The 1143838-nt window shown below is 42.7% G+C and overlaps 8 protein-coding genes, 2 long non-coding RNA genes, 3 other non-coding genes and 2 pseudogenes across 42 annotated transcripts; 9 read left to right on the top strand and 6 right to left on the bottom strand.

The window, feature by feature from the left end:
* Positions 1–47537: 47537 nt before the first annotated feature.
* LIPG (lipase G, endothelial type) lies at positions 47538–73639 on the top strand. The gene is made up of 10 exons (XM_010586738.3): positions 47538–47924; positions 50979–51160; positions 52818–52997; positions 54161–54272; positions 60679–60900; positions 63171–63413; positions 64286–64406; positions 65331–65549; positions 69284–69388; positions 71456–73639. The coding sequence occupies exons 1-10, from the start codon at positions 47828–47830 to the stop codon at positions 71475–71477; spliced, it is 1503 nt and encodes a 500-aa protein (XP_010585040.1). The 5' UTR covers positions 47538–47827; the 3' UTR covers positions 71478–73639.
* Positions 73640–128316: 54677 nt separating this feature from the next.
* On the top strand, positions 128317–231777 carry LOC111749593 (uncharacterized). Of its 2 annotated transcripts, XR_002784800.2 has the most exons (5): positions 128317–128939; positions 177431–177570; positions 188129–188287; positions 216366–217872; positions 227591–231777. It is a non-coding gene; the product is annotated as an uncharacterized LOC111749593 (long non-coding RNA). The 2 variants fall into 2 exon arrangements; XR_002784799.2 differs by lacking the exons at positions 216366–217872; positions 227591–231777 and adding an exon at positions 214696–216339.
* Positions 231778–263408: 31631 nt separating this feature from the next.
* ACAA2 (acetyl-CoA acyltransferase 2) lies at positions 263409–338619 on the bottom strand. Of its 4 annotated transcripts, XM_064294536.1 has the most exons (11): positions 338491–338619; positions 319305–319471; positions 316986–317114; positions 289621–289737; positions 287564–287711; positions 282758–282933; positions 281873–282002; positions 273242–273312; positions 267322–267476; positions 265761–265833; positions 263736–263848 (listed from the first exon to the last, which is right to left on the bottom strand). In XM_064294536.1, exons 1-10 carry the CDS (start codon positions 338504–338506, stop codon positions 265797–265799), a joined length of 1146 nt encoding a protein of 381 aa, XP_064150606.1. In that variant the 5' UTR covers positions 338507–338619; the 3' UTR covers positions 263736–263848; positions 265761–265796. The 4 variants fall into 4 exon arrangements, with proteins under 4 accessions (XP_023399560.2, XP_010585038.2, XP_064150607.1 ...); XM_023543792.2 differs by lacking the exon at positions 265761–265833 and having other exon boundaries at positions 263409–263874; XM_010586736.3 differs by lacking the exon at positions 265761–265833 and having other exon boundaries at positions 263409–263848.
* Positions 338620–339446: 827 nt separating this feature from the next.
* LOC104845535 (uncharacterized) lies at positions 339447–385392 on the top strand. Of its 4 annotated transcripts, XR_010323451.1 has the most exons (7): positions 339447–340324; positions 354192–354363; positions 371953–372435; positions 374516–374663; positions 382565–382719; positions 384019–384077; positions 384280–385392. It is a non-coding gene; the product is annotated as an uncharacterized LOC104845535 (long non-coding RNA). The 4 variants fall into 4 exon arrangements; XR_002784798.2 differs by lacking the exon at positions 374516–374663 and having other exon boundaries at positions 339448–340324; XR_010323452.1 differs by lacking the exon at positions 382565–382719 and having other exon boundaries at positions 339448–340324.
* Positions 339634–339776, top strand: LOC104845534 (small Cajal body-specific RNA 17). Its single transcript, XR_002784878.1, has one exon. It is a non-coding gene; the product is annotated as a small Cajal body-specific RNA 17 (non-coding RNA).
* Positions 339861–339943, top strand: LOC111749680 (small Cajal body-specific RNA 18). Its single transcript, XR_002784877.1, has one exon. It is a non-coding gene; the product is annotated as a small Cajal body-specific RNA 18 (non-coding RNA).
* MYO5B (myosin VB) lies at positions 371994–770876 on the bottom strand. The gene is made up of 40 exons (XM_010586735.3): positions 770791–770876; positions 595465–595575; positions 586256–586427; positions 582698–582842; positions 549340–549496; positions 539115–539258; positions 537471–537552; positions 532510–532617; positions 528599–528708; positions 523816–524081; positions 512302–512383; positions 511630–511770; positions 500566–500688; positions 499420–499503; positions 482794–482946; positions 481842–481939; positions 477487–477573; positions 470975–471086; positions 460877–461088; positions 458540–458696; positions 456781–457020; positions 450205–450438; positions 443260–443344; positions 440362–440510; positions 439077–439196; positions 436388–436528; positions 432163–432228; positions 423590–423829; positions 422486–422586; positions 416138–416215; positions 412686–412884; positions 407590–407683; positions 399832–399975; positions 396037–396188; positions 390427–390516; positions 388126–388276; positions 386183–386468; positions 385383–385557; positions 383288–383368; positions 371994–372146 (listed from the first exon to the last, which is right to left on the bottom strand). Exons 1-40 carry the CDS (start codon positions 770815–770817, stop codon positions 371994–371996), a joined length of 5550 nt encoding a protein of 1849 aa, XP_010585037.2. The 5' UTR covers positions 770818–770876.
* TRNAG-UCC (transfer RNA glycine (anticodon UCC)) lies at positions 751999–752071 on the top strand. Its single transcript has one exon. It is a non-coding gene; the product is annotated as a tRNA-Gly (tRNA).
* Positions 770877–802152: 31276 nt separating the features above from the next.
* Positions 802153–848131, bottom strand: CFAP53 (cilia and flagella associated protein 53). The gene is made up of 8 exons (XM_003406300.4): positions 847951–848131; positions 839176–839405; positions 838164–838337; positions 827697–828000; positions 824826–825044; positions 809649–809865; positions 806096–806198; positions 802153–803073 (listed from the first exon to the last, which is right to left on the bottom strand). Exons 1-8 carry the CDS (start codon positions 848017–848019, stop codon positions 802845–802847), a joined length of 1545 nt encoding a protein of 514 aa, XP_003406348.2. The 5' UTR covers positions 848020–848131; the 3' UTR covers positions 802153–802844.
* A 1092-nt stretch (positions 848132–849223) lies between these two features.
* On the bottom strand, positions 849224–867171 carry MBD1 (methyl-CpG binding domain protein 1). Of its 21 annotated transcripts, XR_010323450.1 has the most exons (18): positions 866997–867170; positions 865456–865590; positions 858643–858757; positions 858371–858537; positions 858201–858283; positions 857921–857961; positions 857401–857547; positions 857114–857242; positions 856646–856762; positions 856493–856561; positions 855685–855852; positions 855045–855341; positions 854808–854945; positions 854307–854441; positions 854161–854222; positions 850839–850984; positions 849656–849747; positions 849224–849375 (listed from the first exon to the last, which is right to left on the bottom strand). XR_010323450.1 is itself a non-coding variant. In XM_064294516.1 (17 exons), exons 2-17 carry the CDS (start codon positions 865563–865565, stop codon positions 849359–849361), a joined length of 1941 nt encoding a protein of 646 aa, XP_064150586.1. In that variant the 5' UTR covers positions 865566–865590; positions 866997–867170; the 3' UTR covers positions 849224–849358. The 21 variants fall into 21 exon arrangements, 20 of the variants coding, with proteins under 20 accessions (XP_064150586.1, XP_064150594.1, XP_064150601.1 ...); XM_064294516.1 differs by lacking the exon at positions 849656–849747; XM_064294535.1 differs by lacking the exons at positions 849224–849375; positions 849656–849747 and adding an exon at positions 856875–856949 and having other exon boundaries at positions 850870–851125; positions 854808–854900; positions 866997–867171.
* A 1379-nt stretch (positions 867172–868550) lies between these two features.
* Positions 868551–874970, bottom strand: CXXC1 (CXXC finger protein 1). 2 transcript variants are annotated; one of them, XM_064294514.1, is made up of 15 exons: positions 874037–874970; positions 873148–873266; positions 872945–873045; positions 872389–872624; positions 872124–872300; positions 871729–871755; positions 871404–871649; positions 871147–871254; positions 870800–870984; positions 870318–870525; positions 870129–870239; positions 869954–870003; positions 869736–869832; positions 869057–869209; positions 868551–868974 (listed from the first exon to the last, which is right to left on the bottom strand). In XM_064294514.1, the coding sequence occupies exons 2-15, from the start codon at positions 873150–873152 to the stop codon at positions 868828–868830; spliced, it is 1851 nt and encodes a 616-aa protein (XP_064150584.1). In that variant the 5' UTR covers positions 873153–873266; positions 874037–874970; the 3' UTR covers positions 868551–868827. The 2 variants fall into 2 exon arrangements, with proteins under 2 accessions (XP_064150584.1, XP_064150583.1); XM_064294513.1 differs by having other exon boundaries at positions 874123–874970.
* Positions 874971–917002: 42032 nt separating this feature from the next.
* LOC100668991 (calcineurin B homologous protein 1-like) lies at positions 917003–918031 on the top strand (annotated as a pseudogene).
* Positions 918032–920702: 2671 nt separating this feature from the next.
* On the top strand, positions 920703–946381 carry SKA1 (spindle and kinetochore associated complex subunit 1). Of its 2 annotated transcripts, none has more exons than XM_023543790.2 (7): positions 920703–922805; positions 923484–923582; positions 926081–926205; positions 928131–928228; positions 933386–933523; positions 944281–944450; positions 945277–946381. In XM_023543790.2, exons 2-7 carry the CDS (start codon positions 923495–923497, stop codon positions 945423–945425), a joined length of 768 nt encoding a protein of 255 aa, XP_023399558.1. In that variant the 5' UTR covers positions 920703–922805; positions 923484–923494; the 3' UTR covers positions 945426–946381. The 2 variants fall into 2 exon arrangements, with proteins under 2 accessions (XP_023399558.1, XP_003406347.1); XM_003406299.4 differs by having other exon boundaries at positions 920706–922805; positions 923487–923582.
* A 64809-nt stretch (positions 946382–1011190) lies between these two features.
* LOC100660947 (large ribosomal subunit protein eL30-like) lies at positions 1011191–1011564 on the bottom strand. The gene has a single exon (XM_003406298.4). The coding sequence runs from the start codon at positions 1011562–1011564 to the stop codon at positions 1011217–1011219; it is 348 nt and encodes a 115-aa protein (XP_003406346.2). The 3' UTR covers positions 1011191–1011216.
* A 3593-nt stretch (positions 1011565–1015157) lies between these two features.
* On the top strand, positions 1015158–1017206 carry LOC100668710 (small ribosomal subunit protein eS1-like; annotated as a pseudogene).
* Positions 1017207–1143838: the final 126632 nt, after the last annotated feature.

The following is a 1143838-nucleotide window of genomic DNA, read 5'->3' as shown; positions in this document are numbered from 1 at the left end:
GCGAAAGTTGGAAACAAAAAAGAAAGACCAGGAGTTGGAAAATATGGCCTTGGTGATAGAAACAATGCCGGAGATGGAATGATAGAATTTTGCAAGACCAACAACTTCTTCATTGTAAATACCTTTTTCACCAACATAAACGGCAACTATACATATGGACCTTACCAGATGGAATACACAGGAATCAAATCAACTACATCTGTGCAAAGAGAAGTTGGAAAAGCTCAATATCATCAGTCAGAACAAGGCCAGGGGCCAACTGCAGATCAGACCATCAATTACTCGTATGCACGTTCAAGTCGAAACTGAAGAAAGTTAGAACAAGCCAACGAGAACCAAAGTATGACCTTGAGTGTATCCCATCTGAATTTAGAGACCATCTCAGGAATAGATTTGATGCATTGAACACTAATGACCGAAGACTAGACAAGTTGTGGAATGACATCAAGGACATCATACACGAAGAAAGCAAGAGGCCGTTAAAAAGACAGGAGAGAAAGAAAAGACCAAAATGGATGTCAGAAGAAACTCTGAAACTTGCTCCTGAATGTCAAATAGCTAAAGTAAAAGGAAAAAAACGATGACATAAAAGGTCTCAACAGAAGATTTCAAAGGGTGGCTTGAGAAGACAAAAATAAAGTATTATGATGACATGTGCAAAGACCAGGAGATAGAAAACCAAAAGGGAAGAACACACTTGGCATTTCTCAAGTCGAAAGAGCTGAAGAAAAAATTCAAGCCTTGAGTTGCAATACTAAAGGATTCTATGGGGAAAATATAAACAACACAGGAAACACCAAAAGAAGATGGAAAGAAACGAGAATGAAGGGGTACACCAGCTCAGGCACAAGGACTAGAAGGCAGGGGGGAACAGGAAAGCTGGGAATAGGGAACCCAAGGTTGAGAAGGGAGAGTGTTGACATGTCAAGGTGTTCTTAACTAATGTCATAAAACAATATGTGTACTAACTGTTTAATGAGAAACTAGTTTGTTCTGTAAACCTTCAATAAAGTACAATAAAAAAAAAAAAAAAAAAAAAGATGGAAAGAATACACGGAGTCACTATACCAGAAAGAACTGGTTGATGTTCAGCCATTTCCGAAGGCCATGGTACTGAAGGAAGAAGTCCAAGCTGCACTGAAGGCATTGGTGAAAAGAAAGGCTCTGGGGATTGATGGAGTATCAATCGAGATGTTTCAACAAATGGATGCAGTACTGGAAGTGATCACGCATCTATACAAAGAAATTTGGAAGACAGCTACCTGGCCAACTGACTGGAAGAGAACCATATTTATGCCTATTCCCAAGAAAGGTGATCCAACTGAATGGTGAAATTATCAAACAACATAGTTAGTATCGCATGCGAGCAAAATTTTGCTGAAGATCATTCAAAAGTGGCTGTAGCAGTATATGGACAAGGAACTGCCAGAAATTCAAGTCGAATTCAGAAGAGAATACCAGAAAGATGTTTACCTGTGTTTTATTGACTATGCAAAGACATTTGACTGTGTAGATCATAACAAATTATGGATAACATTATGGAGAACGGAAATTCAGGGACACTTAATTGTGCTCATGAGGAATCTGTACATAGACCAACAGGGAGTTGTTCGAACAGAACAATGGGGTACTGCATGGTTTAAAGCCAGGAAAAGTGTGGTCAGGGTTACATCCTTTCACCATACCTATTCAACCTGTATGCTGAGCAAATAATTCGAGAAGCTGGACTGTATAAAGAAGAACAGGGCATCGGGATTGGAGGAAGACTCACTAACAAACTGTGTTATGCAGATGACACAACCTTCTTTGCTGAAAGTGAAGATGACTTGAAACACTTACTGATGAAGACCAAAGACCACAGCCTTCAATATGGATTACACCTCAACATAAAGAAAACAAAAATTCTCACAACTGAACCTATAAGTGACATCATGATAAATGGAGAAAAGACTGAAGTTGTCAAGGATTTCATTTTACTTGGGTCCACAATCAACACCCATGGAAGCAGCAGTCAAGAAATCAAAAGACACATTGCATTGGGCAAACCTGCTACAAAAGACCTCTTTAAAGTGCTGAAAAGCAAAGAAGTCACCTTGAGGACTAAGGTGAGTCTGGCCCAAGCCATGGTGTTTTCAAACACCTCATATGCATGCGAAAGCTGAGCAGTGAATAAGGAAGATCGAAGAAGAATTGATGCCTTTGAATTGTGGTGTTGGAGAAGAATACTGAATATACCATGGACTGCCAAAGGAACGAATGAATCTGTCTTGGCAGAGGTACAACCAGAATGCTCCTTAGAAGCAAGGATGGCGAGACTATGTCTCAAATATTTCCGACACGTTATCAGGAGGGTTCGCTCCCTGGAGAAGGACATCATGTTTGGTAAAATAGAGGGTCAGCAAAAAAGAGGAAGACCCTCAGCGAGATGGATTGACACAGTGGCTACAACAATGGGCTCAAGCATAGCAACAATTGTGAGGATGGCAAAGGACCGGACAGCATTTCGTTCTGTTGTACATAGGATTGCTATGAGTTGGAACTGACTCGAGATGGCACCTAACAATAACTAAGAGTAGGGGGCCCTAGTGGCACAGTGGTTAAGAGTTCAGTTGCTAACCAAAAGATTGGCAGTTTGAATCCACCAGCAGCTCCTTTGAAACCCTACAGAACATTTCTACTCTGCCCTACAGGATCACTGTGAGTTGAAATTGACTCGACGGCAATGATTTTACTACGAGTGGACATTTCAGAACCCAGGAACCAGGCAGAGGAGGAGTTCTGAAGGAAGTTGAACTTTACTATGCTTGTAAATCTTTCAAGATCTGAAGACCCTATGAAGAAGCCCTCACATGCTCCCCCTTTTCCCTGGGACAGCCTGCCTTGGGAGTAAAGGTCAAGATGATGGCAGCAGTTGTTCCTACATGGAAATGCCCTCTGAAGCCTTCAAAGAAACTTTTCTTCGAGTTTTATTATCCTGACTGCACAGATAAGGAGGCTGACTGAGCCAGGTAGAGAAAGCAGAGGCCACTGTCTGGTATCTCTTTGCAGGTCATGCGAAACTCTTTGCTGCTCACATCAGTCGGAGTTGCAACACTTCCCAGTTGTAGTGCATCCGAGGCCCCAGACCAATGAGCAGACGTGAACACCTCGCCCCACTCTTGTCCCTAGAACAAATTCCTTGTCTCACTGATAATTCTTTTGTGTTTAGCTAAAATCCTGGCAAACTTTATCATTCTGCCGCAACGTGCATAACTTTGCATAGATAATAAGCTCCTTTTATTTATTTTGCTGAATAGAATTACACTTACTTTCTCTATAAGCTTTGGATATAAAGTCAGATAGGCCCAAGTGCAGGCTTTCATATCATCAAGTTGATTGTGCTAAATGGACTGAGAGTTGGATACCTCTATGGGGCAAGGGCCTATAGGTCAAAGCTTTTTCCTTGAATCCTGGTTCAGCTGATGCATGGTTAATGCTTTGCTTGTCTACACTCTTTCACACAGCAATGTAATTTGATGAAAACAGGGAGTGTGTGTGTGGGAGTGTGTGTGTGTGTGTGTGCCTGTGTGCAAGTATGTATGTGTCCTATAGGAATTGGGAGTGGGCCCCAACTCTCTCAGTTTTTTTCCCACTGTAACAGTTAGCTTGGTCTTCTCACTCTCTCCCTTGTGCCTCTGGACCTTCGTGTCTGCTGATGTTTTTGCCTGGAAAGAAAAACAGTCCAGTTGCCATTGAGTCAATTCTGACTCATGGTGACCCCACGTACATCAAAGTAGAACTGCGCTGCATTGGGTTTTGTTTTATTTTATTTATTTTGTTGTTGTTGTTGAGAGCAGACACAGGAAAACATACACCAAATTTAACAGTTTTTCTACGTGTACAATTCAGTGTCGTTGGTTACATTCTTTGAGTTCTGCAATCATTCTCACCCTCCTTGCCTGAGTTGATCCTCCTCCATTAACATAAACTCACTGCCCCTTAAGTTTCCCAACTAATCTTTTGTGTTGCTGTTGTCAGTTTGATCCCATATAGATAGATCTTGAAAGAACACAATGTTCAAGGCAGACATTCTAGCTGAGCTGAACTATATTGTTTGGTTTTAAGAAGACTTCAGGGAATATTTTTGGTTTAAGGTTTAAAGATTATCTCACGACAATAGTTTCAGGGACTCAACTAGCCCCTATAGGTCCAGAAAGTCTGGAGTCCATGAGAATCTGAAATTCTGTTCTTGCATAGGGTTTTTTTTTTTTTTAATAATTTTTATTGTGCTTTAAGTGAAAGTTTACAAATCAAGTCAGTCTGTCACATATAAACTTATATACACCTTACAACATACTCCCATTTACTCTCTCCCTAATGAGTCAGCCCACTCCCTCCTTCCAGTCTCTCCTTTCGTGACCCTTTTGCCAGTTTCTAATCCTGTCTACCCTCCCATCTCCCCTCCAGACAGGAAATGCCAACACAGTCTCAAGTGTCCACCTGATACAAGCAGCTCACCCTTCATCAGCATCTCTCTCCTACCCATTGCCCAGTCCCTTCCATGTCTGATGAATTGTCTTTGGGAATGGTTCCTGTCCTGGGCCAACAGAAGGTTTGGAGACCGTGACCACCGGGATTCTTCTAGTCTCAGTCAGACCATTAAGTCTGGTCTTTTTATGAGAATTTGGGGTCTGCATCCCACTGATCTCCTGCTCCCTCAGGGGTTCTCTGTTGTGCTCCCTGTCAGGGCAGTCATCGATTGTGGCCGGGCACCATCTAGTTCTTCTGGTCTCAGGATGATGTAGGTCTCTGATTCATGTGGCCCTTTCTGTCTCTTGGGCTCATAGTTATCATGTGACCTTGGTGCTCTTCATTCTCCTTTGATCCAGGTGGGTTGAGACCAATTGATGCATCTTAGATGGCCACTTGTTAGCGTTTAAGAACCCAGACGCCACACTTCAAAGTGGGATGCAGAATGTTTTCATAATAGAATTTATTTTGCCAATTGACTTAGAAGTCCCCTTAAGCCATAGTCCCCAAACCCCCGCCCTTGCTCCGCTGACCTTTGAAGCATTCAGTTTATCCCAGAAACTTCTTTGCTTTTGGTCCAGTCCAGTTGAGCTGACCTTCCCTGTATTGAGTATTGTTCTTCCCTTCACCTAAAGGATTTCTTATCTACTAACTAATCAATAAATAACCCTCTCCCACCCTCCCTCCCTCCCCCCTCTCATAACCACAAAAGAATGTGTTCTTCTCAGTTTATACTATTTCTCAAGATCTTATAATAGTGGTCTTATACAATATTTGTCTTTTGCATCTGACTAATTTCACTCAGCATAATGCCTTCCAGGTTCCTCCACGTTATGAAATGTTTCACAGATTCCTCACTGTTTCTTTATCGATGCGTAGTATTCCATTGTATGAATATACCATAATTTATTTACCCATTCATCCGTTGATGGACATCTTGGTTGCTTCCAGTTTTTTGCTATTGTAAACAGTGCTGCAATAAACATGGGTGCGCATGTATCTGTTTGTGTAAAGGCTCTTATTTCTCTAGGGTGTATTCTGAGGAGTAGGATTTCTGGGTTGTATGGTAGTTCTATTTCTAACTTTTTAAGAAAACACCAGCTAGATTTCCAAAGTGGTTGTACCATTTTACATTCCCACCAGCAGTGTATAAGAGTTCCAATCTCTCCACAGCCTCTTCAACATTTATTATTTTGTGTTTTTTGGATTAATGCCAGCCTTTTTTTTGTTGGAGTGAGATGGAATCTCCTCCTAGTTTTAATTTGCATTTCTTGAATGGCTAATGATCGAGAGCATTTTCTCATGTATCTGTTAGCTGCCTGAATATCTTCTTTAGTGAAGTGTGTGTTCATATCCTTTGCCCACTTCTTGATTGGGTTGTTTGTCTTTTTGTGGTTGAGTTTTAACAGAATCATATAGATTTTAGAGATCAGGCGCTGGTTGGAGATGTCATAGCTGAAAATTTTTTCCCAATCTGTAGGTGGTCTTTTTACTCTTTTGGTGAAGTCTTTAGATGAGCATAGGTGTTTGATTTTTAGGAGCTCCCAGTTATTTGGTTTCTCTTCGTCATTTTTGGTAATGTTTTGTATTCTGTTTATGCCTTGTATTAGGGCTCCTAACGTTGTCCCTATTTTTTCTTCCATGATCTTTATTGTTTTAGTCTTTATGTTTAGGTCTTTGATCCACTTGGAGTTAGTTTTTTTTGCATAGGGTTTTTAATGGCTGATTTTTTATAAGTAGTTTGCTGGGCCTTTCTTCTGAGGTGCTCCTGGATGGACTCAAACCTCCAGCCTTTCTGTTAGCGGCCCAGCGCCTTAACCATTTGCACCATCCAGGGACTCTGCCTGGAAAGCCTTGCACATCTCTCTCATTTAATGAACAGAGCACCAATGAAGGAGTCAGGCAGCCTGGCTCCCGCCCTGATTCTGGCAGCAGCATACTGGGTAATGTTGGTCAGAGCACCTGGACTTTGAACTTCCATTCCTTATGTGTAGTAAGAAATATTTGTGGTTCAAACTGAACCCACCTGTACATGGGGGAGAACTGCCTGAACTACCCAACCTGATGGGTAGCTGCAGGGATGAAATGATATGACAGAATTAAAGCAGGATTCTTTTTTGACACCCATCGTAAAAGCCCAGGCCTACTCAAGTTCACAGTGACTGTTCTCCTCTGATTTGTGGCTTCTCTGGCCTTATATTGCTTTGCTTATTTATGATCTATTTTTATGTTGTGTTTTACCCATTCTTCTTGCCCATAAGCTCCTTTTCTGCTCCTTTGTATCCTCTTGATGCCTACTGGGATTCCTTAATCATAATTGGGTTCAGTACGTCTTTGTGGATTGATTGCTTAATTGAAGTTGGGATACATGGAAGAAGGCTTATTTTGAAAGGCCTCCCAATGCAAGGGCCTTAGGCTTGAGATCATTTTATGCTTTCTCTCATGGTGGAATGAAGAATGAATAACAGTCTGAATGAATAATTCAATGTGTCATGATTTGGGAAGGGAGAAAAAAAGAGGTACCTATACATGTCATTTTCAGTCATCTTGACTTGAATTGCCTGGTCTTATTCAATCAAACAATGAAAGCTGGGGAAAATAGCCAAACTTCTTATTTGCTTCATTGAGACAAAGTAACTGGCTGATAGACAGTCTTTTCCTCTCAGCAGAATTTGCTGGCCCCGAAAGCCATAGGCAGTAACTGAACTGAGGCAAATAGGATCAAACCCGGGAAGGAAATAGCAACATAACAACATCTTTATTTTTGCCTTATTGGTGTAACCTTGTTCACAAAGACATGGGAGAGAAAGGACTTGGAAAGTGGGAGAGGAGAAAGAAAAGAAAGTCAGATTGTGAGTGTTATGGATTGAATTGTGCCTCCCAAAATACGTGTTGTAAATCCTAACCTCTGTGCCTGTGGTTATAATCCCATTTGGGAATGGGTTGTCTTTGTTATGTTAATGAAGCAGGATTAGTGTAGGGTGTATCTTGAGTCAATCTCTTTTGAGATACAAAAAGAGATTAAACAACTAACTGAGGAGAGAGATGGGGTAAAATACTTGCCAAGACTTATGGAGCTCTCTAAGGAACCAGGAAGCAGAACCTGAAGAGACAAGGACCTTCCTCCAGAGCTGACAGAGAGAGAAACTCTTCCCCTCAAGCTGGTGCTCTGAATTTGGACTTTTAGCTCCTAAACTGTGAGAAAATAAATTTCTGTTTGTTAAAGTCATCCACTTGTGGTATTTCTGTACATAATTAAGAAGGAAGCCTGGTGGCACAGTGGTTAAAGCACTGGGCTGCTAACCTAAAGGTCAGTGGTTCAAGCCCACCAGGCATTCCACAGGAGAAAGATGTGGGCAGTCTGCTTCTGTAAAGATTTACAGCCTTGGAAGCCCTATGAGGGCAGTTCTACTGTGTCCTATAGGGTTGCTAGGAATTGGAATCGACTTGACAGAAATGGGTTTTATTTTGGTTTAGTCTTGCCTTCCTCCTAGCTCTTCCCATAGGTTGAGGTCAGTGTCCATCCTCCACCAGAGTGGTTCTCAGACCCCGCCCTTTCCCTCCACAGACAAGAAAGGGACCCTTCGCTTCTGCCTTTGTGCAAGGTTGGGCTCAAAGCTTCCTTCAGACCCTGTGTTATGGATTGAATTCTACCCACCCCCCAATATATGTTGAAGTCCTAACCCCTGTACCTATGAATATGACCCTGTTTGGGAATAGGTTTTTTTTTTTTTTAATTATGTTAATGAGGTCATATCAGAGTAGAGTGGATCCTAAAGCTAATCCCTTCTGAGTGGTGTCTTATAAAATGAGCAGAATAGACACAGTGATACACACACATGGGGGAAGATGGACACTATGTGACGATGGAGCCGGATACACTGACAAGCCCGGGAACACCAAGGACAGCTGGCAATCACCAGAAACTAGGAGAGAGGTCCACTGAATCAACATGGTCAAGATCCCAATTTGGATTTTTTGCCTCCAGGACTGTTAGAAAATAATTTTTTGTTCTTTAAAGCCACCCTCTTGTGGTATTTGTGTTATGGCAGCACTAGGTGATTAAGACACCCTGGGAAGTTGGTTCCATGACAGAGCTGACTTTGTGGGGAAGTGAAGACAGATGACCTCCCTCCCATCTTTTTAACTTAACTAATTAATATTTTTAACTAGCAATACTGGCCTATGTATGGTAAACCATTCAAAAGTTCTAGAAAAGTGTATAGTGGAAAGTGAGTCTCCCTCTCACTTCTGATTTATTTCTTTGGAATTCTTTGAGAGATATTATATAAATATATAAGCATATTACCTTTACAAATATAAACAGTAACATACTGCACACATTTCACAGCTTTTCTATACCTTGTTGTTTTTTTTTTTCACTTAATAAGAAAAATTAGATTTTTTTTTTTTTTAAACATCAGCCCACATAAATCTACCACATTCCTTTGAATGGCTATGGAGCGTGCCACAGAACATTTAAATAGTCTTCTATTGTTGTGTGCCATCGAGTTGATTCTGACTCATAGAGACCCTATAGGCAGAGTAGAAATGCCCTATAGGGTCTCCTAGGCTGTAATCTTTACGGCAGCAGATCACCAGGTCTTTTCTCCCATGGAGCCACTGGTGGTTCGAACTGCCAACCCTTCAGGTAGCAGCCAAGAACTTAACCATTGTGCCACCAGGGCTCCTAAAACAATCTCCTGATAATGCACATGTAAGCTGTTTCCAACCTTGCAAACCACGTTGCATCAAATGTTCCCTCCCATGTGTCCTTGAAGCAGCCCTTTTCTTACTTACACCTGTGATTATCCAGAAAGCATCGTGCAGAGGAGCTCAGTAGATTTTTTCTGACATATCTCCATCTCTCCAGGTCGTCCCTTACCTCACTTGCCCTTTCTGTGCAAAGTTCCTGCCTCTCCTGCAGGCTACAGTCCTCCCACCAGTAAGAATTTAATCTCCCCCTGGTTTCCTGAGACTCTGTATTAAACTGTGTGTGCCTGCATGTCTTTATCCCACCCCAAATGCAGCCAGGCTTGCTCATTGTTGAAGAGAGCCCGTATATTCTTCTAAACTTTTTTCAGAAGCAGCAGCAGCAGCATTCAGATTCAAATTTCTCCTGGCACTCGGCTGCAGTCAAAGTGACCAAAGAGAATAAATTGTCGCCAGGCGCCACACAATCCTCTTGCCTGGTGGAGGGCTTTGTTGGCTGCAAATCCTGTTACCAGGCAGCCAGACATCCTCATTGCTCCATGGCAGGTCCTGTGGGAGGTCATGGTGGACAGTAAGGTCTGGCCACCTCCAGGCCTTGGAGATAAGTTCTGGCACCCAAATGCCTGGGCAGTGTGATAAAGGGAGGGAGGGAGGAAGGGGAGGAAGGGGTAGTAGATCATGCAGCGCAACCCTGCTTTTAAAAATTGTATCCTAATCAACTAACTCGACCTCATAGACTTATACAGAACACTCCACCCAACTGCTGCAAAGTATACTTTTTTTTTCTAACGCACATGGAACATCCTCTAGAATAGACCACATATTAGGTCATAAAACAAACGTTTGCAGAATCCAAAACATCGAAATATTACAAAGCATCTTCTCAGACCACAAGGCCATAAAAGTGGAAATCAATAACAGAAAAATTAGGGAAAAGAAATCAAATACTTGGAAACTGAACAATACCCTGCTGAAAAAAGACTGGGTTATAGAAGACATTAAGGAGGGAATAAAGAAATTCACAGACTGCAATGAGAATGAAAACACTTCCTATCAAAACCTCTGGGACACAGCAAAAGCAGTGCTCAGAGGTCAATTTATATCGATAAATGCACACATACAAAAAGAAGAAAGAGCCAAAATCAGAGAATTGTCCTTCAACTTGAACAAATGGAAAGTAAGCAACAAAAAAATCCATCAGGCACCAGAAGAAAACAAATAATAAAAATTAGAGCTGAACTAAATGAATTAGAGAACAGAAAAACAATTGAAAGAATTAACAAAGCCAAAAGCTGGTTCTTTGAAAAAATTAACAAAATTGATAAACCATTGGCCAGACTGACTAAAGAAATACAGGAAAGGAAACAAATAACCTGAGTAAGAAACGAGACGGGCCACATCACAACAGACCCAACTGAAATTAAAAGAATCATATCAGATTATTACGAAAAATTGTACTCTAACAAATCTGCAAACCTAGAAGAGATGGATGAATTCCTAGAAAAACACTACCTACCTAAACTAATACAATCAGAAGTAGAACAACTAAATAGACCCAAAACAAAAAAAGAGATTGAAACGGTAATCAAAAAACTCCCAACAAAAAAAAGCCCTGGCCCGGACGGCTTTACTGCAGAGTTCTACCAAACTTTCAGAGAAGAGTTAACACCACTACTACTAAAGGTATTTCAAAGCATGGAAAATGATGGAATACTACCTAACTCATTCTATGAAGCCACCATCTCCCTGATACCAAAACCAGGTAAAGACATCACAAAAAAAGAAAATCACAGACCTATATCCCTCATGAACATAGATGCAAAAATCCTTAACAAAATTCTAGCCAATAGAATTCAAGAACATATCAAAAAAATAATCCACCACGACCAAGTGAGATTTATACCAGGTATGCAAGGGTGGTTTAACATTAGAAAAACCATTAATGTAATCCACCATATAAATAAAACAAAAGACAAAAACCGCATGATCTTATCAATTGATGCAGAAAAGGCATTTGACAAATCCAACACCCATTCATGATAAAAACTCTCAGCAAAATAGGCATTGAAGGAAAATTCCCCAGCATAACAAAGGGCATCTATACAAAGCCAACAGCCAACATCATTCTAAATGGAGAGAGCCTCACAGCATTTCCCTTGAGAACAGGAACCAGACAAGGATGCCCTTTATCACCGCTCTTATTCAACGTTGTGCTGGAGGTCCTAGCCAGAGCAATTAGGCTAGATAAAGAAATAAAGAGCATCCAGATTGGTAAGGAAGAACTAAAAGTATCTCTATTTGCAGATGACATGATCTTATACACAGAAAACCCCAAGGAATCCTCCAGAAAACTACTGAAACTAGTAGGAGAGTTTGGCAGAGTCTCAGGTTACAAGATAAACATACAAAAATCACTTGGATTCCTCTACATCAACAAAAAGAACATGGAAGAGGAAATCACCAAATCAATACCATTCACAGTAGCCCCCAAGAAGATAAAATACTTAGGAATAAATCTTACCAAAGATGTAAAAGACCTATACAAAGAAAACTACAGAGTACTACTGCAAGAAACTAAAAGGGACCTACATAAGTGGAAAAACATACCTTGCTCATGGATAGGAAGACTTAACATAGTAAAAATGTCTAGTCTACCAAAAGCCATCTGTACATACAATGCACTTCTGATCCAAATTCCAATGACATTTTTTAATGTGATGGAGAAACAAATCACCAACTTCATATGGAAGGGAAAGAAGCCCCGGATAAGTAAAGCATTACTAAAAAAGAAGAAGAAAGTAGGAGGCCTCACTCTACCTGATTTTAGAACCTATTATACAGCCCCAGTAGTCAAAACAGCCTGGTACTGGTACAACAACAGGCACATAGACCAATGGAACAGATTTGAGAACCCAGATATAAATCCATCCACTTATGAGCAGCTGATATTTGACAAAGGACCAGTGTCAGTTAATTGGGGAAAAGATAGTCTTTTGAACAAAAGGTGCTGGCATAACTGGATATCCATTTGCAAAAGAATGAAACAGGACCCATACCTCACACCATGCACAAAAACTAACTCCAAGTGGATCAAAGACCTAAACATAAAGACTAAAACAATAAAGATCATGGAAGAAAAAATAGGGACAACCCTAGGAGCCCTAATACAAGGCATAAACAGAATACAAAACATTACCAAAAATGACGAAGAGAAACCAAATAACTGGGAGCTCCTAAAAATCAAACACCTATGCTCATCTAAAGACTTCACCAAAAGAGTAAAAAGACCACCTACAGATTGGGAAAAAATTTTCAGCTATGACATCTCCAACCAGCGCCTGATCTCTAAAATCTATATGATTCTGTTAAAACTCAACCACAAAAAGACAAACAACCCAATCAAAAATTGGGCAAAGGATATGAACACACACTTCACTAAAGAAGATATTCAGGCAGCTAACAGATACATGAGAAAATGCTCTCGATCATTAGCCATTCAAGAAATGCAAATTAAAACTAGGAGGAGATTCCATCTCACTCCAACAAAAAAAAGGCTGGCATTAATCCAAAAAACACAAAATAATAAATGTTGAAGAGGCTGTGGAGAGATTGGAACTCTTATACACTGCTGGTGGGAATGTAAAATGGTACAACCACTTTGGAAATCTAGCTGGTGTTTTCTTAAAAAGTTAGAAATAGAACTACCATACAACCCAGAAATCCTACTCCTCAGAATACACCCTAGAGAAATAAGAGCCTTTACACAAACAGATACATGCGCACCCATGTTTATTGCAGCACTGTTTACAATAGCAAAAAACTGGAAGCAACCAAGATGTCCATCAACGGATGAATGGGTAAATAAATTATGGTATATTCATACAATGGAATACTACGCATCGATAAAGAAACAATGAGGAATCTGTGAAACATTTCATAACGTGGAGGAACCTGGAAGGCATTATGCTGAGTGAAATTAGTCAGATGCAAAAGACAAATATTGTATAAGACCACTATTATAAGATCTTGAGAAATAGTATAAACTGAGAAGAACACATACTTTCGTGGTTAGGAGGGGGGGAGGGAGGGAGGGTGGGAGAGGGTTATTTACTGATTAGATAGTAGATAAGAACTACTTAAGGTGAAGGGAAGGAGAATACTCAATACAGGGAAGGTCAGCTCAACTGGACTGGACCAAAAGCAAAGAAGTTTCTGGGATAAACTGAATGCTTCAAAGGTCAGCGGAGCAAGGGTGGGGGTTTGGGGACTATGGCTTAAGGGGACTTCTAAGTCAATTGGCAAAATAATTCTATTATGAAAACATTCTGCATCCCACTTTGAAGTGCGGTGTCTGGGTTCTTAAACGCTAACAAGTGGCCATCTAAGATGCATCAATTGGTCTCAACCCACCTGGATCAAAGGAGAATGAAGAGCACCAAGGTCACATGATAACTATGAGCCCAAGAGACAGAAAGGGCCACATGAATCAGAGACCTACATCATCCTGAGACCAGAAGAACTAGATGGTGCCCGGCCACAACCGATGACTGCCCTGACAGGGAGCACAACAGAGAATCCCTGAGGGAGCAGGAGATCAGTGGGATGCAGACCCCAAATTCTCATAAAAAGACCAGACTTAGTGGTCTGACTGAGACTAGAAGAATTCCGGTGGTCATGGTCCCAAACCTTCTGTTGGCCCAGGACAGGAACCATTCCCAAAGACAATTCATCAGACATGGAAGGGACTGGACAATGGGTTGGAGAGAGATGCTGATGAAGAGTGAGCTGCTTGTATCAGGTGGACACTTGAAACTGTGTTGGCATCTCCTGTCTGGAGGCGAGATAGGAGGGTAGAGAGGGTTAGAAACTGACAAAATGGTCACGAAAGGAGAGACTGGAAGGAGGGAGCAGGCTGACTCATTAGGGGGAGAGTAAGTGGGAGTATGGAGTAAGGTGTATATAAGCTTATAGGTGACAGACTGACTTGATTTGTAAACTTTCTCTTAAAGCACAATAAAAATTATTTTAAAAAATTGTGTCTTTCCTTTTTTCAATTCTGATATAAATACATAGATACACATATATATGATGTATGCATGTACACAACAAAGCATTTCAACAATCTTCACCTGCATAGTTCAGGGACATTATGTTCATCACGTTGTTCAACCATCACCCTTATCCATTCCCAGATTATACTACCACCCTCAACAGAAGCTCGGTGTCCCCTAAACATTGAGTTTTCCTTCTCTCCTCCCTCCTCCCTACCTTGGGAAGCCACTAATAAATTTTGGTCTCTATATACTTCCTATTCTAGATATTTCATATAAGTGGTGTCGTGGATTGAATTATGTACCCCCCAAAACATGTGTATTAACTTGGTTAGGCCATGATTCTCAGTATTCTGTGGGTGTCCTCCATTTTGTGATTGTAACTTAATGTTAAAGAGGATTAGGGTGGGATTGTAACACAATTACCAGATCACATCCCTCATCCAAAATAAAGGGAGTTTCCTTGGGGAGTGGCCTGTACCACCTTTTATCTCTCAAGAGATTTTATCTCAAGAGATAAAAGGAAAGGGAAGTAAGCAGAGAGTTAGGGACCTCATACCACCAAGAAAGTAGTGCTGGAAGCAGAGCAAGTCCTTTGGACCTGAGGTTCCTGCGCTGAGATGCTCCCAGACCAAGGGAAGACTGATGCATCACAAAGACCTTCCTCCAGAGCTGACAGAGAGAAAAAGCATCCCCTGAGCTGGTGCCCTAAACCCGGACTTCTAGCCTACTGGACTGTGAGAGAATAAATTTCTCTTTGTTAATGCCGTCCCCTTGTGGTATTTCTCTTATAGCTGTACTGGATAACCAAGACAAGTTGGATCATACAAGATTTGTCCTTTTGTGACTGACTGATTTAATTCAGAAGAATATTTTCAAGGTTCATACATGTTATAGCTCAAGCTTACTTTTAACACATGAGGACCTGGGTTCAGTTTGCTGGAAAACCAGCTCTGTGCTGCATCCATCAGCCTAATGGTTCTGAACATTTTGGGGGTGGTGGTGATCACTAAACTCCTTGGAGAATCTGATGAAAACTTTGGCCCTTCTTCCAGCAAAATGAGATAGGCATAAAAACCAGAAAACCAGTTGCCATTGAGTCTATTCATGGTGACCCCAGGTGTTGGAGAGTAGAATTGTGCCCCTTAAGGTTTTCAAAGCTGTGACCTTTCAGAAGCAGCTAGCCAGGTCTTTCTTCCTAGATGCCTGTGGGTGGGTTTGAACTGCCAACCATTTAGTTAGTAGCCAACTGCTTAACTATTTGTACCACCCAGGGATTCCTGAGCACAAGCGTGTTGTTGTTATTGTATGCTGTCGAGTCAATTTTGACTCCTAGATAGCAACCCTATAGGACAGAGTAGAAATGCCCCCATAGGGTTTTCTGGGTTGTAATCTTTATAAGAGCAGATTGCCAGGCCTTTCTCCAGCAGAGCTGCTGGTGGAGCATATGCATAGACCCATAATATTTTAGGTATAGGGTGTGTATTGGTTGGAGTGGTTGCAGGAGGGGGTATTCTGGGCTAAGAATCAAATAAGATGATGCCTGTGAAGGTGTTCTCTCAAAGTGCTGTACAAATGCCAGGCATTTATATTTCTTCACCTAGAGTTCTCAGGCCAAAACATTCTTCTAGTACCCTGTATTTAGCTGGACCGGCTTTAAAATCATTGCATTTTTGGAAGGTGCTGTTTGGTATGTGAGGGCTCGGTATAGGCCCCTTTTCTGAGAGGAACAGGTTTTTGTGATTCACTGATCTGAAATGTGGACATGCTTAAGTTTATTGCAGCTACCGAAAAGCTTCGTTCTTCTTACGTGGGGTACCATGTGTTCAGCCTGAACCAGCCACGCGGAACGTTCTGACCCGGCCTCTCCGCAGCGGGCCTGGCCTGGACCCATCGCCCACTTAAGAGTAGACCAACGTAGCTGGAACCAGTGCGTGTGAGATCTGAAACGGCCTATTTCACTGCCTTGAGAAAGAACTTTCTCTCCTCACCAATCTTTAAAAAAAATAGTTAATGTTATTTCTTCCCATTTTATCAAAGGAAAATTGGTTCATTTTAGAAAATAACAGACTGGCAAAAGGAAGTCAATAAAAATCACCAATAATCTCAACCTTCAGAGTGTTAATATTGTGGTATATGAGCTCCTAAACAGACAGACAGACAGACAGACAGACACACACACGCGTGCATGCACATACATACTTTACACGATGTGGTTGTACCATTCTGTTCCCTGCTTTACAGTTGGTTATTTCTCTTAACAAAAAAAGTGTAAGCATCTTCCAATAACTAAAGTGGTCCAATAACAGAACTGGCTGCCTCAAAAACAGTGGGACCCCAGCTCTGGAAGTGTTTCAGCAGAGGTTTGACGGGGCAGCTGTAGCAAAGATCTGTGTGGTGCTGAGCAGTTAAACCAAAAGCTTTTAAAGGATTCTGTGCACTAGAGGCCTTGGCAAAGTTTCTTCTGAAGTTTCACTGGAACCCTTGGGCGGGGGTTACCGGCTCCCACCTTTCCTAGCTTACCCTCCTTCCTAGGCTCCCAAATGCCATTAGCCTGGACTACATGAAATCAGCATTTGTCACCACTCTCCTGCCCCCATTGTTACCAGCCCCCAAGTAACCATCTTACTTGCAGAGGCTGTCATTCATGGGACCCTTTTACTTTCAAGCAATGACCTAACTGGTTCTTTTCTTGATAGAAAGGAGAGAATATTTTTTTTATTCTACGGCCATCCTACTGTGGGCACTTAGATTTTTTATTTAGCACTCCACGGCTGGTTGTTTCGTGTGTGTGTATGTGTGCACGCACAGTCGTGTGCATGTGTGTGTGAGCTGATTTTTAGTTGCTGAAATCATCCTATTGCAATGATTTCATCATGTTCAAATCTCACACTGATTAGTGCTCCAGTGCGTGGGCAATTGCCTGGGCTTGCAAATGGTTATGTACCGAGAATGTGGTTGGTTAAAGTATGTTCACAAAAGGGTCTTACCTTTATTTTATTAATTTAATTGTTAGATTCTTAATTATGAGATAGGCCAAGAATACAGAAAAACATAGAGAAATATAAGTGACTTCCATATATCCCATTCCCTTGATCTAACAGATGTGTACTATTTTGCCATATTTCCTCAGAATTTTTTCTTTTTGTAGGAAGTAAAATAGTAAAGACAGAGCTAAAGCCCAACTCCCATTCCTTCCCACTCCTTGGCTTAAACACTAAACTGATATTGCATGTTTTTATATTTTTACTGAAGTCCGTGGATGGTGCAAATAGTTAACATTCTTGGCTGCTAAACAAAAGGCTGGAGGTTTGAGTCCACCCAGAGGGGCCTCGGAAGAAAGACCTGGTAATCTACTAAGGAAAAGTCAGTCATTGAAAACCCTATGGTGCACAGTTCTACCCTGACAGACATGGGGTTGCCATGAGTCAGAATTGACTCAATGACAACTGGTTTTTATATTTTTACTACATATGAGAATGTGGCCATAAATAATATATAATTTTATTTTGTTTGTTTTTAAGATTTACTAAATATTATCATACTGTAATCATATCATTTGTAATCTTTGTTTTTCACTTAACACTATGTTTCTGAGATTTATCCGTGTTAGCTAACGAAGCTCTCATTGATTCATTTTCACTGTTACGTGGTATTCCATAGCATGAAATGAGACAACTTGTTTACCCATTTTACTAATTGGACATTTAGGCTGCCCCCACACCCTTTTGTTGCTTTTGCGAATAAGGCTGTGATGAAAATCTGTGGACTTGTTTCCTTACTCGTGCGAAAGTTTGAGAATATTCCTAGGGTACAGATTTCGAAGTAGGATTGAGGGTTCACAGGATGTGCAACTTCATTTTGTTGTTGAGAATAAGTCTTTTGATTGTTGTTTTTAGTTTAGTTTAGCTTTTGTTTTAAACAGAGGAAGTCAACATCACTCATTCATTCATTCATTCATCCATAAACATTTATTGAGTACCTATCAGGAGCCCTAGTGGCACAGTGGTTAAAAACGCAGCTGCTAACCAAAAGGTTGACAGTTTGAATCCATCAGCTGCTCCTTGGAAACCCTTTGGGGCAGTTCTACTCTGTCCTATAGGGTCGCTATGAGTTGGAATTGACTTGATGGCAACAGATTTGGTTTGGTTTTTTGAATCATGTGTCAAATATGTAAAAAGGTGAATAAAATTTAGTTCCTGCCATCAAGAAACTCACATCTTAGTCAAAGACAGACAAGGGCATGATTATACAGTAAAAGTGGCAGAATCAAGGTGGTAGGAGAGCCCAGAGGTAGAGTAATGAGTTCATGATGAAAGGAACCCAATGTAATCATCCTGCCACCAGGTGGTTGGCTGAGCCCCAGGGAAGACCGCTACTTAGCATTCATCTCTGCTGTGGTCAGGTTAGGCCCTCCCACAGAAACAAATGGTTAATTCAACTCAGAAGCTCAGTTGTCACAGCCCATTAGTAACAATTATCACTTGGCACAGTAGTCTTGCCCTGCTGGGAAACCTCATAAAAAAGGGGTTAGACATCGTTCAAAGAAGCTGCTATGATTCCTGTAAAATAATAATCATTCGATATGTATTTAATGAGTTTTTAATAATAATGGCTATTAATAAAAAAAAAATCCATTGTTGTCGAGCCGATTCTGACTCATAGAAACCCTATAGTACAGAGTAGAACTGTCCCATAGTGTTTCCAAGGAGCGACTGGTGGATTTGAACTGTTGACCCTTTGGTTAACAGCTAAGTTCTTAACCACTACACCACCAGGGCTCCATAGCTATTAATAGTTCATATTAATTGAGTGCCTGGCACTGGAGATACAGAGAAGACATAGTCCCACACTAGTGGGAAAAAAAACCCAAACCCTTTGCCATCAAGTTGATTCTGACTCATAGCGACCCTATAGGACAGAGAAGTGCCCCATAGAGTTTCCAAGGAGCACCTGGTGGATTTGAACTGCCAACCTTTTGGTTCACTGTAGCTTTTAACCACTATGCCACCAGGGCCACCGGGGTTTCCACACTAAGCCCTTGATTATAGGACAGGGTGGTCAGTGTTAGGTTAGAGATTAGTGGAATGGCTGTAGGGCCACAGAGGAGCAACGTCTAATATAGACTGGGGGAGATCTTCAGGGGAGGCTTCTTGGAGAAGGTGGCCCTCAAGCTGAGGCTTTCAAGAAGAGTAGGAGTTAGCTTGACCAGCAGGATAAGGCTGCATTAGGCTTTTTTTTTTTTTGGTGCAAGAAATAAGATGTTATGTTAGCCTTAGCAGTGGAGCCGTAGTACAGCTGGGGCTCATGGAGACTGGGTGTAGTGTAGTGATTCTCTGTTATAGATTGAACTGTGTCGCCAAAAATGTGTGTTGACTTGGCTAGGCTATGATTCCCAGTATTGTGTGATTGTCCACCATTTTGTGATCTGATGTGATCATCCTATGTGTTGTAAATCCTAATCCCTCTGATGTTAAGCATAACAATGATTTTAAGGATGGCGCAGGATCAGGCAGTGTTTCATTCTGTGGTACATAGGGTCACTATGAGTCAGAACCGACTCGACAGCACCTAACCACAACAACAACATGATGTTAATGAGGCAGGATTAGAGGCAGTTATGTTAATGAGGCAGGACTCCACCTACAGGATCAGGTTGTATCTTGAGTCAAACTCTTTTGAAATATAAAAGAGAGAATCAAGCAAAGAGGAGAGGGGCCTTATTACCTCAAGAAGAGCCAGGAGTGGAGCACATCCTTTATACATGGGGTCCCTGCTCTGAGAAGCTCCTAGGCCAGGGGAAGATTGACAAAAAGGACTTTTCCCCAGAGCCAACAGAGAGAGAAAGGCTTCCCCTGGAGCTGAGGCCCTGAATTTGAACTTTTAGCCTCCTAGATTGTGGGAGAATAAATTTCTGTTTGTTAAGCCATCCACTTGTGGTATTTCTGTTATAGCAGCACTAGATAACTAATACTCTCAGACTCCAGTATGCATCAGAATTGCCTGGAGGGGTTTTTAAAACACATATTACTGGACCCCATCACCAGAGTTTTTAATTCAGTTGGTGGGGCCTGAAAATTTGCATTTCTTACTGGTTCTCAGGTGATGCTGATGCTGCTGGTCCAGGGACCGCACTTTGAGAACCACCTTTCTAAGGCAAGTCTGGCAACCTCCACAACAGAAGTTCATGGATCTTGGCCTTACTTAGTCTTGTGCATCACCATTATCATGACTTGGCTACCTTCACTGTTTTTGATGCTTTTATCTTCTTAGGGACTGCTCGTCACCTGCTGCTCCGTATGCCTTTTCTTTACCTTGTTGCTTGCTTTGGCTCACTTGTGGTTTGGTCCACTTACAGCCTAACACGGTCCTTCTGGCTCACAGCCTCTTTGTGTGAATCTCTTTGGCTTCACTCCCATTATTACTAGTCTATGCTTTGCACATTTTCCTGTTTAAATACTGAAAAGAGAGAAATTTGATCGGCCAAGTTTGTTCTTATGTGGGCAGAAATTACTGTGCTAAGCCACCTCAGAAGTTGCTGGTCAGCCCATGAAGTGGCTTTTCTACAGCTCAGATGTCCACTTGTGAGAGTAGAGACTATGATCCCAAACCTCCAAACCCAGAAAACCAATGTTGGAAGTCTGAGAAGTATCCGTATTTGTGTTGTCAATGAATATATGTGCCTGTACCCACATATTTGTATTTACACTTATCTATAATTTTTTTGGTTTTTTAAATAAATGCTTCTATCTGTTCTCACCTATGTACACACTTATACCTACCCACATACCAATTTGCCTATATCATTCATGTGCTCAACCACTTGTTTTTACTTTGGTTGTGCCATGCTCACTACATCACACTTGGTGTAACTTCCCCCATCACCACAATTAACGAGTCACTATGGTATACATGGTATAAAGTGTACTTTCCCCACCACCCCGAAAGGAACATTGGTCTCTCTGTATTTATCTATTCTTGTCTTCTTATAAAATAGGGATCATATATTTGTCCTTATGTGCTTGACTTATTTCATGTAGCATTATGCCCTCCAGATTCAACCATGTTATAATATGTTTTGCCGACTCATCATTGTTCTTTACGGTTGTGTAGTATTCCATTGTATGTATATGCCACAATTTGCTTATCCACTCATCCACTGATGAGCACTTTGGTCATTTCCATTTATATGCTATTGCGAATAAAGCAGCAAACATAAATGTGCATTTGTTCGTGTCATTATTTTTAGATCTCTGGGGTATATATGTAGAAGTGGGATCGTGAGATCATAGGATAGTTCTATTTCTAGTTTTTTGAGAAAGTGCCATACCATTTTCCATAGTGGTTGTACTATTTTATAGTCCCACCAGCAATGGATAAGAGTTCCAATCTCCCCATGTCCTCATCAAAATTCATTATTATTATTATTTTAATAAGTGCCATTTTAGTTTTTATGTATGGTGTGAGGTATAGGCTCTGCTTCATTTTTTTTTACAGATGGACATTCAATTTTGCCAGCACCATTTGTTAAAGAGATTGTCTTTTCCACATTTAATGGACTTAGTGCATAATTGTGTCTCTAGAAGGCCATTTCATCATTCCATCAGGCCAGTTGCTTCAGGATGATGGGAATATGATAAGACCAGTGAATTCTGTGAGCACAGGCCCATTGCCGCAGTTCATTTGCTGTGAACTGAGTCCCTTGATCTGAGGCAGTGCTGTGTGAGATACCATAACGGTGGAATGAGGCATTCTGTAAGTCCATGGATGCTAGGTTTGGCAGAAGCATTTGTGCGTAGGGAAGGCAAGTCCATATCCAGAGTAAGTGTCTATTCCAGTAAGAACAAAAACTGCCCTTTTCATGATGGAAACAGTCCGATGTAATCTACCTGTCACCAGGTTGCTGGATGATCACCTTGAGGAATGGTGCCATATCGGGGACTCAGTATTGGTTTTTGCTGCTGGCAGATTGGGTGCTCAGCAGTGGCTGTAGCCAAGTTAGCCTTGGTGAGTGGAAGTCCATGTTGCTGACCTCATGCATAACCTTTGTCTTAGTTAGCTAGTGCTGCCATAACAGAAATACCACAAGTGGAGGACAGCAGCACAATAGTGGGAATCATGGCCTAACCAAGTTGATACACACATTTTTTGGGGAACATAATTCAATTCATGACATTCCACCCTTTGGCCCCCAAAAAATCACATCCTTGCAACATGCAAAACATATTCACCCCATCGTATCATAGCAAAGTCTTAACTGCAAGTCCAAAATCCAAAAATTCTTCTTCATCTGTGAAATCTAGAATACAAGTTATCTGCTTCCCAGGGCACAGTGGCAAAACAGGCACAAGCTAGACATTTCCATTACAAATGGGAGAAACTGGAGGGAAAGAAGGAATAACAAGCACCAAGCAAGTCAGTAGAACACATTACATTAGCCCTCAAAGCTTTGAAAATAATCTTCTGTTCTCTGAGACAATTTACACAATGGCCCTGCCCTGCAGACTCTAGATATTAGCCACAGTCTCTGGATTCTGAATGGAGGCCTCTTGGCCCTGGGCTTCAACTCCACCTTCCAGGCCCACTGGGATAGCAACTCTGCTCCCTCGGCTTTAGACGCCATTCTCCTTGTCCATCTGAGTGGGCAACTCCGCCCTTAGAAACACCAGAAGCCATGGCTCCACCCTTTGAAACCCCTGAGGTCATGGCCATACCTTTTGATACTGAGGCAGCTCGGCTTCTTGTGTTGTTTCTTCAGCTTCTGCTTCCTGGTTTCTTGGCTGGTTTCTTGGCCTCTTGCCTCCTCGGGCCTCATGCCTGCATCTGACCTGCTGGGGCAATTGTTCCAAAGCTCTGTAGCTCCACCGTTAAGTGTCCGGAGGAGCCTCACTCCGCCAGGAAGCCTCCTGCACACAGGCATTCAGCTCTCTCACTCTGTGGGTTGGCTCCAGCACCATTTTGTGCTGGTCTCCTGGTTCTGCTGCTGTCAGTTGTTTGTGGCTGCCACTTCTCTGCTGCTGCAGGCTCTCAGCTGCACTGGTCCACTGCCTCTGTTACTCCTCTATCCATTCAGAGTTTCAAAACCACTTCCACATTTTAGGCGTCTGTTAGAGCAGCACCCCACTCTCTTGGTACCAAATTCTGTCTTAGTCATCTAGTGCTGCCATAATAGAATTATCACAAGTGGATAGCTTTAACAAGCAGAAATTTATTTCCTCACAGTAAAGTAGGCTAAAAGTCCAAATTCAAGGCGTCAGCTCCAGAGGAAGGCTATCTCTCTCTGTCGGCTCTGGAGGAAGGTCCTTGTCCTCAATCTTCCACTGGTTGAGGAGCTTCTCAGGCAAAGGGACCCTGTGTCCAAAGGATGTCCTCTGCTCCTGGTGTTGCTTTCTTGGTGGTATGAGGTCCCCAACTCTCTGCTCACTCTCCTTTCCTTTTATCTCTTGAGAGATAAAAGGTGGTGCAGGCCACACCCCAGGGAAACTCTCTTTACCTCGAAATCAAGGAAGCGACCTGAGTGAGCGTGGTGTTACAAGCCCATCCTCATCCTCTGAACATAAAATTACACTCACAAAATGGAGGACAACCACAAAATAGTGGGAATTATGGCCTAACCAAATTGACACACACATTTTTTGGGGAACATAATTCAACCCATGACAGCCTTCATCCTTGCTACCATGGCCACTTTGTTCATGAGCCCATTGGGTGATGATGGAAGTGACTGGGGAAAGAGGATGACTGGTTTCCACAGAACATATCATCCTACCTACTTGATTATTAAAATCCTCCTAGCCAATGCCACTTGTTGGTAAGCATTCACATGAAACACAAATATCTTCATTTCTTTGGCCCATTCGGAAAGATCTATCTACATATCTCTTCCCCATAGCTCCTTGTCTCCAGTTTTCCAGTCGTGTTCCTTCCAAGTCCCTGACCATCCAGCTACACCATTAGCCACAGCCCAAGAATCAGTACACAGTCACACATCTGGCCAATTCTCTTTCCAAGCAAAGTGAACAACCAGGTGCACTGCTCAAAGTTCTGCTGATTTGGAGGATTTCCCTTCACCACTGTCCTTCAGGGAGGTCCCAGAAAGAGGCTGTAATGCTCCTGCTGTCTAATTTCAAGTGGTGCCTGCATATCATGAGGAACTATGTATAAACCAGGCAGGAGTTTTCTCTTCCTCCGTCAACTGATCATAAGGAACTCCCCATGAGGGTATACGTGCAGACTGGGAGAAGGCAGATAATATGACAGGAGAGGAGAACATGGGCATTTGGGCCACTTCCTAATGCAACTTACTTGTGCCTTCAAGTCCTGCTCAGGCCTGATCTCTTATATACCACTTCCATTTAATGATGGGGTGCTGCTGGGGACATCCAGCTTTATAACTCTCTGGGTCAGACAACACCCAGTTCATGATGGGCAGCTCAGGCCACATGGTGACTTGGTGACCGAGGATTAAGCATTCAATTTCTGCTCAGGCCCAGTAACAAGCCAAAAGCTGTTTCTCAAAAGGAGAGTAGTTATCTGTAGTGGATGGCAGAGCTTTGCTCTAAAACCCTGAGGATCTGCCATATGATTCACCTATACAGATCTATCAAAGGCTCCAAACAGCATCTCTATCTGCCACTGACACTTCATGCAGCACTGGATCAGCTGTATCACATGGCCCAGGTGGCAGAGTGGCTTGCATAGCAGCCTGAACCTGTTGCAGAGCCTTCTCTTGTTCTAGGCTCCTCTCAAAACTAGCAGCTTTTGGATTCACTTGATAAATAGACCAGAGTAGCACACCCAAATGAGGGATGTGTTGCCTCCGAAATCCAAAGAGGCCCACCAGGTGTTGTGCTTCCTTTTTAGTTGTGGGAGGGGCCAGGTGCAATAACTTAACCTTTCCTTTAGAAGGAATATCTTGACATGCCCCACACCACTGGATCCCTAGAAATTTCGCTGAGGTTCAAGGTGCTTAAATTTTTGTTGGATTAATTTCCCACCCTCTAGATAGGGTTGCTTTGAGTCAGAATCAACTCGACAGCACTGGGTTTTGGGTTAGCATGTGAATGTATTATATCAATCAGTTCAAAGTCATTGACACTTCTTCCTTACTAGGTCCAACCTGCATAATGACATCAGTGTAATGGACCAGTGTGATGTCTTGTGGAAGGGAAAGGTGGTCAATTATGACATAGGACTGGAGTGTTGGTATACCTCTGACGTAGGACAGTGAAGGTGTATTGCTGGCCTTGCCAGCTGAAGGCAAACTGCTTCTGGTGGTCCTTCGAGTAAAAGGCATTGGCCAAATCAATAGCTGCATACCAAGAACCAGGAGATGTATTAATTTGCTCAAGCAAAGACACCACATCTGAAACCTTAGCTGCAATCAGTGTCACCACCTGGTTAAGTTTGTGATAATCCACTGTCATTCTCCAAGGTTCATCTGTTTTTTTGCACAGGCCAAATAGTTGAGTTGAATGAGGATGTGGTGAGAATCACAGAAACAGTACTTTTGGAGTGTAGTGTACCTCTTCCTGGGTCACACTTTGTATTTCACCTTTTGGGGTTCATTGGAATTTAAGTGTAGTTATAGGTCTGGAAGCAAAAATGGGTGGTGGAGATGTGTTCTGAGAACATTCAACAATGTCTTTTAAGGCATCTGCCTCAGCCGCCTCCCCTGTCGAAGATTCAGACACTGCCCTAGGCGATATCTCTGATGAAGGGTGTTCAGACACAGCTGGGTTCATCTCATCAGATGGGGGTGGAAGGGCTAATGATTTTACTGAAGAGGGTAGCTTAACAGACAAGGATGGCGTAATCTCTTCAGATGGGAGTGATAGGATTTGTTCTGTTGGCAGGAGTGAGTCAATGAAATGTATGGGTTCAGTGTCTCCAGTTTCCTTATTATTTGCCCATACGTTCTGGATCCCAAGTTTCAGGATCCCATTTCTTCACGATCAATGCCCTCACTTTAACTTCAGGCAACATTTGAGGTTGGGAATTTAATTGGCATTGTAATTCAGCCACTCTTACAATAAGACTCTGGGTTTGGTTTTCGGTAATATAAGCTCTGTTGTTACAAGAAATAAGGCTTTTTTTCAGGGCAAAAATTGCAACTTTGAGGTCATTTGTGCATCACTTGAGCTGTAGTTCTGGAGCCCTGAGCTGACCTCTTTCTTTCACCAATTTGTCTGGTGAAAGTAGGACCAAACAGCCAGCTTCCTTATGCTTCTCATTCTGATAAAATTTTAGTAAAGTATTAAACATGTAATCACCCAGAACCTTGCCTCTCACCAATATGTGATCTATTGGTGGTGATATTTTGTGTGTTTCTATTGCCACCTCATGCCATAGAGTAGCAGTGGCCTCTTTACTACTGGAAGCAGAGTCATCAATATCTTTAAGACTAACCAAAATCAAAAAACAAAACAAAAAAGACAAACCCATTGCTATCAAGTCAACTCCAATTCATTGCAACCCTATAGGATGGAGTAGAACTGCCCCATAGGGTTTCCAAGGAGTGATTGGTGGATTCAAACTGCTGACCTTTTGGTTAGCAGCTGAGCTCTTAAGCACTGCACCACCAGAGTTGAGAATCAATTTAGAAAACTCATCCTTAAAATTTTATTTCTCCAGAACCACTCCCAGTACCGAATGTCTTAGGCTAAGTTTTCTAAAGAAGCAAAACCAGTGAAGCACACACACACAGCCACACACACACATATGTGTGTGTATATATATATATAGAGAGAGAGAGAGAGAGAGATTTATCTCAAGGAAATGGCTCACATGGAGGCTGACGAATCCAAGATCAGCAGGTAAGACAGCAGGCCGCTGGCTCAAAGGCTGCAAAGGCTGAAGAATCCCAAGACTGGCAGGAAATATGACAGGCCACTGGCTCAAGTTTCAAGAACTAGAAGTCAGATGATGATGAGCTGAATGCAGGATCCAGAGTGAGCAAATGCCAGCGAGCTTTGCCAAATATCCATATATATTGGATGCACCCCTGAAGAAACTCCCCTTACAACTGATTGGCTGATCACATCAAAAAGGTGATTACATTACAATACGAAATGGAGGATAACTACATCATTACATGAAACTGCCAAATTAAGTCATTACATAACTGCCAAATCACTTATAATCATGGTCCAGCCAATCTGACACATAACATTAACTATCACATCTACTATTGCAGAACTGTCTATTTTTCTTTTCAATTCTGTTAGTTTGTTTTATGTATTTTGCAGCACTTTCATTGAGTGTGTAAATATTTATTATGGTTATGTCCTCTTGGAGAATCAACCCTTTAGTTATTGCATGTATAATGTCCCTCTTTTGCAATGAATTTTGACTTAAAATCTATTTTATCAGAGATTATTATTGCCACTCCTGCTCTCTTTTGGTTACTGTTTGCTTGATAAATTTTTTTCATCCTTTGATTTTTAACCTATTTATGTCTCTGTGCCTAAGGTGTGTCTCTTGTAGGCAACGTATTGATGGTTCATGTTTTTTTAATCCTTTCTGCCACTCTCTGTCTCTTGACTGGTGCTTTAACCATTTACATTCAGTGTGATTATCAATAGGTATAAATTTACTGCTGCTATTTTGTCATGCTTTTTTTTTGTGGTATTAATGGTTTCTTTGTTCTACTTGTAAACCCTGGTGGTGTACTGGTTAAGAGCTATGTCTGTTAACCAAAAAGTCAGCAGTTCAAATCCACCAGGTGCTCCATGGAAACTCTGTAGGACAGTTCTACTCTGTCCTCTTGGTTTGCTATGATTTGGAACCGACTTGATGGCAATGGGTTTTTTTGTTGTTGTTGTTGTTCTGATTAATTTTCTGTGCTGAGTTCTTTGTTTATGAATTTTCTTTTCATATCCTCATTCTTGTTTATATTGTGTTTACTTAGTCTTTTTTTAATTTCCTTCTTTATTTTGGTGGGTAGATTTATTAATGTTCTTTGTGGTTACTCTGAAATTTACCTTTATCTTCCTAAATTTAAAACAGTCTGTTTTACCTTCATATTGTCTTGACTTTCTCTCCATATAGAAATTTTATAATTACACCATTTATTCCTCCTTTTGGTTTTGAAGTTGTCATCATTTACAAATTGACATCTCTGGTTCCCTATTTTCAGTTTTATTTTACTTCTGTGACTTCTTTATCTGGCGTGGTATCTGAGCGATGCTGTTGTTTGTCTTAATCTCAGGTTGTTATCTGATGTTGGTTGTCTGTCTGAAGGAGTCCCTTTAGTATTTCTTTAAGTTTGGTCTGGTTTTTACAAAGTCACTTAATTTCTGTTTTTCTGGTTATGTCCTAGTTTTGCCATCACATTTGACAGTTTCGCTGGATATATGATTCTTCATTGGCAATCCTTTTCTTTCAGAATTGTATATGTGTCATCACACTGTCTTTCTCCCCACCGAGAAATCAGCATATAGCCTTATTGGTGCGCCCCTTTGTAGGTGGTATTTCATTTTTCATTAGCTGCTCTCAGAATTCTTTCTTTGTCTTTGGTTTTGGAAAGTTTGATTATGATATGCCTTGGTGACATTCTTTTGGGGTCTAACTTCTATGGGGCTCGTTGAGCTTCTTGGATGGAAACCTTCTTATCTTTCATGATATTAGGGAAGTTTTAAGCCACTAAATCCTCAAAGATTCTCTGTGATTTTTTTCCCCTTCCTCTTCTGGAATTCCTATTGCACATAAATTATTCCCTTTGATAGTGTCCCACATAACTCTTAGACTTTCTTCATTCTTTCTTCTGATTGTTATTCAAACAAATTAGTGTCAAGGAATTTGTCCTCTATTTCATTGGTTCGTTCTTCCACTGATTCAATTCCACTTCTATATCCTCCCATTGAGTTATCTATTTCTGATATTTTATTGTTCATCTTCTGGATTTCTAGTTGTGTTTTTGTAGTTTCTAATTACTTTGTCATTTTGTTCTTATGTTGTTTTCCTAAATTCTATGTAAGTCTTTTGAATTCCTTATCAGGTAGAGTTATTACCATTTTTTCCTCAAGAAGGTTTTCAGCCCCTTTATTTTGTTACTTGTTTGAGCTATCTTATCCTGTTTGTTCATATGATTTGTTATTGTCTGCTGTCTCCAAGGCATTAAGGTGTTAATTAATTTATATTTTTCTTTATTGATTGTATGCAGTTTGTTTTGTCCTGATTTTTAAAAATTTGTTTTGATGTATCCTGAGCTTTTTTTCTTCTTTCTCTTTGGTATGTCTTTCTTCCTTTGTATTATTTTAACTGCTGTTGTTTTGTGGTTCTGTTCTATGTATGACTTTGGTGGTGTCTGTTGGCTGGGCATAATTTCCTCTCTATAATGGGTATGGTGGGTCTTACCCCTGTGCAAGTCCTCTGGTGTTAGGCTTGTATGTCTTCCTTCACTGGATTGTGTGGTGGAGGGTGAGCAGGTTCTTTCCCCGATATTTGGTGACAAGTGTTGTGTGGTAAAGGTCCCTCCACAGCCCTTGTGGGACCACGGAGTCCTTCTGGGTTGGTGCTGGCAATTAGTGTGTTCTCCGGAGGTCAGGGCAGGAAGTCTCCATACCTGCTGTGAGGGAGCGCTACTCCAATGGACAGAGTAGGCTCACTGAGTGTGCACAAATTGGCATGTCAGTAGGTGGAGAGGTACCAAGGGGTTTCAGTGCTAAGTACAGACATGCTGCAGGAACTGTTTGTGTGTGGGATGTGTGATGTTGCAGCCAGGTGGATGTTGGATGTGGGCACTAGGATCTCCTGCTCGTCATTTGGCAGAGGTGCAGATGGCATCTCTTAGCATGTGACTGGTGCTGCTGGTGAGGTGATGTGTCTGTCTGGTCACCAGAGCATGGATTCTGAGAGTGCCCTTGCTGATCACAGGTTGGGGTCTATGTGTGCATACTGGCAGTTGCTGGGTGATTGGGGCAAGGGTGCACAGAACATCAGTCACTAGGTGAGTGGGCCAGGCTTGCACATGGAAGTGTAAGTGCCTGTACCTCAGGGTGGGGGAGGTGGACATAGCCAATTTTGCATGCACAATTGTGGGCCTCCTTCTCCTCAGGGAGAGTGTGGTGGGCATGGCCAGGCTTGTGACCTTCATCTCTGGTCCGCTGAACTTCAGGGATGGGTGGTGGGCATGGATGGGCTTGCACGCATCAGCTAGGGGCTCTGGCACTTCCGGGAGGGGGTGGTAGGTGTGGCTGGCTTGCGCACATCAGTGTGGACCTCCTGAGCCTCAGGTAGGGAGTGGTTGGTGTGGCCAAGCTTGTGCCCTTCAGTGTGGGCCACCTGCTCCTCAGGGAGGGGTAGTGGTTGTGGCCAGGCTTTTCCGCATCTGCTAGGGCCTCCGGCATCTCAGGGAGGGGGTGGTGTATGGGGTCGGGCTTGCACACCTTGGCTCTGTCCATCTGTGCCCCAGGGCAGATGGTAATGCAGATGGTAGATGGGATTACTGCTTGCACAGGGCCAGTTCTGGGTGGAGGGCTCTTGTTGTTACTGTGTAGGTTTGACTTTTCACTGGGTAGCTTCCATTCAAATGGCCAGACCATTTACATAAGCAGACCCTGCACTAATACCTAGTTTCCTCCCTTCTTGTGCTCACCAGAGAGGCTAGAGCTCTCACTTGCCTCTCTGCTCCCCCCTTCCTTTACTTCCTCACAACTGGCACTCCCTGTCTACACTTTCTCCTTCTCTAAGACTCAGATCGTTCAGTCTGTTTTGCTTGCTGTAGAGGCACTTCTCTGTAGTTCCCCGGTTTCAAAGCTATACCACTTCCATGCTACCCCCCTCCCCACCCCCCGGGGTGCTGGGAGTCCCAGGCTATGCCCTGCACACCTTGTTGTTTCTTTCCAGGGTTGTTTGAGCAGAATATCTGCCACCAGCTGTGTTCTCTTTGTGGTTGCTTTCCTGGGTTCCTCACCTCAGGTTGCTGTTAGATGCCATCCAAAAATGTCTATGCTGCTCTGCACCAGCAGGCAGGGCCCGGATGACCCGTCAATCTGTTTTCCTGCTGGCCTCATTCCGTCTCTCCTAGTCAGTGCTTAGTCTGTTTCTTCAACTCTCTGTTTGATGTTCTGGGATCTGAGGTCGTTTTCGTGTCTAATTTAGTTTCCTGAGTCTTTGTTGTTAGGAGGTTGTTACGGTGGGTGCATGTATCTATGGTGCCATATTGACCGGAACTCGCTCTACCTCGCTCTGGGAAGGCAGTCTGTTTCTAGGAATTTGTCCGTTTCATCTAGTTTTTCAAATTTGTTGGAGAACAATTTTTCGTAGTAATCAGTTACGATCTTCTTTATCTCTGTTAGATGGGTTGTAATGTCACCAATTTCATCTCTTAATTTGGTTCTTTGCCTATGCTGTTTTTTTTCTTTTATTAATCTAGCCAGTGGTTTGCCTATTTTATTGATCCTTTCCAAGAAGTAACTTCTGGTTTTGTTAATTCTTTCTATTGTTTTTCTATTTCATTTATAACTGCCCTGATCTTTATTATTTTATTTTTTTCTGGTAGTTTTTTGGCTTCTTCTGCTCTTCCTTTTCTGTTTGTTCAAGTTTTCAGTTAACGTTAATGATTTTGGATCTGTCTTCTTTTTTAATGTAGGTAGTTATTGCTATAATTTTCCTCTTAGTACTGCTTTTGCTTTGTCACAAAGGTTTTGATATGCTGTATTTCATTTTTGTTTGATGCTAGGAATTTTTTAACTTCATTTTTGATTTCTTCTGTGACCCAATAGTTTTTTTATTAGTATATCATTTGGTTTCCATGTATTTATTTATTTTTTCCTGTCATCGATTTCTAGCTTTCATACCATTATGGTCAGAGAAGATGCTTTATATGATTCCAATCTTTCTGAATTTATTGAGACTTATTTTTTGTCCTAGCATATGGTCTATTGTGGGAAATGATTCGTGTGTGCTGGAGAAGAATGCGTATCATCCTGATGTTGGGTGGAGTGTTCTATATATGTCCCCTAGGTCCAATTGGCTGCTGATTTTATTTATCAATGTTCTTAGTGATCTATTTAGATGTTCTATCTATAATTGAAAGAGGTGTGTTGAAGTCCCCTTCTCCTTTCATGTTAGCCAGTGTTTGTTTCATGTATTTTGGTGCATTGCTGTTAGGGGCACATATGTTTATAATTGTTAGTCTTCTTGATGGATTGACCCTTTTATTTTTATGTAATGTCCTCCTTTATCTCTTGTAATAGATTTTGATTTAAAGTCTATTTTATCTGATATCAGAATTCTCTTTTTTGTTTATGGGTTGCATGAAATATTTTTCGCCATTCTTTTCAGTCTGTTTATGTCCTCATGTCTAAGGTGTGTTTCTTGTAGGCAGCAAAAGGATGGATCTTGTTTTTTAATCCATTCTGCCACTCTCTGCCTTTTTCCTGGGGTGTTCAGACATTTTACATTTAAGGTTGTTACTGAAAATGAAGTGTCTATCTCATTCATTTTGCTTTTTTTGCGTGTTTTGTATCTTGTTTGTTTGTTTTTGTTTGTATTTGGCTGCTTTTTTGTGACAAGGCTTTTTGCTAACTTCCTTCTTCTGAATGTTTCTTCTTGGTGATTTCTTAGTGGTTACCACATATGTTATATTACACAGTTTACAATTGCAACAGTATTTAACATCTGAATGACAGTTAACATACAACCTTAACATAGTAAATCTATTCCTGATATACTCCTCCCTCCCCCATTTCCTGTTGGTGTGTCTCCATTAACATCAATATGCAACCTATGTTTGATAAGTTTGCTTTGTATTTGTTTCTTACAAACTTGATGTTGTATTGTTCGTGAGATTTAATTATTGGGTTTATTCCCTGAAAATATCATATACTTGATCCTTATGGTTGCCTGTGTTGTATTTTTGGAGATCTCTCTCTCTCATTTTTTTTTTTTTCCTGTGTATAGATACTAGTATTTATTTAGTGCTCTTGCCTCTCCGTTTGGAGCACTCCTTTGAGTAAATACTTGCAGAGCTGTTCTGGTGGTGGCACATTCCCAGAGCATGTTTGTTTTGGAATGTCTTTTTCCCCGTAGTTTTTGAATGGCACCTTTGCTGGGTAAAGAATTCTTGCTTGGCATTTGTTTTCTTTCAGTGTGTTATACATGTCTCTCTATTGTCTTCTGCCCTCTAGAGTTTCTGTGGAGAGATTCATGCTGATTGTTATGAAAGCCCCTTGGTATGTTATATTGTGTTTCTCTTGCTGATTTCAGAATTTTCTCCTTGTCTTTGGTTTTCAAGAATTTTATTAGATGTGATGCAGAGTTGGTCTTTTTGTGTCTCTTTTAACTGGGGTTCGTGTAGCTTCCTGTACTTCAGACTTGGTTTTCTGTTCAGATCTGGGAAATTCTCTCTGATTATCTCTTAGAAAATAGTTTCCACGTCTTTATTGTTGTTAAGGTGCTCTGGGATTCCAATAATTCTAATGTTAGATTTTTAAATTGAATCCCATATTTCCTTTTGGGTTTGTTTGCTTTTCTTTGTTCTTTTTCTCTTGAGATTTGATAAATTTAATTATTTTGTCTTCTAGTTTATTTATTCTGTCTTCTGTCTTTTCCACTCTATTGCTGAATGTTTCTCTTGCTTTTTTAATTCAGTTGTTTTATTCTTCAGTTCCAGTAATTCTCTTTGTTTTTTTGATGTTTCAATTTCCATGTTGTTCCTCCATTTGTTTCCTGATCTCCGTTAGTTTTTTCCTGTGTGCTTTTTGCTTTCTGTAAACATATTTAGTACCATAGTCTAAAAATTATCCATTTTTTTGCATTATTCTGGCCTCCATAGGAGAAGTTTCCTCTTCTTCGTGTTTTGCTTTTGACTGGTCCTTCTTCACTTGTGATTTTGTGCGTGTTACTATTTTTTGTTAAACTTGGGCCATTTTGTTATATTTATTTTTTTACTTTAAGTTTTGTATTCTGGTTTTTGTGGGAAAATTTTCTGATTGGATGCCCTGGTGGCACAGGGGCCGAGGGCCTGGCTCCCAACTGAAAGGCCAGGGCCCAGAGCCACCAGCTGCTCTGTTGGACAAAGATGCAGCAGTTCACCTCTGCAAAGACTCACAGCTCTGGGAACCCCAAGGGCAGCTCCTCTCAGCCCCACAGGGTTGCTATGAGTCAGAATCAACTCAGCGGGAGTGAGTTTGGTATCTTCTCCTGAGAACCACTAGAGGGCACTCTTATCCTTAGGTTTTTTTTTTTTTTTTTTTTTTTTCCAGTGCTGATTCAAGAGTTCTGGATGCATGATTTCTGAAATTCAGTAGGCATGTGTGGGGGGAGGGGTTTAGCTTGTCACAGATGCTGACCTAAGTGGTGGGGCTTGGCTTTCCTGTGGCAAAGGTGGAGGGCTCTCTCTGTCTTTCCTTTATGGGTGCCCCTGCACAGGCTCACCGATAGTGTCCTGCTGTGGGGCATTTCCCTCTTGTTGCCCATCACTCTGAAGTATTCCCCTCACCTTTCTGCCCTTGCTGTTCCTCCCGGCTCTAGTGCCTGTCCATCTCTGGCCTCAGCAAGACTCAGCAGCACTCTCTTGCAGTGCCATGGTCTCCCTTCAGCCCCTTCCAATTGTGTGGCCCAAAGAGTCCCACAGCCAATTTGTGCCACTGTAAAAAATCAGGGTACAGCGTCCTCAGATTAGCTCCTTTTCTGTGTTCTCTTTCTTTGGGTGTTACCCAGCCCCATCCCAAAGTGGCTTCAATGAGCAAGTGCTCTCGATGTTAGTGGGTATATTTTTCCAGCTTCCTTGCTGTCACTCCTCCTCCTCGCCCCCACTTCTGGACTCACCCTGACTCTCCAACACCTCAGCTGCCTCCCAGAGTTCTGCGCTCTCAGTCTGTGCTTATTTTTATTCGTTGTTCAGTGGGTTAGTTGCTGGGGGAGTAAATGGGAGCCTCTACCCCCTTCACCATCTTGTTCCACCTCTATACGGCTGCATATTATTCCATTATATGGCGTGTGTCTTAGTTAGCTAGTGCTGCTGTAACACAAATACTACAAGTGAGTGGCTTTAAAGAACATAATTAAATTTTCTCACAGTTCTGGAGGTTAAAAGTCCAAGTCAGGGTATCAATTGTGTGGACTCCTTCCTTGTTGGTAACTGCAGGCCTTCCTCTGTTCTTGTCGATTTTCACATGTTATCTGTCTTCCCCAGAATGTGCTCCCTTCTGTATCTAATCTGCTCTTTTTATAACTCAGAAGTGGTTAGGTTTAGGTCACACCCTACTCTGGTATGGTCTTATTAACATAACAAAGAAAACTCTATTCCCAAGGTATTGCATCCACAGGTGTAGGGGTTAAGATTCCAACCCATATTTTAGGGGGACAGAATTCAGTTCATAAGAGTGAGTGTATCATGATTTAAAGTTTCAGTTTATGGACATTACTAACAATGTTTTGCTATTGCAAACATACTGCAATCAATTATCCTGTACATATTTAATTTTGCACATATATCTGAAGGATAAATATTTTGAAATAGATTTGCTAATTCAAAGGTATTGGCATTTGTAATTGTCTCCAGGTGGGTTCCCCAGGAAATGGACTTTGGAGCAGAGATTTGTGTGCAGGTGGCTTAGCGGGAGGTGCTCTTGGGATCTACACATGTGAGGGAGTGAAAGCAGCAGAATTGAGCAGAGGGAAGAATCAAACAATGATGCTATAGAGGCCCCAGTTGCTCCATTAGAGCTGTGTTGAGTTGAGGCAAGGGTACTTGACCTTTGTACCCCACAACTGACCACAATTGAGGCTGCTCAGGGGAAAGAGAGTGATTTTGGGCAGGCAATTCCCTTAAGCCAAGGATAATTCCCAGGGAGGGGCTCAGCTATGAGTCGTCAGCAGCCAGCACTCCCAGACGCTGGGGGAATGAGTATCTGGGACCTGAATGGGGATCTGGGTGGTGCACCATGGCATCCACTAGTCTACCCCTTGAACCACTCGGCAATTCTTGACTTATAAGGTAAATTCACCTCATCTGGGAACAAGCTCCTCCAGAGTTCTGGTTGGTCTCTTCCTGGCAGGGAGTGCCTCAAGGAGAAGGTGATTTCTGACTTAGACTTTTGAGGAATCAATAGGACTTTGCTAAGTGGACAAGATAAAAGGATCAGAGAAGAGCCCTTAGAGGGCACCTACGTCTAGTGGTTCTTATCAAGGATGTGGATTAAAACCACTTTTTAATTTTTATTTATTGCAATATGTACATCCCCAGGATTGTCAGAAAAGGACCAATGATCTGGTCTAATCTCTTCATTTTACAAAAACCTGTCACCATTAAGTTGATTCCGACTCATAGTGACCCTATAGGACAGAGTACAACCACCCGATAGGGTTTCCAAGGCTGTAATCTTTATGGAAGCAAACTACCACATCTTCCTCCTATGGAGTGGCTGGTGGGTTCCAACCACCAACCTTTTGGCTAGCAGTCGAGCACTTTAACCACTGTGCCACCAGGGCTCCTTCATTTTGCAAATGAAGAAATTAAAGTGTTACATTGATTTAATTAATAGCTAAGCTGTGCTGGAATCCCAGGTCTCCTCTCATGTTTCCCAAACTGTGTTCCATCTGGCAAGCCACAAGCAGGGATAAAGCATTCTTAACCAAAATGGAATAACTGCTTTACCTCAATTTGCAGGAAAATTAAATAGTATTATCCATTTCAAGTTTTTCTCTCATAATTAAAAAAAAAAAAACAACTTTTTATTTTTGAACTAATCTTTTACTTAAAAAGTTGCAAAAAATAGTAGAGAGCTCCATACAACCCTCCCCCAGCTTCCCCTAAGGTTAATATCCTACATATGCACAATGCAATTATTAAAACTAGGAAATTAATATTGGTAAAATACTATTAACTAAACTACAGATCTTATTTGAATTTCACCATTAAAAAAAAAAGTCTTTCTTTTCAATTAATTTTAGGCTTACAGAAAAGTCACAATTAGTCTTAAAGTTTTGTGTGAACACCACTTGTGTGCTTTCAACAGATAAAAGAATAAACAAGGGACAAAGGAACAGTAATGAAAAACTCAGACCTGGCCAATAACACTTACACAGCTGGTTTTTCATGTGCATTTGTAATTGTGCTTTTACATCATGTTTTGTAGCGTGTAAATTTAATTAAACTGAATAGTTTAAAGCAGCATACTTTGGCTAAATAAATGGTTTTATGTGAGATCATAGTTTTTGTGATAGAAAGAAATATATTAACATTTGATGCTCTTTGGCAGAAAACACCCCGACTTTCCGGTGCTCCCCTATCTGAATAAGTCTGAATGTTATTTTATTCTGTGCTTTCCTACTGTTTAGAGACAATATGTCCTGAGGGCTGTTGTTCATTTTCTTGGGGGAGATTCAAGTTCTTTTTGGATCAGGCTTTTTTGAATACTTGTTGCTGAGACTCTGGTAGATCTCAGATCCCTCTGTTAGTGTTATGTACTGGGATAAACATTGTGTCTTTTATTAGAGTGATGCCTCTATTCCTAATAGTTAGTCTCTCTCTAGAGTACTAATTTAATTTATTTGTATTTTTATATTTTAATCATTCTTTTTTAAATGTGTGCACATGATGAAAACTTCAAGCTATGCGTATATGTAAAAAAACAAACAAAACCAGTTGCCTTCAAGCCCGACTCATGGCGACTCCATGTGTGTCAGAGTACAACTGGGCTCCATAGGGTTTTCAAAGGCTGATTTTTTTCAGAAGCTCACCAGGTTTTTCTTCCAAGGTGCTTCTGGGTGGACTTGAATCTCCAGTCTTTGAATCAGCAGTTGAGCACTTTAACTGTTTGCACCACCTAGGGACTCCTCAATCTGTATAGAACAGCATAAAAAGAAAAGTTAGTCTTCCACCCCTTCCAACCAACTTCTAGACCAGTGGTTCGTAAAGAGGAGTACCACCTCCTAGGGGCATTTTGGAAAGACCTTGGAGTGTTTTTGATTTTTCCCATGATCAGGGGTATTTAGTGAGTTGGAGCGAAGAATGCTTATCATCCTGCAAAACAAGAATTTACCTGCATCCTGATAGATATTCATCATAGGTGAAAAATTCTCTTTACTATGATCTGAGTCTAGAATATTGTTGTTGCTGTTAGATGCTGCTGAACTGGTTCCAACTCATAGCTATCCTAAGTAAAAAGGGGTCTAGAACATAGGTGTTGTTAACGGTTGTACAGGCCGTACACTGTCCAGCCTAGGGGCTGTTACTCTCATCATACTAAAGTATCTTTTTCGGAAGGGCATCCTTTTTCTAATTTGCATAAAGGAGATACATTTTTTTTAATATGTAAGAGCATTTTGAAAATTGAGAAAATTAGTTATTCTACGTTACAAATATTTTTAAACTCACTTTTAAATTGTCTTTGGACTTAGTTTAAAGTCTTTTTCACTGTAGGAACTTTTTTTTCTAATTTCATGTAGTCAAGTTATTGCTTTTTCCTTCTGTCTTCCGTGTTTATATTCTACTTAGAGAACCCTTTACCACGATATTGGAAAACTGGGGACTTTTGTGTACTAATTGTGTAATCACCCTTGTTATTGAATTATCTTATTTCTAATTTTTTCCAGCTCATTCTCTTATTTATTTAATTTTTTTACTTAAATGACATCATCTGCAAATAATGGTAGTTATCCTCCTTCTTTCTAGTGTTTATATCTCTTATTTCTTTCTTCTGTTTAGTGGAACTGGCTAATGCTTCCAAAACAATGTTAAAAAATAGCATTGTTATTGCTCTTACTCCTGACTTTAATAGGAATGTTCTTGTATTTAACCATGAAGCATGGTGCTGTCTTTTATGTAGACAAAGAGATACACAGACTCACGTTATAATGTTTGGGAAATATATATATGTATATGTGTGTGTGTATGTCCCAAATCACATATATATTGTTATAATGTCTGGGAAATATATACATTATATTTATATATTTATATATTTATATATAAATACGAAGGAACCCTGGTGGCGCAGTGGTTAAAGTGACTGACTGCTAACTGAAAGGTCATCAGTTCAAAACCACCAGCTACTCTGTGCACGAAAGATGTGGCAGTTTGCTTGTGTAGAGATTTACAGCCTTGGAAACCCTATGGGGTTGCTATGAGTTGGAATCGACTCGATGGCAGTGTTTTTTTTTTTTGAAACATAAATAGGAGCCCTACTGGCATAGTGGTTAAGTATTCTGCTGCTAACCAAAAGGCCAGCGATTCAAATCCACCAGCTGCTCCTTGGGAATCCCTACAGGACAGGTTCTACTCTGTCCTGTAGGGTCCTTATGAGTTGGAATTGACTCGGTGATAATGTTTTTTATATAAATAAGCACATTTATATATATGCTTGTAATGTTTGGGATACACACACTTGCCTGCTTTCCAAATGTCATAATTTTTATTTTACTATGTTTTAAAAAAATATTTTAATTAGGAGGTAATTTTGGATCTTGTCAAATGCCTTTTCAGCACCTGTTGAGGCAATCTGTTTTTTGTCTTCCTTTGTTACGTAGGAAACCCTGGTGGAGTAGTGGTTAAGTGCTACGGCTGCTAACCAAAGGGTCGGCAGTTCAAATCCACCAGGCGCTCCTTGGAAACTCTATGGGGCAGTTCTACTCTGTCCTATAGGGCCACTATGGGTTGGAATCGACTTGACGGCACTGGGTTTGGTTTCTGACACATAAATATGGTGAGTTATGTCTATAGAGTTCATTGTATTGAGCCACACTTGCATTTCTGGGCTGAGTGTGCCTCACTTGGCTATGTTGTCTTCTTCTTTTTTGACAATTCAACTTTTTTTTAATTCTGCTTTAAGTGAAAGTTTACAAGTCAAGTCAGTCTCTCATACAAAAATTTATATACCCCTTGCTATGTACTCCTAGTTTCTCTCCCCCTAATGAGACAGCACACTCCTCCTCTCCATCCTGTATTTCTGTGTCCTTTCAGTCAGCTTCTGCCCCCCTCTGCCTTCTCCTCTCCCCTCTAGACAGGAGCTGCCCACAGAGTCTCATGTGTCTACTTGATCCAAGAAGCTCACTCCTCACCAATATCATTGTCTATCCTATAGTCCAGTCCTATCCCTGTCTGAAGAGTTGGCTTTGGGAATGGGTCCAACCTTGGGCTAACAGAAGGTATGGAGACCATGACCTCCGGGGTCCTTCTAGTGTCAGTCAGACCATTAAGACTGATTTTTTTAAGAGGACAATTCAACTTTTTATAGGTGTACAACTTACTGACATCAATTGCATTCATCAGTTGTGCAAATTTTACCCTTAATCAACATGAATTGTCTATCACCATAAACAGAAACTCAGTGCCTGTATTATCCGTTTGAGATACCTCTGAGTTCACTAATATTAAATATTTCAAGTGAAATTGATTTCCAGTTTTCTTTTTTTTTAATTTGGTGAAAGTGTTATTCTGGCTTTGTAAAAGGAATTTTGAAGCTTTTCTTCTTTGTCTGGCTCTGAAAATGTTTAAATAGTTCAGAATTTATTCATGTATTTATCTAACAAGTATTTATTAAGTTCTTACTGCATACCAAGCTCTGGGGATACAACAGTGATGAAAATAGATAAAAATCCCTTTCATCCAAGTGGAAGAAGACAGGCTGTAAACAAACAAATAGTTAAAATAACTAGTATGTCAGATGGTGTTAAGTGTTACAGAGAAAAGCAAAGCAGGGAGAGGAGATAATGAGTGTTGGGAGCCCAAGCCCGGACCCAAGCCCATCGCTGTTGAGTTGATTCCAACCCATTGTGACCCCAGAAGACAGCGTAGAAATGCCCCTTAGGGTTTCCAAGCAGCTGCTGGTGGATTCAAGTTACTAACCTTTTGGTTAGCTGCCGAGCTCTTAACCCCTGTGCCACCAGTGTTGGGGGTACAATTTCAAATAGAGTTGTTAGGGAGGCTTCAAGCTCCGTTTGAGCAAAGACCTGAAGAAAGCAAGGGAGCAAGCTCTGTACCTATCTGGGAGGTCTGCAGAGGGAACAGCAAATGTAAAAGCCTGAGGGAGGAACATGCCTGTCAAGTTCACAGAACAGCAAGAAGGCCAGTGTGAGGAAAGGATGGAGTCAGGGGAGAGTAGTATGAATTAATATCAGAGAGGTAAAGGGAGGCCTTGTCGATAGGTTACTGGAAGGACTCTAGCCTTTACTGTGAATGAGTTGGGGAGCCACTGGAGGGCATTTCAGGTGGTTTATTTCAGGTGAGAGAAGATGGTGGCTTGGATCAGGGTGGGAGCAACGGAGGTGTTAAGAGGTGGTCAGATTCTAGACAGATCTTGAAGGTGGAGCAACCGGGATTTGTTGGATATAGGATGTGGGATAAGAAAAAAAAAAGAAGTCAAAACTGATTACAGTTTTCGGTCTGAGTGACTGGAGGGATTAGTTTGCCCTTTTTTTGAGGCAGGGAAGAGTGAGGCAGGAGTAGATTTTTGGGGAAGATCAGGGATTCCATTTTGGACATGTTAAATTTGAGATGCCTTTTAGGTGTCTAAGGCAATACGTCTGAAATTTAGGGAGGAGGTTCAGGCTAGAGACATGTATTTGAGAGTCGCTGGTAGATGGCTAGGAAACCCTGGTGGCATAGTGGTTAAGTGCTACGGCTGCTAACCAAGAGGTCAGCAGTTCGAATCTGCCAGGCGCTCCTTGGAAACTCTATGGGGCAGTTCTACTCTGTCCTACAGGGTCGCTATGAGTCGGAATCGACTTGGCAACAGTGGGTTTGGCTTTTTTTTTTTTTTTTAGTACCTGGCTTTTAAGGGATGAGAGAAGATGAGATTACCAAGAGAGTGAGTGATTGTAGATAAACAAGAAAGAAGAGGTCCATAGACCAAACTCAGGGGCATGCCAACAATGGGGCAAGTAAAATGAGGGCTGAGGATTGACCTAGCTGCATGGAGGCCGTTGGTGACCTTGATAAGAGCACTTGTAGTGGATGTTAGGGACCAAACTTAGCTGGAGTTTAAGAGGGAGGAGAGGAACTGGAATCAGAGAGCATATTGTTGTTGTTAGGTGCCATTGAGTCAGTTACAACTCATAACAACCCTTTGTACAACAATCAGAACGAAACACTGCCCAGTCCTGCACCATCCTCACAATCATTGCTATGTTTGAGCCCATCATTCATTGCAGCCACTGGGCCAATCCATCTCAGTGAGGGCCTTCCTCTTTTTCAGCGCTGGCCTTCTATTTTACTAAGCATGATGTCCTTCTCTAGGGACTGCTGTCTCCTGAAAACATGTTCAAAGTATGTGAGACAAAGTCCCCCCATCCTCACTTCTAAGGAGCATTCTGGCTGTACTTCCTCCAAGACTGATTTGTTTGTTCTTCTGGCAGTCCATGGCATGATCAATATTCTTCACCAACCCTATGATTCAGTCTTCAGTCTTCCTTATTCATTGTCCAGCTTTCATACGCATATGACGCAGTTGAAAATATCATGGCTTGGGTCAGCTGCACCTTAGTCCTCAAAGTGACATCTTTGCTTTTTAACACTTGAAAGAGGTCTTTTGTAGTGGATTTGCCCAATACAATGCATGTTTTGATTTCTTGACTGCTGTTTTCATAGGCATTAATTCTGGATCCAAGTAAAATGAAATCTTTGACAATTTCAATATTTCCTCTGTCAGAGAGCATAGATAACTCTTTAAAGGACTTTTATTACAAAGGACAGTAGAGAAATGAGATGGTGTGAAGAGGGAAATGGAGTAGATAGAATTTTTTTTTTTTTTGTAAAGATGGAGGAATTTTAGCTTGTTTGTATGCTGATAGGAATGATCCGTTAGAAAAGGAAAAATCGCTGAAGTGATGTTTTCTCTGTGAGAGGGGATGGAGTCTGGTGTAAATGGAAGGAGAGAGCTTAGATGGAATCACAGACAGCTCATCCTTAGGAACAGGAAGGGAGGCTGAGGACACGGGGACAGATGCAAATCGGTAGATGGGTGTGACACTGAGGGCTGTGGATGGTCTCTCTTGATTGTTTTTATTTTCCCAGTAAAATGAGAAGCCGGGTCATCAGCTGAGAATGAGGGTAGGGGAGACGTTGGTGGTTGGAGGACAGGGGAGAAGATGTGAGAGAGTTTCTTAGAGAGGAAAGAGTAACTGATTTAAGAAAGTATAATTTGATTGCTTGGCAGAATTAAAAGCCCATTTAAAGTTAGTGGTCATTAATTTAAAATGAGACCATTTAGCAAGCTTTTATGTTTTTTCTAGCTATGATCTGCTGTGCAGGTATAGGTATATATATATATATATAGGTGGAGTAGGTGAAAACTGGATTTAGTCAAGGGTTTGGTAGTTTAAAGAAATGTGACTGTGCAATAATATATGCCAGGTGCTTTTGGGGATGAGTGGGTAGGATAGCTGGACAATTTATCAGTCTTTTCTCATGGTTACTGGCCTATTTAGATATTTTGTATCTTCTGGGGTCAGTTCTTTGTAACATATTTTGCTAGAGAATGGACCATTTTGATCAAGTTAAAAGTTAGTTTTTTACAGAGATTTGGAAATGGACATTTTAAAATGAACTTAATTTGGCAATCTAGTACCGCATTTGAACTCATTTTAATGCCTCTTAGTTTGGCAGCCATCCCTTTTGCCTCAACTTTGCTTTGTTCTGTTCCATTCTCTGGAAGTGATAGTAGAGAGAAAGGGTCCCAGGAGGCTGAGCTGCCTGGTTTGCTCAGCTGTGCTCCCTCAGTACAGCATTTGCCACAGTCCTCTCTGGGAGGTGTTGATCTCTATACCTGCTCAGAATATCAAAGTTCTTCACTGATCTCATCAGTGGTCATTCAGCTTTTGTGTGTAGGGAGAGCTGGAGAAGGTTATTAACATAGCAAATTAAAAATAATACTAAGCTAAACCACTCTGATTTTTTTTTTTTTTTTTTGAGGGTGTGAATGGAGCTTGACAAACATTCCCTTGGTCTCATCCTCTGGGTCAACTACCCCATACCAAAACAAAAACCCATTCCTGTTGAGTCAATCCTGACCTCACAGCAACTCTATAGGACACAGTAGATGTCCTATATATGCCCCATAGGGTTTCCAAACCTTTAATCTTTATGGAAGCAAACTGCCACATCTTTTGCCCATGGTGCGCTGGTGGGTTCAAACTGCTAATCTTTCAGTTAGCAGCCAAGTGCTTTAGCCACTGCACCACCAGGGTCCTTTCCCATGCATCGCCCCTCCTAAAAGAAATGTGTGAGGTCTGGCTGGTTTCTCAGGTAAACTCCTTTAAACTACCCAAACCCTTGGTTAAACACAATTTTTCACCAGTTCCATGGACCAGTTGCTAGAAAGGGACATCATGTCTGGTAATGTAGAGCGACAGTGAAAACAAGGGAAGCCTTCCATGACATGGGTTGACACAGTGGCTGCAAAAATGGATTCAAACATACCAAAGACTGTCAGAATGGTGCAGGATGAGGCAATCTTTTGTTGTGCGATACAGAAGGTCTCCATGAGTCAGAACACCTCAACAGCAGCTAACAGCAACAACAACCATGCCTGTTACCAAGCAGAAGAAAAACACACAACCATGTAGGAACTGCATGTATGTAGTTACATGAAAATCTTAGCTTTATCAAGGAGAATTACCCGGCTCCCTTTAGATGTCTTCTGAGTGGAAGAATGCAAGGAATTGGAGCTTATAATTTATAAAGGAGGGAAAACAAAACACAAGAAACAAACAAACAAAAGACCTTGAAATCTACCCACAGTCACTTTCAGCGTGTAGGGTTGCTGAGGTTGTTTAAACCTCAGAGAGATTTTAAACTGAGAGGCTCAGCTTTCTCTGTAATTACAGTTCCTAACCCAATGCTTCGCAAACTGTGTTCCTGGAGAATTTGGATCCCTCGTTAAACTCTTTATGGGGAGAATGTTCTGTGGTCAAATCAATTTAGCAAAAGCCGAGTACTCTGCCCCCTTCCTGGAGATCCACAACATGCTTCATTCATGTACTCACCAACATAATGTGCTCTTTCTATGCAAAGTGGGCTCCTCTCATTAGAGGGAGAGGCATTCCTTAACACTGGAAAGGTCTTCAGATGCTGGGCTACCAAAAGGAATGACAACTGTTCTCTACTGTGGTAGCTCAAGACCTTGACATTTTAACTGCAACACAAACAAGTTTCTGCTGAGATTCCCCAGCTGGGAATTTCTCTACACAGGAAGCTCCTCAAATCCCTTCAGGGTTCGTTTAGTAACTATGAAGCACAACAGTTGATACTATCTATACATTACTCTAATGCTGTGATACAAATTTCATGAGGTCCTTTGCATGTTCTCACATGATATTATAATATGGAGACACAGGAGGGCACTCTAACCAGCAATAGAACTGAAATGCTTTCATAGCCTCTGCAGTTTATAAAGTGGATGTTGATACTGTTGAATGTGGGTCCCCCCCACCCCATTAAGGGACTTTGCAGGAATATCTAGCTCCCCTAGGGAATCTCACCTATGATGACCGTGCCTGCCAAGATTCATCCTCCACACTGTCCAGGGACTATGGCTTTGAGCAGCTCAGAACAGAAAAGGGAATTTATGTTTACAGCTTACTCATTATCTAGAGCCTCTGAAGAGACAGAGACAAAGTTGCTAAGGGTTCATAGATCAATTGGCCTAATCAAACCCAGAGCAGAGGAGAGACCTGTTTGCAGGAAGCTTTCTTCAAACCTGCAGCCTGCCTCAGTTTTCCCATCTTTAAAATGAAGATACCTGACTTACGTCTGCATAGTTTGCCAGTGGAGAGGGGGAAGAGGACGGAAGCAACACATCTGGGGACATTTGCCATCTCTTTTATAAAGTGCATGAGTTTTACACTCAGAAAAGAAAGCCAGCCTGCCTCTCGTTAAGGAGTTGTAGTACTTAGGAGGGACAAAGTGGGCTCCGTTGGCAGCAGGCGGGACAAAGGTAACGGGACCTGCTCGCTCCGGACTGGTGTTCCCACACAGGTCTCCGACACTAGGGAGGACCGGACGCGGGCCTCTCCCTAGCTTTCCTCCCTAGGCAAGGGCTGGACTGGCTCCCTGCGCCCCGCCCGGCCCGGCGGGGTTAATCGCGATTAAGGGTGCTGCCTGGCCCAGCCCGCTCTTCCCGGCTGGAACGAGGCAGGAGTGGCGGTGCGCAGCCTTGCCATGGCACGCACGTTCTACCTCTCCCTGCCCCCTCCGCGTCTCTAGGGGCTTTTGAGACGCATCCTCCCCCGCACACTCCTGCGGCCACCCCGGCCGCCGCCCGGATCCCCTGTGCGGGACGCGATTCTGGGCCAAGGTCTCCGGCGCTAGCCGCTCTCAGCCCTGGGGTCCGGCGGGCCGAGCCAGACAGGGACCTAAGGGAGGAGCAGGGACACAGATCAGCAGAGGGAAAGGAGAGGAGGCGGAGGAAAAAAAAAAAAGATGGAGAAGAGAAAGGAAGAAAGTGAAGGATTCCACTCAACAGGTAGTTCCTGCGAGTCGGCGGTGATTCCACGCTGGCCAAGCGCATTAGACACCAAGCTCGTTTCCAAAGCTCCTTGTGGGAAATGTCGCCTTACATCCCTCTAGTCCTCTGTCCCCAGGGTTAAGAGAGCGCTCACCACGTGCCAGGCGCCACACTAAGCGCTTCAATACATTATCTGTTAATTTTGCCAACACCCCCATATTGCGGATCAGCGAACCGCGGTGGAGAGGTTTAGTGGCTTGCCTGGGATTTTGCAGCTAGTGGGTGGCGGCGCGGTGACTTCGAGCACGGTCCGTGCTCGAACCCTGGGCCACAGCCCACGGCACCTCAGCGCTGCTAGGGTATTATCCTATCGCGCTTCTACTCCTGGCTCTGGCACCTGTTGCTGGCCTCTCTGGTGGGAGGGGAAGGAGAATGACCAAGGGGTGGCCCGGGGATTCTCCCCCATTCAACTCTTGGTTCAGGGTACAGAGACTGCTTTGCGTCTTGGAGAAGATGATCTTCCTTCTCCAGAGATCGTTTCTTCAACGTGCGCAGGGTTTTGGGGAGGTGACCCCCACGGGGCGGCAGGGGGGTGCGGTGTGTCTGGGGTCTGGAGGGGCTGCACTAGGAGGAAGAGGATGGCGAGAGACCCGGTAGCCGGCGAAGCCGGCGGGGAGGAAGCGCGGCCGCACGTGCGGAGTTTCCACGCGGTGGGAATGCACAGCTTTCATTCAAACTTTGGGGAGTCTCGGTGAAGGGCGTCAGCGAAGGTGTGACCAATCAGAGTTGAGGGAAGGGAATAAATTATGCAAATCACCATCTGGCGATGGGTCAGATGACTCCGATCCTTTAAACCCGACCTCGCCGGGAGCTCGCGGCGTGACAGCGGCTAGCCTGCTTCCCGGCGCGCAGGGTGCGGGCAGACCTGGCTCAGGCTTTTCACTCCCGCGCCCGCCCGCTCCTCGGTTGAGCCAGGTTTTCCTTTTGCACCTTCTCCTTCTTTGTCGCCCTCCCTCAACTGTGTAGCGCACCACTGCCTGGTGGAGTGAGGGCTGCCCAATCTGGTCCTTCCAGGGCGAACTCCTGAAAACTCCGGGGGCAGTTTTTTTTGGGTTTTGATTCTGGTTTGCAGTTTCAAGGGAAGGGGCGTGGCGGGCAAGGATGAGAAGCCCTGTTCCCCTGCTCTGCCTCTGGAGTATCCTTTGTTGCTTTGCAGCGGGAAGCCCCTCAGAGTTTGGTCCAGAGGGACGGATGCAAGGTAACGTGCATTTGTTTTTATTTTCCCCGCACTTCTGTTTGCTGGGCGCCTATTTTCTTCAGTCCCTCCTCGTTCCCGCAAAAGTCTCCTCCCCCCCGCCCCCCGTCCATTCTCTCCTCTTTTCCAGCTTGAAGTCCGCTTGTTCCTCGGGAGCGTCTCATTAGGGCATTCCGTCGCGCGTCATCCTAGAGGCAACAGGCTGCTGGCAGGGCCCGCGCGCTCGCGCTCTCTAGCTTCCCCGTTCTATTATCTAGTTGCCTTAATCGGTGCTGTCCAGGAGCCGAGATGCCTTCCAGCAGCTCTTAAACCTTGTCCTTGTCTTTGAACCTAGACATTTGAGAGGCAAGTGGTTGTTGGAAGAAGCTCTGCAGCCTGGAGCCACTCCTTTATTCTTGGCGCAGGCTTTTCGAAGGTTAAAGTTACAGGGTAGCTGGCTTTGGCTTGATTAGTGCTCGCAGGGAGGCTATGATGGGTAACTTGTGCAGAGAAGCTTCTGGTTTTATTCCTCCAGGTCACCAGCCTCTTTTTTCCCAACACTCTTTCGTTCCCTCACTCTACCTCCTTCTACTTCACCCTCCTCCTCCGAGCTTCTAGCTTTTCTTCATTCTGAGTTCTGTTTGACAGTCTCTGAATTCTCTGAGGAATTAGAAGAAGTATGCTCTGGTGGGAGTGTGTGTAGGGTCACCCAGGCTGAGAACCAACTCATGGGGAGCCCCTACACTGCACCCAGTCACTTCATCTTCTACTATTCTGTTGAGATTGGACCAAATGATGTTGGTCCATGTCAGCTTATTCACATGTATGCGTGAGGAGGGAGGTTAATGAATGAATGGAAAAGCTTTGGTGTATGTAACCTGTTCTCAACTCCTGTACTAACTAGAAGAGTGATCCTCCTCTCCTGTAAAATGCTGAAGCCCCTTCCAACTTCTGTGTTCTGTGATTCTGATGATTTGTGGACCGTTTTGTTCATTTGAAAAAGTCTTTATTATATGCCTGCTTAGTGCCAGGCACTGTTCTAGGTGCTGGAGACTCAGAGGAAACAAATCCCAAAAACCCCTGCCCCTGCAGAGCTTACATTTCAGGAGTGGGAAAACAGACAATAAACTAATTAAAATATATAAAAGGTGGTCGGTGTATTGGAAGGAACCCTGATGGCAAAATGGCTAAGCCCTTGGCTGCTAACAGAAAGGTTGGTGATTTTAACCCACTCCGTGGCTCACAGGAGGAAAGACCTGGCAATCTGCTCCCATAAAGATTACAGCCTAGAAAACCCTATGTGGCCATTCTACTCTGTCCAATGAGGCCACTATAGGTTGGAATTGACTCGACAGCACCTAACAACCACAGTGTTACGAACAGAAATAAGGCAGGAGAGGAAGATAAGGAGTGCTGGGGGTGGGGAAGGTGGTACAATTTTAATATGGTCATTAGGGAAGGCCTCACTGAGAAGGTGACCATTGAGCAAGGAGCTGCAGGAGGGGAGAGAGTAAGCTATGAGGACTTCTGGGTAAAGAACAACCGTAAAGTCCCTGAGGCTGACGTAAGCCAGGTTGAAAGTAGTAGGAACAAAGCCAGAGAATTCTGGGGTCAGAGAAAGCCAGATGCTATGGTGAACCTTCTATATCGATACGTGGGTTTATCCACCAATCTGTCTCAATAAACCAGCCGGCTCTTTTATCCTTTCTTCTAGACTTCCCCATCTGGTCCTTGTGTGAATTGGCTATCTGGTGGAATTTGGGAAAGTGCTGAGCTAGTTACGCTTCTGGTTCAAATTTCTACCGTTTGGGGGCATTTGTTCATTACTTTCGTGATGACTAACCTGAGGTCAGCCCATGTGCATTTCGCTGAATTCTGGAACCTTATCCCTTGTTCATCTGGTACATTCTTTTCCTTTCCCTCCTGCTTTTCACTGTCCTACTCACCACCCTGGTCCCTCTTTCCATGGTTCTTTTTCCTTTTGCTTCTTATTGTGGGATAAGTTAACCTCCTGGGATGGTCATTTTTGTCTCCCCCCCCCCACCCCCCACTAACTCTGATTGCTGGGTGACAGGTACTTCAAGTTCTTAGCCCGTTATCAAATGAGTAATTTCCAGAATGGCTGAAAGAGTGCTGGGTGAGGTAGGTTTATGACTGTCTCAGATAGTGTGGTGATGACAGCCCCTTCCAACTGTTGGAGGGCACAGGGACCGTTGGTGACATTGGCTGAGCTTTGGGAGCACTGGAGCTGGAAAGGGCGGTTTTGCTGCTTTTCTGAGGCTCTCCATGGCTTCCTTCATTCATTTAAAAAACAAGATGAATGCCTGGCACATATCCAGTTCTGCAGGAGAGACATTGAAATGCATGAGGTCTTTGGAGTAAGAGCTGGAATCGAGATGAGAACATTAGGGGAAGCTCAGTGCACAACCAACAAGTCTATACCCCCTTACCTCAAATTCAAAATCTTTGGGAATTGGAAAATTTGTTTGGTAACTTGTTTGGCAGCAAGACCTGGCCTTGCCTAACTTGAACTCATTTGGCAGCAAAAACTGACCTGAATTGACAGGAGGCTTTATTTTTGCCCTTGAATGTGAGTAGTCACATATCTCCCTGCAGAAATATTGGTGTATTTAATTCACGGGGAATGCCCCAGGCCCCACTGGAGATGTTATAAAATATAGGATCTATGCATTGTAATGCCTTTCTAAAATCTGGAAAATTCTGAATTTTGAAACTCAACTGGTCCCAAGCATTTCAAGAAAAGAATGGAGGACTCATACTCTAAAACTAGAAAATTAAGGGAAGAAGATAGAAAAGAAAGAGACCTATTTATTGCAGTCACAATAATTAATACTAGTGAGTAATGAATACTCTTACACGTAGATGAAATGTCCCTTTTACAATATCTTCACAGTTCTTCTGGGAGTTGAGGAGGGAACATGTTTATCCTTATTCACCAGATGTAAAAACTGAAACCCAAGGGATTTAGTAAGCAATTTGCTGAAGGTTGGACCAGAACTAGACCACAGATCTCTCACCACCAAGCCCACTAGATGTATCCACACTCTTTCTCTCCAGATGAGCTTCAAAAATCCAGGGATGTACAGGTTGCTGCTAAGCCTTCTGTAAGTTTTAACCTCCGCACCTCGAAAGACTCAGAGGATGAAGGATGCTACCTTTCCCTTGGCCACGACCAGCCCTTAGAAGACTGTGGTTTCAACATGACAGCAAAAACCTTTTTCATCATTCATGGATGGACGGTGAGCCCCAGGGGAAGGAGCTCTGCAGCTTTACACGGGATTTAATTTCCTTTGTTTCGCTCAATTAAAAAGAATTCTGGTGCTTCCAGATCCCACCCCCCTTCTTGTGGGCTCCTTGTATTTCAGACATCTGTGAAGGATGTAATAACACCGTGTTGAAGGGGCAAACTGGGCTCCAGCAGGGTGGTATTTAATGCTGGCACACAGCAGCTTTCAGAAAGTGGCTCTCCTGAGGGCAGCAGCCCAGCTCTAGCAGCTCTTAAGGGCCCCTCTAATTACACTTAATTACGTTGGTCAACCACTGCCTTGCGGGAGCCAGCCCTCTGTAACAGCGGAGCTGAGTTAGAGCAGCTTGCCGGGCTTAGAGACGTGGGGACGAGCCAGCTGGGCTGGATGGCTGGCCGCCGTTGGCATGGTGCCCTGCTGTTTGCATAGAGATGGCCCGGTTTAAAGGCATGGGGGCTCTTTATGTGCCCTCACTGAGCAATTCACGTTGAAAGGCCCATGACAAACTTCAACAAAAAGGGCTTTCACGCTCAGCTTCAGAAGCTTTTGACCAGCGAGGGATTTATTCATTCATAGAATGATGGTCTGTAGGAAAATGGCACTATTAAGTGGGCAGGTTCTTGCTTGGGCTAATTGGGAGGAGACATGTCTCCTCTTAATGATGAGAAATTCATATCTGTTACGTGCTTTCTAGGTCTTTAGGTCTGTCACCAACTGTTGGAGCCATGCCTGGGGAAGATAGGCTGTAACCTACTAATGTGGTTGAAGGGAAGATGAATGTCCAGCCACCCTCATCCCACAGCCAACAATTAGAATCATGTACTTGGAGCTTTTTAAGGCCCCTGTCAAAATGCAAATACAAACTGGCCACGACTTACAAATGAATTGCATTCCAGAAAGTTCTTTTGTAATTTGTTTGGAACTTACAACAGCAGTTTCCCATAGAAACAAGATTCTAAATGGTTTTTGGGTTCCCAGGCTAGGCACAGAAAATCTATTTATCTCATAATGTACTTGTGGGTAGGTTTATAACTAGACCTAGTCACCATTTGTAACTTTGTTTCTGTGGGAAAATGTGTTCTGAGTTCTAATTTGAAATTCCAGGGACAGACCTTCCCTACTCTGGGGTCAAGAGGGATGGTAAAGATGGGTTGTGGGAAGGGGTCATTTGTTAACTCTATGTTTACCTAGGAGAAAGTATCTCTATGAGAGAACCTGATTCTCCAGGGTAACACTTCCAGCTGCCTTTGAATGATGGACTAGGTCACTGGCTTGACCGTGACAGGGACTCAGGTTAACTTCATGCCAGTATCACCATCAACACATTTGTGTGGGTTCATATCTCATAGTGCCCCTATCAGACAAAAGGCTCCTAGAGCGCCGGGCATCAGCTATGAAAGTTTTGATGCAAAAAAAAACGGGGGCTGTAAAGAGCAGTGAAAGACAAACACCTATGCAGCAATTTTGCCTGTGGCTGGCCCAGCTCATGTGCAAATGTTTGGCCCCTGAGCACCCATGGTGCAGGTTCTGGAACCTGGCTGGGGAGAGGGCTATGGAACTGAACTCCATATTCATTAGGATTTCTGAAATGCATTAGGATTCCCTAAACCTAGAAGAAGCATCAGGAAACGCTTTCCTCCTTTCTCTGCAGATGAGTGGCATGTTAGAAAATTGGCTACACAAACTTGTGTCAGCTCTTCAGACAAGGGAGAAAGATGCCAATGTGGTGGTGGTTGACTGGCTTCCCCTGGCTCACCAGCTTTACACAGACGCAGTCAATAACACCAGGGTGGTGGGCCACAGCATTGCAACGATGCTCAACTGGTTACAGGTAACTGGGGGTCTCAAACCCAAACCTCTTAAGAAATACTGGCCAGGCTCTGCTACAGTGACGTTCAGGAGTCTGATCAAAATCTTTGGCATTAAAATGTTTACTGAATTATTACTTGAAATACTTGAAAGCTGGGACTTCTACAGAGCCTTTCCATTATTGTGGAATCTCTGGATTTTTCCTGTTACTTAATTTGCTGTAAGAAAATTTGCCTTATGTGTCATTACTTGGTGATTTTAGAAACCGATGCCCTTAGATTGGTTGGGAATGGCCAAGAGCCAGGACTGGTTTATAATCTGAAATACCTATTGAAGTCTGCTCTTACCTGCAAAGAGTGGCTAGATGTGAACTGTTCTGAGGGGTGGGGAGGGGCATGGTTAAAACAGATGCAGCCTAATAATTTGCTTAAAATATTAAGTATGTAAAACAGACCTTGAGGTCTTAAATTGACTTTTTATAGGTTAATGACTCACCTGAGATCAGTGGATTTACTTGGGGCCAGGGAGTACACTAGCAAAGTGACTCAATTACCTGGACAATTCCAACCTTTCCATGGAGTATGGTAAATTCTGGCTGCATTCTGGTCAGGATTCTTGATCAACCCCAGAATCTACTGCTGAAGTTGTTTTGTAGAGCTTGGTCCCTGAGCCACGGGGCCAAGACCCCGCTGCCTTGCTCCCTACCACCTAAGTGCCCTGTCAGGTTATGCTGCTTCAACTCTGGGGTCGCAGCTGGCTTTAGGTGAGTAGCTTGGCAGTCCCTGGGACCAGGGTGGAGGTCAGGGCCTAGTAGGGTGTGCAGGAAGCATACTGCTGCAGGCTGTGGCTGGCACTTCAATCTCCAATGAGTCTGGTGGCTTTGACCTCCGCACAGCACAGCCTCTGTCTTCCCCCCTTAGATTCTGCAAGAAAGAACAGAACACATGTAGGTAGCAGAAAGTCAGGTATCCAGCCCCGGGCATTTGAAGTACACCAATTCCTTTTGACCTTCCCTGACCTGGCTGTCACCCATTCATGTGGCATTGCCAGCAGTGCCCCTGGGAAGTCTCTGTACCTACCACTCCTGCATCTGCTCCTCCATCATGATGAGTTGTTCAGTTCTTGGTCACCCTGTGGACCCACCACTGCACTCTTCATGGCATATGCTTTTGTGACTTCCTGCAGGGGAAGGAAGACTTCTCTCTTGGGAATGTTCACTTGATTGGCTACAGCCTCGGGGCACACATTGCCGGGTATGCTGGAAACTTCGTGAAAGGAACAGTGGGCAGAATCACGGGTAAGTTCTGCTTCCTCGACTCACTGCTGGTGGTCCCCGAGCCCCCCTCAGCTTCTCTGACAACCCTTTTTTTCTGAACCAGAGTGCGCCCAAATGAGGAGGTAGCGTGAGTAAGTCATAGAACGTTAGCTTTGGAAGAGACCTGGGAGAACATCTAATCCAGAGCCTTTCATATGTTCTCTTCAGTCACAAAACTTTTTTTTCAGATTGAACTTGGATGGGACTCTAATATATGAAACAGGTAGAAGAGGATGTTCTGTTGAATCTGGGTCTGTGGAGGGTAGTGTTAGCCGTGCTGGAGTCCTTGAGTGGTGCCAATGGTTAGTGCACTTGGCTACTAATTGAAAGGTTGGATATTCGAGTCAGCCCAGAGGTGCCTTGAAAGAAAGGCCTGGCACTCTACTTCCAAACAATCATCCATTGAAAACCCTGCTCTGATGCACATGGGGTCACCACTCAACAGCAACTGGTTTTGGTTTCTGGTTAGCCGTGCCATTTGTGGCTTCCTTTCCCCTGGGAGAGTTCCCAGTACACCAGCGAACACAGTTTGAAAACCACTGATCTGGTCCAGCTCCCTCATTTTACAGGTGAGGAACCTGAGACACAGCTAATAACCTTGGCCTCCAAGTTTCTGGAAGTTCACTTTAAGTCTCAGTTGATGATACTGGGAGGCCTCAAGGGAAAAGAATATGCGGTGGATTCTTGTCTGGATTCTGCCTCTGATTTCTATTTTATCCACCAGCTGCCTCTTTCTGATGTTTAGGTGGCATGTTGAAGGATGCCAATTACCTGCTTAGAATGGGTTATCAAACTTTGTCATTAAAGAGGCCCTTCTGATGCTGGTATCCATGTGGTCAATAGAAAATCGAGCTTCCCATCACAAAACTTTAGTGAGCTTTTAATATGAGAGCTTGGATGAAATCATTTAATTGACTGTGAAAAGTAAAGTTCTCTTTCCTGTTTTTGAGCCCTTCAAGTACACACACAGAGCTTCCTCTAGGCTAAAATAAATGGTAACTTTGTTGCCCTGAACTTTTATCCTCCTTCCAGTATTCTTTTATTTGTGTCCACTCCTAGCTTCCCCCTCACGCCCAAGATAGTCAGGTAGGAGGAAAAATTTGATCACTTTCCGTGAAGGGTTTTCCTTTTAAAATGGGACTCTGGCAGAAGGAGATTCCCAGCTAAAGAATGACAGAGTAAAGGTGGAATTTCAGGTTTCAGCAACAAGCTGGTGGGGTAGATTTTTAAAAAATAGTCGTGAAGTTTTGCTGTTGCTGTTAGTTGCTCTTCAGTCAATTCTGACTCGTGGTGACCCCGTGTGTGCAGTATAGAACTCCTGTATAGGGTTTTCAAGGCTGTGACCTGTCGAAAGCAGATTGCCAGGCTTGCCTTCTGAGGCTCCTCTGGGTTGGTTTAAAATGCCAACCTTTCAGTTAGTAGTCAAGCACTTAAATGTTTGAGCCACCCAGGGACTAAAAAAAGAAAAAAAACGCACGGCCATCAAGTCAATTCCGATTCATAGCAATCCATGGGACAGAATAGAACTGCCCCTTACGGTTTCCAAGGAGCGGCTAGTAGATTCAAACTGCCAACTTTTTGGTTAGCAGCTGAACTCTTAACCACTGAGCCACCAGGGCTCCACCTAGGGACTGGTTCTCCTCAAATTGTTAAAACCACCCACTTTTTAGTTAGGCTAACTTAGGCTAACTCAGGCTAACTCACACACACACACACACACACACACACACACACACACACACACACATTTATTTAGATTCAATGACAGGATTCGGCATAGCCTGAGAGCTTTATTTTTGATTACCAAGGTTGTGGGGCCTGAACTGGCTCCAAAGTGGCCAGTGATTATGTGGCCACACAGGACTGCTCGTAAACCCATTTCCGGTGCAAAGCCGTTAACTTGAAGCTACTCTGGGTTCCATTGTCTGAGTACCTGTTCCTATCTCCCGAATGAGAGGTCTGAGGTTTCAGAGCTGGGCCAGCCCTGTCCAAACTGCAATGCACACGAGGCCCCCACGAGAGCCCTGGGGCCCCTAGCGTTGTTGGCGACAAGGACATACTGCAGACCTTCCCTTTCACTGTGTCTGTCTGAAATGAGATAGGGCTGGTGAGGAGCTTTCCAGTGCTTTCCCCCTGCCTGCTTGGGTGGCAGCTGCCGACCTGCAGGCTTTGCTTTCTCTCCTGGGACCACTGGGGCAGCCAGGCAGAATGCTAATCAGTGCTCTATGCTGCCTGCATGGAGCCTGCGGCTGCCTGTCCTGAACGCAGGCCCATCCCTCTGGCCTTTCTCTTTGAAGCAGCGGCCTGGGTGAGTCCGACAGAAAGGAGTGGCCTCTGTCCAGTTGCCAAGCAGCACCTCCGAGGGTATTTGGCTCACCTGACACTTGCTGTGGTGAAAGTCTGATGGAGGAGGTTTGTGCACCGTCTTCTTTCCTCAGCCGGCAAGCACCAGAAGGCTGCGGTTTGCAGGGAATCCTGAAGCCAGTGATGTAACTAGGCAGAGGCGGCAGGGTGTCCCTAGCCCTGGGCTGGCCGGGAAAACCCCTGTCTTGCTTGGGCGAGAAAGTTGTGGCCTCGGGCTTGCTAGAGTTTTATTTTATTTCCAACTTAGGCTTCTGAGAGAAGTCTGTGCTGTGGTAGGGAAGAGGTCATGCATTTCTAATTGAACCAGTGTCTGGTGAGTTATAATAAATAAGCAAGCAAATTCATTTGTTCCTTCAACAAATACGAATTGCATCAGACTCTGGGCTAGGTGTTAACCTAATGTATGACAGGTACTTTATTCTATCTCTATGTCTCATAGCAACCCTGCAAAAGAGGTCTTTTGGGCCTCATCATATAGATGGGGAAGTTAAGACTCAGCAATTAAGTAATGGGCTCAAAGTCTTGCACCCTGTAAGTAGCTGAGCTGGGATTTGAACCCAGGCTGTCAGGTTCCAAAGCCACATATCTAACCACTACAGCATGCTGCCTCTCTTCCGTATGTGGAGATAAGGTAGTGTTGATGTTCAGTAAGCTCTGCTTTGCCACCCCAGAATGCACAGCCTCAGAGGTTGTTGGTGCATGTATGTGTGGATGCAGGTTCCATTTGCTGGACGGAGCACATTTGGGAGGAGCCTATGATGGAATGGAAGGGGGAGGTAGTTCTCCATCTTTCTTTCCTTTTTTTGGAAGGGTTAAGTTCTTTCTCGGAGCCCTGGTGGCTCAGTGGTTAAGCACTTGGCTGCCAACCAAGAGGTCAGCAGTTTGAACCCACCAGCTGCATCTCGGGAGAAGGATGTGGCAGTCTGCTTCTGTATAGATTACCAAAGTAACCAAACCCATTGCCACCAAGTCAATTCTGACTCATAGCGAACCTATAGGACAGAGTAGAAGTGCCACCATAGATAGGGTTTCCAAGGCTGTATATCTTTATGGAATATTAAGCCAAGTGCTTAACCACTGTACCACCAGGACGCCTGTAAAGATTATAGCCTCGGAAGTAGACGTGATGACACACAACAACAATACAAGTTCTCTCTCCCATTCCTAGTTAGAAAGTGAATTGTGTCACTTTCCCCCAGAGTCTGTGGGACAGGTATATGTGTCAGGGACAGCCAAACCAGAGCAGGCTGGGCCAGGCTGGTGGGTGAAGGCAGGGCTGCCCGATCCTACTCAGCTTGCCAGCCAGCCAGCCTGTTGAGAAGGCCCGTCCACTGCCTGCATTCCTCCAGCACAGCTTGGTTTCCATGGCACTGACCGTCTGGTGGGGACCTTTGTTCACAGTAAGCAGAGTCCCTCTCTTGTGTTGGTTGCAAAGCAGAATGTTCTCTCTTCTCTCTTTTTTTCTTCCATGTGAAAGGCAGGGAGAGGCCACTTGCATCAGTACTGGGGTCCTTGCAGACTCCAAAATGGGTCGTTGAAGGCTGTTGAGGGAGGGCACTGCTTTTTATCATCTTTATTTTGAAGCTGCACTAAGCATGAACCCCCAAGCAGCCTGAGCTCCCTTTCTACCTTGGTCATACACAAATCTATCGAAACTTGTTCTAAAAATTCTTTAGAGTTTCAGTCTCCACCAATTCTCAGGAGTAATGTGTTTCACAAGTTTACTGCCCACTGTTTATTCCAAAACTACCCCCAGGGAGCCTCATGGTGTGCTCCCTGATCCTACCGGGCTGGTGGCTGGTGAACACAGTTCTGTTCCCATCTCTTCCTTTCATGACTCAATACATTTTTTTTCTCTCCTTTTCTTTTTGTTATTGTGATTTAAGTGAAAGTTTACAATTCAAGTCAGTTTCTCATATAAAATTTTACATACACATCGTTATGCGACCCCAGTTGCTCTCCCCACAATGTGACAGCATACCCCTCTCCACCCTCTGTTTCCCGTCCATTCAGCCAGCTCCTGTCCCCCTCTGGCTTCTCATCTCACCTCCAGACAGGAGCTGCCCACAGAGTCTCATGTGTCTACTTGAGCCAAGAAGCATACTCCTCACAGTATCATTTTCTGTCTTATGAAAAAAATTAATCTTTGTCTGAAGAGTTTGCTTCGGGAATGGTTTTAGTTTTGGGCTAACAGAGAGTCCAGGGACCATGACCTCTGGGGTCCCTCTGGTCTCAGACCATTAAGTCTGGTCTTTTTTACTAGAATTTGAAGTTTGCATCTCATTTTTCTCCTGCTGCATCGGGGGTTCTCTGTGCATGCCCTGTCAGGGCAGTCATGACTCAATTCTTTATCATATCCTCTTCCTGCCTTGGTATTTCCACCAGGATTTCTCGACCTCGGCCCTATTGACAGCTTGGGCCTGATAGTGGTTTGTCATGGGAACTGCCTTGTGAATTGTATGATATTTAGTGGTACCCATGGCTTCTACCCATTAGATTCCAGTAGCTTCTTCCCAATTGTGACAACCAAAAATGTCTCCAGATGTTTCCAAATGTCCCCTGCGGGGCAAAATCACTCCCAGTTGAGAACCAGTGTTCTAGGCTGAACAGACTCCCTTCCCTTGCCACACATAGTTCCTCAGCTTTGTCCAGGTCCTCTCTCTGCCTTTAGGGCAAAGGGGTTTCCAGGTTGGGATGAGCCAGTTCCCATGATTAGTTGGGTTTGGTAATAGTAGCTAATATTTACAGTGACAGCACTTAATCACTTACTATCTCACATGAACTGTGTGAATTAAGGCATTCAGGTTCCATTTTATAGATGATTCTGAAGCACGGAGAAGCTTTTCAAAATCTGGCCCACAGACCACCCAGTTTTTGTATTACTTGGGGAGCAATGCAGATTTCTGGGCTCCACACCAGACCCACCAGCCAGAATCTCGAGATGGCCAGGGACTTGGCAATCTATATTTTATGCTTTGCAAGTTCTTTTTTTGAATAGTTTTACGTTTATGTGGTTCCAAAATTAAAAGACGGTGAAAAGTCTCTTACTGTTGCTGCTACCTGGAGCAGTTCCCTTCCCCACCTTCCCCTTGAGCGCATACGTGCACGTGCACACACACACACACACACACACACACACACACACACACAGAGGTAATCAGGTTCTTCTGTGAACTCCCAGAGTTCTTTGTAGCTACATAACCCACTACCTACTGCCATCGAGTCACTGCCATGTCTTTCTCCTGTGGAGCTGCTGGTGGTTTCGAACTGCTGACCTTTTGGTTAGCAGTCAGTCCATCATCTTAACCACTGCCCTACCAGGGCTCCTTCATAGCTATATAGTGGACTGAATTTTTAGCATACTCTCCAGTGATACTTCTGCACTTTCAAAGGTGAGAGCCAGTGCTCTACACAGCACTGCTTGCCTGCTCCATGCAGGGAGTTTGGAAGCAAAAAGATTTTCTCATTGTGGCTGCAAAATAGAGGCATTCTGGAGGCCTGGGGTGTGGGTTCTTGGTGTCTGGTGTAAGCCCCTCTCTCAACAGTTTATCCCTTCACCTGATTCATAACCAAAGGAATGTGAAGAACAAGTCCAAATACAAATACTGGTAGTTCAGGTTGGGGAGACTGAGCCCTCCCTCTCAAAGGATGCAGGCAGCACAGTTATTCTTTAAAACTAAAATTGAGGCTGTGGAAGACTCAGTGGCAGGATGAATGGGATGGATGACTTAGTTTTAGCCAGCCTGAGTTCTTTCCAGAACTGCTCCAGTTCTAACAGTCTGGGGTTTGTCGGAGTTGTATGTTAGCGTGAAACTTATGACCAGTCTACTGAATCAGCAGAGGCGTCAGGACATGTGAGGGCATTGGAAGATAGCATCAGTTCCTTGGCAGCAGACAGCAGGCCTTCCATGTCTTGGTTCCCAGCTCAGAGTCTGCCTTCAATCTGCACGTGCTGACTTTAACTGAGGCCCCATTGGCTTGGTGTGTCTGAGATGGCTGTACTGGCTCCCCATTCTCGCTGCAGGTTTGGATCCTGCTGGGCCCATGTTTGAAGGAGTGGACATCCACAAGAGGCTGTCCCCTGATGACGCAGACTTTGTGGATGTCCTCCACACCTACACACGCTCCTTTGGCTTGAGCATCGGGATTCAGATGCCCGTGGGACATATCGACATCTACCCCAATGGCGGTGACTTCCAGCCGGGCTGTGGACTCAACGACATCCTGGGGTCAATTGCATATGGAAGTGAGTTCCTTCTTTTCTGCTTCATGTGGAGGTTTGACCCAGTTATCACATCTCTTCAACCAGCCAGAGCTGTTAGTGCTCCCAACAGCACGCGTTTCACTGCTTATTACCCTTTCCTTCCAATGAATCAGCCTCAAACATTGTGTTTGAAATTCCTCATCATTTACAAGCCTGTGAATAGCCACCCTGTGATCTTCACCCTGCTTTCTCATGTGTTAATTCCATAGCTGTTGTTCATTGTCAATTTTTTTTAAGACAAAAGTAATTTTTTGTTGCAAAAAATCAAGCAACGTAGAATTGCATAAAGCAAAAAGTCAAATACCCCTCACCTCCTGCCCCATCGCAATTTTCACTCCTCAAAGGTAGCCAGTATGAGTAATTTTGAGTGTATCCTTCCAGTCTCTTTTCTTTGCGATTTTATTTATATATATGTGTGTGTAATTATATTTTTCAAAAGTGGGATCTTAACCACAATGTTCTACAACTAGCTTTTTCAGTTGTAATATATTATGGGCATTCCCATGCCTGAGGTTACATAGAACTACTTACCCTTTTTAAAGGCTGCATAATATTCCACAATGTGGATACATTATAATTTCATTTTTGAATAACATTTTAAAGAAGTAAAACCAAGATGCTTTCTCCATTCCGTTGTAATTTACATTCTGAGTGCCTGAGCAGACTTGAGATGAACTGAATTTGCTGCTGAAACTGATGTGTAGCTCCATGTGACCAGTGTTTTTTGGGGTCTCCCACTCTCTCACTGCCTTGGATCCTGGCAGCATTTCCTAGTTGGGTCTCTCCCCTGTGATGCTCTGTCCTTTGGATGTCTCGCTCTGTCGCTCAGTCTTAAGATTGCTGCCCTCTCCCAAGGTGATTGATATCTAAGAGCTCCTGCAGGCTGTGGAAATCCCTGGATGGGGAAGGTATGGGATGATGGTATTTCTTGAGGCTGGTGGTACCAGTGAGGAAGGGTTAGGATTAGCTTTGCCAAATTTTTCTGAAGGCCTCAGGATTTACATAAACTATTGGCCTTAGCCCCTGTTTACAAGAAAGAATGATATACCAAACAAACCAAAAAACCAAACTCGTTGCCCTTGAGTCAATTCCAACTCATAGTGATCCTATGGGACAGAGTAGAACTGCCCCATAGGGTTTCCAAGGCTGTAAATCTTTACAGAAGCAGACTGCCACATCTTTCTCCCATGGAGCAGCTGGCGGGTTCAAACTGCCGACCTTTCAGTTAGTGGCCAAGCGCTTTAACCACTGCACCACCAGGGCTCCTTAATGATGTACCAGGGGCTAGAAAAATCTAAATTATACTTCTAAGTTTGCAACCAGATACCTGTATGACCACAGTAGTAAAACAAAAAAGCTCTCCCTGAGCAGGCGTACAGTGCTTATTGAGCAAATCCCTTCACCTCTATGGACCTTTGGGTTTTAATTTATAATTGAAGGGAATGGACTAGAATGGGGTTAGCAAACATTTCCTTAAAGGGTCCAGTAGTAAATATTTTGGGCTTTGCAGACCATACAGTCTGTTTCAACTATTCCATTCTGCTGCTGAGGCATGAAAGCAGCCATAAGCAATCCCATAAACAAATGAGCATGGCTATGTTCCAATAAAACTTTATTTACAAAAACAGGTGGCTAGCCTGCCGGCTGTAGTTTGCTGATCCCTGGTCTAGGTGATGTTTGGCATCTGATCGATTTCTAGTGTTTTGTGACTGCACAACTCTGCCAGGACATAAGAAGTTAGGAGTCCGACCGCACACCTGGTCTGCATCACCCTATTTAACACTTACCGTGCTGGCGCTCCTGTTTGTTGTTGCTGTGTGTGTGTTAGTGCTGTCTTGGCACCTCGTGAGTCAGCAGCTAAGTGCTGGGAATGACCTTACATTTGTCTAGGGGTCTATCAAAGTGCTGGTAATCTATTAAGAATTACACAAATAAGAATACTAACAGCAGCAATAAAAATAGTTACCACTGCTGTTGTTTAGAAGGGACTGAGTTTCTGTTAATGGTGGAATGATTTGGAAAAGGATAGTGATGGTGGTCATACAACATGAACATAATCAATGTCACTGAATTGTACATGTACGAATTGTTGAACTGGCAAATGTTTTTGTTAAATTTATTTTTACCACAATAATAGTAATTAAAAAAAAAAAGAGCTCTCACTGAGCAGGCATACAGTGCTGATGGATGGACTACGCGATCAGATGATTGCCAGGTGCTCACCCTCTATGTTCTCTCTCATCCTCCCCCAGCCATCACGGAGGTGATGAGGTGTGAACACGAGCGGGCTGTGCACCTCTTTGTTGACTCCCTGGTGAACCAGGACAAGCCGAGCTTCGCGTTCCAGTGCACGGACTCGAACCGGTTCAAAAAGGGCATCTGTCTCAGCTGCCGGAAGAATCGCTGTAATAACATCGGCTACAATGCCAAGAAAATAAGAAACAAGAGGAACAGTAAAATGTACCTAAAAACCCGAGCAGGCATGCCTTTCAGAGGTAACCTTCAGTCCCTGAGGAAGGGCCTTAGTCTTTTTCCCCTTACCGTAATGCCATGTTGAAGGAGCCCTGGCGGTGCGGTGGCTAAGCACTTGACTGCTAACCGAAAGGTTGGCGGTTGGAACCCACCAGCTGCTCCGTGGAAGAAAGGTGTGGCCCTCTGCTTCCATAAGAATTAAAACAGCCTTGGAAGCCCTATGCGGCAGTTCTGCTCTGTCCTGTAGGGTCCCTGTGAGTCGGAATTGACTCCACAGCAACAGGTAACGGGTTGCAGATCAGGGCACACCCCAGCCCAGGGGAGTGGCCCAGCTCAGTGACTGCCCAATCAAATCACTGCATTGCACAGGCCTAGGAAACTTAATTGTTAAAAACAAGCGGTAGGGACACCTTTTGTGATGTGAATTATCATTCTGTGATCACAATATCAATATCTTACATTTCTATCTTGTCTTTAAAGCTTCCAGAGCTGTTTCATATTTGTATTTTCATTTGATCATCACAGCAAATTTGAGATAGGGAGAGCAGTGGATCAAAATGATGTCTTACATTTTTGTAACATGTTATAAAGCCACAGGTTTTGTGGGTATTGTTTTATGTGTGAGGAAGTTGAGGCTCAGAGACGTTAACATCTTGGTCCTTAATATAAGGTCATGCAGGTATAAAGTGGCCAGGCCAAAATCCCCAGTCTCCCAGCCTCCAGGTTCAAGGCTTCTTCTTCTTCTACACTGCTGTGTGGCTTTATGCCATTGGACAGAATGGGTCCAGAGAGAGGCTGGAGGTTGTGCTGGACAAAAAGGACATCAGTTCCCAAATCCTCAGTGTGCTGGTGACAAGCAAGCCCCACAACTGTCTTTGCTCTGCTTTCCCTGCAGTCTACCATTATCAGTTGAAAGTCCACATCTTCAGCTACAAGAACACGGGAGAAATTGAGCCTTCTTTTTATGTCACCCTGTATGGCACCAGTGCGGATTCCCAGACACTGCCTTTGGAGATGTGAGTCAGTTTCCTTGGCTGGGTTCAGGACTGAGAGCACACTCATTTGGGAGTGAGAGAGGGCGTGTGAGCTGCGAGCAGGCACAGGAAAGTGTGGTCCCAGTGGTGCCTGGGGAGGAGCTGGGTGGGTCCAGCTGCCTCTGTGGTGCTCCTCTCTCGGCTGTGCACTCACCCAGTCCCTGACTCAGAGGGAGGCTCCCGGATGACTCAGCAGCGTGAGAAGCTGCTGGGATCAGCCTGGCAGAAGCTGCTGCCTCATTTCAGGCTCTACCTGAACCCTGAGGCTCTGGGAAATTTGGAACTTATAAATGTCTTCCTTGGACCTTTTCTAGTGATCTGGCCGTGGGAGGGGTACGAGTTAATCTGTGCATATTTGTTGAGCACCTGCAAGCACAATGCCAAGTGATGTTGGGATTGTGAGGAAACGTCCAGCAGGTACCTGCCTCTCAGGACTTCAGGTCCAGCGAGGAGATCAGGTGTGTACACATACTCACGAACAGGGCAAGGCAGGCCACATCAAGTGCCAAGTGAGAGGGACAGCAGTGAGGGCTAGTTCAGAGGATAACAGATGCCTGTGGGCTGAGAGGAACACTTGTCTAGTGGGGATGTGACTTCTTTGTGCGTTTTCATTTCTGCTTTCTCGGTCCTGTCCCCTAAGAAGTAGCATGAATGGGGAGATGCACAAGAATGGTTGGGATAAGAAGCCTGGGTGCTGTGGGCAGTTACCTCTCTGTCAGCGTAGTGCATACATGAGCTTCCACCCTGGTCCTGCTGGTGGGATGCAGAGGGCCCAGGTGGGGGGGGACCTCATGTCCATTGCTCTGTGGCATCACCCCACGTGGACCCTCCACGTCCTACGAGCAAGACCAGGGTAGAAGCTCATATGTGCAGGAGAGTGAGACAGGCTTCTCTCTCACCTTGTAGAGTGGAGCCAATCGGCCTGAATGCCACCAACACCTTCCTGGTCTACACCGAGGAAGACCTGGGGGACCTCTTGAAGATCAGACTCACCTGGGAGGGGGCATCTCAGTCCTGGTACAACCTGTGGAGGCAGCTTCGCAGCTACCTGTCCCAGCCCCACAACCCCTCAAGGGAGCTGAATATCAGACGCATCCGGCTCAAGTCTGGGGAAACCCAGCGAAAGTAAGTACCATCTTCTACCTTGTGTGAAGAGGGAGCAGCAGGCGCGGGCCTCTGCCCTGTCGTTTCTTTCCAAACACGCACCCAGAGCACACAGACAAACCTCAGACACTGGGGCAAGGCCGCTGTGAACTGTTGAGCAGCTTGTGCGCCGATTACAGGGTAGGTAAACTCAAACCTGTTGCCGACTCACAGCAACCCTACAGGACAGAGTAGAATTGCCCCATAGGGTTTCCAACGATGCAGTCTTAAGGGAAGTAGACTGTCGCATCTTTCTTTCACAGAGCAGCTGGTGGGTTCGAACAGGCGACCTTTTGGTTAGCAGCTAATTTCATAACCACAGCACCACCAGGGCTTCTGAGGGGTGGGCACCCAAACCAAACCAAACCTGTTGCTGTCCAGTTGATTCCGACTCATCACGACCCTATAGGACAGAGTAGAACTGCCCCATAGGGTTTCCAAGGAGTGGCTAGTGTATTCGAACTGCTGACCTTTTGGTTAGCAGCTGAGCTCTTAACCGCTGTGTCACCAGGGCTCGGAGGAGAGGATAAAGTGGCTGACAAATCCAGCCCTTGCTCTGTTTGTTGAGCCATGTGTTGGCCTGGAGGAAGGAGCTCTTTTCCTGGACAGGGCTTTTTTGGAGTGCCGCCTTGTTGATCCGTTTACGACGGGGCCATGCAACCAAAAGACTTTATTTGCTTTTGTCCACAGCAAACCAAGGTCCTGTCCAGGGAGCCCTCAGCTTGCTCTGAGTGGCTGAGGTCTGCGGGAGGATGTGGTTTCCCCAGGGTCATTATTACATCCCTCCTTCTGGGGCTCTGAGGCAAGGACATGGGCCTGGGGTCCTAAATTCAATTCTCTGTCCCATGCCAGCTGGCAGCTTCCGTCTGCCTGGCATGAAAGAATTAACTCCACACTTGGCATGAAAGTCCCAGACCTTCATATATCAGTTCTTGTGTCGTGCTGGAACTCTCTGACATGCTGCTTTCTGAGTGGGAACCAGGGAGGGCGCAAAGCCAGGGCAACTGGGAGACCTTTGCCCAGAGAAGAGGCTTTCCTCCGCCGAGTGCTTTGGCAGGTCTCTGAGAGGTCACTGCCAGCCTTGGGAAGTGGGTACGAAGCAGCCCCAATGTTTTTGCACCTGACCTGGCACTTGCTCCTTTACCATTTTTCCTGTGTCCAGTACACATCCATCATCTATGATGAGCCTGTGGCAGCAGAGGGGGGCCTGAGTCCCTTGTTGAGCCATTTGTCTAAACACCTGTGTGCCAGATGGGGGGAGCTGTCAGTATCAAAAAAACAAGCCTCTGATAATCGTGTATCTTTTTACTTCTCTTGGTTCTTGTAAAAGCAACCGATGCCTATGGGTATGGTGCCAGAAAGATTATTATTTTTATAAAATATTCCGAGTATAATAAACACTCATTAAACCACTGCTGAGAACAAACATTTGGAATTTTTCCATATTGGTTTCAGATGAGAGACTTAACAAAGTAAAACATTACGGATAGAGTTAAAGCCCCTTTTTGCCCTGACCTTGTCCTATTCCTCACCCTCTTTCAAACCAAATGTAACTAATACATAATTCTGATGTTAGTGTGTTTTCTTCCTTCCTGTTTTTATACCTTTAGTAATTCTGTTTGAGGAGTCACTGGGTGGCTCAGTTCAGCACTCAACTACCAGCCACAAGGTTGGCAGTTCATACCCACCCAGAGATGCCTCAGAAGACAGGCCTGGTTATCTGCTTTTCTGAAAGCTCGCAGCTTTGGAAACCCTATGGAGAGCTCTACTCTGCACACATGGGGTTGCCTGAGGCAGAATCGGCTTGACGACAATTAACAACAACAAATTCTGTTTGTATCCATAAACAATGCATAGAATTATTTTGGATGCTTCTGACCTGTAGATAAGAGGACTTATCATTTTACAAATTGCCTTTTTTGCATTCAACATTGTTTTTCCAATACAATTTGTCCAATACCTGCAGCTCTAGAGTGTTCATAGTTAACTGCTATATGTAAATCTTCATTGTATAAGGAAACTATAGTTTTGTCATTCTTCTGCTGAATATTTAAGTTGTTTTTACTTTTTTGCAGTTACAAACAGTGCTGAGATGAACCTCCTTTTACGTTTTCCTTGTGCGTGTGTGTGAGGGCTTCTTTGGGGGCATGTATACCAAAACGTGGAATTGCTGAGCCATATGTATTTTCCAACTTGACTACCAGTTGCCGTTGAATAGATTCCAGCTCATGGTGACCCCATATGTTTCAGAGTAGAACTATGCTTCATAGTGTTTTCAATGGCTGTGATCTTTCAGAAGTAGAGTCGCTTCTGGGTGGATTCAAACTGCCAACGCTTTGGTTAGTAGCCAAGGACTTATCTGTTTGCACCACTCAGGGACTCCCCCAATTTGAATGAAAAAAAAAAAACCCATTGCCCTTAGTTCATTCTGGCTCATAGCGACCCTATAGGACAGAGTAGAACTGCCCCATAGGGTTTCCAAGGAGCGCCTGGCGGATTCGAACTGCCGGCCCTTTGCTTAGCAGCTGTAAAACTTAACCACTATGCCACCAGGGTTTCCTCAACTTGACTAAAAAAATTATTAAATCCCTCTCCAAAGTGGCCAGAGACCAATTTTCAATCTTGGCAACAGGGAAAGAGAGTTCCTTTTCCCTAGAAGTTCTTGCCATTCTGTTTGTTAGGTGTGAATTAGTCTCTGTTCTTTTAATTTGCATTTCCTGATTGTGAGTGAGGTGGGTCACCTGTTTATATGTTTATGGGCCCTTGGGCTTCCCAGGAAAGGTTCTTAAAGCTGTCCAGATGGTGGCTTTTGTCCTGCCAGTAGGCTAATTGCCCCTCTGAGGCATGGCTTAAGTTATAGTTGTTATACCCTTGATGATTTCCAGTGATCTTGGTTGTTCCTCTGCTAAATCTTTGATTTTGACTTGCAACTGAGCACCAGTTAATCTTTTCAGTGGGTATTTATGGAGCGTAGGAATCCATGAGTGGCGCAAACGGTTAATGTGGTCAGCAGCTAGTTGAAAGTTTGGAGGTTCGAGTCCACCCAGAGGCATCTCGGAAGAAAGCCTTGGTGATCTACTTCCAAAAAATTAGCCACTGAAAACCCCATGGACACAGTTCTACTCTGACACACATGGGGCTGCCATGAGTCAGAAGCAACTTGACAGCAACTGGGTTTATAGTATAGGTAACTTGTGTTCCTGCATTCGAGGAGTTTATGATCCAGCAGAGGTGTTAACATAGGAATCGATGAGCAATTCAAGGCGGTGTATAAATTTTAAAATAAAACAAAACATTCATTATTAACTCCATGACATAAGAAGTAATGATAATAACAAAAGCAACGTTAGTATAGGGATGTAGTTTTTTTTCTAAATTGAGAAGTCAAGGGAGGGTTAGGTCCATGAGGCTTGAGAGAGGCTCTGGCTTTAAAAGTCAGGCGGCCCTTCTGGTGGACTAAGGGGAGAAGGTGCAAGAGGTGTGCTTCAAGGCCACGTGAGGCTGAATTGTGGACAACTTTGAAACAAGATGGTTTAGTCCTTGTAGTAGTGATGGTGAGCCCTGCCGGTTCCTGAGTCAGGGCATGGAACAATGAAAACATGTCTTTTCTCCTTGCTCCATCCACCTCTAATCCAGAAAACACTGCCTGGCTGATGCACAGCCGTGTACTCCCTCTGAGATGTTTGGCTACATAGGTGGTTTCTTTTTCTTCCTAGGTTGAGTTTTTGTGCAGAAGACCCTGAGAACACCAGCATATCCCCTGGCCAGGAGCTCTGGTTTCGCAAGTGTTCTGATGGCTGGAGGATGAAAAACAAAACCAGGTAACAGGAGATTCCCCCTACGTTCGCTCAGCACGTGTTGGCTGATCACCTGGCATGTGCCGGACAGGGACTGGGCACTTGGGGTATGGAGTGAGCAAAACAAAAACTCCTTCCCTTCTGGAGGTGACCTTCTGGTGGAGGGGGATAGACAAATAAATAGATGAAATATCTAGAATGCTGACCGGCAGTGTTACTGTCCCCACTGCCTCTCATTCTGCTGTGCCCTGTAGGTGCTGGAATGAGGCTTTCCAATAACTCAATCCCTGTAGTTGGTGTCTAGGCGCCCTGCCCTAGTTGAAAGTTGGCTACATAGTGACCAAGGTTGTGGGAAGGTTCTACAGCTCCTGGTTTCCTTTTGGGCGCCATGTTGTAGTGGGGCAGGAGGGCAGAAGTACAAGGTGCTCCATTTTTTTTAAGGTTCTCTGGAACTCAAGTTGGTGTGAGTGGGTGTTAGTGGGCCAGATTCTCCCCTTTTTCAGAAGCAGGAAAGCTCATGTATGTGGAGCAATCAGACAAAGGGGCTGTCTTCAGTATCCTGTTGCCCCATGCTGGAATCCCATGATTCCAGAACTGAGAAAAGCCAGTATCATGGTGAGAGCAGTGGGCTCATGCAAAAGGGCAACCTGTGATATGCCCTCTGAACCTAAACACCTGCTGAGGGGAGGGCGACTGTTTCTCCACCTGCCCTGACCCGAACTCAGGTACTAGATAGTAGTATTGTTGCCATTTACCGGGTGCTTAGCGTGCTCCTGCCCTGCGTTCCGTGCCTGACACACTTTATCTCATTTAATTTTATCATCAACCCCATGAGACAGGTGGTGTTATTCTTGTGTGCAGATGAAGAAATCGAGGCTCAGGGGGAGTAAGTCACCCAGCTAGTGATGGCAGAGTGAGGGCTCGAAGCACTCAGTCTACTCTAAATCCTGCACTCTTTCTGAACACAGAGGTTCCCCTCACTCCAGATAAGTCACCTACCTCCGCCTGGGTACCGATCGTCGAGCAGCCGTGCCCGTACTGGGATCCCCTGTGATTAAACGTCTGGCGGCACTGGGGCCCGGCTGATCCTCAGCTGCTCTGTCTCCTGTTTAGGAGCATGAACTTGACCACAAGCGCAGTAATCACAGGACTTGTGGGCTTTTGGAAGCTGCCCATCTAATTAAGTGACTCAGGCTAGCACAGGCTCATATGATTTTCTGCTATAATAATAATTTTTAATTCTTTATGTTTGTATTCAAATGTATAACTTTTAAAGTGCTTCCATCTATATTCTCTTCATGGATCTGCAGAACAGCTGTGTAGATTGGACTCACCCGGGAAGGATTGCAGTGATAAGGCGATAAGATATTTTATTCTTTTGTACTGATCCAGAACTTCATTACAGTTGAGAACTATATAACTCACTTCATACTGATATTTTTTAGGAAAAAAAAAAAATTCCCTTCCCTTCCCCTCAAAGAAACAGAACACAATAGGAGCCTGGGCAATAAGAACACTAGGAAGTTGTAGTATCCCTAGACATCTATAATGCTGTTGCTATTCTCCCTCCTGATGTGGGTGCTGTCTACTTGTCCCCTGATAAGGAGACTGAGGTTCAGAGAGGCTCAGTGGCACCTTCTTGTACCTGAGATTAGAGTCCAGGTTTCTTGACGTCAGCCTTGCCCACTTCCTGCCATACTCTTTCTTTTTTCATGTCTCTTTCATATTTCTACATCAAGACAAAGAGGACACGTTGATAGTTCTCTCCACATTTGTGTGTGCATGTGCGTGGCTGTTGGGGGCAGGTATTGTGCGAAACATGTAAGGCACGGACCGTGATACTAGAACTAGAAAACCCAGAGAAAAAGCTCCAGTGCTATGTCTCTCAAAGTGAATCTGTGGCTTGTTGGGGCGGGGGGGCGGGGGGGGTGGAGCGGAAAGAAGTATTCAGGAACTTTTCCATTTGTTCTAAAAAGAAAGAAAGTAGTCCTGCAGATGTGGAAAGAAAGCTTGGTCTTAAGGTAAACAGCCCACCTGGCCTGTGGCATAAATGAGCTGATGAGCGATGCTCTCTCACATGCTTCCTTTCAGTCCAAATGTGGAGCTTCTCTGAGGGTGCCAGCAAGGACCCACCACCTTCCATGCACATGGAGAAAAGTTACTGCTGAGGACCCACCCAGTGGGACAGCCCCTCTAGGCCTTGAACCAGAGCCCCAGGAAGGGCTTGTTCTCTGGGCCCATGCCTTTGCCTCCTGTGACAGCTGGGACTTCTCACCGGAGGGGACTGTGACTGCTGTAGCTCCTGTTGCTGTCCTAGAATAGCTCTGACTCCAAACCTCTGATGGCACCTCCTGGAGCACCGAGTCCACCTTGTGTGTATACAGCCTGATGCGCGGGGCTTCTTGTGCATGTAGGGCTGGCTTCTAAGATCTAGATAAGCCTGTGCTTTGCCCAACAGGGAGCGCTGACTCTAAAGTGGTCCTGTGTACTATCAGCTGCTTGACCTGACTTGAGCCTTCGTAAGAGGTCTTTCCACTGGGAGCTGACTCATGTCAGGATGGCAGGCCTGTTGCCTTGTGCATCCAGAGAAGAGAGAGTAGCTCTAGGGGGTGCAGAGGCCCTGACTATTGGGGTTCTGATGGCTGCATTGGTCACTACTGGTTACATCTTAGACATTCCATCCTGCTCCCCAACTCACTCCCTAAACCACTGGCTTTTTAAGTTTTTCCATTGTTTGTTTTTTAAATTTTGATTGAACAAACATTTACCAAGCACATAAAATTAAGTAATATGTGGCAGTAGACATATTACTAAACCTCATCAGACTTTGTCTCCTCATTTGGAACCTAATTAGGTGAGGATTTGTAGAAACCCTTCCAGCTTAGACAGTCCATGAGTATGTGACGATAAGGCCTGAAGGGCATTGGGGGAGAGTTACAGCCTATGAAAGCCAGGGGCCCTGAGATGTTGAGTGGTTTGCAGCTATTTCTTCAGAATTCACATGATGCCATTTGTCCTACGAGTGACATATTTGGTCACTGCCAGAATAGTAAGCAGAGTAGTGTACAGAAATGGTGGCCAGTTGCTGGGTATGACTGCTCTGGAGTGAAATCTCTTCTGTTTAGGGAGATAGAAGATATCACATATGTTATACATACCTGTTTACATAGATACCGGCACCTGTCAAGCAGAGCTGGGTCGAAGATTTCAAACAGTGCCTTTTGCTTCCGAAATATCTTTCTTTAACACCAGTGCGTTTTCTGTGTTGAATTTCTTGAAAAAGCCTCAAATTTTAGACTTTGATTTGAATTAATATACATGGCATCTGAAGAAAGTTTTTCAAAAGATTTTCATGTGTATCACCTAATTAGAGTTTCACAATAGGAGGAGCAGGGCAGCTATTATATTTCCTATTTCACTGAACTAAGACTTGGTGAGTTTCAGCCACATGCCTAGAATTGTACACCAAGTTAGTGGCAGAGCCAGCTGAGGACCCAGTGTGCTCATCTCTGAAACTTCATGAAGGCTTCTACAGCCAATTTCTACCAATATGCCCAGATGTGACAAACAAAAAACTTGTCACCCATAAAATTCTAAACACTTTCATTAATGTATAACCAGGAGCAAACCTATGCCAAGGAGTTGGGCTTTTTTATGGGTGAGGTTTGTTTGGGAGGAGCTGAGATGTCAGGTGGGGTGAAGAGCGATTTTCTTTGTACTTACGGTTTTTAATCATTGTTTTAATCTGTACCATGCCAAAGTTGTATCATTAATACCAAACTTCCGAAGACATAACCAGTCGAGTCTTAATTCAAGATATGTTCTCAATCCAATTGTGTGCTTCTGTGATTGCTTTCTGGCCAAAGTGAAGCTTGCTATTGACTGTGCATCCCAGTTACTTCTGACTAATGTTTTTAGTAATGGAAACCTAGAGAACTGAATCCTCAGTGGGTCATATATTTATGCATTTGGTGTGAAGCCTTATTTGTATATGATGCTTTTTAAGAAAAAATGCTACTTAGAATACTATTTATTTGAAAAAAAAATTTCAAATGTATATAACGTATAAAAACAAATATGTGGTATTTACTTTAAGATTAACCAATCTTGAGATTAAAACTTTTTTCTTTCTAATTTTTATTTATTTTGTTTTTGTTGTTGAGAATATACACAGCAAAACATACACCAATTCAACAGTTTCTACATGTACAATTCAGTGATACTGATTACATTCTTCCAGTTGTACAACCATTCTCACCCTCCTTTTCTGAATTGTTCTTCCCTCATTAACATAAACTCACTGCCCCTTAAGGTTTCTATCTAGTCTTTCCAGTTGCTGTTGTCGATTTGATCCCATATAGATAGCTCTTAAGAGAGCATAATGCTCATGGCAGACCATTTTTGCTAGTTAAGCTAAACTATTGTTTGGTTTCAAGATGACTTCAGGGGATATTTTTGGTTTAAGGCTTAAAGGTTATCTCAGGGCAATAGTTTCAGGGGTTCATCTACCCTCCATGGCTCCAGAAATTCTTGAATCCATGAGAATTTTCAATTGTGTTCTGCATTTTCTCCCTTTTGGGAATCTGATCAAACACTCAGTAAGGTAGCGAGGCACGAAATTAAAACTTGTTTTAATAGTAAAATATTAAAATACTATAAATTCTTAATGGTCTGGCAACTCAATTTTTAAAATTGGAAAGAATGAACTTTCAGCAGAATAGGAATAGAAGGAAAATTCCTCAACATAATAAAGGGCATTTATACAAAGCCAATAGCCAACATCATCCTAAATGGAGAGAGCCTGAAAGCATTCCCCTTGAGATTGGGAACCAGACAAGGATGCCCTTTATCACCACCCTTATTCAACATTGTGCTAGAGGTCCTAGCCAGAGAAATTAGGCTACATAAAGAAATAAAGGGCATCCAGACTGGCAAGGAAGAAGTAAAAGTATCTCTATTTGCAGATGACTTGATCATATACACAGAAAACCCCAAGGAATCCTCCAGAAAACTACTGAAACTAATAGAAGAGTTCAGCAGCGTATCAAGGTACAAGATAAACATACAAAAATCAGTTGGATTCCGCTACACCAACAAAAAGAATATTGAAGAGGAAATCACCAAATCAATACCATTGACAGTAGCCCACAAGATGATAAAATACTTAGGAATAAATCTTAGCAGAGATGTAAAAGACTTAGACAAAGAAAACTACAAAACAGTTCCGCAAGAAACCAAAAGAGACCTACATAAGTGGAAAACATACCTTGCTCATGGATAAGAAGACTTAACATTGTAAAAACGTCTATTCTACCAAAAGTGATCTCTAGATTTAATGCAATTCTGATCCAAATACCAATGACATTTTTAAATGAGGTGGAGAAACAAATCACCAACTTCAAATGGAAGAGAAAGAGACCCCAGATAAGTAAAGCATTACTGAAAAAGGACAAAGTGGGAGGCCTCACTCTACCTGATTTTAGAAAATATTACACCACCACAGTAGTCAAAACAGCCTGGTACTGGTACAACAATGGAACTGGTACATAGACCAATGGAACAGAATTGAGAACCCAGACATAAATCCATCCACATATGAGCAGCTGATATTTGACAAAGGTCCCAAAACAGTTAAATGGGGAAAAGACAGCCTTTTTAACAAATGGTGCTGGCATAACTGGATATCCATCTGCAAAAAAATGAAACAAGACCCATACCTCACACCATGCACAAAAATGAACTCAAAATGGATTAAAGACCTAAATATAAAATCTAAAACGATAAAGATCATGGAAGAAAAATAGGGACATTAGGAGCCCTAATATGTGGCATAAACAGTGTACAAAACATTACTAACAATGCAGAAGAGAACTAGATAAGTGGGAGCTCCTAAAAATCAAACAGCTACGCTCATCCAAAGACTGCACCAAAAGAGTAAAAAGATTACCTACAGACTGGGAAAAAGTTTTTAGCTATGACATTTCCAATCAGCATCTGACCTCTAAAATCTGCATGATACTGCAAAAACTCAACAACAACAAGACAAATAACCCAAACAAAAATGGGCAAAAGGTATGAACAAGCACTTCACTAAAGAAGACATTCAGGTAGCTAACAGATACATGAGGAAATGCTCAGGATCATTAGCCATTAGAGAAATGCAAATCAAAACTACAGTGAGATTCCATCTCGCTCCAACAAAGCTGGCATTAATCCAAAAAACACAAAAGAATAAATGTTGGAGAGGTTGTGGAGAGACTGGAACACTTATACACTGCTGGTGGGAATGTCAAATGGTACAACCACTTTGGAAATCGATTAGGTGCTTTCTTAAAAAGCTAGAACTACCATACGATCCAGCAATCCCACTCCTTGGAATATATCCTAGAGAAATAAGAGCCTTTACACTTACAGATATATGCACACCCATGTTCACTGCAGCACTGTTTACAATAGCAAAAAGATGGAAGTAACCAAGGTGCCCATCAACAGATGAATGGATAAATAAATTATGGTATATTCACACAATGGAATACTATGCATCGATAAAGAACAGTGATGAATCTGTGGAACATTTCATAACATGGAGGAACCTGGAAGGCATTATGCTGGGTGAAATTAGTCAGTTGCAAAAGGGCAAATATTGTATAAGACCACTATTATAAGAACTTGAGAAATAGTTAATAACAGAGAAGAGAATATTCTTTGATGGTTATGGAGGGGGAGGGAGGGAGAGAGGTATTCACTAATTAGATAGTAGATAAGAACTACTTTAGGTGAAGGGAAAGACAACACACAATACAGGGGAGGTCAGCACAATTGAACTAAACCAAAAGCAAAGAAGTTTCCTGAATAAACTGAATACTTTGAAGGCCAGTATAGCAGGGGTGGGGGTTTGGGGACCATGGTTTCAGGGGACATCTAAGTCAATTGGCATAATAAAATCTATTAAGAAAACATTTTGCATCCCACTTTGGAGAGTGGCGTCTGGGGTCTTAAACACTAGCAAGTGGCCATCTGAGATGCATCAACTGGTCTCAACCCACCTGGAGCAAAGGAGAATGAAGAACACCAAAGACACAAGGTAATTATGAGCCCAAGAGACAGAAAGGGCCACATAAAGCAGAGACTATATCAGCCTGAGACAGGAAGAACTAGATGGTGTCCGGCTACAACCGATGACTGCCCTGACAGGGAACACAACAGAGAGCCCCTGAGGGACAGGAGAGCAGTGGGATGCAGACCTCAAATTCTTGTAAAAAGACCAGACTTAATGGCTTGACTGAGACTAGAAGGACCCCTGTGGTCATGGGCCCCAGACCTTCTGTTAGCCCAAGACAGGAACCATTCCCAAAGCCAACTCTTCAGACAGGGATTGGACTGGAAAATTGGATAGAAAAAGATGCTGGTGAAGAATGAGTTTCTTGGATCAAGTAGACACTTGAGACTATGTTGGCATCTCCTATCTGGAGGGGAAATGAGAGGGAAGAGTGGGCCAGAAGCTGACTGAATGGACATGAAAAGAGAGAGCGGAGGGAAAGAGTGTGCTGTCTCATTAGGGGGAGAGCAATTAGGAGTATATAGCAAAGTGTATATAAATTTTTGTATGAGAGACTGAATTGATTTGTAAACTTTCACTTAAAGCACAATAAAAATTAAGAAAAATTAAAAAGATACAAGAAAAAAAAATCTTGTAGATTAAGTCCTACCTTATTAAGATATCTGCCCCATTAAAGTCGTAGAGGTAGGATTTATAACAAATAGGAAAATCACACCAGAAGACAAAACATTGGACAATCACACAATACTAGGAAGGGTGACCTAGTCAAGTTTACACACCTTTTTCGGGGACACAATTCAGTCCATAACAATGAGGTATAGCCTTGATGACTTCAGAGCATCTTGGCTGATGTGGGAATTCAGTACAATCCCTTCTTCAATTAGAGTCAGGGGGACTTCCAGGACACCTCCTTTGCTTCTTCAAACAAGCTGAAGCACTGAATTCCTTGGAAGGATGGATACCAAGCAGATACTAGAACAGCCATTGTTATCAAATGTGGCGTTCCTTAGTTACCAGCTCTGTTCAGAGCTAGCCTGGGCCCTCTGCCGTGGAAGCTCTATGAGGGCAGATTTTTATCTGGCTTGCTTGCTGCTGTAGCCCTAGACTCTAGAACAGTGTCTGGAACATAGTAGGTGTTTAATAAATATTTAAATGAATGGATGAAATTAGGTAGAAGAAACCCACTGCTTAGACAGGCAGTAGGGAAGATGGGAAAACAGCAATAGATTTGGAGTCAGAAGTCCTGGTATGTCACTTGATATGTGCATTTTTGGCTAAAAATAATCTTGCTGAGCCTCTATCAGCTTATCTGAGATACAGATAATACCTTATGGGATTGTTGTGAATATTAAATGTAAATGGTAAAAAAATGAAGTTCTGCTGCTGTTGTTAGGTGCTGTTGAGTTGGTTCCGACTCATAGTAACCCTATGTACAACAGAACGAAATGCTGCCCGATCCTGTGCCATCCTCACAATTGTTGCTATGTTTGAACCCATTGTTGCAGCCACTGTGTCAATCCATCTCACTGAGGGTCTTCCTCTTTTTTGCTGACCCTCTACTCTACAAAGCATGGTATCCTTCTCCAGGGACTGATCTCTCCTGGTAACCTGTCCAAAATAAGTAGGACGAAGTCTGGCCATCCTTGCTTCTAAGGAGCCTTCTGGCTGTACTTCTCCCAAGACAGGTGTTTTATAAATATTTGAATTGGAAAAAGGACAGTGTGAGGCAAAGATGAAATAAAAATAAAATCTTTTCTATGTATATATGGAAATTTTATATATGATAAAGGGTATTCTATTAATCATTGGGAAACCCTGGTGGTGTAGTGGTTAAGTGCTATGGCTGCTAACCAAAGGGTTGGCAGTTTAAATCCACCAGGTGCTCCTTGGAAACTCTATGGGGCAGCTCTACTCTGTCCTATAGGGTCGCTATGAGTCGGAATCGACTCGACGACACTGGGTTTTTTTTGGTATTAATCATTGAAGGAGCCCTAGTGGCACAGTGGCTAAGCTTGGTGGCTAACCAAAAGGTCAGCAGTTTGAACCCTCTCATCCGCTCTGCAGGAGGAAGATGTGACAATCTTCTTCCATAAAGAAAGCAGCTGGGAACCCTATGGGGCAGTTCTGCTCTGTCTGATAGGGTCACCATGAGTTGGAGTTGACTTGATAGCGCATAACAACAACGTTAATCACTGGGGAAGGAATGTATGGTTAGATAGATGATTAAAAAGCCCATTGCGGTCGAGTGGATTCCTACTCAAAGTGATGCTATAGGACACAGTAGAACTGCCTCATAGAGTTTCCAAGGAGGGGCTGGTGGATTTAAGCTGCCGACCTTTTGGTTAGCAGCCAAACTCTTAACCACTGGGCCACCAAGGTTCCTAGATAAATGATGCTGCTCATTAAATAAGAAGAGACATAAAATTGGATCTCTATTTTCACACCATATACAAAGATGAATTTCATTTGAATGAAAGATATAAATGTGAAAGAAAGCCATGAGCAGATAGATGTTATGAGATATAAATCTGAAACTGGATAAATGCTAAAAATATATAAAATATCACAATTGGGACAATAAGAAGCAGAAAATTTGAATAGGTTGACAAATATTAAAGAAATTGAAATGCTAGTAAAAGATTCCCCTTTACTCCATACATCTAAAAAACTTCCCAGTCATAGTGACTTTACTGGGAAGTTCTATCAGGATTTAAAGGAACATGTAATCCCTAACTTACACAATCAGTTTCAGATAGTACAGTATAAGAGAAATCATCCCAAAAATTTATGAAGAAAATTATAGGCCAAATTTAGTTGTGAACATAGATGTGAAATTCAAAATATTAGCCGCTGAATTCAACAGATATTGAAAAGCAATGTATCACAATCTTGGTTCATCTCAGAATACAAGAATAGTTCACTAGCAAAATGTACCAGTGTAATCCATCCAATTAATTTAGTAAAAGAAAAACACCACATAATTATCTCAATAGATGCAGGAAAAATATTTCATAAAATATTTTCAAATTTTCCAAACTTGATAAAGCCTCTTGGCCAAAAATTTGGAGGAATTATTATACTAAATGAAGAAACTTTGGGCACTTTTCCTTAGATTGGTTAAGAAGACAAAGATCCCGCCTATCACCCCTACTGTTTAATGTAATACCCTAAGTCCTAGCCAGTACAATAAGAAAAGAAAGAAAAATAAGTGGCGGCAGGGAAACCAGATTAATGGAAATGGAATAACCAGAATGAAAATAATGAGAACACTGACACATTGTGTGTAACCAATGTCAGTGAACAATTTGTGTAGAAATTGTTGAATGGGAACGTAAACTACTGTGTAAATCTTCGCTGAAAGCACAGTAAAGTGTTATTGAAAAAAAAAGAAGAAATAACTAGTGTATGGTTGAAAGCAAAAAAAAAAAAAACTTTTATTATTTGCAAAGTCTATAATCATATATGTAGAAAATATAATAAAATTAATGGACTAATGATTAGAAATAATGAAAGAATTTGGCAAGGTTGCTAGATAAAAGACCAGATAATAAAAATATCTTGAATTTTTTTAGTCTTCTTTATAAGCTATAACAGCCTAGAAAATTTATAAGACAAAAAATTTTCTTCATAGCAACCCAAACTCTAAGACTTAATCTAACACATAAGGCACAAAATTTTTATTAGAAATTTAAGGCACTATTTACGGTTATAAAAATAGACTTGAATACATGAAGTTTTGATGGATGAGATGGCTTAACACTGCAGAGATATCAATCCCCTAAAATTATTCCATAAATTTGATGCAATCCCAATCAAAATTTCAGCAATTTTTTTTTTAGAAACTAAAAAATTTACTCTGAAATACCTATGGAAGAATAAAAGTCCACAAACATATAATTCGACTTTGAAAAAGAAGAGTAAACTGGAAATATTTTCCCTAAGAGATATTAAGACATACTAAAAACTGTCTGGTACTGGCACAGAATCAAATAGGTCGATGGAATGTAATGGGTCCCTGAGTGGGGCAAACAGTGAAGACCTTGGTTGCTAACCCGTGTGTTGGAGATTTGAGTCCGCCCAGAGGTGCCTTGGAAGAAAGTCCTAGTGGCAGTTGAGGACTCTCAGCTAAGTCTTCCTCCAGGAATTGCCCTCAGTGGAAGATAGTCACCTTGCTCAAGGTCACTGCCCCTTCCCAGGGACAGTCCACATCCAGCGGCTAGTCAGTAAGGCGTGAACCCTTGCTTCAAGGCAGAACAACTCTGAGGGGCCAAACTAGCTGTAGAGCTCCTGGTGGGATCAGCTCAGGCCTTTGTTGCATCATAATTTAACCCTTTGCTCTGCCCAGTCCTGCTTCCTTCGCCCTCTCCCCCTAGGCACTGATCCTGAGAGCACCTGTCAGCAAACTTCCTGCACGCAAATCTCCATCTCAGGCTGAGTTTGTTTGCCGGGGAATCCAACCTAAGGCCGATGATGCTGTTCTAATCAGGTTGCAAATAATGCAAAGACTTAAAGGAGTGTAGGTAGAGAGGACAAGGTCAGCCCTGGGGGCTCAGGGATGAGGTGTGGGCAAACAGGAAGCTGGTTTATTGGTGGCTGACTATGACTATTTGCTTATGAGTAAAGAAAGTATCGCCTATCTCACTCAGAGGCACTTTCCCTTTCACACATCACCGTTTTCAACCACCCGGACACTGGGAGGAGGTGAAAGCACCTAGCAGGCTTCTAGCTCCTCCGCGTGGGAGGGACGCGGATGATAAATGGAGACAGAAGAGGGAAAGAGGGAATCTCCCCTACAGGGCCAACTCAAGCTGGACAGAGGCTTCCCCCTGGGAACCAGGGCATCACTCATAAGAAAGGTTATAAGAAACTTTAAATAACGTTTCTTAACTCCTGCTTGACTGGGGCAGAGGTATAAGATGGGTGGGGGTGTAAGATGGGAAGAAGATGGGGTGTAGGAGGAAATCCTACTACAAGATTTAAAATTGTCATATACAAATATATTTTTATTCATCTATTGATGCTACTGAAACCAGACTATCAGAACTGACAGATGGACAAATCCAAACCCAGTGCCATCGAGTTGATTCCGACTCATAGCCATCTTATAGGACAGAGTAGAACTGCCCCACAGAGTTTCCAAGGAGCGCCTGGCAGATTTGTACTGCCGACCCTTTTGTTAGCAGCCGTAGCACTTAACCACTATGCCACCAGGGTTTCCGGTGGACAAATAGGATCCTAAATAATGGATTTTCTAATTGCTCTCCTTTGCTGCAGGTAGTAAGCTGTCTCCCACCTTGACATAAATTCTGTTTACTCTGCCCCAAGAATATTTGTCTCACTGAGTCTCCTTACATTCTTTTTTAGTCAGAATGTTGTAGTTGTTGGGTGCTGTCGAGTAGATTCTGACTCACAGTGACCCTATAGTACAGAGTAGAACTGTCTCGTATGGTTTCCTAGGCTAAAATCTTTATGGGAGCAGATCACCAGGTTTTTTCCCCATAGAGTGGCTGGTGGGTTTGAACTGCTGACCTTTTTGTTAGTAGCCTAGAGCTTAACTGTTGTGCCACCGGGGCTCCTTAAAGCCAGAATAACCCAAAACCAAACCCATTGCTGTGGACTCAATTCCCATACATAGCAACCATATAGGATAGAGCAGAACTGCCATATGGTTTCCAAGGAGTAGCTAGTGGATTCAAACTGCTGACCTTTGGGTTAGTAGCCAAAGCTCTTAACCACTGTGCCACCAGGGCTCCTTAAAGTCAGAATAGAGCCTTTAAAAACAATCTTGGGCTGGCTCGTGTGAACGAGCTTTACATCATACAACAGACATTATTTAAATATTTTGTAAATTTAATTATATAATATATATTATATTATATTTATTGTATTGTATTATATTATATTTATTGTATTGTATTATATTATATTATATAGAATAATGACTAATAAAGTCCTTTCACCTGTGTTTCCTCATCTGCTCTTTGCAACAACCTATGTAGTAGAGATTGTTATGCCCACTTGGCAGACGATAAAACTGAACTTCAGACAGTTAAGCGGCTGGTGAGTCTGCTCAGTGAATGGATGAACTTGGGTTCGAACCTGGGTCTACAGACTCTAAAGCTTGTGTTGTTTCCTTCCCTTAAAATCATTAGAATTTACTCTTCAGAAGACTCCCATAGTGAGTCTATTTGTCCTTTGTATAAACCTGGAGGTTCACATATTGCTAGGTGGAGGCTACTTGCTTTCTTTGGGAGAACATCCATTTTAAGAGTTTCTCATAAGAAAAGAGACAATAAATAATCTCACTGGTGCTTCACGTAAGTGGTAGATTCGCAGGCATCGACGATTTCCGAACTTGCACCACTGGCTCACTGCGGGACAAGTCTGGAGTTACGCACCTTCCCTAAGAGTGGCCTAGAGGTGTTTTAGCAGCAGAACCACCTCTAGTGGCCGGAGGAGAGGCTACCTGAGCAGAGGAACAGCTACTGGAATGGGAGATGCCTTGGAGGAGGGATCTGTGAGGTAAGGCCTGGACGCACTCCCGCTATCACTTAGTAAGGCTGGCCCAGGGGTTCTGGAAGTAGTAGAGGATCCATCACGGAACCACGCCTATCTCATCTAGCCTCACTGCACATTCCTTTGTTTCAGGTATGGAAACTGAGGTTTGGAGACGCTTACCTGTCCAAGGTCCAGAGCTGTAAGTGGTGATTAGGATTCGAGTCCACATCTCTCTGACTCCATCTGTTGTTTTAAATCACTGTGTTATATTGGATTTAGAGCGAGGCAGGGTAATGCGTTACACACTTTGAGACCTGTTTTTAAAATATTTCTTCACCATTTACTTAGTGGAGGGATTGAGGATGCGAGGGGGAAAGTTGGCAAAGTAGGGCAGTGTCCCACGGGGGATACTTCACTCAGCAGACCAAGCCCCTAGTTAACACCTCCTCCCTCCTTAAAAGGCAGCCTAGGGCCACACTGTCCTTACCTGGGCTTATTATTGGGAGGTATCTCCTACCCTAAGGAGCCCTGGTAGAGCAGTCTTTAAGTGCTTGGCTGCTAACCAAGTGGTTTGAACCCACCAGCCACTTGGGGGAGAAAGATGTGGCAATCTGTTTCCATAAAGATTTACAGCCTTGGAACTCTGTGGAGCAGTTTTACTTTGTCCTATAGGATTGCTATGAGTCTGTGACTCAATGGCAATGGGTTTTTGTTTTGTTTTGTTTTTTGTCTCTTATCCTATTCCAAGAAGCCTTTAGAGTATCCTTTATAAGCACAAGCGGTTCAGACCCTGAGAGGAGACCTGGTAAACACCATAGCCAATGAGATTGTAGCCCCCTTTTTAGGCTTGTTCTCTAGGCACTGTCACTATTTCCCACGTGGTCAGGTTATAGACTATATTCACCGACACAAACAATTGCCAGAAGGCCCCCGGAAGAAGTCTCACATCTGTCTCCTGAATTCATTCATTATGGACCACTTAAATGCCTGTCCAATGAACCCTGGTGGTGCAACGGTTAAGCACTCTGCTGCTAACCAAAAGGTTCGCAGTTTGAACCCACCCAGTGACTTTGTGGGAGAAAGACCTGTTGATCTGCTTCTGTAGAGATTATAGCCTAGGAAACTGTATGGGGCAGCTCTATTCTGTCACATGGGTTTGCCAGGAGTTGAAAATTGACTTGACAGCACCCAACAACAACAAACATTCTGTCTAGGGCTGGGGGCCTGGCAAAAAATGCAGACCCCACTGGCTGAATGGCTCCACCCTGCCCAATTTCCATCTGGCCATGCCTCTCCTGTTTGCCATGGGGGTGGGGCACTGTGGTGAAATGAGCTCCTTTATGTGGCCTTTTTTTCTTGGCTCTTTGGATAAACAGCTTGAGAGATTTTTCCCCCTAAGCCTTGAGGAGTTACCTTTGCCCTAGTTTTCTACCCCAGAGGCTTTGATACTTTCGTCCAAGTTAATTGATATTTCTTGAGTAAGTTGTAAACAATTTGATGGTTTGATACTTTTTCTCTGGACCCCAGAGACAGTCTGCCCTGTGATTGGTATGCACCTTGCAGGGATTGGTCAATATACTATGCAAATGAAATGTCTGTGGCCTATGCAGAGGGGATTGGTGAATTCAAGGCCCTGGTGGGAGGACCGTGCCCTGAAATTGACCAGGAGTTTGCTTGTCTGTTCAGCCAACACCATAGAGGTTTGTAGAGGGTAAGAAGGAGGGAGAAAGAAGCAGGAAGGGAGATAAAGACATGAAAAGAGAAGAGAAAAGAAACAAAGAGAGGAGGCAAGGAACCTCCTACAAGAGCTGTGACACAGGTCTAGAAGCCTAGAGAGACCTAGAAGAGGCCTTGCAGCAGATCTGGTGGTGACAGGCCTGGGAGAGACCTACAGCAGAGCTGGTGGCAGGGAGGCCTGTCCTGAGGGGCCTAGAGAAGGCCTGTCCTGAGGGGGCTAAAAGAGGCCTGCACAGCAGAGAGGGGTCATGTATGGCAGAGAGAAGGGCTTGCTTGCTTGTGTGGATGTGAGGATTTGAGAGAGCTGTCCTGCACTGAAGAAGGGAAGGATGTGCTCTCCGCTTCTGGGGAGGCTTCCAGTCTTTGCCTACATGCTTCCTGATTCAGATCTTGAGTTGTAGCCTCTTGATTCCGATCCCAGGTTGTACCCTGTTGTTTCCTTAATAAACCACTTAACTGTAAGTATAGTCTGTCAGCTCTATGTGGCCATTGCAAAGAATTATAGAACCCAGAAGAGAAGTAAAGAGTGCTGTGGGGAGGATGGCTGGTGTCAGAATTGGTAAAAAGGCTGGAGACTGGAGGTATGTCTGACCTATACCTCACAGGGATAAGCTTTGGACTGATGTTGATTCTCATCATCCCTCCTGAAGTTAGGTTCTGACACTTCTACTACCATTCTAGCAGCACTTTCCGCTCTGCTAGGGAGAACACAAGGTCAGGGGACCTGGTGATTGTTTCAAGTAATTGTTACCTGCTGATAAGGATCTAGTATGTAGAATATATAAAGAGCTCTTTCAATTCAACAATGAAAAGACAAACAACCCAATTAAAAAATGGGCAGAATACTTGAATAGACATTTCTCCAAACTACAACATGGATAAACTTTGAGAACATTATGCTAAGTCAAAGAAGCCAGACTGAAAAGACCATATGTTCTATGATTCCAGCTGTATGGAAAGGAATCTATCTGGGAACGTTCAGAATAGGCACATCTACAGAGACAGAAAATATATTAGTTGTTGTTTAGGGCTGAGGTGTTGGGGGACCGTGGGGAGCGACTGTTAAACGCTACAGGATTTCTTTTTGAGGTGGTGAAAATGCTCTAAAATTGATCGTGGTGATGGTTGTACAAATCTATGAATATACTAGAAATTATCGAATTATATTTTTTTATACTTTAAATAGGTGAATTGTATGGTATGTTATTTATATCTCAACAAAGCAGCTACAAATGGGTAAGGAGAGACCATTAGTAAGATCTAGGGTGTTGTAGATGGAAAGCCTCAGCTGTGTTTGCACTACGTAGAATAGTCCTGTGATCAGAGCTGTGTGTCACGGCAAGGGGTGAAGAAGGGAGCCTGGACTTGATACCTTAGAGGCTGAAGCCCATAGTCACTCAGTAGTTGAGTAAACAAACACCGAGGTTCCTGGATCTTTGTGAATGCCTCATAAGTGAGGGGAAAGAGAAGAAAAGAGTTTGGCTTAAGTCTTAGGATTTGGAACTAGGAAAGGCTTTTGGTGGTGGCTCAAAGTGATTTGGAATTAAGGCTCTAACAGAACCAGTAATATTGTATATTTGTGCATCTCTTCACACCTCAGAAAGCACCACATCTGGGATCTCATTTGAGGTCTGAGTGCCATGAGACTGGAAAAATCTCATTTGCTCCTCAACATGGAAACTTGAGCAAGGAAACCAGTTGTCCCTAAAAGTGTTATGGTAGAAAGCCCTGCTGTCAGTGGAGACTGTGACAGTTTGTTGAAGGATCAAGTTGAGGTAGGACCTAGTAGGTTGAACAGAGTTAAATGTGTCATTTCACCCAAGTTTTAAATCAGCTATTGCTATGCTCATTTACTGTGTGATGTTGAGCAAGCCACTTGCCTCTACAAATTTGCCGTAAAATTGCGAATCAGGAGGACTGGCTTTGAAAGAAATTATGAAGCCGCATTCTGTGTTCACTGTCCTCTCCTGTACTTTAGTTCCAACCATGCGTCTGCTCCAAACACCAGGGTTAACCCAACCTAGTCCGGGCCCTTCAGAACTTGGCTGGCAGCCAGCAGCCTGAGAGAAAGATTCAGAAAGAGACTAGATTAGGCTAAAACATTCTGATAAGCAGATTCATGATAACATATGCATGACTAAGAGTAATTTAATGTGTTCCATTTTAAAAGACGAGGCCTGTTAACCCAAGAAACAATTTAATGAACCCATACCTCATTGTAATAAAACTTCTTTGTTTTATTTTGTCTGAGGTAAGTGGAACTTCAGGATGCTTCTTAACTGACATCAGCTGCATCAACGCATCTCAAATTTCAATATACGTATGAATCACCTGAGAATCTTGTTAAACTTGATTCTGATTTAGTAGGTCTGGGGTGGGGCCTGAGATTCTGCATTTCCAACAAGCTCTGCTAGCTGCTGACCACCCTTTGAGTAGGGAGGCTTGGATGACCACCAACTCCACATGCAGCAATCCTATTGCATCCCAGAAGAAATGAGTCAAGCAAGTTCTTTCTAGGAGTCACCTTGACATTCTGTATAGACTTCCATTAGAGCACACAAAACATGGCCAACAAGCCTATGAAAAGATGCTCAATCCATTAAAAACCCATTACCATCAAGTCAATTCTGAGTCATAGTGGCCCTGTAGGACAGAGAACTGCCCCACAGAGTTTCCAAGGAGTACCTGGTGGATTCGAACTACTGACCTTTTGGTTAGCAACTGCAGCACTTAACCACTACATCAGCAGGGTTTTCTTAACTCCATTAGACACTAAAATAAATAAATAAATAAACCAAACCTGTTGCTGTCGAGTCAATTTTGACTCATATTGACCCTACAGGACAGAGTAGAACTGCTGATCTTTTGGTTAGCAGCCAAGCTCGTAAGCCCTGAGCCACCAAGGCTCCCCAATGCTCTTATCCCCCACAAGTGCTTCCAGCGTTCCAGTAGAGTAGATGAGGGCTGTGAACTCACAGTGGAGTCGGTGGTTTCAGGGTCACTGATTTTGAGGAGAGGAAGTCCTTGAGGTGAGGAGCTGTTGACGGGGGATGACTGGAGTTCCTGAGGATTGAAGGGCTCTTTAGCCCAGAATGGGGGCAGAAGGAAGGGCCAGCTAAGAACTGGGCCCTAGAATATCTTAGGGCATGTTGGTGGTAACAAAAAAACCAAACCCATTGCTGTTGAGTCGGTTCCAACTCATAGCGACCCTATAGGATGGAGTAGAATTGCCCCCATAGAGTTTCCAAGGAGCACCTGGTGGATTTGAACTGCTGACCTTTCAGTTAGCAGCCATAGCTTTTAACCACTACGCCACCAGAGTTTCCACACTGGTGGTAGGAGTGGATTATAAGCCAGGGTTTCCCTTCTCTTTCGCTGCCCACTGCCTGCACTTCCACTACAGCTCAGGGCACCTGTGCCCCCAGGCTGCCCCAGGCCCCTTGGGAAAGCTGCCCACCAGCCAGTTCATACTAAGATGTTAGGGGCTTAATGTATGACTTATTTCAGGGCTATTAGCACTCAGAAAGCAGCTTTCTGGAGAAAGCACTATTTCTAAAGTGGAATTTTAAGCTTCGGGGCTCCCGGGTAGGAAGCTGCTGGTAATATAGGCAAGGCCTCCAAATCCCATCTTCCCAGGGGCAGCCCAGGACAGCCTAGGGGCCTAAGAATCTGCTCTGCCTCCAGCTTTCACTGGTGGTGGCTGGCAGGGCCTCAGAGCAGGCCTGTCTGGAGAAGCCTGGCAGGCGGGGACTGAAGAATTCCCCAATCGCTTGGCTGCCTCCTGGAATCTCTTGCAGCCTCATCCTCTGTGGGAGAAAGGCAGCAATTAGCATAACTGGAACAGATCCTCTTTGTCTACATTCCAGACTGCAGGAGTAGGGCCTTCCCCAGAGACATGCTAATTATGCGGAAGGGATCCTGGGTACCTGCTGGCATAGGTTCTTGCTCAAATGTAGCTGCTGTTGGAAAATAAACCGGGTATAGGTGGAGCCATGGTTCGGGCTTCTCATCCAGGAAAACTTCTGCCACTCCAGCCACTCACAATATCTTTCTCCTCTAAATTCTTACAGCCCTTTGTGGTCAGGAAAACATGCTTGCTGCTGGCATTGAGTGTCTTCTATCATCTCACCCATGATGGTTTTTCTTTCCACCTCGATTACAGTTCCTTGGCAGGGGACCTTGTTTTATAGTTAATTAATCAAGCAACTAATGAATTAATATTTATCAAAGAAACTATTTGCCAGGCACTGTGCCAGGTCCTGGAGATACAAAGATGAATGAGGCACCATCAAGGATGAGGGACATATAGCCTCATTGGGGTTACAGGGGTACAGAGCCCAGTAAACAAACTGTTAACATACCAATGGTATAGAGGTTCTCTGGGAGTGCTGAGGGGCACAGAAGTTCCTAGGAAAGGGAGGAAGCAAGAATGCTTACTGGAAGAAGTGGCATTTGAACAGTATTAAGGATGAGTAAGGGTTTATCAAGGAGTCCTAGCGGTGCAACAGTTAAGTGGTTGGCTGCTAACTGAAAGGTTAGTGGTTTGAACCCACCCAGAGGCTCCACAGGAGAAAAGACCTGATGATCTGCTCCCGTAAAAATTGTAGGCTAGAAAACCCTATGGGGCAGTTCTACTCTGTTACATGGGGTTGCTGTGAATCAGAATTGACTCAATGGCACCTAATAACAATAGGAGTTTACTGGAAATAATAGGTCATGCGAAGTGTTAAGCACTTGACTACTAGCTGAAAGGCTGACTGAACCCACTCAGAGGCACCTTGGAAAACAGGCCTGGTGATCTGCTAGCCAAAAGGTCTTTGAAAACCCTGTGGAGCAGTTCTACTCTGCATACATTGGGTTGTCATGAGTTGGAATTGACTCAATGGCGACTAACAACAATGACAACAATGGGTTTATCAAATGCGTAGGTATTCCAGACAAAGGGAAATGCATGTACAAAATCATGGGGGTGTGAAAGAGTTGTGGGCTTTCCTGGAACCATGGGTAGTCGAGGTGGCTTTATTGTGGACCACCTGTGAGAGGGACAGGGGTGAAGCAGAGAGGCAGGGATAGTTGGGCCCTAAAAGGCTTTATTTCCCAAGGTGAAGAGTTGGTGGTTGGCTTATTTAGCTGAGCATAATGTCTTCATGCTCCGTCCATACTGTGGAATGTATCAAGACTTCATTTTTCCTACTGGTTGAGCAATATTCCACTGTATGTACATAGCACATTTTGTCTATCCATTCATCAGTTGATGGCATTTAGGTCGTTTCTGCCTTTTGGCTACTTGAATAGTGCTGCAATGAACATTGTTGTACATGTCTCTATTTGAGCCTCGTCTTTCATGTCTTTTAGGTATATATCTCAGAGCGAAATTGCTGGGTCATGCAGTAGTTCTATTTTTAGTTTTTTGAGGAACTGCTACACCATTTCCACAATGGCTATACCATTTTGCATTGCCACCAGCAATGGATAGGGTTCCATTTCCCTACATCCTCACCACCATTTGTTGTTTTTATTTTTTAGCTATCCTAATAGGAATGAAATGGTATCTCATTGTGGTTTTGATTTGCATCTCTCTGATGGCTAATGACAGAGCATCTTTTCATGTGTTTGGTGGTCATTTGAATGACCTCTTTGGTAAAACGTCTATTCAAGTTCTTCGTCCATTTTATGATTGGATTATTTGTCTTTTTCTTGTTAAGTTTTATATATACTTTGATCATTAGATTCTTGTTGAATATATGGTTTCCAAAGACATTCTCCCAGTTAGTAGCTTGTCTTTCCACTTTTTTGGTAAAGTCTTTTGATGAACAAAAGTTTTTAATTTTTAGGAGGTCCCATTTATTTATTTTGTCTTTTGCCATTTGAGCTTTTTTTATTATACTAGATAATCCATTGTTGAAAGCTAGGCCTGACAGCGTTGCCCCTACTTGTTCTTCTAAGAATTTTATGGTTTTAGTTTGCACATTTAGGTCCTTATTACATTTTGAATTTGTTTTTGTGTATGTTGTGAGGCACAGATCCTGTGTCACTTTTCTGCATGTGGCATTCCAATTTTCCCAGCACCATTTATTTAAGAGACTTTTCTTTCCCCATTGAATGAACTTAGCACCTTTGTTAAAAATCAGTTGACCAAAGATATGTGGGTTTATTTCCACACTCTCAATTATATTCCATTGGTCTATGTGTCTTTTGTTATACCAGTGCAAGGCTGTATAGTATGTTTTAAAATCATGAAGTATAAGTCTTCCTACTCTGTTCTTCTCTTTGAACATTGCTTTAGCTGTTCAGGGCCTCTTGCCATTCCACATAAAGTTGAGGATTGGTTTTTCTATTTCTGTAAAGAAGGCTGTTGGAATTTTGACCCAGATTGAGTTGAATGTTAGCAATAGATCACTTTGGATAGTACTGACATCTTAACAATATTAAATCTTCTAATCCATGAGTACCGCATAGGGTATTTAATAGCTGATTTCCAGAAGGAGATCATCAGGCCTTCCTTACAAAGCATCTCTGAGTGGACTCAGATCGTCAAGCTATTGCTTAGCAACCCAGTGTTTACCTGTTTGTGCCACTCAGGGACACCCCAGATACCGTAGGGTGTTATAAGATGCATGGGAGACTGGATGGATTGTCAATTTTGAGGTTATTGGTGATTTTAGAGCAGCTTCAGTGGAGTAGGTCACACTTCCAACAAGCTTCGCTGTGAAGAGTACCAAAACCCAAAACCAAACCCAGTGCCATCGAGTCGATTCCAACTCATAGCAACCCTATAGGATAGAGTAGAACTGCCCCATACAGTTTCCAAGGAGTGCCTGGCAGATTCAAACTGCCGACCCTTTGGTTAGCAGCCGTAGCACTTAACCACTATGCCACCAGGGTTTCCATGTAAAGAGTAGGGGATGATAAAATGAAGCAAAAGGGGAACAGGTATAAGGAAGACTTCCCTTTTGAGACAGGTTTGGTACATACCTCAATCGTTTCGCTTTCCATATTTTACTGAAATTATCTGTGTAGATGAAAGTCTGCCTTCCTGACCTCCCCTCAGCATCCTTGTCACACCTCAGTCTGGGTCAGGGGCTCTTCTCTTAACTTCCCAGCCCTTCTGAAGCCCTTTGGTAGAGCACCTACGTGGTAAAACGGTTTGTTGGTTACTTGTGTGTTTCCCCGTTAGAACGGGAGGAGCACAGGAACTATGCCTGGTGTGCCTTGATTTTCCCAGCACCTGCCCCAGTGCCTGCTACAAAATACATAGTGGCTCAATAAATGTGTTTTGAACCAACTTGTATAAGTGAGATATTGGATGAAGTCTTCTGCTTCTAGACACTGCTTACCTGGGGAAACGTAAGTGGAGTGAACGGTGACTGTCCTGTGGTTGGAGCAGCAACGCATATGGCAACACTAGCCCAGCTGAGAAAAAATGATGTAAGAACAAAGGGCTATGTGGTTACTACAGTCATAAACTGGGACCAATGCCTTGTGGGTGAATATTCAAGTACAAGCTCAAGCATGTCCACTGCAGGTATGTAGACTTAGAGGAGCTCACTCATTTGTTCCCAGAGCTGGTTTTTATGGGTGCCAAGGGTGTGCTAATTCTTGTTCCTGCTGGGTCATGGGAAATCTTAAAAGGAAGCAGAAGTTGTCATGTTCCTCTGATAAATAGGTGCCATAAATGAAAAGATTTGACTGCTCACAAATAATAGTTCCAACCTCACTGATGCCTGGAATTTTACCAGTCTCCCAGGCAGGGAGAGCCTGTTTTGTGACATGATAGAGTTTGCTCTAGGAAGTGGTTGTAATATCTTAAGATCAAGGAGATCTTTTCTGATGCATTGTTGCCAAGTGGGCCTGGAGAAGATGAAAAAATTCTAGCATCTTCAGGATCCGTTTTTAACTTTTGATACAAATACTGTGTTCTGGAAAAGGGGAGACGGTATACTTTCATAGAAAAAAGCTGTGGCCAATGATTCAGAAGACTGAGTTGAGTGACTTTGCCATTTAAGACCCATGGATGTTTCCATGACCTCGGCCTTGGTTTTCTCATCTATAAAATGGGGATACTACTACTTGTTCTAGCCCCTCACAGGCTAGTTTTTTTTTTTTTTAATAATTTTTATTGTGCTTTAAGTGAAAGTTTACAAATCAAGCCAGTCTGTCACATATAAACTTATATACACCTTACTACATTTTTTTTACATACTCCCATTTAAAAAAATTACTCTCCCCCTAATGAGTCAGCCCACTCCCTCCTTCCAGTCTCTCCTTTCGTGACCGTTTTGCCAGTTTCTAACCCTCTCTACCCTCCCATCTCCCCGCCAGACAGGAGATGCCAACACGGTCTCAAGTGTCCACCTGATACAAGTAGCTCACTTTTCATCAGTATCTCTCTCCAACCCACTGTCCAGTCCCTTCCATGTCTGATGAGTTGTCTTTGGGAATGGTTCCTGTCCTGGGCCAACAGAAGGTCTGGGGACCATGACCATCGGAATTCTTCTAGTCTCAGTCAGGCCATTAAGTCTAGTCTTTTTATGAGAATTTGGGGTCTGCATCCCACTGATCTCCTGCTCCCTCAGGGGTTCTCTGTTGTGCTCCCTGTCAGGGCAGTCATCGGTTGTGGCTGGGCACCAACTAGTTCTTCTGGTCTCAGGTTGATGTAAGTCTCTAGTTCATGTGGCCCTTTCTGTCTCTTGGGCTCATAGTTATTGTGTGACCTTGGTGTTCTTCATTCTCCTTTGATCCAGGTGGGTTGAGACCAATTGATGCATCTTAGATGGTCGCTTGTTAGCATTTAAGTCACAGGCTAGTTTTGAGGATGAAATGAGATAAAAATATGGAAGCACATTAGAAGCTGCCACATGCTGCCCTGATGTAAGGATGCTTCTTTTTATTACACACTAGCTGGGCTCTCCCTCCTCCAACATCTTCAAAATCAGACCACGTGAGCCTGCAGAGTGTGGGGGTGTATGTGGGAGTGGGGCTTTCTTGGCCCAATCCCCAGGTCTCCAACTGGCAGCATAATCTCTGCTGTGCGTTTTTTGCCCTTTTTGGTTATGCCCTGCACTAGAGCCAGTTGAGGCTTCAAAGCCAGAAGTGGTTATCCAGTTTCTGCAATGAGCAAACCAAGCGTTCCTCAGGGCAGCACTCTGAGCTCCTCCAGAAGGCCAGTTCTGGAGAGCCATCAGAGACTGGCCTTTATCTCTGGGACAGTTTATAGCCATTCAGGCATTTTATTGTCTCCCCAGTGATGACATGATTAGAATGTGGTCCATCTCTTTGTAGCACTCCCCAGTGTTGAATTAAAAGGGGGAGGCCAGGGAACCTGGCACTGGACAGTGAGAGCTATGGACTTGGGATTTTACAAGCTTCCAGAGTTCTTTTTGGATAGGGAGGCAGCTGAGCTGGGAAGGGTTGAAGACCTGGAGTTCTCCTTTCTGATCTGGCTGCTGAGAGTGGAGCAGAGGTGGGTTATAAATCTCTGGGTGACATCTTGTTAAAATACATTTATACAAAGCAGAACAGTGCCAGCATTGGGGGGTAGTGGCTTTCTAGGAGCCACCTCTGAGAGGTGGCAGAGCCAAAATGTGGCATTGAGAAGGTGGAATTTAGTAAAAAATGATCAGCTCCTTCACCTTCCTGATCACCAAACCTTCCTGTATGTTTTTGCAACCTTTACTCCTCTCTGTCACAATGGAGGAAACCCTGGTGGCGTAGTGGTTAAGTGCTACAGCTGCTAACCAAGAGGTCAGCAGTTCAAATCTGCCAGGTGCTCCATGGAAACTCTATGGGGAAGTTCTATTCTGTCCTATAGGGTTGCTGTGAGTCAGAATCGACTCGCTGGCAGTGGGTTTTTGGTTTTTTGGTCACAATGGAAGTTAGGTCCCTCTTTCTGCCCAGCCAATTCCCAACATCTGTGCCCTGGATTTCATACCCTGCTGATTCCATCAAATGTCTCCTTTCTCCCATATGTCTTTAATTACTCCCCATTTAGCTAGTTCTTTCTATCTGCATGTAATACCTTCAAGTTTCATTTAAACAAAAAAGCCTCACCTGCCTTCATAGCGCCTTCAAGCTAACATTCTATTTCTTATACCTTCTGGGAAGAGTTTTCTAGGCTTTCCTTCTCCTCCAGTTCATGCCTTAATGTAATGCGATCTGTCTTGTCCATCTACTACAGGACCAAACCTGCTCCCAGTGTGTTGCCAAAATGCGTTTTTGTAGAGCAAATGTACATTTTCTAGGCATGTTCAATTTTTTTTTAATTGTACTTTAGATGAAGTTTTACAGAACAAACTAACTTCTCATTAAACAGTTAGTACATGTATTGTTTTATGACACTGGTTAACAACCCCATGATATGTCAGTACTCTCCCATCTCGACCCTGGGTTCCCTATTACCAGCTTTCCTGTCCCCTCCTACCTTCTAGTCCTTGCCCCTGGGCTGTTGTGCCCATTTAGTCTCATTTTGTACTATGGGTCTGTCTAATCTTTGGCTAGAAGGTGAACCTCTGGAGTGACTTCATTACTGAGCTAAAAGGGTATCTGGGGGCCATGCTCTCAAGGTTTCTCCAGTCTCTGTCAGGCCAGTAAGTCTGGTCTTTTTTTTTTTCTAATTAGAATTTTATTCTACGTTTTTCTCCAGCTCTATCCGGGACCCTCTATTGTGATCCCTGTTAGAGCAGTCAGTGGTGGTAAGTGGGCACTATCTAGTTGTACTGGTGGAGGCCATGGTAGTTGTGGTCTATAAGTCCTTTGGGCTAATCTTTCCCTTGTGTCTTTTCTTTTCTTCATTTTCCCTTGCTTCTAAAGGGGTAAGACCAGTGGAGTATCTTAGATGGCCACTCACAGGCTTTTAAGACCCCAGACGCTACTCACCAAAGTAGAATGTAGACGCTACTCACCAAAGTTGACCTCTTCTTTCTGAAAGAAAAACTTCCCTCTTCTCTTAAATTTTGGACATCGTATGTTGCTGATTTTCCTAGATCTTCAATGTCTATTTCATCTAGTTACATAACACAACAACTACCACCTATCTGAAATTCCAGCCTAGATATCTTTCCTGGGCTCTACTCAGTGGTCTCTAAACAATCAAGCTTATCAATATCAGACAGAATGAGGCCAGGGGCCAACTTCAGAACAGACCTTCAACTGCTCATATGCAAGTTCAAGTTGAAGCGGAAGAAAATTAAAACAAGTCCATAAGAACCAAAATATGACCTTGAGTATATCCCATCTGAATATGGAGACCATTTCAAGAATAGATTTGCTGCACTGAGCACTAATGACTGAAGACGAGATGAGTTGTGGGATGGCATCAAGGACATCACACATAAAGAAAGCAAAAGGTCATTCAAAAAAAAAAAAAAAACAGGAAAGAAAGAAAAGACCAAAATGGATGTCAAAAGAGACTCTGAAATTTGCTCTTGAATGTAGAGCAGCTAAAGTGAATGGAAGAAATCATGAAGTAAAAGAGCTGAAGAGGAGATTTCAAAGGGCAGCTCGAGAAGACAAAGTAAAGTATTATAATCAAGTGTGCAAAGACCTGGAGATAGAAAACCAAAAGGGAAGCACATGGTCAGCATTTCTCAAGATGAAAGAACTGAAGAAAAAATTCAACCCTCGTGTGACAATTTTGAAGGATCCTATGAGAAAAATATTGAATGACCCAGAAGCATCAAAAGATAGAAAGAATACCTAGAGTCACTGTACCAAAAGGAATTGGTCAATGTTCAACCTTTTCAGGAAGTAGCATATGATCAAGAACTGATGGTACTGAAGGAAGAAGTTCAAGCTGCACTGAAGACATTGGTGAAAAACAAGGCTCCAGGAGCTGATGGAATACCAGTTGAGATGTTTCAACAAATGGATGCAGCACTGGAGGTGCTCATTCATCTATACCAAGAAATTTGGAAGGCAACTTCCTGGCCAATCGACTGGAAGAGATCCGTATTTGTGCCCATTCCAAATAAAGGTGATCCAACAGAATGCAGAAATTATCGAACAATATCACTAATGTCACACACAAGTAAAATTTTGCTGAAGGTAGTTCAAAAATGGTTTCAGTGGTACATTGACAGGGAACTGCCAGAAAGTCAAGCTGGATTCAGAAGAGGATATCATCAGATATTGCTGATGTCAGATGGATCTTGGCTGAAAGCAGAGACTATCAGAAAGATGTTTACCTGTGTTTTATTCACTATATAAAGGCATTAGATTGTGTGAATCATAACAAATTATGGATAATATTGCAAAGAATGGAAATTCCAGAATACTTAATTGTGCTCATGCTGAACATGTACATAGACCAAGAAACAGTTGTTCGAACAGAATAATGGGATACTACATGGTTTGAAATCAAGAAAGGCGTGTTTCAGGGTTGTATCATTTCACCATACTTTTTCAATCTGTAGAGCCAATAATTCAAGAAGTTGGACTACACGAAGAAGAAAGTGGCATCAGGATTTGTGGAAGACTCATAACCAGTCTGCAATATGCAGATGACAAAACCTTGCTTTTGGAAAGGGAAGATGTTGCAGCCTTAGTAAGGATTATACCTCAACAGAAAGGAAACAAAAATCCTCACAACTGGACCAATAAGCAACATCATGATAAAGGGAGGAAATATCGACATTGTCAAGGATTTCATTTTATTTGGATTTGCAATCAACGGCCATAGAAGCAGCAGCCAAGAAATCAAACCATGTACCGCCTTGGGCAAGGATGCTGCAAAAGACCCCTTTAAAGTGTTCAAAAGCAAAGGTGTCACTTTGAAGACTAAGGTGCACCTGACCCAAGCTGTGATATTTTCAATCATCTCATATGCATGTGAAAGCTGGACAATGAATAAGGAAGTCCAAAGAAGAATTGATGTCTTTTTGAATCGTGGTGTTGGCAAAAAATAATGAATATATCATAGACTGCCAGAAGAACAAACAAATCTGTCTTGGAAGAAGTACAGCCAGAATGCTCCTTGAAGCCAGGATGGTGAGACTGTCTCAGGTACTTTGAACATGTTATCAAGAGGGACCGTTCCTGGAGAAGGACATTATGTTTCATAAGGTAGAGGGTCATTGAAAAAGAGGAAGACCTTTGACGAGATGGATTGACCACAATGGCTAGAACAAAGGGCTCAAACATAGCAGCGACTGTGAGAATGGCTCAGAACCAGGCAGTGGTTCATTGTGCTGTACATAGGGTTGCTATTGCCACGAGTTGGAACCCACTTGACGGCACCTAACCCCAAGACATCCAAACTTAGTGTAGACTTGTTCATCCTCTCCTTCCCTCTCTCTTATGCTTCAGCAAGTGGCATGCCTTAGTAACCCCGTTGCTCAAACTAGAAACCTGATTATGAGTCAAGTGTGTGGCTGTCTCTGTGGAATGCCTGGTGAGTCAATGGAAGATTCCCTTGAGCCCATGTTTTCTCCTGCCACCCTCTGAGAGTAGATTTTGAAAAGAGATTGGGTCAGGGGAAGGTCATGAGATGGAGCTCGTTTTCCCTTTTTAGGACTGAACATCTATGACAAATTTCATCCATGTCTGAGATATTTTAGCAGTGAAAGGTTGTCAGGGTAGGATTCTGGCAGATCTCTCACCAGAGGACATCTCAGAGAATGCCCTTGAGGGTGAACCCAACAGGGAAATAGTCTTGATCTTTTCTTTTTTTTTTTTTTTTTAACTTTTATTAAGCTTCAAGTGAACGTTTACAAATCCAATCAGTCTGTCACATATAAGTTTACATACATCTCACTCCCTACTCCCACTTACTCTCCCCGTCTTGAGTCAGCCCTTTCAGTCTCTCCTTTCTTGACAATTTTGCCGGCTTCCCTCTCTCTCTATCCTCCCATCCCCCCTCCAGACAAGAGTTGCCAACACAATCTCAAGTGTCCACCTGATATAATTAGCTCACTCTTCATCAGCATCTCTCTCCCACCCGCTGACCAGTCCCTTTCATTTCTCATGAGTTGTCTTCGGGGATGGTTCCTGTCCTGTGTCAACTGAAGGTCTGGGGAGCATGGCCGCCGGGATTCCTCCAGTCTCAGTCAGACCATTAAGTTTGGTCTTCTTATGAGAATTTGGGGTCTGCATCCCACTGATCTCCTGCTCCCTCAGGGGTCCTCTGCTGAGCTCCCTGTCAGGGCAGTCATCAATTGTGGCCGGGCACCAACTAGTTCTTCTGGTCTCAGGATGATGTAGGTCTCTGGTTCATGTGGCCCTTTTTGTCTCTTGGGCTCTTAGTTGTCATGTGGGCTTGGTGTTCTTCATTTTCCTTTGCTCCAGGTGGGTTGAGACGAATTGCTGCATCTTAGATGGCTGCTTGTTAGCATTTAAGACCCCAGACGCCACATTTCAAAGTGGGATGCAGAATGATTTCATAATAGAATTATTTTGCCAATTGACTTAGAAGTCCCCGCAAACCATGCTCCCCAGACCCCCGCGCTTGCTCCGCTGACCTTTGAAGCATTCATTTTATCCCGGAAACTTCTTTGCTTTTGGTCCAGTCCAATTGAGCTGACCTTCCATGTATTGAGTGTTGTCTTTCCCTTCACCTAAAGCAGTTCTTATCTACTGATTAATCAATAAAAAAAACCTCTCCCACCCTCCCTCCCTCCCCCCCTCGTAACCACAAAAGTATGTGTTCTTCTCAGGTTTACTATTTCTCAAGATCTTATAATAGTGGTCTTATACAATATTTGTCCTTTTGCCTCTGACTAATTTCGCTCAGCATAATGCCTTCCAGGTTCCTCCATGTTATGAAATGTTTCAGAGATTCGTCACTGTTCTTTATCGATGCGTAGTATTCCATTGTGTGAATATACCACAATTTATTTAACCATTCATCCGTTGATGGACACCTTGGTTGCTTCCAACTTTTTGCTATTGTAAACAGAGCTGCAATAAACATGGGTGTGCATATATCTGTTTGTATGAAGGCTCTTGTATCTCTAGGGTATATTCCTAGGAGTGGGATTTCTGGCTTGTATGGTAGTTCTATTTCTAACTGTTTAAGATAACGCCAGATAGATTTCCAAAGTGGTTGTACCATTTTACATTCCCACCAGCAGTGTATGAGAGTTCCAATCTCTCCGCAGCCTCTCCAACATTTATTATTTTGTGTTTTTTGGATTAATGCCAGCCTTGCTGGTGTGAGATGGAATCTCATCGTAGTTTTAATTTGCATTTCTCTAATGGCTAATGATCGAGAGCATTTTCTCATGTATCTGTTGGCTGCCTGAATATCTTCTTTAGAGAAACGTGTGTTCATATCCTTTGCCCACTTCTTGATTGGGTTGTTTGTCTTTTTGTGGTTGAGTTTTGACAGAATCATGTAGATTTTAGAGATCAGGCGCTGGTCGGAGATGTCATAGCTGAAAATTCTTTCCCAATCTGTAGGTGGTCTTTTTACTCTTTTGGTGAAGTCTTTAGATGAGCATAGGTGTTTGATTTTTAGGAGCTCCCAATTATCGGGTTTCTCTTCATCATTTTTGGTAATGTTTTGTATTCTGTTTATACCTTGTATTAGGGCTCCTAGGGTTGTCCCAATTTTTTCTTCCATGATCTTTATCGTTTTAGTCTTTATGTTTAGGTCTTTGATCCACTTGGAGTTAGTTTTTGTGCATGGTGTGAGGTATGGGTCCTGTTTCATTTTTTTGCAAATGGATATCCAGTTATGCCAGCACCATTTGTTAAAAAGGCTGTCTTTTCCCCAGTTAATTGACACTGGTCCTTTGTCAAATATCAGCTGCTCATACGTGGATGGATCTATGTCTGGGTTCTCAATTCTGTTCCATTGGTCTATGTGTCTGTTGTTGTACCAGTACCAGGCTGTTTTGACTACTGTGGCTGTATAATAGGTTCTGAAGTCAGGTAAGGTGAGGCCTCCCACTTTCTTCTTCTTTTTCAGTAGTGCTTTGCTTATCCGGGGCTTCTTTCCCTTCCATATGAAATTGGTGATTTGTTTCTCTATCCCCTTAAAATATGACATTGGAATTTGGATCAGAAGTGCATTAAATGTATAGATGGCTTTTGGTAGAATAGACATTTTTACTATGTTAAGTCTTCCTATCCATGAGCAAGGTATGTTTTTCCACTTAAGTATGTCCTTTTGAATTTCTTGTAGTAGAGCTTTGTAGTTTTCTTTGTATAGGTCTTTTACATCCTTGGTAAGATTTATTCCTAAGTATCTTATCTTCTTGGGGGCTACTGTGAATGGTATTGATTTGGTTATTTCCTCTTCGGTGTTCTTTTTGTTGATGTAGAGGAATCCAAGTGATTTTTGTATGTTTATTTTATAACCTGAGACTCTGCCAAACTCTTCTATTAGTTTCAGTAGTTTTCTGGAGGATTCCTTAGGGTTTTCTGTGTATATAATCATGTCATCTGCAAATAGTGATAACTTTACTTCTTCCTTGCCAATCCGGATACCTTTTATTTCTTTGTCTAGCCTGATTGCCCTGGCTAAGACTTCCAACACGATGTTGAATAAGAGTGGTGATAAAGGGCATCCTTGTCTGGTTCCCGTTCTCAAGGGAAATGCTTTCAGGTTCTCTCCATTTAGAGTGATATTGGCTGTTGGCTTTGCATAGATGCCCTTTATTATGTTGAGGAATTTTCCTTCAATTCCTATTTTGGTAAGAGTTTTTATCATGAATGGGTGTTGGACTTTGTCAAATGCCTTTTCTGCATCTATTGATAAGATCATGTGGTTTTTGTCTTTTGTTTTATTTATGTGATGGATTACATTAATGGTTTTTCTGATATTAAACCAGCCTTGCATACCTGGTATAAATCCCACTTGATCAGGGTGAATTATTTTTTTGATGTGTCGTTGGATTCTATTGGCTAGAATTTTGTTGAGGATTTTTGCATCAATGTTCATGAGGGATATAGGTCTATAATTTTCTTTTTTTGTAATGTCTTTACCTGGTTTTGGTATCAGGGAGATGGTGGCTTCGTAGAATGAGTTGGGTAGTATTCCGTCATTTTCTATGCTTTGGAATACCTTTAGTAGTAGTGGTGTTAACTCTTCTCTGAAAATTTGGTAGAACTCTGCAGTGAAGCCGTCCGGGCCAGGACTTTTTTTTGTTGGGAGTTTTTTGATTACCGTTTCAATCTCTTTTTTTGTTATGGGTCTATTTAGTTGTTCTACCTCTGAATGTGTTAGTTTAGGTAGGTAGTGTTTTTCCAGGAATTCATCCATTTCTTCTAGGTTTTCAAATTTGTTAGAGTACAATTTTTCATAATAATCTGAAATGATTCTTTTAATTTCATTTGGTTCTGTTGTGATGTGGTCCTTCTCATTTCTTATTCGGGTTATTTGTTTCCTTTCCTGTATTTCTTTAGTCAGTCTAGCCAATGGTTTATCAATTTTGTTAATTTTTTCAAAGAACCAGCTTTTGGCTTTGTTAATTCTTTCGATTGTTTTTCTGTTCTCTAATTCATTTAGTTCAGCTCTAATTTTTATTATTTGTTTTCTTCTGGTGCCTGATGGATTCTTTTGTTGCTCACTTTCTATTTGTTCAAGTTGTAGGGACAGTTCTCTGATTTTGGCTCTTTCTTCTTTTTGTATGTGTGCATTTATTGATATAAATTGGCCTCTGAGCACTGCTTTTGCTGTGTCCCAGAGGTTTTGATAGGAAGTATTTTCATTCTCGTTGCTTTCTATGAAATTCCTTATTCCCTCCTTGATGTCTTCTATAACCCAGTCTTTTTTCAGGAGGGTATTGTTCATTTTCCAAGTATTTGATTTCTTTTCCCTAGTTTTTCTGTTATTGATCTCTAGTTTTATTGCCTTGTGGTCTGAGAAGATGCTTTGTAATATTTCGATGTTTTGGACTCTGCAAAGGTTTGTTTTATGACCTAATATGTGGTCTATTCTAGAGAATGTTCCATGTGCGCTGGAAAAAAAAGTATATTTTGCAGCAGTTGGGTGGAGAGTTCTGTATAAGTCAATGAGGTCAAGTTGGTTGATTGTTGTAATTAGATCTTCCGTGTCTCTGTTGAGCTTCTTACTGGATGTCCTGTCCTTCTCCGAAAGTGGTGTGTTGAAGTCTCCTACTATAATTGTGGAGGTATCTATCTCGCTTTTCAGTTCTGTTAAAATTTGATTTATGTATCTTGCAGCCCTGTCATTGGGTGCGTAAATATTTAATATGGTTATGTCTTCCTGATCAATTGTCCCTTTTATCATTATATAGTGTCCTTCTTTATCCTTTGTGGTGGATTTAAGTCTAAAGTCTATTTTGTCAGAAATTAATATTGCTACTCCTCTTCTTTTTTGCTTATTGTTTGCTTGATATACTTTTTTCCATCCTTTGAGTTTTAGTTTGTTTGTGTCTCTAAGTCTAAGGTGTGTCTCTTGTAGGCAGCATATAGATGGATCGTGTTTCTTTATCCAGTCTGTGACTCTCTGTCTCTTTATTGGTGCATTTAGTCCATTTACATTCAGGGTAATTATAGATAAATAAGTTTTTAGTGCTGTCATTTTGATGCCTTTTTATGTGTGTTGTTGACAATTTCATTTTTCCACACACTTTTTTGTGCTGAGGCGTTTTTCTTAGTAAATTGTGAGACCCTCATTTTCATAGTGTTTGACTTTATGTTAGTTGAGTCGTTACGTTTTTCTTGGTTTTTGTCTTGAGTTATAGAGTTGTTATGCCTTTTTGTGGTTACCTCATTATATACCCCTATTTTTCTAAGTAAAAACCTAACTTGTGTTGTTCTATATCGCCTTGTATCACTCTCCATATGGCAGTTCAATGCCTCCTGTATTTAGTCCCTCTTTTTGATTATTGTGATCTTTTACCTATTGACTTCCATGATTCCCTGTTATGTGTATTTTTTTTTTTAATTAATCTTAATTTGTTTGTTTTTGTGATTTCCCTATTTGAGTTGATATCAGGACGTTCTGTTTTGTGACCTTGTGTTGTGCTGATATCTGATATTATTGGTTCTGTGACCAAACAATATCCTTTAGTATTTCTTGTAGCTTTGGTTTGGTTTTTGCAAATTCTCTAAACTTGTGTTTGTCTGTAAATATCTTAATTTCGCCTTCATATTTCAGAGAGAGTTTTGCTGGATATATGATCCTTGGTTGGCAGTTTTTCTCCTTCAGTGTTCTGTATATGTCGTCCCACTCCCTTCTTGCCTGCATGGTTTCTGCTGAGTAGTCAGAACATATTCTTATTGATTCTCCCTTGAAGGAAACCTTTCTTTTCTCCCTGGCTGCTTTTAAAATTTTCTGTTTATCTTTGGTTTTGGTGAGTTTGATGATAATATGTCTTGGTGTTTTTCTTTTTGGATCAATCTTAAATGGGGTTCGATGAGCATCTTGGATAGATATCCTTTCGTCTTTCATGATGTCAGGGAAGTTTTGTGTCAGAAGTTCTTCAACTATTTTCTCTGTGTTTTCTGTCCCCCCTCCCTGTTCTGGGACTCCAATCATCCGCAGGTTATCCTTCTTGATAGAGTCCCACATAATTCTTAGGGTTTCTTCATTTTTTTTAATTCTTTTATCTGATTTTTTTTCAGCTATGTTGGTGTTGATTCCCTGGTCCTCCAGATGTCCCAGTCTGCATTCTAATTGCTCGAGTCTGCTCCTCTGACTTCCTAGTGTGTTGTCTAATTCTGTTATTTTATTGTTAATCTTTTGGATTTCTACATGTTGTCTCTCTATGGATTCTTGCAACTTATTAATTTTTCCAGTATGTTCTTGAATAATCTTTTTGAGTTCTTCAACAGTTTTATCAGTGTGTTCCTTGGCTTTTTCTGCAGATATCCTAATTTCATTTGTGATATCATTAAGCATTCTGTAAATTAGTTTTTTATATTCTGTATCTGATAGTTCCAAAATTGTATCTTCATTTGGGAAAGATTTTGATTCTTTTGTTTGGGGGGTTGGAGAAGCTGTCATGGTCTGCTTCTTTAAGTGGTTTGATATGGATTGTTGTCTCCGAGCCATCACTGGGAAACTAGTTTTTCCAGAAAATCCGCTAAAAAAAAACTGCAGTCAGATCCCTATCAGAGTTCTCCCTCTGGCTCAGGCTATTCAGATGTTAATGAAGCCGCCTGCGAGCAGTCCAAATCCCTGCGGGACGGTTCCCCGGCTCGGATGCTGCTCTTTCTGCTCCAAGATCGGTCACAGCCTCCCGGGGACTTCTCCTACCGGCTGCGTCCCACGCCGCCCGTGGAACCGGCTGGTCCCCCTCCCGGGGTTAGTTCAGGGGGGTGGAGCAGGTCTCTGTGCTTGTGCCGTACCTGACTGGTACGCTGGCTCCAGGCTCTGGAAACTATCGCTGCTTCCCTGTATTAGTTCGTTCTCCGTCTCTAAATCTATGTTTGTTGTTCAGGGTTCGTAGATTGTTATGTATGTGATCGATTCACTTGTTTTTCCGTGTCTTTGTTGTAAGAGGGATCCGAGGTAACGTCTGCCTAGTCCGCCATCTTGGCTCCGCCTCCCTTGATCTTTTCTTGGTGTAAGACCTGGGTCAGGCACCTCAGCAGAGCTGGAGAGGTCCCCTGAGAAGAAGCGTGGCAGAAGGGGAGGGCTGGGCAAGATGGAAAGCTCCATGAGGAAAGGCTGGATGTGCAGATTGTGACATCATAGAGGGCTCACAAGGCACTGAAGAAGGAGCTGGAATTCCCTGAAGAGAAGAAGCCATTCCCCCCATCTCCAGGGATTAAGGAGCCCTGGTGGTACTGTGGTTAAATGCTCAGCTGCTAAGGTCTGCAGATCGAATCCACCAGCTGCTCCTTGGAAACCCTATGGGGCAGTTCTACTCTGTCCTATAGGGTCTCTATGAGTCAGGATGAAGGCAACAGGTTTTTGGCCCAGAGCTAAGCTTCAGGAAAACAGGTCCTGGAAGACCCAGAAGGTGAGAGAGTCCCATGGTGGGAGAAAGTGGGCAGAGGAGGAGACTGTAAAGATGGTAAAGGCCAAACCTTCCTCATTCCAGCCGGGGTAGATCAGAAGCAGGATGGTGTGCACAGAGTCCATGGACTTCTTTGGTGGAGCACAATCAGAGGCTATAAAGTGTCTTCCCTACCTCCTCATGGACTCTGAGGAAAAAGTCCAACATCTCCCTGTTGTTCCTGGTTTTGAACAGGCGGGATAACTTCTTGGAAGGAGGATCTCTATTTTTCTAATTCATTCTTTCTCCTTCTGCCTTTCCCTTGATATTCCCCCACCCTATCTCCATTTCCTCCTAGTCTAGTCTGGCAAGTCATCTCTTCTGGCTCTAACCTGGATCATGTCTTTTTATTTCTCTCTCTGGAAATAGCTATCTGTCCAGAGGTGTGCTTTAAGGAGGTTTCTTTCTTATCTTTTTCTCTTTTATAATGTTCCTGTAACAGCAGTGGTCTCCTAAGAACCGTTTCATCATATCACTCCCCAGGCTGAAAGTGTTTAGAAATTCTCTCACACCTGGTGAATCAATTCTCAGCTCCTCACTCAGGTATCTGATGCCCTCCACAATGGCCCTCCCCCACTTCAAACTTGTCAGCAACCCAGAGTACACCTGTTTCAGCTACTCACCTTTCCACCGCCTTCAGTGAGTGTGGTGTGAATGGTAACATACAGACACACACACATACACTCACACACGCTCACACTCTTGTTCTCCTTGGAATCCAGTCCTAACTTTTCCCTTGGCAGGCTGTGCTGCCTGGGACATGTCGCATCCTCTCTCAGCACCTCAGATTTCCCATCTGTAAAACAAAGGGGTTGGACTAGATGAGTTTCATTCAGGTCTTTTGTTTTGGCACTGAGATTCAATACCTTTGTGACTAACTAGAAACCTACTTGAAGACAAGGGCTCTGCCTCTCATATGTCTTTGTGTTCTTGACAGAAGCAATAAAGACACTGTTGGACAGGTAAGGATGATTTTGTTATTGTGACAGTCTGTGCTACCAAGGAGGCACAAGTTCTCCCTGCTGGCGTGGGTCTAGGATAAGTGGTCTTGAGCTGGTTATCTTGCTCTTGTATTGCATTCCATTATCTGGGCCTGGGTGTTTATTTGTTCTTGACTTTGGAGGCTGGCATGCTGTGATCCTTCCACTGAATAGGAAACATGCCCCAAGTGAATGGAAAGAGGGGTATTTGTTCCTGGGTATATAAAAAAAAAAACAGTGGCTGGAAACTGAGTTCCTTAGATGTTGCCAGGGGCCATAGGATCTGCAGTCAAGACTTTCTTGTCTTAGTTTCCTTTTCTGAAAAATGGGGATCATTTGAGGGATTAAAGATGAAAATGGGTGGGAGTGCCTATCATGTAATAGATGTCATATAACAGACACTCAATAGATGTCAGTGTTCTTGTTTCCTTCTCTCTCCCTCCTTCCTTCCCTACTCTTGCCTAGGGAAGATTATTTTCCCTTCACCCAGGGGCATATTATCAGATAGGATCACTGTGAGTAGGCAGTGGGTTTCTGGTTTTGGTTACCCAGGGCCAAGGGTGAGAAAAGTAATCTTCCTTGCTTTGTGATATACCTATTCTTCTAGTTCACCTTCCCAGTGGGGTACAGCCTTTTGGGGACCCAGTATTAAGTCTCTTATCTGACTGCCCACCTTGAGAGGGCTCTGAAACTCAAACTATGCCGTTCACTGTTAAGCCGCACCAGTTCCGACTCACGGTGACTCCACGTGCGTCGGAGTAGACCTGTGCTCCGCAGGGTTTTCATGGATGTGACATTTCAGAAGCAGATCGCCAGGACTTACTTCTGAGGTACCTTTCAGTGGGCTTGAACTGCCAACCTTTCAAGAACTTAACTGTTTGCACCACCTAGGACTCCTGGGAGGGCTCTAGGCATCTCCATATTCCCCAATTTCCCAACCTCTTTTACCGATTTCCAGCGGCTACCAGTTCCGCTTGTGTGGGGGAGAGTGAGCATTTTCACTGTACTGCCTCCCCGGCCAGCAGGTAAACTCATTCATTTCACCAATTATATTCTTCCTCTTTTTAAAGGCCCCCCTGTGTATATGTAACTCAGACCTAGGCTTGTTAATGTAACGAGGGAGATATCACTAGTAGACGGCAACGGTTCAGCGTGTGCCTGCGTAAAAACAACGCTCTTTCTTCTGTGATCTTATACTTAAGTAGAAAAAAAAAAAAAAAAAAAAGAAACAAAGGTTGCCTCATTCTGCCCAAGGGTAGTGGTCTAAGCCTTACTTTCCAAATCCTATGGATTTTGCAGTGGCAGGTGGGACGGTTCAAGACAGAAGCTTCAAAGAAAATAAGATAATGGTTTTGTGACCCCGGACTTGTCTTAAAGGAGTAGGTGGTTGATGGGAATCCACATTACCACTGGCAGTTGAGGCTGGTTAGCAAATATGTTAAACAGGAAGGAGAATAGCACTTAGATTTCCCTCATCAAATATTTGTAATATTTGATTTTGGGAAAAGAAACAACAAAGTGCTAGAAAAGAAGCTCTATGGAATAGTGGAAATCAATTAATCTGTGGCCAAAAGGGAATCCTTGGGTGGTACAAATGGCTAATGTGCTTGGCTGCTAACTGAATGAAAGGTTGGAGGTTTGAGTCCACTCAGAGCCACCTTGGAAGAAAGGCCTGGTGATTACTTCATAAAAATTAAAACCCAGTGCCGTCGAGTCGATTCCAATTCATGGCAACTGTAGCACTTAACCACTACGCCACCAGGGTTTCCTTCATAAAAATCAGCCGTTGAAAACCTTACCGAGCACAGTTCTACGCTGACACATGTGGGGTCACCATGAGTTGTGAATTGACTCCACTGCAACAGGTGGTGGCCAAGAGTGGTGCCAGCAGGATGCCCGGGCTGGGAGATGCTTCTCTGAGAGCAGACCTGTTTGCCTACTCCATGTTCTGGGCCCAGGCTCTACTAGGGCTCTCTGTCCTTAGAGGGCTGTCTGTGGCCTTGACCAAGAGCATCACCAATTTGCCTGAAGCCGCACTTGAACCCAGTGGTTTCAAACTCTCAAAGATGAGGAATGTGGCATCAGAAATCCAGGGGAGTTTGTTAAACACACACATACCCAAATAGCCCACCCCAGTGATTCTGATTTGGCGATACTGCATCGGGGTCCAAGAATCTCTATGTTTACCGAGTTCACCAGGAATCCTGCTGCACAGCCAGGTGTGAGCACCACTGCCCTCACCCCACATGGAGGGACCACAGCTGGATGCACTCGCTCTCAAATCGGCTCCTTTCTGTTCAATCTCAGACTGTGGCTCTCCACTGTTTCTCAGCCTCAACATTTCACTTCTTGTGTATTTGACTTACCTTCCCAACAAGGAGAAAGATTCTCAGGCAACCGGTCTGTCTTAGTTATCTAGTGCTACTATAACAGAAACACCACAAGTGGATGGCTTCAACAAACAGAGATTTATTCTCTCACAGTCTAGAAGGCTAGATCGAAGTCCAAATTCACAGCGCCAGCTCCAGGGGAAGGCGCTCTCTATCAGTTCAAGGGGATGATCTTTGTCATCAATCTTCCCCTGGTCTAGGAGCTTCTCAACTGCAAAGAGCCTGGGTTCAAAGGATGTGCTATGCTCCAGGTACTCCTTTCTCAGTGGCCTGACTTCCCTCTCTCCTCTACTCACTTTCTTCTCTTTTTATCTCTTGTAAGATAAAAGGTGATGCAGGCCACACCCCAGGGAAACTCCCCTTACATGGATCAGGGTTGTGATCTGAGTAAGGGTGTGGCATCCCATCCTAATCTTCTTTAACATAAACTAATCTTGCCTCATTAATTACAAGCAGAGATTAAGATTTACAACACACAGGATAATTATATCAGGTCACAAAATGGAGGACAACCACAGAATACTGGGAATTGTGGCCTAGCCAATTTGATATATTTTGAGGGGACACAATTCAGTTCATAACACTGTCTTCCCCAGTTTTGAGGATCACTGCATTATTAATTTCCATGTCTCAGGCTGGAATGGGAGAGGAAATTCTCCAGCACATGAACCTGGGCATTGGGTCTCTGTATCTTTGTTGTCCCCATCTCCACCTTATCTCTCCCAGACAACACTGTGTGCGGGGGAGAGGGAACAGAGCCCTCACATGGTCCTGAGGGACATTATGGAGCAGAAGGAGCACATGTGCCCCAGCGATCTTTCCTCCTTTACCCTGCATGCCTGCTCTGCGGACTAACGTCAGTAGGTGCTTAATAGGTTGTTAAATTCCTCTTGAAAGGATAGGCCAAGTTAGCTATTAAGTGTGTCAGCAAGTGCCGGTAACTGCTCTCTCTGTCCTGTTTCTTTCTCTGGGAAATGCATGGATGACAAAGGAATGGAATTGGCAAACCCTGCTCATTCTCAACACTGACGTAGCTGCTTGCACTGGCAGGCAAGAGGCTCTGTGCCAGAGTAGAAGGGCACGCCTTGTGCAGGGCTGGCCCTGGGAAGGATACTGTTGAGGAACAACACCTGGCATTTCTGTCACCCAGGAAGCCCAAGAATAACTTCCTTGCTCCCTTTCCTCATACGAATGGGCTGGCCCCTCTGCGCTGGGCCTGCGCCCTGCAGGACAGACACTGCCTCTCCCTCTCCTTTGGAGCTCTCCTCCCTGAGCCCCTTCTTTCTGCCCCAGAAGACAGCACGTGGCCTCTTTTCTTCTGAAGGGCTTTACTGCTCTCAGCACAGGAAAGGTCAGAAGAGCATGAATGACATAGGGGGGAAGTTTCAAAGCTCATAGAGCTCGGGTGGGCTGCTCCCTGGCTAGCCCCTGGCTCCTGACTTCTCCCTACCCCCAATCTTGTTCCTCCTCCTGGTCCTATTCTTTGCCTCTTGCTAACCTAGGTAGGGAAAATGGACGTGGTTGGATGGAGTCTGGGTGGGGAAGAGGCAGTGGGGTTGGCATCCCTCTCCCATCTCCCCTACCACACCCAACCTTCTGCCCTATTTTCTATGTCCCCCAAGTGCTCTCTGATTGAAACAGTCTGGCTCAGTCCCCCTTCTACCCTGTTCCTCTTGGCCCTTACATACCATGGCATGACTTTGCCATTGACTGGAAACTAAATCTTCATGTGGGCACATCATTCCAACTAAACAGAAGACGGCAAAGAATATACCCCAGTTACTAGTGCCCTGCGTGTTGGGGAAAGTCCTGCTGTTCTGGGTCACTGACGAACTCCAGAGAAACATTTCTGATTTCTCGCTGCTCCTGGGAGGCAGTGGCGGCAAAGTTTCCGCTCAAAGGTTAGTTTCAATGTAAGTCAAAGAAGAGCTCTCTTCTTGGGAAGGATTCCTGGGCATAAAAAGAAGTTGCTATGACTAAAGCAGTCCATTTGCTCATTCATTTGTCCTTTCATTCGTTCATTCCTAGTAGACCTACTAACCAGATACCGTCTAGTCAATTCTGCTCATGGACTTGAATCTTCAACCTTTCAATTAGAAGCTGAACACATTAACTATTTGCTCCAGTAGACCTGTTAAGTACTAACTCTAGGTAACACACAATCCCAGGGAGCCTACCAACTTGTTGCGGAGGTGAGACTTGAAACAATTAGACAACAAAGGCAAAACAGCATGTGATTAAACGTCCCAGGTACTTGATTTCAACCATGAATTGAAGAGGTCAGAGAAGGATAGAGGAGCTGTAGGAGAGTATAGGTAATCTGTGGGGAGAAGGTGGTTTCCCAGGCCCTTGAAAGCAGAGCAGACTTCAGACAAACGGAAGAGAACGTGGAAGACCTTCTAGGCAGAAGAAATGAGAAAAAGCTTGGTGTTTTGTAGTATCAGAGGTTGTTCCGGGGCAGTGGAGGGAGCCGGAGTGACTAAACGTCGGCTGTATGCTGCTGTCTTGGACGCAGCAGACGCAGAGGCCCACAGTGGCCATTCCAGGTCTTGTCTGGTGATCACTCTGGTAACCAAGAACGCACTGAGAGTGGCATGCTGGGGACGCACTCACCTCTTCCCATGCCCTACACGCAGGCCCAGCCGGAGCTGAGGCCTCAGCCAGGCCCTCTTTTCTTGTTCCATGCCCAGAAGTAGCAAGAGAGACTGAAGAGTAGAAGCTGTTTGATTTCCAAGGCTTTCTGAGCTAGCCAGGTGGAAGGCAGCCAGGGAGGCACAGCAGCTGGTGGCAGCCTGCCTGACCGAGTTAGATAGCAGGCAGCTACTCAAGGGAATAATTGAGCAGGAGGGGGCTGGCGGGTCAGGGAACACAGGTCAGTGGAATTCTGAACAAGGTCAAAGTCCAGTTGGGTACAGTGCTTTATTACCAATTTAAATCTTGTCTTTCCTCCCAGAGCAGCTGCCATCCCTGCAGAAGAAGCCAGGGCTGCACAGAGGAAATCTGCATTTAAAGACCCCAAGTGCTGGGCACTGGGCAGGGCTGCAGTCTGCCTGCCTTCCAGCCTGTGCTCACCCCTGTGCCTGGCAGCCACATGTGGAATTTGCTCCTATTTTGGCCCACATTTGGCCAACTGCTCGCTTGGAAGAAAACCCAAAAAATTCTTAGTGGCAGAATCCCAAAGTGTGCAGGGTGGGAAGTGGTGGGTGTCTTAGTCATCTAGTGCTGCTGTAACAGAAATACCACAAGTGGATGGCTTTAACAAACAGAAGTTTATTCTCTCACAGTCTAGTAGGCTAAAAGCCCAAATTCAGGACATCAGCTTCAGGGGAAGGCTTTCTCTGTTGGCTCTGGAGGAAGGTCCTTCTCATCAACCTTTTCCTGGACTAGGAGCTTCTCCGAGCAGGAATCCCAGGTCCAAAAGACACACTCTGCTCCCGGCACTGATTTCTTGGTGGTATGAGGTCCTCCTGTCCCTCTGCTTGCTTCTCTGTTTTATATATCAAAAGAAATTGGCTCAAGACACAATTTAATCTTGTAGATTGAGTCCTGCCTCACTAACATAACTGCCACCTATCCTACCTCGTTAACATCATAGAGGTAGGCTTTACAACACCTAGGAAAATTACATCAGGTGACAAAAAAAAAAAAAAACCAAAAAAACCAACAAAGTGGTGGGCAATCACACAATCCTGGGAATCATGGCCCAGCCAATTGATACACACATTTTGGGGGGACACAACTCAATCCATGACAGTGAGGTCTGGAAGTGGTGATAATATACTTTTCATAACTGGGACTGGAAGAAAGTTCTAAGGGAATGACAGTCAAATGAGTAGCAGAGGATATTAAAACAGTTAAGAGTTTGACTACTAGCTGAAAGGTTGGTGGTTCAAATCTACCCAGAGGCACCTCAGAAGAAAAGTCACAGCCATTGATAACCCTTGGAGGCCAGTTCTACCCTGACACACATAAAACCAAAAACCAAACCTGACGCTATCGAGTCAATTCTGACTCATAAATCAAAATCAGTTCAATGGCACCTGGTTTGGTTTTTGTTTGGAAATAGGAATATGGAATCCCTGGGTGGTGCAAACAGCTAAAGTACTCAGCTACTAACTGAGAGATTGGAGGTTCGAATCTACCCAGAGGCACCTCAGAAGAAAGGCCTGGTGATCTACTTCCAAAAAATCACTCATCAAACACCTATGGAGCACAGTTCTACTCTGACACGTATGGGTTGCCATGAGTTGGAACTAACTCAACAACTGTTTTTTAAACTGGGATAGAGGGATGGAGTGCTACGAAATATGGCAGACAGAATGAGGCAATAATCTGCATTACAGTGGGGGTTGAGAGGATGGATTCTGCAAAAGTGGTTGATTGAACATGAAGAATGTAATCTACGTCACTGAATAATACATGCAAAAGTTGTTGAATTGGCAAGTGTTTTGTTATATGTATTTTTCCCATAATTTTTTTAAAAAGTGGTTGTATTTTTAGTTTTTTTGAGGAACTGCCACACTATTTTCCACAGCAGCTATACCACTTCGCATTTCCACCAGCAATGGATAAGAGCTCCAATTTCCCCCCGTTCTCACCAATATTTGTTATTTATTTATCTTAACCATCCTGGTGGGAGTGAAATGGTATCTCATTGTGATTTTGACTTACATCTTTCTGATGGCTGTTGGTGTTGAACTTCCTTTCATGTGTTTGGTGGCTATTTGAACGTCCCCTTTGGGGAAATGTCTATTCAAGTCCTTTGCCCATTTTATGACTGTGTTTTCTTTTTGTTGTTAAGTTGTCAAACTTTTATATATATTTTGGCTATTAGATTCTTGTTGAACGTATGGTTTCCAAAGATACTCTCCTAGTTGGGATCTTGTCTTTTCACTTTTTTGGTAAAATCTTTTGATGCACAATTTTAAAAAGTTTTTATGAGGTCCCGTTTATTTATTTATTTATGTCTACCATATTGACCCAGCAATTCCACCGTAGGTATACACCCAAAAGACTTGAAAGCAGAGACTCAAATAGAGACTTGCACACTGGTGTTCATTGCAGCACTATTCACAGTAACCAAAAGGCAGAAACAATCTAAATATCCAACAACAGATGAATGCATAAACAAAATGTGGTACATATATACAATGGAATATACCACTCAGCCAATAGAAGAAATGAAGTCTTGATACATGCTACATACAGTATGGAGCTTGGAGACATTATGTTGAGTGAAAAAAGTCAATCACAGAAGGACAAATATTGTATGAACTCACTTATAAGAAAGGCAAATGTATAGAGAACAAAGTTTATTAGTGGTTATCAGGGCAGGAAGGAGGAAGAGGGGGTGGTTATTGCTCATGGAGTACTGAGTTTCCATTTACAGTGATAAAAAACTCACATTGATTAAGGGTAAGGCTGCATAGTTGATAAATGTAATTGCTGTCAATAAGTTGTACGCCTGTAAAAAGTCGAGTTGGCAAAAGTTGTGTGATATACTTAAAATGACAAAAACTAAAAAAAGGAGTGGTTGTGAAGCTGCTTGTGCTCAGCTAAACACCTCATGGAATTTGGTTCCTTGGTTTGGAGGTTTAGGGTCATGGTTTCATGGACATCCCAGTTAATTGGCCTAAAAATATGTTTAGTGCTTCTGTTCTACCTCCTAGTTCATTGTGTAGAACCGGGCCATCCAAGGCACAACAATTGGTCTCTATTCACCTGGAGCAACAGAGGAAGAAGGAGAGTCAGGAGTAGGTGGAGGAAATGGAATGCATGGTTAATTGCCTCCATGAACAACTGCCTTCTTTGCTATGAGGACAGAAGAACTGGATGGAGCCCAGCTACCACTACTAAACATTTTGATCAAAGGTTCTATGAAAGAATGAAGAACAAAATTCTTACACACACAAAAGTAAATAAATAAAGACCAGACTTAATGGTCTAACAGAGACTGGAGAAACCCTGAGAGTATGGCTCCTGGACACACTTTTAACTCAGCAATGAAGTAACTCCTGAGGTTCACCCTTCAGCCAAAGATTAGACAGACCCATAAAACAAAACGAGACTAAATGGGCACACCAGCCCAGGGGCAAGGACAAGAACGCAGGAAGGGATTGGAAAGCTGGTAATGGGGAACCCAAGGTCAAGAAGGGGAGGGTGTTGGCAACCAGTGTCACAAAACAATATGTGAATTGTTTAATGAGAAAATAATTTGCTCTGTAAACCTTCATCTAAAAAAAATCATCTAAAGCACAATAAAATAAATGCATACGTGTAAATTAAAAAAAAAAAAGATTCTATAAAAGATTCCTGATCAAAAGGTAAAAAATGCAAAACAGAATTTCAAATTCTCATGGACTCCAGACTTTCTGAAATAATTTTTGAAGTAGTTTCATGAACCCCTGAAACTATTGTCCTGAGATAATCTTTAAATCTTAAACCAAAACTATTCCTGAAGCCTTCTTAAAACCAAACAATGTTTTTGTTGTTAGGTGTCATCACGCTGGTTCCGATTCATAGCATCCTTATGCACAACTGAGCGAAACACCGCCCGGTCCTGTGCCATCCTTACAATCATTTTTATGCTTGAGCTCATTGTTGCAGCCACTGTGTCAATCCACCTTACTGAGGGTCTTCCTCTTTTCCGCTGACCTTCTATTTTACCAAGCATGATGTCCCTCTCCAGGGACTGATTCCTCCTGACAACATGTCCAAAGTATGTAAGATGCAGTCTCGCCATCCTCGCTTCTAAGGAGCATTCTGGTTGTACTTCTTCCGAGACAGATTTGTTCGTTCTTTTGGCAGTCCATGCATGGTATATTCAATATTTTTCGCCAACACCACAATTCAAAGGCGTCAATTCTTCTTCAGTCTTCCTTATTCATTGTTCAGCTTTCAGATGCATATGATGCAATTGAAAACACCATGGCTTGGGTCAGGCGCACCTTAGTCTTCAAGGTGGCATCTTTGCTTTTTAACACTTTAAAGAGGTCCTTTGCAGCAGGTTTACCCAACGCAATGCATCATTTGATTTCTTGACTGCTGCTTCCAAGGCTTTTGATTGTGGATCCAAGTAAAATGAAATCCTTGACAACTTCAATCTTTTCTCCGTTGATCATGATGCTGCTCCTTGGTCCAGTTGTGAGGATTTTTGTTTTCAATGTAAGTGTTGAGGCGCAATCCATACTGAAGGCTGTGGTCTTTGATCTTCATTAGTAGATGCTTCAAGTCCTCTTCACTTTCAGTAAGCAAGGTTGTGTCCTCTGCATAATGCAGGTTGTTAATGAGTCTTCCTCCAATCCTGATGCCCTGTTCTTCTTCATATAGTCCAGCTTCTTGGATTATTTGCTCAGCATACAGATTGAATAGGTATGGTGAAAGGATACAACCCTGATACACACCTTTCCTGACTTTAAACCAATCAGTATCCCCTTGTTCTGTCTGAACAATTTCCTCTTAATCTATGTAAAGGTTCCTCATGAGCACAATTAAGTGTTCTGGAATTCCCATTCTTCGCAATGTTATCCATAATTTGTTATGATCCACACAGTCGAATGCCTTTGCATAGTCAATAAAACACAGGTAAACATCCTTCTGGTCTCAATCCACCTGGAGCACCAGGGATATCATTGCTGATGTCAAGTGGATCCACTTGACATCAGCAATGATATCCCTGGTTCCACGTCCTCTTCTGAAACCAGCCTGAATTTCTGGTAGTTCCCTGTGAATATACTGCTGCAGCCGCTTTTGAATGATCTGCAGCAAAATTTTGCTTGTGTGTGATATTAATGATATTGTTCTATAATTTCCATGTTCGGTTGGATCACCTTTCTTGGGAATAGGCATAAACATGGATCTCTTCCAGTCAGTTGGCCAGGAAGCTGTCTTCCATATTCCTTGGCATAGATAAGGGATCACTTCCAGTGCTGCATCTGTTTGTTGAAACATATCAATTGATATTTCTTCTCTCCACCTTCTATTTCCATGTCCATTCAGCCAGCTTCTCTCCCCCTCTGCATTCTCAACTCCGCTCCAGACAGGAGCTGCCCACACAGGCCAGTCCAATCCCTGTCTGAAGAGTTGGCTTTGGGAATAGTTCCTGTCTTGGGCTAACAGAAGGTCTGGGGACCATGACCTCCGGGGTTCTTCTAGTCTCAGTCAAGCCATTAAGTCTGATCTTTTTACAAGAATTTGGGGTCTGCATCCCACTGCTCTCCTGCTCCCTCAGGGATTCTGTGTTGTGTTCCCTGTCAGGACAGTCATCGATTGTAGCTGGGCACCATCTAGTCCTTCTGGTCTCAGGCTGTTGTAGTCTCTGATTTTTGTGGCCCTTTCTGCCTCTTGGGCTCATAATTACCTTGTGTCTTTGGTGTTCTTCATTCTCCTTTGCTCCAGGTGGATTGAGACCAACTGTTGCATCTTAGCGTTTAAGATGCCAGACGCCACTCTCCAAAGTGGGATGCAGAATGTTTTCTTAATAAATTTTACTATGCCAGTTGACCTAGGCGTCGCCTGAAACCATGGTGCCCCCAAACCCCTGCCCCTGCTACACCGGCCTTCAAAGCATTCAGTTTATTCAGGAAACTTTCTTTGCCTTTGGTTTAGTCCAGTTGCGCTGACCTTTCCTGTATTATGTGTTGTCTTTCCCTTCACCTAAAATAGTTCTTGTCTACTATCTAATTAGTAAATACCCCTCTCCCTCCCTCCCTCACCACTCTCGTAACCATCAAAAAATATTTTCTTCTCTGTTTAAACTATTTCTTGAGTTCTTATTATAGTGGTCTCATACTATATTTGTCCTTTTGCAACCAACTAATTTCACTCAGCATAATGCCTTCCAGATTCCCCCATGTTATGAAATGTTTCACAGATTCATCATTGTTCTTTATCGATGTGTAGTATTCCATTGTGTAAATAATATGCCATAATTTATTTATCCATTCATCCATTGATGGGCACCTTGGTTACTTCCATCTTTTTGCTATTGTAAACAGTGCTGCAATGAACACGGGTGTGCATATATCTGTTCATGTAAAGGCTCTTATTTCTCTAGGATATTTCAAGGAGTGGGATTTCTGGATCCTATGGTACTTCTATTTCTAGCTTTTTAAAAGGAAGCGCCAAATCGATTTCCAACCATTTTACGTTCCCACCAGCAGCGTGTAAGTGCTGCAATCTCTCCACCATTTATTCTTTTGTGTTTTTTACTTAATGCCAGCCTTGTTGGAGTGAGATGGAATCTCATTGTAGTTTTGATCTGCATTTCTCTAATGGCTAATGATCGTGAGCGTTTCCTCATGTATCTGTTAGCTATCTGAATGTCTTCTTTAGTGAAGTGCCTGTTCATATCCTTTGCCCATTTTTTATTTCAGTTGTCTTTTTGTTGTTGAGTTTTTGTAGTATCATGCAGATTTTAGAGATCAGCTGCTGATCGGAAATGTCATAGCTAAAAACTTTTTCCCAGTTTGTCGATAATGTTTTTACTCCTTTGGTGAAGTCTCTGGATGAGATAGGTGTTTGATTTTTAGGAGCTCCCAGTTATCTAGTTTCTCTTATCCATTGCTAGTAATGTTTTGTATATTGTTTATGCCATGTATTAGAGCTCCTAGCGTTGTCCCTATTTTTTTTTTCCATGATCTTTATCGTTGTGGATTTTATATTTAGGTCTTTGATTCATTTTGAGTTCGTTTTTGCGCATGGTGTGAGGTATGGTCTTGTTTCATTTTTTGGCAGATGGATATCCAGTTATGCCAGCACCATTTGTTAAACAGACTGTCTTTTTTCCGTTTAACTGACTTTGGGCCTTTGTCAAATATCAGCTGCTCATATGTGGATGGAATGATGTCTGAATTCTTAATTCTGTTCCACTGGTCTATGTATCTGTTGTTGTACCAGTACCAGGCTGTTTCGACTACTGAGGCAGTATGATAGGTTCTAAAATCAGGTAGAGTGAGGCCTCCCACTTTGTTCTTCTTTTTCAGTAATGCTTTACTAACCCAGCCATTTTTGAGCAGGGTATTGTTCAGTTTCCAAGTGTTTGATTTCTTTTCCTCGCTTTTTCTTTTATTGATTTCTATTTTTATGGCCTTATGGTCAGAGAAGATGCTTTGTAATATTTCGATAATTTGGATTTTGTTAAGGCTTGCTTTTTGAACTAATATGTGGTCTATTCTAGAGAATGTTACATGTGTGCTAGAAAAGAAAGTACACTTGGCTGCTGTTGGGTGGAGTGTTCTGTATATGTCTATGAGGTCAAGTTGGTTAATTGTGGCATTTAGATCTTCCGTGTCTTTATTGAGCTTCCTTCTAATGTTCTGTCCTTCACTGAAAGTGGTATGTTGAAATGTTCTACTATTATCGTGGAGCTGTTAGAGTTTGTTCTATGTATCTTGAAGCCCTGTCGCTGGGTGCATAAATATTTAACATGATTATATCCTCCTGGAATGTTGTCCCTTTAATCATTATATAGTGTCCTCCCTTATCCTTTGTGGTGGATTTAACTTTAAAGACTATTTGCTTGGAGATTAATATTGCCACTACTAATCTTTTTTGATTTTTGTTTGCTTGATAAATTTTTTTCCGTCCTTTGAGTTTTAGTTTGTTTGTGTCTCTAAGTCTAAGGTGTGTCTCTTGTAAACAGTATATAGATGGATTGTGTTTTTTTTTTAATCCGTTCTGCCACTCTGTCTATTGTTGCATTTATTCCATTTACATTCAGCATAATTATGGATAGGTAGGAGTTTAGTGCTGTTATTTGTGAGTGTCATTGACTGTTTCTTTTTCCAACTTAATTTTTTGTGCTAAGTAGTTTATCTTTACATATTGTCTTTTTGTCTTATTCATTGTTGTTGCTTTTGTTTTTGCTGAGTCTTTATTTTTTTCTTGTATTTTATTTTGATGAGTAGGATTGTTAGTCTCCTTTGTGGTTACCTTAATATATACCCCTATTTTTCTAAGTTTAAGCCTAACCTTTATTTCTTTATGTCACCTTGACTTCCACTCCATATGAAAGATCTATGGCTACATTTCTTTGTCCCTCTTTATTGTTTCAATGTCTTCTTTTACATAATGACATCACTCCCTGTTTTGAGGTTTTTTGATCTTGATTTATTTTTGAGATTTCCCTATCTGGATTGACATCTGGTTGCTATGTCCTGTGTTCTAGTCTTGGGCTGATATTATTGATTTTCTAACCTAAGAACTCTCTTTAGTATTTCTTGCAGCTTTGGTTTAGTTTTTACGAATTTCCTAAACTTCTGTTTATCTGGGAATGTCCTAATTTCGCCTTCATACTTGAGTGACAGTTTTGCTGGATAGATCATTCTTGGTTGGCATTTTTTTTTCTTCAATGCTTTATATAAGTCATCCCATTGCCTTCTTGCCTGCATGGTTTCTGCTGAGTAGTCCAAGCTTATTCTTATTGATTCTCCTTTGTAGGTGACTTTTCGTTTATCCCTAGCCACTCTTTAAAATTCTCTGTCTTTGGTTTTGACAAGTTTGATTATAATACATCTTGGTGACTTTCTTTTAAGATCTACCTTACGTGGAATTCAATGAGCATCTTGGATAGGCATCTTCTCATCTTTCACAATATCAGGGAAGTTTTCTGCCAACAAATCTCCAACAATTCTCTCTCTATTTTCTGTTTTCCCTCCCTATTCTGGTACTCCAATCACTCGTAGGTTATTTCTTTTGATAGAGTCCCACATGATTCTTAAGGTTTCTTCATGTTTAAAAGTTCTTTTATCTGATTTTTCTTCAAATATATTGGTGCCAAGTGTTTTATTTTCAATCTCACTAATTATGGCTTCCAATTCTGCTCCTCTGACTTTGTATCGAGTTGTCTAATTCTGAAATTTTATTAATCTTCTGAATTTCTGATTGCTGTCTCTCTATGGATTCTTGGACTTACTAAATTTTTCATTATGTTCTTGAATAACCTTTTTAATTTCTTCAACTGCTTTATTTGTGTGTTCTTTGGCTTGTTCTGCATATTGCCTGATCTTCTTCCTGATCTCGTTCCTGATGTCTTGAAGCGTTCTGAATATTAATCTTTTGTATTCTGCATCCAGTAATTCCAGGAAGAAACCTTCATCTGGAAGATTCCTTGATTCTTTGTTTTGAGATCTTATTGAAGTGATCATGGTCTGCTTCTTTATGTGATTTGATTTGACCGTTGTCTCTGAGGCATTTATAAGTTATCGTATCTGTTTATTTTATGTTTGCTTACTGTATCCTAGCTTCTTGCTTTGTTTTGTTTTGATATGCCCAGATGGGCTGCTTGAGTGAGCTAGCTTGATTATTTTCACCTCTGAAGCTCTAACGTCATGTCACCAGATTGCTAGAGCTGTTACCAGGTATATGAGCCTGAGTCCATTCAGTTTTCCTGTATGGATTCAGTTCAGGTGTCCAGGTAGTTGGTCATCAAGTGTGTGGTACAGGCTCTGTCCTACAGTGTTAGTGGGGCAGGGGTGATTGGTGTATGTACAGGTATATGGATGCAGCAGGGGGTCACACTCTGAACAAGGCAGGGGGCTGACAACCATTCCCTGAGTGTCTGTGAGGAAAACACATCCCTGTTCCCTAAAGCACACAGGTAGGTGTGTTCTGCAGCCAGACCATGGGCACCCAATGCTTTTGGTTGTAAGGACTGGGAGGTGCCCGTTATCCTTGGACCCCTGTCATGGGTGGCTAGGTGACATGGGTGGGGCCACCAGTCCTCAGGCCCTAATGTGGGTAGGTGAGGACCGTGTTTAATAGGCAAAGTGGTGTCAAACATCAAACACCCACCTCTCCACCTCACAGCTGAAACAGTTGCAGTCTGCCAACAAGGGCCTATTCTCCTGAAATGGGCCCACACAGGTCCATGCAGAAGTGAAAGGTATTCAACGTCTGCAGACCATTTGTGCCTGGGCAGGGGCTGCTTTTGTCCTTAGCTCCCCAGCTTAGTGGAGCTGGCAGATTATCTTTTTCCCCAGTTGTGAATTTATTCCTTCTCCAAGGCCAGGAGAATGGCTCAGGATGCGTAGCAGGACCTATCTCAGGTCCAGGGAAATAGACAGCCACTGAAGCTGGTTTGTGGGCTGGGGGCGTGGTAAAATAAACGTGAGTACTTAGCTTTTACTGAGAGTGTCTTCTTCTCTGGTTTTGGAGGTGTGAGTAGGCTATTGGGCTCACTGTCTCTCCCTGAGGAACTGGGTCCAGAACACTACCTCCAACCTTGCCATGGTCACTCAAGGGAATGGTGCCTGAGGGTTCCTGACTATTAAGGTCCAGCAACTCCTTGCTGTGTCTGAACCGTCTGCCCCTCCCCCTGCTACTCAGTCTGTTTTCTAACTTTGCCCTTGATGTTCAGGGCTCCTAGCTTGTCATATGTATAATCGTTTCACTTCTTTTTGGGGGTCTTTTTTTTTTGTTGTTGTTGTTGTAAGAGGGAACACCGGAAGCATCTGACTATTCTGCCATCTTGGCCCTGCCTCCTCAATAATTTTTTTTTTTTAAGTGGTTGATTAATTTTATTTCAGGGTCCTGATTCAGTTTGAAAGAAGTCTCCTCTTTATGCCTCTCCTTGGGGCATTTGGTTCTCACTCTTTGGCTTCCTTTAGGGAGCTTTAGAAAATACCAATGCTGATTATTAATGGCCCAGAGATTCTGATTTAGTAAATCCACAACTTATATCACTCCCTATCAATACCCCACCTCTGCTACAATTACCATCATCCCAATGTAAAGCAATGGAACTGTTCTTCCTCACTTCCGTATACTACAAAGCTCCCTAGGGGTGGACTTTTTATGCCTCCTTTACCATTAAATCACGCACATTTATTGGGTGCCTTTACCATTAAATCACGCACATTTATTGGTGGGTGGGCAGTGATGGTTCACTGGTAGACTTCTTTTCATCCATGAGAGAGACCCAGGTTTGATTCCTGGCCAATGCTCAAGTGCAGCCACCACGCATTTGTCAGCCAAGGCTTACGTGTTGCTATGATGCTGAACAGGTTTCAGTGGAGCTTCCAGACTAAGACAGATTAGGAAGAAAGGCCTGGTGGCCTACTTCTGAATGTCAGCCAATGAAAACCCTATGAATCCAACCAATCTGCAACTGATCATGGGAGCAGTGCAGGACTGGGCAGTGTTTTGTTCTGTTGTGTATGGGATCCTCATGAGTCAGGGTTGGTTTGACAGCAGCTGAAAACAATAACAGACATTGGCGAAAAGCTAGGTGCGTAGCTTAAAGTCTAGGCTGCTTTTGGTGTTTGATTTCAGCTGTACAGGACTTTCTGTAAGAAGAGGGAGCACATGGTGGAATTTGTTCACGATTTCAGTGTTTGTGGGGACAATGACCTTCTCACAGGGAGGTTTGCTTGCTGGTACCCTCAAAGGCAAACCTGTTGCAATACCTTGGCTGCTTGTTGGGCTGGGACATCAGGGCTGGGTTACCCAACATCCTGTGTCTGGGAACCCCGCATGTATGTACACACACTGCACAGATGCTGCCTGAGCAGTACCTGAAGATAAATCTTGTGCATCTTATAACTGAGGAGATAATGTTCAACCAACCTGGCTGGCCCTGACTCTATCAGAGCACTCCCTGGACTCATAGAGCCAGCTTGGATTTTGCTGTGGGCCTCGGGGTTCATCACCTTCCCTTTTTGGGTGGCAATGGAGGGGGGAGTTTGATGTGACAGGGAGCCCTCTGTTGTGTCTTCTTGGAAATGGAAGGAACAAGGAATGCTGGAGATCAGCTATCCAGGTCTCCAGAGTCATGTTGGGAGGGCTGAAGGGCTCCTATAGGCTCAGGTCAGTATCCATAGCTGGGGGGACCTCTGGGAGGGCAGTTACTCAGAGATGGCCACCAGATAATGGGACTACTAATTTTTTTTGCTGGGACACAGTCCTCACAGTCTCTAGGCTCCACATAAAAAAGCCAGCCCCACCCAGAACCATTTGCCACTCACTTTGGAAGCGGTAGGAGCTTTCGGGTGGCACATTTAGGGCTCCACTGCAGATCAGAAATCCTCAGTAGCTCTAGGTGCCTCACAGCCTGATTTCCAAAAATCTGTGGGTGCCATCCAGCACATTCTGTGGTCTGTTTCCAACTGTCCTGCCCATTCTAATCTGCTTCTGATCTCACTTGGGTCCTTTCACACCAGGTCCCTTTTGCCCACCCCACCCCCAACCCACCTGGGATTTTCCATGAGCCATCGGTCCCACATTTGACCCACATGCTTCCTCTCTAGATACTTAGCAAATTCTACCAGCCCTTCTGAGTCCAGCTCTGGGAGACCTTCCGCCACCTCAACCAGAGGTGATTTCTCTGCATTTATCAAGGACAGACACTTGGTATTAGGCATCTCTGCATCCCTAGTGCTTAGCATGGTAGGAAAAAGGAGCTCAAGAAATGTTGGTTGAATGAGCAAATCCACATTGATAATCTATATTGTAAATATGGCACTCTGCCATGAGTGTGGTTTTTCCATGTACATTTATTACCTCTTCAACTCACTTGTGAGCTCACAGAAGACACAGCCTTGAATGTTACTTCTGTCTTCATTTCATAGCATGCAGACCAGCACCTTGTACATTGTAGGTGTTCAATGACAGGTATGTTTTAATAATGAGGGGGAAAGACATTAAAATTGGGTTCCTCATTTTGATTAGAGATTCTACAGAAGAAACCTGATCGAAAGGGGGAAAATGTAGACTAGAATTTCAAATTCTCATGGACTTCAGTCTTTCTGGAGCCATGGAGGCTGGATGAGCCTCTGAAACTATTGCCCTGAGATAACCTTTAAACCTTAAACAAAAATATCCCCTGAAGCTTCCTTTAAACCAAACAATAGTTTAAATTAGTAAAGAATGCCTACCTCGATCATTGTGCTCTTTTAAGAACTATCTATCTATCATCTAAAGATATGAAAAGAACTATCAAATTGACAACAGCAACTAGAAAGATTAGACAGAAACCTTAGTGGGCAGTGAGTTTATGTTAATGGGGGAGGAACAATTCAGAAAAGGCAGAAGATTGTAATCAATGTCACTGAATTGGACATGCAGAAACTGTTGAATTGGTGTATGTTCTGTTGTGTACATTCTCGACAACAAATTAAAAAGCCAAAATCCTATGGAACACAGTTCTACTCTGACACACAGAATTAACTCAATGGCAACTGGTTAAAAAAAAAGTGGATTCCTTTCTGCTTCCTCATTTGGGTCATATACTTCTGCCAGGTCTGTTTCTTTGCTGTCCCTGCCACTTACTCCCTGCTCACCTGGGCTGTTGCATGTTTGCTCACCTGTTCTCTAGACCCTCTCTTTCTCTTCCCAAACCTTATTGTTCCCAAGGCTAGATTAAGCCCCGCTTGTCAGCAGCTGTCCTGTTCTGCCTGGAATCATATCCTTTCCAGGGCATCCGCATCCAGTGACTGAGCAAGGCAGGGTATAAAGGCCCAACAAGGGACAACTCTTGGGCACTACTCACTCCAGAGCTTCCTGCTGGTTGGATAGGTCTTTGTCAGGCTTGCATTGCAGCTCAGCTTCCTCCTTTGCCCAATCCTGCTTCCTCCTCCTTCCCTTCACGTGTGTAGACCCCTAATAAAGATGTTCTTGCACTCCAAATTCCAACCCAACCTGTGACAGAGAGCTTGAAGAGAGGGTTGTACTGGTGAAGCCAGATTACAATGGGCAAGAGGCAAGAATTAGGCTAAACACACACTCATGCTTGTGTTGAAGTAGATTGCCAGGCCTTTTTTCAAGGTACCCCTGGGTAAATTTTAACCTCCAGCCTTTCAGTTTCATAAGCTGAGCTTGTGAACCATTTGCCCCACCCAGGGATTTCTTGAGGGCTGTTGTTATTGTGTGCTGTCGAGTTGATTCTGACTCATTGGGACCTTCTAGGACAGAGTAGAACTGCTTCATAGAGCTTCCTAGGCTGCAATCTTTATGTGAGCAGACTGTTAGGTCTTTTGCTCGAAGAGTGGCTGGTGGGTGTGAACTGTGAACCTTTCAGGTAGGAGCTGAGCACTTAACCATTGTGGCACCAGGACTTCTTTCCTGAGGATAAAGAGGAGAGCAAATACGTTCCCAGGGCCTGAGGGCAGAGCTCAAAGTAGTTGCCTCAAGCCTGAATGAAGCATCCTGGTTTAGTTTTTAAAACTTGTGCTGTTATTGCACTCTATTTCTTTATAGATCTTATAATATTTTAATTTACTTATGAACAAATAAAACTGCTGTCTTAGGAGGCTGCATCAGTTTACTAGGTGGTCTCAGGAACTTCACCCTCTCCTGAATGTCACACTGGCAGAAAAGAATTTTCTTTTCTCCTCGAACTCACTCCTTTATTTCTTGCTCCCCTGCACTCCTGTGGAGGAAGGGGTCATTGATAAGACCAAGAAGAGACTGTGTAGCATAAAAATGTATCAAAGTAATGTGGGGAGAGGCTGCCAGTAGGAGTAGAGAAGGTCTGTGGATGCTCCAGGTATTGAATGTTGAAGAACCTCTTGCCCAGTGGCCGCCTGGGGGAAGGCTTCTATGGATGGAGCCAAGACGGTGGATGGAGGCTGGAGGCACAGAAAAGATGAGTGGGTACTTGGGGGTTTTGGAAGAAGCAGAGAGTCCAGAAAAAGATGAGACTCCAGAGAGTGATGATTCCCTGACGACTGAAAGGCAACTCTAAGGGGTAAGTGTGGAGTGTTTCACACCGTCCTTTGGACACCAGGAAAGCTCTCATGTGTCTAAGTGTAATATTTTTTCTTTCTGGTCCTGGGCTGTCCCTGCTTGCTTGTTTAGACAGTGCAGGTGTCAAAAAAAAAAAAAACCCACTACTGTCAAATAGATTCTGACTCATAAGGACCCCATGCGTTATAGACTAGAACTGCTCCATAGGGTTTTCTTGGCTGTAATCTCCCCAGTGGCATAGCGGTTAAAGCGATTGACTGCTAACTGAAAAGTCGGTTTGAAACCACCAGTGGCGCTGTCGGAGAAGATTGTGGCAGTCTGCTTCCTTAGAGATTTACAGCCTTGGAAACCCTATGGGGATGCTCTGAGTTGAAATCAACTTGACTGCAATGGGTAGTTTTTTAAATCTCTGCAGGAGCCATGGCACTGCTGGATGAGTTCGAACTGCCAACTTTTAGGTTAGTAGTTAAGCACAGACAATCTGAACCACCCAGGGCCCTCAGGAGAAAGTATAACCAAGGATTTTGGCAGTTTGAGAGATATGGTCTCAGCAACGGGCCAGGCAGTGTGCAATAGTAGGAATACCTGTTTTCCTTATAACCTTTGAGTGTGGCTTTCCTCATCTGAGAGAGAGACATAATCGTTCCAGCCCTGTCTAAATAAAATTTTTGTAGCGTGAATTAAAAAATATCACAGAATTATACCTAAATGTATGTACCTTTATTAGGGTTATACAAAAAATTGTGAAAACATCGACACTATATAAGTATTTTAAATGCCCCAGGGGAGTTGCCTCTTTAAAGAAGGTCTATAATTGATTCTTTCATTAAGTGGAGGACTGTCCCCTAATTTGTCTACTTTGAATATTCAGTTTTTAATGCTTGTTCTTTCTTAGGACCAGTCAAGCAGAAAATTCACTCACTGACTTAGTTTCTCAGTGCTGCTGTGACAGAAACACCACAAGTAGGTGACCTTAATGAAAAAAAATTTGTTTTCTCACGGTTTAGGAAGCTAGGAGGTTGAATTCACCGTCTGCTCTGCGGAAAATCCTTGTCTCAGTGTCTGTAACTTGGGTTTTGTTCCTGGATTCCTTGGCAATCTTCACATGACATCTGTCTTTCCCCCAGTTGTGCTTGCTCGTCTGTGTCTAATCTGCTCTTTTTATATCGCAAAAGTGATTAGGTTTGAGACACATCTTACACTGATTTTACCTGGATCCACAATCAATGCCCATGGAAGCAACAGTCAAGAAATCAAACGATGCATTGCGTTGGGCATATTTGCTGCAAAGACCTCTTTAATTTTTCGAAAAGCAAAAATGTCACTTTGAGGACTAAGGTGCACCTGATCCAAGCCATTGTGTTTTCAATCACCTCATTTCCATGTGAAAACTGGACAACGAATAAGGAAGACCAAAGAAGAATTGATGCCTTTGAATTATGGTGTTGACAAAGAACACTGAGTATACCATGGACTGCCAGAAGAACAAACAAACCTGTCTTGGAAGAAGTATAGCCACGATTCTCCTTAGAAGACAGGATGGTGAGACTTTGTCTCACATACTTTGAACATGTTATCAGGAGGTACCAGTCCCTGGAGAAGGACATCATGCTTGGTAAAGTAGACGGTCAATGAAAAAGACGAAGGCCTTCAACGAGGATTGACACAGTAGCGGCAACGATGGGCTAAAGGATAACAATTGTGAGGATGGTACAGGACCAGGCAGTGTTTCATTCTGTTGTACATAGGTTCGCTGTGAGTTGGAACCAAACTGATGGCATCTAATAACTACAACTACACTGATATGGCCTCATTAGCTCAACAAAGAAAACCCTATTCCCAAACTGGATTACACTCACAGATATAGTGGTTAGGATTCCAACATATATTTGGGGGGGTGGGGGGACACAATTCAATCCATAACATTCACTTTAGTAAGAGTGGATGGGAGATTGAGACCAGAGTGTAAAGCGCTCAGACAAGAGCAAGCTGGGGGAAAGCCTTGTCTTGAGGAAGGGAAATTGTCTTCTCAAACTCTTCACACCTTTTCTATAAACAGGATGGGTGGAGCTGCCTGGGTGGAGGAAGCATGAAGCTTGGTTCAGGGTGAGGAGCCAAGGTAAAGAAAGGCATACTTTCTGGAGGCTCTGTGCCTCCTGGGCTCTTCTGACAGGCTCCAGAAAGCTCTGGGAAAGCTCCAGTTTCGTGCTAACAAGCTCAGTTTGGGGTTCCTTGCACTTGCAGGGGTCATGGGGCCATCTTGGAGAAGCTGAGGAGATGCGTCCAAGCTAGGTGGCCAGTGGTCCGAATTTAACTTGGGTAAGTCTGGGTTTGCTTTTTCTTCCCTCGGAATTTCTTTTTTCCTTTTCTTTTCCCCCAGACCACCAGCCAAGGGAGACCCAGGAAGAAGGTAGGAGAAGCAACTCCCAGATATCAACACTGTGGGCAAAGCCACCAAGGGAAATGAGACATCATTCTTCTGACCAGTTGTTTGCTAGCATGGACAGTACAAGCTACACACTGTGGCCAGCCGAATTTCCCTGTGGTTCATGTCATTCAGGTTGCTCCCCACATCCGGGCTGGAGTTGTGGGTGTGGGAGCACAGCCCCTCAGACTCTGTGCTGGTCCTGGGCCCAGGCCTGGAAAACATCAGCCTGTGGCAGACCATACATAAACACCCGCCTGGGGCTGAAATCAGTTTTCCACTCACCTTGATCCAGGTTTCCAAGCCTGTGTCTGTGTTTATGTCTCAGGCCTGTGAGTGGAATCTCCTTTCTGGGGAGGTCTGTCATTGGGGGCTTTAGACCCGTGGTCATCTGCTTCTCACAAGATGAAGGGCTGAGAAGGATGTGGGTGGTCACACCTGAGATCTTCAGAACATTCTGATCCTTTCCAGTGAGCCAGCCAGAATCTTCCCTTGGGCTAGGGGAGCACCAGGTGGGGGCCAATACGATGAGCACAGTGGGTTATTCCCTTTGTGGAGTGATTCAAGGGGAGGAAAATCTCCTTGCCCAAATAATCTGCCCTCTCTTGTGATGCTGTGTGGCTCCAACAAAAAAAAAAAATTCAATAGTAGTAATGCCTATGTTTCTTGTTTGAATTGGGCATTCTAGGCTTCGTTATCTCCTTTAATCCCCAGGTCAGCTTCACAATAGGTGGGCCAGGAATTATAGCCACAATGTAGTAGATGGGAGCCCTGATGATGCAGTGGTTAAGCGTTCAGTTGCTAACCAAAAGGTCAGCAGTTTGAGTCCACCAGCTGCTCCTTGGAAACCCTATGGGACAGTTCTACTCTGTCCTATGGGGCCACTATGAGTCAGGATTGACTTGAAGGCAATGGGTTTGGTTTGTTTGTTTTTTCTTTTTATGTGGTAGATGAGGACACTGTGGGAGGCTGAGAAAAGGAAGTGAGCTCTGGCAGGGGTCAGATGGCCTGTCACCAAGGGCTGTGGAAGCAAACAAATGACTTCTCTGAACTTCAGTTTCCTAACTTGAATATGATTTTGTAATTTGTAAAATTCTTTTCATTTCAAAATATCTAAAGGCTGATCTTTGTGTACCGATGTGGAAAGGTCGTCAAGAAAGTGTTAAGTATAAAGAGCAACACGTGGGTATAATCTGACACTATCGGAATTATTTTTTAAAGGCTATATATCAAAAGGTCAGCAGTTCAAATCCACCAGCCACTCCTCGGAAACCCTATGGGGCAGCTCTACTCTGTCCTATAGGGTCACTATGAGTTGGAATCGACTTGACGGCAGTGGATTTGGTTTGGTTTTGGTATATATCCACATACGTATTTGCTTGTATTTTGCATAGGCTGTCTCTGGGAGGATATACAGAACAGGTTACTGTTGGGGGATGGTGCGTAGGTGGAGGGATTGAGTGGGGAGTGGAAATGGGGGTGGGGAGGGTGATAGAATTTTCTTTGTATATTCTTTTGTAGGAGAGCTGGTGGCTCAGTGGTTAAGCATTCAGCTACTAACCAAGAGGTCTGTGATTTGAACCCACCAGCTGCTCCACAGAAGATTGGCAGTCTGCTCCCGTAATGATTTACAGCCTTGGAAACTCTACGGGGCAGCTATACTCTGTCCTATAGGGTTGCTATGGTTGGAATCGACTCAACGGCAGTGTGGTTCGGCTTTTTTATATTCCTTTTTATCTTTTGATTTTCTACCGTATACTTATACATGGAGCATTTTGGCTGTATTTCTTCCAACACAGATGTGTTAGTTCTTCTGGCAGTCCGTGGTATATTCAATATTCTTCGCCAACATCATAATTCAAAGGCATCAATTCTTCCTCTGTCTTCCTTATTCATTGGCCAGCTTTCACATCATATGAGGTGATTGAAAATACCATGGCTCGTGTCAGGTGCATGTTAGTCCTCAAAGTGACATCTTTGCTTTTTAACACTTTAAAGAGGTCTTTTACAGCAGTTTTGCCCAATGCATCCTTGCTTAGAAGCGAGGATAGTGAGACTTTGTCTCATGTACTTTGGAGATGTTATCAGGAGAGACCAGTCCCTGGAGAAGGACATCATGCTTGGTAAAGTACAGGGTCAGTGAAGAAGAGGAAGACCTTTGACAAGATGGATTGACACGGTAGCTGCAACAATGGACTCAAACATAGCAATGATTGTGAGGATGGTGCAGGACTGGGCAGTGTTTCGTTCTGTTGTACATAGGGTGACTGTGAGTTGGAACTGACTCGATGGCACCTAATGACAACTTATATTATCTCTTACAAATCTAAACAAGAATTACTTATAAAAAATAATTTAATTTTTTTTTTTAAGCAAATAAGATAATATTTGTGATATAAGATGCTTTGTGGGCATAAAACCCTTTCTACTGAGTCGATTCTGATTCATGGGGTCCGGTGTGTTACAGAGTAGAATTGGTTCATAGGATTTTCCTGACTGTAATCTTTATGAAAACAGATCACTAGGCCTTTCTTCCACAAAGCCACCACTGGGTGGGTTCAAAATGCCAACCTTTAGATTAATAGCTGATTGCCAATCATATGAGCCCCCCAGAGACCTCCATTTGTGAGCATGAAGGGATATTGTCTGAAAGGGGTAACTTGAAACCATTATCAACTATTAGATTTAAAAACATTGTTTATTGGAAAATTGTGGGTTTAGGAATTGAATAGACATGAGTTAAAATTTGGCCTCTGGTTTTCTCATCTAGAAAACGGGGGAGGGGCACAGAAATAACAGATATTTCTATTCTTATGAAAAATAAAATGAAAACATATGAAAAATATATGCAAAGTAGGACAGTTCCTTCCTTCCTCCCCACACCCTTCTGCTAGCAGGGCTCTGGGGAAATGGAAAGCTATTTCTGTGTTTCAGGTAAATTTTGACCTCAAGGAAGTCCTCTAAGGCAGCACCATCCAATAGAAACACAAGGTGAGCCCCGTATGTAATTTTAAGTTTTCTAGTAGCCACATTGGAGTCCCTGGGTGGTGCAAACAGTTAAACGCCGAAAGGTTGGTGGTTTGAACCTACCCAGAGGCGCCTCAGAAGATAAGCCTGGCGATCTGCTTCTGAAAGATCACAGCCTTGAAAACCCTATGGAGCAGTTCTATTCTGCAGACATGGGGTCGCCATGAGTTGGAATCGACTTGAAGGCAACCAAACAACAACTGTAGTCACATTAAAAAAAAAAAAAGTAAAAAGAAACAGGTGAAACTAATTTAATAATGTATTTTAAGTAACCCAATATATAAAAAAATATTTTTCAACATGTCATCAATATAGAAAATGACCCCTGAGCTATTTTACATTTTTTTCATACTAAGTCTTTGAGATCTGGTGTGTATTTTATACTTGCAGCCCATCTCAGGTGGGAATAACTGCATTTCAGGTGCTCGGCAGTCACACATGGCTCGTGACTGCTGTATTAGAGAGTGCAGCCTCAGAGTGGGGGGGTCTTTCCCCAGGAAGGTATGTGAGAGGGCTCCAAACAAAGCAGGGGCCTGACCATGGACCACGGAGGAAGGTAATGGAACTGAAGCCCTGGTTTTGTCTAGTCCAGACTGTGATTAGGTAACAAAAGCATAGAACAACCTTGGGTAAAGAAATAGGGGTTCTATCACTGTACGGTGATCCTCCCATCACCCCCTGGGAAGGGTCAGGTGTTGTCACTGCTTGGTGAAGGGAAAGGGAGCTGAACAGGGACAGAGGTGGGAGATAGGGAAAGGGCCTGACATTGTCTTTGTGTGTCACTTTCTTAACCGTTGCCCTCCTCCTGGTCCTTCTCTTCCCTTGGGGATTGAGAAGGAATTAGTCTTCTTCGTGAACTCTTCATCAGCCAGACTCCTAAATGTTGGTGTTTTCTGGACTCGTTTGCTGTCTTCTTATGCCATACCAGCTTCCTGGGCTTTCACCCTGTTCTTACGGCTTCCAGTTCTTCTGTGGGCTCAATCTCCAGCCCACAGGGCTCCCCTGAACTTGAGCCTAATATATCCAGGCGAGTCTTCTTGACATGTCCTCTTCGACCCCTCTCTCCCTCCCTCCCACTACTTGCTCTCTTTCCGTGTTCCCTCTTTCACTTGCCCAAGTCAGAAACTTGAGAACAAGATGTGACTCCTTTCCTTCCTTCCAACATCCAAACCACCACCAAACCTTGCCTATTCTGCCTCCTAAATATCTATCAAGTGTCTAGAATTATCTCTCACCTAAATTGCTGCAACAGCATTCTGTGTTGTTCCTCTATGGTCTAGTCTTGCCCACACAGTAGCCCTTCACCCTGCCGTAAGCATGATCTTTCTGAAGCTTAAATTTTATCCTGTAACTTTCTTGGAAGGAACCCTGATGGCCTAATGTTTACGCACTTGGCTGCTAACCGAAAAGTTGGTGATTTGAACCATTCCGCAACTCCTCTAGAGAAAGATCTGATGACCTGCTCCCATAAAGATTAACCAAAAAACCAAACCCCTTGCTATCGAGTCAATTCCAACTCATAGTGACCCTATAGGACAGAGTAGAATTGTCCCATAGGGCTTCCAAGGCTGTAGTCTTTACGGAAGCAGATTGCCACATCTTTTTCCTGCAAAACAGCTGGTAGGTTTGAACTGCTGACCTTTTGGTTAGCGGCCAAGCACTTAACCACTGCTGCACCAGGGCTCCATTCCTGTGAAGATTACAGCTTAGAAAACCATTTTATGGGGGCAGTTCTACTCTGTTACATGGGATTGCTATGAGTTGAAATCAACTTGACAGCACCTAACAACAACTTTCTTGCATTAAACACTTCCAGTGCTCACCACCGCCCCTAGATGAAGTCCATTGCCAGTGTGTATTCTCTGCCTAACTCTGAAGTCTCATTTCTCTCCACTTCTGCCCTTGCTGTCTATAATGGGTTCAATAGTGTCTCCCAAAAAGTTGTGTCCATCTGGGACTTTGCAATGTGACCTGATTTGGAAATAGGGTCTTTGCAGAGGTAATTAGTTGAAGATCGAGATGAGGTCATTCTGGATCAGGGTGGACCCTAAACTCAATGACAAGTGTTCTTATTAAAAGAGAAGACACAGAGAGAACCACAGAGAAGACCATGTAAAGACAGACGCAGAGATTGGAGTGATGCTGCCACAAGCCAAGGAACACCTGGGGCTACCAGAAGCTAAAAGAGACAAGGAAGGATTCCTCCCTAGAGCCTTCACAGGGAAGGTGTCCTGCTGACACCCTTATTTCAAACTTCTAGCCTCTAGAATAGTGAGAGTATAAACTGTTGTTTAAAGCCACTTGGTGGTAATTTGTTATGGCAGCCCCAGTTGACCCAAGCCATGGTATTTTCAATTGCCTCATAAAGCATGCAAAAGCTGGACAATGAATAAGGAAGACCAAAGAAAAATTGACGCCTTTGAATTATAGTATTGGCAAAGAATATTGAATATACCATAGATTGCCAAAAGAATAAACAAATCTGTCTTGGAAGTACAGCCAGGATGCTTCTCAGAATTGAGGATGATGAGATCTCATCTCACATACTTTGGACATGTTATCAGGAGGGATCAGTCCCTGGAGAAGAACATCATGCTTGGTAAAGTAGAGGGTCAGCAAAAAAGAGGAAGACCCTCAATGGGATGGATTGACACAATGGCTGCAAAAATGGGCTCAAACATAACCACAACTGTGAGGATGGCACCGGACCAGGCAGTGTTTCGTACTGTTGTACATAGGGTCGCTATGTGTCGGAACCGACTTGACAGCACCTAACAACAACAACGGGAGGCTTAATACACCCTGTCTGCTTTCTCTGTAATGAGCCACTAGCATTTCTTTGCACCTGCTGTTCCTTCTGCGCTCTTCCCCAACCCATCTCCCTTCCCCCTTTGCCTGGCTCCTTCAGGTCTTAGTCAGACATTGCCTCTCCTGAGGAAGCCACCTTGAGGAGTGTGCCCCAGCTGTGTTAGGTGCCTCTCCTGTGCTGCCCCCAAAGCACAGGCTTCTCTGTATGCTAATTGCCTCTTTTCTTTTTAATTGTGGCAAAAATTTATATAACAAAACATTTGCCAATTCAACATTTTCAAGTGTACAATTCAGTGACATGAATTACGTTTATCAAGTTGAGTGACCATCACTGCTTCGAAATTTTTTCATCGCCCTGAATAGAAACTCAATGCCCCTTAATCAGTAACTTTCACTTTCCCTTCCCCCCCCCCCCCCGCCACGGCCACCCGTGGTAACCGCTAACCGCCAACTTTGGTTTCTGTACATTTGCCTGTTTTCATGTAAGTGGGATCATACAATTCATTGCCTCTTGACTTGCCTGACTACCCCACTAGACTGAACCCTGTGAGGACAGGGTGTCTTGGGGACACTCAGAAGGTTCTGAGTAAGCATTCGTGGAATGACTTCATGCTACCTTCTCTGTCAGGCATTGCTCTTTGTGGGTGTCATTTCAAGTAATCCTTACAAGAACCTTATAAATTACGTATTATTAAGTATTACGTATTTTCTATTCAACATACGGAAACCAAGGCCAAGGGCTTCCAGGGACTGACCTGAGGGGTGTAACATTAGGTGGCTGTACAGGCCTTGCTGTTGACGGGAGTTTGGAAATTTGTTTTGGACTCTACACAGCCTGGCTGTCAAAGCTGTATTTTTCACTGTCCATGGTCCAAAAGTCAGAGTTTGCTGAGGGACATGCTTATGACATCAAGCGGGAAAAACAGAAGTGGCCATTGTCGCTGGGGGAAGTGATGCTGAGGCAAGTGCTCTAGCCTGGAAGTCAAAGACCAGGAACCATGTGTGGAGTGTGCTTAGCAACTGTCACCCCATGTGCTCATGACTGTCACTGAGGAAAACCTGAGTTTGAAATTAAGAAGCCTACTTTAGTCCAGGCTCTGCTATTAACCAGCTTTGTGACCTGCGGCAAGTGCTTTTATCTCCCAGGTGGTTGTCCAGGCTTCCTTACCACCTCCAGACTGATTGAAACCAGATCTCTGGGATGGGGGTGGGCACTTTTTTGCTTTCAAAAGTTCCCTAGGAGACCCTAGTGCTCAGGAAGGGTCGAGAACAAACAGAGGAGTGTGGGAAACTCAGGGCCTTGGGTGCTTGAGTGGGAGGAGAATCCCCAAGTGAACAGAGGGTGAGAGTGGGAAGGCTGCAGAAGCTAAGGGCAAACTTGGCTTAAGTTGTAATTGAGTCCTGGGCAGAGGTTGAGGGGTATCATGGGGGGTGGGGATGTCACAGTTTCTGGAAGGAAAGACCATTCTTGGCGGTTTGCCATGGCCCCAATCGGGCCCAGCCCTCATCTTTGCCCCAATGGGTTGCAGGACTGGCCAGCGTGGTGGTCTGCTCACCTGCCTCCCCTACCATCCTACCACCCTCATATGTGGCTTGGGCAGATCTCAACTCCTGCAAGAAGCTTCTCGAGACTGATCTCCTTTAGCACAAGTCGGTATTGTACAATGTGACAACTTATCCTCAGTGTTTCATGTTCTAGAAGTTCCATCCATGCGCTCTGTAACTCTTGTAGAAGTTTTCCACCCTTGTGAGGGGGGCAGAGTCCTACAGAGCAAAGAGCATGGGCTTTGGAGGTGCCCATGTCCACATGTCAGTTGTCACTAGCAATGTAACTTGGAGCAAATCATAAACCTCGGAACCTCTATCTCCTCATCCATACAATGGGAATAACAGTACCTTCCTCTTAGGTTTGTTGTGAAGAGAAAATGAGGTAATGTGTCTAATATCCTTGGCATACAGTATGAGACTGACACTTTCGTGTTGATTAACCAAGCAGTTGGATAATCGTTGCCATAATTATAACTCAGATAAGGGAGCACTTTCTTACTTTATCTTTTAATGCAATGAGGCTTTTTTTTTTTTAAATAATATTTTGTTGTGTTCTAGACAAAAGTTCACACAGCAAATTAGGTGCCTCTTTAACTTTTTTAATACAAATGGTTCCATGCCATTGATTACAATTTTTTACAGTGTGTCCCCATGCTCCTTATTTCCATTCTTCTGTTTATTCTGTTTCCATTGATCTAGCTTCCCTTTCCTTCCTTGCTTTCTTATCTTTGCTTTTGGGGAACTGCTGACCGTTTGGTCTCATGTAGTTAATTGTTTAAGGGAGCACATTATTCGTGACAGAGAGCCTGTGGGTATTTGTTAATCTCATTTTACAGGTACCGAAAGTGAGGTTCAGACAAATTACGAAGTATTCCTGGCACACTTGTGGCTCTGCTTTCTCCACCATTGCTGCTTGGGTGGATAGGACAGAAGTAGGGACAACTGTTGAAGTTTTGACTCTGCTCTGGGGTGACAGCAGAGTCCACTGTCCAACAGGCACCCTTGAGGTCTTTCTGACGGGTCAGGCAGCAGGTGTGGGCAGTGGGGTGGTCCTGTGGTGTTTGGTCGCAGGCTGGCCCTTTGCGGCATTGCTGGGCCAGGTCATGTTTTGATGTTTTCTCTTGTGTTATGGAGAGCAAGCCCCTCTCCTGTTGTGTCATGGGGACAGGGATGGGGCAGGGCACACAATTTCTGCCTCCTTGCCCCCTTGGTCCTCTCCATTCCTGACGTCAGAGCTGCCCGTGGGATCGGAAACCTCACATTTTTGGAACGGGGCACATTCTCTTAGGGGCAGGAGTGGAGATAAGGAAGGGAGAGCTGGAAGAGGCAGGGGGAGGGGGAATGATGTGCTGAAAAATTTCTGGAAAGAAACTGAGGAGACAGGAACCTCATGAGTCTCTGGCTTCCCACTCAGGCTGGCGGAAGGCCACGCTGACAGGAGGCCAAGTGGAGGATCCAACTCTGAGTCCGCGCAGCCTGGAAGGGTAGCTGTGGGACCTTCGCTGTGAGGGAGACAGGGCTTGTGCTGAGATCACCACCCTCCTCACCCCTGCAGGCCTGAATGAGAAGTGAGTCCCTGTGCCAGGCTGCCATGGCAGTGAGGCTGAGGCCTGGCTTCCTGGGCCAAGGGCAGGGAGCTGAGCAATTTAGTGACATTGTCAGCATCCACTGAACTGGCTCTCCAGATTTTGGTCATAGCCTTGGAAATGATCTCTTACGGGTTTTCTTTTTCCCCTTCAGATTTTATTCAGAACTGAAAAATTGCTCTACCTTCACAAGCCCACCAGTGTCACCTTCTCTTTTTCTCTCCCCATGCCCTGCTGTGTCATGTGGTGCAGCTGTGTCTGGTGCCAAAGGGGCGCCAGCTCTGGTGTGGGCCTCCAGAACAGTTCCCTCCTAACAACTCACCTCACACGGATCCCAGCCAAGCTCAGGGAGTTAGAGTGGAGGGTCATTTCTACACTGCCAGCCCCTCTATTCTCAAAAGCAGCCATCTTTGGGTGAGTTGTACAGACTGGAAGCCAAACTAAAATAAAACAAAAGAAACAAACCCATTGCCTTCAAGTCGATTCCAACTCATGGCAACACCCTGTGTTACAGAGTAGAACTGCTCCATAGAGTTCCCTCAGCTGCAGTCTTTACAGAGGCAGATCTCCAGGCCTTTCTTCCGTCATGCCACTGGGTGGGTTAGAACCACCAACCTTCAGGTTAGTAGTTGGGCACAAACTCTTTGCACTGTCTAGGGATCTAGTGGAAGCTAAGAAAGGGGTTACAGTAGCCAGTCCTGGGCTTGAGGGAGAGCTGAAATGAGCAGGTGAATAGAGTGGAAGGGGAGTGAGCCTTGAGCAAGAAACAGCGCCAGGGCTCCTCCACACCAGGCCTGTCCTCCCTCTTCCTGCAAGAGTGTTTAGTTCTGGTTAGCAGAGCCCCTGAGAGTCGGATGGTTCTCTTCATCCTGTTCCTCCCGCCCCCCGCCGTTATCTTCTCCCTGCTCAGCTGGGCAGGCATCCTGGGGAGGCAGGGAGTGCCCGGGGCTCCTTTGGGGTCAACGCATAGCTCAGCTGGCCTCCTGTTTCCCCCTTCTGTGGCAGCAGAATCTGACTTTTGGGCAGAGCCAAAGGGAAGCTGGTGATGCCTGGGTCTCCATCAGGCAAGGGCCAAGGGCCTAGGGCTTCTTAGGAGGGAAAGGGGAGTGTGAAGGGGGAGAAAGGGAGACAGAAAGAGGGCATTTGATCTGGTGATTTAATCTGTTGCTTCCTCACCAAAACCAAACCTGTTACTGTAGAGTCGATTCCAACTCAAGGTGACTGCATGTGTTATAGTGTAGAACCATAGGGTTTTCTTGGCTATAATCTGCACAGAAGCAGATCGCCCGGCCTTTCTTCTGTGGTGCCGGGGGATGGGTTTGAACCACCAACCTTTCAATTAGTAGACAAAAGCAAACCGTTTGTGCCACCCAGGGACCTTGGGTACAACTGTACAGAAATACATGTCAAATGAGACCCAGCTTCCAACCTCTCACCACTTGGTTCAAGGTCAGGAGTGATGTACGCCAAGTGCAAGTGGCCATGTAGCTATCCACAGAGGAGCCTCCTGTTGGAAGTGAGAGGAAAGTGAGCTATCATTAATCAGAGTAAAAAAGAGTTGGTTGAATTTTTTTTTTTTTGTAATTGGAGGCAGTTTCGGGGGGGCAGGAAGGGTTCTCAAGGGCTCAGCTGAGGGTTAGAGGGAAAGGACAAGTGTCATTGACTGTGCTGGCAGTGGGGGCAGGGGACACTCAGCTTGTAGGAAGTGGGCTGAGACTGGCAGCCAGTTTTAGGGATAAGGGAACTGAAGGCCCAGCCAGGTTGGGGTTCTCCCAGAAAGAGCTCCGTGCGCCCAGACCTCAGATGGAGAGAAAGGGAACATAAGTCTCTACCCAGGAGCCTATACCCTAAAAATGATTTCTATTATGCTTTCTGGTTTTAAAAACACTTTCTCATTCGTTATGCTGCTCCATCTTGTGTAGACTGTAGTTTCTTGAGGATGAGGCTGCCCTTCTGTATCTTGGAGTTGCTTACAATACCTGGCCCAGGACTGGTCCAGAGCTGCATAAATGAGCAACTCCCACTTTGATAAACTGCAAGTTTGTGAAACCACGGAGCCTAGAGTTTTAAAATGAGCTGTTGAAGTTTTAAAACCAGACCACATTCTGAATTACACATTTTACTTGCACAGAGCTTTAGAGCCTTTCTAAAAGCACCTTCATCTTGATTATCTTTTTGATCTAAACTCCTCTCTCATCTTCTCTCCTTCCAGTGTTATCTCACCTACTGTCAAGACTGGTTTTAACTACATTTATACAGTCCTGTTCTCATTCAAGGAGCCCTGGTGGTGCAGCGGTTAAGTGCTTGGCTGTTAACCGAAAGGTTAGTGGTTCAGACCCACTGGCTGCTCTGTGGGAGAAAGATGTGGCAGTCTACTTCCATAAAGATTACAGCCAAGTAAACCCTATGGGGCAGTTCCACTCTGTCTTATATGGTCGCTATGGGTCAGAATCCATTCGATGGCAACAGGTAGGGTTCTCATTCAGCAAGTATCCCTTAAGTGCCTCCTGAGATAACAACAGCCAATGTTCCCTGAAGGAGCCTGGGTGGCATAAGTGGTTTATGATTGGCTGCTAACCTAAAAATTGGTGCTTCAAACCCATCCAGTTTCTCTACAGAAGAAAGGCCTGGTGAACTGCTTCCGTAAAGATCACAGCAAGAAAACCCTATGCTGACCAAATTGCTGGGCTGCGGTCTGTGGGGAACATGGTATCAGGGGACATCTAGCTCAACTGGCATAACATAGTTTATAAAGAATATGTTCTATATTCTGCTTTGGTGAGTAGCGTCTGGGGTCTTAAAAGCCTGTGCGCGGCCATCTAGGATACTCCACTGGTCTCACCCCTTCGGGAGCAAGGAAGAATGAAGAAAACTAAAGACACAAGGGAAAGATTAGTCCAAAGGACTAATAGACCACATCTACCACGGTCTCTACCAGACTGAGTTCAGTACAACTAGATGGTGCTTGGATACCACCACTGACTGCTCTGACAGGGATCACAATAGAGGGTCCTGGACAGAGCTGGAGAAAAATGTAGAACAAAATTCTAACTCAAAAAGAAAGACCAGACTTGTTGGCCTGACAAAGACTGGAGAAACCCTGAGAGTATGGCCCCCTGGCACCCTTTCAGCTCAGTAATGAGGTCACGCCTGAGGTTCACCCTTCTGCCAAAGATTGAACAGGCCTGTGGAACAAAACAAGACTAAAGGGATGCACCAGCCCTGGGTGCAGGGCCTGGAAGGCAGGAGGGAACAGGAAAGCTGGTAATAGGGAACCCAGATTTGAGAAGGGAGAGTGTTGACATGTCGTGGGGTTGTTAACCAATGTCATAGAACAATGTGTGTACTAACTGTTTGACGAGAAACTAGTTTGTTCTATAAACCTTCCTCTAAAGTACAATTATAAAAAAAAGAAGGAAGAAAACCCTATGAAGCCGTTCTACACTGTAACACACAGGGTCACCATGAGTTGGGATTCACCTGAAGGCAACTACCAACAACACAACAGTGTTCACTAGGTACTTGCCTTGTGCCAGGCGTGTTCACTGTAAGGACCATGAGTACATCTTCCTTCTAGTCCTAACAGCCACCCATGCTGGAGTCTAGGTGAGGCTGCTGGTGGAGCCCAGGCCGTGTGACTCCTGCCACTCTCTGGCCACGTCCTGTCTCACGGCATCAGTACTGTCCCTCAGGATCTGTGAGTTCCTTACAACCCTGATTGATGATTGATCTCATCCCCTTCTTCAAAATTCCTCTCCTTCTTGTGCTTCTGGGGAGACGGCACCTCTCATCTCTTTCACCACTTGCCTAAGTCAAAAAAGAGGGAGACCCTTGGCCCCTTTCTGGGCTTGCTGCACCTCCAACCAGCCACCTAATTTTTTTGATGTTGTCTCCTCTATTGCTGCACAATTGGCACCACCAAGGCGCACTTCTGACCACTCACCCTGCCGTGAGACCTTGGGCAAGATTGCATGACCCCCCCGACATTAATGGTGTCTATTAAGTAAAATAATTCATATAAAGTCTGTATCCTAAAACCTGGCACATCGGGTGTATTAGTTTCCAGTTGCTTCAAATCACCACAAACTTAATGGCTTAAAACGACACATATTTATTATCTTATAATTCTAGAGGTCAGAAGTCCAGCATTGGTCTCACTGACCTAAGGTCAGGTTTCGTCAGGGCCACATTGCTTCTGGAGACTCTAGGGGAGAAATTGTGTCCTGGCCATTTCTAGCTTCTAGAGGCAGCCTGCATTGCTTGGTTCATGGCCCCTACCTTCAGCCAGCAATGTTGGCAGGGTCCTTCTCACGCTGCCATCTCTTTTGTTCTTTGACTCACCTGCTTCTCTCTTGTATTTTTAAGGACCCTTGTGATTACATTGGGCCCACCTGCATAATCCAGGCTAATCTCCCCAACTCAAGGTCCATATCCTTAATCGCCTTCCCTTTTGTCATGTAAAGCAACATATTCACAGGTTCCAGGGATCAGGATGTGGACATCTTTGGGGGCCATTATTAGATACCAATAAATGAAAAACCCTGCCTCTCTGCTGGCTTCTTCCCCTCAGCATATGTTCAGTTTTCTCTCATCCAAAATCAAAAACAAAACATCCCTAAAACTCCTCTAAGCCTATGCCTGCCCTTTAGCGAATGTCTGTAAAACAGACTAGCTTTCCCCTTTCCCAGCCAAATTTCTTGAAAGAGATGCCTACACTCAGTAGTCTCTGCTTCCTCCACCCACTGCAATCCAGTTGCTGCACTGCGCCACTAAAAATTCTCTGGACGAGGTCATCAATGACACCTGTGTTGCTAAGTCCAGTGGACAACTTTCGATCCTCATTCTATTTGACTTCTCTGCAGCATTTGACTTTGTTGATCATATCCTTTGACACATATTATGTGTTTTTAATATACAATCCATGTACATTTAAAAGATAAAATACTTGTAATGAATTGTGTCCCCCCAAAATGTGTCATCTTGGTTAGGCCATGTATGGTTGTCCTCCAAAAACCAAAAAAACCCAGTGCCGTCGAGTCGATTCCGACTCATAGTGACCCTATAGGACAGAGTAGAAGTGCCCCATAGAGTTTCCAAGGAGCGCCTGGCAGATTCGAACTGCCAACCCTTTGGTTAGCAGCCATGGCACTTAACCACTATGCCACCAGAGTTTCCGGTTGTCCTCCATTTTGTGATTTTCCTGTGTGTTATAAATCATAATCTCTGCCTGTGGTTTAAAAGGGTTAGGGTGGAATGTAGCACCCTTGCTCAGGCCACATCCCTGATCCAATGTAAACAGAGTTTCCCTGGGGTGTGGCCTGCACCACCTTTTATCTCTCAGAAGATAAAAAGAACAGGAAGCGAGCAGAGAGGGGGAACTTCATACCACCAAGAAAGAAGCACCGGAAGCAGAGGGCATCCTTTGGACCTGGGGTTCCTGCATAGAGAAACCCCTAGTCCAGGGAAAGATTGACAACAGGGACCTTCCTCCAGTGCCGACAGAGAAAGAAAACCTTCCCCTAGAGCCAATGCTCTAAATTTGGACTTCTGGCCTACTGGACTGTGAGAAAATTAAGTATCTCTTTGTTAAAGCCATCCACTTGTAGTATTTCTGTTATAGAAGCAGTAGATAACTAAGAAAACACTGATTAAAAAAAAAAAATCAGCATTTAAAAAAATAAAAATACTGATTTTTTTCATTACCACCTATTTCCTCTTATTCCCTATGTTGTTGTTGTAAGCTCCTGCTGAGTCAATTCTGACTCATGGCAACCCATGTGTGCAGAGTAGAGCTGTTCCATAGGGTTTTCTTGGTTGTAGTCTAAACAGAAGCAGGTTATCAGGTCTTCTCTTCCGTGCTACTGCTGGTTGGGTTTGAACCGCCAACCTTTAGGTTAGCAGTTAAGTGCAAACCGTTTGTGCCACCTAGGCACCTTAAACCCAATAGTTGACCAGTTTTTATTAGTTTCTTGCATATTCTTTCAGTGTTTCTTAATGCAAATATAAGCAAATATGAATATAAAGTCTTATTTCACCCTGTCTTACACAAAAGGTAGTATGTGATTTACTGTGTTTTCACTTAAAGATATGTCCTGGAGATCTTGCCACATCAGCGCTTAGTATCCTTCCTCAGTCTTACCACAGCTGCATATGCTCCAGTGTACATGTCAGTGGACATTTGGGCTATTCCAGTCTCTTAAATAATCAATTTATGTATTTATTCAACCAATAAGCCCTAGTGCTGGGGATGCAACTTTTGCAATACAGTCTAACGAGGGGGAGGTGCGTACCAATCACCTGTTGTTACATAACAAATGACCTGTTTAATGGCTGGAGAAACAACATATAAAAATAACAATCGTCAACAAAGACTTGATGAATGAAACTCCCATGCATTGTTAGTGGGAATGTAAAATGGTGCAGTTGCTGTGGGAAACTGTTTGGCAGTGCCTCAGAAAGTTAAAGATAGAAATTACTGTAAAATAGGACCCAACAATTCCACTCCTAAATATATACGCGAAAGAACTGAAAACAGACACTCAAACAGATACTTGTACACCAATGTTCATTGTAGGGTTATTCATAATAGTTAAAAGGTGGAAACAACCCAAGCGTCCATCATGGGTAAATTAAATGTGGTATATACATACAACGCGATATATTCATACAATGTATTTACAAATGTGGTATGGACACGCAATGGAATACTGTTCAGCTATAAAAAGGAATGAAGTTCTGACATATGCTATGACATGGAGGAACCTTGAAAGCGTTATCTGGGTGAAATAAGCCAGGTACAAAAGGACAAACATTGTGTGATCCCACTTGTATGAAATATCTAGAATAGGCTGATTCATAGAAACACAAAGTACATTAGACATTAGCAGGGACAGGGGAGAGGGGAAATGAGGAGTTATTGCTTAATAGGGTACAGAATTTCTGTTTGGGATGACGCAAAGTTTTTGGAAATAGTGGTCATGATTACACAACACTTTGAATGTACTTCATGCCACTGAATTACACATTTTAAACCAGTTAAAATAGTGAATTTTATGTTATGTATATTTTATATTTTACCATAGTAAAAAAGAAACAACAGCAAAAGAAATTGCTGAAAGGATTAAAATCATCAAACAAACATATGCTGTTTAAGTTTCTATAGGTCAGGAATCGGGCTCAGCTCCCCTGGGTCCTTTGCCTTGGGGTCTCTCGCAGCCTGGGCTGTAGTCATATCAAGGCTCGACTGGGAAGGATTCACTGCCAAGTTTACTCTCCTGGCTGTTGGCAGGTTTCAGCTCCTCTCAGGTTGTTGGACTGAAGCCTCAGTTCCTTGCTAGCTGTTGGCTGGATACTGCCCTCAGTTTCTTGCCACATGGGCCCCTCCACAGGGCAGTTCACAACATGGTACCTGGCTTCACCAGAGCGTGCAAGGGAGAGGAGACAGAGTACCAGCAAGAGAAAGTGTACTAGCAGGATCAAAGTCAGCCTTTTTTTTTTTTTAAAACCTAATCATGGAAGTGGAGCCTTGGTGGCGCAGTAGTTAAAAGTTCGGCTACTAACCAAAAGGTCAGCAGTTGGAATCCATCAGCTGCTCCTTGGAAAAAGCAGTTCAACTCTACCCTGTAAGGTTGCAGTGAGTTGGAATCGACTGGACAGCAATGGTTTTTTTTTTTTTTCTTTTTAAAGTCATGGCAGCAATGTCATATCACTTTCTCTGTATTCTCTTCATTAGAAGGATTCACTAGCACCAGTCCACACCCAAGAAGGAGAGATTGTAGGGGTCATGGGGATCATCTCACAAGTTTGCCCCGCACGGGGTGACTGAAATGCAGACAGTTACCCTGAGGGAACAGGAGGCATGACGGCAGTGCCTAGGACCTTGCAGGAGCCCATGAGCAGGTTACTGACCAGCATGGGGAGGCATGGAAGACTCTTCAAATGCAGGTCATCCAAGCACAGTCCTAAAGGGTGAGAAGACAGCCAGGCAACAAGATGGAGAAAGGTGATTCTAAGCAAGGGAGCAGTATCTGCAAAGGTCTGGAGCCTAGAGAGCTTGGACTGCTCAAGAAAAATAAATTGAGCATAGGGCACAAAGTTCAGGGCAGGGAGTGTCAGAAATGAGGCTAGAAAGGAAGCAGGTGTGAAAAGAGGGCAGGCTTTTGATGCCAGGCTATGGAGTATAGAATTTTCCCAAAGGAAATGGGAGGACATTAGTGTTTTGAACTGGAGAGTAAAACAATCAATCTTGTGCATCAGTCATCTCCCTGGCTGGGGAGTGGAGTATGGATGATGTGAGGTAGGGTGATGGTGGGTGGGGATGGAGTTTGATGGCAGAGAGCCCAATTAGGTGGCCTTCACAGTTGTCCCTCCTAGAGATGACTGGGGCCTGAACAGTGGGGATGGCGGGAGTTGGGTGGGAGATCTGGGGCTTACTGGTGTGCAGAGCGGGTGAAGCTAAGGGAGGGGTGGAAACGACCAGTTCCTGGCTTGGGTACTCTACTGAAAGTGGCACCTCATATAAGAGGAGAAAGTTCATTTGGGGTCAAAGACTAAGACTCAGTAGTCCAGACTTGTCCATGTTGGACCAGTACAACATGGACACACAGAGGAGCATCCAGACTGGACCACAGGGATTCTACTGACCACACTTGATAAGGCTTCTAACCAATTTGTTAGTGCGGAGAACAGAAGAACCCACTACATAAGTAATACTTATTACTCATTATACCTAGTTCTCACTATGGAGCATGGGTTTTGTTATTCTCCAAAAATAGAGTTAACATGGTCTTCAGATACTATTATATACAACTCCAGGTTGCGACACTGATCCACACATTGCAGGCCATATTTGGGTGCCACAGAATGGACAAAATCAGGTCAGAGAGCCACTTGCAGGATTCTGTCTTATTGAGGCATTCTGACTGGGTGTGCTGAGACTGTATTGCAATTAGTTATGCTTACCATTTCTTAGAGGTCTGTCACCCCTGCTAGTCTGTGGGACCATGTCTTAGTCATCTTTTTACCCTAGGCCTCTACCTCACCTAAGCTCCACCAATGTTTGCTGAGTGGATGAATAGTGTTTGCAGAAAAAGTCCATCCATGGAGGACCTTCATAAGGAAGAACAATTTGCCTCTAGAATTCTAGTGTGAAGCATAATTATCCAGTAAGACTACCTCGGGCCGCTCCTTTCTCCCCACTGAGGGGCTTGAAGACAGATGCTGGGCCCGCTTCCTGTGGAGCCTGAGAGACGGGGTCCTCGTCCTTGGGGAGAGCTGCATTAAACAAGACGTTGGTTGGGAGGATTCCCAAGGTTTGGCGTGTCATTGGAGTGTGGTCTCACTCAGAGCACAGGTGCACAGGCACTTTCCTTTTGGGTGAACCATTAGCTAAGGTGGGGTTGAGGAAGAACAGCAGTCAACGCTAACGCTCCCCTCCTTAGGAAGGTATGTGCTTGCTCCGGGCTGACAGGCCTCCCAACAAAAAAAAAAACAAGGCAGGTGAAAAGTCAGTTACAAAGGAGTTTTTAGTAATGTAAACAACCTCCCTGCCCCCTACATAAACACTCAAGCAAACCGAAGCTAGGGCTTCTAATTGTCTCTCCTGCCTAGACCCAGGACAGCAGTTTGGACTTATCCCCTTCATAGACTAATCTGGAATAACTTCCCTTACAGCCCTTGTGGCACAGTGGTTAAGTGCTCTGCTACAACCAAAATATTGGTGATTAGAACCCACCCAGTGGCTCCACAGGAAAAAAGACCCGGCGATCTGCTTTCATAAATATTATAGCCTAGAAAACCCATGGGGCAGTTGTACTCTGTCACGTGGGGTCACTATTAGTTGAAAGTTGACTCAATGGCACCTAACAACAACATTCCCTCTGGAAGGTCCCTGGGTGGCACAAATGGCTTGCGCTTGACTGTTAACCTAAAGTGAGCCCTGGTGGCATGAGGGTTAAGCTCTGGATGCTAACTGAAAGGTTGGTGTTTCAAACCCACCCAGCAGCTCCATGGGAGAAAGATCTGGCAACCTGCTTCTCTAAAGATTGCAGCCTGAAAAACCTTATGGGGGCAGTTCTACTCTGTCTCATGGACTTGCTATGAGTTGAAAAGTCAACAGCATCTAACAACAACATAAAGGTTGGTGGTTCAAATTCACCCACTGGCACTGCAGAAGAAAGGTCTGTGATATGCTTCCATAAGGATTATAGCCAAGAAAACCCTATGGAGCATTTCTACTTTGTGACACATGGGGTTGCCACGAGTTCTAATAGACTCGACGGCAATGGGTTTGGTTTTTTGGTTTTATATCCCCTCTGGAGACCCTGGGTGGTGCAAATGGTTAACACACTCAGTTGCTAACCAAAAGGTTGGCAGTATGAGTCTATTCAGAGTCACCTTGAAAGAAAGGCCTGGTAATTTACTTCTGAAAAGTCAGCCATTGAAAACTTCATGGAGCACAGTTCTGCACTGACACACCTGGGGTTGCCATGGGTTAGAAACAACTCAATGGCAACAGTTTTTTTTTTTTTTTTATATACCCCCTGTACTTCTCCCTGCCACCAACATACTCTAGAATCTAGAGCCTCCATGTGATTGACATTTGGGGAGAGACAACTCTTTGTTGTGGGAACTGTTCTGTGCACTGTAGGACATTTAGCAGCATTCCTACTCTCGACTCACTAGATGCCAGTAGCACCCCCTGAGTGTGCCAAACAAAAATGTCCCCCAGGCATTGCCAAATGACCCCTTGGGGCAAAATTACCCCCTGTAGAGCACTACTGACCTACCCTATGGATACTTAAAGCCTTTGATAATATGTGTCAGCGTTTCAAATTTCAAACTATTGGCCTGATTTTGATTAAGGGTCAAATTCAGGATGAGGAAATGGCAAAGGGTTCCAGCACACCGTGTGGTGAATGGGGCATAAGGAGACCAGTTTTGCTGTAAACTGGTTCTATGGCCTTGGGCAGGCAGCTTGTCCTCCTTGGACCTTATACTTGCTAATCAAAAGTATACAAAATAGCAGGGTCTTCTGACAGTGCAGTTGTGCTCTGAAGATAAGGGCAATAAAATGCCAGCCAGAGCTGGGAGTTCTTTGGAGGAAATTTCTGTTGTAGGGAGGCCAGTGTTACATTTTTACATCCCTTTACTGGAAGCTGTTAATCAAGCTGTTGGCCTAGCAACTTTCAGAGATTCTACAGCCAAGATTTCCATGAAAAACCTGATTTCTAATATTCTCTCCCACTGTCTCCATGTCTTTGAAATACCCAGGAATCCCAAAATCATATCTCTCAGTCTCCCTCCCATCTCCAGGTGCATCACAAGCAGCCTTTGTTGGAACTCGTGTTGATTTTGGTACCCTTACCCATGAGGTCTACCACCCGTCTGTCATTTTGTCATGCTGTGGTAGCTTGCGTGTTCCTGTGATGCTGGATGCTATGCCTCCAGTATTTCAAATACCAGCAGGGTCACCCATGATGGACAGGTTTCACCACAGCTTCTAGACTAAGGCATACTAGGAAGAAAAGCCTGGTAATGTAATTCCAAAAATTAGCTTTATGGATCACAACAGAATATGGTCTGATATAGACAGGTCATCAGGAAAGAACAATTGCTAGAAAGGACATTATGTCTGGTAAAGCAGAGAACCAGGGAAAATGAAGAAAACCCTCAATGAAATGGTTTGACACACTAGCCCCAACAATGGACTCAAACATGAAGATGGCACAGGATGGGCAACGTTTCATTTTGTTATATATAAGGTTACCATGCGTTGGGGCCAACTTGACGGCAACAAACAACAACAATAACTCATGAGGTTCAGTCCAGCAGTGTGTCTGACTGTGGCCCTGCTTGCCCCCCAGTGCCAAGAGTCTGTGTGGCGGGGATCATAAATGCACAGGAGGCACGACCTTGTATTTGCCAAAGACCCCATACAGTCCCCACTCATTATAACATTCCTTACATGATTTTGCATTAAATGAATCACGAGTAGAGGGAAAGAGCATTTTCCTGACTCAAGAGCTTGGGGTTCTGGTCCCAACTCTGCCACTTTCTGTCTCTGGGTCTCGCTTTCTTCATGTATAACATGAGAGAGCTGAACTAGATGACTTCGAAGTATGCCTCCAGCTTTGACATTCTCTAGGTCTTGATAACATCCACAATTCTTGAATAGCCTTCAACCCACATTCATGGTGGACAAGCAGAAAGCAGTATAGGCAGTAGGTGTCCCCCAAGAGCTCACAATCTGGGGAAACAGGTGTATAAAACCATTAAAAATCAGAGGAGCAGTGTGTTTGGTGGTTAGGGGTAAGGACCCTGGGGCCAGAACCCACAGGTCTGAATCCTTGCCAGCTGTGTGATCTTTCTAGTTATTTAAACATCCATTTTCCACATCTGTAAAATGGATATAATCACAGTACCTAATTATAGAATGAGTAAGGTTCTTAGAACAATGGCTGGTACATAATAAATTCTCAATAGATGTTAGCTATTGATGCTCTTTCAATACAGTGTAATCAACACCATAGTAGGGGGGTAAACAAAATGCTGGGAAGGCCTTTGTGATGAATATTACTCAAGACAATCTAGGAAGACTTGACAGAGTACGGCTCTGACTCTAACAAATGAAAAAACTCAGAAGCCAGGTGCACCCAAGCAAAGCCATAACCCTGTAACTCATGTGGCTCAGCCAGAACTAGTGGGCCATCTTTTAGAAGCAGGGAAGCTTGGCTCTGGTCACCTCACCTGAAGTCTCCTCTCCAACATGGCCTGGGGTCAGGCTCTCCTAAGGTCACCCCAGACTTTCAGAGGGGAGAGTAGCTGCTTTCAGGGAAAGGTCAGTCAGATGTTGAAATAATGGATTTTTCTGGCATTTTGCTTATAAGGAATAAATGACCAGTGATTTAGAGAAATAATACTTATTCCCATTGCCATCAAGTTGATTTTGACTCATAGTGACCCTATGGGACAGAGTAGAATTGCCTTACAGGGTTTCGAAGGCTGTAATCTTTACAGAAGCAGACTGCAACATCTTTTTCCTGTCGAGTCAGTGGTGGATTCAACCACTGACTGATTAGCAGCTGAGCACTTAACCACTGTGCCACCAGGGCTTCTTGTAATACTACTGGTGCTGAAATTTCTGTACGATCTTTGCAAATACAAAGCCATTAAAGCATGACTGTCTTTTACACCCAGAGGTCTGGACAACTAATGGAATTGCCCTAATGGCAGTGTACTGGGGTGAGGAAGATGCCTGAGAGAATGTCAGCCCCAAGGAAGGGGCATTGGTACCCCAGGTGTGGTTATTAATGAGTCCTCAATTTCGTTTGGCTTTTGGTTTTCTTTTGTCTTTTCTGGCAGTCACCTTGAATGTAATTACCAGAGGCCCATATAATTCAATGAGGGAAAGAATAGTCTTTTCAACAAATGGTATCGGGGCAACAGGATATCATACGCAAAAGAATGAAGTTGGTCCCCCCAGCTTATAAACCCAAGCCGTTGAGCTGATTCCGACTCATAGGGACCCTATAGTACAGAGTAGAACTGCCCCATAGGGTTTCCAAGGAGTGTCTGGTAGATTCAAACTGCTGACCTTTTGGTTAGCAGTTGAGCTCTTAAGCCCTGCACCACCAGGGCTTACATTGTATACAAAATTAACTCAACCTGGGAAGGCGGAGCCAAGATGGCAGAATAAACAGACGTCGAGCCCTTTTTTCAACAAAGACCCCAAAAAAAAAAACAAGTGAAAGGAGTATATTTGTGACAAGCTGGGAGCCCTGAGCATCAAAGTCAAGCTTAGACAACGAACTGAGGGGCAGGGGGAGGAAGAGGCCGTTCAGAAGCGGAGAGAAGTTACCAGACCTGAATCGTGGAGAGCCCTCAGGCACCATTCCTGGAGCATCGGCGGTGGTGGCTGGTTGGTACTAGCGTTCAATCGCAGTTTCCTCAAGGAGAAGCAGCCAGCCACACAGCCTACTCACACCTCTGGAAACTGAGGAGAACGGAACTCCCGGCAAAAGCTAAGTAAGTACTTGCGTATATTTTACCGTGCCCCCCTCACCCCCAAGCTGGCTTCAGTGGCTGAATCCCTGGGCCTGAGACAGACCCTGGTGAGCACCTAGAGCCATCATCCTGGCCTTGGGGAAGGAAAAAATTTGCAACTGGGGGGAAAAGATAATTTGCTAGCTCCATTAACCAGGGGAGCTCAGGGCAGAAGCGGCTCCTGCCCAGGCATAAACCGTCCATGGACCTTGAGCACCTTTTCCTTCTGCACGGACCTGTGTGGGCCTATTTTGGGAGAATAGGCCCTTGTTGGCAAATTCCAACCATTTCAGCTGTGCGGTGGAGAGGTGGGTGTTTGACCTTTGACATTGCTTTGCCTATTAAACAAGGTCCTCACTTATGCACATCAGGGACCTAAGGACTAGTAGCTCCACTCAGGTCACCCAGCCACCCGCGACAGGGGTCCAAAGATAACTGGTACCTCCCAGTCCTTACAACCAAAAACTTTGGGTGCCCATGGTCCCTTTGCAGAACCCACCCACCAGCACACTCTAGGGAACAGAGACACATTTTCCTCAGAGACATTCGGGGGTCGGTTCTCAGCCCCCTGCCTTGTTCAGAGCATGACCCTCTGCTACAATCAGATACCGGTATATACGCCAATCACCCCTGCCCCTCTAAGACTGTAGGACAGAGCCTGTACCACACACTTGATATCAGCTACCTGGAAACCTGAGCTGAATTCATACAAGAAAACTGAATGGACTCCTAGACTGACATACCTGATAACAGCTCTAGCCACCTGGGGACAGGACACCAGAGCTTCAAAGGGGAAAATAATCAAGCTAGCTCACTCAAGCAACCCATAGGGGTATATAAAAAGAAAACAAAGCAAGCAGCTACGACACAGTAAGCAAGCATAAACTAATACAATAACTTCTAGATGGCTCAGAGACAACAGTCAATATCAAGTCACATAAAGAAACAGACCATGATCACTTCAACAGACTCTCAAAACAAAGAATACAGGGATCTTCTAGATGAAAGTGCATTCCTGGAATTACCAGATGCAGAATACAAAAGTTTAATATACAGAACCCTTCAAGATATCAGGAAGGAAATGAGGCAATATGCAGAACAAGCCAAGGAACACACAGATAAAGCAACTGAAGACATTGGAAAGATTATTCAGGAACATAACGAAAAGTTTAATAAGCTGGAAAAACCCATAGACAAACAGCAATCAGAAATTCAGAAGATTAACAATATAATTACAGAATTAGATAACTCAATAGAAAGTCAGAGGAGCAAAATTGAGCAAGTAGAAGCTAGAATTTCTGAACTCGAAGATAAATCACTTGGCACTAATACATTTGAAGAAAAATCAGATAAAAGAACTTAAAGTAATGAAGAAGACTTAAGAATCATGTGAGACTCTATCAAGAGAAATAACCTATGAGTGATTGTAGTACCAGAACAGGGAGGGATAACAGAAAATACAGAGAAAATTGTTGAGAATTTGTTGGCAGAAAACTTCCCTGATATTGTGAAAGATGAGAAGATATCTATCCAAGAAGCTCATCGAACTCCAGGTAAGGTAGATCTTAAAAGAAAGTCACCAAGACATATTATAATCAAGCTTGCCAAAACCAAAGATAAAGAGACAATTATAAGAGCAGTGAGGGATAAAAGAAAAGTCACCTACAAAGGAGAGCCAATAAGAATAAGCTCAGACTACTGGGCAAAATCCATGCAGGCAAGAAGGCAATGGGATGACATATTTAAAAAACTGAAGGAAAAAAATTGCCTTCCAAGAATCATATATCCATCAAAACTGTGTCTTAAATATGAGGGTGAAATTAAGACATTTCCAGATAAACACAAGTTGAGGGCATTTGTAAAAACCAAACCGAAACTACAAGAAATACTAAAGGGAGTTCTTTGGTTAGAAAATCAATAATATCAGGTATCAACCCAAGACTAGAACACTGGGCACAGCAACAACAACTCAACTCAGAAAGGCAAAAAAAAAAAAAAAAACAAAGCAAGATTAAAAAAAAAAAGCCTAACACAGGGTAATAGTGATATTATTATATAAAAGAAGACAACATTAAAATAATAAAGAGGGACTAAGAAATGTAATCATACGCCTTCCATATGGAGAGGAAGATACGGCAATACAAAGAAATAAAAGTTAGTTATAAATTTAGAAAAATAGGGGTAAATAATAAGGTAACCACAAAGGAGACAAACTATCCTACTCATCAAAATAAAATTAAAAAAAAATTTTTTTTTTCAAAATAAAATACAAGGGAAAAATACAGACTCAGCAGAAACAAAATCAAGAACAACAAATATGAGGAAAGGGCAATATATAAAGAGAATCTACTCAGCACATAAAATCAAGTGGGAAAAAGAAACTGTCAACACACAAAAAAAGACATCAAAATGATAGCACTAAATTCATACCTATCCGTAATTACGCTGAATGTAAGTGGACTAAATGCACCAATACAGAGACAGAGAGTGGCAGAATGGATTAAAAAACAAGATCCATCTATATGCTGCCTACAAGAGACACACCTTAGACTTAGAGACACAAACAAACTAAAACTCAAAGGATAGAAAAAAATATATCAAGCAAACAACAATCAAAAAAGAGCAGGAGTGGCAATATTAATTTCTGACAAAATTGACTTTAAAGTTTAAACCATCAGAAAGAATAAGGAAGGACACTATATAATGATTAAAGGGACAATACACCAAGAAGATATAACCACATTAAATATTTATGCACCCAGTGACAGGGCTGCAAGATACATAAAACAAACTCTCAGTATTGAAAAGTGAGATAGACAGCTCCACAATAATAGTAGGAGACTTCAACACGCCACTTTCAGTGAAGGACAGGACATTCAGAAAGAAGCTCAATAAAGACACGGAAGATCTCAATGCCACAATCAATCAACTTGACCTCATAGACATATACAGAACACTCCACCCAACAGCAACCAAGTATACTTTCTTTTCTAGTGCACATGGAACATTCTCTAGAATAGACCACATATTAGGTCATAAAGCAAGCCTTAGCAGAATCCAAAACATTGAAATATTACAAAGCATCTCTCTGACCATAAGGCCATAAAAGTGGAAATCAACAACAGGAAAAGCAGGGAAAAGAAATCAAACACTTGGGAACTGAACAGTACTCTGCTCAAAAAAGACTGGATTATAGAAGACATTAAGGATGGAATAAAGAAGTTCATAGAATCCAATGAGAATGAAAACACTTCCTATCAGAACCTTTGGGACACAGCAAAAGCGGTGCTCAGAGGCCAATTTATATCAATAAATGCATACATCCAAAAAGAAGAAAGGGCCAAAATCAAAGAACTATCCCTACAACTTGAACAAATAGAAAGAGAGCAACAAAAGAAACCCACAGGCACCAGAAGAAAACAAATAATAAAAATAAGAGCCGAACTAAATGAAATAGAAAACAGAAAAACAATTGAAAGAATTAATAAGACCAAAAGCTTGCTTTTTGAAAAAATCAACAAAATTGATAAACCAGTGGCCAAACTGACGAAAGAAAATCAGGAGAGGAAGCAAATAACCTGAATAAGAAATGAGATGGGCGATATTACAACAGACCCAACTGAAATTAAAAGAATCATATGAGATTACTATGAAAAGCTATACTCAAACAAATTTGAAAACCTAGAAGAAATGGATGAATTCCTAGAAACACACTACCTACCTAAACTAACACAAACAGAGGTAGAACAACTAAATAGACTCATAACAAAAGAAGAGATTGAAACGGTAATCAAAAAACTCCCAACAAAAAAAAAACCCTGGTCCGGACGGCGTCACTGCAGAGTTTTACCAAACTTTCAGAGAAGAGTTAACACCACTACTACTAAAGGTATTTCAGAGCATAGAAAAGGATGGAATACCACCAAACTCATTCTATGAAGCCACCATATCCCTGATACCAAAACCAGGTAAAGACACCACAAGAAAAGAAAATTATAGGCCTATATCCCTCATGAATGTAGATGCAAAAATCCTTAACAAAATTCTAGCCAATAGAATTCAACAACATATCAAAAAAATAATTCACCATGACCAAGTGGGATTCATACCAGGTATGCACGGATGGTTCAACATTAGAAAAACAATTAATGTAATCCATCACATAAATAAAACAAAAGACAAGAATCACATGATTTTATCAATTGATGCCGAAAAGGCATTTGACAAAATTCAACACTCATTCATGATAAAAACTCTCAGCAAAATAGGAATAGAACGAAAATTTCTCAGCATAATAAAGGGCATCTATACAAAGCCACAGAGTTTATACAAAGCCAACAGCCAACATCACCCTAAATGGAGAGAGCCTGAAAACATTCCCACTGAGATCGGGAACCAGACAAGGATGCCTTTTATCACCACTTTTATTCAACATTGTGCTGGAAGTTCTAACCAGGGCAATTAGGCTAGATAAAGAAATAAAGGGTATCCAGATTGGTAAGGAAGAAGTAAAAGTATCTCTATTTGCAGATGACATGATCTTATACACAAAACCCTAAGGAATCCTCAAGAAAACTACAGAAACTAATAGAAGAGCTCAGCAGAGTATCGGGATACAAGATAAACATACAAAAATCAGTTGGATTTCTCCACACCAACAAAAAGAACATCAAAGAGGAAATCACCAAATCAGTACCATTTACAGTAGCGCCCAAGAAGATAAAATACTTAGGAATAAATCTTACCAGAGATGTAAAAGACTTATACAAAGAAAACTACAGTACACTTCTGCAAGAAACCAAAAGAGACATAAGTGGAAGAACATACCTTGCTTGTGGATAGGAAGACTTAACATTATAAAAATGTCTATTCTACCAAAAGCGATCTATACATTTAAAGCAATTCCGATCCAAATCCCAAGGACATTCTTTAAGGAGATGGAGAAACATATCACCAACTTCATATGGAAGGGAAAGAGGCCCCGGATGAATAAGGCATTACTGAAAAAGAAGAACAAAGTGGGAGGCCTTACTTTACCTGATTTTAGAACCTAGTCAAAACAGCCTGGTACTGGTACAACAACAGATACATGGACCAGTGGAACAGAATTAAGAATCCAGACATAAATCCATCTGCATATGAGCAGTTGATATTTGACAAAGGCCCCAAAACAGTTACATGGGGAAAAGACAGTCTTTTTAACAAATCATGCTGGCATAACTGGATATCCATCTGCAAAAAAATGAAACAAGACCCATACCTCACTCCATGCACAAAAACTAACTCAAAATGGATCAAAGACCTAAATATAAAATCTAAAACAATAAAGATCATGGAAGAAAAAATAGGGACAACGTTAGGAGCCCTAATACATGGCATAAACAGTATACAAAACACTATAAAGAATGCAGAAGAAAAACTAGATAACTGGGAGCTCCTAAAAATCAAACACCTATGCTCATCCAAAGACTTCACCAAAAGAGTAAAAAAACTACCTACAGACTGGGAAAAAGTTTTCAGCTATGATATTTCTGATCAGCGCCTGATCTCTAAAATCTACATGATACTGCAAAAAGACAACCCAATTAAAAAATGGGCAAAAGATATGAATAGACACTTCACTACAGAAGACATTCAGGTAGCTAACAGATACATGAGGAAATGTTCATGATCATTAGCTATTAGAGAAATGCAGATCAAAACTGTGAGATTCCATCTCACTCCAACAAGGCTGGCGTTAATCCAAAAAAACACAAACTAATAAATGTTGGAGAGGCTGTGGAGAGATTGGAACACTTATACACTGCTGGTGGGAATGTCAAATGGTACAACCCCTTTGGAAATCGATTTGGGGCTTCCTTAAAAAGCTAGAAATAGAACTACCATATAATCCAGCAATCCCACTCCTTGGGATATATCCTAGAGAAATAAGACCTTTACACGAATAGATATATGCACACTCTTGTTTATTGCAGCACTGTTTATGACAGCAAAAACATGGAAGCAACCAAGTTGCCCATCAACGGATGAATGGATAAATAAATTATGGTATATTCACACAACGGAATACTATGCATCAATAAAGAACAGTGAGGAATCTGTGAAACATTTCATAACATGGAGTAACCTGGGAGGCATTATACTGAGTGAAATTAGTTGCAAAAGGACAAATATTGTATAAGACCACTATTATAAGAACTTGAGAAATAGTTTAAACTGAGAAGAAAACATTCTTTCGTGGTTACGAGAGGGGGGAGGGAGGGAGGGTGGGAGAGGGTCATTCACTAATTAGAAAGTAGATAAGAACTACTTTAGGTGAAGGGAAAGACAGCACACAATACAGGGGAGGTCAGCACAATTGAACTAAACCAAAAGCAAAGAAGTTTCCTGAATAAACTGAATGCTTCGAAGGCCAGCGTAGCAGGGGCAGGGGTCTGGGGACCATAGTTTCAGAGGACATCTAAGTCAATTGGCATAATAAAATCTATTAAGAAAACATTCTGCATCCCACTTTGAAGTGTGGCATCTGGGGTCTTAAATGCTAACAAGCGGCCATCTAAGATGCATCAATTGGTCTCAACCCACCTGAATCAAAGGAGAATGAAGAACACCAAGGACACAAGGCGATTACAAGCCCAAGAGACAGAAAAGGCCACATGAACCAGTGACTACATCATCCTGAGACCAGAAGAACTAGATGGTGCCCGGCTACAACCAATGACACCCCTGACAGGGAACACAACAGAGAACCCCTGAGGGAGCAGGAGAGCAGTGGGATGCAGACCCCAAATTCTCGTAAGACCAGACTTACTGGTCCGACTGAGACTAGAAGGACCCTGGTGGTCATGGCCCCCAGACCTTCTTTTGGCCCAGAACAGGAACCATTCCCGAAGCCAACTCTTCAGACATGGATTGAACTGGACAATGGGTTGGATAGGGATACTGGTGAGGAGTGAGCTTCTTGGATCAGGTAGACAGTTGAGACTATGTTGGCATCTCCTGCCTGGAGGGGAGATGAGAGGGTGGAGCGGGTTAGAAGCTGGTGAAACGGACACGAAAAGAGAGAGTGGAGGGAGAGAGCGGGCTGTCTCATTAGGGGGAGAGTAATTGGGAGTGTGTAGCAAGGTGTATATGGGTTTTTTGTGAGAGACTGACTTGATTTGTAAACTTTCACTTAAAGCACAATAAAAATTATTAAAAAAATTTTTTTTAACTGGTTCAAAGACCAAGGTGTATGAGCTAAAACTATAAAACTATCAGAAGAAAACAGGAGTAAGTCTTTGTGACCTTGGATTAGGTAATGGTTTCGTAGATATTACACCAAAAACACAAGCAACAAAAGATGGATAAATTGGACTTCAACATTAAAAACTTCGGTGCTTCAAAGAACACTATCAAGAAAGTGTAAAGGTAACCTACTGAGTGGGAGAAGACATTTGCGCACAAAAAATTGTACACAAATGTTCATAGCAGCATTATTCATAATAGCAAGTGGAAATAACCCAAATGTTCAGACACTGATGAATGAATAAACAAAACGTGGTATGTTCATACAATGGAATATTATTCAGCTGTAAAAAGGAATGAACTACTGATACATGCTGCAATGTGAATGAACCTTAAAAACATGCTAGTTTACAAAACCAGACACAAAAAGCGAAAACTGTAGGATTTCATTTCTATGTAATGTGTATTGTGTATATATAATGTAATGTGTAGAACAGGCAAATCCATAGAGACAGAAAATAGAGGCTGTAAAGGCTGATGGGAGGATAGTGTGGGTGATGAAAATTTTCTGGAATTAGACAGCGGTGATGGCTGAACAACGTTCTGAATATACTAAAAATGAATCAACTGTACATTTTAAAAGGGTGAATTTTGTGGCATGTAAATTATATCTCAATAAAAAATTATACCTATCAAGTGATACCCCTCCCTCTGCCTGCCTCACCTCTCCATTCTTCAGTTTTTTTTTTTTTTTTTTCACCCAAGTTGCTACAAGTCAGTACAAGGAGTCTCTGGGTTATGAATGAGATCCATTCCTAAGTGTGTCTTTAAGCTGAATTTGTAGGTAAGTCACAACAGGCGTATACAGTTCTTATTTAGCCTTACTTTGGTGTAAGAAGGAAACCCTGGTGGCATAGTGGTTAAGTGCTACGGCTGCTAACCAACAGGTCGGCAGTTTAAATCCACCAGGCGCTCCTTGGAAACTCCACGGGGCAGTTTCTACTCTGGCCCATAGGGTCGCTATGAGTCGGAATTGACTCAACGGCAGTGGGTTTGGTTTTTTTTTTTTAGTGTAAGAAAAGGCTCGATGCCTTTTCAGTGAAGTGAAGGTGATTGCGATGAAGAATTTGTTGTGAGTAGGGCTTGGTTCAATCGTTTCAAAGTGAGGGCAAATTTAGGTAACATGCAAGGGCAAGTAGGAGTTGTCTGTGAGTTGGATGTTTGTAACCGGGGGACTTACTGTATCCAGCTGATTATTTTTAAGAGAGCAGAAATTTATTTTGTCCCTGTTACAGTTCATCTTATCCATATTTTAACTCATCTATCTTTTCAGAATCTTACTAAGCATACTATTGTGACGTCTGAAAGATTTGTGGTCTTTCCAAGAAATTTCTAAATGTGTATCTTTCACTAAGAAATTGATTAAAAAACATTGAATAAGAGTTGTTCATGGTCTGAATGTGGTATTTTACCTTAACAAAATGTTTCTTGGAAATTAGAACATCCTTTTGTATGAGCTTAGAGCCTGTATAATTCTATTACCTTAAGTTACTGGGAGTCTACGTCTGTGTGATTTCTGCTAACTCTCGAACATAATGGCTTATTTCTTTGCATATTTTGAATTTTGGATTGAAAATTCATATTTCACAGGGTTTTGTCTGTGAGATTCGTGTGTAGTCTGTGTATTCTCCAGACCGGTATTGCACTTGAATCCCATAGTACTTTAAGCCTGGGATGTGATGTTCACTATATTTTGTGTAGCATTTCTAGGTGTTTTTATAGCAAGACGGTTTTTCAGTTTTTAGTCTATCACACTGCCAGAAATGTAGGTCCCTATGATTTCTCTTAGTTAAGTGTACGGTTGCTAACCAAAGGATTGGCAGTTTGAAGTCGCCAGGAGCTCCCTGGAAACTCTGTGGGACAGTCCTACTCTGTCCTGTAGGGTCACTATGTGTCAGAATCAACACGGCACAAGGTTTGGTTTGGTTTTTTGGTTTATGTGTGGGGATGAGGAAAGGACTCATATGCTATTAATGGGAGCCTTAGTGGTACATCAGTTCTGGAGGGAATCGAAAATAGCTAATCAAAATTGTGAAAATTTTGGCATGCCTTTTGTCCTGGTAATTCCATTTCTAGGAATTTATCCCATGGAAATCATCATGGATGCCTGCAAAGTTTCAGCTACAAGGATATTTGTCATAGCATCGCATTTCCAAAAATTATAAACTGCTTAAATATTCTGGAGCCCTGGTGGCGCAGTGGTTAAGAGCTATGGCGCTAACCAAAAGATCGATAGTTCAAATCCACCAGCCACTTCTTGGAAACCCTATGGGACACTTCTTCCTTGTCCTGTAGGGTCACTATGAGTCAAAAAAAAAAAAAGGAAGAAAAGAAGAGCAAGGTGAGGCACATACATCAGGAAAGGAAAGCTTCCTGAGAAATCCCCATCAAATGACTGCTTGAGACTCCTGGGTCACACCACATTTCCTGGCCATCCTTAGCTATAAGAGATACAAGAAAATGTAAAATTTTTATTTGGGTACGAGACCGAAATTTTGTTAGTGTTGTTAACTACTTAGTGCTGCTGTCACAGAAATACCACAAAGCGGTGCCTTTAAAGAACAGGCTAAAATTTTGAATTCAAGGCTTTGCTCTAGGGGAGGTCCTTCCTTGTTGGTAGCACTGGGAGTTCCTAGGAGTTCCTTGGCATTCCTTGGCATCTGTTTTCCTGTGTGTGTCTGTGTCTACTCTGCTCTTTTTATAACTCAGGTGATTAGGGTTGTGACCCACACTTCTCTGTTTCAGCTTCTTTAACATAACAAAAGAAAATCTGTGTTTCCAAATAGGGTCATATTTACAGGTATAAAAAAACCCAGTGCCGTCAGGTATAGGGATTAGGATTTCAACACATATTTTGGGGGAACACAATTCAATCCATAACAGTTAGTAAGGAAGAAGGAAAGAAGTGTGTCTATCTACATCTGGAAGGATAGACATCAAGTTCTTAAAATGATTGTAGAATTACAAAGGCAATTTTTTACTTTCTTATTTTTGCACATTTGAGGATCCAAATTTAATTTTAGTGAAGCTATGTTATATTTATAAAAAAGAAAAATCATTTAAAATAGGTTACAGTTGTTAAGGATGGGCTAACATATGATGGGGGCAGGGCCAAAAGCAGGTGTAGTGCTAGGGAAGCTGTGAGAGGCAGAGAACCAAAATAACTAAGGAAAGGAGGCTAAGGAAAGTTTCTAGAGACATAGCAACTGAAGGTTGTAGGGAGCTCTGGTTGCTTGTGCTGGATTGTTATTTCCTTGGCTTTTGATTTGAGGGACCCAAAATATTCCCCGCTGTCTTGTCTTCAAGGCACTGCCTACGACCAGTGTGGAAAGTGTGAGGTAGGAGAGGTAGGAGATTAACTTGCCTAGGATCATACAGCCAGGATAGTAGGAAAGGGATGACTCCAGGCTGTGTGGTTACAGAGCCCTTGTATGTGATTATTATGCGGTGCTAGGGGGCTGACTCAATGGTAGCTAGCAACAGTACCTCTCAGAGTGACTAGCCATCTAGGTTTGCCTGGGACTGTCCCGATCTTAGCACTTAAAGTCTCACATCCCAGGAAATCCCTCAAAACAAAACAAAACAAAACCCAAAGTCTTTGCTGTCAAGTCAATTCCAATTCATAGTGACACTATAGGGCAGAGTAAAACTGCCCCATAGACTGCCACATCTTTCTTCCATGGAGTGGCTGGTGGGTTTCAACTGCCAACCTTTCTGTTAGCAGCCAAGCACTTAACCACTGCACCACCAGGGCTCCTTTGAAACTCCTCAGTCCATGGTAAACCCGGGTGGTCGGCCACTCTTGTTGCTCCCCTTTCTCTCTTCCAATCCAAATCCTGCCATAGTTTAAAGCCCATTTCAGCTTTTAACCTCTTCTCTGAAGGCTTCCCCAACCTCCCCAGCTTCCCTTTCGGAGCTCCTTTGGCAATTACAGATCTCTTTCCGTTGAGCACCCAATGGAGGTATGTTCTTCATGCATGGATGCCTTAAAAGCACACCCGGCTGCAATTGAGGCAGGTATTTTCCATAGTGCCTAGGGCAATAATGGTCACACAATTGGTAGTAAGGAAAAAAATCTTAGTGGAATTAATGAGTGAATAAATTATTAACATCACTTACAGGAAATACTTTTAGAGCATCTATTTTGAATCATGCACTATGGGAAGCAGATAAATGAGTTGTAACTAAGTAAACAACCGTGTAATGAGAGTAACTGAATTATCCTGAGGGGTAGAGGTCTGAGGTATCAGTGACATCAGTAAAGATTAATCAAGGATGTTGCACTACAGGCCCGATGGCCGTAATAACAGCAGCAGTACCCATAGCAGTAACACCACTCTGTTTCAGTAAGCCCTGTAGTTTATAATATGGTCTGATTGGCAACTAATCATGGGGATAGCATAGGACCAGGCAGCATTTAGTTTCATTGTGCATGGGGCTGCCATGAGTCAGAGGCCAACACCACGACAGCTAACAACAACAACAACATAACTTATAAACCTTGTTACTCACATGATCTCATCCCTCCACCTCCCAGCACACATGTGAGACAAATGAAGCAGGCATTCAAAGCCCCATTTTACAAGCAGGAAAAGTGAATTACAAAAAAGACTCACAAGCTTATTATCTAAGGCTATGCTTATAGAGCGGGGGTCCTCAGGCACATACAGGCCACTGTTGTGTTTTGTGGCCTACATAATTAAAAAAAAAAAAAGATATGGTATGATAATATTGAAAAATTGGGGGATTTAAGGTAAAAATCTGAATTTCTGGTTCTTCTTGACAAAATGGAAGATGTGACACCCCTGGGTTCTCAATAATGTTCGTTTACTTTCGAGGAGGCATTGACTCTCTAGTTCTCTCATTTCCAGCACCTTCCTGGCCTGTATTACCAGATACATCAAAAGAAAGAGATATCGCTCAGTAAAGAAAATATCTTCAGTTTAAGAAGGCACATGATTATAAGTAGCCTTAGGGGCCCCAAGGGTTGTTCCAAAGGATCTAGAACTTGTATGTGAGGAATGGGCACATCCACCAATGCTTTCTGCATATCCCTTCTTCAGGAATCTAGATATCATCCTGGACTTCTTCCTTATCATTGCCCCCCTTCCCCCATCTAATCGGTATGTCACAAACTGAACTTTTGTTTTTTCCCCAGTAAGCCCTTTCCTTCAGTAAATGGCAACTCCATTGTTACAGTTGTTTAGACCAAAAACCCTGCAGTCATTAAAAAAAAAAAAATTTATTGTGTTTTTGGCAAAAGTTTACACAGTAAATTAGGTTTTCATTTACTAGTTTCTAAAAAAAAATTTTTTTTTTTATACATGTTGTTCAGTGGCATTGGTTACGTTTTTCACAACATAGCAGCATTTTCCTTATTTCCATTCTGATTGCTCTGTTCCCATTAATCTATCTTTCCTGTCCCCCCTTACCTTCCCACCTTTGGTCTAGGATAAATGTTAACCATTTGGTTTCATTTAAATGATTATTTAGAGGAGCACAGAACTTACAAGTGATATTTTTTATTTTATGGGCCAATCTGTCATTTGACTGTTAAAGGTGAACTCTGGGAGTGGTTTGAATTCCAGGTTTAAAGGATATCTCAGGGTGATTATCTCAGGGGTTCATCTGGTCTCTACCAGTCCAGTAAGTTTGGCCTTATTTTGGGAATTTGAGCTTTGTTCTTCATTTTTCTCCCATTCTTTCAGAGACCATCTACTGAGTCCCTGGTCAGAATGGACAATAGTGGTAGCCAGGCACCAACTAGTTTTTCTGGTTTCAAGGTAGGTGATGCCATTGTTTGTGTAGGAAATTAGTTCTGTGGACTAGTTTCTTTTCTGAGTCTTTGATTTCTTTCTTTCTCTTCTTTTCCAGGTGAATAGAGACCAATAGTTGTGTTTTAGATGGCTGCTCTCGAGCTTTTAAGACCCCAGATACTACTCACCAGACTAGGATATAGAACATTTTCTTTATGGACTGTATTGTGCCAATTGACTGAATTGCCCCATAAGACTATGGTCCTAAGCCCTTAAATCCAGCAAACCAATCCTGTGAGGTATTTGGTTATATCTGGGGAGTATCCATAACTGGCCTCCCTATGTGCTTTATTTTATATTTGAATATATATGCAGCACACATAAACATGTACATACATATGCCTACAGATACACCTATACGTGCATATCTCTATATTCCTATGTGCTTTCCTGTATATACATATGCACACATATCTATTTATGTAACCACACACATATTTTTAGTTGTTATTACTGTTTTTGCAAAATTGTATATCCCCAATGAATTTTTTTGACCATTTCTGCACAAATAGTTCATTGACATTAGTTACATTTATCATAATTTGTCAACATTTTCTTTAATTGTGTCTATGCCTTTCTGTTTGTGCTTAAACACTCATCTTTATTATGACTGTGCTATGCTTACTACTTCCATACTCAGTGCCACTTTTCCCATCACAAATAGTAGCAAGTCTGTACGTTCCAAAGCATACTTTCCCCTCCTCCCTCCTCTTCTCCCTGGTAACCACCAAATGAACATTGGTTTCCCTATATTTATTTGTTCTTGTCTTCTAGTAAAAGAGGGATCAAACAATATTTGTCCTTATGTACTTATTTCACTTAGTATTATGCCCTCCAGGCCCATCCATGTTATAATATGTTTTATGAACTCTTCATTGTTCTGCATGGTTGCATGTTATTCTTGGAGTCATTTTTGACTGTCTCACACCCTACCTCAGAAAACCTTGGTTCAAGCTTAGAAATATATCCTGAAACTGCCTACGTCCATTATCCTAATGCAAACCACCATCATCTCTTGCTTGAAACACTGCAGCAGCCTGTTCCTTGTTCTTCCTGCTCCCACCATTGTCCTGTTACTGCCTATTCCCAATGTTGCAGCAGGGGGATCCTGTTAAAATATAAATGATATCATGTCCTACTCTGCTCAAAACCCTGTGTGCTTCCTCATGCCACTCATGGTTCTTAATGTGGGGAGGGAAGAAACCTTCGATGGAGAAATGAAGCCTCCTGGCCTAGCCCTGGGGTCTGGGTACCATTACATCTTTGGTTTATGGGCCACAAAAAGTTCTGCCACCAGAATTTCTATTTCCACAGCCTCTGGGCCTTGGCTGCTGACTCCATTCATGCTGGAGTGGGTTTCACATGGTGTCGACATCTTTGTCTTGCTACTTTTGGGTTCAAAGTCTGGTATACATGAGGCTGATTGGCAGAGCCTGAATCCTAAGATGCAAAGTTGGCTGGGAAGGAGAATCTGGCTTCTGCACTGATGTACTTGAGCTAGTTTCAGACAACTTCTGCTTCTTCCAACTAAGTAATCCATAACTACAACAGCCTCCACTCAAGGAAAAAACTTTTTGGTTTATATTAGACATTGATAATGGAAAAACCCTGGACTGAGAATGAGGTTTTCAACTTTGCTCTGCTGTTGCTACGTGTACAAATCACCACCCGCTCTGTTCTAGAGTGTAAAGTGAGGGGATTGAGTGAGGTCAGTGCTTTTCAGATTTCATCCCACCCTTGGATTCTGTCCAATGACCAACGGCCACCTCAAAGGCAGAAGGGAAGGGAGGGCTGAATGAATAGGACACCGGATTCCTTCTACCCATTTCAACTGGAGCAGCTCTGCTTTTATCTGCTTGGTTTGAGTAATTAAAGAAGAAAAGCTTGTAAAGCCTTGAACTTTGACGATGTGTGATCCCTGGACAGCTCTAATGTTCTGTGTGTCTACGACTTCTAAGATAGGGCAAAGCATGTTGGCCAGCAATGCTGATGAATGAAACCCAGAGTTAAACCAGGCCTTGTCCAGGCTGAGGCCTTGGGTGGGCATGCTGGGGAGGATGCCTGCAAGGTGTTGGAGAAACTGGAACTTGCGCTCTGCCCTGCTAACAGGCAGACCAGGCTGGTTAGAGTACTCTGAACACTGAGCCCAGAGCCCAAGTCCAACCCACTGGAAAAAAGCAATCTCTTGAGAACCTGGTAAACAGCTCAGTGGAGACAGAAGGGAAGGGAAGGGAAGGAATATATATTCAAACCCAAGAATATATGTTAGAGAAATGAAACCCCCCCCGGCCTGGCCCTGAAATCCTGGCATTATTAAATCTTTAGTTCATGTACTATCAGAGTGTCCCCAGAATATCACTTCTTGTCTTTCCCTCCTGTTTTACAGGTGAGGGTGGAAGCTCACAGAAGTAAAGTACCTACTCCAGGCAGGACCAGGACCAGGACCAGAACTTAGGGCTATTCCTGGAATTCTTACACACTGCGACAGTCTCTGTGGTAACACCTTTAGGCCCCCTTCATTCCAAAATTGGCAGAGTGAGAAATTATTAATAAAATGAATAAAGGTTTCTTGCTCTTGCATTCAGCTATATTCTTTTCAAAACATTTTCACATATTGTCAAATAAACCTAGCTCTCTTGATGGCAAATGAAGAAATCTAATTCAAAGTTGTTGTTAGGTGTCCTTGAGACAGTTCCAACTCATAGCGATCCTATGTACAACAGAATGAAACACTGCCTGGTCCTGCACCAGCCTCACAGTCGTTGCTGTGTTTGAGCCCATTGTTGCAGCCACTGTGTCAAATCCATCTCATTAAGGGTCTTCCTCTTTTTCACTGACCCTCCACTTTGCCAAACATGATGTCCTCCTCCAGTGACTGGTCCATCTTGATAAAATGTCCAAAGTATGTGAGATGAAGTTTTGCCATCTTCGCTTCCAAGGAGCACTGTGGCTATACTTCTTCCAAGACAGATTTGTTTTTTCTTCTGGCAGTCCATGGTATATTCAATATTCTTCACCAACGTCATAATTCAAAGGTATCAATCAATCCTTCTTCAGTTTTTCTTACTCATTGTCCAGTGCTTGCATGCGTATGAGGCAATTGAAACTACCATGGCTTGGGTCAGCTGCACCTCAGTCCTCAAAGTGACATCCTTGCTTTTCAACTCTTTAAAGAGGTCTTTTGTAAAATATTTGCCTAACGCAATGCTTCATTTGATTTCTTGAGTGCTGCTTTCATGGGCATTGATTGTGGATCCAGGTAAAAATGAAATCCTTGACAACTTGAATCTTTTCTCTGTTTATTATGACATTGCTTATTGGTCCAGTTGTGAGGATTTTTGTTTTCTTTGTGTTGAGGCATAATCCACACTGAAGACTGTAGTTTTTGATCTTAATCAGTAAGTGCTTCAAGTCCTCTTTACTTTTAGCAAGCAAGGTTGTCTCATCTGCATATCACAGGTTGTTAATGAGTCTTCCGCCAATGCTGATGCCACGTTCTTCTTCATATAGTCCAGCTTCTCAGGTTATTTGCTCAGCATACAGATTGAATAAGCATGGTGAAAGGATACAACCCTTACACACACATTTTCTGACTTTAAAACATCAAGTATCCCTTTGTTCTTTTTGAACAACTTCCTCTTGGCCTATGTACAGGTTCCTCATGAGCACAATTAAGTGTTCTGGAATTCCCATTCTTTGCAGTGTTATCCATAATTTATTATGATCCACACAGTCAAATGCCTTTGCATAGTCAATAAAACACAGGTAAACATCTTTCTGGTATTCTCTGCAAATCAAAGCAGATTAGGCAAAAACAGAGGACTTATCAGCTCTCACTCACTTGGAAGTCCAAGTGCTTCTGGGATAGCTGGATTTAGGGATTCATATGATTCCATTGGGGCTTGGTGTCTCCTGCAGTCTCTTGGTTCTCTTTCTCCCCTTGGAAAGGCCTCATTCTCTGACTGGCTCTATCCATGTGGTAGGAGAGATGGCTACTGGGAGCCTAAGCCTTCATCGTTCTGACTGTGGATGTCCCAGTGTCCATAATCAAAACTCATACGGGGGCACTCTGGGTGGTCCTACTCAGGTCCTATTCCACTTCCCCCATCCATGGTCAGGGGAGGAGGGTACCATGACTAACAGTCCCACCAGGAGTTGGTGGGGGGGGGGTCCTCCTAAGGAAGGAAGGAATATTCCTGTGTCTACTACATTCTCTTTTTTGTTTTGAGGGGTTGTTATTGTTGGGTGCTGTTGAGTTGGTTCCAACTCATAGGTACCCTATAGGACAGAGTAGAACTGTACCATAGGGTTTTGAGGGGTAATATGGTCTTAAATCCCACCTGACAGCCAAGGAGAACCAGACATACAGGGGTTAAGTGCTCCTGTCCCAATTCCTAGTTACTTAGTGGATGAGCTAGGATAAAAACCAGATCTCAGAGTCCAAGACCACAGTTAATTTTTGTTGGTCCATGCTGGATGGTTCCCTCTATCTCAGTTAGTTGTTTCGTAATTTCACCTATGAGGAAACTAAAAAAAATTAGAGAAAGAAAATGACTTGCCCAAGGATTTTCAGTGTTGTAAGGGGGGAGATGCCTACAGCCCAGTCTGCTGATTTATCCCCACGTCCTTTCCTTCACAGCCCCCTTCCTCATGGTAATAAGTGGAGGTGCCCATTGCAGCTGTGGGTACAAGACATAAAGCATTGTTGGTCAGAGTCTTCTTGTCTGCCCATGCCCATCCAGGGAGGCCTGTGCATTTCTCACAGGAAACTTCCTCCCAGATTGGAGCCACCTAAGGAGCCCTGGACTGAGGGGGAGATAAAACCAGAAGCTTCTCTCCCCAGGCTTGGGGAGGGAACTCACCCACTTAGTAGTGGCCTGTAAGACGAGCCACTATCCACCCTGGCACTGGGCTGAGTGAACTTCTCCGGGTAGCTGTGTGGCCTTGGTCCCAGCCCTGATGGGAATAAGCTGACTGCCTTATCATAGACCTCTTAACCTGCAGTTGAGAGACCTTGGTTAGGCTTCCAGTGCTGTTATTATGAGGCTTTGCACAGATCACTTAAGCCTCTCAGGGCCTCAGTTTTTTCATCTACAAATGGGTTAATGATGCTTGCCCTGCCTACCTCAATGTTGTTTAAAGCAGCAGGGCTGTAAAAGACCTTTGAAACCCCACAGAGCAGTTCCAGCAACTTGAGGGTTCTGAGTTAATGCTAGTCCTGTCTGCGAATGTCCCAGAGGTGGGCCAGCTGCCCAGACCCTTGAAGAGATCTGCTCCAACATCCATCTCACATCCTGGGGACATACAGTACCCCCAGGATTTCTGCAAACCCCGTAAGATAATACATCCTTGAGTCCTCTGGTTCTAATCTGTTGAGATCTCCAGATCATCCTTAGTCTCTGCCTCTTCCTTTCATTCCCTCCCGCTGACCCACCCCTTCAGAGCTGTCCTGTACGGGAAAATTTCAGTGGCAATTCAGGGAATCTATGAGGGGAATTTTACTGGAGCATTATACAATGCACAAATTAAAACTGAGATTTCTGTCTTAAAAGCCCTCACTCCGTTCCCCACCCCCCCCAGCTTCTCACAGAGTTGCTCAGCTCAGCACTCTCTCTCCCTCTCAACTCTCTGATTCCTTGGTCTTGCTCTCTCTTCTCTCTCCTTCTACCCCCACAGCTTCAGGCCATCCCAGTTTCTTTCCTAAGAGGAAGTTTGGTCCCTCAGGTAACATTTCTCTGTCACCCCTCTGCCCTCTATTCCATGCAGTCTTACACAATGCTGGGCACTGGCCTTGGGGCTCCATTTGTATTAGGCAACATCTGAGGAGCCAAAGACAAGTCAGAGGAGGAGAGGAAACAGCTTGTGGTGATACCTGTCCTTGTCATGGAGGCTCTCTCCTTCCCTGGAACCTGAGGGCTCAGGGAAGCTGCTGGGAGGCACAGGCCCCATCAAGGAAGCTTATGGTGGCCTGAGGTTGAGGGTAATGTGGCAGAAGGAAAGCTTCTTTTCCTCTTTACCTCATAGGGCTATTGAGGGCCAGATGATATCATGGAGAAGAAAGTACCTCATAAAACATTACACAAATATAAGGGATTGTTATAAGATTGTTTTTATTGGGAAATGTAATTTGAGTTTCAAATAACCACTTTCAAATGAACTCTTGGAACATAATTACAGTGGACATCTGTTGTTTTTGGTCTGCTTAATGGCCCTTTCCCTTCTTCTGGTAAAAATACCACCCCCATCCCCTCTTCTGGAACCCTGGTGACACAGTGGTTAGGAGCTTGGCTGCTAAACAAAAGGTCAGCAGTTCAAATCCACCAGCTGATCCTTGGAAACGCTATGGGGCAGTTATCCTCTGTCCTATAGGGTTGCTATGGGTCAGGATCAACTTGATAGCAATGGGTTTTTTTTTTTTTTTGGTTTTATCCCCTCTTCTGGGGAGGTGCGCTACCTCATTTCAAAACTTGCGATACTGCTGGGGACACCATTACGTTCTTCCAACGCCAGGTCACAGGGATGGACATGTGATCAGACTTGGCCAATCACAGTAACGCATGCCTCCCCACCCCCGCTGCAGGGGTTGGTCCAAGGGACCTGTGACCAAGGTCTGGCCAATCAGCATGCCATTTCGGGATTTCGACATCTGGAAGTGTTGAGAAAGGCCCTTTTCTTCCTCTGGAGTGAGATGAGCTACTGACAGTCACGCCTGGCCGCAGCCCTGCCTTCCACAGCCACTTAGAGAAGCTTTCTGTGGTGGGAAAGAATAAGATAGCCAGGGGATTGTGGCTGGGAAATAATGTCAAGAGCAGGTGAGAGAAGCCTCAGGTGCCTCATCGGAGCCCCTGGTTTTGGCTGTCCTGCAGACATGCTCTGTGCCTGCACTTTCCTATCCCTGAGCATCAGTTCCGCCTCTTTCCTTCAGCTCGAATGGGCTTTTTGTGCCTTTGTCTGAAAATTTGTGAGTTGGAGGTGCCTCTTCATGAGTATCCAACTATTTCATGTGTGAATATCCTAGGCCTTCAAATCAAGAGATTTGAAATGCTTCACGGGCAGGGGCCTCGGGCCTGGCTCAGGGCAGTCAGTAGACAGCAAAGACACAGATGTTGAATTAAGTGAACTAACTCAGTGATCCTTACAAACAGACCCTTTGTCTGCCTTAAACCCATTTCAGAACATGCTGAGATATAAAAAGTAATATATAATAGATGCTAAGTACATGTAGTTGAACGAGCCCATGAACACATTCATAATTAAATTAAGAAAAAATGGTGTGTCTGTTCACTTTTCTCTCTAGCTAGAGACAATTCTGTTTATTGCAAAGACTCAAGAGGCAAACACTGAGTGCTCTGGGAATGAGGCAAGGGAAATTGGAACTCCTTTTTCTGTTCTGGGATCTTGTTTTGAATGTTGTTGAAAATGACTGGGTCTTACCCAGAACCTGACAACCGTTTTTTTGCTGATGAGATTTCTACCAAGACGAGATGTGGAGACTAGGCCAGTTGAGTGGGATATGGAGTGCTAAAGAGACACAGAGGACAGGAGCTGAGACTGGACCCAGGTGGCCAAGGGGTGTGATGTCTGGGTGGGGGGCACCAGCTGGCAGTCCCACACAGCTCATTTTTTAAGGAAAGTCAACACAGAGCAACAACAACATAATATCATCTTCAACAAGAAAGTGTAGCAAGGAGCAGAAGGGAGCCAGGTTAAGCAATTGAGGCTCTAGCGTGGCACATGGGGATTTCAGATTGCTTCACCCTATTAGCAAAAATTAAATAAATACATTTCCACTTAAGGGATGCGTTATGAAATTAATTTATGTTTCTGTTGAAGGCTAATAAAATGTTTAGTATAATAACCATGTTGCAGAGGCTAAGGGGTCCCTCTGTTCTCAGGATGAGAACCCAGGCTTCCTAGCTCCTGCCAGGGCTGAGCAAGAGCTAATTAGCTGGTGGCAGTGGCCAGAGGAAGAAGACAAGAGCTTTGGACCACACAGTGCTCCAAGGCTGCTAGACCTGGCTCTGGACTGGTACCTAGCCTATGACCTTGTTCTTCATTTTCTTCATCTGCAAAGTGCCTTGTTGGCTCTGTAAAACCCATTGTCTTTGTGCTGACTCTGATTCATGCAACTCTGCACGTGTCAGGATAGAACTGCGCTGCACAGAGCTTTCAAAGGCTGATTCTTTGGAAGTAGATCAGTAGGCCTTTCTTCTGAGGCCCCTCCAAGTAGACTCAAACCTCCAACCTTTCAGTTTGCAGCCAAGTGCATTAACAATTTGCACCACCATTTACTTTAAAGAATTGTTTTCAAGATCAAATGAAATATTGGATGATAACATATTTCTAACTACAGAAATGTAAGATTCAGTTAGGAATGGTGAAAATAGACCCTAAGAAGAAAACAAAACCCACAAAACTTAAAATAATAAGAAACTAAAGCCAGGGTCTGAATGAGATAAAAAAAAAAATAAAACAAAACAAAAAATGCTTTTTTTCTGGGGGTTGGGGAGGATGCCTGGTTTTTGCTTAATCAATGGGAATATGGATTGTTACGAGGATCAGTGCAACGTGCTGCAAGACTTAACGGCTTGGCTGGACCCTAGAGCCAGACTAACTGGGTTCATATTCTAGCTTTACCACTTATGGGCCATCTGACCTTAGGTGGGATACTTAAGCTCTCTTTGCCTGAATTCTCTTATCTGTGAAACGGGGAGGCTAGCTGCACCTATATTCAGAGAATTATAAGAACAGTGCCTGGTACATAATAAGCGCTTGATAAATAAATGGGCTACAATTATTTATTATCAGAAATAGAAGTCCTGACCTTGTTAATAACTACCTATATGACTGTAGGCAAAGTATTATAACTTTCTGTGGTAATATGAAAAGTGTTGGGCTGGAAACAGGGTTTCCAAATCTCAGCACTATTGACATTTTGGGCTGGATAATCCTTTGTTGTGGGGGCTGTCTTGTGCATTGTAAAGTGTCTATCAGCATCCCCGGCCTCTACCCACTAAATGCCAGTAGCATGTCTTCTCTCTCTTGTGAAAACCAAAGATGTCTTCAGTCATAGCCAAATGTCCCCTGATGGGCAAAATTGTTCTCAGTTGAGAAGCACTGAACTAGAAGCAGGGCTCTTAGGCTGGGCATCTGTAGGCCTTGGGATTCCAAAGATGAACGCTGGGAGTTCTACAAACCCCATGAAATTGTATGTGAACTTTTACGTGTGTGCATGTGTGTGCACGCGTGTGTGTGTGTGTGTGTCGTACACATGAGTTCATATGCATTTTCCTCAGGAGAGATCCCCAGGTTTCATTGGAGCCTCAAGGTAGTCTGGGACCCAAAAGAATTCTAAGTCACTAGTCCTGAGTCCCTCTAGTTCTGACATAAGCTAGCCTGCATGCTGAGAGGAAAGGTATTGTTTTACATGAGACCCAAGTTCCTCCTGGTCACCACATGGAGCTATCTGGTCTATTTCTCTGGGCCTTTCTGATGACACTTCTGCCCCTACCCCCCTCCCCACCTCCCACAGAGCCCCTCCCTTCTCTCCCATGTCGGTTGATTGCAGTAGCTTTTCCCTCCTTCGTGGGAAGTCTGGATACACGTTCCAGACAGCCAGCTGCTCCATCCCAGTTCTTCCCCGAGAGCCCTGAGTTGCGTGAAAGTGGCAGTGGGTGAGTGAGTGGATGGGAGATGAGAGGAGTATCGTTGGGGAAGACATGAAACAAGACAGGTAATAAGACCCCTTTTCTGGGTAGCGTCAATCCTGTGCTGGCTTTGCCCTTCTCCCTTCCTTGCTGGTTTTCTAGTCTTTGCCATCTTGGGCAGAGCCAGGGAAGCCAGCGGCTTCTTACCCAAGGTTGCTCTGCTGGAGAGCTAGTATTTATGCTGCTGCTGGGACGTGGGATGACCCTATTATGTTGTGTGGCTGACACAGTGCTCAGCCCCCAAATTTCTTCACGCAGTCTGTGATCAGATTTAATACCCAGAGCCTCTTAACCAAGAAAATCTACTCCCATCCCAAATAGAATCTGTACTTTGATTTAGACTGAATCAGGCATTGGGAAAAGGGAAGGGAGGCCAAGGCACTCAAAAGTTTTCTGACCGTGTCAGAGTTTAAATAAAAGAATGGGGAGGGGGTGAGGAGAGTAACTTTATTCACATACTATCAGCTGGTGCAGGTTGCCGTCTAAGGAGTGAGAAATTCAAAGTCATGCTTTTAGGACTGTTTCATCTATCTACCTTCAAAATGAGACAGTGGATGGAAAGCACCTACCGTTGTCAAGTCCATTTCCCTTCTCTCTCCCTGCCACTTCTGTCTTAAGGAAATAAACAAACTAAAAAAACTAAACTTGTTGCCTTGGAGTCAATTCAGACTCATGGTAAACTTATATGTTTGAGAGTAGAACTGCTTCATAGGGTTTTCTTGGCTATAATCTTTTATAGAAGCAGATCTTCAGGCCTTTCTTACCAGGTACCTCTGGGTGGGTTTGAACCTCCAAGCTTTGGGTTAGTCGTTGAGCACAAAAAAATTGTGCCACCCAGGGACCCTCTCTGGTGTGAGTGTAAATCTAAAGTATTTGTTAGGCATCAAGACTGAATAAAGACAAGTGTAGACAGGAAAAATGATTTGGGTATTTATCCAAGTCACCTGCCATTTTGTAACAATGGTGTGGGGGTGGTGTCTGACCTCCTCTAACTTCACAAGGGGGAAGGAGACTCAAGATCAACAGCCCAAGGCTGATGCCTATGAGGTGGAGGTTAGACATGCCTCCTCTCTCCACCATCTTTACCAATTCTGACACCAACCGTCTCTCCCACAGCACTATTTCTCTGCTGGGTTTCATAATTCATTGCAATGGCCACACACAGACAATACTCATGATTATGGGGTTTATTAGGGGAGTTCCCACTGCCTGTTGCCATCGTCACTCCTGACGCATAGCGACCCTTTGGACAGAGTAGAACTGCCCCATAGGGTTTCCAAGGAACAGCTGGTGGATCTGATTTGCCAACCTTTTGGTTAGCAGCTGAGCTCTTAAACACTGCCCAACCAGGGCTCCATTAGGTGAGTAACAGGTTGAAAAATACTCCAGATACAGTTTTTCCATCAGGACAGCCTCTTCTCAGTTGTGCCTGCAGGCATGCCTCTCTTTGGCCCCTTGGCCTCTGTGCTGTTCCAGCAAGTGTTACAAAGCTCTTTTAGCCCTGCAGATAAATGCCCAGGGATACCCCATTCCGCCAGTAAGCCTCCGGCCCTACAGCACTCAGCTGTCTTGCTCCATGGGCCAGGAAGCCTACTGTGCAGTCTCCTTCTGGTCTCTCCTGCCGCCGTTTCTCTGCCACTGATTCTCACTGTCTTCAGTGTTATAGCTGTCTCTCTCTCTGTTTCTGTCTCCTGGTTCCAGGAGCTTCTCAGCACAGGGATCCTGGGTCCAAAGGACATGCTCTGCTCTTGGCTCTTCTTCCTTGGTGGTGGTGAGATCCTCTCCTCCCACCTCTGGGATGGCTCATTTTAAGCCTAGCAGGATAGCAAAACTGACCAATCCCCTTGTTAGGGTTCCATAGACCTTATTTGCATGGTCCCACCCCCACACAGGTGCCATGAACTTTATTTGCATTATTAGCAAGCTATCCAATCCCCTTCATGATCCATAATTACCTTATCTGTATACTTCCACCCAATCACTTGGGTGGGGGTTACAAGATGATGGCGAGAATGGCCATACAAAAGCAATCCATTGCACCTCACAATTGTAATGTGCTGCACCCCTTTTTGCTTCAACAATCCAGGTTTTTCTTCTCTTGATGCTAATGGACAGTGCACTTGGGTCACGTGGGCATGTGAAAGTCTGGATTTTCAAAATGAATGAATAAGGGAATAATTATTTATTTCACAATTTTACCTGTACTAATAAGTAAAAACTCATTAAATAGGCAAATATATATAGACCAAAGTTTATTAGAGGTTACCAGAAGTGGAGTGAGGAGAAAAAGGAGAGTCTTGGCTTAGGAGGTGGCATAATATGGAAATGGATAATGGTGATGGGTGATGGTTGCAAAACATGATGAAGGTAACGAATGTTACTGAATTATAACACGTAAAAAATGTTGAATTGGCAGATGTTTTGTTACATATATTTTCAAACACAAGAGAATAAAAAAAATAAAAAAGATTCACTGAAAAATTTTTAAAGGCAAAGTCCCCAAGTGAACATTTAAAGGAATTTGATTTTCACCTAATTTTCTACTTCACCACATTCTTTACAGTTTGAAGACTCAGACAGGCCACTTTATAGTCCCAACAGCACTACCATCATTAATACCCAAAGGATTTGGAGTAGAAGTCTGGCTCTTCTCCTAAGTCCTCTGGAAGACTCAGATCTTCCAAGCTTCTCAAGCAATCTTGGGTAAGTCAATCGAACTTCATGTGTCTCAGTCTCCTCATCTGTAAACTGGAGGTAATAATACCTTCCTCACAGCATTGTCATGATGGTTAAATGACATAGGTAACTGGCAGTATTTTGCATAAGATGAAGTATCTTCTCATATTAAATTTCATTAAGAACAGGTATCGTGGCCTTTGTTCTATGACGAGGAGGGAAAAGGCATCTCTCTCTACAAGAGGTTACTCAATCAACCAATCAACAAACTAAGCATTATGCAGTGTCTGTGACTTCCTTCTAAAAAAATCACGTACCGCTGAGCCAGCAATAAGCATTAGAATTGACAAATGTCCCCCTAAAATAGGAAATTACAAATCTAAACATAATTTTAAGACATAGTATTCCAGAAAATGCTACAGCAAAGGGAAGTGAGGAGCTCTAAAAACTGTTAACACCTTTGTTTTATTAAACTAAACTTGCTGATATCTGTAAATTTCATTTAGCAAAAGTTTAAAATTTTCAGTATTACAATGGCTTGCTGAGTTGCTTTATGAAGATTCAAGAGCTATGTTGTTGTTGTTGTTAGGTGCCAGCAAGTCGATTTCAACTCATAGCTACCCCATGTGACAGAGTAGAACTGCCCCATAGGGTTTTGTAGGCTATAATCTTTATGTGAGCAGAAAGACAGGTCTCTCCTGTGGAGCCACTGGGTGGGTTCAAATTGCCAACTGTTTGTTTAGCAGCCAAGCGTTTAACCATTGAGCTACCTGAACTCCTTATAAGAGCTATAAACCCAAACCCACCCAGTGCCGTTGCTATAGAGTGAGTTAAAATCAGCAGGTGAGTGGAAATGCCAGAGAGGAAAGACATGTGTCACTTGATTGTAACAATTTCACATAAAGCTGCAGCCACAGAAGGCCAGAATTGAATAAGACTTGGAGATTATTTAGCCATTTCTGCCTGCTAACCAAAATGTCAGCAGTTCGAATCCACTGGTTGCTCCTTGGAAACCCTATGGGGCAGTTCTACTCTGTCCTATAGGGTCACTATCAGTTGGAATTGACTCAGTGGCAACAGGTTTGGTTTGGTCTTTCATAGTATTATAGACAGAGAAATCTCTCTTTTGAGACTGAAGGAGGAAAACTCACCCAAGACCACACACCCAAGTGAGTGGTTATGTAGAGAATGGATTTCAGACCTGACTTCTTGTCCACTGCTGTTTCTACTCTGTTCTTAAGAACTCATTCTGGAGTGATAGAAATGTATAACGTTGTCAAAACCTGCCTAACTGTACACTTAAAGTGAGTGCATATTATTGTATGTAAATTATAGGTCCATAAAATTAATTTTTAAAAATGGAAAAGAAAGAATTAATTCTGCCATTTTTTCCCTTAGACCAAGGTAGTGTCAACCAAATAATCTAATTAACTGGCATCAAACCATCAGAGGGTCAAGTTAATGCATATTTCAGAGGAAATATGTGTGTGTGTTTAAAGGTGAGGTGATATTTCTGGAAGCTTCCAACCCATGGTGCAGCTGGCAGAACTTCTGTGGTAGAAGCCTCCTGGATAATGGGTAGGAAGAGGAGGGTAGTCCCATTAGCAGTCAGCTGCATTAATCATTCCACCCTGAATGTCAGAAAACTAACTCAAAATAGCTTAAACTAAAATGTGAATTTATTGGCTCAAGTAACTGAGAAGCCTAGAGGTAGATCAAGTTTCAAACATGGTCAGATCAAGAGGCTAAACTGGTGATATGGAGATTCCCTTTCTCCTTTTCTCTCTCTTTCAGCTTTGCTTTCCTCCATTCTCATTCACCAGCTTAGCATTCCCTATTAAAAGAGAGTCTTTTTCCCAATGCCATCACAGTAAAAGTTCCAGGTAGGACTTGCACTGGCCTGGCTGGGGTAACATGTCCACCCTTGAACCAATCATTGGGACCAGAAGAATATGGTGCTGTTGCTGGTCGGGACTGGGCCAAGAGTCCGTGCCTAGAACTGAGGCTGGGAGTGTGGTAAGCACTCTCCAAATGCAAGGGGGTAGAGTAAGGGAGATTCCTCAAAGGAAAACCAGAACACTCTTACCAAAGGAGGAGCAAGGGATGCAGGGTAGGCAAGAACTGACAGTACCTCTAAGATAACGACAGGGAATAAAGGCCGTATCATTTAGCCTGCTCAAGAATGCAAAGCCTACACTTACTGTTGGGTTGATAGTGTGGGGTTAGGAGATTCCTTAGTTTCAGTCTGAGATTTCATTATGGTCCAGCTTGGTTTTAGTACCAGCAGAACACAAAGCTATCTGGTATTGAAACAGCCAGGAAAAGGAAGAAAGTTGTGGGATGCTTGTCATGCTCACTTTCCACCCCTGGGAAATTAGGGCAATCTGACTGAGCACTCTCAGAACGGTTGTCAGAGTTCAAAGAGACCACAGATATGAAAGGACAGTTTGTTTGTGGGGAGGCTGAAAGTTGTGGCTAAAATAATATGTACAGACATAGTATTGAGTATATAGTAAGAGACAGCCTAAAGAAAATATTATACAGGAGGAAAAATAAGAATATTAAAGCTACTATTTACTGAATGTTTTTTTATGTGTGAATCGCTATGGTAAGTACTTTAGAGATATTATTTCTGTTAATCCCCACCCATGAGCTACTTATTGTTATTACTGTTTACAGGGGAGAAAATGAAGGCTTGAGCCCAGGTTACCAATAGGCATTTCATAGGCAGAGTATAAGGCACATACTTAAAGGAAAGCCCTTTTTGTTGGATTAAACTGTGTTCCCCTAAAATATGTGTTGGAATCCTAACCCCTATTCCTGTGGTATGTGGAAATTATCAAACAATATCATTTTTTTTATCATTAATATCACATGCAAGCAAAATTTTGCTGAAGATCATTCAAAAGTGGTTGTAGCAGTACATTGACAGTACTGCCAGAAATTTAAGCCAGATTCAGAAGAGGATGTGAAACAAGGAATATCACTGCTGGTGTCAGATGCATCTTGGCCGAAAGCAGAGAATACCAGAAAGATGTTTACTTGTGTTTTATTGACTATACAAAAGGCATTCGACAGTGTGGATTGTAACAAATTATGGATAACATTGCAAAGAATAGGAATTCCAGAGCCCTGAATTGTGCTTATGAAGAACCTGTACGTAGACCAAGAGGCATTTGTTCCAAAAGAAAAGGGGATACTGCCTGGTTTAAAGTCAGGAAAGGTGTGTGTCAGGATTGTATAATTTCGCCATACTTACGCAATCTGTATGTTGAGCAAATTATCTGAGATGCTGAACTATATGGGATCAGGACTGGTGGAAGACTCATTAACAAGCTGTGATATGCGATGACACAACCTTGCTTGCTGAAAGTGAAGAGGACTTGAAGCACTTTCTGATGAAGATCGAAGACTACAGCCTTCAGTATGGATTGCACCTCAACATAAAGAAAACAAAAATCCTCACAACTGGACCAATAAGCAACATCATGATAAATGGAGAAGATTGAAGTTGTCGAGGATTTCATTTTACTTGGATCCACAATCAATGCCCATGGAAGCAGCAGTCAAGAAATCAAATGACGCATTGCATTAGGCAAATCTGCTACAAAAGACCTCTTTAAAGAGTTGAAAAGCAAGGATGTCACTTTGAGGGCTCAGGCTTCTGACCCAAGCCATCGTATTTTCAATCACCTCATTTGCATGGGAAAGCTGGACAATGAATAAGGAAGACTGAAGCAGAATAGATGCCTTCGAATTATGGTGTTGGCAAAGAATATTGCATATACCATGGACTGTCAGAAGAATGAACAAGTCTGTCTTGGAAGAGATACAGCCAGAGGGCTCCTTGGAAGCAAGGATGGCAAGAGTGTGTCTCACATACTTTGGACATGTTATTAGGAGGGACCTGTCCCTGGAGAAGGATATCATGCTTATTAAAGTAGAAGGTCAGCGAAAAAGAGGAAGACCCTCAACAAAATTAATTGACACACTGGCTGCAACAATGGGCTCAAACATAGCAACAATTGTGAGGATGGCACAGGACTGGGCAGTGTTTCATTCTGATGTACACAGAGTTGCTATGAGTTGGAACTGATAGATGGCACCTAACAACAACATGTCTGTGGTTATAATATAATGTATTATAACATACTGTAATGTAGTATAGCATAGTGTGATGTAATGTGATGTGATGTAATGTAATGTAGTTACGTTCCATAATGTAATCTAATGTAACATAATCACCTTTCATAATTCAGTCTACTGTAATGTAGTCTATCAATCACTTGAGAATATCACTGTAAGGTATATTCTAAACCTAATCATTTCTGAGTTATATAAAGACCAGAATAGACACAGAGATGCACACACACAAGGGCGAAGACAGATGCCATGTGAGGACCACCAAGGAACCAAGGAACCCCTGGGGCTACAAACAAGGAAGGAATTGATATGGCTGAGACTCTGGTTTGGACTTTTAGCCTCCAGAGCTGTAAGAAAATAAATTTCTGTTCTTTAACACCACCCACCTGTGGTATTTATGTTAACACCAGCACTAGGTAACTAAGACATGCCCTTACTGCTACACTGGGCCCCCTCAGGATCTGCTTCCTTGGTCCTTGGAGTTTGGGTGGTAGGGTCTCTAGTCTGCAGCAAGCCTGATGATGAGTAAGTGCTGAGGAAGCAGGTTGCAGGGTAAGAAGAAGAGCGGGTGGACAGCCTGAAAGTGGAGCACCGGCAGAAGGTCATTGAAAACAGGCCTAATAACTAAAGAAGCAGAGTGATAGGGGCCAATTTGCTTAGGAGCAGGCAAAGGAGTACCCTGTTCACTTTGTTAGCCCTGAAGGTGTCTTTAGGCACAGGCCAGGACAAGAATGCATGTTCAATAGGATGACCTTTACTAATTAAGGCTATGTTCATTTACGTTGAACATATTTTGTTAAAGAAGGTAGGAAAGTATGCATGTTCATTGAGATGTGCTCTGAAAGCTGCCTTCGACAGGACAGAGGATGAAAAAAGGATGAAGACTTGGGAGAGGAGGTTGAACAGGAGAAAAGGGGCAGCAATAAGAATGTGAAGGGACCAAAGATGGAACTCAAAGTTTTTCCAGGTGCAGTGCTGACTATGCAAACTCTCTTCGCCTTGCTCAGCTGCCTCCTTTTTTGCTCCTGGACCACTCTGAGTTGTGGGACCTTGGCTGAGGGAAGGGCAGGTCATTAATTAACACTTCTGGCTTCCTTGGTTCAGAGCCGGCAAAGTCCGTGGAGCTTGTCTTCTTACTCCAAGTTGTGCTTTCTCACTGTTTTCCTACAGCACTGCCCAAGGTGAGTTCCATGTCCAGTGAGGTACCCAGGACCATGCCAGCCCTTCCATTTGTAAATGGAGTGACTGATGGGGCTAGTAATCTTGCCCATCTCACAGGGTTCTTGTGAGACTAATGCAAAGGTGACCGATGCAAAGTTTTTAGCACAGTGTCTGCCACATAGCAAGCACCCAATGAAAATGACTTATTACTATTCCCATAGGGGTTGAAGACTATAGCATTTGAGGCTAAATTGAGCAGATGTAACTAATATGATTGTGCCCATTTTAGAGAGAAAGAAATTGAATAAGTAGGAGAGACTATGATAAGATGGCTATATGATGAAATCAGACTTCGGGAAACGGGGGGTGGAATCATTCGATGCCCATAACCTGAAACCAAAGCTTATGTTCTCATGCTTATGCTACCCTGGAAATTAATGTTATACTCTTGAGTGAATCAGCTTTATCCTTCTAATCTGGCATCAGAATGATACCATCTGTCTCCTTGGGTGGTGTGGGAACATGGAGTGGCTATGAACTCAAGGCTGTGAAGATCCAAGTGGAGATTTATAGATTATGTGTCCCCTCTTGCCTTGCCCAAGACTAACCGAGACTTGACCTGAGATGCAAGAATAAAGGAGGGCCTACTTTCTGTAAATCATCAGAAGCCTGAAGGCTAACTGAAAAAGTACATTGGAGACTAGGATTTAGGGTGAGTGTGGCTTTGTATAAGACAAGAGGAGTGCTTTTGAATTAAAGTCATGAATCAAAGGGCTCTGAGGAAAAGATTAGTCTTTGAGGGCTCATGAGCTCGGTTGACTTTTTAGGAAAACCACCACAACAAAACTCTGGGAGCCCTCCATGAAAACAGGAGCTGGCTGAATATATAAGGTTGGGACCGTTGTCTCATGGAAGTACTCTATTGGCTGTATAAGACTCAGCGACATGAGTAGCCTCTGATGGACTTCCAGGTGACCTCATGCTCAACCTCTCCCACTGGATGGGAGCTAGGAGCACATTTCCTGGGAGAGACTTTAGTCTCCTGCCTCTGGCGAGTCCAAGTTCATGTTCTTTCTCTTGAATTAGGTTTGTAAAAGAAACCTAAATTTACTTAATAAGTTATTTGTAAAGTTTCTGTCCCTTTCTGGAGCTTAAAAGGCACAGTGCTAATGGCCAGCTGACATTAAGGTATTGGAACAAATGTTCTCTGCCAATGCAACACTTGGCAACCACCATACTGTAATTTTATGTTTATGTCCAGCCCAAATGTGAACAATGTAGGCAGTGTTATGAATTCATGAATAGGAACCCTGGTGCTGTAACTGCCCACTGCCCAGCCTCTGATCATGGGAAAGGGAGCCCTTCTCTGGGGCAGACAGAGGGGAACATTCTTAGTGATTCTACTCACAGGGCTGAGGGCAGAAACATTGTCAATAGATAGCAACAATGTGCAAACTTCTCAGGAGGTTCTCATGACCTTAGAACTCCAGAAACGGGGCTTGGAATGACCCCAGTCGCCTGAGAGCCTTGGAGAGTGAGGTGGGCAATTTCGTAGTGGGCAAATTTCGAGCTAATCAAAAAGCACCCCGAGAAGGGTCAAAGCTGCATGTAAGAGACATTGAAGCAATGAGCACCTGATTTCTTCAAGAGCAGGTCATGTAGCTAGAAGGACAACATCAAGCTGATGGTTTTACAAGCTGTCATTTCAGTCCCCAAAGTACCAACTCCATACTAGGCAATTGGAACCCTGAGGAGTCTCAGGAATTCATACAGGGAAAGAAAGACCAGGCCTCAAGACTGAGATTTTTTTCTTTTCTAACAGAAGGGAGGACATGGCCACATGAGTTTTATAATTTCATCCCACCATGAAACAAGCCAACATCTACCGCTCAAAAAACAGACTTAGGCCTTGCACATGTTGAAACACATTCTGCCACCACCTCCAAGACTTCCTTTTCAGGGGCTGCAAAAAAGACCTAAATACCTTTTCTTCTTTCTGGGAAAAAGGACCCTGTCAAGAAGAACATGAGCTATGGAGATGAATGCCTGAGTGCAATCCCTGGCTCCATCACATCCTGTGTGCCCCGGGGCAAGTTACCCAGTCTCCCTGTCCCTCCATTTCCTCCTTTGTAAGTTTGAACTGGTCTCTGGTGGTGTAAACAGTTAATGCACTCAGCTGCTAACCAAACGTTTGGAAGTTTGAGTCCACACAGAGATGACTCAGAAGAAAGGCCTGGAGATCTACTTCCGAAAAATCAGCCTTCGAAAACCCTACGAGCCCATCAACAGATGAACAGTTAAACAAATTACAGTACATACACACAATGGAATACTACGCAGTGATAAAGAACAATGATGAACCTGCGAAACATCTCACAACATGGATGAATCTGGAGGATATTATGCTCAGTGAAATAAATCGATCACAAAAGGACAAATATCGTATGATTGTACGAGACCACTACTGTAAAAACCCAAGAAAAGATTTACAAACAGAAAAAAACAATCTTTGATCATTAGGAGGAAGGGAAGGGATGGGGAGGGGAAATCACTAATAGACAGTAAAAAAACCAAACAAAACCTGATGCTGTCGAGTCAATTCCTATTCATACCGACCCTACGAACCTATAGGACAGAGTAGAACTGCCCCATAGGGTTTCCAAGGAGCAGCTGGTGGATTGGAACTGCAAACCTTTTGATTAGCAGTCAAGTTCTCAACCACCGTGCCACCAGGGCTTCAACTAGATAGTAGACAAATTAACTTTGGTAAAGGGAAAGACACCACACAATATAGGGTAAGTCAGCACAACTTGACCAAGGGAAAGCCATTCAAGCCTCCTAGATACAGCCAAACATCTTGAGGGACCAAGTTACTGAGGCAGAGGGCTAGAGACCATGGTCTTTGTGGACATCTAAGTCAACTGGCATAACATAGTTCATAAAGAAAATGTTCTACATCCTACTTTGGGAAGTAGCCTCTGGAGTCTTAAAAGCTTGTGAACGGCCATCTAAGATGCATCTATTGGTCCCATTACGTTTGGAGCAAAGGAGAATGAAGAAAACCAAAGACATAAGGAAAATATTAACCCAAAGGACTAATGGACCACATGAACCACAGCCTTCACCAGCCTGAGACCAGAAGAACTAGGTGGTGCAGGGCTACCACCACCAACTGCTCTGACAGGGATCACTATAGAGGGTTTCAAACAGAGTGGGAGAAAAATGTAGAACAAAATTCAAATTCACAAAAAAAGACCAGACTTACTGGTCTGACAGAGACTGGAAGAACCCCCAAGACTATAGCCCCTGGACACACTGCTAATTTGGAACTAAAACTACTCCCGTAGACCACATTTCAGCCAAAGATTAGATAGGCCTATAAAACAAACAATAACACACAGGAGGAACATGCTTCTTAGTTCTCAAGCACACAAGACCAAATGGGCAACGCCTGCCCAAAAGCGAAGACAAGACGGCAGGAAGGGACAGGAAAACTGAACAAATGGACACGGGGAACCCGGGATATAAAGGGAAGGGGGGAGAGTGCTGACACATTGCGGGGATTACAACCAATGTCACAAAACAATTTGTGTATAAATTTCTGAATGAGAATCTAAAATAAATAAGTAAAATTTAAAATTAAAGTAAAAAAACAGGCAAGAAAGAAAACCCTATGAGGAAAGTTGAATTGTTGGTTAATTGAGATAATGTGCGTGAAGAGCTTAGAAGGGTAGCTGGCCTAACAAGCATAGGATAAGTGTGAGCTAATATTATTGTGACCAAGAGTATTTAGAATTCAAGGGGAAGGAAGCATGAGATGCGGCCATGGGATTTAGTCCTATCAGGCTCAATTGAGGCAACAGGTTTGTGGGTTAGTGGTGCGATGGGGCTAGAAAGCCAGGTTGCAGCAGATGGCGTGAGTGAACACACCTAGTTGCTTCTTGCCTCTGTGTTTTCATTCACACTGTTCGTTCTTGAATGTCTCAATTAATCTTCCTTTTTTTTTTTTTTTTGAAGCTGGATCAAAAGTTGTATTAGTGCCTCAGAACAAGCACATATGATGTTTTAGTTTTCTTGTTGATACTGTAAGATCCTTAGTTCAGCAAATGTTACATAGGCCTTTCACAGTTTCTTCCCTCACTTAGGAGCCCTGGTGACGAAGTGGTAAAGAGTTAGGCAGCTAACCAAAAGGTCAATAGTTTGAATCCACCAGCTACTCCTTGGAAACCCTATGGGACAGTTCCTAAAAGGTCATTATGAGTCAGGATTGACTCGACAGCGATGGGTATTCCCTCACTTAGAGATTCCTGGGGCAACAGTAGGTGTGGAGTGAGGGACCCTGAGAACCAGAAACCTCCTCCCTACCTCACTTTCTGCCTCACTGGCTGTCCCCAGGGCAATGAACAGTGGCCTCTGGCTCAATGAGCAATAGGGAAGATGTTAGCCTTTTCTCTGAGATCGTTTTCCTTTAGAACTTGGAGCCTGTCCAGGAAGGTAAAGAGCTGATGCAGCTGCACACAACAAAAGACATTTTAATCATGAAAGAGGAAGGGAAAGAGAAAGGCCAGGCTGCCTTTATTCTACCCAGACAAAGTCACTTCCAGCTCTCAGTAAATTTTCTAGCAGGATTCCCCATGCCTCCAGGAGAACATCTGATCTTTTCTGGAGTATTCATTCTAACACCCCAGTGACTAGAATATCCTCCCCTGGGATGTGGCAGGGTCATGACCTAGAAACTTGGGCCCAGAACTGATAACAAAGATTTTTTAATGCTATTTAAAAATAAGAGACTTAATTTTTGAAAAACAAATTCAGATGGAGAAGGAGTGGCAAGTGGTCCTGTACATCTGGGTGCTGGGCAGATCGCCTAGGTCAAGGACCATCCCTGGGTGGCGCAGGTGGTTTGTGATCAGCTGCTAACCTAAAGGTTGGCGGTTTGAGCCCATCCAACACCTGCATGGAAGAAAGGTCTGACAATCTGCTCCCGTAAAGATTACAGCCAAGAGAACCCGATGGGGCAGTTCTACTCTGTAATACCTGGAGTTGCCATGAGTTGGGGGCTGACTCGATGGCAGCTAACAACAACAACAAAGAACCATATGGGTCATTTCAGCTCCCAAAGCACCAACTCCGTACTAGGCAAATGGAACCCTGAGGAGTCTCAACAACTCATAGGTAGGGAAAGAAAGACCAGGGATCCAGGACAGTCTAGCCCCTGACAAGCTAAAGAGATGGGTCCTAATTTTTGCCAGCTGCTGATCTCAGCCTTGAATGCCCGCAGGACAAACAGCAAGAAGAGGGATTTCCCTCGAAGGCAAGAAGCTGAGGACATCATGCCAGAAGACGAGACTCTTCCTGTAGCCATAAGGTGGCTTAAGTTGCCTCCTTCCAGAAATCTCTTAGTCTTCTTAGAGAAGGATGGGAAGGGAAGATGGAAAAGGTGAGAGACATTTCTTTTTCCCAGGGAGGTAAAAATTTTCCGAGGAGCCTGTTTGAATTATTTTATCAGACTGGGCTGTATCATTAAAAACAAAAAAACAATTATATTCTTCAAGTTGTGCAACAATTCTCACCCTCTTTTTCTGAGTTGTTTAGCATAAACTCATTGCCCCCTAAGCTTCCTATCTTTTTTGGGTTTCTGTTCTCCATTTGATCCCATATAGATAGTTCTTTAAAGAGAACAATGCTCAAGGCAGGCATTCTTTACTAATTCATCTAAACAATTGTTTAGTTTACAGAAGACTTCAGCGGATATTTTTGGTTAAAGGATTAATGATCATCTCAGTTTTATGGGATTCATTCAGCTTCAATGGCTCCAGAAAGACAGATGGGCTGTATCTTATATGTCCCTGCCCCCTCCCCACCACACTTGCTATTCAGCAGGTGGGAGTTCATGAGAATGACCAGATCAGTTATATGAAAAACAAGGAAACTTCGTTTTCCGCATATTCTATGAGTAGCTGACATATTCTGCAGGACCAAAGCATCCCAAGCCAGTCCCTACTGTGAGAAACAAAGTCACAGCAAAGCCACAGTGATTCAGTCTGCAATGCTGAGACAGACAGTACCAGGCCCTCAGCAAGTGCCCGTAGAAGAACAAGGAAGAGGCATGAGGACAGGCACCTGGGGAAGCCTTTTGTCTTGTCTTGGGCTCCTGTTCTCTCTAGATTCAGCCTTGCCTTTAACAACAGGCCTCCATCCACTTTCAGCTGTTAGTGTCTCTGGCAAAAACTCGGAAGAAGATAGCTAAGTTACGGAAAACCGAAATTTGGATCTATAAATGTGACTTTCTCTTGTATTCTTAATACAAATTAGTGAAGGTTCGGCAACATCACCTCCAAGTCCTTTTGAGTTTTTTTTTTTTTTTTTGGTGGTAGTAAATAATAACACATTTGCCATTTTTACATTTTTTACACCCACAATTCAGTGACATTAGTTACATTCATCCTGTTGTTCAATGATCACCATTATTCATTTCCAAAATTTTCCATTACCCTTAGCAGAAGCTCAGTATCCTCTTCTTTTTGCATTTTTCTTTTCATAGAGGAAGAGGGCCCCACATCTGTTAGGCCAACCACTCAGGCGATGCCTGTGGAAACCCTGCTCTGATTCTCCCTTCTCCTTCAGTGTCTCTCCATACCCCACACAGATGTCAACCAGTTCTTTCCCTGGGTCTCTTAGGCATTCACTCATGTACACTGTTTGGGCCAAAGCCTTCTGGAAAAAAAATAAACTCAGGCACTGGAAGGAGATGCCCTTAAACCAGACCAGCCCAGGCTGTAACACAGCTGTTGAGCAGAGAGAAGCAGAAGGCTTTGGTATAAGCTGGTCATATTTACCAAAGGACAACCTCTCCCACAAAAGTCATGAAGCAAAGGTGAGGCCACAGGACACAGAGAAGAAGGAGGGATCAAGGAGGGGTACTGGGGGATGAGACCAACTGGGGTCATGAGCAGGAGCAGCAATAATGGTGTGGGCAGCAATTAGGACAGGTGTCAGGGTGGCAAGGAGCAAACAATTCCTTGGTGAAGTAGATGATGGGGTCACAATGAGTTGAAATCGACTCAACGGCACACAACAACAAAACAGAGCTAAGAAGTGCTGCATTTCCTGATGACAGATTCCATATCTTTCCCTTCTCCTCTGCAGAGAAGTACTGTTACACTCTAGGAAGGTTTGCATTAAAAAAAAAATTTTTTTTGTTAAATTAAAATCATATTTCTTGGCCTCAACCCACCTGGAGCAAAGGAGAATGAAGAATACCAAAGACACAGGGTAATTATGAGCCCAAGAGACAGAAAGGGCCACACAAACCATTAGCCTGAGACCAGAAGAGCTAGATGGTGCCTGGCTGCAACCGATGACTGCCCTGACAGGGAACACAACAGAGAACCCCTGAGGGAGCGGGAGAGCAGTGGGATGCAGACCCCAAATTCTCGTAAAAAGACTGAGACTAGAATGACCCCAGAGGTCATGGTCCCCAGACCTTTTGTTAGCCCAAGACAGGAACCATTCCTAAAGCTAACTCTTCAGACAGGGATTGGACTGGACTATGGGATAGACAATGATACTGGTGGAGAATGAGCTTCTTGGATCAAGTAGACACATGAAACTATGTTGGCATCTCCTGTCTGAAGGGGAGATGAGAGGGTAGAGAGGGTCAGCAGCTGGCCTAAGGGACATGAAAAGAGAAAGTGAAGGGAAGAGTGTGCTGTCTCATAAGGGGGAAAGCAATTAGGACTATATGGCAATGTGTGTATAAATTTTTGTATGAGAGTACGACTTGATTTGTAAACCTTCACTTAAAGCACAATAAAAAAAAAAAATTCTTAAAATCATGTTTATTCATTCACTCACCCCACAGATATTACCAAGGGCCACCATGGGTCAGACACTGTACCAGGGGCTGGACTAACCCTCAGCTATATAGAAGACTCTGTTATCCAGAATGTCTCCTTCCCCTTACTGTTCTCAGTAGTTATGGCTACTGCAAATTTATTGATAAATTCTCCCTTGGCTGTGGGTGGAGGTCATTTTCTCTGAGTTCTCTCCCCTAATCAAGCAGTAGCCTCCACGAGAAGAGAGGGATGTCTTCTAGTTCTGGTGCGTTCTTTCAAGCACTGAACACAGCTCCTGACTGACCTACAGGCTGGTGGGATATGTTAATTCTCCAAGGCTTTCTTCACAGAGAGAATTCATGGCTTGAGGGAATTTACTTATTTGTTTTAATAGTATTAACCTGGAAATTTCCTTAGTCTGGGGAAACCAGTAAACCAGTTGCCATCAAATCAATTCCGACTCATGGCAATCCCATGTGTATTAGAGTAGAACTGTGCTCCACAGTATTTTCAATGGCTGATTTTTCAGAAGTAGACCACCAGGCCTCTCTTCTGAGGTGCTTCTGGGTAGACTCAAACCTCCAACCTTTTGGTTAGCTGTTGTGCATATTAACTGTTTGTGCCACCCAGGAACTCCTAGTCTGGAGAAGGCCTGCTTATTTCCTACTTCTCAGAGTTCTTAGGGAATTCGAGTGAGTGTTTGGTGTGACATTTCCCCTAGGATGGCATTTGTATTTGAGTTCAAGGGTGAGACTACCAGAAATGAAGGAACATACCTAAGGCCTCAGCAAGTCAGAGGATGAACTCATGACTTTTTCCTCTCACCCAGATGCCAGAGCTGGAAGGAAATTCAGGAATTATGAAATCCAGTTTGATTATTTCATTGTTGTGGAAATTGAGGTCCAGAGAGAGGAAAAGACTTACCTAAGGTCTGACTGCTGGTTTAGAGGCAGAGCTAGGGCTAGAATTCTGATCTTTCCAAGGCCAGGTCCCATGTGGTTCACCTACACTGGGTTTCACTATCTCTAGACCTCTGCTTCTCTGTTGAAACATTAACAAGATGAAAACACTATCATCAGGAGCAACACTGATGCCTTTGGTTAGAAAAAGAGTGGAGGGACAGCATGGGCGGGTGCTGCTGAATCAACCTCTAGCTGAGTTGTCTTAGAATCATCCTCAGAACTCATCCAACTAACAACATTACTTTTTATGGAGCCGATGTCTATGAGGGCAAAATCATGCACAAGGCAGTGCTGTGTGCTGGTTTGTGGTTGGATTAGTCTTGTCAAATGTCCACTTCTGAGACATACGCTCCTGTGGGAATGCTCACCATATCCCAGGTGGGAGTGGCCTTTATGAACAAGCTAGGAAAATTCTCGGGTTGCTGATCTGCTTGGAATTTTCCAGTCGTATGTGCCTCTTTTGGAATTGTCCCCACCAAGCAGGCTGTCACTCAGGCCACCAGGCAGATACCCTGAGGCTGACCTGGAATCCTTGCCAGAGTCCACAACAGCCAGGCTTGGTGACCTAGGGTTAGCCACTTGACCTCTCAGAGCTGCAGTGCTCTTCTCTGAGCACTGGGCTTATGATACTTATCATAGGGACATTGAGAAGATCAAGTGAGGCAGTTGAAGGAGAAATGATCTGAAAAGAGTAACTGCCATGAAGTATGTGGGCTGGCAGCATTCTGTGCATTCTGTTTTGCCTGCCATAAGGTGATTTAGCTGTTGGGCACAGGTCAAGGCCTGTCAGCTCCTGCCAAGAGCCATCCTGCAAGTCAAAGGTTTGTTGTCATTACCTAAAACTTAACTACGTGGACGAGGACTGGAATCCGGATCCCTGGGCACTGGGGGAAGTGGGTGAAAGGTTCTGGCCAGGGCTCACTGGCCTCTAGGGCAGGACACAGGGGCAGGCTTTGTGCTCAGTCCCTGGCCAACACTGCCTCTACTGGGAGCTGGTGACTATAGGGAAGAATGTGTACTGGGTAGGAATGATCTCAGGAACCCAGAGAAAAATACATACCAGGTATGGTTCCCCTAAGGAGTTCCTAGGTCGCGCAAATGGTTAAGCACTCAACTACTAGCTGAAAGGTTGGCAGTTGGAACCCACCCAGAGATGCCTTGAAAGACAGGCTTGGCGATCTACTTCTGAAAAATCATAGCCTTGAATACCCTTTGGAGCAGTTCTATGCTGACACACATAGGGTCACTATGAGTAGGAATCAACTTGATAGCAACCAGGAGTCACAAAAACATGGTTCACCTGTGTGGCTTGATAAGCTTTGAAAATGCCCGTTTAGAGATGTGATTATTCCCCAAGAGTATGGCCCTTGAACACCCTTTTAACTCAGTACCGAAGTCACTCCTGAGGTTCACCCTTCAGCTAAAGATTAGACAGGCCCATAAAACAAAATGAGACTAAATGGGCACATTAGCCCAGGCGCAAGGACTAGAAGGCAAGAGGGGACAGGAAAGCTGATAATGGGGAACCCAAGGCCAAGAAGTGGAGAATGTGGACACGTTGTGGGGTTGGCAACCAACATCACAAAACAATATGTGTACAAATGGCTTAATGAGAAACTAATTTGCTCTGTAAGCCTCCATCTAAAGCACAATGGAAAAAAAAAAGAGAGAGAGAGAAATGTGATTCTTGACTTTCATTAAAGCTTAAATATCCTTGGATGCAGTAACCCCAGACGTTGGTATGAGTCACGAACATTTCACTGATGAACTCACTAGCAGTGAAGTATTTGTGACTAGAGAGTTCATCCACCAAGAGCGCGATGGGGGTGCAGGGAAGAGGGGAGGAAGGGGGAGGAGGGATGTGCTATCAAGAATAGGATTGTACAGTTACAAAGGTTAGTAAGTTTCTGGTTTCAAATAAAGTTTGGAAGTTGCCTGTATCTTGAAAATGACCAAGCTTTCCTTTCTCCTTTGGCTCCAACAATTTTGAGCTAACTGAATTTATTTTGATATTTGTTCTAGGGTAAAAATATCACAAAGTTTAGTAAAGCAAAAGGGTTTTATTCAGTATGTAGTCAAAGAGGCAAATGTGGGAAAACGGACAAGCATGCTGCTAGAACCATGTTTGCCTGAGTCAAAGGAACGTTATAGAATCATCAGTATTTATTAACATTACAAATGGGCAAAATCATTGACAGCATCACTTTTTTCACAGATTGGCTAAAAACTACTAAATCATCGTGATTCTACATTTTGAATCGTCTTTCTTAACAATCATTGGTACAGATTTCAGTAAGGATAGTCAGGAGGGTCTTCAGTGGTCCAACAAATCTTACTATTCACTAAATACTAATAGAAAAAGATAAGAGTGGAGACTCTGTGGGTCTTTAGTGCTGTTTATGATTTCTTTATGTGAACAGTTCCCTGGAAGATGTTTTCCGAGATTGTCCTAGCTGTTATCTTTATACCTCAGGGCCCAGTTGATGTGTCCTTGTGAGTTCTTGTGAGTCACTGTGAGTCCACCTCCAGCTGGGTTACATTCTTCATGCTCAAGGACAGGGAATAATGTCTCCAATATTATCTCCTAAATCATATTTTGCTATGTATCAACTAACAAGGTAATTTCGAAGTAATTTTTTATTCTTTTCACAGCAGCACCAAATTCACTTCTTTTTTCTAAATGATTTAGTGCACGCTTGATATTTTTGGAAGTATGATAACATATTGATTCATGTCATCACATATTCTGAAATAATCCCCAAGTCTTTCTCTCCTCGATCACTTGCCAGGTCTTTGTCATTTTTCTTGTTGTGTTACCTGGAAGGATTCTTCATAAATAATAAATGTCATGGATTGAATTGTGTCCTCCAAAATATGTGTCAACTTGGCTGGTCCATGATTCCTAGTATTGTTTGATTGTCCACTATTTAAATCCTGCTTCTATGGTGTTAATGAGATAGGATTAGAAGCAGTTATGTTAATGAGGCAGGTATCAATCTATAAGATTAGGTTGTGTCTTAAGTCAATCTCTTTTGAGCTATAAAAGAGAGAAGCAAGCAGAGAGACAGGGGGACCTCATACTACCAAGAAAGTAGTGCCAGGAGCAAAGTATATCCTTTGGACCCATGGTCCCTACGCTGAGAAGCTCCTAGTCCAGGTGAAGATTGATGACGAAGACCTTCCTCCAGGCGACAGAGAGAGAAAGCCTTCCCCTGGAGCTAATGCCCTGAATTTGGACTTCTAACCTTCTAGACTGTGAGAGAATAAATTTCTCTTTGTTAAAGCCATCTACTTGGGGCATTTCTGTTATAGCAGCACTAGATAACTAAGACAATACCTAGTAATGATGATGTCTTAATTAGTCAACTTCTTAATTCATTTTTCCTGAACAAGTTTTAGATCTCAGTCTCCTTGATCTACCCTGACTGTTAAATTGCACCAGAGAAAGAACCAGTCTTCTTCCTAGCCCAGCCCTTGGCTAACAGCCAGAATCCATCCACATGCTATCCTTTCTCTAGGTCTTGGTTCCTTCACGTATAAAATGAGAGGTGGGTTGTGAAGCAATGGACACCAACTCAGATGCCTACGGGGGTCAAGGAGCAAAGTGAACAAGGCTGGTAGGGATGTGGGGAGACTGTGCCTGTCTAGAGGGGCATGGTTACTCGGTTCTAGATGTCGATGCCTCTCAAGAAAAAGGGCCCAATTCTACCAGAACTTCTCTCGCTCTCTATATCCAAAAAAGTTCAGAAATGAAGACTTTAATGTAAAAATCATATAATTTTTAAACGTTGGTGTGGTGCAGTGAATTACTATTATAATACTCTGCTAGCCATGGTCTTGTGACTCCCACAAAATGATTAGATGAGATTATGCAACTAAGGTACTTACAACCCACCAAGAGAATTGGACAGCCTGCTAATGCAAATAAGGTGCATGGAACCCTTGCAGGAATGGGACTATGCAAATAAGGTACATGGAACCCTTGTAGGGGTTGGTCAGTTTTGTCATCCTGCTAGGCTTAAAGACAGCCAATCCCAGATGTTGGAAGGGGACCTCATTATCATCAAGATGAAGAGCCAAGAGCAGAGTACATCTTCTGGACCTAGTGTCCCTGCACTGAGAACCTCCTAGACTCAGGAGACAGAGAGAAAGAGCTGTAACACTGAAGATGGCAGGAGACGGCAGGGCATGGGTTCAGCAGGCTAGGCCTATAGAGCGGGAGAGCTAAGCGCCTTCAAGTATAAGGCTTTCTGAAGTAGTGGAGTGCTTCTGGGCACTTACTGCCTGAGCTAAAGAGCTTTGTAACATTTGCCTGAACAGGGCAGAGGCCAGGGCCAAGTGGGGGCCAAGGCTGAGAGCGAGGGCCAAGGCCAGGCGTGAGCAGGGCCCAGAGGCAGAGGTCTGCCTACAGGCATGGCTGAAGAAGAAGCTGTCCTGATCGAAGAACTGTATCCTGAGTTGTTCCTGTTACTTAGAAGATGATCTTTATCCTGATCCTGAGTGGTAACCTGTTACTCTCCTAATAAACCCCATAATCATGAGTATGGTCTGTGAGTTCTGTGTGGCGATTGCAACAAATTTTCAAAGCCAGCAGAGAAGTAGAGATTGTTCTGGGAGGGACAGCCATTGTCAGAATTGGCAAGAAATTTGGAGAGTGGAGGTGTATCTGACCTCCCCCTCATAGGAATCAGCTTGGGGCTGATCCTGATAGTGATTCTCTCTTCTCCCCCTCTGACCTTGCACCATTTTTACAGTTGGCAACTGTGTTGGTCATCTAGTGCTGCTATAACAGAAATACCACAAGTGGATGGTTTTAACAAAGAGAAGTTTATTCCCTCACAGTCTAGGAGGCTAGAAGTCTGAATTCAGGGTGCCAATTTCAGGAGAAGGCTTTCTCTTTCTGTAGGCTCTGGAGGAAGGCCCTTGTCATCAGTCTTCCCTTGGTCTGGGAGAACCTCAGCACAGGCACCTCAGGTCCAAAGGATGTGTGCTGCTTCCGGCACTGCTTTCTTGGTGGTATGGGGTTCCCATGTCTCTCTGCTCGCTTCTCTCCTTTGTATCTCAAAAGAGATTGGCTTAAGACACTACCTAATCTTGTAGAACTCATCAATTTCACTGCTGCTAATCCATTTTATTACATCATAATGATAGGATTTACAACATATAGGATAATCAGATAAAATTGTGGACAATCACATAAAATGACAGACAATCACACAATACAGAGAACCATGGCCCAGTTGACAGATATTCTGGGGGGACACAATTCAATCCATGACAGCAACTAATTTAGATTTTTAGAAAAATGTTACAGGCCAAGCACAGCTCAAACTGAGAGTTAAGAGTTTGTCATCTCTGAATGGGATGATGCAAAAGGCCCTATCAGTAGACAGGCTGTGGTTGTTCTATAATATTAACTCAGCGTAAGAAGGGAGATTCCAATTCCCTTCCTAGACTTAAAACTAAAGGGTCAGAAGTTACTGGGCTTGGGGAAGAAGCTGAGGACTCCATCCCTGGACGATCACCAGAGTTCCCCTAGGGGTTTTTAAAAAAAGAAAATACAGGTTATGAAGTCCCACTTCAGATCTACTGAGTAAGAATCTCCAGGCATCTGTGTTTTTAAAAGGCTTCCCAGAGGACTGTGATACAAGTGTTTTTTGGCCTGTACCTTGAGAAAGACTGCTGTGAATGCTCATACTCTAAACACTTACTGCTAATGCAAGGGATGGTTTGATGGACACTTAACAACCATCCATGGATCCATTCATTTACTCATCCGTTTGTCTGTTCATCATTCACATATCCATCCATCCATCTGCCATCCAGAAAATATTTGTTAAGCACCTACTGTGTGTGCCAGGCATAGTTGAAGCTACCATGGTGGCAGCAGCCAAGGGTAGGTTCAGGACTAGCCGTTCCCAGTGGTCGAGGGGCATGTTTAGATGACCATTGACCAACGGGCTCTGAACCCTGGCTTTTGTGAACTTTGATATGGACCAGACAGACTATGGATATAATTTTGGATCAAGGGAGGCCCAAGATATTTAGATTCTGGCCTTTGGCTCAACTCCAGAAAGAGATGCATGCCCGGGGAGCAAGATATACCAATTAATGGTCCCTCCCAGGAAGGTGGAAACTCTGGTGGCATAGTGGTTAAGAGCTACGACTGCTAACCAAATCCACCAAGTGCTTCTTGGAAACTCTGTGGAGCAGTTCTACTCTGTCCTATAGGGTTGCTATGAGTCAGAATCGACTCGGCGGCAGTGGGTTTTGTTTGGGTCCAGGAAGGTGAGCTTACAAGTCACAGTACCACTTCTGTGGCATTCTTGACAAAAATGTATAATCTCAATCTAATCACAAGAAACACCAGGTAAACCCAAACTGAGGGATATTTTATAAAATATCAAGGTCATGAAAGACAAGGGAGATCAAGGAACCATGATAACATGGGATTCTGGATTGATCCAGGGCTAGAAAAAGGACATCACTGAAAAAATCGTGAGATTTGCCTGAGATCTATAGCTTAGTTAGTAGTTCTGTGTCAATGTCAATTTCCTGCTTTTGATAATAGCAGTGTTTGTGTTATGTAAAAATCTTAATATTAACCCTGATCAAAGGGTATACAGAAACCCTGTGCAATTTTTGCAACTTTTCCATAAGCCTAAAATTATTTCAAAATAAAAGGTTTTCCCACCTTCCTCCCACTAGGATGCCTATGATCAGTAAAAGGAAAAATAACAAGTATTGACAAGGAGGTGGAGAAATTGAAGCTCCCATAATTATTGGTGCGAACGTAAAATGGTATAGCTGTTGTGGAAAACAGTTTAGTATTTCCTTAAAATTTTTTAATCTTTAAAAAGTAAAAATTAAAGATAGAATTACCATGCGACCCAACAATTCCACTCCTAAATATATGCCCAAAAGAACTGAAAACAGAAACTCAAACAAATGCTTGTATACCAACGCTTACAGTAGTAGCATTATTCACAATAGCCAAAGGTGGAAAACACCCAAGTGTCCATCAACATATGAATGGATCAACAAAATTTGGTATATTCATAAAATAGATATTATTCAATTATAAAGAGAAATGAAGTTCTGATAAGTGCTACGACATGGGTGGACCTTGAAAACATTATGCTGAGTGAAATAAGTCAGACACAAAAGGACAGATACTGTGTGGGCCCACTTACCTGAAGTACTTACAATAGGTAAATACATTAACGCAAGAGTTTACTAGTGGTTATTTGGGGGAGAAGAGAGTGGGGAGTTATTGCTGAAGGGGTACTGAGTTTCTGTCAGGCAATGAAAAACTTTTGGAAATGGATAATGGTGATAGACACACAACATAGTGAGTATAATTAAAGTCACTGAATCGAACGCTTAAAAATGGTTAAAATGGAGTTCTTTTATATATTTTACTGCAATAAAATATTTTTTTTAAAGTTTTTTTTTTAAATGCCCTTATGTATTTGCTAGGTCAGAGATCGAGTCACATATGGACACCCCACAGCACCTCTTCCCATCACAGTCACAGCAAGCTACTGATTAAACAAACAAACAAACCCATTGCTGTTGAGTCAATTCCAACTCATAGCGACCCTCTGAGACAGAGCAGAACTGCCCCATGAGGTTTCCAAGGAGCGACTGGTAGATTTGAACTGCTGACCTTTTGGTTAGCAGCTGTAGCTCTTAACCACTGTACCACCAGGGCTCCAGCTACTCATTGCACCACACTTAATTCATTTTTTTTAATTATATGAACAGTACTATACTCTTTACTGGCCTAATCCTAGAAGAAACTAAAATATGATCCTGCATTAAAAGTTTTTATCTACCAGCAACAAAGAAAACTCTGATGGAGAGCAGAATGAAAAGCTTGAAAACAGAAATAAAAGCGACTACTGTCTTTAAAAGTCATCATAAAGAAGAGTAATAGCTTCAGCATTTTAGTGCCTTTGAAAAACCACAATACTTGGAAAGAAGGGAAGTGAGAAGAAATGAATCTCATCTGAGTCATTGAATCAGCTTGGTTTCCCCAAATTTTTTTTGCATAACTGACAGCTGCTTCCTGATGTTCTAGCCAAATAATTACCCATTCCCCTAGTACATTTGTCACCTGCATCAAACAAGAAGTACCTTTGTTAGAATTAGTTGATCATAGGTAGGATGGAGGGTAAGGGAAGGGAAGAGCCAGGGAAGGAGAGAAATGTGTGGGGGCAGGGAACTGGAAGGACCTTGGCTGGGAGCCGGTGGTACTTAATTTCTATTAGGACCAGATGTCATGTCTGTTGGCCCATTCAGAGTCACTTGATGGTGCCCCAAATTCCTCCTCCAGGAGCTCTGCATAAAGGAGGGATGGATGGAGGGGCTGGGATGGCAGGGCCTTTACCCTCTACATAAGCTGGTCAAGGGTCTCTTTGAGGGAAACAAACTTTTGCAACTTTGGTTGCAGACTTATTTGAGTGGGGCAAGTTGGAGCACTTGCTGTTTGTTCTCCCTTTCTTTTTCTCTATATAAGCCCCTTCCTATCAGGCAGTTTTGCAATTGCCAACGGTCAGCCCCTCGGGTCCCCAGTCCAGGCCTCGGTCCTCGAGTGGAGTTCAGAGTTCAGAGTTCCTGTCCTGTGGAGGCTTGGGGGATTTTGCAGAGATAGATAGAGTAGCAGAGAGTAGCTTGCCTCAGTTCCTGATCACAAAGCCCTGTCTTGTCCTCCTGCCTCTTAAGCCTTTAGCTTTTGAAAATCCGTGGCCATGGGCAGAGGTTGGTCAGCCTAATCTCTTGGATGAGAAGAGAGCCCTACTCCAGCGCTTGCCTTAAACAATGAGCCTCTCTCTTGTTCCCTCTACTATTGCACATGGAATATTTTAGTCCCCTTTGCCCCTGACTTCCATGCCTACCTCCAAACCTGGAGCCCAGGGGTTACTGCTTCGGCCCTGCTCACCACTTTGTGCTTGTTTCTTGTCCACAAAGATGTCTGGGGAGTCTTAGTTATCCTTTTTCATATTGTATCTGTGAACATTAAGTGATCAAAAAGTGAATGCATGGTACCATTTGGACAGGAAGTTCCTACAGTCTCTAAGAGCCAAATGAGTGTTTGTCTTGGTCATCTAGTGCTGCTATAACAGAAATACTACAAGTGGGTGGCTTTAACAAACAGATGTTTATTCTCTCACAGTCTACATACCTATACCTGTTCCCATCGAGTCGATTCTGACTCACAGTGACCATATAGGACAGAGTAGAACTGCCCCATAGGGTTTCCAAGGAGCCGCTAGCGGATTTGAACTGTCAATCTTTTGGTTAGCAGCCGAGCTCGTAACCACTATACCACCAGGTCTGCTGTCACAGTCTAGTAGGCTAGAAGTACAAATTCAGGGTGCCAGCTCCAGGGGAAGGCTTTTTCTTCCTGGAGAAATGTCCTTGTCATCAATCTTCCCCTGGTCCAGGAGCTTCTCAGTGCAGGGACCCTGAGTCCAAAAGACACACTGCTCCTGGCACTATTTTCTTGGTGGTATGCGGTCCCCCATCTCTCTGTTTGCTTCTCTCTTCTATATCTCAAAAGAGATTGACTCAAGATACAACCTAATCTTGTAGATTGAGTCCTGCCTCATTAACATAACTATCTCTAATCCTGCCTCCTTAGCATCATAGAGGTAGGATTTACTACACATAGGAAAATCATATCAGATGACAAAATGATGGACAATCACACGATACTGGGAATCATAGTCTAGCCAAGTTGATATACATTTTTAGGGGGACACAATTCAATCTATAATGGTGGTCCTGCTGGAAGAGGAGAGAGGAGGAAGAAACGCCCAAGGCAGACCTGGCAGGCTTTGAGGAGGAGGTAAGACTTGACTTGGACAAATAGTCTCAGGATAGGTGGAGGGAAGCAGAGAGGGCCTTCCAGGCCAGAGACACAATGGCAGGGGCACAGCGTGGGGTCTTCATGCCTCAGTATGTCTGGCCAGAGCTGAGATCCCTGTTACACATTCTCATACAGACCAGAACATCTCCTTCAAGGCACTGATCAGGATAGCAACTAATTACATGTGTGATTATTTGCTTAATGTGGATCTCTACCCTATATTGTCAGATCCATGAAGGCAGGGGTTACATAGGTCCACAGTTGGATTCCTAGCACATTTTTTGGTGCCTGGAGCAGAGTAGATGAAAAAAAATGAATACGTAAGACTGGATAGATCGATGTAGGGTAGGGCATGATCTGCCTATTGGGGGCTTGAAATCTTTCAGGAGATATTAATAAAGCAATTGTGTTATGGGTCCCAGTGTTGAGGCCATTGTTTGGCCTTGGACTTCTCCTGGGCTGACTAGGTTACTCTAAAGACTGTCTCTGAGTGATAAGCTCCTAGAAAAGAAGGCACGGGGTCCAGCCATGTGAGGCCAACCCATCTGCAGGCCGCAAGGAAATGAAGAAAAAGAAACACAATTTTTTTTTCATTATTGTTTGTTTAATGGGCCTGTCTAATCTTTGGCTGAAAGGTGAACCTCAGGAGTGACTTCAGTACTGAGTTAAAAGGGTGACCAGGGGCCATACTCTCGGGGTTTCTCCAGTCTCTGTTAGACCAGTAAATCTGGTCTTTTTTGTGAGTTAGAATTTTGTCCTACATTTTTCTCCAGCTCTGTCTGGGACCTTCTTTTGTGATCCTGTTAGAGTAACCGGTGGTGGTAGCTGAGCACCATCTAGTTGTGCTGGATTCAGTCTGGTGGAGGCTCTGGTAGTTGTGGTCCATTAGTCTTTTGCACTAATCTTTCCCTTGTGTCTTTGGTTTTCTTCATTTTTCCTTACTCCAGACAGGGTGGGACCAGTAGATGTATCTTAGATGGCTGCTCACAAGCTTCTAAGACCCTAGAGGCTACTCACCAAAGTAGGATGTAAAATATTTTCTTTATAAACTATGTTATGCCATTTGAGTTAGATGCCCCCCAGACCGTGGTCCCTAGTCCCCAGCCCAGTAATTCAATCCCTGTGGGAGTTCGGATTATCTATGAAGCTTCTGTGACTTTGTCTTGGTCAAGTTGTGCTGGCTTCCCCAGTATTGGAAAAAGAAATTTTTTATGTAGAGAGAAAGAATTCTCAGAAGTTGGCTTTTTTTTTATTATTATTTTAAAAAATATTTTTATTTATTTTTTAATGACACTCTTTCAAATGAGCCTAGCTCACCTTAGCTGGGGCTGGGGCAGTACTTTTATGCATAAACTGAAAAACATGCATAGGGCAGAACAGCTCTGAAAGAAGAGCCATAGGTCATACATGAATACCTGTCCCTTACACTCTGGGAAAGCATGTGAAATGAGGGGAGGAATGCTGAGGACAAAGAGACTTACATAAGGCTATGTAGCAATAGGGGCTGACTGACAACCCCTGCAGGTTGGATGTCTCATGCGCAAAGGGTTTCAGACCCGGCCAAGAATCCAATGAAAGGAATGTGCTTACTGCCTCTGCTCAGTTCATCTGGGGTCATATGTCTCCTCCTAAGGCAGATGTTGCCAAGGGGCTGGGGGATTGGTACTCTCCTTGGCCATCCCTGTGTCATGGATCCACCCGGTAGTCAGGAAGAGGGATTAGACCCACCCAAACAACAGGAACATCACAGAAGAGGGGCATTGTTACCAGAAGAAGGGGGACTAGATGTCCACACAGGAGGACCCATCCTATGTATGCACCTAACAACAAGAAGTAAGTGAAACGATAACTGATAGAACTAAAGGAGAAATAGACAAATCCACAATTAGTTGGAAACCTCACTGCTTTGTTTTATTTTTTCTGCAGTACTGGAAAACTGTAATATAATTATTCTCTCTCACCTCCTAGAAAAATTGGAAGATTAATACCTCCTTGCCCTCCAGGAAGGGAAATTAATACTTTGCATTGCTAATTATATCGACTTAGAATTTAATGGGCCATGGTAAGTGGTTATGAAAGAAAAAGAGGAAGAAGAGAGGAAAGAGAGTAAGCAGAGTGGAAAGAGAGATTCCGCCCAGAGTTAAACAGGTCAAAAGTGGAAGTAAAGAGACCCTGGGTGGTAGAAACCATTAAGCTCTCAACTGCTAACCAAAATATTGGTGTTTCAAACCCACCGAAGAGGCACCTTGGAAGACAAATCTGGTGATCTGCTTCTTAAAGGTCATAGGCTTGAAGACTCTATGGAGCAGTTCTACTAGGCACACATGGAGTCACCATAAGTTGTTTCTAGCACATTGCCGGACACATAGTAAGTATCAGAAATTCTAGTTGGATAATTAAGTGATTTCCAAGGAAAAGTAGTAGCCACAAGCCAAGGATGGGCTTGCTTCCTCTTCCATGTCCTTATCATAGGGAAAAGCCAAACTGGCCTGATGTTCTACCTCCCTCCATTCATATTTCTATAGTGTGGTCCAGGGGGAAAATGTTTGTAAGCTATACTTATTTGGCAAAATATTTAGACGCGCCTTTTAATCTTCGGCGTTCTATAACCGGTAAATCCCCTAAGTCAAGACTAGAATGGCCCCTGGTTGCCTTTAGTCTTTTCTGGAACAAGGCAGGATATGTAGCAACAACAACAAAAGCTTCCACCAGCCAATGTCTCAGACGATCTTGTAAGAGAGAGAGTGAAAAGTCCCTACATTGTTTTTCACATTTTTTGGGAAACTGATATGTGAAGTCAATCCTTGGAACTAAAGATTGCAGGAAATGCAACACAATCCTGATCCAAATACCAACAGCATTCTTTAAACAGATGGGAAAACTAATCATTAACTTTATATTGAAAGGGAAGAGGCCCTGGATAAGTAAAGCACTATTGAAAAAGTAGAAAAAAGTAGGAGAACCTGTACTACCTGACCTCAGAAACTACTATACAGCTACGGTAGTCAAAACACCTGGTACTGGTACAAGGACAGATACCTTGACCAATGGAACAGAATTGAAGACCCAGATGTAAATCCATTCACCTATGGTCACCTGATCTTCAACAAGGGCCCAAAATCCGTCAAATGGGGAAAAGAGTCTTTTTAACAAATGTTCCTGGCAAAACTGGATGTCCATCTGCAAAAAAATGAAACAGGACCCATACCTCACATCATACACAAAAACTAATTCAAAATGTATCAAAGATCTAAATATAAAACCAAAAACTATAAAGATCATAGAAGAAAAAAATAGGGTCAACGCTAGAGGCCCTAATACACGGCATCAACAGGATACAGACCATAACTAACAATGCACAGACTCCAGAAGATAAGCTAGATAACTGGGATCTTCTAAAAATTAAACATTTAATGCTCATCAAAAGACTTCACCAAAAGAATAAAAAGAGAACCTACAGACTGGAAAAAAATTGGGGGCTATGACAAATCCGACAAACATCTAATCTCTAAAATCTACATGAAAATCCAGCACCTCTACAACAAAAAGACAAATAATCCATTTTAAAAATGGGCAAAGGATATGAACAGACACTACCAAAGAAGACATTCGAGCAGCTAACAGACACATGAGGAAATGCTCGTGATCACTAGCCGTTGGAGATACGCAAATCAAAACCACAGCGAGATACCATCTCACCCTGGCGATACTGGCACAAATCAAAAAACAAAGAAAATAACAAATGTTGGAGAGGCTGCAGGGAGATTGGAACTCTTATGCACTGCTGGTGGGAATGCAAAATGTTACATCCATTTTGGAAAATGATATGACATTTCCTTAGAAAGCTAGAAATTGAAATACCATATGATTTAGCAATCCCACTCCTAGGAATATATCCTAGAGAAATAAGAGCCATCACACAAATAGACATATGCACACCCATGTTCATTGCAGCGTTGTTCACAACAGCAAAAAGATGGAAACAACCCAGGTGCCCATCAACAGATGAATGGATAAACAAACTATGGTACATACACATAATGGAATACTACACAACAATAAAGAAAAATGATGAATCTGCAAAGCATCTCACAACATGGATGAATCTGGAGGGCATTATGCTGAGTGAAATAAGTTAATCACAAAAGGACAAATATTGTATGAGATCACTACTATAAAAACTGATGAAAAGGTTTACACACAAAGAGAAACAATCTTTGATGATTACAAGGGAGGGGAAGGATGGGGATGGAAAAACACTAAATAGACAATAGATAAGTGATAACTTTGGTGAAGGGTAAGACAGTACACAACATTGGGGAAGCCAGTACAACTTGACCAAGGCAAAGTCATAGAAGCTTCATAGATAATCCAAATTCACCAAGGGACCAAATTACTGGACCGAGGGCTGTGGAGACCATGGTCTCTGGAAACATCTAGCTCAATTGGCATAACATAGTTTATAAAGAAAATGTTCTACATCCAACTTTGAAGAGTAATGTCTGGGGTCTTAAAAGCTTATAAGCGGCCATCTAAGATACTCCACTGGTGTCACCCCGTCTGGAGCAAGAGAGAATGAAGAAAACTAAAGACACAAGCGAAAGATTAGTCCAAATGACTAATGGACCACAACTACCACAGCCTCTACAAGACTGAGTCCAGTACAACTAGATGGTGCCTGGCTACCACCACTGACTCATCTGACAGGGATCGCAATAGAGGGTCCCAGACAAAGCTGGTGAAAAATGTAGAGCAAAATTCTAACTTACAAAAAAAAAAAAAGACCAGACTTATTGGCCAAGTGACTGGAGAAATCCTGAGAGTATTGCCCCCAGGCACCCTTTTAACTCAGTAAAGAAGTCACTCCTAAGGTTCACTCTTCAGCCAAAGATTAGACAGGCCCATAAAAAAAAAAAAAAAAAACAAGACTAAATGGGCACACCAGCCCAGGGGCAAGGATGAGAAGGCAGGAGAGGAAAGGAAAGCTGGTAATAGGAACCAAGTTAAAGAAGGGGATAGTGTTGACATTGGGTTGGCAACCAATGTCACAAAACAATATGTGTACCAAATATTTAATGGGAAGCTAGTTTGTTCTGTAAACCTTCTAAAGTACAATAAAAAATGAAGAGATACAACTTCCCCACCTTGAAAATAAATAAATAACAATAATTCCTGGGGGGAGAATGTTGTGGGGAGAGGCAGAGGACACGTTGTCCTGGTGGTAGCAGAGCCAAAACTTGGCCCTCTGACCCCTAGACCTGGGCACTTGCCCACAGATCCCTGCCTACCTCCTGGCTCCCTTCTCTTCAGGCTCTGTGACCTTGGGATCTCTGCTACTCAGTTTCTACATCTGTCAAGTGGAGATGACAGCACCTAGTTGTGGGGAGATAAAGTGAGGTTGTGCCACTGAAATCTATGCATGCTGTACAAAATGTGGAAGGCCTTGTCACCGGACTTATAGAAAAATTAGAAGTGGAGTTGACCTGCTTAGAATGGGGCCATAGGTTTCCAGGTCAGGAGATGGCTCAGTGTTCCCTGCACTGAGTTGCTCTTCGAATCTAGAGTGTCTGAGTCCAGTGCTATTCTTTTGTCAGTGGCAGCACCCTGTTTGGTTTCTGTAAGGAGGGCATCAACTGTCCACCATCTCCATTCACCAAACCTACTGACTGAGATTCTACCCGGAGAGAATTCTGGCGGCCAAGCTGTTTTGGTCTTTCCCAGGTTCTCAAAAATGCAAATGTTGTTAGAAGACAGGTGTGAACAACTGCATCCAGTGGCCCCCCGACCTTAGTTGGGGGTAGCAGTCATCTGGGGGTCTTGTAAGCTGGCAGATCTGGGGCCCGAAAAGCAGGTTTTACCTTTTGGTGCAAATGTTTAAATGTTCAGCTGCCAACCAAAAGGCTGGTGGTTCAAACCCACCTAATGGCTCAACAGGAGAAAGACCTGGTGATCTGTTTCTATGTAGATTACAGCCCAGAAAACCCTATGAAGCAGTTCTACTCTGTAACACCTGGGGTCACTATGAGTTGGATTCAATTCGATGGCACTCAACAAAACAACCACCTCAGACTCAGATTTTGTCAGTGGTTGTATATACAGTGAAGCCTGCGAGAGCCAGAGCTTGACGGGACTGCCTTGTATTTCTGGATCTTGCAAGTTTTTCACCTTTGACAGGGTGCGGTTTTACCACTTTTCTATCACTCGTTTTAGTGGAAAATATTTGAGTTTTCTTTCTCTGACAGGTTCCTACCTTACATAGGTTCCAGCTCTTGCAGGTTTTACTGTTTAACAAGTTGATCGATTTGGTAGGAAGAGATAGACCCCAAAGCCAGGCCGCAGATACTGGGGAGGAACATTGTCTCAGGACTGAGAAAGGGACTCTGAGGAGGGAGAATGGGATGTCAGCAGAGGTGCACTTAGTTAGGGTGCAGAGGCTTGTCTCCTGAGGGAGCTGGGGCTAATGGAGTTGTTGCTGTTGTTGTTGGGTGCCATTGAGTCGGTTCCGACTCACAGTGACCCTATGTACAACAGAACAAAACCCTGCCTTGTCCTGTGTTATCCTCACAACCGTTGTTGTGCTTGAGCCCATTGTTGCAGCCACTGTATCAACCCACCTCATTGATGGTCTTCTTTTTTGCTGGCCCTCTACTTTACCAAGTATGATGTCCTCCTCCAGGTACTTGTCCCTCCTATTAATGTGTCCATTATCCTTGCATCTAAGGAACATTCTAGTTGTACTTCTTCCAAGACAGATTTGTTTGTTCTTTCGGTAGTCCATGGTATATTCAATATTCATTGCCAACACCATAATTCAAAAGCATCAATTCTTCTTTCGTCTTCCTTATTTATCATCCAGCTTTAGCACGTATATGAGGTGATTGAAAACACCATGGCTTGGGTCAGGTGCACCTTAGTCTTCAAGATGACATCTTTGCCTAACGTAGTAAAAAAAAAAAAAAAAAGGTAATAGCTTCCTCAAAATCAAGCCAGAGCTTCATCCTGTCCCAGCTGAGGCCTTGTGGGAGTGAAGGGGATGGGCTCAGGTAAAGAGCACTCAGAAGGCCAAACCTGGAGGTCATAGGTATGCAAGTCACCTCAAACAGCTAGACAAACAGAAATGAAAGAGCTCAGCCGGTGTCCTCAGCACTCAGCACCTTGTCTGCCAGGCAGGAGTGGCCTGGAGTAATACTCTTTCGTTTTCCTTGAAAGGAGTGGTAAAGGGAAGATGGGCCCCTTTCCTGGAAGATGAAAGACAAATAAGTATAATAAACCTTCCCCTCCAGCACTGTTTTGCTCAAACTGGCTGAAGGCTTGTAAGGGTAATTCTCTGGAAGCACATTTTGCAGCTACAGAAAGTCCCTGTGACAATGCCTTCCCGATCCTTTGGCCTAAATTTTCTGCTCTGTCTAGCTTCATGAGATTCTAAAGGAAATGTTCACATATTTGGGAGATAGTTTTCTCTGCTGCCAGCCTGATAATACTTGCTGCTTCCACACTCTCTGAGGAGGTGTGAGCTTGAAGAGGCTGTGGGCCCTGGTCTAGAATCCCCAGGCCTAGGAAAGAGCAGAGACTTAGCACTGAGTCCACTAACATTGGCCACAGGCTTGTTGCAACCTCGGTTCTCTTTATTTAAAAAGTGACTGAGAAGGAGAGTGAAGATTTGAAACTTTTTTTCCTTGACCTTGGAAATCTTTCTTCAAAGGAAAGTTTACAGAGTAAGCCAAATAGGTGAGGATACCCTGGGAGCTGCTGCCATGTTTAAAATGAAAACTGGGGCTCTCTTCCCTTCATTCCTTCCCCATCCCAAGCGGAAACCCCAGGGATCCTTTGGACCCTATCTAAAAACCCACAAATAGGACTCAACCATCCCATTTCTAGGTATTTACCTGAGAGAAATGAAAGCATTTATTCACACGAAGACTTGTACACAAAAGTTCATCGCAGGTATAGTAGTACAAAGCTGAAAGCAACCCAAATATCCATCCATCAACAGGTGAATGGAAAAGCAAATTGTGGTGTATGTGTACAATGGAATACTACTAAACCACAAAATGAACTATTGATCCATGCGACAACATGAATGAATCTCAGAATCATTATGCTGAGTCAAAGAAGTCAGATAAAAGAAGTATATACTCTATAATTGCATCTATATATAATTCCAGAAAATAAAAACAACCTATACTGACAAAAAGCAGATCAGTAGCTGCCTGGGGATGGGGGTGGGGAGGGAAGGGAAAGAGGGATGATGTTATGGATTGAATTGTGTTCCCCCAAAATATGTGTTGTAAATCCTAACCTCCATGCCTGTGGTTATAATACCATTTGGGAATGGTTGTCTTTGTTGTGTTAATGAGACAGGATTAGTGTAGGGTGTGTCTTAAATCAACCTCTTTTGAGATATATAAGAGGTTATAAAACAAACAAGCCAGAGGAGATGAGATGGGAGAAGAGAGATGCCAAGCCACATAAAGACCACCCAGGAATAGAAGCTTAAAGAGACAAGGACTTTCCTCCAGAGCTGACAGAGACAGAAAGGCCTCCCCTTGAGCCAGCACCCCAAATTTGGTCTTCTAGCCTCCTAAGCTGTGAGAAAATAAATTTCTTTTTGTTAAAGCCATCCACATGTGGTATTTCTATTATAGCAGCACTAGCTGACTAAGACAGACGACAAAGGGGCATGAAGAACTTTTGAGGGTGATGGAAATATTCCATATCTTGACTGAGGTGATGGTTTTCATAGGTGTATACACGTCACAACTCATCAAAGTATATACTTCAAACATTGGCAGTTTATCGTATGTTAATTACATCCGCAGAAAGCTGTAAATAAAAATAAAATAAAAAAAAAAACACCAGATTGTTTTATTTCTAAGAATCAGCTTAAAAACCACAAAAATTCTTACCACAATATCTCACCAAAGGTAGTCCTGGGACTTCGTGCTCTCCAGAGACCTGTAACTCATGTTGAGCCCAGCCCCTGCCTAGCTAGTGTTCAAAGACCCGCTGGTGAGAGGATCTAGATGCTTCCAGGAATGGTAGAGGAGAAACCGTCTTTCCCCTTTTGTTGGCAAATAACATCAGAATCCACAGTTATCTATTTCCATGTGACTGTAAAACAAGAGGTCCCAAACTCTAAATTTTGCTATGTCCTCACCAAGCAGCTCTGGTTGTCGCTCGTTAATGACCACTTCTACATTGCATGAGCCTTTCACAAAACCTGAACCCCTTTTCCATCCCACTCCAAGTTTTATTTTTGACTGATCTCCAAATCATCTTCTTGGAAGGACTTGCTCCCCCACCTGGCCTTGCCAAAGACAGAAGACATCTTAAGTGTAGGAATATCACTTGCACCACTCAGGGACTCTCAGAGATTCACCAGGAAAGTACTAATCAAGCAGGAAGAGTTTTTTTGATTGATTGTATTTTTGCTTGTTTTTAAAACTTGTCCCAGTACCTGTAATGTGTCTAGCATGATGCTAGCTGCTGGGAAAATACATAGAAAGCCCATGATTGAGAACATAATTGCCAGAGACAAGGCAGTGAACATACAGCTTTACCACATCTTTATAAATTTGGCTCAAGCTGGAAGCCCAGCTTACTCTCTCTCACCTGTACCCTTTCCTGTCTCAGTGTTATCAAAACCTTAATTCAGCCTCCTCAGGTAGTGCAAAATAAAATGAACCAGAACACTTTTAGGTTCCCAGAAGGAGCATGTCCCTGTCTGGGAGATTTCCAGTTGGGGAAAGCAACATCAGAGAGCGGCTGACTTAGACTCTGGCTAAGGCTGCAGTTCACTTAGAGAAGCTCCAAGAGGCCCCCCCTTCCCCAGGGTCTTGGCCTTGGCTCTGTGCAAACTGTCAGCTTTTCTAGCTGGCAAACTGCTCGTTTGTCCTTCGAGACTCCACTCAGCAGTCATCTCCAGGTGGAGGCTTTCCTGGCCCCTCTAGGCAGGTAGAACTCCCTCCCCTGTATGCTCACATTCAAGTATAGTTGGTGTGGACTTTTTCTCTTTCCATTAGTCTAGAACTTTGTAAAGTGTCTGGCACATAATACCAGTACCGGTATACTAGTAACAGTTGCTGTTGAATTGACTTCAATTTGTGGTGACCTAATTTTTTTTTTTTTTTTTTTAATGTATGTCACAGTACATCTGTGCTCCACAGGGTTTTCAGTGGCTGATTTTTTGGAAGTAGACCACCAGGTCTTTTTTCCAAGGCACTTCTAGCTGGACTTGAACCCCCAAACTTTAGGTTAGCAACCAAGTAAGTTAACCTTTTGTACCACCCAGGGATTCTGGCACATAATAGTCTTTCCATAATTTGTTTGTGAAAGGTTTCCACTTTGTGCCATGGTTTCGGACAGGCTCAGCTTTTTTCCACCCTGGTTTTCTTTTGAGGACAGGAGACTGGAAAGAGGGCTCCAGCAACCCCACCGAGGGACATCCCTGGTGGCCCCAGTTCCTGGCCTTCATAAGGTTGCTGCTCTCCCAGTCACCTCCTTTGCTTCCTGTAGTCAGAAGGGGGAAGTGTGGGTTTTATACCGAGAAAAGCCACAGACCTGTAGTTCTAGGCACTTTCCCAGAAACTTGAACCTGACCCCAGGAGAGCACTCTGCCAAGCTCGTCTGGGTCAAGGCCAGTCTCAGCATTTCCTGGGGGCTTCCTGACTCTGGGACAACATGGGCTTCTTGGTGTCAGGATCAGAAATGGGCTGGGGATGGCCAAGGGAAGAAGCTGAAGTGCAGAACTCTCCTTTTCTCAGATCGTGGAGGGAAATGAAAGTCAAAGAAATAGCCATTTACATGAGGCCTGTAGGTGCTTGGTCCCAGCTTTCTGTGCCTTTGGCTACCAAGAGCCATTGGCAAGGCTTGACCTGCAAGACTTAGTCTTGGGCCTTTTTCGGTTTTCTTCTAAAGAATTTGCTTTAAAGGACTAAGTTCTTCTATATCTATCTATCTACCTACGTATCTACCTATCTCTACCTATCTACCTATCATCTCTCTCTCTATCATCTATCCTATTCTATCCACCCATCAATCCATCCATCATTCTATCCATCCATCCATCCATCCATCCATCCATCCATCCATCCATCCATCCATCCATCCATCCATCCATCCATCCATCTACCTCTTTATTTGCATTTGAAAAAGATTCATAAAAAACTTTAAACAAAACTCAGTGATGGCTTAAGTAATTTGGATTTAGCTGTTTTCATTCTTTAAACCTCCATCCAGCTTCTTTGTATATCTTTCCTGCATTTATAATTTTCAAAATTATTAAAACGGTATAGTCATAGCACAAAAGGTTGGCAAACAGAAAAGAAAAAAAAAAAAAAGCTGTTCACCCATAATCCCAGCATCGTAACACAGCATTGGGGTGCATTCTCTCCTAGTTTCGTGTCTCCTACTCAGCTAAAGTCAGAGGGTATTTAGAATACTGTGTGTTCTGGGTTTTTTTTTTTTTCTCCCCTTTAACATTGTGCCATAAGCATTTTTTCTTGGAACTCTATGTTCTCCATAAATCATTTTAATGCTGGTAGAATATTAAAGGATGGGATTTTTTAAAAGCTGTACCTTATCTGCTTCATTTTAAACATTTACTTCTATCAGAACTAGAAAACTGTGCTAGAAAAGAAAAACTGTGTTGGCTCTCAAACTGTGTTGGCTCTCTCTCCCTAAGCCCAACTCCAAATCCCCCATTTAGCTGTCTTTGTCCTTGATTTCATCATTGAGGTACCTGATAAATCTCTACTTGGCTACCCTGCAGAGAAAGCGTGGAGTTGCATCCTAGGCATATTCAACTTAAAACCTGTTACTGTGGAGTTGATTCCAACTCACGGTGACTCCAAGTGTTACAGAGTAGAACTGTTCCATAGGGTTTTCTTGGGAAGGTGGCTGGGTGATCCACATAGTTAAGTGCTCGACTATTAGCCCGAAGGTTGGTGGTTCGAACCCATCCAGAGGTGCCTCTAAAAATTGCTGTTGTTGGTAGTTGCTGTCGAGTAGATGCTGACTCATGGTGGCTCTGTGTGTGCAGAGTAGAACTGCTCGATAGGGTTTCCAAGGCTGTGACCTTTTGGAAGCAGATCACCAGGCTTTTCTTCTTTGGTTGCTGCTGGATGGGTTTGAACCACCAACCTTTAGGTTAGTAGCCAAGAACAAATTGTGCCCTGCAGAACCTATATTTAACTTAAGGAAATTCAGATCTAGCCACTGGACAACACTCTTCTTATACCACTAAGGGTAGACAGCAATGGAGATGATCAGGCCTACACCGGAGCTGGTGAGACCTGGGGACTGAACGCGTGGATCCTTTTAAGTGGTTTCCGACCACTGGCTGAGAAGGGCAGTACTCCTGCACATGGCCAGGCAGGTGGGTGGTGTTTTAGCCAAGGTCCTTGAAAAAGAAATGAAAAAATACATTAAGGATCCTAGAAAACCTTGGCCAACAAAGGGCTGTATACACAAAACCATGTGTGGTGTACTCTTTGGGAAATTTAAGGGATTTTCAAGTAACTTTTATTACTTTGATTTTCTACTTTAATTCTGACTTTAGGACATGATAAACTCCACGATTGTTGGGCACAATCTAAGACAATTTTGTTGGCCTTCCAGTATTTGTCATGTTCTCTCAATAGCTTCCAGCAAAGCAAAGCAGATAGAGGCAGTTTGTCCCCTTTCCACAATCTCTCCACACAGTGGCATGTTACAAAGAAAGCAAGACTTAGACCAAATTCTGCCAAGCTCAAGGCTGCCCCCAAACAATCATACAACCTGTTCTTATAAAGTCAAGGATGTCTCCACTCATTGTCCACAGGCATGCATCAAGCATCTCACATGAGATGTTCACTCAAAGGTGAGTAAAATAATGCTCTGATGGTAGGATCAGCCAAGTCATAGCAAGAGGCCACAGAGCGCTCCATGAAGTGGGGGAACCCAGGACCAAATGAAGCTCAAGACCTAGGCTGCTGCTACTCCAGAGGGTTAGGCTGTGGGGCTTGCTAGATTCTTAGATCTTGTCTTGCAAATGTGGTAGAATCTGTAACATCTTTCTAGCTACCACATTGAACACCACTCATTTCACCAATAAAAAATTATTTCTAACAAATCAGATGCTAATTATTGAACCCTCACTAAAAAAAAAATTTTTTTTTTTTTTTTTCTGACTTAGATTTTGAAAGCTATTTGGACCTTGCTTTAGCCACCTCTGGAATGTGGATTCCTAATTAGAGTGCTTAAGTGCTAACTAACTCCCAGGATGTGGATTAAAGTTAGTTTACAACTGGAAACAGCCAAAATGTCTACCAACATGGGACTGGTTAAGTAAGATTGCACAGTTGGAACACTCTGCAGCTATAATAAATGAGTAAGGATGTTCTCTGGGAACTGGTAGGGAAAGACTTCCAAGATACAGAGTCACGTGAAAAAAGCAAGGTGCAGATTTGTGAAGGAATAATAGGTTATGTTTTGTTTAAATGGAGGTAAAGAGGAATAAGAGTTTGTATTTGTTTATATTTGCATAAAGAGTTTCTAGAAGGATACATTAAAAAAAAAAAAGGTTTCCTTAGGATATGAGGAAGGGGATTGGAAACAGAGCCAATAATAGGAATAAAGAGTAGAAGCAAGACTTCATTGGATGCATTTTACACTGTTTTCACTTTTTAACCATATGAATTCATGACCCATTCTAAGTAAATAAACATGTAAGTTAATTTTCGCACATCCTCACACATCACACTATTTATATCAAAGCATTTTAAAGTAAATTCCAACACAGACAATATGACAGTGACATTTGGTTCTGCCTTCACAAGGCAGTGCTTCTCAAACCAGGGACCACAAACTGAAAACCGCAGGATAGATCTTGCTGGAAGATCTAGAAGGTAAACAGACATAGACATATTCTAGCATAGTGTGTGGCTTTGCTGTAATGCCCGGCTGGCTCCCTGTACATGACCAAACATTGATCTTCAGCAACGATCAGGTGATCTCTCTGCACCCATCATTACGGTAGGGTTAGGCTGCTGTGTTTCACCTGTTTGAGGGATTGTATTGCATCCTCCAAAAAGATCTATCAACTTGGCTAGGTCATGATTCCCTTGTATGATTGCATGATCGTCTACCGTTTTATCATCTGATGTGATTTCCCTATGTGTTGTAAATCCTATCACTATGATGAAATGAGATGGATTAGGAGCAGTTATATTGATGAGGTATACAAGACTAGATAGTGTCTTAAGCCAATCTCTTTGAGATATAAAAGAGAGATGCGAGCGGAGAGACAGGGGGACCTCATACCACCAAGAAAGCAGTGCCAGAAGCAGAGTGCGTCCTTTGGACCTGAGGTTCCTGCACTGAGATTCTCCCAGACCAGGAGAAGACGGATTTCAAGGACCTTCCTCCAGAGTTGACAGAGAGAGAAAGCCTTCCCCTGGAGCTGACACCCTGAATTTAGACTTGTAGCCTACTAGACTGTGAGAGAATAAATTCCTCTTTGTTAAAGCCATCCACTTGTGGTATTTCTGTTACAGCAGCACTAGATGACTAAGCCTTTCCACAGCAAATTTCATTTGGTCTCCACAGCACTTCTGGGAAGTAGTCTTATCCCCGTTTGACAAAGAAGAAACTAGGGCTCAAAGGCCATGTGATTTGATTAAAGCGATTTCACTAGAGTAACTCCCAGATCAGTTATTTTTATTCTGGCTCACAATCCGTGGTTGTGTCCCGTTAGGAATTTGCGCGTTTGTTCATTTAGCTGTGTAAGACAAGGGCTATCATTGTCTTGCTCTTGACCCCTTTTTTCCTTTTTGTTTTCATTTCTATACTGCTGTTTTCCTGAAGGATTTAAGGAAAGCCTACGTACACAAGAGAAGTTCTGGGGGAGATAAAAGGAGGAAAGATAAATTGAAGCCCAGAGTGAAGTGAGTTTAAAAAAAAAAAAGTGCAACCTGGTCATCCACGAATGTGTCTCTAACCGCTCTCACACCATTGCTTACAGGGAATCCATGTAAGTTTGTCCTGTCTTGTGGCCCACACTAGGTATCTCAAAGGGTGCAGGTGGCACTGTGGAATGCCGGTGGAATGGCTGGCTGGACAGTACTGTGACAGCTGACAGTGCTAACATTTCTCGTTTATAAGAAGAGATTGAAAGAAATCCCAGAAATTGAAAGGCTTTTCCTTCCCCTTCCTGATTTGCATGCAAAGGGGAAAATCTGGGCCCTTTCCAGAGGGTGAAATGTTATCAGTAATGACTATGAGTAATGAGCCAATTCTTGCTCCTTATCACTGATTTCTGCCCCTGACTTACCCACCTCCAACATTCTCAATCCAGAGTTGTTGTCACCTGTAAAGGTCCGTGGCACACAGGGGCCACCTGCCTATGCCATTTTCCCTCTGATCTCAATGGCTTCTATTTGCCTTGATGCTGTGTTCTCCTGGGAACCATGACTTTGCGTTTTCTCATTTGAGCCACACATTACCTGATGAGGAAAAAGATAAAGCAGGTGAAAGTTATTACTTCGACTGGAGGGAAAAGAAGGCCTAAAGGAGATGGCACTAGACCTATTCAGGTGCTCTTCCTATCACGGCAAAAGGCAGAGGTGAAGTGCTTTGGGATTTGGTATGCTTTGCAACTCCTCACCGGTAGAATCTAGGTCTGGTTTGCCTCCGTGTCTCCCATGCTGGGAATAGTCAGGCCAGCTGCACAGGGCCTCTTGCTAAGAAGGGCCCAAAACAAAACAACAAACGCATTGCCATTGAGGGTTTTCTTGCCTGTAATCTTCACGAAAGCAGTTTGGCAGGCATTTCTTCCAAGTTGCTGCTGGATAGGTTCAAACCACCAATCTTTAGGTTAGTTGTTGTGTGCTGGCAAGTCAATTCCGATTATAGCAACGCTATAGGACAGAATAGAATGGCCCCATAGCGTTTTCTAGGCTGTAATCTTTACGGGAGCAGATCACCAGGTCTTTTCTTCTGTGGAGTCACTGGTGGGTTCAAACCACTGACCTTTTGATTAGCAGCTGGGCATTTAACCATTACACCACCAGGACTCCTTTTTAGGTTAGTAGTCCGGTGCAAACTGTTTGTACCACCTATGGACCTAGAAAGGCTAATGCTTGCTTTAATGCTTTGCTGTTACCATTTTGAAATCCTTAATAATTTCATCTTTGATCTTATATTTTGTAAGTGAAGTCTGCTGGGATAATGGAGCATGCCCGTGAGCAGTAGAGATACGTGTATTTGTGTGTCTGCCATTCTTTGCTGCCCCATTTCTACATAGCGTTTGGGATGTCCCATGAGCCCAGAATGCCAGAAGACCCTCGATGTGTGGTGTTCAGTGAGGCTCAAAGTGAGTATAAGAGTCTAACAGTACCAATGAGTACTTTCACTTAATAAGTGGGGGATGTTCTCTGTTGGAACCAAAACTTACCTCAACGAAAAGAAGGTGGGTGATGACATTCTAGGAAATACAAATGCCCAAGGTACCCTATCGTGTTATTTCCCACTTGGGTTTCTTCCCTGTATTAGCCAACTTATGCTGAAAATGATAACCTAGAAGGAGAGGGAAAGATAAGGCCACCTATTGTTCTCTTCCTTTCAGTCCTTCCTTCCTCATCAGTAAGCTGGCCGAGTGTGTGCATATCAAGAACTGAAATAAAAACAGTTGAGTTATTTTTGTGCAGAACATTTTCTTAATAAACTTTGTTACACCAGTTGACCTATATGTCCCCCGAAACCATGGTCCCCAGACCCCTGCCCCTGCCACTCTGTTCCTCGAAGTGTTTGTTCGTATTCAGGAAACTTCTTAAATTTTGGTTTAGTCCAGTTGTGCAGACTTCCCCTGTGTTGTGTGTTGTCCTTCCCTTTACCTAAGATAATTCTTGTCTACTATCTAGTTAGTGAATACCCTTCTCCCTCCTTCTCCAGCCTCATAACCATCAAAGAATGTTTTCTTCTGTGTTTAAACCTTTTCTTGAGTTCTTATAATAGTGGTCTCATACAATATTTGTCCTTTTGCAACTGACTAATTTCACTCAGTGTAATGCCTTCCAGGTTCATCCATGTTATGTTTCGCGGATTCATTGCTGTTCTTTATCGTTGCATAGTATTCCCCTGTGTGAATATACCGTGATTTGTTTATCCATTCATCCGTAGATGAGCACCTAGGTTGTTTCCATCTTTTTGCTATTGTGAACAGTGCTACAATGAACATGGATATGAACATATCAGTTTCTTTGTTCCACTAAATTTTCTATGCTGACTTTTCTCTTTATATATTTTATTTTCGTCTTTTTCATCGTTGTTAATTTTGTGTTTGCTGAGTCTTTGTGTTTTTCTTGTTTTTTATTTTGATGTGTAGGATTGTTAGTTTCCTTTGTGGCTACCTTAATATTTACCTCCATTTTTCTAAGTTTAAACCAATCTTTTATCTCTCAGTATCGCCTTGACTTCATCTCCCTTTGAAAGATCTATGACTACATTATTTAGTTCCTCTTTTTTTGTTTCAACATTGTCATCTTTTACCTATTGACGTCTCTGTTTCCGTATTTTCAGTGTTTTAGCTTTAATTTATTTTTGTGATTTCCCTATTTGGGTTGATATCTGGTTGTTCTGTCCTGTATTCTAGTCTTGGGTTGTTGTCTGATGTTGTTGATTTTCTAACAGAAAGACTTCCTTTATTATTTCTTGGAATTTTGGTTTGGTTTTTACAAATTCCCAAAACTTCTGTTTATCTGGAAATGACCTAATTTCACCACCATATTTGAGAGACCTTTGCATAACCTTCTTAAGTTCCTCTATTGCTTTATCTGTGTGCTCCTTGGCTTGTTTTTGCATTTTGCCTAATCTCCTTCCTGATCTCTTGAAGAGGTCTGGATATTATTCTTTTGGAAATAGAATACCTTTGGTATTTCCAAAAAATTATCTTCCTCCAGAAGGTTTCTTGATTCTTTGTTTTGGGCACTTGCTGAAACCATCATGGTCTGCCTGTTTATGTGATTTGATGTTGACTGTTGTCTCCGTGCCATCAATAAGTTATTATATTTATTTATTTTATATTTGCTTACCGTGTCCTAGCTTCTTGTTTTGTTTTGATATGTCCAAATAGGCTGCTCTTGTGAGCTGGTTTGATTATTGGCATCTCTGAAGCTCTCACATCCTGTCACCAGGTGGTTAGAGCTGTTACTAGGTATGTGAGCCCAGGAGTCCATTTACTTTTCTTGTATAGTTTCAGCTCAGGTGTCCAGGTAGTGTGTGGCGCAGGCTCTTACTTACAGTCCTGGATGGGCAGGGATGATTGAGTGGGCACAGGTATCTGGATGCAGTAGGGGGTAATGTGCTGAGCAAAGCAGGAGGCTGACGGCTGCCCCCGAGTGCCTGAGAGGAAAGCGTGTCCCTGTTCCCTACAGTGCATGGGTGGGTAGGTTTTGCAGCTGGACTATGCATACCCAATGCTATTGGCTGTAAGGGTTGGGAGGCACCACTTTTTCTTGGCCCCTTTTTGCGGGTGGCTAGGTGGCATGGGTGGAGCTACCAGTCCTCTGACCCCTGATGTGTGTAGGTGATGACCATGCTTAATGGGCAGGGCAGTGTCAAATGTCATGAATCTACCACTCCCTCTTATAGCTGATATAATTGAAAATAGGCTTCAGGTATATACCCTGTGGTACTGTGCTAATTTCTATGCTGTTGAAATGGGCCCAAGCAGATCTATGCAGAGGCAAAAGGCATTCAAAGTCCATGGACGACTTATGCCTGTGCATAGGCAAAGGGGCTGTGCCTTCCCTGAGTTCCCGGCTTAGGGGAACTGGCAGATTATTTTTTTTTTCCTGTTTGTTCATTTGTTCTCTCTCCAAAGCAGGGAGAATGGCTCAGGGCACAAGATGGGTCCTACTTCTGGCCCAGGGGACATTGCAAGCAATCGCTGAAGCCGACCTGGACCCTGTGCAGAGTGGGGAGGGGGCAGGTAAACGGGAGAGAGTTTCTACCCAAAGGGGGTTGTTTTTTGGCTCCGTGCAGTAGGTTAGATGCATGTACTTATCTTTCGCCAACTGAGCACTGCTTCTCGCTGGAGGGTTGATCAGACTCTCTACCGCTTGGTCTCTCCCAATGTGGAAAATGCATCCCCAGTGCCCCTGCTTGCATCACCACACATGCCAGCCAATCCAGCCTGCAGGGCGCTGTTTCCTTCCTGGTCAGGTCTGGCAGCTCCTTGCTGTTTCTGAACTGTCTCTCCCTCCCCCTGCTACTCAGTCCAATTCCTCAACTTTGCCTTTGATGCTCAGGGCCCCTAGATTGTCATATATAGTCGGTTTGCTTGTTTTTTGGGGTCTTTGTTGTAAGAGGGGCCACATGAAGCATCAGACTATTCTGCATCTTGGTCCTGCCTCCTTTTCCTGCTTTTTGAACAAGGGCCCTGCATTTTCATTGTTCACTGGGCCCCAAAAATTCCATTGCTGTTCTTGGTCACAGCAAAGCTTATAAATGAAAGAATGAACTTGGCCAGGACTAGAGAAAAAGCTAGTGAATATTATGGCTAGTGATTGTTTTAGCACCAGCTAACCGAAATGAAGGAAGGGAGAGACGGAGAGAGGGAGGAAAGGATGGAGGGAGGAAGACATGGAGGGAGGGAGGGAGGGATAAAAAATGGAAGGGAGGGAGGAAAGGAGACAGGGAGGAAGAAAAAAAGAGAGAGAGAAAGGAGGGAGGGAGAAAGGGAAGGAAAATGTTTCATTGTACTTTCTGACTTAACCTAACTTTCCCAGTTCAGTATCAAGTCCGGGGGGCTTATAGTTGGAGACTTAGTACAAGTCCCTGAGTCCTGAGGGAGCACTCGGTGCCCTGTGAGGCCTCCTAGGAGTCTGAAGGGTCATAAGCAAAACATCCTGGAGTTATTTTCCTCCCCTGCACCCCTGACCCCATACACTGGACTGAATTCCAGCACAAGAACATCTTGGGTGGATACTAGAGAAGAAAGAGAAAAGCCTTGCCCCTGGGAAGCCCTTTTGTCTCCTGCTACCCAGGAAGGTCAGTAATGGCTGACCACCTGGCCAGGAGAAGGGGGTGGCTATAAAATGATGCCTCCTTCAATCCCCAGCCCCTTTCCTACTTCCTTATATTAGGAAGTTTAACAAAGGAAGGAATACTAAGCCAGATAGTAACACCCTACCAGCCTTTCATGTGGTCCTGGAACAGACTAAGGTGAGTCACTGGGGCCCCGGGCTCCTCGCATTGGCTGGGAGGATCTCCTGATCAGCAAAGAAAAACTCGTCTTTCTCCTATTGGGAGAGAGCAGGTGCAGGGGCTGGCAGCAATCCCTTGGCTCCTGCAATGCCAAAGCAAGTTGTTACCACCAGTGGCCTCTAAGCTTCTTCCTCCCAACTAGCCTGGCTGTGTGTGTGTAGCTTCCCAAAACTGCAAGAGAGTCATAACTAAGTCAGACAAATGAGAAAGTCCATGGGACAGCCAACACATTATGTGTGTGAGCACTTGCCACTTAAAGAACAGGCCATGAGGTCTGCACCTGGTTTAAATTATCTGATTTGTCAGTCCCTGAGGGCCACAGTTCTGATTTGATTAAATAGCATGAAGTCCTCTTAATCCTGCATTAAAAAAAAATCACACTTTCCATAGTAGCAGCTCATTCCTGGTTCGGATCTTAAGGCTTGGACCTGGCAAGCCGGTCTGTATGCAGCACCAGCGAGGGAAGGGTCCTATATGAAAACTAGCATCAACATACATGACCTCCTTTCTTTGAAATTCTAGAAGGTGGGGTTTGCTGGCTCTCCCATGGCAACTGCAACTGTCTATACTGGGCTTGCCACAGTTTCCACAGGCTGACATCTTCTGGGCCAGTCCTAAACCAACTCTTTCCTCCCCTCCATCTCTGCTGGCCACCTCCCTTTGGTTACCATGGACATGTCTTCTCTGTTTTCTGGAAACATATTTGAGAAAAAGAGCAAAGAAGATATTTTTACTCTCTCTCCATACAATATATTTTGGGCAGTAGAGATGTTCTAAGGGCTTGGTGAAAAGGGGGTAGGTTGTGGGGGGATTCCATACAAGGTCTGAAAATATCAGAGCTGGAACAATAAAACCCATTGCTGTTGAGTCAGTTCTGACTCATGGTGACCCTATGTGTGTAGAGTAGAACTGCACTCACAGGGTTTTGAATAACAGCTGGCTTTTTATTTAAAGTCTTAATATATACCAGTCTTGGTACTGAACATACATGTATTACCTCATTTATTCCATACCACAAACTCTCTGAGGTTGTGTCCTGATTTTATAGGTGAAAGCAGCTTAAGGAGCTTGGCGAAGGTCACATGTATTGTAAGTGGCAGAGACAAGATTCAAACTCAGGATTATCTGACCCCAGAGCCCACACTCTTTATCACTGAACTGAACCCCTAGAAGGACTTAGAGAGTACCCTTCTTAGATCTCTTGTTAGTAATGAGGGATTCTAAGGGACTTGTTCAAGGTCTTACAACTAGCTAATGAAAGAGCTGGGACAAGAAGCCAGATGTCCTGTCTCCTGGGGCAGGGCAGCGTGGCTGAAACAGCTTGCGATAACGTTAGGCAAACTGACTGGTATCTCTGAATGCCAAGTCTCTATCTATAGAATAAGCATAGAAAATATCTACCTTATGGTTTGCAGTGAGGACTAAATGCAATAGTATATGTAAATCTCCCAATGTTGATCCTGGCTCTTATTAGGGGCTTAATTACATGACTGTTATTATTATTTACTCTGGCACTGGTAACGTCCTTTTTCACTTACACAGTACCTCCTTGTTTGCTAAAATAATAAGTAGTAAGCTTTGTTTCCTTGGCTGGACAGGGGTGGAGCTGGGCATAGGACAGGCCCTTACTGATTGTCAGATAAAGCCTCTCACCAGAACTGTGCTGAGACCTGGGCCAGAGCTGATCCTCCGTGAGTGACGGGTGGTGGTAGAGTGATCAACCATCCCAGTGTTCCTGGAAGCTGGGACTTTCAGTCCTAAAACTGGTACAGTCTTAGAAACAGCTGGCCATACTAGATAGCAGACACTCTGGGCAAGGGTGAATGTCCTCAGGGGCCCTGGCCATTTGGGGGACCCTGAGTAGTTGGGTCTCACAGAAGCGCAAGAGTGGAATAGACTGGGAATTTGCCCAGCCAGCTTGGTAGAGGTCTTCTCGCGCTGGCCGAGAGTAAAGCCGAATTTACTTTGCCATGTTGAGTGAGACTTGAAACCAGGCAACTTAAACTATGAGACAATTGCAGTGATTCCTTGCTCCTTGCTAGGCTGCCTGAGCCACTCTGTGCTATTTCTACCCAGAGCACCAACCAACTACACACCCCCCTCCAGTAAGGCAGCTACGGGGAGACCCCCACCCTACTGGAATCAGCAGTGTGGTTTAAGGCCTGCCCCTCACCACCTAGAGTCTCTCAAAATTAGTCCTATCTTAGTTATCTAGTGCTGCTGTAACAGAAATACTACCAGTGGATGGGTATAACAAAGAGAAATGAATTCTCTCGCAGTTTAGGAGGCTAGAAGCCCAAATTCAGGGTGCTGGCTCTAGGGGAAGGCTTTCTCTCTCTGTCGGCTCTGGGGGAAGGTCTTTCTCTTCTTTCAACATCTGTGGGCCCAGCCTTATTTGGAGATCTCCATGTGTCTTGGCATCAATCTTCCCCTGGGTCTAGGAAGTTCTCAGCACAGGGGCCCTGGGTCCAAAGGATGCACGCTGCTCCCAGGTTTTCTTTCTTGATGGTAGTGATGTCCCTCTTTTTCCTTTTATCTCTTGTCTAAGGTAAAAGGTAATACAGGCCACACCCCAGGGAAACTCCCCTTACATCTGATCAAAGCTGTGACCTAAACAAAGGTGTTGCATCCCACCCTAATCCTGCCTCATTAACATAACAAACATAACCTAATCCTCTTTAACATAATCTAATCCTGACTCATTAACCATGGGCAAAGATTAGGATTTACAACACACAGGACAATTACATCGGATCACAAAATGAAGGACAACAAAGCAATACTGAAAATCATGGCCTAGCCAAGTTGACACAAATTTTGGGGGGACACAATTCAAACCATGGCAGGCCCCTAGGCAGAAATGGGTCTACCTAGAAGGCAATGAAGCTTAAGTTTCAGGGCTCTTTATTGGTAGAGCACCTCCCAGGGACTTGGGGTTTATTTTTCTTGAGGGACCCCCAAGTTTCATAAGCTTCAAGATCCCTCAAATCTTGGATCCATCTTTGGCTGAAGGCACTGGTTGTCAGAGCTGGCCTTGGGCTTGGACAGAGCAGGGAACACCTTCCAGAAAGGAATTTATGGCATCCCCAGCCTCAGAGTGCCTGGCGTCACCCCCGAAGGGTTATTTCCTGGTAAAGCTGAAAGCATCTGGGGCAATGACCACAAGCCTGGGGAAAGTGGCTTATGACCCTTATACTGTCATAGAGCAGGAGTCAGGCCCCTTGCAGGCCCTCTGGGCACTGCATTCTGATGGTGGGTTGGGCCAGGATCGAGGGAGTACAGGCTGTTGAGAGCAATGTCGAAAAGAGGAAGGCTGACCTGCCACTAGATTTTGGCAGGTAACCATCTCCTTGAGATTTTGTTCTCAGCACTAGGTTTTGGGAAAGGTGAGGCTAGCTGGTTCCCCCTAGGGATCAAAGGCTGGACGGAATATGGCTGTTGTGGAAAAGGCAAGATCCCCAAGTGGCACAGTTTGCACTAGCCCTGGTGGTGAGGTGGTTAAGCACTTGGCTGCTCATTGAAAGTTTGGTGGTTTCAACCCACCAGCTGCTCTGCAGGAGAAAGATGTGGTGGTCTGCTTCCATAAAGATTACAACCTTGGAAACCCTATGTGGCAGTTCTACTATATCCTGTAAGTCACTGTGAGTCAGAATCAACTTGACAGTTGTCATGGATTGAATTGTGTCCCCCCCAAAATATCTGTCAACTTGGCTAATTCATGGTTCCCAATATTGTATGATTGTCTACCATTTCTTCATGTGTTGTAAATTCTATCACTATGATGTAATGAGATGGATTAGTGGCAGTTTTTTGATGAGATCTGTAAAATTACATAGTGTCTTAAGCCAATTTCTTTTGAGATATAAAAAAGAGAAGTGAGCAGAGAGACACGGAACCTCATACCACCAAGAAAGCAGCAATGGGAGCAGAGCACATCTTTTGAAGCTGGGGTTCCCGCATGGAGAAGCTCTTGGTCCAGGGGAAGATTGATAACAAGAACCTTCCTCCAGAGCTGACAAAGAAAGCCTTCCGCTGGAGCTGACACCCTGAATTTGGACTTGTAGCCTACCAGACTGTGAGAGAATAAATTTCTCTTTGTTAAAGCCATCCACTTGTGGTATTTCTGTTATAGCAGCACTAGATGACTAAGACAACAGCAGTTGGTTTGATTTTGGTTTTGACTAACCTAAAGGTTGGTGATTCAAGGCCACCCAGTGGCACAACGGAAGAAAGTCCTGGCAATCTGCTTCTGCTAAGATTACAGCCAAGAAAACCCAATAAAGCAGTCCTACACTGTAATGCATGGGTTGCCACGAGCTGAACTCAACGGCAATGGATGTGGTATTTTTTTGTTGAAAAGGGCATTTATTGCAAGGCATAGGCTAAAGGGCCTTAGGCAAGACATTTCCTCTCTCGGCCCTAAGTTTCCCCATCTGTAAAATGCCTAAATGACTCTTAAGTACCCATTTAATCAAGAAATTCGGTGAGGCAAAGCAAAGACATTGATAGCGCTCTCTTTTCAACCTCTATAAGAACTGCCCCATTCCATCAAAAAAGGAGCAAAAGGGCCCATTATCACGGGATAAAACCTTTGACAGTCTGGGCAATGTAGGAACCCCAGGAGAAAATAACGGAGTCTCCGGCTGCCCTCTCTCTGCCTCAATGAGCATAACTTCCAACTGCTGCCCCAGCAGCGTGACAGGAACTTAGGCGTATAGGAGTCCTGATTCCAGTCCTGGCTGCTAATAGTCTTCTGTTCTCGAATCTCCTTTAAACACATATGAGCCAATGGCCTCACCTGTGAAATGTTGGCAGCGGGAGTGCAAAGGGGAGAGAATTCTTTTTCTGATTCTGAGGGTGTTATAAGGATCAAATATGAAAGGGCTTTGACAAGGATAAAGTTCCACCCATACTTAAAAGTTTACTATTTACATAATTCCTTGAAAGAAGATCACAGTGGGAAATTTCGCAGTCCCTTGAGGACTAAGCTTTCTGGGGAAAATTTCAACACCATCCCATGGAACTTTACACTGGGTCTAGCTAATTGGTCCAAGAGACAGTTTCAGCTAAATCTCACAGCCTACTCTTGAGTTCAAAAAACCTGACTTTTAAGTACTGGGACATGGTACAATGGAGTCCCTGCGTGGTGCTCACTAGCCAAGAAGTTGTCAGTTCCAACCCACTCAGTGGCACCTCAGAAGACAGACCTGGTTATCTGCTTCTGAAAGATCGCAGCCATGAAAATCCTGTGGAGTAGTTCTACTCTGCACACATTGGGTCATCATGAGTTGGGATTGACTCGATGGCAACTAACAACATGCTGCAACATACATGAACCTTGAAAACATTATGCTGAGTGAAATAAGCCAGTTACAAAAGGACAAATACTGTATGAGCCCACTTATATGAAACAGGCAAATGTATAGCAACCAAAGAGCCCTGGCGGCACAGCGACTAAGAGCTAGGCTGCTAACCAAAATGTTGGCAGTTTGAATCCACCGGCCACTCCTTGACACCGAAGTTTATTAGTAGTTGGGAAGAACGACTACTTCCCAGGGGAAGGGGCAGAAGGGAAGGGAGAAAAGGGAGTCATTGCTTAGGGGACACTGAGTTTCTGTTAAGGGTGGTGGAATAATTTGAAAAAGGACAGTGGCGATGGTTGCACAACATGATGAAAGTAGTCAATGTCACCGAATTGTACAGGTAAAAATTCTTAAGTTGGCAAATGTTTGGTTTTACATATATATAAAACCAAACCACAATTTAAAAAAAAGAATCTTAGATGAAGAAATACTTAAAAAAAAAAATTCTTTTCTATGTTTCAGCTGCAGTGCTTGAACAAACATCAGTGAAACCTCGTTAAACTGGAAGTTCTCCAGCTTAGGGCTCTGCTCCTCAGGGCACAGGGCCTTCAGGACTGGCAGGAGCTCCTGGGAAACCAGAGGGGCAGAAACAGAACCCAGCCACTGCAGACTCTAGCTTATAATGACTCCTGTGGTCAGACGTGCGTGTCTGGAAGTGGGAATGGCAGGACGACCTGCCAGGTCTGTGTCTGGGATAGGGATCCCGCAGACAGGCCTCCAGGGTGCAGGTGTGGTAAGTTTGGAGCTGGGTGGGTAATTTCCCCAGGGGGATCACAGAAGAGTGAGAGTTGGAGCTAGAGGGGCCCATGGAGGTTAATGAGTGTGGGTTCCTTTTATAGATACGGACACTGAGGTCTAGGAAGCTGAGTGAAATGACTTGCCCAGTCCACGTACTGGCAAAGGAGGGGTACCTAATTCATTGCTTTTTACTCACCATACCCTGCTTGAACTTGCACAGAGCCAATTTGTACCAGAGAGCTATTTACACAATTTGCCACAAAAATTCACCTGCCAGACGAACCGTTCTGTTTATCTCACAGCTGTGAAATCTCATTCACCAGGCAGAGTGATTGTCTCAGGGTCAGAAGTATTTCAGCAGAGCTAGTGAAAATCAATCTCACACTTACTGAAATGAGAGAGGTGCACGTTCTTTCCAGTTATATGCAAACCCCGACAGTATAGGTCTCAACATGCCAGGGATCTCTGTCCCCTCTAGAGATGGAGAATGAAGACAGCCCAGAGAACAAAGCCAGAAGATACAGAGAGACTGAATTCTGGTGATATTGTCTGAGATCCTGGATCTAGCTTCACCTGAAGTTCTCCCTGGACTTTTCAGTCATGAGAGACAGGGAATAACCCTTTTAACATAATAACTAGATTCAGATTTTCTATCATTTGCAGTGTACACTGGGGTGCCAAATGGGCTGTCCCCAGTTATTTCTTTTTCTTTAAAATATTTTATTGTATTTTAGGTGAAGGTTTACACAGCAAATTAGGTTCCCATTTAACAATTTTTATGCAAATTGTTCTGGGGCCTTGGTTACAATTTTCACACTATGTCAGCATTCTCATTATTTCCATTCTGTTTGCTCTGTTTCTGTTGATCTAGCTTCCCTTCCCCTCCTTGCCTTCTCATCTTTGCTTTTGGGTAAATGTTGACCATTTGGTCTCATATAGCTGATTTTTTTAAGGGAGTATGTTACTCAGGAGTGATATTGTTTATTTTATAAGCCAATCTATTATTTGGCTGAAAGGTGAATCTCCAGGAGTAGTTTCAGTGCCAAATTCAAAGGATGCCTTCGGGCAATAGTCTCAGGGGTTTCTTTAGTCTCTGTCAGTCCAGTAGGTGTGGCCTTTTTTAGGAATATGAATTTTCTTTCCTTTTCCTCCCATTCTATCTGGAACCTTCTACTGTGTCCCTGCTTAGAATGATCAGTAGTGGTAGCCAGGCACCATCTAGTTCTTCTCATCTCAGGTTAGAAGTGACCGTGGTTTCATGTGGCCTGTTAGTTCTATGGGCTAGTTTCTTCTTTGAGTCTTTGGTTTCCTTCATTCTCTTTTGCTCCATATGAGTAGAGACCAATAGTTGTATCTTAGGTGGCTGCTTGCAAGCTTTTAAGACCCCAGACGCTACTCACCAAACTAGGTTGTAGAGCATTATCTTTATGAACTATATGCCAGTTGTTCCATGAGATTATGGTTCTAAGCCTTTTTAACTCGGGTTTTTTTTTTTTTGTACTTTAGATGAAGTTTTCCTGATCAAAGTAACTTATCAACTTATCAACACTCTCCCTTCTCAAACTTGGGTTCCCTATTATCAGCTTTCCTGTCCCCTCCTTCTAGTCCTTGCCCCTGGGCTCGTGTGCCCCTTTAGTCTCGTTTTGTTTTATGGGCCTGTCTAATCTTTGGTTGAATGGTGAACCTCAGGAGTGACTTCAGTACTGAGTTAAAAGGGAGTCCAGGGGACATACTCTTGGGGTTTATCCAGTCTCTGTCAGATCAGCAAGTCTGGGTTTTTTTTTTTTTTTTTTTTGTGAGTTAGAATTTTATTCTACATTTTTCTCCCTCTCTGTCCAGGACCCTCTATTTGTGATCCCTGTCAGAGCAGTCAGTGGTGGTAGCCAGGCACCATCTAGTTGTACTAGACTCAGTCTGGGGGAGGCTGTGGTAGTTGTGGTCCATTAGTCCTTTGGACTAATCTTTCCCTTGTATCTTTAGTTTTCTTCATTCTCCCTTGATCTCGAAGGGGTGAGACCAGTGGAGTATCTTAGACGGCTGCTCACAAGGTTTTAAGACCCCAGACGCTACTCACCAAAGTAGACTTAGAATATTTTCTTTATAAACTACATTATGCCAATTGAGCTAGATGTTCCCTGAGACCACAGTCCACACAGCCCTCAGCCCAGCAATTCAGTCCCTCAGGGAGTTGGATGTATCTATGGAGCTTCCACAGCTTTGGCTTGTACAAGTTGTGCTGGCTTCCCCAGTATTTTATACTGTCCTACCCTTCACCAGAATTACCACTTATCTATTGTCCAGTTAGTGTTTTTCCATCCCCACCCCTCCCCTCCCTCATAACCATCAAAGATTGTTTCTTTCTGCGTGTAAACATTTTCATGAGTTTTTACGGTTGTGGTCTTATACAGTATTTGTCCTTTTGAGATTGACTTATTTCACTCAGCATAATGCCCTCCAGATTCATCCATGTTATGAGATGCTTCCCAGATTCATTATTGTTCTTTATTGTTGTGTAATATTCCATCGTGTGTATGTACCATAGTTTGTTTATCCATTCACCTGCTGATGGGCATCTAGGTTGTTTCCATCTTTTGCCATTATGAAAAATGCTGCAATGGGCATGGGTATGCACATGTCTATTCATGTGATGACTCATTTCTCTAGGATATATTCCTTGGAGTACGGTTGCTGGATCATATGGTATTTCTATTTCTAGCTTTCTAAGGAAGAGCCATATCATTTTCCAAAATGGTTGTATCATTTTGCATTCCTACCAGCAGTGCATAAGAGTTCCAATCTCCCCACAGCCTCTCCAACATTCGTTATTTCCTGTTTTTTTGATTCGTGCCAGTAATGCCAGGGTGAGATGCTACCCCATTGTTGTTTTGTTTTGCATTTCTTTAATGGCTAGCGATTGCAAGCATTTCCTCACGTTTGTTAGCCATTTGAATGTCTTCTTTGGCGAAGCATCTGTTCATTCCCTTTGCCCATTTTTTTAATTGGATTATTTGTCTTTTTGTTGTAGAGGTATTGGATTTTCCAGTAGATTTTAGAGATTATACTTTTGTCTTATTTGTCATAGCTAAATTTTTTTCTTCCCAGTCCATAGGTTCTCTTTTTACTCTTTCAGTGAAGTCTTTTGATGAGCGTAAGTATTTAATTTTTAGAAGACTCCAGTTATCTAGCTTATCTCCTGGAGTTTATGTGTTGTTGGTTATATTTGTATCCTGTTGATGTCGTGTATTAGGGCCTCTAGCATTGACCTTATTTTTTCTTCTACGAACTTCATAGTTTTTGGCTTTATATTTAGGTCTTTGATCCATTTTGAATTAGTTTTTGTGTATGGTGTGAGGTATGGGTCCTGTTTCATTTTTTTTTTTTTTGCAGTTGGACATCCAATTTTGCCAGCACCATTTGTTGAAAAGACTGACTTTTCCTTATTTGATGGACTTTTGGGCCCTTGTCGAAGATCAGGTGATGGATTTACATCTCAGTTCTTAATTCGGTTCCATTGATCAATGTATCTGTCATTGTACCAGTACCAGGCTGTTTTGACTACCATAGCTGTATAGTAGGTTCTGAGGTCAGGTAGTTCAAGTCCTTCTCCTTTAATTCTTCTTCTTCAATAGTGCTTTACTTATCCGGGGCTTCATCCCTTTCCATATAAAGTAAATGATTAGTTTTTCCATCTCTTTAAAGAATGTCATTGGTATTTAGATCGGCGTTGCATTGTATTTGTAAATTGCTTTGGGTAGAATTGTCATTTTCACAATGTTGAGTCTACCTATCCATGAATATGGTATGTTTTTCCATTTATGTAGATCTCTTTTGGTTTCTTTCAGTAGCGTTTTGTAGTTTTCTTTGTATAGGTTTTTATATCCCTGGTTAGATTTATTCCTAAGTATTTTTTTTTTTTTTTTAGAGGCTATTATAAATTGTATTGTTTTCCTGATTTCCTTTTCATCATTCTCTTTATCGGTATATAGTAATCCAATTGATTTTTGTATGTCTATCTTGTATCCTGCTACTCTGCTGAATCTTTCTATTAGTTCATGTAGTTTTCTTGTGGAGCCTTTTGGGTTTTCTATGTATAGTATCATATCATCTGCAAATAGGGGCAGTTTAACTTCTTCCTCATCAATTTGGATGCCCTTTATTTCTTTTTGTAGCCTGATTGTTCTCGCTAGGACTTCCAGCACAATTTAACCTAGTTATTTTTGCCATCATTCTTTGGCTGAGATTCTTTTGCTCATTGCCCTCATGTTGACACACCTCCTGCCAGTTTTCCTCCAATGTTCACAAAGTTCAGCTTAGTTTACCAAAGACTTCTCAAACTTACTGTATTCCAGGCCCTGTTCTATGCTTTGGGAGGGAAACAAAGATTATTAGGACACAGTTCCTGCTTTCAAGGAATTTAGAGTCCACTGACAGACTCAGACCATGTTATTAAATAAACCAAAACATATAGCGATGTGCACTTATGCAAGGCCCAGAAACAGTACCTAGTAAGAAGGAATTCAATCTGAGGAGGCAAAGGATTCTTCTTGATCAAATGAAAGTGAGATAGCAAAGTAAGGTAGGAGGCAAGGTCATCTTGGGTGATGGGAGCTTCACCCCAACCTTAGTTGGCCTTGGTCCAAATGACTGGGGTGTCTAAGCATCCCTTCCCCATAGGCTAGTTCTTTCCAGTGGAGATGTCTTCTGTAGAGAAATGTCAGTCAAGTTCCTTGGGGGCTGAACCAAGGGCCATTTGGACAAATGGGCCATTCTGAGGTTTATAGCTTGGAAAAGAGATGAGTATTTAAAAACTTATATTTTGGAGGCTTAGATATTTGTGTGCATACATTTGAGTATTCTTATATGGAAAATAAGAATGCAGTGAATTTATTTTGTGCGATTTAAGAGAACTGATAGGAACAAATATGGATAGACTTTGCTAGACCCTTTATAAGGTCTTGGCTCAGTTGTCTGACCTTCCCTCCCGTAATTCCTGATTCCACCTGTCTGTGCAACACTTGATGTGGGGGTGGTACTGAACTATTTGTTGTTTCCAGAACATATTGGGCCCTCTTAACCCCATGTCTCTACAATGCTGCTCCCTCTTCCAGGAATATCTCCTTGTTCACCAACATGATGATTCATCCTTTACACCTCACCTAGAGTCCTCTTCTGGAGCCTTCCCACTCCACCTTCCCTTGAGACATATGTATTCCTCTTATGTCCCCATACTCCTTTATACTCACTCTATGGAGGAACAGGGAAGAGGGTGTGAGATCTAAAGACAGGCAAGCGTGAAATTGAGAAACAGTTCCTCCCTCATTAACACAAACTCACTGCCCCCTAAAATTCGCATCCAATCTTTCAAGTTGCTGTTGTCAATTCGACCCCATAGAGTTCTTAAAAGAGCATAATGCTCAAGGCAGACCTTTTTTACTAGTTAAATTACTACTCAGTTTTAAGAAGACTTCAGGGGATATTTTTGGTTCAAGATTCAAACATTATCTTGGGACAATAGTTTTAGGGGTTCATCCACCCTCCATGGCTCCAAAAAGTCTAGAGTTCATGAGAATTTTAAATTATGTTCTGCATTTTTCCCCCTTTGGATCAGGATTCTTCTACAGAAAATTTGATCAAAATGTTCAGTACTGGTAGCCCAGCACCATCCAGTTCTTCTGGTCTCATGACAAAGGAGGCAGTTGTTCATGTAGGCAATTGGCCACTCATTCTATATCCTCCTCCTATTTCTGACTCTTCTTCCTTTGCTGTTCCAGGTGAATAGAGACCAATTGTTGTGCCTTGGATGGCCGCTTGCAAGCTTTTTAAGACCCCAGGCACTACACAATGAACTAGGAGGTACAACAGAAGCACTAAACATGTTATTAGGCCAATTAACTGGGATGTCCCAAGGAATCAAATCCAATGACGTGTTCAGTTGTACATAAGCAGCCTCATTAGCTACTTTTTTCTGTTGCCATAAGTATATCTATCATGCAACTTTCGCCAATTCAACTTTTTATTGGTGTACGACTTACTGGCAGCAATTACAATCATTGACTGTGCAATACAATAATCCACTATGCAATCCTAACCTTACCAAATTAACAAAACCCGTTGCTGTCAAGTTGATTCCAACTCATAGCAACACAACAAGACAGAGCAGAACTGCCCCAGAGGGTTTCCAAGCAGAGGCTGGTGGAGTCGAACTGCTGACCTTTTTGTTAGCAGCTGGTCTCTTAACTACTGCACCACGAGGGCTCCATTCTACCCTTAGTCAATTCGATTTTTCTATCACTGTTAATTGCCCTTTTCTCCCTCCCTCCCGCCCCTGGTAACCACTAATAAAATTTGGTCTCCATACATTTGCCTTTTCTTGTCTTTTTATATAAAAGAAGGCAGAGATTGGATTTTTATGTCAAATCTCCCAATATGTAAATACGGGCAGCTGATTAGAATATTTAAAAGATGTTGTATGCACCTAATAAAAGAACAGGAGAGAGACCCTAGAGATCATCGTGCTGAATCTATCATTTTGGAGACAGAAGTTGGAAGTCTAGAGGAAGAAATGATTTGCCAAGATGATACCAAAAGTTGGACCATCATCTAGACCTGCTGACTCATGGTGTGGTTTTATTCATTGGCATTCAACTGATGGCTCTTCCAAATAACTAGAAAATATTTAGTTCACCAGATCTTCCCTCTTTCTTTGTCTCTTCCTCCCTCCTTTTTTCAGGTATTCATTCATTCATGTATATGTCCATTTCATTATTTTCTAGACAATTTTAATATTTAATTCCCCTGATTCAGGGGTTATTTTGGAGAGTATTTCTTAATTATAAGTAGTTAAGATTTTCTAAGTATACTTTATATGTATTTCAAATTTTATTGGCTACGTTGAAAATTTTGGATTGTAAAATCTCCACTTTTTATATTTTACTGAGGCTTCCTTTGGAGCCAAATATGTGACTGGTTTTAATAAACATTTCAAGGGCAAAATAAAATAATGTTTATTCTCCAGTGGCAAGGCACTGAATTCTATTTATGTATTAAGTCAAGCTTGGTAGTTGTAATATTCAGATTCTCTATGTAATTTATTTTTGTTTTACTGTGTCTGTCAAATTCAGAAGTAGGTATATTTGAAAGTATTCTACTATATTGTGTGTGTGTGTTCTTTAAATTAAGTCCTTGTATTTCTAGGAGTTTTTGTTTTACGTATCTTGTAACCATACAATTTGGAGTATCGAAATTCATAGCTGTTATATTTTCTTCAAAATGTGGCTTTTATCATAATATTCCTCATAGTCCTGCCTAATGATCTCACTTGAAATTCCACTTTGTCTGATATTAGTATATCTATTCCTGCTTTTGTTTTTTATTGTATCTGTTTAGTATCTTTTTGTCCATTCCTTTATTTTCTTTAAGGATGTCATTATTTTAACATAAACTATACATGATTATTATAAAAAATTTAAAAAATACATAAAAGTGAAAAAGAAAGCAACAAACTGCCAAAAATTCTACAACATAAAAATTATTGCTGATGCTATATGGTCGACAGCATTTCAGGCATCTCTCTATGCATGTGTAGAGAGAAGAATCTAGAGCAATGTCGGCAGAGAGACAAAGAGACGCTGAAGCAGGTGGAAACAACTGTATAAGGGTGGTATCATCCTATATGTGACTTTAAAAAAAAAAAGTATCGCATTTAATTTAAAACAAATTCAATAGGAACAAGAGCTATGTCAAACTCTCTTTCAGATTATTCTTCCCTACAAGGGAAGTAAATTCCTAGAAGATGCCACTAAATATAAGGGAATTTAAGAAGTTGGAATCGTTGTACGTGTGTGTGTGTTTTAACGTATGTTTCCATATAGCAGGAATTGATTAATGACTTGCTAGGAAAGATACGGGGTTAAGACTTAGACACTTCCTCCATCCTGCCCTCTCCTTCCTTCCAAATTTGGTGCTTATATTATTCTTACATTGTTGGAGTTTACACCATTTACGTTATGTTCTGAAAACATAATTTTCTCGGGTGTCTAATAGTATTCCCATATTTAAGCAAATTCCGTGCTCACCACCAGGCCTATTTCTATTGCTTTGGATAATAGGGCTTGATTTCAATCCACCCTTTGGTTAGCTAGGAAACCCTGGTGGTGTAGTGGTTAAGTGCTATGGCTGCTAACCAAAAGGTTGACAGTTTGAATCCACCAGGCGCTCCTTGGAAACTCTATGGAGCAGTTCCACCCTGTTCTATAGAGTCGCTATGAGTTGGAATCGACTTGATGGCAATGGGTTTGGTTTGGTTAGTTAGCTAGAGTTCACCATCAAGTCAGCTTCTTTAAAGGGCTCATAGATGCTGTATTTTCTGAGTCCTTTCTTGTCTGAAAATATAGGCTCTTGCCTTTATACTTAAACTCCAACTTGGCTGGGCAGAATTCACTTGGATCCTACTCCCTTTTCCTTGTAGACACCTTTGTCTTCTGGCACTGGCTGCTGCTGGCTGGAAAGACATCTAAAACCTGATTTATTTTTCCCCTTGCAAGTGAACTTTTTTTTTATTCTGGATGCTATATATACATATATATATACGTATATATATGTGTGTATATATATGTATATGTGTGTGTGTATATATATATATATGCCAGAATGGGTTTGAAGGTTTACTGTTATAAATTTTCCTGGTAAAAGCTATGCGTTTTCAATCTTGCAGATTTAGTCTTTGTTCCTTGATTACTAATCAGGATGAGTATCTTTTCATACTTTTATTCTGAATTTTCATTGTTTATAATTTGCCCATTCATACATTTTGCACAGTTTTCTTTAGGGCTGTATTATGGATTGAATTGTGTCCCCCCCAAAATATGTGTTGTAGTTCCTAACCCCTATGCCTGTGGTGGAGCCCTGGTGGCGTAGTGGTTAAGCGTTCAGCTGCTAACCAAAAGGTCGGCAGTTTGAACCCACCAGCCACTCCTTGGAAACCCTGCAGGGGCAATTCTACTCTGTCCTATAGGGTCTGTATATGTTGGAATGGACTTGATGGCAATGGGTCTGGTTTTTGTTGTTTTTTTTTGGTTTTATGCCTGCGGTAGGAGCCCTGGTGCCACAGTGGTTAAGCGCTTGGCTGCTAACGGAAAGGTGGGTAGTTTAAACCCAGGAGAAAGATGTGATGTCTGCTTCCATAAAGATTACAGCCTTGGAAGCCCTATGGGGCAGTTCTACTCTGTCCTATAGGGTCACTATGAGTCAGAAGGCAACAGTTTTTTTTTTCTTTCCATTTTGTTTTGTGATTGCCTGTGGTTATAACTTCATTTGGGAACGGGTTGTCTTTGTTATGTTAACGACGCAGGATTAGTGTAGGATGTCTTGTGTCAATCTCTATTGAAATATATCAAACCAAACAACCAAACCCTTGCCTTTAAGCTGATTCTGACTCAAAGCGACCCTACAGGACAAAGTCTACTGCCCCGTAGGGTTTCCAAGGAGCGCCTGGTATATTCAAACCGCCAACATTTTGGTTAGCAGCCATAGCTCTTAACCACTATGCCACCAGGGTTTCCCTATTGAGATATAGAAATTAAACAAGCAAGCAGAAACCGGAGAAGATAGCTGCCATGTCACGTGAAGATCACCAAAGAAGCCAGGAACAAGGACCTCCCGGAGAGCTGACAGAGAAAGACTTTCCCTGGAGTTGGCACCCTGAATTTGGACTTCTAGCTGCCTCAACTATGAGAAAATAAATTTCTATTTCTTAAAGCCACCCACTTGTGGTATTTCTGTTATAGCAGCACTAGATAATCAAGACGGGCTGCTTGTCTTTTTCTTATTTAATTTTTAAGGACTTTGTATATTCTGGATACTAATTTTGCATTAGTTAAATGCATTGCAGATTCTTTTCCTAGTTTCAGCTTTTTTAAAATTTTTATCGTGGTAAGCATACCCATAACACAACATTTGCCATTTCCATTTATTACCTGTATAATTCAGTGACATATTCATTGTATCTCTTTACTTTTTTATGGTATTAAAGTTCAATCAAATCATTCCATTTTCACTAATTTGTTTGTTTTCCTTTCTTTTTTTGACTCAGGAGCCTGTGTTCTCTGGGCTGTAAGAAGGGTAGCAACCTGTGGCACTTAAGCTCAAGCTTCGGTTTTATCATTTGTAAAATGGAGATAATTTTAATTTCGATTTCATTGGTGCTTACCTATGCCTTCCTTTCCCATTTGACCTCATTCAATCCTCAAAGCACTTCGGTGGAGGTAGATATTCTTCCTATTTTACAGATGATGAAACTGAGCCTCATGAAGATTAAGCAACTAGTGAAAGGTGACATTATAATAATACCCCACCCATTTAACCTCACAGGGCTGCTCTAAAGATCAAGTGAGATGATAGATGGGAAAGTGCTCTGAGCACAAAGCTGAGTTTGCGTAACTATTGAAGAGAGCTGTCCTGGTAAGTTGTATCACACCTGCCAACCCCTGCCAGTTCCCAGCAAACCATATAACCAAGAAGAGAGAAAAACATTTGCCACGCAGATATATTTGCCATCGTTGTCATGGTTGTTGCCATCATTGTCATCCTTGCTGCCTCTAATGACTGTTTATTGTGTGCTAGGCTTTGAAAGCACATTTGCACATTTGTTTAGCTGAGACTGAGGCTCTTCGACCACAATCCACTGGCCACTCCCTCGCCAACACCAATCTCCCACTCCCATTCCCTCCCTCAGAGCCTGCCCGTTTGGAGCTTTTCAAGCAGGTGCACACACTCCCTCTTTTGTACTTACCGTTCCTCCGCCTGGGACAGTCTTCCCCCCAGGAGCTTTTGTGCTCTGTGCCCTAGTTTCACTATAGTCTTTTTTGAAAGAGGCTTTCTTGACCAATCATCTGACACAGCACGGCCCCTGGCCCCAGTTACGTTCTACCTCCTCTTCTAGCTTTACTTTTCTTTACTGAACTTATCCCTGCAATGAAATTGTTCACTGCAGATTAGTAAATAAGCACAGTCAAGCCTGTGCATACCCTGCTGGTTGGGTAATCCATCCCTGTCAGTAGTTGTTATGTTCTATAAAGTCCTCAGGACACTGAACTAGGAATCCTGAGCCAGCTGTGCTTGATGTCAGTTGGGAATGTGCACGTGAAAAAGGTAATTCAGGTTTTCACCATTCTGCACAGGAGTGTATCTGTAAATGACTGTGGAGGTGCTACAAGTACTGATTTTAGGGTTACAAATAAATTTTAACGACTAGGTGAATTTGCAAATTCAGACTCCACGAATAATCAGCACTAACTTTATTTATTGTCTATTTCCTCCACTAAAATTAGCTCCGTTGGGGGTGGGGGGCAAGGACCTTTTGTTCACTGCTGCAGCCAGTACCTAGAACAGTGCCTGGCACACGGCAGGACCTGGATAAGCATTTCTTGTGGGTGAAACAAGTAGAATCCACCATTGCTGATGAACACAGTCTTCGTAATGATCAAATCACCGACCCCCATCATTCTTATTTCCACCTATAAATCTTTAGAGGCTCCTGTATCCACACAGACCCAGTCACCCTCTAACCCAAGGTGACCAGGGAAACCCAGTGAATGAACTTTTCAGAGAGAACTGTGACCAGCTCTCACATAGGCTCCACTCCAGAGCCCTGCTGGGAGTGGTGGCAGGCAGCCCCCCTTTCCGCCACCTGTGTTGGATGTGGCACCTGCAGACATGGACTCAGAAAGCTCCAACGCTGCTGTGAAGCCAGCTCAAGGAACAGTCAAGTGTAGACAGTGGAACTAAGGAAATGCAAGAGGAATAATACCGAGTGAACCAGCGAGAAAGCACATGAGTCAGTCCTGAGGCATCCCTGCAAGAAACTGGGGGTTTTTTAAAGGAAGGAAGAAACATTTAAGTAAAATCACCTTAGTTCACCTTCTTTGTCAAGTGCCATTTGAGGCAGGTGAGAGCATTTAAGTGGAGTTTCCTGGGACAATCTGCTGACTTTATAGGAAACAAATGGCCTCTCAGCTGGAGGAGGTGTATATCACCTGCATTCAACTCCTGGGTCTCGACTCAGAGGCTTATAAAAAGCTTTACTACCTTGGCTGATCTCCTCATCTTCCTGACAAATAATAAATACCTGTAAGACAGGGAACAAAGGGGCCCCCAAATCTGCAATTCACATAAACAAATTAAAGTAACAGAGTAACAGGAAATGGGCCAGGGCACAGAAACAAAGCCATTCCCCAGAACAATAGGGCAGGGTATTAGAAAACAGCCCAGAAACTTCCTTAAAGTTGTCTTTCAGAAGCAGCTGGATGAAACCAGCCCCAGAGACATGGGCAGAACATCCACCTGTGACCACTGTGTGACCTTCCACCAGGGGCAGTGAAGGACTGCAGCTGGGGAATCAAACTTGGGGAATGAGAGACCGTGCAGGCGTGACACCCCATAATAAGTCCTAGTATGAATCCCAGAGGCCTCCGGGACAGGAGCTATCTTAAAGCCACCTTAGAAAACTGCTGCGTGCACACCTTAGTTAACCTATCCCTGCCCAAAACAGGCTACTTGCCAGAAAACCCCGCCTATGCCTCTGAATAAACATGAATCTTCTCCACACCCTTTACCCCTGCTCAAGAACTTTTAAAAGCCCATGCAAATCCTTTGTTCTGTGGGTTGGGGGGAGGTGGTGGTAAGCTTTGCTAGGCCCTCCTTGTCTCCACTTGCAAGCCTCTTCAATAAAGCTTTGCTCGTGTGGAAAACTCTCCATGCCTCACCTGCTCATTTCTGACCAGTGAGAGGCAAGAACCTTATTCAATTCTAGCAACATCTGTAGCTGAGAAGAAGTGGTGGAGGTAGGTGTGGGTCTGCTGCCTGCTCATTCCACTCTGAGTCCTCCTGGCCTCTATGGTCTGCCTCCTCCCTGTCACCTAAGTTAGTGGAGGTGGAAGGAGCCCAAGGCTAGTGGAGCTAGGTCTGGTATCACAGTTGCCAAAAACGCCAAGTCATTGGCTTGGTCCAAGACCCAAATCTTCCTCCCTCTCTCCCCACTACTAGTCATTTCTGGAATCTACGAGGATAGGCTTCTCTATAAGTGCGCTGGGCCACTTTTCCCTTGCTTTTGATTTTATGATTTTTAATCTGGTGAAATGAGCTTAAAAATAGTATGTCTCTATGTCATGGTTTATACAGGATCGTCCTATTTTATGCTTGCTGTCCAGGTGTATTTTGTTATTCATTCATTCACCATTTGTTTATTGTGGTAAAATACATATAATAAACCATTTGCCATTTTAAGTGTATGATTCAGTGACATTAATTACACTCACCATGTTGTACAACCATTGAAGCCTCCGCTGAGACGTCCCCTGCTCCACCGTGGTTCCCCAGCCCTAGCAGCCCACCAAGTTGTGGCTTTTAACTGTGTTTTGGCCCCCCCATGCTGTGGCCCTACCTGCAGTTTGATTTTTGCACCAGAATCCCGTGCATGCGTAAACCAGGATTTTGGCACATGCGCAGGACCTGAAGAGCTGTGTCATCAATCTGATCTTGGATCTGAACATCACCAACACGATTCAACATCTGGACCTTCAAATGTGGACATGGGCGGGCTAAGGGTGGAGAGTTCCAGGCACCAAACCCAACCCCCAGACACCACTGGAAATAAAAATCTCCCCAACCCCCTCAGACAGGGAGTGAGGGGTCTTTTGGCTGCTAGGTCCCACGCTGCTCGTTTTCGCAAACAATAAATTGCCACTTTGTTTCCCTTGGAACTGGTGATATGGTGTTTGTCTTATTTCTATCAGCTAATAGACAGGACAAGAAGCCGTGTTCAGTTACACCATCACCACTACCCATTTTCAAGTGTTTTTCAACCCCCTAAACAGGTAAAGGAAACCCTAGTGGCGTAGTGGTTAAGTGCTACAGCTGCTAACCAAAGGGTCTGCAGTTCGACTCCACCAGGTGCTCCTTGGAAACTCTACGGGGCAGTTCTACTCTATTCTGTAGGGTCGTTGAGTCAGAATCAATTTGAAGGCAATGGGTCTGGTTTTTTGTTAAACAGATAAAGATAATGAGGGGGGCCTAGTGTATACTCAAGAAACCCTGGTGGTGCAGTGGTTAAGTGCTTGGCCTCTAACCAAAAGATCAGCAGCTCCTCAGGAAAAAAGACCTGGTGATATGCTCCCATAAAGATTACTGCCTAGGAAACCCTATATGGCAGTTCTACTCTGTCCTATAGGGTCACTATGAGTTGGAATAGACTTGATGGCACACAACAACAAATAGAAATGCAGTGCCACTTAAGTAACAACTGCCCTCACCCGTCCCCCTAGCCCGTAGCCACTAATAAACTTTGGTCTCTATGCATTTCAGGTGTAATTATTAATAGCTCCCCTTTCACTATCAAATGTGTCCTGGTGTGAGCCATATATTTTATAGTCACTCTGGTTAAAAGGGTTATCAAACCTCCTGCCTGGGAGGGGAAAGAAGTCAGCCTGGGGCAGCCTGAAATGGGAGAAAGGTTGTCCTGCCCTTGGTCTGGCAGATGGATGGGGCTGACAAGACTCCTGGCCTTTTTGGAAAGAGCTGGGCCCCACCTAGTCTGGATCTCACCCCAGACATCTCCAGAGTCCTGCGTTGCCTATCTGGTCATAGAAGCGCTCTGGGGTCAAATCCAGGACTCTCAGCCCAGACCAGAGCTCTTCCCCAGGAACCTGTGTAAGTTAGAGGAAGTGGTTAAAGGGGGTGTTGCATGTAACTGCAGGGGTTCATGGCCTAACTTCCCAGGCTGAATGGGTAGGTTCCAGGGAGGAGGTCACAAGTTCGCCACCACATGAAGGCTGGTGGGTGTAGAGATCACACTTATCCTGGGTGAGCATTACCCATAGTCCTCCTCCTCAGCAGGAACACATTTGCTTAAACCCCTTGAGGAAATGCCATGACATAAAACTTGGACTGGGGTCAATGAGTGAGCTCTGGACCCAACTTCAAAGTGCTTCCAGTGATACCCTCAAATTGCCGTGTGACCCTGGACAGACCACTTACTCTCTCTGGGCCTCAGTTTCCAGAACCAGCAAATGCAGCAATATTTGTCTTAATCACCACACAGAGCTATTATGAGGACCAAAGAAAGACATGGACATGAAGGCATCCTGCAAACTGCACAACAAAAGGTATTTCCCATCATTCAGGCACCAGACCACATGGCTTCAAGACAACTTCCTCACGGTTTTTTTTTTTTTTTTTTCCTCTTCAGTGCCTTTAAAATAAACTCAGTGTCCCAAGGACTGATTTAGCTTCTTGATTGTCCAAAAGCCTGATGTTATCCTTTCTTCTACTGGCTGATCTGAGTGGTTTTCCAGAATGTAAAACTACATAGAAGTTGTAAACAAGTTCAAGTTGATTAACTCCAGGGGAGAAGTTGGGAGGACTGGGTTGGGGGATATGAGGATTTAAAGTTTCAGGAAGTTTTAGCCATCCTTGCAACTTTGCAACCCTGCTACAATGACTTACAGAGAAACTGTGGTAGGCCAGGACTAATTATATTGGTACTGGTGCTCTAGGCAGTATTTCCCAAAGCAGATTCCCTGGAACGCCAATCCTTTAAGATAAAAAATTTGTTCCCGCTGTATCCCTTTGGGAAGCTGCTGCATCTTCGTACCACCTCACCGTCTTAGACATGGCCAGCGAATAGTGCTGGCCTTTAAAAGCTCTAAGAAGCCCCACAGCTAAGAAACCTATAAAACTTTCACTCAGTATTTCCCAAACTTAATTCACCACGAGACTCCAGTCCTTATTTCACCCCGAGAGCTGCTGCAGAGACTGGGACAATGGCTGTTGAAGGGGCTGGATCCCGTGAGTGGACAAATTCGACAACAACGGCCCAGCTTGTTAGGGATCAGGCTTGTCCTGAAAAATCCAGCCTCAGGGTCTCAATAAGCACATGACCGCCTCTGGTTATAAGGGGTTTAAGTGTGGCTGGAGGCATTCACAGACCAGGGAGGGGGAAGGTCAATGGTTCAGGGCTGCCTCTGGATGCCGGAAGTCTTCTGGGGAATTCAGGAAGGACGTGAAGTGCCCCAGAAGACAGTCTGACTGGGATGGGGACAGGGGCAGGAGAAAGACATGGGTTTTGATGGGTGAGTTGAGGTCATTGTGCCAGGTGCCAGGGTCTGGTGGCAGCAGTAGCTGTGGTAAGTCTTGCTGCCTGTTCAAATCTTGCCTGCAACCCTGATGAGCTTGGTGACTCCAGGCAAGCCCCTCAGTCTCAATCACCCTCACTTACCTTATCTGATCAAGGGGATGGTGGTAACAGTACCTTCCTCATATAGTTGTGGGGAGCTCTGAAGAAGGCCTGTCAGAGCAAGCAATCAATAAATGTCAGTTATCAGCATTGGAGCCCTGGTAGCGCAGTGGTTAACAGCTCAGCTGCTAATCAAAATGTCGGCAGTTCGAATCCACCAGCTGCTTCTTGGAAACCCTATAAGGTAGTTCTACTCTGTCCTATAGAGTTGCTATGCGTCAGAATAGACTCCATGGCAATGGGTTATTAGCATTATGCAAATCCCTTTTTCCTTCTTTCTCCCCTTTAAAGCTGCCTCTTCCTCAGGTGCCTCAATGGAATGAATACTGGAGTTGGCCCATTTGGGGTGGCTGAGAGGTGCCACTTTAGAAATAAGTGCAGTGTGGTCAGAAAGCATAAGTGCAGGGGTGAGGGTTTATCCCCAGCTCTTCCAGGTCCCTTCAGCTACCCTCACTACACTTCAAGTGTTCAGGGTTTGGGTCACCTGTGTTGCTCCAAATTGCTGGCTCAGAAAGTGTTTTGTTGTTGTTGAAAGAGCTTCTCATGGGTTTTCCAGCTGAGAAGGAGGTAGGTGGGTGGGTGGAGGATTGAGCAGTTTCCCTGGAGAGGACACACACTCACTCCATGGGGCCCTTCACTGTCCCTTTGCTGGGTGGCCAGTGGAGACAAACGCCAGGAGAGAGGTGAGAGGTTCCTCCTGTGGCAGCTAGCAACTAGGGCAGCCCTGAGCTGAGGTGGGGAGGCTCTGGAGGGGCTGGGAAATCCTGCTGGCCAAAATTCTAGGGGCCCAGAATTCTCCCAGGAGAAAGAATCTTTGGACTGAAGCCACTGGGCCTCCGAACAGGTCCTCAACATGCAAATATGTATCTGGGGCGGGGTAACAGGTGTCCCACCTGATCGCTAACAATTGTGGGGTCTGGAGAAATAGGACATGGTTGATGGATAAATGCTGGTGGGTGTCAGAAATGTTGGCAAGGCCGAGGACAGAGCTGGGTGGAACCACCCCAGTGGGCCAGAAGGCACCAGGAAAGGAGGGAGGGGGTTACGGTAGATGGCAGTATCAAAGCCTGCCCTTCCACCCCAGCCAAGCTAGGTTTGGAATTCAGAGGCCAGAATCTGAGCTCTGGCTGGGCCATTAATTCAGGAGGAAAACTTGGTCCCGTCAATCAAAGATGGGAGCCCCTCATCGGTAAACTGAGGCAGCGGTTCAGATGTTCACTGAGGTCCACTAGGTATCTTAGGCCTCAGCGAGGACGCACTTCATCTGATTTTTTTCCTGGTTCTTTGGAGAGGAAGGCGACCACCTCAGTGAAGCACAAGGTGCCCCGCGGGGACCAGGTTGGGGTGAGAAGAGGCCCCCACTAAGAGCCGGTGGAGGTGATAGTGACGAAACCCCAAGTCAAAGGAAGAACGCCCGCGGCTCTGGGCTCGGGGAGAGAGGTCCAGAGCCCCTGGCTGGAAACCAGGCCTGGCAGCCGGCACTGACGCCCCCGCAGCTCAGGGAGGGGAAGCGCGGGCTGGGCGGCCCCGCTGAGCGGTGGCCCGAGACCGGCGGCCAATCCCTGAAGCCCCTGCTCGCGCTGCCGGAGACTCCGCCCAGCCGGTCTCCCGCCCCCGGGTGTGGTCCTGGCTCGACCCCAGAGGGCTGAACAAGATGAAGAGGCCAGAGGGAGCGGTAGCCATCACTCATCAGCCGCCTCCCACACTGAACCGCCTACCACCCCTCAGGGGCCCTGAGCCCGGGAGTCTGCTGCCCCCAGGGACACCAGAAGGAGAGCCAGGTGAAGGGACAAGGATGCCTTTCTCCCCTCCTTCTCAAGAATGGAGCTCAGAGAGGGACCTCTGTGACCTTAGCCATTTTCTACCCACCCCTCCTCCCCAAAGCTGAGGGGCAGGATGGCTCATGGGAGCCCCCACCTCTGCAGGCATCTCCCACCTTCCTCCTTCTGCACTACTCTCTCTTCCCTTTCTCTCTTCCTCATCTCTTTTCCCCTCTTCCTCACCACCCACCCATATCTCCTCATCTCCTTTTCCCATCTCTGCTTCCTTCCCATCTCCAGCAAAGAAACCTAAGGCCCAATGTTTCCATTCCATGTTCTGTCCTCAGGGAGAATATCACCATTTTCCACATCCCTCTCCTCCCAAGGGGAATGGCCTTGTAATCAGGCAAACACTCTCTCCTGTTCTGGGGCCCTGCATGGGTTGCTGATGAGAGCCTCTAACACAGCTGCCCAGGTACCCATTCATAGAACTTAACATGCCCCGAGTTAGCAGAACACAAAGAAAGTCTACGTAAGCCTAGGTTTTCCTAGCCCTGACAGGTTTTTCTGGGAAAAGCAGAAGGATCAGGCTAGTGTAGAAATAAACATTGTTCAAGTTCTTAATCCTACAAGTCTGGGGAGTCGGGGGTGTGCTGGGGGAGGAGCGTCTTGGAGCATTAGAGTGGGGTATCTGCAGATTCCTTTTTAGGACCTCCTAGTCTATTTCTGCTCATTTTTCTTAGCTGTAAAAGGCAGCATTTCTGCTCATTTTTCTTAGCTGTAAAAGGCAGCACTCAGTACCCTGGGAGGTCAGCAGAGCTTTGAGAATTTACAAAACAATGAGACACCACCAACCTGTGTGGGGTTTGACCTCCAGAAATGGCATCCAAGATGTGGGGTGTGGGGAGACCACCCTGCCTACAGCCAGCAAGTCAGGGCACCTGCTTTCTCTCCCAGCTCAGGGGCTGATGGGAGCCATGGGCAAGCCATTCCCCCCCGCCCTGGTCCTGGGCTGTGAGGTGGGCATTAAGCCTTCCAGTCCTCAAGTGATGGGATTCCATGTGGACGGCAATGGGGGTCTAGTACCCTCCAACACCATCACCACCGCTCTGATCACAGCCTCTGCATCTGTGCACTCTGTGTGCTTTTTCCTTCCCTTATATTTAGCTAAACTCATAGGAATGTTGCTAATAACTACCCTTCTCCTCATTTTTATTGTTGAAGATGCTCAGTAGGTATTTGGGGAATGAGGCCTGGCAGGATGTTCAGGACCTGAAGGGTTGGAGTCGGTATTGGAGGAGGAGCCTGGATATAGCACAGAGCCAGCTCCTTGAGGGGCCTCTGTGGGCACTGGGCCTCCATCACCAGGCTGGCTCAGGAGGCGTCTCCCTTATCCCCCTGTTCTAATTAGGGCAGGTACTCAGCCAGCTAGGGGGCAGGGGACAAGTTAAGGGGTGTTTCCTCTGGCCCAGGGCAGGGAGTGCAGCTTGGGGCACCACCTATGTTCTGGGGCAGTGGGGAGGGGAGTGTGTGGTGGGGAGTATGCGTGCTAGGCCTTCAGAGAGAAGCTGCAAATGCAGCCCCGGGCCCAGCATTCCAACTAGGAGATAAAGATTGAATGAACTGGGCATCAGACACTGCTCTAACCTTTTGAGGCCCATCTCAGAGCCACTTCTGCTATGACAACTCCTTCACGAGCAAAAAAACCAAAAACACCTTCCTTTGTTCTCTGCTTGGCCTGATCTCTCTTCTCTGCCTCACATAGTGCAGACCCTAAAGCGGATGACTCTCTGCCACCTTGCATTTCGTCATTTCAGGGCCTTTTCCTTGTGTTCCCAGATAGCCTGATTCCTTCAGAGAAGGGACCAGCATGTCCCCAACCTATGTGAACAGCAAAGGAGCCCTCAGAAGTACTGGAGTGTGGGTCTGTGGATCTGATGGTTACACACATGCCGGCCACACACACTGCACACCACCCTTCACCTGCAGGCCCGCAGCCCACTCCTGTGTCCTGCCCATTCCTCACCTATCCCTCCCTGTCCAGTTTTTCTCCATACCCATCTATGGAAGCAATGCCTCTCCCCTGTGCCATTTGTTCAACTGTTCCTCACCCCTGCTGGCAACTTGATGAACATCAAACCCACAGAGGAATTTCCTTTCTTGCTTTTATTCAAGGAGAGACCATTCCTTCTGCTTCCCAGACACTGCCTGCCACTGTTGGTGATGAGGACACTGAGAACCTTGGAAGACCTGAGGGGCTTCTGAGTGGTCAGACATACTCAGGGATACTCAAGCATCGTTAGGTTTGGGGAATTTATTGCTTTCTGATGCTTTATAAGGTGAGAGCTCTCCTAGTTCACTGAGTTGCAGATGCTCATTCTTTTGGCATCGCTGAAAGTGGGCCACGTCTTACTCAACTGAAGTCAAGCACTTCCAGAGAGGATTGCATTCACTTGTTGGGTGCCTGGGCCACTTTAAATTCTTGGCTTGTTTTTTGGACCACATTGGTAGTGTGAATTCAGACTGCAACCTGTGTGAGGAGGAGCGGATGGTTCACATTTTCTGAGACTTCTTTCCCTACTCTCCACCCAGCACGCAGGGTGAGCACGAAGTCTCCTTGCTGTCCTTCACTCCATGGCAGGCTCATTTGTCACCAGTGCACTGAGGATGTAAGCCCTTTGGTGTCCTGGCTTTATGCACAATTCTCTTAAAAGACTCTCCATTTGGGGTTTACTTCTTGGTGATACATAAAATAATGTTATCTCACAGTCCCTTTAATTTGAAAAAATGACTTGTGGTTTCTCTATTAACCAGAATTCCCTGTCCTCTAGCCATTCCTGCTAACAGAGAGTTACTCTACTAGTAAACTGCAGGGTAGCTGTGGTAATTGAGAGTTCTTCTTTGGATCTAGAACAAAGCCCCTGAATTCCAGAGGGCAGTGCCAGGCCACCCGGATGTACCAAGTCTCCCCAGCAGGATGACTAAGAGAGCTCCACCAGAAAAGGCAAACAGGGACTGGCCACAGGACTAGGCTTGGCATGTAAGTCTTGGAATTCATGCCGCCCCAGCCCTGGCCAGAGGTGGCCCAGGATGAGGTGAACAGGATGAATGGGAAGGAAAGATGCGTTGGTTACATCCTTTCAGAGTGCAAGGAAGAGAGACTCCAGTTCTCCTCAGGTGATAGGGTTTAACCGGGGTGGTGAAAACCTCTACATAAGGCCTCAACAGCCATGCAGTCAGCAGTTATGGTGACCCAGCTTCTCTTGCTTTCTCTTCTTTGTCTCTGCTTCTCCTTTCACAGCCTGTTCTCTATGAAAGGCTCACAACTAAGCTTTCCAGGAGAGAGAAGCTGCATAGGTTGGTTGGTTAATCACTATAAATGCAGTGTCATGACTGGGTACGGTTCTAAGCCTAGCCACTTCTAGCTCACTGTCTAGTCCACAAATGGCTGCCTTTGGCTTTGGCACCAATTTTTGGTCAATCATTTGTGGCCTGGGTCACATGATAAATAGCATGGAACCTCCGGTCACTACTTTTCTCAGAATGTATTCCCTTTAAGGTATAAATAAAAGACCACCCTCCCGAGGCTGTCTGAATTTTAACAAGGACTTGGAGTTCACGGTGCTGACTGATTCAACTCTTCACTTCTTTTGACTTAAGCCCTCAGTTGTGACCCCACACTTCTATAAATTCCATGGTGCCCACTTCCCTGGGCATCTTGTTATTTGGAAAAATGGCACTGTCATGGATCAAATGGATCATGTCCACTACCCACCCAGTTCGGTAAGTGCTGCAGAAAGGCCTGGTTCGCCTTGGATGTTAACCATCACAATCACCTCAAATACTACTTCAAATACCCTTGGTTTACCTTAATAACCCATTCTGAGTCTATCAGATATGAACTCATCTATATCGTTCTTAAACATACTTCTCTTTAACACATGACATTTTAAAATTACTCAAAAAATAGGAATGTATTGTAAACATTTCAAAAATGGGAAAAACAGAAAAATTGCCTGTCCCATTTTAATACAACCCATAATAATATTTTTCTTTTTGAAAATGTTTAAAATACGTACACAAATCTTAAATGTAGAGTATTATGAGTTTCTACATATGCATACATCTGTGTTACCATCACTCAGATAAAAATGTAGAACACTCTCAGCATCCTAGTAGGCTCCCTCCTATCCCTCCAAAGGTAACCACTCTTCTGACCTCTATCATCATGGATTATTTTTACCTATTTTTTAAACATCATATAAATGGAATCATGTAGTATATATAGTTTGATGTCTGTACACTCAATGTGATGCCTGAAATTCATCCATATGGATATCAGTAGTGCTTTTTCTGTGCTGCATAGTGTTCCACTGTGTTTCATAATCCCATCCACTTAATACAACTAACATTAGCATTTTAACGCAGGGCTTTGAATTGGTTCATTCTGGTTTTACACCCTGCTGAGAATTTGCATTTCTAACAAGTTCTCCAAAACAAAAAAAAACAAACCTGTTGCCGTCGAGTCAATTACGACTCATAGCAACTGGTTAGGGACTAATTCTGAGAATCACCAGTAGAGCAGTGGTTCTCAAAATTTATCATACATAAGGATCACCTGGGGGTCTTGTTGAAATATAGATTCTGTAGGGACTGAATTGCTGGGGCTGAGGGCTGGGGATCCCGGTGTCCGGGGACATCTAGGTCAATTGGTGTAACATAGTTCATAAACAAAATGTTCTACATCCTACTTTGGTGAGTAGTGTCTGGGGTCTTAAAAGCTTGTGAGCGGCCATCTAAGATACAAAGGAACTAATAGGAGCGTGCTTTTTGGTTCAATAAAGTATACAAGACCAAATGGGCAAAAGCTGCCCAAAGGCAAAGATGAGAAAGCAGGACAGGACAGGAAAACTGGACAAATGGACACAGAGAACTCAAGGTGGAAAGGGAAAGGGGGAGAGTGCTGACGCACTGTGGGACTGCAACCAATTTCACAGAACAATTTGTATATAAATTTTTGAACAAAAAATGAATTTGCGCTATAAATTTCCATCTAAAACATAATAAACTTAAAAAAAAGTAGATTTGATTCGATATATCTGGGGGGTAGAAATACAAATTCTCAGCAGGGGTTTGAACCGGTGGTTCGAAGTCCTGTTTTAAAGTAATTACCTCTTTTTTTTTTTAAACTCTGCATATGTATTTTTAAATATAGTTTTAAAACAATATACTTACGGCTTACAGGGCTTTTTTTTTTTTTTACCTTTATACTTAACCTTTCTGGTTTTAAGAATATTTCCATCCTCATCCTGTACTACATATTGGTGAAAACAAGTTTCTTAAGTTGCATTGCACCCGTGTAAAGGGGTTACTTTTTCCTTCTATTTCGTCTAAAATTGCCTTTAGAAGATTCAAAGGGACTGAACTTGATTGTACCCTTCTTCATTCTGGTCTTGTCCTCACTCTGCCATTATCTTTTCAGAGGGAGGCTCTTGTTTCCCCATGTACCACGTGCAGGGAGAGCAGCGGTGTAGTGGGCCCAGGCCCTCTTGGAGCTCACGTCCATGATGGACACATAGAAGCATATGGAAGCCAACTTCTCCACCTGGTAGAACGCCTTTTCTCAGGGCCAGGCCAATCTGCATGGCCTCTGGGCTCTGAGCTTCTGTGGACCAGAAGCCGACTGAGCAAACGGCCTGATATGCACATTAGACTGAAGTGCCCGCGGGTGCTGTTTAGTCAGGGAATGTTCCTGATTCTCCCTGGAAGAGTGCAGGCCTCAACCTCTGGGTGATGGTCTGACTAGGGTCCTAACCCCTGCAACTCATTGTCCCCCCGTACCCGGCACACATCTGCAGGGTAGCCTCTGAGTTCGTGAATTCCATCTCATCTGTATTGTGGGGCTCGGCTCCTGCGAACTTTGCTTCTCTTTTTGCAACCTAAAAATATGGTCTGAGGAATAACTTCATTCTCAGCATAGATCATTTTTGGTATCAGCATGTTCTCATTCTGTAACTTCTGATTTTATCTTGACTTGTATTTCTCAAAAGGCTCCCAAGGAACTGCATATCCACAGCACAAGTCTGGGTTTTATTTCTCCTTCCAGTGTCCTTTGTTTCAACAACAGGGTCAGGCCTCTGGAACGTGGGTCTCCATGTAGGCTGTGCTGAGACTGGACCACAGCTTGGCTTGGGAGGACCTCATGTCCTTTGCTGTAACTTATTGGAATGTGGTGAAATTGTGGGGAGAGCACGGATGCCAGAGGACAGACAGGTGGAGCCTTGTTTTCCACACTGGGTGTGTTCTAGACAAGTTTTACCTACGTCAAATGCTTGCTTCTTCACTGAGCTTCTCAAACCTGAGGCACAAGAGTGTATAAGCAGAGTCTAAGGCAGTGGAGCCTGGACTGGAGCCTGTGGGCTCCCTGGGGAAGTGAGGCGAAGGCACAGGACACAGTCCTCATCACTTGTCTATGCTTCAGCTACTTGTCCTAGCTGCTCCTCATAGTCCTCAGACCTCACTGGTTATGGTTCCAGAGTCAGCTGATGTCCCGGCAAGTGAGACAGGGGTATACAAGCAGCTCCCTGCAGCCTTTGCTCTGTGGACAGCTGTGGACATTCAAATAAATAGAAGGTCTAGGGTGAAGAAGGGGGGCCACCCAGGCCGCATGAGGGGAGAGGCATGGGGAGGACCATTTCTTTTTTAAATTGTACTTTAAATGAAGGTTTACAGAACTAGTTTCTTATTAAACCATTAGTACACATATTTTTTGTGACATTGGTTACCATCCCCATGACATGTCAACACGCTCTCTTCTTGACCTCGGGTTTCCAATCACCAGCTTTCCTGTCCCCTCCTGCCTTCTAGTCCTTGGCCCTGGGCTGGTGTGCCCCTTTAGTCTCATTTTGTTTTATGGGCCTGTCCAATCTTTGGCTGAAGGGTGAACCTCAGGAGTGACTTCGTTACTGAACTAAAAGAGTGTCCGGGGGCCATACTCTTGGGGTTTCTCCAGTCTCTGTCAGGCCAGGAAATCTGGTCTTTTTTTGTGAGTTAGGATTTTGTTCTACATTTTTCTCCAGCTATCTCTGGGACCCTCTATTGTGCTCCCTGTCAGAGCAGTCAGTGGTGGTAGTAGGCATCACCTAAGGTCCATGATTTTTGCCCTAACTTCTCTGCTGCTCTAGGAGGACTCTGTTCTGGTCTTCCTTCCCTGTGCCCTCAGTGGGGGCAGAAGTGAAGGTGGAAGCTGTCCGCCTTGCCCTGGTGCTCTGTGCTTCAGGCAGGCCTGCTGTCTTTTACTGGCAGTTCAGAGGCTGTGCAATGGTGGACTCCCTAGCTCTGGGGGCTTTGTATCTTTTGTGTTTTTACTGAGGAGAAATAAATGGCAGTGTCCCTGGTCAGAGGGATTTGGAGCATTGGCCAGCAGATGGGACAGATGTTTGGCCCCCACTGGCTGCCCTAGGTTTCCTTACTGCTTGCTGGCTTCTTCTCTCCCTTTCTTACTTCCCAGGAAGTAAGGAGGAAAATCGTCTTTGAGACACTGTTGAGAAAGGGCCAAGGCAGCACAAGCCTGTGGTGCCATCTAGGGGAAGAGGTGTCCCTGGGGTCATGGCTGGTTCAAGCGGATGCCTCATTCAGGATTCATATTAAAGAGAAAAAAAAAAGGAGGTGGGGGGGGATATGGATTGAAAGGGCAAGCTGAGGCATTGTCCACATTATAAAAATTATTTCTCATTTACAAGGCATTCCTTTTAGAGTACCTTTAAAATGTATGCTCCCATCCTACATTTTAAATTATTTGATTTAGTAAGAAATTTATAAACCTTTTTTTTTTTTCATGGAGGGAGAGGAGATGGCACTTCTGTATAAACTAAGAAAACCTACAAAAGAGACGGGTCACTCCCCCAAAAGGGCAATATAGATACACTTGGTTTTATATATTATTCTTGTTGTCATCAAATTTTTTCTTTAAAAAATTTCATAAAGATGGTTTCATAATGAAAACCTAAGTATATTAACAGAGGAAAAACTGTTTTTCATTCCTTACTTAAATCCGTCTAGGATGGAGACCCCTAATACTTGTTCAAAGTCCACTTATACGCCAACGACTCTCAGGTCTGTATTTCCATACCAAACTCTCTCCCAAACTCCAGGCTCCTTTCCTCAAGTGCCTGCTCAGTATCTTTGCTTGGATGTCTGATAGACTCAAATTGAACTACTGATCTTTCCTCAAAACCTGCTCCCCTGGCAGCTTTCACTATCTCAGTGGCTAAAACAAAAAGTCCTGGAGAAATCCTTGACGATCATCAGGAAGGCTTAAGGCTATATCTTCAAAATATATCCATAGAGAACAGGAACCCTACAAGGATGCCCTTTATCACCACTCTTATTCAGTGTTGTATTAGAGGTCCTAGCTAGAGCAACAAGGCAAGAAAAATAAATAAAGGGCGTCAAAATTGGTAAGGAAGAGGTAAAATCATACCTATTCGCAGATGATATGATCCTATACAAAGAAAACCCCAAAGAATTCACAAGAAAGCTACTGGAACTAATAGAAGATTTCAGCAAAGTATCAGGGTACAAGATTAACATTTAAAAATCAGCTGGATTCCTCTACACCAACAAAGAGAACTTTGAAAAGGAAATCAGGAAGTTAATACCATTTACAATAGCCCCCCAAAAGACAAAATACTTAGGAATAAATCTAATCAGAGCATAAAAGACCTATACGAAGAAAACTGCAAAACACTACTGCAAGAAACCAAAAGAGACCTACATAAATGGAAAAACATATCACGCTTATGGATAGGAAGGCTCAACATTGTGAAAATGTCTACTCCACCCAAAGTGATCTAGAGATACAATGCAATCCTGATCCAAATTCCAACAGCATTCTTTTAACAAAATGGAGAAACTAATCACCAACTTTATATAGAAAGGGAAGAAGCCCCAGATAAATAAAGCATTACTGAAGAAAGCACTACCTGATCTTAGTACCTACCATACAGTCTGGTACTGGTACAACAACAGACACACAGACGGATGGAACAGAATTGAGAACCCAGGTGTAAATCCGTCCACCAATGGGCAGTAGATATTTGACAAAGGGCCAAAGACCATTAAATGAAGAAAAGACAGTCTCTTTAATAAATGGTATGGCATAATTGGATGTCCACCTGTAAAAAAAATGAAACAAGATCTGTCTCACACTATACATAAAAACTAATTGAAAATGGATCAAAGACATAAATATAAAACCTAAAATGATAAAGATCATGGAAGAAAAAAATAGGGACAACGCTAGGAGCCCTAATACATGGCATAAATACAATACAAACCATTACTACACATATTTTTTGTGACATTGGTTACCATCCCCATGACATGTCAACACACTCTCTGCTTGACCTCAGGTTCCCAATCACCAGCTTTCCTGTCCCCCCCTGCCTTCTAGTCCTTGGCCCTAGGCTGGTGTGCCCCTTTAGTCTCATTTTGTTTTACGGGCCTGTCCAGTCTTTGGCTGAAGGGTGAACCTCAGAAGTGACTTCATTACTGAACTAAAAGAGTGTCCGAGGGCCATACTCTTGGGGTTTCTCCAGTCTCTGTCAGGCCAGGAAATCTGGTCTTTTTTTGTGAGTTATAATTTTGTTCCACATTTTTATCCAGCTCTTTCTGGGACCCTCTATTGTGATCCCTGTTCAAAGCAGTCCGTGGTGGCAGCAGGCATCACCTAAGGTCCATGATTTTTGCCCTAACTAACAATGCACAAACACTATAAGATAAACTTGATAACTGACAGCTCCTAAAAATTACACACTTATGCTCATCAAAAGATTTCACCAAAAGAGTAAAAAAATTTTGGCTACGTCATATCCACAGGGGTTTAATCTCTAAAATCTACAAAATACTTCAACACCTCTACAACAAAAAGACAAATAATTCAATTAAAAAATGAAGGATATGAACAGGCACTTCCCAAAGAAGACATTCAGGCAGCTAAGAGATACATGAAGAAATGCTCGTGATCATTAGCCATTAAAAAAAAAAGAGGAATGCAAATCAAAACTACAGTGAGATACCATCTCACCCCAACCAAAACCAAACCCACTGCCATCGAGTCAATTCCAACTCATAGCAACCCTATAGAACAGAGTAGAACTGCTCCATCGAGTTTCCAAGGAGAGCTTGGTGGGTTTGAACTGCCTAACCTTTTGGTTAGCTGCCGTAGCAGTTAACCACCACACACCACCAGGGTTTCCCACCCCCAGCAAGGCTGGCACTAATCAAAAAAACCAGAAAATAATAAATGTGTTGTAGAGGTTGCAGGGAGATTGGAACTCTTATGCACTGCTGGTGGGAATGTAAAATGGTACAACCACTATGGAAAACGATATGGCACCTCATTCAAGAGCTAGAAATAGAAATATCATTTGATCCAGCAATCCCACTCCTAGGAATATACCCTAGAAAAATAAGAGCCATCACACAAATAGACATACGCACACCCATGTTCACTGCAGCATTATTCACAACAGCAAAAAGATGGAAACAACCTAAGTGCCTATCAAAAGGTGAATGGATAAACAAATTATGGTGCATACACACAATGGAATACCATGCAATGACAAAGAACAATGATGAATCCCTGAATGTCTCACAACATGAATGTATCTGGAGGGCATTATGCTAAGTGAAATAAATCCATCACTAAAGGACAAATATTGTATGTGACCTATTATAAAAACCCAAGAAAAGGTTCACACAAAGAAAAAAACAATGATGGTTATGAGGGAGGGGAGGGGAAATCACTAACTAGACAGTAGACAAGAGTTAACTTTAGTGAAGGGAAAGACAACAACACAATTTATGGGAAGTCAGCACAACTTCACCAAGGCAAAGTCATAAAAGCTTCCCAGACACATCCAAACACCTTGAAGGACCGTGATACTGGGGCTAAGGGCTGGGGACCATGATCTCAGAAGACATCTAGGTCAACTGGCATAAAATAGTTCATAAAGAAAATGTTCTACATCCTACTTTGGTGAGTAGCTTCTGGGTTCTTAATACCTTGTGAGTGGCCATGCAAGATACATCTATTGGTCACATCCCATCTGGAACAAAGAATGAAGAAAACCAAAGACATAGGAAAATACTAGCCCAAAGAATTAAAGGACCACATGAACCACAGCCTCCAACAGCCTGGGCCCAGAAAAACTAGATGGTGCCTGGCTACCACCAATGACCACTCTGACAAGGATCACAATAGAGGGTCCCAGACAGAGCAGGAGAAAAATGTAGAACAAAATTCAAATTCACAAAAAAAAGGCCAGACTTACTGGTCTGACAAGGACTGGAGGAACCCCTGAGACTATGCCCTGGATACCCTGCTAACTCAAAACTGAAACTACTCCCAAAGCCCACTTTTCAGACAAAGATTAGACAGGCCTATATAAAACAAATAGTAACACACGTGCATCTCAGTTCAATAAAATGTTTGAGACCAAATGGGCAACTCCTACCCAAAAGCGAGATGAGAATGCAGGAAGGGACAGGAAAACTGGACAAACGGACACAGGGAGCCCAAGGTGGAAAGGTGGAGAGTGCTGTCACATTGCAGGAATTGCAACCAAAGTCACAATTTGTATATAAATTTTTTTGGATGAGAAACCAATTTGCATTGTAAACTTTCACCTGAAGCACTACATATATGTATATACATATCCAGAATCTGACAATTCTCACCACTTCTGTTGCTGACCCCCACAGCCAGTACACTGTTATTTCTTGGCCTAGAGGTATGCAATAGCAACCTAGCTGATCTCCCTGCTTCCACCTTTGTCTACAGTTCATTTCGATAGAACAGACTAAAGGATACTTTAGAACATGAAATCAGATGATGTCTCCTCTACTCAAAACTCTGCAACGCTTCTCCATTGTACTCAGAATAAAAACCTATGTCCCTACAACGGCTTACAAGCCCCTACATGATATGTACCCAGGGTGCCTCTCTGACTCATCCAACCACTGCTCCCCTTGCTCACCCTGCTCCAACCACACTAGCCTCCTTGCTGGTCCTAAGCACACTCTAGCTCTAGGGCCACACACTCGGTATTTCCCCTCATTTTCTAGATATTGTGCAGCTAACTTTCATCTCCTTGGGCTCCTCACATGCCATGCTCTTTCATGCTTTAGGCCTTGGCAGGTTTTCTTTCCTCTACCTGCAGTGGCGGGTCCTCTGCCAACCCAGCACAGCGTCCTCACTCTGTACTACCTACTGGTGAAAACAAGTTTCTTAAGTTGCATTGCACCCATGTAAAGGGGTTACTTTTTCCTTCTGTTTCTTCTAAAATTGCCTTTAGAAGATTCAAAGGGACTGAACTTGACTGTATCCTTCTTCATTCTGGTCTTGTCCTCACTCCACCATTATCTTTTCAGAGGGAGGCTCTTGTTTTCCCATGTACCATGTGCAGTGAGAACAGCAGCGTAGTGGGCCCAGGCCCTCTTGGAGCTCACATCCGTGATGGACACATAGAAGAATATGGAAGCTAATTTGCTCGATAAAGTGTTTGCTCAATGAGATCTACTCTGACTACCTACTTCATACCATACCATCTTCATGCCCAACAATCCATATGCAAACAATATTTGCTCAGCTCTCTTGAACTTAAAGTGAAGTCATTACAATGTACTTTGGTTAATTAAAAGTAGGATATTTATATGTCCCTGTTTCCACCTATTGCCACAGGGTAATTATTAATAGTATCCCCTTTTGGTTCTCAAAAGTGACATGTTTTGGATGATAAATTCTATGGTCATCCTAGGGAGAACCTCTGATGCATTTGGTTTTTTCCCCAAACTCTACTCTATAGCACGTAGTTAGGTTAAAAGTAAATTGCCCATAGTTACCTCATTGCTTTCTACTAACTCTTAGTGCCAGTCAGCCGACTCTTTTATTATCTCTCTCAGTTCTCCATCCCTTATGCCTGAAAATACACAGGCACAAATGCATGCACGGGCAGGCACACAGGCACTTCCATGATAATCTTTGACAAGATAAATTGTATGTGACAGCAACTACTTGCTCTGTTTATGATTTTGAGCAATTCTCCCATGATTCGATTTTTTCAAATGTCATCGATCTATCCCTCAACAATATTACTGTACGTCTACATTAGGCCAGGCACTGTGCTAGGCATGTGAAACCCTTGCCCTAGAGCACGATGAGGGAGATAGACAATGAACAGACTAGTAATGAATACAAGCTCAGAAAAGTACCATTAAGGTCAGGGTGCTACAATGGAGTCATGGGGAGAGGCACTTAGGGGGAACAGAGAACCCCTGACTGAGAAGGGAGTGTCTAAGACTTGAAGGATGAGCAGAATGCTGTGCTGGGTTGGTGGAGGAGCAAAAGAAAACCTGCCAAGGCCTAAAGCATGAAAGAGCATGGCATGTGAGGAGCCCAAGGAAGACAATATGTCTGAAGCACAGGAATAAGCAGTATGAGATAGGGTTAGAGAGAAAACTGCCTAGGGTACTGAGGACTGCCATGCACAGGCCACATAGGTAAGGAGTCTAGATTTTATTCCAAATGTGATAGAAAGCTGTTTCAGGGTTTTAAGCAGGGAGTGACCTAAAAGAATTTGTGTTTTTAAAAGATGTCCCTGGTGGCTTCTTGGAGAATGACTGAAGAAGGCCAAGAATGGAGGCAGAAGGCCTTTATAGGCTATTGTGATAATCCAGGCAAAAGATTCTGGCAGCTTGGACTGAAGTGCTGATGGTCAAGGGGAGGAGAGTGGATGGCTTGGAAACACATTCTGGAAGGAGAATTGATAAAATTTACTGATGAACTAGATATGAGGAGTAAGAGAGAGGGTGGAACCGACGACAACTCCAAGATTTCTGACTCCAGCCATTGGTGCTATTAATTGAGAAGGAAAGCACTTGAGGGAGTAGAATTTCTGGGTAAGATATATGGTACTGTCTTGGGCATGTTTAGGATTGAGATGCCTGTGAGAAATGTCAAGAGGGCAGACAGACACAGGAGTCTGAAGCTAGAGAGACTGGTGCTGGGATGTAAGTCTGATGGTATTTAGAGTCAGGAGAAGAGGGGTGAAACCACCTAGGGAGAGAATGGACAGATAGTAGACAGAGAAACTCTAGGACCAATCCTGAGAAACTCTCACAAGCAGAAGTCCAGCAGAGGAACAGCTGTGAAAGAAGACCCAAAGGAGTGGCTGGAGAGGTAGGGGAAAAACCAAGGAAGATGCCAAGAGACATTGTTTCAAGGAGAAGGAGTGGTCAACAGTGCCATATGTTTTGGAGAAGTCACATAAGAAGACGGAAAACTTCCACTATTTGGACATATGAAGGTGATTGCTGATATTAGCAAGAGTAGTTTGGTTAAGTGGTGGGGTGAAGCCAGATTAGAATGGTTTGAAGAATGAGTGAACGATTCTTAAAAGTTCCTAGCAAAAATAGTCTCACCTTCATAAGGTACATCTATCTGAAATCTATTGTAAGCATCACACTTAATAGTAAACCAATAAAAGCATTCTCGTGGCTTGGAATTTTTTTTTCCTTCGACATTGGATTAGAAATTCCAGGCCACTGCAAAAAGTCATGAAAAATAAATGAGATATCGTCTACATGATCAGAACTAATACCAGGTTCAGCAAGGTGGCTAGATATATGATACCTAAAAGCTATTCACCAGCGACAACCAAATAGAAAATAACATTTTAAAAAGATTTCATTCTGGTAACAACTTAAAAATACACAAGATTTTTATGGGGAAAAGCAAGAACACTTTACCGAGGACTGTGCCAGGAGATGCCCTGGGAGAGGGCTCTTTTTAGCTACTTGCTCTGTGATAATGCCCCCTTCATCTGGAAAGACAGTAAACTTGATAAACTATGGCTAGTGTTTCTAGAGGATGGTAACATGCGGTCTTGTTATTTTCCCCCACGGTGATAGTTTACTACAAGTTACAGCAAAGGAAGGAAACAAAGTATAAAATGTTTTGCAAAATACTTCTGTTATGAGAAATTATGTAGGCTTGTTACTTTTTAATATCTCTATGAGAGACTAGAGGAAGCCTACCTCTCAATAAGGATCCCAAATAAGAAAAAACATATTTGCATGTCATCATGAGTCAGTCGTTCCTGTTATAAACAAGGTGGCATACCAGCTGACTCCTGGGAAGCTGCAGTGAAGCCTGGCTACGGGTAGACTTTGTTATCTGTTTCTATGATGGGGATGGGGGGGCGGGCGGGTGTCTCTGCTATTCTGATTTTTTAATCCAAAGAAAGAAACCACACTAGCAAAGGGCTGAGTTATCAGTGCAGGCAATATCTGATACTGTATATTATTTAGCATTACCTAGATTTTTTTTTTTTTTTTAGATTAAAAAAATAGAACTTTGCCGAAAAACCCTTGATTTATGTCTGTCTCTAAAAGTTCTGAATCCTTTGTTTATTGCCCGGAAAAAGGAACCAATGAGTGAATTAGGGCTTGGCAAGGAAAAGGATGTCCTCCTGATCTTTTATCAAGAAATTCCTAAAATAAGGGCATAAAATTTAGGATCTGAGTAAATTACAAGATGAACTGCACTTATAGATAAGAAGATTCACTATTATAAAGATAACAATTTTCCCTAGTAAATCCATAACCTATAAATTCAATTTAATCTCAGTTAAAATCCTGATAGATTTTTCATGAAGTTGACAAGAACAGTAAGAGAAAAAGAACAAGGGAGAGGAGACTTGCCCTACTACATATTCAATCTTAGGACAGACAAATATATCAGTGGGAGTGTTGGGGAGAAAATAAAAGGGTGAAACAAGGACTCTAAGTTGGGGAAGAAAGGAAGTAAGGTTTAGGGTTAAAAGCTGGTGGGGTTAATGGATGGATGTCTTGACAAGGTGAAGAACTATTGCAGTGAGTGTACTTCTGCAGGTAAGCCGGGAGGACTGGGGGTTGTGGTCAAAGTGGGATATTTGCATTTAAGATTCAAAAGTGATACCATTTCTAGTGACACCAAGTTCAAGATATGACCAAGGGAGTGGGTATCTGATACAGAGTACAGAAAAAGTCACTAGTGTTGACTGAGGAACAGTTAACAAAGAACTGAGAGGTCCTTGACCAATTGGATGCTAAATTTTCCGAGAATTAAGACATGATTTAATAGTGAAAAAAAAAAAAAGGTGCTGATGCAGTGATAACAGTCACTGGAGGAAAGAACACAAGCAGGAAGCTAGGAAATGGAAATTAGGATAGTGACAGAATGGTATAACTGATTACATTGAACCTCAAAATAAGAAGAGTTCTGTGAAGAGGTGGGGGAGACTGGTCTGGCAGCAGTATGGGGCAATAAGGTTCCTGAGCCGCCTCTGGACTTGAGACACACACGTAGCATGAGAGGAGAAAGGCATATTCGTGAGGTACAGTTAAGAGATCAGTGCAACCCCGGTGTTTATAAAGCACTTATACTATGAAGATTCAGTAACAGTTACATTTGTATTACCTGTTCCAGTTGACCTCACCTTCCCAATCTCTCCCTCGATCCTCAAAATTGGTTGATAGTTACAGCAGGAGACTTTGGAAAACGGGATATTTTTATTAAAAAAAAATATGTACACACACATGCCCAAACAAAGACAGAAGGGATTGACATGAGAAGTGAATTTAGGGTTAGGGCAGTATTTCTCAAGAGCAACACTACTGACGTTTTGGGTCAGATAATTATTTGTTGTGGGGCGCAGTCCTGTGCATGTAGGATGGTCTCTACCCACTAGATGCCACTAGCAGCACCCTATCCCCCACCCCTCATTCTGACAACCAAACACGTCTCCAGATATTGACAGGGACAAAAATGCTCCCTATTGAGAACCACTGGGTCAGAAGTGTGCTGTGGAAAAGGAATGATAGAAAGTAACTCAGATAAACAGTGGAAGCTGAAGAATCAAAAAAAAAAAAAAAAAAACCAAACCCAGTGCTGTCGAATCAATTCCGACTCATAGCGACCCTATAGGACAGGGTAGAACTGCCCCATAGAGTGGAATTTCCAAGGAGCGCCTCGCGGATTTGAACTGTCGACACTTTGGTTAGCAGCCATAGCACTTAACCACTATGCCACCAGGGTTTCCGAACCTGAAGACGGGTGATGAAATTCAGGCATAACTTTCGTTTATCAGCCCCAAATTTTCCACTTAAACAATATGATCCTTAAAACGAATAGAAATCTTGCTTACTGAAGGTATATGCCCACTCAAGTCTATCTGAAGAGTTAAAACACATAATCAGAACTGTTCTGATTCAAGGCAACAACAATCCAATGTGACATCATTTGTTAATAACAAGACTAGGTTTAGTAGCTTTTGCTGCTTGGACATTTATCTCAGACATTTATCTCAGTATGAGCATCACTCAACCTACAAATTAAACTGGTTTTCAAAACATTTTAAAAATAACACAAGAAACAAGAAGAAAGGATGAGCTGAAGTTAAGGCAACATTTATTTGATTTCCTTGCAATCTAAGGCATAAGTGGTGATTATTTGATGATTTTATTTCTTTTAAGGCCTACAGTTGGATTTTAGTTCAGAAATATGTCATATTTGACTGGGGCTAATTGGAGAGAACTTATTTCTGACTTGGTGTTACAGACTGAGTTAAGACAAGTGGGCTCTTAATCATGATAAACACATCTTTGCCTCACCCTTTGGTCAGACTTGATCACTGTTGGCAGTGGCAGGGCATGGCCAGTTTCCACAGCTGCTCTGAAGGACACTTGTTGTACTGTGGCTGGGTCAGGTGGTGAGAGAGTAGGCCGTAGCAGACTCCTGGTTCTTCTTAGGCTGTGTTCTGAAGAATGACTGCAATACCTTGGCCACCTCCAATGCAAGCTGATCCAACAGCATATTTTCCACCTCGACGCCTAAGAAAGCAAGCAGTGGCTCAAACCTACTCAAATGAGAGGATAAACGAAGCTTATAATATAAAGAATTAATAACAGTCACATTTGCCTTACTCATTGCACTTAGCACAGCTTCCTAACCTCTTCCCCTATCCTGAGTACTGGCTTATAGTCACAGCAGGAGAAACCATCTGGAAAGTGGCTATTTTTTTTTTTTTAAATAACAACAAAAAATGTAGTAACGGAAGGAAGGAAGGAAGGAGGCGACCTGAGAAGTGAATTTAGGGTTACGGAAACACATATATAAGTGGAGGTGTGATGTGGGACAGGAAACACAATAGGAGGTGATTTAGAGAAGCAGAGGAAGTTGATGAACTTCAGCCCATTCGATTTGTATTTTTTTTTTTTTAAATAAAACATCACTTTAATAAGCATTAGGAAGGGAGAATCTTTTAACACCTTCAGAAAATCCAACTTTCTTATATACACTTTTCAAAATGCACAATGGTTGCAATTTCTGTTTTCTAAAATTTGTATTATAAATAAGAAGATGAAATATGACAAAGCTACAAAACATAAAATAGCAATTAATAGTGAATGAAGTACAGGAACTTTTTTCAGTGTTACAGCCCTGGGGTAGTAGGTATTAGAAGGAAATAGAAACATATTTTTTAATTCAGTACATGCATATTTATTTTACAATAATGGCATTATCAATCAAGTGTAAGGAATAAGCATGTATTAAGCATATGTACCAGTTACATATAATGTCTTTTTAAATCATTATAGCAATCTTGAAAATATGAAGTCTTATTCTCATTTTATAAATGGGGAGATCAAGATTAAATGATTTAACAACCTTATTTAAATCACACAATTAGTAAAGGGGAAGAGATGGTCCATCATAAGCCAATGTCCACATTCTTGCTGCCTCATCCACTGCCTTCAAACAAGCTGTGTTTTACTACACTGGCAAATGGATAACGCAATCCAGAACTGTTCTCTGGAGAAAAATATGTGCTTAAAGCTTCAAAAGTATATTTTGAATCCATTACAATATCACCTTCTGATATGAAAGTTTTTCCTTCTACCCAAAAAACCAAAACCAAACCCATTGCTGTGGTGTTGATTCTGACTTACAGCAACCCCATAAGCCAGAGCAGAACTATCCCACAGGGTTTCCAAGGAGCGGCTGGTAGATTCCAGCTGCCGACCTTTTAGTTAGCAGCTGAGTTCTTAACCACTGTGCCGCCAGGGCTCCTTTTCCTCACCACCCCCCCAACAAAAAAAAACCAAACCCACTGCCATAGATTCAGCTCCAACTCATAGTGACCCTACAGGATGAAGCAGAACTGCCCCGTAGGTTTCCAAGGAGAGCCTGGTGGATTTGAACTGCCAACTTTTGGTTTGCAGCTAGTTTTTAACCACTACGCCATCAATACGTGTGCTAAGTGTTTAATGAGAGAAGTTAGTTTGTTCTGTAAACCTTCATCTAAAGTACAATAATAAAAACAAATAAATAAATTTCCTGATACTGTGTGTGTTTCCTCACCAGGGTCCCCACAGCCCCCAGTCCAGTAATTTAATCCCTCAGGGAGTTTGGATGTATCTATGGAGCTTCCATGACCTTGCCTTGGAGAAGTTGTGCTGGCTTCCCCATTATTATGTACTGTCTTATCCTTCACCAAAATTACCAATTAGTGTTTTTCCATCCCTACTCCTCCCCTCCCTTGAAATCATAAAAGATTGTTTCTTTCTGTGTATAAACCTTTTCATGAGTATATACAGTAGTGGTCTCATACAATATTCGTCCTTTTTTGATTGCCTTATTTCACTCAGTATAATGCCCTCTAGATTCATTCATGTTGTAAGATGCTTCACAGAGTCATCATTGTTCTTTATGGTTGCGTATTACCCCACTGTGTGTACGTACCATAGTTTGTTGATCCATTCATCTACGGACGGGCATCTAGGTTGTCTCCATCCTTTTGCTATCGTGAACAACGCTGCAATGAACATGGGTGTGCATATGCCTATTTGTGTGACAGCTCTTATCTCTCTAGCATATATTCCTAGGAGTGGGATTGCTGGATCATATGGTATTTCTACGTCTAGCTTTTTAAGGAAGTGCCATATCATTTTCCAAAATAATTGTACCATTTTGCATTCCCACCAGCAATGCATAAGAGTTCCAATCTCCCCACAGCCTCTCCAACATTCGTTATTTTCTGTTCTTTTGATTCAGGCCGGTAATGCTGGGGGCGAGATGGTATCTCACTGCGGTTTTTGATCTGCATTTCTCTAAAGGCTAGTGATCTCGAGCATTTCCTTACGTGTCTATTAGCCGGCCGAATGGCTTCTTTGGTGAAGTGTCTGTTCATTTCCTTTGCCCATTTTTTAAATGGATTATCTGTCTTTTTGTTGTAGAGGTGTTGGATTTTCCTCTATGGTGTTAGATTTTTATGGCACCTTAGAATAAATGTAATTAAGTTTGTATATGTGAAAGGGCCGATCATTTAGAAACATTTCATGTCCCTTTGATACAAATTACTCTTTTAAAGTACCACCTGCTCTCATTCCTTGGTTGTAATAGAAGGACCCTAAGAAAATGATTCAGGAATTATTTTTACACATGTCGACTGCTCAATTTCAACTCAATCTTTCAATGACTAAAAGAGTCTCATTTACCTTAACCTTACAGGGCCCCAGAGTGAATTTTCAATCTGACATGTTTGGTTTCATTCTCGATTTTCCTCCTAGCAGAGCAAAGTGGTCTAGAGTACACAGCACCAGAGGAGAAGCCTCTCTATCAAAGCTGGACAGTACCAAACACAGAAGGCTCCTCTAGGAACCCTGGAAACAGTGATGAGAAAAACACAGCTCAGACCCAAATGGTTAGTTTGCTTAAGTTCTTTAGATGACAGATAGGTCAGTACCCTCTCAGTATTTTGTTTTCTTAAATGACTGTATCTTATTTGTGTAACTGGCACTAGAATGCAAGTGACATGACACCCAAAACAAAAGCCAAATCCACTGCTATCGAGTCAATTCTGACTCATTGCGACCCTACAGGACAGGGTAGAACTGCCCCATAGAGTTTCCAAGGAGCACCCGGTGGATTCGAACTGCAGACCTTTTGGTTAGTAGCCATAGCTCTTAACCACTACGCCACCAGGGTTTCCATGACATGAGACCCAGGGCCCCATTATTTGCTCAATGCTGTGCACCATCACCAGGGATGAGGGTGGGGGCAGGTGCTGAATGCTGCACTGTGCACAGAACAGACAGGTGGAAAAGCACAGGTCCTGCATGCAGAGCCAGTGAATCATCTAGAAGGCTGGCTGAAAAGCGGTGTCTAAATAACTGTTGTTTGTAAGAACCAGTGCAGGGAGATATGAGGAGGAAGAATGAAAAAACGCTGGATAGTTCTGAGAAAGCCTATACATTCCCATAAATGACAGCAAATCTGAAATGCAGCAATTTCTGACAAGTACCTTAATTCATGAACCAGGTGTACAGTAATTCTTGATCCAGATCCTCCCAACGGGTGACCCAAAGCAATGGCTCCTCCATTCACATTGGTTTTACTTCGGTCAAGATCCAAACTTTTCTCAACTGCCAAGTACTGGGGAGCAAAAGCTTCATTCACCTTAAAAGAAAATAAATTAAAAAAAAATACTGATTAAAAATACTTACCCACAAACTGATTTTTAACCAAGAATTGTCCAGCCCTATTGATAGCTAGGAAACCCCAGTGGCGTAGTGGTTAGCTGTTATGGCTGCTAACCAAAAGGTCGGCAGTTCAAATCCGCCAGGCACTCCTTGGAAATTCTATAGGGCAGTTCTACTCTGCCCTATAGGGTCGCTATGAGTCAGAACTGACTCGACGGAAGTGAGTTTGGTTTTTTTAGTTTATTGATAGCTGATTTTAATATCAATTTTGTTGTTTCTCCCTGTTTATGTTACCTTGCAAGCTTGTTTTATCTTCAATCATTCTGTGTAAAGGTATCAAGTTTGAAAATGGGTATATTTACTAAATGACAGTCTAAGTCAAGTACATCTCTTAGAGAAAAGAAATCCTCAATGGTCCAAACTTGGAAACATGCTAGAGGCAATGGGATACTATAAAAAATCCATAGGATTTGGAGCTAGATGGGTGGTTCAAATCTTGGCTGTATCATTTAGCTGTGTATGACCTGTGCACGTTATTGAAACTCTCTGACACTCTGGTCTGACGTATTACCTGACACAGAGCAAGTATGCAATAAATGGTAAAACCAAAACCAAACCTGTTGCCATCAAGTCAATTCTGACTCATAGTGACCCTATAGGACAAAGTAGAACTGCCTCATAGGGTTTCCAAGGAGCAGCTGGTGGATTCAAACTGCCAACCTTTTGGTTAGCAGCCAAGCTCTTAAGCCACTGCACTACCAAGGCTCCAAAATAAATAGCAATAAATAGTAGCTATTACTACCCATTATTATTAGCCGCACTTCCAAGAAGAAACTGATAGACAAGAAAGAACATTCAGAGTCAGATATATTAAGGAAATGGTTATTATGGTGAAACGTAGCAGAACTGAGAAGTACCACATTGTTACATTACACTTACCAAGGCTGCCTATGGTAATTACCTTTAGATTTTTATCATAGTTTAAGTTTATAGTACTATGGTTTCATATGATCTTCTTCTTGTTGTTTTTGTTGTTAGGTGCCGTTCAGTTGGCTCTGACTCATGGTGACCCTATGTACAACAGAACAAAACACTGCCCAGTCTTGTACCATCCTCACAATTGTTGTTATGCTTTAAGCCCATTGTTGAAGCCACTGTGTCAATCCATCTTGTCCAGGGTCTTCCTCTTTTTTGCTGGCCCTCTACTTTACATGACGTCCTTCTCCAGGGACTGATCCTTCCTCATAGCATGTCCAAAGTACGTGAGACGAAGTCTTACCATTCTCACTTCTAAGGAGCATTCTGATTGTACTTCTTCCAAGACAGATTTGTTCATTCTTATGGCAGTCCATGGTATATTTAATATTCTTCGCCAACACTACAACAATTCTAAGGTATCAATTCTTCTTCTGTCTTCCTTATTCATTGTCCAGCTTTCACATGCATATGAGGTAACTGAAAATACCATGGCTTGAGTCAGGCGCACCTTAGTCTGCAAGATGACATCTTTGCTTTTCAACGCTTTAAAGAGATCTTTTGTAGCGATTTGCCCAATGCAATGCGTCTTTTGATTTCTTGACTGCTGCTTCCATGGCTGTTGATTGTGGATCCAAGTAAAATGAAATCCTTGACAATTTCAATCTTTTCTCCGTTTATCATGATGTTGCTCATTGGTCCAGTTGTAAGGATTTTTGTTTTCTTTATGTTGAGGTGTAATCCATACTGAAAGCTCTGGTCTTTGATCTTCATCAGTAAGTGCTTCAACTCCTCTTCACCTTCAGCAAGTAAGTTTGTGTCATCTACATAAGGCAGGTTGTTGGTGAGTATTCCTCCAATCCTGATGCCCTGTTCTTTTTCATATAGTCCAGCTTCTCAGATTATTTGCTCAGCATACAGACTGAATAAGTATGGTGAAAGGATATAACCCTGATGCATACCTTTCCTGACTTTAAACCACGCAGTATTCCCTTTGCTGTGTGAACAAGTGCCTCTTGATCTATGTACAGGTTTCTCATGAGCACAATCAAGTGTTCTCAAATTCCCATTCTTCTCAATGTTATCCATAATTTGTTATCATCAGCACAGCCAAATGCCCTCGCATAGTCAACAAAACACAGGTAAACATCTTTCTGGTATTCTCTGCTTTCAGCCAGGATCCATCTGACATCAGCAATGCTATCCCTCATTCTACATCCTCCTTTGAATCCAGCTTGAATTTCTAGAAGTTCCCTGTGGATATACTGCTGCAGTTGCTTTTTATCTTCAGCACAATTTTACCTGCATGTGATACTAATGATATTGTTCGATAATTTCCGCATTTGGTTGGATCACCTTTCTTGGGAACATGCATAAATACGGATCTCTTCCGGTCAGTTGGCCAGGTAGCTATCGTCCAAATTTCTTCGTACAGCAAGTGAGCACATCCAGCACTGCATTCATTAGTTGAAACATCTCGGTTGGTATTCTGTCAATTCCTGAAGCCTTGTTTTTCGCCAATGCCTTCAGAGTAGCTTGGACCCCTTCCTTCAGTACCATTGGTTCCTGATCATGTGTTACCTCTTGAAATGGTTGAACACTGACCAATTCTTTCTGGTATAGTGGCTCTGTGTATTCCTTCCATCTTCTTTTGATCTTTCCTGCATCATGTAATATTTTTTCCATAGAATCCTTCAATATTGCAACTTGAGGCCTGATTTTTTTCTTCAGTTCTTTTGGCTTCAGAAATGCTGAGCATGTTCTTCCCTTTTAGTTTTCTATCTCCAGGTCTTTGCACATTTCATTATAATACTTTACTTTGTCTTCTTGAGCAACGCTTTGAAATTTTCTGTTCAGCTTTTTTACTTCATCATTTCTTTCTTTCGCATTAGCTACTCGACGTTCAAGAACAAGTTTCAGCATCTCTTCTGACATCCATTTTGGTCTTTTCTTTCTTTCCTGGCTTTTTAATGACCTTTTGCTTTCTTCATGTATGATGTCCTTCCACAACTGGTCTTGTCTTCGGCCATTAGCGTTTAATGTGTCAAATCTATTCTTGAGATGGCCTCTAAATTCCAGTGGGATATACTCAAAGTTGTACTTTGGTTCTCATGGACTTATTCTAATCTTCTTCAGTTTCAACTCGAACTTCATATAATCTTAGTTCAGAAATTTTATAAAACCCGTTAAAAAAAAAAAACAAAAACCCACTGCCACCCAGTGGATTCCGACTCATAGCGACCCTGTAGGACAGAGTGGAACTGCCCCATAGAGTTTTCAAGGAGCGCCTGGTAGATCTGAACTGCTGATCCTTTTGGTTAGCAGCCATAGCTCTCAACCAGTATGCCACCATATTGATTCTTAGAAACTTAACTCTTATGCAGCTGGGATCAAAACCCAGGTTGACTCCTAGTCTCATGCTCTTTCCTACTATATTTTGTGCTTTCCCAAGATGGTGCCTTATTCATCCTGAGATTCAACATTATGTTTCTGTTTTATAAATACATGCTCAATGAGGTACTAAGTGACCTAGAATGTGCTGTGAAAACTAGGCTTTTGGATCTAGGAAACACTACTGCACGATCACCAAATGTGTCAAAGACAACACCATCAGGATGTGGAAAGCTATGTCCTTCAGTATTTATACATGTATAAATGAATAGGAACAGCTTTGTAGAACTGATATATTTCAATATTGAGTTTTAAGCTGGAAGAAGGCTAAAGTTGGAAAGTAGCGGTATCTATTTGCCAATATAAGGAGTCTTGGTGGTGCAGTAGTTAAGCACTCAGTTGCTAACCAAAAGGTCAGTGGTTCAAATGCACCAGTTATCCTGAGGGAGAAAGATGCAGCAGTCTGCTCCACTAGGGCCCCATTCCACACGGAAATCCCATGGGGCAGCTCTACTTTGTCCTATAGGGTCTCACAATGAGTAGGGATCAACTCCACAGCAGTGGGTTCTGGATTTGATGACATAAATATGGTAATTAAACAGCCCCCATGAATCTCTAAACTGTGATCTCCTAAGTATGGAAGAAGAGAGTTAAGGATAAACCGCTTATCTAAAACCATAGTTTCCTGGGTGGAAGACTTTGTTTGCTGGATTACCACAGAGGAAACGATACATGTGCTTAGAGTGAAGAAGCCCCTTTCCTATCAATTTAAGTAAAGGGGTTTCCTTTGTTTCATCAGTTATTTTCAAATGCAGTCAGAACAAGGCCAGGGGCCAAGTGTGGAACAGACCATCAATTGCTCATATGCAAGTTCAAGTTGAAACTGAAGAAAATCAGATCAAGTCCACAAGACCCAAAATATGACCTTCAGTATATCCCACCTGAATGGGTGGGTTGAAGAATAGATTTGATGCACTGAACACCAGTGACCGAAGACCAGACCAGTTGTGGAATGACATCAAGGACATCATACATGAAGAAAGCAAGAGGTCATTCAAAAGATAGGAAAGAAAAGATGAAGATGGATGTCAGAGGAGACTCTGAAACGTGCTCTCGAACGTTGTGCAGCTAGAGCAAAAGGAAGAATTGATAATGTAAAAGAACTGAACAGAAGATTTCAAAGAGCAGCTCGAGAAGACAAAGTGAAGTATTACAATGACGTGCAAAGAGCTGGAGGTGGAAAACCAAAAGGGAAGAACATGCTCGGCCTTTCTCAAGCTGAAAGAACTGAGGAAAAAATTCAAGCCTCAAGTTGCAATAGTGAAGGATTCTATGGGGAAAACATTAAATGACACAGGAAGCACCAAAAGAAGATGGAAAGAATACACAGAGTCATTATACCAAAAAGAATTAGTCGATGTTCAACCATTTCAAGAGATGGCATATGATCAGGAACCGATGGTACTGAAGGAAGAAGTCCAGGCTGCTCTGAAGGCATTGGCAAAAAACAAGGCTCCAGGAATTGATGGAATATCAATTGAGATGTTTCAATAAACAGATGCAGCACTGGAGGTGCTCACTCGTCTATGCCAAGAAATATGGAAGACAGCTTACTGGCCAACTGACTGGAAGAGCTCCATATTTATGCCTATTCCCAAGAAAGGTGATCCAACCGAATGTGGAAATTATAGAATATCATTAATATCACATGCAAGCAAAATTCTGCTGAAGACATTCAAAAACGCCTGCAGCAGTATATCGACAGGGAACTGCCAGAAATTCAGACCAGTTTCATATCGATTTTCTATTAGGTCAATTCTTTTACTATATTCTGTCACTTCAACGAACAAAATAAGAGTTAAAGTTACTTACTTCTCACCCACCTTATATAATATTCAATTCAACTCCTGGTGGCACAGTGGCTAAGAGCTCAGGCTGCTAACCAAAAGGTTGGCAGTTCAAATCCACCAGCCACTCCTTGGAAATCCAACGGGGCAATTCTACTCTGGCCTGTAAGGCCGCTATGAGTCGGAATTGACCCGATGGCAATAGTTACAACAGACATTATTTATAATCTAAAATGTAGTAGAGTCCTATAAGGTTCTGAGGAAGATGACCTACAAATGTTTTCTGCATTCCAGGAACTTACAATTTAGTAGGAGAAACAAGTCTATTAGAATTATTCACATATAAGTAAAGCACTTGCATCAGATGGGGGAAAAGTACTAACACAAGGCACGTAATAAAGGTAATATTTAGATGTACAGCATTTGGAAAGGTTAACAGTATTAAAACAAAAAGAGCTAACAAATACCTAAACCCATTTGTGTTATAAAGGAGGTGGTTTGTTCATGTTGTAAAAAAAAGAACACTTACCTCCACCAAATCCATGTCCTTAAGACTCAGTCCTGTTTTCTTCAGTGCCTCAGTGATAGCAAAGACAGGACCTAGATGAGAATAAAAATGCCTTTCATCTCATATTCATGTATGTATCAAAATTCTCCTTTACCAAATAGATAAGTGGGGAGAAAATAATGACAAGAGTTATTAGAAGCCACAGACCTTGCTACCTTGACAGCACACTATTAAATGATATGAAAATAAAGAAACAGAAAACAAGACCAAGGTGAAACACTGTCTAACTGTACAGTCAAATTGCAGATGAGAGGCTTAGAGGAAAAGTTCTACTATAAATGGCTTTAAGGGTTCCATCAGCCAAAGGAATTCATACATGGAATTTTGCTGGTTTTGCAGACACTTGTAAATCATACTTGATAGCAAATGGCCAGGCCAACTGAGCACTCTCCTGGGATACTGACCACATGCATTCCTAGTACAGTGACTGTGGCTACACTCCAAATTTTCAGGCCCATTTGGACCAATGGCAAGAAATAGCAGCATCGCCACTCAGGCACAGCAAGAAAGGAATCTACAAGACACTTGCTGACAGACATTTATAACTCTAACGTTAAGCAGGGAATTTAAGTAAAATATAACCCTACCTCAAGAAACGCAAATCCACCTAATAAGATTACTTCTGAAATAAGCTTTAGCTTCCAGATTTCTGATGATCATCAATGACAGTTTAGTACTGCTCATAATTTTTTCCCAAAAGGTAAAAAAATCTGGCTAGAGAAGATTATCTATTTTTCTACCTTTCTGATTACAGAGAATAAAATTGCCATAAATGTCTAAGAAGAAAAATACATGGCATTTTCCCCTGAATTCAAGTAGTCAACCATTCTGAAATGTTTTGCAAATACACATAAGGTAAAATGCGAAATCAGTCTTTACAAGAAAAGCTTAAAGCAATCTAAACAGAATGTTAGTGCATTCTGTCATCTCAGTTAAAATCCTCTTTGGATGACAGTCCGCTTATCGGTTAGGGCCACCCAGTTAACACTTTTCAATTTAAAGTACCAGTTCTGTGCCAGCTACTGGTTTAATACAGAATCTAATTCAAGATCCTCTTTGTATCTCAAAGGCAGGAATATGAGGAGGGTCGTCCACAGCAAGGCATCAGCTATCCAGCATGGTCAGGGGATGAAGTATTCTACAGTTGTGAAAGAGGTACTAAAAACTGAGGGTGCTAAAACCATTGTCGTAAAAGGGCACCAAAGTTCCCAGTCTTCATAAACAACACTGTAAGCATGTTCTTGTTAACTCAGAGTTAATCCAGTCAATTATAACAATATAATAGGCTAAAACTTGATTTTTAAAGGACTCTTCCCAGACCACTCTTGTTATTTACTGGGACTCAAAAATATAGAATTCTGGGCTGGGAAAAGGAAATTGTAATTCTACCGTGGTTCCTGCCACAAACAGCTGTGTGATCTTGGGCACCTCTGTGGGTTTCAAGCTTCTCATCAGAAGAAATCCTGTGAACTGTTTTTTAACCTTTTTGTTTTTAAGCAGTAGAATCCTTTATAGAAATGAAGCCCAACAATAGATAAAACCAGAGGTGCTCTGTGTCCTTCCTCGGAGCTGTTTTTCTTCTCTTCAAGTCCCGGCTTCTTTCTTTCCTGGGCCTACAGCTATTCTGCAGGGCTAAGGACAACTACATAACTGAGGAACTACTATTCTTAGAAACTGGATTGACGATTCAGTCCATATCAGGTACTTAATAATCTAGTCTTCCCTGCTCATTCATCTGGTACACTTCATTTAGGTACCATGTTTAACACTGTACTACAATTGATAGACGAGCTTTCTAGGTAAAGGGTCACATGACACTGTGGAACACTTGGCATTAAGAGCTCTGTTCAAGCCCTGAGAGAAAAACCAATCCTTCCACCATGTTGTTCACTGTACTTTAGGGCAGACATCCAAGTCCTGGAATAGGAGGAATGTAAATGATGTTTTCTTTTCTTAAATCAGAACCTATTAAATAAGGTTAAACTGAAAAAGAATTATGAAATGACTATCTCTATCAGATACATTCAACTGACCATCAAAAGCATCTAGGTACATTGAAAGAAACTCATATCCTGGGCTCGACCCCAGGCCCTCTGAAACAGAATCTTGGGCGGTGAGAGTATGACTAGATTTTGATGATCGTTTGGAGCTGGGAACCACTTCTCTAGATACTGAAATAATAAATGTCATACCAATATACAGATGTTTAATTTTTCAAGCTATCTTCCATTTCTAAAACAAAAGCTATGTTTTGCTGATAATGGGTAGCTGAAAGCTAATGAGTTTTAAAAAGACTATAGCATAGAAAAAAACTTTTAACAGATGTCTAAGTATCTTGCAGATTTTATTGACATAACTTGGGACACATAGTGTAAGATGGAAGGAACATTAGTGGCACAACAGTTAAGCACTTGGCTGCTAACCAAAAGGGTGGTGTTTAGAAGGCACCGAGCGGCTCAGCAGGAGAAAGACCTGTAAAGATTAAAAAAAAAAACCGAGAAAATCCTGAGGCAGTTCTCTGACACATGGGGTTGCTATGAGTTGAAATCAACTCCACGGTACCTAACAACAGTGGTAAAAGATGGCAAGATATGAGCAGGCCAGCAATCTTCCTTAAGAATGTGCAGACGAAAGGAGAGACTGGAAGGAGGAAGCGGGCTGACTCATTGGGGGAGAGTAAATGGGAGTATGTTGTAAGGTGTATATAAGTTTATATGTGAGAGTCTGACTTGATATGTAAACTTTCACCTAAAGCACAATAAAAATTATTAAAAAAAAAAGGAATGTGCAAAGATAAGTTCTTCTCTGAAGGACATGGCAGCAAATATGGTTGGTTATTAACTTAATCTCAAATCCACGTAAGTGGTATTATTCGAGCAGGACTTAAGAGGCTTACATTGAAGGGTCTCTGAGAAGGCACATCAGCAACAGGTCATTCCCTTCTATAGTGGGACCATCCCTCAAAAACGAATTTAGTCAGTCAAAAAAGGCTTCAACTCATAGAAAAATCTTTGGCCCTATCAAGCACTTCCGGCCAACATGATGCCATAGACAAAAACACCACTCCATCCCTCCACAGCAAAGACCTGAAAAACTAAGTAAAACACAGCAACAATGTTAGAACAATAAAAGAGGGAATAAATGGTAAAGGTATAGAACTTTCTAATGGAGAGAAAGGCAAGGCAATACCAAGTAATAATAGACTGGTTCAAACCCAGGAAGTTAAGGGTAAATTTCAAGGTAACCACAAAGTTAACAAACCTACTCATCAAAATAAAGAAGAAAAACATAAAGTCTCAATAAAAACAAAAGGAGTTCAGCACAGGAAAGTAAAAGGAACAAAGAAAATGTTAGCATCACAAAAAAAAGCACTACAAAATGACAGCAATAAACCCATACCTATCAATAATGACACTGAATGTAAATGGCCTAAATGCACCCATAAAGAGACAGAGAGTGACAGAATGGGTAAAAAAACAGGATCCATCAATACGCTGTCTACAAGAGGCACACCTTAGAAACAAAGATGTAAATTTATTAACAATCAAAGGATGGAAAAAAATATATCAAGCAAATACCTACCAAAAAAGAGCAGGAGTGACAATGCTAATTTCAGATAAAACAGACTTTAAAACAAAATCCACCATAAGACAAAGAAGGGCACTATATAATGATTAAAGGGATGATCCATCATGAAGACTTAGCCATAATAGACATCTACACACCCAATGACCGGGCTCCAAAATACATAAACTCTAACAGCAACGAAAACAGGAATTGACAGTTCCAAAATAATAGTAGGAAACTTCAACACACCACTCTCAGTAAAGGACAGAACACCTAGAAAGAAACTCGGCAAAGATACAGAAGAGCTAAAGAGCACAATCAGTCAACTTAACCTCATAGACATACAGAACACTTCACCCAACAACTGCAAAGTACGTATTCTTTTCCAACACACATGGGAATGTTCTCCAGAACAGACCACATCTTAGGCCACAGAGCTACCCTTAACAAAATCCAAAACGCTGAGATAATACAAAGTATCTTATCCGACCACAACAGCATCAAAGTAGAAACTAACGACAGGAAGAATAAGGAAAAAAAATCAGTTGCATGGAAACTGAATAACACCCTGGTTTAAAACCACGGGGCAATAGAAGAAATCAAAGATGGAACCCAAAAATTCCTAGAATCAAATGAGAGCAAAAAAGCACTATACCAAAGCCTTTGGGACACAGCAAAGGCAGTCCTGAGAGGTCAATTTATAGCACTAGATACACACATCAAAAAAGAAGAGACAAAATCAAAACATTAGCTACACAACTTGAACAGGTAGAAAGACACAGCAAAAGAAGCCCCAAGCCACCAGAAGAAAGGAAATAAAAAAAGATCAGAGCACAAACAAATGCAATAGAGAGTAGAAAAACAACAAAGAATCAACGAGAAGTGGGTTCTTTGAAAGGATCAACAAAATTGACAAACCACTGGCCAAATTGACAAAAGAAAAACAGGAGAGAAAGCAAATAACCCAAGTAAGAAATGAAATAGGAACATTACAACAGACCCAACTGAAATAAAAAGGATCATAACACAGTATTATGAAAAACTACACTCCAACAAATTTGAATACCTAGAGGAAACGGACAAATTTCTAGAGACACTACCTTCACACACTGGCTTCACGGGAGAATTCTACCACACATTCAGAGAAGAGTTTACACCAGTACTACCCAAACTATTCCAAAACATAGAAAAGGAAGTGATATTTCTGAATTCATTCTATGAAGCCAGCATAACCCTGATACCAAAACCAGGCAAAGACACCACACACACACACACACAAATTGCAGACCAATATCTCTCATGAATATAGATGCAAAAATTCTCAAAAAATTCTAGCTAATAGAATTCAGCATTAATATACCATGACAAAGTAAGATTCATACCAGTTACGCAAGGATGGTTCCACATTAGAAAACCAATCGACGTAATCCACCACATAAATAAAAGGAAAGAAAAGAATCACATGATCATCTCAACTGACACAGAAAAGGCGTTCGGCAAAGTCCGACACCCATTCCTGATAAAAACTCTCAATAAAATAGGTATAGAAGGGAAATTTCTCAACATCATAAAGGGCATCTGATAACCCCTAAAAAAATAAAATGCTTGGGAATAAATCTAACCATGCAAAAAAACCTATACAAAGAAAACTACAAAACACTATTGCAAGAAACCAAAAGAGATCTACATAAATGGAAAAACATACCATCTTCATGGAAAGGTAGACTCAACATTGTGAAAATGACAATTCTATCCAAAGTGATTTACAAATACAATGCAATACCAATCCAAATACCAGCAACATCTTTAAACAGATGGAAAAACTTGCCATTAACGTTATATGGAAAGGGAAGAAGCCTTGGATAAGTAAAGCACTATTGAAGAAGAAGAATAAAGTAGGAGGACTCACACTACCTGACCTCAGAACCTACTATACAGCTAAGGTAGACAAAACAGCCTAGTACTGGTACAATGGCAGATATATTGACCAACGGAACAGAATTGAGAACCCAGATATAAATCCATCCACCTATGGCCACCTGATCTTCAACAAGGGCCCAAAGTCCATCAAATGGGGAAAAGACAGTCTCTTTAACAAACTGTGCTGGCAAAACTGGATATCCATCTGCAAAAAAAATGAAACAGGACTCATACCTCACACCATATACAAAAACTAAAAATGGATCAATGACCTAAATATAAAGCCAAAAACTATGAAGTTCGTAGAAGAAAAAATAGGATCAACGCTAGAAGCCCTAATACATGGCATTAACAGGATACAAAGCACAACCAACAATACACAAGCTCCAAAGGATAAGCTAGATAACTGGGATCTTCTAAAAATTAAACTCTTATGCTCATCAAAAGACTTTACCAAGAGTAAAATGAGAACCTACAGACTGGGAAAAAATTTTGGCTATTACAAATCAGACAAAGGTCTAATCTCTAAAATCTACAAGAAAATCCAACACCTCTACAACAAAAAGACAAATAATCCAACTAAAACATGGGCAAAGGAACTGAACAGACACTTCACCAAAGAAGACATTCAAGTGGCTGACAGACACAGGAGGAAACGCTCTCGATCTCTAGCCATCAGGCAAACGCAAATCAAAACCACAATGAGATACCATCTCACCCCGGCATTACTGGCACGGATCAAAAAAACAGAAAATAACAAATGCTGGAAAGGCTGTGGGAGATTGGAACTTTTATGCACTGCTGGTGGGAATGCAAAATGATACAACCATTTTGGAAAATGGTATGATGCTTCCTTAGAAAGCTAGAAACAGAACTACCATATGATCCAGCAATCCCACTCCTAGGACTATATCCTAGAGAAATAAGAGTCATCACACGAACAGAGAGATGTACATACACCATGTTCATTGCAGCATTGTTCACAATAGCCAAAAGATGGAAACAACCTAGATGCCCATCAACAGATGAATAGATAAACAAGCTGTGGTACATACACACAATGGAGTACTACGCAATAAAGAACAGCGATGAATCTGTGAAGCATTTCATAACAAGGATGAATCTGGAGGGCATTATGCTGAGTGAAATAAGTCAATCACAAAAGGACAAACATTGTATGAGACCACTACTGTAAAAACTCATGAAAAGGTTTACGTACAAAAAGAAACTTTGATGGTTACGAGGAATGGGAGGGGTGGGGATGAAATAACACTTAACAGACAGCAGTTAAGTGGTAACTTTGGTGAAGGGTAAAGCAGTACACAATACTGGGGAAGCCAGCACAACCTGTACAAGGCAAGGTCATGGTAGCTCCACAGACACATCCAAACTCCCTGAGGGACTGAATTGCAGGGCTGAGGGCTGTGGGGACCATGGTCTCGGTGAACATTTAGCTCTAATGGCAAAACATAGTTTATAAAGAAAATGTCCTACATTCTACTTTGATGAGTAGCGTCTGGGGTCTTGAAAGCCTGTGTGCAGCCATCTAGGATGCTCCACTGGTCTCATCCCTTCGGGAGCAAGGAATAATGAAGAAAACTAAAGATACAAGGGAAAGATTAGTCCAAAGGACTAATGGACAACAGCTACCACAGCTTCCACCAGACGGAATCTAGTACAACTAGATGGTGCCCGCTACCACCGACTGCTCTGACAGGGATCACAATACAGGGTCCCAGACAGAGCTGGAGAAAAATGGAGAACAAAATTCCAAATCAACAAGAAAGACCAGACTTGCTGGCCCGTCAGAGACTAGAGAAATCCTGAGAGTTTGGCCCCCAGACACCCTTTCAGCTCAGTAATGATGTCACCCCTGAAGTTTACCCTTCAGCCAAAGACTTAACAGGCCCATGGAACAGAACGGGACTAAAGGGCACATCAGCCCTGGGGCAGGTACTGGAAGGCAGGAGGGAACAGGAAACCCAGGGTTGAGAAGGGAGAGTGTTGACAGACATGTCGTGGGGTTGTTAACCAGTGCCACACAACCCTGTGTGTACTGTTGGATGAGAAATTAGTTTGTACTGTAAACCTTCATCTAAAGTTCAATTAAAAAAAAAAAAAAAGAAGTATCACATTGGTACTCATATGAAACAAACAAACAAGTAAATATACCCTAGGGTGGGCTTCCCTTTGTGGTGTAAGGATAGAGGAGGGACAGATCAAGGCCGTTGGGTGTCTTATTTTATTTGTGTAAGTGAGGCACCTAACTGGTTCACCATTTCCTAGAGAATGATGAACAGAAACCATTCAAGTTCGGCATCATCTGTGGTCCTAGGAGTGTATCCAGCAAAATCCTCTGTTTTACTTCTAATTCACATTTTTTTCTCCAATCCAAGAATATATGTGTTTGTAGGGGGTTTCGAATTTTCCCTAGCTAGTACATTGTGAATCTAGATACATGGTTTATAATTCTTAATTTTGCTATTAAGCCTCAGCTGAGCCAGGCCAGTGTTACTTTGACTTTCTGAGACAATGTGTTTAACTCACAGTGAGAAGGGCACCTGAATTAGAGACCTGAATTCACACCCTGGCTCTATCACTTACTGGTTTTGAACCTCCCAAGACAATCTCCCTCTGCCTCAGTTTCCACCTTCACAAAGAAGTCTCATTTACTAAAGTTGTGGGAGGAGTGAACGGGACACTAAGGACTGTGTAAAAGCTCCCAGCAGGGAGGTGTGCTGCTGTCTTCTCCATATAGGCTTCTCTATTTCACCCCATGATTTCTTTCATCGCAGAACTGCTTTTGTTTTGTCAGTACCACGTAATTCTTCTGTTATTTTGTATTAATTTTAAATACCTCAAATGGACAATAATGTATGATTACCTCCCACAAGGGGCTTATACTGCTTCGTTTTCCCATTGTGTCTAGCACAATTCGGAGTACTTTAAACACTTCATAAAAATTAGTTGTCTAAATGTCTGATTACCAGTCTCCTTTTATCCACAAGTGATCTCGATGTAGCTATGTTTTCAGGCATCTGAATGCCAAAAAAAAAAAAAACCCACCTCCAGAAACAGAACCAGTTTGTTTCATTATAAACTTACCAATACCCATGATAGTGGGATCACATCCAGACACAAAATAGCCCACAACTCTTGCCAGTGGTGTGAAGTTATGTTTTTTAACAGCATCTTCACTAGCTATGATAACCGCTCCAGCACCATCAGATACCCCCTTGAAAACAAAACAAACAGTAGATTAGCTAGAGACTAAAAGAATGCAGACATTTAATCAAGGTCTGAACTAACAGAGTAGTACTGGGAATATGGGATTTAACAAGTAGTACTAGTGGTACTTTGGTGGAATAAGGGGATTGTTTTAGGCACAAAATACAACCTCATTAAGGGAAAGTAGGAAAGAAAAAGCTTATAGCCAGATGTAGGTAGAAATAAGAAATACAGTAAGTTTTTTTTACATGAGCAAAGACAAACAAAAAACCTAATATGATAATGAAATTAAAAACCAGATAGATTTCCTTGCAGCATTCTGAAAAGACTAGAATTAAAAAGAATATTTGAAAAGGGCCTCTAGTTAAAATATTTTGTTTTGAACTACAAAAACCCAAATTAAAAAGAATATGAACACTACTAAAAAACAAAACAAAAAAATCAGTTGCCATCAAGTCAACTCATGACAACCCCATGTGTGCCAGAATGGACTGTGCTCCATAGAGTTTTCAGAGGATGATTTTTTCAGAGACAGATTGCCAGGCCTTTCTTCTGAGCTGCCTCTGGGTAAACTCAAACAACACCCTTTTGGTTACCAGCTAAGTATGTTAATCATTTGCACTACCAAGGCACTCCTATGAAGATTAGTAGTTTAAGCTAAATAACCAAACACTAGCACTAAGAGTACGTAAAAGATACTTCCTGATTATTTTGCAATGAACACATCAGGAAGAGTTCAGGATACCCTACGGTGACACCTACCGACGCATTCCCTGCAGTGACAGTTCCTTCCTTCTTGAATACCGGAGGAAGTTTATTTAACTGCTCCAGGGTCGTCTGGGGCCGAGCATGCTCATCTACTTGCATTGACTGTTTTCCTTTCTTTGTCTTCACCTCAATTGGCACCATCTCATCATTAAAGTAGCCAGCATCATTAGCTGAAATATCAAAAACGGTAGAATGACTACAGTAAGAATAAAAAGGAAAAAAAAAAAAAAGAAAGAAGAAAAGAAAATAAGTCAATTGTATTTTTCAATTTAATTGGAAGAAAATGGGGAGCCACTGCTAACGGCTATAGGGTTTCTTGTTGGAGTGATGAAAATGTTCTAAGGTTTATTTGGGGTATGGCTGCACAACTCTATGAATATATTAAAAATCATTAAATTGCACCCTTTAAATGGATGCTTTGTACGCTTTGTGAATTATATCTCAAAAGAGCTATTATAAAAAAAAACAGGATCAAAATTCTGAACCTTATATTTTAATAGAAATTTCTATGTTATTAACTCTTGGTTGGTGGCTAAAAAGTGAATCAGCAGCTTTTTGTTAGAGATATTCATAATTTATTCCAATCATTAAAGAAAAAAATAAAGTATACAGTTGACAGAATGCCTTAGAGTATATTTTAAGAGCATGCTTGCATTAATTCCATCTACTAAAGGACATTAGAAGACAAGGAAGATCACTTAGATTTTAGGAATCCAATAAATATATACATTTACCAAGTTAAAAAAAAAGTGGAGGCATCTTGCATACATTCAAAGAAATCTCCAAATAGCATACACCAAAACAAGGTATGTTTTAGCTAAAGCAATTCATTTTTTTAAATGAGAGAATAGCCTACCAAACTCTTTGGGGAGCGAGGCTGTCACAGCCCCTCAGATTATGCAGAGACATACAAGGTGCCGCTGGAGAGGTCTGTGTGTCAGCTACAGATGTCATGGCACGGAATGCATTTACTCTCCAACCCTCCCCCGCCTTTTTTTTTTGGTTCTTGATTTAATTTTTATTTTTTCATCATGGCATATTTTAAAGGTGCTCCAAAATATACAGTATAATAGACATCCACAAAGCCATCATCCAGGTTTAGCTCATTTTAACATTTTGCCATATGTTTGCTTTAGAGTTTTTTTTAAAGGAAATAAGACTTTACAGGTACAGATGAAATTCACTGCTATCCCCTCTCCTATCATCAAAACCCCTCCACACTCCCCAGAAGTTAACTACTCCATTACAATTGATATGTAACATTTTTATGTTTTTAGGCTTTTACTTTACATGTCAATATCCATAAAAAATACATGGTATTGTTTAATTGTATTTTAAGTTGTACACAGTTGAGTGACACTCTATTCTTTTTTCAACTTGTTTTTTTCACTGAACATGATGTTTATGAGATTTATTTATACACGTAGATCTAGTAGATTCATTTCATATATAGCAGAATTCAGAAAAATCCAACCTGGAATATCAGTCATTATCTGGGAACCTTAGTCCATTTACATTCATTGTGAACATTTAGATGTATTTCTATCACATTCTTTTTGTTATCTATCAATCATGCTTTAAGTATCTTTTTGTTGCCTATTAGAGACTATTTTTTAAAATTATTTTTTCTCATCTACTGTTTGGAAGCTATATATTCTATTCTACCCTTAAATTTATGCTGTGCCTAATTGACTTAAGTCTAAAAATAATAATTATTGGCTCTGATATCCTGAAGAATACAAAGGCTTTCAAAAACCAAAAAACCAAGCCTACTGCCATCGAGTCGATTCTGACCCACAGAAACCCTAAAGGACAGAGCAGAACTGCCCCATAGGGTTTCCAAGGCTAAAAATCTTTATAGAAGCAGATTGCCACATCTTTCTCCCACAGGGCCACTGATGGTTTCAAACCACCAACCTTTTGGTTAGCAGCCAAGTGCTTTTAAGCGCTGCGCCACCAGAGCTCCTACAGAGGCCTTAAACCCAAAAAAACCAAACCCATTGCCACGGAGTCTATTCCGACTCATAGCAACCCTATAGGACAGTTAGAACTGCCCGCAGAGTTTCCAAGGAGCACCTGCTGGATTCAAACTGTTGACCCTTTGGTTAGCAGCCATAGCACTTAACTATGACACCACCAGGGTTTCCACAAAGGCCTTAGAAAGTTTTAAATCCTTTCATGTTTCTCCCATCTTCTATGTCATATTTTCTTATTGTTTTAGATCCCCCCATATTAGCCACCGCCATCAACATCATCATCATATACCAATCAATGTTCACTTAGATTTTAGGAACCCCTGAAATTATTGCCTTGAGATAATCTTTAAAACTTAAACCAAAAATATCCACTGAAGTTTTCTTAAACAGCAGTTTAGCTTAACTAATAAAGAATGTCTGCCTTGAGAGAGCCTCAAAGCATTCCCCTTGAGATGGGGAACCAGACAAGGGTGCCCTTTATCACCACTCCTATTCAACATTGTGCTGGAGGTCCTAGCCAGAGAAGTTAAGCTATATAAAGAAATAAAGGGCATCCAGATTGCTAAGGAAGGAGTAAAAGTACCTCTATTTGCAGATGACATGATGTTATACACAGAAAACCCTAAAGAATCCTCAAGAAAACTACTGAAATTAATAGAAGAGTTCAGCAGAGTATCGGGATACAAGATAAACATACATAAATCAGTTGGATTCCTCTACACCAACAAAGAGAATGTCAAAGAAAAATCCCCAAATCAATACCATTTACAGTAGCCCCCAAGAAGATAAAATACTTAGGAATAAATCTTACCAGAGACGTAAAGACCTATACAAAGAAAACTACAACACACTACTGCAAGAAACCAAAAGAGACCTACACAAGTGGAAAAACATACCTTGCTCATGGATAGGAAGACTTAACATTGTAAAAATGTCTATTCTACCAAAAGCCATCTATAGGTACAACGCAATTCTGATCCAAATTCCAATGACATTTTTAATGAGATGGAGAAACAAATCACCAACTTCATATGGAAGGGAAAGAGGCCCCAGATAAGTAAAGCATTACTGAAAAAGAAGAACAAAGTGGGAGGCCTCACTCTACCTGTTTTAGAACCTATTACACCGCCACAGTAGTCAAACTGCCACAACAACACTTACATAGACCAATGGAACAGAATTGAGAATCCAGACATAAATCCAACCACATATGAGCAGCTGATACTTGACAAAGGCCCAAAGTCAGTTAAATGGGGAAAAGATAGTCTCTTTAACAAATGGTGCTGGCATAACTGGATATCCATCTGCAAAAAAATGAAACAAGACCCATACCTCACATGATGTACAAAAACAAAACTCAAAATGGATCAAAGACCTACATATAAAATCTAAAACGATAAAGATCATGGAAGAAAAAATAGGGTCAACGTTAGGAGTCCTAATACACGGCATAAACAGTATACGAAACATCACTAACAATGCAGAAGAGAAACTAGGTAACTGGGAGCTCCTGAAAATCAAACACCTATGCCCATCCAAAGACTTCACCAAAAGAATAAAAAGATTACCTACGGACTGGGAAAAAGTTTTTAGCTATGACATTTCTGATCAGAGTCTGATCTCTAAAATCTACATGATACTGCAAAGACAAATAACCCAATTAAAAAATGGGCAAAGGATATGAACAGGCACTTCACTAAAGAAGACATTCAGGTAGCTAACAGATACATGAGGAAATGCTCAGGATCATTAGCCATTAGAGAAATGCAAATCAAAACTACACTCCAACAAGGCTGGCATTAATCCAAAAAACACTAAAGGATAAATGTTGGAGAGGTTTTGGAGAGACTGGAACATTTATACACTTCTGGTGGGAATGTAAAATGGGGCAACCACTTTGGAAATCGATTTGGTGCTTCCTTAAAAAGCTAAAAATAGAATTACCATAGGATCCTGCAATCCCACTCTTTTGAATATATCCTAGAGAAATAAGAGCCTTTACACGAACAGAAATATGCACACCCATGTTCACTGCAACACTGTTTACAATAGCAAAAAGATGGAAGCAACCAAGGTGCCCATCAACGGATGAACGGATAAATTATGGTATATTCACAAAATGGAATACTACACATTGATAAAGAACAATGATGAATCTGTGAAAAATTTCATAATGTGGTGGAATCTGGAAGGTATTATGCTGAGTGAAATTATTCAGTTGCAAAAGGACAGATATTGTATGAGACCCCTATTATAAGAACTTGAAAAATAGTTTAAACAGAGAAGAAAATATTCTTTGATAGTTAAGGGGAGTGGGGAGGGAAGGAGGAAGAGGGATTTTCATTAATTAGATAGTAGATAAGAACTATTTTAGGTGAAGAGAAAGACAACACACAATACAGGAGAGGTCAGCACAACTGGACTAAACCAAAAGCAGAGAAGTTTCCTGAATAAACTGAATGCTTCGAAGGCCATCGTAGTAGGGGGATTCCAGTTGCCACTCTGAAGGAGTGTATCATATCCCACAGTGTGTTCTACTGAGAATAAGATCAGTTTAGGACAAAATTCAACCGTCCAGATGTGGTCAATTAATAATATCACTTTTTAAATAGCATTAACTTGTTTTAAAAGAGAAATTCCCAGTTGATTTTGCAATACTTAACAGAATATCTGATCAGTTAAAAACAAAGGAATAATAAAAAAAAGTAACTGTCAATAGGTATGATTTTTAACTAATATTATATGATTGTTACAATCTGAAATGATGAAAAGCTTTCCTATAGGTTCCCCCACCCCTGTATTTATATTATCCAATTTCACTAACCAGCTTTCCACCTCTGTTGTGACTGTAGGGCATATTTGTCACATTCTTCTCTGCTTATTTTATGTTTCACAGCAAGATTTTCTGCAGTAATTGCCATGGGCATTTGGACATGCGTATCCATTAATGATTCCCACAAATAATCTTCCAGCTATTAAAAGACATTAATAAAGTGATTTGTTAAAGCATATCTTCCAAAAGTAATATGCTATAATTTCTTAACCTTAGTTAACAGTTCCAATAAACAAAAATAAAATTAGACTTCTTGATAAGCATTTACTATTACTACTATTCATATTTGGTTCCATGATTTTTTTTTCTAAAACATCCAATGCCATTATAAAATGCATGTATTTTCCTCTATAAATGTGGGGCTTTAAGGAGAGCCAACAACGTTAATGGGCAGTCTTCTGAAAAATATTTTTTAAATTAACCTGCATGTTACAAATAAGTGCAAACTCTTGTGTAGAGGTGTTGCATACTTGGAATATTGACAAATGAATGCAGGAAGCTATACTACAATAAAAACTTACCTCCCCTCAAGATTCCATTTTATTAGAAACCCTACACCAAGTCCTCCTGCAGCGTTTTCCTGTAGCCATCTTTGTAAAGCAGTTAGGAGCTCTTTAGGAGAGCGCTATCTGCGTGCCTTTTTTTATGGCAGGCGTTCAACAATAGGCATGCCCTTGCTCATTAGTTATTATGGGGTTGAGAAGAATCTGGGGAAGGCTCGAGAAAAAAAAAAAAAACAAAACCATTGCCGTTGAGTTGATTCTGACTCACAGCGACCCTATAAGACAGAGTAGAACTGCACCTATAGGGTTTCCAAGGAGCAGCTGGTGGATTTGAACTGCCAACCTTTTAAAAGTGGCTGAGGAGAGGTTGTTATTTATTACACAACTAGAATCTCGGACAAGTGTGCCCCATTTCCTTCTTCCAGACTTGCCCCACCACCTTTTGATTCACTGACCTGTCTTTTCAAAGGTTTTCTCAAATATCTTTGTTGTCTAAAATACCGCTATCTCATGTTTTCTAAGTCTCATTCCTTTCAACTTTCAAAAGGACTAGGTGAGAAACTGGGTAAACAGTGTAAATCAATCATTACTCCTAGAAAATGCTCAACATATAAATGTTATTAGCTCTTTAATAACTGAAGGACCACATAACATCATTATTAGTACTATCATTCTCATGCTATAGCTTTCATTGATGGAAGGATCAGTTTCTGTCTAACAGATCTGGGGTAATACAACCTGTATTCAAAGATAATGTTTTCTGTGATGAAAAAGAAATCTACTCAATGGAGAGGGCCCCAGAAATAAAACTGCCATAAGCCATGATAAAAATTTAATTACTTGAGTTACCAATTACTTAGTTGAGAGATTAATTCAGCCTTTGCTTATCTTTTTTTTTAAATTAATTTTATTGTAGCTAAATATATAACAAAAAATTTGCCATTTTAACCATTTTACGTATATAATTCACTATGTTGTATATCCATAACCACTTGGTTAGGTGTACAGTTCTTTTCATAAGCTGTTGGGTTTGGTTTGCTAGTATTTTGAGGATTTCTACATCTATAAGAGATATTGGTCTGGAGTTTTCTTTCCTTGTGGTGTCTTTATCTGGCTTTGGTATAAGGGTAATGCTGGCCTCATGGAATGGGTTAGGAAGTGTTTTCCTTCTCTTGTTATCTTTTGGAAGAGTTTGAGAAGATTGGTGTCAATTATTCGTTAAATGCTTGATAGATCTCACCAGTGAGGCCACCAGGTCCTGGACTCTGTTGGGAGGTCCTATCTTTTTAATCCACTTTTTCCCTTTCTTCATCTCTCCCATGTCTATAACCATTTCCACACGTTAACTCCACTACCACAGGTGTGCTGTGATAAAGTCTAATTTTCAATGGATGAAGATATCAAAAAAACCAAACATGGTTTTGCAAAGCCCCCATTAATAAAACTAGTTTTAAAATTAGCTCTCTCTTCCCCAAATGGTAGGTTATTAAAATTATTAAAATAATAGCATGAGAAATAACTTTAAAAAAATTTAATGAATCTAACCTTGATATCTAATCCAAACTTGGTTCCAAAACGCACATTTCTGACACAGTGGGGGACTTGGCTCATGCTTTCGGTTCCTCCACACAAGACAACTTCAGCATCTTTAACACAAATCTCCTATTTAAAAACAAACAAAAAAAAACCTTTTTATTGTGCCAGGAGTATATAGTAAGTACTTAGGTTTTAAAAACTAATAGTAATTCCAGTAAGTAATGTAACCTACCTTACAGTGTCTCAAAAGGAACCATTTTTAAAGTAACTGTTTTAAAGCAAATGTTAAAGTATCATGCTCAAAACGCAGAGGGGGAAAAATGGACTTCAATCATTTGTGCATGAGTTACGAATTGTAATTTTTAACTCAATACAAATCTTAAAATTAGCAGAAATAGTAACGTCTGGCGTAAGTGTACAGATTGGTAGCAGATGATAAAAGGACAAACTGTTCAAGAAAGCAAAAGTAAAATTTATCCTATTAATGGATGCAACTGAAAAAAAAAAGATCACAAATTTACAAGAACTAGGCCAAATTTGGGGGATCATAAAAAGAAATCCATTTCATTCTTCCATTCTTCTTTCCACCATTTGCATTTCTCAGAATAGAAGCTAATGACAAACCTCCAAAAACCTGATGTTTAAAATTACTACCAGGAAAGTAAGGGTCACTATTGAAGATACGTTAATATAGAAACAAAATATGAAAATAATTTAATCAATATAATGTGGCTGTGTCTTTTATTTTGTAATAAAGCGAAGACTTTAACAAACAAAAAAATTGGGAGGCGGAGCCAAGATGGCAGAATAGACAGACGCTTCCGGCGAGCCCTCTTTACAACAAAGACTCAAAAAAAAGAACAAGTGAAACGAGTATATTTGTGACAAGCTGGTAGCCCTGACCTTCAAAGGCAAGCTTAGAAAACGAACTGAAGGGCAGGGGGAGGAAGAGATGGTTTAGAAGCGGAGAGGAGTTACCAGACTGGAATCATGGGGAGCTCTCAGGCACCATTCCCAGAGTGTTAGCCACGGGCTGGTACCAGCCTTTGGCCGCAGATTCCTCAGGGAGAAACAGCCAGCCACACAGCCTACTCACACCTCTGGAACCTAAGAAGAAAGGCACCCTCTCCAAAAGCTATGTGCTTGCACATATTTTACCATGCCCCCCACCCCCAAGCTGACTTCAGTGGCTGAATTCCCTGGGCCTGAGACAGGCCCCACTGAGCACCTAGAGCCATCCTCCTGGCTTTGGGGGAGGAAAAAATTTGAAATTGGAGGAAAAGATAATTTGCTAGCTCCACTAACCAGGGGAGCTCAGGACAGAAGTGGCTCCTGTCCAGGCATAAACAGTCCATGCACTTTGAGCACCTTTCTCCTCTGCACGAACCCATGTGGGCCTATATCGGGAGAATAGGCCCTTGTTGGCAGACTCTAACCATTTCAGCTGTGTGGTAGAGAGGTGAGTTTTTGATGTTTGACATCGCTTTGCCTATTAAACAAGGTCCTCACTTGCCCACATCAGGGACCTAAGGACTGGTAGCTCCACTCAGGTCACCCAGCCACCTGCGACAGGGGTCCAAGGATAACTGGTAACTCCCAGTCCTTAAAACCAAAAAATTTGGGTGTCCATGGTCCATCTGCAGAACCCATCCACCTGCATGCTCTAGGGAACAGGGACGCACTTTCCTCTGAGACACGTGGGGGTTGGTTCTCAGCCCCATACCTTGTTCAGAGCATGACCTCCTGCTGCAATCAGATACCAGTACATATGCCAATCACCCCTGCCCCTCTAAGACTGTAGGACACAGCCTGTACCACACTCTCTTGATGATCAACTATCTGCAAACCTGAGCTGAATTCATACAAGAAAACTGAATGGACTCCTACACTGATATACCTGAAAACAGCTCTAGCCATCTGGGGACAAGATGTCAGAGCTCTGAAGGCAAAAATAACCAACCTACCTCACTCAAGCAACCCATTTGAGTATATCAAAACAAAACAAAGCAAGAAGCTACTACACAGTAAGCAAGCATACCCAGTGCCATATAACCAATACAATAACTTATACATGGCTTGGAGACAAGTGTCAATATAAATTCACGTAAAGAAACAGACCATGATCACCTCAACGAACTCTCAAAACAAAGAATCCAGGGATCCCTAGATGAAAGTGCATTCCTGGAATTACCAGATGCACAATACAAAAGTTTAATATACAGAACCCTTCAAGATATCAGGAAGAAAAAGAGGCAATATGCAGAACAAGCCAAGGAACACAGATAAAGCAACTGAAGACATTAGGAAGATTATTCAGGAACATAATGAAAAGTTTAATAAGATGGAAAAATCCACAGACAGCAATCAGAAATTCAAAAAAATTAACAATAAAATTACAGAAGTAGACAACTCAATAGGAAGTCAAAGGAGTAGAATTGAGCAAGTAAAAAGCCAGAATTCCTGAACTCGAAGATAAAACACCTGGCACTAACATATTTGAAGAAACATCAGATAAAAGAATTTTAAAAAATGAAGAAACTTTAAGAATCACGTGGGTCTCGATAAAGAGAAATAACGTACGAGTGATTGGAGTACCAGAACAGGGAGGGAAAACAGAAAATACAGAAAGAATTGTTGAAGATTTGTTGGCAGAAAACTTCCCTGATATTGTGAAAGATGAGAAGATATCTCTCCAAGAAGCTCATCGAACTCCAGGTAAGGTAGATCTTAAAAGAAAGTCACCAAGACATATTATAATCAAGCTTGCCAAAACCAAAGATAAAGAGACAATTATAAGAGCAGCGAGGGATAAAAGAAAAGTCACCTACAAAGGAGAACCAATAGAATAAGCTCGGACTACTGGGCAAAAACCATGCAGGCAAGAAGGCAATGGGATGATATACTTAAAAAATTGAAGGAAAGGGGGCCAAGATGGCTGACTAGACGCGACCTTGGATCCCTCTTGCAACAAAGACTCGGAAAAACAAGTGAATCAATCACATACATAACAATCTATGAACCCTGAACAACAAACACAGATTTAAAGAGTTGACCTGAATGACAGAGACAGAGAAAGAACAAATACGGGGAAGCAGCGACTGTTTTCGGAGCCTGGAGCCAGCATCCCAGTCAGGTAACCTTGGCGCTGGGCTTAGGACTGGGCCCAGGAGAGCTGAACACAAAATCTTGTGACGGCGCAAACAAGGGGTGCAGCCCTACCCCCCTGAACTGACCCCAGGAGGGGGCCCAGCCAGTCCACGCGGGCGGCATGGCGATGCGGCTGGTGGGAGAACTCCCCGGGAAGCAGTGACTGGTTTTGGAACCGGGAGTGCAGCGTCCCAGCCAGGGAACCTTGGCGCCGGGCTTTGGACTGGGCGCAGGGGAGCTGAACGTGGCATCTACTCATGGCACAAAAACGGGGCGCAGACCTACTCCCCTGAACTGACCCCGGGAGGGGGCCCAGCCAGTCCGTGGGGGCGGCGCGGCAACGCGGCTGGCGGGACGAGAAGTCCCTGGGAGGCAGTGACAGGTTTTGGAGCCGGGAGTGCAGCGTCCCAGCAGGGGAACCTTGACGCTGGGCTTTGGACTGGCAGCGGTGGATGCGACCATGGCTTTAGCAGGCCAGACCCTCACGGGCAATCTCCACACAGCCAGGAGACATAGGCAACAGATAAAATAGTCATCCCAAGCACGATAAGCAACTTCGGCTATGTTCCGGGGTGCTACTCTCCTGTTTTTCTAAATACCCCCCCTCCCCTTCCCAGGCGGCTTCGTTAACATTGGAATTTCCTGAGCCAGAGGGAGAACGGCTCCGGCTCCGTGGCGGCTTTGCTTTTCCCTTTTTTTTGGTCTTTTCCTAACCCATTCTTCCGGCCTGAGAGAAGCAACCACAAAAAACCCAGAGACCAAAAATCCTTCCCTAATTGGACTAAAAACACAGAACCAGCTCCAGCCAAGCATATATGATCCAAATCTCGGGCTTTCATCCTTAGAGGGAACAAGGTGGTGGTTATAATCCAAAGGCAGTTCTGATAGGGATCTGACTGCATTTTTTTGAAGCGGATTTACTGGAAAAACAAGTTTCCAGGTCTGATACCTCTGCTTATTCAACAGAGTCCTAACTGACACACAACAGGGAACTGAGGGCTGAAGCTCCCCCCAGACCACCTATCCTCTTGCCTTAGGGGTCTAGGGAGGGTGACACCTACCAATCAGTAGAGGTACTTACATTGGAGCCCAAAGGTACAGCTGCAGTGCCCTCCCACCAAGGTGCTATAGGAATAGAGACACACCTACCTCACTGACACTTGGGGGAAGCCTGTCAGCATCCTGCCTCCACTGGAGTGTGAATAGAATAGCTGCTAATAGAATCTGGTGCACACAACTATCACCACTACTTCTCGAGGTGGATAGGTGTTAGGGTGCAGCACACACTTGATGACCAAAAATCAGATTCTACTCAAGAATAGTGAATAGACTCAGGCATATATATCTGGCAACAGCCCAAACCAGCTGGTAATAGGTCATAAGTAAGTCAAGGGCTACAACAAACAAGACAGCAAAATCTAGTAGCCCATCCACATATATTGAAAGAAAACAAAACAAGATAAGACTCAGTGAGCAATTATAGAATAAACCACTACTATATCTTTTTTTTTTTTTTTTATATCTTAGTGATGGCTCGGAGACAGCAGTCGATATCAAACCACATAAAAAAGCAGACCATGACAGCTTCTACAACCCCCCAAACAAAAGAATCAAAATCTTTCCCAAATGAAGATACAATCCTGGAATTATCAGACACAGAATATAAAAAACTAATTTACAGAATGCTCCAAGACATCAGGGATGACCTCAGAAATGAAATAAGGCAAACCGCAGAAAAAGCCAAGGAACACACTGATAACACAGTTGAAGAACTCAAAAAGATTATTCAAGAACATAGTGGAAAAATTAATAAATTGCAAGAATCCATAGAGAGACAGCATTCAGAAATCCAAAACATTAACAATAACTACAGAATTAGACAACGCAATAGGAAGTCAGAGGAGCAGACTTGAGCAATTAGAATGCAGACTGGGAAATTTGGAGGACCAGGGAATTAACACCAACATAGCTGAAAAAAAATCAGATAAAAGAATTAAAAAAAATGAAGAAACCCTAAGAATCATGTGGGACTCTATCAAGAAGGATAACTTGAGGGTGATTGGAGTCCTAGAACAGAGAGGGAGGACAGAAAATACAGAGATATTAGTTGAAGATCTGCTGACAGAAAACTTCCCTGACATCATGAAAGACGAAAGGATATCTATCCAAGATGCTCACTGAACCCCATTTAAGAATGATCCAAAAAGAAAAACACCAAGACATATTATCATCAAACTCGCCAAAACCAAAGATAAACAGAAAAATTTAAAAGAAGCCAGGGAGAAAGGAAAGGTTTCCTTCAAGGGAGAATCAATAAGAATAAGTTCAGACTACTCAGTAGAAACCATGCAGTCAAGAAGGCAATGGGATGACATATACAGAGCGCTGAAGGAAAAAAACTGCCAGCCAAGGATCATATATCCAGCAAAACTCTCTCTGAAATATGAAGGTGAAATTAAGATATTTACAAATAAACACAAGCTTAGAGAATTTGCAAAAACCAAACCAAAGCTACAAGAAATACTAAAGGAAATTGTTTGGTCAGAAAACCAGTAATATCAGATACCAGCACAACACAAGGTCACAAAACAGAACATCCTGGTATCAACTCAAATAGGGAAATCACAAAAACAAATTAAAATTAATTGAAAAAAAAAAAAAGCTCATAAAAGGGAATCATTGAAGTCAATATGTAAAAGATCACAATAATCAAAAAGAGGGACTAAATACAGGTGGCATAGAACTGCCATATGGAGAGTGATACAAGGCGATATAAGACAACACAAGTTAGGTTTTTACTTAGAAAAATAGGGGTAAATATTAAGGTAACCACAAAGAGGTATAACAACTCCATAACTCAAAATAAAAGCCAAGAAAAACAAAACGACTCAACAAACATAAAGTCAAATACTATGAAAATGAGGATCTCACAATTTACAAAGAAAAACATCTCAGCACAAAAAAGTAAGTGGAAAAATGAAATTGTCAACAACACACATAAAAAGGCATCAAAATGAGAACGCTAAACACTTATTTATCTATAATTACGCTGAATGTAAATGGAATAAATGCACCAATAAAGAGACAGAGAGTCTCGGACTGGATAAAGAAACACGATCCGTCTATATGCTGCCTACAAGAGACACACCTTAGACTTAGAGACACAAACAAACTAAAACTCAAAGGATGGGAAAAAATATATCAAGCAAACAATAAGCAAAAAAGAAGAGGAGTAGCAATATTAATTTCTGACAAAATAGACTTTAGACTTAAATCCACCACAAAGGATAAAGAAGGACACTACATAATGATAAAAGGGACAATTTATCAGGAAGATATAACCATATTAAATATTTATGCACCCAATGACAGGGCTGCAAGACACATAAATCAAATTTTAACAGAACTGAAAAGTGAGATAGACACCTCCACAATTATACTAGGAGACTTCAACACAACACTTTCGGAGAATGACAGGATATCCAGTAAGAAGCTCAATAGAGACACAGAAGATCTAATTACAACAATCAACCAACTTGACCTCATTGACTTATACAGAACTCTCCGCCCTACTGTTGCAAAGCATACTTTTTTTTCTAGCGCACATGGAACATTCTCTAGAATAGACCACATATTAGGTCATAAAACAAACCTCTGCAGAATCCAAAACTTTGAAATATTACAAAGCATCTTCTCAGACCACAAGGCAATAAAACTAGAAATTAATAACAGAAAAATCAGGGAAAAGAAATCAAATACTTGGAAAATGAACAATACCCTCTGGAAAAAAGACTGGGTTATACAAGACATCAAGGAGGGAATAAGGAAATTCACAGACTGCAACGGGAATGAAAATACTTCCTATCAAAAACTCTGGGACACAGCAAAAGCAGTGCTCAGAGGCCAATTTATATCAATAAATGCACACATACAAAAAGAAGAAAGAGCCAAAAGCAGAGAACTGTCCCTACAACTTGAACAAATAGAAAGTGAGCAACAAAAGAACCCATCAGGCACCAGAAGAAAACAAATAATAAAAATTAGAGCTGAACTAAATGAATTAGAGAACAGAAAAACAATTGAAAGCATTAACAAAGCCAAAAGCTGGTTCTTTGAAAAAATTAACAAAATTGATAAACCATTGGCCAGACTGACTAAAGAAAAACAGGAAAGGAAAAAAATAACCCGACTAAGAAACGAGAAGGGCCACATCACAACAGACCCAACTGAAATTAAAAGAATCATATCAGCTTATTATGAAAAATTGTACTCTAACAAATTTGCAAACCTAGTAGAAATGGATGAACTCCTGGAAAAACACTACCTACCTAAACTAACACATTCAGAAGTAGAACAACTAAATAGACCCATAACAAAAAAAGGGATTGAAACGGTAATCAAAAAACTCCCAACAAAAAAAAGCCCTGGCCCGGACAGCTTCACTGCAGAGTTCTACCAAACTTTCAGAGAAGAGTTAACACCACTACTACTAAAGGTACTTCAAAGCATAGAAAATGACAGAATACTACCCAACTCATTCTATGAAGCCACCATCTCCCTGATACCAAAACCAGGTAAAGACATCACAAAAAAAGAAAATTACAGACCTATATCCCTCATGAACATAGATGCAAAAATCCTCAACAAAATTCTAGCCAATAGAATTCAACAACATATCAAAAAAATAATACACCACGACCAAGTGGGATTTATACCAGGTATGCAAGGCTGGTTTAATATTAGGAAAACCATTAATGTAACCCACCATATTAACAAAACAAAAGACAAAAACCACATGATCTTATCAATTGATGCAGAAAAGGCATTTGACAAAGTCCAACACACATTTATGATAAAAACTCTTACCAAAATAGGAATTGAAGGAAAATTCCTCAACATAATAAAGGGCATCTATGCAAAGCCAACAGCCAACATCACTCTAAATGGAGAGAACCTGAAAGCATTTCCCTTGAGAACAGGAACCAGACAAGGATGCCCTTTATCACCATTCTTATTCAACATTGTGCTAGAAGTCCTAGCCAAAGCAATTAGGCTAGACAAAGAAATAAAGGGCATCCGGATTGGCAGAGAGGAACTAAAATTATCTCTATTTGCAGATGACATGATCTTATACACAGAAAACCCCAAGGAATCCTCCAGAAAACTACTGAAACTAATAGAAGAGTTTGGCAGAGTCTCAGGTTATAAGATAAACATACAAAAATCACTTGGATTCCTGTACATCAACAAAAAGAACATCGAAGAGGAAATAACCAAATCAATACCATTCACAGTAGCCCCCAAGAAGATAAAATACTTAGGAATAAATCTTACCAAGGATGTAAAAGACCTATACAAAGAAAACTACAAAGCTCTACTACAAGAAATTAAAAAGGACATACTTAAGTGGAAAAACATAGGAAGACTGAACCTAGTAAAAATGTCTATTCTACCAAAAGCCATCTATACATACAATGCACTTCCGATCCAAATTCCAATGTCATTTTTTAAGGTGATGGGGAAACAAATCACCAACTTCATATGGAAGGGAAAGAAGCCTCAGATAAGCAAAGCATTACTGAAAAAGAAGAAGAAAGTGGGAGGCCTCACTCTACCTGATTTCAGAACCTATTATACAGCCACAGTAGTCAAAACAGCCTGGTACTGGGACAACAACAGACACATAGACCAGTGGGACAGAATTGAGAACCCAGATATAAATCCATCCACATATGAGCAGCTGATATTTGACAAAGGCCCAGTGTCAGTTAATTGGGGAAAAGATAGTCTTTTGAACAAATGGTGCTGGCGTAACTGGATATCCACTTGCAAAAAAATGAAACAGGACCCATACCTCACACCATGCACAAAAACTAACTCCAAGTGGATCAAAGACCTAAACATAAAGACTAAAACGATAAAGATCATGGAAGAAAAAATAGGGACAACCCTAGGAGCCCTAATACAAGGCATAAACAGAATACAAACCATTACCAAAAATGATGAAGAGAAACCAGATAACTGGGAGCTCCTAAAAATCAAACACCTATGCTCATCTAAACACTTCATCAAAAGAGTAAAAAGACCACCTACAGACTGGGAAAGAATTTTCAGCTACGACATCTCTGACCAGCGCCTGATGTCTAAAATCTACATGATTCTGTCAAAACTCAACCACAAAAAGACAAACAACCCAATCAACAATTGGGCAAAGGATATGAACACACACTTCACTAAAGAAGATATTCAGGCAGCTAACAGATACATGAGAAAATGCTCTCGATCATTAGCCATTAGAGAAATGCAAATTAAAACCACGATGAGATTCCATCTCACTCCAACAAGGCTGGCATTAATCCAAAAAACACAAAATAATAAATGTTGGAGAGGCTGCGGAGAGATTGGAACTCTTATACACTGCTGGTGGGAATGTAAAACGGTACAACCACTTTGGGAATCTATCTGGCGTTATCTTAAAGAGTTAGAAATAGAACTACCATACAACCCAGAAATCCCACTCCTCGGAATATACCCTAGAGAAATAAGAGCCTTCACACTAACAGATATATGCACACCCATGTTTATTGCAGCACTGTTTACAATAGCAAAAAGCTGGAAGCAACCAAGGTGTCCATCAACGGATGAATGGTTAAATAAATTGTGGTATATTCACACAATGGAATACTACGCATCGATAAAGAACAGTGATGAATCTGTGAAACATTTCATAACATGGAGGAACCTGGAAGGCATTATGCTGAGCGAAATCAGTCAGAGGCAAAAGGACAAATATTGTATAAGACCACTATTATAAGATCTTGAGAAATAGTATAAACTGAGAAGAACTCATACTTTTGTGGTTATGAGCGGGGTAGGGAGGGAGGGTGGGAAAGGGTTTTTTACTGATTAGTTAGTAGATAAGAACTACTTTAGGTGAAGGGAAGGACAATACTCAATACACGAAAGGTCAGCTCAAACAGACTGGACCAAAAGCAAAGAAGTTTCCGGGATAAAATGAATGCTTCAAAGGTCAGCGAAGCAAGGGCAGGGGTTTGGGGACTATGGCTTAATGGGACTTCTAAGTCAACTGGCAAAATAATACTATTATGAAAAACATTCTGCATCCTACTTTGAAATGTGGCATCTGGGGTCTTAAATGTTAACAAACGGCCATCTAAGATGCATCATTTGGTCTCAACCCACCTGGAGCAAAGGAGAATGAAGAACACCAAGGTCACACGACAACTATGAGCCCAAGAGACAGAAATGGCCACATGAACCAGAAACTTACATCATCCTGAGACCAGAAGAACTAGATGGCGTCCAGCCACAACCGATGACTGCCCTGACAGGGAGCACAACAGAGAACCCCTGAGGGAGCAGGAGATCAGTGGGATGCAGACCCCAAATTCTCATAAAAAGACCAGACTTAATGGTCTGACTGAGACTAGAGGAATCCCGGCGGTCATGGTCCCCAAACCTTCTGTTGGCCCAGGACAGGAACCATTCCCGAAGACAACTCATCAGACATGGAAGGGACTGGACAATGGGTTGGAGAGAGATTTTGATGAAGAGTGAGCTACTTGTATCAGGTGGACACTTGAGACTGTGTTGGCATCTCCTGTCTGGAGGGGAGATGGGAGGGTAGAGAGGGTTAGAAACTGGCAAAATTGTTATGAAAGGAGAGACTGGAAGGGCTGACTCATTAGGGGGAGAGTAAGTGGGAGTACGGAGTAAGGTGTATACAAGCTTATACGTGACACTGACTTGATTTGTAAATGTTCACTTAAAGCTCAATAAAAATGATTAAAAAAAAAAATTGAAGGAAAAAAATTGCCTGCCAAGAATCATATATCCATCAAAACTGTCTCTGAAATATGAAGGTGAAATTAAGACATTTCCAGATAAACACAAGTTGAGGGAATTCATAAAAACCAAACCAAAACTACAAGAAATACTAAAGGGAGATCTTTGGTTAGAAAATCAATAATATCAGGTATCAACCCAAGACTAGAACACTGGGCACAGCAACCAGAACTCAATTCAGAAAGGGAAATAAAAAAAAACAAAGCAAGGTCATATAAAAAAAAAGCTCAAAACAGGGTAACAGTGTTGTTATTATATAAAAGAGGACAGCATTAAAATAATAAAGAGGCACTAAGAAATGTAATCATACATCTTCTACATGGAGAGGAAGATATGGCAATACAAAGAAATAAAAGATAGTCATAAATTTAGAAAATAGGTGTAAATAATAAGGTAACCATAAAGGAGGCAAACTATCCTACTCATCAAAATAAAGTATAAGAAAAAATAGAGACTGAGCAGAAACAAAATCAGCAACAAATATGAGGAAAGGACAACATCTAAAGGAAATCTACTCAGCACATAAAATCAAGTGGGAAAAAGAAAACTGTCAACACACAAAAGAAGACATCAAAATGATAGCACTAAATTCATACCTATCCATAATTACCCTGAATGTAAATGGACTAAATTCACCAATAAAGAGACAGAGAGTGGCAGAATGGATTAAAAAACAAGACCCATCTATAACCTGCCTACAAGAGACACACTTTGGACTTAGAGACACACCTTAGACTTAGAAACACAAACTAAAACTCAAAGGATAGAAAAAAATATATCAAGCAAACAACAATCAAAAAAGAGCAGGAGTGGCAATATTAATTTCTGACAAAATAGACTTTAAAGTTAAATCTATCATAAGGATAAGGAAGGACACTATATAATGATTAGAGGGACAATATACCAAGAAGATATAACCATATTAAATATTTATGCACCCAATGACAGGGCTGCAAGATACATAAAACTAACTCTTTCTGCATTGAAAAGTGAGATAGACAGCTCCACAATAACAGTAACAGACTTCAACACACCACTTTCGATGAAGGACAGGACATCCAGAAAGAAGCTCAATAAAGACACGGAAGATCTCAATGCCACAATCAACCAACTTGACCTCGTAGACATATACAGAACACTCCACCCAACAGCAACCAAGTATACTTTCTTTTCTAGTGCACATGGAACATTCTCTAGAACAGACCACATATTAGGTCATAAAGCAAGCCTTAGCAGAATCCAAATCATTGAAATATTCCAAAGCATCTTCTCTGACCGTAAGGCCATAAAAGTGGAAATCAACAACACAAAAAGAAATCAAACACTTGGAAACTGAACAATACCCTGCTGAAAAAAGACTGGGTTATAGAAGACATTAAGGATGGAATAAAGAAATTCAGAGAATCCAATGAGTGTGAAAACACTTCCTATCAGAACCTTTGGGACACAGCAAAAGCGGTGCTCAGAGGCCAATTTATACCAACAAATGCACACATCCAAAAAGAAGAAAGGGCCAAAATCAAAGAATTATCCCTACAACTTGAACAAATAGAGAACAACAAAAGAAACTCACAGGCACCAGAAGAAAACAAATAATAAAAGCAAGAGCTGAACTAAACTAAATGAAATAGAAAACAGAAAAACAACTGAAAGAATTAACAAGATCAAAAGCTGTTTTTTTGAAAAAAATCAACAAAATTGATAAACCACTGGCCAAAACAACAAAAGAAAAACAGGAGAGGAAGCAAATAACCTGAATAAGAAATGAAGGGGTGATATTACAACAGACCCAACTGAAATTAAAAGACTCATATCAGGTTACTATGAAAAACTATACTGAAACAAATTTGAAAACCTAGAAGAAATGGATGAATTCCCAGAAACACACTACCTACCTAAACTAACACAGATGTAGAACAACTAAATAGACCCATGACAAAAGCAGAGATTGAAAAGGTATTCAAAAAACTCCCAACAACAACAACAAAAAGCCCTGGTCAGGACGGCTTCAGTAGAGAGTTCTACCAAACTTTCAGAGAAGAGTTAACACCACTACTACTAAAGGTACTACCAAACTCATCCTATGAAGCCACCATATCCCTGATATCAAAACCAGGTAAAGACACCACAAGAAAATTATAGACCTATATCCCTTATGATGGATGTTTCCAGCTGTTTCTTCTCATTTTGAGTCGTGCCACATCAGCAAATAAAGGTCCCGAAAGCTTTACTCCACCCACGTCATCAAGGTCGACTCTACTTTGAGGAGGCATATCTTCCCCAGTCATCTTTTGAGTGCCTTCCAACCTAGGGGGCTCATCTTCCAGCACTGTATCAGACAACGTTCTGCTGCTATTCATAAGGTTTTTGCTGGCTAATGCTTTTCAGAAGTAGACTGCCTGGTCCTTCCTCCTGGTCTGTCTTAGTCTGGAAGCTCAGATGAAACCTGTCTTCCATGGGTGACCATGCTGGTATCTGAATATCAGTGGTATAGCTTCCAGCATTACAGCTACACGTAATCCCCCACAGTAAGACAAACTGACGGACATGTGGCACGTCTCAAAATGAAAAGAAACAGCTGCAAACATCCATTAATAATCAGAACCTGGAATGTACGAAGTATGAATCTAGGAAAATTGGAAATCGTCAAAAATGAAATGGAATGCATAAACATCGATATCCTAGGCATTAGTGAGCTGAAATGGACTGGTATTGGTCATTTTTTTTTTTTCCAGTGTCCACCTGATTTAATTAGCTCACTCTTCATCAGCATCTCTCTCCCCCCCACTGACCAGTCCTTTTCATGCCTGATGAGTTGTCTTCAGGGATGGTTCCTGTCCTGTGCCATCAGAAGGTCTGGGGAGCCTTGCCTCCAGGATTCCTCTAGTCGCAGTCATACCATTAAGTACGGTCTTTTTATGAGAATTTGGGGTCTGTATCCCATTGGTCTCCTGCTCCCTCAGGAGTTGTCTGTTGTGCTCCCTGACAGGGCAGACATCGATTGTGGCCGGGCACCAACTAGTTCTTCTGGTCTCAGGATAATGTAGGTCTCTGGTTCATGTGGCCCTTTCTGTCTCTTGGGTTCTTAGTTGTCGTGTGACCTTGGTGTTCTTCCTTTGCCTTTGCTCCAGGTGGGTTGAGACCAATTGATGTATCTTAGATGGCATTTAGGACCCCAGACGCCACATTTCAAAGTGGGATGCAGAATGTTTTCATAATAGAATTATTTTGCCCATTGACTTAGAAGTCCCCTCAAACCATGGTCCCCAGACCCCAGCCCCTGCTCCGCTGACCTTTGAAGCTTTCATTTTATCCTGGAAACCTCTTTGCTTTTAGTCCAGTCCAATTAGGCTGACCTTCCTTGTATTGAGTGTTGTCTTTCCCTTCACCCAAAGCAGTTCTTATCTACTGATTGATCAATAAAAAGCCCTCTCCCTCCCTCCCTCCCTCCCTCCCCCCTTTGTAACCACAAAAGTATGTGTTCTTCTCCGTTTTTTCTATTTCTCAAGATCTTATAAGAGTGGTCTTATACAATATTTGTCCTTTTGCCTCTGACTCATTTCGCTCAGCATAATGCCTTCCAGATTCCTCCATGTTATGAAATGTTTCAGAGATTCGTCACTGTTCTTTATCGATGCGTAGTATTCCATTGTGTGAATATACCACAATTTATTTACCCATTCATCCGTTGACGGACATCTTGGTTGCTTCCAGCTTTTTGCTATTGTAAACAGAGCTGCAATAAACATAGGTGTGCATGTACCTGTTTGTGTGAAGGCTCTTGTATCTCTAGGGTATATTCCGAGGAGTGGGATTTCTGGGTTGTATGGTAGTTCAATTTCTAACTGTTTAAGATAACACCAGATGGATTTCCAAAGTGGTTGTACCGTTTTACATTCCCACCAGCAGTGTATAAGAGTTCCAATCTCTCCGCAGCCTCTCCAACATTTATTATTTTGTGTTTTTTGGATTAATGCCAGTCTAGTTGGTGTGAGATGGAATCTCATCGTAGTTTTAATTTGCATTTCTCTAATGGTTAATGATCGAGAGCATTTTCTCATGTGTCTGTTGGCTGCCTGAATATCTTCTTTAGTGAAATGTGTGTTCATATCCTTTGCCCACTTCTTGATTGGGTTGCTTGTCTTTTTGTGGTTGAGTTTTGACAGAATCACGTAGATTTTAGACATCAGGTGCTGGTCTGAGATGTCATAGCTGAATATTCTTTCCCAGTCTGTAGGTGGTCTTTTTACTCTTTTGGTGAAGTCCTTAGATGAGCATAGGTGTTTGATTTTTAGGAGCTCCCAGTTATCTGGTTTCTCTTCATCATTTTTGGTAATGGTTTGTATTCTGTTTATTGCCCTGTATTAGGGCTCCTAGGGTTGTCCCTATATTTTCTTCCATGATCTTTATCGTTTTAGTCTCTATGTTTAGGTCTTTGATCCACTTGGAGTTAGTTTTTGTGCATGGTGTGAGGTATAGGTCCTGTTTCATTCTTTTGCAAATGGATATCCAGTTATGCCAGCACCATTTGTTAAAAAGACTATCATTTCCCCAACTGACTGACACTGGTCCTTTGTCAAATATCAGCTGCTCATACGTGGATGGATTTATATCTGGGTTCTCAATTCTGTTCCATTGGTCTATGTGCCTGTTGTTGTACCAGTACCAGGCTGTTTTGACTACTGTAGCTGTATAATAGGTTCTGAAATCAGGTAGAGTGAGGCCTCCCACTTTCTTCTTCTTTTTCAGTAATGCTTTGCTTATCCGGGGGTTCTTTCCCTTCCATATGAAATTAGTGATTTGTTTCTCTATCCCCTTAAAATATGACATTGGTATTTGGATTGGAAGTGCGTTATATGTATAGATGGCTTTTGGTAGAATAGACATTTTTACTATGTTAAGTCTTCCTATCCATGAGCAGGGTATGTTTTTCCACTTAAGTATGTCCTTTTGAATTTCTTGTAGCAGAGTTTTATAGTTTTCTTTGTATAGGTCTTTTACATCCTTGGTAAGATTTATTCCTAAGTATTTTATCTTCTTGGGGGCTACTGTGAATGGTATTGATTTGGTTATTTCCTCTTCCGTGTTCTTTTTGTTGATGTACAGGAATCCAAGTGATTTTTGTATGTTTATTTTATAACCTGAGACTCTTCCAAACTCTTCTATTAGTTTCAGTAGTTTTCTGGAGGATTCCTTAGGGTTTTCCATGTATACGATCATGTCATCTGCAAATAGTGATAGCTTTACTTCCTCCTTGCCAATCTGGATACCCTTTATTTCTTTGTCTAGCCTAATTGCCCTGGCTAGGACTTGAAGTACGATGTTGAATAAGAGCGGTGATAAAGGGCATCCTTGTCTGGTTCCTGTTCTCAAGGGAAATGCTTTCAGGTTCTCTCCATTTAGAGTGATATTGGCTGTTGGCTTTACATAGATGCCCTTTATTATGTTGAGGAATTTTCCTTCAATTCCTATTTTGGTAAGAGTTTTTATCATAAATGGGTGTTGAACTTTGTCAAATGCCTTTTCTGCATCTATTGATAAGATCATGTGGTTTTTATCTTCTGTTTTATTTATGTGATGGATTACATTAATGGTTTTTCTTATATTAAACCAGCCTTGCATACCTGGTATAAATCCCACTTGATCAGGGTGAATTATTTTTTTGATGTGTTGTTGGATTCTATTGGCTAGAATTTTGTTGAGGATTTTTGCATCTATGTTCATGAGGGATATAGGTCTATAATTTTCTTTTTTTGTAATATCTTTACCTGGTTTTGGTATCAGGGAGATGGTAGCTTCATAGAATGAGTTGGGAAGTATTCCGTCTTTTTCTATGCTTTGAAATACCTTCAGTAGTAGTGGTGTTAAGTCTTCTCCGAAGGTTTGGTAGAACTCTGCAGTGAAGCCGTCTGGGCCAGGACTTTTTTTTGTTGGAAGTTTTTTGATTACCGTTTCAATCCCTTTTTTTGTTATGGGTCTATTTAGTTGTTCTACTTCTGAATGTGTTAGTTTAGGTAGGTAGTATTTTTCCAAGAATTTATCCATTTCTTCTAGGTTTTCAAATTTGTTAGAGTACAATTTTTCGTAGTAATCTGAAATGATTCTTTTAATTTCATTTGGCTCTGTTGTGATGTGGTCCTTCTCGTTTCTTATTTGGGTTATTTGTTTCCTTTCCTGTTTTTCTTTAGTCAGTCTGGCCAATGGTTTATCAATTTCGTTAATTTTTTCAAAGAACCAGCTTTTGGCTTTGTTAATTCTTTCAATTGTTTTTCTGTTCTCTAATTCATTTAGTTCAGCTCTAATTTTTATTATTTGTTTTCTTCTGGTGCCTGATGGGTTCTTTTGTTGCTCACTTTCTATTTGTTCAAGTTGTAGGGACAGTTCTCTGATTTTGGCTCTTTCTTCTTTTTGTATGTGTGCATTTATTGATATAAATTGGCCTCTGAGCACTGCTTTTGCTGTGTCCCAGAGGTTTTGATAGGAAGTATTTTCATTCTCGTTGCTTTCTAAGAATTTCCTTATTCCCTCCTTGATGTCTTGTATAACCCAGTCTTTTTTCAGGAGGGTATTGTTCATTTTCCAAGTATTTGATTTCTTTTCCCTAGTTTTTCTGTTATTGATTTCTAGCTTCATTGCCTTGTAGTCTGAGAAGATGCTTTGTAATATTTCGATGTTTTGGATTCTGCAAAGATTTGTTTTATGACCTAATATGTGGTCTATTGTAGAGAATGTTCCATGTGCACTAGAAAAAAAAGTATATTTTGCAGCAGTCAGGTGGAGAGTTCTGTATAAGTCAGTGAGGTCAAGTTGGTTGATTGTTGTAAGTAGGTCTTCCGTGTCTCTATGGAGCTTCTTACTGGATGTCCTGTCCTTCTCCGAAAGTGGTGTGTTGAAGTCTCCTACTATAAATGTGGAGGTGTCTATCTCACTTTTCAATTCTGTTAAAATTTGATTTACGTGTCTTGCAGCCCTGTCATCGGGTGCATAAATATTTAATATGGTTATGTCTTCATGATCAATTGTCCCTTTTATCATTATATAGTGTCCGTCTTTATCCTTTGTGGCGGATTTAAGTCTAAAGTCTATTTTGTCAGAAATTAATATTGCTACTCCTCTTCTTTTTTGCTTATTATTTGCTTGATATATTTTTTTTCCATCCTTTGAGTTTTAGTTTGTTTGTGTCTCTAAGTCTAAGGTGTGTCTCTTGTAGGCAGCATATAGATGGATCGTGTTTCTTTATCCAGTCCGTGACTCTCTGTCTCTTTATTGGTGCATTTAGTCCATTTACATTCAGCGTAATTATAGATAAATAAGTTTTTAGTGCTGTCATTTTGATGCCTTTTCATGTGAGTTGTTGGCCATTTCATTTCTCCACATACTTTTTTGTGGTGAGACGTTTTTCTTAGTAGATTGTGAGATCCTCATTTTCATAATGTTTAACTTTATGTTAGTTGAGTCGTTACGTTTTTCTTGGCTTTTTTCTTGAGTTATGGAATTGATATTCCTTTTTGTGGTTACCTTATTATTTACCCCTATTTTTCTAAGTAAAAACCTAACTTGTATCGTTCTATATCGCCTTGTATCACTCTCCATCTGGCAGTTCAATGCCTCCTATATTTAGTCCCTCTTTTTGATTATTTTGATGGTTTATCTATTGATTTCCATGTTTCCCTGTTATGTGCATTATTTTGTTTATTTATTTATTTTTTAGAATTAATCTTAATTTGTTTGTTTTTGTGCTTTCCCTATTTGAGTTGCATTGATATCAGGACGTTCTGTTTTGTGACCTTGTATTGTGCTGGTACCTGATATTATTGGTCATCAGGCCAAACAATCTCCTTTAGCATTTCTTGCAGTCTTGGTTTAGTTTTTGCAAATTCTCTAAACTTGTGTTTATCTGTAAATATCTTAATTTCTCCTTCATATTTCAGAGAGAGTTTTGCTGGATATATGATCCTTGGCTGGCAGTTTTTCTCCTTCAGTGCTCTGTATATGTCGTCCCATTCCCTTCTTGCCTGCATGGTTTCTGCTGAGTAGTCTGAACTTATTCTTATTGATTCTCCTTTGAAGGAAACCTTTCTTTTCTCCCTGGCTGCTTTTAAAATTTTCTGTTTGTCTTTGGTTTTGGCGAGTTTGATGATAATATGTCTTGGTGTTTTTCTTTTTGGATCAATCTTAAATGGGGTTCGATGAGCATCTTGGATAGATATCCTTTCGTCTTTCATGATGTCAGGGAAGTTTTCTGTCAGGAGTTCTTCAACTATTTTCTCTGTGTTTTCTGTCCCCCTCCCTGTTCTGGGACTCCAATCACTCGCAAGTTATCCTTCTTGATAGAGTCCCACATGATTCTTAGGGTTTCTTCATTTTTTTAAATTCTTTCATCTGATTTTTTTTCAGCTATGTTGGTGTTGATTCCCTGGTCCTCCAGAAGTCCCAGTCTACATTCTAATTGCTCGAGTCTGCTCCTCTGACTTCCTACTGCGTTGTCTAATTCTGTAATTTTATTGTTAATCTTTTGGATTTCTACATGCTGTCTCTCTATGGATTCTTGCAACTTATTAATTTTTCCACTATGTTCTTGAATAATCTTTTTGAGTTCTTCAACTGTTTTATCATTGTGTTCCTTGGCTTTTTCTGCAGTTAGCCTAATTTCATTTGTGATGTCTTTAAGCATTCTGTAAATTAGTTTTTTATATTCTGTATCTGATAATTCCAGGATTGTATCTTCATTTGGGAAAGATTTTGATTCTTTTGTTTGGGGGGTTGGAGAAGCTGTCATGGTCTGTTTCTTTATGTGGTTTGATATGGACTGCTGTCTCCGAGCCATCACTGGGAAACTAGGTTTTCCAGGTAATCAGCTGGTACGCTGGCTCCTGGTTCTGAAAACGATCGCTGTCTGCCCGTATTTGTTCGTTCTCCGTCTCTAAGTCTGTGTTTGTTGTTCAGAGTTCGTAGATTGTTATGTATGTGATCGATTCACTTGTTTTTCCGAGTCTTTGTTGCAAGAGGGATCCGTGGTAGCGTCCACCTATTCCGCCATCTTGGCCCCGCCTCCCAGTATTGGCCATTTTAAATCGGACAATCATAGTCTACTATGTTGGGAATGACAACCCGAAGAAGAATGGTGTTGCATTCATCGTCAAAAAGAACGTTTCAAGATCTATCCTGAAGTACAACACTATCAGTGATAGGATAATATCCATACGGCTACAAGGAAGACCAGTTAATACGACTATTATTCAAATTTATACACCAAGCACTAGGGCCAAAGATAAAGAAATAGAAGATTTTTATCAGCTGCTGCAGTCTGAAATTGATTGAACATGCAATCAAAATGCACTGATAATTACTGGCAATTGAAATGTGAAAGTTGGAAACAAAGAAGAAGGATCAGTAGTTGGAAAATATGGCCGTGGTAACAGAAAAAATGCCAGAGATCGAATGATAAAATTTTGCAAGACCAACGACTTTTTCATTGCAAATACCTTCTTTCACCAACATAAACGGCGACTCTACACATGTACCTCACCAGACGGAACACAGAGAAATCAAATTGACTACATCTGTGGAAAGAGACGATGGAAAAGCTCAATATCATCAGTCGGAACAAGGCCAGGGGCTGAATGTGGAACACACCATCAATTCCTCATATGCAAGTTCAAGCTGAAACTGAAGAAAATCAGAGGAAGTCCACAAGAGCCAAAATATGACCTTGAGTATATCCCACCTGAATTCAGAGACCATCTGAAGAATAGATTTGATGCATTGAACACTAGTGACTGAAGACCAGATGAGTTGTGGAATGATATCAAGGACATCATCCATGAAGAAAGCAACAGGTCACTGAAAAGACAAGAAAGAAAAGACCAAGATGGATGTCAGAGGAGACTCTGAAACTTGTTCTTGAGCGCCGAGCACCTAAAGCAAAAGGAAGAAATGATGAAGTAAAAGAACTGAACAGAAGATTTCAAAGGGCGGCACGAGAAGACAAAGTTAAGTATTATAGTGACATACAAAGGGCTGGAGGTAGAAAACCAAAAGGGAAGAGCATGCTCGGCCTTTCTCAAGCTGAAAGAACTGAAGAAAAAATTCAAGCCTCAAGTTGCGATAGTGAAGGATTCCATGGGGAAAATATTAAACAACGCAGGAAGCATCAAAAGAAGATGGAAGGAATACACACAGTCATTATCCCAAAAAGAATTAGTTGATATGCAACCATTTCAAGAGGTGGCATATGATGAGGAACCGATGGTACTGAAGGAAGAAGTCCAAGCTGCTCTGACGGCATTGGTGAAAAGCAAGGCTCCAGGAATTGATGGAATTTCAATTGTTTCAACAAACAGATGCAGCGCTGGAGGTGCTCACTCGTCTATGCCAAGAAATATGGAAGACAGCTTCCTGGCCAACTGACAGGAAGGGATCCATATTTACGCCTATTTCCAGGAAAGGTGATCCAACTGAATGTGGAAATTATAGAACAATATCATTACTATCACACGCAAGCTAAATTTTGCTGAAGATCATTCAAAAATGGGTGCAACACTCGGCCACAATCCATGACTGCCCTGACAGGGAGCACAATAGAGAACCCCTGAGGGAGCAGGAGATCAGTGGGGTGCAGACCCCAAATTCTCATAAAAAGACCATACTTAATGGTCTGACTGAGACTAGAGGAATCTCGGCGGTCATGGTCCCCAAACCTTCTGTTGGCACAGGACAGGAACCATTCCCGAAGACAACTCACCAGACATGAAAGGGACTGGACAGTGGGTAGGAGTGAGATGCTGATGAAGAGTGAGCTAATTATATCAGGTGGACACTTGAGACTGTGTTGGCATCTCCTGTCTGGAGGGGGGATGGGAGGATAGAGTTAGTTGGAAGCTGGCAAAATTGTCACGAAAGGAGAGACTGGAAGGGCTGACTCATTAGGGGGAGAGCAAGTGGGAGTACGGAGTAAGGTGTATATAAACTTATATGTGACAGTCTGACTTGATTTGTAAACGTTCACTTGAAGCTCAATAAAAGTTGATAAAAAAAAAAAAAAATGGGTGCAAAAGTACACTGACAGGGAACTACCAGAAATTCAGGCTGGTTTCAGAAGAGGATATGGAACCAGGGATATCCTTGCCGATGTCAGATGGATCCTGGCTGAAAGCAGAGTAATACCAGAAGGATGTTTACCTGTGTTTTATTGACTACACAAAGTCATTCCACTGTGTGGATCATAACAAACTATGGATAACATTGCGAAGAATGAGAATTCCAGAGCACTTAATTGTGCTCATGAGGAACCTTTTCATAGATCAAGAGGAAGTTGTTCAGAAAGAACAAGGGGCTACTGATTGGTTTAAAGTCAGGAAAGCTGTGCGTCAGGGTTCTATTCTTTCACCATACCTACTCAATCTGTATGCTGAGCAAATAATACAAATGTTTTCTTAATAGATTTTATTATGCCAATTGACTTAGAAGTCCCCTGAAGCCATGGTCCCCAATCCCCTGCCCCTGCTATGCCGGCCTTCGAAGCATTCAGTTTATTCAAGAAACTTCTTTGCATTTGGTTTAGTCCCATTCTGCTGATCTCTCCTCTATTGTGTGCTGTCTTTCCCTTCACCTAAAGTAGTTCTTATCTACTATCTAATTAGTGACTGACCCTCTCCCACCCTCCCTCCCTCTCGCAACCACAAAAGGGTGCCCTTTATCACCACTTTTATTCAACATTGTGTTGGAGGTCCTAGCCAGAGCAATTAGGCTAGATAAAGAAATAAAGATTGCATCCAGATTGGCAAGAAAGAAGTAAAATTATCTGTTTGCAGATAACATGATCTTATACACAGAAAACCCTAAGGCATCCTCAAGAAAACTACTGAAACTTACAGAAGAGTTCAGCAGAGTATCGGGATACAAGATAAACATACAAAAATCAGTTGGATTCCTCTACACCAACAAAAAGAAAATCAAAGAGGAAATCACCAAGCCAATGGCATTTACAGTAGCCCCCATGAACATAAATTATTTAGGAACAAATCTTACCAGAGATGTAAAAGACTTATACCAAGAAAACTACAATACACTTCTGCAAGAAACCAAAAGGGACTTACGTATGTGGAAAAACATACCTCGCTCGTCTGGATAGGAAGACTTAACATTATTAAAATGTCTATTCTACCAAAAGCGATCTATACATTTAATGCAATTCCGATCCAAATCCCAACATTCTTTAATGAGATGGAGAAACAAATCACCAACTTCATATGGAAGGGAAAGAGGCCCCGGACAAATAAGGCATTACTGAAAAAGAAGAACAAAGTGGGAGGCATGACTTTACCTGATTTTAGAACCTATTACACCGCCACAGTAGTCAAAACAGCCTGGTACTGGTACAACAACAGATACATAGACCAGCGGAACAGAATTGAGAATCCAGACATAAATCCATCCACATATGAGCAGTTGATATTTGACAAAGGCCCCCAAACAGTTAAATGAGGAAAAGACAGACTTTTTAACAAATGGTGCTGGCATAACTGGATACCCAATCTGCAAAAAAATGAAACAAGACCCATACCTTACCCCATGCACAAAAATGACCTCAAAACGGATCAAAGACCTAAATATCAAATCTAAAACGATAAAGATCATGGAAGAAAAAATAGGGACAATGTTAGGAGCCCTAATACATGGCATAAACAGTATACAAAACATTAAGAATGCAGAAGAAAAACCAGGTAACTGGGAGCTTCTAAAAATAAAACACCTATGCTCATCCAAAGACTTCACCAAAAAAGTAAAAAGATTACCTACACACTGGGAAAAATATTTTAGCTATGACATTTCAAATCAGTAGTTGATCTCTAAAATCTAAATGATACTGCAAAAACTCAACTACAAAAAGAGAAATAACCCAATTAAAAAATGGGCAAAAGATATGAATAGACACTTCACTAAAGAAGACATTCAGGTAGCTAACTGATACATGAGGAAATGCTCATGATAATTAGCCACAAGAGAAATGCAAATCAAAACTATAATGAGATTTCATCTCACTCCAACAAGGTTGGCATTGATCCAAAAAACACAAAATAATAAATGTTGGAGAGGCTGTAGAGAGACTGGAACACTTATACACTGCTGGTGGGAATATAAAATGGTACAACCACTTTGGAAATCGATTTGGTGCTTCCTTAAAAAGCTAGAAACAGAACTACCACACGATCCAGCAATCCCACTCCTTGGAATATCCTAGAGAAATAAGAGCCTTTACACGAACAGATATATGCACACCCATGTTTATTGCAGCTCTGTTTACAATAGCAAAAAGCTGGAAGCAACCAAGGTGTCCGTCAACAGATGAATGCGTAAATAAATTGTGGTATATTCACACAATGGAATACTACGCATCGATAAAGAACAGTGACCAATCTGTGAAACATTTCATAACATGGAGGAACTTGGAAGGCATTATGCTGAGCGAAATCAGTCAGAGGCAAAAGGACAAATATTGTATAAGACCACTCTTATAAGATCTTGAGAAACAGTATAAACTGAGAAGAACACATACTTTTGTGGTTACGAGGCGGGGAGGGAGGGAGGGAGGGAGAGGGTTTTTTTTACTGATTAATTAGTAGATAAGAACTGCTTTAGTGAAGGGAAGGACAACACTCAATACATGGAAGGTCAGCTCAATTGGACTGGACCAAAAGCAGTTTCCGGGATAAAATGAATGCTTCAAAGGTCAGCGGAGCAAGGGCGGGGGTTTGGGAACCATGGTTTAAGGGAGACTTCTAAGTCAATTGGCAAAATAATTCTATTATGAAAACATTCTGCATCCCACTTTGAAATGTGGCATCTGGGGTCTTAAATGCTAACAAGCGGCCATCTAAGATGCACCAATTGGTCTCAACCCACCTGGATCAAAGGAGAATGAAGAACACCAAGGTCACACGACAACTAAGAGCCCAAGAGACAGAAAGGGCCACATGAACCAGAGACCTACATGATCCTGAGACCAGATTGTGCCCAGCCACAATCGATGACTTCCCTGACAGGGAGCACAATAGGGAACCCCTGAGGGAGCAGGAGATCAGTGGGATGCAGACCCCAAATTCTCATAAAAAGACCAGACTTAATGGTCTGACTGAGACTGGAGGAATCCCAGCAGTCATGGTCCCCAAACCTTCTGTTGGCACAGGACAGGAACCATTCCCAAAGACAACTCATCAGACATGAAAGGGACTGGACAGTGGGTAGGAGAAAGATGCTGATGAAGAGTGAGCTAATTATATCAGGTGGACACTTGAGACTGTGTTGGCATCTCCTGTCTGGAGGGGGGATAGGAGGATAGAGAGAGCTGGAAGCTGGCAAAATTGTCACGAAAGGAGAGACTGGAAGGGCTGACTCATTAGGGGGAGAGCAAGTGGGAGTACGGAGTAAGAGGTATATAAACTTATATGTGACAGTCTGACTTGATTTGTAAACATTCACTTGAAGCTCAATAAAATTTAATAAAAAAAAAAAAAAGTTAGAAATAGAACTACCATACGATCCAGCAATCCCACTCCTTGGAATATATCCTAGAGAACTAAGAGCCTTTACAGGAACAGAAATATGCACACCCATGTTTATTGCAGCACTGCTTACAATAGCAAAAAGATGGAAGCAATGAAAGTGTCCATCAATGGATGAATGGATAAATAAATTATGGTATAGTCACACAATGGAATACTATGCATCCATAAAGAACAGTGAGGAATCTGTGAAACATTTCATAACATGGAGGAACCTGGAAGGCAGTATGCTGAGTGAAATTAGTCAGTTGCAAAAGGAGAAATAGTGTATAAGACCACTACTATAAGAACTTGAGAAATAGTTTAAACTGAGAAGCAAACATTCTTTTGTGGTTACGAGAGGGGGGAGGGAGGGAAGGTGGGAGAGGAGGATTCACTAATTAGATAGTAGATAAGAACTACTTTAGGTGAAGGGAAAGACAACACACAATAGAGGAGAGGTCAGCAGAATGGGACTAAACCAAATGCAAAGAAGTTTCTCGAATAAACTGAATGCTTCGAAGGCCGGCGAAGCAGGGGCAGGGGTTTGGGGGCCATGGTTTCAGGGGACTTCTAAGTCAATTGGCATAATAAAATCTATTAAGAAAACATTCTGCATCCCACTTTGAAGAGTGGCATCTGGAGTCTTAAACGCTAGCAAGCATCCATCTAAAATGCATCAATGGGTCTCAACCCACCTGGATCAAAGGAGAATGAAGAACACCAAGGACACACACAAGGTGATTACGAGCCCAAGGGACAGAAAGGGCCACATGAACCAGTGACTACATCATCCTGAGACCAGAAGAACTAGATGGTGCCCAGCTACAACCGTTGACTGCCCTGACAGGGAACACAACAGAGAACCCCTGAGGGAGCAGGAGAGCAGTGGGATGCAGACCCCAAATTCTCATAAAAAGACCAGACTTAATGGTCTAACTGAGACTAGAAGGACCCTGGTGGTCATGGTCCCCAGACCTTCTGTTGGCTCAGTACAGGAACCATTCCCAAAGCCAACTCTTCAGACATGGATTGGACTGGACAACGGGTTGGAGAGAGATGCTGGTGAGGTGTGAGCTTCTTGAATCAGGTGGATACTTGAGACTATGTTGGTGTCTCCTGCCTGGAGAGGAGATGAGAGGGTAGAGGGGGTTAGAAGCTGGCAAAATGGATACGAAAAGAGAGAGTGGAGGGAAGGAGCGGGCTGTCCCACTAGGGGGAGAGTAATTGGGAGTATGTAGCAAGGTGTATATAAGTTTTTATGTGAGAGACTGACTTAATCTGTAAACTTTCACTTAAAGTACAATAAAAATTATATATATAAAAAAAAATTTCATTTCAGTGTGTCCTCTGCCCGGGCTTAGCGGGGAACATACACATTCGCCTAATTGTCCCTTAAAAAGGTCACAGTAGTTTATATTTCTACCAATTCGTTTGTATTAAAATACATTTTCTTATCATCCCACAAATTCTCCAACTCTTTTTCTCTCTAAACAGTCTTTATTCAATGTTTCAAACTGCTTCACTGGTAAATGTAAATGGTAGTAATAGTAGTTCTTGCCTCATGGCATGACTATGAAGATTAAGCGAGATAAATATGTAAATCTAGCACAGCGCCTAGCACACGGGAAGCACTCAATAAATGATTATAGCCATAATTAGCTTTTTAAAAAATATTTTTCTCCTTTGAATCTTTTTGCTGGATTGACTTCTCCTAAAAAGTATTGCAAAATAAAATGCTATAATGTTATATTGAAATGGGGTATTTTCTCTAAAACCTGTTACTATATTTCCAGAGAATCAAAATGTTGTCCATACCTGACATCCATTCAAAATGGACTGGAAACCAGAGCCACAGAGCCTATTAACAGTGAGAGCTGGGGTCTCTGTTCGGACTCCCACACGCAAACCAACATGCCTTGCCAAGAAGGGAGCATCTGAAGAACTCTGGAATGGAAGGAAAAGCAGGGGGGGGAACTCCTCAATAAATCGAGAAATTAAAAGCAAAGACAAAATACACAGAAATGCTGTCAATCTATCAGAAATTATAAATTATATGGCTCTAAAGTAAGACACAAGACATATTTTATACATGTTCATAATTTGAATAAAAACTGTAATTTGGTAAACTGACTTTTAAACATACTAAGTATGCTTGCTAATTAAAGAAATTCTTATATTAAGTCCTTAACATAAGAGAAAAATTTATAACTAGAGCTGTTTAAAAATAGCACAGACCATCTCTAAGTACTCACAGGTATCAGTTTGTTTGGAGTGGTAAAAAACTTTTGGAAATAGTAGTGATGGCTGCATAAATGACGGCTGCATAGCATGGAGAATATAATTAAAAAAAAAAAAAAAACCCACTGCTGTCGAGTCAATTCCGACTCATAGCGACCCTATAGAACAGAGTAGAATTGATGCATAGAGTTTCCAAGGAGCACCTGGCGGATTTGAACTGCCGACCTTTTGGTTAGCAGCCATAGCTCTTAACAACTATGCCACCAGGGTGTCCAAACGTAATTAAGTGTACTGAATTGTACATTTAAAAATGGTTAAAATGGAAATTTCTGTTATATACATTTTACCACAATAAAATTAAAAATAAAACAAAAAAAACCACCCACAAAGAAAAGCCAAGGCTCAGATGGCTTCACTGTTGAATTCTACCAAATATTTAAAGAATAATTAATACCAATTCGTCATAAACTCTTCCAAAACATAGAAGAGGGAATACCTTTCAACTCATTTTATGAGGCCAGTATTACTGTTACCCAAACAAGAGCATCAAAAGAGAACTACAGACCAATATCTCTTATAGATGAATATAGATGCAAAAATCCTCAACGAAACACTAGCAAATTGAATCTAGCAAAATATAGAAAGGATTGTACATCATGATCAAGTGGGGTTTATCCCAAGGATGCAAGGTTGGTTCACCAACCAAAAATCAATTAATATAATAATATATCATACCAATAGAATAAAAAACAAATCATATGATCATCTCAAAAGAGACAGAAAGGCATTTAACAAAATCTTATACTCTTCATGATAAAAACACTCAACAAACTAGGAATAGAAGGAAACTTTCCAACCTGATAAAGGATATCAACCAAAAACCCACAGGTAACATTGCACTTAATGGTGAGAGATTAGGGACAAGCCAGGATGTCCTCTCTTGCTACTTGTATTCAACCCTACACTGGAGGTTCTAGCCAGGATAACTGGGCAAGAAATAAATAAATAAATAAAAGGCATCCAGATTGGAAGAAGTAAAACTATCTTTACTCTCAGATAACATAATCTACATAGAAAATCCTAAGGAATCCACTAAAAAAAAACTCTTAGAACTAATGAACAAGTCGAGCAAGGCTGCAGGATATACCATTTTGGGTTCAACAGATATACCTGCAAAAGAAAGACCATCACTGCATATGGGTATGAAGACACACAACAGTATGAGGGACAGAATATAATCAATAGAATGCCTACTGCTTTTCTGTGTCCGTTATTATCACTTTCCTTTAGCAATGATCACATCATTGGCATCTTGTAAAAACACATACATCTTCTTTCTTCCATTAGACTGTGACTTTCTTTTGGTCCACGTTGGGTACTCAACCCTCTCCCACAGCACCTTAAATAGTCTCTCATCAGACACCCAATAAATGTTGTGTACTTTGAAGGAATACACAATTTTCAGTTACCTGAATGTGGATGATCTATTTCATATACCATACACAGGAAGATAGAGGGTAAGGGGGCTTCTTATTTCCCTCAACAAGCACTGATCAATCTCCTACTATGTGTAACAAATAATGAGAGATGTATTGTACTGCCTGGGTTTGCTACCCCCCTTTAGTGACATATAGTTATAGAAAACAAGTTAATTTCAAATAAGTCAAGGAAGTCAATCTGCTACTTAAGAGACACTGGAATGCATCCCAAATCAAATAGGTATGCAGTGTCCAGAATATATGCTGCTTTGAATTACGTATGCCATTGCTTCTAGAGTCAGAGGATGATTCAAATTAGAAGTTCAAACACCTTTAACTATTATTTAGTCTTCATTATTATGACATGTAAAAGGAATTATTTTTAGAAACTGACAAACCTTCCTTTTGCCCTACTAACCTGCAAAACATTGCCTACAATGACACTGTCAACAGTTTCAGGTGAGACATTGCCAGCAGACAAGGCAGCCTTTGCAGCAAATTCAGACAAGTCAGTAGCTGTAAAGTCCTTCAGAAGACCTCCATAAGCTCCAAAAGGTGTTCGCTTAGCAGCAACGATGAACACACCTATCACAATGTGGAGAGAATTGTAAGAATCACAAATTAGTCAATATCCCCAACATGCTTTAAATAATCTCACTATGAGACCTTGATATAGTCTTTTCAGTTAGGTAACTGAGAATCTTTGTCCCACAATAACACATAGGACAGGTCACACCCATAGAAGCACAGTTTTCCGATTTATCAGATTGATTAATACCTCCATGAAGGTACCAAGAACTGTACCAAATGTTAAGAGGTAAATGCATTCTGGTTAGACAACATTCTTGTCCTCTGGCGATCTGCAACGCTAGAAACATTTGTTTAAAACTGAAGTGTTTTTTCTATGTGCTGGAATATAGTGCCTAGTCACAGAATCAAAGAATTTTCCAACTAGGAGGTCCCTTAAGGTGGTCTGGGACCAACCACTCACCCTATAAGAACTCCTTCTAGAAAATTCCCAACAAGACATGCTCTCCAACCTCTGCTAGAGAACTTTCAGTAAGAAGGCATACTCTACTGTGTGAGGCAGCCTGCCCATGAATGGACAGCATAAACAAATTATTTTTCCTCATACTGAGTTGACTGGGCTCACCAAGTCTTCTATCTATCAATTTCCAAGTCAGATATATATGAAGCCCTGGTGGTGCAGTGGTTAAAGCACTCAGCTGCTAACAGAAAGGTCAGTGGTTCAAACGCACCAGCTATTCTGTGGGAGAAAGATGTGGCAGTCTACTTCAGTAAAGATTTATAGCCTTGGAAACCCTGTCCTACAGGATTGCTGTGAGTCCAAATCGACTCAACGGAGACTGCTTTTGGTTTGGTCAAGATATTATGGAACTTTTAACAATGGATTTGCGCTTAGATATTGGCCTGTAACTGAGATTTTTCAAACATTAGACACTACTGGTATCTAAGTACAATCCTCCAGTTTATGTTTATGACCTCTTTACATGGAACAAACTACGCTTATCCTAGAAGAAATTCAGCCTCTCTTACTCTGAAAAATTTATAATCTAAAGAAATGTAAGGAGCAATATATATGCTATAGTTTGGAACAGATCCATCACGGTTCTTTAGATACAATATTCAGATATTTGCAAAAAGTCACAAATATTAGTTCAGTACATTACAAATGTTTTGTTCTGGTAAATGGGTTATTCAGTGCCACTATGCCTTTTTGTGGGTTAGTGAAAAAGAGGAGGACCCTCAATGAGATGGACTGACACAGTGGCTCTAACAATGGTTTCAAACACAGCAACGATTGTAAGGATGGCACAAGAATGGGCAATCTTTTGTTCCATCTTATACAGGGTTGCTATGAATCAGAACCGACTTGACACCACCTAAGACCAACATGCCTTCCTGAGTCATTGCAAATGTCCTCCAATCCTCCTTGGTTAATAGTCTCTGTCTATTCTATACCAGTGTTTTCTTTATTTCATTTTTCTTTTCCATTTCCATGCCTTCTTTTTTTTTTTTTTTTAATAATTTTTATTGTGCTTTAAGTGAAAGTTTACAAATCAAGTCAGTCTGGCACATATAAACTTGTATACACCTTACTACATACTCCCATTTACTCTCCCCCTTAATGAGTCAGCCCGCTCCCTCCTTCCAGTCTCTCCTTTCGTGACCGTTTTACCAGTTCCTAACCCTGTCTACCCTCCCATCTCCCCTCCAGACAGGAGATGCCAACACAGTCTCAAGTGTCCACCTGATACAAGTAGCTCACTCTTCATCAGTATCTCTCTCCTACCCATTGTCCAGTCCCGTCCATGTCTGATGAGTGGTCTTCAGGAATGGTTCCTGTCCTGGGCCAACAGAAGGTTTGGGGACCATGACTGCTGGGATTCTTCTAGTCTCAGTCAGACCATTAAGTCTGGTCTTTTTATGAGAATTTGGGGTCTGCATCCCACTGATCTCCTGCTCCCTCAGGGGTTCTCTGTAGTGCTCCCTGTCAGGGCAGTCATTGGTTGTGGCCGGGCACCATCTAGTTCTTCTGGTCTCAGGATGATGTAAGTCTCTAGTTCATGTGGCCCTTTCTGTCTCTTGGGCTCAGAGTTATCGTGTGACCTTGGTGTTCTTCATTCTTCTTTGATCCAGGTGGGTTGAGATCAATTGATGCATCTTCGGTGGCCGCTTGTTAGCATTTAAGAACCCAGACGCCACACTTCAGAGAAGGATGCAGAATGTTTTCATAATAGAATTTATTTTGCCAATTGCCTTAAAAGTCCCCTTAAACCATAGTCCCCAAACCCCCGCCCTTGCTCCGCTGACCTTTGAAGCATTCAGTTTATCCAGGAAATTTCTTTGCTTTTGGTCCAGTCCAGTTGAGCTGACCTTCCCTGTATTGAGTATTGTTCTTCCCCTCACCTAAAGGATTTCTTATCTACTAACTAATCAGTAAATAACCCTCTCCCTCCCTCCCTCCCTCCCCCTTCTCGTAACCACAAAAGAATGTGTTGTTCTCAGTTTATACTATTTCTCAAGATCTTATGATAGTGGTCTTATACAATATTTGTCCTTTTGCAACTGACTAATTTCACTCAGCGTAATGCCTTCCAGGTTCCTCCATGTTATGAAATGTTTCACAGATTTCTCACTGTTCTTTGTCGATGCGCAGTATTCCGCTGTGAATAAACCATAATTAATTTAACCATTCATCCGTTCATGGACACTTTGGTTGCTTCCAGCTTTTTGCTATTGTAAGCAGTGCTGCAATAAACATGGGTGTGCATATATCTGTTTGTGTAAAGGCTCTTATTTCTCTAGGGTATATTCCGAGGAGTGGGATTTCTGGGTTGTACGGTATTTTTAACTTTTTAAGAAAACACCAGAGAGATTTCAAAAGTGGTTGTACCATTTTACATTCCCACCAGCAATGTATAAGAGTTCCAACCTCTCCACAGCCTCTCCAACATTTATTATTTTGTGTTTTTTGGATTAATGCCAGCCTTGTTGGAGTGAGATGGAATCTCATCATAGTTTTAATTTGCATTTCTCTGAAGGCTAATAATCGAGACATTTTCTCATGTATCTGTTAGCTGCCTGAATATCTTCTTTAGTGAAGTGTGTGTTCATATCCTTTGCCCACTTTTTGATTGGGTTGTTTGTCTTTTTGTGGTTGAGTTTTAACAGAATCATATAGATTTCAGAGATCAGGCGCTGGTCAGAGATGTCATAGCTGAGAATTCTTTCCCAGTCTGTAGGTGGTCTTTTTACTCTTTTGGTGAAGTCTTTAGATGAGCATAGGTGTTTGATTTTTAGGAGCTCCCAGTTATCTGGTTTCTCTTCGTCATTTTTAGTAATGTTTTGTATTTTGTTTATGCCTTGTATTAGGGCTCCTAAGGTTGTCCTTATTTTTTCTTCCATGATCTTTATCGTTTTAGTCTTTATGTTTAGGTCTTTGATCCACTTGGAGTTAGTTTTTGTGCATGGTGTGAGGTATGGGTCCTGTTTCATTTTTTTGCAAATGGATATCCAGTTACGCCAGCACCATTTGTTCAAAAGACAATCTTTTCCCCAATTAACTGACACTGGGCCTTTGTCAAATATCAGCTGCTCATATGTGGATGGATTTATATCTGGGTCCTCAATTCTGTTCCATTGGTCTATGTGCCTGTTGTTGTACCAGTACCAGGCTGTTTTGACTACTGTGGCTGTATAATAGGTTCTAAAATCAGGCAGAGTGAGGCCTCCCACTTTCTTCTTTTTCAGTAATGCTTTACTTATCCGAGGCTTCTTTCCCTTCCATATGAAGTTGGTGATTTATTTCTCCATCACATTAAAAAATGACATTGGAATTTGGATCGGAAGTGCATTGTATGTATAGATGGCTTTTGGTAGAATAGACATTTTTACTATGTTAAGTCTTCCTATCCATGAGCAAGGTATGTTTTTCCACTTATGTAGGTCCCTTTTAGTTTCTTGCACTACTGCTTTGTAGTTTTCTTTGTATAGGTCTTTTACATCTTTGGTAAGATTTATGCCTAAGTAATTTATCTTCTTGGGGGCTACTGTGAATGGTATTGATTTGGTGATTTCCTCTTTGATGTTCTTTTTGTTGATGTAGAGGAATCCAAGTGATTTTTGTACGTTTATCTTGTAACCTGAGACTGCCGAACTCTTCTACTAGTTTCAGTAGTTTTCTGGAGGATTCCTTAGGGTTTTCTGTGTATAAGATCACGTCCTCTGAAAACAGAGATAGTTTTACCTCTTTCTTGCCAATCCGGATGCCCTGTATTTCTTTGTCTAGCCTAACTGCCTTGGTTAGAACTTCCAGCACTATGTTGAATAAGAGCGGTGATAAAGGGCATTCTTGTCTGGTTCCCGTTCTCAAGGGAAATGCTGTGAGGCTCTCTCCATTTAGAATGATGTTGGCTGTTGGCTTTGTATAGATGCCCTTTATTATGTTGAGGAATTTTCCTTCAATTTCTATTTTGCTGAGAGTTTTTATCATGAATGGGTGTTGGATTTGTCAAATGCCTTTTCTGCATCAATTGATAAGATCATGCGGTTTTTGTCTTTTGTTTTATTTATATGGTGGATTACATTAATGGTTTTTTTAATATTAAAGCAGCCTTGCATACCTGGTATAAATCCCACTTGGCAGTGGTGGATTATTTTTTTGATATGTTGTTGAATTCTATTGGCTTCAACTTTGTTGAGGATTTTTGCATCTATGTTCATGAAGGATATAGGTCTGTAATTTTCTTTTTTTGTAGTGTCTTTACCTCGTTTTGGTATCAGGGATATGCTGGCTTCATAGAATGAGTTAGGTAGTAGTCCATCATCTTCTACGCTTTGAAATACCTTTAGTAGTAGTGGTGTTAACTCTTCTCTGAAAGTTTGGTAGAACTCTGCAGTGAGGCCATCTGAGCCAGGGCTTTTTATTGTTGGGAGTTTTTTGATTACCTTTTCAATCTTTTTTGTTACGGGTCTATTTAGTTGTTCTACTTCTGATTATGTTAGTTTAGGTAGGTAGTGTTTTTCTAGGAATTCATCCATTTCTTCTAGGTTTGCAAATTTGTTAGAGTACAATTTTTTGTAATAATCTGCTAAGATTCTTTTAATTTCAGTTGGGTATGTTGTGATACGGCCTATTTCATTTCTTATTTGGGTTATTTGTTTCCATTCCTGTATTTCTTTAGTCAGTCTGGCCAATGGATTATGAATTTTGTTAATTTTTTCAAAGAACTAGCTTTTGGCTTTGTTAATTCTTTGAATTGTTTTTCTGTTCTCTAAGTCATTTAGTTCAGCTCTAATTTTTATTATTTGTTTTCTTCTGGTGCCTGATGGATTCTTTTGTTGCTTGCTTTCTATTTGTTCAAGTTGTAGGGACAGTTCTCTGATTTTGGCTCTTTCTTCTTTATGTATGTGTGCATTTATCGATATACATTGAACTCTGAGCACTGCTTTTGCTGTGTCCGAGAGGTTTTCATAGGAAGTGTTTTCATTCTCGTTGCATTCTATGAATTTCTTTATTCCCACCTTAATGTCTTCTATAACCCAGTCTTTTTTGAGCAGGGTATTGTTTAGTTTTCAAGTATTTGATTTCTTTTCCCCGATTTTTCTGTTACTGATTTCCACTCTTATGGCCCTGTGGTCTGGGAAGATGCTTTGTAATACTTCAATGTTTTGGATTCTGCAAAGGTTTGTTTTCTGACCTAATATGTGATCCATTCTACAGAATGTTCCATGTGCACTAGAAAAAAAAGGTATACTTTGCAGCCGTTGGGTGGTGTGTTCTGTATAAGTCTATGAGGTCAAGTTGGTTGATTCGGTCTTCCGTGTCTGTACTGAGCTTCTTACTGGAAGTCCTATTCTTCTCCGAAAGTGGTGTGTTAAAGTCTCCTACTATAATTGTGGAGGTGTCTATCTCACTTTTCAGGTCTGTTAAAGTTTGTTTTATGATCTTGCAGCCCTGTCACTGGGTGCATAAATATTTAATATGGTTATATCTTCCTGGTAAATTGTCCCTTTAATCATTACCTAGTGTCCTTCTTTATCCTTTGTGGCGGATTTAACTTTAAAGTCTATTTTGTCAGAAATTAATATTGCTACTCATCCTTTGAGTTTTAGTTTGTTTGTGTCCCTAAGGTGTGTCTCTTGTAGGCAGCATATAGACGGATTGTGTTTCTTTATCCAGTCTGAGACTCTCTGTCTCTTTATTGGTGCATTTAGTCCATTTACATTCAGCATAATTATAGATAAGTATGTGTTTTTTTTATGTGTTTAGTGCAGCCATTTTGATGCCTTTTTGTGTGTGCTGTTGACAATTTCATTTTTCCACTTACTTTTTTGTGCTGAGACATTTTTCTTTGTAAATTGTGTGTTCCTCATTTTCATAGTAGTTGAATTTACGTTTGCTGAGTCGTTATGTTTTTCTTGGTTTTTATTTTGAGTTATGGAATTGTTAGACCTCTTTATGGTTACCTTAATATTTACCCCTATTTTTCTAAGTAAAAACCTAACTTGTATTGTCCTATATCGCCTTGTTTCCCTCTCCATACGGCAGTTCTATGCCTCCTGTATTTAGTCCCTCTTTTTGATTATTGTGATCTTTTACATAATGACTTCAATGATTCCCTGTTTTGAGCTTTTTTTTTCTTTTTAAAATTAATCTTAATTTGTTTTTGTGATTTCCCTATTTGAGTTGATATCAGAATGTTCTGTTCTGTGAGCTTGTGTTGTGTTGGTATCTGATGTTTTTGATTTTCTGACCAAACAATTTCCTTTAGTATTTCTTGTAGCTTTGGTTTGGCTTTTGCAAATTCTCTAAGCTTGTGTTTATCTGTAAATGTTTTAATTTCACCTTCATATTTGAGAGAGAGTTTTGCTGGATATATGATCCTTGGCTGGCAGTTTTTCTCCTTCAGTGCTCTATACATGTCATCCCATTGCCTTCTTGCCTGCATGGTTTCTGCTGAGTAGTCTGAACTTATTCTTATTGATTCTCCTTTGTAGGAGACCTTTCTTTTATCCCTGGCTTCTTTTAAAATTTTCTCTTTATCTTTGGTTTTGGCAAGTTAGATGACAATATGTCTTGGTGATTTTCTTTTTGGATCAATCTTATATGGGGTTCGATGAGCATCTTGGAGAGATATCCTTTCGTCTTTCATGATATCAGGGACGCTTTCTACCAACAGATCTTCAACTATTTTCTCTGTATTTTCTGTTATCCCTCCCTGTTCTGGAACTCCAATCACATGCAAGTTATTCTTTTTGTTAGAGTCCCACATGATTCTTAGGGTTTCTTCATTTTTTAAAATTCTTTGATCTGATTTTTCTTCAACTATATTGGTGTCAATTGCCTTATCCTCCAACTCCCCCACTCTGCATTCCAATTGCTCGATTGTGCTCCTCTGACTTCCTATCGAGTTGTCTAATTCTGTAATTTTACTGTTAATCTTTAGGATTTCTGAATGCTGTCTGTCTGCGGATTTTTGCAGCTTATTAACTTTTCCACTATGTTCTTGAATAATCTTTTTGATTTCTTCAACTGCTTTATCAGTGTGTTCCTTGGCTTTTTCTGTAGATTGCCTTATTTCATTTTTGAACTCACCCCTGATGTCTTGAAGCATTCTTTAAATTAGTTTTTTATATTCTGCATCTGGCAATTCCAGGATTGTATCTTCATTTGGGAAAGATTCTGATTCTTTAATTTGGGGAGTTGTAGAAGCAATCATGGTCTGCTTCTTTATGTGGTTTGATATCAACTGCTGTCCCCAAGCCATCTCTAAGATATTGTAATGATTTATTTTATATTTGCTCACTGAGTCTTATCTTGCTTTCTTTCAATATACATGGATGGTCTACTAGCTTGCGCTGTCTTGATTGCTGTAGCCTTTGAATCACTTATGTCCTATTACCAGCTGGTTTGGGCTGTTACCAGATATATAAGCCTAATAGTCCATTCACCATTCTTGAGTAGAATCATATTTTGGGTCACCAAGTGTGTGGTGTAGACTGTCACCTATTCACTTAGCGTAGTGGTGATAATTGTGTGCACCAGATTCTAGTAGCAGCAGGGGGTCACACTCCGGGGGTGGCGGGGGCAGGATGCTGACAGGCTTCCCTCAAGTGCCAATGAGGTAGGTGTGTCTCTATTCCTAGAACACTTTGGTGGGTGGGCTCTGCAGGTGTACCTTAGGCACCCAATGCATGTACCTCTACAGATTGGAAGGTGTCACTATCTTCAGACCCCTATGGCAGGGGCCTAGGTGGTTTGGGTGGAGCTTCAGCCCTCAGTTTCCTGTTGTGGGTCAGTGAGGGCTCTGTTTAATAGGTAGAGATATCAGACCTGGGAAACTTGTCTTTCCAGTAATCATAGGATTACAGTCAGATCACTATCAGAATTGCCTTTGCATTATAATAGCCACCTTGTTGCCTGTAGGGATGAAAGCCCAAGGCTGTGGATCTCATATGCTTGGCTGGAGCTGGTTCTGTATTTTTATTCCAATATTGGGAAGTCAGGGAAGGATTTTTGGTCCCTGGGTTTTTTGTAGCTGCTTCTCTCAGGCCAGGAGAATGGGTTAGAAAAAGACAAAAAAACAAAAACAAAAAAGACCCACAGAGCACTTCACTCCCTGGCCCAGGAAATCCCAATGTTAATGAAGCTTCCTGGGAAGGGAGGGGAGGGATCAGATAGATAGGAGAGAGTAGCACCCAGGAATATAAACAAAGTTACTTATCTTGTTTGGTGTTGACTGTTTTATCTGAGATTCCTGAGGGGGCGTATAGCCTGTTTGGGCTCTCTGGGTCGAGATTGCCCCCGCGTCCTGTTCTTGTGCTGTCTCAGAAGCCGTGGTCAGTTCCTCTGCTCCCAGTCCAAAGCCCAGCGCCAAGGTTCCCCAGCTGGTACACCACACTCCAGGCTCCAAGACCAGTAGCTGCCTTCCTGTGACTTCTCCTCCTGTCAGCCGCATCAGTGTGCTGCCTGCGTGCACTGGCTGGGCTTCCCCCGAGGTCACTTCAGGGGGCTAGGGCTGCATCCCATTTTTGCGCCATCTCAGCATGCTGTGCTCAGCTCCCCTGCGCCCAGTCCAAAGTCTGGCCCCAAGGTTTTCTGACTGGGATGCTGTCTCTAGGCTCTGAAAACAGTTGCTGCTTCCCCGTGGTTGCTCGTTCTCTCTTTAGCCGCATAAGTGTGCAGCCTGCTTAAGCTGGCTGAGTCTCTGTCACTCAGGTCAACTCTTTAGATCTGTATTTGATGGTCAGGGTTCGTAGACTGTCATGTATGTGATCGATTCACTTGTTTTTCTGAGTCTTTGGTGCAAGAGGGATTGGAGGTAGCTTCTACCTGGTCAGCCATCTTGGCCCCACCTCTCCATGCCTTCTTTCTAATTTGATTGTAGTTCTGCTTCTGGCCATGGCCTAGGAAGCTCCTCTCTGACTGACCTTTCGGCAGATGACAATTAAAAATTCCAGATAATATATGAGAACAACTACCCGAAGGCCTTGAAGAGTGAATACTGGAGGACAGTTGATACTTGGAAGAAGAGAATAGCACAGGGTGAGTGCCCTATTTATTTACAGCTTAATGGCTGGCAGTCTACACTGTATGGAAAGGCTAGAGCTCAAAAACTCACAGTCTCAGAGTTCATAGCAACCGCAGCCACTGGAAAGTGTAGGGGGGGGATCCAGAAAAGAAGAGTGTCAGAGGGAGAGCCAAAATTTTATTTATAAACTCTGCCCAAGTCTCTGGCTGATCCCCTAACCATGTATGTGCAGAACATACTACAAGCATCTATGCTAAGACTAAAAGAACTGAACTGAGATTTGAGCTGCCGCCCACCATAGGAGGAGATAGAGTTTTCAGTATGAGTTCAGCCAAATTACCTGCCTGCGAAAATAGCCAATCAATTAACCAATCAATACTCTTTGGAGGAACATAACAGAATCTAGTCTCTACAGAACCTAATGAATTGGCACCAACTCAACGGCACCTAACAACAGCAACAACAGTCTCTACATGTTTCATTCACCATAGCCACGATATAATCCAAAATTAAAACACAAATAAAAATGCGATGAAATAAGAAAATATGACTCATCCTCAAAAGAAAAGACCAACCCCAAGATGACCCAGATGTCGGTATTAGCAGACAAGGATTTTTAAAGTACCTTTCACTGGAGCCCTGGTGGTGCAGTGATTAAGAGCTCAGCTACTCACCAAAAGGTCAGCAGTTTGAAACCACCAGCTGCTCCTTGGAAACCCTATGGGGCAATTCTACTCTGTCCTATAGGGTTGCTATGAGTTGTAATCAACTCGATGACAAAGGGTTTTTTTGTTTGTTTTAAATCATAACTATGCTCAAAGATATAAAGGAAAATATGCTCCCAATACATGATGGGACATGTCAACTTCAAGAATGAAGAAACCCTGAGAACAATGTAGAATACAATCAAAAGCAAAAATCTGTGTGTGATTGGAAGTCCAGAATAGGGGGAGGAAAAGGAAAACAGAGAGGATCACTGAAGGTTTGCTGACAGAAAAGTTCCCTAATATCATGAAAGGCAAAAAGTTGACTATCCAAGAAGCTCAACTAATCCCATGTAGGATAAATCCCAAAAGAAAAACACGAAAACATAATCACACTCACTAAAACCAAGGGCAAAGAAAGAATCCAGAGAGCAGCTCAAGAAAAATGAAAAGTCACATACAGAGGCGAAGCAATAAGACTAAGCTCTGGTTACTTGGCAGAAACCATGCAGGCAAGAGGGCAATGGGATGACATACATAAAACCTTGGAAGAAAAAAAAAACTGCCAACCAAGAATATATCCTGCAAAACTCTACTCAAATATAATGACGAAATTAGAACATTTCTAGATAAACAGAAATTAAGGGATTACATAAAAACCAAATTTACAAGAATTATTAAAGGGAGTTCTTCGGTTAGAGAACTAACAACATCAGAAAACAACCTGAATCTAGCACATAAGACAGCATCAGCCAGATACCAATCTAGATAATAAACTCTCAAGGATAAAAAAACACTAAAAAATTTACAACAGGGAACCAGACTTCAATCTGTAAATGACAACAATGTCAGAACAAAAAAAACAGGGAAGAGGTACAGAACTTTCAAATGGGAACAAAGTCACAGCATTATCAAGTAATAAAAGACTTGTTTAAACTTAGGAAAATAGGGGTAAATTTCAAGGTAAACACAAAGAAAGAAAGATAACAAACCTACTCATCAAAATAAAGTAGAAACACAAAGTCTCAGTAAACAAAAAATCTGCAAAAACGAAAGAAATAAAAAAAAAAAAGAAAATCAGCACAGAAGAGTAAGAGGAACAAAGAAAACATCAGTACCACACACACAAAAAAGGCACTACCAAATGACAGTAATAAACTCACACCTATCAATAATCACACTGAATGTAAATGGCTTTAATGCACCCATAAAGAACAGAGAGGGGCAGAATGGATAAAAAAGCTGGACCCACGAACATGCTGTCTACAGGAGACACACCTTAGGGACGAAGACATAAATTTACTAAAAATCAACGAATGGAGGAAAAAATATATATCAAGCAAATAGCTACCAAAAAAGAGCAGGAGTGGCAAGACTAACCTCAAATAAAATACACTTTAAAACAAACCCACCATAAAAGACAAAGAAGAGCATTATACAATGCTTAAAGGGACAATCCACCATGAAGACATAATCATAATAAATATCTACAAACCCAGTGACAGGGCTCCAAAATACACGAAACAAACTCTAACAGCACTGAAAAGAGAAATTGATAGTTCCACCATAATAGCAGAAGACTTCAACACACCACTCTTGGTAAAGGAGAGAACATCCATAAACAAACTCAACAAAGATACAGGGGGGATCTAAGGCCACAATTAACCAACTTGACCTCAAAGACACCAATACAACATTCCACCCAACAGCAGCAATGTACACATTCTTTACCAATGCACATGAAACATTCTCCAGAAAAGACCACATCTTAACCACAGAGCAACCCTCAACAAAATCCAAAACATTGAGATAATACAAAGTATCTTCTCTGATGTCAATGCCATTAAAGTAGAAATTAACAAGAGGAAGAGCAAAGGAAAAAAAAAATCAAATGCATGGAAGCTGAATAACACTCTGCTTAAAAACCACTGGGTAATAGAAGAAATCAAAGATGGAATCCAAAAATCCCTAGAATCAAACGAGAGTGAAAACACAACATACCAAAAACTTTGGGATACAGCAAAGCAGTGCTCAGAGATCAATTTATAGCAGTAGATGCACACATCAAAAAAGAAGAAAGGGATAAAATAAAAACATTAGCTACATAACTCAAACAAATAGAAAGAGAACAGCAAAAGAAGCCCACAGTCACCAGAAGAAAGGAAATAATTAAGATCAGAGCAGAAATAAATGAACCAGAGAACACAAAAAACAATAGAAAGAATCAACAAAAGTTGGTTCTTTGAAAGGATCGACAAAATCAACAAACCACTGGCAAAACTGACAAAAGAAAAACAGGAGAGGATGCAAATAACCCAAATAAGAAATGAAATGGGGGACATTACAACAGACTCAACTGAAATGAAAAGGATCATAACAGAGTACTGTGAAAAACTATACTCCGACAAATTAAAAAACCTAAAGGAAATGGCCAAATTTCTAGAAACACACTACCTACCTAAACTAATACAATCTGAAGTTGAAAATCTGAACAGACCCATAACAAGAGAAGAGATTGAAAAGGTAATTAAAAAAAAAAAAACTCCAAACAAATAAAAGCCCTGGCCCAGATGGCTTCACTGGAGAATTCTACCAAACATTCAGAGAAGAGGTCACACCAGTACTATTCAAACTATTTCAAAACATAGAAAAGGAAAACATATTATCATCAAACTTGCCAAACTTGCCAAACCCAAAGATAAAGAGAAAATTTTAAAAGAAGCCAGGGATAAAAGAAAGGTCTCCTACAAAGGAGATTCAATAAGTTCAGACTACTCAGCAGAAACCATGCAGTCAAGAAGGCAATGGGATGACACATACAGAGCACTGAAGGAGAAAAACTGCCAGCCAAGGATCATATCCAGCAAAACTCTCTCTCAGATATGAAGGTGAAATTAAAACATTTACAGATAAACACAAGCTTAGAGAATTCGCAAAAACCAAACCAAAGCTACAAGAAATACTAAAGGAAATTGTTTGGTCAGAAAATCAATAATATCAGATACCAACACAACACAAGGTCACAGAACAGAACATCCTGATATCAACTCAAATAGGGAAATCACAAAAACAAATTAAGATTAATTTTAAAAAGAAAAATGCTGGGAGCCAGGCTGCAAGGGCGGCCCCTCTGCACCCACTGCCCCCAGCATAAACATCGAAGAATTCCTGAAAAGTCAGGTGCTGGGAGCCAGGCTGCAAGGGCGGCCCCTCTGCACCCACTGCCCCCAGCATAAACATCGAAGAATTCCTGAAAAGTCAGGAATATCTCTGTCATCTGTGTTATGTTTCTGTTTCATTTTCAGCCTGTGTATAGCAGAATGTATAAGCATAAAATTCCATTATAGATTTAGGGACCTTTGGAGGGGGGCGTCCTACTCATAATCCCCTGGTGAAATCCCGGGTAGGGACAGCCCGTGTATTACCTGGGGATCAACATGAAGTTGTCTTAGGGGGAAAACGAATAGCTCAACTATGGAAAACAAAAACAGGATGGTGGAATCCTGGTATTTACCGAGGCCCTTTTGTGATTAAACCACCACCCACACACGATCCCATAAAAGTGGAAAAACAGTATTTTGAATTTCTATTGGCAAGAAATTGGGATTATGACGCTGATTGGAGACCATATAGAGTAGGAGGAAGTTTTATTACTCCAAAACCGGCTTGGGGGTGTAGAGATTGGGCTAATTGTCCTTGGCATAATCGTGGACAATATGACGTAACCCAAAGTGGCTGGACTTCAAGAACTTGGCCACCCTGGACAAGATGGACAAAGCCTATGTGGCAATGGTTTTGCAAAAAGATTAATTGTTATAAAAACTGTGGAAGGTATTGCAAGATTAAGCATAAGTGTAAAGCAGTATGAAGTCAATTGTTACTTTGTGTAAAAATAAATCAACAAAATGTTCTCTTCAATTAAACAAAAACTCATTGTATTTGTGTGCGTATGCGGACTGTACTATGTGTCACTTGGAAAATTATGTCTCTGGAAAATGATGTCATCTATGATGATTATATCTTGTACTGCCCCTTTGTTGATCATGCGATGTTATACTTACGTAAGCTTATGATATAAAAGACCATGTAAAAAATAAAGAAGAGGCTTCTTTTTTTCTGCAGAATGAAAATATAAGACACACTACGTCTCATTCTTTTTCGCCAAACTCTACCCCTCCTCTGGTGACCCTGTTCTTTGCTGAGGCTGGCCCCCGGCAGAAAAAAATGCTCGAAACAGGGAATCACTGAAGTTATTATGTAAAAGACCACAATAATCAAAAAGAGGGACTAAATACAGGAGGCATAGAACTGCCATATGGAGAGGAAAACAAGGCGATATAGGATGACACAAGTTAGGTTTTTACTTAGAAAAATAGGGGTAAATATTACGGCAACCACAAAGAGGTCTAACAATTCCATAACTCAAAACAAAAACCAAGAAAAACAACGACTCAGCAAACATAAATTCGACTACTATGAAAATGAGGAACACACAACTTACAAAGAAAAACGTCTCAGCACAAAAAAGTAAGTGGAAAAATGAAATCGTCAACAACACACACAAAAAGGCATCAAAATGACTGCACTAAACACATACTTGGTGATTCTTTTTTTAATATTTTGTGTTTTTGGTGAAGGTTTACACAGTAGTTTAGGTTTCTATTCAACACTTTTTACGCCAAGTTGTTCAGGGACATTGGTTACATTGTTCACCCTGAGTGTACGTTCTCATGATTTCCCTTCTGGTTGTCCTGTTTCCATTAACCTACTTTCCCTGCCCCTTACATTCTCATCTTTGTTTTAAAGTAATTGTTGACCATTTGATGTTACTGGTTCTTGATGACTGAAATCTGGTAAGTTAATAACAATCTTGGACTGCCCTACAGTAATCACCCGTATGTTCTTCTCCCTTATCCACTAGTCCTATAACCACTTGGTAGGCTACTTTAGAGAGGCATGTATCTATGATGTATTCTAACCAACCTGTAACAATCACCATCTGAAGACCAAGGCTTGGGTTCTAGTCATAGTCACTGACTTCCTGTATTATTACAAACAAGCCACTTTACCTTTCTGGACATCAGTGTCCTCATCTGTGTAACCGGGAAATGGGAAAAAATATGATTACTAGCTCTAACACTGCAGTGAAGTGTCTGTGAATTTATAAACCTCAGTGGTTAAGAGGAAACCCTGGTGGTGTAGTGGTTAAGTGCTATGGCTGCTAACCAAGAGTTCAGCAATTCAAATCCGCCAGGCGTTCCTTGGAAACTCTATGGGGCAATTCTACTCTGTTCTATAGGGTAGCTATGAGTTGGAATCGACTCGACAGCAGTGGGTTTAGCTTTTTGGTTTTGGAGTGGTTAAGAGTTACAGCTGCTAACCAAAAGGTCAGCAGTTTGAATCCACCAGTGCTCCTTAGAAACCCTATGGGGCAAGTTCTTCTCTGTCCTTTAGGGTTGCTATGAGTCGGAATCGACTCGATGGCAATGCGTTTGTTTGTTTTATATAGTTCCTTAAAGCAGGTGTCGATGCACTTTTTTTTTCTTACCAGGGTTGGTTTTCATTAAAATTTCAAAGGAGTCTGTATACAAGAAAAGGGTAACCACCACTGATAAAACAGTAAAATGGGGTGCCAATAAAAATATCATCTCCTTTTAAAAAAGATAACTCATCACTATGCACCTTTTCAATGACCTGGATTTTCTGGATGCCGTGTCTTTAAAAAAAATAAAAAAATCAACATGCCGCTTTATTACATAAATCTAAGTTCAGCGCTGGGAAGGACACTGGCAAATTAAATCCACCTGGTAGGAAACTGGACACACTACATCTGGTCCCCGAGGACCTATTTTCCACCTGAGCTGTTCAAACGCCATTTTGGCTCTTCTGAGTTCCATGTCCCTCTACCCAACTGCCTACCTAATACTGCCACTTGGGTGCCTGACGAGCATCAAAACTTTGCCTGAAACTGAATTCTCAACCTTCCTGTCCAAATTGCTATGGGCACAGGTGTGCTGTATCTCTTTCACCATCTCCCTAGCTGCTAATGGACATAAAGAATGTGTTTTAGGGGGTGATGACTGCCCTCTGAAGAAACCCAGAACTCTATCTTAGGGGAGTAAAGGAGAAAGGGCTGTTCTCTGGTGCCAGCAAATCTAGTCTATTGCAAACAGAGGCAATAAATGATGTCCGTATGGAGCCTCGGTGGCACAGTGGTTAAGAGCTCGGCTGCTAACCAAAAAAGGTTGGCAGTTGAAATCCACCAGCCACTCCTTGGAAACCCTGTTGGAACCCACTCGAGGAACCTAACTATACTGACTGCAGGGTGTTTCCACTTTTATTATCCACTTTCCCCTTTTATTAGAAGCCCTGGTGGCGCAGCGGTTGAGCTCAGCTGCTAACCAAAAGGTCTGCAGTTCGAATCCACCAGTCACTCTTTGGAAACCGTACAGGGTCGTTATGAATTGAAATCAACTCTATGGCAACAGGTTTTTTTTTGTTTTGTTTTGTTTTACCTTTTACTGCCCCCTTTCATTGCCCCTTTTCCTACCTGCTCCTTGTGCATGCTATCTGGCATATAGACCTGGCTGTCCAATTATTTAATCCTTGGGAGAGAGGAACTTAGCCGTGAACTGAGGTGTGCTTGGATATGATCTAGCCCTATTGATGGGAGCCTAACTTCCGGGAACCTAGGCTGATGATAATGTGTGTGGTTGTACTTATCTCTGTCCTATTTACTCTGGAACTAACAACTGCCTGGTGATCACGCCATTAGAAGCATCTCATCTGGGCTCTGCTCCAGTCTTTCACTAAGAACCTGTGTATATAGTGGCACTGCAGAAATCTGTTTTTGCCCCAATCATCCTCACTTCTAAGCGGTACCGTCATGAACACAGTTCCTCAAGCCAGAAAGAAACCTGAAGTCATTCTTGACATTTTCTTATTTACCAGCCGCACTAAACCTATTAACAGGTTTCATCAATTCCCTCTCCAAATCTATCTGAAATGATCCCCCTCGCCCCGTTTTTTCCCCAACTCCACTGTCCCCACCCTCACCAAAGCTATTATCTACTGTGGCCTGGATTTCTGCAACATATATTTGCTGTAGCATAATATTTATCATTTTTTAAATATTTGTTGTGTTTTAGGTGAAATTTAAAGAGCAAATTAGGTTCCCCTTTAACAATTTTTTATACAAACTGTTCCCTGCCATTGGTTACAGTTTTTACAATGTGTCAGCATTCTCATCATTTCCGTTGATCTGGCTTCCCTTCCTCTGTCTTCTCACCTTTGCTTTTTGAGTAAATGTTGACCATTTGGTCCCATATAGTTACTTGTTTAAGGGAGCTCATTACTCACAGGTGATATTGTTTATTTTATAAGCCAATCTATTATTTGGCTGAAAGGTCCACCTGCAGAAATAGCTTCAATTCCAAGTTCAAAAGGTATCTTAAGGCAACAGTCTCAGGGGTTCCTCTAGTCTCTATTGGTCCAGTAAGTTGGGACATTGTTTAGGAATTTGAGTTTTGTTCTACATTTTTCTCCCATTCTATCTGGGACCTACTATTGCATCCCTGGTCATAACAGTCATAGTGGTAGCTAGGCACCATCTAATTCTTGCTCAGGTTTAAAGAGTTAGTGGGCTATTAGTCCCATGGACTAGTTTCTTCTTTGAGCCTTTGATATCATTTATTCTCTTTTGCTTCTTAGGAGTAAAGACCAGTAGTTGTACCTAGGATGGCTGCCTGCAAGCTTTTAAGACTCCAGAGGCTAGTCACTGAACTTGGAGGTAGAACATTAACTTTGTGAACTATGTTATGCCAACTGTCACAGACCATGGTTCCAAACCTTTTGACCTAGTAAACCAATCCTGTGAGTTGTCTGGATATGTCTAGTCTTAAATGGGTCTCCTCATTGCCAGGACAGCCCCTGAGCCCTCACAGCAGATCCTATCGCCTCCCACTGAATTTAGACTAAAATCCCATCTCCTTACAGAGCCCAAAGGACCACATGAATACTTGGTCCTTCGGTCATCAAACGCTTTTTCCTGCATCAAACTGTGTTCCTCTACCTAAATGTTCTTCCACGGGTACCTGCTAAGCGTTCACAGCCTCTAAGTTAAAATTCCACTGATTGTGACCATTTGCAATGATAAAGCTTACTTTTTTTTTAAACGTTAATAATCCTAGAATTTAGGTATTGTACTGAAAGCACTTTCCTGAAGTAATTCAAATGAAAGGTACTGAACTGAAAACGGAATAGAGCAGGCGGTCAAACAGAACGCCACCAGGCATCTTCCGGGCGTAGGTCACTTGGGCAGAAATTCCCTTAGAAAAAAGGAAAAATTCTTTTTTTTTTACGATCCTTAAAAAACATCAATCCCTCCCCGCAGCCCCTGTCCGCCCGCGACCAAGTTCATTATCAAGGAGCCAAGAGCCCCAGGCCTCCCCGTTATTACTACACCCGACTCAAGTTTACTAATAACTGAGCTCTACTACGCGGAGAAGGCAAAGAACGTACAAGGTCAGAGAAATGGAAAAGCGAACTCAACTCTCAACTGGAAATGCCGCCGAAATCACCGTCACTAGTGCCAAATGTTTTCTCATGAACTCCAACAATGCTTTCGTGCTAGGTTTTACCAAGTCCCCTTCATAGCTGATGAGACTGAACGCAAACCGCACTGACTACGAACCTTGGCCTTCCCGCCACCCCCCAACTCTCGGCCCAAAGCGGAAGCGGAGGCGTTGCCCGGGTAGGGAAGACCCCAAAAGGTCGAGGAGAAGAGGGCGCCGCGCAGGCCTCGCGGTCTGGTCTTGGGGTCCGGCTGCGCCCTGGCGCTCACCTCTGAGCAGAGCCATGACGTGGCCTCGGTCTCAGTCTCGAATGTGCAGAAATCTGCTCTCAGCTAAACAGGCCCGTCTGCTCACAAGGGCAGTCCACCGCCACCCTGACTTATCGTGGGCGGGGGCGGTGCCTGCGTGGTCACGCCCCTCCCCTTTCACCCAATTCCAGCTCCGCACCCACGAGCCCTCCAAATGTGCTTGCACTTTCCACCGCCGCTGCCCTCTTTGTCCTTCTCCTTGGAAGCAAAAAACCAACCAACCAACCACCCTGTTGCCGTGGGGTCGATTTCGACTCATAGCGATCCTATAGAACCAACGGTACAGTAGAACTGCCCAGTAGGGTTTCCAAGGAGCTGCTGGTGGATTCCGACCTTTTGGTTAGCAGCTGAGGTGTTAACCACTACGCCACCAGGGTTTGCCTGCACCACCAGGGCACCGAAAACGTCCCGGGCAGGCGGGAGTGGAGAAACAAGTTAAGAGTGCCTTGCCAGCGTGTCCCCCCCGCCCCACATCAATTGTTTAAAAATACTTTTCCCTGTTTCCAAATCAAAATAATGGTTAGATGCCCCTCCATCCGTCCCTGGCCTCTATAAGCCGCCCCTCCCTTCAGCAATTAATTTCCACCCTTATTCTGCCAGGGGATCCCTGGTGGCAAAGTGGTTAAGAGCTCGGCCCCTAACCAAAAAGTGGGCAGTTCGAATCCAACAGCTGCTCCTTAGAAACCCTATGGGGCAGTTCTGCCCTGTGATCTAGGGTCACTATAAGTCGGAATTAATGGTATTGGGTTTAGTTTGGTTCGGTTTTTGGTATCCCGCCAGTGGATGCCTTCTGGAAAAGACAAGGGTGTGGAAGAAGTTTGGACGCTGTAAGTCAGGAACTTCTCCAATACAACCGATTGGTTTTGGTCCAGAGGAAGCAGACCGCTGCGGGCTGGGGGCGGGACCGGAAGTCGAGTGGTCGGGGCTCGGGGGATGGCGCGGCGGGAATGGCTAGCTCTCTCGCGGGACCTAGGGCACACGCCTGCGCAGACTACTGGGCGGAGAGGCCCTAGGCTGCTTTGTTGGCGAGAGGGCACAGTGCGGGGCGTAAGGTGGCTAGGTTGAGCTGGGGGGTGGGTACAGCGAGTGTAGTAGGGTTGGGCGTTTCCCGATCCCCGATCCAGCCCCTAGATGTGCCCGCGATATTTTCCTTATATGATCAGGCCCCGTTGTGGGCGGCGCTGCTTGCCCGGAGCCTGAGAGGATTATGAAAATACTTCAGGTGACGTGGGGCGGGGAACCGGGTGCTGGAAAATTAGGGTTGAGGGGCAGCCGATTAGCCTAGAGATGGTGTAGGTTTAGGGAGCCTTTGCCGCTGTAACTGTGAGCCCTGGTCGGTGATGACGTGACCACTGCGCAATCTGAGTTCTGGGAACCAGATGATGGAGCCTGTGCTGAGCACGGACTGAGACAGGGCGAGCAGGAGGTGCGGTGCGGTGTCGGGTATCGTCCATGTTTTCTGTGAGTCGTCAGGAAATCCCTGCCCTAGAATCCTGCTTTTTAAACGCCTTGGTGGTCTCTCCAAGTGTTTTTATTTTTTTTAATCCAACTTTTTTATTATGAAAACTTTCAAACAGGAAAGTGGGAAGACATATATAGTTAACCACTCATGCACTTTCCACAGATATTTTACAGTTCTTAACATTTTGTTGTATTTTTTTCTTAGGCCCAGAGAGCCTAAAGAACTTGCCAAGGCCTCACATCTAGAATATTACTGAATAAAAACTTTAAGCCCGTGACTCTCGGAAACCCAAGACCCACATTCTCTTCAGGGCTTGCAGGATGTGGAATACAGGTTGTTTGTCTTTTTGTGGTTGAGTTTTAACAGAATCATATAGATTTTAGAGATCAGGCGCTGGTCAGAGATGTCATAGCTGAGAAAGGTGGTCTTTTTACTCTTTTGGTGAAGTCTTTAGATGAGCATAGGTGTTTGATTTTTAGGAGCTCTCAGTTATCTGGTTTCTCTTCGTCATTTTTAGTAATGTTTTGTATTTTGTTTATGCCTTGTATAAGGGCTCCTAAGGTTGTCCTTATTTCTTCTTCCATGATCTTTATCGTTTTAGTCTTTATGTTTAGGTCGTTGATCCACTTGGAGTTAGTTTTTGTGCATGGTGTGAGGTATGGGTCCTGTTTCATTTTTTTGCAAATGGATATCCAGTTACGCCAGCACCATTTGTTCAAAAGACTATCTTTTCCCCAATTAACTGACACTGGGCCTTTGTCAAATATCAGCTGCTCATATGTGGATGGATTTATATCTGGGTTCTCAATTCTGTTCCATTGGTCTATGTGCCTGTTGTTGTACCAGTACCAGGCTGTTTTGACTACTGTGGCTGTATAATAGGTTCTAAAATCAGGTAGAGTGAGGCCTCCCACTTTCTTCTTTTTCAGTAATGCTTTACTTATCCGAGGCTTCTTTCCCTTCCATATGAAGTTGGTGATTTATTTCTCCATCACATTAAAAAATGACATTGGAATTTGGATCGGAAGTGCATTGTATGTATAGATGGCTTTTGGTAGAATAGACATTTTTACTATGTTAAGCCTTCCTATCCATGAGCAAGGTATGTTTTTCCACTTATGTAGGTCCCTTTTAGTTTCTTGCACTACTGCTTTGTAGTTTTCTTTGTATAGGTCTTTTACATCTTTGGTAAGATTTATGCCTAAGTAATTTATCTTCTTGGGGGCTACTGTGAATGGTATCGATTTGGTGATTTCCTCTTTGATGTTCTTTTTGTTGATGTAGAGGAATCCAAGTGATTTTTGTACGTTTATCTTGTAACCTGAGACTCTGCCGAACTCTTCTACTAGTTTCAGTAGTTTTCTGGAGGATTCCTTAGGGTTTTCTGGGTATAAGATCACGTCTTCTGAAAATAGAGATAATTTTACTTCTTCCTTGCCAATCCGGATGCCCTGTATTTCTTTGTCTAGCCTAATTGCTCTGCTTAGGACCTCTAGCACTATGTTGAATAAGAGCGGTGATAAAGGGCATCCTTGTCTGGTTCCCGTTCTCAAGGGAAATGCTGTGAGTCTCTCTCCATTTAGAATGATGTTGGCTGTTGGCTTTGTATAGATGCCGTTTATTATGTTGAGGAATTTTCCTTCAATTCCTATTTTGCAGAGAGTTTTTATCATGAATGGGTGTTGGATTTGTCAAATGCCTTTTCTGCATCAATTGATAAGATCATGTGGTTTTTGACTTTTATTTATATGGTGGATTATATTAATGGTTTTTCTAATGTTAAACCAACCTTGCATACCTGGTATAAATCCCACTTGGCCGTGGTGGATTATTTTTTTGATATATTGTTGAAATCTATTGGCTTCAATTTTGTTGAGGATTTTTGCATGTATGTTCATGAGGGATATAGGTCTGTAATTTTTTTGTGGTGTCTTCATGTGGTTTTGGTATCAGGGAGATGGTGGCTTCATAGAATGAGTTGGGTAGTATTCCGTCATTTTCCATGCTTTGAAATACCTTTAGTAGTAGTGGTGTTAACTCTTCTCTGAAAGTTTGGTAGAACTCTGCAGTGAAGCCGTCTGGGCCAGGGCTTTTTTTTGTTGGGAGTTTTTTGATTACCGTTTCAATCTCTTTTTTTTGTTACGGGTCTATTTAGTTGTTCTACTTCTGATTGTGTTACTTTAGGTAGGTAGTGTTTTTCTAGGAATTCATCCATTTCTTCTAGGTTTGCAAACTTGTTAGAGTACAATTTTTTGTAATAATCTGATAAGATTCTTTTAATTTCAGTTGGGTCTGTTGTGATACGGCCCATCTCGTTTCTTATTTGGGTTATTTGTTTTCTTTCCTGTATTTCTTTAGTCAGTCTGGCCAGTGGTTTATCAATTTTGTTAATTTTTTCAAAGAACCACCTTCAGCTTTGTTAATTCTTTCAATTGTTTTTCTGTTCTCTGATTCAATTAGTTCAGCTCTAATTTTTATTATTTTTTTCTTCTGGTGCCTGATGGATTCTTTTGTTGCTCGCTTTCTATTTGTTCAAGGTGTAGGGACAGTTCTCTGATTTTGGCTCTTTCTTCTTTACGTATGTGTGCATTTATCGATATAAATTGACCTCTGAGCACTGCTTTTGCTGTGTCCCAGAGGTTTTGATAGGAAGTGTTTTCATTCTCGTTGCATTCTATGAATTTCTTTATTCCCTCCTTAATGTCCTTTATAACCCAGTCTTTTTTGAGCAGGATATTGTTCAGTTTCCAAGTATTTGATTTCTTTCCCCTGATTTTTCTGTTATTAATTTCTACTTTTATGGCCTTGTGGTCTGAGAAGATGCTTTGTAATATTTTGAAGTTTTGGATTCTGCAAAGGTTTGTTTTATGACCTAATGTGTGATCTCTTCTAGAGAGTGTTCCATGTGCACTAGGAAAAAAAGTATACTTTGCAGCTGTTGGGTGGAGTGTTCTGTATAAGTCTATGAGGTCGAGTTGGTTGATTGTAGCAATTAGGTTTTCCTTGTCTCTATTGAGCTTCTTACTGGAAGTTCTATCCTTCTCCAAAAGCGGTGTGTTGAAGTCTCCTACTATAATTGTGGAGGTGTCTATCTCACTTTTCAGGTCTGTTAAAGTTTGTTTTATGTATCTTACAGCCCTGTCATTGGGTGCATAAATATTTAATATGGTTATTTCTTCATGTTCAATTGTCCCTTTAATCTTTATGTAGTGTCCTTCCTTATCCTTTGTGGTGGATTTATCTTTAAAGTCTATTTTGTCAGAAATTAATATTGCTGCTCATCCTTTGAGTTTTAGTTTGTTTGTGTCGCTAAGGTGTGTCTCTTGTAGGCAGCATATAGACGGATGGTGTTTCTTTATCCAGTCTGAGACTCTCTGTCTCTTTATTGGTGCATTTAGTCCATTTACATTCAGCGTAATTATAGATAAGTATGTGTTTAGTGCAGTCATTTTGATGCCTTTTCATGTGTGTTGTTGACAATTTCATTTTTCCACTTACTTTTTTGTGCTGAGACGTTTTTCTTTGTAAATTGTGTGTTCCTCATTTTCATAGTAGTTGAATTTACGTTTGCTGAGTCGTTACGTTTTTCTTGGTTTTTATTTTGAGTTATGGAATTGTTAGACCTCTTCGTGGTTACCTTAATATTTACCCCTATTTTTCTAAGTAAAAACTCAACTCATATCATCCTATATCGCCTTGTTTTCCTCTCAATATGGCAGTTCTATGCCTCCTGTATTTAGTTCCTCTTTTTGATTATTGTGATCTTTTACATAATGACTTCAATGATTCCCTGTTTTGAGCATTTTTTTTCTTTTTTAAATTAATCTTAATTTGTTTTTGTGATTTCCCTATTTGAGTTGATATCAGAATGTTCTGTTCTGTGAGCTTGTGTTGTGTTGGTATCTGATGTTTTTGATTTTCTGACCAAACAATTTCCTTTAGTATTTCTTGTAGCTTTGGTTTGGCTTTTGCAAATTCTCTAAGCTTGTGTTTATCTGTAAATGTTTTAATTTCACCTTCATATTTGAGAGAGAGTTTTGCTGGATATATGATCCTTGGCTGGCAGTATTTCTCCTTCAGTGCTCTATATATGTCATCCCATTGCCTTCTTGCCTGCATGGTTTCTGCTGAGTAGTCTGAACTTATTCTTATTGAATCTCCTTTGTAGGAGACCTTTCTTTTATCCCTGGCTTCTTTTAAAATTTTCTCTTTATCTTTGGTTTTGGCAAGTTAGATGACAATATGTCTTGGTGATTTTCTTTTTGGATCAATCTTATATGGGGTTCGATGAGCATCTTGGAGAGAGATCCTTTCGTCTTTCATGATATCAGGGACGTTTTCTACCAACAGATCTTCAACTATTCTCTCTGTATTTTCTGTTATCCCTCCCTGTTCTGGAACTCCAATCACATGCAAGTTATTCTTTTTGTTAGAGTCCCACATGATTCTTAGGGTTTCTTCATGTTTTAAAATTCTTTTATCTGATTTTTCTTCAACTATATTGGTGTCAATTACCTTATCCTCCAACTCCCCCACTCTGCATTCCAATTGCTTGATTGTGCTCCTCTGACTTCTATTGAGTTGTCTAATTCTGTAATTTTACTGTTAATCTTTAGGATTTCTGAATGCTGTCTCTCTATGGATTTTTGCAGCTTATTAATTTTTCCACTATGTTCTTGATGATCTTTTTGATTTCTTCAACTGCTTTATCAGTGTGTTCCTTGGCTTTTTCTGTAGATTGCCTTATTTCATTTTTGAACTCACCCCTGATGTCTTGAAGCATTCTTTAAATTAGTTTTTTATATTCTGTATCTGGCAATTCCAGGATTGTATCTTTATTTGGGAAAGATTTTGATTCTTTAATTTGGGGAGTTGTAGAAGCAATCATGGTCTGCTTCTTTATGTGGTTTGATATCGACTGCTGTCTCTGAGCCATCTCTAAGATATTGTAATGATTTATTTTGTATTTGCTCACTGAGTCTTATCTTGCTTTGTTTTCTTTCAATATATGCAGATGGGCTACTAGTTTGCGCTGTCTTGATTGCTGTAGCCTTTGAATCACTTATGTCCTATTACCAGCTGGTTTGGGCTGTTACCAGATATATAAGCCTAAGAGTCTATTCACTATTCTTGAGTAGAATCATATTTTGGGTCACCAAGTGTGTGGTGTAGACTGTCACCTATTCACTTAGAGGATAATTGTGTGCACCAGATTCTAGTAGCAGCAGGGGGTCACACCCCAGGGGGGGCAGGATGCTGACAGGCTTCCCCCAAGTGCCAGTGAGGTAGGTGTGTCTCTATTCCTAAAGCACTTTGGTAGCTGCACTCTGCAGGTGTACCTTAGGCACCCAATGCATGTACCTCTACAGATTGGTAGGTGTCACTATCCTCAAACCCCTATGGCAGGAGGCTAGGTGGTTTGGGTAGAGCTTCAGCCCTCAGTTCCCCAGGTTAGTGAGGGCTCCGTTTAATACATAGAGATATCAGACCTGGGAAACTTGTCTTTCCAGTAAGATCACTATCAGAATTGTCTTTGCATTGTAATAGCCACCTTGTTGCCTGTAGGGATGAAAGCCCAAGACTGTGGATCTCATATGCTTGGCTGGATCTGGTTCTGTATTTTTATTCCAATATTGGGAAGTCAGGGAAGGATTTTTGGTCCCTGGGTTTTTTGTAGCTGTGTCTCTCAGGGCAGGAGGATGGGGTAGGAAAAGACAAAAAAAAAAAAAACCACAGAGCATTTCACTCTCTGGCCCAGGAAATTCCAATGTTAATGAAGCCGCCTGGGAAGGGGAGGGGAGGGATCAGATCAATAGGATAGAGTAGCACCCAGGAATATAGACAAAGTTACTTATCTTGCTTGGTGGTAACTGTTTTACCTGAGATTCTCACTGTAGCCTGTGTGCGTTGACTGGGTTGAGATTGCCCCCGAGGGTCAGGCCGGCTTCCTGTGCTTGTGCTGTCTCAGACGCCGTGGTCAGTTCCCCCGCTCCCAGTCCACAGCCCAGCGCCAAGGTTACCCGGCTGGGATGCCGCACTCCAGGCTCCAAAACCAGTCGCTGCCTCCCTGTGACTTCTCCTCCTGTCAGCCATGTCGCTGCACTGCGTGTGTGCACTGGCTGGGCTTCCCCCAGGGTCGCTTCTGGGGGTAGGGCTGCGTCCTGTGTTTGCGCCATCTCAGGATGCTGTGCTCAGCTCCACTGCGCTCAGTCCAAAGCCCGGTACCAAGATTTTCTCACTGGGACGCTGGCTCCTGGCTCCGAAAACAGTCGCCGCTTCCCCGTGGTTGCCCGTTCTCTCGTTAGCCCCGTTAGTGTGCAGCCTGCTTGCGTTGGCTGAGTCTCTACAGTGGTTACCCTAGGGGGCTCGGGGTTAGGGCTGTGTCCCGTGCCTGCCCCCCCTCAGCAAGCTGCGATCAGCCCCGCCACTTGGCATCCAGGAACCGCGAGGGCTCAAGGCTGTGGCACGTGTCTCCGGTTTCAGAAGCAGTCTCTGCTTCAGGGTGCAGCTTTTTGCTCCCCTGTCACTCAGGTCAATTCTTTAGATCTGTGTTTGATGGTCAGGGTTTGTAGATTGTCATGTATGTAATCGATTCACTTGTTTTTCTGAGTCTTTGCTCCAAGAGGGATCCGAGGTAGCTTCTACCTAGTCAGCCATCTTGGCTCCGCCTCTCCATAGGGCTTTTTATGGCTGATTTTTCAGAAGTAGATTGCCAGGCCTCATTCCAAGGTGTGTCTCTGGGCAGACTTAAAGTGGCAGCTCTTTGGTTAGCAGCAGAACGTGTTAACCATTGGCACCACATAGCAACTCCTAAATATAACTTTAAGAAATCCTGATACCTTGTAAAATGGTAGCATCAGACCTGTCTAATTTCAGGGGGAGGAGAGAGGATCAGCATCGGCCCAAATCTGATTCCTGTGAGGTGGAGGTCAGTCATACCTCCACTCTCCAACCTTTTTACCAATTCTGACACCAGCTGTCTCTCCCATGGCACTCTCTACTTCTCTGCTGGGGTGGATAATTTGTTGCAATTGCTCACAGACTATTCTCACGATTATGGGGTTTATTGAGGAAGTAAGAGGTTACAGTTCAGGATCAGGATCAACTTGGAAGTAACAGGAACAACTCAGGATACAGTTCTTCAATCAGGACAGCATCTTCTGGGCTGTACCCACTGGCAGGCCTCTGCCCCCAGGCCCTGCTTGGCAAGTGTTACAGTCTGTAGCTCACCAATAAGTACTCAGAGGCACCCTATTCCACCAGGAACCTGCCTGAAGGTGCTCAGCTCTTGCTCCATGGGTCAGCGAACCCAGTGCAGCCATTTCCTGGTCCTGTGCTGCTGCAGTCCCATGCTGCTGCCACCTCCAGTGTTATAGCTCCTCAGTGTTACAACTCTATGTCTTGGGCCTAGAAGGTTCTCAATAAAGGATGCATTGTATTTCTGACTGTTCTTCTTGATGGTAGTGAGGTCCCCCTTCAACATGTGGGATTGGCTCTTTTTAAGCCTAGTGGTATGGCAAAACTGACCAATCCCCTTGGTGGGCCACAGGCACCTTAACTGCATAATATCAGCCAATCCTGGTGTGATAGTTAATGTTACATGTCAAATTGGCTAGGCCATGATTCCCAGTATTATATAATCATGCAGTATTTTGTGATCTGGTGTAATTATCCTCAATTTTATGTATTGTAAATCCTAACCTCTATATGTTAATGAGGATTAGTGTGGGGTGTATCTTGAGTCACACCCTTGCTAGACTCAAGTCACACCCTTACTCAAGTATCTAATGTAAGGGAAGTTTCCTTGAGGACATGGCCTTCATCCGATATATATGTATGCTCGGGCAAAGCTCCCTCTTGCTCTGGATCCTGCATATGACTCATCATTGACCTTAGATTCCTTGGACTTGAGCCAGCAGCCTCGTGTCTAACCTGTCTATTCTGGGATTTGCCAACTTCCACAGCTCTGTGAGCTAGCAGGCTGCTCTCTGACCTGCCGATTCTGGGATTCATCAGCTCCCACAGCCCTCTGGGCCCACAGCCTGCCATCCGACCTGCCAATTTTGGGTTCATCAGCCCCTGTGACCAAGTGAGTCAGCAGAAGCCTCCAGCCTGATGCCTGGCCCACAGATTTGGGACTTGCCAGCCTTCACAACCACATAAGCCATTTCCTTGAGATAAATAAATAAATAAATAAATATATATATATATACACACACATATATATACGCTTCTTTTTTGGTTTTGCTTCTCTAGAGAACCCAACCTAGGACACCTGGCAAGAGTTTTGCAAACTCATTTGCATAGTCTCATCCAATCATTTTGTGGTAGTTACAAGATCATGACCAGAAAGGCCATATGAAAAGAGAAACCCATTGCCTGCCTTCCTCCTTGGGCCCAAGTTTACTCTGCAAAATGACAGTGTGGGTAGAAGGAGACCATGCCGTGTTGATGGCCTTCAGTGAAAGACCACCATGAATACACTTGAACAAGTTGTGTTTAATGCTCTTTGTTGCCAGGGAGGCCACACACTGTTGGCACACCTAAGGAAACTGTGGCATCTCAGCAGGAGAGTGTTAGAAAGGACTTAAAGGATTTGGCTTTGGTTAGGTAGTTATGGGGAGGGTCCAAGGAAGGAGGGATTCACTCTAGATTGGGTGCTGTCAGGAAGTAGGGACAATTTTTGACATGTGTTTATGTGCCTTAGGTGCCATCGACTCATAACAATCCTATGTACAACAGGACCAAAACACTACCTAGTCCTGTGCCATCACAATCTATACGCTTAAGCCCATTGTTGCAGCCACTCTGTCAATCCATCTTGTTGACAGTCTTCCTCCTTTTGGCTGACTCTCTACTTTACCAAGCATATGTCCTTCTCCAGGGACTGATCCCTCCTGATAACATGTCCAAAGTATGTGAGACAAAGTCTCACCAACCTTGCTCCTAATGAGCATGTGGCTGTACTTCTTCCAAGACAGATTTGTTCGTTCTTCTGGCAGTCCATAGTATGAAAATATTCTTCGACAACACCATAATTCAAAGGCATACATTCATTCTTCTTTAGTCCTCCTTATTCATTGTCCACTTTCACATGCTTATGAGGCAATTGAAAACACCATGGCTTGGGTCAAGTGACATGTTTGCTTTTTAACACTTTAAAGAAGTCCTTCATAACATATTTTCCCAATGCAATGTGTCATTTGATTTCTTGATTGCTGCTTCCATGGGCATTGATTGCGGATTCAAGTAAAATGAAATCCTTTATAACTTCAATATTTTTTTCCGTTTTTCATGATGTTACTTATTGGTCCAGTTGTGAAGATTTTTATTTTCTTTATGTTGGGGTGAATTCGTACTGAAAGCTGTGGTCTTTGATCTTCAGCAGTAAGTACTTGGGGTCCTCTTTTGGCAAGCAAGGTTGTGTCATCTGTGTAACGCAGGTTGTTAATGAGTCTTCCTCCAGCTCTGATGTCACATTCTTCTTCATATAGTCCAGGTTCTCGTATTATTTGCTCAGCATACAGATTAAGTATGGTGAAAGGATATAACCCTGTCACACACTTTTCCTATTTTTTTAATTTTTTATTGTACTTTAGATGAAGATTTACAGAGCAAACTAGCTTCTTATTAAACAATTAATACATATATTGTTTTGTGAGATTAGTTGCCAACCCCATGACATGTCAACACTCCCCTTTCTTGACCTTAGTGTCCCCATTACCAGCTTTTCTGTCCTCTCCTGCCTTCTTGTCCTTGCCCCTGGGTGGGTGTGCCCAGTTAGTCTCGTTTTGTTTTGTGGGCCTGTCTAATGTTTGGCTGAAGGGTGAACCTCAGGAGTGACTTCATTACTGAGCTAAAAGGGTGTCCGGGGGCCATACTCTTGGGGTTTCTCTAGTCTCTGTCAGACCTGGAAGTCTGGTCTTTTTTTTTTTTTTTTTAGCTAGAATTTTGTTCTGCATTTTTCTCCCATCTCTGTCCAGGACCATCTATTGTGATTTCTGTCAGAGCAGTCAGTGGTGGTAGCTGTGCACCATCTAATTGTACTGGACTCAGTCCGGTAGAGGCTATGGTAGTTGTGGTCCATTTGTCCTTTAGACTAATCTTTCACTTGCATCTTTGGTTTTCTTTATTCTCCCTTGCTCCACGCAAGGTGACACCAGTGGAGTATCTTAGATGGCTGCTCACAAGATTTTAAGATCCAGAAGCTATTCACCAAAGTAGAATGTAGAACATTTTCTTTATAAACTATGTTATGCCAATTAAGCTAAATGTTCCCAGAGACCATGGTACCCACTGTCCTCAGCCCAGTAATTTGGTCCCTCAGGGAGTTTGGATGTGTCTGTGGAGCTTCTGTGACCTTGCCTTCATCAAGTTGTGCTGGCATCTCCAGTATTGTGTACTGTCTTACCCTGCACCAGTTACCACTTATCTATTGTCCATTTAGAGTTTCTCCCTCCCCACACCTCCCCTCCCTCATAACCATCAAAGATTGTTTCTTTTTGTGTGTAAACCTTTTCATGAGTTTTTACAGTAGTCGTCTCATACAATATTTATCCTTTAGTGAATGACTTAATTCACTCGGTGTAATGCCCTCCAGATTCGTCCATGCTGTGGTATGCTTCGCAGATTGGTCATTGTTCTTTATTGTTGCATACTATTCCATTGTGTGTATGTACTGTAGTTTGTTTATCCATTTATCTCTTTATCCATGTATCTAGGTTGTTTCCATCTTTTTCCTATTGTGAACAATGCTGCAGTGAACACGGGTGTGCATATGTTTATTCATGTGACGGCTCTTATTTCTCTAGGATATATTCCTAGGAGTGGGATTGCTGGATCATATGGTATTTCAATTTCTAGCTTTCTAAGGAAGCGCCATATCGTTTTCCAAAATGGTTGTACCATTTTGCATTCCCACCAGCAGTGTATAAGAGTTCCAGTCTCTCCGCAGCCTTCCAACATTTGTTATTTTCTGTTTTTTTTTTCTGCCAGTAATGTCAGGGTGAGATGGTGTCTCATTGTGGTTTTGATTTGAATTTCTCGAGCATTTCCTCATATGTCTGTTAGTTGCTTGAATGTCTTCTTTGGAGACGTGTCTGTTCATATCCTTTGCCCATTTTTCCCAGTCGTAGGTCGTCTTTTTACTCTTTTGGTAAAGTCTTTTGATGAGCATAAGTGTTTAATTTTTAGAAGATCTTAGTTATCTAGCTTATCTTCTGGAGTTTGTGTGTTGTTAGTTATGGTTTGTATCCTGTTAATGCTGTGTATTAGGGCCTCTAGCTTTGATCCTATTTTTTCTTCTATGATCTTTATAGTTTTTGGTTTTATATTTATGTCTTTGATTCATTTGAATTATTTTTTGTGTATGGTGTGAGGTATGGGTCATGTTTCATTTTTTTTGCAGATGGACATACAGCTTTCCCAGCACCATTTGTTAAAAAGATTGTCCTTTCCCCATTCGATGGACTTTGGGCCCTTGTTGAAGATCAGGTGACCGTAGGTGGATGGATTTACATCTGGGCTCTCAATTCTGCTCTATTTGTCAATATATCTGTCATTGTACGGGTACCAGGCTGTTTTGACCCCCATTGCTGTATAGTAGGTTCTGAGGTCAGGTAGTGCGAATCCTCCTACTTTATTCTTCTTCTTCACTAGTGCTTTACTATATCCCTTTCCATATAAAGTTAATGATTAGTTTTTCCATCTCTTTAAAGAATGCTGTTGGTATTTTTTTCTGACTTTAAATCATGCAGTATCCCCTTGTTCTTTTCGAACGACTACCTCTTAGTCTATGTATAGGTCCCTCATGAGCACAATTAAGTGATCTGGAATTCCCATTCTTCGCAATGTTATCCATAATGTGTTATGATCCACACAGTGGAATGCCTTTGCATAGTCAGTAAAACACAGGTAAACATCTTTCTGGTATTCTCTGCTTTCAGCCAGGATCCATCTGACATCAGAAATGATACCCGTTTCCCATGTCCTCTTCTGAATCTGGCATGAATTTTTGGCACTTTCCTGTCAATGGTGCAACCGCTTTTGAATGATCTTCAGCAAAATTTTACTTGTGTGTGATATTAATGATATTGTTCAATAATTTCTGCATTCAGTTGAATCTCTTTTCTTTGGAATGGATATAAATATGGATCTCTTCCAGTCAGTTGGCCAGGTAGCTGTCTTCCAAATTTCTTGGCATAGACAAGTGAGCACTTCCAGCATTGCATCTGCTTGTTGAAACATCTTGTTCGGTTTTCCAGTCAATTCCTGGAACCTTGTTTTTTGTCAATGCCTTCAGTGCAGTTTAGACCTCTTTCTTCAGTACCATTGGTTCTTTTTTCTAAATTTTATCTATTTATTTTGTTCTTGTTGTTGTTGAGAATATACACAGCAAAACATACACCAATTCAACAGATTCTACATGTACAATTTAGTAACATTAATTATATTCTTTGAGTTGTGTAACCATTCTTACCCTCCTTTTCTGCGTTGTTCCTCCCACATTAACATAAACTCACTGCCCCCTAATTACCGTTGGTTTTTGATTATATGCTACCTCCTGAAATGTGTGAACGTTGACCAATTCTTTTTGGTACAGTGATTCTGTATTCCTTCCATCTTTTTTTTTTTTTATGCTTCCTATGTCGTTTAATATTTTTCCTGTAGAATCCTTCAATATTGCACCTCGAGGCTTGAATTTTTCTTCAGTTCTTTCAGCTTGAGAAATGCTCAGCATGTTCTTCCTTTTTGGTTTTCTATCTCCACGTCTTTGCACATTTTATTATAACACTTTACTTTGTCTTCTCTAGCTGCCCTTTGAAATCTTTTGTTTAGTTCTTCAATGTGATTATTTCCTCCTTTCATTTAGCTACTGTATGTTCAAGAGCAAGTTTCAGAGTCTCTTCTGACATCGATTTTGGACTTTTCTTTCTTGCCTGTCTTTTTAATAACCTCTTGCTTTCTTCATGTCCTTGATGTCATTCCACAACTTGTCTGCTTTTGGTCATTAGCATTCAACTCATCAAACCTATTCTTGGGATGGTCTCTAAATTCAGGTGGGACATACTCAAGGTGATACTTTGACTCTTGTGGACTTGTTCAAATTTTCTTCAACTTGAACTTGCATATGAACAATTGATAGTCTGTTCCATAGTCGGCCCTGGCCTTATTCTGACTGATGATATTGAGTTTTTCCATTGTCTCTTTCCACAGATGTAGTCAATTTGATTCCTGTGTATTCCATCTGGTGAGGTCCATGTGTACAGTCATTATTTATGTTGTTGAAAAAAGGTATTTGCAATGAAGAAGTCATTGGTCTTGTAAAATTCTATCATGGAATCTCCAACATCATTTCTGTCACCAAGACCATATTTTCAAACTACCAATCCTTCTTTCTTCCCAACTTTTGCATTTCAATCGCCAGTAACTATCAATGCATCTTGATTGCATGTTTGATCAACTTCAGACTGCAAAGTTGGTAAAAATCTTCAGTTTCTTCATTTTTGGCCTTAGTGGTTATTGGGTAGATTTGAATAATAGTTGTATTTACTGGTCTTCCTTGTAGGCATATGGATATTATCCTATCACTGATGGCATTGTCCTTCAGGATAGATCTTGAAATGTTCTTTTTGACGATGAACGTGATGTCATTCCTCTTCAATTTGTCATTCCCAGTATAGTAGACCATATGATTGTCTGACTTAAAATGGCCAATATCAGTCCCTTTCTGCTCACTCATACCTAGGATATTGATATTTATCTGTTCCATTTCATTTTTGATGGCTTCAAATTTTCCTAGATTCATACTTTGTAGATTCCATGTTCTAATTATTAATGGATGTTTGCAGCTATTTCTTCTAATTTTGAGTCATACTAAATCAGCAGATGAAATTCCAGAAAGCTTGACTCCATTCACACCATTAAGGTTGACTCCACTTTGAGGAGGCAGCTGTTCCCCCATCAAATTTTGAGTGCCTTTCATCCTGAGGGACTCATCTTCAGTACTGTATCGGACAGTGTTCCACTGCAATTCATAAGGTCTTCGATTGGGTATATTAATATATAGTTATCTAGAAAGATAGCAGATTAGAGCTAGGCTGCAACTGATAAAGAAGCCATGGTCATTGGGCACTGGGAGAGAGGATATGTTTGTTATTTTGTGGTTTACACAGTGATTTGCTTTGTTTTACTTGATCAGTCACAGGGTGACCTTGTGTGATGCATTTTGTGAGATTGTCTATGTGCAAAAGGAGAACAACATGGCCTAGCTGGGAGCTCCAGGCCAACTTCAAACAACACTCAGGCCTCACTGAAAGTGTCAGACCAGCTCCAGGATGTCAGACTTCTTTTTTTTTTCTGAACATTTATAGGTAAGTGTTTCTTCTATGAAATTTAGTTATTTTCAGTCATAGTTTTCCTGTTGAGGTCTTAAAGATAAGGCTAGACCTCTCTGGGTACGAGGTGAAGCCTGTTCTGAAGCGTGAGGTTATTCTTTATTTAGGCACCCAGAAAAGAGGCAAGTCCATCCTTAGGTTGGAAGTTAGGTTCAAGAGTCAACTTTTCACTAAACAGTCTATTGTTAACATTTTTCTGTATCATGAACTATTCCAATAGTGGTTTCTGATTTTGGGTGTTTAAGGGTACCATAAAGGAGTCCTGGTGGCATAGTGGTTAAGCTTTTGGCTGCTAGCAGAAAGGTCAGTGGTTTGAACCCATCCAGCGGTTCTATGGGAGAAAGATGTGGCAATCTGCTTCCATAAAGGTTACAGCCTTGGAAACCCTATGGGGCAGTTCTACTCTGTCCTGTAGGGTCGCTATGAGTAGAAAGCAACTTGATGGCAGTAAGTTTTGGCTTAAGGGCGAAACATCCATTGAGATGTTTTATGGGCTGGTTATGGGAATTAAAAAAAAAAAAAAATTCCAGGTGTTTCTGATGTGTGCTTCTAGTTAACAGTTCTACTTATGTTTCCATATAGGTGTTGTTAACGATTGAATTGTGTCTCCCAAAAATGTGTGTCAACTTGACTAGACCATGATTTCCAGTACGGTGTGTTTGTCCACCATTTTGTGATCTGATGAGATTATCCTATATGTTGTAAATCCCAACCTCTATATGTTAATGGGAGCCCTGGTGGCACAGTGGTTAAGCATTCAGCTGCTAACCGAAAGGTCAGGCAGTTCCAATATACCAGCCACTCCTTGAAACCCTATGGGGACAGTTCTACTCTGTCCTACAGGGTCATTATGAGTCGGAATTGACTCAAAGGCAATAGGTTTGTTTTTTAGTTTATATGTTAATGAGGCAGGACTCAATCTACAGGATTAGGTTGTATTTTGAGTCAATCTCTTTTGAGATATAAAAGAGAGGATGGAGCAGAGAGGAGAGAGACCTCATACTACCAACAAAGAAGCACTTGGAGTGGAGGGCTTCCTTTGGACCCAGGGTCCCTGCACAGAGAACGTCCTAGACGAAGGGAAGATTGATGACAAGGACCTTGCCCCAGAACCAGCAGAAAAAGAAAACCTTCCCCAGGAGCTAGCACCCTGAATTTGGACTTCTAGCCTCCTAAACTGTGAGAGAATAAATTCTGTTTGTTAAAGCCATCCACTTGTGTTATTTCTGTTATAGCAGCACTAGATAATTGTAAAAATGGCATGGGGCAATGGCTGACCTCCTCTAACTTCACAAGGGGGAAGGAGAATCAAGATCAACAGCCCAAGGCTGATTCCTATGAGGTGGAGGTCAAACATGCCTTCCCTCTTCACTATCTTTACCAGCTCGGGCACCAACTGTCCCTCCCACAGCAGTCTCTACTTTTCTGATGGTTTCGATAATTCATTGCAATGGCCACACACAACTCACAGACAATACTCACGATTATGAGGTTTATTAGGGAAGTAACAGGTTACAAGTCAGGTTCAGGAACACTCAGGGATATGATCTTCCATCAGGACAGCCTCTTAGCGGTGCTTTCAGGTACGCCTCTCCCTGACTCTAGGCCTCTGCCCAAAGGCACTCAGCTTTTTCTCTCAAGGGCCAGGAATCCCATCACTCCATCTACTGCTGCCAGGTCTCAGCTGCCACTTCTCGCTGTCTTTAGTGTTACAGTTCTCTGTCTCCAGATTCCAGGAGCTTCTCAGTGCAGGGATCCTGGGTTCAAAGGACGTGCTGGCTCCTGGCTGTTCTTCCTTCGTGAAGGTAGTATCTTCTTTTTACCACCTCTGGGGTGGCTCATTTCAAGCCCAGAGGGATGGCAAAACTGACCAATCTCTTTGGTCAGCCACAATTACCCTATCACACAGTCCCATCCAATCACTTGAGTGGGAGTTACAAGATCATTGCCAGAAAGGCCACACAAAAGCAATCCATCACACCACAATAACTAAGACAGGTATTGTTCAGTTTCTGGGCTCTCTATTTCATTGATAAATTTTTCCATCTCTGCCAATCCCACACATGTTAATTACTAAAGTTTTATAACAAATCTTTTTACCAGCTAGGGAACATCTCCCCATTTTCTCTTCTTAAGGAGGGTCTTCCTTATTCTTAGGCCTTTGCTCTTCCATCTAAATTTTAGAATTAGCTGTTTTTGAAGGTTGATAAAACTCTCTTATAAAACCATTTTAGGCCTAGTTGCATTTCAGGATAGATTTTTTTTTAAACACAAGATTGATTTGTTGAATGCATTTTGGTTTACTCAGTTTTTCTGTTTCTTGACAACTTTTGCTAATTTACATTTTTCCATAACATTGTCTATTTCGTGTAGGTTTTCAAATTTATTGCCACAGAGTTATTGATAGTATTCTTGTATCATGTTAGCCATATATTTTATAATTTTCCTTTTTTTTCTTCCTTTCTGTCTGCTTGTTTTATCAGTTACTGGGAGAGACGTGTTAAAAATCTCCCACCATGACTGTGGATTCATCTCCCTTTGTAATTCAGTCAAATTTTGCTTTTCATATTTTGAAGCTGTATTATTAGGTTCATACGTTAGGATTATCAAATCTTCTTAGTGGATTGACTCTTTTGCCACTATAAAATGTTCCTCTTCATCACTAGTAAACCAACATTGTTTTCTCCTGTTCCCCATCAGAAATCCTATACTTCAGCTGGACTGTTGTACTCACTCATCTGCACGACTTATGTATTTCCACATCTGCAGTTTTGCTCTGCCATTTTTCCTGCTTGTAACATTCCTCTTGCCTTTCTCTACAAGACCTAGTTCTGCTGAGTTCTGTGAGCCCAAATCATAGTACCTGGCCTACAGTAATTGGCAACAGATATTCAGTAGGGAGCCAATAAATATTTGCTGATGAATGTTTTACCCCCAAATATATTGTATAGTGATTAAGATAAGGGGCCTCTCAAGTCATCTAGACCTGGGTTTGAATCCCAGTTCTGCCACCTACTTGCTTTGACACCTTGGGCAAATGATTGAATCTGTGAGCCATCTGAAAAAAATTGGAGTAATAAAGTTACTACCTTACAGAGTTGTGAGGATTAAAAGAGATGTTGAAAAACAAAACTCACTTAAGTTCTTACAGATTATTATGAAGACTGGGGTGACAGTTGTATATCATTACCTTCTCATCTGATGACATCAACAGAAGGAAAGTTCTGTGTCTTCCATAATGCTTTGCACATAGTGCTCAACTTTTCTTTTTAAATTTTATTGTGCTAAAATATAAGTAACATAAAATTTGCCATTTTAACTATTTAAAGCATACAATTCATTGATGTTGATTACATTCACAATGTTGTGTGACCAGCACTACTATTTCCAAACCATTTTCATAACCCCAAGCAGAAACTCTATACCTACTGAGCAATAACTCCCCATTCCCCTCCCTACCCCACCCTAGAAACCTCTAATCTACTTTCTGTCTCTATGAATTTAGCTATTAAGATCTTTCATGTAAGTGGAATCATGCAATATTTGTCCTTTTGAGTCTGGCTTATTTCACTTAGCATGGTGTTTTCAAGGTTCATTCATTTTGTGGCATCCACAAGGACTTCATTTCTCTTTATGGCTGAGTAATACTCCATGGTACTTATGTATGACATTTTGTTTATCCATTTATCTGTTGATGGACACTTTTTGGCTATTGTGAATAGTGCTGCAGTGAATATTGTTATATAAATATTGTTTGAGTCCTTGCTTTCAATTCTTTTGGATATATTCCTAGGAGTGGAATTGCTGGGTCATATGGTGCTTCTATCTTTGCTTTTGGAGAAACTGCCAAGCTATTTTCCACAGTGGCTGCACCAATTTATATTCCCCCAAGCAACAGATGAGGGTTCGAATTTCTGCATGCTCATCAATACTTGCCATTTTCTGTTTCTATGACAATACCATCCTAGTGATCGTGAAGTGGTATCTCATTGTGGTTTTGATTTACATTTCACTAATAACTAATGATGTTGAGTATCTTTTCATGCGTTTGTTTATTTGTATGTCTTTGGAAAAATATCTAATTGAGTCCTGTGCCAATTTTTTAATTGGCTTATTTGTCTTGTTGTTGAGTTGAAGTTGTTCTTTATATATTCTGGAGACTAAACCCTTATCAGATATATGATTTGCAAGTATTTTCTCCCATTTTGTGCATTGCCTTTTCACTTTCTTGATACAGTCCTTTGAATCATAAAATTTTTAAAAAATTTTGATGAAGTCCAATTTATTTATTTATCTTTTGTTACACATGCTTTTAGTGTTATATCTGAGAAATCATTGCCCAATCCAAGGTCATGAATATTTGCCCGTATGTTTTCTTTTAAGAGTTTTATGGTTTAGCACTTGTATTTAGGTCATTGATCCATTTTGAGTCAATTCTTGTACATGATGTGAGGTGGGGATCCAACGTCATTCTTTTGCATGTGGAAATCAAGTTGTCCCAGCACTCAAATGCTTATTTACCCTTTATTCAATAGCCTGTTCTATGACCATGTCACCCGCTCGTTAATCATTTATTATGTACTTAGCTAGCATGAGGATATTTACTTCAGATACTTAGTTTCTTTGCCCTTGGTTTCCAGTTGTCACAGAGCATATTCATTGGGTCAGCTTGGCCTGGCACTCAGATCATTTTCTTTGATAAGGATTCCTTGCTCCTTTTCTCCCTGTAACTGGCCACGATGTGAGCTATATCCATAGTCTAGCCCAAGGAAGAGCCAGTTCAACAAATTACAAAACATAATTTATTTTGGACATAGCCCCTCAATTTAAATATGTAGAAAATAACTTCTCATTTTTAAAATACATGTATATGTACTTGATGACCAACTACCTGGACACCTGAGGTGAATCCATACAAGAAAAATGAATGGATGCCTAGGCTCATATACCTGATAACAGCTCTAGCCACCTGGTGACAGGACGTTAGAGCTTCAAAAGTGAAAATAGTGAAGCTAGCTCACGCAAGCAACCTATTTGGACATATCAAAACAAAACAAAGCAAGAAGCTAGGATACAGTAAGCAAACATAAAATAAATTAATACAATAATTTATAGATGGTGCGGAGGCAACGGTCAGTATCAAATCACATAAACAAGCAGACCATGGTTGCTTCAACAAGCTCTCAAAACAAAGAATAAATGGATCTTCTGGATGAAGGTGCCCTCCTGGAATTACCAGATGCAGAATACAAAAGATTAAAATACAGAACTCTTCAAGACATCAGGAACAAGAACAGGAAGGAGATCAGGCAATATGCAGAACAAGCCAAGGAATACACAGATAAAGCAGTTGAAGAAATTAAAAAGGTTATTCAAGAACATAATGAAAAATGTAATAAGCTACAAGAATCCACAGAGAAACAGCAATCAGAAATTCAGAAGATTAATAATAAAATTACAGAGACAATAGAAAGAGGAGCAGAAATGAGCAAGTGGAACACAGAATTGGTGAGATTGAAGATAAAGCACTTGGCACCAATATATTTGAAGAAAAATCAGATAAAAGAATTAAAAAAAATGAAGAAACCCTAAGACTCATGTGGGACTCTATCAAGAGAAATGACCTACAAGTAATTGGAGTACCAGAACAGGAAGGGATAACAGAAAATACATAGAGAGCTGTTGAAGAACTGCTGGCAGAAAACTTCCCTGATATTGTGAAAGATGAGAAGATATCTATCCAGGATGCTCATCGAACTCCACATAAGGTAGATCTTAAAAGAGAGTAACCAAGACATATTATAATCAAACTTGCCAAAACCCAAGATAAAGAGAGAATTTTAAGAGCAGCTAGGGATAAACAAAAAGTCACCTACAAAGGACAGTCAATAAAAATAAGCTCGGACTACTCAGCGGAAACCACGCGGTCAAAAAGGCAAGCGGATGACTTATATAAAGCATTGAAGGAAAAAAACTGCCAGCCAAGAATCATCTATCCAGCAAAACTGTCTCTCAAATGAAGGTGAAATTAGGACATTTCCAGAAAAACAGAAGTTTAGGCAATTCACAAAAACCAAACCAAAATTACAAGAAATACTGAAGGGAATTCTCTGGCTAGAAAATCAATAATATCAGGAATAATATCAGGTATCAACCCAAGACTAAAATATTGGACACAGCAATCAGATGTCAGCCCAGATAGGGAAATCACAAAAATAAATCAAGATTTAAAAATGCTCAAAACAGGGAAACAACAATGTCATTATGTAAAAGAAAACAACATTAATATAATAAAAAGGGACTAAGAAATGTAATCATAGATCTTTCATATGGAGAGGAAAACAAGGCAATATGAAGAAATAAAAGTTAGGTTTAAACATAGAAAAATAGGGGTAAATATTAAGGTAAGCACAAAGGAGACTAACAATCCTACACATCAAAATAAAATACAAGAAAAAAATAGAGACTCAGCAAAAACAAAATCAACAACAATAGAGGAAAAGACAATATATAAACTACTCAGCACAAAAAATTAAGTGGGAAAAAGAAACTGTCAACAACACACAAAAAAAGACATCCAAATGACAGCACTAAACTCATACCCATCCATAATTACGATGAATGTAAATGGACTAAATGCACCAATAAAGAGACAGAGAGTGGCAGAATGGATTAAAAAACAAGATCCATCTATATCCTGCCTACAAGAGACACACCTTAGACTTAGAGAGACAAACAAACTAAAATTCAAAAGATGGAAAAAAATATATCAAGCAAACAACAACCAAAAAAGTGCTGAAGTGGCAATATTAATTTCTGAAAAAATAGACTAAAGTTAAATCCACCACAAAGGTTAAGGAAGGACACTATATAATGATTAAAGGGACAATATATCAAGAAGATATAACCACATTAAATATTTATGCACCCAATGACAGGGCTGCAAGATACATAAAACAAACTCTAACAGCACTGAAAAGTGAGATAGAGAGCACCACAATTATAGTAGGAGACTTCAACACACCACTTTTGGTGAAGGACAGAACATCCAGAAAGAGCTCGATAAAGACACAGAAGATCTAAATGTCACAATCAACCAACTCAACCTCACAGACATATATAGAACACTCCAAACAACAACAGCCAAGTGTACTTTCTTTTCCAATGCACATAGAACGTTTTCTAGAATAAAGCACATATTAGATTATAAAGTAAGCCTTAGCAGAATCCAAAATATTGAAATGTTACAAAGCATTTTTTCTGACCATAAGGCCATAAAAGTAGAAATCAGTAACACAAAAGCAGGGAAAGGAACTCAAACACTTGGAAACTGAACAATACCCTGCTCAAAAACGAATGGGTTATAGAAGACATCAAGGATGGAATAAAGAAATTCAAAGAATCCAATGAGAATGGAAACACTTCCTATCAGAACCTTTGGGACACAGCTAAAACAGCGCTCAGAGGTCAATTTATATCAATAAATGCACACATACAAAAAGAAGGGCCAAAATCAAAGAATTACCCCTACAACATGAACACATAGAAAGAGAGCAACAAAAGAAACCCTCAGGCACCAGAAAAAAGCAAATAATAAAAATTAGAGCAGAATTAAGTGAAGTAGAGAACAGAAAAACAATTGGAAGAGTTAACAAGACCAAAAGCTTGTTCTTCAAAAAAATTAACAAAATTGATAATCCATTGGCCAAACTGACAAAAGAAAAACAGGAGAGGAAGCAAATAAATTGAATAAGAAATGAGATGGACAATATTACAGCAGACCCAACTGAAATTAAAAGAATCTTATCAGAGTACGACAAAAAAATAACAAATTTGAAAACTTAGAATAGATGAATTTCTAGAAACATACTACCTACCTAAACTAATGCAAACAGAGGTAGAACAACTAAATAAACCTATAACTCTTTGGTTACAGAGATTGAAAAGGTAATTTAAAAACTCCCAACAACAAAAAAAAGCCCTGGCCCGGATGGCTTCACTGCAGAGTTCTACCAAACTTTCAGAGAAGAGTTAACACCACTACTATGAAAGGTATTTCAGAGCACAGAAAAGGATGGAACACTCCCAAACTCATTCTATGAAGCCAGCATATCCCTGATACCAAAACCACGTAAAGACACCACAAAAAAAAGAAAATTACAGGCCTATATGCCTCATGAACTTAGATGCAAAAATCCTCAACAAAATTCTGACCAATAGAATTCAACAACATATCAAAAAAATAATTCACCATGACCAAGTAGGATTCATACCATGTATGCAGTGATGGTTGAACATTAGAAAAACAATTAATGTAATCCATTATATAAATAAAACAAAAGAATCACATGATTTCATCAATTGTTACAGAAAAGGCATTTGACAAAGTTCAAGACTCATTCATGATAAAAACTCTCAGCAAAATAGGAATAGAAGGAAAATTCCTCAACATAATAAAGGGCATTTATACAAAGCCAACAGCCAACATCATACTAAATGGAGAGTCTGAAAGTGTTCCCCCTGAGATCAGGAACCAGACAAGGATGCCCTTTATACACCACTCTTATTCAACATTGTGCTGGAGGTCTTAGCCAGAGCAATTAGGCTACATAAAGAAAGGGCATCCAGATTGGTAAGGAAGAAGTAAAAGTATCTCTATTTGCAGATGACATGATCTTACAAACAGAAAACCCTAAAGAATCCTCCAGGAAACTACTGAAACTAATAAAAGAGTTCAGCAGAGTATCACAGTACAAGATAAATATACAAAAATCAGTTGGATTCCTCTACACCAACAAGGAGAACATCAAAGAAGAAATCACCAAATCAATGCCATTTACAGTAGCCCCCAAGAAGATAAAATACTTAGGAATAAATCTTACCAGAGAAGTAAAAGACCTGTACAAAGAAAACTACAAGGCACTACTGCAAGAATCCAAAAGAGACCTGCAAAAGTGGAAAAACATACCTTACTGGTAGATAGGAAGACTTAACATTGTAAAAATATCTATTCTACCAAAGCAATCTATAGATACAACATAATTCCAATCCAAATTCCAATGACATTTTTTAATGAGATGGAGAAACAAATCACCAACTTCATATGGAAGGGAAAGAGGCCCCAGATAAGTAAAGCATTACTGAAAAAGAAGAACAAAGTGGGAGGCTTCACTCTACCTGATTTTAGAACCTATTATACTGCCACAGTAGTCAAAACAACCACAACAACAGTTACATAGAGCAATGGAACAGAGTTGAGAATCCAGACATAAATCCGACCACATATGAGCAGTTAATATTTGACAAAGGCCCAAAGGCAGCTAAATGGGGAAAAGACAGTGTGTTTAATGAATGGTGGTGGCATAACTGGATATCTATCGGCAAAAAAATGAAAAAAGACCCATACCTCATGCCATGCACAAAAACTAACTCAAAATGGATCAACGACCTAAATATAAAATCTAAAATGATAAAGATCATGGAAGAAAAAATAGGGACAACGCTAGGAGCCCTAATACATGGAATAAACAGTATACAAAACATTACTAACAATGCGGAAGAGAAACTAGATAGCTTGGAGCTCCTAAAAATCAAACACCTATGCTCATCCAAAGACTTCACCAAAAAAGATTACCTACAGACTGGGAAAAAGCTTTTAGCTATGATATTTCCAATCAGCATCTGATCTCTAAAATCTACATGATACTGCAAAAACTCAATTGCAAAAAGACAAATAACCCAATTAAAAAATGGGCAAAGGATATGAACAGGCACTTCACTAAAGAAGACATTCAGGTAGCTAACAGATACATGAGGAAATGCTCAGGATCATTAGCCATTAGAGAAATGCAAATCAAAACTACAATGAGATTCCATCTCACTCCAACAAGGCTGGCATTAATCCAAAAAACACAAAAGGATAAATGTTGGAGAGGTTGTGGAGAGACTGAAACACTTATACACTTCTGTTGGGAATGTAAAATGGTGCAACTACTTTGGAAATCGATTTGGTGCTTCCTTAAAAAGCTAGAAATAGAATTACCATAGGATCCAGCAATCTCACTCCTTTGAATATATCCTAGAGAAATAAGAGCCTTTACACGAACAGAAATATGCACACCCATGTTCACTGCAACACTGTTTACAATAGCAAAGACATGGAAGCAACCAAGGTGCCCATCAATGGATGAATGGATAAATAAATTATGGCATATTCACACAATGGAAAACTATGCATCGATAAAGAACAGTGAGGAATCTGTGAAAGATTTCATAACATGGAGGAACCTGGAAGGCATTATGCTGAGTGAAATTAGTCAGCTGCAAAAGGACAAATATTGTATAAGACCACTATCATAAGAACTCGAAAAATAGTTTAAACAGAGAAGAAAATATTCTTTGATGGTTAAGAGAGTGTGGAGGCAGGGAGGAAGAGTTTTCACTAATTAGATAGTAAATAAGAACTATTTTAGTTGAAGGGAAAGACAACACACAACACAGGAGAGGTCAGCACAACTGGACTAAACCAAAAGCAAAGAAAGTTTCCTAAATAAACTGAATGCTTCGAAGGCCAGCGTAGCAGGGGAAGGGGTTTGGAGACCATGGTTTCAGGGGACATCTAAGTCAATTGGCATAATAAAATCTATTAAGAAATCGTTCTGCACCCCACTTTGGAGGGCGGCATTTTGGGTCTTAAATGCTAGCAAGTGGCCATCTAAGATGCATCAACTGGTCTCAACCCACCTGGAGCAGAGAATGAAGAACAGCAAAGACTCAAGGTGATTATGAGCCCAAGAGACAAAAAGGGCCACATAAACCAGAGACTACATTAGCCTGAGGCCAGAAGAACTAGATGGTGCCCAGGTACAACTGATGACTGTCTTTACAGGGAACACAACAGAGAACCCCTGAGGGAGCAGGAGAGCAGTGGGATGCAGGCGTCAAATTCTCGTAAACAGACCAGACTTAATGGTCTGACTGAGACTAGAAGGACCCCAGAGGTCCCCGGGCCTTCTGTTAGCTGAAGACAGGAACTATTCCCAAAGCCAACTCTTCAGACAGGGATTGGACTGGACTATGCGATAGAAAATGATACTGGTGAAGAGTGAGCTTCTTGGATCAAGTAGACACGGGAGACTATGTGGGCAGCTCCTGTCTGGAGAGGAGAGGAGAGGGCAGAGGGGGTCAGAAGCTGGCCGAATAGACACAAAAAGAGAGAGTGGAGGGAAGGAGCATGCTGTCTCATAAGAGGGAGAGCAACTTGAGTATATAGCAAGGTAGTATGCAAGTTTTTGTGTGAGAGACTGACTTGGTTTATAAACTTTCACTTAAAGCACAATAAAAATAAAAAAATACATGTGCATGGTGCAGGTCTTCTGGATTTTCTTTACCTACCTTACTGTCTCTTTAAATGACCTTTTAACTATGGTGCTCCATGAGTTCAACTACTATAATACTTCTCTAAAAGTCTAGATTTGCTCTTTTATAAATCATTTAGAAAAGAAAAAAGAAGATAAGAGAGGGAAGAGGGGAGGGGAGAGCAGAAAACAAAAAAGATATCTACCAGCTGCACCACGGTTTGTATACTGTACTAAAACAAACAAAAACAAACCTGTTGCTGTTATTACCCAACTCATGATGACCCCTTGTGTCAGAGTAGCACTATGCTCCATAGTATATCCAATGACTGATTTTGGGGAGACTGCCAGGCCTTCCTACCAAGATGCCTCTGGGTGGACTCAAACCTCAGCCTTTCAGTTGGCAGAGAAGTGCATTAATCATTTATATCGCCTGGGGAGCCCAATGTACCAAAGCCAAGGATTAGCCTCTGGCACAAGCCTAGAAGGGAACTACATGTAGTCCCTGGCTTACAATGTATTTGAGTTACAATGAATTGCACTTAGCACCGTCTGGTTTGTTTGTTTGTTTTGGTACATCTTGTTGTTAGTAATATGTACTACATACAGTGTTCCAGCATGTAATTTGGTGATGTTAGCATTCTCAGATGTTTGATCACAGATGTGCAATGTTACAATTTACATTCAAAACACTGCCTTATAGCAGGCTATGAGGAAAGAGATCAGTGGAAAAATCATTCGTAGGGCAAGAATGCTGAATTTAGAACTTAATATTGCCAATGTGGAACAGCTTGTAGATCTCAAAGAAGGGGAATTGACAGATCAGGACTTAATGGATTTTGAAGAGGAAAGAAATGCTGAAGAAGAAAGAAATGAGGAAGAAGGGGAGAAGTTGTCACAAAAGTTTACAGTGAAAGGATTAGTTGAACCGTTAACTAAATCCAGGGGCTTCAGTTGCTTGAAAACACGGACCCAAACGTTGATTCCTTTGTTAAAGTCAATAGGCAGATGTGGGAAGCAGTGAGATGTTACTGCGAATATGTGAAGAAAAAAAGGACCATATAAAAAAAAAAAAAAGGACCATATAGACAATGCTAATTTTCTGACTAGAAATGCCACCCCATACTCAGGGATAATCCAAATGATCCAGAAGCGTCCACAAGTGGAGTTATTATTATTAGGGCAACTGACAAAATGTCAGCGTTGTCCAACTCTTCCTCATTGTCACAGTCAATTTTTATGATTTGTGTTTTTATATATGTATTAAAATATATCTGTAAGTTTATATGTAATGTTTCCAACTCCTAAAGATAAAGATCCAATTTATAGATACTGATAATAAAAGACAATAATGAAAACTTAAAAGAGGCACGTGAGTTACGTCAGAACCATCATGCAACTGAGTCGTCAGAATGGAACCACTTCGTAAGTCGGAACTACCTGTACATGAGATTTTTCCTTTTTTGACTCTCTACAGAGTAGACAGCTAAAATGGCTGTAGTTCTAGGTCAATGTTGCTTCTTTAAATAAGTGGAAATCATCATACCAACATGGAAATGGAAACCCAGACAGGCGAAATAACCTCAGCAGCTGGCTAGTGGCGGGTCAAAATTTAGAATTTAAGTCAGGTCAGCAAACTTCTGTAAAACCCAAAAATCAAACCCACTGCCGTCGAGTCGATTCTGACTCATAGCGACCCTATGGGACAGAGTAGAACTGCCCCGTAGAGTTTCCAAGGTGCGCCTGGCAGATTTGAACTGCTGACCTTTTGGTTAGCAGCTGTAGCACTTAACCGCTATGCCACCAGGGTTTCCCAAACTTCTGTAAAAGCCCAGATAATGTTTTAGGCTTTGCCGGCCATATACAACTCAACCATTGCAATGCAAAAGCAACCAGACAATATGCACACAATGGGCCTGTGTTCCGATAAAATTTTATTGACACCGAAATCTAAATTTCATGTAATTTTCACATGTCACAAAATAGTCTTTAAAAAATTTTTTTTCAACCATTTTAAAAATGTAAAAATCATTCCTAGCTTTCGGGTTGTACAAAAACAGCTGGGGCCAGGTTTGGCCACAGGCTGTAGTTTGCTGACCCCTGATTTAAATGACCACGATGCACGTTGAATACAGACCCAAGAATGAAGTTTCTCAGCACTGAAAATTTTCAGCCAAAGGTAGCCGCAGAGTTTTAACTTTCATTTAGATTTGGTACACCACTTTATTTATTGAAAAGTATTTATTTCCACAAATTTTTATCCACAGCTGAATATTACAGTAACTATTAGAAGCGTTTTTCTATAAACAAAGGTGTAGTATACAGATTTGTTCAAAATGGAAAAATATGTTTATCGGTAGTATTTCTTCTACAATGTTAGAGTCACCCTGAATATGATGTGAGCTCCTTCAGAGAATCAGTCCTTCATCTAAACATCAGTTGGGGGCAAAATGTTATATCCAAATATGAATTTTTCTGATATAAGGTCACTTTAGAGAGTAGCTTAATTCATTTCTGATTGATCCCCTTTGTTATTATTAGAATTTTTTTTTAAGGAAAAACAATGTTTAGTACCTAATGACTTTTATAATAAAAGAAAAAACAGCTCTGTGTTTTATCTTCATTGGCATTAACCTCTAATCTTCTATACCTCCCTAGTTCCTAATTCTGGCACCAATGTGTGTACAAAAAGCGAATTTATGGATATTTGGCTCATGCAAAAAATTAAGTTGAGAAACTGACTGCAGAGAAACATTCTATGAATTAGAACTACAGGGTCCTGCCCCAGGTCGTCACATTTTAGTAACCACTGAGTCAGGTAGCTGTTAAACAAGTGCTTCAACTTAGGATGCCCTTGCTGCCTTAGAATTAGGTCAAGTGTACGAAAAACGATTTACTGTATGCAAAAGAAGTGGATTCTAATGTGTTACTATCATTGTACTGCATTAAGGCCCTAAGCAAACATTTGAGGATGAGTTAATGGTAGCAGCATTTTTTTCTAAATCTTCCAAGCTCTTAGGATTGTTGTTTTTACAAATTCCTTAAAATTTAATACTAGGAAAGTCAAGGGGAGCAGTGCCTACTGACATGCCCCATGCGAAGGGGAAAACGTCTCTACCCTTGGGTTTGATCTGCTTCACAGGTGAGCTGACAGGTATCATAACTCTTAACCGCAACTATCCATGGCACGGTGAGAATGCATGTCGGTAATATGCTTGTCAGCTTCAGCAACAATTATTAATTGATGTGTACACAGCACGTATTACTATAGGTAAGCATATAAAAAAAAAATTTTTTTTTTAGGTCCCATATAGTACCTAAAACACAAATCGTTTGATCTATAAATACTTGATTCTTCAATAATCTTCAAAATGCTTTCAACACTTCAAAAGACAAATCAAAACCACCATGATGTTATGTTGAACATTAAAATTCTTCCCACAGCAACACTTACTTCAGAGAAATAATTCATACATCAGTTACCTTAGTAACAGCTGAAGGCATGTAAGTGGGAAATGTGTCAACTAAATTTTAAATATTAAAAAACAAAGATATCTAGTTCAGAGTTCAAACCTCTATATTATTTAAATTAAAAATCATTACTGACTTCATGAAGTTGGAAAATGAGTTGAACTGACTTAAAAAAAATGCAGAGAATAAAAATGCTAACCAAAGATTATTAAAGTTTCCCTAAAGATTCTTCTTCCAGCTTCCGAGTGTTAAATAGGACAGATCTAAATGTGAAATAACCAGTGACTTTATTTCTTTATTGTTCATGGTCTATAAAAGCCTATTTGTTTTTAAATTTTGTTTGGATACATAAATTAAGTACAGCTCCAGTGAAATACCCTTACCTTCAGGAAGACTACTACTACTAACCGCTGCTGTTGAGTTGATTTTCTGACTCATAGTGATCCTATAGCACAGAGTAGAACTACCCATAGGGTTTCCAAGGAGCACCTGGTGGATTTCGAACTGCTGACCTTTTGGTTAGCAGCCGAATGCTTAACCACTACGCCAGCAGGGTTTCTGCCTTTAGGAAGAGGAGAGCTAAATTTTCCATTTCTTAGGCTAAGTAGAGAACTACTCATAACGTTCCTCCCCACGTTCCAGTTACTCTACACATAAAGCTTTTTTATTCTGTGAGTACTTGACACCTGTAGTGATGAGTCAGTGACAGCAGACAGGTAGTGACCCAAAGAGATCCAGAGAATGATGGTTTAAGACCATATGTATGTAAGGACAGTAAGAGCCACTGCTTGTCAAACTCCTGAACACTCTACATGAGGTGTTTTTGGCTATGTTGAAGATGAAGGACAGTCTTTATACGAGAGTCTCAGTTTCAAATTAAAGTGCATCAAAAAGCGAATTATACCTTAACAAACAACTTTAAAGACGTAGCCACAGACCCCATTGTTTTAGACTGGCCTTCCAAACAAAGCCAGTGGCGGTGTGAAGGGTGTGTGTCCCTTCACTGAAATTAGACGATGTCACCATAACTGAGGAGGAAGGGAAGGACACAGTTCTGTGCAGATGCCTGGAAGCAGCATCTGCTGTTGAATGTGGAGGGAACGGGGACAATGCCGATGACAGTAGATGTGGATGATCACCAGCAGACTTAGCTCAGGTGCTGTGCCTTATTCTGGCCCCAAAGGGTTAAGGAGAATGACTGAAGAAGATAAGACAGCTGAGATAAGGACACAGTAAGAAGGCTGTTTAGGACTTGGAATGTGTTGTGTTTCCAAGGGCCTTTTAAGTGGGGTGACAGTAAAAGGTGTTGGAGAGGGGTATTCTTGCAGTCAGAAGGAACCTTCTTGATGTAAGATAGAGGCTGCTCTTCTCTGATTTGCAAAAACCATCTGTTCCTGTCATTGGGACAGCATACTACCATTATCTACCAGAAATATGGGGGAAAAAAGCCAAAACAAAAAATGGGCATAGAAGAATATGTAGGGTTTTCTAATTGAATGCTTCCTTTTGAAAGAGTCCACAAAATAATCTCGAAAAGTAGGAAATGTCTAAGCTTATCATTATGTTGTAATATTACAACTGAATACTTTTTTTTAAAAAAGAGCCTTATTTCATAGCGGAGATATTTAGAATGATTTTATATGGTAAATTTGAAAAATGTTGAAAATAACCTGGAGAGGGAAAGCTGGCATAAGCTATTTTATTGTTTCTTTTTAAACCTTTGAATAATAATTTAATAATCACTGAACTATTTTTAAAGGTTTTTGGAACAATCTGATTCTCAAAAAGTAGTTTTCCTGTACTCTTTTAGGCTGTCTGGAATTACAAGTGCATATGTGGCACTCTGATTGGAGGCTGAGTGGCACTAAGGGATTAAGGGTTTTCATACTGACTTGTTTGATTTTTACATTTGTAAATAAAATGTGGGTCTTTTTTAGCATTTAGTTTGTTTATATTTTTGTGAAAATTTTGTTGAATTTGATAAGTGCACAGACTAGCATCAGAAACAACGAACATCTTTCCATTTTGCTCACATTTGAAGTTTGGGATGGCGGCATTTTTAGCTTAAGTCTTCACAGACTCAAGACTAGGTAAAGAGGTTTGAGCACATTACGGCCTGGGTCTTCTAATTTTGCTTCAGAAACCCATCCTCAAAATATTTGGCCTGGAGGTCACTATTTCTATCATCTCTGCATCACCAGGCTTTCAAAAATACCTTTGAGAAGCTTCTCAGAAAGCCCATGCCTGTATTTTTGGTCTCAAAACATCTCACCACACACTCATCTGCACCTGTGCTGTCTACCTGGGGAACCAGTGTATTGGTATCAATGGCTATTAGTACCATTATTTGTTAAAAGCCCTCTCAAGGCAACTTACATAATTTACATATTTTAAATATTACTATCTTAACTTGAATATTCTCCAGTTATATGCAAAGACCCAAACTAGGCAGCTTCCACTTTATAGATCTGGTACCCTTTTTATGACATGGGGACTGCTTGGTGGCTATAAGTTATCATGTATATTTCTTTAGGCTAAAATCAAACTTAAAAAAAAAAAAAAAACTCCCATGTTTCAAGTGTTTTATTCTGAGCACTAGGTACAAAAAATAATGACAGAGATATGTTTTGTTCTGAGTAGTTCAGCACTCTGCACAGGCCCTCAGTCTCTGACTTGATCGATTTTTACCAGACTGAAACCAATCCTTCAATTCACTTTACTGTCTGCTTTCTTCTAGTTCTTACCGGGGACTGAGCCAAGGTTGGAAAAAGTACACCTTCAGACTTCATTGAGGAACTCCAGCTTGAGACACGCCGGGATGTGGATGGAGTCCATGGTCAGAGAAGATGGATTAAATGGAAACAAAACAGGAAACATGTGCTTGAAGTCTAACAGCAGTTGCTGAGGGTCGTTCCGCTCTTGCAGTTGTGCCTGTGGGGAAGAATAAGACCATGTAAAAATAATTAGTACGCCTAAAAAGAGCCAGCTTAAATGAATTCACAATGATGAACTGGCACATATCATGGCAAGACTCCTCTTAAGATAACCAGGAATGACATCAGGACCAGGAGACATGACCTCCCTACCCCTGAAGATACCTTGTGGGGAGAAAAGCCCTGGTTTAGAGTTGTTGTCCAGCAGACGACTATAAGATTTCTGCTTTTTCTAGCAGTCTTTTAAAATGTTTCCATCTAAAGGTGAAGAGAAAAATGCATTTCAGGTACAAATCATGTGGGGAGGCACTGTAGTGAAGCAGTTAAGGGTATGGGCTCTGGGGACAGACAGCCTCGGCTCTGATCCTGTCACCACCTTGGACAAATCACTGAACCTCTGTATGCCTCAGTTTCCTCATATGTAAAGTGGGATGGGGAGAGCACCCTCCTCATAAGGTTGTGAGGATCAAAAGAGTTAATACGTAAAGCACAGAGAACAGTCCCTGGCACAGGGCAAGCACTCTGCTTGCTATTGTTGTCATCTTTGTGATCTGCTCCTCTGTCCGTAACCTCTGAATCACGAATTCCAGATGGGAGCTGGATTTTGACAAAGGCCACTGAGACCAGGGTTAACTATGAGAGAATGCCAAGGGGAAAAACTAAATATCCTTGTTTTGTAAAAACACAGGTCATCCCATACTAGCTTGGGGTATAAAGCTATTTTGTTTTTTCTTGTCCTTATTGGGACAAGGCACCATCGCTGCTTTCAAATAGTGACAAGATTTTGATGTGTTCTAACTTCCGAGAGTTGTGGCATCTCCCCTATCTCAGAGGCAAGAAGACCAAGGGACGTTAATTTGCCAAACTTGTCCTGTAGTTGGATGTTACAGCTGAGTCTGACATGTACAGCACCTCTTTCTTTCTTAATACGGGGCGGGGTGAGGTCAGGAAATAGGTGGTAGCATTTGGAAAGTGCTAGGAAATGGGATTTTAGAATGAAATCAGTGTGAATGTAGGATTGTGAGATGGTTCACAGAACCAGGCAGAACCTGGCTGCCCACATTTTCATCAGTTATCTGGATAATGAAAAAAGCACTTTCAATTTCCAGGTGTCAATCAAAATACCATAAGATTGGCACCTTGGAATATGAACCAAAATTTAAAGTAATTGTAATAGTTTGAAAAGTCACTTGAGATAATAGAGACAGAAGTTTAAGAGAGACAAGAAGCAGCAAGCCTCACTGATTTCAGATACAAATGATGGCTTTGGTGTGACCACAGCAGAATGCTCACTGATATATTCACACTCAGCTCACTCTGAGCTCTGCTGCACTGATTATTACACACCTTCCACGCGGCAGATGAAAATCAACAGAAATGACAGGAGGCACTGAAAAAAATCATTTTTATAGTACTTAACGTTATTTTACTTCTCCAGTCAGATATAAGTCAGCTCTATTATTTAAAGGGTTTCAGAAATTTGTGAAGGATTTATAGGAGAGTATAAAAATGGGACAAAAAATTAAGTATCTATACTACTACAATTCAACAGCAAAAGGTGTATACCATATTTTTGAAGCAAATAACGCATACCTTCCACGTTTGTTTGCCAGCTGCCCCCCAACGAGGTATTTTTAGAAGCACACTATGCTAATTTTTTCTACAGTAACAAATAAAAAAAAATGGCATAGTGGAAAATACCTTGTGGGGGGAGCGGTTGGCAAACAAATGTAGGAGGCATGCATTATTTGCACAAAAATATTGTATACATTTATTTAAAGTTTACGAGGTAGTTATTTCACAGGAATACTCTTGTGAATCTTTTGGTGGGTTTAACAGCCTCCAAAGGACCCCTGGTGCTGCAACAGTTAAGCACTCAGCTGCTAACCAAAAGGTCAGCAGTTCGAACCCACCAGCGGCTCCATAGTAGAGAAGACCTGACAATCTGCTCCTGCGAAGATTACAGCCTAGGAGACCCTATGGAGCAGTTCTATTCTGTCCTATAGGGTCACTATAAGTCAGAATCAATTCAACGGTGTGAAACAACAACCCCCTCAAATTTATATTTTTAAGTCCATATATACTGCCCATACTGCTCATACAAATAGTTTGCTTACATGAGCACCATGTATTTATTGTATATATGAGTTCAAGTTTAAGAGGGGGGGACTGATTGCTCTCCATTTCCTCCCAGCACTGTATAGGAAGAGGCAGAACATAAAACTATAGGGGCAAAATGCTCCCCCAAAAGCCAAACAACACTTTTGGATAGAATTGCCAGACACTGAACTTGGTTACTGAGGAAGAATCCAAATCTGACTGTACATTTGTTCAGAGGTAACATCTGACCCTTATACTCCATTGCAGGGCCCTGATGGCACAGTGATTAAGAGCTACGGCTGCTGGCCAAATGACAGCAGTTTGAATCCACCAGCTGCTCCTTGGAAACCCTATGGGGCAGTTCTACTCTGTTCTAGAGGGTCACTATGAGTTGGAATGGACTTGACAGAAATGGGTATCCTCCACTGCATTTTTCCTTTGCCCTTAATTCATCAAACCTCTCGCTGGCTTGGCATGTACTCTTTCAACTTTTGCCCGAGTTCTGTTCTTGTAAACAGTGTTGTTCTTAATATATTAGCTATTATAGTTTTCTACTGTGTGTCCAGATATTTAACCAAATAAGACTTTCCAAACATGCCCTTTGGTTTGTGTAAATTGTTAACATTCCAGAAAAACCAGTGGTAGGTACAAGATCAGTTTACTCAGTGTTTCTCCTCTGTCATCAAACTCTTCCTCAGCTTTTAGCAGTTGACTATACATGTATCCTAACAGGATCCTTTCAATCAACCCTCTTCTCTCGAATGGTGGTAGGGAGGGAGGTGGGTACAATAGCGGGTCTCTTTCCTTTGGAAAGCTTGTTGCCACTTCTGGAGTGGTCCCAGAGGAGTCTAACTTTCAAGAAAGTACACATACCTGCTTGGGTTGCATGCACACATACACACACACACGTGCAGTATATGCATATATTTGTATGTATTTTTATCTATTATTGTGGTAAAATATACATAACATAGAATTTACCATCTTAAGTGTATATTTCAGTGGCATTAAGTACATTCACAATGTTGTACAACCATCACCACTCACCCCAAACAGAAGTTGTATTTACTGAGCAATAACTCCCCATTGCTCCCTCCCTCCAGCCCCTAATAACCTCTAATCTACTTTCTGTCTCTATGAATTTGCCTATTCTAGATGTTTCATATAAGTGGAATCACGCAACATATGTTCTTTTGTGTGGCTTATTTCACTTAGCATAATGTTTCTAAGGTTCATCCATGTTGTAGCATGTATTAGAACTTCGTTCCTTTTTATGATTGAATAATATTCCATTGTACTATAGACCACATTTTGTTTATCCACTCATCTGCTGATGGGCACTTGGGTTGTTTCCGGTTTTGGCTACTGTGAATAATGCTGCCTTGAACATTGGTATACAGGTACCTATGTGATTCTCTGCTTGCAATTCTTTTGGGTATATAACTAGTGGAATTGCTGGGTCAAATGGTTAAGTCTTTCTGACAAACAGCCAAACTCCTTTTCACAGTGGCTGCACTACTTTACTTTCCCACAGTGAAGAAGGAAGGTTCCAATTTCTCCACATTCTAGTCAACATTTGTTATTTTGTTTTGTTTCTGTAATAGCCATGCTAGTGGGTGTGAAGTGATATCTCATTGTGGTTTTGATTTGCATTTCCCTAATGATTAACTTGTTGCTGTCAAGTAGATTCCAAACTGCCAATCTTTTGGTTAGCAGCCAACCTCCTAACCATTGTGCCTATGGATGTTGTATTTTTTTTTTTTCGTGTGTTTATTGGCCTTTGCATATCTTTTAATTTTTTAAAGAAATGTCTATTCAAATCCTTTGCCTATTTTCAACTTGGACTTTCTTTTTGTTGTTGAGTTATAAAAGTTATTTCTATATTCTGGATGTTAAACCCTTAGCCAATATAAGATTTACAAATATTTCCTCCCATTCTGTGGGTTTTCTTTTTACTCTCTTGATAGTGTTCTTTGATATACAGAAGCCTATATTTATCTTTTTGTTGTTGTTGCCTGTGCTTTTGGTGGCATATTTAAGAAACCATTACCAAATCAAAGTTCATGAAGACTTGTCCCTTTGTTTTCTTCTAAGATCTGTAGTTTTAGCTTTTACATTTAGGTCTTTGCTGCATTTTCAGTTAATTTTTGTATATGGTGTAAGGTAATGGTCAAAATTCATTCTTTGGCATGTGATGTTCGGTTTTCCTGGCACCATTTGTTGAAGGGACTGTTCTTTCCCTATTGAATGGTCTTGGCACCCTTACCCAAAATCAACTGGCCATATGTATAAAAGTTTATGTCTGGGCTCTGGATTCTATTCCATTGGTCTATATGTCCTTATGCCAGTATCACACTGTTTTGATAACTGTAACTTTGTAATAAGTTTTGAAATTTGGAAGTGTGAGTGTGCCAACTTTGTTCTTTTTTCAGTATTGTTTTGGCTATTTGGAGCTTCTTGATAGTCCATATGAATTTAAGGATTTTTTTTCTAAATCTGCAAAAAGCTCCATTGTAATTTTGATAATGATTGCATTGAATCTGTAGATTGCATTGGTCAGGGTTATCATCTTTATATTACATTGCATTGGTTAGTATCATCATTTTAACAATATTAAGTATTCCAACCCATGAACATTGGATGCTTTCCCATTTACTTACGTATTCTTTAATTTCTTTCAGCAGTGTTTTGTAATTTTAAGTGATGAACAAAATTTAACCAAGTCTTGTACCTCTTCGGTTAAATTTATTCCTAAGTATTTTATTCTTTCAGGTGCTATTGTAAACGGAATTGTTTTCTTAATTTCCATTTCAGATTGTTCATTTCTAGCGTATAGAAATTCAACTGATTTTTGTGTGTTGGTATTATATACTGCAACTTTGCTGAATTTGTTTATTAGCTCTAACACCTTTTTCGCGGTTTTTTTTTTTTTTTTACATATAAACTTCTATCATCTGAGAATAGAGGTAAGTTTACGTCTTCCTTTCCAGTTTGGATGCCTCTTATTTCTTTTTCTTGCCTAATTGCTCTGGCTAGAACTTCCAGTACTGTGTTAAAGTGATAGAAGCAGGTATTCTTGTCTTGTTCCTGATCTTAGGGACAAAGCTTTCAGTCTTTCATCACTGTCCTTTTCTAGCGATTGCCCTTACCTGATGATGTGTCCAAAGTAAGTGAGCCGAAGTCTTAACCATCCTCACTTCTAAGAAGCATTCTGGTTGTATTTCTCCTAAGAATGATTTGTTCATTCTTCTGGCAGTCCCCCGGTATATAATATTCTTTGCCAACAAAATTCGAATGCCAGTGAATTTCAGTAGCCATTTCCTCCATCAAACACTCCCTGGGGTCTGATCAGATTCCAAAGTTCCAAAATAATTGATTCTGATAGTTTTTCCCAGGGTAGTGGTTCTTTCAGTTGAAGGACCAAGCCCTGAAGTTTCATATTCCACTATTTTGCGTGACCTCACTCTGGGCCTCCTCCCTTTTGACACATCCATGTTGGTTAATTCTCTGCTGTATCTTTAATAATCTGTTGCATTTTCCCTACTACCCTTAAGGGAATAACCTTCAGTTTGACTTGACATCCCTTTTTTGAGCTTTGGCCTCTGCTCTCTTTATATAAACAACGCTAAAGTTAATTTATTCTTTGCTGTAGCTCTTTTTTAGACCTGAGGCTCTCTCACTTTCTAAATCTCTGGCCCTCTACACTGAAACACCGTAAGGAGCTCTGAATAAAATCCCAATAGTATTTCAAAGGAAATAGCTTTCTTTACAAATTCCCCCCATGTTTTCACAAGGTTCCTTAACATGTCTGATAACCCTCATTTTGTTTTTTTCTATTGTTATGTAGATGAAAAAAAATTTTTTTTTGAATGTAGATGAAGGTTTATAGAACAAACTAGTTTCTCATTAAACAGTTTTTACACATATTGTTTTACGACACTGGCTAACAACCCCATGATACATCAACACTCTCCTTTCTAGACCTTGGATGCCCTATTACCATGTGTCTGTCAGTATGTCATACTGTGCAGGCTTGCATGTTGCTGTGATGCTGGAAGCTATGCCACTGGTATTCAGATACCAGCAGGGTCACCCATGAAGGACAGGTTTCAGCTGAGCTTCCAGACTAAGACAGACTAGGAAGAAGAACCCAGCAGTCTACTTCTGAAAAGCATTAGCCAGTGAAAACCTTATGAATAGCAGCGGGACACTGTCTGATATAGTGCTGGAAGATGAGCCCCCCAGGTTGGAAGGTGCTCAAAAGACGACTGGGGAAGAGCTGCCTCCTCAAAGTAGGGTTGACCTTAATGACGTGGATGGAGTAAAGCTTTCGGGACCTTCACTTGCTGATGTGGCACAACTCAAAATGGAAAGAAACAGCTACAAACATCCATTAATGATCAGACCTGAAATGTACGAAGTATGAATCTAGGAAAATTGGAAATCATCAAAAATGAAATGGAATGCATAAACATTGATATCCTAGGCATTAGTGACCTGAAATGGACTGGTATTGGCCATTTCGAATTGGACAATCATATAGTCTACTATGCTAGGAATGACAACTCAAGAGGAATGGTGTTGCATTCATCATCAAAAAGAACATTTCAAGCTGTATCCTGAAATACAACACTGTCAGTGATAGGATAATATCCACACGCCTACAAGGACGACCAGTTAATATGACTGTTACTCAAATTTACGCACCAACCACTAAGGCCAAAGATGAAGAAACAAGATTTTTATCAGCTGCTTCAGTCTGAAATTGATCAAACATGCAATCAGGGTGCATTGATAATTACTGGTGATTGGAATGAAAAGTTGGAAACAAAGAAGAAGGATTGGTAGTTGGAAAATATGGCCTCGGTGACAGAAACAATGCTGGAGACTGAATTTTGCAAGACCAACGACTTCTTCATTGCAAATACCTTCTTTGCCAGTATAAACTGTGACTATACACATGGGCCTCGCCAGATGCAACACACAGGAATCAAACTGACTACATCTGTGTAAAGAGATGATGGAAAAGCTCTATATAATCAGTCACAACAAGGTCAGGGGCCCACTGTGGAACAGACCATCAACTGCACGTATGCAAGTTCGAGCTGAAAGTGAAGAAAATCAGAGTAAGTCCATGAGAGCCAAAATATGACCTTCAGTATATCCCACCTGAATTTAGAGACCACCTCAAGAGTAGATTTCACGCACTGAACACTAGTGACCGAAGACGAGACGAGTTGTGGAATGATATCAAGGACATTATACATGAAGAAAGCAAGAGGTCATTGAAAGGCCAGGAAAGAAAGAAAACACCAAGATGGATGTCAGAGGAGACTCTGAAACTTGATCACGAATGTTGAGCAGCTAAAGCAAAACGAAGAAATGACGAAGTAAAAGAATTGAACAGAAGATTTCAAAGGACGGCTCGAGAAGACTAAGTACTACAATGACATGGGCAAAGAGCTGGAGATAGAAAACCAAAAGGGAAGAACACACTCGGCATTTCTCAAGCTGAAAGAACTGAAGAAAAAATTCAAGCCTCGAGTTGCGACAGTGAAGGATTCTATGGGGAAAATATTAAACTACGCAGGAAGCATCAAAAGAAGATGGAAGGAGTAAACAAGAGTCATTATACCAATAAGAATTAGTCAATGTTCAACCATTTCAAGAGGTAGCACATGATCAGGAACCAATGGTCCTGAAAGAAGTAGTCCAGGCTGCTCTGAAGGCATTGGTGAAAAACAAAGCTTCAGGAATTGACAGAGTATCAATTGAGATGTTTCAACAAACGGATGTAGCACGGGAGGTGCTCACTCATCTATGCCAAGAAATATGGAAGACAGCTTCCTGGCCAATTGACAGGAAGAGATCCATATTTATGTCTATTCCCAAGAAAGGTGATCCAACTGAATGCGGAAATTATAGAAAAATATCATTATTATCACATGCAGGCAAAATTTTGCTGAAGATCATTCAAAAATGGGTGCAGCAGTATACTGACAGGGAACTGCCAGAAATTCAGGCTGGTTTCAGAAGAGGACGTCGAACCAGGGATATCATTGCTGATGTCAGATGGATCCTGGCTGAAAGCAGAGAATACCAGAAGGATGTTTACCTGTGTTTTATTGACTATGCAAAGACATTCGACTGTGTGGATCATAACGAATTATGAATAACCTTGCAAAGAATCGGAATTCCAGAACACTTAATTGTGCTCATGAGGAAACTTTACATAGATCAAGAGGCAGCAGATTGGTTTAAAGTCAGGAAAGGTGTGCGTCAGGGTTGTATTGTTTCATCATACATATTCAATCTATATGATGAGCAAACAATCCGAGAAGCTGGACTATATGAAGAAGAATGGGGCATCAGGATTGGAGGAAGACTCACTAACAACCTGTGTTATGCAGATAACACAATCTTGTTTGCTGAAAGTGAAAAGGACTTGAAGCACTTACTAATGAAGATCAAAGACCACAGCCTTCAGTATGGATTGCACCTCAACATAAAACAAAAATTCTCACAACTGGACCAATGAGCAACATCATGATAAACGGAGAAAAGACTGAAGTTGTCAAGGATTTCATTTTATTTGGATCCACAATAACAGCCATGGAAGCAGCATTCAAGAAATCAAACGACGCATTACATTGGGTAAATCTGCTGCAAAGGACCTCTTTAAAGTGTTGAAAAACAAAGATGTCACCTTGAAGACTGAGCCAAGCCATGGTATTTTCAATCGCATCATATGCATGTGAAAGCTGGACAACGAATAAGGAAGATTGAAGAAGAATTGACGCCTTTGAATTGTGGTGTTGGTGAAGAATATTCAGTATATCATGGACTGCCAAAAGAACGAACAAATCTGTCTTGGAAGAAGTACAGCCAGAATGCTCCTTAGAAGCAAGGATGACGAGACTGCGTCTTACATACTTTGGACATGTTGTCAGGAGGGATCAGTCCCTGGAGAAGGATATCATGCTTGGCAAAGTACAGGGTCATAGAAAAAGAGAAAGACCTTCAACAAGGTAGACTGACACAGTGGCTGCAACAATGAGCTGAGGCATAACAACGATTGTAAGGATGGTGTGGGACCAGGCAGTGTTTTGTTCTGTTGTCCATGGTGTTGCCATGAGTCGGAATCAACTCAATGGCACCTAACAACAACACATGTGTTGTTTTACGACTACTGGTTAACAACCCCGTGACACATCAACGCTCTTCTTTCTTGACCTTGGGCTCCCTATTACCAGCTTTCCTGTTCCCTCCTACCTTCTAGTGCTTGACCCTGGGCTGGTATGCCCATTTAATCTCATTTTATTTTATGGGCCTGTCTAATCTTTGGCTGAAGGGTGAACCTCAGGAGTGACTTCATTATGAGCTAAAAGGGTATCCAGGGGCCATACTCTTGGGGTTTCTCCAGTCTCTGTCAGGCCAGTAAGTCTGGTCCTTTCTCGTGAGTTAGAATCTTGTTCTACATTTTCTCCAGCTCTGTTTGGGACCCTCTATTGTGATCCCTGTCAGAGCAGTCAGTGGTGGTAGCCAGGAACCATCTAGCTGTACTAGACTCAGTCTGGTGGAGGCAGTGGTAGTTGTGGTCTATTAGTCCTTTGGACTAATCTTTCCTTTGTGTCTTTAGTTTTCTTAATTTTCACTTGCTCCCGAAGGGGTGAGACCAGTGGAGTATCTTACACTCTTACATGGCTGCTCACAGGCTTTTAAGACCCCAGATGCTACTCACCAAAGTAGAATATGGAACATTTTCTTTATTAACTATATTATGCCAATTGAGCTAGATGTTCCCTGAGACCATGATCCCCACAGCCCTCAGCCCAGCAATTCAGTCCCTCAGGGAGTTTGGATGTGTCTATGGAGCTTCCATGACCTTGCCTTGCACAAGCTCTGCTGGCTTCCTCAGTATTGCGTACTGTCTTACCCTTTACCAAAGTTACCACTTATCTATTGTCTAGTTAGTGGACAACCCTCATTTCGGTTCCCTTTTTCCTTACTCCTCCCCCAGTGATCACTTCCCCCTTCTCCTTTTTATGCCTGTCTTGTGTTGGCATCACTTCACTGGCTACAAAGGTTGTAAAAGTTTGAGAAAGGAGTATGCCTCCTCAAGGCATTCCCCACATATAATAATGGGATAAATAGTCACTATTTTTCTAAATAATCTCCACGTGACTTATCACTCAGATGCTGACAGTTATAGAAAGACATAAAGGTTAGGTACTCAGCCAAGATTACCTGGAGTTCAGCTTGAACTCCTTCTTAAGACATTTAAATAACCATTTCTCCGACATCCTCTCTTTCAAGCATATTCCTAAAGGCGAATAGAATAAGTTGATCATCTCTCTGTTAACTGCATTTGGTGCTGCAGATCAGTAACATGCTAGCAGCAAATGAAGCGACACAGACTCTCCAAAATCTGAGAGGTGGAGATCAGAGAAGTTCGTTCTCTGTGTGGACATGTAAGTTATTCACGGATGATGTTTCATATTTACTCCGATAGGAAGCCTAGGAATGTAGGTTCAACTAGCATACAGTGTAACCAATATTTAATGAATAAAAAGAAGCAAAGTTAAAATCCACACTTTCAATTTCCCTTATTAGTCTGAGACAAGGTGTTAAAACTGTTTAATATTTTTAAATTTATTTTTCCTTTTTTTTTTAAATTGTGTTTTAGGTGAAAGTTTATAGAGAAATTAGTTTCTCATTAAACAATTAATACACAAATTGTTTTGTGACATTGGTTGCCAACCCCATGATGTGTCAACAGTCTCCCCTTCTCCACCCTGGGTTCCCTGTTTCCATTTGTCCAGTTTTCCTGTCCCTTTCTGCCTTCTCTTCTTTGCTTTTGGGCAGGTGTGCCCATTTAGTCTCATATAGATGATTAATTACAAAGCACATTCCTCATGTGTGTTGTCGTTTACCCTATAGACTTGTCTAATCTTTGGCTAAAGGGTGAATCTTAGGAGTGACTTCAGTACTGCCTTAAAAGGGTGTCCCAGGGAAGTTGTTTAATATTTTAATACTCACCTGAATTGTTCGTATAAAGGCCACTGTTACCCGTTCTTCAAATTCATTCAGGGGAGTATAAAGGTTTAAAATTTTGACAATCTGTTGGAATAAAAACCAAAGTTTAGTTGAGAGCTAAATGAACATAAGATAACTTTCGAGGTTTAAAGAACATATGACGTTGGCACAGAGTATAGTCCTCTTTAGAGAGGACCCACAACTGAGATGGGGCTGGAATGACATTTACAGTTTTTCAACTCCGTTGCCATTGAGTCGATTCCAACTCATAGAGATCCGATAGGACGGAGTAGAACTGCCTCATGGGGTTTCCAAGGAGTGAACGGTGGATGAGAACTGCCGACCTTTTGATTAGCAGGCAAATGCTTAACCACTGTGTCACCAGGGCCCCTACATTTACGTCAGGGGTCTACATTTAATAAACTGGAACCCATAAGCTTTGCTGGGTAGATCTGAGCCCTTTTACCGCATCCGTATCTCCTACATACTCATCCCCATTCCTCCCCCTCCATGCTTGGTGGCTTATAAAATAATGAGGATTTTAGAACATTGCTATCTGAAGTCCTTAGCCTCTTATTAACTAGTAATTTAAAGCTTTCTTCAAGAGAGAAATGGGGAATTTATCTTAGATAAGAAAGGTCTTTTTTAACAGCACTCCCTCCAAAAAAAAGAAAGTAATTTACTAACGAGTAGATGTTCTTATTTGATGGGGGTTCATCTTTGTCTGCCTACAGATTGCGTGGTGGAAGCAGCCGTGCAAATGATGCAAAGCAATGCCAGCTGCATCCTAGAGGTAAATTTATGAAAGCAAAATGTATTTAAAAGGGGAAAAAGTGTTTGAAAACTTTCAGTACGCTTACAAAAGGAAGCATTTTCTTAAAAGTTTAGTATTTCGTATTTTAGTTAGTGGAGGAGATACGTAAGGGTATGGCTACTTTGCTATATTAAGATGTATTTGTTTTGTTTTTCTGAGTTTGGATTTTGTTTTTCTTTAGGTGCTGGACCAGAAGAAGGTGCATCATTTAATTTGGAAAGCCTGACTTCCTTGTGCTGGTCTCCGTGGCCCATGTCCAAATGGGCACATTCATGATGGAGGGTCAGGTCTCCCTGTGTGTGGAAGGGGGGACTTATCTTTTTATGGACTAGGAATATCTCTGCAGCCAGGTCATATTAGAGCTTTTTTGGGGGAAAGGAAAGGAATATTTAAATTCCTCTAGGTTCAAAAACTGGACCATGAATAAAGAAGACTGAAAAAGAATTGATGCCTTTCAGTTACGGTGCTGGCGAAGAATATTGAATATACCACTGACTGCCAAAAGAACAAATGTGTCTTGGAAGAAGTACAGCCAGAATGCTCCTCAGACATGAAGATGGTGAGACTATTTCTCACGTACTTTGGACGTGTTATCAACAGGGACCAGTCTCTGGAGGACATCATGCTTGATAAAGCTGAGAGTCAGTGAAAAAGAGGAGGATTCTCAATGAGATGGACTGACACAATGCTACAACAATGGGAAGAAACACAGCAACCAATGGTTGTAGGAACAGGCAGTGTTTCATTGTGTTATCCGTAGGGTCGCTATGAGTCAGAACCAACTTGTTGGCAGTTAACAACAACAACAAAGGCTCTTAGTGACTTTCTTTGAAACAATGTCAGCTGAATATATGACCATAATGACATTACAGTGGTAAAGAAAGCAATTTTTTTTAATGCCAAATGCCTGATGCTGCCAATTTCTGAAAAAGACTTAAATTTCTAAGTGAAGAACATTCCAGAGTTCATTTTAAGTGTTTAAAAAAAGTTTTACCTAAGCTTGGTGTTTTGTGGGTTTACTACCTTATCATTCTAAGTGACCAGGAAGGTTCAGAGAGTTACTGGAAAACTGTAACTGTGGCATCTTGTTTCACAAGAGGTCTTTGATTCATTTAGGAACATCCCATCAGCTGAAACTTTAGAATTGCATCATTAGGGGTATTTAAAGGCTGGAAGGGGATGTTGTAAAAACCATTGGCAAGAACAGATGTGAAATGGAAGCTGGGTACCAAATGGAAGCTTGCTTTGAGTCCCCTGGCTGGTAGAGGTACTGAATGACCGCACCTGCTGGGTGCTGAGCGAGGTGCACAGCGAGCAGATGGCCTCAGCATCCTCTGGGGTTTTCTTCTTTAATTGCAGGAGCTGGGCTGCTTGGATCAGAGGCTCCATCGTCTGAACGGCTCCACTCTGGTGAAGGTTTCTTCCCCGGAGCCATTCCTCTAGTTGACTTATATTGTACCTAAAACATAGGTAAAAAGTGAGCTGTGTTAAGCCAGATTCAGTAGGATAAGGACACCTGTTGGATTTACTTTGCAGCCTAGTTGTAACTAGTGTTATTGTTCTCCCCACCTTAACTACATCATTTGGGTAAAAGCTTGGCAAGTGCCTGGTACTCAGTTAACTGTTGAACGAAGAATGAATGAATGAATGGGTGCTTAGAGCAAGCAAAGATAAAATACCTGAAATGTTTGTTCAAATTAATGGGGGGAGGGGGGAGGCATTAAATATACTGAATTAAAACAATTTATATTTAACATCCAGAAACACATTTGTATTTCAATGTGAGCCATCGTGCCTCTCAACTCCTTGATTTTTTTTTTTTTTTTTTTGACCTATCTACACTGCATTTCCCATCTTTCAATCAGAGTGTGGGAACTTCTCTAAGTTTGAACTAATTGTTTACCAAGCCCCATCCCAAACACATTTTATGGAAAGGTGAGGGGCCCGAGTCTCATCCTGACTGTGATGAGGGCTATCGAGTTGATTTGGATTGCAGTCTAAGAGATGAAGGTTCTGTGGTCTGGTTGTATCTCATGTGAGTGGTGGCTCCATTCATGCTGCTGGAGTGTGGCCTTCGCTCCTACCTGAGCTGCATGCCTGTGCTCCAAGAGCAGACGTCCTTCCGCAGGAGCAGGTTGTTGAGCGTCACAGCATTGATCATGTAGAAGAGCTGTTTGAACACCTGCTGGATGATCTCAGGGTCCAGGCCCTGGTCACACATGACTGTGTGAAAGGAATTCATCTGACGAATGATGGCTTCCAGGCAGTATGAGTTGTCCCCATCCGCCATGCTGGAGGAGCGCTTCCGGTAGCCTGTTGGCTTCACACCAGATAGGCCCTGAATGCTCTCATTTTCCAACATGGCAGAAACTGAAAGAAAAGCATGATTAGAAAAGATTGCACGTTCCCCCCAAAACAAGATCTGTTTTTGGACTGCTCAGATCATACAGTACTCAGGGCCTTAGCAATGGTACCATCCAGTGGTGTACAATGTTGAGATGCTCAAAGCTTACAACATTTGGCATAGAATTTCTAATCTGTTGCTGTCTATATGAAATAAACTAGCTGTGGGATCAAATTTTCAGTTAAATTTACTGATGATGGGACAAAGATAAAGGGCATGTACCAGCTCAATTCTGTACTGCCTTCTGTGCTGAGAGCCCAAAGTTTGAGAATTGAGAGACCTGGGTGTAGTCCCAGCCCAGCCAGTGATTACGTAAATACTCTTGCTGAGTAGCACTTAACTGTGCACCAGTTGCTTTATGTTCAGTAGCTCTTTTAATCTCCCAGCAACCCTACAGAGGTACTATTGATTCTACCCTTTTTACACATGAGAAAATTGAGGAATAAAGAGGTTAAATTACTTGCCCCAGGCCAAGCTCTTAAGAAGTGGGATTTGAACCCAGGTCTGTCTAACTCCAGAAGTGGAGCTATTAAACCATTACATTATCCTGAGTCATGAAGTATCTCCAGCTTGATATGCCAGTTTTTTCTGTCTCTGGTGAGAATAAATTACCACCCAATAAGAAGATTCCCAGATAGGAAGAAAGATATGGAATGAACCTTATCCCAAGGACATATTTTTGGATTGGCCTGAAGGACTCTGTCCTCCTTGGAATGCATCCATAACCTGTTTGTGTTCTAAGAATCTGGGGAAAGAATCGCACATGGGTTCCAGGGGACAGTTCCCTCCCTGGTCTTCACAGAGCTCAGTGAGTGAAGCACACACATGCCATAGCTAATTTTTAATTTTTCTATTATCTTAAAACATAAGTGCTCTTAATTTTCAGTTTCCAATTTCATGTTAAGTGCACAAACACTACGCTTTGTACAAAGTGAGTGTCCAATGGGTATTCATTGAATGAGTACTTAATTCTCTGTGTTCTTTCTCATAAACATACTTAATGCTTTTTTTTATGAATAAAAGTATATAATGGGTAACAGAATTATATTTTTTCACTGTCTATACATTTATACCCTTTAAATTTATATTTATTACCATCTAAAAATTCATTCGCTCTGGAAAAAAATAACACAATATAGTACATGATATACTAAATTTTCTAGACTTTCACTACTCAAGCATCATGTATTTTTGTGGAATGGTGTTGAAAATTTCCTAGCTCTTCTTGAGTGCACAGCACATGCCTATTCATTGCCTTTATTTGGGAAGGTCCTCACAGGGTTGTCTGGAGGCCATTCCTAATATAGCCAGTTCCTTAAGGACAGGCAAAGAAGCCCCGGTGGTGCAACGGGTAAGCACTTGCCTGCTAACTGAAAGGCTGGTGGTTCAAACGCACCCAAGGGCTCCACAGGAGAAAGGTCTGGTGATACTCTGCTCTGCCCCCATGAAGATTACAGCCTAGAACACCCTATGGGGCAGTTCTACTCTGCCACTGGGGTCTCTATGAATTGAAATTTACTCAATGGCACCTAACAATAACAAGGGTACGCAGTGCTTACCACAGCTTCCCTAGACCTCATTCCAGACCCCAGGATGAGTGACAGTGATCTGTTGTCAGCTTACCTATCATAGGCTGCAACACGCCCGCAGCGATTTTAATGAGCTGCTGGTAGATCTGAATGGAAAGGTCACTCAGCACCTGACGGTATTCAGTGAGGTCAAAGTTCTTAAGACAGTGCTCATTCTGCTTTGCGGTGTTCTGCGTCATGAAGCCCTGCAGAGGGAGGGGCATGTGTTACAGTAGAGATTCTGTTGTCACTGGGCTCAGCAGGGCTCCCGCGGCTCAGGTCACCCTAGCAATCTCCTTATTCCTGGGACTCTATCCAAGTCCATTTATAAGAACATTTTATAAAACCCTCTCACTTCTGTGAGGCCTCAGTGATGGCCCTTGAACTTGGAAGGCAGTATGAAAACCCAACATGATAGAGAAATCAGAGCTGCATAATTAGAAAGGCTGAAATCATTTAGTACAAACCTCTGAGGTAAAAAAAGAAATGTATACATATGCATATACATATATGCCTATATATATATATGTAAGTATAAACCAAAATCAAACCAAACCCAGTGCTGTCAAGTTGATTCTGACTTATAGCGACCCTATAGGACAGGGTAGAACTGCCCATAGAGTTTCCAAGGAGCGCCTGGCAGATTTGAACTGCTGACCCTTTGGTTAGCAGCCGTAGCACTTAATCACTATGTCACCAGGGTTTCTATGGAGCCCTGGTGGTGCAGCGGTTAAAAGTTTGGCAGCTAACCAAAAGGTTGGGAGCTCAAATCCACCAGCTGGTGTTTAGAAACAGTACGGGGCAGTCCTACTCTGTCCTATAGGGTCACTATGAGTTGGAATCAACTTGACAGTAACAGGTTCTTTTATATACATATATATCAAAAACCCTGAACAGCAAAAAACAAACAAAAGAAAAACCCAAAACCCTGAGATGAAGTCATTTTTCTAAGGTAGCAAAACTCAGATTAGCAGTAAGTCCAGGAAAAGAGGGATCCAGGCTTTCTGATTCTTTGTCCAGTGCTCTACCCAAAATACCAGGTTACCCTAAAATGTTAGATTATATACAGCCCCTAAAGAAGTATGGCCCTGGGTCAGATTATAAGTCTTTATAATGAAAAGTTTCATATGGATTCTATCACTGGATAAAGTGGGTATCAGAATTAACAGATGCACTGAAATGATTCTGCAGCCACAGCACTGTGTCCCCTTAGCTTTCTGTATTAACAAGATGAAATAAGATGTAAGTTGAAAGGATTGCTAATATCAAAAAGACACATGTGGCCAATGTTCCTCTATATTCAGGCCAAGGGAAACCAACAGCAGCCAAAAAGACCAGCGTTTTCAAAAGGATGACCATCCCCAGCAAAGCCTCTCATTCCATGCCAAGTTAGAAAGCAATTCTTAATAGAAACAAAAGCAGAAGAAGAGGGGTAACTATGACCTCTAAAATATACACGTGGCTTCTCCCTTACTAATTAGACTACACAGATCTGGTTATACTGTGGTTCAAATCTTGTCTCTGAGAATTTTAGCACATAAAACAGCAGCCTACTGTCATGGACAAAAGCCCTGGTGGCACAGTGCTCAGATGCTAACCGAAAGGTGAGCAGTTTGAACCCACCAGTAGCTCTGCAGGAGAAAGATGTGGCAGTCTGCTTCAGTACAGATTTATAGCCTTGGAAACCCTATGGGGCAGCTCTACTCTGCCCTACTGAGTAGCTGTGAATTAGAATCGACTTGATGGCAATGGGTTTGGCTTGGTTTTTTGGGATGTAATGGAGTTCTTGGCCCTGCCCTAGCCTTATAACGTTCCATTTAGAACATATACAACATTGGGTAAAGTGATGAATCTCAATGCAATAACATTAAGCGTAGTCCTATGCTTAAGTAAAGTCTGTATACTATTAGGATAACGTAAGAGAGGGCATCTGGTTTGAAATGAAGGCCATTTCTTCCAATAACACAGTAGAAACGATTTCTTTAACATCCAACCCACCCCTTTCATAAGATATACAATAAAAGCAGGAGATCAAGCGAAGTTCTGTTTCTAAGGAGAGATAGGCAGTCACATTCCAGAGATGTAAGACTGATTGGTATGGCTCATCCTTTTACTATCTCAGGAGACAAGTCCGTCAAAAGCGTGTTCTGGCACAAAAGATGGAGTAAAGATAAACCCTAAAGTTGTTGCACTATCTTAGTTAACACTATGTCTTGACCTTGGGTGGACAGTGAGAGGAGATAAAGGATGGGGAAAAAGGAGACTTGAGGAGACCCATGGCAACCTGGGAGTAGGCAATGTCTGGGACAAATTGGGATCCTAACCCGAGAAACCAGAGTAAAACTTTACCACTCACCTCATCCCCACTGTACTGCTTCAAACAATGAAGGAGGCGGCAGGTATTGGATAACCAGAACGATGTCATCTCAAAGTCATCATTGTGCTTCTGCAAAGATAAAAAGAAATCCCCAGCTATGAGTAAATGGTTCCCATCTGGCTAAATGCTAACTTGGTACCTCTCTTCCTCTGCTTATTTTCTTACCCAGCATGCTCTACTCAGACCTGATAATAGACAGGGCACTCGCCAGGCACAGAGTGAGGCCCATTGCCAAGAGGTCAATAACTGTTCCTCCACTACTGGAGATGGTACACAGGTGGCCCTGATCAGTGGTACACACATGCACACATACAAAGGACCAGCTCCCTTTGACAGCTTAAGAACACAAAGATGAGTGACACAGTCCAGACTCTACACCAGCAGCCTTGGGCTTTTGTCTAGCCACCTGGGCTAACTGGTTCTGGCTTTTCTCAACCATCAGTTAAGTTATCCAATACCAGGGATGTTAGGGAGTGTACCAGTGAAATACTTGGATATCCCATTTATCTACAGGTCAAATGCCCTAACGGCTTCAACTTTCTGCAAAATTTCTACAAACTAAATGGAAAAGGGTGCAAAACAACCCAAAGAGCTATGACATGTTTATGTACTAAAACCAATGACCTCATGGAGCTTATATCCTGTCAGGTAAGCATTAGATCTTTATTTATATTTTAGGGAGCCATATGAGCTACCATGAAAATAAAACAAGGAAGTGGAATAGAGAGTGACAAGTAGGGGTGGGGCATGCTAATTTACCTAGGTGGTAATGTTCCTAAGGAAGTGACATTTGAGGTCAGCCCTAGATGGTGACAAGGTGACAGTCATGTAGCCATCTGGTAGGGGAAAGAACAGGCAATCCAGGGAGAGAGAACAGCAAGCTTAGCACATTGTAGGGGGTGGAAGAAAGCCAGTGTACTGAAGCATGGTGAACCGGGGGAGAGAGGCAGTGTGCTGACAGGGCCAGATAGTGTAGCACCCTGCGAGTCCTGGAAAGGAATTTGAAGTTTACTGTAAATTGCAACGTGAAACCACTGTAGGTTGTTTTGTTTTGAAATTGAGATATAATTTATATACTGTAAAACAGAGTCTTTGAAAGTATACAATTCACTCCACTGGTCTCATCCCATTGGGAGCAAGGAAAACTAAAGATACATAGGAAAGATTAGTCCCAAGGACTAATGGACCACAACTACTACAGCCTCCACCAGACTGAGTCCAGTAAAACTAGATGGTGACTGGCTACCAGCACTGACCTCTCTGACAGGGATCACAACAGAGAGTCCCAAATAGAGCTGGAGAAAAATGTAGAACAAAATTCTAACTCACACAAAAAAGACCAGACTTACTGGCCTGAGACTGGAGAAACCCAACAGTATGGCCCTGGACACCCTTTTAGCTCAATAATGAAGTCACTCCTAAGGTTCACCCTTCAGCCAAAGATTAGACAGGCCCATAAAACAAAATGAGACTAAATGGACATACCAGCCCAGGGGCAAGGACTAGAAGACAGGAGGGGACAAGAAAGGGAACCCCAGGTCAAGAAAGGAGGGTGTTGACATGTTGTGGGGCTGTTAACCTATGTTATAAAACAATTATGTGAACTGTTTAATGAGAAACTAGTTCTGTAAACCTTCATCTAAAGTGGAATTTTAAAAGGTATACAATTCAGTGGCTTTAAGTACATTCACAAAGTTGTACAACCATCATCACTACTATCTAATTCCACAACATTTTTATAGCCCAAAAAGAAAACCTGTGTACATTATCAGTCACTCCCCATCCACCTTTCCTGGCAATCACTAGTCTACCTTCCATTTCTATGGATTTGCCCTTTTCATATAAATTGGAATCATACAATATGTGACTTTCTGCATTTGTCTTCTTTTACTTAGCATAATGTTTTCAAGCTTCATCTGTGTTGCAGCATGTATCAATTCTTCATTCCTTTTTATGGCTGAATAACACCCCGTATGTGGACAGACCACATTTTGTTTATCCATTCATCAGTTGACAGATACTTGGGTTGTTTCCATTTTGTTTATCCATTCATCAGTTGACAAGATACTTGGGTTGTTTCCATTTTGGGGCTGTTAGTGAATAATGCTGCAATGAGCATTTGTGTACACATTTCTGTGTGAACATATGTTTTTGTGTCTCGTACATATTGTACATATGGCTAGGAGTGGAATTGCTGAGTGTCTTAGTTATCTAGCGCTGCTAACAGAAATGCCATACGTGGATGACTTTAATAAATTTATTCTCTCTCACTCTAGTAGGCTGGAAGTCCAAATTCAGAGTGCCAGCTCCAAGAGAAAGCTTTCCCTCTCTGTTGGCTCTGGATGAAGGTCCTTGTCCTCAATCTTCCCTTGGTCTAGAAGCCTCTCCATGCTGGAACCTCAGGTCCAAAGGACATGCTCTGCTCCTGTTGCTGTTTTCTCGGTGGTATGAAGTTCCCCTGTCTCTCTGCTCGCTTCTTGCTTTTACATCTCAAAAGAGACTGGCTGAAGACACTATCTAATCTTGTAGATCTCATCAATATAATTGCCACTAATCCATCTCATTAACGTCATAGTGATAGGATTTACAACACATAGGGAAATCACATCAGATGACAAAATGGTAGACAATCATACAGTACTGGGAATCATGACCTAGCCAAGTTGGCAGGTATTTTTGGGGGGCACAATTCAATCCATGACACTTTGTCATATGGTTACTGTGTTTAACTTTTTGAGAAACTGCCAAATTGTTTTCTGGTGTGGCTGCAACATTTTATATTCCCATCTGCAATGTATGAGAGTTCCATTTTCTCCAGATGCTTGCCAATGCTTGTTATTACTACTTTTTAAATTATTATAGCCGTGCCAGTGTATGTGAAATAGTATCGCATTGTGGTTTTGATTTGCACTATGAGTCGGAATCGACTCAATGGCACTGGGTTTTAATGGTTAATAATGTTGAGCATCTTTTCATGAGCTTATTGGTCATTTGTATATCTTCTCTGGAAAAATGTCTATTCAGGTCCTTTGCTCATTTTTAAATTGGGCTATTTGTCTTTTTATTGTTGAGTTACAAGTACTCTTTATATATTCTGTATATAAGTTCCTTATCAGACATATGACTTGCAAATATTGTCTTCCATTCTGTGGGTTGCCTTTTCACTTCCTTGGTGTCTTTCGAAGCACAAAAGTTTTTAATTTTGAGGAAGTCTAATTTATCTACTTTTTTCCTTGGGTGCTTGCACTTTTGATGTCATATCTAAGAAACTACTGTCTAATCCAAGTTTGGAAACCCTGGTGGTGTAGTGGTTAAGTGCTACATCTGCTAGCCAAAGGGTCGGCAGTTCAAATCCGCCAGGCGCTCCTTGGGAACTCTATGGGGCAGTTCTACTCTGTCCTATAGGGTCGCTATGAGTCGGAATCGACTCGACGGCACTGGGTAATCCAAGTTCGCAAAGATTTACTCCTGTGTTTTCTTCTAAGAGTTTTATAGCTTTAGCTCTTACATTTGGGTCTTTCATCCATCTTGAGTTAATTTTTGTATATGGCGTGAGATAGGGATCTAATTTCACTTTTTTGCATGTGGATATCTAGTTGTCCTGGTACCATTTGTTGAACAGACTATTCTTTCCCCGTTGAACGGTCCTGGCACCCTTGTCAAAAATCAACTGACCATAGATGTAAGGGTTTATTTCTGAATTCTCAACTCTATTCCATTGATCTATATGTCTATCCTTATGGCAATACCACACTGTCTTGATTACTGTAGCTTTACAGTTAAGTTCTGAAATTGAGAAGTGTGAGCCCTCCAACTTTGCTCTTTTTCAAGACTGTTTTGGGTAATTTAGATCTCTAGAATTTCCATATGAATTTTAGAATCAGCTTATCAATTTCTGCAAAAAAGCCAGTTGGGATTTTGATAGGGATTGTGTTGAGTTTCTAAATAGGGGAATTGTGTGACCTCATTTAGGCATTCAAAGACCACTCTGCTGGGCAGAGGACAAGGACAATAAGAGGATGCTGCAAGAGAGAATAATGGGGACTTGCACTGGGATGGAAGCAGTGGTGATAGTGAGAAAAAGTATGATTTGAGATATATTTTGGACTTAAAATCACAAGTTTTGCTAATGGACTAGATATCGAGGTGAGGGAAAAAGTAATAAAGGATAATTCCTAAGGTTTTGGACTGAACGACTGGGAGAAGAGTGGTGTGCTATCAGATTAGATGGTAAAGAGTGGGAGATGTTAGGGGTGAGGGAAGAAAAAGAGTTTTAGACATGCTGAGTTTGAGTTGTCTGTTAGATCTTTAGGTAGAAATGTGAAGAAGGTGGCTGGAATTTATAAAAGAGGTCAAGGTTGTAGCCACAAATTTGAGAGTCATCAGTATGTAGACGGAGTCTCTGGGTGGTGCAAATGGTTAACGCACTAGGCTGCTAACCAAAAGGTTGCAGGTTCAGGTCCACCCAGGGGCATCTCGAAAGAAAGGCCACAGCCATTGAGAACCCTACAGAGCACAGTTCTACTCTGACACACATGGAGTTGCCATGAGTTGGATTTGACTTGATGGCAATTGGTTTTGTTTAGCACGTGGATAATGTATGTTCACAGCTGTCAATAGAGTTGATATAAAATTGGCAAGAAGCTAGAGGTTAAAGGCTGGCTCTGGCGTTCTCTTAGAAGGAGAAAGTGGGGGCAGGGCACAGTGACTCAGAGGACCTCAGAATTGGTCTGAGGATGCTTTGCACCCTGGAAATGGCAGTGTATGTGAGAAGAACAGCTCTAAGAGCAATAACACCTGCAGCTTGAGTCTGTTAGGAGGCATAAATCTCTCTCACTGATGATTAGTCTCCCTAAAAATCTCATCTCCCACTGCTGGCCCTTGCCCCTATGTGGCTAGGCTTCAGCTCCCTGCAGGTTAGCTTGTTGTTGGAGTGGCCCAGCTGCCACTACATTCACGAAGAGCCTTGTGCCTTTAAGTGGCATGCCTGTTCTGGCTCAACTCCACAAGCAGCTCTGTTTTGGTGTGGCTGCCCCACCTTGGAACTTGATGATTGTCAGCACCTGTCCCTGTGCCAGTGCTCTGGCCAGGTGTCGGCCCCTTGGAAATGTCTGGAGAGGGCCTGGGTGCAGGCTCTGCCCATGATCTTCACTCCAGTGCAGGTCCCCCACCCTTGGCTGAGGCAAGATGTCTCCCTATCATCTTTATCAGTGGCAGGTCAGGGTACTTGGCCTGGCTTCTGTTCAGCATCTGTGCCCTTGAGCACACCGGGACAGGACCAAGCCAGACTGGACTCCTGCCTGTCCTGCATTCCCTCCCTCTTCAAGGCCCCTGTGAGTACCACGGGCTTACTGGAGACTTAGCTGGAGGCCTAGACTGGATTTCTGGGCTTCCTACCATTTCTGAGCCTGACCGTCTTTCTCTGGGGGACTGCCTTGGGCATCCCAGTGACCTGGGTGAGTGCTTTTGTGTCCGAAACATTTGCCTTTGGAGAACTTACTACTGCAAACCCAGACACAGAAAGCCAATGGGAAGGTGCTGGCTTCCCTCGGTCCACCACACACTACTCCCTTCTGCAGAGACACTCACCTTTAGGACTTTCTTAATGCCGTTGATAGTGGCGGTCAGCAAGGAGTTTACCTTGAGGTCATCATTGACGTAGTCTGCGTGCCGGATGCACATGTAGAGGATGTAGGCAGGAAGACAGGGCACTGTGCCTGACAGCATCTGGGGCTTCAGGTCTGCCAGCAGCGACAACACCAAGGAGGAGGAGTTAGGTTTACAGGGGACACTCGGAGCTCTAAGAATTCTGGTCAGAAATATAAATACTTCCAATATTTTCCTATAGCACTTCTTAGAATAGGCTGGGGGGCTGGTGGGGAGCAAGAGGAGTGGGGCGTAGATGCCTTGGGGGACACAAACTCCTTCCGACCCTGATGACTAGTAGGTGCAGAAAGTATTGTTAAAAAATTAGACAAATAAAAGCATGTTCCTAAAGACTGTCTAGAGCTAGAATTTCTGGAGCCTAGATTTATGTATTTTTAAATTTACTGTGTACATTGTCATAATACTCTTTAAGATAGCTGAACCAATGTACATTCCCACCAGAAGTTGATGAGAAGCCTCCATTTCTCCCAGCCTTACCAACACTGAATATTAGTTTAACGTATAAGTGTGATAATCAAAAGGTGAAATTGAGCTAATATGTTCATTGATCAGATTTCTTCTGTGAATTGCCTGTTTAAAATATTTTGCCCATTTCTCCAATAGACTGTATTTTTATTTGTAGTTTTTTTTTTTTTAATGTATTCAGGACACTATCTTTATATGTTATATACATTATTAATATTCACTCTCAGTCTGTTGAACATTATTATGGTTTCCTTTATCATATGAAAGTTGTAGTTAAATATATTAATTTTTTCCTATTAAAAAAAAAAGTCCCCAATTGTTCAGATTATAACATTAAGATGAGCTCTTAATGCCTCATCCTTACAAGATGGAGGAAAAGAGCCCACAAGTAGCTCCTGGCCTGAGTTTATACACAGACGCGGTGGTTCACAGCCAAGAAGGGGCCTGGGCCAGAGGCAGGCTGCAGACAAGTCTGGCTCCCTCACTGGGATGAAAACTCCTGATTCCTCCATATATCTGTGTCCCATCATCGGCACAATGGGTTTTTCAGCAGCAGGAACGCAAGGGCAGGTCCCAGGAGAATTTGGCATATGCTTACAAAGACAGAGCGAGTCCCAGAGGGTTGGGAAGGCTGGAGCAACCTCTGGCCCATTTGGAAATCAGTTCGGGGACTTTACCTGGCAGCATTTGTTCTCAGATACCCTCACAGCCACACAGTGGCCACAGTCATGCCTTCCACTCCCCAGTGCTACCACCTGGCATTCTCTTACTGATCTCTCTGTGGCCAGTGCTAACTTGAGTATACTTAGGGATGACGTCTACCCCACCTCCTACTTCCCCCAACTGGTCTCTTCTGCATCTCCACCTCGGCCCCAGCAAGGTTTGTTCTGGTGTGACTGCAAGAGGCTGTGACTCTCCCCATCAATTGCAGTCTCATACTTAGCCCTGTGACCCTTTCCTATGGAAGCCCCTGAGGACTAGGGAGAAGTTATTAGACAACTTTCCATTCCAGAGTTAGTAGGTGAGGCAACCAACAAGAGCGATGGTGGTGGTTGGAGCCCAAAGGAGGAGGATGAGAGGCCAGGAGCAAAGGGGAGAGGAAATGTTGAGAAGGGAGCAGAGGAATGGAACAGCCTGGGCATGGGCCCCAGGCAATCTCACTGCTGTCCAGTTTTGTACTGTCATCTCTTCCCACTCCTAGACCAGGCCTCAAGTGCCACCTCCAAGGCTGGGAATGGCAATGAGGGGAAGCCACCTTCCTTCCACCTGCAGGCGGGCCAGTGGAAGGGGACAAGGCACATCCTCAAATCTTCTGCCAGGGCTGCCCGGGTGGGGGCTGGGAATGTGCTGCCAGCACCTCCAGTTGGTACTTGGGTTGCTTTGTCCCCTTAAATCCATCATTCCAGTTAATGCTTGTTACAGGTCAGAATACAGGTACAGGGTTAACATTTGGGCATTTTATAGGCTCAGTACAGGGCTGTGGATTAGCCCTTGGCTCTAATTAGAATGTCAATACTATTTGCCCAGCAAAATGCATTTTAAGGACCAGACTTCCAACCTTGCTTCCAGCCTGACCCATGTGCAGATTGCAAACAACTTGTCCTGCTTTGGAATGTTCTACTGTGACTTGAGTCCCCTTTTCCCAGCTAAATGCTAGCCTCTTGCAGGGCAGGGACCTTGGATTTGCTTTTTCTCTTTCCTCCACAGCAACTACCTGAGTACCTGAAAGGGGTTCAATAACATCTTGACTTCTCTGGGAGGGGTCTTTGGAGGGGAGATGACTGGGTGCTATGTGTAGGCAGGTTAGCAGACTATGACCTTTCCTGGAACCACCCTAAACAGGGACAGTGGGGAGGAGACACTGTAAAAGTACCAGCCAGCCACCTGTCTGGGACAAGCAAGCTTCATTATTTTCTCTTTTCCTCTGATGTTGTGAACTTTATGTTTCATTCACCACAGATTAAAGGTTCATTCCTAGCAGCGTTTAAGCAAAATGCATCCTGTTTAAGGAAGTCTGATGCCAGAGCTTATACATGTAATTACTAGACAATTGCAGGGGAAATTAACCTTCATAGAAAGAGCAGATTATTTAGTAAAAAGTAGGCTATTAAGCACCCAAACCTAGCAGCCAAAGCATAATTCGTCTAGGCAGAAGCCACGTTCCCTCCTTCCTGGGTGTCTGTGCACATGGCGCACGGTGCTCCACAAAGTGGGACCCCGACATACTTTTTTTAAAAAGTAAATTCCTCTAAAATAATGTTTAGCTCTTATTTGAACTCCAGCACCCCTGCAAAAGCTACCACTTCTTCAAATTCCTCACGTTGGAGGAGGGTTTTGCAGTTTTAACAAGGCTTTTTCACACTGGTTGTATTTCATGTGAGGGGTAGCCAGGGACATTTTACAAATGGGAGAGCAAGGACCACAGAGAACGGAGCTATGGCTCAGGGTCAGAGGATCCGAGTGCCAGAGTCTTCCTTGCTCACCCAGGACTCTCTCCTTTAGTCTCATCTTCCTGGCTCTGCGGTGGGCTGCCTGACTAGGGTGGGCGCAGAACAGGAAGGTGGGCATGTTGGAGCCAGATGGCATGAGACCAGAGGGGAGGGAGCTGGTACAACTGGCAAACTAGGTGAGTGGGAAAGCAGCTCCCTGAAGCCAACCCCCAGAGGGCAGCCCACACACATGGAAATTGCCAAGGCACAAATCTGAGCAACCTGCAAACGTGACTGACACACCCTTGCTGAGCAGCCAGAAAGAGAGCCTGAGGGGGAGGGGCTCCCCTCTGACTTAACAGTGGCTGGGCTGCAGGGTCTTCAGTCCTCAGGCACCAACCTGAGGAAGGGGAGTTCTGGGAAGCAGTGCTCACAGCTGCCTGGTAACCCTGGGGCCACATGAGGACCCAGGCAGGCCAGTCTGGCCCCTGCCCAGGCCTGATGAGGTGATGTCTGCAGTTGATCCAGATGGCAAAAGACTGAGTTTTATTTGGAAAAGCAGTGGGTCATTTATCAAGAGCAGCTGCTTGAGACGATGAATGTGAGAAAGAGGCTGGGGTAGGGGCTCTGAGGTAGGCGGGAACGGAGTGATGGGGAGGGGTCTGTGTGTGGAGGGTAGGGGGTGGAGGACAGAGGTGGGGTGGCAGTGGGGCAGTGTCAGAGGTGAAGGATGGGGGGTGGGTTATGCTGGGGACCTAAATGCGAGTGGGGTGAGAGAGGGTGGAGGACAGGGTGGGGGTTGGGCTGCAACAGTGGGTCCCACCTGTCACCAGGTTCCGAATGAGAAGGGCCTCATCTTCCTTGTGGTACTCCAGCATGCCCTGGAAGTCCTTCTCCTTCCGCTGGACCGTGACCTGCCTGGTTAGCTCATCGCGCCTGCTCTCACTCTGGGCCAGTGCCTGGGCAGCTGAGCAGAAAAGAGACAACAGGGCGTGTGAAGGGGGACCAGATTGCTTTTTCTGCAGGCAATTAGGAAGTAACTGAGACCAATCAGCACTGGAGGAGATCAGCCTGTCCCTGTGAGTGGAGGTGGGGACTAGGAAGCTATGGTAGTCACCTGGGAGTCCAGGGGTGAGGCTGGTCAGGGTGTGGGGTGGGAGAGAGGGTAGACACAGAGAAGCATCTGAGGAGAGGGAGCAATAGGTCTCCAAGACTGAGTAATGGGGAGGGGGGGATCTAGGTCAACTGGCATAACATAGTTCATAAAGAAAATGTTCTAAAGCCTACTTTGGTGATGTAGTATCTGGGGTCTTAAAAGCCTGGGAGTGGCTATCTAAGATACATCTACTGGTCTTATCCTACCTGGAGGAAAGGAGAATGAATAAAACCAAAGACATAAGGAAAATATTAGTGCAAAGGACTAACAGACCACATGAAACACAGCCTCCACCAGCCTGAGCCCAAAAGAACTAGATAGTGCTCGGTTACCACAACCAACCGCTCTGACTGGGATCACAATAGAGGGTCCCAGAGTGGAAGAAAAATATAGAACAAAATTCAAAATTCATGAAAAAGACCAGACTTACTGGTCTGACAGAGACTGAAGGAACCCTCAAGACTATGGCCCCCAGACACCCTGCTAACTCAGAACTGAAGCCACTCCCGAAGTTCACCCTTAAGCCAAAGAGTAGACAGGCCTATTAAATAGCAATAACACTTGTGAGGAACATGCTCCTTAGATCAATCAAGTGTAAGAGACCAAATGGGCAATACTTGCCCACAAGCAAAGCTGAGAAGGCAGGAAGGGACAGGAAAACTGCACAAATGGACAGGGGGAATCCAGGGTGGAAAGGGGGGAGTACTCACACATTGCAGGGATTGCAACCAGTGTCACAAAACAACTTGTGCATAAATTTTTGAATGAGAAACTAATTTGCATTGTAAACTTTCACCTAAAGCACATTTAAAAAGGAAAAAAGACTGAGAAATGCGGAAAAACTTGAAGCACAGGCAACTAGGAGAAAGAGAACTCAAGTAACAGAAAATGAAATCCAAAGATGGAGGGGCTTGCGCACAAGGTGCAGAGGGAGACATCCTGCCAGAAAGTGCACGTGTGCCAGGTAGGGGCCTAGGAACTGAGGTTGAACAGGACAGATGTTCTTGTTCTCCTAGAGCTTGGGGTCAAGAGCAACAGGTGGACACAGCAAGAGACGAAACAAACAGAACACGTGATTGGTGCTGTGACCAACAGGCTGGTGGTGTTAGGACAGGGTAAGACAGGATGGAGCCCTGGGGATGTGGTCTCGAGCAGGGCTGGAAGGATGAGGAAGGGCATGGAGGTGACAAGAGGGTTCCAAGCAGAGAGAGGCAGCATGTGCGATGCTGGGGCAGGGAGCGATGTGATGAGATTTGCAGCAGGCAGACGGTAGAGAAACAGTATTCTGGGTGTTTCTGGAAAAGCAATTTAAATGTCTGCCTGGCCTCTCAGTGCTCAACTCCTCACTAGAAGTGTAATCACAGAACTGACTGCTCTCCTCGTGGCTCCCCATCAACAAGGAGTGATCCCGTGATTTGAGTCTTTGTGTTATATAGCAAGCACAGAGGAGGCGGGGCCAAGATGGCAGACTAGGTGGACGCTACCGCGGGTCCCTCTTGCAACAAAGACTCGGAAAAACAAGTGAATTGATCACATACATAACAATCAACAAACCCTGAACAACAAACACAGATTTAGAGACAGAGAATGAACAAATACGGGGAGGCAGCGATTGTTTTCAGAGCCTGGAGCCAGCGTACCAGTCAGTGGATTTTCTGGAAAAACTAGTTTCCCAGTGATGGCTCGGAGACAGCAGTCCATATCAAACCACATAAAGAAACAGACCATGACAGCTTCTCCAACCCCCCAAACAAAAGAATCAAAATCTTTCCCAAATGAAGATACAATCCTGGAATTATCAGATACAGAATATAAAAAACTAATTTACAGAATGCTTCAAGACATCACAAACGAAATAAGGCAAACTGCAGAGAAAGCCAAGGAAGACACTGATAAAATTGTTGAAGAACTCAAAAAGATTATTCAAGAACATAGTGGAAAAATTAATAAGTTGCAAGAATCCATAGAGAGACAGCATGTAGAAATCCAAAAGATTAACAATAAAATTACAGAATTAGACAATGCAATAGGAAGTCAGAGGAGCAGACTCGAGCAATTAGAATGCAGACTGGGACTTCTGGAGGACCAGGGAATCAACACCAACATAGCTGAAAAAAAATCAGATGAAAGAATTAAAAAAAATGAAGAAACCCTGAGGATCATGTGGGACTCTATCAAGAAGGATAACTTGAGGGTGATTGGAGTCCCAGAACAGAGTGGGGGGACAGAAAACACAGAGAAAATAGTTGAAGATCTGCTGACAGAAAACTTCCCTGACATCATGAAAGACGAAAGGATATCTATCCAAGATGCTCATCGAACCCCATTTAAGATTGATCCAAAAAGAAAAACACCAAGACATATTATCATCAAACTCGCCAAAACCAAAGATAAACAGAAAATTTTAAAAGCAGCCAGGGAGAAAAGAAAGGATTCCTTCAAGGGACAATCAATAAGTTCAGACTACTCAGCAGAAACCATGCGGGCAAGAAGGGAATGGGACGACATACACAGAGCACTGAAGGAGAAAAACTGCCAGCCAAGGATCATATATCCAGCAAAACTCTCTCTGAAATATGAAGGCGAAATTAAGATATTTACAGATAAACCCAAGTTTAGAGAATTTGCAAAAACCAAACCAAAGCTACAAGAACTACTAAAGGATATTGTTTGGTCAGAAAACCAATAATATCAGATACCAGCACAATACAAGGTCACAAAACAGAATGTCCTGATATCAACTCAAATAGGGAAATCACAAAAACAAACATATTAAGATTAATTAAAAAAAAAAATAATAATACACATAACAGGGAATCATGGAAGTCAATAGGTAAAAGATCACAATAATCAAAAAGAGGGACTAAATACAGGAGGCACTGAACTGCCAGATGGAGAGTGATACAAGGCGATATAAAACGATACAAGTTAGGTTTTTACTTAGAATAATAGGGGTAAATAATAAGGTAACCACAAAAAGGTATAACAACTCCATAACCCAAGACAAAAACCAAGAAAAACATAACGACTCAACTAACATAAAGTCAAACACTATGAAAATGAGGATCTCACAATTTACTAAGAAAAACATCTCAGCACAAAAAAGTATGTGGAAAAATGAAATTGCCAACAACATACATGAAAAGGCATCAAAATGACAGCACTAAAAACTTATTTATGTATAATTACGCTGAATGTAAATGGACTAAATGCACCAATAAAGAGACAGAGAGTCACGGACTAGATAAAGAAACACGATCCATCTATATGCTGCCTACAAGAGACACACCTTAGACTTAGAGACACAAACAAACTAAAACTCAAAGGATGGAAAAAAATATATCAAGCAAACAATAAGCAGAAAAGAAGAGTAGCAATATTAATTTCTGACAAAATAGACTTTAGACTTAAATCCGCCACAAAGGATAAAGAAGGACACTATATAATGATAAAAGGGACAATTGATCAGGAAGACATAACCATATTAAATATTTATGCACCCAATGACAGGGCTGCAAGATACATAAATCAAATTTTAACAGAATTGAAAAGTGAGATAGACACCTCCACAATTATAGTAGGAGACTTCAACACACCACTTTCAGAGAAGGACAGGACATCCAGTCAGAAGCTCAATAGAGACACGGAAGACCTACTTACAACAATCAACCAACTTGACCTCATTGACTTATACAGAATTCTCCACCCAACTGCTGCAAAGTATACTTTTTTTTCTAGTGCACATGGAACATTCTCTAGAATAGACCACATATTAGGTCATAAAACAAACCTTTGCAGAGTCCAAAACATCGAAATATTACAAAGCATCTTCTCAGACCACAAGGCAATAAAACTAGAAATTAATAACAGAAAAACTAGGGAAAAGAAATCAAATACTTGGAAAATGAACAATACCCTCCTGAAAAAAGACTGGGTTATAGAGGACATCAAGGAGGGAATAAGGAAATTCTTAGAAAGCAACGAGAATGAAAATACTTCCTATCGAAACCTCTGGGACACAGCAAAAGCAGTGCTCAGAGGCCAATTTATATCAATAAATGCACACATACAAAAAGAAGAAAGAGCCAAAAGCAGAGAACTGTCCCTACAACTTGAACAAATAGAAAGTGAGCAACAAAAGAACCCATCAGGCACCAGAAGAAAACAAATAATAAAAATTAGAGCTGAACTAAATGAATTAGAGAACAGAAAAACAATTGAAAGAATTAACAAAGCCAAAAGCTGGTTCTTCAAAAAAATTAACAAAATCGATAAACCATTGGCTAGACTGACTAAAGAAATACAGGAAAGGAAATAAATAACCCGAATAAGAAATGAGAAGGACCACATCACAACAGAACCAAATGAAATTAAAAGAATCATTTCAGATTACTACAAAAAATTGTACTCTAACAAATTTGAAAACCTAGAAGAAATGGATGAATTCTTGGAAAAACACTACCTACCTAAACTAACACATTCAGAAGTAGAACAACTAAATAGACCCATAACAAAAAAAGAGATTGAAACGGTAATCAAAAAACTCCCAACAAAAAAAAGCCCTGGCCCGGACGGCTTCACTGCAGAGTTCTACCAAACTTTCAGAGAAGAGTTAACACCACTACTACTGAAGGTATTTCAAAGCATAGAAAATGACGGAATACTACCCAACTCATTCTATGAAGCACCATCTCCCTGATATGAAAACCAGGTAAAGACATTACAAAAAAAGAAAGTTATAGACCTATATCCCTCATGAACATAGATGCAAAAATCCTCAACAAAATTCTAGCCAATAGAATCCAACAACACATCAAAAAAATAATTCACCATGATCAAGTGGGATTTATACCAGGTATGCAAGGCTGGTTTAATATCAGAAAAACCATTAATGTAATCCATCACATAAATAAAACAAAAGACAAAAACCACATGATCTTATCAATTGATGCAGAAAAGGCAGTTGACAAAGTCCAACACCCATTTATGATAAAAACTCTAACCAAAATAGGAATTGAAGGAAAATTCCTCAACATAATAAAGGGCATCTATGCAAAGCCAACAGCCAATATCACTCTAAATGGAGAGAACCTGAAAGCATTTCCCTTGAGAACGGGAACCAGACAAGGATGCCCTTTATCACCGCTCTTATTCAACATCGTACTTGAAGTCCTAGCCAGGGCAATTAGGCTAGACAAAGAAATAAAGGGTATCCGGATTGGCAAGGAGGAAGTAAAGCTATCACTATTTGCAGATGACATGATCGTATACATGGAAAACCCTAAGGAATCCTCCAGAAAACTACTGAAACTCATAGAAGAGTTTGGCAGAGTCTCAGGTTATAAAATAAACATACAAAAATTACTTGGATTCCTCTACATCAACAAAAAGAACACCGAAGAGGAAATAACCAAATCAATACCATTCACAGTAGCCCCCAAGAAGATAAAATACTTAGGAATAAATCTTACCAAGGATGTAAAAGACCTATACAAAGAAAACTACAAAGCTCTACTACAAGAAATTAAAAAGGACACACTTAAGTGGAAAAACATACCTTGCTCATGGATAGGAAGACTTAACATAGTAACAATGTCTATTCTACCAAAAGCCATCTATACATATAACGCACTTCCGATCCAAATTCCAATGTCATATTTTAAGGGGATAGAAAAACAAATCACCAATTTCATATGGAAGGGAAAGAAGCCCCGGATAAGCAAAGCATTACTGAAAAAGAAGAAGAAAGTGGGAGGCCTCACTCTACCTGATTTCAGAACCTATTATACAGCCACAGTAGTCAAAACAGCCTGGTACTGGTACAACAACAGGCACATAGACCAATGGAACAGAATTGAGAACCCAGATATAAATCCATCCACGTATGAGCAGCTGATATTTGACAAAGGCCCAGTGTCAGTTAATTGGGGAAAAGATAGTCTTTTGAACAAATGGTGCTGGCATAACTGGATATCCATTTGCAAAAGAATGAAACAGGACCCATACCTCACACCATGCACAAAAACTAACTCCAAGTGGATCAAAGACCTAAACATAAAGACTAAAACAATAAAGACCATGGAAGAAAAAATAGGGACAACCCTAGGAGCCCTAATACAAGGCATAAACAGAATACAAAACATTAACAAAAATGATGAAGAGAAACCCAATAACTGGGAGCTCCTAAAAATCAAACATCTATGCTCATCTAAAGACGTCACCAAAAGAGTAAAAAGACCACCTACAGACTGGGAAAGAATTTTCAGCTATGACATCTCAGACCAGCGCCTGATGTCTAAAATCTACATGATTCTGTCAAAACTCAACCACGAAAAGACAAACAACCCAATCAAGAAGTGGGCAAAGGATATGAACACACACTTCACTAAAGAAGATATTCAGGCAGCCAACAGATGCATGAGAAAATGCTCTCGATCATTAGCCATTAAAAAAAAAAAAATTAAAACTACGATGAGATTCCATCTCACTCCAACAAGGCTGGCATTAATCCAAAAAACACAAAATAATAAATGTTGGAGAGGCTGCGGAGAGATTGGAACTCTTATACACTGCTGGTGGGAATGTAAAATGGTACAACCACTTTGGAAATCTATCTGGCGTTATCTTAAACAGTTAGAAATAGAACTACCATACAACCCAGAAATCCCACTCCTCGGAATATATAGCAAGGACACCCCAGGTGTTGCAAATGGTTAATGTGCTCAGCTGCTAACTGAAAGGCTGGCAATTCAAGCCCACTCAGGGGTGCCCTCAGAAGAAAGGCCTGGTGATCTACTTCCAAAAAACAAGCCACTGAAAACCCTACAGAGCACAGTTCTACTCTGACACAGATGGCTTCTCCGTGAGGAGGAACTGACTCAACAGCAACTATTTTTTCTTTGTTTAAACTGGTTACATGGCGTTCTTTCACACCAGAAAGTCTTGCCTCCTGATTTTAACTCTGTGAGGGCAGGTGCCACAGGGTCACCTTTCTGGTTCCCTGTCCCTTGGCTCTGCACAGCCTTGCTCAGAGTAAGTACCCAACCCCTCCCCCTCCCCCAAAAACCCACTGCCATCAAGTCAATTCTGACTCATAATGAGTAGAACTGCCCCCTAGGGTTTCCAAGGGGAAGCTGGTGGATTTGAACTGCTGACCTTTTGGTTAGCAGCCTGATCTCTTAACCACTGCACTACTAGGGCTCCAACTAGCCAAACACCTGCTAATTCAAGTGTCTTCATCCAGGTCTGGCAAACAGAGAATGTTTAAACTCTTAGGGAATGAACTGTTCTATTACATTGCTGGACTTGGCATTGCTACCAGGAAATCAGTGCAGTGGAAAAAGTTTCCAGGAAGGGGCAGATGATTGGCTTCCCTGAGGGATGGCAGAGTCACCTCTGCTTCACACATGTACTCACTCATCCTACCTTCTAGGTCCTGGACTTTCTTCATGTAGATCTTCAGCTGCTTCTTGAGCTTCCTCTCATTCTTTTCCAGCTTTTCCACCAGTTCTTTAAGGTCCTGAAAGCAGAGCAAGCAGCATGAGAACAGCCGGGAGCCCAGCCCTGGGTGGCGCCGGGTTGAATCCTTGTGCGGGGTGGACATGGCCCTGAATGGCCCTTTAGGCAGCCATCTCGGAAGCACTGGGCTCAGTGATCCAGAACCAAGACAGCTGCAGGGAGCTGGGCATGAGTCAGAGTTCATTCTCCACAAAGGCAGGGCAAACTCCTCTCGGCTCAGGCTTCCTGGTACCCCATTGGATCCACAGGCTCCCCAAGTTACACCTCCTTGTTTGCCATGCCAACTCCCCAGGAGACACTCTCAGCCTGGGTGTCCTGGGGTGGGGTAGCCAGCACCCCTAGAAGGAATAGGCAGGTGAGGGTGAAAGAAAGAAGGGGGTGGTACTTGGCAGGACCAGCCAGTAGGACAGTGAGGCTACCTGGGGCTCAGAGGCAAAACAGGACAGTGGCTGTTGCTGCCCAATCCCTAGCAACTGCTGCCACTGGAAGCAAAACAGCCCACTGGGACCTAGAAGAGCAAGCTCCTGGGGCGGCGGGGTGGGGGGGCTTTGCTGTCATTAGTGTTACCGTGCTACCTGGCTCCAGCTGGGGAGCATGATCCTCTGTGGCCCGAGACACAGAGAGGAGGAGAAAAGGGGCCCCTGCCCCGCCCATTACAGCCGAGGCTGTGAGCCAACGGTGATGCAGAAGAGGTGAATGCTCCCTCTTGGAACTTCAGAAAACATCTTGGGTGACAATTTTAAGGTTGACCTTCAGACAAAAGTCAGCCAAAAGCCCAGTGCTATGGCCATTGCACACGTCAAACCTAGAGAGATGTCACCAAGGACCAAAAAGAACACATTTTAAAATAAGGTTCTCAGATTGAGAACTACCTGAAACCCAGCCTGAATGACAGGAGAGGCAGAACACAGCCATACCTGCATCACGGACCTGCAAGGAGACTCTAAGCTAGGGGCCAGTCCCTACAAAGGACCTAGGCATCTTGAGAAACTTTCGATGGATTCTTTGGGGTATTGCTCCAGACTGAGGCAGGACAGGAATCCCGATTCTGCAACTCCCATCCGGTCCCCGTGCTCCTCCACACATCACCAAACCCAAAGACATGCTTTGTGTCTTTTCCACCATATGGGAAACTTTCACTTTGCCCTGGGAGACCAGACGATAGATGCTGCAACACCTATCTGCAGCTAACAATGCACCAGCTGCTCCAACAAGGAACGCTTAATCTAGAAGCAGGGCCTCAGATCCTATTGTCAGTTGTCTTCAGGGAGGGCTCAGACACCTCAGCCATGTTCCAGAAAAATGGCCAGGAAATATAATACTTCACCTGGACCACTCCGGCAAAGGGGGGACTTCTGACACATGACCGTGAACATGGTTTTACACAGCTGAACCCCTATACCTTGTTAGCCGGCCCTTTAAGCATACATCCCTCTCACATCCCTGAATACCACATTTATCAAACTTTAGATGAAGGTTTACAGAACAGACTAGTTCTTCATCAAACGGTAAACACATTGTTGTATGACACTGGTTAACAACCCCATGACATGTCAACACTCTCCCTTCTCAACCCTGGTTTCCCTATTACCAGCTGTCCTGTTCCCTCCTACCTTCCAGTCCCTGCCCCAGTAAACACCTCATTTTTAAAGCGTTAAGGAGAGCTGTGTAAGGCGGTGGTTCCCAAACATTGTTGTACTTTGAAATCAATCACCTGGAGATCTTTAAAAACTACGGATGCCTGGCTCTACCCCCAGGGATTTCCATTTAATTGGTATTGTATGCAACCTGGGTACTGGGAGTTTTAAAATGCCCCTACTGAATTCAGGATTCCCCAGGTGTTACAAATGGTTAATGTGCTTGGTTGCTAACCAAAAGGTTGGAGGTTCGAGTCCACCCAAAGATGTCTTGGAAGAAAGGACTGGTGATCTACTTCCAAAAAGTCGGCCACTGAAAACTCCATGGAGCACAGTTCTACTCTGATACATGTGGGGTTGCCATGAGTTGGAGTTGGTCAACAGCAACTTTGTTTTCCCTAGGGGATTCTAAGGTGCAACCAAATTTGGGAACCACTTCTATAAAGCTTGACATGGGCAGATTTAGGACAGATGAAAGAGAACACAGTATCGACGACAGCAGGTGGTGACCTGGTGGAACTGGTGAGGCCCAGAGTTGTAGAGGGTAAAAATACAAATGGATTAGAAAAGAATGAGCTTGACCCATGATGAATCTGGAAACTGAGAGAAGCATGCCTGGAGAGACACCTCTGACCTTTTCAAGTTGCTGCCAGGAAAGACCATCATATCTTCCTTCCATACAGCCCTATGAGAATATCAATGGCCTCCCTGATCACTCCACCTGGAAGCGATGCCTCTGCATTCCTGTAAACCTGACCTCTGAGGCATTCTGCATGTTCTGCACACACCTCTTTTTCCCTCTTGGGGATCAGTGCTTCATGGTCAGCACACAGCAGGCACCAGTGCTTGCCGGGTGGTGAATAAGAAACATGAACAGCCCTGAGGACCCTGTTATGGATAGAATTGTGCCCCGCAGAAATGTGTGTCAACTTGGCTAGACCATGTTTCCCAGTACTGTTTGGTTGTCCACCATTCTGTGATCTGATGTGATTATCCTATGTGTTGTAAATCATAACTTCTATGATATTAATGAGGCAGAATTAGAGGCAGTTATGTTAATGAGGCAGGACTCAATCTACAGGATTAGGTTGTATCCTGAGTCAATTTCTTATGAGATACAAAAGAGAGAACTGAGCAGGGAGGAGCAACTTCATTACCACCAAGCAAGAAGAGTCAGGAGTGGAGTGTGTCTTTGGACCTGCGGACCCTGTGCTGAGGAGCTCTTAGACCAGGGAAAGATTGATGACAAGGACCTTCCCCTGGAGCTGGCACCCTGTATTCAGACTTCTAGCCTACTATACTGTGAGAGAATAAGCTTCTGTTTGTTAAAGCCATCCACTTGTATTTCTGTTACAACAGCACTAGATGACTAAGACAGACTCACCTGGCTTCTGCCCATGGGTCTCAGTCTCTGCTTGGGCAGCCAGGGTGCTCTGGAACGAGCCTCCATTATGCTGCAAGTTGGGGCCCCCTCCTATTCTTCACCCTCATGCCTCAGAGCCATTCCTCCAGCTGAGGGGCCCACGGTACCTGTCTTCCTTTGCCCCAGTGGTCTCTCAAGGGGGGGGTGCCCACCTTTTTCTATTCACTGACTCTCCCCAGCTGTGGCTTTTGAAGCCCTGTCCTTGTGAGTTGATTCAGAACCCTCCATGGTGAACAGCCTTCCTTGTCAGGTGGTCACCCAGCACTCCACTTAGTCAATTACCCCTCCAGGGAGCACGGGCTGACAAATGTGCTTCCCACACTGCCTACTCACCTGGAAGAAGCCAGCCCAGCAACCTAATCTGCATGTTTCTGTCTGTAAAAATCAGTTGCCACCAAGTCAATTCCAACTTACGGTGACCCCATATGTGTCAGAGCAGAACTCTGCTCTGCAGGGTTTTCAACAGCTGATTTTTTGGAATTAGATAAGGAGTCCCTGGGTGGTAAAAATGGCTAATGTACTTTGCTGCTAACCAAAAGGTTAAAGTTTGAGACCACCCACAGGCATCTTGAAAGAAAGGCCTAGTGCCCTACTTCCGAAAAATCAGTCACTGAAAACCCTGCAGAGCAGAGTTCTACTCTGACACACGTGGGGTTGCCACGAGTTGGAACTGACTCAACAGCAACTGGTGTCTTTTCTTTCTGTAGAGCCACTTGTCTATGTGTGTGTGAGACTAACAGAGTGACGGTGTCAGACGGTTGGAGCAATACAGAGTGACAAACGGTGACACTCAGACAGAGGGAGCGAGGGGAGTGAGGATTATTTGTATATAAGTCCTATTCGTGGAGCTGGAGGTCCAGGGTTCCACTTCTCCCTTTGGGATTGAATGAACCAGCCTTCCAAGCTCGGGGTCACCTGGTTATAAAGGGGAGACGGCTACCACACTGGTCAGGCTCGGGGCACTTCCTGCTGCAGCCCCACAGGCACACCCAACTCCAGAGGGCACCTGGCCCTCTGGTAGCACCCCTGCTCTCTGCTCCCCTCACTCCTGTCTGGTACCTATATCCACACTCTCCTCCTTCCATCTCCTCTCCACCCACCTACATGGTTTCCATCCCCTCGGGTCTCCTGTCTCAGCTTAAGCTTCACCTTCTCCCAAAAGCCTCCCCTTCTCCCAAAAGCCTCCCCTACAATTCTCTCTGTTTCCATAATGCTTACTATTAATCCCAAGTAGAATTATGTTTTTAAAAACATCTTTCTTCTGACGAGTCTTACTTCCCCTACCAACCTGTAAGCTTTTTGATAACAGACTCTTCTCTCTTCCATTTCTCTGGCATCACTGTCTACAAGGATGGCCATCTGCAACTCCTCCCGCCCCTACACATGATGTTGCTCCCCCTATCAAGAGGTGGAGCCTATCCCCCCACATCTGGTTTAGCTATGTGATTTCTGACTAATGCATGTAGCCGAAGTGACGCTGTGTAGCTCTGGGACTCGGCTTTAAGACACCTTACAGTTCCTGCTTTCATCCTCTTGGAAGCCAGCTGCCAAGTAAAGAACCTCAGGGTGGACTAATGGATAGTGAGAGCATGTGAAGAGGCTCAGACTGCATGGAGGAGGAGAACCAAGGTGCCAGACTCGGCAGAGAGGCTGTGTTGGACCCTCCAGCCCCAGTTAATATGCCCAGTCAACACCGCATGGAGCTTAGACAAGCTGCCCCTACTGGCTCGGCAGAATTCCTGATCCACACCATTGTGGTTGTTGTTTTAAGCCACTAAGTTTTGTTATATAGCAATAAATAATTGAAGTAGCTCTAACAAACCTTTGCCGACTGGGGTATTTCTAGAATTTTATCTTCCCCACTTGCCTACAAGCCATCCCTGGTCCCATTTGCTTCTAGAAAGTGACTTCCCAGAGCTGATCTGTGAGGCATGGCTACTCACCAGATTCTCACTGGTCAGCCGGGATATCTCCTGCTGGATGCCAAACTCCACCTGGGCCTCTGGGGAGAGGAGCAGCGTCTGGCAGAAGGTCTGCTGCTGCTTGTCCATCTCTTCCTTCACGGCCTCCACCTGGGCCTTGAGGCTCTCCACCTCCTCCTCATGCTCTCGGCTCTGGGCCTGTAGCTGTGCCTCCAGCAACCTGGACAGGGAAAGGAGGGGAAGTGACCTTGCTGCTCGGATCAATGTCCCTGAATCAGGGCCACAGGTGGAGACACAGCAGAGGAATGGCCAAGCTCACAGGAGCAGGATTGCAGTCCCAGTAGGGGAGGGATGCAATGGGGACACAGACACCCTAGGGTAGTCAGGCAAGCAGGCCAACCTGCCCCCCTCTCAATGAGGCAAGCCAAGGTCAAGCATGGTACCCTGGTCTTAGCCCTTCTCCTTGACCAACCTCATTCTCGTTCCTTGTTCTGTGAGCATAGTCTGTAGGTTGGGATTGAGAGACTGTCTTCATGTCAAAGTGTCATCAACAGAAATAAATTTCCTATAACATCTTTTTAAATAAAAGCACCCACCACTGCCCTAAAGCCCACAAGAATCTTCTTGTTAAGACAAAACACTGGTAGACTAAGCTAATTATGTTATTTGCATATTTTCTCTACAACAGTATCCCCTCAAGTTTCAGAAAGGCAGAATTTAGCTTCACTATGAACTGAAATAGAAACAATGGCAATAGGTTTGCGATTTTAAAATTGGTCTTTGCCCCTACTACCCTCACTTCCCCCACCTACTCCAGCCCAAACAGAAACTAAGGCTATTTGTGGATGATCTATAGAAGGTTTACAATCTGCTGGTGTCATGATGAGAAGCAGAGAGACCTAGACAAGATCAGGGGAAAGCTGGGGAGAAGCCTGAGACCAGAGGGTGCCACTTAACTGGGTAATGCCGGAAGAGCACCTGGTCCATCAAAAAAGAAGGCAAGAAGTTAATGAAGACTCAGAAGCAGCCTCATCTTCAGGAATTTAAATACTGGTATGAGTATGGTGCCATCTTCTTAGAGTTCGTTACTTGAATAAACTCTTTGATCCAAGTGCAGTTAACTTCATATGAAAGGGAGCTGAATGAATGGTATTGTCAAGAGCTTCTTGACACGGTCCACATGGAACCTGGGATGCAGATAAAGATTGTGACCAGAGCTAGGTAGAGGTAGGAACCCAGGAGACAGCTTTCGGAGACAGCTATCAGAGCCCCAGAGTGGGGGAGGTGGAGAGGCACCATGTTTTTACAGTTTGGCTGGCTTGGAAGACAATAACCATCCACAAGACAGGAGGGAGCAGAGGAAAGTTTACACTGTAAACTCTCACACGGAAGCAACCACGTTTGTCATAGCTCAGTCAGCTCTATAGCAGAATGGGCTGCAATGTTTGGCCTGGTGACTTCTCAACAAAATAGCAGAGAGAATGAATAAACGACTGAAGGAATGACTGACCAGTTCATCCATTCACCATGGGTAGAAAGGTGCTAATAATGCAAAGATTGTGGAAAATAACTTGGTGATTAAATCAGCATTTAAATGGCATACAAAATTTAGATAACATCTGATACTAGCCACGATATACTAAAAGCAACACCAATTAAGTTATAAATTTGACAGGAGACTGAGGATGAACACTTGGGGTCTAGGTATGCTGCCCTAACAGTTCCTTTCCTGATTTGTGCTGTTAGTTCACTGCTCACATCTTTCTCATTCTCCAGGTAGACTGTTGTTGGGAACACACGGTGACTCAGCCCACTATTCTGTGCAAACAGTACAAGATTCCCAGCCTGATCACCAGGCTAGCTACCTCACCTTACAGGTGAGAAGACTAAGGTCAACAGAGGTTTGAAGGTACAGCCAGTGGCAGAACTGGTTCTAGAAGCCAGGTCTCCTGACGCATAGGCTGTGCTTTCTTTCATTAACTAATTCATTTACTTATTCACTAACCACTAATTCAATCTGCGGATAGAGAACCAAGAGGAATCACTTGGTTTCACACACAGGGTCCTCCTCTGATAAAACAAATTTTGGGGTGGGAAACGAATCTGATCTTGTTGAATAATAACCATTATGAGAACAGAAGTTATCAGCTAATGTTTATTCAGTGCTTCCTATGTGCCAGACACATGAAACACATTTTACCTGCATTAGCCTTACTCCTTATAATGACACTACGGGGCAGGTCCTATCATGATCTGTGTTTTACCAACGAGGAAACTGAAACACAGATGTCACCTTGCTTGCTGGTGGCAGGGCCAGCATTTGAACCCAGAGAAATGCTCCTGAGCCTGTGGTCTGACCACCAAGACGTGATGCCTTGTGAATCAGGGGACCTTGATATTCTCTCTCCAAGAAGGGATACTCTTGTTACTATGACAGGGCCCCCAACACACTACTAGCAGGCAGGATTGGAGAGGTTGCATGAAAGGCCAAGGACAAGCGTGAGGTCACTGGGCTTCCATCCAGCTCAGCCGCCACCGGACTGAGTGAGGCTGGGGCGCTGCACTCCCTCCGCCTCTCCGGCCCCCGTTCCTTCTTCTGGGAACAAGCCTGATAACCATCACCCCCATCTACTGTTGGAAGGCTCAAATGAATGAGGCTCTGTCACAGCCCCTAAAAACCACGTGCTGGCAACAAACACATGGCATGTTACTTCTGTGCATGTCTAATCTCTCCTGCCAAACTGTCTACCCCACTCACCGCTGAAGGCCAGTGGGTTAAAGGCTCAGGCTCTGGCATCAAATGCAACCAGGCTCAAATTTGGATCTTCTGATTAGCAAGTTCCATATAGCTTCCAAGCTTCAGTGTCCTCACACCATGAGGTTGCTGTGAGGATCAGATAGGGTGACATGGGGACAGCATGTAGGACGGGGCTTGTGAGCTGCTGTGAGCTCTAAGGAGTCACTGGGACAGGGACTCGCACATGTGCCGAAGGGTAGGTTCCCAGGAAGCCTGGAGTTTGGAGCATGGCTGACAGCACAAATCAAAGCTGGTGTTCTTGGCCGATCCTACAAAGCTGGGAGGCCAACATAGACCCAGGAGGCCCCAGGTAGAGCGGGAGAAACACGGAGCGAGGAGTTCTTGGAACTATGTTTTCCTTCTCAGCCTTCTAAGTAGCGGCATGCCTGCTGCCACGTTTACTCCCTCTTGTCTATCTGCTCACCTACATAATGAGTGAGCTGGACTAGGTAATTTCTAAGGTCCAGTTAAGCTGGCAAGACCCCCACAAGCATCCTCTCCCACACAGCCTGGACACAGAGGGGCAGCTGGGCCACCGGAAGGGCAGGGTGCTGCCAGCACCCCACATGAAACTGGGCCCCCTGCTTACACCCACTTGATCTGAAAGACAATTAAGCGTAGACATGAGCAGGCAAAACAGACAAAGCAGAAACAGGAAGAAAAGAATACATTTGACCTGGCAACTTGCTTTAGGCCTTGGTAGGCTAAGCCGAGCTCTCCATCTTCATTCAAATATCCCCAATCCTCAGTCTTGCTAGAAATAAAGGACAGAAAAACAGGGAATCCAGTGTAGAGGAAAGAGACAGGCAGGCCGAACCCTCACCCCCCCCCCCCCCGCCCCCCAAAGGTGAGGCAATTCTGCCAAGGTTTGGAAATTAAACAGGGAAAGGTTCACCACGTCCCACTTCCCCCTCCTGCTCTGCCGTCACTGATGCTGGTGGGTGCCTGCCAATGCCATCTCCCTTCCCCTCCAGTCTCCAGTTACTGTCTCGGGTACGGGTACACGAGGTCTCACATGGGTCTTACTCATAATCACAGGAGGGAAAATATGCTGCCAAAGACAGATTGATCTGTTCTGGACGCTCTGGACAGCAGCAAGGACACGGCCTGGGCCGGGCAGAAGCACAAATGTCCTCTGAACTCACCAGGCCGTATGTCCCTTTGAGCAGAGATACTCAGAAAGAATCATTTCTGAAGGGCACTGAAAGTACTAATCAACCTCAGCTCCAGCCGCCACTGCAGAGTCTTGCACAGAGAATTAGCTAATGAAAGCTGTGTGATGAGCAGGGTGAGAACCGAATGATTCCACCCCTTGACCTCAAGACTGGGCAGCATCACTCCTGGTAGCTTGGGAAGGCAGCAGTCTTCTGCCATCTCTAAGCTGCCAGGTGTCTGCCTGCTGCCAACAATAGCAGCTCCTGGGGTTCAGGTGCATATGCTGTTTCTACAGCCACATACCTGCTCCTCCACACACAGCTCTGGGTGCACAAGATGGGACAGAGCACCCAGTGGGAACAGATGGTAGACGGCCTGGCAGGGCTGTAGCTGTACCAGGGCTCTCCTGTCCCCGCTGGGATTCTGCTCTCCCTCTGCACCTAACATGCCCATTACTGGGGAACCTATACTTGCAGGTTGGACTCCAGCTTTCCTGGCAGGAATGTGAAGCAGGACCTGTATGCACACCCCACATTCCCTGACATAAGGACCTGCACCCCCTTCCTAACTCCAGGTGGAGAACAATCCATCCTGAAGAGTTTCTGGCCATGGTCAGCTGCTGTCAGGTTTTGTGTGGCTCAGAGGGTGCAACCACCTGGGACCTGGCCTTCTAGCTCAGCCCTTGGGCATAAGGTCCTTGGGCCCTACAGTACTCATATGGGCTACTTTCTGGACAATACTGGTCACCTCAACACCAGGTCCTTCGCTGAACAGTCTGAAGAGGAAGAGGAGGAGACAGCAGAGGAGACAACATACTTCTGGGTGCTACTCTAAGGCTTCTGTTCCTGGGCCCACCTCCTGCTGTCTACTCGCTCTCCCTCCAGCTGGACAGTGAGGGGCGTTACTGCCAATAAGTTTATCCTGGGGACCCCGCCTGTTTAGGATTCCTTCCCCTCAAATGCCTGGTGCTCTCACACTGCCCACGGTGTCCAGAGCCCTCACTCAGGCCTGGCCTCCCCAGACACTGCCTTTGGTAGAATTTTTCCCTGGCTCCTCCTGTGGTTAGCACTTAGGTGCCTTTGTCCCAGCAAGGTCAAAAGTGACCTGGGCTGTGTTAAGGGGGAGCTGATACTTTGCACCTTTCTCTTCTCCGGTATTACATTTTAACTAGAGCCCTGGTGGCACAGTGGTTAAGAGCTCAGCTGCTAACCAAAAGCTCGGCAGTTCTAATCTACCATCTGCTCCTTGGAAACCTATGGGGCAGTTCCACTCTGACCTGTAAGGTCGCTATGAGTTGGAAATGACTCGATGGCAATGGTTTTTTTTTTTTTTTTTTTGGTTTAGGGTGTTTTAGTAATAAGTACTTCAACCCAAAGGAGAGGAAGGGATTCTGGCCCAGCTGCAGTAGCTCCTGGGTACAGCCCAGAAGCAGAGGAAGTCAGAGCTGAAAGGGGACACAGGGACCCTTTTACTCCACCTGTCTGATTTTCTGCACTCAGACAAGAGAGTCTGAGATGGAGATTACCTGCTCGACATCGACACTGGGCTGGAATGTGGTCTCCTGACCATGGACTAATGATCTCTCCCTGCTTCACACTGGCTCTCCCTGTTAGAGTGTTCCTGTAGTTCCCCTGAGTGCAGATGGCGGCCTACGCAAACTGCTGAGATACACAATGAGGAATTAATCTCCATGCCATCAGCTTCAGAGGGAAATACAGAACTCTTAATTTGCAACACACCAGGCATTTGGACAAGGTAAAAGCAGGGAACCGTGCAGCCAGTCACCCTACAGTGCTCAGGAAATCAGTTACCCAGTAAAGTTAAAAAAAAAAAAAAACCAACCCACCCCAGTTCTAGCCCTTTGTTCCCAAATGAAATAAAGCCTGTACATACACTGAAGAGATTTTTCCAGTTCCTCCACTTATACCACGTTAGGCAAAGGGAGGGAGAGCCACCTGGTGTTATAAGAAGGAAAAATCCAAACAACTCAACAGGAATTTATCTAAAAAAAATTTAAGTGCCTGATGTCTATTAAGGAGCCCTGGTAATGCAGTGGTTAAGGGCTCAGCTGCTCACCAAAAGGTCGGCAGTTCAAACCCACCAGCCAGCCACTCCGAAGAAGAAAGATGTAGCAGTCTGCTTCTGTAAAGATTACAGCATTGGAAACACTATAGGGCAGTTCTACTCTGTCCTATAGGGTTGCTATGAGTTGGAATAGACTCGCTGGCAATGGGTTTCATTTTTGGCTTTTCTGTGGAGATCCTGAAAAAACAAATCCAACAACCATCTCTCTGTGGTGGTGGAAGGACTTGTCTCCCTGTGGACGATGGGAGCAGACAAAGCTCCTGCCAGCTTGGGGACTGTTCCTGGTTTCTAAAAAGACCACTGGGTGTTCCACAGGTACTTTTATCTCTTTAGTTCACACCTGGACTTTGTACCCAATTGCCCACCCTGCAGCAGCTGAGCCTCAAGCCCAAATGAGCCATAAAACTCCAGGCAAGCCTTAAGAGGCTACACATATCCCTGCCTTGTTAAACTAGGTCTCTGCTGTTCTGGTTAGGCCCATTGTGTGTGTGTATGGGTGTTGGGGCGGGGGGGTCATGACCCCAGGTGTACCTGTTTAAGCCCAGGTGGCAAAAATACAGCTACCCTTTATGCTGAGGGCCTCCTGTTGGAGAGAGGCTGCACAGAGGTTTCCTGGGATTCGATGAAAAGGCCAGTGATGCACCGTCATCTCACTCTGGAGATCTACAGACTCGACAAGCTTGGAAGGAAGTGGCCAGTGGCCAAGGGAACACTGTTCTTGGGTCCAGACCTGAGCCCTGGCCACATTCTTGCCCTGAGGTGAGGCCAGTCTGAGTGCAGCAGCCTGTTCTCCTAACCCCCTCCCCACGCTCTCCCAGATAACATCCCTGACAGACATGGTTCTGGACCGAAGGCTCGGAGGACTGCCCTCCCACTGCCCCCTCTGATGGGCAGTCAAGGTGGAATGCGCACAGGTGGCAGCCCTGAAGCCAAGGGTAGACTTGGAACACCCAGCTCTTTTCAGCAGCCTGTCTTTGGTAGCAGGGATAAGCCTTTGCCTTACCTTAGTTTTCCCACACTTAAAATGGGTTTCTCTTAGCTCCCAAGATGTAAAAATGAGACAGTGTCTCAAAACCAGAAGTGCTATATATGTATTCCTGTAGCTATCTATGGCCAGCAGGCTTCTCTGGCCAAATTTAAAAACAATGGAAATACGCAGTTGGGAAGATCAAAACAGAACTCTATAAACTATGAAAGTTAGCAAGCGAATGTTCTTAACTTGGGGTCTGTGGACTCTTAGAGGGGCTGTTTTGGGGCATCCCAAATATCTAAGCAAAATTCGATGTATAAATTTAAGTTTTTCCAGGGAAAGAATAGATTTCATCAAAGTTTTAAAGGGTCCCACTCCTCCTCCCCAAATCACACACACATACATACCACTGATATTTAACCTAGAAAAACCTCCATTTCAGGAAAACTAGGAAAGGAAAAAGCAACTCCTTATATGTAAAGCAGAGCTTCTGGGTAGTGCAAACAGTTAACATGCTCAGCTGCTGATTGAAAGGTTGGCAGTTTGAGGCCACCCAGAGGCACCTTGGAAGAAAGGCCTGGTGATCTACTTCTAAAAAGTCAGCCACTGAAAAACCCTATGGAGCACAGTTCTACTCTGACACACATGGAACCACAATGAATAGGAGACGACTCGATGACAACTGGGGAAAAAAAAAGATCTATAAAGCACCCTGGCCCCTGAGGACAACCCTCCCTAGAAGGGGATGCCCCGGCCAGCCAGGATCCAAGGATCGCAGTCGGCATCACCCTTCCCTGCCATTTTAAGATTTCTTCAAAGCTGAGGCAGAAGCCAAACTGGAAGAGCTACAAACCCTCACTGTCACTCTGCCTCACCGCACGGGGTGGGCAGGCCCCAGGACAGGCTCTTCAGGCTTCCCTCCCTCCCCAGGCAGCGGATCCTTCCTGTACGTAAGTAACTCGGTGTCACAAGCTATTAGTTCCCTTTGTGCACAGGGCTGGCTGGGAACGGAATTCTTTTAAGACATAATAAAAGCTATTTTTACTTTATCCCCATCATTATTATTGCTGTAAAGGAAGACAAATCTAGGGTATCAAGCAGTCCCTGGGAAAACCTGTTCTCGGGACTGGATCCCTGACAACGTCTGGACGAATAAAAGGGGACCAACAGCAGTGGTATGGTGCTGGAGACACGCACACTCGCCTGTCAGGACCAGGCACCCAGCTGCTTCTCTTTTTATTTTTAATATCACGTCTGCTCTTTTTTTCTTACCCATCTCGTTTCTTATCTTGTCCAAGATAATTCCAGATAACTACGTCTTGATTCTTGTTTTAGCACTGGGAGATTCATGTTCACGTTCTTCTCTCCCTCCTTTTGGGAAAAGCACTTCATCTCTCTGGGAACAAGTTTACTTTCCTCCTGGGAACCTGCTAAGATACCTTCACCTTCTGATGATCTCTGTAGTGAGGTAGACGTAGGGGCAGATTACCCAATAAGCATACCACGTCAGAGTGAAAGCCATGTGGAATTGCTCACTACAGATTAGGAAGTAAACACAAGTAATCCTGCACTTATCTTGCTAATTGGATAATCCGCCTCCTGAGTATAACCTTGGCTCAGGGACAGAACAGCTGAATGACTGTGAAGCCCAGCTCTCTGGGCATTGGTTTCCTCATCTGCAGAAAGAGAGGCTGGATTGGGGCTCTGAAGTTTCCAGTGACTCTGGGAAGGCCTTGCCGACAAGGGCGTGCTCACAGCGCCACCTACTGACAGTTTTCTGGAAATGCCTGCAGTTTTCAGCAATTTTGAACAAATACTTAGTGACGGACAGTTCAACAAATTAGTTGACGTTAAGACAGAAAGGTAGCCCTGGGGAAACAGCTGGCTCTGTTTTTTACAGGTGCCCACAGGCAACGGGAATAACAATGGCAATAATAATACTAACACTGCATGCTCATCACATGCAAGTGCTGTTCACTTCAAGCTCAATTCATTTTCTCAATAACCCATGAGATACGTGGCTATGACTGTCCTCACTTCACAGATGAGGAGGCTGGGGTGCCAAGTGGTTATGGAATGTGCCCAGGTCACATATATAGTAAGTGAATGGACTCCCGAGGCCACATTCTCAACCCCACTGTTGTACCACCATGGGGGGCTGGCTCTGTTCTGTCCTATATCCCTGGCCCCCTGCCTCCCTCAGACTCTCTTTAGCCTTAACTCTTGGTTAACTCATCCTTGAGGAGGTACCAGAGGTGGCTAGTTGCCTAATATTCAGGGACCTCTCATTTTGGTCAAACCCATTGCCATCGAGTTGATTCCAACTCATAGTGGCCTCGTAGGGTTTCCAAGAAGCAGCTAGTTGATTATTCTCCCATCCAACCTCCACAGAGACTAGCTTGGGTTCTGTCTCTTTTAAATGGCCCTAGATAGGGGATGGCACCCACCATTTGGTAACTAACACCTACCAGCTGGGCTGAGTGAAGATGGCACCTCAGAAAACAGCTGGCATAGGCTTCCCTCTCAATGAGAAAAGCCAGTTCAGCCACTCTTTCCCTCCCAGAGGAGCTCCCCTCTCCTAAAACTTTTCAGTGGATCTGGGTTCTAGATGCTTCGAGTGTGTCACTGGAGTCTTGTCGAAGCTAACAGTAAGCTTCCCAAGGGCCTGGGACTAGTTGCGTCGGCTCCTCCTCTTGTATCTCCTGTAATAGTAGTACCCTCATACTGAGCACACGGTCAGGGCCTGAGGGAACAGGTGGTAACACATTACCTTCACCACCCTCCAGGTATAGTTTACTGAGAGGTGCGACCTACCTGTTTGTCTGGCAGACCCCATGGTAGGCCTCGATGGCATCTTCCTGGTCCACGTGCTTTTCACTGTTGGGCCAACTTGTTCTGGCATTAATGTTCGGCTCCTAGGTGGCCCAGATTAAAAAATAACTGGTTATACACACAGTTGCACAAAATGATTTTATATACATATGGAGCCCTGGTGGCACAGGGGTTAAGTGCTACAGCTGCTAACCAAAAGGCTGGCAGTTGGAATCCACTTGCTGCTCCTTGGAAATCCCAAGGGGCAGTTTTACTCTGTCCTAGAGGGTTGCTGCGTTGGAATCAATTCAATGGCAATGGTTTTGGTTTGGTTTTTACAGTATAAAGATCCCAGGAAGATCTCAGACAAGTTTTGTTAAACCCAGGCAGGAATGTGACTTTAAAATGTCACACTGGAGGAGACACAGAACAACAAGGCCTGGCTGTGGAGGACAGGACCTGAGAAGCGTTAGGGGGTCAATGAAGGGGACATCGTCCTTGGGGGGAGAAAATGCCCCAAGTTCAGAGGACACAATTGAAATTGGGCTCAGCTTTGAATCCTCCACACTCATTATTGCCTAATTAACCCAGCCCAATGCTGCCCTCCCAGGGCCCATGCCCAGAAGTGGCCCAGGTAGCCTACATCCTCTCCTTTCCACCCCACAACCTGTCCCAGAAGGTGAGAACATTAGGAACAAATGCTAAGCTAAACTTGCCACACTGGGAGGACTGAGAAAGAAGACAGGCTTTCCACCCCAGAAACAGAGCAAACAGCAAGGGGCAAGGCAAGAGGTAGAAAAAACAAGGCCAGGAGGGCTGTTCAGCCCATGACTTGTTTCTCCTTAAGGTTACCTATCTAATTTTGTGCCTTGTTCCTTTTGAACATGCTCATATTGAGTAACTTCAGAAGATTCTAGAAACTTCCAGCTAAATCTTCCATGGAAGGTCATGCTAAGAGAACAGAAAGTTCCTTGCTCTGCCTTCAGAGGGGATCCCAGAGCAAAAGACTCTGCTCTTTCAGGTTTAAGACCCTTATTGGTAAAAACATTAACTGTATTACCCAGCGTCACCCACTAATATCCCCACTAGTCATTGCCATCTTGTTACCGTGCTCTTTCCAGCCAGTCGGTGCTGGTCAGCGCTCATGATCTGGGCCCTGAGGATGAGCACCTCTTCCTTGCGAACCTCAAGCTCCTCATTGGCCAGCTTCAGCTGGTTCAGCAGGAGGCTGTAGCTGTCCGGGGAGCTGTGGGTGGAGTTGTTCTGTATGGCTTGGTCGGCAACAGCTTTCCTCAGCTCATTCAGGTCATTCTTCAGCTTCTTGTTCTCCGACTCCAGCTCCTGCCTCTGGAAGACAGGCGAGTAACACACTGTTACTCCCTGATCTAGGGCGCTCTCTACCCACCTTCTTTAACCAACATATCCTCCCTGTCATCTGGGGAAACTAAGAGCAACCTTCCCATTTTCACGATGACACCTATGGCAAAGATGGGAGGGGGTTCTGATTGGTGTCAGCAAGCAAAGCAGGAGCCAGGATTTGAACCCACAACACCAAGTTACTGGTATGACGCATCTGACTCAATACCTCTATAGTGTTGTCATTGCTAGGCACGTTGAGCTGATTTCTACTCATAGCGACTCCATGTGACAGACTAGGACCACCCCATAGGTTTTTCTTGATTGTAATCTTTATGGGAGCAGATCACCAGGTCTTTCTCCCACGGAGCTGCTGGGTGGGTTTGAATCCTCAAGCTTTCGATTAGCAGCCAAGTGCTTAAGCATTTATACCACCAGAGCTCCTCGCCTGTGTAGCAGCACCCTCTAAAGTCTGGAGAACACAGATTCAATATGTTAGTGTTTCCAAGCTTACTTGGCCCTGAAATCCTTCTTCATGGAAATACTGGGCTAACAATTTCAAATCACATGCTTTGAACATAGCACTGTCGAGAGCCTCAATATGTCAAGGTTTAATATGCTAAGCACTTTGTGACTTTCCTAGAGGAGATACAGAACACAGGACTTCCAAAACAGATTTGTCTACAAAGGGCCCCTCTGTTTCAAGGAACATCACATGGATTAAAGTTTTGGACAACATGCCAGGGACACTGTTTCATTGTTTTGGTCATATGAAAGGCCACCAACCATGCATGTCAGTGGAGGAAAAAATACCTGCATAAAGAATCCAAAATATAATTGGAACTCAATTTCAGGATGTATTTAAAAATTTCTGGCCAGCATATTTAACTTTATGCTTGAGATGAAGTCTGATTTGAAGTGTGATGCTCTTTGCTGTCGAGTTGACGTGGGACTAAATTGCTAGTAGAGTCCTGGCATATATGGGATTCAAAATTTACCACAGAAAACTCAAAATATGGACAAGTAGGCACTGGTTGCTCATTTACTACAGAGCAATCGGTGACCACTGAGTATAGTCACTATTCTCCAAATGAGACAGCTGAGGCAAGACAGGGGACAGCTCACAGTGAGCTCTGAAGCTGAGCCAGGAGGAACCCAGGTCCCAGCTCCTGGTCCAGGGTCTTTCCCACTCCACCATCTATGTGGTGATTTCTGGGAGATTTAAAGCCAGGCATGAAAACAGTGATTTTGCAGAAATGATGAGGGTCATAGTGTAGGGTGATTAATACTTAATGATTATTGATGAGTGCATCAAGCCCGTAGTGATTCTATTTATTAAGTTTAGGAGTTAAGGACGCACTCAACACCTAGGTGTTTCTCTACTGGCCAGCAGAGTGCCATGCTTGAGAACGCCAATGTTACATGTTAAAACAACACTGGGTTTGGAGGCAGGAGCCCTAGGTCATTGGCCTGGCCCAAGGTGCACACGCATACCCCCGGGACCTTAGTTTCCCCAGGTGTGGTTTAAGGGAGGAAGGGAGACCAGATGATGGCTAAAGTTCTCTCCAGCCCTGACCAGCCATGACTGGGCTCAGTGAAGGCTGTGGACTGGGTGTCTGCGCTGACAACCACCCCAGGTCCCCATTCAGCAGTGAGATCCTGCTCCCGAGACAAAGGCAGACAGGCCGAGTAAGAGCCCAGGTTGTGTTTTTTTTTTTTTTTTTCTGTAAAGCTTTCCACCCAGGGCACATCTGGGAAATTTCTCTTCATTCCATTCTCTATCTCCTGGACACTTTCTACCTTATCACCCTCCACATGCCCCCGCCATCACCTTTTCCTCTCCTGCCCACCATGGCTCACTCTCTACTCTTCGCACATCAGCCTTCCTGGTCAAAGGGACAGGTATTTCTGAGATACCCAAATGTCATGCTGTTCCAATTGGAGAACAGAAGCATTTCGTTCATTTATCCCTCCCCTCCATCAATATTATCTCTCTAGTTTATACTGTGCTAGGTGCTGTAGGCACAATACCCACAGAGAATCGAATAGTTACACTACAGTATAAATAACTACACCATGGTAGGGAACATGCTATGACATGAGGGAATCCAAGGCGGTCGGGGAACAGAGAAGAGGACCACCCACCAAGTCTTGGGGTTAAGAGAAGGTTCTCTGGAGGTGATGGGTGATGTCTAACCTTACTACTAAAGGACTAGGAGCACAAAGCCAGGTGAGAAAGGCAGACAAGAGATTTCCAGGAATAGAAGTCCCAAAAAAAGGACAGCAAGCAGGGCTTGCTCAGGAAAGGCAGTGGTACAGTAAGCAGAGAATGGGCAGGGGAGAGAAGTCAAGAGATAAGGTGATGGTTGGATCACAAGGAGCTGTGAACGCCGTGGTGAAGGAGTTTTGCACTTCATCTCAAGAAGAACAGGATGTCATTTGGGGACCTACAAAGGGCAGTGACATGCTCATCACAGGGCTTCAGAAGGCCCTGTCCAGATGCTGTGGGGAGACTGGGCATCTGGCTGCAGAGAGGCAAGAGTGACCTGCACAGGTCACGGCAGTGAGGATAGAGAGACATGGATGTGCCTCGAAGATTTAGGAGGTGAAATTGTCAGGACTTGGTGACTGTTTGGATATGGGAAGTGAGAGGGTAGGAAGAGTCTGGGATACTTGGACAACAGGCGATGCCGTCTATTGAGACAGGTAAAGCCAAGAAGGGGTTTAGAGTTAAGATGCATTGAGCTATGGAGATACTGAGATCATGGGTACCCAGGACCCAGGAGGTCCAATGAGCAGTTAGAAACATGGGCCTAGGAGTCGGGACAGAAGTCAGATGGAGGTAGAACAGCATACTGATGGTGATGGAGGTTTTGGAACAAGGTGTGGGGATGAAATCAGCAACAGAATGAGGGTGAGAGCAAGAGTGGGTCAAGGCTGAGGGCTCAAGAGTCTCCGCTCCAGATTCCCCATCGTGGCTGGGGCACCCCTGTAATCTCATAATTTCAACCGGTAGACTAGAAGGGCACCTGGGCTGGATACCTGAACTGCAGACAGTACATGTGCAATTTTTTTTTTTAACTTTGGTATTTTCCTGGAGCGTATGCCATAAAGATGACCACTGCAAAGCAGGTCAGAGTTCACAGTGGAAGTGTGTTATCATCAGAGGTCACACAATTTCAAACCAGGAATAATTTAATCCTATATAAGATCAACAGTATACCACAATTTTATAACTTAGTAATATTTCAAAGCAGTAAAATGGATTCAAGTTCCATAAAATAAGCTAAATTTGTAGAATCTGTTCAGTCTTACAAACTGAGCTGTCACAAACAGTAATGAATACTGTTTACTTCCTTAAAATTCTGGACAGTTTTAATGGAACAGTTATGGATAGTCCAGGTCTCTCTTGCTCTCTCAAAAAAGGGCTCATTTCATCACAGTATTATTTATTTATTATAGTAAAATATGGAAACAATTAAAATGTTCAGCAATTGTAGAATGGTTGAGAAAACCGTTATAATCATGTTATAAAATATTAACCCATCCATTAAAAATCACGTTTACGAAAAGCTTGCTATATGGAAAAATGCTTGCTATGTTAAGTGAAAAAAGAAGAATATAAAATCCTGTCTCTGTGTGTGTATAGGGAGTCCCTGGGAGGCACAAATGGTTAAGCATTCGACTACCCAAAAAGTTGGTGGTTCGAATGCATGCAGAGACACCTTGGAAGACAGGCCTGGGGATCTGCTTCCTAAAGGTCACAGCCTTAAAAATCCTATGGAACAGTTTTACTCTGCACACATGGGGTCGCTATGAGTTGAAACTGACTAGACAGCAACTAACAACAACCCTATATCCAGGTCTATCTGTAAAATCATGATCTCTACTACATATAAATAATACACATAGAAAAGGCATTGGAAAGAAATATGCAAATAGTATCAGAGGCTGCCTTGAATTAAGTGGTAAGCCAAAAAAACCAAACCTGTTGCCGTCGGGTCAATTCCAACCCATATTGACCCTAGCGGACAGAGTAGAACTGCTCCACAGGGTTTCCAAGGAGCAGATGGTGGATTTGAACTGCCAGTCTTTTGGTTAGCAGCCATATCATTAACCACTGCACCACCAGGGCTCCAATTAAGTAGTAAGAATATGGATTTTTAAAACATTCTTTAAACTTTCCTATATTTAAAATTTTTTTTCTAAGATGAGAATTATTTTAACAAATTTACAAATAAAATGAAAAGCTTTTCTTTAAAAAGAGGCATATTAAGGAAACAAATCACCAGAAGAACCTCCTCATTTGGGTCTCTTGTGGTTCATGCTCAACACCAGATAAGCCATGGTGCAGCCTCTCAGTGAAGATGAAAAGCACCAAGTGCCAACTTAGACTCTCAGCTGCTCTGCCCCCACTCATAGTTTCTCTTGCACAAACTCCGAGTCTGTGAGCACAGTCTCCAGCTCCTGACTCAGCTCTGACCCACAGCGTGTGGATGAGGAAACACCAAAGCTACTGCTGCCCTTCAACAGGGACTACTTCCTGCCCAACCAGCTCCCAGGCTCTTCCTCAGCAGATGGCAGGCACCAGGGAGTGGTTAGCTGCTCATTTCGGGGGCCCCCAGCCCCTGCCCCCCGGCTCTCACCCTCTCCACTGCCTTCCAGCACTGGACCAAGCTCCTGACCTCTCGAGGGAGTCACGCCGTCCACCCTACCCACATGCCTTCAGCCTCCAGGGATGATGCTCTGCCAGGTGAGATCAGCCCCATGGACTCTTCCATCTTATCTAACCCCCACAGGTGGCTCACCCAAGCCTTGTGTGCAGCACCCAAGCACATGCCTCTTCCCCAGAGCTGAGGTGACCTGACACATTACAGGAGGATCAGATGGAAATTTCTAAAATTGGAGGAATCCAGTCTTTAAGCAAAAATCACTCATGCAAAGGGCTTCCCAGTGTAGCCTCATCTCAAATCCAATTTGACAAGGATCAAGTTGGAAAAGAGTTAAGTAGCCAGATGTGTAACTCACCATTCATTATAGATCTTTGTCTTACCTCCTCAGGCAGAGTCTACACTTTGGAGAGCAGAGCACACCTACGACCTCTTTGTAGGCCTCAAAGCATTCAACGGGGACACACACTGTAAGGGTCACTAAATATAGGTTGATTGGATTTTGTCTAAAAGCCTAATTTCAATTATTATGAACAAATACTAGTTAGATGGCATTACGGTCCCATGAAGATTAAGGGCTGGGTCTAGAAAAGTGAGAAGCACCCTGGCCAGCTTCCTGGACATTCACCCTCCTTACAGCAGGTGGTTCTAAAAGGACATCCAGGACCAGCCTCCGTGACAAGCCCCTTAAGTTAAGAAAGATTTCACCATAGACAATGGAGGCAAAACCAGGTTTCAGAATCTCAGAATCGTGGCCGATGTCACCAGAAGCTGAGTGGAGCAGTTGTTTTGAGTTGTGGGGTTTTTGTTGAGTATCTTCTGAGCCCTTCCTGTGCTGAGCAGTGGAGATGAGGCCTGCAGGAACCAAACTCATTGCCATCAAGTTGATTCTGACTCATAGCAACCCTATAGGACAGAGTAGGACTGCCCCATAGGGTTTCCAAGGATCAGCTGGTGGATTTGAACTGCTGAACTTTTGGTTAAGCAGCCAAACGCTTAACCACTGTGCCACCAGGGCTTCCCTGCAGGAACCAGGCAGGGGGTACTTTCTCAAGGGGCAGCTGAATGGGAAGAGAAGCTTGAGCTGATTTTAAGACAGGAGGTGTGGAGGCAGGGCATCACTGCAGGGCTTGGAACTGGTTTATTCTGGTTCAAATCCCTGCTGAGGCTCTGCATTTCTAACAAGTTCCCAGGTGATGCTAACGCTGCTGGTTAGGGACCAATTCTGAGAACCACTAGTAGAGCCAAAACCAAAAACCAGACTCATTGTTGTTGAGTTTATTCTGGCTCATAGTGATCCTACAGGACAGAGTAGAACTGCTCCATAGGGTTTCCAAGGAACAGCTGGTGGATTCAAACTGCCTACCTTTTGGTTAGCAGCTGAGCTCTTAAAATTTATTATACATAAGAATCACCTGGGGATCTTGTTAACATGTAGATTCTGATTCAGTATATCTGGGGTGGAAATGCAAATTCTCAGCAGGGGTCTGAACTAGAATGAACCAGGTTTGAAGCCCTGCTTCACCAATACCCCAGCATAGTGGTTTTCAGAATCCCCTGGAGACTTAAGACACAGATTGCTGGGTCCCACCCCAGGGCTTCTACTGATTCAGTTGGTCGGGTTGGAGCCCAAGAATTTGCTTTCCTAGTAAGTGCCGGCTTGATGCTGACGCTGCTGGTCCCAGGACCACTCTGGAGAACCACCAGGCTAAGACCATCTTCTTAGTTCTAAAAGAACGACAGGACTGATGACCAATAATCCTACCTAGTTTCACAGGTTCCTTTTCTTCCCCTGAAGCTAAGGCTCCTTCAGGAGAGGCCAGCTGAAGAATGGCCTTCAGGGTATCCCAAGCAAGGCCACATGCATTTATCACGGCAAAAGACTCCCCAGCTCTTTGGAGAGTTCTAAATCTTTTACATATCACAGGAGGAAAAGAACTCTAATCAATAATTCAAGAAGGAAACCCCCACAAAGTGCCCTCTTTTTACACCATGGTGTGGCCCTTGTTGTTTAAAAAGCCATGGGAATGATTTAGGGCTCTTCTCCTGGGCTATGTAGCTGTCACCAGGGTTATTTGTGGGCCTATAAGTGGGGTCAGACTGGCTGACGCCAGCAGATTGGACAGATTCCTACATTCCCACATCTCTGACAATGGGAGAGGGGGCGGGGCAGCTTCAGGGCCCCTATCCTTTTTTTTTTTTTTTAAATTTTGGTGAAAACAGACACAGCAGAGCCAGGGCTAGATTACCAGATAAGCACAGTACCCACGGGCCCATCTGTGCCTTCCCACCCACCTGCAGTACACAGTTTCACCTGTCCCCCACCACAGCAAAGCCACGTGATAATTGGTCACCACAGATTGGGAAGTAAATACAATCAAGCCTGAGTGTACCTTGCTCAACGCAAGTCGGTGCATACCGCACTTACTGGTTAATCCACCCCTGAGCAGAACATACACCCGTTCATCAGTTTCTACGTGTACAATTCAGTAACGTTGGCTACGTTCTTCACACCATGTCACCATTCTCGTTGTCTCTACCTGTATTGTTTCACCATCATTGACTTAGACCTGCTACCCCCTAAACTGCTGACAATTGAATATCACATAGATAATTCTTTAAAAGAGCACAATGCTCATGGAGAACATTCTTTACTAATTTTGCTAAATGAGTGTTTAATTTAAAGATGACTTCAGGGGACAATTTTGGTTCATGGTTTGAAGATTTTCTCAGAGTGACAGATTTGGAGGTTCTTCCAGTTTCAATAACCTGTTAACCTAATCTGTTGCCATCAAGTCGATTCTGACTCATAGCGACCCTATAGGACAGAGTAGAGCTGCCCCATAGAGTTGCCAAGGGGTGCCTGGTGGATTTGAACTGCTGACCTTTTGGTTGGCAGCCATAGCACTTAACCACTACACCACCAGGGTTTCCTCCAGTCTCAACAGCTCCAGTAAATTTGGATTCTGTAGGAATTTGGAATTCTGTTCCACACTTTCCTCCCTTTGATCAGGATTTGTTGATTCCTTGATCAAAGAATTCAGTAATAGTAGACAGTTCAGTGCCTTTTTTCTGTCCACTTCTTGCCGTGGGGCCTGATGCCTGTCACCCCCCATTACTGAGGCCTCCCATCCTCATTGAGCTTCGTCTCCCTGCAGGACAGAGCTGGACCCACTGGCTTTACATCTGTCCACACAATCTTGACTTTTTCAAAGCAATTTTATTCCAGTGGACACATTTTATTTTAACTGAAACTGCATAAGGTAAGTTGAGGCATATATCATTGTTTCTTGTAGTAAATGGAAACCCTGGTGGTGTAGTGGTTAGGAGCTGTTAACCAAAAAAGATCAGCAGTTCAGATCCACCAGGCATTCCTTGGAAACCCTATGGGGCAATTCCACTCTGTCCCATAGGGTTGCTATGAGTTGGAATTGACTTGACTGCAATGGGTTTGATTTTTTTTTTTGGTTTTGTAGTAAATAAAAATTTTCCTTCATTTCAAGGGTGAAGAAACTAAAGCATGGAAAGGGGACGTTACCTTCTTCAAGATCTAGTTATCAGCAGATCAGGGCTCGGGTCTGACTTCCTGATCCCCAGCTTGTTATCTGTCCCACAGGGTGAGAGTTCAAGGAAGCTAGTCCCCAAGAGTCTTACCTTTAGGCTATTATAGGCCAGATCTGTATCCTGGTCCAAATCGATGTCAGTCTTTGGTGGTTCCACCTGCTTGGTAAAAGGGACAGAAAGGTGAGCATGGACAACAGGGCAGATAATCTGCAGAGGTATTTCTGACCACAGGAGCCCTGGTGGCACAACAGTTAAAGGCTCAGCTACTAACAGGTCAGCGGTTCAAGCTCCTCCAGTGGCTCTGAGGGAGAAAATCTGGTGATCTGCTTCTGTAAAGATTACAGCCTAAGGAACCCTACAGGGCAGCTCTACTGTCACATGGGGTCACTGTGAGTCAGAATCGACTTGACAACACACAACAATACCATTTCTGGCCACGGTCAATACTTGCTCACTCCTGCCTTTGCATCAATGCCGAGCACCCACACCTGTCACAAGTCCCCTTCCTTCCCACCTTCAAAATGCAGCTCAATACTTAAGGCTACCAGGAGGCTGGCCATAAACAGGCCCCCCTGCCCACTGTCCCCCACCTCTACAACTCTATTCACATGATCCCTACTGGCACTTACAGGTTGAACATGTATTACATTATGAGACTTCTATACTAATTAATGGGGTTAATGAGTGCTCTTAATTTTTTTCTTACGCTTATGTGGCGGTGGGGAGGAGGGATGTGTGTGCACATGCATAATTATTTTCCCAAATAAATTGTGAGTACCTTCGGGAGGAGCCTTTTCCTCCAGGTAGAGCCTCTTCTAACAGGTAGGACAATAGCTGCTCAGTAAATGCAGTCTGACATCAAAACTTCAAAGCTACTGGATACGGATGGCAATAACTGTAATACCAGCCCATTAGGACTCAGCTGAGCCAACGATTCCTACATTATTCGGCAGCTGTTGGACTTCAATTGCCCAATGAAAAGGGGTAGAAACAGCTTCATAAATGGTTAATGCTTCGGGTGATTTCAAGTAGTGGGTTGTAATCCTTGAATAAAATGAATTTTTAAAGCTAAAAACTGACAGAGTGCTTAATTAGATTTTTTACAGTGCTATCAACCTTTAAAGGAGCCCTGGTGGCACAGTGGTTAAGCACTTGGCTACTAACTGAAAGGTTAGAGGTTCAAACCCACCAGCTGCACTGATGGAGAAAGATGCTGCAATCTGCTTCCATAGAGATTATAGCCTTGGAAACCCTATGAGGCAGTTTTACCCTGTCCTATAGGTTTGCTATGAGTCAGAATCAACTCGACAGCAATGAGTCTGTTTTTTTGTCTGGTATCAGCCTTTAAATCCCAGGCAAGGCCACCTTCAGCTGTGGAAGAAATAGGTGTACCTCAGGCTGAGAGACAGCGGCTGGATCTGAGCATCTATTGCAGCCCCTTGCAGAACAAGGGCTCTTACATTGACTGCAATGCTTCTGGCCCTGCAACCTGGGGACAAAGCCCTCCAAGGTACCAGCCGCTGCTTCACCTCCCACCAGTGGTATAGAGGGATGTGACTGGTCTGGGTCAGCTCTTGGTCTGCTGCCTGGGTGAGAGGCCTTCACTTCACTCTGTGGAGCATGGATCTGCAGCAAAACCATGGGTAATGGTTGAGTGTATCAGGTTCTTGGGAAACAGAGATTGGCTACTTGAACTCGAGGAGGCTGTAGAGTATGAAGATGGGTTGGCAGGCCTGTTTCTAAGTAGGCAGCCTGTTGGAGTCACCCTGGTGGCCAAGGTGACTTTACCAGGTGTGGGGCAAGGGAGCTAGGTGAATGGGGGTTCAAATACACTGACAGCCTGATTGGCTGTCATAGAAGCCCCTGTCATTACAGTGGGGTCAGCTGCTCCCACATGGATGGCACATCCCACAGCCTTCCTTGTTACTCCTCATAGTGTGGCTTCTCTCTATGGCTAAGACCTTGGGTCATCTCTCCCCAGGATAAAGGCTCAGGTGGTCAGGACTCTTTTGGGGCCCAGGCAGATTCAAGAGCATTACCTGTGCAACCTCAGTTTCAGGTGCTGGAGAGGGATTCCATGCTCTCCCCTGCCCCACTCCTTTCTTGCTAAACTGACAGAAGAAGGTGATTCTCCTTCAACAGAGTACCCAATACACATTACAGAGCTATGGTCCAAGCCTACTGTTCCAATTCTTGATCAGTACTCATTTTTTTAAGAAAAGAGCTGCTGTTTGTTACTTGGTATCAAGGCATACAGAAATCCTGAAGCCAAATTTCCAAAATTATTTGGAATTTCTGTGGTGGGGAACCTGGAGAATAAGCTCTTGGGTTTAGCCGGGTCTGGGAATTTTCTGTCAGGTCTTGTCTGATGTGATCTGTGCAGCTTTTCATATATTTGACTTGTGATGGCTTGCCTGCCCCAGCTGCTTCTCTTCTAATTGAATGAGTCATTTATAAACCTAATTCTCTCACTCTCCATCCTGAACCTAATCCACCTGAGAGATTTAAATCCCTCAGCAAGATTTACCTCCACACTTACTGCTTGGGAAAAAGCCCAGGAATTTCCTAGAATACAGATCAGAGTCTGCTGCACATTTGACGGGAAAGGGAAAATGGGGGGTGGGGCCGGGGGGAGGGTATCAAACCCCACGGTTAGTAATTTGGGCCTAAGGATAGGCCAAAGGCCTTTGATAAACCCACGATGAAATTAGTTCATGATATGATGCATGTCAGAACTGGCCTGTAAACCATTAGAGGTCAACCCTCACATAGATAGCTGCCAGTGAATTTTAGGGCCTTGTACCTCCAAAAAGGAACCCTAGTGGAGCAGTGGTTAAGTGCTCAGCTGCTAACCAAAAGATTGGAGGTTGGAACCCGCCAGCTGCTCTGCAGGAAAAAGATGTGGCAGTCTGCTTCCATAAAGATTTACAGCCTCGGAAACCCTACGGGGCAGTTCTACTGTGTCCTATAGGGTTGCTGTGCATCAGAATCAACTCGACAGCAACGGGTTTGGTTTTTTTATAGGTACCTCCAAAGAGATGAAAGTGGCTTTTACCTCCTTACCACTGTTATATTCAGTGGGCTCTCTCTATTTCTGTAGCACCAATCTGTTTGTACCCAACTTTGCATTTATTTAAGCTCTACTGAAGTTATTTTTTCACTTTTCACTAGTGTTATGTCTCGTCCTCCCAAACCAGATTATAAATTCCTTGATGGCCAGGGATTTCTTTATAATTTTTATCTCCTCTTGTTTAATTAGCGTTTTGAGCACCTACTGTGAGCCTGGCACTAGCATGGTGCTGAGTGTAGCATAGGTGCCCAATGGGTCCCGCAGGTAGAGGGAATACTTCTGGGGACACTAAGGTCTCAAATAACATTCTTTCAAGACCCAAGATGCTAGTGATAATCTGGACTGAGATGAGGGTGAAGTCATGGGAAGGAAGGGGGTGAGTGATCGGAAACTTGGTCTGCTTCGACCCCATGAGGCTAAACGCAAGCTCACTACAGAGTCCAGGTTTGAAAGGGCAATCAATTTTCTCTGCTAAAATTTGACTTCGGCTGGTACAGTCATGCATTGCTTAACATCCACAATACGTTCCGCGAAACAGAATGTTATGTATTTGGATGTTGTATGAACACCATATTATGTACAGGCAGTCCCCAGGTTATGAACATCTGACTTGGTACAATCTACAGTTATGAACCAATCCCTGTAAAGCCTATTATATTAAAAATTCGAGGTACATATAATGGTTTGTAATAACAAATACGCACTACTTTGCGACACACATCAAAACATTACTATTATTACTACTGTATTATTATGTTAAAGATGTTCTCCAATCAGGATTTCTGAACTCTATCATAACCTTATGGAGCCATGGGTGTGTATGCAGTCGGACTTTGCCTCAACAGCTGTTACGCTGTGCATGGCTGTATTTATACTTCCATTACACACCCTGGTTCTCCTGGCCTGAGCACCTCTCTTCTCAGGCCACAGCTGTGCAGGAAATCATCCGCCCCCTGAACAAGTGGGTGATGATGCTACAGACTCCCCTTAGCCTCAACAGTGGAAATTCTTTTCTCTGGGGACATTGGGAATCTGACTCCTGTCCAACTGAGGTGGCATGGGGCACTTGAAAAGATGACTTAGTACGATTCCAACACAGGATGGAAGCTTTTCTCTGAAACTCAACATCAGCATAATCCCATGTGGTCACACCCTGTGACGCCAGCCATGGGAGGAGTGTGCTCGATCTGCTCTGATCCCAGCACCCTGAGGCATGTTCCGAGGGCCAGCAACCCCTCCATGCACCTGGACTTTCTTGCCATCCTGCTGCTCTCTCTTCTCCAGCTGCACCTGCAGCTTCTTCCTTTCCTGCTCAAGCTCTCGCACTCTCTTCTGTAGCTTCAGGAAGACTGTCATGTCCATGGCCGCCTTCTCCAGGCCGATTTCCTTCAAAGGAAGGTAGAAAGCAGGGAAAAGGTTTCAGCAGCGTAAACGCCTTAGTGAAAATGCGGCACCTGACCACCTATCTCTGTATCAGCTCTTTGTCCTCTCTCCCCTCCCAAACATCAATCCGTGCCTCAAATACAAAGCTGCTGCCAACCGTATCATTTCTCATATTAACATTGGTGCTCCAGGCTCACTTTCTGTCTAGATAACATCTAAGTCCCAGCCATTTATACTCCTCCTATGTGAGCTACTTAAAACGACCAATCATATATTCTAGAACAAATGGATAAAGACACAGCCACTTTATTTGGAAGTTAAAAGAGTTCACTTCTAGAAAATGGCCTCACAAGGGAGAAATTGTAAAACTTGGGACATAATGCTTCCTGATGAAGAATCAATGTGGTTACTAATCACTGCAAAGGTGCTCGTCAAATATCACTTGATTGTACCCTGAAACATAATTTTAGCCATTAATAGCCATGTGATGATTCTTGGCCAGCCTAACGAACCTAGCATTATCACCCTCAATTAACTTAATCGGAGAACTATTTATCATTCTAGCATCATTTTCATGATCAAATTTTACCATTCTCATAGGATCATGCTTTCTCACCATGGAGCTCATTTATCCAACAGAACTTGGAGCATCCATTTCCCACTCCATTTTTTTCCTTTCAGATTCCTGCCTGGACGTGCCCTTCAGGGTTCTGTAACGTGTGGGTGTACGTGCACAAACATGCCCATCTGCCTGAGTGTGTACCTCTGTGAGCATACCCATGTGGATTTTTTTAAGTACATGTGTGTACATGTGTGACAATATAATTGGGTCCTGCCAACATTTAATGAGTGCTTCATGCTTAGCCAGTACTGTGCTGGCTGCTCCGGCTGATACCAAGAGCCCGTCTCAGCTGCCTTAAAGAGCATAAATCCACTGGCTTAAGTGCTTACATCTGCATGCAGACAGTCACATACACAAACATCTGGATGGTGAGTCTGGAGTTCAGGCTGACGGGAGCCTTGGGAGACTAGAATAGCAAAAATTGAGAGCCTTAAGCCTGCAAACCACATGGAGCTGTACAGACAGGAGACCTTGTACCCTGGGGACCGCCTTTTCTACCCTTCACCCTCTGCTCTATCACTCTCCCTTATTGTCCTTGATTTTTCTTTATAGCACTTAACATGCCTGCACTACATTACAGAATAGTTTGTTTAGCTGTTTAGTGTCTGTCTGACTCCCCATGAGACAAGCTCTGCAAGGGCAGGGCCTTCTCTGGCTTGGTCACATTTGCCCCTTCAGCTCCAACCAGCAGTGCTGGCACGTAAGTGCAGGCTCAACACACATTTGCTTTTTCTTTTTTCTAACCGCCTCTTTAGAGAAACTTATTGTGCTTTAGGTGAAAGTTTACAGCACAAATTAGTTTTTCATTCAAAAATTTATATGCAAGTTATTTTGTGACATTGGTTGTAATCCCCACGATGCTGTTAGCACTCTCTCCCTTTTCCTTTACACCCCAGGTTCCCCGTGTCCATTCATCTAGTTCCTGCCTTCTTGTCTTTGCTTTTGGGCAGGTGTTGCCCTTTTTAAAAAACTATTTGTGGTAAAAAATATATAACAAAAAGTTCGACATTTTAACCATTTTTAAGTGTATAATTCAGTGACATTAATTACATTCACCATGTTTGCTACCATCACTACTTATGTATTTCCAAAAACACCCCACACGTTTATTTTTACAGCTGTCTCTCCTCTATTCCTATCTCCAAGCATTTCATGAGGTTTTGTGTGCTTGTGATTTTCTTCTTCTCGGATGCCAGAAGAAAAATTGTGTCTTTGTACCTTTGACAAAATTACACACAGACCATAAGGTCCACTATGTGGTACATTATTTAGTGACTCTAAGAGGCTGTTACTGGCAAAGGAAGTCACTCAGCACACTTCCACTCCAAGTATTTGTTGTTCTCTGAATTTTCTCCAGTTTCTAAGTCAGGAAGGAAAATTTTCTTGGGCATTTATTGATGTCACTATATGCGCTGTAATATGAAATAGGGACGATAAGCTGTATCTATTTTAACGACTTAGCTGCTCCTTCTTAAGCCACCCCTTACACTCTCTGCATCAGTTGTGAGTTTTGCAAGAGGAATCAGTTATCGACCTTCTTCCTTTCTTCCTGCATAGTAGGTAAGGTGAACGATCGTGTATCACTTTGCACAGTAAATGTTAATTCTAGAAGATTGTCTATAAACTCACTGCAGTCTGAGGGCTCCTGCTACCAAGAATTAGGCCCTGGGTACTCTGGTCACTACCAACAAATATTAAACCTCTGTTGGGCAGCTCCATGCAGGTAATAAATGCTTCCTCTGAAGTACAGACAGCAGCCAAGAGCCTGCATTACTGACATCCACCTGTGTTACTGACATCCACCTGTGTTACTCATATCACCTGCGTTACATACATCCACCAGTGTTACATACAGCCACCCACGTTACATACAGCCACCCGCATTACATACAGCCACCCGCATTACATACAGCCACCCGCGTTACTTACATCCACCTGTTGGAGGGCATCCTCTGTGTCTCCGATCTCAGACGTGGAGATGGAGGGGTAATTGGAGTCAGATTCTAAGCTACTTTGGTTTGATGGGTTCCGCCTGTGGCCTGGAGTTTGCTATTGAAGAAAATGTGAAAGCTCATTAATGACAAAATAACGTTAATAAACTGTTCATTTCCAAAGAGCAGCAGGCCATGGAGTTGGCCTTCTGCCTCCCTTGTCAAGAAGAACAGGTGTCACTATTCCTTGGAATGATGGCTACGTAGAGCTGTCCCCACAACATGTTTCACCTACTGTCCTTCCAGTTGTCCATCTAGCTAACTAATACAACGATTAGAAGGGAGCACGGCTCTGGTGAGAATTGAGCTGTCTCTTAATGAAATGCAAATCCACAACACTTACAAGGGCAATTTCTCTGGTGAAATAAGCCTTCCTCCCGGTCTCACCCTCAAACGGCACAAAGGCACTTCACTGGCCTCCCTCCTGAAACGGATGCTGAAAATCTGCCCCTAATGACCCCTTCTCTTCAACCTGCACTCCAATTTTGTTTATGAAAACAGTAGCATATTTGAAACTTTGCCATTTATACCGTTCATTTAAAAATACCACCCTCTCCCCCCCTTTTTTGCATCTGATTTGGCTTTGAGAGTGAAAACTGAGCTTCCTGGAAATTTTTAGATTTCTATATATGTTCTTCTTCAGCTTCTCTTCCTCGTTTCTATGCAATTAACTTATTCAATCTTGTCCGAATATGCATTTCTGAAGGGAATGTTTATATGGGGTAAAAAAGAATGACTGAGGTCCTAAAATGTCATGAAAATGTTCCTACGCCAACTGCACCTCATCAGTGATGAAGAGAATGATCAGATGGGGGTACAGGCTAAGGCCACCTAGCGCCTCTGCAGCAGGCATTAATGAAGTGGAGATTACAACTCCCTGACACCACTGCTGTTCCAACGCAGAGACGGTTCCAGAAGGGGAAACAAGAACGATAACACGTACACCTGGAGGGAATGCATAACTGAGATCTTTCTAAGACCCCGCAGTCAGAAAATTGTCCTTAGGAATGAATTGCCCAGCCCAGCTACTTCCTATGTAGAACCTCTCCCCAGGAGTGGCAAGAACAGATGCCGGAAGGCCCCCCTGTTCACGTGGCACATGTTTGGTGAAAGCCGATGGTGTATCAGAGCTGTGCAGGGGCTGGGGCTAGATGAGAACAAGGGTACCAGGTGGATGGGGGCTGGGGGCCGGCACAGTGGGGCAGCAGAACCACGCTCCTTGCCTTTATGATGGTCATCTCATCCTGAAGGTTGTCATATCTCTGCTCCAAGCGTGAATATTCCTTCACGAGGTTCTGGTACCGGGTTCGTTCTTCCTCCAGATCTTTCTTCAACAGGAGATTTTCCTTGATAGAGTTCTGGGCAAATTCATCTGGAAAGGAGGCACATTTAAGCTGCAGTTTTGCTTTCTGAATGGATTCCCCTCACTTGTATTGACTCACGCTTGCTGATTAATCTCTTGTTAAAAGGCTGCTCCGGCAAGCCCGTATGAATCTATTAAGCTACCTCACTTACTACAGAGAAAAGGGGAAGCTCATTACTCTGGCTTAAGTCTTCAGAGAGGGGCAGAAAGAGCCACCCTGCTCCTGGGTGAGTGGGGAGAGATAAGTGGGCAGCACTTGGGAGAACTCGCCTGGTTAACCAAGGTTTTGTCCCCAGTTTCTTCCCTATTCCTGGGTTTTTCAGGTTGTTGGAAGCCAGGGAGAAAGCAGGAGATTTAAGAGGAGATAAGGCCAAAAGGTTAGGTTGGAGGAGGGAGGGTAGGCAAATAGATAACATGAACTGTTCATATAAGGGAAAGGAACAACTAAAAAAATTTTTGTTGTTCTTGAAAATATATACAGTACCCCAACTTCTACATGTACAATTCATTGACGTTGATTACATTCAAGTTGTACAACCATTCTCACCCTCCTTTTCCAAACTGTCCCTCCCCTCTTAATACAGACTCATTGACCCCTAAGCATTCTATCTAATCTTTTGAGTTGCTATTGTCAACCTGATCCCATAGAGATAGTTCTTTAAAAGAACACAATGCTCAAGGCAGACATTATTTACTAATTAAGCTAAGCTACTGTTTTTTTTTTTTTTTTTTTTTTTTTTACTGTTTGGTTTAAAGAAGATTTAATGGAATATTTTCGGTTTAAGGCTTAAAGATTATTTCAGGGCAATAGTTTTGGGGGTTCATCCATCCTCCACAGCTCCAGAAAATCTGGATTCCACAAGAATTTGAAATTGTGGAAAGGAACATTTATTTATTTATTGTGCTTTAAGTGAAAGGTTACAAATCAAGTTAGCCTCTCATACAGTTATACACACCTTGCTATGTACTCCTGGCTGCTCTCCCCCTAATGAGACAGCACATTCATCCTCTCCACCCTATATTTCCCAGGTCCATTCAACCAGCTCTTGTCCCCCTCTTCCTTTTCATCTCGCCTCCAGATAGGAGCTGCCCACATAGTCTCATGTGTCTACTTGAGCCAGGAAGCTCACTCCTCACCAGTATCATTATCTGTTTTATACTCCAGTGCAATCCCTGTCTGAAGAATTGGCTTTGGGAATGGTTCCAGTCTTGGGCTAACTAAGGGTCCAGGGACCATGACCTCCAGGGTCCTCCAGTCTCAGTCAGACCATTAAGCCTGGTCTTTTTATGAGAATTTGAGATCTGCATCCCACCGTTCTCCAGCTCCATCAGGGATTCTCTGCTGTGTTCCCTGTCAGGGCAGTAATTGGTGGTAGCCAGGCACCATCTAGTTCTTCCGGTCTCAGGCCGATATAGTCTCTGGTTTATGTGGTCCTTTCTGTCTCTTGGGCTCATCTTTACCATACGTCTTTGGTGTTCTTCATTTTCCTTTGCTCCAGGTAGGTTGAGACCAACTGATACATCTTAGATGGCCACTTGTTAGTATTTAAGACCCCAGATGCCTCTCACCAAAGTGGGATGCAGAACGTTTTCTTAAAACATTTTGTTATGCCAATTGACCTACATGTCCCTTGAAACCCTGAACCCTCGTCCCTGCTACTCTGGCCTTCGAAGCATTCAGTTGTATTCAGGAGACTTCTTTGCTTTTGGTTTAGTCCAATTGTGCTGACCTCTCCTGTATCATGTGTTGTCTTTCCCTTCACCTAAAATAGTTCTAGTCTACTATCTAATTAGTGGACACCCCTCTCCCTCCCTCCCCATCCTTGTAACCATCAAAGAATTTTTTCTTCTGTGTTTAAACTTTTTCTAGAGTTCTTACAATAGTTGTGTTATATAATATTTGTTGTAAAGGAAAAAATTTTAAAGGAGAATTTAAAAATGTTTTATATTTTCAACAATATTTTATGCTGAGTGGGCCTGTGAGGTCACTGAGTTCTATTCTCTTGTGACGCAGAGGAGGAACCAGAGGACAGGAAGAGGAGAGGGATTTGCTTCAGGCCATAGTGAGCCTGCAAGAACTCGGGTCTGCAGACTCCTTCTGCTCCTACACAACCAAATGGTACACGGGGATTGAAGGTGGCCCAGGAGGTGGCCGAGAGAAGTCGAGCTGGGATCTGATTCATGGCCTCCTCTTCAGCAAACATTAACAGATGACTTACTGGTTAGAAGAAACCACGGCAGGTACTATGGATGCCAAAGACACGATTTCAAAACAGCAATAAAGGCAGCTCCCGGGATGCTTGCTGTATGTCAAAGCACCACAGTAATAAGCACGCCACATGTAGTATTACTCACTTCTCAGAGGAGCCCTCTGACAGCTGTACTTTTATGTCCATTTTGCAGATGAAGAAAGTGAGGACTACAGTCATAAGTACCTTGCTCAAGGCCACACAGTAGCATATGGTAGAATCATGATTTGAATCTGGGTCTCTCTGACTCTGAATCCCACAAAGTCCCACGTGTCACACTGTTCGGTACATGTGTGTCTCACCTTATCAAACTCTTGAAATCAAATGTCACAGCAGGACCCTAAAGATCACCATTTTTTTTTTCATTTCTCTTCTATTAAAGCCCATTTCCAACTGCAGCATCGTAACTCTAATTGCATGCTTACCGGGAGTCTCTTGGGGACATTTGAAGAAAAATAGTGGAAAAGAGATTAAAACTCAAAACAAAAATCAAGCACTTTGGTACTTACCTTTAGATTGGCACAGTATTTGGTTGTTAAGCTGTTCTTTCTCATCTTTCAAGAGAGCATTTTCTTGCTCCAGGTCTGCCACTCGCTGAAAGAGAGAACAGGGAAAAATATTTCCCCTTGTGACACTCGCCAAAGGAAAGGCTTCTTTTGTGGAGTCTGAATTTCATCTGCATCTGTTTCAATGTTCTTCTTGTTTAAGAAAACCAAATCAGCCAAAGCTTCTTGCATTTCGAGGAGAAAATTGTATACGGAAAGAAGAATCCCATTAGAACAAGACAGAGTAGCTCACCATCACTGTTGATGGTCTTCCAATACCCATAAAAGCTTCCTGGAAAGTCTACACCCAGCTCACATGCCTTGTTCAGGGACTCGTGAAGATAACAGGCTTTCACGTCCTTGGATTTGGTTGCCTGGCTTGGTAAATCTTCAGCTCTCGAATCTGAGTCTTAAGAAAGCCAGAAGCTCACATTGAACAAATTAGCTTTGGTCTTCTTCCTACTTGTCCTCCCCAGTCTTACTAGACCAGCACAGTCCAAATCCTGGGAAAGGGAAGGAAACTTGCCATTGATAACCAATTCTCCAATCTAGTGTTTAGCTTTTGAGAACATCCCCAAAGGAAACATAAGCTGAATATTACTGAAAAGAAAATGGCGGAAAAGAAAAAAGTCAGTGTCTAAGAGGACATGGAGAAATAGAACCCTCAGACACTACTAGAGGGAATATGAAATGGTGCAGCCACTTTGGAAAATCAGTCTGGCAGTTCCTCAAATGTTAAACATTGTCACTATATGACCCAGAAATTCTACTCCTAGGTATATACCCAAGAAATACAAAAACTTGTGTACACACAAAAACTTATACACAGATGTCCATAGCAGCATGATTAATAATAGCCAAAAAGTAGACACAACCCAAAAGTCCATAAACTAATAAATAAAATGTGGTAAGTCCATACAGTATTATTCAGCAATAGAAAGAAACGAAGTACTGATCCTGCCTACAACAATGGATGAATCTTAAAAACATCCTAAACGAAAGAAGCCAGTCACAAAAGGACACATATTCTATGTTTCCATTTCTATGAAATGTCCAGAATAGGCAACCTATAGAGACAGAAAGCAGATTAGTTCATAGTTGCCAGAGCTGAGGACATGGAGTTGGGGAGAAATGAGGAATGACTGCTAATGATTTTAGGATTTCTTTTTGGAACGATGAAAGTATTTTAACATTAATAATTGATGGTTGCCTAACTTTGTGAATACACTAAAAACCACCAAATTGTGCACTTTAGCTGGGTGAGCTGTATGGCATAGAAATTCTATACAATAAAGCTGTTAACAAAATCATTCCACAAAAAACCAACTGACTGGGCACAGCACGCTGTACTAGCTGTGGCAAAAGGAAAAAAGACGAGTAAGATGTGCTCTTAGTTTTTGGTCCACGTGACCAGCTTCTCCACAAAAAACTGGTAAGACTGTGCTGATACAGTGAACGACCTCACATTCTTTGGTTCAAGTCATCAGATTCTGGCCATGTTTGGTATATTTTATGACCTACTTGGGGGAGAATGCTTCTCTACAGATATAGAAAGAGTACAATAACAACATATATAATAACTAGCCCAGTAGCAGAGACCAGATGGTGGGATTGCTACCTAGGAGACCACTACAGGAATAGAGGAGAGATGATCGTACAGGTCAGTTAGGGCCCACCTGCACTCCCGTCACAGAGCCCACCTCAATAACTACTGGTCAGATCTGAAATCTCTATTTCTATGAATGCAGCCTAAAATCATGTAACTTCACTACAACCACCTGTGATCTAAAATCTGAGCTACAGCTATAGTTTGTGACAGTCACGGTTAACAGTGTATGCCACCAAATGCTTCTGCTGTTTTTGAGCCTCATTTCTTCCCGCCATCTCCTCCTAGGCTTTGATTCATGAATACAAACCTCCAGTGAGCTCAGCTTCGTTGTTCTAAGCCATACATCAAAGCGGCATTAGGGAAGCATATGTTTTTCTTCCTTGCCTGAACAATTTTGGAGATTGGCCCATGTTCCTGTTGTTTAGGAAACAGCAGGAAGGGACTGGTCCCCTACTCAGCTCCGCAGCCCAGGAGGTTAGAGAACACTTTCCAAATCTCACCTCCCCAAGTACTGGTCACCCCCAGCCCTCCCAGCCAGGTAGCACATGGAGAGTTTGTTGGCCGACACGACAGATAACAAACTTCTGCAGGCAAATGGCCTCTCTTTTTTTGTCAGGGATGCAGAAACAATGAGAGAGGCTTTGGCAACACAAGACCAGGTAGGTATGGTGCGTTCCTCTGAGCATGATAAATAACACCTTTGCTAGGTTTCAGGACTCATTAAACAGCATTTAGTGGCTCCTTTTTTCCCTTGTCTTTTAACTCTTGCAGGCAATATGACTTGGAGTACAGTATTTCTTAATTTCTCCAAAGCTGTTCGGAATAGCTCATCAAAGCCAACACTGGGAACAAGTCCTGTAACTATCAGGCTAATATAGTCCATGCTAAGTTAAACGAAAGAACTAGCCTTTACTAGCTTATCTTTGGGACACCAATGTTTAATTATGGGTTTTTTGTGTTGTTTTGTCTTGATTTATTTTTTCAAGCTGGATATCTGTACACTTCTCTGTAAAAAGAGCCAACTGCAAGGTTTCTAGTAGAAACCCATGGTACAAACTGATTGGACAATGCCTATCTGGCAAGGCTTATCCGCCCTCTGTTCCAGGTAAATAAGCATGAATATGCTATAGAAAGGAGCCCTGGTGGCATGGTTGTTAAGGGCTCAACTGCTAACCAAAAGGTTGGCAGTTCGAATCCACCAGCCACTCCTTAAAAGCCCTATGGGGCAGTTCTACTCTGTCCTATAGGGTCTCTATGAGTTGGAATTGACCCGATGGCAATGTGCTTGAGGTTTTTTTTTTTTTTAATGCTATAGAAATGGGAAGTTATTTAGTGAATGGGCTTAAGTGAAGAAGAGAGAGAAGAAGAAAAAAGAATAGACCAAGTGCATAGACGACTGTGCGGGAACAAAATTTGAACTGACTTGGGAGACGCAGCTATGTAAGGTGCCTACAAGCTAGGGAAATGAAACCAGAGGCAGGAGGTGCTCTAATTGCTGTAGGGGAAGGAGATGTCTATGCCATCATTCAAGAGCATCATTTCCGTAATTCACAGAACAGCCTGGAGGAGAGGCACTGAAGATTCCAGACTCCTGGCCCAGCACCCTGGGTATTATTATTATTATTTATTCAGCATTGACCATGTCAAGGTATGGTGCTAGGAACTAGGAGGCATTTAAGTTAGGGTTCATGACCTCAAGGAAGTCACAGTCTAATTGAGGAATAAGCTAACATTTCTTGAGCTCTCCCTGTGTCTCAGGCACTGTTATAAATTTACTTAACACCTTTGAAGTAGGTACTGTCATTATTTGCTTTTCAGGAAACTAAGGCACAGAAAAGTTAGGAAATTTGTCAAAGGTCACACAGGAAGGGGGCACAGCTGAGATTTCCCCTCAGTTGTTTGGGCCCATGCTTTTGGGCCCATGCTTTTAACCACTTCACCATCCTATCTCCTGACAGTTCCGAAGACAGACGTGTGGAGAATGGTTATGTCAATAGCCTAGAAGAGGCCTCGAGTGACTGGTTCTGACAGCAAGAGCTACAGGAAGGAGTTCAGAGCAAAAGGGAAGTGGCACGTACTACAGGGACCAAGGAGGATGGGATGGAGTAGGAGGGATCTGAGCTGAGCCTAGGGAGGAGGAGGAGAACTGAGGATGCTGAGGAAGACGGGAGGAAAAACGCCAGGATGAAGATGCCGGAAAGAAAACTGCATAAACAGGAGACCATCAGGAAAAGAATCTCTCTGGAGTCGAGGGTTTGTATTGAGAATGAGCACCAAATAAAGGCAGGAGCAGCACTATCTTAGGAAGATTAACTTGTCAAGAGCTAGTGAGACGGACCAAAGAGAGAAGAGATTGGTGTCAGCAAAGCTCTAATCCTTTCCCTTGGAAAAAGTCACCCGTGTTCCTGGGCCCACCAGGTAACAAGAAACAGCTCTCCCTTTTTGTCCACTCAGCAAAGGAACACAGCCCCTCTGTTCTGGGCAGAGAATTATATCCCATTCCTGCCTTTTGGTGCTGTGCTCCCACCATTTAATAGAAATTTACAAGAATAACCCTTTGCAGGGACAATAGCTCTAATTCTGCAAAATCTTATGAAGTGTTACTTGCCCGTTCGCTGGGTGTAGATTTTTTCAAGTAAGCAGGTTTTTTTTCAAACTAGGAAGTGAGATGTTAAAGCAAAAGTCTAAAATCAACACCTTTTGAAAATACTAAGGCAACTTTGAAATGGTGACTAAAATTTAAATCCCTGAAATGGTAAGATGTGCTTTAATTTATCTTCCAGCCCTATGTTCACAGAACCTAAAGTGCCTAAGACAGAAAAGTTCATCTCTCTGGAGGTTTCAAAGGCTAATGTTGTCCTCAAGGTCAGGAGGCCCTTCCTGAGCTGACCTCAGTGCCTCTCCAACCTCATCTTCCCACCGTTCTCCTTGCTCATGCTGCTTCAGGCCACTGTCCTCCTTGCTGTTCCTCACACCTGCCCAGCCTACTCCCACCTCAGGGCCTGTGCACCTGCTGCTGCATTTGTTGCTTGTTTCCTAGAAATCCTCATGGCTCAGGCCTCACCTACCTTAGGTGTCTTCTCAGGAACCCCTTCACTGGCTGTCATAGATGAAACCACACTCCCCCCACCACAGGCTCTTCTCTATGCCCTTTACTCTGTTTTCTTTATAGCCCGTGATATTTAACTTGCATTTGATTCCTGTCTGTACCTTCTTCCCCAGCCCCAAACTTAAACTCCATAAGAATAAGAAGGGCTTTTTTTTTTTTTTTAAGTTTACTTTTGCCCCAGCATATAGAACAATGCTTAGCACATAATCAACACTCAATAAACATCTGCTGAATGAATGCAGGAGCATGAACTTCTATGACTTCTGCAGTGAGACAATGTCCCTCCATAGAGATGGGTTGGGGTCTCCTTTCCAGTAGCAACCAGCCTTCTTATGAGCCATGAATCCTGCAGCCCCTGAGGGCACAACTCCAAGTCTTAGCTGGCAAAAAGAAGCTCTGCTCTGCACCATTCAAAACATTCAGTTGTGGAAGTCCTCTCTCAAGTCAGATGTCTCTACCCATTTTTGGAGAGTCCCAAATCCAAAACCTTTATACCGGAAATACCCACAGTAAAAACTAGTGGCTGGGGATTCCATTACTGAAGACATAATGCAACATGTAACCCTAACTCCCACTAATCTGAGTGCTCAGGGTCTGGGGACCTGCCATCCATCCCTCACAAGTGCAGTGGCCCACGCTCAGAGCCAGGAACCTGGCTGTGGCTGCTCTCCCTCACCCACCCATAAGCCTGTGTGCCAAGCCAAGCCCCTCTCTGGCCCTATCAAGCAACCTTCAGAGCAGATTCTAGATAATGAGCTATTGCCTCTGTGCTAAGGGCAGCCCTGGGAGCCACCTCTCTTCATAAGGGACACAAAACTGCGCAGCCATACAAAACTGTGGCTGAACAAAGCAGCTTTAAAATGGGAAAACAAAAACAAAACACACATGCGCACACACACAAGATCCCCCAGACTAAAAGGGAAGAAGGCTAAGGGCCTAGGCGTGGACTGTACTGGGGAGAGGCTAGAACGATGGAGACCTGTAGGAGAAAAGCAGATGTGGAGATAACTTCCTGCCCCCACAGGCCAAGGCAGCGCGGCCTCGGCCTGCCAATTAATATCATCAGGGGTGGGGAGCCCAAAGTTTTCAGGAATGCCAACCCAAAATAACACTTGCTTTGTTGAAATAACAAATCCGTTAATTAAACATCTACCAGCAGTCAGCTCCCACACGGGGCTTCCTTGTCTCATCAGTCTTGCTTAATGCAGAGCAGACCCCTGGACAAGCCTAGGCAGGAACCCACTGTCTGATTACTCTGCATTTACTAAGATTGGAAACAGTGTCTTTGATAAATATGAAACCCTGACTAGGCATGTGAGACAACCCCTGCCCCCACCTCACCCCCCGCAACCAGAATAAAGTTTTGAAAACCCTAGAGGAGGAGGAATTTTTGCTTCCATTTTTTTCTCTTCCTGGAAAGAGGTGGACATTTCACTTGGGCTGCAAGGTGAAATGTGTCCTCTATGCCAGTTTCTTGAGTGCTCCTAACTAGGGCTTGCAAGTTGAAATGAATCTTCCATGCCAGTTTCTTCAAGAATATCACTAACTTGGAATTTGCTTAGGTTTAGCATCAGGGAAGGTACTTTTTTGCTCTGCCTTTGCCCCTATTGTTACCCTTCTTCCAGTGTCCTTGAATTTTTTTTTTATCGCCAGTTCCAAACTCTCATTCTATTTAAGAGGTAGGACAACACTCCTAGGAAAGAGTGACAATTTTTTAGGGAGAGGGAAAGAGAGTCTATTTACTCTGCCAAGAGAGGTTCACCTTTCCAAAGTGCCCCTTAGGGGGTACTGAAACTACTAGGGTGGAATCTATACTTTCCTTCTAACCAGTGGAGAAGAGGGCTATCTAGTCAGTGAGTTTATGAGAAAGACCTGGACATTTCAGACAATTCTGCCTATTCTTGGGGTTTAGCCTGCTCCAGGGGAGATCCAGGCTGTCAGCTTTACTGGGGCAGGACCCAGTGGGAAGACCTGCAGTTTCCAAACTGGCCTGGGAATGGGTAGATAGGTTTAATTTGGGGGTGACTTGCTAACAAGCCCATTGTTAAACAGAGGGCTGGCCCAATCTGTGAGCACAAGCTCCAGGAACATCCATGGCGATTTTACAGCTTGAAGGAGAAACCACCTCAGAGAGGTGCTCTGTGTTTGCCAGCCCCCCGCCAAGCCCCCACGCCCCTGGCCTCCAGCATACCTTTCTCAGCTCATCTTTCTCCCTGGTGTGAGTGTCTTCCAGGACTTTGCGCTCTGAGTAGGCCTTCTGCAGCTCTGTCCGCAGGCTCTCCACCTCCTCCTGCAGCCTCGGGCTGGTGTCCACACCCTGGCTCTGCTGGTACTGTGCCAGCTCCTTCTTCAGCTTCTCCACCTCCATGGTGTGCGTGGAGGTGACCGCGGACAACTGTTCTGACAGTGTCTTGAACTCTTTGTTCTGTGGAGCGGGAAGAAAGAGGCAGAGAGTAGGGGTAATTAGGCCAGGAAAAAGCATGAAGGCAATCAAAAAAGGAACTTCCCAGGTGGAATTAAATCTCACAACCATCACATGCTTGAGTGCTCTTCTGGCATCTCCCTAACAAAATTCTATTGTGGACCTAGGAGGAATAGAGGAAAACAAAGGGCAACAACACTGAAGCCACTAGAACAGTCCAGGGAGTGCTTCTGAGCCCTTGCACAGCTAGAGTTGGCTGACAGCAGTTGGCTTCCTATGTTGGGTTGGACAGATTTTACACCCAGTTTTTAAGTTGGGGAAACAACATAGCCAACTTGCAGGATCGGCAGCCCTTGCTTTTTAGGTTTCCCTGCTCTTTTGCACTGAGCCCTCCCGGCCCTTGGACTCGCTGGCACAAAGAGCTGCAACCTAATCGCGGGCTCCGAGACAAAGGGCCCCTTCAGCATCCCCTCTTCCAAGGAGGCCCTCCACGGGGCCCTGGGATCACTCTCAACATCTGTCAGCAATGGCTCACCCCGTGAGATGTGGACTGCGGAACTGATGCCCTGCAAAAGCCACCATGCCATGCCCCTGCAGACTGGCTACCTGACCACGTACCCACTCAGCCAAGACCCAGGTGGGAAGCAGACCCCCACGTGCCTAGCACAGTGCCAGGTGCAGAGGGGTACTGGGAAGTGGACTGTAAAGTAAGAGTCACATGCATGGGGCACTAAGAACCTAGTGCCAGTGCCAAGGGGTAAACTGTCAATTAGGGGCAGACATTGGTGTCACAGGAGACAGTAGCGGCTAAAGTGGTCAGGGGGTCAGGGGGAGTGGAGAGGAAGAAGTAGGATTCCCCAAAGAATCAAGCAAGCAACAAATAGTCATTGGTTATTCTTCATTGTTATTCCCTGCAGGCGCTCCAAGTAGAACAGAGTTATTGGCTAAAATACCAATAAGCTGGGGCATTAAGAATCAATTCATATGAGAAATGGAAGTTTATGGAAAGCAGGGAGAAGCAGCAAAAGGAAAGCTGTTGGAACCAGTGTAATGGCATGTACATCATGGGCCTCAAGCTGTGACCCATGTGCCAGTGTGCAAGCAGTACGTTTCTGAGCTGACACAGAGACAAAGGTCCCTCCCCTCTGTGGGAATCTTCCAGTAACAATCTGATATACTCTATGTGAGGTCTGCCAGCCTTGCTCTAAGTCACCACAAACAAGAAATCCAACAAAATAGCATTTTTTAAAAAAGCTCAATACCTGTGGGTCTGCCCACTCTGATATGAGTCTCCCCTGGAGGCAGAAGGGTCTGTGCACGGGGCAGGGGGGCTTCAAGGAGGGAATGTACACTGGACTAGCCACTCTCAGACTAGACCTCAGCTCTGGCTAGAAGTGAGGCATGGCCTGGGTCAGATCACCAGGAGAGTGGTGAGGAAGAGGGGACTGAGGGGGTCTCTAGGTAAGCTGGTGGGGGGGATGGGGAAGAGGTACAAAATGGGGGGGGGACATATCCTGCTACCCTGAAGGATTCCCAAGAAGAACTATGTTCTGCTGACAAGCAGATGATGGCATCCTGCTAAGGACAAAGAAGATACCTCAGACCCAGATGCAAAGTATAATTCATCCAGGGGGCCCAGATGGGGCTAGGTGAAATTGGGGGTTAGGAGTGGTTGGAGTTGGGTTAGGTCCCCGCTCTGTCCTTGATCAGCTGTGTACGTCTGGCCACATCACTCAAGCTCTCTGTTTCCTCTAGTAACTCCTACCGCATAGGGTGGTTATCAAGACTCAGGGAGATACAGTGCTTAGCTGGGTGCCTGGCACACAGTAAAACAAAAACCAAACCCACTGCTGTCGAGTCGATTCCAACTCATAGTGACCTTATAGGACAGCGTAGAGCTACCCCATACAGTTTCCAAGAAGTGCCTGGTGGATTTTTTGGTTAGCAGCCATAGCTCTTAATCACTATGCCACCACGGTTTCCAGCATACAGTAAGTGCCCAATAAACAGTAGCTGTCTTGTCATTCAGAGTCCTTTAAGGAATTCCTTGGAAAGATGCTCTCTTTGCTAGCTGCCTGGGGTGCAGGTGGAAGATTTTCAGCAGCTGAACACAGGCAGCTCCTTAAGTAATCACTGGGAACTCACCGCAGCAGAACACTGTGTGTTCTGATTGTGCTTCCAGGATATCAGAAAGGAAGACACCTCCCCACCCCCTACAAAGGGCCCAGCAGTTTCCTGCCTACGTCCTCATGCCTGCAGGTGTCCATAGCTGTGCACGCAAGTCTGGTTCAGGGGGGTGGCACAGGGCACTCACTTCCCACAGACCCCCAGAATCCCTGCCTGCACTGCCAGGCTGAGCTCCCCAGAGCTGTCTCTCTCAGTGTCACCTGAGACCTGGCCAGCCTTGTCCTGTACTTGCGAGGGCCTTCTTCTGACACCACGCGCTAGTCCACCCTGGGCAGAGGGCTGGGACTTTCTAGACAGGTTCCTTCTCTCCTTGGGCACCTCAAACATCCGAGAGGATGCTCACTGTGCTCCAGGCTCAGCCTACCGCTGAAGGGCACAGATCTGTCCTTGATGGCAACAAAGACTCTGTCTGGGGAGATAACTTCAGACTCTGCAATTTGTTACTTTCAAAAGCTCATTTTTGTCTCAAAGGTTTGGTTAGGGAAGATCGTTTTTATGGTTGAAATGTCATCTCTGCCTGAGGGACAAGGCATCCTTCTGCTCCTCCAATCAGTGATTCCAGGGCCTCCGCTGGTCTCTACTGGACCTTTGTGCGAAGCAGAAAGAGGCAACCCCTCGGAGGGGGACAAAGCTGCCCCTCTGGATAGACATAGCCCCAGGGTCCACAGCTTGCAGCAGACAGCGCCCCTTCTCAGGCTCACGGTCAGGGAAGTGGACTGCATTTCAGCCCCATTTGTCCCTGCACCCAGGTACCCTTGTGCAGGGTACAATCTGCAGAGTTGAGCCTAGAGGCCCTGAGTGGTCTCCAATCTACGAGCTACACATGCTGGGAGCAAGGGGTGGGAGCAAGCAGGTCATGTATGTACATAGTGAACACAAAACACATCCCACGTACACCACCACCACTTACCAGGTGCTTACTACGAGCCAGGCATACTACATGCTTCCCATATAGTAATTTATTTGTTGTTGTTGTGAGCTGTCAAGTCAATTCCAACTCATAGCAACCCCATGTAGAACCATCTCACAGGATTTTCTAGTTTTTTAACTTTTATGGGAGCAGATTGCCCCTGTGGAGCTGCTGGGTAAGTTTGAACCACCAACCTTCTGGTTAGCAGCTCAGAGCTTAACTGTTGTGCCACCTGGGCTCCTTATTAAGTCATTTACCCCTCACAAAATTCTTATGTGGTAAGGGTGATGAATATCCTCGTTTCTCAGATGAGGAAACTGAGGCACAGGAAGGTCCTCAGGCTATGACTCAAAACATATTACTTTTCAGATGTGTGTGAATGCTCTTGTGAATCATTAACTATTAACTAATTTAGCAAATTTCCTGAGTGCCTTCCTAAGCATACTGAGTCAAGTTGATTTAAAAGGTTACCGACTCCATAGATTTGTGTTATGTTTTATAAAGTAAGACATATTCAAGTGTAACCGTATACATGTATAGGTCTAAGGAATTTGGCCCTCACTATAAAAAGCTGTAGGCTCCACTAGCCTAGTTACTCTACATGTCCTGCTGGAATAAAGCCTGGCTGGCAAACAGTTGAGCCACGGGCTACATCATTTTGGTCCCCTGCAAGAATTATTTTAACTGAATAAACGTCACACCAGAGGCCTACACCAGGTACACCGTCAGAAATGGTCCCAGGAAACTGTCACTGTATTTACTGCTGAAAGATGCTGTGGAGGGTGTGGCTTACTGCATCACAGATTATGAAACCAAAAACTAAACCAGTTCATTGCCATCAAGTCTGACGCATAGCAATCCTACAGGACCAGAGTAAAGCTGTCCCATAGGGTTTCTAAGAAGCAGTTGGTGGATCTGAACTGCTGGCTTTTTGGTTAGCAGCCAAACTCTTAACCACTGCAACTGTGCCACCAGGGCTCATACAGATTATGAAAACCACAGGAAAAAGTGTCAGCACCAGGGACAGCTCCAAATCTCTGAAACCAGTTGTTTCTCTCAAAAAGAGGGGGGGAAAAAAAACCAAACCCATTGCCTAAAAAAGTACAGTAGATTTCAACTTTTGGTGACTGATCCTGTTTCTTTCTTTCTGTTGTTTGCTTGAGAACTCAGCACCAAATTGGTGTCTCGTCTCTCTATCAGGGTGTGCATTAGATGTGAATACTGGGTACCAAGCTTACCTTCGTTTTATTTTTCAGCTTCCTCCTTCCCTGAGCTTTGGGCAATGGGAATGCTTTTTTAAAAAGCTCTCCAAGATGATTATTCTACAGTGCAGCCTGGAACCACTACTCGGGTTAGCATCAGTGAAATTTTGAACTAGAGAGATTTTAGGCCAACCCCCTTTGAAGAACTCAAGATCCAATTAGAAATAAGGCCACATTTTCACCTGAGAGTGCTCACTGTGGGTAAACTTAAGGCAGAACCCAGCCCTCTGTCCAGCTGGGACTCAGTCCACTCCCAAGCTACCCTGACAAGCGCTGTAAGAGGGTTTTACCCATGGTGTCCCTGGCATTCATGGGTTCCCTCCTCCTGGCTAAAGAGCCTTCTAAGCAGGGGAGCAGCTGCCTGAGTTCTTGCCATGCGTCACAGAGAGAAGTGACACCCATGCACTTCCAAATGGCTGGCCCCATCTGCTAGAGATGTCAACAACCATCTCTGAAGAACCCAGGAATGCAGTTTACATTGACGCCACCCCTCATGACAGAATGCCAAGCATCTTCTTTGACACTAGGTCACACACTCCACTGTAAAATCCAGCCAGTCCCAAGGACAATGCTGTCACCTATATAAGCAGGAATCCAAAACAAGACTAAGAATGTCTCCTGGACTGAGGAATTCTCCTCACATGTCCCAAGAGTCTCCCAATGGGCAGGGATCTTACAGTTTGGTAGGATGTGGCAGCATATTTGAAGAGCAGAGACTCTGGAAACAAACCAGACTGCCAGGTTTTGATCCCAGCTGTGCCACTAGCTATGTTACTTAACCACTTTGTGCCTCAGATTCCTAATCTTCAAAATGGGAATAATATCAATGTTTATCTTATAGAGTTGTGGAGGATTAAATGAATGGAAGGCACTCAGAAGTACAAGTGGCACACAGTCAGGCAACATGGGGAGGGGTATGAGAAAGCAAGATCCAGTCCACCCCGACTCCTTCTGATCACCCTCGGGACACAGGGCAGCCTGCCCAGGGTAGGTCACACCTGCCAGCACTCACAGATGTTTGCCAAGCAGGAAGTTTAAGGCAAAAAGCTTTTTTTAAAAATAGACCTTTTAAATCTGTTTCTCTTTGATGTTCAAGCACGTGGCTTGTAAAATACCAGATTTATTTTTAACCTCTCAAGTCAGCTTTGAAAACCAGCAATGTCAATGCAGGGCCTGTGGCTGGAAGCACAAGGCTGAGGTGGCCAGTCCTGCACACAGGGCACCTGATGGCGCAGCAGAGCCAAGGCCACTCTTCTCTCTGACTGCACTTTGCTTGGAAGGTTAATGGATAAAACTTGACTATGCAAGTGCCTCTTCTGGCTAGCCAACTACAGTCACAATATCACCACTACCAACTTGGTCCACTTTGTGCTTGCAGTTTTCAACCGGCCACAGACCAGAACTCTTCCTTTCCACTCTTCTGTCCCTCTAAGCAGGAGTCCGTGGGTGGCACAAAAGGTTAAGCACCTGGCTACTAACTAGAAGTTTGGCCAGAGGTCCTTGGAAGACAGGCCTGGTGATTTACTTCCAAAAGGTCACAACCATTGAAAACCCTATATGCAGTTCTACTCTGAAATGCATAGGGTCGCCATGAGTCAGGATTGACTCGGCAGCAACTGGTTAGGCTTTTTTTTGGCGGCAGGGTCCTCCTGAACTGGACATGCTTTCCTCCCTGACCAATGGCAAACCAACCTGGGCAGAGAATCTCCCCTTCTCAAGATCCTTAGTCACACCTGAAAGTCCCTTCAGCCACGTAAGGTAACATATTCACTGTTCCAAGGACTGAGACATGGACATCTTGAGAGGCCTTATTTTGCCCATCACCATCATTAACGCTTTTGCCGGGTGGGCAATACATAAGGACATACGTGCTCCCTTGGGTCTGTCTCTGGCACATGAAGTTCTCTGAGGAAGCTCTCTCACACACACCCCTGGCGCCCTACCCCACCTACCCCCAAAACCTGGGTGGGCATTCCTGACACTGACCTGGTCGTCTATCTTCCGCTGCAGCTGGACCACCTTGTTCTCCATGCCCACATTGAGGCGCTTCAGGTGCTCTGCCGAGCGGGCCTCGATCTTGAGGGCCTTCAGCTCCTGCTTGGCCTTGAGCCTCCGGAAGGCACACTGGATGACAATGGCCGCGTCCCGTAGCCGTTGGAAGTGCCTGCGTGCCATCCAGCCCCGCACATGCTTCTGGATGATGGTGGCCTTGTGCTCCTTGAGGACCTGGCAGGGACAAGCACACACACTCTGTGGGATTGCACTGCAGGATGGGGAGCAAGGGAAGCTTATGTAACTGCCTGGATTACGAGAGCCAAGGTCCACCTAGGTTTCAGGAGATGCAGGGAGAATATGCCTCCCTGAGATTTAAAGCTTTGGTGGCTGTTGACCAAGTTTTAGCTAGGATCTGCTGCCTGTGTAGCCACAGGGAATCAGCTGTCATCAAAATCAGTGTCATTTTTTGTTTGTTTTATTGGTTAAGTGTTCAACTGATGAGGATCCTGTCCTATTGACGGTGAGCTGGAGAGATAAAGTGAGATCCTCAAGTAAGAATCCACAACAGGTTAATAGAAGGGCCAACACTTGGATTGTAATTCACTGTTCTTTTCCCACCAAGTAGCGTCCAACTAAAAAACCGCTCAAGAATGTTCTCACCTGAACACCCTAAAAAATAAACAAAAAACAAACCCAGCCCATTGTCATTGCGTCGATTCCGATCCATAATGACCCTATAGTTCTACTCTGTCCCAAGTAGAACTGCCCCATAGGATTTCCAAGGAGTAGGTGGTGGATTTGAAGTGCCTACCTTTTGGTTAGCAGCCGAACTCTTAACCACTGTGCCACCAGGGATCCGCAAAATAAATGTTTGTGGAATCAATCAATAAACATACCTGCTGTGAGATTAACACGTTTTACCTCACAGCAGTGAAAAGCAGAGCTGGGGTTCAGGCCTTGTGCTTGCTCTCTGCATGTGCTGCACCATGCTGGTTGCCCTCCAAATGTCACCTGTCTCTCCAATGGTGACATCACACAGATGTCACCACTCTCAAGAATAATCACAGATTCTCCCACTGGCCTGGGTTTTCCCACATAATTGTGTTATGGTGTGTTCCACTCTGAAGCCAGATCTCATTTTTTGGTTACCAGTTTAGTGCTTTACTTTCATTATCTAGAAAATAACGTATTTTCTTGTCATAGAAGAGACAGATGTTCATTTTAGGAAAAAATGAAAATATTCTAGACATTCCCTTCCAATCTACTTTCCATCTTGGCACTGAGCTTCAGCTGTATCGGTGTGACTTTGTGGAATGGACATGTCCTGACTCAGGACTCCCCAGCCAAGTATTTTGGCTTCACTGAAACGATGAGCCGAGAATGTCCTGGCAGTGGGGAGGCCAGGGGCCCTCTCCTGACTTCACCTTGCTGGGCTTCAGGCTCCTAATCCACCGACAGAAGGGCCTGGAGTACGTCGTATCTAACATCACCTCCAGCTCTCAAGTCTAGATGAGCCGAAGATGGGTCACCAGGCTCTGCTGACCATCAACCCTCAGACAGGTGACTCAGCGGCCAAATACATACCATTCCTACCTCGTGGGACTTTGACGAGGACATGGTGAGAACAGAGACGTGAAAATACTTAGAAAAAGTTAGTAGTGCCCCATGCACACTTGTGCTGGTGACAATTTACTTGCTGAGTTCTGAAGTTGCAGCCCTCAAGGCCTTTGGTTGGCTGCTGACGACTCACCTGGTGGTAGATTCTCCGCACGAACATGCCCCGAGTAAAGGCTTGGATGACCACGGCAGCCCTGTGGACTCTCTGGTAGGCCAGGCGGGCCCTGCGCATCCGGTACTGCTTCTGGAACACCACGGCCGCCCTAGTCTGCCGCAGATGCTCGGCCAGCCTGTGGAGTGGGAACAGGCGGTGTTACAGCACGGCCTTGCTGACCTCAGGGCCTCTGGGCCATTCACAAATGCAAACCCCGCCCCCCCATGGCTCTACCAGGACACCCCCAGCCCAAGCCAACTCTTATCGCCTTACTGATTCTAGCAATGCCCAGGCACTTGAAGTGCAGGCTCCAAACAGCTCTCTCCAAGTTGTCCAAGGTCTTTGCACAGGCTTAAAACCCATTCTAAGTATGACCCTGATCCTTGCTGACCACTCCCACCTGTGTGCCCCTGACAGTGACCTGGGCAGTTTTCAATGATATCACCATTAGCACTACACACCACGTGTTTACATTTCTGTCTGTCCCTGTGACCCTCACTGGGCTTGGGGATATCAGGGGCTGTGCCTCAATCATCTGATACAGGGCCTAGCGTGGTAGATGCTGAGTAACTATTTGCTGAATGAATAGAATCTTCTTAGGCCTCCGCCAATCCCTCCCTGTTTTCTCATTTCTCCGCCCTTTCTGCCTGGGATACACTGAATGTGGACATCTACCTTCCCGTCTCATTTCTGCATTCCCCACTCTTGCCCTACACCCAAATAAGACAGAAAGTCAGTCTGACACCTTCTACCCTTCTTAAGGGCCTTACCGCATACCAGGCTCGTCTGAAGGGTGCAAGTTAGAAGCTCGCTGCCATCAAGTTGACTCCAACTCATAGCGACCCCATGTGTGTCAGAGTGGAACTGTGTTCCATACAGTTTTCAATGGTTGACTTTTCTCACATAGATTACCAGGCCTTTCTTCTGAGGCACCTTTGGGTGGACCTGAACTTCCAACCTTTCCGTGAGCAGTGCATTAACTGTCTGTATCACCCAGGAACTTCAAAAGCTAGAAGGAATCCTAGGAATCCTTGAGTGCAACCTCCGAGAAGGAGGTGGCCCGCTTGGCCCCTGCCCCACACCGCTTGCTGAAGCGACTCTGCTTCTCTAGCTCTCGTAAGTACTTTCTCCCTATATGGGTTCTGTATATGCACTAGAATATAATAAACTCCCTGCAAGGAGAACGCAGGCCGACTCTGCTTTACAGCCTTGCCCGTATGGAGCCTAAGACAGTGGCCTGTGTACAGGGACACCTGATGATGTGACTAGTTGGCACAGAATGTCAGCAATTGCTTAGTGTCAAGATTACCGACAGTCTTCTCATTCCTGTAACTTTTGCTCTGGAGTTAGTCTCCCAACAGTCTGAAGGTAATTAATGACATTCAACATCTCTGGTTATGCTCGGATAAATAGCACTCGAGGGTGAACAGGACCAATCTTTTACTTTCATGATACAAAGGATGCCTGCTCTGAGCGTGTACCTCAGGGGCACTCCTGTTTTTCTAGATTCAAGCAGAGATGACTCAGCAACCAGCCACCTGTGAAACTTTAGTTGCCAAATGTAACATTTCATGGCAATTACTATCACTTCTCCAAGGAATCTCCTATTTGGAGAGCCCCCTGATCTTGAACCAGGGGCTTGGTCCCAAATCTGCTGACTTGTATAAAGGCCGGGAGATGAGGTCTTCTCATAGACCATGTCCTCTTTCCCCAGCTCAGTGGAGACGCTCAGGCTGCTTCAGCATCTCATCTACCCAATGATGGTATCAGTTAGGAATGGAGAGCTAAAAACAGCATCTTCTGCATGGCGTTGCATGGGAGCCTGGCTGGCATGCTTGCTCTGCCCAGGGGTAGCTGCTTGTGTTTAGACACATTACTCTCTTTGGACTGTCTTGGTTCAACAGCTCATGAAGGGATCTCCTAGAACTTTTCCAGCCCTAATTCCCCAAATCTCAAGGGATTATGAAACTGAAACTGGTGGTATAAATAACGAGGCTCAGCATAGGTTAACTGGGACAGAAAGGCTGAACTTGTACCTTTTTCTAAAAGATTTTTTTACTTTGGGGGTTTAGGCACAGGAAGAATGGTTGGACCATTGCAAAACCATTCCATTCTAGATCTGTGCTGGTGGGATGGGGGGACCAGGAGACCTGAGAACCGACCTGATCCCTGAGGGTGAGAGGGAGAAAGCTGGGATGCAGACAGGGCCTTACAAGAGCTGCTCTCATTACCGATGATGAGAGAGACCAACCAGCCCTTCCCTGCCCCATCTTCTACAGCTCCAGATTGCATCAACCGGGGGCTGGCTTGGCTCACCTGCGGGCCAGGTATCCTCGGCAGTACCTCTGTAGAGTCAGGGTAGCCCTCTTCAGCCTGCGGTATTTCACCTTCTGCAGCCATCCCCGAACAGTCTTCTGGATCATGATGGTGGCTGCCCGGAACTTGTCAGCCCGCAGCTTCTCCAGGTATGCCACCTGGCCTGCCCGGAAGAAGATCTTGGTGCGGCCAAACTGGAACTTGTCAGGATCCTTTACAAGACAAGGAGGGGAGCTGGTTCATTATCAGTGGAGCAGTGAGGTAACATTTATCCAGCCCATACTTTCAATCCTAGCCCTTCCAATGCACAACTCCCTTGCCAAATATCATGTACTCCTCCTCTTCAGATGCAAACTCACTCTCCACATTCACTTAGCAGACATTGAGTCCCTACTATAGGACAGGCACTGGACTAGGTGTTCAGAATGCAGAGGTGAACAAGATGTTTGCCCTCAAAGAACTGACATCATGATGAGGGAAGACAGACAGGCAAAAAGAAACACAATAATGTTTTCAGGTACTGGTTATGAAGAAAATAAAACAGGGGTTGGGGTGGGATAGGGATGTTTAAATTGAATGATCACGGAAGGCATCTCTGCAGAGGTGATACCTGAACATAGACTTGAATGAAATGAAGGAGGCAGCTGTGGGAAAATATGGAGGAGGGGAGTTCCAGCAAAAAGGAGAGGAGATGCAAAGGCCCTGTGGTGGCGACAAGCTGGGTATATTTGAGGAACAGGATGGCTGCATGGAATTGGGATGGGAAGCAGCTGGGGGTCTTTGAGAAATGACCTGCCCTGGTCTAGTTTATACTTAAAAAAAAAAAGATTAACCTCAAATGGCCACACAGTTGTATGCATAATTTCAGATTGTAAATAACCCCCAAATAAATTTTATTTGGCTTGAGACTATGAGTTTTTTTGGGACACACAATTACTGTCTTAATTATATCTATTTGGGTTAAAATTAGTTACCCTTCCCTGAGCTCACCCCAGTGGCTAAGGGAAGATGACCCAGCAATGTGCTCAGGGACAAGCCTAGGAGAGAACACTTGGGTGAGGATGTGATCCACAGCGGAAAGTTAACACAACAGTAATGGAGAGCTCTTTGTAAATCAACTTCCATCTACCTTTGCTCACTGGCATGAAGGCCAGAATAGGAAAGGAAGCAATGAGTCCAGGTCTAAGGAAAACACACACACACGAGAATGTTGCATGTTGGCAAATGGCTTTATAATAATGCTGAATGCAACTCTTCACAGTTAGCAGGAATCCCATTCCACAGATGGCTAGGCTGTGGCTGAGCTGGGGACACAACATCCTATTAGAGTGTCACCAACTAAGTCTCCACCATGGGCCAGGCTACCTGTGAAGCTGGGAAGGGCAGGGGAAGCTGTTCATTTTTGTTTGGTAAAATGCTACCTGACAGGCCTGCTTCTCATCCGTCCGTGTATCTGCTCAGGGCTCTGAGCACATGCTGAGAGGAACAGGGACTAGACTGGGTTCCTGGAAGCTCTGAGGCAGCCAAGGCCCTGTTTCATCACTGCCCTGCTGGGGGAAGGCCCCTCTTCAGTGAGGAAGGGGCAGGAAGCAGAAGTGGGCGGGTGGCTCAGCCCTCGTAGTCACTGGACTAGCCTGGCTGCTTGGACTTCAGGGGAGCAGGGGCCTGGCGGCTGCCTGCTACACCCTAAAAACCAGAGTGGACACATTTGAGAATAAACCAGGAAGGAGGAGACCTGGTCTTCAAAGCCATCTGTTTTTACAGACAAAGATGTCTCTGAAGGTCACACCTGCCACAGCCTGTCACCCACTGGCCTGTCATGCACTCTCCTCAGCCCATGTGTCCTGAGCAGTCTGTCTCCTACCCAAGATCTGCTTTCTCAAACCCCTAGAACTTACTGACTATACTATCCACATATCAGTCAATCAGATGTTGTGTTTTGATAACCTTTCTCTAAGAATCATAGACTGCGGGAGCTGAAAGGAATCTTGGCAATCTATTCTAAGCCACTCCTCTTATTTTACAGATGATAAAACCAAAGCCCAGAAGAGTGATGTGACTGGATCAAGGTCAGCCTGGAAATATCAAGGAATAGAACCCAAGACCCAGACTCCCAGGCCAGAGATCTCTTACTATAACACGGCCCCTTTCATAACACTATCTCCTTTCCACACCTCTCACACAGTTCAGGTTCGGGTAACAGCTGGTTTCCCTGGCATGATTCCCTGCAGCTATCTCATAATCACGCTAGATTATTATTGATCACAGAGGGCAGGGTCCGAGTAATATGCTCACACTGACTGCTCCAGGTTAGAGTCCATAGAAAGAACTCAATATCTATTTGTGGAGTTAAAGAATAAACAAATCCAGGATAAGGCTGATGGAGAATTCGTAAAATCCTTGCAGGAGGAGATCCTACCAGAATCCAGGTAACTCCCTAAGCCACAGTGATTTCTTAAACCCTCCTTAATAAAATATCCCCTCAAGTCTTCTTAAAACCAAACAACAGTTTAATTTAACTAGTAAAATAGATTTGACTTGAGCATTATGCTCTTTTAAGAACTATCTATGTGGGATCAAAGTGACAACAGCAACCCCAAAGATTAGACAGAAACCCTAGGGGGCAGTGAGTTTGTTAATGGGAGAGGAACAAGTCAGAAAAGAAGGGTATGAATGGTTGTACAACTCGAAGAATGTAATCAATATCACTAAATGGTACACACAGAAACCGCTGAAATGGTGTATCTTTTGCTGTATATATTCTCAACAACAAACCCCAAATCCTTCATTAATAGCTTAATGAAGCATCCTTCAGCTCCCAGACCCCCTCCCAATATACGTGGCCACTGAGCTCCTGTGACTGGGCCTGCACATCACCTTATACTGCTTCTTTCCTAACCATTCTGCTCCAAAATGCACTAAGCGCTTGCTCGGGAGGGGCCCGGAGCTAGCAGGTGCCCTTCCAGGCTAACACATGGCTCTGTTGAGTCTGTTTCTCACACAAAGTCCAAGGAGCATCAGTATCTAGAAGGTGTAGCCTAAGGCAAAGGGGAAAAAATTAAAAGGAGGCAATACAAGATCTTCAGGCAAGACGTCAAGCACTGTCCCTAGTCAGTGACCAGGAAAGATGACCATCACGCACAGTGACATTAATCAGACCGGATGAGTGGGCATTGTGGTTTAGACCATGGGGGTTCTGAGTCAGCCTACCTGTGCAACCTCGGGCAATTAACATCAGCATTCTGTACCTCCATTTCTTCATCTGTAAAATGGGGATAATACTTATATTTACGTCATAAGGCAGTTGTGAAGATTCGATGAGGTAAGGTATACGAAGCTGTAGAAAAGCACCTGACTCCCGTAAGTGCTCAATAACTGTGAGCTACTGCAGTATGATGGATTGCTTTGATGTGGCCTTTCTCACCATGGTCAAGTAACACCCACCCAAGTGAGTGAGTGTTGTCATTGTTGTTAGGTGCTGTTGAGTCGGTTCCAACCCATAGTGACCCTATGTACAACAGAACAAAACACTGCCGGTCCTGCACCATCTTCACACCCTTGTTACGCTTCAGCCCATTGTTACTGCCGTTGTGTCAATCCATCTCATTGAGGGTCTTCCTCTTTTTTGCTGACCCTTGACTTTACCAAGCATGATGTCCTTCTCCAGGGACTGTTAACTCCTGATAACATGTCCAAAGTAAGCAATACGAAGTTTCACCATCCTCGCTTCTAAGGAGCATCCTAGCTGTACATGGTCCAAGACAGATTTGTTTATTCTTCTGGCAGTCCATGATATATTCGATATTCTTTGCCAACAACACAATTCAAAGGCATCAATTCTTTGGTCTTTCTTATTCATTGTCCAGCTTTCACACGCACATGAGGTGATTGAAAACACCATGGTTTGGGTCAGGTGCACCTTAGTCCTCAAAGTGACATCTTTGCTTTTTAACACTTTAAAGATGTTTTTTGCAGCAGATTTGCCCAATGCAATATGTCCTTTGATTTCTTGACTGACTGTATCCATGGGTGTTGATTGTGGATTCAAGTAAAATGAAATCCTTGACAATTTCAATCTTTCCTCCATTTATCATGATGTTGTTTATTGGTCCAGTTGTGAGGATTTCTGTCTTCTTTATGTTAAGGAGTAATTCATACTGAAGGCTGTAGTCTTTGATCTTCATCAATAAGTGGTTCAAGTCCTCTGCACTTTCAGGTTGTTAATGAGTATTCCTCCAATCCTGATGCCTTGTTCTTCTTCATACAGTCCAGCTTCTCGGATTATAGGTTCAACATACAGACTGAATGAGTATGGTTAAAGGATACAACCCTGACACACACCTTTCCTGATTTTAAACCACGCAGTATCCCCTTGTACTGTTTGAATGACTGCCTCTTGGGCTACGTAGAGGTTCCTTGGGAGCACAACTAAGTGTTCTGGAATTCCCATTCTTCTCAGTGTTACCCGTAATTTGTTATGATCCACACAGTCGAATGTCTTTGCATAGTCAATAAAATACAAGTAAACATCTTCCTGGTATTCTCTGCTTCCAGCCAAGATCCATCTGACATCAGCAATGATATCCATTGTTCCACAACCTCTTCTGAATCTGGCTTGAATTTCTGGCAGTTCCCTGTCGACGTACTGCTGCAATCACTTTTGAATGATCTTCAGCAAAATTTTACTTGTGTGTGATACTGATGATATCGTTTGATAATTTCCAAATTCTGTTGGATCATCTTTCTTTGGAATGGGCAAAAATATGGATCTCTTCCAGTCACTTGGCCAGGTAGCTGTCTTCCAAGTTCCTTGGCGTAGATGAGTGAGTGCTTCTAGTACTGCATTCATTTATTGAAACATCTCAACTGGTATTCTGTCAATTCTGGACCCTTGTTTTTCGCCAATGCCTTCAATGCAGTTTGGACTGCATATGCTACCTCCTCAAATAGCTGAATGCCAATGAATTCTTTTGGTACAGTGACTCTTTGTATTCCTTCCATCTTCTTTTGATGTTCCCTGTGTCATTCAATATTTTCCCCAAATAATCCTTCAATATTGCAACTCGAGGCTTGAATTTTCTTCCTTTCATTTAGCTACTCTACATTCAAAAGCAAACTTAAGAGCCTCTTCTGACACCCATTTTGGTCTTTTCTTTCTCTCCTGTCTGTTTAATGACCTCTTGCTTTCTTCATGCATGATGTCCTTGATGTCATTGCACAACTCGTCTGGTCCTTGGTCATTAGTGTTCAATGCATAAAATCTACTCTTGAGGTGATCTCTAAATTCAGGTGGGATATACTCAAGGTTGTACTTTGGCTCTCGTGGACTCGTTCTAATTTTCTTCAACTTCAACTTGAACCTGCATATGAGCAATTGACGGTCTGTTCCACAGTCAGCCCCTGGCCTTGTTCTGACTGATGATATTGAGCTTTTCCATCATCTCTTTCCACAGATGTAGTCCATTTGATTCCTGTGTACTTCATCTGTCAAGATCCACGTGTACAGTCATTGTTTACGTTGTTGAAAAAAGGTATTTGCAATGAAGAAGTCATTGGTCTTACAAAATTCTATCATGTGATCTCCGGTGTTGTTTCTACCTCCAAGCGCATATTTTCCAACTACCAGTCCTTCATTTCCAACTTTTGCATTCCAATCGCCAGTAATTATCAATGCATCTTGATTGCATGTTTGATAAATTTTAGGCTGCAGAAGTTGGTAAAAATCTTCAGTTTCTTCATCTTTGGCCTTAGTGGTTGGTGTGTACATTTGAATAATAGTCGTATTAACTGGTCTTCCTTGTAAGTGCATGGATATTATCCTATCACTGACAGTGTTGTACTTCAGGATAGATCTTGAACGTTCCTTTTGACAATGAATGCAATGCCAGTCCTCTTCAAGTTGTCATTCCTGGCATAGTGGACCATATGATTGGCCAATTCAAAATGGCCAACATCAGTCTATTTCACCTCACTAATGCCTAGACTATCGATGTTTATGCATTCCATTTCATTTTTGATGGTTTCTAATTTTCCTAGATTCATATTTTGTACATTCCATGTTCCTATTATTATTATTATCATTAATGGATGTTAGCAGCTATCTCTCTTCATTTTGAGTTGTGCCACATCAGCAAATTAAGGTCTTGAAAGCTTAACTTTGTCCACATCATTAAGGGTGACTCTACTTTGAGGAGACAGCTCTCGCCTAGTCGTATTTTGAGGGCCTTCCAATGTGAGGAGCTCATCTTCTGGCACTATATCAGACAGTGTTCTGCTGCTATTCATAAGATTTTCACTGGCTAATTTTTTCAAAAGTAGACTGCCAGGTCCTTCTTCCTAGTCTGTCTTAGTCTAGAAGCTCAGGAGAAACCTGTTGCCCAAGGCTGACCCTACTGGTATTTGAATACTGGTGGCATAGGTTCCAGCATCACAGCAACATGCAAGCCACCACAGTACGACAAACTGACAGTCGTGTGGTGAGTGATTGGGTGGTATGGTGCAAATACAGTAATTTGTGGCCCACCAAGGGCACTGGTCAGTTTTGCCATCCCACTGGGCTTGAAATAAGGCATCCCAGAGAGGGGAAGGAGAGGATCCCACAACCACCAAGTACGAACAGTCAGTAGCAGAGCGTGTCCTTTGAACCTAGGATTCCTGTGCTGAGAAACTCCTGGAACCAGGCCACAGAGAGAGTAAGGAGCTGTAACACTGAAGACAGCAAGAAGTGGTGGTAGAGTAATGGTAGCAGGAGAGACAGACAGGAGATGGTACAGTGGGCTTCCCAGCCCATGGAGTGAGAAAGCTGAGTGTCTTTGGGCCAAGGCTTACTGGAGGAGTGATGTGCCTCTGGGCACTCACTGGCAGAGCTAAAAGAGCTTTGTAACACTTGCCCGGGCAGGGCAAAGGTCAAGGAGCCAGAGAGAGGCATGCCTGCGAGCACAGCTGAGAAGAAGCTTTCCTGAAAGAAGAACTGTATCCTGAGCATTCCTGAACCTGAACTGTAACGTGTTACTTCCCTAAAAAACTCCATAATCATGAGTATTGCCTGTGAGTTCTGTGTGTCCGCTGCAATGAATTACTGAACTCAGCACAAAACTAGAGAGTGCCGTGGGAGGGACTGTCGGTGTCATAATTGGTAAAGACAGCAGAGAGAGAAGGCATGTCTGACCTCCACCTCATAGGAATCAGCCTTGGGCTGTTGATATTGATTCTCCTTCCCTGTAATAAAGTTAGAGGAGGTCAGATGCCACCTTCATATCATTTTTAGAGCCACAATTGGTGGGTTTCAAGTCAGGGTAGGTTAGTGTAGCTCATCATCCATGCAGTCATCGCACAATGTCATACAGCTCCTGTGACACCTGGGAATTGTTCTAGGAACACAATCACAATAAAGCCCTTATCATTAGATGTTCACAATCTAGTGAGATGACAAGGAAACCCTCAATTACGATACAAGGGATAAAAGCAATAAGGAAGACGGAAGGTGAGTACTGCTGGACCATAGAAGATGGAATAAATAACTCCATCTGGGAGGCCAGAACAGGCGTTCACAGACCAGAAATCATCTTAGAGCTCAGTATACAAGAAGAGTAGAACTTGGCCAGGCAGGTAAAGTGTGGGGAAAATCATTTCAGGCAGGGGGAACAGCATGTATTCATATAATTTGTCATTCATTCATTCCACAAACGTTTAGTGGATTCCTTCTATGTGCCAGGCCCTGTGGCTCCTAACTAAGGGGGAAGAGCCAGTGCAAAAGACACTGCTCTCTGTAATCTAGCTGGGAATGAACAATAAGGACATGTTCCTTTGGAACACAGTACAGCATGTGACATGGGCTCTGAGAGTAGCACAGAGTGCTGGAGGCGAGTGCTCAACTAGGGAAAGCGGGAAGGCAGAGCTGGCACTGGAGCTGGGCATTGAACAGCAGGTAGGCTCCTCACAGGTGGAAAGAAGAGGCAGCTATGCCAGGCAAGGCCCAGTAGCCCGAGTGGGTCAAGGGGCAGTCCGTGCAAAGGCACCTGGTCCTGTTAGCTGTAGGGGAGCATGTGTGGGTGGAAGCTAAGTCAGCCAGTCTGACTGGAGTCCCCTTCCACATGCTCCCATTTGGGAAGCAGAGGTTCTGCTGGTAACATTGGAGAAATCCAGGGAGAGAAAGGAAAATGAAACTATGACCCTAGACAGAGGAGAAGACAGCCATGTGGCACAGTGGGCTCCTCACAAGCATTGACTGCACGTTAAGAGGTCAGCTCCCGGGGTCAGCAAGCAGGCTGCCTCTTTGGTCTCCATACCAACAGAAATCATCTGACTTTCAACACAGACTTTCTCACCCTTGAAAGTAAAATGTGCAAATGTGGACACTGATCCGTTAGCACAGCTAAAAAGCTCATTAACCAGAGTCCAACCAACGGGAGCCTTCACTGAACCAGACTGCTGCCCTCTGCTCTCTACTGCAGGAGAAAAGGGGCAGAGGAGGCCAATCCTGGGCTCTCCTTTTCAAAAACACAAAAGCAAACCAAACCCACTGCCGTCAGAGTCAATTCCAACTCATAGTAACCCTATAGGGCAGAGTAGAGCTACCCCATAAGGCTTCCAAGGCTGTAATCTTTACAGAAGCAGACTGCCATATCTTTCTCCCAAGGAGTGGCTGGTGGGTTCGAACTGCTGACCTTTTGGTTAGCAGCCTAGTGCTTTAACCACTGCTCCATCAGAGCTCCTTTTTAAAAAGGTAGTTTTAAATGCTATGTGTCCGTTTTCACAATATCCTTCACTGTCTATAGCTACAGACTTAAGAAGATGATGCCCAGAAGACGACTATGTCACATTTATAAAATAAAGCCTCACCTTAAAACCTGAGTATTTGCTGGTGAACTGTTCCAGATGAATGGATTTTTCTGGTAAAATTATGCTTGGAAATTTTATTTTTTTGATATAATTCTTTTTATTACTTTCTTAAAAGGAAAAATTTTTTAAATATAATTTGTCCCTTTATCAAGAATATTAATTATTATACTCTGCTATAATCCCTGAAGAAGTCTCTGGGTGGCACAAATGGTTAACGGCTCCACTACCAACTGAAAGGTTAGTGGTTCAAATCCACCCAGAGGTGCTTCAGGAGACTGGCCTGGCAACCTGTTTCTGAAAAGTCACATCCTTGAAAACCCTATGGAGCAGTTCTACACTGCACACATGGGGTTGTCATGAGTCAGAAATTGACTCCATGGCAACTGGTTTTTTGGTCTGGATTGAGAACATTAATTATTATACTCTGTTATGATCCCTAGGAGCCCTCGTGGCACAGTGGTTAAGCACTTGGCTGCTAACCAAAAGATTGGTGGTTCAAAACCACCAGACGTGGCAGTCTGCTTCTGTAAAGATTACAGCCTTGGAAACCCTATGTGGCAGCTCTATTCTGTCCCATTGGGCCGCTATGAGTCACAACTGACTCGACTGCAATGGGCTTTTGGCTATAATCCCTGAATGCTCTCGGAACTATTGAAATGTTTAAAGATTTGCCCCTCGCAAAAGGCCTCCAATAGCTCTGCTTTTATATATCTCTGGTTTCACCTGTCAAATGTGATTTTAGGTCCTTTCAATTACAACATGAAATCTGTTATCTTATTTAAAACAATTATCTGGGTAAGGGTGGGAGGCTATGCAATGAGTAAGATGTAAGAGGCACAGCTATTGACTCCCAGGTCTGTGTCTGGGCTCCTAACCTGAGCCCTGAATTGGTGGACCAGGTGTGGTGAGCTATGCCACGCTTGGATTTTGGAGAAGCCAGAGGTCCTGGGCCAGAAGCTTGTAGCCAGCAGTGTAGCCTCATCATGAACCCCTGTGGGCTGTGCAAATAATTTCTGTGTGTGCTGACACGTGAAAAAGGCTAGGAGGTGTCTACAGTACATGGGTGAAGGGGCTGTACTTTTGCAGTCACTGAGATGGGCAATAGATTAACACCTCAGAAACAGTTTCAAGAAAGATGGAAAGAATTTGGTCAAGATAAAAAGGCTGTTAGCCCCCTCTGCTAACTCCCTGCTCTCAGAGCGTTCTGGTTAAGCCTTTCCTGGAGCCCAGGACTGCCCAGTGACGTCCCCAGCTCACCTTGATGAGGTTCTCCAGGACAGACTTGCAGATGGCCTTTTTGTCCGTGTTGGCAAGCTCTTGCTTTTTGACAAGCACCCGGTACCGGTTGAAGAAGTCATGATAGGCCCACCTGGAGGGAAGGCAGAGATGTGTCAGGGGACATGTCCTGCCTCTTAGCCACACAAGGGCCACGGGTGACCTCAGACAGTGCCTTCTAGGGCCAGTGCTTCTTCAGAGCAACAAAAACAGTCCCTGGGGTATTTTGTCTTCCCCCAAATACCCCAAGAGAATTTCAAAGTGTTGATTTATTTATGGCTGGAGGCCCAAGGGGAAAGGTCAGTTTTAGAGGCCCCTCTTGGAGGGCTGACTGAGACGACAGTCATGACAGAGGGCTTCTGCCGCCAGCAACTGAGCGCCACTCCTTGGCTGCTGCTGAAGAAGTAAGTAACTTAACTGGTATGCCGCTTTGTTTGTAAATCCTGGTTTTCTTCTTATAATACTAAGAGTGCTCATTGTAAACTTTTTTTAATGCAGAAAAGTACATATTAGGACATAAAAACTGGCCATATCCTAACCCTGCAGAGATAACACTGTTTACATTTTGTAAATTATTTTTTTCTTGATCATTAGTCTAATGCATGCCCACTACAGAGAAAACCTCAGGAAATTTGTATGAGAAAATAAAGAGCACTTATAATTCTACTACCTATAAGACAAGTGCTATTTGGTATGCTTTGGAAGGGAACCTTTCAGATCTCTTCCTAAACACATGTTGTCTGTTTTATGAGTAAATCCACTGTTTTCTAGGCAGGGTCTGCCCCCTCTCCTTTTAAGTCTACCTCAGTTAAACACACATACACTTACACCCCCAACACTTGTTACCTCAGTTTTCAGGGATGTTCCCAACTTTTACATGTAATCATATATCGTGATTTAGTATAACTCTAAGGAGAACAGTCCTGATGATGCAATTGTTAAGCACTTGTCTGCTAACCAAAATGTTGACGGTTGGAACCTATCTGCAGCTCTACAAGAGAAAGACCTGGCAGTCTGCTTCTATAAGGATTACAGCCTAGGAAGCCGTATGGGGCAGCTCTACTCTGTCCTAAAGGATTGCTATGAATCGGAATCGACTCGACAGCATGTATTCCTCTAAGGAGATTTTGAATTTTCAGTCTAAACCCCTCTGAAAGTAAATTCAGCTCATCCCCTCATTTTGCGTCCACAGTGGAGGTCCACCTGCAGCTTGCTCTCCTTTGGTGACCAAGCCCCAGCACATACCTTCAGAAATCATCGGGCAGTGCTGCACACACCCCATCACCAGGTACACGTGCTCTACACTCTGTTTATTTGGAAATCATTTAGAAGCTGCCTTTAGAGAGTGTGTCTACTGGTTCCCAACACCTGTGGCAGCCTTGCTGATTAACTGTCCAGCTACTCAGACAAACTATTTCATTCTAAGGTATGAACAGAGAGCAAATAGATTGTATCCTCTTATGGACTGAACAGTGTCCCCCAGAAAGCTATGTGGAAGTCCTACCTGCAAATGTGACCTTCCATTTGGAAACAGGGTTTTTCTTTTGTTATCAGTTAAGGCATAACGAGGGCATATCAGTTAAGGCATAATGAGGGCCTGCCGGAGCAAGGCAGGTCCTAATCCTAATCCCTTCTGAGTGATGTCCTATAAAAGGGTGGAGAACAGACAGGGACACAGAGTTTCTCTCTCTCTCTCTCTCACACACATATACACAGGAAGGCAGATGCTATGTGACGACTGAGGCAGATGCATGTATAAGCAGCCACCAGAAACTAGGAGGCATGGGACAGTTCCCCTCTCAAAGCCCCCAGGAGGAATCGACATGGTCAAGATCCTCATTTTGGGCACCTAGCCTCCAGAACTATAAGAAAACAAATCTCTGTTCTTTAAAGCCACCCGTTTTGTGGTATTTTGTTCCGGCAGCCTAGGAAACTAGGATACACCCCTTGTCCTGGAGCACACTCACCTTCCAAGGGGGGCCTTGAGAAATTGTATTTGAAGAAACCAGTGTTGTGAGGACCACTGGTGGGCAGGTGGGACACACTGCTCTTGGGAAAGTTCTTCTTAGGGACCCTCTCCTCGCCCTCCACAATCTTACTAAAGTGAGGTCCTCAGGCTTCTGAGGGGCCTGTACCCCCCCGCCCCCACCCCAGGCCACTCACCTCAGCTCCCTGGGATGAGAAGGAAAATGGAGACTGGCTCCTTGCCACCCGCCCCCCCCCCCCCCGCCCGACTCCATTCTAAACACAGTGCCAAGAAGGCAAACGTTAGGAAGCTATGGATGGCAGTGCTCTGGACCCAAGCCCACACATTGAAATCACAGCATTAAAAGACATTTCTGGGATACCAGGAGTAGTCTTCCCTCCCTCCCCTCCCCATAGCCCTTGTAATTACAAAAAACTAAAGGTACATATGACTTACAATTGTCTGCCGGAAAGAAGTCTGAAACAATTAGGAAGGCTAGAAAAGACATCCTTCAGCAGCCCCAGAAGAGGCCAGTGAGTTTGGGGGCATCTTGATGTTGCTGGTAGGTCTATCTCCAACCAGGTGGAGAGAGCAGGAGGAGAAGCCATTTACCATATGGCTCTAAAGACTTGGAGGGAACCCATTCTCTTAGCTGCCAGGAAGAGGCCGCCTGGATGAGGGAAAAGCACACCTGGGCTCCCTGAGTGCTCAGACAGAGGAGAGAGTGTAGGAACAGTATTGAACTGGCAGAGCAGCCCTCTGTCCTATTCACAGGACAGAAAAAGTATGTTATCACTGCACAGCTCCTGGACATCACGTTGGCTCCTGGCAGGTAATATCTTCCACTGGTTCCCACCCATCTGAGTCCTCCTTATGCCTCAAATCCCAGCTCCAGTCTCCCCTTCTCCCTGAACCTGCAGGCTTCTCACATGTGCACTACAACCTTGCATTTGGTTACATGCTGTTCTTGAAAGGTTTCAAGTTTGTCTCAATTTTCTCCTCCTCCTGGAGGTTGAGGCCACCTCTCTAATTCCCTCTCAGCACCCGGCACAGGCTGAATAAATGTCTTGATACAAGATGAGATATGGAATAAAAGACAGATTAACAGAAGGACAAGGTAAACTTCTCATCCTACATAAAGCTCACGGGAGACCACAGAATGAGAACCCTCTCCTACCTTTCTTCTTCTCTACCCCTGAAACAGATATTCCAGTTGGAGTGTGGGTGGCATACCTGTCACTGTGATTTCACACAGTGAGGCTGCACACAAGCCCAGCTGGTGACTCATGGGCCAGAGATGTGTCAGGACCTCTGCCTGAAGTGTGGTCTGCAATTAACCACGTTAGTTCCATCTGCTTCTAGCCTTCTCCTGAAGTTCTCCAAGGAGAGATTCACATCCTCTGTAGGTCACTGGTCCTACTATTAACCAATTCATTCAGTTAGAAAGTTCTTGGAAAAGTAAGTGGCTTCTTATATAATGAGATTGGTTCCATCTCCCTCAGAGCTGATCTCATTGCCACATGTTTCCTTCCTTTCTTCTCCCCTGTCCTGACCTGTGTGGATGTTCACATCTCCCAGGCTGACCAGCCTACCACTTGTATCTATTTTAAGTAAGTACACATAAAGATGGGCACACCTGGGGCTTCTCTGTTCCCCTCCAGACCTCACCTGCACTGCACAGGCACAGGTATGGCTGTGAGGATCTGTGATCCCTAAATTCTCACACAGCAACCCCAAATACTTAAAGGACATCTTAGCTTCACTTTACATTGACAGACTTGTTTATACAACTTTTAAATTGCTCAGAGTTTTCGGGAATTTCAAAATGCTCTTTTGAGGGGACCAGGTACGACACACACAGAGAAGCAGCTTCTTGCTCATACCTGGATGAGCCATAAATATTCTCTTAAATGCTTAAGTGCCCAGCACTGTGCTAAGGGCTTTAGATGCATCATCTCATTTCTCACAACAGCTGTGGAGTAAGTACGATCATTCATGCTACTTAACAATAAGGAAATCCAGGCTCAGTGAGAGGCACTCGTCCGAGGTCAACAGCCAGAAGCGTGGAAGCACAGACTTGAATCCAGGCGGGACTCCCAAGCCCAAGCACCAATCACCAGGCTCTTTGGGCTGAAGCCCAGAGTGCTGTTCTGTAGTCCAGAACCTTTTAAGATGGAGCAAACAGTGAGCAGTGCTATGCCCAGTCCCTCTCCTCCTGAGGAAGTCTCACAGGACCCTACCCCACCCTCTTTACCAGTTGCCATTGCGTTGGCTCTGACTCATGGCGACCCCGTATGTGTCAGAGTAGAAGTGTGCTCCGTAGGACTTTGAATGGCTTATTTTGGGGAAGTAGATCACCAGGACTTTCTTCCGAGGTGTGTCTGGGTGGACTCAAACCTCCAACCTTCTATTAGTAGACAAATGCGTTAACTGTCCACCCAGAGATTCTACCCCATCCCTTACTCCCGTGATAAGCCTTTGTTTGGAAGTGAAAGCTTCACTGACAGGAGCAGGAAGATGCTTGGCAATAACACAGCACTGGGCAGAGGATTCCTGGTTCTGATCCTAACTCAACCACCAACCAGCTGGTGACCCTGAGCAGCTCACGTCCCTCTCTGGGTCTCATTCATAAAAGTGCATTTATCTCTTGATGCACCCAAACCTACATATAAAACTGAGTTACAGTCCATAACACAATACCCTTTCTATCACAAATTGCCCTCTTAATATTTTCCATTCTAGGTTATTTCATTAAAAAACAATAGGTTGGTCACAACTCATTAAAATGATTTCCTGGCCCACTAATGGGTTGCAGTGCACAGTACTGAGACACACTGGACTAAAAACCGTGGCTTTCAAAATGTTTTTCTGCTCCTTTTTTTAAGACGCAGAAACCTTTTTGGTAGGTGAAATCTTTCTTGGGGGCTCTGCAGACAGGGCAGCCAAGACATAGCTGCTTTGTTTCACAGGAGTGGGCCCGGCTGCCACGGAGGAGGGCAGATCCCTGAGGCCCTCTTCTAGTTCTTACACTGAGAGAAGTTGTGTCTGATTGGAAACCTGTGCTTGTAGCAGGCACTACAGGCAACCTAATTGGTGAGACTACAGTGGTTTGAACTCAAAACTGAACTACTACGCCTGGGGCCTGAGACCCATTCTAGCAATCAAAAGGGCGATGGTGGATACTCAGGATGGACAGGGAAAGGGAGGTAGAGTCTTCATCTACGGAGGACAAGTGTGGCCACCTCATTAATGGCAGAGTTGTTAGCTATCTATGCTCTGACCCGAAGATAAAAAAAGATGAGCTAGGGCCCCAGGACTCTCCTCTCTTTTTTCTAAGCAGGGCAATGTGGTTGGAAAAAAAAAAAAAAAAAGTCTTCAACCCTGGCTGGAGCAGATTATCCCCAACAATGCTTGAACATGCTAGGCTTTGGAAAGCTGCCTGGATGCTGCAGACTACTGACAGTTCTTGTACTATCCAGGTCACATGCAAATTCCTAATTCCATCAGCAACTTCCTTCCCAGACCTAACACTGGGGAACTGTCTATGGTTAGATTGTTCATGGGTAATTAACCACCGCATATGAAATGGTTCCTCAAATGTAGCGGGGACAGTGCCAGGTGGAGAGATGGTGGGGAGGGGGGAGGCCTGTACTACATCCCCTCCCCCTAGAGCTGACTCCCTCCACCTTCCATCACATACGAAACTTCTTAGGACAGAGGGTCCCTGGGGAGTACCACAGGCTCTGAGCCCCTACACTGGTCAGCTCTAATTAATGGCAGAAGATGCTTGGCCTGCATGACACTGGCATGCAGTAAGATTGCAGGAAAGCTAGCGGAGTCATCAATCATCCTCCACCCGTATTTGAGGGAAGTGTCCAGAGGAGAACCACAGCTTGACATGTTGCTATTGCTGTTAAGGGACATCGAGCCAGTTCCCACTCAGAGCAACCCTAGGTATGACAGAATGAAACACCACCCGTTCTTGTGCCATCCTCACAATTGTTGCTATGCTTGAGCCCAGTGTCACAGCCACTGTGTCGGTCCAACTCGTTGGGCATCTTCCCCTCCTTCGCTCACCTTCTACAGCTGGGCATAATACTACAAGAATGCTGCAGTGGTTCAATGGCTTATCCACAATGCAGATCAGATCATGATAGTCTGTTTTTTAAATGCAAAGAAATTATTCTGATCCTGTATTAAAAGGTAAAGAGTGGAAGTTGAGAAAAGGAGAAATCCCCTTGTAACTCTAGATAGCTCATCATTCAGACTAATTTGAAATTTGAAAAGCTGCCCAAGTGGGTGCTACTGTTGACTCCCATACATCACAGGCCACACTGCAATTCCTATTTCCCTCAGCCTCCTGCATGGAGCCTCAGTATTTGGGAACTCTTTTGGAGGACCCGTTTCTGGCTAACAGTGACAGCACATAAAAGGGTTCCCCAGGGAACCACACTTGAGAATGGGCTTCTCAATAGCAGGTGGTAGGACCCTGGTGGCTCCAGGTGGGCACAGCTGATGGGCATATTACCTGGAGGGGTAGCCGGCAGCGCTGATACGAATCGTCTCCAACACCCCACAGGCTCTGAGCTGCTGCACTGCCCTTTTGGGATCAAAGCTGCAAAACAACAAGACAGGCAATGAGTGGACATGTTGGTAAACAACAAACAGACCAAGAGAGAAAGAAAGAACACCTAGGCCTGCAGTAGACGAAGGACCCGTTGCCACTGCATTACACAGGTCATTGTGTGCCTGGAGTTCAAAGTCTGGGCAAAGCAGAGACTACCAGACACTAGTTGGTAGGCACGTGAGCCAGGTTAGCGTCTTCGGTTCTATGCTTGAGGCTTTGTGCACCTTCTTGTTCTTACCTGGGATACCCATCTTTTTCAATGCCTACTTGAACTCGCCAAGGCTTATTCCTGCCTCCTCTCTGGAGCTTTCACTGACTAACTCCACCCATGTGCGGATCTGTAGTAAGTCAGTTTCCAAGCTATATACACTTGGCACTATGAGCATTGTCTCAGCTCTATGGTTAAAAGGGAAACCCTGGTGGCATAGTGGTTAAGTGCTATGGCTGCTAACCAAAGAGTCAGCAGTTCAAATTCACCAGGCGCTCCTTGGAAACTCTATGGGGCAGTTCTACTCTGTCCTACAGGGTCACTATGAGTCGGAATTGACTCGACGGCACTGGGTTTGATTTGGGTTTTGGTTATGGTTAAAAGGATGAGTTTTTAGGGCCAGGCAGACCTGGGTTTCAGTCATGATATGGTCACTCACCAACTATGTGTGTAAGTTGGGGAATGTAACTTAACCTATTTGGGCCTCAGTAGTCTTATCTATAAAATGGGGGTAATAACAGTAATCCCCATTTTTAGGATTAGTGCGAAGATTGAATGCAGTGACTCACAAAAGCAGAACAGTGCCTGGCACACGACAAGGGCACAAATCTCGTTACCTACCATTATGAAAGCTGGCCAGTTAAGAATCATATAGAAGAATTTTATCTTCTGAGTCGTGTCTTCAACCACTCACATACCCCACATGCTAAGCCTTGCGCTGAAAACCCAGTAAACAAACCTCACTTTCACATGTGTCTCTGAATCTGCCTCCCTACGTTCACTATAAGGGGTCCAGGAGTGGAAAGCTAGCTCTCCAGCCTATTAACCTTTAGAACATGATTAAGTTTGATGAGGACAATTAACACCTAACACTGGATTGAAAAACTGTCAAAGAAATATAGGGTCAGACTGCTGAAACCAGGTTCACACGTTCCCCTCCTGACAAAACGTGCAGGGTTCAGCGGAGCTGGGAGTGGCCTGGATGCAGAGCATGGATTCCATGGTGTGAGCACTGGGATTCTCCTTGGCAGTCACATGCCATTCAGTAGATTTGTGCACAGGCTTCAGGCTCCTTCCCCACTGCCTCAGACTCTGCAGCACCCCACAGTCCCACTTCGGGACCCCAAGATCCATGAGACTGACCACTTCTGAGACCAGAGGGTTGGCCTGCAGGGTACCTGGCCAGTTCCTCTGACAAGCAGTCCTAACTTACAACTCTCCCTGGTGCTGCCTCCTTCCTGGACACTGAATCACTCTCTCACCTCCAACCTGTTGCAGCACTTTACAGATTGACTGTCACTTCTACAATGTCACCATTAGTTATTCGTGACTGGCAGTTCCTTAAGGGTGGGGGGAATGTCTCAGTCACTGTCCTAGCCCAGTGCCTAGTGAGTAGTAGATATGACAGATGTTTCTTGAATAAAGGAAGATGCAAGGGGAAAAGACATTAATCCATGAGATGCTATCAAAGCATTTAGTGTAGAATAGTGGCTCTCAACCAGGGGTGATTTTACTACCTGCCCCCTGGTCCTCCCCCACCGAGGAACACTTGGGAATGTCTGAAGACATTTTTAAGGAGCCCTCGTGGCGCAGTAGTTAAAGCGCCTGGCTGCTAACTGAAAGGTTGGTGTTTAGAACCCACCAGCTGCTCCTTGGGAGAAAGAGGTGGCAGCCTGGTTCCATAAAGATTACAGCCTTGGAAACCCTATGGGGCAGACCTGCTGTGTCCCATAGGTTTGCTATGAGTTGGAACTGACTCAACCACATGGGTTTGGTGGTTTTGTAAGACATTTTTAGTTGTCACACCTGGGGGAGGCTACTGGCATCTAGTGAGTAGAGGTGCTGCTAAACATCCTACAGTGCACAGGGCAGCTCCACATAAAGGATTATCTAGCCCAAAACGCCAACAGTGCCAAGATTGAGAAACCTCGGTGTAGGGGATGTTGTTGTTGGTGTTAGGTGCCAACAAGTCGCTTATGACTCATAGTGACCACATGTACGACAGAATGAAATGCTGCCTGGTCCTGTGTCATCCTCACAACCATTGCTATGTTTGGGCCTATTGTTGCAGCCACTGTGTCAATCCACACGTCGAGGTTCTTCCTCTTTTTCTGGTGTGTGGGATAAAGGGAGGAATACAGCAATTTCTCTCTAGAATAACGTTAGTAACAATACTACATTTTAATCAAACACATTTTTATACTTCTCACAGCTTATTCCATTCGTTATCTCCTTGACTTCTTTCTCAGGATAACTATTTTTAATCACAACGAACAGATGAAGAAATGAGACCCAAAGAGCAAAAATGACCGTGTGATTAGCTGACCATTTGGCAGCAGACCCTAGATTAGAATTTAGGATTTTTTGACTTGGTTTAGTAAATTTTCCCTCTTTATGGGGAGGAAGAAAAGGAATAATTTCAGTCCTGAAGGAAAAGGAAGGTCCCAGAAAAATGGGATATTAGGATGAGACAGTTCTTTTGAAAGTCCCGAGTTTCTTCTCTTATCTGAAGGGGAGGCCCATGGCAGGTACCAGGTTATGATCAATGAACTGCTCAAGGTCATGGCTGGTTGGGGACAGAATGGTACTGAGCCCTCATTCTCCCCTGGGCCCAGTTCACCGCCTCTGCCCTTCACACACATAATCTAAAGTCTTTCACACATGCTGCTCTAACAGCCTCTTTTCTTCTGGAGTCGGCCAGTAAACAGATGCCTCACAGGGGGAATTCCTAAGCACGTCTCAGAAATTTGAAGGAAGGGAAAAGAACGAACAATCAGCATGGTTCAAAGAAGGCTGATTCAATATTGTCTTCCCAACCTTTTCCAGTACAGGCCCAGATGAATGAAGTCATGCTTTATCAAACCATAGGGCTGCAGAAAGCAGCTCAAATATTCAGCGTGAGAGAGTTGCCAAAAAAAAGAAAATTGCTGTGCAGAAGAAATTATGCTAGCACCAAAAAGGAAATCAGATAGACAGAAAGTGCTTTAAAATTTTAAAAACACACCTCCTAGATATTTCACTGTACTTCAGGGTGCTGATAAAAACCTATCTCCCTACCAATGCAACAGGCCTATCTCCCCTACCAGGCCACTCACATCCACTCATCCACTGGTCCAGTCCAATCTGTGTGCCTGTTCACCTATCCAGTTGCTCTACCCATTGGACTGAAAATCCACCCAGCCACCCAGCCACCGGCCTGTCCCTTAACTGTTCAATAACCATTTCCTGTTATCTACACATGCTATGTATCATACCTAGTGCCTGAACTAGGGACTGAGAATAAAAGGATGAAAAAGAACTTGAGAGCCCAAGAGGAGAGTGAGACAAGAAATCAACTACAGGGTACTGCAACAAGTGCTAAGACAGAGATGCGCACGAAGGGAAGGAGCCCAGAGGGGCATCCAGAGAGTTCAATAGTGAAGTGTGCTCTGGTCACACCATGCCTGAAGGCCCAGAGTGACCGATGAAGAGGCTGCACAGGTAAGTGGGAGACCATTTTCAAGGCTTACGCCAGTATTCCAGACAAGAAATGAAGTGGGTTTGAAACAAAGTGGTTATAGAAGGAACAGAGAAGGGAGACTCCATGGGACTTTGACAATGACTGGACACTGTGCTAACACTTGACATGGCATTGGAGGTCTAGTTTCCTCAGTGCAAGAAGTCTTCTCTGACCACTACAGTGATCCTCCCATCTCTGAATTAGACGTTTAATGACACACTTCCACGTAGTTCTCTATTTGTTTCAAGTGTGCACATTTCTCAACACCACTGTGCGCTCCTTGGATCAGGGAGCTGTATCTCCTCCTTCTCTTGAATGCCCTGGACAGCAGATAGGTGCGACTTGGTAAGTATGTGCTGACGTGTATTCAGCACATAAACCAGTTGGGAGTGTGGGCCTGACTAGTCATCATGCCGAAGGCCGTGGACCCCAGCAAGGTTGTGCCTGCCCCCATTCCACCTGAGCCTTCCAGAAAGCATTAGGAGGCTGGACTTGGCTGGCCCGACACCAGCTGATGGGAGCTAGGCTAACACCTAGGTGGGCACTTACTGGAAGGGGAGCTTCTCGTCATTTGGCTTGATGCAGCGGACATAGTGTGGCGTTGTGGCATTCAGGGTGTCCATAAGCAGATGCAGGGAGGTGCGGAACTGGAAAGACAAAAGCCAGCACTTGGTTAGTTATCTATTTTTAACATTTGCAGATGCGTAGTAAACAAAGAAAATCCCATATACTGGTGGTGGTAGTTGTTAATATTATTACTATTAACTCAGGAGCACAGGGGAAGAAATTCAGAGACTTGGGGTCAGATTTCAGCTCTGACATTACTATCTTGCTATACAACCAAAATCAAGCCCCTCCTGTATTCTGGCTTTAGGGCTCCTGAAACCAAATGGGGAGAAATTACCCCCTGACATGCCTAACTCACTGTGCTGTGGGGATCAGATGAGAGGGAAGGTGGTCAGATACTGTAAGATATGAAAGGCATGGTCACTGTGAACTGGAGGCCTCCTATTGCTAGTCCCAAGGCTCTGGAACCTCGACACCTGGCATGCAGCCACCCTGAGGCCTGGCAGGCATTCCCTTCTCTTTGGAGACAAAATGGACATTAAGTCCCCAATGATCCCATAGCAGGGAAAGTTCTTTCATTTTTCCATTTCTCAGGTTTACAATCCTCCTATTCAACCTGAAGACTTCTAGACCCTCCTGCCTCCCCCAGAAGGTATCTATGGGCCTTTAATGTGGCTCCTACTACAGAGATTAAGTTTATTGTTTGGAGCACAGTCACCCCCTTTCCTCTCTCTTCTATCAGTTCCTGCTAAAGACGTTTCTGTCTTCAAAGGACACAAAGATTCAGTTGATAACCTGGGCTGCTGATATGGAAGCCACCTCAGGCCTCCTTCTGAAACTGCAGTCATCCAGTCATCCTCCACGCTACAGGGAGGCCAGTCCACCCACACGGGCCTAGTCCCACCACTTCCTGCCACTAAGGCCTGGGGCTGACCTGGTGGCCCACGGTTTTCTTGTGCTCTTTGTTGGGGGCTTTCATGGGGGGTCTGGCGGAGCGAACACTGATCTTCGATGACCCCTTCCCAGATGTGGTGGTGGCAGGAATGGAATCCTTGTCATCATTAAACAAGTCAGTCACTAGCGGGAACTAGAAACAAACAGGAAGAAAAATGAAAACAAGATCTCTTACACTTTATGTGGCTTAAACTGTTTTAAAATTGTTTTCCAAGGTAACTGAAAACATATACAAAAACTTGAACACAAATGATCATAGCAGCATTATTTATACTGGGCAAAAGTAGAAAAAAAAAAACAATGTAATTGTTGAACGGATAAATAAAATGTGTTATATAATTGAATATTATTCAGCAATATAAAGGAATGAAATACTGATAGGTACTACGACACGAATGAACCCTGAAAACACTATGTTAAGGGAAAGAAGGCAGACACAAAAGACCATATAGTATGTGGTTTCATTTATACAAAATGTCCAGAACAGCAAATCCACAGAAATAGAAAGAAGGTTAGTGGTCTCCAGGGACTAGGAGAGGAATAAAAGGGAAGGGACAGCTAATGGGTACAGGGTTTCTTTTTGGGGTAATGAAAATATTCTGGAATTAAATAGTGGTGACGGTTACATAGTATGTGAATACGTTAAAGCCACTGTACACTTTAAAAGGGTAAATTTTATAGTACAGACATACCTCGGAGATATTGTGGGTTTAGTTCCAGACTACTGCAATAAAGCGAGGCACACATATTTTTTGGTTTCCCACTGCATATAAAAACTATGTTTACACTATACTATAGCCTATTAAGTGTGCAACAGAATTGTCTAAAAAAAAAAATGTATATACCTTAATTAAAAATTAAAAAATACTTTATTGCTAAAAAATGCTAACCATCATCTGAGCCTTCAGTGAGTCGTAATCCTTTTGCTGGTGGAGGGTCTTGCCTTGATGTTGATGGCTGCTGACTGAGCAGAGTGGTGTTGTTGAAGGTTGAGGTGGCTCTAGTAATTTCTCAAAATTAGACAACAATGCAGTTTGCTGCATCAACTGACTCTTCCTTTCATGAAAGATTTCTGTAGTATGTGATGCTGTTTGATAGTATTTTACCCCAGTATAACTTCTTTCAAAACTAGAATCAATCCTCTTCAAAGCTTGCCACGACTTTATCAACTAAGTTTATGTAATATTCTAAATCCTTTGTTGTCATTTCAACAATGTTCATAGCATCTTTGCCAGGAGTAGATTCCATCTCAAGAAACCACTTTCTTTGCTCATCCATAAGAAACAACTCCTCATCTGTTAAAGTTTTACCATGAAACTGCAGCAATTCGGTCACATATTCAGGCTCTACTTTTAATTCTAGTTTTCTTGCTATTTTCACCACATCTGCAATTACTTCCTCCACTGACATCCTGAACCTCTCAAAGTCAACCACGAGGGTTAGAATCGACTTCTTCCAAACTCCTGTTAATGTTGATATTTTGACCTCCTTCTCATGGATCATGAATGTTCTTAATGGAACCTAGAATGGCGAATCCTTTCCAGAAGGTTTTTCAATTTACTCTGCCCAGATCCATCAGAGGAATCACTATCTGTAGAAGCTATAGCCTCATGAAATAATAAGACTTGAAAGTCGAAATTACTCCTTGATACATGGGCTGCAGAATGGCTGCTGTGTTAGCAGGCATGAAAACATTAATCTCCTTGTACATCTCCATCAGAGCTCTTGGGTGACCAGGTACATCGCCAATGAGCAGTAATATCTTGAAAGAAAATCTTTTTGTCTGAGCAGTAGGCCTCAACAGTGGGCTTAAAATATTTAGTAAACCATGTTGTAAGCAGATGTGCTGTTATCCGGGCTTTGTTGATCCATTTATAGAGCAAAGGCAGAGTAGATTTAGCATAATTCTTAAGGGCCCTAGGATTTTCAGAATGGTAATTTTTTTTTTTTTTTTTTTTTTAAGTGAGCACTGGCTTCAATTTAAAGTCACCAGCTGCATTAGCCCCTAACAAGACAGTCAGCCTGTCCTTTGAAGCTTTGAAGCCAGGCACTGAATTCTCCTCTCCAGCAATGAAAGTCCTGGATGGCACCTTTTTCCAAATATAAGGCTGTTATGTCTACATTGAAAATCTGCTGTTTAGTGTTGCCACCTTCATCAATTATCTTAACTAGACCTTCTGAACAACTTGCTGCAGCTTCTACATCAGCACTTGCTGTTTCACCTTGCACTTTTATGTTGTAGAGACGGCTTCTTTCCTCAAACCTCATGAGCCAACCTCTGCTAGTTTCAGACTTTTCTTCTGCAGCTTGCTCACCTCTCTCAGCCTTCAGAGAATTGAAGAGAGTTAGGGCCTTACCCCAGATTAGGCTTCGGTTTAAGGAAATGTTGTGTCAGGTTTGATCTTCTATTCAGACCACTAAAACTTTCTCGGCATAAAAAATAAGGCTGTTTTGCTTTCTTCTTATTCATGTGTCCACTGGAGCAGCACTTTTAATTTCCTTCAAGAATTTTTCCTTTGTGTTTACAACTCGGCTGTTTGGCACAAGAGGCCTAGTTTTTGGCCTGCCTTGGCTTTCGACATGCCTTTCTCACTAAACTTAATAATTTCTAGCTTTTGATTTAATGTGAGAAACATGTGACTCTTTCTTTCTCTTGAATACTTAGAAGCCATTGTAGGGTTATTAATTGGCCTAATTTCAATATTGTGGTTTCTCAGGGAATAGGGAGGCCCTAGGAGAGGGAGAGAGATGGGAATGGCTGGTTGGTAGAGGAGTCAGAACACACACAATATTTATTGATTATATGGGCGTGGTTTGTGGCACCCCAAAACAATTATGATAGTAACATCAAAGATCATTGTTCACAGATCACCATAACAGATATAATAATAATTAAAAAGTTTGAAATGTTTTGAGAATTACCAAAATGTGACATAGGGACATGAAGGGAGCAAGTGCTGTTGGAAAAATGGCACCCATAGACTTGCTCAATGCAGGGTTGTCACAAACCTTCAATTTGTAAAAAACAAAATATCTGTGAAGTGTGATAAGGCAACGTACAATAAAACAAGATATGCCTGTATGTAAATTGTATCTTAATTTAAAAAAGAGAAGAAAAATAGCTTTCCTAGACAATCTTACTTAATCTTCACCTATAAAGACAGGCAAAAGTTTATTTCCTTGTGGTTTGGTAGAAGCTAGCAATGATTAAATTACATTTTTTCCTCACTTAATACTGGATCTTGTAACATTAACTTCCTTGAGTCTTGATTTCTTCATCAGTGAAATGGTGATAAGAATATACCTGCTATATGAGAATTTTTATGAGAAATAAATAAGATAGCTTCTCCGTGTTAATGTCCTTGTCTGCAACAAGAAGATTAAATGTATAGGCCTTGTTCAAGGTACTGGTGATACGAAGTGTCCCAGCCACCTAGATACTCATCTGACAGGCAGGAAGCACCGCCATCACTCCTGAGGAAAGTCAATTCTGGAGTAAGATTAAAGCATCATAAGGCTTCTACCACACGCTTGCTGGGGGGTGGGAGATAGGGGAGAGTATCCAGACCCCATTCACCAACCCTGAGCCACTTCTAGTTTCAACAGAGGAAAAAGGTGAAAATGCTAGTAGACAAATGCTTAGACTCAAGGATCTGCTCCTTCTAGTTCACCCTGTACCCCAACAGTGGACCCCCATCTCCTACCACATCTAAATGCCCTGGTGCGGCTTCCAAGGTGTCCCCAATCTCATTCCACTCACCTCCTCTCAGACAATCCTTTTTAAAGTTACCAAGCTGGTTGCCTTGCTATCCATATATGCTCCTTATTCCTGCCTCTACAGCTTTGCTCACTCTGGTAGTCTTACCTGAAACACTCATTGACCCCATTTCTCCTCTCTGCCTATCCTGAGTCAGTCCATCTCTCGAGGTCCAGCTCTGTATCCTCTATGACCCTTTCCCAGAGCACTCCGGCCACTCAATCTCTCATCTCCCGCAGGTTCAGTCTGTGGTGCCCCTGGTACCACCTGAGGTCCATGCTGGGCCCTGAGCCCTATGCTCGCTGAGCCTATAGCCTCCTGGCCTTCCCTTCCTAAGCAGGATGAGGGCTGAAGTGAGGATTAAAGGAGACAGTCTGGGTAAGCCCAGAGAAGAGTGCCAAGCATAAAAGCATTCAAACATGATCTAGTTTTATTGCTTTGATTAGGGGTCATATACATGAAAAATCTGTCTAAATAGTATAAGTACAGATGCCTGTGGAAGTCATACCTTTCAGCTGAAAAGGAAACCTAGAACCATACAAGTTTAGAGCAGGAAAAGCCAAAAAGATCAACTCTCACCTTCATGTGGCAGATGAAGAAACAGGAGCTCAGGGAGAAGGGACCTACCAGAATCCTGCTTCAACCTCTATTTCCCCAGCACCAGGCCCAGTGGCCAGCATCAGCTCACCCAGGGCTGTTAGTTAATGCCTAAGCCAGGGCTGAGATCCTGCCTGTGGATCCCCAGGTCAGAACTTGTTCTAATACCCTCGTCACTTCACCAGTTATGTTAAGGAAGTGGAACCACAAACAGGTATAAGACAGGGGTGTTATTTTTGAGGTATTTGCAATCAAGATTAATTTCCCCAATTTACAACATGCTTTTTTTTTCTGAAATTCATAGCAGGAAGCTTTGGCTGAAGTGAACTAGGTACAAAAGATGTGACATCCTCTTCAAGGAGGGCTACACATTCTAAACGATGGCAATGGGCTTTTACGCTGATACTGCTCTGCGTGACTTCTCAGACCTTTATCAATTTCAGTTCCAGTTAAACCAGTATTTCCTGAGCACCTGTGAAAGCATTCATAGGTAAGGCATCATGCCAATAGCTTGGGGAGTCCAAATTCAGAGCTCCAGCTCCAAGGGAAGACTTTCTCTCTTTTAAATCTCACAAGAGATTGGTTTAAAACACAGCCTAATCTTGTAGATTGAGTCCTGCCCTATTAATATAACTGCCCCCATCCAATCTCATTAACATCATAGAGATAGGATTTACAACACATAAGAAAATCACATCGGATGACAAAATGGTGGACAATCACACAATACTGGGAATCATAGCCTAGCCAAGTTGACAAACATGTTTGGGGGACACAATTCAATCCACAACAGTCGCTACACATCGAAATTGACCTGATGACAATGGGTTTTAATATGAAGCTATTAAGATGTTATTAAAATAACAGGAGATAATATTTATTGAGCACTTAGAATGTGCCATGCATGTACAAAATCATTCAGTCCTCCCAACAACCGTGTGGTATAAGTACCATTACATCCCCATTTTACAGACAAGGAAACTGAGGCTTAGGGTAGTAAGCAATTTGTCTAAAATCCCAGAGCTAATAAGTGGCAAAGTCAGGATTTAAACCCAGATGGCCTGGTTTCAGAGTCCAGGTGACCACAGAGAGTAGTGATGACTGAAACTAGCAATGACTGGTGATCTTTTTGTAAAGATCATGTTTTTCTTTGGTGGGGGAGGTGGTGGTAGGGGAAGATTACTCTGATTGCAGCATAATGAAAGGGCTATAAAGTCCACTGCTTACAAAATATGGTGATAGGTTTCTAGAGAAGTTAAGAGAGACCCTGTTGTTAGTGTCCATCAGGTTGTTTTCAACTCATAGCAACCCCATGTGACAGAGTACAATTGCCCTATAGGCTTTCCTCGGCCGTAATCTTTATGGGAGCAGGATGCCAGGTCTTTCTCCCATGAAGCTGCCAGTGGGTTCGAACGGCCGATCTTCTGGTTAGCAGCCGAATGCTTAACCATTTGCACCATAGGAGCTTATAATCTAGTAGCTATTTTGGGAGTAATACAGTAAAACAGAAAGTGCTCTGTAAATTGTTAGCTGTGTGACCCATGGCCAATTTAATCTCACTAGATTTTAATTTTTTAGATTTTAATTCGCTCATTTATAAAAATGGGGAAACTGAACAAGATCGCCTTTATATTATTCCCTGACCTGGATTTCTTGATTGTCTCCTGTCTTTAATCTCTCCCTGTGCACAGGCTCCTTTCCCTAAACACATATGTTCAAGTTTCTTTTATGCTTAAAAAACTCCCAGTTCAGCCTTGTTTCTCTTCTCTTCTCATTTTACCATCTTGAGCAAGGAGTCCACTGACATTGCTTTCCCACATCATCCTTCTCAGGCCTTCTCTGGTTCTTCTCCTACCCGTGCTGCTGAAGTTAATCTTGAGAGCAACTTCTGGGGACCTGAATTGCCAAATCCAGTGGCTAGAAGTGGTGAGAATTCGTTCTTCACGATCTCTTCCTTGAGACTCAGTAGCTCTACTTTCCTCTGATTCTCTCCCTACTCTCTCAGCTGCTCTTTTCCAGCGCCTTTCACTGGATCATCCTCCTGCACTTCTCTCCTTCACGTTGCTGCATTCTCAACACATCTCTCCTCTCTACTAACTCCTTGGGCAGTTGCATCCATGTCTGTGGCTTCGACTATCACTTCAAGCCTGTCTCTCCAGCCTTGATCTTCCACTATCCTGATCCTGTTTCCAACTATCTGTTCAATACTTCCTCCCTCTGGGTGTTTCACTGGAAACTCCAAATTCAACATGGCCCACATCACCCTCACCCCCACCGTCTTCCTGAATTTAAGTTAGAGACTCTGCCATCATCCTACTTCCTATCCCAATCAATTACCAAGTACAGCGCATGGTTAAGTCTCAGCAGTTGATTCATTAATCAGAATGTCGCTGCTCTGGTTCAAGCCTACCTAAGTTCTCTCCTGGATCACCACAGTCACCTAAAACTCGAGGGTCTACCTCCAGGCACATTTTCATCCAAACATTCTCCACCTTACAGCAAGCGTTTTCTCTAAATACAAATCTAATCCAGTAACTTCTCGCTTAAAGTCTTGCTGGTCCTCACCAGCTATGGCAGAAAGCTGCCATCAAGTGTTAACTGAGAATATGGGGTGGAGGCGGGAACAGAAGGGACTGGGAAGGAGGTGGGGACAGAAAACAACTGGGGCACTGGGGGCTCTGTGGACTGGCATCAGAGATGTGAGAAAGGATGAAGCAAACAGTCCAGTCTGACTGGCACTGAGAAATTTCCATAGGGAAATAATTGGAGGCTAGAGGCAGGCTCGCATTTTAAAGATGTCACTGTGACCCAGTCTATCATGTCAAAAGAAGACACTGGCCAATTAAATTAATCTAATTCATATACTCTCTGAAATGGACATTCAAGATGTTTGAGTCACGGATAGAAGTTACCGAACTGCATGATTTCACTGTCTGAGGGGTCTGCTGTACAGTAATCATTAACAGCTTTCTCTGTGAAAAATCTGTTAAATTCTAAGGTCAGGAGAGTGTAACAAAATCATACAAGGAACTTAATCAGACTCACCAATATGAGGATTTAAAAATTTCAGCTCTTCTCTCTTGATTCCATCAGAGAAGCTATACTTTATTTCTTTAATACATTAAACAAAGGATTTATAATTAAGAACAGAAAAAAATAAAACTTCTGCCCATGGCAGCTTTTAACGTAAGCTGGCCCTGTGCTATAACTTGTATACAAACACCACCAAGGTTTAGTCTGGCGAGTCTGCATGTTTTCTTTTATAACTAAGTTTTAATTGTAGGTCCCTGCTACTGAGACTTGGATGGCAGGCTCTCTAGGATTCAACAGGCACACAGGTTTGTTGGAAGGAAACGTAGCCTTCATATCCTATTTAGAATTTGTTTTATAAACTCAATGAATGTGCAGAGAAATTGACTTTGACGACAGCATTCAAAGACCAAGAGGTGCCATGTTCAACCTCGGGCTGTAGAACGGCAAAAGACCCAGACAAGAAATACTCGATTATTATTCCCCCTCCCACCTTAGAGTAAGAGGGCTAGGTGATTCCTTATCCCAGGAGTGTCCCAACTATAACCAAACCCAAAGTCACAATGAAAAGTAGTTACCAAATTTCTGCTCGATGAAGGATTCATGCAAAAGAATGCATTCCTAATTATGTTTTTAGTACTACTGGACAGCCTGCTTATAAACAGACTGACCAGTAATGGAACTACTACAATTCACATTAGGGCAGCCCTAGGAAACAGCATCCACCTGGGCCTTTCTAAAAACAGGCTCCCTTCAAACTCAAAAACGCTCAGACAATACCTTCAGGCAAACCAAGCACTTCCTAATGCTGTCTGACACTTATTTGAAACATGTCCATAGGTACTGGGTTTGGAATTCTCAGCTCTTCTAGTCTATCTATAGGTTTTAAAAGCCTAAAGAAAATATATCTGAAAAGGGATTAGAAGAAGCACATAAACACGTTATAAAGACAATTCGACAGTTTTAAGAAAAATGTCAATTACAGCTGTAGCTATGGCTGTTTACCTTGGAAATCATACCTATTCACTTCTGTTTGTAAGAGTATGAAACACATTTCCTTTAAAACAGATGCATGAAACCAAAATAAGGCACACTATCAGAACAGTTTGGTTGGTATCTCTTGCCTAGAATTTTATCTTTAAAAATTATGGCTACCCGTGTTGATTGCAGCTCTGTTTACAATAGCAAAAAGCTGGAAGCAACCAAGGTGTCCATCAACGGATGAATGGTTAAATAAATTGTGGTATATTCACACAATGGAATACTACACATCAATAAAGAACAGTGACGAATCTGTGAAACATTTCATAACATGGAGGAACCTGGAAGGCATTATGCTGAGCGAAATGAGTCAGAAGCAAAAGGACAAATATTGTATAAGACCACTATTATAAGATCTTGAGAAATAGTATAAACTGAGAAGAACACATACTTCTGTGGTTACGAGGGGGCGAGTGCGGGGGGAGAGGGTTATTTACTGATTAGTTAGTAGATAAGAACTACTTTAGGTGAAGGGAAGAACAATACTCAATACACGGAAGGTCAGCTCAACTTGGACTGGACCAAAAGCAAAGAAGTTTCCAGGATAAACTGAATGCTTCAAAGGTCAGTGGAGCAAGGGCGGGGGTTTGGGGACTATGGCTTAAGGGGACTTCTAAGTCAATTGGCAAAATAATTCTATTATGAAAACATTCTGCATCCCACTTTGAAATGTGGCGTCTGGGGTCTTACATGCTAACAAGCGGCCATCTAAGATGCATCAATTGGTCTCAACCCACTTGGATCAAAGGAGAATGAAGAATACCAAGGTCACACGATACCTGTGAGCCCAAGAGACAGAAAGGGCCACATGAACTAGAGACTTACATCATTCTGAGACCAGAAGAACTAGACGGTGCCCGGCCACAACCAATGACTGCCCTGACAGGGAGCACAATAGAGAACCCCTGAGGGAGCAGGAGAACAGTGGGATGCAGACCCCAAATTCTCATAAAAAGACCAGACTTAATGGTCTGACTGAGACTAGAGGAATCCTGGCGGTCATGGTCCCCAAATCTTCTGTTGGCCCAGGACAGGAACCATTCCCGAAGACAACTCATCAGACATGGAAGGGACTGGACAATGGGTAGGAGAGAGATGCTGATGAAGAGTGAGCTACTTTATCAGGTGGACACTTGAGACTGTGTTGGCATCTCCTGTCTGGAGGGGAGATAGGAGCGTAGAGAGGGTTAGAAACTGGCAAAATTGTCACGAAAGGGAGACTGGAAGGGCTGACTCATTAGGGGGAGAGTAAGTGGGAGTATGGAGTAAGGTGTATATAAGCTTATATGTGACAGACTGACTTGATTTGTAAACCTTCACTTAAAGCTCAATAAAAATTATTAAAAAAAAAATTATGGCTGTAAACATAATAATACAAGCAAAATAATACAAAAATACATTTTTCTTTGCAACCAATTCTTTTACAAGGTCCATGCTACTCTTAAGAAAAAAACTCCAGATATTAAAAAGATTAAAAAAAAAAAAATCTTGCTTAAAAGTGCTTTGGAGGAAGTCTTAGCACTTCATTTTTTAAAGAAGAAAAACGTGGACTTTCCTGCACTGGAAAGTGGGTAGTGCTGATGTTTTACTAACTACAAAGCTATCCTTGCTACAGTGACTTGTTTGTTCTAAATGTCAATAGAAACCTTTCAACTATCAGCACAAACTGATTTTGAACAGGCAGCACTCCGAGTACACTTGAAAATAAACTTCTGATGGTATGTGAATTCTCTCTCTCAAGAAATAAATTTAAAAATATATACGTATTTAAAAGTAAATCTCTTGGCTCAAAACTGGACATGTACGTCACCAGTAAGGAAAGGATTAGTGTGGAAATCAGCAGACACATGTAGACTGTACGACGTCATTTCCTGATGAACTGAAGCCACAGCATAACAAGTGGGAAGGAGATGGGAAAAAGATAGCATTTGGCCTTGTCTGCACTACTCCTTTGTGACTCTTGGACTTTAGGGATTGAAATGGCCCAGGGTAGGCAGCTCTGGATCAATATGGTGTAGAGGTCCCTTCTGTGGGGATGGAGGAGAGTCAGGACTACCTGCCCCCTAGCCCAGGACACTGATCAGGCCAGCCCTGGCTACCTGCACGTTCTGGCATAAACACTCCACCCACTGCCTGTCCTTCTGGGCCGCACTCTGTAGTGCTGGAAACGGAAATCTTCCAAGGACAAAATTCTCCTTTTACAATCTGTTTTCAGATTGATAAAATACTGCTTTTTATATGATAAGCAAAAACCAGGAGGAAAAAACCTACATCTCTTAGTATTTAAAACAAATCAGTCTATTAATAATGTTAAGTCATGTTTTTAAGAGGTATTTCTTTCCTTAGTCTCTATTTATAGCTCTCTGATTGCTGAGAAAGTAATTAGCTACATTATAACCTCTTATGCAGCATAACTGTCTTTACTAATCACATTCTCATTAACATTGTTTTATTTCACTGCTCTGGATGGGAGTTCTTCAAACACCTCTTTGGCTGGTAGGTATATGGGAGTCTTTGGGAGTTCTTCAAACACCTCTTTGGCTGGTAGGTATATGGGAGTCTTCCATCCCATAGTACTTAATTATTCACAACAATTTGTTAATTTCTTGTCAGGGATGCCACACAAAAATTAAAAGAAAACAAAACAAAAAACTATTAGGCCTCCCATAAAATAAAAATACTGAAGTAAATGAATTTGCATACAGGATTTGAGAATTAGCTATGCTTGTTGGAAACCCTGGTGGCGTAGTGGTTAAGTGCTATGGCTGCTAACCAAAGGGTCAGCAGTTTGAATCCGCCAGGCACTCCTTGGAAACTCTATGGGGTGGTTCTACTCAGTCCTATAGGGTCGCTATGAGTTGGAATCGACTCGATGGCACTGGGTTGTTGTTGTTTGGTGCTGTTGAATCAGTTCCAACTTATAGTGACCCTGTGTCCAACAGAATGAAACACTGCCCGGTCCTGTGCCATCCTCATAATGTTTGCTATCCTTGAGCCCACAATTGCAGCCACTGTGTCAATCCATTTCATTGGGGGTCTTCCTCTTTTTTGCTGACCCTCCAATTTACCAAGGATGATGTCCTTCTCCAGGGACTGCTCCCTCCAGAAAACATGTCCGAAGTATGTGAGATGGAGTCTCACCACCCTTGCTTCTAAGGAATATTCTGGCTGTATGTCTTCCAAGACAGATTTGTTTGTTCTGGCAGTCCATGGTATATTCAATATTCTTTGCCAATGCCATAATTCAAAGGTGTCAATTCTTCTTCAGTCTTTCTTATTCATTATCCAGCTTTCACAAGCATATGAGATGACTGAAAATACTATGGGTTGGATGAGGTGCACCTTAGTCCTCAAAGTGACATCCCTGCTTTTCAGCACTTTAAAGAGGTCTTTTGCAGCAGATTTGCCCAACACAATATGTCCTCTGATTTCTTGACTACCACTTCTGTGAGCATTGATTGTGGATCCAAGTAAAGTGAAATCCTTGACAACTTCAATTATTTTCTAAGCTATATTTAGTGTGATAAAAAGGATCCTTGGTGGCAAAACAGGTAGCTTGGCTGCTCACTGAAAGGTTGGCGGTTTGAACTCATCCAGCCACTCCTCGGGAGAAAAGACCTGGCGATCTGCTCCTGTAAAGATTACTGCCTAGAAACCCCTATGGGGCAGTTCTATTGTGTCACATGGAGTCACTATGAGTTGGAAACAGACTTGACGGCTCCTAACCACAACAGCGCGATAAAAACTAATAACAAATTAGGCATTAACTCAATGACATATGACCTCATATCTTCCTAGGTCTTTCTTTTTCTACCTTTAACATGGAGTTAGAAACATAAACCTCACTGGATCGCTGTGAAAACTAAAAAATTAAAAGAAAGTAACATAGACTCCGTAAGTAATGAGCTTTAAAAAATGCTAAAATGACAGATGCTTCCAGAAATGCCCATCTGTCCAAATGATTTAAAGCACATTTAGAATCACTCTTTGATCTGTAGCTGGCAGTCTGTATAGAGCCCATCTGTGAGTTTATAGTGGCCTAGTATCAATCTTTGCTTTTTATGTTTTGGAACATCTTAAATGGGCTGGAACGGGTTCAGGGTGGACAGTTCCTAGCCCTCCTTCTGCTCGGGTCTGGTAGCGTAGAAGCCTGTCTTGGTTGATCTCTGAGCGCTAGTGGTACCATTGCAGCTTCTCATGGGGTTTACTTGGATTTGGGGGTAGGCAGTTGGCAACAAGGCCACTGGCCTTTAGGAACAGTAGCTGATGAGGGTAAAAGTCAGAATTGTGATCAGTAGGTAGGAAAGAGAAGGGGTAGGTTACCTATTTTACCCTCCAAATTAGCAGTATCTATAAACTTTTGATGTACACGGTCTTTGACCCATCAATTCCACTTCTAAAAATTTACCTGAGAGATATAATTGTACAAGTAAACAAAAATATATGTAAAGGACATTCATTGCTGCATTATTTGAATTAGCAAAATACCAGCAGTTGTTTTTTTAAAAAAATGAAGTAGATCTGTATTCCTGTTGTTAAGATGTCCAAGATATAATGGTAAATGAAAAATTAAGAGAAGAATATGTGTAAATGATTCATGTGAATCTTAAAAAGATGCACTGGTACACTTACATACGCAAAATGGAAATTCACAAGAGTCAAGGAGTGGGAAGAAGTACTTTGATTTTATTTTATACATTTCTATGCTATTTAAATTTTTTATAAGCCTGCATTTCATTTCTAATAAAAACCCAGCACCACCAATCTAAAACAGATACCTCTGTGCAGAAAAGTTAACATAGCAGGCCTGGGACTGCCGCCCTTAAAAAGGTTTGCTTACAAAGTCAGCCCTTGGCTGGTGTCTGAGAACTTGGATTTCAGGAGAACTCTCACCATTCTCTCACAAGAATGGTTTACTGTGCCTAAATTGTTTGCACAAACATTATGGTTTGTGCTGAGCACCTGCTTTCCTACTGGGAGTCTAGAATTTTGGTACGTGCCTACATGACTGACCTTCAATAAAAACCCCGGACACCTGGGTTCAAGGGAGACAATACTTTATACACGCTGTCACACTTATTGCTGGGGGAATTAAGAGCATGCTGTGTGACTCCACTGGGAGAGGGCTTTTGGAAGTGTGTGCATGGCTTCCTGCGGACTTCACCCCATGCACTTTTCCCTTTGCTGATTTTGCTTTGCATACCTTCACTGTGAGATAAATCATAGCCATGAGTACAAGAGTGCTGTGAGTCTTCCTAGCAAATCACTAAACCTTTGGGTGGTCTTGGGGACCCTCAATACATCCCCATTATTCTTTTCTATAGTACCTTCTTCTTGACCTTCATAGCATTACCATAACCTTACATATTTATTTAACTATCCATCCTTCTTACTAGGCTGTAATCTCCACGAAGGGTAATAACTGTATTATTTACCATTATCAACACATAAATACTCACTGAAGGTATTAAATAAAAATGGGGGGAGAGGGAGGAAGCTCGGTTACTAATAAATTATGATCTACTGAGAGAGTGTGAGAGTGTGTTTTATGGGCAGTGCTCCTTTTTAGATTCTGGAATCCCTGATAGATACTAAAATTAAGACAAAATCAATACAATGGCAGGACTGAACTCTGCATCTGATGAAAAGGCCCCGACTCTCTTTCCCCAGCCCTCATTTGTGCTTCTACCTGAAAGGAGAAACTTCTAACAAGATAGCAGTGTCCCAGCCCTTGTAGGGCCTCTGTGGTTCTTCTCTGATTAATGTTTCAGAAGATGCTGAAGAGCCACTTGAATGAACCCAGTAATAGGCTCCCTCTGACTAAGGGTGTGAAGACTGACCCCAGGGGAGGTCTCATGGCCTAGAAATTAAAGTCAGTCTGCTGCACGGCCTGAAGGGACATTTTCTGTGTATCTTAGCTCCTGGGTGGAACTAAGTCCCAGTAGAGCAGAAGGGAAGGCTGTGGCTCCCTGAAGCTCCTCTAGCACCTGAGCAGAAGGCTGAGCAGACTAATGCCCAGTGCACAGTACAGGACTCCTGCATGTACTTCCCAGGAAGGAATCAGAGGTCCTGAAATGCCTTCCAATGGCCTTGACTTCTGACATGCATCTGGCTTTACGAAGACTTTCATTCTGGCCATAACAGTGCCTAAGCAGATACTCCCACCCCCTACTAACTCAGGCTCTGACAAGCAAAGCGGTCAGAGTTTGTAAATCCATGTTTTCTCACCTTCCAGGTGAATTTTCTCCCCATCTAGCCTCCCAATGAATATAACAGACCAGGTAGCCCTTGGGTACCTGGTGCTTTTAATGATCATGAAGGGCTCAAAGTTCTAAACCTTGGTACTCTTCCTGCATACGTGCTATTCGGAAGTTTGTTGTGCAAATCTTGCCAATAAACTATCAATATAGGCACCTGCTGTTGGGCTTTCAAAAACTGTAAGAGTGGAGGGGCATGGACTTGGGCATAACAGGATTTGGTCTTTACTTTTCATTCTAGCTGTTGATGGAAGGCTGCCACAACAGGTCCAGGGAACAAAAGCAAGCTCCCTGTGGATTTTCTCGGGACCCTGAACCCAGTGGGTCTCAGAGTGGCAGAGCCACAGATCTGCACCAAGAGGGACAGCTTAAAGTGCACCTGGGAAGTGCCAGTCCCTGAAGGAATCTTCGTTAATATTTCTCATCTCAGGTGTGCTCGTGGTACCCTAAGAAGCACACAGACTTACATAATGAGGAAACAATTTCCCAGGTGCTCAAACCATTTACTTCTCCTCTTTCCCTGTGGCTTGGGGCTCCTCTCCTATTCCCTCTCACACTCTTATAAAAAATGAAAACCTCATATTAGCCACCATTGACTAGAGAGCTGGAGACTTGGGAAGCTGAGAGGTTAATCTTGTGTTGAACTCCAAAATGATATTCACATTTACCAAAAGCAAGTTTGCCTCACTGACGACTAATTCCCTGATGTTCTAGATATCCTGGAGATGACAATGGACAGGGGTCTGCCCCAGCAGCCCACGTGCTGGGACTGATTCAAATCCTCCCTAAAGCCCTTGCCTTAGGGCCACATGATTGAACAGGGTTTACTCGGCTTTAAGTCCTTGGGTCCATTTTGCTGGGCGTATTTTCTCCATTTTATCATCTCACCCCAATGCATTCACCTAAAGCTTATCACAGAGAAATTAATCTGCCATTTCTACAGTGTTATCAGGCTGCTGCAGGAAGGTCAGTATCATGTGGCCTGGCAGAAAGCCTCCTAAATCCTGGAAAGTTCTTTTCTGGGATTCCTTTGCAAGGCTAAAGCCAGCAATAGCAGCTGCACCTATGTTTCAGCCTTTTGGAACTCCAGGGTCCATGTTTCTCCCTGGTTGCATGACTCTCTCCCCGTCCCTGCTCTCCTTTCACGGTTACTTGTGCGTATGCTTATCTACCCACTCACATCCCCTTAAAATGTAAGCAAGTAGAGGGTAGACTCTGTCTTACTAACGGTGTGACGTCGGGTGTTCAGGACAGTGCCTCACAAGGTAGGTGTTAACAGATATTTGCTTAGGTGAATTGGCACCTTGCTTCCTCTATCTGCAGAACAGACACAATATTTGCTATCTTTTTGTTATGCTCATGAGAAGGAAATACCAAAATTTTGGCGACAGTAGAAATTAAGATTCTAAAGTAGTAAATTTAAGTGTCCCTTAAATTCCATCTTCTATCCCATTTATCTTAAGCTTTAGCTTATTGAGAGGTTCTACAGACTTTTAAACAGAAATTAAATGCACTGATAATAGGATCTGAAGGGGTTTAAGTAATTTTACATCTGTAGCAGGAGATGGAAAAGACATGACTCAATGAACACCAATGACATTTTTATCTTGACGCTCATCTCTATCTCTCCTTCAGAGGGTCACCTCTCTTGTCCTCTCTTCTCCCCCATCTTTCATTAGCTGGTACCTTTCCCAGTTGGCTCTCTCTTGCCTGCTGTCTTTCCTCCATCCTAAATGTTTTCAGATAGAAATAACCAACACACACACACACACACACGCACACACGCACACACACCCCTTTACCTGCCCACTGGCCAACATCTTTGCCTTCCTCTTCTGTAGAATGTGGCCAACACCACCATCCCCTATCCCAGTTTTAGCTGGGACGTTCTTGCTCTATTTTCCCCCTTTCTGATGTTCTTTACCTTGCTGGCCTTCAGGATGTTGATGTGCTCTTCATACACTGTGTCTCTGTTTTTCTCAAGAAAACCATCTGAATGGTACTCCACCTGGGGCCACAGCAATGGGAAAGAGGAACAGTAGTTAGTGCTTTAGTCAGATTAGCAGTTTCTTGAGTACCTGAGTAGTTTCATCTTAGCTATGTAGTGTTTTTTTAAAGAGTTGTGAGTAGGCTGAAAGCCCACAGATGTTCCCATTTAATCAAACTCAATATGTGATCAGGATTTACACAGTGGGAACTGAGCATTCATTTTGTGGGAAAAATATTACTTTATAAAGAAGTTCCCGTAAGATGGCCTTTAATAGAAGGCTTCCTTAGGGGTCTATAAATGAAGCTTCTCAACCACATCCAAGATGTACCAAATCAGAATCTGCATCTTAATAAGACCCTAGGTGACTTATAGGCATATTACAATTTGAAAAGCACCAAGCTAATGCATATCAAACAGAAATCCATTTAGAAAATTTTACATATACACAAGGTTTTGGGAAAAGAACCACTCAAAGAAGATTAACACTTATTCCATGTAATAAACCAAGCCATGTACATACTTCATTTTTACTCCCTCCTTTTCCTCCCCAAGCTCCATGTGGGTAGTATCATAACTGTTTTACTTACTGCTATATTCCCAAGAGGAGTCCCTGGGCAGTCCAAATGGTTAAGCACTCAACCACTAGGTTGACTCAACTAAAGGTTGGCGGTTCGAACCCACACAGAGGCGCCTTGGAAGACAGGCATGGTGATTTGCTTCCAAAAGGTCATAGCCTTAGAAACCCTATGAAGCAGTCCTACTCTGCAAATGTAGGGTCGCCATGAGGCAGAACTGACTTGATGGCAACTAACAACATGACATATTCCCAGGAGAGAAATCCTCAGAAAATATTTGCTAAATTCATGGTTGGAAAAAAAGAACACTCCCCTGTAGGGTTATGTCATGTAGTAACAATATGAGATGCAGCCAGGTGGGTAAGAAAGGACAAAAGGAGAACCTATTTAAAGAGGCTCAGACCACCTGAATTGAATAGGGACAGCTCTAACTTAGCCCAGAAGCCCTTGAGTCTACCTTAAGTGGGACTGGAAGAGTGCCAAAGCCAACAAAGAGGCGACCTACCTTATCTGCAAAGTGGATGACAATGAAGGACGTGTTGGACATGCGAGGTTTCTGGAAGTGCTGGCTGCTAGAGTGTCGGTCATAGAGTTTTTGAGCCCAGTTCTGGTCAGTACCTTTGGGAACCTGCAGAACCACAAAGCAGGGCTTGTTATGAGGAAAAGGGGAGCCAAGGGTCGTGGCAGAGGGATGGAGTCCGTCGGTAAGTTAACCCTGTGAGGCTGGGTTCATACCTCAGACCCTGGACCCTGACTTTACTGTGGAAAGAATTATTCAAACATAGATGTTCAGGATCCTGCCATGGCATTCTCTCTACCCACCAAGCATAGGTTGGCGCCCTGCTGGGTGGCAGACGCTGGAAGTATTAGGAGAGAATGGAGGTAGAGGCTGAGGTCAGAGTCACAATCATGGAACAAATGTGAAGAAGATGCTTCTTCACTCCAGCCAGACCAGAAATGTCAGTGTCAAGAACACGTCCATTTCCAGTGCCAAGCTTCTGCTCACTCAGGTTACCTCCTGCTGAATACCACTGTCCAGGCTGGGCTCAAGTCTGCCCTTCTCTCTGAAGCCTTTCCTGACTGCTCTGGATCTCATGTCTCTCTTCTTTGAATTTCCTCACAGTGAAAATCTTATACATACACTAATATTGCTCACCGCTGGTTTTTATACATTTTCTTGTCACTACAAACTCTAAGCTTATTGGGTTCAAGAACTATATCTTACTTTTTTTTTCTTCTCCTGCCCCTCAAAGAACTTGGAATTCTGTGCTGGTCACACACTGGATATTCAGTACCTAGTGATTGATCTACATGGTACTAATCTCTGCCTCTTTCCAAATTTAAATTGAGATTTAGAGGTTTCACTACATTGAGAATTCTGAAGAGCAGCCTCTCCTAATACATTTATGGAGAGCTTCAAATGTAAAAAAGCATCTTGTTTCACTGAAAATAGAACATGGATCACCGTACCCACCATTCAGATTGTCAAGCATGATGGCAACTCTTCCAACGGGAAGTTGCTTCCTCCTCTGTCACCCTTGAACACCACTCCACGTTACCGAGTGGAAACCCCAGGTTCTTACTCGGCATGACTCGGACTGGCCAATAAATGAGAAACCGAGGCAGGAGAACAAGAAAGGTACCTTTATTTCATTGTACGAGGAAATGGAGTCAGCAGCGCTATTGCTGCCAAGATGCTCGCCGAAGGTGGGCAGGTAAGTTACTTTTAAAGGGGTTTATAACTAGAGAGTTCATACAAGTCAAGTCAGCAACATTCTTAGCAATGGGGTTTACATATAACCTCCAAGTAAAAGCAAGACTCATATGCAAAGCTGGAAGGGGGGGAGGGGCTAGCAAAGGAAATAATTTTGCAATACAACATTGTAGGAGAGGAAGCCAGGTAAAGAATACAGCATTGTGGGGGTTCTCTCTCTCTCTCTCTCTCACACACACACACACACTGATGAGGATGGGCTCATCCCTCAGTCATGAATCACTAACTGGCTTGCCCTTTATTAGTTTAGATTGTACATTTGGATCAGACAGTGTTGAAGGTGACCCTTGCACCAGTCATTTTAAAAAGGCTTTGCTGAGCAAATTAATAATAAATAATAAATAATATCTGTGTCATAAGGAAAATGCTTACATGCGGAAAACAAATTTCTCAAATACTTTGTAAGCAAATGGATTTTTCTCCATATTCAATTTGGTGTATCTAGAATACCCAGTGCTATGTGCCACAGAAAATTCAAACGGGGAAAAAAAGAAAAAAAAAAAAAACCTCTTCTTTGAGGAAGTTAATTGTGTTAGACAGACAAAATTAAAAATATATTTAATTCAGCACTTCTTATATACAGTTTTATATTTGTCTCCAAGCAACCTGTGTTTAGAAACACCAGGTGTGGGGGAAGAAGGCGTCTGGCTGGTGGGGTTGTCAGGAGGTGAGGCTAGAAGACAGTCAGAACTGGGCAGGGAGGACTAGAAAGATAAGCCCCACCTAGGCTAACACCTATATTTGCCAGGAACAAAATCATCCTTTGCTTGAAAGTGAAGCCGAACTTCTGTTGGAAGACTCCATAATCCTACACATTCACTACTGCAGATCATCATGAGATAATGAGCAGGCGGGAGCCGCAGTCACGGTCATGTGTACACACAGCACCTGGCGAGGCTCAGTCTCTCCTCTCATCCCTCCCCCAGACTGAAAATAACAGCCAGCATGAGCTCATGGTGCAATGGTTCAATGATTAAGCATTAGACTGCTAACAAGAAGCTTGGTGGTTTGAACTCACCAAGTGGCTCTGTGGGAGAAAGAGCTGGCATTTTCTCCTGTAAAGAGCACAGTCTAGGAAACCCTACGGGGTAGTTCTATTCTGTCACTTGGGGTCCCTGTCTTAGTTATCTAGTGCTGTTATAACAGAAATACCACAAGTGGGTGGCTTTAACATCAGAAATTAATCTTTGCACAGTTTAGGAGGCTAGAAGTCTGAACTCATGGTGCCAGCTCTAGGAGCAGGCTTTCTCTCTCTGTTGCCTTGGAGGAAGGTCCTTATCTCTTTGAGCTTCTGCTCCTGGGCGATCTTCATGTGGCTTGGCATCTCTCTTCCCCCATCTCTGCTTCTCTCACTTGCTTATTTAATCCTTTTTATATGTCCAAAGAGACTAACTCAAGAGACATGTTAATCCCGTCTCATTAACTCAATAAACACAACCCCATTCACGAGTGGGATTATAACCACAGGCAGAGGTTGTGGGGGGACATAACTCAATCCTTAACAGTTTCTGTGGCTCAGAATCTACTCCGCGGCACACGACACAAACTCACAACAAATAATATTCTCAGGTAATACTAATAGCTAATGCCCATGTTGTTGTTAGCTGCTGTCCAGTCAGCCTCTGGCTCATGGTGACCCCATGTACAACAGGATTGGACCGTTGTCATCAGGATTTTCACTGGCTGATTTTCAGAAGTAGATTGCCAGGCCTTTCTTCCTAGTCTGTCTTAGTCTGGACGCTCCACTGAAATCTGTTCAGCATCATAGCAACCCACAAGCTTCTGCTGACGGATGGTGGCTGTGCTTGAGGTGCACTGGCCAGGACTCAAACCTGGGTCCCCCGCATGGAAGGTGAGAATTCTACCACTGAACCACCACTGCCCTCACTAGTGCTCATGGGGTTTATTACTTGCCAGGCAGTTGTTTACACATTTCTATATATTAACTCATTTAATCCTCACAATAATCCCATGAGCTAGGCACTATGTTTATACACACATCACAGATGAGGAAACTGAGATAAAGCGGTTAAGTAACTTGTCCAAAGTCACATAGCTGGGAAGCAGCAGAGCTGGGGTTCAAACCCAGGCTGGCTGGCTCTGGAGCATGTGCTTCTCTGCCCCACAACAGGGCATTCTAAAGGTAGCCATGAAGGCTGAGTTTATGTGGCAGGCTCCTGTCTCCCCAAATCTTTCCATGCAAGTGGATTTAAAACAGGTAGAGGAGCAAGAAAGCATGTCTTGTATTGTGATAAAATCTGGACTGTGGTTATCACCAGCTTTGGAATATACAGCTGAATTGAATTCTTTTTAAAAAGTCTACACGTGGCTTCACACAAGCTTTCATACTCTCCTCTCAAAGGAATGTGGAGAGAGCACTGGAAGAGAAGCCTGTCATACTCTGCTCAGTCCTCATCTAAGTGTGTACTGTCCCTCAGAGGTAAACTACGTTGGACCTGCTGTGCTGGCCACTGGTCACATCACAAAGTGAAGCTCCCACTTATACACACCTCCAGAACAGGCAAATCTACAGACACAGAAAGGAGATTAGTGGTTGCCTAGGGCTGGGGGCTGGGTGGCTAGGAGGAGTTAGCAGAGCCTGCTAATGGGTTTCTTTTGGGGTGATGAAAATGTTCTAAAATGGATTGTGGTGATGGATGCATAACTCCGTGAATATACTAAAAACTATTAAATCGTACACTTTAAACGGGTGAATTTTATGGTATGTAAACTGCATCTCCATAAAGCTGTTAAAAATACATTATACCTGATCTTACCTTTTGCCATTATAATAAAACAGAAAAAACTAAAGGGAAAAAAATGAAAGAGCTCAGCATATTCTTCTCCAGTAGCCTGAGGGATAAATCCTATGGCCTAGGACTTTTCATCCACTTTCTCTTTGAACTCTTGAGCAGAAATTGCATTCTGTGTCATAAATATCACCTGGGACCAATGCCCGATCCTCAACGAAACAGGTGACATGAGATGACTGTTAAGGACCCTAAAGCCAATTATTTCATCTTTGCTTCTTGTCTCTATCTTCATGTGCCAGTGCCATCAACGCCTGCCTCACTGGTCACTTACTCGCTATCTCACTCTATCCTGATACCTCCTACCACCGCTGACCTCTCAAATTGCCATTCCACCATAAAACCTCTGTGTCCTCAGGCTCCCTTCACAGAAGCCTGGCTGGGCCCCAGGACTTTGCTGCCCAGTAGCTCTCTAGTGTGTAGGCAGATTTTTTCTCTCCCTACCAGGCAACTATCCTCAATGCCAGGTCTAGGCCTTTACTTTTCCATCTCTGCAAAATATCCTCTGCTTGCTCAGAAAACACCAATTCTAGGCCGATCTAACCACCCATCCTCTCCATTCCCACACCTGGCTGGCTGGATAAGATCACATATCAACTCATCTCCTTCTAGCCAAGTCCCTCTGACATGGTATAATTTAGTATTGTTACCAAAAAATAAAGCCACTCTAAGAATCATCCTTTGGATTAAGACATCATTCTCAGACCTACACTGGGAGTTACCCTCAGCAACTCCTATATCTAATGTATGGTCTTTGATCTCAACAAGAAAATCTATGTACTCTAGTATTTCTCATCCCTATTTATAGGACAGCAATTTCTATTTTCCAGGAGCCCTGGTGGCGCAGTGGTTAAGTGCTTTGCTGCTAACCAAAAGGTTGGTGAGTTGAACCCACAAGCTCCTCCACAGGAGAAAGATGTGGCAGTCTGCTTCCGTACAGATTTATAGCCCTGGAAACCCTATGGGGTAGTTCTACTCTGTCCTATAGGGTCATTATGAGTTGGAATCCACTTGATGACAATGGCTTTGGTTTTTATTCCTATCTTCCTCCATTCTCTTCCAGCTTCTGGCTCTGCCACTTCTTAGCGGATGCTTCATCTCCTTCACAGGAAAATAGGGGCTGTTGTGGAGGAAATTTCTGCTCTAACATCCAGAAACTCATCTGCACCCACAGCCATCCCAGCCTCTCCTGCCTTTCTCACTGAAAAGCCTCTTTGGGGACCATGATCCACCCACCCTCCCTTCTTAAATCCCCAAGGTGCCTGACCTCTCTCACCTCCTCCTTTTCACAGCCAAGCCTCCAGAAGGGGTAATTAAAACTTGTCCTCTCCACTCCCTTATCTCCTATTCTCACCTAAAATTACTGAAATCAGGCTGCTGCCCAGACAACTCCCTGGAAACTGCCTCCCACCCTGTAACTGAGCCCCAGAGCCTTCAAAGTGAAGCCAAACACTTTCTCAGGGCAGACAAAGCTGTTCGTTCTCTGACAGGTTCCACTTTCCAACCTCACCTGCCACCATCACAGGCTCTGAACAACTCAAGCTACCTTCCCTTGTCTGACTTCTCTGCCTAAACGGCCCCTTCTGGGGAGGTTTTGCCCCTCCTGTGCTTCCATTTCTCATCACTATGCCATATTTCAAGTGCTTGCTTACTTGCCTGACTCCCATCAGGGGTGTGAGAGCAATTTAAGAGCAGGCAGTCAGTTCCTTACTCATTGAACACGTGCTTTGTTGGATGAATGAAGGAGTAAATATGAGAAAGCCACCTCATCTCTCTCAATCACAGGCTTCAAACCTGTACACAAAAGTGTTGGACAAGATGACTTGTGAAGCCACTTCTCAAGAAACCAGGGCCTCTTGGTCTTAATATAGAATAGATCTTCTGAGGGCATGCTGGGCACAGGTTAAGGAAGCAGGAGGATGGGAGGTCTCCCACTGTCTTCATCCTGGTTATATTCTACTGTGCAGCAATAATACCTTTATTAGGAGGATCCATCCTAGACAGCTCTCAGGCACTGGCTTGGGTTGGGTTCCACCAAGCAGAAGAATTCTAGTCACTCAGGGCAACACTTGCTTCCCTCATTCAGAACTGCGTTTGTGTGCTAACTCCATCTCTCTAACCTGCAACAGCGCCTGTATTTTTACTCACTAGAGTTGCTTCCACTGGGTGATGCAAACGGTCACACACATACCAGCCTACTAACAGAAGGACTAGTGGTTCAAACCCACCCAGAGGTGCCTCTGAAGACAGAGCTGGCAATCTGCACCCAAAAGGTCACAGCTTTGAAAACCCTATGAAGCAGTGCTAATCGGCACACATGGGGTCGCCATGACTTGGAATTAACAGCAACTAACAGCAGCAACAACAGAATTGCTTCCAGGGCTCAAGGTATCATCTTCAGAATGCAAATATGTCACCTAGGCAGAAGCATGCACGGAGCCCTGATAGCCTGGCAGCACAGCTAGTGTCTTCCTCGCAGAGGGATGGGGCTGATGACCAGGACACAGGGGGGCAGGAGACGCCCAGCCTGAGTAGGGCTTAGAAGCGGGCAGGAGCTGTTGCCACATGCTCCTCCCCTTGCAACCTTATTGCTCACTGGGGGAGAATAGCAAGAGGGGTGGGGTTTCTTAAGGGCAGCCTGGAAATAAACTTCTCCTACAAGCAAACACCCTCTTCCCTGCCCCCTTGGATAACTAAGAGGCTTGGTCTGGGTCTGACTGCAGATGCTATGACTGCAAAAGGGCTTTTCCTCCTGAAGGAATCTTGAGTGGTTTAATACCCTGGTCCCCATACCTCCTCTGCAACTTCCTGCCAGGGCCTCAGCACCAATCATAGGATCTGGGAAGGACAACTGATCAGGAGGTGCGTCGGGTTCATGCTTCAGCTGCTCTCAGCTCTGGGAGTCACCCCGTGAGCCACCCCTTTAAATCCATGCCCATCTGCTTCCATATTTCTAATTGAAATCTCATTCACCGGCCCTGTCAGCCACTGCACATCTTCTCCAGGAAAAGCGATTTTCCCAACTGCTGCTTTTGTGCCTTGCGTCCAAATGGATTTCTGGCCTGCCAGATGAGGGTCACAGGACCCAGTTCTACACAGTGTGATCTCATTATTCTTTCTCCTCCTGCAGAGCAGGTTTGAGATCTGGGGAGGGACAGCATGGTCTTCAGCAGCTCCACGGGCCAATAGGACCAGTACCCAGGGGCTCTGAATGGCCCAGTGCAACCAACCCCACTGGAATAATACAAAACCCCGCAATGGTTAATGTGGGAACTTTTTGTACCAGATTTCATTGGTCTGGGAATTCAGGGTGATTTAATATAATCTGGTGCAGCTCCTACTAACAGGTGGATTTTAAACCAACGAGTATTATTGTATTTGTTAAAACTTGTCCAATTGTACACACTTAAAAAGGGTGAACATTTTACATATATACCTTTTGCCCAGATCCATGGATGTTTCCAGAAGGGCTCAGGTTTATTGAGGTATATATGTAAAATGTTCACCCTTTTTAAGTGTGTACAATTGGACAAGTTTTAACAAATACAATAATACTCGTTGGTTTAAAATCCACCTGTTAGTAGGAGCTGCACCAGATTATACTAAATCACCCTGAATTCCCAGACCAATGAAAGCTGGTACGAAAAGTTCCCACATTAACCATTGCGGGGTTTTGTATTATTCCTTAAACTGGTGTTCACCTTGTCTTCCCTGCTACACCTATGACCTCGGCTGCCAGTGAGTTTAAATACTACATTCATCAGACTACCCCAAAACGAAATACTCCAAGCCCCTCCCAGCTTAATTAGCTGGAAATCCAGGCTTCCCTCAAATCTTCCAAGGATGCTTGGAGAAGGCATACAAGGGGCACAAGGAGGCCCCAACATAGAATCGTAGTTGCTGCGTGTAGCTCTGTTGTCGTTCTGAGTTGATAATTGCTGCTCTAGATGTTATTCAGTGTCACTCAGCTGCTCTCGGGCTGTGGCCCATGCCTCTCCCTGCCTGCTCTGCCACTCTTCTCTCTCCCTTATTGGCCAGTAGGGAGAATCTTTCCTCCTCTCTTGGGGGGCTCCCCCAAAGGCAAGACATATAGTAGGTACACAGTACTTTCTCAGTGTTTGATGGCTTGCAGTGGCAGGGGTGTAAATTGGATACAAATCCAAACTAAATGGAAGGATCTGCAGAGCATATGGCAGAGCTCACCCATGTATACAGTTAAGAGTTTTTTTTTGTTTTTTAGCTTCTCTGAAGTAAAACAGACACCTACAGAGATGCCCCAGGTGGCATGTACTCAGTGGGAAGACAGAGAACAGGAGGGTCTGGGGACATCTACCGTACTGGGAGTATCCACGGCGGCAAAGTGCAGGGATTTCAGGTTACTGTCACAATTGTTGAACACAGTTTGCATCCTGGGTGTCCCTACCCTGAATCTGGCTGCTTCCTCCCAGCCTGGATACTGACTCTGAGGATAAAGCTCACACCTCTGAAGAAACGCTGAAAAACTTTAGGAGATAAAAATGTGTAAACCGTAGGCTTCAGTACATTTTCACTCTGTCTTCTACTGTTTTATTAACCTTTCCTTTTCATTTTCAAAGGCAATGAAACTAGGAGAGTCCTTCTGGAAGGGAAACGCCTCCTCCTCCCAAATGATCAAGCCACACTCAGCCCTTTATAGGCAAGACATGGGAGACTGAGAGAAAGGGCAACTGGCTTCTTCCCTTGCAATCCCAAGAATCATGTGTTTTCGGCACTTTTTGATTAGCATTTCTGTCACCGGAGGAACTGGTCTATGTTTACTCACTTATCAACCAAACGCCAAACTAGGAAAGACTTTGATGATCATCAGACCCAATCTTTTTTTTTTTTAATTTTGATTGTGCTTTAAGTGCAAGTTTGCAAATCAAGTCAGGCTCTCATACAAAAATTTATAAACACCTTGCTATATACTCCTAATTGCTTTCCCCCTAATGAGACAGTACATGCTTTCCCTCCACTCTCTCTTTTCTTGTCTATTCGGCCAGCTTCTGATCCCCTCTACCCTCTTATCTCCCCTTCAGACAGAAGATGCCAACATAGTCTCATGTGTCTACTTGTTCCAAAAAGCTCATTCTTCACCAGCATCGTCTATCCCATAGTCCAGTCCAATCCCTGTCTGAAGAGCTGGCTTTGGGAATGGTTCCTGTCTTGGGCTAACAGAAGGTCTGGGGACCATGACCTCCAGGGTCATTCTAGACTCAGTCAGGCCATTAAGTCTGGTCTTTTTTAGAATTTGGGGTCTGTATCCCACTGCTCTCCTGCTCCCTCAGGGGTTCTCTGTTGTGTTCCCTGTCAGGACAGTCGTCAGTTGTAGCCAGGCACCATCTAGTTCTTCTGGTCTCAGGCTAATGTAGCCTCTGGTTTATGTGGCCCTTTCTGCCTCTTGGGCTCATAATTACCTTGTGTCTTTGGTGTTCTTCATTCTCGTTTGTTCCAGGGAGGTTGAGACCAATTGATGCATCTTAGATGGCCACTTGCTAGCGTATAAGACCCCAGACACCACTCTCCAAAGTTGGATGCAGAATGTTTTCTTAATAGATTTTATGCCAATTGACTTAGATGTGCCCTGAAACCATGGTCCCCAAACCCCCACCCCTGCTACGCTGGCCTTTGAAGCATTTAGTTTATTCAGGAAACTGTTCTGCTTTTGGTTTAGTCCAGTTGTGCTGACCTGTCCTGTATTGTGTGCTGTCTTTCCCTTCACCTAAAATAGTTCTTATCTACTATTTAGTCAAAGCCCCTCCCTCTCCCCCCTCACCCCCCTCTCATAACCATCAAAGAATATTCTCTTCTCTATTTAAACTATTTCTTGAGTTCTTATAATGGTGGTCTCATACAATATTTGTCCTTTTGTAACTAATTTCACTCAGCATAATGTCTTCTAGATTTCTCCATGTTATGAAGTGTTTCATGGATTCATCATTGTTCTTTATCAATGTGTAATATTCCAATGTGTGAATATACCATAATTTATTTATCCATTCATCCATTGATGGGTGCCTTCGTTGCTTCCATCTTTTTGCTACTGTAAACAGTGCTGCAATGAACATGGGTGTGCATATATCTGTTAATGTAAAGGCTCTAATTTCTCTAGGATATATTCAAAGGAGTGGGATTGCAGGGTCTTATGGTAGTTCTATTTCTAGCTTTTTAAGGAAGCGCCAAATCGATTTCCAAAGTGGTTGTATCATTTATAAGTGTATAAGTGTTCCAGTCTCTCCACAACCTCTCCAACATTTATTATTTTGTGTTTTTTGGATTAATGCCAGCCTTGCTGGAGTGAGATGGAATCTTATTGTAGTTTTTATTTGCATTTCTCTAGTGGCTAATGATCATGAGCATTTCCTCATGTATCTGTTAGCTACCTGAAGGTCTTCTTTAGTGATCAGACCCAATCTTCATTAACTGATAGAACAGGAAATCAAAGGCCAAAGAGGCTATATTATTGAGATAAAGCTCAGATCTCCTCACCCCCACTGACCCAAGGCTGCCTGGTTCTCCTCCCCGTGTTGGCAATTCAGCATTCTTTCTGTCTTACCAGGTGGAGGAGTCCATGAAAAGCCAGATGGAGGAAATCTATGGATCTCATATGCCACTGAGTCAATCACTCGTAAGCCATCCTATACAGCAATGACTATTCTGAGCTCTCCAGCCCTCACTCTCTGAGGGTACCTGTCTAGATGTTAGGGTCCTTATCTTGCCACCTAGGATACTTGGGGAGAACTTCATGCCAATTCATACCACCCGGTCTCTGCCAAAAGAGGTGCATGCTTACTAACATAGCAACATCTTCCACTCATGCTCAATGTGTTACCTTCTAGTATGCAGATGAAATTCCGAAATTCTAGCTTTGAGATCTCACATGTTCCCTGGCACTGCACAGCTACCCTCTGCCCCACGTCCCAAGCCTAGGATTGAACCAATTCAATCACAGCATCATCGGTTTTACCTTACATTCTTCATCCAACAGGTCCAAGATACCCAGCTTAGCTTCTATGAGGTCAATACAAGGTTGGTTATCATAAAAGTCAATCAAGGTCCAAGGAATCTGCTCCTTCATGTATTCTTCTTGCTCCAGTTTGAATACATGCTACGATAAAAAGTTAAAGATATTAGTGAACTACATGCACACCTTAATATTAATCTTTGCTGAGCCTTCAACCACATGTATCCTAGAGGAAGATGGATATCAATCAGAAAAGGTCTGAGCACTAAGACATGGTTATCATGTAGAAAAGAAAAACTTAGGTGATTCTCATTCCCTACGTGAACCCTTCCCCAGGACATTCTAATAATCATCTGCATTGGCATACCCCAACCAATCATAAGAATTCCTATATCTGGCTTGCAGGTTGCTTAAGTACCCCAAAAGACCAGGCTCATGAGGAGTAGGGGTCAAAGCCAAGGTTAGGGCACTGTGTCCCCTCATCATAGCCCAATTCAAACCTACTCTTGAGGCACGGGGAATTGCCTCTTCAAGCTGGGGGATACCAAGGGAAGGTTAGGGCAGAGCTAGAGCCCACTGACCCCAGATGAGAGAGAAGTAGCCTGAGCAGTTGCTCCCAGGAAGAGAGAGGGGCTCTCCCACTCCAACACCCCCAGATCTGGAACGCCAGCCTACCGAGTTGAATTGCTGCTGGAGCTTTTCATTAGCATAGTTGATACAAAACTGCTCAAAGCTGTTTACCTCAAACGTCTCAAACCTGCAGAATGCAAAGAGGAGAGGACAAAGATAAGAAAGGCATCTTCTTTTACGTGGGAATCAATGGGACTTCAAGAAAACAGCCCTTACCCTCCACTTCCAGCCAGCTCCACCTTTAACTCCGGCACAGAATTCCCATTTTCTGTTCTTGTGCTCAAAGAGACCACCACTGCCAGTATCAGCACTAGGGAAAGCCCTAGTCCATTAGAAAAGTAAGATCTATATCTAGTTTCATAATTAGCAAAAACTACTGGCAATAAAAAAGTTTAGAAAAAAGAAAGTCACCAATAATTCTATCATTGATATTGACCACCAGTTATATTTTGGTAGACTTCCTATCAGTGGTTTTACACTTTTGAACAAAATTAGATTTATACGTAAAATTCTTCCTTCTATTCTGCAAACATTTCCCCGGTGTTACAGTTTTTCAAAGGCATCAGTTTTAATGTCTGCCTCGCCAACCATAGCATGGAACAGGGCTGCTGCTTATACAAGTGGGTATCGTACAAGGGGCCCAGGTGAGGGGACAAGCGGGGGCTGAAAAGCAGCTGGTGCTCCGCTGGCAAGCCTTGAGGGGGCCGTTCCACTCAGGGGGGACACCTTTTCCAAGTCACATGAAGGTTTCCGCTTGGGCTGGCAGTGGCCCCCATGCAGATGTATCACAACCTAACCAACCCCTATTGGGAGACATTTTGGTTCTTTGTCCAGTTTTTAGCTGCTGTTAACAATGTCGTGATAAACACTTTTGTATGTAAATCTTTGAATTTACGATTCTTTCCTTAGGATGCTGCCCTTGAAGGAGAATTACCACGTTGAAGAGTATGGTTTCTTAAAATACAGAAGCAAATTAACCTCCAGAAAGGTAGAACCAATGTATGTTATCACCCCCACCTCCACCCCCATCCCTGCCTCTCAAATGTAAGAATATGTCTTGTTCTCCTAATACTGGTCAATATGGTGTTTTTTTTTTTTTTTTTTTTTTTTTATCATCTTTACTGAGTTAGAACTTACACATAATCAATGCACCAATTTTAAGTGTAAACTTCACTGAGTTTTCGCCAAATTTTATACAGCATGTGACTACCACCACAATCCACATACAGAACATTTCCATCACCCCATAAAGTTCCCCTGCACTCCATTCAAGTCAATCCCCCTCACCCTTCACTGAGTGTACTGATGTATCACAGCTCTTTGGTCAACACTGTGTATTAACTTTAAAAAATCTTTGATTCACGACCACATATAAATGTTTTTGTTTTCATTTTAACTTCTTTGATCATTAACAGAGTTCCGCATTTTTCTGTATGTGTGTATTATACCTTTACTTTGTGAATCGTCTATAATCTTTGGTAAATTATTTGTTGAGTTTTAACTTTAAAAATTGACTTGTGCTCTTTATACTTTAGAATATCAACACTGCCGTTCACTGTTGAACTCAAAATTTCTGGGTTACAGCTGGAGCACTATGGGAGGGGAGCAGGTGGGAGCAGGGTCTCTCATGAGACATGGCACAGCACGAGGAGGCAGGGACCCTGCCCTGCAGGCCTTGAAGCTATGCTAAGGGCTGTGGGTTTTACCAGGGGGAACACGGAGCTTTTGAAGGATTTAAATTACAAAATAGCATAATCAGATTTGCATCTCAGAAACTGGCAAGAGGGTAGAGAAAAACTGTGATTAAGAGGAAGGTATGTAAGACTGAAGGCAGGCAGTTGAGTTGGGCATTTACCAGGCAGAACTGGCTAGACAGCAACTGGTACTGGTAACCCAGGCAAGAGCTAGTCAGGGCCTGACTTGAGCTGATAAGGGACAAGGAATGGAAGATTCTAAAGACATTAAGGAAGGTGGAAGTGACAGGGCTTCCAACAACCAGCGGTGTGCAGAGAAGATTCATTTGGGTAGCTGGATGGATATGGTATTGCTCACCAACCTGGGAACATTACAACAGCACCAACAGCTTCAGCCACAGCAAGCGGGGCCGCCTTGTATGTGGGGCAATGGCATCAGGCTGAGGGGGTAAGGAGTAGAAATCTAGGAGCAAGTGCCTTCTTCTCACTCACACAATGGCTAGAGAGGAAGCAGTGACCCTGTTAATGAGTGCTTCAGTGTTCAGCCCCAAATGCTTCATGAGCTTTCACTCATTTAATGGCACCACAATCCCAAGAGCTGCGGTCTACCATTAATCCCATCTTACAGTAGAAAAAACTGAGCTTAAATAACCTGCCCAAAGTCAGAGAACAAATAAGTAGAGGAGCCAGGATTAGAACACAAGGATCCTGTTTCCTGAACCCACAGTCTTAATTCAGGAGTAAAACTTTTATTAAAAATGAGGAAGAGATAACTAATGGAAGAGCTGTGGACAAGAGAGGTAACTTTCCAGAAGAGGTCAGCACATGGGGAGTGGGAGAGAAGCTGCCTTCTCTACAACCTCCACATCTCCACCCATCATTCTTCAATGTGGACGACGGAATTTTCTCAAGTCTTAAAAAGTGCCACGCAAGCCCTTCCAAATAGATTGTTGTTAGTTGCTGTCAAATTGGCTCCAACTTGTGGGAACCTTTGTATAACAGAATGAAATGTCAGTCCTGTGCCATCTTCATGATCACTGGTATGCTTGAGTCCACTGTTGCAGCTATTGTATAAATCCACTTTATTGAGGGTACCTTCGTTTTAGCTGACCCTCTACTTTATTAAACATAATGTCTAAATAGATTGTATTCCCTTATAACCACCCTCCAATAGAAACATTGGAGCTGCCCCTGGTGGGGGTTGGGAGTCGTGGTGGTGGAGAGCAGGACCAGCAATGGGGCCAAGGCAGTGTCCAGACAACATCAGATTTCTCCTCCTCCCCTGCTCTCCCCTGTGTAAAACATGGAAAAGTGGGAAATCATTTTGAGATCAAAGGAGTCAACTGCTTAGAGACAACCAGATTAAAGCACAACTTTTGGTCATGCCCATGTGGGAGAAATAATTCTGGGTTAATAAAATAAGATCAAAGAGGCATAAAGCCCAAGCTGAGATAAAGGAGGCCAGCCCTGTGCACTGCAGACCGGGTATAGGGAGGCACTGTGTCTGCCGGTCATTATGTTGGCCTGGGACCCTCCCAGCCAAGATGTTGGTCCTATAGACTCGGTCCAGTCACCTAGAACCTCATTCTCTTCCCCTCCCCTCCCCCCAAGAGAGGTTGCTGATGACAACCAAGCCCCAGGTGAAATTTAATTAATCAAACCTACAAGGAAGATAAAAGGTCCACCCTAGCAGTTGGCCAGATAATAGCAATTGGGTATGCTGGCAGAGCCTGTACCAAGCTCCACAGATAAAAGATTTAAATAGCTCCCACTTGTCATTTTTTAAAGCTTTATATTGGTAGCACTCCACAAAGAACATTTTCATTAATTTGAGATGGCCTCAAATTAGCTCATAATTTCCCTATTTCTAAGATATTATCTGGTAACAATTCCTCAGCCATCTAGTGTAATTACTGTAATGCCAGAGGCCCAGAGAGGAATGAGGGGCTTGGGGAGCTTGGAAAATATCTAAGATGACCGACCTCAGAAAGCGACACTCAAGGAGAGATAGGGTAACTTCTCCTTTACAGTGAAGTTATATTTGTACTAATTCATTCCATCAACAGAGATGCCTTTTTAAAATAAACACAGCAGATCAATTTATAGTTCACAACATTAAAATGTCACCAAGAAATTTATATACAAAGGGGATTGGCTTTCTCCTGTAAAATCAATGTGGGGAATACTTAGGCCAGAATCCTTGTGTGGGAGGAAGGTCAAAACAGAAGAATAAGACTGGATGCTAAGACTTGGGGTCTGTACCAGGACTTCAAATGGTTTGTTCTGGTTTGAACCCCTGCTGAGGATTTGCATTGCCACCTGAGATACACTGAATCAGAATCTAACCTTTTAACAAGATCCCCAGGTGATTCTTATATATAATAAATTTTGAGAACCACTGCTCTGCTAGTGGTTCTCAGAATTGGTCCCTGTCCTGGTCATCTAGTGTTGCTGTAACAGAAATACCACAAGTGGGTGGCTTTAAGGAAGGGAAATTTACGCTCTCACAGTCTAGCAGGCTGGAAGTCCAAATTCAGGGCATCAGCTTCAGAGGAAGGCTTTCTCTCTCTTTCGGCTCTGGAGGAAGGTCTTTGTCATCAATCTTCTCCTTGCGGAAGAGCTTTTCAGGCACAGGGACCTTGGGTCCAAAGGACGCACCCTGCTCCAGATGCTGCTTTCTTGGTGGTATGAGGTCCCCCTGTCTCTCTGCTTGCTTCTCTCTTTTATATCTCAAAAGAGATTGGCTTAAGACAGTATCTAATCTTGTAGATCTCATCTATATATAAAAAAAAAACTGCTGCTAATCCATTTAATTAACATCATAGTGGTAGGATTTACAACACACAGGGAAATCACATCAGCTGACAAAATGGTAGACAATCATACAATACTGGGAATCATGACCTAGCCAAGTTGGCAGATATTTCTGGTGGACACAATTTAATCTATGACAGTCCCTAACTAGTAGCATTAGCATCACCTGGGAACTTGTTAGAAATGCAAATTCTCAGCAGGGGTTCACCCTGAAAGAGCCTGTGAAGCCCTGGTCTGTACTCATGGTGGTACAATTATTACCTCTACTTCCAGCTCCTCCTATCTTAGAAATGTAGTGCAAAAGTACACAATTTTCTTTTCCTGCCACTTCAATTTAAAGAGGTAGTATGGGCTAGAAATGCTGCTAAAGAAAAGGTAGTGTCTGTCGGCAAATGAAATGGCAATAAAAAGTCAGCCAGTCACTTTGAGTTAATTATTAACCACCATGGACCTCTCGTTTCATGACCTGGAGATAGGAGAGAGAAAATGAAATGCTTTGAAGTACTTCCTCCTGAGTATAAGTCAAAGGAACTGGAATCTCTCAGCCCAGCCTCATCTCTCTATTTTAGAGGATATCACCATCATTCTACCAAATGCAAAATAAAAAGATATGGAATTTAGGTTAGATACAGAAGAGGACTTCCAGGGAATGTTGATTACTAAAAGTCATATATAAAACATAACTTGGAGAAATTTTCTCTAGACAAGCCTTTAAACAGGGTCACCATGCAGTGGGGTCAGAGAGATGGGTCAAACTTCCTCTCAAAGTCCCTTTCCATCCTGAAGCCCATGGAATCTCACAAGAGCACCTTGGGGTCTGTTAGACAGGCCAATTCTCCTGACTCTTTACTAAACAACCTTAGGATGTTGCCACATCTTAGAATGACAAGACTTTAATTCTGCACACATGCTCCTCTCTGTGCTGATACGTCCCCACCAAGACTTGTCCTCCAAGGCAAGCACAGTCCTAGGCACTTCTCACACTCTCAGGTCAAGAACAGTAATTCCTTTGGAGGACCTAAGTCCTTCAGTTTGTAGTGTGTCCAGTCCCTGGCTCCTCTTCATGCCTGCAACTCCATGTGGGACAGGAAAAGGCCTACTATATGGTAATCCTCTCCCAACCCATTGGTTGAAAGCCCCAAAAACTGTGAGGGCTGCAAAGAGTAGCCCATGGTCCCCGCCCAAAAGAAGATGGGAAGATGACAAGAAATTGGTATGTGAGATCCTCCCCAAGAAGTACAGATTTTATGTGCTATAGGCTCTTAAAAGAGGGTGAAGTCATGGGAATGCTGGCCTGGACAGAAAGAATACAGAATTTCATCATAAAAGTAGGCAGGGGTGTCTGGCTCCAAGCAGACTCCAAAAGGTCTGCTTCCGAGCAATTGTGGAAGGTTGAGCTTTGCTTTAGAGCACTCTGAGTTACAAGGCTCCCTGGGAGGCTGGGAGACTCCAGGGAGAACCCATTGACTTCCGGTGATCTGCTAAGTCTGAGATCCTTGGGACCAGCCATGCGTGCACACCCTGAAGAAGACATATCCAGGCATCTTCTGGGCTTCCCAGGACTGAGCCGCCATCCACAGGCTGGGGGGGTAAACGCAATCCTGAATTTTCTTTCTCCCTTTTCCATGAAACCTTTTCATACTAGTCAGAGAAAAGCTGGGCAGTCCTCCTTGAGTAATGAAATTGCAGCTGTAGGTCTATTTTGGAGAGTGAGATCAAGGAAACAAAACCAACCAAAGAAAAAGAGAACAATTTCCATCAAAATGATAAAGGTGAACGATGGCCTAAGAAGCTTACTTACAATACATCATTAAAGAGCGATGAATAGAGTGGGAAGCTAATTTAAAGATAGGAAATACCATAAAAGACACAAAAAGCAAAATTTCCTACCTGGGCATTGGGCATGGATTATACCCTGCCTTGCTCCATAAACATCCCAGGCCAACTCTTCTCAGCAAGATGGACTAGTCATAGCCAAAGTCCCCTGCTACCTCGGCATTTTGAAGGCCAAAGTCAAAGACAAATAAATGTGTATTTTTCCCCAAACGGAAGCCATTTATTTCTTGCTGCCTTGAGGAGAGGACTGCAATTAATCAAGCCTGCAGAGGCAGCTGCTGGTTAATGCAACATGAAAAGGAAACCCCAGCCAAAAGTCGCCTGGCTCTCACCTATTAATTTCCATCCCCTGCCTGGTAAGAAACACCTCGCAGGCAGCTTTGCAGATCCTTAGTTAAGAAGAAGCATTTGGCTTGGGTTGGCGAAAGTGCTCTGGGTGTTGCTTGCTTTTGCAATTTTTTTTCTTGGAATGGGGCAGGGGAGCAGGGTACAGGGAAGCCATCCTTACACCAGGCACTGGGAATCTGGAAAACTGCCAGGGATGGGGAGCAGGGGAGCCTGGGGGAAACGCCTCTGAGCTGCAGACTCACTGAAGTTTGGTGGAGGCAGCGTTGCCCATGCTAATTTACTTAGGATATCACAGCCTTTTCTATTCAATGAACTACCTACCAGTTGGGACACTATGACAAGGTGAGCCATGTGTGTACGGTGCTTGCTTATATATAGAAGTGTTTATTCACTCTGTAGCAGCATTTTAAACATTTATAGAAAAAGCTGAAGTGGTTCATCTACACCATGGAACTCTTCCCAGTTCAGTCTCTACAATGAGCTTGACTGGTGGGCCAATAATGTCCTAGACAGGCACTGCAGTTCATCTAGGGACAGTCACTCCAGTCGAAGAAATTAGTGCCACCTTGTCGGGAGTGAAGGGGGTGAAGGGGGAAGAGTAACCCTTATTTTCTAGCTTTGCACATTTCTAACCTAATTCATAGTGGAATAAATCTCCTTATTCTTTCTTTTAATGAATAAGGGTTCACTGTATTCAAAACACATCCCTACCAGTCCTTTTTATTCTCTCCACCTTCTATACACCACTCTTCTGGTCCCCAAAATTGAGGAGCAATAAGGATATCAAAGACATAATGTTGCCCCAAAGGCATCCTCTATGTGCACCCAGGCACCTCACACTGTCAGGTGAGAAACAATGACTGAGACTGTGGCTAGATGGTCTTCTCCCCTCTACAGTGTTTCATGGTCAGGGATATGGACAGAAAACTCACAAAAAAAAAAAAAAAGCTTAGGTGCTGTGATGTCATAGAGGGTGAAATGCTCTCTATAGACTCACTTCTTATAGTGATGAATAAAGCCGAAAGACTGCAATGAGTTAGAAATGGGAAGAAGGTGGCTAGAGACTAAGAGAGGTGGGGTCCCAAGTGTGATGTGCACTTCCAGATTATTTAAGGGATGGCCATGTTAAAAAACAAAACAACCGAGACAGATTCAGTGGGTTTCTGGAAGGTATCTGAAGTCCAAAGGAGACCAAGGTGGATAAAATACCGCGAGGGGAGAAAGGAAGACGAGAGTAAATAGTTCGCCCAGGTTATTCCAGATCCCACTAAATGTTCTTTGTCATTTTCTCCCAAGTTAAGAAATGTCACTGACCTGATGGATCAGAAATAACACGTCCAGGCTCAAGCCACCTGCTCTCCTATGATCCAATTTTTGGTTTTAATCTCCTAAGAGTTCATTACATAGCCCTGACCAGAAAGAGAACCTGGGTCAGTGAAAATTCAAACAATAAGTTCTGGGCAAACCAGAACCACTGAGGAGCGTGCATATACACACTTAGGGAACGTTTGAAAGAGCTTTCTTGGCAGCCAGGGGCCCAGGTTGGCTTCGCCAGAGTTTCTTTATCAGGTAGATTGCTAGCTAGCCAGGTAACTCTACACCTACCTTGTACCTAACTTGCTATCTCTACCTCTGCCCGTAGGGGGGAACTCAGCACTGCATTGGGTATATAGAACAATAATTGTGCATTAGGCATTATTCCTTTCCAGGCGGACGGTGGCTCACTTTTTACATATGACTGCTTTATGCCAGGGTTTTAAAAAGTAAATTAGCTCCTGAGAAAAAACAAGGAATTAAAAAGAGAGAGGGGGGAAAACAGAGCATAGCATGCCCTGCAGGAAGTATGAAGGATAGGAAAATTCCCCAGTGTGCGCATAAGTAGCCCAGAGGTGGGGCCCTTGCAGGGAGGAGCCATGAGTGCATTTTATCCAAATGGATCCTGCTCTCACTGAAAAGCTGTCAGATGTTCTCTAAGAAACCCACAGGTCATTCCGAGATGAGGGTGACACACACGTTAGGAGTTCTAGAAACAGGAGACTAAGTCGTAGGTATTCTTGCCCCATCCACTGACAACTACACCTTTTAGACCACAGACACGCCTTACCTACAGAGCCTCAGAGAAAACAAACTCAATTACAAAAATTAAATGGCAAACACAAGCACGAAATCCCCGTTTCCACGGGCCCAGCTGCCATCTGCAGACTCAGCAGCACTGGGAGCTCAACTCACAGAGACCTCCCATCCATGCACAGGCCGTGCCTGGGGATTCCTGGGAGGGGAGTTGCCAGTCTGTTTAAATGCAAGGCACTGCTAAGAAAAGATATGTACAGACTAGAACGGAGGCACAGTATTTTACATATCATTAACATTGAAGTCATAATATTTTTACATATTATTAACAAGAGACTGCACGTTCATCTTCTCAAACCAAAACCTCAGTAAACTTAGAATCTTGCACAGGTAGATTAAGGGAATCGGGCCAGGCACCACAGGTTTCTCTGGGTCATACTTCAGAAGGAAGCACTAAACCAATTGCCTGAAAATACTGATGGTAGAGGTAAGAAAAGCACAGAATTAATCACTGACAACTAGACAGTAAGTTCCCAGGGAGCACAGACTGTTCTATGCTCTCCCAAAACAACTTGAAGGGCTGAGCACAAAGTAGGCCCTCAACAGGCCGGAGGATAAGTGGCCTGCCCAGCGTCACTCCACCACAACGCTGAAGAGCCCTGGAAAAGACGTGTCTCCCGCTTCCTAGTCTAGGGCGATTCGCCACTGTTTGCTCCTCATCGGCTACGAGGTTTCTTCTTCACACCTTGTTTTTTCCTACTATCTTGATTGTGCTCCTATTCCCAAAGGTGCCCCCACCTTCCATGTTCTACAAAAAGAAAAGAAAACCCAAACCAATTGCTGTTGAGTTGATTCCAACTCCTGGTGACCCCATGTGTTTCAGAATAGAACTGAACTTCATAGGGTTTTCTCAATGGCTGTTCTCTTTCAGGAGTGGATTGCCAGGCCTTTCTTCCAAGGTGCCTCTGGGTGGATTCGAACCACCAACCTTCGAGTTAGTAACTGAGTGCTAAACTGTTTGGCCCCTCAGGGACTCCTTAAAATTCTGCCCACTCCTTAAAAGAGGTGTGCCCTCTTGTACCTTGAAACTTTTACAAAGCTAAGTGTCGGAATCTTCAGACTGACCCTTCTACAATTTCTATTTTCTCCTGTTACTTAACTCTTCCTTGTGACTGAAAACTCTTTAGCGTGTGCCTGAGACCCTTTTGATGCAGGAAATCAAGTTTCATTCTTCTTCTATTGCCTCCATGGCATGGGACATAGTTTGGTTTGAAACCCAATGCCCAGCCGCAGCATCAGAGTTGTAATTAGGACAGTGTACCTTTCCATGTGGAAGTGGCTGCTTCTAGAGCCTGGTGGCTCGGTGGTTAAGCGCTCGGCTGCTAACGGAAAGGATAGCAGTTCAAACCCACCAGCCGCACCACAGGAGACCAGTGTGGCAGTCTCCTTCCGTAAAGATTACAGCCTTGGAAACCCTGTGGGGCAGTTCTACTCCGTCCTATAGGGTTGCTATGAGTCAGAATCGACTCGATGGTGACAGGTATGATTTGGCTTTATGGATGCAGCATAAGGCGAGTCCCAGCTGAGTTTCAGCCCACTTAGCAGTGCTTTCACTAAGAGCAGCACCGTTCCTTTGACACTGCACTTCCATGGATCCAAACTTCTATTTTAAGACAGAAGCCATGACTTCTATAATTTAAAGACCCAGGAGGATTTAATCTATTATTAGCTTAAAGGAGAAAAGACATTGGTCAGAAAAAAAAAGTGCAAGGGAGGTTGCAACCCAGTTCATATAATTTCACACAATTCTAGAATGTTCTGGAAAGAACCTCGCAGAGACTCTGGCTCAAAATTTCCGTTTCAAGCTACAGAAAGCGAAGCCTAGGGAGGGGCTGGGGTTTGCAGAGCCATTCAGATAGCTGGTGACAGCACTGAGACAAAAACCCAATTTCCTGGGTTCAAGTACACTTTTTACCATGCCATGTTGCTTCTCCTTGCAAAAGTATGCTGTTATAAATAACCATCCTTTTGATTAAGCTGGAATTCTAGAAGGAAAAGAAACCTGAAGAATGACCACACACAGCCCAAATCTATACAGCACTGTGCAAAATCATGGCATTAAAATAACCACCCTGACTGATGATAGGGTCAGTGAAGTCTCATGATAGACTGAAATAAAACTTAATTGGGAGATACAAAACCTGCATTTAAGTTCTGTTTCTCACAGTAACTTCCAGTATGATGTTGGGCAATCATTTCCCTCTCTGAGCCTCAGTTTCCCGGTTGTAAAAATGAATGCCAGTAGGGTTTTTCAATGCGGGAACTACTGGCATTCTGACTGGGTAGTAATACCAGTTAACAGCTCGGCTGCTACCCAAAAGGTTGGAGGTTCCAGTCCACCCATAGGTGCCTGAGAAGAAAGTTCTGGCAATCTACTTGCGAAAAATCACGATTGAAAACCCTTTGGAACCGAGTTCTAATTCAACACACATGCGGTTACCATGAGTGAGAGATGACCTGACGGCAACCAGTTATTCCTCCCGGGGACTGTCCTGCATATTGTAGAACACCTCCACCCATGGCCTCAGGTCACAAGGATGCCAGTAGTGACCCCAGTCATTGTGACAACCAAAAATGCCTCCATACGTTTCAAACTCCCCTACAGGGGTGGTTTCACTCCTGGTTGAGAACCACCACGAACATCACCAAGGCCCTTGCTGGCTCTAAAATGCCAGCAGGAAGACACTAATGATCAACAGGAAGCTAGAAGACTGGGAGGATGGAGCGGCAGGCCTACCCGTAGATGTCCAGGACCCCGATGAAGGAGTGCTGCTTGAGGGAGGTGTGCAGGGCCTTGTTGATGTGCTCCACGATCCAGCTGAACAGCTGGGCGTAGATGTGCTTGGCCAGGGCGTTGCGTGCATTGACCACCTGCTGCAGGGACATGGTCTTGACGTAGGTCTCCGAGGTGGTGACCAGCTTGCGGTGGCACAGCCAGTGCCTCATCTGATCGTGCTCCACCCCTAGCAGTTGGCAGAAGTTGTTTAGGTGTTCGTCCTGGGGCTGGGGAAGACATGGGGGAGATGGGTTCAGGAGGGGTGTGGAGGGCAAACCCACCATCATACCCTCTTCCGCACTCCTGCCCAGAGAGAAAACAAGCCAAACCCAAGGCCTCCCAACACTCCAGGACCCCATTCCATCCTTGGCCGCTCCTCCAGCAGACTCACACGCTCTCACACCCGCTAAGTAGAGACAAGTACAGCCCAGAAACTGTTGCTCAGAGTGATCATTACACCTGCTAATGACCAAACGATCAGGGTTTAAAAAAAATCTCCACATTCCCATCTGTCCCCTCCTCATCACCAGGCTGCTGCTGTGTCATTGGTTAGAGAGTATTCCCCAAACAAAGGGAGCAGAATGAGAATGGACAGCTTCGGAACAGATAATCCATTGAGTGTAAGGAGCCGGAAGGCAGCAGCTGCAGACCAGAATGTACGCAGTCCCCATCTGCAGGGTTCCACATGTGGTGCTTACTTCTCACCCGTAAGGCAGTTCTAGTCCTCCTTCTTAGAGTTCTCTACCTACAAGCATCATATCTGACTAGCATCCTGTATGCCCAGAAATAAGCATGAGTTCCCACAGCTAGAAGGGACCATCGAAGGCATTTGGCCACTTCCCTCCCTGAAGCTTTGGGTTCCCCTTATGTAAAGCAATAGGATGGGATAGATCAGTGATTCTCTTCTGGATGAGAATCACCTGGAGAGGAGGGGAGTTCTTCAAATGACACATGACCCCAGTGGGGGTGCTCCTATGTGCTGAGGGCCAGAACTGACAATGCTTCCAAGCAGGCTTTCTTTCTTCTTAGCCTCAACGATTCTACAGAACACATAATTGCACTGAATTTATTAATATTTTTAAAGCATTTGCTGCTTGGGGAAAAAGTTAATGTGGAAAGCTAAGGCAAGTGGCAGAAATGTGGTACAAATATTGACCTGAAAAGATTATCAGTTAAAGTCAACACTTAACTGATAACATCATACATGTTTAGAGCTGGGAAGGAACTGGGAATTCCTCCAGTGTAAGCTCCTTCTCCGTACAGGTAAGGAAGCTGAGCCCCAGAGAGGTGAAATGATTCACCCAGACCCAAGGCACCCACCTGCCCCTCTCTCGGAGGTACATCTGTGTCTTATTCCTGTTTTACTCTAAGTACCAACCACATCACCTGGCCTTTGAACTACTGGATCACCAAATGACCCAGGGCGTCTTGTCCCATTACACCAACATCTGTAGGTCTCTTGGCTAATGCATGCTGCCCATTCAGCACCCCACAGAAAACCTGCTCATCCTCCAAAGTCCCTCTTGCCCCTTATTCGTCCTCTTGTCTGAATCTGCCTGGGAAAGCTGATAATCCAGCCATGAGCCTGCTGGAGAGCTTATTAACTCAGGCTGAAAGGGAGTCCTTCACAACGTGACATGCCACATTCTAATGGCCCTAAATTGCTTGTAGAACTCATTTTCTGATGAGGGTGTCTCGTAGGATTTAAATGAGGGCTTGGGCGATGAAAATCAACACAGATAACAATACCATTTCCCCCATAACAACATATTCCCAGGCCATTTTTTTTCTTACAGATATTCAAAATCCATTGCCCAAAACAAATGCAGTTATAAATAACAGAATGTCAGAGTAGGAAATAACCTCCGAAATCATCACAGCCAATGTTTCTCCAACAGTAGTTACAAAGGCTTTACATGATAAAGGGGGGCAGGGGATGGTACCAGGTTAAACAATGCTCAACTGGTTTATGTACCTTGAAAGGGATATTTACACAGTGAACTTATTTGACCAAAGAACACTTATTTTCCTAGGAAATTGCCTAGGGTTGAGGTTCCTGGGAAAACCTTTGGGAACTGTTCTAATCTAAGCCCCCTTATTTTTCAGATGAGGAAAATGAGGTTAAGTGAGACTCCTTAATCTCTGACCCAGCCCCCCAACCCAGCCTGGAGGAGAAACAGCTTCGTTTGGGGCGGGGGGTGTGTGTCAGAGGCCCCATCCTTTCACACTCACATAGCAGACAGGGGTCCACAGCTGCCTCTCCTGGCCTTTTTCCGTGCAGTCACCTTGGCTGGCCCTCCCCTCCCCCGAACGTAAAACCCTTTGTGGTAAAGGTAAGTTGTCTGGGGACTCAGAGGCAGCAGGTTCAGAGGCAGCAAGTGTCCAACCTGTTTATCTGACCTATTTCCAAGAAATTCTTAATTGCTAAGCACAGCGCCGCAGCTGGATTCCCTGACATTTAAGTGGGCTGCTAGTGGCAAACAGGCCAGCCCAAGGCCTGCCCGCGTGCTCCCTCCCCTCCCTGGTGCAATGAATGGAGAAAGGACCACAAGCATCCAAGCCAGGGAGAGGTTTGGAAACCTTCCCAGGGATAAGTTTCCCATCACTGTGGTGGGGCGTGGCTTGCTTCTCTATTATTACCCACTTCCAACTGTTGATTAAAGGCGCTAAATGAAACAGATTTAACACCATACAATTACATTTAAGCTTAATTAAATGATGCTAAATCCATTAAAAACAGCCAACTTCATAGGTAGCAGATTAGTTTTGCAGGCCCATATTGCCAAATCCAAGAAACAAATTGCCTCTGGTGTCCAAGTAGTTGCATCTCCAAGGTAACTCTGGCAGTCATGGAACACATTTTTGTGTTTTAATTAAAAATAAAAACTACCAAGCAGAAGGCATACTGCTTATGGACAGCCTTTCCAGCAGGAGGACCATCCTATGTGCCCAAGGAATAAACCAGAATTCATTTCCGAAGGGGGGCTCCCAGTAGCAACCATTTAATGAAGCATTTCTCGAGCATATACTATGTGCCCAGCACCTGTCTAGGCACTGATAGGGGACATCGGGCATGTGGGGACAGTCCCAGCCTAAGGGACTTACAGTCTAGTTGAAAAAGCAAGGCTGGCAGTGGTATAGGGGAAAGGACATTAGCTGGGTCCTGTCTTGGCTTTGACAAGAATTTTCTCTTTCTGAGCCTGAGTTTCCTCCCCCATATAGTACGAGGGTTGAAAGAGATGCTTAAGGTCCATTCTGCTCTAACAACAACGATGGTAATAGTCAACGATTCTATTTGCTCTGTGCTAAGGCTGTTCCACGCGACACAGGTAGTCCCCAACTGATGACGGGACTCCATTCCAACAACTCCGTCATAAACGTGTTCTGACGTTAAGTCGAATACCTCATTTTTTTTCTTAGTTTTCATTATTATTGCCTTTTATTATATCTTTATAAATAACATTTGAGAATGGTAACATCAGCAAATTAGGTACTGCAACACTGCAGGTATTATGTATTACTAATGATACGATGTACCAAAATAAACAAAAACGGACTGTCGTAAGTACGGTGCAGTGTAACTCAAATATGTCCTAAGTTGGGGATTACCTGTATTTCGTTTAATCTTCATGTCAGCACTCTGAGGTAGTAATATCATCTACACTCCACGGGTGAGAAAATGGGCTTTGAGAAAAAGGTTTGGTAACTTGCCCAAAGTCACAAATTCAGTAAGGGGCAGAACCAGGATTGGGGACCAGGCAGTCCTGACTCAGAGTTCTCACTTTGAATTAGACAACCTCTAACTGGAGAACAATGTAAGACTAGCCTAGACTACACATACTTGTGCTCAAAATTTTCTGTGGCTTTCTGCTATTTTTAAGAGAAAGGGGACACTTCACTGTGTGGTATCCAAACCCCTACCTGTGAAGACATCCACCCACCCTTCACCACCACCTACATCCAGTGGGCGCCAACGTGGGTCAGGTGCCACACGGGGGGCCAGGGGTAGAACAGTGAGCACGGCAGGCATGATCCTAGAGTTCAGTGGCGGAAACAAGCAATTTATATAGCACTTTACGGTTCGCGGAAACCCTGGTGGCGTAGTGGTTAAGTGCTACGGCTGCTAACCAAAGGGTCGGCAGTTTGAATCCACCAGGCACTCCTTGGAGGCTGTATGGGGCAGTTCTACTCTGTCCTATAGGGTCGCTATGAGTCAGAATCGACTCGACGGCACTGGTTTTGGTTACAGTTTGCTGTACTTTCACATCGATGCCTCACCAATACTCTGCCTTGTACTGTTAACATCGTGGCAAGGGTTGGCATTCATCTTGTCTATCCAGTTAGGCTGTAAGCTCCTTTGAGGTAGTCACCAGGTACAGTGCCCAATCCTCCTTCATATCCTTGCAGCATGAACCTCATCCAGAGCTTAGAAAGCATTCAATGGATTGATGACATTTTGCAGAATTCCGTGTACCTCCAGGTACTTGGAAAATCAACCCATCAGAAAGAATTTATTGAATAGCCACTAAATTCCCTGCCTTCAGTGATAGAAATTTGATGGCAGCTGATTTGCAAAGGATGGGTTCTGTTCAAAAATTATCAGCAAGTGAACAGAAACCATTACTGTAAAGAATGAATAACCTATGAGTGTCCTCTGAGTGTAAAGACACATTTAAGTTGTAGAAAATGGTAAGAACACAGTAAATTGTGTACAATTTATCTCTGGAGCTGGCGTGCAACTTACTGATATACTACAGGAATCACCATCACGTTCGGCCTCAATCTCCACATTTCCAAGGTGCAGGATAGAAGCAATTATCTTAAAAATGCTTATCTGATGGGACTCTCTCACTCCTGAAAAAAGAAGAATGAATGACACTCAATATCCTCGGTAGGAAAGAAAGGGCATTTTACCCTTTTTAAAGACTTCTTAAAAAATAAGGTTTGATTTTCCTTTCTGGGCCAGTGATTCCTAAAGTGATCCAGCCTTCTCACCCAGTAATTACCATTCACAGTAACAGCTCAGAGGGCAAAGGGGCTCCCTGGACTAAAAAGAAAATACCCTCACTCTGATTGCCCCGATCAAACCAGATGTGTCATGCTACCGTTTCAACTTCTCAAAGAGCAAAGGAGAGGCAGCAATCATGCAGGCTCATTTTAGACTTCATTTCAACCAAACACTTTATGGATGTTTTTATGGGTTTAATAAGAATGGTCATTTATCTGCAGTTGTTCTCCTCCCAACATAATATCCTGCAAACATCTGTGACACACATCCAAAGTGCCAACAGGGGAAGAAGAAGAGACACTTGACTCAGGAGAGCTGTTGCAGGGTCCAGACGGCCAGCTGGCTCTCAGCCAGTCCCAGATAGGGCTGTTGCTCACCATGCTGTATGTCCCTTCTCAGCTACAGACGTACAATGTCTATAAGACATTGGAACCACTGTAGCAGTAAACACCTAGGGTTAAATGTGTTATTTACTCACGTGGATTACCAAAGGCATGGATAATCCCTTAAAATTTATAGTTAGCTTTAAGGCGTTATCATTTCTTTTTAAATTATAAAATATTTCAGACTTAATAAAAGGTATGGAATAATGAACACAAGTAAGTCTTCCAATGAGTTTGAGAAATAACACAATTGTTTCCCCATATTTCTTCCCAGCTGCAGTTGCTTCTTTTTAAGGCAATACTTTATTCAGGCAAAAAATAAGTTAGTGACATCTGTTTAGATGGGTGGCAAAGGTATGTTATGCCAAGAATAAAAAAAATATAGCCAGGTAATCTACAAAATGGACAACCGAATCATAAACTACACAAAATTAACTCTAGACTTTAATAAAGTTAAATAACCACTACCATATAAGCCCAACAAGGGCAGAAATTTACTTTTTAAATTTTTATTATGAAAAATTTCACAATACACAAAGTAAAAAATACAAAACAAACAATATAGTGAATATCCACTGAGCAGGGACCTGGGTGTCATCATTGTATCCCCAGTGCCTAGAAGAGTGTCTGGTACACTGTAGGTGCTCAAAAACATGACTGATGGAATGACTGAATGAATGGCTGTTACATAGACTGCAATTCCTTGCAAACGTCTGCGTAAATATATGCATCATTCAAATACCTGGCTTTGTTTCAGTCTTTTCTTCAATTCTTTTATTGAATTCTAATAATCAAAAAAACAGCCAAAGGCCAAAGAATTTAGGCATATATTCTTGCTCAATGTAACCCAATATGACTGGCGAAAGAGGACAGGTTAAAGCCAGAGACTGGAACCCAGGACAAGACGGAAAGTTAGACAGTCGTGTGCCATCTGAGGGAGTAAGATGCTGGGCTTTGTTTGCTATTGGTCAGATCTTAGAGTTTTCCTGACCCGCAAGTGAGACCCATTAAAAGTGGGTGCTGGGATGCTAACAAGTCAATAGGGATATACCACTTAAACCAAAAAGCCCATTGCTGTCAATTCCAACTCCCAGAGACCCTACAGGACAGAGTAGAACTGCCCCACAACATTTCCAAGGAGCGGCTGGTGGATTCGAACTGCCAACATTTTGGTCAGCAGCAGAGCTTTTAACCACTGTACCACCAGGGCTCCATATACCACTTAGGCAGCAACTTATCTCTCCTCTTCACTTATTCTTAGGAACAAATGCTTTGCCAATTTCCAAAGGTCTAACCTCCCCCTCAGGGTAGGAATTTTAGTAGTAGATATTGAATGAATACTGCGTTCTAACAACTTAAGGATACCTGCACTACCCTGACCAGACAAAGTCCTTGTTAATACGGGATTCTCTGAATACGCAGTACCTCACATGGGAAGCAAAAAACCAAAATAAAACAAAGGAGTAAAACAGGGGTCAGCAACCTCTAGCCCCCGGCCCACAGGCTGCTTTTGTAATTAAATTTTATTAGAACAAAGTCATACCCATTTCTTTACATTTGGTCTATGGCCACTTTTGTGCTACAGCGGCAGAGTTAAGAAGTTGTTGCAATAGAAACCATATGGCCCACAAAGCCTAAAACATTTACTATCTTGTCCTTTAAGAAAAAGTTTGCCAACCCCTTGAGTAAAAGAAGGGACATGTGTGTTAAAGCGTAGGGAAGAAAAGTATTAATAATCTAGTTTACAAATACCATTTGCTTTGAGAATTAAAGTACCCAGTCTCCTTCAAGCCTTGCAGGGAGCCACCTTCTCCCTATACTAGCTCATGCGCACTGTTCACACCTGCACTATGGGGCAGCCACAGGGCCTTCTCCTTTCTCTGACAAACTGGGCAGAATGCTATTCTGCTCAACATCAAGTCTCCTCCACACCTGCTTCCCAACTCTGGAGAATAAAACGGCTATGTAATGCTGGGGCAGGGGATGCAAGGAATGCCAGTTAAATCAATTTAGTCGAGCTGAACCATGTAAACACTTCTCCTTTGCCAGCTGGTAGGATGCTAAGCTTCAATCAATCAAGGGCGCTAGAGTGACTTTGCAAGGAGACAATAGCAGGAAGACATTTTCCATCCTAGTTTGAACCTCCATAAAAACCAAAGCCAAACCCAGTGCTGTCAAGTCGATTCCGACTCATAGCGACCCTATAGGACAGAGTAGAACTGCCCCATAGAGTTTCCAAGGAGCGCCTGGCGGATTCGAACTGCCAACCCTTTGGTTAGCAGTCATAGCACTTAACCACTACACCACCAGGGTTTCCTTGATCCTCCATAGTTATCGTTATTCACTGTAGAGCCCAGCAACCTCAAACTTAAGCTCCAGCTGTGCCTTCAAGCCATGCTCTCCCAATCCCTACACAGAGACATGTTTTATTTGGACATTAAACTTCCTTGATTGCCGCAAAAGAAGCTAAGAAATGCTGCTCTGGGTTAATCACATGGCCCAGAAGCCAAATGTCTGTCTCTGTCAGGGAAGGGGCTGAGAAAAACATAAAGGTCTAACTTCTGAGCCAATTCTTGGGTTTTAGGTTACCTTCCCAAATCTTTTTTCTGCTGCAGGTTCTAGGAATCTATTACTTCATTTTCTCAGGTAAGAAATGCTCACCACCTACCATACCACTTAGGGCTCTTCTCCCTCAAAATCTGCAGAGAAGGGGAGACATTTTCTCTACTTCTACTCTCCTCTTCTCCTGAAGAGGGATCTTGTTTTGAGAATTCCATTACTAAGCTCTACATGGAAACAGTTAACAGAAATAACACCTGTATGTGTGACAAAGCTATCAGACTTTTATAGCCTGCTTAAAACTCTGGTCCCATGACTGTGGTACATCAGTGCCTTGGTCCCAGTGGAGTGTTCTTTTTGCTAGAGTACACTTTCTCTAAATCCATACCACAATATGGGCAGGTGCGGCTACATTTGGTTTTCCTCCTTTGGCTTCCATGGCCCAAAGGAATGAAAAGGAGACACCCTGCAGTGCCTGAAGACTGACTCTCAAACCCTTAAAGAAAAGCCAACAAAGCTCTGAACCTTAAGCTTTGGGGTCTGATGGTTAGGATGGAAAGAGAGTTAAGAAGACATTCATCAAGGGCAAGGGGTATCCCCATAAGCTTGTGAAGACCGGCAAGCACAGTGGGACATCATCTTGCTTTCCTACTCTCCATGAAGTCAAGCCACCAGGTCTGTTTCCCCCATTCAGAAGCTCCTTACCAAGAAGTGTGAAGGCTTGTCGTGTCTTCTCAAAGTCTTCAGCATCATTTATACCCTCGATAGATGTGTCTCCTCCCTGGGACGTATAGAAAAAGTCCTCGGCACATGCTGTGGTAGGCAAGGAAGTAAAGTATAAGGCATCAGAAAGAAAGGTTTACCTGCAGATAATGACCCATGAGGATTTCTACTTCCTTAGCATGCTGTTCCCAGACCAAGTTTTATACCCAGCCATAAGTGGGATCCTTCTGAATATTCTCTTTGTTCACAATGGCAAATGGGAGAGAAGATGACTGAATAATACAAAATAGAAAATAAAACTACACTGATAGAATGTATTTCTGTATTTATATAAAACTGGTATGTGAAAAACATGTTAATGTACAAGATAAGTCACAGATACTTCAATTTACAATAGGATTCACTACAGACTTGTTTTAAAATAGGATCTGATAAACACAAGTAAAATGTATACCCATCTTAGAATCACAGATTTCAACGATCTTGGATAACATTAGTTTGACAAGTCACGGGAAACTGGACAGTATGGTTCTTTTGCTTGGCTGGGGCATACCTGTAGTATCGAGGCACATGCACGCATGCAGGTTCAGACCCTCACATGTGTGCTCTCATCCCCCGGCTTAATTCCTCTTCAGTCTTTGGTAACAGCCTTGGGGATGGCTGGAAAGGAGAGGCCCAGGCTGTGTCTTAGAATTCAGAGGCAACTTTAGCGGTGGGCAGTATCTGTACTACCGGGAGGATGGTAGAACCTGCTCTTGTGAGGGAGGTTGGGATCAGAAGTCCACATTTAAGGCAACAATTGCATATAATCAAAATTACCCTTGAAAACATTGGTGAAGTTACTTTCTCTTGACCTGAACATGTATGGCCGAATGCACAGAAGTTAAACTTGCTTAGAATACAACTTCATTACAATTCCCACTCTTCCTTTGACACCTGGTCCTCTCGATTTGATCCAAGAATTTCTTGAGTCTCTTCATTTTCTCCATCCCGATTTCCACTGCCCTGGGTCCGACCTTGGGCATCTGTTGCCTGAGGAAGTTGCAGAAGACTCTTAAACTGGTCTCCCTGCCTTTGCTCCTGGCCCTTCAAATCCACCTCCAAAGTGCCGGTGATGCCGATGACACCATTCTTCTGCTTAAGGTCCTTTAGAGATCCCTTCTGCCCCCACTGTCTTCATGCTACATAAAGTGGTCTCCTCTTGCTACTCGAGACACCTGCCTTATTCTGTCCCTCCCCATCTCTATGTTGCATATGTACTGATTTCCTTACAGTCATTCATCAGCTCTACCCTCCACCTTGCATCCTATGCACCAAGGTATACTGAAGTTCACCAATTCCTCCAGCCTGCTAAGCACACATTGCCAGGGCCAGCTAGGAAGTGGCAGAACTCAGCTCTAAACTCCGGTCTGACTCTGCACAGCCTGGGCCCTTAACACCAAGCACACTGCCCACGGGAATGAATAATCAGAGTATCAATTGTATTTTATGAGGGAAGGCTTCCTCAAGGAGTAACTTAAACACACTCTCATGATTGGAGGACAAGGCTGGAACTGGGAGATGGAAAACTTTAGCCCTGTGCTCACTCGTAGCCACAGGGGAGGTGAATTTTGAATTTTTATGAAGAAAATCACATTACATCTTGGTATAAGATAGCATATTTATTTATTTTTACTTTTTAAATAAAACAGGGTTTATTGTCCAGCAAATAAAACATTAAGTAGTCAACCATGTATTTTCTACATAATTTATTATTTTGAGATAAGGTTATCAATGTCAAATACATTATTTCTGCTGGCTTCTACTCCTCTGTCTTCATGAGCAAGTCTTCATTTTTCCTTCCCAAAATGTTGCATGCCACACTTGAGGCAATGAAGAATTCTTAAATATCACAGCTAAGGATCTGAACACTCACCCATAGCTACCCATGTTGTTAGGTGCCGTCGAGTCGGTTCCTACTCATACTGACCCTATGTACCACAGCATGAAACACTGCCTGGTCCCAACCATCCTCACAATCATTGTTATGCTGGAACCCATTGTTGCAGCCACTGCATCAATCCATCTCCTTGAGGGTCTTCCACTTTTCCGCTGACCCTATACTTTACCAAGCATGATGTCCTTCCCCAGGGATTGATCCCTTCTGACAACATGTCCAAAGTATGTAAGACTCAATCTCGCCACCCTTGGGTCTAAGGAGCATTCTGGTTGTACAGCTACCTAGAGGATGTAACTTTTGGTTCCACTTGTAACATGTTAGTTGTAGCCTTAATGACCGTTTTCATAGTCATCCTCTTTGACACATTTTTGGAAAGCATTAATCATGATATCTTTATATATCTTCAAAACTCAGGCTTTGTTGCATCTTGAAGCACTTGGGGGCTCTGACACTGGCACCCTGCTGAATGGCGGATGGTGCCTCTTACACTCTCCTCACTCAGCAGCCATGCAGAAAGCTAAGATAGCATGTTTAATTCTTTCATATCTAATCACCCTGCAAGCTCTGGTGAACAGCAGTGTAGCAGTTTCAAAGGCTTAATAAAGCAATATTTCTTTTTTTCCCCTTACACCCAACTTTTCAAGGCACCTAATTTGGTGATTTTTACAGTGTCTACATGAGGAAGAGTGAATATATTATTTATTTCCATTTTTCAGACAGGCAGACTGAGGAATATAAGGCTCTAACATGGTGCCCAGGTTTACCCAGGGTTTTACCAGGATTAGAAGCCCATTACTCAACCACCCTATTGTGGAGGTGATTGTTTATGACATCACATGGCTTTGCCACCATAAACACAACCTGAAACTAAGGTGCACCTGTCTTCTGGCCACTTGTGGCTGTACACCAACAGCAGAGCCACAGGCCCTGGCTCAGGGGTCTGCTCATCACCGAGAACTGCTCTGCTTAGCAGGTAAAGTCCACTCCTTGTCCTTGAGATATTTATGGTTTTGCTGGGGAGAATCAGGCTTACAAGCATTGAACAACTAGAGAATTGCACAAACCACATCTTATGTCATCTAGAGCTTTCTCCTTTGGGGCCTGTTACAGATTGAATTGTATCACCCCAAAATATGTGTTATAAATCCTGACCTCTTTGCCTATGGTTATAATCCCATTTGGAAACGGGCTTTCTTTGTTACGCTAACAAGGCAGTGTTAATATAGGGTATCTCTTAAATCAATCTCTTTTTGAGATCTAAAACAGCAGAATAAGCAAGCAAGTACAGATAGGGGAAGAAAGATACCATGCCACATGAAATCTCCGAGGAGTGGAGAAATAGAAGCTGAAAAGAGACAAAGACATTCCCCCAGGGCCCATAGGGAGAGAAAGCCTTCCTCTAGAGCCAGCACCCTGAATTTGGACATCTAGACCCCTGAATTGTTAGAAAATTAATTTGTTTGTTAAAGCCATCCACTTGTAGTACTTCTGTTACAGCAGCACTAGATAACTAAGACAGGTCCCAATTTAAGTATTACTCCCTATGGGAACCTCCGACCTGCCCGCACTATGCTGCACTCAGCACAGCCCTTATCACCCTGAACTGTAATTATTGTCTGTAAGCGAGTGAGGGCATGAACCACAACTGTTTTATTCAGTGCTGCATCCCCAGTGCCTAACACTACCTTAGAAAACTCTGATGAACAGAGGAAGGAACAAATGATAAACTGCATGGTGTAGGCACTAAATGCAATAGGAATTCATAAGCATTAAAGTAGAGAGTGAAGAGGGCAGACCTATGTTTGAACCACTTGATGTTATCTTAGCTACTGAGAGCACAGGCTAGAGTGGTCAGAGATGGGCCTCACACTGGGCCTTTAAGATGGCTAGGATTTGGGTGAGGGACAGCAAAGCCTACAAAGTCTGTTTTTCTCACAGTTGCACAAAGACCAGCCAACCTGTGTCTAGAAACCCAGCTTTTCCATCCTGGCAGCCAGGGGCAGGAAGCTCGGCCTCTAGGCTCCCCTCATCACACACCCTGTGATGGAGCTGGCTTTGAAGTCTAAGCAGCAGGTGTCAGTCAATGCTCCATGATTAAGCCCCCACATACAGAAAGGGTAAAGGCTCTAGGCCCCAAGGCAAAGTGCAGTATCAGTGTGGTACTAAAAACTAGAGCCTGCTTGCTATACTTGCTCTCAACTCCACTGGCTCCATGTCAACAGCCTCAAGACAAACTAAACTTCCTAACACCCCTCAGCAAAGGGGATCAGAGGAAACAAAGGGGGATGCCAACCTCCTGAAAGGCTGCCTTTCTATCTGATATGAACAACAAGGTGACTCATCCCGGTGGCCCCAGTTAGAGTCTCTTTGGTTGCTCCATTTCCTTCCCTCCAATGCTCTAGCGTGGGTGTGCTATGAGCTTCCTTGCCTGTTCAGGGGAGTTGAGACGGTGCTGTCAGACGGCTAATGCTCAGCAGTCCAGAGCTGCACTATTCTAAGTGCCCCCTATTTTCTGTGGCTATGCCCATGTTTACCCATATGCCTCCCTAGCCAGCCCTGCTTTATCCCTGCACTATCTCTACCACCTTCCTTTCAGTTGTCTCTACCCTTAACTCTGACACAAAACACATTGATCGCAATTAAGTGATGTGTTATTAGATAAATCTCTAGACCCTCATGGTTGGAACACATGTCTTATGATGCCTAAAGGGAAAAATGTGTCTTTCAAAATCATAACACATAGAAAGTCTTTTATGCTCTGCAGATCACTCTTGCACCCTCTGCCTCTTATTCTCAGAAACATTTTCTGTGGCAGGCAGTCTGGGAATCATTAACCCTGTGTTACTAATTGGGCAGCCAAGGTTCAGCGAGGTCTAGGTGACATGCCCACGTTACAGAAGAGCTGAGACAAGAACCCATGACTGGGGGCTCTGAGCAGAGGCCCCATCTCTACCACCCACTGCAGCAGCCCACCCAGAAGACTGGCATACACCTGCTCACTCACTTAGGGCAAGCTCCTTAAATTCCGGAAGGCTGGCAGCAGCACAGAGCTGGTAAAAGATGTGGTAATTCCGCTCGTCGTCTGCCTGAAGGAGGAGAAAGGGTAAGCAGTTTTAGGGCAGTGACCCTCAAGATCATCCCCTCCTCCATTTTAATCCCAAGGTGCCTTGGGTCGTAGAGGTAGAGCCCGCCATTTTTACTGGTGTTTTCCTCCACCCTTCTAACCACTTGCAAACTTCCTCTTCCAGATTTTTCGTTCACTATTTTTTTATTATGGGTCCTTCTTCCAAGCTGAGAATTTTTACCTCTTGAAATAGACTTATGCAAACAAGGTGTTTTATTTTTCCTTCTATATATAACATCATTGCTATTCCACAAATTGTGGGTCATTCAGTCAACAAGTACTCATGGAGATTTTCTTGCTTCTTGGCTATGTTCCACAGTCTGTAATTTCCCTGCTGTAAGCTCCTTTTCTCCTTTGGGAGGCTTGGAACCATGTAAGAGCTATACTCCTTGCCCATCAAGTCCTGCTGGAGCAGTTGGGAAAGGCTCAGGATGGAGACAGGACTTATATTGGACACTCGCAGCTAGGCATGCCTTAAACTGGCTGAGTGGTCGGGGGTGTCCAGGAGGACTGAGCCAAGGGCAAGAGGAGAGGTCAAGGGGTTGCTCAGGGAAGAGTTTGGCCAGAGTCTCAACTAGCCCACCGGAACTGCACCCAGCACAGCAGGCTGTCCCCTTTGCTGCAGTGAGCGAAGGACTTGGGGCTGTCACCAATCCTGTGAAGACGGGAGAAAGCCTAAGCAAAAAAGGAAAAATAAAATAAAGCTGGCTAAAAAATTTCTTACGTTTGCTAAGCATCAGGGCGAGATAGGAGCCACAGAGAAACAAACAGCTGCAGCAATTTTAATATCGCCTCTGAAGGCAGCTGAACTTTGAGGACCAGGGAGCCATTAAACCCAAGAGAAGAATGAGTGTGTGGCAAACTAGACATGGTCATAATCTTAATTCAGCTATGGGAGGCCAACGGGGAGCCAGACTCTGAAGGAGGACTGTTCTGGAGTTGTGAGCTGCACTGACCATCACCCAGGGCTGAGAAGAAAGAGGGTCACAGAGAGGCAGAGAAAGTAGTTGGGAAGGAGGGGTTGGGAGGTGAGCACAGAGGATAGACAGCAATGAAGAATCAAGTCAGGTGAGAAGCAGGAACTCTATTCATTTGAAAAAGGAAACCAAGTAGGTGGCAATAACCTACCAAGTAAGATTCCTGGCAAAGCTGAAACCCACAGACCCTGTTATCTATGTCATAAGACTTCAAACTCAATGAGGAAAAGGACTGTCCTATCCATTACTGCAACTTTGGTGTGTAGCACAGAGCCAGCACATAATAGGAATTCAATATGTCTGTTGATTAAATCTAAAAAGAATACTCCATTAAAGATAACAAAGGTGGATAAAATATTTTTTTGTGGCCCAATGCCTATACCATTTGAATAAATACTTACTGATGAAACAAAACCAAAAGAACAAGTACATCCTATTCCAGGCTCAAAAGATGAGACGCTCTTTGGGCACAGGGAGTGAGGCAGGGAGAAAGTGAGGGCATTATCCATGGGAAAACCTACAAAAAGGCCCAACTCACACCACTCACCTGAAAGACCACTCTGGACTTTTCCAACAAGTAGGTCCTCATGTTGGCCCCAATGATGTGGTACCTTTTATCAAAGCCAATCTGAATGTACTTTCCAAAGCGACTGCTGTTGTCATTGCGGGTGGTTTTAGCATTTCCAATGGCCTGTGCAGAACAAACAAAAAGTGTACAAAAAAGGGGTACTTTCTTGATATGGGGACTGTATGTTCGTGGAAGCATCTATCAGTTGTGTACCTAGTCTTTATTCTCACCCCCTTCCTTACTTACAGAATCCCTCTGTTATCAGGATAACAATGGGCTGAGAGTTAAAAAAAAAAGCTAGCAAGGTTCATTTTCCACCCGCCTTTACTCATGGGGATGGCCAATGAAGTAAGAAATTGATGGATACACTCTTTAAAGGGGACTAACCCAGCTGGAAGATGCACTGTATTATCCTTCCTCTCTTCCTCCTTCTTCCTACCTGGAATGTGCATATGATGGCTACCTCTGTAGCAATCATTTTGGGACCATGAGGGAAAGGCCTAGAGAATCACAGAAACCTCAGCTCTGATATCCTTGAGCTACTAAGCCAATGCCAGTACTCACTTCCTCTGTATTTTCTTTGAGAAAGAAATTGTCATGTGTTTAATCCACTGGATCAGGTCTCTATGACTAAACAGTCAAATGTTATTTCCAGCTGATTGATGGTACTTTCTAGAAACAGATCACAAACTGACACCCACATCTTACACATCTCATCACTAGGACAAATCAGGAAGCCATGGCCCTCTTGGTATTACTTTTTTCCTTTATTTGTTATTATTATTTTAAAATAATATTTTCTTATGTTTTTGACAAAAAGTTTACACAGCAGATTAGGTTCCCATTTAACAATTTGTTCAGTGACATTGGTTTTATTCTTCACAATGCACATTCTCATTGTTTCCATTCTGTTTGTTCTGCATCCACTAATCTAGTATTCCTGCCCCCTTACCTTCTCCTTTTTCTTTCTTAGGTAATTGTTGACCAGTTGGTCTCATATAGATGATTTTTTTTAAGTGAGTGCAGTACTCACAGGTGATATTCTTTATTTTGTGAGCCAATCTGGTATTTAGCTAAAAGGTGACCTCAGGGGATAGTTTCAGTTCAAGGTTTAAAGAATATCACAGGGCAATAGTCTCAGTAGTCCTCTGGTCTCAACAAGTCAAGGAAATCTGGATTTTTTTAAGAATTTGAGATTCTGTTTCACCTTTTTCTCCCATTCTATCAGGATCCATCTATTGTGGCCCTGATCAGAACAATCGGGCATCATCTAGTTCTTCTGGTCTCAGGGTAGATGAGGCCATGGTTTGTGTAGATGGTCCTACAGTTTAGTTATTTCTCTGAGTCTTGGGTTTCCTTCTATCTCTTTTGTAGAGACCAATAGTTGTACTGTATCTTAGATGGTTGCTTGTGAGCTTTTAAAATCCCAGACACTATTCATCAGACTAGGATGTAAAACATAAACTTTGTGAACTATATTATGACACTTGACTGAGTTGTCCCATGAAACTATGGTCCTAAGCCTTCAAACCCAGAAAAACAATCCTTCAAGGTGTTTGGTTGTATCTAAAAAGTATCCATAACTGTGTTCCCATGTGCTTTATTATATATATGAACCTATACGCATGTACACACACACACATGCTCATGCATACACATATACCTATATATGCCCACATGGATAATCACATATACATACCTCTCTCTCTCTCTCTCTCTCTCTCTATATATATATATCTCTGTATATATACAGATATGTATACCTGCATATCTATTTTTTGGTTGTTACCATGGTTGCAAAATTACATATGCCACAGCAATTACCAGAAGATCCTGCTTTCTTGTGTAGATCTTATCAGTACCATGTCTTACACAGCCGCAAGGGCACAGTTCAAAACATGAGATGATAATTTTAAAAATGAGTGGCTAAATGACTGGCTTTGATGTCTGGATATTCACTTTCTATAAAACATCACATTGCTAGTAAATTGATAATGAATATATTAATATTTTAATCCCCTTTACATGTTTCCATTTTTAGGATATTTAAAAAATATCTACTATAACTTCTCAGTTATCCAGGATATCTGAGGCACAAACAGGTTGAAAGGAAATCTAAAATCCCAACCCACCTTCTACCCATGCATGGCCAAATCCAAGCAACAGGACTATTACTATCACCTGACATCCCAAAACTACAGAATGGTTGCTGGCTAACAGAATAACTAAAAGCAAATTGAAACAACAAATGTGCCACTGAATTGACTCCGACTCGTGGGGACCACATGCATGTCACAGTAGAACTGTGCTCTATAGGGTTTTCAGTGGCTGATATTTTGGAAGCAGATTTGCTTAAAATGTCAAGAGCTGACCTATCACTAATGCTTATGAAAATGTCCCCTGTTAAGTCTCAATAAGGAAAACTACCACTGTTCCTGTTTTAGAGATGAGTAAAGAGAGGCCTTGAGTCATTCAAGTATTTGTTCACAGAAATCTCAGCCTCACTCTGCCCAAGAAAGCTGTTTGGCCCAGGACGGGTCTGCATTCTCCATATCCACTCACCTTCCAAGTCTATCTGATGCAACATCTTACATGTGCTGTACAACTTCCCACTTCTCTCTGCTCTACTGCCATAGCCTCAGCCCAGGTCACCATCATCTCTATGATGGACAGTCACAACAGCCTCTGAACGGGTTGCCCTGCCCCCACTCTTGTCTTCTACTGTTAATTTTCCACGCACCCGCCAGGATGATTCTAAAATGTAAACCTGATTATGATATTCCCTTGGGTAAAATGCTTCAATGGCATCTACTGCCCTCTAAGGTCAAGTTTCAAATCTTTGGTGTGGCTTACGAGGCCCTGCAGGATCGGCCCAGCCTTGCCTCTTGTCACTTTTGCCCTTGGTCTCCAGCCTCCAACTCTCTTGAACTCCTTTTTCTTTCTCTAAAGTCCTTTATCCTCACTGTCCCCACCCACGTTTCCCATAGGTTGTTCCCTCTTTGCTGGGAACACTTCCCATGGCTTGCCTCACCTAGCTCACTCTTCTTCCTTCGGTCTCAGCTTAAACCTGCTTCTTCAGGAAGGCCCTCCTTGAGCTTTTAGGCTAGGGGGGCTTCTCCTGTCATGTGCTTTCCCTGGGCACTGCACCTCTCCTCGTTTCCTTCACCCTGTGTGCAATCACTACCTCTCTCCACAACAGCAAGAACTGTATATCTTCAACTTGCACGGCCCTCCTACCCCAGTGCCCAGCACGTGGTAGGCATTCAAAAATATTTGTAAAGTGGTAAATGCAGATGCAAGAAAGCATCATCATTATTCATTTTAACATATGACAGAATGGACCATATATAAAAAACTCCAATTCCCTCTGAAAACCATTAAATGGAATACCTACCCGGAAAATTGATCAAGTAGGTGTCAGCTCCCAGCTCTGCCACCAGCATACTGCCAATGAGGCTAGTCTATTCCCTTCTCTGAACCTCAATTTCTTAATTTGTAAATGGGAATAAGACCCTTTACCATATCTGAGATCGCTCCTTGTGATACCTTAGGGAAAGCCTGCTCAGGGTCTAAAGGTCACTGCTGAAAGATCCATCCTCCTTAGTTCACTAGGCTGCCTTGAGCAGTGGGATGATGAATCTAAAAGTACTTTACAGTACAATGGGACCCACAAAGGGAAGAGGTTGCTTGTGTTATTACTACCAAGGCCATAAGCTCTACTCTGGGTATGAAAAACTTCCAATTTGTGTGTGGAGGATGGAAGAGGGGTTTGTATGTAGTTCATCTTTTAAACCCTTGCTGTATTCGGCAATGGGTTTGATTTTGGTTTGGATTTTCTTGGTTGCCACAAGTGGAGGAAACATTGTTATGCATGAGGAAGGCAAGTCCAGTTGTAACAGATGATAAAAACCCAGGCCTTGGGGCTCACACCAAGTCTCTAAGTCCAACAGATGGGAATGCAAGTAGTTAAAATACTGAAAAATGGGCAAATGATATGAACAAAAAGTACGCAGAAGAAACTCACATAGTCAATAAATGTAAGAAAAAATACTTAGCCTCAGTGGTGATCAGGGAAATGCAGACTAACGTGACAGCCCACCAGAGTAGCAATAACTAAGAACAATGATACTATGTAATAGTGATGAGGATGTGAGGAAACAGGAACTCTCCTAACACACTGCTGGTTCAAATGGAAACTGGAGAACCTTTCTGAAGAACTTGGCATACCTAGTGAACTGAACATGAGCACACATGTCTACCTCTATATATCACCAAAGAAACTCTCACGTAAGTGCACAAGCAGATGTGCACGAGAATGTACAGTGCAGCGATCTATGTAACAACAACAGAGAAATACAACCAAAATGGCCATCAGTAGGGGGAACAGATATATTCATACAATGGTATGTTATAGAGCTATTAAAATAAGTAAACTAAAGCATAGTTCGTGGATAAATTTTTTTTAAATGTTGACTGAAAATCAAGTTACAGAATGGCTGATGGAATATGAAACCATTTATATAGGACATAACAGAACACCCTTTTTTGTTTATGCATACGTGAATATGTAGTAAAGCAAAAATGGACTGGCATACACAATTTCCATATAGTTGGGATTATACAATAATGAAGCATATACCAAGCAGGATGGAAGCACAGAGAAGGGAACAATTAACCGTGCCTAGCAGCACAGGAAGAGCTTTAAGAAGTGAAAAAACTGAGGGGGATCTTGAACAGTAAGTAGAATTTTACCGGTCAGAAAGGAGCAGGGGAAGGGTTCTATTTATGAATGTAGCATGGGCAAAGGGATGAGGTATGTTAGAGAACGGACAAGTGTGAAATGGCCAGAGTTATACATGAGAGAAAACAAGAGGAGATGAGATCATTTAAGGTATTTTGGGGGGCAGATTCTTAGATTCTTTAATAACTGCAGGGCTTCTTATTTCTTTGACTTAAAACAAAACTCAAACCCTGAAAATTACATCTCTGGTCTTAGTTTCTATTGCTTTTGTTCACTGCACCCCACCACCCTTCCTTGCTCCAGAATAGGAGGGTGTCTCTGTGGCTCCCAGAGTTGCATGCCCACAGTCTCCAGTCACCCCAAGAAGCTGAGTGACTCCTCTGGCCTGGACTTGGGCTCTGTCCCTGCTCTAACAGTCTCTTGATTACCAATGTTCTTTTAATCAGTGCAGACTGATGAACAAATCACTCCTGGTATACTGACAAGCTCTTAAACAGAATGGGGTCAGGGAGCACTGACGATGACGATAAATCACCCCAATCCACCCTAGCCAATCCCAATCCATCCTCGACTCGCCTTTAATTCACAGAACTGCCATTTAGTGTAGCCCACTGGGAATTCTGCCTCTTCATATTGCCCTGGGCGCCCAGTCTCCCCAGGAAGCGTCCACAGTGGCTGAGCTGCGGAAATAATGAGATGATGACATGACCACAACTGATTGCTTTGTTGGGAGGTGCAATCCTTCCCGGGGCAGGAGCAGAATAATTAGTAATCAGCTGTCCCTTGATTAAGACATGCCTTGTGTTGGTTATAACCCTCCAAAGAACCACAAAACTGACTGAGCTTCCTGATACTAGGGCCCAGCTAGACTCAAAACCTCCGAGAAGTTGGGTTTTCATACATTAGCAATGCAAGAGTCTCTCTTTCTCTGCTTGGCAACAGCTCTTTCTAATCCCACCCAGGGTTCTTCCTGGCTGCAGTTCTTCCTTTCTGTGACTGCATCCAAGATCCCTCTCAAACATAACACTTAGTAACAGATCAAGGGACAACCCTTACAGTGGCAAAATCTACACCGGACAGAATGAGCCCTAAGGACTTACGCACAGTTTTTAAAGTACTGTACCAATTTGCACAAGGTAGAAAATTAATGTTTTGAGCCCAAACCACTATAGCACTTATTTAATGACATCTCATAAGCTTGGGCTGCTGTATGCATACACCCTGTCTCCTTAGACCTTTGCAACTGGACCACCTTGCGTGTATTTTTGTGTGTGGGTGTTTGTCTTGGTTATCTAGTGCTGCTATAACAGAAATACCACAAGTGGGTGGCTTTAACAAACAGAAATTTATTTTCTCACAGTTAGGAGGCTAGAAGTCTGAATTCAGGGCCAGCTCTAGGGGGAGGTTTTCTCTCTCTGTTGGCTGTAAATGAAGATTCTTGCCTCTTTCTGAGTTTCTGCTCCTGGGTGATCTTCATATGGCTTGGCATCTCTCTTCCCTCACCTCTGCTTTTCTCACTTGTTTGTTTAATCTCTTTTATATCTCAAAAAAGAATGATTTAAGACACACCCTTTACTAATCCTTCTCATTAACGTAAAGACAACTCATTCTCAAATGAGATTATAATCACAAGCACAGAAGTTATGATTTACAACACATTTTTAGAGGACACAATTCAATACATAACAGTGTTGCTCTCCCTTGCCAAAGTGCCCTGCCTCCCTGCAGTCTATCAGCCTACTCAGGCCATAATGGACACCGCAAGCAGTAGATAATTTTAGATCACTGTAATTGAAAACGCATGCCTCCTGTGTCTCATACATGTTTAGTAATGTGATCTGCCTACACTAAATTCTTGATTAGCAAGTTCTTTGTTCTATCACCAGAGATCAAGCAGGTTTCTTCCCTTCCCTATTTGTCCAGTATAACTACTCGTTCTATTTCTGAAAGCAAAGATACTGTGTCTTTGAAATCTTACTGCTTAGAAGACTAATTGATTTTTGAAACCCAGAAACAAAGCAAACCAGCTGAAAGGCTGGCTTCAGTCACATTTGAGGTGAAAACGTGATGCTAATTGTAGAGTGCTCTCTTAGCTGTCTCAATATAGTCACAGTAGATGATCCAGGGGACGTCAAGGCCATGGTCTTCAAATACCTTCTGCACAGGCGCCATGGCCAGGTCATGCAACTTGGGGCTTAGAATCAACCCTGTGAGTAATCGGCTACTAACTAAATGCTTGACCATAGAGGATTGAACAATGTAAGAAAGGCATGGTGATACTGTCATTTCTTTATCTAACTTCACAAGGAGAAGGAAAGAGAATCAAGATCAACAACCCAAGGATGACTGCTAGGAGGTGGAAGTCAGGCATACCTCTGCCCCCCAACCTTTTTACCAGTTCTGACACCAGCTGTCCCTCCCACAGCACTCCCTACTTCTCTGCTGGCTTTGGTAGTACATTGCAATGGCTATACAGAACTCACAGTCATGGTGTTTATTAGGGAAGTTAACAGGTTATATTTCAGGATCAGAGACAACTCAGGATATAGTTCTTCAATCAGGACAGTCTCTTCTCAGCTGTGGTCACAGGCAGGCCTCTCTCTGGCCCTTGGCCTGGCCTCGGCCCTGCTTGGGCAAGTGTTAAAAAGCTCTTTAGCTCTGCCAATATGTGCCTGGAGGCACCCCACTCCAGCAGCAAGCCGTGGCCTAAAGGCACTCAGCTCTCTCACTCCATGGGTCGGTAAGCCTAGCTCCTCTAACAAGTGCACAGAGGCACACCACTCTGCCAGAAAACCTCCTGCCCAAAGGCACTCAGCTCTCTCACTCTGTGGGTTAGCACGCCCACTGTAACCACCTTGCTTTGTAGGCCAGGAAGCCCACCATGATGTTTCGCACTGGTCTCCTGCTGCTGTTTCTCTGCTGCTCCTTCCCACCGCCTTCTGCCCTGTCTGGTGTTATAGCTCTCTGTCTCCTAGGTCTAGGAAGTTCTCAGTGCAGAAACCCCAGGTCCAAAGGACACGCTCCGCTCCCATCTCTTCTTCTTGGTGGTAGGAGGCACCCCTTTCCACTTCTGGGATGGCTCATTTTAAGCCTAGCGGGATGGAAAAACTGACCAATCCACAAAGGGTTCCATACGCTTTATTTGCATGGTTCTACACCCACACGGGTGTCATGCATCATATTTGCCTTAGCAGCAAGCTGTCTAATCTCCTCGGTGGACCAAAAGCACTTTATTTGCATAGTCCCACCCAATCATTTGGTGGAAGTTACAAGACTAGAAAGGCCATAAAAAAGTGATTCCTCATAAACCAAAAAAACCAAACCCAGTGCCATTGACTTGATTTCAACTCACAGCGACCCTATAGGACAGAGTAGAACTGCCCCCTAGAGTTTCCAAGGAGCGCCTAGTGGATTCGAACTGCCGACCCTTCGGTTAGCAGCCGTAGCACTTAACCACTACGCCACCAGGGTTTCCTGATGCCTCATACCTCAAACAAATTATGGTAAAACCACGCATTAACATATGTTTGTAGCCAATAAGACAGTTCATAAAATGTTTAATGATAGAGGACAGGATTAAACTATAAAGTTTAGCAAAAAATGCTGGAAGGAAATAGAACAAAATGTTGAATGATCATCAGCAAGATACTGGGGGATTTATTCTTTCATATTTTCTAACTATTCTCCAGCAAGCCCTTCTTACCTTTTTAATAGGTCAGCGATTCTCAAAGAGTGGCACCCAGACCATCAGCATCGGTATCATTATAAAAACTTGTGAGAAATGCAAATTCTCGGACACCTCCCTCGGCCTTCTGAATCAGAAATTCTAGGGCTAAAGCCCAGCAATATGTGCTTTAACAAGCCCTCCAGGTGATTCTGATGTACGTTCAAGTTTCAGAACCATTGTAATAGAGAAAAAGTTTTTCCTGTTAGGTAAAAATGCCTTTACCTGTATTGACCATTTCATATACCAGATAAAGAAACTTGCTTTTGTCAAATCCTTAGTGAGCAGGTGGTGTCCCATTACTCAGTAAAGAATGAAAGTTCCCCAGGTAATGGATTTCTGTAGGCTAGAGATTTTGCCTGGATAATCCATAAAATCCTATGACTCAAGACTCAGAATTTACTCTTGCACTTGGTAAAGGAAGAGGGAGAGAGATGGAACCTGAGAAGGTCCAGGCAGGTTCTTGCTGCCCTCAGTTCTAAAATACTCTGAAAGACAAACCCACCTTCGTGACTTGTGTCTCAGTTGATGGGGCTCAGGGCTCTTCTGGGAAGCCTGATGCTATCTTGGCAGCCTGTAGCCTCGACCTTCTTAATAAATGTTGTTGTAAGCCATTGAGTCGATTTTTGACTCATGGTGACCCTATGTGACAGAGTAGAATTGTCCCACAGGGTTTTCTAGGCTGTAATCTTTACAGGAGCAGATAGCTAGGTCTTTCTCCTGCGGAGCTGCTGAGTGGGTTCCAATCACCAACCTTTTGGTTAACAACACAGCACTTAACTATTTCGTCACCAGGGCTCCTTAATAAACCTTAACCCTCCTGAATAAAACAAATAGGGCTCCCCAGGGCTAATAAAAGGGCCCACTCCTACCAGACTATAACCCAGACAACAATGAAAAGCCTCAGCTTCAAAGGCAGGGAATAAGAGCTGACCCAGGGAGTATGTAGACATTTAGTTCCACTCCATCAGAATGACGTCTTTATAGAGGAAAGAGAACAAATAGAAATAGAGTTCTGAACCTCAGACATGATTGATTATAGCAAGATCTAAGTTTTAGGAAATACATTTGGGCCTGTTCTTGCATCGACTGCTCCGAGCCCATGTAACCCAGGCCCCTATTATGGAGAACTGGCTATGTCAGAGAGGATGAAGATAGACAAGACAGGACCTGCCCTGGCCATCACAGGTAACTGTTTCCTGAGGATGTTCAACAGATGCTATTTTACCACATACCATCATTCTCCACCCTCCCCGCAAAAAGACCAAGTGTCCAGCTAGATATTTTCTCAGGGAAAAGGAATATTCTGCATTGGTTTCCCCAGCCACCATGAAAACTGCCTTCCTAACTCAGTGCGCCCGCTAAAGCATCTAACGTTTTTGAGGGAGCACTGATTTTCTGACATGATGGCAGCAGGGAAGGAGATCAACAGTAGAGGTGGGGGTAGGTGGGGAAGGACTGTGACTACATTATTCAAGAATCCACCAGAGTCAAGGGATATGGAGAACATGGAAATGACACTCGGCTCAATACTGGGGACCTGAAGGACATATTCCCAAATCTGCGGTTTTCAGGGCACCTTTATAATTGTTTCCTAACAGCAGACAATGGTCCCTTGGGCTAAGTGAATTGCTTCCAAGGATTCTTGTGATCAGTCAGGGAGGACTCAACATCCAGCAGTCTTGCTGCCAGGAGAAGAAACTCCAGCCAGGAAGGCTGAAGACTTTGGAAGGCTTTACCTCCATGATGGGACTGGACGCCAGGACCTTCTCTTCAATGTTGGTTTCACTGGCTGAGCCACCAACTGTGGCAAAATAACGCATGGCATACTTGGCTGACACCGTCTTCCCGGCTCCAGACTCCCCGCTGACTATGATGGACTGGTTCTTCTCATCTCTGGAAGGCAAAGAGCTCTGGTCAGTTGCTGGCTGTGGAAAGGCTCTGTTGCCTTCCAGGGACTCCGCTGACAAGGACCTGAGCCTGACCAGAAGCATCTCTCTTTTATGGATAAATGTGAAGGAATAGGATAAAAATTCTCCGCCCTCCCTCACATGCCTGCCCAAGATGTGAAGCGGGGGGAGAAGTTCTAGGAGAGGGTTTACAAACAGCACACACCCCTCTCAATGAACCCAGAGGAAGGGAGGTGCAGCTGACTGGCCACCTGTCTTGAGTACTGTCTGGGTACAGTGCATCCTATATCACTCCCTTATATATCTCCTCTAAGAATGTATACATACACACACCCACACACTTTTGGCTATATAATCCCACCTTTGTTTCTGTAATGCTGACCCTTTTGTGACACCATATACACTATAATTTCTTCAAGAACAAGGATCCCTTCTTCTCTTGTATTTGAGCCTAGCACGCCACCAGGCATAGTGTTGAGCATTTTTGTTCATATATATATATATTACAAATGGCATGCTATTAACCCAAGCTGATCTTGCCTCGAGCTTCCCAGACATTAGAAAAAACAGGCATAAACTGCAATAAGAAGGATTTGAGGAGTTGAAAGCAAAAAGAAGATACTCCACATCAGACGAATGAAAACATGTCTATATTTATCCCTTTAAAACAGATAGGACATTAAGCAGGCAATGTCTGAATGCTTGAACCACATTTAGGAAATGAATAGCACATATGGGCTATACTCAGCCACCTACCATCAGTTCACATGCCCACTTCCAGGAAGGCAAGTGCTTCGCATTGAATTCCACGGGCTTCTAACCATGCCAGCACAAACTACATACTCAGTATATACTACTGTACTAGAAGCGAGTTAAGGATCAACTAATTCAACCCCCTTCTTTTCCAAATGAGGAAACTGAGAAGCATGAAGGTGGGGTTAGAACCCAGGTCTCCTGGTACCAGCCAATGTTTATACTCCTTACACCAGCTCCTGTGGCTTCCTGGTCAGAGAGGGCTATAGAAGAAAGAACAGAGAAACCACTGCAGGTGGCCTTCTCTGCTTTGCTAATTACCAACACAGGTAGGTTGTAGTTTACCAGCACAGGTAAATGGATGGCAGAGGCAGGAAGAGAAAGTCCTCTCTTTTGTTCTGGGCTAGCAGTCAAGAATATGGAAAAGTAGGAAATACGGCGAAGAAGGGAAGCTGCTGGACTAGACGGAATAGTCCTAGGCTGGAGCGGGGAGCACCAGGGGGAAAGTCAGGGTGGTGGAAATAACCATCAGCCACTCTTCAAGGTCAGCAAAGAGCTGTGTGGTCTCAGCTCACGCAAATTGTCATCAAGTGAGGGAGGGGCCTGAGTGAATACAGACACTGCTGAAAAGGCTGGCAGTTCAAACCCATCCAATAACTCTGCTGCAGGAGAAAGACCTGGTGATCTGCTCCTGTAAAGATTACAGCCTAGAAAACCCTATGGGACAGTTCTACTCTGTCACATGGGGTCACTGTGAGTGAAAATCGACTCGTGAGCACCCAGCAGCAACAACAACAATGAAAAAGTATATACACGGTCAAGGTATTATCAGGAGTTATAAATAACCCCAAGTTTTAAAAACTCTTTACAGTTGAGGATCCTGGGCATGAGAAACAAGTATGGGAAATGGCCATTGGTGCTAACTTCTGCCTGATTTGCTGGATATTAAACCTGATGCTCAATTGGTCTCAACCCACCTGGAGCAAAGGAAAATGAAGAACACCAAGGCCACACGACAACTAAGAGCCCATGAGACAGAAAGGGCCACATGAACCAGAGACCTACATCGCCCTGAGACCGGAAGAACTAGTTGGTGCCCGGCCACAATCGATGACTGCCCTGACAGGGAGCACAGCAGAGGACCCCTGAGGGAGCAGGAGATCAGTGGGATACAGACCCCAAATTCTCATAAAAAGACCAAACTTAATGGTCTGACTGAGACTAGAGGAATCCCGGCGGCCATGGTCCCCAGACCTTCTGTTGGCCCAGGACAGGAACCATCCCCGAAGACAACTCATCAGACATGAAAGGGACTGGTCAGCAGGTGGGAGAGAGATGCTGATGAAGAGTGAGCTAATTATATCAGGTGGACACTTGAGATTGTGTTGGCAACTGTTGTCTGGAGGGGGGATGGGAGGATAGAGAGAGAGGGAAGCCGGCAAAATTCTCAGGAAAGGAGAGACTGAAAGGGCTGACTCAAGAGGGGGAGAGCAAGTGGGAGTACGGAGTAAGATGTATGTAAACTTATATGTGACAGACTGATTGGATTTGTAAACGTTCACTTGAAGCTTAATAGAAGTTAAAAAAAAAAAAAAAACCTGATGCTGACATACAGGCTGTCACCTCGTCTTGGACCAACAAATACCTTTTAACAACTTGCCCCATTTAAACCTATTTAAAGTACTTGGAAAATTTGATGATTTTTATTTAGCTTCACTACAATCCTTTTGTACACAACACCCATTTCCATCCCCAGTCTAGTACAGGGCTAGGCGCACATTAGGTATACATACACTGTTTTATATCAGCCCATAAATTACCCTTAAGGGAATATATGCAACAGCACTCTGTTCCTGGTCTCCGTATATTAGGCTTTCCTTCCAATTCATTAGAAAACTGGTTCCAGGATACAGCCATTAAAAATAGACTTGAATTTGAACCTCATGTGACTTCAGGCAAGGTATTTAACTTACTCAACCCTCAGATTATCCTAGTCCAGTCTTTTATGACCTTGACCCCAAACTATGCCCATGCTCTTCTAAGTGGTCTCCTTGATTTAGTTGCCTAGGTCTCTAACGCATCCTAACACTCTTAAAAAAAAAAAAACACAAAAACACTCCTACCAGATTAAATTTCTAAAGCACAACTTTAGTCATGCTTTCCTCACTCAAAAACCTTAAACAGCTACTTGTTGCTTACCAAATCAAGTCCAAATTCCCTAGCCGGGTATCTGAAACCCTCTACAATGCATCCCTAACACTAAAACCCTTAGCAACGAGAAGGCAGACTGTGGTGCTGTGAAAAGGATACTCGGTTTTTCATCTAAGGATCTCGCCTGAGTCCTGGCTCTGCCATCAGCAGGCTCTTCGTTGGCCACTTAACCACACCACGGAGGCTACCTCCCACCTTACATATTGGCTGCAAGATTATCCGAGATGACCTCTACACTTCTTATGAGATGATGGCATTGTAGCTTAGCCAAATGGGACTACTTGTTAGTCCCTCAAGTCTGAACATGTCCCCCACCCCCCCCGCACCCCCCAAACTGTTCTTTATGGTGTTCCCTCTACCTGAAATTACGTTCGATACGTACCCTTCTACTGAAGCCCTATGCATGTCCAAGGTCCCTTCCTTCCTGATTCCTTAACCATGCATCCCAGCAGGGAATTATTTCTCCATCTTATGAAGTCCCACAACACTTGCTTTGTACCATTTTTAAAACACTGTCACATTTTACCTTCTATTCATGTCAGGTTCCAGTCTCTGCTTGGTCATTTTATTTGCTGTGTGACTTTGGTTCACTTCTTTTCTCTGGGCCCATCTTTTCATCTCTAAGTAAAGGGTTATGACTAGAATACCCCAAGGCTTCTTCTGGCATTCGATGATTCCATGGCTAGAACCCTAACAGGAAGTATGCGTGGGGAAAAGCTCTTTGTTTCAAATTTTGGGTATCTGGGGCTAGTTGTAGGGGAGATATTTCAAAGTACAGAATCCTACCCAGTGTCTTTCAAAAATATAGTCATTCGTTCAGCCCCATCATAGAGCTGACTTAGCCGGCAACATGGGTCAATCTGCTTTAAAATAAGTCCTTTCCTCCTAGGCCCAGTGAAATTTCCTTTATTTAGAAAAAGCAAGCCATACCCAAGAAATTTAGTAACCAGTTGTTATTGAGACCCAGGCTGCCTTTAAGAAGTGATGCACCACCACAAACAGGAAAAGGCCCTTGAAGGCCTATGTCCCAGGAAAGCGCACAGGATTCTGAAGTCAGAACACTGACAGCCGCCACCACCACACACACACACACACACAATCACTCCCTAGGTCACACTGGTCCCCTTTTTGACACCTGAGAGGAGGGGTTCACTTACTGCTAAATCATTCCACTCCTCCTGCAAAAATTTCCTGCTAAACCAGTGCATCGCGTTAAGCTCAGTCACTGAGCAGGGCCCCCACCCTCTATTTCTGGGCGGGGCAAGGACAGCAACCCAGGCAGCTGTCTGTGTTGGCTCCACAGAAGAGCCCTGTTCATCAGCCAGGGACACATTCTGGGGAGCTTCATTTTGAGAAATCCTGCTGAATGTTGTTTTGTTTGGGTTTCCTGCAGAGAATAATGGGTCACCCGTGGCTTCCCAATCAGCAATATGTACACAGAACCCACAGAAAACTCTGCTCAGGTAGTCTCAGAGCTGACAGAGAAGCCCCAACAAGACTCCAAGGGTTCAGCTTCACTGCACAACAAGGTCAGGTAACCCACCTGTGGACTTGAGTGGCACCTGTGGCACTCTCTGTTCTTACACCTGGTGCACTGTGCTCTAATAGCCACGATTCGCTGTCACAGTAGTGTAGCTGGGAGACCACTGGGGGCAGGAACTGGCCTTTAACCTTGAATCCCAGGGCTCCTGGCACCAAAGCCCAGCCACCCCTTCCCAAACACTTGTCTACTTAGTGTTCCTCCCTCATCTCCCCAATAGAGCACACTCTCCCACACCTTCTCCACGTATGGGGCACCAGCCTTACAGTGCAATGGATCATCTTGTAACTCCTACCCAAGTGATTGGGGGGAACTGTGTGATAGGTAGTTGTGACCCACCAAGGGGATTGGTCAGTTTTGCCATCCCACTGGGTTTGAAATGAGCCACCCCAGAGGTGGGAAAGGGAGAGCATCCCACTACCACCAAGGAAGAACAGCAGCACATCCTTTGGACCCCAGATCCTCGTGCTGAGAAGCTCCTGGAAGCAGGAGATCAAGAGTAAGAGAGAACTGTAACAATGAAGGCAGTGAGAAGCAGTGGCAGAGACCTGGCAGCAGGAGATGGCGTGTTGGACTTCCTGGCCAGTGGAGAGAAAGCTGAGTGCCTTTGGGCAGAGGCCAAGGGCCAGGGAGAGGCATGCCTGTGGGCACAGCCGAAAAGAGACCATCCTGATGGAAGAACTGTATCCTTAGTGTTCCTGAGCCTGAATTATAACTGTTACTTCCCTAATAACCCCCCTAATCGTGCATATTGTCTGAGTTCTTTGTGGCCATTGCAACAAATCATCAAACCAACAGAGATGTAGAGGATGCTGTGGGAGGGACAGTTGGTGTCAGAATCGGTAGAGGTGGCAGAGAGAGGCGCATGTCTGACTTCCACCTCACAGGAATCAGTCTCGGGCCGTTGATCTTGATTCTCCCTCCCCCTTGTGAAGTTAGAGGAGAAGGTCAGATGCTGCCCCTACACCGTTTTTTACAAGTCTCTGCTCATTTACTACAGCTAGAAACCAAGGAGTCATTGTGGATTCCTCCCTTCCTCTCAAGTCACATGTCAGCACATTCTGTTGAATTTATCTCCAAAACAGTCTACTTTCTTCTTGGTACCTCTTAGTCCAAGATACCATGGTCTCTGATATGCATTACAAAAGCAGCTTTCTAACCTCTACTCTCACCCTCCTTTAATACAGCCTCCTTATGTGACCTTCATAAAATGAATACTGGATCACATCTCTCCCCCGCTAAGTTTAAGTCTTCCAATAGCATCCCACCACCCTCCAAGTAAGATCCAACCTCAACCATGTTCAAGGCCCCATGTGATCCAGCACCTCCCTTTCCAGGTTCATTGCATGTTACTCTTTTCTTTGCTTATTATATTCAGGCCACAAAGGGCGCCTTTCTTTATTCCCTCCTGCTTTACAGCTGCCTTTGATCTCACCACTCTTAATGCCTGGCACTCAATCACATTATGTCTTATGGTAGGCTTACGCATTTCTGCTTTTTAATGTAATTAATTCATCACCACCTATTTACATCATGCTTCAAGGGTTTACAAAACTCTTTGCCATGTATCCCTCATTTAAGACTCATAAGACTACTGGATACCAGACTTCTCATTTTAAAGAGGAGAAAACTGAAGTTCAGAAAGGCCAAGTGATATGCCTAGGAGTCCTCAGCCTGAACATAGTCTTCCATCTCCTTGCACAATTTTCCACTGGGTTATGCTGTGACTTCCAAGTATTATCTTTACACTCTCCCTTATACAATAAAGCACCCAGTAATGAATGCCCTATAACAAATATAGCCTTGGAACAAGAGATTTGATAAGAATCTGGTGTCCTCAGCTTAATATCACCTCCTCAACTGAAACATTACTTCTTCAGACATCCTTCCCTGACCACCCTTTTACTATACAATCGACTAATTGTCATGGATTGAATTGTGTCCCCCCCCCAAAATATGTGAATCAATTTGGCTAGGCCATGATTCCCAGTATTATATGACTATCCACCATTCTGTCATCTGATGTGGTTTTCCTATGTGTTGTAAATCCTGTGTCTACGATGTTGATGAGATGGGATTATCGGCAGCTATGTTTATGTTAATGAGGCAGGACTCAATCTACAAGACTGGATTATGTCTTGAGCCAATCTCTTTTGGGATATAAAAGACAGAAGTGAGCAGAGAGACAATGAGGACCTCATACCACCAAGAATGCAACACCAAGAGTAGAGTGTGTCCTTTGGACCTGAGGTTCCTGTGCAGAGAAGCTCCTAGTCCAGGGGAAGATTGATGATAAGGACCTTCCTGAAAAGCTGAGAGAGAAAGAAAGCCTTCCCCTGGAGCTGATGCCCTGAATTTGGGCTTCTAGCCTACTGGCCTGTGAGAGAATAAACTTCTGTTTGCTGAAGCCATCCTCTTGTGGCATTTCTGTTATAGCAGCACTAGATAACTATGGCACTAATACTCATCCACTTAGTGTTCCTCCCATCCTTCTCTCTCCACTAGAACATGAGTCCCATGATGCCCCAATCTCCAGTACAAGGACTCAGATCCACAGGCTAGAAGGTGATTGTGGTCAGAGGAAAGCCCTAGCAAAGGATGCCACACACAGTGGTATCAGCTGAGCCCAGTGTCTGGTGCCCCCTAGAGTTGCGCAATATGCAGCCTGCAAAACTGAACTTAGTGGTCCCGGCCCTATGCTCAGTCTTTCCATGCTCACCCATGAGAAGGGGACTGATGATGGGAGCCTTCTTGGCCTCATACGGGTACAACTCTATTTCCTTGAATTGGGAATCCCTGAGAGAGGATGGATAGGTGGGAAGAACACATGCTAAGGCCCCTGAGACACAGCCCAGTTGCAAGACAGGAGGGAGGGAGAAGACTGGCTTGCGAGGGCATGACAGAAAGGATGCCCCATCCCTGAAAACATCATTAAGCCCTTTTTCTACTAGTGACAAATCACCTGAAAATGTGGGTGTGTCAGTTGAATACACCTTCTTCACTAATGGGGTAATTAATCTATCCTTTCTTGCCTGTCTATGTCTTACTCTCTATATTTCCAACACCGTCATCACGACATAGACCAAATACTATGGTAAAGATGACTATGCCAGAGAACAGGGATGCAAAGAATTTTTAATTAAGAATTTCTGTTCAACAAAGGTATGTGTGTCAGTACCATGGACAGAGGTAATTAATCTAGAGACAGAATAACCCACCCACTGCCGTCGAGACAGGACAGAGTAGAACTGCCCGGTAGAGTTTCCAAGGAGTGCCTGGCGGATTCGAACTGCCGACCTCTTGGTTAGCAGCCGTAGCACTTAACCACTACGCCACCAGGGTCTCCAGAGACAGAATAGGCAAATATAATTACAGTATCTAAAATGAGAATGATTACTATCTAGGCTGTACAAGGAACTTCTGCAAATCAACAAAACACCCCAACAGAAAAAGAAGGGCAAAGGATACAGACAGACAATATAAAGAAGAGGAATGCAGAAGAGCTGATAAGCACAGGGATGTGTTCATTAGTAATCAGAAAGCAAATTAATGCAAGGAGCTCTCACTCCCAGCCACTGATAAAGATTAGGAAGCCATCAGTACCTAGTATAGACAGGAACTTGGAATTACACGAACCCTTCTGTACTGCTGGATGACATGCTACCTGCTACAGCTATTCTGGAGAGCAACCTGGCCCTAATTTATCAAACTAAAACAATATATGCCCTACGACCTAACATTTTTGGTCCTTAACATTCATTCCAGGGACATTCTTGCACAAAGCCCTAAAGAGACATTACTCCAGAAAGTGTCTGTGGGACTACCTTCTCAGTTAAAACTACTCTTCTACCATATGTAACTTTCTTCTGTACTACCACAGAAAATTCATGAAGCAGTGTGGTTTGAGGTGGTGGCGAGCTGGAGGCAGCCTGGCTCTCAATCGCGGAAAAAAGAGAGGTAAGATGTGGTGGATATATACCCACGAATACTGAATGTAAAAGAACAAATTAGATGTACACAAGCAACACTGATGCACCTTAAAAACACAGCGCTGAGTGAAAAACTAAGGAATAGGATGAAACATAATACTACATTTACATAAATTAATGTCTGCACACAAAACAATACACATTTGTAAAAACATTATGTAAATAAAAAACTACCCATTAGAACTGTTGCCTGTGGTGGGGGAAGTAAAAGAACAGGCGGGAGCAATGTGGATGAACACTATGGCCTAGTCCTAGAGGAACTCACACCCATGTGCACCAGAGACAAGTAGAAGACCATGCTGAGCAGCCCAAACTGGAAACACCACTGTCATGGACTGAATTATGTCCCCTCAAAAAATGTGTATATCAATTTAGCTGGGCCATGATTCCCATTATTGTGTGGTTGTCCTCTATTTTGTGATTGTAATTTTACGTTAAAGAGGGTTAGGGTGGGATTATAACACCCTTACTAAGGTCATATCACTGATCCAATGTAAAGGGAGTTTCCCTGGGGTTTGGCCTACACCACCTTTTATCTTACAAGAGACAAAAGGACAGGGAAGCAAGCAGAGAGGTGGGGACTTCATAACACCAAGAAAGCAGCACCAGGAGCAGAGTGTGTCCTTTGGACCCAGGGTTCCTGCACAGAGAAGCTCCTAGTCCAGGGGAAGATTGATGAGAAGGACTTTCCTCCAGAGCTGACAGAGAGAGAAAGCCTTCCTCTGGAGCCGGCGCCCTGAATTTGGACTTGTAGCCTACTAGACAGTAAGAGAATAAACTTCTCTTTGTTAAAGCCATCCACTCGTGGTATTTCTGTTACAGCAGCGCTAGGTGACTAAGACAGCCGCCAGTGTTCATGAACAGTAGGGTGACACATTGGAATGAAGAGTTGACAGTAGCGAAAATGAATCCGCTGGCGCTACAGGAAATAACAGGAATGAGTCTTAGAAACAATCCCGACTGAAAAATAACGACATTATATATCGCGTAATGGAGCTCTGGTGGCGCAGTGGTTAAGAGCTCAGCTGCTAACCAAAAGGTCAGCAGTTTAAATCTACCAGCCACTCCTTGGAAACCCTATGGGGCAGTTCTGCTCTGACCTCTAGGGTCGCTATGAGTCAAAACTGACTCCATGGCAATGGATTATATGGCACCATACTATTTCTATAAACTCAAACAAGCAAAATGAAACAATGTATTGCTTAGGGATACAAGCATACAAAACCATATTGATACAAAACAACATTAAAAACCTAGGATAGTGGGAAAGTGAGGCTGGGAAGGAGTTGGGTAGGAGGCAGGTGGAGGGCAGAATTAGATTTCGGGGAATTGGGGAGGGGAGAGCAAGGCTGGGGGATGGAGGTAGGTTAGGATGGAGGTAAAGTTAGGTGAGAAGGGTACAGGGAATTATTATGAGGCAGCTTTCAGCTCTTCACAGAGCCAATAACAATTACAGTTAATCTAAAGCTAATGGGCTTCCTCCCAAGGTTGGGGGTTTTAGAAAGAACATTTCTGCTATCAGACGGGGCGAGGCCTGGACACTCCAACAATAGTCTACAACCCCTTCCAACAGACAGCCAGTCAGGCCTGAAACGGGGAAGAGGGAGATATACCCTGGCACCTCAGGGAGGTCACCTGTGTGAGGGGCCCTGCAGGCCAGGGCTGGCATGAGTGAGCCAGGGGGCATCCCCTTGCCCCTTGCCATCGGTGCTGATTTCCCACTCCTCCACAGTGAGATTGGGTGCCCAGGCACAGCCCAGCACTCCAGACAAGCATTGAGAAAAGCCATCATAAATATTCATTGGAACTGCTTAATTGGTATTTAGAAGTCAGAGTCCTAAGTGTCTACTTGGTAAGATGAAAATGAGCCTCTGACAGTGTAGGAGATAAGCACTTAGTGCATTTAATATCCCACTATCAATTTCCCACTTCAGCTTCACAGAGGCCCTCGGAGCATGAAATCCTATTTATACACCTCCTTTAAGTTTTTTTTTTTTTTTTTTTAAGTATACGTGATCTAGGTAGTAGCAAAATGAATCCATCCCTTCCACTAACTTGCTGTTCCCTAGAGAGGCAGTCTCCTCCCCCTGCGCCCCCACCCTCTTCAGACGTGATAACATCACTGAATGTCAGAGCTGGCAAGGGCCTCAGGGAGCTCCACGAAGTCCAGCCTCCCTGCCCACCCTCTCCCCTTGGCAGATAAGCAGAGTCCAAGGAGGTGCAGTGACTGCTGCAGCCAGCAGGGGCAGAGTGAGGGTGAGCACTGGTCAGTGAATAACCAAAAAAAAAAACAAACCCATTGTCCTGGAGTCAATTCTGACTAATAGCAACCTTATAGGACAGAGCAGAACTGCTGCATAGAGTTTCCAAGTAGCAGCTGATGGATTTAAACTGCCAATCTTCTAGTTAGCAGCCATAGCTCTTAACCACTGCACCACCAGGGAGTGAATGGGAAAGGGTTTATTTCCTTGCCCATAAAATGGAGATGATCACTAAGTTCTCCTGTTACGCCTATAGGTTGTGATTTCAGATCCTGTTTATAGTTAAGCTATGTGATATATTCCACATCAACTGTATTTATTGGCTAATATTCAACATACAATTTGGAACTCAGAAAGTTGTGGAGGTTTCGGTGAGGATATACATCTGGAGAAATGTTTTCTGTTAATTTTATACCTATGGAATTGTTTTAGTTAATGTTGTCATTTTTTTTTTTTTTAGGTAGGAGTGAAATATAATAAATACATATAATTTTTGCAGCCAGTAGTACCAAATAAACACAATTTTTCAAAGACATTATTCCATTTGGTCCTTAAAACTAATTTGCAATGAAGGAAAACATTTACGTAAATTCAGGTAAAATAATTTTCCCTTGGTCTATAGCCCTGCTGGTATTTTAACGCTGAACCATCTGAGTTAACTCAATCTAAAGCCCAACTTCTTTCCCTAGACTCTTTGCCACACTCCAGTCAAGTATAGGGTCTTTTACTACTTATTTTATAGATATTGTTTCATCCACTCATCTTCTAAATTTAGGGCATCCCTTAAGGTCAATTTCAACATCTCCTCCTGCTTCTCCAAAGAGCCCTGGGGATGCTGTGGTTAAGTGCTCGCTAATAACCAAAAGGCTGGGAGATCAAATTCACCAGCTGCTCCAAAGAAGAAAGATGTGGCAATCAGCTTATCAAAAGGTTACAGCCTTGGAAACACTATGGGGCAATTCCACTTTGTCCAATAGGGTTGCTAAGAGTCAGAATCGACTCAACGGCAATGAGTTCTCCCACTTCTCCAGGTTGCCTCTAGTGTGATCTTGTCTCCCGTGTGGCTGTAAGTGCCACTCAAAAGTTATCCACACTCAGACACATGTCCCCAACCCAAACCTCTCCCCTGAGAACCGAACACCTATGCACAATTCTCACTGGACAATTACATGTGGAGGTTCCAAAAAACCCAAACCAAACCCACTGCCATTGAGTTGATTCTGATCATAGCAGCCCTACAGGACAGAGCAGAACTGCCCCATGGCGTTTCCAAGGCTGAAATCTTTATGAAAGCAGACTTCCACATCTTTCTGTGGAGTGGCTGGTGGGTTCAAACTGCCTGCCGACCTTTCAGAAAGCAGCTAAGTGCTTTAACCACTATGCCACCAGGGCTCCCTGTGGAGGTTCTACAGGCCCCCAAGACCTACATGTCCAAGAAGAAACTCTCCAGCTTCCCACCAGATCTGCTCCTCATCCTGCCTTCCTGAGTAGATGGCTGGCAACCCACACAGCAGTGGGAGGGGAAATGGGAACTGCCCTCGACTCCTCCTTCTCCCTACCCCATCAGGCAGAACTGACTGATCCAAGGTACACCATCATTTTGAAGAAAGGAAAAGCTTAAGTGCTTATGTATCTAGCAACTGTGATGTGATATGCTGACAGTCACAGGTCCACACTGTGTACAAACTACCAGAGTCTGGTGCCTAGTAGGCACTCAATGAGTATGAACTCATGATGAATGGATAGATGCTGTTGGTGGTAAAGAGAATCCAAAAGATAGCTTGGATAGGGAAAGGTAAACTAACAATAGCCATTCACGTCAATTATTTAATACATATGGTGCTACGGCTGCTAACCAAAGGGTTGGCAGTTTGAATCCGCCAGGCGCTCCTTGGAAACTCTATGGGGCAGTTCTGCTCTGTCCTATAGGGTCTCTATGAGTTGGAATCGACTCGACGGCACTGGGTTTGGTTTTGTTTTGGTTTATGCCTAAATTACACAGTACAATGATTATGAATATCATTAAACATGTTAGGCTAATTCTGCAGTAAGCTCTATTGGATTACAAAAATAAATGCCCAATCCTTATAGTGTTTTGCCCAAATAGCTTAAAAAATTAGAATACCACCTACATGTACAAATTCATAGATCTGGAACGTGGAGAAGTTAACTGCCTTGAGAATCTCACTTATGACTCAATGCTGTAGGCAATGAACTAAAGAGTGCCAAAGGCAGACAAAAGAAGAGGAAGCCGGCAGATGTGAACTTGGCTACCAGGCAGAAGCACCTTAAAAAAAACCCAAAAAACCAAATTCACTTTCCTTGAGTCAATTCCAACTCATAGCAACCCTATAGGAGAGAGTAGAACTGCCCATAGGGTTTTCAAGGCTATAATCTTTACAGAAGCAGAGTGTCACATCTTTCTCCTGCAAAGTGGTTGGTAGGTTCGAACCGACAACCTTTCGGTTAGCAGCCAAGTGCTTAATCACTATGCCACCAGGGCTCCTAGGGATACCTTAAACCAAACCAAACCAAGCCCATTGCTGTTGAGTTGATTCTGATTCACAGAGCACCTTAGCATCATTAAATAGAGTTCCTTAGCATCAACTAAATAAAACTGTAACTGCTTCTGAAACAAAGTCATGATAAGGGAAACAAGGAAGGCTCAGGACAAAGCAATACTTGCACCTTAATTTCTTAGTCCTTCTGTAAGACTAATAAAACTTAAAGGTCCAGAGGCTTAGCCAGATGAAGGTGGTGGGAACTAAGGTTCCAAGAGATACCAGATAGGGGGATTCTACAGGCAATAGAGGATTTGTAACTTTCCTGAGGACAAAAGTTAGTTGAGACATCAGTGGCACAGCTGTAAAGCTAGCATGCTTTGATAACAAGTATGGAAGATTAGAGCTTTCCTGCCTTTCTTTCTTCAAGGGGGACTCTAGATAGTGCGGAGTGCATATTTGGGACTCTTAAAGAATAGGAATTGGGTGGTAAAAGACAGTATTTCTTTTTTGTGTTTTTTTCTGACATCATGCAGCATGGGGAGTAATCACATGTGGCAAAGTAGCCAAAACCTTGAGAAAGGAACATCTGAGTTATCCATTTCCACAATGAGCTCTAGATGACAAGAGTGCTGACTACTTCATGAGTTTTCTCTCCACCCTCTTCTCTAGCCAAAAAACATACTCCCACGTACCGCCTCCTGCCAACTTTTAGTCAGTTCACTGGCATCTCCCACAGAGAGGGTGCAGAAGGAGAAAGTGAGAGAACTTGGCACAGAGAAGGGCCTTCTCAAAGATCTTCTTCAGCTGACTCCACACCAGGGGGCACAGAGCTACCATGGAGACAGGGTTGGAGGTAGTGCCCCATAGTGCTATGCACTATCAAGCCTCACCAGAGACAGGATGACCCGCAGCCCACACTCTGAGCAGACCCTAACATACAGGGACTGCCCACAGCACGATGAATAGGATTGTGAGAGATGAGAAAACCAGGGATCTCAAAGTGAAGCTGCAAAGACTTGAGAAGCGGGGGAGGGGTACACCGTGCTGTCATGGAGGAGAGAGCCCCATTCAGGCTGAACTGGTACCAACTACCACAAGTCATAAAGAAGATGTTCTCAGCTCCAAATGATACAAAAATGGAGCTACTCATCCCGCTTTCAGTTACGTGTTCCTCTTGCATCTTTCTTCATGTATTTTTCTTTACAGGGAATTCTTCTCCTGCATCTCCCTCCAATGGTTTCATGTCCAAATCCTACCTATACCTCCAGGACCAATTCAAAGGCCACCTAGTAGGAGACCCCAGCTTGAGAAGGAGGTGCTTCCCCTCCAGGGGACTACTGCACAGCACCTGGATGCCTCTTAGGTGGCTGTGGCATTTTTTCTACAGAAGAAACCTAATGCACAGAAGCTGAACAACTTGTTAAAAGCCGTGCTATAAGTTGCAGAGCCCTGCGGGAACCAGGCCTCTGGGTCCTAGTCCAGCATTCTTTCCTTCTACCATGTAAGGGCCTTGCAAACATATCACCTGCCCTGCCACAAAAGAGGCTGTTTCACAAAACAATCTGTTTCAGGCTGAAGGGGCTCAAAGACATAGCAACCTCATGGCCTATTAGGCAATTCATGTCATCACTGAGCCCAGAGCTTACCCACAGAGCAGGTGCACTAGGAGGGGAGGCTCCGGTTATTTATCAATAGCACTCTTTTATTCATGGGTCTCTTTGGTGCAATGTGTCCAGTCTGTGGATCCTGGGATACAAATGAATTATACACACAAGGTCCCTAAAAACATCTGAGTCCTCAAGAGGATGGCTCGCTTTAATGAGCTGGAAAAGACCTAATAATGGAAAGCAAATAAATCATTCATCAGGCTGCCAGAAAAACTGGCTGACTTTCAGAAACAACTCTAACAAAGCTGAAATGGAGGAACACTATTCCCTTCTCTCAACCCACAGAGGCTTCTGGTATAACCTTCAAATTTGTATCATCTGAGAAATCCTAACCTAAAGGTCTAAAATGTGCTGACTCCACAGTGCCTAAAGGCCTCTCAAGCCAGGCAAGGCACCCCCACCCCCGTGACTCCCACCTATCTTCAAGTTTTTAAGATGGTCAACGAATCCATTTCAATAGATGATGGGAGAAGACTACACTAACATCAATTCTGGAACTTCTGCAATAGCAGTCTCAGGCCAAAAATAGACCTGCCTTCTTGAGAGAATCACAGGACCCTTCAGTTACTTGGGCTGAGCAAGAGAGAACCAAGATCTGGGTTCTAGACAGACAGTTCCTATTGATTGCTCACTGATCTGCCCTCTCTTCTCAAGCGCCTTTTTACATAACACAGATATAAGTGGCCAAGAGTTAGTGAAAAAATAGAGACTGGGGTAACACAGATAATCAAAATTTACAATAATCAATATCATTTCTATCCTCCTGCATGATCTCATCTGAAATTTCAGTTTACCTTTCCACTGACAGGTCGGGTCACACTCCTTCATCTACTTTACAGGGCCAGTAGCCAATGCGATACATAAGTGACTGAACCAGTGCCTGGGTTTCTGTGGCACAGTCCAGTTTTACTTCTTTCCACTCCGCTGCCAGGCCCAATAGACGGTGTGGCAGGTGAGAACTTTCCATGGCTTGTAGCCTCAGGTGCACTTGAGGGTGGCTGGTGAATCACTAAGGACAAGGACCTAACACAGAATTCTACTACTGCCTTAGGAATCCTTGACCCCTAAATTATAGTCAATTCCTCCAACTTCTTCTCTCAAATGCTTTATGGGGGAAAAAAAAAAGTTAAAACCAAGCTACATTTGTCACAAGACGGCATTGTGGTGGTTGATACAAAGAAGAGAGGGCAAGGCCCTAAACAGTTCCCAGATGAGAGAAGTAGAACCTGAAACATTGAGGACTGATTGTGAAATGCTTTACAAATGTCTACAGAAAGAGTGTGCTAAAATTGTGGAGAAAACGGATGAGAAAGAACACACACACACACATACACAAACTCAGAACAGAACCCCTAGGGAGTCATATACTAACAATACCAGCAGTGACCATCCTTTAAGAATTTTTCAGCCAAGTGGGCAATAGCTCAGGGCTCTATAATCAACATAATTGCCTCTGAATGACCTTGGGAATGCTACTTAGCCTCTCTAAGCCTCAGTTTCCTTAATAGTAGAAGAGATTAATAATGATTCCCCAACTCCCTCAATAACAGGGTTGTGCTGAGGTGAGCCACATGCCATCAGATAGGACAGGATATGGCCTGGGAGTTGCTGATGCTAATTCAGTACAACATGGTGCCCACGCCAGCCTCTCCTTAAAGACCCATCAGAGAATTCTTTCAGCAAAGCTTGCCTCTGTTCATCCTCTAACCCCCCACCTAAAGAGATACAGCCTTTACCAGCCTATCTTACCCTCTAATCAGTCTGCTAGGGAACTTTGCATTCTTTCCAGGTACACAGGGTATAGGGAAATACCCTGGGGGGAAGAACCGGCTCACATGACATTCTTACATCATCCAGGGCTGTAGGAGACAGAAGAAAGACTTTGGCAACTTCTCTACACCTCTGTGCCCTGACAGAGGGCATGTTTACTTGATGACATCTAACGGAACTTCGCAGGCATCTGAGGTCAAGAGTGAGGAGAGAAGGTGAGCCAACAAAGGCTGGAGTTGCTGTTTTAGATGGAGTGTCTTTTGACTCTATGAAATGGCAATGCGTCTGTTCTACCTGAGTGCCTACAAACCTCCCAGCACCACACAGAGGAGGAAAAAAGACAAAAGATGGTACAGGGGCTTTGGCTGCTCCATCAGTCATATGATACTTTGTTACTGCACAACTACATTGGGTATAATTTTGAGCTTTGTAACTACAAGAAAACTGCACCCTTGAAGGGCTGACACTCAAGAAAGTCTAGCACACCTAAAATGGAGGCCAGCATTTGTGACCAGCTGCTGAAATGCACCACAGAGACCATCAACAGTCTGAGGGTTCAGAGGCCTGAGACCCTGGGAAAGGCTCTAGGTACTTTCAGTAGGCCAAGATCTCTTTTGACTCCATCATACATTCAGTTGCGTTAGACAGCTCTATTTGGATGAGGATGGAGGATCTCAGATGTAACATGTCCCAAAAGTACTCTTCATTTTCAACCTCCCAACGTGTCTCCTTGTCCTTCCTCACCATCTACCCTGGTCTCAGCAGATGGAACTTCCATTGACCCAGTTTTCCAAGCCAGAAACCCAGGAGTCATCCTTTCAGGGGAGACAGTATACTAAAGTGCTCAGGGTACCGTGTTTGGAGTTAGGGCCCTGGGGTTCCTATCATCTCTGCCAACTGCTAACTCTGTGCCTAAGACATATAACTTCTTTGTGGTTCCGCTGCCAAGCTTATTAAATTGAGAAAGTTGTGGTGATGATGATTAAATAATGCTCACACATCACTTATGATCTCAGTGAATATTCCCCACGATTATCACTCATCTCAACAAAATGGGAAAATATTTATAAAATATATTAATATAATTTTCTTTTACATTTCTTTTACATGACATTCCCTTCTTCAACTCAAGGCATTAATTCATCTCAGGAGGATTAGGATGATTATAATAGGAAGGCAAAGATAAAAAGTGTTCAATTTCAGCTTTTAACTATCAACACAGGATTTTTGAGTTCCAAGCATGGTAATTGTCTTGAAATTCTGTTGTCGTGGAGAAAGGAATTTTTTAAGTTTGCTAAACTCCTACTCAGACATCAAGTGCCAGGCCTGTGGATGTGAGCATCCATCTCACTATACCCCAAGGAATATGAAGTGTGAAGTAAAGAAAGTCTCTTCGTTCAAGAAGCATCAGGAGAGGCTTCTAGGGTGAGGAGAGGAAGCCCGGGGGAAGTGACCCAATGGATCCCAGGGAAGCATGCAGTACTATCATTCCCCATTTGGGCCCTTCACCCTCACCTCCTGGACTTACAAACCTCCAGACAGGTTTAGGGAAATCCCCTGGACCAGCCTAGGGAAGATGCTGAGCCTCAAGGGGGAAACCCAAGTTCAGCTTTGGAATCCCATGGTTTAAGACCAACAGCACACCAGTACTGGTGGAGGAAGCAATGAATGAATTCAAGGTGGGGGGGGGGAGGTGCTGGGAAGTAAAATTTTCTTTTTCTTTCTCAAAGTTAAAAGGGTCTTCCAAGCTTCTTTTTCAAGGATAAGCCATCTTTTCTAAAAGATCTCTTAAATTAGAGACTCTACAATGTTTTGTGAAAAAGTCATTTTGGTGATTTACTGCTGTGACGGTGAAGACATCTTTTATCAGTTCTAAGAACACTGCATCGTTAGCCCAACTCAGTTATAGAGGAAAGTACTGGAGATCAGGAATATCTGGATTCTAAAATGGACACTGCCACTTATCTATGTGGCTGGACAAGGTCCCTAACCATGGTGTGCCAACAGCATACCTCACAAGGGCATTACACCAAACCAATGTGATGCTGTGGCCACAGTTTAGAGGAAAAGCACAGGAGTTATTTTGGTTGACTTACTGTCAACCATCACAGCAAGAAACTATTAGTAAATTTCTATTAATGTAGCCCCAAAGAATCTAGATCCAGAGGAACCTAAGAGGGCCACTGTCCTCTCCTCTGGCTCGTCTACATCCAGACTCCTGGTTTAATCAGGGATGTTCTATTTTAGGAAATATGCAAAAAAAAAAAAAAAAAAAAAACCTACTATATATTCAGAGGACATCAATCAAAATGGAAAACTGTCTACAAACTATCTCATGAGGAATGCTAACCAGAGCAAGAAGAGTTTAGCTTCGAGAAGAAAAGGCTAAATTATTTTAACTAAAGCAGATAGTATTAGAAAAGTTAGGTCCCAGGGTGGGAGTGAGTGACAGATTGGCAGGTGTCCATTCACTTCCAAGAGCTTTTGAAGAGTAGACTGGCTATTTTCTGAGGGACTAGGCATTTCCAGCCCAGGCTGGGCACCAAAACATGAAGATGTTGAAAAAGAAACCCCTGCCTTGGAAGGTTTGACCTCAAGGACCTTGCAGCTCTAAGAAGGGAAATCTTAGTCATTCTAGAGTGTGACCACACACCCTACAAAATAAAACGTAAGTGACTTTACAAATATAAGTAAAAGGAACACAATCATAGAAATGACAACCCCACACAAATGGGAAGAAAACCTCTTTGCTTAGAATTGCTGAGCTTGAGTTTGTACACATCAGGTTATTATGAAAAATCAATATGTGCAATGACACATGGAATAAAACTCCAGGGGCCCAATCACCCAGTGGGGAAGGAGGACAAACTGGAGTGAGCATATATTGATCCTCAATATCCTAAATGAACCACACATTTAAACTAAATTTGGCTAGATGGACTTTAAATAGTTTACAGACTTATATTAATACGCACTCAATAATCTCTCAGCAAAGACAACGTGTGGAGGGTGGGGAGGACAGGAGGACAGTCATGCATAGCTAGGCTAGTAAGGGTGGCTAATCAGAGAAGTCGCTGGGTGCTGAGATTCTCCCCCCTGCCCTTTTGTCTTTCTGCTACTTGGTGCAAGGCATTTTCTAAAAAGACATCCCATAATTCTAAGTACTCTTGGTACTTGCTCTTCTAAAGAGGGTTAATTCTCTTTTTAACCAAAAAGGACATCTTTTTTAAAGCAGGTCATCGATCATGAGGGCATCTTATTCTCTAGTTCTGGGAATACAGAGGACTAAATTAATTTCTGTCATCTTTTGGCTGTATGGGCTGCTCCACTTCCAACCTCGTTGGTCTATAATGGGGGCAGGAGCCAGGCAGGCTCAAATGGCATTGCTTTTAAGCCCATCCGCTGGGGTTGCAAAGGACATACACACGGTGCTCTCTCCTGGACAGGCTGCATAGTCTGCAGGCTTCTCTTCAACATTCTTCATCCAAAGGAGAGTCCTCTTACTTCCAGGGCTCTGCTCTTGACAAAGACCAAGCGGACTGCCTTAGCTGCACAGGTGGTATCAGCAAAGCAACGACTCTCAACCGGGCCTCACACAGAGAGCACCTTTGATAATACCAACACCTGATCCCCAACTGATTAACTCAATTCTCTGGGGGGTGAGGACTACGCCTGGGTAGTTTAAAAACCTTCCCAGGTGATTCTCATGTACAGCTAGGGTTGAAAACCATGGCAAAAGAGGCGAGGCATCTACTAAAACTAGAAGCTTCATCTTCAACAGGCTTTCAAATTCTGCGACTTCTGGTAGATCTTTAATTCACATGGAGTTATCACAGAGGCAGATTAACCAGTGAGCATGGTACGCTTGGGTTTAACTGTATTTACTTGCTAATCTGTGGTGAGCAATTTCACATGGTATCTTAGTCATCTAGTGCTGCTATAACAGAAATACCACAAGTGGATGGCTTTAACAGAAATTTATTCTCTCACAGTTTAGTAGGCTACAAGTCCAAATTCAGGGCATCTGCTCCAGGGAAAGCCTTTCTCTCTCTGTCAGCTCTGGAGGAAGGTCCTTGTTATCAATCTTCCCCTGGTTTAGGACCATCTCAGTGCAGGAACCTCAGGTCCAAAGGACGTGCTCTGCTCCAGGCACTGCTTTCTTAGTGGTATGAGGTTCCCCTGTCTCTCTGCTCACTTCTCTCTTTTATATATCTCAAAGAAGATTGTGTTAAGACACTATCTAATCTTGTAGATCTCATCAATATAACTGCCACTAATCCATCTTATTACATGACAGTGATAGGATTTACAACACATAGGGAAATCACATCAGACGATAAAATGGTAGACAGTCATACAATACTGGGAATAATGACCTAGCCAAACTGACAGATTTGGGGGGGGGCGTGGGGAGTAGGGAGACAATTCAATCCATGACACACGGGTTTGACCACATCTTTGATGTGGTGGAGGACAAGTGACATTGTGCACTGCAGATTGGTGGGAAGGCACAATTGGGCCCATGCATACTTTGTTTACCGGGTAATCTGGCAGTCTGGCCCTGGCTATCAAAAGCAATCAAAGCAGCATTTGAAGCTTGAAGATTAGATAGATTATTAAAATCTGTGATACAGATAATTTTTGTGAGTACCAGCTCTGAATTTCAGAAATCATAGATACTCACTCACTCCAAAGTTTTGCAAACACTGGTCCAAAGACTTACTCCTTTCAGAACAGGGCTTTGAACCAGTTTGTTCTGGTTCAAACCCCTTCTGGGAATTTGCATTTCTAACAAGTTCTCAGGAGATGATAATGCTGCTAGTTATGGACCAATTCCAAGAACCACTAGTAGATCAGTGGTTCTCAAAATTTATTATAGGTAAGAATCACCTGAGGATCTTGTTAAAATGCCAATTCTGATTCAGTATATCTGTGTAGAAATGCAAATTCTTAGCAGAGGTTCGAACTGGAACAAGCTAGTTTGAAGCCCTGTTTAAGAATTACTTATGGAGCTTTAAAAACTACAGATGATTTTGTTCTAGTCCTGAAATTCTGATTCAGTCAAGAGTGCAGTGGGCAAGGGCCTATCTATGGAAAATAGCACCTATGGCAATTGGTTTTAAATTGCTGAATGGTCTCTTCCAGCTGGCAATAGAAACTGTTCATTAGTGCCCCTCCTCAAATGGAGCCCAGGGCACATGCCCTACCTGCCATAGCTTAGTTACACCTCTGGGGGTGGGCTTGATGTGTAGCTTATTGTGGGACCCTCTGCTTATTCTGGTGGTGCAGTGGTTAAAATCTTGGCTACTAACCAAAAGCTGGCAGTTCAAATCCACCAGTCGCTCCTTGGAAACCCTATGGGACAGTTCTACTCTGTCCTAGAGGGTCACTATGAGCTGGAATCAACTTGACTGCAAAGGGTTTGGGGTTTTTTCATTTTTTGTTTTTTTTTTTTTTCTTTTTTTCCTGCTCACTCTGACCAAGGACATGGCCAGACATAGTCGTGTACTGGCATTTCACTCTATCTCCATGACAACAGACCTCCCCCCAAGGCTTTTTTTTTTTCTTTAAGGCAAAACACTGATGGAGAATATTTGTACTGTACACATATGTCCTAATGTAACCAAAGAGCTACTGAAGAAAGAAGTGTTCTTAAACTCACTCTAGAAACATGACCCTAACAAAAGGGGCAGTGACCATGCATTCTCAGTTATGTTCCTATAATGGGGATGGGTTTGCACTAAGGTGGCCACATTCTCTCACCTTCTTCCCATTGTAAAGGGCACAATGACAAACACACACATACTAGGTGACTGGTGAGTTTTTTTTTTTTTCTCTGTGGAACAATAACGAGTCTTCAAAGACCATTCCACCATCTGTGGTTTTAGACACCACCCTGGACACTAACCGAGTCACCTCTTCTGAACATGTAGCCCTACCAATAAGGAAGATTGTGTGCAGGCTCCCTCCAAATATTTATGTCTAAGTTATACCCTGTGCACATTACAGAAGGATGTGAAAAAATATGGGTTCTAATATTTCCTCCCACACTTTAATGAATCGTCTCCCCAAAACTGGCGTGCCCCAGTAGTTCGAGAACTACTGCTCTAACCACCTAATTCACCACTGTTGGCACCAAGGGCGACCAACTCTCAACTCTGGCCACTTGTGAAAAACTGCTTTCCAGACCTCCCCACATTCTCAGTTAGTATATTGACAGTCCTTCAAGCAAACTAGCCATAAAACAATTCAAAAATAGTTGGATTCCTACAGCGCAATTATTGCTTTCCCTTTGCTGAAGCTTGCAGATGGCATCAGGCCCCAGGGGTCATGGTTTCCACATCCTAACACTGTTTTAGGGGCTGCTCAATCTTTAACAGTGCAATTTCACTCCAAGTACGGAAACAAAAATTGTTGGGGTTTTCTCTCTATGAAAACAAATAGATTTAAACACAGTGCAGTTGATGCCATAGTCTAAACAGACTGGTAACCACCGTGAACTTCTATAATTTTAATTTCAAACATAACCCTATTTTTAAAAAAAGTCCAAAAGAACTCAACAGATCACACAGAATTGACCATCCATAAAACTGTCACCTGACCCTGAAAGTACAACCTGTTCTGAGGGTGACCTATAAAGGAATTCCCACTCAGCTTTAAATTCTCCCTCCAGCACTTCTTTCCTTCTGTTGAAAAAAAAAAATGAACAGGATGAAATAGTAATGACACTATGTATCATTTGCCGTCTGTAGTCTTACTACCACCATTACTATATCTGACACTTATTGAACACTTACTCTGTGCCAGAAACCATCCTAAGCATTTTTCACTGATCAACTCATTTAATTCTAACGATCTTATGTGAGACAATTATATTTATCCCCATTTTATGGACGCAGGTGCTGGCACAAAGAGAGGCTAACCTAAGTAACTTGCCCAAGGTCGTATAGCCACTGTGTTTTGTTCCTGAACACGAGCTCTAAAAGATGCCTCCTTCTTTCATGGCATTAGCCCTTCCTACTAAACTCAGGCTCACGGGCAGAGTAGGTTTACAGCCACTCTGTCTTCATGGATATAAATTTAAAAAAGGCAGTAAAAAAAAAAAAAAAGAGTGGTTAACATGGCATGAAAAGCATTACCACAGTGTAAATAGAAATGTCATTTCATCCTGCTAGGCTTCACACTTTATTAGCTTTTTTCACTGAAAATTATTTCTGACACCTTGAAAAACTAAATCTTATTCACATGTCACCACCGCTACAAATTCCACAAGAAACCCATGTGCCGGTGATGGGTTTGACTTTGACATCAGAGAAAGGCTGCATAACAAGAACCAAGAATGGGGTGGAGTAACCGCAAGAGCTCAAGCCCACTGGGCACTGCCCCACACCACTCTCTGCACACTTGAACTAAACAATAACCTGAGAAGATAAGTGCAGACATGCAGCCTACTGTTTCACCTTGAGTGATGGAACCTGACCACGCTGAAACACAGAAGGATGTGGTATAGCTGAGATTCCACCTGAGGTCTACGCTAGCTCACCTCGTTGGACATAAACAAGGGCACTCCGAGAACAAATTATGTCTAACCCAATCCAGTGTGCACAGATCTTAGCATGATGTAAAGATACAGGTAGTTCTATTACATTACTAATACCTGGAGGAAGAACTGCTGCCAGCATGCTAAAGGAATCCATTCAGACCAATACATCTTAATCAAGGAATAAGAGTAGAGCAGACTTGTTATATTCGCACAGGCATCAAGTTAAGGAGACCCAATATAGCAGCCACAAAAATCAGACTGACTGGTATAATGGAGCACAAGTACAAAGGTGAAATTGAATATAGATAACAGTAGAATCCTGCTCAGCACATAAAGAATCAATTGCACAAGTCAGAATGGCAATACATCTTAAAAGCTGTTTGAATTTGCAGTGACAGAAAGCTGATCAATGGTTACCTGCAGAAGAGGGTGCAGGGGTGAATTTCAAAGGGGCACAACGAAACTTTGGGAAGTTATGGAAGTGTTTATTATCTTGGTTGTGGTGACATTTCACAGGTATATACATGTCAAGATTTATCAACTTGTGTACTTTAAGTATCTAGTTATCAATTACATTTCATTAAACTTGTAATAAAGCAATTCTTGTGCATTTGTGTGTGTGTGTACGCAGGTGGGGGCGCAGGAAAGAAATTCAGCTGCTTGCAAACTTAGGAAAAGTCAGCAGTAGAAATGGCTGCCCAAAGTAAATGTGACCATAGGCTTCCCAAGAGAAATTCTATATAAGAAGTAACTCTTACCTCATTCAGCAGACCACAGCCAGTGACAACCCATACCAGAGAGAAAGACCAGATGGTGTCCAAGGGTGACGAAAATGGGTTGTTGTTAGTTGTCATCTGAAAACCATGGCTCATAAAGAAAGGCCATGGAAGTGAGGATGCTTGGCCCAGAGTGGAAGAGACAAGAAAACGTGACGGTGGGGACTGCTACCTGTAAGAAGAGGCCTACTGCCCAGCACAGCTGCACAGGACGGAACTCAAACCATGGGGAAAATAAACAGACACCAAACAGAGTGCTGCGTGAAGGAGAAATTCCTGAAAATGAAAGCTGTTAAACTGAGACCTGTACTGGGAATGGTCACTCAGTACCCAAGGTACCACTTGTCAGAAATATGGTATCAGGAATTCTTATAGTGCACAACCAAGGTCTGCTAGATGACTGCCAGGCATTCTCCTTTCAAAGATTCTGTGATCCCCTAGGAAAAACAGTGAGTATTAATAAACTAAAATACCTTTAGCTCTATGATTTTTGATGTAGGACTTAACTTCCCAAAGCATGTTGGGTACACTGGAGATATACAAATCTTAATAACATTTATGACCTCCGCAGGGTCAAGTTAGACAAAGGAAATTGCCAGTCCTATCCTCTTCTAGATTCACAATTTTAAAAGGAGAAAATACACACTTACTATCAATTTCTTTTAAAACAGGAATGTCATCATTAGCCACATTCACTGCACACTTATATAACTTTTCCTCTACACTGAAAAATTTAAACAACAGAACTAGAAATTTACACACTACATTCAAATATAAGCAACAATACAATCTAAGGTATTATAAAGGGTCAAAATGATGCTGCAGCCCTTTGTGCTACAGCATTGCTGGGGGAGGGACATGGGCAAGTGCTGGCAAGGCTGCGTGAGAAGCGGAGATCAAGGTGAGCAAGGGAGAATAGGCACAGCCTGAACTATACAGTGAAAGAAGCATCCCAGGAAGGAATCTCAACAAAGTGGAACTACTCAGGATATGTTCAGGAAATAAGAGATAATGCCAGAGAAGAAATTAAAAGCCATCCTGTGTTCACACACCTTCGGTATCTCCTGTCATACCTTGACCTAATGCAGCCAAAGACTAGTTCTAATATGAAACCATAACGAATGGGAAGGAAAACAAAATTACATTATCCAAATTATCAATCTAGGCTCTTCATTTTCAGAAGGGAGCAGGGTGACAGAAGTCATGGTTTCAGAGTTTACTGTAAAAAATCAGCAAGTCACTGCTCCCTACCACTGCCCCTGTTCCCCTGTGATTCTGTCATTCCTTGTATTCAACGACAGCTAATGAGAGCCATCTGTGAGCTTTAACATCCACACCCCAAATCTTCACAAGGCTCAACTGCTTTCAAAGGCTCTTCATGACTTCTCCCTGGATCCAGGTGCCTCTTTAAGGCAGGGCCAATGTTCTCCTTGAAGGGTCAGGACACTGAGACCCACAGAGGAAAGAGGGTTTGTACACGAACACACAGTAGGTCAGGGAGTGGCAGGAATACCAGGAAGAGAACCTGGATACTTCAGTACATCGAACAACCTATAGAAAAACAAGACCCAGCTCTGCTCTCCTCAGCACGATGATGACTTCTCTCACTGAAAACTTTAGGCTTATCTGAAAGCACTTCCCATCCCTAACCTCCCCGATCCCCAACCGCACAACTCAGAGTAGTGAACCACCTTAGGTAGAAAATTCAGTTAAAACTTGACCTCAAAGTGAAGCATTGGATTCAGGTCATCTATGCCTAATTCTTCTATAAATTTTTTTCCCCAAATATTCAAGTTCCACAGAGTCTGCAGTCTAGAATACACCCTGAAAAGTCCTGAGTCCATTCTCACACATTCCAGTATACGCTACCCTACTGGACTAGGGAGATAAAGTGATCAATTCTTTTTTTTTTTTTTTTAACCTTCAAAGATGGAGAATGCATAGATTCCTTGCTCCTCTCTCTCCCTTCTGTAACACATTTCCACAATCAGGAATTTCTCTCATTGCCCTGGCTGGAGCCAATATGCTCACACTAGGTTGTCAGTGGCAACAGAGGACAGCCTCTCATTTCCATTATACCATCATCCATTAAGCCTCTTCCCCTATTGCCAACATGGAATGCTTTTAGCTTTTTGTGGGGAGATGGGGTACCTTTTTGCTACAGATAATCATCTCCATGCTGCCCTCCTGGAAGGTCTTCAAATTCTCTACATACTTTTTGCACTGGGAGAGACCCAGATCAGGCAAGATACTATCTCCCGAGAGCCCAACTAAGGTTGATAAACTAGATGCCCTCCTCCCATTGAGTCCAGGCTTTCACTTTCACAGAGCACCTCCCCCTTCTCTGGGAAGACTCCCATGGGCAAGGGTCCATTTCAGCCATTCCCCAGGCCCCAAGCCACAGGTTTGCCTTGCTGCCCTCCACCTCCCCAAATCCCAGGCACAGCAATCCCATCTTTCACAATTAGTCACAGCTTGGCAGCATGGCAGAGACAGATGGGGCAGGTGGGTGCTCAATTACCTTGGCTACCTGAGCAAACAGATTGGCTTTGCAGTGTCCCTACTCTCAATCTCTCTCTCTGAAAAACAACAAAAATAAAACACAAGAAGCTCAAGAAAGGAATCATATCCAGCCAGCCCAATCCAAAGGCCACTCCAACAAGGCCAGCAAATGCACCCAAACACACTGTGGAATCTTAGACACTTTGGAACTATTGAGGGAAAAGATCTATCCTGAAGACCTGGGGACGCAACAGAGAACATATGGCTTCTGGCTCTGTGGTCCCCTGCTCTGTTCTGAGGCCAATCAACAAGCACCACTTAGGAGTAGTATAACTTCTTGACTAATGCAAAGATTTTGGATGCAAACAGACTGGATCTGAATCCCACCTCTACCCATTCACTTTTCTTCATAGCCACGGCAAATCTTCGGTGTTCTTAAATCTCTATCCTCATTTGCATCGTAGGGATAATTAATCTTGCACAGCAGTTGTGAGAATTCATTAAGTGGCAATTTTTTCTATTCTTTCTTAAACACCAATCACATGCCCTGGGATACAGTACATGTGACAGACAGAAGCCAAAAAAAAAAAAAAAAAAACACTGTACCATGTGGTCTCATACTTGATAATTCCCTGGCTTTCATTCATCATTTGCAGACCATTTACAACAAACTAGTTATTTCTACAACAATCTAAGCTTCTCAGAAGAACGTATTCTCATCCCTGGGAAAGATCACTGTGGAATAGGAACCATCAAGGCAAAATTCTTAGAACATCACTTGTATCATATCCTTATCAAAGAAGCTCTAAAATGTCTCCATTGCTCTAGGCTAGTATTTCCTGAAGAGTGTTCCATAGAACATTAATCCCTTGAGATAATCCTTGAAAACAATTCTGTGTCTAAATATGATTTGGAAGCCCGGCGTAATATATCCCCATCTGGGAGACTCAGAACCCAAGTCTACCTAAAGGCCCTGAGAAGCCCTGCCTTAAAAGAAGCTGTTTAACTTGGTTAATACACGGGTTCCCAAATGCAAGACTGTTATTAGGCAGAGGACAGAATTCATGATTTTGATTCATATTATACCTACTCCTCACTTATCGACATGGTTAGGTTCCAAAGACCAGGTCATTAGAAAATCAGTGGTATGCAAAAATGGAGGATGACCACATCAGATTACAAAATGGATAATGATGACATTATTACATAACTACCAAATTACATCATTACACAACTGCCAAATTACATCATTACACGACTGCCAAACCACTAAGAATCATGGCCCAGCCAAGTTGACACATATCCTTAAGCATCACAGCCAGTGTTACTCTAACCCCGTACCTCAGCATTCGTTACTACCAGACATACGTCATTAATGTGAAAAATAGTTGGATAGCAGATTTTTCACTATTGTCATAAATGTGCAAGGTGGGATAATGAGATAGTGCTAAGTGAGGAGTAGGTGTATTTTAACCTTCTTTTTCTTTGCCGTGGATCTCCATTTACTCTCAAGTCTCAACCTGTTGAACCTAAGAGGGTGAGGGCTAGGAGTCCTGAACCAATCCTCTTCTCTTACTTGTGTCTCCTCTTTTTTTCCCCCCAGCACTAGCAGCGCTTGCTGGAATTTTCAGGATGGAGCACTTTGACAGAGTCCCCCCACCACTCAAAGCATCAAGAGTTGAAGAGCTGTGTCAAGGAAGGAAATCGAGTCCCCAAGTGAATTAAGAGACAGAATTGCTGTGCCCAAAGTCAACCCATAGTCGTACTCTCCAGGGACTGGAAGATAATGACTTCAGTTTCTTATGTCCTCTATTCTGCTCAGACATTAGGGAGGCTCAGACCTCAGGGAGTACTGTGGTAGGCTGTGGCTACTTGAACCACATAATTATTTCAAACAACTACTGATGAGTCAGGAATGGCAAAATACACAGTTGGCAACTACTGCTGAATGAATACGCTCTAGTATTTTAAGTGAACAGAGAATGACCGTAGTGGAAATATAGCAAAGCCCTTCCCTGTATCTGACCAATGGCTCTCCTTCCCTGCACAACAGAGATTCTGCTGCTGGGGCTTCTAGCACACCTCCCAGATCAATAACAGAAACCTGAGCTGCTGACAAAAGAACTAAGTTAAAAATAGCTCTTTCCTGTGGCCACATGTGCTGGTCTTATACTTCTAATGCATACTCATGAGCAGAAATTGCTTAAGAACTTCAGCAAAATTGTTTGGCTACACCTTGGAACTCAGCAGGTAAAATGAGTATAAACCTTAAATCCCTAAAGGAAGCAATTTCTGGTCCAACTTTAACATTAAAACCCCTAAATCATCAAATTTATTATCCTAAGCAAGACAGTATCACCACCACCCAGACTCCCATGTCCCCTTGCCTCTGATGAGTGCATACTAGGCCCCAAATAAATGAAATAACCAAAGTGCAGACTAACCCTAGGCCTGGCTTCAGGTATGGAAGGGAAGAATGGAAACATCCAGCAAGTGGGTCTATGCCGTAGATGAACTTTGAGGCTAGAAGATTCTCAGACGTATAGTGGGACCTCAAAAAACATTTGATAAAGAACAGTAACTTCTGATACAGCTAAGTGTAAATAACTTAATAAGGGAGAAGGGAATGAAACAGTAAAATATTAATGGCACTCATGAAAGAACAAGCGCTAGAGAACTGACAGAAATTTTAAAATGGTAGAAAGTAATCAGAACTAAGCCACTTCTCCCAACCCACCCCCCCTTTCTGTTTTAGAACCATAAAGGAACTATTCTGTAAAAGAAGAAGGAAGTCACTGTTTTCGAACGAAACAAACAGACTCAGCTTAATGTATCTACCCAAGGTATAGAAGCCTGTTTGGACTCTATGCCTCCCTCACTGGCCCTCACTCATCCTCCACTTGACACTGGACAGTAATACACAAGTAGGGCTAGGTCCTGTGTAATGCACTAATACTCATTCTTCTCCCCCCATCACCTGACCCTGAACCACAAGTTCAGTTAGAAAGTGAGCAGCAATAAGTTGTCCAGGCTAAGTGACTCCCTGTAAAGCCCTGATAGCAGATTAATACAGTGTGTGATCAAACAGACATATGCACACCCATGTTCATTGCAGCATTGTTCACAATAGCAAAAAGATGGAAACAACGTAGATGCCCATCAACAGATGAATGGATAAACAAACAGTGGTACATACACACAATGGAGTAATACACAACAATAAAGAACAATGATGAATCTGTGAAGCATTTCATAACATGGATGAATCTGGAGGGCATTTTGCTGAATGAAATAAGTCAATCACAAAAGGAGAAATATTGTCTGAGACCACTTCTGTGAATACTCATGAAAAGGTTTACATACAAAAATAAACAGTCTTTGATGGTTACCAGGGAGGAAAGGGATAGGGACAGAAAAACACTTAATAGACAAGTGTAAACTTTGGTGAAGGGTAAGACAGTATACCATTCTGGGGAAGCCAGCACAACCTGTACAAGGCAAGGTTATGTATGGTAGCTCCACAGACACATCCAAACTCCCTGAGGGACTGAATTGCTGGGCTGAGGGCTGTGGGGACCATGATCTCGGAGGATATCTAGCTCAATTGGCATAACACAGTTTATAAAGAATATGTTCTACATTCTACTTTGGTGAATAGCGTCTGGGGTCTTAAAAGCCTGTGAGCAGCCATCTAGGATACTCAATACTTCACTGGTATCACCCCTTTAGGAGCAAGGAAGAATGAAAAAAACTAAAGGTATAATGGAAAGATGAGTCCAAATGACTAATGGACCACATCTACCACGGCCTCCACCAGACTGAGTCCAGTACAATGAGATGGTGCCCAGCTACCACCACTGACTGCTCTGACAGGGATCACAACAGAAGGTCCTGGACAGAGCTGGAGAAAAATGTAAAACAAAATTCTAACTCAGAAAGAAAGCCCAGACTTGCTGGCCTGACAGAGACTGGAGAAACCCTGGAAGTACGGCCCTCAGACAACCTTTCAGCTCAATAATGAGGTCACTACTGAGGTTCACCCTTCAGCCAAAAATTGAACAGACTCATGAAACAAAACCAGACTAGAGGGGTGCGCCAGCCCTGGAACAGGGACTGGAAGGCAGAAGGGAACAGGAAGCTGGTAATAGGGAACCCAGAGTTGAGAAGGGAGAGTGTTGACGTGTTGTGGGGTTGTTAACCAATGTCATAGAACAATGCATGTACTAACTGATGAGAAACTAGTTTGTTCTGTAAACTTCACCTAAAGTACAATAAATACATATATGTGTATATATATATACACATATATATACATACATATACAACCAAAAACCAAACCACTGCCCTTGAGTCGATTCTGACTTATAGAGATCCTATAGGACACAGTAGAACTGCCCCACAGAGTTTCCAAGGAGCGCTTGGCAGATTTGAACTGCCAACCTCTTGGTTAACAGCTGTAGCACTTAACCACTACACCACCAGGGTTTCCATATATATATATTATATATAAAAACCCTGTGCAGTCGAGTCACACACATATATATATAGTGTGATTATTTCTTATGGCATTCAAGAAGTCACAGGTTGTAATCATTTTGGTTCTCGTTCTCTTACATTTAAGAGAAATAAAACGGTTATGAATCATTCCGTTAGGCTTCCCAGTTCTCCAATCACTGCTAATACTGAATACAGTCACTGTATATCTATGATGAACCAGACCTATTGTAGTCAGCCACGAAACATTAGAAATCAGTAAGAAAGCCTATAAAACAATCTTCCTTCATTGAAACTTTCATTGAGCTGAAAATTATACTATGAAATCCACCAAAGCTCAGACCACCTTCAACGGGATTGTCTTCCCATGAAAATCACTCACTCCTTTAATTAGCCTAATGGGCCCTCAGAAGATGTGCATTCTCGGGGAGACAAGAAGGATTTGGCTGAAAGGATCCAGCATTTTAGTGTTAACTGGGATATGTATCCACATACCCCCAAACGTTGGTAAAAGTATATTTCCCTACTTTATGCTTCAACAGCTCAAGACCATTTTGTCTAGTCCATTTTTTGACTAAACAGACTCGCACCTATTTTTCAGAGCTAGAAAAAGAAGAGCAAAAATGAGATCTCTTAAGCACCTAAAAAGAACTCTACTTTCAGACTAAAAACTCTACTTTCAGGCTAAAAACTCAAAAGTACTGTACATAACTTCCCATTTAAATTTTCTATTTCTGATTCAAATGCTTGGCATCTCAAGAAGTTGTCAAAAAGTCTTGGTTACTTTAAAAAAACAGCCTTCAGTGAGAATATCTGTAGCTCAGCCTGGGAAAACTGAATAGAGACGCTGTAAAATAGATTCCATTACACCAGGAAGGGAGGAAAGAGTGCCAAAGGGAAGTCAAGGAAAGATGAGACGCAAGAGGTTTATTCCACTGTTCAAAAATAGAAGTCTACGGAGCTGCTCTTCTCCGAGCCCCATTTCAGGTTCATAATAATAAGAAAAAGACATGAGGAAATAAAGTAAGAAACAGAACTCAGGCTGGTTTAGTTTTCAAGAAGTTTCCTCAGTCCCAGTCTCACCATTCCACCAGTGAACACCAGCAGCAAAGGAAGCAGAGGCCCCACTTTCTGCCCCAACTATCCAGAAGAACTTCTGGGCTGAGGTTATTCATACCTGGCCATCTGCTTGTAGGCTTCTTCTGCCACAGCAAAGATGTGGGGGTCCATGTCGCCCATATTTTGGCCACTGTAAGCATAGATGACATCTTGTCCATAGATTGGCAACTGTTCATATGGATTAATGGCAACAAGCACAATACCTGCAAACATACAAGGCAGTCAGATTCTGGTAGCCCAGTGGCCACCTGGCATCAGCTTTTCAGTGCCCCCACTCACATACATCAAAACTAAAGAGAAAGATGGTAACAGAACGATTCTTAACCAATCACTCAACAAAATCAGTAAGTATCTGTGTGCTTACCAGGCACAGTGTTGGGCCCTAGTGAAGAATGAATGAGACACAGGCCAAACCTCCAAATACCTTATATTCTGGACTGAAAATGTGCACGCATGTGCATGCACGCACACATACACATACTCAACAAAATGAGTATAGATATACATAAAGCGTTACAGGCTTAAAGAAAAAGAAAGCCAAAAGATGTCAAAGAGACTTAACAATTCATTTTAGGATTACAATCTGGGAAAAGGAATTTTGTCATTTGTGTATGGGTGATTATTAACTAGGATACAAATAACTGGTGGGCAGGTAATATGATTTACATATTTTAAGGCCAAATATTGATTCAATCGATTACTAGCTGTGTGACCTTGGCAAAGTACTTAACTTCTTAGTGCCTCAGTTTCCTCAACTCTAAGATAGGGATAATAATTGCATTTTTCTGGGTTGTTCTAAGGTAAAATGATTCAATACACAGAGCACTCTGATCAGTGCCTTGCATAGTAAGAACTGTGGGTTTCCTTTTTTTTATTATATTGTATTATACTGTGCTATTTTTTACATCATATCAGGAAACCCTGGTGGCATAGTAGTTAAGTGCTACAGCTGCTAAGCAAAAGGCCAGCAGTTCAAATCCACCATGCGCTCCTTGGAAATTCTGTGGGGCAGTTCTAAGAGGACACAATGGAATGATGGGCTGAATAAATATATGTTGACTGAAGAATCAGAATATCCTATAGGGTTTCAGATCTTGGGTGTGAAGCTGATAACATATGAGAATGTAAAGAGAAAAAAATACAAATTAAATCTTCAAGACAAGGCAGAACTTATGTCTTTTTCATTCACATAAGACTGCATTCTGGATCTCAGAAGGCCTATTGGCTGAGACAGCCACTTCCAGTCATTCGAGAAAGAGGATGAAAAAACGGAAAGGCTCATTGTCAAGATGGAAAATCTACATAGTGTCTCCTTCAGGTGTTTTAAAGAGAGACTCAGGAAACCTGAAGTGTAATAATTCAGGCTATTCTAAGTAGGGAAACCCTGGTGGCACAGTGGTTAAGTGCTATAGCTGCTGACCAAGAGGTCGGCAGTTCAGATCCACCAGGTGCTCCTCGGAAACTCTATGGGGCAGTTCTACCCTGTTCTATAGGGTCACCATAGTTAGAATCGACTCGACGGCAATGAGTTCTGTTTTTTTTTTGTTGTTGTTATTGTGATGTCTATAAAACCCTAATTCATACAGTATTCAATTCAAATATTGATATACCCCGAGATCACACATTTTCCTAAATGTCCCAGCCCCGTTCGGAGTGGAAAGGAGTGCTTCCTTGATGATTTAAAATTCTATGTGGTGTCACTCATGGTCGGTCTGTACAGCTGCAGGCTGGGGAGTTAAAGTGCATTTGGATAAATGTGTACAGACACCAGGATCTCTCTGAGTTCTTTAAAAAATGAAGCTGATGGTCATGTATCCCTTTCTAAAATGGTGGTAGAATTTTTTTCTTTTTTAATCTTATCAGAGGCTGTGATAATTGAAAGTTTCTTTCAAATAAAATTCCCACTAACAACTGGGGTAATAGGGCCTTTGGTAAACTCCTTTTCAAACCTGAAATCAACATGCTGTCACAGCTCTGCAATTTGGAAAAAAAATTCATCCTAACTTAGTAGCTAACCTACCAATTCCAAACCAAAGTGAAAAAATACTCCTAAGAGCCTAAGGTATAACTTGTGATTATTAACAAGATCAGGAGTCTGATGCATGACCAGGACAGCTCCCACAAAGAAGGTCTCAGGCCTGACCCTGATGTGGGAAGTTAGGCACCTAAACCAGATTTTTTTATTTAATGAAATAAGTTTTTCAATTCACATATTAACTTGAAGAAAAAATAAGACAAGAACAATTATAAAACAAGCTCTCTATAGCCTTTTTTTAAAATTTGAAAATCTTTATTACAATGCTTAATAATTTGCTCTAATAAGCACACATATCTCAATATTTTAACAGATGAGTTCCTTAATCTCTATTAGGGTTCTGCAAACTACTGCCCAATCCGGCCTGCCATGCCCATTCGTTTAGATATTGTCTATGGTTGCTTTCGCACCCCCACAGCAGATTGGTTGCAACAAAAACCACAGGTCACAGGCTTACAAAGCTGAAAATATTTACTGTTTCCACTTTACAGAAAAAGCTTACCAAACCCTGATTGAGAATATGTGACAATTTTACACATTTTGTAGTTTAGTACTGACAACCTTGATTCTAAAACTATAACATAAATTATTCTAGACGATACTGTCCACCTCCCATCTGTCAGTTTGTTGTACTATGGGGGCTTGCATGTTCCTACGATGCTGGAAGCTATGCCACTGGAATTTTAAATATCAGCAGGATCACCCATGGTAGACACCATTCAGCTGAGCTTCCAGGCTAAGATAAGAAAGGTCTGGCAATTTACTTCTTATAATTACTTGTTAAAAACCCACTGCCACTGAGTTGATTCTAACTCATAGTGACCCTATAGGACAGAGTAGAACTGCCCCATAGGGTTTCCAAGGAGCACCTGGTGGATTCGAACTGCCGGCCTCTTGGTTAGCAGCTGTAGGTCTTAACCGCTATACCACGAGGCCTAAACCAGGTCTTAAAGGTGTGTGCCCTTGAAGTAACTGTTGAAAGGTTCTTGTTTCCACCACACCACTTAGTGCACTAACAAAGAGAAACCAAAATTTGGAATTCAGGAAACTGAGAAATTTCAAGAAAAACAAATAGGACAGAGAATTTCAGTACTTTTCATTTTGAACATGTATTGTGACTTTTGTTTATGAATTCAACCAATATTCATTATGCACCATGTTTGCACATAGGCAAATGAGAGGTTCAGAGAGAAAGGCAGCCCTCTGAAGCAGAGAGAAAAACAAACCTGGAATAAATTTCAGGAGTATGTCGGTGGTATAAGCAGGTGATGAGCTAGGACACAGTGATGTACTTGCTTCTCTCCTACTGACCCTGAGGACTAAGCCTAAACACGTCCCTCTACCTGGCATGGCCCATTTCTTCCCTGGCTGAGCTGTGATTAACACCAATCATCCCACAGAGATGCAGGGCAGCCTAATTAAGCAACATTCACCCACTGCAAACCTTTCAAGGGTCTCGGCAGAGGGGTACTTCTAAATGAGAGTGAAATTAGAATTCTTAACCATTGCGTTTAATACGTAGAAGTCTAAGGATCGTAAGCATGTTCAAACACATGCAGCCTACAGCTGCCCCTCACTTACCACAGTAAGTGTAGATGTGGTTCGACTCCAGAAAACGGACCTTTAGATTATGCAGAACTGCAGGCTCATGCAGATAGCTAAGTGCAGTGAGGTCATTTTCTCCCACCAAAATATCAGGATTCCTCAAAAAAGGCAGCTGGTTGTTTTGGACATCAATTGGGTATTCCTGGATCTAAAGAAATGCAAGTAACAGACACAAAAAAAGGGCACAATTATAAAGCATTTAGCCTGTATTCAATACCCTGTCTTGTCGGCTAAACTGCTATCTTAACATGATCACAAGTGATAAAGATAAATAATACGGTATAAAGAAAGGCAAAGTGAACAAAATACCTGTGTTGCCCTAAGAGACCAGACCGGGTAAAAAAGGTGCTGATAACACAACCCCCGCATATCAAGTTAAAAGACAGACCAACACAAGAAATTCAGAAAGCACGACTAGATTTAAACACGTGCTCCATTCCTTTTTAATGAAAAAATACTTACTGAGTCTTTAATGCCAAAGGCAACAGGAGCACTGTTCTTCCTCGCATCTGGGACACTTCCCTTGACTGGCCCCAATTCAATGCTGCTATCTTCCTTTACTCGCTCCTATCAGCCAACACACCCATTTCTCACTTGGGTTGTTTTACAGCTGATGAGCTGCCCTGGAGTAGCACTGTCTATACACACATTTCTCTATAATTCAACTGCAAATTTCTTCAGGGCAATACTTTTGCTTTGACCTTAAGTACAATAGAAGCTTGGGACACATATGTGTAATCAGGGGGTATGACTGAACATCTTAAAGTCACATCTCAGAAGCAAGGCTTTATCATTGCATCCTTAGCGCAGAACTTGGCCTAGAGAGGTGCTCAAAAATGTTTAATAACAGGATAAATTTACAAATCTGGTTACATATAAAAAAAAAAAAAACCTCAAACCCATTGCCATCAAGTCGATTTCAACTCATGGTGACCCTGTAGGACAGAGTAGAACTGCCCGCATAGGGTTTCCAAGACTTTAACCTTTACAGGAACAGACTGCCATGTCTTTCACCCGTGGAGCAGCTGGTGAGTTTGAACCACCAACCTTCTGGTTAACAGCCAAGCTGCTTAACCTCTGCACCACCAGGGCTCCTTGTTATAGATACACATACACAAACATGCACATGCAATTTACAAAAGGTGGTGGTGGGACGCAGCTTGGCTCCTGCACATCATGTGTTGAGCGTTCAGTTTCTTATGATCTTCATAAGAATCACCTGGGAAGCTTGTAAAAACAGTTTCCCAAACCCAACTTCTAGAGATTATGTTTCAGGAACTCTGGGGTGGGGCCCAGAAATCTGACATTTTTAGAAATACCCCAAGTAATAATGATACAGGTAGCCTACTGACCGTGTTTTAAGAATCACTGTTCCATATAAGCCTTTCAGGAAATTCTATGAACAAAGCCCCAATTTACTGGGATAACACTCCAATTTTTAAGGGAATATAAATATCAACGTGTCATTCCCCTACCCCCACTTTTAGAGGGACTTGTACCACAGATCGTAAGGTATATTATAAAGCCAGCAATTAAAGCACTAAGGTAATGGTGCTGAAATAAGTAAATAAATGAAATGTAACAGCAGATTCAGAAATACACACAAGCATGTATTGAAAATGTGTACGATACAGGAAAAATTGCAAATAATGGTTGGAAAGAATTCTCCAATAAACAGTGGTAGGAAAACTAGCTGTCCATTTGTTGTTGTTGTTAGGTGCCATCAAGTAGCTTCCGACTCATAGCAACCCTGCGTACAACAGAACGAAACACTGACCAGTCCTGAGTCATCCTCATCCTGTTATGCTTGAGCCCATTGTTGCAGCCACTGTGTCAGTTCATCTTACTGAGGGACTTCCTCTTTCTCCCTGACCCTCTACTTTACTAAGCATGATGTCCTTCTCCAGAGACTAGTCCCTCTTGATAACATGTCCAAAGTACACAAGACTAAGTCTCACCATCCTTGCTTCTAAGGAGCATTCTGGGTGTACTTCTTTCAAGACAGGTTTGTTCTTTCTTCTGCAGTCCATGGTATGGTATATTCAAAATTCTTCTCCAACACCATAATTCAAAGGCATCAATTCTTCTTCGATCTTCCTTATTCATTGCCAAGTTTTCACATGCATGTGAGGTGGTTGAAAACATCATGGTTTGGGTCAGGTTCACCTTAGCATTTAAAGTGACATCTTTGCTTTTTTAACACTTCAAAGAGGTCTTTTGCAGCAGATTTGCCCAATGCAATGCATCCTTTGATTTCTTGACTGCTGCTTCCGTGGGCACTGACTGTGGATCCAAGTAAAATGAAATCCTTGACACCTTCAACATTTTTTATTGAATATAAACCCCAAAACTCATTGTTTTTGAGTTGATTCTGACTCATAGTGACCCTATAGGACAGAACAGAACCTACCCCACAGGATTTCCAAGGAGTGGCTGGTGGATTCGAACTGCCAACCTTTTTGGTTAACAGCCACGTTCTTAACCACTCTGCCAACAGGGCTCCATATACATATGTATACACATACATACACATATATACACAAAAGAAAAAGAGGCTCTTTTCTTTCTGTGACAAACTCTTTTTATTAATTAAAAGTTGCGAAAGGCAGAATTGGTGTAAGGTGGAAACCTGTCAGAGAAGGAAAACTCTAGTATTTTCCACTAAAACAAGCAATTCAAAAGTCGTAAGACTGCACCCCATCAAAGGCGGAAACTTGGGAGACTTGGAATAAACAAGGCAACTTGACTTTGTCTCATCGAGTTCTGATTCTCACAGGATTCACTGTTTTAAACCTTCCCCCCATAGGACAGCAGTAAACAATTAACTACCATGAAGACGATGCAGCAACATTTTCAAAAGGTGGGAACAAGAAGAAATGGAGAGTACTCAGAGCCGGGTTTTTACTTCCAGAAATTCTAGAGTTGGTAATTGCCTTCAATTGCTGACTTTGTGGTATCGCTGAAACTCTACTCAGACCTTCCTCCATGAGCCACCTTCAAAGGCTCCCCAGTGGCGAGTCCCCTGTGTGGCCTTCCACCCCACCTCCTCAGCAGCCTAGGGAGCAGCCAACTGTAGGACCTCTCAGCTCACCTGGCCCAACCTCTCACTTTTCAGATCAGAAAGCTGGGACCTGAGACCAGCATCTTTAAACCCTGAGGCAGAAACACTGGCGTTCCATCTTTTCTCAGACCAATCTCCTCTTGCTTTTCCCTGAAGCATGTGAAAGGAAACGCGTATGCAATTTTGTGAAAACACAGTCCTCAAATAAGCTAGTGGTATTGGTTACAGTAAAATCGACAAGGAGTGAAAATGCCCAGAGCAGCAGAAACGAGGTAGGAGCTGCAAACTCAGCATCTGAAGCTACGGATTCTTGGTGTCTGTACACCCAGAGGGAAGGAGGGAGGGAGGAAGAAACTTAGGAACAGATTTTTTTTTCTTTAAACAGAAATTTGATTCTAACATTACTGCTAGTGTTGAACATTTGCAGCTAACATGGTGTTATTTGAAATCTAAGAGTTTATGGCAGTGATCAGGAGCCATGAATGTATGGGCCTTTGGAGGTAAAGAGGAGGCTGAATGTTGACCCTCATCACACCAGTTAATGCTCAGTCACTCCCTGGAGTAGACCTCAGCCTCCTCCCTGAGACCAGGACCGAGGAATCAAGAACAGACGGGGGTTTCCATTGGTCCCCACCTGGAATTGTAACTAGACAACAAGTAAGAACGTACAAGGAGGCACAGGGTAGAGGATTGGCCTATACTTACATTCTCCAACATGGTAGCCACCAGCCACATTGTGCCTATTTAAACTGATTAAAACTAAATCCAATTGAAACTTCAGTGCCTTAGTTACACTAGCTACATTTCAAGTGCCCACGAGCCACATGTGGCTAGTGACTACTACATCAGACAACACAGATACAGAACATTCCATTTTGCAAGAATGTTCTATTTGACAGCACTGGTATAGATTGCTCTTAACTCTGTGGGTCTATGATTCTGTAATACTTAGGGTGCTCAAAAAATAATAGTTTAATTAAATGTCTACTTATTCATGACCTCTCTCATGTCTCCGTATTACATGGCACTGTAGCAAGACAGTATAATTATAAGAAACATCTATGAATGACAACTCCCAACCCACAGATTTGGAGCTAGTAATAATCATATGCGGTAGATACAGCAGGAGATAGAGGCTGGCTGTCTTTACCCATGAAACCAGAAGACCTAGAGAATACCAAAAAGCCAAACCCATTGCAGTCAACTCCAACACATAGCAACCCTATAGGACTGAGCAGAGCTGCCCCACAGAGTTTCCAAGGCTGTGAATCTTTACACAAGCAGACTACGCATCTTTCTCCTGCAGAGAGGCTGGTGGGTTTGAACCACCAACCTTTTGGTTAGCAGCCAAGCACTTAACCATTGAGCTACCACAGCTCCTTAGTGAAAGAATAGGCTACTAAAAATAGGGTCATCAGCTGACAAGAGGTTGGTACTGACTTGTAGGAGCTACACAGGGCATATACCAGTAGAAATGGTACTGAACTACAAGCTAAACCCTGTATTCAAGCCCTGGCCCCTCGACTAATGTAGTGGCTCTCAACCCTTCCTACGCACTGGAATCCCTGGGGAGCTTTGAAAAAAGGTACTGATGCCTGAATCTCATTACCAGATTCTGATTTAATCAGACTGGGCTGAAATCTGGATTTTGTGGTTTTCTTTTTCAAAGGGAATTCTAATGTGCAACCAAAGAGCATCGGTAGCACAGTGGTTAAGAGTTCGGCTGCTAACCAAGAGGTCAGCAGTTCAAATCCGCCAGTCGCTCCTTGGAAACCCTATGGGGCAGTTCTACTCTGTCCTATAGGGTCACTATGAGTCGGAACTGACTTGACAGCAACAGGTTTAATGTGCACCCAAAGTTGAGAACCAGTGAGCTCAAGTGCTGTGAGGTCTTGAGCACATCACTTGACTTTCATGAATCTCAGTTTCCCTAATTGTAAAATGAGCAGGTTTTTAAAAATTTAAATCACACCATTGGCGAACTTACATTTAATACTCTTGCCCTGGCCTCACAGATGTTAGGTGGGCTTGGAGATGTTGAGGCACTTGTGGAGCGCGTTGCTTTTGTTAAAGCACACATGTTCCCTTATCCTTCTCCTACTCAGAAACACTGAGCCAGGGCCTTGCACACAGGGAGTGCTCACTGCCAATGTAACTGCTGGACAGTGAATATCAACTCAGATTGGAAAGCAATTTAAATGCAAATCCATGAGACAGTTTTCCCTGCCACTAGAGGGCAGGAGCTGAGCAGTTCGTAAGGAGGTGGGAAGTTAGGAGACAAGGCCGGACATCCACAGAACTCCACTCCAAGGCTACATTTATCACCAAGGTGTAAATACATTGAAATGCTTAATCCAATCTAAAAACAGAGCACTGTGCTAACAACTGGCACACCTAAATACCTTGTATCCTTCAAAGTGTGGAGAGAAAAAGGTAGAAGACACTATCCTTTTCCCAAGAAGTTTACCATCTTCTCATTGGCTTAAACAGCGAACGTTTTAGAGGAACAATGAGAAGCTTGACAACCTTAAATAGAGGGGACAGGTTAGGAGTAAGGTGGGAGGTCCTGCCCAAAGCCAAGGGTTAGGAACATCCATGTTGTTCCATGTTGTTGTTAGGTGCTGACGAGTCGGTTCCAACTCACAGTGGCCCCATGTACAACAGAACAAAACACTGCCCAGTCCCATGCCATCCGTGCACCTGTTATGCTTAAGCCCATTGTTGCAGCCACTGTGTCAATCCATCTCGTTGAGGGTTTTCCTCTTTTTCGCTGACCCTCTGCCTTACCGAGCATGATATCCTTCTCCAGGGACTGGTTCCTCCTGATAACACGTCCAAAGTTTGTGATACAAAGTCTTGCCATCCTTGCTTCTAAGGAGCATTCTGGCTGTACTTCTTCCAAAACAGACTTGTTCATTCTTCTGCTAGTACATGGTATATTCAATATACTTTGCCAACAGCATAATTCAAAGGCATCACTTCTTCAGTCTTCCTTATGCATTGTCCAGCTTTCATATACATATGAGGCAACTGAAAACATGGCTTGGTTCAGGTGCACCTTGGTCCTTAAAGTGACATCTTTGCTTTGTAACACTTTAAAGAGATCTTTTGCAGATTTGCCCAATGCAATGTGTCATTTGATTTCTTGACTGCTGCTTCCACGGATGTTGACTGCGGATCCAAGTAAAGTTAAATTCTTGACAACTTCAGTCTCTTCTCCTTTTATCATGATGTTGCTTATTAGCCCAGTTGTGACGATTTTTGTTTTATGTTGAGGTATAAACTATACTGAAGGCTATAGTCTTTGATCTTCATCAGTAAGTGCTTTAAGTCCTCTTCCCTTTCGGCAAGCAAGGTTGTGTCATCTGCATAGCACAGGTTGATAATGAGTCTTTCTCCAATCCTGACGTGACGTTCTTGTTGTTCCATAAAAGAATCTAATTTATTTTAATCCTTTGCTGCTGGAGTTAAAGCAGCACTACTTGACTTCAAGGAAAGGAAACAGGGGATGAGGAAAAGAGACTGCTGGGGTGGACTTTCTGCCAGCCTGGTATTTCAAGGGTGGGTTGATCATTGGAAGATTCTTCCTCTTCAAGGGGTCAGAGCCTAGCCATCTAATTTCTGTGCTCCAGCCCCTGGTCCAAGGTTCTGTCGAGTCACTGATGACAACTCAGAGCCGGCCGTCGACACAGCTCAGCCCATGAGCGGACTGGACAGGCTCAGATGTTCGTGGCCCATTGTTTCTCAAGTGCTTCTAATCTCCAGCCCCAAGCTTCGCCTTCGATTACACGCTGACTGGTCATGTAACAGGGAGAGAGGAGACGAGCCCTGGGTGGCTGCCAGGATTAGTCATGCAGGGCCGAGTTCGTTTTCAGTCATGGAGGCAAGCATCTGCTGTTTTAGCAACACAGGAGATCATTGCTCACTACTTCCATATTAACTTTTCAAAAACACCCGCCCACTCAAAAGACCCACTGAAATGATGTCTGTTGGAGTAGATGATACACCACTCAAGTGGGTGAACTCATTTCATTTTGTTTCAGGCGTGGGGTGGGAAGTTATTCAACATGGTAAACATGACTCCATCTGCAGGGAATTTTGATTCTCAGCTCAAAACCAAGAGGAGGCTCGCAGTCTTCCTGCCAGCAGGAGGAAGGTGAGGAGTACACATCTTGGTATCAACCTTTCCTAACAAACTTATTGTCCCAGTTTTCCCAAGTGATATGTTCACATAGAAACAAAACAGAAGTTAGTACTGGGGAGATGTTCAATCTTCCTATTAGTCAACAAGTTAATCACCAGCAAAAGCATCAGACATGGTCCATTTTTCAAGCAGGTCATTACCATCTAGAAAGGGAGACAAGACCAAAATGCTTGAGGGAATTAAAGATAATCAGATAGTAATGATCAAAGGCTAAATTATATGGTACAACCTTCTATTGCTACTCAAGTTTAGAGAGAGCTTATCAACCCCTCCAGCCCAAACCTTCCCTCCAAGCACTTGCTGCCTGCTCAACCCAATCCAAAGCAGATTCTTGATTTCTTCCTGCCACTTCCTTCAAAACCATCTTTTTTTTGTGTGATAATTACTTCCTAAGTCAAAATCCTATTTATCTGCTTGGAAAAATAGTGACACACAATGGTGTCCAGATATATGCCCCTAACAGATGATTTGTGCATAAGGGTAATTTTACCTTTAATATTATTTCTGGTGAGATTCTACCCTTGCATATGTATTCTGATGGTATATAAAAAATTCCAAGAGTACTACAGCTTAAAGTAGGCCTTCTAGCACTGGACTATGAACAAGGATTCCCTGTTTTTTAGCCTTTGCTCTTTCATTTGTAATTACCTGTGGCCTCATATTTATTTTCTTGCACAGAAAATTGGAAAATGTCTCTTTCCTTTTTACCTCAAAGAAATTGCATTTCCATGAATAAAGGCCCTACCTCTGCCTATATCCTCAGGCTTATTGTAGGCTACCCATCTTCTTCCTCAATGGCTCCTGGAACACACTGGCCTCCTTTCCACTACTTGAACACCCAAAGGGGGCGTAACAAGGTCTCAGGGCTTTGGTATGCACAGCTCCTCCCTGGAGTAGCCTCCACCTTTGGCCCACTGCACTCTGACTCTTTAATGGCTGGCTCCTTTTCTCAGCACCTCCTCAAGAGGCCTGGCCTCACTGCATACGCTCACCTTAGAGATTCCTTCATTTTCCCTCCCTGCACCTCATCCAACGACTTCTATACATACTGCTATTTGTCACAGCAGTTTCGCCTTTGTGTTCATGTTCAGTATTTGCTCCCTCCAGCACTGAGCTCCCCCCAAACAGCACGACTGTGACTGCTCACCGATATATATCCCACCCCCTAGCACACTACACATACCAAGCATTCCAATATTTGTGAAATACATAAATCAAAGACAGGGTGGTCCTAAAGGGCTGATGTGAAGGAGACTGAATCAGACCTACTAGGAAGGGTAGAATCTCATAGTTACTACCCTGTCTTCCTTTTGAGCAAAACAACTTGAAAGTCAACTATTAACAATAAAAATTCTTACTAGAGCAGCTAACATGTATGGAGAGTGCCTATGTGCCTGGTGCTGTTCTAAGTACTTTTCACATATTAACTCATGTAATTCTCAAAACAGCCTTAGACAAGTGATCATGCCCATTTTACAGATGAATAGGTACAGAAAGATTGCTAACTTGCCCCAGGTCACAAAGGTAATAATGGCCAAGCCAGGAACCCAGCCTAGGCATGCTAGCTCCAGAGCCCATGCTCCACTGCCTGTCTGTTAGTAACTCCCTCCCTCGCCTCCCATTCATGCCTCCAACCCATGGAAGGAACCATCCTGTTCCCTCCACTCCACTGAGGAGATGCTTGCCTCAACCGCCAACAGTCTCCCAGTTGCTAACAAATGGACGCTTATTTTTTATATTACGTCTATAGAGCAGCGTTATGGTCTGGCACTCCCACGTACATTATCATTTGGCAACAACAGAAAAGGTTACAAGAGTTCAGACACGCTAATCTCCAGGAGAACCACAAACTGTAACGCATCATCTAGCCCTGTTCAACAGACACCTGCGCATCCACCCTCCCTCAGGACCAGCACTTACAGTTTCATCTTCAAGTTTCAGCTGGAGGATCTTCTCTCCCTCCTTGTAGTCCTTGGTTAATTCTGCTGAGCGCCACACTTCTTCAGGGTCAGGGATCCAGACCCTTGTATACTGAAAGATTAAAATATAAGAAATTTAGATCCAGAGTAAAGCTTTCAGGCTTCTAAATGTGTGTCACTAGCTATGAGAAGCCCTATAGGAGAACCAGGTCTTCATTCCAGTGAGAACCCTTGCTGAGAATGCTCATTTCTACCAAGTTCCCTGCTGAGGATTTGCATTTCTAACAAGTTGCCAGGAAATTATTCACAAGCATCACCTGGGGAATCTTGTTTGTTTAAATGTAAATTCTGATTCAGTATATCTGGGGTGAAACTTGCTAGAAGTGCAAATTCTCAGCAGGGTTTAAACCTGAATGAACTGGTTCAAAGTCCTGAGGAGAACTTTAAAAGCAGTCTGGACACATCTTCCCCACCTTCTCATTTCAAGACCTAGGTGACACAACACCATAACCTGTTTAACGCCACAACTCACAGGATTGGTAACCAAGATCACCTTCTAAATCCTAAGTACCACAATCAATGAATTAAACATTCTACAAGAGAGAGTGCCCAGTCTGCCTTTGGATACATCCACCAGAGTTTGCACCATCATCTCAAAAATTGTGCTACAAACCAACAATAACACAACATACACAAAAACCAACAAAACAGCAGAGCAAATCTTCCAAGCTTGGAAATCTCTGCTCCTATTCTGCATTCAGGGACAAAGTTACTTTCCTGCAGAATGAAGGTGGTCAGCAAACAGAAAGCATATGTAAGTATCCTTAAGTTGTCAGCAACCTCCTTGATTTTATTTGTCCAGTCTTTAAGCCACAGACATACCCCAAAAACCTCACTCAACCTTGCCCAGCAGCCATCCGGATTTGCAGACACAGTGAATTGGCCCAGTCTGCCAGGGAGGCACACAGGCAGGTGATGGCGCAGGAGCTCCTTCCATGCTTTGTCCAATGCATTCTCAGTGTATCTCGAGGATTCTTGGCCTGACTGCACATTGCAATCACCTGGAGAGTTTTAAGTACACCTCTCCTGGGTACCACCTCAGACCGGTTGAATCAGAACTGAAGGGGATATAAAAGCTCAGGTGGCAAGTCTAACGTGCAGCCAGGCAGACCCACAGGTCTGATGTACTAAATGGCAACACCTGGACCTACTGACTGCCACTCCTGGCATCCTCCTCCTTACGGTGGCTGGACGAATTTCCGATTTTTCATTTCATAGGTATGTTATTTCCAACGGGCCCGCCTGCTTTAGAAGCTGTCTGTGTGCACGCATACGCACATACAGTTTCGTGGTCACAGAACATTTTTAGCAAACCTGAGACAAATGGCTCTTTTGACAGAAAGGTCAGTTAGAATGTGTGCCTGGGTGAGAATAATCTATCTCAATCACAAGCACCAGCCCCAAGCACAGACCAGCTGGGATTGCTAGGTTCTGCGTGACAGCATTGTCCTCCAGGTGGTCACTGGCCTTTTTTAAAAGCCAAGGCCCTGCGGAATTCAGTAACGAGCCATGAAAGTCATAAGGCCATAGACTCAGATCAGGCATCAACGGGAAAGCAAATACGGACCAGCTTGCCTCCCTGATATTCCAGCTCAGGATACAAAGCCAAAGCCATTTGCTTTTTGGTGTCACAAAGGAAGAAGTTCACGGAATCTCAGCCTTTCTGCTGCCTCTGAGTCTGCCTTACAGTGAGACATTACTTATTTTTATAGTAAGATGCCATAGAACTTTATAGTATCTGAGAATTTTATAGTAAGATGCATAGAATGCTCTTAAGTGTCTCCAGAGAAAACTTTCAGAGTGTTTGCTGATCTTAACCGCCAACATGTCTTCTCCCCTCAAGACATCCAGCGTGTGTCCTCTGCTGTCACTTAAGCCAGCCATCCATTCCGCTGTCATGACCTTGAAGATCCTGTCCCTAAGCGTCAGGTAAGTAACTTTTCCTTAGCCTTGCTATCGTTCTCGTCACACTCTATTCTGAGTAACGCTCCTGAGACTTCCAAAGTACACCCAAGAAGTTTTACTCAACGCAAAATCTCCACTCAGTGAAAACAGTGAGGAATGGCTCACTGATAATAGATGAGTGACTCTTGAGTGGCAGAGTGACAAATAACTAAAGAAGAATGGGCAAAATCTCAAAAGGAACTGCATGAAGGTGATGTTACATGGCGATCCTCAAGCTGTGTGAGTGACTGGAAGCCAAGAAGCCCAGTTCTGTCTTCGCCAGGGACTCCCCTAACCTTAACTCAGCTGCCCACGTGCCGCTCCATAACCCATTGCTATCCAGTCGATCCCTACTCACGGCAACCTTATAGGACAGAGTAGAACAGCCCCACAGGGTTTCCAAGGCTGTCATCTTTATGGAAACAGATTTCCATATCTTTCTGTCACAGAGCGGCTGGTAGGTTTGAACCTCTGATCTTTTGGTTAGCAGCCGAGTGCTTAACCACTGGGTCACCAGGGCAGTTATTACATCCACCTCTGCGGACTCTCGCTGCCTGGCTGCATCTCTGAATAATTCTTACTCCAGGAGAAACCATTTATCGTGCAACTTAAATCACCTCTTCTCCTAAATCGGCGGAGAGCACCTGGTGGCAGAAAATTGGCTTCTACTCGTTCCCATTCCCACTGAACCTAGCACAGCATCAGGGGTATAACAGAACTCTCATCATATTTTAGCTTCTTGCTATTCAAAGCAAGGACTCTCAGCATCACCGTCACCTGGGAGTTTGTTAGAAATGCACAATCTCCTCTCCCTCCTGGAGCCACTGAAACACAATCTCCTTCCTGACTACTTGCTCTTCTGCTACCACAATGCAATCTCACGCTTCCACACCCTTGTATACAGGCCAGCAAACTGCAGCCATGTGCCAAATCTGACACGTTACCTGTTTTTGTACAGCCCATGAGCTAAGAATGATTTTTAAATTTGTTTAATATTGAAAAAAAATCAAAAGAATGATATCCATGTGATAATATGTGAAAATTAAAGTCAAATTTCAGTGCCCATAAAGTTTTATTAGAGCACAGCCACACGCATTCATTTACTATTGCCTATGGCTGCTTCTGCACTACAGTGACAATGCTGAGTAGATGTGACAGCGACTGTATGGCCTGAGAGCCTAAACTATTTACTGTCTGGCCCTTTACAGAAAAAGTTCACCATCCTCTGCCTTTGTACACGCTATTTCCTTGACCCAGAATACCCTTTCCTAACTTGCTCGTATAGGGAGAGTCTGAGTACCAGCACCTTCCCCTCACTGAAGACTTCTCCCTTGTTGCTGACAGGATTCATCCTTCCCAACTGCCACAATAATCCTTCCATGATTAAATTTCATCTCACTACTGCAAGATCTTTCAGCTACACGTTGTATCCCTGGTATCCAGCACATAATACATGCTCACTAAATGTTCACCGAGTACAGGAATTGGTGGACAAAGAATACATATTTATGGGGCACCTGGTTTATACACATATAACATATATTCTAAGGGATGATGTGACCAATTCTTAAGGAAAGGAAAGGAAAGTAAGAACTATTCAATGGGGGTGTGGGGAAAAAGGGAGATAGATGGGAAACAACAGTTAACACCAATTTAAAAAGAGAGGAAGGGGGTGGCCAAATTCTTCCACAACTTTTAAAAAGATAGTGTGTCTGCAGATACGGTCAAAGAAGCTTTAGACTCAAATCCAGTGAACGTTTGCGCCGCTAATACGGGCCAACTCTGTGCTAGATGCTGTCATGTTTCCTCAGTCTTCACATGCGTTGAGATTGTAGTGGCTCATTGTTAAAGCGGAATGAAGTAAGCTCTCATTCTGATGGTATCTGCAGACAGGCCTCCCCTCTGCTCCCCACCTCCTCATCTTACTCCACTCTACCACATGGATTCTCAACACTAATGTGCCTAAGAACTACTGAGCAGCTGTTTACCTGACTTCATGCACACCACAATTAATAAGTGATTTATGGGACTTTCTAGGGTAACTTTAACTATAATCAAACTACCCCTTATGTGCTGACTTTGCAAACATTCACCCATCTCCCCTCCCGCCCTCCCCCCATAGACTCGCCCACCCTAGGAAGATGCAATGCCTCTGTGATCAAGCACAATGCTGTACGTGATCAGCACAAAAGAAATGGTCAAAACACACACACACACACACACACACACACACACAAAGACTAGGAGAAGGGAGAGCCAAGTGCCACAGCAGCTAGCAAAGACTTGAAGATGGAAGACAGAAGTGAACTTTGAAGATGGAAAGGATTTGGAGGAGAAGAGAATCAGTGCCTCTAAGAAGCACCCATACGAATCAAGGTGCAGCACTGCACGCCCACAGCAGACCGGCTACAAGAAGATGGCTGGGGAATAAAATGGGGGAGAAAGGCTGCAGTGGTCCTGGGCAGGGCCTCGATGTCCATGAACAGCCAGTCTCCTCATTAGGTCACCCAGGAGCCGTCATAGGTTTCTGAGCAGTCAGGTCTTACGGGGTGAACGTGAGTTTGGGAGACTACCTGGCCGTGACACATGGAATGGGCTGAAGAGGTAGAAGACCCAGAGGAAGGCTCTCCAGGTGCCTCCTACAAGAGCTGAGAAATGACACACTCAGTCCCTGAACCTGGGTGTTGGCAACAGGCACAGAAATACAGGAAACATTCTGGATGCGGATATCCTGCCTGTGCTGGGGAAAGATGCCTGGGAAACACTTTACAAAACACTTTTTTAAAGAAGCCAGGCACAGAAGATCACATGTTGTAGGATTCCTTTTATACGAGATATCTGGAGTAGCTAAATCCACAGAGGCAGAACGCAGACCGGTGGTAACCAGGGGCGGGGGGAGGGAAGAACGAGGAGCGACTGCTGAGTGGGCACAGGGTTTCCTTTTGCGGGTGATGCAGATGTCTTGGAACTAGAAAGAAGTGGTGGCTGCACAGCCGTGTTAATGTGCCAAATGCCACTGAATTGTTCGTTTTAAAAGTTAATTTTATGTTATATGAATTTTTTGTTAATAAAAAACAAAGCAAAACAAAATGTGGTTTTGGCTGCAGAGGATGCAACGGCATCTTACACACCCTTCTCCTGAAATGGGTTCTCGCTTCTGGCCTCTGGGGAAGCACTAAGATCAAACATACGCTGTTAACAGAATGCCATCGTTTTTAAGGGCTTCAGGATGAAAGAGAAAGCAGAATTCCTCTCTAAAACCACTGCCAGCTTTCCCGTAAGGCAGCAGGCTAGGAAAGACAGGCTCACTCACATAAGCCAATTACAGTGCTGCTCAATTTATCACTACCCTGTTATAGCAATGCTTAAGTCCATCGTATCAAAGTAAATAAAATAACACGTCTGATCTAATTACCAAAGAAAAGTTCGTGGTCTTTCTTTTGGAAAGGGTCCGGTGTATTAACTGGAGAAGGCAGAACTCTGTGCGAATTGCAAACACATTAGTACACAGCTAATCTCCGCCCTCCTCTCTCCATTCCTTCCTTCTCTGCAGGGCCAGCCTGGAGGCAGTTCTCCATGCAGCTGGAGGAAGTGCTGCCTCTGACAGGAGTTCTCCACCCTGGCTGCATATGAGAATACCTGCAGAGCTTTTAAAAATCCCTGTGCCCCCACAATACAGGGGAGGTCAGCACAATTGGACTAAACCAAAAGCAAAGAAGTTTCCTGAATAAACTGAATGCTTCGAAGGCCAGCGTAGCAGGGGCAGGGGTCTGGGGACCATGGTTTCAGGGGACATCTAAGTCAATTGGCATAATAAAATCTATTAACAAAACATTCTGCATCCCACTTTGAAGAGTGGCATCTGGGGTCTTAAACACTAGCAAGCAGCCATCTAAGATGCATCAATTGGTCTCAACCCACCTGGATCAAAGGAGAATGAAGGGCACCAAGGACACAAGGTGATTACGAGCCCAAGAGACAGAAAGGGCCACATGAACCAGCGCCTACATCATCCTGAGACCAGAAGAACTAGATGGTACCCGGCTACAACCAATGACACCCCTGACAGGGAACACAACAGAGAACCCCTGAGGGAGCAGGAGAGCAGTGGGATGCAGACCCCAAGTTCTCATAAGACCAGACTTAATGGTCTGACTGAGACTGGAAGGACCGCGGTGGTCACGGCCCCCAGACCTTCTGTTGCCCCAGGACAGGAACCATCCCTGAAGCCAACTCTTCAGACATGGATTGGACTGGACAATGGGTTGGAGAGGGATGCTGGTGAGGAGTGAGCTTCTTGGATCAGGTGGACACATGAGACTAGGTTGGCATCTCCTACCTGGAGGGGAGATGAGAGGGTGGAGGGGGTTAGAAGCTGGCGAAAAGGACACAAAAAGAGAGAGTGGAGGGAGACAGCAGGCTGTCTTATTAGGGGGAGAGTAATTGGGAGTGTGTAGCAAGGTGTATATGGGTTTTTGTATGAGAGACTGACTTGATTTGTAAACTTTCACTTAAAGCACAATAAAAATTATTTTAAAAAAGAAAAAAAAAATCCCTGTGCCCAGGCCATACTCCAGACTGATTACATCAATCTCTGGGGTGGAAAACAGGCAGTGTTGTTTTTTTAAAGCTTCCCTGATGAATTCAATGTGCAAGCAAGTGTGAGAACCAGCAGCCTTCATGGTTTGATTTGGTAACTGTGATTTGAAGGGCATCACAGACCCTTGTGTACCCAGAGGTTTCTACCCTCCAGTCTGTGGCTGAGCATGAAATTCCAGCCCATCAATTCTCTCCCCTGAGCTAAAAGCAGTCTTTTCAGAAACTCCCTATTAAAATGTAAATACAACAGCCAGAAGAGTAAAGCATTTACCTATTTATACTAATTATCTGCCATATAGTACTGTGGTTAAGTGCTATGGCTGCTAACCAAAAGGTCTGCAGTTAGAATCTACCTGGCGCCTCTTGGAAACTCTATGGGGCAGTTCTACTCTGTCCTATAGGGTTGCTATGAGTCAGAATCTACTCGATAGCAATGGATTTGGATAGCACAGTGGTTAAGTATATGGGCTCTAGAGTTAGACAGCATGGGTGAGAATTCCAGCCGCATCACTTATTAACTTGGGTGACTTAATCTGTCTGAGCTCTGTTTCCTTGGTTGTACAATAGGGATAAAAATGATAAATACCTCACAGAGTGTTCCAAGAATTAAGTGAGATCTCACATTATCAGAGTACTGTAAGTATTAGTCAATAATAATGACGATGGTGATGACACTATATACTGTTTTGTCTAGAAAGCAGCATTCTAATGGGATCTTGCACAGGATTAAAAACCAAAAATTAAACCCGTTGCTATTGAGTCAATTCCAACTCATCAAGACCCTACAGGGCAAAGCAGAACTGCCTCATAGGGTTTCCAAGGAGTGGCTGGTAGATTTGAAATGCCAACCTTTTGGTTAGCAGCTGAGCTCTTAAGCACTATGCCACCAGGACTTCAATTACACAGGATTAGGAAATGGAAAAACAACAGAGCCAAAGTCCTTTTGACGCCCTGCAAGTCATAGTTCATTGGCAGTCCAGCCTTTCCTTACAGTCAATACTTGGATTCAGCCTACTTCAACCCCAAACCTGAGAGACGTGAACTCTCAGTGCTGGTTGGCACGTTAGAATTATCTGCAGATCTTTAAAAAATTAAAGCAAAACAAGGCCCCCGGTCCCATACTTGAATAATTAAATTAAATCTCAGGGGTTGGGACTCAAGCACTGTATATATTTTTTTAAGCTCCTCCAGTAACAAATGTGTCATCAGAGTTAAAAACCAGTGTTTCAGTGTGAGCCTGAAAATCAAAGTGAACGCTGGGAAAAAAAGAGAATAGAGACATTAGACTTAAGAAGGAAGTCACCACCATAACCCTACACTGATATAAGTAATTTTAAGCGCTTTAATCATCATTTCAGCTAATTTTACAATTGAGGTAAGACAAGCAGGATTATCACTCATAGTTTATAAAGAAGAAACCCAAGGGTGCAAAGTACTAGACAATTTGCCCAAGTTCACAGTGAAGTGCTGAGTTGGGAAATTTCTCAGTCTCTGATTTAAGTCCTTCACTGTGTTCCTCATGGAGAAATATTGATTTTCTTACAGCAGCACAGGCCCCACTTAGTATGTATGTTATATAGGTAAAGTGTCTTGTAATTACACATGAAAAAAAGAAAGTGCAAGTGCTCGTTTACAATGACACATGGAGTTAAGCCGTTAAGTAGTTTCAGTGTTAAGCACCAGCAAGATTGAAGTTTCAATTGCAACTCAGTCTTGACTTGAAGCAAAGCAGTTCTGGGTATAGTCCCCTGGGAATGGACAAGAGGGGATCCCAGAGCCTAACCTGATGGCTGACCAGACCAATTGTCTGTCCACTCCTACCCAGGTTTAGGGGTCCGAGCGCAGAAACACTGTCTGCCATGTTCACCACTACATCCCTAGCTCTGAAATAACACCCACTGTTTAGCAGACACTCAAAGCTCTGCTCTATAATTAAAATCAGGGCTCTGGTGAGGGCTGGGGTCCTTTTGATAGAACAGAGAAAGCAGTCACCAAGCATCTTCTCAGGACATGGAATTTTGTGACAGAGCTCATTGGGATGAAGATGCAAGATCAAGTTGGTCAGCTTCCATTCCTCAAGGCACAAGGCAGATACCAAACTTGCCCCATTCGAGGCCAGTTTAAGATCAGTCACTGTTGTGGATTGAACTATGTTCCCTAAAAATGTGTATTGTAAATCCCAACCCCTATACCTGTGGTTAGAATCTCATTTGGGAATGGGTTTTCTTTGTTACATTAGTAAGGCAGTATTAGTGTAGGATGTGTCTTAAATCTCTTTTGAGTTATAAATGCAGATTAAGCAAGCAAGAAGAACTGGGAGAAGACAGATGCTAGGCCACATAATGGCCACCAAGGGACAAAGGAACAGAAGCTGAAAAGAGATAAGGGCCTTCCTCCAGAGCGAACACAGAGAGCAAGCCTTATCTTAGAGTCTGTGCCCTGAATGAGGTCTTCAAGCTTTCTAAACTGTGAGAAAATTTGTTTGTTAAAGCCACACACTTGGGGAGTTTCTGTTACAGCAGCACTAGTTAACTAAGGCTATCACAGAGAGGACCATTGTCTTAGTCATCTAGTGCTGCTATAACAGAAATACCACAAGTGGTTGGCTTTAACAAAGAGAAATTTATTTTCTCACAGTCTAGTAGGCTACAAGTCCAAATTCAGGGCACCAGCTCCAGGGGAAGGCTTTCTCTTTCTCGGCCTTCTCATCACACTTCCCCAGGACTAGGAGTTTCTCCGCACAGAGACCCCGGGTTCAAAGGATGCACTCTGCTCCTGGCACTGCTTTCTTGGTGGTATGAGGTCCCCTCTCCGCTCGCTTCCCTTTCCTTCTTTTTATATCTTGAGAGATAAAAGGTGGTGTAGGTCACAGCCCAGAGAAACTCCCTTTACACGGGATCAGGGATGTGACCTGGGTTACAATCCCTCCCTAATCCTCTTCAGCACAAAATTACACTCACAAAATGGAGAACAACCACACGATACTGGAAATCATGGCCCAGCCAAATGGATACAATTCATGACATGTATCAACAAACATCACCAGCACAGAAACAAGTACATGGATAGGCTACAGGTTTCCGGGAAAAGACTGGCATCATTGTCAAAAAGCAGGGTGGTGAAGCCTAAAGCTCAGATGCTGCCTGAAGCAGAAAGCATCACATCCTAGCAAAAGGGATGGCAAACTGCTTCCTCCAACCTTGGCCTCCAGGTCCAGGTATAGGTACAGGAGGGTAAGCTGAAAACCACAGTGCTAAGAGACTAAAAAAAAAAAAAAGCCTTAGGCCAAATAAACCTTTGCCCCCTTATGAAAAATGGAGATATTCATAGCTCAGTTCTTAGTGAGGTTAGGAAAACACATTTAAATACTTCCTAAGAATGTCATACATCATGTTCTCTATTTGGTGCAAACATGTCCATTTTGAAGCTTCCTGTGTTAAAGTAACAGTTTTCTGGGGAAGGGGAGGTATGTACAGCAAAAAACACTTCCAAACTAAGCCAATAGTTTTACTACACCACCACACAGGAGTTTCCCAAGTGGCTTAGTACCTGGCAAAGAAGTGCCATGTGGTGGGAATTACAAAAACACCTCACCTAACTGCCCTTGTAGTAGGAAGTGCATCACATTTCATCCTTCTGCAAAGAGTCTAGATGACAAAGACGAAGCTTTTTACCCCATCAGAACAGAACCCCCACACTCCTCGCCACATTTATCGATGTCTGAAGACAGTGTTCATGGGCCAGGTACCAAGCACATCCTGAACCCATTGGTAATGATTTGTCCCTCAAATTTTGGGGGCCAAAGTCAAGAAACTTCCCGACCCTTCTGTTGTTGGGCACCTTCCCTTTCCAGTTAGTGGACTTCGCTGTGGGAGACAGGATAGCAAGGAGGTGAAGAGTCAGGCATAGGGTACTAGTCCCAGCTCCCATCGTCGAATAAGGTTCTATACTTTCGAGGCTCAGTTTCCTCAACTGTAAAGTGGGGCAAATACCTTCTGCATCAGGGCTGTTGGTTAGATTAAATGAAATAATGCATATAAAACTAAGCATATGGCATACAGTAAGTGCTCGATAGCTATCAGTACTATGGCAGAGCTCAGGCCCTAGGAATGAAGAAGACACAGAGAACTCCCTCCAGGAAAGCACAGACAGAACCAAATAATCCCAGCAGAACAGTGTGCATATAAAGCACCATGGGAACACAGAAGCTCCTCCCTTCCAACTTCCTTCCTGAGTCAGTTCACTCCGCCTCCAGCAGCAAGCCAAGCTTCATAGCTTCTGTTTACTTATTCCCGTTAAAGGCTTCCTGGACTAGTAATAACCTTCCCTTTTCCCCAAATGCTCTTCACTAAGAAGCTCTCTGTCATCTAATGCCAGAGTGAATTATGTGTAAATACACTTATTTGTCCAGAGCCAACCAAAAACCAAACCAAACCCTTTGCCGTGGAGTCAATTTCAACTCAAAGTGACCCATAGGACAGAGTAGAAGTGCCCCATAGAGTTTCCAAGGCTGTAATCTTTACAGAAGCAGACTGCCACATCTTTCTCCCATGGAGTGGCTGGTGGGTTCAAACTACTGACCTTCCAGTTAGCAACTAAGTGCCTAACCACTGCACCACCAGTGCTCCTTAGAGCCAACTAAATGACTCAAAATTCATATATTATTTCTGCACCAACCAGGTGAGTTCCTGAAGCCCAACCCAGATCCCTCCCAACCGCTCTCCATGTTCTTTCCTAAATGAGAGTGAGCCAGGCTAATCAGAATGCCAGGAGGAAGAACTATAACATAATGCATACAGACTGGGCAAGCAAAAAGCCCCTCTAGCACCCTTGGGGTAAAGGAAGACAGAAAGAAGCAGAGAAGAAAACCTCATCTGTGAAGAATTAAATCCACAAGATGAAATAGCAAAGTTATTATAAAATCCAATACCTCCTTACCATTTAAATGAAAGAAAAGTCAAACATCCAAAAAGCAAATCCATCTAACTATTCCTGGCGCTGGCAGTCAGATTCAGATTTTTGATATTTGCTTATCTTATGTGCTTATAGCACTATGTCATCTGAACACAGCAGTCTTTTGAGAAAAGACTCATGTCTTTGTGGTATTTGATTATATTATCAGTCACAATTACGTTTTAATCCACATTCTCTATCTGCATTTGAAGTTAATGAAGAACTGAGTCTCCATGTGCTATGACTGGTGAAGGCAAAATCTATCTTTTACAGTTCTGCAGATGTTAATAGAGTAAGCAGTATGTCCTCAAGTGACAAACTGCCAAGATGGGAAGTGCTTGGTGTACAGGCTGCATTGCTGAGTCATTTTATACAACCAGACTATATCAGCAGCATACTTGTTGGTGACAGAAACTGCCAAGACTCTTGAGGCTTAAAAACAGCTGTTAACACAACATGTTGATGATACACTTACTTCTGAATTTCCAGTGTTTAACTTCATCAACAGACCTCATATGAGTTTAGCACCTCCTGCATATCTACTTCCAAATAAACTTGGAAAGTAACTCCCTGAGTCTGAACCGGGCACCACGGACATACTCTTGAAGACTGTGGATGGCCTAAGCGGAAAGATCATTGAAAGTTCTCCATTTAAAAGTGGTGTGTTGATGGCAAGTGGGCTTTAAAATGCTGAACGTTAGGTCAATTACCTGCTTGCCAAAGAAGTTAAAAAAAAAATAAAAAAAGATTTACTTGAAGCTAGTACATAAAAATGTCACATCTGGATCCTACCAGAAAGTGAAAACTTTGTTTAAATTGACTTAAACCCACCATGGTTACGGCTCCTGGATTGTGAAATCTCCCTGTATAGATCAAGTCAGTAAATTAATTAGGCAATCCATTGTCATATTAGAAAATTTTAAGTCATCTTAAACAGTTTTCCAGGCCATACCATCTTCATTTCCATCTAAACGCTTTGAGGTGAACCAAGTGTTTAAATCCATATGTGATACTACCACTAGATATCTGTTTTACTCTTTCATCCTGTGGGTATATATTCCCGGCCTCTACAATCTAAGACTAACATATTGTTTCCAAAAAATAAAAACAAAAACACAAAGAGTCTTAGATCTTTGTTTCCAATCACCATAACTCTTGTTATTAGGAAGGCATAGCCCTGGAAACACTGAAGTCTGAGTTGAATTTGATTGCTTCCTTTTTTTTTTTTTTAATCTGTTTCATTATTTGATCTCTCCAAGCAACCGAAGCCAACACTGGCTGAAGTCATTTCAAGCTAAGCTAACCTTTCCAAACAATACTTCATTGATCAAAATAAAGTCAGAGAGAAAATGCATAGAGACACTACTCTTTTAAGAGAAAGAATTTTAGGGAAACTGGACATGAGCATACACTGGTTTGTTCTTGTTTTATCTTCAAGAGATCATCTATGTGAGAACCTAAACTCTTCACACACTTGTATTTGGGATCTCAAGCCAACTCTCAATTTTCCTTCCACCAGGATAAGGCACGCTAGTCTCTTTGGGCTCCTCAATAAACTATATTCAACTGTTGCATGTCCCCCATTAACTACAAGGCCTACAGACTGGCATACAAACTCCAGTTTATTCAATCATCCATAAGTATATACTATCCATCTACTATGTGACACACACTGGGCAAGGGGCTAGGACAGTGAAAAATCAGACGTGGACCCTATCTTCACAGATCTCAGACCAGTTGAAAGACAGGATGCAAATAACCTACTGGGTTTGTCAATACTGCTTCAACAGCAAAGATACTCACAGAATATAACGGGGGGACCCAACTAGTCTGATGAGGCGTTGGTGGTTCAGTGGTAGAACCCTTGCCTTCCATGACAGAGACTCAGGTTTGTTTCCCAGCCAGCATACTTCATGACACCCTCCGTCAGTGGAGGCTTGCATGTTGCTACGATGCTCAAGAGGTTTTATAAAAGCGTAGCTTCCAGACTAAGATGGACCAGGAAGAAAGGCCTGAAGATATACTTCTGAAAATCAACCAGCAAAAACTACATGGATCACAACAGTCCAAACTGCAACCGATCATGGGGGATGGCACAGGACCAGGCAGCATTTCATTCCATTGTGCATGGGGTTGCCATGAAGCAGGGCGCCAACTTGACACCGGCTACCAAGAACAACAGGCCTAGTCTGAGTCATTGGGAAAGGCTTCACTGGAGGAGTAATAGCCAAGCTGAATCCTGGAAGGCCAAGGAGTAGTCTAGGCAAGGTGAGAAAGGAGGAGTGTTCTAGGCTGACAAGATACCCCTAGAGTCACTTCCTGGGACACAAAGGAACACTGCTTTTTGAGGAAATGAAAGGTGGCCTGTACTGGTAGGACACAGACCACAGGGAAGAGAAAAGGGCTCAAACTGGCACTGGGGAGAGATGGAGGAACCAGATCTAGGAGGTTCTTAGAGGCTACATTAAGGATTTTATATTAGTCCATGGCCAATGGAAAACCACGTATGGGGTTTTAAACATGGGAGGGACATGATCAAAACTGCATATTTGAAAGATCAGTATCCAGAAACTGATGTATATGGAAAAGGATTCTCAATATGAGACTGTAATTAATCTCCCAATGTGCATGGTTCCAATTCTTTCCCTCTATCCTCCCATGAGCATTCACACACAATGAAATCATTTATCCTGTCCCCACCCCCAAATAAACTGCTGTCTTTGAAATTCTGTCCCTGAATATTCCCATTACTGCATTTACTTGGTACTTTATCATCGCAGGCTGCTAAACTGCCATTCCCACTACACTTCTTTAGTGAAACTTTCATACAGCTTTTGAATCTTCCTTATTCATGAATTATTTTTATTTTATCCTCACCTATATCTCCCAACTTTTATCCACTTTATGTTTAAATATGGAGCTTATCTGGAGTTTCATAGAGTTGAATGGAAAAGGTTAACATTATGAAGAAGAAAACATCCTACCGGCGTACATCAGCAAACAGGTACAGTAATAGCATCTAAAACTCTGGGACTTCAGGGAAAAGGGGGAAAAAAAAACTTCCAGAACCAACATACACACTCACTGAATACCAACCCACTGCCGCTGAATCAATTCTGACTCGTAGCGACCCTACAGGACAGAGTAGGACTGCCCCACTGGGTTTCCAAGGAATGCCTGGTGGATTCGAACTGTCGACCTTTTGGTTAGCGGCCATAGCATTTAACCACTGCACCACCAGGGTTTCCGCTCATTGAATAAATAGCAGGTGTGAAACGGATGGTGACTTCACAGCTAGGAGGTTAAAGAGTTGCCTGCTGCTTAAATCACCATTACCCAAAGACTTTAAACAGTGCCTCTGATTTCCATTCCGGTTTTGAGAGGAATTACTGAGCAGACATTATCAATAATGAATTCTGCCTATTTAGAACTGAATCATTCTCTAGAGAGTTATACCCAGTGTTAATATCAAGCAGATAGAGCTGCTGGACAGCCGTAGACTCTCTCAGGTGACCGTGGCTAACTCAAACTCCTCCATGCCAGCTGAACGTACTTACGAGACGTATTCAGTTAGGGATTCATACTGCAATGTCCTCTCGTGCCCAATCGGAAAATGAGTCTGCATTTTGAAAGAAAAGCTAGCTACTCTGACTCTCTCTGTTACCAGAGAGCACCGAGGAGAGTTTAGAAAAGGAGCAGGGGACAGACAGCGTTGATGTGAAATGTACCCTTTATAAGCTCTACTGTAAAGCATTACAGGGGAAAAGGATTCATCTTAAACAGAAAAGCTAAAACAAGAGAAAGCGGGCTCATCTTCTCGATCCAAAACTTTGCCTTCCCCTCCCCACAAAAAAAATAAAAAAGGAGTAATCATGAAAAACCATTTACGGAGGGGATATGGAATGAGGAGACCAATGATACTTCCTGTTCTATTTGTATGTTGTAAAAATTGCTAAGGTAAACCATTGCTAAGGAGCCCTGGTAGCATAATAGTTAAGCACTCGGCTGCTAACCAAAAGGTTGGCAGTTCAAACCCATCAACTGCTCCACGGGAGGAAAGACTTGACGATCTCCCATAAAGATTACAGCCTCGGAAACCCTTGGGGCAGTTCTACACTCTCCTGTAGGGTTGCTATGAGTCAGAATTGACTCGACAGCACACAACAACAACAACAAACCAGTGCTGGACCTGATTACGGATTTAGAAGTGGAAGCCTTTGCCCTTCTGCCTTCTTCAACTCACTGGGCAGCATTAATCCACCAATCAGTTGAGCAGTGCTGCTCTAAAAGACAGTGTTCTATGTGACCACTGCTACTGTTACTAATAACACAGTGACCCAGGGAGGCAGGTGACAAAAAAGCATTCCAGTCTTACATCGAGCATGCCACCGGCAAGTTCTAGAGGACTTGTATGTATAGCACTTTTAAACTGGAAACATTTTAAATGCACAGAAGCTCAGAAACTCTAGGGCAACAACATAAGCCTGCTCTCCAACAAAATTCTCACTTTCATACAGATGACTTGTATACTACATAGCCAATAAAGCTTTTGGCAAATGCATTAGTAGATTAATGGTGGGTGCTGAAATAGGTGTGAATCCCTATTTTAATAAGTACACACCCCAGGTGTTAAATCATCCAGGTTTGGGGAACAGCTTGAGTCATATGTTGTGTTCTTTCCAGCGCCACTGAGGTATTAAGATGGGGATCCATCTCCAGTCTACAGCTCAAGCTTCCCCAGTGGCCCCTGCAACCCGGGCCTTCATGGAGACTCGGCATACCATGAATGAGAGCCTGGGGAAACGTCACAAAAGGACGACCAAAACTCCTCCAACAAAGGAAGTGATCTAAGCAGTCCCACCTTAAATAAACAGAAAATGCACAAAAGGAGACAAAGTACAAGAATATCAACCACCCTGGTTCTGGACACAGGCTGAGTCATATTAATTCTTTTCAGCAGCACTGAGAACATGGAGCTGGGAGTGTCAAGCAAAAGACGATTGTGTCTTGGTGTGGAAGAAGCGTGGGTCGGGTTGACAGGACCTCCCTCAGTATCCAAATGGCAGAATTAACTGCCTTGGGCAAATCCTTCCCATTCTCTGGGCCTTGGTTTTCTCAATGAGCAGGTTGAACTATAATAACCCCTAAACACTTCGTCTGCATTTATCATTCAATTGCCTTCCTATCTCCCAGTAAGAGGGGCTGTCCAGGGTAAAATCTTTTATTCCACCTTCCTACATCCATGGTTTGTGCCTCAACAGATGGGCCTCTCTCTGATCCCAGAGACCTTCAGAGCCCTTCAGAGTTCAGTGCTTTGCTTTCAGGCTGTACCCTTACTCAGCAGGTGAGGGAAGTGAGGTCCACAGTCAGTGCCGTGTCCAAGAGCTCGCTTCTCTCTAGAGTCGAAACTATCCTGACTGATGGAAATGGGTTAGAGGAGAAAGGTTCTGGCCAAAAGAAAAAAAAAAAAGAAAATTATTGGATGATTAAACAGACGAGTGACTGGCTGTTCTCTCTCCTGCTGTATCCACCATCTGCTTGTGTGCTTGTGTTTAACACCGCACTTTCATATTTTGGTTAACGCTTAGCTGGACAGTCTGTGTTAACTGCTAACAGAAGGATAAAGAACAGAGTTCCAGGACGCACAGCTGAGGTGTTAACTGTCAAAACGCCACCGAATTTCTCCCCTAACAAATCTGAACTCCCCACATCCAAGGGCTTCACATGAGCTAAATGTTGGCCAATCTCCCTATCCACTGGTGCCCATCTTATACACTGTCCATCCATAATATGCACTTCTCACACTCAGGTCTTGTGCAAGCAGGTCCCCACTGCCCTCTCTCCTGAGCACTGTACAGCTAGGAAAGTACTGTTCATTTAGTGTGCACTACAGTTTTCAAAGGTTTCACAAATATGAATTCTCAGAACTGCATGATATAGGAAGCATAAGTGTTGCTAGATGCACTTTATAGGAAAGAGCACTGAGATTCAGGGACTTTCCCAAACTCAGCACCCTAAGAAGGAACAGACCTAGAAGCAGACTCTCCAGCCAGTGTTCCTTCTACCCCTCCAAGCCCTACTCAGTATTCAAAGATTAACTAAGGATTCCAATCAGTCACCAAGACCTGTTGGTTCAATTTCATTCATCCAGGCACCTAAAACATGCCCAAAATTGTTGACATCTCCCTCAAATTCAGCATCAACTCTCTATTCCTGCTCTGCTGCCTTACTTCTGGATTTTATCACCTATTCCCTGAAATACTGTAATCTATTCTTAATTGGTCTTCCTGTCTCCAGTCCCTCCCCAGTCTGATTTTCTAGATTACTTGCTTCTGGAGCAATAGTTCTCGGCCTGGGTAAGGGGCAAAATTGTCCCCATGGGAACACTGGGCAATGTCTGGAGACTTCTTTGTTGCAACCAGTGTGTGTGTGTGTGTGTGTACACACGTGCGTGCCTACACTAGTGGCGTCTAGTGGGTAGAGGCTAGGGATGCCGTTAAACATCCTACAACTTGCCTACAGCTTGCCACAACAAAAAATTATCCAACCCAAAACATCATTAGTGCTGATGTTGAGAAACTGTACCCTAGAGTTATTGTCCTTTAAAAAAATTAAATAACAATAATAGCAATACCCATCATGTCACTTCCCTGCTTAAAAAATCCCTGTTACTTACAGGATAAAGTTCATATAAGATTGTCAACATCTGACCCAATGCCTTTTCTGACCATATCTCTGGACTTCCCCCACCCTCCACCCCCCAATCATGCCTACAATTCAACCACACTATCCTTCCTATTTCCAAAGATCTTAACGAACTTACCTGTCTCTATGTTTTTGCTCACAAATTTTCCTCTGCCTCAAACACCCTCCTCCCTTTCTCCACTTCCCCCCTGCTAGTCACTCCTTAAGGTCCAGCTTAAATATGCTTCGTTGTCAAGCCTTTTCTTTCCTGCTGGCCCCAGTGGCCCCTCTTCTCTGTCTTTTCACTATTACAGCCTTTAGTTGCTCTACATTCTCTTGTACAAATAAATATTTATTTCTCTTTTGCCTAGGGTAGGAATAAAATGTTACTTGTCTTGATGTCCCATGCACATAGGACAGGGCCTAGAAAGTATTTCTGCTGGTTGGAAAGCATGCACACTCTAGTACTGCAGATTCTTGCTCTGAGGAGCAAGAAACTACAGCCTCTCTCCCGCCAGAAATGCTAAATATAGTATTATCAAAATAACCCATCAGCACAGGGCTGTCACCAGCTTAAGAACATCTGGGCAAGGCAAGGAGCAGCTTTGTCCTTAAACTCCAGCACAGAGGTCTGACAATGCTGCACTTCTCTCTGCAGAGTTAGCACAGCCACAGCTCCCGTGACTTCTAGGTCTTATCTATCAGAACGCCAGGCTTGTGGGAATCTGGGGCCTGCAGATTTAGAAAGCCTTGACACAACGAGTATGTTAAATAAATGCAGTGCATTTTCTGGGTTGTGTTTCTCTGAAGTTAAATGGAGAATGTCGAAAGCAGGTTCCTTCACACAGTCTAACAGCTATAGGGGGGCATCCAAGTGATGGTTCACAAAACCCCAGGTTCCTGCCCCATTTCTGTGAACAAGGGACAAATCAACAGCGGATGTCTAGAATGTATATCACACATCCTCCAACCCTAGAAACAAGTAAACCCTGACAAGGCTCAGGCTAAAGGGAAACAAAACTAGAAGTCATTGAGGAGACCCTGGGGGTACAAACAGTTAATATGTTTGGCTGATAACAGAAAGGTTGGCAGTTTGAGTCCTCCCAGAGGTGCCTTGGAAGAAAGGCCTGGTGAGCTATTTCTAAAACACTAGCAATTGAAAACCCTACAGAGCACAGTTCTAGTCTGACACTCACGGCGTCATCAGGAGTTGCAATCACCTCCATAGCAACTGGTTTAGAAATCATTGAGGTCTCCTTGGTACTGCTGGGTCCCATTAATTCCACAGCTACTCCCCTTGAGACAGCTCTGCGGGCTCAGAAAACACAGATCTCCGCCCTGAGGAAACAAATGCTACAGAGGACGGGCACTCTGTGATTGCCCAGGCAAACAGTGGTCAAGATAAATTCACAACATGCATAACCAGGAGCCATGAAAAAAAGAAGAAAAGGTTCAATAGTACTTCCCATTTGCCTCTGGCCTGTGAGGACAGAGGAAAGAGCCCGCGATCCAGCTAAGGCTTTTACAAGCTTCAGGGATCCTGACCAAAACGTGTCAAGCACCATAAGCCTGTGGAAAAGCAGCATGATTTACGGAGGAGGCAACAGTAAACAGGCAGTGGTTTTGTGTTTAGGGAGTACAGGCTGAGGAAATGTCAAGACTGGGAGCTGGTTGCCTGGATGCTGGTCCCAGCTCTGTGGCTATCTGCTGTATGACCTGGGACCAACTTCTGACCCAGGTTATTCCTCAGTTTCCTCACTTGCAGGAAGTACCTATCTCACTCCACAAGGGCATCGAAAGAGAAAAATCCCAATTAGATAATAAGCATCTTGATAGGCGTAAGATGAAACTGCTAGGCACTGTGGGGAACAAAGCCTTCTCAGACACATTTTTGCCCTTGGGGTACTAACAGCATAGTTAAACAGACAAAGCATAAAAATAGGGAGAGTTAACGATCAACAAGGGAGCAGTGGTGATTCAATGGTAGAATTCTTGTCTTCCATGCGGGAGACCCATGTTCAATTCCCGGCCAACACACCTCGTGCGCAGCCACCACCCACCTGTCACTGGAGGCTTACGTGTTGCTACGATCCTGAACAGGTTTCAGTGGTGCTTGCACAGATGGAGACAAACTAGGAAGCAAGGCTTGGCGATCTACTTCTGATAATTTGCCAATGAAAACCTTATGGATCCTAATGGTCCAATCCCGTCATGCATGGGGTCACCACGAGTCAGGGGCCAACTAAATGACAGCTAACAACAACAAATTATCAATAAAATGTAAGTGGCAGGATTCAGTGTTATCTGAAATCAGCAGAGAGTAAAACTAGTGAGTGGTACCAGCCCTCAGAGAGGCTGAAAAGAGCTCAGTCCTGGCTGGAACAGTCTGGGAAGAAAAGAGGGTGACCTGTATGACCTGACACAAGAATGGGACTGGGGAGGAGACAAGCTTTGATGTTCCAGGCAGGAGTGTGCAAGGAGACCTCCCAATAGCAACTCCCATCACCTGGGACGGAGCCAGAGATTTGTGGACGGGGAACTAAAAAAAAAAAAAACACCCCAAACCCACTGCTGTCAAATCAATTCCAACTCGCAACGACCCTATAGCACAGAGTACAACTACCCCATAGAGTTCTCAAAGAGTGCCTGGTGGATTCGAACCTCCAACCTTTTGGTTAGCAGCTGTAGCTCTTAACCACCATGCCATCAAGGTTTGTAAATTCAAAAGGCAGGTGGAGCCACATAGCAGAGGATAGAATTTGCCATCTAAGGGATTTTGATCTAATCCTGTACATCGCAGAAGCCAGAGAAAGTGCGTGAGTAGCTGGGTGGCAAGTATAAAATAAAGTATGTTTGTAACTATCAAGTATTACACAAACACCAATTGTTATCACTGCTATTCTTGGCATCTACTACAGAAGCTCAGCAGTGTGTAAAAGGTACCCAGATGGCAAAATAAAAATATTAAAAACCAAGAGAAGACAGGCCATTGAATAATTTATATCAATTTAATCACTCAACAACACTCTGCACCCAGATGAAACTTGTAAGATAAGAAAAGCTATGAACCTCTGGAAGCTGAGCAACTAAAATCAAAACATCCTGAGCTGAGAAGGAAAAGTCTTCCTCTACATAAAAGCAGCATTAGAAGACAGATTTCCAGAACAACTTGGCTTCTTGACCCCACTTCCGGTCTTCCCCTTGCCCCACTGGCCACTCCTTCATTGTTAGTTCACTGGCTCCTCTCCTCTAGCCACTTCACATTGGAGGGCTCCCTCTCCTCTCTTCTGTATATTCTCTTGATGTGGTCTTGTCCAGGCATGCAGCTGCTACCTCTTACATAAGTAACATAGCCGGACCTTTTCGCTGAGATCTAGGCCCATGTATCAAATTTAATATCTTTATTTTGGTAGCTACACATATATTAAGGAGCCCTGGTGACACAATGGTTAAGCACTCAGCTGCTAACTGAAAGGTCAATGGTTCAAGTCCACCAGTGGCTCTGTGGGAAAAAAGACCCAGGAATCTGCTCCCATAATGATTACGGCCTAGGAAACCCTGTGGGCAGCAGTTCTACTCTGTCTTATAGGATCACTAAGAGTCTAAATCAACTGGACCGCACACAATACAACAACAGCAGCAAAGACATATATCAGAAGTTTGACAAGGCTGAAACAGAGCCCTTGAATCCTACCCCACCCTCCAACTGTTTCTTTCCTAGTCTTTCCCATCTCAGAAAACAATACCTCAATCTACTCAGTTGCTCAAGCCAAAAGCCTAGAAGTCACCCTGGTTTCCTTTCTTTCCCTGATATCCACACCCAATCCAACAGTAAGTCGCATTAGCACCATCTCCAAAAAATTTCCTGGATCTGACACTTCTCCACTCACCTTGCCCCTTCAACTCTCTTGTGGCCTGTTCCTACACCCTCTTTTCCTGGTCTCTCTGCTTCTACTCTTCCCTCTTACAAGCTGGTCTCTAAACAGCAGCTAGAACACCACCTTGAAAAAGTGCATCAGATCATGCCACTCCCATGCTGAAAATCTTCTACTGCGTTAAGAACCACATCTGAACTCCCCATCGAAGCTCCCAAACCCTGCATATCCTCTCCACCAGCCTTATCTCTTTCCAACTCCCAAATCACTGCACTCCAGCTGCACTGGCCTCCATTTCTGGCCTTTAAATTTATAAATCTCACCCCCATGCTCTGCCCCTGGATTTTCACATGGCTCTTCCTTGTCATATAAATCTCAGCTCACCTTCCTAAAGACTCCTGTTAATCACTTTCCACCATGACCTCTATTGTATTTTTCTTCATAGCACGTATCTCAAATGATCTTGTTCATCTCCTGCCTGTCTCATGCCCATAATTACAGCTGCAGAAAGTTAGAAACCTATCCCTTTAATTCACTGTTACATCTCCAGTGCCAGGAACAATGCCTGGTATATGGCAGGTGCTCAAATATTTAGCCATGAACCCAATTTGATCTAGACTAGCTCACATGTATTACAGATTCTTTACCTCTGGAGGAAATGGAAACATCAGTTGTTCTTGCCCCAACGCTAAGGTTGAAAGGAGTGAGAAGTCTGTGTGAATTCCATGGGTCTGGGGAGATGTCACAGAAAAGAGACAGGCTAGAGATGGAAGGAAGACATCTCAGGTTCATGCCAAAACACTAAGGACTCCATCTTTTGGAAAGTGAAGAGTAGGGTGCTTATACACAGGAGTACCATGACTAATTTCACAGTATAGACTGGTCTATCATTTCCCCTCTTCACAGCAGGTTAAAGAAAGGGGCTGACTTTTCTGACCACAAGTCTGCCACAGTGCCAGGTATTTTCTATCCATTGTTGTTTAATCCTTATAATGACTCTTCCAGTGAACACTATTATCCTCATTCCTATGAATCCTAGGAGCCAAAGCCCACAAAAGGTGAGTCTCTCTCTGTCCAAGGCCATGCAGCAGTGGCAGAGCAAGCCATTGGGCCCTGATGTGTCCCAGGTCAAGGCCCTTCCCTCCACTTTCACCACACCGTGTTCCCTTAGGTCAGATTGCAAGCTCTAGGCTTTTGGATTCAAGAAAATGGGTGCCAAAAGGAATGAGAAGAACACAGGACAAGCAGCCCAAGTCCCCTATGAACAAGCTGTGCCACTCAATTTGGATCTAAGAGATGTGAGCTTTCATCCCTAACAAGAGCACGGAGCCAGAAACCTAGGCCAAGGGCTTCCAGCACCTAGCACTGCTTCCTACCACCACCGCTCCCTCTCAAAAGATAAATGTCGGTGGCAATGTGCAGCTCTACCAGTAAATGTACACCAGCCCAGGGCGTGCCACACTACAGAACCATCAGAAGGGCTGGACTTGGATTCTCTAAGTTTGACTGCAAACTGCAATCTGCATCCAAGAATATCTCAAGGATAACTAACCGCTGTTAGCCCTCCACTGACATCTCCTGGATGATGTCATTAGGTGAAAAATCACCTCAAGTGAAATCACAGCTGTGAGGGCAACAGGAAAGATGGGTGGGCAAGATACTTTTTTTTTAATTGCAAAAGATGTGCCAAAGAGCAATGTTTAGCCAGAGCAAAGCCTGTTCACTGCTAAGGAAAAACTCCTGGGATGAACTCAAGGTCCTGCCCCTACTGTGGGACAGAATAGAGAGTGAGTCCAGTTATGAGCTTACACACTGGAGGAGGCAGCGATGGACAGTCATTTTCTGTTCCTCTCAAGTCCAAACACCCTAAGAGTGAGGGGCACCAGGCACTGGAGAGTTGACTCGCTTCAGTAGGATGAAAGCAACAAGGCAAAGGAGGGAAAGGAATGGCAAGAAGGGAAGAAGTAGAAGCAGAAGAATAAAAAGTGAATTTTTAAAAAGTGTATTAGTTTCAAGCAATAGTGTGTCAGCTAAAGGTCACCTCCATCTTTCCATTTAGAATCGATAAATATGGATCAAGATTACAGTTTAGGAATATGTTTACTTGGTTGGTTAACAGCACTAAGGCAATGAAGAAAGGGCAAGGGTACCAGTGATCCAGCCAGCAAGTACTCTGATTCTAACAGGTATCCACATGGTCAACTTCATACACCATTCCAGAGGCACAGGACAGTGCTAGGCACACAGACATCCATGGTAATGCCTCAGAACTCTTTTCATAACTGTGAACTTGGTAGGACACACCAGGCATCCATTCCAGCACTTCCTCTCTCCGTTACAGCACAACCATAGGCTCCGCATCTTCCTAGTGAGGAACAAAGGGAGTACACAGTGGTTTGTCTAGATAAAAGATTCCCTAAGGATGGTCCACGAAATGGTTTTCACTAGGCCCTGGCATCCTCCTCAAATGGCCTCAAGCACAAATGACTTGCTACTCCCCTCCAATAGCCAGACACCTGGACTGTTGCCCCTGCTGCCTTCCAGCTTCCTCAGGAAAAGTCAGATAAGCAGCCAGAAGCTACTCATGTTTGATTCCTTCAGCTCTTCCAGAATATTCTCAACTGAGTAAAGTAACATTAAACAGTATGACAATGATTGTGATAAAGCCAGTCAGGACATTCACCCTTCACTTTGTGTTACACTATAAAACAAAGAAGCCCAAACTAATACACTTGTATTTTTTTTTTAATTAAATACATGATAATACTAAAAAAATAAAATTTTGGTGCTGATTAGTTCTGTTCTCTTGATTAGGTGCTAATGGGTGTATTCAAATGTTACAGTCCATCAAGTTGTATACTTATGATTTATATATTTTTCTCAATGTGTTTTACTTCAATAAAAAGCTTACTAAAAAGTTAGTGAATTTTGTCGTCTATTCCCCAACTTCTCCACATTTGTTTCTATATTACTTCAGTTTTACCCAAAGTCTTTCATTAAAATTTGTGTTCTTGGAAAACGTGCCATACTTATCCCACAGCTTACTTTATTCTGCAGAGTTTTCATCATACTCCCCAGATATGAGAAGGTCAGTTAACAGAATCCACTTATGGGCTCCCTTGGACGAATCACTGCCTTCCTTCCTCCACCTCTGCTTAAAAATCTAGAAGGACTGTGTTAGGAAAGCCCTCTTGAATTCTTTCCCTTTGGACATAGCCCCTCCCTCTTGCTCTGGGATAGTGAAATCTCATTCACTTTTAAACACCAGCCAGACTCCCTGACACTGGAGACCATGAATGGGTGGTTGCAAAAATGGCTACCACCTCTTCTGTACCACTATTTGCCGCTCTCCCAGCTCCCTGGAGAAGCCAAGTCTCCAGAGAGCTGGCACTGAGAGAAAGCATGGGACACAGGACAGGAGCCTTTCACTGGTGGAGTAAGATGACCAAGGCTGAGGCAAAACACCTGCTACTTTCGCTCCTGGACAATGTCCCAGCTGGGGAGACTCCAGAGGAACAACTGTCCTCGATTCTGCCCTTGTGGGTCTATGCTCGGGCAGGTGGGTCTCCTTACCAACAAGGGCACAACGGCACTGTTGAGTCACAACTCAGACACCTCTGGGATAAAAGGTGTGGGAAGAAAGTGCGGCTATTATCACTTTGTTGTAGAAAGAGGACTGTGGGGTGTCTCCACAAGCCCTTGGGGGCAGCCTAAGCTCCCTAACATGACAGGAGCTAGTATTAGTGACATGTCCACCAGGTGAACTGCCCATAGTTAATCTAGGCCCAAGGAGGAAATCTGTGAAGGAGGGGGGAGGAGGTATAGCCCTCAACTCCAGGACAGCCAATCGAGGCCTCTACCTACGTCAAAGCCAACCTATGACAGAGCCTCTCCTCACTTTTACACAAATTTCTACACCCATCCTTTCTATGCCCTCGATATATGTGTTACGCCAAAAGTAAGTCTCTCTATAAAATATGTGGGGAAAAACTAGTCGTGACTTGTCCATAGCTGCCTCCAAAAGTCCCAGTTTGACAACAGGCCAGCAGATTTCCACGTGCCGTTTATAGACTATCTACCATCAACCCAAGTCTCCTAATGTATGAGATTTCGGAATAAGACAATGACACTGGGAGGGGGACAAAGTGAAAAGAGTCTACTTAATCAAAACCTCACTGGGGACATACTAAACAATAAATATTTATTGAACATCTGCTCCGTGCAAGGCACATAACAGCCACAGGGTAAACCTCTCCCATCTAATGTAACAAGACAACTCTGCTGCAGGGGGGAGGGTACATGAGAGGTTCTCGGTAATATCAGTTTCATGTCTGTCCATCCTACTCTATTCAAGATCCATGTTTCAAGTTTCATGTTTATTGTTTGGCTGGATTTTTAAATTTTTATTATGGTAAAATACAACAACAACAAAAAAATGCCATTTCAACTATCATAAGTGTACAATTCAATGACATCAGTTACCTTCACCATGTTGGGCAACCATTACCACTATTGCCAAAGGCTGCGTGTTTCTAAAAAAATACTGAATTTGATGGTTAAACCTAAAAATGATCGGGGGCAGGAGCTAAGAAAAACATTTTCAGGCAACTAGTAATAAGCTAAACTTGGAAGAAGTTCAGGGCCACCTGAGACTCAAACATCCCTTCAAGAAAACATCTTGTTTTTTTCAAGCAGCCTTTGCAACATTTCCTTCCTCCTCCTCAACCTTTCAACAGGCCACCAATCCTGGATTTAGGTCCATCTCTTCAGTGGTCCCCTAGGTTATAGCCAGCAGCCCTAGTCATGCATTATCGCCTAAAGTCACCATGGGATTAGCTGGCAGGCTGGGTAAACACTACCTATTCCCAGAGTTTGAGGGACCCTCCAGCCCATTCTCCCAAGCAAGAGGATTCCCAATCCTTCGGAAAACAAGTATCTGCTATTTTTAAATAACTAACAACAGCCAACAGAAGTTCACTGATAGCTCTGGATTCTTTCACACACTGTGATTCACACACTGTACACACAGGTGATTCATCTATTGGTTACTGCAAAGGTGGTGGGAAAGGGGGAAAAACCATGGGAGAAAAATGCTCTCATTGTGAAGGTGTACAATCCCAGCACTGTAATTAAATAAAGAAGCTCTCTTCAAAACAGAGAGTTACCATGCTCTCGGGCTGCTTTAGGGGTTTGGGTTTGCTTTCGGTGAAAGTATTCAAATCAGGTGTTCAGAGACAAAAAAGCTTAAATGGGAAAACAAAATAATTGTCCTATTTCTGGGGAAATTTTTTTCAGAACAAGAAACATTTAATGTCTTGATTCATACTTGCAACATTATCTACCCAGTTCTGTCAGCCTTGTTAGAAAATAAAACTTAAAATCCAGAAATTCAGGATTTTGCAGATTCAATTGCAAAAAAGGGATAAGGGGTTTAAGGTTAGCCTTGTGGCTCTCTTTGCCCCATCAATTCTTATTTCACATTTCCCAAATTCTTGGTGACAAAGCTGGAAATTTTACCAAGAAGTGATTCATTTGGTTTAACAGTATTCTTTTCTAAAAATGCAACTACACCTCTGGCAGGAACATAGTATATTGCTAACTATACTTATAATAAATACCTTTATAATAAATCAGCTCAGTGTCATCTGGAGAAAAACAACTGAGATCAGCTGCTCCAAGGACTCTCTTTATCATGGGTTAAGGCAGGCAGGTTAGTGCCCATAAAGGCACTAAAGGCTGGCAAAGGTCTGAAAAGAGGATTAACTATAACAGGAAGTGGGAAAAATGCCACATATCACTATCAACAAACCAGGAGGTTGCAGCCCCAGGCCTCAGCCTCATACTGTGAATATTATCATGGCTCAAGTGTATCATGACCAAATAGGTTGACCTGTAATCAAAACCACCTGCAAAAAGATCGTTTGTAGTGGGAAACCACATCCTAAAACCCCAAACACCTGACCAAAGAAATTTCTATAATGACCAATGACATTAGAGGTTACCTACATTTAAAATGCATTCTTGAAAGCTCAAACCAATTCAGACCAAGAGCCTTACTCTTTCCCATGCTTAAAGTGAGAACTGTGAGCAGGTAGAAGAAATGTGCTAATATCATGCAGGACTTACTGAGACCCAAGCCTGTTTACCCCAAGGGAATGGCTGGCCTAATATAAACTGTAGGTTTGGGACCTGAATTTCACTCACAGATACCCTTCCCAGCTTCTCTTCTTACTAAGAGCTGAGTCTGTTAGTCACTGAGGTTCATTTGACTTTAAGAACTAGAAGATATCTCTCAAAACGATGGAAAGACTCAGATTTTAGGAAGAAAGAAACCAGTTTAGACATGTTGGCCTCAGAGCACTGAGAACTCAAAGGCTAGGCATGGAGTTCAATTCTTTTTCAGCAAAGACAGCTAACTTCCTCTTACTTCACGGCTTCAGAAGATTTCCCTACATCTGGCCAAGCATTCTGCAAGTACATGAGCTCAGTTACAAGGTTAGTCTCCAAGGCCATATATGGCTGGAGGAGAGAGAGGTACACTCTCTAATGGGAGTCATCATCCACCCTCATCCTCAGGCATACCACTCTCCATTCACCACTAGACAGATGTACAGGTAAAAGTGAATTACATATGACCCAGCTATTCCATGCCTAGGTATACACCCAAAAGACTTGAAAGCAGGGACTCAGATACTTGTACACCAAGGTTCATTGCAGCACTATTCACTACAGCCAAAATACGAAAACAACCCAAGTGTCCATCAACAGATGAATGGATAAACTAAACGTGGTACGTGTATGTATACACACACACACACACAATGGACTACTACTCAGCCAGTAAGAGAAATGAAGTCCTGATTCATGCTGCGACATGAGTAAAACTTTAGAACACTATGCTGAATGAAATAAGCCAGACACAAAAGGACAAATATTACATAATTCCACTTACAGGAAATACCTCAAATAAGCAAATACATAGACACAGAAAGTAGATTAATGGTTACCAGGAGCTGGAGGGAGAGGGAAACAGGGAGCTATTGCTTAACGGGTACAGAGTTGCTGCGTGGGGTGATAAAAAGTTTTGAAAACAGTGGTGATGGCTGCACAACATTGTGTATGTAATGAATGCCAATGAACTGTACGTTTAATGATTTAAATGTCAAATTTTATGTTCTATTTAACTAAAATAAAAAGTGACTTATGAAACTACGAGTTTGTCATTCCCTGAACAACTGCCACCAAAGTGTCTCGGTAAAACAGACTCTGGAGTCGGAATGCCTGCCTCTTAGTTAGCTGTGTGACTTAGGCAAATTACATAATTTCCTGGTGCCTCAGTTTATCCTAGGATCTCTCCACAGGATAGATGGAAAAAATTCCATGATATAATACGTAAAGCTCTTAGAGCAACACCTAACACCTAATATTCGCTAACATTTTGTTGCACTTTTCTTCAGTTTGAGCCTCAAATTTCTCATCTGTAAAAGGAGGGGGAAAAACAGACTAAAGTTCCCTTTAGTCCCTTTTTCAGAATGAGTCTAGTGTCAGTTCTTGACAGAGTGGAACAGTTCTTAGGTTTCTCCTTCCAAGGTTACACTCGGTTATTTGTTTGTTCACAGTCTGCTTTTAACAACTTTTATTATTCCCTCTGGACTGTTATGTTTTCTGTCCCTCACAGAAAGGAATCTGTGGCTTGGTAGATAAAAAATGCGGTCACTAAGAATCTGAACCACATAATCTGAGATTGGGAGCAGACCTTAGAAAGCAACTTTCTACTCAATTTTCAAATCTCTTCTTCCAAATTTCTGGCAGAAAGATGGTTATCCAGTTTGGGCTTAAATACCATCAAAGGCAGGGAACTCACCACTCAACAAAGCAATTACCTTCCTTGCTGGAGACTTCCAAAGTTCATTACATTCCCCCCTTCTGGGAACTTGTGAACCAAATCTATAGTGACAAAGAATCTTGATGCTCACTGTATCAATACTGACAACAGAATCAGTTTATAGTTTGGAGGACTATAAAGCATATATCTAGTTTGAATCTCACAATTCCTCTGAGAAATAAGCAGGTAGGTATTATTCCTATATCAAGCGAAAAACAAAACAAAACAAAAAAAGTGGGAGACGTAGGGCTTAGCAAGTTTAAGTGACTTTTCCCACATCACTCAGCAGAGTCAGGACCAGAACCCAGGTCTTCTAACTCCATCCAGAGCTTCTGGTCCATTTTTACCCATCTGCAAGTTCAGAACCATGAAAGGCCCAGATTATCCCTGGCATATAATGAATACCATCAACGGTTCTCCTAACCTTTATTGCTTATTCAGTCTGTACACTTCGCTGTGAGTGGTCAGGTGGTCGGTGATAACTTTTCTGCCATGCTAACAGCTCAGAATATTATTTTAATTAGGAAATCAAAGGCATAACAGGAAGAGCATTCCCTCATCATGTATTTGATAGAAGATCATCAATTCTAGTCTACATTTGTAACGCCTGGGGTGAGGACTAGCTGATAACCAGTGCATCCCCACTCCCAGGCTAAACAAAGATATTTTATCCAGTTACTTTGCCAAAGACACCAGCCATTCACCTATCACCGCCTTCTTGAAATTACATGCAATATGAAATTGGGATAATTAAGCTGATCGAAACTTTGAGTTTTACATAATGATATAATCAGCCATAAAAAGTACACGAAGACTAACAAGCTGATGCAGTTTATGACAGAGCTATGGCCCACAGGGATGGGAAACCACTCACAATAAAGTAGAAACCAGCCTCGTTTTAATTTCATTTCCTTGTTGGAGACTTCCAAAGTTCATTATGTTCATGTATTTCCTGTTTCAGCAATTATCCCTTTGACCACTGTTAGCAAGGTAAAGACCTTCAACCACATGGACTGACACAGTGGTTGTAACAATGGGTTCAAACATAGTGACGATTCTGAGGATGGTACAGGACCGGACAGTGTTTTATTTTGTTGTACACAGGGTGGTTATAAGTCGGAACAGACCTGACAGCACCTAACAACAACAAGGTAGACATGGGGGGTGGGTAATTATCTTTTCCATTCACCCCTCATCCTCCAAACCTCAGTGCCTACAGAAATGCTTCCGCAACTTTTCTATGGGAATGAGTTCTTATTTTCCAGAAGTCTTTGGGATGTCAAAGTTTGTGAGTTCACAGCACTTAACATCACAGTGAAGGTGGGGGAGAAGAGGGCGATTTTGTGAGTCAAGTTTGTCTGCCAAATGGTTCAGGTAAGTGGCTCAGGTCGCCCGCCCTTTCTATGTGAGGAAAGCAGCCAGGCAATTCACCAGGGCAAGCGGGTCTCAGATCAGTACTTCAAGATCTCCTGCAAAGGAGCCTCCACAGCTTCTTTGCTATTACTTCTTAAAACCTAAACAAATCATATTTTATCCTCTGCACGTGGGGAGAAGGTTTCATCCCCATCCTGATTAACAATACCATGTGAAAAAACATTCTTAGGTTCATTAATTCAAATAAATATTTAAGCACCAATGTGGCAGGTGCCAGGACAGGTGGCCAGACAGTTAAGGCACAGTTTCTGGTCCTCAAAAGTACCTGGCCAAGCTGACCAATTCTTCCCAGCAGTTGGCCATCTCTCCTCAGTCCTCTGAGCTTGCACATGGTGCCCATGTTGTGGATATCTTGTATATAATTTTTGTGAGAGGTCCAATGGTTTATAGGGATGCCAACTTGTGTTCTCCTTAAAGAGATGTCAAAACATTTGCATAAGTAAAGTAGGGCCTCAAGCTGCTTTGCATTAAAAATCCTGTTTTCTTTGCTTGGCTTCCTCCCGACAGTGTTACATTAAAAATCCTGTTTCCTAACACTAAATAGACAATAGACAAGTGGTAACTTTGGTGAAGGGTAAGATAGTACACAATATTGAGGAAGCCAGCACAACTTGTACAAGGCAAGGTCATGGAAGCTCCACAGACACATTCAAACTCCCTGAAGGACCAAATTGCTGGGCTGAGGGCTGTGGGGACCATGGTCTCAGGGAACATCTAGCTCAACTGGTACAACACAGTTTTTAAAAAAATAAGTTCTACATTCTACTTTGGTGAGTAGCATCTTGGGTCTTAAGTGAGTGGATATCTAGGACACTCCACTGGTCTCATCCCTTTGGGAGCAAGGACGAATGAAGAAAACTAAAGATGCAAGGGAGAGATTAGCCCAAAGGACTAATGGACTATATCTACCACAGCCTCCACCAGACTGAGTCCAATACAACTACATGGTGCCCGGCTACCATGGCTGACTGCTCTGACAGGGATTACAATAGAGGGTCCTGGACAGAGCTGGAGAAAAAAGTAGAGCAAAATTCTAACTCAGAAAGAAAGACCAGAGTTACTGGCCTGACAGAGACAAGAGAAACCCTGAGAGTAAGACGCCCAGACTCCCTTTCAGCTCAGTAAAGAAGTCACTAATGAGGCTCAGCCTTCAGCCAAAGGCTAGACAGACCCATAAAACAAAATGAGATTAAAGGGACACAGCAGCCCTGGGGCAAGGACTAGAAGGCATGAAGGGACAAGAAAGCTGGTAATAGGGAACCCAAGGCTGAGAAGGGAGAGTGTTACATGTCATGGTGTTGCTAATCAATGCCATAAAACAATATGTGTACTAACTATTTCATGAGAAACTAGTTTGTTCTGTAAACCTTCATCCAAAGTATAATAAAAAAAAAATCCTATTTTCTTTGCTAGGTTTCCTCCCCCACAACTTTTTATTAAAATCCTGCTTTCTTTGCGCAAAGTTATATGTAAACCCCACTGTGCCTGTGTAGTATGATTAAGAATGTTGTCGAGGTAACTTGTATGAATTCCCTACTTGCAATCCCTTAAAAGTAACTTTTCTCCTTGCCCTCAGGGAGCAGTCCTGGAGGTGGCAGTTTTGACTGACTCCTTTCCTTGCAGAATGAAATAAAGGTGCTTTCCAGCTCTCTCACCCTGGTCTCTCATTTATTGGCTAATACCAAGTCATACTGAGCAAGAACCTGAGGTTTCTACCTGATAATACAAGCCAGGCTCCAAATATTCCCCCACGTGTCTGTCAGTTTGTCATACTGTGGGGGATTGCATGTTGCTGTGATGCGGAAGCTATGTCACTGATATTCAAATACCAGCAGGGTCACCCATGGCGGTCAGGTTTCAGCTGAGCCTCCAGACTAGGCAGTTTACTTATGAAAAGATGCAGCCAGTGAAAACCTTATGAATAGTCACGGAACACTGTTTGATGTAGTGCTGGAAGATGAGCCCCTCAGGTTGGAAGGCACTCAAAACACGACTGAGGAAGAAGAGCTGCCTCCTCAAAGTAAAGTCAATCTTAATGACGCAGATGGAGTCAAGCTTTTGGGACCTTCATTTGCTGAAGTGGCATGACTCAAAATGGGGAGAAACAGCTGCAAACATCCATTAATAATCAGAACATGCAATGTCAAAAGTATGGATGTAGGAAAATTGGAAGCTGTCAAAAATGAAATGGAAAGCATAAACTTCGATATCCTAAGCATTAGTGAGCTGAAATGGACTGGTATTGGCCATTTTGAATTGGAAAATCACATGGTCTACTATGCTGGGAACGACAACTTGAAGAGGAATGGTGTTGCATTCATCATCAAAAAGAGCATTTCAAGAGTTATCCTGAAGTACAACACTGAGTGTGATAGGATAATATCCACACACCTACAAGAAAGACAAGTTAAAACGACTCCTATTCGAATTTAAGCATCAACCACTAAGGACAAAAATGAAGAAACTGAAGAATTTTACCAACTTCTGCAGGCTGAAACTGATCAAACATGCTATCAGGATACACTGATAATTACTGGAGACTGGAGTGTAAAAGCTGGAAATGAAGAAGAATCGGCAGTTGGAAAATATGGTCTTGGTGACAAACGGTGCCAGAGACTACAAGATAGAATACTGCAAGACCAACTACTTCTTTATTGCAAATACCTTTTTTCACCAACATAATTGGTGACTATACACATGGACCTCGCCAGACGGAATATACAGGAATCAAATCGGCTATACCTGTGTGAAGAGACAATGGGAAAGCTCAATATCATCAGTTAGAACAAGGCCAGGGGCTGTGGAACAGACTATCAATTGCTTATATGCAACTTCAAGTTGAAACTGAAGAAAATTAGAACAAGCTGAAGAGAGCCAAAGCACAACCACGAGTATATCCCACCTGAATTAGAGATCATCTCAAAATAGATTTGATGCATTGAACACTAATGAGTAGACAAGTTGTGGAATGACATCAAGGACATCATACATGAAGAAAGCAAGACTTTATTAAAAAGATAGGAAAGAAATAAAAGACCAAAATCAACGTCAGAAGAGACTCTGAAACTTGCTCTTAAATGTCGAGTAGCTAAAGCAAAAGGAAGAAATGATGAAGTAAAAAAGCTGAACAGAAGATTTCAAAGGGCGGCTCAATAAGGCAAAGTAAAGTATTATGATGACATGTGCAAAGAGCTGAAGATAGACAACCAAAAGGGAAGAACAAGCTCTTCATTTCTCAAGCTGAAAGAACTGAAGAAAAAAATTCAAGCCTCGAGTTGCAATAGTGAAGGATTCCATGGGGAAAATATTAAACGACGCAGGAAGCATCAAAAGAAGATGGAAGGAATACGTAGAGTCACTATACCAAAAAGAAATGGTCAACATTCAACCATTTCAGGAGGTACCGTATAAGCAGGAACCAATGGTACTGAAGGAAGAAGTCCAAGCTGCACCGAAAGCATTGGCAAAAAACAAGGCTCCAGGAATTGATGGAATACCAACTAAGATGTTTCAACAAACAGATGCAGTGCTGGGAAGTACTCACTTGTCTATATGCCAAGAAACCTGAAAGATAGCTACCTGGCCAACCAACTGTAAGAGATCTATATTTATGCCTATTCCCAAGAAAGGTGACCCCACCAAATGCAGAAATTATCAAACAATATCATTAATACCACACGCAAGTAAAATTTCACTGAAGATCATTCAAAAGTGGCTGCAGCAGTGTACCAACAGGGAACTACCAGAAATTCAACAGGGATTCAGAACAGAACGCAGAACCAGGGATATCATTGCTGATGTCAGGTGGATCCTGGCTGAACGCAGAGAATACTAGAAAGATGTCTATCTATGTTTTATTGACTATGCAAAGGCATTCAACTGTGTGGATCGCAACAAATTATGGCTAACATTGCAAAGAATGGGAATTCCAGAACACTTAATTGTGTTCATGAGGAGCCTTTACATAGATCAAGAGGCAGTTGTTCAAACATAACAAGGGGATATTGTGTGATTTAAAGTCAGAAAAGATGTGCGTCAGGGTTGTATCCTTTCACCACACCTATTCAATCTGTATGCCGAGCAAATGATTTGAGAAGCTGGACTATATGAAGTAGAACAGGGTATCAGGATTGGAGGAAGACTCATTAACAACTTGCGTTATGCAGATGACACAACCTTGCTTGCAGAAAGTGAAGAGGACTTGAAGCACTTACTGATAAAGATCAGAGACCACAGCCTTCAGTACAGATTACACCTCAACATAAAGAAAACAAAAGTCCTCATAACTGGACCAATAAGCAATATCATGATAAATGGGGAAAAGATTGAAGTTGTTAAGGATTTCGTTTTACTCGGATTCACAATCGACACCCATGGAAGCAGCAGTCAAGAAATCAAACAACGCATTGCACTGGGCAAATCTGCTATGAAAGACCTCTTTTAAAGTGTTGAAAAGCAAAGACGTCCCCTTGAAGGCTAAGGTGCACCTGACCCAAGTCACCTCCTATGCATGTGAAAGCCAGACAATGAATACAGAAGACTAAAGAATTGACACCTTTGAATTGTGGTGTTGGAGAAGAATGTTGAATATACCATGGACTGCCAAAAGAACCAACAAACAAATCTGTCTTGGAAGAAGTACAACCAGAATGCTCCTTAGAAGCAAGGATGGCGAGACTACATCTCACATACTTTGGACATGTCAGAAGGGATCAGTCCCTACAGAACAACATCAAGCTTGGTAAAGCAAAGGGTCAGTGAAAAAGAGGAAGGCCCTCAGTGAGACAGACTGACACAGTGGCTGCAACAATGGGCTTAAGCATGACAATGACTGTGAGGATGGCACAAGATGGGGCAGTGTTTCGTTCTGTTGTACACAAGGTCACTATGAGTCGGAACCTACTTGACAGTACCTAACAATGTAACAAAAACATCCTGTGCCTGGGACAGTTTGACTAACACTTGCAATAGGCAGTCAATACCAATGTGGCTAGAAAATGATCATTTTACAAAAACATTCCAGATCTGAGTATAACGGGATGACACAGGCAAGCAGAAGTATCAGTGGGCCAGGAGCCATGTGATCTGGGTTCTAATCTCTGCCACAGAAGCATGACCCTCATCAAGTCCCACCTTAACTTCTCAGTGAGGTACACAAACTTCCTTTCTGCTGACCTCTGGTCTATCACTGTCTTTTCTTCTTAAATTTTTTAATTATAAAATATCTCAGGCTTTTTTTTAAAGTACAGAAGAGCTATAGCAGATATCCATGTACCGAGCACCCAGTTTTAAAATATTTTAGCCTATTATTCTCCTACTTGCTTTAGATTTATAAAAATAAATTTAAAGTTACCATCAAAGGCCCTGTCCCCATTCCACTGCCTGCCCTCTACCCCAAAGATAGCCATTATCTGGACAGTAGAGTGATTCCCCCACATCCAAGGTTGTGTACCTTGACTATATAAATAGTTGTTGTATGCCACTGAGTCATAGTTACCCTATACGACAGAGTAAAATTGCCCTCATAGGGTTTCCTAGGCTGTAATCTTTATGGGAGTAGATCTCCAGGTCTATTCTCTCGCTGAGCCCCGGGTAGATTTGAATTGCCAACCTTTCGGTTAGCAGCTGAGCACTTAACCATTACACCACCAGGGCTCCTTGCCTACACAGATGTATATTCATAAATACATAATATTGTTTGGTTGCATACTTTAGATAAATGGCAGCATACACTACATATTCTATAATTTTATTTTTTCCACTCACCATTGATACTAACCCTTGTTGATATTTATAAATCTGGTTCACTCTAGTATTCCACTGTGTGTGTGTGTATACATACAAACAAATATACCATGATTTATTTATTACCCCCATTGGTAGATCTTGACAAGTGTTCTTTCACTTATTACTTCATCAAATATTACTATGAAATCTACTGGCTATTATTCACTGCATAGGCACTGGAAACAAAGAGAAACTATATAATCCTTGAATCATGGAAATGATCAGTTTGGGGGCATCCATCCCAAAGACTATGCCAGCAGTCAGTTGGGTATTTACATCTAGAGCTCGGGAAGGGAGTAAAGCTTAAAAAATAAGCCTAGAAAACTCATGTAGTGTAGGCTGAAGCAAGGAGAGTAAATGAGTTGGCCAAGGGAAGGCATGTGGCTAGTCAACTCACAGGACCATGAAACAAAAATCATTTTATACCATTAAATGTTGGCAAGATTTATACGCAGCAACAGGTAATCAAAACAGAGGGCCACTCTACCAATATCTCCCAATTAGGTTCTGACTAGGAGTAGCAGCCCTCCACAGCAAAGGGTGAGAAAGACCCACAACAAAAGCACAGCTGGAATGGGTTGGAGAGAGATGCTGACGAAGAGTGAGCTACTTGTATCAGGTGGACACTTGAGACTGTGTTGGCATCTCCTGTCTGGAGGGGAGATAGGGGGGTAGAGAGGGTTAGAAACTGGCAAAATTGTCATGAAAGGAGAGACTGGAAGGGCTGACTCATTAGGGGGAGAGTAAGTGGGAGTATGGAGTAAGGTGTACATAAGCTTATATGTGACAGACTGACTTGATTTGTAAACTTTCACTTAAAGCATAATAAAAAATTATTAAAAAAAAAAAAAGCACAGCTGGTACATCTACTGTGTCTGACAATGGTGGAATAACACAAAAAGCCTGCCGTTGACATTGTCCAACACCATGTCACCATGCAATGAGGGACACACCCTAGCATCTGTGCTTTCTTCCAGCATCCTGACAGCATTCTGTAAATGTAAACTACTGCCTGGGAGGATGTTGATATCTGCAGTGCCTTTAACGACTGCCTGTTTACCTCCCAGTCACTCTGGGGGATGCTACCACGAATAAAACAGTATCTTGGAGAGTGTGATATAGTGCAGAATGTTAAAAGATAAAGTATAAAGTTGAAAGAATCATATTATGCTTGTCTGTATGTGTCTGTCACCTACAGAGACATCAGCATATAACACTAAATGAGCATGTAAAAATTGCAACAAAAGAGGCCCAGGTGTTCCTAGATAGGGCTGAAGGGCTGAGTAATGAAGCCCCGGGTAATAATCAGAGGCTGCTGGTTCTGATTTACAAAGCACCTACTCAGGGAGGTGTGGAAAGCACAGGTGATGCCAGGTGCAGGTAAACCAAGACGACAGAGGCCTGGGAACTCTGCCCTCTCTCCAGTGGAGCCAAGGAAAACTTGCATATAAGCCAACAATCCACGTGGGAAAGTACCAAGGGCGAGGAGCGTAGGTACCACAGAAATTCAGAGGTAGCAGGGGAGCTGTGACACTTCAGCAAAGCTTTGAATGATATCCAAGATTTGAACCAGAGCTTCTAACCAATTCATTCCAGTTGGAGCCCTGCCAAGAAATTTGCGTATCTAACAAGTTCTCAGGAAGCTATATCTACAAATCACCAGGGGACCTCGTTAAAATGTAGATTCTGATTCAGAATATCTGGGATATTCTGAATATCCAGAGTTGGCTTAGAGCTTGTTAGAAATGCAATTTCTCAGCAGAGGTACGAACCAGAATGAACCTGTTTGAAGCCCTGATTTGACCGTGCTAAGATGGCAAATAGATAACACCAGGAAAACCCATTTCCAGTCCAGTTGATTCCTGCTTATAGCAACAGGACAGAGTAGTACCACCGCATAGGTTTCCAAGGAGGAGCCCTGGTGGCACAGTGGTTAAGAGCTGGGCTGCAAACTGAAAGGCTGGCAGTTGAAATCCACCAGCCGCTGGTTGGTTTAACTTTAAGGAAGCAGACTGCCACATCTTTCTCCCCTGCAGCAGCTGGTGGGTTTGAACCGTAGACCTTTGGGTTCACAACTGAGTGCTTTAACCACTGCACCACCAGGGCTCCTTACCAGGAAAAGGGACCCTCATATTTGATATCCAGCAGCAGAACTGGGGTGCCAGGAGCCTGTTGTAAGGCTGGTTGTAAGTTTGTTGTACAAAGAAAGGTTGTTGTTGGCTGACATCACACTGGCCCCAACTCACGGCCACCCCATGCACAATGCAATGAAATGCTGCTCAGCCCTGTGCCATCCCCATGATCAGTTGTGGATTGGACTGTTTGTGATCAATAGGTTTTCATTGGCTGATTTTTGGAAGTAGATCTCTGGGCCTTTCTTCCCAGTTCATCTTAGTTTGGAAGCTCTGCCGAAACCTGTTCAGTATCACAGCAACACTACTGACAGACAGGTGAGGGCTGTGCTTGAGGAGCACTGGCAGGAAAGCAAACCTAGGTATCCAGTACGGAAGGCAACAATTCTACCACTGAACCACCATTGCCCCTCACAAAGGAAGGTAGAAGCAAAAAAAGTTGGAAAGTCAGGATTATAGGCAGACCATGGAGGAGCCTGAAAACCATGTTAAGGAGAGAGGATATCAGCTATAAGTTCTATAGGGAATCTCTGAAGGTTTCTGAGACTGATAAACGTGAGACCAGAACTGAGCCTCGGGAAACTTCACCTGGCAGGCCTCTCTGGGAACAGCTAGCACACACATCAAAAAAAAAAAAAAAAATGACAGTTTAAATACAGAAGATGGCAGCACTCGTGAAACGAGAGAGGCAAAATATTTTTCCGATGGCTTTAAAATGTTTAAAACAAGAATTGTGTTTGAACCATCCTGCTTAATCCCAGGTTAGCTCACTGGGAATAAAATGGATAGAGCAGTGACAGTTTTTAAAATCGAGAATGTGACACAGCCTCTTGTACAATCCACAGTCTTGCCCTTCTTCAAGGACCAGCTAGAGCCTCTACTTCAGAAATTACCATTTTTCTGTAATTGGATTATACATTTGAGCATATTGTCATTTAAAACGTATTCACTCAGAAATGTAAAATTTATATCCCTATCCTTCAAAAAAAAATTATTTGTAGCACAGCAATTCATTGTCATACTCTTTCACTCATTGTTTTGTATATCTATCCTATCCACCCATCTATACGATAAACTTCTTTTGAACAAGACCTATGCACTGTACATCTTTTGTTCTTCCAAAAAATTCTACGCAGTGAGAGGCATATGTTAGTGCCTGACAGATCCTGGTTGATTGGTTTCTACTGGCCACAGCCTTGGTAAGATCATTTTGGGGGAAAAAGTCTCCCTATATGCTCACCATTCCTCACGAGTCACCTGGCCAAAGTAACCTTCCGGAAGGCAAGTCAGTTTCCATTTTTAGTATCCTCCTTTTGATTTTACCTGAGGCTCAAGTTATAGGGCCCCTTCTGCAGAGGTGCAAAAACCAAACTAAAAACTAAAGTTCCCCTCTGAGGGAAATGAAACTAACAAAGGGTTCGGGTCTGCCCATGAGAATGAAACCACAGCTCACTCATGGGGATTCCATGAAATGACACCTGTAAGATACTAATATCCCTCGTGGGGTTTTTCTCTCCATCTGTCTGGGATTCAACAACCAGCACTCAAATGCTTTACAACCAACAACCAACATGCTTTAGACTCAGCATTTATACTAAATTGGGACATCACCCCTGTGATGGTTAAGACTGTGTGTCAACTTGGCTGGGCTAACATTCTCAGTGTTTATATGTGATCACCCACATGATGGGCTTTGCTGTGAGTAGCCAATCAGTTCAAAGGGAGTTTCTTTGGGTGTGTGGCCTACACCCAAACATAAGCAGACATTTTGGCTTCTGCCTTCTCTGAATTCGGCACATCTTCACAGCCTGTGAACAAGAGCTCTGCTCTCCCACCTGCTGATTTTGGGTTGGCCAGCCCCTGCAGCTACCTGACTCAGGAGAAGCCTCTATTCTGATTCACCCACAGACTTGGGATGTTCCAGCCTCTACAATTGCGTGAGCCGTTGCTGTGATATAAATCTCTCTCTACATATATTCATACACTTTCCTGGTTTTGCTTCTCTAGAGAACCCAGCCTCAGACAACCACCATCCCACTATGAGTGGGTTTTCTGCTGCTGTTTCTGCTTCTACTACCCGCCCCCCCACCCCCGCTTTTAACTTTCTTGGGTTTGTTGTTTAAATCAAGATTTCATAAATGTAATTTTAAAAATCAAAGCAGAGTAGTTTCCTAGCATTTTATGTACTGAAGTCTCTCTACAACTGACCTGCTTAGCAGTGCAACACAGCACAGGGGAGCTACTACCTCTTGGGTCCATCTGGAAAGAGCCTCACTGCATTACCACTTCCCCTATAACACAGTCCCACACGCTCAATATTCAATATTCAAACAAGCTGTGTTCTAAGCTCTACGTATGGAACTCAGAATTCATTTTTTCCATAGAAACCATCCTAGAAGTTTCCAGGACAGCCCACACAGACCATATATACTCAACATAAAGTAGAAGTGTTTCTATGAGAAAATGCATTTCAAATTTGATGTCAGTGGGCCTGTGCCTGGGTATTTTAGTGACACCAGCAAAAGGGTATTTCCCCCTGCAGTTAGTGGAGGCCCTACCTGAAGGCAGGAAAGGGCAAGGGCCCCGCCCATGCATACAGACGTACTGCAGCCATTTGCTACCTGGTCAAATGAAACGGGAACAAAGGCCTTTACTATCATCAAATGCATTGGAGGTTTATAAAGAAGTGGTAAGTATCTGGCAGCCCATGTTATGACAGCTTCAATTAATCAATGAGTACTATTAATATAAGTTCAAGTTCCATTGCTGTGAGTCGGTTCCAACTCATAGCGACCCTATAGGACAGGGTAGAACTGTCCACCATAGAGTTTTCAAGGAGCGCTGGTGGATTCAAACTGCCGACCTTTTTAGTTAGCAGCCGTAGCACTTAACCACTACGCCAACACTATTAATATAAATGTTGGGTATACCCCTCCTGCAACCAGGTAGATATAAGCTCTTTCATGCCTTATCTGAAAAGTCTTCTGGGATACTTACAAGCTTTACTCACAATCAACTTATCTGTGTACTCATCCTAGGAGGCTTCTTGAGGGCATTCTTGTATTCTTGGGAACGCAACAACCACCACCGCAAGTACCAATAGTTCTTATTACCTCCATAGTATTGAACATACTTGAATCTCATCCCTTAATTCTCTGAACCATCCCATTAGGTAGGTAGACTCAGAGAAAAGCGAGGTACCTAAAACAAAAAACAACCCATAACCCCCAAAACATAAACCCAAATCTGGCTCCTATTCTGCCCCTTTCCATTGCTCCAGGCTGCATCACTCCTCGTGTAGGAGGCTCTGGGCAGCCATTTGTTTATCAAATGATCCATGTGCCCCAGACCCACCTGACCTGACACCACACCCTATTTATTACCCACAGCCCAGCACCCCCTGACTTCTGTTCAGCATCTGGTTGCAGCTTCTGCAGAGTTGAACTCCCATTTGCATATGGGCTTACACTGAAGTTAACATGAAGCTTTTAAAAACGACACACTAAAAAAAGAGAAACGGGGGAAAATGGGACTGGAAAAGGCAAGGGTTTGGTCAAAGGAATGACAATGTACTGAGGCCATTCTCCAAAGTCTGTGAGAAATAGGGGACCAATGTGATTACCAAGCCAGGGCAGCCCCATCATAAGCTGTCACTGGAATGATAGCTGGCCTCTGTCAATAGACTTGGGCTATTTCAGGCCTGTTAATTTCCAAGATTCTAGCATCTGTATGCTTCTGCAGGTTTCTAATTTCAGCTGCAAAAGGCAGAGCCCAGGATATGAAGCAGACCCATCTAAGAGCCTGCAGAAACAAAGAAAAGCATCCAAATGAATAACTCCCTGCCTTGAAGGGATTTCAAATAAAAGGCTCAAAGATGGAAAGAGAAGATTAGAAGAGGAAAATGATAGACAAGAAAGCCATAGTAGTAGAAACAGCCTTGAGCTGAAATTCAGAAGAATCACTGAACAAGGAACAGTGATGGGAGAGGCATTCAAAGAGATGACTCAGTCTCACATTTGAAAAATGAGCAGAGGACCAGAAAGTTTAAGAGACAAGCCTAAGGTCACACAGCTTAGAGGGGAAGGGAGACTGGACTACAGAGCTCTGGCTTCTGGGTACTGTTATTTCTAACATACTTCACTGAAGCAGGATGTGTTTGAAGTCCATGAGTTTGACTAAGAATCAGTTTTTAAAGAAAAAGCACCCAGTCTGTTCAAGGAGCTCAAAAAGAGCCATAAAGTTGTCATAGAATCCATGGGTTCCTAGAAGAGGTCGGTCAGCTGCTCGGCTGAACCATAACTTTCAGGCTTTCCAAAAGAGTGATATATTCCATTTCCTAAAAAGCCACAAACATGATGAATGCCAGTGACACACTCAAGTTCAAAATGGAATTAAAGGGGAAGGAGATGATGCTGTAATAAGTAGTAACCTAACACATTACGTAGATACTCTAATATTAGTTGATTTACTGAATCACTGAATAAATGTTAGGACTATTAGGCTGCAAAATACTTTATTTTCAAGAATTTGAAATACTAAGCACAACACAAAACTCAGAACCCATAAGGGGAAAAGACTGACAGATTTGACAGCATTCATTTCTTTAAAGACTCTCCATCCACAAATTTAAAAAGAAATGACAGAACAGAAGAAACATTCACAAATATACAGAAAAGCTTTAATATCATTCGCAAAGCTCCTACAATCAGTAAGAAGATATGAGCAATCTCTTAATAGACAATTCACCAAGGAAATACAAAGATCCAATTAAAAAAAAAAAAAAAGACCTCACTCTTGGTTCAAGAAATTACCATTAAGCAATAAGAGAGAATTTTTCAAGCTATGTGTTCTGCAAAAAATTGACAGATTGGTAATATCTAGAGAAGAGAAATAAGCACACTCATGCTGTTGACAGAATAACAAAATGGATGAAACTCAGAGGGCAACTAGATCCAGTCATGCCAAGGCTTGGATTCTCTCCTACAAAGTACTAGTCTCTGGAGGAAGGATAGAGATGTTAACTGCAGTATGTAGAAGCAAAAATTAAGAACTGGTCCATCAACACTGGAATGGTGACAAATCACACAGTCATCTTTGTGAATCTTGTAATCACTGACATATAGAAGTAGACAAATATGTACTGATTTGGAAAGATAATCAAGGTACATTAACTGAAAAACACAAGTTACAAAATGTTAACTATAGTACGGTTCTTGCTTCATTCAAGACATTCCATGGATCTGTGGATGTACGGTTTGGTTTGTCTAAGCACAGGATAAGACTGAAAGGGTTCCCATTAAACTTAGCAGTAGTTTCAGAAGGAGTGATTAGAAAAAGAGCATGGGAAATGTTTTAAGAAAAAGAGTGGTAAGATTATAGATGATCCTTATTTTCTTTATTGCTTTCTGCATTTTCCCAATTTTCTATAATAGTCATGAGTTCTTTTGTAGACAGAAAGAATTCAATTTAAAAATTAACCAAACTTCACATCATTTACGAAAATTAACTTAAAATGTATTGTCGTGTGCCATCGATTCAATTCAGACTCATAGTAACCCTACAGGACAGGGCAGAACTGCCCATAGGGTTTCCTAGCTGTGATCTTTATAGGAACAGATTGCCAGGTCTTTGTCAGAGCCACTGGTGGGTTCAAACCACTGACCTTTCAGTTAGCAGCCTAACACTTAACCATTGCACCACCAGGGCTCCTTCAAAATCTATTAAAAAACCAGGTGCTGTTAAGTCGACTTTGACTCATAGCTACCCTACAGGACAGAGAAGAACTGCTCCATAGGGTTTCCAAGGAGCAGCTTGTGGATTTGAACTGCTGACCTTTTGGTTAGCAGCCAAACTCTTAACCACTGCGCCACCAGCGCTCTCAAAATGTATTAGTGACCTAAATATAAGAACTGAAACCATAAAACTCTTAGAAGAAAACATAAGGGTAAAGCTTCAAGACCTTGTTTTTGACAACGAATTATTCTTAGATATGACCCTCAAAAGGACAAGCAATAACAGAAAAAAGATAAACTGGACTTCATCAAAATTTAAAACACTTGTGTATCAAAGGACTTTATCAAGAAAGTGAAAAGATAATCCATAGAATGGGAAAAATACTTGGGAACCATATATCTGATAAGACTTTAATATCCAGAATATATAAAGAACACCTACGACTCGACAATAAAAAGAAAAACAATCCAACTAAAAAAGAGCAAAAGGATTTGAACAGACATTACTCCAAAGAAGACATACGAATGAATGGCCAATAATCACATGAAAAGATGCTCAATATTAGTCATTAACCAAAACCAAAACCAAACCTGTTGTGATCAAGTTGATTTCGACTCTTAGAGACCCCAGAGGACATAGTAAAACTGCCCCATAGAATTTCCAAGGACAATTGGTGGATCTGAACTGCTGACCTTTTGGTTAGCAGCTGAATTCTTAAGCATTATGCCACCAGGGCTCCCAAAACGAAACCCACTGCTGTCAATTTAATTCTAACTCATAGTGACCCTAGAGGACACAGTAGGCCACCCTATGGGGTTTCCAAGGAGTGGCTAGTCGATTCAAACTGCTGACCTTTTGGTCAGCAGCCAGTCTCTTAACCACTGCACCATCTGGGCTAGGGAAAAACATATCTAAAACACAATGAGATAACACATCAAACCCACTAAAATGGCTATTATGGGCACCCCCCCCCCAAAAAAAAAAACACACAGAATGTAGAGAAATTGGAACCCTAATCCATTGCTGGTAGGAATGTAAAATGGTACAGGCACTGTGGAAACAGTTTGGCAGTTCCTCAAAAAGCTAAACATAGAATTACCACACGACCCAGCTATTCCACTCCTAGGTATACACCCAAAAGAACTGAAAGCAAGGACTCAAACAGATATGTGCACACCAATGTTCACTGCAGCATTATTCACAATAGGCAAAAGGTGGAAACAACTCCAGTGTAACAGATGATGGGATTGATAAAATGTGGTATGTGCATATGTATACACACACACACATACACACCAAATATATGCCATAGTGGCATTTCTGCTTCTCCACTTGCCATTTGGTGCTATACACACACACACATACATACATACATACATACATACAATGGAATACCATTCAGCCATAAAGAGAAATGAAGTTCTGATACATGCTATGACATGAATGAGCCTTAAAAACATTTATACTGAGTGAAATAAGTCAGATACAAAAGGAAAAATATTCCATAATCCCACTTACATGAAATATCTAGAATAGGCAAATGCATAGAGACTAAAGTTTATTAGTGGTTACCAGGGGCTGGGGGCAAGGAGGGAATGGGGAGTTCTTGCTTAAGGGGTACTGAGTCTCTGTTTGATAAACTTCTGGAAAAAGGAGAGTGGTGATGGTTGTACAACATGGCGAATGTAATTAATGTCCCTGAGTTGTACACTGGTTAAAACAGCATATATTGTTATACATCACAATAAAAAAAAAATTTTTAAAAGGCTCCATACTGTATGATTCTTTTTATATTAATGCAGTCTCAAAATTACAAAATCATGAAGGACAGGTTAGTGATTGCCAGGGCTTAGGAATGATTACAGGTGTGGGAGGAGGGGATGTGACGGCACGAAGAACTCTGTGGTGATGGACTAGTTCTTCATCATTATTGCTGCACCAGTTACATGAATCTAAACATGTGATAAAATTGCATGGAATTATACAAAGATATTGTACCAATGTCAATTTCCTGGTACTACTGTCATGTAAGACATAACCATTCACTGGGGGAAGGGCATGTGGAACCTTCCTATATATCTTTTTTCAACTTCCTGCAAACCTTTAATTATTTAAAATTTTTTAATTAAATTAGGAGACAGGAAACAAATTGGTGAATCTGGGTAAAGGGTATGTCCGAATTTTCAGTGTTATACCTGCAACTTTTCTGTACATTTGAAAATATTCAAAATAAAAGGTTAACAAAGAAAAAAATACAATTTCATAATGTATAGAATTCAGTAGTTCACTCTGAAGGAAAGGAATAAATCACCTAGGAGAGACCAGGAGAGATGACTCTCATCATGAGAGCATTTATCAAAAAAAGAAAAAGAACTATATGCGGATCATTGTTGCTTATCAGAGATTTAACACTGTCTGAGGTACGCTGGTGTCCTTAGAACTTTCCATCCATAAACCTAATATTTAACGCACAATGTCTCTTGATATGATGCTGACTCCTATTTCTGTAACTATTAGGCCACCAAAAACTGAAGCTAGGGCCCACTGCCTGTGGACCCTACAAATAATAATCTGTATTTAACCTTTTTCTGCCCAACACTTCCCACTGCCAGACTCTCTTGAGTGCATCCATTTCAGAAAAACGTGCTCTGTTAAAGTATCTTCCACTGTCATGGTCTGCCTGACAAGGGCATTTATCCTTTGGCAGCTGATGCCTTGGCGTGGCCATAAATTCCACCACAAAATAGAAACTGGAGTATTTACTTCCATTTCCCTCCTCAGTACACCAAGGCCTATGGTTAATCCATGAAATCAAGGGACTGAGGCAAGAACTTGTGACTAAAAAGACTAAAAACAACCTTGCCACAGTGGTATTTCTGCTTCTCCACTTGACATTCAATACTAGCTTAAATAATGAAGTGGGCATGTGTGCTGGGCTCCACCAGCGAGGGTAGCTTTGCCAGCCACTATCATTGGGATGTATACACATGGTTGGATGAGTTTGCACTGAGCCAGAAACGCTCCCAAGACCAGCCTCCATTATGAATAAGGACTAGTACCTGCAAAGCTGGCTAGCTTTTGGGAACTAGACTTTATAATCATTTAACGGATACAGTTAAATGAATGAAACCCATGGCCTTAGGTTCACCAGTCACTTACTCTAACCACCTGTATAAGGAATGTCTACAGGACAGAGGGCTTCATCTGTGAACACACCCTCCAGAACTTAGACATCCAGGTATGAATCATGCCATTCCAAGCAATCTTCCAAGAGCTACCAAATGACTGCTGTTATGGCGCCTACACGAACCGCCTTCAGAGGCTTTATGGTTTCAAATATTCTCAAGGGTGAACATCTTCCATCTTTAGAGAGAGAATGAGATTACTTGAAAGTCAAATATGAGTCAGTTCTAAATCTGTTGAACAAGGCAGGTCGATATCGCTCACCTCCCAATCCTAATTCCCCTCTGGTACCATTCACCACTCACCAACCTAAGAAACTTGGAAACGACTCTTTCTTCTACCTTATCTCCCCACATATAACTAGGAGGATGAAATAATTTACTGTTCAAACCAGGACTTGTCCGAGAGTGAAAGGAAGCACTTCTAACGTTAGATTGAACTGTATGAAATTGCCACATGTGACAATTCTTATAAAAAAGAACACTTCATATGATTCACCTATGCTTTGCCAATTGGGATAAACTAGGAGTTTTCGGGGCCTAAAAAGGATAATGTATAGAATTCAGTAGTGCATAGTTCAGAGAGGCTACTGGTGTGAGCCAGGAAAGCACCTAACCCAACACCAAATCTTTTCACATCTGCTTCCCATGCCAGACTATTACCCCTGCCCCCCATCTGAAGCAACTTGGTTTAGGCATTTGTTCTTTGCCTTTCAACTTAGGCTGGTGCGTTCCATGATCTCCTTGCCTTCAGTCTCCCTCTCCTCCAACTTATCCCACAAACGACTAGTAGGTACACCTCCTAAAACACAGGTCCTCAGTCAAGACAGATCCGTGACTCCCAGAGTCCAAGCTTCTTAGCCTGTTATTCAAGACCCTCTGGGCTCTGGCTCTCCACTGGCCACAGGTTCTGCTCTCTCCTTTAGCCTAGCCTTTATGGTGTGCCTGCTACCCCAGTGTCTTCTGACCAACTCTAAATAACCACAAGTCCTTTGCCACTGATCTGGTTCCGTGTATACTCTTAATTTTATATATATATATATAAACAAACCCAGTGCGGTCGAGTCGATTCCGACTCATAGCGACCCTATAGGACAGAGACAGCTTCCAGGTCCATTGGGAGACCCCAAATGAGCCAGCACAGACCCTAACTCTTCCCCTGGCATCTGCCCCCAGAGCCAGTGCTTTTGCTGGGTGGTCCCACCTTGTAAAGGTGAAGGACCACTGAGGTGTGCGTTAAGCCAGTCAAAAGGAATTACTCCATTTTCTGAGGCAGCTCCCAGATTTATTGTTGGTTTTACTACTCCCTCTTCCTAGAATGTCCCCTCCCACTTCCATTTATCCTCCTGAAATCTACACATCCTTTGACTTAAGCCTTCCCTGACTTTCCTCTCACACCCATTCCCCACAGATGTTGTCACTCCCACCTCCAAACCTCTGGAGTTCTTCTGTTCTCTCTTGTGGCACATCAGTGCATTCTGTCTTAACCTAGTGTAATCTATACCCATCTTGACCAGACTGTAGGCTCCATGAGACTAGACACTGTGCCTTAATCCCTCTTTTGATTCCCAGTCCTAGTATACTATCTGGCCCATAATAAGTCCTCAATAAAGACTTATTTAATTTTACTAATGAAACTGGTTTGGTCCATGTGTAATGTAAAATGGCTTCGGACACAATTATAAAGGAAATTCTAAAACTTCTTGAGTAGTATCAGTGTTGTTAGGATAGTCCTAAAGTGACTTCACTGAACAGTAAAGCTTATTTAGACATGTAAGTTCTAGTCAACTTGTTAAAAATCATTCATTATATTACAGCTGTGGATGAAGGGCTTCTTTTCCAGGCAATAAGCATGATCAATTTATTCGTAGATACATAAGAAGCAAAAATAGTTTTAGATGGTGAATAAGTAGTCATGAAATGACCAAGCCAGTGGTCAGGGCAACAGTAAACCTCCAGTACAAGTCCCAAGACTTGCCAGGTCTGGAGGCAAACCTTTGACAGCTCATCAGGCAGCTGCAGGTGCCAAAGGACCTGGTGCCAACGAGGAAACCAGGGCAGTAGATCACAGGCTGTGGCGAAAGCAAGACTCAACTGAAACTGAGATTGAACAGAGAGTCAAAAAGAGGAAACTGGAGACAGCACGGCTTGGGGTTGGCAAGAAAAGTCATCAGCCAGGAAACTGATCCTCAATCCTCAACAAAGAGGAAACTACACACTGCTTTTGCCAGAGAGGCTACTGGTGTGAGCCAGGAAAGGACATGACTGACTGGCCTCCCTGAAGTCCAGGCGAGAGACAACTTCTCAACAGGGAAATGACTGCCAATTCCACAAATTCCCAAGGCTTTACTCACATTCTGCAGACACATGAGAAACACCCCATTCTGTATTCAAACACTTCTTGAAGTGAAATGAATAACAAGGAGTTAAGGTACGTAAGAGGTCTCACAACTGTGGAAATAAAGGCAAAAAGCACTAGGGCTCTGTCAAACAGAAAGGCCTGTGGTTCTTCTAACTTGGATAAGAAATTTAAAATGAGAATGAAATTTAAAAATTTTAAGCATGCCTTCCTAAGCTTTCATTTCTTATACAGTATGAGTCAGAATCTACTCGATGGCAATGGGTTTGGTTTTTTTTGGTTTTATTCCTGTAAGATACAGTTTTCACCAAAAACAAACAAATCCATTGCTATGGAGTCTATTCTGACTCATAGCGACCTTATAGGATAGATTAGAACTGCCCCATTGTGTTTCCAAGGAGCAGCTGGTGGATTCAAACCACTGACTTTTTGGTTAGCAGCCAAGCTCTTAACCACTGCACCACTAGGGCTCCAAGAGATCACTAATTTTCTAATCTGTCTTCAGAAGAATTTCCTTTTTTAAAACATGTGAATAGCTGGTTGTGTTAAAAAAAAAAAAAAAAAAACCCACAACTGACTTTTATCATGACAGACTTCAATTAAAAAAAAAAAATCATGAAGCTAGGCGTGATTTTAGCAATCCCAAAATCTAAGGGATTTCCCAGGCTAGCTGAGCATCAGAATGCCCTGGGAAATTTTTTTTTTTAATATAAATTCCCAGGCCTACCCATAATTTATAAAATTAGAATCTTCACAGGCTATTAAGATCCAGGAAACACTTTAAATTTCTATCAGGGACTTAAAAACTACAGCCTGTGGGCCAAACCCAGCCCTCCATCTGTTTTTGTAAATAAAGTTTTAATGGAACACAGCCCTATCCTTTCAGTTACGTAGTTTCCATGGCTGCTTTAAGCACTACAATGACAGAGTTGAGTAGGTGCAAAAATATTTACTATCTGGCCTTTTACGGAAAAACTTTGCTGACCTCTGATTTAGATGCCCGAGGGGACTCATGCTCAGCTAGGTTTGGGATCCCTTGGTCTACTCCAAACATCTCGCACACACTTCAGAAAAGAATACTAAGGGCCCAAGGAGTTAAGGTATATAAGAGATCTCACAACTGTGGAAATAAAGGCAAACAGAACTAGGATTCTGTCATTTGTCCAGTCCCTGTGAGCAGACAGGCTTACTAAGTACTCTACCTGCTCGTGTTGTCTAACAAATTTTATAGAAGGATGGTGTATTGCAAACTGCACTGAGAACCATTCTAATGGGGCATGAGCTTTGAGCTGCTTTTAAGTGGTGGGGGCGAAGTTTCATATCTTTTCAGCACTTGTCTGAGTGTGCATTTGCAGCATGGTTAGCTGAGGAATACAAGATTGCTTGTAGTTATTTTTCCCCCACAAAGCCAACTAGTTTCACTGATGCTAACAGGTATCTAACATTAGACCCATTGTCATGATACCCTATCCTAAAGGGCTAACTACATACTGACAAATGTTTACTAGGGCCCACGTGTGCCTGTCATGAGGATATCGGGACATTCCAGGGCACCAGACACAGGGCCAAGGCTCCACAGTCTGTACACGCCCTCAGTGTCTTAAGGCTACCTTCGAGGATTTACCTCCCACAACCTAGTGGGGATCTTCCCAGCTCAGAGCCAAGATTCACAGCCCAGATGTTTTAGCAATGCTCTGACTGGAAACCAGGGAAATATTATAAAATCACACCCACAGACACGGTCCAATGACGCAAGGAAGGAGTGGGTTTTCTTTTCTTACATTAGCGCATCTGTTTGGATAGTCACTGGAGTAAATTCTTAAATGACTAATTCACAGTTTCACTTCGTCATGGTGAAAGCAAAGTATTTTATGTGACACCTGCTCCTGCTAAATCAGTATCTCGTTTGCTCCTGAGCTGTCACACCGCAGGCAGTGATGCACGATGCTCGTTCTGCTGCTCGAGGGGGGCCTAGGAATATCACCTTTCAGACCTGGGAATCTCAGCTTCAATGAGCAACTACTAAGTGTCTACTACTGTGAGGCATCAGGCCAAGTGCCAACAAGAAAACCTTGAGTACATACACGAAAACCATCCCTCACTGCGTTTATTGTTAACAGGAGATAAAATTGCAAAACAGTCTTCCCTCTTCCTGGCTCCTTAATTCACGTCAGCTTGATTTGCTTCTGCACACAAGGTTATTCAGTAACTTTGGGCTTGTTTCCTCTGGAAACCAGGTTATAACCAGAAAAAAAAAAAAAAAAATTAAGGGTTAGAAGTAGTTTGAAACTTCTGAATAGAGGCTGAAGCTCCCTCTTCATACTCCTTAGACAACCACACTCAAGAAAAAAGGGGGCGACTCAGACAACCACACTCAAGAAAAAAGGGGGCAACTCAGACAACCACACTCAAGAAAATAGGGGGGCAACTCAGACAACCACACTCAAGAAAATAGGGGCCGAGAACAGAAGTGGACAGTAACAGGTCACTGCACTCCAGCAAGGAGACCCAGTGGGAGGATTTCCCACCACATCAAGCTTTTACTTCTGAAGTCACCAGCACAAGAAGCACCTTCAAGAGACTACACGGTCTGTGAAATCCATTCTAAGCTACCCACAGTAATGACATAGACCCTCAGAGCATATGACTACGGAAATCGGGCAGGCAGCCATCTGAGCACCCACTACATGCAGAAATAGGAACAGAGGATGAAGGTATCAAATCCTTCAGGACACATATTTGGACAGGGAGAGAAGAAGAGAGGGAATCCCACGCCTAATATGGAGATAGAATTACTCGATGACAGTGATGGTAGAGGGTGAAAACCAAGTAAATGTGGTGACAGTCTGCCATGTGGCCAGCATGCCAAGCCTCTGCAGGGCCCTAGGAGACAACTCTAATCCGGCAATCCACAGACGAGGACTCCACAAGTAGCATCTATCCTATTAACCTTCAAACTGGAAGCAGATGGTCAAGAAGTAGCCCTGCCCTGCTGGAACACATAGGTAAACGCTTGTAATCACAGAATCAAAGGCCACAGCAATGACACTTGTGGGCTAGCTGGGGCTCAGCTGGAAAAACTGGAGTGGAGCAGCCTGGGGATCACCAGGAGGTGACTCAAACACCAGGTGGTGACTCAAACACCAGGGGGACCTGCATAGAGCAGGTACCCAGGGATATCTGGTAGCAGGAAGTAAAGACTCGGTTTCTGGAATTTAGGAAAACAACTGTTTCCCTACAGAAAAACACACAAAACCAAATCCATTATCATCAAGCTGAATTCCAATTCAGAGAATGTGGTACAGAAAAAGAGAACCAAGGTAAGAATTCAGACCAGGGTGAGGCTGGAAGAAACAAAACAGAGACCAGTTACTACAAGCTGGGCATAAGTAAGAGGTGTATCACAGGGTAAAAGAAAAGAAACAGCTATTGGTACCAGGATATGAGAGCGCCAGGTGGGTACCCAGGGTGACAGGATATGTAGGGAATCTTGGAAAAATAAGAGGGATGTCAGAGCTAGGATGTCATTACAATCCAGAATCTTAAACTATTACTTTCCATCAAACAAAACAGGGTAGCTATGGAGCAATATCTCCTTAACCTGTAAGCCCTGGACCAGCTTCACAGAATCCAAGAATCATGTGGAAAATGTACACCTAAGACAGTCTCAAAGGGTTTCATACTGTCTTATTTCTATTATTTGACATTCTTGAAAAGACAACTACAGTGACAGAAGAACAGATCAGTGGCTGTCAGGTCAAATATGTAAAAACTACTGTGTGTTTGCAGTGTGCATATTTCTGATGAAAGGTTCCATCCAATTTCAAAGGAAAGTCTAACCAAAAAAAAAAAAAAGTTGGGGGGGGAGGGATGAGAAAACCACTGCTTTAGAGTAATAGAAGAATAGGGCTTTGTATATGCCATTCTGAATCTACAGTCTGGCTGGGCATATCAAACAAGGATAAGCCAGAGTCACTTCCCAGTGCCAGCCTTCCCAGGTCAGCTCCTGCTGGTGATTCTGGTACCACAACAGAGCTCTCAGTTAACTCTCAAGGACTCAAACAGATTGGCCTCATTCTTAAGTAGCCTACTCTAGGAATTCTCTCCAGCTGTTTCTGGTATAACTACCTCAAGGTTCATTCCATCCAAGGCTGAAATCATCTCCTCTTCCTACTCTACTCCCTATCTCATAGAGTGGCACCGTCCTCTCAGTTGCCTAAACCTGAGCATGATCTTCGCTACCTCTCCTTCTCCACCTCGTTAACTCATCAAACAGATCTCTTAATTCTCTCTCAGATCTGTTCCCTTTGCTCCACCTGCACCACCACCATCCCTGTTCCGGCCCTACCTTGCCTCATTGGGATTTGTGCAGTGAAACCCTGACCTTTAGTTCAGCCCCACATCAGTGCATTCGCCTTGGTGCAGCCAAACTGATGTTTCAAAAATGTAAATCTTATAATTTCCCTCCCTTGCTCAGTACTCTTTAATGGCCTCCCAGTGGGAGTCAATTCCCTTGGAATAAAGTCCTAACGGGTCCACATGTTCCTGTGTGACCTGGCCGCTGCCCACCTCCAGAGCTTCATCTCTTACCATCGTTCCACTTAGGAAATACACTAGTTTCACTTCCCTGAATGTGCCATGCTCGCTCTTACCTATTAAATCACCACTCCCTCTACCTACAACACTCTCCCGCCCCACCCTCCAATTGTCTGGCTACTCCTACTCCTACCTCCAGGTTTCACAGCCTGGTGTCACTTCCCTGGGAAGTACCCTTGAGTCTCGAAGCCTAAGATATGTGTCCTTCTCCTCTGTGCTTCCCCTGTCACAGCCTTTATAACTCCATGTTAGGTGACTTGTCTGTGTCCTTTTTAAACCCAAGTCTTTGAAGACCAAGTATCTCATTTGTTGTTGCATCCCCAGTGTCTAGCATATAACAGGAGCTGGAGGTTTGCTGTCAGATAAATTTGTCTCCTCATGGTCTCATAATTCTCTTCAGCCTCTTGCACCTCACACAGCCAGCCCTGGAGAAATGCTCATTGATCAAGACTCACTTTGCTGCCTTCACTAGGGGGGAACCTAAGGAGAGGAGGACATCTTGTCCTAACCAGCCAAGGAGTGGGAATTAATCTATTATGGGAGCTCAAGCTGCCCCGATTCTAAATTGTGGATTTTTTTTTTTAAATAATATTTTACTGTGTTTTCAGTGAAAGTCTACACAGCAAATTAGGTTCCTATTTAACAATCTGGACACAAATTGTTCAGTGACATTGGTTACATTTTTCATACTGTGTCAACATTCTCATTAGTTCCATTCTGGATGCTTTGTTTCCACAGTAATCTGGTTTCCCTATCCCCTTACATTGTCATCTGTGCTTTAGAATAATTGTTGACCATTTGGTCTCATATAGATGAATTTTTAAAGGAACGCAGTACTCACAGGTGATATTCTTTATTTTATGAGCCATTCTGTTATTTAGCTAAAAGGTGGCCTCAGAGGATAGTTTTAAAAAGTATCTCAGGGTGATAGTGTCTGGGAGTCCTCCAGTCTCAAAGGGTCCAGTAAGTCTGGACCTTTTAAGAATTTGAGTTCTGTTCCACATTTTTCTCCCATTCTATCAGGATCCATCTATTGTGGCCCTGATCAGAAGGGCCAGTGTTGCTGGCTGGGCACAATCTAGTTCTGGTCTCAGGGTAGATGGAGCCATGGTTCCTGTAGATTATTGGTTAGGCCTAACCAAGTTGATAAACACATTTTTGGGGGGAAAAACTCCAATCCATGATAGCACATACACATACTTATATATGCATAGCTATATACATATGTAACCGTACATATTTTTGGTTACTGTTGCAAAATTATATGTCATACACGCACCCATACCTGTTGCTGTCAAGTCAATTCCGACTCATAGCGACCCTACAGGACAGAGAAGAAATGCTCCATAGGGTTTCCAAGGAGTGCCTGATGGACTCAAACTGCCATCCTTTTGTTTAGCAGCCTAGCACGCTAGAGCTCTTAACCGCTGTGCCACCAGAACTCCATATATGTAACAGCATTTACCAAAACCATCATTCTTTCTTGTGTACTTCTTAGTACTATTATTTACCTTTGTCAAGCTGTGTGCACTTCACCCACATTTGGTGTTGCATTCTCCATCATCAAAAAATAACAAGTGTCTACTATCTAGAGAGTGATCCTCCTTCTCTCCCCTACCCACCCATCCTTGGTAACAACCAGTGAACATTGGTTTCTGTATATATACCTGTTTCTGTCTTTTTATAAAAATGAGATCATACAGTATTTGTCCTCTTGTGTCTGACTTATTTCATTCATTCATTTCATCCAGATTCATTCATGTTATATTTCAAGGACTCATCATTATTCTTCAAGGCTGCACAGTATTCCACTGTATGTATGTACTGCATTTTGTTTATTCATTCATCTGTTGATGGGCACTTAGGATGTTTCCATCTTTTTGCTATTGTGAATAGTGCTGAAATGAACATAGATGTGCATATGTCTGTTCCTGTCTCTTCTATTCGATCTCTAGGGTATATAACTACGAGTGGGATTGCTGGGATCATAAGGTAGTTCTGTTTCTAGTTTTTTGAGGAAGTACCGTATCATTTTTTATAGTGGTTGCACCATTTTACAACCCCACCAGCAGTAGATAAGGGCTCCAATCTCCTCACATCCTCACCAACATTTGTTTCCTATTTTTTTCTCTGAATTTATTTGTTGTTGAGAATATACACAGCAAAAAAATACCAATTCAACAGTTTCTGTATGTACAATTTAATGACACTGATTACATTCTTTGAGTTGCACAATCATTCCCACCCTCCTTTTCTGAGTTGTTCCCTCCCTCATTAACATAAAACTCACTGCCCAATAAGGTTTCTAGCTAATCTTTCAAGTTGCTGTTGTCAATCTGATCTCCTATAGGTAGCACTTAAAAGAGCATAATTTTCAAGGCAGCTCTTTTTTTACTAGTTAAGCTAAACTACTGCTTGGCTTTAAGACAACTTCAGGGAAAATTTCTGGCTTAAGGCTTAAAGATTATCTCAGGTGCAGAAACCCTGAGAGTATGGCCCCCAAAGAGCCTTTCAGCTCAGTAATGAGGTCACTCCTGAGGTTTACCCTTCAGCCAAAGCTTGAACAGGCCCATGGAACAAAATAAGGCTAAAGGGGTGCACCAGCCCTGGGGCAGGGACTGGAAGGCAGAAGGGAACAGGAAAGCTGGTAACAGGGAACCCAGGGTTGAAAAGGGAGAGTGTTGACGTGTCGTGGGATTGTTAACCAATGTCACAGAACAACGTGTGTACTAACTGATGAGAAACTATTTCTGTAAACCTTCATCTAAAGTACAAAAAAAGAAAAAAAATAAAGATTACCTCAGGGCAATAGTTTCAGGGGTTCATCCACCCTCCATGGCTCCAGAAAGTCTAGAGTTCATGAGAATTTTAAATTCTGTTCTGCATTTTACCCTTTTGATCATGATTCTTCCATGGAATCTTGGATTAAAATGTTCACCAATGGTAGCCAGGCACCACCCAGTTCTTCTGGTCTCATGGCAAAGGAGGCAGTTGTTCATGGAGACAATTAGCCACACATTCCATATCCTCCTCCTATTCTTGATTGTCACTCTTCCTCTGTTGCTCCAGGTGAATACAGAACAATTGTCATGCCTCGAATGGCTGCTTGCAAACTTTTAAGACCCCAGGCACTGCACAATGAACTAAGAGGTAGAACAGAAGCACTAAACCAAAAAAACCAAACCTAGTGCCATCGAGTTGATTTCGACTCATAGTGACCCTATGGCGACCCTATAGGACAGAGTAGAACTACCCCATAGAGTTTCCAAGGAGCACCTGGCAGATTCGAACTGCTGACCCTTTGGTTAGTAGCCGTAGCACTTAACCACTACGCCACCAGGGTTTCCACAGAAGCACTAGATGGTTATTAAGCCAGTTAACCGGGATGACCCACGAAACCACGACCCTAAACCTCCAAACCAAGGAACTAAATCCCATGAGGTATCTGGTTGCACATAAGCAGCCTCAGCAGGTACTTTTTTCTTTTTTGGAGGGGGAGGGGAGGAGAGTGTTGTTATTGTTAGTACATCTATCACATAACTTTTGCCAACTGGACTTTTTACAGGTGTACAACTTACTGACAGCAATTACAATAATTGGATGTGCAATCCTACCCTTAATCAACACGATTTTTCCTTCACTGTTAGCTCCCCTTTTCCCTACCCTTCTTGACCCTAGTAACCACTAATAAAGTCTGGTCTCTATACATTTCCCTTTTCTTGTCTTTTAATATAAGTGAGGTCATACAATATTTGTTCTTTTGATATTTGCTTATTTTACTCAGCACAATGTCTTCAAGCTCCATCCATACTGTAGCATGTATCAAGACTTCACTTCTCCTTCTGGCTGAGTAGTATTCCATTGTATATATGTACCACATCTTGTTTATCCTTTCATCTGTTGATGGGCATCTTTTGACTACTGTGAATAGCGCTGCAATGAACATTGGTGTACAAGTCTCTCTTTGAGTTTCTGCTTTCAAGTTGAATTGTGGACTTTTAACAGTTGAAGAAACCTTGGAGACCTGGTCCAGGTTTTCACTCATGTTCTAGGGCACCTCTAAGGACTCCAAGACCCACCACCAAAGAAATAGGGGGCTCTCAGACAGCCCACCCTGCCACAACCAGAGAAGGCCTACCTTCTTCTGTCATATCTTTTCAGTTAAGGTTGTGTTTAAGAAGTAAATTGACAAGATCCCTAATTCCATCACCACTCCCTCATTTTACAGACAAAAAAATGAAAACCAAAGAGGTAATGGGACTAGCTGTGGCTACACACCTGGTTAGTGATAAAGTTAGGACTAGAAACCGTGCCTCTGACTCCAACACTCCTTCCAGGTTTTCACACTGTATAGAGGTATGCAGATGTGGGGCAAGAGAAAGGTGAAAAAGTGCCCTAGCTAATCATTCTCCTACCATTTTGTTTTATGCATTTTTAATTGTGTATGCTATGATTCACACAACATGTTATATAAAGTATTATAAAGTGAACCCAAGCCCATTGCTGTCAAGTCAATTCTGACTCATAGCAACCCTATAGCACAGAGGGGAACTGCCCCATAGGGTTTCCAAGGAGCGCCGGGTAGATTCGAACTGCTGACCTTTTCGTCAGCAGCTGTAGATCTTAACCAATACACCACCAGGGTTTCCAAAGTGAAGAGCTGTGTAATGTTAGCCCAAGCCAGAAACACTAGCACTCTGAAACTCCTACCTCCCATGTACCCCTCCCTATAGAGGCAAACCATTATTCTGTCTTTTGTGATAACAATTCCCTTACATCTCTTTACAGTTTGACCATCGATGTAAGAATCACTGAGTGATATAGCTAAGCTGACTCTATCCGAACTATATAGAAATGTTTGGTTTTTTGTCTTGCTCTGTTGGCTCTGCATTGAGATTCGCTCATGTTACTGTGTGAGTCACAGTTCATTTTTTCTAGATATTGTGTGCTATTCCATTGTGTGAATGTACCTCAATGCATTTACCTATTTTAAATATTGATAGGTGTTTTAAACATCAACATTGATTCAACTGAGTCCATATTATTTTAACATAACTGTAATGAAAATATCTTGAGTACCCAGGGCAGAAACTTCTCCAGGCAGTCTAGACTGGCTAGATGTTTCCCTCAATGTTTCTAAAAAGCCTGGGAATAGGGAATTAAGCAGATGGGCCTCTCACAAAGATGACCCCTCGAAACTCCACAGTACTTTACCAGCAGGGATACACCAATCACCTTGGGTCCTAAAAATAAAGTCTTGCTGTTTGTTGATAGATCTGAATCAGTAAAAATGTAGCTCTACTGCCGATGATACCAAGTATGTATATAAAAATTATGATAACCTTCCCCTTAACCACACCAAAAAAAAAGAACACCTCACTGCCATTGAGTTGATTCTGACTCAAACTCAGACTAGAACTGCCCCCATGGGGTTTCCAATCCTATAAATCTTTATGGAAGCAGACTGTGACACTTTTCTCTCAAGGAGTAGCCAGAGTTGTGTCTGGTGGGTTTGAACTGCTGACCTCTCAGTTAGCAGCCAGAGTACTTAGCCACTGTCCAAACAGGACTCCATTATCCTCCCCTTAACCAGTTCTAAATTATTCAAGCTTATCATAAGGCTAATTACCCTCCTCCTAAACAGCCGTGAATTATGCAAGTCTAGCATGACGCTGCATGTGTTGCTCCCATTATAGAGTTGGGCTACCTGGGTGAGGCACTCTTTCCTCGTCTCTCACTTCACCTGGATTTGAATGAAGCCACATGCTGAAACTTTGTTCTCTCTGACCAAGGCTCCAAGAAGGAAGTCACTAGGATGAGGATCCCAGGACTAGCTTCATGGATCATGATTAACTGGACATCGGCACTGAGTGACTTTTAAGGCCCTAGAAAACCACTCCCTACTCCAAATCCACAGATTTCACCTGCTCCAAGGAGCTGGAAGAACCACAGTGAGGAAGTTTGTAATGTCAATTCCCTAAGAGTGGGCACATGACAACTCTAACACAGTAAAGACTAAAGTCTAAACGACAGGCCACACTCCTTTTCATGAACATAAAATTTGTTAGGGGACCAAAGGAAAAACCTTGAATGCTAGGTAGGGGGAGAAGTAGCTATGGAATTTGAAATATGCCCAAAAGAGCTAAGAGGTCCTGTAAAACATGCTCTCCAGTTCACCAATTTCCCATCTAACCCACAACTGGTCTACTGATAAGGATTTTTTTCAAAAGTGGCTGTGCTTAGCTGGTCAAGGTCATAGGTTCCATCCTGACCCTAACAAGAACAGCATTACAGTGAATTATTACTGAGAGCCTACTGCATGCCAGGTGCCCTGCATGCAACAATGCAAATCCTCAAAACAACCCTAAAGCCACATGCAAACAAGACCAGATCATGTCATTGCCCTGCTCAAAATCCACCACTTGTTCACCTTCTTGGAGTAAAGGTTGACAGTCTTGCAGTGCCCTCAAGGCCTACACAATCTGGCCCCTATCACCCCTCTGATCTGGTATTACCCTTTCCCTGCTCACTCACATTCAGCTTTCCAGCCACAGGCTTCCAGGCTCCTCCTCCAAAAGGCCAGGCCCCCTCTGCTCTCAGGCCTGTGCACTTGCTGGTCCTCTCTGCTGGGAATGCTCTCTTCCAGATAGCCACACTGCTTGCTCCCTCACTTGCTTCAAGTCTTGGCCCAAATGTGAACTTCTCAGCAAGGCCTCAAATTCCATTATCACAGCACCACACACATACACACACACATACACACACACACACCCCACCCACTTCATGTCTCCCTTCCTGTTTTATTTTTAACTTCTGGTACTTAAATACACACTAAATACTTTAGCTTGTTTGTCTCTCCTCCCTATGACATAAGCTCCCTGTGGGATACGGTACCCCCATCCCAGCTCTGTATGATCCAGGTATCTCTAGCACTTGGTAGGCACTCAAGTACTTGAATGAATAAGATAGTGTTTACTCTCATTTTACACTAGAAGAAAATGGGGTACTTAATCAGCAAGATTGGGTAAGTATCTTGCCAAGTATACGTTACTGAAAAGTTCCAGAGCCAGAACTGAACTCCAGGTCTGCAGGACTCCAAAGTGATGCTCGGGATTCCACCCTGCCTCTCCTCCTGAATTAGCCAAATGTGCTCTTTTCCTTACCCCTAAAGATGTGGGATAAGAAACCAAACTCATAAAGGTAGATCCCTAAGGTATAGAAAGCACTGAGAATGGAACATAAGGAGCTAAACTTTTATTCCATTAGTAAAGAATCTCCAAAAATGTTTGTAGCATGGATTGGTGAGAATGAGTTTATTAGGGAAGTTAATAACCTACAAGATAGAAAAAGAATTCAAAGTGATGTTGACAATGTAGAATGTGGGTCTGCTAAAATAATAAAAACAAGGTAAAGTCAAACATAAGGCTACAGCTACAGATTCAAATTACAGAATGCCTGACTAAACACAAACACATCAGAAGAAGATCCCATAATCATAGTGTACCATGAATGGAATAGCAGTAGATACGAGAGCTACCTTGAAATGGTTACAATAATGAGATTTCTATAATATTGAGATTTATTTTCAGGACGATGTCATATAATTCCCCCTAGAAAGGTTCTGTTAGTGGGGATCTTTGATGGAGATCACATCAAGTAAGGAAATGGTAAGACAGAAGAGAGGAAAACGTGTAATACTTAGATAAACTCTGAGATTACTACAGTGGAAACTTAAGACTGTGCTCCTGCTATTCCCAGCACTGTTGACACCTCAGTTTAACCACACCAATTCAAAGGCCAGCACTGAGGGTATCTCTACCATCATTCGTAATAAGCAGCATTTCTTACTAGAGAAGTCCAGTAAAAGAAGCTAAACTGCAATTATCTCACAAGGACAAATTCTATTCATAAAACTCCAAAGTCCCTACTTTGCAAAGGGCACTGAGCCATAAATTATTTTGTTAAATTAGTCACAGATTGAAACGGATACGCACCCAACTTCAAGATTCTGATTTAAATTAGCAGGCAGAAGAACGGACCCTCTGGGTCTCATCCTCTTTGCAAGCCCTGGAGCGAGTCCTCCAGACAGATTGCGTCTTTCATTCAAATACATGTTCTCTGGGTTAATTTTAGGTAAGAAAAAAACTCAGAAGAACCAGGCATCTGCTAAAATTCTATCTTCCTTGAGGGGTCAGTCATAACTAAGATCTATAATGGCCATTACTGTTACTTACACTGCTACATGTTTGCAGTACATTTTGCAATTATCACCAATAGTTATTAAGGCCCTTAAATTCTCTGCAGTTTATGCTGATAAAGTGATCTCACTAAGGTAAAACTGTAAGTTTACTAACTGAACATTAGGATTAGCATTGCTCATTCTTAGCCTTTTCCACCATTTCTTTAACCTACCATAGGACTCTGTCTCTTCCCAACTGATGCCCTCCTTGCTACAAGGCAACTTGAGCACACAGAGTCACCTGGAGACCTGTATTCAATACACTTATGAAGCACTTATATGTGCCCTGATGGCACAGTGGTTAAGAGCTCAGCTGCTAACCAAAAGGTCAGCAGTTCGACTGCTCCTTGGAAACCTTGTGGGATAGTTCTACTCTGTCCTATAGGGTTGCTATGAGTCGGAATCAACTCGACGGCAACAGGTTTCTTGGTTTTACTATGTGCTAGAAGAAAAGCAAAGCAAGTTAAGGGGCTTGAGAAGGACAGCATAGAGGATCAAGGAGTAATATTTTAGAGAGAGTGGTCAAAGAAGACCTATGAGGAATTGACAAGAAAAGAAAGAATGAAAATTAGCAACCAAGCACATAAATTATGACCGGAGAAGCAGAGCAAAGAGAATCCAAGCCCCACTCCAGAGAGATCTGGGATAGGTCTAGGAATTTACATTTATAATTAAAAAAAAACAAAGGAACTTTATCATACGTAGTCCAAGAGCCTCATTTTGAGGAACACTGCTACAAGGATAAACATGGAAACCTTCGTACACAACGATGACCCATCACAGTCAGTACAGTGTGAACACTGAGAAGTCCCCATCAAGAGGTTAAGATAGGGCTGAGCCACCCATCCACCTATACTCACCAAACTGGGCTCCAGAGGCAGACACATAAGGGCGGCATCCATGCTCAGAAACACCATGCCACCTTAACCTGCTGGAAACCACCATCAGAGTCTTCCTTTAGCACCCACTGTATGTGATACTTGATATTAGTTACTTCCTCTGAAGAGCCCTTTCCTGCCCCAAAGCAGACTCAGGCCCTTCTTCTGGTCCCAACAATTCCATGTACATACCTCCATCACAACAATAATATCCCCCCTAAACTCAAGGTTTCTAAACCAGCATACAGTAGGAGCTCAATAACTATTTGACCAATGAATAACAATAATAAAATCTCTATTGTCAAGATGCTTACAAAAAATGAGCCGATTTCCAGCAGTATAACACCCAACATGGTGGCTTACTACTTTCACTACAACAGTGTTGTAGTAAAACAAACCGGGTCATTTATTTCAATAAGACATTTATGAATGCAACACGACTGTCAAATCCCAAACACCCAAGCCTATCACCAACATTAAACTTTCAAACAGTTTCATTTAATTAAGGTTACAAGGATGCTGAGAGACTACCTATGAATAATGCACAATTTGAGCACTTTCCCATCACCAGGGATTAATGGTTCTTTCCTGAAGAAACTTGTTTCAACTCTGCCTCTCATTATCAGCCCCTGCCCCCACCACCCAAGCTGCTCAACTTAAGTAGGCATTTTCTATAGCTTCCAATACACTTTCTCAAAGTGTATCTGCTCAGCACCTATGCGCTCAGCATTTTTCTAAGCACTGGGCATAGAACAGTGAAGAAAACAGAAAGACCTGCCCTGGGGAAGTTTACATTCTAAAGCAATTTCAAGAGATGCTTTGACATAAAGCCCAAAGGCCGACTTTTTCTCCCAAGAGTCACTGACGCCTCCCCGCAGCTGTGACAAATTTTGCCAACTTCACTTCAGGGCTCACCATGATTTGGAAGCGGATTTTACAAACATTTTATGTTTGTGTTAAAAGATTGCAGACAACGAATATCAGAGAAAAAGCTTATTGCTGGGCCGTGGAACGCCACTCTGATTTGGCTTAAATGTTCAAGCCAGAGAGCTGCTATTTCCTTTTCTTTCTGTCTGAACATCTAGTGTGGCCTTGTAATTATCGGGCTCGGAAAAGGGATTGCAATACATTTCTGAACCTTAAAGAATGTCCAAGAGCATCGAGTACTCAGAATTAGGGGCTGGGGGAGGCATAAAGACAGAAATCAGTAGAGGGGTCTGTTCTTATGGCAGATTCCCTCCAAGCAAGCCTCCTAAAAGCCCCTGTCCCCCACTCCTTCAAAATGGTTTTAATTTTATCCTCTCTGGGAGCAACTCAGGCTGCTGCTGGTTTTATCTCCCAAGCATTCAAATACTATTTTAGCTTAAAGTACATGTGAAGTTTAGCTTTTGAGCAAAGCCTAAAGAGCTGCTACACCAAATGGAAAAGAGAACACACAATTAACTCATTTTATCGATTTCCCAAGTTAAGTCCTTAGACTGAGCAAACGGGATCAGATTTCAAAAGATTAAACGTCCATCTCACAGCCCCATTTACAGCATTAAAATCTACTGCCACCTGAGCTTGATTTTGTGGTCCTTTGCCTCCTGTCTTTAAAGCACCCAGCATGCCACATTATTACTTCATTTGACTTGATATTGGCTCTACAAAGTAAGCAGTGGCAATGGGCAGGTAACATTTCACAGATGAGTAAACTGAGGCACAGACAAGGTAAAAAACAAAAAGAGCTACTGATCACAGGTGGCAGAATTTGTTTTTTGTTTTTTCCTTTTTAAAATGGTCACATTATTATTATAATACTGAATTTATACTACATAAAATTTAGACATGAAGTCAAGTCACAGTTGCCCAGAGAAACAAGGAGAAATGACTCAACTGTGGCCCAAGGCTTCAGCTGATGGACTCCTCATTCTCCAATCACTCGTCATCAGGTCAGGCCTGCTGTCACACACACTGGCAGGGGAGGAAGCAGTCTAAGCACAAAAGAGAGGAAGGGAGGGTATCCCAATTGCTAGCTTATAAAATGGCACTGATAACAGACTCCATTTCTACCAAAGACTATTTTCCCCAAAAACTCAGTGCTTGACAAGAAGGCATTACAAGACATGAAAGGGACTGGACAGTGGGTGGGAGAGAGACGCTGATGAAGAGTGAGCTAATTATATCAGGTGGACACTTGAGATTGTGTTGGCATCTCCTGTCTGGAGGGGGGATGGGAGGATAGAGAGAGTGGGAAGCTGGCAAAATTGTCACGAAAGGAGAGACTGGAAGGGCTGACTTATTAGGGGGAGAGCAAGTGGGAGTACGGAGTAAGATGTATGTAAACTTATATGTGACAGACTGACTTGATTTGTAAACGTTCACTTGAAGCTCAATAAAAGTTAAAAAAAAAAAAAAAAAAAGAAGGCATTACATTCTGAAAAGGCAGGAATGTGTTCAGAAAGAATGAATGGTAAGTGCTGTTACTTAGGCCAGTAATAGTCTTCTGATTGCAGCACATACCCCATGAGCACAAACCAGCCAGCCCGGGGGAGGTGAGGAAGAAAAAAAGGAGGTGAAGAGGCTAGAGAGGTAGACGCTCCTGCACCCATGAAGTCCAGTGCAGCACGGGGCCACACCTCAGCACTAAGCACAAACCTGCTGACCAGCACATCCCTTTCTCCAGCCAGAAAGGCTCTTGATGCTGAGCCACCCAGGGGTGAGAAGCAGACACAGGCTCTGAAGGCAGAGGTTTGGCTTCAAGCCCCAGCCCTGCTATTTCCTATGTGCTTGACTCACGGTGAGGTATGGGCCCTGATTCTGAAGCCCAGCATCCTCATCTGTAAAACAGGGACACGAGTACACTGGAGTATGGACCTCACAGGGTGATCATGAGGATTAAATAATATGTTTAAACCAATTAGCATAAAGCCTGACACAGAACACATGCTCGATATGTGTTTGCTACTATTATTACTAAATACAGGGTAAGGTTTAAAAGAAACAATGACTTAGACCTTCTCAAACTAGCTGTGGTGAAGGACCATTTATTAAATTTCCAATCTATTGCAGACTGATGCTTTTGTAAAATGCAATAAAACTGAAAACACTAGGAAAAATCACGTGTCAGAATGTCACAGCAACATCAAATGGATAAGTGCTCTTCGGCAGCACCTTCCAGGGCTGCATAACTCTTCCAGGTGACCAAGTTACTACTTAGGAAGGCCCATCACCTCAGTAAGTACCCATACAACCTTCTGAGGATCCAGAGGGACGGCTGAGCTTCCAAGGGCACTTGGTTTCTAATTAGGGGGGAATTTAGGCCTTGGGGAGAACCCAGTTTATGTAACAGAGTTATATAAACCATTCCCAGTTCAGACATTTGTCTGAGCTGGTCAAGCATGCTCAAGTGTCAGCTGACTCCCTCAGAAGCCTCACTCACACTGTCTGAGAGGGAACAAAGAACTAAAGGACCCGAGCTGAAATAAGAGCTCATCCTTCTACTTTAGGGGTCAGAGCCACTGCACCTTAGAGCAAAACAACAATGCTAATGGGAAGTTGGAAGGTGCTGAGGGGAGCAGAAACGTGGGCATGATTTCAACAGGTAGAGCACATGGTAGGAACGATAGGGTGCTGGGCTCTTCAGAGGACTTGTTTGCCCGTAGAACCCTTCTTCAGACCAAAGCGGGGTGAGAAGATCCACATGGGTACTTGCCTGCCCCCTTTCTTCCCCCAGGAGGGTTCTGGTTGCTCCATGGAGCATTTTGAAAACCACGGATATAGCAGAAAAAGAACTGAGAAGCTAGAAGATCCAGTTCTAATCCCAGCTCTACCACTAACAGGTTGTTTAAGTTTGGACAAGTCACTCTCCTGCTCTGGGCCTCAGTTTCTTCATCTGTATAGAAAGAGAAGAAAGCTTGAATTGCCAACAGGGCTCCTGATTCCATGACTCACTGGCCTGCTCAGGCATTACATTTTACCCCTCCCTGCAACCTGGGTGGTGCAAACACTTAACACACTCAGCTGCTAAAAAAGGTTAGAGGTTCAAGTCCACCCAAAGGCACCTAGGAAGAAAGGTCTGGAGATCTACTTCGAAAAATCAGCCACTGAAAACCTTATGGAATGTGGTTCTACTCTGATGAGTCGGAATCCACAGCAACTGGGTTCTGTTTTTTGGCTCCTCACTTGGCACTTGCCCACCATTTATACCTGACTCCACAGTACCACATCAGTGGCCTGGGCCTCTGTCCTCTGCTCCATCATACCTGCCCCACAGTGACCAAAGCTCTCTCCCACTGATCCTCGGATGCTCTCTAATTGCGTCCTGCGGGTATGGCTCAGCTGGCACACTGGAGCTCCTCCTCACGCCTCTCCCCGACTCTCCTCATAATACTCAGACGGGCGCAAGCCCTTGGCTATTCTTCAAAAATATTCTTCAAAAAGTATCTGTGGGATTGAGTCTTAAGGCTAGACTCAATTATCCTTACATAACTTAGGTCAACAGTTACGTAATCGCTTCCCTTCAGATACAACTTCCACTTCTCATTTATCAAGTATGTACTGCACACCTACCACAGCCAGGCCCTATGCCCAGCTCTAGAAAAACACTGTGAACAAAACAGTTTTTGTCCCTGGCCTCACAGAGCTCACAGTTTACTACTGAAGCCTGTTAAATCCACTTGGAATGGGAGGTCTAATCATTAACAAGTCTTCAAAATCTTACAGAATATTCTATAACCACTTAGTTGCCTATTCCAATATTTAAATCCCCATTACAGCCTCTCATAACCTGTTGGGGGATTGTGTGTGTGTGCCTTAAAATGTATACATAACAAAACATTTGCCAGTTCAACAATTTTTATGTGTGCAATTCAGTGACAGTACTTTCACCACATTGTACAACCATTATTGCTATCCTTTTCCTAATCATTAACAGAAACTCAGTGCATGCTGGAGGATTTTTAAGGACAGTGAATAGTTCTTCTGGTAAGGACTCTGTGTGTGTGTGTGTGTATGTGTAGGGAAGGAGGTGTGGTGAGGTTTTGAGTTTTTGTTTTTACTTTTCAAAAGGTAACAGTTAACAGTTGCTTCCCTTCCACTTGTGAAGAAACAGGTTTTGAATGTTCCTAACTATTTACAGGTGACAAGAGGAAAGAACCAAGCAACGTAACATCATCAGTCCTTCAGTTAGCCAAGTGGTGGAACATAGTTCACAAAGATAATGTTCTACATCCTAGTTTGGTGAGCAGCATCTGGAGTCTTAAAAGCTTGCAAACAGCCATCTAAGCTACAACTACTGGTCTCTACTCGTATGGAGCAAAAGAGAATAAAAGAAATCAAAAGCTCAAAGAAGAAACTAGTGCATGGGATCAGTAGCCTCCATGAACCACAGCCTCTTCTAACTTGAGAGCAGAAGAACCAGATGGTGCCCAGCTACCACCACCAACTGTTCTGACCAGGGACACAATAGAAGGTCCCAGATAGAATGGGAGAAAAATGTGGAACAAAACTCATATTTCTGATAGAAACTACAGGAACCCTGGAGACTATTGCCCTAAGATACCCTTTGAACTTGGAATCGAAGCTGTTTCTGCAGTTTACCTGTCAGTCAAATAATAGGTAGTTTATAAAATAAACAATATCACCTGTGAGTCATGTGCTCCCTTAAACAACTAACTATATGAGACCAAACAGTCAACCTTTACCCAAAAGCAAAGATGTGAAGGCAAGGAGGGGAAGGGAAGGTAGATCAATGAAAACATCAGACATGAGCTAAGAAGCCATTTTGCAAATAAAGGACATGGATGTGATTTCACTGACCCAAACTGGGACCTGTCACTTCTATAGCAAGAGACAACTTCAGATCTAACTCTACAAACCAACCTGCTGCCATTAGAGTCCTCCAGTGTGTAAAGTGGTCAATTAGAATGGTGGGAGACAGAAAGGTAGTCCCTGACCTCAAGAGGCTTCCCCTCACTCTAGTGAGAGCCCTGGTTCTCAAAGTGGGTCCTGGACCAGCAACACCGGCTTCACCTGAGAGTTTGTTAGAAATGCAATTCTTGGGCCCCAGCCCAGGCCTAATGAATCAGAGTCTCTGAAAGTGAGACCTGGGAATCTGTTTCTAATAAGCTCCACGTAATTCCGATTACACAGCAACGTCTAAGAACTGCTGAGGTACAAAAACAGGACATAAAGACACAAAGTCAATGATAGAGAATCAGCATCTGAGGTCCTTTAGATGTCTGCATACATAATTCACATGTACCCAGCCTTTTGAGTAATAACATACCTAACAGCTGGAAGCACTTATTAAGTACCTGAATCCCTGGGTGGTGCCAACTGTTCATGTGTTCAGCTGCTAAGGCTGGAGGTTTGAGTCCACCCAGAAAAAACCCAAGCCAAATCCACTGCTGTCGACTTAATTCCAACTCATAGTGACCCTGGAGGACAAAGCAGAACTGCCCATAGGGTTTCCAAGGCTGTAGTCTTTACAGAAGCAGACAGCCACATCTTTCTCCCATGGAGCAGCTGCTGGGTTCGAATCACCGATCTTTCGATTAGCAGCCGAGTGCTTTAACCACTGTGCACGAGGACTTCTTAATCCACCCAGCGGTGCCTTAAAGGAAAGACCTGGTGATCTACTTCCTAAAATTCAGCCAGTGAAAACCCTATGGAGCACAGTTTACTGACACACATGGGGTCACCATGAGTTGGAATCAACTCCATGGCAACTTACCAGCAACTGGCATTTTGCTAAGAGATTAGCAAACTAACATTAGTCCTGACCTCTTTGATAATAAGTGATCTGACTATTCTTCTGCATATCAGATATCTCATTTCAAAAATGATCCTTTTTTTAATCAGGACTTAGTTGCATGTTTTTTGGTCCCAGTTGGGAGGTAAAAAAGCAACTTAGGTGAGTATGATTGTGACCAAGGTCCTATAAAAAGCAAGAAACAGCTCTAACATCAGTATTTCTACAAATATCATAGAAAGTCTACACAGGAAACCTCAGGTGCCCACCGAAAATGCCCTGCTGTGAATCCTGAGCTCTCTGTGCTTATTCTTCAAGGCCCTCCAACACCCCACACCTCTGTAAAGCTCGCCCCCACAAAGGCCTGTGACAGCACTTCTAGCCCCATTAATGGAGTGGGAACAGGCCTCCATGATCTCTAAGTACAGTACAAGGAACAGCACCACAGGCAGCAGTTATGAAATTTTAAAAAACCAATTTGGTTTTTATATGTACACAATTCTTCACACCACACCATCGCCCCCTTTCTCCCTGGGAGTCTGGTTTTCTTCCTCTTTAGAACCAAAGCTATAACCTGAAAAACAGAAGGACTGGCAATACCTACTACTCCTTAAATGTTCCGAAAAACCGAGAAAAAAACTAATTCCAAGAATAAAAGGGGCCATTATTCTCTGTCTATAGGCACCAGCAACGCCCAGCAGAGCAGGAGGGAAAAGAAAAGTTACACTCTGCAAATGCCCAACGAGGTTCCCAGCTTCAGCTCATAAATGGAAATGACTTTGCTACTAAAAACATCCCTTCCTCTTTCTGACCCCTCCCTGCCTCTGCTGCCTCGGGCCTGAGCCCACAGAACAGGTCTCTCCAGCTTATATAATATCGTTACCACGTGGTACGTCATGCTTTGCTTCCAAGGGGCTTACTGTACAAAAGGAGCAAAAATTAGTGCTGGGCCGCCTCTGCTCCTCCCTGCAACCCTGCTACAGCACTGCCAGGTTTCACGTGGAGATGAAAGAAAAGGATAATGGATTCCAGTGGATGACAGCCATGTATTTACCACAGGCTTAATGAAAACGGCCTTTGTATTACTGCCTCAGCCCCTCCACTCAATGCAATCAAGAAAATGTTTGTCAAATGACTGCAACTCACTAGGACACAACACCTTTTTTCTTTTAACCTCGGGACCAGCTAGAGTAACAACCCCGCTTTGCCTGGGACTTTCCTGGTTCAGCACCGTAAGTCCCACATCTTGTTAAGTGCTGTCAAATTGGTTCCAACTCATAGGGACCCTATGCACAACACAATCCTAGCTGTGTTTCAACCCATTGTTGCAGCCACTGTGTCAACCATCTTGTTGTGGACCTTCCTCTTTTTTGCTGACTCTCTACTTTACACCAAGTATGGTGTCTTTCTCCAGGGACTGGTCCCTCCTGATAACATGCCAAAGTACATGAGAGGAAGACTCACCATCCTCACATCTAAGGAGCATTCTGGTTGTACTTCTCCCAAGACAGATTTGTTCATTCTTCTGGCAGTCCACAGTATAGTCAATATACTTCACCAACACCATAATTCAAAGGCATCAATTCTTCAGTCTTCCTTGTTCACTGTCGAGCTTTCGCATAAATATAAGGTGATTGAAAATACCATGGCTTGGGTCAGGCACATCTTTGTTCTCAAAGTCACATCTTGCTTTTTAACACTTTAAAGATAGGCCTACACATTTCCCATCTGAATCCCAATAAAAAAAAAATTTCAGGAAGGGGTTATCACAGCCATTTAGTAACTTAAAGTAAGTGTCTCTCTGGTGAGGAGCTCTCAGCGGACAGCCAGGAGCCTAGGATGGTTTGAGAATGTCCTGGACAGCCTGTGAACACATGGTGCTGGGCCAACTCCCAAATTCTAATCCGTAAGTCTGGGGTGGAGCCATGAGTCTGCATTTCTAACGAGTTTCCAAGTGCCACTGTTTTTGCTGGTCAGACCACCTCCCCCGCCATGGTGCTAACCTAGGCTACCCAAAACCCCAGTGCCCTCGAGTCGATCTGACTCGTAGCGACCCCAACTAGCTGAGAACACCTGTGTCAACTATTGACCTTTCTGGGAAGGCTCTTTACTTCTCCGGGTAGGGCTTCCAACTGGTTTGTTCCAGTTCGAACCCCTGCTGAAAATTTGCATCTCCATCCAGATGTACTGAATCAGAATCTACATTTTAACAAGATCCCCCAGATGATTCTTATGTATAATAAACTTTAAGAAACACTGCTCTGCTGGTGGTTCTCAGAATTGGCCCCTAACCAGCATCGTTAGCATCATCTGTGAACTTGTTAGAAGTGCAAATTATCAGCAGGGGTTTGAACCTGACAACCAGTTCAAATCCCTGTCTCTGAGCTTATTTCTTCACCTACTAAATGTAAAGGATTTCTAAGCTCTCCTCAAGTTCTAGGCTTTTAACCAGTTAACCATTTGCCCTAGAATCAACTTATGGCTGCCCCAGGTGTGTCAGAGCAGAACTGTGCTCCATAGGGCTTTCCATGGCTGATTTTCCAGAAATAGGTTGCCAGGCCTTTCTTCCAAAGTGCCTCTGGGTAAACTCAAACCTCCAACCTTCAGATTAGCAGCCAAGCACATTAACAGTCTGCACCACCCAGGGACTCCTCTCAATTTCTAGAATAGTGTTTCTCAAATTTCAACACGAATAAGAATCACCTGGAGGGCTCATTAAAATGAATTCCTGTACTCCACCCCACTTACCCTGATTCAGAGGGTCTGAGGTGGGGTCCAAGAGTGTGGGTGTTTAACAACCTTCCCAGAGCATGCTGTTCAGCTGCTGGGGGAACCACTGAGTAGGGCTGTTCTACAACAGACGAGGGACCCCTTGGACAGTGCTTGTACCAATTTTAAACAAACAGCTGAGTAGTGATTACCCTACAGGCTTCACATCTTTCAAGCCTAGTAATTTTTTAAATCCTCAACAAATTCTATTTCATCTCCTCACTCATCCCATCTCCCACTTTTTGTCTGTGGATTCAGAAATTGCTGTCACTGTAGATAATCTCATGGGCTGTAGAAGTTTTTTGTTTATTGTTTGCATGACAGAGTCACAGGGAAACTCAGCTGCAAAAGACAACCCTCCTTCCTCTAAAGATGAGAAAGGAGCCCTGGTGGTGCAGTAGTTAAGCGCTCAGCTGCTAAGCTAATGGTAGGCAGTTAGAACCCACCTGCTGCTCCATGGGAGAAAAGACCTGGCAATCTGCTCCCATAAAGATTACAGTCTACGAAATCCTATGAGCAGTTCTACTCTGTCCTATAGGGTTGTTATGAGTCAGAATTGACTCAACAGCAACAAGATGAGAAAGATGCAGAGATTTAGCGGCTTGCCCAAATCCCCAGAGTCAGTTAACAACAAGAATTAGTTCCTTTGATCCCCAGCTAAAGTATTTTCACATGTCTCCCTCTTCCTCTAAAAAAAGGGAGGGTATATTAAAGGAAAACCCCACCAATATAATCACCCAGAGTTGTGCAAGCCAGGCAACCCATCACCGAACTACCCGTGCTTTTTTCAAGTACTCACCCCTCCCAGGGTTTCATAAGAAATTTTAAGAGAAAATAGAACACCTAGAGAGAATCTTGCCAATAAAGGAATTTTCTTAGTTTGCTTTGGATTCCTTCTGAAAGGTACAAATATTTTAAATGAGTTAACTAGACCATGCCCCCATAATGGCCTAGAACCAGAAGAGACAGCCTTCTCATAGCCCTGCAATTTAATGTTGGGTTAGCCAGAGTATAAGTTCCTCAAAATATCTAGCTTCTAGCACACGGCACTCAAAGTATTCAACAAGAAACTCCACAAACAGATGGGTATCGGTGTACGTATTTCCTAAATTTCTTAAATATTTAAGTAACCCACTTCAACTTCTATGATATAGAGAGAAGGAACAGTCATCAAGTGGTGCTTTTTCTGTAGTTTCCTCTTGGGGACACAACAAAAAAACTCAAAATGGTCAGCTTCACGACCTCCATATTCGGCATTCCTGTAATCGAGGGACACTTTGAGGCTAACCGTGGAAGGGGTCTGAAGGCCAGGTCTGCTTGAGACTGGCTGGGCAGAGCCACACCCTCCTGGGCACGTCCCCCCCCCGCCCCCCACCCGGATACGGTACACCCTCAGCCAGGAAGCAGGAGCATGCCTAGGTTAGGTTCCAATTCTAACAGTGCTACCTCTCAGGGTGGTATTACAGGCCTGTGTTGCTGGGACCCACAGAACCCAGTGTGAGGTCCCAAAAGGTCACAGCCCAAGGAAGCAGGCCCGGACAGTGGAGCTGTCAAAGCTGCCGGGAGCTTTATTCTAGCCCTCAGTCTACCATCTCTTCACTCCTCTTTCACCCAGTGTGATAGATGGAGTGAGCGCCAGGCCAGGAGTCCATCAGCCTGAGTCCAGCCCTGGTTCTCCTCTAAGTACACTGCCTGACATTAAGCAGGCTGCTTCACCCCTGAGCCTCAGTTTCTTCAGCTGTGAAAAGGAGATAAAAATTCTTGCTTGGCCTGGGTTGGAAAGATGCTGTGTGCCAGGGTAAGGGGCTGCCTCTGCTTTTGGGGTAGTCTACTGTTATGGATTGTGTCCCCCCAAAATATGTGTTGGAGTCCTGACCCCTATACCAGTAGATGTAATCTGATTTGGCAATAGGGTTTCTTTGTTGTGTTAACAAGCACTATCAGCGTAAAGTATGTCCTAAACCTAATCACTCCTGAGTGACATAAAGAGCAACACAGACACAGAGACAAGAGCGTATACCTGGGAAGTCAGACACTCTGATGACAACGGAGGCAGATGAATCTCCAAGCCCAGGAACTCCAAGGATTGCTTGCTACTAGAAGCTGAAAGAGATGAAGGACCACCCCCCTAGACCCACACTGTAAATTCAGACTTCCAGCCCCCTGAATTCTGGGAAAATATATGTCTGTTCTTTAAAGCTACCCACTTGTGGTATTTCTGTTACAGTGGCACTAAGAAACTAAGACCCCCACCCTGCTAGCTTTTACCTCCCTCTACGTTCATCACCTTCAGGAGAGTAGGTGATGACCACCAATGCTTTCCAATTAGCTAGTAGATGGTGAAACTTACCCACGCCCTGCTTTTAAAAAGCCTTCAGGAACTTCAAGGCCAAACTCCTCAGCTGAACAACTGAGTGTCTCATTTGTCCACCTCCAAACTGCCCTCCAACCCAAAGCCAGCGGGTCCAGCAACTTACAGCAATTTAGTTGCACTTTCTCTCTTCTGGGCCTTTGCAAGCACCACTCCACTATACCTGGAATGCCTTCCTTCCTCCCCTCTACTTTTCAAATTCCTCTAGGCCCAGCTTGGGTCCCTCTTCTGCAACATCGGTCTGCCAGAGGGTTCTTTCTCTTCCCAAGTGCTGTAAGGATCATTTGCACTCATTTACGCGACCTGTTTCTACTAATGAGGTCAAAGGCACAAGCCTTCTCAGAATGCTCCCAGGGAGCTTTCCCCACTGTAAGCCCCCACTGTGCACCCCTAGTGCACCTACATGGTCTTTATTAATTTGCATAACTGTCCGCCTTCTAGGCTGTAATCTCCCTGAGGCTCCATTATTTCTTCATTCCCAGTATCCAATCACCCAGTGTCCAATTACCAAATTGACAATGTTGGAATGCATGAACTGATACCACTATATAGTAAGATGTTTTAACTCAGTTATCAAGGACCCTTTTAAGTAAAATTTCAGTGTTGGTGTACCTCACTCTAAGCAAACTCAATATATGAAAATCAGATTCACCTAAAAGACACATTGAAGAGTTATACACAATAGGATTCACCACAGGATCCTTTTTAAATATCAGGATTTAAATAGGATTTAGTCTGAAGTTTATTTTTTCATTCGATCCAGTTTAGCAAACATTTACTGAGAACCAACTATCACCTAGCGGAAAGTGTTCTGCAGAACTCTTTAGTTGGGACTTGATCTTTGTGCTTCCTCAACCTCATCATTCAAAGTAATTACAAAGAATCTACTTAAAGGTGTCACTGGCACAAGAAAAAAAAAGATGTAGCCCCACAGATGGAAGTAGGCTCTCTCTCTATGTATGACAGCCACCACAGCCTCCAGCCCAGGGCTGCCCTGGCAGCTGAAGTCCTGGTCAAGGATATTATCAGCAGATGTCCACAGACTCCCAGGATCCCTAAAACCACAAACAACAGCCCTTTTTCATCTCCGTCTGTAAAGTCTTTACTTGTGACTGAAACTCTTGAAATGGACATCACCTTCAGTTTCTTCTTCCTTCCTCTAAAACTCAAACTCCCTCTGGAAAGAGCAGGCACCTTGGAGTTAGACTGCAGCCCTGAATTGAGCCCCACATTGCCACTTAGCAGCTGTGTAACTTTAAGCACTTAACTTAGCCTCTGTAGGCTCCGCTTCTTCATGTAGGAAGCTGGGTAGTTTGAGAACAAAACAAAGAGCGGAAGCACTGGAACACTGGGCACAGAGGAAGCATTCGCTCAATGACAATGGTGATCACCAAACCACCTTCTTGCCCAGCATACAACTCACCTTAAACATCACTTCTTCCAGGAAATCTGCCCTAAGAGAAGTAGAAATGTGGGTCTTCCTTGGTACTGTTTAATTTAAAAGCCTAGCCCTATTTTTTTTTTAATTGAGGTAAGCGTATTTATATTTACATATTTAAAAAAAAATTTTTGCCATGTCACAAAGCCCTATTTTTAATCAAATCAAAACCACAATGAGATACCACTTCACACCTACTATGATGTTTATAATTAAAAAAAAAAAAGTGCCGTTGAGGATGTGGCAAGACTGAAATCCTTGCACATTGCTAGCAGGAAGGTAAAATGACGCAGCCACTGTGGAAAACAGTTCAGCAGTTCCTCAAAAACTGAAACGCAGAATTATCATATGACCCAGCAATTCCAAAGGAATTAAAAACAATCTCTACCATGGTACCTTATTTGTGCTGCTTTTGTTCTACTTAGTAAATTTGGTCAAACTAAAAAAAAAAAAATTTTTTTTTTTTTTTACCATCTAAAAATTCAGCAAAACTACATTATAACCTAAGGTTAACATGAAATCTTCTTGTACTCTGTGTGCCAAAACCAAATAAACCCTCTGAGAGCAGTGCCTCATTTAAACTTGTTCTTTATATTAGTATAGAGAGGATCTAGCAACTGAATTATTCTCAAAGCTTTATAGACTTTACTGTAAAACTGTGGGATTCTTTTTTCAAGAGTTTCCTGACACACAGTGCAAAAACATTTTCATCAAAATGTGGTTTCTTTAGTTGAATAGACACTCATTTCCAAAGGGGAGACTGGTATATCTTTTCCCAAGCACCAAGGTCCAATCATATGCCCTCAAGCCACGGGGTAATGGTGTTTCCATTATGGAACCCATCGCCATGTTCTTGCTTTTCTCTTATTAAAAGGCTTAAGGGAAAGTGTGAATGCGTTTCTCCTTCAACTCTGTTTTCAAGTGAGCATTAGAGAGAGAAAAAAAGATCATTTCAAAGAATAAGAATACCCTGTAATCAGAAAGCGCTTTGGAACAAGAAGGAACGATGTATGTATGAACCATGGGGAATCTCTGTGCAAATCTCTAATCTAGAATATGCATAAACCTATGACCAAAGTCTCAAAACTTTACCCTGGTGTCCTTCCCATCATTAACTCCACATCATTATTTGCTTTTGGCACATCTCCCTTGCTACCTGGTACAGAGGAAAACTGCCCCATAGGATTTCCAAGGAGCGACTGGCGGATTCGAACTGCCAACCTTTTGGTTAGCAGCCAAACCCTTCACCACTGTGCCACCAGGGCTCAATTTTCAGTAGTGTATTTCTCCCTTTATTGTGGTAAACATACGTAACAATCTTTTGCTTTATCAACATATATCATGTGCACAATTCAGTGGCATCAGTTATGTTTATCACGTTATTCGACTATTATTACCATTATCCATTTCCAAATTATCCCATCACTCTTAACGGAACCTCAGTGCCTGCCTGGCCCCCTACCAGGCCCTGGTAACCACCAGTAAACTTTGATCTCTACAGATTTGCCTATCCTAGATATTTCATGTAATCAGTATGTGTCCCTTTGCAGCTGACTTATTTTTTTTAAGGTAAACTTTAATTGAAAAGTTTTTAAGGATTTTCACCCACCCCTCTTATTTAGCTGCAGATATCCAAATAAGAATTGGGAAGCCCTACTTTAACTTCTCCAGACTGGAAGAGCATAGAGGCAAGGCCACAAAGGTGGGGAGGAGGTAGTGGGTAGGTCAACAGAGAGACTGCAGGGATTGAGACCAGATACAATTCAAGGCCCGGATTTGAGTAGCTGGCACAGAAGCCATCAGAAATCAGGCTTTCCTCCCACCCCCAAACTCAGCTGGCTCCCAGACACTGCTCTGAGGCTGGAGGGGCCTGCCAAAGCCGGAATCCCTACTGAATTTTTCACCGTAGCAAGACAGCCCTGGCACAGGCACCTGGGATTGACTCCTGACCATTTGGGTAGGAATGGGGTGGGGCCCACAAAACCACTTTCACAAGTCCCCTCCTTCAAAGGGTACCATGTGGTATAGCTTTCTTCCAAATATCAAGCTGAAAACAACTGTCTGAATTTTAAAGGATCCACTGAGATAAGTGGTGATGCCTAGAATTTTATTTTTATTTAGCAAATATTTATATGTGGTGTTTGCTTTGTGCCAGGAACTGTTGTAGGAGCTTTACAAATGCTAAGTCATTTAATCTTCTGAACAACCCTACAAGCTAGTTCCTTTATTATGATGCTCATTTTCCAGATGTGGGCTTGGCACTAGGGACAGGACAGCAAACAAAACAGCCTCTGCCCTCTCAGCACTTACACTTTACTGGGGAGACAGGCATCAATGGGTATTTCATTATAACTGAGGCAATGCTACAAAGGTGAAGAACAGAGCTAAGAGGGAAAATAACAGGGACCTTATTCTAGTCTGTGGGGTTATGATGGTGCAATGGTTTAAGTGCTCAGCTGCTAACCAAAAGGCTGGCAGTTCGAACCCACCCAGAGGCTTCATGGGAGAAAAGACCTGGTGATCTGCTCCCATAAAGATTAAAGCCTATGGGGTGGTTCTACTCTGTCACATGGAGTCACTATGAGAGGAAAATCAACTTGACAGCACACAACAATAACAATTTAGTCTACGGGAGACTGCCAGGGACAAGTCCCCAGGGATCGTTGGAATCCCGAGTTGTCTGAGCCGTCTGTTGCGAATCCAACATGTCACTCCGGAGAGCAAAGGGCTTGACAAGCCATGAGCTGCCACATGCATGCCTGCTCTCAACTCATACGTGGTCCAGGCCTGGCAGGCTCCCAGGGGACAGCAGTCATGCATTAATCATCTCTAGGGTCTGCTCAAACAAGTCTCAAAATAGTGACAAAGTTCTCTAACCTTCCAATGCACTTTCACACAATCTTACACAGCGCTACAGTGGCCCGCTACGATGGCCCAGAGCATGCCCACTGGAACCAGGCATCCGGGGTGTGAATTCCAACCTTGCCAACTTTCTGGCTTTGTAACCTTTGGCAAGTTATTAGAACTCTCTGAACCGCAGTTTCTCGTCTCAAAAATAGGAAAAGTAACTTCATAGGACTATGAAATGAAATGAGTTGACACATGAAAAGTGTTTTCAGAGTAGTGCTTGCCATATAAAACAATTGTTAGCTATTATCATTATCATCATTATCACCTTATTCTATCCTCACAATACTCAAGAGGCAGGTGGGATAGGACCAACCACCTCCATTTAACAGATAGCAATCTGAGGCAAAGACAGCAAGTTGCTTGAGGTTATATGTCTAGTTGGAGTCCACTTCTCTCCCCATTTCACCATGGGGTCCACAACAATCCAAAAGCATTTGATGAAAATTTCAAGCATCTCAACACTTGGGCACCAACTATATACAGATACTAGCAACCACTTTTCCTGCTGCATGTAGGGAGCAAGATCCCTGCAAACCCAACACCTTGGTCTGTAATCCCAGCAGCCAAGTTCAGAGCCTTTCACTTTATCTGTAGGGTAAATGCGCCAAGATAAGCTTCTATTGAGAGTCTACCATAGATCTAGCACTCTACACCGTGCAAGAGACAAAAGGGGTATAACTCTTGGTTCCTGCCCTTAAAACCTGGTGGAGGAGGCAAGAGGTACTCAGCAGAAATAATCAGACAACAAGAGAGGGGAGAATACCACTAAGTGTTAAACTCTGGCAGAGTTAACAAGAGTAAGAGAAATTCAGCTAAGTTAAGTCCAGTGTGAATTGATGTAATCAGGGAAAACTTTGTGGAGCAAATGGGATTTAAGTGGGGCTTTAAGGAGCACTACCACTGGCTTGACAGAGAGGAAGGGGAAAGAAAGTTCTCAGAAGTCTAAGACACAGAATGAGAAGAGACAAGAAGATGGGAGCAAATGAATAAATAAGGGAAGGCCGTGAGAAGGTGGCCTTGAAGAGGGAGACGGGGCAAATAGGGGTGAGGAGGGCTGTGTGGTGAAAAAGGTTATCTGAGGACCAGTTGATGGATTCTGAATGTGACCCTCCATGCAGGCAAACAGGCAGGATGCTTGTGAACCACACAAAAGCAGAGATTAGGAAAAGCAATTCTACATGGATAGGAGTAGAAAAGGCTGCAGGCCAAGGAAGCCAGCAAGTTGGATTCATCCACGTAGGAGGTGACAAGGGTAGGTGAGTGTGTGCGCTCGGGTACACGCATGCGTGCGACAGCACGGTAGGGGCACGTTGAATGGAAATCTCTTTTTCTCCCTTGATGAGAAGAGGCTCATGCTCCCCCTTTGACTGAACAACTTGGGAGCAGTAACACCCTGCAGATGTACAAAGCTCAAACAACCCAGTGAGGAGGGTCACCTGCCAGCACCTTTGAGTCTGTAAAAACAGCTTGGGGACAGTGTCTGATCTCTTCCAACCTCACCAAAGGGAAGGAGAACCAAGATCAATAGCACAAGGCTGAGTCCCATGAGGTAGAGGCCAGACAAGCCTCCTCGCTCTACTTTCTTTACTAATTCTAACACCAATTGTCCCTCACACAGCACACTCTACTTCTCTGCCAGGTTCAAGAATTCACTGCGATGTCCACACAAAACTCACGGACCACACTCCCAATTGGGAGGTTTATTAGGGAATTAACAGTTACAATTCAGGGTCAGGAACACTCAGGATACAGTTCTTCCATCAGGACAGCCTCTCCCTGGCCCTAAGCCTCTCACCAAAGGCACTCAGTTTCTCTTTCCATGGGCCGGGAAGCCCACCATGCTTTCTCCTGCTGCCAGGCCTCTCCTGCCACCACGTCTCACCATCTTCAGGGTTACAGCTTGTTCTTTCTCTCTCTGTCTCCTGCTTCCAGGAGCTTCTCAGTGCGGGGATCCCAGGTCCAAAGGATGAGCTCTCTGCTCCTGGCTGTTCTTGCTTGGTAGTGGTAGGATCCTCCTCTCTGATCTGCAACTGGAATTGGCTCTCTTTTAAGACAAAACTGGCCAATCCCCTTGGTGGGCCACAATTAACGTTATCACAGAGTCCTGCCCAATCACGTGGGTGGGAGTTACAAGACCATGGCTAGAAAGGCCACACACAAAAGTAATCAACTGCACCGTAAGGTCTAAAATCTTTTATACTTCCCTAAGTCACTTAACCCTCTCAGTCTCAGTTTCTCTATCTCTGAAATGGAGTACCACTGTCCCAGCTGTTTACAGAAGGACTGTGAAGGCAAAATGTGAAAGATCATTAGAGGAGGAAGTGGCCCAGTGAAAAGGTTGCCAGCAGTGGAAACGGCCCTGGTGTGTACTCTCAAAGAGTGAATCAACTTGCAGTGCACTGGAAAAGCAGGCTTTTACTGACAAATCTGCAGACGATCACCTCCATAAAACACACCTGGGGCCTAATTAAAGCCACAGAAAAACAACTTGCTAAATCTCAGTGATGAATCACTACGAAACACCCTTACCTGCCACACTAACACTGCAGATGTTATGCGGAGCACAGGTTTGATTTTGGTATCAAGAAACAGTGAAGAAAAGGAAACACCCAGGCTGTGCCCTCGTGGTGGTGGTGGCGGTGGTACTGGAGGCAGCTGATGAATAGGAATTGGTGCACAATAGGCTTAGCCAGAGCAGGGCTTTGGAGAAGGCAGGAACCTCCGAGTAAACTAACTCCTGGGTGTGATGCTTGAAACCCCACAGTTACAAATGCACAGCACTGCAGCAAACACTATCCATAACACGACCCTTACCACAAACCCAGAGTCTCTGTGTGGCATAAACAGTTAACAAACTCGACTTCTTACAGAATGTTTGCCCGTAGAAGTCCACCCACAGGCACCACAGAGGAAAGGCCTGGTGATCTACTTCCAAAAAATCAGTCATTAAAAACTCTATGGAGGAGGTGGGGCCAAGATGGCTGACTAGGTAGAAGCTACCTTGGATCCCTCTTGCAATAAAGACTCGGAAAAACAAGTGAATCCATCACATACATGACAGTCTATGAACCCTAACCATCAAACACAGATCTAAAGAGTTGACCTGAGTGACAGAGACTGAGAACGAACAACCACGGGGAAGAAGCGACTGTTTTCTGAGCCTGGAGCCAGCGTCCCAATCAGGAAACCTTGGCTTCGGGCTTTGGATCGGGCGCAGGGGAGCTCAGCACGACATCCTGAGACGGCGCAAATACTGGACGCAGCCATAGGCCCCAGAAGTGACCTCGGGGGAAGCCCAGCCAGTGCACGCAGGCAGTGCAGCGACGCGGCTGACAGGAGAAGTCACCAGGAGGCAGCAACTGGTTTTGGAGCCTGGAGTGCAGCATCCCAGCTGGGGAACCTTGGCGCTGGGCTTTAGACTGGGAGCGGAGGAACTGACCACGGCTTCTGAGACAGCGCAAGCACGGGATGCGGGCCTGACCTTCAGGGGCAATCTCTACCCAGCCAGCGCACACAGTCAACACGCCCCTTGGGAATCTCAGATAAAATAGTCATCCCAAGCAAAATAAGTAACTTTGTCTATGTTCCGGGGTGCTACTCTCTCCTATTTATTTGACCCTTCCCCTCCCCTTCGCAAGTGGCTTCATTAACCTTGGAATTTCCTAAGCCAGAGAGAGAAGTGCGCTGTGGTTTTTCTTTCCTTTTTTTTTTTTTTGATCTTTTCCTAATCATTCTCCTGGCCTGAGAGAAGCAGCTACAAAAAACACAGGAACCAAAAATCCTTCCCTAATTGGACTAAAAACACAGAACGAGCTCCAACCAAATATATGTGATCCACAGTCTTTGGCTTTCATCCCTACAGGGAACAAGGTGGCTATTATAATGCAAAGGCATTTCTGATAGGGATCTGACTGCAATTGTTTTAGCCGATTACTGGAAAGACAAGTTTCCCAGGTCTGATATTTCTGCGAATTCAACAGAGCCCTCACTGACCCACAAAAGGGAACTGAGGGCTAAAGCTACCCCCAGACCACCTAGCCTCCTGCCCTAGGCATCTAAGGAGGGTGACACCTACCAATCTGTAAAGGTACTTGCACTGGGGGCCTAAGGTACAGCTGCAGAGCCCACCCATCAAAGTGCTTTAGGAATAGAGACACACCTACCTCACTGGCACTTGGGGGAAGCCTGTCAGCATCCTGCCCGCCCCCACCCCCCCAGAGTGCAAAACCCTGCTGCTACTAGAATCTGGTGCACACAACTATCACCACTACTCCTCTAGGTGGATAGGTGACAGTCTGCACCACACACTTGATGACACAAAATCAGATTCTACTCAAGAATAGTGAATGGACTCTTAGGCTCATATATCTGGTAACAGCCCAAACCAGCTGGTAATAGGACATAAGTGATTCAAGGGCTACAACAATTAAGACAGAGCAATCTAATAACCCATCTACACATATTGAAAGAAAACAAAACAAGATAAGACTCAGTGAGCAAATATAGAATAAATCACTACAATATCTCAGAGATGGCTTGGAGACAGCAGTCGATATCAAACCACATAAAGAAGCAGACCATGATTGCTTCTACAACTCCCCAAACTAAAGAATCAAAATCTTTCCCAAATGAAGATACAATCCTGGAATTGCCAGATGCAGAATATAACAAACTAATTTACAGAATGCTTCAAGACATCAGGGATGAACTCAGAAATGAAATAAGGCAATCTACAGAAAAAGCCAAGGAACACACTGACAAAGCAGCTGAAGAACTCAAAAATATTATTCAAGAACATAGTGGAAAAATTAATAAGCTGCAAAAATCCACAGAGAGACAGCATTCAGAAATCCAAAAGGTTAACAGTAAAATTACAGAATTAGACAACTCAATAGGAAGTCAGAGGAGCAGACTCGAGCAACTGGAATGCAGGGTGGGGGACCTGGAGGACCAGGGAATTGACACCAATACAGCTGGAAAAAAATCAGATAAAAGAATTTTAAAAAATGAAGAAACCCTAAGAATCATGTGGGACTCTATCAAGAAGAACAACTTGCGTGTGATTGGAGTCCCAGAACAGGGAGGGATAACAGAAAATACAGAGAGAATAGTTGAAGATCTGTTGGCAGAAAACTTCCCTGACATCATGAAAGACGAAAGGATATCTATCCAAGATGCTCATCAAACCCCATTTAAGATTGATCCAAAAAGAAAATCACCAAGACATATTATCATCAAAATTGCCAAAACCAAAGATAAAGAGAAAATTTTAAAAGCAGCCAGGGATAAAAGAAAGGTCTCCTACAAGAGAGAATTAATAAGTTCAGACTACTCAGCAGAAACCATGCAGGCAAGAAGGCAATGGGATGACATATACAGAGCACTGCAGGAGAAAAACTGCCAGCCAAGGATCACATATCCAGCAAAACTCCCTCTAAAATATGAAGGCGAAATTCAGACATTTACAGATAAACACAAGCTTAGAGAATTTGCAAAATCCAAACCAAAGCTACAAGAAATACTAAAGGAAATTGTTTGATCAGAAAACCAGTAACATCAGATACCAGCACAACACAAGGTCACAGAACAGAACATCCTGATATCAACTCCAATAGGGAAATCACAACAACAAATTAAGTTTAATTTTAAAAAGGAAAAAACGCTCAAAACAGGGAATCATTGAAGTCAATATGTAAAAGATCACAATAATCAAAAAAAAAATCAAAAAGAGGGACTAAATACAGGAGGCATAGAACTGCCATATGGAGAGGGATACAAGGCGATACAGGAAAATACAAGTTAGCTTTTTACTTAGAAAAATAGGGGTAAATATTGAGGTAACCACAAAGAGGTCTAACAACTCCATAACTCAAAATAAAAACCAATAAAAACATAACGACTCAGCAAACATAAAGTCAAATACTATGAAAATGAGGAACACACAATTTACAAACAAAAACGTCTCAGCACAAAAAAGTAAGTGGAAAAATGACACTGTCAACAACACACATAAAAAGGCATCAAAATGACAGCACTAAACACATACTTATCTATAATTACACTGAAGTAAATGGACTAAATGCACCAATAAAGAGACAGAGAGTCTCAGACTGGATAAAGAAACACAATCCATCTATATGCCGCCTACAAGAGACACACCTTAGAGACACAAACAAACTAAAACTTAAAGGATGGAAAAAATATATCAAGCAAAAAATAAGCAAAAAAGAGGAGTAGCAATGTTAATTTCTGACAAAATAGATTTTAAAGTTAAATCCACCACAAAGGATAAAGAAGGACACTACATAATGATTAAAGGGACAATTGATCAGGAAGATATAACCATATTAAATATTTATGCACCCAGTGACAGGGCTGCAAGATACATAAAACAAACTTTAACACAGCTGAAAAATGAGATAGACACCTCCACAATTATAGTAAAAGACTTCAACACACCACTTTCGGAGAAAGACAGGACTTCCAGTAAGAAGCTCAATAGAGACACGGAAGACCTAATTGTTACAATCAACCAACTTGACCTCATAGACTTATACAGAACACTCCACCCAACTGCTGCAAAGTATACTTTTTCTTCTAGCGCACATGGAACATTCTCTAGAATAGACCACATATTAGGTCATAAAACAAACCTTTGTAGAATCCAAAACATTGAAATATTACAAAGCATCTGACCATAAAGGCCATAAAAGTGGAAATCAATAACAGAAAAACTAGGGAAAAGAAATCAAATACTTGGAAACTGAACAATACCCTGCTGAGAAAAGACTGGGTTGTGCAAGACATTAAGGTGGGAATAAAGAAATTCACAGAATGCAACGAAATGAAAACACTTCCTATCAAAACCTCTGGGACACAGCAAAAGCAGTGCTCAGAAGTCAATTTATATCGATAAACACACACATACAAAAAGAAGAGCCAAAATCAGAGAACTGTCCCTACAACTTGAACAAATAGAAAACGAGCAACAAAAGAATCCATCAGGCACCAGAAGAAAACAAATAATAAAAATTAGAGCTGAACTAAATGAATTAGAGAACAGAAAAACAACTGAAAGAATTAACAAAGCCAAAAGCTGGTTCTTTGAAAAAATTAACAAAATTGATAAATCATTGGCCAAACCGACTAAAGAAATACAGGAAAGGAAAAAAATAACCTGAATAAGAAACGAGATGGGCCACATCACAACAGACCCAATTGAAATTAAAAGACTCATATCAGCTTATTATGAAAAATTGTACTCTAACAAATTTGCAAACCTAGAAGAAACGGATGAATTCCTAGAAAAACACTACCTACCTAAACTAACACAATCGGAAGTAGAACAACTAAATAGACCCATAACAAAAAAAGAGATTGAAACGGTAATCAAAAAAAACTCCCAACCAAAAAAAAGCCCTGGCCCGGATGGCTTTACTGCAGACTTCTACCAAACTTTCAGAGAAGAGTTAACACGACTACTGCTAAAGGTATTTCAAAGCACAGAAAACGACAGAATACTGCCTAACTCATTCTATGAAGCCAGCATATCCCTGATACCAAAACCAGGTAAAGACACCACAAAAAAAGAAAATTACAGACCTATATCCCTCATGAACATACATGCAAAAATCCTCGATAAAATTCTAGCCATTAGAATTCAAAAACATATCAAAAAAATAATCCACCATGACCAAGTGGGATTTATACCAGGTATGCAAGGCTGGTTTAATATTAAAAAAAAAAACATTAATGTAATCCACCATATAAATAAAAGACAAAAACCACATGATCTTATCAATTGATGCAGAAAAGGCATTTGACAAAGTCCAACACCCATTTATGATAAAAACTCTCACCAAAATAGGAATTGAAGGAAAATTCCTCAACATAATAAAGGGCATCTATACAAAGCCAACAGCCAACATCACTCTAAATGGAGAGAGCCTGAAAGCATTTCCCTTGAGAACGAAAACCAGACAAGGATGCCCTTTATCACTGCTCTTATTCAACATAGTGCTAGAGGTCCTAGCCAGAGCAATTAGGCTAGACAAAGAAATAAAGGGCATCCAGATTGGCAAGGAGGAAGTAAAATTATCTCTATTTGCAGATGACATGATCTTATACACAGAAAACCCTGAGGAATCCTCCAGAAAACTACTGAAACTAATAGAAGAGTTTGGCAGAGTCTCAGGTTATAAGATAAACATACAAAAATCACTTGGATTCCTCTACATCAACAAAAAGAACATCTAAGAGGAAATCACCAAATCAATACCATTCACAGTAGCTCCCAAGAAGATAAAATACTTAGGAATAAATCTTACCAAAGATGTAAAAGGCCTATACAAAGAAAACTACAAAGTACTACTGCAAGAAACTAAACAGGACCTACTTAAGTGGAAAAACATACCTTGCTCATGGATAGGAAGACTTAACATAGTAAAAATGTCTATTCTACCAAAAGCCGTCTATACATACAATGCACTTCAGATCCAAATTCCAATGACATTTTCTAATGTGATGGAGAAACAAATCACCAACTTCATATGGAAGGGAAAGAAGCCTCGGATAAGTAAAGCATTACTGAAAAAGAAGAAGAAAGTGGGAGGCCTCACTCTACCTGATTTTAGAACCTATTATACAGCCACAGTAGTCACAGCCTGGTACTGGTACAGCAACAGGCACGTAGACCAATGGAACAGAATTGAGAACCCAGATATAAATCCATCCACATATGAGCAGCTGATATTTGACAAAGGCCCAGTGTCAGTTAATTGGGGAAAAGATAGTCTTTTGAACAAATGGTGCTGGCATAACTGGATATCCATTTGCAAAAAAATGAAACAGGACCCATACCTCATGCCATGCACAAAAACTAACTCCAAGTGGATCAAAGACCTAAACATAAAGACTAAAACGATAAAGATCATGGAAGAAAAAATAGGGACAACCCTAGGAGCCCTAATACAAGGCATAAACAGAATACAAAACATTACCAAAAATGACGAAGAGAAACCAGATAACTGGGAGCTCCTAAAAATCAAACACCTATGCTCATCTAAAGACTTCACCAAAGAGTAAAAAGACCACCTACAGATTGGGAAAGAATTTTCAGCTATGACATCTGCGACCAGCGCCTGATCTCTAAAATCTATATGATTCTGTTAAAACTCAACCACAAAAAGACAAACAACCCAGTCAAGAAGTGGGCAAAGGATATGAACACGCACTTCACTAAAGAAGATATTCAGGCAGCTAACAGATACATGAGAAAATGCTCTCGATCATTAGCCATTAGAGAAATGCAAATTAAAACTATGACGAGATTCCATCTCAGTCCAACAAGGCTGGCATTAATTCAAAAAACATAAAGTAATAAATGTTGGAGAGGCTGCGGAGAGATTGGTACTCTTACACACTGCTGGTGGGAATGTAAAATGGTACAACCACTTTGGAAATCTATCTGGCGTTTTCTTAAAAAGTTAGAAATAGAACTACCACACAACCCAGAAATCCCACTCCTCGGAATATACCCTAGGGAAATAAGAGCCTTCACACGAACAGATCTATGCACACCCATGTTTATTGCAGCTCTGTTTACAATAGCAAAAAGCTGGAAGCAACCAAGGTGTCCATCAATGGAGGAATGGTTAAATAAATTGTGGTATATTCACACAATGGAATACTACGCATCGATAAAGAACAGTGACGAACCTGTGAAACATTTCACAACATGGAGGAACCTGGAAGGCATTATGCTGCGTGAAATTAGTCAGATGCAAAAGGACAAATATTGTATAAAACCACTATTATAAGATCTTGAGAAATAGTATAAACTGAGAAGAACACATACTTTTGTGGTTACAGGGAGGGGAGGGAGGGAGGGTGGGAGAGGGTTATTTACTGATTAGTTAGTAGATAAGAACTACTTTAGGTGAAGGGAAGGACAATACTCAATACATGGAAGGTCAGCTCATCTGGACTGGACCAAAAGCAAAGGAGTTTCCTGGATAAACTGAATGCTTCAAAGGTCAGTGGAGCAAGGGCAGGGGTTTGGGGACTGGCTTAAGGGGACTTCTAAGTCAATTGGCAAAATAATTCTATTATGAAAACATTCTGCATCCCACTTTGAAATGTGGCGTCTGGGGTCTTAAATGCTAACAAGCGGCCATCTAAGATGCATCAATTGGTCTCAACCCACCTGGATCAAAGGAGAATGAAGAACACCAAGGTCACACGATAACTATGAGCCCAAGAGACAGAAGGGGCCACATGAACCAGAGACTGACATCATCCTGAGACCAGAAGAACTAGATGGTGCCCAGCCACAACCGATGACTGCCCTGACAGGCAGCACAACAGAGAACCCCTGAGGGAGCAGGAGATCAGTGGGATGCAGACCCCAAATTCTCATAAGAAGACCAGACTTAATGGTCTGACTGAGACTAGAGGAATCTCGGTGGTCATGGTCCCCAAATCTTCTGTTGGCCCAGGACAGGAACTATTCCTGAAGACAACTTATCAGACATGGAAGGGACTGGACAGTGGGTAGGAGAGAGATGCTGATGAAGAGTGAGCTACTTTTATCAGGTGGATACTTGAGACTGTGTTGGCATCTCCTGTCTGGAGGGGAGATAGGAGGGTAGAGAGGGTTAGAAACTGGCAAAATTGTCATGAAAGGAGAGACTGGAAGGAGGAAGCGGGCTGACTCATTAGGGGGAGAGTAAGTGGGAGTATGGAGTAAGGTGTATATAAGTTATATGTGACAGACTGACTTGATTTGTAAACCTTCACTTAAAGCTCAATAAAAATTACTAAAAAAACAACTATGGAGAACAGTTCAACTCTGACACACATGGGGTCCCCATGAGTCAGAGTCAATTTGATGACAACTGGTTGGTTGGTTGGTGATTGCAAATCTAGGGCATTCCCTTCCCCTCAGTGGAACTCTGAAAAGAGCCAGATTGAGCCCTATGTTAATGCTCTGTTATACATACCACTGCAACTAAGACACCATCAGTGCTTCATGCCTGAACACTAAGGGCAATGGGAAACGTCAAACTCCAATAAAGCAGAAAACTCAAATAACTGGAGCTAGTATCCTATATCCTGCCTTAGGAAAAGGAGACAAATGATCCACGAGCAGGTTAATAATCAGAGATGTAACAACAGCTAACGTGGAGGCTTACCATGTGTCAGGCACTATTGCCAAGTGCCTTTCACACATTAACTCCAACTCTCACAGTCCTATGATATTATCATTGGCACTTTGCAGATGAGAAAACCAATCCAAGAAGAGATTCAATAACCTGCCAGGGGTCACTAGTAAGTAGCAGAGCTGGAATTTGAGCCCAGGTGAGAGCCTGGATCCCAAATTGGTACCCTGTGGAGGGTGCGGAAGGGCAACCTAATATTTTGTACCTTCCATCTTTCTAGGAAACCCTGGTGGTGTAGTGGTTAAGAGCCATGGCTGCTAACCAAAAGGTCTGCAGTTCAAATCCACCAGGTGCTCCTTCAAAACCCTATGGGGCAGTTCTGCTCTGTCCAATAGAGTCGCTATTAGTCACAAATCAATGAACAATGGGTTTTTTTCCCCATCTCTAAAGGACAATGGGGCCAATAACACAGGAGGCTCCTCCCAACAAAAATAAGGTCACCTGTAGCTGCTTTGTTTTGTCTCCTGACTTCTGAATATTCTAAAATAAACATGAATTCCTTCATTAAGCAGAAAAACAAAAACCAAACACGTGCATTATTTTTAATATAATACCCCGACCCATCCTATGAATCCCTGCCTGGGTGGTCCCCAGGAAATGTGCAGCCCAGGGCTCCCTAGCCCACCTGAGCACTCAACAGGTGCACAGTAGCCAGCACTGAATGAGCACCTCAACAACAGAAATGTAGGCATAACCAGAGCAAGACTGAGTGCTAGGCAAGCTGCCAAGAGGCTGAGCTGGAATCAGCTGTCAGTTACCTAGTGATCTGATTAAGAAATATTGGTTAATACTTAAAGCACAATTAAAAATACATCAGCTCCATCTTAAAAAAAAAAAAAAAATGCCTCCTGTGACTTTTTTCAAGAACTTATTCAATAAGGTAAAGGGTTTTGTTGGTTAAGGATTAGCCAGCAGAAGGCACTTGGACTTCAAAGTAAGTCTTCTTGGAGGAAGACAAACTAACTCCCTAGCTGTCCTGTAGAACTTGATGGATGGGCATCAACAGAGATGGCTTATGCCTCAAAACACCCTTAAGGGTATCAACGGGAAGTCTAAACAACCTTTGTGGCTTCCGGGAGGTTACTTTGGTAAGTACAAGTACACAGTTTTGTTTTGTTTTTTTTCCCTCAGTTCATCTTTTTCCCTAAATTTTGCTGTTGTTGAGGATATATACAGTAAAACATACACCAGCTCAACAATTTCTACACGTGCAATTTAGTGACAGTGATCACATTTAAGTTGTGCAACCATCCTTACCCTCCTTTTCTGAATTGTTCCTTCTCCATTAACATAAACTCACTGCCCTCTAAGGTTCCTATCTTTCAAGTTGCTTTTGTCAGTCTGATCCCATACAGACAGTTCTGAAAAGAGCATAACGCTCAAAGCAAACCTTTTTTTACCAGGTAAGCTAAACTATTGCTTGGTTTTAAGATGATTTCAAGGCATATTTTTGGTTTAACGTTTTAAGATTATCTCAGGCCAAGAGTTTCAGGGGTTCATTCACCCTTCATGGCTCCTGAAAGTGTAGAGTCCATGAGAATTTGAAATTCTGTTCTATATTTTCCCCCTTATGGAATCTTTAATCAAGATGTTCCGTAATAGTAGCCTGGCACCATCCAGTTCTAGTCTTATGGCAAAGGAGGCAGTTGTTCATGGAGGCAATTGGCCACACATTCCATTTCCTCCTCCTAGTCCTGGCTCTTCTCCTTCCTCTGCTGCTCCAGGTGAATAGAGACCAATTGTTGTGCCTTGGATGGCCGCTTGCCAGCTTTTAAGATGCCAGGCACTATGCAACCAATGAGGAGGTAGAACAGAAGCACTCAACATGTCATTAGGCCAATTAACTGGGATGTCCCATGAAACATGACCCTAAACCTCCAAACCAAGGAACCAAATTCCATGAGTGTTTTGGTTGTACATAAGCAGCCTCAGCAGCTACTCTTTTTTGTTGTTGTTGGTAAATATATCTGTCCCATAACGCTTGCCAATTCAACTTTTACAGGTGTACAACTTATTGACAGCAATTACAATAATCGGTTATGCCACCCTACCCTTAACCAATGTGATTTTTCCTTCACTGTTAGCTCCCCTTTTCCCTAGCCCTCTCCTCCCTAGTAACCACTAATACACTCTCTATACATTTACCTTTTCTTGTCTTTTTATGTAAATGAGGTCATACAATATTTGTCCTTTTATCACTGACTTACTTCGCTCAGCATAATGTCTTCAAGCTCCATCCATACTGTAGCATGTATCAAGACTTCATTCCTCCTCCTGGCGGAGTATTATTCCATTGTACATATGTGCCACGTTTTGTTTATCCATTCACCTGTTGAAGGACATTTAGGTTGTTTCCACCTTTTGGCTACTGCGAATAGTTTTGCAACGAATGTTGGCATACAAGTCTCTGTTTTCAAGTCTTTTTGGTATATACCCAGGAGTGAAATTGCTGGGTCATACAATAGTTCTATTTTTAGATTTTTAAGGCACTGCCAACACTGTTTTCCACAATGGCTATACCATTTTTCATTCCCACCAGCAATGGATAAAGGTTCCAATTTACCCACATCTTTGTCAACGTTTGTTATTTTCTTTTTTTTATCTTAGCCTTCCTAGTGGGAGTGAAATGGTATCTCATTGTGGTTTTGATTTGCATCTCAAAAAAAAAAATTTTTTTTTTTTTTTTAATGGCTAATGATGCTGTGCATCTTTTCCTGTGTTTGGTGGCCATCTGAATGTCCTCCTTGGTGAAGTGTTTATTCAAGTACTTTGCTCATTTTATGGTTGGTTGTTTAAATTTTTGTTGTTCAGTGGTCTAAGTCTTACACACATTTTGGTTATTACATTGTCAGGCACATGGTTTCCAAAAATATTCACCCAGTCAGTAGCTTGTCTTTTTTTGGTAAAGCCTCTTGATGAACAAAATTTAATTTTTATGAGGTCCACTTGTCTTTTGCTGTTTGTACTTTTGTCATATTAGAAAATTCATTGTTGAAAATGAGGCCTGACAGTGTTTCCCTTGCTTGTTCTTCAAAGGATTTTATGGTTTTAGTTTGAAAAGAAAGAGTATTGGATTTTATCAAATGCTTTTTCAGCATCCATAGAGATAATCATGTGATTCTTTTCCTTTGTTCTATAGATCTGGTATAGTACAATGACTGATTTTCTAACTTTGAACCCTCCCTGCAGTCCTGCAATAAATTCTACTTGGTCATGGTGTACGACTCTTTTAATACACTGCTGGATTCTCTTTGTTAGTATTTTGTTGAGAATTTTTGCATCTATACTCATAAGAGATATTGGCCTGTAGTTTTCTTGTGGTGTCTTTGTCTGGTTTGGGTATCAAGGTTATGTTTGCTTCACAGAATTAAATTAGGGAGAATTACTTCCTTCTCCATCTTTTGGAAGAGTCTAAACAGTATTCTTGTCAATTCTTCTCTAAACATTTGGTAGAATTCCCTAGTCATCTGGTCTAGGACTTATTTTTGTTGGGAGGTTTTTGATCACTTATTTGATCTCCTCACTTGTTATGGGTCTGTTGAGACTTTCTATTTCCTCTTGAGTCAGTTCGGGTAGGTTGTGTGCTTCTAAGAATTTGTTCATTTCATCTAGGTTATCCAGTTCGTTGCCATGCAATTGTTCATAATATTTTGTCATAATTCTCTTTTGTTTCCATCAGGTCAGTTGTAATATCGCTCTTTCATTTTTTATTTTGGTTATTTACATCTTTTTTCTTTGTCAGTCTCGCAAAAGTTTCGTCAATTTTATTGATCTTTTTAAAGAACCAACGTCTGGTTTTACTGATTCTCTGTGTTGTTTTTCTGTTTTTGATTTTATTTATGCTCTGATCTTTGTTATTTCCTTTCTTCTGGTAGGTTTAGGCTTAGTTTGCTCTTCTCTTTCTAGTTCTTGGAGTTTTCAAGTTAGGCTGTTAATTTGAGTTTTTGTTTTTTTTTACATAAGCATTTATCGCTTAAGTTTCCCTCTGAGTACTGCCTTTGCTGTATCCCATAAGTTTTGGTATGCTGTGCTTTCATTTCCATTTGACTCTAAGAAATTTGTGGTTTCTCTTATGATTTCTTCCTTGACCCACTGGTAGTTTAACAGTGTGTTATTTAATTTCCGTATGTTTGTGTATTTTCCAGGTTTTTTTTCTGTTATTGATTTCTTGCTTCATTCCATTGCAGTCAGAGAAAATACTTTATATGATTTCAATCTTTTTAATTTATCGAGACTTGCTTTGCGACCTAAAACGTGGTCTATCCTGGAAAATGATCCATGTGTACTGTGGTAGAATGTATACTGTGCTGTTTTGGGGCACAGTGTTCTATACATGTCTGTTTAAGTCTAGTTGGTTTATAGTGTCATTCAGGTCCTCTGTTTCCTTATTTCCTTCTAGATGCTCTGTCCAGTGTCGAAAGTAGTGTATTGAAGTATTCAACTATTATTGTAGTACTGTTTATTTCTCCCTTCAATTCTATCAGTGTTCACTTTATATATTTAGGTGACCTGATGTTGGGTGCATAGTCATGATTGTTAAATCTTCTCGATTAATTGACCCTTTTACCACTATATAATGTTCATCTTTAACTCTTCTGACAGATTTTGTCTTGCAGTCTACCTTGTCCGATATTGAGATTGTCACTCTCTTTTGGTTATTATTTATATGGAATATTTTTTCCAAACTTGCACTTTCAACCTATTTGTGTCCTTGAATTTAAGGTGTGTCTCTTGTAAATAGCATATAGTTGGGTCATTTTTTTTTTTATCCATTCTGCCACTCTCTGCCATTCGATTGGACTATTCAGTCCATTTACATTCACTGTAATTACTGATAAGAAGTGACTTACTTCTGCCATTTTTGTTTTTTGTAGGCCTTAAGCCTCTTTGTCTTTGTCCTTTAGTACTACTTGTTTTTGTGTTTTGTTAGTTTATTATAGTGAACCCTTTTGGTTCCCTTCTCCTTTCCTTTTGTGGTTTCTTTTTTATATATTTTCTTAGTGGTTACCATGCATATTACATTTAAGAGCTTGTGATTTATAACATTATAGGGTAAGTTGGTACCGATTTAACCTCAGTAACATACAAGAAATTCTATATCTATACCATTCCTCTCCCCCTCCTTGTGTTATCACTAATTACGTCTTTGTATTTTTTGTGCCCTATAACATAATTTTATCCTTGCCTTTTATATATTTGTTATTAAAAAACATGTGGGAAAAAACATTTAGATTATCAAGCATGAATACCTTATTACTAGCCCTTATCTTTGTCCACGCACTTACCTTTATCAGGAATGTTTTTATGCATAGCTTTGAATTACTTTCCAATGTCTTTTCCTTTCCAGCTACAGAAGTCCCGTTATTATTTTTTGTAGGGCAGGTCTGGTGGATATGAACCCTCTCAGCTTATGTTCGTCTGGGAATGTTTTAATTTCACCCTCATTCTTGAAGGATAGTTTCACTGGGTATAGTATTCTTGGTTGACAGGTTTTTTTCTTTCTTTCTTTCTTTCAGCATTTAAATATATCATTCCATTGCCTTCTGGCCTCCAGTGTTTCCAGGAAGAAAAATCAGCACTTAATCTTATTGGGGATCCTTTGTATGTGACGTTTGCTTCTGTCTCACCACTTTCAGGATTCTCTGTATCTTTAATTTTTGAGAGCCTAAACATGAAATGTCTTAGTGTAGATTTCTTCGGGTTTATCCTGCTTCGGATTCTTTGAGCTTCTTGGATTTGTGTATTCATGTTCTCCATTAGATTGGGGAAATTTTCTGTAATTATTTCTTCAAATATTCTTTCTGTCCCTTTCTCTTCTGGAATTCTCATGAGGCATATATTACATCTCCTGTTAATGTCCCATAGTTCCATGAAATTGTACTCAGCCTTCTTGAGCCTCCATTCTTACTGCTCTTCAGTGTCTGTAATTTTAACTACCTTATCCTCTATTATCCTCTAATTCTGATTCTTTCTCCTGACTGATTAAATCTGTTGATAAGTCCTTCTATTGTGTTTCTCATTTCAATTATTGCCCCTTTCAGCTGAAATATGTATTTTTTAGATTTTCATTTTGTTCTTGCATTGTTTTCCTTATTTCTTTTAGCCTTTGACTGTTTTCCCTTAGTTCCTTTAATTATGTTTACTGTTGTTGTATTATGTTCTTCCATTTTTTTTCATTATTTGGTCACCCCTAGATACACGTTCACTCCCTTTGTCATGTTCATTTGGATAGGCCGTTATTTGTTCTTCGTGTGTCTTGTGGTTTTTGTTTGTTTTGGTTAGGGCATTGGCACTTTCAAGGGTGTTAACCTTCTTGGTTTTCCCCAGTATTTCATGTTTCTGCACTCACTACTTTCTGCAAGAAACTCTTAGGTGGGCAGAGCCTTAGCCTTTGTTTACTGTTTCCTTGCCTCTCTGTGACAGCTCCTTCTCCCTCCCTGGTTTAATTGGAATTTGAAAGTTCATATCTCATTTTCAACTTTCAATCTCCCAAACACACCAGAGAACACGCTGTGGTCAGTCTGTCCACCAGTGGGTACCACCACTCAGGTGAGATATAGTGTACTAATCAAACAGTCCACGGGGAGGAGGCATAGTCCTCTCTCTATGGTTATTACCAAGGCTTCCAACAAGTTTGTTCCAGTTCAAACCCCTGCTCAGAATTTGCATTTCTAGCAAGTTCCCAGGTGATGCTAATGCTATTGGTTAGGTACCAATTCTGAGAACCACTAGTAGAACAACGGTTCTCAAAATTTATCATACATAATAATCACCTGGGAATATTGTTAAAATGTAGATTCTGATTCAGTATATCTAGGGTGGAAATGAAAATTCTCAGCAGGAGTTTAAACTGGAACAACTGGTTCAAAGCCCTGGTTATTGCTCCTTTCCATTCTCTGTTTCTGCAATCAGGTTTTTAGTTGGAAAACCCACACCCAATGAGCCCCTTTCAGGGCTGAGTGCTGCCCTCCAATTTTGCCCAAGGTTTCCTTCTCTGATCTGTGGGGGCTGCTTATATCTGAGCTAGCATTCAGGGGAAGCACAGGTAGACCTTCCTCTGTTTCAGGAGAAGGAAGAGCTGGCACTCCCCAGAAGGATCTCTGAGAGATCTGTCTGGGTTTCAGACCCCCAGTGATTTTGTGGTGGTTGGGGGAGCAGTCCCCACTTAAATTACACATCTCCTTACTTGTTGTTTCTTGTTACTCTACTATAAGGAACCTTCTTTAAACATTCATACAAGTCCAGCAGCTGACAGTTACCAGTTGGGAGAGGGGTAATCACACTCCCAATGGATTTCCAAAGAGGTCCGCCTTGTTGCTATCAGAGCCCATCCCATAGTATGTTGGCCCTGGTTATAGACTTCACTCAAGATGCCTGCTTCCTAGCATGCAGCAGCCTCAGCTGGAAGTCCTCAGTGCCTACTGTAAGGGGGAACAGACAGACCCAATCTGATCCCCAGGGAGGTCTGTCCTGTGGATTTCAGAAGCATGATCTATGGGGTGCACAGGGAGGCAGGTAGGGTGCTGACTATGTGAGCAAACTGCACTGCAGAGGCCTTCTGTAAACATTTGCAACAGCCTGGAAACCAACACTTACCAGGTGGGGGAGGTGGTATCATGCTCTGGTCAGATCCCCATGCAGGTCTGCCTTGTTGCTACCAGAGTACCCCGGTAGACTGTTAGCTGTGAGTGCAGCCTATACTCAAGACTCCTGCTTCCTAACACACAGCAGCCTCAGTCAGCAGTCCTCAGCATCAACTGGAAGTGGGGGCAGAGTAACCCCAATTGACTCCCACAGAGGTCTGTCCTTTTGGTTTCAGAGGACAGAGCTATAGGGTACACAGGGAGGCAAGCAGAGTGCTGCCTACGGGAGGGGACTCCACTGCAGGGACCTTCTGTAGCAATTCACAGCAGGCTTGCAGGTGACAGTGCCTGGGAGGAGAAGGGGCTGTCATGCTCCAAACGAACCTCCAGGGAGGTCTGCCTTGTTGCCATCAGGCCCTCCCTATAGTATGTTGGCTGGGGGTGTAGTCTCCACTAAAGATGCTTGCTTCTTAGCACACAGCAGCCTCAGTCAGCAGTTCTCAGAACCAGCTGAAAGGGAGTGCAGACAGACCTGAAGTGACTCCCCAGGAGGTCTGTCCTGTTGGTTTCAGAGGCCAGGGCTAAGGGTACACAGGGAGACCGGTAGAGTGTTTACTATGGGAGCAGACTCCACTGTACAGGCCTTCTGCTTCGATTCACAGTAGGTTGGCAGCCAACAGTGTCCAGGTCAGGGAGGTGCTGGAACACTCCCCCATACTCCCAGGGAGGTATGCCTTGTTGCTACCAAAGCCCCCCTAGAATATGTTTGCTATGGGTATAAAAATATAGTCTCCACTAAAGATGCCTGCTTCTTAGCACACAGCAGCCTCAGTTAGCAGTCCTCAGCAATGACTGAAATGGGGAACAGACAGACCAGAACTGACTCCCTGGGATATCTGTCCTGTTGGTTTCAGAGGCCTGAGCTATAAAGTATGCAGGGAGGTAGGTAAAGTACCTGACTGTGAGAGCAGGCTCCACTGCACAGGCCTTCTTTCACAACTAGCAGCAGGATAACAACCAACAGCATCTGGGTTGGGGAGGAGCTGGAACGCTCCAAATGGCCCCCAAGGGAGGTCTGCCTTATTGATCTTAGGGCAGAAGCTTGGGGTACTGTCTCTTTATACAGGCAGGAGCTGTGGTGGTTGGAGAAGCAGGCTTTTTTTTCTGGGGCTACTACCGCAGTTCACAGCAACCAGTGGCCTGCGTGGTGGGGTAGGGACAGGAACAGTGGGAGAAGTGATTTCCCTACCATATGTGACTCTTGTTGATTTGTTGATTCTTGCCTGTCTCCAGTTCCCTGCTGCTTCCTCCCGCTACCCCCCCATTCAGAGTCCCTCAAAGCCAAGCACCATTTCCTTGTGGTATTGTTGTATTTGTGAGGGAGGGTCAGAACAATGATTTGTTTACCCTGCCGTCTTCCCTAGAATTCCTCCCAAAGCTCCTGTTTTGTGGCTGCTACTGAAGGTCTTCCTGGGCACTGGCACAGGCTTATTCAGAAACAGACAAGATGGATGAAAACCAGCATAGCCCACCTTACTTGAACTGGTGGGCACTGACACAGAAGTCAGGAAATAACCAGCACCCTTAGTGGGTTTATTTCTTAATCATTAACACCTTGGAGGACTCAACTGTCCTCTTACCGGATGTGTCATCTTCTCCCCACTCCCATGGGGATCTGGACTCTAAAAACACTGATGAAAATACTCTAAGCCAGTAGAAGAGTGGTATAGATGACCCAATAAAATCATCTACACAGGATACTAACAACCTTTCCCTGGGCATTTTTCATCTGCTCAGCTTCACAAAAGATTCATTGAAAAAACCTATTGTGATGTACTTGGCCAATATCAAGTGTCATGAATACAAGGAATCCTGAACTTTAGAACCACTGTTAGGCTCCTCTGCACATCACCTTCTACCCCAGCCCATCTGATTCTAGTGGACTCTGCAGCCCTTCCTCTCTGCTGTCTTGGGCCTTGAAGAGTCTTTTATCCCAAGTAGAGCCATTATGAAAGAACTCTGGCCCAGCAACCAGGAGCACTGGGCTCTGGCCCAGGCCTATCAAGTTCCAGCTGTGGCTAGCAAGGTAAACCTCATGCTCCACCTTTCAACTCTTACAAGTGTTGAATAAGAACAATGTTCTGTTCAGGGCACAGAGCTTTTTGTAAGAAACAAAGGAGATGTCATTGTGCTTTAAATACAACAAAGCACTTATTGGCCATATTTCATTAACTGCATGGAATCATAGGATAGGATGCATAGAATTTTAGACCTGGAGGGGTGTCCTAATCCTAATACCATTTAATAAATAATAAAACTCAGAAGAACTCTGATCAAAAGCAGAAAGTACAAAACAAAATTTCAAGTTTTCATGGAATCCAGACTTTCTGGAGCCATGGAGGCTAGATGAATCCCCAAAATTATTGCCTTGAGATAATCTTTAAACTTTAAACCTTAAACCAAAAATATCTCCTGAAATCTTCTTAAAACCGAACAATGACTTAGCTTAACTAGTAGAGAATGTCTGCCTTGAGCATTGTGCTCTTTTAAGAACTATCTGTATAAGATCAAACTAACAGCAGCAACTTGAAAGATTAGACAGGAAACTTAGGGGGCAGTGAGTTTGCAATTTGGAGCAATTAGGAAAAAGTGGGTTAGAATGGTTGCACAACTAAAGAATGTAATCAATGTCACTGAATTGCACATGTAAAAATTGTTGAATTGGTGTATGTTCTAATGTGTATATTCTCAACAACAATTAAAAAGGAAAAAAAACTCAGGCTGCAGGAGGAGAGTCCTAACAGAAAGCCACAAAGGATAGAATAAATTTTTCATCTTAAATAGCACAGGAAGAAATAAGATTAACCTGTCGAGGGCCAGCCTTTACAGGGAGTTATGAGAAGCTTTACCCCCCACCCCTATAAAGTGATCCCCCCTTCCTCACCTTTACCAGCAGACTCTGTGTGATGTCTGAAATGCTACCGTTGACATGCCTAACATTTGGGGTAAAGAATTGACCTTGTACCCACTCTGGGTAACATGCATGCCTAGAGTGTGTAAGCCCCAATGCCAAGGACCAGAGGCAAAAATCAGGCTCTCAGCACTTGTCTGTGACACACTTACTAGGTAGACAGAAAAAGAACACAATGTGGCACTTCTATGAAAAAGTTTACTTAAAATTATGATTAAAAAAAATTGATGTTAATGACCTCTAATAAGATGCAAATATCCCTTAAATTATGATTTTATGAAGCTGCAGTCAACCAATTTATACTTTAATATTAACTAACTGATTAGACTAACCAGCCCAAGGAAGGGTGTCCCGCTTATCACATTGTCCCATAGGAAATCACCAGAGACCACAATTAAAAAAGCTGAAATTCATTGGATTATTCCCTGATTCACCCTCTCCCAGATTCCGTTGGCCTCAGCCCATCTCTAGTCATGCTGACTCAGTTGACCTGCTCTTCCAGCCTGGGAGACAATGATGATCTACTCCCTTCAGTGTCCTCCAGGGAAGCCTTAGCATTTCATTGAGCCCTCACTGCTCCAGGTGACAGGAGTAGAAACAAGAATGCAGGAAGAGAATCAAGTACCACAAAAAAGGTGGAGGTCACCAGCAAAGTGACCTTCTGAGCTGTGGAGTGAAGGCACCAGCCCATAAGGCAGCCTGGCTTCCAGTCTCAGCTCTACCAATAACCAGCTCTGTGACCTTGGGCAAGTCATTTCACCTCCTCCAGCTACAGAGTCCTGATTTGTAAAAGGAGGGGATTGGGCAAGAATTGTTAAGGTTCTTTCTAGCTCTAATATTATGGAATTCTAAGTCATAATTTGAAATTTTCACTCTCATAAGCTAAGTTTCTTTCTAGGTTCCTCTTAACATGCTCAATTATAAGCAATTTTCCAGAGTCAACATCTTTACTCCCAATATTTTTTTTCATAATTCCACAAGAGGATAGTGCTTCAAACAACTCACAATAGGCCGGCTCCCAATGGCAATCGCTGTAGACTTGCTGTTAGCTCAGGAAATCTTGTCGATGAATCCCTCAGTGCCCAGGGCCCTGAGACAGAGTTCATGGTGTGCACAGATGTCAAGGATACATGAGAGGCCAACCAAAATGTTACTTCTGGGTTTTCTCCTCATTCCCACTGCCCAGCTTGGCTTTCACCACAAATGCCCACTCTCCTCTCAGCCAAGAAGAGAAAACCTGAATTGCAGAGGATGATCTGTTCTGGAAACTCAAGTGAGATAATGAATACTTCTCAGACATTCCTCTACTAGTGCAAACAAATTCCACATACATATTCAGGAAGTACTTCCCCTCTTCATGACAGGAGTTGAAACTGCACTCATATACACACAAGTTATCTCCTCACCCCAAGTGATGAATAAGCCACAAATCCAAACCCTTAAAAATCATTCAGTCTGTTGACAGAGTAGACTCATTGTTGACTCATTGCTCAATAATAACATCACTTATATGCCACCAGCTACTTTACAATATTCACAAACATGTGCACGCATGCGCGCGCACACACACACACATACACACACAGCAATGTTCTTCTGATCTACCTACTTAAACTATAAGCTTGAGAGCCAAGACCTTTTTCCTTAAAACTCCCATGTGCAGTGCCGGGCAATGACTGGGTACTCCATTCTTGAGGCTTAACTAGGTCCCAGGGCTCAGCATAAGGACATCTCCTGTGACTCCTCCCTCTATCCCCTCCCCATTTCCTATACCGTAGCCTCATGGACTATTCGGGCAATATGTACATTCATGATCTTAATGGATGAAGGACAAGATGCTTGCTTTCCTTCTCTCTATCAACTGAGGGTAGAGCCTCAGTTCTTTCTACCTTCGCATCCTGCTCCCCATCACTTCTCTACTGCTAAAATACAAGTCTCATGTATGACTACTCCCAATTGATTACTAACTCCTGGGGTAAGAAAGACAAGGGTAGGAAGCACTCTCCCCAAAATTGAATACAACTTCCTTGAAGCAGTTCTTGAACTTTTTTCTTCCAGGGACCTGTCAATGCCAGGTAAATTTCACAGCCTGATGTACACTGCATGGGAATATACAGAAATGGAGCAATTCCTGGGTACTGGTTATAACACTATTCTATTTGCTTCCTCTCAAGAAAGCATACTAAAATGTACATAAGTATAATGTTATAGAGATGGCACTGAATCTAAGATTCACACAAACACACACACAGAGCAATAAAACAAGTTTTGCTGCTCTATTAACTATTACTGGAAGTAAATTACTTGAGAGACACCTCATAACTGATCACAATGCATTAATGTTGTAAATTAATCATTTCAAGTTCCAATCCCCCAACTCCCTTGTCTACCATTTCCAGGCTTTAGCTACCAGAAAGAGACTTTCTCCTCCACTCAAGCACAATTTGTACTCAAGCACAGTTTGTATCATGAATCTTTTAACATATCAGTAGAACTATTAAGACATGAAGCCAAAATCCCTATCGGAAATGGCCTTAACAAACCACATTCAAAACTAGAGTCGATAGGAAGGGTAACCGGCGCCAGGCCCCCTCCCCATCTGCCAGCCTCCTATAAACACCCACCAAACAAGACTTCCTTCTGACAGGAAGCCATCCCACTGGCCCCAAGCATTTAAATACTGGTGCAGCACTTAGCACAGTGCTTTGCAGTCCCTGGAGCTAAATTATTATCATAATTATTATTATTATTCTTTGATAGAGAGGTAGGCTGAACAATGCTTTAAAACTATCTGTAGCCCAAAAACCTATGAGGCAACAGGCAGTGTAAAAGCATTTAGCTGGATACTGAGATCAACGCAAAAACCTATTTGTCACCATAACAAGAGGTGATAATGTGACATTTCGCAAGTTTCAAAACAGCAGGGAGAATCCACCCCCTTGCATTATTTGTAGCAATGCTGGACTTCCACACTCCGCGTGAACTATGGATCTCTCTAATTATTCAGCAGGCTGAACACCAAACCACCCCTGGTCCACCATCAGATCCGTGCCTGAACACTTTGTGAAGAGAATATTTCTAGCTTCTGCTCCTGCAGTTTACTCCATCACAGCACTATTTTCCCCAACAGAATAACAATTTGCAGAACTCTTGATTGAAAGCAGCTCCTGCTTCCACAGTGCACACTGGCAAAACATACATTTCCTTGTTTTTTTCCTCTTTCCCAAGTGTGCCAATACCTCCTCCCTACTTTAAGGACAAATTCAAGGAGGACAGAAGGCAAGCCTCATTCCCCAAATCATCATCTGCTCTCAGCTTTGACAGTGACCCACTGTGGGCCCTCCAGGACCCTTCAGAAATTTAAGAACCGTGAACGCCAGAACACACTTAGGGGTGTGGAGTGTCACGGGTATGTGTCAGAGGCTCAAACTCTGGTTCTGCTACTTCCTAGCTGTGTGACCTTGTCCAAGCTACTAAACCTCTCTGGGTTTCAGCTTTCTCCTACATAGAATAGAGATAATAGAACTTCCTTCCTTCCATGGTCGTAAGGATCAAGTGTGATTAACATATATGTCAGGTACTGTGGTATGATTCACATCGTAACTGCTCAGTATCAGTTAATCAAAGTCCAATGACTTTCAAGACTAGCCAATAACAGCCTGCCAGAGGCTGGGGGTAGGGAAAAAAATGGATGTCAACACTCACTTCACTGTGCCCAGTAAAATGCTTCTCTCTACCGTGTTCTCCCCTCTGAGCCACCCCACCCCCAACCTCTCTCCTCTTGGGACTAGAGCTTCCTGCTTACAATTTCGTCACTAAGCAAATGGCCAGAGGAAATGGGCATTCGGTGGAGCTCCAACGTTTCATGGCAGGTAAGTGGGGTTTGAAACTTAAGTACCTCAGCCGAAAAGTGAAAGGCAGGTAAATTCTATTAAGTAAACACCTTTTAATATCCCTTTAAATTACTTCAAGTTTCTTTCCTGCAGCACCCTGGTTACATACAGACACAACCTCAAACCCAAATTTATTTAAAAGTATTCTTAAATCAGTGAGAGAAGGAAACGTTTTCTACTAATTTACAGATACATCCAAGTTAATAGTTCAGGGGCTTTTTTTCCTTTCTTTCAAATAAACCTTGGAGAACATACACCAAGATCTACCTGTGCTGCTGAGGGCAAAATCAATCCAAGAGCTGACTGACTATTCCTTCCTGTAAAAGCAAAAATACCAGCGAGATAGAGCAAGTCTGGGGTCATGCCTTGCATGTCCCCTGAAAAGCACTTCATCGTGGACCATCACATCCTAGGAAGAGAGAGATTTATCAAACCAGACAAAAGCCTTACTTTGCTTCTGTATCCTCTGTTTTCTCCATTTGGTGTTCTCCTCACATGGAAAAAGGTAAAAATAAGCACCAAGAAGACACTACAGCCCAAGATCAGACAGGAACACATGAAAATGCTCGGTGACTTCAAGTAAGACTAATGCTTCAGTCTTCATTCTATTGGAAGGTATTGAAAGAACCTGCAATAGAACCACAGCCACCATCCTCATGTATCTTAATGGAACCACTGAAAGCGAAATGTGCCAGAAACCTATTCAGTAATTTGGGAAATTCTAAGTGGGATTGTGATGGTTAAGATTGCGTATCAACTTGGCTGGGCCATGATTCTCAATGTTTTGGCAGTTGTATAATGTTGTGATCACTTTCCTGTTGAAATCTGATATGTGATCACCCCCATGGTGGAATCTGCTGAGTGGTACCGGCGGGGGTGGGGCCTATGGCAGCTCACTACCACCTCAGCCTTCATCTCTCCCCCTTTACCACCTACTTCCTTCCTGTTCACCTTGCAAAGGTGGTTGGCTTGTTCGGATCCAGCAGCTGTCTCTTGTCTGACCTCTGGTTCTTGAGACTTGAGCTAGCAGCTTACCTGTCCATCTTGGAATTTGCCGATCTTCACGGCCTCCGAGCAAGAGTCCCGCTCCCTGACCTGCCTATCTTGGGTTCACCAGCCCCTGCAGCTAAGTAACTCAGGAGAAACCTTGTGGTATTGCCTGCCGACCTTGGGGATTCCTCAACCATCACAACCTGTGAGCGGGATCCCTGCTCCCCAACCTACTCATGTTGGGTTCACCAAATTCTGCAGCTCTGTGAATTGGGAAAGGACTCTATCCTGATCCAAGGACTTGGGACGTTCCAACCCCTACAATCGCGTGAGCTGTTTCCTTAGTATAAATCTCTCTGTATATATTTATACGCATTACTGGTTTTGCTTCTCTAGAGAATCCAGCCTAAGACAGGGATCAAACCTCTGTCTATGACGTGAGGTTTTCATTGTTTGCCTTCTTAAAAATTTACATATTGCCTATCAGATATTAGAGAGATCCGTTAACAGATTTGGAAACTTTGGTAGCATAGTGGTTAAGAGCTACCGCTGCTAACAAAAGGTCAGCAGTTCCAATCTACCAGGAGCTCCTTGGAAACCCTATGGGGCAGTTCTACTTTGTCCTATAGGGTCGCTATGAGTCGGAATCAACTCGATGGCAACAGGTTTGGCTTTTTTGGTTAGCAGATTTAATAGAAAAAGGAACTCCAAAGACCTATGATGTCTAGTGACAGAATGCAAGCATTATCCCCCAAACCATCTTCTGCTCTCTGCTTGGAAACAGTGGCCACTGCCATCATTTGAGGATCCTCCAAGCCTACAGCTCAATGATAACTAGAAAAACACCTTAACAATGTATTTGGTATCAAGGACACTAGGCTGGCCCACCCTACTCCACGAAGAGGTGTCTGAGGTGTTTAAGGTGGCCCGGAGCTCCTTGGAGTGGGATGAGGGAGTCTGGAGAACACCAACCCCACTGCAATCATACCCAGGCTGTAAATCTGAAATAATTACTCACAAAGATGAAATGCTTGCTTTAGTAAATCCCCTAATATCGCTGCATTTGAGCACATTTCCCAAACTTCACTTTTTGTATAATTTCTTCCTCTTTCTATTTTCTACTGTTTACAGCCAAACAAGAGTACCCATCTAGGGGATTACAACAATTCCCCCAGAATGCTGTCCTGGGAGTGAAGTTTCCGGGAGAGTGTGGCTGGCAATGAGGGAAGGAGAGCAGCATCCCTCAGGCATTGTTTAGAGGCAGATGAAAAAAAAAGAAGGGGAAATGAGAATGGGGGATGGGAAGGGAGAGGGAAAAAGGACTCAGATGAAAGAAAGTTCGGATGCTGTGGACATCAGCCCCATGACCCAGAAGGCAAAGGTAGGCGCAAACACAATTGTAGAAACTTACAAATAATGGAAGGTGAAGGCACTCTGGTGGTGCAATGGTTAGGCACTCAGCTGTTAACAGAAAGGTTGGCAATTCGAACCCATCCAGCGACATTGCAGGAGAAAGACCTAGTGATCTGCTTCTATAAAGATTACAGCCTAGAAAACCCTATGGACAGTTCTACTGTCACATGGGGTCACTATGAGTCAAAATCAACTTGACAACTACACAGCAACAACAAGGAAAGACAACACTCTGCACCTCAGAACAGAGAACCAGGAGAAGCTGCATGATAAACATAGGAAGTCATCCCATCCCTTCCCACAACTCTGTCCTAGTGTATGATATTCTACTTTCAAAAACTCTTAAAGGGTTTCCAAAAAATTGGAAACAGGCTGATTATTCATCAGTGGTTGAATAATAACCACTGGGTAAATAAATTATGATAGAGCCATCCAAGAGTAAGCCATAGGGCAGTGATTCTCAACTCTGGCCCTATCAGAATCACCTGGGGAACTTGGTCAAAAATCCAAGGGCCCAAGCTCCATCCTACCTCAAGGAGCCTGGTCTCTGCATTCTTTAATAGGTCTCTGAGTGACTCTGTATACATCAAAGTTTGACAACAACTGCAACTCCATGGCACTGGGTTGGCCACATGGCCATTTAAAAAAAAAAAAAAAAAGTTCTTTAAAAACCAGAAAGGAACCATCTTTAAAACACACTGTTGGAGGCGGGGCCAAGATGGCGGACTAGGAGGACGCTACTGCGGATCCCTCTTGCAACAAAGACTCAGAAAAACAAGTGAATCGATCCCATATATAACAATCTACGAACTCTGAACAACAAACACAAACTTAGAGACGGAGAACAAACAAATACGGGCAGACAGCGATCGTTTTCAGAACTAGGAGCCAGCGTACCAGGCAGGTGACCTTCGGAGCCCGAGCTGGGGCAGAGCCCAGGGGGGCAGACGGCACAGACAAGGGGCCCAGCCCTATCCCCCCGAACCCATCCCGGGAGGAAGTCTAGCTGGTTGGCGCGGGCGGCGTAGCGGTGCAGCCGGAGGGAGAAGCATCCGGGAGGCAGTGACTGATCTTGGAGCGGGGACAGCAGCGTCCCAGCCGGGGAGCCGTCCCGCCGGGAGTTTGGCGGGAAGCAGGCGGGGCGCGAGCGGAGGGGGGTCAGCTATATTTCCCTAAAGTGACCTGGGGCGGGGCCCACACGTTCGTGCGTGGGGACGCCCACCCAGTTCATGCATGTGGCGCGGTGCACCGGAGGAAGAAGTCCCCGGGAGGAAGTGACTGGCCTTGGAGCGGGGAGAGCAGAGTCCCAGCCGGCCAGCCATCCCGCCGGGAGTTTGGCAGGAGGCGGGCGAGGCGCGAGCATGGGGATCACCTATATTTCCCTAAAGCGACCCGGGGGGGGGGATGCCCAGACGTTCGTGAGGGCCACGTCCACCCAGTTCGCGCGAGCGGTGCAGCGCACCGGAGGGAGAAATCCCCAGGAGAAAGTGACTGGTCTCGGAGCGGGGAGAGCAGCGTTCCAGCCGGGGAGCCGTCCCGCTGGGATCTTGGCGAGAGCGGGCGGGGTGTGAGTGCATTCCCCTGAATAGACCCCGGGGCGAGCCCGGCTGCTCGTGAGGGCCACGCCCACCCAGTTCGCGCGAGCCAGAGGGAGAAATCCCCAGGAGGAAGTGACTGGTCTTCGAGGGGGGAGAGTAGCGTCCCAGCCGCGGAGCCGTCCTGCCGGGATTCTGGCGGACGGGGGTGGAGGGTGAACGCGGGGATCAGCTCTATATTCTGTCGTGCTACATGCCTAGCTCTCTGATCCCTCCCCCACCCTCCCCAGGCGGCTCCATTAACATCCGAATACCCTGAGCCAGAAGGAGAATTCAGATAGGGATCTGACTGCATTTTTTTTTAGCTGATTACCTGGAAAATCTAGTTTCCCAGTGATGGCTCGGAGACAGCAGTCCATATCAAACCACATAAAGAAGCAGACCATGACAGCTTCTACAACCCCCCAAACAAAAGAATCAAAATCTTTCCCAAATGAAGATACAATCCTGGAATTATCAGATACAGAATATAAAAAACTAATTTACAGAATGCTTAAAGATATCACAAATGAAATTAGGATAACTGCAGAAAAAGCCAAGGAACACACTGATAAAACTGCTGAAGAACTCAAAAAGGTTATTCAAGAACATAGTGGAAAAATTAATAAGTTGCAAGAATCCATAGAGAGACAGCATGTAGAAATCCAAAAGATTAACAATAAAATTACAGAATTAGACAACACAATAGGAAGTCAGAGGAGCAGACTCGAGCAATTAGAATGTAGACTGGGACTTCTGGAGGACCAGGAAATCAACTCCAACATAGATGAAAAAAAATCAGATAAAAGAATTTAAAAAAATGAAGAAACCCTAAGAATCATGTGGGACTCTATCAAGAAGGATAACTTGCGAGTGATTGGAGTCTCAGAACAGGGAGGGGAGACAGAAAACACAGAGAAAATAGTTGAAGAACTCCTGACAGAAAACTTCCCTGACATCATGAAAGACGAAAGGATATCTATCCAAGATGCTCATCGAACCCCATTTAAGATTGATCCAAAAAGAAAAACACCAAGACATATCGTCATCAAACTCGCCAAAACCAAAGACAAACAGAAAATTTTAAAAGCAGCCAGGGAGAAAAGAAAGGTTTCCTTCAAGGGAGAATCAATAAGAATAAGTTCAGACTACTCAGCAGAAACCATGCAAGCAAGAAGGGAATGGGATGACGTATACAGAGCACTGAAGGAGAAAAACTGCCAACCAAGGATCATATATCCAACAAAACTCTCTCTGAAATATGAAGGAGAAATTAAGATATTTACAGATAAACACAAGTTTAGAGAATTTGCAAAAACTAAACCAAGACTGCAAGAAATGCTTAAGGAGATGGTTTGGACTGATGACCAATAATATCAGGTACCAGCACAATACAAGGTCACAAAACAGAACGTCCTGATATCAACGCAACTCAAATAGGGAAAGCACAAAAACAAACAAATTAAGATTAATTCTAAAAAATAAATAAATAAACAAAATAATACACATAACAGGAAATCATGGAAATCAATAGATAAACGATCAAAATAATCAAAAAGAGGGACTAAATATAGGAGGCATTGAACTGCCAGATGGAGAGTGATACAAGGCGATATAGAATGATACAAGTTAGGTTTTTACTTAGAAAAATAGGGGTAAATAATAAGGTAACCACAAAAAGGAATATCAATTCCATAACTCAAGAAAAACGTAACGACTCAACAAACATAAAGTTAAACATTATGAAAATGAGGATCTCACAATCTACTAAGAAAAACGTCTCAGCACAAAAAAGTATGTGGAAAAATGAAAAGGCCAACACCACACATGAAAAGGCATCAAAATCACAGCACTAAAAACTTATTTATCTATAATTACACTGAATGTAAATGGACTAAATGCACCAATAAAGAGACAGAGAGTCACGGACTGGATAAAGAAACACGATCCATCTATATGCTGCCTACAAGAGACACACCTTAAACTTAGAGACACAAACAAACTAAAACTCAAAGGATGGAAAAAAAATATATCAAGCAAATAATAAGCAAAAAAGAAGAGGAGTAGCAGTATTAATTTCTGACAAAATAGACTTTAGACTTAAATCCACCACAAAGGATAAAGAAGGACACTATATAATGATAAAAGGGACAATTGATCAGGAAGATATAACCATATTAAATATTTACGCACCCAATGACAGGGCTACAAGATACATAAATCAAATTTTAACAGAATTGAAAAGCGAGATAGACACCTCCACATTTATAGTAGGGGACTTCAACACACCACTTTCGGAGAAGGACAGGACATCCAGTAAGAAGCTCAATAGAGACACGGAAGATCTAATTACAACAATCAACCAACTTGACCTCATAGACTTATACAGAACTCTCCACCCAACTGCTGCAAAATATACTTTTTTTTCTAGTGCACATGGAACATTCTCTAGAATAGACCACATATTAGGTCACAAAACAAATCTTGGTAGAATCCAAAACATCGAAATATTACAAAGCATCTTCCCAGACCACAAGGCAATGAAGCTAGAAATCAATAACAGAAAAACTAGGGAAAAGAAATCAAATACTTGGAAAATGAACAATACCCTCCTGAGAAAAGACTGGGTTATAGAAGACATCAAGGAGGGAATAAGGAAATTCTTAGAAAGCAACGAGAATGAAAATACTTCCTATCAAAACCTCTGGGACACAGCAAAAGCAGTGCTCAGAGGCCAATTTATATCGATAAATGCACACATACAAAAAGAAGAAAGAGACAAAATCAGAGAACTGTCCCTACAACTTGAAGAAATAGAAACTGAGCAACAAAAGAACCCATGAGGCACCAGAAGAAAACAAATAATAAAAATTAGAGCTGAGCTAAATGAATTAGAGAACAGAAAAACAATTAAAAATTAACAAAGCCAAAAGCTGGTTCTTTGAAAAAATTAACAAAATTGATAAACCATTGGCTAGACTGACTAAAGAAATACAGGAAAGGAAACAAATAACCCGAATAAGAAACGAGAAGGACCACATCACAACAGAGCCAAATAAAATTAAAAGAATCATTTCAGATTATTATGAAAAATTGTACTCTAACAAATTTGAAAACCTAAAAGAAATGGATGAATTCCTGGACAAACACTACCTACCTAAACTAACACATTCAGAAGTAGAACAACTAAATAGACCCATAACAAAAAAAGAGATTGAAACGGTAATCAAAAAACTTCCAACGAAAAAAAGTCCTGGCCCAGACGGCTTCACTGCAGAGTTCTACCAAACCTTCAGAGAAGACTTAACACCACTACTACTGAAGGTATTTCAAAGCATAGAACAAGATGGAATACTACCCAACTCATTCTATGAAGCTACCATCTCCCTGATACCAAAACCAGGTAAAGACATTACAAAAAAAGAAAATTTTAGACCTATATCCCTCATGAACATAGATGCAAAAATCCTCAACAAAATTCTAGCCAATAGAATCCAACAACACATCAAAAAAATAATTCACCCTGATCAAGTGGGATTTATACCAGGTATGCAAGGCTGGTTTAATATCAGAAAAACCATTAATATAATCCATCACATAAATAAAACAAAAGATAAAAACCACATGATCTTATCAACTGATGCAGAAAAGGCATTTGACAAAGTTCAACACCCATTTATGATAAAAACTCTTACCAAAATAGGAATTGAAGGAAAATTCCTCAACATAATAAAGGGCATCTATGCAAAGCCAACAGCCAATATCACTCTAAATGGAGAGAACCTGAAAGCATTTCCCTTGAGAACGGGAACCAGACAAGGATGCCCTTTATCACCACTCTTACGCAACATCGTACTTGAAGTCCTAGCCAGGGCAATTAGGCTAGACAAAGAAATAAAGGGTATCCAGATCGGCAAGGAGGAAATAAAGCTATCACTATTTGCAAATGACATGATCGTATACATGGAAAACCCTAAGAAATCCTCCAGAAAACTACTGAAACTAATAGAAGAGTTTGGCAGAGTCTCAGGTTATAAAATAAACATATAAAAATCACTTGGATTCCTCTACATCAACAAAAAGAACACCGAAGAGGAAATAACCAAATCAATACCATTCACAGTAGCCCCCAAGAAGATAAAATACTTAGGAATAAATCTTACCAAGGATGTAAAAGACCTATACGAAGAAAACTATAAAACTCTGCTACAAGAAATTCAAAAGGACATACTTAAGTGGAAGAACATACCCTGCTCATGGATAGGAAGACTTAACATAGTAAAAATGTCTATTCTACCAAAAGCCATCTATACATATAACGCACTTCCAATCCAAATACCAATGTCATATTTTAAGGGGATAGAGAAACAAAGCATTACCAGATAAGCAAAGCACTACTGAAAAAGAAGAAGAAAGTGGGAGGCCTCACTCTACCTGATTTCAGAACCTATTATACAGCTACAGTAGTCAAAATAGCCTGGTACTGGTACAACAACAGGCACATAGACCAATGGAACAGAATTGAGAACCCAGATATAAATCCATCCACGTATGAGCAGCTGATATTTGACAAAGGACCCGTGTCAGTCAATTGGGGAAATGATAGTCTATTTAACAAATGGTGCTGGCATAACTGGATATCCATTTGCAAAAGAATGAAACAGGACCCGTACCTCACACCATGCACAAAAACTAACTCCAAGTGGATCAAAGACCTAAACATAAAGACTAAAACGATAAATATCATGGAAGAAAAAATAGGGACAACCCTAGGAGCCCTAATACAAGGCATAAACAGAATACAAAACATTACCAAAAATGACAAAGAGAAACCAGATAACTGGGAGCTCCTAAAAATCAAACACCTATGCTCATCTAAAGACTTCTCCAAAAGAGTAAAAAGACCACCTACAGACTGGGAAAGAATATTCAGCTATGACATCTCAGACCAGTGCCTGATCTCTAAAATCTACATGATTCTGTCAAAACTCAACCACAAAAAGACAAACAACCCAATCAAGAAGTGGGCAAAGGATATGAACACACATTTCACTAAAGAAGATATTCAGGCAGCCAACAGATACATGAGAAAATGCTCCCGATCATTAGCCATTAGAGAAATGCAAATTAAAACTACGATGAGATTCCATCTCACACCAACTAGACTGGCATTAATCCAAAAAACACAAAATAATAAATGTTGGAGAGGCTGCGGAGAGATTAGAACTCTCATACACTGCTGGTGGGATTGTAAAATGGTACAACCACTTTGGAAATCCATCTGGCGTTATCTTAAACAGTTAGAAATAGAACTACCATACAACCCAGAAATCCCACTCCTCGGAATATACCCTAGAGATACAAGAGCCTTCACACAAACAGATATATGCACACCCATGTTTATTGCAGCTCTGTTTACAATAGCAAAAAGCTGGAAGCAACCAAGATGTCCGTCAACGGATGAATGGGTAAATAAATTGTGGTATATTCACACAATGGAATACTACGCATCGATAAAGAACAGTGACGAATCTCTGAAACATTTCATAACATGGAAGAATCTGGAAGACATTATGCTGAGCGAAATGAGTCAGAGGCAAAAGGACAAATATTGTATAAGACCACTATTATAAGATCTTGAGAAATAGAAAAAACGGAGAAGAACACATACTTTTGTGGTTACAAAGGGGGGAGGGAGGGAGGGAGGGAGGGAGAGGGTTTTTTATTGATCAATCTGTAGATAAGAACTGCTTTGGGTGAAGGGAAAGACAACACTCAATACAAGGAAGGTCAGCCTAATTGGACTGGACTAAAAGCAAAGAGGTTTCCGGGATAAAATGAAAGCTTCAAAGGTCAGCGGAGCAGGGGCTGGGGTCTGGGAAACATGGTTTGAGGAGACTTCTAAGTCAACGGGCAAAATAATTCTATTATGAAAACATTCTGCATCTCACTTTGAAATGTGGCGTCTGGGGTCTTAAATGCTAACAAGCGGCCATCTAAGATACATCAATTGGTCTCAACCCACCTGGAGCAAAGGCAAAGGAAGAACACCAAGGCCACACGACAACTAAGAACCCAAGAGACAGAAAGGGCCACATGAACCAGAGACCTACATTATCCTGAGACCAGAAGAACTAGTTGGTGCCTGGCCACAATCGATGTCTGCCCTGCTAGGGAGCACAACAGACAACTCCTGAGGGAGCAGGAGGCCAATGGGATACACACCCCAAATTCTCATAAAAAGACCATACCTAATGATATGAATGCGACTAGAGGAATCCCAGAGACAACGCTCCCCAGACCTTCTGTTGGCACAGGACAGGAACCTCCCCGAAGACAACTCATCAGGCATGAAAAGGACTGGTCAGCAGGGGGGAGAGAGATGCTGATGAAGAGTGAGCCAATTAAATTAGGTGGACACTGGAGAGTGTGTTGGCAACTCTTGAGTGGAGGGGGGATGGGAAGATAGAGAGAGAGGGAAGATGGCAAAATTGGCACGAAACGAGAGACTGAAAGGGCTGACTCAATAGGGGGAGAGCAAGTGGGAGAAGGGAGTATGATGTATGTAAACCTACATGTGACAGACTGATTGGAATGGTAAATGTTCACTTGAAGCTTAATAAAAATTAATTTAAAAAAAAAAACACTGTTAAGGGAAAGAAGCCAGAGCAGAACAGTGTGTTAAGCATGCTTCTGTTTGTATAAAAACAGACAGGGGGAAAATACAGGAAGAAATAAAGTTTTAAAAAAGATGGGGAAGGAGATATATACAAGTAACTTCTTGCATACATAGAATATCTGTTAAAAAAAAAAAAATCCACAAGAAACTGGTAACACTGGTTGCTTGCAGAGCAGGGAAGAGACTGGGACAAAGGTAAGAGAGAACATACCACCACATTCATTTTCATCGTTTTTGAATTCTGTACTATGTGAACACATTACCTAATGAATCCTTGTTGTTTAAGCTTTAAAGACGGTTTGTGCATGGGAAACAAGGAATGTAAGCAGTAAAAAGTAAAAGTAGTGATTGAAGGGGAAATAAAAGTCACCTGCACCCAAGCACCCTTAGCTGTGCCCAGGGTGCTGTTATTCCATGTCTGGGGCTGCTGAAGTCAAGGTGTGGACAGTTCAAACACCTGCTAATGGGCCTGGTGCCCTGGGGCTGCCCAAGAGTCTCCAAAAATTTACTGCAAGCTCTTCAGAAAGAAAAGTCTCTCTCTCAACCGCCTTAATGTGGGTAGTCAGTTAATCAATGCCTATGGCAGATTACTCAGAAATCTCTTTGCATGAGATAAATCATTTAGAGGACAGACAAAGCCTGAGCTTTAGAATTAAGTTCCTAGAAGCTATTATAAAAGCTGCTTTGGATTGTTCTGCTTGATTATAATAGATACATCCCTCTGAAAAGTAAGTACCCTCCACTTTTCCTTTTTAAATCCACATATCAACCTAGAAAACCCTAGGGAAGTATACAGTCTTTATTCCTCATGACCCGGCTTCCAGCAAAATGTGTTCTGCCTCGTATTCCTGAAACCATCTCCCACTTACTTCTCATTCCCGCTACTCCTTGTGAAGGCAGTAACTGCCAGATTTCCTTCCAATTTCACTTCTCTCCCACCTTCGATGAAACCTGAGATTTTTCAAGTCTCCCTAGTTGATAGGAGGGTCCACAAGGCAACAGAGCATGGCCTTCCGATGCACCGTCCTACAGAGCTTTTTACCATCAGCTGCTGCAGAGTGGACTCTGGCTCACGGTGACCCCGTGTGTGTCAGAGTAGAGCTATGCTTCATAGGGCTTTCAATGGCTGATTTTTTGGAAACAGACCACAAGGCCTTTCTTCTGAGGCACCTCTGGGTAGACCTGAACTTCTAATCTTTCTGTCAGCAGCTGAACACGTTAACTGTACATCCCAGAGATTCCCTATAAAGCTTGTTGTGTGCCTTCGAGTCAATCCCAATTCATGGCAACTCTGTGTGAAAATAGTAGTATTGCCCCATATGGTTTCCTAGGCTATACTCTTTACAGGAGCAGATCAGCAGGTCTTTTCTCCCAAGGAGTCGCTGGTGGGTTTGAACTGCCAACCTTTCAGTTAGCAGCCGAGGTCTTAACAATTGCACCACCAGGGCTCTTCTACAAAGCTTACCACACTTAGGGGAAACTAAAAGATAGTAATGAAGGAAGGAGAATAGATAGTCTGACAATGCCAACAATTGATCTTATCTCTCTTTACCTGAGTCAAAGACCCACTTTAAAGCTTACTTCACTCCCAGTTGTACACACACACACACACACACACACACACACGCCCCTTTCTCTGGACACACTGGAACCCACTAGGTAAAGGAACAGGTATTCCAGACTGCCCCAAAGCCACCTCCCTGGGCCAACAGGGCTAAAAATTCCATTTGGCTAAATATTACCAGGAAGTAGAAACTGTATGTACTTGAAATGCAGAGTTTAATAATTTCTGTATGTCTCAAATACAAGCGGGGATGTTGAAAGTAATTATGAGATTCCCTGCGTACTATCAATCTTAGGATTTTAAAAGCAGACTTAAATTTCTAGGTCCACTGTTAGAAATGGCTATGGGGTAATCCGGAGATCCTGTCCATGGGCTTGGGAGAGGAAACGCTGCACGGCGTTCAGTGCAGACGGCACACAGCAGGCCCTTGAAGTGTGCTCAGCAAGGTCTACAGTACACTAGGATTTACAGTGTTTTTCCTGTCACCTCTCTGCATCTGTACAACAGCCCTACGAGACAGATAACATCCCATTGCTATCCTGTGCAGCTAGCTGGTGAGCAATCAAGAAGTCAAGTAACTTGTCCACAATCTTGTAACTTGAAAGCGGCAGATCCTCTGAGCCCACAGCCCCAGATCATTCCTCAGCATCTTGTGGCCTCTCATGGACAGAGCTTTGGAGCTCTGTGACCTTGTAAGGTCATCTAAAGCATGGACCTCAGAGGATGTGACTGATAACTCAGGTGATGTTCCCAAGGTCACACAGTATGTCCATGGAGAAGCCTTCCTGGGTTCTAGCCACCTAACTGGAGTGACAATATCAGGGCCTGAGAAAGCCTGGCACACACACATTACTCTACCTGCCTTCGGACTCTGAAAGGGCAACATCAGCTTTGTTGTTTTGCTTTTTTTCTTGCATCCGTGCAAATTCGCAAGCAAGAATCAAAGAAAGGTGTGACTGTAATATTACCACGTGATGATGCAAATAAATACTAGCTGACAGATAAGAAGCCTATGTGCCTACAAGCCCTCAAGTGAAGGCCCTTGCCTGTCCTTCAGTCTATTCAAATCAGTATCATGCTCCAAGGCTCAGCTCAAAACTAACCTCCAAAAAGAGGCCTGTGAGAGAGAAAGAGTGTGTAGCGTAGTTGTGAGTGTTCTATGTGTGTATAGTGTACTTCTGTGTCTATACAGTGCAGTTGTATGCCTGTATAGTGTATTGTATGTGTAGTGTAGTTGTGAGTGTGTATGAGTATAATGTAGTTGTATGTGTGGCTATATACTATAGTTGTGTGTCCGTATAGTGTAGTGCGAGTGTGTGAGTGTGTGCAGTTTAGTTGTGAGTGCAATCAGAGGAAGTACGGCAGAGTGGAAGGAAACACAAGCCTTCATGTCTGAGACATCTGGGCTCAAATCCCAACCCAGCCACTGAGTGGCTCTTTGAGAAAGTAATATCCTTTTGTTTCGATTTTATCAAATATAAATAAAAGACAATCTCCTACCTTAAAGGACTATGGCCAAGATGAAAGGAAATGATGTAAGGCCCCTAGTACAGTACTCAGCACAAAGTAGGGGTTCAATAAGTTACTATCAGCTCCTTGAAGCCTTCCCTAACTAACCACCTCCACCATGATCTCTTTCCTTCCTCTATTGCCATGACATCTGTTGACACTGTTCATAATACACATGCACTGTAGTGACTGATGTCAACAGTTTGCAGCATCTGCTCAAAAAGATAAAACACTTTGAGGAGCAGGCAGGGATGGAGGTCTCACATTCCTTGTAACCTGCTGTGAGATGCTGTTGACAGTTGCTGTTAGATGCCATCAAGTCAGTTCCAACTCATAGCAACACTATGTACAACAGAACGAAACAGTGCCCAGTCTTGTGCCATTTCTCAAGATCAATGCTATGTTTGAGCCCATTGTTGCAGCCACTGTGTCAGTCCATCTCATTGAGGGTCTTCCTCTTTTACACTGACCTGCTACTTCACCTAGCATGATGTCCTTCTCCAGGGACTGGTCCCTCCTGATAACATGTCCAAAGTATGTGAGACAAAGTCTCACTATCTTTGCTTCTAAGGAACATTCTGGCTGCACTTCTTCCAAGACAGATTTGTTGATTCTTCTGGCAGTCCATGGTATATCCAACATTCTTTGCCAACACCATAATTCAAAGGCATCAGTTCTTCTTCTGTCTTCTTTATTCATTGTCCAGCTTTTGAATGCACGTGAGGCAACTGAAAATACCATGGCTTGGGTCAGGCACACCTTAGTCCTCAAAGTGACATACTTGCTTTTCAACACTTTAAAGAGGTCTTTTGCAGCAGATTTGCCCAGTGCAATGCGTCTTTTGATTTCTTGACAGCTGCTTCCATAGGCGTTGCTTGTGGATCCTAGTAAAATGAAGTCCTTGGCAACTTCAACCTTTTCCCCGTTTATCATGATGTTGCTTATTGGGCCAGTTGTGAGGACTTTTGTTTTCTTTACGTTGAGGTGTAATCCATACTGAAGGCTGTGGTCTTTGATCTTCATCAGTGCTTCAAGTCCTCTTCCTTTTCAGCAAGCAAGGCTTTGCCATCTGCATACTAAAGGTTGGTAATGAATTTTCCTCCAATCTTGATGTCATGTTCTTCTTCATACAGTTCAGCTTCTTGGATTATTTGCTCAGCATACAGGTTGAATAAATATGGTGAATGAATACAACCCTGATACACATCCTACCAGATTTTAAACCACACAGTAAAGTATCCCCTTGTTCTGTTCAAACGACTGCCTACTGGTCTATAAACAAGTTCTCAAGAGTACAATTAAGTATTCCAGAATTTCCATTCTTTGCAACGTTATTCATAATTTGTTATGATCCACACAGTTGACTACCTTTGCATAGTCAATAAAACACAAGTAAACATCTTCCTGGTATTCTCTGCTTTCAGCCAAGATCCATCTGACATCAACAATGATATCCCCTCATTCCACGTCCTCTTCTGAATCTGGCTTGAAATCTGGCAGTTCACTGTCAATGTACTGCTACAACTGTTTTACCTGGAAAATTTTACTTGCGTGTGATATTAATGATGTTGTACGATAATTTCCACATTCTGCTGGACTACCTTTCTTTAGACTAGGCACAAATATGGATCTCTTCCAGTCGGTTGCCCAGGTAGCTGTATTCCAAATTTCTTGGCACAGACGAGTAAGTGCTTACACCATTGCATCCATTTGTTGAAACATCTCAGTTGGTATTCTGTCAGTTCCTGGAGACTTGTACTTTGTTACTGAGTTCACTGCAGCTTGGACCTCTTCCTTCAGTACCATTGGTTCTTGATCATATGCTACCTTCTGAAATGGCTGAACATCAATCAATTGTTTTTGGTACAATGACTCTGTGTATTCTTTCCATCTCCTTTTGATGCTTCCTGCACTGTTCAATATTTTGCCCACAGAATTCTTCAATACTGTTTAACTCAAGGCTTGAATTTTTTCTTCAGTTCTTTCAGCTTAAGAAATGCCGAGAGTATTCTTCCTTTTTAGCTTTCCAACTCCAAGTCTTTGCACATTTCATTATAATAATTAGAATTTTGCAAGACCAATGACCTATTCATTGGAAATACCTTTTTTCAACAACATAAATGGTGACCATACACATGGACCTCGCCAGATGAAATACACAGGAATCAAATTAACTACAGCTGTGGAAAGTGAATTGCTCACATGCAAGTTCAAGTTGAAGCTGATAAAAACTAAAACAAGTCCACAAGAGCCAAAATACAACCTTGAGTATACCCCACCTGAATTTAGAGACCATCTCAAGAAAAGACTTGATACATTGGACGCTAATAATTGAAGACCAGAGGAGTTGCGGGATGACATCAAGGACATTATACCTGAAGAAAGCAAAAGGTCATTAAAAAGACAGGAAAGAAAAAAAAAAGGCCAAAATGGATGTCAGAAGAGATTCTGAAACTTGCTCTTAAAGAAAATGGAAGAAATGATGAAGTAAAAGAGCTGAACAGAAGATTTCAAAGGGTGGCTCAAGAAGACAAAGTATTAGAATGAAATGTGCAAAGACCTGGAGTTAGAAAACCAAAAGGGGAAGAGCACGCTCAGCATTTCTCAGGCTGAAAAAACTCAAGCCTCAAACCGCAATATTAAAGGACTCTGTGGGCAAAATTTTGAAAGACACAGGAAGCATCAAAAGACGATGGAAGGAATACAGAGCCACTAAGGATTATAACCAAAAAAAAAAAAACAAACCTATTGCCATCAAGTAGGCATAGTGACCCTACAGGACAGAGTAGAACTGCCCCACAGGGTTTCCAAGGAACGCCTGGTAGATTTGAATTGCTGACCTTCTGGTTAGCAGCCGTAGCTCTTAACCACTATGCCACCACAGTTTCCACTAAGGATTATAGGTGATTCTAATGACATTAATATATATCTGGATACACAAAGGCTGGGATAAAGAAAAATGAAGAAGTTCTATGGCATTAGCACCAGATCCAGAAAATTTCCAAAGGTCTTTGGGCTGAAAGGGTAGAAGGAATGCCTTTGTTAGGAAAGAAATATCTTTGGAGGGTTGATATCCATCACCACAGACAGAAAGATCCTTTTCTAATGGACACCAGGAAAGAACACGACAGAAAGTTAGAACTTAGTGGGCAACAAAGAATGTGCATACAGGCTTGTCCTATTCTTTTCCACATGCCTTTCTTCATTCCTCTAAGGATCTGCAGACCATATTCTTCCCTTTCCGTTGCTCCCACAAGGGTCTTGCTTAGGGCTGAGCACACAGTAGGCATTCAATAAACATTTGCTAGAGGCCCTCAATCCTCCATTTAGACAGGATATTACTACCAACTTCTTATTCAAAGGGTCTGGCTTATGGTGAGGAAAGTGAAGGGCAACATGGCTGAGAACTCAGGCCTTGGTGACCTCTGCTTTTCACGCTGTCTCTCCCATTCAGAAACAGGACTTACATGGAAAATACAACAGAAGCTTTTGGAAGATGCTCTCCATGGGCTGAGTACATGCAGAATAGTAGCAAACCCAGGATGACCTTCAGAAGATCGTAGTGGAAAAGAAATTTGTTCTTCAGAGATATAAATGGTGCTGTGATTAAGAGCTCAGCTGCTAACCAAAAGATTGGCAGTCTGAACCCATCAGCTTGTTCCTTGGAAACCCTATAGGGCAGTTGTACTCTGTCCTATACGGTCACTATGAGTCAAAATCAACTCTATGGCAACAGGTTTGGCTTTGTTTTTCTTTTTTGGTTGGGGATGAAGGGAAATCCTGGTATTCAAACTGAGGGAAAATTAAACTAGGTACTAACAAGAGTCTGTAAGAAGAAGTTTATGTATTATAATTTTTGAAGGCTCTTTGCCACACCTTAGACAGCATCTAACAGGTGCACAGTTCATCTAAACAAACAGCATATACATTCACCGAGCCATCAGTGAATAAAGACATCCCTGCCCAGATCACTCCAGATATATGGGCTAGTTGATTCCAAGTCCCAGGTGAAGCATCTGGCAGCAGGACTCATGCCCACCACTCTCCTTGAAATGCGTTAGAGTGTTGGGACACATCAAGGCCCAGTACATACTGTCCCATTGATCAGCCACTTACCCTAAAACAGAATTTCCAGAAAAGGTAGTAATTGGCACAGTACTTAAGAGACTGGCTACTAACCAAAAGCTGGGCAGTTCAAATCCACCAGCTGCTCCTTGGAAACCCTGTGGGGCAGTTCTACTCTGTCCTATAGGGTAGCCATAAGTCACAATCAACTCGACAGCAATGGGTTTGGTGTTTTTTTTCTTCAGGAGAAAATTTCTGCCTGAAATTTTCTTGCCTTTCCTTTCACAGAGGGAAGTTGAGACTACTACAGTCCCAGCAGGATACAAAAATTAGAATGACTACTAAGTGACCTACTTTTGGGTGTCTTTAAAATTTTTAAGAGCAGCAATCACCTCAGGATCATCCCCAAAAGTGAGGTATTTAAATAAAAAATGCTGATGGGAAGAGCCTTAAAAATTTATTTCATTCATCATAAAAAGTGTATATTTCCATTAGTCTAAAAAATGCAGTCTACCAACAACAACAAATCTCTGATTATTCAACCACCTATAACCAAAGTCAAAAGAGGTAGGAATTGAACCTACCACTGACTATCCCAGAAGAGACTTCTGCAGACAAGATAAAACGTCATTTGAAAGATACTGAAGTATAGCAGAAAAAAAATAGATGGTTTTCCACTAAGGTGGCACTTTAGAAACTTAAAACTCACTCTAATTAAATTTGCAAACTTGTTACACCATTGGTCCTCACTGGTGCCTGTGACATTGATGAAAGAAACCATTTACCAAAAACCGATACACTTCAGAACGCGTTTCTTTTCATTTAACCTCTTCTTTGTTCTGTAAATTAAAAGAGCAGCCCTTCTCAACACACAAATTACTATATCACTTCCCTAGAAAGTAGAAAAAGGTGATTTAAGACTGCAGCTCAGTTTAATTATGATTTATTGAGGGCAAATTATATAGTACGTAGTATTTTTCAATATGCTTTCATATTCTATCTTCACTCAGGCTAACCCTAGGAAGTAGATGGGCCAGGGCCCTCAAAATATTCACGCTGGACAGAACCATCAAGGCCATAGCCCAAGTTCCTTGTTTTAGAGATGGAGAAACAGAAGACTAGGGTTACTCAGCAAGTAAGTGGCAGAGTTCTTATCCAGCCAGGAAGGACTTTGGAAAGCCCTCTTCTGACCTATGGAAGCTACAGTTTAGTAAGGAAAACAAACATTAACCACATAATCACACAAACATTTATTTAATTACAGTGGGAATAAGTGACCTAAAGGACATGGGCAGATTGCCATGAGAGCATATACCTAAAATGGCAGATGAGGGAAGGCCTCCTGGAAATTCACCAGTAGTCCCTCGGTGGTACAAATGGCTAAGCACTAGACTACTAGCCAAAGGGTTAGCAGTGGGAACAGAGGCGTGGCTATGGAAAAGAGTGGCCGATGGCAAACACTGAAATTGCACCCCTATAAGGGTTTAGCAAGGGTAACAAGTGCCCAAGGGCAATCTCTAAATTGCACCCCCTCCCCATCTCAAGATGCACAGACATTGATAGCAGCAGTGAGTCAGCAAAAACACCTTCCTCTGCCTTGTCCCCTCTTATCCGGATGCCTCAGTCAGGCCAGGCACCTTCCATATTTATAGCACCTTGGAATGTCATTCTGCATCTCATCTGGCACTCCCTTGGACTTGCACCCAGGGACAAATGCTCCCCTCTACCCACCCCACCCGCCACACACTATGTCTCTGTGTCTACCGTGCTTGAGGAAGGACATTGCGCCATATCGAGTTAATAGAAACTGCCCAGTGGTGCCCCCACAAGTGGTGTCCAGGGCATAGGCCATACCTGCCATACCTAAGATACGACTCTGAGTTGGAACTCACTCAGAGACACCTTGGATGACAGGCCTGGCAATCTGCTTCCGAAAATCACAGTCTTGAAAATCCTACTCTGCAAACATGGGGTCACCACCATGAGCTGGGATTCACTTAACACCAACTAAAACAGCAATACCTTCCTGCAGGGGATACTGGTGACCTATGAGCAACTACACCTGGAGCCTGGCTTCAGGTGACAGAGCTGCCTGATAGGGGCCTGCTGAATAGGCCTGCTTCAGTCCAGTGCAGCCAGGAAACTGGGCTTGCCTGGCAACCCCAGCGAAGAAACTCGCATCACAACACAAACAGCAGGTATCCAGGCACGCAGGCAGAAGGAACCAGGGAGCAGGGTGAGGCTGTGCTCACCACTCTGTGTCACCTGCGTCCACCACCCTATGCCTAAATGTTGTCAGTGAAGAAGCACAAACACCACCAAACCATCTAGCCCTTGCTGTTTTAATAAACAGCTTCAGATTCTATACTTTCATCAAAGGCTATTAAGACTGAATTAACTCAGCTCTAAAACTCAACTTGTATTTTTATGGGATCTCTTTAAATGTTCTTCTACATGAATCATAGACTTTTAGAGTTGAAGGGAATGTTTTTTATAAAAGTCAAATCCATTTGCGTAAAAATAAAGAGCATATGTATTCAGGCTTGTTTAGGCACAGAAAACAGCTGGAAGGATACAAGGCAAAATGTTTTCTGCAGTTACTTCTGGGGAGGGGTGAGTGAAAAGGGGAGACAGACCTTTCACTTCATACTATTCTACACTTTTTAAATTTTTAAACAAGAGCATTTATCACTGTCCTTCATCAGTCCCCTGCCCAGACCTCTCATGCTTTTGTACGCACATTCCCACTACCCAGGACACCTTTCCCTTTTCTGCCTAGTTACCTTTCTCTCTGTCCCTTAAACATCATGATTCATTTCACAGGGTTCCGTTGGTCACTGCCATCTTGTCTCTCTTTATAGATTCAAGGGAAGTCCCAGCTTACCAAAAGTGTTTCTATTTCTACCTGACTCCAGTCCCTGGGCTGCCTTCTCGAGCTACAGAACTGTATGTCCAGTTCAATAAAACCTCACAGGGCAATACCACCAGCTGTTCTACAGGCTTCCCAACCGAAAGTCCTCTAACAGAACTCACCACCCTCCTCTCTTCTTCCACATACTGGGTTCCCTCTTTCAGACCACCCAAGTCAGAAACCTGGGAGTCATCGTCATTTCTTCCCCTTCACCTCCCATACCCATTGAGTCTGTTAGTCTTCCTGGAACTTCTCTCAAAGCAGGTTTCTCCTCTAATCACCGCAGTTGCTCTAGTCCTGAGTCAGTTGAATTACTGCAGGGACCTGACTAGTACCCCTGCTCCTAGTCCTCCCCACCTCCAACCCGCCCCACCACACTGCACTTGGGTCTATTGAATACACAAAGCTGACGAAGTTCTTTTATTTGTTCATTTGGTGTTCACTGAGCAGCCGCTTTGTGCCAGCACTGCTCTAGGCCCTGGGGGTACAGGAGTTAACAAAAGAAACATTGTCCCCCTGCTCATGGACCTGACACTCCAATGATGAAATCAAATTTAAGATCTCTTTATGGCTCCCCTTTGCTTCAGGTAGAATCCAAACATCTCAGCACACAAGGTCTTTCTTGATCCTGGCCCTGATGACCTCTCCCACCTCAGGAGTTGCCATTTGCTGCCCCTACCCCTACAAGCCTCCAGACATTCTGAACCACTGCCACTTCCCTGAATGTAAACTGCTTTCTCAAGTTTCTCTATAGACTGTTCTCACTGCCCAGAACACTCTTCCCTTTTCTGCCTAGCTACCTTGTCCTTTCAGTCCCAGTGTAAGTGTCAACTCCTCGGGGAGACGCCCTTCATTAGAGTCCCTGTACAGCCTCTGTCACAGTACTTTGTACACAGCCCTGAATTTGTGGATTTAATCTGCCCCAAGGATTGGAGACTTCTTTGTAAGAGGGCTCTGCTCCATCCCTCATCCCCCACCAATGGCTGGCACAATCACTGGCCCATAACTAAACATTAGGGAAAGAAGGAAGGAGGGATCTGCTGTCTAAGGGGTTCCACATATTTGAAATAGGTTGCCAAATCCTAGAATTCTGCGAGGTAGACAAGAGGTGAAAACGGTTACCAACACTGCCAAATGTGAAAAATGGGGAATGGAAGCTACAGAATAGGACCAAAAATAAAGCTATGCCAACAGCTGTGTGCCCCACGGTCTCCTGTACCCTCTCCTTCAAGTGCTCTCTGGTGTATCAAACAATGAAGCATAGCCTCTGTACTTAAAAGAGTTACAGTCAAATGTGCATTGGGTATTTTTTGACCCTTGCTGAGGTTACTTTTTTTTTAATTAAAAATATTTTTTATTGTGGTAAAATACATAACATAAAATTTGCCATTTTAACCATGTTTAAGTGTATGATTCAGTGGCAATAATTACATTCACAATATTATACAACTATCACCATTATCCATTTCCAAAACCTTTTCATCACCCAAGCAGAAACTCCATGCCCAACGAGCAGTAACTCCCCAGTCCCCTGCACATCAATTTTTAAGGTTAATTTTTTCAAATCCAGCTTTCGAGAGCCTGTCTCTGTCATCCTGGTTGCCTACCTTGGGTGCTGTCTTGGTTATCTAGTGCTGCTATAACAGAAATACCACAAGTGGATGGCTTCAACAAACAGAAGTTTATTCTCTCACAGTCTAGTCGGCTAGAAGTCCAAATTGCAGCTGTTAGCTCCAGGGGAAGGCTTTCTCTGTCGGCTCTGGAGGAAGGTCCTTGTCATCAATCTTCCCCTGGACTAGGAACTTCTCCACACTGGAACCCCAGGTCCAAGGGACACGCTGTGCTCCCAGTGCTTCTTTCTCAATGGAATGAGGTCCCGTATCTGTTTGCTTCTCTCTTATATCTCAAGAGAGACTAGCTTAAGACACTATCTAATCTTGTGGATCTCATCAATATAACTGCCACTAATCCATCTCATTAACATCATAGTGATAGGATTTATAACACACAGGGAAATCACATCAGATGGCAAAATGGTAGACAATCATACAGTACTGGGAATCATGACCTAGCCAAGTTGGCAGATACTTTTGTGGGGCACTTTCACCCTAATAGTCCCCAGCATGTTTTCTCCTTTTCAAAACAGGCAACTGAGAACCTGACATAACTAACACAATGATGAACCTGTAAGTTTTTCTCCCTCCTTTGCGTGCCTCCTCCTTTGGATACCTTCGTTAATGACTTTGTTTTGATCTAATGCTAATGACTTTGTTCTTTGTTTTGATCTAATGCTAATGACTTTGTTCTTTGTTTTGATCTAATGATAGTAACTTTGTTTTGTTCTGTCCAACCAACCACCTGTGGCCCCCACCGCACCCCCTACCCCCTCCCCACATCCCCCAACCTCCACTCCCAGCTTGGAGATTAGAGCCCAGGTGTCTGACATGTATATCTTCAGCCTGATAAGGAGACTTCCAGCATGTATCTCTTTAGTGAACTCTAACTCCTCTGAACATGCCATCTGCGGGCTACAAAGACACAAACCCTTGTAAAAATTCTATATAAGCTCTAATGTAAAATTGTTTTGGGGGACTCCATAGAGACAGTCTGCATTACTGTCGGACCTCAGGTAATGTCACCTCCTAAATAAACTTTCTCACTCTTTCTGACTTGGAGTACGTTTCACTGGCTTGACTGCTCCAGGGCACGGACCCTAATCCGGCGATAGCAAAGTTCACTCCATGACAGGTGCCATCTCTTAGAAGAGGCTTCTGGTCTTTCCCTGAATGTGGCTAACAGAGACCTTCGCTTCCTTTTTACAATAGGTTCAGTTTTACTTTTGCCTTATTGCCCTTTTTAACTCTCTTCCCTCCCCCTCCCCCACCCCGACACACACACAGTGACAACTCCGAAAAATAAATGTGCTTCAGAGTTCTGGTTAGCACCTTGTCTGACACTCCAAGGATAAAGAATTCCAATCACACCATGACCCACCATGAATTCTTCCTGGGAACAGTGAACTGGAGGCCACCAGGGAGGAGAAGATCTCAACCTGAGGCAGTCACTGACTCACTCTGGGTCTCGGCACCCTCATTAGCCAACGAACAATCCGAATTCCAGTGATCACAACTCAAAGACTATGATCTTAAAATTCGATCCTCAAGCCGCCTTGGATATTGGTGGGCTTTGATGTCAGAGAGATGTAGGTTTAAATACAGGTTCCTTCACTTTCTAACTGTATGGCTGTGTGTTTCATTGCTTGTAAAAAAAAAAAAAAAAAATCAGGACAAGCCCCCAACACACTGTCATGTGAATTACATTACACGATGCAGGAAAAAATGCTTGATTCTAGTAAAAGTTAAATATATGCTAGTTTCCCTTCTTTAAAAAAACCTGAAGACTAATCTTTAAAAAAATCTGAACAGAGCTAGGATTATACTGCATCAAAGAGCTCTGCTCTGAGCCACTAGTGTACCTACTTTTATTTTCAAAGCATGTGAGGAGGCGGTCAGCTCCATGACCTGGTAACTTGGAATGGTGGTGATCTGCCCAGTTTCTTCGGGGTAGGGCCTACCCTGAATCATACTAACTCCTGGGTTCCAGCTCCCTTCGCCTGCCTTCCAGCTCCACAGATCCACAAACCTAGCACCCAGAGAGCCCTTCGTCCCAGGGGAGGATCTACCTGGTTCAGAACATCCCTACTTTTGATCTATAAGACAGCCGAGGGCACTGGGAGAGCAGTAACTGGAGTGAAGAATTATGTAAAACAAGAATGCTGAGTAATCATAAAGACGAAATCCTCTCTGGGCTACAATTCCTCAGCCGGCAACCAATACATTACACAACAGTTCGATTCACAAGGCATTTGTGAAAAGCATGGCCTGCTGATTTTGCGTCCCAGTCGAGCGAGTCCCAGGTGTTTTCCTGCTGAAGTGGCAGGCAATTAATTAAAGCCACCTGCCTAATCGCGCAGCATAAGCAGCTTCATAGAATTTCATAGGCTTCCTTGGATGTTTAAGGGCTTGACCCACAGAGAGGGCGCCCCCTCTATAGGACCTGAGCAAAATATTCTGGGATGATGAATTTGGATTAAGAAATTAAAGGCATCCTCCTATATTAAGCCAGGTAAAAGGTGACAGATGTACACTAGTAAACGCAGTACCAATGCTCCCAATATGGTTCAAAAGGACAAATTTTTAGAGACCTTTATTTCAGAAATTGCCAAGACACTGGAGCACTGGAGCCAGAAAGTAACTTAAATTGCATATTCCACTCTCCTGATCACATGGAAGATGACAGCCCTCAGTCCTGACATCACAAGTGTCCCCAGAAGAGTAGTACAACATGAGGGCAGCCTTGATGTCAAGACAAAGTTCAAAGAGCTTGAACAGACAGTCCTCAGTCTTCTCAATACTTGTTTCTGTTCCACAGAAACCCATCAGCTTGAGCTCGTATTTATTATGAGTTATCTGGAAGCACCATGACAGCATTTGGTACAGTGTGCTTAACAAAGCAGAAATGCATATTAGTCATCCATTATCTTATTCAACAAGCACTTATAACTGGGATGGGCCTACATGGAGGTAGCAGGGACTGGAATTAGTCATAAGGAACACTTTCCCAACAGCAAAGGAAATGGTCAAAAGGAGGGTGTAAAAGCGTCCTTCTCTGAAAATCCTTAATATCAGGTAGATTTTCACCTGTCCAGGGCAGTTCTGGAAACTCTGGTGGCAATGGTTAAGTGCTACAGCTGCTAACCAAAAGGTCAGCAGTTCGAGTCCACCAGGTGCTCCTTGGAAACTCTATGGGGCAGTTCTACCCTGTCCTATAGGGTTGCTATGAGTCAGAATCAACTTGACAGCAACAGGTTTTTTTTTTATTTGTTTAAGGCAGTTCTACTTAAGTCCTACCTAACATGGCTATTATGTTACAGGCTTAGCTTTACAAGGCCAGCACTCAAAAGCCTGTTTTCCTTCTAGGTACTCTGCATTTAACAGTATAAGGAGGTCACATAACAGATGGAAAAAGTCTGCTTTAGAGCAAACAGACCTTGTTTTTCAGATTTATTTGTATTAACGTATGGAAAGCTTCTGGCACAGAAGACACTTCCTCTCCCTAAGAACGGTGGCTACAATTACTCCAGGTGGGGAGAAGTCATGTGGCACAAACAACTAAGTTTCATTCATGCAGGTATAGTGAACTATAAGAGTAATTGTTTCCATTATATCATGCCTTTCAAATACAGCTCTTCATTAGTAAAATTTAATATAACTTTAACCAGTACTCTTACCACCATCTTTTAAAATATAACTTATATTAGGGCAAGATTTAAAGAATTACAAGTGCTTATGTTCAACCAGGTACATACCTTGGTAATCCTTGAGTAAGACATTTCTTTCATCTCATCCGCAACATTTTGAGTTAAAAATCTTCCTCGGGTTTGCACACCCATTGCTGCTTCTAACCACCTTTGGTGTCACAAGCCTGTAAGGCCGTTTGCTTATCTGCCAACAGACTCCTTCCAGAAGTTGATTGATCTACATGCTAATAAAAGAGACCTGACTGCTCCCAAATTAAGGAGTCATTAAATTGCTTTGCCCAGCACTCCTGATAAGCACAATGAGTTGTTTCATTATATTTCCTCCATCAGAGCAGGTGCAAAAAGGAAAAGGAAAAACTTAAGTGTGTTCATGTAAGACTTGGCAATTGTCTCTTTACCAATTAGAAAGGTAATTCTATCTCTGATCAGTTTATGAAAACCAGGAAATTTCTGAGTACTAAAGAGGAGCCCTGGTGATGCAAAGGTTAAAGCCCTCTGCTGCTAACCAGAAGGTGGATGGTTCAAACCCGCTAGCCACTCCACAGGAGAAAAGGCCTGGCAATCTGCTTTCATAAAGAAGCCCTATGGGGCAGTTCAACTCTGTCCTGGAGAGTCACTATGGGTCAATATCAACTCGACAGCATCCAACAGCCAACAGCAAAGAGGATCTCAGTAACCACTACAAACTAAGATCCAAAAATGCAGGATGAAAGATCCTGGCGTCACCAAAGATTCCTGCCTTCAACAGAAGTTTAAATGTGCTTTTTAAAGTTCTTTAACACTAGTAGGTCAAGTGGAAGAACTAGAAGACCTCTCAACTTCTTCCTGTTGTAGGATCATGAGAAGATGGCAACTACTGTGGTCATGGACAATGTCATTCCAGTGAGGCCCCAAGCCTTTTCTGGGACGACAGCCGATATAGAGCCGTCATACTGTTCTATTGATATCTTTAAAATATTGCTTAATCAGAACCCAGCTAAATAGAATCAGTCCACTAGACTTCAAGAAATATGAATTAAAAGAAAAACACATTCATATTTAAAATGAGCTTCTAGGAGACATCTAGTATCGCCATGCACTCAACACAATCTTCTATATCACCTTCATGTACAGAACAAGTACAGTAAAATTTACTGTTTCAAGATGCTAACAGCCACACTCAAAGTACAAGTTATGTTCTTTAGCTCTAATTACTTAGTATTTGGAGCCCCCCTGGTGCAACGGTTACAGCGTTTGTCTGCTAACCAGAAGGTCAGCAGTTCAAATCCACCAGGCACTCCTTGGAAACCCTATGGTGCAATACTGCTCTGTCCTATAGAGTCAAAATCAACTTGATGGCAACAGTTTTTTTGTTTTATGTTTTTAAACTTAGTATTTAAGTGGTCCAATACATTCCAAAGGGAGATTTTCAACACTGCATCTCAGGAAATAACTCTTCCGCTTTGATAACAGAGCCAAAAACTAGGAGTCAACCTTGAAATCTACCCCCATTGCCTCTTTCATCCAACCATCACCAAGTTGTATCACTTCTACCTTCAACATACATCTGAAATCCATTCAATTGTATCCAACACTACTATTACCACACAAATCCAAGCCACTGTCATCTTTCACCCAAGCCACAATCATCCTCTATACCTGGTCTAATCAGGTGAGGTGGTCTAATCACCTCAACTCCTGCCCTCCTGCAAACCATTCTCTACAATGTAGCCAGAACGATTAAATAAACCTATGTTGAATTGTGTCACTCTCCACTTTAAAATCTAACAATGGGTTTTCTTTGAAAATAGGAAAAATTCCAAATTTTTTGTCTCATCAAAAAGCCCTGTGTGATCTGACCCCTGCCTGCCTCCCTATCCTCATCTCAAGCCCCCTCCCTGTCTGATCTTTCTTCTAGTTCCTCCAACATTACAAGCCCTTTCCTGCCTCTGGGCCTTTGCACTGGCTTTTTCCTCTGCTTCAACCAAACATCTCCAACTCAAATAGGCACCACTGTTATGCTTAAACCACCCAATTCTCTTTCACCATAGCACCCCATCCACTGATCATTTTACATTTATCTATGTGGTGATTTAGTGTGTCTCTCTTGCTAGACCATCAAACTATATGAAGGCATAAACCATGTCTATTTTATTCTAAGTGCACATTCCAACATCCGTTGCCATCAAGTCGATTCCGACTCATAGCAACCGACAGGACAGAGTAGAACTGTCCAATAAGGTTTCCAAGGAGTACCTGGTGGATCTGAACTGCTGATCTTTCAATTAGCAGCCATAGCTCTTAACCACTATACCACCAGGATTTCCAGTGCACACCCAGTGCCTGGTATAGTATAAGTAGTTAAATAATGGTGGAATTAAAGAACAATTGATTGAACAAGTATGGAAAATTTTTTTTTAACTCTCCATCAAAATTCACTAGAACTCTACAGTAAAACTCCGAAGGTTTCACTGCACATAGCAGAAGTTCCCACAGCTAAATGCTAGTGTTTTCATAGGTGGTAGCAGAGGGTAACAGGATCATATTTAGGCTACAAGTGGGCACATGAAGCACTTCCCTGAGAACATCTGTTGGTAATAGAAACCAGGAGGGAAGGAGACCAGCATGTAATGAGTTCAAAGTCATCAATAAGGAAGTTGTGCTAGTTTTACAGGACAAGGTCTTCTTAGAGCCATGTGTTTCCAGCATATCACAGACACACTGATATTTGTGGCACAAAGAAGGGAGGGAAGGGAGAAAGATCCCTGGATATCCCAGTTACTTCACACATAGATCCTACCAACGACCTCAAGGCCTCTGACTATATCTACCCTTTTTACACACCTAACACCTCAGTTTGTCAAGTGAATCTCCACTCCCTGTTTTTATATGGGTATTTAGACATTTCACCTACCTTTCTACCTTCTTGCTGGAGCCATTTCTGACCATTCTGATCTATAATTGTGTCTTTCCTTGTGTAAATTCCTAGCTTTAACTGTCTATACTGTTCAGGTATTTACAATTTAATGGTGCAATGCCTTTAGACATGGACCATCACAGACTCCAATAATATTGAAAGTACCTGAAAAGAACCCTCAAGATCCTTCAATCCAAAATCCTCATTTTCAAGTGAAAATCCTGAGGCCCAGCAAGATGACATGACTTGTCCAAGACTGGAATCTGTCGTTGAGAGCACTAAAATGAGAACCCCAGTTCCCTGGTGCCCAGTGTAAAACCTGCCTGGGTACTGTCTCCACAAGGAGCTGGCGTTCTCTCAGGAGGGAGCTATGCTTATTAAACTTCCTGGCATGTGGAGAAGCTCGTTGAATATCTGATGACTAAGAATGATAATTTGCATGAACTGCCTTGAAATTGTCCAGATTAAACATAAACCAGCACCTGTATTACCACTGCACCATTCACCACTGTCATCACCATTAGTGGACATTTCCAAATGACACTTGGCTGCAGAAAGCAGTGTAAGTTCTATAGCTCCTCTCATGCATGAAGACCAACAACCATGAGAGACAAAGAAGAGCTTTAAACTCCATACCCTCGGAAGACTCCCAAAGAAGTCAGACAGGTTTGTCTACAGCTGTCAGTCACTTTTGACAATGAACAGGCTAAGAAGGTACACAGACAGCCACAGAGTCTAGATAACCAAACCCACACTTAACCATTAGCAGATCTCCCCTGACCCTTGGAGAGGCCTCCTGAGAAATCAGGCCAAAGGTTCAGTCAACTGATGTACTCTTAACCCCTATTCTGTCAAAAAGATCCTTTCCTCCACTTTCTGACTCTGGTGTTTAATAATTCCAATCACTGCAGAAACTTCTTGTACATACCAACTATTTTAGGCTTGGTTCTCTAGAGAAACAAAATCAGTGAAAAGTATATATAAAAAATAACTTCCCTTCTCCCCACTGACTATTTTTCAAAGTCATCCAAGTCCCCTAGTTTGGAATACCTCAGGTCACAACAATCACGGCCCCTGTATCCTCTTCAGCGTCTACATGCCATTTATTATCTACTGCATATTCCATCTGGTACTGTTTGTGTTGCTTGCTGCTGCCTAATCAAGACTGATCTTCGGATGGCAGGAACTCTTCCTCTAGACCCTCATAACTAGAACAGGCACACAGACATTTCACAGATGAACATAACTATGTCCAATTTTGGAGAGGCTATAAAGAAAATAGAGTTTTATGCAGCCACATAGGGCGTGGACAGGAGAGAGAATGGCTCCCTTCACTCTCATGGGACCACAGGCTAACATGCAAAACGTGCCAGTGTCAATACTTCCTAGGTCAGGATGAAGTATCAGGCAAGAACAGCCAATGTAAGTATGGAAGTGGAAGCAATAATGCAGTCTCTGAGGAGTGCATCTAGATCCCAAACTTAGCATCAATCAAATGCAACTATTACCCGGACAATTCTACTTTATGTGAATAGCCATTTTTTTAATGTCCCTCTCCAGTGTCTAAGGCCATGTAGCAAGCTAAGAGTTACCCATTTATAAAGGCCACAGCCACAGAACTTCAGTACTGAAAGGAGCCTCAGGCTTAGGCATAGGTCTTGGGGTCTAACCCCATTCTCTATGAGGAGATGATGGAGGACAGAGGTTCCCTGACTTTACATCCTATGGACCAGTTAGTATTTACTTAATCTCAGAACTATCACCAACTTTCCCCAAAACAAGATATTTTAATCCCCCAAAAGTAAGAACTACCTCAGAAAGGGACAGGCCTTTAACTGAATACATTCCTGTGGACGGGTCATGCAGCAGGTTGGCCAGCCCCCATTTGAACCCCTCTAGTGGTTTTTTTTAGTGGTGGGAGAGTCGGAATCGAATCTACGGCACTGGGTTTGGGTTTAGTGGTGGGAGCTCCCTGTAGCAGCTAGATGAACCGCCCCAGTCAACTGAAAGTTGTTTCCTCAGACTGAGCTGAAATCTCTCCCTCTCATCTGTTCACACATGAATCCTAATTGTGCCTTAAGGGAGAGTAAACCACAGACCTCAAGGACCTGGCACAAAGTAAGTTATCAGGAAACATTAACTCTGCTTGTCCCACCCCACTCCACTCTGGGTTCCATATTAAGCTCAGGGCTATATATGGAGACAGGATTCAAGTTCAATGCTCTTCCTTCCCTAACTGCCAACAGTAATCCATTCTGAACACACCCTCCCCTCTAGGAAAAGCCCTGTGAATATTTCAACAGTTTTCTGACTCCCTCACCATCCTAGTCTCTCTCCTCCAGACAACCTTCCATTTGTCTGTGTTCCTCAGAGTAGAGGGCTGGACACAAAGCACTAGAAGTCATGGTTGCCCCCTTGTGGAGCTCACAATCTGGTTGGAAAAAAAGATTAACTGACATTAAACAAGCGTACGTTTAAGCATGAACTTGTGCGACTTGGCCGTAAGAGGCCATTAAAAGAAAGGGATGTTACTAAGGACTGGTGTTTCCAGGGGCATAAGGGTCACCACTCTTACCATACCCCATCCTCCCCCCAAAACAATTAGATTACAGAAAGAACTTGCAGCCCTAACCCTGCCTGCTATAGCGTGCTGCCTCATTTTGCTGAAGTAGGAACATCAACGATCCCTAGAAAGCATCCTTAGGGACAATCAAGTTCCCTACAGAGTCCCCATTATGGGGCAACCAGGAGGCAAAGGATCCTGAAATCTATAAAACACTGCTCTCAGGGTAGAAACCTCATCCCTCTACCTGCCCTGGAAAAAAGGTCAGTGACTTGTGACCCCCAGACCAAAAGTCAAGTGAAAAGGTTTCTAGAGGAAAAACAGCAGGGTTTTTTTTTAGAATCTAAGACACTCCAATTCAGGAATTTAGAGAGGCTTTTTTTTAAGGAACCTGGCAAAGGGCAGGGTCATCAGCTTTTGACTAAACTGGTTTGGCATCAATTTTCTGTTAAGTTTATAGAAATGGCTATATTGCATACAGTGCAGATGGCCATTCTTTCAGAAGCACTTCCCCTCTTGTAAGGAAGCGTCACTGCATTCCCCAGTTCCTCTGTGGTTCCATGTCGTAGGGAAAGAAGGCCACTTCTCAGACTGGTTCTGCCAGGCCCAGACTCTTATTTCAAATCAGATCCTAAAATTTATTTCTGCATATTAACGTTCTCCAAGACACAGGAACAGTCGGAGGAAAACAGAAATCTTTCTTCAGAAGACTGAACCACCCCTCACTCCCTACCTCCAAGCAAGTTCCTGCGGAACCCTAGCATATTGTCAAAATGCCATTACCAATCAAAATAGGAATTCCTGTGCCCAGTTTTTGGCACAGGAAGTGAAGGAAAGCAGAAGAACTTCTAACATGTTGTCCGACAGTCTGGAAAGACTGCGCTGATGTAACAGTGTGATCGGTCTTTCTACAAACAATGCTTCGCCTTTAAAGAGCATAGCTTCTACGAGATTGCCAGCACTGTTCAGTCACGGCCTTGTGAAACCAGCAAGAGAAGGGAAACACCAGAATCCTAGGTCATCAGTAGACATGTGGTGTATTCTAAAAGCCCACCTGGGGCCCCTGAGCCTACAAGCACATCACATTAACTCCCAAAGCACAGTCCTTTCACGGTCCTGACGCTGAAGGACATCAGGTCCGATTACCTACCACATACAGAAACAGTGGTGGTTCAGTGGTAGAACTCTCGCCTTGCATGTGGGAAACTTGGGTTCAATTCCCAGCCAATGTGCTTCATGTGCAGCCACCACCTCTCTGTCAGCAGAGGCATGCATGTTGCTATGACACCAAGCAGGTTTCAGTGGAGCTTCCAGGCCAAGGTAACTAGAAAGAAAGGGCTGGTGGAGCTACTTCCCCAAATCAGCCGAGGAAAACCCTATGTATTACAACAGCATGATCTGCAGCCAATCATGGGGATGGCACAGGACCAGGTGGCATTTTTGTTCGCTTGTAAATGGGATTGCCATGAATCAGGGGCTGACTTGACTGCAGCTACAATAACGGGGTGCCACAGACACCTCAGTGCTGCACGGTGCCAACCTTTCTGAGGCAGCGGCATCTGCAACCCTGAGATTGGTGCAGCACGGCCCAACGTATTTGGAGCACTCATTTTTTCAGTTGTAGGACACCTCGCAGCAGCTGATGCTATCCCACCATGTCCATTCTAGCCCTGTCAGGACGGTGTCTCCCTCCCACGTCCCAAAGTCCCGACAGCAACATCAGCAAAGCAAGGTGTCCTTCTTGGAGACCACCTTTTACAAACTGGTTGAGGCAACCACGTTTTACATTTCAAATGATTTTTTTGTTCCGTGTTCACGTAACTATAGCTAATCACAAAGATGACTTCATGGAGCCCAGTGCAATCAGAACATCTTCCAAAATGAATTGCTATCAAAGTTGTCTGCTTTCCAAGACATGAATGATTCCAGACCTCGTGTAAACAGACCTCAAGTGAATGAAAAGCCCAAGCAAACCTGTAAATATTGATTCCTTTTCTCTCCATGCCACCCTGTTACTCTCCAGAAGAAAAGATATTCCTGAGAATTGGTGCACCCTGACGCAGAACCTGCAGGGAGTAGAGAGCTTTGCCCCTGCTCACTGCAAGGGGTGTTCTTCCTCTGTGTCCTCCACTCCCCCAGGAGGTCACAAACAGGGGCCCATCCATGTTCTGGTTTTCCCTGCCGCCATCATCTCAGCCCAGCCCTGCAGGCTTCATTTGCAAGGCAGTTTTATGTTTTTCAACCAGTCACATTAAGGAAGAGAGGAAACCCCTGGCAGCTGCTCTGGGCAGAAAAAGAGAGCCGCTCTCCAGGGGCACACAATCTTCGTTTCTCCTATCTTATTTCATTCCTGCCAGGCCCTGCTAGCAGCCCAGTTGCCTGATACTCTGGGAGATTTCTGCACTGTGTTTCTGATAGGACTATGAGCACCTTTTCTAACAAAACACAGAGCCACGGGGCCTGGCAGCACCTCCTTCTAAAGGCTAGCTGGGCAAAGACAGCTCCATTTCAGCAGAGAGCAGCCACCTCTCACAAACCGGGATTGCTCAGGCTGGGGATGGATGAAGGAAAAGCCTGCTGGCTGACCCTCCCGTGCACAGGCCACCACAATGCCGGACTGTACTTTAGGTGATTTGCTCACATCACTAACCAGAGAAGAAAAGGGCAGGATCGCAATGCTAACTCTAATGTCCTGAGATCCGAAAGGACAGGTCGATGACCTCTCAGATCCCTTCTGTGTCTAAACCCTATAAACTTCATATTTTAGCCAGGAAAGCAGGAACAGAATTCTGCTTTTTCTTAAAAAAAAAAAAAACACACACACAAATAGCATCACAAGATTGTTCAAGTTATTGGAGGTTTACCATTCCAGGCAAAGAAAAATTCAAAGAAATTGAGTATCTCTTTTCTGTCTGAAACTACAAGATGGTTTTTACTGATGGCTTCAGGTCTTAGACCTGGTAGCTAACAGATCCGTTTGCAAGATTCAGAGACCACAGAAGCTGGCACATGTCAACCTTTTAGCTTAAGTTCTCAGGTGACTCACTACCCCGGGACATCTTTATTTTTAGTTATCTGTGGACTGTTCTACTCCACTCCAAGGACTGAATGGCCTACCTACCATCAAGTATTCTCTACTACAAAAAAAAAAAAAGACTCAGACAAAGATACGCCCATCAGGAATGAACCAGTTCAACCGTGTGCTGAGAATCTATGTTTCCATCCCAGACATACTGAATCAGAATCTACATTTTAACATGATTCCCAGGTGATTCAGTATTTATCTGGGGTGGAAAGGCAAATTCTCAGCTGGGAGTCAAACAGGAATGAATCAGTTCAAAGCCCCGGTGTCCCTGTCCTCTTTTCTTTATCAGTTACCAGAGGAGTTATTGCTAGATGCTAGTAAATTACAGAACAATTGAATAGGCCAAAGGTTTCTTTGTCTATCAGCTATTATGCCATTCCTATCTCCCAAGAATCAGGGCTTTGAACCGATTCAAAATGGTTCAGTCATAGCCAACGAAGTGAAACTAGAATGGACCCAAATTTTTACAATGTCAGTAATCCAAAACAATAACCAGAACAAGAAAAATTATGGGTCGAAGCCCTGGAATAGGAGACTCGGAAGAGGCGTAGTGTGTCCCTTCAGGAGTCTGAGGCATGAGACTGGATTATTGGCAGGAGTGTGGAGATTGACACTCATTCAAAATGGCATAGTTGGCTCCCATCTTTGAGCAGGGCACCACAGTTTCCAACTCTGCTCAAAATTCCTCAGACAAGAGATTTAGTTGCTATGCAATGCGTACACTGCCCCTATTTTCGAAGAGGGAGATTAGGTTTCTAACAGGGCTTCAACCTGTAATTTTTCCCGCTCCAATTATCACTCCAGTTCACCCAAATTTAAAAAATTCGGGACTGTTCCAGGTTCATTTACTTGGCCATGACTGAAGGGGGAAGAACCAGTTTGAAGCCCTGCCGAGAAAACAAACTGGCCTCAGGATTTATCAGTCACTCATTATATGGCTGATCCCATATGGGTTTGTCATGCAGAATTCATGTGTCTCCTCAATTCCTCCAAAGAGCAGAATGATCAACAATGAAACCTTGTCCCCAAATTCTACCTGTAACCTTAGCATTCTATGCCCTGAATATTGGTAACATATGTCCCAATTATTTTCTGAAATGATATGCTTAGTTTAAGTCTCAGAGAAGATATACAACAAAACCTGCACAAGCTGGAAGCTGTGTGTCTTAGTCATCTAGTGCTACTATAAAGGGAATGCCACAAGTGGATGGCTTTAACAAAGAGAAATTGATTCTCTCACAGTCTAGGAGGCTAGAAGTCCAAATTCAGGGAACCAGCTCCAGGAGAAGGCTTTCTGTTTCTGTCAGCTCTGGGGGAAGGTCCTTGTCATCAACCTTCCCCTGTTCTAAGAGCTTCTCAGCACAGGAACCTCAGGTCCAAAGGATGCACTCTGCTCCCTGCTTTGCTTTCTTGGTGGTATGAGATCCCCCTCTCTCTGCTTGCATCTTTCTTTTATCAAAAGAAATTTGCTTAAAATACAGTCTAATCTTGCAGATTGAGTCCTGCCGCATTAACATAACTGCCTCTAATCCTGCCTTATTAACATCATAGAGGTAGGATTTACAACACATAGGAAAATCACATCAGATGACAAAATGGTAGAACATCACACAATACTGGGAATCATGGCCTGGCCAATTTGACAGATATTTTGGGAGGACACAATTCAATCCATTATGCTGTGTAAGGTGGAAACCTGTCAGAGAAGAAAAATTTAAAAATTTTTCACTAAAATGAGCAATAGAAAAATGTAAGACGGCACTCTGTCAAAGGTAGAAAACTGCGAGACCCAGTAAAACAAAACAGTCCTGTCAAGTTCTGGCTCTCACAGGTTTCACTGTACTTTGGGCACAAGCAAATTTGTTCACTCCTCTGTTTAAACATCAGGTTAAAAAACAAACAAAAAAAACGAACCTGGTACATCTCAACTACAGATTACAGGTTATCAAAAAAAGTTGCCATCAGTCAACTCCAACTCAAGCCAACTGCTGTGTTCATCAGAGTAGAACTGTGCTCCACGGGGTTTTCAACGCTGATTTTTCACTTGAAGATCACCAAACACCTCTTTTGAAGGCATCTCTTGGGTGGACTCAAATCTCCAGCCTTTCGGTTAGCAGCCACGCATGTGAACCGTTTGCACCACCGAGGAACAGGTTGTTATAGTAGACAATCATTTCCTCCAATTTATTGGGTTTTTTTTTTTTTCAGTTACAAGCTTCTTGCGCAAAAAAAAAAAAAAATTTTTTACTGCATTGTACACAAAAAAGAAAGTAAAATTTCCCTCTTTATCCCCACTCCTCCTGACGTCCCAAGAGAGATCACTTATCAGTTTGGGGTTTTGATTTAATATGATTCCCTCTTCAGGAAATTAGGTTGAGTCAAAGATGTCATATAAAAACACCTTGGATAGGGTCAATCATGTATGACTTTGGGGGAGGAGAGGACACTTGATAGATTAGAGCTATTTTTTCCTCAGCTATGACTTACTGCATTTCCATCTTCAGCATAAACAAGTACAAGTACACATCATTTTGCTTTATGTAGATCACTATCTTCGATATCAATTTTTATTTCATTTGGAAAGAACTGCCAATCTTGAAAGCATATGCTGAATCAATGGTTTCAATCTTTTAAGTGAATATAAAAGATGCCAAGAAAGTTTTAAAGAAAGAACTTCCTGGAAAGAATATTAAAAACCTATATAATTTTTTTTAATTTAGCTGAAATCCACTAAGCATATTTTTTTGTGATTGCCACCCTGGCAAACATACCCCAGCTAAAAGAAAGTTCTAGTACATTGTTTGAACAAAGACAAAAGAAAATCTTCCATATTTCCTTAGGAAAAACCCTTCCTGTTCATTATACGGAAACCCTACTGGCATAGTGGTTAAGAGCTATGGCTGCTAACCAAAAGGTCAGCAGTTCTAATCCACCGGGTGCTCCTTGGAAACCCTATGGGGCAGTTCTACTCTGTCCTATAGGGTCACTATGAGTCGAGATCAACTTGACAGCAATGGGTTGGGTGTATTGTACAAGGTTCTCTCTACTTTTGCCGCCTTGTAAAAACTCACAATTTAGAAATTCAAAGTTTATTACTGAGTACGTTCTGTGTGTGAGACAAAGCGTCATTGCACATTCTGAGGTATTATGGGTGGCTTTTGTCTATAACTGACCCCTGACATAATAAGACTTAAGTTACATAAGTGATGGGCGTAAGACCTTCGGTGTCTGTTTCCATTCCTGGCCCCTCAGCTCCACATCCATGTCCTGTCCAAACAAGTCAACCCTTCCCTGCAATTTAGAGATTATTGATTGACCAGCTGTCCCAGCCTCTAGAGACTCAATTTAGAGCAGGTGAAGAATAAGTGATAGAAAGCAAACAGCTGTAAAAATCAAAACTGATTTTTTATTTTACTCCAGGAAAAGTCATTACAATGCTTCCCCCTTGCTGTCCTCTCACCCAAACCCTCAGCTCTTTACAATCTGGTTTAAGCCCCACCTCTCTCCATGAAGCCCTCCCCCACCTTCCATAGCTTCCCCAGCTGAGACCTGCCACATCAATAGTCAAGAGATTATCTCCTATGCCTAGGGCTCTTTTCGTCATTTTTTTTAAAAGCAATATATATTAACTTCAATGTTCAAGTCTCCAAAATAAATAAAGCCAAGCCCATTTGCCATCTGGCCCTGTGTATGAGGCAAAAATGTTTTATTATCATTTGTGGAAACCTACCTATTCAGCATAAAGGCCACTGCTACCCTGGGGGCTTCCAGTCTAGGTTAAACAATGTGGAAATAAAATACACCATTACAGAAAGTTGTTAAATTCCGGGTAAGGCAAGGCTCTACAGTATTTATATTGCACTTGGATGAAGCACCACATGGGGCCTTGGCTGGCTTTTGTTAATTTTAAATTATTCAGCACGGCACTGATAGATTACTAATTAAAACACTCAGGCATAGGCCCAGCTAAGGGCGATCCTCTTGGCTTCATTACTCCCTCGAACAGCATTCAGAGGCGCCTCTTCATTTCACCTCCATCCTGCAAACCACCACCGCACACCGAAGGCTTTCATCCTTACAAGCCAAACTCTAAACAACTAAGGATGTAAAGCGAGAAGTCTGGTGACCAGGTGATTTATTGAGGACCTTTCAGAATCCTGTAGTTCTCAAAGATTTGGGACAGAAGGACAGTTCTGACACCTGGCATTTTAGAGTACAAGCTTGTCTCTTACTTCAAATACGCCTGACTCCCCTGTATTTCTTCTGCTGAAAGGACTCCCAGGGAACAGCTGCCCCTGTCAGGGGACCCTGCCCCCTACTCTCCTTTCCCACTGCAGTCCCACGATAACCTGGGCCACCCCACTTCCCTACCCAATGGGCCTGCTCCTCAGCTATAGCATTTCTAGCCCAGGACAAGGTGTGCCTGGGAGGTGAGAGGCTGCTGGAGGAGGGAGAAGGGAGAGGTCCTTCAGAAGCTCCTCAGGCTGGGCCCCATTACTCCTCCAGCTCAGTGTGAATCTCAAAGGCACCATACCCCTGGCTCCATCAAGTCCCTGTTTCATCAACCCGCCAGCCCACCCCACCAACTCTCCTGCTTCAGTATTAAACACCCCCCCACCAAAAAAAAAAAAAAAAAAACACCCAAATCCGTTGTCGTCAAGTTGACTGCAACTCATAGTGACCCTACGGGACAAAGTAGAATTGCCCCATAGGGTTTCCAAGGAGCGGCTGGTGGATTCAAACTGCTGACCTTTTGGTTAGCAGCCAAGCTGTTAACCATTGCACCAGGGCTCCTGAAATACTTAGACATTAATTTTGTGGTAAAATTCTAAAAATATTAACATACATAGAAAAGAGTATACAAATCATAAGTGGCCTGCTTAACGAACTCTCAAAAATTTACACACCTGTGTTGCCAGCACTCAGATCAAGAATAATTATCAGCATCCCAGGACTCCCTCAATACCTGTGCCCCCTTCTAGCAAGAACTGTGCTGTCAGTAGAAATGTAAATCAGTTATTATTACAATCCCTTGAGCAACTACCACTTTGGAGTGCGTTGTTCCTACAAAGCCTAAGAAGGAGAAAAAGGAATATACAGGGCATGCAAGGGAGGGCAATGAATTAACACCTAGTCACATGTCTCCTGAGGACCAGGTAATGTGACAGGTACTTTAGATAGGGAGCAGACATGGCTAAGAATCAAAAGCTTTTGGGTTTGGCTTCCAGGAAAGCTTTTTAAAAAGATTCTTCCCCTTTAAAAAAAAAAAAAAAAACAAAACTGGTCTCCTTCCTTCACTAAAAAGCTACTAGGCCTAGCAAAGGAGGAGTCTAGAATGATCCATGTGGTAATGGGATTAGAATTGGAGACAGAAGTATGAGCTCACGTTTGGCTTAATACAGATACAGATGGCTACATATAGAAATACTAACAAATACAGGCACTTGCATGGGTTTATACACACGTATGTATTTCCTTGCTCTGTCAGCTGAAGGACTAGAAGCAGTAACACCCCAGTAGCAACAAGCATGCCTAGCGCCCAGATGTTGGTTTCTAATACGATTGTCCAATAAAAAGAACCAGGACACCATGGAGAAATGGCTGATTCTAGGATTGAGGCAGGAAGTGAGTATACAAGATGAGTTTGGAACATCTTGTAGTGCCACAAAATAAGGAAGTGCTAAAAAGAAACACACAGGCACACAATGGTGTGAGTGTGTCCAAGGGACATAGGAGCCAACTTAAAGAACTCCCAGTGGCCAAAGCTGTGACAATTTGAGCAACAAAATAAAGTAGTATTAGATTATAGCCCCATATTGATATAAATAATTGAATGAATAAATAAATGAAGAAGAGACAAATCTCCCATGCAGAAGAACTCCACATAATCTCTGTAGATACCCCACCCTCAAGGAGGAGAAGCATAATGACCCTAGTTCTTACATGTGGGCTGCACTTAGCAACTTCACAACCCAGCGTTCCTTTTACTAAACTGCATAAACTGCATAGTATGCCATTAATAGCACTGACAGTTTTTAACATCTCTTTCCTTGTTTTCTTAAGATTAGAGAAAAGTTTACACATGTCTAGAACAAGAGGTCAGATAACAGTAACTGGGCAGACGTGCACATAATTTACCTTGGCAGAAAGAATGCACCAGGAATGCAACACTCCTCCATCTTTCTCTACTTGTTCACATTTGTTTCAGAAGTGAAGAGTTGCAAAATACTGTTCCCCATTTTGACCCTGCATCTGCCTCCCTGAGGGTCTCTTTGCAAGTAGCATTCCCACAGCTAGGAATTTCTAGGCCCTTCAAAACTCCAGAAAACCCCACATTTCCAGTGCTTATCCACCAGTCCCCATGTGGTTCCGCTCTTCAAATCAGCTAATAACAAGTGGCTAGTATGTGAGACACTGGCTGGGCATTTCACATGGTCTCTGCCCTCATGGATAAGCTAAGGAGATAAAGCAAGTATGGAAAAACTTAAGTAATCATCCAAGAGGTAAACAAGAGTGCAGGCCAATGATGGAGCACACACATAAGAGTAGGATACGAGTAAATACCAAGACCAAGTAATAGGTCAACATTACTTATAGTAATTGCCTCACCATACAGAGAATGGAGCCCTGGTGGCACAGTGGTTTAAGAGCTCAGTTGATAACCAAGAGGTCAGAGGTCAGCAGTTCAAATGCACTAGTTGGTCCCTGGGAACCCTATGGGTCAGCTCTACTCTGCCCTATAGGGTCACTATGAGTTGGAATCAACAGCAATGGGTTTTTTGGTACAGAGAACAGAGATTTCCTTACACTAAGGTCATCAGAAGAGTTTATGGAAAAGGTAAGATTTGATCTTGGTCCTGAGAAAACGAATTTAGATACAGAAAAGGAAAGAATATTCTGGGTAGATACAGCACAGGAGCAAAAAAGCTCAAGGTATGTTGGCAAGATAGTGAGTTGCCTGGTTCTGCCAGTGGAAAAGAGTCATTATTCATATGAGGCAATAATCAACTGATAGTTCGTCAGTTACGATACTGACTTCAAGCCAGGCTTCGAACTGGCTTAAATAGAAGGACAATTACTATCTCGTGACAAAAAGTCCAGAGTTCTGGTGTGTTCTAACGCTGGGTGATTCGGCAGATCAACAATGTCACCAAGGACTCCAGTTTCTTCCCTCTCCCCTCCGTCATTCTCAGAGTTGGCTATAGCTATTTCCAGGTATCACATCCAGGCAATCATGACATCCAGAAGAAAGAGAAATCTTTTCCCAGAGGATCCAAGGTTACAAATCTATTTCTGACACAGTCATTGGCAAAGCAAATGGGATAAGCCTGTTCCACTGAGAGCCACCCACCAGAGCGGGGGTGGTGCCACTTTCCCCGAGGCACACAGCTGCACAGGGGAGAAGTTCTGTCAAATCAGGCATCTGTCAAGAAGTCAAATGGGGGTATGGGTGATCCTTCATTGGCACCCACCATGACAAATGATTACCATGTAGTGAGTGCCGAGTACTATCCCGTACAGTTCACTCTTACAACAAACTGAGGAGATAACAGGAGAAAAGCCAGAAGAGGAGGCTCCTCATCGAACAGCCAGATCTAAAACTAGATTTGGAAAAATCTACAGCAGTAGATCTTCCTCCCTGTGCCTGTTTACCACAAAACACATACGGCTCCTAAGGGGATCTAACCAGAACGGGTGCTCAGTAAAAATCTATAAAACTAACAAAGACTTCATCGTAACCACCACAAAAGCCCTGTGTTCATTAAACCAAAACTGTGACAAGACATTCCCTGGTGTGTTATTGAGTGAGAAAATGAATACAGAGATCGGCCAGGCTATCTCATCTCCTATAGGGTGGCCCAGAAGAGAAAGAGAAAACCCACTGATGCCGAGGCCTAGAGAATGAGAATGCCCAACATATTCCTGATAGAGTGCAGTCTATCAGAATGAAATCTGTCACACAATGGATTTGGCCAAACTCAGCAGCCAAGCAAGACTCTTATACTTAGTGACAGGGTATTTCCCTCTCACTCAAACACTAAAAAATCTGTAAAACAGACTAGGGGAGTCTGCCTACTGCAGCATTGCTACATAAATCTCAAATGTCACTCATTTGCTAAAAAAAAAAAAATTTATCGAGCACCTTCTATGTGCTAGACCTGTTCTAGGCCCTGGGACTCAGCAATGAACAAGACAACTTCTGCTCTCACGGACCTCAGAATTCAGCTGAGAAAGACAAGCAAATAGAAGTGTCAGAGATGGATAAGTGCAAGGAGGAAAATGAAACATGGTGACAGGCTGAAAGTTACCAGGCAGCTCCTCAGAGTGGTAGAGAAGGCCCCCTTAGCACCTGACTTAGTGGTGGCTTGAATGATGAGAAGCCACCAGTGCAAAGACCTGAAGAGAATGTCTGGGCAGAGGGACTGGGGAAAAGGCACAAGGGTGACAAGAAGTCTGCAGTGCTCAATGAAGACGACAGCCAGTGTGGATGGAACCAGCAACTGAGGGAGACAGTGGTAGGCAAAGAGTCAGGGGAGGCAGAAGTCAGATTACAGAGGGGTTTATAGTCCTAGTAGGACTTTGGATTTTATTCCAAAAGCAAAGAGGAACAGCTAGATGGTTTCAAACAGAGGCAGGACAGAATCTGATTTAACACTTAAAAAAAAAGTGCTATGGCTACTGAGTAGCGAACAGACTAGAAGGAAATAAGAAGCAGGGAAGACAGTTAGGAGACAGTTGCCAATATTCTGGCCAGAGACCACGGCAGCTTGGATAGAGCATAGTGAGGGGGTAAAAGGGTGAGGATCCTGGGTAGGCTTGGAAGTAGAGTCCCCAGGACTTGCTGACAGATGGGATGTTAAGGGTAAGGAAAAGAGGAATCAAGGACAATGCCTGGATCTGGGGCTTAAGCAACTGGATCATGCCACTTACGGAAATGGGGAGGGTTGGGACAGAAACAGGAATATCATCAAACAGTTTGCTTCTAAACATCTTTTATTGTGAGGTGACAACTTTTGGAAATGTATTTGCTTTCAGATTAACCTTTTCACCTTCCATACTGGGTCAGGAAAAAATGTCTTATTATAATAATGATTAAAATGAATAACATGTACATAGCTTTTACTACGTGCCAGTCATGGTTCTATGCACTTTGCATACAGTTGCTCAATTAATCCTATAAGGTAGGCACAGAGAGGTGAAGTAACCTGTCAAAGGTCACACAGGTAGTAGCACTTACACTTTTCAAAGTACTTCTTACCTGCTTCTTTAGACACTCAACTATCCTGTAGGGTAGGAAGGAGAGCAGCATTGTTATTTTCAAACGTCCATGCTGTGACTCAGAGAGATTAAGCGACACTTTCACAGAATCTCAGGCATGGAAGGTACCCAAGGGATTCAGCCCTACTCCCTTCATTTGGCAAATGAGGACACTGAGGTCCAGAGAGATGAAGTGACTTGACCAAGGTCCAGCTAGGTAGTGTTATGTAAAACACTGCAATAGAAATCTCCTAGCAGAGAGCTCAACACTCTTTCCATTACACCTACTCAGTCCCTATGCTATTTATCATAATACATGAAACCCATTGCTGTCAAGTCAATTCCGACTCATAGCGACCCTATAGGACAGAGTAGAACTGTCCCATAGAATTTCCAAGCAGTGCCTGGTGGATTCAAACTGTTGACCTTTTGCTTAGCAGCCATAGCCCTTAACCACTACGCCACCAGGGTTTCCTTTTTTTTTTTTCAAATAAGAATTTATTATCATAATACATATGGCAAATCCATGCTCATTTGTGGTGTCACAGCCTGAGTACACAAATACACCAGAAACTGGAAAAATAAACACAGTAATGGAACCAGTGCCACAAAACTTAACTTTAGATACAAACAAGCTACTGTGTCTCCAGGAAAACACACACATACAGAGCAAATATCTCCCAAGCTCCGTCAGCCATATTCCTATGAAGGTACACCACCAGGATGCCTCGTGCTAGAACCCTGAGGCCAGGGTCCAAAGCCCTACACGAGAGTCCTACCTTGTAGAATTTGAGTGAGTTTGAGCACATCACTGAACAGTCCAGGGTTTCATCTCCTTTCTCCTCCCAACTCAGAATGCTCTTGTGAACAAGAAATATGACAACTAATGGGGAAACAACTTGGAAAGCATAAAGTGTATATAAATACAAGATTCTGCTGGTAAGAGCCAAGCCTTTGTGGGTTCCTTCAAGGCTGCCTCTCCTTCCACACATGGCCATAGTCAGGGGAGTGGGGTTGGGAAGAGGGCGGGGCCAGCAAGACACTGGTGCGCTATATGAAGTGGAAACACCTTATTTTTGTTTTATCTGACTACAAATTCCTGACACAGAGTGCTACTGATTTGCCTGATGGAAACATGCTGCCCCTTCCAGAAAGTATCTGACCTCAGACACCAAGGCCTTGTTCCTAGAAGAACATGCCCCATGCCAGGACTCCTATCAAGTGACAAGCAGAGTGACACAGAGGAGTCAGAGGGCAGCCAGCCACACCAGGAAATCAGCACATCTTGGATCTAACAACTAATCAGATGCTTGATCTGAGCTAAATCATGGACTTCCAGAGTATTAAGAGGAACTGACATCTTTAAAAAAAAAAAAAAAAAAAAAAACACTAAGCACTAACCAGCCTCTGGAGGGGTTTCCTCCCATTGCCCTTCAGCAGCCTTTCCTCTCAGGGCTGAGCCCAACAGAACTCTGTGCAGGGAGGGTCCACCAAGTACCAGCCCGGCCAAGTGGACCACCCATACCATGTCCCCCTCCCCTACCTCTTTACTCTCCTCCTCCACCTTGATCCCTTCCCCTCTCTAATCTCCTTCCTTAGTTCTCATCCCTTTCCTGTCTCCATTCAAACTTAAAGCCCACACATGGCTTCATCCTAAAAAGAGGATAACAGGTGGTCCTTTTATGTTGACTCCCTGCCTCCCACCACTGAATAACCACCACCATAACATGGAACTCACACATATTTTAAACCATTTTAAATAAAGCTTTAGAGTTTCCATTCTTAAAATCAAGTGAGTAGAAAACCTATTTCTCTAAGAGAAACAAAAACCGTAAGTTAAATTTCTTTAACCTTATTTTTATTTATGAGTAGAATCTCAAGAACTAAATGGTTAATTCCTTTCCTTGCTTCATTCACTGTTTACTTGAAATTACTCCTTTTCACCTTAATTTTATATTTTCCCCTTCCCAATAAGCAGTCATTTCTAGCCACTTGTCAGGTAGGAAAGAAGTTTAAAGGTCCCAGGGATCCAGTTCCCACTCAAAGGCACTCTCCCCATGGCATCCTTACCGGATGGCCCCCAGCCTGCTCTGACACCTGCGAGCCCTCACTTGCCTACCAGGTGGCCCGTTCCACCCTTTGGGGTTCTGACTGGCCATGTGCTCCTCCATAGCAAGCTAAATATGACTCCCTGCAAAGCATACCCATTGCTGAGCATTCTGCTCTTTGGAGGAGTTCAGATAGGAGTCACATGAATTCCACATGGCAGCCCTTGAGCTATTTCAGGGTCCTTATATCTCCTCTTCCCTGGACTGTAAGGCCCAGATCACCCAGCTATTCCTCATACGTTTCCAGGCACTTGCCTGTTCTGGGCAAACTACCTCTAGATGAGCTCCATTTATTGAGGGACCCTTAAAATGTGTCATCAAGATCAGAACATAGCATAGTGAAGTCACATCTTATGGAGATTTGAGGAGGGGGTTCAATTCTAAAGTCAAGAATAAAGCAAAAGTCATGTAGCACCAAAATTACCCTTGAAAATCCCTTAAACTGACCATCATCATAGTGAGATGCTCCCGCTTGCAGAGGCTCTGAACTGCCTAGGAAATCACAGGTTCTCTCCTTCCATCTCACCCTCATCCCCCGGGGCATATCCTCATTCATTAAAACCCCGGTGCCTCATTCAATAGTCACAGTTAAAATAATTCTTTTTTCTTGTTTTTTGGTGTGTTTCCTGGAGATTTTCATTGCAGTCCTGAGATTTAAATACACCACGTGCCAGATTTACCCCAGCTATAGGACACTGTTACTCGGTCTTCTTCAACATCTGTTTTCTTCGGGTCTTCAGGTTTATGCTCTCCTTCACATCTGGTCCCCCCCCATGCCAATACTTTATGATGGCCAAAAGAGAGCTGACACTGGGCAGAGTTCACTCAAAGAACTGTGCAAAACTTCCATTCTGAAGTCTCACTTGTGTAAATCTTCATCTTGATAATAAAAAAGAGGTCATATGGACGTAAATATATAGCCATCTAACTATAGTACATAAAATCAATATCACTATCTTTTTCTAAAGGCTGCAACAATTTAAGCTGTTTTTTTGTGCTTTGAAGACAATTGTGCACTCTTATGATCATCATTTATCATCCCAGGTGAAGAAATTATTGGCATAGGTTTCTTGCCTGTGTATTTAACAGTTAGGTTTGAGGTAGTCCTTAAGTCATGTTACCACACCAGCACCATAGTTAACACTTATTCATGTAGGATGAAAATTGCTATTTTATAAGATTATGAACATCTAGTTTTCAAAGAGCTTCATTACGACACACTGTTCAAAACAATGTCAAGACAGTAACACACAATTAAGTAAAACAAGATAATTCTAATTTTTTGGAAACGCAAGTCCACCTTACTACAAAAAAAAAAGTTGGTGCTACATTAACTTTGTTTTCAAGAGTAGGCTTCAACAAAGGTCTGCGTGGGAAGATGAAAGGTACAGCTCACTACATCAGAAGAAGTCCTGGAAAGATTTAAAAAGACTCTTCCATAATTTTAATGTTAAATTATATTTGCATGCTTTAGAAGAACGTATTTTTAAAAAGAAGGATTCAGGGCGGGATGGAGGGGGTAAGAGGGAACCTTTGCTTAGGGGGCATTGAGTTTATAGTAGCGGTGGTGGAATAATTCAGAAAAGGATAGTGAGAATGGTTGCACAAGTTAAAGAACATAATCAATGTCACTGAATATGTGCATAAATTGTTGAACTGGCTTATGTTTTGTTGTGTATATTCTCTCCACAAATTAAAAATAAAGGCACAGTAAATGAATTCATAACTGCTTGTAAACTTTATGTTTGGATTTTTACATACTTCCGTCTTTGCCTGGAAATCCTGGTGGCATAGTGGTTAAGAGCAACGGCTGCTAACCAAAATGTCAGCAGTTAGAATCCACCAGGCACTCCTTGGAAACCCTGTGGGGGCAGTTCTACTCTGTCCTACAGGGTCACTATGAGTTGGAATCTACTTGACAGCAGTGGATTTGGTTTTTTGATTTTATCTTTGCCTTAGTTCTTAAATGGAAAGGATACTGGCATGGTACTACACAGGAACCATTTTTTGATATCAATATTTGATATTTTCTCCATCTTGAAGGGTTACATGAACAAAGCTCCAGCCTTATCTTTGCCCCAGCCAATCAGATTGTCTCTGCTAAGTCCTGTATGCGGCCATGAGCCCCTGTGACTGGAGGAGCAGCTTCCAAGGTGAATAAAGTGGACTGCTGATTCTCCTGAGCTCTCTAACACTTCAGAGGAGGGAGCAGCTCTGGAGACTGGAAGCCCCCAGGAGATTCTGATCTACATCACCACCCACTGAGCTGCATTCTAGACAGGGGGCCTTCCTTCCTGTTATGAATTGAACTGTGCCCCCCAAAAACACATGTTAAAATCCTAGCCTCCCTACCTGTAAATACAACTCTTTTTGGAAATAGATTTCTTTTGTTATGTTAATAAGGTCATGTTAGTGTAGGGTGGATCCTAAACCTAATCACCTCTAAATTATAAACAGACTAGAATAGACACACACACACACACACAGGAAGACAGATGCCATGTGAGGATCATCTACAAGTCAAGGAATACCAAGCAACAAGTAGCCTATCAACAAGGAAGGAATCAACACAGCCAAGACCCTGAGATTTAGTTTGTCTCCACAACTGTGAGAAAGTAAATTTCTGTTCCTTAAAACCACCCACTTGTGGTATTTGTGTTACAGCAGCACTGGGAAACTAAGACATCTCCTAAACACTTACACACAGGAAAAAGAAAGACATCTTGAGGAACTGATGCACAAGGCAGGTACACTAGGCCACACAGGAGAATGGCAAGATATAAGACTGCTAAGCCATCATTTAAGAGCTGCCATGACAGCTAAGGGAATTCAATAACTTTTTTCTAGCTGGACCCCCCATATGCCTCCGTTCTTATCTTCTCCAAACGACAAGGATGTTGGTAAAATACTTCCTTGATATACTACTCCTGTGCAGCACTTACTGCACTAATATAATTGTGAGCTCCTTAATAATGAGAACTGTGTCTTGTTCACCCCAGCACTATGTACAATAGCAAGAAGATTCTCAAATATTTGTGTCTGTTAGACACATGGCCCAACCCATTTGAGAGCAAGAGCGGAAGACATTCCAGCTGTGGGCCAGGCAGCTCTGGAGTATACGATGAGCTACAAATAGATGCCTCTGCCAAGTAGAGCTTCAACTTCACCACAGAGTATCACCAGTTTCACAAGCCAAACTAGCACACAGTATAATCAGTGTTATTTCCCAAACTTCCCTGTCTGCGTGCCAGGATCTGGTTTGAATATTAACCACTACTTGCCACAGTGAATGGGGGCAATGGTGGTTCAGTGGTAGAATTCTCACCTCCCATACAGGAAACCAGGGTACCAAGGTACCTCATGCACAGCTACCACCTGTCTGTCAGTGGTGGCTTGTGTGTTGCTATGCTGCTGAGCCGGTTACAGTGTAGCTTCCAGGCAATGGCAGACTAGAAAGCAGGGTCTGGAGGTCTACTTCCAAAAATTAGCCAGTGAAAACTCTATGGATCACAAGGGGCCAATCCATACCCGAACATGGGAATGGCACAGGACCTGGCAGTGTTTTCTTCTGTTATATATGGGGTCACCATGAGTCAGTGATGACTCAACGGCAGCTAACAACAACCAGAGTGTATAACTACATGAAAAATTAAGATTTCTTAGGGTGTTCACCTTGCACAGTAACTTAGAAAAAACTTGAGATGCATAAACATAGCTCAGCAGGAAGTGTGACCACTGACCTCTTGCAAAAAGCATAAGGTGAGGTTTTAAATTCCAGTATAAAGCCAAGAGTTTACTTATTGAGTGAGATAAAGTAGAAAACAGTTATGGCCCCAAATCATTATTTTGCTATTACTTACTTGGCAACATCACTTTAGATACCGGCTACTGTTCCAGGGCTGCTGGAGTTATTTTCAGCCCCAGACACATCCTTATTCCTTGGCCAGCATCTAGGCAGTTTCTGATTTCTGAAATGGTTCACACTGCAACTTGAGCACAGTTCAGGCTGATACCCTTAGCATCTGTCCCACTAAGTAAGAGCTCTCCACATGGCTGAGTGTTGCATAAGCCCAGCAGCCTGCAGAGCAGGGCTTGGTTTCACGCTGCCAGTCAGGTTCACAGGGATATTACACAGTGGGTAATCCCTAGGGCCTTTATTAAGGGTGGATTACAGAAGGTCAAGGAATGTGAGCTGAAGGAGGAGGAAGTGGAAGCAACAGGTGAAAAATGAGAGGCTCTAGAACACATTTAGAAGGAGATGGACCAAATTCAAGAAGGGGAAAAAATGTTTATTATTGAACTCTTTTTAATGGTAGATGTTAGGACCCATATCCCAGCATTGTTTTTAGGGTATGACAGCAGGTTAGAGAGATGCATTGGTGGTTCAGTGGTAGAATTCCTGCCTTCCATGCAGGAGACCGGGGTTCAATTCCCCCAGCCAATGCACCTCACGCATGCACTGCCACCACCTGTCTGTCAGTGGAGTCTATGTGTTACGCTATGATGCTGAACAGGTTTCAGCGGAGCTTCCAGACTAAGATAGACTAGGTAGAAAGGTCTGTCAATCTATTTCCAAAAATCAGCCAATGAAAACCTTATGAGTTACAACGGTCTAATCCACAACCAGTCATGGGGATGGTACAGGGACCAGACAGTGCTTCGTTCCATTGTACATGGGGTTGCCGTGAGTCAGAGGCCAACCCGATGGTTGCTAACACCAACAAGAGCAGCAGGTTAGGACTCTCCCACACCTGGAAACCTCAACCAGGATCCAAGGCAGGGACTAGTGACAGTCAGAAACCAGATTAGAAACTCAGGCAGGGGGATGCAAGTACCATAAATAGCCATGATACAGCTAGAAATGAAGCCAGGTCCAGCATGAATCTCCCAAATTCTCTGCTATGGGGTGAGATGAAAGCTTACATATTTTCACTAGCTCTCCAAGTAATCCTAATACACCCCAAAGTGGGAAAACCAAGGCCCTAGTATCTGCAATATCCACAACCTGTTCTGAAGGAAACACATGGTTCCCAGAGACTAAGCCATCTTGGGAAGTTCCTTGGACCTAGGTGGTCAGAGCCACCTGGACCAGGTGTAGGAACCTGCCTAGGAGCAGCAAACAAAGAGTCTGCCTTCTACAAAAGCTCTCAGGACACAGGGACAATGATAGCTAGTGCAGCCAATCTGAACTGGAGATTCAGAGATGTGTGTTTAATCCATAGCAGAAGTAAGAAGACAGAGAAAAGAGCAGCTGAGTCACTCTGGTGGCACTGCTGCTGAGGGGGTGACAGGATAGCCTGGTCCCTAAAGCTGTGGATGTCTTAAGCATCTTCTGATCCCCCAGCCTCCTAGGTCAGGCTGCTCAGACCAGCTATGCTGGTTCCTGAGACAGTCTCTCATCTCCCTTAGTGCCTAAAGCATCCTTACACTACAGTGTCCTGAAGTGACCTTGTGACCAAAATAGCCAAGTACACTCAGTGCCAGGAAGAAATAAAGATAGATAACAGGCAGCCTGCTAGTGGTATCAAGATGGGGTGCTCTTCTCAGTACAAAGTGGGGGAAACCCCATAAGGATAAGCTATGAAACAGGACTAGAGCTCTAGGAAGGAAGATTTGAGATGATAGGGTCCTTAAAACCAGGATCTTAAGACTTCTTTGGTTCCTTCACTGCATGTATGTGATCCTGGAGTTTCCCCATCACTGCTGGTACTTGGCCTGGCGAACGGGCCCAACCCAGCACAGAGGAGCTGGAGCCAGTGAACAGCACTCAGAGTGCCCTTCCAGCCCTTCAAGGTCTCACCCCCACACTGCCCTGCACAGATCTCTGTGAGAACAAGACCTTCTCCTAGGGACATGATTATCACCAACTACTGGTGCAGTGCATGTTTTCTCCTTTTATCCCATCAGTGCGCCTCTGAGGGTTGTACCAGATTCTAACCCCTGTTGTACAGATAAGGTAACTGAAGCCTAGAGGTTTAGCAGTTGTCTAAGGTCACATAGTGGGGGAACCAGTACTCAACGCCCAAGTCTATTTAGTCTATTTCCTATTTTCCCGCCCTCCTTTCTTACGGTAACTAATATTCAGTGCCTAACGCCTTATCTGGCGCATTACCTGGGGCATAGCAGGGGAAAGAGAGGGTACAAAGAACATCCTTCCCATCTACTTTCTAAGGAGTATTTTAGAAAATTAGGCAGATTAGGTTTAGATTTGATTTTTAAATCATTAAGATATTCATTAACACTATTTTACTTGTCATAGCATTGAGGTAATTACACGCTCATGTATTAAGTTAATTATATTAACACACATATATATTTAAGTGGGACTGTAAATTAGAGTAACTATAATATTCCTGAGTCTTTAAATTTTTGACCAAACTGACCAGAACTGCTACATCCAAAGAGTATTTCTCTGAGAGCCTGGGAGACTCGATACTTGCTGAACACTGAGAACATTCAAAGCCCAGCTGTGATTCTTCCTGTGAATGGCAGCTAGCAGAAGCCACAAAAAACAAATCAGAACCTGGAAGTCACGCTTTGCCTATAACAGAAATATAAGCTGATGACTCTTAACCTTACTCAACCAGCTTAGTTTTTTTGTTTTGTTTTTTTTTTTTAATAACTTCTGGCTATCTCCAGAACAGAAAAGCCTACCGTCCAGGCACAACGATTTTGCCACCCCAGAGAGCAATCAAAAGGATGCATCAGGAGATCTGAAGCCCATTTCAGAAGAGGTGTCGATGAGCTACATAATCCTCATACCTCTCACAAAGAGGCCTCCCTGGAGGAAAGCGCCTTCCTTCAGATGTGTAGGATCTGGCGTGTGGTCATAAAATCGATTGCAATTTAAGGGCATTCTCATCACTTTCGTGGACACAGCTTGTTTCGTAGTCACACACACATAAACACAGTAAAATGACAAACAGCAAGCAGCTTAATAGCAAAGAAACACTGGTTTCTGGCTTAGGAGATACTCATTTGCCTTATTTTACAAATAAACATTAGCTGTGGTTAGGGAGTATAGGCAAATTGAGAATGTGATTAGATCTGATGATGAGACCAGATACAGCAAGTTATCTCCTTTCAATGTACTAATACCTCCTTAATGCTTATTCATACAACAAACGAACCACTGGGTTGTATGAACTCCAGTTCAAATGACTATTTTACAGGGTCAGGCTCTTCCTCTCAGCCTCACAGAGTAGCTACAACATACATCCCTGGCATTTAGCAGGTACTTTACACACTTGTGAATAATGACTTTTAGAGACGGTCTGCAGATGAAAACCACAATGAGTATATTATACAGCCCCTGTGGGAGAGAAGACTGAAGCAGGCGATCCAGTCTGTTTCTCTACCCAGGACTCTCCCCTGATTCACTGCTATCTCTTCGGAAAGCAACTAGATCTCACATAAAGGATGATGCAGCGCCGTATTTGCCCCCATCTAGCCCTGGTGGTGCAGTGGTTAAGAGCTCAGCTGCTAACCGAAAGGCCAGCACTTCGAATCCACCAGCTGTTCCTTGGAAACTCTGTACGGCGGTTGTGCTCTGTCCTATAGGGTTGCTATGAGTCGGAAGTGACACAAAAGCAACAGGTTTGGTTTGGTTTTTGGAAATCATAAAAAAATCCTGAGTCTTGATGATATTGCTAATAAAATCTTGTGAGTTAACTGGTGAAAAAAAATGAAAGGACACTGTGCCTTTAACATGCATAATAACCTTAGGAAGATTGGGTAAAATCTATCTATAAATCTGTATCATCAAATTTATGTATAGAACTAGCTTATTTAAAAATAGGCAGTTATATTAGCATTCACATCCACAAATCACAAACCAGTGTTACTTCACTGTTATTCCACATTCACACCTTGTGCTAAGGTTTTGGGCACAGTAATAAAAAAGAAAAACAACATTTAATTATCTTCTGACAGGGGCTCACATTCCACAGATCTAGGCAAGAGCCAGAGGAAGCAGATGGGCTTTCCACTGGGCATTTTACGCCAAAAGCTTTGCCAAAGTGGCAGCAAAAAATGTTACAGTGAGGTGGCTCCCTGGTGAAAAAAGGCCTTGCCTTGAAGAGCCCTAGCCTGGAAACAGCAGGGGAGTTCAGGTGTACATTAAACCAAGTCAATGATATCTGAATGCCTACTGTACGCAAACCTGATCATGGAAGCAGTGAGGGATGTGAGCATAAGATTAGTCAACCTCCATCTCCAATAAGAGCAATTTTGCAGGCAGACTGACTCAATAACATGCACACACACACAAAAGTAGTGAAATGGAGAGTCCAAAATTACCTATAGTTATAAAGCTTTTTAAACTTCGGCTTTGCAATTTCATCCTATGTTATATTTACAGCAGAACTGCCTTTTCATGATATGTGAGTAAGATATGAAGCACAGAATAAAACAAAATACCTGTGAGCTCACCACCCACCTTGGACTGGGACCAGCACTGCTCCCAATCCTGCTCCCCCACCACCTCCACTCCTCCCAGGTTAACTACTACTCTCAGTCATTTCCTTCCCCCCTCCCATCTCCTTGTTTTTCCTGTTTTATCCCATGTATATCTTTGAACAATATTGTTTATTTTGCTTGTTTTAGAAATTTATAAAAATGGTATTCTATATGTATTCTTCTGATGCACCTCAAATGATACCTAAAATGGAGCCCTGGTGGCGCAGTGGTTAAGAGCTTAGGCTGCTAACTAAAAGATCAGCAGTTCGAATCCACCAGCCGCTCTTTGGAAACCCTATGGAGCAGTTCTACTCTGTCCCATAGGGTCCTTATGAGTCAGAATTGACTTGACGGTAATAGGTAGAATGGGTAAGGTGGGCATCACATAAAATGAGGTCAACATGTTCAGAGCATGCATTGTTTGGTTGGGGGTGCTGTGCTGGGGTCTGTGTTGGCAGTTAGCAAAAGACGTTGAACCAGAGACTAAAGTGTGGCCCACAGGCATAAGGCAAATAGTTGAGAGTGGCACAATTTACTAATTCAGATATTTTACCTTTTCATCCTTCCCCAAAGATGCACAGTACCCAGGTCATAATGTGAATACAACTGGCATCCTATTGCCCAGTATCCTTTTATTTCTTGTGGAAGCTGGTCTCTAAGCCAGGAGACCTGAACTTTCTTAGTGCTGAATAGATTATAAGTCATGTCTTTGAATTCCATGCAGAAGGCATCTGGAGGTTCTCCTTCCTCTTAGGGGTTTCAGGTCACAGCACCTTTGAGTTTTGTAACGGCAAAAGCTCCCTGAGAAAACGATTAAGGAACCTTTCAGGATGGGCCTCTTCATTCCTCCTCAAATTCAGCAAGTGAGAGAAGAGCCTGCGGGGTCAGTGCCACTATTAGAATCTTCCAAAGGAGGGCAATAACTTATCAGCCAGTGAATATATTTTAAGCGTGGTATAATGAGCCATCAACTTAAAGCTCAGATGCATAAATTTGATTATCCTCACAAGAAAATTAACAAGATATCAGCAGTGCCTATCTATGCCAAAATCCAGACAAGTGGAAGACTCCCTGCTCACATCAAACCTAAAACATCCCTGCTTAGAGGGTTGTTCCTGAGGTGCTCAGACAAACCTCTTGGTGCTGTATAAGCACGTAGTGTTATTATAGCAGGGAACCATGTTGGTCCTGGCTATACTTCTGCAGGGCTCTCTCCTCAGGTACTAGGGAAGGAAGCCTGGCCTGACAACATGAATGAGGAGGGTAAGCTCATTTTCCACCAAATACTGCTTTGTGCAATTGGCAGCGAGCAAGGAACATCCATAAAGGTGGAGCTCTTTGGCTAACCGGGCAGATTGGGGACGGCTTTCAAGACACTTATGCCTAGTCCTCTGGTAGTAGCCCAGAAAGGGAACAAAATGCTGATAGACATCAAGCCCGGCAGGAAATAAGATGCTTCTCATTGCGGGGCTTTAAGAGGGAGAAAGGGCCAAGGAAAGTGCCTGGAAAGTAGACCAGCGCTCTGGAGTCTTAGCATCAGAACCAATTTTGTACACCAGCACTCACTGCAGCATTATTCACAGTAGTCAAAAGATGGAAACAACTCAAATGTCCACCAACAGACAAATGGATAAACAAAATGTGGTATATACATACAATGGATTATTCAGCCATAAAGAGAAATGAAATTGATAATGCCATGAATCAATGAACTTTGTAAACATTATTAAAAAAAAAAAAAAAGCTGCCTTCCAGTGGATTCCAACTTATAGTGACCCTATAGGACGGAGTAAAACTGCCCCATAGGGTTTCCAAGGAGCTGCTGGTAGGTTCGAACTGCTGATCTCTTGGTTAACAGCCAAGCTCTTAACACTGGCACCTCTAGGGCTACTTATAAAACGTTATGCTCAGTGAAATAAGCCAGACCCAAAAGGACAAATATTGCATGATTCCATTTATATCAAATATTCAGAATAGGCAAATGGATAGACACAGAAAGCAGATTAGTGGTTACCAGGGGCTATGGGGTCGGTAATGGGAGTTAACGCACAAGGGGTACAGAGTTTCTGTTGGGGGTAATGAAAATGTTTTGGAAATAGTGGTGAAGACTGTAAAGCCCTGATGGCACAGTGGTTAAGAGTTATGGCTGCTAACCAAAAGATCAGCAGTCCGATTCTACCAGACGCTCCTTGGAAACCCCATGGGGGCAGTTCTACTCTGTCCTATAGGGTCACTATGAGTCGGAATCAACTTAACGACAATGGGTTTCGGTTTGGTGAAGGTTGCAAAAAAAAAAAAAAAAAAAAGCCACCAAAAAACTAGAACTGGTCAAGTTAAGTTTCACATCAAACTTCAAAAACAGATATTCCTTTTACAATACACAGAGTGAACCCTAAAGTAAATTATGACTTTAGTCAAAAATAATGTATCAATATTAGTTCATCAACTGTAACAAATGTCTCACAGGAATGCAAGATGTTAATAAAAGTGCATGCAGGGGATACTTTCTGCACAGTTTTGCTGTTAACCTAAAATTGCTCTAAAAATGTATATTAAGAAAAAAAAGAAATAACTAATTCCACACTTGAGTTTCATATACATCTTATTTTCACATACCTCTATTCCTGGTGGCACAAAGATTAAGCGTTCAGTTGCTAACCAAAAGGTTGGCGGTTCAAATCCACCCAGCAGCTCCATGGGAGAAAAGACCTGGCAATCTGTTCCTGTCAAGATTACAGCCTAGAAAACACTCTATGAGCCCTAATACACGGCATAAATAGTATACAAACCATAAGTAACAATGCACAAACACCAGAAAAGAAACTAGATAACTGGGAGCTCCTAAAAATCAAACACTTACGCTCATCCAAAGACTTCAACGAAAGACTAAAATGAGAACACACAAACTGGGCAAAATTTTTGGCTACAACGTATCTGATAAGGGTCTTAATCTCTAAAATCTACAAGATACTGCAAAAACGAAAAGAAATAATCCAATTAAAAAATGGGCAAAGGATATGAACTGACACTTCACTAAAGAAGACATTCAGGCAGCTAACAGACACGTGAGGAAATGCTCACAATAATTAGCCATTAGAGAAATGCAAATCAAAACTACATTGAGATACCATCTCACTCCAACAATGCTGGCATTAATCAAAAAAATACAAAATAGCAAATGTTGCAGAGGTTGTGGGAAGACTGGAACTCTTATGCACTGCTGGTGGGACTGCAAAATGATACAACCGCTTTGGAAAATGATATGGTGCTTCCTTAAAAAGCTAGAAATAGAAATACCATACGATCCAGCAATCCCATTCTCAGGAATATACCCTAGAGAAGTAAGCCATTGCACAAATAGATATATGCACACCCATGTTCATTGCGACACCATTCCCAACAGCAAAAAGATGGAAATAACCTAAATGTCCATCAACAGACGAATGGGTAAACAAATCATGGTACATACACACAGTGGAATACTATGCAACAATAAAGAACAACAATGAATCCACAAAACATCTCACTACATGGATGAATCTGAGGGGCATTATGCTGAGTGAAATAAGTCAGTCACAAAGGGACAAATATTGTATGAGGCCATTATTATAAGAACTCAAGAAAAGGCTTACAAGCAGAAAAAAGTGTTCTTTGATGGTTACGAGGGTGGGGAGGAAGGCAGAAGGAGAAATCATTAACTAGATAGTAGACAAGTGTCAACTTTGGTGAAGGAAAGGACAACACACAATACAGGGGAAGTCAGCACAATTAAACCAAAGCAAAAGCATAGAAGTTTTCTAGACACATCCAAACACTTCAATGGACCAAGTAGCTGGGACTGAGGCCTGGAGACCACAGTCTTGGGGGACATCTAGGTCAACTGGCATAACAATTTATAAAGAAAATGTTCTACATCCCACTTTGGTGAGTAGCATCTAGGATTTAAAAGCTTGCAAGTCACCATCTAAGATACATCCATTGGTACCACCCCACCCAGAGCAAAGGAGAATGAAGAAAATCAAAGACACAATGAAAATACTAACCCAAAGGACTAAAGGACCAGATGAACGAGAGACCTCACCAGCCTGAGACCAGAAGAAATAGATGGTGCCCAGCTACCAACAATGACCACCTTGACAGAACCACAACAGAGAGTCCTGGACAAAGCGAGAGAAAAAGGTAGAACAGGATTCAAATTCACATAAAAAAGGAAACCCTGAAACTATGGCCCCTGGCCGCACTGCTAACCCGGAGCTGAAACCATTCTGGAAGCCCACTTTTCAAACAAAGATTAAACACAGGCCTATAAAAAAAAAAAAAAATACACGTGAGGAAAGTCAAATATATGAGACCAAATGGACATCTCCTGTCCAAAGACAAGACAAGAAGACAAGAAGAAACAGGCACTGGATGAATGGACACAGGAAACCCAGCGTGGACAGGGGGAGTGTGCTGTTACATTGTGGGGATTGTAACCAACGTCATAAAACAACGTGTGTATAAAACTTTCGAATGAGAAATTAACTTTGAGCTGTAAGCCTTCACCTAAAGCACAATTAAAAAAAATATATAGGGCCACTGAGTCGGAATCATTTTGACAGCACACGATGACAACGTTGTTTGAAGATGTGAACCTCTTTTTTGGGCCTATCTGGCCTAAAGAAAGCCAAAAAAAAAAAAAAAAACGGGTTTCACCTATACTTGGGACATTTTTAAGCTTTAAGAGGAACGGGATGCCCATGGGGCTAGGTATGCTAGTGACCAAAGAAAGCCCAGCAGCCAACTCTAAATAGGAAAAGCAGCACAGAGTCTGAGTCCACCTGCCCTTCTTTCTGCACCTGGGAGTCTCTATCCCTTCCCCTCTTCTCCCCTGATCTGAGCGGATTCTCTGTTGCTGGGAGCTGGGGACGAAGGGCATGTTGGCACAATGTTTCAAACCCACCATTAATGGAGCAGGTACTTAATGGAAGGCAGTAGAGGTCAGTGGTTAGAAGCTGGGCTCTCAAGCTAGACAGCCAGGGACTGGTTCCCAGCCCCGCTACCTGCTAGTAGTATGACTTTCAGCAAGTTCCTCGATTGTAAATGGGGAGGAAAGTTGTGCCTACATCATAGTGTCAGTGTTAAATGAGTTAATACACAGTGCTTAGAAATCACCAGGCACAAAAAGTGTTCAAAAGCTATTATAATCCGTGTTTTTCCTTGTAGAGCTTAGAGAAATGAAAGCTCAGGACTAATGAGGGGGAAGTACCTGCCAAAGAGACATTTTATCTGGAGTAATCTGGTTTCCATGCCTTCCTAGCTCTAAATACATAACCACTTAAAGTAAAAAGTTATAAATAATTGCCTTTTTTATAACTTTTATTTACTTACAAACAATATCCATGTCCCTTCTAGACTAGTATAGCATAGGCATACACAATTTAAAAATAATGTAACAAAAAATAAACACTACATAAACATAAATAAAAATACAAAGTACAAATGGTATGTTGCAGCATTTTTAATTTTTCAAACAATTCCAAACTTTAATGCAAATTTTTTAATTAATTTTTATTGTGCTTTAAGTGAAAGTCTACAAATCAAGTCAGTCTCATACAAAAATTTATACATACCTTGCTATATACTCCTAATTCTCTCCCCCTAATGAGACAGCGCTCTCCTTCCTCCACTTTCTCTCCTCGTGTCCATTTGTCCAGCCTCTGACCCCCTCTGCCCTCCCATCTCCCCTCCAGATAGGAGATGCCCACATAGTCTCATATGTCCACTTGACCCAAGAAGGTCACTCCTTACCAGTACCATTCTCCATTCCATACTCCAGTCCAATACCCGTCTGAAGAGTTGGCTCCGGGAATGGTTCCTGTCTTGGGCTAACAGAACGTCTGGGGACCATGCCCCCCCCACCAATCCTTCTAGTCCCATTTTGGCCATTAAGTCTGGTCTTTTTATGAGAATTTGGGGTCTAAATAATGCCTTTTAATGTAAATAGGAAATATAAAAAAAACTACATATGAATACCAAGCATATTAAAAGATGCTCAGCCCTCCAACATCTTTAAAACATACATGTAACTTTCAGTATCAAAAAAAAGATTGCCGTCGAGTCAACTCTGACTTATAGTGACCCTATAAAAACCAAAAAAAAACTTGTGGCCGAGTTGACTTTGACTCATAGCAACTGCCATGGATTGAATTGTGTCCCCAAAAAACATGTCAACTTGACTAGGTCATGATTCCCAGTAGTGTATGATTGTCTACCATTCTGTCATCTGTTGTGATTTCCCTGTGTGTTGTAAATTCTATCATGATGTTAATGAGGTGGACTAGTGGCAGTTACAGTGAAGAGATCTACAAGATCAAATAGTGCCTTAAACCAATCTCTTTTGAGATATAAAAGAGGAGTAGACAGACATGAGGACTTCATAACACTAAGAGAGCAGAGCGCGTCCTCTGGATCTGAGGTTCCTGTGCAGAGAAGCTCCTAGACCAAGTGGAAATTGGTAACAAAGACCTTCCTACAGAGCTGACACAGAGAGAAAGCCTTCCCCTGGACCTGATACCCTGAATTTGGACTTGTAGCTTACTGGACCGTGAGAAAATAAACATCTCTTTTTTGAAGCCATCCGCTTGCGGTATTTCTGTTGTAGCAGCACTAGATGACTAAGATAGCAACCCTACAGGTCACAGTAGAACTGCCACATAGGGTTTCCAAGGAGCACCTGGTGGATTCAAATTGCCGACCTTTTGGTTAGCAGCCGTTGCTCTTAACCACTACTCTACCACGGTAGGTTTAAAATGAGGAGCAATGACCAGTGCCAGGGGTGAAGAAACAGACCTGTTCTTTTCCGGAGGCTACTGGCCATATATCTTTGAAGACTGCAAATGTGCATGCCAGCAATTCCACTTTTAGGAATTTATCCTAAGGAAATAATTGAGTGAGGTTCCAAGATGTTCTGCCACATTTTCCACAATATCAAAACACTGGAACGAACCTGAATGTGCATCAGTATGGGAACGGTTAAAAACATGATTAAAAACATAATGAATGCTACACTGTGCAGCCACTAAGATAAAATTGCCTTTACATACTATAAGAAAATAACCGTCATAGATTCAGAATTAGAGTAATGTATATGGTGTGATCCCATTTATTTTTTTAAGTATACATTATGTATAAATCTAAAGCAGTACTACCCAACAGAAATACAATGCAAACTACAAATGCCAGTCACAGATGGAATTTTAAATTTTCTGGAAGAAACAGATGAAGTAATAAAATATGCTAGCCCCATATATACAAAAGTCTTATTTAAACATATAATCAATATAAAAATATTTTAAAAGAGTGATGATATATTTTACATTCATCTTTCCTACTAAGTCTTGGAATCTGGCATGTGTTTTACATTTAACAGCCCATCCCAGTTTGGACCGGCCACATTTCAATAGCCACATGTGGCTATCACATTGGACAGCACAGGTCTAGAGAACAGGCGTACATGGTTAGCAGTAGCTGTTTCTGGGGAATGGGATTAGGTACAGGCCCTTTTCTTTTCCTGCACTGTATGAATTGCTTCAATAATCATTTGTATTAACAGAAAGAAAAAAAAAAAAAGAAGCATTGTGAAAAATGCTTTTTAATTTTCCTTTAAAGCTATGCTAAGAGACCTATCTCAAATTTAAAACTTCTTTCAAACTGCTCTTATTCATTCCCAAAGGGGGGCAGAGGGGACCTTTTTTTCCCCATGCTTGGTTGTCTACAATGGCACAGTGGTTAAAGCGCTCAGCGACTGCTAACCAAAAGGCCAGTGGTTCAAACCCATCAGCTACTCTGTGGAAGAAAGATGTGGCAGTCTGCTTCCATAAAGATTTACAGCCTTGGAAACCCTGTAGGGCGGTTCTACTCTGTCCTATAGGATTGCAATGAGTCGGAATTGACTCGAAAGCTGTACGTTTGGTACCTGCAGCAATCCTCCCCTTCCTCCCTCCCTAAGTCCCCTTATAACCAATAACCCTGCCATCCCTGCCATTGGGTATAAGGGATATTGGTTACTGGGGAGGGGTATTGGTTACTGGGGAAGAGTATTGGTTACTGGGGCGGGGTATTGGTTATTGGGGCAGGTTAGGAGAAAAGGCCCCCAGGCAGGAAAACACTGAGTGCCACCAGAACTGCTACCCGGAAGGGGAAGCAAGCAAGGGACGCCCTGTACTAGGCAGGCACTTTACATACATTAATTATGTCAGGTAGTCCTACAACAACCTTACCGTGATGCAAGTACTAACCTAAATTTTCAGATAAAGAAACCAAGCCCCACACCTAGGGTGGTCTCCATGAGACATAACTGACTCGAAGGTGACTGGTATATATATATGTGCATATGGGTAAATATACACAAGAATTCTGTGCTATTTTTGTAACTTTTCTATAAGTCTAAAATTATGGCAAAAAAATGTCGCTACTGTTACTTCTGTGAATATGCCCAGCTCATACTTTTCCCCATGCTTAACTTCATTCCACTGTCTCCCACTGACGGTGCCCTTCCTCCCAGTCCCTACACTTACTCAAATCTTCTTCATTCTTCAAGGCCCTGTCACATCCCACTGCCCCTAAGGGCAGCCTTTCCCCCCTACTGCGGCCCACCTGACTGATGCACCTACAAAATGCACTTCTCTCGTGACACACGTATAATGCTGTATTGTTGAATTCTGTGTCTTTAGGTTTTTTCTCCCTATGGTGATGCAAAGCATATTTCTGCAGACAAGAACATCAGTGCACGCAGGCTTAGTTCGGTTTTAAGGCGGTCTGCTTTTTGATGTGGTTCCTGGGAACCTACTAAATTACAAAACATAGGTCAGCTGCTATTTCAGACTATTTCAGACTCATACAGGCTTTCCTCGACAATTCTGCACACATTGCGACAAATACACTATCATCCAGGGGAGGCAGTACTTGGACTTATATATTGTAAGCAGTACAGTTTACAGCTGATCCCCACTGCAGAACAGACAGACGAACAAACCTTGAGAATATTAAAAACAAATAAATACATGTTCCAGAAGTTAGAATGTCTATTCAGATTTTCCACTTGGAGGGACCTCAGCCCTCCCTCCAGCAAGAATGTCATCTCTCTGTTGAACAAAGTACCATGTATTTTCTCAAATAACATGCCTACACATATGGATGCACACAGTGTGCCTAGGAAAAAATGTGCAAGGGTGTTGCACTGCTGGCAAAAAAAATGTACAACCCATGAGTTATTTGCATAAAAATACAGCAAGTGCAGTATCACTCCAGGAGGTGCCAAAAAGCCCCTTTGGCTAATGGAGCCCCCGGGTGGTGCAAATGGCTAAGCAGTTGACCTAGGCAAAAGATTGGCAGTTTGAAACCTCCCAAAGACGCCTGGGAAGACAGGCCTGGCAATTGGCTTCCGTAAGGTCACAACCTTGAGAACTCTATGGAGCAGTTCTACTCTGCACACATGAGGTCGCCATGATTCGAAATCAACTCCATGGTAGCTACAACACCCATCTGTGGCTAATGAAATATTAGGAGAAGAAAGTACTTAAGGAAATTACCAGCTAAAAAGCAAGCTTTCCCCAGAGGCGTGAGTGGATACACTTGGTATCAGCAAACTGTTACAAGAAGTTCAGATCCAGCGGGACTTCAGGGGTTTTCAGATTATCAGAGGACTCAATCTCCTAAATGACTACCTAAGTATAACGCAAAATGCTAAACACACTGGAGGTTTCCAAAAATGCTTGGCATGGCCTCTGCTCTCCAGGAGCTTAGTCCAATTGGGGAGATGTGACATCACATAAAGTCTACCAACAAGGTAATGGGAAATTTGGCATCGATTAACAGTAACGGTTGATGTCATTGACATGAATGTAATTGATATCACTAAGTTGTACACCTAAAAAATGCTGAATTGGCAAGTGTTGTGTTATATGTATCTTTACAACAATAAAACAAACTACCAACAAGGAAGGGCGGGGAAGAACCTGCTAAACGCATAGTGTTGGCAAAAAGATTACAGGCAGTCCGAGAATATGCCATGTAAATCCGATAACAATTTACATGCAAACATTCTTGTGAACTTTGGAATTTTGGGGGTCACCAGCAGGACCGAGAAGAGCCTGTTGGGTCTGCAGGCCCACCTGAGAAAAGGGAGAAGAGGGAGGGGCAACTAGGAATGAGAGAGGGAAAACAATAGGTAAGGCAGAGGAGAAAGCTGGGAAGGAAGGTGGGAATGGGCACACAAGCTCCAAGCTCTCCAGTCTCAGCTGGGGTCCTGTGGAAACCAAAGCCCTGGAGCTTCTCAGCACCCACTCAGCCAAGTCACCACGGGTTATCTTAGATGATCCTAGAGACAGATCCTAGAATGAGGATTCACGTTCAACAGACTTATTACCAAGTGTTCCCAGGAAAGACTAGTTGGGGAGCGGGGAAGTGGTACAAGAAAGCCAAGCAAAGGAGTGATAGTAAGCAAAATCCAAGCAGAGAGAAAAAAATCCAAGAGAATAACTTTGGCTCAATCCTGCAAAAGAACTCTGGAGACAGTGTGGGTCACACCTCAGAAGTATCCCCTTCTCTGGGAGTAGAGACACGTAGAAGCTGACATTAATTATACTCCCACTGTTTAAGGTCCACCCTTGGAGGAGCAGGATGTAATTTTCAGGCTCCCTGTGTACACAGGCAAAGACAGCTCTGGGGGCCTGTGACAAGGGCACAGGTGCTGGCTGTGGAGGGTGAGGGCACAGGGAGGCAGTGTGTAGGAAAGGGTAAAGGGGACCTGCAAGGAGCACTAATGTCACCTGCCACCATTTATCAGGTACTCATGTCTTTCTCTAACACCATCACCACTTTCCGAAAGAAGAACATCCATCACTCAGAAGCCAACAGTAACAGGGTGAAACATCAGTCCTCCCCATGGTGGTGGAGGGCACAAGCGGCTCTTGCTACCTTACAGACTGGTATTTGAGAGAAAGCTGCATTACCTGGTGCACAGGTGAGGGACAGTTAGATGCACCAGGCAAAAAGCACAAGAGTTCTGGTTTCAAAGGACTGGTGTCACATCAGTGTCCTCAGTAAAGGTTCCTGTGCTTAAAACTGCCATAAACAGAGTGTGTCCACCAGTGAAGTGTCCACCTATCAGTTAAAAGTCAAGCCGGAAAAAGGACTATTTGAAGGCACTGGTCTCAGTCTGGAGATCTCCCAGTTATTCTGCTTGCTAGCATCAACATCACATACTGAAAATCACATTATTTGAAATAGTAAATTTTTTGTCCAAAGTGAATTTGAGCAGCAGGCGTGATTTCTCGCATACTTTATGATTCATATGCACACTGAGAAACCTGGCCTGGCAAGTGGGGTGGATAATGGTAAGGAAAGGCGGCTGACTCACCTTGACTTCACCCTGAGAGTATCTGGTGCTGACTCTTTCCCCATCTAAAACCTCACTCCTAAGAGAGCCATCTCTCAGGGATGAGGTGTTGGGTCTTCTGAAAACAGAAGCATCCTTGTTAATGGAAAGTGCCCTTTGCCAGTGGCTAAAGCCAACTCAAAAAACAGCCACAGTGCCTAGGTGCTTCCAGTTGAAGAGAGGAGACAGAGAAACAGAAGAGCAAGAAAACAGTGAATTAGAGGGAGGGAAAACAATCTTCTCTTCGATAACTGGAATAGACTAGTATGCTAAGTTCTTACCCGACTTTAATAACTACAGGCTAATTTATATGCTTAAAATAGATGCCTCATATCCAATAACAACCACCTTCCAACTATGTCACTAAAGCAATAGGAATGATCAATAAAAGACTTAAAATTTTCCCAAACACAAATGCTGTTGGCGTAATGGGTAATTATTTCCATCATGCATAATACATTCCGGTGTGTGTCTGGATCCAGCGTTCACATTAGAAAAGCCCACTGGCAGGTTAAAAATAAAAAGGAACATTAGCTTATTTTGCCAATAGACCAAAGTGAACAAATCCTCTAAGAAACAAAGTGAACCCGAGCAGCAGCACGGTTTCTCTGTGTAATTTATGATTCATATGCACACTGAGAAATCCAGCCTGGCAAGGGGGTGGATCATGGTGAGGTAACAACGCAATTGCTTCTCCTAGTAGTTTATGTGTGCAGCTCTGCTAGAAGGAACAGCAACTGCTCAGACACAATCTGGAAGCTACTACCTTGGCCACAGAAAATGTCAGTTTCAGATTCAAAAACCTAGAAATGACCGAGAAGTAGAAACCCATTAATAGATTGAGGTGCAGTCCCCCAACCCTAGCGAAGAACTTTAACGGTCTTTTTGGATAAATTATGCCAAATCCTCACACCACTGAAGCTACTTATGTGTCCCTTCCAAGACATCTTCCTGGTGACACCAGCTTTGTCCATATCTACATAACTCCAGACAAACCACACAAACCCCTTTACTTCAGACTACCACTAATTAATCATTCCTAATAATTAACAAGGAGTCATTGGGTGTTGCAAATAGCGCTCAGCTGCCAACAGAAATGTTGGAGGTTGGAGTCCACCCAGATGCACCTTGAAAGAAACGCCTGGCAATCTACTTCCAAAAAATCAGTCATTTAAAACCCTATGGAGCACGGTTCTGCTCTGACACACATGGGGTCACCATGAGCCATAATCCACTGGATGGCAACTGGTAGTGACAGAATAATAACATGTAATATACTAATTTCTAACTGCAAATAAAATTGAGATTTTCCCCCCCTGAAAACTTTAAAGGCAACCCAGTATTCTTGTTTTTCCAAACCGCCAGTAAAGCCAGTTGCCATCCAGTCGATTCTGACTCACAGCAACTAAAAAAAAAACAAACAAAAATAAACCCACTGCCGTCGAGTCGATTCCGACTCATAGGGACCCTAGAGGTCAGAGTAACTAGGGCTCCAAAAATTAAAAGCTTATTCAAGTGTCCATTAACTTCATATAATACAGCAGTTAGTTATTATCTGATAAAGGACTTTTTTAATACATTGTAGGCACATTCAGTTGAGTCAGTCATTTTACAAGCTGTACCTTCCTGCACTTAAATGTAACAAAACTTCAGGGCTTTTTTAAACATTCCAGTTCAGATTCTTCCCTGCCTCACTTGTTTCCAGCCTCCACTCCCAGTTTCCAATAACCCGCTTCAGGGAAAGCGCTGAAAGCTGAAGGGCTCCTCCCAAGATCTCCTGTGTAAAAGGCGGTGGGGTGCTTCTCCAAAGGCAGGACAGCCAGGTGATTCGCCCCCTGGCTCGAATCTCGAACCCTCCCCTCTCGCTGAGGGGCAGACATGATCGCTGCCCGGGGACCCAGGGGGAGTTTGGTGCGGGCGGAACCGGTGTCCTAGGCAGTTACGGCTCCGCCCCAGCCAGGTTACAGCCTCGGGGCCTCCTCGAGAACATCACCCCTTGCCTGCCCCGTCCCCCTATGAAAAAGAGAGATTAGAAAATTCAGCAGACAGAGTGGGGTGGCCAGCCCACCAAGCCGAAGGGCTCCCCCAAGAGCCGCACAGCCGCGAGTGATCGTCAGGTGCGGACTGCCAGGTGAGGATGCGGAAGTAGCTCTTCCTCCCCCGCCCAGACCTGTTGGCCCAGACCGCCGGTGTCCCAGGAAACGCACACCCACACCCACACCCACCCACTCCGCTCTGCACCAAGGCGTGCGCACAGCCATTGTCAAACCTGTCCTGGACGCCAAAGAAGACGAACAGGCAGGCAGGCACACAGTGTGTCGGGATAGCCAAACTTACTTTTTAAAGAGAGGTGGAAGAGACGCACGTACTTAAAGGTCTCTGCACCGCCCCCACCCAACTCCGGTGCCAAGTTGAAACCGGAGAGAGCCAGGCGGCTGGAGCGCGGCAGCGGGCGCTCGGGAAAGCGGCGACGGGGCCCTAACTTGAACCACAGCATGTGCCGTGGGCCCCGGGCGTCGCCGGCCGGGCCGCACCTGTTAGCGACTCTAAGCACCAAGCCCTGCACATGCATTCTGACCTTGAGGGCAACCTGAAACCCCACCCCACCTCCCTGTTCAGCAGGACCCGACCCGTCTCCTCAATAACCGAGGGCCGTTTGGTACCCACCTAGAAGGGCCGCCTCAAAACCCGCATCTCCAGCAATTAAGAATACGCTTTCCTGGATTACTAATAAACCTTCGACACCTCCTTCTCAGCCACTGCCGACTCCTCCGGCCACCGCGCTGTCACACCAACTCCAGTTTTTCCCTCTCCCCAAGTGCTGGACACCCCTCCCACCCCCTCCCCCGAAGTTCAGAGCTACGCCTCCTAGGTAGACCCGGGAGAAAGCAGCCTCAGAGGCGCCGCAGAGCACCAGGGCTGAGGTCCACTGGGGTGCTGTCCCCGCACCCGGCTCGGAGCTGCCGGGACGCCCCGCGGTCCGGAAAGGTCAGCAGGAGTCGAGCCCGGGCGGGGAGGCGATGGAGGACGGTGGGAAAGGGGCCACAGTGCCGGCTAGTGACAGAGCCGCCGGGCTGACAAGCAGGACCCGGAGCCGCGGCGGTCAGTGCGGGGCGCTCCCGGAACCGCCAAACTTTCTCCGGTAGCTGAAGTTGAGGGCGCTGAGACGGGTCTCCCGCCGCAGGGCGCCGCAGGAGAGGCGACCCGAGCGCCCCCGGCCCCGGAGCCGCGACCCGCCCCGGCACCGCCTCACCTGCGCCCGCCGGCCGTGGCGCGCGGCCCGACTCACCTTGCTGTAGAGCTCGCTGACCGACATGTCCCCGCGGCTGGGCCTGGCCCCGGACGGCCCTCGCTCGTGCCCGGCGCGTCGGGCGCTCCTCGCTGCCCCGGCGGCTTCAGTCCACCGCCGGCCCGCCTGGCGCCATCTTCCTGGCCGGCCAAGAGTTTCTCCTACCTCTTCCCTTCCCCACCTGCCCCGCCGCCTCCTGGCGGCGCCCTGCCGCTTCGCTCTCGCCGGCCGACCTTTACTCCTGGGCGGCGGCGGCGCAAGCCTGCCGGTAGGAGTTGCGCGCTGGCGGGCGAGCAGGCGGGCGGGGAGGAGGCCGCGGCGCCGCTCCCCGCTCAGGTATGGGGAGGCGGTGCGGGCGCAGCGAGCGAGCGGGCAGGGAGCGCGGACGCGTCACAGCCGCTGCCCGGGCGCTGCCGCCTGGGAGCCCCGCGCTGCCCACTGGGCGCGCCCTCCGCCACCCAGCCACCGGGTCGTCGGGCCGGGGGCGGGGCCGCACACGAGCGGGTGCGGGCAGCCGGCGCCTGCCGCCCCCTGCTGGACGCCGGTCGCACGTGGGGACAGGTGCGCGCCGGAAGGCACCTGCCGCGCCAACCGCTCCTCCACCCGGCTGTGCCCCCTGGAGTTGGGCAAGGATACCCTGGAGACAAGAAAGTGGAGGGGAAGTAACCGGAGAGGGGGAAAGAGGAACAAAAAGGAGAAATGGTTATGGCTGAAGGCCCCATACGTTTTTCTCTGGGTTTTTTATGTGGTTGTATTCAATGTTTTGATTATTAAAATCCAATTATGTTCTCTCTTTTAAGAACTATATGGGATTAAATTGACAACAGCAACTCGAAAGATTAGATAAGAAACTTAGGGGACAGTGAGTTTATGTTAACGGGGGAGAAACAACTTGGAAAAGGAGGGTGAGAATGGCTGCACAGCTTGAATGTAATCAATGTTGCTGAATTGTACACGTAGAATTTGTTCAAATGGTGTATGTTCTGCTGTGTATATAATCAACAATAACAAAAATAAAATTTTTAAATAAACTTTAAAAGTCCAATTATGTCTAAATTGTTGTTAGGGTGATATGGATATACTAAAGATCATTTCCACCAGCTCCCCAAAATCCCAATCAGAAATAAGGAGAGCTCACTTTGGTGAGTGGCACCTGGGGCCTTAAAAGCTAGCAAGCGGCTATCTAAGATGCATCAATTGGCCTTCACCCACCTGGAGCAAAGGAAAACGAAGAACACCAAAGACAAAAGGAAAATATTAGCCCAAGAGACAGAAAAGGCCATGTAAACCAGAGACCCCATCCTCCTGAGACCAGAACTAGATGGTGCCAGGCTACCACCAATGACTGCCCTGATGGGGAACACAACAGAGAGCCCCTGACAGAGCAGGAGAAAAGTGGGGTGCAGAACTCAAATTCTAGTAAAAAGACCAGACTTAATGGTCTGACTGAGACTGGAGGGACCCCGAAAGACATGGCCCCCAGACTCTGTTAGTCCAAAATTAAAACCATTCCCAAAGTCAACTATTCAAAGAATAGACTGGACAATAAGGCATAAAATGATACTCATAAACAGTGTACTTCTTCAAGTAGATATGAGACTAAATGGGCAACTCCTGTCTGGAGGAGAGGTGAGAAGACAGAATGGGACAGGAGCTGGTTGAATGGACACGGGAAATTTGGGCTGGAAAGGAGGAGTGTGCTGTCATTACAGAGAGAGCAACTAGGGTCACATAACAGTGTGTATAAATTTTCATGTGAGAAACTAACTGGAGCTGTAAACTTCCACTTCAAGCACAATAATAAAAAGTGCTATTTAAAATTTGACATGTTAAAAATGATGATTCTTTCAAACTACCATTCAAGACAGTGTCATTTGTAGATCAATTTGTAATTGAACTGGAAGCATTTTGGAAAAACAAAAACGATGGGAATCGTTCTCCAAGACTGCTACTACAGCTATTCCACTGTATGAATATTTGCTTGCCCATTTCATTCAGTTTCCAAGCCTGCTCCAGGCCACCCCATCAAAGAATTGTTTGCTTTTCTGGTAAGTCTCCACATTTTCCCCCCTCTCTCCCACATGCATACTCTCAGCCCTCTGCCACTGGCACGTGGCTGCCTAGTGCAGCTTCAGTCCCTCTTCTACTTCCAGCAAAAAGTAGAAATTTTGCCAAAAAGGAAAGTAATCGGTGGAGGGAAAGCTGGGGCTGTAGGAGGAGACAGCCTTGGGTGGCATTATTCCCTGAATCGGTGATGGCCCCTTGACATGGTTCTCAACTAGAGGGTGCATGCATACCAGCTAGGTGAGTTTTAGAGCCTCCACCTCTTGGAAGGTGATTCTCAACGCATCCCATTTAACACCTTCCCACCTGGAACGCAGGACCCCCCCCCATTGCATTCATCTGCACAGTCCTTTGCAATTTTGCCTCCAGGATCAGAATCACCTGGGGAGTTTCACAATTCTAAGGAAGCGGCCCCACCCTCAGGATTCCTGATTTATTGTTGAAGGGTGGGACCTGACTGAATATTTTTAGCTCCTCTGAAATTCCTAAGGATTGTACTTCAGGGTTGACAGATGCAGTGACCAAAGCTTGGGCAACTCTCCTTGGATCTGAAATGGGGTTTTGTGCTCTGGCCAGAGAAAAAAGAAATGGTTCAATCTTTTTCTCCTCCCTCAGCAATCTTTCTGTATAGTTCCCTTCCCTGCATTCCCGTGGTTCTTGAAGTGTGGTCCCTGGGCCATGAGTATCACCTGGGAACTTGTTAGAAATGCAAATTCTTGGGCCTCATGGCAGACCTACTAAATCAGAAACTCTGGGGCAGAGGTCCAGCACTCTGTTCTCACCACCCCTCCAGGTGACTCTCCCCTCTGAATAAGATGGCCTCCTTGCCAAGTCCCCATCCCCACCTCTTTTCTACATCGCGTTCTTTTCCTGGCACCATGCTCCTTTAGTGGTCCCATCTCTCTACTGGCTCCTGACCTTTTTGTTGTTGTTGAAAATATGCCAGAGACACACTATTTCAACAATTTCTGCATGTACAATCTGTAACATTGGTTACTTTCTTCAAGTTGTGCTACAATTCTCACTATCCTTTTCCACATTATTCCATCACCACCGTCTTAAACTCACTGCCCCCTAAACTTCCTATCCAACCTTCCAAGTTGCCATTGTAAATTTGATCTCAGAAGATAATTCTTAAAAGAGCACAATGCTCAAAGCAGACATACTTTACTAATTAAAATAATTAGTTCAAAGAAGATTTCAGGGGATTTCGTTTAAGGTTTGAAGTTTAAAGATTATCTCAAGGCAACAGTTTCAGGGGCTCATCAGGCCTCAGTAGTTCCAGAAAGTCTGGATTCTATTGTGGCCCCTGTCTTTTTCTCTGCTCCCTTTTTTTGCTAAACTTCTTGAAGTGGTAGCTTTTACTCATTGCCTCCACTTACTCACACTCCAAAACCAAGCCAAACCACTCGCTGTTGAGTTGATTCCAACTCAATGGAGACTCTAAGACAGGGAGCAAAGGCCCTGAGATCAGAGGGTGCCTGTTTGAGAAACAGTGAAGAGACTGGTGTGGTTAGAGGAGAAGCAGGCAGAAGGGAAATAGACTGTACTAAAAAAAAAAAAAAAATTTTTTTTTTTTTTTTATAAGGGAGGTAATAGGGGGTTGAGTGTGGAACCTAGAGACTTAATAAGACAAGGAACAGAGGGGCCCCCAAATCTGCAAAGTAACAAGAAATAGGACAGGGTGCAGAAATAAAGCCATTCCCCAGAACAATGGGGCAGGATATCTAAAAATAGCCCACGAACTTCTTTAAAGGTGCCTTTTTCAGAAGCAGCTGGAGAAGACCAGGCCCAGGGACATGTGCAGAACACCCACCTGTGGCCACTGTGTTACCTTCTACCAAGGACAGTGAAGGGCTACAGCCCTAGATAGGGAATTGAACCTGGGGAGCAAGAGACTGCCCAGGCACGACACCTCATAATAAGTCCTGCTACGAATCCCAGAGGCCTCCGGGACAGGAGCCATCTCGGAAACCTGCTGTACGTGTACATTAGTTAACATATCCCCACCTGTGCCTATGAATAAACATAAATCTTCCCACCCCTCCACTCCCCCCCCCACCAAGAACTTTTAAAAACTCAGGCCCGTCTTTTGTTCTGTGAGATGAGGGTATGCATTACTGGAGGCCCTCCTCCTCTCCACTTGCAAGCCTCTTCAATAAAGCTTTGCTCGTGTGGAAAACTATGTGCCTTTCCTGCTCATTCTTGACCAGTGAGAGGCAAGAAGAACCTTATTCCAGTAACAACTTCATGTGTGTCAGAGTAGAACTGTGCTCCATTTGTAAGGATAATTCACTTCAAAATAATTTTAACACTTAGACTACTGGCAATTTTTTATAGGTAAATAGTAAAAAAAAAAAAGTATAAGGTTGTTATTAAGAGTTTCTAGTAGAAAAAAAAGTATAGGTTAAAATTCTATGGGGAAAGTGAAATGGAATTTCAGGCTTAAGGAAAAATATGAATAACATATTTTTATGTACGTAATGAATTTTCTTTTTTTAAAACAAGGGAGGGTATAACATTGCTATGGCATTAGAGTTCATTGGATTCATTTTTTAAAATATTTTACTGTATTTTCAATGAGCATATACACAGTAAACAGGTCCCCATTCAATAATTGCTACACATAATTTTTAATGATATTGGTTACATTCTTCACGTTTTGTCAACATTCTTATTATTTGCACTCTAATTGTTCCATTCCTGTTAGTCTCACTGCCCCTCAACCTTTTCATCTATGCTTTAGAGTAACTGTTGTCTATTTAGTGTCATATAATTTTTTTAAAGAGCACAGTACTCAAGGGTGTCAGTCTTTACTTTTTGAGCTAACCTGCTATTTAGTTAAAAGGTGGACTTCATGGGATAAGTACCTTCAAGGCTTAAAGGGTACCTCAGGACAATAGTCTCGGGATTCCTCCAGTCTCAATAGGTCTAGTAAGCCTGGATTCTTTGAGAATTTGAAATTCTTATCCACATTTTTCTCCATTTCTATCAGAATCCGTCTATCGTGACCAGTAGTGGTAGCTGGACCATCTAGTTCTTCTGGTCTCAAGGGTAGAGGAGGCCATGGTTCACGGAGACAATTAATTAATCTTGTAGCCTGGTTCCTTCTCTAATTCTTATGTTTCCTTCTTTCTCTTTTGCTCCAGATAGGTGGAGATGAGTAGTTGTATGTCGGATGGCCACTCACAAACTTTTAAGACCCCAGGCGCTACTCACCAAACTAGGATGTTGTAACAATGGCATGGCAGGGGTGTCTGACCTCTAACTTCACAAGGGGGAAGGAAAATCAAGTTCAACAACCTAAGGCTGATTCCTATGACGCAGAGGTCAGACATACATCCTCTCTCTTTCACCTTTACCAATTCTGACACTAACCGTCCCTCCCATCGCACTCTTTACTTCTCTGCTGGGTTCGATAATTCATTGCATGGCCACATGGACTCACAGACCACACCAGAGTTATAGGGTTTATTAGGGAAGTAACAGGTTACAACTCAGGCTCAGGAAAGACTCAGAATACAATTCTTCCATAAGGACAGCCTCTTCTCAGCCATGCCCGCTGGCAGGTCTCTCTGGCCCTCTGCTCCTCAGCCTGGCTTCTGCCCTGCTCATGCAAGTGTTACAAAGCTCTTATAGTTTTGCCCATACCCAGAGGCACCCCACTCCTCCAGTAAGCCTCTGCCCAAAGGTGCTGAGCTCTAGGTCCGTGGGTCAGCAAACCTAGTTCCACCAAGTGCCTGGAGGCACCCTATACTGCCAGGAAGCCTCCTGCTCGAAGTTGCCCAGCTTTCTTCCTCTATGGGCCAGGAAGCCCAATGTGCCTTTTCCTGCTAGTCTTCTGCCTCTGCTACTCACTCTTTGGTGCTACCACTCTCTCAGTCTCCTGGTTTCAGGAGCTTCTCAGCACAGAGATTCTGGGTCCAAAGGACACAATCCACTCCTGGCTCTTCTTTCTTGGCAGTGGTGAGATCCTCTCCTCTCTGCCTCTGGGATGGTTATTTTAAGCCTAGCAGGGTGGAAAAACTGACCAATCCCCTTGACCATGGCAAGAAAGGCCATATAAAAGCTATCCATCACACCACAGATGTAGAACATAAACTTTATGCCAATTGACTGAATTGTCTACATTGGACTCATTTATAGAGTGATCTAATGCTTTCGTTTTAAGCTGACAATACCTACTCTATGCCAGAAATTACCTCTTTTTCAACTATTTAAACTTATAAGAAGTTTAGTTAATAAAAATGTATGAAGATACACATGATTTTCCAAAATTCCTATAAAGAGAATGAGAGCAAGGAAGTTTGACGCCCATAGGCCTAGAGGAAACCACTCCCCAAATTAGGACTTTATCAGGAATTCAGGGTTTAAAGTAGTGTTAACACCTTGATCCTGTGCACCAGTTTATTCACCAGTCACCTCCGTGTCTCTCTTGTGGCAATGCAGACTTATTTTTCAGCTATTCGAAGTTAGCACTCGGTGAACGAGGGTTTAAGCTGTGGCTTCTGTTACTATTTGTAATGGCGAGACCTGACACAGACCCCCACCTGTATTTCTGCATTAGAATCTTCTACAGTGTGGAGATAGGTGGTGAGGAGTGTGGAAGCCCTAATATGTGAGCATGGTTGGAGATAATTAGGATGTTTGCCTTGGAAAGAAAATGCTCTGAGAACCAAGGAATGGTGAGGGCTAGGGGTTGACTACTAACCTAAAGGTTGGTGGTTCAAACCCACCAAGTGGTACCACAGAAGAATGGCCTGGTAATCTGCTTCTATAAAGATTACAGCCAAGAAAACCCTATGGAGCAGTTGTACTCTGTAACACATGGGTTTCCCATGAACTGAGGGCAAACTCAACAGGAACTAGCAACGACGGAGGCTCCAACAAGGGAGATAGAGATATCACAACTATTTTCAAGTATTTTAAAACTTGTCATGAGAAAGACAGATTAGGCTGGCCTTGCTTAATAGAGGGAGCTGGGGCGCGGGGGAACAGGGAGTAGATACTGGATAACCAGGAGGAATGAGTACAACATTCAAATAAAAAAAGCTGTTAAAGAGAGAAACAGGCATCTCAAGAAGAAGTGAGCTTGCTGGCCCTGGAGGAATTCAAGCACAGGCAGGATTAGCACCATCAGGGATGCTGTAGATTCTCCGCTGTGTGGCAGGTGGGGCTGTGCCACCTCTGAGAGTCAGTAGTTGTACCTGGTGGCTGTCCTCCATACACCTGGCTTATGACCTCGATGAAAGTTCAGGGTCCAAGTTTAGAGCTGTTGTCACAAATGCTGTATTAATAACCTGAAGCCCATTCTTCAAAGATTAGACTGCACTGTAAAACATAAAATAATACTTGTGAAGGGTGTGCTTCTTAGTTCAAGCAGATACACGAGACCAAATGGGCAGGACGGGAAGGCAGGAAGGGACAGGTGATGGTTGGATGGACACAGGAAACCCGGGGTGGAAAGGGGGCATGTGCTGTCACATTATAGGGATTGCAACTACTGTCACATAACACATGTGTATAAATTTCTGTATGAGAAATTAACTTGAGCTGTAAACTTTCACCTAAAGCACAATTAAAAAAAAAAAATCAGCCGTTGAAAACCCTAGGGAGCACAGTTCTACTCTGATACACATGGGGTTGCCTTGAGTCAGAGTTCAGTTGATGGCAACTTTCTTTTTTTTGAGTCCTCCAATAAACCACCCCTTCACCTCACCAGCATCGTTGTTGTTGTCACCTCACCAACAGCCAGTGAGCACACAGCCTCTGGCTCTCCCCAAAGAAACTGCAGGATTACTTTGCCAAGAGCTGCAAAGTTCACAGTATATTTCATTCCCAGCATCTTGTGCCCTCTTCTGGACACTTTTCCCAACAGCTGATTTTATTTTTGCTTTTCTTCTCATTTCCAATATTCCATAATTCCCTGATCTTTGAAAGGCATACCTGGAAGGACATCTAAGATCAATATTCAACCCTCCCATTTTACAAATGAGAAAACTGAGGCTCAGAAAGGCCACCAGACCTGCTCAAAGCCACACAGCAGTTGGTGGCGGAGCTGCTGGGTGTGTCTCCCTGCTCATGGGCTGGGCATTTCTCGGAAGAGCTGAGAAGTTGATCAGACCTCACAAGGTCTGCTTGAGTAACAGGGAATGTCACTCACCATCTCTCCCCACTTTCCTCCCTCAGGACCTTTGCCCTCCTTCCCACATCACCTGCCAATAAATCAAAATGGAAACATTACACAGGGATCTTGCTGTGAGGCCCAACTTTCTACCTGATTCCAGGTAACACTTTTTCATGTCCTGAGAAGAAGTGAGAAGGAGGTCTCAGGGCTCGTGTATTGATTACATACCACTGCAAATTAAAACCTGCCTAGATATGCCATCTCTTTCCAAATCCCACTCATCCTTTTGGACAATGATTATCAGTCCTGGCTATACATCGGAATCACTTAGGAATCAAAAAATGGTGACCCCTGTGTCTCACTCCACAGGCTCCAGCTTGATTGTTCTAGGGCATAGCCTAAGTATCAAGAGTTTTAAATACTCCCCCAGGCGATTCTAAAGCAGAGCCAAGGTGGAGGACCACTGCTTTAGGAGTTACCCTGTGTCCCACCTCCACAGAGTCTTCCCGCACTGTTATTGTTGTTCGGTACCTTCAAGTCGATTTCAACTCATGGTGACCCCATGTGATAGAGTAGAGGTGCCCCATAGAGTTTTCTTGGCTGTAATCTTTACAGAAACAGATTTCCAAGTCTTTTCTCCCTCAGGACCACTGGGTAAGTTCAAATAGCCAACCTTTCGATTAGCAGCCGAGTGTTTAACCATTTGCAACACATGGAAGTATTTTCCTATTCTATTTAGTACCTGAGATTTACAATGTCTGTAATATACTTTGAAATGCTTTTGTGTATGCAAATAGTTTAAGCTTTAAAGATAGATGTGGCCGGCTAACCGGCTGTCAAGAATTACAGGATAATCTGCTGGTAACGAGAAAAGGCCACGCTCCAAACATAGCCACTGCAAGCCCTTCTGCTATTCACATCTCAACCAATAATCAGTTTTTGACTAAACAGCATACCGAATGTCAAAACGAGTTTTTTATGGGTGAGATAGGTGACTTGTTAAACAGCAAGATGGATGTTAGAAGTGGGCTTTCTTTGGTGAAATTAAAGGAATTGTAGATTTTGGGATTGACTAGAGACACTCTGATGGAAACCCTGGTGGCATAGTGGTTAAGCACTACGGCTGCTAACCGTAAAGGTTGGCAGTTGGAATCCACCAGGCGCTCCTTGGAAACTCTATGAGAGTTTCCTGTAGGGTTGCTATGAGTCAGAATCGACTCAACAGCAATGGGTTTGGTTTTGGTTTTTGGTTTAGAAACACTCTCCACCTTTGACCAAAGAGGCAAGAGTCCAGAGGGCCCCGAAATCTGAATCGTTAGGGAGGGTGCCCATGGCAGATCCATTTTTTTTTTTAATAATTTATTTTATTTTTGTTGTTGTTGAAAATACACGCAACAAAACATACACCAATCCAACAATTTCTACATGTAAATTCAGTGACATTGATTATATTTTTCAAGTTGAGCAACCATTCTCCCCTTCCTTTTCCAAACTGTTCCTCCTGCATTGACATAAACTCACTGCCCCCTAAGCTTCCTATCTAACCTTCCAAGTTGCTGTTGTCAGTTTGACACGATCCAGTTTGGTCCTGTGTCTAGCCAATGATTTAGGAGAATTTTTGCCTGTACAATGCTGTCTGGAAGACACAAATTCTGCCTCTGAAATGTTGCAATGAACCATTCTTACAGGGTAAGCTTCCAATGACCCTTCCCTATGGGGAGGGGAGAAGGGGAAGTCCAAAAAAAACCAACTGACAGCATGTCAACTCCAACTTATGGCAACCCCATGTGTGTCAGGGTACAGCTGTACTCCATGGGGTTTTCAATGGCTGATTTTTTCAAAAGTAGACTACCAGGCCTTTCTTCCCCTGAGGTGCCTCTGGGTGGATTAAACTTCCAACCTCCAACCTTTTGGTTAGCAGCTGAGCATGTAAACTATTTGCAGCACCCAGGGATTCCTACAGGTGAGAATAAAGACCAAATCTATTGCTGTCAAGTCAATTTCAACTCATAGCAATCCTGTAGGACAGGGTAGAACTGCCCCATGGGGTTTCCAAGGCTGTAAATCTTTATGAAAGCAGACTGCTGCATCATTCTCCCATGGTGGATCCAAACTGCCAACCTTTCTGTTAGCAGCCAAGTCCTTAACCGCTGTGCCACCAGGGCTCATTACAGCTGAGTCAGAGGCCCTAAAAGGTCAGAACACTGGGACTTCATCAAACTTACAAAGCCAGTTGTATGGCTGTTCTGTTCTGTTCTGCTTGTCAATGAATGCTCATTTATTGCATGATCTGCATACGTGGCAGAATTTGGAACTGAACGGCTTTCTTTACAACCTGTGGCCACCATCTCAAGCTTCTTTGGCAACTACTGTTAATCTACCAAGAAGAACATAATTGTATACGACCAGAAAATCCTAGATCATTTTCTAACTTGGGGTCTTGTATGCTTCTGACTCTTTTAAACAAATAGTAATCTGAACATTATTATTAAACATGCACTAGGTTTCAGGCACTCTACGAGTGACTAGAGATTTAGAAATAAATTAAATGTTCTTGTAGGGCCCAGCTCAAGCTTCCAGCTGCCTACTTGACTTTTCCACATGTATATTTAAGGGGTATTTCCAACTTAACATGCCCAAAACAATATAGAATATTTAAACTTAATATACTGAAGGCTGTAAGTCGTTGATCTTCATCAGTAAGTGCTTCAAATCCTCTTCACTTTCAGCAAGCAAGCTTGTGTCATCTGCAAAATTTATAAAATTTAGGAGGGCACCAAAATTTCAGTAACCAAAATAAATACTATTTTAGTGTAATAGTAAACAAACAAAACAAATTAATGCAAAAAGTCCATGATGAACAAAATATTAGAATTTTAAATAAAGGCAGGATTCAACAGTGCCATGCCAAGCCCTACAGGAACATGAGGCAAAAGGAAAAATGTATGCCCCTATGTACTTGTTTTTACGTATTTTTTAAAAAGTTATTTTTTTCCCAGATTATTGAAAGAGTTGAAAAATATTGAAAAGCTGTAAAGTAGGCATATTAAACCTCAGAACATTGTATTAAGTTTAAACATTCTATTTATACTTTTGTCAGGGATCCCTAAGACCATCCTCAGATTTGATGATTTGCTAGAGACTTACAAAACTCAGGAAACCACTATACTCATAGTTTACAGTTTATTAAGGTGAAAGAATATAGATTAAAATCAGCAAAGGAAAAAGGCACAGAGGGTAGGGTCCAGGAGAGACCAGGCATGAGCTTCCAGATGGCTTTTCCCAGTGGAGTCATCCAGAGAGCACTTATTTCTCCCAGCAGTAATGTGTGACAACACGTACAAAATATTGACAACCAGAGACACTCTCCCAAGCCTTGTCGTCCAAGGTTTTTATTGGGGGTCAGTCACATAGGAATGGAGCACTTATGTGACTGACCTTAGCTACTCAGTCTCTAGAACCCACCCCCCGCATCCTGAGGGGCAACTGACATAACATGGCCTAGGGTCCCAGGTGAGCAAAAGGAAGCATTTGCTAAAAATCACAATGTTACATAAGCTATGTGGTGTGACCCAAGGCCCCAGGTAAACAAAGATACTCTTACCAGCAGAATATTTCAAGGGTTTAGAGGTTATCCCCCAAGAGCTGGTCAAGAGCCATTCCTTTCTTTGGAATGCCAGGGTTTGAACACCCCAAGTCTGCTGAACTGACCCTGTACTACACAATACCAAAAGCAGAATTTATTATAATTCTAACTCTTATTGTTGGTGTTAGGTGCTATCGAGTCAATGTTGACTCATAATGAGCCAGTGTGACAGAACTGCCTCATAGGGTTTTCTAGGCTGTAATCTTTATGGGAGAAGATTGCCAGGTCTTTTCTGCCACAGAGCTGCTGGGTAGGTTCGAACCACCAGCCTTTCACTTAGCAGCTGAGTGCTTAACCATTGTGCAACAAGGGTACCTTATAATTTTACTCACTTAGCTTTAATGAAGTAGACTCATCAATAATATTTTCAAATCTACTTCTGGAAAAATCTACACATTAAAGAAATACATTCAAACATGTATATGTTGTTGTCATTGTTAGCTGCCATTGAGTTGGTCCCTGAGTCATAGCGACACCATGCACAATGGGACCTGACCATTGAAATCCATGGGGTTTTCATTGGCTGATTTTCAGAAGTAGATTACCAGACCTTTCTTCCTAGTCTGTCTTAGTTTGGAATCTCCACTGAAATCTATTTAGCATCATAGCAACATGCAAGCCTGACAGATGAGTGGTGGCTGTGCTTGAAGTGTATTGACCAGGAATCAAACCCAGGTCTCCCACATAGAAGATGAGAATTCTGCCACTGAGCCACCACCACCCTCAAACATGTATGTAGAGACACACATTTTGCCTCATATCTCAGGCTCCAATGTGTCTTGACACTACATGGTCAGATGGTGTCTTCATTTAAAAATTTTCTCTACGCAATGGAGAAACAAATCACCAACTTCATATGGAAGGGAAAGAGGCCCCGGATAAATAAGGTATTACTGAAAAAGAAGAAGAAAGTGGGAGGCCTTACTTTACCTGATTTTAGAAACTATTATACCACCACAGTAGTCAAAACAGCCTGGTACTGGTACAACGACAGATACATAGGTCAATGGAACAGAATTGAGAATCCAGACATAAATCTATCCACATATGAGCAGTTGATATTTGACTAAGGCCCCAAAACAGTTAAATGGGGAAAAGACAGTCTTTTTAACAAATGGTGCTGGCATAACTGGATATCCATCTGCAAAAAAATGAAACAAGACCCATACCTCACTCCATGCACAAAAACGAGCTCAAAATGGATCAAAGACCTAAATGTAAAATCTAAAACGATAAAGATCATGGAAGAAAAAATAGCGACAACGTTAGGAGCCCTAATACATGACAGAAACAGTATTCAAAACATTATTAAGAATGAAGATGAAAAACTAGATAACTGGGAGCTCCTAAAAATCAAACACCTATGCTCATCCAAAGACTTCACCAAAAGAGTAAAAAGATTACCCACAGACTGGGAAAAAATTTTTAGCTAGGACATTTCCAATCAGCGTCTGACCTCTAAAATCTACGATACTGCAAAAGCTCAACTACAAAAAGACAAATAACCCAATTAAAAAATGGGCAAAAGATATGAATAAACACTCCACTAAAGAAGACATTCAGGTAGCTAACAGATACATGAGGAAATGTTCATGACCATTAGCCATTAGAGAAATGCAGATCAAAACTACCATGAGATTTCATCTTACTCTAACAAGGCTGGCATTAACCCAAAAAACACAAAATAATAAATGTTGGAGAGGCTATGGAGAGATTGGAACACTTATACACTGCTGGTGGGAATGTCAAATGGTACAACCACTTTGGAAATCGATTTGGCACTTCCTTAAAAAGCTAGAAGTAGAACTACCATATGATCCAGCAATCCCATTTCTTGGAATATATCCTAGAGAAATAAGAGCCTTTACACGTACAGATATATGCACACCCATGTTCATTGCAGCACTGTTTACAACAGCAAAAAGATGGAAGCAACCAAGGTGCCCATCAATGGGTGAATGGATAAATAAATTATGGTATATTCACACAGTGGAATACTACGCATCGAGAAAGAACAGTGAGGAATCTGTGAAACATTTCATAACATGGAGGAACCTGGAAGGCATTATGCTGAGTGAAATTAGTCAGTTGCAAAAGAACAAATATCGTATAAGACCACTATTATAAGATCTTGAGAAATAGTTTAAACTGAGAAGAAAATATTCTTTTGTGGTTACGAGAGGAGGGAGGGTGGGAAGGTGGGAGAGGGGTATTCACTAATTAGTTGGTAGATAAGAACTACTTTAGGTGAAGGGAAAGACAACACACAATACAGGGGAGGTTAGCACAACTGGACTAAACCAAAAGCAAAGAAGTTTCCTGAATAAACTGAATGCTTCGAAGGTCAGTGTAGCAGGGGCAGGGGTTTGGAGACCATGATTTCAGGGGACACCTAAGTCAATTGGCTTAATAAAATCTATTAAGAAAACATTCTGCATCCCACTTTGAAGAGTGGCGTCTGGGGTCTTAAACGCTAGCAATTGGTCTCTACCCACCTGGATCAAAGGAGAATGAAGAGCACCAAGGACACAAGGTAATTATGAGCCCAAGAGACATGAGGGGGCCACATGAACCAGAGACCAGGAGAACTAGATGGTGTCCGGCTACAACCGATGACTGCCCTGACAGGGAACACAACAGAGAACCCCTGAGGGAGCAGGAAAGCAGTGGGATGCAGACCCCAAATTTTCATAAAAAGACCAGACTTAATGGTCTGACTGTGACTTGAAGGACCCCGGAGGTCATGGTCCTCAGACCTTCTGTTAGCCCAAGACAGGAACCACTCCCAAAGCCAACACTTCAGACGGGGATTGGAGTGGACTATGGGATAGAAAATGATACTGGTGAAGAGTGAGCTTCTTTGATCAAGTAAACATGTGAGACTATGTCAGCATCTCCTGTCTGGAGAGGAGATGAGAGGGCAGAGGAGGTCAGAAGCTGGCCGAATGGACACGAAAATAGAGAGTGGAGGGAAGGAGTGTGCTGTCTCATTAGCAGGAGAGCAATTAGGAGTATACAGCAAGGTGAATATAAATTTTTATATGAGAGACTGACTCAATTTGTAAACTTTCACTTAAAGCACAATAAAAATTATTTTAAATTTTTATTTATGCCATTTTCACAATACATATTATATATTTCACTTATTTGATTATTGTTTTCCTCCCCTTGCTGGAATGTAAGCTCTGTTTCATTTGCTGATTCTTAGGGATTTCCTCTACGTAAGCCTGGTTCTTTCCAGTATGAAGTGGTGGTTTGGGTGACATCTCAGAATTTTCCTGTCCGGTGGCAGTTCTGCCCTACACAGAAGAAGACGTAGGGGTGGAGCTACTATCATTTATAAGGAAATGGTCCTTCTTAGTTTGTTCTTCCCTTCCTTTCTTCTAATCCATTGGTTCAACAATATTTATAGAGCCAGGAATTTGCTAGGCCCTGGAGACAAAAAAAAAAAAAAAGTGGCAGACTCTACCCTAGGGAGCTCCTAGGCTATTGAGGAAAAGCAGATGACCACATTGTAGGTTGGAGAGTTCAAGAACGAGGCACCCACACAGTGAGCCTTCCTCACTCCCAGGGCCATCTCTAGCAGCCACCTGCTGGGGTCTATGATAACATTTGCATCCCAAGCCTTGGCAGCCTTGGAGTATGGGGAGGCATATCATTTAGGATTTTATTTTTTATGCTCTGATTAAAATTTTATGGTCTACGTCTATTTCAACATGTGTTACTCCATAAATTAGGCCATAAAAGTCGCACATGTATATATAAGTTGTCTTTTGATTCAAGTACTTCATCATTCCTGCTCAAGCTGGTCTTAAATCTTATTCTGCAAGTTGTCAGAGAAGTAACTGTCCAGCTCCTTTCTTCTTTCTCCCTCTCCTCCTACCTCAAGGGACACTAGCAGGCAAGCTCACCTCAGAAGCTACGACAAGTTCTAAGTTCAACAAGTGGTGCAACTCATTCTTGACACTGAACTTGTCTTGGCCATCACTCTAATCCAGTCGTTGGGATCCTGCTTTAATCCTTGCAACCAAGCCTCTGTCTCGGTCTAGTTATAGCAACTGAATGTTTCTCTCAGCCCTTGTGCCCTCATCATTATCTGGCTCCTTTTGTCGTATCCAGGTTTCCCTGGGACCAGAACCAGCCTTACCCATCACAGTCTTCCCTTGGTCTGTGATCCTGTCTTTAAGCCCAAGTTCCATGACTTCAACCCAATTTTTGCAGTAGCTCCTCATTAGTGCCTGAACCTACCTATTTTTGCTGCCAGTTCCCCATGCTATGATTTGCTCACCAATGTGACTCACTGTGGGACTTTCCCAGACTTTCTGCTCACCGCTGGGGGATCTGCTTGGCTTTGGGCTTAGTGGTTCTTAGTGTCCCATGGCACACGAGGGCACTGTCGACCCTTACTATTGTACCACCAAATTGTGATTACAATGCAGAATGTATTTTTGTTATGACTGAAGGTGCAGAGTTTTATGAACAGGATATCTCTTGCTTTGACTGAGAGGTAAGAAATGGGGTAACACATCTGCTAGAACATTCTAGGGCTGAGAGTGCGTACAGTGCAATGAAGCACCCTACCCACATCCAGTGACAAGCGTGTGGGCCTGGGTGCTTTCACAGTCTGTGCGAGGTTTATGACGCTGCAGGAGTGGCTGTGCGGTAATCACCACTGACTTCTCTAGTGCCATTTTGTGTCTTTTCATCGCTCCAGATGTGTCAACAAATATTTTGGTATATTTAAAGTGTGACTTGAAACACACACAATAAAGTCGCCAGGGCTCAGGCTCGTCCTCCTACAACCAACCCTGGAGCCATCAAGCAGCTCCTACTCTTTTAAAGTAGAGCAGTGCCGTGGCCTGAGCAATTGCTGGGTGCTTGGCGAGAGTGATCACAAATGGACATGCACATGCCTGTGACCTAGAAATTCCACTTTAGGAACTGACTTTCCCGATACACTCGGAGAGGCCTGCAGATGAACGTGTGAGATTATTCACTGCAGCATGATTGGAAATAGCAAAAGATTGGACACCACCTAAATGTCCATCTGTAGGAGTCTCTTTGGGTCACCAAGACTAAGGAGGTTGGCTCACACAGGTATCGGCCCAAATCTGGGTCACAGCAGTATCAGAGAGCAGTTTGGAGAACATTTTCTGTGAGGGTACAGCATTGCACACACGCAGCCTAGATCAGTTTGGGATCAGAAAAGAGAGACAGGAGAACTAGCTGGGGACTACATGCTGGGGTGTGGGGTGGATGGGTGGCTATGTGTCCTTGAGGGAGAAAAAGGAATAAGACAGATGCATTTGGCGGGGGCGGAGGGGGCTGTGGATGAGGAGCCTGCTTGGTGGATAGCCAGGAGGAGCACTAGGGTCCTGGGCTAAGAGGAGAGATGAACGTAATAAGATAGGTTGTCTTTAATTGCCACCAAGTTGATTCAAATTCATGAAGACCCCATCTATTAAGAGTAGAACTGCTCCATAGGGTATTCAAGGCTGTGACCTTTCAGAAGCAGATTGCCAGGCCTTTCTTCTGAGGTGCCTCCGGGTGTGTTCGAACCCCCAACCTTTTGGCTAGTAGTCAAGCACTTAATTGTTTGCACCATTCAGGGACTCCTAATAAGGGGAGAGGGGCTTAAAGGTGGACATGGGAACTGCCAGAGACAGAATTTGCTTTGTTACCAATGTAACCTGGGGGACATGGATGAGCCCTCTTGCAGGGAAACATGAGTTCTCTGCTAAGTCCTGGAAGAGCTGCCCCCCTCGCTGGCAGTACCGCTGCCTGTGTTTAGCACACACGGCTGGGAAAACACAGCCAATCGGAGTGCTTTCCTCCCTTGTCTTTGTGGTGCACATAAATTTCTCCAGTTGTTGGCCCTGACCTGGAGCTTCATTTGCAGCATCTACCATGAAATGATTGATCGTTTTGTGTAATTGCCTTAAATCCTTGTTTGGTTCTAGTTTCCCTCCCCGGTTCTCTACAAATCACTCTGAGCTGCGTCTAGCTTCTCTCCCCATCAGATGCCAGAGCCCGGCTTCTCTCTGGGCTGCAGGACTCTGCTGCTAGTTCATGGAAGAAAGAGCTGGTGTGCCACACCTGGTTCCTGAGAGAGGGGCCCTGAAAGCCAGGTGCAGAGCAATGTGTCTCAGGTTCCAAAGCTGAGAAAGGTGCATGCCCATGGGCACAGCAGGGCTTTGGAATTCCACCACGATTCCCAAAGCCCGGTTGCTGTCGAGTCAACTCTGGCTCATGGCAACTTCATGTGTCTCAAAGTACAACTGTGGTCCAAAAGGTTCTCAATGGCTGATTTTTCAGAAGTAGATCGCCAGGCCTTTCTTCCAAGGTTCCTCTGGGTGGACACAAACCTCTAGCCTTTCTGTTAGCAGCCAAGTGTGTTAACTGTTTGCACCACCCGGGTACTCCTCCCCATGACTGGTGGCATAGTAAGCCACTCAACCGCATGCAGACCACTCTGGGGAAACAGTGGTACTTCTCTGAGTCTTGCTCAGGTTGCATCTATAAACAGAGAGAGTTGAAGAACTGAATCCACTACCCCAGGGGTTTTCCTCCTCCCTTCCTTTCTCCTCTTCTTCTTACTCCATAGGGATCAGGACCAGCAAGCCCACCATCTGCATGGTGGTCATTTCTGGTACACACCTACTACGTTTCCAACAAAAACGGGGTTTTTATTCTTTGCTTTTGCTTTTGGACTGACTTATTTTCTTCAAGTGATTTAAGATTTAAGTTAAGTATTTCAAAATTCTGCAACCTAAAGAAAAAGTTTCAGAAAGCATTGCTTCAAAGAGGTATGTTAGGAAGAACACTGGATTTGGAGCCAGGTGACCTCAGTTCAAATCCTGAGCTTCCTAACTGCCTGGCCTCAGGCCAGCACTCTGGCCCTAGATTTCCTCATTTGTAAATTTGGTTTAACAATCCCTGCCTACAAGAGAAGGGACAAATAAACTGTGGTGTATTCAGACAATGAAATACTACACAGTAATAACAAAGAATAAACTACTGATGTGTGCAGCAGCAGGGATGAATCTCACAGACATTATGTTAAGTGAAAGAAACCAGATACAAAACTCTACACTCTGTATAATTCTATTTACATAAAGTTCAAGTGCAGACAACGCTAATAGATGTTGTTAGAAGTCAGAATTGTGGTTATTTCTGAGCGTCTATTGACTAGGAAAAGGAGCCCCGATGGCACAGAGGTAAAGCACTTGGCTGCTAACCAAAAGGTTGGTGGTTCAAACCAGCCAGTCGCTCCATGGGAAAAAGACGTAGCAGTCTGCTTCCGTAAAGATTATAGCCTTGGAAACCCTGTGGGGCAAGTTCTGCCCTGTCCTACAGGGTCATTATGAGTTGGAACCAACTTGATAGTAATAGGTTTGGTTATTGACTGGAAAAGGAGTCTTCATGGTACGGTGGTTAAGGACTTAACTGCTAACTGAAAAGTTGGCAGTTCAAACCCACCAGCCACTCCATGGTAGAAAGAAGTGGCAGTCTGCTTCTATAAAGATTCACAGTCTTGGAAACCCCACGGAGCAGTTCTGCTCTGTCCTATAGGGTCACTGGGTTCCTTAGAGAAGCTAAACCAGTGAAGCATACACACACACACACACACACACACACACGCAAAAACATTTATCTCAAAGAAATGGCTCATGCGGTTAAAGAGGCTGGCAGGTCCCGAGTTCGTGGGTCAGGTGTCAGGCTGGAGGCTTCTCCTAATTCATGTAGCTGCAGGGGCTGACAAACCCAAGATCGGCAAGTAAGACAACAGGCTGCTGGCCCAAGTCCCAAGAACTAGAGGTCAGATGATGACGAGCCAAGTGCAGGATCCAGAGCTGGGCAAAAGCCAGCAAGCTTTGCCAGAAAGTATACCATACTGGATGCAGGCAACATCTCCAAGGAAGCTCCCTTTCAACTGATTGGCTGCTCATAGCAGATCTCATCATGGAAGTGATTACATCATTACACAACTGCCAAACTACACCATAACTGCCAAACCACTGAGAATCATGGCCCAAGTTGACACACAACCTTAACAATCACAGTCAGTATGAGCCGGAATCAACTCAGAGGCAATGGGTTTGGTTTACTGAGTGGGATGGGGTATGACAGAACATTCTGGGATGCTGGAAATATTCTACATCTTGACCTGCTAGGGTTATACAGGTGCAAACATGTGTAAAAATTCACCAAGCTGTGAACTTTATGCATTTTTTCATGTGTATGTTATGTAAAAAAACCAAACAGTTGATGTAAAGTTGATTCCAACTCATGATGACCCCGTGTGTGTCAGAGTAGAGCTGTGTTCCAAGGTTTTCAAAAGTAGATTGCCAGGCCTTACTTCCAAGGTGCTTCTAGGTGTACTCAAACCTCCAACTTTGCAGTTATCAGCCAAGCAATTGTACCACCCAGAGTCTCCATGTATGCTATACCTTACTTAAAAAAAAAAGAAGAAGAAGAAAATTCCTGGTTAGTGCCCCTGGCTATGGTAAGTAAAACTAGCCATACTTGTTAAAAACACCAAACACATATAAATTACTTTTGTTAAGTGATAATAATGACTTAGAAAGATGTTAGATCCTTGAGAAAGAACACCATTCTGTTCTTCTACCCCAGAACTAATTTAACTAAAAGTAGAAGCTCAGCACTCCTGGGAAGTTATATATCACCAGAGGGATATGATTTGAACTATAAAAAAAAAAAAATAGCCTGTGATATTTCTAGTGTTGTTATAGAACTTAGCATTGGCTGAGTGCTAACCCTGTAGTATATCATTTCATAGCCATAAAAAGTGGGGTTGTCCTTGCTGCCCTCAGTTCTTTGACCTCTGACTGGCCTCAGACAGGCCTTAGAAGTCATTCAAGCACCCAGGCCCCAATTCTCAAAATTTCTAAGGCTCTGCAGCCACTCTGCTGCCTGTCACCTAATGGCATACCATCTTCTTCCTGAGGTTAATAGTCCAAATGATTATATCTAGTAGTGTTAACAGTACAATCAAGACTGTGCCCTCAAACGTGTGCCTAACTGCCTCCATGAGCAACTGCCTCCTCTGCCATGAGATCAAAATAATTGGATGGTGCCTGGCTATCATTACTGAACATTTTGATCAAAGATTCTATAGAAGAATCCTGACCAAAAGGGGGTAAAATGTGGAACGGAACTTCAAATTCTCATGGAATCTAGACTTTCTGGGGCCTTTGAGGCTGGATGACCGCCCCCCTGAAACTATTGCCCTAAGGAAATCTTTAAACTTTAAACCAAAACTATCCCTTGAAGTCATCTTTAAACCAAAAATAAACCAAAACCCATTGCCAATGAGTCAATTTTGACTCACAGCAACCCTGTAAGACAGAGTAGAACTGCCCCATAGGGTTTCCAAGGAGCAGCTGGTGTATTCAAACTGCGAACCTTTTGGTTACCACTGAGCTCTTAACCACTGCACCACCAGGGCTCCATAGCAACCCCAGTTTAGTTTAATTAGAAAAGAATGTCTGCCTTGAGCATTGTGATCTTTTAAAGAATTATCTAATATGTGATCAAACTGACAAAAGCAACTAGAAAGGTTAGATGAGAAACTTCGGGGGCAGTGAGTTTGTGTTAATGATGGTAAAGTAATTGAGAAAAGGATATCAAGAAAGGATATCAACCTGAAGAATATAAAAAAGACTGTGTTCTTAGTGAGGAAGGCAGGCAAGCAGTCTGGTCATGAGTCGGGGTGTGCAGTTACTGAAATTCTGCAGCCAGTTAATTTCTATTGAAATCTAGTGGGATTTAGGGAATTTTCCTTTTTCTCATTTGTAAAATGAGTCTTTTTGGTTTGTCCCAGAATGCTCTGATCTCCTACCCTCAAGGTGGATTCTCCAATTGTGTTGAGCCTGCTTCTCAAGAGGACCTGCCCCCAACAGATTAAACTCCAAATGTCCTCTTCCTTCTCTAGACTACCTACAGTCCACACACCTTATAAGCCCAGTTGAAGCGCCACCTTTTCCTGAAAGCCCTCCTTAATAGTCCCAGCTATAACAAACCTTCCCCTTTTCCAAAAACCCAGAGCAGCAGTGGCATGGCTCCAAACTGTAGCTTGGATAGTAACGCTCTCTTCCACGTCCCCAAAAGCTCCTCCTCTGAGCCACTCCAAATAAGCATAAAATCTAAACAAAAGCAGTGTACTTTCATTCTAATGCTACTCTGAGACAGGCACTCTAATGCTACCTTCTAACCAGAATGCCTCTCTTAAACCCAAGCTACACAGAAATTCTGGAGCCTTCTCAGCACAGCAGTAAGTCTGTTCCACACACTTGATTATATTGAACACAGCACTAGATTATATGTTGCCTTGTATTCTCAATTATTTCTCATCTCTAGATCTTGGTCTTCAGATTATAAATTCCTCAAGGGCAGAAATCGTGTCATAATTATGTTGTATGCCCACAGGGTCTCACAGAGGGTTTAGCATAGACAAGATAGTGCTAGTTACTAAAGATTTTGAGATGCTCTGAGGAAAACATACTACACTTTGTACATTCATCAAATTAATTTTATTGATATTATTTGTAGTAGGAATGATGATAACTATGATGAATAATTGTTAGTGTTCTTATAATTGCATTTGTTATTGACTTTTCCAGATGTTAAAAGCAATTTATAAAAAGCCAGTTGGACTTTAAACTGCACTGCTGCTTTTTTCTTAATGGTAATTTTGTACTTTTTCATTGCATCTTAAAAAAAACTGTACTCAGCACATTTTGTAGGCTGATGAAATAAACTGCTCAAAAACAACTCTGACATCTGTAGCGTGCATATCAACAGACTTGTCTTAATTCCAATCATGTACATTCCCAGTTTAGGATGGAGTTATTTCTGATTTTGTTCAAATAGCAACTGCAGTTTATTTACACACTGGATAATGTGTTTTCCATGATCTTCCTTGAATTAACAGCTGTGGGGTTGGTATTAACCACTTGCACGGCACAGGTCCACAATCCTTTATTCAAAACTCTTGGGGTCAGATGTGTTTTGGAAGTCTAAAGTTTTTGGATTTTAGAAAAGTATAGGGTCGCTACGAGTTGGAATTGACTCAATGGCCACAGGTTTTTTTAGTATGAAGCCTAAATCGTATATTTTATAACACCCCCAACCAGAGCTGGGGCAGTGCCCAGTAATCAAACACATTAATATTTCCATAGTAAAACCTAATGAGATAAATAATTTTAAGTAGCTTCACTCCCATTCAGGTCAGGTTTTGCTGCCAAATGAGGTTTTGCTGCTAAACTTTATCATCAAACTTTGGGGTTTCAGAGCATTTTGGATTTCGGAATTGTAGAGGAGGGCTTGTGGGCCCATGTCCACCTTCAACGATGTATACAGGGTAGAGTCGACAAAGGGGTTTGTCAGAGATTCTAGACCCAGTGCCCCTCCAGGTCCATCCATCTTTCATCCATTTGCGGATTACAGTTCAATTAAGTCAATATTTGTTGAGGGCTTTCTATGTTCCAGGCACTGTCTTCACTCCTGTGAGAGATAGAAAGATATGGCTTTTCCCCTCAACTCATAGTCTAATATCAGCACAGTGAAGCTCACAGCTAAACTCAGGACAATGGAGATCTCTGACAGAAAGAGATACAGAGAGCTGAGAGTGAGCGTGGAGGCAGAGATCCTTCAGGGAGTTTGGGGAGACTTGATGGAGTAGGTGGCATTTGAGTTGAGCTCTCATTAAAGGGAAGGATAGAATTCCACAGGTGGATGTGGGAGGGAGGGGCTCAACATCCTGAAGTAACACTGAGTAAAGGCACGGGGTGTGGGTGTGTGGGTGTGTGGTGGGAGCTGGATACTTGGTACTCAGAGAGGCAGAAAGGAGCCTCCTGTCCAAGGAGGGACCATTACTTGCCTTTCACTTCAACCCCACTCTCTCCACACCCACCAGGCTAACCTGCTCTCAGCTCTGGGTAGTCACTCCCCAGAAAGCCCTACACAACCAGTTTCTGCCTCCAAAAACATAGGATCAGCAAACAGTGCCATGGTCACCAGCCGTGAGTGCGTAGTCAAGATTGAGTCTGAAAATTCTACCTCCCCTAGCAGGGAGAGAGCGTACAAACACATTACATCACCCTCAGGAGCCTCTGGCCTGCCCCTGTGCCAATGTCTGGGACAACTGGAAGCTAAAAGTCTTTTCCTGTCCTGAGCTGGAAGCTACAGATATGTCTAAAACTTACTACTTGTGATGACTTGTCTCCTGGCCCCTGCCCCACCAGGCTCCCTGTGTCCTGACTGCTGGCTCCATCCTGCTGGCTGTTTCAGGCTTCTCTCAGCCCTAGCCTCCTCCCATTTCAGACTTGATTGGCCCTCTTGGGCCTACATAATAAAGCATCACAGAGACTCTATGTTCACCCTTTTACTGTGGCAGCTGATCCTCCCTTTTTTCCCCCCAGAACAAATTAGAAAGTATCTTCTGCAGACTTGCTCTGGGGAGAGTCTTGTGCTGAATGCTTGGGGTCATCAAATTTGTCTAGGTTGTGGCTCCTGCTTCAAGGAACTCAGTGTCTAGTTGGAGAGAAGTTACACATGCATGTATGAAAAATATTTAACAAATGTGTAGTTTTAGCTGTGTGCTGTTCAGCAGAACATGAGTTGTGATAATTTCTCTGGCCTTGTGGTGCCCTACACTTGTTCCTCTGTGTAAGAATGGCATGGCACTGGCATCTGACGTCCTCTAACTTCACAAGAGGGAAGGAAAATCCAGACCAACAGCCAAGGCTGATTCTGGTTCCTATGAAGTGGTGGTCAGACATGTCTCCTCTCTCCACCATCTTTACCAGTTCTGACACCAACTATCCCTTCTATGGCACTCTTTACTTCTCTGCTGAGTTTGATAATTCATTGCAATGACCACACAGAACTCACAGACCACACTCACGATTATGGGGTTTATTAGGGAAGTAACCGGTTACAGTTCAGGTTCAGGAAGGCTCAGGATACAGTTCTTCCATCAGGACAGCATCTTCTCAGCCGTGACCACAGGCAGGTCTCTGTCTGGCCTCCAGCCCCTAGGCCAGGCTTCTGCCCTGCTTGGGCAAGTGTTACAAAGCTCTTTTAGCTCTGCCGATAAGTGCCCAGAGGTATCCCACTCTACTAGTAAGCCTTAACCCTGGCCAAAGGTGTTCAGCTGTAGCTCTGTGGGTCAGCAAACCTAGTTCCACCAAGTGCCTGAAGGCACCCTACTCCACCAGCAAGCCTCCTGCCCAAAGGTGCTCAGCTTTCTTGCTCCATGGACTGAGAAACCCATTGCACCATCTACTGATGGCCTCTCCTGCCACCGTTTCTCTGCCACCGCTTCTCACCGTCTTCAGTGTTACAGCCCTCTCTCTCCAACTCCTGGTTCTAGGGGCTCCTCAGTGCAGAGATCCTAGGTCCTAAGGATGTCCTCTGCTCTTGGCTCTTTTTCATTGGTGGTGGTGAGATCCTTTCCCGGCTCTGGAATTGGCTCTATTTTAAGCCTAACGGGATGGCAAAACTGACCAATCCCCTTGGTGGGTCACATTTACCTTATTTGCACAGTCCCACCCAATCACGTGGGAGGGAGTTACCAGACCATGGCAAAAAAGGCTGTACAAAAGCGATCTATCGCATTGCACTCTGCCAACCTGATTTCAGCACTGCTCCAGCCCCTGGTTCTGCTCTGGGTCCACCTCAAGCACAAACCCCTGCATCACTCAGTTTACTGCCTTGAGGCTTCTCCACAGCCTCCTTGATCTGGAAAGGTGGGGTGGGAGTGTCAATGTCCCCCTCAACCAATGGGAGCAGGAGTATAGGAATAAATGGCTCCAGCCTCTACCCTTGAGCAGTTCAAATCTGAGAAGGTTTCTACACGGATCCTCAGAAGATCCTCAAGTGGAGGGAAACTCAGTTGCCCACAGTGGTGACCACTCAATAACACATTCTTCTATTGGTTTCCCCCTCCCTGTCCTACTCTCCCCACTCCCACCTTTCTGCCTCCTGGGATCTCCACCAAATCCACTATCTCAGGGGAGTCAAAACCAAGACATTTTCCCATCTATAAAGTGAAGGATTTGGACACTTTTTAGACAAGAAAAGTGAATCCTAAAGAGTCCTTCCCAAGGTCACACAGCTGATCAGGGGCACGTGAGGCAAGAACGAAGCATGAAAACTGTCTTATTATACCAGTTTTCCCAGACTATATCTACAAAGTTATTCCAAATAAGTCCCACATCACCATGCTGGGGAGGACTAAGCTAATGACCCTCAGCCTCTATCCAAACCCCCCATCTTACAACTTTATAGGAAAGAGTTGACATTTGGAGGCAGTTTAGGGTCTTAGAGCCCTTGTTCAGTTGACAGCTTCGCAATAGCCATAAACAGAAGCATGTCTTTATTGTGCCCCGCAATTTGTGTGATAAAATACCCTTTTCCAGTTACTATCCCCGGGGCTTTTCTATATAGGAAGCTATTCTTTTTACTAGATGAACTGTTCATCTACATTCTTAGAGGCTGTTTACCCAGCACATACAAGGTAATCAAAATATGAGAAGAATGGTTTACGGAAGGAAAAACAGCCGTGCCCATGTATAATTTATGGAGTGTGCGTACATAAGTGTACTTGATGGATTTGCCAAAAAACGCGGTGTTAGCAAACATAAAAGCTTGGGCAGAGACCGCGAAGTGACGGAAATGGAGTGAAAATAGCCTCATGTTATATATTGCCCAGGGACCCTGGTGGTGCAGTGGTTAAAGGGGTTAGCTGCTAACGAAAAAGGTCGGCTGTTCAAACTCACCAGCAGCCCCAAGGGCGAAAGATGTGGCAGTCTGATTCGGTAAAGATTTACAGTTTTGGAAACCCTATGGGGCAGTTCTACTCTGTCCTATTGGGTCTCTATGAGTTGTAATTGACTCGACAGCAATGGGTTTTTATATATTGCCTAGAAGCCCTAGTAGTGCAGTGGTTAAAATTCTCTGCTGCTAACCAAATGGTTGGTGGTCCAAACCCACCAGCTGCTCCGAAGGAGAAAGATGTGGCAGCCTGCTTCTGTGAGATTTACAGTCTTGGAAACCCTGTGGTACAGATCTACCTTGTCCTGTAGGGTCGCTATGAGTTGAAATTGACCCGAAGGCAATGGGTTTGGTTTTGGTTTTATATATTGCCAGAGCAGCAAGCCTTAAGGGACATACGAGTTGATTAAGAGTGCTCTGATAACAAATTAGACTTTGGTAAGCAATCGTGATGAGATAAAAAAAGTGCTGAACCAAGAGATAAATTTGAGGGGGCTTCTGTTTCTTCATTGCAAAATAAAGACAATGGACTAAAATATTTGTGATGGGGTTTTAAGCTCTAAAAGCCTATAATTCATTCATTTCCCCTTTCCTGCCTGTGGAGAGGCAGCAGACCAGAGTGACTAAAAGCATAAACTCTATCATCTGACTGGATTCAAACACCAGCACCTCCACTTATGGCCTTCGTAAGTTTTTTAACCTTCCATACCTCAGTTTCCTCAGCCATAAAATACTTCCCTCAGGGAGTTGCCATAAGGATTAAATGAGTAAATACACATAAAAAGGAGTAGGACAGTGGCTAGTACAGTAAGCACTGTATGAAGTATAGCTGTCATTATTGGTCTTTTTAATTAGAACTGAAAGTCAATCTGAAATAGGGAAAACTAAGATTGACTCAAGAAATGCACTGCTGTTTTTAAGTGTATGTTGTTGCTATGCCAGGTCTTTTCTCCCTTGAAGCCAATGGTGCTAACCTTTCAGTTAGCAGCTGAGTGCTTAACCACTGTGCCACCAGGGCTTCTTTTATAAGCGGATAAAGTAATTCAAATTAACTGCTAACAAAGTGTTGCCCAAGTAGAGGCCTTGCCAGGTTTTCATTAGTAAGCAGGTAGAGTCAGCTGTAGTTAGCACAATTGGTAATCTATATGCAAATAGAAGGTGATAAAGTTGTGGAAAATACTTTGTTCTCTTAGTTAGATTAAACAATCAACCAACCAACCAGTTTCCACAGAGTGGACTCCGACTCATGGCAACCCCATGTGTGTCAGGGTAGAACTGTGCTCCATAGGGTTTTCAGTGGCTGATATTTTGGAAGTAGATTACCAGGCCTTTCTTCAAAGTCATCTCTGGGTGACTCAAACCTCCAGCCCTTCAGTTAGCACTACCCAGGGACTCCAGGCTAAACTTAGCCTCTCATTATTTTGTTTATGAAATTATAAAAGGCAAGTAGGGCCTGCCGAGGACAAACTCTGCTGACTTTATAACTGGGCCTACAAGAAAAAATTGGCACAGGACATCATTCACCTATGGGCAGCATTAAATGAAGTGCAATGCACTGATTTAAAGAGGCATTCTGCCCCCTGGACCTCTTCTGGACTGCATTTATTTAGCTCTCGGCACCCTGCTTTAATACAAACTTGGCAAAATGAGGTATGGCCACTAGAGGGCGAGCCAATGATGAAGGTCTGGAGTGGTTGGACAAACTGGAGGTGTTTACTTGGAGAACAAATGGCAAGAGACATGACAGTGGCCTCCAAATGTTAGATTTAATCTGTAAAGCTCCAGAAACCAGAACCATGACCAATGGGTAGCTATTTCAGGAGGGCTGATTTTTTTTTTTAAGTAGACTCTTAATGGAAGTACAATATAAAAAAGAAAAATACACAAAGCATAAGTGTACAATCAGAATGTTCCTTTGAAACAAGGATGGTTAGACTATGTCTTACATACTTTGGACATGTTATCAGGAGAGATCAGTCTCTGGAGAAGGACATCATGCTTAGCAAAGTACAGGGTCAGTGGAAAAGGGGAAGACCCTCGAGATGGACTGACACAGTGGCTGCAACAATGGACTCAAGCATAACCACGATTGTGAGGATGGTGCAGGACCAGGCAGTGTTTCGTTCTACAGTACACAGGGTCTCTATGAGTCAGAACTGACTCGACGGCACCTAACAACAACAACAGCAACATATGTGTACAGCTTGAAGAATTTTCACAAAGTGAACACACTAAATAACCACCACCCAATTCAAGAAACAGGAGCCCTGGTGGCACAGTGGTTAAAGGCTTGGCTGCTAACTCAAAAGTCAGCGATTGGAACTTACCAGCTGCTCTGAGGGAGAAGGTTGTGGCAGTCTGCTTCAGTAAAGATGTACAGCCTTGGAAACCCCCGGGGCGCTTCTACTCACAGGATCATTATAAGTTGGAATCCACTCCACAGCAGTGGGTAATTCAAGAAACAGAACATTATTAGCGTCAGAAGGCTCCTTACCCCCTATTCTGGTCACTCTCTGATTCCTAACACCAAAAGTTTGCTTTGAGCTTTGCCTGCTTTTAAGCATCTCGTAAACGGAACCTTGCAATGCACTCTTCTGTATCTGACCTCCTTTGCTCATCAGTATGACTGTGAGGCTCACCCTCGCTGTTGCACTTGGCAGAGTTCATTCATTTGCGTTGTTGTATTCTCCATTCTCCTGGGGACGGGCATTTGGGTTATTTCTAGTTTGGGGCTACTATGAATCCTGTTGCTGTCTAATCAATTCTGACTTCTGACTCATAGCGACCCTATAGGACAAAGTAGAACTGCCCCATAGCGTTTCTAAAGAGCAGCTGGTGGACTTAGCAGCTGAGCTGTTAAACACTACACCACTAGGGCTCCTTTAAGTAATCTTGTACACGTCATTTACTGCACATGTGTACACATTTCTGTTGGGTAAACACCTAGGAGGGGAATTGCTGGATCACAGAGTCTGCATATTTTCAGCTTTAGTAGATAGTGCGTATTCTAAAGTGATTGCTCAAATTTACATTCTAACCAGAGTGTATTGAGAAGCCCAGTTGCTCCACATTCTTACCAATACTTGTTTGCCCATCACTTTCATTTTACCAGGGCTTTGAGCCAGTTCGTGGGATTTGAACCCCTGCTGAGAATTTGCATTTCCACCCCAGGTATGCTGAATCAAAATCTACATTTTAACAAAACTCCCCAGGTGAGGGTGATTCTTATGTACAATAATTACTGAGAGCCACTGCTCTGCTAGCGGTTCTCAGAACTGGTCCCTAACCAGCAGCATTAGCATCACTGGGGAATTTGTTAGAAACGCAGATTCTCAGCAGGGGTTCCAACCGGAAGGAACTGGTTCGAAGTCCTGCATTTAACCCATTTAGTGGGCGTGTAGCATTATCGGAAACCCTGGTGGCATGGTGGTTAAGAGCTGCTAACCAAAAGATCTGCAGTTTGAATCCACCAGGTGCTCCTTGGAAACCTTGGAAACTCTGTCCTACGGGGTTGCTATGAGTTGGAATCGACTCGACGGTAACGGGCTTGGTTTCGGTAGAGTTATCACATGGTAGTTTTAATTTCATTTTCTTGATGAGTAATAATTTTGAGCATCTCTTCATCTCTTTATTGGCCATTTGCTTATCCCCTTTGTAAAGTGTCTGTACAAGTCTTTTGTCAATTTTTCCACTGCGTTTTTTTCTTAAGGATTAAAAAAAAAAAAAAAAGGATTATAGCAGTTATTTATTCTGGAAATGAGTCTTCTGTCAAATACAGGTTTTGCAAATATCTTCTTGAGATAGATTTCAGCCTGATATAAAGCTGCGCCAAAGCTGCATGAATCTCCCTACCACTGGGAGAGTTCAGTGAGAGACTGGGCGGCCACCTACTAGGGGCACTGAGGGAAGTATCCCTGCACTGGGTGGATGAGCTAAATAGTAATGTCCATACATGGATAACATTTTATACATAACTCATTTATTCACACTTGACATCATTTGGCCGTTTATACAATCCGGCAAGAGAACACTGATGTCCCTGCTCATTTTTGAAATTTTTGTTTTTATTTTTTAAGCCTGGCTTCCTAGGGTTTCTCCCCTGAGTCATCATAGTTTAGTGCTCAGTCAGTGACTGGTCAGATGTTGTTCTTAAACACCTTGAGCTGGTTAAGGCTTCCACCTTTTGCTTTTGGGATCTGTGTAAGCGTTGGAGAATCCATTCAAAGTTAAGGCAATTTACAAATTTGCTCTGGCTCTTACTTTCTGTATACAAGGCCTCACATTCCGCCACGGATGAGTAGATATTGAGGGCCTGCTCTGGTCTGTCATGAACATGCATGTAGCTTTATGCCTACGCAGCCTTCCAGACCACCAGAAATCTGTGGGAGCTTATCAAGGTCTATTACGGCCATCACCTTCCCCTGATAACCCTCTAAATTTCTGGCTGGTCTGTTACTTGCTTTAACCAGTATTAAAACCTCAGGCTAGCTGTGATGTTGACCTTCCCTGATTTTTTGCCGCCAAGATCCTTATTCCTTTTGACAATGCCCCCCAAAAAAGCCGTGGGTTTTTCCAAATTCTGCTCCAAATGAAGTCAGCCCCCTGTGGCCCTGAGGCTGCAAGTCGCATTGCCCGCGCCCCGCGCCCCGCGCCCCGCGCCCCGCGCCCCGCGCCCCGCGCCCCGCGCCCCGCGCCCCCACCCCGCCGGACTACTGCTCCATTCAGCTGCTGCAGGGATGGGAGCAGCCCCAGCCCAAAATGCCATAGACATCCACTGCTCTTACCAAAGCTTAGTCGTTTTTCCTGAATAAATGCAAGCCCCAGGTCAACTTCCAGAATACTGAAATTGTTTTTGACAATGTTTCCAGTTTTATCATTACTTTTTGAGAGAGGATTTGCAAAGCTCAGCTCCCCGGGAGCAAGGAGTTTGTTTTGTTTACAGCTGAAGTCCCAGAATCTACAACAATGCCTTCACATAGTAAAAATTCTCACATAGTAGGCACTCAGTTAATGTTTTATGAATGACCGAGTGGGTTAATGAAAAGTGGCTGGTAGTCCCAGCTTAGCCTACAAAAATGTCCTGTAATACTGTGACATATGTATGTAAGAGGAAAGAGAGGGAGGCAAGAGGAAATGGGCATAAGGTAGACAGAGAGGAGAAAGTATACCTATTAACAAATGAATAAGAAAGGGAGGCATGGGGGCAAGTAAGAAAAATAGGAAGTTTACCATTCAGATGTATAAGTCTGTGAAATCTAAATAAGGAACAGTCATATCTGAAGAAAGAAAATTATGTGTAATAAAAACACAAATTTTGAGGAAAAAAAGCATGGTTCATCCATGAGTTAAAAGGAACACACAAGTATATTGTAGTTAAATATTATAAGACTGAGAAACACTGGAAGGACCTTTATGAAACTATAGTGGAAGCCTATTTGGGCATCCTCTCCGCATGGGATGAATGTTTCGGGCCAGCACTGGATGGTTGGTCAGGATGTCCTGGATCTTGTCCTGGCAAATCTTGTGGGCTGCTATCCCTGCTTCAAACTCTCGGCGATTCTCTTCCTTCTCTGCTTCCCGGGCCTGCTGCTGGGCGGCTATTTGCATCTGCAGTTGCATCCTATACTCCTGGGCTAAACCACAGCGCCTAAAGTATTAGCAATGCCAAGGTATAAAATTATCAAAGTTAGTATTTGGATTTATATAGGGCGTCACAATTTGAATGTCATTTGTGAAGTCAAACTAAAATTCCCCTTAAAATTGAGGTGAGTGGGAAAGAAATGGACGAAAAATTCAGTAATGTGTTTCTTATACAATAATAATAAAGATAATCTTAGAACAAATCTTGATTTTAGGGAGGGAATCCATCTTCCTGGCTCATGATATTTTACTGCTATGTGGAGGGTATCCTTGGCCTCTCCCCATCCCCCTGCTCACTCGTCTAGATAAGGAAGAAGTGATTTGTCTATTGTGGTGAAACTGGAAAGAATGAACAGGCATACTCAGTCTAGCTTTTCCCTTTTCCTCTTGGGAACCGGTCTATCTGTTTTCCACTCTGCTCTCTATTAAAGGGTCATGCCCCTACAGGGGTAGGCCTGCAGTGGTCTGGTACTGCTGGTAACTGGGTAGGTCAGTTTGCCATATTCTGTTCAGTTTTAACAAGCCCAATTTCCTGCATGTATAAGCCACATTTTTAATATATGAGCCATATTTTTAATATATGAGCCATATTTTTAATATCAACTTTTATCAGAAATAAAGATGATGGCATGGATATCTCTCTGTGGCAGACTGGCGTTTCCAAAGATGGCTACAGTAATAGCTCCCTTTCCCACACACTCTTCGGCAATATGAATTAGCTACTTGCCCAATCAAGAGGCGAAGCTTATTTCTCTACGTCCTTATAGCCAGACAGGTGCTGTGGCTGCTTTTATGACCAATAGTAGATGGCAGAAGTGATACTATGTCAGTGCTAGGTGCAGCCCTTAACTGGCCTGGCAGCTTCCTCTTCTGTTTCTCGCAATGCTCACTATTGAGACTCTCCTTCTCAGAAATAGAAGCCCAAGCCATACTATGAGAAGCCCAAGCCATATGGAGAGGCCATGTGTAGGTGTTTCAGCTGATAACACCAGGTGAGATCCCTGGCTACAGCCAGCATAAACTGCCAGCTATGTGAACGGGCATCTTATATATCCAGCCCAGTAATCCTTCAGATAAAGGTAGCCCCAGCTAACATCTAACTTCAACCACAAGAGAGACATCAAGCAAGAACCATCCAGTTGAGCCTTGTCTACCCATACAATCATGAGATAACTTTAAGCCACAAATTGTTCCCCCGCCTTTTTTTTATTATAGTTTAGATGAAGGTTTATAAAACAAACTAGCTTCTCATTAAACAGTTAGTACACATATTGTTTTATGACATTGGTTAACAACCCCACATGTCAACATTCTTCCTTCTCAAACTTGGGTTCCCTATTACCAGCTTTCCTGTTCCCTCCTGCCTTCTAGTCCACACCCCTGGGCTTGTGTGCCCCTTTAGTCTTGTTTTGTTTTATGGGCCTGTCCAATCTTTGGCTGAAGGGTGAATCTCAGGAGTGACTTCATTGCTGAGCTAAAAGGGTGTCTGGGGGCCATACTCTCAGGGTTTCTCCAGTCTCTGTCAGGCCAGTAAGTCTGGTCTTTTTTTGTAAGTTAGAATTTTGCTCTACATTTTTCTCCAACTCTGTCCAGGACCCTCCATTGTGATCCCTGTCAGAGTAGTCAGTGGTGGAGGTTGTGGTCCATTAGTCCCTTAGACTAATCTTTCCCTTGTGTCTTTAGTTTTCTTCATTCTCCCCTTCTCCTGATGGAGTGAGACCAGTGGAGTATCGTAGAAGGCCACTTACAGGCTTTTAAGACCCCACACGCTACTCACCAAAGTAGAATGTAGAATATTTTCCTTATAAACTGTGTTATGCCAGTTGAGCTAGATGTTCTCTGAGACCATGGTCCCCACACCCCTCCACCCAGCAATTCAGCCCCTCGGGGAGCTTTAAGCCACAAAGTTTTGGATGTTTTGGTATGCAGCAATAAGTAACTACAACATAAAGAAAAAAAAATTTTTTTATATACTTTTTTCTTATCCCTCAGTTGATTCATAAGTGGGGCAAGAAGGTTAGGTGCTATTTATTGAGTCCCCCTCAAATGTCTAATAAATAGACTTTTGAATGAGAAGGAGAAGGCAAGGAAACTAGATTACTGGAAACAGAACATTCAGAACAGAAATAATGAGGATGTTCATGCATTGTGAAGAACGTAGCCAATGTCACTTAACGATTTGTGTAGAAATTCTTGAATGGGAACCTAATCTGGTGTGTAAACTTTCACAGAAAACACAGTATGTTTTTTTTCTTTGATGAGAAGGGAATGTTTTCCTTTTTGGTAAAGGCGAAAATCTCTAACCTCTGGAGGCAAGAACAGAAAGTTAGTAAATTGACCTGTTATGCCTCCAAGCTGACAATAGGCTCAGGTACATAAACCATACTCTTTCTAGAAAAAAAAGAGCTTATTTCTATGTACCAAGTGTAGGTGATTCAGGGGATGAGCCCAGGGACAGGAGGCTGACAAACAATTAGAGGAACCAGGGTCTCATCCTCAACTACACTGCCTGCCTGAACTGGGTACCATGGCCACCAGTGAGAAGGAACTGCTATTGTCCACAAAAGGCTACAAGAAGGCATCTGACTGTTTCTTCCACTTGAACCTGAATGTGGTGACCTGGGGGACACAAGCTGACCCTAGCCTGGGGGTTTGTCAGAAGAAGACAGTGGTATTTCCCAAAGCACCCAGAGCATTTTAGTTTTCTAGCCCAGGGAGGCTTGAAAAATCATCTTGGGGACATTTGCATGGAATCCTGTCACCATAAGCCATTTCTGTTAGTCTAACTGATTAACCAGCCTACCTTTCAGGATTTCATTAAAAAAATTCTTGTTATTTCATTAGGATTTAGGGTTGGTGCCTACTTTTATATGAAATTTTGTACACCATTTTGAACATCTAGAAGGAAAAGCATAATACTGGTGTAAATTAATGTACATAATGCATGAATTATGGCACACTACCCTCACGATGTATTAAAAACAATTTTTTTCAGGAAGCAAATAATAATAAAGAAAGCAAAACCATACCTTGCAAAATTCTCTTTCTCTTCACGGTTAAGTTCCTTAAGACCTTCATTTATGCGTTCCTGTTCCATAGCACGTTCTTCCTGTTCTTTTGCTTTTCGTTGCACTAAGAACAGAAAAACGATTATTTGCCAAATAATATAACTATGTTAACGTTTGTTTTTCAGACAAGGCTTGCTGGCATCCTTCTGAGCATCAAAGCCATATTGTCTTTAGAAAGGCAAAGTTTAGAATCACCGGACTGAATCTTAGATCAATCAGGTGGAAGGAGTTAGCTCCACTGAGGAAAGAGTAGGGTTTAGGGTTATTTATGCTGCGATCTATACAGATTTTCTCTTATTCTTTTTTTTATTGAAAATCTACAGTCAGCTTTTTATACCAGATCACCACTGTACTGTTAAAACACTTCTCACCTTTCCTTTTTTTTTAGGCTAAACAGTTCCCTTGTCATTCATGCTAATAAGAGAGTTAATTTATTATAAAATAAGTATTTTAAAAATCAGTATGAAAAGGCTCTTATGAGTTAGTCATCATTCATAACAGCCTTTTCATACTGATTTTTAAAAAAATACTTATTTTTTAATAACTTTCTTATTAAAATGAATTAATGGACTTCTGGTGTCTCAGTGGTTGAGAGCTCAGCAGCTAACCAAAAGGTCGGGAGTTTGAATCCACCAGCTGCTCCTTGGAAACCCTATGGGACAGTTCTACTCCGTCCTATAGGGTCATTATGAGTCTGAATCAACTAGACGGCAAGGGGTCTGGATTTTGTTGTTTTTATGAATTAATAATAAAAAGTTAAGCATCACAATAGAAGAAAAGGCAAAGGAAATAAACAGAAAACTCACCAAAGAATAAATACAACTGGCCTATATACCCCTTGCCATCGAGTCGATTGCAATTCACAGTGACCCTATAGGACTGAGTAGAACTGCCCCTGGTGGCATGGTGGTTAAGGCACTCAACTGCTAACCAAAAGGTCAGCAGTTCAAAACCACCAGCAGCTCCAGGGGGGAAAGATGTGGCAATCTGCTTCCATAGAGATTTACAGCCTTGGAAACCCTATGAGGTCACTATGAGTTGGAATCGACTGGACAGTAATGGGTTTGGTTTGGCTAATATACATATGAAACACACATATTTTGGACCCAAAATCTATCTATAGGAATTTCTCTTAAATAACTGGAGATGAGTTAAAAACAAAACAAAACAAAACAAAAAAACCCTACGAGCAGAGACAGTAACCTGTAATGCTAAAATAACAGTAAACAGATTGAAAACCCAGGTAGTCCCCGACTTACGACATATTTGAGTTATGACAAACCACACTTAGGAATCATCTGTTTTATTTTTGTGTGTGTACATTTTATCATTAGTAATATGCACTACACACAATGTTGCAGCATGTAATTTGCTGATGTTTTTCTCAGATGTTTATATGTAATGTTTCTAATCCCCAAAGACAAATAAAGATCAGATTTATAAAGATTTTGATAATAAAAGGCAATAATAATTAAAAAAATAAAATTTAAAAAGGTATTCTACTTATGTCAGAACCGACTTACGATGGAGTTGTTAGAAGAGAACCCTGTTGTAAATCGAGGACTACCTGCCATCTGAAGGTCCATTAGAGGTGTTTAGGTAAAACAAATTATGGTTCCCTTTTATAATAGATTTCTAGGAAGTCATTAAAAATATATAACTGAAGAAAAACGACATGGAAAAATGCTTATGAAAAGTGAAAAACAAAAAACGATGAAATGGTATATACAATATGACCCTAATTTGTGAGATGGAAAATTATATACATATGTATATACATATACATACAATAAAAACAGTAGAAGGAGATATACCAAGTGGTGAATAGTAGTTATTCGTAGGTAGTAGGTAGTTATCCGTAGGAAGTGTGGTTGATTTTGTTTCCTGTTTATAAGTGGCCCCAAACACTTAAATTGTCTCGACATCTTCTAAAATTTTTCTCACTGATGAATAACAGAAATCTTTTCAGCCTACAGTTTTCTTTGCAGTTTCTTAAAATTTTATCAAAAATTGGCTTAATAATTTTCAACGGCTGTAATGATTCCTGGAGCCCTGGTGGCACTGTGGTTAAGTGTTTGGCTGCTAACCAAAAGCTTGGCAGTTCTAATCCACCAGCTGCTTCTTGGAAACCCTATCGGGCAGTTCCACTCTGTCCTGTAGGGTCACTATGAGTCGGAATCGATTTGACAGCAAAGAGCTTGGTTTTTTTGGTTTTGGTTTTGGTTATGATTGCTGGAGAGGAGAATGAATCAATGGAACCATAAAGAGCTTTCTCTTACAAAGACCACTAGTGTGAAATCTAATGGGATCCTCAAATAGATGGAGAGTAAATCTATCCATTTACTGCCTTTTCAGTTCATTGGGATGGACGTGGAAATGGCAGGAATCTGAAGGTGGCAGTTCACCCTTTTAACAGTATCTCCTTCTGTGACCAAGCACTGTTGGAGGCCGAGGAAATACAAAGGTGTGCTAAGACAGAGATGTGAGCAAGCCACAAGGAAAGCCCTGGAACGAGGATTTATTCTGAGTGGGGGGAGCACTGAGGGCTTCTCAAGGATGTTTAGAATTTCTCAGCATGGAGAACATCATAAGCAGAGAAAACTACCTGAGCAAAGGTATGAAGGTATGGATAAACCAAGAAAGAAAGGAGGAAAGGGAAGAGGGAGAGACGAGTGTCCGTGCCCCACCTTCTCACTCTCCTTCATGACCACTAAGGCACACAGACTGTTCAAAGGACACCCAAACCCAGAACCCAGTGCCGTCGAGTCGATTCCGACTCATAGCGACCCTATAGGACAGAGTAGAACTGCCCCATAGAGTTTCCAAAGAGCGCCTGGTGGATTTGAACTGCTGAACCTTTGGTTAGCAGCCGCAGCACTTAATCACTACGCCACCAGGGTCCCTTTAACCTTGAGGACATCTCCCCTGTGGCTGCTCAGAATCTGCTGGAATGTGAAACTCTTCATATTTATGCTTCATGTCTCAATTAGATAAATCTCCAAAAGTAGGGATCTTGCCCCTGGGATCCCTCATAGTGTTTCATACATTGTACTATCACTGTTTGAACTGTGTTCCCCCAAAATACTTGTGGTTACAATCTCATTTGGGAATGGGTTTTTGTTATGTTAAGGAGACAGTATTAGTATAAGCTATGTCTTAAGTCAATTTCTTTCAAAACGTAATAGAAGTTAAACAAGCAAGCGAGCCAGGAGAGATGGGGGAAGAGAGATGCTACACCATATGAATATCGCCCAGGAGCAGAAGTTCAAAAGAGACAAGGATCTTGCTCCAGTGCCGACAGAGAGAGGAAGACTTCCCCTAGAGCCAGCACCTTAAATTCGGACTGCTACCCTCCTAAACTGTGAGGAAACAAATTTCTGTTTGTTAAAGCCATCCATTTGTGGTATTTGTTATAGCAGCACTAGATAACTAAGACAAGTATCTATTTAATAAATATTTTGGCTGCTACTTAAATTAAGACCAAACTATAAAATAACTGTACTCAGTTCCTTACACTTCTCTTGAACTTGGAGTTTTCTTGTACACATGACCTCATTTACAAGTTGTTTCCTTGCTTCCTTTTCAAGTTTCAGCTGCCTGTCCTTCTCAGCCAACTTCTTTTCTTTCTCTTCCTCTAATATTTTATCCAGTTCTTTCTCCTGATCTTTTTCTTCCTGGTGTCGCTGTGCCACGTATTCGTTGTATATCTTCTGTTCTCTTACCATATCTTCCTATATAACATAAAGATTAATTCATGTTGTTAAAATTTTTCCATGTGATAACGATATTGAAGATAAGTTTAAAAACAAGTCCCAGTCTTTTAGAGCTATATACGGAAATACTTACAGATAAAATATTATGATAGGCAGTGGGGAATGGGTGTGGGTAAAGATGAAACAAGTTAGACATTAGCTGATGTTTTTTGATGGTTGGTTATGGGCACGAGTGCTCATTATACCATTCTTTGTTTCTGTTTGAAACGTTTTATATTTTTGAATAAATTAATCCGAACACTTCCCCAAAGTGTTTCTCAAAGCAGTTCCCGAATTATCTGCAATGATATAGCTTTATTTTCATTGGTTTTAAATAGATTAAATATTAACTTGATACACAAAATAAGTCACTACTATGTTTGGGGTTATTATAATACTGTCCTTCTGACTAGAAGATGAGTCACCTGATACCAGGGCTTCCTACTGGTTTGTTCTGACTCGAACCCCTGCTGAGAATTTGCATTTCGAACAAGTTCTCTGCTGATGTAACCTGACCCTACGAATGCCAGTAAATTTCCATTAGTCCTTAAACTAGCCCAAGCCAGAGTTGGCCCACCCTGCATGCACAGACGGGCCAGCTGTGACCGATAATTGACCTGAAAAGAGCATGCAGCAACAAGAGGAACGAATCAGAAGGAAAATCATTACCCGGACCCTATTTTGAAGAGAGAGGTCTGACAAGAAGCACGTTACCTCCTGTTTCCTGACCGCCTTCCAGAATTTTCCCTCCCCAGTAGGCTGTGCAACCACCATCTTGCTGCCCAAATCACATATAAACGCTGCTTCCCCGTAGCTCAGAAAGTCAGAATCTGAGGAATTTCCTCCCAGCTCCTTGCTCTGTGTATTGTGATAAAGTTACTTTCTCTTTCTCAAAGACAGACAGGCATCCAGATAATTGGCAAGCCTGAGCAGTGCTAGATAAGGACCCAGCTTCCTGGGTTGGGTAACACTGAGAATTTGCATTTCCACCCCAGATATACTGAATCAGAATTTACATTTTAACAAGATTTCCAGGTGATTCTTATGTATAACTCCTAGGGAACTTATTAGGGAACCTATAGGGTCACTATGAGTTGGAATCGGTAGCAACAGGTTTGGCTTTGGGGTTTTAAGTTCCCCTTACCCTTTGGCGGCATAGTGGTTAAGTGCTACAGCTGCTAACCAAAAGGTCGGCAGTTCAAATCCACCAGACGCTCCTTGGAAACTCTGTGGGGCAGTTCTACTCTGTGCTATAGGGTAGCTATGAGTCGGAATTGACGGCAACAGGTTTGGTTTTTTTACCCTTACTTTACCCATTGTTGTTGAGTTGATTCCGACTCATAGCAACCGTACAGGACAGAGTAGAGCTGCCCCATAGGGTTTCCAAGGAACTGCCAACCTTTTGGTTAGCAACCGTAGCTTGCCGCAGCTCTTAACCACTGTGCCACCAGGGCTCCTTTAAGTTCCCCAGGTGATTATAATGTGCAGCCAGGGTTGAGAACTGCTGTTTTACAAAGCAGGCATTTTTAGTTGGCTTCTCTGTCCTTCATGGTATTAGATTTGTGCTGATCTGATCTTTGATCAGGTCTCTTTTGAGACATCATAGATTTGGGTAGAGCTGGCAAGGTCTGAGGGTGTAGCTGCACGCACAATTTCTACTATATATAGTGAGCCTCTAACACAGGAGCCAATCTGGCTCCCCACCTATTTATTTATTTATTTATTGTACTTTAGATGAAGGTTTACAGAACTAGCTTTTCATTAAACAATTAGTACACATACTGTTTTATGATATTGGTTAACAACCCCATGACATGTCAACACTCTCCCTTCTTGACCTTGTGTTCCCTGTTACCAGCTTTCCTGTCCCCTCCTGCCTTCTAGTCCTTGCCCCTGGGCTGGTGTGCCCCTTTAGTCTTGTTTTGTTTTATGGGCCTGTCTAATCACTGGCTGAAGGGTGAACCTCGGGAGTGACTTCATTACTGAGCTAAAAAGGTTTCTGAGGGCCATACTCATGGGATTTCTCCAGTCATGGGCCATGGGGACCGTGGTCTCAGGGAACACGTAGCTCACCACCTATTTCTGTAAGTAAAGTTTGATTGGAACACCACCATGCTCATTTGTTTATGTACTGTCTATGGCTGCTTTCATGCTACAACGGCAAAATTGAGTAGTTGTAACAGAGATTGCATAGCCTGGAAAACCTAAAATATGTACTATCTGGCCCTTTATTCCTGCTCTAACCCAGTGGATAGAGTGCATCAGAATCACCTAGAGAGCTTGTTAAAACAGCTTGCTGGGCCCCAGCCCCAGAGATTCTGACTCAGTAGTGTCTCCCTAGAATTTGCATTTCCAAAAAGTTCCCAGGTGATGGTGCTGCTGGTGTTTTCAACAGATGGTGCTGGGACAACTGGACATCATGCCAAATGGTCATCAGAACTGCTGCTCTAATCTTTATCTCACTGTTTTTTCACTCAAGAAATATTTATCGAGCACCTCTGTGCCAGGTTACCCCTGGAGATGCAGGTCTCTGGGGGAAGAGCATCTCAAGCAGAGCAGAAGGGAGATGAGAGGCCTTAAAAGGAACATGTGTGATACATGTGAGGAAGAGCAAGGAGGCTGGTGGAGCTGGAGGGGCGATGAGAAGCAGTCACAGAGGGAAAGGAGATGAGGATTTGGAGGCCACAGTAAGGCTTTGCATTTTATTCTATGAGTAGTACTTAGTCTTTAGGCTTGAGGAACAGAGTGAAATAATCTGATACACATGACTCTGGCTGCTGTGTAGAGAACAAGCTGTCTGAGAGAGAAGCTAGGAGGCTACTACAGTGGTCTGTAAACATAGGATGATGAAGAGTACCTTCCTTATTTATAATAGCAAAAGACAGGGAACAATCTAAATGCCCATCGGTGGATGACCAGATGAATAAACTATGGTACATAATACTCCTCAAATGCCACACTATGCAGCTCTGCAAGGACTGAGAAGGAACTGTATACAGTCCTATGGAGACACGTCCTCCAGGCTATACTGTTAAATGAAAAAAGAGAAAAGAGTCTATATGTCATGCTGCCCTTCCTGAAAGAAGGGAGAGATACAAATATATACATGGGTGTGTATATGCATGTATATATACATGTATTTACTATCATAAATATATATGCATATTTACATATATTTTCAAAAAGAAACAATGGAAGGATAAAGAAAAAAATAAAAATAGTTAACACAGAAGGAGGGAAGGAACAGGATGAAAAGAATGGGAGCCAGACCTCTGAATGTCCCTTGATTTCTAGTTGTGATAGGCTGTAAATACTGTAAATTATTTATACAATGTGGAGGAAAATAAATTCAATTTTAAAAAGCAATCCCTAAAAAAAGAAACAAATGAAGCGTAGATTGTTGGGCCCCTAGCTGCATATCCAATTAGTGGCATAACCACATAAATTGTTTCCAGTAACTTTAAAACATAGTAATCTGTCTACATCTCCCTAATGAAATATATCCTAAGAACAAAAAGAACTTCAAAGAAATCTAAAATGCATTTAGTTGTCTTATTTTTTGTAATATGCAGCCACAATCTGTCTGTTAGAGAAGGCTCGCATGTTGCTATGATGCCGAACAGGTTTCAGCGGAGCTTTCAGACTAAGGTGGACTAGAAAGAAAGGACTGGTGATCTACTTCCAAAAATCAGCCAATGAAAACTATGGATTACAACTATTGGATCCTGTTGTGCATGACGTCACCAAGAGTCAGGGGCTGACTCAACAGCAGCTAACAATGATAACATATTTAAATACTGTATTCTACAATTAGTAGAGCAAATAAGTAACTGTGTTAATATTGTTGAGAACCAAGACTTTCAGCACAATAAAACAGAACAAACTTTTTAACTAAAAAACCTAACTCTATGATCTTTCATTCAAATTGAAAATACCAGTATAAACTAATGACTTTCTTCCGGGGAGGGGGAAGGCTGTAATTCTGTCCACTAAAAAGGTCTAGAAGCATTAATGACCGAGTTTATCTAACATTCAGGTTGTAATCTTTATTAAAAATTATTTACAACTAAAAGGAATCAGTACTCCTGAGGAAAATGACTAATTCCAAGTCTGGGACAAAAAATGTACAAGATTAACCTGGGATACCTTATTGTGCCAGAATGCAAAAAAAAACAACTATTAAGGACTACTGAGTATATTGAAAGGACATGACAGCCAACTTAAAGGGACACCCACTGGCCTAGGATGGGACAATTTGAGCATCAGAAAGAAGAATGACCTAAGGAAATCACTAAAAAACCATTTGAACTAATAAACAAGTTCAGCAAGGTTACAGGATATACAAAAGATCAATATATAAAAATCTGTTATATTTCTATTTGGTAGCAATGAACAAGTAGAAAATAAAATTTAAAGAACAATTCCAACTACAATAGCATCAAAAAGAATGAAATACTTAGGAATAAACTTAACAAAATAAGTGTAAAACTTATACTCTAAAAAAAAAAAAAGTACTGAAATAAAGGAGAACTAAAAAAAATTTTTTTTTTATCTGTAAATAAATGGAAAGGTATCTGATACTAATGGATTGGAAGATTTCATGCTGTTAAGATGTCAATTGATCTACATATTCAACACAATTTCATCAAAATCCCAATTGCCTGCTTTTCAGAAATTGAAATCTGATCCTAAATTTATACGGAAATGCACAGGGCCCAGAATAGCCAAAATGACCTTGAAAAAGAAGAGCAAAGGTGGAGACCTCACACTTCTTGATTTCAAAACTTGATTAGAGAGCTATAGTAATCAGCACCAACATGGGGATATAGGTTTGGTTGTGGATATTTCTACATACACAATTGTAAGTGCTGCATGTATATTAATATTGATAATAGGGCACATAAGGGGCACAGTCACGGAAACTTCTTAGACATAACCAAATACCTTGCAGGATGAAGTTCCTAGGCTCAAAGGTAAAGGACCATAAACCAGGAGAACATCTACGTCAATTGGCACAACATAGTTCATAAAAACGATGTTCTGCGTCCTACTTTGATGAGTAGTGTCTGGGGTCTTAAAAGCTTGTGAGCGGTCACCTAAGACACAACTACTGATCTCTTCCTGTCTGGAGCAAAGACAACTAAAAACTCAAGCAGTTAGTCCAAACAACTAACAGACCAGATGGACCACAGACTACAAAACCCTGAGACCAGAAGAACTAGATGGTGCCTGGCTACCACTACTGACCACTCTGACTGGGATCACAACAAAGGGTCCTGGACAGAGCAGGAGAAAAATGTAGAACAAAAAATCAAATTCACAAAAAAGACCAGATCTACTGGTCTAACAGAAACTGGAGGAACCCCCGAGACTATGGCCCTAAGACAACCTTCTGACCTGGAACTGAAGCCATTCCTGGAGACCACCTTTCAGGCACACAATATGCCCAGAACACCCTAGAGGAATGGGTTCCTTAGATCAATTATATGAGATCAAAAGGACAACATTTGCCCAAGGTAAAAAATCCAGATGAAAGGAAACGGGGAATGCAGGGCAGAAACAGGGAGAGTGCTGGCACATTGAGAGGAATGCAACCAATGTCATGGAACACTTTATGTACAAACTATCGAGTGGGAAACTAATTTGCTCTGTCAACTTTCAGCTAAAGCACGATAAAAAAAATTAAAACACAAACACATGGTGTTCTATTACATCTCCCACTATATTTTGCTGCTTAAGAAGCAGGGCAGGAATAGAAGGCTTGGATTTGTAATCAGGATGGGTTCCCCAAGGGCATTTGTTATATAGGACTTACTGTTGGCAATTTGGAATGAATGCAGAAAAATATTAAGAAGCATTTTTCAGGTCTCCCTGCTCTGAATTCAACCTTATTATTCCCTGAACCAGGATGGCCCCTTGTGAATGAATACAACAATAATGATGGGGGGGGGGGGGAAGCTATAGTAATCAAGACATATAGATATGTGATACTAATATAAGGAAAGACATATAGATCAATGGAATAGAATTTACTTTTGACAAGAATGCCAAGACAATTCAACTGGGGAAAGAATAGTCCCTTCAACAAATGGCGTTGAGACAACTAGAGATCCACATGTGAAAAGAGTGAAGTTGAACTCATCCCCTCGTGCCCATATACAAAAACTACCTCAAAATGGAACAAAGACTTGAGAGTAAGAGCTAGAACTATAAAATTATACGAAGAATATATCTTCATGACCTTGGAGTAGCATTGATTTCTTAGACACGGCACCAAAAGCATAGGCAACAAAAGAAAAAAGATTAATAACAATAAAAAAAAAAAAGGAGATAAAATGGACTTCATCAAAAAAGGTGATAGTTAAAGGGATACGTCAAAGGACACCATGAAGAAAGTGAAAAGACAATCCACAGAATGTGTTATAGACTGAATTGTGTGTCCCTCAAAAATATGTGTTGTAAATCCTAGCCTCTATGCCTTGGTTATAATCCCATTCGGGAATGACTTGTCTTTGTTATGTTAATGAGGCAGGATTAGTGTAGGGTGTTGTTTTTTGTTGTTGTTGTTAGGTGCCATCGAGTTAGTTCCAACTCATAGGACCCTATGCACAACAGAAACACTGCCCAGTCCTGCACCATAATCATAATTGCTATTATGCTTGAGTCCATTGTTGAGGCCACCACATCAATCCATCTTGTTGACAGTCTTCCTCTTTTTCACTGACACTCTATTTTACCAGCATGATGTCCTTCTTCAAGGACTGAATCTTGAGTCAATCTCTCTTGAGATATAAAAGAGATTAAATGCAAGCCAGCAAAGAGAGATGGGAGAAGAGAGATGCCAAGTCATATGAAGATTGTCCATGAACAGAAATTCAGCATAGACAAGGACCTTCCTCCAAAGCTGACAGAGAGAGAATGCCCCCCCAACCCAGGCCAGAGCCAGCATCCTGAGTTCAGACTTCCAGCCTCCTAAACTGTGAGAAAATAAAATTTTGTTTGTTAAAGCCACCCACTAGTGGTATTTCTGTTACAGCAGCACTAGATAACTAAAACAGGATAGGAGAAAATACTTGCAAATCATATATCTGATAACCACACACACACACACAAAAAAAACCCATCAAACCCGCTGCCATTGAATCAATTCTGACTCATTGCAACCCTATAGGACAGAGGAGAACTGCCCATAAAGTTTCTAAGGAGTGGCTGGTGGATAGCAACTGAGCTCTTAACCACTGCGCCACCAGGGCTCCTCTATCTGATAAGGAACTTGTATATATTCTATATAAAGAACACTTACAAAAAGACATATGGCCCAATTTAAAATTGGGCAAAATATTTGAACAGACATTTCTCCAAGAAAGATATACAAAGCACTAATAAGCACCCAAAAACATGCTCCATATCGTTAAAAAACCCATTGCCGTCGAGTTGATTCCGACTCATAGTGACCCTATAGGACAGAGGAGAACTGCCCCATTGAGTTTCCAAGGAGCGCCTGGGGGATTCGAACTGCTAACCTTTTGGTTAGCAGTCAGAACACTTAACCACTACGCCACGAGTATTTCCCCATATCATTAGTCATCAAGAAATACAAATCAAAACAACAATGAGATACCACTTCACGTCCTCTAGGATGGCTAGTATCAAAAAGAGAAATGATAATATGTGTTGGCAAGGATGTGGAGAAATCAGAACTCTCATACACTGCTGGTTAGAATGTAAAATGGTGCAGCCACTTTTGCACACAGTCTGGAAGTTTCTCAAAAGCTTAAACATAGAGCCACCATGTGGCCCAGCAATTCCGTTCCTAGATATATACCCAAGAGAAATGAAAACCTATGTCCATGCAAAAACTTGTACATGAATGTTTATAGCAGCATTATTCATGATGGCCAAAAGGTGGACATAACCCAAAAGTCCATCAACTGATGAATGGATAAACAAAATGTGGTATATATCCATACAATGGAATATTATTCATCCATAAAAAGGAATGAAATACTGATACATGCTACAACCTGGATGAATCTTGAAAACATTATGTTAATGAAAGAAGCTTTCACAAAAGACCACATATTATATGATTCCATTCATGTGAAAGTCCAGAATAGGCAAGTCTAGAAAGACAGAAAGTAGATTAATGGTTGCTTAGGGCTGAGGGACTGATGGGGGAATAGAGAGGGACAATGAAGTGAATTACTTAATATGGCCCTTTTAGCTACGCATGGTCTTATAACTCCCACAATGATTGGATGAGACTATGCAAATAAGGTATTTGTGGCCAGCCTGCTAAGAATGCATATAAAGTTCATGGAACCCCTGTGGGGGTGGCACCATGCAAAAAAGGTATATGGAACCCTAATGAGGGGACTGGTCAGTTTTGCCATCCTGCTAGGCTTAAAATTAGCCATCCCAGAAGAAGAAAGGGGGACATCACTACCACCAAGAAAAGAAGAGCTAGGAGTGGAGCGTGTCCTTTGGACCTAGAATCCCTGCACTGAGAACCTCCTGGACCCAGGAGACAGAGACAGACAGCTGTAACATGAGAGATGGCAAGAAGCAGTGGTAGAGAACTGATGGCAGCGGAGGCAGCAGAACCAGGAGATTGGCAAGATATGGCATGGAGGGCTTGCTGGCCCACGGAGCAAGAAAGCCAAGAACTTTCAGGCAAGAGGCTTGCTGGTGGTGCCAGGTGCCTCTGGGCACTTGACAGAACTGGACTCGCTGACCCGAGGAGCAAGAGAGCTGAGTGCCTTCAGCCAGGAGCCTTACTAGAAGAGTAGGGTACCTTCGGGCACTTGTCAGCAGAGCTAGGCTTGCTGACCCACAGAGCTAGAGAGCTGAACACCTTTGGGTTGAGGCTTACTGGTGGAGTGGAGTGCCCCAGGCACTTACTGGTAGAGCTAAAGAGCTTTGTAACACCCGGCCAAGCAGGCAGAGCCCAGGCTGAGGGGTTGAGGGCCAGAGAGAGGCCTGACTATGGGCACGGCTGAGAGGAAGATGTCTGGACCAAAGAACTGTATCCTGATTCTGAATTGTAACCTTTTACTTCACTAGTAAACCCCATAACTGTGAGTATTGTCTGTGAGTTCTGTGTGGTCATTGCAACAAATTATCAAACCCAGGAGAGAAGTAGAATGCCGTGGGAGGGATGGCTGGTGTCAGAATTGGTAAAAAGGTTGAAGGGTGGAGGTAAGTTTGACCTCTACCTCAGTGGGATCAGCACTGCGCTGATGCTGATGGTGATTCTCTCTCCCCCTCATGAAGTTAGAGGTGGTCAGATGCCCTTATCACCATATTTACAAGAAGTGACAGCTAAAGGGTACAGCATTTCTTTTTGAGGTTATGAAATATTCCAAAATTAACCATGGTGATTGTTGCACTATATGTGAAAATACTAAAAACCGTTGACTTGTATTTTAAATGGGTAAATTGTGTTACATGAATTATATCTCAATAAAACTGTTAAAAAATATTTTAAGAAAAAAAAAATAAAAAAGCCAAACAATCAAATTAGAAAATGGCCAAAAGACATGAAGAGATATTTCACTGAAGAGGATATACAGATAGCAAATAAGCACATGAAAAGTTGTTCAACATCATTGGCTGTTGTTATTAGGTGCTGTCAAGTCAGTTCCAACACAGCAGAAACACTTTCCGGTCCCTGTGCCATCCTCACAATCATTGTTATACTTGAGCCCACTGTTGCAGCCACTGTGCCAATTCATCTTGTTGAGGGTCTCCTCTTCTTCACTGACTCTCTAATTTACCAAGCATGTCCTTCTCCAGGGACTGATCCCTCGTGATAACATGTCCAAAGTATGTGAGACATAGTCTCGCCACCCTTGCTTCTAAGAAGCATTCTGGTTGTATTTCTTCCCAGACAGATTTGTTCATTCTTTTGGCAATATATTGAAGAATATATTCAATATTCTTTGCCAGCACCACTATTCAAAGGCGTCAATTCTTCTTCGGACTTCCTTATTCAATGTCCAGGGTTTGCATTCATATGAGGCGACTGAAAACACCATGGCTTGGGTGAAGCGCACCTTACTCTTCGAGGTGACAGCTTTGCTTTTTAACACTTTAAAGAGGTCTTTTGCAACAGATTTGCCCAATGCAATACATCATTTGAGTTCTTGACTGCTGCTTCCATGGGTATTGACTGTGGATCCAAGTAAAACGAAATCCTGGACAACTTCAATCTTTTCTCCGTTTATCATGATTTGCTTATTGGTCCAGTTGTGGTGACTTTTGTTTTCTTTATGTTGAGGTAATCGATACTGATGACTGTGATCTTTGATCTTCGTCAGTAAGTGCTTGAAGTCCTCTTCACTTGCAAGAAGCAAGGTTGTGTCATCTGCATAACGCTGGTTGTTCATGAGCCTTCCTCCAATCTTGATGCCCGTTCTTCATATAGTCCAGCTTCTCAGATTATTTGCTCAGCATACAGACTGAATAAATATGGTGAAAGGATACAACCCCGATGCACACCTTTCTTGACTTTAAACCATGCAGTATCCCCTTGCTCTGTTCAAATGACTGCCTCTTGATCTATGATTAGGTTCCTTAGGAGCACAATTAAGTGTTCTGGAATTCCCATTCTTCGCAGTGTTATCCATAATTTGTTATGATCCACACAGTCAAATGCCTTTGCATAGTCAATAAAACACATGTAAACATCCTTCTGGTATTCTCTGCTTTCAGCCAGGATCCATTTGACATCAGCAATGATATCCCTGGTTCTACATCCTCTTCTGAATTTGGCCTGAATTTCTGGCAGTTCCCTGTTGATATACTGCTGTAGCTGCTTTTGGATGACCTTCAGCAAAATTTTACTTGTGTGTGATATTAATGATATTGTTCGATAATTTCTGCATTCGGTTGGATCACCTTTCTTGAGACTAGGCATAAATATGGATCTCTTCCGGTTGGTTCGCCAGGCAGCTGTCTTCCAAATTTCTTGGCACAGACGAGTGAGCACTTCCAGCGCTGCATCCATTTGTTGAAGCATCTCAATTGGTACTCTGTCAATTCCTGGAGCCTTCTTTTTCGCCAATGCCTCTAGTGCAGCTTGGACTTCTTCATTCAGTACCATCGGTTCCTGATTATATGCTACCTTCTGCAATGGTTGACTGTCGACCAATTCTTTTTGGTATAGTGACTCTGTATTCCTTCCATCTTCTTTTTATGCCTTCTGCATAGTTTAATATTTTCCCCGTAAAATCCTTCAATATTACAACTCAAGGCTTGAATTTTTTCTTCAGTTCTTTCAGCTTGAGAAATGCCAGGTGTGTTCTTCCCTCTTGGTTTTCTATCTCCAGGTCTTTGCACATGTCATTATACTACTTTACTTTGTCTTCTTGAGCTACCCTTTGAAATCTTCTGTTCAGCTCTTTATCATTTCTTCCTTTGACATTTGCTACTCAACATTCAAGAGCAAGTTTTAGAGTCTCTTCTGACATCCATTTTGGTCTTTTCTTTCTTTCCAATGACCTCTTGCTTTCTTTCTGTATGATGTCCTCGATGTCATTGCACAACTTGTCTGGTCTTAGTGTTCAACACATCAAATTTAGTCTTGAGATGGTCTCTAAATTCAGGTGGGATATACTTAAGGTCGTACTTTGGCTCTCATGGACTTGTTCTAATTTTCTTCAGTTTCAACTTGCACTTGCATATGAGCAATTGACAGTCTGTTCCATTGTTGGCCCGTGGCCTTGTTCTGCCTGATGATATTGAACTTTTCCACTGCATCTTTCCACAGATATAGTTGATTTGATTCCTGTGTATTCCATTTGGTGAGTTCCACATGTATAGTTGCTGTTTATATTTTTGATAAAACGTATTTGTAATGAAGAAGTCATTGTTCTTACAAAATACTATCATGTGATCTCCAGCATTGTTTCTATCACCACGCTTGACTCCATCCACATCATTAAGGTCGACTCTACTTTGAGGAGACAGCTCTTCCTCAGTCGTATTTTGAGTACCTTCCAACCTGAAGGGGTCTTCTGCTGGCACTATATCAGACAATGTTCCACTGCCATTCATAAGGTTTTCACTGGCTAATTCTTTTCAGACGTAGAATGCCAGGGCCTTCTTCCTACTCTTAGTCTGGAAGCTGAGCTGAAACCTGTCCACCATGGGTGACCTTGCTAGTACTTGAATACCAGTGGCATAGCTTCCAGCATCACAGCAACATGCAAGCCCCCACAGTATGACAAACTGACAGATGCATGGGGGTCATTAGCTACTAGGGAAATGCAAATTAAGACCACAATGAGATATCACTACGCACTTATCAAACAGCTAAAGTAAAAAAAAAAAAAAGAAGGGAACACCAAGTGCTGGTGAGGGTGTGAAGAAACTGGATTACTCATACACCGCTGGTGGGAATATAAAATAATATACCTACTCTGAAAAAGTTTAGCAGCTTTTTTTTTTTTAAATTAAATATGCAGCTACCAATACCACCTAGCAATTTCCCTTCTGGGCATTTATCCCAGAGAAATGAAGACTTGTGTTCACATAAAAACTTGTACACCAATGTGTATAGCCACTTTACTCATAATAATGAAAAACTGGAAACAACCCAGATGTCCTTCAACAGTTGAATGTTTAAGCAAACTGTGCTACATCCCTACCATGGGGAATACAACTCAGCAACAAAAAGAAATGAACTATTGATACATGCAACAACCTGGGTGAATCTCCAGAGAGTTATGCTGAGTGAAAATGACTTTCTGAAAAGCTTACATACTGTATGACTCCACTTATATAACATTCTTGTGTAGAGAACAGATAAGTGACTGTTGGGGCTGAGGAGGGGAGGAGGGCAGGACTGAAGTGAATGTGGCTATACAAGGGCACCATGAGAGAGCCTCGTGATGATGGAAATGTGATTGACTGTTCTGTATCTAGACTGTATCGGTGTCAGCATTCTGGTTGTGACACTGTACTATAATTTTGCAAGGTGTTACTACTGGGAGACACTGAGTACGCCTACTCCTCACTTATTGACTACCTTGTTATCTGACACTTCACACTTTCAATGCTACAGTAAGAAATCTACTATTTTAATCTACCGACATACTGCATATGTCTGGCAGTAACAAGCTACAAGGCAACAGTAACACTGGCTGCAGCTGTATTACTAGGGTTGGTGTCACCTCCCCCATGGACATCCTCCCTTACCAGCCCCAGCCCATGGGGGGAAGCGCCCTGGACCCCCAGGACTCACCTCCTGGTGGCTCATGCCCACTCCAGGTGGGCCGAGCCAGGGGGGCTGGCGGCCCATGTGGGAATGGGGCGGCCACACACGAACAGCCCCCAGACCCTGGCTCAACACTCCTGTACAGTCCCACACTGGACCTGTGCCCGCTGGGGTCAGGTCCCTTCAGTGTGGCCAACGCACTTGGATCAGTGGAACTGTGCTGTGGCACCAGCCCCTGTGCTCCAAGTAGCTCCAGATCTGGAATGAGGGAAAGTGGAGGGAGGAGGTAATCGAGGGAGTAGCAGGAAGGAGGGAGAGGCTGCGGGAGAGGAGTTGGGAGCAAGAGGAGAGAAAGACAGGAACGAGTGAAAAGGAGGAGGGGGTTGGAGCAGACCTGCTGTGGCTGGTGCATCACCTATCAGCCCCAAGATGCATGGAAGAGCATGGGGGAGCACCCTGCATCCCCACATCCTGGTCATCCCCCATTTTTGCATAGCCAATTTTCAAATAACAACCTAGTCTTTGGAACCTAGTATGTCAACAAATGAGGAGTGGTTGTAAAGGGTACATGAGCTCTCTGTATTATTTCCTATAATTGCATATGAATCTATAATTACCTAAAAATAAAGTTTCAGTTTAAAAAAAATAGTACCTATAGGAAAAGCACAACACTCTGAAACATTCAATATAAATTCCAAAGCAACATGCAGCTAAACAAACATGGAATGAATACCTTTCCTTACTCTCTTTGCCTGACAAAACTGTACATATCCTTCAAGGTTCAACTCAAATGCCACTTCCTCAGGGATGTCTTCCCCAACTTCCAGGCATTCTGAATCACTCCATTTCGTGTGATCCCATTGCATTATTACAGTGATGACACCATGTGTCATGGATTGAATTGTGTCCCCCAAAAATATCTGTCAATTTGGTTAGGCCATGATTCCCAGTGTTGTGTGATTGTCCACCATTTTGTCATGTGATGAGATTTTCCTATGTGTTGTAAATCCTGTCATTATGATGTTAATAAAATGGATTAGCGGCATTTAAATTGATGAGATCTACAAGATTAGATAGTGTCTTAAGCCAATCTCTCTTGAGATATAAAAGAGAGAAGCAAGCAGAAAGACATGGGGACCTCATACCACCAAGAAAGCAGTGCCCAGAGCAGAGCACGTCCTTTGGACCTGAGATCCCTGCACTGAGATGCTCCCAGACCAAGAGAAGACTGATGCATCACAAGGACTTTCCTCCAGAGCCGACAGAGAGATGCTTTCCCTGAAGCCCGCACCCTGAATTCAGACTTCTAGCCTACCGGGCTGTGAGAGAATAAAATTCTCTTTGTTAAAGCCATCCCCTTGTGGTATTTCTCTTATAGTAGCACTAGATGACTAAGACACCATGTCATGGAACAGTGGTTCTCAAACTTGAGTGACCATCAGCATCACCTGGGGGAGCTCGTTAAAACACAGAATTCTGACCCCTACCAAGATGTGGATTAAGAGCTTCTGATTCTGGAGGGAAACACAAATTATATTTCTGGTAGCCTCCCAGATGATGCTGATATTGCTGGTTTGTGGACTGTGAGCACTGTTACAGTTCACTGCACCTGCAGCTGTCTCCCCTGAGACAGACAGCTCAAAAAGGCATCTCACTCAGCACTAAATAAATGTCTTATTCTTTTTCACTTCTTTTTATTAAGTGAATTTAAAGATCTTACCCTCTTTTGTTTCTTTTTATCAGCCTCTTCTTGTAAGTCTTGAAGGGCCCTTTGCACGAGCTTCATGTTCAAGTCCTGCTCTTCTCTATACTCCTGCTGAATATGCTCTATCTTCTCTTGGACGGCTTTTTGCAAAAAGGTCCTAATTTCCTGTTTTGCCTTCTGTTGCTTTAGCTTCTCCTTTTCATTCTCAAGTTTAATGTGTGCATTATCACTTCCCTAAGGTAGAACAATAATGAAGACAATGCCTCAGTACAGGTAAATAAAACAAGTAGGTTAATGCATGTCATTTAAGAGATGAGAATAAAGAGCTTCTTGGAAACACACACACACACAATCTGGATTTAGAGGGGCTATTAAAACATATCAGTAAAGCCTGCCTTTTCATTGCTAAGTCAGCAATAAGGCTTTGTGAAAATTGCTCTATCGCTGTTGTGTGTGTGATTATAAAGTAACAAATACTTGTGGAGTTCAGAAAATGCAGAAAAGTATAGAGATCACCTGTTATCCCAGTCCCCATCACTCACCACCACGCTCAACATTTTGGGGGTACTGGCCTCCCAGACTTTATCATCTATGCACGTCTACACATCTAGATTTGGATACATTATTAAGCAGGACTAATAGTTTAAAAATGGAAATGTGCACTTGAGCTAAATACACAAAATTAAGTTTTAGGCATGTTTTTCATTTAAAAATATTCCACCACCCCTTCCATTTTCTTATCTTTTTGACCTTCCTGGCTGGCTACATTCCTTGGCCAACCAGGGCACCAATGTTCTTGGCCTTTGGCATTGTGGGTTTGGTAGAAAATCTGGGTATGGTGTAAACGTGGACATCAGTCCTCCACCAGAGGTGGCTCAGCCCTCTTTGGGAGCACAGTTCTTGCCCAGCAGGTGGAACAGAGGACTTAGGTTGGGACACACTTCCCAGTATGACTTGATTTAACTGAGATTCAGAACAGCTATGATTACTGGTTTGTGAGGGGGAAGTTATATGCTAGACTTTTCCATTAATGCCAGGGCAGTAAATCTTCATTGAATTTTGAGGATCAAATGAGATCATAGAAGTGAAAGTGCTCTGCAGTATCTAAGGAAAAGCAATGGGCATTAAAGATGAAAGCCACTGGGACAACAGGCTGCATTCTTTTAAAAGGGAGGCTGACTACACCAGGAGGAAGAAATTAGCCAAATCCAGAGTATGTAACCAGTGGGGATGGGATGGAGGAGACCTCTTCAAGATTAAAAGAGACCTAGAAGTAGCTGACCATATGTCTTGGTTTGACCAGGACAGTTCTGATTTTACACCTGTTGTATTGACATCAGGAGCCCTAGTGGTACAGTGGTTAGAGCTCGGCTGCTAACCAAAAGGTGGGTGGTTTGAACCCACCAGCTGCTCCGGGGAGAAAGATGTGGCAGTCTGCTTCCATGGAGATTTCCAAAACAAACAAACAAAAAAACCAAACCCACTCCCATCGAGTCAATTCCAACTCCATAGTGACCCTATAGGACAGAGTAGATCTGCACCATAGTTTTCAAGGCTATAAATCTTTTAGGGAAGCAGACTGCCACATCTTTCTCCTGAGGATCAGCTGGTGGGTTCAAACTCACAATCTTTTCGTTAGCAACTGGGCACTCTAACCACTGTGCCACCAAGGCTCCTTCTTTTATGAATAAAAGAAAAAAAAAAACCCTACCGTGAAGTCAATTCCAACTCATTGTGACCCTACAGGAGAGAGAAGAACTGCCCCATAGGATTTCCAATACTGTAAAGCTTTCTCTCTGTAGATTTACAGCATTGGAAATCCTATGGGGCACGTCTACTCTGTCCTATGAGTTGGAATTGACTCCACGGCAGTGGTTTTTTGTTTGTTTGATAATTCCCAAAAGAAGGAGCTCTGCTGGTACAGTGGTTAAAGCACCCAACTGCTAACCAAAAGGCTGGTGGTTTGAACCCACCAACCGCTCCTTGGGAGAAAGATATGGCAATCTGCTCCCATAAAGATTACAGCCTCGGAAACCCTATACAGCAGTTCCTTCTGCCCTATAGAGTTACTAGAGTTGGAACTGACTCCACAGCAATGGGTTTAGACTTTTTTTGTTTTGTTTATTCCTAAAAGAAGGAGCCCTGGTGGCACAACAGTTAAAGCACTCGGCTGCTAACCAAAAAGGCTGGTGGTTGGAGCCCACCCACTGACTGCAGGAGAAAGACTAGCAATCTGCTCCTGTAAAGATTACAGCCTAGCTCAGGGGGCAGTGAGTTTATGTTAACGGAGGAGGAACAGCTCGGAAAAGGAGGATGAGAATGGTTGCACAACTCAAAGAATATACTCAATGTGACTAATTGTACATGTAGAAGTTGTTGAATTGGTGTATGTTCTACTGTATATATTCTCAACAACAAAAAATAAATAATTAAAAAAAAGATTACAGCCTAGAAAACCCTATATGGCAGTTCTACTCTGTTGCATGGGGTTGCTATAGTCAAAAATCAACTTGATGGTACCTAACAATAACAACAACTTCATAAAAGAGATTTTTGAGGCATACTAACATGTTTGGATCCTGATCTGAATATAAAATAATTTAGATGGAATACTGATGGAAGTTTGAAGCTGATTTTAGATGATAAAAAGAAACTATTCATTTTTTTTTTAGGTCCAACAACTGCATTGTTTAAGAAAATGCCCTTATTTATATTGTTACTGAGATACATACTTGAGGTATATTTTAGGGGGAAATGACAATGTCTGGGATTTGCTTTAACATAAAAACGGGGAGTAGGGACAGCAGAAACAAATACGGCCATTGGCCTACAAACTGCCGCAGGCAATGTGCCCATGACCCCATAACAAACATGTGCAAGGCCCACCACGAGGCGCCCCTCCTCTTCCTTCAGCTGCTGCGCTGCCCGCTGTTGCGCCTGGATGGCAGTGATCTGGGCATTCAGCCCCAGGCGCGTGTCCTCCACCAGCTGTCTCTGCCTCCTCGCCTCTTGGGCTTCTCGCCGCTCCTTGGCCAACCGATCTTCCTCCCAGAGCTTTGAGAACATTTGCTCTTCCACCAGCTCCTGCCTCTTCCTCTCCTCATTAAATGCTATCTGTGCTTTCCTCTCCTCACACACCTTCTTCTGGTGGATACAGAACAATTCGACACGGAGCTCTTCGCAGCGTTCCCTGGAAGAGGAATTAAAATTAATTAAGGGAGGAAAAAGGGCAAACCCCAGCCTTTCACAAGGCATCACTCTATTTAGGCCCATATCTGCACAGTCACATGCTGAAATCGGAAAAATGAAAGACCTGCACATCACCATCTGAGCAGAGGAAACCTCTGAGGGAGCAGCAGGGGGCAGACAAGGCATAGTCAAGGGAGCAGTTTTGTCATTTCCTTTATGACCTTGGATCAAAAGCTCAACCTGTTTCCTTATCTGTAAAATAACAGCCATCCAAGGTTCTGGTAGGGATCAGATATAATATATGTAAATACCTGGTAGATAACAGAGGTTCAATAAATAATTATTATTATTATTATTACTAAGGAGCCCTGGTGATGCAGTGGTTAAGCTCCCAACTACTAACCAAAAGGTCGGCAGTTCAAACCCACCAGCCACTCCATGGGAGAAAGATGTGGCAGTCTGCTTCCATGAAGATTACAGCCTTGGAAACCCTACGGGGCAGTTCTACTCTGTCCTACAGGGTGGCTATGAGTCAGAATCGACTCAACATCAATGGGTTTTCTGATTTTTTTATTACTGTATCATATAAATTATGAAATATTGCAAAAATAAAAATTAAAAGTGATGAGATAAAAAATAAACATCAAATAATTTTCTTCCTACTGCTCCCATAAAGATTATAGCCTAGAAAACCTTATGGGGTAGTTCTACTCTGTCACATGGGGTCTCTATGAGTCAAAATTGACTCTATGGCACCTAACAACTTACTTCCTATACCCTAATGATTCACCCATTCACTCACCATTGGGAACTCCTGATTTAGGGATGCTCACTTTTACCAGAAAGCATAGCGAGTCATGAAAAGGTTAGTGAATTTTTTGTGAGAAAGCAAAATTAGGTGTTACTTTGTCTATAGGGCTATTTTAATGACACTAATCATCGGTAAAAGGAAAACTGTACATTTGTGAGTGCTTTATAGTTTATGGAAACCCCGGTGGCATCGTGGTTAAGTGCTACAGCTGCTAACCAAGAGGTCGCCAGTTCAAATCCACCAAGCACTCCTTGGAAACTCTATGGGGCAGTTCTACTCTTATAGGGCTGCTAAGAGAATCAACTTGACAGCAATGGTTTTTTTTTTTTTTTTTTTTTAATAGTTTCTAAGATATTTTCACATATAAAATCTTATGTGACCCTTACAAGTGCCTTATAACTTGGATAGAGCAATAGGTCTTCCCATTTTAGAGTTAAAGCAGTAGAAACTCAGGGAGCCTAAGTGTCTTCCCAAGCCACACAGCTGGTAGTAGTAACATAAGCAACAGTTAAAAAAAAAAAAAAAAGTTGCAGTCGAGTCGATTCCAATTCATAGTGACCCTATAGGACAGGGTAGAACTGCCCCATAGGGTTCCCAAGTTGCAGCTGGTGGATTCAAACTGCTGACCTTCCTGGTTAGCAGACAAGCTGTTAACCGCTGTGCCATCAGGGCCCCTTAGCAACAGTTAATGAGTGCTTATTATCTGCCAGGCTCTAGTCTAAGCACTTTACATGTACGAACACTATAGCCTTCACAAGCACCAATGTTGCAAAGAACATTATTGCAAGTTCGTTTTTATTATTATCATCCCCAGCTTGTCGTGTCTGTCAGGTGCTGTTGAGTCGATTTTCTGGATGAGGAAATGGAGGCACAGGACAGTTCCGCATTTTACCGAAGTTCACATAGCTCAGATGTGGTTGTGCGGGGACTCAAGCCCCAGCAGTCTAGCCCTGGAGTTTGCTTTTTTGATACCTCATCATATCATCTCTGCCAGTAATTGACAGAGGCAAGACCACCCTCATGTGTTCTGACTACACACGCTAGAGCATTTGTTTAATGAAAACACGCCAAAACAAAAAACAAAAAGATGCCTACCTTAAACTGGGGTCCAATCATTAATTGTATTAAAATATAGGATATTTAACAGGAAATTTCAAATATACCAAAAGCATGGTCCATGAAAGAAAAAAATTGATTAATTGGACTTCATTAAAACGAAAATCTTTTGATCTGTCAAAGGCCCCATTAAAGGGATAAAAAACACACACTAATAATTGGGAGAGAAAACATTTGCAAACCACATATCTGACAAAGGACTTATATCTAGAATATATAAAGAACTCTCAAAATTGAACATCTATAGAACAAACAGCCCAGTTAGAAAATGGGCGAAACATAGCAAAAAGACCAGTTCACCAAAGAAGATAGACATAGGGCAAATAAGCATATGAAAAGATGTTCACATCGCCAGCTATTAGGGAAATACCAATGAAGGCCATGGTGAGATATCACTATACATCTATTAGAACAGCTAAAATAAAAAAATAGTGACAATATCAAATGCTGGTGCGGATGAGGAGAAACTGGATCTCTCATACATTGCTGGTGGGAATATAAAATGGTCCAGCCACTCTGGAAAACAGTTCGGCTGTTTCTTAAAAAACTAAACATAAAGCAAACCAAATCCATTGCCATCGAATTGGTTCCAACTCATAGCTACCCTGTAGGACAGAGTAAAACTGCCCCATAGGGTTTCCAAGGCTGTAATCTTTACAGAAGCAGACTGTCGCATCTTTTGCCCCTTGAGTGGGTGTTGGGTTTGAACCACCGACCTCTCAGTCGGCAGCCAAGCACTTAACCACTGTGCCACCAAGGCACAGTTTATAATGTCATGATCACAAGTGATCACAAATTACATATGTATAAAACATGTAACGTGTGACTTAAGACATTTAGGTTAAGTTTTAAAACAGACAAGTAAACTTACTCTTGTCATTCCTTATAACTTCTAATATTACAACCAGCCACCTCATTGTAAGACAGCTGCTTTGCTCTAATAAGGTGTGACATAGCCTTTAGTTTATTTATGTTAAGACACTCCACATATGCATCCCTGATTATAAGCCTATGACACAGGTTATCCTGATGCCATGTGAGTCAGGCACCCTGACGGACCCTTATCAGGCAAGACCAGAGGGATGGGTCACATAAAAACCCCAGGCTTTTTCACTTTCACAGAGAGCAAGTCAGAGGCAACTAGTCTCCACATTGGTCTGCTTCTTGAGTTCTCCAAAGAGCCCATGTAACCAGAGGCTCTGCCAGAGACAGCCTTGCCTCACCGCCACCAACCTTGAACCCTAGCACTGAGGGGCCTCTGTTGAGGACACACCACTGCTTAAGCTTGCATCCCAAGACCTCTTGTTAAAGGTAAACACCTGAAGGCTGAAGATTTGGACTTTAAATACTGGACTGATATTCCATTCTGATTCTCTGTTCTCTAACGTCCTGAGGTCTTGCCTGTGTGCTGTGCCAGGACAACCTTGCAATAAACTGAGTTTACGCATGACAAACCTGAGTGTTTCTCTGCTTATTTTAAAACACAATCCTCACAGGACACATATACCTCAGCAATAGCAAGTGGCAATTATCTCAGAGAAATGAAAACTTATATTTCCACAAAAACCTCCACCTAAATGTTCATATAAGGTTTATTTATAATAACCAAACCTAGAATCAACCAAAATGTCCTTCAATAACAGTTTAAACAAACTGGGGCATATCGACAATGTAGAATACTACTCATCGATGAGAACGGAGAAACTATTGATACACACAACTTGGATGGACCTCAAGAGCATTATATTGAGTAAAAAAAAAAAAAAAAGCCAATCTCAAAAGATCACGTGCTCTATGATTCCATTTACATAAAAGTCTTCAAATGACCAAATTATGGAGATAGATAAGAGATGAGCAGTTGCTAGGATTTAGGAATAATGGAGTGAGAGTGATGGATGAGACTATCAAGGGACAGCATGAGGGAGATCTTTCTGGTAATGGAATAGTTCTGTATCTTGATTGCATTGATAGTTACACAAATCTATATAAAAAAAAAATTTACCATGAAGTCGATTCAAACTCCCGGTGACCCCATATGTTACAGAGTAGTGTTTTCGTGGCTGTAACCTCTACAGATTGCCAGGCTGGGTGAGCTTGAACTGCCAACATCTAAGTTAGAGCACAAACTGTGCCACCTGGGGACCTAACACAAATCTACACATGAGATAAAATGGCATAGACTATAACACACACACACACTGTACCAACAGCAGTCTCCTTATTTTGATATCGTATTGTGGTTATGTAAGATGTAACCATTAGTGGCAACTGGGTGAAGGGTACTATACTGAATCTATAATTATTTCAAAATTAAAAAGAAAATTTACTGGCTGTCTTTTATTATTATTAGTTTCATTTCACAATTTTTATATATTCATATAGTGCTGCTATAACAGAAATACCACAAGTAGATGGCTTTAACAAAGAAATTTATTCTCTCACAATCCATGATATTTCACCCTTTGCCCCCCAAATTCATGTCCTTACCACATGCAAAACATATTCACCCCATTATATCATAGCAAAAGTCTTAAATCAACTCCAAGTCCAAAATCCAAAAATTCCTCTTCATCTGTGAAATCTAGAATATAAGTTAACTGCTTCCAAAGTACAATGGTGCAACATCCACAGGGTAGATAGTTCTATCACAAGTGGGAGAAACTGGAGGGAAAGAAGGTATAACAGGCCCCAGGCAAGTCAGCAGAACACATTACATTAGCCCTCAAGGCTTGAAAAGAATCCTCTGTTCTCTGAGACCATTTACAAAATAACCCTGCCCTCCAGACTGTAGGTATTGGCCACACTCTCCAGATTCTGAGTGGAGACCCCTCAACCCTGGGCTTCAGCTCCACTTTCCAGGCCCACTGGGACCGCAACTCTGCTCCCTCGACTTTAGGCACACAATTCTCCTAGTCCATCTGAGTGGTAACTCCACCCTTAGAAACACCAGAGGTCATGGCTATACCCTTTAAGATTGAGGCAGCTGGGCTTCCTGTGTTCCTTGTCTCTTCAGTTTCTGCTTCCTGGTTTCTTGGTCTCTCGGCCCTTGGGCCTTAATCCCGCATTTGCGCTGCTGGGGCAAGGGTTCCAAAGCTTAGTGACCCCACCAATAAGTGCCTGGAGGCACCCCACTCTGCCAGTAAACCTTGGCTGGAAGGCACTCGGCTCTCTCACTCCTAGGTCGGCTCCAGTGCTATCTGGTGCTGGTCTCCTGGTTCTGTTGCCGCTGCCTGTTCTGTGCCCCTGCCAGTCCTCTGCTGCTGCCAGTTCTCTGCTGCTGCTAGTCCTCTACCCATTCACAGTTTTGAAACTGCTTCCACATTTTTGGTATCTGTTAGAGCAGCACCCCACTCTCTCAGTACCATATTCTATCTTAGTCATCTAGTGCTGCTATAACAGAAATACCACAAGCCAACAGCTGTCATGGACTGAATTATGTCCCCCCAAAACCATGTCTATCAGTTTGGTTGGGCCATGATTCCCACTATTGTGTGGTTGTCCTCCATTTTGTGATTGTAATTTTATGCTAAAGAGGATTAGGGTGGGATTGTAATACCCTTACTAAGGTCATATCACTGATCCAATGTAAAGGGAGCTTCCCTGGGGTATGGCCTACACCACCATATATCTTACAAGAGATGAAAGGGAAGCAAGCAGAGAGTTGGGGACCTCATACCACCAAAAAAGCGGTGTCAAGAGCAGCGCACATCCTTTGGACCTGAGGTTCCTGTGCTGAGATGCTCCCAGACCAAGGGAAGACTGATGCATCACAAGGACCTTCCTCCAGAGCCGACAGAGAGAGAAAGCCTTCTCCTGGAGCTGACGCCCTGAATTTGGATTCGTAGCCTTCTAGACTATGAGAGAATAAATTTCTCTTTGTTAAAGATATCTACTTGTGGTATTTCTATTATAGCAGCACTAGATGACTAAGACAATGGCGTTAACAAAGACAAGTTTATTCTCTCACAGTCCAGTAGGCTAGAAGTCTGAATTTGGGACGTCGGCTCCAGCAGAAGGCTTTCTCTCTGCTGGTTCTGGAGGAAGGTCCTTGTCATCAATCTTCCCTTGGTCTAGGAGCTTCTCCACACAGGAACCACAGGTTCAAAGGTCATGCTCTGCTCCCGGCACTGCTTTCTTGGTGGTATGGGTCCCCATGTCTCTCTGATCACTTCTCTCTTTTATATCTCAAAAGAGATTGGCTTAAACATTATCTAATCTTATAGATCTCATCAATATAACTGCCAGTAATCCATCTCATTGCATCAGATAACAAAATGGTAGACAATCATACAAGACTGGGAATCATGACCTAGCCAAGTTGACATATTTTGGGGGGATACAGTTCAATTCATGACATTACTGAAAATGATTTTTGCTGTTTACAGAAAACTGGGAGAACTAAAAATGATCCACTCCCCTTTTCAAATGTCAAATACTTGACAAATATTCTAGGTATGCCCCTGAATATACCTAATAGAAGGAATGCATATGTCCACCAAAGGACATGTACAACAATGTTCATAGCAGTTATATTCATAACAGTCCTAAACTGGAAAAAACAGACATGCCCATCACCTGAAGAATAGAAAAATAAGCTGTGGTGTATTCACACAATGGAACACAAAAAGAAGAAAAAGGAGGAGGAGGAGAGGAAGAGAAGAAGTAGAAGGAAGAGGAGAAGAAGGATGGGGAGGAGGAAGAGAAATTTCATTTTGCTTTCATGTGTATTAAAATCTCAACTATAACTTCAGCAACGGAGCATGGTATAGCATCTGTCTCAGTTGTCAAGTGTTGTTATAACAGAAATACCACAAGTGGGTGGCTTTAACAAACAGAAGCTGATTTTGTTACAGTTTAGGAGACTAGAAGTCTGAATTCAGGGTGCCAGCTCTAGAGGAAGGCTTTCTCTGTTTGTTGTCTCTGGGGGAAGGTCCTTGTTCCTTGGCTCCTTGGTGATCTTCATGTGGTAGGGCATCTATTTTCCCCCAACTCTGCTTGCTTCTCTGTCCTAATCTGCTCTTTTTATAACTCAAATGTGACTGGCTTAAAACACTCCCTATAGTGATATGGCCTCTTACAATAACAAAGAAAACCCATACCCAAGTAGGATTAATAACCACAAGTATAGGGGTTAGGAGTTACAACACATATTTTGGGGCGACGGCATCCTTGGTCAAAATTCACCCTAGCCCTTCACTCTCATACTGAATTACTCAAAGCAATGTTTGCCACACTGTACTGAAGAGTTGGCAGTGTTGCTTTAAAAACACTGAAAACAATTAGCACAGAATATAACCATTTCTTCAAAAATTCTGGAAACCCTGGTGGCTTAGTGGTTAAGTGCTACGGCTGTAACCAAAAGGTTGGCAGTTCAGATCCACCAGGCGCTTCTTGGAAACTCCAAAAATTCTAACAGTTATGTAAAATTCTCTGTGAAATCTGTACAATGTTACCAGATTCATAAATATTTTAAGAGTACGAACCACTTAGGAACAATTCTTTTTTATTTTACTGTGTTGAGAAACATTTACTAGGGAGTGGAAAATACATGAATGGTCCATTGAGATTGACTTTGATGGTGTTCTCTTGGCCCCTCACGGTATCTTCTCTCCCACAAGCCAGTGGGGATTGCCTATCTGGAAAATCCAAGTCTAACCCTGTCTTGGCCACTACAAGCTTGGAGACCTTGGCCAAATTAATATCTGTGGAACTCAGTTACCTATCTGCAAGACAAGGAGAGTAGAAAGTCCCTTTTGGCTCTATGGCATTAATACTCTGGTATCCTCACCGTCCTTCCCCAGCAGCTCCCCAAACACTAAACTTCCCATTCCCTCCAGTTTTAGCAGTTTAAATTTACTTTGCTAGCAGCTACAGCTGCAACTTGTAACCACGGCTCACAGTAATAGCTTATTTCTTCTCCTTCTGGTCTCTGTTAGGAGGGTTAAGGGGAGTCTAGATGATTAATGGGGCCTAGAGTGGTTCAGTGGCTGTCTCGACTTCCATGCAGGAGACCCAGGTTTGATTCCCAGCTAATGCACCTCAAGTAGCCACCACCCGTCTGTCTGTACAGACTTGTGTGTTACTATGATGCTGAACAGGTTTCAATGGAGCTTCCAGATCAAGATGGACTAGGAAGGAAAGCCTGGCAATCTACTTCCAAAAATCAGCCATTGAAAACACTATGGGTCACAATGGTCTGATCTGCAACCAATCATGGCGATGGCACAGGACCGGGCAGTGTTTCATTTTGTTGGGTGTGGGGTCACCATGCGTCAGGGTCCAATTCGACGGCAGCTAACAACAACAACATAGGATTAATAGCAACTTCATGGCAGAGAGAGAAGACAAAAGCTTTGTCTCTGAACTAACCATGCCTTGATCTTTCCATCTTCCTGGTTTTGCTACTTTTGCACAACTGTTGACCTTTGGACTTCTGACCTACTTAAATTTTGAGTGCTATTACTCCTGTGAAAAATAAACTCTTGTATTCCCTTTGTAGTCTATCAGATTTTAACTCATGGTTTACATTTATTTTATCTGGAACCATTCTGTTCTTGAATCTAGCTTCCTGTGATACACATCCTGCCTCACTCACACTCAGTGATCTGAGGATGTAAGTGACACTCATTTTTCATTAAACCAATGTATCTATTGTCCTATCACAGAGCTCAGCACAAAGTGGGGGCTCAAAAATATTTATTGAATGAATAAATGAATGGTAATGGCTATACTTTAAATACTTTCAGATAATATTCAAACTCCTTCTAAAAATAAAAATCACAATCAGTTACTTTAAAATTAAGAGACAGATGAATTGGGTCATTTGGGGCATCCCATGGGTCACTTCATGTGGTCATCACTGCATCGAGAAATGTGAAGGAAAAAAGAGAGCAAAATCAACAAACTATCTTAAGTAGTATGATAACAATACCTAGTGTTTACACTCTTAGAATGATGCACCAAAGACACTGAAAATAAAATGAGGAATTATACATGCATTGAAATTATATGTTCTTATTCCCACATTAAGTAGCAATAGCTCTATGAGGGAATATAACACAATGAGACTTTTTAGCATATTTTTGCTTTAGAGGTAAGGAATCTCTCACAGTTAGTGAAGTTAAAAGCATCTTCAGAGCTCTTCATGGTTGTTATGGATTGGATTGTGTCCCCCAAAAATAAAAAAAATATGTGGTTATAATTCCATTTGGGAATGGGTTTTCTTTGTTATGTTAATGAGGCAGTATTAGTGTAGAGTGTGTCTTAAGTCAATCTCTTTTGAGATATAAATGAGCAGATCAAGCAGGCAGCAAACAAGCACAGATGGGGGAAGATAGATGCCATGCCGCATGAAGATCACCAAGGAGTCAAGGAACAGAAGCTGAAAGGAAATGGACCGTCCCCCAGAACAGATAAAGCCTTCCCCTAGAGATGGTGCCCTGAATTCAAACTTCCAGGCTCCTAAACTGTGGGAAAATAAATCTCTGTTTGTAAAAGCCACCCACTTCTAGTATTTCTGTTATAGCAGCACTAGATAACTAAGAAAAGGATGTAACACGTTAGGGGATCATTTCAGAGGATCGCCCTTGGAAACTTCAATACGAATCTTCCCTCTGTAAGTGCAAGGTATTGGGTTGAAATCATGGCATAGACTCAGGTATCCCAGGACGGAAGAATCAAGATGAAAAGTGCTGATGGAGGCAACCACAGGATTGGACTGAGCACACTGAAGACCAGGGGTCTGAAATCTGAGGGTCAACATGGGCCTTGGTAAAAAAATGGATCAGGATCCAGGTGACCAGACCCCAGCGATAAGGATCCTTGGCAAGGATAAAGAACAGGGAACCAACAACCAAGCACAGGCTCAGTAGATGTAGGTGGGGACCACGGCAGTAGGAGAGAAGGCCCTAACTCTAACAAAGACTCCAAAGAACATAGTTTTAAAGGAATTTCCTGCCAAGAGCAAGGATGAGGCTAATACCTAGAGTTCAGTAACAGAATGTCACTTGGTACTTCTGTTTTAATTGGGAGGCACGCACAGAACACTAAATAGAGCCAACAAATGCAGTATCTGCATTATTCAATGACATGTATACCACAGAATACTAAGACATAAAGGTGTAACCACTACGTATGCCCTCTTAAGGCTATAATTTACTGTCAATTTGCATTCCTAACTTTTTTTAAATTCACTAACTCCATATCAGATTCTATGTGTGTTTTTCTGACTCCATTACCTGAATTGCTGATCTAGCTTTTCAGCCACAAAAATCTGTTTCTCTTTTTCTTTCTTCTCTTTCAATAATTTGGTTTTCTCTCTCATTCTATCTTTTTTTACCTCAATTGTTTCTTCTTTCAATTGCATTTCAGTAAAATACTCATTTTCTTCTGATGCTAAAAGTTCACGTAGCCTGAAGCAAAAAGACAAAAAAAGGAATTAAAGCTGGGATGCCATGTGCCCCATTTTACTAACTGATTTTTATTTTGTTATATTTAATTTCAGATATGTCTAGTCATAAATTTTGTAAGAAGGAAAAGACTCCTTTTAGTTACACATCAAATAAGACTAGTTGCCATTTAAAGCAATGAAGTGCCTCATCTGAGCCATATTTTATTTGATCATATATAAAGTGAAATGTATATATTCAACAAAAGCAAAATGAACAGATTTTAATTAAAGTAACAAGATATGAAACAATATATACTTCTGTTTTCCATTAGAACACCAGTTATCACCAGTAAAAATATTAATAAAGCAATAGCTACTGATTTGTTACGGGGCATTGGTGGGTCAGTGGTAGAATTCTCACCTTCCATGCGGGAGACCTGGCTTTGATTCCTGGCTAAGGTACCTCAAGCACAGTCACCACTCATCTGCCAGTGGAGGCTTACATATAGCTATGATGCTGAACAAGTTTTGGTGGAACTTACAGACTAAGATGGACTAGGAAGACAGGCCTGGAAATCTACTTCTGAAGATCAGACAATGAAAACCCTACGGATCACAACGGTCCAATCCACAACCCACCATGGGGATGGTGCAGGATTGGGCAGCATTTCATTCCATTGTGCATGGCGTCACCATGAGTTGGGGGCCGACTTGATGACAGCTAACAACAACACTGATTTGGTAGGAATACGAATATCTCAGTCATGATCGTTACTATAAAAATTCACTTGATTGGTTAACCTCAACTTGGGGTCTTAGGAATGTTTCACAGTCTAGGCCATCAGGTTTTTGAGACTTACTTATTACGTCTTTCTTCAGTGTTGATGATAAATGCTTGCATGGCATCTTTGATTCTTGCTTGCACAAGGCTGTCCAAAAACTTGCGGTCATTGTGTTCGTCCCACTCAACTTTCAAGCGATTCCGCTCATTTGTCTTAATGGAAGTCAAAATAGCTTGATGCTTCTCATGGCTACGTTGGATTCTCTCCAGATGTCGCTCAACCCCTCGGCCTTTGGGAGGCTTGGCTCTCTGAAAATAAAGTATCAAAAACCACAAATCTATATATTTTCAGTTAATCATGACCTCCACTAATACTCATACTAGGTAAAATTGGGAATATAAAACTAATACAACCTGCTACAACTGAAAACAGCTTAAATACCTAAGGACTCACTTGTTTATTCTCTATTTCTAAGATGTCAGCAAACAAGTCTCAAATACTTCTGACGTGCTGTTTGAGTAAAAGTTCACAGAATGATAGAGAGTTGAACGGGACTCTAGAGATTATCTAGCCAAGCCCAGAGAGACTGAGTGATTTGCCCAAGATTCTTCAAATAGTTATGGCAGAGCTGGACAGAACAAGAATTAGAGATCTTCTAGTTCCTGACCTTGATCTCATCACCTATCTCACACTGTTTCTCAGGGGTAGAGAGCATAATAGCTACCATCAAAATACTTTTAAAGAAAACACTAAGCATACAGTGTGTGTGTGTATATATATATATTTATAAAGAGAGTCCCTGCATGGCAAAACAGTTAAGAACTTGACTAACAGATGAAAGGTTGGCAGTTTGAACTACCCTGCAGCGCCTCAGGAGACAGGCCTGGTGATCTGCTTCCAAAAGGTCACAGCCTTAAAAACCCTATGGAGCAGTTCTACTCTGGACATGTGGGGCCCCTATGAGTTGAAATCAACTTGACAGCAACTAACAACAACAATGTACAAAGGCTTATGACAATAATAATAATAATAAAGCCTTAACAAGAAGGAAGGAAGGAAAATAATAAAAAGAGAAGAAGAAAAAGAAAAAAAGTTTGTAATGGAACTTTTTTCCAATTTATATTGTGCCCAAAGGTTAATGCAGGGGCTGTGCTCCTGACACTTTTGGGTAAACTAAATTTCCATAAGCATGATGTTTTTATACAAACTACCACTCAAAAGTTGGAAATGCATTCACCATTTTGAATACGCATTTACAGGTTTACTGAAATCACATGGACTATATTTTTTTGGGTCTGTATTCCTAGTACTGAGTATAAGGTCTACCACACCCAGGCTTTCAATACTAATGAACGAACAAATGAATAAATGAAACAATGTTTCTGGGTGGGCTTGATGCAGCCTCCTGGTCACCATGAGATCCATGGTCTTCAGCTTTGTGTTATCGGCAATGGTTTTATCAAGTCACCCTTGGTGGCTAGTTAAACTCTGGGGAGTTAATTCATGGTAACCAACTCAACTTATGAGGCAGAGAGTCTGTCTGATAATTTACACTTAGGATATCACTCTCAGTATTATCAGAATACTGGGGCTGGGTGGTTAGAAGTTCTTAGTAGTGTCCTGGGAAAAGAAAACCAACATTTGACTATTGCTTGGGGAAAAGGTTCAAAGTCCAAGGCACATATATAGGTAACTAGGTTTAGTTGAACAAGATAAGGCAGGCCTGAGGTAGGAAGGAAACAGAAGATGCTGAAGGCTACATCATGGGAAGTGGCTAATCCGTATTAGAATTATTTAGAACTTAGAGCCAGTTTCCACCAACCTTCTGTCAATTTGTCATAATGTGGTAGATTGCATGTTGCTATGATGCTGGAAGCTATGCCACAGGTATTTCAAATATCAGCAGGGCCACCCATGGTTGATGGGTTTCAATGGAGCTTCCAGACTAAGACAGACAAGGAGGAAAGGCCTGGTTATCTACTTCTGAAAATTAGTCACTGAAAATCCATCCTATGAATCCCAACGTAATATTGTCTGATAGGGTGCTGGAAGGTGAGCCGCTCAGGTTGGAAGACACCCAAAATATGATGGGGAAGTGCTACCTCCTCAAAGTAGAGTCGACCTTAATGATGCAAATGTAGTAAAGCCTTTGGGACCTTCGTTTGCTGATGTGGCACAACTCAAAATGAGAAGTAACACAGCAAACATCCATCAGTAATCAGAATGTGGAATGTACAAAGTATGAATCAAGGAAAATTGGAAGTCATCAAAAATGAAATGGAACAAATGAAGATCAGCATCCTGGGCATTAGTGAGCTAAAGAGAGCGCTGGTGGCCGAAGGTTAAGCACTCACAGCTAACTGAAAGGTTGGCGGTTCAAACCTATCCAGTGGCTCTGCAGGAGAAAGACCTGGTGATCTGCTTCCATAAAGACCACAGCCTAGGAAACCCTATGGGCAGTTCTACTCTGTCACATGGGGTCGCTATGAGTCAGAATCGACTCGATGGTACCTAACGACAACGGTGAACTGCAATGGACTGTCACTATTTCAAATCCAACAATAATATGGTCTACAGTGCTGTGAACAACAAGTTGAAGAGGAACAGCATTGCACCATCATCAAAAAGAATATTTCAAGAGCTACCCTGAAATACCATGCTTTCTGTGATGGGTTAATATCCATACACCTACAAGAAAGACTAGTTAATATGATGTGATGATTAAGGTTGTGTGTCACCTTGGCTGGGCCATGATTCTCGGTGGTTTGGCAGTTATGATGTAGTCTGGCAACTATGTAATGATGTAATCACCTCCGAGGTCTCATACAATGTAATCGCTTCCATGACTAGATCTGCTATGAGCAATCAGTCAAAAGGGAGTTTCCTTGAGGGTATGGTCTGCATCCAGTATACATGGACTTTTTGGCAAAGCTCACTGGCTTTTGTTTGCTCTGGATTCTCATCTGACCTCTGGTTCTTGGGACTTGAGCTAGCAGCTTACCTGTTGATCTTGGAATTCATCAGCCTCCACAGCCTGTGAGCTAGAGGCCTGTTGTTTGACCTGCTGACCTTGGGTTCACCAGCCCCTGCAGCTACATGAGTCAGAAGAAGCCTCTAGCCTGACCCATAGACTTGGAACTTTCTAGCCTCTACAACCACGTGAGCCATCTCCTTGATATAAATCTCTCTATATATCTATCTATCCATCCAACTATTCATCCATCCACCCACCCAACCACCCACCCACCCACCCATCCATCCATCCATCCATCCATCCATCCATCCATCCATCCATCCATCCATCCATCTATGCTTCACTGGCTTTTCTTCTCTGGAGAACCCAGCCTAAGACATACAATTTCTACTCAAATTTATGGGCTAACCACAAAAGCCAAAGATGAAGAAATTGAAGATTTTTACAAACTGCTACAGTCTGAAATTGATTGAACATGCCATCAAGACTTATTGATAATTACTGGTGACTGGAATGCAAAAGTTGGAAACAAAGAAGAGGGATCAGTAGTTGGAAAATAAAGCCTTAGAAATAGAAACTACACCAAAGTCGCATGATAGAATTCTGCAAGTCCAACAACTTATTCATTAGAAATGTTTTTTTTTTACCAAGTACATAATTGATAACTATACATGTGGACCTTGCTGGATGGATTACATAGGAATCAAATCAACTATATTTGTGGAAAGAGACAATACAGAACCTCAATATAATTAATCAAGACAAAGCCAGGGGCTGACTGTGGAACAGACCATCAATTGCTAATGTGCAAGTTTAAGGTGAACCTGAAGAAAATCAAAGCAAGTCCATGAGGGCCAAAGTACAACCTGGAATACATCCCACCTGAATTTAAAGACCATGTTAAGAACAGATTTGACACACTAATGACCAAAACCCAGAAGAATTGTGGGATGACATCAAAGACATACATGACAAAAGTAAAAGATCATTAAAAAGACACAAAGGAAGGAAAAGACCAAAATGGTTGTCATAAAAGACTCTGAAACTTCCTCTTAAGTGCAGAGAAGCAAAAATGAACAGAAGAAATGATGAAGTAAAAGAGGTGGACAGCAGATTTAAAAGGGCACCTCAAGAAGACAAGCTAAAGTGTTACGATGAAATGTGAAAACACCTGGAGTTAGAAAACCAAAAGGTAAGAACAAAATCGGCCTTTCTCAAGCTGAAAGAACAGAAAATTAAAGCCTCAAGTTGCAAGAACAGAAAATTAAAGCCTCAAGTTGCAATACTGAAAGAGTCTGTGGGTTAAAAATTGAATGTAGGAAGTATCAAAAGAAGATACAAGATCAATGTTGAGCCACGGTACCAAAAAGAACAGTTCAACCACTTCAGAACATAATGTATGATACTGAAGGTAACTCCTGGTACTGAAGGAGGATATTCAGGCTGCACTGAAGGCATTGAGGGAAAAACAAGACTCCAGGAACTGAAGTAATAGCAATTGAGATGCTTCAACAAATGCAATGCTGGCAGCACTTACCAGTTTATATCAAGAAATTTGGAAGACAGCTACCTGGTCAACCAGCTATATAAAGAAGAACAAGGCACCAGGATTGGAGGAAGACTCATTAACAACCTGCGATATGCAGAAGACAAAACCTTGCCTGCAAAAAAGTGAAGAGGACTTGAAGCACTTACTGATGAAGGTCAAAGACTTCAGCCTTCAGTATGGATCATACCTGAACATGAAGGAAACGAAAGTCCTCACAACTGGACCAATAAACAACATCATAATAAATGGAGAAGAAATTGAAGTTGTCAGCGATTTCATTCTATTCGGGTCAACAACCAAAGTCTATGGAGGCAGCAGTCAAGAAATCAAATGTATCACATTTGGCAAATCTGCTGCAAAAGACCTCTTAAAGTTTAAAAAGGCAAAGATGTCATAGGTGCATCTCATCTGAGCCCTGGTCTTTTCAGTAGCCTCAGATGCATGCAAAAATTGGGTAATGAAAAAGGAAGACAGAACAAGAATTAACATGTTTGAACTATGGTTTTGACAAAGAATATTGAATATATTGTGGTCTGCCAGAAGGATGAACAAATCAATCTTAGAAGAAATACAACCAAGAATGTAACTTAGAAGCAAAGATGGTGAGACTTCAACTCAATTACTTTAGACATGTCATCAGGAAAGACCAATCACTAGAAAAAGATATCATGTTTGCTAAAGCAGAGGGCTGATGAAAAAAGAGGGAAACCCTCAATGAGGTGAATTTGACCCCATAGCCACAATAATGGACTCAAACATACAATGATCATGATGATGGCACCAATCTGGGTAATGCTTCATCCCTGTACACATAAGGTCACCATGAGTCGAATCTGACTTGACAGAGCTGGTTAATTAATAAACTACTGTTCTCCAATATTTATGGCATTTTATGAAAGCAAACGTGGTGACAATGAGACAGAGCAGGGACAAGACTGCACCTTAGGCAGAACACAGAGCATGCTCCCAGTAGACATATGGGATAAGTAGATGCACTGCAGTGAATTACTTAATATGGTCCTTCTAGTCATAGTCTGGAGCCCTGGTGGCACAGTGGTTAAGCGTTCGGCTGCTAACCAAAAGGTTGGCAGTTCAAATCCACCAGCTGTTCCTTGGAAACCCTATGGGGCAGTTCTATTCTGTCCTATGGAGTCGCTATGAGTCAGAATTGACTTGATGGCAACAGGTTTGATTTTTGGCTTAGTCATAGTCTTTGTAACTCCCACAAAATGACTGGTGGGACTATTCAAATGAGATGCTTGTGGCCCACCAAGGGGATTGGATAGCTTGCTAATAATGTAAATAATGTGCATGGCACCCTTGTGGGAATGGGACCATGCAAATAAGGTGTATGGAACCCTAAGGAGGGAATTGGTCAGTTTTGCCATTCCGCTAGACTTAAAGAGAGACACAGAGAGAAAGAAGGAGCTGTAACACAGAAGATGGTGAGAGATGGTGACACAGCAGTAGCAAGAGTGAAACAGGCAAAGATAACAGAACCAGGAGATCAGCAGGGCCCAGCGACTGAGGGCAAGAAGCTGTCCTGATCGAAGAACGGAGTCATGAGTTGTTTCTATTACTTCCAAGTTGATCCCAACCCCAGTTTATTACTTTGCTAATAAGTCACTTAACTGTAAGTACGGTTTGTGAGTTCTGTAAGGCATTGCAGGGAATTACTGATCCCAAAGAGGGGAGAGAGAGTACTAAGAGGAAGGAGAGTAGTTGTTAGAGATGATGGAGTGGTACAGCAGTTTGAAAGAGTTGGACATTTGGGACACCTTTAACCTCTGCCTCATAGGAACCAGTTTTGTGCTAATCCTTACAAAAGAAATTATTATTTAGTAGAACAGAAACCAAGCACCAAGGTCATGAAGGGACAGTGACTCAGGTTGTCAGGACAGGAGCCAGGCTCTGATGTACATTTTGGCTGAAGAGTGGCACAGGGTTGGGCAGAGTGGGAAATTAGCATGAGCAGTAGCCAGGGCCTCAGGAAGCCCTTTGGGGCCTGGGGCATCCGGTGTAGGGCCATTTGGCCTTGGAAGGACCCAGTATGACCTGCAGTTCTCTAATAACAAGATGATGCTGATCAAGGCACAGTCTTGGCATTGCTCAAAACCAGCACTGCACAATAGAAATATAGTGCAAAACTGATATGTAATTTAAAAATTTCTAATAGCTACATTAAAAAGTAAAAAGTAAAATGAAACAGGTGAAATTAATTTTCAAATATACTTTATTTAACCCAATATCTCCAAAATATTATCACTTAAACGTGTGACTCTAAGCAGTTTTCAGGTGTTCAAAAGCCATGTGTGGTACTGGCTACCAGAGAAGACATGGCCACTTGAAACTGCAGGATTTAATAACTGCCTTGTGTTTTCAAAGTCGCTGAAGTCTTTTGTTACTTTAAAATCTCAAATTATAGTTTCTAGGGTTACAGTTTAATATCTTAAAGAACAATGTCTTACAGCCTGGCTTTGATGCTGGCCTCTACACATTAACTGTGTGACCTTGAGCAAGTTACTTAATCTTTTTGAGTCTCAGTTTTCTAACCTGCAAAAATGAGCAAAACACATTTCCTTCTAAGAAGACTGTTTTGAAGATTAAATAATTGAGTCCCTAGGAGGCGGAGGCACTCACCAAACAGCTGCTCCTTTGGCGTCCCCATTATTTCAGACATTACATTTTTAATTGCATTCCCCTGGAGGAATTGTTTAGGGGCCAAATCTCATCTCTTGGTGGTTTTAATTCTTCCCTCAACACAATTCTGCAACCTCTAACAGCCACACTTATCTCTCAGACACCTAACGAGGAGCAGATGTACCAATCCTGCCCTTCTCTTCCTTTCTCTTTTCATACAAAAGTATTCAATAGGCCTGCTCCCCTGGCTCGGTGGTAATTTTTTTTTTTTTTCTGTCTGTATATATTCCAACACAAGTATCGGAACCTATCAGTGGTCCAGCCCCTAAACTCTGTTTGGATACAGAACCCAAAGTAGATCAGTTTCTGTCCCTTATGAGCCTATCAGTAAATAACACTTTGAGCCCTACATTCTGTAGAAGCATCCAGTCTATTTATTGCTTTCCAGCTTCAGACCCTACAGTCCTTGGATCTAAAGAAGGGGGAGCAGGTCTATGTTGACTGAGACTTGCTATGTGCAACGTGGAGCACAATTAAACTGCGTCCTTGTGATTTTTCTTTGATTATGCCTTATCTTCCAAAAACTGCCATCACAGACAATATAGCACATCACTATCTACTGTGTTAGGTCCCTGGGTGGGGCACTAACCTAAAGGTTGGTGGCTGCAACCCACCCAGCAGTGCCATGGAAGAAAGGCCTGGTGATCTGCTTCCATAAAGATTACAGCCAAGAAAACCCTATGGAGAAATTCTATTCTGTAATATGTGAGGTTGCCATGAGTTAGAATCAATTCAACAGCAACGGCTTTGGTTTGTATCTACTATGCTACCCTTTAATGATTTTATGCATGAGCATGCTGTTTCTGCAATTAGATTATAAGCGCCTTGAAGGTAGGGATCAGGTAAATCTTCCATGGCTCATTGTAGTCACTGCTTTGTCTTCCCCAGTGAGGGTGCACACAGCAGGGGCTCAACCAGTACCTCTGCAATTGCCTAATCAAACATAGAGGGTTTCTGGCCTGTGGAAACTACTTTGTAGGAACAAAGGAATTCTGGTGCATCGACCAACAGTTTGTTACCTGTGTCTAGGACCCAAATTCTGCAGCAAGCAGCACTCCCTAGCCTCCACCACCACCCCAGGCTTAGAGACAACCAACAGTTCTATTTCAAAGCCTGTGGGGCCATTTCTGTCCAGCAATTGTCACGGTTGAGTTGAGCTGACACAGAAAAAGCTCTGTAACTGCTCACAATCCTTCACAGCCCAACCCCCCTTCCACAGACGACCTGTTGCAAGACCAGCCAGGGACCATACAGCTGTATCACAGGCCCAGATTTTCTGCCGTCTGCCCCAGTGCCCTTTCCACGACACACATCGCAAGGAGACAAACCTCCTTCGGTGTCTTGGAAACAGAAAGGATCCAAGATTCCAAGTGGTGATTCTCCAAATACAGTATCTAAATACTATGACTGGCAGGAGGACTTTCTTGGGAGCGTGGGGAGGGCCGGAGGAGGTAAAAGGCGGATGAGACTGACTTTCCTTATTGTTCCTCCTTTCAAAATTTAACTCATCGCCATCAGGCACCTGCGTCCCTTAAGGGGCCCTGGCTGGGGGCCCGGTTGGGCTGTGGGGAGGGAGGGGTCCGCCTCGGGGAGGAGAAAGCGGTAGCATCCCGCACACAGCCGCGCTTACCACGAGCACCACCTTGGGAGTGGGGCCCTTAACCTCCCGAGGTACGATGCCAAACCGCTGGCTGTACATCTTCGAGTCCCCTCAGAACGTGAGCGGCGTTCACCGCGGTTCCCTAACCGCGACAACCAGCGTGCGCCGCAGCAGCTGTGCGGCGGTGTGGTTGCCACCGCACACCTCGCTGGGTGGGTAGCTAGGTCGGAAGTTGATTCCGTCACCATGGGGACCATAGACCCCGGCACTAGCGACTTCCTCTTGGAGTTGGGTAGGGGAGGGTGCGCGATCCTCGCCCCGCCCTTTGCCAGATCCCCGGCCAGTCTCGCTCCCTTCCTCCTGGGTTCATTCATAACAACAGAAAAAGCCTTCTTAACCCGAAGAGAAGGCGAAGTTCTAATCATAATTCCCAAAGACTTTGCTCTTTATATCCTGTAATCAGTCTAAATGCCTGAAAATGGTTTAGGAACATTTTGTGGGAAGGTTAAATTTCGTGACTTATCTGTAGATTAATCTTGATGCCAGTAATAATCATCACAGGACAATCTTCTATTTATATAATTCTTTACAGTTTGCAAAGTATTTTCACACATAAAACCTTTGAGCCTCACAAAAAACTTACAGGTTGATGGAACAGCTGGTCTTGTCATGTTACAACTAAGACAAAGCTGAGAGCCTAAGTTTCTTGCACCCCACACCATCAGGAATAAAAAAAATTTGTTATTGATAATAAAATCTTCCTATTGCACTGGGCAGAAACCAGGGCTTAGACTTGGGGTAGCCCAGGATGAGGGCAGATCAAATGGGTTGATGAGGCAGTCACATGACCTTGCACAATAAAGACCAAGAGTCTGAAAGCCGAGGGTCACAGTGGACCGGGGTCAGGACGTGGTTCAGAAGTCCACAAGTAATCAGGCCCTGAGGATCCCAGGCAGGAAACACGCAACGCACATCAGGGAGCTTAGACCGGGCCCTCAGCACAGGTGGAGTACCACAGCTGCATTTTCAGTCAAGAGCAAGGTGGCAGCTAATACCTAAAGGCTAATTAAGAATGACACTTTGGTACTCCCATTCTAAAGTTGGGGTGAGTACAGAACACCCGAGCAGAGAAAAAAACAGTATTAGGTCAACCACTGACGTGAACTAATTAACTGCTGTGTATACCCACTTAAGGCTGCCATTTACTGTGTATTAGCATTCCTTAATCATTTGTAATTCACACACTTCAGGTTTTTTATGTGGTTTCTGGATTTGAATTCCATTTCCTGAATTGCTGGGTCAGCTTTTGAGTCATAAAATAATGTCTTTCTTCTCTTTTAATAATCTTTTTATAATTCTTTGTCTTTTTTTTTTTCCTCCTCCTATAATGCTTCTTCTTTCAATTGCAGTTCGGTAAAATACTCATTTTCATTTACTGCTAAGAGTTTACGTAGCCTGAAACAAACAAAAGAGAAAGAAGTCAGATCGTTGCTTTGGTTCAAAACCGCTGTCCTTCCGGGCGGTTCCTCCACCTTCAAGTCCCAGGGGCGCCCGGCCGCGGGTTGGTCTGGGCGGAACCACCCCCCACGCCACACCCCTTAGGATAGAAGAGAGGCAAGGACAACACCCTAAAACCAGTGCAGGGATTGGGAAGAGCGCTGAGACTTAGGGTTGAGGTTGTGCAGCCCGGAGGGTCGCGTCGGAGTGAGTTCTTGGAGGCGACGGGGAGGCTGACCCTTGGCGGTACCCAGCAGCCCTCGGACATCCCAGCGTCGGTCCTGAGCTCGTCGTGCCGTGCCCAGTAATTTAACTACAGCTCGGGTCTGCCTGTTTAACACCATTTGAGGAGTCGCTTTTCCTCCGGCCCAGGGACAAGCGTCTCCGCCACACGGAGGCCACGCCCCGGGACGGCCGAGGCCTGGGTTGAGGGGCAGTGTCTCCCAATCCCTGTGGGACGACCGCGGGCCAGAACCCCGGCCGCCAGTGTGGGCGCCCCCTGCAGGCCCATCCGGAGGCTGTAGGGGCCGGGCCTGACCGACGCCAAAGGCGTGGTGAGCCTCAGCCGACCCCCTCTGAGGCCAGAGAAATGATTCACCCAAAGTCCTTCAAGTTAGGGAGGACCTTGATAGAACCTGACCTTGATCGCACCACCCACTATCCCAGATTCTCAGAGGCAGTCAACACTTACCACCAAGACCCATTCAAAAGAAACAATATATAAATCAGTAAAGGGGACAATAAAAAGCATTTTAAAATAATTTTAAAATAGAACAGCTAGGGATAGAAATTATTTAAATTACTTCTAATTCCTACTGTTCCCCAGCAAGGTTCACACAAGGACTGTCCTGATAATTTCCTTAATTCTGCATTTCCACCATTAAATTCCATGATAAAGTTGGAAATCCATTCACGATTTGTAATATACTGATGCATTTAATAAAATTTCATGGATCATATCTCTTTCATATCTGCATCCCAGTACTAAGTACAGTGTCTACCATGAGCCAGGTTCTCAACACTTGAATGAATGACACAAAAATAGCAGAGACCAGCAAGTTTTTTTCTGCATTCGCTTGACAGAATTTCTGTACTTGCTGGAATCACCATGAAATCCATGGTCTTCAGGTTTGCATTTTCAGCAACGCAGTTTTACCAAGTTATCCTCAGGTGAGTAGTGCGACCCTTGGGAGCTGATTCATGGCAGAGTGGCTTTGTAATGTGTCACCTTGGCTAGGCTACATTTCCAGAACTCCCCTCCCCATATGTTTCCAGTTAGGATGGGCCACAAGAGACATTTTGTGTGATAACTGGAGGGCAGAAGTGAAGCAGTAGCATATTGTTTTTACACTTGGAAGACTGGTGCACGGCACCAGGCGCTGTTGCAGTTCACACAGGTTGTCATTTATCTGCTGGCTCACCTCGTTGGTGTGGGGCAGCAGCCAGGCCTGTAGCCAGGCCTGCAGCTGCTCCACCCTTCCCGGATCTTCCTTCTGCTTCTCTAATTCCTGGGCCAGATGTATAGTTAAGTCTGTGACGAAGGGCACCAGCTTCTTCTGCAGGACACCTACATCATCGAAGTTGGAGGTGGTGGGAGACTGACATGGGTTCCAGGCCATCCTCGTGGGCTCCAGGTCCTGCCCGTGGGCTCCAGTATGTCCTCGCTCGCCCACACTTTACATCCATCTTCCCTTCCCGACTGCCTGCCCTGCAGACTTCAAGCTCCAGCATTAGATGCAAAGACAACAGCCTTACAGAGACTGTTAAACCAGCTCCCACAATTGCACAGTCAGACCACTATGATAAATTCCTTAAAATACATACACGCGTATATGTACATAACACATAATGTATTTTAAGGGATTTATCATATAGATCTGACCGTATACAATTACAGAAGTTGGTTTATTTATATATATAATGTTTACCTTAATGGTTCTGCTTTTCTGATTGTACCCTGACTGATACAAGACTCTTAACTCATGAGTCAGAATAACCAAATAAATTGTACTCAGAACATCACTGGAAACCCTGGTGGCGCAGCGGTTAAGAGCTGTGACTGCTAACCAAAAGGTCGGCAGTTGAATCCACCAGGTGCTCCGTGGAAACTCTATGGGGGAGTTCTACTCTGTCCTATAGGGTCACTAGGAGTTGGAATTGACTCAATGGCAATGGCTTTGGGTTTTTTTTTTTTTAGAACAGCACTGTCAGAACCACCAGAATACTAGCGTTGGGTGATCAGATCCTCGAGCAAGCAAAGCGATATCAGATTATCCAGAGTCTAGACTTAGAGTGAACTACGTAAGGCAGGGCAGGGGAAGGGGCTGAGGAGGGTGGCAGAGGGCTACACGGTGTGCATTAGAATTGGGAAATGGCTAATCCACACCTGAATCAATCATCTAAAGCAACAGAGCCTGGACTAGGGTAAGGCAAAGGAGGTACCTAGGGTACGGGATCTGAGGAGACATTCACCCTGTCCCAGCACTGTAAAGCTGGCTAAGTAACAAATTACAGGTCTCATGTTTTTGGCATTTTATGAATGAAGAATTGGAGGGAGTGAAGCAGAGTCAGGACTGGCCCTTGGACAGGACTCAAAGAAGGAACTCAAGCTTTCTAGCAAAAAAAAAAAAAAAAAAAAAAACAAGCACAAAGGTCATTAGGGGCAGGGGAGACAAGTTGTCAGGACAAAGGATCCAGGCTGGCAGGTTCAGCTCTGAAGACCATTTTGGCTGAGGGGGAGTCAGAGTGACAAGCAAAATGGACAGGAGCCAACGGGAAGGATGCCCTTTAAAGCTTAAAGAATCCTATGCAATACCACAGCCTGGGAAGAACCTAGTCTCTGGATGAACAGGGATGACCTGCAGGTGCTCTGAAAACAAGGTGACCCCATCCACACACAACCTTGCCACTCCCTAGACTGTGCTGGAGGCAGGGGTACAAATGGTTTATTATAATATTTATATTAATTCACTTTGTGTTTTCAAGGTCATTGAAAACTTGTCACTGTAATATTGTTACCCATTACTGTGTATAGGATTACAGTGTAGTTTAGTGGCTTAAAGAACAAGATGTTTACAGCCTGTGTTTGATTCTAGGCTCTACCAATATTAGCTATTTAACATTGGACATGCTAATTTATTTCTCTCCATCTGTTTTCTCATCTGTAAAGATGGGCAAAATCAATATCCTCCTAAAGACTGTTTTGCAGATTAAATAAATTGGGTCCACAGGAGGAACTCACCAAACAGCAGTTCCTTTCTTATTTATTCACATTACATTTTCAACTGCTGACTCCCTGAGGAAATATTTGAGAGACACTGCCCAGTCTAATCCAGAAGCCACTTAAAATTGTTGATGAGAATAAGCTGTCTAGGTTGTTCTGTAGAGGCTTTAATTCTATCCCTCTCCCCACCCCTAATACCCACACTTCTGATCCAACTCAGACCCCTGGAGCAAACGCACAACTTTCTACTCTTTTCCTTTCCTTTTTACTTTCTCTACAAGCTCAAAGTACTGAATAGGCCTGCTCCTCTGGTTTGGTGGTAGATTTTCCCCATTCCTATAGACTCCTACATAAACCCTGGCAACCAATCTATGGTTCAATCCCTGAGTAGATCAGTTTTCTCTCTCATAAAACCAGTCCGTAAATATCACTTTGAATCCTAATCTGCAGAAGCCTCTAACCTAATGTTTTCTAGTTCAAGGTTTTATAAAGTCCTTGGACCTAGAGAAGAGGGAGTAGGTCTGTATGTTGAATGAGGTTTACTGTGTACAGAATGGAGCAACACAAAACCACTTCCTGCTACTCGATGCCCTCCGTCCATTTCCCCTTAATTATCCTTTCTCTTTCCTCTCTTTTTAAGAACTGCCATTATAGACATTACAGCATGTCATTACCTTTTTTGTTGATATGTAATAGTTTCATGCACAGGGTAACCGTGTCCCAAACTAGATTACAAGCTAGCTGTAAGCAGGAATCCTTTGTCTCTCGAAGGCTAAACTTAACGGGGTTCACTGTCTTCACTACTGTATCTCAACACTGCTGTGTACGTGGAGGGATTTCTGGCCTGTAGCAGCTAGTTTATAGGAACAGAGAGACCCAAGTGCTTAGGCCAATAGTTTGTTGCCTGCGTCTGGGCTCTGTGCAGGGCCTGTAAACATTCTACAGGAGGCACCATTCCCCTGTTTTTCCCCACCATTCCAGTCCTCACAGGCACCTAATGGCAGGCTTACGGGGACAGTTCTGTGCAGCAGCTGAAATGATTGAGTTAGTAACCTCAAAAAAGACCCAGGAAAGGCTCAAGAAACACTCACAGGCCAGCCCCACCCCACGGATGATGCTCTCAAAAGGGGTTAGGACCAGCCTGAGGTCACAGAGCTGCATATTGACCAGCTCAGGATACAGCTCTCCTGCCCACCCCACCTCTTGGCCCGGCACCATTTCTGTGACACACTGCCCACTGCCAGAGGACATCTCACCCAGTCATCTCTTGGAGGCTTCAAAGGCCTTCAACACCCCTAAATAATGATTTTCTAAGTAAGAATGTATATATCTAAGTCTGACCCCTGTGGGACATTCTTAGGGAGATGGGGATCAAGCTTTCCTTCCTTTTTCTTTCAAATCTCATCATAGGGCATCAAGGCCTTCCTGCCCCACTTCAAAGGACAGCACTGACCTGAAGCCTGTTGGGCCTGGAGGTGCCAGCACCCACCCCATCCCACCCCTCACTGTGCGAGGCACACCTTGGCAACCAGATCGCTGTGTCCCGGAAGCGGGTTCCACCCAGGCTGAAAATCTCCGTGATCTGGGGAAGAATTAACATCGTCGGTCAACGTGGTGGGCGGGGCTAAGAGGGCCAGGGCAGGGTGGGGCGTTCCCCAACACTGACCACGGGTGTGCCAGCTCCTCCTGCCTCCTCCTCTGGTGCTGGGTCTAAGGCAGAATCATCCCTATTCTCCTCCCCCTTGTCCTCCTCAGGGTCAGGTGGCTCCTGCTTCACAGGTCTCAGGCCTGTGTTTATTGCCTGAGAAAAGAAACAGGCAACAGCTAGCTAGGCAGGGTTAGCTTGAAGAAAGTCTCTATCAGCTAACCATCCATGTGTCCACCGATCCCGCCTCCATCACAGTTAGGCACAGAAGCACCATTTCTCTGCCTACAGGCTGCACTCATTACTATTCCTCATAGATCTCCATTTCTCTTAGCAGGAAGCAAAGCGAGCACAGGTAGCGGACTGCAGAGGGTGGGGCATCTGCTAGACAGGCGGGGTAATTCTGCAGAAGGGCTGCAGTCAGCACACTTATTGCTCCGCTCAAGCCACCACTGTAGCTCTCCATCACTGTTTACACTCCTCCCCACATAACACCAACAAAAGACCCATCGCTGACCCCACCTTGCTGGGACAGCCAGGCAGCAATACAGGAGAAATCCGGATGGCTGTGCCCGGTGTCCAGTCTTCTTGGGCATCTACCTTCTCTTGCTTCACCTGTGTTGGGGCCACAACCCAACTCAGGCCAGGGCACTGGGACTCCTACATGAGGGAGGATTGCAGCTGACTTGGCCCTAGCTTCCTGGCAAGAGGCTGGGTAGGGGTCAAGAAGGGCAGGATAAAGTGGGGGAGAAGGATCACCTGCAATGGAGCCTCTGTGGAAAGGGCAGGACCAGGCACTGGCACGGGACTGCTTGCGCCCTCCCGTAGGAACACAAGGTCAGTGCCAGGTGGGGGCAGCACAAAGCTACCACCCGTCTCCTGCTTCATTGAAGTCTGGGCACGGCCAGGTAGGGCTATGGGCATGACCAAGGGGGATTCCAGAGTGGGCCCAGGCTGGCGCCGGCGGGCAGAGACAGGCTTCCTTCGACAATGGTATGGTGAGGGCAGCTCTGCTCCATCCTCAGACCCTGCCCAGACACTTGGTAGGAGCCGCTTCTGCAAGGAAAGATGGGGGTCTTATGGCATCCTGATACCATGACCAGCCACACCCATCCCGCCCTGCTTAATGTGCCAGCTGATCCCCCATGAAACCCAGCACGGTATCTGCTTACACATGAGACCCTCATGGAATCTGCCAGTCTCCCGTTAGCACTACCAGTACCACCTAGACCTCATTCACCCCAGCACAATGTTTGCTAGTCCTCAGCCAAACCCATGCCCTGCCCACCCCTCCCAAGCTGCAGGAGCCATCTGCCCAGTCCACCCATCTGCCAAGCCTGCTCACTGGAATGCCTGGCCCAACTTATCCTACCCACAAAACCCTTCCTGCTCCACCCACCATGGCAAACTGCAGGCACTGGCGCCAACGGCACTTCTGGCGCTTCTGGTTGCTGCCTCCAAATTTGGGCTTGTCGCAGCAGAAGTCACAGCGGCCACAGTCTGTCCGCCGCAGGCAGGCTGCACAGGACCCGCACTTCCGGTTCTGCCGCCGGTTCGTGTAGGGCTGCTGGAGGGTGGGAGTGGGGCCGTCATTAGGACTAAGAGAGGACACACTTAACCTATCATTAGTGCTGGTCCTGCTGCTCCTCCATTGGTCCTACTGGAGGAGCTAGTCATACCCTAGCCTCAGCCTGCTGACTCCCCACTGGTCACACCACAGTGTTTGCTAGTCCCACACAGCCACAATTACTGTGCTGGCCAGCCCTCGACACCTCAGCGTTGTGGGTGTTCCATCCATTGCTATACCTGCTAGTCTCCCACTATGTCCTAGAAAAATGTCTTTGACCTCCTCCTCCAGTAAGACTTTGCTGATCGTCTATTAGCTCCCATCACTGCGCCTACCACGTCTGCGCGTCCAACACGAAACCCTAGTTGCTACACCTATTGCTCCATTAGTCCCATCAACGTGTCTGCTAATCCTGTCATCAACCCAACCAGTGTTGGCTCATCTTACACTGGGCACTGTCACTGTGCCTGCTGATTCCGTATTAGTGTCCCCCCACACTCTGCTCACTCCATAGCAGTACCTATTACTGCGCCTTGTTGTTCCCCTATTAGGCCCATTACAGCATCTCCTTCTTTAAGGTTAACCAAATACACTGGAAAAGTCTAGGCTTATCGTGTCCAGGTGGGGTGGGGCCACTCACTAGCTCGTCCTCGTCTACACAGTAATAGATGAGCTCAGCAGGTGACGAGGGGGCCAGGGCTCTGGGGTGCTGCAGAGGCAAATGGGGCGGGGGTCAGGGCATGTACTGAGTAAGATTAGGGTTGGGCCTTTCCCCTGCCCGCCAGGGCCTCACCAGCTCTGTGGACTCAGGAGGCTGCAATAGGGGTGGCGGAGGCAACGGCTGGGTTTGGGGGTGCCGCCGGGCAACAATCTTGGGGTCACAGCCTCCTCTGCGGCGGCCATGTCTGCCCTGGGAGAGAGCCGAAAAAAGTGATTTGAGTGATTTGGGCAGATACACAACCCCTACGAGTGCAGAAAGCATGCATGGGACAGGTAGGCAGTGTGTGGAAAGGGGCACTCACAGCAGGGGGAGCCACAGCCAGGGGAGGGCGTCGCTGACATCGTTGATGGCGGCGCCGGAGGCGGTGGGCAAGGTGCTGGCAGAAAGGGGCAGGTAAGAGGGACCAGGGAGGTGAGCGTGGGGTAGGGGAGAAAAAGGAAACATGAGGTAGGTAAGGCCAGGTGGGGAGGAAGCAGCAGCAGCGCCAACTTTAACAGTAGAATAAGTCTGCCCTAGCCCTGGCCCACCAGCCTAACTCACCCGCAGGCAGCGCCGCTGGACGCACCTCCACTGGCGCCTGAGACCTGGGCGGGGTGGGCGGAGGCAGACTCGGCAACAGCCACAGTCTTCTCGGGTCTGACAGCCCCGGCATACTCCACACCCTCGGCTCTGTGGGTTGGGCCGTAGGCGTGATGGACGGGCCCAAGAGCATGAGTGCCAGGGGCCAGGGGCATGAGGGTCAGGGTCTAAGGATCACAACTTGGGCCATAATAAGCAAAGCCCAGGGCGAGCCTCAGGCCCACCCCACCTGACTGTGTCCGACTCACCCTCTCCACAATCCGGAGGCAGCGTCTCTGTTCGCATTTGCAGAACAGCCCAGAGGCCACATCATGGGGCAGCTGCAGGAGGCAGGTGGAACAGGCCCCGCAGTCCTCGGTCACCTGGCAGGCTGTGCACTCCCCGCAGCCCACACGCTGCCAGCAAAGGGTAGGGTGAGGCCATGGACCCAGGCAGGGTGCCCTAGGAGCATGGACTCCCCATCCCATGTCTGCTGATCCAACTTCAGCCTCCACCAACGTGCCTGCTAGTCCTCCATTAGCCTCATCGCTGTATCTGGTAATTACTGATCAGTTGCCATCACTGTGTCTGCTGGTCCCCTGTTAGCCTCATCACTGTATCTGCTGACACTCCATTACTTCCACTACTATATCTGCTGACCCACAGCTAGCTCCCTATACAAAGACCAACACCCTGTGGACCCAACACCACTCCTTTAGACCTTCCATCAGCCCTTAACACACCTTGATCCCACCACAGGGTTGTGAAGAGGAGGCCGGTCATGCTTACCTTAAACATCCTCTGCTCTCGGTTGAAGGCAATTCTCTGAACTGAGGGGAGACAAAGGGAGGGAGAGAAGTGGAAAGTAAGCACCGAACACCTGACCTCATCCACTACCTCTGTCCTGACTCCCACCATTCAGCCTCAACTCACGCCTGATACTTCCAACACTCAGCCTCCAAACACACCAGCAGCCTCTGTTCCAATAGCTACCATTCAACCTCCACCCTCACCTGACACTGAGCTTACTCCAGCTTCCGTCTCCCAATGCCCCCTGGGGGCCGCTCACCTCGGCAGTCCTTGCACAACGTCTTGAGCCGCTTCCTCCGGGTGCCATCCACAGAAAAGTGGATTCCGCAGTTCTCACAACATCTGAGATGGGAAAGATGGGTGTGGGGCCCTGAGTGTACTCGGGCCACATCCCTCACCCACTTAGCTCAACCCCAGGCCAACACTCACCCAGGTGCAGGGAATGAAGCCGGGGCTGCGTCAGTGTCAGCCTTGGTCTCATCCCCCGGGGCCTCCTTCCTAACATCACCCTTACAAGGTCCAACCTGACGTTGTCGAGATTTGACTGGCCTTGAAGGCTTCTTCCGCTTCCTGCTGGGGACAGCCAAAACATGGGCCTGGAGATGGAAGTGAGAGCAGGGGAATGCAGGCCAGTGAGTGGGTTGCCAGGTGAGTGGCTGACACAGCCACTCCTGCCTAGGCACCCCACATTATGGAAGTACCTTGGGGGCTGGATAGCATAGGACACCATGCTTGAAGTCGAAGAGGGTGAGGTCACATGCGGGGCCCAAGTATCGGGTCAGCTCAACTTTGCTTCGTATCCGGTCTCCTGTGGGGCTAGGGGTGAACCAGAAAGGGTTAGCACCCAAAGTGATCCACTGCCACTCCACTCACACAACTCTCCCACAGGACTGATAAACTGGCCTGCAGGGCTGGTGGGATACAGGAGGCAGCCTGGGACCTGCCTGAGAACCCCACCCAGGCCCCACTCCAAATAACGTTGAATAATATGGGCATAAAATATGAATATAAATACATGTATACAAACATTAATAAGTAGTTCAACAGATACAAATATACAAGTAGTCCCCAACCTACGATGTATCCAAATTATGATGAATTGCACTTACAACTATCCTTTTTTTCTGTCCATTTAGACTTTTACTGTAAGGCACCTTAAATCTCTTTCTCTACCCATTACACAGTTCCAAAACCACTTCCACATCATAGGTATGTTAGAGCAGCACCCGCACTTCTCAATACCAAATTCTGTCTTAGTTATCTACTGCTGCCATAACAGAAATACAAGTGGTGGCTTTAACAAAAAAATTAATTTTCTCCCAGCTTAGAAGGCCAGATGTCCAAATTAGGGGAAGGCTTTCTTTGTCAGCTCTGGAGGAAGGTCCTTGTCTCTTCTGAGCTTCTGCTCCTGGGTGATCTTCACGTGGCTTGGCATCTCTCTTCCCCCATCTCTGCTTACTGGCTGCTTGTTTGATCTCTTTTATATCTCAAAAGAGATTGACTCAAGACACACCCTACACTAATCCTGCCTCATTAACATAACAAAGGCAACCCATTCACAAAGGGAGTTATAACCACAGGCGTAGAGATTACAATTTATGTATTTTGGGGGAACACAATTCAGTCCGTAACATTCCAAACCTTTAACCCGCCCCAAATTCATATCCTTGTCATATCAAAACACACTCACCCATCACATCATCACAAAAATCATAAATCACCTCCAAGTATAAAGTCTCATCTTCTGAATCACATAAACCAAACATGGGTGAGTCTACAGATACATTCCATCCTGGGGCAAAACTCCTCTTCATCTGTGAACCTGTGAAATCTAGATGACAAGTTACCTATCTCCAAAGTACTATGGTAGATGGGGCACAAGTAGACATTTCCATTACAAACAGGAGAAACTGGAGGTAACAAAGGGATAACGGGTACCAAGCCAGTTCGAAACCCAGCAGAAAAATTTACATTAGCTCTCAAGGCTTGAAAATAATCCTCTGTTCTCTGAGACCACCTGGGCAATGGTCTCACCTTCCAGGCTTTGGGTGTTGGCCACGCCCTCCAGATTCTAGATGGAGGCCCCTCGGCCCTGGGCTTCAGCTCACTGGGATAGCAACTCTGCTCCCTCTGCTTTGGGCAGCCACATTCTCCTAGTCCAACTGAGTGGCAATCCCATCCCCTTGGCCCTGGCAGGCTCCACTCTTCTGCCCCTAGGGCATGGCAGCCTCACCCCTTCAGCTTTGGGCAGTGGCACCATCCCCCGGCACACCCTAACAGCAGCCCCATGTACTAGAACCGAATTGCCGAAAATGAGACTCTTTGAAACCTAGGAGGCTGTGGCCCCACCACTGAGATCCAGGAGACTGTGGGTGGCCTCACCCTTTGAAACCAAGAAGCTCCTGCTTCCCATGGTCCTTCCAACAGTTCTGCTGATCTCCGAGCTGCTCCAGGGATGGTCCTTTTCTTTTCTTGGAGGAGAAGAGGTGTAGCTCCTTTGGCCTGTTTCCTGCCTGTAGAATTCTAAGAGGCAGATGGCATTTCTTCCCTGTACCCCTTCAGTCTAAGCTGATGGGTTTTCTGCTGTGGTGGCTGGTTAGAGCCATCAGTCACAGGCTTCCTTAATTTCTTTAACAAAAGATTGTGTAGCCAAGTTCTTAGTGGAAATTCTAGGATACATGTCCTTAGTTTGCGCAACAGAATTTTCCAAACATTTAAGTTTTGTTTTCATTTTGCACGGTTGATTTTTAAGTCCATCTTTTTCCTTTTGCGTTCTACTATAAGTAGCAAAGAGAAACCACGTGACTGCTTTAAGATCATGCTTAGAAATCTCATCAGCTAGATACCCAAGTTTATCATTTATAAGTTCTGCCTTCCACCAAACATTTGAACATTATTCAGATAAGTTCTTTGCCACTGCATCAAACGTATCACTCTTTCTCCATTGTCCAAATACATGTTCATCATCTTTTAAAGCCTCACCAGAAGCACATCTAATGTCCACATTTCTAGCAATATTCTGTTGCTCGTGCCATTTGCAGTCTCTGAAACAAGAGACTTTCTCTATAGTTCTCACTTCCTTCTGAGCCCTCACCAGAACTGCCTTTGACATCCGTGATTCTACCAACAGTCTCTCCAAGGCAATCTAGACTTTTACTATCAAGCACCTTAAAACTCTTCCAGCCTCTACCCATTACCTAGTTCCAAAATCACTTCCACATGGTAGGTTTTGTTAGAGCAGCACCCCTACTTCTCAGTACCAAATGCTGTCTTAGTTATCTATTGCTGCTATATCAGAAATACCACTGATGGATGGCTTTAACAAACAGAAATTTATTTTCTCAACAATTTACGAGGCTAGATGTTCAAATTCCGGGTGCTGGATCTAGGGGAAGGTTTTCTCTGTTGGCTCTGGAGGAAGATCCTTGTCTCTTCTGAGCTTCTGTTCCTGGGCGATCTCCAAGTGCCTTGGCATTTCTCTTCCTCCCATCTGCTTACTCACTTGCTGGTTTGATCCCCACACTAATCCCGTCTCTTCAACGTAACAAAGACAACCCACTCCAAAATGGGTTCATAACCACAGGCATAGAGGTTAGGATTTACAACACATATTTTTGAGGGACACAATTTGCAGTGCAATGGATCACTTTTGTGTGGCCTTTCTTGCTACGGTCTTGTAACTCCCACCCAAGTGACTGCGTCCCCATTACCCTGTTGCTGTCAAGTCGATTCAAGTGTTTGGGTGGGGCTGTGTGAATAACTCTGGCTCACCAAGGGGATTGGTCAGTTTTGCCATCCCACTAGTCTTACAAAGAGAGCCAATTCAAAAGCAGGGAGAAGATCTCATCACCACCAAAAACAGCCAAAAGAGGAGTGTTTCCTTTGGACCCAGGATCCCTGCACTGAAAAGCTCCTAGAATCAGGAGACCATGAGAGAGAGAGCTATAACACTCAAGACAGTGAGAAGCAGTGGCAGGGAAAAGGGGGCAGGAGAGACTGGCAGGAGATAGCACAGTGGGATTCCTGGCCTGTGGAAGAAGAAAGCTGAACGCTTTTGGGCATTTCTTGCTGGTGGAGTAGGGTGCCTCAGGAAACTTGCTGGCAGAGCTGAAAGAGCTTTGTAACACTTGTCTGAGCAGGGCAGAGGCCAAGAGGCCAGAGAGAGGCAGGCTTGCAGGCACAGCTGAGAAGAGGCTGTCCTGATGGAAGAGCTCTATCTTGAGCATTCCTGGACCTGAACTGTAATCTGTTACTTCCGTAACAAACCCCATAATTGTATGGTCTGTGAGTTCTGTGTGGCCACTGCAATGAATTATCAAACCCAGCAGAGAAGTAGAGAGTGTTGTGGTAGGGACAGCTGGTATCAGGATTAGTAAACATGGAGGAAAGAGGAGGCATGTCTGACCTCTGCCTCATAGGAATAAGAATCAACCTTGGGCTGTTGATCTTGATTCTCCTTCCCCGTCAAAGTCAGAGGAGATCGGACATCACTCCCATGCCATTTTTACACAATTCAATACACAAGAACACCTTATCACCAATCATATGTACTATACACAATGTTTCAGGGAGCAATTTGCTGATGTTATTTGCAGATGTTAACTCGCAAACATTCAGCATATCCAGAACACTGCATCTTCCCTGGAGGAGGTTATGGGAAAATGCATGCAGGGGATATGGAAAAAACTGCTGAGTTATGTGAACACACTCCAAGCATCTGATCAGGATAATACAGTGGAAAAATCGTCCATATGCAAGAACACTGAATTTAGAGCTCAGTATCGCCAATGTGGAACAGCTCATACATTAAGAAGGGGAACAGACAGATCAGTGCTTAACGGGTTTTGAAGAGAAAAGAAATGTTAAAGAAGAAATAATGACGAAGAGAAAGAAGAGAAGTTATCAAAAATTCTACAGTGAAAGAATTAGCTGGAGATTTCTCTAAACTAAATCAGGGGCTTCAGTTGCTTGAAAATATGGACCCAACATTGATTGCTTTGCTAAAGTCAACAGGCAGACTGGGGAAACTGAGATGTTACCGTGAAACAGATGAAGAAAAAAAGAAAAAGACCATACAGACAACTCTCGCTACCCTTCTGACTAGAAACACCATCCCCATTCTCAGGGATAATCCAGATGATCCAGAACCTTCCACAAGTAGAGCTGTTACCGTAACTGACAAAATGTCAACATCATCCAACTCTTTATCACCAAAATAAACTTTTACTATTTACGTATTTTTTAACGTATATATAAAAAAACCAAAAAACCAAACCCACTGCCATCGAGTCAATTCCAACTCATAGCGACCCTATAGGACAGAGTAAAACTGCCCTACAGAGTTTCCAAGGAGCATCTGGTGGATCTGAACTGCTGACCTCTTGGTTAGCAGCTGTAGCACTTAACCAGTACGCTACCAGGGTTTCCAATATATATACGTGTATATTAAAATACATCTATTACCTTCTGTGTAATGTTTCCAACCCCCAACAACAACAAAGATCGGATTTATAAAGATACTGATAATTAAAGACAACAATGAAAACTTAAAAAAAAAAAAGTGAAGTATTCAACTTATGTCAGATTGGACTTATGACAGAGTCATCAGAACAGAATCCCACTGTAAGTTAAATCCCAGAACTGTAAGTTAGGCACTACTTTTACTTAACAACACAACACATGCTGGCACAATAAATAAAAATAACCATAAATAGGAACACAAATGTTAAATAACACATAAATATGCTAGCAATACAATACCTTTTTTAATTGAGTATCTTTTCAAACATGCCTGTATATCTCTTGAATTTGAGATAGGATCTCCTTCCAAAGGGAAGGCACAGTCACTATCCTAATGTTATAAAAGATTCTATTCCCCAAGCTCAGGGTTCTTCTCTTGTAACATAACCCAGTGCTTCTGCAGGTGCCATTTAGCCCTCTTCACGTCACTCTGTAAGAACTGGCATGAGGAGAACCCGAACAAAAATGATGATACTCTGGGTACTGCTACTGCTGTGAGTAGTAAACTGTCTTTAATCTCTGACCCAGGAGTCTCATATCTTCTAATAGCATCCACAAAACTGTTACATGCTCACTTATTATCTTGCCCCAAGGATAAAATCTCAGATCTTTCTGTGGGAAAACAGTCTATCTCACCTAGATAGCCTAATCAGAGCCTTAGGCCCTGAACATTCCCTGATAATGAAGGCTGGGTATTAAGCCTCCCTCTGTCTCATTTCCTTCTTCCTTATCAGGGAAACTCCTTCTCTATTCTGGATGTGCAGTAAACTATCTTTGTACCGCTTAAGTATGTACATCATACGGCACCTGGCCAACCCTCACACAATTTCAGTCTCTGCCAGGAAGGGCTACCATCCGTCAGTTTGTTGTACTGTGGTGCCTTGCGTGTTGCTATGATGCTGGAAGCTATGTCACCAGTATTTCACATACTAGCAGTGTCACCCATGGTGACCAGGTTTCAGTGGAACTTGCAGACCCAGACAGGAAAAAATGCTTGTCGATTTACTTCCAAAAAATTTCACTGGCCAGTGAAAATCCTACGGGTCACAAAAGGATACTGTATGATATAGTGCTGGAAGATAAGCCAGCTGGAAAGCACTCAAAGTATACAGCAGCATACTAATAATTGTGAACATGGCGCAGGAACAGGCAACATTTCACTCTGTTGTACACGGGGCTCCCATGAATCAGAGCCAACTCAACAGCAACTAATAACAGCCAGGAAGGGGATGAAGTTCTTGGCCTACAGCAAGGAAGATGGGTGCATGCAGGCCATCAACCCTGTGTTGGCTGTGGAGTGAGACCCGCTGGCCATGGGGGACTGATATGTGGAACTAATCGTTATCTGTCTCTTCTCTATGTAAGTAAAGCATTATTCCAACCTATGCCTGTGTCAAGGTGTGTTTTTCTTGGCTATCTTAGACACTGACTCAATACTTTCATAGTTCTTGACAATCATATTTATGTTTATTTACTATTTTTCAAAGTTTTATGTTGTTGTTAGTTTCTGTCAAGTGAATTCTGACTTACAGTGAACCTGCAGGACAGAGTATAGCTGCCCAATAAGGCTTCTTAGGTTGTAATCTTTATGGGAGCTGATTGCCAGGTCTTTCCTTCCACAGAGCAGCTGGTGGGTTTGAACCACTGACCTTTCAGTTTGCAGCTGAGTGCTTAATCACTGCACCACCAGGGCATATAAATATTTGAATAAGTGTGTAACTAAATATAAAAAGTAATCATATTTGTAGTTTTACCATATTCCCCTATAATATTAGCAATTCAGAGACAAAAACACTCAAAACGAATGTAAAAACTTTATCATCTACGTCACTAATACATTCTAAAACATATATAAAAGTTTGTGTTTATGAACTTGAATATCTACCTGTTTACATGTAAAATTTTAACCCCACCCATACCACATCCTCTGATTTCACCCTGCCGCTAACCAGGCTCAGCCCCATCCCTGACTCTGCCCACAACCCACCCATTACCTCTCGTAATATGTGTCTGAGCGCCCACAGGTAACCCCTGACTTGCGTAAGACCTCTCGGCGCTTCCAGCCAGGGCCCAGGGCTGGGCAGTCCAGCCAGTCCTCCGCCATGGGTGCCACAGGAAGAGACGGTGGCCTGTGAGGTAAAGCGGGGGAAATGAGAGAAACTGAGGCTCTAAGAAGGGATGAGTTGTGCCCCAGGCCACACACAGCCCTAGTATTCACTAATACTTGTTCAGGACCTGCCACAGGCAACCAGCCCATCCATGGAAGAGGAAAACCCCTACTCCTGTTCCACTCTCTCCTGTCCTGGGTTCAGGAGCTCCCTATTCACTCCTATTCTTGACCTAGTAGCCTCCACTGCTCTCCATCCTTGACCCAAGGACTCCCATTTCTCTCTTTCAGTATCCTGATCCCCATTTCCTTCCAATTCTCAAGCTGGGAGCCCATCATTTCTCATTACTGCCAACCGAGGAAATTTTCAGTCTTTCCCTGTTCCTCCCTGGCCTTGACCCAGGATACGCTCCCTGTCTTTGACCTAAGGGCCCCCAATTCTCCCCTTTGTCAGTCTGAGACCCCCATACTTCCAATCCTCAGCCTGAGAGGTCTCATTTCACTCGATCATCAGCCCAAGAGATTTCCATTCTTCTCATCCGGACTTTTTTTTTTTTTAGGTCCCAAGTACTTTACCTCAGTATTCTGCCTACCCATTCTTCTTCATCTACTCGAGTCCTCAATTTCTGTTCTGCATTGTTTTAACTCTCCCATTCCTTCCTTCTGTTTGATGTCCTCTTATTGCGCTATCTCAGTGTTATGATCTCTATTTCCTCTGTTCAAGAGTCCCCAACTCCTCCATGTCCTTGGCCTGAAGCGTCACTTATTCCTTCTCTTCCTCAGCATGGAAGTCTCCCATTCCTCCCCCTTCTTTAGCCCAAGAGCTTCCCCCAATTATTCTCCCTCTCAGTGTTCTGACCCAGTTTCTCCTCAATGCCAGCCAGAAAATCACCCAATTTCTCTCCTCTACAGCGAAAAAGCTCCCTACTCCTCCTCTTCTAGGTTCTCATCCTCCATTCCTCTCTCATCAACCTAAGACTCTGATTTCTCTCAACATTCTAACTCCTCCTACATCCCTGTCTGTTCTCATCTAGAGATCATGCCATCTCTGTTAGCGTCTGATCACTATCCTTCTTCGTCTTCCATATGGGCACCCCACTCTTCCCTTCCACGCGTGCCAACGCCCCCATCTCTCTCTGTCATCGGCCTGAAGGCCCCTCATTCCTCCCGTTCAGCGTTCTGAGTCCCTCATTCTTCTCTGTCCTCTTTCATGATCCCGACACTCCTACTTGTCAGCGTTCCGAACCCCATTCCTCCCCGTCCTCTTCCTAAATCCCCCCATTCCTCCCTTTCAGCATTCCGACGCCGCCATTCCTCCCTCTCATTGGTCTGAGGGCCCTTCATTCCTCCTCGTCAGCTTTCTGAGCCCCAATTTCTCTCCATCCTCCAGCTGGGCGCTCCCCACTTCCACTCCTAGGGCTGTCTCACCAGCTCAGTGACGGGCTGGTAGCTTCCGCCGTTCTAGGCTCCCGGACCCATGGCGAAAAGGCCGGCTTGTCCCTTTTGCATCGTCCTACTTTTCCTTCTCAGCAGCCGCCGCTCTTAAGTCCTAGCTGTCGCCGCCGCAGCCGTTCGTTACTCACGGAACCGGAAATCCGCTGACTGCTCTTGGGCACCGCCCCTGGCACGCCTGCGCACTAATACTCTGCCAGCACATGCCCTTAGTGGGGAAGTTCCTGCGCCTGCGTGCTTATGTTCCACAACTGCGCGCGCAAGTTGCGGACCCGCCGTGCCTGCGCACTGACATCCAACTGTGGCTCGCTGTCCTATCAGATATCTGCAGCAGCTGCGCATCTCACTTCCCCATCCGGCGCGTACTAGTCCCACCAACACTTTGTTTGCGCCTGCGCTGTCCGGTCCCAAACTAAGGGTGAGTGGAGGACTGGAGTTACGCCTGCGCTCTCCATCCCTTCCCGAGTGTCGGGAAGGGAAGGAACGGCGAACGCTGGGGTTGCGCCTGCGCACTCCCCTTCTCAGGCAGCGCGAGTTTTTCTGCCAGACTTGTTGCAGCCTGGACTCTCAGCTCTCCCCGTCTGTCTCTCGCAGGTGTGCACGGGCAGGAGGGACGTGTCAGCGGCTAGGGCTGTGCCTGCCCAATCCCTTTTTCCAGCAGGCGCCCGCATCTACCACCTCTCGTCTGGGTCGCGCCTGTGCTGTCTCTGCCTCCGATCACCTGCCCCATGGGCTTTTGTGTCCCGCACTCCCCTCCCCGCCGGACATTCGAGGGAGCGAGCGGAGACCGTGAGTCGTGCCGCGCGCAAGCCGCACCTCTTTCCGAGGGAACTGGGGGGGGGGGGGGGGCGGTGCCCGCTGCAGGTAAATAGTGGGCACGGCTGTGCGACCGAGCGAGGGCGTGCCATCCCCCCAAGGTCTTGCCGTGGGACTGAATACACCCTGCAACCGGAGGGGGCGGGGCCGGGGTTCCGGGAACGGACTGCGGGCTCCTGCTGTATACCTGCCCCCACAGGGAAGAAGCTTGTGTCTGTTCCTAAATCCACCGCTAGTCTGGAGTAGATTCCCGCTCACACAGTAGTAGCAGATCAGCCACACGCTGCATGAGTGCTAACTGTATACCCACTGTCCCAAAATGAGAAGCTGAGAACCTTGGTCTCTCCCTTGTCAGGTCACATCCCCACAGCCCAAGGGGGTCCTGCAGAGTACAGAATAGGTGCCAACTGTGTACTTGCTCCCTCCCCATGTACTACCCCAAACCACCAAACCAAACCCGGGGCTGTGGAGTCCATTCCCATTCAGCGACCTTATAGGACAGAGTAGAACTGCCCCTTAGGGTTTCCAAGGAGCGCCTGGTGGATTCAAACTGCCGACCTTTCGGTTAGCAGCTATAGCTCTTAACCACTATGCCACCAGGGTTTCCCCATGTACTACGGCCCCTCTTAAATACAGGTGTGCCACTGCCCATCTTCCCCAGGGGCTTGGGGTCACTGGTGCTGCCAGAGAGACAAGTTTGGAGGCCATCAGGAATTGTCTTCCGTGGTTTTTCCAAATTTTATTAACAAAACTCAGGGATGGGGAGGCAATGCTTTACAGTCCACCCAGGCACAGAGCATGAAGAGACAGAGGGATAGACAGGGCCGAAGAAATTCTGAGACTCTCCAGTGGGTAGTCAAATGGTGGATGGGCACAGAGAGAAACTCCGGGCCCTAACAGAAACAACCGAATGGAAGAACAGACACATGGGTGATTCAGGCAGTTCCCCCGCCTGGAATGCAGGGTGTGAGGGGGCCTGGGCAGGTGAGGCTCAGCGGTCAGCACTAGATCGGAGGTCGGTCGTGAGCGGGTCATGCTGGATGGTTTGGTGCAGCATCAGGGCCAGTAACCCTGCCCGGTTTGTCATGGCTGTGCGTACATTGCGCTCCTGCTCAAATAGCTCATCTAGTTTGTACCACTGCCAAGGGAATAGATGGAGCCGTGAGAAGGGGCTCCTGAAGCCCAGCCTGCCCCTAGCCACATCCAGCATCAAAACCTACCACACGCACACGCTCCAGGTCCACTTCAGCACGCCGCAACTTCTCCCAGCAGTAATGGCGGTTGCATTGGCGCTTAGGCAGACGGCAGAAGTCACCTGTGAGCTCAAATACATCGCGCACAAGGGGGCACCCGCATACTTCATCGGCTGGCACCTGCAGGGAGACGGGGGTGGGGGTGAAGATGCATAGAGGGTGGTGAGGCAGGGAGGGGGGCAGGAATGGGGTATGGTCAGAGAGAGAAGAAGGAAAGAATGAAGAGAGCTCAGGCAAGAAGTAGGGGACAGTGAAGAGGCAGAGGAAAACAGAGAAATGGAGGATGAAGGGCAGAGAAAAGGAAAATAGAAGACAGTCACTAGAGTGGAAGAGTAGAAAGTGCTCAGGCAGGGAGGCACGAGGGACTGAGACGTCAAGCAAGGAGGAGATGAGTGGGAGGACAGGAGGAATGGGAGATGGTCTGGGAAGAAGAGGAAAAATGGAAGACGATGCAGGGGAAAGGTTAGGAATAGGAGGTACTGAGACAGGGAAAAGGAATGAAGGGTCATGGTAGAGTAGAAGGAGTAGAAAGTGGTCAGGTAGGAAAAGGAAAGGAAGGGGGGAGGTCAGGAAGAAAGGGACAAATGTGAAGAAGTAAGGCAGGAAGGAGGGGCAGAAGAAGCAGGAAGTTGAGAGGGAACCTTACTTTGGGGTCCCGTGAGTGCTCTGGACATAGCACCTGGAGCCGTTTACAGTATGTCTTGCTCTGAGGATTGTAGACATCACAAAAGAGCCGAGTGGCCCTGGAGATTTGGAGCAGAGGGAGAGTGGTGAAGGAGGGTGGTTCCACCTAATGTTACCCAGACCACATCCTGCCCCAACCATTACTCCCCTCCTCTAACTCCACGTGGCACCCACACTCACCCCTCAATGCGTGTGGGGTACATAGACCCAAAGGACGTCTGGCTCTCGTACTGGAGAGATGAACACAAAAGGAAGGAAATGGATGTGGCTGGATGCCCTCCCAGACAACAAATCTGTCCCCTTGAGGCCCACTGATGTTCCCACACCATCCGCCCCCTCAGAATGACACCCTAACCTTGGCGTAGCAGCGTTCCATGTGGCGCAAGGCAACACGTGGGTTGATGGGGTGCCCACAGGAGACGCAGAAGATCTGCAGGTCTGTGTCGTCACTGTCGCCCTCGTTGCTCTGTATGGGGTGGAAAAACGATGAGGACAGGTAGGACCAGGTGCTGGGCCCTGCCATGCCACGCCCACACTTGCTCACCTCCTCATCCTCGCGCACAGCCTGCTGCTTGGCACGCAGAATGATGGCCTCGAGCTCGTGGAATCGGCGTTCCATTTCCTGAAGGCGAGTGCGGGCACTCTGCTGCTCACGGCGAATGCGTTCAAGCAGCTTCTTGCCGTGTTCCTCAGCAATGCAGGGGCTCTGCTGCCACTGCTGGATGCGCTGGGGGAGGATCTCATAGATGCGGCTGCAGGGACAGTGGGTGCGGTGTAGGCCGGGAAGGTGGCAAGTAACCAAGTAACAAGACAAGGAAGTGGGGTGATTAAAGGTGGCAGAATGGACGGGTATCTGAATGATAAAATGGTAGATGAATGAGTAGGTGGACTAATGGATGGGTGAATGAGTAGACAAGTAGGCAGGTGTTTGGTTGTATGAATGGTGGATAGATTATTGATTGGTGGACATACAGATGTGCTGGTCATGCCCTAGTCTGTACTCCCTGAACCCCTGAAATGACTCACTTGGCTGCCAGCTTCATGCCACAGTCATCTGAGCAATACTTGGAGCCGGGCTGTGCGGGACGCACACAGCCAGGCCCCAGGCACTGCGGTAGCGATGCAGGGTCCTTGGCATCAGTCCGCTCTGGGTGTTTCCATTTGTCTTTGTGCTTCTGTTTTTGTCGATGCCGCTTATATCTCTCCTCCTTCTATGGGCCAGGGCAGGGAAAGTCAGAGGGCAGGTGAAGTTAGCCCCAGACCCTACCATTCCACCCCTTCTGGCTCTTGCCTCCTATAGCCCCTGATCCTTGCCTCCCCACATCCCTGCCCTGGCCACTGCCTCCCATGTTTTAGTTCACCCCTTCCGTCACCTTCTTCTCAGACTTCTTCTCCCGGCGCTTTACATGCTTCACTTTCACTGCTCTCTTCCGCAGTGCGGGATCCAGGAATGGAGACTCCTCTGTGTCACTCATCCAGGGCTGCAAGCAGGGCATGCATTGATCCCTCCACCCTACTCATGACAACCCTGCCACATAATTTCCCAAATCAGTCTTCCATACCCTCTGCCTCCTTCTTCTCTGCTCTGTAACCTCCACCCTTCCACCATCGGACACTCCTGCCTGCTCACCAGGCCGTGGTCATCAAAGGCCCCAGCACAGAAGTCCTGGTACAGGTCAGGGTCCAGTGGTAGGTCCTCGTCTGAGAGTGGCTCAGGAGTGGCTGTAGCCTCAGGTGGCTCCTTGACCGCTGATGACACCACAGCTCCCTCGTCCTCACGGATGCGCCCCAGCTTCTGTGATGGCTGTGGCTGCTGCTGGGTGGGCAATGGCCGGCGGGGCCTTGGCAGGGACTCTGAGGGCGTCACCGGCGAGAGCTGCAGGGCAGAACCTCAGGACTGGCCCTGACCGCCCTGCCCGCATGCCCCCCACCCCACCCTGGGGGGCTGGACTCACCGAGGAAGGGAAGTACTTGTACGATTCCTGTGCCGGCAGGAGGAAGGCCCAGGTCAGCCCCAGGTGGATGGAGGTTGGCCCCACCCACCTAGCCCTGCCTTGCTTCCCTAGACACACCTGGCCCAATCCCACCCACCAGAACCTGCTCAGCCCTGCCCCACCTGCCTGACCACCTGGAAACACCTGGCCTCACCCTGCCCACTCAGATACATACAGGGCTATGGGATCTCCTGCCAGTCCAATACATCTGGTTATGCCCCATCTATCTGGACGTGTCAGGCCCCTTCCCACCTGCCTGGATACAACCCAATCCACCCATGCATAAACTGAACCAGCCTCTCCTGGACACAATGTCCCCACCCCACCTGACCCTGCCCAACTCCACCCATGCTCACCCGGGCCCGAAGCTGGCACTGGCGTAGCCGGCACTTCTGCCGGATCTTGTTGGGGCCTCCAAACTTCTTCATGTCCCGGCAGAAGTCACAGTGGCCACAGTCTTCAGTACGCCGGCACGCCTCACACTCACCGCACATGCGGGCTGACCGTTTGATCTGTTGCTGCTGCTGGTGATGCTGGGGAAGATGCCAGGAATGAATCAGGAACCCATACAGGGTGCAAGATGGAACCATCCTATCCATCCCAACCACCAAAGTCACTCACCTGGCTGGGTGTGGGCACCAAGGGCTGTGGAGAGGCTTTGTGGGGTGAAGCAGAGCCCCGAGCAAGAATGGCCCCGACCCCTGTCCCAGACCCCACCCGGCGCTGCAGGTCTGGATCCGGGGCAGGCCTCTTGCGCCCTCCACCCTCATCCCGGGGCTCACTGCTGTCCCGCTCACTGCCGTCCCGCTCCCGTGACTTCTTGTGCCGGTAGCGGATCTCCAGTTTGGGGTCCTTCTCTGTCGGGGGGAGGATGGGGCCACTGGCAGTTCAGTATTGGGGGTGGTTTGGATGGTCCCGGAACTGTTTATTTTCCTTTCTTTCCCATACCACCCACCCGCTCCATCCCCCTGCTCCAGGGCAAAGCTGCTCCCTCTTGCAGGACCCTCTATTGTGGCTTACGATGGAGCCCCAGTTCCAGCTCACCACGGACCAACAATTGCTCTGCCCCCAGACACATCATCATTTCCCACACCCCCCTCCCATTATGGTTCCCTCCTCCTCTTCCTCGCCCTTTGAAGCTCCACCTGCCTGCCCTGTCCATCCCACCCCCCCTCACCTCGGCACTCCCGACAGTACCACTCCCGGATGGCTTTGGCCATCTTCTCAGTGATCCGGATGCAGTCCCCATGAAACCACTCATTGCAGTTGTCACACCCGCTGCAGAGGATGGGGCGGGTGGTGGAGAAGTGAGGGCCCAGGCCCCATCAGCATCACCCAACCCTGCCAGGTATCAACCCCACCCGCGTCTCCCCGGCTCACATCATGAAGCAGTTGATGTCTGGCTTGCGGCAGATGCAGTAGATGGGCGCATTCTCCCCATTCTCCGACTTGCTGTCCTCCCCAGCATCTGGTGGCTCTGGGTCTGAACCGTCCCCCTCCTGTGGGATCCCCCATTATGACTCCTCAGAGAACCCCCAAGATGGCACCACTCCCCCTCATTACAACTCTTATCATGCCTCGCCACAGATACCCATGGCTTTGCTGAGAACTACCATCATGCCTCCCCATAAGTTTCTCCACTATGGTCCTTATAGACCAGGCAGGATTTTGTTCTGTTGTACATAAGGTCACTATTAGAACCGACTTGACAGCACCTGACAACAGCAGCATGGTCCTTACAGACCCCCCCGTAACACCCCATTACTGCCTATAGACCCTTTTCATTCTACCCCAGACCTCCCATCACTCATGCCACTGACACCCCATGACTTTAAACACAAACCCTCATAAAGGCTCATCACAAACATCCTAGTACTCGCCATATACTGCCTCCTCTGTGGCTCCCCACAGACTTCCACCATGGGTTCTCACAGACACCCCGTGATTTACCACACAAACTCCTCATCATTGTTCTCCACAGATTTCCCACTATTTACTCCACACACCCTCCTCACGCCGCACTACAGACCGTCCGACAGGGCTCATCACAAACTCTTTATCTCTCTGTCCAAAGAACCCCTTATCACGGTTCTCCACAGAACCGCCATCAGTGATCCCCACTAACCTCCCATTATGGACCCCCTTTTGGCCCCTCACAGTACTTTCATCATGGCTCACCACAGACCTCCGTCGTTCTTCCCAAAGGACCCTCTGAGGCTCACCACAGACCCCCCCATCATTCCGCCCACAGGCTCCTGATATAGCTCACCACAAACTCCCATGCGTCTGTCGTCGGACTTCACCATTACGAACCTCACCGACCTCTACCGCAGAACTCCCTGGACTGGTACTCACCATATCTCCAATTCCCAAGCACCCGCTCGCAACCTCGGCCAGCGACAAGGTAACCTGCACAGACCACTCCGCGGCGTCCGCGGCCGTTGCAAAGGCGACTAGAACCACTTCCGCTTCTGGTCGCGCCAACCGGGCACCGTACCCTATTGCGCAGGCTCCGTACGGCGGCTCCGCGGCAAACAAGCTATACGCCCGCCTGGAGCCCTGAATGGCTCTTAGGAGCCGCCATCTTGACTATCGAGTCCGTAAGGCGACCGAGTCCGTAAGTTCCCATGAAACATGGCAGCGCTTGTATGGCAGCTTTCCTCTGGGCGCTGCCACCTTGTCGGTCGAATCCGTACGCTGACCGCCTGTACTGTATCGACGTTAACAAGCAATATGGCCTCACCTACTGCGCGAATTCCATGAAGACGCTGTCATCTTGGAGTCTGATTCCGTAACGTGGCCGAGTTCATACAGTCACAGGCACCATGGCAGCGCCCTAGTTGTGGCTACCGCAAAGGCGCCGCCATGTTGACAGTTGACTCCGTACAACGACTGTTTGTAGTTCACTGGCCAAGCGGCCTCTGAGGAAACGGATCAGATGAAACCTTTCATTCATTCCTCCACTCAATCACTTTTCCTTTCCACATGCGTTAATGGGGAGCCAACAGGTTATATGGATCGCATTAGGAAGGCAGTCAGTCCTCCCCGTTACATCTCTGACTTCACCTCACAGAAATTTTCTTCTTCACGCTTTCTCACTATTCCTCAAATTAGCCAGGCGCGGGTCAGCCTCTGGGCCTTTGCTGTTTTTACAGGAACAGCCTCGCCCTGGTGGCGCAGTGGTTAAAGCCTAAAGGTCAGCAGTTCCGCTGTCAAAGCTTAAAATTAAGCATGAACTCTGTAAATAGAGACGTAACCCCCTTGTGGGCGGGGCGGGGGAGGTGTCTGACCTCTACCTTCACAAGGGAGGAGAACCAATAGGAACAAGCTAAGGCTGATTCCTACGAGGTGGTAGTCTGACATGCCTCCACCCTCCAACCTTTTTACCAATTCTGACACCAACTGTCCCCTCCCAGGACACTCTTTACTTCTCTTTGGGTTTGATAACTTGTTGCAATGACCACACAGAACTCGCAGACAATACTCATGCTTATGGTGTTTATTAGGGAAGTAACCGATTACAATTCAGGCTCTTGAATGCTCAGGACACAGTTCTTCCATGAGGACAGCCTCATTTCAGACTCTCTGGCCCCTCAGACTCTTGGCCTCTCCAACCTCTTGGCCTCTTGCTGGTCCTTTGGCTTTTGCTCTGCTCAGGCGAGTGTTATAAACTCTTTTAGTTCTGTTGATAAATGCCCGGGGGGCACCCCACTCTGCCAATAAGCCTTGTGCCTCACCGTGTTCACCTCTAGCTCCTTTGGCTGGGAAGCCCCACTGCAGCCTTCTTGCGCTGGTCTCCTAATTTCTGCCATCTTGCAAGTCTCTCACTGTCTTCCATGTTACAGCTTCTTTCTGTCTCCTGGATGTAGGAAGTTCTCAGCTCAGGGATCCTGGATCCAAAAAATACCCTCTGCTCCTGGCTCTTCTTTCTTGGTGGTGTTGAGATCTTCTCTTCTTGCCTCTGGGATGGCTCATTTTAACCCTAGAGGGATGGCAAAATTGACCAGTTCTCTCATTAGGGTGCCATATACCTTATTTGCATGATCCCACCTACACAAGGGTGCCATGCACATTATTTACATTATTAGCAAGCTATCCAATTCCTTTGGTGGGACACAAGCACCTCATTTACATAGTCCCACCCTGTCATTTGGTGAGAGCTCCAAAAACTACGGCTAGAAGGGCCATACTAAATAATTCACTGTGCCACAAGAGAACAATAGTTTTATTGAGGACTAGAATGGTTCAAAACAGGCAGCACAAAGCAAGTGCAAAGTGCTGCAGAGGGGTTATGTAGAGAGGGATTTTTACATATAGTTTAGAGCAATGAACAAATCTTGACATCAGCTTATCTATTTTAACATTCTTTCTGAGAAAGATCTGCACAAGCAATCTTTCAAAGTACAGTCACAAGACCCCCTCTTTAGGTAACATTTTGCCATATGTTTAACCACATTCTTGCTCCCTCCTTGACTGCTCAAGTAGGGTAGTTAAAACTTTACAAAAGTGGAAAATTCCATCCACAATCTAAAAGCAGAAGTGAAGGTTAGAAGCAAAATAGAGTCTGATTCAAACCTGTGTCAGCCACCTTAGTTATGCCAAGCACCTTAGATTTTTAGGGTGCACTCACACAGAGCTCACCAGGCGCTCCACAGGAGAAAGATACGGCAGTCTGCTTCCATAACGATTTACAGCCTTAGAGAAAAAAAGAAAAGGCCACATAAATCAGAGACTACATCAGCCTGAGACCAGAAGAACTAGATGGTGCCCAGCTATAACTGATGACTGCCCTGATAGGGAGCACAACAGAGAATCCCTGATGGAGCAGAACTGTGGGATGCAGACCTCAAATTCTCGTAAAAAGACCAGACTTAATGGTCTGACTGAGACTGGAAGGACCCCAGAGGCCATGGTCCCCAGACCTTCTGTTAGCCCAAGACTGGAACCATTCCCAAAGCCAACTCTTCAGACAGGAATTGGACTGGACTATAAGATAGAAAATGATACTAGGGAGGAGTGAGCTTCTTGGCTCAAGTAGACACATGAGACTATGTGGGCAGCTCCTGTCTGGAGGGAAGATGAGAAGGCAGAGGGGGACAAAAGCTGGCTGAATGGACACAGGGAATACAGGGTGGAGAGAAGGCGTGTGCTGACTCATTAGGGGGAGAGCAACTAGGAGTACATAGCAAGGTGTATATAAATTTTTGTATGAGAGACTGATTTGATTTGTAAACTTTCCTTAAAGCACAATAAAAATCATAAATAAATAAAAGATTTACAGCCTTGGAAACCCCATGGGGCAATTCTACTCTGTCCTAGAGGGTCACTACGATTTAGAATTTACTCAGTGACAACAGGCTAGGTTTTGGTTGTTCTTACCCTCAGAATCATTCATGAGCAATGATGGAAGACCTTAAATGATGATGAGTGTGGGTCCTAGTGAGAAGTGGCCAGATCAGAAGTAGATTTTGAAGTCACAGTCAGCCAATGTCACCAAGTCCTCCCCTCCACCCCTACTGCCATAGGCTGCAGATGTCCACTTTGATTTTCTAGTTTAGTTGGGGTCTCCCAATATTCTCTTGGAGCCTTGGTGGCACAGTAGTTAAGAGCGTGACTGCTAACCAAAAGGTTAGCAGTTTGAATTCATCAGCCACTCCTCGGAAACCCTGTGGGGTAGTTCTACTCTATCCTATGAGTTGAAATTGACTCGATGTCTACAGGTTTTTAATATTCTCTCCTGTAAAGTTTTTTTTTTTTTACTTAAATTGGGTACAATATTCATTAAAAAAAAGAAATAGAGCTACCATATGACTCAGCAATCCAACTGCTGAGAATATACACAAGGGACTTGAAAGCAGCCACTGGAAGAGATGTAAACCAGTGTTCACTGCAGCACTATTCACAATAGCCAAAAGGTGGAGACAACCTAAATGTCCATCAATGAATGAATGGATAAACAAAATGTAATACATGCATACTATGGGTTATTACTTGTCTTTGTCATCTAGTGCTGCTGTAACAGAAAGACCACAAGTGGATGGCTTTAACAAAGAGAAATTCATTCTCTCACAGTTTACCCATTGCCATCAAATTGATACTGACTCATAGAAAACCTGTAGGACAGAGTAGAACTGCCCAATAGAGTTTCCAAGGAGCAGCTGGTGAATCCAAACTCCCAACCTTTTGGTTAGCAACCTGAGCTCTTAACCACAGTTTAGGAGGCTAGAAATTCAGTTTCAGCACTAGGGGAAGGCTCTCTCTGTTGGTTCTGGGGAAGGTCCTGGTCATCAATCTTCCCCTGGTCTAGGAGCTTCTCAGTGGACTGGTCCTGGGTCCAAAGGACACACTCTGCTTCTGGCACTACTTTCTTGGTGGTATGAGATCCCCCTACGTCTCTGCTTCCTTCTCTCTTCTATATCTCAAAGGAGATTGACTCAAAACACAAGCTAATCTAGTAGCTTGAGTTCTGCTTCGCTAATATAACTGCCTCTAAACCTGACACATTAACATCATAGAGGTAGGACTTACAACACATAGGAAAATCATCAATGACAAAATCGTAGACAATCACACAATACTGAAAATTATGACCCAACCAAGTTGACACACATTTTGAGGGGGACACAATTCAATTCATAACACTACTCAACAAGAAAGAAAAAGGATGTCCTGATACATGCTTGTGGTATGATGGATCACTTTTTTGTAGCCTTTCCCGCCATGGTCTTGTAACTCCTACGAAACGATTGGGTTGGACTATTAAAATAAGGTGCTTGTGACTCACCAAGGGGATTGGACAACTTGCTAATAATGCAAATAAGATGAATGGCAACCTTGTTGGGGTGGGAACATGCAAATAAGGTGTATGGAACACTAACAAGAGGATTGGTTGATTTTGCCATCCCACTGGGCTTAAAATGAGCCATCTCAGAGGCAGAAGAGGGCACCTCACTACCACCAAGAAGAGATGGAAGCAGAGCACGTCCTTTTGAACCCAGGTTCCCCACACTTACAGCCTCCTAGACCCAGGAGACAGAAAGAGAGAGCTATAACACTGAAGATGGCTCAAGGCTGTGAGAAGCAGCAGCAGAAAAACGGCAGCAGCAGAACCAGGAGACCTGCGTGACATGGCGCAATGGGCTTCTTGGCCCAGGGAGCAAGGCAGTTACAGTCAGTGCGCCAACCTACACAGTGAGAGAGATAAGTGTCTTCAGCCAGGAGGCTTACTGGCAAAGTAGGGTTCCTCTGGGTACTTGTCGTCGGAGCTAGGCTTACTGACCCACAGAGCTAGAGAGCTGAGCACCTTTGGGCTGAGATTTACTGGCAGGGTGGGGTGCCTCTGGGCACTTACTGGTAGAACTAAAAAGCTTTGTAACACTTGCCTGAGCAGGGTAGAGGTGAGGTTGAGAGTCTGAGGGGCTGAGGGCCAGAGAGTGGCCTGTCTGTGGGCACAGTTGGGAAGAAGCTGTCCTAATGGAAGAACTGTATCCTGAGTCATTCCTGATCCTGAATTGTAACCTGTTACCCCCCTAATAAATCCCATAATTGTAAGTATTGTCTGTGAGTTCTGTGTGGCCTTTACAATGAATTATCAAACCCAGCAGAGAGGTAGAGAGTGCTGTGGGAAGGAAGGCTGGTGTCAGAATTGGTAAAACGATTGGAAACAGGAGATATGTCTGACCTGTGTCTCATGGGAATTAGCCTTGGACTGCTGATGCTGATAATGAGTCTCCTTCCCCTCGTGAGGTTAGAGGAGGTCAGATGCCCCCACCACCCCATTCTGACAATGCTACAACATAGGTGGAGCTTCAGGACATTATGTGGAGTGAAATAAGTCAGTCACAAAAGAACAAATACTGTATGAACTCATTTATATAAAAAGACAAATGTATAGAGACTACAGTTTATTAGTGGTTACCAGGAGCAGGAGGGAAGGAGAAAGGCGAAGTTTTTGGTTACAGAAAATTCACCATTGATTAAGAGTATTGGTTGCACAGCCTTCCTCTCTTTCACTCACCCTTTACTTTACCCAGCATGATGTCCTTCTTCAGGGACTGGACCCTCCTGATAACTTGTCCAAAGCATGTCAGATGAAGTCTTGCCATCCTCCCTTCCAAGGAGCATTCTGGCTGATTTGTTCATATTTCTGGCAGTTCATAGTATATTCAATATTCTTCTCCAATACCATAATTCAAATGCATCAGTTCTTCGGTCTTCCTTATTCATTGTCCAGCTGAAAACACCATGGCTTGGATCAGGCACCTGTTAGTCCTTAAAGTGACATCTTTGCTCTGTAACACTTTAAAGAGGTCTTTTCCAACAGATTTGCCCAATGCAACGCATTGTTTGATTTTTTTGACTGCTGCTTCCATGAGAGTTGATTGTGGATCTAAGTAAAATGAAATCCTTTGACAACTTCAATATTTTCTCTGCTTATCATGATGTTGCTTATTGGTCCAGTTGTGAGGACTTTTGTTTTCTTTATGTTGAGTTGTAATCCACACTGAAGGCTGTGGTCTTGGATCTTCATCAGTAAATGCTTCAAGTCCTCTTCACTTTCAGCAAGCAGGGTTGTGTCATCTGCATATTTCAGGTTGTTAATCTGTCTTCCTCCAATCCTGATGCCCTGTTCTTCTTCATACAGTCCAGTTTCTTGGATTATTTGCTCAGCATACAGACTGAACAGGTATGGTGAAAGGATACAATCCTGATGCACACCTTTCCTGACTTTAAACCACGCAGTATCCCCTTGCTCTGTTTGAATGACTGCCTCTTGGTTGACGTACAGGTTCCTCAAGAGCACAATTAAGTGTTCTGGAATTCCCATTCTTCTCAACGTTATCCATAATTTGTTATGATTCACAGCTGAATGCCTTAGCATAGTCAATAAAACACAGATGAACATCTTTCTGGTATTTTCTGCTTTCTGCCATGATCCATCTGACAGCAGCAATGATATCCCTTGTTTCATGTCCTCTTCTGAATTCAGCTTAAATTTCTGGCAACTCCCTGTTGATGTACAGTTACAACTGCTTTTGAATGATCTTCACTAAAATTTGACTTGTGTATGATATTAGTGGTATTGTTCAATAACTTCTGCATTCTGTTGGATCACATTTCTTTGGAATGGGTACAAATATGGATCTCTTCCAGTCCATTGGAGGTATGGGGAAGAGTATATGGATAGACAGCTCTGAATGGGCCACCAAAGGGTGATCTTGGCAGAGGAGAATTTTAACAATCAAGTGGATAGGATGATGCGTTCTGTGGAAACCAGTCATCCTCTTTACCAGGCACTCCAATCATTGCATAATACACTCATGAAAAAAGTGGCCATGGTGGCAGGGATGGAGATTATGCATGGGCTCAGTAACATGGACTTCCACTCACACAAACCAACTTTGCTACAGCCACTGCTAAGTACCCAATCCGCCAGCAGCAGAGACCAACACTGAGCACTCGATATGGTACTATTCCTTTGAATTCATCAGCCCCTGAAGCTATACAAGTCAGGAGAAGCCTCCAGCCTGAGGCCTGACCCATGAACTTGGGACCTGCCAGCCTTTACAACTGTGTGAGCCATTTCTTTGAGAGGAATCTCTCTTTCTCTCCACTGACTTTGCTTCTCTGGAGAACCCAGCCTAAGATAGAGGGTGAAAATGGTTGCACAACTTGAAAAATGTAATCAATATCACTGCATTGTACATGTGGAAATTATTGAATTAGTGTATATTTTGCTTTGTATACTGCAGTGCAGTGAATTACTTAATATGGCCCTTCTACCCACACATGGTCTTGTGATTCCTGCAAAAAGATTGGGTGGGACTATGCAAATAAGGTGCTTGTGGCCTACCAAGGGAACTGGACAGAATTGTTAATGCAAATATGGTGCATGGCACCCTTGTGGAGGTGGGACCACGCAAATAAGGTGTATGGAACCCTAATGAAGGGATTGGTCAGTTTTGCCATCCTGCTAGGCTTAAAAGAGAGCCAATCTCAGAGCAGAGGGGGGACCTTACTACCATCAAGAATGAAGAGCCCAGAGTGGAACACATGCTTTGAACACTAGGTCCCTGCACTGAGAACCTCCTAGACCCAGGAGACAATGGGATCTGTAACACTGGAGGTAGTACAAGATCACAAGATGCAGCAGCAGAGAAATGGTTGCAGCAGTACCAGGAGACCAGCCTGAGACATCATGGTGAGCTTCCCAGCCTGTAGCATGAGGTGGCTACAGTGGGCGAGGCCACACATGGAGGGAGAGAGCTGAATGCTTTCTGGCCGAAGACTTGCTGGCAAAGTGGGGTACCTCTGGTTACTTGTTAGCAGTGCTAAGAAGCTTTGTTACACTTGCCTGAGCAGGGCAGAGGCCCAGCTGAGGGGACGAGGGGATGAGGGAGAGAGAGAGGCCTCCCTGTGGGCATAGCGGAGAAGCTGCCCGGGCCAAAAAACTGTATCCTAAGTTTTTCCTGATCCTGAATTGTAACCTGTTACTTCCCTAATAAACCGCATAATTGGGGGCTGATACTAATGATTCTTTGTGCCTCCTGAAGTTAGACAAAGTCAGACACCCCCACCATGCCATTTTTTGCATACACTTTCAACAACAATAACAAATATAAAAAAGCAAAATAAATTATGTGCAATAGTTTGCTGTTAAAAAAAAATCTGTACACGTCAGAGAGCTAGAAGTCTCCTCAGCTGTGAAATGGAGGTACTGATCTAACCTGAGTCACCATAGAGGCCAAAAGAGGTACATATTAGCTCCCACCCCTATTCCCTGCCCCCGTATGTAGTAATGCAGGAGTCATGGTCATTCACTGTCTGTGTCCACATTCAAAGTAAGAAAAGACATGCCTTGGTTTATTTTGAAGTGAGGAGAAGGATCTGGGGAATGTTAAAATTTTCATCTGTGGCTGATAGTTTTTCTGGATTTCCTGCCTCTGAACATGAGTTGCTACTGGTGATTCTGCTGCTCAAGGCTTAAAACCAAAAAACCAAACCCGCTGCCGTCAAGTCCATTATGACAATTTTTTTTTTCATTTTTTCTCACAGTCTCCTCACTTCTGACACCAACTGCAGAATTAGGAGATCCCCAAGACCCACCTTTACTTCTGACACAAGTTACAAGCTCCGGGATCTCTAAGAACACTCTCAGTTTCTATAATTTGTTTGAAGGACTCACAGAACTCCCTGAAAGGACTCACAGAGCCCCTTAAAGGAGCTATACTCACAGCTATGGTTTATTACAGGGAAAAGATACAGATTGAAATCATCCAAAGGGAGAGATTCATAGGGGAGTATCCAGGAAGGTTCTAAATGCAGAGCTTTCAGTTTTCTTCTCCCTGTGGAGTTACGGATAGCATTAGCTCCTCCTGGTAATGATATGTGTCAATAAGTTGGAGTATTACCAACCAAGGAAGCTCATCTGAACTTTGGTGTTCATAATCTTTATTGGAGCTCCATCAAGTAGGCAGGCACCTTTGACTAACCACATGTCTGATCTATTTCTAGCCCTCAAGAGGTCAAGTTGATACTATGTAACCCAAACCCTAAATCACATTTTTAGACTTCCTGGCCTGGCCAGCCCCCATCCTAAGACTATTTGATGTGGCCAGGCCCAGCCCTAAATCACACTGTTAGACTATTCAAGTGTTAGATTACCCAAGGCTCCAGGCAAACAAAAACACACTTATGAGGCATGACATTCCAAGGGCTTAGAGACTGCCTCCCAGACCCAAGTCTATACACAGATACAAAAATCATTAACAAAATGAATCCAGAAATTTAAAAAAAGGATAATACATCTGTCATGGATTGAATTATGTCCCCCAAAAATATGTGTATCAATTTGGCTAGGCCATGATTCCCAGTATTGTGTGATTGTCCACCATTTTGTCATCTGATGTGATTTTCCTACATATTGTAAATCCTATCTCTGACGTTGATAAACTGGGATTAGTGGCAGTTATGCTAATGAGGCTATACTCAATCTACAAGATTACATTGTATCTTGTGCCAATCTCTTCTGAGATATAAAAGAGAGAATGGAGCAGAGAGACATGGGGACCTCAAACCACCAAGAAACAAGAGCCAGGAGACTGAGTCCTTTGGACCCTGGGTTCCTGCACGGAGAAGCTTCTAGACCAAAGGAAGATTGAGGTCCTCCAGAGCTGATGGAGAAAGTCTTCCCCTGAAGCTGACACCCCAAATTTAGACTTTTAGCCTACTAGACTGTGAAAGAATAAATTTGTTAAGGTGTGAAAAAACAACAACAAAAAACCATTGCCTTTGAGTTGATTCTAACTCACAGTAACCCTGTTAATTCCTTAATAAGCCCCTTAACTGTAAGTATGGTCTGTGAGTTCTGTGTGACCATTGCAGTGGATTAACAAATTCAGAAGAGAAGTAGAGAGTGCCACGGGAGGGACAATTGGTGTCAGAATTGGTAAAAAGGTTGGAGGGAAGAGGTATGCCTGACCTTTTTCTCACAGGAGTCAGCCTTGGGCTGTTGATCTTGATTCTCCTTCCCCCTGGTGAAATTAGATGAGGTCAGATGGCACCCTGCCGTGCCATTTTTACAAGTGACGAGACTGGGAGCATTCTACATTTTTGCAAATGTCTTCTGTGGTGCAATGAATTATTTAATATGGCCCTTCAAGCCATAGTCTTTGTGACTTCCACACATGACTGGGTGGGACTATGCAAATAAGGTATATGCAACCTGTGACGATAAAGTTATGTGTCAACTTGGCTGGGCCATCATTTTCAGTGGTTTGGCAGTTATGTAATGATGTAGTCATTCTCTATCTTTTGATCTGATGTAATTATCCTCCGTTTTGTGATGTTTTGTTACAAATTCTAGCCTCTATGCCTGTGGTTGTGGTCCTATTTGTGAGTGCTTTGTCCGTTAAGTTAATGAGGCAGGATTAGGGTGGGATGTATCTTGAGTCACTGCCTTGCTAGAGGATGTGACTCAAGTCACCACCCTTACCACTCCTATTCAAGTCACACCCTTACTTAAGGCATACCTTTTATCTTATAAGAGCTAAAAGGAGAGAGAAGTGAGCCGGAGGTGGGGTGGGGGGCTGGGGGGAGTGGAAGAATACCTCACTACCACCAAGAAAGGAGAGCTAGGCGTGGAGCATATCCTTTGGACCTGGGATCCCTGCACTGAAAACCTCTAGGCCTGGGAGACAAAGAGAGCTGTAACACTGGAGACAGCAAGAGGCAGTGGAACCAGGAAATAGGCAGGAGACAGCGAGGTGGGCTTCCCAGCCCATGGATTGAGACAGCTGAGTGTCTTTGATGAGAAGGCTTGCTGGCAAAGTGGGGTGCTTCTGGGCACTTGGTGGCAGAGCTTTGCCGACCTATGGAGCTAGAGAGCTGAGCACCTTCAGACCAAGGCTTACTGGAAGAGTGTGTTGACCCTGGGCACTTAATGGCAGAGCGAAAGAACTCTGAAATGCTTGCCCAAGATATCAGGGGCTGGGCCAATGGGCCAGAGAGAGGCCTACCTACAGGCATAGCTGAGAAGAGGCTGTCCTGATGAAAAAATTGTATCCTGAGTCATTTCTGAACCTGAATTGTAACCTGTTACTTTCCTAATAAACATAATACCTGTGAGTATGGTCTGTGAGTTTTGTGTGGCCACTGCAAGGAATTATTGAAGCCAGAAGAGAAGTAGAGAGTGCCATGGAAGGGATAGCTGGTGTCAGAATTGGTAAAGACAGCAGAGAGAGGAAGTATGTCTGATCTCTGCCTCACAGTAATCAGTCTTGGGCTATTGATCTTAACTCTCCTTCCCCTTTGTGAAGTTAAAGGAGGTCAGACCACCCCCCACCATGCCATTGTTACATCTTTAATGTATGGATTACTAGAAGACAGCTGAATCTCATATCTCCTTCTTTATTCAATCTATAGTGCTATGTCTTTTTGGTTTACTTTTATGAAGAAAATCTAATTCACCCAAATAGGTAGTTGGAAAAGTGAGTAGTTATTTCAATAGTGTTTTTAGGTAATAGTAGACATTCTTGGTTGATACCACACCAAAACATGAGAAGTGATATTTTCTTAAGCATTAATTGCAATGTGGACTCTAAAACATTATTAATACATTTTTTATACTATGTTACATTGAAATCTATAGATGTATCTTACACTTCGAATGAATCTTTTGCTTATGCATGATTTTGCAATTTCATGCATTGGTCTTTGGGAAAATATTGGTTTACTGACTTATGCAAATTTCCCAAATGTTGACAAATTTCATTACGGTACATTTCAGTACTTAAAAAAAAAATGACATTTGTTAGTATCACCACTGAAAGCCTGTAACTATGAGGAAGCTGTGAAGGTCATGGTGGTGGATATCCATTTTACTGAATTCTATTTTTTTTTTTAATGAAAGCTCTAATTTTATCATTGGCAACAAATGTCATCAATTGTTTTCTTTGAAGTGACCATTTCTCTTGGTTCATTTTTGAGACAATGTCTGTCAAGTAACCAAATCTCAAAAAACATAGTTTATCAATTGTTCTTTCAGGAAAAAATGGTCTTCATGAAAAAAGCACCTAGTTCAGCTCAATCACAGACACACTTTTCCTCAGACACCCTCATACTTTGGTATAGCTTCATGTTTCCCATTCCATCATACATAATATTGCAAAGATGTTTTTTCAAGGATTGAGACTTAATGGGTCCCTGATGGTGATAAGGGCTTGGCTGCTAACCAAAAGGTGGGCAGTTGGAATCCACTAGCCTCTCCTTGGAAACCCTATGGGGCAGTTCTACCCTGTCCTTTACCATCACTAAGAGTCCAAATCAACCCCACCACAATGGGTTTTGAGATTTAATTTTAATTGCTTCATCAGAGACATACTTAAATGGGACTGGATTTTCTTTTTCTGGGAGTATATGTGGTAAGCAATACAGCAAATGAGGAGCCCTGGTGGCACAGCGGTTAAAGTGCTCAGGTGTAACGGAAAGCTGAGCAGTTATAAACCACCGGGGGCTCTGCAGGAGAAAGATGGCAGTCTGCTTCGGTAAAGATTTACAGCCTTAGAAACACTGTGGGGTTGTTATGACAGTGGATAATACAGCCAATACTCGGAATATTTGGAGCAACTGCCTTGATTTTGTTATGGTGTTTGCAGTTTTATCAAACATTGCTTTCACCCTATTGGTGCAAACATCAGTGCAATGAAAAATCCTAGAAAAAAAAAACCTTAATATTATTACGAAAAGGTTTGATCTTACAACCATCCTGAAAACATCTCAGGGATTCCAGGGGTTCTCAGACCACACGTTGAGACCTGATTTTCTATACTACATATGTTAACATTAATCAAATACTGTTGAATACTGCTTACTGATTAAGAGGAAGTAATCTTGTGGTTTTAACTAAACTGGAACCTCTCAAAGGTATGGATACGCGCTTTTACTTTTTCAGTAGCCACACACTATCTACCTGGTGCCAAGAGAGAAATGTTGGCTAGTTGATATAATCATGCTTGTTGGGATTTTCAAGGATCATCAACAGTTAGCTGTCTTTCTGCAGGTGACTTAGGAAGATAAGAGAATCAAAAATTGCTAGATAACAACAAAAAAGTTTTAAAATGGGAAGAGAAATTCATGTTTGAAACACATTAATGAAAAAGCTCAGGGTCCGGCACACACCCCCGCCCCCCCCCCAACTCCCACGTTAACTACGATTACCACCTTCGGAGTAGGGCTCCTCATCTCTGAACAAAGTGAAGGACTGACTTTATATTTTTGTGTTTTTCTGGAAGTGCTCTGCGCAAAGAAGGAAGACCCTTTCGTGAGGAACCGGAAGTGGGCTCATTCACCATGGCAACCGAGGACGCCAGCACTGGCGACTTCCTACGGAGATAAGGAGCTGAGTTTGCGCAGTCTTTGTCTTACATTTGCCCGCGCCCCCAATCTCTGTTCGCGGGGTCTACGGTTCCGCTGGGTTCGGCTAGAAAGGAGAAGACTCTGGAAATAGGTTGTGGTGAATGCTACAACATCCTTGCCCACGAGAAACTCACGATGTAGTTGGAGAAATGCTATGAAACCTAACGATTTCAATAATTTTTAAAGTAACCAGTAATAAAAAAAAAAGAAAAAACAAAAAAACAGTAATAGAATGATACAAATTTCAGGAAAACCCGTCCATCTGATGAGATCAAGGGAGTTTGCCTGCAGAGGGAATTACTAAGCTGAATTTTGAAAGATGATTGAGAATTATTCAGATAGGATAAAAGGGGCTTGTAGGCTGCAGGACATTCTAGACTGAAGAACATCTTGAGCAAGATGTAGCGGTGTCAAGCAATATGCTTTGCTGTCAGGGTGGGGGTTAAGGGGCACACTAAAGAGGCAACCTCCACAAACAAACAGACAAACAAAAACTATTCCTGTGGGATAAACTGCCAGCAAGAGGGGCTGGGAACTGAGTTGGGTGAGGTAGGCAAGGGCCAGGACAATGGTGAACCTGTATGTTGTTGTGATTGAATTGTATCCCCGCCCCCCCCCCCGCCAAAAAAAAAGAAATGTTGAAGTGCTAACCCTTGGCACCTGTGAATGTTACCGCAAAACGCGGATTCGAGCAGCCTGCCGCAAAGCCAATACTGGGACAGGAGGAGGTAAGCATCAAGAGGGCTTTATTGAACACCAGTGTACAAGAGACAGAGAGGGTTAAATTTCTCTCAAATTCTGTCTAAACCTAGAGGACTAATTGGAGGATTTTTATAGGGGAAAGGTCTGGGTTTAGAGGTTTTCAGGAATGTTAGTTTTTCTTTGAGGTAGACACAATGATATTGAAGTCCTGCAAGTCTCTTCATGCCATCCTGGTTTCTGTCACAAGATGGATCTAAGCTTTGTTCAGCTACCTCGGTTTTGTGTATTTTTTTTCTTTGGGAGAGGAACATAGTTTCATCAGCACCTAAAAACTGATTACCTTATTTTTCTTTAAAGGAACAATTGTGGGACAGATTCCAGAGCAGGTAATTACGTTTCAAAGACTAGCTTCTACAGTTATACTAAAACATTAGAAAATATATTCTCTCTACTTCAATACTAAAACACTAAAGAAAATATGTTTTCTGTACTTCATGAACGTGACCCTTTTTGTAAATAAGATCTTTGAGATGTTACCAGTTAGGTTAGCATGAGATCATACCAGAGTAGGGTAGGTCCTAATCCTATCTGAGTGGTGTCTTATACAAGAGGAGAACAGGTAAAGAGAGTTAGACAAGAGGAAGATGCCATGTGAAGATGCATCTACAAGCTAAGAAATGCCAAGGATTTCCAGGAGCCACCAGAAGGTAGGAGAGAAGCATGGAACAATTTCTGTCTGAGCCCTCAAAAGGAATCAACAGAGCTAATACCCTAATTTGGACTTCTAGTCTCCAACACTATGAGGCAACAATTTCCCTTAAAGCCACACACTTTCTGGTGTTTTGTTCTGGCAACCCTGGGAAACTAAGACATATGTCATGCTAAGTAACCCAGGCTTTCATTTGAAGGTGATAGGGAGCATGCAGGCATTTTTGGCAGGGAAGCATTGAGTCCTGCCACAATCACCCTGCTCACCCCTGACCATCATGTCTCAGCCCTTCCTGGTCTGATTTTTCTCCTGTCAGCTGAACCCCAGTTCTGACCCTATTCTTCTCAGCAATAACAAATCTGAGTGTGATGATTCATAAAAGACATTGCTGTCAATTCCAAATTTGCCATGAACATCTGTGGGGGCAGCCAGAACGGAAGGACAGGACCAGGAGCTGGGCAAGGCCAGAGCAGCACAATAGATAGTGGGCCAGACAACGCAGAAATTGGATCCTTCAGAGGAACTCACCAAATAACACATCCATTGAGGCCTAGAGGGAGGCTGCCTTGTAGTGGGACAGGGCTGGAAGTGTGCGCCGTCACCATGGGAAGCAAGGACGCAGGAACTCTCTGGCTCTGTCTTCTCCCTCTTCTCCTTCCGGAATGCCTCGGGGTTAAAGCCTTCTTAACCAGAAAAAGTCCAGGACTTAATTACAATTCCTTTATTATCTGCAGGAAACCCTGGTGGTGTAGTGTTTAAGAGCTACCGGGTTGGCAGTTCGAATCCACCAGGCGCTCCTTAAAACTCTACGGGACAGTTCTACTCTGTCCTTTTGGGTCACTATGAGTCGAAATTGACTCGACAGCAACGGGTTTGGTTTCTTTTCGGGGGGGTTATAATTTGCAATTTATATACTATAAAAAAAAATAGTAAGTATAAAGTCCTCGGCAGATCGCATCTGATTTAAAAGCACGCAGTTGAGGCTTCATAGTACGTGGAGACGTTTTTGATACTGTGCTCTTTATTGCACCGGCTTAAATCAGAGGGTGTGCGGGAAGGCATGCCCCTTTGGAGCTGGCTAGAGGGGTCTAGCGGCCGCCAAGGGAGCGATTACGGGTCCCCTTCCTCTCAAGACCGGAAGCAGCCGCAGCCTCGGTCCCGCCTGACCCCTTCTGGTGCTCGCTGGTGCCTCCATCCGGACATCGGCGCGCGCGAGACCCGAGAGACCATGGGGCCGCCACCCAGAAGCTGGGTCCCACGTGCGGCCAGTCGGGAGGTGAAACCTTGCTTCTAGGAAGACGAGTTTCCATAATGGAAACTCCACATCCTGGGGCAGTCCGCGCACCCGGACCAGGAGTCTCGGCTCAGCTACACCGGCTGTCCCTAGTCTGTCACTGACCGGGGGAGGAGACTCGGCCAGCGTCTGCAGTCGACCACCGGCGGCTGTTCACCGTCACCGGGAAAACCCTGGGTCCGAGGCAGCAGCAGCACGCTGCCAAGCCCCTCTCATCACCTCCGGAGGACTCGACCCTCTGCCTCTCACGTCTGGAGAGGCAGATTTCAGAGCCAGGGCCCAGTAGGCTTGTGCCTGGGACAGGTGGGACAAAGAGCGTCCCAGGTGGAAACCTAGCTGAGCTCATGGAAGCCAAGGAGGCAAGCGCAAACCTCAGGGGCTGCTTAGCACAACTGGGAGCACAAGCCTGAGAAAACTCACCACGTGCGCAAGCTGGAGTCTGTGGCCCACCCAGCAGCAACGGTCGTCCTCACCCAGATCACTTGGGCAGGGGCAGTTCGGGCTAAAGCAGCCCCCATCATCCTCACTGTCCTGTGGGCCTTGAGGACAAGGATAAGAGGAGGGATCCCACCTACACAAGCGGAGCCAAGCTACTGCACGCTGCTGTGTCCCTATTCTCGCAGAGACATCGCCTTTCACACCGCAAATTATCATCACCATATGGCAATTTGTCTTCTTTTTTTTTTAATCAAATGTCTCTCTGCTGTGAATTTTGTACTTTCAAGGCAGTATGTTCTATGTCTGGGGGTTACAGTGCTGGCTCAGTGGTAGAATTCTCACCCTCCATGAAGGAGACCCAGGTTGCATTCCTGGCTGAAGCATCTCATGCACAGCCACCACCTGTCTGTCACTGGGGGCTTGCATGCTGCTGTGATGCTGAACAGGTTTCAGCAGAGCTGCCTGACTAAGATCAGGAAGAAAGGCCTGGTGAACTACTTCCCAAAATTAGGCAAAGAAACCCTGGGGATCACAACAGAATATTGTCTGATATAGTACTGGTTTGACATTGAATAAATAAATCAATATAATTGTGGTACAAAGGATCACTTTCATGTGGCCTTTCTCGCCAGAGAAAAGCCTGCCTGCAGCACAGCTGAGAAGAGGCCATCCTGATGGAAGAACTGTATCCTGAGCATTCTTGAACCTGAACGGTAACCTATTACAACCAACCAGTTATCTAGCTTATCTTCTGGTGTTTGTGCATTGTTACTTATGGTTTGTATTCCATTTATGCAGTAAATTAGGGTCCCTAGTGTTGACTCTATTTTTTCTTCCATGATCTTTGTAGTTTTTGGTTTTATATTTAGGTCTTTGATCCATTTTGAATTAGTTTTTGTGTATGGTGTGAGGTATGGGTCCTGTTTCATTTTTTTACAGATGGACATTCAGTTTTGCCAGAGCCATTTGTTAAAAAGACTATCTTTTCCCCATTTAATGGACTTTGGGCCTTTATCAAAGATCAGGTGACCATAGGTGGATGGATTTACATCTGGGTTCTCGATTCTGTTCCATTGGTCAATATGTCTGTCATTGTACCAGTACCAGGCGGTTTTGACTACCAGCTGTATAGTAGGTTCTGAGGTCAGGTAGTGTGAGGTCTCCTACTTTGTTCTTCTTCAATAATGCTTTACTTGTCCAGGGCCTCTTTCCTTTCCATGTAAAGTTAATGATTGGTTTTAGTTTTTCCATCTTGTTAAAGAATGCTGTTGGTATTTGAATATGAATTGCATTGTATTTGTAGATTGCTTTGCATAGAATTGACATTTTCACAATGTTGAGTCTACCTATCCATGAGCATGGTATGTTTTTTCATTTATGTAGGCCTCTTTAGGTTTCTCGCAGTAATATTTTGTAGTTTTCTTTGTATAGGTCTTTTACATCCTTGGTTAGATTTATTCCTAAGTATTTTATTTTTTAGGGGCTATTATAAATGGTATCCCCCACATGTCTGTCAGTTTGTCATACTGTGGGGACTTGCGTGGTTGCTGTGATGCTGGAAGTTATGGCACTGGTATTGAATTACCAGCAGGGTCACCCTTGGTGGACAGGTTTCAGGTGAGCTTCTAGACTAAGACAGACTAGGAAGGAGGACCTGACAGGTCTACTTCTGAAAAAAAATCAGCCAATGTAAACCTTATGACTAGCAGTGAAACAATGTCTGATATAGTGCCGGAAGATGAGCCCCTCAGATTGAAAGGCACTCAAAATTCAATTGAGGAAGAGCTGCCTCCTCAAAGTAGAGTCGACCTTAATGACGATGATGGAGTCAAGCTTTCGGGACCTTCATTTGCTGATGTAGTATGACTCAAAATAAGAAGAAACAGCTGCAAACATCCATTAATAATTGGAACCTGGAATGTCCGAAGTATGAATCTAGGAAAAGTGGAAGTTGTCAAAAATCAAATGGAACACATAAACATTGATATCCTAGGCATTAGTGAGCTGAAAATGGTATTAGCCATTTTGAATCGGATAATCATATGGTCTACTATGCCCGGAATGACAAATTGAAGAGGAGTGGCATTGCATTCATCATCAAAAAGAACATTTCAAGATCTATCCTGAAGTAAAACATTGCCAGTGATAGTATAATATCCATATACCTACAAAGAAGACCAATTAATATGACCGTTATTCAAATTTATGCACCAATCATTAATGCCAAAGATGAGGAAATTGAAGATTTTTACCAACTTCTGCAGTCTGAAAGGAAGCATCAAAAGAAGATGGACAGAATACACAGAGTCACTGTACCAAAAAGAATTGGTCAACAACCAGTCATTTCAGAAGGTAGCATATGATCAAGAATCAACGGTACTGGAGGAAGAAGTCCAACCTGCACCTAAGATATTGGCAAAAAACAAGGCTCCATGAATTGACGGAATACCAGTTGAAATGTTTTAACAAACGGTTGCAGCCCTGAAAGTGCTCACTCATCTATGCCAAGAAATTTGGAAGACAGCTACCTGGCCAACCAACTGGAAAAGATCCATATTTATGCCTATTCAAAAGAAAGGTGAGCCAACAGAATGAGGAGATAATCAAACAATATCATTAATATCACATGCAAGAAAAATTTGCTGAAGATCATTCAGAACTTGTTGCAGCAGTACCTCAACAGGAAACTGCCAAAAATTCAAGCCAAATTCTGGAGAGGATGTGGAATTTGCTGATGTCAGATGGATCTTGGCTGAAAGCAGAGAATATCAGAAAGATGTTTACCTGTGTTTTACTGACTATGCAAAGGCATTCGACTGTGTGGATCATAACAAATTATGGGCAACATTTCGAAGAATGGGAATTCCAGAACACTTAATTGTGCTCATGCAGAACCTCTGCGTAGACCAAGAGGCAACTGTTCAAACAGAACAATGGTTTTAAACAGAATATGGTTTAAAGTCAGGAAAGGTGTGCATCAGGGTTGTATCCTTTCACCGTACTTATTCAATCTGTATGCTGAGCAAATAATCTGAGAAGCTGGACTATATGAAGAAGAACGGACTGTATGAACTATATGAAGAAGAATGGGGCATCAGGATTGGAGGAAGACTCATTAACAACTTGCAATATGCAGATGACACAATCTTGCTTGCTGAAGGTGAAGAGGACTTGAAGCACTTACTGATGAAGATCAAAGACTACAGCCTTCAGTATGGATTACACCTCAACATAAAGAAAACAAAAATCCTCACAACTGGACCAACAAGCAACATCATGATAAACAGAGAAAAGATCGAAGTTGTCAAGGATTTCATTTTACTTGGATCCAAAATCAATGCCCATGAAAGCAGCATTCATTGGGCAAATCTGTTGCAAAAGACCTCTTTAATGTATTAAAAAGCAAAGATATCACTTTCAAAACTAAGGTGCGCCTGACTCAGGTCACAGTGTTTTCAGTTGCCTAATATGCATGTAAAAGCTGGACAATGAATAAGGAAAACCAAAGAAGAATTGACTCCTTTGAATTATGATGTTGGCAAAGAATATTGGATATACCAGGGACTGCCCAAAGAATGAACATCTGTGTTAGAAGAAGTACAGCCAGAATGCTCCTTAGAAGTCAGGATGGTGAGACTTCATCTCACATACTTTGGACGTGTTATCAAGAGGGATCAGTCTTTGGAGAAGAACATGATGCTTGGTAAGTAGAAGGTCAAGGAAAAAGAGGAGGACCCTCAATGAGATGGATTGACACAGTGGCTGCAAAAATGGCCTCAAGCATAACAACAATCATGAGGATGTTGCAGGACAAGCAGTGTTTTGTTCTGTTGTATGAAGGGTCACTCTGAGTTGGAAGCAACTTGATGGCAGTTAACAACGCAACATAAATGGTATGCTTCCCTGATTTCTCTTTTATAGTTCTATTTATTGGTGTATAGGAATCCAGCTATTCTGCTGAATCTTTCCATTAGTTCCAGTAGTTTTCTTGTAGAGTCTTTTGGGTTCATATTGCCCATGAATAGGGAGAATTTTACTTCTTCCTTATCAATTTGGATGCCCTTTATTTCTTTTTCTTCCCTTATTGCTCTAGCTGGGACTTCCAGCACAATGTTAAATAGGATTGGTGATAAAGGGCATCACTGTCTTGTTTCGGTTCTCAGGGGGATTATTTTCAGCCTCTCTCCATTGAGAATGATGTTGGCTGTTGGTTTTGTATAGATGCCCTTTATTATATTGAGGAATTTCCCTTCTCTTCCTATTTTATTGAGAGTTTTAATCAGGAATGCCTTTTCTGCATCAATTGAGATGATCATGTGATTCTTTTGTTTTATTTATGTGGTGGATTACATTGATTTTCTAATGTTGAACCATCCTCGCTTACCTGGTATGAATCCCACTTGGTCATGGTTTTTTTTTTTTTAATATAATGCTGAATTCTATTGGCTAGAATTTTGTTGAGAATTTTTGCATCTCTATTCATAGAGATACCAGTCCCTAATTTTCTTTTTCTGTGGTGCCTTTGCCTAGTTTTGGTATCAGGGCTATGCTGGCTTCATAGAATGAATTTGGAAGTATCCTTTCCTTTTCTATGTTCTGAAATAGTTTGAGTAGTACTGGTGTGAGCTCTTCTCTGAATGTCTGGTAGAATTCTCTGGTGAAGCCATCTGGGCCAGGACTTTTTGTTGTTGTTGTTCGGAGTTTTTGTATTACCTTTTCAATGTCTTCTCTTGTTATGGATCTGTTTAGATTTTCCACTTCAGTTTGTGTTATTTTAGGTAAGTAGTGTGTTTCTAGGAATTTGTCCATTTCCTCTAGGTTTTCAAATTTGTTGGAGTTCAGTTTTTTGTAGTACTCTATTATGATCCTTTTTATTTCAATTTGGTCTGTTGTAATGTCCCCCATTTCATTTCTTATTTGGGTTAATTTGTGTCCTCTCCTGTTTTTCTGTTGTCAGTTTGGCCAATGGTTTGTCTATTTTGCTGATCCTTTTAAAGAACCAGCTTTTGGTTTTGTTGATTCTTTCTATTGTTTTTCTATTCTCTATTTCATTTATTTCTGCTCTGATCTTTATTATTTTCTTTCTTCTGGTGGCTGTGGGCTTCTTTTGCTCTTCTCTATTTGTTCGAGTTGTAAAGCTAACATTATTATTTTATCCCTTCTTTTTTGATGTGTGCATCTATTGCTATAAATTGACCTCTGAGTACTGCCTTTGCTGTGTCCCCAAGGTTTTGGTATGATGTGTTTTCATTTTCATTTGATTCTAGAAATTTTTTGATTCTATCTTAGATTTCTTCTGTTACCCAGTGGTTTTTAAGCAAGGTGTTATTCAGTTTCCATGTTTTTTTTTTTTCTTGCTCTTTCTGTTATTAATTTCTACTTTTATGACACTGTGATCAGAGAAGGTGCTTTGTATTATCTCAATGTTTTGGGTTTTGTTGAAGGTTGCTTTGTGGCCTAAGATGTGGTCTGTTCTGGAGAACATATCAGGTGCATTCAAAAAGAATGTGTACTTTGCTGCTTTTGGGTGAAGTGTTCTGTATATGACTATGAGGTCAAATTGGTTGATTTTGGCCTTTAGATCTTCAGTATCCTTGCTGAGTGTCTCTCTAGATGTTTTGTCCTTTACGGAGAGTAGTATACTGAAGTGTCTTACTATAATTGTGGAACTGTCAGTTTTTCTTTTCAGCGATGTTAAGAGTTTGTTTTCTGTATTTTGGAGGCCTGTCATTGGGTGCATAGATATTTATTATGATTGTGCCCTCATGGTGGATTGTCCTTTTATTCATTATATAATATCCTTTCTTGTCTTTTATGATGAATTTTGCCTTGAAGTCTGCTTTATCTGGATTAGTATTGACATTCCTGATCTTTTTTGGTTGCTATTTGCTTGATATATTTTTTCCATCCTTTGATTTTTAATATATCTGTGTCTAAGGTGTGTCTTTTGTAGATAGTATATTTAGGAGTCCTGTTTTCTTAATCCATTCTGTCACTCTCTGTCTCTTTATAGTGTATTTAATCCATTTATATTCAGTATGATTATCAATAGGTGTGAGTTTACTGCTGTCATTTTTTAGTGATTTTTTTGTGGTACTAATGTTTTCTTTGTCCCTCTTACTCTCTATCTTAGTTACCTAGTGCTGCTGTAACAGAAATACCACAAGTGGATGGTTTTAACAAAGAGAAATTTATTCTATCACAGTCCAGGAGGCTGGAAGTCCAAAATCAGGGTTCCAGCTCCACGGGAAGGTTTCTCTGCTTTTCAGCTCTCCAGGAAGGTCCCTGTCATCAATCTTGCCCTAGTCTAGGAGCTTCAAAGCACAGGGACCCTGGGTTCAAAGGACGCACTATTTTTCTGGCAATTCTTTCATGGTGGTATGAGGTCCCCATGTCTCTCTGTTGGCTTCTCTCTTTTATATATCAAAACAGATTGACTTAGGACATCTAATCCTGTAAATTGGGTCCTGCATCATTAACATAACTTCCTCTAATCCTGCCTCATTAATATCATAGAGGCAGGATTTACAACACATAGGAGAATCACATCAGATGACAAAATGGTGGATAATCACCAAATACTGGGAATCGTGGCCTAGCCAAGTTGACACATTTTGACACACATTTTGAGTGGGGGGACACAATTCAGTCCATAACACTCTCCTGTGCCGAATTCCTTTTGTTTGTGAATTTTCTTTTCGTTTTTGTAGATTTTGTGTTTACTGATACTTTCTTTGTGGTTACCTTGAAATTTACCCCTATCTTCCTAAGTTTAAACAAGTCTTTTATTATTTGATATCACCTTGACTTCCTCTCCATTTGGATGCTCTATACCTACACATTTTATTCCCTCTTTTATTCTGACTTTGTTGTCATTTACAGGTTGACTTCTCTGTTTCCCTGTTGTAAATCTTTCAGTTTTGTTTTATCATTGAGAGTTTATTACCTAGGTTGGTACTGGCTGATGCTATCCTGTGTCCTAGATTCAGGCTTTTGTCTGATGTTGTTTGTTCACTAACTGAAGTACTCCCTTTAATAATTCTTGTAAGTTTAGTTTGGTTTTTACATATTTGCTTAATTTCTGTTTATCTAGAAATGTCCTAATTTTGCCATCATATTTGAGTGAGAGTTTCATAGTGACCCTATAGGACAGAGTAGAACTGCTTCACAGAGTTTTTCCAAGGACCATCTAGTAGATTCGAACTGTCAGCCTTGTTGTTTAGCAGATGTAGCTCTTAACCACTATGCCACCAGGGTTTCCATATTATTCTTGGTTGGCAATTCTTTTCTTTCAAGATTTTATATATGTCACCCCATTGTCTTCTTGCCTGCATGGTTTCTGTCAAGTAATCAGAGCTTAGTCTTCTTGTTTCCCCTTTGTATGTGAGTTTTCATTTTTCTTAAGCTGCTCTCAGGATTCTTTCTTTCTCTTTGCTTTTGGCGAGTGTGATTATGATATGTCTTGGTGACTTTCTTTTGACGTCTATTCTGTATGGGGTTTGTTGAACTTCTTGGATGGTCAGCTTTTCATCTTTCATGATACAAAGGAAGTTTTCTGTCAGCAAATCTTCAGTGATCCTCTTGATGTTTTCTGTTTTATCTCCCTATTCTGGAACTCTGATCATGTGCAGATTTTTGCCCTTTATTGTATCCTTCACATTTCTTCATTCTTTCTCTGATTTTTCCTCAAACGAAGTGGCATCCAAGGATTTGTCTTCAATTTTGCTGATCCTGTCTTCCATTGTTTCAAATTTGCTCCTAAAACCTTCTATTTGCTATTTCTGAAATCTTGTTTATTTTTTGGATTTCCTATTACAGTTTTTGTATGATTTTTAGTTGTTTATTTTAACACTTTGTTTCTGTATTATTTGTATTTCTGAATGAATTTTCCATTGCTTCCTCTGTTTTCCCTGATTTTGTCTGTATTTTCCATGATTTTGTCTAGTTTTTCCTTATTTTTTGTCTATGTTTACCTTCATCTCTTTCCTAATGTCTTGGAGAGCCCTAAATATTAGACTTTAGAATTCCCTATCTGGTAGTTCCAGCACCTTTTCTTCTACCAGAAGATCATCTCGTGTTTAATTTTGGTCACTTAAAAGACCCCCCCCCAAAAAAAGCTGTTTTTTAAAATTGTGCTTTAAGTGAAAGTTTATGAATCAAGTTGGTCTCTCATATAAAAATTTATATACAGCTTGCTATATACTCCTAGTTGCTCTCCCCATAATGAGAGAGCACACTCCTTCTCTCCACTCTCTATTTTCATGTCCATTTGGCCAGCCTCTGACCCCCCCTGCCCTCTCATCTCCCCCTCCAGAGAGGAGATGCCCACATAGTCTCATGTGTCTACTTGATCTAAGAAGCTCACTCCTCACCAGTATCATTTTCTATCCCATAGTCCAGTCCAATCCCTGTCTGAAGAGTTGGCTGTAGGAACGGTTCCTGTCTTGGGCATTTTTAAAAAAATATGTCTTGATATTGTCTGCTGCCTCTGGGACATTCAGGAATTTTTTTGTTGCTGTTGTTTATTGATTATAGATTCGTTTGTTTCATCCTGCTTTTTTGTTTTATTTGCTTATGTCTAGGCAGGTGGTCTGGGTGTGTTTTGTTGCTTGCTCATCTGTGGGTATGATACTTCTCCCCAGCTTTTCCAGGTGGGTAAGGCTGGTCACTCAGCTGTGGTACAGTAGGAAAAATCTAGCAGTGGTGCAGGGGTGGGGATAGGTCATTTGTGGCATGACCTGCGGCCAGCGGGAAGCATGTGGTAGAGTCCTGTGGTCCAGGGCTCCACACCAGTGCCACTCGAGAGGATGGCACTTGGCATACATTATAGATGGGCAGAAAAGGGAAGGAAGTAAGGGAGAGAAGGGGAAGAAACAAACAAAACAACATAACTAAAAACAAACAACAAAAAATATGGTGCTGAGAGCTGGCTGGTGGTGGTGACATAAGCCTGGGGAGGCTGTGGGTCCACTGCTCTCTAGCCAAGTGGTGCTGCAGCATGGCCCATCGAGAAGGGGCAGAGGACAGCACATGGGGCTAGGTGGGTGGAATAAATGAAAGGAAGGAAGGGATACAGACAGAAGAAACAAACAAAAAACAAAACAAATATAGTGCTGAAGGAGCTGGCTGGTGGGGGTGGCACAGACCCAGGGAGGCCATGTTCCAGTGGCTGTGTGGCCAAGTGGTACAATACGACCCATTGAGAAGGGATGGGGCAACGCACAGGGCTATGTGAACAGGACAAAGGAAAAGAGAAAGAGAGAAGAAACTACACAACCACCACCAAGAACAAACAAGCAAAATATAGTGCTGAGGGAGCCAGCTGGTAGGGGCAGTGTGGACCTGGGGAAGGGGTATGCCAGTGACTGTCTAGCCCAGCAGTGCAGCTTGGCCCTTTGAGAAGGGGCAGGGATGGCACACAGGGCTAGGTGGGTGGGAGAAAGGAAATGAAGGAAGGAATAGAGAGAGAAGAAACAAAAAAACAAAATATGGCACTGAAAAAGGCAACCAGTGGGGGCCACATTAACCTGGACAGGCCGTGTCCAAGGGGCTCTCTAGGCAAGTGGTGTGGCAGCCCATTGAAAAGGGCTGGGGATGGCTCACAGGGCTGGGTGGGCAGGAGAAATGAAAGGAAAGAAGGGGGAGAGATAGAAGAAACGGAAAGAAAAAAATGGCGTGAGGGAACTGGCTGGTGGGGGAGGCACGGAACCAGGGAGGCTGTGCTCTTGGCTCTCTAGCTGAGCAGTGCAGTATAGCACATCAAGAAGGGGTGGGGACAGTACAAGGGGCTAACTGGGCGGGGGAAAGGAAAGGAAGGAAGGGAGGGAGTGAGAAGAAAAGAAAAGCCAAAAAAATTTTTTTAAATGGTGCTGGGGAAACTGGCCATTGGGGATGGAGTGGACCTGGGTAGCAGTGAACTGATGTCTCTCTGGCCAAGTGTCCATGGCCCATTGGAAACCAGCAGATGCTGCATCAAGGGAAGTAGGGTGGGGGTGGCAAAGCGCATATCCCTGCTTACTAGGTGTTCTGTCTCCTGTTGGGAGTTGTGTGAAGTTGCTTTCCCATACTTCCTGTCTGTGGTTCTTGGTGGCTGAGGTCTCAAATGTTGAATCCGTGCTGCATTAGCTGGTAGGATACCTCCCCTCCACAGCTCTCCTTGTTCTCTGTTCTCTGTCAGTTTCTTATTTCATTTGATGCTTAATCAAGTTCTTTATCCCTTCATTTGACACTTAAGTTTCCAGGTTTGACATTTGTATCTGTTTTACTTAGTTTTTCAGGCCTTTGCTGCAGAGGGACAGCATCCTGCTTCCGTCTAGAGCACCATGTTGGCTCTGCCTCCCCAATTTTGCTGTATTTTAATTAAAAAATAAAATAAAATTTAAAATTTAACCAAAAAATAAGTAAACCTCCTACACCTGACCCCAAAATGACATGTTTTACTTCTTTAACTCCCAAAGTCTAATTTTTCTGTGATATCACTACAGATGTTAGTGTTTTACCTATATTTTAAAAATGACAGAGCAATGGCAACTTTATAAGATTGGTGTATATTACTACTGCACCTGTAACAAAGATTTGATATTTATGGTGAACACTGTGAATGGTGAACTTATCCTTTCAGCCACAGAGTTAACAAATTTCAAAAATAGCCATTGTACGTTTCGTAAATGGAAACTATGACTTGGAGTTAGGGTTGGGTTTAGAGTGAACTCATAGTAACTTGTGTTCCTTAACTCTCTTTGGTGAGAGAAAAACTGAAGACTTTTATTCTATTGGCAAGAGGTAAGTGAAGTAGGATATCATCAAAGAAAGAAAGAAAAAAGATACTAGAAAACTCAAGAGCGTTAAGCATATTTATCCTCACTGCCCCAGTAGTTTGACTCTACAAACTATCCTAATAAAATAGTCAGAATTTTGAAGATTTTAGCATAAACATTCATGCAATTATATATTATTTGAAAAAAATAAAATAAAAGACACAAAAACAGAGACTCAAACAGATACTTTACACCACTGTTCACTGCAGCACTATTCATAACAGGCAAAAGGCGGAAACAACCTAAATGTCCATCAAGAGATGAATGGAAAATGTGGTACATACATACAATGGAATATTACTCAGCCAGTCCTAAGAGAAATGAAGCCTTGATACATGCTACAACATGGATGAAGCTTGAAGACATTATGCTAAATGAAATAAGTCAATTACGAAAGGACAAATATTGTATGACCTCACTTACATAAAAAGACAAGAACAGGTAAATGTACAGAGACCAGTTTCTTAGTGGTTACCTGGGGTGGGAGGGAGGGAGGGGGAAAGGAGGAGTTATTGCTTATGGAGTACTGAGGTTTGGATTACAGTGATGGAAAAATCACATTGACTAAGGGTAGGGTTGTACCACTGATTAATGTAATTACTGTCAGTAAGTTGTACATGTATAAAAAGTTGAATCAGGAAAAGTTGTATAATAGGTATATTTATAACAATGACAAGAAAAGAAAAAGAGTAGCTGCTGAGGCTGCTTATGTACGACCAAGCACCACATGGGATTTGAATCCTTGGTATGGAGGTTTAGGGTCATGGTTTCATGAGACAACCCAGTTAATTGGCCTAATAGCAGGTTTAGTGCTTCTGTTCCACCTCCTGGTTCACTGTGTAGTGCCTGGGGTCTTAAAAGCTTGCAGGCAGCCATTCAAGGTACAGCAGTTGGTCTCTATTTGCCTGGATCAACAGAGGAAGAAGGAGGGTCAGACATAGGAGGAGGAAATGGAATATGTGGCTAATTGCCTTCATGCACAACCGTCTCCTCTGCCACGAGACCAGATCTGGGTGGTGCCTGGCTAGTACTACTGAACATTTTGATCAATGAGTCTAAAGAAGAATCATGATCAAAAGGGGGAAAATGCAGAACACAATTTCAAATTCTCATGGAATCCAGTCTTTCTGGAGCCATACAAACTGGATGAACCCTGAAACTATTGCCCTGAGATAATCTTTAAAGCTTAAACCAAAAATATCCCCTGAAATCTACTCAAAATCAAAGCACAGTGGTTAAGAACTCGGCTACTAACCAAAAGGTCGGCAGTTCAAATCCACCAGCTGCTCCTTGGAAACCCTGTGGGGCAGTTCTACCCTCTCCTAAAGAGTTGCTATGAGTCAGTATTGACTTGACTGCAACGGGTTTTTTTTTTTTTTTTTTAGTAGAGAATGTCTGCCTTGAGCATTGTGCTCTTTTAAGAACTATGTATATAGGATCAAATTGACAACAACAAGTGGAAAGATTACATAGGAAACTTAGGGGGCAGTGAGTTTATGTTAATGGGGGAGGAATAACTCAGAAAAGGAGGTTGAGAATGGTTGCACACTCGAAGAATGTAATCAGTGTCACTGAATGGTACACGTAGAAATGGTTGAGTTGGTGTATGTTCTGCTGTGTATATTCTCAACAACAAAAATAAACTAAGTTATTAAAAGCAAAAGAAAGCAACTGTGCTAGCAAACATTCAGAGTGTAGAGGCATTCATACTGAACTCACAATGAAGGGTTAACCTGGACCACTCTTGGGCAAAGGGATGGGACAGAAGGAAATGTGGTTGTTCTCAGAAAATATGTACTAAGAACGTTCCAGGTATATCAAGAGTGCTCCGAAAAAATGTTTGTACAGACTTCTCTAAGGAAGTATGTGGTATGTGGTAAAGACTGATAGGAAGAAAGAACTGCTTTTTCCTCTACAGACTAAGTATAAAAACGCTCCTTTGCCTATCTTCTGCGGAGGACATTGGAACTTTCACTTTGTGCTGCCCAACTTGAGTTGTGATTCATTCAGTAAAACTCTTATTCTTTTACTCCTAACACAGTACAGAAATTTTCTTCGTTGACACAACTAACTAAATGTCAGATTGCATTTGATATAGAGAGGGAAAGGGATGATTTCAAACTGGTCTTAATAACCTGGAGAAATGTTTAAGTGAAAATATTAAACGAGAAAGCAGGATATAATATTTTACATACAGTAATATCTCAAATGTTTAATGCACTTAAGACTAGTAGGGAATGCACACAAACATTCAGTAGAAATCTAGAGGGCCATTTCTGGTCTAGACATTGTGCAGGCACTGGACTGAATGGGGTTGACAGGACAAGTTCTTTGTGGATGTGGTGCTCACACAGTGGTGGAGACAGTAACAGAGGATTTTAGTATGAAGAAAGAATGGGATGGGAGGTGGGGAGGCAATATTACATGGAGTGAGGAAGTGACAATACAGCTACGGAGGTGATATGGAAGGGATCCTGAGCAGGTGGTGTTTGCTGTGAATGTTGGGGCAAAAATGCCATTTTATCCACACCAGCAGGTTCCCAAAGGTTTTCACTGGCTAGTTCTTTTCAGAAGTAGAGTGCCGGGTCCTTCTTCCTAGTCTGTCTTAGTCTGGAAGCTCAGTTGAAACCTGTCCTCCATGGGTGACCCTGCTGGTGTCTGAATATGTGGCATAACTTCCAGCATTACAGCAACACGCAAGCCCCTGACAGACATGATTGTCAGACATGACATGAAAAGACTGAGGTTGTCGAGGATTTCATTTTACTTGGATCCATAATCAACACCCATCAAAGCAGCAGTCAGGAAATAAAAAAATGCATTGCATTGGGCAAATCTTCTGCAAAGGACCTATTTAAAGTGTTGAACAGCAAAGATGTCACCTTGAAGACTAAGGTGCACCTGACCAAGCCATGGTATTTTCAATCGCATGATATGCATGTGAAAGCTGGACAACGAATAAGGAAGACTGAAGAAGAATTGACGCCTTTGAATTGTGGTGTTGGTGAAGAATATTGAATATACCATGGACTGCCAAAAGAAGGAACAAATCTGTCTTGGAAGAAGTACAACCAGAATGCTCCTTAGAAGCAAGGATGGTGAGAGTGCATCTTATATACGCTGGACATGTTGTTAGGAGGGATCAATCCCTGGAGGACATCATGCTTAGTAAATACAGGGTGAGCGGAAAACAGGAAGACCCTCAATAAGATGGATTGACACAGTGGCTGCAACAATGGGCTCAAGCATAACAACAATTTTAATGATCGGGCAGGATCGGGCAGTGTTTCGTTCTGTGGTACATATGGTTACTATGAGCCAGAACCCACTCCACAGCCCCTAACAACAACAGCAGGATTCCGACCTTGCTTTATACTTTTTATTTTTCTGCCCTATTCCAATTTACAGGAAAACCTGGTGGCATAGTGGTTAAGTGCTACGGCTGCTAACCAAAAGGTCGGCAGTTCGAATCCACCAGGCGCTCCCTGGAAACTGTATTGGGCTTTTCAACTCTGTCCTATAGGGTCAGTATGAGTCGGAATCGACTCGATGGCATTGGGTTTGGTTTTTGGTTTATTCCAATTTACAATTACAAAACATGTGCTACCTTTATGGTCAAAAAAAGAAAGTGCTTAAAAGTGGGTAGTGTGAAATTTAGCTTCATCAGTTCTTAGAGCACGTGGACTTCATATCTATGGCCATAGTACTCCTGAGTTTGCGTTTTTTCAGCTTGCATCTTCACTCAAGAAGAATGGCCCTGCCCTGCCATCTAGTGGCCAAGTGGTAAATGAGCCTTCCAGCCATAAAAAAAAATCTGTTTTATCAAGCTTAATGAGAAAACAAGTATGGTGAAGCGTTGTAGGTTGGCTTTGATTTGGTTGAAGCCTTATTGATAACAAACACAGAGAAGTTTCTATATTATGGTAATATCTCATCCTTTTGATGTCATCAAGGAACACAGCTTCTCCATTAAAAGCTTAACTCTTAAGTATTCCAAATTTTAACAAATTATTTTAGAAAGAACTATATAAAGAATAAATGAACATTCTCTTCTGCTTCTTAAACAGAATATATTGAACACAACAGCCTTTCCTTTAAATTCTCATGGTCTTTTGAACAATATTGCATATAACTCTCTCCTCAATGCCTCGAGAAGTCCAATCTGTTGCCAGGAAGGGTCTACGCTTAGTCATAGTTAATCGGTAATACAAATGAATCCACGGAATGGTGCAACATTTTCTTACTGTTACCCCCTGATGTTACATTTCAGTAGGAGACCAGTCAGCCTCCAGTAACCTGTAACCAGTTGCCATAGATTCAATTCCAACTGATGGTGACCCCCTGCATGTCAGAGTGATTCGTACTCTCTAAGGTTTTAAATGGCTGACTTTTCGAAAGTGTGTTAGGCCTTTTTTCCAATGTGCCTCTAGGTGGACACAAACCTCCAACCTTTTGGTTAGCAGTAGAAGTCATCAGATTACATTTCCCAGAAATCATCATGACAATATTTTTAGTCCCACATGCTCTTTTAGAACTTTGCCACTTCCCATCAAGAGATGGTGAAAGAGAAACAGGGCTTGCGATGTGGCTTCATGTGGTCTGCTAATTCACCATAGTCTGCATTCTTATGCAAGCCCCAGGCATGGAGCACTATTATCCACCACCACTATAAAACGTCTGCCCTCCCACTGTGGGGCATGGAGATCTGTTCTGGTCCTGCAGCTGCCCAGTACTTGGACTTAGTCTCATATGGATGTCTCTCTAATAAACTCCTTTACTGCCACCCTGGAGTTGGCCTGCCTCTTTCTTTGGTCTCTTGGCACCCTCCATTTTCAGAGGCAAATTTCAAGTTACTGGTCCATGCCTGGACAGGTGGAGTCTGTATCCCCTCCCCTGAAGCTGGTTGAGCCTTTTTGATTGCATCAGCTAATACAGTACTATGGAAATGATGCTATGGTGACTTTCAAGGTTAGGTAATAAAAAGAGATATAGATTCCACCTGGATCTTTCTCTTGAGACACTAGCACTTGGAATCCAACCACCAAGCTATGAGGAAACTCACTACAAGCTAACCTAGTAGATGTGAAAGGGTATCTAATTGTGATTTGGTTGCATTTCCTTGATAACTAATGATGTTGAGCAACTTTTTGTTTGCTTATTGGCGATTCGTATATCTTTCTCTGTTGTTAGCTGCATACATGCTTAGGATTGTATGTCTTCTTGGAGAACGACGCCTCCATCATTATGTAGTGTCCCTGTTTATCCCTGATAATTTTCCTTGTTCTCAAGTCTGTTTTGTCTGAAATTAATACAGCTATTGCAGCTTTCTTTTCATTGTGTTATCATGGTACATCTTCATCTCTCCTTTTACTTTTAACCTATTAGAATGTTTGTTATCCTCTGTAGACAACATATATTGAGTTTTGCTTTTTTTTAATCCACTCTGATAATCCATCTTTTAGTTGGTATATTTAGACCACTCACATTAAAGTGATTATTAATATATTTGGGTTAATATCAACCATGTTTTTAACTGTTTTCCATTTGGTTCCAGAATCTTCTTTTTCTGCTCTCTTTGGTTTTAATTAAGCATTTTTTTTATTATTCCATTTTATCTCTTCTCTTAGTGTTATACCTCTTTTAAAACAATTTTCATGGTTTCCCTACAATTTACAATATACATTTTTAGCTCATCTAAGTCCACTTTTAAATAATACTACTGCACTTTTTTTTTTTCAGGTGTACTGCAGGCACCCTGTGAGAGAGTATTCCCACTTACTCCCCTGTCAATTAGTGACACTGTTGCCATTCATTTAACTTATCAGTATGTTATAACCACTGTTACTATTACGTTAAATACACTGTTACTATTATTACTTTAAACATTTATCTTTTAGATCAATTAAAAATAAGAAAAATAAAAGATTTTATTTTACTTCATTTAGTCCATTTCTGGTGTTCTTCCCTTCTTTATATAGATCTGAATTTCTGACTTACATCATTGTCCTTCCTAAAGAAAAATTTTTAACATTTCTTACAGGGCGGGTCTGCTGGCAGTAAATTCCCTTAGTTATTGTTTGTCTAAGAAAGTCTTTCTTTCTCCTTCACTTTTGAAATCTAATTTCACCAGATGGATAATTCTGGGTTGGTGGGATTTTTCTTTCAACGCTTCCCTGTACTCTCTTCTTGTTTGTAAGGTTTCTAATGAGAAGTCCACTGTATTTTTTTTTATCATTGTTCTTCTGTAGGTAAGTCTTTTTTTCCTCTGCCTTTGTTCAAGATTTCCTCTTTGTTTTCAGTTTTCTGCAGTTGGAATATTTTATGCATCATGCCTCTCCCCTCCTCGCAGCACCGTCCCCCCCTTTTTTTTCTTTTGGTGTCTATTCTGGTTGGTGTTCTCTGAACTTCCTAGATCTATGATTTGGCGTCTGTCATTAATTTTGGAAAGTTATTAGCCATCGTTACTTCGAGTATTTCTTCTCGTCCATCATCTATTCTACTTCTGGTATTACATGTATGTTACATCTTTTGAAATTGTTCTTCAGTTCTTGGATGTTCTGTTTTTTCTTTTTTCATTCTTTTCTCCTTTTCAAGCTCAGTGATCCTTTTCATGTTGAGTATTTTTTATTTCTAGCATTAATTTTTGATTCTTAGAATTTCCATCTGTCAACTTATATTACATCTGTTCTTGCATACTGTTTACTTTTTCCATTAGCACCCTTAACATATTAATCATAGTTATTTTAAATTCCCTGTCTGATAATCCCAATATCTCTGTCATGCCTGAGTCTGGTTCTGATGGAGTAGAACTTTGACTATGCAGACTGTGTTTTTTCCAGCCTTGTAATTTTCTCTTGAAAACTGGACACGTATCAAGTAATATGAGCTGAGGGAAATAGGCATCTCTTTAGTGTGAAGTTTTATTTTGGAGCCCTGGTGGTGCAGTGGTTAAGAGCTTGGCCGCTAACCAAAATGTCGGCAGTTCTAAACCACCAGCTGCCCCTTGGAAACTCTATAGGGCAGTTCTACTCTTTCCTACGGAGTTGCTATGAGTTTGAATCGACTGGATGGTATTTTTTTTTAAAATGTTAATTTGGCTAAAAACCCGTTGCTGTGGAGTCGATTCCAACTCAAAGTGACCCTATAGGACAGAGTAGAACTGGCTCCATAGGATTTCCAAGGAGCAACTGGTGGATACAATCTGTCAACCTTTTGGTTGGCAGCCATAGCTTGCTACAGCTCTTAACCACTGTGCCACCAAGACTCCAATTTGGCTAGGAACTGACATTAATGCTTCCTGTACCTATAAGTGCCAGAGCCTTCAAAGTCCTCTAGTGTCCTTGTTTTTATCTCCCCTCTTGACTTTGGACTTCCTAATTACTGCTTCTCTGACAGAGTTTATGTCTTGCAGCTCTTTCAGCTATAATCCATTATTATTATACTGGAACCCTGTGGGTATGGTGGTAAGGTGTGGAGGAGGAGGAGTGTTCTATAATATTCCAAATTCATCCCTGTTTTTTAGTAGGCCTGTGTTTCCAGTGTGTGATGTTCACAAGTGTTTCTTCTTATATAGGTTTTTGTTTTGTTTTGTTTTAATTTTCTCACCTTAGGTGAGACAGGAAAGCTAAAGGGTACTGGAGTGAAAGGAATGCCTCCCCGCATGGTCTGTGACAAGACTCTGGTAAAGACTTTTCCTCTGGACAGTGGGCCTTTGTTACAAAGAAGGCTTTGGACATATTTCACAAGATTACTCATCCCCTCCTACTGCCAGAGCCACGAGGAAATATTTTCCAATCTTGACTGTGAGAACCTGGTGGGAGGTAGACTCCACCTCTTTATGGGATGAGTATCAAAGAATTTGTAGATGTTTTCAAACCACCACTATATATTGTTGTTGTTATGTGCCGTTGAGTTGATTCCGACTCATAGCAATCCTATATGACAGAGTAGAACTGCCCTGTAGGATTTCCTAGACCGTAATCTTTAGGGAGCAGATATCCATGTCTTTTCTCCTGTAGAGCCACTGGGTGGATTCGAACTGCCGACCTCTCCATTAGCAGCTGAGCACTTAACCACTGCACCAGTTGAACTCCTTATAGATAGAGAGGGAGCACAATTTAGCAAAATGTTAACATTTGAAGAATGTAAGTAAAGTGTGTATGAGTGTTGAATGCTTTGCTCTTCCCATTTTTTAAGTATGTTTGAAAATTTTCAAAATAAAAAGTTGGAGGAAATGTTACGGTGCAGATATCTGGGGTTAGCTTTTTTTTTTTAAACCCCTCCTCTTGCAGCAATTTGCTTGTTACCTGTATGCTTGAAGAATCTTTGGAGATGAATAGCTTAACTTTGGTATGTCTACCTGAAGAGTGTCTCTTATTATATTTTCCCAGAATGCAATGTGTACCTCCATGTAGGGTACAATTTTTTTCTAGGTAATTACATCCATTATATCTTCTGGGTTATTCTGGTTCATCTGTTGGGCCCTTTGCTTTTAGGGCACTAATTATTTTCTTGTTGGATCATTCTTATGTCTCTATGGGCTACTCTGTATTTGCCTTACCTTCTTTCTTTTTCATCTGTATGCACTATGGTCACCTTAAGCTTTTCTTTTAAGCCAATGAATTTATTTTCTATGGTGTCTTTTCTGTTCTTGCTATTTGTACTACAATGTATTATAGGCAGTCCCTGGATTATGAATGAGTTCTGTTCCTGTCTTTAAGTTGAATTTGTACATAAATTGGAAGTTAGGTGCAGTTCATATCTAACATCAGTTAGTCAAATGTTTGTCTAGGTATACAGTGTATAATGTACATTTCTATGCACAAAAAAACATTAAAGAAACATTTCCAGGTACACTAAAACATCTTTAACGTTATAAAACAGTAATAATAATAATGTTTTGATGCATGTTACAAGATAGCATCCATTTGTTATTATGAACCATTTGTATGTACCTCAAATTTTTAATATAATAGTCCCTATGGGGATTTTACTGCTCTCTTTTTGTCTCTCGGGTCTCGGAGGCTCTCCGTGCCGGGATTCTGGGTCCAAAGGACATGCTCCACTCCTAGCTCTTCTTTCTTGGTGGTAGGGAGGGCCCCCTCCGCTCTGGGGTTGACTCTCTTTTAAGCCTAGCAGGATGGCAAAAGTGAACAGTCCCCTCATTAGGGTTCCATACACCTTATTTGCATGGTCCCACCCCCGTATGGTTCCATACACTGTATTTGCATTATTAGCAAGCTGTCCAATCCCTTTATTGGGCCACAAGCATCTTATTTGCATAGTCCCACCCATTTTGAAGGAGTCACAAGACGATGGTGAGAAAGGCCATATAAAGTATCCATCACACTGTGGTTCGTAATTACAAGTTGTACATAAGTTGGATGTTTGTAACCTGGAATTGCCTGTATCTCTGTAATGGTGTTATTTGGAGTCTAAATTTATATTTTTAAGTCTGATGTTCTCTTTTTATTTGTTTATTTTTCATAATATTTTATATGAGATCTTATTTCTCATGAATTTATATGTACACATAATTCATATGTATATAGAATTTCTTGCTATTCCTTTAATTACATATTCTTCTAGGTCATTTTCCTTACCAATTTTTGTATGAGTTCTTTCCTTCCTGCCTCCTTTTCTTTGTCCACCCCCCCCCTTCATTGTTAAATGCCCTGAACCAATGTTTTACTTTTCAAGATTTCAAGTAGTCCGTTCCTTTGGGGAATACCCCCAATCTTTAGGTAATTTTCTCTGTAGGAAATTTGACTTCAGTTAAAGAGAGCCATGGTCAAAAAGAGGAAAAGTAAAAGAAAGGCTATCCCTCCACTGGCAGTCATCAGATTTCCTTCAGCTCTCGTATTCGTGGGCTCTCCAATATGACTTCAGAGATAATGGCATAGTTAGGAACCAGACTATGCTCTGCCTCTCTTGTCTGCTCCTGAATCATCTGTTTCTCTCCTTGACATAAATTTTTAAAGTTTACTGCTTTACGTTGTCTTCCATTCCTTGTTGGCAGTTAGTGTTGTTCTTAGGGGCGTTGAGTTGATTTTGACTTTTAGCAACAAGTTGTGACAGAGTATAATTGCCCCATAGGGTTTTCTTGGCTGTAATCTTTATGGGAGCAAATAGGTAGGTCTTTCTTTTGTGGAGCATCTGGATGGGTTCAAGCAAAAAACCTTTCGGTTAGCAGCCGAGTGCTTAACAGGGATTTTTTTTTTTTTTGAGAGGAACCTTTTTAAAACTTAATTTTGGTACATTTTGTTAAGACTTAGGAGAGGGAAAAATCTGTGATGTAGTTTTAATTCTCCATTTTAACTTAGGAGTCTATTATTCTCTATCCAGTCATATTTATATTTACAATGAAATGAGTTCCTTTATGTGGCCTTTTGCTTTGGTTCTTTGGAAATATAGCTTGGGTTTTTTTCCCCCTAACCTGTGAGGGGATGCCTTTGCCCTAGTTTTCTACCCCAGAGGGTTTGTTACTTTTGCTCAGGTTGATTAATACTTCCTGGGTAAGCTATAAACGGAAACCCTGGTGGCGTAGTGGTTAAGTGCTACAGCTGCAAACCAAAGGGTCGGCAGTTCAAATCCACCAAGTGCTCCTTGGAAGCTCTATGGGGCAGTTCTATTCTGTCCTTTAGGGTCGCTATGAGTCGGAATCCACTTGAGGGCACTGGGTTTGGTTTTTTCTGAAAGCTGTAAACAACTGACGATTTGATACTTTTGTCTCATCCTGGGGTGCAGTCTGCTCTGTGATTGGTCTATTTTATGCACCTTGCAGGGATTGGTCAGTTTACTATGCAAATTTATTGGCTTGCAGTCCACTGAGGGGATTGGTCAGTCTGTGGTCCTGCTGGGAAGGCCATGATTGAAACTGACAAGGAGTTTGCTTATATAAGCAGCCAATCCCAGAGTTTTTTAGAGGCAAGAAGAGAGCAGAAGCAGAGAGAAAGGTGGAGGCAAGAAACGTCCTAAAAGATCTGTAACACAGGTCAAGGGCTGTAACACTGAAGACAGCGAGAGACCTGGAAGAGGCCCTGCATTAGAGCCTGCTGTGTCAAGAGCAGGAGGGGCCGGTGGCAGAGTCTGCAGTGATGACAGACAGTTACGGCTTGAAAAACAGCTAAGTAAGATGATCAAGTTGCCATACTGGCTATGAGCTGGGCCAGTTAGCAGCGGAGAGGCTAACGGCAGGTAAGTTGAAGGCAGAGAAGGGGCATGCATGGCTGAGAGGGGGCATGCATGGCCAAGAGGAGGGCCTGCCTGCAGCATGGCCAAGAGAAGGGCCTATCCGCTAGCATGACCAAGAAAGGCCGGAGAGAGCTGTCCTGGTTGGAAATGGTCCTGCACTGAAGAAGGGAGAGATGTGCTCTCCATCTTGGGGGAGCCTTCCAGACCTTGCCTATATGCTTCTTGATCCTAACCCACACTGATCCTGATCCTGAGTTGTAGCCTGTTACCTCCAAGTTGATCCTGATGCCAAGCTGTAGCCTGTTACTTCCTTAATCAACCACATAACTAAGTATGTTCTGCGAGTTCTTTGAGGCCACTGCAATGCATTACCAAACCCAGCAGAGAAGTAGAGCGCCACAGGGTGAATGGCTGGTGTTAGAAATGATGAAGAAGTTGGAAGGTATAGGTATGTCTGACCTCCACCTAAGAGGAACCAGCTTTGTGCTGATCCTAGTTCTTAACCCTAAGCAATCTAGACAAATTCTAATGCTACAACACAATATTTTAAAAGCAGACTACAGGAAGAGGGAGACACTTTTCACAATAAAAATAATCTAATGCTTTGAGCTGGAAGTGATCTCAGAAGTCACCCACTTCCCAAGTTCCCCAAAATCCATAACAAAACCCATTGCTACTGAGTTGATTCTGACTCATAGTAACCCTATAGGACAGAGTTGAACTGCTCCATAGGGTTTCCAAGGCTGTAATCTTTACAGAAGCAGATTGTCACATCTTTCTCCTGTGGAGAGCTGGCGGGTTCAATCCTCCAAACTTTCACTTAACAGTTGGGCACTTAACCACTGTGCCACTAGAGTTCACAGAGCCAGTTAATGACTGGGCTGGGACTAGGGAAATGTCTCCTGAGGTTTTCACCACTTTCTTCTATCTCACTAATGGTGGTATTTTAGGCACAGGGGTGGTGGTGGTGGTGGTGGTGTTTCATTCTGGAGACCTTCCTTCCCACCTCTAATCATACTGTGTATCTCTGGGCTTTTGTTAAGGACAAGTCTGGTGGCACAGAAACTGTGGCTCTGTCTATAACACTAAAGGATCGTACACCAGATAAAGACTCAATAAAAGAAAGAGAGAACACTAGGAAAAATTGTAACCCTCTTTCTTTTTCCTCTCATCTCTGGTAAATAAATAAATAAAGTAAAAACCTCCACCAGAGCTATAAATCACTTTAGGACATGAGGCATTGTGAATAGAGGAGTTTGATTTTCTAGGATGATTCACACTGGTTGCTATGACAGTTAATAAGAATTCAGAAACGATCCCTGTAAAATTGTATTACAAGTATATGCCTTGAATTTTAATTTTGTCAGTTGGAAAAGGGCTTTTAAAAACAAGCCAAAGGAGTGTAATCTAGTAGGAAATATAAATACATAATCTTCCTTGGGCATCATAACTCCCTGAAGGGTCAGATGTGTCTCCTGTGATTAGTGAGGCATCTCAGAGGCCACCCTATTGATTACAATGGGCCTTCCCTCTTCGGAAAGGAAGACCCATCGGCACCAGAGAGCTATGGAGCTGTCCCAAAATTTATTGGACCAATTAGTCTCTAATCACTGGTCAAAACCAAGAGAATAAATATATCCTAAGCTGTAAAGAAATACAGAGTCCTCTTGTTTATAGAGATCCTTGATCTTTATTCTACAATGATACCTTTAACTAATTTTGACTTGGAGACATCCAGAAGTTAAACTTAACGCTTAGCTACAAGACAAAGACAATGAGAAAATATGAAAAATATGAATAGTCTTTTCTGTCAAAGTCAGTTGGGTATTAAAAACTTGGAATTCATACATAATGTAGAATTATTCATGTGGTAGTGAAAGCGACAGTGGGGGAATTAAACAATGATTGATGTGTTTGGGCTCAGAATACAAAACTTGGGTACAAATGACCCCTGCTCTTGAGAGGCAGCAGAGCATGATGGTAAAGAGAACAGCCTCTGAGTTAAGAGTTACTTAACTCTAAGCCTCAGTTTCCTCATCTGTGAAATAACAATTGTTAAGTACTTATAAGTTTACTGACAAAGTGGCTACAACAACGGGTTTAAATATAGTAATGATTGTGAGAATGGCGCAGGACTGAGCAACATTTCAATCTGTTATATGTAAAGTCTCATGAATTGGAAGTGACTTGATGGCACCTAACAACAACAGCAACATAAGTTTATTATAAAGATTAATTGGGCTAATATATATAAAATGCCTAGGTTATAGTAAGTACACAATACATGTAATTAGACTGATGTTATTGTCATTATTATTCCTGAAGACTACATTACTTTTACTCTTGCTCATGTTTCTTACACCTTGCTGTTTTATTTTTTCCGTTTTGTCCTCATCCCTTGTAGAGTATGGAGCGTCTTAGTTATCAGTGCTGCTATAACAGAAATACCACAAGTGGACAGCTTTAACAAAGAGAAATTTATTCTCTCACAGTTTATGAGGCTAGAAGTCTGAATTCAGGGAGTCAGCTTTAGGAGAAGCCTTTCTCTTTCTGTTGGCTCTAGGGGGAGGTCCCTGTCATCAATCTTCCTCTGGTCTAGAAACTTCTCAGCACAGGTACCCCAGGTTGAAAGGATGTGTTCTGCTCCCGGCACTTCTTTCTGTGCTAAATGAGGTCTCTTTCTCTCTGCTCCATTCTCTCTCCTTTCATCTCTTGTAAGATAAAGCTGGACTCTGAAGAAGAATAGGGCATCAAGATTAGAGGAAGATCTGGTAAGAATCTGCATTATGCAGATGATACGACCTTGCTTGTTGAAAGTGAAGAGGACTTGAAGCACTTACTGATGAAGATCCAAGACTGCAGCCTTCAGTATGGATTACACCTCAACACAAAGAAAACAAAAATCATCACAACTGGACCAATTAGCAACATCATGATGAACGGAGAAAAGATTGAAGTTGTCAAAGGTTTTATTTTACTTGGATCCACAACCAACAACCATGGAAGCAGCAGTCAAGAAATCAAAAGATGCATTGCATTGGGTAAATCTGCTGCAAGAGACCTCTTTAAAGTGTTGAAAAGCAAAGATGTCACCTTGAAGACTAAGGTGCACCTGACCCAGGCCACGGTGTTTTCAATCACCTCATATGCATGTGAAAGCTGGACAATGAATAAGGAAGACCGAAGAAGAACTGATGCCTTTGAATTGTGGTGTTGGTGAAGAATATTGAATATACCACAGACCGCCAAAAGAACGAACAAATCTGTCTTGGAAGAAGTATAACCAGGATACTCCTTAGGAGCAAGGATGGCAAGACTGCATCTTACATAATTTGGACATGTTATCAGGAGAGATGAGTTTCTGGAGAAGGTTATCATACTTGGTAAAGTAGAGGGTCACTGAAAGAGAGGACAACCTTCAACAAATGGATTGACACAGTGGCTGCAAAAATGGGGTCATGCATAACAACGATTATAAGGACAGCACAGGACTAGGCAGTGTTTCATTCTGTTGTACATAGGGTCGTTGTGAGTCAGAACCCACTGTAGAGCACCTAACAACAACAAGATAAAAAGTGATTCAGGTCACACCCCAGGGAAACTTCCTTACATTGGATCAGGGCTGTGACCTGAGTAAGGGTGTTTTATCTCATCCTATTAGACTTTAACAAAACCTAATCTTGCCTCATTAACCACAGGCTGAGATTAGGATTTACAACACGTAGAAAAATTACATCAGATCACAAAATGGAGGACAACCACACAATACTGGTAATCATGGTCTAACCAAGTTGATACATACTTTGGGGGGACATAATTCAATCCATGACACGCAGGAAGTAATGGGACTAGATTTCTGAACACAGGCATTAAGAAGGCCTGCATGTATATTTTCACTATAATAAAATAAAAAAAGGTTTTCCCGTCAGTCCATGGTAGAAACACTCCTCTCTCCCTTCTTGATTCCTAGCCTTTCCTCCCCTTCCTCCTTCCCTCCCTCCTTCGCCTTTGCATTAGGCTTTACTTCAAACCCTGGTGGTGTAGTGGTTAAGTGCTATGGCTGCTAACCAAAGGGTAAGCAGTTCAAATCCGCCAGGCGCTCCCTGGAAACTCTATGGAGCAGTTCTACTCTGTCCTATAGGGTCGCTATGAGTTGGAATCCACTGGATGGCACTGGGTTTGGTTTTTTCTTTTGGTTTTCTCCCAGAGAAGCTTCCGACTTGGAAGGTGGAGTCTTGGGCCTTCACGTATCTGTGGGACCAAGAGCTAGAGGAGATGAAGAAGGAGACTGGTTTTTCACATAGTCAGATCACTTGCCTTTACAGCTGATTCACCAGCCTAGACAAAGTAGAGAATGGGACTCTCAGGAGGAAAGATTTCCAGCAAATTCCAGAACTTGCTGTCAACCCTTTGGGGGACTGGATCATCAATGCCTTCTTCCAGAAGGAGAAGATGAGGTAAACTTCCGTGGATTCATGAGAGCTTTTGCTCATTTCTGACCCGTTGAGGAGAATGAAAAAAGCAAAGATGTGAATGGACCAGAACCACTCAACAGCTGAAGCAACAAACAGCATTTTGCTTTTCGACCACATCATCTGGATAAAGATGACAAGATCGTCTGAGATGAGCTGTTACAGGTGCTACCCATGATGGCTGGAGTGACTATCTCAGATGAGCAGCAGGGCAGCACTGCAGACAGATCCATCCAGGAGGCTGATCCGGATGGAGACAGCACCCTATCTTTCACAGAATTTGTTACAGTTTTGGAAAAGGTGGACATAGAACAGAAAATGAGCATTCAATTTCTTTAAGAAAGGACTGAGGCCAAGCTGTCCCTTGCCTTCTAGCAGTTAAGAACTAAAACTTGAGAGTCCTCCTATCCACCAGCCCCACCTCCACCCCATCATTCCCCTTCTCCCTAAGTACTACTGTTGCATGAACCCCAGATATGATCTGTCAACCTAAACCTGCCTTTGGTGTAAACAGGGCATTACAGTATGGTACACCCAGCCCATTTTTTTCAGTATTCATTTGCTGCTTCTCCATTCAGAAATACTGTCTTTCCGTGTTGTGCTGCTGAATGCCACACGTCCATTCAGTCTGAAAGAGCAAGAGAGGGAGTCATGCCAAGTACCAGCCAGCAAGCTCTTTCACTGGATATCGAAGGTAGCTGTGCTGCTTTCCCTTCAGCTAGGCTCTGGCATGCTCCTTTATCGTTTTTTCTTTTCTTTTTTTTAACATTCTTTGCTTCCTCTTTCTCTGTCACCCAACACACTACTCACTCGGTCTGTCAGTCTACCTGCTTTTTATTAAGCCTCAGAATCCCTTCTGCTCTACCGGGCATCCTAAGCTATGCTTGTTAAATATGTTTCTGACTTGGCAGGATAGTTCAGTGGTCTGGCAGTTTTTATCTACCTTCACTTATAAACAGGTCCGGGACGTTGCCTCTCCCGGAGCTTTTCGGTAACCAGCACTTCGCTCAGAAGAATGTGACCATCTCTTGGTCCCCTGCACTCTGCTCTGTCATCAAAGAGCTTCTAGATGGAGATGTTCTTGAAAGGTGGTGGTCTTGGTGAGAGGTATAGAGCCAAGTCTTCTAGGTGGCTTGCCCAGGTCACTCTATCTCTGGTCTCTGACTCTCAACATACATACCAACATGACTACTCTTGCTAGTGGTGTTGACTCTTCAGGAAATAGCTATCATATGTCTAGATTTTGGAAACCCTGGTAGCATAGTGGTTAAGAGCTACGGCTGCTACCAAAAGGTCAGCAGTTCGAGTCCACCAGATGCTCCTTGGAAACTGTATGGGGCAGTTCTACTCTGTCCTATAGGGTTGCTATGAGTCGGAATCGACTCGACAGCAAGGGTTTTTTTTTTTTTTTAATGTCTAGATTTTTCTTTAGTTTGGGGTCACCATCACCACCAGAATGGCTGTTCTGACAATATGCTTGGGAACTTGTGGCTTTTTTTAAAAAAAGTCTTCTTGTGCTTGAAGTGAAAGTTTACAAACCAAGTCAGTCTCTCATACAAAAATGTACACAGACCTTGCTATATACTCCTAGTTGCTCTCCCTCCAATGAGACAGCACACTGCTTTCCTCCACTCTCTATTTTCGTGTCCATTCGGCCAACTTCTGACCCCCTCTGCCCTCTCATCTCTTCTCCAGACAGGAGCTGCCCACATAGTCTCATGTGTCTACTTGATCCAAGGAACTCACTCTTCACCAGTATCATTTTCTATCCCATAGTCCAATCCCTGTCTGAAGAGTTGGCTTTGGGAATGGTTCCTACCTTGGGCTAACTGAAGGTCTGGGGACCAAGACCTCTGGGGTCCTTCTAGCCTCAGTCAGACCATTAAGTGTGGTCTTTTTCAAGAATTTGGGGTCTGCATCCCACTGCTCTCCTGCTCCCTCAGCAGTTCTCTGCTGTGTTCCCTGTCAGGGCAGTCATCAGTTGTAGCAGGCACGATCTAGTTCTTCTGGTCTCAGGCTGATGTAGTCTGGTTTATGAGGCCCTTTCTGTCTCTTGGGCTCATAATTACCTTGTGTCTTTTGTGTTCTTGATTCTCCTTTGCTCCAGGTGGGCTGAGACCAGTTGACGCATCTTAGATGGCCGCTTGCTAGCGTTTAAGACCCCAGATGTCTTGTGGCTTTTTTGAGAAACCTCAGGCACACTACAAAGCATCCTGTATTTACACCTCTGCAGCATGGTTTATGCATCAGTGTTATGTTTTTCACTTCATGTTCCCAAGTAGAAAGATTAGTGTTAAGGAAGTGCCTAATTTATCCCAGTCCAGGAGATTTAAAGATTGTCCTTGGTGTCTTGATATGCTGCATAAAATTCTCTATGAATTTTACACTTGGAAAATGATTATACTTGAAGCTATAGTCAACTCCTAGTACAGGTTCAAAGCGCTGAATGTCTTGTTAACATCAGCTGCCTGGTTTATACCGGCTTCCTAGCTCCTCGTGTAGGCCACTGCTAATCCCTCTGAAACAAGGGGCCTGCGTTGGTACCCCAACCTGAGGTGGCATCACAGGCCTCTGAACAAACCAGAGCAACTTCTCTGCCAAAGTCAACTTAATTTAGACCTCATTGAATCAGGCTGCTCGCATCCTAACATGTCTGTATCAGTCTATTCATCTATATATCTGCCCTTGGCTGACCTTCTCTGACTTATCGCTTGCTTTCTTGCTTGTTTCCTTGCTTTGGAAGGTGATCTAAGACATGCACACAATTATTTAGATGGGAATTGCTAAACAATACCACTGCAAAGAGATGGGGAAGGGAATAGGGGAATTGCCAGGCTGGATGGCTCAAGCATAAATGAATGATGAGTTCTTTACAAAGTATCAGTCTGACTTTGTGCTCAAGTGACATAATATAGGAATTGTATAAAAGGGAAAAATTGCCTGATACTGATCTGTTAGAGGAGTACTTCAGAGGCTCCCTGATTTGCGTATTTAAGATTCCTAAGATTATGGCTTTTCTCCCCCTTTTGACTGTATAGTAAATTGTTTTAATTTATGATTGTGCCTTATTGTTCCATTAAAATTGTATGCTTCGATCCATCAATAAACACTTGTGGTTAAAAAAGGAGGAAGAGGAGGAAGAGGAGGCGCCGATAGCAGCCTGGCAGCTTATACCTTTTCTCTCTTGGAACCTAGCCACCATTCTGTAAAGGAGCCCAAGCAGCCATGTGAAAACACCTACATGGAGAACTGAAGCTCTCAGGTGACAGCACCAACTTGGAAGCCTGATGAGTGAGCCATCTGGGAAGTGGATCCTCCAGGCCCAGTCAAAACACCCCACCTGATGTCACATGGTACAGGAGTGAACTGTTCCCCTAAACTCTTCCCAAATTGCAAAATCTTGAGCAAATAAATAATTGTTGCTGTCTTGAGCAATAGATCACTGACACAGTAGGAAATGACATTTAGGGAGCTAGGCATACTCATTGCTACTGGGTGTCATTATTTCTAGGTCCTTCCAGTGGACAGAGCTAGGAAATACGTGTTAGGTATCAGGAGTTTATGCTGATACCTCCAATTCTAATCCAACTCCACAGGGGCTCCACCTTTTCTTATCACCATCCATACTTGTATTCACCCTCTTCCACAATGAAATCCCTGGTTTCCAACATCAGCACAATTATTTCTTAATCCTACAGTACACAAAAAATAGTTTCAGAATTGGTATACTCTTGCCACTACTAAGTATATTAAAAAGAGTTCAATATTTGTTTTTCCAATGTCAAAAACCTAAATGTATAGAGAAAAACCAAAAATTAGTGTAACAGAATACATGTCAGTAGATATGATTTGAATTGGGCAGTGTCAACTTGAAGGGAAAGTGGGTTATATAGGTCATTGTTAATTTCTCAGGAGATAACACCAGAGAGCACAGTACAGTCCCTTACAGAAACAGAGTCACCAAGGACATGCCAAACATCCTAAAACACAGCCTCTAGTCAGACCCTGGAGTTTCTGCTTCTCAAAGCTGGCTGCACATAGATAATCTTCCAAAAGAACCCAATGCCTAAGCCAAAACATTCTCTGCTAAGCTGCTTAATAGGCTATTGTTTGACTTGAAGGTGATTTTAGGGAACCAGTTCCTTTAAGGCTCATGGTTCAAAAGGACACCTAAAGGCAAATGGTCTGGGTGAGTTATCCCAATTCCATGAACTCAGAAATCTAGATTCCAGGAGAATTAAAATGGCTTTGTCACCAAGTAGGTCCACAAACACTCCATCAGGAGTACAGAATATTATAGCCTTTAATTTGTGGAGCAGGTCTCCCCAAAGGGTGTGCAGGAGAATCAAGAGAAAAGTATGAAGGCATGTTCCTCAGTCAGAGGACCTATCTGTATAGGAACCATGGAGAAAAAGGAACAAGTAGAAGTCTGACCTGAAATACCAACAGCCTATACTGAGCTGTCACCATATGCAGTGAGGTATTTTTGAAGAAAATGCAAAACAAGTACTACCAGTATCTAGCAGAAAGGCAAGGATAGATTAGCCTGAGGTAAAAGTTACTGACCAGTTCCTTCCTCCACGGAGGTCTTCGATCTGTCAATTCTCAGCCATTTGTCAATTACTTCCTAGCTGAGGGTGTTGCCTTTTCAGGCTCTCTAATTCTCTTGTCCCTGCAATCTCCGCATCTTCTAGAATCTCCTACTACAATTCCTCTTCCAATATCCTGGCTCTTTTCGCTATCGTGACACAGTTTTCTCTTCCTTTGCTCCTTTTATGGTTTGGCCAGAGTAGGGATTATTACCTTTAGTAAGGAGATCTGCGCAGCTAATATAAAAGAAAACCCAACCCCATTGCAGTCGAGTCCATTCCGACTCACAGCCGCCCTACAGGATAGAGTAGAGCTGCCCCACAGGGTGTCCAAGGAGCATCTGGTGGATTCCAACTGCTCACTTTTGGTTCGCAGCCTAACGCTTAACCACTGCGTCACCAGGACTCCGAGCAGTTAATGTAACAGTTTCTAACTTCTTCTTTTCTTTTTTCGTCTCCAGAACCCTTGGCCCCGGCTTGGCAGCGGTCAGGGTTGGTCAACTGATTGACTGACTGAGAGCATCGTCCACTCCGGAAGTTAAGAGAAGCACCGAGTTTTCGTCCAAAAGTCCACCCAGTACTGCCTCTTTCCCCCGCTGGGGACAGCCCAGGTGTTGCCAAGACAACGCAAAGCCGCGCGCAGTCGCAAACCGGGCCCGCCGCGAGGACGAGGATCTGCGCCTGCGCGGCTCCGATTCTAGGCGGGCAGTTCAAATTTCACACCGAGTCGCGTCTCGCGATCTCCGGCTTCCGGCCGAGATCCAGTCCCGGTGTGTTGCGACTCAGAAGCCGGCGGACGCTTTGGTCCGGCACCGGCGCCAGTTTGGCGTTTGGTGTTGGGGGATCCTCAATCCGGAAGGCATTCCTTGGCTGGGCAGAAGGGCAGGGGTTAACATTTCCCAGGCTTGGGTAAGCTGTTGTGGATTCTTTAGCGGGTCACTTCTGACCTGTCCTTGGAATTAATAATAATTCTTTCTCTTCCCTTCGTCGCCTTACCGACCCCGAACTGTAAAGCCTCAGTCCCCACAAAAACAGACAAACCCGTTGCCGAGGAGTCGATTCCGCCTCATAGCGACCCTATAGGACAGAGTAGAATTGCACCACAGGGTTTCCAGGGAGCGCCTGGTGGATTGGAACTGCGGGACTTCTGGTTAGCAGCCGAACTCTTAACCACTGCGCCACCAGGATTTCCCCATCCCCACGGCATTTTCACGGCATAGGAGAAATAATTACTGGGGCTCGTTTCTTTGAACTTTCTGGGTTTTTGTTTTTTTCCTTTAAAATTCGTGGTTTTTTTTTTTTTTTTAATACCTATGTTGGCTATGCATGAATAGTGCATTTGTCTCCTTAAATCCTTAAGGAAATGACCCATATTTAACTCATGTACTCTGCATTGGGATCTGTTGCCTACAGAAGGCTCTAAGACAAGTCTCCTGAACTTTGGTTAGAAACTATATTTTGTAGAATTGAAAGAAATTGCTTTTGAGTTTTTATACTTTTCCTTCCAAGGAAATGAGATTTACCCAGTAGTGAACAAAAATTTGGCTATTTTTTCTGTAAATGTGTTTATATATGTTTTTCCTTAAGCAGCTTAAGGAATGGCCTCCTCGGATCTGGAACAGTTATGCTCTTACATTAATGACAAGATTGGCAATATTAAAAACACTCTGTCATTAAGAAGCTGTGGTAAGTAAAACAGATTCCACTGACTTTGTACATACAAAACGCCTTTTCATTGTTGTCCTGCTTTGAATGATATCCTGATGCCTGGTTAAATGACTATCTTACGAAAGTTATTTTTACATTTGACTAGTGATTTTTAAAACATTTCAGCATCAATATTTTGAATATTGCAGAGGATACTAAAAATGTAAGCTCTTTTGGAAAATGAGCTGAAAGTTGTCTGACCTATTAGATTACCACACACTGGACAACTTTCATTTTGTACATAGGGAGAATAACAGTGAATTCTAACTCATGGCAACCCCATGTGTGTCAGAGTAGAACGGTGCTCCATAGGGTTTTCAGTGGCTGATTTTCCAGAAGTAGCTTGCCAAGCCATTCTTCTGAGGTGCCTCTGGGTAGACTTGAACCTCTGTTAGGTTAACAACTGAGCGCATTAACCATCTGCACTAGCAGGGACTCCACCCTATATAATAACCAAACCAAACCTACTACCATCGAGTGGATTCCGACTCATAGTGACCGTAAAGGACAGAGTAGAACTGCCCCATAAGGTTTCTAAGGCTGTAAATCTTTACGGAAGCAGACTGCCACATCTTTCCTCCTGCAGAGTGGCTGGTGGGTTTGAACCACCAACCTTTTGGTTGGCATCTGAGTGCTTTAACGACTGTGCCACTTGCCACTTAACTGCTATAACTTTGTAACTTATTAGATCACCACTATCAGAAATAGTGAATTTGCTCAATTGGTTGTATTATTACAAATCCGTAAATAAGACCCTAATGTTTAGATAAGAGCTATTTAGATACTAACCTACAGGGAAGAGATACTGTGTTCTGTTGTTATCTAACCCCCTGAAATTATTCTCAGTAGAGGGAGGCATCAGTATTGTCATTTACTTATTAATTTGTTTTAGCTGTTATGAGCTGAATGTCAGATACAGTTAGCACTGCTCCATTAGATCGACTAACATACTGCTTCTCATGATGATGAATAGTAGCATTTACAGTGAAACCTACGAGGGCTGGAACTCAATGGAATTGCCTTGTTTTTCCGGGTCTCACCAGTTTTCCGCCTTCAGAGTGCAGTCTTACCACTTTTCTATCGCTAATAGTGGAAGATGTTTGCATTTTCTTTCTCTGACAGGTTTCTGCCTTACACAGGTTCTAGTTTTCACAGATTTTACTGTACTGAGTGCTTTACTAGGTTCCTGACACGGTGCTAAGCCCATTTTGTATGTAATTTCACAGTAACCTCTGAGGTAGCTCTGACTTTAGACCTAGAGTTTCTAAGCATTTCATCCTGCCGCCTCCATGATCTACAGATGTGGTGAAAGTGTGCTTTTACAATGTGTATCTCACACTAGTTGCTAGGAGTGAGAATGGAAAAAATTCTGTGAATAGTTTTTCTTTTGTGTTTTTTATCTGCCCTTTTTTAAAAATAAGATTTTTTAAAATTACTACTGTTATTTATAGCAGAGAGGAGACTCTCTTTGGTTTTCCCATCCCTCTGAAATCACTGAAGCTAGAGAGAAGTGCGAGCAGGTGGAGTTGGGAGAATAAGAACATGTTACGTTATAAATACTTTGTCTTTAGTTTTGCCAGGCGTGCCGAGGTTATCACCAGGCTATGACTTCTTGTATTGCTTTCTTTGCTTTGGGGTCTTGAATACTATAAACCAAAAAAACCAAACCGGTTGCCATCAAGTCGATTCTGACTCATAGCAACCCTATAAGAGAGAGTAGAACTGCCCCACAGAGTTTCCAAGGAGTACTGGTGGATTCGAACTGCCCACCTTTTGGTTAGCAGCTGTAGCACTTAACCACTACGCCAGCAGGTATAAATATGAAACCCAAACCCAAGTGAGGGCAAACCTATATTACAAATTCCCAGGGGAACACATAAGCTTGTGTCCCTGGCCAGTGGTTGGAATTTGCGTTTTCACTGAGGAGGTATCCCATCGGGAGGGGTCCAGCCTCATGTGGGGTTCTTCTAACACTTTGTATTTTGAAGGCCCAATGCCTTGGCTCTTATCCTCGTTAAAATCATGTCTCTTAGGTTGCTGAGACTGACAGCCTCTCTCCCAGCATCCCTCCACGCCCCCAGATTAGGGCCGCTGAGCATGAACTCACAGACCGCCTAGTCTGTGGCTTTCCCTTCATTTGCAGCCCTTGGGGATTTTCCTTCTTCTCATGAAACGCCAGCTATGCATGTAGAAGGGTATTTACTTCATCTAGCATTTCTCGGTATTTTATTATAGTGGAGGATTTTGCTAGACTCCAAGGACTCATTGTACTTGCCTTACCCTTCTCTTCTGCACTTCTTAGAGATGGGCTCTGAAGATTACCTACGGAGACAGATCCTGTGGGCTGCATTAGTGGTCCTTTTTCCACCCCTCAAATGTCTCTATAAAGTTAAGCTGTCTGTTCCAAGAGTTCAAATGGGTACTTGTATGTTATTGCTTTTCTGCGTATTTTTTCATTTTACCTTCGTTTACAATAGGCCAAGAACCTGCCTTGAAGACTATGTTAAATAAAATAGGAGATGAGATCATTGTAGTAAATGAACTTTTAAATAAATTGGAATTGGAAATTGAGTATCAAGAACAAACCAGCAATTCACTCAAGGTAATGTATTTCTAATTAAGAAACAAAGTAAAAAGGCCATAAACACAAACTCCCTAATCAGCAGGTAATTCTTAAGAATTTTTTATAAGTTTATAATGTTCTTAGCTTTGTAAATAAGCATAAATGGTGTAGAGCACCATTTGTGTTTTATTTTTCCAGTCTAATGGACTTAATAGCTCCATAGGTATTTCTTTCTTCTTGTTGATAGCCAAAGGAATTGAACTTTATTCAGGATGAGGATTTTCTGAATAATTCTTGGTAGATTTAATTTAAACATGATATGTTGGTATGAGATGTGGATTCTCACCCTGGCTGCCCTCAGCATTCTCTGCCACCCTGAAAAACCTGTTTGACCTCTCTGGGCCTCATTTGAAAAATAACATCATACTGGAATATTTTTTAGGCCCCTTATATTTCTGCATTTCTATAAATTTTAATACAAAGACTTAAGAAAAACTTGAGCCTTATTCACATGAATATTTTGTTCTAAATTAGTAACAAGCCTTCTGATTGACTTTGGCTAATGAAAGTGCTTGTGTCTCCTTCCTAATGGGAGGGTATTCAATCTATACCATAATTACCTAATGCTGTTGTTAGAGCTATTGAAGTGTGTTTGGTGAGATTGAACAGTAAATATGGCCTCCATAGTCCCTTTCAATAATGCTGAAGATCTATAAAGATTTTTCAGTCAAAGGAATGGATTATGCCTAACTTACTATTAGTCACCACCACCCATCAGTCAGTTTGTTGCACTGTGGTAGCTTGCGTGTTGCTGTGATGCTGGAAGCTATGCCGCCAGTATTTCAAATACCAGTAGGGTCACCCATGGTAGACAGGTTTCAGCAAAACTTCCAGACTAAGACAGACCGGGAAGAAAAACCTGGTGATCAACTTCTGAAAATTGACCGATGAAAACTCTGTGGGGTGTGATAGAATATTGTCCAATATAGTGCAGGAAGATGAGCCCCCTAGGTTAGAAGGCACTCAGAATACACAGTGGCAGCAACAACGGACTCCGGCATACCAATGATTGTGAAGATGGCGTAAGACCAAGCAACGTTTCTTTCTGTTATGCATGAGGTCGCCATGAGTCAGAGCTGACTAGACATCAGCTAACAAGAACTGTTAGTCAGAATGGAATCAGTTATCTATGAGGATCATTCAGCTCTTCAAAAGAAAGATGTAAATTCAAAATGGAAACAAATATTTGTATTTTTATTTATTCTGATGTGCCCCAAAATGCTCAAGGTTAAGTGTGGCCCTAGAGAATGTTCAACTCAGAATTAAAGGCTATTTGGAATTTCTCTTCACATTATTATGGGGAGTCAGATGACAGGAATCCAAGGTACAGAATATTTTCCTTATAAATTTATAGCCTCAAGTTCTGGTAGAAATTAAAGACAAAAAGAAGAAAGGGTTATGAGCAAGTAGAAAATTTCATTAAGCTGGAATACCTGCCCGTCAGCAATGAATGTCATTACACCCAGTGTCTCATGCTTGTCATCCAGGTGTGCATTGTCATTCTGCTGCTGTTACACAGGTAACACTAAGGAACGCTTGCAAAGTCAACAAAAGCAGTTTACCAGAATGAAAGACATGTTATTCAAGTATTTTTTTAGTTGCCTCCCAAGGTAAAATTATTTTGGGGAGACCTAAACTTCAACCCTGCCCATCGTAATATTATTATAGCAATTATTCTCTGAAAAAAATCCCCTAGAGAAAAACATATCACCGTGCAAAAACAGCTCTAGAAACCAAAGGGGTCTTTTTATGTTGCTGCATTCAGTGCTTTTTCGCCTCATTCTGCATTTGGTACATTCACAGTCACTGTGATTGAGTTTTATAATCTTTCGCATTCTTTATAATGTTTTAAAACACACAGGGAGGACAGGTATGTATTTGTGAGCTTTTTTTTTTTTTTTAAGGAACTCTGTGAATCTCTTGAAGAAGATTATAAAGATGTGCAACATCTCAAAGAAAACATTCCTCCCCATTTGCCTCAAGTAACAGTAACCAAGAGCATGTAAGTATATTTACAGTTATTCTTGCTATCTGGATTTTTAAGCCCATTCAAACAAACACCTCAGAGCCTTTTGCTTTTTCATGTATTTGCAGTTTTATCAGTGATTATTCAGTATTTTGTAACTTGCACTGGAAATATTTCCTCCTGTCTTCACCAGTTCTCTTATCCTGCTGTTTTTGAAGAAAGTGCTGTCCCTCTTAAGGCTGAGTCTGCTCTAGCTTCTTTGTCCTCCACTCATTTTCTTTCTCTTAGAGCAGAGTTTCTTAATTTTGTCACGATTGATATTTTGGGCTGGATGATTTTTTTTTTTTTTTTTTTAGTTTTTGGTGAAAATATAATAAAACATACACCCATTCAGCAATTTTTGCATGTGCAGTTCATTGACAATGGTTGCATACTTCACATTGTATCACCATTCTCCCGATCTCTGCCTGTTTACTACTGTTAACTTAGATGCTCTGTCCCTTAAAGTTTTTGTATGTGTTTTAGAGTTATTATTGTCCATTTAATCTCATATGGATAATTCTTTAAAAAAGCACAATTGCTCAAGGCAAACTTTTTTTTGCATTTTTATTGTGCTTTAAGTGAAAGTTTACAAATCAAGTCAGTCTCATCCAAAAATTTATATACACCTTGCTATATACTCCCAGTTGCTCTCCCCCTAATGAGACGGCACACTTCTTCTCTCTACCCTCTACTTTCGTGTCCATTAGGCCAGCTTCTGACCTCCCGCTGCCCTCTCATGTCCCCTCCAGACAGGAGCTGCCTACAGTCTCATGTGTCAACTTGGTCCCAAAAGCTCACTCTTCACCAGTATCATTTTGTATCCCATAGTCCAGTCCAATCTCTTTCTGAAGAGTTGGCTTGGGAATGGTTCCTATCTTGGGCTAACAGAAGGTCTAGGGACCATGACTTCTGGGGTCCTTCTAGTCTCAGTCACACCATTAAGTCTGGCCTTTTTATGAGAATTTGAGGTCTGCATCCCACTGCAAGGCAAACATTTTTTATTAAATGAGCTAAATTGTTGTTTAGTTTAGAGATGACCTCATGGGATAGTTTCCGTTCAAGGCTTAAAAGTTGTTTTCCAGCAGTAGAATTGGAGGTTCCTCCAGTCTCAGTGTATCCAGTGAGTCTGGTTTCTAATAAAAATTTGAAGTTCTGTTCCACATCTATTTCCTTCTTTTGATCAAGGCCCAACTATTGGATCCTTGATCAAAATGTTCAGTGATGGTAGCTTGGCACCATCCATTTCTTCTGGTCTCATGCCAAAAGAGGTAGTAGTTCAAGTAGGCAATTAAACTTGCAGCCCATTTCCTTCTCTGATTCCTGGGTCTCCTTCCTCTGTTGCTCCAGGTGAATAGAGACCAATTGTATCTTGGGTGGTTGGCTGGATAATTCTTTGTTGCAGCAGCTGTCCTGTGCATTATAGGATCTTTAGCAGCATCCCTGGTTTCTACCCACTAGATCCCAGTAGTGCCCCCCTTCAGTTGTGATAGTGATAAATGTCTCCAGAATTGTAAATGTCCTCCGGGGGACAAAATCTTCCCTCTTCCATCTAGAGCCACTGCCCATTGCCTTAGGGTAAAAATAAGCTTTCCCACCTTAAAAACAGCCAAAGGAACAAAAAACTTAGCTCTGTTCTCCCTTTCAAACTCCCATCTGTCTGTTCACTGACAGTATATGTTTGCTGTCTCCCCTTTTTCCCAGAGCGCCTAAAGCCTGGCTTTTAATTTTCATTACCATCACTCTTATGAAACTGATTGCTTGAAGGTCACAAAAAAGGTCAAAAGATCCCTTTTCAGCACTGGTTGTACTCAGATTTTATTTTACTGATCACCCTTGTTTAAAGTTCTGGTTTCTGTACTACCACTGTACTTCCTTAGCTTTATCCTGCATCTCTGACTTGGCTGCCTCTTTTCCCTGAAATTATTGATGTCTCCTAAAGCTCTGTTTAACTCATGCTCACCTAACACTACTGTTAATGCTCTCAAGTGACCACCTCCAGCCTAGTTTCTGCTGTCTTAATTGCCTGCTGGGAGTCTCATGAATGAGCTGTTTTCTGCTCAAACTTGGTATGTCTAAGACCAAATGCCCTGTCCCTCTTGTTAGCCACTCATCCAAACCTGCTGCTCCCATCCTCCGTCATCAAGGTGGGCACTCAACATCTTCAACTTGTCTCGCCCTCTCTTAGCCACCAGTTGTCCATTCTGCCTCTGTGGTGTTTTTTCTGTTCATGCCTTCCCTTCTGTTCCCACTGCCTGGCTCTGAATGGGATCTTCCATCATCTTTATCTGTGATCTGTTGATGGCCTATGTTCTTTCTTTCTAGTATTTCTCCTCTCTCCTCTCTCCAGTCCTCTGCCACCAAACATTAAATCTAAAAGTATGTAAAAACAATCCATTGCGGATTTAATTAAAAAAAAAAAATTGAAATGTGCCATACATACAGAAACTAATTTAAGTAGTATTTGTACAAATTTAAGAGAATAATAGACAAGTACCCATGTATTGTCTACCCAGGTTAAAAAATAGGACATTATCAGTATATTAAAACACCTTTTCTGATGCAGACCCTTCCTCTGTCAGATAATCACTATCCTGGCATTTATGATAATCTTGCCTCTGTGTTGCTTTAGGAACTCTGAGTTTCACAAACGGTTAAGCACTTGTAAAAGGGTGGAAGTGTAATAGTATCAGTGGGGATAATGGCCAGGGTCAGCCCAAAGCTGACTCCCATGATGTGGAGATCAGACATATCTCCACTCTCCAACATTTTTACCAACTCTGACACTAGCCATCCCTCCATGGAACTCTCTACTTCACTTCTGGGTTTGATAATCCATTGCAATGGCCACACAGAACTCACAGACCATATTTACAGTTAAGTGGTTTATTAAGGAACAGGGTACAATTTGGGATCAGGATCAGCAGGCTACAACTCAGGAATCAGGATCAGGAATTATGTAGGCAAAGTCTTTTCTTCACTGCAGGACAGGTCTCTCAGCTACTCTCGACTGTGCGGGCCTTTTCCCAGCCCCCTCAGGACAGACTCTTCTTGGCCTTGCTGTCTGTCACAGCTGGCTCTGCTGCTGTGCCCCTTTTGGGCCTCTTGCTGTCTTCAGTGTTATAGCCCTTGACCAGTGTTACAACTCTTTTAGGAAGTTCTTTGCCTCCTCTCTCTCTTCTTTCTGCTTTCTTCTACTTCTTTTTGTCTATAAACCTCTGTGGGGCTGGCTGCTTAAATATACAAACTCCTTGTTAATTTCAAGGCATGGTGCTCCCACCAGGGCCACAACTGATCAATTCCCTCTCAGTAGGCCACAGACAGTTCATCTGGATAGTAGCAGTAGCTGGTCTATAACTCATTTGCATAGTCTATTGACCAATCCCTGCAAGGTGTGTACAAATCACAGGGCAGGCTACAGCCCAGGACCAGACAAAAAGTATTAAAACCAAGTTGTTTACAGCTTACCCAGGAATTGTCAGCTAACCTGGACAAATGTAACAAACCCTCTGCAGTAGAAAACTGCTCAAGATTAGTAACTCCTCAGGGTTTAGGGGGAAAAGTCTCTCAAGCTGTTTTCCAGAATTAAGGTGAAAGGCTACATAAAGGAACTCATTTCACCACAGCAGCCACGAGGTTGGTAGTTCAAACCCATGCAGAGGCACCTCAGAAGACAGGCCTGGTGATCTGCTCCCAAAAGGTCACAATCTTGACAATTGAAAACCTCATGGAGCAGTTCTACTCTGCACACATGGGATTGCCATGAGTTGGAATCAACTTGATGGCAATAGCTTTGGTTTTGGCTTGGTGTTTCCATAAATAATATAATGTTTCAATTTGAAAAAAATTAAAGGCAAGCACAAACTTTTCTATGGAGGAGAAGAACCATATTATTGATGATGGGTAAAGGCCCCTAGGAGAAGATAGCTCAACAGAGTCCCTGGGTGTGGTCTGGCTTCTTCATACTTTGGAATTGCCCTGTAAGAATAGAAATTATTCATGAGTGAATACTGGGAAACAGAGATCATCATAGGATATCTTCCAGGGCTGTAGCGTGGGCTGGACATTGGACATCCAGCAGGAATGTGGCTACGGGAATAGGAGGAATTTTCTTCCAAGCGCACCGTGGCCTACTTTTAGGTTGAAAGGATTGTTTTCAGCTGATACACATAGCAGGGTCTGAAGGGGAAGTCAAGAGCTTTCTTAGCACATGGTCAAGACAAGCAAGTATAGGCAGGAGTCAACCGTGCTTACCATAGAATCTGTTCTCCTGTTAGGATTCATGTTAGAATGATGGCTCTATAATATTGGTTGTATTTATCATGACAACCCTCTCCTGAGTCCCATTGCCCCAGTCAGGCCTGGTCGTTCTCTGTCTGGTACTTAGCTCTCATCTTGGTATCCCACTTCTCTGCCTTCCTGGGAATTCCCTTCATTTGCTCCTATATTAGATCTACTCTTTTCTATAGGCCATGTCTTCTTTCTTGGAACCATATACCAGCATGGCTTGAGTTGTTGCTGACGTCAGGCTCTGTTCCTCCCTAGCAGCTAAGCAGCCTGGAAGCTACAGTTAGGTCTAGACTCTGTTTGCTAGTGAGGCAGGTGATATTAGTAGAGTTCTCACTGGCTCCAAAAGTTTTGCAGGACTGAATCCAAGAGCGACCCATGCTCTTCGCTGGCAACTAAAATGAGTCTGCAACAAGCAGGGACTGGCACTACCGACCAACAGGATAAGTTGGAAGAAATAGAAGCTTAAGATGATTGATTTTTTCGTGTCCAGAAATAGGGAAGTCAGGAACAGAAGCTGTTTAAATAAGCTGGAGTTTAGATAAGTTTAATTCCACACACACTGACTTTTTGGAGCCAGTGGGATAAGTGATGAAGATGTTTAGCATATGTACCACATAAACTGTTTTTTTTGGCATGTAAATAAGTATAGCTATATTATGAAAGATTTGGAGACTTAATTTTTCAACATTCTCTTGACTCTTTAGATCTTCATGAACAGTAGAGATAAAAAAAATGTTGGCTACAAAATTGTTATAACAGGATGAATCATGTGTTTGATACGGATTATTTTCAGTTGGGAAAACTTTTCAGTTTGTGGCTTAATTCCAGCAATTACTCGTACGTGTGTGCATCTCTGTTCTGTAGTGCTAAGGGAGCAGATCTTACCTCTGAAGAACCAGCCAAAGTTGTGGAACCTGCACCCGGAAATAAGCCCCCAAAAGGACAAAGAAATATTAAGGAAATGCTGTTTATAACTTCTGATGAGTTCAATGGTATTCCTGCGTAAGTATTTAGGACAAATTTTAAGGTTTAACTATGTCTTTAATAATCCATGTACCTGATTGTTTAAATCATAAAAGTTGATTATATTAACTATAATATTGCTGTGTTAAATCTTGATCTTTTCTAAAATAGTTTTACCTTGTCATGTGAAAAGGAGGGAAATCTCAAAGATGCTTTAAATCGTGTCTTTAATTACAAAAACCTTTTTTCTTAGAGAGATGTAGTGATATAGTAGTTCCTAGCTTAGGTCCTTTCTAGGGCCCTTTTTTGATGCAGATTTATCCAATTACATTTTAGAAGTAGACTCCATTTTGTAGTAATTACAGGAATTGAGTGTGTAGTACAGGTTTGAGAATTAGAATGTAGAATGCTATGTTGGTTTGGTTTTCATTTTTTCTTTAACTTGTATCACTCACTTGTTCGAGTCTATGTTCTGTTCCTTACCCTGGATCACTGAGGAGAATACAAGGATGAATAAGACAATCCACCTGTCTCAGAAGGAGGGTTCCTTTGCTTTTGCCAAAAACCGGTTTTTACAGATGACACTAACGGGGACCCAGTTATGCAAAACCATGTTTTTACATTCTCATAATTCCAGGGCGTTGCTTTTTTATTGCTTTTTAAAACATTTTATTCATTTCTTGTTACTTTTTAATTATACAAATAATGCATGTGGTTAGAAAATAAATGTTTGTTGTCAGAAAATAAAACTCAGTTGTAATTCTGCCACTCAGATAAGATAGAGTGTTTATTTCCAGATGTTATTATACATATATAACAGGCATTGCTGATTGTGTAATATTACAACATTGTAGCTATACTGCAAGTACATTTTACTTACTTTTTTATCATGAACATTAAATATCATTTTGGATTTTAATAGTTGTATAGTATTTCATGTGGCTATAATATAACTTATTTGAGCATTCTGTTATTAAGTATTTGGATGGACTTCATTGTTATAAATAATGGTGAAGTGAAATTTCTTGTAGAGAAGCCTATTTTGCAATTTCTTACTTCCTTGGGATAGTCCTAGACTGAGTGGCAAAAAAAAAAAAAAGGGCATGATTATTTTATTTTCCAAAAGAGTTGTCCATACTAGTTTGTTTTGTCTTTATTAATAGACTACTTTTATCACAGAAAAATAATATTCCATTGGATGGACGTACCAGAGTTTTGTTTATCCATTCATCTGTCGAAGGCCATCTTTGTTGCTTCCAGTTTTGGGGCAATTACTGTATTTTTACGCAAATAATGCAGCCTTCTACGTTTGTTTGCTAACTCTGTTCCCCTCCACCCCACCCTGCGAGACGTATTTTCATAAGTGTGGTATGCTAAATTTTTTTTACAGCAACATGTAAAAAAAATCGGCATGGCACTGCTTATGAAAATACCTCTCGGGGAGGGCATGGTTGACAAATGTAGAAGGCATGCGTTATTTGTGTAAAATTACAGTATGCATGAAACTGCTGTAAATGTTTGTGTGCAGGTTTTTGTGTGGATATAGTTTCGGCTCATTTGGGTAAATGCCTAGGTATGTGATTTCTGGATCGTATGGTAGGACTATTTAGCTTTGTAAGAAACTGCCAAACTGTCTTCTGCACCATTTTGCATTCCTACCAGCAATGAATGCAAGTTCCTGTTGCTTCTTGTTAGCCTTTGATATTACCAGCTTTTGGAATTTTAGCCACTGTGATAGGTGTATAGTGGTATTTTATTGTTGTGTTAATTTGCAATTCCCTATTTACATCCCAAAAGATGATATTGAGCATATTTTCATATGCTTTTTTGCCATCTTTATATCTTCTTTGATGAGATACCTATTTATATCTTTTGCCCATTTTTTAATTGTATTGTTTTCTTATTGTTGAGTTTTAAGAGTTCTTTGTATACCACATTTTATGCAAATAATGCTATGCTAATTAATTAATTAGCATGCTATGCTAATTTTTTATAGCAGCATGTAGAAAATTGACATAGTGGTGCTTATGAAAATACCTAGCATTGGGAGGGAGCGGTTGGCAAATGGTAGAAAGAGCATGTTAACTGAGTAAAAATACAGTATTTTCAATACAGATTCTTTATCAGATACGGGTTTTGCATGTATTTTCTCCCAGTCTGTGGCTTGTCGATTCATTCTTTTAATAGTGTCTTTTGCAGAGCAGAAGTTTTTAATTTTAATAAAGTTCAACTTTATTAAAATTTTTCTTTTATGGATCATGCTTTGATGTTGTATCAAAAAATTCATCAGCAAACTCAAGGTCACCTGGATTTTTCTCCTATTTTGTCTTCTAGAATTTATATAGTTTTGCATTTTATATATAGGTCTATGATCCATTTTGAGGTAATTATAAAAAGTGTAAGGTCTGCGTCTAGAATCTTGTTTCTTTGCATGTGAATGTCCAGTTATTCCAGCACCATTTGTTGAAAAGACTAGCCTTTCTTCATTAAATTGTCTTTGTTCCTTTGTCAAAGATCAGTTGACTATATTTGTGTGGGTCTATTTTTCAGCTTTATTCTGTTCCATTGATCTATTAGATTCTTCTTTAGCCAATACCATGCTGTCTGTATTGCTGTAGCTTTGTAGTAAGTCTTGACGTCAGGTAGCATCAGTCTTCTGATTTAGTTCTTCTTCAGTATTGTGTTGACTATCGTGGGTCTTTGCCTTTCCGTATAAACTTCAGAATGAGTTTGTCGATATCTACAAAACAACTTACTAGGATTTTGATTGGGATTTTGTTGAATCTGTATATCATGTTAGGAAGAATTGACATCTTAACAATATTGAGTCTTCCAGGAATATGGATATCCATTTATTTAAATCTGATTTCTTTCATCAGAGTTTTATAGTTTCCTTCATGTAGATCTTGTACATATTTTGTTAGATTTATACGTGTTTCTTTCTTTTGGTGCTAATATAAATGGTGTGCTTTTAATTTAAAATTCTAATTGGGCCACAACCGATGACTGCCCTGACAGGGAGCACAACAGGGAACCCCCTGAGGGAGCAGGAGAACAGTGCGATGCAGACCCCAAATTCTCGTAAAAAGACCAGACTTAATGGTCTGACTGAGACTAGAAGAATCCTGGCGGTCATGGTCCCCAAACCTTCTGTTGGCCCAGGACAGGAACCATTCCCGAAGACAGCTCATCAGACATGGAAGGGACTGGACAATGGGTTGGAGAGAGATACTGATGAAGAGTGAGCTACTTGTATTGGGTGGACACTTGAGACTGTGTTGGCGCCTCCTGTCTGGAGGGGAGATGGGAGGGTAGAGAAGGTTAGAAACTGGCAAAAGGGTCAGGAAAGGAGAGACTGGAGGGAGGGAGCAGGCTGACTCATTAGGGGCAGAGTAAATGGGAGCATGTATAGTAAGGTGTATATAGGCCTATGTGTGACAGACTGACTTGATTTGTAAACTTTCACTTAAAGCACAATAAAAATTATTATAAATAAAATAAAATTCTCATTGGCCATTGCTGGCATATAGGAAAGCAATTGACTTTTATATATTAATCTTGCTTATTAGTTCCAGGATCTTTTTCCCAATTTTTAGGGATTTTCTACATAGCCAATCATATCATCTGTAAGCAAAGACAGTTTTATTTCTCCATTCCCAATCTGTATACCTTCTATTTCCTTTGCTTGTCTTATTGCATTAGCTAGGACTTCCAGTATGATGTTGAATAGAAGTAGTGAGAGGGGACATGCTTGCCTTGTTCCTGATCTTAGGAGGAAAGCTTCTAGCTTCTCATTATTAAGTATGATGTTAGTTGTATGTTTTTCTTTTATTTTGTTTTCAATGTACTTTATCAAGTTGAGGAAGCTCTCCTCTGTTCCTAGTTTGCTGAGAGTTTTTATCATGAATAGGATTTAGGTTTTGTCAAATGCTTTTTCTGCATCTATTGATATCATAGAATTTTTCTTCTTTAGTTTGTTCATGTGATGGGTTACATTAATTGATTTTTGAATGTTGAACTAGCCATGCATGCCTGGAATGAATCCCACTTGATCACGGTATATAATTTTTTATACATTGTTAGACTTGATTTACTAATATTTTGTGAGGATTTTTGTATCCGTATTCGTGAGAGTTATTAGTCTGCAGTTTTCCATTCTTTTAATGTCTTTGTCTTTGTTATTAGGTAACGCTGGCCTCGTAGAGGAAATGTTGGTGGCATGGTAGTTAAGAGCTATGGCTGTTAACCAAAAGGTTGGCAGCTCGAATCCATCAAGCACTCCTTGGAAACCCTATGGGGCAGTTCTACTCTGTCCTTTTAGCGTCACTATGTTTCAGAATTGACTTGACAGCAACGGGTTATGGCCTCATAGAATGAGTTAGGAAGTGTTCCCTCTGCTTCTGTTTTCTAGAAGAGAACTCAACAAGAGGTGCCTCAGAAGACAGGCCTGACAGTCTGGTTCCAAACGGTCACAGCCATGAAAACTCTGTAGAGCAGTTCTTCTTATGGGGTCACTATGAGTTGAAATTGACTTGATGGCAACTAGTAACAACATTCTTTTAATGTCCATCGGATCATTAGTGATAGCCTCTCTTTTGTTTCTGATATTTGTGTCTTCTCTGTCTCTTGATTAACTTGGTAGAGGTTTATTAATTTTATTCATCTTTTCAATGACTAGCTTTTGGCTTCATGGATTTTCTCCATTGTTTGCCTGTTTTCAATTTCACTGATTTCTGCTCTAATTTTTACTGTTTCTTCTTGCTTTAGGTTTCTATTGCTCTTCTTTCTCTAGTTTCCTAAGGTGGAAGCTTAAGTTATTGATTTTAGGTATTTCTTCTTTCCTAATATATGCATTCAATGCTATTAATTTTCCTGTAGCACTCTACAAATTTCTATTTCTTGTAAAAATACTTATAACACAACATTTGCCAGTTGAACATTTTTCAGGTGTATAATTTAGTGATATCAATTACATTAATCACGTTGTGCAACCATCACCCATAATCGTTGCCAGATTTCCCATCACCACAAACAGAAACACACTGCTTCCCAAACAGTGGCCCCCTTTTTCCCCCTCCGTCCACCCCTGGTAACCACTAATAAACTTGGTCTCTATATTTTTGCCTATTCTTGTTATTTCATGTAAGTGAGATCATACAATATTTGTCCTTTTGTGGTTGACTTATTTCACTCAGCATAATGTTTTCGAGGTTCATCCATGTGGTAGCATGTATCAGGACTTCATTTCTCTTAATGGCTGAGTATTCTATTATATGTACCACATTTTGTTTATCTATTCATCCGTTGATGGACATATAAGTTGTTTCTGTCTTTCAGCTATTATGAATAGTGCTGCAATGAATATTGGTATATGTGTGTCTGTTTGTGTCACTGCTTTTAAGTCTTTTGGGTATATACCTGGGAGTGAAATTGCTGGGTCATATGGTAGTTCTGTGTTTAACTTTTTGAGGAACTGCCAAACTGTTTTCTGCAGTGACCGTACCATTTTGCATTCTCACCAACAGTAGATAAGGGTTACCCCATGAATTTTGATAAATTGTATTTTCATTTTCTTTCACTTCAAAATATTTTTTAATTTCTCTTGAGACAACTTTTCTGGTTCATGGGTTACTTAGAAGTGCATTGTTTAATCTCCAAATATTTTGGGATTTTCTAGTTATCTTTCTGTTATTGTTTTTTAGTTTAATTTCATTGTGGTCTGAAAGCATACTTGTATTCTTTTAAATTTGATGAAACAGGATTTATGTCCCAGAATGTGGTTTATCTTGGTGAATATTCCACCTGAGCTTGAGAAGAATGTGTATTCTGCTATTGTTGAAGTATTCTATAAATGCCAATTAAATCCAGTTGATTGATGGTGATGTTCTGTTCAACTATATCCTTACTGATTTCCTGCCTACTGCATCTATCAGTTACTGAGAGGGATGTGGAAGTCTCCAACTATAATAGTGCCTTTGTCTATTTCTCCCTGCATTTCTACCCGTTATGCCTCATGTATTTTAACACTTTGTTGCTAGGTACATATATATTAAGAGAAACCCTGGTGGCATAGTGATTAAGTACTATGGCCGCTAACCAAAGGGCCAGCAGTTTGAATCTGCCCAGCACTCCTTGGAAACTCTATGGGGCAGTTCTGCTCTCTCCTGTGGGTTGCTATGAGTCGAAATCGACTTGACGGCAACGGTTTATATCTTCTTGAACGGAGCCCTGGTGGCATAGTGGTTAAGAGCTCGGCTGCTAACCACAAGGTCAGCAGTTCAAATCCACCAGCCACTCCTTGGAAACCTTATGGGGCAGTTCTGCTCTGTCCTGTAGGGTCACTGTGAGTCAGAACCAACTTGACAGCACCTAACAACAGCATATCTGCTTGGAGACAGACTTGACCAATCCCTTTATCATTCAGTAATGCCTTTCTTTGTGCTTGATAATTTTCCTTGTTCTAAAGTCTGCTTTGTCTGAAATTAATATATGTACTCTAACTTTCTTTTGATTAATGTTAGCATGGTGTATCTTCATCCTTTTACTTTTTTTTTATTGTGCTTTAGGTTAAGGTTTACAGCTCAAGTTAATTTCTCACACAAAAATTTATATGCATATTGTTTTGTGACATTAGTCACAATCCCCATAATGTGACAGCACACTCCCCGTTTCCATCCCAGGTTTCCTGTGTCCGTTTGACCAGTTCATGTCTTTTCTTGCTTTTTCATCCTGCTTTTGGACAGGAGCTGCCCATTTGGTCTCATATACCTGACTGAACTAAGAAGCACATTCCTCACGTGTATTATTTTCTGTTTTATAGTCCAGTCTAATCTTTCTCTGAAGATTGAGCTTTGAGAATGGTTTCAGTTCTGGATTAACAATGTGCTACGGCTTCGGGGGTTCCTCCAGTCTCAGTCAGACCATTAAGTCTGGTCTTTTTATGTGAATTCAAGTTCTGCTACATCCTTTTCTCCTGCTCTTTCAGGGACTTTCTGTTGTGTTCCCTCTCAGGGCAGCCATTGGTGGTAGCCATGCACCATCTAGTTCTTCTGGTCTCAGACTGGTGGAGCCTGTGGTTCCTGTGGTCCTTTACTTGTTTCGGCTAATATTTTCCTTGTGTCTTTGGTTTTCTTCATTCTCTTTTGCTCTAAGTGGATTGGGACCAATTGGCTGATTAGATGGTCATTTGCAAGCTTTTAAGACCCCAAATACCACTCACCAAAGTGGAATGCAGAACATTTTCTTAATAAACTTTGTTATGCCAGTTGACCTAGATGTCCCCCAAAACTAGGATCCCCAGGCCCCAGCCCTAGCTACTTTGTCCCTCAACACTTTGATGTGTTGGATGTGTCCAGGAAGCTTCTTAGCTTTTGCTCTGGTTCATTTGTGCTGACTTCCCTGTATTGTGTGTTGTCCTTCCCTTCAGGGAAGTTAAACCTTGTCTACTATCTAGTTAGTGATTTCTCTTACCCGTCCGTCTCCACCATCGTAACCATCAAAGAATGTTTTTCTGTGTTTAAACCTTTTCTTAAGTTCCTGTAATAACGGTCCTATATAATGTTTGTCCTTTCGAGACTGACTAATTCCGCTCAGCATAATGCCCTCCAGATTCATCCATTTCATGGATTCATCATTGTCCTTTATGGTTGCATAGTATTCCATTGTGTGTATGTATCATTTGTTTATCTGTTTGTTGATGGACATTTAGATTGTTTTCATCTTTTTGCTGCAGTGAACATGGGTGTACATAAATCTATTTGTGTGACAGCTCTTATTTCTCACAGGTATATTGCTAGGAATAGGATTGCTGAATCGTATGGTATTTCTATATCTAGCTTTTTAAGGAAGAGCCAAATTGTTTTCCAAAGTGGTTGTATCATTTTCATCCTTTTACTTTTAACCTATCAGGGTGTATATTTAAAGTGGGTTTCTTGAAGACAGTGTGTAGTTGCATGTCATTTTTTTATGTACTCTGTTTTTTAATTGGTATATTTAGAACTTTCACATTTAAAGTGATTATTGGTATTGTTGGTTTAATATCTACCATGTTGGTAACTGTATTCTGTTTCTTTTATTAGTTCATTTCTTTTTTTAATCTTCCCCTCTTTTTCTGCCTTGTTTTAATTGAGCATTTTGTGTGATTCTATTTCTCTCCTCTTCATATATCAATTATAATTCTTTTAAAAATATTCTTAGTAGTTGCCCTAGAGTTTGCAATATGTATTTACAACTAATATAAGTCTACTTTAAAATTACACTATAGCACTCACTTCCTGGGTATTGCAGGTACCTTATAACACAGTATTCCCAATTCTTCTCTCCCATTCCTTATCATATGTCTGTCATCCGTTTAACTTATCCATAAGCTATAATCACCCAAGACAGTGTTGCTCTGGCTATTTTGACGAGGTATTTACTAGATCAATTTAGAATAAGAAAAAGAAAAGATTTTACCTTCATTTATTCCTCCTCTGATGTTTTTCCTTTCTTTATGTAGATCTGAGTTTCTGACCTGGATCGTTTTCCTTTTCCCTGAAAAACATCTTTTAACGTTTCTTGCAGGGCAGGTCTCCTGGCAGTTCATTCCCTAGTTTTTGTTTATCTGAGAAAGTCTTGGTTTTCCCTTCAGTTTTAAGGATAATTTCACTGGATACAGAATTCTAGGCTGGTGGGTTTTTTCTTTCAACACTTTACATATTTTACTCTGCTCTCTTTTGTTGGCATGATTTCTGATGAGATGTCCAATGTGATTCTCATCCTTTTCCCTGTATAGATAAGGTTTTTTCTCCCCTCTGGCTTCTTTCAAGATTTTTTCCTTGTCTTTGGTTTTCTATAGTTTGACTATGATATGCCTAGGTATAGATTTTTTGGTATTTGTTTGCTGGATATTCTCTGAGCTTCCCTGGATTTGTGGTTTGATGTTAGTTATTAATTTTGGAAAGTTCTCAGCCATTATTACTTAAAATATTTTTTCTGCTCATCTCTTCCCCTGGTATTCCCATTACACATATTACACGTTTATAATTGTCCACAGTTCTTGGATATTCTATTTCTTTTTTCTTTTTATTCTGTTTTCTCCTTCCATTTCAGTTTAGGAAGTTTTTATTGACATAACTTCTAGCTCACTGATTCTTTCCTCAGCCATGTCCATTCTACAGATGAGCCCATCAAAAGCATTCTTCCTTTCTGTTACTGTTTACATTACATATCTATTCTTCCACGGCATATACTTTTTCCATTAGAGTCCTTAACACATTAGTCATAGTTATTTTAAATTACTGGTTTAATACTTCAGGAATCTGCCATATCTGAGTCTCATTCTGATGCTTGCCTTTTCTCTTTAGACTGTGTCCTCTTGCCTTTCAGTATACCTCATTATCTTTTGTTGAAAGCTGGACACAATGTATTCGGTCTTAGTATGAGAATTGAAGTAGTGTGAGGTTTTATGTTTATTTGGCGAAAAGCAGGGCAGCATTTAATTCTTGCTGTAGGTGTCAGAGACTTCAATATCCTCTAGTGTCCCTGTTGTTTCTTTTGTTGCCTTTAAGGTTCCCTAGAAAATCCTTACATAAATTCTGCGTCTTGCACCTCTCTCAATTGTAATCCACTGGAGACCTGTTGATGTCTATAAGCTTATAATTAAATCTCAGTTTTTTAAGTGCCCTGAACCTCTGGGCCTTGACCTTCAGAAGTGTTTCTTAGCCTCCCCCCTGCCCCCCTTTAGGTGAGACAAGAAAGGTAGAGGGGGCTGATGTTCTCCTATTACCTGGGTATGATAAGGCTCTGGTAGAGTAGTTTCCCTTGAGTAGGGAGAATAGAATGTTATATCTTTGTTATGGAGAATAGAATGCTCTGGCTTTGGGCATATTTCAAAAGGGTTACTTTTCCTCTGAACTTATTTCAAAATGGTTACCTTTACCCTTCCCTTTCTAAAGCCCTAGGAAATTTTTCTCTGATCTTCACCATGAGACTTTGAGGAACACCTGGAGGTAAAACTCAGGAAAGTTTTTCCTCTCCCCCACCCCCCAAAAATACTGGGTCCCTAGAAGTTTTTAAACTCTCAAGCTAGTCCACACTGAATCTCCAGGAATTGGTCACTTACCCTAAATATAAAGATTCAGTGGTGACTGGCAGGATAGGCCAGATTGAAGGAGTGGAATTTAGAGTGAAAGGGACAATGTTCTAAGGGAACTAGGGAATAAAAAACAGTGTGGTTGTGTATTGATTCTTCTCTGCCTTTGCTGCTTAAATTCTGAACCCTATCATTTCTTCTTTGTTTTAGTCCTCACTGTCACCTTTTTTGTCATGGTTTTTTCTTTTTTGTTGTCCTTGTCTTCCCTTTCCTTCTCCTCCCTTTCCACATCATCCTCTTCTTTTCACTCTCTGTCTGAACAAATAATAGTTTTTACAGAAAATTCTTTAGATTTTTCTTTCCTTTGCTCACAAACACTTTTAAGTATTTAAATTTAATTTTGAGGTTAATCAGCCCATTTGAATCAGAATTTGAGAGCTTATTTTAAATCGTAATATTCTCTGTGGGTGGAGAATTGAACCCACCTTGGATTAATGCACACAGACATAATTAGGCAAGATAAGCACTGATATGTTGCCATCTCTAAGTTTTCAGCTGTCGAGATGCCTCAGGTTTATTTGGAAGTTAAAATGAAATTATTTTCATAAAGGGCACCATAGATTTACTATATAAAAAATAGTCATACTTTCATTTTTCAAAGAAAATAATTTTGTTTGATGGTTCTTTAAAAAAGAAAAAACTAATCATATACTTTTTTTTATAGGTACATGAAATCCCGCTTAACTTATTGTCAAATTAACGATGTTATTAAAGAAATCAACAAGGCAGTAGCTAGTAAATATAAGATCTTACATCAACCAAAAAAGTCTATGAGTTCTGTGGCCAGAAACCTCTATCACAGATTTATTGATGAAGAAACGAAGGATACCAAAGGTAAAATGATAGCATATATATGCGTACATGTCAGCTGTTTGGCATATAACTAAATTATGAGAAACTAGAAAATTCTAACCTTGAGAGGTCTCAATGGAAGCAGTTTTGCCTACCAGGGGACATTTGGCAATGTCTGGAGACATTTTTGGTTGTTACAACTGGTGTAGGGATGCTACTAGCATCCAGTGGGTAGAAGCCGGGGATGCTGCTAAAACGTTCTACAATGTACAGAACAGCCCCACAAAAAAAAGAATTACCAGACCCAAAATGTCATTAGTGCTGTGGCTGAGAAATAACTGCTCTAGATTCTATTGTGGAACTATGCCCAATATTCTGTGAATTAGAATAGTAATGACAACAGTCACACTTATATAGTACTTACTATGTGCCAGATGGCGTACTAAGAACATTAGTCCTCATAACATCATTAAGAGGTAGGTACTATTATTACTCCCATTTTGCAGACTAGGCATAGAGAGCTTAAGTAACTTGCCCAAAGTCAGCAAGTTAAGTGATAGAGCCACTCTGGATTTCATGTTCTTAACCACTTTACCATATTGTTGCTTGAAAAATGTATTGTTCAAGACATACCAGTAGGCAGCTAGTGATATAATAAGCGGGACTACATTTCTGAAATGCTACAGTAAATATTATGCAGTATCAGTTGATAGAATAATTACCGTTTTAGAAAGAATACCAGTTCTCACTTTTGTTTGATAATGATAGTAAAAGCGATTAATGCCATTCATAGTCACAGTTTAATGCATTAAAGACTTATCTTGAAAGCTGGCCATATAAAAATTAGCACTGATATCTTTATTTTTAGGTCATTGTTTTATAGTGGAAGCGGACATAAAAGAGTTCACTGCTTTGAAAGTTGACAAGAGGTTTCACGTGATACTGAATATTTTACGACACTGCAGGAGGCTCTCGGAGGTCCGAGGGGGAGGACTGACCCGTTATGTTATAACCTGAGGCCTTGTGAGATCTTGAACCAATCAACAGTGGGGTATACAGGCTATCCCTGTAATTTCTCTATATATAATTTCATTAGCTTTTTCATTTCCTTTTCTTGTTTCCTATAAAAATAAAACTTTTATTTTGATAAAGCATAGGTATTTTTAAAATTTACTCCCTTTCAACAAATATTTAAGCTCCTGCCTTAAAACCCTCTGTGCTAGCCACATAATGGAACCAAAAATGTTTACATCAATTTTTTGTGTTTAGTGGATGATGCAGCAGACCCAGTAAGAAGGGTACAGATATGATCATGGAAGAAATGGGTCATGTAGATACGGTCAAGGATTCCCAGACCCCTTGGAATTAAAGATCATTAGTGTCTGAACTCTATCAATGGCATTTCAGTCTACAGGAAGACTTCCTAAAAGTTGGAGTTAGAGGCATGTCATGCATGTGATTTTTCTGCTTTCCCATATGTCATTAAGGGACAGCTTTTATGAAATGCATTCAGTATAACCCAGTCTGTGAACCTGAACCTGTAATGAAACTGCAGTGAAAGGACACTGAAACGAAAAAGATGATAAAATGACATATGTGAGCAGGCTGATTGTGGTCACGGACAATGAGTGATTAGACTGTAGAAATTTAGCTACGTTTCTCTCCCGCACCTGGGGAGAGTATCTGGTCTAATGTCTGTGCCATCTGTTTGGCAGACTTATCCCTGTAACAGAGAAGAAAAATGTCTCATCAGGCCTTGTGGCCTGGTTAAGACCATCGCTATGATGACCACGGGGTACATTGTTGTTATCCTTTCTTTTTCCTTAATTTAAATGCAAGTATGTTTAATTTTTCATGTCTTGCTTTAAATAAAAGTAATGGCATTATACTTTACTTTGTTTTAAGTCTTTCTTAATTTTTCTCTATAAATTATTTTTTCCTATGAAAAAAGTTTTCTCTGTTTAAAGTATTTCTTCCTGAAACTCATATTGAACAATTGTGTCAGTAGGTTGTTTTTGTAGAATGTATCTGGGTTTTATACTGAGGTGAACAGTTGGTCTCTATTTTAATCGTCAGCACATAACAGTCAATTTAGTGCATTAATTCAGATAAAATCATCTTCCTGAAAGAATAATGAAGACTTTTCAACTTTCAAATAAGAATTAATCTGTTACTTGAACATTTTCAAGCAAAATGACAGACTTGTTCTACTTTATTTTTTGAAAATGAAATTTTTTGAAATCTTACTTTGGAGAATTTCCTCAACTTGATAAAGAATATTTTCCAAAAACCTACAGCTAACATCACATTTAAGGGTGAGAAACCAGATGCTTTCCCCCTAAGATGGTGAGCAAGGCAAGGATGTTCCCCCTCACCACTCCTATTCAACATCATACTGAAAGTCTTAGCTAATGTGATACCAAAAATCAAATCAAAACCATTGCCATCGAGTCGATTCCGCCTCATAGCAACCCTATAGGACACAGTAGAACTGCCCATAGAGTTTCCAAGGAGCGCCTGGTGGATTTGAACTCCCAACCTTTTTGGTTAGCAGCTGTAGCTCTTGACCACTACACCACCAGGCTTTCCAGCTAATGGATTAAGACAAGAAAAAGAAATAAAAGGTATACAGATTGAAAAGGAAGAAAAACTGTCTTTGTTTGCAGATGATATGGTTATGTAGAAAATCTCAAAGAATCGACAAAAAAACTCCTGTGATTAATAAGCAGTTACAGCAAGGTTGCTGCAGGATACAAGATTAATATACAACAACCTCCCTCTCTCTCTCTTTATATATATACAGACACACACACACACACACATCAGCAATGAACCATTAGAATTTCACATTAAAAGCACAACACCATTTACATTAGCATCCATACAGCACCTCAAAACCTTCAGGTAATTAAGATTTTCTTCTCTTGGGTCAATGGGATAAATGTAGGCTGTTCTAAATTACAAAAGTTTGTTGGTGTAGTGACTGTGAGCTGTGCCACGTTTGCATACTAAAAATTGCAATTCTAATCTTTAGTTATGACTCAAATCATATTTCTTGGAAATACTCTGAGTTTACCTTTAAAAAAATCAGTAACATGATGTGTCAAAAAGAATAGTTAAGTATCAGGAAATTGGGTTCTAGTTCTAGCTCTGCCCTTTTCTCACTCTTCTACTTTCAAAATATAATCCAAATTTGACCCCTTCTCACCAGTTCCCTATTTACCACCCTGGCCCAAACAGTAGTATCATGTCTCTTTTGGAAGCAATAGCTTCCAGTCGGTCTGTTTTTGTTCTTGCCCCTGTGCCATCTGTTGTCCACATGGCCAAAGTTCGATTAGTTCACTCTGCTACTTAGAAAACTTTGGTAGTTTCCCACTTCTCACAGAGGAAAAGCCAAATCCTTACAAAGGCCTTCAAGGCCCTCCATGGATTTCTCCTCCCCTTGGTGGTATTATCTCCCACTCTTCCATTTGCTGACTTGGCTCCAGCCACACTGGCCTCCATGCTGTTTCTGCAACAGGCCAAGTTGAGTCTCCCTCAGACCTTTGCACTTGCTGTTACTGCTGCTCAGAAGCACCTCACTCTTTACTCATTTGACTCTCCCTTGCCTCTATATATCTCTGCTCAAATGTTGCTTCATTATTTAGGCCTTCTTAGACCTCCCGATATTTAAAATTACATATCCCTTCTGTAACACTTCCTTCCCCTTTCTCTGTCTCATTTTTCTTCATAGCACACCTATCTGATGGTTTACATATTTTACTTGTTTTTGTCCTCCCACTAGAATATAAACTATTAAGGGCGGGAGTTTTTGTTGCGTTCACTGCTGTGTCCCCAGACGCTCTATCAGCTCTCTACCGTAGAGGATGCTAAATAAATATTAACCGAAACAGTCTGTGGTCATGGGCAAGTGACTTCATCTTTTCATGCCTCAGTTTCCTCATGCACATATTGAGATAGTTGAACTAAAATTTTTCTAAGGACCTTCTGGTTTTAATCTATGACGGTAATATTCCAGTTACTTCTGAGAAATGCATCGATGTTGAAATTAAAGAATCTCTGGATCATTAAAAATATTCTACCGATAATTACATGAAAATTTCATCTTTTAAGTAAGGAATTTGTAAAGTATGAAGTTTCAAGAAAACTGAAATTCCAAGTTACTAGTTAAGTTTTTTTTAAAAAAAAACCTTTCATTGACTAAGGACCTTTTCAAAAAAAATTTTTTTTCAGCCAGTGTCTTTAGTTTTCTAATTTATTTTGCTTATTAGATGAGAGATTCCAGAATTTATAAATAAATTACCGCAATCATAGATGAAATTACTACAATTCTTTGAACTGTTTTGTAGCATGCAATTTTGTTTCATAATTCTTTTGTGAAACATTCCATCTCTGAATAAACCCTTATTATTGTTCCGTAAATATATCTTATAATACAAGTGGCAAAAAAACAAAAATTAACTGAAGATATTAAAGAATCTTCCTGGATATACTTTAGAGAATGCTTCTCAAACTGGAGCCAAGACTATATGTACGACTAGAAAGTAAAAATATAGTATCAGCTGAACTGTATTAAAAGACTGACTCAAAATATGTCTCTAAGGAACACACTCCAAAAGTATGAGAAATTATGGCTAAGTATTCTATAATCTTAATATTAAATCTCAGTGTTTTTTAGTGAGCCTGAGTCCCTTAAGATACGTTTCTTAGCACCCCCCCTCCCCCCCACTTAAATATGAAACAAGAAGGCTAGAGGAGGCTCAAGTTTTCTCATTGCCCTTCCTCAAGTAAGGCTCCAGTAAAGTAGCTTCCCTAGAGGGCGGCCCAAAACAGAAAGCTCTGGGCATTTTTCAAAATGGTGTATTTTCCCAGCCCCTGTCCAAAGAACAAGGAGATTTTTCTCTGAGGGAATTATTCTCTGATCTTCACTATGAAAATCTGGTGGGTTCCTGGTAGTAAAACCCACAAAAATGTGGGGACCCCTACCCTAAGTCTGGGAGTTCAAAGGAAAGGACAAACTCCTTCCTCTGATACCTCAAGCTAATAAGACTGCTGCTTTCTGCTTGAATTCAGTGTGCCCTGCATACAGACTGAGGAATGCCCTCAGGGAAAAACCTGTCTAAGTGTGGGTTTTATCCAGTCTGATTCCATTCTTTCAAGGGACAAATTCCTGTTCTGCCTGCTTTTGGTGATTTTCCAGAGCCTTCAAATAGTGTGTTTTAGTAGAGTTTACAATTGTTATCTGTGAGAGAGTCCATTTGCAGCTACTCCTCCATTCTCCAGAACCACAGGTAACCTAGGAAGCTATCTCTTGACGTTTTAGAACGTAGATATTACTCCTTGGATTACTTGGTTACTAGTTACCCAAAATGCCATGTGTCTGCTCTGTGTTCTCTTGTAGTGGTCAGTTTTGACTCATAGCAACTCCATGTGACAGAACAGAATTGGCTCATAGGGTTTCCTAGGCTGTGATCTCTATAGGACCAGGTTGCCAGGTCTTCCCCAGAGCCGCCGAGTAGGTTCGAACAGCCAACCTTTTGATTGGCAGCTGAGCACTAAACCATTGCACCACTAGGGCTCCTCAGGGTCCGTTAATATTTTTCTGAGCCACAATATTCTGTTTTGAACATTTGTATTTAGGATTTTCTACAAGCAGGAAAGATATATTTATGTTGTTGGGTTCAGTTGAATCGATTCTGACTCACAGCAACCCCTATGACAGAGTAGAACTGCCACATAGGGTTTCCTAGGCTGTAATCTTTATGGGGTAAACCCTGGTGGCGTAGTGGTTAAGTGCTACAGCTGCTAACCAAGGGTCGGCAGTTCAAATCTGCCACACACTTCTTGGAAACTCTACGGGGCAGTCCTACTCTGTCCTATAGGGTAGCTATGAGTCGGAATCGACTCGATGGCACTGGGTTTGGTTTGGGTTTTTTGGTTAATCTTTACGGAAGCAGATGTTAGTCTTTTTCTCCATGGAGCCACCAGGTGGATTTGAACCACCAACTTTCTGGTTAGTAGCCGAGCACTTACTTGTGCCACCCAGGCTCCTATATACAGACACACACACACACATACTTCATCATTCTGGCCTATTTCCACAGTTCAGAAGAATATTGAGAGAATTGTGTTTCTGCGTATACTTTTACTCTCAAAGCTAACAAGTGAGGTAAGTACCTCAGCTAGCTTTCTCTTTGTCCCTGGTCCTTTGAGTTATCAGAAGCAGCTCTTGGTATTAATAAGCTAGAAATCAATGACTCACTTCTGGTAACCATTTCCAGGTTAGAGACCATGATAAATCATCCCAATCATTTGTTTCCCTGAATTGGAACACTCAAACCTCCACTGTTCAGTGTGGGCAAGGGATGGAGGTGGGTGGTTCTCTTCTATTCTGAGGTCTGGATTCAGAGATGTATATTCACAAACACCTATGGCATTTGTGTGAGCTGACTCTGTCTTGAGAAAGGAGTGAGAAGGGCATTTGCTTTTTCTGTCTCCTTGACCAGCTTGAATAGGGAGAGACTCTAGACGTTAGTCAAATTTTGGAGCAGCCCAGCCATGTTAACCACCACGTTTCTAGGTACTGGAGCCCAGGTCATCCTTTTGAGATTAGTAAGCAGCAGGGTGGAAATTCATGTGTTGGTTATGATTTGCTGCTTTGTATATGCCACCAAGGCAGAGACACAATAATAAGAGCAATCTTCTTGTTTTAAAAATACTTGTTTGCAACATTAAGAGATGGGCCCCAAGGACCTTCATGGGGTATGCTGTGTAATTTTATAAGGAGTTAACTCTCCTGTTAGGTTGATAGAACTTCTCGAGGAAGCTATCATCTCAGATGGTGAGCTGTCTCTCCCCCGCCATAGGGGACCAGGTGGATCATTTATAAGAATGGGAAGTGACTGTCCCTGTTATCTTAGCTGCAGATTCTCTTCCCTATCTGATTGGACCATCACTCAATAGTCTTTTCTATCTACCCTTTGTCTAATCCTGTATCTTTTCCTAAATCCAGCCTCTCCTGGCTGCACATGGTGTGAGCCCTTCTCCTCCTAAGATAGGTGCCCATGTGCACTTTTCAGCTGCTCTGGCGTCTGCGGAAGACCCTGGGGAAAATCTTAATGCCGTGATTCTCCATCTTTTTTCCAACGTTGATACACAAGATGGATCTGTTCATCCATTTGACAAATATGTATTGACCATCTATTTTGACTCAGCCATTGTGTTAGGGGCTGAGGATCAGCAATAAGCAAGAAAGATTTGAGTTTTTACTTCTATGAGCTTATATTCTAGAAGGGATTATAACCCAACCCAGTGCCGTCAAGTCAATTCCGACTCATAGCGACCCTATAGGACAAAGTAGAACTGCCCCCATTAGCCAAACAAATAAAAAGTACTAGTGTAATGAATGCTTTGATGTGGGTGTATAGGGTCACTTGAAAGCACCTGTCTTAGGCTAAGTTCTCTAGAGAAGCAAAACTAGTAAAGCTGCTAGTAAAGACAGAGATTTATATCAAGGAAATGGCTCACACGGTTATAGAGGCTGGAAAGTCCCAAGTCTGTGGGTTAGGCTGGAGGCTTCTCCTGACTCACGAAGCTACAGGGGCTGGGGAACCCCAGATCAGAAGGTCAGACAACAGGCCTCTGGCTCACAGGCTACGGAGGCTGACAAATCCCATGCTCAGCAGATAAGCTGGCAGGCCACTGGCTCACAGACTGCAGAGGGTGACGAATCCCAAGTTTGGCAGGTGTCATGGATTAAATTGTGTCCCCCCAAAATATCTGTCAACTTGGCTAGGCCCAGTATTATGTGATTATCTGCCATTTTGTCATCTGATATGATTTTCCTATGTGTTGTTTTTTTTATGTGTTGTAAGTCCTGTCTCTATGATGTTGATGAGATGGGATTAGTGGCAGTTATGTTAATGAGGCAAGACTCAATCTACAAGATTAGGTTGTGTTTTGAGCCGATCTCTCTTGGGATATAAAAGAGAGAAGCGAGCAGAGAGACGGGGGACCTCATACCACCAAGAAAGTAGTGCCAGGAGAAGAGCACATCCTTTGGACTCAGTGTTCCTGCACTGAGAAGCTCCTAGACCAGGGGAAGATTGATGGCAAGGACCTTCCTCCAGAACCAATAGAGAGAGAAAGACTTCCCCTGGAGCTAGCACCCTGAATTTGGACTTCTAGCCTACTAGTCTGTGGGAGAATAAACTTCTCTTTGTCAAAACCATCTACTTGTGCTATTTCTGTTAGAACAGCACTAGATAACTAAGTCAGCAGGTAAACTGGCAGGCCACTGGCTCACAGACTATGGAGGCTGACAAAACCCAAGATTGACAGGTGAGCAGCTAGCTCAAGTCCCAAGAACCAGAGGTCAGATGAACTGGAGCCAGCTACAGGATCTAGAGTGAGCAAAATCCCATGAACCTTGCCAGAAAGTCCACCTGTAGTGGATGCAGGCCACACCTCCAAGGAAATTCCCTTTCAACTGATTGGCTACTCACAGCTGATTCCATCATGCAGGTGATAACATTATATCAGATCTCAACATGGAGGTGACTTATTATACAGCTGCCAAACTACGTCATAATTGCCAAACCACTGAGAATCATGGCCCAGCCAAGTTGACACACAATCTTAACAATCACAGCACCTAACATAAATGTATAGGGATCAAGACAGGCTTTCTGAGGGAAGTGACATCTAGGCTAAAGACTGAGGGTGATTACGAGGAGACAGATTCCAAGCAGAAGGAACAGCTTCTAACATTCCCATGAACGACACAGGCCCAGGAAGGAATCCGTAGTTTGCCCAATATCTGAGTATATTCTGTACTTACTCCTTTTTCTCCTGCTTAAGAAAACACAATATAATGCAAAGTGAGCAATAAAGTCATTGTAGGGATAAATATGAATCTACTTTAACTTTTAAAAAAGATAACTCATAAATCGTGTACAAATTTTTAACTAGGAATCACACTCCAGAGTATTATATGATCTGTAGTTGAGCAGTACCTACATTTCCAAGAGAATTTAATGAATCAGATGTGGTACCTGACACACAGTGATTAATAAAGGAAATAAACATCATTAGTAAGTGCTCCCCTTCCTTTAAGGCACCACCATTAAAATTGGAGATGCATTCTTACAGCCTTTTTTCTCTCCAAATAAATATGTAGTTAAATTTACAAGAAGGACCTTGTACTATACATGTATAACTGGCTCTTTTCATTTAATATATCATACACATTTTCATGCCATTAAATAATACTCTATAACATCATTTAAATAACTGCATGCTTTTACACACGTTGTATTTAATTAGCTCCTTATTATTAAGCATTTCGGTTGTTTCCAAATTTTTATAAGTAATAGTATACATCAAAAATGCCTGGAAGCTGCTCAACTCAGTATTTCTAGCTTTGGAACTTCTTTAAGGTGGTTCTTTTCTGAATTCTAGGCCCACTCATCATGCATTAGATGATACAACAAAATAAAGTTTCTTTCATAGTTGTCGGAGTAACACTTGGTTATGAAAGCAGCAAGAGAAGAAGCATTATGGATTTATTTTTTATAAATCTAAGGTTAGGTCTTCAATTTACATTTCCATAATAAGCTTATCACTTATTGACGTTGATTTCCCAAGGTTCTACAGAGCTTTGAGAAATAAAATGAAAAGCCATGGATATTGGATTTAACTATACAATTAAAATCATATTGTTTTCTTAAAACACTTGCCGTTATAAAACATAAGAGGGTAATTGAAAGAAAATTGGTTTCATAATTGCTAATTGAATTTGGTAGAAAACTAATACTTCCTATAAAGTCAGAGAGAGGTGGATTGCCTCCCAGTCCAGGTTAGTTTTAGTTTTGTTTTTTTTTTTTTAAATTATAGAAATGGCAAACTGTTAATTAAATAGACATGAATGGAATTGTCTGTAATCTTATGATATCAATTTGAGTTTGAAACATCATAAATAATCAGTCTAAATTTACTGTGTTGGAATACATTTGGCTTGTTGGGTTAGAATGTTTAAGCTACTTAAAAACATAATATGTTGATTTTAATATTCTTGATGGGTATTTTAAAATTTAAATAACTTGCCAAGATTACATTTAATACTGAAGAGTATTTTAATTTTTTTCATTACCTTCTAAATTCAAATCAACCATCATTTAAGTTTTCTCAGTGTTTGTTTCCCTTACCTTAAACAAATCAAACCAAACCAAACCCAATGCCATTGAGTCAATTCCAACTCACAGTGACCCTATAGGACAGAGTAGAACCGCCCCATAGGGTTTCCAAGGAGTGGCTGATAGATTTGAACTGCTGACATCTTGGTTAGCTGCCAAATTCTTAACCACTGCACCCTCCACCAGGGCTCTCCCTTACCTCAGTCAGTGATAAACTTACTACGGCTTTCATTGTGATGATACTATGACCAACAACACAACTTTATGGGCTCTGGGGGATTCTCAGTTGATTCATAGGGGTTTGTGAATTATTTAAAATTTTAATGGAAAAAAAGTGAAATATTGTCTTAATGCCCATCTGATTTTGAATTTCTTAATTTTTACTACCCCAAGAACTAATATTGTTTATCCTACTTTGGGATCAAGGAGCCCTTGTGGTGCAATGATTAAGCACTCAGTTGCTAACCTTAAGGTTGGCAGTTTGAACGCACCCAGCCGCTCTATCCTGAGAAAGACTTGGCGATCTGCTCCCATAAAGATTACAGCCTAGAAAACTCTATGGGGGTAGTTCTACTCTGTCCCACGCGGACACGATGTACGTGAAATCTGATGGAACAATGAGAAGCTCCCATCAATATACTTTGGGATCAACTACAACTTTGGGATCATTAGCAGTTAGAGCAAAGATAATTTCTTGCATCACATGAACAGTTAGATCAAAGATAATTTCTTGCATTAGAGAATTTTGATCATCTGGGAGCGTCCTTTAAGAAGCTGTGTATACAAACATACTTCATTTGAGGGAAGTGCTAAGCCTTCCTTAATTACGTTGGGGTCCATAGTTTCTCTTGCCAGAGTTAACAGCACTATTTGGGCAGCCATGGCCAGCTGGGAACAAATCAGCCGCAGGTCAATGCCCTGCCTAACCTTCTGGTCTAATTGCTCAGGACTCCTCACTGTCTCTCTAGCTCCCAATCATGCGAAGCCTCACCTGCATGTTGTTCAGAAACCAGTGTGGAGGCTACTTCTGCTGATTCCCTGAAAGCCAGGCTGGTTATCAGTGATGATCTGTGTTCCCACAGCACACCTTCCTGGTACTCATTCCTCTTACATCATTACCCCAGGGCTAGTGGGGATGAGGAGTTAGAACATCCATCCTGGGGACGAGATGGGAGGCAGGATTATGTGTGAGCTGAGGCTCCAAGTCCCTGGAGCATCTCATTTTCCCATCAGACTTCACCTACAAAACATAAATTTAAAGACAAAATTACTGGGAACTTCAAGATGGTGACGAGGGAGCATTAAACCCCAAACAAGAGGCTTTTCTGAGGAGGAGTACGGAGGCTGTGAGACTGTACTAGTCACACACCCATGAAGCTGTTATTGTTGTTAGGTGCTGTCAAGTTGATTTTCTACTTATAGTGACCTCAGGTGACAGAGTAGAACTGTCCCATAGGGTTTTCTAGGCTTGGAAAACTGCTAGGGCAGTTTGAACCACCAACCTTTTGGTTAGCAGTAGAGTACTTAATCGTTGTGCCACCAAGGCTCCTCCCGTGAAGCTAGCTCTGCATGTATTAATTGATTTAATCCTCCCACCAAAGCACTGAAAGGCTGAATAGCCAGTCACACATCGCATTATCTAGGAAGTGGCACAGTGGGGTTTGAACTCGGGTAGTGCGTTCCCATAGTTTCTGCTCTTAACGTTAGTTCTACCCCACCCTTCTCTATGCCATGTGAGTAAATACCAGAATTCAGGGCTCTAGGAGGTCAGAGCATAGGGGAAGAAGCCATTTCTTTGTGCTTTTCCTCAATACATAATTGCTTTTAGGTGGCATGTCTATGTTACTCAGGTCTCGGGTCTCTTTATATTTGACAAGGTTAACAATAAAAATGCCCTGTCACATATCATCAGCATTGTCCTCATCAAAGCTTCTCTCTGTATATGTGTACCTAGATAGCATAAAATGTATTTATGTAAATTGTTCATATAAGTATATGTAACACTTTTTTTTAAATACTCATTTTGCTATTTTAAAAAACTGGATCAGTATTGCCCTCTTGTGGCTATGATAACCGAGCACCCTTAAACGGAGAGGAAGCAGAAGCTGCTTATTAAGTACCAACCATAACCACACTGGAGTCCCTGAGTGATGTCAATGGTTAACACCCTTGGCTGCTAACCAAAAGGCTGGAAGTTCAAGTACACTCAGAGGCACCTCCGAAGTAAGGCCTGATGATCTACTTCCGAAATATCGGCTACTGCAAACCCTGTGGAGCACAGTTCTACTCTGACACACATTGAGTCGAAATCTACTCAAGGGCAACTATTTTTTTTATTGTTCTGTCTAGAAAGCCATGAAATATTCTTACACGTTAAGTTGTGGAGTTCTAGTCACTTTTGTAAGATAGGTTTATTAAGGTATAATTTAAACACAGTAAAATTCTCCCTTTTAAGTGTATACTTTTATGAATTTTGACAAATACAGTCATGTAACCACTGCCATAATCAAAATTTCTCTCATCCCAAACAGTTCCCTCTCACCCCTTTGCAGTCAATCTCCTTCCTCTATCCCTAGTTCCTAGAAACCACGGACCTGTTTTCCGTCCCTATGTTTTTTCTTTTATGTGGTATTTAGTTTTCACAAAATCCCAGTAATACAAGCATTATTATTCCTATCTTTACAGATAAGCACAGAGTGGTTGCTATCCCGTTGACACAACTAGTGGACTAAATTGCTCTCACACCCTTATTTCTTATGACTTAAAAAAAAAAATTTATTGTGCTTTAGGTGAAAGTTTACAGCTCAAGTTAGTTTCTCATTCAAAAATTTATACACATATTGTTTTGTGGCATTGGGTGCAATCCCCACAATGTGACAGCACTCTCCTTCTTTCCACCCCAGGGTTCCCTGTGTCCACTGTCCAGAGTTCTTGTCTCTTCCTGCCTTCTCATCTTGCTTTTGGGCAGGAGTTGCCCATTTGGTCTCGTATATTTGACTGAACTAAGAAGCACATTCTTCATGTGTGTTATTGTTTGTTTTATAAGCCTGTCTAATCTTTGTCTGGAAAGTGGGCTTTGAGAGTGGTTTCAGTTCTGAGATAGTGGGGTGTCTGGGGTCTGTAGTATTGGGGGTTCCTCTAGTCTCTGTCAGACCAGGAAGTCTGGTCTTTGTGTGTGTGTGTGAATTTGATTTTTGTTCTACATTTTTCTCCCACTCTGTCCAGGACTCTCTGTTGTGACCCCTGTCTGAGCAGTCAGTGGTGGTAGCAGGTATCATCTAGTTCTTCTGGTCTCAGGCTGGTAGGGGCTGTGGTTCAGGTGGTCCTTTAGTTCTTTGGACTAGTATTTTCCTTGTGTCTTTTGTTTTCTTCATTCTCCTTTGCTCCGGATGGGATGGGACCAATAAATGCCTTTCAGATGGCCACTTGCAAGCTTTTAAGATCCCAGATCCTATTCACCGAAGTACAGTATAGAATGTTTTCTTTATAAACTATATTATGCCAATTGACCTAGATGTTCCCTGAGACTATGGTCCCTAGCCCTCAGCCCCAGCAACTTGGCTCCTCAAGGTGTTTGGGTACATCTATGTGTTTGGGAAACTTCTATAACTTTGTTTTGGTCAAGTTGTGCTGACTTCCCCTATATTGTGTGTTGTCTTTACCTTCACCAAAGTTGACACTTGTCTACTATCTAGTTAGTGATTTCCGTTCCCCACCCTCATAACCTTCAAAGAATGTTTTTCTGTGTGTAAACCTTTACTTGAGTTCTTACAGTATTGGTCACATGCAATATTTTTCCTTCGTGACTAATTTATTTCACTCTGCATAATAATGTCCTCCCAATTTATCCATGTTGTGAGATATTTCAGGGATTCATCATTGTTCTTTATCATTGTGTAGTATTCCATTGTGTGTATGTACCATAATTTGTTTATCCATTCATCTGTTGATGGGCACTTAGCTTGTTTCCGTCTTTTTGCTATTGTGAGTAATGCTGCAATGAACACGAGTGTGTATATGTCTATTCGTGTGATGGCTCTTATATCTCTAGGATATATTCCCAGGAGTGGAGTTGCTGGATCATATGGTATTTCTAGCTTTTTAATGAAGCACCATATCATTTTCCAAAATGGTTGTACCATTTTGCATTCCCACCAGCAGTGGATAAGAGTGCCAGTCTCCCTGCAACCACTCCAACATTTGTTATTTTGTTTTTTGGATTAGTGCCAGTATTGTTGGGGTGAGATTGTCTTTCATTATTATAGTTTTGATTTGCATTTCTCTAATGACTAATGATCACGAGCATTTCCTTATATGTCTGTTAGCTGCCTAAATGTCTTCTTGGTGAAGTGTTGGTTCATATTCTTTGCCCATTTTTGTCCCTATGGCTTTGTCTATTCCATAATGTTATGTAAATGGAATCATATGGTATGTAGCCTTTTTATTGCTGGATAGTATTCTAATCGTTCGTTAAGACAAGCATTTTCTCAATGGCAACATAACTCTGAAATGCTAATGAAAACAATAGGAAATTATGATTTGTGTTAGAAATATTTGTCTTACCATCTACTTTCAAGAGGGTATCAGCTTCATTCCATGAAGCATACCTGGATTCAATATTATCAATTGATCTATGCTTATAATTCATTGATGTGAAAGACCATTTCTAGCCAAACCAATGACTATCAGGGGTGAGGGTGGAGATGAAGGATTAGAATCATGGAATTACCTTGGGAATTTTTACTAAACTACTACTCCCTCAGTCCCATCCCATGTAGAAAACTACAGATATAAATGCTTTAATGCCATGCATACTGCTAGTGTTTAACCAGTGCTGAAGCTAAAGTGACAAGACCAGAGACAAATGGGTCTGCGTAGAAAATTAGTGTTTCCAGGGCAGTCTCTGGTACAGGTTGATTAAATTCACCTCATTTAAGTGATTCAGTAAGCATTACCTGAGTGAAAGGGGAGAGAGATCATTCCAGGCAGTGAGCACAGCATGGGCAAAGGCTCTGTGACATTATGCAGCACCAAGGTTAGAATGAATTCAGGGTGATGCGCAGCTCTTTGCCCTGGTCTGGGTATAAAGATGGTCAGTATTCATTCTAACTGATCAGAGTGTGTGCCTTACTACTAAGTATTTTTTAATATCTCCACTGAAGGTGCCCAACGGCCAGCTGGCCTCAGTCAATTAGGCTTTTGATCACTTGAACTCAACTAGAAGCAAAGAGCAAGAGGCATTTGAATCCAGAGACTCCTGTCCATAAAGTGCATACCAGACTGAAACACTCCACAGTAAGGCTTCCGAGAGGGGCCAGGCCTGTGTGGTTTAACTGTAACAAGTGCCATGGCAAAATTGAGGTCCTCAGAGTCCTTTTTCTGAGACCACCAAGAAAACAAGCTGAACCAAAACCGGTTATGAAAGCGCCTGGTACAAAGCAGGTCTTTACTAAATATTTTTTGATCAGCTGATTGGCAGTGATATCACAGGGCAATCTCCTATTATTTAAATATTTTTCTAAAGTCATGTATCTGATTAATGCCTGTTTTAATTAACAATCTAGGTTTGACTTAACAGAATTCCATTTTGGTTTCGAATATCTAGAGCTAATCTAATCCATCCCTCTAATTTTATAAATGAGAAAAAAAAGTAATTTGGCTAAAGTAACCAGCTAGCCAGAGGGTTTAACTGTGACTAGAACTCAAGTTTATCAATTCGAAGTCAATGCACTCTCCTGTTTTAATGAAAATAAATTATTTTTCCCCTCGCCTACAAAAGGAAAGTGTGTTTGTGGTCCTGGAAGCAAGGCTGATTAAATTGCTGTTTTTGTGTCTCAGTTCAGTAAGGTCCTGTTTGGCCTACAGCAGCAAATAAATATCACAGATGAAGTGGATATAAAAATAAATAAACCCACACACCTCATAAAACTTCAATACAACCTCTCGGAGAAGGCTGATATCCAACAATTTTATGATGCTGTCATTGGATCAGGCCCTCAGTCTACTGCTGGGAGCTCCTCTGGACCCGTGAGGGTGTGGGAGGGTCCTGGGCTGTTCACTGGTTTTCTGGGGTATAGACACTGTCATGGATTGAATTATGTCCCCCCAAAAATGTGTGTATCAATTTGGCTGGGCTATGATTTCCAGCATTGTGTGGTTGTCCTCCATTTCGTGATTGTAATTTTATGTTAAAAGGATTCGGGTGGTATTGTGACACCACCCTTACCCAGGTCACATCCCTGATCCAACCTAAAGGGAGTTTCCCTGGGGTGTGGCCTGCACCACCTTTTATCTCTCAAGAGATAAAAGGAAAGGGAAGCAAGCAGAGAGTTGGGGACCTCATACCACCAAGAAAGCAGCACCAGGAGCAGAGCGCGTCCTTTGGCCACAGGGTCCCTGCGCTCGAGAAGCTCCTTGACCACAGGTAGATTGAGGACAAAGACCTTGCTCCACAGCCGACAGAGAGAGAAAGTGTTCCCCTGGAACTAACGCCCTGAATTTGGACTTGTAACCTACTAGACTGTGAGAAAATAAATTTCTCTTTGTTAAAGCCACACTTGTGGTATTTCTGTTTATAGCAGCACTAGATGACTAAGACAGACACTGAATTAGGATTAATCCAGGAGAGTGTTAACTCAGTGCTGCTAGATTGTTCTTTGCTGAGTAAGTGACTTCCTTTTATTATATTTTCCTTCTACACTGGTAGGAAGAGTAATTTGAAGAGTGTTACATGTCTGGCTTTTGTGACAGAAAAAAACGGGTGGCTGCTCTAATTTCAGCAGGCGAGGGAGAGAGGCTTCAGAGCCGTTCGCTACAGCAAACCAGCTGGATTCCTTGATGAGCACTTTCGGAGTCTAATTAGGGTGAGTTACATAAAATGCAATTTCATGTGAGCTGCCTTCTTGCAAAGGTAATTTAGACTTTCTGTTCCTTAGCCTTCAAAACAAAACAGAATGAGAACTAGAAGTTATCAGATTAAAAAAACAACTTTTCACCATTTTTGAATTAACAAAAGATTAAGTGAATGAATACCACTAAGTCATAAAATTCCCATGAATGGAAGTACCTCCTCCATGCCTTTGATGAACCCGTATGTTTAACCGGTGGCCTTGTGTTCAGTTAGGCCAAAAGCGAAGTATAAAGTAGGTACGGCTTGTTTGGGGGTGGGGGGTCAGACCTTGTAGGTGTGGGAGAATCTCTAAAAGAACAATAGCATTCAGGTGGAGAGTCTTTCTCATCGTTGAAGAAATGCCATGACAACATCTCAGTGAAACTGTGAGTGGGTGGCTGCGCCTGTGCCAACATCCAGGTTCACTGTATGTGTGTTCAGGCACTTCTCATGGATCACCCTCCCTTGGAAATCCTCAGGCAGCTATATACATTTAGTCACACTGCCTTGTATCAGCAGCATCTAATTGGTACTTCAAGCTAAGAACATAGAGTGAAACTGAATAAATTTATCAGTGAGGGGGCCAAAAATTAGTCTGCACACAAGCTACGCTGTGAGAATAAGCCTAAGAACAAAAAGGCCTTCTTAGCTTAGAGAGCTCCACAGACATGTAATTTGTGTGGAGGTTTCCAGAACAGTAATAGCTCTAACAAGCCAGAATTTTGAGAGAGGTTTGGGATTCTTTCTGCAGGTAAAACACAATTTAAAAGTCTTTCAATTTAGTACTACAATTTAGTTTTGAGGACAGGAATTCAAAGCAACTAAAGTATTCACAATCTAGTTGCTTCAGCATGTGCCAGCAACTATGTTTCAAGGATTTATAAAATCTCGCTTACCTGTCTAGATGATACAGCTGAAGACCAAAGGGGATTGCAGGACGAGTTGGGAGAGTGGAGAAAGGAAAGCTAGGAGGAATAGAATGAACAATTCTGATACATTTCTCTAAGTCAGAAATTCTGATGTCTGCTTTACATACATGCTTATTTTATTTCTCACAGTAATCCCTTGAATTCTTGGAGAAGCTACTTCAATTTCTTTCATTCATTTGTTATTCAACAAATGCGTATTGGAGGCTTACTAAGCTCCAGGCACAGGACTAGTTCCTCGAAATACAATCATGGTCCTTGATCTCTGGGAGTTTCTATGCTAGAGGAGATGTTTTAGTCACGGCTCCCTAGAGAAACTATACACACACACACACACACACACACACACACACACATTCACACTGGGGTGAAAATACACACAAGTACATGCACACTGGGGTGAAGTACATGTACGTATACATACATATACATACACACACGTATGTATATATATATGTGCATGCGTATATATGTATATTTATGTGTATGTGTGTGTATATATATATATATATAGTCCCTAGACAGCACAAATAGTCAAATACTAACTGCAAGGTTGGTGGTTCGAGCCCACCCACAGGCACCTTTGAAGAAAGTCCTGGCAATTTGCTTCCAAAAGGTCACAGCCATTGAAAATCTTATGGAGTGTAGCTTTACTCTGACACATATGGGGTCACCATGAGTTGGAATCAGGTTGACAGCAACTGGTTTTGCTTTGTTGTTTTTTAGTCTGGTAATTTCTAGTCCTCCATTCAGTTTGGTTTGGTTGTTGTTGTTGTTAGGTGCCCTTTGTGCCACCAAGGTACTATATACATATATATACACATATAGTAAAAAAACTCATTGCCATTGAAGAACAGAGAAGAACTGACCCATAGGGTTTTCAACGAGCTGGTGGATTCAAACTGCTGACCTTTTGGTTAACAGCCATAGCTCTTAATCACTGTACCACCAGAGGTCTCTCTCTCTCTCTCTATATATATACATATTTATATATATACACACACGCATATGTCTATAGAGAAAGAGAGAGGTTTATTTTAAGGAACTGGTTCATACAATTTGAGGGGTTGGCAAGTCCCAAAATCGATAGATCAGGTGACAGTCTGGAGATTCCTGTGGTCTTGTATCTCAAAATCCTAGGTCAGATGATGGAAAGACTGATGTGTGAGGGAGTTCTGGCAAAATGTCTATTCATAGTCTGGAGGCAGAACACACCCTAGGAAAAGAGTAAGCTCCATTTTTGCTCTTAAGGTCTTCAACTGACTAGATGAGGCCCAGCTACGCTATGGAGGGTAGTCTGCTTTACTTAAGGCCAACTGATTTAGTCACAGCATCTACACTAGTGTTTGACCAAACAACTGGGCACCGTAGCCTAGCCAAGTTGACACATAAATTCATCATCAGAAAGGATGTCCACATTAATAAAATACACAAAGGTGATAAACCAAAACCAAACCCTTTGGGTGATAAATGATGGAAAGGACAGGTAAATGGTACTATGGGAAAATTTAATGGTGGATCAAGGAAGGCTTCCTTAAGAAGTACAATTAAGCTAAAATCCTAAGAATGAATAGGAAATAACTAATGAAGTAAGACAAAAGTATATTCCAGGTAGACGGAAGAAAGAACCTGTGCAAAGTCTTTGAGGAAGAAAGAAGTGTAACTGATATGAGAGAATAAATGATAATCGGTGTATTTGTAGAAATGGTGGCATGGTGGTTTCGGACCTCCTCTTCTGACTTCACAAGGGGGGAGAAAAATTATCCTCATCAACAGACAAAGGCTGATTGCTGAGGTGGGTGTCAGACCCACCTCCTCTCTTCAATATTTTTACCAACACCAGCCATTCCTCACATGGCACTCTCTACTTCCCTACTGGGTTTGATAATTCATTACAATAGCCATACAGAACTCACAGACAATACTCAGGATTATGGGGTTTATTCGGGAAGTATCAGGTTACAATTCAGGATCAGGGACGACTCAGGATTCACTTCTCCAATCAGAACAGCTCCTTCTCAGCCATGCCTGCAGACAGGCCTCTCTCTGGCCCTTGGACTCTCAGCCTCACTCTGCCCTGCTCAGGCAAGCATTACAAAGCCCTTTAGCTCTGCCAATAAGTGCCCAGAGGCACCCCACTCTACCAGGAAGCCTCCTGCCTGAAGGCACTCAGCTTTTTCATCCTGTGGATTGGCACCTCACTCCGTGAGCTGGGAAGCATACTGTACCATCTCCTACTGGTCTCCCAGTTCTGTTGCTGCCATTTCTCTACTGCCATTTCTCACCATTTCATGCCATCTCTGGTGTTACAGCCCTCTCTGTCTCCTGGGTCTAGGAGGTTCTCAGTGCAGGGACCCTGGTTCCAAAGAATGTGCTCCACTCCCAGCTTTTCTTTCTTTTTTTCCCACTGTGCTTTAGATGAAGTTTTACAGAGCAAATTAGTTTCTCATTAAACTATAATACACATATTGTTTTGTGACACTGGTTGCCAACTCCACAATGTGTCAACACTCTCCCCTTCTTGACCTTGGGCTTCCCTTTACCAGCTTTCTTGTCCCCTCCTGCCTTCTCATCCTTACCCCTGGGCTGGAGTGCCCATTTAGTCTCAGTTTGTTTTATGGGCCTGTCTAATCTTTGGCTGAAGGGTGAACCTCAGGGGTGACTTCAGTACTGAGTTAAAATGGTGTCCAGGGGCCATACTCTTGGGATTTCTCCAGTCTCTGTCAGACCAGTAAGTCAGATCTTTTTTTGTGTGAGTTAGAATTTAGTTCTACAGTTTCCTCCAGCTCTGTCTGGGACCCTCTATTGTGATCCCTGTCAGAGCAGTTGGTGGCTGACTCTTCTTTCTTGATAGTAGTGAGATCCCCCCTTCCCACCTCTGGGATGGCTCGCTTTAAGCCTGGTGGAATGGAAAACTGACCAATCCCCTTGTTAGGTTTCCATATGCTTTATTTCATAGTCCCACCCAGTCGTTTTGTAGGAGTCACAAGACCATGGCAAGAAAGTCCATATAAAAGGAATTCATCGCACTGCAGTATTACTTGGGGTTCTTAATTGAAAACAATACAGATCACCTTTGGTCAATTTTTGCAGAAAAGGAATTAAAAGATTCAGTAGCTTGTAGAATATCCTGGACTGCTAGAGAAAAAAGTCCAGTAACGATGCTCAAAATAATTCCAATAAACTAGTGCCATGAAGCACCACTCATCTGTCAGTTTATACATAGTACTGTGGTGGTTGCATGTTGCTATGATGCTGGAAGCAATGTCCCTGGTAATTCATATACCAACAGTGTCATCCATGGTGGACAGTTTTCAGCAGAGCTTACAGACTGAGACAGTCTAGGAAGGAAGTCCTGGAGATACAGTTCTGAAAATTAGCCTTTGAAAACCCTATGGATCGCAACAGAAAGTTGTCTGATAATCGTGCTGGAAAATTTAGCCCCCTCCTACCAGCCACTCCTTGAAAACCCTATAGGCATTTCTCGTCTGTCTTACAGGTTTGCTATGAGCTGGAATCAACTCAAAGGTACACCACCATAACAACAACAGGTTGGAAGGCATTCAAAATATGCAGTGGCCACAAGAGTGGACTTGAGCATACCAACAATCACGAAGATGGTGCAAGACCAGGCAGCATTTGCTCTGTTGTACATGGGGTTGCCCAGAGTCAGAGCTGACTTGACAGCCACTAAGAACAAGAACAACAGTGCCATGAAGATACCCTTGATAGAGTGGGACCATCAATACTGGGCACTAGACATTGTTGCTACCACTGCCATTTCTGGAAAATGGACATAGCTGCCCTTATTGCCACCACCCTCAAAAGAATGGATCCCTGATTATCATTAGCTGCTGAGTCAATATCCACTGTGGGTGTGTCTGATTGGAAGAGCCTAGTCTGCATGACTGTATCCTAACCACAAGGCAGGCTTGGAAAGCAAAGTAGACAATGAGACGCACGGCTTGAAGTTCTGCCTATTAGGAGGAATTTCCTTCTGCACTGGCCCTAGGGCCCATTATGTCATTCCACTGGCACCTACACAGCATGCAGAGCCTTGTGAAAACTCTAGGAAACTCTCCATTAATTGAGCGGGGGGGGGGGTCATTGTGACAGGTGTTGGCCCAGTAGGAATGTGAGCCTTCTCATAAAATTTACTTGTGCCTTCAAGACCTGTTCTAATACACAATGCAGGCAGTCGCAGGGTTATGAACACCTGACTTACAGACAACTCCTACTTGCTCTTCAGTGTTATGTAAATTTGCCCTCACTTTGAAAAGATTGAATCAAGCCCTACTCACAACAAATTCCTCCTCACAATCACCTTCACTTGATGCACGTGCAGTTTTAAATCACCGAAAAGGCTTAGAGCCTTTTCTCGCACTAAAGTAAAGCCAAATAAGAATCGTATGCACCTGTTCCAACAAAAACATACCTACAAATTCAATTTAAAGACACAGTCAGGAACAGATCTCATTTGTAACCAGGGACTGTCTGTACTGCGTATTACTCAGCTGTTGCTGCATAACAAATTACCCCAAAGTTTAGCAGCTTAAAACATTAAACACTTATTATCTCACTTAGCTTTGAGGCTCAGGAATTTGGGAGTGGCTTAGCTGACTGGTTCTGGCTCAGGGTCTCTCAACAAAGCTCTAATCAAGGTGTCAGCTGGGGTTCATCTGATTGCAAAAGCAATGCTTCCAAGAAAGAGTAGATCTTCAGAGGTCTACTTCCAAGATGGTTCGCTCACATACCTGTTGGGATGCTCATGACAAATCCATTTCAACCTTCCTTTATCCCCAAGGCATGGGATCCTTTTTCTGGATCCTTGCTACTCAAAGTATATGAAGATCAGGAGCACTGGGATTACCTGTGAGCTTGTTAGTAATGCAGAACCTTGGACTCTACCCCAGACCTACCGAGTCAGAATTTAATCAAAACCCCCATGCTATTCATATGCACATTAAAGTTTGAGAAACACTAATGCACATTAAAGATTGAGAATTAAAGTTGGAGAGACACAATTATGCCAGGGAATTTCTGACATCTCAGCATCTTTCAGTCAGGCCACCCCTGAATCCAGGTGTCAGTCAACTAATTAAAAATACAGCTACACTTCTAGCTTCTCAACCTAGCATTTGAATTCAGAGCTTCTGGTATATACAGATACCAGTAAATTCAGCCTGATCAAAAATTATGTCTCTTCCTCTTTGGACTAGCTGCATATTCTACAAGTTTTTGAAAATAAAAATCAACAATATGTTGCATGTCTTTTAGTGTGTACATCCCCTCCTGGGTTTATCTTTGTACGTTTTTACATCCCGGTCCAGACTGACGCTGTAATCTAGTTATAAGCCTGGAAATGACAAGGGATGGCAGGGCTAGGTTTCACTTGGTGTCTTAGGGTTCCCTAGAGAAATGGGATCAGCGACAGCAGTGAGGGGCTGAACGGATATGGTGGCTGACTGAGGGTTCTGAGAGATGGGGTTTTTCTTTCCTCTGATTCCATCCCTTGCTTCCTCCCACCCCCCTAAAGTAGCGAGGCCTGAGAGGCACTCTCCTAGGAGTGACTACTGCACAAGGCTCCATGAGTGTAGTTTGGCGTGGGGATGGGGAATCTTTCCCATGCTTTTTTCCCCAGAGAATGTTCAGATAATTCAGGACAACCAGAGCCTTTGACTTGTTCTACAGCAATTATCAAAGAATCAAGTGCTCTTTGTTGGGGGCCTGTAAGGTTTTTGTTCTATAGAAAAAGGAACATCTATCTGTTACTCCTCTTTATCCTGTTTCTATCCTAGAGATTACAACAGTAATCTAAGGGAGTCAGAGAAGGTCTGGATTGGGGTGTTTGTCAGAGGTGGGGAAAGAAACGTGAGACTGGAAACACTCCAGAGAAATAAAGAACAGAATTTTATGACACTGCCATAGCTGAGGACGGTGAAAAACTAAAAATGCTTCCATTTTCTGCACAGTGGACATTCTCATGGAAGGCACGTTTAAAGATTGATTCTCCAAAAAGCAGAGTTATTTAATATTTGAACTTAGCAGTAATATAATCAAAAGCAGTCAATAACAAGTGGGACTTTGCTACTCACCATGACGAAGGGGAGTTCTGGCCTCAGTTCAGTGTGTGCATTTGTGTGGGGGCCCTTCCTCTATGTGGGGGGCTGACTTCCTAGCACTCACTTCTGAGTCGGCACAGTGCTCGTCTTGTCTACCAGTGCTGGTGAGAACTCCCCAGGGGCAGCAGGCCTGATCCCCGGGGGACCTGAGATACAGTCTCTGCCAGCTTAAATTCCCTCCTCCTCAACCCCCATTGGATTAGGTCCTTGTCTAATCAACCAGCCACTGTGGAGTCAGTTCTGACTCTTAACAACCCCATGTGTGTCAGAGTAGAACTGTGTTTCATAGGGTTTCCAAAGGCTGATTTTTCAGAAGCACATCGCCATGGCTTTCTTCCTGAGCATGATTGCCTTCAGCCTGTTGGTTAGCAGCCAAGTGTATTAACCGTTTGCACCACCCAGGGACTCCCTGGTCCCTATCACCAAAACCAAAAACCAGACCCATTGCCGTCAAGTCGATTCTGACTCATAGCGACCCCATGAAACAGAGTAGAACTGCCCCGTAGGGTTTCCAAGGAGCAGCTGGTGGATTCAAACTGCTGATCTTTTGGTTAGCAGCTGGGCTCTTAACTACTGCCACCAGGGCTCCTGGTCCACATCTGTAAAACCCGTAAACCCGTTGCCGTCGAGCCGATTCCAACACATAGCAACCCTATAGGACAGAGTAGAACTACCCCTTAGAGTTTCCAAGGAGTGCCTGGTGGATTTGAACTGCCAGCCTTTTGGTTAACAGCTGTAGTACATAACCACTATGCTATCAGGGTTTCCTAGTCCATATCTGTCTATGTCATATCAGAGCAGGTTAATTCCAGCCAGGTGCCCTGCATAGGTGGCTCAGGAGGGAGGGTAACAAAGCCGAGCATGACAAGCATTTCATCTTAAAGGATCATTTTTGAAGCCTGTGGTAGAAGAGAAGAGAGAGTTCAAAAGACCAAACAATTAGCTCTGCATCGCAGGTATTGACTAAACGAAGCCACAGCCAGGGGCGGCCGGCTTGGTGAGCTGCACTGCAAAGCCGAGGCCAGGCCGGGAGCCCTGAAGGGCCCGCTTTCAAAGGAGATTCTTAGACAGAAAGTCATAACTAATTCATGCTTCATAAACCTGCACGGGCATTCAAGTCCCTTAAGCACAGCAGGACGCATCACTTCAATTAGCAGCAAAGTGGTGTCATTTGCAGCCTAAATGCTTGGATCTGTTGGTGGTGGGAGACCTCCTGCAAGGAGGTGGCTAGATGTCCAGTCAAATGCCATCTTGACCAGTTGGAATACAGGAGACACTGGCCCTCTCAGCCACAGGAAAGACATTTTTGTGTTTTACTTAATTTGTAGTAATAAACCACGAAGTCTTAGTATCTGAGCTTTACTTGATGTGTAAGAAAAAAAACAGTTGCCATCAAGTTGTCACTGACTTATGGCAACCCCATGTGTGTCAGAGTAGTATTGTGCTCCACAGGGTTTTCAATGGCTGATTTTTCAGAAGTAGATCACTAGGCCTTTCTACCGAGGCACCTCTGGGTGGACTCAAACCTCCAACCTTTTGGTTAGCAGCCAAGCACATTAACTAGTCGCACCACCCAGGGACTCTTTGATGTGTAAGAAGAGGTACAAATTAGAAATAGCAGATGTGTTAGAGGAGGTGAAGAAGAAGCAAATGCATTGTCACACGAATGGATGTTCTATGTGGTCAGAACAAAGAACTGACCATCAACTGTAACCTTTTACTGGAGCCTAAACTGCTTCAAATCTATGGCCTATACAACTGTAGGCATCAGATGGGACAAAACACCAACACTAAAATAGAATACTCCAGCACACGTGACAGCAAAGTATTTTATTGCTAAAGCTTTTGCAAGCCACGGTTAGCACAACATACCTTCAAGCACTTTGAGGATAACCCTTTATCCTGACACCTATTAACTGGAATCCTATAGCTGCAACGCCCCTTTAGAGACCACTTTGCTCAGTGACTCTCAACCAACAGCGATATTCCCGTGCATCACGAGGCATTTGGAAATGTTTGGTTGTCATACTGACTGGGGCTGGGGGGACCATAACTGGCAGTTAGAGCTCAGGGGTTCAGGGATATTAAATATGCTGCCATATACAAGCAGTTCTAGAGGAGACTCCACACATTAAAGCTGGCTTAAATCCCACCCCCACCATGCTGAATTAGATTCACATCCAACCAGTTGCCACAGAGTCAGTTCTGACTCATGGCGACCCCAGGTGTGTCAGAGGAGAACCGTGCTCCACAGAGTTTTCAAAGATTGATTTTTCAGAAATAGATCACCAGGCCTTTCTTCTGAGGAGCCTCTGGGTGGAATCAAACTTTCAACCACCATCGAGCATATTAACCCTTTGCACCACCCAGGGACTCCCTGGTCCACATCAGTGCAAGTTAATTCCAGCCAAGAAGAATTTGTCTTGACCAAAAAGTCAGTACTGTCCCTATTGGAAAACACCAGCTTAGACCAGTTGCCACATTTTACAGATGAGAAAGCTGAGGTTCTAGGACAGGAAGTCTCTTGCCCAAGATCATCCAGATTAGTGCCAGAGCTGGGTTCAGGACCCTAGATTTCTGACTCACACTTCAGGGTATTCTTCATTAAGTTACTGGTGACCACGTTTCATAATATGAAAATCAGGACTAAGTCTGACAAGTAGGAGAACACACATGGAACAACAAGATAGCATCCTACACCCCAAACATCCTGGAAAGAGCCCCACAGCTCTGCATGAAACGGACATGGCGCCTGCACTCAGGAGTACCACCATGTGGTGCAGGGAATGACTTCATATGGCCCTTCTAGCCATGTATGGTCTTTTAACTCCCCACATAATGATTGGGTGGGACTATGCACAAAAGGTGCTTATGGCCCACCAAGGGGTTTGGGTGGCTTGTTAATAATGCAAATAATGTGCATGGCACCCTTGTGGAGGTGGGACCATGAGAATAATGTGTATGGAACCCTAACAAGGGGATTGGTCAGTTTTGCCATCCCACTAGGTTTAAAATGAGCCATTCCAGAGGCAGGGGGTGGGGACCTTGCTACCATCAAGAAAGAAGAGTGAAGTGCTTCCTTTGGATTTGGGATCCCTGTGCTGAGAACCTCCTAGACCCAGGAGATGGAGAGACAGAGCTGTAAAACTGGAGATGGTGCCAGACGGTGAGAAGCTGTGGCAGAGACACAGCAGCAACAGAACCAGGAGAATAGCGCAAGATAGCACAGGGGGCTTCCTGGCTCATGAAGCAAGGTGGCTACAGTAGGCATGCCAACCCACAGAGAGAGAGAGCTGTGTGCCTTCGGGCAGGAGTCTTCCTGGTGGAACCAGGTGCCTCTGGGCACTTAAAGAGCTTTGTAACACTTGACCAAGCAGGGCAGAGGCCAGGCCAAGGGGCACGCAGGGGCCCAGGAGCCCAGAGGCCAAGGGAGAGGCCTGCCTTCAGGCAGAAAATCTGTTCTAACCTTAGAACTGTATCCTGAATCGTTCCTGATCCTGAACTGTGTAGCCTGTTACTTACCTAATAAACCCCATAATCGTAAGTATTGTCTGTGAGTTCTGTGTGGCCATTGCAACAAGTTACTGAACCCAACAGAGAAGTAGAAAGTGCTGTGGGAGGGACAGCTGGTGTCAGAATTGGTTAAAAGTTTGGAGAGAAAAGGTATGTCTGACCGCCACCTCATAAGAATCAGCCTTGTGCTGATATTGATGGTAATTTTCTCTCCCCCTTGTGAAGTTAGAGGAGGTCAGATGCCCCCACCATGCCATTTTTACACACCTGCTAAGGTCTACCATGAACAGGGCAGTCTTGGTGAGCAAGGCTAATGGTGGAGAACTATCCTGTTACCACCAGGAGGAGGAGATACTGTGATTTCAGGTCATCCTGGGCTAGGTGTCCAACTCTCAGCAGACCCTGAACCCCAGAGGCAGGACCTCCTGATCCTCTCTGGGGGTAGAATTGGCTAAGCTTCACCCAAATGCATAATGCATAAAGCAGCTGGTTTGTTCACAGACAACAGATGATGCAATTTGACCTTTTTACATGCATTTTTATTAAAACACACCCAGACAGAAACAAAGAAATGACCCACCGTGGTGAGGTGGTGTCTGTTCTTAAGATGAACCAGAGAAGAGCCTGCAATGTTCTGTAGATCACTACAGCTCAAAATGCTTGGCCTACTCTGTACCCCCTGTACTTTGTACCTCCACGGCCCAGATCAGTTCTGTTCCCTTTTTGTAATAATTTATGCATATTTTGGTGCCCCTGCTGTTAGATTACTAGTTCCTTGAGTGGAGGGAGTCTGTCTTATTTATCTTAGGCTATCACAATGCCTCACAGGGTTCAGCACATAGATTTTTCATAAATGCCTCTTGCATAAGAAAACTACATAAAGTTGCATTAAATGACTGGGTCTTTTTTCTTCTGCTGATATGCGGGGCACCATTCTTTTTTTCTTTAAAGTCCTTGACTAGGTCTGGAGTCAGACAGCTGGAGTTTGAATCTTGCCTACACCTTAAGGAAGTTACTTAATCTCTTTGAGCTTCAGGGTCCAATTGTGTACAACGAGCATAATAATAATACTTAGCTCATAGGGTCCTTGCGAGCATTCAATATGGAATTGTCCGTGTGTTATACTTAGTATAGTGCCTGATATGTCATAAACCCTCAGTAAATGTTATCTGTCATCATTATCATATCAACACTGCCACTACCTTCCTGAGTTAAGCTCACTCTCTTGTAATTGAGTAGTAGGCATCCTAGGATGTGGAAGTGAAGATATGAATTACAATTTCTAATTAAAACAGGAAATTTATAAGGGTCAATACCCTGAGGCTTGACATTCAGAATCTGTTCATTCCAAGCAGAATGTCTCAGCCTGAAAGGCCACACTCAGGGCAAAAGACCATGTGGCATCTTGGTTGGTAGCATCCGGCAGAGCGCTGGAGGAATTATTCTTTGGCTCAACTGTTTTGAACTGAAATGATTTGGAAAAGAGAGCGAGCCACACATTATTTATACCCAGAGGTGTCTCAAGCATTAAGGACAACTCAGAAATAACAAGAAGTTGAAAACTATTTGTTTCCAAAATGGAAAATAAATTATGATTTGATGGAAAATATCAAGAATGCCAAACCATGTTAATCAGCCTGGACTTCCGGGCCCTTAGCTTGATGGAAATAATTTTCAGACAGGCTAGGATTTTAATTAAAATGGAGAAAGACTCACTGTACTCTTTGGAGTGATCATAACCAACAAGGCACTCACAAGCTTCAAAGAAGCTGGTGAAATTTTGTAGGTGACTGGAATAACTTACCATGGAATTTTTATGGTTGTAGGAGTCCTTAGGAATAATTTAGTCTAAACTTATTATTTTACAAGAAAAGAAACTGAAGTCTAGGAAGGTGATGTGACTGACTCACTATAGGGTAATACTATTTAGCTATATGCAACCCCTCCTAATGGAGTCAGTTTTGCTCTTCCCCGGAGTATGCTGGGGATAAACTCGGGACGGACTCCGGCTAAGGCACAAGGCCAGGAGTGGCATGACTGGGCCAGTGGCCAAGGCCAAGGAATGCCTTAGCAACAAGAAGAAAAACATCTGGGCCTGGACATGAAGTTCCTGGGAATGCTGACTGCCCAAGGATGTGGGAGAAAAACAATGAGCCTTGGTCCCAGCTGGATTGGTATATAAACTTGTGTCCCTTGCTAGGGGGTTGCGGAGTCCTAAACCAGTCCAGCTGATGCCCTGGGCCACAGTCCTGTAAGTAAGCTTCCCAATAAACCATATATCATGATCGCTGGTTCTGGAGCCTTTCTTCCATCTCTTGGAGATGTGGCTGACCTCAGGTTCAGGTGCCACTGGGTTGTTAGACAACACTGACCCACATCCTACAGAAGAAGTTAGTGATGTAATTCATCTTTGCTAGTCTGTCCTATAGGGTCGCTATGAGTCAGAATCGACTCGAGGGCACTGGGTTTTTTTTTTTTTTTGAGCCTCCATCTGATCCTCCCCCTGCCCTTACACCATGCTTCCTTCATTTTAAGGAACTGTGTATAAATCAGTGTCGGCTCCTTCCATCTTTCTGTTTTTTTGCTATTGACAGTCTTAAAAGAGGAGATATTTCAGATGCAGAGAATTTTTATCACGCTGTTTATATTTCCTGAGGTTTTTTTATACAGCATTCTCAAAAGACATTAATCCATGAAGGCAGATGTTTTCATCAGTTATGGTGACCTCAGGTTTCCATTTCCTGTCAAGCCAAGCTGGAGCTCCAAGCCAGGGCCTCTGGCTCCTCAGGACCTATCCCTCTCTGAAAGGACACTCCAGATGGAAAGGCACGGTGTCAGATTGGGTCTGCCACTCTGTGACACTGGGTAGTTCACTCTAGCACTCTGGGCCTTAGTTTCCTCCTCTGAAAAGAAAGGGTTGGATGAACTAAATGCTAAGGCCCATAACTGTTCACTTACTTTCTTTAGAGGAGAACCAGGCTCCCCTCATGCACACTTACTGCATTGGCTAGTGTCAAAAAGACTATGTGCAGAATTAAATGTGTATGAATGTTTTTGCCCATTAATAAATTAGACAAGACAGAGAGACATTTTTCTCTAAAAGCCAATTACGTTAATGATGGAGATTCCCTCTTCTGTTAAATATGTATAAATGAAGCTGGGAAGAAATTACAAGAACTCATGAATCAGTGAAGGAAAAATTTACTCATAGAGGAAAATGGGAGTAAGAACAGCTTGAAACAGGTAGAAGGGAAACTAGTTAGTTACTTGACTATTTCTTGCCATGCAGAAAGGAAACATAAATAATACATGTTTACTGGGGGTGGAAGAAAGCACACCATCAAGAAGCTTTACTGGGAAAAATGGTCTAGATCCTTTTGCATGCCTAACTGTAAGCTCTAAAAAAAAAAACAAAAAAACTGTAAGCTCTGTCTTCATTTATTTTAATATAATTAATAACAAGGACAATGGTTTAAATTCTTTCATGAGGTCCAAATGCTTTTCAAATCTCAAGCTCAATTATTATGATTTTTGTCATCAACTAGGGTCCACCTCTGCACCCCTGAGCATGGTGACCACACTCTGACTTTCATTCTAATCTTGAGTTTGAGGCCAGAGCGGTGGGACTGCAAGCTGCATACGGCAATGATATGGACCCTTTGGTGTAAAAAATCAAGTCTGGAGAGGAATACAGAAAACTTCTCTTCTCTCCCTAAGGCTTCCCAGTTGGTGGGGTGGGCATAGTTGAGGATACTTGGTGATGTCAAACCCGTGGCCTCTTGGGACCTCTTCCGTACTCTCAAAACCCTGCTATCTCCACCCACCAAACTGGAGTCTCACTTCCTTGAGAATCCTCTGGAGGGCCTCTAGAGCCACATGGAGTTCTCTGTTTCCAGGATACTATGCAATCCAGGGCTTAAGCATGTTCCAGAATGGACAGAGAGACTCCCTACTACCAGAGAAGAGGGGAATGACTCTATGGATCCTCCTTTCTGAACAGATCTTTGGTGGGCAGGTTCCAGGATCCTATTTAGTTGGAGAACTGTTGGAATCATTTACTAAGGTGTCCAGCCTTCCTAAAAGCTCTCAAGGTGGTGGGCTGGTTAGAGCAGAGAGGAGGGTTAGTGATAAAATCAACAACAATCACTAAAACCAAACCCATTGCCGTCAAGTCAATTCCAACTCATTGCAACCCTATAGAACAGAGTAGAACTGCCCCATAGGATTTCCAAGGCTGTAAGTCTTACAGAAGCAGATTGCCACATCTTTCTCCCACAGAGCGACTGGCAGATTCAAACTGCCAACCTTTTGGTTAGCAGCCAAGCACTTAACCACCGTGCAATAAGGCCATTTATAAAATATTTACTAAGGGCTTGGAACTGTGCTAAGAACTTCACAGTCATTCTTAATTCTTATAACAGCCCTGTGAGATGGCTATCATCCCCACTTACAGGTGAGGAACTTGATGCTCAGAGAAGTGAAATAATTTGCCCACAATCATACCTCTTGCAAGAGGCACAGGCAGGATAGAAATGTAGCTTGTCTAACTTGGTCACTACTTGCTGCTGCTCCCAAGTATTCCAATTTAGAAGTTCAAACCCCATCCTTAGCAGTTACTGGGAAAGACCCCAGGCACAAAGTTTTCCCTCAATCTGGCCAGCTAGCTGAGATCAATGGCCTCAGGCAGTCCCATTCCTAACATCTGGGGGGCCAAGGACAAGAATGCAAATACATGGCCCCCAGACCATAGTCCCCAGACCATGGTCCCCAGACCCCACTTTCGAACTATGTTTTCTTCTGTGTTTAAACCTTTCCATGAGTTCTTATCCTTTTGTGACTGACTAATTTCACTCAGCACAATGCCTTCCAGATTCATCAATGTTGTGAGATGTTTCTCATCGTTGTTCTTTATTGCTGATTAGTATTCCATTGTATGTATGTACCATAATTGGCTTATCAATTCATCTGTTGATGGGCACCTAGGTTGTTTCCATCTTTTTGCTATTATTAACACTGCTGCAATGAACATGGGTGTGCATATATCTATTTGTGTGACAGCTCTTATTTCTCTAGGATATATTCCAGGGAGTGGGATTGCTGAATTATATGGTACTTCTATTTCTAGCTTTTTAAGGAAGCACCAAATTGATTTTACATTCCCACCAGCAGTGTATTTTTTAAGGAAGCACCAAATTGATTTTACATTCCCACCAGCAGTGTATAAGTGTTCCAGTCTCTCCACAACCTCTCCAACATTTATTATTTTGTGTTTTTGGATTAACACCAGCCTTGTTGGGGTGAGATGGTATCTCATTGTAGTTTTGATTTGCATTTCTCTAAGGGCTAATGGAAGAAGTACAACCAGAATGCTCCTTAGAAGCAAGGATGGCAAGACTGCGTCTTACATACTTTGGACATGTTGTCAGGAGGAATCAGTCCCTGGAGAAGGACATCACGCTTGGCAAAGTACAGGGTCAGCAGAAAAGAGGAAGACCCTCAACAAGGTGGATTGACACAGTGGCTGCAACGATGAGTTTAAAGCATAAACAATGATTGTAAGGATGGCACAGGACCGGGCAGTGTTTTGTTCTGTTGCACATAGGGTCACTCTGAGTCGGAAACGACTCCGTGGCACCTAACAACAACAGCAACAGCTAATGATTGTATTTCCTTACGTATCTGGTAGCCGTCTGAATGTCTTCTTTGATGAAGTGTCTGTTGAAATCCTTTGCCCATTTTTTAATTGGGTTATTTTTGTCTTTTTGTTGTTGAGGTTTAGCAGTATCTGGTAGATTTGAGAGATTAGACCCTGATCGATATGTCATAGCAAATAATTTTTTCCCAGTCTGTAGGTTGTCTTTTTATTCTTTTGGTGAAGTCTTTTGATGGGCATAAGTGTTTGATTTTTAGGAGCCCCCAGTTATCTAGTTTCTCTTCTGGTGTTTGTGCATTGTTAGTTATGATTTGTATTCTGTTTATCCCATGTATTAGGTGCTCCTAGCCTTGTCCCTGTTTTTTCTTCCATGATCTTTATTGTTTGGGATTTTATATTCAGGCCTTTGATTCATTTTGAGTTAGTTTTTGTACATGGTGAGGTATGGGTCTTGTTTCATTTTTTAGCAGATGGATAACCAGTTATGCCAGCACAATTTGTTGAAGAGACTGTCTTTTCCTCATTTAATGGACTTTGTCAAATATCAGCTGCTCATAGGTGGATGAATTTATGTCTGGATTCTCAGTTGTGTTTCATTGGTCTATCTGTCTGTTGTTGTACCAGTATCAAGCTGTTTGATTACTGTGGCGGTAATAATAGGTTCTAAAATCAGGTTAGCGTGAGGCCTCCCCCACTTTGTTCTTCTTCGTCAGTAATGCTTTACTTATCTGGGGCCTCTTCCCTTTCCCTATGAAGTTGGTGATGTGTTTCTCCATCTCATTAAAAAATGTCATTGAAATTTGGATTGGAATTGCATTGTATCTGTAGATCGTTTTGGGTAGAACTGACATTTTCACAATGCTGAGTCTTCCTATCCATGAGCAAGGTATGTTTTTCCACTTATGTAGCTCTCTTTTGGTTTCTTGCAGTAGTGTCTTGTAGTTCTCTTTGTATAGGTCTTTTACGTCTCTGGCTAGATTTATTCCTAAGTATTTTATCTTCTTGGGGGTTACTGTAAATGGTATTGATCTGATGATATTCTTTTCCAAGTTCTCTTTGTTGGTGTAGAGGAATCCAACTGATTTTTGTATGTTTATCTTGTATCCTGATTCTTTACTGAAATCTTCTATTAGTTCTAGTAGTTTTCTTGTGGATTCTTTGGGGTTTTCTGTGTATAAAATCATATCATCTGCAAATAGGGGTACTTTTACTTTTTGCTTACCAGTTTGGATGCCCTTTTTTTCTTTTTTTTTGCCTTATTGCTCTGGCTAGGACCTCCAGCATAATGTTGAATAAGAGTGGTGATAAAAGGCATCCTTATCTGGTTCTCAAGGGGAATGCTTTCAGACTCTCTCCATTTAGGATGATGTTGGCCATTGGCTTTATATAAATGCCTTTTATTATGGTGATGGATTTTCCTTTATTCCTATTTTGCTCAGAGTTTTTAACATGAATGGGTGTTGGGCTTTGTCAAATGCCTTTTCTGCATCAATTGATAAGATCATGTGGTTCTTATCTTTTGTTATTTATGTGATGGATTACATAGATTGCTTTTCTAATGTTGAACCATCCCTACACACCTGGTATGAATCCCACTTGGTCATGGTGAATTATTTTTTTGATATGTTGTTGAATTCTATTGGCTAGAATTTTGTTGAGAATTTTTGCATCTAAGTTCATGAGGGATAATGTTCTGTAATTTTTTCTGTGATGTTTTTACCTGGTTTTGGCATCAGGGATATGCTGGCTTCATAGAATGAGTTTGGGAGTATTCCATCCTTTTCTATGCTCTGAAATACCTTTAGTACTAGGGGTGTTAACTCTTCTCTGAAAGTTTGGTAGAATTCTCCAGTGAAGCCATCAGGGCCAGGGCTTTTTTTGTTGGGAGTTTTTTATTATTATTATTATTATTACCTCTTTAATCTATTCTTTTGTTATAGGTTTATTTAGATTTTCTACCTTGGTTTGTGTTAGTTTAGTTAGGTAGCGTGTTTCTAGAAATTTGTCCATTTCTTCTAGGTTTTCAAATTTGTTAGCGTACAATTTTTCACAGTATTCTGTTATGATTCTTTTAATTTCTGTTGAGTCTGTTGTGACATCACCCACCTCATTTCTTATTTGGGTTATTTGCTTCCTCTCCTGTTTTTCTTTTGTCAGTTTGGCCAGTGGTTTATTGATTTTGCTGATCTTTTCCAAGAACAAGCTTTTGGTCTTGTTGACTTTTTCAATTGTTTTTCTATTCTCTATTTCATTTATTTTTGCTCTAATTTTTACTTGCTTTCTTCTGGTGCCTGAGGGCTTCTTTTGCTGCTCTCTTTCTATTTGTTCGAGTTATAGGGTTAATGTTTTGATTTTGGCCCTTTCTTCTTTTTGGATGTGGGCATTTATTGCTATAAATTGACCTGCGAGCGCTGCTTTTGCTGTGTCCCAAAGATTCTGGTAGGATGTTTTTTCATTCTCATTTGATTCTATCAATTTCTTTATTCTGTCCTTGGTCTCTTCTATAATCCAGTTTTTTTGAGCAGGCTGTTGTTAAGTTTCCATGTATTTGATTTTTTTTCCCCTTGCTTTTTCTGTTATTGGTTTCTACTTTTATGGCTTTAAGGTCAGAAAAGATGCTTTGTAATATTTTATTGTTTTGGATTCTGTTAAGGCTTGCTTTGTGGTCTATTCTGGAGAATGTTCCATATGTATTGGAAAATAAAGTATACTTGGCTGCTGTTGGGTGGGGTGTTCTGTATATGTCTATGAGATCAAGTTGGTTGGTTGTGACATTTAGATCTTCCATATCTTTATTGAGCTTCTTTCTAGATCTTCTGACCTTCACCGAAAGTGGTGTGGTAAAGACTCCTACTATTATTGTGGAGCTGTCTATCTCTCTTTTCAATGCTGTTAGAGTTTGTTTTATGTTTTTAGAGCCCTGTTGTTAGGTGCATAAATATTTATTTCGGTTATGTCCTCCTGATATATTGACCCTTTAATCATTATATAATGTCCTTCCTTATCCTTTGTGGTGGATTTTGCTTTAAAGTCTATCTTCTCAGAGATTTATATTGCCACTCCTGCTCTTTTTTGATTGTTGTTTGCTTGATATATATTTTTTTCATCCTTTGAGTTTTAGTTGGTTTGCATCTTTGAGTCTCTTGTAGGCAGCATGTAGGTGGATTGTGTTTTTTATCCATTCTGCCACTCTCGGTCTCTTTATTGGTGCATTTAGTCCATTTACATTCAGTGTAATTATTGATAGGTAAGAGTTTAGTGCTGTCATTTTGATTTTTTTTCTTTTTTGTGGTGTTGACAGTTTCTTTGTTCCACTTAATTTTCTACAGTCATTTTTCTTTATGTATTTTCTTTTCAACCTTTTCATTGTCATTGATTTTGTATTTGGTGAGTCTTTATGTTTTTCTTATTTTTTATTTTGATGTGTAGGATTGTTAGTTTCCTTTTGGTTGCCTTAAAATTTACCTCTACTTTCTAAGTTTGAACCAATCTTTTATTTCTTGATATTGCCTTAACTTCCTCTCCATATGAAAGTTCTATGACTACACTATTTAGTCCCTCTTTTTTGTTTTAGTGTTGTCATCTTTTACATATTGAAGCCTCTGTTTCCCTATTTTCATGTTTTAGCTTTGACTTATTTTTGTGACATCCCTAACTGGGTTGATATCTGGTGGTTCTGTCCTGTGTTCTAGTCTTGGGTTGTTATCTGATATTATTGATTCTCCAACTGGAGTCTTCCCTTTAGTATTTCTTGTAATTTTGGTTTGGTTTTTACAAATTCCCTTAACTTCTGTTTATTTGGAAATGCCCTAATTTAACCGTCATATTTGAGAGACAGTTTTGCTGGATATATAATTCTTGGCTAGCAATTTTTTTTTCTTTCAAGGCTTTGCATATGTCATCCCATTGCCTTCTTGCCTGCATGGTTTCTGCTGAGTAGTCAGACCTTAATCTTATAGACTGTCCTTTGTAGTTGACTTTTCATTTATCCCTAGCTGCTAAAATTCTGTTTGTCTTTCATTTTGGCAAGTTTGATTATAATATGTCTTGGTGACTTTCTTTTGGAACCTACACTGTGTGCGGTTTGATGAACTTCTTGGTAGATATCTTCTCATCTTTCACGAAATCAGGGAAGTTTTCTGCCAACAAATCTTCAGCAATTCTCTCTGTATTTTATGTTATCCCTCCTGTTCTGGTACTTTAGTCACTCGTAGGCTATTCATCTTGTTAGAGTCCCACATAATTCTTAGCGTTTCTTCGTTTTTTTTAAAATTCTTTTATCTGATTTTTCCTCAAATATATTGGTGTCAAGTGCTTTATCTTCAGTCTCTTTAATTCTGATTCCATTGCCTCAGTTCTGCTCCTATGACTTTCTATTGAGTTGTCTAATTCTGAAATTTTATCATCAATCTTTTGGATTTCTGTTTGCTGTCTCTCTGTGGATTCCAGCATCCTGTTAAATCTGTCGTTTTGCTTTTGGGTAGCCTTTCTAAATTCCTCTATTGCTTTGTCTGTGTGTTCCTTGGCTTGTTTTGCATTTTATCTGATCTCTTGAAGAGCTCTGTATATTAATCTTTTGAATTCTACCTCCAGTAATTCCAAGACTTTCTCTTCCTCTGGGAGGTTTCCTGGCTCTTTGTTTTGGTTGTCTGCTGAAGCCATCATGGTCTGCCTCTTTATGTGATTTAATATTCACTGTTGTCTCCGAACCATCAATAAGTTATTGTATTTATTTATTTTATGTCTGCTTACTGTGTCCTAGCTTCTTGTTTTGTTTTAATATGCCCAAATAGGCTGGCAGTGTGAGCTACTTTGATTATTGGTGTCTTTGATGCTCTCACATCCTGTCACTAGGTAGTTAGAGCTGCTACTAGGTATGTGAGCCCAGGAGTCCATTTACTTGTTTTGTGTGGATTCAGCTCAGGTGTCCAGGTCGTCAGTCACCAGGTGTGTGGTGCAGGTTCTCACCTACAGTCCTAGACAGGCAAGCCTAGGTAGGGGTGATTGGAGCAGGCACAGGTATCTGATTGCAGTAGGGGTTTATGTGCCGAGTAAGGGAGGGAGCTGACAGCTGCCCCTGAGTGTCTGAGTGGAAGGCGTGTCCTTGTTCCCTAGAGTGCATAGGGGTCTGGGTTTTGGAGCTGGACTTTGGGCATCCAATGCTGTTGGATGTAAGGACTGGGAGGCACCAGGTCATAAGTGGCTAGGTGAGTGGGTGAAGCCACCAGCCCTCAGGCCCCTGATGTGGGTAGGTGAGGACCTTGCTTAATGGGCAGGAAGTTATCAAATGTCATGAATCTTCCACTCCCTCTTAGCTGTTGCAGTTGAAAATAGGCTTCAGGTATATACCCTGTTGTACTAAGCTAATGAAAAATCGACTTAACAGCACCAGGATAGATATATAACTATGCTAATGAGGGCCTATGCTGTTGAAATGGGCCCACACAGGTCTAGGCAGGGGTGAAAGGCATTCGACATCCATGGGCCCCTTACGCCTGTGCCTAGGCAAAGGGGTAGTGCCTGCCTTGAGTTCCCGGCTTAGGGGAGCTGGCAAGTTCTTTTTTCTGGTTTGTTTGTTTATTTGTTCCCTCTCCAAAGCTGGGAGACTGGCTCGGGCATGTGAGAAGGGTCCCACTTCTGGCCTAGGGGGCTTGGCAATCACTGAAGCCAGACCAGGACCAGAGCAGAGAGGGGAGGGGGCAGGTAAGAGGGTGAGGGGCATTTCCCAGACAGGGGAGGGTTATTTTGGTCCCATGTGGTAGGATTGATGCTTGTATTTAACTGTCACAGATCCAGAGCCTATTCCCCTGGCTCCAGAGGCTTGAGCAGACTCTGCCTCCTGGTTTCTTCTGATGTGGAAAACGCATTCTGAGTACTACTGCTTTCCTCAGCCCGTGTGGGCCAGTCGATCCCGTCTGCAGGGTGCCGGCCGGGTCAGGTCTGTCAAATCCTCACTGCTTCTGAACTGTCTCTGTCCCCCTGCCCCCCCTCCCCCCACCACTCAGTCTGACTCCTCAACTTTGTCTTTGATGTTCAGGGCCCCTAGATTGTCATATATAATCGATTCACTTGTTTTTTCAGGTCTTTGTTGTAAGAGGGGCCACAGGAAACATCTGACTATTCCATCATCTTAGCTCTGCCTACCAGAAATGAAGACTTGACCCATGGTACGGTATGAATGGAGCTTAAAGACATTATGCTGAGTGAAATGTCAGTCACAAAAGGACAAATGTTATATGACCTCATTTATATAAAAAGACAAGGGCAGGCAAATGTATAGAGACCAAAGTTTATTAGTGATTACCAGGGGTGGAAGGGAGGGGAAATGAGGGATTATTGTTTATGGAGTACTGAGGTTTGGATTAAGGTGATGGAATAATCGCATTGATTAAGGATAGGGTTGCACAGCCAATTAATGTAACTGCTGTCAATAAGTTGAATGCCTGTAAAAAGTTGAATTGGCAAAGGTTATGTGACAGATATATTTACAAAAATAACAAAAAAAGGAAAAAAGAGTAGCTACAGAGGCTGCTTTTGTACAACCAAATGCTTCATGGGATTTGGTTCCTTAGTTTGGGGTTTAGGGTCATGGTTTTGTGGGACATCCCAGCTAATTGCCTGATATTACATTTGGTGCTTCTACTTACTAGTTTGTTGCATAGTGCCTGGCTTCTTAAAAGCTTGTAAACAGCCATCCAAAGTACAGCAACTGGTCTTTATTCACCTGGAGCAATAGAGGAGGAAGTAGAGTTAGGAATAGAAGGAGAAAATGGAATATGTGGCTAATTGCCTCCTTGAACAACTGCTACCTTTGCCACGAGACCAGAGGAACTGGATGGTGACCAGCTGCCACTACTGAATATTTTGATCAAGGATTCTAGAGGAGAGTCCTCGATCAAAAGTGGGAAAATGCAGAACAGAACTTCAGTTTCTCATGAAATCCAGTCTTTCCGCAGCCATTGAGGATGAATGAACCCCTGAAACTATTCCCCTGAGATAACCTTTAAACCTTAAACAAAAGCTATCTCCTGACATCTTCTAAAGTCAAACAATGGTTTAGCTTAACTGGTAAAAAATGTCTGCCTTGATCATTGTGGTCTTTTAAAATCTATCTATTTATATCTTTCAAGTTGACAATAGCAATTTGAAAAATTAGATAGGAACCTTAGGGGGCAGTGAGTTTATGTTAATGGGGGAGGTACAGCTTGGAAAAAGAGTGAGAATGGTTGCACAATTCAAAGAATGTAATCAATGTCATGGAATTATAGATGTAGAAATTGTTGAATTAGTGTATGTTCTGTTGTGCATATTCTCAACAACAAAAATAAAATAAATTATATAAAAAAGAAAATATTAGAAAACATTGACTTGGAAAATGACTCCTGGAATTTATTCTAAAAGAATATACAACTGTCTAAACATGTATAAACCAAGGATGTTCTTTGCAACAGAGTTTATAAGAGTGTAAAACAGAAAACAACTATAATATCCAACAGGAGTGGACTGAATAAGTAAATTGTGTATCTCCAGCAGTGAAATACTGTTCATCCATTAAAAAGAATGAAGTAGACCTAAATATACTGACAAGGAGAGATGTCTATGACATGGCGTTAGCCAAAAAGGACAAGTCATAAAACAGTAAGTATAGTATTATATCATTTTTGTTAAAAATTACAGCAACATCAAAAACAAACCTCCATGTTTTGAAGGAACATGGAAGGCATTATGCTGAGCGAAATTAGTCAGAGGCAGAAGGACAAATATTGTATAAGACCACTATTATAAGATCTTGAGAAATAGTAAAAACTGAGAAGAACACATGCTTTTGTGGTTACAGGGTGGGGAGGGAGGGAGGGAGGGAGAGGGTTTTTTATTGATTAATCAGTAGATAAGAACTGCTTTAGGTGAAGGGAAGGACAACACTCAATACATGGAAGGTCAGCTCAATTGGACTAGACCAAAAGCAAAGAAGTTTCCGGGATAAAATGAATGCTTCAAAGGTCAGCGGAGCAAGGGCGGGGGTCTGGGGACCATGGTTTGAGGGGACTTCTAAGTCAATTGGCAAAATAATTCTATTATGAAAACATTCTGCATCCCACTTTGAAATGTGGCATCTGGGGTCTTAAATGTTAACAAGCAGCCATCTAAGATGCATCAATTGGTCTCAACCCACCTGGAGCAAAGGAGAATGAAGAACACCAAGATCACACGACAACTAAGAACCCAAGAGACAGAAAGGGCCACGTGAACCAGAGACCTACATCATCCTGAGACCAGAAGAACTAGTTGGTGCCTGGCCACAATCGATGACTGCCCTCACAGGGAGCACAACAGAGAACTCCTGAGGGAACAGGAGATCAGTGGGATGCAGACCCCAAATTCTCATAAAAAGACCAGACTTAATGGTCTGACTGAGACTAGAGGAATCCCAGTGGCCATGGTCCCCAGACCTTCTGTTGGCCCAGGACAGGAACCATCCCCGAAGACAACTCATCAGACATGAAAGGGACTGATCAGTGGGTGGGAGAGAGATGTTGATGAAGAGTGAGCTAATTATATCAGGTGGACAGTTGAGATTGTGTTGGCATCTCTTGTCTGGAGGGGGGATGGGAGGATAGAGAGAGAGGAAAGCTGGCAAAATTGTCACGAAAGGAGAGACTGAAAGGGCTGACTCAAGAGGGGGAGAGCAAGTAGGAGTACGGAGTAAGATGTATGTAAACTTATATATGACAGACTGATTGGATTTGTAAACGTTCACTTGAAGCTTAATAAAAGTTAAAAAAAAAAAAAACCTCCATGTTTGTATATGCATAGAAAAAAATGGGACTAAAATAAAACAAAAACCAGTTACTGTCAATTCTGACTCAGACCTTGAACTGTGGTTACCCTTATGGGGATAGAATTATGGGAGACTTTAGCTTTCTAACCTTGGTGGCTTAGTGGTTAAGTGCTATGGCTGTTAACCAAAGGGCTGGCAGTTTGAATCCACTGGGCGCTCCCGGGAAACTCTATGGGGCAGTTCTACTCTGTCCTGTAGGGTCGCTATGAGTCGGAATGGACTCGACGGCACTGAGTTTGGTTTTTTTGGTTTAGCTTTCTAGTTTTTGCATTTCCATATTTTTTAGTAACAAATACATCATAACTTTATAATTAGAAAACTAAAGGTTGAAGCAGAGCTTTTCCAGGAAAACATTTCTCCTCTTCACTCTGTTATCACAAAATAATCTTTCTTGATTTACACAGTGACTTAAAAATCTGCCAGGGATAAGTGATGGGTGTGTGGGGTTCCATTATACTTTTCTTTGTATTTTTGTGTTGTTCAGAAATATTCATATGCTCTTGCTCACATATATATACAGCGTGAAAATCGTGATAAATGGCAGAGACATTTCTAATCCTTGTATTAAAAGAGGAAGCCCTGGTGGCATAGTGGTTAAGAGCTATGGCTCCTAACCAAAAGATCAGCAGTTTGAATCTACCAGCCATTCCTTGGAAACTCTATGGAGCAGCCTCACTCTGTCCTATAGGGTTGAAATGAGTCAGAATCTACTATACGGCAATAGGTGTATTAAAAGAAGTATACATGATATTTCTGAACATGAAAATATACAGCCACTGTGGGAAACAGTTTGGCATTTTCTAAAAAAATTAAACATAGAGTCACCAAATTATCCAGCAATTACACTCCTAGGTAAATACCCAATAGAATTGAAAGCTGGAATATAAACAGATACTTGTACACGAGTGTTCACTGCAGCATTATTCACAATAGGCAAAAGGTGGAAACAGCCTAAATGTTCACCAACAGATAAATGGATAAACAAAATGAGGTACATACATACAATGGAATATTACTTAGCTGTAAAGAAAAATAAGGTCCTGATGAACGAACCTTGAAAACGTTATGCTGAGTGAAATACGTCAGTCACAAAAGGACAAATATTGTATGCTCCCACTTGTATGAAATATCTAGAATAGGCAAATATACAGAGATCAAAATTTATTAGTAGTGGAAGGGAGGGGGAAAAAGGGAGTCATTGCTTAGGAGGCACTGAGCTTCCCTTATGAGTGACAGAAAAATTTGGAAATACATAGTGATGATGGTTGCATAATATGAGTATAATTAAGGTCACTGAATTGTACATGTAAACAAATGTTGAAATGGCAAATGCTTTGTTTTATATATATATAGTGGTTAAGACCGTGGCTATTAACCAAAAAATTGCAGCTCAAATCCACCAGCTGCTCCTCGGAAACCCTACAGGCAGTTCTATTCTGTACTACAGGGTCGCTATGAGTCGGAATTGACTCGACAGCAATGGGTTTTTAGGTTTATATATATATATTCACCACAATAAAAAAGTAGTTAAAAATGTATTAAAATCAAACATAACTGTAGTAGATAAAGCAGAATACGAAAGTCCCTTATCAATCTATGCCCTCATAACCCCTGACAACAGGTTTTTGATGACATGTAGTTACAGTAATAAATATATAGTTATATATAGATATTTAGTTCATTTTTGTTTGAAATTGGGTCATGACATACAAACTAAAATGCATATTGGGATTAGTGGTTGCCTCAGGCTAGCAGATGGCGTGATGGTAAGTGACCGCTAATAGGTATGGGATTTCTAACATTAGATTGTGTTGATGGTTGCGTAACTCCATGATTATACTAAAAAGCACTGAATTGTACACATTAAATGGTTGGATTTTATGGAATGTGAATTTTATGTCAATAAAGCTGTTTTTTAAAAATATCTCTGGGAATCATGTTTTTGCTGGCCACCTACTAAATAGGAGCATCTGAGAATAACGAAGATACATCCCACAGATGTGGAATCACCAATGAAGCATACTGGCCACCTGCACTCTGATTAGTCTTGTGCTTGGTAAATAGAGTGAATCCAGACCCAGGCTGGCTAATTCTCCTTGGCCCAGGCCATCACACTGGCAGAGGCTATAGATCATGCAGACCCTAGGGCAGGGCGAGCTAGAACTACCCCATCACACATATCCCCAGCTGAGTGGGGCTAAGAGGGCCCCAAGTCAACCATATGGGGTCAGCAAAGCTTTAGGGAGGTAGGAAGGACCATCCAAGGTATGAGCAGTGGTTCCAACAAAGCTCTCATGCAATTGCAAATATTTTGTTCCTTTGTCCCGGATGCTGTGGCCCAGCTACCTCCTAGGCCTCACTCTCCAGAGTCTTGAATGGTCCTGCCAGGCCTGGGGTCCTCTTCCATGCTCATTCAGGTTTTTGCAGAATTCCATTCCTTGTGGTTGCAGGACCGAGGTTACTGTTTTCTTTCTGGCTGTCAACCAGGGTCACTCTTAGCTTCTAGATCCTACTCTCTGGTCCTTGCCATGTGGCCCCTCTTCTCACAACATAGCAGCTTATGTTTTCAAAGCCAGTGAAATAAGGTAGAGTCAGACCTTGCCTAACTTCAGGGGGTGAGATGAGAATGAAGATCAGCCCAAAGCTGATTCCTGTGAGGTGGAGGTCAGACATATCTTCACTCTTCAACTTTTTTACTGGTTCTGACACCAGCCGTCCTCCCCACAGCATTCGTTACTTCTCTACTGAGTTCGATAATTCATTGCATTGGCCACCTAGAACTCACAGATCATACTCACAATTATGGGGTTTATTATGAGATTACAACTGAGGATCAGGATTAACTTGGAAGTAACAGGAACAACTAAGGAGACAGGATGCAGTTCATCAATCAGGACAACTTCCAACCAAAATAGCTCTCAGCTTTTTCTTGGCCGTGCCTGCAGGCAGGTCTCACTCTCAACCTCTGCCATTGCCCCTGCTCGGGCCTGGCCTCTGCTGTGCTTGGGCAAGTAAGCTCTTTAGCTCCACCAGTAAGTGCCTGGAGACACGCCACTCCACCAGGAAGCCTCCTGCCTGAAGGCGCTCAGCTCTCTCGCTCCATGTGTCAGTGAGCCCACTGCAGCCATCTGCTAGTCCTGTGCTTCTGCTGTCTAATGGTGCTGCCAACTCGTGCCACCTCCAGAGTTACATCTCCCTCTGTCTCCTGGGAGGTTCTCAGCACAGGGATGCTGGGTCCAAAGGATGCACTCCATTCCAGGTTCTTCTTCTTGATTGTACTGAGGTCTCCTTCAACCACTTTGGATTGCCTCTTTTAAGCCTAGTAGGACTGCCAAACTGAACAATCCTCTCAATAGGTCACAGCCACCTAGTTTGCATAGTAATTGACTAGTCCCTGCAGGGGTTTTACACGCTTTATTTGCATAGTAGCCTAACCAACCCCTTTGCAAGATTGTGGCCTAGTAAGTCATCTTAGCAGAACTACAAATCCAGGGCCAGAAAGGCCATATATAGAGAGAAACTCATTGCCCTGCAACCAGAAAGAGTGTATCTCTGATTCTTGACCTTCTTTTAAAACCTCCTGCAGTTGGGTCAGGCCTAGCCAGGGTAATCTTCCTTTTGATTAATTTGAAGTCAACAGATTAGTAACCTGATCATGGTGATATTTCATCATATCCACAGGCTTTGCCTCCACTCAAGAGGCAGGGATTATAAAAGGGTGAGGGTCATTGAAATCATCAAATTCTGCTTACCTCAGCAGCTAAGGTAGTGGAGGACATTCCAGTCAGAGAGAGCAGAATGGACAAAATAATGAAAGGTGGGGTGAAACAACATTGGGCCTCTGAGGTCCTCATGTGGTTCCAGGTGAGTAGAAACTAGGGCTCAAGGGAGGTAATGGTGGTACACGGGGCAGGAGAGGTAGACAGAGGGCTTTATTTTATTCTGTAGGTGAAGGAGATTCACTGAAGAATTTTAACAGGCGGCTACCTGATGGCACAGTGTTTAAGCACTCAGCTGCTAACAAAAAGGTTGGTGGTTCAAATCCACCAGCCTCTCTGAGGGAGAAAGAAGTGGCATTCTGCTTCCATAAAGATTTACAGTCTTGGAAATCCTACAGGGCAGTTAGTTCTGCTCTGTCCTATAGAGTCCTTGTGAGTCAGAATTGACTCGACAGCAACAGGTTACCTGAGATGTGTACTTTATACAGAACATTCTGGCAACATTAGTGTTGATGAACTGGAACGGAATGAGCCTGAAGGATGGGGGGCCATTGTACTTATCTTGGTTAAAGATGATGCAAACCGGATCTCAGTGCTTATTAATTCCGGCCTCTGGCAGCCCTGCTCAAGAGTCATTGAGGCCCAACCACCCATGCCAATCCAGAACAGGACTGCTGTTGTATTAAAGTGCACAGATCCACTAATGAGCGGGGTCTGGTAGCCAAGACCTTAGTATCTGGGGTACACAAGGTGAACCCAGAGAGTCCAAGCCTTCCTCTGGCTGCATCTCCTTTTGCACGTGACTCTGTCTTGATTTCCTGATATGTGCTCCAGGTACCTAAAGGGGAGCTGTCCTGAGCTATACACTAGGTGACCATCTGCCTGGACTAGATGAACCCACTATGGCCTGAAGGCCCTTCCTCACCTTAGCTTCTGGACATGGTTCTGCTCCTCGCAGAAGGAGCTCCTAGAATTGCTAAGTCTGCCATCTGCCAAATCCCAAGCTCTCAGTACTGTCCAGAGACTGGCCAATGCATGCTCTCTCCCCACTTTCCTAGACCCAGGCAATCAGTGCCAATGAACCCAGCAATCTTTCCCTCTGGTCATGGATGCAGTCTCACAACCCTTTTTCTACACAGTACCCTATACAGCCACTCTTAATGATGACCACTGGGCATCAAGAAGAAAGCCATTTGCTAAACATGGCTAGAGACCCTTGCCCACTGTATATCGCTATTGTCTACGAAGAAGCCCACTTTACCACAGTCTTTGGTTTGGATTGCTAGCATATCCCTGGGGCCTCAACTGGCCTCAGGCCCACCTACTCCTACTTTTTCTCCTCTCTTCAGCCAGTCCACCTAAGCCACACAATTCCAAGACATGAGTTATGGAGGCAATTCATGCTTCTTCTGGGAATTTTGGAATCTTTGGAGACCCAGTCAAGCCTCTGTCAAGCCAGCATATAAAGAAGGCCTTCTCTTCTCACAGCGCTGTGTTTAACACTCTGCAGTGACATAGGCTTGGTTCCCCAGCCTTACTGTCTAGCTGGAGAGATGCCTTGAAATGAACTGAAAACTCCAGGCATCATAAACTGAATGTTAAATGAACAGAAAGGATGCCAAATGTCAGAGGAATTCAAACACACAGGAGCAGATATTTGTGGAGACAGCAAACAGAGCCCCACCCCCCGTTCATCACCCAGTCACTGGCACTGGTCCTACATGTTCCAGATGATGGAGAGGCAAAGCCAGCTGCTGCAGAATGAGCAGGCAGGAGGAGGTGGTGCTTGCTGCCCACCAGCTCCACCAAGCACTGGTGATACTCACACTGGCTCAGGCTTGGAGAAGCAGGCAGAAGTGGGCATGTAGCAGGGAGACCAGGCAACAGGAACATTCGCATGGCTCTCTTGTCATGATCTGAACCTAAACTTATCTATACCCACCCAACCCACTGCTGTCAAGTCAGTTTTGACTCATAGCAACCCTGTAGGGCAGAATAGAACTGCCCCCATACAGTTCCCAAAACTGTCAATCTTTATGGAAACAGACTGCCACAGCTTTCTCCCACTGAGCGGCTGGTTGGTTTGAACCACTGACCTTTTGGTTAGCAGCCGAGCTCTTAACCACTTCACTACCAGCTCTCAAGTGCCTGGGGAAGCAGTGGGTATGAGAGCCATTCCCAGGTGGAGAAGGCGGGGGTGAGCTCTATGAGGTTTCTCTGGGTATCTTCACTGCAGTCAACACACATAGGAGAGAAAATGGAGAAAGACAGGGGCTGGAGCTGCAGGAACAGAGCCCAGCTTCCTGTACGCTGGCCCCAACTGTGGACTCTTCTGGGGTGTTGGGGCAGAGCAGAGGGAAACCTGTGGTGATGGGAATGGGTGTGGTGTTTAATACACACCAGGAACCCTAAGAACTTGCCACTGATGGGTTGGGCAGGGCCATTTTGTGATGAGAGACAGAGCATGCAAAGAGCCTGAAGGGAATCACATTGTGGAAAATTCTACCTCCGCACAATATTTGTTTATATGAGCAGGAAGAAAGATGAGCTGAGGAAGAGCCAAAGGCAACTGGGGAACACGCTTAGAAGTTGAAAGGAGCAATTCCACCTCTTCACCTGGGTGCCCCCCAAGAGGACTCTATGGTTCAGGACTTGAAAAGACTTTAGGAGAGTGCAGAATAACCTCAGAGGGAGCACTACAGAAACCAGGAAAGCCACATCCACCTACTGCAGCAAACCCATGAGAAGGTGTTTGTTCTTTAACCTCTTCCCTTCCCCATGGTCAGACATGGAGGGAGGGGTCCTGTGTGGGGCACCTTCTAAGCATTTCTTAAACCAGCCTCTTCTTCTCCACCTCTACTGAACCACACCAGTCTAAGCCATGGTCATCTCTTGCCTACACTGCTAAAATTGCCCCACCTGGGCACCCTGATTCGAATTGCACCCCATAAATAAATAACATGGATTTTACATTTCCCTGCTGGAAAAATACAAAGCTTTTTGTGTCCTTCTCCTCAAATTCAAACTCCTGACCACAACTTTCATACCTCTGCGTGATCTGGCCCCTGCACACACTTCCCAGGCTCTTGGGACCTCCCTTCTCAGTCCAGCCACACTGGCATTCTCTCAGCTCCTAGAGGCACCTCACTTCTTTTTGCCTTTTGGATTTCACCATGTTGATCCCATTCTTTAGAATGTTCTTTCCCCTGCTGTTGGCATAGCTAGCTCCTTCTCTGCTTGGCTTGAGGACTTGGCTTAAATGAAGAAAGTCCTTCCCTGACTGCCTTACCTACTATATATCATTGAATCTAAGATACCATAAATTGTAAGATGTACCATTATTTTATGTACCACTCAGGAAGTAAAAATGCCGTTCATTATAATTTAAGAACCCATCTGTTATAAGATGCATTTCTATTTCAGAAAAATTTAAAATGCTAAAAAGAAAAAATACATGCCTAGAGTCAATAAAATATAGTGAGTATGTCTTCCCTGGTGTTATCTATGATTGTATCTTGTTCACGTCCATCACTGCACTTATCACAATTTTTAATGGTATGTATTATTTTACATGTATTATTCATTTACTATGTGGGTCTTAACTGAAAGGTATGAGGGCTCCTGTCTTGTTTGTGATTCTACAACCAGCAGCCATTGTAGTTCCTGCTCTATAGTAAAGGCCTAATCAATGGCTGTTGATTGCATGAATGAGCCAGAGCATGTTAGAGTGGAAAAAACAGTGGCTTGCACAGCAACAGATCTGGACTCCAATCTCGCTCTATCATTAACCAACTGGGTGATACTGGGACAATCATTCCACTTGCCTTGGCTCCAGTTCCTCATCTAAAAAATGAGAAAGTTGAACCTAGAAATGCCCCCAAGAGCTCTTCCAGCTCCAACACACATTGACCTAAACGAAGAAATCTTTTTCAATTGTTTAGGTCCTAAAGGGAAGTGTCTTGTTTCCATAAATGCAAGAGGGACCTAGCACACTTGCTCTCTCCTTCAGCCCCATTATCACACTGGTTCCTTTCTTTAAGCCCAGCGAACCACGACAGGAAGAAACACAGTGCTGCAGAGAAGGTTACCTCAGTGCTGGCTGGAGCTGCCCTGCGCTGTTCCCACCTCTGCTCTGCCGTGGCAACAACAATAAATGAGGCCAGCTCAGCATTGCAGGCAGGTGCCCACTCTCTGCTCCATGAGGCTGGGAGACACAGGATTTCAGCAGAAAGAAGCTTCTTAATTGTCCACAGTGAGATGGTGCTCTCATGTGGCATCCTGTTCCAAAAGCAATTGATGATTTGTTATTCTCTGTAGCTATCCAGGCTTTGCTGGTAGGAAAACAACATGTTGGGCCTGGGATTACAAGGTCAAGAGGAGTCAGTGCCTGAGTGTAGAACAGGGTCTGTAAACTTCTTTCTGCAAAGAAGCAGATAATAAATATTTCCAGCTTTACAGGTGATAAGGTCTTTATAGCAACTATTCAACTTTGTCACTGTAGTGTGAAATAATATGAAATGAATGGATGTGGTGGTGTTCCAATAAATTTTTATTTACGAGAACAGCAGGTGGGCTGGATTTGGCCCATGGGGATAGTTTACCAATCCCTGGTCAATAATTCCACATCCAGATGCCTTCCAGGATTGACGTTGTTAGCTGCCTATGAGTCAACCCCTGACTCATGGTGACCCAATGTGCTGTGGGATTAGGCTGTTGTGATAAAATTTTCATTGGCTGAATTTTGAAAATATTTTGTCAGGCCTTTCTTTCTAGTCCATCTTAGTCTGGAAGCTCTGCTGAAACCTGTTCAGCATCATTGCAACATACAAGCCTCCACTGATAGATGGTGGTGGATGAGGTGCACTGGGCAGGAATCAAACCTGGGTTTACTGCCTGGAAATTGAGAAGTCTACCACTGAACCACCACTGGCCCCTCCTCCAGGATTATGCATTGGTTTATCGGCCACCCCTTGGATTACTCAGTAGCAAATGTACCCTGTGAGTTATCCAAGGTCACTCAGCCAGTAAACCAGGGTGGGAGCCGAATGCAGGTCTCCAGACACTTGTCAGCACTCTTCACTGCAAGAGCTAGAAAACATTTCAATGCAAAAAGAAAAATGGCATCATAAGAGTGCGTGGTCTATGCTTAGGCTATGTGTTCAAATCCTTTCTAAAACTTCTCTCAAATCCCAAACTATCTGCCTCTACTCCAGCCTCTCCTTTTTCTCCTAAAGTCAGGCACATACTGGCTAGCACTTTTTGTTCCTACTTTTGTTCCCTTATTGTTTTGTATGTATTCCCTTGATTCCTCAACTATAATATAAGGAGTGAGGTGTGCAGATTTTCTTCCTTATTCTCCCTAGGGTAGCTGAAGTGCCATATACACACACACAACACACATAAATGCACACACAAATGCACAATACACATAAACGTACACACACTCTTCCAATAAGTGAACAATAGTTATCAGCAACTATATGATATTAGCAAGGAGCCCTGGTGTCATAGTGGCTAAAGCGCTCAGCTGCTAACCTAAAGGTCAGCTGTTGGAAACCACGAGCCACTCCATAGGAGAAAGACGTATCAGTTTACTTCTGTAAGGACCTCAGCTTTGGAAAACCTATAGGACAGTTCTTTTCTGCCTATAGGGCCGCTATCAGTGAGAATCGACTCCATGACCATGGGTTTTACATGTATTAGGAAGGAGCCCTGGTGGCGCAGTTGTTAAGCACTTGGCTGCTAACCGAAAGGTCAGTGGTTTGAACCCACCAGCCACTGTGCAGGAGAAAGAGGTGGCAATCTAGTTCAGTAAAGATTTACAGCCTTGGAAACCCTGTGGGGCAGTTATACTCTGTCCTATAGGGTCACGATGAGTTGGAATCGACTCAACAGCAACAGGTTTGAGTTTTGGGTAGAGCAATGGTTAAGTGCTTGGCTGCTAACTGAAAGGTCAGTGGTTCAAATCCACCAGTAGCTCTGCTGGAGAAAAGACCTGACTATCTGTTCGTGTAAAGATTACAGCCTAGAAAACCCTATGGGGCAATTCTACTCTTGTCATTATTAAGTTGCTATGAGTTGGAATCACACACAACACACATATGCACGCACACACATAGAATTAGGAGTCCCTGGGTGGCACAAATGGTTAATACTCTTGGCTGTTAATCGAAAGGTTGAAGGCTCAAGTCTACCTAGAGGTGCCTCAGAAGAAAGGCCTGGCAATCTATATATTAAAAATTAACCATTTAAAACCCTATGGAGCATAGTTCTATTCTGACACATATGGCTTGCCTTGAGTTGGAGTCAACTTGATGGTAACTGGTCTTACGTAGTATTAAACCATCTTAGCAAAGAGGAATTTTGGCCACTATAAGCACCAGAGGGCCAGGGTTAGAGCTCAGGGCCACCACAAGTATGCTGTTAGGGAACACTGCTTCTTTGGCCCCAGCTGACCACTTTTCGTACCTGCATCTGGCTGCAGGCACCTGTGCTCGTTTCTGATTCTCCTCTGGTGTTTTGGTGCGGGCCGTCCTTGGCTCCCTCCCTCTGGCTGTCTGCTGAATTACCTTCAGCTCTCCACAGCAACCTTCCCCACAACTCTAGCTCTAGTTGCTTCTTTTTTCAATCTGGTAACTAGGGAACATTGAGGACAGGCTTTGGCTCCTAATCTCACCTATGGTTCCACCTGCTCCTCAGCCAGGTGTTATTAGCAACCAGAGCCTTTTCTCTGCTGGGACAGAGCCTGCTGGCAACTTTGTGTTAACAATTGCCATACTCAGTCATAGCCAGGAAAATCAGCTTTAATCCCCCAAAAAGATAATGCCTATGACTTAGTCTGTCATTTTCAAAGTAGATGAAATTATTCATTTTTAGCAATAAAATGATTACAATTCAGGTGTCTTGTTTCCTGGCAAACATGATATAATTTTACAGACATCAGATACTGCAGTGAAACCCCTAAATTTGGCTGGAATTGTAACGCTTTTGCCATTACATCTTATGGATCACGTTTTAACTTATTGCACATCCTAACAAGCTGTATTGTAACAGGGTGATACAATATTTGAAAAGTAACTTCGTTTAGCCCAGAGATATACAAAGACATGGATTTAACGGGGGAAACCCTGGTTTTTCCTACTGTCTCTGCTTAATTTGGGCTTGTCCTGAGGTCAAAGGGATCTACTAAGATGATGTCATCACTGAGATCCCCATGGAGCTTGTTATTCCTTGATTTCCACCAGGAATTTAGGCTTCCCGAATGTCAAAATGAATTTGGTCATGGCCTTGGCTGTTCCCTTGCCTTTGGCACCATTGTCGTGTGCCATCGAGTTGATTCTGACCCATAGTGACCCTATATGACAGAGTAGAACTGGCCCCATAGGATGTAATCTTTACGGAAGGGGATTACCAGGCCTTTTCTCCCAAAGAGTGGCTGTTGGGTTCTAACTGCCGACCTTTTGGTTAGTAGCTGAATGCTTAACCATTGTGCCACCGGGGCTCCTTCTCTTTGGCATAACAACCTGCAAATGTGTCAGCTCCCATTTCCTGGTTACTTCCCATTCCCACATTTCTGAAGGTTGTCCAATCTCTCTTCTCTGGTTTGCTTCTGGATTTTAACAACCTGTGTTCCTGAGTGGGAATTAATTTTGGAATTCACTCTGGATTGTGATCCCACCCAGTTAAAAAAAAAAATAGCTTTATGGTTTTTGTAAAAATGGCACATTCTCATTGAAATGAATTGAAACAATACCAAAAAATAGCAAGAGAAAATGTTCAAATCACCTGACCTTCTATCACCCAGAAATAACCAATGTTAACTTTTTGGTGAACATCCTTCCAGACATCTGCCTAGATACATCTACACATGTAAATAGGTACATACAATTTTATAAAAAATGGAATTATACTAAACAGGAAGTTCTGTGGCCTGCTTTCTTCACTCAACCATATGACATTGTGGGGAGAGACAGTTCTTTATGCATCTCCTGTGCTCCTATACAACTTGCTGGATATGACAAGAATGTAAGACCATTTCTCAGTATTGTTTTTGCAGGGAGCATTCTTGAGTGATGAGGTAATGCCTTCTTCCTAGACAAAGGACAGACTTGCTTACTGGTTGCTATAAAATGGCACGTTCACCACGCTCAGTGCTCATCAGCTGTGATACAAACCCATTGTGTGCACAAAATCCATGTGGTCCAATGGCGTTGTGCCCAGGGGAATGGATGCAAACACGCTGCACTTACGCTACTTGCCATGCCATAAGTAAAAACAGTCCTTTGTCTCTGATCCAGGAGTCTAGTGTCTTCTGCCAACATCCATGACAATAACAGACTAACTTACGAGCTTTTAAGTAGGATAAAATAAACGTCAGACTCAGTACTCATGTATATATTTCTGCTTCAAATGTAGAGCTGAATTATTTTTCGTGGCTATGTAGTATTCCACTGTATATATACGTATCAGATTATATTGAAATCTATTACTGGGCACTAGTTTCTGCTAGTTTTTTCCTTCTTTCTTTCTGCAGTGCAATGGATCACTTTTGTATGGCCTTTCTAGCCATGGTCTTGTAACTCCCACCCAAGTGATTGGGCAGGATTGTGCGATAGGGTAATTGGGGCCCAGAAAGGCATTGGTCAGTTTTGCCACCCTGGTGGGCTTGAAATGAGCCATCCCAGAGGTAAGAAAAGGGGGATCCCACCACCACCAAAGAAGAACCGCCAGGAGTGGAGAGCAGGTCCTTTGGACCCGGGATCCCTGTGCTGAGAAGCTCCTGGACCCAGGAGACAGAGAGAGAGCTGTGTAGTGGCAGAGAAAGGATGGCAGGAGAGACGGGCAGGAGATGGTGTGGCGGGCTTTGTAGCTCACAGAGCAAGAAAGCTGAGTGCCTTTGGGCAAAGGCCCAGGGCCAGAAAGAGGCGTGCCCGTGAGCATGGCTAGAAAGAGACTTTTCTGATGGGAGAACTGTATCTTTAGTGTTCCTAAGCTTGAACTGTAACCTGTTACTTCCCTAATAAACCCCATAACCATGAGTATGGTCTATGAGTTCTGTGTGGCCAATGCAACGAATTATTGAAACCAGCAGAGAAGTAGAAGGTGCCATGGAAGGGACCCCTGGTGTCAGAATTGGTAAAGACGGCAGAGAGAGGAGGCGTGTCTGCCCTCCACCTCATGGGAATTAGCCTTGGGCTGCTGATCATGATACTCTTTCCCCCTTGTGAAACTAGAGGAGGTCAGACACCGCCCCTACACTGTTTTTATACCTTGCTTCCTCCCCTTTCTTCTTTTGTATTTTATGCAATGCTGCAGTGAACATTATTATACAAGTATCTTTTTATACCCATGAAATTTTCTCCCTAGAGTTATTTTTTAGAAATAGAATCACTGTACAAAAAGTATGTCCATTTCTACACAGTATTTCACTTAGAAGCTATAGTGGAATACTTTCCTAACTGCATCTAAAAGCAGCCTGTTATTGGTACAACACAAGTATCACGACTCCTTGTTATTGTCTTTTGGTTACTGATCACACTGTCATGCCCGAATGCTGAACTGATCTCTTGTAACTGGCACACTTAGTACAGACTGTTACGTACATAAGGAGCACTGGTGGTGCAGTGGTTAAAGTGCTTGGCTGCTAATCGATAGGTCGGCAGTTCAAACCCACCAGCCGCTCCATGGGAGAAAGATGTGGCAGTCTGCCTCCCTAAAGATTTATAGCCTTGGAAACCCTATGGAGCAGTTCTACTTTGTCCTATAGGGTTGCTATGAGTCAGAATCAACTCAGTGGTGATGGGTTTGAGTTTAGCTTGGTTACCTACATTTAAGATATAAACATGTATTATACAAGTAATGTAAGAAGTTAGTTACTTACATATGGAGAAATTGAAACCCAAAGGTAAAATGACTTGACCAAGTTCACACACAAGACCAACACTGAGCCAGTGGCCTGATTCTATTCCTGTGCATGGTCCACTGATCTATGGCCTATAGTGAAGATTAATGACCCAGGATATTTGCTGTTCCTTTGGGTGGCAAACATATAATATTAGTATTATTATAATCACAGCTGTGTTTCTGAGCATTAAAACTTAAGCTATAAGTATCCTTATTAATATGAAGCTAAAAACAACTTTTTCATTTTTAAAATAAAAAGAAATAAAATTGAATTAAAACTATTCAACAAGTTAAACTTCAAAAATTATATTTATTGAATCTACAAAATAACGATTAGAGTTAATAAACGAATTCAGCAAAGCGGAAGAGTATAAGATTAACACGCAAAAATTGGTTGTGTTTCTACGCACTGGCAATGAACGACCTGAAAAGGAAATTAAGAAAAAAAATGTCATCTATAATAGTTTCAAAAAGAATGAAATACCTAAGAATAAATTAAGGAGCCCTGGTGACGCAGTGATTAAGTGCTCAGCTGCTAACCAAAAGATCAGCGGTTCTAACCCATCAGCTGCTCTACGGGAGAAAGGTGTAGCAGTCTGCTTCTGTAAAGATTACTGTCTTGGAAACCTTACGGGGCAGTTCTACTCTATCCTATAGGGTCTCTATCAGTCAAAATTGACTCGAGGGCACATAACAGCAAAAGAATAAATTTAAATTACAAAACATTTCTGGAAGAAATTAAAGACGCATAAATAAATGGAGGTGCAGACAGTTAAGGGTCTGACTACTAACTGAAAGGTTGGCAGTTTGAACCTACCCAGAGGCCCCTCAGAAGACAGGCCTGGTGATCTTCCCGAAAGTCACAGCCTTGAAAACTCTATGGAGCACTTCTACTCTGTGAAAATGCTTTTGCCGTGAGTCAGAATTGACTAAAATACAACTAACAACAACAACAAATAGATGAAAAGACATGTTTATGGATTGGAAGATTTAATATTGTTAAGATGATAATAGTCTCCAAAGCAATCTAAATGAATTTCCTATCAAAATTCTAACAGCGTTTTTTGCAGACAGCGGTGGCTCTGACTAAAAAGGTAGGGTTGGTTTCAGAGCTAGGGCTGGGAGTGGGGGTTGCTGGGAGGCTGAAGAGGAAGAGGAAATGGGAGGAGAAGGAAGGAAGAGAACCAACAAGGTTGTTACAAACACTCCTTTAGTACATGGTAGTGGTAGATTCCCATTCAAACCTATTTGATTTTCATGAAGCAAATCTGATGTCCCGTTAGGCTTGTTAAAATCAGTTTTTACCAACAAATAAAGACTAGAGATGGGTAAAACCTAGAAGTGATACAGAATTTTTTTTTTATTGTGCTTTAAGTGAAAGTTTACAAATCCAGTCAGTCTCTCATACAAAACTTTATATACGTCTTGCTATGTACTCCTGGTTGCTCTCCCCCAATGAGACAGCACACTCCTCCTCTCCACCCTGTACTCCCACTGTCCATTCAGCCACCTTCTGTTCCCTTCTGCCTTCTCATCTCCCCTCCAGACAGGAGCTGCCCACATAGTCTCATGTGTCTGCTTGAGCCAAGAAGCTCACTTCTCACCAGTGTCATTTTCTATCTTACAGTCCAGTCCAATCCCTGTCTGAAGAGTTGGCTTTGGGAATGGTTCTTTGTCTTGGGGTAACAGAAGGTCTGGGGACCATGACCTCCAGAATCTTTCTAGTCTCAGTCAGACCATTAAGTCTGGTCTTTTTACGAGAATTTGAGGTCTGCCGAGGTGATACAGAATTTTGGGAAAGGGGGTCAGGATAGCTATGTTCTCCCTTTCATTGTGTCTCACAGTTTTATTTCCAGACACAAATTTCCTTGGTGGAAGCACTCACAGCTCAGAGGTCTGAGACTGCTCATGATTCTCTTTTCAGTGTATTTTTCATGATGGAAAAGCTCAGCTGTTTTCTTCAGAGTGGCCTGAAAGGGGCTTCCCTTCTAGGCCTGTAGAGGCTCTTCCTCCTTTACTTTTAATGAGGCTCCAAAGGATGGTTTCAGGGATGCAGGCAACCGGGCTCCTTTTTATTTTTTTCCCTTCTTGGTCTTGGGCAGATCCACTAGCGCTAGCCCAAGCGCTTAACTCATTTAGCATTCCGGAAGCTCACCGATCAGAAGCATCACTGCTTGTGGCTTCTGAAAAGTCCCGAGGAGACTCGGGGAAATGAGAATGCTGTGTCCAGTGACTATCAGGCTGTATTTAAAAGAAGAATGTCTTGTGAGCGAGGAAAATTCCACCTCTGCCATTTGCCCTGCTTCAAATTCAAGGCCCAGTTCCAGTATTTCCTCAGCATTCATTCCACAACATTTATTGAGCACCTGTTTCAAGTTCCAGGATCTCAGCGGTAAGCAAGCACAAAACTTCTAATGAGGCTTGCTGTTTAGTTCATGATAAACTCCGAAACCGACCATTGTAAACAGCCTGGATGAGGCCAAAGATGCACAAAGAGGAACAAGCAAGGGGCAGACCAGTCTGGGTAATACAATTCCAACTGAATAACAAGAAGAGAGTTATTTATATATTCATATAGAGAGATATAAGATATATATTCTTATACAGTGAAAACTGTGAATGCTGGAACCGGTGTATGGCAGAAACTTTGTCAGGGAAGGAAAACTCAAAGATCTTCCACTAATAGAGAGCAATTGAAAAGTGGTAAGACTGCACCCCGTCAAAGGTGGAAAACTTATGAGACCCGGAAAAACAAGGCAGGCCTGTTGAGTTCCGACTCTCACAGGTCTCACTGCGTATGCATAGAACACTTCTGGAAGCATACAGGATCACCGGTTATCTCTGGAGGGTTGACGCTGGGGAATCAGACAAGGAGGGAGACTTTTACTTTCCATTTTATACCCCTCTGTTGCTCAGAAAGCATTCCTTTTACAACGTGCACACATTATTTTTGTAATAAAACACCACCACCACCACAGCATGGCAGTGCCATCTAAGAGATACATGCCACAAGTTATGGAAGCAATGAAATAAGGCACCAGATCCAAACTCAAGAATTTTCCCAATTATATTAGCTGGGATCAATTTTTCTACCTTCTGGACTCACATGCAGGTGAAAGGTGGACAATGAATATGGAATGGTGTTGGCGAAGAATATAGAATATACCATGGGCTGCCCAAAGAATGAACAAATCTGTCCTGGAAGAAGTACAGCCAGACTGCTCCTTAGAAGTGTGACCCTAATACCTCATAACATGTTTCCTTCTTATGAAATGGGTGATTGAGAGCTTGACATAACTAATGCCATCATGATACTCTAAGTAACCTATAAGTTTTTTTGCTTGGCATTTTGTACACTCTCACTTTCTATGTCCCTTTTTATTTCATCAGCTTCAGTGGTCTCTTTCCAAAGGCGTGTGGGGCCTTCTTGGCTCTTGTGGCCTTGGTCTCCTTCCTCTTCTTTGTTCTCTTGGGAGATGGCCTTCAGCCTGCAAGACGGCAGCTAGGAAGGCTGCCTGGTGCTTTTGGTCTGCAACTTTCTTTCTCGCTCCTTATCTGGATCAGAGTAAACTTGGCAGGCCAGTTCCACTAGCCAAGAGATTTTTATGTAAGTTTTTTTTTGCCTGTTACAAACATAAAGATTAGAGTCCAGATGTCCAGCATGCATATTTTTAGTTTAATAAAGAGTTTCTTGTAGTTGTTTTGTGATATATACTCATGCAACCATCTGTAGGCTATGTGCTTGAAGACATTATGTAATTCTTGCAAAAATGATATATAAGCTCTGATGTAGAAATTGCCTTTCGGGACTCCACAAAGACAGCCCGTGTTGCTGCCAGACTTCCCGTTGGTGTCACCTCCTAATAAACTTTCTCTTTCTGGTTTCAAATACGTTTCATTGGCTCAACTGCTCCAGGGCACAGACCCCAGTCAGGTAACAGAAGCGAGCATTAAGACTTAGCCTCAGGTACTTTGGACATGTTATCAGGAGAGACCAGCCCTGGAGAAGGACATGATGGGTAAAGTAGCTAGCAGACAGCGAAAGAGAGGAAGACCCTCAACCAGCCAAATTAACACAGTGGCTGCAACAATGGGCCCAAGCATAGCAACAACTGCAAGATGGTGCAGGACCAGACAGTGTTTTGTTCTGTTGTACATAGAGTCACTATGAGTCAGAACAGACTCGATGGCACCTAATAATTATTATTATCATACATGGCACTGATAAGGGATAAAATCAAAACACAGGCATCTGACCTGTTTGTAAAATGACTGAGCTAACACTAAAAGCTCAACGTAATCTTTCCCCCAAACTCTGCCTCTGTTGCCTAGGAACTAATGCCTATTATTGTTAAGGAAATAAGTTTCTCTGAGGTCAGGCTAAAGAATGTGAATAAAAAAAAAATTTTTTTTTTTTAATACCTCATGGAAAATTGTTTGTTCCCTGAGGGAAGCTCTTTGTTTCCAATCTCCTCCACAGATTGACACTCTGAGCAAGGTAACTTTTAACAGGCCACCCCTGAAAATTTCCAACATGGCATTGCTTTGTAACCAACTTGAGCCCCTTCTTGACCCTTTGTCTTTCAGTTAGGTCCTCATGTAACCAGTAATGTCAAAGATTTATGGTTTACTTTGTCTTGCCTTTGACTGACAGCAATCACTGTAAACCAATCAGAATACTGTGTTTTGAACTTCCTCCTCCAGCCCTATAACTGTGTGCCCCCAATTACTCTCTGTCATGGATTGAATTTTGTCCCCCCAAAATATCTGTCGATTTGGCTAGGTCATGATTCCCAGTACTGTATGATTGTCTACCTGTCATGGATTGGATTATGTCCCCCCAAAAATGTGTTTCAGTTTGGCTGGGCCATGATTCCCGGTATTGTGTGATTTTCCTATATGTTGTAAATCCTGCCTCTATGATGTTAATGAGGGAGGATGAGCAGCAATTGTATTAGTGAGGCAGGATTGGATCTACAAGATTGGATTGTGTCTTGAGGCAATCTCTTGAGTTATAAGAGAGAGAAGTAAGCAGAGAAATGGGGGGACCTCATACCACCAATAAAGCAGTGGTGGGAGCAGAGTGTGTCCTTTGGGCCCAGGGTCCCTGTGCAGAGAAGCTCCTAGTCTGGGGAAAGATTGATGAGAAGACCGACGGAGAGAGAAAGGCTTCCACTGGAGGTGACATCCCGAATTTGGGCTTTCAGCCTACTTTACTGTGAGGAAATAAACTTCTCTTTGTTAAGGCCATTCACTTGTCATATTTCTGTTATAGCAGCACGAGATGACTAAGACACTCCCCTTTAGATTCATGTGTTCCCTTTACTGGGACTCCAAGTTTCCCCACTCATTGTTTTTTATGCTGTAGTTATTTCTATATCAAAAAACTCTTTACTTTCAGTTAGGCTTCGTGATTTTCCTCTATGACAGCACTGATCATTCTCTACCAGTGCAAGCTCACCTGCCTTCCATTCTTTTTCCCTCTCTACCTTCCTTCCTTTTCCTTCCCCTCCCTTCTTTTCCTTCCTCCCTCCCCTCCTCCTTTCTTCCTTCGTTCCTCTTTCCCTCCCTTTCCTCCTTCTTCCCCACTTCATTCCTTCCTTCTTTCCTCTCACCCTCCCTTTCCTCGTTCTTTCCCTCCTTCTGAGACAGAGCCCCACAGTGCTGTATTCTTCACCTGGCTTCTACTCCTACAGTGATGTAAGGAAAAATAGTTTCATTTGCTGGGCTCCCCCTATCTCCCCAGCTTTGCATTTGAATCTTGCTTTTGCTTGGAGGTTATATGTAAACCCCATTGTGCCTGCATAGTATGATTAAGAATGTTGCTGACGTAACCTGTATGAACTGCCTACTTGTAAACCCCTTTAAAAGTAGCTTGCCTGTCCGCCCTTGGTGAGCAGTCTTGGCAACAGTAGTTCTGACTGATTCTATTTCCTTGTACAACCAAACGAAGGTGCCTTTCCTGTTCTCCCATTTATTGGCATAAAAGGCTCAGGTGCCTGTTAAATTAGTACACTGGATTAGGTTGTGTGAATGTGTAAGTGTGTATATCCAGAGAATGGAAAACATTCAAGGGATCCCGGAATGTGGCCTGCTATGACGCATCCTTAAGAACTGGGAATAGAGACTTGGAAAGACATGGCTCTGGCAGCGTCTTTGTCCCTTTCCTACTTTTGCCTCTTTAAATATATGCTGAATAAAACCTTTCCTTTTGCTTTACTAAACTTTGTGGTGTGTTCACCCTATAAGAGTTAAAGTAGCTGCTGCAGGGATTCTAAAACCAAGAATCCAGTTGACCTTGAGGAGACCCGAACTGCGAAGCAGAAGCTGGCAAAAAGAGAGGTCCTATTTTCTGGACCCAAGCATTTGTACTCCACGTCCCTTCAACACCCACAGGGTGAGTGCTCTTAGAAAACGAGCCTTTGTTTATTCTTTTTGTTCTTCTTCTCACGTTTTCTTAAGTTTTGTTTGGCATATTTGAAAAACCGGTTGTTTGATTAAGGAGAATTTTTCTTAGATTTTTGCTTGATCATTTGTTTAAAAGTGATATCTAGTAACTCTTGGTGAACTGCAGTTTAGATCTGGGTTCAGGCATTTGAAACATTAAAGAGCTAATTCTATTTTCAAGGAGCTCTGAGCCACTATAAGCAGAAAAAATTCAGGCACGAGTTGACCCGTAAAAGCCATTAGGTTGGTCACCAGCACTCATCACAAGCATTAAAGACTCCTGTGACCGGATAAGGTGATCAAGAGACAGACTAGAGCACTAGGCTTGTGCAACAAAGGTACACATTGGTCTAAGCAAAACACTGTCTGAACCCTGCAGTGTTCCTCATTATGGTTCTTTCTGTGATGCAGAGAAAACCTGGAAAACAGTGCTCCGTTTTGCCAAATTTGCAGTGGGAGGGGGGGTGCGGGGAGGGAAAGTGGCAGCTCCTGACCTGCTTTATAAAATTCGCAGGGGGAAGTGGTAGCTCCAAATGTGTTTTATGACACAGTTTCTCAATAAAAAATCACAACATTAAAATTAAAATCATTAGTAGATACTTTAAAGTACTTTCAATTAGAACTAGTATATTTAAGGTCTAAAATAAGACACTACATCTGTAGCCAGCAGAATGAATTAAGTTCAAAAAGAAGGAAACCAAAACCTTCAACCTTAGAGCTTAACATCTTTGATAAATGAGCCTGGATTTCCCTCCTGCTCCTGAGATGCTGGTTTGGGGTTCATATTTAAGAGCACTATAAACTGAGTATACTAGAAGCAATTTGTAATTTCAGTGACCACTTTGGGAAAATGAGCTTTCATTTCTGTTGTGTTTTCTCTTTGGGAAACTTTTGCTTGATGATCAGATTTTGTCCAAAGTTCTAATAGTCTTCCATCTGAGGCTCTGGTAAGTTAATAAGTTTTATCTAGAGCCTGTTTTTCCTGCTGAATTGAGTTGATCTTACCAAAAGTGCTATCTATATAGACTTTAAGAAACTAGGATCCCCATATCCTTGTTTTGTGTAGTATTGTTCGGTGAATTTATGTGGTGTTTCTGTCTCCTTTTGTTCTGAGAGCTTGCTTCTGGTCTAGAGTATTGTGTCTAAGTTTCTGTCTTGTATCAGGTTGGAGGCTATGGCTGAGAATTGTTGGTTTTCGTAAGGCTGTCTTAGAACTTCAGTTCTTTCCTCATCCAAGAAAAACTGTGTCTTGTGTTTGTCTTATGATTTAGATTTTTAGTAGCTATATTGAAAAAACTATGTTTAAGTCAATCATAAAAGCAAAGCCTTTCTAAGTAAATTAAGCCAGACATTACATGAAATGTGTTTTATTTAAAGAAAAAGGATAATTTTGTCTTAAAGTAAAACTAAGTTCCAGAATATGAAAAAGGAGGCAAGCCTGGGTATTTACCGGATAGATAAAAGGCAGTGATAAAGGGAAAGCAAAACTACTTTCCAAGAGAATAACATAAGGAAAAGAAATTAGTTACCTTTTTCTTTCAAAATGCCTAGATCAATTTAAACATATGTAAATGAATTGGAAGGACCTAATCTTGTCTTCTACTATGAGTCAAAAAAAGAGAGAGGGTGGGGCAGCAGCAGGGTTCCCCAGCCCCCAGTCTCCAAGGTCATATAGCTCCAGGGAAGCTTTTTGAAAGACCCTTTCTAACTAGGTGGAGACCTTTTTAAGACAAAAAGAAGATAAGAAAAATAGTTATCAGAAATTTGGTGGATCTCAATCATAAAAGAACTATAAACAAGTTCTCTCTATTGTAGGGGAACTTTAAGAAGCCAAAAACAAATAGAAATCAGAGAAACTGTTCTCAATCCTAGCCAGGCACTTAAGGTTATATCCAGATTAATGACTTGGTCAGTTGAGTACAGACTTTGTGATTTCCAAAGCCAGTTGATAAAATCTTTAAGGGCTAAAATTAGACTGGGAAAATATGGGAACTAGTGAAAGTTGAATGAAGGCTTAAAATGTTTCAACAGACTTCCTTTCAACAACAGTTATGTTTTATAGTAAGAAAATTTAGTACATAGGCTTAAAATAATTTCTAAGACCTTTTAGGTGACTTATTGATGTTAAATTGAGTTAATAGATATTTGTCATAATTTAAGCTTATATACTTTTGCTTTTTATGCCACAAGAGAAAGAATATATACATATATATGTTTGGGTCTGCTAATGAGTGAGTTCATTTTTGCCATCAGGAGGGATACACCGTAAGAGGTATACAACAAAGACAACATTTAAGAGATTTATTAAAAAGAAATTTATTGGATATGGTCAAAAGTTTTATCTGTCTAACTAAAGTTTAATGGTTTAATTTATGGAAATTTTAGCAGCTTAAAATATAAAGCAAAGAATGGGGTTTCTCGCTGTTAAAATAACAAACTTTTCTTTGATTTCTGAGTTGAAAAGTCAATTTATTCTTTGTATAATTTGCCTGGAAGACAAAGGTTCGGTCTTTCACTAGAATAAGATTCCTGAGTTGAAAACCAAGCTACACGAGCTTAAGGAAAAAAAAAAAAAAGGCTAAGGTTTTTGCTTTAAGATCTCTGGTTAAATAACTTAAGTATTGGTTCACAATGACCTATAATAAAGTCCTCACAACTTTGAAACTTCATGGAAGGCCACAAAAACCTTTTATAAAGGAAAAGGACTAAAAAGTTTTATTTAATAAATTACATGGCATGTGTTGTCAAAATCAAGAGAAGCGCCTGATTCTCTTTGGGTTAAAATTTATGTTAGTATTTCCTCTTGTGTTTTTTGCCTAATATTAGATAGCAAACGCATAACATTATGCCATAATTTTGTTATTATTTCTTAATTGCTAACTTGATTGCAACCTAAGCAAAGGCAATGGTTTGATTGGGGAATTCACAACATTTACGTATGAAGCTTTTTAAAAATTTTTTAAAAATTACTATTCAGGTATTTAGAGATCTGATAATCTTGGTACATTCTTGGTATATCCTGACTATATGGTATTATGCCTCAAGATTAGTATGTATTATATCTGAAGCTCTTTAAAAATACATTTAATGGTTATATTTTAAAATGTTTTTATCTAATTTTTTTTTAGTTGATTTTATGTGGCCTTTTTTTTATGATATGCTTGTAATTAATGTCTATCAGGTTTTCACTATAAGAGTATTATTTTTTTAAGTTAATCATGGCCATATTAAGTTTTGTCATCTGCAGATAGGTTTTTACTTTGCTGATTTGTGAAAACGTTTGACCAAAATATCTCAACAGAAAGATGGTCTATGCTGGACTTAAGAAAAAGGACTGTGACTAGACTGGATAAAATTTCCAGAACGCTTACGTAAAAGCTGATGAGTTCACAGACTGCAGCTGATCCAGAATCACGTGGAACAGAAGTTAACTACGTAAGACTGAGTAGAGGAATACTATGGGTTTATGTGGGAACATTGCTGATGTCTTAAGGTCTTTCTTTCTGTATATAAGGAACCGTTTTTGTTTCTCCTAAATTATTTAACTAATGGGTTTAGATACTGTAACTTTTGAATTAGAAGTTCTTCTCTCATAAAAATAGTTTTGTGACACCTGCTTCTGAGAAAGTGACCCATAACTGTTAACAGGTAGACCAAGGATGGGCAGCTTGCCCTTAAGAAGTTCGCTAATATGTTTTAAACAGATTAACCAAAGATTTCCAATAGGAGAGGTCCTTTGTATATCATCGTTTTAAACATGTATTTTCTAATGAAAACCTGGTTGTCACAAGTGAATTTTTCTATACCTTCCATTTCTTCTAGACAAATTTTGTGTGTGGTGGATCCACCTATACTGGTTTTAAATGATCCCTTTCCAATTGACAGTGACTTTATGCAGGCAATCTCTTGCTTAGATTCCTGGTGAATGCATGGGCAACACACTTTGAGAATTTTAAGATTACCTGTAGATATTCATAGTAATGATGCTAGTAAATATTGAAAAGGTAATGTTAAATTGTTACATACGATACAATGAGAGTCGAAAAGAAACCCATTGATCCAACACTCAGGGTATGGTTGGTAGCTTTAATTCCTAGTTATGGTACAGCTGAATAGGGGAAATCTTTAAGAAATTTATCAATCACTGTGGAACAAATAACAGACGAAGTTGCTAATGAGATAAAAAGCACAACAGTAATCTCTGACCTCATCAGCCAAGGTGACATGAGATAACAAAATAGCCTTAGATTTTTTATTAGCCCAAGAAAGTGTAGTCTGAGCTGTTGCAAATATCTCTTATTGCATTTGGATAAATAACGCAGAAATAGAACAGGATATACATAGAATTAGACAGCAAGCTACTTCGTTACCAGGTGGAAACCCCAGGTTTTTGCTCTGCATGACTTGTATCAGCCAGTAAACAAGAGACCAAGGTTGCAGAATAGGAAAGGTGTCTTTATTTCATTGTACTGGGAAATGGAGTCAGTCGAAGCTGCTGCTGCCAAGACTTCTTGCCCAGGATAGGCAGGCAAGTTACTTTTATTTATTTTTTATTTTTTAAAACAAGCTTTGACCAGTTTTATTAAAGAAAAAAATTACATGATTTATTTTTCACCAGTCTGTTCTGGCATGCTTTTAATGATATCAGAATCACCTGGATCAATGATAGCCAGAGTGCATACTTTGTAGTATTTTCCACACACTGGGCCCAATTCAATATTATTGCCACTGTAATGATGGACACCAGTTTTGACCAACATGGCACAGTACTCTATTTCAGGTTTCCTCAAGGCCAAGCAGTTGTTGGTGAAGATGACCAGTTTTGCTCTGCCTTGCCTGATCATCTTCAGAGTCTGCTTGTACCCCAGAACGTATTTTCCAGTTTTCATAACAAGTTGGAGCTTAGAGTTGATCGACTCCAGTGACTTTTTTGTCTTCTTTGCAGCCAACATCTTCCTGCCTTAGGTGCTAGAGAGCCCCCAACCAAGAGCAGCCATCCTAGACGGCTGCGGAGGGAGAAAGGTCAGGCAAGTTACTTTTAAAGGGGTTTGCAAGTAGGGAGTTCATACAAGTTACGTCAGCAACATTCTTAATCATACTGCGCAGGCGCAATGGGGTTTACATATACCCTGCAAGCAAAAGCAGGATTCAAATGCAAGCTGGGGGCAGGGGGGTGGCGAGGGGGAGACCAGCAAAGGAAATAATTTTTCAATACAACATGGTAGGGGCAGAAGCCAGGTAAAGAATACAGCACTGTGGGGGCTCTCTCTCAAAACCAAACCCGTTGCTGTTGAGTGGATTCCAACTCATAGTGACCCTATATAACTGCCTCATAGGATTTCCAAGGCTGTCTTTACAGAAGCTGACTACCACATCCTTTTCCCACAGAGTGGCTGGTGAGTTTGAACCAAAGACCTCTCAGTTAGCAGCCCAGTGCTTAACCATTGCGCCTTGCTGCCCCAATAAATCTAGGATTTGTTTTCTAAAAAAAAGTAGTGACTAGATATTGGGAGGTGACTAGCAACCTCTGCTACACAGAGGAACCAAAACAGACAGTCTCTGCTTTTATAGTATGTTTAATCTAGTGGAGGGAATCAAACATCAATCAAATAACCACAAAAATTGTAAAATTGCACACTGTAGTAAATGAGGTAAAGAAAAAGTTTGTTGGGTTCTAGGAACATACAATTAAAGGACATGACCTAGTCTTGCAGTCAGAGAAGGCTCCTCTGAGGAAGTGTGAAGTGAGACTGGAGAAGTAAGCAGAGGTCAGCCATGCAGAACCTTGCTGTCTATGTTAAGGATTTTAATCTTTATCTAAAATAAAGCCCTGCCATTGAAGGGTTACAAGCAGGGTATCAGGTGACATTATCACCCTCATAGTTAAGAGCTCAGCTGCTAACCAAAAGGTCAGTAGTTTGAATCCACCAGCTGCTCCTTGGAAAACCTATGGGGCAGTTCTACTCTGTCCTATAGGGTTGCTATGGTTCGGAATCAACTTGATGGCAATGGGTTTGGTTTTTGGTTTTTATGATTATGTTTTGAAAAGATCTCTCTGACAGCTCTGTGCAGAATGTGCTAAAGAAGATGGAGAGTGGATGTGAGTGGGAGGCTACACATCAGCAGAGGGACTGCTCACAAAGGGGTACCTGCCAGGGCAGGTCTAGGCCAACACAGCATCAGCAACCATAGATGTTCAGCCCTGTTCAGAGCAGTCAGAGTACACCGGTGCCAGCCCATTTTGGAAACTGGCAACGGTCAATGATGGGGCTGCTCAGGGTTGCACTCTTAGCCTCATTCTGTTCAATGCAAGTAGAAGGAAGAGCCTACAGCCACAGGAGAAGAAGGTCTGTGTTGAGGAGTTCGGGTCATATATTACTTATCTACATCTCCCAAGGCATAGCAGTACAGTGAACCTGGAGGATGGGCAACCCAACAGCCATTCTTTCCACCTTGTTCCTGCCAAGAGAATGCTGGTTTATTCTATCGCATAGTGAAAATCCTCTAAACTTCTAGAAGGTAAGTCCCTCCTCTAGCCCCGGGGGATAATTCATGGCTACTGTAAAACAGAGTAACCCCATACCTCTTCCTAGGTACTTCCCAGCTTTTCTGTAGCTAGGGGTGAACTTGTGACTCAATGAGGTGAAAGGGGGGCTTCTGTGAATGGTTGTCAACTTCATAATAAGAGATGTTAGAGGATTATTCCTCTTCTTTCATGCATGGGGCACTGAAGTGAGGATGTCATGTTTAAAACTGCAGCAGCATCTTTCGACTATGAGGCTGCAAGCTCAAGGACCAAAAGCCCATGGCAGAGCAGAAGGATAGATTCTTTCTATCTAGGCTGTTGATGACATTATGGAGCCATTGCACCCTGTCTGGAGCTATCTCCCTCCAGATTTCTTATAATGCAAGATAGTTATATGCATCTGTTCCTTAAGTAAACGTTATGCTAGTATTCTTTTACTTGCAGCCAAATGCATCCTAATACACTTGATAAATGTTGCATTGAATCGAATAAACTAACTTTAGCTCAGCTCTGCAATTAACCTTGAGTAATTCTAGCGCTCAGCTGCCGACTGAAAAGATCAGCCGTTTGAACCCAGCTGAGGCTCTGTGGGAGAAAAAACTTGGTGATCTTCTCCTGTAAAGATTACAGCCTAAGGAAATCCTGTGGGGCAGCTCTACTCCATCACATGGCGTTACTATGGGTTGAAAATCAACTCAGTGGCACCTAACAACAACAACCCTGGACAAATCATTTCACCTCTCAGTTCTCAGTTTTTCCTCCTCAAAATTGAGCTGGTAATGATAACCAACTCTTATGGTATGTTCTGAGAAAGAAATGAGATAATACGCATAAATACATTTTGTGAGCTCTTGCACACAGTGGGAGCCCTGGTGATACAGTGGTTAAGAGCTACAGTGAGCTACGGCTCCTAACCAAAAGATCAGCAGTTTAAATCCACCAGCCTCTCCTTGGAAACCCTGTGAGGTAGTTCTACTACGGCCTATATGGTCTCAATGAGACAGAATTGACTCGACAGCAATTTTTTTTTTTTTTTAAAGTACAGTGTGAGCCCTGGTGGCATAGTGGTTAAGAGTTTGGCTGTTAACCAAAAGTTCAGTTTGAATCCACCACCCGTTCCTTGGAAACCCTATGGAGCAGTTCTCCTCTGTCCTGTAGGGTCTCTGTGTGTAGGAATCGACTGGACGGCAATGGGGTTTAAAGTATAGTGCAAATGCCAAGAATAAAAGATTAGAATACTGTTGTCTGTTGTACTTCTTAAATGCATGTAGCAGTCAATTTTCTCATTGACATTCTATTCACCAAAATAACCAAAAACCTTTACCATCAAGTCGATTCTGACTCATAGCAACCCTATAGGTCAGATAGAATTGCCCCATAGAGTTTTCAAGCAGTGCCTGGTGGATTTGAACTGTCAACCTTAGCACTTAACCACTATGCCACCAGGGTTTCCATTTAATACAAATTGCAGAATGCAGAGCTTCCCCACTCTTGAGATTCAATAAAGCTATTTTTAGTTTGTTTGGGGGAAAAATGTAGTCTATAAACATGTTAATCTTTCCTAAATTAACTGTCATGCAAAAAAAAAAGAAGTTGCTTTGCACTGATGTATTGGAACTAAAATGCTCTTTGAAATCAGAAAGACCTATATTTGAATCCTGTACTTTCACTTATTAGTTTTGTGACCGAGAATAATACCTACATTATCATGTGCACAGACTTGAGAAAGATGATTCAGAAAGTTCCAACTCTCCTCACACCCCTGGCCCTTGCCTATCACACGCAACTCTATTTACCCTTTCCTAGCTAACCCCTCCACTGGAGGGAAAGTTGCTAATCTTGGTCAGAGCCCTTGGCTAATCAGGGTCCAGGAAGTCATTTGGCCACATTTTGTTAGTGGACAGAGACACTGCATGCCAACATGTCACTGCCTTGTATGGTAACTGCTTTGCTCTTTGGTACTCACAAGACATAGACTTTTCTCTACCTCCTTCATGTATGCAGTGAAAGAAGTCTAAGATGGCCACCAAGGATATCCTCCTCCTGATAGTCATGCCAATGCATAATCTCATCGCCTTGAGTGTGGGCTAGACCTGGTGACTTGTTTATTATTTTTTAGCAGCTTTATTGAGATATAATTTACACACCATACAATTCACCATATAAAGTATACAATTCAATGGTTTTTAGTATATCCAAAGATATGTGTAACCATCTCTTCAGTTAATTTTAGAACATTTTGATCACCTCAAAAAGAAACCATGTGCCCTTTAGTTATCAATCTCCTATCTCCGGAGGAATGAGAGGGTAGTCTCCCTTTTCCCAGGCCTCCCCAGCATGTGGGCACAAAAGAAGCTGTGCTAATGTTAACACCTGAGTTTTGGGCTCACAGTTATCATTTACATGACTGTGGCATTTCCAGTGTACCTCATTTAGCTCTAAAAAAAAAAATTTTTTTTTTTTTTTTTTATGTTTGAGGTGTGCCTCAGGCCAGGTTGGCTGTTGCCTCCTCAGAGATCCCCAGCCCTCAAGCCACTTGAGGGCAGTGTCTCACCACTGCAGCTGCTGCTGGCCCTGCTCGCCAGAGCACTGGCACTCCCCACCCCCTGGTTAGGCTACTACTTCCTAGGTTCCCAAAACTGCAAAGCCTTTAGATGTCAACACTGCTGTCTGTGTTACCTTCCCTGCTAGATCCACTCTGCATTCCAGGTGGAAATTTCCAACCCAGTTCCATCCTGGCTGTGGCTCTGAGGCCAACCAGCAACAATGCTTGTGCTCCAAGTCTCATGCTTCTCATGAAAACAACTCCTCACGGTCCTCTCCTATAGTAGTCTCTCCCTCTTGGACTTACAACTTCCCCACACACTGGCAATTCCCTCCAAGCACTTCAACTGGTACAAAGCATGTCTGGAAGTTACTGCCCCCGCCAGTTTGTTAGATACAACCAGATTCTGAATACCTGTCATAAGGTATCAGGTACACTGGGAGCATCGTATTACAGTAATGCTGGGAAATGGAAGTTTTCTTCAGGGCAAGGACTTCCTAACTATTTGTGATTTGGAATGGCATTGTTCCTCCTGCGGCCATATTATTAGTGGTACAAGAAGTATACATGGGTTAGCCTTTTGGCTCCTTGAGTGGCACCATAGTGGTCAGCAAGAACAAACACCTTACAAAAGCTGGCAAAAAAAGGAGCCAAGAACAAAGTGGTTGATCCATTTTCTAAGAGAGACTGGTATGATGTGAAAGCACCAGCTATGTTCATTGTAAGAAATATTGAGAAAACACTAGTCACAAGGACTCAAGGAACCAAAATTGCATCTCATGGCCTCAAGAGTTGTGTTAATGAAGTGAGCCTTGCTGACCTGCAAAACGATGACATTTCATTTAGAAAATTCAAGCTAATTATTGAGGCCGTTCAGGGCAAAAACTGCCTCACCAGCTTCCATGGCATGGATCTTACTCACGACAAAATGTGCTCCATGATCAAAAAATGGCAGACTATGATTGAAGTTCAAGTTGATATCAAGACTAGCAGTGGTTGGTTACTTGCTTTGTCTGTTCTGTGTTGGTTTTACTAAAAAATGCAACAATCAGATTTGGAAGACCACTTATGCTTAGCACCAACAGGTCCTCCAAATCTGCAAGAAAATGATGGAAATCATGACCTGAGAGGTGCAGACAAATGACTTGAAAGAAGTGGTCAATAAATTGATTCCAGACAGCACTGGGAAAGACACAGAAAAGGCTTGCCAATCTATTTATCCTCTCCATGATGTGTTCGTTAGAAAAGTAAAAATGCTGAAGAAGCCCAAGTTTGAGTTGGGAAAACTCATGGAGCTTCACGGTGAAAGAAGTAATTCTGGAAAAGCTACTGGAGATAAGACAGGGGCTAAAGTTGCACTAGGTGATGTCTATGAGACACAAGTTCAAGAATTTGTTTAGAATTCAGCTTTCAATGGTGACAAATAAAAGATCTTATTTGTGCAAAAAAAAAGCATATATGGGTGAAGAGGACTAAAATTCTTGAACAAGTTGTGTATGTTTGTGTGTGTGAGATGTTGACCCATATATACCTTAGTGCAAGATTACAATGGTAGCCCCTACCAGCTTTATTTTTTTCCCTTCTGAAAATTCTAGCGCATCTGAGGGTCAAGGTTGGGAGTAGATCATGGTGGGATAGTTAAGAACAGTAACAAGTTTCCAGAGCACCTGGATGGAACTTTGGAATTTACCTTTAAGGAGATTCTATGCTAGACACAGAAGCTGTGGTGGGGACCAGCTTCCAACCAGAAGAAAATTCAATGTTCAGGTAAGCGAATAACTATAGTTGGACAAATAACTATGTCAGCAAGATGTCCAGATAGTTAACTGAAAATTTCTTGATTTTTTTCCCTAGTCTTCTAAATACATCTAAACCTTTCCCTTCAACTATTCTAGGAGGCAGTTTCTCTACTCTCACAATGAGCCAACTCAATTAAAAAATTAATGAATGAGCCTGCATGAAGGGGTGGAAGGAAAGAACAATGAGCAAGGGTTGGGAGACCAGGGCTACAAGTTTTGCTGCTAAGTATTTGGGGGACATAGTACAAGTTAGGTATTCTGTGCCTCAATTTTCTCACCATTAAAATGAGGATAAAATTAAATGTTCCTTAAGGCAACTTCCTATGAGAATATTCTCTATGGATACTTTCTCCTTCCCCTCCTCCCCTCCCTCTCCTATTTCCCTCCTCTTGCCCTCATTCCCTTTCCTTTCTCCCTGACTCTTCTTTTTCCTTTTCTCTTATAACTGTTGTTTTTATTCCCAGAACTTTACACAGGCTCTTTTATTTTCATCACCAGGCCATTTGTGCCAGCAAGTGTGATGCAAATAAAGTTAGACAGGATTTTGGTTCTGACTGAATAAGAATTGCTCTACTTGAAATAAAAAAAAAAACAACTTAGTCCCTCTCTAAACTGATTCTATTCAAAGTTTCTTGGCTTCTGAATTTAAAGAACAAGTTGTTCTTGTGGGAGGTTAATTATAAAAAGTTCTGTCCACCCTTCACCATTAGTGACTGACATTTTCACTTGGAGAGTCAGTTCCCAGTTTGCACATTTCTGACAGTCCCCAGAAACGTGCAAACTGGGAACTGACTCTCCAAGTTAGGGTTCCCCCCTACTAGTAGATCAGTAAGCCCCAATTTCAAAATGACCTATGAAGTCAAATCTATCTGCTGATATGAGTTAAGAATTCTCAGAAATTTCTAGTATTTTCTGGTATATACACACACATACAAAGCTTTGATCATTGCTGTCAAAACAGACTGGAATTAGCAACTCAAACTTTCTAAATGGGTCTCTGTTGCTTATGGAAATCAGTGGTGGTGATCAGGTGGTGAAATTGGGAAGAATAGGAAAAGCCACAAATTGCTTACTTTAATGCCAGAAGCCCGAGACAAAAAACCCAAAACCCATTGCCATTGAGTCCAAATCCTAGTGACCCTAGAGGACAGAGTAGAACTGCCCCCATAGTGTTTCCAAGGCTGAAATCTTTACAAATGCAGACTGCCACATCTTTCTCCTGCAGAACAGCTGATGGGTTTGAACTACTAACCTTTTGTTTACCAGCCAAGTGCTTGGCCACTGTGCCACCAGAGCTCCTTGAAGCCCAAGATAGGTGAAGAGAAGCTAAAAGAGCACCTAGTTGTCAAGATGAATTACCTCACAGGCAGGTAACATTGTCATACCACTAATAGCTGACACTGTTGATGTCCCATCCTGGACTACCTCTGAGTATTCGTGTAACTAAGGTGAATAATTCCAGCACACTGCTGGCCTCCCACCTCAAACACCCATGCCTCTTTTCTTCTGTAAGCGAAATCTTTTTTCTGGCATCACTGGACATAACTTGGCTGCCCTTGAGCACAACTCAGAAAGGGCAGGGGGTGAGCTAATGCCCCCAGAGACAACTCTCAACGACGAGGGATGCGAGTCAGTATATAAATGCTGCAAGTCCTCGGTCCTCCAAGGAGAAGACCTGAAGACCATGGTACACATAGTTTCTCAGAGAGTCTCCAGCAGGACTGAGCCTAGTTGCCTACTGCTAGAGCCCACTCATTAGGGCTCCCTTATACGGGCTTTTTGCTTCCCTGTCTCACTTGCCCCATTTCCTCACTTGTGCTTTCTGTATTCACCTTCCAAATAAATGACTTAAACACAAGTCCCTGCCTCAACATCTGCTTTTCTGGGAACTGAGTCCTTAAGAGTTCATGAAGAACACTGGAAATGCTTAAAAACTGCAGATGGGCTAGTTTTGCCCAGCTTTCAAAAGCGAGAGTGTATACGTTGTTGCTGCACAGTAAACAGCCTCAAAACCTCAGTGGCTTACAACAACACATTTTATTTGTTTTTCTCAGTCACAGGTTTGTGGGTCAACTGGGGCAGCTCTGCTTCAGGCTGTGAGTCTGGCTCAGTTCTGCTCCCTGGGTCTCTCATTCTCTTTGTACCAGTAGCCTTGGGATAGGTGATTTTCATGGTGAATGGCAGGGATGCATGGAGTCCCTGGGTGGTGCAAACAGTTAAGTGCTCCGCTATTACCCACCCAGAGGCACCTTGGAAGATAGTTTTTGTTAGGTACCGTCAAGTTGGTTCTGACTCACAGCCACCATATGTACAACAGAATGAAATACTACCCAGTCCTGTACCATCCTCGCAATGTTTAAACCCATCGTGGCAGCCATTGTGTCAATCCATCTTGTTGAGGGGCTTCCTCTTTTTCTCTGACCCTCTTCTTTACCAAGCATGATGTCCCTCTCCAGGAACTGATCCCTCCTGATAACATGTCCGAAGTATGTAAGATGAAGTCTTGCTACCCTCCCTTCTAGAAGCATTCTGGCTATCCTTCTCCCAAGACAGATTTGTTCTTTCTTCTGGCAGTCCGTGGTATATTCAGTATTCTTCACCAACACATAATTCAAAGGTATCAATTCTTCTCCAGTCTTCCTTATTCACTGTCCAATTTTCACATGCTATGAGGCAATTGAGAACACCATGGCTTGGATCTGGTGCACCTTAATCCTCAAAGTGACATCTTTGCTTTTTAACACTAAAGAGGTCTTGAGAAATGCCAAATGTGTTCTTCTCTTTTGGTTTTCTAACTCCAGGTCTTTGCACATTTCATTATAATACTTTACTTTGTCTTCTTGAGCCACCCTTTGAAATCTGTTCAGCTCTTTTACTTCATCATTTCTTCCATTTGCTTCAGCTACTGTACATTCAAGAGCAAGTTTCAGAGTCTCTTCTGACATCCATTTTGGTCTTTTCTTTTCTGTCTTTTTAATGACCTGTTTTGCTTTCTTCATTATGCTATCCTTGATGTCATTCCACAACTCATCTGGTTTTCGGTCATTAGTGTTCAATGTTTCACATCTATTCTTGTGATGGTCTCTAAATTCAAGTGGAATATACTCAGGTGATACTTTGGCTTTTATGGACTTGCTCTAATTTTCTTCAACTTCAACTTGCATATGAGCAATTGATAATTTTTTCTACAGTTGGCCTCTGCCTTGTTTTGATTGATGATATTGAGTTTGTCTGTCATCTCTTTCCACAGATGTAGTCTATTTGATTCCTGTGTATTTCACTGAGCAAGGTCTACGTGTATAGTTGCTGTTACAGCCTTGAAAACCCTATGGAGCAGGGAGTTGGAATTGACTGTACAGCAACTAACAACAACATGAGGGGCAAGTGGACACATAATTGCTCTTAAAGTCTCAACTTGCCCTCAGCACACTGACTTTTCTGCCTGCCTTCCTCTCACTGGCTAGAGCAGCCACATAGCCACACCCAACATCAATGCCTTGGGGAAACAGAATATTCTCATTTCTGTGGGAGTCCTGCACTGTCATACAGCAAATGGCATGGACATATTATTCCAATACTGGGAAGTAGTGAATTATTAACAGTAATCCAATGTAAAAAATTCTGGAAAATACAGGCAAGTAAGTGTGTGTTGATACTGAGTAAATTCCAAAAGGGATTTTTCATGAATGGTTCCTGGGTACTTAGGTAAGGAAATGATGGCTACAAGGGACCAGAATAACTCCTTTGAAAATAAATCATGTCTATATTTTTTTCTTATCTAATTTCAGATCTTCCTCCCCCACCCCAAATTTACTTAATAGCTAAATCAAGGGAATACAGTAGTTACACTTTAGGTGAATTTCAGAAAAGCACTTTAAATTTTTTTCTGTGATATTTTTAAAGAAAAGAAGGAGAAATACAGATCTCATATAATAGAGTGGTAGATAACCTTGCAGATATTTACACAACTATTCCCAAATACTTTAATGACTAGGTCATGTGTCAGCCTGGAAGGGCATTTTTAACAGCATGTTACAGAAGTCTGCCTTTAGCCCTGTCCTAGCCACCATTCATATCCGTGATTTGGGTAAGAGTGATGAAAACACAAGAATTAGAAATAAAAACAAAAAACTTGAGATTTAACAGGAATAAATGCCAACTACTCTAGACATTTTTTTTTAAAAAACACCAAACAGACAAAAACAGGATGAAAACCCCCATAAAAACGACATGGGAGAAAGAAAAAAAAAAACTTTAAAATGCTACTAGAGATCATAAAGGAAGACTTGATTAGAGGGAAGATGTGACTAATCCTGACACAGGAAAACTCAGTGGTATAAAAATGTCAATGCTCCCTCAATTGATACATATTTTAACAAATGAGTTTAACTCTTTCGTATTTTGGGAAATTACCAATACTTCGGATTTCCTTCTACCTGTTCCTTTGATCAGGAAGGAGTATGTGGAAGTTGCCAAGTATTGGCAATATCCTATTTGTGGCTTTGGATGGTGTGTTATGTTTTATGCCTTCCCAATCACAACCTCCCTCCTCCTCTCCCCAGAGTAGCCACTATCTCAACTTTTGTAGTAATCAATTCCTAGCACTTAGTTTGCACTTAGGAATAAAACAGTTTAGTTTTGCCTGTTTTGATCTTAACATAAATGAAATTAAAAAGTATTCTTTTGCTCAACATTGTTTTTAAGATTCATCCGTGCTGTAGGCCTGTCGCTAAAGTTTATTGCTGTTTAATATGCCGTTATTTAAATACGATGCAATGTTTTTTCTGTTTTACTGTTGATAAATGAATATTTTGTTGTTTCCAGTTTTTTAATATTAAGAACACTGATACTGATGAAAAACATTGGAAACAGTAATGATCGTTGTACAACCTTGTGAGTATAATTAATGTCACTGAATTGTACATGTAAAAATGGTTGAAATGGTGAATTTTTTTGTTAAATATATTTTACCACTCACCAAAAAAGAACATCACTACTATGACTCTTCTTATTTATGTGTCTTGGTGCATATGTACTCTAGTTTCCTTTAGGTGTATATCTAGGAGCTAAATTCCTGGGTTAATCATCAATTTTAGTACATAACAGCGTTATTGTTAATTTTTTGTGTAAACTTGGCTAGGCAATGATTCTCAGTAGTTTGGCAAACACTACATAATAACCTTCCATTTTGTGATCTGATATGGGCAGCCGATCAGTTAAAAGGAATTTCCTTGGGGGTGTGGCCTACCTCCAGTGTATAAATGGATGTTCTGGCAAAGCTTGCTCTCTTTCTCTACCCTGCACTCTTTTCATCACCAGACCTCCAGTTCTTAATACTTAAGCCTTTAGAAGTCTCTGGCCTGCCGCCTGACCTGCAGATTTTGAATTCATCAGCCCCTGCAACCACGTGAGCCAGTAGAGGTGTTTAGCCTGTCACCTGACCCATGGATTTGGGACTTGCCAACCCTCACAATTGGGTGAGCCATTTCCTCACAATTGCGTAAGCCATGTCCTTGAAGTAATATTCTCTCTATATGTATTTATATGTGTTTCACTGGCTTTGCTCCTCTAGAGAACTCTGACTAATGCAAAAACCAAGCTGTGCTCCAAAGTAGTTGCAGTAATTTATACTCCTCCCAAAAGTGTTTGAGTATTCTTGTCTTCCACATCAGCACCAACTCTTGGTATTGCCGTACTTTATAATTTTAGCCAATGTAACTTTTTTTTTAATATGGGGTGATTATTCTTAAGTTTGTCACATGCATATTTAAATTTATACTATTCCCCCAAATCCTACAGTTCATCAGTATATATTTTGGCCCGGTACATGACAAAGACCTCTGTATACTTTTACTTTCCACTGGTCCCCTGCTGCCTCTGCGACATTACACATACCCACCCATGCCGTCATCATCTAGAATTTTAGATCTAATTATTTTTAAAATAATTTTTAAATAAGAAATGCCTATTATATGTTTTACTTTTTTTGTTTGTGTATTATTACTTCTTCCATCCAATTACTTCTTTCTGGGTTCATGTTCCTTCTTGGGTGTAGAACATTCTTTTGTATTTATTTCAGTAAGGGTATCTGGGTGTTAAACTTTCTGAGTCTGAAAATGTCTTTATTTCATGAATCTAGTACATGGTAAGGTGTCATTGGAGAAAACATGGATTATTCAACTACTGATGGTTTGACACTAGATATCTACTTCATTATTACAGCAAAATAATGAATCCAAGATTTAAGTGTAAATGATAAAACTAAGAAAATTGCTAGAAGAAAATGCAGATGATTTTTTTCCATATAATCTTGGAGTAGGGAGCTTATTCCTTAATATGATATAATCCAAGCTTTGACTTTAGAAGAAAAGATACCACAAAGTGAAAATGTCATTACCAAACTGGGAAGAAATAATTGCAATGTGTATACTTAGCAATTTATTTTCTTAACATGCAAAGGGGTTTTAAAAATCAAGTAATACAAATTTCTAGAAAATTAGTTGAAACATAGGAACACAAAATTTACAGAAAGAAAACACAACTGATCAACTTTACTTACAGATAAATATGCAAAATAAAGCAACAAGAAGTCTTTTTTTTACCTACAGGTTGACAAAGAATAAAAGGTTTTTTAATCTCCAGTGTTAGCATGGGTGTAAAGCATGGCATAAGAGTAGATTTTTGTAACTGTTTAGAAGATAATTTGGTGATATCTATCAAAATCTAAAATGCACAAAACTTTAAATCAGTAATTAAACTTCTAGGAATTTTCCCTAAGGATATACTTGCACAAAGATGTACAAGTTAACCAATATGACGTTGGCCAAAGCAATTAAGTTAGATCTTTACAGTTAGAGTACCTGTTTTAATTTCCTAGTAATGCTGTAACACAAATACCACAAGTCAGTGGCTTTAAAAAACAGAAGTTTATTTTCTCAGTTTTGGGGCTAACAGTCCAAATGAGGGTCTCAGCCATGTGGATTCCTTCCATATCTGTAGCTCCAGGCATTCCTTGATTCCTTGGCTTGTAGACAATCTCCCCATGACTTCTGTCTCCCACCCCCTTCTCCCCATATATGCACACCTCTGTGTCTAATCTGCTCTCTTTATAACTCAGAAGAGATTAAATTTGGAACCCACGCTACTTCAGTATGATGTAGTTAACATAACAAAAAGCCTATTTTCAAACAGATTACGTCTACGGATATAAAACCCGTTGCCGTCGAGTCGATTCCAACTCACTGTCCTATAGGGTCGCTATGAGATGAGAACCTACAGATAAATGGGTTAGTATTCCAACACATACTTTGAGGGGGACACAATTTAATTCATAACAGTACCTCTTCAGATAATAAAAAATAAAAACATCACTGGCTTTCTTTGAAAATTGCTAGGGTACCAGCTCAGTTTTTTAAAAACTGATAAATATAAAGAGAAAGAATCAAGCATTTTTCCTGCCTTGCTTTTAGGGATCACTTTTTAGGGAAACCAAATAATCAATGAGGAAATTTTTCTTTATAGATGAATCACAGCTAATAACTGAAAGAAGCATGACAGAATTAGAAAAATCATAATAATTACCTTAATAAAATAATGAATATAGGTATTGCTCACTGGTGGTTGCTAAAACTATTTAGGGGAAAGGCTGATGGGAAATCCCATAATGGAAGAGATCAGGCTGGTGTCACCTAATCAATCAACATCACTAAAAGTGGGATGCCCAGTCATTATGTTCCTCCTGATGTTGTAAGAGGAAATACAGAGCATCTCCTAGGAAGTATTCCTGCTCCTCCCCCCCCAAATTAAGCCTAAATTCAATCAAGCTCTAGATCTGACTACCAGCTCATAGGAAATATAGGAGACAGTGGAACATATTCAGCAACACCACAAGGACACAGGTAAGGACAAAAGTTGGAAATTCTACAAAAACTTATTCAGCTTCTTAAACATTATGTGGCACACAGCTCAGATATAAACAACCCCTACAGAGCAGGGAAGAAACCTCAGGCAAAATTAGAGGGCAACACCGAGCCTTAAAGGGGACTCAGTGGGTGTGGGTTTTCCAACTAAAAACATAATTGCAAAAACAGAGCAGGGAAGGGAGTAATAAACAGAGAGAGGAGACTGCACCCACTGGTGAACAGATTGATTAGTACACGATATCTCACCAGGATGGCAGTGCCCACTACTGGCAAGACTGACCACAGCATGTTCTCTGGAGTGCTTGAGAGAAATTGAAAGTTGAAAAAATGAGATCTTGAGATTTCAAACCCCAATTGAAGCAGGGAGGGAGAAGGAGCTATCACAGAGAGGGAGAGGAAACAGTAAGCAAAGGCCAAAGGCTCTGCCACTAAAAGTTTCTTGCAGAAAGTAGTGCAGGCAAAAACATTAAATACTGGGGAAAACTGAGAAAGTTAACAGCCTCAAAAATTCAAGTGCTCCAACAACAACAACAAAAAAAAAAAATCACAAGACACACAAAGAACAGAGAAACAATGGCTTATCCAAATGAACATGACAAAGGGAGTGAAAGTGCATCTAGGGATGACAAATAATGGGAAAAAAATGAAAGAATATAACACAAAAACATTATACATAATTAAAGACCTAAGGGAAAACAGACAAAGAGCCAAAAGAAATAAGGAAAACAAGAACAAAATGAGAATCTGAAAAAAGAGATATTGCAACTGAAAGAGACAATAACTGAAATGAAAAACAAGAGAAGGACTTACCAACAGATTTAATCAGACAGAAGACAGAATCAGCAGATTAGAGGATATGATATTTAAAATTACAAACATTGAAGAGCAAGCAACAAAAACAGAGGCTCAAGAAGTCTGAGCACAGTTTAGTGGATTTATAGGACAAGAGGCATAATATATACCTCATGGGAATTCCAGAGGGAGATGAGAGAGAAAAAGGGGGACAGAAAGAATATTTGAAGAAATAATGACAGAAAATTTCCTCAAACTAATGAAAGACTTAAATCTACAAATTCAAGAAGCTCAAAGAACCCCAAGCAGGGTAAACCCAGAGACCTATAACAAGACACATCCTAGATAACCTCTCAAAAATTAAAGATAAAGAGAAAATCCTTAAAGCAGTGAGAGAGATGCAAACCATCACATACAAAGGATCGCCCCCAAAACAAGTGCAGATTTTTCCTCAGGAACAATGGAGGTCAGAAGGCAATGGAATGTAAAGTGCTGAAAGAAAAACAACTGTCAACCAAGAATACGATACTCAGCAAAACTATTCTTCAAGAATGAAGGTGAAATTAAAACATTCCCAGACAAACAGAAGCTGAGAGAGCTCATATTCACAAGAGTGGCCCTATAAAAATACTAATGGGAGTTCTGTAGATGGAAGGGAAAAGAAACTAGAAAGTAATTCAAAGCTATACATAAGAAGAAAGATCCCTAATAAAGGGAACTGGATGGACAACTATAAGGGCTAGTAATAAGGTATTCAGAGCCCTGGTGTCACAGTGGTTACAAGTTCAGCTGCTAACCAAAAGGTTGGCAGTTTGAATCTGCCAACTGCTCCTTGGAAACCCTATGGGGTAGTTCTATTCTGTCCTATAGGGTCTCTATGATTCAGAATAGACTCAACGGTGAAGGGTTTGGTTTTGGATTTAATAGGGTATTCATGCTTGATAATTCTAAATGTTTTATCCTCCATGATTTTTAGTAACAAATATATAAAAAAATATATATAAAAGACAAGGATAAAATTATGTTACAGAGCACATGAAATAGAAAGATGTAATTAGTCATAACAACAACAAAAGGGGGTAGAGGAATGGTATATTATTTCTTGTATGTTACTGAAATTAAGTTGATACCAATTTACCCTAGAATGTTATAAATACAAGCTCTTAAATGTAATATTCATGGTAACCACCAAGAAAATATATTTTAAAAAATACACAAAAGGAGAAGGGAATTGAAATGGCTCACTGCAATAAACCAACAAAACACAAAAGTAAGCAGCACTAAATGACAAAGACAAAGAAGGCTTAAAACACACAAAAAACTAACAAAATGGCAGAACTAAGTCACTTCTTATCAGTTGTTACAGTGAATGTAAATGGACTAAATGCTCCAATGAAAAGGCAGAGAGTGGCAGAATGGATTTTAAAAATGATCCAATTATACGCTGTTGACAGGAGACATACCTTAAACCCAAGGACACAAATAGGTTGAAAGTGAAAGCATGGAAAAAAAATTTCATGCAAATAATAACTAAAAGAGACCTGGGGTAGAAAACTTAATATCAGACAAAGTAAACTGTAAGATAAAATCTGTCAGAAGAGATTAAGATGGACATTATAGTGACAAAAGGGTCAATTAATCAAGAAGATTTAACAATCATAAATATATATGCACCAAATATCAGAACACCTAAATATATAAAGCAAACACAGATAGAATTGAAGAGAGAAATACATAGTACTACAATAATAGTTGGAGACTTCAGTACACCACTTTCAATACTGGAAAAATATCCAGAAAGAAGATCAACAAGGAAGCAGAGGCCTTGAATAACACTATAAACCAACTAGACTTAACAGACATGGAGAACACTCCACCCAAAAACAGCGCAGTATACATTTTACTGAAGTACACATGGACCATTCTCCAGGATAGACCACATTTTAAGTCACAAAGCAAGTCTTGATAAATTTGAAAGGGTTGAAATCATACAAAGTATTTTATCAGACCACAATGGAGTGATGCTAGAAATCAATAACAGAAAAAACCTGGAAATACACAAACATATGGAAATGAAACAGCAAACTATTAAAATACCAGTGGGTCAAGGAAGAAATTACAAATTTCTTAGAGTCAAATGAAAATGAAACACAACATAACAAAACTTACGTAATGCAGCATAGGCAGTACTCAGATAGAAACTTACAGCAATAAATGCCTACATAAAAAAAAAGAAATATCTCGAGAACCTAACTTGAAAATTTCAGGAACTAGAAAGAGAAGAGCAAATTAAGCCTAAACCTACCAGAAGAAAGAAAATAACAAAGATCGGAGCAGAAATAAGTTAAATAAAAAATAGAAAAGCAATAGAGAGGATCAATAAAACCAGAAGTTGGTTCTTTGAAAAGATCAATAAGATTGACAAACCTTTTAGCTAGACCGACAAAGAAAAGATGCAAGTAACCAAAATAAAAAATGAAAGAGGACATTACAACTGACCCAATAGAAATAAAGAGAATTATGACAGAGTATTATGAACAACTGTATGGCAACATCCTAGATAACCTAGATGAAATGGACAAATTCTCAGAAGGACACAACCTGCCCAAATTGACTCAAGAGGCAATAGAAAGTCTCAGCAGACCCATAACAAATGAAGAGATCAAACCACAGATCAAAAATCTCCCAACAAAAAAAAAGTCCCGGAACAGATAGCATCACTGGGGAATTCTACCAAATGTTTAGAGAATTGACACCAATACTATTTGAACTCTTCAGAAGATGGAGAAGGAAGGAATACTCCCTAATTCATTTTATGAAGCAAACATAACCCTGATACCCAAACCAGACGAAGACACCACAAGAAAAGGAAACTATATGCTAATATCTCTTATGAATATAGACACAAAAATCTTCCACGAAATACCAGCAAACAGATCCAACAGCATATTAAAAGAGTCATACCCACGACCAACTCGGATTTACTCCATCAATGCAGGGATCGTTCAATATAAGAAAATCAAACAACATAATACACCACATCAATAGAACAAACGAAAAGAACCACATGATCATCTCTATGGATGAAGAAAAAGCATTTGATAAAATCCAACACCCTTTCTTTTATTTATTTATTTGTTTTTTATAGTGATTTAGGTGAAAGTTTAAAGAGCAAATTAGTTTTTCATTCAACAATGTATATACGAATTGTTTTGTGACTTGGTTGCAATCCCTGAGATGCATCATTATTCTCCCCTTTCTCACTCTGGGTTCCCCTTTTCCAAAAAGCCAAAAAAAAAAACAAACTTGTTGCTGTCAAGTCACTTCTCATCATTGCTTTTGGGTAGGTATTACCCATTTGGTCTCATATACATGATTGCATTAAGAAGCACATTCGTCACGTGTTATTTTTTGTTTTATAGACCTGTCTAATCTTCAGCTGAAGGGTGAATTTTGGGAGTGGTTTTATTTCTGAGTTAAAAGTGTATCTGGGGGCCATGGTCTTGGGTGTTCCTCCAGTCCCTGTCAGACCAGTAAGTCTGGTCTTTTTTTGGTGAACTTGAATTTTGTTTTACATTTTTCCCCCTCTGGGACACTCTGCTGCGATTCCAAAATGGCTGGTGGTAGCCGGGTACCATCTAGCTGTTCTGGGCTCTGGTGAAGGCTGTGGTACTTGTGGCCCATTAATCCTTTGTGCTAATATTTCCCTTCTGTCTTTGGTTTTCTTCATTCTCCTTTGATCTGGACAGGATGGGACCAGGACATGTATCTTAGATGGCCGCTCACAAGTCTTTAAGACCCTAGGCGGTACTCACCAAAGTTGGATGTAGAACATTTTCTTTATGAATGATGTTATGCCAATTGACATAGATGAATCCAGTGACTGTGGTCCCTAGACCTCAGCCCCAGTAACTCAGTCCCTCAAGGTGTTTGGATGTGTCTCTGAAGCATCTATGACTTTGCCTTGGTCAAGTTGTTCCAACTTTCCCTGTATTGTGTACTGTTTTTCCCTTCACAAAAGTTAACACTTATCTACTATTTAGTTAATGATTTCTCCTCCTCAACCCTCCCCTCTCTCGTAGCCATCAAAGATTGTTTCTTTTTGTGTGTAAACCTTTTCTTGAGTTTTTGTAATAGTGGTCTCATACAGTATTTGTCCTTTTGAAATTGACTTATTTCACTCAGCATAATGCCCTCCAGATTCATTCCTGTTGTGAGATATTTTGCAGATTTACCATTGTTCTTTATAGTTGGGTAGTATTCCATTGTGTGTATATACCATAATTTGTTTATCCATTCAACTGTTGATGGGCACTTACATTGTTTCCATCCTTTTGTTATTGCAAATAGTGCTGCAATAAACATGGATATGCATGTGATGGCTTCTATTTCTTTAGGATATATTCCTAGGAGTAGGATTGCTGGGTCATATGGTATTTCTAGTTCTAGCTTTTTAAGGAAGCACCATTTCATTTTTCCATAGTGGTTGTACCATTTTACATTCCTGCCAGAAGTGCACAAGAGATCCAATCTCCCCACAACCTCTCCAACATTTGTTATTTTCTGTTTCTTTGGTTAGTGTCAGTAATGTCCAGATCCAAAACGCTTTCTTGATGAAAACCCTAAAGAAGATTGGAATAGAAGGGAAATTCCTCAGCGCGATTCAGGGCATATATAAAAAGTCAACAGCCAACATTATACTTATTGAGAGCTTTCCCCTTGAAATGAAGAACAAGACACTTTATTCAATATTGTATTAGAAGGCCTAGACAGACCAATAAGACAAGAAAAAGAAATAAAATGTATCCAGATTCTAAAAGAAGTAAAATTATCTCTATTCCTGATGACATAGTCCTGTATAAAGAAAATCCCAAGGAGAACACAAGAAAACATCTAGAGCTAATAAAGGAATTTACCAAAGTTGGAGTGTACAAGGTCAACAAACAAAAATCAGTTGAGTTTCTATACACTAGCAATGAGAAATCTGAAAGAGAAGTTAGGGAAGCAATTCCATTTACAATAGCGTCTAAGAGAATAAAATACCTAGGAATAGATCTAATGAGGGATGTGAAAGACTTAAATGATGAAAACTATAAAACACTACTAGATTAAAGAAGACTTAAATAAATAGAAAAGATGTTCCATATTCATGGATTGGAAGACTTCATATTGTTAAGATGTCAGTACTATCCAAAGCAATCTGTAGATTCAGTGCAGTTCTGATAAAAATTCCAACAGCCTTCCTTCCTGAAATAGAAAAACTAAGCCTAAACTTTATATGGAATGGCAAGAGGCCCCAAATAGCTAAAACACTGTTGAAAGAGAAGAACAAAATTGGAGAACTCACACTTTCTGGTTTTAAAATACACTATATAGCTACAGAAATCAAAACAGCCTGGTACTGGTATAACACTAGATACACAGACAAATGGAATAGAGTTGAGAGTCCAGAAATAAACTCACACATCTATGGCCAATTGATTTTTGACAAGGGTGGTAAGTCCATTTGATGGAGAAAGAAGAATCTCTTCAATAAATGTTACTGAAAAAACTGGATTTCCACATGCAGAAAAATGAAACAGGATCTATGCCTCATACCATACACATAAACAAATTCAAAATGAATTAAGGACCTAAATGTGCAAACGAAAACAATAAAATTCTTAGAAGAACAAGCAGGGGCAACGCTGTCAGGCCTAGCTTTCAAAAATGGATTGTCTAATAACAAAAGCACAAGCAGCAAGAGAAAAAAGTAAATAAATGGGACCTTGTAAAATTAAAAACTTTTGTTCATCAAAAGACTTTACCAAAAAAGTGAAAAAAACAAGCTGCTCACTGAGAGACTATCTTCAGAAACCATATGTCTGACAAGAACCTAATATCAAAAATATATATACATAATAAATATTTACACACCCAACAACAGGGATCCAAAATATATAAAACAAACTCTAATATCATTGAAAAAAGAGATAGCTCCACAATAATAGTAGGAGACTTCAACACACCACTTTCAGCGAAGAACAGAACATCCATAAGGAAGTTCAATAAAGACATGAAGATCTAAATGTCACAGTCAATCAACTTGACCTCATAGACATATACAGAACACTCCACCCAACAGCAGCGAAGTATACTTTCTTTTCCAACTCACATGGAACATTCTCCAAAATAGACTACATTGTAGGACATAAAGCAAGCATTAAAAGAACCCAAAGCATCAAAATATTACAAAGCATCTTTTCTGACCATAAAGCCATAAAAGTAGAAATCAAAAACAGAAAAAAAGAAAGGAAAAAAAAAAATCAAACACAGAGAAACTGAACAACACCTTGCTCAAAGCTACTGGGTTGTAGAAGAAATCAAAGATGGGATAAAGAAATTCACGGATTCAAGTGAGAATGAAAACACATCCTACCAGAAATTTGGGATGCAGAAAAGCAGCGCTCAGAGGTCAATTTATAGCAATAAATGCACACATCCAAAAAGAAGAAAGGGCCAAAATCAAAGCATTAACCCTACAACTCAAACAAATAGAAAGAGCAGCAAAAGAAGCCCTCAGGCACCAGAAGAAAGCAAATAATAAAAATTAGAGCAGAATTAAATGAGACAGAGAATGGAAAGACAATTGAAAGTATCAAAGAGATCAAAAACTGGTTCTTTGAAAAGATCAACAAAATCAATAAACCACTGGCCAAACCAAAAAAGAAAACAGGAGAGGAAGCAAATAACCTGAATAAGAAATGAGATGGGTGGTATCACAATAGACCCAACAGAAGTTAAAAGAATCATAACAGAATACTATGAAAAATTGTACTGTAACAAATTTGAAAAACTAGAGGAATGGACAAATTTCTAGAAACACACTACCTACCTAAACTAACACAAACAGAGGTAGAACAACTAAATAAACCTATAACAAAAGAAGGGATTGAAAACATAATTAAAAACTCCCAACAAAAAAAGCCCTGGCCCTGACAGCTTCACTGGAGAATTCCACCAAACTTTCAGAGAAGAGTTAACACCACTACTACTAAAGGTATTTCAGAGCATAGAAAAGGATGGAATGCTCCCAAACTCATTCTATGAAGCCAGCATAACATGGATACAAAAACCAGGTAAAGACACCACAAAAAAAGAAAATTACAGACCAATATCCCTCATGAACTTAGATGCAAAAATCCTCAACAAAATTCTGGCCAATAGTATTCAACAACATATTAAATTATTCACCATGACCAAGTGGTCAGGTATATAGGGATGATCAACATTAGAAAAACAATCAATATGATCCATCACATAAATAAAACAAAAGACAAGAACCACATGATCTTATCAATTAATGCAGAAAAGGCATTTGACAAAGTCCAACATCTGCTCATGATAAAAACTCTCAGCAAAATAGGAATAGAAGGGAAATTCCTCAACATAGTAAAGGGCATTTATAGGAAGCCAACAGCCAACATCCTAAATGGAGAGGGTCTGAAAGCATTCCTCTTGAGAATGGGAACCAGACAAGGATGCCCTTTATCACCACTCTTATTCAACATTGTGCTGGAGGTCCTAGCCAGAGCAATTAGGCTAGAAAAAGAAATAAAGAGCATCCAAATTGGTGAGAAAGAATTAAAAGTACCCCTATTTTTGCAGATGATATGATCTTATACACAGAAAATCCCAAAGAATCCCCAAGAAAACTACTGGAACTACTAAAAAGATTTCAGCAAAGTATCAGGATACAAGATAAACATACAAAAATCAGTTGGATTCCTCTACACCAACTAAGAGAACTTCAAAGAGGAAATCACCAAATCAGTACCATTTACAATAGCCCCCAAGAAGATAAAATACTTAGGAATAAATCTAACCAGGGATGTAAAAGACCTATACAGAGAAAACTGCAAGACACTACTGCAAGCAACCAAAAGAGACCTGACCCACTGCCGTCGAGTCGATTCTGACTCATAGCGACCCTATAGGACCTACATAAGTGGAAAACCATACCTTACCCATGGATGGGAAGACTCAACATTGTGAAAATATCTATTCTACCCAAAGCAATCTAAAGATACAATACAATTCTGATCCAAATTCCAATGACATTTCTTGATGAGATGGAGAAACAAATACCTTTCATATGGAAAGGAAAGAGGCCCCGGATAAATAAAGGATTACTGAAGAAGAACAAAGTGGGAGGCCTCACACTACCTGATTTTAGAACCTATTATACTGCCACCGTAGTCAAAACAGCCTGATGCTGGTACAACAACAGATACATAGACCAGTGGAACAAAATTGAGGATCCAGACATAAACTCATCCACCTATGAGCAGCTGATATTTGACAAAGGCCCCAAGTCTGTTAAATGGGGAAAAGACAGTTTGTTTAATAAATGGTGCTGGCATAACTGGATATCCTTCTGCAAAAAAATGAAACAAGACCCATACTTCACACCATGCACAAAAACTAACTCAAAATGGATCAAAGACATAAATATAAAATCTAAAAAGATAGAGATCATGGAAGCAAAAACAGGGACAACGCTAGGAGCCCTGATACATGGTATAAACAGAATATAAAACATTACTGACAATAGACAAAGACCAGAAGAGAAACTAGATAACTGGGAACTCCTAAAAATCAAACACACTCTTCCAAAGACGTCACCAAAAGAGTAAAAAGACAACCTAGAGGCTGGGAAAAAATATTTGCCTACGACAAATCCGATCAGGGTCTAATCTAAAATCTACAAGATACTCCAAAATCTCAACAACAAAAGACAAATAACCCAATTAAAAAGTGGGCTAAGAATATGAACAGACACTTCACCAACGAAGACATTCAGGCGGCTAACAGATACATAAGGAAATGCTCATGATCATTAGCCATTAGAGAAATGCAAATCAAAACTACAATGAGATACCATCTCACCCCAACAAGGCTAGCATTAATCCAAAAAACTCAAAATAATAAATGTTGAAGAGGTTGTGGAGAGACTGGAACACTTACACACTGCTGGTGGGAAAGCAAAATGGTACAACTTTGGAAATCAATTTGGCACTTCCTTAAAAAGCTAGAAATAGAAGTACCACACAATCCAGCAACCCCACTCCTTGGAATATATCCTGGAGTAATAAGAGCCCTCACACAAATAGATATATGCACATCCATGTTCATTGCAGCAAAAAGATGGAAAAAACCTAGGTGCCCATCAATGGATGAATGGATAAACAAAATGTGGTATATTCACACAATGGAATACTATGCAACAATAAAGAACAATGATGAAACCTTGAAACACCTCACAACATGGATGAATCTGGAAGGCACTATGCTGAGTGAAATTAGTCAGTCACAAAAAGGGAAATATTGTATGAGACCACTTTCACGAGAATTCAAGAAAAGGTTTAAAGACAGAAGAAAACATACTTTGATGGTTATGAAGGTGGGGCTGGATGGAGAGGACTATTCACTAACTAGACAGTAAACAAGAATTATCTTAGGTGAAGGGAAGGACAACACACAATACAGGAGAAGTTAGCATAACTGGACTAAACCAAAAGCTGAGAAGTTTCCTGAATACAACCAAACACTTGGAGGGACAGAGTAGCAGGGGCAGAAGTCTGGGGACCATCGTTCAGGGAACATCTAGGTCAATTGGCATAACAGAGTTTATTAAGAAGACTTTCTGCATCCCGTTTTGATGAGTGGTGTCTGGGGTCTTAAAAGCTAGCAAGTGACCCTCTAAGATGCATCAATTTGTCCCAACCTACCTGGAGCAAAGGAGAATGAACACCAAAGACACAAGAAAAATATGAGCCCAAGAGACAGAAAGGGCCACATAAACCAGAGACTCTATCAGCCTGAGACCAGAAAAACTAGATGGTGCCTGGCTACCACCAATGAATGCCCTGACAGGGAACTCAACAGACAGTCCCTGACGGAGCAGGACTCAAATTCTAGTAAAAAGACCAGACTTAATGGTCTGACTGAGACTGGAGGGACCCCAGAAGACGTGGCCCCTGGACTCTCTGTTAGCCCAAAACTAAAATCATTCCTGAAGCCTACTCTTCAGACAAAGATTAGACTGGATTGTAAGACATAAAATGATACTTGTGAAGAATGTGCTTCCTAGCTCAAGTAGATACATGAGACTGGGCAGCTCCTGTCCAGAGGTGAGATAAGAAGGCAGAAAGGTACAGAAGCCAGTTGAATGGACATGGGAAATCTGGGGTGGAAAGGAGTAGTGTGCTGTCACATTATAGGGAGAGCAACTAGGGTCACATAACAATGTGTGTATAAATTTTTGTATGTGAAACTAACTTGAATTGTAAACTTTCACTTAAAGCACAATAAAAAAAGAAAATATACATAAAACTTCAACAATGTAATGACAAAAAGGCAAATAACTCAATCATAAAATGGGCAAAGGACATGAATAGACATTTCATCAAAGAGGACATTCAAATGGCCACCAAACGTAGAAAAAGATGTTCAGCATCATTAGCCATCAGAGAGCTACAAATCGAAACCACAATGGGATACCATTTCACTCCTACTACGGTGGCTAAGAAAAAAAAAAAATGTTGGTGAGGATGTAGGGAAATTAGAACACTTATCCATTGCTGGTGGGAGTGCAAAATGGTATAGCCCTTGCTGAAAACAGCTTGGCAGTTCCTCAAAAAACTAAAAATAAAACTACGATCCAAAAAAAAAAAAAAAAAAAACCAGTGCCGTCGAGTCACCCAGTAATTCCTCTCCTAGAAAAAAAAATTTTTTTTCTCCTAGATATATACCCAAAAGACTTGAATGCAGAGACTCAAAGAGAGACTTGTATACTAATGTTCAATGTAGCACTATTCACAATAGCCAAAAGGGAGGAAATAACCTAAATGTCCATCAACAGATGAATGGATAAACAAAATGTGGTACATACATACCATGGAATACTACTCAGCCAGTAGGAGAAATGAAGTCTTGATACATGCCACAGTAATGGCGTGTGAAAATGTTATGTTGAGTGAAATAAGTCAATCACCAAAGGACAAATAGTATATGACCTCACTTATATAAAAAGACAAGAAAAGGCAGAGGTACAGGGACTAAAGTTTATTAGTGGTTACTAGAGACAGGAGAGAGGGAGGAAAGTGGGGTTTGCAGTTATAGAAAAATCATACCAATTAAGAGCAGGGTTGCACAGCCAATGATTGTAATTGCTGTCAACAAGTTGTACACCTGTAAAAAGTTGAATTGTCAAAAATTGTGTGATAGATATATTTACAACAATGGCAACAACAAAAAGAGTAGCTGCTGAGGCTGCTTGTGTACAACCAAAGACCACATGGGGTTTGGTTCCTGAAGGTTTAGCGTCCTGGTTTCATGGGATATCCCAGTTAATTGGTCTAATAACATGTTTAGGGCTTCTGATATACCTCCTAGTTCATTGTGTAGAAACTGGGGTCTTAAAAACTTGCAAGTGGCCATCCAAGGCACAACAATTGATCTCTATTCACCTAGAGCAATAGAGGAAAAAGGAGAGTCAGGAATAGGAGGAGGATGGGGAATGTGTGGCTAATAGCCTCCATGAACAACTGCCTGCTTTGCCATGAGGCCAGAAGAACTGGATGATGCCTGGCTACCATTACTGAACATTTTGGTCATAGATTATATAGAAGAATCCTGATCAAAAGGAGAAAAAGATGTGGAATAGAATTTCAAATTTTTATGGACTTTAGACTTTCTGGAGCCATGGAGGGTGGATGAACCTTTGAAACTATTGCCCTGAGATAATCTTTAAACCTTAAACCAAAAATATCCCCTGAAGTCAACTTAAAACTGAACAATAGCTTAGCTTAACTAGTAAACAAGCTTTTCACTGGAAAACAAAGAGAAGGATTAGTAATTGGAAAATATGGCCTTGGTGATAGAAACAATGCCGGAGATCAAATGATAGAATTGTGCAAGACCGACTCTTCATTGCAAATACCTTCTTTCACCAACATAAACGGCGACTATACACATGGACCTCACCAGATGGAACACACAGAAGTAAAATTGACTATATCTGTGGAAAGAGATGATGGAAAAGCTCGGTATCATTAGTCAGAGCAAGACCAGGGGCCAACTGTGCAACAGACCATCAAATGCTCATATGCAAGTTCAAGCTGAAACTGAAGAAAATCAGAGCAAGTCCGTGAAAGCCAAAATATGGCCTTGAGTATATCCCACCTGAATTTAGAGACCATCTGAAGAATAGATTTGATGCATTGAACACTGGTGACCAAAGACCGGACAAGTTGTGGAATGACATCAAGGACATCATACACGAAGAAAGCAAGAGGTCATTGAAAAGACAGGAAAGAAAGAAAAGACCAAGATAGATGTCAGAGGAGAGTATGAAACTTGCTCTCAAATGTCGAGCAGCTAAAGCAAAAGGAAGAATTGATAAAATAAAAGAACTGAACAGAAGATTTCAAAGGGTGGCTTGAGAAGACAAAGTAAAGTATTATAATGACATGTGCAAAGAGCTGGAGATGGAGAACCAAAAGGGAAGAACACGCTCGGGTTTCTCAAGCTGAAAGAACTGAAGTAGAAGTTGCAATAGGGAAAATATTAAATGACACAGGGAGCATCAAAAGAAGATGAAAGGAATACATAGAGTCATTACACCAAAAAGAATTAGTCGGTGTTCAACCATTTCACGAGGTAGCATATGACCAGGAACTGATGGTACTGAATGAAGAAGTCCAAGCTGCTCTGAAGGCATTGGCGAAAAACAAGGCTCCAGGAATTGATGGAATATCAATTGAGATGCTTCAACAAACAGATGAAGAGCTGGAGGTACTCACTTGTCTATGCCAAGAAATCTGGAAGACAGTTTTCTGGCCAACTGACTGGAAGAGATCCATATTTACGACTATTCCCAAGAAAGATGATCCAACTGAATGTGGAAATTATAGAACAATATCATTAATATCACACGCAAGCAAAATTTTGCTGAAGATCATTCAGAAATGGCTGCAGCAGTATATCGACAGAGAACTGCCAGAAATTCAGGCCGGTTTCAGAAGAGGATGTGGAACCAGGGATATCATTTGCTGACGTCAGATGGATCCTGGCTGAAAGCAGAGAATACCAGAAGGATGTCTGTTTACCTGTGTTTTATTGATTATGCAAAGGCATTCGACTGTGTGGATCATAACAAATTATGGATAACATTGCAAAGAATGGGAATTCCAGAACACTTCATTGTGCTCATGAGGAACCTTTACATAGATCAAGAGGCAGTTGTTCGGACAGAACAAGGGGATACTGATTGGTTTAAAGTCAGGAAAGGTGTGCATCAGGGTTGTATTCTTTCACCATACCTATTTAATCTGTATACTGAACAAATAATACAAGAAGCTGGACTATATGAAGAAGAACGGGGCATCAGGATTGCAGGAAGACTCATTAACAACCTGCATTATGCAGATGACACAAGCTTGCTTGCTGAAAGTGAAAAGGCCTTGAAGCACTTACTAATGAAGATCAAAGACCACAGACTTCAGTATGGATTGCACCTCAACATAAAGAAAACAAAAATCCTCACAACTGGACCAATAAGCAACATCATGATAAACGGAGAAAAGATTGAAGTTGTCAAGGATTTCATTTTACTTGGATCCACAATCAACAGCCATGGAAGCAGCAGTCAAGAAATCAAAAGATGCATTGCACTGGCTAAATCTACTGCAAAGGACCTCTTTAAAGTGTCGAAGAGCAAAGACGTCACCCTGAAGACTAAGGTGCGCCTGACCCAAGCCATGGTATTTTCAATCACATCATATGCATGTGAAAGCTGGACAATGAATAAGGAAGACCGAAGAAGAATTGTCGCCTCTGAATCGTGGTGTTAGTGAAGAATATTGAATATATCATGGACTGCCAAAAGAATGAACAAATCTGTCTTAGTAGAAGTGCAACCAGAATGCTCCTTAGAAGCAAGGATGACGAGACTGCATCTTACATACTTTGGACATGTTGTCAGGAGGGATCAGTCTCTGGAGAAGGACATCATGCTTGGCAAAGTACAGGGTCAGTGGAAAAGAAGATGACCCTCAAGGAGGTGGATTGACATAGTAGCTGCAACAATGAGCTCAAGCATAACAACGATTGTAAGGATGGCACAGGACCAGGCAGGGTTTTGTTCTGTTGTGCATAGGGTCGCTATGAGTCGGAACCAACTTGACAATACCTAACAACAACAACAGTAAAAAATGTCTGCCTTGTGCAGTATGGGGCCCTGGGGCACAGTAGTTAAGAGCCTGGCTGCTAGCCAAAATGTTGGCAGTCTGACTCCACCAGCTGTTCCTTAGAAAACCTACAGGGCATTCTACTCTGTGCTATAGGTTGCAATGAGTCGGAATCACCTTGATGGCAATGGGTTTGAGCATTACTCTGTTTTAAGATCTGTCTATATGGGATCAAATTTACAACAGCAATTCAGAAGATTAGATGGGAAATTTAGGGGGGCAGTGAGTTTATGTTAATGAAGGAGGAACAACTCACCATCCTTGCTTCCAAGGGGCATTCTGGCTGTACTTCTTCCTTGACAGACTTGTTCTTTTTTCTGGCAGTCCATGGTATATTCAATATTCTTTGCCAACATCATAATTCAAAGGTGGAGCCCTGGTGGAGCAGTGGTTAAGCACTCGGCTGCTAACCAAAAGGTCAGTGGTTTGAATTCAACAGTGCTCCACAGGAGAAAGATGTGGCAGTGTGCTTCCACAAAGATATCAGCCTTGGAAACCCATGGGGCTGGTCTATTCTGTCCTATAGGGTTGCCACGAGTCAGTACCAACTCGATGGCAATGAGTTTGGGTTTTCCTTATCTCTTAGCAATATATAAACCAAAAACAAACCCATTGCCTTCGAGTTGATTCTGATTCATGGCAACTCTACATGTTACAGAGTAGACCTGAGCTCCACAGACCATAGCGGATTGCCAGGCCTTTCTTTCGCAGCACCCGTGGGAGAATTTGAATCACCAGCCTTTTGGGTAGTAGCAGAGAGGAAATCACTTGCGCCACTCAAGGACCATTAGCAATACATACTGATGTATTTATAATGGAAACACTGAGGGGAATACATGAGATAAAATGACAGAAATTTGATCATTTTTGTATAGGAGGAGGTCTACTTTAGTGTCTGTTTGAAATATTAAAGATGAAAAGTTAAAAAAAAAGTGTATGTAAAACTCCCACCACTGTACCTAGAAAACATTCAAAAAGGTTAACTATAATTAGGTGCATAGAACCATATTCTACTAATTTTCTATTGACAAAATTAATAAAAGATACTGAAGTTGGTAATAGTGATATAATTTTTGTTAGCATATAGCTTACTTAGGAATCAGACTGAATTAAGTAAGGTCTCTGACTCTCAATTTCACATATTTATTTAATGTCTCCAATACTGCATATAAATAAGTTCCTGGACTGTGATTAAGAAACTTAAAATTCTCAAGCTAGCAGTTAAAGTTTCCTTGGTTTATTATTTCTAGATCACAGTTTATTCCTGGCATTTCCTGCTTAAATAATTTCTTCCTTTTTCTCATTAATAGTCACACATTCAGAACTCAGCTATAAGGACTGAAAGTAAACTAAATTAATCAGAATTTTTATTTTTCAGATTACCACGGCAAGCTAAAAAGCAAAATGTCTTGTATGATACATAGGTAGAAGGTCGAAGTTTTCCACTCTTTTTGGGCTCCTTTCACACATACTCTCTCAATGTACAAATAACTCAATTGACTTCTGATTAGTCCCTGATTGGTTGGGAGGGTTTATTACATTTTGAAGACCACTTAGCAAACAAGACAAAAATGAAACCACCCTGTATTCTTTCTCCCTCCATAGTCTAACCTTCCTCCTTAGGTGTAGGTTCTATCACAAGGTAAGAGTAGAACATGTCAGGTAAGAATGGAAGGACCCTCAGTGGGCCATGTCTTGGGAGGCCGTATGTGAGCCTGAAAACCTTGAGGATGCTCCAGGTAATCATTAACTTGCAACTTCCTGAGTTCAAACCTTCTGAAACTCCTTGATATTGCAAGGAAAGGAGGAAATGCTTTCCAAAATCACAACTGTCTTCAAGGAATGTGAATGCTGTGAAAGTCAGATGAATTGAAGACTTTGCTAGTCTTCTGTGCTAATATGGTTATTGTTATTGACTCATAGGGATATCATGTGTGCAGAGTAGAACTGTTCCATGGGGGTTTCAAGACTGTGACTTTTTGGAAGCAAATCACCAGTCCTGTCTTCCTAGGTGCCTCTGGATGGATTTGAACCACCAACCTCTCAGCTTAACCAATTGTGCCACCCAGGGACTCCTTGCTAATATGGTTATGAGCCCCTTTTTCAACTGAGTACCAGGATAGCTTTTGACATAGGCCTGGTGTTGGGTTAAGGCTGAGGAGACTAAAGCTGCCAGTTTTAATGAGAAGAATTTGGAATTGCTGTGGACAATCTGGGAAGAAGGACTAAGAAAGAGAGAGTGGAGGGAAAGGAGGGAGCCAGCTAGTTAGCATGAGACTGGAACACCATGAGTGTAGGCAGCCTGCAAGAAACAGGGGTGGATTATCCAACAGGCAAGGTAAGCACAGTGCTTTCCTTGCTCACCAGATTATCTGTAATGAACAATTTTACATCAAAGATTCTGCTTTTTAGGTATGGCTGGCATCTGTTTCTTTTCCAACCCCACAGCACCGTCCTACAGAATCAAAGCCTCTTTTTAAGAATTTACAATCCCTGACAGGAGCAAATGACCCAGTAAGGTAAGCATAGACTTACTTGTGCTTTTACCTGCTAATCTATTGTGAACAATTTCTTGGATGTGGCAAAACCCACTGAAATTGTTCACTGAAGATGATCTGGCCCTGCAAGGGAAACATCATTACTGGTTGTGATGGTCAAGGTTGTGTGTCAACTTGGCTGGGCCATGATTCTCAGTGGTTTAGCAGCGCACAGCATCAGACATCGCCGGTGACCCAAACCCATTCTGTGCCTGACAAGAGTAAGCTCCGGTATCAAAGGCTGACAAGGGATCAAAGATCTGGAGGGAAGAAAACAAATAGGCTTCCTGCTTAAAGAAGCCAAGTGCCTATCTTTTATGCCTTCTGACCCCAACTCCAGGTTCATCTTGTTGCTTGTTCCTCCTCCCGCACATCCTTAATGAGACCTGATATAATGTAATCACTTCCATGATGGGATCTGTTATGACCAGCCAATCAGTTGAAAGGGAGTTTCCTTGGGGGTGTGGCCTGCATCCAATATAGGTAGACTTTCTGGAAAAGGTCATTGGCTTTTGCTCCCTCAGGATCCTGCAGCTGGCCCTGTTCATCTGACCTCCAGTTCCTGGGGCTTGAGCTAGCAGCTTACCTGCTGATCTTGGGATTCGTCAGCCTCCACAACCTGTGAGCCAGAGGCCTGTCTGGCCTCCTGATCTTAGGTTCACCAGCCCCAGCAGCTATGTAAGTCAGAAGCCTCCAGCCTGATCACAGACTTGGCACTTTCCAGCTTCTACAACCATGTGAACCATTCTGTTGATGTAAATCTTTCTCTATATATACTTATATGCTTCACTGATTTTGCTTCTTTAGAGAACCCAGCTGTCATGGATTGAATTGTGTTCCCCCCAAAATATGTGTCAACTTGGTTAGGCCATGATCCCCAGTATTGTGTGTTGTCCTCCATTTTGTGATTGTAATTTTATGTTGAGAGAATTAGGGTGGAATTATAACACCACCCTTACTCAGGTCACCTCCCTGATCCAAGATAAAGGGAATTTCCCTGGGGTGTGGCCTGTACCACCTTTTATCTCTTTTATCAAGAGATAAAAGGAAATAGAAGCAATCAGAGAGTTGGGGACCTCATACCACCAAGAAAGCAGCACCAGGAGCAGCACCTCTTCAGACACAGGGTCCCTGCGCCTTAGAAGCTCCTCGACCAGTGGAAGATTGAAACAAGGACCTTCCTCCAGAGCCCACAGAGAGAGAAAGCCTTCCCCTGGAGCCCGTGCCCTGAATTTGGACTTGTAACTACTAGACTGTGAGAAAATAAATTTCTTTGTTAAAGCCATCCATTTGTGGTATTTCTAGATGACTAAGACACCAGCCTAAGACAGTGATCAAAACGACTTTTAAGAAGAAGGAGAGAGAGTTCTAAGACGCAATTTGAAATTGTTTGTGTTCCTACAATGCAAATACCTTTGTTTTCCCCAATCATTGCTCAACAAACAAAGGCCTTTATGAACAGACTGTACTTATTACCTGTTTGCTTGATAGGACAGGAGTGAAGAAAATCAAAGAAAGAAGCTAATTTCTCTATCAAGGCAGACCCAATATGGAATAGTGTGAAATTTATAAACTCAGAAGAAAGAAAGTAGAATCAGAGAAGCCATGAGAACATAAGCCTGTAGGTATTTGCGAAGATTTGGAGGAATAGCTTAGACTTTCTACAAGTTGCGTAGTGGGCCTTTGAGCAAATCGTCTCTAGTTAAGAGGCAGGGCTACCTCAGCTAAGAACCATATGACCCTACTGTTTGTACTTGTCCTAAAACAACATCTCCCAAACTTTAGGGAGGCAACTTCTAGTATTTAACATTGAAATGAAAGCCAACTTCCCCTCATTAGCCACCTTCAACCTGTTCCCTTTGAGCTTAGTTACAATCGGTTCAGTCTATCTTTATATGAAAGTGGTTCAATCTTCATAATCATTTTAATAGCACTTCTCTGATTCATTTCCATTATAAAACTTCCTATGTAATGCCTTGTTTAAAACAAATGTTATGCAAGTTCAATGCTTCTAGCTATTACTACTGGCTTCAGGCGAGCTGCGTATGCACTGGATTTTGGTTCTCTCAGACAGTGCAGAATGACTCTAGACCAGCTGTTGAAAGTCTCAAGTTTTTGTCAGCTCTGTCACTCAACTTGAAGTATGACCTGAGACCTCAGTCTCCTTATCTACAAAATGGGATGACAAACCTGCACTGCAAACCTCATAATACTGTTGAGAAAATTAAAAGAGATAACTTATGTCAACGTTTTTATGTAGAGTACATGGTTATGCAAGTAAGAGTTAATAATTGGGTTGATGATATCTAGATAATTTACATAAGGAAATGCTTTTCCTTTGTTGAGTACTATTTTATTTAGCAACGTAACTGAGAAAAGAATTACTGAACCTTATATATCCAAAAGGGGAGCCTTGGTGGTGCAGTGGTTAAGAGCTCATCTGCTAACCAAATGGTTGGCAATTTGAACCCATCACCCGCTCCTTAGAAACCCTATGGGGCAGTTCTGCTCTGTGCTACAGGGTTGCTATGGGTCAGAATTGACTTCATGGCAATGATGGATATACCAAAAAGGGGCCCTGGTGGCACAGTGGTTAAAGAGCTTGGCTGTTAACCAAAAGATAGGTGGTCCAAACCCACCAGCCATTCCATGGGAGAAAGATGTGGCAGTCTGCTTCCATAAAGATTTACAGCCTTGGAAACCCTATAGGGGTTGAAATAGACACGATGGTAGCGGTTTTGGTTTTTCTGTGGGTTTATATACACAAATGACTTTAAAGTAGAGACTCAAACAGAGACTTGTACATCAGTATTCATTGCAGCACTCTTCACAGTAGCCAAAAGATAGAAACAACCTAAATGCCCATGAACAGATGAATGGATAAACAAAATGTGGTATATACATACAATGGAATACTACTCAGCCAGTAGAAGAAATGAAGTTTTGATACATGCTACAATATGGATGGATGTAATGCAATGAATTACTTAATATAGCCCTTCTAGCCATAGTCTTTATGATTCACACACAATGATTGACTGGGGATATGCAAATAAGTTGTATAGAACCCTAACGAGGGGATTGGTCAGTTTTGTCATCCCACAAGGCTTAAAATAAGCCATCCCAGAGGCAGAAACAGAGGATCTCACCATCAAGGAAGAAAAGCCAGGAGTGGAGCATGTCCTTTGGACTCAGAATCCCTGTGCTGAAAAGCTCCTGGAACCAGGAGGCCGAGAGAGTTATAACACCGAAGATAGCGAGAAGTGGTAGCAGAAAAAGGCTGCAGCAGAGGCAGGAGATTGGCAGGAGATGGCATGGTGGGCTTTACAGCCCACAGAGCAAGAAAGCTGAGTGCCTTTGGGCAGGAGGCTTGCTGGCAGAATAGTGTGCCTCCAGGCACTTGATAGAGCTAGGTTTGCTGACCCACAGAGCTAGAGAGCTGAGTGCCTTTGAGCCAAAGCTTACTGGTGGAGTGGGGTGCCTCTGGGTACTTATCAGTAGAGATAAAAAAAACTTTGTAACTTGCCCAAGCAGAGCAGAGGCCAGGCCAAGGGGCTGAGGGCCAGAAAGAGACCTGCCTGCAGGTACAGCTGAGAAGAGGCTGTCCTGATTGAAGAACTGTATCCTGAGTGTTCCTGAACCTGAATTTACCTGTTACTTCCCTAATACACTCCATAGCTGTGAGTACGGTCTGTGAGTTCTGTGTGGCCATTGCGATGAATTATCAAGCCCAGCAGAGAAACAGAGTGCCATGGGAGGGACAGTTGGTGTCAGAATTGGTAAAAAGGTTGGAGGGTAGAGGCATGTCTGACCTCTACCTCACAGGAGTCAGCCTTGGGCTGTTGGTCTTGATTCTCCTTTCCCCTCGTGAAGTTAGATGAGGAGATCAGACGCCCCTACCACGCCTTTTTTACAATGGAGCTGGAAGACATTATGCTGAGTGAAATCAATCAATCAATCACAAAAGGACAAATATGGTACGACCTCACTTATATAAAAAGACAAGAAAAGGCAAATGTATAGACAACAAAGTTTATTAGTGGTTACCAGGGGCAGCAGGAAAGGGGAAAAGGGGTGGGGGTAGTTAAAGGTGATGGAGCTATCATATTGATTAAGGGTAGGGTTGCACAGCCGATTATTGTAATTGCTGTCAATAAGTTATACAACTGTAAGAAGATGAATTGGCAAAAGTTTTGTGATGATATATTTACAACAATGACCAAAAAATAAAGGTAGCTGTTGAGGCTGCTTATGTACAACAGAAATCCTCATGAGATTTGGTTTCTTGGTTTGGAGGTTTAGGGTCAGGGTTTCATTAATTGGCCTATTAACATATTTAGTACTTCTGGTCTACCTCATAGTTCTATGCATAGTGCCTGGGGGTATTAAAAGCTTGAAAGCAGCTATCAAAGACACAATTATTGGTGTCTATTCTCCTGGAACAGCAGGGGAAGAAGGAGAGTCAGGAATAGGAAGAGAATGTGGAATGTGTGACTAGTTGCCTCCATGAAAAATTGCCTCCTTTTCCATGAGACCACAAGAACTGGATGGTGCCTGGCTACTATTACTGAACATTTTGATCAAAGATTCCATAGAAGAATCCTGATCAAAGGAGGGAAAATGCAGAACAGAATTCAAATTCTCATGGACTCCAGACTTCCTGAAGCCATGAAGGTTGGTTGAATGCCTGAAACTATTGCCCTGAGATAATCTTTCTTTAAACCCGAAACCGAAAGTATCCCCTGAAATCTTCTTAAAACCAAACAACAGTTTAACTTAACTAGTAAAAATGTCTGCCTTGAGCATTATGCTCTTTTAAGAACTAAATGGGATCAGACTGATAACAGTAACTGAAGAGATTAGAGAGGGCCTTAAGGGGCAGTGAATTTATGTTAATAGGGTAGGAACAACTCAGAAAAGGAGGGTGAGAATGGTTATACAACTTGAAGAATGTAATCAATGTCACTAAATGGTATGTGTAGGAACTTGTCGAATTGGTGTATGTTTTGCTGTGTATATTCTCAACAACAAAATCAATAAAATTATATAAAAATGGAAAAAAGTATACAAAAAAAGAATTACTAAATACTGAATGTTCTTTATTCTCCAATGGGTGATCTGGCAACGGTCTAAACAAACACAGAATTGGGAACCCCCTTAAGCCTCTCTAGTAGTTAATTTTCCTTCAGACATTGAAGCTAGCCAACAACCCAACCAACTTCCAATTTCTCTTCTCTGAACAAACTCTGCACAGAGAACTTCAGCCAGACTTACTTCAGATTTAAGCAGTTACCACCCTGATGCTCTTGATGTTTCAAAACGCACTTCCTCTGTCAGCCAAGAATCCAAGCTTTAGCGAGGGCCTGTTGCAATTCAACAGCCTCAGGACTGTAGCACTTCAGCTGAGTAAGAGAAACACCTTACCCAATAGCGTCTTCAGCCATCCTACTGGTTCACATGCCTTTAGTTGCCTCTTTCTGCCGTCATCACTCTGGTTGAATCCTCCTTCCTGTTCTGGGGAACAAGGGTGAAGAGCCTTCAGGGCTCAACCTAGCAAATGTTTATCAGACTTCAGTAACTAGGGCAGAACTTTATATGCTAGGGTGGAGAAAGTCACTATTATGATGTAGGAAACATTTCAGAGCAAGCTCTTGTCAGAGAAAAATTAATAACAGACATCTTACTCTGATTTTAAGGTTTATCTTACCCATGAAGCCAAATATTAAACATAAAAATTCTTGACCCAAAATTAATCCTTCTGGTGCCTTTTTTTTTTTTTTTTCACCCAAAATTGGTAATTTCTTCTTTCCTGTTTGAAGTCAGCAGTCCTGGTGGTGTCAATGGTTAAGAGTTCGGCTGCTAACCAAAGGGTCGGCAATTTGACTCTACCAGCGGCTCCTTGGAAATCCTATGGGGCAGTTCTACTCTGCCCTGTAGGGTCCCTGTGAGTCAGAATTGACTTGAGGGCAATGTGTTTGGTTTTTTTCGTTTGGTTTGAAACCAGGCTTACTAAATTTGAATTCCAAAAGGTATTATGGCTACAGGTGGGTGAATGGCTAGGGAAGACCCTTTGACCTGATATCAGTTGATCTCAGTAAAAAGGGGGAGGGCAGAGTTCAATCAATCATGTTAGGATTAGCCAATGGTTGATCTTCTATTCTTCTCCCTCCTCTTTATAAGCTTCATTATAACTAGCCTATTTTGAGACATTTGTTTTTTTTTCATTGGGAATTAGAATGGTCTCCCTAAATGCATATAGAATAACTGCTTGGACTGAATCTTATGTTTCAATTTCTTTGAGTTTTGATTATTTTTGACACCCCTTATCCACCTCCCAAGGCATTTTATGGTTCCAGGTAAGTGGATATGAGTCTGGGGACCACCAGCTCAACCTTGGCTCCCCAGTATCTTATTTCACTAGTTTCTGAGTGACAGTTATGGCTGCACACTCCCTGAGAACACAGTCCTACTCTTTGTTTGTTTCTTAGAAGTGCCCTTTCCATGGGCTTACTTCTTTTCTCCTTTTCTTTCCATTTCTAACAAGACTAAAGTGTAACCTACATATACCACATAAGCATATCTCTCATCTATTACAAAAGTAAATTAATCAGGGAGCAATTGATTGCGTCCTGGCTGTTCCATAAATCTATATGAGACCAGCAGCCTGCCCACCATCTTGAATAGGCAAAGGGCTGTGCCTGCCATCTTCTGTGATATAGGAACTAACTGCCTGTCTTTAAGCTATCTCCTTATTTAGGTATGCTTCCTGTTTCTGGCCATAATACAGGGAACAGAGGGGCCCCCAAATCTGCAAAATGCCTTTAAAGTTGTCTTTCAGAAGCTGCTGGGTAAAACCAGTCTTGGGGACATATGCAGAACATCCACCTGTGACCGCTGTGTGACCTTCCACCAGGGGTAGTGAGGGGCTGCAGCTGCAGTTGCAGCTGGGGAATCAAACTTGGGGAGTGAGAGACTGCATAGCTGCGACACCCCATAATAAGTCCTGCTACGAATCCCAGAGACCTCTGGGACAGGAGCCATCTTAGAAAACTGCTGCGCACACACTGTAGTTAACATATCCCCACCTATGCCTATGAATAAATATGAATCTTTTCCCACCCAAAAACTTAAAAAAAACCAAGCAAGTCTTTTGTTCTGTGAGACAGGGGTATGTGTTGCTTAGACCCTCCTTGTCTCCACCTTCAAGCCTCTTCAATAAAGCTTTGCTCATGTGGAAAACTCTTCGTGCCTTACCTGCTCATTCTTGACCAGGGAGAAGTAAGAACCTTATTCAATTCTGGCAGCCAAGTCGAGGAAAACAAGAGACTGGGGTCACAGGACAGGCTGAAATTAGCAAGAACTAGATCTGGCCCTCCTGACATGCACAGAACCATCGACCTCATCCTCTGGGTAACCCTGGAACTCTTTTCCCACTGGACGGAACCAAACTTCAGTGGCCCAAGATTAGGGGAAGGCTTTCAGAAGTGAAGGGTCTGAGCCTTTAGGTTCTGGTTTGAGAGACCCCTCCCCCTGCCGTTTTTAGACTGAGTGAGGGCAGAAAGGCCAGACTGTCCCAGGAACATCTTTTTCAGCCAGACCAATCAGCAAGCTGGCCCCACCCTGAGGCGTTCCTGAAGACCCCAGACTCAATTTACTTCACCCATATAAACCCCTTGGGCTATTGTTCTGGGAGCTATCCTGGCAACCCAAGTCCCAGTGTGCTCCTTTGCTTGGCCAACCAAATAAAGCTTCTTTTGCTTTCACTCATTTCTTGTCTCTATGGCGGCCCCAAGCAGACCTGGAACAGTCCAGTTACATATAGTTAGGGAAATGAACAGTTGAGAGTAATTATAAGGCTTTTTTAATAATAACTTTTTCCCCCCACATAATAATAAATGTTCATCATAGAATTTAGCAAAAAAAAAAAAAAAAGTAAAGCCTCAAAACCCTTTGGTTGGAGATATACGACTGTGCATTTGGCTACAGGACCCAGGTGTAGACAAATTTTACCTTAGCCCAGAACACTTTCCTCTCCACACTGGAGAAAAATGCACCAAAGATGCAAGTCAAGGTAAAATAACTCCTACCGTTAAGAGGGGCTTTGGTTCCAAGGTCAAGGTAGAACTCCAGTACCTGTATGGATCACATGGACGGTTCCTTTTTCTGAAAATAATTGGGCCTAAATGACCTTGAAAGTGTCTGGGTGGCACAAACTGTTTATGCTTGACTACTAACCTAAAGGTTGTCAGAACATACCCAATGGTCCCATGGAAGAAAGGCCTGGCAATCTGCTTCTGTAAAGATTCCAGCTGAGAAAACCCTATGGAACAGTTAGTTCTACTCTGTAACACACAGGGTCACCATGAGTCAGAACTGAATTGATTCAACAGCAATTGGTTTAGTTTTTTTTGGTTTAAATGGCCTTGAACCAAAGCAAGTGAGAAACCGTTCTAATTCTCCTAGAATCCAGATTTCTGGTTTCATGGGAGTTAGGGAGACCCACCCAAGCCACTTGCCCTGTGGTGTCCTTTTGAACCTTGAGCCTTAAAGAAATGGGTTTTCTAAGTCATCCGTAGCCTGCTTATTAGCAGTTTAGCAAAGAATGTTTTGCCTTAGCCATCGTGCTCTTTTTAAAGAATTCAGTCAATTTCAGGGAACAGAGACTCCAAAGGTCAGACTGGGAGCTATGTTTTAGAGTAAATCAGTATTATTTTAATAGTTCTTTAAGACAATGCTGTATGAAATTCTTCCTGACCACAAATTGTTTATCAGTTCTGTTCCGGAACTTTTTCAATGGCAACGCCAGTGAGATTTGGTATAAGAATTTTGAAAGTCCTCATCTTTGGAGAAGCCCTGGTGGTGCAGTGGTCAAGAGCTTGGCTGCTACCTAAAAGGTCTGCAGTTCAAATCTACCAGTTGCTCCTTGTAAACTCTATGGGGCAGTTATACTCAGTCCTATAGGATCACTATCACTCAAAATCGACTTGACAGCAATAGGTCTCATATTTGGAACATTTTTGACTCTCTAGTCAATAGAAAACCCTGATGGCATAGTGGTTAAGAGCTATGGCTGCTAACCAAAAGGTTGGCAGTTCAAATCCACCAGTCACTCCTTGGAAACTCTATGGAGCAGTTCTACTCTGTCCTATAGTGTCACCATGTGTTGGAAATGACTTGATGGCAACGGGTTTTTTTAGTCAAAATGTTACCCCGATTTGTAAATCATATATTAAATAAACTTCAATTTCTATTGTTGGCTTAATATGATTTTTGTCTTAACATAGGCTATAAGCTTGCCATTGGAGGCCTCCAATCCTGAGCGAAGGAGAGCGGTGGCCACCCATAAGAGAGTCAAGGGAAGAGAGGAGGAGTCAGAACAGGGATCTCTAAACCTTCTATGATGGGCAGTAGCTCTGGGCCCAGCTGAGAGTGAAGAGAACAGGTCCAGAGAGAAACAGAGAGGGAGGTGGGTCAGCACAGCTGCCCACCACTGCCATGTATGGTGGGCAAACAAGGGTGACCCAAACATCTTCCCTGACAGGGTGAAGACCCACATTTGACCTCCTTGGTGAGGTGTGTTGGGGAAAAGCTACTAAAAACAAAATCTACTCCTAACCCAGAAAACCTCTCCAAAAAATAGAAGAGAAAGAAAAGTTTTATTTTCAAATAAGCATTAAACCAGAATGTGATGCACCACAGGCAACCCACTAAAGAGACCGCAGCCAGAAAGAAATCTTATCCTTTACATAGCTGAGTGGATACAACTCATCACATTTATGTTTAAGATAAAATTGCTAATTTTCCAGTACTCTTAAGGCAGGATACCTGAAGTTATGCTAATCTTCCAGGAAACAAGAAGCTAGGGGAGGATCACCTGAAGTTACATTTCGTAGAGATAACTGCCAGATCTTTGAGACATCTTAGATTTACTTAGTTCTCAAAGAGACAAAAGAAGGATTTACAATTACACGTTATCTAAAGTGAATTCAGAAACTCTGGTGGCTAGCTGTGCTGCTAACCAAAAGGTCAGCAGTTCGAATCTACCAGGCGCTCTTCAGAAACTCTATGGGGCAGCTCTACTCTGTTCTATAGGGCCACTATGAGTTGGACTCAGCAGCAACGGGTTTTTAAAGTAAATTCTGAAAGAACAGGGGAGAAGGGGAGCCTCAACATTATTCTCAATATCAAGAATCAGAATCTCCTATTTTCAATTTCTATTTTTCCTACAGGTGTGAGGGGACCATGAGGAGGGGGCAGGTAGAGGGAGAGGTGTTCTTCCCCAGAGACCTTCACCTTTGACCCTATAGACCCAATTCTAGGAATTCTACCATCAAAAGAGAAAAATTAATAACAGATATCTTACTTTGATTTTAAGGGTTTCTTACCCATGAAACCAAATATTCACTGTAAAGAAATTCCTGACCAAAATTAATCCTGCCAGTGGCTTTTCTTTCACCCTAAATTGCTAATCTTTTCTTTCCTGTTTGAAGCCAGGCTTAATAATTTGAATTTCAAAAGGTATCATGGTTACAAGTGGGTGGAGGGCTAGGGACCACCTTGTGACCTGAAATCAGATGACCTCAGTAAAAGGGGAAGGGCAGGGTTCAATCAACCATGTTAAGATTAGCTAATGTTTGATCTTCTATTTTTCTCTCATATCTTCTCTTTATAAGCTTCATTGTAACTAGCCTGCTTTGAGCCATTTGCTTTTTCTGGAATCAAAACAGTCTTCCAACATGCAAATGTAGGAGCCCTATTGGCCCAGTGGTTAAGCACTCGGCTGCTAACCAAAAGGTTGACAGTTCGAACTTACCAGTTGCTCCATGGGAGAAAGATGAGGCAATTTGCTTAGATAAAAATTAAAACAAAACAAACCTGTTGCCATTAAGTTGATTTTGACTCAAAGAGACCCTCTATAGGACAGAGTAGAACTGCCCCATAGGGTTTCCAAGGCTGTGTTCTTTATGGAAGCAGATTGCCACATTTTTCTCACATGGAGAGGCTTTTGGGTTGGAACCACTGACCTTTTGGTTAGCGGCCAAGTGCTTAACCACTGTTCCACCAGGGCTCCTTCCATAAAGAATACAGCCTTGGAAACCCTATGGGGCAGCTCTACTATGTCTTATAGGGTCACTATGAGTTGGAATCGACTTGACAGCAATCGGTTTTGTCATATGCATATAGAATAACCACTCAGAATAAACTTAGTTTCAATTTCTATGAGTTTTAATTATTTTTAACACTACGTAAGGAAATTATCAGGTACATGTGAAAAGTTTTGGCTACAATAATGATCATTACAGGGTGGAGCAAACATGGTGCCCTAGAGAGATGCACCATGCTTTCTCTCTGTAGCAAAGATCCAAAAAACTAAGTAAAACAGATAAAAGCATCAATCCTAGAACCCTAAGCATCAAATGAAGAAAGAGAGAAATAGATCAAATACCAAATGGAGGAAGAATCTGACGAAAAACAGAGAATGAGGAGCGACATGGAGTGGAGGTCCCCTGCCAACTAACATGGCACAGTGTCACCATCTTGAAGCACAGCCAGCAATGACCCAAGAAAGGGAGTACAGCAAGGCAACTTCATAGATGTGCCAATAGGAGATAACACAAAAGAAACATGCTTTCCTACTCTTCACCCTTCTGGTGAGTAGAAGCAAGACCACCACCCTTCCCCCCAATACAGGCATCCCAGACCATCAAGGTCCACAATAAGAGCTCCCCCATGCCCCCGGGCCCACCTCGCCCCCTCCTGCCATGTGGCTTTTTTTTCCCTCTTTATTTCTTTACTCTTTGCCTCCCCACCTAGCACCGTATTCTGCTTCCCTTCCTTTCCCACTAGGCTCTGGATCCACCTCACCAGCCTCCACCATGCTGCCATTTTTTTCTCTTTTTTCCTTCCCTACTTTTCCTTCTCCCTCTCATGTAGCCTTATATGCCACCTTCCTCCCCTTCCCACCAGCCTGTGTTGCACCACTACAGATAGAGTGCCACTGGCGCACTGGCCTGCCAACGCCCCAGGTCTACCATGCCCTCACCAGCTGGCTTCTGCCGTGCCATCATTTTTTTTTCTTTCTTTGCTTTCACCCTCCACCTAGCCCTGTAAACCAACTTCCCTCCCTTCTCACCAGCCAACAGGTCCTCCTCACTGATACCCACTGGCTACCATTCTTTTTCTTTCTCCGTTTTCTTTCTCCTTCCCACCTAGCCCTAGGCATGTATGCCACCTCACCCCTTCACACTGGTTCCTGCCATGCTGTTGTAACTAGAGCGTCCCTGATGCTCAGGCCCGCTGTCACATTGGGCCAAAACCACCCCTCCCATCCCGCCACTCGACCAGCTTCTGAATGGTAGGAAGTGAGCCCATACCGCTCCCTGACATCCCTGTCTATCTGGCAAGGGGATGTAAACACCCCTACACTGCTGGACCAACATTAGGAGGCAGACAGTGTCCACTCAGTCTGCCATCAGCCACCCTGCCAAACCAGTGTATAGTGAACTGGGCCCACCATGCCTTCTGATGTCATTACACCTGGACAAGGTGGTGACAGTTATTGTGTCCACAGATGAGCAAGCATAAAGCACACCTGGCTGCCTGCCCTGACATATCAAAACAAAACAAAAAAGTGGGATGGAACAAACAAACATACAATCAATAAATAAAATACTACCTTAATGTCTCAAAAACAGAAGGCAAAACAAAAAAGCAGGAAAAGATGGCTCCAGTAAGTGACCAAAATATAGTATCAGATAACCTTCTGGTAGAAGAAAGGCATTAGAACTATCTGATGTGGAATTGCAAAAAGACAAATATTAGGGCTGCCCAAGAGATTAGGAAAGAGATCAAGAAAAACAGAAAAACCAAGGAAAAAATAGATAAAATCATGGAAAACACAGACAGAACCAATAAAAACATAGCCAAAATCAAGGAAAACACACACAAAACAGTAGAAGATATCAGGAAAATAGTACAAGAACAAAATGTTAAAATAAGTAAACAGTTAGAAATCACATAAAAAAAGCAACTAGAAATCCAAAAGGTAAACAATAAAATTTCTGAAATGGACAATTCAATAGAAGATTCCAGGAGCAAATTTGAAACTATAGAGGGCAGAATCAGTGAGATTAAAGACAAAACCATGGGTGCCAATTTGTTTGAGGAAAAATCAGAGAAAAAAAATGAACAAAACTTAAGAATTATGGGGGATGCAATCAAGAGCAAAAATTTGCATGTGATCACGGTTCCAGAAGAGAAGGAGAAAATGGAATACGCAGAGAAGACTGTTGAAGATTTGCTGGCAGAAATCTTCCCAAATATCATGAAAGATGAAAAGCTGATCATCCAACAAGGTCAATGAACCCTATATAAGATAGACCCCCCCCAAAAAGTCACCAAGACATGTCATAATCACACTCGCCAAAACCAAAGAAAAGAAAGAATTCTGAGAGCAGCTTGAGAAAAATGAAAAATCATAAACAAAGGGTAAACAATAAGACTAAACTCTGATTACTCGGCAGAAACTATGCATGCAAGAAGACAATGGGATGACATATACAAAACTTTGAAAGAAAAAAACTATCAACTAAGAATAACATATTCTGCAAAACTGCCTCTCAAATACGATGGTGAAACTAGGACATTTCCAGATAAAAAGAAATTAAAGGTATTCATAAAAAACAAACCAAACTTAACAGGAAATATTAAAGGGAGCCTTTTGATTAGAGAACAAACAACATCAGACAATAACCAGAGTCTAGGACACAGGACAGCATCAGCCAGCTACCAACCTAGGTAAAGAATTCTCAACAGTAATACAAAACTAAAAGACTAAAAACAGGGAAACAGAGACATCAATCTATAAATGACGAGAACATCAGAACAATAAAAAGGGGAATAAAAGGTGTAGATATAGAACTTTCAAATGGAAAGGAAATCAAAGTAATATCAAGTAATAAAAGACTGGTACAAACTTAGGAAGATGAGAGTAAATTTCAAGTAACCACAGAGAAAGTTAACAAACCTACTCATCAAAATAAAAAAAGAAAAACATAAAGACTCAGTAAACACATATCTACAACAGCAAAGGAAAAGAAAATCCACAAACAAAAGGAACTCAGCACAGGAAAGTAAGAAGAACAAAGAAAACGTCAGCACCACACACACACACACACACACACACAAGGAAAGTAAGAAGAACAAAGAAAACATCAACACCACATACACACACACACACAAAGCAAAACAATATGACAGTAATAAACTCGTACCTATAACGTAAATGGCTTAAATGCACCTGTAAAGAGACAGAGAGTGGCAGAATGGATAAAAAAAAAAAAAAAAAGACCCATCAATACGCTGTCTATGAGAGATGCACCTTAGACACAAAGACATAAATATATTAAAAATCAAAGAATGGAAAAAATATATCAAGCAAACAGTAACCAGAAAAGTGCAGGACTGGTAATACTAATTTCAGATATAATAGACTTTAAGGCAAAAATCCACCATAAAATACAAGTAAGAACATTATATAATGATTAAAGAGACAGTCCACCAAGAAGACATAACCCTAATAAATATATGCACCCAACAACAGGGCTCCAAAATACATAAAACAAACTCTCATTAGCACTGAAAAGAGAAATAGGCAGTTCCACAATAATACTAGGAGGCTTCAGTGTACCACTCTCGGTAAAGGACAGAACATCTAGAAAGAAACTCAACAAAGATACAGAAGATCTAAAGGCTACAATCAACCAACTTGACCTCATAGGCATATGTAGAACACTCCACCCAACAGCAGAAGTTCACATTCTTTTACAGTGTACATGGAACATTCTCCTGAACGGACTACATTTTAGGCCACAAAGCAACGCTCAATAAAATCCAAAACAGTGAAATATTACAAAGCATTCTGTCTGGCCACAAATGCCATAAAAGTAGAAATTAATAACAGGAAGAACAAGGAAAAAAAAATCTAATACATGGAAATTGAATAACACCTTGCTTAGAAACAACTGGGTAATAGAAGAAATCAAAGAGAGAATAAAAAAATTCCTAGAATCAAATGAGAATGAAAATAATCATACCAAAACTTTTGGGACACAGCAAAGGCAGAGCTCAGAGGTCAATTTATAGCAATAAATGCACATATCAAAAAAAAAAAAAAAGAACAGACCAAAACCTTAGCCCTACAACTCAAACAAATAGAAAGAAAACAGCAAAAGAAGCCCACAAGCATCAGAAAAAAGGAAGTAATAAAGATTAGAGCAGACGTAAATGAAATAGAGAACAGAAAAACCAATTGGAAGAATCAACAAGACCAAAAGTTGGTTTTTTGAAAAGATCAACAAAATCTACAAACCTTTGGCCACACTTAGAAAAGAAAAACAGGAAAGGAAGCAAATAACCCAAATAAGAAATGAAATGGAGGACATTACAACAGATCCAACTGAAATAAAAAGGACCATAATAGAATACTATGAAAAACTGTACTCCAGCAAGTTTGAGAACCTACAGGAAACGGACAAATTTCTGGAAACACACTACCTACCCAAACTAACACAAACTGAGATAGAAAATCTGAACAGGTCCATAACAAGAGAAGAAATTGAAAAGTAACAATAAAAAAAAAAAACTCCCACCCCCACCACCAAAAAAAAGCCCTGGCCCAGATGGCTCGCTGGAGAATTCCATCAAACATACAGAGAAGAGCTCACACCAGTGCTACTCAAATTATTTCAGAGCATAGAAAAAGAAGGAATATTCCTAAATTCGCTCTATAAGGACAGCATAACCCTGATAACAAAGCCAGGCAAAGACATCACAAAAAGGAAGAAAATGACAAACCAGTATCTCTCATGAATATAGATGCAAAAATTCTCAACAAAATTCTAGCCAAGAGAATTCATTTATCATAAGAAAAAAAAAAAAAAAATACAGGATGACCGAGCAGGAATCATACCAGCTATGCAAAGATGGTTTAATGTCAGAAAATCAATCAACACGAACACCATGCTATAGACGGAAGCATCACGCTGTCTCTTCACAGCAAAGACCTGAAAAACTAAGTAAAAAACAGAGACAAACATCAATCCTGGAACCCTAAGCATCAAATGAAGAGATAAAGAACTCGACCAATCATCCCAAGTGGGATTTATACCAGGTATGTAAGGATGTTTGACATTAGAAAATCAATGAATATAATTCACACATAAATAAAAGAATCATATGATCATCTCAATAGATGCAGAAAAGGCATTCAACACAGAAAAGTCCAACACCCATTCCTGACAGAAACTCTCAAAAAAATAGGTATAGAAGGGAAATTCCTTACATAATAAAGGGCATCCATACAAAACCAACAGCCAACATCAATCTTAATGGAGAGAGGCTGAAAACATTCCCCTTGAGAACAGGAACAAGACAAGGATGCTCTTTATCACCACTCCTATTTAACATTGTGCTGGAAGTCCTAGCTAGAGCAATAAGGCAAGAAAAAGAAATAAAGGGCATCCAAATTTGTAACAAAGAAGTAAAACTGTCCCTATTTGTGGATGATATGGTACCATACATAGAAAATCCAAACGACTCCATGAGAAAACTACTGGAACTAATAGATTCAGTAGAGTAGCAGGGTACAAGACAAACATACAGAAATCAGCTGGATTCCTATACACCAATAAAGAAAACAACGACAAGGAAATCAGGAGAACAATACCATTTATAACAGCCCTTAAAAAAAAATACTTAGGAATAAATCTAACCAGGGATGCAAAAGACCTATAAAAAGAAAGCTACAAAACACTACTGCAAGAAAACAAAAGGGGTTTGCCCCATAAATGGAAAAACATACCATGCTCATGGATAGGTAGACTCAACATTGTGAAAATGCCAATTCTACCCAAAATCTACAAATACAATGCAATCCTGATCCAAATACCAACAGCATTCTTTAAAAAGATGGAAAAAGTAATCATAAACTTTGTAGGAAAAGGGAAGTGGCCCCAGATAAGTAAAGCAGTATTGAAGAAGAAGCATAAAGTAGGAGGACTTGCACTACCTGACCTCAGAACCTACCATACAGCTACGGTAGTCAAAACAGCCTAGTACGCGAACAAGGACAGATATGTTGACAACTGGAAAAGAACTGAGAACCCAGATGTAAATCCATCCACCTATGGTAACCTGATCTTCAACAAGGGCCCAAAGTCCATCAAATGGAGGAAAAGACAGTCTTCTTAACAAATGGTGCTGGGAAAACTGGATGTCCATCTACAAAAAAATGAAACAAGATCCATATCTCATGCCACACACAAAAACTAATCCAAAATGGATCAAAGACTTAAGTATAAAACCAGAAACTATAAAGATCATACAAGAAAAAAATAGGATCAACGCTAGAGGCCCTAATACATGGCATTAACAGGATACAGGCTATAACTAACAACACACAAACTCTAGAAGATAAGCTACATAACTGGAATTTTCTAAAAGTTAAATACTTATGGTCCTCAAAAGACTTCACCAAAAGAGTAAAAAGAGAACCTACACAGCGGGAAAAAAAAATTCTGGCTATGACAAATCCCACAAAGGTCTAATCTCTAAAATCTACAGGAAAATCCAATACCTCTACAATAAAAAGTCAATTATTCCAATTAAAAAATGGGCAAAGGAAACGAACCGAAACTTTGCCAAAGATATTCGGGCAGCTAACAGACACATGAGGAAATGCTTGTGACCATTAGCCATTACAGAAATGCAAATCAAAACTATGAGATACCATCTCACCTGGACATTACTGGCACTAATGAAAAAGAAAAAACAACAACAAAAAACTAGAAAATAACAAATGTTGGAGAGGGAGATTAGAACCCTTTGCACGCTTGGTGGGAAATTAAAATGGTACAACTGCTGTGGAAAACAATATGGCACCTCCTTAAAATGCTAGAAATAGAAATACCGTATCATCCAGCAATCTCACACCTAGGAATATATCCTTGAGAAAAAGAGCCGTCGCGTGAATAGACATATGCACACCCATGTTCACTGCAGCACTATTCACAATAGCAAAAAGATGGAAACAACCTAAGTGCCTATCAATGGATGAATAGATTCACAAATTATGGTACATACACACAGTGGCATCTATGCAATGATAAAAAATAATGATGAATCCACAGAACATCTCACAACATGGATGAATCTGGAGGGCATAATGCTGAATGAAATAAGTCAATCACAAAGGGGCAAAAATTGTACAAGATCACTATTATAAAAACCCAAGAAAAGGTTTACTCACAGAAAAAAAAAATCTTTGATGGTTACGAGGGAGGAGAAATCACTAACTAGATATACACAAGTGTTAATTGTGGTGAAGGGGAAGACAATACACAATATAGGGGAAGTCACTAATCAAAAAAAACATAAAATAACAAATGTTGGGGAGGCTGCGGAGAGATTGGAACTCTTATGCACTGCTGGTGGGAATGCAAAATGGTACAATCATTTTGAAAAACAATAGGGCGCTTCCTTAGAACACTAAAAAACAAAACAAAAACAAAAAGCCCAGTGTCGTAGAGTCGATTCCGACTAATAGCAACCCTGTAGGACAGAGTAGAACTGCCCCATAGAGTTTCCAAGGAGCACCTGGCGGATTCGAACTGCCGACCTTTTGGTTAGCAGCCATAGCACTTAACTTCTATGCCACCAGGGTTTCCCCTTAGAACACTAGAAATAGAAATACCGTATGATCCAGCAATCTCACTCCTAGGAACATATCCTAGAGAAAAAAAAGCCTTCACACAAATAGACATATGCACACCCATGTTCATTGCTGCATTATTCAAAATAGCAAAAAGATGGAAATAACCTAACTGTCCATCAGCAGACGAATGGATAAGCAAATCATGGTACATACACACAACGGAATACTATGCAACGATAAAGAACAACGATGTATCTGTGAATCATCGCACAACATGGATGAATCTGGAAGGCATTGTACTGAGTGAAATAAGTCAATCGCAAAAGGACAAATCCTGTATGAGATCACTATTATAAAAATTCTCATGAAAAGGTTTATGCACAGAAAGAAACAATCTTTCATTGTCACAAGGGAGAGAAGAGGTGGGGAGGGAAAAACATCAACTAGACAATAGATAAATGGTAACTCTGGTGAAGAGTAGACAGTATACAATACTGGGAATGTCTGTACAACTTGACCAAGGCAAAGTCATAAAAGCTTCATAGACAGATCCAAACTCCCTAAGGGACCAAACTACTGGGCTGAGGGCTGGGTACCATGGTCTCAGGGAACATCTAGCACAATTGGCGTAACATAGTTTATAAAGAAAACGTTCTACATCCAACTTTAGTGTGTAGCACCAGGGGTCTTCAAAGCTTGTGAGCAGCCATCTAAGATATGTCTGCCAGTCCCACCCCGTTAGGAGCAAGGGAGAATGGAGAAAACCATAAACACAAGTGAAAGAATAGTCCAAAGAACTAATGGACCACAAGTACCACAGCCTCCACCAGACTGAGTCCAGCACAACTAGATGGTAGCTGGCTACCACTACTAATTGCTCTGACACGGATCACAATAGAGGGTCCTGGACAGTGCTGGAGAAAAATGCAGAACAAAATTCAAATTCACAAAGAAGACCAGACTTACTGGTCTCACAGAGACTGGAGAAACCCCTGAGACTATGGCCCCAGACACCCTGCTAACTCAGAACTGAAGCCACTCCCGAAGTCTACATTTCAGCCAAAGATTAGTCAGGTCTATAAAACAAACAATAACATACGTGAGGAACGTGCTTCTTAGTTCAATCAAGTATTTGAGACCAAATGGATAACTCTTGCCCAAAAGCAAAGACGAGAAGGTAGGTAGGGACAGGAAATCTGGAGGAATGGACATGGGGAACCTGGGATGTAAAGGAAAAGAAGTACAGTGCTGACACATTGCAGGGATTGCAACCAACGTCACAAAACAATTTCAGTATAAATTTTTGAATGAGAACCTAATTCGTGCTATAAACTTCCACCTAAACCATAATAAAATACAAAAAAAAATGATCATTACAACATTATTCATGACATCGAAAGTAAAGTAAACGATGAGGCTTTTAAAGGCAGACACAACATATCAAAGTTAGGGTCTGCCATCTAGATAGCAAAGCCATTTTCAAGTTTAGGTCCCAGCTCAATAATACTTGTTTTTCTAAATTTTACAGGATTAATCCAGTTTTCCCACAAGTAAAACAAACAAACAAAAAGATAGTGAAATGCCTTTCACAGATGCAAAGAGTAGTGAAAAAGCTAGAATAATACTCACAGACATTTGGAACCAGACAGGATTTTAGAGATAAATTTGTCCAACACCCCTCACAATAAAACTGAATCTCAGTGTGAGGGGAAGTGACCCACATGACATTAGGCAGGGCCAGAATCCTGTTCCTTTGACCTCCTCCTCCCCGTCCCCATCACACCTCCCTCAGGCTGCAGGGCCCTTTGCATTCTGGGAGACATTTGGATCTCTCCTACGGACACAATCTCTGATTAAAATAGTTGCCCAATTTAGCAAATAAAAATACAAGAATCAGATAAACAATGAATATTTTTTCAGTATAAGAATGCCCCATGCATAAATATATTTATTATATGTACACTTGTTGCTGTAGTTGTTAGCTGCCATCGAGTTGATTTTAACTCATAGTGACCCTATATGACAGAATAGAAATGTCCCATAGGGTTTCCTAGGCTGTAATCTTTATGGGAGTAATCTCCAGGCCTTTCTCCCGTGGAGCGGCTGGGTGGGTTCAAACCACCAACCTTTCAGTTAGCAGCTGAGCGCTTAATTGTTGCACCATCAGGGCTTCTTATATGTACACTAAAAAACAATAATAATAATTTTAAGAATATATAAACCCGTTGCTGTCGAGTTGTTTCAGACTCCTATTGACCCTATATGTCAGAGTAGAACTGCCCCATATGGTTTCTAAGGAGCAGCTGGTGGAGTCAAACTGCCGACCTTTTGGTTACCAGCCAAGTTCTTAACCTCTGTGCCACCAGAGCTCCTAAGTGTATACACATACACACATATATTTGTGTGTTAGGTGCTGTCAAGTTGGTTCTGACTCATAGCTACACTGTGTGCAACAGAACTAAACACTGCCTGGTCCTGCACCATCTTCAGCATGTTTGAGCCCACTGTTGCAGCCACTGTGTCAATCCATCTCGTTGAGGGCCTTCCTCTATTTTGCTGACCCTCTACCAAGCATGATGCCCTTCTCCAAGGACTGATTCCTCCCAATAACATGTCCAAAGTACATGAGATGAAGTCTTGCCATTCTTGCTTCTAAGGAGCATTCTGGTTGTACTTCTTCCAAGACAGGTTTGTTCGTTCTTCTGCAAGTCCGTGGTATATTCAGAATTCTTTCCCAACACCAGAATTCAAAGTCATCAATTCTTCTTTGGTCTTCTTTGTTCATTGTCCAGCTTTCACATGTGTATGAGGCAATTGAAAATATCATGGCTTGGGCCAGGTCCTCTAGGTCACGTCTTTGCTTTTTAATGTTTTAAAGAGTTCTTTTGCAGTAGATTTATCCAGTGCAATAAGCTGTTTGATTCCTTGACTGATGCTTTCATGGGCATTGACTGTGGATCCAAGCAAAATGAAAACTTTGACAACTTCAATCTTTTCTCCATTTATCGAGATGTTGATGGTCCAATCGTGAGGATTTTGTTTTCTTTATGTTGAGGTGTAATCCATACTGAAGGCTATAGTCTTTGATCTTCATCAGTAAGTGCTTCGAATCCTCTTCACTTTCAGCAAGCAAGGTTGTGTCATCTGCATAACGCAGGTTGTTAATGTCTTCCTTCAATCCTGATGCAGAGTTCTTGTTCATGTAGTCTAACATCTTTGATCATCTGCTCAGCATACAGATTGAATAAGTATGGTGAAAGGATACAACCATAACACACATCTTTCCTGATTTTAACCTATGTAGTATCCCCTTGTTCTTTTCAAATGACTGCCTCTTCGTCTATGTACAGATTCTGCATGGGCACAATTAAGTGTTCTGGACTTCCCATTCTTCCCAACGTTATCCATAATTTGTTAGGATCCACACAGTCGAATGCCTTTGCATAATCAATAAAACACAGGTAAACATCTTTCGAGTGTTCTATGCTTTCAGCCAAGATCTAGCTGACATCAGCAATGATATCCCTTGTGCCACATCCTCTTCTAAATCTGGTTTGAATTTCTGGCAGTTCCCTGTTGATGTACTGCTGCAACTATTTTTGAATAATCTTCAGCTAAATTTTACTTGCACTTGAGATTATTGGTATTGTTTGATAATTTCTCTATTCCGTTGGATCACCTTTCTTTGGAATGAACATAAATATGGGTCTCTTCCTGTCAGTTGGCCAGGTAGCTGTCTTCCAAATTTCTTGGCAAGGATGACTAAGCGCTTCCAGTATTGCATCTGTTTGTTGAAACATCTCAATTAGTATTTCATCTATTCCTGGAGCCTTGTTTCCAACAATGCTTTCAGTGCAGCTTCGACTTGTGTTTCTTCAATACCATCAGTTCTTGATCAATATGCTACCTCTTGAAATGGCTGAACGTCAGCCAATTCTTTTTGGTATAGTGACTCTGTATATTCCTTCCATCTTTTTGTCGTTCAACATTTTGCTGCATCATTCAACACTTTGCTCATACAAAACCTAAAACCTGCTGCTGTCAAGTCTATTCTGACTTACAGCAACCCCATAGGGTTTCCAAGGCTGTAAATCTCTACAGAAGGAGGCTGCAACTTCTTTTCCCTGTGGAGCCGCTGGTGGTTTCGAACTGCCAATCTTTTGGTTAGCAGTTGATCACTTTAACCACTGAGCCACCAGGGTAACTTGAGGCTTGGATTTTTTTCTTCACTTCTTTCAGCTTGAGAAATGTCGAGTGTGTTCATCTCTTTTGGTTTTCCAACTCCAGGTCTTTGCACATGTCATTATAATACTTTGTCTTCTCGAGCTGCCCTTTGGAATCTTCTGTTCAGCTCTTTTACTTCATCATCTTCCATTTGCTTTAGTTTCTCTGTGTTAAAGAGCAAGTTTCGGAGTCTCATCTAACATTCATTTTGGCCTTTTCTTTCTTTCCTGTATTTTTAACGAACTTTTGCTTTCTTCGTGTGTGATGTCCTTGATGTCATCCCATGTAGTGTTCAATGCATTAAATCTTTGCTTGAGATGGTCTCTAAATTTAGGTTGGATATAATCAAGGTCATATTTTGGCTCTTGCGGACTTGTTTTAATTTTCTTCAGCTTCAACTGGAACTTACATATGAGTAATTTAGTCTATTCTGCAGTCGGCCCCTGACCTTGTTCTGACTGATGATATTGAGCTTCTACATTGTCTCTTTCCACAGATGCAGTTGATTTAATTCTTGTGTATTCCATCTGGCTAGGCCCATGTGTATAGTTGCCATTTATGTTGTTGAAAACAGGTCATTGGTTTTGCAAAATTCTATCATTCGATCTCCAGCATCGTTTCTGTCACCAAAGCCATATTTTCCAACTACTGTTCCTTCTTCTTTGTTTCTAACTTTCACGTTCTAATCAACAGTAATTATCAATGCATCTTGATTACATGTTTGATTAATTTCAGACTGCAGAGTTGGTAAAAATCTTCAATATCTTCATCTTTGGCATTAGTGGTTGGTGTGTTAATTTGAATAACATTCGTATTAACTGGTCTTCCTGGAAGGTGTATGGATAGTATCCTATTACTGACAGTGTTGTACTTAGGATAGATCTTGAAATGTTGTTTTTGAAGAGGAATATGACACCATTCTCCTTCAATTTATCATTCCCAGCATAGTAGACCATATGATTGTTCAATTCAGAATGGCCAATACCAGTCCATTTCAGCTCACTAATGCCTAGGATATTGATCTTTATGGATTCCATTTAATTTTTAATGACTTTCAAATATATATATGGAACCCACTCAACATCATCACGGAAGAAAGGCCTGGCAATCTGCTTCTTTGAGATTATAGCCAAGAAATCCCTATGGAGCAGTTCTACTCTGTAACACATGGGGTTGCCAAGATTTGGAATCAAGGGATTTGGGTTTTTTTGGTTTATATATTTAGCATAAGTATATATAGTATGGAAACCCTGGTGGCGTAGTGGTTAAGTGCTACGGCTGCTAACCAAAGGGTTGGCAGTTCAAATCTGCCAGGCATTCCTTGGAAACTCTATGGGGCAGTTCTACTCTGTCCTATAAGGTCGCTATGAGTCAGAATCGACTTAACAGCACTGGGTTTTTGGTTTGATATATAGTATAAATATGCCCCATGCATATATATTCATAAATCATATATGCCTTATATATATATGCAACACTAAAAATTATTTGTTGTTTATCTGAGATTCAAATTTAACTAGATTTTTTTTTTAAACTGGGTTATTTTTATTTGCTAAATCTGGCAACTATACATTAAAAAAGAGTAAAAGATTGTTAAAATAAGAAAAGTTCTTTCATTCCTATTTTTACAGATGAGCAGAGAGAAGTTGTGACTTGCCCACAGACCCACAGCTCTTTGTTGACCAAGTTGAGACCAGAACCTGGAGTGGTTGACTTCCAGAGCCCCTTTCAACACCTGATGTGTACCTGTGCTTTTCCTCCTGATATTAAAAACATTCAACCTGTGAATCTTTAAAGAATGAAATCCTAAGGAAATGGTCTTATGTGTAGCCATGCCCCTCTATACCTCTCTTAGGCTCCAGCCTTACAGTGAGGTCTCTTCTCTTTGCTAAAACCACACAGTGCAACAGAGGTTTCTCTGAAGATCTTCTAAAATAGTAATTCTCAGACTCCAGCCTGCATCAGAATCCCCCAATGATTCGTTGAAGCGCAGATCACTGGGCTCCAGCCACAGAGTCTCTGATGCTGGAGGTCTGGAATGCATCCTGAGAAGGTGCCTTTCCAACAAGTTCCTGAGTGATGCTGATGCTGCCATTCCAGGAACCACACTGGAGAAACACTGGTTTAGTTGATGTAGTCATGCCTATTCTTTTTTTTTTTTTAATTGTACTTTAGATGAAGGTTTACAGAACTAACTAGCTTCTCATTAAACAATTAGTACACATATTGTTTTGTGACACTGGCTGCCAACCCCATGACATGTCAACACTCTCCCCTTCTTGACCTTGGGTTTCCTGTTACCAGCTTGCCTGCCCCCTCCTGCGTTCTCATCCTTGGCCCTGAGCTGGTGTGTCCATTTAGTCTTGTTTTGTTTTATGAGCCTGTCTAATCTTTGGCTGAAGAATGAACCTCCTGAGTGACTTCATTACTGAGCTAAAAGGGTATCCAGGGGCCATACTCTCAGGGTTTCTCCAGTCTCTATCAGACCAGAAGTTTGGTCTTTGTGTGTGTGTGTGTTAGACTTTTGTTCTACATTTATCCCCAGCTCTGTCCGGGAACCTCTATTGTGATCCCTGTCAGAGTAGTTGGGGATGGTAGCCAGGCACCATCTAGTTGTATTGGACTCAGTCTGGTGGAAGCTGTGGTAGATGTGGTCCATTAGTCATTTGGACTAATCTTTCTTTCCCTTGTGTCTTTCGTTTTCTTCATTCTTCCTTGCTCCAGACAAGGTGAAACCAGTAGTGTATTTTAGATGGCCTCTCACAGGCGTCTAAGCCCCAGATGCTACTCACCAAAGTAGAAGACAGAACATTTTCTTTATAAACTATGTTATGCCAATTGAGCTAGATGTTCCCTGAGACCATGGTCCCCAGCCCTTAGCCCAGCAATTCAGTCCCTCGGGGAGTCTGGATGCATCTACAGAGCTTCCACAGTCATGCCTATTCTGCAAAGTTCCCAGATTAAACAAGGAAAAAATAATCTGTGTGTTGGGTAACATTGTATCTCAGTTACATAAAATCATTTTCTGTGTGTTACTGAAGGCATTGTCTTTAGAGGCAAAGCCAGTCTAAATAAGTTTGCTGAGCTGAGACCAGTGAGACTGGACGACAGCAATGAATTAAATGATTATGAGATAAATTTAGCCAGGAAGGGAAAGGGGGAGTAAGGAACAATAATTAGTTTCAGGAATGAGAAACCATGTGAACGTTTTGAATATGCACTGCAGTCACAATGTTCTATGACTATTATATACCTTTCCCCCCCCAAACGTAGCTGTCCAATTACATGGCTAATTGCAGCTGAATGAGACATTTTGTTGAGATTGTTAAGGTCGATACATGAAGTTTTTAGGCCTTTGTTCAATTATTTTTGTGGGAACGCGGTGCCCTATTTGTGCTGGACAGAACTGGAGGCTCAAATATAATTTCCCACCCCTCTGCCTCTCAGCCACCATGGCCTCTTTTACTGAGCCCTGAACAATAACCAGATTGTTACACCTCTCTGGCTGCTGAACAAAGCCACCAAACTGAAGCTTTCGAATCTACCCTTTTCGCCATTTTGCCCCTTCAACTGGCCATTCCAACGCCCCAACATCCCAGGCCTTGTGCTTGGCATGTAGCACGCACATAGGTAATGATTATTTGATCCTACATCAAACTGCACAGCTCAATTCTAAAATCACTGGAAAACACTAAAAAAAAAAATCAAATTACATCTTCGAGCTGTGGGGTCTGATAGCTACGTTCCCACGGAAAGAGTGGTCTTTTCTGGGAAACTCAGGTGGCCATGGTGCAATTCCACTGACAAAGCTTAACTGGAAAATAGCCAGGGCAGTAAATAAAGAGCAAAGCCCTGACCGTTGGTTGAGGCGGGCGGAGCATCGCCTGGCTCACCGCTTATGGATCCCAGGAGCCCTGTTTCCAGCTCACAGGTCATTCGGTGGGAGGCAGAGTCAGTGGTCCCATGAAGTCAGGAGCAGAAAACAAAGGGAAATGGTTCCCTTAATGTAACTCTGCAGCCCAGCAGCCCTCCCAGGTACGCATTGTGCCTCGCCTCAGTGGAAAGTGCAGTAAAAGCAGATTTCAAATTTTAGGGGGGAATTAAGGAGACGGAAATTGGAATTAACTCCTTGAGGGATACCAGTGCAGTAGACAATTTAACACTGGGTTCTGGTTTCCTCTCTACCTGTCAAACACCATGCCTGTGCCTCCCTGCAGAGGTGGCAGGAAGCCCAATGGAGGCCAGGACTAATGATTAGTAACATGTTCCTGGAGTCCCTGGGTGGTGTAAACCGTCCATGTGCTCAGCTGGTAACTGAAAGTTTGGAGGTTTGAGTCCACCCAGAGGTGTCCTGGAAGAAAGTCCTGACAATTTACTTCTGAAAAGTTAGCCATTGAAAATACTATGGCACACAGTTCTACCCTGACACACATGGGATCACTATGAGTTCAAATCAACTAACTTCAGCTGGCTAACATATTCCTGATCAATGAGACCGTGATGAGAGGAAGCATTGGCGTGCAGGATTACAGCGTGAAATGTGAGGCAGACTTGTCCCCCAGACTCCCTCTCCCTGGCCTGTCTCAGAGCTCCCCTGGAGCCTGGCAAATGCATTCTTGGTGAGGGGTAGGACAAAGGCATGTTAAGCAGGAGGCCACTATTAATTGTTGGTCAAATTGATCTGCAGGAATGAACTGCCTTGGAACAGAGAGGCTGAGCAATACATCACACATGGCCCTGAGGGGCGCTTCAAGGGAAGGTTGCCTGTGCTCCAGGCTCTGTCCCTAGGAAGTAGTCATCAAGGGGTTGCGAGAGCGTAGCTGTGGCTTGTAGGATCAGAAATGGTTTTACAAGTGGACCCAGAAGCCAGAGGGGTACAAGGCATGATTCGGGGGCCCTAGGAAGATTCTTCTGTTGCCAAACTCGGGTAGAATTCTTGCCTTCCACTCAGGAGACCCGAGTTCAATTCCTGGCCAACGCACGTCATGCACAGCCACCACCAGTCTGTCAGGGGAGAAATAAACCAAAAAACCCAAATCCAGCGTCATCGAGTCGATTCCGACTCATAGCAACGCTATAGGACAGAGTAGAACTGCCCCATAGAGTTTCCAAGGAGCGCCTGGTGGATTTGAACTGCCGACCTCTTGGTTAGCAGCCGTAGCACTTAACCACTACATCACCAGGGGAGAAATAGTGAACAAAAATAATAGCAAACATTGTTTGCTGTGTGAAGGGAACTCTTCTAAGTGCTTTACATACAAAAAAAACAAACAAGCAAAAAAACCCAAACCCACTGCCGTCGAGTCGATTCCTACTCATAGTGACCCTACAGGACAGGGTAGAACTGCCCCGTAGAGTTTCCAAGGAGCGCCTGGCGGATTTGAACTGCCGACCTCTTGGTTAGCAGCCGTAGCACTTAACCAATACGCCATCAGGTTTTCCACTTCACATATAAAAAAAAAATACAAGGTATTTATTTATACTGCATAATTCTGTGAAATATTTGAGGTAGGTAGGTATTATTATTAATATTGTTATTTTACAGCAACTTGCCCAAGGTCCCACTGCTAATAAGTGGTAGAGTTAAGTGTACTTAACTTCTATGCTGCCCTGGTTCTTCTCCAGTGAGTAAGTCAGCTCTGAGAATATGATGGAAGTAGAAGGAATACTGAGGTCCAGGTGGGACTGTTGTCAAAGGGTAGCAATAAAGAATAAGCTCAGCCAGTGGAAATGTAGAATGGCACTTCACCTCATCCAAGTTTTGGAGCAAGCGTGTCTGAGCAGAAGAAGCATAGATTTGGACCCTGCACTGCCTCCCATGAACAGTGTCATGTTGGGCAAATCACATAACATCTTTAGTCTTGGATTCTTTATCTGAGAATAGGGTCAGTAATACCTCTTCGTGAGAAATCTCCATATGCCTTATAATACTGGGCAAGTAGTAATTAAGCAATATTGCCCTGTTTCTACCCCTGTGGATATTTAATGATTTTTCATAGAAAGTATCAATGAATTGAGTAATTAGGGATTCAATTTTAGACTGGCTCCAACCCAGGAAATTATTATCCACCCCCCAAAAAGATTTATAACACTCATCCCATAGCCACTACATGTAGAAAAATGCTGGTCCTGCAGAGAGGAAAAAAAAAGAAGCAGCTAGCAAAGACCACATTGACACGAATCATCCACATTAGACAACACAAGATGCTGACCGTGTTTATGACTGAAGCAGGCAATTGGCATCTCCGAAAGGTATTGATGGGAACAGCCTGTAGAGAAGTCACTTGATAATGGCTGAGCTTAGATGAAAGTTTACTCACATGTTTTGGTGGGAAACTTAGTGCTGAAGGTTTGTCTAAAGCATGAAACAGGGGCCTCAGCACAGCAGTAGAGTGTGAGATGGCAGACAGAGGAGCCTCCAGACTGGTCCCAATAAAACACTGTTTTGGCTACACTGACCAAACCTTGTCAGCAGTTCCTTACGTGAAAGAACTGGAGGATGGAATCAGTATGCATGGTTCTCGTCATAGCTATTTTGTATGTAGCCATATCAGAAGATATACATCAATCTATCTGTAATTATGTGGTCCACACAGAGTGTGGGGCTCAGTCTTTTTTGATGCCAAGCCTCAAGTTAAAGAAATCAACCAGGAATGTTGTATACAGTTGTCTGGGCTTGAGAACCCTATTAAGGTCACAGTTCTGGTGTCCAGAGTTGGGGGGGGGGGCGGAAACAGGCAAGTGGCACCCCTTAAAAATTCTATATTGATAAGATTATTTTTTTACCAGCTTTTTGGTGGGTGATGCATTTTAAGTCCACCCAGAAGCACCTTGGAAGAAAGGCCTGGTGATCTACTTCCAAAACATCAGCCATTGAAAACCCTGTGAAGCAGAATTCTACCCTGACACACATGGAGTCACCATGAATCAGTAACGGGTTATGCCGCACGTTAGGATGCTATACGCAAAGCACTCCCAATAGTGTTTTATCCAGAATAGGCACTTTCTATAAGTAAATCTCTCTGGCAGCCTCATTTGCTAAGTGCCCTAGGTCTAAAGGTGACTGTTATTTGACTTGATGGAGAGTGCCTAGGAAGGGTCGTCCTTGCTGCCAAAGAATCAGGACTAAAACACATGAGGGCTTTGATGACAGACTGACCACAGTGATCACAAACCAAAAAAAAACAAACCTTTTGCCACTGAGTCCATTCCAACTCATAGGGGCCTGGGCCTTTTCTCGGCTTATTACCTGACCACATTCCCCAGCTGTGTTTTCTAGCTACTTCTCCAGGGACATCCCCTTCTTATCTAGCTCACACTGTTTTAGCGATTTATCCTACTTTAGTGTTTTATCCTACTGTCCTATAGGATAGAGTAGAACTGCTCCACAGGGTTTCCAAGGAGTGGCTGGTGGATTAGAACTGCCGACCTTTTGGTTAGCAGCCGAATGCTTAGCCTTTGCACCACCAGGGCTCTGCAGCGATCACACATGTGCATAAGTATCAACAGCTTGCTCAGGTGACCAGAACAGGAGTGCTCAGGGCAACCCATCAAGGAGGACGAATTGGCAATGAAGTATGTGCCCAAGGATATGATACGATGGAAAAGGAGGGCATCAGGTTAAGAGAATGGGATATGTGGATACCTGGAGTCTGGCAGGAAGGAGGATAAAACACTAAAACAGTGTGAGCTAGATAAGAAGGGGATGTTCTTGGAGAAGTAGCTAGAACACACGGTTGGGGAACGTGGTCAGGTAATAGGATGAGAAAAGGCCTCAGGCAAGATCAGGAATAACCCGTGCCTTAGACAGGGCAGAAAGATGGGCTTCCTGCCAAGGCTGAGATATGTGGGCAAATGACAAACATTTTACGGGTGTGGGGGTAGGGCGACGAGCTCAGAGGAGCAGAGGGAAGATTCCCAGAAGACTCTGCAGTAGGACAAGTGCACAGTTTTGAGGCAGATGGTGTACCCCTGGCTACAGAAAAGACCAGTGTGCACATGTGACCAGATGATGTCACAGGAAAAGAGAGCTGGGGAACTGTGCTCCTGCTGCACTTTCTAGGGGTGGGATGGGGGGTGGATATTGGGTTTTTTACTAGAGTACCAGTGGTTAAGTGCTTGGCTGCTAACCAAAAGGTTGGTAGTTCGAACCTACCAGCCACTCTGCAGGAGAAAGATGTGGAGGTCTTCTTCCGTAAAGATGATAGCCTTGGAAACTCCATGGGGCAGTTCTACGCTGTCCTATAGGGTCGCTATGAGTTGGAATCGAATCATTGGCAATGAGACTAGTGCCTAGGAATCCCTTGGTGGTACAAATGGTCAACGCTCGGCTACTGATAGATTAGAGGTTTGAGTCCATCTAGAGGCGCCTCAGTAGAAAGGACCAGTGATCTACTTCCAAAAAATCAACCATGAAAACCCCATGGCACACAGTTCTACTCTGACACACATGAGGTCACCATGAGTCAGAATGGACTTGATAGCAACTAATGGTGGTGGTAGGTCAGTGCCCAGCCAGGTAGCTTCAGCCATAAAAGCTAAGACCAACACGTACATACGGAAGAAAAAGTGATACAAAGCAGGAGAGAATCCAGTGTGTAGGCTAGGGAGGGTGAGGCTAGAGGGAGCAGGCAGGGCAGGCCTCAAGGAGGAGGCAGCATGTGACCTGGCTTTTAAAGGAGGGACAGGAAAATGGGCAAAGAAAAGAACATCATTCTGCTTGACATTCCAACTCGCTAAACCCAGTGGGTCTCAAGCTTAAGCATGAATCAGAATCCCCTGGAGGCCTTGTTAAAACACAGATTTCTGGGCTCCAACCCCAGACTTTCTGATCTGGTAGGTCTGGGGCCTTAGCATTTAAATTTTTAACAAGTTCCCAGCTGATAATGGGGACCACACTTAGAAAACCACTGATCTAAAACAGTGGCAAAGAAGAGTGTGAGGTTTTATTTTGCAAGCGTGGTTAATCAGTGCTCTTCAGAAAGACCAGAATTAGGTTTGGTAAGAGATGGGTACAAGAAATGGTCACAAACCAGGACTGTGTTGGGGAGGTAAGAAGTCAAGGAATCCAAAACCCAAACTAACTCAAGAAGCAGAGGGAGGAGGACAGAGGCGCCTGGCTCTCGGTCTGCCAGGAACACCGTCAGACATGGAGGGTCTGCCTATGCATTTGGAGTTAAGGAACGCTCATCATAAACAGGCGCTTGAAGCCAGAGATTTCTTCTGCTGCCCTGTCACGTGTGCCTGAAATACCACTATTAAGTTCCCGTTAAAAACAACCTCTGGTTACTTCCTCCTAAATTCTAACCTTGTAAACAACTCAACCAGAGTAGTTAGTCGGAGTCTCAGTTCTGACTTGCACTGGTGGATTCTGTCCTTCTCTAGCTCATACCCTCAGCAGCATGACTGTCTGTTCTCCTGCCTTTTGTGAGGGCCGTCAATGGCAAGGTTAAGGTCTCTGTTTCCTGGCAGCCTCCCTTGCTTTCCAGGACACTGGGAGCAGTGATTGACACATAGTAGACTCTTTTAGGAGTGCCTGGGTGGTGCAAATGGTAATACGCTCAGCTGCTAACCAAAGGATGGAAGTTCAAGTCCACCCAGGGGCACCTGGGAAGAAATAGCTGATGATCTACTTCTGAAAAACCAGCCATTGAAAACCCTATGGAGTACAGTTCTACTCTGACACACATGGGGTTGCCATGAATTGGAATCGACCTGGTGACAACTGTTTTGCTTTTGTTTTTAGGCTCTTTTAAATAGTTAACAGTTGTTAAATATTAATAGTTGATAGTTGTGGAAGGAGCCCTGGTTGCGCAGTGGTTAAGCACCCAGCTGCTAGCTGAAAGGTTGGCAGTTCCAATCCACCAGCGACTCCAAGGGAGAAAGATGTAGCAGTCTGATTCCGTAAAGATTACAGCCTTGGAAACCCTTTGGAGCAGCTCTACTCTGTCCTATAGGGTCGCTATGAGTCAGAATCAACTCGATGGCCATGGGTTTAATAGTTTTTGAATTAAACAAATACACAGGGAACTCTTTTTCATAAGATGACCTGATGGTAAACTGTGTATTTTATGCACGTCCATGCAGGACCGTTTCATGTGCAGAGAGCTGAACTTGAATTAGCAACTTGGCTTCTGGGCCCAGCTCTGACACTGAGAAGCTGGGGAGCCTTTCCATCTCTCAGGTTATTTGATCCCTCACCTGTCAACTGGAAATGCCTGCCCGACTTATCTCAAAGACTGTGCAGGAGAGGCTCAAATGAGAAGGGCCAGAAAGTGCTTTTAAACTCTGAGGAATGTAACAGATACAAAGGGCTCCTTTAGGCGTGACTTCTGTCTATTTGTTCTCTGCAGTGCGTATTCTTGGCTGTTTACCATGGATTCAACCATCGGAGGACAAACGCATAAAACAGGAATACTCCTGCCCTGTCCTTGAGAAAAGAAATCAACATACTTTACAGCTCTTTAGGGAAATACTTAGTCTATACATGAATTGAGATCAGGTCACGGATCCCTGGATATCTGATAATAAAATTAATGGCCGTATATCAAGGGGGAGCAGAGGTCAGGCAACATTGAGATCACCATCTAGCGGTAAGAATTTAAATGGATTCTTTCAGAATGAGGCACAGAAGTGCTAACATGAGGTTTAAAGCGCCACTCTAGCTAAACCGTATCTTCCTTGTATCCCAGACATGCAGCTGATTTTTTGGACCAAGCACAGGGTTTTATATTTACCACGGTTTCATTTAAGTTTATTAAGTTTCGCCTTTTGGGAAATAGGAACAAATAGGGGCTAGGTGCAAAGACAACTCAATTTGGTGGTGACAGTTTTGGGACAGGAGCAGGTTGAAGCCACAGCCCTAAAGGAATGTTCCAGAACTCTATGTCCAGGTGGTCAGGTGCTTCTGCATGGATGCTCTTAGGTGCCCATAGTGTCCAGTACTTTGCAGTAACACAGACACACCACCTGCTGTATAATCCTGTGTCCTAACCCTGAAACCCTATTGTTATGGATTCAACTGGGCCCCTCCTCTCCAAAAAAATATATATGTTGTAAATCCTAACCCCTATACCTGAGGAGGTAATCCCATTTGGGAATAGGATTTTCTTTGTTAGGTTAATGAGGCCATGTCAGCATAAAAACCAAAACCAAAAAAAAAAGCTCATTGCTGTCAGGTTGATTCTGACTCATGGCAACCCTATAGGACACAGTAGAACTGCCCCATAGGGTTTCCAAGGAGAGGCCGGTGGATTCAAACTGCCAACCTTTTGGTTAGCAGCTGAGCTCTTAGCTACTGCACCACCAGGGTCCCCCATGTCAGTATAGGGTGTGTTTTAAGCCAATCATTTTTGAACAGGGCTTCAAACCCCTTCGGAGAACTTGCATTTCCACCCCCAGATATACTGAATTAGAATCTACATTTTAACAAGATCCCCAGGTGATTCTTATATATAATAAAATTTGAGAACCACTGCCTTGTAGGAGCCCTGCGTTTGATATATAAAAGGAGCAGATTAGGCACAGAAACAAGGAAGCCCAAATGGGAAAAGACTGATGCCAAGTGGAGATCACCAAGGAACTGGAGAAGCTAAAGAGGCAAGTATTTCTCTCCAAGTGGACAGAGAGAGCCTTCCCCTTGAGCCAGCACCTGAGTTCAGACTTCTAGCCTCCTAAACTGTGAGCGAATAAATTTCTGTTTCTTAAAGCCACCCACTTGTGGTATTTCTGTCATGGCAGTGCTAAGATACCTATTAAGGAAGGAAATGAGGTTAAGTTCCTGTGGTCACTTATTTCTTTACTAAATGCCCATAACCCATGACTTTAGTAATTGGAATTGATATCAAACTCTGTTTCTGGTCGTCTGGCACCTCTCTCTTTTTCCAGTGTCCTCAGAAGTTATGGACTGGGCCGAGCTAGCTCATCATGGTTTTCCTGTGTCCCCAGGATGCAGCCTATCCTGGCTGGGAGGCCCAAACACTTGGACCAGCTTATTACTTTCAGACGTGTTGTTTTAGTTACCTAGTTCTGCTCTAGCAGAAATACCGCAAGTGGGTGGCTTTAACAAACAGAAATTTATTTTTTCACAGTTTAGGAGGCTCGAAGTCTGAATTCAGGGCACTGGCTCTAGGAGAAAGCTTTCTTTCTCTATCAGCTTTGGGGGAAGGTTCTTGTCTCTTTTCAGCTTCTTTTCCTTGGCTCCTTGGTGATCTTCACGTGGCAAGGCATCTACCTTCCCCTGTCTCTGCTTGCTTGTTTGCTTATTAGCTGGCTTAAACCGCTGTTTTATATCTCAAAATAAATTGATTTAAGACACACTCTACACTAATACTGCCTCATTAACATAACAAAGATAGCCCATTCCCAAATGGGATGATAACCATACTGAGGAAATAATCTGAGAAGCTGGACTATACGAAGAAGTTAGCATTAGGACTGGTGGGAGACTCATTAAAAACCTCCAATGATACAACCTTGCTTGCTGAAAGCAAAGAGGACTTGAAGACTTACTGATGAAGATCAAAGACTTCAGTATGGATTACACCTCAACATAAAGAAAACAAAAATCCTCACAACTGGACCAATAAGCAACATCATGATAAATGGAGAAAAGATTGAAGCTGTCAATGATTTCATTTTACTTGGATCCACAACCAACGCCCATGGAAGCAGCCATTAAGAAATCAAACGACAGATTTGCAGTTGGCAAATCTGCTGCAAGAGACCTCTTTAAAGTGTTGAAAAGGAAAAACGTCACTTTGAAGACTAATGTGCACATGACCCGAGCCATAGTATTTTCAATCGCCTCATATGCATACGAAAATTGGACAATGAATAAGAAAGACCAAAGAAGAACTGACACCTTCGAATTATAGTGTTGCTGAAGAATATTGAACATACCAGGGACTGCCAACAAATCTGTCTTGGAAGAAGTACAGCCAGAGTGCTCCCTGGAAGCAAGGATGGTGAGACTCCCTCTCATGTACTTTGGACATGTTATCAGGAGGGACCAGTCCCTGAAGAAGGACATCCCTGATGGCCCAGTAGTTAAGTGCTTGGCTGCTAACCGAAAGGTTGGCAGTTCAAGTCCACCAGCTGCTTTGTGGGAGTAAGATGTAGCAGTCTGCTTCCCTAAAGATTTACAGCCTCGGAAACCCTATGGGGTCACTATGAGTCAGAATTGACTTGATGGCAGTGGGTTTGGGGAAGGTAGGGGGTCAGTGAAAAAGAGAAAGGCCCTCGACAAGATGGACTGACATAGTGGCTGCAACAATGGGCTCAAGCATTGCAATGACTGTGAGGATACAGCAGGACTGGGTAGTGTTTCATTCTGTTGTACCATAGGTTCGCTCTGAGTTGGAACTGGCTCAATGGAACCTAACCCATTGCCGGTTGAGTCGATTGAGACTCACAGCGACACTGTAGGATAGAGTAGAACTGCCTCATAGGGTTTCCAAGGCTGTAAATGTGGCAGACTGCCACATCTTTCTCCCATAAAGCAGCTGGTAGGTTCAAACTGCTGACCTTTCAGTTAGTGGCCAAGCACTTAACCACTGCGCCACTAGGGCTCTTCAACCACAGGTATAAACCAAACCCATTGCCGTTGAATGGATTCCAACTCATAGTGACCCTATATGACAGAGTAGAACTGCCCCATAGAGTTTCCAAGGAGCAGCTGGTAGATTTGAACTGCTGACCTTTCAGTTAGTAGCCAAGCGCTTAACCACTATACCACCAGGGCTCTTCAACCACAGGTATAAACCAAACCGATTGCTGTCAAATCGATTCCAACTCATAGTGACCCTATAGGACAGAGTAGAACTGCCCCATAGGGTTTTCAAGGAGCGGCTGGTAGATTTGAACTGCTGACCTTTAGGTTAGCAGTCTAGCTCTTAGCCATTGCACCACCAGGACTCCACCATAGGTATAAAACCAAAGCAAACCTGTTGCCATTGAGTCAATTCTAACTCATAGCGACCCTACAGGACAGAGTATAACTGCCCCATAGGGTTTCCAAGGAGCGCCTGGTGGATTCAAACCGCTGACCTTTTGGTTAGAAGCTGCAGCTCTTAACTGCTGTGCCATCAGGGTTTCCGCCACAGGTGTAGGTATAAGGGTTAGAATTTATAATCCAAATTTTCTGGGGGCACAATTCAATCCATAACACATGCTCTGCACGTGTCCTTGACTGCCTGGCCTCCCCCATGTTTTTTCTGTCCTTTTTAGTCTGAGGTTTGCTCTCCTTAGCGAATGCAACTGAAGCACACAAGTAAGGAGTTAAGGAGTCAATTTGCTCAATGTCATTCCCAGCACATCATTTTCAGCTTTGAACAATGAGCTTATAGAAACACTTCTGTTTTTTTTTTTTTTAACAAGAAATTAAAAATTATATCAGACTTTTGGAAAAACTGAGAGGTTGGTAAAGCCTACCTTTAGCATTCTCCCATCTCCTAGCTTAGCCCCCATTTCTTCCCACCGTGCCCACCTCTTCTAGGTTTTCTACTCCACTTCTGGGTCCTCAGGAGCCCTGTTGTGTAGCGGTTAAGCACTCAGCAGCTAACCGAATGGTTGGTGGTTTGAACACACCAGCCACTCTATGGGAGAAAGATTACAGCCTTGGAAACCCTATGGGGCAGTTCTACTCTATCCTACAGGGTCGCTATGAGTTGGAATCAATTTGATGGCAATGGGTTTGGTTTCTGGGTCCTGGCACACACTGAGGTTCAAATAACAGAGGGGCCTTTGGAAATACAACTAGAGGCAGAAAAGGAAACAAGGCGCACTGTCTTTAGCATTAGAATGTCCTGGAAACATTAGCAGGAGGTTAACCACAACAGAATGAGAGATCTGATTGTTTATCCTTATCCCCACCTGACCTGCCTGGGTGGTGCAAATTGTTAGTAGCTGAGTTACTAACCAAAAGGTTGGTGGTTCAAATCCACCCAGAGGCACCTCAGGAGACTGGCCTGGCAATCTGTTTCCAAAAGGTCACAGCCATGAAAACTCTATGGAGTACAGCTCTACTCTGCACACATGGGGTTGCCATGAGTGGGAATCTACTCAGTGATAATGGTTTGGTCTTGGTTGATCTCATCCTGAGGTTAGATCATGATGAGTGTCTGTCTGTCACCTCTCTCCCTCCCTCTCCATCTGAGGAACCAATCCTGGGATCCCACTGAGCAGTGAAACTGGGTGGAGCTGAATGATCGACAGCCCACATGGGGCGCCTTATACAAGAAGGCATGGGGCTTGGGGCAGGCTAGCGGAGAAGGGGGCTATGAGAGGGACAAAGGAATTAAACATGACATAGAGGCTGTGGGAAAGCAGGTAAGGGAGAAACAGGGAGGATCCCAGGATGGGAAGTTTCTCTGCCACCTGCAACGGGGTGACCATTTAGGGCAACTTTGAGTCTAGAAAAATGACCCTGAATTTACTGAAAAAGCCTGGAAGGTCAAGTTGACTGGAATAAAATTCCACCATCCTGGGAATGCTGTGTGTTATAATATGCTACTCCAACCAGGGGTGGAGGGCTGCTCCAACAGACATTCTTCTGGCCTGCTGTGTATACTTGGGTGGCTCAAAAGAGGCTGTTGGGTAGATGCACCATCCCCACTCCCATCGCCCCACCCTGTTCTGCCATCAGGGGCAGAGAGCTAGCGGCACACCTGGGCCACATTCTTTCTCTGGCAGGCTGCCAACTCATTTTTCCCAAGGCATCAGGTGATTACTAGGTGGTAAGTATAAATCCTAATTGCATTTTATAATATCAATTCTAAAGTATTTAATAAGCCCCTACCGTATGCAAGGCAAGGAGCCCTGGTGGTGCAGTGGTTAAAGCACTTGGCTACTAACCAAAAGGTTGGAGGTTCAAACCCACCAGAACTCAGAGGCAGAAGGATGAGGCAGTCTGCTTCCTTGGAAACGCTATGGGGCAGTTCTACTCTGTCCTATAAGATTGCTCTGAGTTGGAATCAACTTGACAGCAATGGGTTTGGGGTTTTTTGGTATCTAAGGACAAGAGAGGAATTGCTGGGAAAAGTCACAAAATTGCTCCTTTAAGCTGTATTAAAACAAAGCCCCTTAAGCCCCAGCATGCTGCTTACAAAGCCACCCTGAGTGTCTTTGCCTAAAAGAATTACAGGACTTGCGTGTTGCCAGAGTTCATGATGGTTGGTGGGAAACACAGAAGCAGAGACGCTAAATACTGTCACTAGTTTGCTTAAGGACTGGCAATGCCATGTGGTGGGACTAGGGGACAGGAAAGGCGAAGACCCATTGTGCAAAGTCACATAGATTGTATTTACCCGTAGGGTATTTACCCAAGAGAAATGAAAGCTTGTATGTACAGGACTGACTTTAGATAAATTCCCAGAAGTGGAATTACTGGGGCCAGAAGGTGTATGCATTTGTAATTTGTGCAGATACTGCCAAATCTTCTCCCACAGGCTTGCGCCATTTTATACTCCCTAAATATAGGGTCGCTATGGGTCAAAATCGACTTCACGGCAATGGGTTTGGTTTTGTTTTGGTTAAGCAATATGGGTCGCTATGAGTCGGAATTGACTCTAATGCAATGAGTTTGTCTTTTTTTAAAAGCAATATGGGAATGTCTGTTCTCACAGCCTTGCCAACAAGGGCTTGACAAACTTCTGGATATTTTTCACTCTGATAGGTGAGAAATGGTATCTTGTTGTCAGTTGCTCAGGAGTCACATGGAAACTGAGTCAGCAACTGCAAACAAATGGGTGTCCATTTGCAGGGGCCTCCTACACTGCCTGAGCTGGGGGTACAGTCTTCCCAGTTGCTATCTAGGAGGAACTCCTCTCTGCAGCAGCCAGCACCCCCTGACTATCATCCAACAGCAGTGCTCTCTGAGACACGCTCAGTCCTGACTGGACTTACCTCACGCCTTCAACTTCTCTCCCCCTTCAACCATTTGCCAAGGTGGAAGTGTTGTGAAGCAGCAGGAAAAGGTGTCTCACCCTTGAGCGCCCACTTCTACTTGTCTGGGACTAAAGAGAACCAGTTTGAAAATCTCCTTTGACTCAGAAGAACGGTAAGACTGATGGTGGACAGGTTAAGAGGGAAACAGAAGCTCAAGGTCCCGTGTCAACGACAAGCATAGTAAGCAGCCTCTGAATGGTTTCATTTCTCCATGCTGGGTACTTCTCTACCCACTGGGAACTGTGAAGTAGGACTTCCAGGGAAAAAAAGACAAAGAAACTTGCCATGGCTTACTTTCAACTCACACATATTTTTCAAATCAGCTGAGCTTGCAAGTACAGAGCCCATGAGGGAATTCCCTCAAATATCTTCTTTCAATGCCTCTCAACCAAACCCCTTCCCAAAAGCACTGTTTTGTAAGGCCCTTCCCTTGTAAATCTCCCTTCCTCAAGTTCCTGCTGAGAGGTGCTCTCTGTCTTTGGCTGTTCCTACTGAGAGGTGCTCTCTGTCTTTGGCTGTTCCTACTGACTGCAGCTACATGACACACACCTGATGTTCCTGGGACTGCCCCGTGGCTGCTTATCATACGTGGTAGACAGGTTTGATGAGGTGGCCCAAAGACAGGCACAATGTCCCACGTTCCACCTGCATGAACACACAGGATTAGCCTCAGGGACATTTCAAAACCCTTTCCAGTATGCAATCAAGGCCTGTTACTTCTCTAACCTGGATTTCCATTGTTCCCTACACAAAGCCTTTACTAGAGTAAGGTGACTCCTTTTGCTTCCTCTACATAACATTCATTCCTGTCCCCATGCCTTCACTCATGCTGCCCCTGCCACCCAAAATGTCCCTTTTTCTGACTGTTCAATTTCTGTGCACCTCTAAAGGTCTAAGGAGGCCTGGTTGCAGAGTGGTTAAGCACTTGGCTGCTAACCAAAAGGTCAGCAGTTCAAATCTACCAGCCGTTCCATGGGAGAAAGATGTGGCAATCTGCTTCCATAAAGATTACAGTATTGGAAACCCTATAGGACAGTTCTGTTCTGTCCTCTAGGGTCATTATAAGTCAGAATCGACTCGATGGCAATGGATTTTTTTTGGTTTGGTATGAAGGTCTAAGTTAGCTCCCACCTCTGCCGTGAAAGCTTTCCTGACACTCTAGCCCCCAATCACCTGTCCTTCTTTCAACTTCTAGCACTTTCGTTGGGACCCTCACCTGTCATTTGTCTCCTACTGCCTTGGGACATCATTTTTCTTCTGCTGTGCCAAATGATTTGACTTCTCTTCCTTACTAGAGTGGAAGTGCCTTCAGGGCGGAAACCAGGGATCATTTCCACCCCTGTGTTTACAATGTTCTATGTACACAGTAAGTGTACATGTTGAATAAATGAGCAACTAACTCTGGCTCTACTCAAGAACTGGTCAATTTTAGTGAACAGAGAATATAACCGTCACGCATTAGTTTTGACTTGGAGCAAAGCTTTTGTCCACTGTTTCCTTACCCATGAGGCCTCAGAATATACCTGATTCATTCATGTTCCCCAAGCATTTGGAGCCCATTTGCCCTTGTTCACTAGCCCATCACCTTTTGGGCAATGGGAGTTCTAGGACCATGTGCTCACACTGGCCCCTCTGGAAAGGTCATTGCCCTCAGCAGCAGCATCCCCTGGTCCAGGCTGACTTTCCCTGGCTTCTTCTCTGAAGGTTTGTGCCTGAAAGCACCTACCTTTCTCAGATGAAGGCTTGCTGCCCCTACCACCCTAAAGGCTCAGAGTAGACACCAGCCTATGTTAGTGGCATTTAAGTCACTACTTCACAACTATTTTCTGAGGTCCTAAACTATGGCAAGAGAGATTCCCTCCAAGGGCTCCCATTTGCTTTCTCTCTTTCCTTTGTACAGAAACCATCACTTACTCTTTCTTAGACCTATTGCAGGGATTCTCAGGGACCAAACAAGGCATTTCCACGCTAAATGGTCCACCACCTGTCTGTCAGTTTGTCACACTGTGGTGGCTTGCATGTTGCTATGATGCTGGAAGCTATGTCACCAGTGTTTCCAATACCACCAGGAAACAAACGCCTAGAAACTAAAAAGCTGAAGTATAATTTATCGCCATCTTCTCACCTTAGAAAGAAAATTGAAAATATTGGAAATGGAGACTTTGGTAAGATATTTAGAAGTTAGGGCTTTTAGTGTATTTTAAACGAAGTATTGGAAATGTAAAAAACAAATACCAGCAGGGTCACCAGTGGTGGACAGGTTTCAGTGGAGCCTCCAGACTAAGATAGACTAGGAAGAAAAGCCTGATGATCTACTTCTGAAAGTTAGCCAATGAAAACTCTATGGGACATGACAGAATATTGTCCAATATAGTGCTGGAAGATGAGTCCCCTAGGTTACAAGGCACTCGAAGTACACATTGGCCACAGTGGACGCCAGCATACCAACTATTACGAAGACGGCACAAGACTGAGCAACGTTTCTTTCTGTTGTACGTGGGGCAGCCATGAGCTGGAGCTGACTCAAGAGTGGTTAACAACAACATTCTAAATGGTAATCTTGGGGCAAGCCATTTGCTGGAATAAATTGAAAGCAATATCCAGGTTCTAGGATCAGTTCTTTGCTTGAGGATTTCCTCATTGGTCTGGAGTTAAGCAACGTGAAATGGGACAGAATGTCTATTTTAGACTTTGTCTTCCTGATAGAATAACAATAACAACGATGACTTAACATTCATACGGCTCCTCATGGTTTACAAAGTGTTTGCACAGCAATAATCTCATATGATTCTCATAACCGTCCTGTGAAGTGTACACCAAAAGAGGAAGTGGGGAAAACCTCTGGACTTGGGTGTTGGGCTCCCTCCCCATGCTGACTGGTCCCCTTGCAGGAATATCAGGACAATCTCTGCAGGAGAATTAGATTTAAATATCCAAACACTTCCATTGCCATCGAGTCAATTTTGACTCATATTAACCCTATAGGACAGAGTAGAACTGCCCAATAGGATTTCCTAGGTTGTAATCTTTACGGAAGCAGACTGCCACATCTTCCTCCTGCTGAGTGGCTGGTGGGTTTGAACTGCCGACCTTTCAGTTAGCAGCCAAGAGCTTAGCCACAGCGCTACCAGGGCTCCAGATTTAAATATAGGATAGCTGAAAGCAGATTTGTTTGGCCTGATAACTGTGTTCTTCACTTGTTCCTAAGGAAAGCTAGAGAACGTTCTAGAATAAAATTTGTCCAGAAGAAAATGACTATTATATTGTTGGTCATAAGCCTCGAGGGTCTCAAAAAGACCAAATAACATAACAGAAGGTGAAGAGCCTGGCCTTGTGAGGCTTGCAGGAGAAGATGGGCAGGGCACTTGCATTACGTGTGTGTTGGTTAAGCAGTGTCACGCTGGCTTCATTGCAGTGCTGCCTCCAGCCATCTGCTTTCAGGAGACCATCCTCTTGCATGGCCAGGCTGTCATGATGCTACCACAGATGTAACAAGAGCAGTCACACAGTTTATTAATGAGTTTCTTGCCTCTCCTCTTCCCAACCTGATATCATACAATGTGCGCTGAATAGACAAGGATTAATTGCCTTCTGTTACATGGGGTCATGTAAGTCAGAATTGATGTGAAGGTAACCAACAACAACATATGTTGTTTAGAGTCCCTGGTTGGGGCAAAAGGTTAACACGCTAGACAACTAACCGAAAGGTTGCTGATTTGAATCTACCCAGAGGCACCTCAGAAGAAAGGCCTGGTGATGTGTTTCCAAAAAATCAGCCACTGAAAACCCTATGGAGCACAGTTCTACTCTGACACACACGGGGTCACCATGAGTCAGAATAGACTTGACAGCAACTTTTTTTTTTTTAATTTAAATATACAGGCAGGCCCTGGGTTATGAACATCCGAATTAAATGAATAACTAGTACTTGCCCTTTAATGTTATGTAAATTTGCCCTCGCTTTGAAACTACTAGGGGGAGAAAGATGTGGCAGTCTGCTTCCCTAAAGCTTTATAGCCTTGGAAACCCTATGGGGCAGTTCTACTGTGTCCTATAGGGCTGCTATGAGTCGAAATTGACTTGACGGCAGTGGGTTTGGTTTTTCTGTTTTGAAACGATTGAACCAAGCCCTACTCACAACAAATTCTTCCTCACAATCACTTTCACATGCAGCTTTTAAATCACTGAATAGGCTTTGAGCCTTTTCTTGCACTAAAGTAAGGCTAAATAAGAAACCGTGAGCACCTGTTCCAGCTGAACCTACAAATTCTTAAAGACACACTCAGGAGCAGATCTTGTTTGTAACTGACTGTACAGGCAGTCCCCGAGTTATGAATGAGATCCACTCCTGTGTTTTATGCCTTTAAGTCAAATTTGTAGATTAGTCAGAACAGGTGCATAAGGTTCTTATTTAGCCTTACTTTAGTGCAAGAAAAGACTTGAAGCCTTTTCAATGATTTAAAAGCTGCAAGTGAAAGTGATCGTGAGGAAGAATTTGTTGTGAGTAAAAAAAAAAAAAAAATTTTTTTTTTTTTTAGGGGTTGGTTCAAATGTTTCAAAGTGAGGGCAAATTTACATAACATTAAAGGGCAAGTATGAGTTGTTCCATAGTCAGACATTCATTCGTAACCCAGGGACTGCCTGTATCATTTTCTGTTTAAATAAAATCTCTGACCCAAATTTTGCCATGAAGGATATTTGTTACCTCTTGTGTCTTCTGGCTAAAGGGGCTTTGGGCTACAGTGGAAAGCCCTGACACTTCCCACTGGGCTGAATTATTCAACATTCCTCTTCTTCTTTTTTTTATTAACTTTTATTGAGCTTCAAGTGAACGTTTACAAATCAAGTCAGTCTGTCACATATAAGTTAATATACATCTTACTCCTTACTCCCACTTGCTCTCCCCCTAATGAGTCAGCCCTTCCAGTCTCTCCTTTCGTGACAATTTTGCCAGCTTCCAACTCTCTCTATCCTCCCATCCCCCCTCCAGACAGGAGATGCCAACACAGTCTCAAGTGTCCACCTGATATAATTAGCTCACTCTTCATCAGCATCTCTCTCCTACCCACTGTCCAGTCCCTTTCATGTCTGATGAATTGTCTTCGGGGATGGTTCCTGTCCTGTGCCAACAGAAGGTTTGGGGACCATGACCGCCGGGATTCCTCTACTCACAGTCAGACCATTAAGTATGGTCTTTTTATGAGAATTTGGGGTCTGCATCCCACTTATCTCCTGCTCCCTCAGGGGTTCTCTATTGTGCTCCCTGTGAGGGCAGTCATCGATTGTGGCCGGGCACCAACTAGTTCTTCTGGTCTCAGGATGATGTAGGTCTCTGGTTCATGTGGCCCTTTCTGTCTCTTGGGCTCTTAGTTGTCGTGTGACCTTGGTGTTCTTTATTCTCCTTTGCTCCAGGTGGGTTGAGACCAATTGATGCATCTTAGATGGCCGCTTGTTAGCATTTAAGACCCCAGATGCCACATTTCAAAGTGGGATGCAGAACGTTTTCATAATAGAATTATTTTGCCAATTGACTTAGAAGTCCCCGCAAACCATGGTTCCCAAACCCCCGCCCTTGCTCCACTGACCTTTGAAGTATTCAGTTTATCCCGGAAACTTCTTTGCTTTTGGTCCAGTCCAGTCCAGTTGAGCTGACCTTCCATGTATTGAGTGTTGTCCTTCCCTTCACCTAAAGCAGTTCTTATCTGCTAATTAATCAGTAAAAAACCCTCTCCCACCCTCCCCCCCTCATAACCACAAAAGTATGTGTTCTTCTTAGTTTATACTATTTCTCAAGATCTTATAATAGTGGTCTTATACAATATTTGTCCTTTTGCCTCTGACTGATTTCGCTCAGCATAATGCCTTCCAGGTTCCTCCATGTTATGAAATGTTTCACAGATTTGTCACCGTTCTTTATCGATGCATAGTATTCCATTGTGTGAATATACCACAATTTATTTACCCATTCATCCGTTGATGGACACCTTGGTTGCTTCCAGCTTTTTGCTATTGTAAACAAGGCTGCAATAAACATGGGTGTGCATATATCTGTTTGTGTGAAGGCTCTTGTTTCTCTAGGGTATATTCCGAAGAGTGGGATTTCTGGGTTGTATGGTAGTTCTATTTCTAACTGTTTAAGATAATGCCAGATAGATTTCCAAAGTGGTTGTACCATTTTACATTCCCACCAGCAGTGTATAGGAGTTCCAGTCTCTCCCCAGCCTCTCCAACATTTATTATTTTCTGTTTTTTGGATTAATGCCAGCCTTGTTGGAGTGAGATGGAATCTCATCGTAGTTTTAATTTGTGTTTCTCTAATGGCTACTGATCGAGATCATTTTCTCATGTATCTGTTGGCTGCCTGAATATCTTCTTTAGTGAAGTGTGTGTTCATATCCTTTGCCCACTTCTTGAATGGGTTGTTTGTCTTTTTGTGGTTGAGTTTTGACAGAATCATGTAGATTTTAGAGATCAGGCGCTGGTCGGAGATGTCATAGCTGAATATTCTTTCCCAATCTGTAGGTGGTCTTTTTACTCTTTGGTGAAGTCTTTAGATGAGCATAGGTGTTTGATTTTTAGGAGCTCCCAGTTATCTGGTTTCTCTTCGTCATTTTTGGTAATGTTTTGTATTCTGTTTATGCCTTGTATTAGGGCTCCTAGGGTTGTCCCTATTTTTTCTTCCATGATCTTTATTGTTTTAGTCTTTATGTTTAGGTCTTTGATCCACTTGGAGTTAGTTTTTGTGCTTGGTGTGAGGTATGGGTCCTGTTTCATTTTTTTGCAAATGGATATCCAATTATGCCAGCACCATTTGTTAAAAAGACTATCTTTTCCCCAATTAACTGACACTGGCCCTTTGTCAAATATCAGCTGCTCATATGTGGATGGATTTATATCTGGGTTCTCAATTCTGTTCCACTGGTCTATGTGCCTGCTGTTGTACCAATACCAGGCTGTTTTGACTACTGTGGCTGTATAAGAGGTTCTGAAATCAGGTAGAGTGAGGCCTCCCACTTTCTTCTTCTTTTGCAGTAATGCTTTGCTTATCCGAGGCTTCTTTCCCTTCCCTATGAAGTTGGTGATTTGTTTCTCTATCACCTTAAAAAATGACATTGGAATTTGGATCGGAAGTGCATTGTATGTATAGATGGCTTTTGGTAGAACAGACATTTTTACTATGTTAAGTCTTCCTATCCATGAGCAAGGTATAGTTTTTCCACTTAAGTATGTCCTTTTTAATTTCTTGTAGTAGAGCTTTGTAGTTTTCTTTGTATAGGTCTTTTACATCCTTGGTAAGATTTATTCCTAAGTATTTTATCTTCTTGGGGGCTACTGTGAATGGTATTGATTTGGTTATTTCCTCTTCGATGTTCTTTTTGTTGATGTAGAGGAATCCAAGTGATTTTTGTATGTTTATCTTATAACCTGAGACTCTGCCAAACTCTTCTATTAGTTTCAGTAGTTTTCTGGAGGATTCCTTAGGGTTTTCTGTGTATAAGATCATGTCATCTGCAAATAGAGATAATTTTACTTCCTCCTTGCCAATCCGGATACCCTTTATTTCTTTGTCTCGCCTAATTGCCCTGGCTAGGACTTCTAGCACGATGTTGAATAAGAGCGGTGATAAAGGGCATCCTTGTCTGGTTCCCATTCTCAAGGGAAATGCTTTCAGGCTCTCTCCATTTAGAGTGATGCTGGCTGTTGGCTTTGCATAGATGCCCTTTATTATGTTGAGGAATTTTCCTTCAATTCCTATTTTGGTGAGAGGTTTTATCATAAATGGGTGTTGGACTTTGTCAAATGCCTTTTCTGCATCAATTGATAAGATCATGTGGTTTTTGTCTTTTGTTTTATTTATGTGGTAGATTACATTAATGGTTTTTCTGATATTAAACCAGCCTTGCATACCTGGTATAAATCCCACTTGATCGTGGTGAATTATTTTTTTGATATGTTGTTGAATTCTATTGGCTAGAATTTTTTTGAGGATTTTTGCATCTATGTTCATGAGGGATATAGGTCTGTAATTTTCTTTTTTTGTAATGTCTTTACCTGGTTTTGGTATCAGGGAGATGGTGGCTTCATAGAATGAGTTGGGTAGTATTCCGTCATTTTCTATGCTTTGAAATACCTTTAGTATTAGTGGTGTTAACTCTTCTCTGAAAGTTTGGTAGAGCTCTGCAGTGAAGCCCGTCCGGGCCAGGGCTTTTTTTTGTTGGGAGTTTTTTGATTACCGTTTCAATCTCTTTTTTTGTTATGGGTCTATTTAGTTGTTCTACTTCTGAATGTGTTAGTTTAGGTAGGTAGTGTTTTTCCAGGAATTCATCCATTTCTTCTAGGTTTGCAAATTTGTTAGAGTACAATTTTTCGTAATAATCTGATATGATTCTTTTAATTTCAGTTGGGTCTGTTGTGATGTGGCCCTTCTCGTTTCTTATTCAGGTTATTTGGCTCCTTTCCTGTATTTCTTTAGTCAGTCTAGCCAATGGTTTATCAATTTTGTTAATTTTTTCAAAGAACCAACTTTTGGCTTTGTTAATTCTTTCAATTGTTTTTCTGTTCTCTAATTCATTTAGTTCAGCTCTAATTTTTATTATTTGTTTTCTTCTGGTGCCTGATGGGTTCTTTTGTTGCTCACTTTCTATTTGTTCAAGTTGTAGGGACAGTTCTCTGCTTTTGGCTCTTTCTTCTTTTTGTATGTGTGCATTTATCGATATAAATTGGCCTCTGAGCACTGCTTTTGCTGTGTCCCAGAGGTTTTGATAGGAAGTATTTTCATTCTCGTTGCATTCTATGAATTTCCTTATTCCCTCCTTGATGTCTTCTATAAGCCAGTCTTTTTTCAGGAGGGTATTGTTCATTTTCCAAGTGTTTGATTTCTTTTCCCTAGTTTTTCTGTTATTGATTTCTAGTTTTATTGCCTTGTGGTCTGAGAAGATGCTTTGTAATATTTCGATGTTTTGGATTCTGCAAAGGTTTGTTTCATGACCTAATATGTGGTCTATTCTAGAGAATGTTCCATGTGCGCTAGAAAAAAAAGTATACTTTGCAGCAGTAGGGTGGAGAGTTCTGTATAAGTCAATGAGGTCAAGTTGGTTGATTGTTGTAATTAGGTCTTCCGTGTCTCTACTGAGCTTCTTACTGGATGTCCTGTCCTTCTCCGAAAGTGGTGTGTTGAAGTCTCCTACTATAATTGTGGAGGTGTCTATCTCACTTTTCAATTCTGTTAAAATTTGATTTACGTATCTTGCAGCCCTGTCATTGGGTGCACAAATATTTAATATGGTTATGTCTTCCTGATCAATTGTCCCTTTTATCATTATGTAGTGTCCTTCTTTATCCTTTGTGGCGGATTTAAGTCTAAAGTCTATTTTGTCAGAAATTAATATTGCTACTCCTCTTCTTTTTTGCTTATTGTTTGCTTGATATATTTTTTTCCATCCTTTGAGTTTTAGTTTGTTTGTGTCTCTAAGTCTAAGGTGTGTCTCTTGTAGGCAGCATATAGACGGATCGTGTTTCTTTATCCAGTCCGAGACTCTCTGTCTCTTTATTGGTGCATTTAGTCCACTTACATTCAGCATAATTATAGATAAATAAGTGTTTAGTGTTGTCATTTTGATGCCTTTTTATGTGTGTTGTTGACAATTTCATTTTTCCACATACTTTTTTGTGCTGAGACATTTTTCTTAGTAAATTGTGAGATCCTCATTTTCGTAGTGTTTGACTTTATGTTTGGCTTTTATCTTGAGTTATGGAGTTGTTATACCTCTTTGTGGTTACCTTAATATTTACCCCTATTTTTCTAAGTAAAAACCTAGCTTGTATCGTTCTATATCGCCTTGTATCACTCTCCATATGGCAGTTCTGTGCCACCTGTATTTAGTCCGTCTTTTTGATTATTGTGATCTTTTGCATATTGACTTCAGTGATTCCCTGTTATGAGCATTTTTTTTAAAATTAATCTTAATTTGTTTTTGTGATTTCCCTATTTGAGTTGATATCAGGATGTTCTGTTTTGTGACCTTATGTTGTGCTGGTATCTGATATTATTAGTTTTCTGACCAAACAATATCCTTTAGTATTTCTTGTAGCTTTGGTTTGGTTTTTGCAAATTCTCTAAACTTGTGTTTATCTGTAAATATCTTAATTTCGCCTTCATATTTCAGAGAGAGTTTTCCTGGATATATGATCCTTGGCTGGCAGTTTTTCTCCTTCAGTGCTCTGTATTTGTTGTCCCATTCCCTTCTTGCCTGCATGGTTTCTGCTGAGTAGTCTGAACTTATTCTTATTGATTCTCCCTTGAAGGAAACCTTTCTTTTCTCCCTGGCTGCTTTTAAAATTTTCTCTTTATCTTTGGTTTTGGTGAGTTTGATGATAATATGTCTTGGTGTTTTTCTTTTTGGATCAATCTTAAATGGGGTTCGATGAGCATCTTGGATAGATATCCTTTCGTCTCTCATGATGTCAGGGAAGTTTTCTGTCAGGAGATCTTCAACTATTTTCTCTGTGTTTTCTGTCCTCCCTCCCTGTTCTAGGACTCCAATCACACGCAAGTTATCCTTCTTGATAGAGTCCCACATGATTCTCAGGGTTTCTTCATTTTTTTAAATTCTTTTATCTGATTTTTTTTCAGCTATGTTGGTGTTAATTCCCTGGTCCTCCAGATTTTCCAGTCTGCATTCTAATTGCTCAAGTCTGCTCCTCTGACTTCCTATTGCGTTGTCTAATTCTGTAATTTTATTGTTAATCTTTTGGATTTCTACATGCTGTCTCTCTATGGATTCTTGCAACTTAGTAATTTTTCCACTATGCTCTTGAATAATCTTTTTGAGTTCTTCAACTGTTTTATCGGTGTGTTCCTTGGCTTTTTCTGCAGTTTGCCTTATTTCGTTTCTGATGTCTTGAAGCACTCTGTAAATTAGTTTTTTATATTCTGTATCTGATAATTCCAGGATTGTATCTTCATTTGGGAAAGATTTTGATTCTTTTGATGGGGGGTTGTAGAAGCTGTCACGGTCTGCTTCTTTATGTGGTTTGATATCGACTGCTGTCTCCGAGCCATCACTGGGAAACTTGTTTTTCCAGAAAATCTGCTGACTGGGACGCCAGCTCCAGGCTCCGAAAACAGTCGCTGCTTCTCCGTATTTGTTCGTTCTCCGTCTCTAAATCTGTGTTTGTTGTTCAGGGTTTGTAGATTGTTATGTATGTGATTGATTCACTTGTTTTTCCGAGTCTTTGTTGCAAGAGGGATCCGAGGTAGCGTCTACCTAGTCCGCCATCTTGGCCCCGCCTCTCATCCTCTTCTTATTTTTGCAGATGAGGAATCTGAGTCTCAAGAAAGGGAGGAAAAATATGCAAAGAAGAGAGAACAATATACTTGTGATGAAATATCAGATTTGCTTACAAGATTCCTGACAGCCTGATTTAAGGGGGAACCATGATGAGTTGAATAAACCTTATTTTCGGAAATTAAAAAAAAACCAACTACACTCACTCCTTACTTATTAACACGGTTAGGTTCCAAAGACCAGGTCCTTATGTGAAAATCAGCATTATGTGAAAATGGAAGATGACTACGTCATTACACAACTGCCAGATTACATCATTATATAACTGCTAAACCACTGAGAATCATGGCCCAGCCAAGTTGACACATAACATTAACCATCACAGCCAGCGTTACTCTTGCCTTGCACCTCAGTATTTTGTACGGCCAGATGTACATCATTAATGTGCAAAAGTCAGATAGATTTTTTATTTGTTTTAAATGCAAAATGTCGGATAATGAGATAATCGATAACTGAGGAGTACGTGTAGTTCTTCAGGTATACGTCCTTCCAATGCTAACCCATAGCCACTACTTGATTTCTGTGTTTTCATAGCAAATTTCATTGTTTTAAAAAAAGAATCTTTCCAATTATAAAAATAATAAATATTACATTTGAAATGTAGAGGAAAATATAAAAATAAGAGATCTCCTGAAACTTTTTTTTTTATAATTTATTTTTCTGTTATTGGGAATACAGTGAAAACATATCAAGTTTCTACGTGTACAATTCAGTGATATTGATTACATCCTTCGAGTTGTGCAACCATTCTCACCCTCCTTTTATGAGTTGGTCCTTCCTCATTGACATAAACTCACTGCCCCCTAAGGTTCCGATCTAATGGAGTTGCTGTTGTCAATCTGATTCCATACAGACAGTTCTTAAAAAAGCATAATTCTCAAGGCAGACATTTTTCACTAGTTAAGCTAAACTATTTAGGTTTAAGAAGACTTCAGGGGATATTTTTGATTTAAGGTTTAAAGTTTATCTCAGGGCAATAGTTTAGGGGTTCATGCACCCTCCATGTCTCCAGAAAATCTAGAGTCTACGGGAATTTGAAATTCTGTTCTTATTTTTCCCCTTTTGATCAGAATTCTTCTATAGACTCTTTGATCTAAAAGTTCAGTAATGGTAGCCAGGCACCATCCAGTTCTCCTGGTCTCATGGCAAAGAAGGTAGCTGTTCAGGTAGCCAATTAACCACACATTCCATATTCTTCTCCTGTGTCTGAATCTTCTTCTTCCTCTTTTGCTCCAGGTGAATAAAGACCAATTGTTGTGCACTGGATGGCTGTTTGCAAGCTTTTAAGACCTCAAGCACTACAAATGAACTAGGTGGTAGAACAGAAGCACTAAACATATTAGGCCAAGTAACTAGGATCTACCATGAAATTATCACCCTTAACCTCCAAACAAAGGAATCAAATCCCATGAGGTGTTGGGTTGTATATAAGCAGCCTCAGCAGCTACTTTTTTGTTTGTTTTTGTCATTGTTGTAAATATATCATACGACTTTTGTCAATTCAGCTTTTTACAGGTATACAACTTATTGGCAGCAATTATAATAATTGGCAGCACAACCCTACTGTCCTACTTATCTAGTGCTGCTATAAGAGAAATACCACAAATAGGTGGCTTTAACAAACAGAAATTTATTTTCTCACAGTTTAGAAGGCTAGAAGTCCAAATTCAGGGTACCAGCTCTAGGAGAAGGCTTTCTCTCTCTCTGTCGGCTCTAGAGGAAGGTCCTTGTATCTTTGAGGTTCTGTTCCTGGGCAGTTTTCATGTGGCTTTGCATCTGTCTTCCTCTCTGCTTGCTTGTCTCTTGCTTGTTTAATCTCTTTTTCACCTCAAAAGGGATTGACTCAAGATACATCCTACATTAATCCTATCTCATTAACATAACAAAGACAATCCATTCCCAAATGGGATTATAAATGCAGGTATAGAGGTTAGGATTTACAACACATATTTTTGGTGGACACAATTGAATCCACAACACCTACCCTTAATCAATGTGATTTTGCCTGCAACTTTTGATATTTTTGTGTATTTCTTTCCTTTCTCTTTGCATATGAATAATATATATAACAAATTTGTATTATATATGTATATATATAAATATATAGTCTGCTTTTTTACTTGTTCTCTATGAACATTACTTCATTTCATTAAAAATTTCTTTCAAAATAAGTCTACATTTGCTGAAATTATATTCCATCCTGAAGACATACCATCATTTATTTAATAATTTCCCTCCTGTTTGATATTTATATTGTTGTCAACATTTTCTATTATAAATAAAGCTGCAACAACATGCTTGTGCCTAAATCTTCATCAGTATCTCCAATTATTTCCTTTGGTTAGATTCCAAGAAGTGAAGAATCTGGGTCAAAGCACAGCAACATTTTGAAGTCTCTTGACGTATACACAGTCAAACTTCTTGAAATAACTGTCCATATTTGACGTCTCTATTTCTTTCTCCCTTTTCTCCTCAGCCCACTGAAATCTGGTTTTTGCCTCATCAGTCCCTCTGAAATGGCTGTCATTGAGGTCACTGGTGTTCTCTTACTCATTAAATCTCATGCATACTTTTCAGTCTCATTTTACTTGACTCCTCAGTAGCATTTGCACTGTCAGCCAGTCCCTCCTTCTCAAAACTCTATTTCTTTGACTTCTAAATCTTTGTCTTTCATGTATCTCCTCCTGGTTCTTTATCACATTTTGCTAGACTCAGGAATAATTTTGGCTGCAAATAAACTAGCAGTGACTAAAATAAACAAAGATTTGTTTTTCTTATACATAAAAAGTTGAGAGGTACCGCTGCTGAAATTGGTTTAGTAGATAACTAATGCTAGGGCCAGCATCTCTGAGATTTGTTTGGCCTTCCCATCTTTTTATTGCCTCAAGATTACAATGTAGCTGCTGTTGCACCAGGCATCACATCTACATTCCGGACAAGAAACATCCTCTGTCTCTTTGCAATCTTTTTCTTTAGGAAGGAAGTTCTCTTTAGCTGACTTCCCACTTTATTTCATTAGCTAGAACTGGGTCACCTGTCAAATTTTAAACCAATCATGATTCATCTTCTAGAGGCAGGTGAAGATGTTAACCTCTTGATATCAAGGGATCTCAACCCACTACCTGAACAAATCAGAGTTGTTTTAGTAGGAAGCAAGGGGATGGCAGGGTGCGGAGAATGGCTTTGGGTAGACAATAGAGCTTGCTGCAGCTGGTGATCCTGATTGACCTTCTTCTCACTTCACCTGCTTCCTGAGAGCCTTAACCACAAACATAGATTCCACTTCTGTGAACATCATGATGACGAGTTCAAAACCTGAATCTTCAGTCCAGAATCCAGCTACCCTCCAGATATTTCTCCTTCGATTCCTCAGGCCCCAGTGCTCCCAGCATTGTGCATAGCACCCTCCATCAGAAACCCACTTTCTCCCCAGTGTGATTTCTTCCAAATGTGACGCGGTATTATCTAGTCCAGGAGCTTTCAAATAGGCTTTCATGTTAGAACTGTTTTAAATGAACCTTACATGGAAAGACAGTACATAAGACTGAGAACTTGACTTCTTCCTTGCCAGCTTCCTCTTCCTTCCTTGGGCAGGTGAGAGAGGGGAATAAGCACCATTGGGAATCTTTAGGACCCTGATGAACAGGGTTTATCTTAGTGTCTTAGCCTGGGATCCCCAAAGCAGGTCCCAAGACAAAAGCGTCTATGTTGCTACTTTACTAGGGAGTGCCGCTCCAGGGAAACAGAAGTGAAGAAAAGAGGAGCAGGCAGGGAAGGGGAGCTAGAAAATATGCAGACACATTAAGGAGCCAGCCATCACCAGGTATCAGGCTCAATTAATTGCCTGATCTTGCTGGACCCTCTTCTGAGTGGCCACCTGAGCGGCTGCATCTCAGTATAATCTATCTGTGGAGAGGAGGTGGAAAGAGTTTATCTGCTGGTTCCTGGCACCCACTGGCCAAAGCTTCACCCAATGTGACATCACTCCCCTGAACCTCTGGTCAGTCCATCATATGCAAAGTGTCCATTGGGTCCTGTGGCATCTTACACCTTGGAGGCAATAGGTGTGCCCTGGGCTAGGAGGTGGGAGCTTACAATGTGAATGGGTGAGGAGGTGTCAGAGGTACCTGAGCAAGGATGGTCACTAAGGTGGTCATCCAAAATAGGATAAGACCACTAGGATCTGAGGTGGTGCCTAAGAAGTGTCTAATATACTAGGCGAGCACTCCCATTTTACAGATGAGAAGACGATAACCTGGAGAGGGGAATTGCCTTGCCAAGTGTTACAAAGCTAGTTTAGTTAGTTAGGGTGCTGCACACCAGGATCTCAGTCTTGTGATCTTTCATTATAGTAAGCAATCGTTGCATGCTTTTTTAGCTGCTCTTCTCTTGAAGTCTCAAGAAAGCAAATTCAAAGCTCTGATCTTTTTCAGTTGAGTTTCTTCAGTGGCTTTGGCACCAACTTCATCCATCACACACTGTGTGTGTATACATCTTAATTGGAACATTTTTTTGTTGTTGTTAAACAGGTTCTTTTAGAGTTAGGGGAAGGCAACCCTGTCAAAGCTTAATGGAAGCTTATTTTTATCAGCCACATCTACCAATGCCAGGCTGGGGCTTTCTCTAGACTTGCTGGAATTAAACAGCAACAGTCCTTATTTAATAAGATATTGAGCTTAATTCCAAACTGACGCTTTTGTATCAAAACATAAGAGAATGGTTTTATAGCTTTAAATGTTTTTTTAATATTGCAAATTGCCTACAATCCCTTTCAGTAACCAACGGGGTATAAATCAGGCATAATTATAATAATAAACAGATTTGCTTCCAGAAAACAAAACCAAACAGGTATTAACAATTCATAAATAATCTAATTTGTAGTTCTACAAAGAAAGATGGACATTTGCTACTTCATTTTAGAACCTGGGCTGTGATGGTTAAGGTTGCATGTCAACTTGGCTGGGCCATGATTCTCAGTGGTCTGGCAGTTATGATGTAGTTAGGCAGTTATGTAATGGTTATGTAATGATGTAATTTGGCAGTTATGTAATGATATAATCAACTCCATGATGAGATCTGCTACAAGCAGCCAATCAGCTGAAAGGGAGTTTCCTTGGGGGTGTGGCTGCCTCCAGTGTATAAATGGATGTTCCAGCTAGGCTCTTTCTCTGCATCCTGCATCTGGGTCATCATCATCTGACCTCCAGCTCTTGGGGTTTGTATCAGCAGCTTACCTGACGATCTTGGAATTCGTCAGACTCTGTAGCCTGTGAGCCAGGGACCTGATGTCTGACCTGCTGATCTTGAGTTCGTCAGCTCCTGCAGCTTCGTGAGTCAGGAGAAGCCTCCAGCCTGACACCTGACCCATGGACCTGGAACTTGCCAGCCCTTACACTGCATGAGCCATTTCCTTGAGATGAATCTTTCTCTCCCTCTCTCTCTATATATACACTTCATTGGTTTTGCTTCTCTAGAGAACCCAGTCTAAGACATGGGCCTTCCTGAGAATTGCTCTTCTACGAAGTGATTTTCACACATTCTTGGAGAATTCAAGCACAATTCCTCCAATTGACAGGTGACAAGTAACGTAGACACACTAGAGTTTTCTGTAAAAACAAATGACAGAGGTCACCAACATGCAAGCCATTGTTGTCAGTTGGTGTCAAATTAATTCCAACTCATGGTGACGCAACCAGTTATAGTGATCAAAAGGTTGGCAGTTCAAGCCTACCGAGAGGCACCTTGGAAGACAGGCCTGGCAATCTGCTCCTGAAAGGTCACAGCCTTGAAAAGCCTATGGACCAGTTCTACTCTGTACACGTGGGGTTGCCATGAGAACACGTAAGTATACTCTCCGAATAAATTCACCAACCCTTGCTTTCTTCTCTGCTAAATACATATCCTGAACACAAGCTGGGTACCATCTAGTTCTTCTGGCCTCAGGTTACCACCAATGACTGCCCTGACAGGGAACACAACAGAGAGTCCCTGATGGAGAGGGAGAAAAGTGGGATGCAGAATTCAAATTCTAGTAAAAAGCCCAGACGATATTACCTCCAGGCTCTCTGTTAGCCCAGAACTGAAACCATTCCCGAAGCCAACTCTTCAAAGATTAGACTGGACTATAAGACATAAAATGATGCTCATGAAGAGTGTGCTTCTTAGGTCAAGTAGATTCATGAAACTAAATGGGCAGCTCCTGTCCCAAGGTGAGATCAGAAGGCAGAAAGGGATAGGAACTGGTTGAATCAACATGGGAAATCTGGTGTCGAAAGGAGAGGAGTGTGCTGTCACATGATAGGGAGAGCAACTAGGGTCAAATAACAATATGTGTATAAATTTTTGTATGAGAAACTAACTGAATTGTAAACTTTCACTTAAAGCACAATAAAAATAATAATTAAAAAAATTGAACTTTTTCCTTGCCCCCCCCCAAAATTTGTATTTAATCTACTCAGCCACAAATGATCTTTTTCCATGACAATTGCTCGGACAAGCTAGACTCCTCACATAAGAACTGCCATTACTAATAAAATTCCTGATGCCCAGAACAGAAGCTGGCTTAGATGTGCGATGGGATCAGAAACGACAGTCTCTTCCTGCCAACACTGTAAAATGGTGGTCTCCCTGGAGCCAGAGACATTGTCTAGTGAAGCAAAAATTTATTTCAAAGCTTAGAAATAAATACTTCTGAATCTCCCTTGGGGCTTTTCGTTCACGTAAAACGTCATCAACGACAATAGCAACAACAAAACCATTTGGTCAGTTATAAAAAAAAAAAATTTTTTTTTTTTTTTAGTGTATTATTCATCCTGGCATTAGGAGACTAGGGGGTAGCGAATAGAGATCCAAGTTCACAATTCTGTTAAATTGTGGACATGGTGAGAGGTTGCTATCCGTATTTGTCAAATCTACACCTATGTTTAGGAAAGCTGTAAATATGATAATGCTAACAGGGAGAAAGGAAGGAGGGAGGGAACAAAACAGGCTAGGTTTAAAATGTTAGACAACTCAATGTCTTTGTCCAATGGGTGTCAGTCACCAGATTACAAAATAGAGAACACCATTCCAAGCATGTAGCAAGCACTCAACAGTTAATGGACTGAGGCAAATATTAAAGAAATTGTACTGGCATAAAGTTTGTTCAAGAATCTAGCACAGCAACGCATTCTTTTATTTTTTTATTTATTGTGCTTTAAGTGAAAGCTTGCAAATCAAGTCAGTCTCATACAAAAACTTTTACACACCTTGGTATGCACACCTACCTGCTCTCCCCCTAACGAGCCAGCATCCTTCTCCTCTCTACCCTGCATTCCCTGTATCCATTCTACAAGCTCCTGTCCCCCTCTGCCTTCTCATTTCACCTCCAAACAGCAGGTGCCCACATAGTCTCATGTGTCTACTTGAGCCAAGAAGCTCATTCCTTACCAATATCATTTTCTGTCTTATAGTCCAGTCCAATCCCTGTCTGAAGAGTTGGCTTTGGGAATGGTTCCAGTCTTGGGCTAACAGAGGGTTCAGGACAATGACCTCCAGGGTCCCTCTAGTCTCAGTCAGACCATTAAGTCTGGTCTTTTTACAAGAATTTGAGGTCTGCCTCCCTCCCACTGTTCTCCTGCTCCATCAGGGATTCTCTGTTGTGTTCCCTGTCAGGACTTTTTTTTTTTTGCTATTGTTTATTTTACAAAAAGTGGAATATGAAACACTTTGCTACGTGTCACTTTCCTCACTGAACACATTTTGGAATCCCCCAAGTGCACAACAGGTATTCTTTTTTTTTTATATAATTTTTATTGTGCTTTAAGTGAAAGTTTATAAATCAAGTCAGTCTGTCACACAAAAACCCACATACACCTTGCTACACACTCCCAATTACTCTCCCCCTAATGAGATAGCCTGCTCTCTCCCTCCACTCTCTCTTTTCATGCCCTTTTCGCCAGCTTCTAACCCCCTCCACCCTCTCATCTCCCCTCCAGGCAGGAGATGCTAACATAGTCTCAAGTGTCCACCTGATCCAAGAAGCTCACTCCTCACCAGTATCCCTATCCAACCCATTGTCCAGTTCAATCCATGTCTGAAGAGTTGGCTTCAGGAATGGTTCCTGTCCTGGGCCAACAGAAGGTCTGGGGGCCATGACCACTGGGGTCCTTCCAGTCTCAGTCAGACCATTAAGTCTGGTCTTATAAGAATTTGGGGTCTGCATCCCACTGCTCTCCTGTTCCCTCAGGGTTTCTCTGTTGTGTTCCCTGTCAGGGCAGTCACACAGCAGGCATTCTTAATGAAGCCTTCTGAAATTTAAGGATGAAGCTCCTGGACCAGTCTCTGGCTGGTTAGCTCAGTTAGGTACCAACAAGAACCAGTCAATGAGTTTACTGTCCTTGTGGATATCAGCTACTCATCAAACCATGGACACTTTTTAAAAGCGTAGGCCACTGGTGATGATGACGAGAAAATCTCAACTGAGGCACCATAATTAGGGGAAAAAAACTCAAAATATATTCTAATAATAGTGAATTGTTTGTAAGAGACGAACAGCGTATTTTGACAGGGCAGGAGATGAATATGAATGACTTGGGGAAATAAAATGAAGTGACACAGAACAATTGGATCTTAGTAAGTTCACATTTCTACACAGAGTGGGTGAGGGGAGAGATTTGGACAGTGAGTCTCAAATTTTTTTGATCATGACTGTCACGGATTGAATCACGTCCCCCCAAAAATGTGTGTATCAATTTGGCTGGGCCATGATTCCCAGTACTGTGTGGTTGTTCTCCATTTTGTGATCGTAATTTTATGTTAGAGAGGGTTAGGGTGAGATTGTAACACCCTTACCCAGTCACATCCTTGATCCAATATAAAGGGAGTTTCCCTGGGTGTGGACTGTATCACCTTTTATTTCTCAAGAGATAAAAAGAAAAGGGAAGCTAGCAGAGAGTGGGGGACCTTATACCACCAAGAAAGCAGTGCCAAGAGCAGAGCACCCCCTTTGGACCCCAGGTCCCTGCATGGAGAAGCTCCTAGTCCAGGGGAAGACTGGTGAGAAGGCTGACACAGAGAGAGAGGCTTCCCCTGGAGCTGACACCTTGAATTTGGACTTTTAGCCTACTTTACTGTGAAGAAATAAATTTCTCTTTGTTAAAGCCATCTGTGGTATTTCTGTTATAGCAGCACTAGATGACCAAGACAATGACTCATAACTAAGAAAACTATTTTACGGTGTGACATTTTGTGTGTACACATACCTTTCCAAACATATATAGCTGCAATAAAATAAGTACTTTTAGCCCTTACAATGACCTCTGATGCTTTCTATCCTGTTTTATTTGTTTCAAAAATGCTGGCATGATCTGCTAAATTGATTTCACAGCCCATAATAGGTTATGACCTATAGTATGAAAAATATAGGACTGAGCGAGGTAGGGAAACCCTGGTGGCGTAGTGGTTAAGTGCTACGGCTGCTAACCAAGAGGTCGGCAGTTCAAATCCGCCAGGTGCTCCTTGGAAACTCTATGGGGCAGTTCTACCCTGTCCTACAGGGTTGCTATGAGTCAGAATGAACTCAACGGCACTGGGTTTGGTTTTTTTGGTTTTGGGCGAGGTAGAGAAACCCTGGTTAAGAGCTAACCAAACGGTCAGCAGTTCGAATTCACCAGGTGCTCCTTGGAAACCCTATGGGGCAATTCTACTCTGCCCTATAGGGTCACTATGAATTGGAATCGACTCTACGGCAGTGGGATTTTTTTTGTTTGTTTGTTTGGGTGAGGTAGGGACAGGGCAGGGAGTATGTAGTTAGAATTCTTGTGAAGTCTTGTCACAGGTTGAAAGAAGAGAATGCTGGGATGGTCCAAGCCAGTCAAAAAATATCTGGAAAGTTAAGCTTCAAGGTCTGGCCCTGCCTGTGGGAATCAGGTGAGGGTCAAGATCTGCTCCAAACCACTGGAAACCTGACATCTGAGTTGATGTGCCTCCAAGGCATAGCAGAATTCCACGGAGAGGACTAGAGAGGGTCATGGTGGGAAAGAAGGGGATTGGTGGCCTGCTGCTCTGGTGGCACAGTGGTTAAGCACTTGGCTGCTAACTGAAAGATCAGTGGTTTGATGTGGCAGTCTGCTTCTGTAAAGATTACAGCCTAGGAAACCCTATGGGGCAGTTCTACTCTGTCCTATAGGAGTGCCATGAACCAGAATCAACTCAAAGGCAACAGATATCACTGAGTGGGGGTAGTGACAGGGACCACTGAAAACGCTGCCTTGCTGCAGGGTGACAATCTTTGCAGACTTTATGGAAATAGTTTACACAGTAGAAGCTTAATTCTTCCTGCTTAAAATATTGAAAGGGTTCCCATGACACTTTGGATAAAAGCCAACATCTTTGCGATGGGCTACAAGGTCTTATATGACTTGTGCTCTACCTCTCTCTGGCTTTACCTCTGGCTGCTGTCCCTGCCACCTGCCCCGTCCTCCAGCCTGTGACTTTCAAATATGCTTTTTCTTGGCTTTCCTTACTGTTCCCTCTGCTTGAACCACTTCTCCTCTGCTCAGTATCTGTCTTAAATAAGACGGAGTCAATGGGTCCTGTATGTTAGCTACATTGTGATAGTTAACATTATGTGTCAACTTGGCTAAGTTATGATTCTCAGTGGTTTGGCAGACACTATGTAATCAGCACCGAGACTAAGACACCAAACCAAAAAAAAAAAAACAAACCCGTTGCTGTCGAGTCAATTCTGACTCATAGCAACCCTACAGGACAGAGTAGAACTGCCCCATAGGGTTTCCAAGGAGCACCTGGTGGATCTGAACTGCCGACCTTTTGGTTAGCAGCAGTAGCACTTAACCACTACACCACCAGGGTTTCCAGACTAAGACACACACCTATAAAATACCTTCACGGCAACAGCTAGTGTTTGACCAAATAACTGGGCACCATCACAGCGTGTATTTAATACATATCGCTCCTCTAGACTGTGAGTGCCATTAAAGCAGGGATTATGTCAGATAAAATAAGAACAACTGCTTTAAATGCATACTAGGGAACTGTACTCAATTTTCTTTGATACCTTTTAGAATATCTTTTGATATTATATCTTTTGATACTATATCTCCTTTCTCACTGATAATATAGTTTATTTTTGCTTTCTTCTTTTTCTTTTCTTTTTCCCTAATCAGCCTTCTGTGGAGTTTATCTATTTTATTGTTCTTTTCCAAGAACCAGCTTTTGGCTTTATTTGTTCTTTCTGTTATTTCTAGCCGCTGTTTTAACAATTAGGGTCCTAAGGTTTTTAGGTATACAATCATAGCATCCACAAATAAAGACACTTTTTGCCACTTCCTTTTCAATATTTGCATCTATTATTTCATTTTCGTGTCTTGGTGCTTTATTTTAGCCTCAAAACAATGCTAATACTAGTAATGACAGAAAGCACCTCTGTCTTGTTTCTGAGTTTGGTGGACATAGCTTTAGTACTTTTCCATTTTGTATGTTTGCTGTGGTGTTTAGAGTAGCTACCGTTTATTGTTCCCTGAAGGGCCAATAAAGCTGGATGAAAACCAGAAGGGTGTGGTATTCTGGGAGCCCAGTGAAAAAAAGTATTTCAAGAAGACAGGAGTGATTAACTATGTCAAATGCTGGATAGGTCAAGTAAGATAAGGCCTGAGAACTGATTAGGTCACTGATGACCTTGACAAGAGCAGTTTCTGTGGAATGGAGATCGGAATAGATTAAAGAAAAACTAGGAGGAGGAGAGGAATTGGGGACAATGAGTAGAGGCGAGTCTTGTTTTGCCAGGAGCAGAGAGATGGGGCAGCCTCTGGACAGAGAGGAGTCAAAAGAGGTTCTTGTTTCTTTTTTAAGATGAAACAAATTAAACCTTTTTTAAAAGCTGCTGCTTATGAGCCAGAAGTGAGGAAACACTGACGATCAGAGAAGTTGTTGCTGGGTGCCATTGAGTCGATTCCAACTCACAGCAAACCCATGGGACAGAGTATAACTGCCATATAGGATTTTCTTGGCTGTAGTCTTTACAGGAACAGATCATCAAGTCTTTCTTCTGTGGAGCTTCTGGGTGATTCAAACTGTCAAGCTTTCGGTAAACAGCCGAGCACTTAACGGTTGCACCACCAGGGCCCCTTGATCAGAAGAGAGGGGTGCACTTATAGAGCGACATCCTCAAATAAGTGAGTGGGGGTACGATCTTGTACACAAGCAGAAGGTGACTTGAGACAGAACAGGGATGGTTCATCTATGTAAGGGCAAAATGTGACAAACAGGGACAGATGCTGGTAGGTGGCTCACCGGAGTCACCTATTGCTTCTATCTCTCAATGCACTTAAAGATCTTCCTGGGTGGTTCTAGTGAACACCCAGGTTTGGAATCACTGCCTATAGCTGGAACCACAGCAACCCAAACAGCCTACTGCTCCCTTCCCTCGAGTGCACGCCTGCATCTTGGACCTCACCTCTCTGCTGGTGAGAACAGGTAGCTCTGGAGCAGCCTGGGAAGTGAAGAGGGAGTGACGGCTAATTTCTAGGCCACAGATCCCACCTCATTAGCTGGACAGGCTGGACACATCATGAGAAAAGAGAGGGGAGAAAAGGAGAGAGAGAAAAGGAAAAGAGAGGGGTTAGCTTCTTCCAAAATGGAGTAACACAAGAGAGGGAGAAGACCACCTGGCCCAGCACAGGCCTGTTTATACACCCCTACCGTAGGGCTCTATTTCTAGATGTCGAGTCCAGTCAGGTCCTCAGAAAGGCCAGTCCTTACCACTGGGAGAGAGGGCACATACAAAGTCATCGACCTGGATGCCAACTGCTTTTTGGGGTAGGAAGGATAGGGTGGCAAAGAATGTTTCATAAATCTAAGTTGCCCCCCCTCCCCTACCTAGGCCCAAGTTAAAAACAGATGTCATAGGAGAAGAATACGACCAACACAAAAAAATTTTAAATTATAACTAAATACCCTAAGCAAGTCAGGCTTGGCACATTTTTTTTTATGCAACAATCCCCCCATACCCTTACCTGGTGTCCTCCAGGACCACCACAGATATTGGCACCCCTGGCCTAGCCACTGAGGCATGGCTTGTGGTGTCCAGTTACAGGCAGTGTGGGGATGCGGAAGCACTGGTACATTTTTTCCCCAGAAAAAAAGAAATCCTAAAACAGAATGACCTGGCGACCTTCTTAACTCCTGGGTGCTGTAGCAGTTACTTTCTGCTGACCCACCTCGGCCAGCTGCTTCTTTAGGAGTCTCGTCTATGGGGTAAAAGCAAGGAAGAACCTGTCTTCTGACAGCAGCACCTGGATGGAAGGCTCTGGATAAATACCCCAGTTTCTAGTCATTTCCCCTTGCATTGTGCGTTAATTAAAATGCATATTTCACAGTCCCTCATCCCACAATTTGGAGGATGGCCATTCACTATATATGAGCCATTCACTCATGCTCATCACAAGGAGAAAATTACATTTTCCCAGTCACCAAATGGGAGAGAGAAATTATCTCACGTGGACAAGCATACTGCTCCCCAGAAGCATTTACACAGACCCAAGGCACCCATCTGAAACATCCAGAAAGAATGCTTTCTAAGCTTGCCTGATGGTGTCCTGGGCCAACATTTAGACTCACCAGACCTTCACCCAGCTACTACTGGTGGACTTAATGTGGTGGGATATTTTCCTCTCTGGTTTTTTTTTTTTTTTTTTGCATAAAATGAGCATCCTCGGGCCCTCTTATTCTTCCTAGAAAAGATGTTATAAAAATGAATAAATCAACATAGAAATTTCATATTTATGCATATTCACTGAATTGATAATACTTTTTTATAATGAAAATTAAGAAAATGTTAAAATGTTCTCTTTGAGGATGATACATTGGAATGTCTTAGCACAGAGGAACACAGAGAAATCTCTTTTAGGTTAATGAATGTTCAGATAACTGCTGTCTCTAACTTAGCTTATAAACTTACACACATTACTTACATACATGTGATTCAATAGCAGTTGTATGTACATGATAATTACTGTTAACATGTATTATACTTTATACGGCCATCGCTGCATTAACCAAGTAATGCATTTCCCAATGATACAATTATTTTTATCTATGTTACAATTAGTATAATTCATGATTCATACATGTGATTATCCTAATTATAAACCCTGGTGGGGCAGTGGTTAAGCACTGGGCTGCTAACCAAAAGGTTGGCAGTTTGACTACACCAGCTGCTCCTTGGAAACCTTATGGGGCAATTCTACTCTGTCCGTTCAGGTCACTACAAGTAGGAATGGACTCCACGGTGATAGGTAAGCTGGGAATGATTCATACATCAATTCTTTCAACAGTTATTTATTGAGCACCTGTTGTTTGTTTGTTAGGTGCCATCAAGTCGTTTTCGACTCATAGTAACCCCATGTGATAGAGCAGAACTGCTACATAGGGTTTTCTTGGCTTCAATCTTTACCTGAGCAGATCGTCTGGTCTTTCTTGGGAGTTGCAGGGTGGGTTTAAAATGCCAACCTTTCGGCTAGCAGCCCAGCACTTTGCCATTTGTGACACTAGGGCTCCTTTGAGCACCTATTAAGCACCTGGAATCATACTAGGCCCTTGGGGTAGAGTTGGGGGATAAAACAGTACCTAGTACAAAGCAACCCCTATGATGTGTTGAAGTGAGGTTCTCACTCAACGCTTTGGGACTTGGGAGAAGAGAGGGCTCATGGGCAGCACAGCCACTAGTGACCTCATTATACAATATTTAGGTTCTCCCATTTCTCTCTGCCTATAAAAGCACCTCGTCACCATCTGAATGGGGCGCACGCATTCAGGGCCGCACCTAATCCGTGTGGATGGCTTTGGGCTTGCTGGAAGGCACCACATAAACACCAGTTATTACTAACGCTATGGATCTGGCAGCTTCTCTCGTTGCTTTTCTCTGTCTGGCTTCTAAAGTGTTGGTTCCAGGATGTTAGTTTTACTCTAGCGGAGCAAATGGTACACAGACTCACAGAGCACGCGGCCCGCCGCTCTGAAGCTGAGGCCGCCTCGGGACCCGTGCACCTGTGGTCTGCGCCCCTTGACCCTCGGCCCGGCCCCATTCCCGGGATATAGCTCTGCTCCCAGCCGACAAAACCCGGTTCCCGCCGGCTCCTTCTCTTCCCCACCACTGCCCTGGCCACTGCCCCAGTGCCGGGCCGACCGGGTTGGAGGCCCCCGTTTCCCGCCTTCACGCCGCCCCCTCGCACCCGGACTAAGCCTGAGGGGACCCTCCCTCACCCGGCAGGAGCGAGCAAGGACTTCTGAGGTGCCGAACGACTGGGGGAGGGGCGTCAGGGAGGGCCAGGCTAGCCCGGGACGGGGGCGCAAGCAGAGCCAGAAGACGCGGGCGCCCCGTTTCCAGGTGAGATTCCTTCCGAGGGGGCTCTTCCCCACGCGCGCTCCGCCCCGGAGGCTGCGGGAGGCGGGCGGAGCAGGGCGCGGGCGGCCGCCCCAGCCCTCAGGGCCCTCGGGCCCGGCGCCCGTGTCCGCCGCCGCAGCAGGTGGGGCCCGCGGGGCTGGCGGCTCAGTCACTGCGGGGGCGGGGCCGGCTCGGGGCGGAGCCGCGGCGGCGAGCGCGGGGGGCGCGGGCGGCACCAGAGCCCGAGCTGAGCGGAGCCGCGAGCCGGGCTGTCCGGGCGGCCGCGGAGCTCGCTGCAGCCTGGGGGACCCGCCTGGCCGAGCGCGCCGGCGCCGCGGCCGCAGACAAAGGCGCCGCTCGGGCCCGGCCGCCGCGCTCTCGGCTCTGCCCGGGTAAGTGGCTCCCCGCGCGTTCTTTCTTCTCCCCTCTTGCCCGCTCCGTAGGAGTTCAGCAGGCTCGGAGAAACCGGGAGAGGAAGAAATGGCACTTCCCCGCGCTTCTGCAACGCACCTCCCCTTAAAAAAAAAACCGAAAAAGCAAATTCCTAACTAGCGAGTTTCCTAGCGGCGGGGTGCTTCCCGCGGGACCGACCCGGGCAGCCCTCAGTGACCCGTCCTCCGCGGACCGCGCGCGCCGGGCTTGTGTCTTGATCCGGGCTGGATGGGAAGGTGGCGGGTGGGCTCTCCCGAAGGGGTGTTGGGGGGTGGGGGGAGGGGACCCCACCCCGGGTCAGTCCAGCATGTTTGGGGTGGCCGAGAGGCGGATCGCACTGTGAGTTCAGATTCGGATCTCGGTTGTGGGGGCTGCCCCAGCCCTTAGCATCCTCCCTCCAGACTTCTTCCTTCTGGTTCACGGATTAATACAGCAGCCCTCACGTCCACCCGTCCGAGGCGCCCACTCCATCCCTACGTGGCCCCAGGGCGGAGGCTCGCGGCGGGGTCCGGGGCGTCCGGGAGAGCGGGGTAGGAGAGAGCCCCGCCGCTGTGGCTCGGCTTGGCGATCCCCAGCCCGGATCTGCTGCGGGCAGCGGCTCGGGTTTGATATCCCAGCTCGGTCCCGGGCCGGCCACCCAGCGTCTTCCCAGGCTTCTCTCCAGCAAAGCAACCGGGAAGCCGGGCTAGCTTTGGCTTTTGTTCTTCCCGCAACTCTCCCGAGTCGGAGCAGAAGCCCCAGTGGGCGGATTCCCCGGGAGGGAGGCTGTGGCAGAAGCCCCAGGTACGACCCCGAAGTGACAAATGGTGGTTCGAGTGGGGAATGCATTCTGATCACTCATCAATGCCTGGAAGCCGGCAGTGCGTAGTTGGCGTCCGGAATGAGCTTGGTGCCCGCCGTGACCGCGCGCTGTCACGCGCCTCTCCAGCACACTCGAAAGCAGTACCTCCAGACGCGCATTTCCATTCATGGATCTGTGCCTGGGACTTGATTAATGTCATTTCTGCCCGGATTCTCTAAGGAGCCAGTGTCTGCTACTATTCGATTTAATAGCCATATACTAGGGGCCTACTATGTGCAACGCAGCGTCCTACGATCAGCTCAATTTAACGTTTATTGAGTACCTACTATGTGCAGAACTGCTGTGCTACTTTTAAATTTTACTGATGCTTACTGAGTACTTACTGTGTTCAAGGCAGCTGTGTTATGACTTTATTGTTTTAATAGGTATTTGCTGAACACCTACTAAGTGCAAGAGACATTTTTGCTGAAGAATTGCCTAGTGTACCATTGGGAGATATATAGAGGCAAGGGAGAGAGAATGTAATGTCTTAGGACCCTTGAGTGTTCAACTACTTTAGTTATGAGTCAGAATAGACTCGTTAGCAATGGTTTTTTTTTTTTTTTTTTTTTTTGGTGACCCATGCTTAGCATTTTTAAACCTTTCCTGACTGCTTGTTGTGTGGTATAGGAAGAACTGGTCTTCCATGCTATAAGTTGGAGGTTTGGGAGTTAGGTCAAAGTGGAGCAGGATGGAATAACTCAGTTTCCTTACATTAAAAACAAAAACAAAAACAATTGCTTTGTGCTAAGTAGTGTGCTGGTTATTTTAAGTGCAAGTGTGGGGACAGAAAGACAGACTAAAGAACAATCAAATAAACAAATGAATGACTCAGTGGGGGAGGTGAGAGGGAAACTGCCAAGTTAAACCAGCTTGGATTTTGCAGCCTCTAGTTCCAAACTGGAGCCAGTGGTGGTGTGGTGAAAGTCTTTAAAATCCCACCATTGCCCATGGCTGGGCATCTAGGGGTGGGATCAGATGATCTGAGGGCCCTTCCTGTTAAGAGATAGAATAAATCCGTTTGATGGTTTTGGGTTTCTGAGATGCACTGGAATATCCAGATCGATGAGCAAATTGTGGGTCCTTGATCTATTGGCAAATATTGATATGCTTACAGTGTTATATAGGCTGCTGTCAGGGGACAGAGTCCTTATCCTAACAGGCCTAACAGAGTTCTTGACATAAATACATAAAAGGACAACTTCGGCAGCATTTATGAAAAACCAGGAGCAAATTCCTTTTAGAATTTAATGTCAGGAAAAAAAAATTCTTTTGTTTATGGGGATGGAAAATTTGACAAAGGATATTGGTGATGGTAGCACATGATTGATCTCACTGTATTGTATACATGAAAAATATTGAATTCGCAAACATTGTGTTCTCTATGTTTTTACAAATAAAAAAATACAATTAAAAAGAAAATTCTCTGCTCATGGAATAGTGGTGGTTTGGATTGAATTGTACCCCCTCCCCCCAGATGTGTGTTGTAAATCCTGACCTCTATGCCTGTGGTTAGAAACCCCGTTGGCCTAGTGGTTAAGAGCTACATCTGCTAACCAAAAAGGTTGGCAGTTCAAATCTACCGGGAGCTCCTTGGAATCTCTATGGGATGGTTCTACTCTGTCTTATACGGTCGGTATAAATCAGAATCTGCTGGATGGCAATGTGTTTGGTTTCTTTTTTGTATGCCTGTGGTTATAATCCCATTTGGAAATGGGTTGTCTTTGTTATGTTAATGAGACAGGATTAGTATAGAAAGCTTCTTAAATTAAGTAATCTCTTGAGATATAAAAGAGATTAAACAAGCAGAAAGAAGCAGACATGGGGTATGATAGATGCCAAGACATGTGGAGATCTCCAGGGAACCAGGAAACAGAAGCGAAGAGACAAGGACTTTCCTCCAGAGCTGACAGAGAGATATCCTTCCCCTATAGCCTGCACTCTGAATTCGGACTGCTAGGGTCGCTATGAGTCAGAATCAACTGACAGCAGGTTAGCCTCCTAAACTGTGAGAAAATAAATTTGTGTTTGTTAAGCCATCCACTGGTGGTATTTCTGATAAAGCAGAGCTAGATAACTGAGACAGTGATTTTCCTTTTATCAGACAGGAGAATTGTCTATATGCCTAGTGTGTTTATCTTTTTGCTTTGGCCTCCAGCAATCCCTGGTAACTGCTTTATCCTAGCATCCTGGTATAATGATCTTTTTTTCCCCTAAGTCATTGCTGATCTTCCTTTTAAATTCTCTTTAAACTATGGTATATTATTTTTGGTGTGAACTTAAAAGCCTCCTCAAGTATTTTCTGGAAGTAGGCCCAATGAAAAAGATAAAGAAGAAATGTGGCCAGCACTAACCAAAAAAAAAAAAAACCCCAAACTTGTTGCTGTTGAGTCGATTCAGATGCATAGCAACCCTATAGGACAGAGTAGAACTGCCCCACATGGTTTCTAAGGAGTACCTGGTGGATTCAAACTGCTGACCTTTTGGTTAGCAGCCGTAGCTCTCAACCACTATGCCACCAGGGTTTCCTTGGTCAGTACTAGGTGCTTATAAAAAGAGGGGAGAAAAAGTAATGGAGGGAAAAAAAAAATTAAAAACAAACTAATGAAGGCCAAAGTCAGAAATTTGTGGACAAAACATAAACTAGCCTTCCCAGATGGAATAGGATTCAGATGGGTAAAGAGGACAAGGACATTTCCCTCCCAAATTGAGGGAAGTGGTGTAAGTACAGGTGTCAAGGAAAACAAACCATCTTTAGAGCACTTTAGGAATTTGAAAAGTATTTATCTGGAAATGTTGCCATTCATTCAACAAAGAAGTATTTTGTGAGCATTTTGTTGTGTGTCCGGGACTGTGCCAGGTGTCAGGTGGCAACTTCACACAGCTCAGATAGGGGTTCACTGGGACCCCATAGCCTGCGGGACCCATATTTCCTGTTCCCGCTGTGGGGATAGTGCTGCATCCCTGCCATTCTTTCAAGCATTCCTGTAGTTTTTTTCACCTGAGCTGCATTTGACTGTAACCCTCTTCCAGGCCAAGAAAGTGTCTTTTTCTGTCTGTATCTTTCTCTCCCTGCAGGCTCAGGCATAGAGTCTGTAGAGCAGATTATGTTTTCTGTTATTGCCCTCATTACCCTTTTCTTCACCCTTTCCCAACCTCAGGGCTTTCCTTTATTCCCCTACACCACTCTCAGCTGTTCAGAGCCTTTCCCTGCATCAAAACTGGTCTCAGGGGAAAATAAAATCTGTTATCAGTCACTTTCTCTTGCGTATGAGTGTAGGTCACTGTGTTCTCTTTCCCGGGGGTCTTTGCACATTAGGCCTCATTCTGGAGTGAAAGGCTTTGTCTACTGTCTTAGTTATCTGGTACTGCTATAACAAATACCACAAGTGGGTGACTTTAACAGTCAGAAATTTTTTTTCTCATAGTTTAGGAGGCTTGTTGTTAGGTACTGTCGGTTCTGACTCATAGTGGCCCTATGTACAACAGAACGAAACACTGCCCAGTCCTGTGCCTTCTAGTACTGCTATGATGGGTACCACAAGTACCCGGCTTTAACAATCAGAAATTTATTTTCTCACAGTTTATGAGGCTAGAAGCCGAAATCCAGGGTGCCAGCTTTAGGGGAAAGCTTTCTTGTTCTGGGCTCTGGGGGAGGGTCCTTGTCTCTTCAGATTCTTTTTCCTGGTTCCTTGGAGATGTCCATATGGCTTGGCATCAGTCTTTCCCCATCTCTACTTCTTAGCTTGCTTGTTTAATCTCTTCTATATCTCAAAAGGAAACCCTGATCACGTAGTGGTTAAGTGCTAGGGCTACTAACCAAAGGGTCAGCAGTTTGAATCCGCCAGGCCCTCCTTGGAAACTCTATGAGGCAGTTCTGCTCTGTCCTATAGGGTTGCTATGAGTCCGAATAGACTCGACTGCACTGGGTTCTGGGTTGATATCTCAAAAGAGATAGACTCAAGACACACCGTGTACTAACCCTGCCTTATTAACATGACAAAAACAACTCTTTCCCAAATAGAATTATAACCACAGGCATGGAGGCTAGGATTTACAATACATATTTTTGGGAGGGAAACCCTGGTGGCGTAGTGGTTAAGTGCTACTGTTGCTAACTAAAAGGTCGGCAGTTGGAATCCACTAGGCGCTCCTTGGAAACTCTACGGGGCAGCTCTACTCTGTCCTATAGGGTCACTATGAATCGGAATTGACTTGATGGGAGTAAGTTTGGGTTTTGGATTTTTGGGAGACACAATCCACTCCATAACATCTACCATGAGAGGGATTTCAAGCACAGATGAGTGGGTGTTGGATGTAATTGGAGAGGCAAAGTGCCTTTCCTGGTGCCCTTGAAATTATGCCACCAACTACTTATGGACCCACTCTTGGCAAGGATCCCTGCAGCCCCATGATCCAGAGAAGTCTGGACCGTTCATTCCTTTTCCTCATGGTGTGGTGGCAGAAGCCAGACTGCTGTCTGTGAGCCACCTGTCAACTTGGCCTTCATATGCTCCACTCCCAGGATTAAAGGTTTATCATTTCCCAGAGGTAATCCTTGCTTCTTTGCCTATAAACCAAACCCAAACTCAGTGCCGTCAAGTCGATTCCAACTCATAGCAACCCTATACGTGCCTGTTATTTTAAGGCAGGGCTTCTTAACCTAGGCATTATTGGCATAGTGGGCTGGATAATTCTTTGTTGTGGGGGCTGTCCTGTGCATTGTAGATGTTTAGCAGCACCCTTGGCCTCTACCCACTAGATTCTACTAGTAGGAGTACATGCTACCAAAAATTGTGACAACGAAAAATGTCTCTGGGTATCCTGTGGGAAACAAAATCACTCCTGCTTGAGAACCATTGTTCTAAGGGGTTGTTGTTGTTGTTAGGTGCCGTGGAGTCGGTTCTGACTTGTAGCGACCCTATGCACAACAGAACAAAACATTGCCTGGTCCTGCGCCATCCTTACAATCGTCGTTATGCTCGAGCTCATCGTTGCAGCCACTGTGTCAATCCACCTCGTTGAGGGTCTTCCTCTTTTCTGCTGACCCTGTACTCTGCCAAGCATGATGTCCTTCTCCAGGGACTGATCCCTCCTGACAACATGTCCAAAGTATGTAAGATGCAGTCTCACCATCCTTTGCCTCTAAGGAGCATTCTGGCCGCACTTCTTCCAAGACAGGTTTGTTCGTTCTTTTGGCAGTTCATGGCATATTCAATATTCTTCGCCAACACCACAATTCAAAGACGTCAGCTCTTCTTCGGTCTTCCTTATTCATTGTCCAGCTTTCACATGCATATGATGTGATTGAAAATACCATGACTTGGGTCAGGCGCACCTTAGTCTTCAGGGTGACATCTTTGCTCTTCAACACTTTGAGGAGGTCCTTTGCAGCAGATTTGCCCAATGGAATGTGTCTTTTGATTTCTTGACTGCTGCTTCCATGGCTGTTGATTGTGGATCCAAGTAAAATGAAATCTTTGACAGCTTCAGTCTTTTCTCCATTTATCATAATGTTGCTCATTGGTCCAGTTGTGAGGATTTTTGTTTTCTTTATGTTGAGGTGTTATCCATACTGGAAGCTGTGGTCTTTGATCTTCATTAGTAAGTGCTTCAAGTCCTCTTCACTTTCAGCAAGCAGGGTTGTGTCATCTGCATAACGCAGGTAGTTAATGAGTCTTCCTGCAATCCTGATGCCCTTGTTCTTCTTCATATAGTCCAGCTTCTCGGATTATTTGTTCAGCATACAGATTAAATAGGTATGGTGAAAGAATACAACCCTGACACACACCTTTCCTGACTTAAACCAATCAGTACCCCCTTGTTCTGTCTGAATAACTGCCTCTTGATCTATGTATAGGTTCCTCATGAGCACAATTAAGTGTTCTGGAATTCCCATTCTTCGCAGTGTTATCCATAGTTTGTTTTGATCCACACAGTCAAATGCCTTTGCATAATCAATAAAACACAGGTAAACATCCTTCTGGTATTCTCTTCTTTCAGCCAGGATCCATCTGACATCAGCAAATGATATCCCTGGTCCCACGTCCTCTTCTGAAACCAACCTGAATTTCTCGCAGCTCCCCGTAGATATACTGCTGCAGCCATTTTTGAATGATCTTCAGCAAAATTTTGCTTGCGTGTGATATTAATGATATTGTTCTATAATTTCCACATTCGGTTGGATCACCTTTCTTGGGAATAGGCATAAATATGGATCTCTTCCAGTCAGTCGGCCAGGAACCTGTCTTCTAGATTTCTCGGCATAAACGAGTGAGCACCCCCAGCACTTCATCTGTTTGTTGAAACATCTCAATTGATATTCCATCAATTCCTGGAGCCTTGTTTTTCACCAATGCCTTCAGAGCAGCTTGGACTTCTTCCTTCAATACCATCGGTTCCTGATCATATGCCACCTCTTGAAATGCTTGAATATCGACTAATTCTTTTTGGTATAATGACTCTGTGTATTCCTTGCATCTTCTCTCGATGCTTCCTGCGTCGTTTAACATTTTCCCCATGGAATCCTTCACTATTGCAACTCGAGGTTTGAATTTTTTCTTCAGTTCTTTCAGCTTGAGAAACGCCAAGCATGTTCTTCCCTTTTGGTTTTCCATCTCCAGCTCTTTGCACATGTCATTATAATATTTTGTCTTCTTGAGAGGCCCTTTGAAATCTTCAGTTCTTTTACTTCATCAGTTCTTCCTTTTGCTTTAGGTGCTCGACGCTCAAGAGCAAGTTTCAGAGTCTCCTCGGACATCTGTCTTGGTCTTTTCTTCCTTTCTTTTCAGTGACTTCTCACGTTCTTTATGGATGATGTCCTTGATGTCATTCCACAACTCGTCTGGTCTTCGGTCACTAGTGTTCAATGTGTCAAATCTATTCTTGAGGTGGTCTCTAAATTCAGGTGGGATATACTCAAGGTCATATTTTGGCTCTCGTGGACTTGCTCTGATTTTCTTCAGTTTTAGCTTGAACTTGCATATGAGCAATTGATGGTCTGTTCCACAGTCGGCCCCTGGCCTTGTTCTGACTGGTCATATTGAGCTTTTCCATCATCTCTTGCCACAGATGTAGTCAATTTGATTTCTGTGTGTTCCATCTGGCGAGGCCCATGCGTATAGTCGCCGTTTATGTTGGTGAAAGAAGGTATTTGCAATGAAGAAGTCGTTGGTCTTGCAAAATTCTATCATTCGATCTCTGGCATTGTTTCTATGACCAAGGCCATATTTTCGAACTCCTTTTTCTTTGTTTCCAACTTCCACATTCTAATCGCCAGTAGTTATCAATGCATCTTGAGTGCGTGTTCGATCAACTTCAGACTGCAGCAGCTGAAAAAAATCTTCTTTTTCTTCATCTTTGGCCCTAGTAGTTGGTGTGTATATTTGAATAATAGTCGTATTAACTGGTCTTCCTTGTAGGCGTATGGATATTATCCTATCACTGACAGCATTGTACTTCAGGATAGATCTTGAAACGTTCTTTTTGACAGTGAATGTAACACCATTCGTCTTTGAGTTGTCATTCCCAGCATAGTAGACTATATGATTGTCTGATTCAAAATGGCCAGTACCAGTCCATTTCAGCTCACTAATGCCTAGGATATCGATGTTTATGAGTTCCATTTCATTTTTGACGATTTCCAATTTTCCTAGATTCATACTTCATACATCCCAGGTTCCGATTATTAATGGATGTTTGCAGCTGTTTGTTCTCATTTTGAGTCGTGCCACATCAGCACATGAAGGTCCTGAAAGCTTTACTCCATCCACGTCATTAAGGTCGACTCTACTTTGAGGAGGCAGTTCTTCCCCAGTCATCTTTTGAGTGCCTTACAGCCTGGGGGGCTCATTTTCCAGCACTATATCAGACAATATTCCGCTGCTATTCATAAGGTTTTCACTGGCTAATGCTTTTCAGAAGTAGACTGCCGGGTCTTCCTTCCTAGTCTGTCTTAGTCTGGAAGCTCAGCTGAAACCTGTCCTCCATGGGTGACCCTCCTGGTATCTGAATACTGGTGGCATAGCTTCCAGCATCACAGCAACACACAAGCCCCCACAGTACAACAAACGGACAGACACATGGGGTATTAGTTATTATATCCATGCTGTATAACTGTGCCCATTTTTCTGGGTGGTTGTTGTTATTCTGGGTGCCATCGAATTGATTCTGACTTGTAGTGACCCCATGTGACAGAGTAGTACTGCCCCATAGGGTTTCCTAGGCTGTAATCTTAATGGGAACAGATCCTCATTTTCTCCTGTGGAGCTGCTGGTTGGGTTTGAACCCCCAACCTTTTGGTTAACAGCAGAGCACTTAACTGTTGTGCCACCAGGGCTGATGGAAAGGTGTTGTTTAATATAACTTGATTCTTTTGAATAAAGGTTACTTAGTAAATGTATAATTACTTTGTTTAACTGTGTAACTTTCCATATAAATAAATTTATAATCACAATAAACATTGTCTGTGAGACCACATATTCTGATCTGGCCATCATATTATTCAGTCAGTTATTTGAGGCAAAAAAAACCCTCAACAACAAACTCAAATTCTTCCTCTACCATGTGGCTAATTTATATACCAGAAGTATAAATAGCAAAACTGCTACTGCCCAGGATCTTGGAAGTTATAGTCAGCAGCCCACAGGGTGATTCAAATCTGCTGCCTGGGGAGTGACTGGTGGGCAGCAGTGGGGGAGGGAAGCAACAAGGGCGGGTCCAGGTTCAGTGGGACTGGACGCTTATGTAACTTGAGGGATCCACTTTAAGCAAAACATAAATGACCAGGTAAACACATTGCTAGGACCCCTACCCAGCCTTGGCAGGTGAAGGGCTTTGAGGTTTAACCTTCATTAGCTTCATGGTAAAAGAAGCCCTGGTGGTGCAATGGTTCAGCACTCAACTGCTAACCCAGAGTTGGCTGTTCAAACCCACCCAGCGGCTCTGTGGGAGGAAAACTTGATGATCTGCTCCAGTAAAGATTACAGCTTAGAAAACCTTACGGGGCAGCTCTACTCTGTCACATGGGGTTGCTGTGAGTGGGAATCTACTGAACTGCACACAACAACAACAGCTTCATGGTAAAGCTGCTGCTGAGGGAGATTTTGAGGAACAACTAGACAGTTGTGGGTGCGTGAATAGGAAATTTTCTAGCAGGAACTAACAAGCTTCTCAAAGAGTTGGATTAAATAGAGAACATGGATCAAAATACAAGGTATGTGTACTTCTGTGAACATCTGCCCTCAGAAGTAAGAACTTCATATCTCCAGCAACTCTGGTGCAGTATTGGTAGGACCCTTACAGGACTTAATGAGAGGGGCATGATTGGGTCACGTATCGCAGAAGGATCTGTGAGTTCTACCGGTGGATAGAAGTGACTCATTGCCCTTTGTAAGTGAGGCCCTCCCAGTGCCCAAGTTATTACTTCAGAAAGTCAGAGAAACTGTTTTTCTGGCCATTGTAACAGTATTTGAAAAGCTTATAGTGAGATTACATTGATTCAGATGTCTAATTTGGAATACCCGAGCCTGGAATGAGTTTTTTTTTTTTTTTTTTACTTGCATTAAAATAGGCCAGATAGGATGGAAATACCTTTTAGACAAGTAACTCAAGTACTTCAAAACTTAAAATAATGAAACAGAAAAACTATAATCGAGACTTCGTTAATTCAGAATCGTTTTCCTTGTTCTAAATTAAGCTGGCTTCAATGAGGAAGAGAGAGTACTCTAATAACTGTTGCTTTAGTAAACAAATGTGCGTGGCTGTATGTGAAACTGAGCTGTCAGTATGTCATGTCTGAATCCCAAAAGCCTCTGTACAAGATTTACTGTAGGAGGGATTAAAAAAAAAAAAAAAAAAAAAACTAGTCTTCCATGTGCATTTAAGCTGATTTGATTTTTATAAAACTTCAGGAGTTGAGATCTGTTTGGAAATTTTGTTTCAAATCTATACAAAATCACAGAAATTAGAACTGGAAGGGGTCTTAGGGAATCACTGGCCAGCTCTCCTTGCCCCATTATTAGATTGGGAAGCTGAGGCAGAGAGAAGTTAGGCGGCTTGTCAAGATTACACAGGGGTCAGTGCCAAGGCTGGGGCTAGGCGCCAGGAGTTTGTCCGCTCCCCTTGTCGTTCAGTGTTGCTGAGATACCATTCCGTCTTCCTAGTTGCCAGATTGTGTTTGGTGGAGGGAGTGCCAGGCAGGAAAAGAGTTTGGTACTTTGTCTTATTTCTAGTCATCTTTTTTTTTTTAACCCTGATAAAACTAATCATTAATTCAAACTGTGATTACATCTGTGCCAAAGGTATGTGTGCTCATAGGTAGAATGGCAAAGAACCATGGAAAAATGGAAACAGTTGGATTGGTGGAAGGATAAATTTATAAAACTTCTTCAGTACTCTCTTATATAGAAAATAGAATGAAAATGTTTTTACTTATTTAAGAAAGTAATACCTGTTCTTTATGGAAGTTAGCTAGAAGAATAAAAAATCTCCCTTGTGATCCTGGTTATATTTTGGTATGCTTATTAAACACAATTTAGGTCCTCCTATATGCATAATTTTAATTTTTATCTTGCTTTTTTACAGTTAATATTGTAACAGTTTCCATGTTATTAAAAACTCATTGTAAACATAATTTTAGATAGCTATTCAATACTTGTAAGCATGTTAATTTATCACAATCTTTTGCTATTAATGGACACTAAGATTGTTCTCAGTTTGTTACTGTTGTGTCCTTGCAATGTGCAACTTTTTCTACAGTTTTGATTAGTTTCTTAGGATACATTGAAATTACTCAGTGAAATTACTCGGCCAAAGGATGTGAATGTTAACATGTAGCTTTCCAGAAATGATGTATCAGTTTACACTACATTGATAACACGCTATCAGTGATGAGATTTTACCACATCACTGATAGCGTAGGGTATTTTGTTTTTTGTAATTACTTCTTTGATGAGGTAGCAACATACCACTGTTGCCTTCATTTGCATTTTGGTTACCTATATGGTTAATACTATATGGTTAATACCTATGTGGTTAATGATTTTTCTGTAGGATTGTTACCAATTTGTGTTTTTTTGTGAGTTATCTATTTGGTTTTCGTGATTTTCAAAAATTGATTTGTTTATAGAAAACTCATTTTTCGTCAGGAAAAAAGAATATACTTCTGTTCTCGAAAGGTATAATGGGCATTTTATGAAGAGTTTCATCTAACCCTAATGTTCCACGATTCTAACACTTTCAGTGCCATGTTTCAGGCTAAACTATATTTATTCATAGTAGTGGAGCTGCCGGCTTCGTAGGTGTTCGTTCTCAGTCCTCAGAACAACCACTGAGAGAGTGATGCACAGAAAGGCGACATAACCATAAGCACGTGCACTTAACCACTGTTCTCCTACCTCTGGATCTTTGCCGAAGTGACCTGTCTCAGTTATGTAGGTGGTTGAGGGAGTGGCGTTTAGGAATGTTAGCGACTTCTTCTGAACTCTGTTGCCTATTTCTGGGAGAATTTTGTGGTGTAAGGTAATTTTACTATCTTAAACTTCCTTACTGTATCTCCAGTTCTTACCTCCTCTTCTGTACTTTCCATCCTTTTTTTTTTTTAATCTGCTGGTTAAATCCATCTGCTGAGTTCTCAGTTTCCATTACTGAATTTTAGATCTAGACTTCTTAGTTCTTTTTTCAAATCTGTAATGTTACTTTAGTTTCCAATTTGCTGTTGAAATTTTTTAAGTCCAGATTTTATCTCTATGAGCATAGTAAATATAGTTGTTATACGTTCTAAGTCTGGTTACCTTTATGTCTTGAATACCTATGCATCTATTTCTTCTCTCTGTTGTTTGTTCTGATTCTCATACTGGTTCACATTTATGTTCTTATGTCTCCTGTATGCCGGGCTATCTTTGAATGTGTGCTTGATATTGTATTTGAAAAATTATTTGTATAAATGCCATGTTTTATCAACTTTAAGAAGTACATTTTTCACACTCTAATTTCAGAAATCAGAAAGTATTTTACAGTTGATGGACTCTTGCATTTATAGTTGGTAGCATTATTTTCTGTTTCACTGGTATATAAAATGATAGCACATTATATAATTAGTGACATCTTAGATTTGATGAAATGTGATAATTTGAGGCATAGGATGATGATGATAAAGATGACAAGGTTCCTAATGAGGATCTTAATTAGCTTCTGCTGGCCTTTTGGGATAGCAGCAATACTGGATCATATTTATGCAATTTGGAGATCTGAAATTTTCTAGGACACTCAGATGACATGAAGCCAGATAAGTTTATTTTTTTGTGTCCTCTTCTAGGACCTAGCTCTTTGGAACCCCAATCCTAAATGTGCAGTGATTTATTAGGTTTTTTTTTTTTTTTAACCCTGGGGAGTTTCTGGCTCCCTGACCCCATGAGGATGTCAAAAGTGCTGGTCCCAACTGCCTCCCAGCTGCCTCTTTTGGATCAAAAAGCCTACCTCACTGGGTAAAAGTGGCCCCTAGTACTCAGGCCTACAACTTTGGATCTCCTCCTCCCAGATCTTTAAGCCTGAAAATCTTCCCTATCTTGTCAGCTGGCGCTTTTAAGAAGATTTTTGGTTCCTATCTCATCCAGGTTTCTTTGTTGCAGTCACTGAGAAGATTGGTTCCAAGTCCACTACTGCTGGAAGGAGGTGGATGCGAGACTTCCCTAACTCTCTTAGATACTGTCAGGGAAGAGCATGAGTCACCAGCTGCTCTCTGCCTGATTCTGACTAAAGAGCTTTCTCCATCCACTCCCAACACACCATCCTGGTTGCAGATGAAAAGTGGAGGTTGGGATGAATACATTTCTACAAACTGAACACAACTAGATGTAGATAAACTTCCCTAAATAGGAAAGATTTAATTCTTCAGGCTTTTCCTGATTAGGCAGGTGACCTGGCAATGAAGGCAGTCCCAGGAGTAGAGTCTGGAACCCTGTCACTTTCCATCTGGCTTCTTCCTTCTCATCCATACAGTCCTGCAGGAAGATGGGAATTTAGGACCAAGGGAAATAATGAGGAAGGAGGACGCTTCCTAGTTGAGCAACTGTTAAGAAACTAAACAAAAAAAGAGAGTGTGTTTTAGCTGGGTAATTGTTCTTCCATTCATGGGGGTCCCCAACATTTCCATATGGAAAGCAAGGTTTCTCACCTACAATTAAGGCTTAGTTTTCTCCTCGTTTTTTAAATTTTGCTTATGAAGGCTGAATGATGTGTCTAGGCTCAAGAGTCAGGGTGTCCTTTCCAGGTGACTCTTCTTGAAGCTAGTGTTTCAAGAGAAGCTTTATGATCCTTTCTGGCTTTTAGAAGCCACGTGCTTATCCATTTGTCCTTGAGTTCAGCAGCCAAATGTATTTTTCCTCTTGGTCTGCTCCACCTCTGATAGACATTTTTTCTTTTGACTTTTGTGAAGCCAGAGAAATTTACAATGAGAAAAATGTATTTGCTGGGTTTTCAGAGGTTGGGCAAAGGGGCATTGAAGTTTTCCTCCATCACCTTACCATAGCCTCCATCAGCATGTTTCTGGGCTCTTATTCCAACACGCTTCTCCCTTCTCCTTAGAACCCTTAGGGCTATCCTCTCTCAGAAATCTCTGCCTGCCCAGGGAAGCACAGATCTACTGTTACCCTTCAAGTGTGTAGCTGCTAGGTAAAGGGAAGGAAGGTGCGGGACAGCAGGGTCTTGCTCCTCTGGAAAGGACCCACCAACTTTTGGAAACCATCCCATGCCTTGGAGCCTTTTGCATACTCCACAATAATTTACCCAGGTGATTCTTACTTGAATTTTACAATACTTCACATGTAGGAAAGACTATATATAACCTAGCTAGAAATAGAAATTCTCCAACTAGGTTATAATAACTGTCCTTCAAGGATGAAATTGTCAGTCCATTCCCAGCTTATTCTAGATTGTGACTGATCCCTTTGGAAAGGAATGATAAATGACTTAATTTTAAAGAGGCAAATTTTCTATTTTCCTAGAAAACATACCCTTCATGATTATTTTTGGAGGCAGAATCACTAGAAAGCCCCACCAGCCATAAGAATTTATGAACCATGACGTCTGAAAACTCTTGAGCCTGAAATGAAGTAAATTAATTCCTCCAGCATGATTCACTTTAGGTACAATCCCAAATTTCTTGTAATTATCAGTAACTGGGGCTTTTAGGCTGGATTTTCTAAGGAGGTAACTTACCAGGGCCATTTTCTATATTTCTATTATTAATTTTTCTATTTATTTGGATTTAAGTTTTTTTTTTCCTAGCCATTTTGAGACCATTTTGCCTGCTAATAAGAGATAATATGCTACAATTTCAGTAACATACATGATGAGAGCCACAGGAGTTGAGACAAAGTTAGCTGAGCAAATTCCTGTTCTTGACATAGAGGCAGGGATGTTGCTTTCCATATGTTGTGGGTTTTAACTAAGTATCCAGGATTTTTAGAGGATTCAGGACAGTTAAGTATTATAGCTCCTTCAAAAGAAAAAAAAAAAAGCAATGGAGAAGTTCAGAACTCTGAAATGATTTTATTTGTAAGAGAAGAATAGGAAGATGATTGCAGTAACGTAACCGTTTAGGAAGAGGAGGTGAGAGATACAAAGTAATGGAGTCACTACAGCGAACTGCATTGACCTTTCTGGATCAGAGGAGGGCAAATGAAAATTTTCTTGACCAATTGTTATAGAATTCCAATACAATCAGGGTAGGACGTGAAGAGGGCTTTAATGATCCACTCATCTGCTGTGCAATAAAGACGGTAAAATAACGTGCCATCGAAATGACAGAAGAACTTTAGGATACAGAGAGCAAGGGGAGAGAGAGTTTTTCACACTGTAAGTGAGAGTATATTCTGGTAAATAGTTCTGGGCATGCTGTGGCCTGAACGACTGCTGTTTTTTCTATACGTTATCATTTTCTTTAGCTGAATGAAGATTAAAGACAAAAAAGAAAAAGAAAAAGACTTCGGTACTTCTTTTTTGGGACTCTGGATGAAGGATAATAGGGAATGAAATGAAAATGCTCTTCTTTTATTAAACTACTATTTCATTTAAAGGAGAGTCCCTGGGTAGTGCAAACAGTTAAGGTGCTCGGCTGCTAACTGAGTGCCTGGTAATTTGAGTCCACCCAGAGGCACCTCGGAAGAAAGTCCTGGCAGTCCATTTCCAAAAAATCAGCCGTTGAAAGCCTTATGGACCAGAGTTCTAGTGGGACACACATCGGGTCACCATAAGTCGAAGTCAACTGGACAGCAATTGGTGGTTAGTTAAAGGCTCAAAGTCTTGTTTCTAATTTTCTTGTGGACACTTCTGTTCTTCAGAAATTATTCAGTGAATTAGTTAATCCAGAAAACTCCCTTTTCTTATGAGCGGCAATCTTTGAAAGTAAATCTGAAATGCATGTATGGAACAAGAGGCAGTAAAAAAAACCCTCTGGCTTCTCTCTTCAATTTATTCAGAAGCAGATCTACGGAACCAAAAATCTGCCTATCAGTCCTTTAACTGCCAACTTTTCTCTCTTATTTAACCAATTAACGATACAGTGTTTTGCTCTTTACTCCTCAGCTCAGGGTTTGGCTTCCAAGTATATTAAATAACCTTCTTGTCTTCTGTTCTACCTTTCCTGTTGGTAAGGAATAATAATAGCATTATTATTTAATAATCACCACTAAAAGCAATGTCAGATTTCAGTAATCTAAAACTGTACTGCCTTAAACTTAGGTTATTTGAAATAAGATCTTTCTGCTCCAGTAATGGATACCTAGAGAAGAAGGTGTTGTATAGCTGTAGATACAGAGGCCGACACAGGACCATATGCATATACAGGTGTGATTATAGTATAATCATAAGCTTTTTCTGGAAGGACACAAAGACATTGTTGTTATTAGGTGCTGTTGAGTTGATTCCAACTCATAGTGACCCAGTATGGCAGAGTAGAACTGCCCCATAGGGTTTCCTAGGCTGTAATCTTTACTGGAGCAAATTGCCAGGTCTTTTCTCCCACGAAGCTGCTGGTGAGTTTGAACTGCAGGGCTTTGGGTCGGCAGCTGAGCACTTAACCATTGTACCGCTAGGGCTCCTTAAAGACATTGTTAGTAGTGGTAAAGGAGCAACTTGGGATTGAGGTGAGGGAAAGAATTTTTATTTTATACCCCTCTATTTTATACTATTTAATTTTAAAATTAAGCACATAATTTAATAAGTAAATAAGGGGAAAAATTTTAATAAAGGTGGAGAAAAGGAAAAGAAGCCATTAGGTATGAGTTCCTGTCAGCTGTATATTTAGCCTCTAGACTCCTTTCTCAGTGGAAGTTCCATTTTGTATAAATCATTAGATCAAAGTCTATAGGAACACAGAATCATCATATATCAGCCATATCCTCCGTGATTTTGTGTGGCTAACATCACGCAGTGTTTTATAAAACCCTCTCATGGCCATTGTCTTCTTTGAGCCTCTCAGTGTGACTGCTGAGTATGTTGGGTCAATATTATATGATTCCCATTTTACAGATGGGAAAATTTAAGCTTAGGGAAGGTGAGTGGCTTGTCGTGATGACATATTCACTATCTGGTAAGCCCAGGACTAGAAGCCAAGTTTGATTCCTTGTTTAGTATTCCTCCATCCCTTACGGAAATAGCTTTACTAATTATTCTGGACGTTCTTTTTGAAAACACTCCAAGCTGCCTCCTCTGTGGATTTGTGCTATAACACCTATTTCATTCTGCTCTGCATCATGGTTAGATGTATAATTGTTCTCATTAATTTTACCAGCATAGGCTGTCTTTCTTCTTTTTCCAACCTTTCTGTGTCTAGTACATTATGGTGCATATATTAGTTACTTAATCTTTGTTTCTTAGAATTGGACACTCAAGGTACTTTCTTCCAAATAATTATCCATTTCTAGGGAAACAAAAGTAATAAACTCAGCCATTTCCACAAGACTAATGTCCTTGTCAACAGGAGAATTAGAACTCCATGATGTTTGCACTGGAAGAAAACTGTCTTCAAGAGTGTTTATTCCCTTGCTTTATAAACGAGGAACCTGAAGATCAAATAACTTGCTGAAGATCATGTAGGGAATTAGAGGTTGCTCTGTATGCAGAGCCCAGTTCTGCTTCCAGCCCAGCCTCCTCCTGCGGCAGCGATTCTTACAGAGAATGGTCTTGGGCATCAAGCATGTAGATGAATGGTCAATGCTTACAAAAATACACCAACTCAAATCGACTCACAGCAGCCATATAGGACAGAGTAGAACTGCCCCATAGGGTTTCCAAGGCTGTAATCTTCATGGAAGCAGACTACCACATCTTTCTCCAGAAGAGCTGCCGGTGGATTCAAACCACCAACCTTTCCCTCAGCAGCCGATCGCTGAACCAGTGTGCCATGAGGTTGCTTTACAAAAATATAGGTCACGCTGAATTAAAGCTCCAGTGGTGGAGAGGTAACCTCAAAAAGAAGAGGCTGCATTGAGCTTATTTTTCCGAATTTTTAACCAGTAATTTTGCAGATGTATTTTTTTTTTTAAAAGGAAGCTTGCTATTTCCATCAGCATTTCCACAACAGGAGTTACAGTAGGAATCCTTTAGATAAATATCTCCACCAAGTGCATATTTGCAATAGAGTAAAACCACCCTCTCTCGTTGGGTAAATCAAGGTTCACAGCATCAAAGTTGTGAAGTGAGGAATTAATAGTGTTTTCTTACCCGCAGGCTTCTTAAACACAAGCAGTTTCTGGCCTGGTGAGTGAACCAGCAGGGAGTAGAGATCACTCCGATTACTAACTTCACCTCTGGCTACGTGAGGGCTCAACAGCCATTCCCAGTTTTCAGACTTGCTGAGAATAGAGAGCTGGGAGGATTTTTGTTTGAAGCCATCCAAAGGAGGAACTATAGTGCTTGAGGAGAAATTTCAGAGAGGGAGACACTATTAAGGACTGTGGAAGTCCCTGTTGTTATTGTTGGGTGCCATCAGGTTGATTCCAACTGAACTGCCCTATTGGGTTGTTCTGGGCTGTGATCTTTATGGGAGCGGATTGCCAGGTCTTGTCTTCCGCAAAACAGCTGGGTGGGTTTGAACCACCAGTCTTTCATTTAGTAGCCGAGCACTTAACTCTTGTGCCACCAGGGCTCCTAGTACCAAGCCCTGTTGGATTCATACCATTCTAGATGGTCTTGGCTCCCATAGACATAGTTATAAAAGAGATCGGGTGATAGAGGGGTCTAATAATTCAATTTGGTTTAACAAATATTTAAGGTAGGGCCTGCAGGGGAGTTACAGTAAAAAGAGCAGAAGACAGACCCTGTGCTCCAAACCTGTCTGCACACTGGAGTCGTCTGGGGAACTGCAAACAACACTGATGTCTGTTACCAGCCACCACCCTGAGCTTGGGATCTAATTGGTCTAGGGTATGGCCTGGCTTTGCAATTTTTTTTAAAGATAATTCTAAAGTGCAGATAAGTTTGGAAACCAGTGGTCTATGTAGTGAGTCTCAACCTTGGCTTTATTAGAATCACCTGGAATATATATATGTGTGTGTATTTGTATATATTTATGTATGTATGTATGTATATGTCTGTCTGTATGTATATGTCTGTATATATGTATATACTTCTGAAAAGGCTGCCATGGAAAACCTATGGAGCACAGTTCTACTCTGACACACGTGGGATTGTTATGAATTGGACTTGACAGCACCTGATGGTGGCTAGTATGTATATGTATTGATGTATATGTGCATATGTGTTATATATACATGTTCAGGCTCGAGCCTAGGGACTAATTTACTTGGTCTAAGGTGGGGTCTCGATAATCAATATTATTTAAAACCGTAGTTCTCAAAATTGGCTACACATTGGAATCATCTGCAGAGTTTTAAAAATACTGATGCCCACTCTAAAGATTCTGGCTTATTTAGTCTGCACATCAGAATTTTTTCAGTGCTCCTGAAGTGACCTAATATGCAGCTAGTGTTGCGATCCACCAGGTTAGTAAATGAGACCAGGCTTACCTGGTGCATATTTGGTGCTCAGTAAAAGTGGAATAAGTATGGAATGAAAGATAAAAGAGTTTATAAGAAATGCTAGTGCTGAAAAGTTCTTGGGACATTTCAGTAAGCCTGAATATGTTATGCTACGATTTCGGGTGGGGTGGGCGGCAAAACCTAATCAATTCAGTGCACCACCATAGTTACCTGGGGAACTCTCAGCCGAAACTGACAGCCAGGATCTTTCTAATTGTTCTGTTCCATTGTCTATACCTGTGATAGGAGTGGCAGATCTGCCCATCACGCTTATGATGTGTCTAACATTGTTCTTTGGAAAGAACAACCAGAAGCTGACTTCTGTAAAATCAAGGGGCTCCAGCCATGTGATGTAGCCTGAGGTGAACTTTTATTGGGTTCCGAAGTATCTGCTGAGAACCTAGCTGCTGCCCATGGTTTAGCAGAAGGCGTTCCCTAGAGCACAAAGCACACGTGTTGCCTGGTTCCACTTGTTCTCTAGGTGATTCTTGTTTAGTTCAAAGGGTAAGCAGAGGGGAACTATTTCCGCATCTGGCCACCAGGTGAGCACAGCTGCTTTGAACTTAGAGTGGCTTGTCTATCCTGGAAAAGTAGAAACTGCTCTGCAGAGAATTCACAGCAGCTGCTTACCCGGTAGAATCTGAGCTGCTTTAATGGTCTTTGAAGGGTCCACAGTAGTGGTTCCCAAACTCAAGTGTGCAGCAGAATCACCTGGAGGGCTTGTTAAACTACAGGTTGTAGGTCTGAGGGTGGGGCCGAAGAATGTGCACTTTTAGCACCTTCCCAGGTGGTGCTGATGCTGCTAGTCCAGGAGCACCCTTTTAGAACCACTGCTCTATGGGAAGGTCATAGTGATGACACCTGTGTCATTTAGGAAAAGGAAATTATCTGACGACTACAAATCTGGTTACCAAGATCAGGAATCAAAATGACCTCTCAGCCAACAATAAGACTGAAATGACCGATTTATTATTTTAAAAAATTAAGGAAATGCCTGCTAAACCAGTTGCTGTCGAGTTGATGCTGACTTATGGCGATGCCACGTGTGCCAGGGTAGAACTGTGCTCCATAGGGTTTTCAATGGCTGATTTTTGGACAGTAAATCACCAGGCCTTTTTTTCCAAGACACCTCTGGGTAGACTTGAACCTTCAACCTTTTTGTTAGCAGCTGAGCTCGTTAACTGTTTTTACCTCCCAAGTACAAACCTGCTACATCTTAGGTATTGTGCAAGCTTTGTTATTATAATAAAGGAAAGATGCCAGTTATGTATCTAGCTAGGGTATTGCACTGGGCCTGTGTGTGTGGCACCACTGAGAGGTTTATATTACCCCGGTAGGGCCCACTGTCCTTCCTCAAGCATGGTAATGTGTTAACTAAAAGATTAATGAGCTTGACTTGTATTTTTGAGCTGATGGTATGGTAAAATTATCTAAAAGAGGGGTGTCAGATGGTTAGACAGGGGCACAATTTCAGTGCTTGCCATAGGCGCCATTTTTCACAGATGCACCACTGGCCATACTGGGTTAATAGAAACTGCTCAGTGGCGCCACGTGCCCAGGGCTAGTGCAATACCTGCCATACCTACCATACTCTAGTTATGCCTCTGATTAGTAGCTAGCCCGGGTGGTAGTGATAAGACAGTAGAGAGAAACACAGTGCTGTTCCCTTTGGGTCCATAGAGGGAGCACAGGGTTTATGTGGGGTACACAGGTCAGGCAGCGGGGAGTGTGGATCACAGGAGGCTTCCAGGAGCAGGTGATGCCAGAACAGAATCTTGGAGGATGACTAGGAGTTTGCCAGGTGAAGATGGTGGGGCAGGAACAGCATGGGCAAAGGTGAGAGAGAACGGGAGCGAGCCTAGCTTGGCGAGCCCCGTGCACTTTAGGATGACCAGAGTAAAATGATGGGGAGAGGGAGCTTAGTCTGGCCAGGCAGGCAGAGGCCAGATCACAAGGCCTGGACTCTGTGTTGAGGAGCTTGGGTGGATTTGAAAGCAAGCAAAGCCATTGACGGGTTTGAAGCAGGTGAGTGAAATGACCAGATTTGCCTGCTCACTGCATGTGGCATGGCTGAGACGTGGGAGGCTCTTAGGGAATTGCTGGGCAAACTCATGAGGCTGAGCTGAGACTGACTAGAAGGCCATAGGGAGGGGACCAATTACCTTCACATCACCGTGTCCTTGCATTACCCTCGGCCTCTGCTCAGTATTTCAAACTTTTCAAAGCCATTTCCGGTGGGTCTGTTAACTGGCTTTTTGAGCATCTTCTATGTGCTTTTAGAGTGGTGCTGGCAATCATTCTTGTGCACCCCCTGCCCAGATACTGTTTTTTAAGGAGAACTAAGTTAAAGTTATAGAGTCACTATGAGTCGGCATTGACTCGATGGCAGTGAGTTTGGTTAAGTTAAAGCGAACATCAGGGACAGCCTTTGAAGCAGGGGGAACCACACAAATGCAACCACCTGAGGGGCCATGTGGGAAGGCGAGTGGCAGTCCCACCTGCTTGGCCTAGATGAGGTCAGAGAGAGCACATTCTCTGCATATTACACATATGTTGGGGAGCTTTGAGTTGTTCTTTTTTGGGGACTAGCTGGGAGTCACGCCTCCTCTTCTGCTCCTACCTTGAGAATACTGATTACAACTCATGAGTCATAGTTCAGCCACCTGCTGGCAGCAGCAGCTCCCCCCATAACCTCCTCCTCCATTCAATTTTGGGGCTTACTCAGAACATCTTCTAGATTCATAGTGCCCTCAAGATGGCCCTAGAGCTGGCCATTGTAGAGGGACTGTGGATATCCAAAGATGTACAAGACTGACTCCCTGCCCACAACCAGTTGTATGTTGCAACCAGTTGTGTGTGAAAAAAATGGAGAAGAGGGAGCTAATTGTGTGGCAGGGACATACACAAAAGGGGTTTGGGAAGGGAGTGAGTACTTATTTGTCCCTGGCCCATCTTTAAGAAAATCAACTGTGATGGATTTTACCCATGGTACTTCTTACTTCAATCTGGTAATGAAAATTTGATTTGTGGTTTCCTCTCATAGGGCTCTTCATCACATAGTAATTGATACATCTCCAAAAAGTAGCTCGTGAGGAAATCAATTCTGACAGTACCTCATCAACACCCAGAGAGCCTAATGGGGGGCGGGGGGGGTGGTTTGCAGGCTCCAACTCCCGTCTCACCCCTTCGTCCCTCAGGCTGTGGTGTTTCGCCCTTGGGTGACTCAGGGGCTTCCTCAGAAGCCTTGAGTGGGCTGCTTTGGGGGAAGGCAGGGGCCACACTGACAGGATTGATGGCCAGAGTCTGTGCTCTGAGGTAATGGCTTCAAGATTTGTAGGTCACCTTTGTCTAAGTGGCTTTACTGCTTCAAAGCCATACGGTAGATGTGGGAGTTGATTGCAGGACAGGGAGCTGACAGCCTGCCTCAGATGCAAGGGCAGGAAAGAACAAACAGTAGTAATAGGCACAACCCACTGTTGGTGTTTTGCCTTGGTAGCTGGTTAGGGGAAGAGATGCCGTCTAAGCAGACGCAACTAGAGCGCCACACTGAAGGCTGTCCTAGACATTTTGCTATGACATGCCCAACTGGGATTCTCTTGTAGGAGGTTGCTAAAAATGTTTGGCCAAATGTTCCAGGGAACTTTCATCAACCTTTGGCTGGCTAAGGCAGAGCTGTTTTTTTCCTAATTCCATCTGCTGTTTGTCTCTGAATGAAGCTCATCACAGAGTGGTACCATCTTGGAAGCCTGTTCCTTGGGTCATTTGAGGGGAGCTCTGCCTTCTCTCTTTCATGGCGCTTACTGTTGGCACTGCTCAGTGAACCAGCACGAGACTATGAACTGTCTCTTTCTCTAGTAATGTCAATTGTTATAATCTTGTATCCTCAGGTACTTGGTAAACTTTAAAAGCAGGAACTTCAACCTATTATAGGACTTTTTTTGTGCCATTTCCTGGCTTCCCGTTTGCTGTTGTAAAACTGGATGCTTGAATGAAGCCTGTGTTTCCCTCATTTCTGAGTCAACTCATTATCCTATAATGTCTGCTTTTCCAGTGTCCATCAAATACTGCTTGTGAGGCCTTTCATCTTATACTCACCCAGTACAACTGCTTGGCGTATCTATTCATCATTCACTCTGTGAGCGTAGTAGGAGTCAGAGCTTCCATGTTCGTTCTAGGTCCTCTCAACATTCCAACAATGCACTAGTGCTTTTACTGAGAAAGTAAGGAAACAAGGTGTATTATCTATTCCTGTGTAACAAATTATCCCACATATAGAGGCTTAAAACAGCAAACATTTGTTGTCTCATGGTTTCTGTGAGTCAGGAATCTAGAGGCAGCTTAGCTGGGTGGTTCTAGCTCAGGACCTCTTATGAGGTTGCAGTCAAGATACTGACTGGAGGTGTAGGCATCTAAAGGCTTGTCTTTGACTTGAAGATCTGATTCCAAGCCCACACATGTGGCTGTTGACAGGAGATCTCAATTCCTCATTGGTTGTTGGCTGGAGGCCTCAGTTTTCTCTTTGTGGGCCTCTCCACAGGGTCTGACAACATGGCACCTGGCCTCTCCCTTAGCAATAATCTGAGAGATAGCAACCAGGAAGACTCAACACCTTTTTATAACCTATGCTCCAAAGTTGTATAATCTTTTCTGTTTTTCCTTTTCTATTCGTTAGAAGCAAGTCACTCCAAGGGAAAAGGAATTAGCTCTACGTTTTGAAGGTAGCGTCAAATAATTTGTGGACATACTTTACCACATAAGGTATATTCCTGGGTCTGACTAAATGGGTATGGGGAGACAGCTGAGACCATTCTCTGCTAAGGGTTCACGTCCTGTTGTGGGTGGCTTGTAGCTTGCTCTTGGGGAGCTCTGTGGGCCTGTGGGTTAAGGTTGGAAAAGGTTGAGATCCCAGGTACGAATTTAATTAGTCTGACATCAGTTACTGATTAGGATGTATTACATGTTGCGGGAGCTTATGTACCCAGGAAAGAAACATGTGATTTTTTTTCCCCTCACAGAGTTTACAGGTAAATTAAACCTTTAACGATAAGCACTATGTACCCGCCATTATTCTTTTGAAAGTATTACCTAGTGACTAGACTTCCACTATTTCTAGAAATACAAAGAATGGGCAGCTTACAGAAGAAGTGGATTAATTTATCTGTTGAAGGATTTAGAATCTTTACCCTCTTCTGGGCCTCGGATTTCTCATCTGGAAAGCAAAGGGGTTGGGCTCAGTCAGTGGAGTTCAACCTGGCTGCTGTTTGAAAGCACCTGGGGAACTTTAAAAAATACTCCAGAAATTCTGATCTACTCAGTCTGGGGTGAGTGCTGGCTACTGGAGCCTTCAGATGAGAACAGCTGGGCTGGCTGATTGGGAAGATCTTACCAGTTCTAACATGCTACTTTGAGTGGCCAGCTGCCTGGTTGTATAGCATAGAGAGAATGCCCAGGTGCCCTTATTGAGGAATCCAGCACTTACCCCCAACCCTGGTTGCCCAAAGTGGTCTAAGAAGGAGCTGGGCTACCTTATGAGTTAATGAGCTCCCTGCTGCCGGAATGGTTTCGCCTGTGACCATATCACAGAGCGGTTAGGGATGTGGTAGAAGGAACTCCTGTATTGGACAGGTGGGTAGACTAGGCCAGTGATTCTCAAAGTGTGGTCCACAGATGAACTGTACCAGCATCACCTGGAAGTTTTATAGAAATGCAGACTCTCTCCCCCCTTCCACTGAATCAGAATTTTTGGATCTCTGGGGTAGAAACCAACAGTCCGCAGGTGATCCCATGCATGTAAGGTTAGAGAAGCAGTGGACTAGATAGCTTCTCAAGTTCTCTCCGTCTCCAAGCTTTCCTCTCTATAGCAGTGAATTAGAGGTGTAAATGTCTGTCTTGCAAACCTCATAGGGTATATTGAGTATTGAATGAGGTCACGTTCTTCATAACAACTGTAACTTCCACCAAAGAGTTCCTGAAAACGTCCTCTCATTTCTTGGGGACTAATGCTTGCTAGGAGTTCTGCTGGGGGAGATTCCTGGATAAAAAACCAATATAGTCAATCACCCTTAAGTATCCATATATCGTTTGCTACTTAACAACATGTCTTAGCTGTTACTTGCTACTGTCTAGCTCTTTATGTCTTTTCTTCTCTGTTAAAGAAGAATCATACCACCCTATCATGGAGTTTTGGGGATGTGGTAGAAGGATGAAATCAGAAGGTTTAAATCCCGATTTCCCATCCTCTTCATATACCTGTGGCAACAACAGGATATGAAACTGAATGAACTATGGAGCCAGACCCCTTGAACATGTCTTATATCCTTTAAAAAAAACATTTATAACTTGAGCAATGCAGACCCATTAATTAAAAATGGTGAAAATACGGGAGAATGCTAAAGTTTAGATCCTCTGCAGTCAATACTTTTCAGATGTAGACAAAGACTTGAACTCTTCACAGGCTAATTTTGTATTGTATCTTTGCTATAGACCATGTCCCCGACTCTTGACAGTCATCTTGCAAATCTGTGTCCTCGTGGCATGTGTCACAAACCCAGTTGTGAATAGGCCTTAGTACTATCCTTTAAGTTCTCTCCACTCAGGGCAGAAGGAACTTGACTACGCTTGTCAGTTGGATCCATCTAGTCCTAGTATTTGTCTTTAACAGTCATTGAAGACTGAAGGAGGCCCTTTAATTCCGAGCTTATAAAGATAACAGGATTAGATGAGAATGACTGATGCAAAACCAAGAGACTGACCTGCACACAAAGTGCTACACAGCCAACACACACCATGAATATTGACCACAAACTATAAATATCAATACCATTAACTCCGGACTGTCCTCTTCAAGGATTTAATAATAGCCACAGCCTCACACAACTAAAGGAAATGTCTTTGTCTTGTTCCCATGTTACTCTTTATTGTCTGTTGGTTTGGTTCTGTGTTAGAATGGTATTTTCTTATGTTAAAAAGTTGTATTATAATTGCAGATTATTCCCAGTTTCTGTCTGGCAAGTTTAGGTTCTCAATCTATGGGATCACCTAGGGTACTTTAAAAATAGCACAGATGCCTGGGTTCCATACCCAGAGATTCTTATCGAAATGCTTAGAAGGGTAGTCCACAGGCCAGCAGTGCTGGCATTTTAAAAAGCTCCCTGGGTGATTCTAATGTGTGGTCTGGGCTGAGAGCCCCTGATTTAGAGTACTTATCAACTGTACTTCTATGGCCCTTGATATGATTGTCCCTAATTTGCTATCAAACAGATTCATCCAAAGCTGGCTGCTGGCCCTTGAGGAGTATCTTAGTGTCTCTAGAGAAACAGAACGAGTTTTAAATATCTATCTATCTGTATATATCTGATACAGATATCAGAGGTGGGTGGGGAAGGGAGAGGAATTGGCTCATGCAATTGTGAGGGGCTGGCAAGTCCAATATTTGTAGGTCAGGTGACGAGCTGGAGACTCCTGCTGGCTCACATGATTATGGGAGGCTGTCAAGTCCAAAATCCATAGGACAGGTGACAGGCTGAAGTTTCCTTCAGGCTTGTATCCCCTGATCCATAGATCAGGTGAAGGAGGAAACGCAGAGTAAAGTTCTGCCAAAATATTTATTTATAGTCCAGAGGCAGAAAACACCCTAGGGGAAACTCCCTTTTCAACTGATTGATTGATTGATTATATTATGGAAAGAATTACATTACAATTTACATTAGATTGCATTTTGGAACAGCAACTAGACAAGTATTTAGCTAAACCACTGAGAACCATAGCCTAGTCAAGCTGACACATAAAATTATCACAAGGCAGTTCTCTCTCTTCTGAGGCATGTTCTGCTAAGGGTCAGGTAGAGCCTCTCTCTCTGTTTTCTACCCTCCTTTGCCTTCTCTTTTAGTTCTCTGTGTGATAGTAGGGAGAGCTACATGTTTATGTCTGGTCTTTGGTATGGAGAAAGTTGAATGCTGCCTGAAAGTCCCACACGATATCCAGAAACCTGACACTGATCTTGCCTGTGTTACTGCCTTGAAGTGTCTTGTTCTAGCATTGGTTTCAACTTAACATACAGGCTACGCTTGATTATAACGGGCCTGAGGTGTCAGTGTGACCATCTCAGCAATGACCCGTTACCATTAGTGGAAAAACTAGTCAAGAGTGCATACTCTGTAATAACAGGGATGATTTATAAAAGCAAACCAAACCCAACCCAGTGCCGTCGAGTTGATTCCGACTCATAGCGACCCTATACAAATCTAATATGAATGGAATTATTTATATTTGTATAAATGAAGCTTTTAAAAATTTAATTCATGACATTTTCTTCCGTCAGAAAACAATTTCTAAAGAATTTTCTAATGGACATTGATTTGTCAGATTTGGCTAGGTCAACTTAGCTGAGAGTCCTTTAGCAATTACCAGTTGTCATATGTCAAACAAGTTACTCTTAGCAAGCAATCCGATAAGAGATGCTAATTGTAAGGGGAGAGGGGTACTAAAAAGGTAAGGTGGACATTTCCTCCTTCTGCGTGAGGAGAGTAGACCTAAAGGCATTTGAGTTCTTGGTGCCCAAGTGGCAAAAATCACTGGATCTAGAGTCAGTCAGCTTGGGTTTGAATTCTGGCTGCACATTTATTTACTAGGTGTCTACAGTTGGGCAGGTAACTTATTTGAGCCCTAGAGTCCTCATCTATAAAATGGTGTAATAAGGACAGAATTTTTGTGAGGAGGAAATAAGATAATCCGTGTAAAACAGTTGGAATAGAGCCTGGCACATGGTAAGTGCTCAGTGTAGGTTAGCCGTTTTCATGATGTGTTTTCATTCTTTCTGCTTATTGTGTTCCCTGCCTAGAAAAGAAAGTAAGGAGTTTCCTTCACACTCAACTAGGGCAAGGCCTCAAAATCTTCTCAATACAGTCATTTCGGGTAAGTGCTTCCATATATTCTTGGGAATATGAAAACCATTCTTCAGTTTTGGTTTAATCTTTACTTTTGGACCTTGGAGACTCTGATTTGTATACCATTGCCATCTGTGGTGACACCCTCAAAGTGCAGGTTTTTTTTTTTTTTTTTTTTAAGGGACAAATGAATCTTTTTTAAAATTTGAATCTGAGAAAATAAAGTTATGAAATGACAGTTGGTAAAAAATTGCTTCATGCCTTTTAAATTTCATTAACATATTCTGTCTCATTTGATTACTATCAAGAAGTCTGTAGAGTAGATTTGCTGTAGTTGGTTGCCATGAGTCGCCATCAACTCATGGCGACCTTATATATAGCAGAACAAAATGTTGCCCGTCCTGCACCATCTCCATGATCTTTGATGTGTTTGAGTCCATTCTTTCAGCTATTATGTCAATTCCTCTCATTGAGGGAGGGTTAGAGTAGATAGGAGTGGTATTATCTCCATCTTATAGAGGAGAGACTGAGGCAGAAGAGATGAAACGCTTTGCCTGATATGAGTCAAAAAGGTAAGGGTCAGAGCTGGAGTGTAGGCCTCCCAAGTCTGCAACATCAGTGCTTTTCTGACCTCTAATTAGGTATAGCATGCATGAAGGTGCAGTAGATCCTTCCTAAGAGTGTTTCTCAAGTGAAGTAGGAACACATGGAAAACTATTTAATTTCTCAAGACTACAGCTGAGTAAGAGATTTCAGCAATTTGCTACACAGGAGGTGTTTGGAATTCTCTGTCTAGATGGCTGATGATGCCATTTATGGCAGTATTTCTGAGTGTTATTTTTGGTGTAGAATTGCCATTTTATCTACCTATTGCTAATCTTAGTGCCTTAAAACAACAATGATTTATTATTTTTCATAAGTTTGCAATTTGGGTAGGGCTTGGCTGGGCAATTCTTCTGTGCTATGTGGCCTCAAGGATTACTTATTTGGCTGCTTTCAGCTGCAGGCTGGGTTGGGCTGGGCCAGAAGATTCCAGAAGCCTTCACTCACATGTCTTGCACCTCCTTGCTCTTCCTCATGACCTCTCACTGTTTCTAGCTTGGGTTTCCTCCCAGTGTGGTGGTCTCAGGGTGTTTGGACTTCTTATGAGAAAGATGGTTTCTAAGGAAGTAAGCAGAAGTTACCAGTTTTCTTAAGTCATAAGCTCAAATGTCCCAGAATGAACATCATTTCCACCACATTCTGTTGGTCAAAGCAAATCACAAGGCCAATCCAGATTCACAGGGAGGGGAAATCTACTTCACCTCTTGATGTGAGGGACAGCATGGTCATACAATGATGGGAGGAATTGTTGGCAGCCATATAAGGTGTCCATCTACCTCAGTCAAATTCATGTACTTAAGAGAAACTCAGACATTTTTACTACCATGTACGATCCTTAGATACAAAAGAGACTGTTTGTTAAATCCACTGTCTTAGTTTCCTGGAAACCCTGGTGGCATAGTGGTTAAGTGCTACAGCTGCTAACCAAAGGGTTTGCTCTTTGAATCTACCAGGCACTCCTTGGAAATTCTATGGGGCAGTTCTGCTCTGTCCTATAGGGTCACTATGAGTCGGAATCGACTAGATGGCACTGGGTTTGGTTTTGGGTTTTAGTTTCCTAGTTCTGTTGTAACAAAAATACCATAAGTGGGTGACTTTAAAGAACAGAAATTATTTTCTCACGGTTTAGAGGCTAGAAATCTGAATTCAGGGCACCAATTCTAGGGGAAGCCTCATTCTCTGTCTGCTCAGGGGGAAGATCCTTGTCACAACTTATGTAGTCCCAGCATTCCTCAGTTCCTTGGCAGTCTTCACGTGGCATCTATCTTCACCTGTTGGTACTTGCTTGTCTCTGTTTCTGTGCTGCTCCATATAACTCAGAAGTGATTAGGTTTAGGACATACCCTACACTGATTATGGCATCATTAACATAACAAAGTAAACACTATTCCCAAACAGGATTACATCTACAGGTATGTTAAAAAAAAAAAAAAAGAAAAGAAAACCCTTTGGCATCAAGTCAATTCTGACTCATGGCGACCCCATGTGTAGGGGTTAGGTTTCCAGCACATATGTTGGGGGGACACAATTCAGTCTGTAACATCCACCAAGTTGTGCATGAGGTATTTAAAAAACATTAGAAACAGAAAGCTCAGCCCAAGGTAAAAATATGATGGGAGAAGGGCCCTGGGAACACTGGTCCTCTGGCTGCTAACAGTGCATGTCCCCATTTGTGCTCCTCTCTGGGACTGCTCGTAGCTTCAGGAATCCCGGCATTGGTCCTAAAGATTACTTTATACATCTAACCCAAAATAAATTCAGACAGGCTTTTATGGATAGAAAGGGAAAAAATGAAGAATTTACCAAAAAAATGAGCCCATTATATGGTGGGAAAATATGAACTCTAAATGTCCTGATAGTCTTCTGAGCCAAACTATGGTTCAAATCCAAATAACCTGGTGGCCAAAATGTACTTCTCCATTGCCTGTGGCTAGAAAATGGTCCTCTTTTAGTTTCAGTCCATCCGTCCATCCATCCATCTATCCACTGATGTGGTATATAAAATCAAAAGAGGCACCTGACCTAAAATAAAATGGCTGAACTAATACTAAGGCTTAGTATACACTTTCGCACAGATTCCAACCCTGTTGCTTCAGAGCCAACTCTATCATTAAGGTAATTTTAAATTTTCTTTGTGATCAGACTAAGCATGTGGGTACTTAGGTGTCCTGGGATCTGTAACCAGACCTTACCAAACTCTTTGTGTTAGATCTCCCCGGGAGATCTTATGCTATGGGCAAGGTTATGTTTAACAACCTGTTCCTGACAGTATCCATCATACCATTGTCATATGACTAGTCATGAGAGGCTCCCCATGACCACATACCTTGTAATTATGTCTTATAGCCAACCAACATATGCCAGTTGTATTAATATAACCAATAATGTTAAAAATCATGCTTTGCTTTGCACCACCTTTGATTGACCTCAGTCACTGTAAACCAACCAGAATATTGTGTTTTGTAGTTCCTCCCACAGTACTATAACTATGTGTAGTTTGCACCCCCTTTCTAGAATTTGTGAGCTTCAGACCCTGAGGTTTTCATGATTTCCCCATTTGAATGGTAGCTTGGCTTCAATAAATCTCTTTGATTTTACTTTAATAGAGTTGGAGAGTTTGTTCTCTATAACACCCTCCATCCATCAATCTAGCTTTGACATGGTGAAAACCAGGTGAAATTGTTCACTACAGATTAGTAAGTATGCACAATTAAGCCCGTGTGTACCTTGCTTATTGGGAAATCCGGCCCTTCTGATCCATCCATCTATCCACCCAGCCACAATCTTACTTCCTGAGCAAGCTTTTGTTAGCCCCTAATTGCATTGAGAGAATAGGGTACAAGATGGCAATTAACGGAAAACTTGCAGCTGGAGCTTCTATTGTTCTGTGTGGTTGTCCTCTCACCTGGCAAATTTGCCTTGCCAACATAGCACAGTAAGATTGCATCTGAATACAGAGCACTTTGTTCTTTTCAAAGAACTTTCAGATGCATTATTACTTTTAATTTTCATGATAAATCTGTAAAAACAAAACGATGAATATGATTGTTCCCCTGTAGTAAGGAGAAACTTGAAGTCCAGGGACATTAAGAACATGTCCAAGGAGTGGCAAAGCCAGGCCTACCCTCCTCTGTTTTCAGTGTTTTTCCCTCTATTCCACACCTCCAATTTGTAGTATGCCTGTTCTAATGCCAGGGCAGGGTGACCAGCTGAGAAAGGAGCAATCCTTGGGACTAAAACATCTGTTAGTAACATAACAATGGTTTTGGTCATGAAGTTCAGATGCACAATTAATGCATTTTCAACTTAAATTTCAGTTAGCAGGATAAATCCTTTGCACCCAGTAGACGTGACCACCAGGAAACATGTTGTTTGTTTATTTTGGGGTTTTTGGTTTCCTTTTTATTGTGGATATATATATATATATATATATATATATATATATGCGCATGTATGCATATACAGCTGGTGGTGCAGTGGTTAAATCACTCGGCTGCTAACCAGAAGGTTGGTGATTCAAACCAACCAGCCACTCCTTGGGAGAAAGTTGTGGCAGTCTGCTTCTGTAAAGATTTACAGCCTTGGAAGCCCTATGGGGTGTTCTACTCTGTGCTATAGTAGGGTCACTGTGAGTTGGAATTAACTTGACGACAGTGGATTTGGTGTAGTATATGTGTGTATATACACACAGACACACACGTTTTATGCCATATATATATGTAGAAACCCTGGTGGTATAGTGGTTAAGAGCTACGGCTGCTAACCAAAAGGTTGGCAGTTCAAATCCATCAGGTGCTCCTTGGAAACCATGTGGGGCGGTTCTACTCTGTCCTATAGGGTCAGTATAAGTTGGAATCGACTTGATGGCAACAGATTTGGATTTAGATTATATATATTTATACGTGTGTGTGTGTATATATATGGCATAAAATTTGCCATTTTAACCATTTTTAAATGTACAGTTCAGTGGCATTGGTTACATTCGCAGTGTTGTGCAACCATCACCACTATTCATTTCTAAAACTTTTTCATCACCCCAGACAGAAACTCTGTACCCATTAAGTATTGCTCCCCACTTTCCCTCCACCCCCACCCACTTTCCTATTCCAGATACTTCATATAAATGGGATCATGCAATATTTTTACTCATGCATCTGGCTTATTTCACTTAGCATAATATCTTTGAGGTTCGTCCACGTGGTAGCATGTATCAGAACTTCATTCCTCTATTGTGCATAGTGCTGCAGTGAACATTGATGTACAAGTGTCTGTTTGTATTCTTGCTTTCAAGTCTTTTGGGTAAACACCTAGGAGTGGAATTGCTGGGTCAGATGGTAACTCTACCTTTAACATTCTGAGAAACTGCCAAATTGTTTTCCACAGTGGCTGCTTCATAGGAA

This window comes from Loxodonta africana, chromosome 11 (assembly GCF_030014295.1).
Source record: "Loxodonta africana isolate mLoxAfr1 chromosome 11, mLoxAfr1.hap2, whole genome shotgun sequence".
Taxonomy (NCBI): Eukaryota; Metazoa; Chordata; class Mammalia; order Proboscidea; family Elephantidae; genus Loxodonta; species Loxodonta africana.
This window is presented reverse-complemented; position numbering and strand designations above follow the sequence as displayed.

Excerpts from the sequence above, each read along its gene's own strand:
- LOC100660947 (XM_003406298.4), bottom strand. The coding sequence starts at position 1,011,564 with ATGTTGGCTGCAAAGAAGACAAAAAAGTCACTGGAGTCGATCAACTCT.
- LIPG (XM_010586738.3), top strand. The coding sequence starts at position 47,828 with ATGAGAAGCCCTGTTCCCCTGCTCTGCCTCTGGAGTATCCTTTGTTGC. Across the intron at positions 51,161-52,817 it reads TCATCATTCATGGATGGACG|ATGAGTGGCATGTTAGAAAA; the intron begins GTGAGCCCCAGG and ends CTTTCTCTGCAG. Across the intron at positions 52,998-54,160 it reads CGATGCTCAACTGGTTACAG|GGGAAGGAAGACTTCTCTCT; the intron begins GTAACTGGGGGT and ends GACTTCCTGCAG.
- MYO5B (XM_010586735.3), bottom strand. The coding sequence starts at position 770,817 with ATGTCGGTCAGCGAGCTCTACAGCAAG. Across the intron at positions 595,576-770,790 it reads TCAGCGAGCTCTACAGCAAG|TATACAAGGGTCTGGATCCC; the intron begins GTGAGTCGGGCC and ends TTAATCTTTCAG. Across the intron at positions 549,497-582,697 it reads GCCTACAAGCAGATGGCCAG|AGATGAGAAGAACCAGTCCA; the intron begins GTATGAATAACC and ends TTTGCCTTCCAG.
- ACAA2 (XM_023543792.2), bottom strand. Across the intron at positions 282,934-287,563 it reads ACAACAGAGGTGGAAAGCTG|CTAATGATGCTGGCTACTTT; the intron begins GTTAGTGAAATT and ends TTGATATTTCAG. Across the intron at positions 273,313-281,872 it reads TCCCACTATCATGGGTATTG|GTCCTGTCTTTGCTATCACT; the intron begins GTAAGTTTATAA and ends ATTCTCATCTAG.
- SKA1 (XM_023543790.2), top strand. The coding sequence starts at position 923,495 with ATGGCCTCCTCGGATCTGGAACAGTTATGCTCTTACATTAATGACAAG. Across the intron at positions 923,583-926,080 it reads TCTGTCATTAAGAAGCTGTG|GCCAAGAACCTGCCTTGAAG; the intron begins GTAAGTAAAACA and ends CGTTTACAATAG. Across the intron at positions 944,451-945,276 it reads AGAAACGAAGGATACCAAAG|GTCATTGTTTTATAGTGGAA; the intron begins GTAAAATGATAG and ends CTTTATTTTTAG.
- CXXC1 (XM_064294513.1), bottom strand. Across the intron at positions 872,301-872,388 it reads TGGTGCCCACACCCAGCCAG|CATCACCAGCAGCAGCAACA; the intron begins GTGAGTGACTTT and ends CATCTTCCCCAG. Across the intron at positions 869,833-869,953 it reads TACCCCACACGCATTGAGGG|GGCCACTCGGCTCTTTTGTG; the intron begins GTGAGTGTGGGT and ends CCAAATCTCCAG.
- MBD1 (XM_064294535.1), bottom strand. The coding sequence starts at position 865,565 with ATGGCGGAGGACTGGCTGGACTGCCCAGCCCTGGGCCCTGGCTGGAAG. Across the intron at positions 858,284-858,370 it reads GCTTCATTCCCTGCACCTGG|ATGTTGTGAGAACTGCGGAA; the intron begins GTGAGTGTTGGC and ends TTCCCATCTCAG. Across the intron at positions 856,562-856,645 it reads CTCCTGAGTCCACAGAGCTG|CACCCCAGAGCCCTGGCCCC; the intron begins GTGAGGCCCTGG and ends TTGCCTCTGCAG.
- CFAP53 (XM_003406300.4), bottom strand. The coding sequence starts at position 848,019 with ATGTACAGCCAGCGGTTTGGCATCGTACCTCGGGAGGTTAAGGGCCCC. Across the intron at positions 825,045-827,696 it reads AAGAGGAGGGGCGCCTCGTG|GGAAGTGATAATGCACACAT; the intron begins GTGGGCCTTGCA and ends GTTCTACCTTAG. Across the intron at positions 803,074-806,095 it reads GAGAAAGAGAATTTTGCAAG|GCGCTGTGGTTTAGCCCAGG; the intron begins GTATGGTTTTGC and ends CTAATACTTTAG.